The 1153433-nt window shown below is 45.5% G+C and overlaps 2 protein-coding genes across 6 annotated transcripts; one reads left to right on the top strand and one right to left on the bottom strand.

The window, feature by feature from the left end:
* Positions 1 to 56704: 56704 nt before the first annotated feature.
* Positions 56705 to 226845, bottom strand: MRPL15 (mitochondrial ribosomal protein L15). The gene is made up of 5 exons (XM_069621054.1): positions 226678 to 226845; positions 210117 to 210274; positions 209757 to 209922; positions 109687 to 109810; positions 56705 to 57201 (listed from the first exon to the last, which is right to left on the bottom strand). Exons 1-5 carry the CDS (start codon positions 226780 to 226782, stop codon positions 56864 to 56866), a joined length of 891 nt encoding a protein of 296 aa, XP_069477155.1. The 5' UTR covers positions 226783 to 226845; the 3' UTR covers positions 56705 to 56863.
* A 253116-nt stretch (positions 226846 to 479961) lies between these two features.
* Positions 479962 to 1100011, top strand: RGS20 (regulator of G protein signaling 20). Of its 5 annotated transcripts, XM_069621052.1 has the most exons (6): positions 479962 to 480148; positions 603611 to 603728; positions 846770 to 846915; positions 983410 to 983496; positions 1083382 to 1083616; positions 1099124 to 1100011. In XM_069621052.1, the coding sequence occupies exons 3-6, from the start codon at positions 846773 to 846775 to the stop codon at positions 1099310 to 1099312; spliced, it is 654 nt and encodes a 217-aa protein (XP_069477153.1). In that variant the 5' UTR covers positions 479962 to 480148; positions 603611 to 603728; positions 846770 to 846772; the 3' UTR covers positions 1099313 to 1100011. The 5 variants fall into 5 exon arrangements, 3 of the variants coding, with proteins under 3 accessions (XP_069477153.1, XP_069477152.1, XP_069477154.1); XM_069621051.1 differs by lacking the exon at positions 603611 to 603728 and having other exon boundaries at positions 479964 to 480148; XM_069621053.1 differs by lacking the exons at positions 479962 to 480148; positions 603611 to 603728 and adding an exon at positions 527341 to 527656.
* Positions 1100012 to 1153433: the final 53422 nt, after the last annotated feature.

The following is a 1153433-nucleotide window of genomic DNA, read 5'->3' as shown; positions in this document are numbered from 1 at the left end:
TATTCAGTCTGGCAATTTTGGGTTGAATGATCAGAAAATGAAAGGCTTAATCCAGGACTGTGTTCACTCTAGAGGTATCAGTTTCAAATATGAGCAGAGTTGACCATTCAATTCAGTAATTCATGCTATTTATGTTAGTCTGCTTAAATCTCAACCATGCAACACATTGGTCGTCTGCCTGTTTGCGTATTAACGTATTAACAAACACAGACACTGTTATCACCCATACAGACAAGGATTTCAAATAATATTAGCACCCTGCGGTGGGAGCCTGCCAATCAGGTGGCCAAGAACACTGGCTGAAACTGCCAATCTCAGCCTGCCTTCCAAGCTGCCTGATTGCCGGTTCACCTGCCCACCATCTTCAACCCACTCTCCAGTACCTTTTTTTCAATCCCGCCCTCCCCAGTTACCTGATTGCGGCGGCTCCTGCCTCCCCTTCCACTCCCCTTCAGTTTGGCCGCCATGGAAATGGAAGAGCGACTCCATATGGAGCCCCGACTTCCCATTCCATGGCAGCCATGTTTGAACAGTCTATCCGTTCCGTGAACAGGACGTAGTAAAGGGACCAGTTCATGAAATTAAAATACTTTAAAATGAGCCCTGGCCCAGGCCATGGGGCAGGTGCTAATAGCGTTAAGCACCCGTTCCAAGGGTTCGAATGGGTGGTAACGTCCCAGGGACCTCGTTAAATTCCCTCACTTCGCTCAGGCCTTTAACTCGTGCCCAGGCAGTTACCACCCATTCCAGCCCTTGGAAACACCATATTATTGACCAGTGCAGCCACAGAGGGAACCCAATGCTGCACAAGATGAATTGATTTTATATGCTATGTTTCGACCAACAGATGCTCCTATACAAAGATATGTTGTGTACCTTAAAGCCATAATATTAACGACTACAATGCATATCTCGTAGACTGTCCCTTTGTTCCATGTTTAACTTTAGAGAGGCTTTTGCTTACACAAATATTCATGTCTTGTAAAGTGTCGAAGCCTTTCAGAAATCCAGTTCTGGGATTGCATCATTTACCCGCATGTCCCGGCCTTGTCTTCACACACACATTTTCAACATTGGGTCGCCACTGCGAGTGTACCGTTGTAAACTGGCTTGCATAGTTTGTACCGACGATAACAGGGAACACATATTGGCAAAACAAAGAGTTTGGGCTGTTGTGTAGACATGCGTTAGGCATTTGCTAGTCACTGTGATAATGGTACCACCTGGCCGTGAGATGGTAACCACTGGAAAATGGAACGAGTACCAGGGCATGTGATATCTATACATGAGCCAATACTTTTGGCGCTGTAAATCCTCATTTCTAACAGGTCTTCAGTACAAGGACACGCGTAGTGTTTATAAATCAAGTTGCTAAATGAGAGGGGTAGACAAGGTAGGGCCTGAGTGGGCAAGGCCCACCCAAAATCTGTATATTCCCACTCAGCAGTGGTGTGTGGGCATTTACAGATGTTACTGTCACTGTGGTGGGCCCCAATTGTGAGACAATCCTGGCTGTGCTTCTGCAACGCACTTGTGCAACGCACTTGTGGTTAAGATCTTTTATTTGCACCAGTAATGCATTTACAACTGCAATTAAGTCATTACCTTTCAGAAGAATGTTTAGAAAGAACACTGGCAGGCCAAAGTTTGATGTTATTGCTTAGTAAAGCTATCTACTAGGAGGATTTGTTTTGGGCAGGGAGGGGCTGGACGTGGGTGGAACGGCCAGGGGTATTAGCATGGCCAGTCAATGGCTGGGTACATAACCAAACACCCACGAGCTGTGTGTCCCTCCTCAATTCCTATCCCCTATCTGTACTCCAACGCAACAGTTTTGGCTTAAAGATGGAACTTTAGCACCACCCAATAGTTAAAATTAAAGAAGATCATCCGAAAGTTAACAGGGTATCTGTCTGCTCGACAAGTGAGCAATCCATTGGTGTAAAGGCTGAATGGTGTAATGACAAATATGGGGATCCTTTGACAGACTGGTGCCTCTGGAAGGTCCGAGGAGCTTGTCAAATTGAGTCACAGTACTGCTCCAGTCACACAGACCTTAGGACCGCCACCCCATGAAGTAATATTCTATTTTCCCCTCAAGACGAAGGACCTTTGCCACACAAACACTAGGCTTCATGTTGGTCAGATAGCTCGGTCAATTAAGTGTCTGCTCCTGAGATAGTTACCTGCAGATAAAACGATTGAAGTCCACCAGAGAGTGTCTAAGCTTTCATTAAATGAGAGGCGACAGCACACACAGATAGCGCGCTCTTACACTGCAGAGGGAAAGGCTCGGAATAAACCTCTCAAAAAGCCTCATTCTGAACGAGAAATTAAACAAGCTCATATTTGGTTTTTTAAGGTGTGGCCGCTAAGGATTTTACAGGGAGGCTCGTGTGCCTGAAATTGAAGGCTCCTTATTACAGGGTTCAATGAAATAAATGGGCACTCCACTCTTACTAAATAGGATAGAGTACACTCTTCATTTTCCAAAAAGGTTTAACTTTTGGCATTTTATTTTTACTTTTCTCTCCCAAATAAATCATAATAACAAGTGAATAAAATAGTCTTCTGCTGCTAAATTCCCAGCTTGGGCGTGTCCCAAGGGTTGTCCAGGATGCGTGCCGAGAAATCTCTCGTATATGGTGCAGTATTCAACACGTATTGGCAAAGCCAATAGTTTGGGCTTTTGTACAGACATTTCCTAGGCACCGGCCTGATGGTTCTAATTCTCCATAAGATCACAATAGCTGGAAAATAGACTGACTATGATGGTAGTACCTGGCGATGCCCATCTAATACTTCAAGCCAAAATAGTTGAAAGGGCATTGCTTGTTTTTAAAAGGACTTCAGTGAATGGAAGAGATATAAATCAAAGAGCAGAAGGTACACTTGATTAAGACAATGGGGGTCATTACGAGGTAGGCAGTAAGGGGTTAACGGGGCCAGAGCCGTCAACCCCTTAACGCCCCATTACGAGTCTGCTCGCGGGAACCCACTAAGGACGCCTGGTTTTACCAGGTGCCCTTAGCGGGTCCCGCAAGCAGACCAGGGTGCTAACAACGGGCCCCATTATTAACGGCCGTTGTTAGCACCCTCCCCATTCCCATTGAGCCCTATTGGGGCTTGAATGGGGATGGGTTCCTTGAATGAGGAATAACCGAGCTCTCCAAGGTCGGAATGGCCGGGTAATTCCTCATTCAAGGAACCCGGACTCGTTAAGGGGGTAGCCATGCCGCAAATAGCGGCATGGTTACCTCCTTCCGTGTAATGACCCCCATTGTATTACTCCAGAAGCCACTTGCAGCTGTAATTAAACCATTAACTCCCAACAGACTGCATAGAAAGAACAATGGCAGGCTAACATTTTATGTTATCGCTTGATAGAATGAGCTCATGGAGATCATAGGAGGATGAGTTTTGTGCAGGGAGGGGCAGGTGGCAGTGGCCGTAGGGATTAGCATTGCCAGGGGCAGTCAATGGGTGGGTAAATAACCAAACAACACCCACAAGCTGGGTGTCCCCTCCTTCATGTCACCTCCCCCCTACCTGTGCTCCAATGCAATAGTATCAGCTTACACATGGCACTTAACAGCCCACACAAAAAATGGGGAGTGAAATGCGTGGAGCGTACAAATGAAATGGCCCTGGATATGCTTTCCAACAGGGCTCTATATTACACTGTGCGAGCAAGCCAGCCCCTCCAGGTAGGGGTTGGGAGGTCTTTCCACAACAATATCTGGGGGTCCAAATACTGAATTGTAAAGACAGTTGTACTTATATAGTGATTAAAAAGTAGTTAAGCATTACATACAACTGACATGCTACATTTGTTAAGAGTGAGGCTTTATACCAAATTTCATTCAAAGAGATGTGGTGGATGAAGAGAGAAGGAAGGAGGAGGGGTTGCATGGGAGATGGAGGGTAAAATGAGCAAAAAAACAAGGTACCCACACAAAAGAGGCTCGTTGTGAGCAGGCCCACTGGGAAAACACAAGAGCTCCACCACTTCCTTATCAATGCACTGGGGCTACCACCATCAGACATAGCGACCAAGTAGCTCTGCAGCCAGTCCTTGCATTTTACCCAACAACACGTGTTGCATTGTAGGACGTATATGCTCATTCTTCCAATGCGAAAAACACACATTCAAGTGGATATCTGAAAGGCTGGGGATGGCTTAATGTGCACCACATTAAATGGCTACTGGAAGCTTCGGACATATAGCAAGCAAGGCCCGGGAGACTGTGCCTCAGGTGCTCTCTCATTTTGCACTTCCCGAAATCAACGTTAGCATCTCACAGAGAGGTGCCTTGGGTGAAGTGGACGTCTCTGGCAAAGGCTGAACTTTAACCTGCTAGAGCCACAGACTGGCTCATGACTTCTCTGTCAACCCTTATTTGAGGGTTGTGCCACACACAAGACAGGATCAGCTGATGCGCTCACAGGGCACCTAGCACAAATTATATCAATCGACCAGAATTTTAGGAGTAGCAGAGCAGGCGTGGCATCACAAGAACTATGAAGGGGTATCAGTAAAACAACAACAATGACACATATATGAACAGATAAAAGGCTACTTTAGTTTAACCATATGTTAACTAGGCTGCTGTCTTGATATGCCACGGGTACAGTCAGATGCCAGGGGCACAAACAGCAGAGCCCTCACTGGCCACGGGCATGCCGTTCATCTCCAGTGCATCCTCTGATCGCGAATGGACGGCAGCCATACCCTCACACGTCAGATATTGCCATCTTGTCTTCCATGCCCAGGTGCTGCCAAGGTGTGCGTCCACATATGGGCAGTTTCTGCCATGAAACACAAAGCACAGGCGCAGGAGATTGGGTAGGGTCAGCTTGGGTCACGTTTAGTACCAGTACAACCACCTCATGGGCAGATGCTTCCTCCCAAACCCGGGTTCTGCCATCCTGCCCAAGGTGCACCCTCACATGCCAATGCAGCTACGATATGCAGCTTCATGTAGTCATGCACAGGCAGCATGTGCCGCATGCTGCCATCCTGTGCATAGGACAGCCTCATTTGCACAAAAACAGCAACGCTGTGCACCACAGCACTCTTACTGCTGGGACACAACATCAAAAGAGCTTTGGCAATCACCAGACGAAGGCTGCTTTAGTGGGTAGCCAGTCACACTTCTGGAACATGCACTCATACTTCATCAATATTTAAGAATGGGGGCACATGTAACAGACTGCAAGTTGTCCTGTATCAGGTGTCAATCATTCATCCAATTCTTGCAGTTCCTTTGCATGTTTTCAATCATAAATGGTGACTTCAAATTACAAGACTGCAAAAGAAAAACGCATAACTATGAATGAATCCTACCTGCAGGGGAAACCTGGAGATCTCCGTCAGCAGAAGTACAATCATTCGCCCGCTCTCAAGAATCTGTCACATCAACAGCGCTGCTCTTAATTGTGTTGCGATTTTAAATTAGCATGAACGCCCTCTATATTCCATCTCCTCCAGCATTTCATGAACTGAGAAAGCACCACCCGGGAGAAACTTTCTACACCAAAATGCTCCGCTCGTTATATATTCAGGGGGATTGAGATAATGTGTTCATTACAAAGCACATACATTTTAAGCAAACCATTCCAACATTGTATAACGTCATACAACGCACACACCGTCGCCGTTTAATAAAACAGTCAAACCAATTTCTTCACGGAATAAGCTTTTCAAATGTTGCCGCCTCGTTTGTTTTATGGAATCCAAGTGTAGTGAGCAATATGCTGACAAGAGTAGAATTGCAAGAACTCAGCAGCTCAGGTCAGCATTAAGGAGGCAGCTCACATTTAGACAGAATTGAGAATATTAGCTTGAGTCACATCTAGACAGGATTGTGAATATTAGCTTGCATTACATCTAGACAGGATTGTGAATACTAGCCTGCATTACATCTAGACAGAATAGTGAATATTAGCTTGTGCCACATCTAGACAGGATAGTGAATATTAGCCTGCATTACATCTAGACAGGATTGTGAATATTAGCCTGCATTACATCTAGACAGGATTGTGAATACTAGCCTGCATTACATCTAGACAGAATAGTGAATATTAGCTTGTGCCACATCTAGACAGAACTGTGAATATTTTTGTATTTTTTTTTTTATACAGTTTGTTACAAACTTTTAAAAACGAAAGAAGGAAAAAAAGAAAAGAAAACACAAGGAACACTGCAAAAAGAACGTCCAATTGTCTGCTTTTAGGAACATGGCTAGTCAGTGTCCACACTTTCGGTGGTCTATATTCTAGTGCTTTCACCAGTTCTTAGTTATATTATTGCGATATCCCAGTTGTGCCTAAATTCGCCCCATAAACAGTTAGCGCTGTCTTGTTCGCTCATGATGTATTGTCCGGGGGTAGAATTCTCGGCCTGTAATATTCCAAATATCTTTTTCAGGAAATGTATGAGGGGAAAAGTTATTTTGTTGTTTCTGCCTTCAAAAATGGCGGCCCACCATTGTTCACCACCCCAGGTGGATTTTTTTCTATTTCAGATCCAAACAGATTTAGGGGCTGATTCATGGAATTATTTGCGCCAAAAAACGGGGATTTGTGCGCCATTCTGCCCGCAAATCCCTGTTTAACAAAAGGGGATTTGCGGGCAGAATGGCACACAAATCCCTGTTTTTCGGCGCAAATAATTCCATGAATCAGCCCCTTAGTCTCAAGTCATAGAGTGCAGGACAGTAAAGCACTAGATGTTTTAGATTTTCATCTGTGTTTTGACAGAATCTACAAACAGTATAATTGACACAAGTTGTGTTACTTTGTTTTAGAATTTCCTTTGTTTCAAGTTGATTCAATTTGAATCTTAGGAAGTGATCCTGTGAGGATCTGTCCGGGAATTTAGTCAGGTATTTAGGCAAGGTGTTGTATGCTTTTGCTTCCGGTGGTACCAGCTTCATACATTTGTGGAGATTTCTTTGATGTATTGTGTAACCAGTCCCATTAACAAAGCTTTCTCTTCACCTTGTCGGGGTTCCACCAGAGCATGTCTTTTGATGTATCTAACATTTCAATCAGATCAGTACAACTTTTCGCCCAAGTTCGTTGTATTGATTGATCACTTTTGTCAACGATTTTATTCAGTAACTGGAATTGCGGAATGTTGTCCATGCCGTACACCTTCCTGTACAGTGACAGTGAGTTCCACAGGACTTTTGCAGTTATGGAGGTTAGACCCATCTCAAATCTAAAACAAGCCATTGGGCTTCCATTTGGTAAGTATAGTACCTTTTTCCAAAATGTGTATTCACACAAATCACATACCTTGTCGAGCATCCAAACAAAGTCTCTGCTCTGTGAATTAATGACGGGACGACCTTGCTTTTGTAAAATTCCAATACCGGTTTGATAGTGAATTTCACATATTTGTTGTTGATCATTACACCCTGGGTGGTAAAATGTTTGCATTTAGAGTGGATTACTTTTGTCATGGGATCATCGTTTATGCTTGAACTTATCAACACACCAAGATATCTTGCTTGACTGACTCTCCTTAGGTTCTCACTGCCAATTTTCCATTGAAACTTCTCGTTTGTTCTTTTGTGGCCGCATAGATTCTTCAATTCCAGGATCTCTGTCTTTGCGATGTTAATTTCAAGACCTTTTTCAATGATGTGTTCTTGTAGGGCCTGCAGTTTTCATTGTAGGCCTATTCGGGTTAAGTCTAAGAGAACAATATCATCGGCATATAAGATCCACTTGACTGGGTTTCCATTCAAACTAGGTGGAAATGATGTAGTGTTGTTGAGGGCTTTTCCAACATCAGATGTAAAGAAGTTGAACAGAACCACTCCTAAAGGGCAACCCTGTTTAACACCACGTTCTGTGGTTATTGGTTTAGACAGAGTGCCATTGCGGTCTAGGCGGATTTTTATGTTGGTGTCCAAATACAGTTCTCTTATAGCCCGAATAAGACCCTCACGGCAATTTTTCTCCTTTAGCTTTTTCCATAGCAGATCCCGTTTTACTGCATCAAAAGTGTGGGCTAAGTCACTGAATGCTAAGTATATAGTTTTTTTTATGGCCTACATTTTCAGTATGTTAATTATCAGTAGGTTAATCTTTTGATGTTCTGAATGAGGTCATCTCTGGTTATTGCAAGATTCCATGGTCTATCGTCATCAAAAGTTATTTGGGCACAGATATCCTGTTTTTTAAACAGAGTCGTGTAGTGTTGGATCCATTGTTCTTCATTCACCATGCCACTAGTTAGGGGTCATTACGAGGTAGGCAGTAAGGGGTTAACGGCATGTTGTCGAGCTTCAGTATTGTTTATTATAGCCCAAAATTCTTTTGAGGTTTTATTCATCATGCTAGATTGCATGTGTTCTGCGTCATTTTGGGAAAGAATTGCCTTGTGCGATTGTATCCAGTTGTTATAACTTCATTTTAGTTTTTTGATTTCCTCTTTAATCGGAACGATTTGCCGGATTTTTAGCAACCTTCACGCATGTTTCTGCGTATCTCGCGCTTCTTGGACACAATTTCATGATCATAGCTGTGTGTTGGCTTAAATTGGTGTGTTTTTTTTTGGTTAAATGCCCTGACTTCCTTGTATTGATCCAACAAAGAAATATAGTTCATATCACAATTTCCTTCAATTACATATTTGATGGTGGCTATTTTCTTGGCATTTAGTCGTAATCTGCTCCATCCCGGTTCGACTTCCACGTCTTGATGATACAGGTCGTTGTTGTTTATTTTAGCAGAATTTCTCATCGTGAAGGTTACCAAAATATGATCACTGTGAGTCATGTTAACTATTTTCAGTGACTGTTTCAAACTATATTGCTGACAATACAAAGACAATCTAGGACAGACTGTTTGTCGCATTTCCATGTTGGCTGTGCGGGTATGTCACCAGGTGTGTTCCCATTTAGCATTCTCATTTGTCTCACGCTCATTTCTTGTTGCCAGTGGTCAGACAACATCTCGAGGTTGTTTCTTAGAGTTCCCTTTGTCACTTTTTTATTGTCGTTTGGGCTTGTGTTCATGTAGAGAGAAAGTCCAGGTTCCAATCACTGCATATGATGATTTGTGGACCGTCGCTAGTTGACATCGTTTGATCTATGATTTCACATAGCTCATCAATACAAGCCCATGTCCCGGTGGCTTTGTGCTGCCAGTAGATGTTTATTATTAGTAGCGCTGAGTCGATCCATTTTGGCATCATCATTATTGGAATGTACGCTGATTTATTATTAGACTTTAATATTCGTAGTCCAACTTGTTTTTTAAGTAAGGTTAACAACCGAGACATAGGGCAACCTTTTTTTGGCTTAATTGCTGGCTTCATGGCTATTTTGTAGTCCGCAGTGATTGGTGTGGTTGTCAGCCATGTCTCCTGTAGACATAAGATGTCTAGTTCAGTTAGATCGTTTAGTTGATCATGAAAAAGATGGAAGTGGCCCTTTGTATTCCACAAGCCGATATTGATAAGCTCTTCACTGGTGATCCTTGGGCATTAACAGTTTTTGTTTAAATTTAATGCTCCAGCTACCCAGTTCCAATTTTCTTCTGTCTGATTTATTTTGTTCTGTAACACTTCTTTTGTGATGTTGTCCTCGTGGTTATCACAAGGGATTGTGATTTGTATCAGTCTTCTTGGGAGCTATGATGGTTCAGCTGTTAATTCTTTGTCTTTAATGGACTTCACTGATTGAAAATTTTCAGTGACATGTGTTAGATGTTTGTTTTTTGTAGTGTATCTTTGATATCTCTTCCTGCACAACCCCTGCTGTCTACGTTGCGTCCTGCCGGCTTTTGGAGTCCTGGCTTTGCCACGTTCTTCGTGACCAGTTTGACAACGTTGAAGCCTAATTCGATGAGAGCAGCTTCACCTTCGAGTATCATGTCTTTGATGGCACCATCGTGAATATGCAGTAAGACACGATCAATTTGAGTTTCATTTAAAAATTCGACTGTTTTTATGTTTTTGGATGCTATGTCTTTCAGTCGTGCTATATGATGGAACAGGCCTATCACGTTGGCCCTATTTAGGATTAGTCCATCATCAGAGTCATAGCTTCTCTCCAACAGTATGCTCTTGGGATTTTTTATAATAAGATACTGTTTGCGGATCTTCTTTCCAACTCCTGTCAGGTGTTTTCTGAGTCTTCTTGAAATTGTTAGATTGATTTTGATGGAGAATTTTCACGATTTTTTCAGGTTCGGAATCAGCTCTATTATTTCCAGTGTTTGTTGCTGCCTCGTCAGAAGATGAGGATTTCATCATCATAGCTTTTCCTTCAAGGGCTTTTCTTTTTTCTTCCAAAGTGCTGAACTTAAGGTAGACTGTAGGCTTTGAAGCAGTTTTTGGCGATTGGTTCGCTTATTTGGGTTCCGGGGAAGCCTTGATTTCAACCAATCTTTGCGATTGTTTTTTTGTTTGTCTTGGTGGTGTTTGAATCGGAGGTCACACTATGGTTTCAGTAGATGGACCGGGGGGGGGGGGGACACTTGTCATCACCGCTCTTCACTTATTTCATCATCATTTTCTTGAATTGTGTTAGACCTTTTGCTCCTGGCAGTTTTGGTGATGGTTACGGGCTCAATGCTGCATACTGTAGGTAAACCGCTTGTGGTTCCAGCTGTGTGCACAACTAGGTTTAGCGATTTTAAGTTCCTTAGGAATTTCCGTGATCCATTCCCATTGTGTCTTTTAGGACATGTTATGTTTTTGGTTTTCTTTTTACACTTCCCATGTTTTTGTAGAGCATCTTGCTGAGAGATCTGTGATGCTTTGTTTTTTTTTCAAATATGGGGTAGGATGTTGAGCTCTTTTCAATCACAATCACTTCTCCCATAGCATCCAAGTTCACAATGGTCTTGGCGGAAGTTGAGGCAGATTCATAGCAAATCGTATTCACTGAAGTATTGATGGCATCCATAGTTTCCTTGGGTGCGAGGCCAATTTGATTACTGTCTGTTATTACAGTGATGATTTTTTATTGTGAATTTATCCTGTCATCACCCTCAGTCTCAAATTGTTCAGTAGCAACTATTTGTGTTAAAGTACCAGATTTATTGCAGTGTAGCAGCTCAGAATTTATCACTCTTGATTCAGTAGATTGTGGTTGCAAGGAAGAGCCCATCACGTTTGACGGGGCCATTGGGAGTGTACTCCGTTCATTGACCTCGTTGGATGACCATGCCTCATCTCTTTCCTTCAGACACGCGCATGGGTGCTTTCTTCCAGTACTCCCATTGATAAGATAACTGTCAGTGGGCTGAATCCCTGTTGCTTTACAGATATTGTCAAAATGAGATCATTGTGCATCTGGATTTTCATTTTTCGCATTTCAAATTCAATGTTGACTGTTTTTGAGTTAATTAGAGCAATTAGTGTGTTTTGATCACGATAATTATTGTTAAATTGCTCATACATTTTAATGAAGGGGCCGTTGCTATTGTTATGGCCGATGATATTTTAGGTATCATTTCCAAGCTAATCGTTTCGGCTAGAGAACTTGTTGAGTGAGATACATGCTTTGGTGGGTAAGATGGATAAGGTTTCACGTTAGTCTTCTGACTTTCGGAAAAGCTCATTCGGCAATTGAGAATTCAGTGGAATTATCCTCAGAAGAGGAGTCTTGTTCATTTTCACTGATGTGCGTGTTGGTGATCTCACGAAATTGTATTGGATCTTCTCTATCTTGGTCAATCGAAGAGTTTGTCTGCAGTCCTTTCTGAGAAGACATTATGTCTCTTTGCACGCTTAAATCCAGGCGTCGTCGTTTTGTTGCACTACATGCAAATCCAATTTGTTCCTTTAGGGTTTGACTCGTAATATTGATGTCATAGATGTTTTTAGCAGGGCTTGAATTATTGCGCTGAGTAGAATTATCACTTTTCATTGAATTAAGACTTTCAAGTGAACCCCCATTTTTGTACTTTTTCATTCAAGTGCCTCAGATCTCTCAGTAGTTGGTCTGCCACTGCCAATGAGTTCCTTCGAGAGTCCGCAGGATTTGAAGCTTGCGCAAGCACCGGCTTGCCAAACTCTATTGTAGGATTAGTACGATTGGAGATGTCATTATTTTTTTTTAGCAGCATCCCATAGGGATGTGTGTAGATTGCCATTTAAGAACACTTCGTTTTGGGACTTGTTCGGAATTAGTGTTATAGCAATTTGTTTAGAGGAATAATTAAGTGGCATCCCGCTATCATCCACTTGCTGGATATTGGAGTTTAAGGACTGTAAGCAGTCACATTTATTTGCTTTTTTTTTCTCCCAATCGTCACCAAAACAGAGTCTACAGATTCTAGGGTGCTCATTCGCACTGTCTGTTTTGTTAAAGACTGATTCCTGCTCAAAGGCATCAGAGCAAGAATCTGTCAGTGTTGCGAGAGAGCCCACATCTCCCCGCGCACAGACCAATGCCCGTGACGCAAGCTCGGCCAGCAGAGGCACTGCTCCGAGGGGGTGGGCAAGCAGACAAGCCCCATCCACGCCACGCTCGCCAGGTGGAGGAGAGGAGGCCGGCCCGGAATGCCCCTCGGCTGCATCAACGGCTCCGACGGAGCCGGCGCTCGCCGACAGGCTCAGGCAGCAGCACTGGTGGCGCCCCAACTCAGGAAGAGCCCCGGAAGCCCCATGCCCACCACCGGGCCAGAGCCAAGCCCCGCCAGCGGCACCGACGCAGCAGGGGCAAACACTCCACGACAGCCAGCCAGCACTGCGGCACCGAGCACAAGACCCGGCAAGGAGGCCGCCACACTCCGCGTGGGCCCAACAGAGGCCCACGCCAACTCAGAGCCAGCCGCCGCAAGAGGGGGCATGGACCCAAAGGTGGGTGCTGGGGTTGTTGCGTTGTGTTTTGCTAAATCCTCATGACCCACTGGATCATGTGGGTGAGTGCTTGTAAATGATGGTACATTACGAGGTTGTAATCCTAAACATAGGCTTTGTTGATCAGCTGTCGAATTACAATGTTGGTGCTGCAGGCGTGTCTGCGGTTGTGTTGCTTGTGCTGGAATCGATATAGTTCTTGGCGTTATTTTCCTTGCTAATGTTCAGGACACGTCTGTATGCTGCGATAATACAGATGATGGCAAGGGGGGGCAGCCAATTCAACGTTCAGAGATTCCATTTTGGCTTACCTTGTAGGCACGTATACCTCACCCCATGAACACTACAAACACTCTGCTACACTCAGCAACGCTATGCGTTAGTGGAGAGTCTTTATGCAGAGAACATCTCCTGCAACCAATGAAAGTGGAAAAAGCACTGCAGCTCCTCTGGTCACCACAAAAACTGTGAATATTAGTTTGCATCACATCTAGACAGAACTGTGAATATTAGCTTGCGTCACATTTAGACAGAATTGAGAATATTATGTGAACATTGGCCAGCATCACATTTAAACAGAAATGTGGGGGGATATTCAGCAGCCACATCTAGATATAACTTGGAGATTAGCAGGCATCAGCTCGGGAAAGAATTGTGAAGTTTGGCATGTGTCTCATCTAGATAGCCATGCCACTAACCATCCCCACAAAAAAAATCTCACTCCTCTTCACACACCTCTCAAACCCAATATAACCACACCTTTAAAAACACACCAAACCGCAGCAAAACATATGCAAATGGATATTTCCCAACTGTGAAAGGTACAGTGAGCAAAAAGCATGTGCTGCAAACTCTCATCTCAGAACAGGTTATCATGCCATGTTCTTTCTGGAGCGGAGCGCCTGCTACCTTTTTGTGAAATATTTGCAAGGAACTTGGGGTTGGTCACCCTAAATTACCTGGGGGAAACCAGACGTGGACTCCCTGCTCACTGTGCTCAGGGAGGCACAGCTTCACCTCACTGATGAGGCCCAAAAAAGCTGAAACACGTGTATGGGGTTGCTGTTGGTACTCTTGTTCAGAGAGGAATTGCCATAGCATTTTGGTGCTGGACTGCCCATGTGGGCAGGACAAAGACTGATATGCCAATGGATATTTCCCATATTTGAAAGGTACAGTGAGCAAAAAGCGTGTGCTGCAAACTCTCATCTCAGAACAGGTTATCATGCCATGTTCTTTCTGGAGAGGAGCGCCTGCTACCTTTTTTTGAACTGTTTGTTCCCGATTCCTGGACAGCCCCTGTGAGGACAGTAAACACTTTGGGCAGAGGAGAATCGCCAACAGTCTCTCACTACCCTGGAATGACCACCCTGTGAAATTAAATAAATCCTGCTTACTTGCTTGAGAATCCAGTTTTATTCTGAGAACTGGAACCTCTAGGCTGAGCCACATGGCACCCTGATCCACTGGATAACTTAAATACCCGACTGCCACAGCTCTAACTATAAACTGACACTTGATGCAGGCAGCCTTCTGGGGTAGCAAATCTTGTTCTGGTTTACGATGGGAGCCTCTTTCCCGGTGCCTTGTGCCATGGTCCTTCTTTAGCTTCTCTGCAGAGTTTGCCAATGCAGAAATCAGCACCTATTAGTGGTTCACAGATACATCAAATACGATTTTGCAGAATTGTTGGATTGCCATCCGTGCCTGCTTCTCCTTCCCACAACAAACACTATTTTGCTGCCATTATGCTCCTCTTTCCCTCCTGAAGCCTCTGAACATACCAAGGATGAAATGAAGGTGCAGCGAGGTTCATGAGGCATTTCGACAACTTTTTCCAGCGCCTCATCTCCTTGAGCACTGCCAGTCCCCAAAGAAGCCCTTGCAAGACTTCAGTATCATCATTCTGAATCTGAGGTTATGCAGCTGCCTCAAAACCAGTTGCAGGGGACGGCGACTGGGTGTTGGGATTCCTTTTTTACCTGTTGGTGCGCGCACTGTGGGATTTAGGCTTGGGGATTAGGGTTGAGACTGCGCCAAACCCGACAACCAAAATACTAAGGAAAGTGAAGTGAGGGCCTGGGGCTTCCCTAATTTAGGCAACCCGTTCTCTGAGCCTAAAATGTGTACCACCATTAACACTGCATTGGCAATGGGTGGGGTCCCTAGACTGCCCCTTCCGCTCATCTGCCAATTCCCTGATCGCTTCTGTACACAGTAAAACATTGCATCTTTCTGAGGAATAGAGAGTTAGAAATAGATGCAGAGAGAGGGAAAGCAAGAGAGTTGAAAGTGAAATGGCAGCGGTCTGAAGAGGCCAGTGGTAGAAGTGTGAGGAGGATGCTTTGTTATGTCTGGTCATGCCTTTATTATGACTTGCTAGATCATGTTATGAGTTGCTATAGGGGGCTTGATTGTTTGAGGCCATCGCTGCCCTGCTCAAAATTGTACTTTCAACCTTTAACTGTACAGCCCCACTGTGATTCTACCTGCTTGGATTTGCTCCCATTGGTTCAATTGCAATTTTGTTCCCAATTGTCCCACTGCAATTTTCCTTCCCCCTCTGAGTTTTTGCTTCCTATTGTCTACTGTGACTTGGCCACTCGGTAACCAATGCAATTAGTGTCCTTCTGTATTTTCCTCTCAGATGCCAAATGTGATTAGCATGACTGTCTCCCAGATACGGCACCTTGACATAGTAGCATGCCGAGTTGTTCCTAAGGACCCCACCAGGACTCTGCCTTCTCTGGCATAAGTATTCCGAACTTCACACAGGCGCTAATCTCACTTCTTGACTACTTGGAAACCACTGCAGCATGCTTCCCATGGCTTCCGCCACTCCATGGCATGTCCCCACTCTCATCCAGAACCAGCTGATTCCGAGTGTCGGACACAACAGCCCATTCAAGGGTGCCTCTGGGCCTATCCTCACAAGAACCTTAATCAAAGGGCATTGCTACTGAGACATCCTACAGAGATGTCACCATGGTGACACTGGATGCATGGTCCGAGTTGCTCACCATATCCTCAACTAATCATCCTGCACAATATTAAACTTTACGCTCAAAAATACTATTTGCATGCACACTAAGCCACACAGGTAGCAACTGAGTAATATTTATTTGTTTAATGCAGATTTATAAAAGGCACCAACTTTGAATCACAGTCACTTTGAGGCATTTGATGTCTGAAACCTGCAGCTCTCCGGATCTCCGACTACAACTCCCATGACTGATCACCATTGAATATGCATACTAGGGATGAGACTGACAGGGTAATTCATAGAAATTCGCACAAAAACGGCGCACGCGGCTGGCGCACAGTGTCCCCGTGCGATACACTGCGCCAGCCGCGTGCGAAAAAATCCTTTTCATCGCACAGCGTATTCATGGATTTTAGCCTCCGAAACCAGCCGTGGCGCAGGGACCCTGCAGCAGTGCCAGTTACGCCCCCAAGAACGCCCTCGCTTAAGGAAAAGCCTTCGAAATCCCCAAATCATCGCAAAGGGCTGCGCTAACCCTGGACCAGTTCACAGGGCTGCCAAACAGCAAACGCCAAGCGGGGAACGTGTATTTCAGTGGTTCGTGGGAAGTTCCACACGCGATTGTCCTGGGTGCGTGTACATCAGGGGTGCGTGGGAAGTAACACACGCAATTCCATCAGGGCACCTGTATTCCAGGGGTGCGCGGGAAGTATCACACGCAAAAGCAGCAGGGTACGTGTATTTCTGGGGTGCGCGGGAAGTAGAACACGCGATTCCATAAGGGTACGTGTATTCCAGGGGTGCGCGGGAAGTATCACACGCAAAAGCAGCAGGGTATGTGTATTCCAGGGGTGCACGGGAAGTATCACATGCAAAAGCAGCAGGGTACGTGTATTCCAGGGGTGCGCAGGAAGTATCACACGCGATTCCATCAGGGTACATGTATTCCAGGGGTGCGCGGGGAGCACCACACGTGAATTGCACGTGTGGGTCCTCCCAGGTGTTCCCTTTACACCCTCCACGGCCCCTGCAGTTGGCCCACACCACAGGGGCCTACCCTGCACATGTCCAGCAGGCACCCCATCCACCATGGCCATGCCCCCCAGCCAACCCACATGTCACCCTGCACTACTGCCCACCAACGCATGTCCCACTGCACCCCAGCCACCAGGGGCACCCTCCACGAGGCCCCCACTCATGTCTCCCACCACCCCCCCCACCCCCACCCCCCAGCATCCAGGGGCAGCCTCCACCAGGCCCCCACTCATGTCCCCTATCACCCCCACCCCCCAGCAGTGCAGGGGCAGCCTCCACCAGGCCCCCACTCATGTCCCCCTGCACCCTCACCCCCAGCAGTGCAGGGGCAGCCTCCACCAGGCCCCCACTCATGTCTACCACCACCCCACCCCAGCCACCAGGGGCACCCTCCACCAGGCCCCCACTCATGTCTCCCACAACCCCCACCCCCCAGCAGTGCAGGGGCAGCCTCCACCAGGCCCCCACTCATGTCTCCCATCACCCCCACCTCACCAGCAGTGCAGGGGCAGCCTCCACCACGCCCCCACTCATGTCCACCACCACCCCCACCCCCGGCCACCAGGGGCACCCTCCACCAGGCCCCCACTCATGTCTCCCACCACCCCCACCCCCCAGCAGTGCAGGGGCAGCCTCCACAAGGCCCCCACTCATGTCTCCCACCGCCCCCAGCATCCAGGGGCACCCTCCACCAGGCCCCCACTCATGTCTACCATCACCCCCGCCCCCCAGCATCCAGGGGCACCCTCCACCAGGCCCCCCCACTCATGTCTACCACCACCCCCACCCCCCCAGCATCCAGGGGCACCCTCCACCAGGCCGGCACTCATGTCTCCCACCACCCCACCCCCCAGCATCCAGGGGCACCCTCCACCAGGCCCCCACTCATGTCTCCCACCACCCCCCCCACCCCCACCCCCCAGCATCCAGGGGCAGCCTCCACCAGGCCCCCACTCATGTCCCCTATCACCCCCACCCCCCAGCAGTGCAGGGGCAGCCTCCACCAGGCCCCCACTCATGTCCCCCTGCACCCTCACCCCCCAGCAGTGCAGGGGCAGCCTCCACCAGGCCCCCACTCATGTCTACCACCACCCCACCCCAGCCACCAGGGGCACCCTCCACCAGGCCCCCACTCATGTCTCCCACAACCTCCACCCCCCAGCAGTGCAGGGGCAGCCTCCACCAGGCCCCCACTCATGTCTCCCATCACCCCCACCTCACCAGCAGTGCAGGGGCAGCCTCCACCACGCCCCCACTCATGTCTACCACCACCCCCACCCCCGGCCATCAGGGGCACCCTCCACCAGGCCCCCACTCATGTCTCCCACCACCCCCACCCCCCAGCAGTGCAGGGGCAGCCTCCACAAGGCCCCCACTCATGTCTCCCACCGCCCCCAGCATCCAGGGGCACCCTCCACCAGGCCCCCACTCATGTCTACCATCACCCCCGCCCCCCAGCATCCAGGGGCACCCTCCACCAGGCCCCCCCACTCATGTCTACCACCACCCCCACCCCCCAGCATCCAGGGGCACCCTCCACCAGGCCGGCACTCATGTCTCCCACCACCCCACCCCCCAGCATCCAGGGGCACCCTCCACCAGGCCCCCACTCATGTCTCCCACCACCCCCACCCCCCAGCAGTGCAGGGGCAGCCTCCACCAGGCCCCCACTCATGTCTACCATCACCCCCACCCCCCAGCAGTGCAGGGGCAGCCTCCACCAGGCCCCCACTCATGTCCCCCTGCACCCCCACCCCCCAGCATCCAGGGACACCCTCCACCAGGCCCCCACTCATGTCTCCCACCACCCCCACCCCCCAGCAGTGCAGGGGCAGGCTCCACCAGGCCCCCACTCATGTCCAACTCATGTCTCCCTGCACCCCCACCCCCCAGCAGTGCAGGGGCAGCCTCCACCAGGCCCCCACTCATGTCTCCCATCACCCCCACCCCCCAGCAGTGCAGGGGCAGCCTCCACCAGGCCCCCACTCATGTCTACCATCACCCCACCCCCCAGCAGTGCAGGGGCAGCCTCCACCAGGCCCCCACTCATGTCCCCCTGCACCCCCACCCCCCAGCATCCAGGGACACCCTCCACCAGGCCCCCACTCATGTCTCCCACCACCCCCACCCCCCAGCAGTGCAGGGGCAGGCTCCACCAGGCCCCCACTCATGTCCAACTCATGTCTCCCTGCACCCCCACCCCCCAGCAGTGCAGGGGCAGCCTCCACCAGGCCCCCACTCATGTCTCCCACCACCCCACCCCCCAGGGACACCCTGCACCAGGCCCCCACGCATGTCCACCACCACCCCCACCCCCCAGCAGTGCAGGGGCAGCCTCCACCAGGCCCCCGCTCATGTCTCCCACCACCCCCACCACCCAGCATCCAGGGGCACCCTCCACCAGGCCCCCACTCATGTCCCCTATCACCCCCACCCCCCAGCAGTGCAGGGGCAGCCTCCACTAGGCCCCCACTCATGTCTCCCACCACCCCCACCCCCCAGCATCCAGGGGCAGCCTCCACCAGGCCCCCACTCATGTCTCCCACCACCCCCACCCCCACCCCCCAGCAGTACAGGGGCAGGCTCCACCAGGCCCCCACTCATGTCCAACTCATGTCTCCCTGCACCCCCACCCCCCAGCAGTGCAGGGGCAGCCTCCACCAGGCCCCCACTCATGTCTCCCACCACCCCACCCCCCAGGGACACCCTCCACCAGGCCCCCACGCATGTCCCCCACCACCCCCACCCCCCAGCATCCAGGGGCACCCTCCACCAGGCCCCCACTCATGTCCCCTATCACCCCCACCCCCCAGCAGTGCAGGGGCAGCCTCCACCAGGCCCCCACTCATGTCTCCCACCACCCCCACCCCCCAGCATCCAGGGGCAGCCTCCACCAGGCCCCCACTCATGTCTCCCACCACCCCCACCCCCCAGCATCCAGGGGCAGCCTCCAACAGGCCCCCACTCATGTCCCCTATCACCCCCACCCCCCAGCAGTGCAGGGGCAGCCTCCACCAGGCCCCCACTCATGTCTCCCACCACCCCCACCCCCCAGCAGTGCAGGGGCAGCCTCCACCAGGCCCCCACTCATGTCTACCATCACCCCCACCCCCAGCAGTGCAGGGGCAGGCTCCACCAGGCCCCCACTCATGTCCCCCTGCACCCTCACCCCCCAGCAGTGCAGGGGCAGCCTCCACCAGGCCCCCACTCATGTCTACCACCACCCCACCCCAGCCACCAGGGGCACCCTCCACCAGGCCCCCACTCATGTCTCCCACAACCCCCACCCCCCAGCAGTGCAGGGGCAGCCTCCACCAGGCCCCCTCTCATGTCTCCCATCACCCCCACCTCCCCAGCAGTGCAGGGGCAGCCTCCACCACGCCCCCACTCATGTCTACCACCACCCCCACCCCCGGCCACCAGGGGCACCCTCCACCAGGCCCCCACTCATGTCTCCCACCACCCCCACCCCCCAGCAGTGCAGGGGCAGCCTCCACAAGGCCCCCACTCATGTCTCCCACCGCCCCCAGCATCCAGGGGCACCCTCCACCAGGCCCCCACTCATGTCTACCATCACCCCCGCCCCCCAGCATCCAGGGGCACCCTCCACCAGGCTCCCCTACTCATGTCTACCACCACCCCCACCCCCCAGCATCCAGGGGCACCCTCCACCAGGCCGGCACTTATGTCTCCCACCACCCCACCCCCCAGCATCCAGGGGCACCCTCCACCAGGCCCCCACTCATGTCTCCCACCACCCCCACCCCCCAGCAGTGCAGGGGCAGGCTCCACCAGGCCCCCACTCATGTCCAACTCATGTCTCCCTGCACCCCCACCCCCCAGCAGTGCAGGGGCAGCCTCCACCAGGCCCCCACTCATGTCTCCCATCACCCCCACCCCCCAGCAGTGCAGGGGCAGCCTCCACCAGGCCCCCACTCATGTCTACCATCACCCCCACCCCCCAGCAGTGCAGGGGCAGCCTCCACCAGGCCCCCACTCATGTCCCCCTGCACCCCCACCCCCCAGCATCCAGGGACACCCTCCACCAGGCCCCCACTCATGTCTCCCACCACCCCCACCCCCCCAGCAGTGCAGGGGCAGGCTCCACCAGGCCCCCACTCATGTCCAACTCATGTCTCCCTGCACCCCCACCCCCCAGCAGTGCAGGGGCAGCCTCCACCAGGCCCCCACTCATGTCTCCCACCACCCCACCCCCCAGGGACACCCTCCACCAGGCCCCCACGCATGTCCCCCACCACCCCCACCCCCACCCCCCAGCAGTGCAGGGGCAGCCTCCACCAGGCCCCCGCTCATGTCTCCCACCACCCCCACCCCCCAGCATCCAGGGGCACCCTCCACCAGGCCCCCACTCATGTCCCCTATCACCCCCACCCCCCAGCAGTGCAGGGGCAGGCTCCACCAGGCCCCCACTCATGTCCAACTCATGTCTCCCTGCACCCCCACCCCCCAGCATCCAGGGGCACCCTCCACCAGGCCCCCACTCATGTCCCCTATCACCCCCACCCCCCAGCATCCAGGGGCAGCCTCCACCAGGCCCCCACTCATGTCTCCCACCACCCCCACCCCCCAGCATCCAGGGGCAGCCTCCAACAGGCCCCCACTCATGTCCCCTATCACCCCCACCCCCCAGCAGTGCAGGGGCAGCCTCCACCAGGCCCCCACTCATGTCTCCCACCACCCCCACCCCCCAGCAGTGCAGGGGCAGCCTCCACCAGGCCCCCACTCATGTCTACCATCACCCCCACCCCCAGCAGTGCAGGGGCAGGCTCCACCAGGCCCCCACTCATGTCTCCCACCACCCCCAGCAGTGCAGGGGCACCCTCCACCAGGCCCCCACTCATGTCCCCTATCACCCCCACCCCCCAGCAGTGCAGGGGCAGCCTCCACCAGGCCCCCACTCATGTCCAACACATGTCTCCCACCACCCCCAGCAGTGCAGGGGCAGGCTCCACCAGGCCCCCACTCATGTCTCCCATCACCCCCACCCCCCAGCAGTGCAGGGGCAGCCTCCACCACGCCCCCACTCATGTCTCCCACCACCCCCAGCCCCCAGCATCCAGGGGCAGCCGCCACCAGGCCCCCACTCATGTCCCCTATCACCCCCACCGCCCAGCAGTGCAGGGGCGGCCTCCACCAGGCCCCCACTCATGTCCCCCACCACCCCCACCCCTCCAGCAGTGCAGGGGCAGCCTCCACCAAGCCCCCACTCATGTCTCCCTGCACCCCCAGCAGTGCAGGGGCAGCCTCCACCAGGCCCCCACTCATGTCTCCCTGCACCCCCACCCCCCAGCAGTGCAGGGACAGCCTCCACCAGGCCCCACTCATGTCTCCCATCACCCCCACCCCCCAGCAGTGCAGGGGCAGCCTCCACCAGGCCCCCACTCATGTCTACCACCACCCCCACCCCCCAGCATCAAGGGGCACCCTCCACCAGGCCCCACTCATGTCCCCTATCACCCCCACCCCCCAGCATCCAAGGGCACCTTCCACCAGGCCCCCACTCATGTCTCCCACCACCCCCACCCCCACCCCCAGCATCCAGGGGCACCCTCCACCAGGCCCCCACTCATGTCCCCCTGCACCCCCACCCCCCAGCACCCAGGGGCACCCTCCAACAGGCCCCCAATCATGTCTTCCACCACCCCCACCACCCGGCATCCGGGGGCACTCTCCACCAGCACCCCAACCATGTCTACCCCCACCCCCCCAGCAGTGCAAGGGCAGCCTCCACCAGGCCCCCACTCATGTCCAACTCATGTCTCCCACCACCCCCACCCCCCAGCAGTGCAGGGGCAGCCTCCACCAGGCCCCCACTCATGTCTCCCACCACCCCCACCCCCCAGCATTGCAGGGGCACCCTCCACCAGGCCCCCACTCATGTCCAACTCATGTCTCCCACCACCCCCACCCCCCAGCAGTGCAGGGGCAGCCTCCAAAAGGCCCCCACTCATGTCTACCACCACCCCCACCCCCAGCCACCAGGGGCAGCCTCCACCAGGCCCCCACTCATGTCCAACTCATGTTTCCCACCACCCCCACCCCCTTGCACTGTGGGGCACCCTCCACCAGGCCCCCACTCATGTCCCCCTGCACCCCCACCCCCCTGCATCCAGGGTCACCCTCCACCAGGCCCCCACTCATGTCTCCCACCACCCCCACCCCCTGCCACCATGGCCACCCTCCACCAGGCCCCCACTCATGTCTCCCACCACCCCCACCCCCCTGCCACCATGGCCACCCTCCACCAGGCCCCCACTCATGTCCCCCTGCACCCCCACCCCCCAGCATCCAGGGGCAGCCTCCAACAGGCCCCCACTCATGTCCCCTATCACCCCCACTCCCCAGCAGTGCAGGGGCAGCCTCCACCAGGCCCCCACTCATGTCTCCCACCACCCCCACCCCCCAGCAGTGCAGGGGCAGCCTCCACCAGGCCCCCACTCATGTCTACCATCACCCCCACCCCCAGCAGTGCAGGGGCAGGCTCCACCAGGCCCCCACTCATGTCTCCCACCACCCCCAGCAGTGCAGGGGCACCCTCCACCAGGCCCCCACTCATGTCCCCTATCACCCCCCACCCCCCAGCAGTGCAGGGGCAGCCTCCACCCTGCACCCCCATCCCGCAGCAGTGCAGGGGCAGCCTCCACCAGGCCCCCACTCATGTCCAACACATGTCTCCCACCACCCCCAGCAGTGCAGGGGCAGGCTCCACCAGGCCCCCACTCATGTCTCCATCACCCCCACCCCCCAGCAGTGCAGGGGCAGCCTCCACCAGGCCCCCACTCATGTCTCCCACCACCCCCACCCCCCCAGCATCCAGGGGCACCCTCCATCAGGCCCCCACTCATGTCTACCATCACCCCCACCCCACAGCATCCAGGGGCACCCTTCACCAGGCCCCCACTCATGTCTCCCACCACCCCCAGCCCCCAGCATCCAGGGGCAGCCTCCACCAGGCCCCCACTCATGTCCCCTATCACCCCCACCCCCCAGCAGTGCAGGAGCGGCCTCCACCAGGCCCCCACTCATGTCCCCCACCACCCCCACCCCTCCAGCAGTGCAGGGGCAGCCTCCACCAAGCCCCCACTCATGTCTCCCTGCACCCCCAGCAGTGCAGGGGCAGCCTCCACCAGGCCCCCACTCATGTCTCCCTGCACCCCCACCCCCCAGCAGTGCAGGGACAGCCTCCACCAGGCCCCACTCATGTCTCCCATCACCCCCACCCCCCAGCAGTACAGGGGCAGCCTCCACCAGGCCCCCACTCATGTCTACCACCACCCCCACCCCCCAGCATCCAGCATCCAGGGGCACCCTCCACCAGGCCCCACTCATGTCCCCTATCACCCCCACCCCCCAGCATCCAAGGGCACCCTCCACCAGGCCCCCACTCATGTCTCCCACCACCCCCACCCCCAGCATCCAGGGGCACCCTCCACCAGGCCCCCACTCATGTCTCCCTGCACCCCCACCCCCCAGCATCCAGGGGCACCCTCCACCAGGCCCCCACTCATGTCTACCATCACCCCCACCCCCCAGCATCCAGGGGAACCCTCCACCAGGCCCCCACTAATGTCTACCATCACCCCCACCCCCCAGCAGTGCAGGGGCAGCCTCCACCAGGCCCCCACTCATGTCCCCCTGCACCCCCACGCCCCAGCACCCAGGGGCACCCTCCAACAGGCCCCCAATCATGTCTTCCACCACCCCCACCGCCCGGCATCCGGGGGCACTCTCCACCAGCCCCCCAACCATGTCTACCATCACCCCCACCCCCCCAGCAGTGCAAGGGCAGCCTCCACCAGGCCCCCACTCATGTCCAACTCATGTCTCCCACCACCCCCACCCCCCAGCAGTGCAGGGGCAGCCTCCACCAGGCCCCCACTCATGTCCCCCAGCCAACATGTCACCACCATCTAGATCCCTGGCCCTTATGGTCATCCTCCAAATGCCAAACACCCACCTGAGTATTGCATCCACCCACTGAGAAATGGCAAAAACATGATAGAACCCCATTTGCAGGTTTGGAAATGAACACATGTCCCTCACATACACCCAATGGGTGTCAGTGAATGTCAAAACCCATATCATGATAAGCATGAAACCAATGAAATGATACTACACATTGAAGTTTGAAGAAAAAATATGTATTAAAAACAACATAAATTGAATCAAAAATAAACCAACAATAATGGAAATTTAAAAAAAAATAAATCAGCAGGTACGTGAAATAATGCAAAACCACAAATCATAATGCAAAGGAAAGGTGTCCAAAGTCACAGTCCACAAAAGTAAATCCAATGGAAAATTAAAATCGAAAACCATTGCTCCATGGGGAAATAAAAAAAAATGAAAATCCAAAAGTCAACTATATACAGATAAACAATCCAGGGTCCATGATCCTAACCGAAGAAATGAAACCTATCTAATAACACTACCTAAAAAAAAAGAAAATATATACAAAAATGTGGCCCATTGTCTAAAAGGTCCAAAAAAAAATGCAAAACCAAAGGAAACCTAACACTAACTATAGAACTATTTACAAGGGCAGCGGGCTAGTCCGAAGGCTCACTTCGGGATGTTCCGAGCCAGGGCATCATCGAACTCCTGCTCAATATCCCGGAGGCGGTCCTCCTCCATGGCCCCGAGGGTCCGCAGGGCCGACCACATGTTCACCCCAAACTCCCTGCGGATTGCCACGAGGCACGCCTCAGGGCCCTCCGCATGGAGTTCTCCGCCCTGACCATCGTGAGCCGTGCCTCTTCCGCCCGCTGCCGCTCCGCATCTATGGCGTGGCCCAACCGCTGCCACACGGAAGACACTTCCCGTCCTAGGTCCTCCTGCCCTCCGGCCGATGCCTGCCCCTCCGATGTCGAAGGCCCCGAGCCATCATGGCTCCCACCACGTTGCTGCTGCGGCTCTGCCCGTGCACTGCCTCCTGCTGCCTGCACATCCTCCGCTGGCTGGGGTGCAGTCGTTGATGTGGCCACCCCTGCTGGACGTCCGACTCCCGACTGTGGCAGGGATGCCTCCTCCACCAGCCTGGCCGCACCGTCAGAGGCAGCTCCACAGGGCACCATCAAACGGAGGAATCCTGCCTGGGTGACCTGTCCCAGTAGGCCGACGCGGTCAACGAGCCATTCGAGATGACGTGCAGTCTCCTCATGAAGACTGCAGGTCACCTCGCATGGCCCGTTGACGCAACGCCACACCAGCCAGGACAGGCTCAACCCGGACCCGGATAGCCACGTCTGCAGGCAGAGGAAGGCCAGTTGTGAACTCATCCCTTGCCTGAAAACGGGTCTGGACATAGGCATCCCTGCTGGTGCAAGATGATGCAGTGACAGGATCAGGGACAGGATTGCACACAGGCACCTCCGCGGCGACCTGTGCTGCCTCCTGTCCCTGGTCCTGCACTGCACCACTAGCACCAGTGGAATCCCCACCTCCAGACCCCGTCTCTGTTGCTTGCACGGCCTCCTCCTCCACCAAACCCCCCCACCAACCTGGATGACTCCATGCCATCTTCCCCCGTTGGGCCCTGTGGGGTCCCAGCTGCCCCTTCTGCTGCCGAGGAGTCCAACTCCGACCTCTGCCTCTTGGACCTCCCCCCGGCAGCTGCGGCCTGGGACGCGGCACCGGACACCTCACTCCCCGACGAGATCACAACCTGGGAGGGGAGCCGGGCCTTGCGTCTCCGGCTGGCGGTGCGATCCCCGCCGCTGTGCTCCACAGCACCTTCTCCGCCCTCTTTATCAGTTGACGCTGCAGACAGGGAGAAATAAAACACAGGCATCAGGGCACTGTACAACGGACACATACACACGACAGTTGCACATGAGTGGCATTGGCAAACCTCAGACATGGCATCACAATTGGCAACACACGTCATTTCAACATGCACACATGAGCCATACCACAGCCACATCGCAACTGCCAGCACCACCCATACACATACAACAGCATGAGCAGGCAAAGGTGAGCCAGACATCACATGCAACAAAGGGAGTGCACTACACATGCACGCACACCACCACACTTGCATGCATGTGTACACCTCAGCCAACTGTCGCAGTGTTCCGATGGGCATCCATGTCACATCTGCCAATCAGGCTTCCACATCCCGCTGTCACATGCATCCATGTTGCATCACTGTTGCACCCTTGTCAAATACACACACATGCACAACGTGCTGATACATGCAGCTGAAAACAACATACATGCGTGACATCACGAAGATGCCTACTTACATACACATTCATCCAAACATGTGTGCCCACACAACTGCATTTGGCATGCAAGCCTACACACACAAGCACCATCCATGTCTCACACATGACAGCCCTCGCATGTGTTAGCCTCATGGTCCTGTACACCCCCACTCATACTCGGCCCCATACAAACAGATGTGCAACCGGCACACTACTGGCACATCACCACACGCACAGCTTACAATCATGATGCATGTACACTTGCCGCTCGACTCCAGACGGGTCTGCCTCTCAAGGACCTGGATGTGGAGCGCTGGGGATATGCGTTCCAGGACCCTCATCTGATCTTCCGACAAGTGGCGCCGGGCCTTGTTCAGGGTCCTGGACCTGAAGTCCTCCCAGTGCTTCTTGACATGTTGGAAGTCGTGGACTGCCACCCCCTCCGCGTTGATGGCAGTCACAATGTCCTTCCAGATCCGAGTCCGTCCTTCCTTGTCGGCGCGCACACTTCCGTAGAGGGCATCATACTGCCCCAGGACTTGCTCCATCAGGACACCAACTTCCCTGGCACTGAAGCTGGTGCCCCTCTGCCTCTCTGGCCGGGGGTTGTCAGTGGTGCCAGATGTTGCAGTGCCCGACATGACAATCCCAGAGGCAGGAGTGGGTGGGCAACTGGGTCCTGGGGCTGGGCTGTGGAGCGATGGAATCCCAGTCGGGAGTCTTCGGTTCCAGCAGGGGTGGTCACAGCAACAGCACCCCTGGCTGATGTGCAGGCAGCAAATGGCAGGGCACGTCGGCAGCAGGCAGTCAGGCAGCAGCAGATGGCAGGTGGGAGCGTGCTCGGGGCTCTGGGGGGGCAGTAAATCGGCTTTCTGGGCAGGAGCGTGGTCTTCCGTGTGCTTAAGCGTGGCCAGCTTGATACGGAGTGATTTGGCACGTGAAAAGTCCTGCACGTCTGCGTGTATTTCGAGGAAAGGCCCTTAGCGCGTAAGCGCGTCTGCACGCATACGCAATTTCATTGGCCCAAAGGCCCCCATGAGCAGCTATGATGTCACGGGCATGGCCGTAGAGAATGGCGCGTGTAAAAAAAAAGGTACACGTCCGAGTGTCAAAGCGTGTAATTGGTGGAAATGGCCTCATCGCGTATGCGCGTCTGTGACGTGTGTATAAAAGGTACGTGTAGAACGCCATTTCCTTGTACGTGCTTTTCGTGGAGAGCGAGTGGGTGAAATCTGTACTTCTTGTCGGTTCACACGCGATTTACTTCACAGCGTTTCAAGTTCGTACTCCCTGTTACCTCTGACAGCTTTTTCTCTTTTCCTCTTTTTCCTGGGCCGGTTTCCTCAAACAGTGTTCCCTTCTACTGTTGTCCTGTCTCCTCAGACAGCGTCCAATTCTTCTTTTGGCGGGGGTGTTGCCAACGCGCACACGTGCATATTTTTCACGCTTTTGTTCCTGGCAGATGGTGAGCCGCGCACATATTTAACATCTGTGCTTGCCCCGTGTGTCGCGTACCCCTTCAGAGGTCATTCTAGGCTGCGTGTGACACGCATACGTTCATTCTTGTGTTTCTGGGTGCCACAGCGTAGTGCAGGTTTATTTTTCCACGCATGTGGTCTAGGAGGGGTTGCGTGCACCTTACTTCCCTTTTTTGGGGTGTCTGTGCGTTGCGTGACCCGTCATCTTTCCCCAGGGGTGACATACAGCCTTGCTAGAGCACTAGGGTACGATTACCATCTGGTACCCAACCCCTCTGACCCCCAATTGCCCAGGACAATAGTTCACATCGACTCCCAAAAAGCACAATAACATCAGTGCCATGGCTGGGAGGCGAACAAGCCGTAAGGGTGGCAAAGGTGGCCGAGCCCTAAGTGGTGGCCGTGGTGGATCCGGTAGGGGACGTGGCCGTGACTTGGAGGGTGCCCCTAGCCCCCCATGTGTGGAGGAGCAGTCAGGGACACCCATGCCCCCCCCCTGGTTGAGGTTAACGTGGCTGACACCATCCATGCTCAGCCCTTGTTGGACCAGCCCACTGTGGAACCAGACCTGGCACAGGGTGACTCCATGGCTGACTTCCAGGTCAGCAGGTCTAGGCCACGTGCACCGGTGAACGTTGGTGTCATCAGGCCACGTGGATCAGGGGCAGCTAGGTCATCTGCTGCCCCGCGTAGGCAGGCTGGGGAGGCTGCAAGGGCAGCTGCTGCTCCATCCACCCCACCTCTCACACACCCAGCCAGGACAGTGTCGGTCCAAGTCCATCATGCTGACATTCCCCCTGACACCATCACACTTGAGCGAATGCCTGCACCAACTCCCATGCTGAGTGTGCAATCCCACACTCCTAGTACAGAGTCCACCGGGGCTCCTGCCCCTAGTGTCCAGAGCGGCGTAGGACACTCAGGATCCCCACCACCTTCCAAGCGGAAGAGGAAGAGTGCTCGTCCAGTAGAGGCTGATGCCCCAGACACGGCTACACAGTCCGGCCCGTCAAGGAAGCCCAGCTTCAATGAGGCCGAACTGAATGCACTTGTAGAGTATCTGTCCGCACATGACCGTGAAATGGTGATTGTTGCAGGATCCAAGACCACACCTGCACAACGTCAGGCACACTGGCAGACCATTGCGGACATCATAAGTGCCCTTGGAATTGTGAGGTGCACAGCTACTGAATGCTACAAGCGCTGGAATGACCTGAAGCGCAGGGCAAAGAATAAGCTGGCCTCAAGTCATGCCGCAACTCTAGTGACTGGAGGTGGGTCTCCAGCAGAGGACATAGAACTCACTCCACATGAGCAGGTTGCTGGGACCTACGTCATGGAGGAACAGATCCAAGGCGTGGGAGAACTGGCAGATTACGAGGCATTTTCCAGTGAGTGCACATGCATGTGTGTGTCATCCATGTGCATGGTGTGTGTGGGAGGGCTTCTGTTTGGGTGCCAGGTGAGGGTGTGTGTGCCTGAGTGGTTTGGGTCACCCATGTGCCTCATCCTATACATTCTGCGCACCAGCATTTGGGTATAGCAGCATCCCTTCTGCTAACATTAGACATCCAGCCCAACACCACGCCAGTTGCCCTTGAAGTGTCATCTTGCCACAACATTGTTGCTTATTTAACTCTGTTTATTCAGGCAGATTGTTTGCATACCACCACTTTTACTCGGGATTTCTCAATCCTATTGTCACATGTCTGACATGGCTATGGTACAGTGGACTGGCTTTGTTTCCTGGACATGATTTGTTTAGACATGTCATGTGCTATAGGACCATTTTGGACTGGCAGCTCCAGGTTAAACATTTGAACCATTTCAATGAAAAAATCAATTTCATGATCAAACTGGACTGAATGAACAATTGGTGCCCTCCTCTCCCTCTTCACTTTATGGCACACAGATGGTACATGCCATCTGTGTGATGGCATGTGTATTTGACCTGCCAATCACTGGCCAATGTGTGATGCCACTGCTAGGCAGCATGCAGCAAATGTGTTCATCTTCCATCTTGGTGTCATCAATGTGTGCCATCTGCCTACCCTTCACACGCAGTGACGGTGCATGCATGGGAGGGTTTTAGTCATGTGGGACATGTGTCAATCAAGTACTGTTTCTGTAGCCTCTCAGCCCTAATTGTGTGCCATAGTGCTAATGCCCGTTTCCATTTGTTTTCTTTTATGTCTTTGCAGGGGATGACGCACTTGATACTGCTGGGGTTGTGGAGATGGTGCAGACCCAGGAGGGGTCCGAGGCCCGACCGACCACCAGTGAGGGACGTGGTGTGGTGGTGGGTGAGAACCCACAACTGCTGCAGGTCGTGCTCTCAAGGGGTGTCTCTGGCTGCACCTCCCCCGAACTGTATTCAGGTGTCGATTCGGATGATGAGACCTATGTGCCGTCGCAGGTGAGTGTTCCTGGGAGGGATTCTATTCTGTCCGACCCACCTGCACCAGGGTTAGAACCCTCAATGGGGATGTCAGTGTTGGCAGGTACGCATTTGGTGGTTACGGATGCAGGGTCACACTCCGCGACATCTGATCCTGTTCCTGGGCCAGCAGATCAGAGGGGGAATGCAGTCCTGCAGCCTCAGGCAGTGCCGGCACAGCAAGGCGCAGTTCGCCTTGCCCCAGACAGGTGTGGTGCGCGCCGACGTGGTGGCCATCCGCCACCTGGCAATACCGCATGGGAGCAATCCATATACGGTATGGCAACCCAACAGGCAGCATCATCAGAGATGATGGCTCAGGCCATGGATAGGGTGGTCACTTCCATTGTCCCCCCGAAAGGCTGATGGAGCGACTACAGCAGGCAACAGACTCCATCTGCCAGTCACACAGGGAGGACATGTTGGTGTCCGACAGGGACAGGCGGGCGGCACTGGCGACTCTGCGGGAAGCCATTTCCATAGAGTCCCAGGGCCACAGGGAAGCCCTGAGGGTGGAACTCCTTCACCTCAGGACGACTCTTGTTGAGCTTGAGGCTTCAACAAACAGAAGCACAGAACAGCAGCTGGAGCGTCTCACACGTACGCTCTCAGCTGAGATGCAGGCAACTAGGGCGGAGGTCCAGGCATCCCGCGAGTTGTTGCATGGGGAACTCCGCACAATTATCCTCCAGAACGAGACCTACCACACCCGCATGCTTGCTGCCATGGAGGAACAGACTAGGGCTTTGCGTGGGCTGCCTCCCATAGTGCCACCACCTCCTGATGCAGCTGCAGAGGGTGAGGAGAGCGACAGCAGTGATTCTCCCGCAATAGGGTAGCCGTGTAGGCCATGAGCCCATGGAGGTGTTTTTTTCCCGCAAGATCCACACAGGTGGGTTTTGGTGTGCACCCTGTCCTCGGACCGCCTGGGTGGCATCACCCCACCCCCCCCACCACCCCAGGCCCATTAATGGCCATTTTTTATTTTTTTTAATTTTTTTATTTTTCTGGGACAGTGTGTTGCCTTGTGTGGCTCCCGTGGGCATACGCTGCATTGTGGCTGGGCACATGCAGGCTTGTCATGAATTTGGTTCAGATGTTTGGGTTTTTGTGACACACACCCCTCCTGCTTCCCGTTTCCATGGGCTTGCAAAGGGTGTGCCCAAGCGACATTGACGTACATGGTGACATTGGACTCCCATTCGATGTGTGGGCAGTCTGTAGTCAATACTGTGTATACATTCATAGTGCATATTGTTGTATTGTACACTGCATGGTGTATTGATATGTGCCTCTGCATCCATCTCATCCTCCTAATTTGCAGGTCCATTTCTCATGTCTTCACAAGGCGGTCCACCTTGGAACTGGAGTCCATGTTGTAAGCAGTGCACCTACACTCTTGCGTGGCGCTAACACTGTATACTTGGAAGTGTTCGAAGTGCTGGCATCATCAGGTAGTGAGGCTAGCACATTTGTAAGTCTGTAATGTCATGTTTAAGGTAGGTTTGAGGTTGTGTAGGTGATTGGTATTCTTGGTAAGTATTTGGTAATGTGTGTTGTAGGTCCTGCATTACTGTGAGCATTTCATGTGTGGCCATTTCCTAATGTTTCCATTAGGGACACTGTAGCTGGTGACACTTGGGGCATGTTGTTGGGATTAATTTGTTTGCTCTCACATTGCATGACATGCCATGGTGTGTTGTGTGGCCGTGCCGGGGAGGGGCTGGGTGACATGGCACTGTTTTCATGTAGTATTTTGCAAGTGGGTATTCATTTCTGCAGCATGGAAGTGTGTCTTTTGATGACACTGCTTTGGTGGTGTTTGTGTAGGTAGGGATGCACACATTGTGACACTTCCACATGAACAATCTCAGGCTGCTATGGTTCTGACAGTTGACTGTCCCTTTGTTCGTCATAATTGTCAGGTCGAGTCATCATTGCTTATCAGATGGTATGTGCCAGGGCTGTGTGCACTCCACAGGGGTGTGATTTCTATGTGAAGTAATTAGCCGCCAGCTGCGTACGGGCTGCCTCACCCCGTGCCCTCTCCTCTCCCATGCGCAGCGGGCGTGCATGTGGTTGGGGATGTGGGGGCACCACCATGTCCACAGCCAGGCCACGGCGTGTTGCAACATTGTGCAGGACACATGCTGCCACTATGATCCTGCACACTACTGGGGGCGCATATAAGAGCTGCCCGCCAGAATGGTCAAGGGAGCGAAAGAGTGACTTGAGCACTCTGAATGTGCGCTCCACTATGACCCGGGTTGCAATATGGGCTGTGTTGTATCTTACCTCGGGAGGCGTGATGGGGTTCCGAATTGGCGTCATCATTTGGGTGCTCAGAGGGTAGGCATTGTCCCCTGGTGAGGAGGTGATGGGTATCATTAGTGGGGTAGTGACATAACTCTGCATCTGACATGCATGCATGTGCAGTGGCATTCATACTCACCAAGCAGCCATGTATCGCCATGCCGCCCAGCTTCTAGGTCCCGGCTTAGGGTAGACATTCAGTAAATGAAGCTGTCGTGGGTGGACCCTGGATAGTTGGCATATACTGAGGTGATGATTCCTTGGCATTACATACTACCTGCACGTTGATGGAATGCCAGTGCTTGCGGTTCCTAAAGATGTGCTCAGATGGCCTGGGGGGACGTAGTGCCACATGGGTGCAGTCAATGGCACCTAGCACTTTGGGGAATTGTGCCACACCGTAGAAATCGAGGGCGGCAGCCTGCCTTTCTGTAGGTGTCCTGGGCAGGTATATGTGCCTACGGACTGATGGGCGTGCAGTGATGATGTTCAAGACCTGGTGTAGGCAGCGTGACTGCGTGGCCTGTGACACCCCACCCACTATGGCACTTGTCCGCTGAAATGATCCTGTGGCCAAGAAGTGCAGTACATTGAGGACCTTCTCCATGTGGCTGAGTGCTTGGGAGCACAGGGTGGGTGATGTGAGCTCATCCTCCCACTCACTGACCAGGTCTAGTATGTGTGGTGGAAACCTGTACCTCCCATACACCTGGTCATCAGGCATACCAAAAAGGCTGGTTCTGGGAGTGAAAATTCAGGCCCTCACTATCCTCCTCCTCCTCCTCCTCCTCCTCCTCCTCCTTCTCCTTCTCCTTTGGTATCCCACGGCCACTGCTGCTAGGAACGGTATATTCATCCTGGCGTCTGAGCTTGTTTGTTGTTTGCGCGCACTTTTATGCTGCGCGGGTCGATGTACGCCTGTTTCATGCTGGCGTACGTGTTTCAGGATTGGACCATTTATTTTTCGGCGCGTCGTGGGCGAACGTGTGAATCTTCCCGCCCACCCCAGGAATACACGTAACACGCTCTCCCAGGCCCAGTCGCGAGTAAGGAACAAGTTACTTACCTGTAACTGTTGTTCTCCAGCATGGGTCTGGCATGGATTCACATGCTCATGAATATTCCCCGTCGTCAGGCTGGGAATCCTCGGTAAAGAAAAAACCAGTAACAGTTTCGTTTCTGATCTGTCTTTCGTAGTAATAACCAATCACTGGTCTCTGCGTCATACTGACCACAGCCAATGACTGCCCTCTACCTAAGCACCGCCTCTGGCAGCCATCTTCAGATTTGGAAGCACGTGAAGTGGCAGTATGACCAAGTGAAGAGCCGCAGAGGGGTAGGCGGGAGGGTTCGCATGTGAATCCATGCCAGACCCATGCTGGAGAACAACAGTTACAGGTAAGTAACTTGTTCCTTCTCCAGCATGGGGTCTGGCATGGATTCACATGCTCATGAATAAAGAATACATAGCAGTACACACATGCACAACCACGAGAGGTGGCAAAGGCTCAACATTAAGCATTACATCAAACTCAACATTAAGCATCTTACCTCCTCACCAGGCTCACCTCAGGCGAACAGGTTGCGCAGCACTGCTTGGCCGATCCTGGACTCCTCCCTGGAATCCCGATAGACGGAGTAGAATTTCGTGAAGGTGTGCGTCGACCTCCACGTAGCAGCCCTGCATATGTCCAGCAGGGGCACACCAGAAAGGAACGCCGTGGTAGCTGCGATCGCTCTGGTGGAATGGGCTCTCGGACGGCCAGGCAGCGGTCGGTTTGCCAACCGATGACAGTACATGATACAGCCGGAGAGCCATCTGGAAATGGAAGCCTTCGAGAGAGCCTTCCCCTGATTGACAGGTCCAAAATTCACTAAGAGTTGTGACGTCTTCCGAAAACACTTCGTGCGGTCCACGTAGAACTTCAGCGCTCTAGCCACATCCAGCGAGTGCAAAGTCCTCTCAGCCGGCGACGAAGGCGACGGGAAGAACACAGGCAACACCAAGGGTTCGTTGAGATGGAAGTCCGACTGTACCTTGGGCATGAAGGAGGGGTGCGTCCTGAGCACTACCCTCGTGTCGTGAAAAGTCAAGTACATAGCCTTGCAGGAAAGGGCCTGGATCTCTCCCACCCGTCGTGCGGAGGTGATGGCCACAAGAAACGCTGTTTTCCACGACAGAAACTTCAACGGGGCCGAGTGCAGAGGCTCGAACGGAGGTCCCATGAGCTTGGTCAGTACCACGTTGAGCTCCCACGCCGGGGCCGGCGCCTTCACCGGCGGGAACGATCTGAACAGTCCCTTCATGAACTCTTTCACCAGACGATGAGACCACAAGGACGTCCGGCCCGTGGTTCTGGTGTATCGGGAGATCGCAGCAAGATGAATCTTGATGGACGCGTGTGCCAGTCCAGCTTTGGCCAGCGTCAGCAGGTACGGCAGTACCTGGGGAGCTGTAATCCGTAGAGGGTTAATCTTCTGTGCGTGGCACCAGACAGAGAACCTCTTCCATTTGTGTCCGTAGCATTTAAGAGTCGAGGACGCCCTGGCCTTTGCAAGAACCTCTCTGCAGTCGGCCGGTATGTCGTATCCTCCAAACTCTAGCGCTGCAGGAGCCAGGCCTGCAAGTTCAGCGATTTCGGGTCGTGGTGGAGGATGGCGCCTCCTTCCCTGGAGAGTAGATCCGCGTCCACCGGCAGCTTGATTGGCGGGGACGCTGACAAGTCCAGAAGGTCCGGGAACCATATCTGCCTCGGCCACGCAGGTGCGACGAGGATCATCCTGCACCGTGACTTCTTGAGCTGGTTGACGAGCCGGATTAGCAGTGGCAAAGGAGGGAACGCGTAGAGGAACAGGCCCTCCCAGGGGAACGAGAAAGCATCGCCCATGCTCCTCGCCTGGGGAAACCTGCTGGCGAACCTCCGGCACTTGGAGTTCATCGCCGTCGCGAACAGGTCGATCTGGGGTGTGCCCCACCGTCGGAAGAGGCGATCCACTAGATCCTGCCGTAGTTCCCACTCGTGGCACGAACGCAGCTCCCTGCTGAGTGAGTCGGCGATGGTGTTTTTTATCCCTGCCAGATGAAACGGCACCAGAAACATCCTTTGGGCGACAGCCCAATGCCACAGTTCCTGCGCCTCCTTGGACAGTGCTGGGGACCTGGTTCCGCCCTGTTTCCTGATGTAAAACATGGTGGTGGTGTTGTCGGTGAAGATCCTCACCACCTTGCCCTTGAGGGACGGAAGGAAGGACCTGAGGGCCCAGAACACTGCACGGAGCTCCAGGACGTTGATATGGAGGGACTTCTCCGTCGGGAGCCAAAGGCCTCCCGCGTGCAGATTTTCGGTGTGCGCTCCCCACCCTTCCAGGGAGGCATCCGTGGTCACTGTCTCCTGGTGGTCTGGGGTCTGGAAGTCCATGCCCGCCATCAGATGCGCGCGGGTGCCCCACCACCGGACCACTCGGCGGAAACTCTCGTCGAGTGTGATCCTCTCCTCGAAGCCGCCCGTCGTTTGGATCCAGCGCGCGTCCAGGAACTCCTGCAACGGGCGCATCCGGAGCCTGCACATGGGAATGAGGTAGATGCAAGAAGACATCATTCCGAGGAGGGACTTGATGGACCTCACCTTGGCCGCGTCGGAAACCAACATCCACTGTACCTTGCCCAGGATGGACCTGGTCCTTTCCTCCGACGGGGAGGCCAGAAGGGACACTGTGTCGAGCTTCGCTCCCAGAAACAGTGCGTTTTGCGCGGGTACCAGGCGGGACTTGGCGTAGTTAACGGAGAATCCCAGGTCCGTGAGAAGTTGGACGGTCCTTGCCGTGTGCTCCACGGCGAGCTCCCTCGTCTTGGCTCGGATGAGCCAGTCGTCCAGGTAGGGGTAGACGTGGATCCCCTCGCGGCGCAGCTGCGCCGCCACCGGTGCAAGGCACTTGGTGAATACCCTGGGTGCCGACCGTAGTCCGAAGGGGAGGGCTTTGAACTGGTAGTGACGCCTTTGGACCACAAACCTGAGGAATTTTCGGTGCCCCTTTAGGATGGGAATGTGGAAGTAGGCATCCTCCAAATCCAACGACGACAGGAAGTCTCCTTCCTCCAGCTGCCCCAGGACGTGCTGGAGGGTGACCATCCGGAACTTCTGCGCCTTGATGAACTTGTTCAGACGTCGCAGGTCTAGGATGGGGCGCCATCCTCCCGTCTTCTTCTTCACGAGGAAGTATCTTGAGTAAACTCCGGAGCCCCGAAGCCTCTTTGGGACGAGTTCGATGACGCCCTTCCTGAGCATCGCCTTTACCTCCAGGAGAAGCTGAGGGACGTGAAGCTCTTTCCTGGCCACGGGGGGGACGCGCGGGCACCTTCTTTGAAACTCGAGCGCGTGGCCCCGGGCTAAGGCGTCCAGCACCCAACGGTCGGTGGAGATGGACTCCCACACGCTGACTAAGCTCGCCAGCCGGCCTCCCACCGGGGTGCTTCGGTGGGGGCCCGACCCCACGGCCGGTTCAATCCTGTTTCGACGAGGCTTTGCCGCCTTGACCTCCTTGGCGACGACGGCGGGGTCCGCCAGACTTGCCTCGTCCTCTGTAGGCCTCCTGAGACGACGAGCGGCCGCTTCCGCCACCGGAACCTTTGGAGGCGCCCTTGCCTCCGCTGCTCCGAAAGGGCGTCCGTCGTTGCTGCAGAACCCCAAGGGCCCGGGCCGTCTCAGTGTCCGTTTCAATTGCCTGAAGGGAATCGTCCACTGTTTTCCCAAACAGGTTGTTCCCATCGAACGGCATGTCCAGGACTCTGGTCTGTACGTCTTGACGGAAGTCCGTAGCCTTGAGCCATCCACGCCGCCTAAGGCACACGCCGTTGCCCAACTGGCGAAACCCAGTGTCGGCGATGTCCGTCGCAATAGTGATGGCGTGGTCCGACGCCACCTCCCCTTCCTGTAGGATCTCCAGGGCATCCGCCCTCTTGTCGTCCGGTAGGAAGTCCAGCAGGGGAGCCAGTTTGTACCATAGCTCCCTGTCGTAGCGGGCCACGATAGCCAAGGCGTTGGCCGCTTTAATCGTCGCCGCTGCAGACGAGATGACCCTGCGTCCCATAGCGTCCAATTTCTTTCCCTCGCCGTCCGGTGGGGAAGTCGATGTGGAGGCCGCACGCCCCCCCGCTTTCTTCCTGGCCACCGCGGAGATGACGGAGTCCGGGGTAGGCTGCGCCCGGAGGCACAGGGGGGCCGCGTCCGGGACCCGGTACTTCTTCTCGTACCGGTCTCTTCTAGCCGACGTCGTGGAAGGGTTCTTGAGGAGGGCGAGGCCCTCATCCCAAATGTCATCCAGTAGAGGCACCGCGAGGACCGTCTTCCTCTTGGCCTCGCGCCGTTGATAAAGGAATCCTTCCTTTTTCTTCTCCTCAGGGCAGAGTTGGAAAAGCTCGGATGCCCTGGCGATCATGGAGTGGAACGATCCAATCTCGTCGGGCGGAGAAACCCTGGTGGGAGGTGACGACGGAGATCCTCGTCGTATACCTCGTCGTCCGTACCCGTCGCTGCCGTGTCAGTCCCCGTATCATCCCCTCGGGTGGACGGGGAGGAGGGCTGGACGGGGCGTGACGGCTGAAAAGGAGGTGGAGGGTGAATCCTTCTTTTCTTGGGCGGGGGAGCACCAGAAGGTCCCGGTTCAGGATCCCCCGACGGGAGAGGTTCCTCCGTCGGCAACGGTAGTCTCGTCCTTATCTCTGAACATAAGGACTGTATAGCCAACAAAATGGCCGCCAAGTTGTCTTGCGGCACTGGCAGAGGGGAATCCGACGGGCGATCAGGAGCCCCGTCGGCACCCTCGACGATGTCGTCACCTGCGTCGGGATCCATCCCGACGGGCCGGTCTTCTTCCATGCCAAGGCCGTGGCTTAAGACCTCAATCAGCTCTTCCTCTGAGGTTGAGACCGAATCAACGACGACGCCCTGCCCCCCCTTTTTCTTCCCCGCAGGGGGTTTCACGGGGGTCCTATCGATGGGCACAAAAGAGGACTCCCTCCGAGGTGGCAGGGAGACTGAGCCCCGAGGTCGCCACCACTGGTGTAGCCTCCACAGGCTGAGCCAGGGCCGCCGCGACAGTATCGATAGAGGGCTTGGCTGGATGGATTAAGGCCTTCACCACCTTGGGTGCGCTCACCGCCTTATCCTTGAGGGGGGGGGACACTGCCTCGCTCCCCCTCCGATGGGGCCTTCGAGCTCGACCGGGCCCTCTCCAGGAGCTTCGCCGGGTGCTCGCCCTTCCTCTTACCCGACCCAGAGCGTTGGCTCGTGGCTGAAGGTGCCGGGGAGGGTGCGCCCTGCCTGGCGCCCGTAGAGTCCGACCGTTCGGCGCTCCCGGTGCCAGCGGACTCGCGGTGCTTGGCCTTGTGTTGGACCCCCGTCGCCGGGGCGTCCTCAAAGGTCTTAGAAGACCGCTCGGATTTCTTCCTCTTCTTCTCGCCTGACGGACTCTTCCCTTCCAGCCAGTTGGCGAGACGTTGATGGCGGTCCTTCATGGTCCGCTCCGACATATTGCTGCAAAACGCACAGTCCTTCTCCACGTGCGTCTTGTCCTCATGTAAGCAGTAGAGACAAAAGGAGTGTTCGTCCTCCTTAAAGACGTTCTGCAGCTGGCATCCAGGGCAGATCCTGAACAGCTTTCCGGGCGTCGAGCTTCCCTTCTCCTGGGCCATGTCCGGGCCTGAGAAACTTCTGGAGTCCTCCAAAAGCGTAGCTCGACGAGATCTTCACCCTTGAGGGGCGCAGACGAATCCGACACGGGTCCCCGTTGATCGGATGGAGAGTCGGTGGAGCCTGAGGCTCTTTTGACCGAAAAAACGAAGTTTTTTGAGAAAAAATGTGAAAAAATAGCACTAACGCTCGAGAGCAATAGCACGAGGATCCCAACACATGAACGTGCGGTAAAAATCTGAAGATGGCTGCCAGAGGCGGTGCTTAGGTAGAGGGCAGTCATTGGCTGTGGTCAGTATGACGCAGAGACCAGTGATTGGTTATTACTACGAAAGACAGATCAGAAACGAAACTGATACTGGTTTTTTCTTTACCGAGGATTCCCAGCCTGACGACGGGGAATATTCATGAGCATGTGAATCCATGCCAGACCCATGCTGGAGAACAACAGTTACAGGTAAGTAACTTGTTCCTTACTCGCGACTGGGCCTGGGAGAGCGTGTTACGTGTATTCTCGCGACTGGGCCTGGTGGAGGGTGCCCCTGGGCGGTGGGGGTGGTGGTAGACATGAGTGGGGGCCTGGTGGAGGCTGCCCCTGCACTGCTGGGGGGTAGGGGTGATAGGGGACATGAGTGGGGGCCTGGTGGAGGCTGCCCCTGCACTGCTGGGGGGTGGGGGTGGTGGGAGACATGAGTGGGGGCCTGGTGGAGGCTGCCCCTGCACTGCTGGGGGGTGGGGGTGATGGTAGACATGAGTGAGGGCCTGGTGGAGGCTGCCCCTGCACTGCTGGGGGTTGGGGGTGGTGGGAGACATGAGTGGGGGCCTGGTGGAGGGTGCCCCTGGGCGGTGGGGGTGGTGGTAGACATGAGTGGGGGCCTGGTGGAGGGTGCCCCTGCATTGCTGGGGGGTGGGGGTGGTGGGAGACATGAGTGTGGGCCTGGTGGAGGCTGCCCCTGCACTGCTGGGGGTGGGGGTGGTGGTAGACATGAGTGGGGGCCTGGTGGAGGGTGCCCCTGGATGCTGGGGGGTGGGGGTGGTGGTAGACATGAGTGGGGGCCTGGTGGAGGGTGCCCCTGGATGCTGGGGGGTGGGGGTGGTGGGAGACATGAGTGGGGGCCTGGTGGAGGCTGCCCCTGCACTGCTGGGGGGTGGGGGTGGTGGGAGACATGAGTGGGGGCCTGGTGGAGGGTGCCCCTGGATGCTGGGGGGTGGGGGTGGTGGTAGACATGAGTGAGGGCCTGGTGGAGGCTGCCCCTGCACTGCTGGGGGTTGGGGGTGGTGGGAGACATCAGTGGGGGCCTGGTGGAGGGTGCCCCTGGGCGGTGGGGGTGGTGGTAGACATGAGTGGGGGCCTGGTGGAGGGTGCCCCTGGATGCTGGGGGGTAGGGGTGGTGGTAGACATGAGTGGGGGCCTGGTGGAGGCTGCCCCTGCACTGCTGGGGGGTGGGGGGTGGTAGACATGAATGGGGGCCTGTTGGAGGGTGCCCCTGGATGCTGGGGGGTGGGGGTGGTGGGAGACATGAGTGGGGGCCTGGTGGAGGGTGCCCCTGGATGCTGGGGGGTGGGGGTGGTGGTAGACATGAGTGGGGGCCTGGTGGAGGCTGTCCCTGCACTGCTGGGGGGTGGGGGTGGGGGTGGTGGTAGACATGAGAGGGGGCCTGGTGGAGGGTGCCCCTGGATGCTGGGGGTGGTGGTAGACATGAGTGGGGGCCTGGTGGAGACTGCCCCTGCACTGCTGGGGGGTGGGGGTGGTGGGAGACATGAGTGGGGGCCTGGTGGAGGGTGCCCCTGGATGCTGGGGGGTGGGGGTGATAGGGGACATGAGTGGGGGCCTGGTGGAGGCTGCCCCTGCACTGCTGGGGGGAGGGTGTGGTGGGAGACATGAGTGGGGGCCTGGTGGAGGGTACCCCTGGATGCTGGGAGGGTGGGGGTGATAGGGGACATGAGTGGGGGCCTGGTGGAGGCTGCCCCTGCACTGCTGGGGGGTGGGAGACATGAGTGGGGGCCTGGTGGAGGCTGCCCGTGCACTGCTGGGGGGTGGGGGTGATGGGAGACATGAGTGGGGGCCTGGTGGAGGGTGCCCCTGGTGGCTGGGGGTGGGGGTGGTGGTAGACATGAGTGGGGGCCTGGTGGAGGCTGCCCCTGCACTGCTGGGCGGTGGGGGTGGTGGGAGACATGAGTGGGGGCCTGGTGGAGGCTGCCCCTGCACTGCTGGGGGGTGGAGGTGCAGGGAGACATGAGTGGGGGCCTGGTGGAGGCTGCCCATGCACTGCTGGGGGGTGGGGGTGCAGGGTGACATGTGTGGGGGCCTGGTGGAGGGTGCCCTGCACTGCTGGGGGGTGGGGGTGGTAGACATGTTTGGGGGCCTGGTGGAGGGTGCCCCTGGACGCCGGGGGGTGGGGGTGCTGGGAGACATGTGTTGGTGATGAGTAGTGCAAGGTGACATGGGGGTTGGCTGGTGGGCATGGCCATGGTGGATGGGTTGCCTGTGGGACATGAGCAGGGGTGCAGTGTAGTCCCCTGTGGTGTGGGTTGCCTACAGGGGCCGTGGAGGGTGTAGAGGGAACACCTAGGAGGACCCACACGGCCAAATCACGTGTAGCATTCCCCGGCACCACCGAAATACACGTACCCTGCTGGAATCGCGTGTGAATCTTCCCGCGCACCTCGGAATACACGTACCCAGGCCAATCGCGGGTGGAACTTCCCGCGCACCCGAAGACCACGTACCCAGGACAATCGCGTGTGGAACTTCACGCGCATCCCGAAGTACACGTACCCAGGCCAATCGCGTGTGGAACTTGCCGCGCACCCCGAAGTACACGTACCCAGGCCAATCGCGTGTGGAACTTCCCACGCACCCCGAAACACACGGTTTGCCCTATTCGATTCCATGAATACGGGTTGTAGGCGAGCGTGTGGGCGTTCCGCGCACTTGCCTCCTGTACTTCCCCCGTGACGCCCATATTTTCACGCGTTGTTCCCCATTCCGAATGTTACGCCCCGTGTTCCGCCTACTTTTGTGATGTGCGCCGCGCTATGTGCGATTTCGCAGTGGCCGTGGCGCACGCTGTTGGATGACCTGTGCTCCGGCGTGCGCGCGCACATTTTTAGCACACATCCAATGTTTTTCTCGCGCACGGACTTCCATGAATCGATGTGCGCTGGTTTCCCTGCGATTTTTGCACTTTTACTGCAAATCGCACGTTTTGGCACCTCTGCGCGGGAATTTTCAGCGCACATTAATTCCATGAATCGACCCCTTGGTATTCCAAAATATCTGCAGGTTGCAGATCCCTGCACGAGGATGGCCCACCCAACAAACATAAAACAACACTACACCTCTACAATTAACTTGTACATCACAGTCCTAGCTAATGCTTCTTAGTAGCACCTGCATGGAAGTCTCCTCCTCTGGACACAAATGACTCTGTACTCTCATCAAATGACACTTAGAAACAGACCTGATGCAAGGCTTTGGGTACTTCCGGTATGCAAACATCAACACAAAAGGACGGCAAACTTGCATATTCTCTCCCTACCCACTAACCTAACCGACTCCCTTCTTTTTTAGCTCTGGCAGAGCACCCAGACACCACGCAAATGGCAGTGGTGCATGGCATAAAACGCAGCACCATAACAAAAGGGGTAAAGGCACTTTACTTTGAATGAAGAACAATTAAGCCACTCTCATGCAGACCCATTGGGGATCAAAGCCTTTCTTGGTTATTCCCTGGTTTTTACAGAAATAGTCATACGTTTGTTTGCCTAAGACTTATATCTGGGTTCGACGAAATTACTTCTGCTCTGCAGGAGTATAAGGATGTGTAGTGGCTAAACCACCTACTTAGGTCCCCCACTTCTGAAAACCAACAGTGATCCCAATCATGAAGGTAAAACAGGCACAGCTAAGAGCTATACCTCCTTTAACCTTTGTGGTAACAAAGGCCAAGGAAAGGCAATACTCTTCTGTGACTGCGAGAGAGTAGCAACCCAACAGCATAGTTACAAAATAAAAGAATGTCCAGTCAAGATTCTATAACACATGTATACTTTCATTTAAACAAATCAACTAAATAGCTATTAAAGACACTATAAAAACCCACTGCTGTAAAAGAAGACAATTATAATTATAGGCGGGACAAAGTAAGTGCGTAAAGATATATATTCATTATAGTTAACTGGGAATGAATGAAATGCTTAAAAGTATATATAAAGAGAGTCCCGCTGGCACCAGCTGCACTGTCTTCATCCAACCATGACCTCCACACATTCCAAACTAGTCAGCCCTGCGGGAGAATGGTTCCACAAGGTAGCAGGATCAGCTCACGGGGAAGCCGGCCCTACACATCCCGTCTTCACAGAGACTCTTCAACAGGAACTCGACAAAAGAAACATGGGCTCATTGAACATAGTCTCTGAGGTAAGTAGGTCTGCAGCAGTTCCTACAACTCCTGGAACCAGTTGACTTTGTACATATGCCCCCAAGTGAAGAGGTGACCCTCCATCTGAAGTGCTCAGCAAGGACCCTACGCTGTAATTTCCCCTCTTCTCAATCATCACACTCTCCAAATTGTACACCCTGTTATCCTGAGTCCTGATCGCAAACCTAAACACCTCCTTTACTCTGATAGGTTCTGACAAAAGGGACAGGGGTAGAATGATTCTCAGTGTCCCTGATGCACAGTGACAATCTCTCCCTCTCACTCCAATTATACAGCACCTTATTCCTCAACTGACTTTTTCTGATATTCTCTCTCACACATACCAATCTCTCCTCTGATTAAGTAGGACGGCCCAACCAAGGGGGGAAAAGTTTTGTATAGGCTTTCCTCCCCCTACTGCGATCGAAATGTGAAACACCAGTGGAACTGTTTGTGGTAAACCTATGGGCTCTCAACCTCCCGTACAACAGCTTTCCAATTACACCCATGTACCCATGCCCATCTGATCACTTCTTTCAAGACCCTTTTAAATTGCTCCAACACTCCGTTGGTCTGTGGGTGGTAAATGGCACTGATTTTGGGTGCAATGGCATGCATACATATGGCAACAGTCACTCCATTCAGTTTATCTGAACTGAGTGCCATTTTCAGTCACTATCATACTGGGATATCCTTCTCACCCACATAATTCCTCGAGGAATTCCACCACTCTTCCTGAGGTCACACTGCTACTAATATCTCTGCCCATCTAGTAAGCAGATCCACCACCAAACAGAATTACTGTACCCCATCACATCAAACATGACCCAAAACCTCCATGTCCCACAGACGTGTGGGAACATAAGTCACTGCCATGGAACACTTAGCACTCTTACACACTTTATCACTTCTTTTGCAAAGGATACAATCCCTAACCACCGTGTCCACCAGTAGTCATTGCAAATTCTTTTGTTTTATTTTCACTGTTCCTTGAAGTCCTTCATGGCTCAAAACCATTAGTTGATTCCTGATGCCTTCCAGCGGAATAATCTCATCACCTCTCCTCAGCAGTCCATTTTGGATCGATAACTCGTCCCTCACTTCCCATAGACTTCTGAGACTTAAAGACTCTGCCTGGACTTTGTTGAGGTCTCCTCTTTGCGCAGCGCTCAAATTGTTCCCGACTCATTTTTCATCTCTCTCTCCCACTCTTCTCTGGTGACCGAACTGTCATGAATCCCGAAAACTATCTCTGTTGCTACATTTAGATCACCCCTTTCACTATTAGAGGACATTCTTGATAGACAGTCAGCAGCACGGTTCTCCACTGCTGTAATGTATTAAACAATGCAATCATACTCCTGGACACAAGAGACCTCTCCTGATTCTTCCTGACACCTTATCTAAACCTTTCAACGTGATAATTGCAACTAAGTGTTTATGATTGGTGTGAAACTCAAACCTTGTGCCCCACACCAAATTCTGGAACTTTTCTGTTGCTCACTTGACAGCCAGAGCCTCCAATGGTGGCATCGTTTTTCCCTGCTCCTTTCAAAAGTCTTGAGGCAAAGGCTATCACATACTCTGTACCACCTTCCAGCTGTGCTGTCTTCATCCAACAGTCACCTCTGCACGTTCCAAACCTTGTGAGCCCTGCAGTAGCACGGTTCCGCCAAGTAGCAGGATCAACTCATGAGGAATTCGAACCTACAATAATGTAGAAGAAAACTTTGCATGCACTCTGGATACTTGAACAGGGAGAAAAGACAAGAATTGCAGTAATGACACTGAAAAGGTTATGTTCATTCAGTAGATGATGCAGCAAGGGCCTTAGGAAATGTGTAGGGGTCCACAAATGGACCAAAGGGATAGAGGTTTTAAATATTACCCAATGCCCGTTCTTAATTGGTTCAACAGGGTCGAATCGGGCTTCGAGATGCAATGCTTTTGGCATGAACTGGGTTCAAAGGCAGTTGATCCGAGGCAGGGAGTCGGTGTAGAGTTAGGCTCATTGCAGCTAGAGGACGGCGATGAGCGATGCAGATAGATTACCCTTGATTTTATTTTTGCCCCAGTAACTACCATCTCTGTTTCTCCAGCTCTTCCTATCTCTTGGTCTGACCATGTTGCTCCATTCTCAGTGCAGTCAGCGACCACTCTGTTGCCACAACCCAGATGGCCATCCAGGGAGCCCAGATGGCCATCCAGGGAGCGCAGCTGGAACTCTGCCTCTAATCAAGATTTAGCCAAATTATCTCTCACTGCGCTCTGTCGGATTTCTGTAATTTGAAAACTCCGTCTGCAGCATTTACTAAAGGCAGCTGACTCCATTGCTCATATTAAGCACTGCATATTAAAAACCTGTATCTGAACCGTGGTTCTCCGATTACCTCAAATCTCTTAGGCTCTCTTGGTTCCCCAAAGGGCGAAGATCTCCAAAAGAACTTCCTGAGCCAGCTCCCACTCGTGAGAGACCGTGCTCTGCCTGCTCAGTGTCCTCCGCCGCGTTTTTCTCTCCCGCCAGATGAGCTGCCGAAATCGTCATTTCCTGCTGGATGTCCCAGAACCAGAGCTGCATTACCTCCCTGTACAACAGGAGTGACCCTGCCTCCCCTTTTTTGTTGAGGTAGTGCATGGCCATTGTATTGTCTGACATAATCAGGACATTCTTCCCCCGCACGGACGGCAGAAAAGCCTTCAGGGCTAGCCTGACAGCCCGCAGCTCCAGATTGATGTAGAGTCTGGACTCGACGGGGACCAACGGCCGCTGGCTGTCAACTCGTTGGCATGAGCTCCCCAACCCGTGAGGCATGCGTCCATCACGATTGTCATCTCCGGCCAAGGTTGCCAAAACAGAGCGCCCTTCATCAGATTGCCATCGATGGCCCACCACAGAAGATCCTGTGCGACTGAGGGCGGAATCTAAATGGGATCCGACATCCTGCTGGAGAACTGCGACCACTGCATCTTGAGAGCCCACTGCAGAGATCTCATCCGGAGCATGGCCTCTGGCACCAGGAAAATGCAGGATGCCATGAGGCCGAGCAATCTCAAGAACTCGAACGCCAGGAGACTCTGGGGCATGTTGAAACTGGTCCACCATCTGCAGAATGTGATGAGACCTCACCTGAGGAGGCAAACACTGCCCCAGGGATGTGTCGGGCACTGCTCCGATGTATTGGAGCCGCTGGGTAGGTGTCAAATGCGACTTCTTTAAATTGAGGGAGAAGCCCAGCTTGTGAAGGGAGTGGCAGGTAATTGACAGATCTATGACTTGCTCAGGAGAGCGCACCCTGATCAACCAAACGTACAGGTAGGGGTAGACGTGAATCCCCCCTTTCCTGAGATACGCTGCCACCACCACAATCAGCTTGGTGAAGACCCTCGGGGCAGAGGTCAATCCGAATGGCAGGACCCGAAAATTGATTATGCGAGTCGCCAACCGGGAACCTCAGGTACTTCCTGTGCTTGGGATGAATCGGCACATGAAAGTAAGCATCCTTAAGATCAAGAGACACCAACCAATCCTGAAGTTGAAGGCCCTGGAGGACTTGAGAAAGAGTTAACATCTTGAACTTGTCCTTCTTGAGGAGCTTGTTCAGCCAACGTCCATGATGGGTCTCAATCATCCGTCTTTTTTCGGGATAAAAAATAAGGGGAATACCATCCCTTGTTCCTCTCCACTACAGGCACCAGTTCTATGGCACCTTTCTCCAGGAGGGATAGGATTTCCTGCGCAAGGAGCGGATCCGGACGCTTCAAAGAGAGCTTCCCCGGTGGATTGTCGTGAGGCCTCTATGGAAGGGAAGACAGTAGCCGTGGGCTATGTTCTCCAGAAGCCACACATCCGAAGTAATGGCACGCCATTCTCCAAGATGATGCGCAAGTCTGCCCCCAACCGGCGAACCATGGGACATGGCCTCATGACTGAGTGGACACGGCTGCGGCAGTGCCTGAGAGCAAAGAGGCAACTGCCCGAGTGGCTTTGACACCTCGAGTACCTTGCTTTGCACCTCTGGTACTCCTACGGTGGCCCCTTTGACTGGCAGCTCCTCTCGATCTACCAAAGGTAGAGTAGTACTGAAAGGAACCTCCACTCCATAGGACGGAAAGGCAGAGGTTGACATACTTCAGCACTCAAAGACTTCACTACTGCTTTGCAGGTCTGCAACCTCTCAAAGCTCTCGTCAGCCTTGCTGCCAAACAGATGGACACCATCAAAGGGCATGTTGAGAAGCAGAGATTGCACATCAGGAGCAAACCCCGACTTCCGCAACCACGCAAACCTGCGTATCACGGTGCTCGCAGCCATGGACCGGCTGACACAGTCTGCCATGTCCAAACCCGACTGAACGGCTTCACACATGGCATCCTTGCCATCTTGCACGAGGGCTAGAAAACCATCCCATTCCTCCCCTTCGGGAATATGCTCAGCCGCCAAAGTTGCACAGTTCCACAGAGTGTGAGTGAATCTCGCCAAGGCACTAACGGAGTTGGCAGCCTTCAAAGCCATACCTGTAGATGAAAATACCTTCTTCGGCCAACCATCAAAGCGCTTATCGTCCTTATCAGGAGGGATGGTAGGGTACGCAGCCTGCTTCGCGGGGGCTGTAGCTGCTTGCACCACCAAACTCTCTGGAGTAGGGTGCGTCGACAGGTAGCAGGGGTCACTACTGGCTGGGCGGTATTTTTTCGGAAGCAACTTATTAACTGCCGGGAGACTCTCCGTAGCAGTCCAAGCCGCTGCCACCCTTCTTTGTAAAGCCATGTGAAATGGCAACACCAGGTCCGTGGGTGGACCCTGGTCCAGGATATCAGTCAGATCATCCTGATCAAAATCAACAGCTGGAGCAGACCACCTCAAGTATTCAGTCACCCTTGACATGAGACACCTATAGGAGGATTTGGCATGCGTGCCAGGCTCAGGCCTGCCAAACTCCGCCTGCCAAACTCCACCTCCCAAGAGGTGTCAAGACCACTGGCATCATGCAAGGTCGGACGAAGCTCCTCCATCTGACTGTGCCCAGACAAAAGGTCATCCGGGACATCAGGAGGCACAACCCTCTCCTCATCAGATCCTTCCTCCACCTCCGAAATATAATCCAAAAGTTGGAACAAAACCAATCTGGGAGGAGGAACAGAGTAGGGCTCAAAAACAGGCCTCACAGACTTACTCAGAGCCTTCCTCAGAGTTTCCACAGCCCTCTGGTGCCCCTCCGGCAAACGGCAAATTGGGTCGGATGCAACAAGGGAATTGGCGTCAAACAAGGCGCCGACTGCGTCAACAACTTCTTCGAGGGCGGAGCCTCGAGAATGTCCCTTGATGGACACGGCGCCAATGCCTTCCTCGAAGGCTTCACAGGTAACGACTGTCTCGATGGTGTCAAGGACCGGGACCTGGATCTGGCAAGGCTATGGCAATCTCCCTTGTCCGAGCGGGACCTCGACGGCTCCCGATGATCGCGCCGACCGTCCTTAGACGTCAGAGACTGGCAATCATCGCAGTCGTCGGTGGCGTGGCTTTCGCCGAGGCACCAGAGGCAGTTGTTGTGCGGGTCTGTGATGGACATTTTCGAACCGCAGTCCCGACACTTTTTAAAGGCCGACTTCGGGGTAGTAGAAGAAGAAGACATCGCTATCGAAGAGAAGAATCGAGCGCGCCGAGATTCCGAAGCAAACACGTTTGCGGAAAAAACAGAGCTGAGGCTACGGGCGCCGTGCGTCCTATATATAACATGAGGTGACATCGACCCTCGACGTAGGCCCTCAAGGAACAATGTATCAACGTCAGAGGACGCCCTCTGCCGAAAATTTTCCGAAACAGCACAGCTGTGGTCATTACCTGTTAGAGATGTGGAATACGTCGGAGGACACAATCCCCTCGAAATGTAGCAAATGGATGGCCCCAAAAATACTAAGCAGAAAAAACAATATAAAACCATGTATGATATCCATCAGTATGAGGTACAATTGAGTCTACAAAATTGTTTCAAGATGATCAGGACTATATGGAGGACAGGGTTTATACTTTTTGAAGAGTCCTTGATAATGTGTCCCTACCACACATCATAGTACACAAGCGTCATACCCAGCCAGCTTGATGTTGACAGTGATCAAGATAAAAATGAAGTAGTATCAGGTAGTGCCACAGCTATTACTGGGATCAGCAACTTAGAAACTGGTAAGAAAGGATTTTTTTTATTAGATCAGGGGATACATAAGAGAAAATATGATAAATACAAAACATGTGCGATTTCCGGAAGCAATCCAACAAGATATGACATTCCGAGAAAGAACTAGATGGAAGGAGGAGGCAAACTCAGATAGAAGCAAGAAGCAACCAGAAGAATAACAAAGTAAGGCTACAAAAATCAGCAGAGAATGGGGAGACAGAAAACAGTTCTAAATGGCAGACAGTGGTTTTAAACCCTAAGCAGCCATGAGGCAGACAATTACAAAAGTGATAAAAAAGCATAACCAGCCGAGCAACCGAAGGTGTGAAGACAGTACACCTGAAAAAGCTCACAGGAGGTTTGGGCATAGCCAATCAAGAGAGAAGGAGGAAGAGGGTGGAGAAGAGCATATTAGGCGCATTATTCGTAAACCAGATCACGTGGGATCCCTTTAAAATCCAGGTTTGCTAAAAGAAGCAGACAATGAGTCCACACAGAATAACACAGAATAATTCAGCTTAGAGAGAGAAAATACAGTTATTTAGGCCTTTAAGAACAAAAAACAAATAAAATGAATATAGCAGTTAGTAATATGACAAACCATATAAGCACAAATAAATACATTCACCAGTAAGTTCACTTAACTGTTTTAGCTGGTTAGTTATTGGGTGAATTATTAAGTACTCAGATGTATCTAAAATGATTAGACAGTTCCAATTACTTAAGAAGTCCAGCCATAAGATGAAAGGGTAAACAAGAGGGGATGGCTGCAAGGTTTCGAGTTAATCTTGACCTCTGGCATTGCTCGACACAATCCTCCAGACCACCGTTCTTCACCTGTCAAGCCATTACAAAAGGGGAGAGACCATATGAAAACCAGGCTTTGTTCCACCACAAAAGCAGTAGTCCAGCCCAAACTGCTTGGTCACATGCCTTCTGCAGAAAACCACAATCATCCCCAGATATGTTTCGGCTTTGCTGGGCCTCCTTAGTGAGTAGCAGCTTGGGTCTCTAGGACCAACAGGCAAAGGACACGCGTCTGGGCATACCCATTCCATTCGGCGCGACTATAGCAAAACAAAAGGTGATGGCTGGGAGGTTTAGCGTTGACCTCTGGCATTGATCTGGGCAAGCCTCCAGACCATTGTTCTTCACATGCCAAGCCATTACAAAAAAGGGGAAAGACGTATGGGGCCAGTGCCCAAAAGTCATAGGTTCCAATACAAGGTTTCTCCAGTGAAGGGTATTCTCAACAGGGATGCAATGGTTTTGTGGTGGCAATTTAAAAAACAGTTCAAAACTATAAAAACAATCTCAAATTTCAATAACAATTTGTCATAAAACAGGTACGTTCTCCCCTCTATTCCAGACCAAAGGCCAGGCCAGGCGCAGAATACTTGACCCAGGTTAAATTCCTAAAGGTACAACGTAAGAGGGACCTAGGAGACAAATGACTTTGCACCCAATGTTATCCCATGGAGGACAGACGGGATGCTTACTTACCCCCACATCCCCAGCTCCGATTTTCCCAGGGGTGACTATGGATCATCTGGGGGAAGCTGGGAGCACAGGCTGCCATCTTTTGTTCGGGTGAGAGGTGTCCAGGGGTTGCAGGTTCAAGTGTTTCTTTTAGTTGGGTGCAAAATGCAAGCCCACTTTATGAAGAAATGCATAATTTTACAATGCAGCCCTCTTCAGGACACTTCACAGGATGGAGAAAGGCGCGTTCCTGTGACACTATGACAGGTGACGATGGGCGTCCTTCCAGTTGCGGTCAAAGAAGGAGCCCCAGGACCGGTTTCCTTGATGCTAAGATGCTGACATTTTGGGGAGAAGGTGATTTCAAGCTGACGGCCACCTAAATTCCGAGCTTGAATGGGGAACGGCATCGATTGTGGGGAGGTAGTCCACGAGGGAGCTTATCAGTCCACTGGGCAGTCTAGGGACACCTTCCGAAGGCTCTTGGGTCATGCAACCTCGAGATAGCGTTGAGATTAGTTGGTCCCACTAGTCCAAGGGTTGAAGTACTGACAAGGGTCTTCTGAGATCAGGCAGATGAGCAGGGCTTCACTGGGTGGAGAGTATACTTGTCCACTCTAGAAGTCTTCCTTGGGTCGTCCACGGGTTGCTCTTCTTCAAAGGATGCTTGGTTCCAACACAGATCTGAAGAATGGCTGCAGGAGGAGTCCTCTTATCTAAAACTGGAGCTGAAAGCCAAGTCCAAGCCCACCAATGGAAATGCACCATTCAAACAGCCAGTAGTAGTTCAATCTGGGACAACTGCTAGTCACATCTGGCCAAGCAACATACTTTCTGGCACCAAGGATGTGGACTAGGACTAAATCCCAGCCCCATCCCTGTGGTGCACGCGCATACACACACACTCATTAGCCCACAAAAGCAACAGCTTTCCGGGAAGTGCATGACCTCATACACGAGTTCCTTACCTGAGAAGGCAGGAAGCAGGCCAAACTACAATATGGCCAAAGAGCAAGCAAAATCCTTGTAGCACTGCCATTTTAGGGCACAAGCCATGTTTATCAGCCATATGCGGTAAACGTAAATGTGCACAAGAACAATAAAGCTAAAAATGTAACTGCTGCCACCAGCTTGTCTTTTGGCACATATAAAGTAACCAAAAATCCCAAATATAAAAAAAAGTTACAGAAATTCAAAAGCATCCCCATTGCAGTGCACTGTAAGCTGTGTGCAATGTCAAAATACAATAATTCAAAATAGAAAAAAGGTTTCTCACTCAGTACTTAGTCAGCCACCCACAACAAATGAGCAAGAGAAGTGAAGCTGAAGGCTTTACTTCCCTTCAAAAAGTCAGGTCAGGATCAAAAACAAAGCAAAATGAAGGGGTTCTATAAAAAAAACTACAGAGGGAAAAGTTGCAGAAAAGAAATCGTTCCTAACAGTCATCAGTCCAGCTAGTTTAGCATTTTCCAGTGTGATCAGCTTCAGCTGCACATAAAATAGCTTTCATATACCCTTTGTTCATTGTTAGCTCTTTAAGTCTGATTTTTCCCCACAGAGAGCGAGCCTGTGGTTCCAGGCGAGTAACAGTGTTGGAATTGGCACCATTGTCAGGTCCATCACCTTATTTCAAAACAAATGTTAATCACCTACAGTAATCTACAATGTGTCTTTGGTACACCAGTTTGATTTGACCAACAAGTGATGGTCTGAATTCAAATCACTAGCATTAAAAACAGGTAGTGCCTCCCTACCCCGGGCCAATACATTTACTTTGTACAGCTACAGAAGTAACTCCATCTAAAAGTACTCATGTTAGTTTCTTTGAACACTGGTAACTTGTAGTATCAAACATGTTAAGCAGACTTCCAGGACTTTCTGCAGAGAATGGACATACGCATTTATCAGCAGGATCTGCTAGTATTCTTATCTTCTTTCCTGTGTTTTCCTGGTTCTGGCATCGGCGATTATGTATGGAGATGTTAATACATTCCTCTGACATGTATCCAGAGTCTTATGCTTTCTTGAAGTCTACATGAAGGATGGGGGATCCATAAGAATGATAGTTCTTACAGATCTTAACAGGGAATAAATCTGAAGAAAGCAACCTTCCCATACACATCGGTTTAATAGCCTTCTTCAACTCTTGCTGTGTGCTAGAGCCAAATTACCTCCCCTGTTTAATCTGAATTGTTAATGCTCCAACAAATTCTTCTTACGCCTCCAAGTAATTACAAAACTTCAGATTTTGGAAGCAGGCAATTCATTTAAAAATGAAGTCAATTGGATTAATGATCAGCATTTTACAGGCAAATGAAATGCTGGGACGCACATTTTTGATTCTCAGTCCTTCTGCAGCCAGTGTACCTTCTTGCTCATAATGTGTGCATCAAAGACATTAAAGCAGAATCTGGCTTTTATCGCAATCATTGAATTGAAGTCATACTGGACTTTAGTCAATGTGGACACCCTAACTGTATTTGAACATAAGCAGTCGTGTGAGCTCTTCTCTAATGTCACCAGTCCCTTGTTGTGCAGTATTTTCTTTTTTTTATTTTTCTTTTTTAAAGAAAAGTACTTGGCTTAACACCCTCTCCTGGGCACGTCCCAAGCTACCTGCAGAACACCAGAGGGTTGCCCAGTCTACATTAGTTTATGGGAATGTTATCCTAATTCACTAGATCTTCTCATCTTCCACTTCCATTATATTGTCCCCATGAATTATGTATCTCTCGTTTGATGCATGTGTCCCACACACGGGACTATGGTGTATTTCCTGCAAAATGTCTTTGCGCAAAGTCATAGGCAGAGAAGATCATGGTCTGCCACATCATCTCTCAATATTACTCACTCTGATGGGCAAGTAATTGGTTGCAGGGACGGATGCACAAGCAGTCTGTGGAGTAAAGACTAATTGAACATGCAATTTATCACCAAGTAACTTCCCGCTCTCCTCTCTGGCCACGGCACATTTCACTAGCATGTTTATGTATGTACTGGTTGTACCTGTGTTTAATATCCCAATCGCTCCCTCTCTCGCTGCAAGAGTTACGTTGTCAAGAGCATTTGTGCTAGTGCCACGGGAGGAATTACTGGCTGCATTGTAACCAGTGATAAAACACATATTGGATATCTTGACGGGGGCTAAGCGGTATGTGCTGCGTTTCTTTTCCAAAGAAGCCATTTAAAAAAGGAAGTGCTAACATTTAAAGTGGCTATTGTAAATACTTTACGCTGATCATTTCTAATAATCAGTTTATATTGTAGTCCTAACAACGACGACGACACACTTCTCTTTCTTAGGAAAACACATCACCAAACCTATAATAACAACCTTTCAGAGAAAATGTATGGCTATCATTCCATGATAGACAGTCTAGTACATAATCATTCGTACTAAGGATTTGGGCGGGAGGATGAAATGGCTGTGATGTCGGTCACCCCATTGGGGTCCTCGAGCTCTCCCGATTCTTGTTTGCACAGAATTTTAAAAGCCAATGGGCTGGATTTCAGTGTGCACCTACTCACTCCCCAGTGCGCAGACTTCATAAATGTTTGTATATGCATATATTTATTTTATTCTTTAGCACTACGTGCAAACAGGTGACAGTTGGAATTGGGGTGGGGGTATAGTGACGTGATATGAAAGCAGACAGGAAGTGAGGGGAGTGAGGTTTATACAACAACAACAACAAAAACAGATGGCAGAACCGAAGTCGCTTACCAGATCGCATTCAAGTGCTTTTAGTGTGAGGCTGCAGCAAAGATCGTTTGGTGTACAATAGACAAAGCTACAAGGAGTATTCCAACATTGTCAAAACATAGGATTTGTGTTACATGCTCTTCGGCAGAAAATAACCCAGATGGGTACAGCAGTGAAATACAAATTCCCACTGCTGTATTGCCCATCATCAGGCCTCTTCCTGGCACATGAATTCATATGGGCATATTCGTTGGCACAGTAATCCCTTAAAACACGGCGAATTGAGGTTATTTCTGCTAGCATTGACACATTGATGGGTTATGTGCACTTTGGGATAATTTAGAAGACTGTCGTACCTTCACTGTGGTACAAATAAGAATTCTATTTTACTAATACCATTGTTTATACTGAGTAGAGAAACACTATAAAGGAGAAATGCACGGGTGTCCTGCAGTGGAGGGAGACCTTGAAGCTTTTCATTGTTTCGTGAGCTCCAGCTTACTTGAAACGCATTCCATTTTTATTTATTTATCGGAAAATATGGGCTTGCAAAAACAACAGCCCCACTTCGGAAATGCTGGCTTCAACCACTTGGGTATAGCTGTTCACTTGCTTGCATAGTGGCGAAACTCGTAACTTAGTTGGATGCACAAACAGCTAAGGGAGGTATTCGCAGTCTATTGCTACAAAGGAAGCAAATCTATTCGCTGAAACCATGCTCATTACCTATGCACTATGCAGATGCACTGGCGGGGTAGCAAGAGGCATTAACATGAGCGTATTTCTGCAGTCTCAGCATGCTGCTTTGGACTGCTGGATAACTAGCACTCAAAAAAAAACAAGCGCCAAAAAACCCCACTGCTATTCACCCAGAAATGCCACAAAACATTGTCGTCATTCATTAGTGGCAATATACAAATCCACGTACAAATATAACTGTTTAATGCGTTTTACTTTGGAACAAAAAATACATTTGTTGATCTACAACAAATTGGTATATTTAACTTCAATGGTAGAAAAGAATAAAAAGTGCAATGGGTTAACTGAAATCGAGATGCATTTGGCGATTCTTCAGTAATTTCTATATCCAACACTCATGAATGGTAGTATTCCAATAAGCGCTCATCTGTAGGTTTAAGGATTTTCTTATCCGCCATATTTATCAACCAGCCTGGAGCAAGGCCAAAGAAAATTTGTCGAGGGTCTTTGCGCATGCTTAACATTTTGAAGAGTTCATCTTTTGTGAGGTCTGGTAAAACGTAGCCGTATTTTCTTGCAAGTGCGAGCCTGGCTTCCTGGATGGCTGCGGGGTCAGCTAGGTACCCACGATTTTTGGCATCCGTGTAATAACGAACGAGATCTTCAGGTGGTAGCATGCGTTTTGGGATAGGCTTTCCTCGGGCAAAAAAAGGAACTGGCTTGCAAAGTATCTCTACAGAGAAAAAAAAATGCAGATTAGATAACATTACAGAATAGAAGAGTTAGATGGCACACCATTGTTGCAACTGTCAAATCCAGCTCTATGCTACAAGACCTAAAATTATACTAATGTTTTAATTATTTTATATACGATTGCACTTAAAGGATCTAGTCTACTAGCTGGCTTGATTTTCTTAGAATGTTCTTCTGGTCGAGCAAAAATGTCTTTGCTCTAATGTTATTCCATTGCCCTCCAATAATTCTCTATGTAAAAACGTGCTTCTCGATTATGTTACTTTACATGTTTATAGAGCTAGGATCTTTCCCTTCAGACTGCTTTCTTTTTGTGCCTTTCTTAACACATAAGGCCTTAATGTTTAATAGGGTTGATTATTTATGCATATTTCAACACATACGATTTAGATATATGGTCTGCCCCGTTTCACACATCTTGTGAAATGGGGCATGCTGCTCACATAATACCAATACCTACCCGGCTCACATATATTGCACATCTCCTCTGCCACCACAATGCAGCTATTCCACAATATAGCTGCACACATAACATCCCCCCTGTTCACTTCTGCCACTAGAATGAAGCTACCCCACGACAAAATGTGGTTTTGCTGTATACGTCTCTCCCTGCTCCTATATTAGCACAATACCTCCGCCATTAGAATGCTGCTATCCCCAACCATAAAATGTGGCTTAGCTGCACACATTTCTCTCCTGTTTTTATATTCTGCACAACACCTCTGCCACTACAATGCAGATATCCCCCACAATAAACGTATTCCAGCCGCACTCATAATGTCTCTACCCTGCAGTTATATTTGCACAACACATCTGCCATTAGAATGCAGCAATCGCCCATTATACAATTCGGTCTAGCTGCACACAAGATCTCGCACTCACACTCCACAACCTGACCTACCGGTACCCACCCACCTGCCTGTCTGCTGAACATGGGTGACCAGCAGGGACTTGGCCACCCCTACCTACCGTCACACACGCATTCTATAACTCCTTGATGAATTTCCCATAATTGGACTCCGGCCCCCAAGAGTGTTCAACCTACAGCATGTTGAGACCATATCAATGGTGAAAGGTGCTATACAAATGCCCATTACACTACATTAAAGTGACTAATGCTGAAGAAAGTAGATTAAAAGCAGTCAATGGAGAGCTTTTCAGTTTTATCCTACTTAGCAACCTACCTACCTCCCATTTACTTGTTACGCTGCACACCTTGTTCACCTACATCCGTTCTAAACACTGCAAACTAGCTCACTTCAGGTATGTGGGTTGTGAATCAGATACCCACGCTGAATTCATGCTCAAAGAAATCAGCTCCAACTACAAGACTAATCAGAAACTATCATGGGCATATACCACCTTTGGTTAGTAAAACGGTATTCAGTTTATCCTCTAACAAATTGCTCTATTATATGATTTTTTTAAGTCTTCATTTATGGATTGCCTAATCACTGCCCTCTACGTTTTTCACCTCAATTCCTGCAGGTCTGTATCACCTCCCTTAAAAAAATATATTTAACATAACTAACAGAAATAAACTAGAGTTCCTTAGCAGAAAATAATATGCTTGGAGGCAAAATATCAGTTTAGTAAATCTTTCATAACTATCGCTCTCTATGACCAACAGTGACAGTAAAACTCGCAATATTGCAAATATGTAACCTTATTTCAGAGCATAAAAACGGAAACCAATTTAACATACTTTTTTAATGTAATAAAGGAAGACCCCCAGTCCGCCAACAGCATCTGCGGAAAGAGGGCAGGAGCCCCCCCACCAGGAGCAGCCAGCAAGCAGCGCGTACCCAGCCAGCCACTCCGCTCTCCACACGTGCATGAGGTATAATCTATGGTAAGGCTTTTCTCCTTCACTACCTCGCATCTGCCTGCTTCAGGATCCGATCGCTCAACATCTCGGTCCGATCGCTTATTTCCATGCACCGAGGCCATCTAAAGCTCTAACGTGCCCACACTGCCGGATCCTCCATTGTCTGGATATATTCTGCCTGACTCGCCTGTTTCTGTAATGGCTGGTGCAGCGCAGTGCCATAACGAGGCTGGAGCCTCGTTGCCCAGCAACTGATCCTCTCTTCAACATACAACATCCGCCAGCAGGCGGAAGCGCTGGCGGCCTCCGAAGGCCGAAACTAAGGCCCGTTTGCCCCCTGTTCGCCATATGGCACCAGGAGCCATGGATATTATTCTAATAGCTTCGTGTTCAATGAAATAATTGCTGAGCGTCCTCAAACTGGTTAACCCACCTTGCCGCCCGGGGACACCCTCAGAACAACGACGACCTGAGTAAGACACTGAGGTACAGAACTAACCTGCCTCTCTGTGCACTTTGCCTATTCACTGTGCTCTTCTCAAATCTGACCCTGCACACCCACCATCCCAGCCCTATCTCGATATACTATCTTTTCTCCAACTGTCCAAGTGCTGTATTTAATGCATCATTGCACATCCCTAATACAAGCAGTGCTCCAGACCGCACTGTTTATGTGAACCAATACCCATTCCTTACGCCTATGCCACTGTTTAATTTTTGCATGCCCACACTAGCCCTCAATATGCACATCAAACATGCTACCACTGTTTAATTGTCAATACCTATCCGCACTAAGTGGTAGCAGCGCAATGTTCCAGTATCTGTTGCCTCCTCTACGACTTTAAACTGTGCTATCACTGTGTTTAACTCTGCTTGTAGCAGTGCAACGTGAACACAATTTGCTGTTACTCTGTACTGCCCAAACACATTAATCACTGCTACTCCATGTGCCCATAATTGCTGATTGCTATCCCAGATGCTCACAATTGTTTATTGCTGTTCTGTACTGCCCATAATTGGTTACCACTGCTCTGTAGTGAAGGGCAAAGTGGGGTACCTATTTGGTTATGTGCTGGGGCCCAAAAGATGAGATTGTACCTGTATTGGATGAGGATCTTAGCAGCGGTTTGTCGGGAAAAGTGGATCCCCCTACCCACTTGCTGGAGAGTACTTGATAAAAAGAATCCCCAACCCACGCTGAAAAACCACTCACATAAATTAGTGAACACATTTTGTGGAAACGGAAAAGATTAGGTGAAGAACAGTGTCAACATTTATTGTACTGAGGAGCGATTTTAAACATATAATACGATAGTCACCATTAGGCACTTTGTTCCATACTGACTCAAAAGTGACACTAGCCTGCTCTTGTATTGGCACAATATGCCAAGAAGACCACAATGTTTCTATACAATTAATTTTTCACATACTAGACAGTAGCTTCCTCAAATTCTGATATTGATGTATAATACCAAAGTGATCCCAGAAAAGGCCCAATTTTCATACAAGTAACTTGTTGCCAAAAACAAAGATGCAAAATTATCAAATGGATTATACAAAAGCAATCATGGAAGATACCCAATCATACGAGTGTCTCTTACCAAAGACAATCATAAGTAATGTCAACACGCGTTTCAACCTGATATCGGGTCCTCCTCAGGGCATGTACCAGTTATTAATTCTCTGGGTGCTATATGTGATTCAACCCACAAACACTATTTGCATATCACACAGCTGCATCATTAATATTGCTGCATCTGAAAGCCCTTGAAATAAAGCGAATGCCAAGTGTTCATACAACAAATAACGCTCTTAGAGCAGCCCTCAACATCCCACGCACTGACCACATATCCCAGGCAAGACAGACTGCCAACTGGCTCCCAATAAAATACAGAGTCACCTTCAGAACCCTCATGATCACCCACAAGTGCCTCAACAACACTGCTCCAAAATAACTTGTTGACAAATTCTGCACCAGGACATCCTCTAGACCCCACCAGAGCCAATTACGCTCACTGCCTTATGCCCAAATACAGACTCCAAATATCAGGCGGTAACAGTTTCCCAGTACTAGCGGCAAAAACTTGGAACACCATGCCCCCAATACTAAGATACAAACTCTCCTTCTTCGCCTTCCATTTCAAAGTCAAAGCATGGCTCTCCACTATCCCTCCCATTTAATCAACACCCACTAGTCAGCAAGCTCCGGTACAAAGTCAGCTTCATTGCCTATCTCAGACCTTTTATCTTTAAATATCTGTATTTTCTTGTATATTATTATTTTGTATCCTTTCTTACTGTCTCTACTGTTACTTACTGTTTAATATTGTAACTGATCTTATCGTGCTAAACTCACGTATGTAATTTTTCCCACTAAACATGCCTGTAAATTCCTGTAATTTTACATGTATGTATCTGTCCACAAGACTAAGCGCCTAGCTACCCCAGGGTTCAGTGCGCTATATAAGGAAATAAAAAACAACAAACTACATTACGACTTTTGGTAAGTCCCTGCCAAGGTTTGTCATAGGACCAATGTATATAAATGTTTACAATCATTTGGTCAGTTTAACACTACGTGAAAATCGATGTAAGAATTACATTTAAGACTGCAAAAGACTACTAAAAAACACACATTGATATACTACAACAGTTAATAAAACCTGTAAAAAATGATGACAAGGCGTGCACTCTGGTTCCCAGTAAAGTTTTCCAGCTATAGCAACAAATTGTCTTCTCCTCCAAACGTTTTCTTGACTCCATCAACCATCAGGGAGGCTGTGTTTCTTTTCCTTTTCAGGCGTGTCTAGTTGCATTTCCTTTTCAGGTGTTTCAGGTTAATTCACATTGATGTCTCTAAGGATTCTAGTACTTGTATTCTCACACTTTTTTCAATTGCAGGTGACTGGGCAACAACTCCCTCCAAAACACAAATCCTACCCTGGATAGGGGGAGGGGGAAAACCATGTTTATGGCTGTCCATAGTAAGGCATGATGGCCCTGGTGCTGCAGCCTCTTGAGCCCGGGACTCCTGGAACATAGTGTAAAAAATGATGACAAGGCGCGCACTCTGGTTCCCAGTCAAGTTTTCCTGTTTTGCAACTATTCCAATTGTGATTTACCAAGCGCTCTAAAAAGTCAATACTAAAATGGCCGATTTTCAGCAGCAAAAAAAATCGGACCATGTTGTCATAGTAAAGATAGAACTTTGACGCTTCCAAAGATACTATGCCGATATTCAGGTCCATCAATGCTGCTTTTTAGCTACACGCAACCTATGCGTTGTCCCCACTCCTCCTCTGAATGAAAGTAAATGGGTTTCGCAGAGCTCATGAGGTGCATTTACTTACATCTGTGCACTGAGCAGGAGCAAACAGGACAACCAGAGGTGATGTTAAGGTTGCAAGCATTGTTCAAAGATTAGCTAATCATTGCTACGCAATGTCATGTTACTCAAATTTAGGGACTTGTGTTCCAGATATTTCCGGGCAGGAGTGCTTTTAAAACATCAAGGACGCACACGCAGATAAGAATGCTGAAGGCCCTCCATTACAAAAGTCACTACAGCGAGCAGCTGCTACGTCCTGTGCACTACCTGGCGTAACACAACCAAGCAAGCCTAAGATATATTTCGGGGTCATGGCAGCTTAAAATTAACGCAAGTAGTTCAGCCTTCATATTTAACATTGCTTTAACAAATTGAGTGTTTGTTGTGAAGTTCCCACGCAACGCCTCGAACTTAGAGATTTTGGGGCGTTCCTCATTTGGTTGCTCTGCAGACGAGTCGATTAGGTACGTGCCTTTTGACAGATGGGTAATAATGCCTTTGCTATAATTACATGGGAATAGATCCGCCCCTCAGATAGAAAAGCACTCTGGTGATTATTGTGGACCCTCTACTAGTAGGGAGCATAAGTCAGTCTGCTCAACCTCTCCACTTGATTGCTTTCAATCCCAGACAGAGGAATTGTGGTCAGATGAATGCCCACCGGTCAAAGGATACGACTAAAGCTCCTGGGCCAGATAAAGCAAAAACTAAAAGTTGGTTTAAGTAAACACATTATAAACAATTTTGCAACTGTTAAAACACTATGCATTATTTAGTAGGATTCTGTGTAAGGCATTTGGGAAGTGAGCTGAACTAGTGAAGGGGAAACATCCTGTAGTCAGGAAAATACTGTTTTTTTAGTAGAGAACGTCCTACTAGTGATAAAGAGAGCGAAAGCAGCAGTGTTGAAAAGCATTGCACTCCTTCTATGCTCGAGTGAATGAGATATCCAGGGAAATATTGACCGACGAGACTTTTTGATAAGATGCTGTCTTTTGTGTAAGAGTGAGAAGTAGAACTAAAGCAAGTAGCTGAGCAAAGTGATTGCGGTGAAAGAGTGCAGGGAGTGACTGTGGTTAACGACAAAAACCCAGGAAGGGGAAAAAAGGGGGTTCCTTGGGTGAGAACATTTGTTTGTGCCGCGGGTTCGGTTTAAGTGCTATTTTTTATGCAATCAGTTTGGGTAAATTGGGCTGGAGTATGGAAACTGTTGAATCACTTGTGTCTGGTACTTCGTGGCTATATGGCGAAGATTCGAAAGTACCATAGGGAATGGCTGCGGGAAACTAAGGGTAAAATGCTCAATTTTTGGCCTATCGAGGGGACCTATGACCGGGGGTATTGGAGAACCTGCATACTTTCTTGACTACAAGGCACAAGGCCTTGAAACTAGAGAAGTGGTTATATATCTTAGAGCTGTGGTAGATGTCCCAAAAAGGCAGGAAGGGCCATGGTGTTAAAATCATGGAGGAAGGCTTGAAAAAGGAGGGTGTAGGAACTTCTTCTGCACCGCCCCCATATGGATGTTATCCTTTATTGCCCGCAGAGGGTATACAGACCCTGTGTTTGAACTGTATTTCGCCCCTTGGCCACTCCAGTGATTGCAAGACGGACAAACGTGATGCCTATGCAGTGGGATAGCGAGAAAAGTGGAAGGGTAATTCCTTCAATGGTTAGGGCTACAGAAAGACAGAATGGAGAGCGGAAAGGGAATAACTCCCCCGACTGATAAGATAGAAAATAGAGTGAGGCCAGCAGTCAGAAGAGCAGATGAAGGATCGAGAACGTAGGAGGGAGAGAGGATAGGCTGCAAAGGGTGGTAAAGACACAGGAATGGGGAAAAATTAAAGAAGCACTGAGGCAGCGGAGGAAGAGGTAATGCTGTTATGGTGGGAGAAGACAGGAAAGGGATGTAGAAGGACGGAGACATGGCCAAGTTCTTTCCAGGTTGGATAAATCTGTTATCAAGGAAGTCAATGTGGACATGGAGAACAGGAAGGTTGTCCTGAGTACAGGATTCAAGCAGGGAAGACGGGAGTAGGTACCCTATGCTAGAGCAGAGTATGCTTCTGTGCCTGTAGAAGTGTCAGGAAAATGGATAACACAAGTAGAATGGAAATCCGATATCGAGCAGGGAGAGCAGGGTGTAGCTGCCCTACCTAGAGTACACCATGGGGTCTCAGGATAGGCCAGGGTACTCGCATGGCCGTACTAAAGTAGCAGGGAAGAAATGGGGGAAGCCCCAGTAAAAGTAGGTGCAACTCTGTTTCTGTTGCTCCAGAAAAGTCAGGGAAAGGCATAATGTCCCATGGTCACACATGGACTGGAATAACTTGATGAAGACACTCCCATCGCTCAGTGCATGGGCAGGCAAGTGGATATATGCATTAGAGACATGAAGAGCTTATTCACAGCCCTAATGGGGGAGCGGTCAGATGTGCTTTGGAGCAGATTGGGCTATCGGGGAGTTCAGTTGGATACAAATGCCCATGATAGAGCAGCTGTTAGTAATTGCGGGATGCAGGTAATGGGGGGGGCTTGTGGATTATGTATCCCAATACACCAGATCTAAAATTAAATTCTAGCCAAAACTATGAAGTTGCATGATGATCCTGCCGCACACATCCAGTTAATTCAGGAGATGTGGAGGGCAGAGATGGGAGAAGCGTGGGGCAAGAATGTGATTATTTACCACACGCTAAAAAAGGGATTTCCAAGGAACTTCAACACACTAGATAAAATGGCAGGGATGGAGGCCAAAAGTTGGCCAGAAATTCAAGCACATATTGTGCATTTTTGTAAAAAGAAGAGGAAAGAAAAGGAGAGTATGGAACAGGCAAAAAAAAGCAGAGGCAAAACTTGTTCAGAAAGAATTGGCATAGATTTGTTTGGAAAGGGCAGTAATGACCAACTCCATTGAGGGACAGCAAGGGCAATAGGGACAACAGGAACAGGTTGAATCGGGTGTGACACAGTTGGATGGTCGGGTATGCCTGCAGTACAAAGCAAATGAGAGGGCTTCTGAAGGGTAGGGGAGGATTTCTGTGAGGAAGTGGGTCATTTAGAGGGTATGGAGGAATGGGACACTGTTCAACGGGCCAGTGGGAAACAACTATGAACGGTTCTATGGGATTCAGTGTTGGTCGTGTGGAAGGTTGGTCGTGTGAGACAAGTCATAGTATTTTAACGTGGAGCTCAGCAGATGAAATCCCCGACCCTGCCATATGCCCCAGGCTCTGTGCAATCGAAGCGGGTACAGGTTGAACAGATCGCAACTGGACTGCACAGACCTTTGGGATCCCACTGACCATGTCAGTACAGACATTAGTACAGACATGTGAGAATGACAATGCATTACTTACCGTAAAAGCATTTCTGATGGTTGTATCTGCTTAGATTCACATGCTGTGCATAGGTCCGACATCCAGTGGTCACTGCGAAGCATTGCATTTTGTTTTTCGTAGTTGAAAAAGGGGACGTCGACAAGGCGTGTCTGTAACACTATCCCTATATTCACAATCCATCACGCGTCGAGGTCCCTCTGTTTGTATTTTTCTGCCCTGAGGGAGCCTTCTAGACGTGAGTGAGTACAGAAAAGAGAGAAATATAGAAAGGAATGTCTATGTTCCTTCCATCCGAGCGGGGAGGAAGGGTGGGCGCATGTGAATCTAAGCAGATACAACCATCAGAAATGCTTTTACGGTAAGTAATGCATTGTCTTTTGATGTTTGTTAATCTGCTTAGAATCACATGCTGTGCATAGACTAGCGAGCAGTACCCGGAGTTGGCGGTGGGTTATGAGAAGGAACAGTAGAGAAAAGATGTCTTAATACTGCCTGTCCCACCTGGGAGTCAGATCTAGAGTGTGCATCTAGACAGTAGTGTTTTGTAAAGGTGTGCACAGAACTCCAGATGGACTCAAGGGGAACATTTGCAATGAACGCTATGGAAGCCCCAGTGCCTCGAGTGGAATGTGCTCTTGGCTTGAAGGGTAGTTCTCTCTTAGCAAGAGTGTAACTGAGAGTGATGCATTGAACAATCCATCTAGATATAGTGGACTTTGAAACTGCATCTCCTTCTCTTCCTGCTGCCACAGAGACAAAGAACTGATTAGTCTTTCTCAGTGGTCTGGTTCTTTTCATGTAGAACATGACAGCTCTGCGTACATCTAGTGTATGCAGAATTTTTTCTCCCAAGCTGGAAGGGTTTTGAAAGAACGTTGGTAGTTCTATTGACTGGTTTACATGAAATTTCGAGATGAATTTTGGTGCAAACCTTGGGTGTGTGCGTAGAACCACCTTATCCTTGTGAACTGTTACGAAGGGGTCTAGTACAGAAAGAGCCTGTAGTTCACTTACTCTCCTAATGGAGGTGATAGCTATTAGGAAAGCAGTCTTAAGAGTGAGGTCTTTAAGAGTTGCCTTGTGCATGGGTTCGAAAGGAGGGCCCATGAGTCTAGAAAGTACCACATTTCAGTCCCATCCGGGAGCTGGGTTAGCTATCGGAGGGTGTATTCTCTTTACCCCCTCCATGAAGGCCTTGATAACTGGTATCTTCCACCACGACACTAAGTTGGGAAGTGGTGTATGCAGAAAGTGCCGCTAGGTGGACTTTAATGGAATTGAACACTAGACCTGAATCCAGTAAATGGGTCAAGTACAGAACAATGTTAGTGGGAGAGCAGTCAACTGGGTTGATGCTCTTACCTCTACACCAGATGACAAATCTTTTCCACTTGCTAGAATAGCAGTGGCGAGTATTAGGTTTTCTGGCTTCCCTGAGAATGTCCATACATCTCTGCGGGAGTTGTAAATGTCCAAATTCTATGATCTCGGGAGCCAGGCTGCTAAGTTCATGGTCTGAGGGCATGGATGCAGTGTCCTGCCCTTGTCCTGTGACAGCATGTTGTACGGGCAGGGAAGTTTCGCTGGGGGAGATAGGGACATCTCCATCAAGTGAGCGAACCATGGCTGCCGGGCCCACATTGGGGCCACTACTAACATGGTAACCTGCTCCTGGTGCATCTTGTGCACCACTTTGTTGAGAAGGGGAGTCGGGGGAAAGGCGTAAACAAATTTCCCTGACCATAGAATCGACAGACCGTTCCCCTTGGACTGGTTCTGGGGGTACCTGGAGGCGTAACTTTGGCATTTGTGAGTTCTCCAGAGTTGCGAACAGGTCTATTTCCGGGAATCCCCATTGCGTGAAGACGTCTAAGACGATGTCTTCGTGCAATTGCCATTCGTACTCTTCGGGCAGCGGGGAAGTCTTTGCTGAGTTTGTCTGCTAGCAGATTGAGTTCCCCTGGTACATGTTGTGATAGTAGGAACATGTGTTTGAGAGCCCACTTCCATATATTCTGGGACAGCTTGGACAGTCCTGGAGAGTGAGTGCCCCCTTGCTTGTTGAGGTAGTACATGGCTGTGGTGCGGTCTGTGAGGACCATCACTGTCTTTCCTTGTAGGTGTTCCTGAAAGGCTTTCAGTGCTTTGAACACCGCTAGTAGTTCCAGCAGGTTTATATGCTTGGATGCTAAGCTCGGAGTCCACGCTCCGTGAGCAGTCTGATGGGATAGGTGAGCCCCCCATCCTGTAAGGGATGCGTCTGTGGTTAGAGTGGCTTCCACTGCGGGTGTGGCAAAAGTTTTCTCTAATAACAGGTTTTCTTTTGTCCACCACTGTAGCAAGAGAACCAAGGCCTGCGAGACCACCACTAGATCGTCCCATTGTCCACTGGCCTGACACCACTGGCTGTAGAGCCACTCTTGCATTGGGCGCATGCGCAGGCGCGCGTGAGGTACCAAATAAATACATGACGCCATCATCCCTAGCAAGCGCATTGCTTTGCGTACCGTCACCTCTCGACCTGCCACATAATGGGGGATCTGAAACAGCATGTTTTGGACCCTCTCGTTGGAGGGGAAGACGAGGCCTTCCTTTGTTCGAATTAGAGCCCCTAGGAATTGTTTGATTTGGCTGGGGTCTAAGCTGGACTTCTTTTCGTTGATGGAGAAGCCCAGTTGGGACAAAAGGTCTATGGTCTTTTGGGTATTGGAGAAGCATGTTTCGTAAGAATCCCCTGTTATGAGCCAGTCGTCGAGGTAAGGGTATACCGGGATGGATAACCTGCGCAGGTGGGCCGCTGCCACTGCCAGTACTTTCGTGAATACCCTTGGTGCAGATGCTATCCCGAAGGGTAGTACTCTGAACTGGTAGTGTTTGTTCTCTATCTTGAACCTGAGCTATTTTCTGTGCGCTGGCAACATTAAAATATGAAAGTATGCATCTTTCATGTCTAGTGTTGTCATGTAATCCCCTTGTGATAACAGTGGGATTACTTCCTGCAAGGTCACCATACGAAACTTTTGGGGTTTGACAAACTTGTTTGCTGGGCGCAGATCTGATACAGGGCGCATGGTTAAGTCCTTTTTGGGTACAAGGAAGTACACTGAATAAATACCTTCTGTTACCTGAGATAGGGGGACAGCCTCTATAGCTTCTTTTTTCAGTAGCTCTTCTACTTCTTTAAGAAGAATGGTGAGGTGTTCCGGTGTCATGCGTCGGTTCCGTGGGGGTCTGTACTTCGGGGAACCGTTGAATTTGATGCAGTATCCGTGGGCTATGGTGGATAATACCCAGCGGTCTGACGATATTCCCTCCCATGCTGAAAGGAACGATGTTAGCCGGCCCCCGACCGGTGATGCATGGGAGGGGACCCGAATCTTCGGGTCATTTGTTGGTATTGGGCGTGGAACCTTTGGGGCTGGAGCCGCGACCTCTTCCTTTGCCACGGCGTTGGCCTCTTTGACTGAACTGGGTGTTGTTACCCTGGTTAGAGGGCCAGTTGGTAGCAGAGTAAAATTGCTGTTGGTTTTGCTGCCGGCGTTGGCCACGAAAGGAGCGTCTATTGCCATAGCCGCGTCTGTTAGGGGGCCTAGAAATTTGGTCAAGAGTCTTGATGGTATCAAACTCTTTCTTCGCATGTTCTAGGGCCTCATCAACTGCTTTCCCAAACAGATGTGTTTGTTCTATGGGCTTATTTATCAGGGAAGCCTGGGTTTCCGGCTTAAATCCCGAATTGCGCAGCCAGACATGGCGTTTGAGAAGTATTCCCTGAACCAGGGAACGGCCAGCCGTCTCTGCGGCATCTAAGGAGTTCTTTACGATGCCCTGGTTTACAAGAGTTCCCTCTGAGATTATAGCCAAGAGGCGTGAACGCAGGGGTTCTGGTGCGTCCTCTGCTTCGCTGCGCAGCTTGCTCCACTGTGCATCTGCATAGGTAGCTAGTAGGGAATTGTTATTTGCAATCCTAGTTGAGAAGGCGGCGGAGGTCGTGATTCTCTTCCCAAGTGCATAGAGCTTCTTGCCCTCTTTGTCAGGTGGTGCCTCACTAGTGGATAGTGGTACCCCCGCTCTTTTTCTTGTATTAGTAACTACGAGGGAGTCCAGAATAGAATGTCCTCTGATGTACAAAGGGTCAGAGGACGAAGGGCTGAAGAGCTTTTCTATCCGAGGGTTGACCCCTCTGACTAAGGCAGGATTGGAAAGGGAAGGAGTTATTCTTCTCTTTATAGAAGCCAGGAGCGGAATAGACTGACTAACAGGGGCTTTTTCTTTAATAACTTTCTCTACAAAGTCTATGTCAGGAAGAGTCTCCCCTGTGTCTATTTCAAAATGCGCTGCTGCCTTGCGCAATAGTGCATTAAGTGAAGGTTGGTCATCTATGGGAGAGGTGTTTCCAATAGGTGAATCCTTGGGAGGAGAAGGGTGAAAGACATCAGGGTCTGAGTGCACTGATGGGGATTGCCAAGGCTGCACTGATGGGGATTGCCAGGGCTGCGAGGTAGCTGTATCTTCTTCAAAAGCTCCTGCACTAGTGTAAGGATCTTCTTCAAACCCCTCTTCCTCATGTTCTTCCTCTCCACCCACAGACTCCTCATCTTCCTGGAGGTATTGCTCCACTTCAGTGAGGTCATATACGTCTGTAGAAGGGGGAAACAGCCTAGGAATCTTGACCCTAGGGTCATCCTGGGGCCATTCTCTTGGTCTTTTGGGTGTGGGTGGGTTTTGGCTTCGGTCTTTTGGGTGTGGGTGGGTTTTGGCTTCCCAAAAACCTTTCCATTTTCTCCATACAAGAATGGAGTCTTTCAAGAGTCTCGTGGGGGACCCCTGAGTAGTCTAGAGGGGGGAAAATCAGTGTTTTCACCTTCAAAACGCTTAGGACGCTCCAACATCGTCGAAGAAAGGTTTCCGTCGCCCTCTGAAAAGCCCTCCGGTAGTTCAGAAGTGCCCTTAGATGAAGGGGGCAGTTCCTGGCTACTCTTGTGCTTTTTTGGCGTTTCCATAGCTTTTTGTGCGGTATTCGACGTTTGTTTCGTCGTCCGCATACATTTGTCTTCGGAAACAATTCTCGCCAGGCTCTCGACAACGAGTTTGTCAGTAGAGGGCTCTGGTGTCACGTTGCCTGCGTTACGCGTTGTTCCTCGACGGCCGCTCTATGGAGCGTTACGTCGGATGATTTTGAGGTAGCGCCCGTGTTTGATGAAAGCCCAATCGCTGGTCACAGCTGCGTTTGCGGGTGGGGCTTGAGACACTTACGGTCTGAGGTAGACGCCGGAGTGCCCTGCGTCCCCTTCGGCGCTGATGGATCCTTCGTCTTCGACGAAGAAGAGCCGTGGGTTGTGTGCTTAGGTCTATGTGCGTCCTTGTCGCCGGGGTGTTCATCCCCATAAGCAGGGCGTGAGCCGAGCCCGTCGGGGCCGGGGACGGACGTCGAGGAGCGCGAGCGCTCCTTCTGGGGGTTAATGACTTCCGTAACGGACGTCGAGTTATCACCCTCCTCGTCACTTTCTGTAACAGCGGCGGTGGGTGAGGAAATTGACTTCGCCATAGCGTAGTCCGCCCACCTCTTAACTTTTCGTTCTTTAGGAGTTCTTGGTTTCAAGAGCTTACAGGCCGCGCAGCTGTCCTCCTTATGATCGAGGGGCAAGCAACGATTACAGAGCTTGTGTTTGTCCTTCCAAGTGTATTTGCCCCTACAGCGTGGGCAAAACTTAAAAGGTGTCCTCTCCATAGCTGAGGCAATAATAACTGGTGATAACAACCCCAAGGGAAAGACAGGGGAGAAAGAAAGACATTCTCAAAGAGAAGATAAAAGTTCGAACCCCCACTCTCCCTACTGTATGTTGGCCAGGCCACGTGTTCGGCAGCGCCGAAGGATCTCCTCCGTCTCTTCCCCTCCGTCGAAAACTTGCTCGGCGGAGAAACAGCTTCACAGCTAACGTCGAGGGGAGGGATCTTTAACAATATAATAAGTATAATTAAGGACCGAGGTCCATAGTAAGTATTTGCAATGTCTCTCTAGGAGCTCCGCGTAAGGCGACCAGAAGCTGGGTGGAAAAAAACAATCTGAGGGACCTCGACGCGTGAGGGATTGTGGGTACAACGCACGTCACTATAGGGATAGTGTTACAGACAGGCCTTGTCGACGTCCCCTTTTTCGACTACGAAAAACAAAATGCAATACTCCGCAGTGACCACTGGATGTCGGACCTATGCAAAGCATGTGATTCTAAGCAGATTAACAAACATCAGAAAACCCTTTACCCCAAATGTTCGGTTGCTCATTACACTGGAGCAAGCGTTTCTGGAGGGTGTCCTTTTTCGCTCCCTGGGGCTAATATGTACCAGGACGACAGCCCACAGGGGTCTCTGATGTGTCCAGTCTTGTCCGTTACCACAGATCTGGAAGAGAAATACCAGATCAGTGGGCAGGTAGGTGACCCAACGTTCTCCTTTATGGTCAACACAGGATCTACTAAATCTTGCAGTAAGGAAGGCGAGTTCCCCTTGTCGGGCTAAACAATGGGCACACAGGGATTTTCTGGGGCTATCCAGTCAGTTCCTTATACTGAAGATCTACATATTAGGTAGGTACTCAAAATGTATCTGCCTCTTTGTTGTATTGTACAGACACTGCAGCAAATCCTTTGCAAAGATACCTCCTGAGCAAGTTGCGGATGTCTATTGCTTTATCGGAGGAAGGCATAATATGCTTGACAGCAGGTTTGTATACGGTAAGAGAAGCAGCGCATTTGCAGGATTGTTGTAGCGACAGCACAATCAGGGGGGTGCCTGTACATACACATTTTTTTCTTTATGGGGTAATGGTTTTGTTGAGTTGGGTTCCAGGGATCCGACATCACACATGGCGGGTACCAAATGAGTTCTCGTTTCGGCCTGTTGTGCCGCAGGAGGCAACACCAGGCACCATAGTTGCAATTCTCTTAGAGGCAGTAGTGATCAAGAAGAACAAGCTGATTCTCTCAGGCAAAGATGAGGAAAGCGAAGAGTGGTGCACAGTATTGTACATTGATCGGACCATATCACTATGGGACGTGGCGGACTAGCAACTGTTTGAAGACACTGGAGAGATGGTTTTTGAATTAAGGTGCCTTGCCAGATCACGAAAGAACAAAGGTAAGTACCAGAGATCATGCTCATTGTTAAAAATACATTGCCATATTGGAAGGAGGATTTGGAAAAGGTGCCGGACCATTTAAGGACTAGCAATCCTTATTATGTGGGTCTGCCTAAAAGGTTTTGGAGCAGTGCGGACAATATTGAAATCTGGTGCAAAATTGCCATATGTTAAGCAGTACCCCATACCTGGCCGAAACACACCTGTGTCAATCCCCCGTGACACAACTGCAAAACCCCTCTTTGTGTATGTTATGTAGGTATTGTTGTGTGCACTCTGTGTTAACTACGCCCCGGACCATCCCCTGTCCTGGGTGCACTTTAGTCTAACTATAGGTCTACCCGACTGTCATATGTATCTGTGCCCTGTTGTGGAGCCTTTACCTCAACATCATAGAGATTGATACACACTTGGTATTTCCACTGTATAGAATTACACCTGTCCATTGTCATTTAACTTTTGTGCTTATCGAAAGTTGTGTATACTAAATGAGAATACATTTGTGTTCTTGAAATAAATGTATATGTTCAGAACCGCACATTGCTTGTAGGATCTCTCATCCTGATTTTTTTTATATTTATACCTGCACTGTGCATTCTGTGTTATCAGGGTGGCAGAGAAGAGGGTTCAGGAGATCTGACGGGACCCGTCCAGCATGCTGCACTGCTATCCGGACTAACTGAAGTGTTAACATTGTCTGCAGAGGTAGGTTTAATTAAATGCACTATGCATACTAACCTTACTAATCCAATAGCCTTCGGGAATGATGCCGCAGATAAGCAATCGAAGATAATGGCGTATTTACCATTTTCAGATTCCCAGAAAATGGAAACCGTGTCCCAGCAGGTACAGGTGTCAGCCTCATACACCACAGTCCCGGTGCTTCAAATTTATTGAGTTACAGGAAAAGCCTCTAAGTGGAAAAAAAGAGGATATGTCCTCTCCCCACGTATTTGGTGTGGAGACAGGAGTTGTCAGGGAAAGTAGTAATGCTGTTATAGTTGAACAAGTTACTCTCTTACCTGGTAATGTTCTTTCGATGGGATGGTCCAACGACGTATTCCATATTTATGACAGTAATCACCACAGCTGTGCTGCTTCGGAAAATCTTTTGGCGTCTGCGTCCTGCGTCGATGACGTCGATACGCCGCCCTCGAGGACCTCCTCCGATAGCCGACGTCACTGGATGTTATAAGTAGGACGCACAACGCCCGTAGCCTCAGTTGTAGTTTTTTCCCCAGAACGTGTGGCACCAGTCTTCTGCCAGTCTGACCACACAAAGCCTTCCGGAAACGTAAGCTGCAATCGCATAAGAAATTCTGTAGCGGGGAAGGAAGGGAGGGAGCGATATGGAATACGTCGGACCATCCCATCGAAAGAATGTTACCAGGTAAGATAGTAACTTGTTCTTTGAGGGGATTGAGTCCTCCGACGTATTCCATATCTATGACAGACTCCGAAAGCAGTACCAATGCAAGGAGGTGGGAAAAGAATTTAGAAAACAGAAATTTAGAATGCCCAATCAAATTGCGGAGTAAAGGACCACCTTGCCAAAGGCCACATCCTGCCGCCGGATGGAATCGAGGGAGTAGTGACGTACAAAAGTATGTACCGAAGCCCAGATGACTGCATCACAGATGTTACGAATAGGAACACCCCTCTGTAGGGCAATAGAGGCAGCCATACCCCTGGTAGAATGGGCCCGTAAGCCAACAGGTGGGTCCTTACCCGCCAAGCGGCAACACTCAGATAGCCAAAATAATCCAGCGAGACAAAGTCTGTTTCGTGACAGCTTGTTCCAAACGCTTTCCAGCGTAACCAATGAAGAGTTGATCGTCCACTCTGACCCAGGACATGTGTGAAATATAAAAGCTTAACGCTCTCCTAGTATCAAGCTTATGGAGCCTCTCCTCTTCCTTACCAGGATGCGGAGGAGGATAAAACGCCAGAAGAACAACCTTCTGGCCTAAATGAAATTCCGACACCACCTTCGGAAGAAAAGGAGGACGAACTCTAAGGACAAACCTGTCCTTATGAAACACAGTGAAGGGTGGCTTAACTGAAAGTGCCTGTAACTCACTCACTCTGCGAACGGAAGTGACCGCAACCAAAAATACAGTTTTAAGAGTTAACAGTCTCAAAGGACATGAATGCAAAGGCTCAAACGGAGCACCCATCAGAAACTTGAGAACAAGGTTCAAATCCCAACCGGGCACTGGGAAAGGTGACGGAGGGAACACATTAGTGAGCCCTTTCAGAAACGGAGAAATTAAAGGAATTTTAAAAGAGGAACACTCTTCAGACGAGCGCTTAAATATGGACAGCGCCGCCAGGCAACCTTTAATGGTATCCACTTGAAGGCCCCTGTGGGCCAACGAAAGCAAAAAAGACAGAACCATGAGAATGTCACATGCAAAAGGATCCACATTCTTAACCCTGCACCAGTCGCAGAACTTACGCCAACGGTACAGGGACTTAGTTGCGGGCCGTCTGGCCGAGAGCAATCATGTCTTCAGGGAGGCCCCAATCCTTATACCTCAACCTTTCAGAAACCAAGCGTGAAGGTTGAGGGATCTGACCTCTGGATGGAGAACCTGACCCCCCCCCCCCTCCTCCAGCGAGCGGAATCTCTCGCACTTACGGTTGGCACTGGAGGCGAAGAGATCCACTTGAGGGGTCCCCCAAAGGGTGAAGATCTCCAGGAGAATCTCCTGAGCCAACTCCCACTCGTGAGAGATCGCGCTCTTCCTGCTCAGAGCGTCCGCCGTCTCGTTTTCGTCTCCGGCCAGATGAACTGCCTAGATTGAAACTTCCTGCTGGATTGCCCAGAACCAGAGCTGCATCGGCTCCCTGCACAGAGGAAGTAACCCTGCCCCCCCCCTTTTTGTTGAGGTAGTGCATGGCTACCGTGTTGTCCGTCAGGATCAGGACATTCTTTCCTCGCACAGTCGGCAGAAAAGCCTTCAGGGCTAGCCTGACGGCCCTCAGCTCCAACAGATTGATATGGAGTCTGGACTCCGACTGAGACCAACGACCGCTGACTGTCAACTCGTTGGCATGAGCTCCCCATCCCATGAGGGATGCGTCCGTCACGATCGTCATCTCCGGCCAGGGCAGCCAAAATGGAGCCCCCCCTCATCAGATTGCCTTTGTCGGCCCACCACAGAAGACCCTGGGCGACCGAGGACGGCACCTGAACAGGGTCCGACATCCTGCCGGAGGACTGAGACCACTGGAGCTTGAGTGCCCATTGCAAAGATCTCATCCGCAACCTGGCCTCTGGCACCAGAAGAATGCAGGATGCCATGAGGCCGAGCAGTCTCAAGAACTCTAAAGCTCGGAGACTCTGGGCAAGTTGAAACTTGTGCACCATCTGCTGAATGTGATGAGCCCTCACCTGGGGAGGAAAACACTGCCCCAGGGACGTGTCGAGCACTGCTCCGATGTACTGGAGCCCCTGAGTTGGTGCCAAATGGGGCTTCTTTAAGTTGTTCTTTAAGTTCTTTAAGCTTGTGCAGGTGACGGACAGATGATCCTGGACTTGCTCCGGAGAGCGCGCCCTGATCAACCAATCGTCCAGGTAGGGGTAGATGTGAATCCCCCCTTTCCTGAGATGCGCTGCCACTACTACCATGAGCTTGGTGAAGACCCTCGGGGCGGAGGTCAAGCTGAACGGCAGAACCCGAAACTGAAAGTGCAAGTCTCCAACCGCGAACCTCAGGTACTTTTTGTGCTTTGGATGGATCGGTACATGAAAATAAACGTCCTTGAGGACGAGAGACACCAACCAGTCTTGAAGTTGAAGGGCCTGGAGGACTTGAGAGAGAGTAACCATCTTGAACGTGTCCTTCCTAAGGAGTTTGTTCAAACGGCGCAAGTCCACGATGGGTCTCAATACCCCGTCTTTCTTGGAAATCAAAAAATAAGGGGAATACCATCCTTTGTTCCTCTCTGCTACAGGCACCAGTTCTATGGCGCCTTTCTCCAGCAGGGATTCAATTTCCTGCGCAAGGAGCGGATCCGGACTCTTCAAAGAGAGATTCCCTGGTGGATTGTCGTGAGGCCTCTGCCGGAAAGGAAGACAGTAGCCGGGGGCTATGATCTCCAAAACCCACACATCTGAAGTAATGGCATGCCACTCTACAAGATGCTGCGCCAGCTTTCCCCCCAACCGGCGAACCATGGGACATGGCCTCATGACTGAGCTGAAGCGGCTGCAGCATTGCTTGAGGGCAAAGAGGCAACGCCCGAGCGGCCTTGGCACCTCGAGTACCCTGTTTTCCACCTCTGGCACTCCTACGGTGGCCCCTTTGACTGGCAGCTCCTCTCGCTTTACCAAAGGACGAGTAATAACGAAAGGAACCTCCCCTCCACTGCTGTCCCCTAGGACGAAAAGGCAGAGGTTGTCGAACTGCAGCGCCCAACAACTTTACTGCAGCTTTGGAGGTCTGCAACCTCTCAAGGCTCTCGTCAGCCTTGCTGCCAAAAAGATGTTCCCCGTCAGAGGGCATGTTGAGGAGCCGGGCCTGCACATCAGGAGCAAACCCTGACTTCCGCAACCACGCAAACCTGCGTATCACGGTGCTTGCCGCCATGGACCGGCTGACGCAATCTGCCATGTCCAAACCCAACTGAACGACCTTACACATGGCATCCTTGGCATCCTGAACCATGGCAAGGAAACCATCCCGTTCGTCCCCTTCGGGAATATGTTCAGCCGCTAAGGAAACAGTTCCACGGAGTGTGCGTGAAACGTGACAAGGCACATATGGAGTTGGCTGCCTGAAGTGCCATACCCCCTGCAGAAAACACTTTCTTCGCCCAGCCATCAAAACGCTTGTCGTCCCCATCAGGAGGAATGGTAGGATACGACGCCTGTTTTGCCGGGGCCGTAGCCGCCTGCACCACCAAACTCTCCCGAGTAGGGTGCTTGGACAAGTAGCAGGGGTCGCTACTGGCTGGGCGGTATTTTCATGGCAAAGACTTGCCCACTGCCGGGAGACTCTCCGGAGCAGTGCAAGCCGCCGCCACCCTGCTCTGTAGAGCCATATGAAACGGCAGTACCGGGTCAGTTGGTGGACCAAGGTCGAGGATATCCGTAAGGTCATCCTGAAGAAACTCCCCTAGGGGAGCAGACCATCCCAAGTACTCGGTGACCCTAGACAAAAGGCGCCGGTACGAGGAGTCGGCATGAGTGCCAGGCTCAGGCCTACAAAACTCCCATCTCCGGAGAGGTGTCCAGCCCACTAGCATCGTGCAGGGACTGCCTCAGTTCCTCAAATTGGCTATGGCCCGAGAGAATCTCGTCAGGCACCGTATTAGGAACAATGCCATCATCGGAGCCTTCATCCACCTCTGAAATAAACTCAAGCTGGCAGTAAAAAGGCACAGAATGTGAACCAAAGCCATGCTTGACCTTGGGTAGAGTCTTTCAAGGGGGTTCCACCGAGTCCCGGGGTACCCCCGTCGACACAGCCTCGAAAGGCACCAAGTGAATCGGCGTTGACGGCGAACACGGCGCCGACAGCATCGATGGCGTAGACACAGGCCTCGAGACCGGAGCCCCGAGTGTGTCCGGCAGCCGGGGTGCCGATGGAGCCGATGACTTCTTCGGAGGCGGGGCCTCAAAAGTGTCTGTCGACGCCCTCGGCACCGCCGGCGTCGACATTTTCCTCGAAGACAACACAGGTTCACACGGTCTCGAGCGCGTCAAGGACCGGGACCTGGACCGGGCATGACGAAACGATTCCCCTTGTCCGAGCGGGACCTCTCCCGTGAATCGTGCCAACCACCCAAGCCTGAAGGCGTGCGAGCGGCATCTCTTGACCGATCACGACCGACCCCACTCGGAGGCGCGGACGGACCGGTGCCCTGCGATTCAAGAATCACTAACATTTTCTTCCCTAAGGAAGCCCATTCCTCCGGCATCGCCTGCTTGGTAGGGTAAGCGACCCGCCGATGGGCAGAGTCCTCGGAAGAGGACGGGGAAGGCGACCGATGATGGCGCTTATGGGAGTGCCTCGAAGAGGTAGAGGAGTGGCGGGACCGACTCCGGGACCGAGACCCACTGAACTTCCGACGACGACGCAGTCACCTCTCGAATCGTCCGTCGAAAGCCCCGCAGACCTCGACTTCCGTGGCTTAGACACCTTACCTACCGATAACTTCTTCTTGCGCTCCCGCAAGGATTTAGACGTGAGCGACTGGCAGTCGACACAGTTATCCATGTCATGGGCCTCCCCGAGGCAGGCGTTGTGCGAGTCCGTAACCGACATCTTAGACCCACAGTCCCCGCACTTCTTAAATCCCGGATGCGGGGTGGAAGACGAGGTAGACATCCTTCACGAAGAAGAAACTTCACAAAACTAACAGTTTCGAAGAACCGAGAAACAACAGAAACTCCAAAGAGTATAGGCGCGCCGAGATTCCCGAAGCGAACACGTTCGCGGAAAAAACAGAACTGAGGCTATGGGCATCGTGCGTCCTACTTATAACATCCAGTGACGTCGTTGACGCAGGACGCAGAAAATTTTTCCGAAGCAGCACAGCTGTGGTGATTACTGTCATAGATATGGAATACGTCGTTGGACCCAATCCCCTCGAAGCTTCTTTTGGCCCTAGAACTACATTACCCGTCGCACACTTCTCGGCGACAAATTGCAGCAGAGCTCCTTATACCGTACCTCTAGGAACAGGTAAGTAGATTCATACAGGGCAGTGTAGTTTGCAAATAATTCAATCCTAGAAACACCAGGATATCGGAAAGGGGGAGGTTTGCCTGGACCCTTCAGGAAGCTCCATGTGGACTTCGTGGATATGATCATGGGTTGCAAAAATGATTGGTACCTCACCTTGGTTGTTTGGCCATTCTCCCAGTGGCTTGAGGTTGGTCCCTGCGTACATCCTGATGCTAGGTCTGCAGCAAGGTTTCTGGTGAGGGAGGTATTTAAATGTGGGGAATTTGTAAGATCTTAAAATCCAACAACCGGACCCACTTTTTTTTAATGCCTTGTTTGCAGAAATTAGTTCACTTTTCGTAATCAAGCGCAAGTTGTGTTTGGTGTACCTCCCGCAGGCCAACAGATTAGTGGAATGGCAAAATGGGGTCCTTAAGGTCCGGTTAAGAAAAACATGTAATATGAAAAAGTCGAGGTACTACGGTCTTTCCTTAGCACGATTTAATTTGAGAAATCAGCCAGGGAAGACCACCAGTTGAGCCCCCATGAGATCGTGAAGGGCATAGGCTACACACTCTCACCAGCATGCACTGAATCAGACGCACATAAGACAGCAGAGGTCCTAGGAGAGGAGTTTAGGGAGTACCTTAGGGCTTTAACCAAAAATGTCAGATTATATCTTCACAGGTTCTGTCTTCTCACCAACAGACTACAGGAGAAAGCAGCAAGGAAACCAACGATCCGCGTAAGCAACAGTTACTCCTGGGAGACTGGATATTCACCCGCTGGAATGAGCGGCATGTCCATGGGCTGCACCGTCTTATTTACGCGTCTCCGACTGCTGTGAAGGTTGAGGACTACAAGAGTTGGATCCACATCAGTGATACCTGAAGGAATACCGGCACCCCTCCGCCAGCACAGGAGCAGGCTCAAAGTTAAGTATGCCCCAGGGATCCGCCATTCATTCCAGTGGAAAAATGGGAGTGTAAACAAAAATCTGGGATTTGAATTTCTTTGTTTAGAAGAAGAGAAAATAATTGAATTTCAGGATGTATGCTGGATTCAGTGTTTAAATGTTTCTTGCGGTTCACTTGTCATGTTCCAAGATGGCAACACATGTAAATGTGAAAGGTTTTAATGTATCTAGTATTATATAAACTGATGTGTTATCATGAGTAAGAAGAAGTATTGATGTTGATTTTTTGGATAATGGGGATGATTAAATAGATCCCACAATAGATGCACATGGTTTTGCAGTAGACAATGCATGGCACAGCCATATGAGGAAAGTTGGGTGAGAGAGATCAGTAGGATATTGCTACATTTGCTCTCTCATCCCCCATGCTTCTGGCATTTGTAGGGTATTTATCCAAAATAAGAGGTAGCAGACGCACTGTGCCTAGTGCACCTAGCATTGTGCAGAGTCTGAGGGCTGTTTAAAGGGCAATCAATTACAGCATCTCTTTTGCCGATCGATGAAGAGGGTTCAGTTGCGGATCGCAAATAGCAGAAAAATTGTCATTGCACACAAAGAGTCCAATTTAGTTCAGAAGGGGCTATTTTTCTTATTAAAGTTGATGGGAGCAAGGGATGAAAAGTTGCAGAGTAGAGGAAAGAGGGGATACTGTGGGAATGTATGGCAACATTATTTCAAGCATCTGAGGTGGCTCAAAGAGCCAGAAAAACCCGTTAAGAAACAGACTTGTGCCCATTTTTCTTCACGTTTTAAGGGTGTTGGCACAAATGGGAACTGCAGCCGCATGCTTTGCATCGCTTAGCTGGCTGGAGGTACAGCTGCTCTTTCATGTGTGTTGTGGACATGTAGATCTTTATCCAGCCTGGCGAGGTGTGTACAGTTTTGTTACGCTCTATGTGCCCATTCTTATAATCCCAGAAAAGAACTTGGTCCTGGCTCGCCCAATGCCCAAAGTTACATCTGTGCCCTCTTTCTCCCCTGTGCCCATTGCGTCCCCTTTATAATTTCATATGGACAAATCAATTACTTTGTTTGACGATGAAAGGCAGGAACTCTTACCAGGAACTAGGTGCTCGAATACCTTTCAGCAGCATCATCATCAAAAGCCTTAATGAACATTCCGGAGCAGTACCGGCTATTTAGTCATATAGAGACCTTGATCACTTCCCTTCTGGAACCTGGCATCCAAACCGTGGCAAATGCCAAAGGGCTCCAGATGACAGATATTAACTTTTACTTTTTATTAACTCATGGAAGTCCGTGTTTATTGCCATTAAAGAAGAGCCAAGAGTACTGAGGATTAGGACTTCGCAAAACGTGTACATCCTCGACCTGAAGATTGGGAGCAGCTATTGCTCATTTGTGCCTCCCAATGACTCAGAGTGACTCAGAATATGACCCTGTCCCAAACCAACGCTGCCTTCCATAAGCTCATGGTAATCATGGAAAATGAGGCAGGAATTACAAATGATTCCTGGTTGGATTCATTGTTCTCTTGGGTGCCGTCTTGGATGAGCCTTGCTGGGAAGATCCTTCTACCTATTCCTCTTGTCAAATGGTCTTCCGATGTGGTTTGGCCCAGGTACCAAAAGCAGCTTCCATGATGACTGTGATCATGTCCAAAGCTAGAACCACTACCATTTTGTCTCACAAGGGTAGTGAGAACGAATTGGTTTAGTGTCCTCCACCAAGTTGAGATGACTGTGTGGAGCAGTGGGTAGATTGCAGAAATGGTGGGGGGACGAGTTGGGTTTGTTCAGCGGAGGAGTATGCCCATATTGGGACTGGTATGGAAGAGGATTGTAGGGTTGTTCCCCAAGAAGATGATTATGATTTGTTAAAGTATGAACTAAAGTAGGGGAATGTTGGGGTTGTCAGGAAAGGTCCCCACGATCGAGAGGGGTTTATGTTGCGCATGCAATATTTGTGATGAGGGGTGCAGCAAACTGGGTGCGATTTTGCCATTTCAAATGAATACAGTGTAGTTAATTGTGAATGGAATATGTAACTTCAGTGTTACTTTTTGGTTAAAATTCATACTTATTAGATTGCACATGCATATATTAGATTGCACATGCGTAGAAAGATAAACGCTGAAACCTCAAAATAAAATATAAACACAATTGAGACATAATGTGCTATGCAGTGCCCAGAAGCAGGCAATGAGGAGTTTCTATAATGTGCATGCGAGAAAGGGTTCCCGTCCTGAAAAACGCACTGTAAAGGAAAGATAGTATTTATAAACATGCATGCGCACTGAGAAAACAAATAAAGGGGATTTAAAAATCTGTATGTAGTGGGTTTTTGTGAATTCATTCAGACTCTGCAGGAAGCGGTTTGTGCAGTGAATTTCAGAAAGCTGGGAAAGTCTAGTTATGCATGTTTGGCGGTTTTCAGAGAATCAATGAGTAACTAAGTAGATGATCAGCCGTAGAGCAGGACAAGGTTTATGGTTGAGTGTTTCTGCACGGAACAGATGTAATCTCGTTCAGTGCATTTAAGTCTTGCAGAGGTATCTGGCCATCTGTTGGACCAGCAATAAATGTGGGGTGAAATGGCCCCAGGGTTTCCGGTTCTCTATTGTTTTCTCAGAGTGGACCTGGAGTCATGCGTGATTGAAATGGTAGTCATATAAATTAGAATGTTTCAATGACTTCAGTAAGTTGGGGCAGATGAGATGGCTATTGCTGGTTCAAAGAGAACCTGTTCACCCTGTCTTCCTCATATCACTTGATCCATCTGCAATTAGGGTTAAGGTAAAGGGCTCAGGCCAGTTTTTAAGAGCAATGAATTATGTTTGCACACAAATGTTTAACTGTTTGAGGATGTCATGAGCTACCACCGACCAATCCGAAAAGGAGGTGTGTTCTACACATGAGCTGGAGATGGTAGTTAAGGTAACGGCTACCAATGAGAATGTAGGAATTGAGAAAGACGGAATTTCTTTGAAGAGGTTTTGTCCATTCACATGTGGGGGGTGGATTGTAATAAAATATACGGGAGTGTTTAACAGTTGCAAAATTGGATATAGTGTGTCAACTTATGTGGTTCTGTGAGACTTGGGTTAGTTTGGCTCAATAGAGTCATCTAGCTACTCCCAGGTCAAGTGTACAATAAACATGCTTTACGTACAAAACATTCACTTGTTTCTCAGCTGGTGGGCCCACTTTGGGTTAAGGTGATTAGGGGCCCGCTCATACAAATTAAAAGTGCACATTTCAGCCCAGAAAGCTGTTTTTCGGTTGGGGCAGCCGAGCCGTGGGAAGGGAATTTGCCATTCCTCACCAACATTTCAGGCAGTTCCACTTCTGCAGTGCTACCGACTGCAGAGGGAGTGGTGGGCTATTTGAAAGTGGCCAGTAATACCACTTCACTGTATTTACTCTGGCCAAAGCTTCCATTGATTAGTTTCAGCCTGGAGCAAACAAAGAAAGGTTACCACCAGTACGAATGTGGGGGCATTTACACCTCCAATTGACATTCCCACCTGCTGTCACACAGTGCATGCATATGTCTGGGGAGTGCTTACAAGTTCATAAAAGGCAATACTCCTCTGAACACTGTGTTGTGTTTTGCTTTTAGAAAAAAGAACAATCTGTATGGTTAATCCTGGTACCATTATTATGACACATGCATATTAAAGCGATCATCCAATACAAGATGGTCAGCATATCCTGGCTTTCAGAATCACAATGCATTCTGGCAATTATGATACCTCACAGGACCAAGGGGCTTTGCTGTTTTTAGGGCCAGTTAACTGTCTTGTGGTTACCTATAGCCCCATTTTAGCCCCACTTGGAACGTACACATGCATCCTATCAGCAAACCATCCAGCCCTTTCCGCTCATCCACCAACCCTCTCTCTCTCTCACTCTTGGGGTGCACCCTTTCTTCATTGTCCTGTACCCTTCATCTTGACTTCGCTCCATTCCTCCTTCTCTTCACTCTTCTCCTTCCCTTCTCTCATAGCCTTTAACCTCAACATGGTGCAACTTCACCATCGCACTACAGCCTCCCAATCTTCCTAACTCCTATCTAACCACTCCATCTACTCCCGCAACAACCAGCCTACCCACTCTGGTGTGAACCCTCTAAAACTTGTCTTTCTGTCCAACTCAATCTCCTCCTCTGACCTCTCCATTGACCCATCTCCCTTTATTCATTCAATTGTTTACTTGGACATCTCGGTCCCTCCAACTTCTACTGCTCATCACCTCTCTTCATTGACCAATATTGAAACGTAGTCAGGACTCTGTTGCCCCTTACCTTGGTGTTGTGAAGAACTCCCTCCTCTCTCTTTCCCCTGTCTATGCCCCTTCCATTGACTGTGCTTTCTCTGACTTTCACAATGGACAAATGACTCCATTTGCCAACAAACTATCCTACACAAACATTCACACCTTCCAGTCCTCAGCCTTAGAACACTTCTGAAATTCATCCTGTGACCTATGATGTTGGTGCAAATTACAGACACCAACCCTATAAAAAATGCCCTTGCTGCCCTACCTTCTGCACTGGACTCTGCCAAATTCTTCTACTTCACAAACCTAATCTCCTTCTAATCTCCTTCTTTCGCCATCACCCCCGCAAACTCTAATCTACCCTCCGATCTTTGCTCATACCTCAAGCCAATATTAATTGCCTCCTTTTTGATAATGACTTTGTTCGCTCCTCTAAAACCTGCGACACTCAGCCAACCCTCCTCTCCATCCCCCACCCATCTTGGATGCCACCTCTAACTTTGAACTACTTCTCCCCTCTCCTATTGAATATGTTTTTTCTCCCAAGTCTCCTTCAAATCTGCAACTGCCTTACCCCAGTGAAGAAACTCTCTGCTGACCCACATGTCCAAGCAAACTATCACGCAGTTTCCCTCCTTCACCATTAGTCCCCAAAAGTCCTTGAACAGTAGGTCTTAGACCAGATCACAAAGTACCTTGTGGATAATGGCCTTTGAGATTCACTTCAATCTGACTTCGGTACTAAACACTCACAGAGACTGCACTCTGGCAGGTCGCCAACTTTCTCTCAAATGCTCACAACTCTTCTATATGCATCGTTTTGGAACTTTCTGCCACTTTCGACACAGTCGATTACTCCTCTATACCCCCCTTCCTGTGAACATGGGATGTGCAAATCTGCTTTTCCTGAATCGCTTCCTACCTGGAAGGTTGATCCTTTAAAATCTCTTGGAACTAACAAACCTCTCCTGTGTCCCCAAAGGATCAGCCCAGGGACCTCTGTTCTTCACCTTACATCCCTCAGCCCTAGGAAGACTCATCTCATGTTTTGCCTTTCAACATTACCTTTTTGCTGACGACTCAAATATTTGTATCCTTTCCCTCCTTCACCCCATCTGTCTCAGAACAGATAAACAGTTTTATAGCAATGTATCATCAAATAGCTCTCTGCTGCCCCATGCCGAACTCTTCAAAAACAGAAGTTATCTTTCTCCTGGCTTCCCAATGCATCTGTGCCCTTTCCACGCCCAGCTCCTTACCGCTTGACCTTCTTGCTCCCTCAACCAGGGCTTGCAATCTTTGAGTCCTCTTTGATAGTGATGGATTGTTGCTGTCATAGGTCGCAACCACTGACTGATACTCTTATTACCCTCAACATTCATAAAATATGTCCTTTTCTTACTGGCCACTCAACAAATCTATTACCTCCACTCTTGTGTTTCTTTCATCTGCTGTTCACTTAGAGCGAGGTCCTGTTCCACCCACCTGGCCATCTGTTTTTTGCACATGTGGAATTTCTGCCTGGCTGCTGTCCCCCTTAATTAGGTAGGTTCACTTTCTGTGCATAATCAAGGGGGGTTCTGGGAGTTTCTCTACTACCAGCCTATATCCCAGGTTAGAGTCTGAACCAGTCTTTAGCTCACCATCCTTTCACAGAAGAGAAATTTCCACTACATATCAGACTTTGTCCTGCCCAAGTCTAGCACCGAAATGCCTGGCAATTCTCTTCTGAACAAGAGTACCAACAGCAAGCCCAGACACGTGTTTCGGTGCTGGACTGCCCTTGGGCAGGTCAAAGACTGATATGTAGTGGAAATTTCTCTTCTGTGAAAGGATGGTGAGCTAAAGACTCTGGTGGAGACTCTAACCCGGGATATAGGCTGGTAGGAGAGAAACTCCCAGAACCCCCCTTGTTTTTGCATATTAAGTAGCTTTGGGTTTTCACCCTAACTTACGAGCGTAAACCAGACGTGGAACCCTTGCTCACTGTTCTTAGAGAGTCACAGCTCCACATCACTGACGAGGCCCAACCAGGCTGAAACACGTGTCTGAGGTTGCTGTTGGTACTCTTGCTCAGAAGAGAATTGCGGTGCTAAACTGCCCTTGGGTAGGACAAAGACTGATATGTAGTGGAAGAAGCAAGTTCTTGTTGTTCTCAAGCATGGGTCTGGCATGGATTCACATGCTCATAAATATTCCCTGTCGTCAGGCTGGGAATCCTCAGTAAAGAAAAAGTTTCAGTTTCACTTCTGAACTGTCTTTCTCCTAACGACCAATCACTGGTCTCTGGGTCATACTGCCTCCTGCCAATGACTTCCCTCTACCCAAGCAGCCATCTTCAGATTTGGTAGCACGTAAAGTGGCAGTAGGACCAAGAGAAGAGCCGCAGAGGGGTAGGCGGAAGGTTTTGCATGTGAATCCATGCCAGACCCATGCTGGAGAACATCAGTTACAGGTAAGTAACTTGTTCCTTCTCCAGCATGGGGTCTGGCATGGATTCACATGCTCATGAATAAAGAATACATAGCAGTACACACATGCACAACCGCGGGAGGTGGCAAGGCTCAACATTAAGCATCTCTTACCTCCTCACCAGGCTCACCTTCAAGCGAACAGGTTGGGCAGCACTGCTTGGCCGACTCTGGTCTGCTCCCTAGAATCCCTGTCGACACAGTAGAACTTTGTGAAGATGTGAGTCGACCTTCACGTAGCAGCCCTACAGATGTGAAGCAGGGGCACACCAGACAGGAACGCTGCACTTGCAGCGATTGCTCTGGTCGAATGGGTTCTTGGGCGGCCAGGCAACGGTCGGTTTGCCAACCGGTGACTATGGGTGATGCAGCCGGAGAGCCACCTAGAAATGGAAGCCTTGGAGAGAGCCTTCCCATGGTTCACAGGGCCAAAGTTAACAAAAAGTTGCAACATCTTCCGTTTCGTGCGGTCCACATAGAACTTCAGCACTCTAGCCACATCCAGCGAGGGCAAAGTCCTCTCAGCAGCGACAAAGGCGTCCGGAAGAATACAGGCAACACCAAGGGCTTGTTTAGATGAAAGTCCAATGGCACATTGGGCATGAAGAAGGGGTGCATCCGTAGCACTGCCCTCGTCTCATGGACTGTCAAGTAAGGTGGTTTACCAGAGAGGGCCTGGATCTCTCCCACTTGTCGTGCAGAGGTGATGGCCACAAGAAACGCTGTTTTCCACGACAAAAAGTTCAGTGGTGCCGAAAGCAAAGGGCTCCAACGGTGGGCCCATGAGCCTAGTAAGCACCACATTGAGCTCCCACACCGGGGCATGATCCTTCACCCGTGGGAACGAGCCAAGATATTCCTTTGACGACCTCCTTGACCAAACAATGAGACCATAAGGATGATCGCCCAGGAGATCTTGTGTACAGGAGATAGCCGCCAGATGAACCTTGATGGAAGCATGGGCCAGTCCTGCCTTGGTCAATGACAACAAATACGGAAGCACCTGCGGAGCAGTGACTCGTAGAGGATCGATCTTTTGAGTACAGCACCAAACGGTGAACCTCTTCCACTTGTGCCCGTAGCATTTGAGGGTAGATGAAGCTCTGGCCTTCGCGAGTACCTCCTTACAATCCGCTGGGAGATCGTAGCCCCCAAACTCTAGTGCTGCAGGAGCCAGGCCTTCAGGTTCAGCAATCCTGGGTCGTGGTGCAGAAGGAACAAGTTACTTACCTGTAACTGTTGTTCTCCAGCATGGGTCTGGCATGGATTCACATGCTCATGAATATTCCCCGTCGTCAGGCTGGGAATCCTCGGTAAAGAAAAAACCAGTATCAGTTTCGTTTCTGATCCGTCTTTCGTAGTAATAACCAATCACTGGTCTCTGCGTCATACTGACCACAGCCAATGACTGCCCTCTACCTAAGCACCGCCTCTGGCAGCCATCTTCAGATTTGGAAGCACGTGAAGCGGCAGTATGACCAAGTGAAGAGCCGCAGAGGGGTAGGCGGGAGGGTTCGCATGTGAATCCATGCCAGACCCATGCTGGAGAACAACAGTTACAGGTAAGTAACTTGTTCCTTCTCCAGCATGGGGTCTGGCATGGATTCACATGCTCATGAATAAAGAATACCTAGCAGTACACACATGCACAACCACGGGAGGTGGCAAAGGCTCAACATTAAGCATTACATCAAACTCAACATTAAGCATCTTACCTCCTCACCAGGCTCACCTCAGGCGAACAGGTTGCGCAGCACTGCTTGGGCGACCCTGGACTCCTCCCTGGAATCCCGATCGACGCAGTAGAATTTCGTGAAGGTGTGCGTCGACCTCCACGTAGCAGCCCTGCATATGTCCAACAGGGGCACACCAGAAAGGAACGCCGTGGTAGCTGCGATCGCTCTGGTGGAATGGGCTCTCGGACGGCCAGGCAGCGGTCGGTTTGCCAACCGATGACAGTACATGATACAGCCTGAGAGCCATCTGGAAATGGAAGCCTTCGAGAGAGCCTTCCCCTGATTGACAGGTCCAAAGTTCACAAAGAGTTGTGACGTCTTCCGAAAACACTTTGTGCGGTCCACGTAGAACTTCACCGCTCTAGCCACATCCAGCAAGTGCAAAGTCCTCTCAGCCGGCGACGAAGGCGACGGGAAGAACACAGGCATCACCAAGGGTTCGTTGAGATGGAAGTCCGACGGTACCTTGGGCATGAAGGAGGGGTGCGTCCTGAGCACTACCCTCGTGTCGTGAAAAGTCAAGTACGGGGCCTTGCAGGAAAGGGCCTGGATCTCTCCCACCCGTCGTGCAGAGGTGATGGCCACAAGAAACGCTGTTTTCCACGACAGAAACTTCAACGGGGCCGAGTGCAGAGGCTCGAACGGAGGTCCCATGAGCTTGGTCAGCACCACGTTGAGCTCCCACGCCGGGGCCGGCGCCTTCACCGGTGGGAACGATCTGAACAGTCCCTTCATGAACTCTTTCACCAGACGATGAGACCACAGGGACGTCCGGCCCGTGGTTCTGGTGTATCGGGAGATCGCAGCAAGATGAATCTTGATGGACGCGTGTGCCAGTCCAGCTTTGGCCAGCGTCAACAGGTACGGCAGTACCTGGGCAGCCGTAATCCGTAGAGGGTTAATCTTCTGTGCGTGGCACCAGACAGAGAACCTCTTCCATTTGTGTCCGTAGCATTTAAGAGTCGAGGACGCCCTGGCCTTTGCAAGAACCTCTCTGCAGTCGGCCGGTATGTCGTATCCTCCAAACTCTAGCGCTGCAGGAGCCAGGCCTGCAAGTTCAGCGATTTCGGGTCGTGGTGGAGGATGGCGCCTCCTTCCCTGGAGAGTAGATCCGCGTCCACCGGCAGCTTGATTGGCGGGGACGCTGACAAGTCCAGAAGGTCCGGGAACCATATCTGCCTCGGCCACGCAGGTGCGACGAGGATCATCCTGCACCATGACCTCTTGAGCTGGTTGACGAGCCGGATTAGCAGTGGCAAAGGAGGGAACGCGTAGAGGAACAGGCCCTCCCAGGGGAACGAGAAAGCATCGCCCATGCTCCTCGCCTGGGGAAACCTGCTGGCGAACCTCCGGCACTTGGAGTTCGTCGCCGTCGCGAACAGGTCGATCTGGGGTGTGCCCCACCGTCGGAAGAGGCGATCCACTAGATCCTGCCGTAGTTCCCACTCGTGGCACGAGCGCAGCTCCCTGCTGAGTGAGTCGGCGATGGTGTTTTTTATCCCTGCCAGATGAAACGGCACCAGAAACATCCTTTGGGCGACTGCCCAATGCCACAGGTCCTGCGCCTCCTTGGACAGTGCTGGGGACCTGGTTCCGCCCCGTTTCCTGATGTAAAACATGGTGGTGGTGTTGTCGGTGAAGATCCTCACCACCTTGCCCTTGAGGGACGGAAGGAAGGACCTGAGGGCCCAGAACACTGCACGGAGCTCCAGGACGTTGATATGGAGGGACTTCTCCGTCGGGAGCCAGAGGCCTCTCGCGTGCAGATTTTCGGTGTGCGCTCCCCACCCTTCCAGGGAGGCATCCGTGGTCACTGTCTCCTGGTGGTTTGGGGTCTGGAAGTCCATGCCCGCCGTCAGATGCGCGCGGGTGCCCCACCACCGGACCGCTCGGCGGAAACTCTCGTCGAGTGTGATCCTCTCCTCGAAGCCGCCCGTCGTTTGGATCCAGCACGCGTCCAGGAACTCCTGCAACGGGCGCATCCGGAGCCTGCAATTGGGAATGAGGTAGATGCAAGAAGACATCATTCCGAGGAGGGACTTGATGGACCTCACCTTGGCCGCGTCGGAAACCAAAATCCGCTGTACCTTGCCCAGGATGGACCTGGTCCTTTCCTCCGACGGGGAGGCCAGAAGGGACACTGTGTCGAGCTTCGCTCCCAGAAACAGTGCGTTTTGCGCGGGTACCAGGTGGGACTTGGCGTAGTTCACGGAGAATCCCAGGTCCGTGAGAAGTTGGACGGTTCTTGCCGTGTGCTCCACGGCAAGCTCCCTCGTCTTGGCTCGGATGAGCCAGTCGTCCAGGTAGGGGTAGACGTGGATCCCCTTGCGGCGCAGTTGCGCCGCCACTGGTGCAAGGCACTTGGTAAATACCCTGGGTGCCGACCGTAGTCCGAAGGGGAGGGCTTTGAACTGGTAGTGACGCCCTTGGACCACAAACCTGAGGAATTTTCGGTGCCCCTTTAGGATGGGAATGTGGAAGTAGGCATCCTCCAAATCCAAAGACGACAGGAAGTCTCCTTCCTCCAGCTGCCCCAGGACGTGTTGGAGGGTGACCATCCGGAACTTCTGCGCCTTGATGAACTTGTTCAGACGTCGCAGGTCTAGGATGGGGCGCCATCCTCCCGTCTTCTTCTTCACGAGGAAGTATCTCGAGTAAACTCCGGAGCCCCGAAGCCTCTTTGGGACGAGTTCGATGACGCCCTTCCTGAGCGTCGCCTTTACCTCCAGGAGCAGCTGAGGGACGTGAAGCTCTTTCCTGGCCACGGGGGGGACGCGCGGGCACCTTCTTTGAAACTCGAGCGCGTGGCCCCGGGCTAAGGCGTCCAGCACCCAACGGTCGGTGGAGATGGACTCCCACACGCTGACGAAGCTCGCCAGCCGGCCTCCCACCGGGGTGCTTCGGTGGGGGCCCGACCCCACGGCCGGTTCAATCCTGTTTCGACGAGGCTTTGCCGCCTTGACCTCCTTGGCGACGACGGCGGGGTCCGCCAGACTTGCCTCGTCCTCTGTAGGCCTCCTGAGACGACGAGCGGGCCGCTTGACGGTAGGTGGAGAAACCGCCGCCGGAACCTTTGGAGGCGCCCTTGCCTCCGCTGCTCCGAAAGGGCGTCCGTCGTTGCAGAACCCCAAGGGCCCGGGCCGTCTCAGTGTCCGCTTTAATGGCCTCGAGGGAATCGTCCACTGTTTTCCCAAACAGGTTGTTCCCATCGAACGGCATGTCCAGGACTCTGGTCTGTACGTCTTGACGGAAGTCCGTAGCCTTGAGCCATCCACGCCGCCTAAGGCACACGCCGTTGCCCAACTGGCGAAACCCAGTGTCGGCGATGTCCGTCGCAATAGTGATGGCGTGGTCCGACGCCACCTCGCCTTCCTGTAGGATCTCCAGGGCATCCGCCCTCTTGTCGTCCGGTAGGAAGTCCAGCAGGGGAGCCAGTTTGTACCATAACTCCCTGTCGTAGCGGGCCACGATAGCCAAGGCGTTGGCCGCTTTAATCGTCGTCGCTGCCGACGAGATGACCCTGTGTCCCATAGCGTCCAATTTCTTTCCCTCGCCGTCCGGTGGGGAAGTCGATGTGGAGGACGCACCCCCCCCCCCCCGCTTTCTTCCTGGCCGCCGCGGAGACGACGGAGTCCGGGGTAGGCTGCGCCTGGAGGCACAGGGGGGCCGCGTCCGGGACCCGGTACTTCTTCTCGTACCGGTCTCTTCTAGCTGGCGTCGTGGAAGGGTTCTTGAGGAGGGCGAGGCCCTCATCCCAAATGTCGTCCAGTAGAGGCACCGCGAGGACCGTCTTCCTCTTGGCCTCGCGCCGTTGATAAAGGAATCCTTCCTTTTTCTTCTCCTCAGGGCAGAGTTGGAAAAGCTTGGATGCCCTGGCGATCATGGAGTGGAAAGATCCAATCTCGTCGGGCGGAGAAGCCCTGGTGGGAGGTGACGACGGTAGATCCTCGTCGTACACCTCGTCGTCCGTACCCGTCGCTGCCGTGTCAGTCCCCGTATCATCCCCTCGGGTGGACGGGGAGGAGGGCTGGACGGGGCGCGACGGCTGAAAAGGGGGTGGAGGCTGAACCCTTCTTTTCTTGGGCGGGGGAGCACCTGAAGGTCCCGGTTCAGGATCCCCCGACGGGAGATGTTCCTCCGTCGGCAACGGTAGTCTCATCCTTATCTCTGAACATAAGGACTGTATAGCCAACAAAATGGCCGCCGAGTTGTCTTGCGGCACTGGCAGAGGGGAAACCGACGGGCGATCAGGGGCCCCGTCGGTACCCTCGACAATGTCGTTGTCGCCTGCGTCGGGATCCATCCCGACGGGCCGGTCTTCTTCCACGCCAAGGCCGTGGCTTAAGACCTCAATCAGCTCTTCCTCTGAGATTGAGGCCGAATCTACGACGACGCCCTGCCCCCCCTTTTTCTTCCCCGCCGGGGGTTTCACGGGGGTCCTATCGATGGGCACAAAAGAGGACTCCCTCCGAGGTGGCAGGGAGACTCTGAGCCCCGAGGTCGCCACCACTGGTGTAGCCTCCACAGGCTGAACCAGGGCCGCCGCGACAGTATCGATAGAGGACTTGGCCGGATGGATTAAGGCCTTCACCACCTTAGGTGCGCTCATCGCCTTATCCTTGAGGGGGGGGACACTGCCTTGCTCCCCCTCCGATGGGGCCTTCGAGCTCGACCGGGGCCTCTCCAGGAGCTTCGCCGGGTGCTCGCCCTTCCTCTTACCCGACCCAGAGCGTTGGCTCGTGGCTGAAGGTGCCGGGGAGGGTGCGCCCTGCCTGGCGCCCGTAGAGCCCGACCGTTCGGCGCTCCCGGTGCCAGCGGACTCGCGGTGCTTGGCCTTGTGTTGGACCCCCGTCGCCGGGGCATCCTCAAAGGTCTTAGAAGCCCGCTCGGATTTCTTCCTCTTCTTCTCGCCTGACGGGCTCTTCCCTTCCAGCCAGTTGGCGAGACGTTGATGGCGGTCCTTCATGGTCCGCTCCGACATGTTGCCGCAAAACGCACAGTCCTTCTCCACGTGCGTCTTGTCCTCATGTAAGCAGTAGAGACAAAAGGAGTGTTCATCCTCCTTAAAGACGTTCTGGAGCTGGCATCCAGGGCAGATCCTGAACAGCTTTCCGGGCGTCGAGCTTCCCTTCTCCTGGGCCATGTCCGGGCCTGAGAAACTTCTGGAGTCCTCCAAAAGCGTAGCTCGACGAAATCTTCACCCTTGAGGGGCGCAGACGAATCCGACACGGGTCCCCGTTGATCGGATGGAGAGTCGGTGGAGCTTGAGGCTCTTTTGACCGAAAAACGAAGTTTTTGAGAAAAAACGTGAAAAAAATAGCACTAACGCTCGAGAGCAATAGCACGAGGATCCCAACACATGAACGTGCGGTAAAAATCTGAAGATGGCTGCCAGAGGCGGTGCTTAGGTAGAGGGCAGTCATTGGCTGTGGTCAGTATGACGCAGAGACCAGTGATTGGTTATTACTACGAAAGACAGATCAGAAACGAAACTGATACTGGTTTTTTCTTTACCGAGGATTCCCAGCCTGACGACGGGGAATATTCATGAGCATGTGAATCCATGACAGACCCATGCTGGAGAATCACGCCTCCTTCCCTGGCAAGAAGATCTGCGTCCGCCGGAAGCTTGACTGGAGGGGAATCTGATATGTCCAGACGGTCCAGGTACCATATCTGTCTAGGCCACGCCTGTACGACGAGGATCATCCTGCACCGGGACCGTCTGAGTTGGCTGACCAGTTGAAGCAGCAACAGCAACAGAGGGAACGCATAAAGAAACTTGCCGCCCCAGGGGAAAGGGAATGTGTCTCCCATGCTCCCCGGTTGGGGAAACTTGCTGGCGAACCTCCGGCACTTGGTGTTCATCACCGTCGCAAACTGATCGATCTGGGATTGCCCCATCTGCGAAACAGGAGATCCACTTGCTGCCGAAGTTCCCACTCGTGGCAAGTGCACATCTACCTTCTGAGAGAGTCGGCAATGGTGTTCTTCACTCCTGCTAGATGAAACGGGTTGAGGAACATCCCCTGGGCTATGGCCCAGCGCCAAAGGTCCTGCGCCTCTTTGGAGAGCGCCCAGGATCTGGTTCCCTCCTGCTTCCGGATGTAGAACATTGTGGTGGTGTTGTCCGTGAAGACCCGTACCACTTTGCCCTTGAGGGATGGAAAAAAGGACTTGAGGGCCCAAAACAATACCAGCAGCTCCAAGACGTTGATGTGCAATAACTTCTCTGGTAGCCACAGGCCTCTTGCATGAAGACTTCTGGAATGCACTCTCCAGGGAGGCGTACGTCGTGACCATCTCCTGATGAGTTGGGATCTAGAAATCCGTGCCTGCGGACAGATGTGTGCGCACTCCCCACCACCGCATCGCTCAATGGAAACTCTCGTCCAGTGTGATCCTGTCCTCGAAGCTCCCCTCTACTTGTATCCAGTTGGCATCTAGTAACTCCTGCAGCCGATGCAACCTCAGCCTGCACAGCCGAATGAGGTAAATGCATGATGACATCATGCCAAGTAGGGACTTGATGGATCTTATCCTTGTGACCTTCAGGGCCAACAACCGTTGTACCTTGCCCAAAATGTGCGCGATCCTTTCCTCTGACGGAGACGCCAGGCAGGACACCGTGTTGAGTCAGGCTCCCAGAAACAGTGCGTCCTGCGATGGAGTCAAGCCGACTTCGCAAAGTTTACCAAGAACCCCAGTTCCGACAGGAGTTGGGACAGTCTTCGTCATGTGGTCGATGGCGATGTCCTTTGAATTTGCCCGGATGAGCCAGTCGTCCAGGTACGGATACACGTGGATCCCTCATAGACTTAGCTGTGCTGCCACTGGGGCCAGGCACTTAGTGAAAACTTGTGGCGCTGACTTCAACCCGAAGGGAAGGGCCTTGAACTGGTAATGTCCTTGAACCACGAAGCGTAGGTACTTGTGGTATCCCTTGTGTATGGGTATGTGAAAATAGGCATCTTCCAAGTCCAGTGATGATAGAAAATCCTCCTCTTCCAGCTGTCCTAGCATGTGCGGAAGGGTCACCATCAAAACTTTTGGACTTGATGTACTTGTCCAGACGGCGGAGGTCCAGAATGGGCCTCCAACCGCCGGTCTTCTTTCTGACGAGGAAGTAAGTAGAGTACACTCCAGAGCCCGGGAGCCTCTTTGGGATTAGCTCGATCGCCCCCTTTCTTAACATGGCCCGTACCTCCAGCAGCAGCTGAGGGAAGTGGTTTTCCTGACGGGCCACTGGTGGTATCCTTTGACACTTCTGTTTGAACTCTAGGGTGTGTCCGTGGGCGAAAGCATCCAGCAACCAACAGTCGGTGAAGATGGTCTTCCACACGCTTCGCCAGCTGGCCTCCCACCGGGGTGCACGGGTGGGGGCCCGACTCCACAGCCGGTTCAATCTTGTTTCGACGTCGAAGCGCCACCTTGGGGGCCTTGGCAAAGACAACGACGTCCACCCCCAGACTTGGCGCGGCCTCTGTAGGTCTCTTGGGCCGATGAGCAGGGGGGGGGGGGTTGACGGTAGGACGAGACACCTCCTCCGAATCCTTTAGAGGAACTTTGGGATTTCCCTCCAGAAGTCTGAAAGGACGGCCACCGTTGCTGAAGCGTGCCTAGGGCACGAGCCGTCTTAGTGTCCGCTTCGAAGGCATGGAAAGACTCGCCCACAGTCTTTCCAAAAAAATTGTCCCCGTTGAAGGGTATGTCCAACACATTTGACTGAACGTCCTGGCGGAAATTTGTGGCCCTCAGCCAGCTTCTCCGGCGAAGGCAAATGCAGTTGCCCATTTGGCGGAATCCTGTGTTGGCAATGTCTGTGGCCACTGTAATGGCGTGGTCCGAAGCCACCTCGCCTTCCTGAAGAATCTCCAACCCCTCAGCCCGCTTGTCATCAGCAAGGAAGTCCAGGAGGGGGGTCATCTTGAACCAAAGTACCCTGTCGTAACACGCCACGATGGCGAGGTCGTTAGCAGCCTTGATGGCCGTTGCTGCAGAAAAGATCACTCTTCGCCCCATGGCATCCAACTTCTTCCCCTCACTGTCCAGGGGGGAGGGGCGGAAATGAGGCTGCCGCTGAGGATGAGCTCAAAGACGACTTCTTGGTCACTGCCGAAACAAGAGTCTGGAGACACCTGGGACCGTAAACACTTGGGCGCAAAGTCCGGCACTCTGTACTTCTTCTCGTAGCGATCCCTCTTCGCCGGAGCCGATGAAGGGTTCTTCATGAGGGACAAACCCTCGTCCCAAATGTCATCCAATAACGGGATCGAAAGTACAGTCTGCCTCTTTGCCTCCCTCCGCTGGTAAAGGAAACCTGCTTCTTCTCCTCCAGGGTTCTCCTCCAGGGTGAGCTGGAACAGCTCCGAGGCCCTGGAGATCATGGCGTGGAACGAACCAATCGAAGATCTGGCGATCCCCCCCAGGCCGCCGTAGTCGTACGAGCCAGTACCCGTCAATGGAAGTGTGGGTCTTTGCCTGATGCACCTGGGCCTTTGTGGTCTTGACCGCATCCACGGCCTTCACTTTAGCGGTATGGTCGGGACCTCGCTCCCCCATGGACTTCTCCGTTAGTCCGGCCTGGGTCTTCTCCAAAAGCTTGCCCGGATGGTACCACTTCCTCCGCTTAGAAGGAGCCGAGCGTTGGCTCGTGGTCAAAGGCGCTGGAGACACTGAACTCTCCCTGGTCACAGAGAAGCCCGTCGCAACAGCGCCCCCGGATGCAGTGGACTTGCAGTGCTCAGCCTTATGTTGGGCTCCCGCGGGAGGGGCGCCCTCAAAGGTCTTAGAAGACCGCTCAGCCTTCTTCAGGGCAGGCGCTTGCATCAGTCGGCCCGCGTGCGCTGCACCATCTCTCAACAAGCGACGCAGTCCTCCTCCACATGCGACTGGTCCAAGGCACAGGAAATGTCCATCGTCCGAAAAGATGTTCCGTAGGTTGCAGCTGGGGCAAACCTTGAAGAGAGGCGCAGAATCCTCCTTCTCCTCTGCCATATCCGCGCGGTGTAGGCCTCGAAGAAGCTTCTGGAATCCTCCAAGAAGAAAACTCAATGAAAATCCGCCCTTGAAGGGCGCTGAAGAAACAGAAAACGGGTCCCCGTTAATCGGAAGGTCAATCTGTGGCGCTTGAGGCTCGATTGACTGAAAAATAGAGCAAAACTCTTTGAAAAATAGCAAAATGCAGTAAAAGCTCGAGAGCTATAGCACAAGGACTCCAACACTTGAACATGCGGTACTAATCTGAAGATGGCTGCCAGAGGAGGGGCTTGGGTAGCAGGCAGTCATTACTGAGGGCAGTATGACCCAGAAACCAGCGATTGGTTGATAGGAGAAAGACAGTTCAGAAGTGAAACTGAAACTGATTTTTTCTTTACTGAGGATTCCCAGCCTGACGACGGGGAATATTCATGAGCATGTGAATACATGCTGGAGAAATTTCTCATGCTGGAGACTGTGCAAGTATGGTGAGCTAAAGACTCTGGTTAATAGTCTAACCCGGGATATAGGCCGGTAATGGAGAAACTCCCAGAACACCCCTTGTTTTTGCATATTAAGTAGCTTTGGTTTTTCACCCTAAATTACGAGGGTAATCCAGACGTGGAACCCTTGTTCACTGTTCTTAAGAGAGGCACAGCTCCACCTCCCTGACGAGGCCCAACCAGACCGAAACACGTGTCTGGGGTTGCTGTTGGTACTCTTGTTCAGAAGAGAATTGCCAGGCATTTCGGTGCTGGACTGCCCTTGGGCAGGACAAAGACTGATATGTAGTGGAAATTTCTCTTCTGTGAAAGTATGGTGAGCTAAAGACTCTGGTTGAGACTCTAACCCGGGATATAGGCCAGTATTGGAGAAACTCCCAGAACCCCCCCTTGTTTTTGCTCTCTCCAGGGGAAATATTGAACCTGAAAAAATCCAAAATTGAAAAAAAAAGAAAAACAAAATTTGCTTGAAATTGTTGGAAAAGCACCGTTCATTGCGCATTTTCATTGTTGCTGCCGTTTTGTGATCTTTTTAATACCTGAAGCTGACTTGCTATTTTGAAAGCACAAGTTTTCCCACTATTGCCTGCTTATTTGACAGATTGTTGGCACTTCCAAGATGGCTGCAATTGTTTTCTTTGTTCTCAAGGCAGGCTGGTTGAGCTGCCTTTCCCTGTGCAGCACTCCAATTGGTTGCCGAGTGTCTTTTTCCATCCAACCAGGGACCGGCAGGCTTCAGCCAGCCCCCTCAGCAAAGGCTCACTTCTAAGGCCCCCGTCCGCTCCCTGTCTGCTACCGGAACGTTAATTGCGGTCCTCCCTGCACCTTACCCACAATGATGCTGCCACCTCACTCCTCTAAGAAATCTGGACTGCCTTGACATGGTCACCTCTGAAACGATGGGTTAGTTCCCTCCTTCTGGACTCACTCCTACCACCTTTGACCATCACGGTTCTTTCTGCTTTTTTCTCTTATTTTGTCATCCCGATGAGCAGTGCTTGTAAAACCATTTGCTAACATACGTATCCCTGATTGGAAAGTTAAATCTTGCTGTTTTTTGCTAGAAAGTGAAATCTTGCTGTTTTTTACTAGAATGTCAACGCTTGCTGCCCATAGCTAAATTCTCTGTACTTTGCTTGTATACTCTTGCTTCTCTGTAACTTGCCAGCCCAGTGACCTCATCACTCTTGTCCCACACCTACCTGCCATAGCCCCCCAGCTTCTCCATCCTCTGCTTGCTTCCACCCCCATGGCGCATTCTGTTCTCCTATCTTTTCCAACTGCTTCTGAATTGACTATCCTTCCCTTCTCACTAAGTCTGGCAGGAAGAAGTTCAAGGATATCTTGGCCTCTAACCCTGGTCTTCCTATCGCCGACACCTACTCCAATGCTTCCTCCAAACAGACCCTCACCGACATCCTCTTTGTCATTCCTTCGCCAGATCTATGGAGTCTTCATTTGATCTCTGTGCTCCGTCTATCTCCTTCTCTCCCAATAATGGTGGCACTCGCTGGGAAGATCTCATGGCGTCCTTCGACTCCTCTAAAGTCATCATTAATGTCTACCTTCATGGCACTGTCATGGTCCAAGGCCCTCAGGCCAATCTCCTCCTCTTTGATAGGCGCTTCCCTCATCAATTTCCTCATCTCCTGCTGTCCTCTCCTCTGCCGGTTTGGCTACCTTGATATATCCTAGGGCTCTTTCTCCTCTGCAGGGCATACCTCTGATCTGTGCCCCTGCCCGGAAGGGTTTTAAGGCTGGTAACCTTCTTCATCTTGCCACTCTCAACTCTCGCTCTGCTGTCAAACACTCCTCTGACATCTGCCACCTCCTTGAAGAGCTAGACCTTGATGTCCTTCGTCTTACTGAGACATGGTTAACGGCCAGCTCGTTTACGTGCTTTGACACTCCTCCCTGATGGCTACAAGATAGTCCCTGCACCCAGATCATCACGGTCTGGTGGGGGGATATCCCCGATCTTTCCTGCGTGGATTCCTGCCTCTATCATTCCCACACAGACGTACTCCTCTTTTGAATGCCTGGTCTGTAGGCTTGCTCTCGCTCCTACCCATTCACTTACTGTGGCTACCATCTACCGGCCTCCTGCTCAAATCACCTTATTTTTCTGTGTGGGCGTACCTCTCCTCCTCCCTCCTGGCCTCTACCAACTCCTCCTCCTCCTCCTCCTCCTCGGTGACCTCAATATCCATTTAGACTCTCCTTGTTTCTCCTTTTGACGCTTTGTGACCTCTGCGACTCCCTCTCCCTGTCCATCCTCCCCTCCGGCCCGACTCGCTCTGCAGGGCACACACTCGATGTCTTGATCTCCTCTGACCTCCCCCTCTCCATCCCTCTTACCACTCCTCTCTCCTGGAGCGATCTGTCCCTCCTCTCCTCATCTCATCTCTTCCGCTCTCCCCCCCCTCCAAGCCCCAAGCCAAGCCTACCCCAACATTGCCACCTACCTTCTCGGACATCCGGCCAATGAAGCATGTGTCAGTTGAGGCTTTTGCCTCCACCACCTCTCCCCCCCCTCCACCACTGCCCGACTCGCATCCTGACACAGCCCTGTCCCTGCTCCACTACTCCATTTCTGATACTTTTGATGCTCTTGCCCCTGTCATGAGGATCCATTGAAACTCCAAAGCAAAGTGCAATTCCTGGTATGACTCTGACCAAGCTACACTTAAAAATAAGTGTAGGGAGGCTGAGAGGAAATAGAGGATAAACAAGAATCCTCCGACAAACTGGCCGGTCGCCTGCTCCAAAGGCAATACCGACTCTCCATCCTCACCAAGAAGAGAGTACACATTCAAGCCCGTGTCTCTGCAGCATCTAACAACTCGGTGGAAATCTTTAAAAATCAGCAAGGAGCTGGCCAACCCTGCTGCAGTCTCTATCCCTCCTGTTGCCTCCCAGGCTCTTTGCAATGCCCTTGCCTCTCACTTCATCTCAAAAACCCAGGACAACCTGTCCACCGTTTCCTCCTTTCCCCACCCCTCTACATCTGTGCTTGCTGACCCTCCTTCAGCCACCTCCCTACCCCACCTTCTCATCCTTTTTTTTTTCTCCCCCTGATGAGGTTGCTAGACAAGTCCGATCTATGAAAGCCTCTTCCAAACAGGTTCATCCCTGTTACTCCGAAACCATCAAGGACCACATTGATACCCTCGCTCCGGCCCTTGCCAATTTTTACATCCACTCCTTTGCCTCTGGATCCTTCCCCTCCCCTCTGAAGCACTCCCTTGTGCGTCCTCTTCTCAAGAAACCCACAGCTGATCCTTCTTGTCCGGCTAACTACCGCCCAGTTTCCATTAGTCCCTTTCTGGGCAAACTCCTGGAAAAGCTGGCCATCTCTCAGCTTAACCTTCATTCCGATTCTGTTGGCTGGCTCCATGACTACCAGTCTGGCTTCAGAGCTGCCAGAAGCACAGAGCAGAACCCGATAGTATGGAGAAGCATGGTTTGTTATCATTACCCATCATTATTATGGAATCATTACCCATTGTAAGGGAACCATTACCCATTTAGGGATTAGTTATCCATCATTGCATCCTGTTTAGTTATCCATCATACATTCTGATTAGTAGTGACATGAAGTAGTATCATTAGACTATCCACATTATTTTGCCACTTTGTATGCATTTGCAATTGTCTATAAATGAGGCCTGTTATATTTGAAGTGCCATATAGAGAGACACGTTATATTTGTAGAGACACATGTAGAGATGTTGTTATGTATTATTTATGCATTGTAGAGAGACACGCATTGAGTGTGCACTTACAATATGCATGAAGTTTGCATTATAGATAGTGCTTGGGTTTGCGAAAGAGTGTAAACGCTAGAAAGCATTTAGCTGGCTCTGAAGGCATTCAGAAGCTGTTTGTTCCGGGAGAGATTGTTATGAGTTACAGTGTACAAGTATTTTTTAAACAGTTTGCTTGGCAGACAGAGATAACATGAGCTTTGTCCGAGAGGGAGAAGGCATTGTGCCTTATCTGGCTTGTGTTTCGCAGAGAAGAGGAAGGTGTGGTAGGCAGCGCCATGGAGAGGAGCTTTGCACAGAGAGCTTTGCATGCTGAAGGATGGAGGGATTTGAATGGAGAAATATGAGGAGATGGTGTTTGGTAAGGCAGACAGAAGATTGATATGGTATAGATATGTAGAAAATGGCATGATGACCAGAACACATAGTGATTGAAAAAGTACAGAACATGCAGCACAGACATTTAGGCACTGCTCATATTTAGAAACGCTGACAGAGGCATTTTAGCTTGGAGAGAACGAGGGTAACCATGGATATGTGTACGTCATTGAATAGTATAACCAGAGGTGAGGAGATTGGAGTTTTTTTAGATGTAGATGGAGATGACTTGGAGAGAGACGTTTGGCTGGCATGAGATCGAGAGGCGAATGAAAGGAAGTTGCCATTGAGGAAGAAGTGTTTTTGGTGCAGCAGATTCCAATGGCTTTGGGAGTTCGGAAGCTTGGGGAAGCATTCTGATGAGAGCAGAGTTTGAGAGCTTGGCAGAGGCATTGAGGCAGTTCGAGTGACCAGACTGGCAGAGTGAACTGGAGAGGGGAGTATTGCTGAATAAGACATGTGCATGGGGAATTAGAACAGACACTCACACACAGCTATAGATGGGGTAATCAGACAGGGTTTGTCTTAGAGAGTGTGAAGTATGCTTGCATTAGAAGCCCATGAGGCTTATAGTTATTGCATTGCTGGTAGATTTGCACCAAAAGCATAATAGGTGCAAATTCGAGATTTGCATTATAGAAGTGTTTGCAGCATGCATTGCTATGTATGAATAAAAGTGTTTCTATTGTTGAATCGATTCATGTGTTTTCTTTGTGTCTTATGTTAATGTGTCCATTGGAGTAAGATAGGAGTATGATGGGAGTAATCTAGGAGTAACAGTGCACAAAAGCCCTGAGATACAAGAGCAGGGGGGCATTGTGATCCACACCCCCCTAGGAGATTGTCTAAGACTGATACATGGTCGCCCACTAGGGGCTAGGCCAATAGTAGATTTGTCCGATTTGTTGCACGATCTAACAACAGAAACTGCTCTCCTGAACATCTGTGAAGATCTGCTCTCCAACCTTGACTCCACATTCACTGTGTCCTCATCCTACTCGATCTCTTGTGTGCCTTAGACACTGTCAACCATACCATCCTGGTCAACCGTCTTTGTGATAACCTGGATATCACCAATCAGGCTATGGCCTGGCTGACCTCTTTTCTCTGTGATCGACCCTCCAAGGTCCAACTTGGGTCCTTGCTATCATCTATCTCCCTGTCTACCTGTGGTGTTCCCCAGGGGTCTAACCTCTTGCCCTGGCTTTTCAACCAATACCTGGCAACTCGCCCACTACATCGCCATTTTCTGCTCAAATTTCCAGTGCTACACTGACAACAACTCATTTTCAGGCTGCCCTCGGACACCTCCTTTCCCTCTCGCTCTCCTCTGATTGCCTAACTACCATTCAAGATTGGTGTGCCACCGACGATCTTTGTCTGAATGCCAGAAAGACTAAGATCCTCCGCATCGGCACACCTTCAACATTGTTTCCCCTCACTCTCTGAATGGCCTCCCTTGGCCCTCCTCCTACCCCCACCTTCTAGGGTAATAACCTTAGGGTCATCTGACTCCACACTTTCCTTCTCTGATGTCTCCAAAAAGTCAAACTTCCTACTGCACCTCCTCAGAGGTACCCTGCCTTTCCTCTCCTTCCCCAGAAGCTCACCTTCTCCCAAGCTCTGGTTCTCTATAGGTTGGACTATTTTAACAACCTCTTTCTAAATCTACCTGTGTCTACTTTCCGCCCCTCTGCAACTAATCCAGAACAGGACTGTGAGACTTGTGCTTGGCCTCAAGCCCTGGCATTGTATCCAGCTCTGAATTCTCTTTGGCTCCCAGGGGATGCAAGGATTACATTCTAAACCCTCTGCATTGTCCACAAGGCTTTCTGGTGACTGGGTCCAAAATACCTTCAGCTATCCCTCCCTCTACCTCCAACTCCCTCAGGGTCAGTCGTTTTTCAAAGAAACAAGCTGGGGGTAGATCTCGGTCTTCGGCTGAGGCCTCCCTCTGCAACAGCCACCCTGCCACTCTAAAACATGAGGAGAACCAACTCCGGTTCCGGAAGCACCTCAAGATGTTCATCTTTGCTTCTGCCTTCACCCCCCCCCCCTCTCCCCTGCTGATCTGCTCTCTCTCGGCACTGTGCACCTGACCACCCTCTGTCCTCCGGGCCCCGGTACCTGCTCACCCTGCCACCCTCCCGCACTACCTCCGGGACACCCCTGGCACTGGGGTCTGTATCTGTACCCATACAGTCCCCCCCTTTTTCTTCCTGCACTTATCAGACCTACCCTGTCTGCTGCCTTAAACACAGCACTTGGCACTTGCTGCCTGCGCTACCACTGTTTGTTGCCTTTATTCTTTTTTTATTATTATTTATCGGTTTCTCCTTTGCTCCGCACTTTTCACTTCTCCCCCCTTCCATGCACTTTTCCCCTCTCCATCTCCCATGAACTTGCACGTTCTCAATGTCACTGGGCCTAGTAAGATTGTTTTGTTCTCCCCTGTTCCCCTCCCTTGCCCTGTCGCACTCTGAAACACTTGTGTACGAGCGCGAGAGTAATAAAATATCAATTCAGTTGTGCTCAGCAAACTGGACTACTGCTCAAGGCAACTACTTGGCCTTACCCTCTATCTTTCCTCCCTCGAGAAAAAGTCCTCAACTTTTCTACCTGCATGCTTTACAACATGCTGGTTGGCTCTCCATTTACAACCGCTCTCTTTTGAAGTTACTTCTCAGAGTCTACAATGCAATCAATGGTCTTGCGTCTCAATTTATGATTGTATCTAGTTTACTGACCATCTCGCTCCCTCCGATCTTCCATTGCATTCAACCTCACCGGCCCATACTCTCCCTGTGCCTCCTCTTACTTCATCTCTTTCTCCCCACTGGAACCCACTGCCCATAACAATCAAAGCCAGCCCAACTGTGGATCGCTTCGAAGCCCAGCTTAAACTTTACTTACTTGCTAAAGATAAGAGCTCCCCCTGCCCTCCACGCATCCTCCATACCTGACCCTTTTGTATATTTAAATATTACTCTTTAGTTTGAGGCACTTGCCCCTTAGATTATTACCATTGTAATTCAACAGTTCCCACTTTTTATGCCCTCAAACTGGCACACCACTTGTTCTCATCTTTATGCTATTGTACAGGGACCATTCATAGGAATGCCTCCACCATTTGTAAATGCATTACTGTTAAAATCGTTTTTGATCGAAACTCACATCCCTGTAGTTCAAATAAATACAAATTGTTATCTGGCATTTTACACTTGCAAAATAAAACTAAACATTACACTACCACAACATTTTAGGAGGTAAAAAGCCAGAACGTGCCCAGGATCTCAGCCATAGCTCTTCAAGCATCTAAGTTTGCAAACTGCAAAAAAGAAAACCTTTCTTTGCCTCACTGCATTGATATAGAACCTCTCAGTGGAAAAATAGGTCTTGACTTATTTTCTTTGGCTGTCAAAATTGGGATCACTTAGAAGTTAATGTGTTGAAGTCTGCGCTACACACAAAGCTGCACTCATACTTGGTTTATTAGACTATGCTGTTTGCTCCATGCATACAATAATACTCATGTATACACTGTACAACACAGGCTGAATTGTCCCTTAGCGTGATCTTTGCTTGCAGTGTCGTCATTTGTTTTTCTCACCACCCAGAACTTCTAGGTGTCTCCAAGTAATCACCAAGCCTTCACAATCACACTAGCCCTAAACCTGACCCTTAAAGGAATGGTTCGCCCAAAACATTTTCTTTCAAAAATAGATAGGCAACATAAAAAAAAGATTGGCTTTTTTTTTCGAAGTCCCTATGTAAAGTTTGGAGCAATTCAAGCTCAAAAATTGAAAAAGCAAGCACATGGGCGCATCTGGCTTTTGCGGCACTAATGAAGGAAAAGCCAGCCAGCTGTAGTAAACAAAAGCTACCACTGGGTGGCTTTCCTTCATTGGTGCCGGGACTTGGAGGACACGGACAGGAGACTACAGGCAGAAAAGCTGCAGCTGCATCTCGGTAAGTGCTATTTATCCACGGGGAGCCCTAGAGCCCCAAATGGGAAAGCAGATTTAGGCAGAAACACTGCAGCATTTAGCATTGCGGAAAACAACCGCGTAGTGTTTCTGCATAAATCTGCTTTCTCATTTGGGGCTTTAGGGCTCCCCCCATGGGGAGCCCTAGAGCCTCAAATGGGAAAGCAGATTTAGGCAGAAACACAGCGGCATGTAAACACAACCGTGTTGTGTTTCTGCCTGCCTTTGCTTTCACTTTGGGTCTCCGGTGCTCTCCTGGGGGAGCACCGGAGACCCAAAGTGATAGCCACGGCAGACAGAAACACAATGCGGTTGTGTTTGAAAACGCTGCAGTTTTTCTTTCTGAGTTTCTAAGGCTCCTCCGAGCCAGAGGAGCCTGAGAAACGTAGAAAGAAAAACCGCAGCGTTTTCAAACACAATAACGTTGTATTATGTTTGCGGTCGCTTCAAAAGCTACAGCAAACATAAATACAATGTTTTTAAAGCTGCGGTTTTATTTCTAAGTTTTCCGGGCTCCTCCAGCCCGGAAAACTTAGAAAAAAAAACGCAGCTAGTGTTTATTTTTATTAAAAAAATAGCACTTACCGAGATGCAGCTGCAGCTTTTCTGCCTGTAGTCTCCGGTCCCTGTCCTCCGCGTACAGCACCAATGAAGGAAAAGCCACCCAGTGGTAGCTTTTGTTTACTACAGCTGGCTGGCTTTTCCTTCATTAGTGCCGCAAAAGCCAAAGCGAGCACAGCGGCGGGCATCCATTTCACAAAATGGATACCCCCATGTGCTATCTTTGAGCTTGAGTTGCTCAAAATTTTACATAGGGACTTCGAAAAAAAAAAAAAAGCCAATCGTTTTTTTTTTATGTTGCCTATCTATTTTTGAAATAAAATGTTTTGGGTGAACCATTGCTTTAATGTTAACTACAGCCCTTGCACCCCTAACCTGAAGGCTTACTCTAATACTCCAGCACTCTCTCAAGCATCTTATTTGCGATTAATACAAAACCACAAATAATTGCAAAATGAACGTTGACCCTAATTCCAACCCCATCACTAGCCTTCCACAAATTCCACAGCCCTTACTGTAACACAGACCCTTACTCGAACGCTAACCTTACCCTAACCCTAACTCTACCCCGTACTCTACCCAAACCAAACATAAACCAGGAAATAACAAGCCCTACACACTCTCCTTAACCCCAACACATACCCTGAATGTTTTGCTACTATTCATCTGCATGTTTTTACTGCATTTTGCTTGCTGACTCTGCATTTTAGGTGGCAACATTTTGACTGGCCACCACTAGCAGCTCTGCTTACTCCTTCAACCTCTGTCCCCAGACTGGAGTGCTTGAGGCAACTGAACCTTACCCATTTTATAAGCATCTGAAGGATGAAATGATTTGCCGGCTCCCCCAGAAAACAAGTATCCAGACACCAAGCTTCTAAACCGTTCTGCCATTATTATGCCGCAGGTAAGAAATGCCAGTTTCATTTTTACCAGAGGGAAATTGCATTGCCCCGTAAGTACTACCTAAATAACAGCAGCATTAATGCCGTCTGTCTCCCTTTGGCCTGCCACCTTCTGTGCCCAAAGTTTTGGAACGTTACTTCGAAGGGATGGGAGGGGCTTAGCTCCCTCTCACATCCCATGGCTTCCTCTCACCCCACATCTTTTCGGTTTGAGTGCAAGGGGGTTGGCCGACTGGCCACCCGGCCCTACATTTCTTTAATCTCTTTGCCCTGCTGTACGGTGCCACCTGGCTTCCCCACATACCTGCCCTCTCTGAACCCCCCCAACCCCACTTACATGGCTACTTTTTCAGCAGCTGACACCCCTATCAGATACCCGAATACTGCACACCACTGCCATCTTAGATTCGCACTTGAATTTCTTCCCTGGCAGCTATGGCATACTCACTGCCAGCGGGAAAATGCCAGCATCACAGACTGCCGGCATGTCCCTGCCAGCTTTAAGGACTACATCGGGATGCAAACTTGTGATCTGCAGCTTGCACAGAGATCGCTGCAACCGTGCATCAACCAAATGAAGTACCTTACATATGATATAAAAATAAGCATGTTGTGGGTTTACCTACTTAAGGGTATTTAAAAATAATAAGTGCTGGTAAAGGAGACGTAAATCGGGGGTGGGGTGTATGGTAGGTGAAAGAGGAGTAAAATCAAAAAGTAATGCAAGGTCATGAATTAAGTAATGCGTGGCTTATGACATTTGGGCAGCCTCTTACCGCTACAAAAGGGATGGCTGTAAGGTTTTGAATTAATCAAAAAAAGTATCGTTATTCTGGGCAGCTTTCCATACCGTTGATGTCCATCAGCACCGACCAGTCATAGGTTATACACTACACTTTCTCCAGGGCCTATTTGTGTAGCCAGTATGCCGCTGGTCATACGGTATCCACATTTCCTGAGGCCAGAAGAATCCTTATGGCACTTTCGGTCATCCCATTCACCCAGAAAAAAAAGACAACCACAGTATACAGCTCTTTCATTTGGGGGCCAGTATAAACTTGGTGGTAGTCAGCTTTGTTACAGAGTATAGACTGGTGGCTCTCTGGTTCTCAGTCAGATAGTGGTAGCTCAGCGCTCACTCATATTAGTCATCTCGGCAGGTGGCTGTAACCTTGTGTTTTTTTTTTATTATTATTAAGTTTATTAAAGTTTACATAAAACCAAACTGAACATCAAGTTTCTCAATGTCATAACTATAGAATTCATCATAAACATTCCCCACCAATACTACCACCCCCAAACTCAACATTAAGTAATAACAATCCGAACCATCACCACTATTAATCTAAAAATCTTCCCCACATTTGATCAAACAATTTAATTTTTTTGTTTCTGCGAAGAACAATCCTCTCAATTCTGGAAACCTGCCTCAAGTCCTCCACCCACTCTGAAAAGGTTGGTCTCTCATCACATTTCCATTTCCTCAAAATAATTTTCTTTGCCGAATTTGCAGCCCTGAAAAACCAGCATTTCATTGGGTGAGTTCTTCCACCTTATCATCCTCACCCAAGTAACCTTGTGTTTTCCAGCAGATTATTATTATTAAATATAAAGTTTCCCAATCCAGTTCCAGAACACCTTGGTACTCACCTAAACTCCTGGGGTCATAGAATGACGTAGTGATGACACCTCCATTTTTCTCTACCGCAGCAATGGCCAGTTCTGATGCCCACTGCACCTCGATGTTCACTTTCGATGCAAAAATATCGGCACCCTGCGAGTTACATAAATGTGGAGGTTAGGCAGCATATTTTAACTGCGGTCGAACAAAAGCACTCCGACAAACCAACACACAACCAGCTGCATTCCTAGTATTGTGCACAAGAGTCCAATTTGAATAGATCCAAAAAGTATGCCAGCATCACATTACTGGGGTCAAAGGAATCCTATTAATTAATTCACGTTCCAGAAATGGTTGCAAATATCACGTACACAGAACGGAATAAGTAACACACGATACCTCAGGTTATCACAACTTTTATTATTTTGGTAATGCATTCAAATGCCAAACAAGGAAGAGTAACAATTAGATGTTCTGATTTTTGGGAGGCGTAGAGGACTAATATTAACATGACTTCGTAATGTGCTATGTTACCTATTATGCAGACGCATGGACATTTTCCCCAAGTCTTCACGAAACTTCAAGCAGTGGCAGATTTTAGCATTGGTAAACACTGCCACCTAGAGTGCAAAACGGAACAGTGCCGATGTTGCTGCAATTAATGTGGTTTCTGGAAAAAACAGTCCTGTGATGCATAGAGTTCTTAAATGACAATTAATTACACCAATCCGTCAAAAAGACGAGTCTGGCTTTATTTCCGCTTTTTCTGTGAAGCGCCAACATCTTCAGTGACTGAGGAGATTAGGCATGACTATTTTATAGATTTGTAAGGTGGAATGTGTGGCAAAAGGAGTGGCACGCTTGGTGTGAGCATATTCAACACGGGAGTAGTTTCCATCCTACAAGCTGGATATTAGTCCCAGAGTCAGGGCTTTAAGCGGGACCGTGCTAGGCAGAGAGGAGCCCCGGCAGCCTCCAAGAACGGTCCATTAATGGGGGCACTGGAAGGGGATCGACACCCCCCTCCCCAAAACCCCGGCGAGTATGCACCACAACGTGCACACGTTTGGTATTAATAGGTAACCAAAGGGTTGAGTCAGCACCCGATTCCCACAGACTGCATGTGTTCAAATAGATCTATAGGACTCATGGGTTGCAGTCATTTTGCTGTTACTGTGGTATTATAAAAGAAAAAAAAAATCAGGAAGCACACGGTGTGCATTATGAGCCCACACGGGGGTTTACGGTTTGAATTACTGTCATGGATTTGGCATATTAAAAATAGTACACTTTCTTTTGTTTTCCCAAAATCCAGTTTGATTTTATGCAAAAGCTTCAGTAGCTTTCTTGATCTCGGGATGGTGATTTTAGGGGCAGTTGAAGATACATGTGGGCTCGTAGTGTCCACGCTCAAGCCCCCCTGGCCCGGGTCCTGAAACATTGTGGCGCACCATTTCCAGAGCGCACCCCGCCCCTGATTTCGTATTACACGTAAAGTGCTGCCTAGAGTTGTACTGTTGCAGTTAGGAGTGCGGCTTGTACTTGTTTAAAAGTTGTAAATAATTTGCTAGGAATGTAATTGGTTAAACACATTACAAAAAATATATTGGAGAGAAATAACAACGAGGGTGAAAGGATCACGTCTACTTAAGAGACTGGATCTCAGACTAACAGGCAAATGCCCATGGCTTTGTTTTCCGGGAGACCACATACCAGGTTTACCACCCACATTACCACACACACATACATTACCAATGACACTTCCTGGCCGTTGGAACGCGCCGTAAAGGCAGCATTGTGCTAAATAAGGTCGGTTTGTCATGTCACTAAATGTAAAGTGCATTTGACATTGACTGCGTGACATCTAATTTAGCCGCCGTGGGTAAGCCAGCCATAGCGTAGAGAGGTGGTTAGTCGATGCAAGGCGGAGATGGTCCCGTACAGCCGTTAAACCTGCCTCACGTGGCAAGCACATTTAGGAAGCTTCACGCATGCTATGAACATGCACACTCCCCAAGATGGTAATAATACTTGCATTAAAAGGTACCTACAAGCCCAAAACCGTAAAATCACACAATGTATAAGCACCTGAGCCTTCAAATCACTGCCGCAGATCATCATCAAGTCAAGTACACAGAGTCTCAACAATTCCACACGTGCAAGAATAAAAAAAACAGGGTGGTGACGGGTTGTAGAGGGCCACATTCAAATTGAAAGATGTATTGATTACATTATTCAATAAAACCGAGTTGGGTTGTTCAAATAACGGACTGTGCAGAGCCAAGCGCGTGGTTGAAAGCACAGGGCTAATGCATACCCCATATGTAAAGGAAAACTGACTGGGGATACCAATGTGTGGAAGGCGCGTAATCCCACGCCTACTTGGAACCGAGTGCATGGAATGGGTAGGACGCCTCTGAACTTTTAACCAAGTCAGGCTGACCAGCTTTCAACCAACTACTTCAAAGAGTCTATGCAACCAAGTGCATGTTTAGCACAACTCTACATTTTTTCCATACTTGTTAAGCATGGTCCTACAAGAAAAAAGGCTGAAGCAGACGTGGGCTAGAGGGAGATGCATGTGCGAAACAGCTCAAGTTATTCACCATAGTGACTACTGTACTCCTCATTGTCCCCCATGCTCCATACACTTTGAAGAAGATTCCCCTTAAGGCACTTTTTGTGCAACCCTCAGTTGAGGGCTGTGCAACCACTAACCATAAGGGGGAGCTAATACACCTGACAAGAAAGGGAAGCCAAAACTCTCTTAAAGGGAAGTAACATGGGAAGAGCAACAAGGCTTAACTCTTCTGTAGGAGTAGCAGGCTGGCACAAATCTACTTTTCGTCCACACACTAACTCTAGAAAATACACCAAACGGATATACTGAAAATATATACCTTTATTATGCTACACAGATAGATGAAGTGATGGAGACCTCCTTCATCTAAGTACTTAGGCACATAATACATCGTTAAAAAATACCCAGTATATGTATACAAACAAGGTTTTTTGAGGCCTTTTCACCCCAATACTTTAATGTGGATCCACTATCATAGATAGGCACACAACAAATAGCAGCGCTCTCAAGTCTCCTGTTGAAGGCCATCAAGTCCTGTTTCTGATTGGACTTCTGGGACTTGTAATTTTTCTAAACTTGAAAGGGAACAGAATTCAAATGAAGGAAAAAACAAAAACAGGACCATATGGCCTCCACAAGCATGGCCAAGGGAAACTTGAGAACTGTGCATATCGTGACTGGGGGAAGAATAAACAGTACAAACTCCCGACTGCCTGCACAACACACAGTAAAGTGCACTAAATACACAACACACTTGTTGCTATATATTGTAGGACCTATACCTGGTGGTATGGTGTTCAGCACACAACACATTGACAAGAGTGAAGAAGAGAGAAGCAGAAATGTTACCACACAGAGAAAAAAAATGGTGATAAGGCCCCCCCACACCCCCAAGCCAAAATGATCGGCCACTGATAATATGTAGGGCAAAGTACTGGAATAAAATAAATGCAGGCATTATAATTAAAGAAGTGCAAGAGGGGAACAACTCCAACATTTAGCCCAAAAAACAAAAAAACAAATCACTATCCATTTTAGAAACAATTCCCATTACAATACACTTCAGGGAAAACAGTTACATCCAATACTATTAGCTAGAGTGTAAAGTTGCATTAACAACGAGAGAAGTGGAGAACAAAAATCCCTGATAAAATACAAAGGGTTGTTGGGAGGGGTGGGTCCAGAGATCATTTGCAATTGCCCTCCATACCTCCAGGTGAAGAGAATTGGCAGAATGGGGGGAAACATGCCGATCATTTTTTAGGTTTGGGGAGCCTAGCTGAGGAAGGGTACCCTGCAAAGTGACTGCTTTGAGGAGCCTAGCATGGTCCTCTGTGTATTGTTTTGCTGGGTAGATGGGAGACAGTCCACCCCTCTAGGTTTGGCATTCTTGAAATAATTTTAATCTGCCAAAAGACCAAGATCTAAATTCCAGGGGACTCCAAGATGACTTCTGGGGCTTGTCATTCTAAATGGAACCCAAAAGCAATCAACTGAAGCATGAGCAGCTAAAAAGCTGCACAGTTTCTTCTAGTGTGGTGCATGTGATTCAGTTGTATGGAAAAATAGTGTGCTGGGAAAGTAAGTGAATAGGGGTGTTGCCTTATGTAATACACACCACCCAACGTGAGGCATGGAGACTGCTTCACTTTAAAGCAAAGAGGCGCCAGAACAATGCATGGTTTTCTTCTCAAGTGTATATATTTTTTCAACACAAACAGGATGTACCTGCAGGATGCTGGTATTGACTTGATTCCATGGAAAAACAGTACCTTTGTTACACTGAAACAAAATATAAATATTGGAACATGCAAACAAAGGAATGCTGGTGATGGGCTGCATTGTCTTTCATCAATAATCACATTATCTCTTATAAATCATGGAACTGTATCAGCAGACAATGTGAAACTTAAGTTAAGGAACATTTATTCAAAAGATTTTATTTAAACTGAAATTAAGACAAAAACCTTATTATGTACATGGCAAAATATGGCGTTTACTATTGGCTCACATTGTATGGTTACAATAGAAGTGAATAGGCCTTTCAGGCATACAGAAAAATGTGCAATGCTCAACTTGTCTTGGGGCAATACTGGTTAGTTTTCCAGCGAAATCGCTGAAGCTCACTTCTGCCCTGCATTTAGGTTTCCGTGTGGGGGAGGTGAGGACTTGCATGAGACTTGCCTTGACCATCTGCGTTTGCCTTTAATCATGAAAAAATGAAGTGACAAAACAAGAGGTCCTGTGAACAAGCCCTCCTAGTTAATGAGCAGTGCCCCCACATTTGGGAAATAATCCCAGAAGAAGATATTCTTACGAATACAGCTTAAATTTCACAAATGCATTTTCTTCGGCTTGCTGGCTGATAATCAGTCCTGTTCAGACATTACAATAACACCTTTGAACTCTGTCTTCTCGTGCTACCCAACCACACGGTCAGCCTAATGGCAACTAGCATCATGGGTTTCACTTTCCCAAGAAAACAAAACTAAGATTGGAATTTTGCATATGGAATAAAGCTTACTGAAAGTAACAGTAAAATTGCATTTAAAAATGTTAAAACAAATCGAAAACCAAATTAGCTACCATCAAACTGAAAACAGTGACTGAAATTGCCATCTATAATTTGCGTCACAGCAAGATACTAGTAGGATTACTAAAACTCAATGAAATAAATTATGAACTTTATTAAAACCAATTCCACAGATTCATGCTGCATATTCCAGATGTGTGTGGGGCGGTGGATTGGAGAAATCTGTATTTCACCCATGTGGCATGTTGGTATGAGAAAATGTAGCTTAACATTGATTTTGCATTCACAAATATTAAGAGCAAATTAGCCCCCACTTTATTGTCCGGTCAGATGTACAGAAATTACGATTAGCCATTTAAGAATGTGGGGTGTATTGAACTATTGAGCAAGCTAGGATTTGTCCAACTAAAATGTGAGAATCATGACAAAGAGTAGGAATAGGAGGTATTATAAAAAAGCAGGAACGCAGGGAATAGGAAGCTCACTGAAGTAAAAGACTGCAGGGAAGAACAGCACCTCTTACCACTGGATAAGTGCTGAATCTGAATACCACCTAGAAAATCAGGCCTTGCACAGGAGGAATTCTGAACCCACCTAACCTCACGCAGAAATGCTTTCCTGAAAATCGAGAAAGGGACAAGGAGAGGTCTGATGGCTAGGAATTCCCTGGCGACACGAGCCTCTGCGTGCTCTGCGCTTTAAAAGAAATATTTAAAGCAAGCACACAAAAATTCCCCAAACGTTAAGTACCCTAGAATCACTGCCCTGCTAAAAGCATGGAGTGGGAGTTAATTGGGTGGTGGTTTCACTAGGTGGCGCTTCTTCCAAATAGAAGATCTAAATATTATAGTGGGACATTTGAACTGTGTTTGTCACGGTATTTAAAGCCAAGTGAAATATGCCATCTTGTAGAAAACATACAATTTTCTGCACACATAGCACTGGGGCTGACAAAATATTATTGACAAAATGGGAATAGAATATGTAGTTTGTGGTATGAATTACATCCTGTTTCCATTGTACTTAAAACCGAGGGAGATCACATTTAAATAAAAATGCTTTACTGTGTGCTGTGTAAAACAGTGAACACTTCCCAGAGCTTACATTGTAGCTTTTTGTAAGTGATAATAAAATTGGATCCTGCGGTATTCACAGGTACAGTGTAGTTGTTTGGAGAGTAAATCAATTGCCATGCTTCATAGTCTTCCATGGAAATAATCCCAATATAAAAACACCCTCTTCTTTCTCGACGTTGCACAGTGGGGAAAGGGCTCTGCACAAGTTGGATCCGATTCGTAAAGTGAAGTTGGGCGGGGAGGGCGAGGGGGGGAGAGCTGGGGTGGTGTAGGAATTGGCATCTGACAAGGCTGCAAAGTTCTGCCTTTTTTTTTTAATAGTACATACAAAGCTGCAGGGGATTCATTCTCCGATTGGGGTAATTTTCTAACAACAATCCATAGCAAAAGCATGATCCGCAGCAACCGCTCTGCTTGTGGCGCAGAGCAGGTTCCAAGGTCACAAGATGCCCACTCGACCACCGCAGCCTCAGCAAAGTCATTGCAGCACAGGGGTTTAGAGAAGGAGCTAAGTACCCCCACCTCAATCATTTCACTTTGGAAAACAGAATATGACACACGTACAAAACCATTTGAATTACAGATACCAAGGAGAATCCTGGAAGCAAGGTTCCCATTGAGACAGCCATACCCGCATATAAGACAGTGTGATGGCTGTCCGAGTGATCGTCCCTAAGAAAGCAGGGCAAATTGGAGAAACAAAGAAACAAAGAAATAATGACGTAATACAAATACAAAGCTGACGTATACAGAAAAGAGATGCTGAGACCAGCGGCTGTAGATAATTCTATACCAAAATCTAGATGAGTGACATCTTGGGACCAAGATGAAGAGACTCATGCTACAAAAGCAATGAAGATATCAAGCTATTTATTTCACACGTGCAAAAAGGCAAAGAAACGCAAGCAGATTAAGTATTCTTGAGGCTAGCTTTATAGTGAATATCGTGCGGCATGCACCAAAATGTACACATATATATATATATATATATATTGAAAATAAGTGAATTACAGATGAAAACTCAGAAAGACGAGGTTGGATGAGCCAAGAAGCCAAGGCCTTATCAGACTGGGATGAGCGGACATTAGATACAAATCGTGTGAAAGAACGAAGCTCCTGTTCAGAAGGCGTGGACGGGAATAAGAAGACGGAGATCTATTAAAGAATAGCATTTTAATACACAAAGCTCAAATTTGTGGTCTTTAGTCACCTGGGGAGGAGAAGCTGGACAAGCATGATGGTCACACCTACGCACAAGAGACAAAATGGATTGTAGAGGTGCACACTAGGTTAATTAGAGTCAAGTGAGTAAATGTTTTCAATAGGTATAATGCAACTTCGTAGTGCTGCCCTGTTGGGATCTATACTACTAGACCCAAAATTATGAAGAGAAGGGAATGGTATCGCAAAAAGCAACTCGCGATACAAACAGGGGCACAAACAATGGCAGCGAAATAGCTGCTAAATAACTTTTGTTCCAACAACTTATAATTCTAAATAAGACAATTCAAAAAGGTTGGATTTCAAAGTAAGGTAAATATTAATCAAAGCAAATGACCAACAATACAGTCTTGTTGGTAATATTTCAACAATTTCAAAAAACAGTTTCACAGAACATACATTTCATATAAGAATTCTCAACACAAATGAGCATTCCATGAACTTTTAGAAAACACATCAAGGTTACAAATTCAATTGTTGACAATCAGTTTCATTCAAAAAATATGCACCGATATCTAGACAGGGAAATGCTGTTGTTGTTGTGTCTTCTGTCCTATGCTACGTGTTTCGGGTTCACTTTAACCCTTCTTCAGGTAATGATATCAGATATTTCCTTCTGTAAAATTAATAGGAGGTAATATTACTATAATATCAAATTACTTCGTTTCTTTAGAGAACATGAAAAAGAAACAAGACTAGGGGCTGTGTTAGCCAATCACTTAACTAACCTGTACTTAAGATCAAAGATCTGGGTCAATAATCGCAAAGTGTTCACTCTGTAGACTTTCTGAACCTATAAATGACAGAAAATTGCAACTTTCGGTCAGACTAGTGGCAGAAGTTCATATGTTCATAGTAAAATCAATTACGATCTGGAATGGGACCCGGGAGCGCAATAAAGCGCTGGGTCCCACTCTCAGATCGCTGCGAGTGAGAATTCTTATATGAAATCTATGTTCTGTGAAACTGTTTTTTGAAATTGTTGAAATATTAGCAACAAGACTGTATTGTTGGTCATTTGCTTTGATTAATATTTACCTTACTTTGAAATCCAACCTTTTTGAATTGTCTTATTTAGAATTATAAGTTGTTGGAACAAAAGTTATTTAGCAGCTATTTCGCTGCCATTGTTTGTGCCCCTGTTTGTATCGCGAGTTGCTTTTTGCGATACCATTCGCTTCTCTTCACACCTACGCACAAGGGCAGAGTGTGCCTTCACTCCCCTGAATTCTTCAGTAACAAGGAACATTTCCAAGGACAAGTTCAAAGCCCTAATTGACAGCAGACCACTGAGGTGTTGATGGATGGTCAAGTTAATTGGTGGGAAGCTAGGGTTAAGACTAGCTTATCTAAACCTGGACACTCGGCCTGCGTGCTGCCAACATAGGTCGGGAGGGTACTGACGGAAGTTAGAAAGTAACCAATGATAGGGGACCGCACGATCAAGGGTCCTATAGTTGTTTAGCCAATTAGACGTTGTACATTTAGTCACATTCATAGGGACACATTTTTAGGGAAAGGCTTAGTTGCCCCACCTGATGTTAAGAAGCCTATCATTTTATGTCACTGTCCAAACGAGTATGGATCGTATACTTAGATGATCCGTTTAGACCCTTTCACATTCACCCATAGGTTTTTAAGTTTTGCCACATAGGATGACGTTAGTGATATGCAGGTTTATGTCATCAATGACTAATATTTACTATAAACGTGTGATTTTTTTAATGAAATGCTTTGAGATTGTGGAGAGACATCTGCTGATGTCAGTTGTACTCCCCGTTTTAGATAATTGATATTAAAACAGTTATCCTTTTGCCAACTACCCAAGCTGCTTCGTTTATTGATGTTTGAATAAAATTCTGCATCCCCATCTATCTCAAGGTTATTACTATCTCTTCTTAAAGGGGTGGAAGGTCCAGTTCACGTGGTAGCAGAGGATGGTTAGATAATCCATCGACCTAAGTAAGCTTTTGAGGTCCCAGAAATATGACACTACCACTGCCATTCGACTGAAAGGACACAAGGCTCCATGTAGATAGCGGCTTTTAGAATAAGACAAAGTCTTGCAAGCCAAGTTAGACAGGTCCCCTTATTTTCATGCAGAAACCCCTCCCGGCGTCTACAGGAACCTGAATGGATGAAAAGTTGAAAAGGCCACTGAGGAGGCGTGCGATCCCAAGATTCGGAAGTTGAAAGATTCAAATGGTGAGTAGAAAACTAACAGAAGGAGGTAGTGTTAAATATTGTGTAAAAATTTACTTGAGGGGAGGCCAAGCAATTTAAGGGAAAATCGTGAATAGGAGGCGCGATAGAGAGTACACCTAGTGCTTGCGTTTTCAAGAATGTAACAGAAGGAACAGCACCTAAAATCCCATAGAGGAAGCCGTAGGAGACGGGTGAGAGTTGTTACGAAGTAAGCATATATTTAACAAATTCGAGTTGATTATATTTTTACCAGATTAAAGTAAAAAATGAAATTTTAAAAGGTTTTGAGTTTGCGACGATTGGTGCTCGCTCATATTTTTTGACTGTATTAAAAAGTATTAGCATCATTTGCAAAGAGTAAACAGTGAATATTGATGGTCAAAGAGTGACTTGTCAAAATGGCGGATATTACTCCGCTTATACACCTTTGCAAGCAATTGCTAAAACAAGTGTCCAAGCTTAGACAGTATAGTGAGGAATGGGTTAAAGGAACCACGGACAAGATGTTCATGCCATGGCCACAAGGGGGATCACTAATGAAGGCAGTCCTGCAGCACATAATGACTTATTTTCATGCTGCATGTACGGGGAAAAAGTTAGACAAATGACTAGCGAGCTTAGAGCTCTGGAAGTAGTACCAGGAGGAGAGAGAAGATCCGCCTCCTGTAGATTGGATACTTGATGTATGCACAGAGGGGGGTGAAGAGCCTTCTGTTCCACCCACCGCACACAAAGTAGACGGCGATAGTAAGAAAGATCAAGGGCTGTACCCACTAAGGGAGCTCAAGGCAGCAACAGGATATAGCAACCTGACATATGAGTCGACTGTGCAAAGCAGCGACAAAGGCCCAGAGAAAAATACTGAGAGAGATGTAATCTCTTAAGTCCCGAGGGACAAGGAGAGACACGATAAGTACATCTTTAGATATAGGACGAGAAATAAAGAGATGAAAAGGAGAAAAAGATAAGGCTGATGAGTTAGCACTTACAAAGCACAAATGGATGGGTGGTCCGATTTTGCTGAAACTCGATGGTAAGAACATTGAGGATGAATGGCAAAGGGAAGATCAAGATGATCAGGATAAAAAGAAGAAAGAGGAAAGATTTACAGACGATAGAACACAAAGAATGGATAGATAGAGATGGGAAGAGTTGTACCAAGAGGAGCAAGTGAGAAAACAGGAAAGAGCAGAAGAACAGAGAAAATATGATAACAGAGAGCTATCAAAGAGCAAGAAAGAAAAGAAAGGAAAAGAAGGGAAGAAGAGGAACAGAAATTAGGGGATAAAAGAATGCAAAGACGAAGAGATGAAGACGTACGAAGGGCAAATGAGAGAAGGGACATGAAAAGGAAAGAAGCAAGGAAGCGAAAGGAATTTGACATTGTAATGGAATGAAAGAGAAGACAGAAAACGCTATCTTGATCGCATGGAAGAGGTGTTAATGGATTCTAATCCAGTAGTGTCATGGGAGGATTTAGAAGAGTTCTTCCCAGAACATGAGCCAATAGCAGGTCTGTCCAGAGCAAATCTGGAGGATGAGTTTGACTCTACAAGTCTTGGAGAGGCAATCGATAAAGTTTATCATAACATGAAGTTGCAGAAAACATTGCAGGGGAAAAGTAAAAATGATCAATTTGAGAGTACACAGTTGTACGATAAGGAAGGAGCCTCATGTAGTTTTGAACCAAAGGAGCTGTCTTTAGATAGACTGAACCCGAACAAAGATGACGAAGAGAGAGGTCACATAAGTTGGGGACAACAGATGTCAGATGACGATTGAAAATCCACTTATGGAGAAGAAGCCAATATATGTGGACTTGAAAGGTGTTTGTCAATGGACAAGGAAGTAAGATGGTCGGATTTAGACCTCCCTATATCTCGGGCGTGATTCAGTGATGCGACTAAATCGACCTAAAGAGATCCCATGGTCAGAGGAGGGGGGGACTCGCCACCATATGCAAGTAGGCTAAGATCACTAACAGGTAGAAGGAGGTGTGGAACTATTGTTCCGGCTATGCATAGGCAAACGATGAGTGACGAATGCGAGTTTGGGGTTTCACAGTTTCCTTTGTTGGAGAAGGGAGGAAAGAGACCACAGTAGGTACCGTGGATGCACATGAAAAAGTATACTTTAAGGTGCAAACTCCCAAAGTTTAACTTCTGGTGCTGGGAAGTGGATACATGAGCTACAGAAAATGACAGGAGGGAATACATTAGCTATAGGGGACATTAATGGTCACCTGATTGCTATTCATGGTGAAAGAGCTGATGTCTGGTCCAGAGCAGTATATTCTAGCGTTGCCACTGAACACTGCTCATGATGGAGCACCGTTCAATAATTGCAGAGCAGCAGTTTGGAAAGCGCAGAGTGCTAAATCCGGACACATCAGATAGGGCAGCTATAATGACGAAAAAGATGCAAGAAGGGGATGATCAGCTTGTTTACATTCAGAATTTCCAAGAGCAATGGGCTTTGGAGACACGCGAGGCTTGGGGAAAACTATACCTGTGTTAAATTATATATTATGCCAAGGGCTGCCAGAACCGGTACAAAAGCAGCTCAAGAAGTTAGTCAGCATGGAAGCAAAGCCATGGTCAGAGATTCAGCTGACCATCGCGCATTATTGCAGGCTTCTGCAAGAAAAGAATCGAAAGAAAGATGATACTGGGAAAGGGGGAAGAGAAAAAACTAATACAGAAAAATCTTTCCAAGTATGCCATTGAAGGGGCAATGCTGACGAGTGGAGACGGATCTGGTTCAAAGCAAACATACCACAAGGGTATAATCAAAGACAGTTTGTAATGGGTTTATACCACGGGAAAGGGCAGGTTTTCAAGGAAGAGGCTTCCAGAATAATCAGGGAAACTTCCAGGATGATCAGAGTGGGTTCCAGAACATCCAGACTGATAACCAAGGCATGCAGGGAGGACAGATTAGGAGACCTCCTGTACGTTAGACATGTGGAATGACAGATCATATTTCACGTATGTGACGAAGTCGAGGATTTGTACAGAATAATCAATTTTCGAGAGGGGGGGGGGATGTTAAACCCGCCTGCATATTCGCAGCAGAATAGTACAGCAACATTTTCAAACACTGCAGCCGCCAATGAATACAGCAGTCGCAGCAGTCACCTTTGCAAATACAGTAAAGTACAAGCACAGACGTGTCACGGTCGATGGAGGGAATCCTTTCACAGGTACAGGAATGAGACTGTACCCGCAATAGGACAGCTCACTGGGAGACTTGATGCGTTATATACTATCAATAATGCCTAATCCTCAAGAGGAACAGAGGGTTGATGTTAATATAGGAGGCAAATATTTTTCTTTTTTAGTAAACACAGGTGCAAGGCGCTCATGTATAAGAGGGGAATTTTTTCGATGTCTGGAAATGCCATGAATACTCAAGGATTCACAGGAGCTACAAGTAGAGTTCCTTTTACTGATGCACTACCAGTCTCTATAGGAGAGTGTGACATGTCTGTACCATTATTATATTCAAGACAGAACCCTGTCAATATATTGGGTCGAGACTTAATGACCAAATTGAATACGACAATTTTGTTTACTGATGAAGGTATAGTGTGCTCGACACTGGGAATGTATCATTTAAATGTAAGCAAATTTGTTATGGCATTTGCAGGAAAGGTTGTCATACGAGGAGTGCCATTAGAACCAGAAGTGTTTTACTATGGGGTACACATTCTGTTGACATGGCTACCTACTTAGTGGGTAGAACTATGAGAATACCTGATGAACTTTTATTCAGACCAAAGATACCTATGGATGAAGAGAAAGGGCGAATCTTTCCTTTAGAATTACAAGCAGCCATAGTTTTAGGAGATATGGCTTTGCTTGATGGAGTTGATTATGACGGTAGACGATGGAGCACAGAGTTTGCCAGTGGAGAGGGTTCTAGGTTGACTGGCTAGTATTCACAATTCCAACTAGATGCGACGCAGGCTAATGTTCACAGTTCTATCTAAGTGTGGGCATGCTAATATTATGGCACTCTATGTTATTGGGAAGTAAGATAGAGTGGCAGGGGTTTTCTGGAGTAGAGTGATTGCTCTACTGCCCACCCATGTCAAACTCACGGTTTTTGTTGGTGTCTGTTGGCTGCTGGCTTCCTTGGTGTCCCCTGCGGACACCTGCAGACACATCTTGGAACCGCCAATGTGAGAGCCGCCCTTGTCCTTGGGCCCTTAGCCGCAGGGGCTGCTGGGCAGAGGGCTGCCCTGGGGGTTCATATATGAAGGAAGGAAGGACCAAGCAGGGCCGGGGGAGGCGGGAGTTGCAGCTCCAGGAAACTGGGAAGGCAGGGGAGGGAACTCTCTGCATCCTTACACTACGTGCTTTTTAAAGCACTTGGAAAGTTATAAGATGGTTGGCAGGGAGCATGGGGGCTAAAGTGGACTCACCTCGCCTGAAGTATTGTGATAAAATAAAAGAGTAAAGGGAAAAATAATTGTTCTCGAGCCACAGAAACTTGACATTGGATGAGGCACACTTAAGCCTTGATTGAGAAAGAGGATATACCAAAATCTGAATTTCTTTTTCACCTTTGGGAAGAAGAAAGGAGTCCCCTATTCATGTCTTGCTGAAAGTCCTTTCTAGGATTCCTATGGTGGTGCCTAAGGACAATGCTTTCCGGATCGTTTTTGCAATATTTGTGCTCATTTTACGTGCTTAACCTGCACCGGTGGGGAGAACTACCAATGTTCCCTTGTTATTGCAAGATACAAAAATGTGCCCCATTGTGAGAAGGTTGCTCATAGCTCTAATTGAGCAGATCCTTCAACTTCCTGGGTTCAGAGTGAAGAATACAAATGCCCCCGTCAACGGATACCGCTCATAGACTAGCCAGCACAGTGTTTCTTTATCTAATAGAGGAATGGCCATATCTTTTTGAAAGACAAATCGATGACCAAATCTTTTTGATAGATTTGAGAAACGATGCAGCACTCCATAACATATTGAAAGATATCAATGAAGTGAACGGATATTCCGAGAGAACCTTGAGGACGGAGTGAAAATTCCAAGGAAAATAATCAAGAAAGATTTTCCAAATGAGGATCTTTTGTTTCATGCTAAAAGAAAATCTTCATGGTATCCAGAGGCCAAGTCGTGGCATTTATTGTGATTTTGAGTACATTATCTACGGAAACTAATAGAGGAATCTTTTGAGTTTATTCCGCAGATTTTAGAAAAGGGCATGATGTCGCCCCATTAAAAAAAAGTTCTGTCCATAAACGCAAAATGGGCAGCATCAGTAGCAACCTCATCATGGAAGATCATGACAGACGTCCACAATGTATTAAAGGTTGTTGCTTTAAGTGGTCATGTGTCATGGTGCATGCTCCCAAAACCTTGAAACTGGTGAGCCCATCCCCGACTTTGGCTTCCTTGGGGACTTCCCAGGCCCCAGCTAGGCTCACCTGGACTCATGGTAGTGCTAAATACATGGGCCATATACTTGGCGCTGAGAGGCTGAGCCATTAAGTACAGGGTGTGGCTTGGGACTACTTTACCTGAAGACAGGATACGGTTTAGGGGGACTATTTTCCTGGGACTACTTGCAAGGCTATTTAAACCGCACCCTGCAAACTGAACACGCTTCGCGTTATTCGGAACTCCTGCAGCGTAACGCTCACCGTGTCAGCTCAGCTCTTGCTTCCCTTCTGCCACGCCCGTCCAGAGTCTTCGGCACCTGAGAAAAGAGAAGAACAGGAGTTAGAAACGCATCAAAGGCCTTACCTGAAGAACATCCTGATCTCGCCTTCTGCTTACCCACGTACCGCCGCATCTGTAGAAGAGCAGAACTGATGGTACCCTCTCGGGTAGCTACTCACCTGAAATCGGCCACCTCTAGGAACTCCATTGAGCAGTTCATCATTCCAGCATCGCGCCGCAACTCAACCCGTCAAGAGGCTCTTCCATCTTCTTCCTGGAACTGCGCCGCACCTGCCGAACAGAACAGACAAAGCAGATTAGTCGCACACGGCAAGGAAAGCTAAATACTGCAAACAATTAGCACGCCCCGCACAGCGCTATACTTACCAGCTGGAATCCTGCTCATCGTCGTCAGGAGAGCCATCCATCATCCGAAAGCCGCTTAAAGCCACACCTGAAAGACAAGAACGAACATTAGATATCTCGAGCAGAAAGACTTAAGGCTGCTATTTCAAGGAGTTATTGGAATAGAGACTTACCTGCTTACTCCGGCCTTTCCACTTCAGCAATCTCCATCTGAGCAGTGAAGTAACTAGATCCTGGAAAGACTGTGAAACCGCGCCCCTGCCAGAGTGTGCAGGACGGAGAGCTCGCCCATTAAAAAACCAAGGTGAGTCAAAGGAAGAGAAGGGAAAATCGGAAGGAGGGGAAAACCAAAACCAGCTCCATTCAATTGGCTAAAATCTTGTTTCGACTTGCAGACGAACATCTCCTGAGGCCAGAACGAAGGGAAGATGCGAGCTAGCACCCTCAGTTATGTATGTACACAATGGGTGGTCCTGTCCTCTGGAGCTTTAGGGTACTGCACGTGGTTTAAGGCAGTAAATTCTTTTACCTTCCTAGGTTACCCCTGTGAGGCTCAATTAATCCCTAACACGAGGGGAGAAAAAAAACGTAAACAAATGGTAGGTTTTTTATAGTAGCCTTTTTATTTCTTAAGTGGCTTTTTTTCCCTTATCAAAGATTTTTTAAGAAAAAATCAAACATTCAATTCAAATCCAAAAGTGAACAAGCATGTGAAAACATGGACATGTATAGTGAGGTGCCAGGATTTGACATTACATAGTTCAGTCTAAAGGCTGGTCTAGAACTGTGTGTTTAAGAAAAAAAGAGGAGGTATACAATTTCCAATTTCAATCTTACATAGATCGGTATACACAGTGTGTCCCAACTTCTTGTATTTTTAGAAAAAGTCGGTAGGAGATGTGTACATTATTATTTCGTAGCAAAACAAAAAAAGCACCCTCAGTTAAACAGAGCAACATCAGTGCAGACATCCTTCGAACACGAGCACGCCCCCGTGGAGACCAGGTGAGCGTGACATCATGTTTATGCAAAATGTACACCTGTATTCTGTTCATAGTAATACTGCTCTCACTCACAGTACGAACGTCATATTATGTAGACATAAGTAAAGTGAAAATTCCTGTGTATCCTCCTGTGCAAGACACTAAGGCTACAGATGTGGCAACTACAAGGCAGCCAAGACCCTATGTGATTGTTCCTAGAGATACACATGAAGGCACCTGGCGCTGTGATAAGTGAACCAAGGTTAGTTTCTGGAAGGAAGTCACACATGGACATTTTTCAAGACATTTTTTATGCCCAAGGATCATGCTGAGAGGACGAAACTTCTAGAACTTTCTCCTAATCAGGTAGCACATATACATGCACCTAGTTCACTGACGAATAGTTTTATGATTAAGAAGAACCTATGCTGACATACTTCATGAGATGATTATAGAAGCTCATGTGAAAAGGAGGAGACCTAAGAGAAATGCTAGGGAGGGTGATCATGAGCTAAATGATTACCTGGACAGTACAGCACATTTAGGGAATAACATTTGGTACCAGCATATGAAAGAAGTGGGAAGGAGGACTCCGAAAGGAGGAACACTTTCTATGTGCACTCCTGCCGTATAGCATGGGGAAGTCCAAGATATTTATAGCTATTGAGATAAACATCCAGACAGCACATTGTCTATCACACATAGCACTTTGCCTGACAAGAGGCCAGTTTATGGGTCGAGATGCCTATCCCAAACGGGCAGCGAATGGACAGATCCAGATGAAGACGACTATGTCCAGGACACAAAGACAAGAAACATAGCTCATACCAAGAATCACATGATCAGGTATGAAAAATCTGGAGTGAAGGGAGCGGTTATCAGATGGGAAATAAACAAGAAACTTGAAAGTCCAGGAAAGACTGAAGAAAACATCTGGCACTGGAAAAACAAAGGACAGATGCAGATTTGGGGGATCAGTGTCATCACCAGATGGATGGGAAGGGGGGAGTGGTTATCTGCAGAGCCTGGATGATATATGATCGTTCCGAATCAACTGTTTGGAATGCCCAGGTGGGGGGTAAACCGTTATGGCCGAAGCTTGCTAAACTATTGACTTGGGTCGAAGACAGAGGAGGACCCTTGCAGATAATACCGTTGCTGCTTCAGAAAAAATGGCATGGGAAAAGTCGGAAAGAATGAGAACTGCAGTCAGATATTTGATGCATTTTGATTAATCTTGGGACAGCAGTGGTTATGGGTCATTATTGGGCTTGTGGATCAAAAGCATATATGAGATTGCCCAAAGACTGGGGAGGAATATGCACACTGGTGAATGTTCTTGTTCATGCTCTTGCATTGGTGATTCCTAAAAGTGACCCGAATATTGACAGTTTCCCGAAAGCAGGTGCTCATCTAAGGAAGAAGAGATCTGTGGAACTGGTTCATCAAATTAAGAGAGAGAATTACGTTTCTGTCGAATCGATAGATGCCTTTGACTCTATCCCATATGAACACAGATTACTTGGCCAGACGTCGTCCGTACTTGTGTTAATTTTCATGCCACGAATCCAGGTTGGAGCAAATACGAAGTGGTTACAGATAACCAGATGGGAATTGCTGCAGACTATCAACACTACCATAAAGAGATTCAATGCTATTAGGGAATAGATGAGAGCCACACGCCTGATGACTATTCAGAACAGGTACGTCTTGGACATGATCACAGCTATGGATGGAGGCGTTTGTGCAAAAATCGGAGAATCAGGTTGTACCTTCTCACGACAACGAGAATGACACCTTAACTGAGGCCACAGAAATGCTAACAAAGCTACACATCCAGATGACAGATGAAGTAGAACACATTGATGATGACAGCTGGTTTGGAGCACTTTTTTCTTGGGTTCCACAATGGATGGCAGACATGTTCAAGTTCCTTCCAGCCCTGATCGTGTTAGTATTGTTGGGGTTCAGTGTATCAAGATAATAATCACAATGCAAAAAGACAGCAAAGAAAGCCATAGGGATGAAGATCATGATCAATGTTGAATCAGGATGGAAGGAAAGAGATCAAACAGATGAAGAGATCAGAGACTTTGTGAAGGCCAGAATCCATGCACCTGAGGGAACGAAGTTCCTGTATCCAATGAACCATAAGGAGTATGTGGGAAGATGGATCTATTGTAGTCCAAGTGGGCAGTGCATGCTCTTGACTTTGAATAAGGATGAGCATGTGAAATCAGCTGGATGCCTGAAAGGAGTCAAAGATATGAATTCCAAAGAAACATTTCTCCAGCCAAGGATGTCTGGATGTGAAGGATGATGGGAGAGTGGTCGGGAATTGGCACAGAGTCTTGTGTGTCTTGGAAGGAGGTGCTTTTCGTTTTGCCTTTGGAGTCCTACCTCTAGCTTGCTGCCAGGAAACGGAGCTACAACAGTACAAATACTCAGTGCACCCGCGGAGTGGCGCGGAGTCGGCACAGAGTCTTGTGTCTCTTTGATGCCTTTGGTCCCTCAGTCCCTCGGTCCTTCGTCCAAGTGATATTTGCAGGAGCGCCATCATTTTTGCTTTTCGCTTTTCTGCCTTCCCGTTTGCGCTTTAAGCAAGCGCGGAACTTTACACTCACAGTAACTTTTCTCTCAGCTTGATGGGAGTGAGTAATGTTTTGGAACCGTTGCAGACCCGGTCTGGCTTGCGACGCGGAGGAGGCGCATCTACTAAACCTGCGGTAAGGAGTAAAACTTCTGCACCGTTAACAGGTGAGGATGTAATTAACTTAATGACTCTAACCATCTCCACTTCCACTGTATCATCTGATAGAACTTATAATGACACTCAAATTGTCTCTAAAACACACTTGTTAGTAAGCGGTGATTCCGTGAATTACAGACAGGATAGTTTCCAGGAGTGCGGTAAAAATGGTGGGTCTTGTGAGATTATGGAGCGTGACGAGTGTAACAAGTATGGTGAGCAGGAGCATGAACCAAATGAGATTGGCGAAGATGTGTCCAACAGTTCAAATCAATGAAAGTGACGATGACTGCTTCATTGTTGAAACCAAAGTTGAAATTGACACAAGTGAAACAAACAAATTGCTAATGGTATCGCGTCTGAAATAGATGCGATCATCAGATCGAATCCAAGAAGGCAAATACTACTCGTGCTCCGAGTTTCCAAATGATGGCAATATAGACACTAATAAGTTGGTACCGGTCCACACTCTGCCCAAATTACATGATCTTGCAGCAAAAACTGTGCAACTGATAAATGGAGAAGAAAAACCGATTACCTTATTGCATCTTGGCGAGTTGACGTGTGCCAATCAAATTCAAACGGAACCTAGAACAGATCATTCGATTGGAAAACCTATTATGGAAACGAGTGTCAACAAACCACCCCATTTTGGTGGCTGTAATACAATGGATCTGCAAACACCTTCTGATGCCAAAGGAAAATCGAACACAAAGAAGAGATTCTATTAGTGTAGCAGATAAACTGCTGAAAGACCTACTAAAAATGAATTTCGATTTCAATAAACGAAATGATAAATTAAAGAGCTCCTCAATTTAAATAAAGAGAGCTCTTTGATACGACTGTTGCCCCATGATGATGCATATGCAAAAAATTTCGAACATGGAAAAGAGGTCTCAACAGATTTTAGCACAAACAAAATAATAAACAGTCCCGCACGTAAAAGGAAAAGAAGTGGAAACAGTACTTCTGGCAAAATTGCTTGCTCGCAAATAAGAACTTCTAAGCAACAATATATGCTGCACTCACCCGCAAGATTCACAGCGCGTGAAAGTCAAAATCAACCGCACAGTAAAGGCGCAACTGAAATCTCAACATCTACCAACGAGGAAAGAAATACTTTACCTTCATCCTCGTCCTCTTCCGACAGCGATGACTCATCATTAATAGAAAGACCTTTTCCAAAAATAAGACGTGCGCACTGGAATAAAAAGAAATCCTATCTACAAAAAAAATCTAATATATCGAAAGGAGACACTCCGGACTTACAAACAACTCTTATGTCCACTATAAACATAGTACTCTGTCCCTATCTCAAATTATACGAACAAATGGATGGCAATATCAAAGATCTAACGACGCTAATAGGCTTATTAAACACTAAAGTTTCCAATATGGAAATCGAACAACAAAGGAATCACGATAATTTTAGACAGGAAAAAACTCAAAATGCCAACTATCTGAAATTAATATTGGCCTCTAATCAAAACTCACGAGAGGATAAAAAATTAATATATGAAGTTGCTCGCGAAGCTCTAAAACTATTCAACAAACCTCCTTCGACTACCACAAAGGATGAGGTTAATATCAGCGATAACTTAGACTGTTGTCGTAGTACTTCTATTATGGGAAAAAACAATCTGCTGATTATTGACCAAAATATTGGACATGGAATTATTGAAAAAGAACGGATTAAGAAAGATTCCTCGCTCTTAAGTAAAGCTAAGGACACTTCAATCGCACTCGTACATAAGGACAAGAATACAACCTGGCAAGGATGCCTTCCATTTTCGGAAGAATCCTTCTCTGCACCTAGGGCTGAGCGCTAGATCTTATTAGATGGCCTACAAGAGAAAAGGCTCAACATAACTGAAAATGATAAGACCGATCTATCAAATGAAGGTGTCTGTTCTGCAAAACCGAAATCCACTGAAAACAGAGTTCTTGAAAGCGTGGAAAAGCTCCAAGTGGAGGAAATTATGGAAATAATTGAAGTAAATGATACTCAAAAGGATCGTGAAGATCAGACCAAAATTAGTGCAAATGAAAACGTAAATCAAACCCCCCGGTACAAAAAAATAAATAAATGAGAAAGTAAACAAGTTGGTTAAGGACATCCCAAGTGAGATAGTTGATATGCCGAAAAAAAGTGCTGAAAAACAGAAAGGTTTGTTCGATATATTTGCAAAAAATAGTTCAAAACTTGCTCCAAAAGGAGCACTGCAAAAAAAAAGAAACCAAAAAACCATAAGAAGGGAAAAATAACAAATGGAGCCCGAGCATTTCTGAGAAATCTGAAATCAGTTACTGTGAATGTATCAGCAAACAACTGTGGCACATTGCAAAATAAATCGGACGGATGGTCAAATAAACTAAAACTCCATCAAATGCTTTAGAAATTCAAGAAGAAGCACCTATGTGCTGCACTGCTGATCAAGATTCGGTAACGGAGTCTAAAGCAGTTGACATCGAGACATTAATGAACCTCTCTACATACGAAGATCCGCAAGAAGTTAAGCAATCAGGATGCGATATGAGAAAGGTGGCAATTGAATTGGCTCCGAGTAAGAATATGATCGGGCCCGTTGACCCTAAAAAGAATGACGATGTACTTGCAACTGAACGTCTTTGCGAATGGGTGACCGAACCAAATAATCCCATCTCTGACTCACATGAATCAATAGAGAGTCCTTTCAAAACGTTAGATGGAAAAAGGAAAAAATTAACACTAATGATGCAAAACCAAGCCGAAACAAACACAATAAGGGATGTGGCTTCGAACTACAAATCTGGAGATGTAGAAAAAAAACATTAGAAGAAGTTAAACTGTCATGTATAAAAAAATCCATGACTTATAACATGCCTTCGGACCATAACTCCCATAAGGGGAAGGAAGAGTTTTCTAAAACACAAGGGAAGATTAGCAACACAAATGGTGAGAAAAACAATGCTAACAAAATAAAGGGCAAATATTGCCCAAGTCTTGAAAGAATTCTTAATATCCATGATGAACCCATAATGAACAGGAAGAATGTATTAAATTTGTTTCATCATGTTCCTGTGCTACGTACCATCCAGTGATATTCAGGCTGTTGAATTCAAGGATGACATTGCATTGGATAAAGTGTTCCAATATGTAAACTCCAGATTAGTGTATGAAACATTACTTCAAGGTGCCGTAGCTTTACTACCTTGTGGCTTCGACATTGTCGAAGTAGACACTACCATTAGGATTGAAAAGACAAATAATAAGGCTTCTTCAAATGTCTGTCAAATCAAAGAACATATAAAGGAAACTCAATCAAACTCACAAGTGATGGCTGACGAGGCCTGGAAATCAGACTATAAGCAATTCAACCTACTTCGACAAGAACAGTCTGGCTATCAAAAAATAAAACAATCTGAGCAAATTAGAATTACAGTAAACGACACTCAACAAATCGCACAAACAAATGGAATAGAAGAAAAACCAGTTATCTAATAGCGAATGGAACTGGCTGGCAGCAACCTTAGCAAATAACAATCGAAGCTAATGTTTAGCGAAGCCAAAAAATGACAGTTTAGCCATTGGATCGTGGAATACAAGAGGTTTTTCTCATCTCTTCAATCTCAAAGAAAAATGGGTTAGTGAGTTAGACCTGATATGTCTGCAAGAAACTGGCTAGACATCTTCCCGATCGCAGAGAACTATGAAATAGTGTTTAATCCCGCTATTAAAGGAATTAAAGGTCGACCAAATGCAGGTCTTCTCCCCCTCGTAAAAAAACATCTGGTTGTAGAATAAAGGACACAACGTTTCCTCATACATTCAAGTCGTCACCGTTACAAGAAATGGCAATGATGACAATTTTTTGACATTTTATATTATAAATTTGTATTGGCACCATAGTAAGGCTGGCACTCTCATTTGTTGAACAAATCATGGACATCATTGATGAAACAGAATTTGAAGCAAAATGGTCTGATGAACTAACGTTAAGAAGAATCTTCAGGCTGAATGGAAATATCGAGGGTGATATACCTGCCAAATCGACCCGACAAAGGAACAAACAAAAATCTATATCAGATTACATTTTTGTTTCTGAAAACCTAGCATTACAGATCATAAAATTAGAAGTCCATAAAACACAAGTCAGTGACCATAATATAGTAATAGCATATCTTGAAATACCGAAGCGATTGCAAGTAACATGGAAATGGAACATAACGCCCAATCTCAGCGGTAATAGATTAAAACTTAATTCTCAACAAGCTAATATACTGAAAAATGAATACGCGAAACACATCGACTTGTTGGGTGTGGATTACACCCCATTATTAGAACAATACAAGATCATGAAAAATCAAAATGATACTGTGGCTTACAAGCACGCACATACTTACAATCCAGAAATAGCCATAAGAAAAAGAGAAATGCGCAGGGCCTTGCGCCTACTAAAATATGACAATAAAGTGGATTATTCGAAGATCAAGCAAATCTGTAAGAACTAGCTGATCGCACACAAACAGAACAACATGATGCAGAAAAAATACTGAGCTGCTTAAAAGAAAATAATTCTTCCGATTTTTGGTCAATCATAAACAATGAATCCGGAATACAGTTGGCTTCTAACAAAAATATGGTCACTGAAAAAAAATGGATTGAACATTTTTCGACTTTGTTTTCGAAAAAGGGCAGCATTCCTGATCCATCGATACCGGCCCTTTCACAATGAGATATCCAGTTTGATCAGGATGATATTTTGGCAGATATAAAAAAACTCTCGAATTCTCACGCCCCTGGTCCAGATGGCATAACTAATGCCATGCTAAAATCTGATCCTGAAACCTGGGCTGAGTTCTGTAAAGTCTTGTTTGGTAAAATTGCCATCGAACGTGCAACTCCGGCGTCGTTTTTCGTGTTTCCCAACATGAATAATTTCTCACGGACAGCTCACCGCAAGAGAAAACGGACTAACACCCAAGCCGCATACCCAACATGTCCCAATACAATGGTCAGGCAATCACTGATCGTTAAACACGACTGACTTCCATCACACTTCCACACACGGATAAAAGGCGGAGCACGAAAGCACACGAGGAAGAAGCAGTTCCGAGATGGCAGTTTAATACAGGGCCAAAGACAGCAAAACCGAAGAGGATTGCAAGGAGGGAAGTGCCCTTGACCTTTTCAACAAAAGACCGTTACTTTCATGAACCTTCGAGAATAGAAAACATAAGACCAGGAATCGAGGCTGAAGAATCCTGCATTGTGTGTCAGAGGTACGCAGGGCTCACCCACATCAATAGTCAAGGAAGGGAGAATCGTTTGCCACCAGGATACTGTCCTTGGCTCCTACACCAAAGCAGTGCTAGTGAGATCATCACAGTAGGTGAGTTGGGGCGTCTGATACCAGGCCAGTCTGTGTTGAGGTCAAGTTTGGAAGCAGCAACATTGTACAGTGAAATTTAAGGAGGCCAGTCTAGGGACGTGAGCACAATTAAACCAAAGGTTGAGTGATTAAACTTTGAAGCCAAGATAAAATACTGTAGACCGAGTGGTCTGGCACAACATGGGTGCTCATTCCTGTTCGGTATCCAGTGGAAAGGTGGCAAATGTAAAATCAAAGTGGTCCTGTAACAGGGCCAGCAAAACCCCCATTCACATTCGAAAGTCTTCGATAATTGATGAGATCATGTAGGAAGTTGGTCAGAGCCCGGAGGAGGGTTATCAGCTAAAAGCTTTTTGGTTAAAGCAAGTTTTTTTGTAAAGTTCTGAACATTGTGTTAAAAGGAATCTGAGCCCGACCGAGGGGGATCGAGATCGGAGCCGGGGGGGTGAACCGTGAGTCACCCGAGAAACAATACTTTACGATAAATTAGATACACAAGTATGAACTTGTGTTGAAAGTATATGAGCCCGGCTGAGGGGGATCCGAGGTAAATAACCAATAGCCTAAGAAATTGAGTACTTGTGAAAATCTGAAAGAGGAAAATAACTTACTGTTTGTCGCATCAGGCCCACTGAAAGGAGAAACTTTGAAAGGCAAAGAGACTTAGACACGGAAGTCCCTGATGCCAACGATTCAAACGTATCCTCGTGCTAGAGAAGCCAGAGCCTGTGCTAAGCTCAAGTGTACCGCCTTGTCCCGTGCTGAAAACGTGGGGAAGGGAGGCCAAAGGCCTGAACATCCTAACATAACATTTTGTGAACACTTTTTTCTTTTTCGTAACATGATTTCCCACACTATTTGTATCTAGAGGTAAGTAAGGATTGGCAATAGGTTTGTTAGTATAGGTCCTTTTATTTTGATAAAACACCACTAGGAATGCGTTATTATTTGATGGTCATAGCTTGCTGTAATCTGTAGATTTAGGAATACATAGGTGTTTTTCCAACCCTTTTTTAAGTTCAATAAACATCCTTGAACTGTGTCACTTGTGTCTGTCTTACTGTTGATACCATGCCTTCCTTACACATTGACAGTGCACCTCAAAGTACAGGGAGTGCACATGTCCTCAGAAACAACCACTTGGCAGATTTACTGCAGTGGAATTGCTGCTCACAGCTAAATCTGCAACATTCCTGACAGTAGTCTACTGACTATCTAAACAAGAGGGGATATACCTGCAACATAAACCCTGGTCCTTCAGGTAGAATACACAGCAAAAAAAAGAATGGGGTTGGACCAGTGGATCGCAGTGACACAATACACTGTGTAAATCAATACACATTTTATTAAATAAATCACTAATGAACATGTATCTGTAGGTTTCCTTTAAAACAAAATAATTTTTACAGGAAAAAAATACAAATATTTCACAACTCAGGCATCTAAACTCTCAATCCCTCATTCATACGTGTGTAACAATTTTATCATACACCAATATTCACAGATCACTATTCAGCATTTATTTTCTGGGACCCTGTCCTTATTCATAGCATCATATACAGTTTGTTTTTGTCACACTCACCTGTGTCTCTGCTGGAGCGATGGTATAGTCCCTCCAGGTCCTGAGTGCTCACTCCCCCGGGTTGGTCTGGAAAGTGAGGGCTCACTCCCCCGGGTTGGTCTGGAAAGTGTGTCTGTCAAATAAAGAGATAATACACTAAGATCTGGGCTAACTAAACCTTCGAACCCCCTCCCTCTCTCCCTTGTGAAGTGATGAGGATTGATTCCCTATTTTGCAGCTCACCTTTGCATTTAGATGGATGAACTCTCCATTCGTCACTCTGCAGGGGCGCTGTTTTTCTGGGAGGGATATTCTACTCCCTTTTCGGAGTTATAATGGCCAATGTCTGTGGATGCCAAAGTTCAACGTGCCACGCTGTTCCGACTTCACAGCGTATGCTGAATATCTAGAGTGCCAGTTACTTCACTAGCAGACGTAACCCGACGTCTCAGGTAAGTGTGCCTCGCATATCTGTGTAGCGTAAAGATTTGAGTTTGTGAGGCTTGTAATGCAGTTCTTCTCGGTCTTTCAGATGCTGCCAAAAGTGCAGAAAATATTAGAAGGTACCTTTAGAGTATGCGCAGCGTTGTTGAGTCTTGCAAGCGCTGTTTGATGTCTCTTTTTCTTTGCAGGAGCTGGTGAATGCTCACGCTACGAGCCGGGATGAGGATTGGAAGCTCAGTGAGTATGTGCGGCGTTGCAGGGATTTGCGAGCTCTGTGTGATGTCTCTTTTCCTTTGCAGGAGCTGGTGAAGGCTTGCGTCTCGAGCCGGAATGAAGATAGCAGCCCGGTGAGTATGCGCGGCGTTGCAGGATCTTGCGAGCGTGGACTAACTTGTCTTTTTCTTACACAGGAATCGGACCGGAGCTGCTGGATGTTTCCAAGGGAGCGCCGTAACGGAGAATCTGGAACTGGACGAACTCGGAAACTGAGAGCAAGTGGGCTGAACAGGAGCGTGGTGAGAGTGTTGCTATACAGCATACAGGATGGAACACGAAGCGCTGGAGAGTCTTGGGGTGTGGCTTATATAGCCAGCCATGCCCAAACACTAGAGTGCACAAAGAGTTCCCACACACTTCCTTTCTGGCAACAGGAAGTGACTGAATCATAAGCAGGAAGTGACTATGGAATAAACAGGATATAAACCACGTTAGAGCTAACTAGGGGAAACCTGCCAAACTAGGGATGCTTGTGTGTACTACTCTTACCCACCTTGCCCCAGCTAGGTACCTGGTGTTCATGACAGTTTTATAATTTTCAAACAGTTTGTGTGGTCGTCGACACATGTTTCGATCACTTTGGACAAAAATGACTGTCCTTTACTTCCTAGGACTGTCCTCAGGACGTAAGGCAAAATCAGGGTGTCTTGCCTGTCTCATGGACTGAAGTAAGCCATACCAATTCTAAAACACATACAGAAAATAAAACCTATCAGGGTTTTTGTGTATCCTGCTTGTATGTGGGAGAAGAGTGATTTTCTGAAAATCATGGCGCACAGTCACGTCAATTATTGCTGAACATTAAATAAAAAGCCACAATGTAATTAATCAGACGCCCTCTATGCTTTACAGAACAGTTAATTGCGAGCAAGCATGTTTGAACCATGCTCTTGATCCAAATATAAAATGGAGACTGCTTTCATCTGAGTTAATGTGCCAAAACCTAAAATGGCCTCCAAACTAGGCAGACCTCACATGGCAACAAGGCATAAACCACAGGATTCCACAATCAAAGTCCAAACAAAAAGCAAATGTGCAATATAACAATTAGATACACTATATGCTTTAAAAGTAGCAGAGTCTAAGTATGAATATGCAACAGGTGTGATGGAATGCCATCTGGCAAAAGCCCCATGTATTTATTTTTATTAAATAATAAAATGATGTAGGATTTCCTGTACGGGGTGTCCTCCCTTTCATAAGAAGCTCCATGCCAAAGGCATAGTGAATATATATATTCTTGCTGCACCAGTCTGACAACTACAGCACCTGCTCTTCAGTAGACCAGGATATATTCAAAGATCACTTGTGTGTTCCTGACTGCTCCCGTGACCAAATTCACTGCAGATGCAGGTTGCATTTTGACTCCAGCACCTCTAAAGTAAAACCTAATTATTGTAGCCTTTTCACTCTTTTGGCAATGTAAGCCAAGAAGAATCCATACCTGGGTATAGCATGGGGACTTTAAGCCACACCAATGGTTTATCATACAATTGTCAATCCTCTGAACCCAGACCAGCAATGTAAGGGCAATATGTGTTCATGGCAGTCATGGTCTCTAGGCTCTCAGGGAGGTCTGAAAAGGAAGGAGGGTTGAAAATATGCAGGATGCTGCCTTCCTTTTGATTCTCCAGGAGATAAGGCAACACATCCCCGCAGGCAAAGGAGCATCCTGCAAAACCACCAGAAGATCTCCTTGAAATCCTGCTTCAAAGGGGCACTTCTATAAGAAAGCCCAGCCTCACATAAGGGTGCTGCACACCAAAGAGCCATTAAATTCAGCAGGCATGGAAAAGAGGCAGTGCTAGATTAGCCAGAGATGGAACACTCCTTTTCCTGCAGGACAATGAACTCGGGCTCGGATGCAAGAACCCATGGGTCACTTGTTGCAGCAACAGGGATTTGACCCTTACAGTTGGCTTACTTTTGTCCGGTCCCCAGTGAAACTTTGCATTTATTAGGAAGGGGTCACCCACTCCGTCCTCAATTCCTTTCTGGACACCAAGAATACATCTATGGAGCCCTGTTGGGACTGCAACATGTAAAGATCCACTGCAGAGAGGTGAAGACAGGTGCCAAGAAAGGCAGGAGGAAAGCTCTGTTCCCTAACCATCCACAGGCACAATGGGGGTGAACCACTGGGCCAAGGCCTCACTGCTGGCCGAACCGTTACCACGACAGCCATTGGAGGCGAAGACACCCTTGTAGGTGCCAGCCAGGCTCACTGGAGTGGGAGGGCATCAGAAGAACTCACCTTGTAAAAAAATACCTGGATTGGAACTCTCAGCAACCAGAGGAAGTCCAAAGCAGCCTGGAAACCATATTCACCTCTTCCAGCCACATTTGAACTGCGTTTACTGTGCTCAATGCCTTCAAATGGACACAGAACCCATGGTGCTGCTTTTGGCACTCTGCATCTTTGAACCGCTGCTTGCATCTTCAAAACATTTTGACGATGCATCGCACAAGCAGCGCTCATCGCCAGCTCAACTCGAACACTGGCTCACCGCTGAGGAAGCCTTCGACTCCTCACTTCTTCGAGCACCACAGCGAACCAACAGTACTTCTCCTCGAATCGCTGGAAGCCATTCTGTCATGTACGGACTTGACTCAGCTGTTACATCAACTTGATCAGACTTGACCATCGATCCAAACCGCACAGAGCCTAGTCTTGAAACCAGCCAGGATCAATGCGATTTGCTACATCTTGCCCACAAGAAAAGTGTAGAGAAGCAGAGTTCCACACCGTCTAACACCCAGGCCAAAAAAGTATTGTTACAAGGCCATGTAACCAGGTGCACCCTGGGGACCATAGTGACGTATAAGCCCCCTTTTTCAATCCTTTTCTTAAAAGACCTACTCAGTGCACACTGACATTGCTGCAATTGCTTGTCTGGTCACCACTGCTCAAGTCCCCAGTGTGCTATTCCATACTAGTTCAGCATTCGCCTTTTCCCATATGTGGTGGTTTATGTTGGTGTTTTTAGTTAGTTATTTGCATTCTTGATCATTTAAAGTATATATATATATATATATATATATATATATATATATATATATATATATATATATATATATATATATATATATATATATATATATTTTACAGAACCTTGATTTACCCTTATATTATTTTGGAGTCTTTGTACTATTGCAGTTTGGGTGGCTCCTGTTATTACTTGCATAGCCGGCCCCCATGTTGCCACAAACGGCGAAGGAGTTATATCCATTGGGGTGTGTGTATTACCGTTATAATGGGAACACTGCTGGTGTAGTAGTGTGGGGCTGAGTAGGTGGTCTAGTACTACTCATTCCTGTACACCGGCAAAGCAATAGTCATTTCTTTACAACAGGCCTCTGTTGCACCGAGACCGAAAAATGACTAGCAAGATATACGTTAGAGAACAGCCATACCTACACAGCAACCACGTAGAGATATGGACGAAGGATTTACCTGAAAGCGAGATGGACTACATTGGAACTTGCAATAGTGGAGAGCATGACATAAGAGTAAGACCACTGGGTAAACATGGAGTCTAAAGTGGTGGAGGCAGGGTCTGACGCGTCAGAGAGAGGACCAGACTAGCTAAGGGAGCTGTGGTATGTCAGAAGGAGACTTGCCGGTTTTCTGCATTCCTGAAACTCTTATTAAAATAATAAGTTGAAAAGACCACACTATCCCTAATCTATGGATTTCCCTGCCTAACAAAACTAAGGTGCTCGTCGTCTGTCGTAAAGTCAAAAGTAAACAGTCCGTCGTTCGTCCAAAGCTAAGCTGCTCCATCTCTACCACTAAGACACAAATAACCAAAAGACCAGAAGAATAACTCCCTTAACCTGGATAGGCTTCCTCAGCCTTACTAGGCAATTTTGAGATACTTTTTGGCTATCTCTTGGATTAACCTAATTAGTTCTTCTATGGGACTCTGCCAAGTCTTTGGCTCCCCTATTTGTTCTCTCTGTAGGCTTCTCCTCATCAATATTGGCTTTGGAAATTCTTGTACAATGTGTTTAAGTGTCTCTGCGACTCTATCCTATGAGATTACTAGGGATATAGAATCCCTCAATGTGGTTCTTGTTCTAAGCGTTTTTGTAGTTCTTTTAAGTCCTTATGAATAAGACTTTTGACATCGTGACCCTCCTCCAATTCACTGTCTTTCTCCTTGCGATAATTATATATATAATTATTCTTAGTAAACTGAGTCTGGTGGTTGGACAGTACGAATGAGCCCATGTGAGGGAAGTGGAATTGGAAATGGCGCCGCTTCCCGCAGGGTGAGTAGCATACAACCACAAGCTACAAAAAAATCTAAGCAAAAGTGTAAAAGTCACCCCTACTGCAGGCACTCTATACCGAAATCTATTTAGACCCAAGTATAGTTGAAAAGAATGTAATAACCTCATAAATTAAGGTTCAGATAAGTTTTGTTGCATAACATTCAAGACTTGTTTCAGTGAGACGGTTAGTTACTTCCTAGTCACATCACGCATCCTTAATATAGGTAAATTAAAATACAAGCTGCCACAAAAGAAAACTATCCAAGCATTTTGACAAAGCAAGCTGCCAAAAAACATAAGAAAAGGAACGATCCAAAAGAGACTGCCAACTACATGGCCATGGGTTTTGCCCTAATGGGCTTTATCTAGGCAATGAACACCTACATATTGAAAATAAGACTCATGTGACACACAAGCAACACTGATACAGGTGTGGAGGAGGCAGAAATCTGATGAAGAAATGGGGGAAAAGAAAAATCAAACAAAATCATAACATGATCGAAGTTCCATATATTCTTGGATGACAATAGTGTAATACGTGGTGTCAACCTTTGTATCTTGACAATTTATTTAGAAATCTTTTAGAGCACCTAATTCCCACAGGTCACAAAGCACTTAAAAAAAATATATAACAAAAGTAAGCAAGGAGGGGTCAGTGGAGAAACTTCAAATTGCTGCTACAAAAAAGAAAAAAGAATCAGACAATGAGACCAAGATTTGTGGAGCCCATGGGCAGATATTAAGTCTCAAATAAATGGGTAGGGTGCAAGCTACAAGTCCCACCAGGATACAGTCATGGTTTACTTGAGTACACCAGTTGGTCAGATCAATCCTACGCATACATTTCAAGATGGAAGAGCACACTACCCATGGACCCGCACTACCCCTGGCCCTTTTCTTGCGTGTAGTCCAGCAAGTACTTTGTTACAAAGTATCTCTCTGGGTTTGTTCTTAGACGATGTAGGGACATTGGAGATGATAACATTTGGTTTGTCCAACACCACAGCCTTGAGATCTTCATCCTCCGGCAATGGCATGCAGAATTTCCTTAGGCGCACAGTCCTTAAATCTGTCATTCTGGGCTTCAGAAACTCCAGACAACCAGCCAGACATAATGGCACAGGAACAATGAAAGGTACCGGAGGAGCCAAGCTGAGATTCTCTGGTGGCTTACTTACTGGAGAAGGAACAAGTTACTTACCTGTAACTGTTGTTCTCCAGCATGGGTCTGGCATGGAATCATATGCTCATGAATATTCCCCGTCAGGCAGGGAATCCACGGTAAAGAAAAAAAATCAGTTTCAGTTTCGTTTCTGAACTGTCTTTCTCCTAATAACCAATCACTGGTCTCTGGGGCATACTGCCCCCAGCCAATGACTGCCGTCTACCTAAGCCCTCCTATGGCAGCCATCTTCAGATTTGGTAGCACGTAAAGTGGCACTAGGACCAAGTGAAGAGCCGCAGAGGGGTAGGAGGGAGGGTTCGCATGTGAATCCATGCCAGACCCATGCTGGAGAACAACAGTTTCAGGTAAGTAACTTGTTCCTTCTCCAGCATGGGGTCTGGCATGGATTCACATGCTCATGAATACAAGAATACGTAGCAGCACACACATGCACAACCACGGGAGGTGGCAAGGTTCAACATTAAGCATTTCATCAACTCAACATTAAGCATCTCTTACCTCCTCACCAGGCCCACCTTCAGGCGAACAGGTGGCGCAGCACTGCTTGGCCGACTCTGGACTCCTCTCTGGAATCCCTGTCGATGCAATAGAATCTCATGAAGGTGTGCGTCGACCTCCACGTAGCAGCCCTGCAGATGTCCAGCAGGGGCACACCAGATAGGAACGCCATGGTAGCAGTGATCGCTCTGGTCGAATGGGCTCTCGGACGGCCGGGCAACAGTCGGTTTGCCAACCGGTGACAGTGCATGATGCAGCCGGAGGGCCATCTGGAAATGGAAGCCTTCGAGAGGGCCTTTCCTTGGTTCCCAGGTCCAAAGTTCACAAACAGCTGTGATGTCTTCCGAAAACTCTTTGTGCGGTCCACGTAGAACTTCAGCGCTCTAGCTACATCCAGCGAGTGCAAAGTCCTCTCAGCCGGCAATGAAGGCGACGGGAAGAAAACAGTTAACACCAAGGGCTCGTTGAGATGGAAGTCCAACGGCACCTTGGGCATGAAGGAGGGGTGCATCCTCAGCACCACCCTCATCTCATGGAAAGTCAAGTATGGGGGCTTGCAGGAGAGGGCCTGGATCTCTCCCACTCGTCGTGCGGAGGTGATGGCCACAAGAAACGCTGTTTTCCACGACAGGAACTTCAACGGTGCCGAATGCAGAGGCTCGAATGGCGGCCCATGGGCCTGGTCAGCACCACGTTGAGCTCCCACGCCGGGGCCGGAGCCTTCACCGGGGGGAACTATTGGAACAGTCCCTTCATGGACTCCTTCACCAGGCGATGGGACCACAGGGACTAGTGCCCCGGAGTTCGGGTGTAGTGGGAGATAGCCGCCAGATGGATCTTGATGGAGGCATGGGCCAGCCCCGCCTTGGCCAGCGATAGCAAGTACGGCAGCACTTGAGGGGCCATAATCCGCAGAGGGTTAATCTTCTGTGCACGGCACCAGAAAGAGAACCTCTTCCATTTGTGTCCATAGCACGAGAGTTGAGGACGCCCTGGCCTTTGCAAGCACCTCCTTGCAGTCCACCGGGATATCGTACCCTCTGAACTCTAGTGCTGCAGGAGCCAGGCCTACAAGTTCAGCGACCCAGGGTCGTGGTGGAGGATGGCGCCTCCTTCTCTGGAGAGGAGATCCACGTCCGTCAGCAGTTTGACTGGGATGGGGGGGCGCTGGCATGTCCAGAAGGTCCGGGAACCAGATTTGTCTCGGCCATGCCAGTGCAACGAAGATCCTGCACCGGGACCGTCTGAGTTGGTAGAGTAGCAGTAGCAACGGCGGGAACGCATAGAGGAACAGGCCATCCCAGGCGAATGAGAAGGCATCGCCCATGCTCCCCGGCTGGGGGAAACTGCTGGCGAACCTCCGGCACTTGGTGTTCGTCGCAAATAAGTCGATCAGGGGATTGCCCCATAGTTGGAATAGCAGATCCACTTGATCCTGCCGCAGTTCCCACTCGTGGCACAAGCGTAGCTCCCTGCTGAGTGAGTCGGCGATGGTGTTCTTTATTCCTGTCAGGGGGAAGGGTACCAGAAACATCCATTGTGCGACAGCCCAGTGCCACAGATCCTGGGCCTCCTTGGATAGGGCTGGGGATCTGGTGCCTCCCTACTTCCGGATGTAGAACATCGTGGTGGTGGCGTCAGTGAAGATCCTCACCACCTTGCCCTTGAGGGACGGAAGGAACGACCTGAGGGCCCAGAACACGGCTCGGAGCCCCAAGACGATGTGTAGTGACCTCTCCTCCGGGAGCCAAAGGCCTCTTGCGTGGAGATCTCCGGTGTTCGCTCCCCATCCCTCCACGGAGGCATCCGTCGTCACCGTCTCCTGATGTGCCGGGGTCTGAAAGTCCATACCCGCCCCGAGAGGCGCGCGTGTGCCCCACACCGGATCGCTTGGCGGATGGACCCGTTGAGCGAGATCCTGTCTTCGAAGCTGCTCACCACTTGCATCCAACGGGCGTCGAGGAACTCCTGCAGTGGACGCATCCGCAACCTGCACAGGCGCACAAGGTAGATGCACGAGGACATCATGCCGAGAAGGGACTTGATGAACCTCACCCTGGCCACGTCCATGGTCGACAGCCGTTGCACCTTGCCCAGGATGGCCTTCGTCCTTTCCTCCGATGGAGGCCAATCGCGCCACTGTCTCGAGCCTGGCTCCCAGAAACAGTGCGACTTGCGACAGAACGAGGTGGGATTTCGCAAAGTTGATGGAAAATCCCAGATCCGTGAGCAGCTGGACGGTCTTCGCTGTGTTTTCGGCGATGAGTTCTCTTGTCCTTGCTCGGATGAGCCAATCGTCCAGGTAGGGGTAGATGTGAATCCCCTGCAGGCGCAGCCGCGCCGCCACTGGTTCTAGGCACTTGGTGAATATCCTGGGCGCCGACTTCAATCCGAAGGGGAGGGCCTTGAACTGGTAGTGCTGTCCTTGGACTACAAATCTGCAAAACTTTCGATGTCCTTTTAGAATGGGGATGTGGAAGTAGGCATCCTCCAAGTCCAGCGACGATAAGAAGTCGCGCTCCTCCAACTACCCCAGCACGTGCTGAAGAGTGACCATCCGGAACTTCTGGGACTTGATGTACTTGTTTAAACGACGAAGGTCCAGGATGGGTCGCAAGCCGCCGGTGTTACGAGGAAGTAACGCGAGTACACTCGGAGCCCTGGAGCCGCTTTGGGACGAGCTCGATGGCTCCTTTCTTCAGCATCGCCCTAACTTCCAGAAGAAGTTGAGGGACATGGTTTTCCTTCCTGGCCACGGGTGGAATGCGGGGGCACTTCTTTAGAAACTCGAGAGTGTGCCCGCAGGCCAGGGCATCCAGCACCCATCGGTCGGTGGAGATGGACTGCCACACGCTGGCGAACTTCGCCAGCCGGCCTCCCACCAGTAAGAAGAAAGAAAAAGCAGTGCAATTCGGATCAAGCTCGCCGTCGGTTTTAAGACCCTGGGTTGTGCTTCTCAGTTGACATATGTATTGTGCTTCCTTACTTCTCAGGGTTGTCTCTCTGTTGCCTCATCTTATGAACACTTTTACATGATCAGTGGCAATGAACATCACATCCCATCCCTCTTGTTGGGCCTCTGATAATATTCATTCCAAGGTGTCAGTGGGAATCTCAGGACTGCACAGCTCAGGGTGTGAAGATGGGCTCCAATATGTGTTATAAGCTCGCTAATCGTCTCACCAATTTAAGATTTGTTGCATGCACATACTATAGACTACATATTAACTGTGACAGTTCAGGAATTGTTTCCCATGAATTTCCGGTAAGTTCGGAGTAATCAAATGATGGGTATTTTCCAACGCATAGGGGCACATTGTTCAAGTCCCACATGTATAAAACCCAGTGACAGGTTGGGAGATGTTATTAGCAGGTTTAATGATGTCAAAGCTGGGACATAATGTATTCTGTAATGTTGGCTCCTTCTTGTATACCACAGTAGGTTTGAATCCAATGTATAGTTTACAACAGTCATCCATTTTGAGGATGTGCCAGTGCTTTAAGATCTTACAGATTTGTGAGCTGTTTGTTTGGTACTGGGTAATAAATCTAATCTTAACGGGTATGTCATGTTCAGTCTGATTATTTCCCTTCTTTCTGAATAACTCCTCTCTTGGTTTGATTCTTGCTTTGCTTATCGCTGCATTAAAGTCTTTGTCAGTATAACCTCTCTGTTTAAATCCATGTGTTACTATTCTAATCTCTGCTTCAGAGATTTCGGTTTCACTAGGGGTTTCCCAACCCAAAGTCGTCGTTGTTAAACTAGCGTTGTCAAATGATTTCCAAATTGCATAGTTTGGTATGCCAGTAGCCTAGTGCCTCTCGGAATGCAATAACTTGTTGATGCCACCTAAGTGCCTCCTAACGTTCTATATATCGCACAGTCTTGCATTTTAACACTCTAGCGCCTTTTTCATTGTTTGTACATATATTTGCTGATGTTACTTGAGCACCTTGTGATTTTCTGCATTGCACAGTTTTTGCATATTAGCAGTACAGTGCTGCACCAAATGAACCTATACTTGCTGATGTTATTAGACTCCTGCAGGAACGATTGAGATTCTTATCGCACTATGTTTACCACTGTCCATAACTTCAGTGCCCTAGGCACATTACTTATACTAAATATTCTAATGTGCTCTGCTAGACCCTCCACCCCCAACCCTCTACCCCCCAAACCATTATCGCGATCCCCTGCACTTGACCAACTCTACAATGATTACAGACGTATCACTAAACTCAACCCAACCCAACCCAGGGTCTGTTCCTAAGCAATCCCTGTAATACAGACATTAGGAATACTAGACTCCCTTTAAGACTGGCCAAATTATTTTAACCCCTTGCCAGATCCATACCCATCTTAGATCTTAAAAGAAACCACCCCCCTTCAGCCAAAACACCACAAGTGCCAAACTTTCCAACAACTGCTCACCTTTCCTCGCTACCCCCAAGTACCGTACTGCCAATCAACCAAGAGTGTAGAAACCATAACTCCCCATATATCTGCCTCGGATCACCCTACTCCTCCGCTCAAGGGAGCTCTAATAAATGCTAGGTCTTTGGTAGCACATGCCACAGAGATCGCTGATCAGATTCTGGCAGAAAACCTTGACTTTCTCGCCACCAAAGTCATGGCTGCACGCTGCAGCAGGCCCTATACTCATGCTAGCAGGTCCAGGCGGCTATACGCTTCTAGAACAGGACAGACATGAGGCGCAAGGTGGAGGCATTGCCATCATCTCTAAATCCAGCCTATCCATGAGACTTGCCCCCTCCCAAGACATCCAACCTTGTGCAGTTCTCACAACAAAACTACCTCTAGTTAATTCCCAGACCCTTACCATTCATATGATTTACAGAGCCCCTGGCCTCATAGGGAAATTTGAGGAGGATATTTCCACTATTCTCTCAAATAACCTTAAAAATACGTCTCAAGTACTCCTATTAGGCGACCTTAACCTGGACTTTAACGACCTACTAGATAAACTAGCCATCACAACTGCCAACATCCTGTCTGAACTAAGCCTTACCCAAAGAATGAATGCGCCCACACATAAAGGGAGAATACTCGATTGGGTGGCTGATTATAACTGCAACGCTAATATCACCTCCATCTCCGCGGAAGTCTGGACGGACCACTCACTTTTGTCTTTTACACTCACCACCACCAGACTGCTCCCAATACTCACTCCCACTGCTCCACCTACTTGAACTAGGAACAAAAAGAATATTACAGATAGACTCATTCCTCTTATTCTCCCCACCCCTCAACTCTCTTCCTGACAGCACAGATCCCGGAACACTTGTCGATGAGGATAAGAAAATCATGTCAACTACGCTAGATACCATTGCCCCGCTCTAATTGAGACAAAGTAAACCCAAAGCTCATTTGAACAAGTGTTTCATCCCACATCTAAAAAACGAACGAAAAAAAAAAAAAAGTGAAGCTTCCTGGAGACTACTCCTGCCAGAAGCTAACAGAATCAAACTTACCAAGATCTCATCCCTTTACAAAAAATAAATCTGCCTGGCCAAACGAGAATCTTACAATAACCTTATCTCACAAGCCAATTCCAGCATGAAGGAATTATTTACGATCTTAAAAGAATTAGAGAGCCCTACCCCTACGTCAGACACCTACACAAAAAACAAAACCTGATGATATCCAGTACGTGCGTGCTTACACCCTCCAAAGTAAAATAGCCCAAAAAAAAAAATACGCATCTCTAACCTCCACAACTCCTCTTAACAATACCCCCTCGACCTCTGACATCCCACCTACTCGCTTCAGCTTTTCTAAAAGCTCTATTTTCGAGGTAGAAAAGGTCATACTATCACTCAAACCCTCTAACTGCCAGGGCAACCTTTGCCCAGTCCAGCTTATCAAGGATGCAGCGAGGGATTTTGCTCCATTCATATCAAAGCTCATCAAAGCCTCATTCACGTCTGGCACCATCCCCAGTAATCTCAAAGAATTGTGGGTGCTCCCAATGTTAAAAAAAAAAAAAAAAAAAACCCTATACCCATCAATACCAACCAATTACTGGCCCATCACGACAGTACCTTTCCTCTTAAAAATATTGGATGAGGTAGCATACTTACAAATTCTGAAATACCTGGAACTACATCACCTTTTCGGAGCGTGCCAATCAGGTTTCCGTCCCGCAACACGGAACTGAAACTGCCCCATTGACCTGAAGGCCCAAGTCGACGAGCTAAGGGACAAAGGGAAATCAGCCCTCCTTCTCCTCCTCGACCTCTCGGCTGCATTTGACCTTGTGGACCACAAGGTCTTATGCAGCCATCTAGACTCAGCCGTATACTTCACTAAGGAGGCTATAGTCTGGATTGAGTCATTTTTAAGCGATAAGACCATGAGGGCCTTCTCACCTTCAGCAGCCGCAGACCCTATTCCCATTACCTGCGGTATGCCCCAGGGATCTTGCGTCCCTCCCACTTTGTATAACATATTCACTAAGCCCATTTTCGATCTGGACCATCTTGGTATCACCTACACTAACTAAGCAGATGATACGCCGATTCCCTCCCACTTTCCGGGGACTACGGTAAGGATTTGCCCTTGGTGAATAGAGTTTACCTCATCATCCATGCATGGATGGCAACTCACGGTCTATGCCTGAATGATGACAAAACAGAGCTCATCATCCCGGGTACCCCCACTAAACTTAAAAAATTAGGACATGAATACACCTCCTTCATAATTGATGGCAACCTTATCAAAGTTGACAACGAGGTAAAAACCTTAGGTTTTTACCTCGACTCCACTCTCACCTTCACTAAACAAGTTAACGCCTTGGCCTTCGCTACCGCTTACACTTGTAAATTCATCAGAACCGGCAAACCTTTTCTTTCCAATAACAGTTGCATCATCCTGGCCAGAGCCTTCATTCTGTCCAGGCTGGATTATTGCAACACCCTCTACATCGGCTCCAACAAAGAAAATCACCAGGAGAATTCAAACTCTCCAAAATAATGCCCTCAGAGCGGCCCTCAGCATAGCCAGGAGAAGAGATCATATTTCTGAGAATAGGCAACAAAATAATTGGCCTTCGACTAATGATAAGATCGAGCTAAAAACTGTCACTTATTCACAAATCTTTGAATAACACTGCACCCAGGTATCTCTCTGAGAGATTCCACAGGAGGACATCTACTAGACCTTCTAGACTAATCAACACCAACTGCCTCTCCATTCCCAGATTTAAATTATCAAAGGTTGGGGGCAGTAGTGAAGAGGGAAAATCGAGATCAAACCCATGCCCCCTCACCCCAGGCGCATATACAGAAGAACAGCAGGAAGAACAAGGAGCGCACTTATCATTTGAACCAGGCCCCAGCGCACCCATGGGTGACAAATATTCTGAAAGACACCCACTTCACCAACAGTGCAACTTCCATGCTACATTAGAATCAATGCAGCAATATCAGAATCTACAAACACAAGAAACCCTGTTTAAAGGCTTGGAAATGCCTATATGAATTAACATGGTCTAATTGCACAGTGTAAAGCCATGTTTCAGGAAAATTACAGCCAAGTTCATTTCTCTCACTGAACACTAGCTGCAGATGCCTTCACCAATACTCCTTGCAAACCCACGAGCAGCCAAGGTCGCGCAGTCAGATAACATTGCTTTCTGCAGACAAACATTTTTTAATTCTCCACTAATGCGAGTAAGCCACGGCAACCCAGTGTGTTTTTTTTCTTTTCTTTCTGGGAAAGAAAGACATTTTCGCAAAGACTCGCACAACATTTGAAACATAATTGTAACAAGAATGGCTCATCCCTAGCCAATGAGCGCTCAGAGCTCAGGTGCGAAATGCTTGCTTCAGCTAAAAAGTTATGGGAAAAAATTCATAATGCAACAAGCTAGAATTAGGTAATGGTGGGCTGGCACAGCTAAACCAACCCACTAACGCAAAACTCTAATGTCCAATTATCAGGCTCTCTATAAGGGCTGCATAGGTAACCTATTACTTAGCAGCCAATAACAGGAGGAGATAGGTTTCTGGGAGCTGATCCAATTCTGTGAGGTCAGCCTGCAGTGTGATTACAAACAGCACCTGAACTCTCGATGCGCACGACTCTCTGCGTGTTTTTTTTTTTTCTTTTTTGCTGCCCAGAAATAAACACAGTTTGGAACATGTGGCTGCCTGCTGGGGTCTCTGTTGCATTTCTGTGGGCCATATGGGAGGTGTTGGGGTCTCCCATAGCTGGTGAGGGTATGGCTGCTGGGCCCCACAGCCCTGGTGGGGGTCCAGCTTCTCCCCAACAGTAGCGTTCCCGTCAAAGCAGCCCAGCTTTGGAACTCCCTGCCGCCTTCACTCCGAAGCGGATCAATCATACCAGAACTTTAGATATAACTACATTAATTGGCTCAAGACAACAGACCACCAAGGCCTGCCTCAACTCACCATACTGTACTTAGTACTCAAAGATGCGGACACTTTGTTCTAAACACAGCACTCCCTGCTCATGCTCCCATTTTTGCTTGTGGTGACTTGACTTGTAATTGCTACCTTTTGTCTGACTTTGTTGCATATTTGCCTGCCATGTACAATTTATTTCTGTAACCTAAGCTGTGAACTTCCTTGTAATTTATGCGCCCTGATACCTTCGGGTCTGGTGCGCAATACAAATAAACAAATGAACAAACAAACTGGGATATTCTTAATGACGCGTTTCTGGTGAGAACTACAATATGCGCGTGTGTGGATCTTACGATGCTTGATGTAGGAAGGCTATTTATTTCAATGTTGCTCATACGTCCAACCAGTTTAAGCCCGACGGTTATTAGCATTCGGGTATTCTGTAAATTCAACAAATTCAGCAGGGGTTCCTTCCCACACAAATAGATCATCGATCTATTGATACCTTTTATAAACATGTTGTGAGAGTCCATCATGTTGTAAGGCATGTGATTGCACGGAATAGTTCCCCTTCTCCAGAGAATGGTGTCATAATGTAGGCATGCAAGCCTTTCCAGCATAATTTCCAGCTGGTGTTACTTACAAAATGATAGTGTTCTATTTTTTGAAATGTTCTATAGTGGAATCTTTGTGAAGAAAGTCCCATGTTGTCACTATTTTCATGATGCAGTATCATCAAAGAACCCAAAGATATACTAATTAGGCTAATAGCACATCCTTTTTTATTTTTTACAAAGAGAACCAATCCTTACATTGGCAACTTTGCCCGCATCCTACCATTTCTCTTTAGGACTTCATAAATAGCAAGTAATTTCATCTACCAGTCGATTGAAAAGCTACAATGGTTGACTCCACTGTCATCCATGAATATATAAAACTTTGTTTCATTTTTCTTTTTCTACTCTCTCTTCATCAGATTACTGCCTCCTCCCCACCTGTATCCGTGTTGCTTTTGTGTCACATGACAGTATTATCTTCAATATGTATGTGTTGCTTGCCTTGATAAAGCACATGAGGGAGATATCCCAGGCCATGTAGTTGGCAGTTTCTTTTGGATCGTTCCTTTTGTTACATATGTTTTTTGGCAGCTTGCTTTGTCAAAATATGTGGATAGTTTCTTTTTGTGGCAGCTTGTATTTCAATTTTTTTCTTGGAAGGTTTTAGTTTTAAGAGGCTTTGACCCATCCAATTATTAACACACCTACAAAATACATGAGAAGCCAGGTATAGTTTGTGATTAGTTTTACCAAAATTTGTTTATCGACAAAATGTTCCTCTATGATAAAAAAGGATTGAAAGATCCTTGGCAACTGTTGAGATGTAAATATTGAATTAGAGGAGGGCCTGGGGAGCCCCATACTTCAGATGTGCGTCAGTTGAAAAGGAAGGGCCTAAGGGGACTTCATGTGCCCTTTCTATAAGAAAGGGTGTCACCCAGCACCAGGCAGGCTTGCTGATCCACACGGCCAAGAGGCCGTCAAGCAGGATGGTGTGGCTCACTGTACTGAAAGGGCCCCGAGAGGTCAGGGAAAATGAGGGCCTCTGTTCCATCTTCATCCACCTTTTTCCACAGGTCATAAAGAAATGGGATAACTACTTCCATCTCATGTGAGGGGTGATGTCCAGACTAGTGTGAACCCAGTAGAGTACTGCCTTCTGCAAAGTTTGGTATTTGTGCCCCACCACTCCCCACCACTCTTCCCAGCAAACTTGACTGGAAAGGGAGATTCAAAATGGGACAGATGTTTTCCATGTCTGATACATCCAGGTTTGAGGCGAGGACGAATATATGAAACCTTAAGAGAGGATTGGATGAGTTCGTAGTCCGCCAATTACCGCTAACTTTGGTATTTTGTTAGGGGTTTTCTATATTTCTAGGGGACAAATGTCAGCAAGGACGTCAGTGTTTGCTTGTTTTCCCCTAATTGACAAAATCCAAGTTGAAAAGAGGGGTGAAGAAAAAGCTGGTCTGTTCAGTATTTTATTTACACACAGTAAAATGTGGATACGAAAAGGGTCACAAGGGATGAATTGCAGAATTCCTTCTTAAATCATTTCACTATGAACATATCAACAAACCACATATTCTTCGTTTAAGCATTCCATGAAACAATCATGTTCACATATATACAACCATGTATATTGCTTATTAAAATAGAACATGTTTTACATAACATCACAGGAGACCCTAGTATTAGACGTTTGCTACTACGATTAGTGGTCTGGACCTTACAATGCCAGGTCAGTGTTCCATTAGGTTATTCATCTCACAGCCAAACCTTAAGAGTCCATTTTCTTTGGAATACTCTTCGAACACAAACATCTTCCTCAGGGTTTGGTATTCCCAGATTGGGATTTATAAAAATGTACAAAGACATATATTGAGTGTCCCCAAATTATTTAAAAGAGGAAAGGAGGGAACCATTATTTGCTATACTCACTTCCAACAGGTTGCCAAGTTAATATCCACCTGTAGAGGGCATAATGACATGGCCAATTTAGTCACTGTGCCTCAAAACCCCTGACCATCACTAGTCGTACAATACCTCAGAGGAACACTCACAATTATTCAATAGAGAGCCAACTTGTGTCTGAGTAAAACTGCAATTTTGGATAAATGTTAATGTTGGAGAATTATAAAAATCCGTACCGTCTCATAATCACACAACTCAAACTGGACCCAAATGCACACAGAGCCATCTCAAGTTGGGTGTGCTGGCTAAGGGAAAATATTCTTGCAACCTTGTACAAATTGCGCCCTGATGCCCCTGGGCCTGTGGGTTTGCGCGTTATAAATAAACAAATACAAATACAATATGCTTTAGTAGCCATACGACGAACTTTGAAGCAATGTAGTAGTGAAATTGGAGAACTAGAGGGCTTTTTGCAATAAAAACACAACAGCTCTTTTAAGAGCCACCCATACCAGGCATTTAATCATATAGAACATGTAGTGTGTGCTGGGTTAATTGCATTTTTATTTATTTGTATAGCGCATTTACAGCCCTTAGGCATTGAGGCGCTGTTACATGAATTTTGTAAGACATTTTGATTAAATGGTTTATTTATAACAGCAAAATAATCTCAGTTATTTGGTAAGAGTAAAAAAAAAATATTGACTTTGTAAATATATTTAAAAATCTTTGTTAAAGGGACTTTATGGTTAAGTTGCAATAGTAAAAACCTAACAAATTCAATGGAAACAGTTTCTTAAAAGGGATATTATGTTTACAAGTAAAATCGAAAAACCCCAGAAATTCGACAGTCATAGTAAGGTAAGCAACCATAACTCACACCACCACTGTGTACTGCTAAAACTAACACCACATCATCAAAGAGGGCCTGGAGAGGGGAACAGGCGTGAAGATACAGAGGTGGATCAAGAGGAGGAAGAGGATGAGGTAGTGGAAATCCCTCTTACCAGCTCCCAGCATGAATCTTGGGTGTGGAGACTTTTTACCACCGTTGGTGTATCATAGCCATTACAGATGTACATAGTAAATGTTGTTTATTGAGTCAGTGGGCTCTCTTTGTATTAACAGTGCATGATAAATCTGTGCCGCACACTACTGGCCGAGATAACTACAGATGAGCAATATGGATGTTTCCTAGGGAGACTGCACCTGGTTGGCGTATGTGCAATCACACTGCAAGTATCCATAGGACTCCATTAGTGACCGCATGTCTGCATCTTCCAATGCACTTTTAATTAGTTGTGGAAGCGCACGTGTTTCCATTCCACACCTAGACCCATGCATAGGTCATCCACTATGCTGGTAACACCGCCCCGGTCGCCAGCCCTACGGATTCATGCAGTAGGCTACCGCTTTTAATGAACTGCTGCCGAGTTCGTGTGTGGCTCTGCAAACTTACCAATGTGTGGTTAAATCACTCCCAACTATATTATGGCCACCGCTACACAAGGAACAGCAACCTGCAGTGTCACGTGGGCATGTTAAATGTCGCATTACTTTGATTTATCTGCTGCTTGCCTTTCCATGACCCGTGAAACAGATACATTTTGTCTGCTCTGCACTGAGCAGTGTGACGGAAAGTATCAAGCGGTCGCCTGCCGGACGTACAGTTGAAGAAAACATGTAACTGCAGGTGGGACAGTTTGTAGTAAGTCTGCAAAATGGCAAAGCTGGTGCACCTTCCTCACGCACATACTAGTGCATTTAAAGGCAAGTAAGGAAACAGCAGAATATGTAGAGCGCAAACAATCTTTGTGGTGGTTACAAAAGCGCTATAGGTGCATGGGTCGCACAAAATATATGGATTCCTGCTATTCTAATGAAGCTCCATTTCACATTGTTGTAAACATTCTTGTATTCCACAATGTATGTATATCCGTGATTGCTACCCCTAACACTAATGGCGTAGCATAAACTGTTTGTACTGCATGTCACGCCTACTGAAATGAAAGCACAAGGGACCAGTGGGCAGGCTACCGCCCTTCCAACAATTACATAGGTATTTTCATGTACAGCATTTGCCACATCTGCTGCGGACAACAAGGGGGGAGGCACTCCTGTAGGGCAGCAGAGCTGTAAAACAACCTTTGCAGACCATATGCCGCACTACAGACCCTTACCCGGCAAAGGGCATTGTATTGTGCATATACTGCAACGTGCTACTGTGCAGAGGGAAGGTACTTGGAAGTGCGTGGGAACGGTCCTTACAGGAGCATTACAATGACTGCCGCCTATGTAGGTGAGGGTCACCCAATAATTCTGTCTCCCGGTGCATGCCCTATAGTATCCATACAGGTGCTGCCCCTTCTGGACCTGACCTTTCCTGCCGTTCCTTCTGTGGCGTGTGAGAACACCATAATAAATGAAAATGAACTGGGAAAGGAAAAAAGGTAAATAAAGAAAGCACCTTTCACAGATCAACAACTGAATTGCCAATGCACGCATGCAGGGCGGGAGGCGTGGCAGTGTGGTAAACACAGTAGTTCAATCAGTTAATAAGGGGGTCGCTGTACAAAGAGGTTTCTTTATGTGTTGAGCACTGACTCTTGACATCACTCTTCAACACGCACTACAAAACAAATCAATACTTTCAAGAAGGGCACCAAGCAAATTTAGGTGGAGTGTGCAGAAATCGGGATGGCAGGAATAGTAAGATGAACGTTATAGCTGGGGAAAATTATTCGTGCTGTGAAACGTCATATTCCCATGGGTGTACTATGCCATATGCACATGTCGAACAAAGGCACAAATACACTTCTTTGCAATGTACCAGGCTGTCTGCATTCAGGGACCAAATAGAAAATGACGCCGCCACATTGCAAGACCTCAGAAACAAACGCATGAACTGGGCAAGTGCCTCTTTCATCACAAACGGCACTGAAACTCATGCAACATGTTGTGCAATGTTCCTTCTACAATAAACAACAATATCAGCATGATTGAATGTCACCAAAGAGTCACACAGAGAAACCAAAATCAGGCACTGCACTTCATTGTAGCTACTTGTTAGGGAGAATTCTCATAAATGTGCTAATTCCCTTCAACTTAGAGACCCCCAGCAACTTTGCTGGATTTTATTTTTCCTGGAAAGAGTGCAAGCCTTTTTCCCCCACTCATGTATTTTGATGTGTGTTTTACTCTTGTGTTCTTGGATTATGGAGCTTTAGATAACTCCATAGGCACCATGTTTTCATGTGTGTTACACAGCACCCTCAGTGCAGTAACAGAGGGATGTCTTTTTAGACTTCCCAAAGCTTTAAATACCTTCTCTGGAATATACTACTGTTTCCCAGAGAATGTAAAGTTAAATTGACTTTACTAGTCTTTTTAAATCCCTAGTCCCAGCACACACCATCTTCCTATAGAGTGCTCTAGGGGTTACCTAGTTTCACGAGAGTCTAGAAACTTATGTAGCAGTCAAATGCTACCCTTTTATATCGAAATGGCTGCTGGCAGTGGTTTTACAACGAACTACCATGATCTTTCCCGACTGCGAAAACCGGTAGCTAAGAATCGCCAGAGCCATGTTTTTCAAGATGGCGCCTTTATTTAAACAGGTGCCGGTCTTCTTTTTTTGACATTTCTTTTTGGAAAGGTCCTTCTAGTGTTTCTCTCTGTGCGCTAAACTAGGTTTGGTCTCTTTGTTTCTATGCCTTTGGCGGGCTTCAGGACTAAAGACGCCTCTGGCGCCCGAGTGTCTGGGGTGGGCAGGAAGTGAGGGAGGTGCCGGAAACTCCCTGTTCTTAGTCTCCTAGATGACCCAAATGCACTCTGGCGTGATTGGCTGGCTGACTGTCCACCAAGGACAGCCATCCTGCTGGGTGAGTGGCAGCTAGGCTGGAATGAAAGGGTGAAGACTGTTTAAAAGGCAAGTCTCTTGGACTGGAAAGCAGAGTCGACCACTGTAACAAAAGAACCGAAGACGAGCTCGAAGAGGACGGCTGCTACAACTCCTGGACAGTTGGTTTTACCGGTGAAGCCCTGCTGCAGGTCCGAATTGCCAAGTTCATCTCGACAGAGAAGCCCCTTCAAGGACGAATTCTTCCTTGGGTTTGGTGGGAACAATCAACCTGTAAGCCACCTGGACCATTCTCAGAGCTGGTTAGGATTAACCAGGGGGAAGGACACCAGCTTGTGTGCTTGACTACAGCTACTCGAACCGAAGATCTTCCAATTTGCCAGCTTGTTTGACCAGTCCCCACGCAATGCAGGAGTCCCGACGTCCTCCCTCTTGTCCCCACGACTGAGGCTCAGGAACAATGAGATCTGCAGGAACTGCCAGGAACCAACGTCATCAGCTGCAGGTTTTCTTCATATTAAGGTACTGTGCCAACCCGATTGAGAGAACTTACCTCTCACAGTGAAAGTTTGTGAAACTTCCCAACTTGCATGCCTAATCAGCTTGTGACCCAACATATGATTTTTTTTCGTACAAACTACTTTCAGAACTTTGGCAAAGACGTTACCGTTTACTACAAGAACTGCTCTTTCCTATCCAAGACACTAGTTCATTGACTTTGGCCTAGGCCTATTGAACTGAGAGTCCTCTAGTGAACTGAAACTATTTGCACTGCTTAAGAAAGTATTTGTGATCTCTTCTATTAACTTTTGCCGTTTTACTCCTATTTAAAGTGACTGAAATGCTTTTTTGATCCGGAGTCGTATTGGTTTGGTATTGAAGTACATTTGTCCCGGGAGGATAGCTCAGCGGCAACGTGTTCGCTTTGGAAGCAATATAACACGAAGCAACCCAGGTTCGATCCCCGGGTCCGCGCTTAGAAACCTCTGGGTATTTAAATGTGCTATAAATACGAAACTAAAACAAAAAAACAAAAAATTGCGCAACAAAAAAATTAAAAAACGATTCCTGTAACAGCGCCTCGATGCCTGCGGGCTGTGTGAGCACCTTAAAAATGCAAATAAATAAATGGGATACATTACTCACCGTAATCGTATTTCTGATGCTTGTATCTGCTTAGATTCAAATGCTGTGCATAGGCCGACATCTAGTGGAAGCTGCGGAGTATTACAGTTTGTTTTTTTCGAAACTCGAAAAAGGGGCGTCGAACTAGGGCGTGCCAGTAATACTATCCCTAGTATGACGTCCACTGTACCCATGATCCCTCACGCGTGTAGGACCCTCAGATTGTATTTTTTCTGACATGAGGTAGCATGAGGAGTAGCGCGAGTACAGAGTTTCCAAGCAGATAGATAAGACTACAAGCATCCATGCGCCTTGTGAATCTAAGCAGAATCTAAGCAGATACAAGCATCAGAAATGCGATTATTGTGAGTAATGTATCCCTTCTGAGGCTTGTGGAATCTGTTTAGATCCCATGCTGTGCATAGATTAGCGAGCAGTGTTAGAGGCAGGAGGAGGAGGTGGGATGCGAGAAGGGTCATGAGCGAACAAATGTCTTAGAACCGCTTGTCCCACTTGAGTATCTGTCTTGGAATGAGTGTCAATGCAGTAGTGCTGAGTAAAACTGAATAGAGCTCCATGTAGCTGCTTTGCAAATGGTGTCAAGGGGTACATTTGCAATGAAAGCCAGAGTGGCCCTAGTACCTCTAGTGGAGTGGGCCCTTGGCGTAAAAGGCAGCGTCTTTTCTGAAAGGGAGTAGCACAGCTGGATACATTTCACTATCCATTTAGAGATCGCGTCCTTCTCTGCCTGTAGCTACGGAGACAAACAGTTGATCTGTTTTTCTTAGCGGTCTGATCTTGTCTACGTAGTAGAGGACCGCTCTTCTTACATTGAGTGTGTATAGTTTCACCTCAGCAGAGCTTTTGGGTTCTTGGAAAAAAGCCGGTAGCTGAATGGACTGGTTAACATGGAATTTGGAAATAAACTTAGGTGAGAACCTAGGGCGACTTTTGCATTTAGCCTACGCTCATCCGCCTAGTTGTTGATGGACTTATGGATGTACCTAGGAGGCCTCATGCTGGACTTTTGCATTTAGCCTACGCTCATCTCCCCCACTGTTGATCTACTGGTATTTCGATGCACCTAGCCCTAGGCGGACTTATGCCGATCCTCTGCATTTAGCCTACATTGCTTTCCACAAGTGCTGCAACAGTCCTAGGTGGCCTACCCTGCTTTGCACTTAGACGTATGCTGTTACTTGTGCTTGCTGTACTAGCCCCTAGTTGGCACCACACTGCATTGCCCTATTTAGCATATGACATTCTGCCACCAACATCACACCCTGATTCCGCTATGCTGCCGCACCTCTATACTATCTGCCATCTCATTGCTATGGGCCCCAGCTACTCCCCGGACTAGACAAGTGTTAAGTGCTCTATTACTGCCTTATTCCATATACAAGACTAACTTGGTCTACACTCTACCATGCCTTTAGACCTGAATTCGGTCAGAGCCTTTAGCCTCCACCGCTCCCATCTCTCCTTTTACACCGATACACCGTTCTACCCAAAAGCCCAACCTCCTGCACGACTTTAATTCCTACCTCAACTCTCCCGCCTTATGTCTTCAACATTATGCTACAAAACCCACACCTAATCAACAATGCCCGTTACATCTGAGAAATATCAGATTAGAACCAGATTCCTTCACGTACCCAAACTCCAACCTTTCACCTACATTAACCACACTAACACCAGCCAAACGCATCCTGCCCAGGTACAACCAGACAACCTTAAGACACTGCCTAAAAATGAGGTGAGGGGTGCTCTTATCAATGCTAGATCCCTCACCGCCCATGCCCTTGACATCGCTGATCTCATCACTACACAAAACCTCGACTTTGTTGCCATAACTGAAACAGGGCTTTACGCAGCCTCAGGACCCTTATTGGCACTTGCCATTCCTAATGGATATTCCATTACTAGAAATGACCGCAACTCTAACCTTTCCAAAGGAGGCGGAGTCGCATTCATCCACAAAGATGACATCAACATAAGACTGATCCCCAATACACAATTCAGTTCTGCTGAGTTCATTTTAGTCAAACTCTCCCTTTCTCACAACAGTACAGCCAGTATGCACCTCATTTACAGACCTCCGGGTCCGCTTGCTACCTTCTCTAATGACATCTCAACTATCCTGGCAGACAACACCAAACCTAACTCCCAAGTTTTACTTCTTGGTGACCTTAATCTAGGATTATTAGATCCTAATGACTCACATGCTGGAGAGATCGCTAGTAATATCTCAAATCTAGGATTCACTCATTGTATTCTTGAACCTACCCACTCCAAAGGGAGAACGCTCGATTGGATTGCCGACTTAATTGTAACACGCATATCATCTCTAATGACCCCTGTGCTTGGTCAGATCACCACATCATTATTTTTGACATCAGACCACCACATCATTATTTTTGACATACCAGCTATAGATCCCCACACCAACCCCAATATTGCGCCATCCATCCCTACTAGAAATAAAAAGGATATGACCAAGGCCAAAATTTTTCCCCTGATCTTGCCCATACTTAATCATGTTTTGTGACCTGACGACCCAACAGTCCTGGTGGACATCTTCAACCAAACCCTGCTCAAAGCCATTAACACCATAGCACCTCTTAAAACTAGGAAACCTAAACAGCGTGCACACCTCAACTCCTGGTTCATGCCACATCTTAGAACACTACGCAAAGTAAAGCGGAGCGGTGAAGCACTCTGGAAAAGCCTACCCTGTGAGACCAACAAAGACAACCTCGTTCTAGCAACCCTTAATTACAAGGAAGCAATCCTATATGCCAAAAAAAGACGTACAACCAACGTATCTCACAGGCCGAATCTAACACGAAGGAGCTATTCAAAATTCTTAAAGAAAGAAGCCCCATCCTCCACCCCAGATAACTGCAACAAGGACAGCACCTAGTGTGAAAACATTCAAAAAGCTCTCCTTACTAAAATATCTACACTACAGGATAAAATTAATATCAAGCAAAATTGCCTACAAAAATCTTCGCAAAGCAATCCTTTGACCAACAAACCTAGAAACCCCCTATTTACGCACACTCCTTTCAGCTTTGCCCCCTCACCATTAACGAGGTGGAAAGTATCATTAGTAAATTGAAACCATCCAATTGTCAGGGGGACTGCTGTCCCGCCCCTATCATCAAGGAATCTGCCCACGAACTTGCTCCTTTCATCACTGCCTTTATCAACTCCTCATTTCACTCAGGCATTGTTCCCAATAACCTCAAGGACGCCTGGGTCATCCCATTGCTGAAAGAACCATCATTGGACCCGAATATCCCTACTAACTATAGGCCGATCACCACGGTCCCTTTCTTACTGAAAGTTTTGTACAGGGCAGCGTATTTACAGATTCAAAAATACCTAGATAACAACAACTTGCTTGGCACAAGACAATCTGGTTTCCGCCCTAAACATGGGACAGAAACAGCCTTACTAGATCTGAAAACCCAAATTGAGGACCTAAAAGATAACGGCAAATTGGCCCTACTACTACTCCTCGATCTATCAGCAGCTTTTGATCTTGTCAACCATCAAATCCTCCATCGCCACTTGAAATCTGCTGTCCACTTTTCCACAAAAGCTACCAAATGGATCGGTTCCTTCCTGGACAACAGGCAGATGAGGGTATTCTCACCTACCGCCTCTGCTAAACCCACTCCAGTGCCGTGTGGCGTACCACAGGGTTCTTGAACCTCACCAACGCTCTATAACATCTCCACTAAACCACTGTTTGATGTTCTTGACTATCTGGGTGTCACCTACACTAACTACGCTGATGACACCCAGGTACTCATCCCAATCACAGATGACTATCTAGTGGGCACTAAAGCCTTGAATGACATTTATCAAGTCATCCAAGCCTGGATGGCCCAGCAGGAGCTCTGCCTTAACGACAATAATACGGAGCACCTCATCCTGCGCTCCCAACAACGACTGAATAAACTTGACACTGCATTCGAAACATTCAACATTGACGGCAACAATATTAAAGTCTCCTCCGATACCAAAACATTAGGAATTTACCTCGATTCCACCCCATCTCTTAATAAACACACCAACTCAGTTGTCTCGGCTTCCGCCTATACATGTAAGCTTATTACAGCATGTCGCCCTTCCTCACCACACAGAACTGTACTATCCCGAACAAACTACAGGTTACGCAAAATAATGCAATCAGAGCTACCCTCAACATCCCTAGATCATCACACATCTCCGAGACAAGGAGAAGCTTACACTGGCTATCAGTGACACAAAGAATTTCTCTGAAATCTCTTACCCTTACACACAAATGTTTGAACAATCAGGCCCCCACCCATCTCTCCTCTCGCTTCGCCCACTACACGCCTACCCGACTACTTAGATCGGCTCAAGCACATTGCTTGACCATCCCCAGATACAAACTGCAGAAAGCTGGGGGAATCAGCTTCCCTGTCCTTGCCTCCACCCTATGGAACTCGATTCCTTTACCTATGAGATCAGAACATTCTCCCACCCTCTTCAAACAAAGAACCAAATTATGGCTAGCTACCAATGTGGCCTAAATGACCAAACTTATTTCAGGACTTTCTCTTGGCTCTTCAACTTCCCTCGCCTATATGTATTCTTGCTAATTGTAGATACTGAGCACAGCTCATTGTAAACTACGTACAGCTTTACCACGACTGTAGATATTCTTGTACATTATATTGTATACCTTGTATGACCTTATTGTATGTATATGCTTTAAATGTAACCAGTACTGTATCATATAACCTTGTCAAGACATGCGCCCTGTTGCCCTTGGGCCCGGCTGTGCTATATAAATAAAATACAAATAAAATACAAATACATGCACATTATAGATTGCACAATGAGTAGCGACCGCACAGTATTTTCCATTCACTTTCAATGTATGTCGGAATCCCCTAAAACCTGCACGCTGTGTCTCGTGAAACACAGCCATAACAGCACCCTCTGCATTTCTGTCGACAAATACACTGCGTAGCACAGTCTACCTTACACACCACATCCACAAACTTTATTGCCCAAACCCGAATCATCAACAGGCCCATTTCTATGCTGTGGCCGTCATCTTCAAAATGGGCGTATGTAACACATGCCACCCTGCAACCATCGCGATATTCGAGGACTTTGTGATGTGCGCGCACGGGTGTGGGGGAATAATTTTCAACCAGGGGAGCGGACGTCGTTAGTTGTGGTGGCTCTTAAAAGAGCATTTGGGGGGGGGGGCTTTCTTTTTCTTTTTTTTAAGGCGTTTCCCTAGAAACACTTTTTTTGCGGTTTTCATAGGTTACAGGTGTGTTTTCAACGTCAGCTCACATTCTTACAATAGGGTCTTCAGCGCAGTTTGTAGATTGTGAAACAACATTTCATTGCCACTCTGTGACAAAGGGGGTCATTACGAGTATGGCGGTAGGGGCTTAACGGCACCGTTAAGGTTGGTGGTGCCGTTAAGCCCCTAACGCCATATTCCGAGGTCCCTTAGCGGGTCCCAGAAGGAACGGCTGGTCTTACCAGACGTTCTTTGTGGGACCTGTTAAGGGACCTTGGAGCGAATAACGGGCCCGTAATTTGCAGGCCCGTTATTAGCACCTTCCCCATTCCCATTGAGCCCTATGGGGGCTGAAATGGGAATGGTTTACTGAATGGGGATTTACCAGGTCCGCATAGGTCGGAATGTCCCTAAGTCCCCATTCAGTGACACTGGACCTGGGTTTGGAGGCAGCCATGGCACTAATAGCACCATGGCTGCCTCCAAACTCGTAATGACCCCCAAAGACATGCCATTTTATGTATCGCGAACCAATGTTCTGATTCTCATAGGAGAACATCCCAGCAGTACTCAAGAAGTCACACATACTGCTGTTGATGAGACACCTTCCAATCTCTGGCTGACAACAGGAATCATTGGAATACTTCCACACTATTATCGGGGTATACATGAGAAAAGCACCTTAGCAGTAGGAAAAACGTGCTGCACTGCTTTCATCATAATCTTCAGTTGACTGAACACACAATGCATGTAGTCCAAAAAGAAGGCTCCAAAGTTCATAATCACAAAATGTACAGTTGCCAAAGAGGCCACACATTCTACTAGCAGTCTGCCGGAACAGCACGATTCTACACTACAACAACACAAACCGTCCACTCCCTCCAAACTGAAATGGCCAGACAAGTCTTCTTGGAGGGCATTCCTGCACAGATCTTCCACAAAGCCATCACCCACGACGAAAACTGTGCGTCTTGCCATGTTTGCCAGCTGCAGTACACAAAGTTATGGAAAAAGTGAATGCCACCCTTTCCTGCGACGCACACCCAGAGAACCTGATTGGCCAAAGGCCATAGTCCCATTCCCATTGGCCACCATGGTAAGAAGCGCAGAATGTGGCACGTGCCTTTCTCCAAGTACCACGAGGGCCGCGCCCCAGTAAAGCAGGAGGAGTCCTTCTTCCTATTGGCGCGCTTTCCTGTGACGCACACCTTGAGCACCACAATCGCTACATCCCATTTCCATAGGCCAGCATGGTAAGAAGTGCCGAATGTGTCACATGCGGGTCCCCCAAGTACGTCGAGGGCCAGGCCCGAGTGAAGCAGGAATCCCTCTCTCCATTGTCGCACACCCTAAGCATCTGATTGGACAATCCCCACAATTCCATTTTCATGGCCGCCACCCACAAAATCCCTGGATGTGGCTTTCGTGATGCATGCAGGCAGGGGGGAATAACTTGCAACCAGGGTAAGGGGAATTCATGGTAAGGAGCGACTCTTAAAAGAGCCTGTTTTTTTTGTTTAGATGCTTTTACGGAAACATTTATTAGCTTTTGTGTTTTCTTGTGCTCACATTAGTACAGTAAACCTCACCGCATCCTGTAGACGAGCAAACAAAACTGCATTCTAAATGCCATTTTCTTGGAAAAACTCTGCATTTCCACAACTAATGAGGTCATTGTTGCAGACGAACATTCCATAAGCGTACAAAAAAGTATACATGCTTCTGTTGATGAGACACCTTCATGCGTCTGGCTCGGAACAACATCCATGAGCAGTGGGCCATACACCTTGTGGTATTATGGATGAAAAAAGCACCTTGGCGGTGGGAAAAACGGGCCTCACGACAACCAGCAATCCATCTAAGCAAGCCAGGTAATCCATCTAAGCATGCCGCCGTAATGGAGGACGATAACATCTACTACTGGAAAACTGGCGAGGTCTTTGCAAAGTGCATGCATATCGGAGAAATTGCACTCATACACAGCGTTCCACAATGCGTCCACTCCTTCCAAACCAAAATTGCTGTCAAAGTGTCTTTGCAGGGCATAGTTGTGCAGAACTATGACAAAGGGATCACCTACAGTCAACACAATGCGTTTCGCCATGTCAGCCACCCTCAGTACGCAGAGTATAATGTACAACAGTTTCACCTCAAATTCATGTTAACCACACCCACACTACCCGATTGGCTAATCCCCACATTGCCATGGCAATTGGGCAAGGTGTTGTAAAGGGCATATTTTGGCACGTGCGCCTCCCAAAGTAGCGCAAGGGCCGCACCCCTGTAAAGCTGGAGCAGTCCTTCCCTCTGCAGCTCTACTTCATTGGGTTACGTGTAAATAGGTACACACGCATTCACCAATCGCATTGAAGCCACCATCATCCAACACTGTCACTCCTGTACAACACTTGAAATGTGCCGTTACACATTTACAGTACAAATGTTGTTCCATTCCAAAGCATGGCCACTACAAAGTTCAATGAAGGTATGCACGATTTCTCCAGCCGCATACATCCACACAGCCACCCAGGATGTGGCACGTGTAATCCTTAAGTACAGCGTAATCCACTACCTTTTCGTGACAGGGTGAGTGGGTAAAGAATATCAAACTGGGTAGGGGATTCAGTCTTCCATCGTACATGTATAACGTTTTTTTTTTTTGGACCATTTTATCTTTATATGCATTTCAGTTTGCCTCTCACATTTTTACCACAGTCTTGTCAATGCTTCTTGCACAGTGTAAAAGAAAATGGCATTGCCAATGGCACTCAAATAAATGCCATTTCTACAGAACCACTGCATATATTTTGCGACCTCATGATCTCATAGTGGGTGGAGAACATGGCAGCAGTCTGCATAAACTCACGCATAATTCTGTTTATAGCGCACCTTCCGACCTCTGGCTCGGGACAAATTACACAGTCATGGACCCATACTCCTCTTGGTGTTTTGCATGATAAATGGACCTTGGCAGTAGGAAAAAAATACATCACTGCGGTCAGCAACCTCGTCAGGTGACAGATTAATCATCCACACGACATGTAACCCAAATGTAGACTTCCATAGTGCAGCACGGCAAAGTCAAGGTTTGTGACGGACGCCACATATCTGCAGATGCGAACCATCCCGCCGAAACTTCAGTCACCCCGACAGGCCCAGGAAGCATCCACTCCTTCCAACCCAAAATTACCAGCAACGCCTCTTTGCACACAACACCTGTGCAGATGGCGTAAAAAGGTATCACCGACGATAAGCACTGTGCGTCTCTCCATCTCGACCACCCTCACGACAGAGTATTGGGACGAAATGGTACTGCCTCTTCCTGTGAACAGTAAACTCCTCATGACCTATTTCCCACGATTCCATTTGCCTTTCCACCCTGCTCATAATGGCAGGATGTGCACTTGAGATTCCCCTCCCATCTACAATGAGGGCCGTGGCCCAGTAAAGCTCACGCAGTACTTCTTCCCTTTGCACGGTCACTTTTTGAAGCACTCCCCCATTGGGTGCTGTCAAATTTTCAAACACGCATGCACCAATCGGTTAAACACTCTCAGTACACGTTCTGTTTGATTGCAAAGCCCCTCCACCAGAAACATCTGCTAAATAACGCACGATTGCAGCATCCACAAAGATCCTAAGACGCACCCAGCACACATTTGGCCATGCAAACAACATTGCAGCCCTTTCCACACCTACCACAACACTATACATCCAAATAAGCAACCATGTGGGCACCTAACATTATGCACAAACGTAACATACGCAGCGGCACTTCTATCCAACTCCCCCACACCATAAAACACCCATTCACGAAAATGTGTCTCACTTAGCAGTATCCACAAACATACCACAGCCTGCACCAACCCTACCCACTGCCATTCACAAATTAGTGTGTCACTGGCAACCTATTCACAACAGCTTCACAACATTCGGCCAGCTTCAATTTATCTGCACACAGCACTGTAACAAAGCACATATAAGCTTCACTTGACCCATAACCCCTTCCATATTCACATTACATAAACACTGCAGCCTGTGTCCACACTGCACATCTTCTCCCTACAACATCTCCTGCCATACACCAAATACTGTAGCATGTTCCAACTATCACCACAACCATGGAACTCGCAATGCACGCTTTGCAATTCACTTGTGCTGCTCTAGCACGTGTACAATGTGCTCCACACCAATTTGCCAAACATCACCACCCTGTGCCTAATGAACTGTCAAACCTGCATTGCTGCAGTGGGTGTACTCCTTGCACACATTTCCCGTACCATAATGCAACCACTGGCACCAGCACTCCTACCCAACTTCCCAACTTCCCCACTGCAATGCATATGCACAGCATTAAATGAAACAGTTACCATAATGTACACACATTACACCATCTCCGACACCCCTACGCCCTTTCATTCACATACTCTTGTCATACCCACTTCCACTCAGAAGGAGTTGTGTCACTGCCACCCTAACCACAAAATCCTCACAACATTGCCCATACTGCAATCTGCACACAGCACACTATCCAAGCACATATAATCTGCCATTAAACCATACCCTCTACCATACTAACAATATGCAAACGCTGCACCCAGTGGCCACACTGCATGAACTTTCACTGCAACATCTCCAACCACACATCAAAAACTTTACCACGTTCTAACAGTCACCTCACATGCAAACCAAACATACACGCATGGCAGCTCTCTTCTGCTGCTCAATTGCGTCTGAAATATGCTCCACACCCATTCTGTACAAGTCACCACCCTCTAACGGATGCAGAGGCAACAATGCATTACCAAGGCATAAAATAAGCAGTGTTGCAGAGCAATTTGCTATGCAATTCTGTAGGTTTGCTAATTAAATTGGCACTTGTGTAGCAAAGTTAGCTATTTAAGTTACCCTGTTCAATGAAAGCACAGCCTTGCCTTCAGAGTGCTCTCCACCCTCTTTTCTCTGTTCATTGCAAGTTCAAAGGGGCTAATGGAGAGAAAGTGCAGCATGTGCCAAAAAGGCCTGTGTGGGAGTGCAACGCATTTTTTATTTTTCAAATAATTGCAATCCAGAAATAATCGGGATAATACTTTTATTAAGCAAACTGTATCCTGCCTGCCAAAGACCAGTATGTGTTAGTGGTTTTAAAAAAGGCTTTCAATTCTGTTTCTAAAAATGTAATAGGTTACTTAATGCATAATTACAGTATTGCTACTGTAAAACACTGCATTGTCTCCATGCTTTACAATGAAGTGTATCTAAATCTCAGTGTCAACTAGATTTCATTTTGTTGGGGAAGCTGCATCATATGAGTGAACACTGGAAAATGTACAGTACCACACGGCCAAATGCTTTGATAGCAAACATAGTCCTGTGGCCTGCTGGTTACATAAAGCTTGCAACTGGTGCTCCTCCCATGAGCTGATCCCATACTCCTTGACATTCTATCTTACCATGTTGGTTAATACCCGCTACCCTGAAAGTGAGATGGCCACAAACTACAATATTCAGTCTAGTTTGCCCAGTTCTCTGCCTGCTATGCCATTCACTCTGCTTAGTCTTTCACATAATGAATACACAAAGCTAACTTGATATTTACTTAAAGTAGCAATCAATAGTTTCATACAGTCTGTACATCTACAGAAGTACCGCTAAACTGTACACTGTAGTTGGCCCCCAGAGCTCACTTTGCTCTATGATTATGATTGTATTATATATTTGCCACCTGCAGTAGACAGAGCTGGCCAAGCTGTTTTGAGAGCCTTTTTATTAGATCTATTTATTTGTGTCCATTCATGCAGCTAACCTTTTTACAGACACTCATCCAGGGCTCGCAAAGTATTTTCACCCACTCGCATAGTAGAGTAGATTTTAAGAAGGGCCAGTACCCTTTGCAGGGGATGTTGGAAACTTGTATTTAAACTTTACTTTTACTTTACTTTGTTTAAAGTAAATGTCAAATAAAGGTTTCACTGTGCATGGCTGGCCTCTGGGTGGCAGCAGTGTGCCAAACTAAAGTGGTTTTGTGGTGACATGCACCATTTTACAGGAAGAATTGGCAAGGCCTCACTTAACTCACTAATGTCTTATCTCAGCGGTATACAAAACTGCTGTGTCGTTGCTCATTTTATATCTTGGTACAAGTATCTTCTGGTGACATTAAAAACATTATTACAAAATTGCTAATCAAACGTGTTTGTTTGCTAATTCAATTTTTCTTGATTAGCAAACTCTGCTAATCAATTTTTGAAAAATAATTTATGCATTGCATTACTGATGTGGTTGTGCTCAAGACCTAGGCTCTTGAGTGCATGGCCTACGAATGCAGAGTCAGACATGCATTGCTGCGGTGGGAGAGCTGAAGCCCTAGGCTCTTCAGTGCATGGGCTCAGGCCTTCAGCCATGCACCCAATAGTCTAATCCTTCAACCCACCTACCACAAAGAAATCTGCACACAGCCCAGTAACCAAGTGCAAATAAGCGCCACTTCAACCATACTCTCTTCCATACTCACATTACATAAACACTGCACCCTGTGGCCACAGTACACAACTTCTCACTACACCATCTCCTACCGTATATGCACCCAATAGTGCAATCCTTCAACACACCCACCGCAAATAAATCAGCACACAGCACAGTCACCAAGCACATAGCACGTCTACAATATTCTCCACACCCATTCCCCAAACATCACCACCCTGTGCCTAATGCACTGTCAAACCTGCATTGCTCCAGTGGCTGTGCTCCTTGCACACACTCCCTGCACCGTAACGCAACCATTCATGCCAGCATTTCACCAAGTACCACTATGCATTTACGCACCACTGGCACCAGTACTTCTAGCCAACCTCCACACCGCAATGCATATGCACAGTGCAACAGTTACCATAATGTACACACATTACACTGTTTCCGGCACCCCTATGCCCTTTCATTCACATACTATTGTCTTACGCACTTCCAATAAAGTATTGCGTCACTGCCAACCTTACCACAAAATGCTCATAACATTGCCCATACTACAAGCAATCTGCACACAGCACACTATCCAAGCACATAAGCTGCCCTTCAACCCTACCCTCTACCATACTGACAATATGCAAACACTGCACCCAGTGGCTACACTGCGTAACATTTCACTGCAGCATCTCCAACCACGCATCAAAAACTTTACCATGTTCTAACAGCCACCTGACCTACTCCAACCAATCTGCACACACCACAGTATGCTAGCACCCCGCTCTACTGGATAAAGAGTCACACATCCATTGCTACGGTGGGTGAGCTGAAGCCCTAGGCTCTTAAGAGCATGGCCTTCGGCCATGCACCCAATGGTGTAATCCTTGAAAATATCCATCCCAACTGCATGCACATATGCATGCCACCATGTCCCCAACCACCGTTATCCATCAGCATAGCACAGGCAGCCGTGCTCGCACCCACCCCACCCTATGCTATGTGCAATTCACTCCCCTTCTGAAATTCACCTGCCACCACTCAAACAAGGCACCAATGTAGAAACAAAACACTGCCTGTGCAATTTCATTCACATAGTACGGACGTACCCACTTCCATTCACAAAGTATTGGGTCACTGCCAACCTACCCACAAACTTGTCAACATTGGCCCTACTCCAACCAATCTGCACATACCACACTATGCACGCACCCCCTTCTACCGGATCGAGTCACACACGCATAGCTGTGGTGGGTGAGCTGAAGCCCTAGGCTCTTCAGAGCATGGGCTCAGGCCTACGGTCATGCACCCAATAGTCTAATCCTCAGAATTGTTGTTAGAAACTGAAAGATGTATGGGTGTTATATATGTAAAGCCAGTGTCGGCTATGAACATATTAAATAAAATAAAAAATAGTCTAATCCTTCATCAGACCCACCACAACTTCATGCACCCATGCATGCCACCATGTCCACAACTACAGCATTCCATCCACATAGCACAGGCAGCTCCCACCCACCCTATGCCATGTGCAAATCGCTCCTGCCACCACTCACCACAGAAAGAGGTTGCCGCAAACAGGTCGCGGCAGAAGCTATCGTGCCGTTACAACAGCTGCCTCAACTACTCCTCCGTCTTCTTCCACCTATTTACCGCAGGCCGTGTAATACATATGATACATTACTCACTGTAATCGTATTTCTGAAGCTTGTATCTGCTTAGATCCACACGCTGTGCATAGGCCAACATCTAGCAGAAGCTGCAGAGTATTACAGTTGTTTTCGAAACTCGAAAAGGGACGTCGACAGGGCGTGCCAGTAATACTATCGATAGTGTGATGTCCACTGTACACATGGTCCATCACGCGTCGAGGTCCCTCAGATTATTTTGTTTCTGACATGAGGTAGCATGAAGTGTAGCTTGAGTACAGGTGTATCCAAGCAGATATGTATCAGAGAGGCTCATATAAACATTCATGCACCTTCTCTCCAAGAGGAGGAAGGGTGGGCACATGTGAATCTAAGCAGACACAAACATCAGAAATACAATTACGGTGAGTAATGTATCCCTTATGAGGCTTATGGTATCTGCTTGGATCACATGCTGTGCATAGATTAGCAAGCAGTGTTAGCAGAAGGTGGTGGGTTGTGAGAAGTTCCAGCTGCAAATAAAGGTTTTAGAACCGCTCGTCCCACCTGTGTATCTGCTTTGGAATGAGTGTCAATGCAGTAGTGCTGAGTGAAAGTGTGTACTGAGCTCCATGTAGCTGCTTTGCAAATGGTGTCTAGCGGGACATTTGTGATGAAAGCTAAAGTAGCTCCTGTACCCCTTGTGGAGTGAGCTCTTGGTGTGAAAGGCAGAGTTTTGCTATAATGAGTAACAGAGTTATATGCATCCAACTATCCACCTGAAGATGGCATTTTTGGAAATGTGGTCTCCTTCTCTGCCTGGTGCTACGGAGACAAACAGTTGGTCTGTTTTCCTAATATGTCTGGTCTTGATTACATAGTAAAGGACCGCTCTCCATACGTCTAGTGTATGGAGTTTTTTTCTCAGCTGAGCTACTTGGATTCTGGAAGAAGGCTGGTAGCTCAATGGATTGGTTCACGTGAAATTTGGAAATTAATTTAGGTGGAAACCTAGGGTGTGTACGTAAAATCAATTTTGTATGACAAAGAAAGGGTCCTGCACTGACAATGCTTGCAGTTCCCTAACACTTCTTATGGAAGCAATAGCCACTAGGAAGGCAGTCTTGAATGTCCGGTGTTTAAGACTTGACTTATGCATAGGCTCAAAGGGGGGTCCCCATGAGATTTGAGAATACTACATTGAGATCCCAGCCTGGGGGAGGATTAGAAATTGGAGGGTGGAGTCTCTTTACTCCCTGCATCAATGCTTTAATGACTGTAACTTTCCACCACAATAGTTTACTCTGAGAGGTGGTGTAAGCTGATAAAGCTGCAAGGTGGACCTCTATAGAGTTGTATACCAACCCAAACAAGTGGAGCATATAATTAAGAATGTGGGATGGATACAGTCTATGGGATTTATTCGTTTAGACTGGCACCAAATTACAAATCTCCTCCACTTGTCAAAATAACAGGGTCTGGTATTTTGTTTACATGCCTCCTTGAGGATATCCATACACCATTGTGGTAGATTAAGATGTCCAAACTCTATGATCTCAGTAGCCATGCTGCCAAGTTCATCGAGTGTGGTTGAGGGTGAACTGTTAATTCCCCCGTGTTGGGTCAATAGATTGGTCTGGCACAGGAGTTTGATGGGATCGCACATCGCCAGTTTGCGCAGATGTGGATACCATGGTTGTCTCGCCCACATGGGACCAACTAGGATGAGCATCATCTTTTCTTTGTGAATTTTGTTCACGTCCCTGCTCATTAGAGGTGATGGGGGGAGGGGGAGGGAGAGCGGGGAGTGTAAGCAAATTTCCCTGACCAAGTCATCCATATGGCGCTCCAATTGGAGTTCGGCTGGGGAAACCTGGACGTGAAGTCTGGGCATTGCGTGTTTTCTCCTGTAGCAAACAGGTCTAGCGTGGGGTAATCCCAGTGCAAAAATATGTGGTGTACGACATTGGAATCTAGTTGCCACTAGTGTTCCTCTTGGAGGGGATCTCTGCCCAGAGAGTCTGCTAGAGTGTTGAGTACCCCTGGAACATGTGAGGATTGGAACATCCCCCGTTTAAGTGCCCATCTCTATACTCTGTGTTAGCTTGGACAGATTTGGGAGAGTGCGTGCCCCCCTGCTTGTTGATATAGAACATCGCAGTGGTGCTGTCGGTTAGGATTTGGACCAACTGATTTGTCAGTTGTGCTTTGAATGCTTGAAGCGCTTTTAATACTGCTAGAAGTTCCAGCAAGTTGATGTGGTTCTGCGCTGTGATGAGAGTCCACAGACCATGTGCTGTGTGGTGAAGGTAATGTGCCTTCCCCCCACCCGGAGAGTGATGCGTCCTTTGTAACGACCGCTTGGACTTCCGGATTGTGGCAGGGTTATCCCTTTAGCAGGTTTTCTTTGTCCACCAGCGTATGTTTTCTACTAGTGTTGGCGAAAACAACCACTAGATCTTCCCACTGACTGCTTGCCTGAGACCATTGTTTCGCTAACCACTCCTGCATGGGGTGCATGTGCAAACGTGTGTGTGGGACCAGGTAAATGCACAACGCCATCATGCTACGTAAATGCATTGCTTTGCGTACGCTTTTCTGGCGACCGGCTTGATACACAGGTATTTGCCGTAGTATGTTCTGAACTCTTTCCATGGATGGAAAGACTAAACCGGCTTCTGAACTGTTTGGTTGTGCTTGGCACAAGGCTCGATTCTTTCTTGTTTAGTGAGAAGCCAAATTGGAAGAGAAGGTTTATGGTTCTTTGAGTTTTTTGCCTGCAAAGATGGGGCGCTTCCCCTGCAATCAGCCAGGTAGGGTTTCACTGGGACTGCCTCCCTGCGCAGGTGCGCTGCCACGGCCACCAGTACCTTGATGAATACCCTTGGAGCAGATGTTATTCCGAAGAGCAGCACCTTGAATTGGTAGTACTGGTTTGCTAGCTTGAAACACAAGAGTCTTCTGTGCGCTGGGAACATTGAAATATGAAAATGGGCATCTTTCATATCTAGTGTTGCTGTGTAGTCCCCCCGCTTTAACAGGGGGATTACTTCCTGTAGCGTTGTCATGCAAAAATGTTGTGGCTTTACATAAGCGTTTCCAGGGTTTAATAACACTGGGCGCATAGTTTGATCTTTCTTTGGCACACGAAAGTAAGTTGAATAAATACCTGTGTTTACCTCGTTCACTGGTACGATCTCTATAGCGTCCTTGAGTAACAGTGCTGACACCTCGTCGAGAAGGATGTTTTCTTCCTCATGGGGGATGATTTGAAGGACTTTGAATTAGCTCCACACAATACCCCCGGCTACGGTTGTTAGCAGCCACTTGTCTGTGGTGATTCCCTCCCATGGGTGGGTGAACTGTGAAATACACCCTCCTATTGTAGAGGTATGAGAGGGAGCCTGCAGCGGTTTGTCATTGTTTAGGAGTTGTAGCTCCACCTCTGGATCTGGAAGACCTCGCCCAGCCACGAGATTGGCGCTGGCCTCTCTGGAATCCCTGCAAGGCTTGTCCCTGGTTGTTGCCTCAGGATGACCCCTGACTTTGTCCATAACTTTCCCCTCTTTTTGAGTTCTGACCACAAAACCGATGAAAATTGCGTCCACCTCTTTGGCCTGGTGGCTTGTTTGTCAGTTGGCCTAGAGATTTTAAGGTATCATACTCCTGCTTAGCGTATTTTAAAACGTCTTCTACGGCTTTCCCAAATAAGACGTTGGGTTCCACCGGCATGTTAGACAGTGTAGGCTGTGTTTCATGTTTGAAGCCAGACTGGCGCAACCATGCGTGGCATTTGATGATGGTCCCTTCGGCAATGATCCAGCCTGCATTGTCAGCGGCATCTAAGTTGTTCTTTAATATGCTGCTGGATCCTGCCTTGCCATCTGCTGCTACTAGGGCCAGTTGCGATTTCAGAGGTTCAGGAGCAGAAGCTATCAGTGTTGTCATCTCGTCCCACTTGTGGCAGTTGTAGCTTGCCAGTAGTGTTGAGTTATTTGCAATGCTTGTTGGAAGGCTGCAGAAGTAGCCACCTTTCTTCCCATAGTGTAGAGTTTTTTTACTCTCCTTATCAGGGGTGCCTCCGATGAGGCTAAAAGGCGTTCCAGCCCTCTTTCTGGTTGTGGTTACCACAAGCAAGTCTGGTTTTAGCTGGCCCCTGATGGAAAATGGGTCCGATGGCGCCGGACAGAAGAGTTTTTCAACCTGCAGGTTGACTGCCCTTGTTTGGTTAGGGGTCTCGAGAGAAAGTTGAATCCTTCTTTGGATGTACTGAAGGATAGGAATGAATTGAGTGGAGGCTTTTCTGTCGCCCAGTATATCTTCCAAAAAATCTTTGTCCAGCTGAGTCTCTTGGGTCTGGATTCCAAAGTGCTCAGCTGCCTTTCAAAGCATATCGTTATGTAGTGGTTCATTATCTACTGGCGAATCTGCCACTGTTGCGTCATGGTTAATTGGAGAGGGTAGGTTGTACACATCCTCCTCCTCCTCATCATCATAATAATGATCTGTCTCCTGTATAGTATCATCGTCCTACGTGTCTGTATGTAGATCATACAGATAACTATTGACAGGGTCCTCTTTAGGAGAAATGAGAAGGGTGTCAGGGCGTGGCCTCTTAGCTGCGGGCTGGGATGATGAAGTCTCAGTAGTAGGAGGGGAGATTTTAAAGTTTTGGATAGCCTGGTGGGGTTTTCTCAAAGAAATTAGCCAAAAAAGTCTCCTTGTAATAAACCTGTCAATATCTTCAGCGGTCCAAGTTGCTGAACTTGGTACAACTCCAGGGTATTAAGGAGTAATCTACCCCTGAGGAATACGTTGGGGACGAGGAGTAGGCTGGGCCTGGGGACTAGACAGGGGAGTATAATGGGCCCAAGGTGTAGGCTGGCCCTTGTTCTTTAAGGACCCGGTTATAGTGCCTTCCTTATGGGAAACAGAGCGTTTTCCCTATGAGATGAGCTCGACTTCTCCTTGCGACTCTTGGAGGAGCGTTTACTAGAGTTTTCGCCTTCAGTAGGCTTTCAGGGACGTGTTTTTGCACCAAGTGGGCTAATCCAGAGCTCTTGGTGCTTTTGCCCGTTTTTGACGGGGAGTGTCAAATTTCGGCAGTGGAGCGGGCCAAAGCCTCTTCTTCCGACCGTTCTGGGTACACCCAAGGGTTTGTACACAGCGTCCGATTTGTTTTTTGACTTATGGGGCCTGTCTTGTGGCGATCGGGACCTTGAGTGCCCAGAGGACAGGGATTCCGTGGACCTCCCCCTTGACGCCGTGTGTGGGCCCTTGGTCGACATTTGCATCGATTCGTGGCCCTTGGCTACGTGCTTAGTGCTGGCAATAGTGTGAGAACTACCGCTGCCGGATGTCATCCCCGTAACAGAGCCGCCGGCCTGTCTATTGGGTTCGGGGTCTTGCACTTGGGAATCGAATGCTTCCCCGTCGCCTTCGCCGTCCGAAGAGACAGCGATGCTGCCATCACTGTAGGTTCCCTCCACGTCCATGGCAACCTCGGCCTGCATGGCGTGATGGGCCCAGCGTTTTGTTTTCCGGTTCCTGAAGTGTTTTAGTCTTGAAGAGCTTGCAGGCTCAACAATTCTCCTTGTTGTGGTCCTGTGCTAGACAGAGATTAAACACCCAGTGTTTGTCTACCCAGGGGAGCTTCTTATTACAACCAGGGCAAAATTTAAATAGAGTGTTCTCCATGGCTAAAAGAACTGGCCGCCAGGCGAGGAAACAGTGTAAAATGGAATATGTATTCTACAATGACCACCCCCCGCTCTCCCTACTGTAAGGGCTGAGGATTGGTGCGGCCTTCCAAGGCCAAAAGGGTCACCAAATCAAGGATAATGTTTGACATTCGTTCCTTCCCACCGCCAAAGGTGTAGTCAAAGTCGGTAGTATCAAAAGGATAAAATAGAGTAACTAACTCTAATTGACAATAAAATGGTGTTAGCCAAAATGAACTCCACAGTTAAGCGTCCGTCACGATGGCGGAAAAGAACAATCTGAGGGAACTCGGCGCATGAAGGACCATGTGTACAGTGGACGTCACACTAGGGATAGTATTACTCGCACACCCTGTTGATGTCCCTTTTTCGAGTTTCGAAAACAAAAAAGGTAATACTCCAGCATCAGAAATACAATTACGGTGAGTAATGTATCATATATGTTCAGAAACTGCTGCAGCAACAGTAAAACGAGTTGCACTCTCCAAAGTCCTTACGTGTAACACAAAGCAGAGTCCATTTCATAGTGGAAAAATATCTTTATTGGTGCTCCATGAGCGTTAAAAATCCATAAAATATGGCGTTCCCAGAAAGACAACTGAAAATGTGCCCAGCATTTCGCGTTTCGCGACCTACGCGTCGCTTGTTCACATGGCCGGCCGGTGAGAATGTGTGTATACTGAGGAGTTTCTAATCACCAGTCATATGGCAACATAGTTGTAGGACTCACGAGTCAGTGTCAAAACATGTATGAACTTACACATCAATTGATAAAATATACAATGCATGGAGATTTCACATTCCCCAATCAAAATAAATAACTTAATTCATATTGCATTGTTGAAACCAGTGTTCATGCATGAACAGGCATTATATGGACTCTCAGGCTGCTTGCAGCTTTACACACAAATGGTTTTAGTATTGAAATCCTTGTGTGGTCCAATTCACGGCTCTACGCACCACAGTTCATCCATTCAAATCGCTCTCAATGTGAAAGGCAATCCTAATGCGCACTTGTATATACCAGCTCAAACAATTGTGAAATAATGCTAAACTGCGCTAACCGAACTTATTAATGCAGCTTAGGGCTAACTTTTTAAATGCTAATGCTGAATACCCAGTGAGATTCTATCACTTATTGCACAATCAATTTGTTTTCATAGAGTATGCCAGCCCTAACGGATGATGCCCTGCGTTAGAGTGAAATATACCCATATGGCCAGATTTATTTTATTTATTGCATTCAATTACATGCCCAAACCCTTGGGTGTCACAGCATAGGTTACATACATCGTAGGCATCTTAAGCAGTTACATATATCTTGGGAATCTTAGGAAGTTAGGTATGAAGAGGACAGGTGGGTTCCACAAAATAAACGCGAGGTACATACGGATTTGGCAGCATACAGACTGTGTTGCACTTGCACTGTTAGTATTTGTTGAACAGCCAGGTTTTTAGTTGTTTCTTGAACTTTGGGAAGGAAGTTTAGTTGCGAAGGTGGGAGGGAAGCGAGTTCAAGATGTGAGGCACTGCTATGGGGAAGCTGGGGAAGCTGGCGTTGCCTGCTCTGGATGTTGTGAAGTGTGGGATGTAGAGGAGTATATTGGCGCTGGATCCGAGTGTTCTGGCTGTGATTTTGCAAGAAATGCTTCGACTGAGATAGATAGGGACGTTGCCAGAGATGCATTTGTGGGTAATGGTGAGAGTTGTGGAGGATTCTCGCGTGTACTGGAAGCAAGTGAGCATCTCTTCTGTGTTGAGAAATATGTTCTCTTCTGCTAATGCCCTGGGGCTGGTCTGATGGCTTTGTTTTGGAGGAGTTGGAGTTTGTTTAAATTCTTTTTTGAGGTACCTAACAGTAGAACGTTGCAGTAGTCTATCTTTGTTAGGATAAGGGCTCTGGCAAGTGTCAAGACAGTTTTCAGCGGAGAGCAGAGGCCTGCTTAGTGTGATGAGTTTGGCTGTATATGCCGTGGAGGAGGCAAGAGCGCTAATATGGTTATTCATGGTGAGACTGGAGTCAAGGTGAACTCCTAGGGTTTTGAATTTGTGAGATATAGTGATGGGGGTGCCGTCTATCACTATGGATTGGTAGTCAGAGTGGAGTTTGAGGTGTCTGGCTGGGGAACCGACTATGAGGATCTCCGTTTTTTTCTCCATTAAGGCAGAGACTATTGTTCGCCTCCCGTTTTAGATGAGGGAGTAGATTTTGTTAATGCAGCCGTGTCCTGTTCGAGGTTACCTGTAATGGGTATAAGTGTTTGAGTATCATCGGCGAAGTGTGTATAAATTACTGCCATCGCATCTAGTGCCGTGTTAGGCAAAGTTTGCATGCAGTACCCTCTGGGACCACTACACACAACTAGGACTACAGGTGTAAGCAAAACCAACCTTTGGTACAAGTCTGTACCACACAGTTTTTGGTAGCGAGCTGAGCAGCCAGGCTTATCTCAAGAGGGAATGTGAGCTGTAATGATGTTACACAGAGGTCTACAATCACAAGTATTCAAATAGACACGTATACTCAAGGTTTCTTGGTAAAACACTTATTAATTTATTACACAGTCAGTTAGAAAACATTCACTAAAACGAGGCAATCGGTATCACACACAAATATACTACAGTACTTCACACCATCAGGTTCCAAGGCATTTAAACTACTTTGAAGGAGGAGAAAAATGGCATTCAGAGCATTTGAAGCAGGAGTAAAAAGGCATAAATTAATAAAAACTAATAATAGAGTTACTGTTAAAAAGTGCAAATAGTTTGAGTTCACCAGAGGAGTTGGTCCAAAGCAATAGGTAGGCCAAAGTCAATGGGCTGAAGTCTTGTATCAGTAAAAACGGTTCTGGTAGTTAAACGGAAAAGTCTTTGCCACGGTTCTCAGAAGTAGTTCATAGACAAATGTATTATATGTCGGTCACAAGCTGACTAGGCCTGCAAGCTGCCAAAGTTTCACGCACTTTCGCAGTGAGTGGTAAGTTCTCTCGGTCGGGTTTTCAGAGTACCTTAAGTTGAAGAAAAAGAGGCAGCTGAAGACTTCTGTTCCTGGCAGTTCCTGCAGATCTCGCTGTTCCTGAGCCTCAGTCGTGGGGACAAGAGGGAGAACGTCGGGGGACTCCTCCACTGCACGGGGACTGGTCACAAAGCTGTCAAATTGGCAAATATTCAATTCCGGTAGCTGTCGTCAAGCACACAAACTGGTGTCCTTCTCCCTGGCTATTCGGTTTCCTGCATCACTCTCAGGAAAATACAACCAGCTCCGAGAATGGTATCCAAGTAGCTTACGAGTTGATTGGTCCCACCAACTCAAAAGGAGAAGTCGGCCTTGAAGGGCTTCTCTGTCGAGATGAACTTGGCGATTCGGACCTGCAGCAGGGCTTCACCAGGCAAACCAACGGTCCAGGAGTTGCAGCAGCCGTCCTCTCCCAGCTCGTCTTCAGTTCTTTCGTTCCAGTCGTCGACTCTGCCTTCCAAGCCAAGAGACTCGCCTTTTAAACAGCTTTCTCCAATTCATTCCAGCCTAGCTGCCACTCACCCAGCAGGATAACTGTCCTTGCTGGACAGTCAGCCAGCCAATCACGCCAGAGTGCATTTGGGTCTCCTAGGAGACTAAGCACAGGGAGTTTCGGGCACCTCCCTCACTTCCTGCCCACCCAAGACACTCGGGCGCCAGAGGTGGTGTTGAGTCCTGAAGCGCGCCAAAGGCGTAGGAACAAAGGGACCAAACCTGGTTTGGCGCGCAGAGACAAACTCTAGAAGGACCTTTCCAAAATGAAATGGCGAAAAAAGAAGACCGGGACCCGTTTAAACAAAGGAGGCTCGGACGCCATCCTGAAAAACATGTCTCCCACGATTTAACGCTACCGGTGTTCGCGGTCGGGAAAAATCATGGTAGTTTGTTTTAAAACCACTGCCACCAGCCATTGGCTTAAAGCTCTATATAAACTCAATAAACAAACATTTTGAGAGGAAAGGGTAGCATTTGACCGCTACATGAGTTTCTAGACATGGGGGATACTAAGTAACCCCTCCAGCACTCTATTGTAAGATAGTGTGTGGTGGGTCTAGGAATTTGGAAAGACTAGTAAAGTCAATTTCACTTTACTTTCTCTGGGAAACAGTAGTTTATCCCAGAGAAGGTATTTAAACCTTGGGACAGCCTAAAAGGCTCACTGCACTGAGGGTGCGGTGTGACACAAATGAAAGGATGCCTATGGAGTTGTCTAAAACTCCATAATCAAAGAAATAAACACAGAAAACAAACAGAATAAAAATGTTCCAAGTCCCAAAGTCCAGCAAAAGAACTGGAGGTCTCTAAGGTAGAGAGGAATTAGCACATTTTGAGAATCCTCCCTAACATGCTGTGAAGAGTAATTTTGTGTAGGCATTGTAAAGCGTAAGTACTCCCAAGGGTACAGGGATGGGATCAGCTGCTTCTTCCCCTAGGTGGACTCTTGAGGTGCGGTCAGAGGAAGGATTTTATCCAAGTCGTGGCTTTCTTGGTGAAGTGAAAGTTGGTGGTTAGGGTTTGGCATAATTTGTCATGGTTAACTAAATCAAAGGCAGCAAAGAGGTCTAGAAGTAGTAAGATGCACAGTTTACCAGAATCCCTGATAGAGTCCATCTGTTTTTTTAAATCTAGAAGGACAGTCTCATTACTGTGACTGGGAGGGAATCCCGATTGTCTATCCCCTAGCAAGTGGTTCTGTTCTAGGTGGGTTTGTACTTGGGTATATGCTATTTTGTCAAGGATTTTGAGGAGAAATGGCACTGTTGTAATTGGCCTGTAATTCGTGGGGATTGCTGGGTCTAATGAAGGTTTTTTGAGTAGAGGTGTGACCCATGCTACGTTAATGAATACTGGTATTTCACTGGAATTAAAAGACTCATTAACACATTCGGTAATGATAGGTGCTAGTGTGGTGGAGCAGTCTTCGACTTAGAAGGAAGACTGTTGCCTTTTCAGTTAGAGGGCTTAAGAGATGCTCTTGTTTTGAGGACCTGATCATTGGTAACTTGAGCGAAGTGGAATTCGGGTACATCAGACCTTGTGATAGTACCTGCAGGGTGAGGTGGATTGGTTGTGAGCCCTAGGAGCTTTTTTTGCGAGGCTATTTTGCTTTGGAGTGCCTTCACTTTACAGGACAGAGCATCCTGAATGGTGGTTCACCAGGCTTTGCTAGTATTAATGGAGCTGGTGCATAGGATGGGGGATTCTAGATCTCGGATAATGGTGAATGTGTTGGAGGCCACCTTGGAGATACGTTTATTAAACGATTCAGTTTTATAGGAGAGTACACTGAGTTTATAAGCTGTGGATAGTTGTTGCAGTTTGGTTTCAAGTTCTGGGGAATGGCTCTTTCTGGATAAACGTTCTAAGGCTGTTTTTTCCCTTTCTGAGTTCTACGAGTTCATCATTGAACCAAGGGGAACTGCGTTTAGGCAATTTTGTTTTTGAGGGGTGCTACTTCATCTATCGCAGTTTTCAAGCATTGGTGTTAGTGATCCGAGATGCTCTATGAATTAATACTGTTAGCAGTTTGGCGTTTAGCAGGTCGTTAAGTAACGGATTTAGGTTCTCAGGGGTGAGTTTGTGTGAATTTCTGACCTGAATGGGTGCTGGGCTACATGTTTTAGCTATTGGGTCTGTGTCTAGGTTTATGTTAAATTTGATTAAGCAGTGGTCAGTCCATTGCATCTTGAGGATGTCTACTATGATTACTGCTGTATTCAAGAGAATTCTGTATCCAATCAAGAATTCTGCCTCTGGAGTGGGTGGGGGTATTCACAATTTGAGTGAATTGCATCTCTTGGAATGCATTGTGGCATGCTGTTGCTTTGCTGTCCATGGGGTCATTATAACCTAGATTGAGGTCTCCTAGAAGGATGTACTTGGTTTTGGGTTTGAGAAAGTGTGTAAATAAGAGAGGTAAGTATGACTGGATTGTTTGAGGCACTCGGTGCTCTGTATACTATTAAGAAGTTAATTATTACCTTAGGGCTGATATGATATATTTTATTTATATCGCACTCATACACAGGTGCTTCAGAGCGCGACCAGGCAAAGGGAGGGGAACAGTGGAGAGAACACACACAACGATCTTACTAGGCCCAGTGACATTGAGAACATGCAAGTGCATGGGGAAGGGAAAAAGGGGGAAGTACATGGGAGGGGGGATAAATTGGAAAGTGCAGAGAATAAGAGAGGACAAGATAAATAATAAGTAAATAAATAAATACGGTGATCAGAAACAGTGGTAGTGCAGCCTGTGCAGGCCAAGTGCAAGGTTAGTCACATAGGGAGTATCTGATCAGTGCAGACAAAGAGTGGGCGGGGCCTGTATGGGTACAGATACAGGCCCCAGTGCAAGGGGTGGCCAGGGGGCAGTGCAGGAGGGTGACAGGGTGAACAGGTACCTGGGCCCGATGGTCAGACGGTGGCCAGGTGCAGCATTGCTGAGAGAGAAAGCAGATCAGCAAGGGAGAAGAGAGGGAAAGGCAGAGGCGAAGAGGAAGGTCTTGAGGAGCGTCCGGAACCGTAGGTGGTTCTCCTCAAGTTTCAAGGTGGCAGGTAGGCAGTTCCAGAGGGAGGCCTCCGCAGAAGACAAAGATCTACCACCAGCTTGTTTCTTTGAAAAAAGACTGACCCTGAGGGAGTGGAGTTAGAGGAGCAAAGGTCTCTAGAGAGAAGGTATTTACTTAGGGATAGTTGAAGGTAATTTGAACCTAGGCCCCAGAAAGCCTTGTGGACAATGCAAAGGGTTTTACATTTAATCCTTGCAACCACAGGGAGCCAATGAAGGGATTTCAGAGCTGGAGAGATACGATCCCAGGGCTTGAGGCAAAGGACAATTCTCGCAGTCCTGTTCTGGATTAGTTGTTAAGGGCAGACAGTGGAGGCAAGTAGATTTAGAAAAAGGCTGTTACAGTGGTCCAACCTAGAGAGAATCAGAGCTTGGGAGACAAGGAGATGCTGAGGGAAGGAGAGTAAAGGAAGAGTACCTTTAAGGAGGTGCAGTAAGAGGTTTTGGAGACATCAGCGATGTGTGCGGAGAATTAAAGTGTGGAGTCAAAGATGACCCCAAGGTTCTTAGCTTCGCTGGTAGAGGCAGGAGGAGAGCCAAGGGAGGCGCCCAGAGAGTGAGGGGAAAGGATGGAAGGGGTGTACCAATGAGGAGGATCTCAGTCTTGTTGGCGTTTAAACAAAGATCGTTTGCGGCACACCAATTTTGAATGGCGATTAGGCAGTCGGAGATGAGGGAAGGAGAGGAGGTGGCCGAGGGAAGCCTGAAAATGGACTTGGGTTTCATCAGCATAGCACTGGAAATCTGAGCGGAAAATGGAAATGCAGTAGGCGAGAGTTGCCAGATATTGAATGAAAAGCCAGGGTGAGAGGTTAGACCCCTACGGTACACCGCAGTTAGAGAGGGAGATAGAGGATAGGAAGGACACAAGTTGTACCTGGGAGAATCGATCAGAGAGAAAAGAGGTCAGCCAGGCCAGATCCTGATCGGTGATACCCAGGTTGTCACGGCTAGCTTAAGAGCAAGGACTTTGTAGCCAGTAAGTGATTCCATTTTACATTCCCTACATTTTAGGGAGATTTTGTGGATAATGGCCACTCCACCACCAATGGCATCTAAGCGATCTTCTCTAAGGAGGGTGTACTCGGAGGGGACAGCTAGTGTGATCTGTGGGCCTGAGGCTGTATGTAGCCATGTTTATGTGAGCACTAAGAAGTCAAGTTTGAGTTCTAGTATGTGATCGTGATATCGATTGCATGGCCCCCAAGGGACCGGACGTTTAGTAGGGCTCCTAATAGAGGTTGATTGGTTTTGGGTGAGCTCGGGGGCAGGGTCAGATTAGTCTGAGGAAGGGTCGCTGTGGTGTCAAGTACATTTTGCGGGGTCTCATTGGAGGTGATAGTCCGCTGAGAACTGATGTCGGTGTTCTCCCGAGTCACATGAGGTTTAGGCATTGTAGTGGAGTTGGGACAAGGAGGGGTGTGCTGGTTTTTGATGTGGGGATGTTGGTGATAGGTGCGTGCTGAGAGTCTGTCATTTCCTTTAAATGCAGTGATGGGTCTTGTTTGGGCTATGTTGTGTGTAGTTCTGGAGGAGAGGCGTGTGTGGCGTGTTTTGCCTAGTGACGGCAGGGTTGGGATGTAGTGTGGTCAGGAAGGCTGGAGTGCTGGGAAGGAATGGCGTGGGGAAGGGCATAGGGTGGCGTCTGGGGCAGTATAGCCGGGCCAGGTCTGTCTTGAAGATCAAAGCGCCTTTAGAACAAACTGTATTGGGCCTGACTGCAGGATGACCAGGAGTAGTAATGCAGGGTTAGGTGTTGTTGGCGCTGGCGGTCATAATTTGGTAAAGTGAGGCACTATGTAGTAGAGGAGGTAACTGAGGATAGAGAAGATTTTGTAGATTGGGGTTGGGACTCTGGGGTGGGGTGCCCAGACCTATAGGTGGCTCCTTAGATGTCCAAAATGACATAATGTAATAAAATGCCAGATGCCTATAAGCATTCTCCTCATGTTAACCGATCCGAGATTAAAGTGCATATATATACACACAATTATAAGTCAACACAACATAAAAACCAACACAATACTTATGGTAAGTAATCGAAAGTAGAAAACACATTTAGAATGGCAGTATGCAATTCAAGTCGAGTAAAACCCAGTAATATGTAATGGCAGTATGCTATTCCACTTCCACTCTCTGCTTCTTTAGGAGTTAAACTTCTTTATTTCACTTTTGCTGTTCATTCGCTTTGTCTCTTCAAACAATGTACCTTTCACTGAGACTTTCAAGTGTGCTACTTCCTTTCGCCAGAGCACTCCGTTACTTCGTATCACTGATTTCACAGCTGTCTTTTACTTCAAAGTGCATTCAGCGGTCTGCCTTTCCTCGCGTCTCATCTGCACTTGTGCAGCCTTCACTTGCGAAAACAACAACTGTAATACTCTACAGCTTCCACTAGATGTCGGCCTATGTACAGCATGTGAACTAAGCAGATTCCACAAGAAATATATATATATATATATATATATATATATATATATATATATATAAAACCCCTGAAATTCGCCAGTTATGGTAAACTAAGCAACCATAATTCGCGCCACCACCGTGCACTGCTAAGACTAACACCCAGGACAAAGATGACCATCACAAATGTCATTGATGACATCACATGTGCATTTACCTTTCATGAAAAGTCTGTACAAGGGATTCTTATTGTAATGTTAATTTAAAAAAGTGTCAAAGATCATTGGAATAAATACCATGAGGTACGTAGTGCATTAAGTAATGCATTCATCCAAATAGCATTGTATTATGAAGTTTTTTCCAATATAACAAAGTACACATGTAGTAACATAGGCATAGTGTGCAGCAGACAAGATGGAGATGCAATATTAATAATCCTGCCATGTTAAATACTAAAATTATAAATGCTTTATTATAGTTTTGCATACTGTGAAACTTTTAATAAGTACCTAATAAAACCCACTTACTACATTATTACATTAATGCACACAAACGGACAAAAACACATACAAATGAGTATATACAGGGCAAGTAAAGTAACCTAACTGATTATCTTCATGCACAGAAATGATTGCTCTGCTTCAAAGCTACTGCTTCCCTATGCATAACTATCACATACTGTGACTAGGCCCTAAGGAAAGTAGTGCAAGTGCAATGTGTACAAATATGAGCATATGCAGGGAAGGTACAGTAATAAAAAAAACAGAACTATAAAACAGTGTTGATAACCTTACTAATCATCTTCATACATAGAAAGCATTGCTGTCTTCCAAGTCTATGTTTCCCCTTTGTATGTGTTTCATATGCTTTGAGTGGACCCTAAGCAAATTACTGTAAGAACATATTTGAAGTATAAGTCTACAAATATAGTACTTGGTACTATAGTATAGTGAATTTTTAGTTCCTGACTGTTACTGGCCTAGCTATATCAGTAAAGGAAAAAAGAGTGAGGCAGACATGGGATGTCATCTATGACATGTATGATGTCATCTTTGATGTCCTTGGTGTTAGTCTTAGCAGTGCACGGTGGTGGCGTGAGTTATGGTTGCTTAGCTTACCATAACTTGCAAATTTCAGGGGGTTTTTGGTTTTACTTGGAACCATTATGTCCCTTTAACAAAGTTTTTTTTCTGAAATTCATAGGTTTTTGGTAGCGCAACTTAACCAGAATATCCCTGACTTTATATACATGTAACATAGAGCATATTGAACCCCCAGCTGGTGATTTTGATGTCCGCGGACTGTGCGTATGTCCGCGGACAACAGCAACACTACCCAAAAACTCAGGGGGTATCTTAAATCACATAAAAGAAAAAAATAAATACCATTGGCCCACATGTACCTGGTCCCCCCTCTCGATATTCCAGTTAATTATCTCCAAACCCTCTTCACGAAGAAAAACGTTTTGATGAGACTTCCATCCCTTCATCTCCTCCTATCCATCGTCTTGAAACCCCCAATTCCCCTGTGTTTGTGTCAGTTTCTGCTTCCCCCCCCTTCTTTCATAAATGTTATATTTGTATGTAATAAAAAAAATATTGTGTGTTTTAATTCAGCCCTGCGCGTCTTTCTTTTTTTAAAAAGGCAATTAGGGTGTCCGTGGACAGCGCGGGTGTCCGGGATGTCCGTAATTAACCAAAAGGCCACTATACCTGTCCGTACTGCAAAATGGAACCGTTCTTAGAACACACTCGGTTTCCGGGATGCCCGCAATTAACCAAATGGAGGTGTCCTAAGGACACTATACCTGTCCGTACCGTTTGCAGGCAAGTTGAAACTGTTCTAAGAACAAACACGGTGTCCGGGATGTCCGCATATACACAAAAATGGGGGTGTTCTAAGGACACTATACCTGTCCATACTGCCTGAAGAACATCTACGCACATGCACACCACACCTGTAAGTTCTCCGAACATCGCGCCTGTCTGTAACTGTTCGTCTCACTTGTGTCGCACTTTTAATTAGTTTCAGGACCCAAACACTGTCCGTAGAAAACCCGCGCGCATGCGCACGACCGTTCCCGTGCATTTGGTGTCCTGCGGACACCCGTTCCCTTCACGGACATGTTCGCGACGCCATCATGTGACCGCACCCACGCTGAGCGTGTGTCCTGAATTGCGGACACTCTCCGGGTGCCCGAACATTTTAAAATTACCTTTTCAGGCAATCCACAGTATTTTATAGTATAAATTCACCATAGCACATGTCCCAGACAATGACCCCGACTTTTTACATACTTTTTGGAACTTTTTGAGCCTTTTTGGGGTGTTCAATCTGTCTGCGGACAGCGCGGGTGTCCGTGAAGCGCGCACCCGCACCCCTAAAGAAGGCCACACCCCAGAGCTCATCCTCATTGTGTTTCTGGCTATCTGACAGAACACTGTGTACTTTGGCTGCCAATCTCACAGATTTTGCTGAAACCTGATGGCATCCATGGCTCCTCTACTTCCACATGGTGCTACATCTGCCTCAGCACCACCCCCACCCCCTCCACCACCTCTCCCTCCCCAAGGGCCTGAAGAGGGGGAACAGGCGTGAGGATGTAGAGGAGGATGAGGTAGTGGAAGTCCCTACTACCAGCACTCGCCGTGAGTCTTGGGTATGCCGGTTATTTACCATTCATGGTAACGTACCCAAGGCGCGTGCGAACAAAGTCACCTGCAACCAGTGCAAAATGGTGCCAAGTCGCGGGAGGCTTGGTTCGTACAGCTTTGTACAACAACTATGAAGCGACACCTAAGGTCGTTCCACGGCGGGGCCATTCGCAAGGTTGTACCTTGTGAGGAGCGTAGTAGGTTGAGTTCCTCTACCTCATCCTCCGTTTCTGCTCCTCTAACCACAAGACACTCCTGTGGGAGAGCACATCCCTCCAGCTGCCTCATAGGCCAGTCACAATGCTGATGACCCTTACCTTTCGAGGGTCACAGTTTTGTGTATGTACTGGGATGCAGTACTCTGCAGGGGGGAAGAGACTTCGAAGTGCTTTTGAGACTACGGTCTCGGAGCTCGAGAAGACCTGCCCACTACCAAAGTAAGGCCCAACCTACATCTTCCTCTATCCACCCGCCCTTTCTTATCCCTGTGGTTGGTGTCCCCCCCTTATCCTCCTTTCCCCTCCTCTCATAGTGTGTAAAATACCAAAGCAATTATAAAACAACAAAAATCCCCCAAAAAAACAAGCTCTTTTCAGAGCCACCTTTCACAGTCTAAAAATAGAAGTGACAAATAAATGGAGCAGGGCCCTGTGCATTTTTTTTAGAAGTATGCGGACAGTTCGCGAACATCTAAAATTTTGGGGTGCTGCCCTATCAAAATCATTGCACTTTTCTCTAGGAGGAAGTGGTGGCTCTGAAAAGAGCATTTTTGGTGGTGTTTTAAAATAGTTAACACCTACTGCAAAATGGATGGATGTAATTCCACAAAAATACGCAATGCATTTTGTACATTTCTCAGAAAAATCTGATTACCAGCATAAGTAAAATGGACTCCATCTCTGCGAAAAATGCATGTGCTACGAAACATAATATTTTCATTGTGAAAAGGGACATGCCAACATCTCCTAGAAAGGCACAAACAGCCTTATTCACATTCCACCTTGCTTTCTGCATTTGTGGGCCAAATGAAGAAGAACCCAGCCACATTTGTCTCTGCGCAATACGAGAAAATATTACTTGGGAATTTGGAAACATGTCCATGACCTTCCCAAGTCCTTCTTTCATCTCAAATTGCAAAGAAAGTCCTGACACATGTCCTAAACTGTTCCCTCCACAATGAATTATAATTATGTTTCGATGAAGCTCTGTCTCCAAATTAGCACAGAGAGGTACCAAATCCAGCCACTTCATTCGACGCACTCCATGCCAGTGGACTTGCACATGAGGGAATCCAAGATCTGCAGCTACTCCACAGCGTTGTGCATGCACCTCCAACCAATGTTTCCATGAGTCTCCCAAAATCCAGACAATCTGTTTAATCTGTTTTCTGAAACACACAGCCATAGCTAGCTGTTCCTCTCTCAGGAAAAATACTTTGACAAACTCTCTCCTTACACAACACACCCACTAAAGTATACTGACCAATCAATTGCTCTGCTCATGCTCATTTACATTCCTCTCCACCCCAAAATCCCTGTATTTAATACGCTATGTCCACGGACATGTCGTAACTTGGACAGCCCTTCAACCATTTCCACTTCACTCTCTGTGCCATTCCCTCATTGGATACAGCTAACCAGTCACGCAACCATCCACCAATCACATCCAAGACCTCTACATCTAACTCCACCATCGGAGTTCAGCACTTCAAATGTACTGTAGATCACTCCGAGTACAAGTCTCATATCATTGGAAAGCACCTACTACAAAAACTACTGTACAAGTCTTCAAGATTTCAACTTGCAGCTGCATGCATAGCCACATGCATGAATACAAACTACAGATATGCATATTTTCTGCACAGTACATGTACAACTCTTATAAATGAATATAAACAGTAACTGCCACTTAACCTGTATAGCCTATAAAATGAAATAGTTGATTTTAGCAGATGGAAAAAATAACAATCACTTCCAAACCTGTCTGCTATCTATTATTATTTTTTTTTTTTTTGAACACACACACACACACACACACACACACAGCTATCTAAAAAATAATATTAGAAGATGGAAGAAACAATATAATTGTGGAAAAACACTTAGTAGTGTATCATAAAATTACATGCATCTTCATACACTCACACACAGAGACTTTCATTGAAATCCTCCCACCTGCAATAACACCACTACCTGTAAATCACATCCTTCTACTTTATTACCCACAGCTTCACAAATACATATATTCCATGCTTTTCTATACAGTTTCTGCCATTTACCTAAAAAAAATTGCAAAATAATTATAACATTAGTTCTTCTTTCTCCTAACATTCTATAACACCGCTTTAAAAAAACCAAGTGAATTTCATGCACTTGATTTTCTACTCATTTACAAAAGCATGTTGAACTAACATAATATAAATAAAATATAAAGGCTGCACATAGTCAAACGAAACTGCATGCACACACTATGTTCAAAAATCAAACAAGAATACTACTACAAAGACATAAAAATGAATCTCTCAATTAACATCACTCCTATAAACACACAAAATTATTTCTATCTTTTACAATTGCAGTGAAAACCACTCTCCTGGAAAACAGCAACATCTGAACTACAAACACCAACTACAAAGAAACATGCTCATTCCACACAAAAAAAGAGGAGTATGTTTCTCTGCCTAGTCTTTAAATCTCTCCACAATCTTGCTCCCACTTATCTCTCCTCTCTTTCTACACTCCCTCCCACTCCCTTCACTCTGCTGACCACTTTCTTCTCACCGTTCCTCCTTCCCCTTGTGCCACATCCTGCTTCCGCTCCTTCTATCTCCTAGCCCCCCTGCACTAGAACTCCTTACCTCTTTTACCCCGCTCTATTTCTACCTTTTCCTCATTCTACACTTTCCTCAAATCTCTTTCTCCATTCCCCAACATTAAACCTCTCCCACCTTCTTGCCCCCTCCTCCGTGCCTTATCTCCCTTCCCTTCCATCTCCCCCCATGCTCACCTTTAACCCCATCCATTTCCCTCCTCCTCCTCCTCCTCCTCCTCCTCTTCCCCACTTAATGTTTTCTTGGTCTGATTCTCAATTTTAAATTGCTTCCACTGTTACTGTTATAATGTTAATTGTTATATGCATCATCTTGTTATTAAAATATATTACTCAAACATACTGTGTGGGTGATTCATGTAATTTGTGCACCAAAAAAAACAAAGAGTTGTGTACCATTCATTAAACAGGGATTAACACACAGAATGGCACACCAATCCCAGTTTTTCAGAGCACAAATAACATATCTCAGCCCCTAGAATATTAGTATTGCAAAACAAAGAATTGTTTTAATTTTTTACCATTTGATTTACTATTATTGCTTATCCTCACCACTAGCTCACTTTCTACTGTCACCTGAACCTCAGTATAGTAACACACAAATAGAGGAATAGCCTTCCCAACTAATTGTAGCTGCCCAATGCCCAATCACACACCACCAGATATATCTTTACCATCATACTCAAACATGCATACAGCCAGAATGGCGCACAAATTCCTACTTTTGGACACACAAATTACCCAACTCAACCGCTAGAATTTTCATACTATAGAGCAAACAACTATTTGTATTGTATACATTAGATTTACTATTTGTACTTCTCCACACCACTAGCTTATTTTTTTCTGTCATCTGAACCTGAGTTTAGTAACATATTAATTGAAGAATACACATCCCTACTAGTTGTAGTTCCCAATGCACAATCAGACACCATTACATACATCATCTTACTCAAACAATCATGCACACAGCACACATACATTGCAGAACACCCCAACCCATACCTTCTTTATTTTTTTCAACAGACCCTAAAGAATGCCTACCAAAAGTCAAGTCCGTAGAAAGCACAGCAGAAATAGAGCAAATGAAAATAAAAGTGTCCAAAATAAGCATCCATCTCTAGCAGAGTTTGTACAAAAAGTTCAAACAAAACGGCTAATACAGTCATTTAGCGAAAACAAAACAATCTTCCAGTACAGAAACTTTGCCTCATCTATCAAAATGTAAAAGAATACAGAAAATGATTAACAGAAATGCAGCTACCACTACTGCTAAAACTGCTCATATAAATATTGATATAGTAGGAAGTAACCATACCAAAAAAAAGTATATTAGCAAAAATGTTCCGCCACAGAGTCCTTCAGAATCTTATAAAAACAGGCGACAAATCATGCACAACCCTTAAAAACAACAGTAGAAAATTAATCTTAGAAGCTTTGATAGACAGTTCAATCCTTCTCAAAAGAAAGTCATTTATTTTAGTGTTAAACAGAATGAAACCACTAACAAAACTAAGTGCTAAATTACAAAAAAGGCTTCTCAATAAACGGAATGTCAAGAAAAATAACTTCTTAAATATCTGTGGAGGTGAATGGAGTCACACCACAAGCACAGAACCATATTTCAATGAAGAAGCATACAAACAAAATCAAACAAACACAATTGCCATCCATAGCAGTGGACGAGGTTATGAAAAACGTAATAATACCATAATGGAACAAGAAATACTGCTTACAAAAATATCCCCAGAAAACTCAGAATCAATTCTCCATTCGACTGAACCAGAACGTCCAGTATACAAATGGTCATGCACGTCAATGTGTAACATTGCTAAAAAATCTTTCAAAACTTTACGCTAGTTCCTCAATCAATATATGAAAGGCAAGGATAAAATCAAAATAAAACTGCTGCAAAATATGGATACCTGTCCAGTGAGCAAATACACAGGACTGCAAGGACATTCATTGGCCTGCACTTCAGGACCTATTTGCAAAAGCAGCTTCCATCATATCAAAATGATATCAACACATCATTCAACTATAAGAAATCTAGTCTATAAACTGTACTATGCTAAAAGTTTTGCTTTAGCACTAGCCAATTTAAATAACAATCTTTTACATGGTACAGCCAAAGACCAACTCGAAGAAATCAACCATATCCAGAGTAAATATTTTGGAAGTGAAAACCACTTACAAAATGCAATAGCTTTACACCAGACTAGCAACAATTCTGCACATGGCAACCTTCTACTACACACATACAAAAAAGAAATACTAAAATTCAAAAGTACATCCGCTGAAGTGAGTGAGTGAGTGAGTGAGTGAGTGAGTGTGTGTGTGTGTGTGTCCGCAGAACTTTTAGCACAAAAACTATAGACATAACATACAAAATAGAAGACAATGAAGATTCCAAATGGTTTGAATTAGCTCTCTACCTTATAGCAGAAAACAAATACGAAATAACTGACCCCTTAACAGTTTGCAGTTACTGCAATACAAAACTTGACAACAATCAAACTCCTTCACGTGCTATCACAAATAATTTGGAATTATTCCCTCTACCAAAACCCCTGCAACAACTCAATTTATATGAGAGCATCATAATTCAAACAGTGCACCCATTTCAAGCAATAATACGCCTTCAACCAAAAACAGCAAAATTACCTCCCTCTGAATTGGTGAAAGGCATTCGCGGCAAAGTAGTATATTTACCATTAGATCTAAAAGAAAATGTGCACACTCTGGGAGTGCAACGTCCAATAGAACAATCTTTAATTGTCTTTGTAAATGGTGTACCTACAAAAGACAAAAACAAATTGGCAACAACTGGTAGACTTACATAAAGTTAGACAAGCCTTGCAATATCTAAAAGACAATAATGAATACTACAAAGAAATAAATATTGAAGAAAACAACTGAAATAATTCAAGAATCAGCAGAAACTGGTCAATTTGAACTTCTAGATCCTGCTACAGTCTCCAATATTTTAGACCATTATACAATTCATCCATTAAACTCTAATGACAACATAGAAGATGCACTAGAAACGTACCAAATGCGACAAACGAAAGGATCACCAATCAGCATATGGGAAAAAAGTATAGAAGCACGTGTTTTTCCTCTACTCTTTCCTACTGGCAAAGGAGGAAGGTACGATGATAGGCCCACTCGGATAATAGCATCAGAATACCGCTCATTACGAATGTATTCTGAAGATCCACATTTTGTCTAAATTAGGGAATACATATTCCACCTACTCTTTGAAACTGAATTAGCAACTCTGTCACGGAGTTGCACACACATTAAAATCAGGAACCCACTTTCAAAATATGTCAGCTACACAATTCCTACAAAAAGTGCAAGAAAAAGATGAGGTTCTACAATCAAGCGTTACAAATCTGTTTGAAAACCTGCGTGGTACGAAGGAGTACTTGTTTCGACAGCACGGAGATGTACGTTGTATGATAAGAAACCTTGGCCCACCCACTTGGTTTGTTACATTAAGTTGTGCAGAATATGCATGGTAAGATCTACATGATTTCCTATGCATATCAAACAAAAACAAAACAAACAGATATACTAACACCTGGAGAACTTTGCTCTTTAGATCCTGTTAATGTTTCAAGATATTTCCATCATCGCTTCAATGCTATGATACACTTTGTTTGTAATAAAACTGTTCCTCCCCTCGGAGAAGTGCAGCACTTCTTTTAGAGAAAAGAATACCAAGCCAGAGGAGCAATACATATCCACATGCTTTTATGGATTAAAGATGCTCCTAAATTTGGTCAAGACAGTGATGCCACTGTGTTACATTTTATCGAAAAATATGTCACTTGTGAAATTCCATCAGAAGCAACAAATGGTGATCTTCATGCACAAAGACACAAATGTGGCAAATATTGTCGTCGCAAATACAAAAACAAAGGGAAATACTACAACAAATGCCGTTTTGGTTTCCCTAGACCGGTTACAGAAACAGGTGAAGTGAACAACTTCATGTCTTCAGTTAGACATAGTGTTAAAGGTAAATCACCTAAAAATACATATTACATAAAAAGAACAGAAGAAGCAAAATATATCAATGATCACAATGCAATCATTGCCCTATTGGGGAATGCAAACATAGATGTGCAGTACATTGCAGACAATTCCACTGCAGTTGCACGATATGTTACAGCCTACTTAACCAACGCAGGAAAAAAAACAGAGCTTCAAGACCTCTGGAATGAGCGGTCATCAGACACAACACTGTCTCAGAAATTGTACAGATTGGGCCTAAAAATGCTCTCCCATAGAGAATGTGGCTGCTATGAAGCTGCAGATTGTTTAACCGGTACTGCTTTGTATGGAAAATCTGAAAATATAGTATGGCTAAGTCTTGGTCGTGCTAAATCTAGAAAAAGAGTTCTCAAATCATACGATGACATAGAAACAATAGCCAAAAAGGATCCCAACAGCCAAGACATTTTGAAAAACACTTTACTGGACACATACTACCAAAACAGAAGTATCACTTTGGAAACCATGTGTCTATACTACATAGCCCAAAACTAAAACCCGATGAAAAAAAACACAGAGTAACAAATTGTGAAGGCAACTTAGTAAAACTTACCAAACCAAGTTTAATTAATCATATCAAATTGTCATTAAGAACTCCTCAACAGAAAGAAATATATTACATGTCCCTGCTACAACTCTTTAAACCATGGAGAAAAGAAGAATAAATACTAGATAACTATGACTCCTATGAAGACGCTTTCAAAGCAAATGAAAGCACTATCACTGATGTAAACTTTCCACAGTACAAAACAATGTTGCACAATGAACAGTAACACGAAGAAGAACTCCAAGCCCAACTAGAGAAGGACACTCCTGACAGTAGTCTACCTTCTGTAACAGGAAGCCAAGAATCACTGGGACAGCCACTAATAGCAATTGAGGCAGAATTAGCTATGACAGAAGTAGAAAACAACATGCATCAGTATGAAGATACTTAAGTACACTACAATCAAAACTAAACAATGAGCAGCGTAGCATTTTTCAAGAAGTAACAAAAGAAATTGCACATGGTGTACAACATAAAAATAAAGAATGTACCTGCCAAAATTACAAACCTATACTATTATACGTCAGTGGTGGAGCTGGTTCAGGCAAAACATTCTTAATCAAAATCATCAGCAAGTTCCTTCAACAATTGACAAACAACAAACTGTCAGATGTTGTAACTGCCCCCACAGGTTTAGCTGCCTACAACATAGGCAGTGTCACTTTACACCGATTACTACTCCTGCCAGTAGAACACCAAAACAAATTAGAATATTACAAACTTTCTACAGAAGCTGCAATGGAACTACGCAGTGTTAAAACAAATGTAAATGCTACTAATAGATGAAATGAGCATGGTCTGCAACCTAATGTTGGCTTTGATTCACCTCAGATTACAAGAATTACTGAAAACAAACTACGAAGAGCTCTTTGGAGGAAAACACATCATTGTTTTCGGAGATCTTCAATTTACACCAGTGAAAGGAGAACCAATGTTTAAAACCTTAGGACACAAACTCTGCCGGAAAACTGTAGGCAGCATAGGAAATGTCAACCTATAGCAACATTTTCAATGCAGAGAATTAACAGAAAACATGCGACAGTCTGCAGACCTCACCTACGCCAACATTTTAAAAAGTATTAGAGTTGGCACACTATCTCAAGAAGCACAAGCAATATTAAAAACCCGGCACATCCATGCACTTTATGGCCATAACTCATGTGCTACTGATTTTATGGAACAATTAGCGCTCAAAAATGTCAATTGTATGTCCTTAATGCCAACTCTTGCAGGCTGTTCCAAATTCAATGAAAATATGTTGAAAAATGAAATGCAACCAATAATTGAAATTTCCTCAACAGACAAACTGGACGTACATGGTATGACACTACCCATGTGTCAAGCCACAACCAGACCTTAGAAAATTCTATTTCCAACACAGCTGGTTTGGAAAAAATATTAAAAATTATCCTTAAACTGTAGAGTAATGCTTAAACGTAACCTTGAAGTGGAGCAAGGACTAGTTAATGGAGCACTGGGTACAGTTGTTGGCTTTCAAACAAACTTTCAGAAGTAAAAAGATTAAAAAGGATAGGGCGCTCAACAGCTCGATTCCTTCTCTTCAAAGACATGTATGTACGCAGAGAGCCATTTTCTCTAACTCTAGCATACGCAGTCATCATTCATAAATCACAAGGTCTTACCCTAGACAAAGCATTGATAGATATTGGTAACACAGTCTTTAAAGAAGGCATGAGCTACGTAGCACTATCACGCTTACGTACACTTGACAGTCTATTTCTAATCAACTTTGATGCAAGTAAAGTAAACGCTGATATTCCTTGCTTTTTAGAATACAATAGACTACATTCACTATACACCCCCATCTAAATATGTATCCTGTTCCACAAAAAAGAAAACATTGTAAAAGAAAATAATTCAAACAGAAATGCAACATGATCTCACTGCAAATCCTCCTAAGAGACAAAAAGAAGCTAATACTTCATCAATTACCACAACCAAAGAAGAACCTATTACTCAAAGTAACTCAGGTACTAATTCAAATAAGCAACAAACACTCCGAGAAAATGTCTTGGACACAGACCTATCTGGTGCGTTCAAATGTTCAAATATAACTGGTGTAAGGTACTACGCAAATGTAGCAATGAATATTCTATTTCAATTACCACCAATTGTTGACAACATTTACTTACACAGTACAGACCAATTGTGTTTGCAAATGTTAGTACTTCATAGAAACGCAACAAACAATCCTGACAACACAGATAGTGTTCATGGAATAAGACAAGTATTGGACTACTGTGCTGGAATGGTGAAATTCACTATAAACTCACAAGAAGATCCACAAGAATTTCTAATGTACTTACTACAAGTACTTGAAAACAAAAACATACCCATAAACGAAATCCTTCAGATTTCATACATGTGCAAACATACATGCACTCTCTGCAACAATGTGACACAGGAACAAATCCCTAATGAGCCCTTCGTGTATGTATCCATACCTAATTGTGAATCCGTTCCATTGTAGCAACTTGTACAAAATGCAAACCATGGTAGATTATGTAGTACCTTCAATTCAGATAATCGTTCCACCTTACTAATACAAACACATAGTAAATATATAATACTAATGCTTCTATGTTACAATGCAGATGGTACCAAAAACAACTGCAAGCTGACTGGATTCACACATGGTCAAGTATCACTTGGTAAGAAAACCTTCACAACAATAAGTATAATCGACCATGCAGGAGCCACAACCAATGCAGGTCACTATACTGCATACATTAAAATGAAATGTGGATGGTTCGAATGTAAGATAGTACCATTACTCTAAAGCAGAGATTACCAGCAAATCTTACAAAAGCTAATCTTCTTAAAACCAAAATGTAATAACTAAACTGTACTTAAACATTAACAAAACTTCAATTAAAAAACTATAAATTGTTTCAATACGCCAACAGGTATCTAACTGCCCCAATATTTTGCAACAACCAAACAGATAAATCAATACCACTAAATTATAACAAAAATAGACAGTTAGAATACGCCAACAGGTATTTAACTGCTCCAAAAATGTGCAACAAGCCAACAGATAGAACATTAGTCAAAAACAACAAGTGAACACTAAAAACAACGTTTTTTTTTAATCCGGCATGGATTTTTTTTTTCCCACAGACCCAATGATTTGAAAAACAAACACAGAAACTCAGCAAATAGCACAGTACACTAGTTTGTAATCTACTAAATATGAGGGTCAAAATGAATAAACAATGTCTATTATTCAATGCTGTAAGTCCTTACAAACTACCAATACTAACATGATATTTTCTTTTATCACAGAAATTGACAAAGAATATATATACTCTAGTTACCAAACCAAACAGTAAGTATATTACAATAAGTACAACTCATAAATACTGCTCCAAAACACAACCATTGAAGCAAACAGTGCATAGAACTTCGGTCTTGGGTGCATGGCCCCTGCACCCAAGACTATAGGACCTGGCCACAACCACCGCAGCTTATCACACCCATGGTAGATTATAACTTTCTTTGGTCTTGAACTTTGGTCTTGGGTGCATGACCTTCAGCCATGCACCCAAGACTCTATGCCCGGACCACAACCACCACATGCACCCAAGACTCTAGGCCCTGGCCACAACCACCACAGCAGATCACACACATAGATCACACCCATAGAATCAAACATTTTAACTATGTCATATGGGCAATTTTCATGTCCGCGGACACCGTGTGTGTTCTTAGAACAGTTTCAACTTGTCTGCGAACAGTACGGACAGGTATAATGTCCTTAGGACACCCCTATTTGGGTCAATTGCGGACATCGAGAACAGCGCGGCTGTCCGCATACACAACAAACACAACAGGGATGCCTGCCACCTAAATAGATACAATATTTGACCCATCTCTTACTCCCAGACCCTCCCCAAACAGTCTTACATGCCAACACACTTGCCAAAATTGTATTTCTCCACCATTTGTCACTGCGCTGCCCACAGATGTCCGCGGATACAAGATGGCGGGCGTTCCCAAAAATCTGACGCACTCCACGCTCTTTACCATCCAATCAGTGGACACGTCGCATGTCCACGGACATGACGCAAGCTGATTAGCCAATCAGGACAATGTCTGCGGAGTGAACAGGGAAGTGTGTCCGCGGACCAGACATAGATATCACTAATTTTTTGTGACCTACTTTCTGGTCATTTTTTTTAAAAACTACTGGACTGATTTTCACCAAATTTACAAAAGCACGCTTTCGGGACCAAGCCGCTGCTCCTGCTGCAAATTTGGTGAAAATCCACCCAGCGGTTTGGGCTCTAGGTGTGAGCAAAGTTTTTTCCCACATTCAGTTTATGGGAAAAAAAGAAATTTTGGGACCCCACCCTATAACTTTGCCCCCCCTGGACCAAACCTCACCAAACTTTGCAAAAGAATTTAGAGTGGGCCATAAGTTTGGCAAGGATTCGTCCAGGGAGAGCGAAGTTATAAGCCACCCAAAAAGTGTTCTTCCTATTGGAATAGCAACTTAACCATAGCGTAGCGTGGCCGTGTAATCAAACCATTATGTGTACATATATCAGTGTATAAGTGTTTCTTTGGACCATATGTATGTAGCAAGTTATTTATACCTTCCTACACGCCCTTGCTCCATCCCACAATAAAGCTGGCTGTTCCGTCATTGTTCCCATAATACTAGGTGGTACAAGCCGGTACTAAGAGTTGGAGTTTCTGTATTGCCCTAGGTATAGTTTTAGAGTCCTTTGGGTGGACTTGAGAAAAACGTTCCAACAATACAAATTTGACATAATTGCACAAGGAGCTGTCTAAAGTGCTCCGCACCATTATTTGTGAACCATTCAAAAGACGAAAAAGAAGACTTTTGGCAGGCGCCATCTTGGAGTATACTAAATTGTGCACAGTAAAGCAGTGGAAAATAAACCAGTCAATTAAAATGCATGGAATTATACATCACAATGGAATAGCCACTTTCAAATGAGTCACCAAATGTGAAATGATACATGTTCAACAAAAGTGTCCAACATGATACAAGTGATGCATGCATGGATCAAGAAAAGAATTCAAGAATATGTAAATAGACTCCAAGCAGTGTTAAAAAAAAAAGTCTAGTTGATTAAGACCGTGTTCAAGGCATAGTTGTAAAATTCAGAACCAAACCTGGTCTTCATTGCTCAGTTTGCCCCCTCAATCGTGTAGTGACAGAGGTCATTTTTAGATCAGAAGGACATTTAATGGCATGAATGACATTTTTTTGATTTACAAGTAGTATAGGTCTTCAATTCGCATCTTCTGCCTTTGTAAACAAATGTCTTTGTTTTAGAAAATATACATGCTGTGTAGTCTCTGCATGTAGTGTGTCCCTTCTTTGTCAGATTGCACATCGAGGTAATGGTGGAGACTGACTTATTCATAATGTGGGATGCCTCGACTAGATTTTCTTTTAGCATTTCTTTGATGTTTAATAATTATGCAATTTCTTCTTAGGTGTCATTTTCAATTCAGTACGAATCAGGATTATTTTATTTGAACATTTGCACAGACAAAAAGCAGCTTACTTTTATTTGTGAACAAAGGCTTCTATGCAGAACATGGGTTCCACACATTTTGATGTGCGACATCCACTTTTTCCAAGAAAGTCAATGTGGATGAAGGATTGGTTAGGATTTATGATGTAGATGCATTGATGCATGTACTTACCCTGCAAATTAATGAATTATCCAAAGATCCATAATTGCTTGCACAGAATGCCAAGAAGTGCAGAATTAAACTGAGGGAAGGTAATTATTTACCCATTATCTAGACTGATCAGTATTGCCCAACTGAAACAGCATGGGAATCTGAATTTTGTCACCAGTCTACAGAATGGCATTAATAGTTTTAAGTTGGGGTTCGCCAAATCCATGACTGCTATTGGAAAAAATCTATTTCCGGGACGTAGATGTGGGCAAGGCGGTGTGCAGGTAATTGGGCTGGAAGTAGGCAGGGAGGCTCTGCTGGGGCATAGAGGTGAAGGTGAGGTACTCAAGTGGAGATTCGGCCTGTGGAGCCACCTCCCAAGGACAAGGTCAAAATGATGCACCTTTCCGCATCGAAATGAAATATAGTTGACACTATCAGATTTAGATATTCTAAACTAAACCTTACTGAAAAACAGAGACAATGCACTGTTTTACTGTAGAAATACTGTAATTATGCATTATGAAACAGCTTAAATGGTTAGGTATTGAAATGCAGGTCTGTCTTTGCGAAAGCATCATCCTGTTTTACTTCTGGTTTGCAATCATTTGAAAATTGATAAGCACAACCACACAGGTCTTTGGCACATTTAAGAGTGGAGGAGAGGATTCCTGCCACACACACTCTCCATGTATCCTTTGAACCTGCTGTGAACAGAGAAAAGAGGGTAGGGATAGTCCTTAGGTCAAGAGAGGAATGCAGGGCGAGATGCGTTTCTTTATCAGAGTATTTTAAATCACCAGCTGTGCTACATAGGTGTCAATTTAATTAGCAAGCCTACAGAATTACATAGAAAATTGCCATGCAACACTGCTTATTTTATGCCTTGCTAGTGACCACATTAAAACAACTGGGGGCACTTGGATTCCGAACCTACTGCGCTTGTCAACTGAACCCAATATGATCAAATTGTATATCCACTAGTCTGCAGCAGGCGACAGAAAACAAATGGGTGCCTATGCCCAACTGGACCCAGACAACTTCAAATCTATGTTGTCACACTGCGCTGACTTGCAAAAAAAGCTATTTAATCAAACATAACAATAACGTACACTGTGTCTATGTGCAAATTCTTTGAAACACTGCCGATGTGCATTTTCACCCACAGGGTCTTCCTCGAGGCAGTGATAGTACTGTGTGGTTTCCAATAGTTGCCTTGATCATTCCCAATTGCACCTGCAAATATATAGACCTCAGGCCCTCAATTAACTTATGCACCGAGTTCCTTCCAAAATACCAATAATCTTCTGTGCGATGCCTTACAGAAACCTTACGAAAAGAAAATACAATGTACCGACAGTGCGCTGCACAAGGACAAAATACTTGTTTTGGTTCTTTTTTGTTTATCATCTTTGTAAGTGTACTTCTCAGCAGTACCCCTTCCCCTCCTTAGTTCAGCCTTACTGCTCATCTTGCTAGTCACTTGCTTGGTTGTGACAACTCTGTTGTCCTAGGTTGACTTCTCCAGGTCCTCCCCCAAAGTAGTCCTAAATGCAGTTGGAGAGGGAAGAATAAGGGAATAGTGGATACGTAGGTAGGGCTGATAGGAAAAGAAAACAAATAGGTATAGAGCTTTCACAGCATGCAATGAAGTTGCATTCTGAAAACCCAATCAATATACCTTTTATCAGTGAGCAACAAACTGAGGAGGTTTGGGATGCTAGGTCTTCCGCTTGATTTGGTCTCATGGAGAAAAATAAAGTGTAGACTCATACCTGATTGTTGGTAATGCAAGAAACGTGTATCTGTTTTGAAAAAAAAAATGCTGGGCACAATGGGATACCTAGTGCACCTCACACGACACAGAAAAAGGGTCCCAAAGGAATACTGGCAGCACTCCACAAAAGGTGGTGCTGCCATACCAAAAACAATGACAGAAAAAAAAATAATAATAAAATAGGCCTTCCAGCACTGGCAATCTGAAAAAGTGAACCAATGGCCCGAAAACTAAACGGAATGCAGAGTGTGCCTGGAAAACATCACCTTCCAAGTCAATGAAAATAAATCCAGAAGGTTCGGCAGTAGTGCTGCGGGGCTCCATGGAAGTAGTGGGAACATTTGCAAAAATAAAATTCTCCCAACACCTTTCAAACTCTAAATTGGCTACAAGGTCAACAACAAAGTGACTTTAAAAGAATGGGTATTACCAGTAAAAATGGACCAAAATATCTGATCAATGTCACTGTTGAAACACCATGTTATCTAAAACAATACAAACAAAAACTACAAAACAACCTAGGTTATTGCATTCCCTTTAGAATCATGCGCTCTAAAGCAGCCAACCAACTCACTCAACTGAGATACTAGATAAAAAATATTTTGGGGATGATGCTCTTTATCTGAGGCCTAGAACTATGGAATAAACCTGCTCAAGCCCTCAGCCTCAAAATCGGACCATGTCAAAGTTAGGAAAGCACTGAAACACGTTTTCCCCATTAGACCAAACTAGCATATCAAACCTCTCTTACTAACTGCTAACAGGTTCATTATTTCCTGAATGCAATTTGATTACCTGCTTTGAAAAACGACCAAACTATTTATTTTTCCTTTCGGCCTAAGCCATTTACCCACTATTTCCTTCTCCAACACCATGTTCTCTCTTGGAAATTTGAAGCACCTTAACATGTGTTGCAGGGCGGCTCCTTGTGACCTCCACCGAGCCCCTTGCTCTCTGCCCTCACAGTTAGTTCCCCATTCTACAAGGAGACATGGACACGGAGCGAGGGTCACATACTTCTTTCTTTACTCATGCCCTGTTCTAACTCCCTTATCCCTCCATCAGATCCTGTTCATCCCCTTCCCTAAGGCTCTATCTCTTCCCACAACATGTCTACCTTAGAGATGCCCAGCTCTTTTTAGAGGGCTATCGGACCTTTCATCTCTAATGTAATTTTAATGTGATTTATTCTCTGTGTTTCTTTTGAGTTTGACAAACTCCATAGGCATCATCATTACAGTATGTCACTCAGCACCTTCAGTGCAGTGGAACAGGGAAGTCTTTTAGATTTCCCAAAGGTTTTAATACCGTCTCTTGGTGAAACTACTGTTTCCAAGAGCAGTGAAGTGAAACTGACATTACTTACATTTTGTAACTTTCTAGACCCAGCACACACTATCTTACCATAGGGTGCTGGAGGAGTTACTTAGTATCCCCTTTGTCTAGTTTCTCATGTAACATTTTTATGTTACCTTTTCTACGATTAACGGCTGGTGGCAGTGGTTTACTTTTTACTATCGTTGTGTGTTTTTACTGCGGGCTACTTTTGCAGCCACAGTAAGGCACCCATTTAGTCAAAATGGCCCCGGTCTTCTTTTTTCACCATTTCTTGTTGGAAAGGTACTTCTTGAGATTTACTCTGCGTGCCAAAACAGATTTGGTCTCTTTGTTATGTCTTTGGCGGGATTCACGAGTGAAGCCCGCCTCTGGCTCCAGTATCCCTGGCAGGGGCAGAAGTGAGAGAGGTGCCCGAATCTCCCTGTGCATAATCCCCTCGGGTACACGAATGCACCCAAAGATGATTGGCCGGCTCGCTGTCTGGCACAGAAAGCCACCCTCCTGTATGATTGACAGCTATGCTGCCATGAAAAGGAGAAACCTACATAAAAGGCGAGGCTTTTTTGGCTCGGAAGGCAGAGTCGACCACTGGACAAAGGAATCCGAAGAAGAACTTGGAAGAGACACCTGCTGCCACTCCTGGACCGTTGGTTTGCACAGTGAAGCCCTGCTGCTGTGCTGGAGCTCTGACTTCACCTCGACTAGAGAAGCCCTCCAAGGACGACTTCTCCCTTTGAGTTGGTGGGACCAATCAACTCCAAAGTAAGCCCGTCTGGACATCCTCTCGAAGCTGGTTACATTTCCATTGCTGCTGCTGCTAGAACCGAAGAGCCAGGGAGAGGAACACCAGCTTGTGTTGTTTTTTTTTTTAAAGTCGGACCCGAGAGCTAGGAAGATCCTCCGGACTTCCCTGATGCAGGACTGACCAAGCCTGAGCAACCTCAACAGAGTGCTGGACCCCAGAAGCAAGGAAAGTCTGAAGTGGTATCCGAGAAAAGCAGTGTTGCTATTTGCTGTCAGAGGCGAGGAGCTGAAACACTGAAGAACCGCTGGATTGAAGTTTGCCCATTGCTGCCAGCTGACCTTCCCATTGCAGAGCAGGAGTGCCCAGACGTCCTCCCTCTTGTCCCCACGACTGAGGCTCAGGAACAACAGGATCTGCAGAGCTGTACAGGAACAGAAGCCAGCTGGAATTGTCTCTTTTAACCAGAGGTACTGTAAAGTCTAAGAGAACTTGCCTCTTGTTGTGTAGCCTTACTTGCTCTCAGTTGAGACCTGTCTTGGTTACCGTACAGAGTTGCTAGAACTTTGGCCCTCACAAGCCTCTCAACTTGTGTCTCTTCAAGTGTTCTATTTTCTACAAACATTTCTAAAAACATTGTGCAAGTCTGTTTACCTACCTGCAAAGAAGATCTTCAGTCCCCCTTAACATTGTGCAATTAACAATGGCTATGCTGGCTCCCTGAGTGACTCTTCTTACCTCAGACTTTGTGCTTTATCTTTTCCCCTGGAAAGGGTACATTTACTGAACATTGGAAGGCACATACCTGTTTTTGATTTATTTGTTAACTTCCGTTTTATTCCTCTATTCTATCTTTTGCACCAAACTCAGTATTGCTCTAAACGTACCAGTGATAAACCAATGTCCACAGTGTCCTAGCTATTTAAGTCAGGAAGTGTCTGTGTGCCATCCCCAATGGGTATCATCTGATTTAGAGAAACTAAGAGTGTGCTTTGAAGTGTATTATAATTGTTACATATATATTGCTCCCTTCTGAAGAAGGCTTATACCACTGAATGAAATAAATTAATATTTTTTTTATCAAGAAACCTTGAGTGTAAGTGTTTATTTGAATTACTGTGCTGTTAAACTCTGTCGCACAACATTACTGCTCACATTGACCGCTCTTGACTTATACCGAAAGGTTGGGTCCCTATTGCCAGGAGGTCAAGGTTATTTTAATGCACCCAAAGGGTACTGCATACAATCTTGCCTAAAAAGCACAACACTACAATATGCATACAGCAGGTTATAAAAGCCTAAATAAATAGAATGCATTAGGTCTATATATTATGTCTGCAACTACACAATTTGTGATCACTGTGTTGTATATTTAACTGGACATAAACGGTTGATGCTAGATCACACATACAGGTGCTAAGCAACTATGATGTGAGCTCTTTCTCTTCAATGTAGGTCTAAAAAGTGATATGTTTTCAATGTGGAAAAATAAATAAGCAAAAGGAAAAATGTGAATAACATTGCCACACCTTTTCTGCCCCTGCCTCAGCAATAAGTCCTGGACATCTAGTGAGGAGACCGATGAGGCACATCATGAAATTATACTCGCAATTAAAATCAGCTTTTCACATATTACTAAACGGAACCCAAATAGGATATCAGAAAACTTGTCAGTTCAGGAGGTAAGAAAGCTTAAAGGGAAAGGATTAGTGTTCTCCATAATTGGCATATGGATGGGTTTGGATAGTACAGCGTTAGACAGTTTGGAATCACACTGAACTAGAATGTTTTGCGCAAGGAGTCGCCAGAAATTGGTGCCCAGACTACTCCATGCCTTGGAATAGCCTTAGGAAAACAAATAGTTTTACAGTTAATGACCTAAGTGGGTCATTATATAACGTTAAATATTGGCGGCTGTAAAACGCACTGGACACAGGGGGCGTACTGCGTAAGTCACGTGAGATAAGAATATATGGCCTTCCTCTAATGTTAGATTGCAAGAGTGATTGAAAAGATGCATAGACCCTCCTGTCGGGGGGACACTGGCAACGGCATAAAAGATTAGGCTACAGTAGCCAACAGTTAATAAAGCTTTCTCTGACATCATACAGTTACTTCCCTCCAGAACTTGTTCATGGACATCACAATGCTGGCATGAATCTGCACCCAGAGTGGGGGTTCCATGAATCTATTATGTTGGCTTAGCTTTGGTAGAAGAACTAGGTCTACCATAGCGTGATGTTGCTTATCAGGTTGGAAACAAGTAGTGAGTTGCACTGGTAACTAGAAAGTGTGTGAATTCAGATTTTGATCTTTCACTAACTTTCTGTTTCAATCACTTTTTTCCCCCCCTTTCCTATTTTTCTTTGTGATTGTCTGTGGGTTCACTGGAGACTGTAATTTCTTTTATTAATTCTTTATTTCATTATCTGTTTATTTTGGTGTTTTCTACATGGCCAAAACTGTGTTATGACATTGTGAATGCGTTATTCCTGTTGGATTCAATGGAAATGATCTTGGTTATGATGTTTTGAACCATGTTGTCATGGACTGATTGTATTTCTATTTAATTCATGACATGTTTGGAATGGGGATTAATGTTTACATAATTGCCATCTAATACCATTATTGGCAATTGGTTTTGAAAGGTTGGAAAACGGTTAACATGATTCGGTTGTTTTTGGTTTCCTGTAAATATTGGATCTGGGTGCCGGGACATATAATTGTTTGTAAAATATTCAGAGTTACTGGCCCTGAAGATGTACCAAGGGTCCGAAATGCATTGGCATTTGTAGCTTTTCTTGGCGAAGGCTGTGCCTAGCAGTCTAGAAAATTGGTGCTAATAATACAACAGGTGGTTTTTGAAAAACTAAAATGTTTAGAGTATTATTCAAGTTTGAAATAGAACTTGGTTGACAAGAGATTCAAATACTTCACATCTGAACGTCTTTCTAGTTTAAGGGTGTGCAAACCCGCACCGTGTTTTGACCTAGGTCCACATTGTTGTGGGTTTGGATAGTATTCTTTTCCCAAAGGGTATCCACTCCCATTTACAAAAAAACTATTCTTCTCACCACAGCTATGCAAAAGGCCCAATAACACACCTGTAAGCCTGTACATATCAGCATGCAATCTTCCCAGCTGTGCTATTTAAAGTGCTTTGCTGTCCTGAGGCAAGATTGCACTTTATACATTCCTACAATAACCATTTAAAATAAAAAAAAACAGTAACTGAGAGGATGTTAATATGGCACCTGGTGGTGTAGGAGGGGTAATTCTAGTAGTTTGGAGAGTTTACTTGGCAAAATGAAACTGGTGATCTGTTTAAGATGGGTATGCTGAGAACAAGCAGTTTTTACTTAACAGGATAGCCTTTTTCAGATACCAAACAAATATGTCATTTAAAAAAAAAGGTTAACTCCCAAATGAAAGTAGCCAAGAAAACACATTTTGTTTTTGCTAGAAAGATCTGAAAATTCCCAGCAAAATGAGAACAAAATAATGGATTCATACCTCCTCCACCAGTTGAGCACCATAATCCCTTTTCAACGGCTGCACCCAAATCCCTCGAGCATTGACAAGCTGAGTTAAGTCAATCGGTTGGGTGGGGTCTACTCGACCCAAGTCAATGAGATATTGAAGTCTGTTGAGACTCAAAGGTTTGTATTGTCGCCTAAATCTAGGAAAAGATTCAAAGACAGGATTTCAGTGTATAGAATAGCATGGAGACCATATATAAATATTCAGTACAGTAATGACATCTAGTAAATGCAAGACTAAGACAGGATGTTAGTGTTGTATATACATATGTATATTGCATACAACAGCTTTCTCATTTTGAGTCTGAAAAAGTATGTTTTTATGAATACTTACGCGTGACCCTCGTTGAAATTGTATTTTGGTATAGCCAAGTAAAACGGTGTCTGCCCTCCTTCAAAGCCTAACCGTGGACGATTTCCTCTCTGTCTTTCTCCCTTGTGACCTCTTCCACTTTTTCTGCCTCCGTGTATACCACGGCCTCGTCTTTTTTCCTGAAATAGAAATAATGACATTAGAAAACAAGATTATAGTCCCAATATAAGGGAAAAATTAAGTTGTGAATAGAAATGAAAAACAAGTCATCAAAGTTACCCATTTTAAAAAAAAAAAAAAAAAAATCCAAACCAACTCTTTCGGGATCAGGGTTTCCCATACATAGGTCAACATTATAGCACACGTAAAGGGTTTGGAAGTGTAGGTGCAATTTATCCACAAAACTATATATAAATCTACCCTCCTCGAAGATCAACCGTACAGATGAGTGGCATGTCAGCCACTTTTACTCCCTAAACAAAGTAAATACTCCAAACAGAAATAGGGAGTTAATCAGAAGAAACTTTGGACTAGGGAAAAAGAGGACACAGGCGGTATATGGAATTAAAGTGTCTCCTTTTTGGAAAGACAAGGTCTCTATGAAGTAGAGACCAATGATCTGTGTCATTCTTCGGTCCTCCCCATATATGGTATCGACATATCTGAGAATTATACCATCTGAGAATTATGCCATTGGATGATGATTGTGTGAATGCCTGGGACAAATGGGTAGTAGAGGCAAGAACATATTGGTAAAACAGTGGGACATTTTGGTGAGAGTTTGGACACATTCGAAGATGGATTTGAATTTGAGATATGTGCACCACATGATTCTGTGCCGACTTTACTGGACTCATGCACAGATGGCTGGCTTGGGTATGACTGATGATGATGATTTATTTTGGGACTGTGGAGGTAGTGGGGGTAATATGTTACATATGCTATGGGAATGTCCAAGGGTGGTTGGTTTTTGGAAAGATATGTTGAGCAGATTGGATTTATCACTGGGAGTTACGTTACCAAGAACAGCATATTCAACAATTCTGTTGTCTAACAATGAGAGATGTGAAGTGGCTTGAAAGTGCAGTAGTTGGATCAACAGAGTGTTTGTGGTGGTAGCAAGGCAAATTCTAAGGGTATGAAAGAAAAGGAAAAAGCCAGATGTGGAGTGATACCAGTTGGTGGCATGGGTGCACCACAAGTAACAATTCAATAGAATAATACATCTATGAAAATGCATAAAAGTCACTTTTTTCATTAATGAAGGTTGAGCAGTGCATGCAATGACTCAAAAGTACCCAGCATCCAGGATTATAGCCAGCTACTGTTAACCCAAACAGCTGATTTAACTATTCTCCTGAGCAGTTGAGACTAAGCTGGCCTATGCTGCCTTAAGATTGCACTAGACCGTCCTGTAAAATGACTCACCAGAAAGAAAAAGGTTGACCATAATGGGGAAAGGAAATAAAGCAGAGTTAACGGTGAATGCAAGTGATTTACATGCAGAATAAGTGGTTGCCTTTTTAGTGCTCTTTTCAACCAACCTATACCAGATCATGATTTTTAAGTTGAATTTCCAAGTTGAAAACTTTTTTTACACTTGAAAAACCACTCCTCCTTCCAAATGGCTCCCATAGGCCACACAATGCTTATGCAAGGGTTTAGGATTTGTAGTGTTCAAGCTGTTAAACATACTCATGCCCAAGGAGTTCAAATCCCTTAAATTCCGAATTGTTTTTCTCCAATACCTGGACCCCTGAAGAAAATTATAGAAATGATATGGGTCATCCTCTCATGTCCTAGTGGAGATCTTTGCAATTACAGTGTTGATGGCACTGGGAAAATTCTATTCAACGTGTCTTTTTCCAGTTGAATAAAGTGCACAGGACAAGAACATACATTTCTGTTGAACTGCTGGCTAATCATACAATGTATGCACCTTTTAGATCTAGGAAAGCAAACGGAACATTTCCTAAATAGCAGGATTTCAATGTTTATTTCACACAATGTTGCGATTGCTGTGGTTAAGTGGGGTTTGAATCCTCTCAGTTGCACTGGCCATTTTTTTTTTGTATTCCTTAAACACACATGAGGGGACGGCGTCCTCCCTCTCAAAAAAGCAGGCAGATGCCTTCCGCCCACGTGGTCGCTTGACTTGTGTCTTGGGTACTACAAAGGTTGAAGTGCAGTATTTGCATAATGGCAGTACTAGCACTACGCATATGTATGTGGGGGAAAGATTGGGACTTGAACATGCTATGTACTCCCATTGCAAATTGCAGTATCTGCGCAATATTATAAAGCAGTAAATGCCATGTTTAAACAACAGTTTCTTGCTCGTGTAAGGCAAGACTTTACTGCACAGGTCTTTGCAATTAAGGCTCTTCGCCTAGGGTACAGTAATGCTAGCTTTCATTTATCTCGCTTTTGAGGGTTATCTTGTTGGCATATAAAAGCATATTTTAGGCTCCCGCTTCCTTAGGAAAAGCAGCATTAGTAGACTGACATTCGTTCTCACCTGCCTCAGAGAGGGTGTGAAGCTTAAAGAGTATATTCAACTTGACCAAGTGTATTATGAGATGCTGTCCTCCCTGATAACACTAACACGAAAGAGTGCAGCTAGTATCAAAAGGTTTGTATAATTAGGCTTTGTTCTCTGCCAGCAATGTTGTTTCAGTACGATTCCTTGCTCTGTTTGGACCACCCATTCCATTGAAATACATGTGTTATTTTGGGTACAAGAGAACGGTGCAAAGAGGGAGGGGTTCTCACTTGCAACGAGGTCGGATGTTGTTGGTTTTGTTCTTGTTACTGCTGTTTACTGATATATTGTTCACCAATCCACCTAAGTAGTGAGTGGTCTTTTCCGCCATAAGTTTGGTGCCGTGGTTATCGGATTCCTGCTGCTCTGTGGCCAGGTCCGAGGACTGCCAGGCACACTTCCCGATGATCGATGTAGGCCCGAGGGAGACGATTTCATCAGAGGGAAGAGCTGGCCGGAGCGCCCGGAGACTTGAGGGGGGTGGGCAGAGCAGTTGCGGAATAGATCGAAAACCATGGGTTAGTGACCACAGGGAATTCTGTCAGTGTATTGCTATGTTTGTATTGCGTTGTCTGAAACGGGTTGGGGTAAATGTTTGTCTCGAAATTTGAAATCTGAAGTCCGATATCTGATTATCCAAGGATACAGGAGGGAAGTACCCTGCCTATAGAACTGTATCTGAATACGTAAATGAAAAAGGAGGTAGGCCACTGTAGTTTAAAAGCAGCGCATCCATACTCCCGACCGATTTAAAAGAACATGAGACCGCTGTGCTGGTTAGGGTATTGTAGTATCGATTCGATGAATGTGTTCTGGATTATTGATTTTCTTTGATTTTGGATGAGAGTCCCATGGCCGTCTTGTAACCCGTACCTGGTTACTTGAAACCCTAAATGTGAGACTCCATTGCGACCCTGCTTTATATTATTTCACACTCTTCTCTTTCCTAGTACAAGAGCTGAACACATGCTTTGTTTCTACAGACTATGTGTCGTCTTACCCACCCAAATCTCTGAAACAAGCTGGAACACTGCTCTGCATTGTGGGTATCATAATAGGGGATATAGACTGTGAACTAGCAGTTATCTGAATCTGACCAACACCTGCAGATGTTTCTGAAATGTTTCTAACAGGGGAGTAACGGAGGGTGGGTTTTGATAAGTGCGCTTCTGAACAGACGTGGCAGAGAAGTCATCCAATGAGCCATAGCCACGCCGCTATCCATGGGATTCTATAGCGTTCTGATACAGGCGCAGTTAGGAAAAGACATGGATCCGTAATAAGTCGTACCTTGTTTTATCCCCGTGGGAATGGGTTCAAGACAGTCTAGACAAGTGCCACTTCCTCGTAAAGGAAGTTCAGCTCACTTTATGTTTACTCACTACCTGCCAAAAGCATGCAAGTATCTGGATAAATGGCACAAATATACACAGTGCATCAACTAGGCATTTTCCTCAATAATGTACATTTGTCTTGGGCAGGATAACTAATTTACATTGGGGAAGAAAGGTGCACGTGTACACCAACGGGATAGTTATTTAGACTAGTATACCGAAGCTACTAAGAGACAGACTGAATCGAAGGCCTAGGTATTGAAAGCCACTTGAGAAAAGCTCCAGGAGCAAGTTAAATCCCTGAAAACCAGGTACTCCAACCTGCAGGCACTGGCCAATAAAGCTGGGTACAAACAATGATATCCTGTTATCCAAGGATAGCACCCATTAAAGGAAAGTCACGAAGATATTTTGGACACATACAATCCTGATACACTAAATGTTAAACCCAAACAACAACGGTTAGTCCAGACTTTACCCAACCACCAACTTATAATCAGTCCACTCCAATAAACCCTATGGTTGGTCCGTTCACTCCTGAAATACAAGCTCAGATTTCTAAACTCCTTCCTCAGCCACACTGGAAGGGTTCCCAAATACAACAATTAATACTAGCACAGGTGCATTCCAGCTCAGGCAACCTGCGGGAAGAGGCAAAACTTTAGTTACTGTACATGCCCCATGGAGGGCTACTGATTTGTTTAATACAGTTCAAAGATTCCCAAAGATACAAGAAGATTATGTTAGGCGAGTTTTCCTGAAGTCCACCTGTGGTAAGGCATTATAAAACTATCGCGGTACAACACGTCCACTGCTACCAGCCATATACAGGCCCGAATTTCTAGTATACGTCTGCACTACTCAGAGGTTTGGTAGAATAGCAGAGCAGCCAGGCTGATCTTAGGAGGAGGATGTGAGCTGTCGTTAAGTACAATGAACTCAAATATATAGGCCCAAAGAAGATCTTACACACTTGTAGTTATAGTAAAAATTGGTATTTATTTTATATACACAAGGATAAAGTTATTCAGGTAATTAAGTACTATTTCAAATAAACCAAATAGGAAAACAATATAGTATTTCAGGTGAGAAAACCAATAGTTAGGAGTTATACAGGTTAGGAATACAGTTGAAGGTCAGTAGAAATACTTTCTTATAGCCACTCAATGTTCTGTTATAGGAATAAAAGGGTCATTAAAACACCAGGAATTTCAGGCCAGTACTTTGAAAAGCATGTAGTACTTTTCAGAGGCCTTAAGGCTTTAGTAATGCATCCCTATCTAGGTAGGAGTTCTTCAAAGTCGTATTGGAAGGAAAGCAGATAAAGCACAGCAACAGAAAAGGCAAAGTTCCAAAAGGAGTCTTCTGTTACAAGTAAGTAAACTGCATTAAAGGGTCAAAAAGGTTTCAGGGACCTTGGGAAAGGCTCCCTATGGGCACACAAGCATTAGGCCTGGGTGAACAATATGTGCAAACACCCAAACACCGGAATCGGCACTCTAGCAGCAAAGGAGCGACAGAACAACTTGAGATATATACTACCACGAGTCCCACAGTACCTTAGGAGTTGTGAAGAAGATGCAGCTGGATTCTTTCACAGTGCAGCAGCGGTGGACCTGGTCTCCTGTTCCTTGGTCGTGGTGGTGAAAGGAGGGACTCTTGAAGGAATGTTGCAGCAGCAGTCGCGAGAGGGCTTCCAGCAGAGGATTCTCCGTGCTCCAACATCAGTCTGCAGTTTCGGCGCCTTTTCACTGGCTCCAAGGAGGAAGGTTACTCAGCCAAATGATTCGCCTTGCTTACTCGGTCCTAGACTCTGGTGAGAGGTCTTTGGAGGAGGGGATTCTTGAGGTCCTGAAGGAGTAAATTTGTTGCAAGACGATACACCGCAAAGTGGTTCCAGGTCCCAGGGTATTAGCAGTTTGCAGACATGGAAGGTCACAAGCACGTCGTGAGATGGCTCAATTTGCAGGTCATCTTATGGCCGATTGGTTCCACCAGCCAAAGGGAATAAGTGGTCCTCTTCAGAGCTCCTCTGTCTATTCGAAAACGTGGTCAGGATGCCAGTGGTCTCTTTGTGGTTGCTGGAAGGGGCTGCAGGCATCTCTGGTCATCGTCTTCGATTAATCTGTCCAGTGGTCGATTTGTTATCTGCCTCAGGATCCTCACCTTTTATCAGGAATTCAGACTCATCCTCAGCAAACTCTCCCTGAAGTTTACAGAAAGGGGCGGTGGCTGTCCAATCAGGACAGCCAGCCCCACCCCAGCGGGAACTGGATTCTCTCAGACACACCAGAAGACAAGGATCCTCCCCCATTTCAGGATCCTCCCCCATTTCCTGTCCTCGCAGACACACTCGCGCCTCGGTAGGCTATACCAAGGGTTCCCGCAAAGACAACTCAAACCAGGACCTCCCCCACCCAGGATGGCAGAAGGACCAAGAAAGGACAAGCACACGAAAAATGCCGATAAAAGAAAGGGGTCACCATTTTGGGTCACTGGTGACCCTTCTGTGTGTTACCACAGCTGTGGAAAAAGCCTGCAGCCACAAATCACACACAAGTCGGTAGAACACTCCACAGCCACCAGCTATATTTGTATGCTTTTCCCTGTAACAGAAATGTTACAGGCGCAGTGAGGAAAGGGATACTAGGTATCTCCTCAGCACTCCACACAGGGTGGTGTATGCTGATCTCACAAAGGGAAAAGCTAAGATGGATAAAAAGTATCCTTCTAACCTTGAGAATAGTAGTTCTCAAGGAAAATAAAAGATTATAAAGAGGAAGTCCAAAGGGCTCCCAGCAACAATGCACAAAGGGTGCTGTGTGCTGCAAAAGTAAATTAGAGGCCTTTAAAAATATAAAGAGGAAGTCCAAAGGGCTCCCAGCAACAATGCACAAAGGGTGCTGTGTGCTGCAAACGTAAATTACAGAGGCCTTTAAAAAGTATAGAGGTAAGCAAGACTCCATAAAAATAAAGTAAAAGCAGGTTGAACAAGGGTTCCCAGAGTAGGAGCAAAAAGAATGAATGAGTGGAAAAAGGCTCCCCTCAGTCAGGAGAATAGGAAAACGGTGCAAGAGTCGAGCAAAACATGCTGGGGTTCTTACAGATGGGATTTGGCATACATGAAAAATCTCCCCAACAAGTTCCACGAGCAACTTCAGGTCATCATAGATAGTTATCATCCCACCTGTGTTAATTTAAATCAGTTGTTGCGAGCAGTGCTGCCTACAGATACATTTACCTTGCTTAAAGTGTGCACTAAATGGCCAGCTGAAGAAATTGCTACTGCTAGGGATTTCAAAATGTTTACCAATTGTTGGTGCATACTATAACTGGAATGTGTCCTCAAAAGACAAATTGGTCTAAAATAAATGCATGCAAGCAAGTCAAAGGAAAATCCTGCGGAATATCCCAGCACCTCAAGCAGTAGTAGCTCAATTTGTTATGGATTTGTAATTTAAGGTATCTGAAGGGATTAAAGCAGTTTTAATAGGATGGGAAGGAAAGAGTTTGGTTGAGGTTTTATTAGCTGCACAGCATTTTCATGAGAATGCTGAAAGGCAAAACGAAACCACTAAAGCCAAACTCATGCTGTTGCAAATGAGTTTACAACCTCCCAAAGGAAGGGGAGGTTTTTGCCGTGCACCAGGTTGGCTTCTAGAAGCCCATTGATTACCTATGGAAAAATCAGTCCAAGTCGCTGAACTCATGGCTCTCACCCATGCGTGTTCTCTGGCCCAAGATAGATTGGCTACGATCTAGATCCATACCGACTACATGTACGCAGACTGGGTGATCCACGACTTTGGAATTCTTTGAAAGAAACGTGGATATCCAACCTCCACAGGCACCTCAATATTAACTGGATAATACATCTCTGCTTTATTGAGTGCATTATTTCCTGTAGCTATAGCCGTAGTGAAATGTAAGGGACATTATCCCTCACAGTCATTTAAGGTCCAAAGAAAGGTGTTAGCTGATGGTGCAGCTTGCTCTGTTGCCTTGAAAGAGCCCCTGGCTCCTAATGAATTTCATGTTTGTGTTGCAGTTCCAAGGTCACACATCCCTTCCCTTTCTAGTATGGCGATCCTTCAAGATCAAGCCCCAGGGTGATCTGGAATCAAAATGAATCTAAGGTTGGGGTAGACTCCCTGTGATGTTCCCCAGGCGGCCGCCAAGTATTTCTCCCCCATTTGGTTCATGAAGCTCACAGCGTGGCGCATTCAGCTAAAAACGCCACCATTGCTTGGTTACATCAAGATTGGATGGCTCCTGGCTTAGCCTCTATGGCCCAGAGTTATTGTGAAAATTGTGTTATATGCTTAACGTACAATGATGGGAGAGCTATGCCTACAAAACGGTCTGCACATCATATACCGGAAAGGTTTATTTTTACACTTAAGTCCCTGCCTGTAGGACATACATCTACTGCTTAGTCCTTGTGGATGTGCTTTCTGGGAGGGTGGAGGCATATCCCTGTAGAAAAGCAGTCGCTGTCACAGTGGACTAAATGTTGTTAGCCAGGTTTATACCTTTCTTGGATTGCCTCTCAGTATAAACATCGACCAAAGTGCCTACTTTACTGGTCAGGTTATTAGAGAAGTGCGTAAAGCGCTAGGAATAATTCAACACTTCAATTGCGCTCATCGCCTGCACTCTAGCGCGCATGTAGAACGCAAGAACAATGGCCTCAAGTTGAGTCTGTCTAAAGTGTAGAGACAGGGTTGGAATGGCCCTTAGCCTTGCCACTAGTTTTGTTTGCCAATGCGAAATAACCCCCAGTCTAAGCATAAATTGTCTGCTCATGGAATCCTCACTGGTCGTCCCATGTGAATGGGAACTGCACCCCAGCAGTTTCACACATCCAAAGCTTGTCCTTCAAGGACGATACCCTGAATAAATACTGTTGCATGTTCATTAAAAAACTGTTCGCTCTCTGCATTACCAGGTCAAAGAAGCTTTGCCTGAACTGCTAAAGTACCTGATCACCTTCTACGGTCAGGACACTGGGTCCTGTTGAAGGTCCATCTGCAGAAGTGCGCGCTCCAGCCGAGGTGGCGTGATCGCTTCCAGGTTCTACTGACAAATTCTGGAGGCAAGAGTGCAAGTATTCCAGCCTGGATCCATGCAGCGCATACTGCAAAGTCGCTGCCCCAACAGATGACATCACCTCTGCAGTGACCAATCTTGCTTGGCTTAGCTCCAGCTCTAGCACGACCACCGACTGCACCACAAGTGACTTCTTTGATCATTTGACAATGTCAAACTCTTCCAGTGTTGCTGTAACGGAGCGGTCAGTATTAGAAGGCGAGGGCACGGCTCCCAATCAGTCAGTATTGTTCACGTGTTGAATCAGGATCTGCTGTTTCTGAATCTCTTCCACACACTGAGGTCTCCACTGGAGCTTTTGCTAAGGCTCCTTCATCAGGTGGTCGAAGGTCTGGAAGAAACAACCCATATTCAGACCTCAATATTGGAATAATATATTACTATCTTCAGTGTCTGACCCCACTGGGCCAACAACACAACCTACAAAAGCTACGCGTTGCGATCCCGCAGAAGAGTGCAGAGAGCCCGTATAACTAAGTGTCAACTGGCCAAGTCACTTGCCCCTGGATTAGTCCCCATCAGTAACAATAAATCCCCCCCCTGATGTGGTGGTATGCCAGCAAAGAATATAGGCCACTGCAAGTTATGACCCTTTTTGCCATCACATGTTGGCCATTCTCTTACAATGACCCTGTTACAATGACCCTTACAGTTGTTTGGCTCTGGAATCTTAGATATTTTGTAGTTTGAACTTTTTAGGTGGAAATATTAATCAAAAATTATGTGCGATGCATGTTTTTGTCTAGCCCACGAGTCTTGGTGGAAAGGAACTTTGAAACATTGATACTTATTTTGCTGCATCTTCACAGAGCCTAAAACCTTTGAATTGGAAGTTAGGCTCAGCAGATTTTTGCCTGTGCCCCGAGACATACCTGCTTTGATTAACGAAATTAAACTATTGTCTGCAAGCCACATACCTTTGTGCTGAGGGTACAATTTGATTTCAGGACTTGGACATTTGAAAAGTGGACCTGGTTTGCAGAATGTCCGGCTTCTTTTCATTGATTGTTTTAATTGTTAAAATAGTGGTATACTCTTATTTCAGTGTGATATATATTTTCCACATCACTGAGAAAGACAGTCCATCTGCACATCCCTGGGTTCACAGTGAAAACACATATTTACATCTCTCCTGGCAGTATACCTGCATCTTTAATCTTACTGACTGCTGGGTTTGCGCCCATTTGCCACATCGTTTATCTTCCAGGTTTCCTATTGCACCCATCCCCTTTCGGGGATAGGGGGGGGTCTGTCTGGATATCAAGTTGGTTCCCCAGTCTCAGCACCCAGGACCATCTAGGTATGCTCACTCCCCATTTGGGTTTTACCAGTCCTCCAAATGTTCTCATCCCAGATCAGGTACGCACTAAACCAGCAGCACTCCATCGTTCCACCCCACACACTGGTCTTCTACATTACAGTAATCCCAGTCCTCCGTTCATGGGTACTAGCAAATGTCATTATTACCTATCCACCAATTCTAGTGTAGTGATCAATAATGTTACATTTTCCTTGGAACATAATTGGAACATAATTTTTCATTCTCCTAGTCCGGTTACACAGCATATTCTAGAACTTACTTCATCTGTGGGTACAGGGCTTACCCTTTGTTAACCATTTATTGGGTAGGGAGTTGTTACATGGGGTATTTTCTGCCTGCACTGTGCCAAACTCTTAGGTTTCCCACTCAGTCCCGTGCTAGGAGAAGCAGTGCCTGGGAACATTTTGTGGCAAGGGTGGGATATTTGATACAAGCCCTTGCGATTAAAATTGAGATTGTCAGACTCAATTGGCACGGTTGGTAGAAGATATTGCAAATGCCACTACACCCTCTTTGACTCCATTATCCTGAGAACAAGTAAACATTCAAACCATTGTATTTCAGTATGTATTGCTCTAGACATCGTTCTAGCCTCACAAGGAAGCGTTTGTCCAGTCATGAAGAGCAAGTGATGTACTTTCATACCAAGTTAGGCAAGCAATCTTACTGACATCGTCACCCATATACGTCACACTGTAAGCCTCCTTCACACTAGTCCGGAGGCTTCCTAGACGTTTGCGTCTTGGATTGTAGGTCTATTAGGATCCCCTAGTGCATCTATTGGTCAGATTCTACTTATAGCGCTAGTCAAAATTCTGAGTATATCGTGTCTGTCAATGGTTTGTAAGTGCCTCTATTATCAGTTATGCAATACCTGCTCTGAGGTTTCTCAAACTGCTCAAGTGCATTACTGTCATACTACTGACGAAACAATTTGTTAAAATATGCCAGGATGTGACATTTGTCCCTGTAGAGAGGTTGGCAATAAGACTGAAGTGAAGGTCTGATCGGAGGGAACTGTGGTGGAAAGATTGGGAATTTGCTCTACCTTGTCCTCTAATTTTCAGTGTTATGCTGATGACACTCTGCACTCTTTCAGGCTCCTCTGAGCCTCCTCTCCTGTCTGCCCCCGACTATCCACGATTCAGGATTGGTGCACCTGCAACGATCTCTGCCTTAATGCCAGTAAGACGAGATCATTCTCTTTGGGACCCCTGCTCCCACTTTCCCTCTCTCTCTGGCCGTCCTCCTTGGGACCTCTTCCTTCGCCTTCCAGTAATGCAAAAAAACCTTGGTGTCATCTTCCACTCCACTCTCTCCGATCCTAAATATCAATGACCTTGCCAAGAAGGCCCACTACCAGCAACAGCTCCTCAGATATTCTTCCTTTTCTCATTTCCCGCCAGAAGCTCACTGTCTCCAGGTCCCTGCTACTGCAACAGCCTTGTTCTCAATTTGTAAAGAGGAGGGTGAGGTGGAGATGCGCTAGACATTACAACAATAAGGCACACTAGTAATATTGTTGATGCTTTAATTGTAGCAGGAAACAGCCGACACGTGTTTCGACACACAGGTCGTTCTCGAGGCATAAGAAAAACAATTGCGTTGATAAATCGTAGATAGGTGCTCTCACATGGAGAATCAAGCGGTGTAAATATCACGCTGACAGGACACGTTGAAAATAGTCATGCCGTAATGGCCGTAGCAAGTATATATCTTGTTTGATCGAGCGGTCAGAAATCACAGGGAGATCCCACCTCACCCTCCTCTTTACTAGTTTTCAATACCAGCCAGGGTGGACTGGTTGGCGTTGGTGGTAATGCTGCTGACATTTAAGTCTTCAGATTGAATTTCGAATCCAATCAGTGATCACTAGCGCACAGACCCTTACTTGCGAACCCATCGTTCTCAATTTGCCTTACTCTATTCTCCGCCCTCTGCGACTAATCGCAGGACTGCAAGACTTGTCCTTGGCCTCAAGCCCAGGGATATAAGGTCATTGATATTTAGGTCTCTTCAGCCCTGAAATCTTTCCACTGGCTCCCAGTGGCTGCCAGGATTAAGTTCAAGATCCTCTGCATCGTCCACAAGGCTTTCTGGGCCGGGGCCCACACTACATCCAATTCTCTCTTCCTCTTCCAAAACACCTTCCTTCTTGAGCCCTTCGCTCAACCACCTCTAACTCTCTTGAGTGTCAGTCGCTTCTCCAGGAAGAGTGGGGGGGAGATCTCTCTCCTCTGCAGGTGCCTCCCTCTGGAATGGCCTCCTTGTCCCTCTCATACTTGAGCTGGAACACCTGAAGTTCCATAAGCAGCTCAAGACCTTCAAGGTAGAGTCGCCACCAATGCATCTCCAGAACTCGCGAACATCATTGATGCCAGCGTAGCTCACCAAAATGTTGCCAGCGTAGGCACTCCAGTTTGTCCTGTCAAATTGTTTTTCATCCAGCTTACTCGAGAGGCAAGTTCGATGCAATTCAGTGTCATTCGAGATAAGGGTAGCAAGGAGGAGCACAACTCTTTCCCCTTATTGATGATTAGTTTGTCAAACAGGTGGCTGTGAGGCCTCTCGGTGGTCATGCGGGTGTTGGGAGTTTCTCTTAACAAAGGTCTTGAGGATAATTTCCTGAATAAAAATTCCCAAATACTTAATGGCCTAGGGTACAAGGGACCTCTTCTCGCAATACCCGACATGAATTCAGTGCCATTTGCAAAGAAGCCACGAACATTGACAACCTGCTGTCATACAATGATATGCGGTTCAAGGAAGAATTGACCCTCAGCTCCCCATCTGATTTCAAGAGCGAGCAGGGCAGGTGACTATTCATACTAATTAGGAGTGGTAAGTGATCACTCTAGTCTGGGGACCACGCCCATGTCATTTACGTGGGTACTGGAGCAATGCTACACGTTTTTCTGCCAATTTGAGCATACTGGGGTGGAGAGTCCCAAGGAGTAGATCCATGAACCATCAAAAAAGCAAAAGAATACAAAAATGTGTGTGCACTCAAGGCCCCTCTTACAGTGGCGAGATAGCAGATCTTCTGCCACCTGATCAACCATGTAAGAGGCATCTCTATCTTCAGGCCCTAGTGCCTAGGTATCCTGGAGTGAAAATCCCTGCAAATAATGCACGTGGAAGGTCCAAGTAGGAGTTGGAACAGAGCCTCTGTTTGTGAAATTACCAACTCATGAGGTAACCTTTAGGGAGGATCATGATCATAAATGTTTACTACAATGAGCTCTTTAGGTTCCCCATCCAATTTAGCCGACCAGGCCCAATGGCATTCTTCTCCCAGAGTGTTCTCCCTATTTCCTTCTCTATGTTGAGGTCCCAGGGGGTTTGTGTGCGCTCTCAACGGACCACCATCCTAGGTGCCTAGGGACTCTGTGCTTTTGTTACCTGAGTCCATTGCCCTGAGGGGCCTATCACTATCAGTCGGGCAGAATCTCTTACCATATTTAGCTTCCACTGATACACATTCCTAACCCATCCGACCAAAATAACTCACATGATCCATTACATAAGACAAAGCACTATTGGCTTTGAAAAATACAAATGAAGTGGGATTGGGCACTTTTTCACATCTATCAACTGTCCTTATGTCATCACTCTGAATGTGGTGCAGTGGAATAATGTGATGGAAAAAATCCAGTATAAGGGCACGATTCAGGGACAAGGTATTACTTTCACAAAAAAGTGTCCTAATCTCAAGGGCCTTGTAAGTAGCTTTAAATTTGGGGATGTCCGCCACCCGCCTCGTGTTCAGCACTGAAGGCAGGCTAACCCAGTTGGATGACTGGACAACAGACCTTACCATCTGGGCTTTAGTGATGGAGGGGGCGGGGCTCCCATTCGGTCTGTGCTGAGGCATCAGATGTAATCTTATTTGGCCCTTGTAGGTAATCAAACAGTGATGACAATATCGGAGTCTTGACCCTCGTTGTCCCGCCTGGTGCCATGTTTAGTTGAGGGCGATTAATGGACATTTTTCTTTTTAGCCAGTATAGTCGGTGGCTTTATGATTTTTCTTGATTTTGGCTTCAGCTTCCTTATGGTGTCCCTGTTTATAGAGGAGACACTCGAGGCATCATCCATGTCCAGCCTCTAAATTCCAACAAGTTCCCCTGTAAACAATGCACAGTTCGGAGTTGGTAATTGGGCCTCATTGGCGTTTGTAAGGAGGCCCAACGTCTGGCTCTTTTCGAACAGTGGATATAGTTGGGCCAAAGGGTTGCTTCTGGGGGCCTTCTCAGGCTTGTCAAGCTTATCAAGACTCTCATGGCCTTCTCAAACATCTTTTTGGCTGCCAATGGTTCGAACATCAGCGCTTGTTTAATAGTTACGTGAGTGGACACGTCTATCAGAGGAAAAGAGACCAGTTGTTAGAATTTGTACCAGGGCCTCCAAATTCGTATTTAGGGACACCGAAGATGTATTAGGTGAGGCCTGTTCCGGGTTGACAATAATAGTAGTGGTGGTTAAGGTGGAAGTAATAAGAGTACAAAGATCTGCCATGTTGGTCGTCTGCAATGTCACAAAACCTTCTAAAGCCACAAAGACGACCTTACTCTGGCTGAGTTCGGCACATTGGGTGTCCACTTTGGACAAAATCACCTCGATTTTGTTATTTATTTCCATTAGCAATCTGGCGTGAAATAGCCCTAAAATGATATAACTACATGCCGGAGTCAGTGGGGGACAGATGCCCCTCAGCAAAAGGCCTGAGCATGAGTACACGCAAAATGAGGCCCATACCCAAACACAAAGGGGCACATTTAGGCATCTAAGCCTAGTGAGGTCTGAAAATGTTCCTTGCCACACATGAGGGGGAAGACCTCATGACACTTTTGAGAAAGATCCAGAAAGGCTGAGACCATCTTGGAAAGAACGGCTGCATCCAGCGTGTAAATTTGTGTGCGAACTTGCTCTGCAGAATGGAGTTTTTCCCTGTGACCAGAAGCAATGATATTCGCAAAATCCACGTGGAGTAATGTGAAAACTGCCACAGAACGAAGGGTCACAGCTGGAACTTTATGCAGTAAAAGTGTAATTGTGCCTTTTACACTTGAAGTGTACACATGTTCAGCTAAAATCTTGTAAAATACATTGTGCTACCTTTCTATAATCGTTGATTGCAGGCAACCACTGTGCGAGGGACTTTACATATTGAAACTGTGCCATACTAATAGTTGATTAAGACAAGACCATGGCCTACGTAGCTTCTGGCCTGCCTGTTCCTGCGCACATTCTGCGGCGGTCCACCAGGGGTTTGACGACTTCCTTGGCATTCTAAGCCGATGCAAGGCGGGTTTCTCTACAGATCTGTAGAGCTGCCACCTCGGCAGATCAAAGCACTTTCATCAACCACTATAGTTTGAATGTCTCCCACTCAGGGTTTTGTCAGTGGGGATGTGAATTTAGAGTTATTAAAAGTGTGTTTTTCTGCACTGCTTTTGGCTCTGTGTCTCATTGGGACCTATTCCCCGTTGCTATGGTATACCTAATGAGGTAAGTACTGGGATGAAGAAGAGTGGACATGGAGGTAATCCTGATTACTTAGCAGTAATATTCATTACTCCTAGCCCTACTCTTCCTCATCACAGTACTGACAACCCTCCTCTCCCTCCCTGCAGGGAAGATCCCATGCTTGGTTATGTAAACTGGGTGATGTGGTTGGAGGGGAGGAGTTATAGGGGATAATAGAAAAAAAGAAGGTCCTGTGTCGGAGGCAGGGGCCTCATGAGGTAAGTACTGTGACGAGGAAGAGTGGTTCTAGGAGTAATGAAGATTATCGGTAAGTAATCAGCAGTACTTGAAGGCACACCAAATGCATAAATGGAACTATAGTGGCGTTAATGTCATAATAGCATGAAAACGATGGAATGCCCATGTCGTGACAAAAATAATGTTAAAGTTCTGTTAAGATCTCAGTACCGGCATGATGCTACGTGAAAGGTCAGACTAGAGATGTCTTTAACTGTGCTGATGCCGTAGCATAAGCACAACAGAGGACATTCACCCCTTCCCATCTGAGGTGCAATGGAAAGAAATCTCTGGGGCATCTGACCTGTCAAATTAGTATGCGGATCAGCGTTACTGGAGCATAACATGAAAGGTAAAGAGAGCTGCGCGTGCGCAGTTCACCTTGGACTCAAATACACGTGCGTAATGCATCAACAGGGTCTAAAATCGCATGAGTGGATCTGCACCGAAAATAACCCCCTCTGCATCAATCTCCCGCCCTGATGCCACAGGACCGCACAGCGCTCTCACCCTCTTCCTGGCTCCTGGGTTGGGTCTGAGGTTGCCTAAGGTGACCCTGGGGAGGCTTCTCAGCAGCTGCCAAGCTTTCTCGCCTCCATTTCCAGAAGCCGCCATGGTCTTCTACCGTAAGCCAAATTCCAAGGGCGCTACTGACAGGCAGTGGCAACAGCAACACAAACGATGGACAAGTACACAACTAAGATGGCTTCATAACAATTGGCTGTAATGCGGAGACCAGTTTTCATAACACCCAAGATGGCTGCTTGCATGCATGGATTTGCACAATAGTGTAATATGCGGTCTACAGTGTATACACTTTAATGCGCTTTTCTATAACATTGGGGCCATCTTGGAACAGACAGTTCTTTTTTGAAGGAGTGAAAGGAATTTATTTGGAAGCTGACGTATTTATGTTAAAGTCGTAGTAAAGTTTGTATTCTAAATAGCGTTGCGTTACATTAAATATCTGTTTCTGTCTAAGTGTCAAAAGTGCACTTCCCAAATTTCTATTTATACAATATAAAAATGTCGAAGTTATCTGAAGAAAGAAGAAATATAGATATTATGTTCAGATTATTTTCATTCACTCTCTAACGAGGCCACGTCCCTAAAGCCCTCAGTAAATTGCTGGCGAAATAAACTGTGGTATTCCTGTTAGTTGATTTAAAGATCTGCGCAGAAAGCCCACTCTTTACAACTTGTGGTAGCCCATGTACTTTTTTTTCTAGCTTTTCTGTGTTTGTTATAGCTCGCAACCATTTGCGTCGCAAAGGCGGGTGGAAACACCCGATTTTAATTTTGGCGGGTGAGAGGCTCATTGAAATGAATGGGCATGCGGGAGCCTTGGCGGGTGAGTCAGCTGTTTACAAGGTGGGTGACACCCGCCAAAAGCGTGTGAGTTGAGAGCAGACATGCCAACATTCGGGAGCCCCTGGGAGGGAGATTTCACCACAGCAATCAGGAACATGTATTTTTCCCATAGGGTCGCATTGGAGTTGTGCTATCCTGCAAGTGGACCGCCTCACGCTGTGGTGTCAGTCACTCCACATTTGTACAAGGAGGGACAGACACGAGCTGGGGTGAAACTCTTCTTTATTCATGGAGTGCCTGCCTGGAACTGGCGCCTTTGCCGTCTTCCTTGCTCCTCCCCTTCCCCTCGCCCCTTGGTCCTCCCCATGTGACCTGAGTGCATTGACGACACCACACCCTCCCGTTACTAAACACAGAGTCCTGCTTTCAGTTCATTTCCTCAATGAGGCGGTGAGGTTTCTTTTGGGCTCTCTGGGGTCGACTGTCCACCCTTGCGGATTGGCTTGGGGTTGCCTCTTGTGAAATGTCATTTTCAGAGTCTTCCCTGTCCCCTTCATATGGGGTGTCCCAATTGTGGTGGGTATCATTTCGGCTCATGTCAACCGTGGGTGTGATTCCGGGCATCAGCCTGAAATGGGAAGAGTTCCTCGTCGTGGATCTTCGGTCTCCTGCGGTGATGAGCGATCCCTTTTTCTTGACGATGATGAGAGGTTCGTCATTGAATGGAGCCATGCTCTTGCGATTTTGTGGTTGCCGGACCACTACTATGTCCCCCGGTACCAGGTCATTTTCTTTGGCCCTTCGGGTGGTGTCAGCTGCCCTTTTCATACCTTCTTTCACGAGGGTGTCTTTCCTTCTCATTTCAGAGTCATTTTCATATTGGTCTTCAGCGGCCGCTATGTTTGGCGACCATGTTCTAATTGTTCGTCCGAACATCACCTCTGAGGGTGTCTTTCCAGTGGTACTATGTGGTGTGTGTCGGTAGTCTGGCATGAGTTGGAATAGTAGTTTCTCAATGGGTTCTCCTGTGATTGGTGTGATTTGTATTGTGCGCTTGACATTGCTCATAAATCTTTCTACTGTGCCATTTGCCTGTGGCCAAAAAGGTGTTATTTTCCTATGGCGGAATCCCATGTACTCGGCAAAAGTTTGGAAGTCCTGTCCGGTGAATGGGGGGCCATTGTCGGATTTTACCACCTTGGGGACTCCGTATGTTGCGAACATCCTGTCCAGTGCTGGGATGGTGTGATGCGCTGACGTGAACGGGACTATTTGTAAGTCAGGGTATCTTGAGTACTCGTCAACTGCCACTAATATGTACTCTCCCCCTTCCATGGGCCCAACGTGGTTGACTGCTATTTCCTCCCATGTCCCTTCAGGCAGTGCTGTTATGCACAATGGTTCAGGTGTCGTGTGTGGTTTTATGATTGCACACGTGGGGCAGTTCTGGAGTAGTTCTTCCACTAGGGTTTCTAGCTGTGGGAACCACAGTTTTTGTCTTAACATTCTTTTTGTGGACACTATGCCCCTGTGTCCTTCGCGGGATAGTTCCAGGACTTTCCGTCGCAGGTTTCGTGGAATTACGAGCTTGGTGCCCTTTAGCAGCAGACCCCCTTCCGACTTTGCAAGTTCCTCTTTTACTGCTAGGAAGCATGTGATGTCTTGTCTTGTGTCTTCGCTTGCAGTTTCTTTGAGTTGCTTTGCTTGTTTCCATCGCCCCATTTCCAGGCATCTCAGTATAATTTGTATTCCTTGGTCGGCGTTGGATTCAAGAGTTATTTGATCCGTGTCCAGACCCTGAGGCGTGTTGCTCTGGATGACATATCTTATGTATTGGTCTGCTATGAATAGTTCTGGTCCGCATTTCTCTCGCGGGTGGTGGGAGAGGAAATCGGCAGGGTTTTGCTCTTTTCCCGGCCTGTGTGTTATGGTGAACTGGTAGTCCTGTAGATGAAGTGCCCACCTAGCTATTCTGGGTGGCATCTTGGCTTGTGGGTTGCCGTTTATGAAGATCAATGCTTGGTGATCCGTGACTACAACAAATGGTTTCCCGTATAGAAATAGGTGAAAGTGTTCACAGGCCCAGACCACTGCTAATCCTTCCTTCTCGGCCTGAGAATAGGCTTATTCGGTCTTGGAGAGACTTCGGCTGGCACATGATACAATGTGTTTTTCATGTCCTTCTTTGTCATCCAGTTGCGTGAGAATAGCTCCAAAGCCTACTGGACTAGCGTCCACGATGAGTTCTGTGGTTTTTCTTGGGTCAAAATACGCCATGTTCCTGGCGTCCGAGATGCAGTCCTTGATGATCTGAAAAGCTTCTTGACATTTAGGTGACCAGACAAATTCGGTGTCGAGTTTGGTGAGTGCCCTTAGACGTTCGCTGACCGATGCAAAATCTCAGATATATCTCGTGTAGTAGCTTGCAAGGCCCAGGAAGGATCTGAGGTCTGAGGTGGTGGTGGGCGGCTCGGCTTCCATGAGTGCACTAACCTTCTCTGGGTCTGATGTCATGCCCTTCTCCGAGAATATGTGTCCAAAGTACCGAAGTGTCCTTTTCCGAAATTCACACTTCTCCTTGTTCAGGGTGAGTTGGGCTTCTTCCAAGGCCATGCATACTCTGTCGTCATGTTGTTCTTGTGTTTGACCGAAAACCAGGATTTCGTCGCTGTAGTTCAGGCAGTAGGGCACATGCTTGATGACGTTATGGATTTTTGCCTGAAAAATTTCTGCTGCTGATGATACCCCAAAACTTAATAGTTTGTATCGGAACAGCCCGAGGTTTGTTACGAAAGTAGTTATGTAGTGGGACTTCTTGCGAGTTCTAGCTGGTGATAGCCTTTGTTCAGGTCCAGTTGGAGAAGACTGTCGCTCCATTTAGGAGATGTACCATGTCGGTAAATCGGGGGGCTTGATGGCGCTCCCTCAGGATGGCTTTGTTTGGTCTTCTTATGTCCACACATATTCGGATGTCTGGCGAGTCTCTTCTGGGCACTTGTACAATGGGGGAGACCCATAGCGTGGGACCTTCGGCCGGCTCTATGATGTCTGCCTCCAGTAATTTGGTCAGCTCATTTTCAACTTGTTTTTGAATGTTGATAGGGATTCCCCTATAGTGTTGGGCTACTGGTGGAACATTGGTGTTGATGTGTAGCTCGATTTGTTTATTTTTCTGTTTGCCCAGGCCTTTGAACAGTGAGGGAAAATCCTGCTCAATGCTTGCAGTCGGGTCCAGGTATTTGTGTACCATTAGTCGATACAGTATGTTGATCAGCCCCATTTCTTTGGCCGCTTGATAGCTTAGGATGCATCCACTGTCAGTGGCAGCTTCTAGAACGTGCCTGGTGATGTTTTGCGCGTGGTCTTTGTAGCGTCATGAAGAACCCTTTGCAGGCCAGAGGTGTCTTTGAGCCGTAGGGAAAGATGAGGGCTCGTGCTGGTTGTAGGCGAGGGGCGTTTGGTCTGCTTTTGTATACTTCTTCGCTGATTACATTCACGGTTGCCTGTGTGTCTATTAGGAATTCGGCGGCCGTTTGGTTGATTTGTATCCTGAGTATGGGGCTGTGTTCTTTTGCTGTTTTGTTTCCTAGAGCATACAGGTACCCCTTTTTCTTCGGTACTTCTTGGTACTTCTCCTGTCTGCGGGCATTTTCTTCCGACGACGCACTTTATGCACTGTGAGATTGCGATTGTTCTACGAGGCATCTGACGTATCTCCTGGGTCTCCTTCTTGGTTTGGATGGCGTGGTCTTGCTCTCTTTCCATTCTCTTTTGTCTTGCCTTCTTTCGGGTTGCTCTTCGTAGTGTCTGTGGCGAACCAGGTCATGGGGATGGTGTGTTGCTCAGTGTTGGGTCGACTGGTTTTATTCCAGTTCCGGTGTTTGGCGTTAGGCAGGGCATAGTCCCTCATGTGGATATTCGTGCCCACACCTGTAGCAAAAAGGGTCGCCGTTGTTTCTTGCCGCGGCTTCTAGCTTGTTAAGGCTTTCATGTTTCCCGTGCGTGATCTTTATGTCATGGAGGCCTTCCACTTGTGCTGCAAGGGCAGTGTCCGAGGGAGCCAGGCGTAGTATTTCCCTACAAGTTGCGCAGTTGTTGCAGCAGTCGTTTACAGAAGTCGGCGCTTTCGCACCCTACTATGATCTGTGATCTGAGGGCCTCATCGTTCGAGTAGTTGTTAAAGTCACAGTGTTTCATTCTCAACCTGAGCCTCATTACAAACACGTCCATGGTCTCCCCTCGGCTTTGTTTCGTGGTGTTAAAGACGTGTCTTTCATAGTCTATGTTTGTGTGGGGTGTGAAGTAGTCCGTGAGAGCTGTCTTCAGGCTGGCATAGGTGTCTATGGTGTGTCCTGGTATCTCGTCTAGAATGTCACGCACATTTGACCCCACTGCATGGTTTAGCAGGTTATGTTTCTGTTCATCTTCTAGTTGTCCAGCCGCTTTTAGGCACACTTCAAAGTCTCTCAGCCACCTTTTCCATCGTGAACCAAGGGTGCTGGTGTCAGTAAGGTCGAAGTTGGCTGGTAATTGGGACAGAAGGCTGTCTGTAATTTTCCTGTGCGCTGGTCTGGCAGAGGTCACTGGAACTGTCAGTGACTCCTCTTCTGAAATGCTCATGTGCTGTTTTATATCTTTTCCCTTCAGCCGTTGTTTGTGTTGAGGGCCCCTTGGTGGTCAGCTAGGTGGGCCTGGATGTTGGGCTTGTCCCGCCTTCCTTTAGCTCATGGTGTTTGTGGCTGCCTTGTTGTGAGAGGATTTCTCCCCACTCCCGTGTGCGGTGTGGCCCAGGTGCCAGGTGGGGGTGCTGCGCCGTTCGCTGGTGGGCCCGTGTGGCCTCCACGCTGTGTGGCTGAGATGGTGCAGGAGGTTTTCTCCTCTCTCCCGCGTATGGTGGGGCCCCGGTGCCAGGTGGGGGTGCTGCGCCGTGCGCTGGTGGGCCCGTGTGGCCTCCACGATGCGTGGCTGAGCTGGTGCGGGAGGTTTTGTTTTCCCTCCTGTGTGCTTGTGGCACAGGTGCCAGGTGGGGGTGCTGTGCCGCATGTTGGTGGGCCTGTGAGGCCTTCGCGCTGTGTTTTGCTTCAGGAGCGGGCTGAATGCGGGCTTGCTTGTGGACAGGTGAGTGGGGGAAAACGTTTTCTTACCCCTTTATGGCTTGCGTGCGTTGGAGAGGGAGGGCCACGCCTCCATCGCTCGTTGTAGTTGCCTTTCTCTCTCGTTGCCGTTGGCGGGAGGCCAGTGCTCCTCGACCGCCCGGAATTGGTGTGAGCGGGGAGCTGCTCCTCCACCCGCAGGCGTTGGTGTACGCGCAGTCCTGGCCAGACTCGTGCTGTTGCCGTCGGAGGGAGATCCTCACTCTCGACTGCTCGGATGCCTCTACGCGGGGAGCTGCTGCTCCACCCGCGGATGTTGTGCCCGTCCCGACAGGGGCTCGCGCAGGGGATGTCCAGTTGGTGGGGAGCCTTCACGCTCGGACCCACCTCTTTCTGGGATTTCTTGCGGTGCAAGATGCCTGCGTCTCCAGTGGCGCCGAGTGATGTTCCACAATCGAAAGCCTCCGAGGTGGCAGGCTTGGTGGGGATGTGTATCCGCCTCATCGCCAATGTGCTATCCTGCAAGTGCACCGCCTCACGCTGGGGTTTCAGTCACTCCACATTCGTACAAGGAGGGACAGACACGACCCGGGGTGCAACATTTCTTTAATCATGGAGTGCCTGCCTGCAACTGGCACCTTTCCCGTCTTCCTTGCTCCTCCCCTCCCCCTCACCCCTTGGTCCTCCCCATGTGACCTGAGTGCAGTGACAACACCACAGGGGATATCATTATTTTAGGCAGCAGACACTAAAAAATAGCCTGATTTTTCAATAAAAAATCGAGAGTCTTCCGCCTAAATCGGAAGTGTTGGCATATATGTGAGAGCTATGGTTTGTGCTTTTTTTCTCCCAGCCAGGCTTAATTTCAAGCCTGACAGTGTGGCTCTATATGTTTGTGCTCTGCATTGCCTCCACACCCTCTTTCTCATACATGCTTAACTCTCATCCTTTTAATCCCCAGCCTGGGCGGAAAAGGAGAATTTTGTTTTGGGCATGTGAGAGCCCATTGAAGTGAAAGGAAGGAGAGGAGGCTTGGCGGGTGAATGAATTCATTGCAAGGCTGGTGACACCTGCCAAAACTGTGTGAGTATGTGCCAACATTCTGGAGCATCAGGAGGGATATTTTGTCACAGAAAGTAGGAGAATTCAGATTTTCAACATATTTGTTCCAGAAAGTCATAATTCTATTAAAGACACAGAGGCGAAGGATTATGTTTCTCTTCCATATTTACTGATCAGCAGCAAAGTATAACCAATAAAACATGAAACACAAAACTCAATAAAATCTAAAATAAGCATGGTTTTAGAGTCTTTGTAGTTCTGTTCTTATTGGTCCTCAAACTGTCCATGTGATATTCTTAACCAATCATAATGTCCCTTGTCCATAAATCACCCTGTCCTTCTACTATTCCTCCTCTTTCTTTGTCCAGCCGAGGGTGCGTCCAGTGAACTTTTGTAATTCCGTCCGTTTCATACCGATAAAAGTTCAATTTCCGGATTGTTTGTTGTCCGCCACCATACCTATAGAAACATAAAGTAAAATGGTGACTATAAATCGAAAGAGGGTGGGACAATTGTAAATCCAACCACAATTTTATCAATATTATCCTTTGTGCATTTCACAAAAACGGTACCGTCTTATTGTATTCATCATGTATCATTTCAGTAGTTATAGAAAAAACATGTAAAACATTACAGTACTTTCACATTAAATCACATTATTACGATAGATAGGGTGGGATAATCCTTCGCCTCTGTGTCTTTAATAGAATTATGACTTTCTGGAACAAATGTGTTGAAAATCCGAATTCTATGTCAAGACCGGAGGCTTGGATTATACTTGTTCAAAGCTTACTCACCAGTACCGAATCCACACCTTCCATTGGTTTAAAATAGAAATTCTTAAAAGTCGATTCATTCGACCAGTCTGCTGACCTCATAATGTCCTCTACTCTGGCACCTATGTTGAAAGCCTTGGTAGCCATCGCTCCTCTAGCTGAGTGAGCGCCATATTTTACTACGTCAATGCCTGCCTGTTTCATTACCCATCTAATGCAAACAAAATGGTGGCGTCCTGCCACATACATTTAACACTTTACATATACATTCTCTGTAAAGGCTTTTTAAAAAAAATCTTTCATGCTTTGTATAAAAAGATCTGTTTTTAGCTTACATGCAAAAAAAAACACTTATTGAGTACACTTAGCTTTTATTCTTTGGCCAGTGTTTTCGGTTGCAGACAAGTCTCCACACTTTGTTTTTTTGACATATGTAGGAAGTTTTAGTGGGAAGACAACAAGTTCTGCATTTTTAATATGTTCATATTTTGTAAATTATAGAAAACTATAGAAAGCAACATGTAATCAATACACAATCGAATGGACAATCCAATTACAAATATATATACAAATGTGCAAATCAATTGCAAAACATTGGTTTGACCTTTATATAAACAAGATTTCTTTGCAATTGATATATTGGAAGACAAGCCAACAATAAATATGAGAACAATCAAATTCAAAAACAAAAATTGTCATTAATGCATCCTTCTTTGTTTTTTATTGAAATGCACTATGGGGTCAGTATTGACAGATTAGGGGGTGACCTATTACCCATCTAAGCCATCTGGCTATGGTAGCCAGAGTTATGGCCTTGAAGGGTTTACAAAATGCTATAAGTAATTGAGATACTCCTGGGGGTCTTACTTCCCTCGTCATATCCTCATATGCTGTTAAGCATCTGACCGGGCATGATTTTGTTTGTCCCGGAAAAGATTAGTAAAATATGGATCTCAAACCTGTCTTGGTCCTTCTTGTTATGAGAAAGGTCACTCCGTTAGGTGAAACACTCTTCCTGATGATCTCTTACAAGCTAAAAGACATAGTAGCATGGCTATTTTCCCTGAAATAGCCTTCCTGGATAGATCCTGATTATCTTGCCATGATGTAAATAATCTCAAAAATTTGTCTACATCCCACAACTGAGTGTATTTTTCACTAGGAGGTCATTTTTACGCCCTTTACTAATCTACAGACCAAGGGATGTTAACCTATCGCTATGCCTTCTATCCTAGGGTGTCCTGCCGATATCGCTGACCTGGCTGTGTTAATAGTTCTGTATGCTTTCCCCTGGGCTGCCAACTGTGCTAGAAAATTGGCTATGTGTACTACATCCGTTCCATCGGGATGAATATTTCTCTCCAAACACCAGCTGCTCCATCTAGCCCATGCAGATTTATAAGACCTGTGTGTCCTTGGGGCCCAGGATTCGTTAATGATGTTTTCAGTCTCATTCGATAGTCCTGGCCTAACCCAAGATCTCCTGAAATCGCCCATGCGATTAGGTTGAGTCTGCCTGACCTCACTAGTGGATGGCCGCGATCCATTGGATCTCGAACAATGAATTCGACGTTGGGTAGCGCCACTGGGTTGTGGTTTGATAACTCCAGTAAACTGGGGAACCACACTTACCTCCTCCAGTCTGGCGTAACTAGTACTAGGGATGCTTTCTTGCACTTCACCTGGGCTAGCGTCCTTGCTATCATAGAGAAAGGAGGAAACGTGTAGTTTGTTTGGTGACCCCATGACTGTAGGAAGGCATCTGTCGCTTCTGCCTCTGTGTCCGGTCACCAGCTGAAGAACCGGGGGAACTATTTGTTTAGTCTTGATGCAAATATGTCGACTTGGCATGGCCCCCATCGCGTCATTAGATTTTGAAACACCTCCTCGTCCAGCTTGCAATCGCTGGCATCTCTGAGGTATCTGGAGTTCCAATCGGTCACCTCATTCCGATGGACCGGCAGGTACTCTGCCGTCACTGACACTTTCCTCTGAAGACAGAGTTCCCAGAAATCTTTTGCCAGTACTGCCAGTAGTCTGAATCTTGTCCCGCCCAGTCTGTTTATGTACCTGACTGCCGAGACATTGTCCATCTTTAGCAGGACACAACACTGCGCACTCTCTTGAGTCCAGCATTTCACTGCAAAGGACCATGCTAGCAACTCCAGGCAGTTGATATGGAGAGTCGTCTCCTGATGTGACCACCTTCGTAGTGTCTCTGGCGAGCCAGGTCATGGGGATGGTGTGTTGCTCAGTGTGGGGTCGACTGGTTTTGTTCCAGTTCCGGTGTTTGGCGTTAGGCAGGGCATAGTCCCTCATGTGGATATTCGTGCCCACACCTGTAGCAAAAAGGGTCGCCGTTGTTTCTTGCCGCGCTTTCTAGCTTGTTAAGGCTTTCATGTTTCCCGTGCGTGATCTTTATGTCATCGAGGCCTTCCACTTGTGCTGCAAGGGCAGTGTCCGAGGGAGCCAGGCGTAGTATTTGCCTACAAGTTGCACGGTTGTTGCAGCAGTCGTTTACAGAAGTCGGCGCTTTCGCACCCTACTATGATCTGTGATCTGAGGGCCTCATCGTTCGAGTAGTTGTTAAAGTCACAGTGTTTCATTCTCAACCTGAGCCTCATTACAAACGCATCCATGGTCTCCCCTCGGCTTTGTTTCGTGGTGTGAAAGACGTGTCTTTCATAGTCTATGTTTGTGTGGGGTGTGAAGTAGTCCGTGAGAGCTGTCTTCAGGCTGGCATAGGTGTCTATGGTGTGTTGTGGTATTTCGTCTAGAATGTCACGCACATTTGACCCCACTGCATGGTTTAGCAGGTTATGTTTCTGTTCATCTTCTAGTTGTCCAGCCGCTTTTAGGCACACTTCAAAGTCTCTCAGCCACCTTTTCCATCGTGAACCAAGGGTGCTTGTGTCGGTGAGGTCGATGTTGGCTGGTAATTGGGACAGAAGGCTGTCTGTCATTTTCCTGTGCGCTGGTCTGGCAGGTGTCACTGGAACTGTCAGTGACTCCTCTTCTGAAATGCTCATAGGCTGTTGTTATATCTTTTCCCTTCAGCTGTTGTTTGTGTTGAGGGCCCCTTGGTGGTCAGCTAGGTGGGCCTGGATGTTGGGCTTGTCCTGCCTTCCTTTAGCTCATGGTGTTTGTGGCTGCCTTGTTGTGAGAGGATTTCTCCCCACTCCCGTGTGCGGTGTGGCCCAGGTGCCAGGTGGGGGCGCTGCGCCGTGCGCTAGTGGGCCTGTGTGGCCTTCACGCTGTGTGGCTGAGATGGTGCAGGAGGTTTTCTCCTCCCTCCCGCGTGCGGTGGGGCCCCGGTGCCAGGTGGGGGGGCTGCGTCGTGCGCTTGTGGGCCCGTGTGGCCTCCACGCTGCATGGCCGAGCTGGTGCGGGAGGTTTTGTTTTCCCTCCCGTGTGCGGTGTGGCCCAGGTGCTAGGAGGGGGTGCTGTGCCGCGTTTTGGTGGGCCTGTAAAGCCTTTGCGCTGTGTTTTGCTTCAGGAGCGGGCTGAATGCGGGCTTGCTTGTGGACAGGTGAGTGGGGGCACATGTTTTCTTACCCCTTTATGGCTTGCGTGCGTTGGAGTGTGAGGGCCACGCCTCCATCGCTCGTTGTAGTTGCCTTTCTCTCTCGTTGCCGTTGGCGGGAGGCCAGTGCTCCTTGACCGCCCGGAATTGGTGTGAGCGGGGAGCTGCTGCTCCACCCGCAGGTGTTGGTGTACGCGCAGTCCTGGCCAGACTCGCGTTGTTGCCGTCGGAGGGAGATCCTCACTCTCGACCGCCCGGATGCCTCTACTCGGGATGCTGCTGCTCCACCCGCGGATGTTGTGCGCGTCCCAACAGGGGTTCGCGCAGGGGATGTCCAGTTGGTGGGGAGCCTTCACCCTCGGACCCACCTCTTTCTGGGATTTCTTGCGGTGCAAGAGGCCTGCGTCTCCAGTGGCGCCGAGTGATGTTCCACAAGCGAAAGCCTCCAAGGTGGCAGGCTTGGTGGGGATGTGTATCATCCTCGTCGCCAATGTGCTATCCTGCAAGTGCACCGCCTCACGCTGGGGTTTCAGTCACTCCACATTCGTACAAGGAGGGACAGACACGAGCCGGGGTGCAACACTTCTTTAATCGTGGAGTGCCTGCCTGCAACTGGCACCTTTCCCGTCTTCCTTGCTCCTTGCCTTGCCCTCGCCCCTTGGTCCTCCCCATGTGACCTGAGTGCAGTGACAACACCACAGGGGATATCATTATTTCAGGCGGCAGACACTAAATAATAGCCTGATTTTTCAATAAAAAATCATGAGTCTTCCGCCTAAATTGGAAGTGTTGGCATGTATGTGAGAGCTATGGTTTGTGGCTTGTTTTTCTCCCAGCCAGGCTTAATTTCAAGCCTGACAGTGTGGCTCTATATGTTTGTGCTCTGCATTGCCTCCACACCCTCTTTCTCATACATGCTCAACTCTCAACCTTTTAATCCCCAGCTTGGGCGGAAAAGGAGAATTTTGTTTTGGGCATGTGAGAGCCCACTGAAGTGAAAGGAAGGAGAGGAGGCTTGGCGGGTGAATGAATTCATTGCAAGGGTGGTGACACCTGCCAAAACTGTGTGAGTATGTGCCAACATTCTGGAGCATCAGGAGGGATATTTTGTCACAGAAAGTAGGAGAATTCAGATTTTCAACACATTTGTTCCAGAAAGTCATAATTCTATTAAAGACACAGAGGCAAAGGATTACGCTTCTCTTCCATATTTACTGATCAGCAGCAAAGTATAACCAATAAAACATGAAACACAAAACTCAATAAAATCTAAAATAAGCATGGTTTTAGAGTCTTTGTAGTTCTGTTCTTATTGGTCCTCAATCTGTCCATGTGATATTCTTAACCAATCATAATGTCCCTTGTCCATAAATCACCCTGTCCTTCTACTATTCCTCCTCTTTCTTTGTCCAGCCGAGGGTGCGTCCAGTGAACTTTTGTAATTCCGTCCATTCCATACCGATAAAAGTTCAATTTCCGGATTGTTTGTTGTCCGCCACCATACCTATAGAAACATAAAGTAAAATGGCGACTATAAACCGAAAGAGGGTGGGACAATTGTAAATCCAACCACAATTTTATCAATATTATCCTTTGTGCATTTCACAAAAACGGTACCGTCTTATTGTATTCATCATGCATCATTTCAGTAGTTATAGAAAAAACATGTAAAACATTACAGTACTTTTACATTAAATCACATTATTACGATTGATAGGGTGGGATAATCCTTCGCCTCTGTGTCTTTAATAGAATTATGACTTTCTGGAACAAATGTTTTGAAAATCCGAATTCTATGTCAAGACCGGAGGCTCGGATTATGCTTGTTCAAAGCTTGCTCACCAGTACCGATGACACACCTTCCATTGGTTTAAAATAGAAATTCTTAAAAGTCGATTCATTCGACCAGTCTGCTGACCTCATAATGTCCTCTACTCTGGCACCTATGTTGAAAGCCTTGGTAGCCATCGCTCCTCTAGCTTAGTGAGCGCCATATTTTACTACGTCAATGCCTGCCTGTTTCATTACCCATCTAATGCAAACAAAATGGTGGCGTCTTGCCACATACATTTAACACTTTACATATACATTCTCTGTAAAGGCTTTTTAAAAAAAATCTTTCATGCTTTATATAAAAAGATCTGTTTTTAGCTTACTTTCATTTGGAATAGAAATGCAAAAAAAACACTTATTGAGTACACTTAGCTTTTATTCTTTGGCCAGTGTTTTCGGTTGCAGACAAGTCTCCACACTTTTTTTTTTTTACATATGTAGGAAGTTTTAGTGGGAAGACAACAAGTTCTGCATTTTTAATATGTTCATATTTTGTAAATGATAGAAAACTATAGAAAGCAACATGTAATCAATACACAATCGAATGGACAATCCAATTACAAATATATATACAAATGTGCAAATCAATTGCAAAACAGTGGTTTGACCTTTATATAAACAAGATTTCTTTGCAATTGATATATTGGAAGACAAGCCAACAATAAATATGAGAACAATCAAATTCAAAAACAAAAATTGTCATTAATGCATCCTTCTTTGTTTTTATTGAAATGCACATGGGGTCAGTATTGACAGATTAGGGGGTGACCTATTACCCATCTAAGCCATCTGGCTATTATAGCCGGAGTTATGGCCTTGAAGGGTTTCCAAATTGCTATAAGTAATTGAGATACTCCTGGGGGTCTTACTTCCCTCGTCATATCCTCATATGCTGTTAAGCATCTGACCGGGCATAATTTTGGTTGTCCCCGAAAAAATTTGTATAATATGGATCTCAAACCTGTCTTGGTCCTTCTTGTTATGAGAAAGGTCACTCCGTTAGGTGAAACACTCTTCCTGATGATCTCTTACAAGCTAAAAGACATACTAGCATGGCTAGTTTCCCTGAAATAGCCTTCCTGGATAGATCCTGATTATCTTGCCATGATGTAAATAATCTCAAAACTTTGTCTACATCCCACAATTGAGTGTATTTTTCACTAGGAGGTCATTTTTACGCCCTTTACTAATCTACAGATCAAGGGATTTTAACCTATCGCTATGCCTTCTATCCTAGGGTGTCCTGCCGATATCGCTGACCTGGCTGTGTTAATAGTTCTGTATGCTTTCCCCTGGGCTGCCAACTGTGCTAGAAAATTGGCTACGTGTACTACATCCGCTCCATCGGGATGAATATTTCTCTCCAAACACCAGCTGCTCCATCTAGCCCATGCAGATTTATAAGACCTGTGTGTCCTTGGGGCCCAGGATTCGTTAATGATGTTTTCAGTCTCATTCGATAGTCCTGGCCTAACCCAAGATCTCCTGAAATCGCCCATGCGATTAGGTTGAGTCTGCCTGACCTCACTAGTGGATGGCCGCGATCCATTGGATCTCGAACAATGAATTTGTCGTTGGGTAGCGCCACTGGGTTGTGGTTTTATAACTCAAGTAAACTGGGGAACCACACTTACCCCCTCCAGTCTGGCGTAACTAGTGCTAGGGATGCTTTCTTGCACTTCACCTGGGCTAGCGTCCTTGCTATCATAGAGAAAGGAGGAAACGTGTAGTTTGTTTGGTGACCCCATGACTGTAGGAAGGCATCTGTCGCTTCTGCCTCTGTGTCCGGTCACCAGCTGAAGAACCGGGGGAACTGTTTGTTTAGTCTTGATGCAAATAAGTCGACTTGGCATGGCCCCCATCGCGTCATTAGATTTTGAAACACCTCCTCGTCCAGCTTCCAATCGCTGGCATCTCTGAGGTATCTGGAGTTCCAATCGGCCACCTCATTCCGATGGCCCGGCAGGTACTCTGCCGTCACTGACACTTTCCTCTGAAGACAGAGTTCCCAGAAATCTTTTGCCAGTACTGCCAGTAGTCTGAATCTTGTCCCGCCCAGTCTGTTTATGTACCTGACTGCCGAGACATTGTCCATCTTTAGCAGGACACAACACTGCGCCCTCTCTTGAGTCCAGCATTTCACTGCAAAGGACCATGCTAGCAACTCCAGGCAGTTGATATGGAGAATCGTCTCCTGATGTGACCACCTGCCCCCTGTCGACAGGTTCCCGCATCGGGCTCCCCAGCCCCATCTGCCGGTGTTGGATTCGATGATCAGGTCCGGGGAAGAGCCAAATATGGCCCTCCCATTCCATGCATCCATGTGGTGTAGCCACCATTCCAACTCTTCCATCACGTCTTGGGAGATGGCCACATTTGTTTCGTAAGAAGCGCCCCTCCTGAGATGACTGATATTTAACCTCTGAAGTGCCCTGTAATGTAGTGGTCCTGGATATATCGCTTGGATTGATGACGCCAGGCTGCCCACTAACCTTGCAATGTCCCTCATTGACAGTTCTCTCTTCGCTAGTGTGTGCCTTAACTGCTTTTTGATACTATTCACATTGGGAATGGGTAGACTGAGAGATCCCTGAAACAAGTCCACTATGAATTCCAGAAATTCTAGTGACTGTTCTGGTACTATTTTGGATTTTTCACCAATGTATTAGGAACCCCAGGTCTTCTAACAATGTTATTGTCCTCTGTACCTGTACTAGTAATGTCTCTTTCTCCCGACACATCAGACATATGTCATCTTGATAAATTAAAAGTCTTATTTCCTGACTCCTGAGATGCATCACTACTGGTTTCATCATCTTGGTGATACACCATGGTGCGGATGCCAGGCCGAAGGGCAGGCATCAAAACTCCCATGTCAATTCCCCCCAGATGAACCTTAGGAATCTGCAATGTTCCTCCGCCATGGGTATGGTTAGATATGCATCTTTTAAATCTATTCTGGTTAGCCAATCCCCTTGAATTAAGGTGTCTCTTAACAGGTGTATCCCTTCCATCTTGAAGTGTCTGTACACCACGTATTCATTTAAACCTTTGAAGTTTATAATTGGTCTCACCTTGTGTTTCCCTTTCACGAGAAACATATTGCTTACATACCACTTTGAGTAATCTGTTACTAGTCTTATGGCCTTTTTGCTCTCTAGTCCTCTCAGCTCTTTTTCCAGCAATAATTTGTCTTCCTTGTTTAGTTCTAAACTCCTTGGCGGGTTCTCCTGATGAGGTGTCTCTAGAAAGTCTATGTGAAAACCTTGTACGGTTTCTATTATCCAAGTATCCCCCGATATAGTGAGCCAATTTTGTATAAACGCTGCTATCCTTCCCCCTACTTCTGGGGTAACTAAGCGTGGGTTGTTTGTTCTCACCTGAATTGTTTTATTGATGCTCTCCATGTCACCAGCTTCTGCCCCTTCCTCTGCCCCTTGATGGGAAGAAGGGGGTTTTCTTTGATCCTCCTGATCTCGCCACTGCGTTCTGTCCTGATAGGATCTGTTAAAGTGGAATTGGCCAGCCGAGCGACCCCTGCCTCTGCTGGCCCGTCCAAAATGTTGTCTCCCAAGCACTCTCTTGAGAGAGGCCTGTGCCTTGTCCAGCGCTGCATAGGAGTTAGCGAACTTAGTTAATTCTTTAATGAAAGAATCTCCAAAGAGTTTTCCCTTCGCGGTTGACGCTGACTCTGAAGAAGCTAACTCGCTTAGCTTTGGGTCTATCTTTACCAGCAGGGACCTACTTCTCTCTGTGGTGATAGCGCGGTTGGCGTTGCCCAACATACATATTGCCCTCTGGGCCCACCCGATCAGGATCGTCGGGTTTACTGGCTCCCCCTTTTTCTCTGGCCTTTTCGCCCATCTGTAGAATCTTGGTGAGGGGGCCTGTCATGTCCAGCATTTTGTCTTGGCATGAACACGAGGACCTATCTAGACCTTTCCTCACGTCCTTATTGTACTTGCTCATGAACATGATCATTTTGTCATCTATTTCGGGTGTATCTGCTGCACCCTCTGGAAGGTGAGGTCTAGGGCATTACGCCCTCATTTTACTCCTAGCTTCTTTAGTTAAGGGCATCCTCAGGCGCTTCTTTTTGGCGGCTCCCATCCGGAAGACCTTCGGTGGATTAGTGCTTCAGGATCAAAGTCATCATCACCTGCACCATCCACCTCTGTCTCCTCCTTCCTCTTTTTCTTTGGTGCTTTGTGGCCTTCTTCTTCTGAGGAAGATATAGAATATACCTCTTCTTCCTCCGAGTATTCTTCCTCCCAGCCCTCCTCGCCCTCATCAGAGGTGTCTGAGGATTTATCCTGTCCCCTGCTAGGCCCCACCTTTACTCTTACTCTCCTTCTCTTACCACCCTTCTTCTTTGGTGGTGTGCCTAGGGGGTGTGGGCTTCCTCTGCCTGATGAGCTGCTTTTCTGCCCCCTTTTGTTTTCCCCTGTGCTTTTCGCCCTTTGAACTCCTCCAGGTCCTGTGAGAACTTGAGTTAATCCTCCATCAGAGCTATCTGCTGTGGCCCTTGTCCCAACAAGGCCCCCAGGGCTTTTTGGAGGACCTGAGTAATGTCTGCATGGCTCCTCTTCTGGCTAATGCTAGCCTTTCCCTCATCACTACAGGAGCTCATGTCTGCACAGAACACTGGGGATTTCAAATATATACCAGGAATTTGTATGATCTTTTATATACTCTCTTTCTGTAGAGAGGTATAAATATATATGTATATAATGATCACCTGATCTGATATAAGTATATATGATATATATGTATTATATAACAGGTTTTTCTTGGGACTTTGCCCTTATTGTTATTGCAGTACCTTATTGTGGCCTGCAGGGGCGCTGTGCTCTTTGATTGCGTAGCGCAATCCTGATGGAACATTGCGCTATGAAAGCAAAACAAAATAGAATGTAATCGTCAAGCTCTTAAGTATAAGCAATATCTCAGCGCTCGTATACTGTGACTGAAACACTCATCTAACGGTCGCGGAATGAGGAGCGAGAGCGCCAGAACTATGCGGTCCCATTGCGCTCACCCTTCTGTGACCGCAATGCCCTCTGTGTCTGTTCTTTGGAGTTGCGGTCGCTGGAGCACCAGCCCCATCGTGACCGCAACTTCAAAGACTCCAAACTGATGTGGATATGCTTCGCCAAACATTCCTGATAGTGCACGCATGTGTGCGTGCAAGTATGCCTAGTAAAAACAATCACGTATAATCACACATACATAAAAGTGATGAAAAGGGCACTTAATTCGCTGCCGAGCAGCAAAGAAAGAGGTGGAATAGTAGAAGGACAGGGTGATTTATGGACAAGGGACATTATGATTGGTTAAGAATATGACATGGTCAGTTTGAGGACCAATAAAAACAGAACTACAAAGACTCTAAAACCATGGTTATTGTAGTTTTTATTGAGTTTTGTGTTTCATGTTTTATTGGTTATACTTTGCTGCTGATCAGTAAATATGGAAGAGAAGCATAATCTGAGCCGCCGGTCTTGACCTAGAATTGAGATTTTCCATACAACCGTTACAGAAAGTCATAATTCTAATAAAGACACAAAGGAGAAGGATTATGCTTTCTCTCAACTTTACTATTCGGGCAACATCATCAAAACAATAACAATAACCTACAAATGCCATAAGTTTAGAGTCTTTTGTAGTTCGTAATGTTATTGGTCTTTCCAACATGTGACTTTAAACCACCAATAGTCACTGTCCATCCCTATAAATCCTGTCCACCATTGTATGTAATCCTCTTTCTTGGACTGATCCTTTCCGAACTGTAGAATGCCAACCGGTCGACGCTGTAGAACTGTTCTCTTAAAAACAACTTCATTATACTGTTGCTTTATTATCCGCCATAGAACCTGAAACACAAACCATATTTCAGTCTTCTGGCCCAAGTTTGGGTAATCGACGTGAGCAAGAACATCCAAAGATTCACTTTTAGTAAACATATCGTCATCACATCATTAAGGTCATATTAAAACATCTCATTAACAATACATTACATCGGTTACTTAGTGGGATAATCCTTTGCCTCTGTGTCTTTAATAGAATTATGACTTTCTGTAACGTATGTATGGGAAATCTGAATTCTATGTCAAGACATGGAGGCTCGGATTATGCTTATTCATAGCTTACTTACCACCAACGTTGCCACTTTTTCCACTGGCTTAAAATAAAAAGTTTTAAAAGTTGATTCTTTCGACCAGTCTGCTGCCTTCATAATGTCTTCCAGTCTGGCCCCTGCCTGAAAAGCCTTAGAGGCCATTGATCCTCTCACTGAATGTGCTCCATATCAGTCTGTATCTACTCCCGCTTGGGACATAACACACCGGAACCATCTAGCCAGCGTAGCTCACGCCACTGCAATGAAAACCTTCCTTATGGCTATGAATTGCTGACTCACTGCTGGGGGTCGCAATTCCCTAGTCATGGACTCATAAACTGAAATGCATCTCACCGGGCATAGCTTGAGTTGATCTGGGAATGCTTCATTTGATATTGATCTCGACCATGTTTTAGTCCTTTTCACGATATCAAACTTCATTCCCTGTGGAGATAAGGTTTTCCTATTGATCGCTAGTGGCCTGACGTCAGATACCCTCTTACATGACAGTAAGCATGGAAGCATAGCCAACTTGGCTGATAATGCCTTCCTTGTCAGCTCATCGTTATCTGACCATGATGTGAACATTCTTAGGACTTTATCCACATCCCATACTTGATCGTATTTTTTGACTTGGGTGTCTAATAATTCTAACCCCTTTCAAAAGTCTGCAAATCAGAAGGTGTTCTCCCACTGGTATCCCTTCTATTCTCGGGTGAACCGCTGAAATAACTAAACAAGCTGTGTTGATCATCCTATATGCTTTGCCCTGAGCTGCTAACTGAACCAGAAAATTAGCTATGTGTACCACATCTATTCCAGTGGAATGCACATTCCTTTCCACACACCAATTGTGCCATCATGACTAAGCTGTTCTGTATGCATTCCTGGTCCCAGGTTTCTTCGATAATCTGTTCAGCCTCGTCCGATAATCCTGGCCTAGCCCAGGATCCCCTGAAATTGCCCATGCAATGTAATTGAGGCTGCCTGTCTTCACCGGAGGATGACCTCCCCCTGCGGGGTCCCTCACTATTAGATCGAACCTCTGTAGTGCTATTTGGTTGTGTGGGACATCCCTAGTAGATCCAGGAACCATGCTTGACCCCTCCAATCTGGCATTATCAGCACCATGGATACTTGCTGTCCCCTCACCTGCGCCAATGTCCTCACAATCATCGCAAATGGAGGAAAGGCATATTCCTTGCTCGAACCCCACTGTTGTAGGAATGCACCTATCGCTTCCGCCTCTGGGCTCCAACTGAAGAAACAAGTAATTTGCCTGTTCAATGTCGATGAAAAGAGGTCTGTTCTGCAGGGACCCCATCTCGGCATCAGCATCTGAAACACTCTTTCGTCCAGCTTCTAATCGCTGCATCCCTGAAGAATCTGGAGTTCCAGTCGGCAAACTTGTTCTGACTGCCTGGTAAGTATTCTGCCATCAGTGATATCTCTCTCTGCAGGCAGAGGGGCCAGAATTCCTTCGCTAGCAGCACTAACATTCTTGACTTCGTGCCTCCCAGTCTGTTTATATATCGGACTGCTGACACGTTGTCCATCTTGAGGAGCACGCAACATCGTGCCCTCTCCTGTGTCCAACATTTTACAGCAAAAGATCCTGCTAGGAGTTCCATGCAGTTTATGTGGAGGTTCAGTTCTTCTTCTGACCATCTGCCCCCTGACGGCCTGGTAAGTATTCTGCTGTGACTGATATCTCTCTCTGCAGACAGAGGTGCCAGAATTCCTTCACTAGCAATGCTAACATTCTTGACTTCGTGCCTCCCAGTCTGCTGACACATTGTCCATCTTGAGGAGCACGCAACATCGTGCCCTCTCCTGTGTCCAACATTTTACTTCAAACTTGCCGGCATCGGATTCTGTCACTAGTTCCGGAGATGAGCCAAATATTGCCCTTGTATTCCAGGCATCCACGTGTTGTAGCCACCACTCCAGTTCCTCCTTTGTCTCTAGAGAAAGGGATATCCTTTGCTTGTAGGATGCGCCCCTACTGAGGTGTTGGATCTTTAATCTCTGGAGGGCCCTGTAGTGGAGCAGACCCAGAAAGATCGCTTGGATTGACGATTGCCAATCGCCCCACTAGTCTTGCCAGCTAACTCAGAGATATTGTCTCTGCCACTAGTTGTTACGCTCACCTGGTCTCTGTGGGGGTGTTGGGGCACGGTTGGAACCCTCCCTCGACTTGGCTCCCCTGTGTCGGCTATCTTCCCCAGCTGCTGCAGTGTAGGCTGTTCTGGATGCTGGTCTTGCTCCTGGGAGAAGATGGGAGGCAATGAGAATGGCGTGAGCGTGTCGCAAATTCCCTCGACCCTTTCATGCCAAAATGTAGTGTGCAAGAGTTTTCCCATGCAAGATCACCTGTTGTTTTGTAATGCTCAGCTCTCCGTCCGGCTTTCTTCAGCAGGGGCGCGTAGAGTGGAACTAGTTGCTTCACTGGCCCGAGGAAGTGACGATCCAGACCGGCTGCGACCAATCCACTTGGAAGGTAAGGCTTTTGTTATGATTATTGTTTGTTTATCACAATGTCTTTGGCAGTGAGTCTTTTGCCTTGATTGTAAGATAATAAAATAATTCTTGCAATGTCTCTTCTCTTCCCAATAGGTGTGAAGATGGTAGAACGGAATCATGGAGTGGTTCCGGGGAATCCCTAGGATGATAGAGCTCTCAAATCAGCAGGTAAGTTGGCCGTTATAATGGAGTTCTAAACTCGGGTATGGAGCGGCCAAGTGTTCGTTATTTATAAGATTTCTAACCTGTTGTGTTCTTTTCCCCTTGCAGGAGCGGTCTGACAATGTGGAGCACAGTCTGGATGCTCGAAGGCAGTTCTGCGGCCCCAGATGAAGATACTGCGAAGATGAAGAAAAGAAGAGGAGCTCCCGCGTCGCTGGACGTCCAGATCGGGTGAGGAAAGGCTGCGACTCCGATGGAAAGCAGGTAGGGTGCACGCACAGCGATTGAACGGCTGGAATCGGGTAAGGTGCACCTTCAGCGATGGAGAGGCTGGGATAAGGTAAGATGCGCCTTCAGCGATGAAGGGGCTGAAAAAAGGTAAGGTGTGCCTTCAGCGATGGAGAGGCTGGAATACGGTAAGATACGCTTTCAGCGATGGAGCGGCTGATATCTGGTAAGTTGGGCCTTCCGCGATGGAGTTGCAGGCTTCAGGTAAGATGGTCTTCAGAGATGGAGTAACAGGAATTGAGCCGAGGAACAGTGGTAAGCCTCACGCTGCAAAGCAGAATTACATGAAGCGGGGGCATGAGGTTGGGCCTTAAATAGGCTGGCTCTGGCCCCTCCCTTTGGCCCCGCCTTGTGGCTCCACCTTGCCCCGCCCAGGGATTCTTGCACGTGCCTCCCAATGATGTTCTATGGCCATGCCCGGCCCTGATGCATGTGACTTAGGCACAGAGTGTGCCAAGCGCACTTTTCTATGAGCCTGGCGCCAGAGGCACCAGGACTGGGTCCATTTGGAACCTGAGGGTGAGGAAGGCCTGGGCCCTTGCCCAAAGGCCATGAAATCACTCCCCCGCAAGGCTGTCATGACCCTTGCCCCTGGCCCTCACTGGCAAGTCAGCCTTCCAGTTAGGGCCAGGTCAAAGGCCTTAAAACCTCATCCAAGACTCTCTTGGAGTCAGGCTCATAACCATCATGAAGACCAACCTTAGAATGGGACTATTTACTTGGGACTATTTAACTTGGGTGGTTCAGCCAACATGGAAGCACACACATAGCTCAGTTACAAGGAACTGAGCTATGCGGTCTAGTCTTTTGGGCGTGGCAGGCCTGGGACTACTTTACCTGGACTACTTTGGGTGTGGCAGGCCTGGGACTATTTTACCTGGACTACTTTACCTTAGACTATTTAAACCACATCCAAACAGCAGAACATGCTTTGCTTTATTCTTTGGGCAGCATAACGCTCATTGTGTCTAGTTCTTTGATGCCAGCTTACCTGAAACCAAGGACCTGCAGAGAGAGAAAGAACACTACGAAATTTACCTGGAACAGTATCCTGTCTTCAATCCATCGCCGACTTCAGTTCCACTCACCTAACGGTACAAACTCCATCATCCGGCACCGCATGCATCCTGGAATACCATAACCTGGAAAGAGGAGAAAGAAAGACAGCGTTAGTAAGCGTTTACTCACGTTTCCTCCGAATGAAGAAAGCCACACAATTCTTACCTGGGTAGTCATCTCCTGGTCAGTATCATTGCTGGAACATTACGGCACTCGGCGAGGAACATCGCAACCTGCAAGGAGAGAAAAGACACAGGTTAGCAATATAAAAGGTGAAACAGCGCAGCGCATCGCGCATTACTCACCGTACAGCATCGCGCACACAGCGCTTTTGCCTACCGGCCCATGCTCATCTTCAAACTGCATGACAACACCAAAATTCCTTTCCATACCTAAAAGGAAAGAAGCAAGACATTATTATTTGAACTAAGAGGAACATAAGAACTGCATATAAGTACTGTAAAGCAGCAAACCTACGGAGTTACAGCAGGCCTGGATTCCCACAGGAGGGGAGCTTGCACCAGTGAAGTAACTTGGTCTCTGCTCGCCCCCCACATCTACGCGCCCTTGCCACGAGGAGCAGGATGGAGAATCCACCTTTTACAATATTAAGGTGAGGAGAGGGCCCAAGGGGGAGGAAGGAGTTGAGGCCAAGGGAGGTGGGAAAACATAAAGACAATCTGGTATTGAATCCAGCTCTCCTATATTGCAGACCCATCTTTAACCAGAGGCCTTACCAACGGACCGTAAGAGAGTTCGAGAGTGCAAATCATCCAACCAGGGCTGGGTGGCGTCCACGTGGATACCAGGTGAGCGTAACAAAGGCCCCTCTCACGGGTGTCTCTCTCCCTGGTCCAGGTTTGGTGGGATTGTTACGGTGAAACCGCCTGATTAGTCGAGGTGCATGGACGAATTCCACAGGTTCCCAGGTACCATCTTAAGATCCATAACCCTCCCAATCAATTAAGTAGTACAGCTTTGATCGTACCATCTTCGAATCCAGGATTTCTTTAACCTCGTACTAAGGTTCTCCTTCGATAAGTTCTGGTTCCGGTGGCTTTTTGATCCTAGTCTCAGGCTTCACAGGCTTCAGAAGGGAAACGTGAAACACTGGATGAATTTGCATGTTGGCGGGTAGATCTTGTTTTAACGCGTCCGGGTTGTTGATGGCCTTGATAGGATAAGGTCTGAGATATCTGGGACGAAAGACTTGAGGTCCTTTTAATGGTATATTTCTGGCAGCCAACCATACTCTATCCCCAATTTGGTAATGTGGGGCTTCCCTTCTATGCCTGTCAGCAAACTTTTTTTATTGTTCCTTGGCTTTAGTTAAATTCTTGGTTGCTTCTTTAAGAGTTTGCGTAATAGTTTTATGTATAGAGGTGATTGCCGTCATCGCTAGTTCATCAAGTGGATGTCCGGGGGTGCTGACTATTCATGATATAGAATGGGGTTTGTCCAGTACTAGTGTGGACTGGGTTATTGTATGCAAATTCAGTTAGCCAGAGAATGTCTTTCCAGGATCCTTTGGTCTGTTGCAGTATGCATCTCAGGTATTGCTCTAGCGTCTGATTAGTCCTCTCAGTTTGACCATTGGTTTGGGGTTTGGTGACTGGTGGAGAGGCGAAGATCGATCTGCGCTATTTTGCAACAACTCCTCAAGAATGCTGAGACAAATTGCGATCCTCAATCAGAAATCAATACCGAAGGGAAACCATGTAGTTTGATTATTTGTTCTAGGAATATAGTAGCCAGAGTTCCAGCAGTAGGAAGTCCCCTGAGGGGAATGAAGTGTTCCATTTTGGAGAATAAATCTACCACCACTAAGATTGTGTTAAAGCTGTCGCAGGGAGGTAAATCTGTAATAAAGTCCATGGATAATGTATGCCAAGGGACAGGTGGTATAGAAAGTGGATGTAATAATCCTGCAGGAGTTGACTTTTGGGATTTTTGTTGTGCACAAACTCCGCAGGTTGCAATAAACTGGACCACGTCCTTCCTCCAGATTGGCCACCAATAATTCTTCCTGATTTTGGCTCGTGTTTTAGTAATCCCGGGATGTCCTTTCACTAATGACTCGTGGTAATTTGCAATAATCTTGTTTTGAGTTTATTTGTCTTTGATGTATAATCTCCCCTAGAAATAGGGTAAGTTGTCCTTGATGGAGTACTGGTTCCCCTTGTTTAACCATTCTTGTTGGGTTGTTTGGTGCATTTGAGACTGGGGGTCGATCTTCAAATCTTCCCAGCAGGCGGTTACTGCGATTTGATTTTGCTCTTCTGGAATTATGGGTACTGGTTCTGATGATATAAATGCGTCTTTGTCCTCTCCCATTTGCGACAGAGCATCTGCCTTTCCGTTACGCACTCCAGGTCAGTATGTGATCACAAAATCGTACTCCGCAAAGAAAAGAGCCCAGCGAAGCTGACGAGAAGATTGGGCCTTGGCAGTTTTCAAATATTGCAGATTACGGTGATCCGTGATAACGGTGACAGTATGTCTAGCTCCTAGAAGGTAGTGTCTCCAAGTTTTAAAGGCTCCTTTGATCACCAGTAATTCTTTGTCGGTTATGGCATAGTTCTTTTCTGGTGCTGTAAACTTACGGGACCAAAATGCTATGGGATATAACTGGCCCGTGTCCGGATCCTTTTGCGATAATACCGCCCCCATGGCCACACTGGAGGCATTGGTCTCTACTACATAGGGTAGATCGGGTCGGGGATGCCGAAGGACGGGTGCAAAGGTGAAAGCCGATTTCAATTCCAGGAAGGCTTTTTCGGCGTCGGGAGACCAATAAAACGTCTTATTCTTTTTTAATAAAGAAGTAATAGGATGAACGATTTGGGAAAATCCTGGGATGAATCGCCACTAGAAATTGGCAAATCCGAGTACGCTCTGCACTCCCTTGATCGATGCCGGGGATGGCCACTGAAGAATAGCTTCTACCTTACAAGTGTCCATGTGCACCCCTCGTGGGGTAAGCATAAAGCCCAAGAACTCGACTTCCGTGACATGGAAGGAGCATTTTTCCAATTTAGCAAACAGCCGATGTTTGCAGAGTTTCTCCAGCACGGCTCTTACATGGCCCACGTGATCTTCCTTGGATGCTGAATAGATGAGGATGTTGTCAATGTAAACTAAGACACAGAGGTCCAACAATTCGTGGAGTACATTGTTCATAAAGAACTGGAACGCTGCTGGTGCATGACCTGGTACTCGAAAAGTCTGTATTTGGTTCGGAATGCCGTCTTCCATTTGTCACCTTTTTTCACTCTTACCAAATGGTAAGCTCCCCGTAGGTCCAATTTTGTATAGATTCGAGCATTCTTTACTTGGTCAAGTAGTTCGGGAATGAGCGGCAGAGGGTACCTATTCTTCACGGTAATCTGGTTTAATGCCCTATAATCTATACAAGTTCTGAGGTCCCCTTCCTTCTTTGGCATGAAGAAGAGCGCTGAAGAGGCTGGGGACTTGGACGGACGAATAAACCCATTAGCTAAGTACTGATCTAGGTATGTTCTTAGGTGCTGAATTTCTTGCTCAGTCAGAGCGTAGATTCTGCTGCAGGGAATTTGTGCTCATGGGACCAGATCGATTTGGCAGTCATAAGTTCTTTGGGGAGGCAGGGTATTAGCTTGTTCCTTTTGGAACACGTCCAGAAAATCTTGATATTCGGAAGGCAATGAACCAACAATTCCTAGGATGGGTTTCCCCTCGAGTTGTAGTTTCCTCCCGTCCCTGTGGTAGCAGCTTCTTGCACCTTCTTGAGGGAAGGTCAGCTTCCTTGTGCGCCAGTCAATCCTTGGGTTATGGGTTTCGAGCCACGGCATTCTGAGTATCATTTTAAACTGGGGGGCCCCTATAAGATCAAACCAAATGCTTTCCCGATGACCATCCTGACATGTCAGCATTACCTTATCGGTGTGTTGAGTTACTGGCCCAGAAGACAGCTGCGACTCATCTACGGCAGTGACGTTTTTCTATGTAGGCTTCTAGAGCACGGACTCTTGACGGTTGTTGGTGGTGGGTTATTAGTACTGGGATGACCAGCTGGGAGGTCTGTACAACTTTCTAAATTCCGCTCGACAAGTGGACCCCTACACTTGCCGGGCGTCCGAGTTTTCCAACTTCTGTTCCTTTTCTTCGTTACCATTCTCCGTGGCACCTACCATTTTCTTGGGGGTTTAACAGGGCAATCTCGCAAACAATTTCCAGCTTTTCCGCAATATAAACAAAGTTGTTGCTGTCTCCTTTTTTCCATCTCAGCCTTGGAAATGGGAGCTCGCAATCCCACAATTTTCATAGGTTCGGTAGCTTCTTGAATACAGTAGCCAGAGTTCTTCGAACCTCTTTGCAAATTTGTCGATTTCTTCCTGCAACCAATCAGCACACACACATCCACTTACCTCCGGGTACTACACATACTATCACTATATTTGACGGTTTAGAATTCAACCCGGCAGAAAAACCTCTGGTCAGTATTGACATCAAGTCCCTCTATACTAGTATCCCCCAGGAAGATCACATTCAATGTGCTAGGGAATGGTTAACTGCAGCTCCCTCGACAACCAGAACTCCTACTAACTTTATCCTGGAGCTAATGACAATAGCACTCCGCAGGGATTTCTTCACATTTGATAACTCAATATACGTACAAACCAAAGGTACTGCCATGGGAGCGGTCTTCGCTCCCACCTTGGCAATTCTCTACATGGCTAAATTTGAAAAGGAGATTGTACTTTCAAATCGTAACATGTGGCAGACCAAGATCAGCCATTGGTATCATTATATTGACAATGTTATCTTTATCTGGACTGGCACCCGGACCCAGCTGACAGCATTCTGGACTTGGCTGAATACCTGGAATCCCGATATCCAGTTCACTATGGATAACAGCAACTCTGAAATCAACTTTCTGGATTTGTCCATATGACTCAAAAATGGAAAACTAGAATGTGATCTCTACCGCAAACAAACGGCTAGAAATACCTTATTACATTATGCCAGCAATCATCCGGCCCACACCAGAGACAACCTACCGTATGGACAATACCTTCAAATACGTAGGAACTGTACATCGATCGAGGACTACAAAATACACTCTGAAACTCTATCTACACGACTACTAGCAAGAGGATTTCCAAAGAGACAATTACAACAAGCTAAAAAAAGAGCTCAGAATAACAACAGAGATATTCTTCTGCAACTACAACGGGAAGACACAGATACCAAAGAAGACTGTTTGAGTTGCATCGTCACTTTTGGAACCTATACTTCAAAAATAAAGAAAATTATCAACAAGCATTGGCACATAGCACGCCTTAACTTACCGGATGGACCGACCCCAAGATGTGCATACAAACGGGCTAAAAACATCAGACAACACCTGGTACACTCTCTATACCAACCTGATCCAACTAGAAATGTCACCCGTACCTTACAACCTTTACAAGGCCACTGCCCATGTGGCAACTGTGTCACCTGCCAATTCACTAAAAAGATGAAAACCTTTCAAATTGGCAGACGCAAATGGACCCTCAGGGATCTCACAAACTGTAAGAGCCAGAATGTAGTATACTGCATTGAATGCCCATGTGGCCTTCGCTACATCAGCCAAACCACACGAGCAGTCAACATAAGAATCTCAGAACATAGATCGAAAATCAGGTGCAAAAATCTAACAGCACCCCTAGCGGAAAAGTTTCTCACGGCCAATCATACCCCAAATGACATCTTTTGGTGGATAGTTGAGAAAATCAAAGGAGGCCTGGATATTCAACATTGCCTCCTTAGAAAAGAATCCAGGTGGACCCACAGGCTTGATACTTACCACCATGGTCTAAACGAGATTTTTCAGCCCGTATTGTAAACCTTGCACTGAGGACTTCCCTCCATCTTGCCACTGGCGTCCCACTACAGTACTCTCGAATAACGTGGCAAACACATCTAGTTTGAACCATTTCAGTAGATTCTGAGTTTTACCCCTGTGCTACAGCAACATTAACTGGTACCCGTGGGGCCATACCCTTTACGGCAGCACCACAGTGTTAGGCATATCAATAGGCACACCGCTATACAAACTACCATTTGGGTACCTCTACACCCTCAGGGCATTCAACTCTACACCGCAATGTTGTCCACCACGTGATCACACTGGGACAGCTCCCACATTAGAGGAACCAACACATCACTATGAGTTCCAGTTACACTCAGTTGCGGAGCCGGGCCCCGCCACCAACCGCTAGTGGGCGCAAGCACCTAAATCCCATCAAAGACACACAGAATGTCCATATATCCCATATCATGTGACATATACAACCTAGGCATAACATCAAGATCACTTGCCAATTTGGTCACGCAGGGACTACATGCACAGTTCAGCACCTACTACTTACATAGCTGCTGGTCATGAGCCGAGCACACGCGCAATCACCATGGTAACCACACTAAAAACCATGCGATTACCATGCACGCGTGATCTCGATGCTCAACCTGCAACCACGGCAACAGGGTAAAAACAACTGTGCACTCCGTGCACGCATCTCTTCCATCCTGACTGCACGGCCGGGATAGCGCCCTCCACACCTCCCCACGGCTCCAGTTGACGAACGCGGCTGTAGCAGATAACACACTGAACAAGAGGTAAGCCTCTGCGTGAGACTGACACAGCCATTACTCAGTGGATCTACGATTTCACTTTGTGGTGGGACTTTTGCTTAGGCCATTCTGTATGCTCCCTGCAGCTTACCATTTGCATAACTCTCAGCATGCTTAAAAATATTCAATATAAAAATCCAATAAATTCTAAAAACACCAGAAAACTTTTCTCTTTACCCCCAAATATAAGATTGCAGAATATCTAGCAACCCAGTGTTGCCACAGTACAGTTACATAGCCCTAAAATGAGGTTTTGATACCATGCCTTTGCCTCGTTTTAGGAACCAATCTCTATGTATCCAAACCAGCACCTGACACTAGCAAGCACCTGACGTCTATGGCCAGAGACAACTGAATTACGACACGGCATCCAGACGTATACAGGCACCAGGTACCCCCCTGTATGTTTCTTTAATTTACCTGCTCATGGTCTTAGAGCTCAATATAGAGCTGCACCTATCTCTCTATTCTACCGTATGGGGTAAAGGCACCCACCTCATTCAGCTTCCTCCTTCTGAACCCTTATAGAAATACCTGCATGTGAACTTGACTGGGAACCTTCACATTCTGCTGGTATCTATATGACTCAAACACAATAATGTCCAACCTGCTGATAAAGTAGTTTAAATGCTGAAGAAGATAATTAATTAAATATGGAGTATATCAATACTCAAAGAAGTAATTTGATGGCTACGTCAAACTTTAAAAGCAATCAAGATAGTATTGAGACGAAAAAGAACAACAACATTTATTTTAATCAGTATTGTGTTACAAAAAAGAGAGGGTCTGCATTTAGACCAAAACATAAATAAAAAATGCATATGTGATTGATGAAAACATTGTGACACTTATGGGACAACAAAGCATGTACGTGAAAAGAACATTAGACAAACAACAGAATAGGTCATGTCATAGTAAGAAAAACTTATAACAACAGTATTCACATCATACTAGAATGCAAAACAAGGTTTTTTAGAAAGCTTCAATTCATTAGAAATATCTCCACTCTAGTTATAGTGAATATTCAATTAATGACTTTATACAGGTCTGCCAATGTATAGGTATCTTAACATCATTTTCTGACACGCAAAATACTGACAGACATCAGGGACACGTTTCGGCAAGTAAGCCACCTGTCTGGCAATTAACTTCCAAAAATTGCCTTCCTCAGGGCGAAAGAGACAACAACTGAACCCTGTAGAAAGCAGACAAAAGATATTTTGATATTTGGTAAAAACATATAATGCTCTATGGTTTAGGTACTGAGTTCAATAAGGATTGCTTGTAAAGTGAGTTTAAGCCAAGAAAGGGGGGCAAAATATGCCATAAAATCTGACTGTATTACTAATTAGAGTGGCCAGATGAGGAGCTTATCGAAATTAAAAGGGGCAAAACATCTGAGGTATCTACATGACTGCCCCTGCTGTCTGACACCAAGCCTATGTGGGACGAATCAGAGCACTTGGGATTTGAAGCACCGGCAGGTAAAGACACTTGACCGGCGCTGAGAGAATAAATTCATATTACTAGTGCCCTAATATTACAGGCACCCTCACCAATCCCACTCACCTGATATCTCTGTACCCCCCACAGGGTCCCCGATTAGGAGCCCTGATGAAGGCAGACTTGCATATCACACCACCGCCGAAACGTGAAGAGTACAGGGAACATTTGAACATCTGTTTCCCTGTCTTCAGATTCTTTTGTCCAACAAACATCTTCCACGTTGGCAAGGAAAAGATATCTTGTATTCAATGACCCTGCAACAATTATTGTTTCTTGAAAATATTTTGCTTTTCTAGGGACAATTTAGCTCTCACCCTGGGCTCAGCAGTGCAATGGACTTCTTGAATTCTTAAACATGCACTTGAGCCCCCAAAAAACTGCATTGATAGTCACTTAACTAACAAGCATTGTTCTTCTGTTAATTGTGTTTTTCACTACCTACATTTGGAACATTATTGCAAACTGTACGTAATTACCTGCACTATGTTGTTTTTTATTATGCCATTTGTTGAAAAAATTTGATTGCATTTTTTTCACAATTGTATGTTGACCTTTTGTTTTTCTTGTTCAGATACCTCCCTGTTATCTTTTGCAAAACATAATAAATATATGTTTAAGAAGCACCCAGTAAACTGACACAGTGATTGGTAATTGCGCATAGTGGTTGATTCATTCACAGGATTTCCAAAATAAGGAAACCTAACCTTATTCTTTAAATTTTATTAGCGGACAGCTCTAAAACTCTAGCATCTGTCCGCCTTAAATCTTTGTGGTTTTCAATCATTATTAGTAAGGGTACACTCTCTTGTTTAGATGTTCGGTAACTTCTTGAGCCTTGGTTTGATTGTCCCGAGGTCGCATGTAAACTGACCTCCCTTCCGCCCTTGTACAGTCTATTTTTCGGTCTTGTAAGTGATGGTCCAATTGCACCGTCAGGTTGATATATTCTGCACAACACTAGGGCGGATTGACCACTTGAGCTAGTACATCTTTCAACTCACCCCGTAGCCCCTGGTAAAAAAGTGTGGTCCTTTTCTACTCCGGCCAATTAGTCTGTGCTATGAGGCGGTTGAGGGTGTCAATGTAAGTCTATAAATCATAGCCCCCTTGTCTAAGAGATAGTAATTTGTTGTCTAATGCTTGTCTTCAGGTGTGCCTGGCAAACAGTTTTTCCAGTTCTCGTCAGAATTCCCCAAAGTTCCGAAGTATTGGATCATCCTGGGTTACTAATGGGATGGACCAGTCAGCTGCACAGCCTCCCAAATAGGAAAGTACAAAAGCCACCCTTGCGCTGTCGTTAGGGAAGGCTCCTGGTCGGCACAAGAAGTGGAGACGGCACTGGTTCATGAACACAGCGTATTTGTTCGGGTCGCTGAAGAAGCGCTCTGGAGGAACCAGTGGGACTGCCCCCGGAGGTACCACTTGCACTGGAGGAGAAGGTGGTGGCAAAGGAGTTGGTGTAGCCCCAGGTAACGGAACCAGTCCTGCGTGTGCCTGGAGCATTTGCCTTGCCAACGCATCCGTTCGATCTCGGGCTACTATTAGGTCTCTTCTCAAAGAATTAGTCTCTTGTCTTGAGGCATGCACTTCAGCCCGCAGCTCCCCCATTAATTGGGCTAACTGGTCAGTTTCAGAGATTTCCATTACGCCCAGGCAGAGATTCAGAGTGGCTTCAGGTTCTGTTACGCTCACCTGGTCTCTGCGGGGGCGTTGGGGCACGGTTGGAGCCCTCTCTTGACTTGGCTCCCCTGTGTCGGCATCTTCCCCAGCTGCTGCAGTGTAGGCTGTAAGCGGCTGAAATCATGTAAGGTGCGCCTTCAGCGAGGGATAGGCTGGAATAAGGTAAGATGCGCCTTCAGCGATGGAGCAGCTGATATCTGGAAAGTTGCACCTTCCGCGATGGAGTTGCAGGCTTCAGGTAAGATGGTCTTCAGAGATGGAGTAACATGAATCGAGCTGAGGAACAGCGGTAACGCTGCAAAGCAGAATAACACGAAGAGGGGGCATGAAGTTGGGCTGGCCTTAAATAGGCTGGCTCTGGCCCCTTCCTTTGTGCCCCTCTTGTGGCTCCACCTTGCCCCTCCCAGGGATTCTTGCACGTGCCTCCCAATGATGTTCTATGGCCACGCCCGGCCCTGATGCACGTGCCTTAGGCACAGAGTGTGCAAAGCACACTTTTCTATGAGCCTGGCGCCAGAGATGCCAGGACTGGGTCTATTTGGACCCTGAGGGTGAGGATGGCCCTTGCCCAATGGCCACGACACTAGTCTGCTCCTTATCTCTTTCTTGATATCATTTACTTTCCTCAGAGGGAGATTTAACGTTCCCCACACTGTATCTATTCTTAAACCCAGAAATGCAATATTCTGTTCCACCTGCAGGCTTGATTTCTCCAAGTTTATCATAAACCCCAGTTGCTGCAGGAGGTCTAAGGTGTTGTCCACCTGTTCCTTGATCAGTATTTTGGCATGACACATTATACAAATGTTGTCCAGATAAATAATCAGACTGACCCCTCTTTCCCTTAGGAAGATTACTATTGGTTTCATCACTTTCGTGAAACACCATAGGCTGATGCTAGCCCGAAAGGTAGGCATGTAAACTCCCATATTTGACCTTGCCACCGAAATCTCAGAAATGGTTGTTGTTCTACTGCCATAGGTATGGTCAGGTAAGCATCTTTAGGATCTATCCTGGCTAGCCAGTCCCCTTGCTGTGATGTCCCTCAGAAAGTGTATGCCCTCCATCTTGAAATGTCTGTATATTATAAAGACGTTTAGTTCTCTTAAATGTATTATTGGTCTCATCTTGTGGCGACCTCTCTCTTGGAACTTGTTGCTTATAAAGCTGTCCTTCGTAGTGCTGCCTGTACTATGGCGGCTTTTCATGCTAGTTCTCCTATTTCTACGTCTAACAACTTCTCGCCTGCTGTGCTGAGCACTAGTGTCTTTGGCCATTTCTCTTGCCATGGCGTACTTTCCCAGTCTATGTGAAACCCCCGTATGGTGTCTAAAACCCCCCCTACTGTGGGAGTTAGTGCTTCTGACCTTTGCACATGTGTATTCATTCTCACCTGAGTTAGGTTGATGTTGATTTTCTGCATGTCTCCACCCTTTCCCGCTTCCTCTTCCTCTCGAAGGGAAGAACGGGTTGGGCTTCCTTTCATCTTGCTTCCAATGATATCTGTTGGTATGAAACCTGTTGCTTGTGTATCGGCTGGAGGAGCGGCCCCTGCCTCTCCCAGTCCGGCCAAAAACCTGTCTTCCAAATACTCTTTTTAAGGAAGCTTGGGCTTTATCAATTTTCGCGTATGAATTTGCAAATTTCGTTAGTTTTTTTATGAACGTATTTCCGAAGAGTTTCCCTTTGGTGGATGCAGCTGCCTGTGACGTGGCCAGCTCGCTGAGCTTGAGATCGATCTTAACCTAAATTGATCTCCTTCTATCTGTCATGATAGCACTATTGGCGTTGCCCAGTAAACATATTGCTCTCTGGGCCCATCCAGACAATATAGCTGGGTCTATTGCCTCATTTTTCTCTTTTGCTTCATCCGCCATCTCCATGATTTTCGTTAGGGGCCCAATCAGGTCCAGCATATTGTCCTGGCATGAGCCCCAGGAGCTGTCCAGACCTTTTTTATTGTCCTTAACGTATCTCCCCATAAATGTGACCATGCAGTCGTCAATCTGGTGTCTCTGCTATGCCTTCCAGCAGATGTGGTCTTGGGCACCCTGCCCTCAATTTATTTCTGGCTTCTTTTGCCAATGGGGTTCTGAGCCTTCTCTTTATGTATGCCGCTATCTTAGTCGGCGGTTCCCATTCTGAGGAACGTGGATGGATCAAGGTGTCTGGGTCAAACTCGTCCCCGGCTTCTTCCTCCTTGTCTTCCACTTTCTTTTTCTTAGAAGCTCTATCACTTTCCTCTTCTTCTGAGGATATAATCTCAACTTCTTCCTCTGATGATTGACTCCCCCAATCATTCTCATCATATCCCTCTGAACTGTCTGAGGTTGCATCTCGCCATTTGCGCTCGTTATTCTTTTGGCATACTGCTTTTTCCTTTCAGTGACAAGCCCAGCGGGCAGGGGGTCTTGGCCTTGCAGGCTTTCTTTCATCCCAATTTTCCCATTCCTTGTCCACTTGTCCCTCTAAGTTCCTCCATAACTTTGGAGAACTTTAGCCAGTCCTCCATGATTGCCAGCTGTTGTGAGCTGTGCCCCATACTCTGTCCCAGGACTTGGTGTAGTATTTGTCCCATACCTGCCTGAATTCTTTTTTACTCACTTAGGTTTGCCCCTCCTCACTGGAGCTAGACATCGTTGGACTTGAATGGGGACAGATGTGCCACTGTCTGACAAAACCGACAGGTATCTTGGGCCTGCACCCATCCAAAATGTGTATTATTAGGGCAGATAAACTTTCAAATAGCGCTCTTGCGGCAGTCATTTCTTTGCTAACCTCTTTTGTATTGGTTTGCTTTTTCTGGCCACTACGTGGAGTTGTACCTGAAATTCACGCTACATGCGCTGACTTTATCCCTCACACGGTCTTTTGTCGTGCCTCCAGGGAAAAATATTACGCTCGTCAGGAGATCAAATATTTGTGCAAACAGAACGCTCCGTTCATCCAGCGTCTGCCTCTATGGGGTTTTTGCACTACGCAGCGGTCACAGAAGTGTTAATGGGGGAGCGCCTGAACTCTGAGAAGTCCTGTCGCGCTCCTCGCACTTCCATGACTACAGTGCCCCCTTTACTAAGTCTGTAATGCTGCAGTCGCCGGAACCATTTACCCCGTCGTGATCCGCTCTGTTTTAAAGATACACTATCCCTCAATCCTGCGGATATGTTCCGCCAAGTTCTTCTAACGCTGCATGCTGTGAATGCTCGCATTAAAACAGTCAGTAGTCACTTTCAATATTAACTTCAACACGATATGCATAAAAATCAGAGAAGTAATGTCAAGGTACTTAACTGGCTGCCTGAGCAGCAAAGAAAGAGGATTACATAAAATGGTGGACAGGATTTATAGGGATGGACAGTGACTATTGGTGGTTTATGGTCACATGTTGGAAAAACCAATAACATTGCAAACTACAAAAGACTCTAAACATATGGGGATTGTAGTTTTCGCATTTGTATGTTATTGTTATTGTTTTGATGATGCTGCTTGAATAGTAAAGTTGAGAAAAAGCATAACACAAGCCTCTGTGTCTTGACATAGAATTGAATTTTCACATTGGACTACATTGGGGTTAGAATTATGTTAGGATGGAGAAAGTAAAAAATAGCAATATTTTTACATAGCTCTCAACTCACCCGCTTTTGGCAGGTGTCACCTGCCTTGCAAGCAGCTGAATCACCCGACAAGTCCCTCATAAGCCTATTCACGTCTTTGAGCTCTCAGCCGCCAAAAAGAAAATAAGGTGTTTTCACCCACCTTGATGACACAAAAGGTTGAGAGCTATGCTTTTTGACTGAAAAATCACAAGTCTCTCGCCTAAATTAAGAGAGTTGCCATGTATGCTTTCTCGTCACAGTAGTTACTTTGGAGGTAATCTTAGCTCTCATGTCAGAATCCTTCTTCACTTTTTTACAGGCTCAGATCACAGCCTGTGTCCAATCATGCCAGAACCATATCAGGAAACAAACAAAATACGTCATCTATTTACCTTTGCTTCAACTAAAAAGTATCTGCAAACTATGGTTCTACCTCACCTTCACTTTAGTTGTTCCCTTTATGTAGGTCTCCCGAACCATGCTCTTTTTCCTTTACATTCTATTTTGCATTGTATGGTTAGGACTATTTTTGGCCTACCTTTCTCTTCTAGTATCACGCCCTATCTTGTTCGTCTTCACTGGTTGTCAGTTCAGCAGCGATTTGAATACAGGTTCATTAAGACTCTTGTGACTTCTTATCTTTGTTCTGTGATCCCTCTTTATCATGCTCCTAGAAATATTTGTTCTGCTTCACATTTTTTGCTGTTGATTCCTCACTCTTCTGCTCTTTTTTCAACTTCTCACTCCTAAGCTATGAAACTCCTAACACTTATATATGTGTTCCTGTTCTTCTCTGGTCCAGTTCAAAAAAATCTTAAAACTCATTTATTTCATCCTGCTTTTCCCTTCACCTGTCACATTAATTAGGACTCTAGATCATGCAGATCTCTTCCTCGTTTGTTGAAATGTCATGTACCCTTATTGTTCTGTCTTTTGTACAATGTTTTTGGATAAAAGCACTATGTGCCTCATTATTAATATGGTGTTGAGATAAAGAATTGTGCTAATGCAGTGGTAATTCTGTTTTACCACCATATTATTGCATCACCATATTACAACTTTGGCAGTGAGGCAGAGGAAAAACTTTGAGCAAAATGCTGGAGGTAAATCTGCTGCCCTACTGCTATAAAATTGCCAAATCGGCAGAATTACCACCAGTGGTGATTCTGCTAAAATACTCATGGATAAATGGGGACTAACATACCACCATTTGTAATCCAGTGGTAATTCCGCCATACCAGTGGCAGTAACAGCAATTCCGTGTGTCGCTATATCAGCCGTTTCACCACCAAAATACTGACAAACTTGTAATGAGGCCCTATGTCTCTCTCTCCTGGGTAGACACTTCCCCTCCTGCTTTCCTGCCATAGTTAAACATTTTCCTGCCTTGGTCAGGGATCGAGTGGCATGGACGCCATATATTCTTCTTTCCCTTCCTGGTGGGGCTAAGTGGGCATTGCGAGGTCACCCCAGATCAGGACTCCTTGCTAAACTCGGGGACCCCCTTGGCGGAGGTATGATCCTGCCAGACGAAGGGTTTCCGGTTGACAAAGCCAAGGACCCCATGCCGCATATTGTCACTGAAACTCAGTAGGGCCGACACAGAGAAATGTGATGAACCCCATGGAGTCATCACTGATTCCCCGGCAGTGGTCTCCTTCCATGTGGCCAGGGGATGGAAGATGCAACCGGATCCTGACCCTGGGGCTGGTATTATGAGGGAGGATCATGTGGAAGGAGATGGCTGTTGTGGGAAGATGGGGACTCCATTTGACAAGATGCAGTTTTCAACCTTTACTACTGAAGAAGACTTCATAATACCTATGTTCTTGATGGCTTGTCCCTACTGTGAGAAACCACAGGATGGTGCACCGGCTAGTCCCCGGGGAGGGCTCTCTCGGGTAGCCAGGACACAGCCATCGCCTTTGGATCCAGACCCTGAGGGTGGACCAGTGCGGGAGGATCACATGGGGGAGGGGTCTTCAGGGAGTGGGGGTGAGGTGACCGATGGTGAGTCGCAGTATTTCCCCCTTTCCCGTACACCTAGGCCATCCTATTTTTTAGGATTCTCCGATGTCCCCACCCCCACCCCTTCTACACAAACACTGGGCTGAGAAAGAGGGCGACTGATACTAAAGCGGCTAACTCTTACATTTTGCATTGGACATGTCCCGCTAATTGGGCCAGGCAAAGTCAGGCACTTGACTTTAAGTGCATACATCTGATACCAATTAGCACTCCTCACACGGATAAAAGGTTGAACAGCTTATCTTAATTGCATTTGTAGAGCGCAACATTGGCCCGAAGGCATCTTGCCGCTAAGCTAAGAAGTAAGGTCAACCAAAACCAGGAAGACTAAAAGAGAAAGGTCTTCAGTGCCTGACGAAATGGCAAGTGAGACCCAATGTTACGTAAAGAGAGCGGGAGAAGATTCCAGACCTTTGCTGCCGCCACTGAAAAAGCACGACCGCCCACTCGAACGAACCTGACCCTCGGGGGCTGGATGGTCTTCAGTGCTTGCAAACGAAGTGGCCTGGCAGGTTTATAAATACTGAGTTTTTCCTGAAGAAATTATGCATCTGATATGTGGACAGCGTTATGCACCAAGCATAACGATTTCAATTTAATACGCTGCCCCACGGGGAGCCAGTGAAGTTGATGCAAAAGCTGAGCCATCCGGGTGCCAAAAGGAGGATGAAGAACAGCCCTAGATGCGCATTCTGCAGTAACTGGAGGTGCTGAAGCACATACTGTGGAAGAGCAAGATACAAAGCATTGCAATAGTCAATATTGCTGATAACCAGGGAAGAAACCACCGGTGTGTGAACGTTTTAAGGAAGAACTTTGCAAAGAGTCCAAAGTTTGAAATAAGCTTTTTGGCAGACCGAGGAAACTTGGTCGGCCATAGACGGAGAAGCAGAGATTTTTATGCCCAGATCTTTCACAGAAGAGATCGGCTGTGGAAACGGGCCAAGACTCTCAGGCCAAATATCAGGAATCCAAAACACCACCACCAACCTCTGTTTTGTCTCTGTTCAACTTCAGCCAATTGGAGGCCATCCAGTCACCAATTGCCTGTAAACACTACAACAATCGACCCTCCGTCTCAGGTTGGGTTAGATCCAATTGCACAATAATTTGAGTATCATCGGCATACGAGTAACACAAAAAGCCAAAAGCATGGATTGTACTTAAAAGTGGTTGGATATAGGAGGAAGAGACACCGACCAGGAGCGCCCCATCAAAAAAGACGAGAGCCAAGACAGAACTTGGCAAGAGAGACCAGCCAAGGACATACGTGTGATCAGGGTAGAGTGGTCAATGGTGTCAAACGCTGCTGATAAACCACCCCACCCTGATCAATCAAATGAGTCAGGTCATCTATAACAGAGACTAGCACTGACTCAGTGCCCCGACCAGGGTGAAAGCCTGACTGGAACATAGAGACACACTCTGACCAAAGTGGAACACGAGCAAGAGCAGAACTTCTGGGGTGAAGGCATATCTACTGGAGCAGAGAAACAGGCCGTGAAAGACACATGGATAAGGCTGTACCCCAGACAAGAAGGCTACAATGTGTTTCATGGATGCCAGCGACCCTCCCGAGTGAACGGCAGAGTTGGGGGGGCGACGCCAAGCCTGTGGTACTAAACTTGACTCATGAGTTGAAAAACTGCAAAAACAAGATAGAAGCGCACGGACCTGGTGAGTTGGCAAACGACCTGAAAGAACGCTGTACGCTAAGGAAAGATTGAAGTTGCAACATTATATCGCACCATTGAAGGATGCACGCATTTGGATGAGACGCGAAAAAAGCAGACCTGTGAATGAACTTTGAAGCAAGGATAGCTGTGAAACCAGCGATACTGAGTAACGGAGCAGTCCGGTGAAAGGAAGCTGCCCTCTCTGAAAGTCTCTGTGAAAGGTGAAATGTTTGTAGCAATAAAGTGAATGAAATGTAAAAGAGAAGTGATCAAAATGAACCCTGAGAAAAGGGGACAATAAAAAGGTCAACGTTAAAATGTGGTGCTTATAACATGGAACGACCCAGACCAAGAAGCACTGGGGCAAATAACGCAAGAGTCTGAACAGAAGGGAATGTGTAATAAGTTAGGGGAAGGGAACCCCTAAAGGATGTAAATTAAGTTTGGGGAAGGGAGCCCCTGCAGGTGTTTTTGAACTTTTGCTTTGAAAGGTCTGAGCCCGATTGAGGAAGACCAGCGTGAACATTTGCTTTAAGAGTTCTGAGCCCGACAGAGGGGGACCGGTGAAAACTTTTTGTTGAACTGTGTTTTGAAAGCTGGAAGGAGAGACTTTAACGTGAAAGGCTAGGTGGGCCTTGACCCATGTTTTAAACTGCAACACAAGTGGCAAAAAAGTCCAAGTTGAGTCCACTGCGCTTGCAAGTAATTAGAAAGGGTAACGCAGGCTGAAAGTAACTGGTGAGTGTGGGTACATTGCCTGTGTATGCCACAGAAGTAGAGAATTCAACCAAAAGATCCAGTCACACAGCTTAAGTCACGCTGCCTAGGCTGTCTATGTTCAATAAATACTGCTGCAACTTAAGCAGTTCTACTAAAACTCAACTATTGGTGCTGTGTGACTGGATCTTTTGGTTGAATTCTCCACATTTTGAACTGTCTTTGTGTACAGAACCTGAGGCAGAGTGTGTCATCATGCCTATGGGGTCCAACTCACTCTGTGCCGTCTAACGTGAGGAGAGCTGACTAAGCCACATTTATTCTTTATATTTGAACGCTGATTTTCCTTTGCATACATATTTGCCTTTGCACACTTTATGTGCAAGATATAGGGCAGACATTCAGTTTTGTTAGTATAGGCCATTTTGACTTGACAGACTCAACTGGGACTGTTTTATTTATTATTTGATGTTTCAGACTACTCCCATCCTAGTTATAGGGCAAAGTAGGAGTTTTCCAAACCCAGAAACTTTAAAGGTTTTACAATTTGTACCTTTTGTGCCAGTGTCATACTTGTGATACCACGCCTCCCTTACATATGGTGTGAGGAGTAGGATACGACTTAATTGAGATAAATTGGGGGACCCTAAAACTCCAGAAATGTAGTCACAGAGCCTTATATTTACTGTCACAAAAGAATCCATATGCTTTGACATTTTTAGCAGCAGAGAAGCCACTATCCCTCCTAGGAAAAGGGGTATGATTCCCACAGACTTAGTTATAACACCCCCTGCGGGTTGTTATATAAGATTGGTCCCAAAGTCTGGCCTGGCATGGAACATTGGTCTAGATGTCCTAGCAGGCGTTGATCCAAACTTTCGGATAGACATAAAGGTTCTCCTACAGAACCATGGCGAGACCCCGTTTAAAATACGCCCTTGGGACAGAATTGCACAGGGAATTCTTGAGAAGGCTCTATTTCCCCGTTTTGAGGAAGAAATCGAACCAGAGGAAACTGAGCGAGGTAATTTAGGCTTTGGAGAAGCTGATGAGAAGTATCATCGAAGCAAAAAGGGAAAAGGAACCTACCATTCTTCCCGATTTAGCCTTCGGCCAGAGAAATTATCCAGTACTCACAGAGGCTTTCTTACAAGTGATTCCTGAGGGAGAAGGACAAAAAAAGGCAGTGCTCCTTTTTCTTCCTGAATCAGCGATTACTATTTAGAAGGGAGACCTCCGTAGAAGGCCTAAGTAAAACTCAGTTGGTAATACCCAAAACCCATCGCAAGATCATGCTAGATTTTACACACTCATTTGACAGGGGGACACTTGGGACAGTCTCCGGGAATCTATGCTGACATAAAGAACTTCATTCAGGCATGTGCGATATGCCATAAAACCAGCTCACATATTCCCTTACCTGCCTCTCTAAGCCCATTACTGGTAATAGAAGTCCCTTTGTCCCGGATCGCGGTGGATATCATTGGACCATTGGAAACTTATAGACTGGGTAATAGATATGTTCTCGTGATCGTTGATCATGCTACCAGGTACCTAGAAGCCTTCCCCATGTGAAACAACACAACCCAACAAATTTGAAAACACCTGTTGCCAATTGCTAGGACTCACTACCAAAGCTTGCACAGCTTAGAGGAGGAGTTGACCCAAGTGATCTGCGGAGTAGCCGGAGATTTATTTCTACTGTTGTAACCCTCTGCTGTATGAAGATAACAGATAGAGGGATCTAGCAGTCGAAAGAGGAGACACACGCCCACTGTACACTGGCTGCAGAAAAGACAAAACAAGCAATGTCAATACCACAGCATAGGGACCGGATACACCGCCCCCAGGACAGTAATGACCAATCTTTAAAGAAGAAGGTAGGTAGATCAGTAAACCAAAGGACGGTGATGTTATGTCCTCCAAGATCCCAACTGGTATCTAAAATAAGAACTAGTTAGCCAACAGAATAGAGGAACAATATAACAAGTGATCAAGTTATGGAACACTCATACCGGGATACGTCTTATCAAAGGAAAATATCCTGTTAAGCAGTTCCAACTTCTTACCTGAAGACACGAGGATGCCAGGAAATATTGTGGTTAACAATGTCCAGGATCCAAGAACCCTACCCCGATGGCACGAGGATGCCTAATTGGCACCTTCAGCAAGCGTCTCTAGTCCTGGTGCATAGCAATTCCTGATGATAGATGCCAGGATGAATTCATGGCAAGGAGCAGAACGTGATCCAGGAGGAGGTAGTCCACAACAATCTGGGTCTACAACATGCGGGCAGTGAATTGGACAAAACACATGAAGAAAAAGCAATCCGTATGGGGGATGGGTTGGCAACGTGCTGGCGGTAGATGGAGACCTAATGTTATGCAAAGGAGTCCGTTAAGGAGGCTGGGTCGGCAACGTGGTGGCAGAAAACAGAGACCTAACTTTATGCAAAGGAGTCCGTTAAGGAGGCTGGGTCGGCAACATGCTGGCAGTAAGCTTGGCTAAGAAAGGTCCGGTAACAGGCTGAGAACCCTGAGACCAAGGTTCAATGAACAGAACGAGAATTCCGGAAGAAACAGCAAGAGTCGAGGAAACAAAGCGGAAACGAAACAGTAAACCAGGAAGTCCTAGCAACTTCAATTAGAAGCACCGGCTGCTTGACATGGGAGGGTTTTATCTGTTTTACGTATGCGTCCTTGAATAGGTGTACGCCTACTTCCTGCTAGGCAACACACAGGGGACGCTTCCATCGTCGCATGGCAACATGTACTGAGAAAGAAACAGTGATCTTCTTTGGAGCGAAGAGGACTGAGATGATTTATGGATTTTCTGTGATGCTGTGTACCGAGATAATGATCCTGCAGCGACGTTAGCTCGAGCTCGTGGGTGAATGTGTGAAAGGCATCGATTCCTAACAGTACCCTCCTTCAAAGGCACATTCACCCCACGAGAAGCAGGAAATTGAGTTAAAAGTCGTGGCGCATCGATGTGATCAATAGGCTCCCACGTTCGGTCCTCAGGACCGTAGCCCTTCCAATCAATCAAGTAGGATCGGACCTCGTTACGTACTCTGGCATCCAATATAGCGTTGACCACATATTCCTCAGATCCCTGCACGGGAATCGACGAGGGACAAGCAGGAAGGGGTGTATCAGACCGAAACGGTTTTACAAAGGAAACGTGAAATACGGGATGCACCTTCCAAACTATAGGCAAGGCCAACTTGACCACCACGGGATTCACAACCTGGACAACTTCATAGGGGCCCACAAAACGAGGAAGAAGAGGACCCCAACCGTGTATCCGAAGATTCTTGGTAGACAAGCACACCTTCATACCGGCCTGATAATCTGGCACCGGAGAGTGGTGTAGGTCATCGTAGGTTTTAGCACTCTTCTGTGCTTCACGTATGCACAGTTCGACATTCTTGTGAACATCAGTCAGTTCCCTTACACAATCAAGAGCTGCTGGGTAGTGATGAGGATATGATGGGTGTAAAGACAAGGCTCTTGGATGTTGTCCATAGAGCGCGTAGAACGGTGAAGAGCCAGTAGAGGTATGAAGTGAATTATTATATGCAAATTCAGCTGCAACCAATACCGACAACCAAGACTCTTGATGCTGCAGGAGTAGACAGCAGAGGTATTGTTCTAATGTAGCATTAAGCCTTTCCATCTGGCCATCTGTTTGTGGATGGTAGGCATTGGAAAATCTTTGTTCAATACCAAAAGAAACCGTGAGCGATTTCCAGAAATGGGAAGTGAATTGCATATCACAATCAGATACTATGATTGTAGGGAGTCCAAAGAAACAGAATACATGTCTCAAAAACAGGTCTGCAAGAACAGGAGCTATGGGCAGACCCTGACAAGGCACGAATAAATCCATCTTAGTGAAAAAGTATACCACTACCCATAATGTGTTGTACCTCTGTACTGCGGGCAGTTCCTGATGAAATCCATAGATGGCACGTCCATGGGCGCTGAGGTATCAGTAGGGGCTGAAGAAGACCCACGGGTTTGGCTGGTGTTGACTTACATTGGGCACATATGGTGCAGGTCATGATATAGTCTTGTACATCCCTGCGCATGGAAGGCCAAAAGCACCACCGTTGCAGAAGTTGTAATGTCTTCCTTCTGCCCGGGTGTGCTGAAAATATAGAATCACACCACATCATAGCGGTTTGTCGAGATGTTGGATCAGACAAGAAAAGCCGCCCCTGGATATAAGGCAGGGAATTAACCACATCAAGGTTGAACTCTGCAATTTCAATTGGTCGACTAAAAACCGAATCCTGTAGGGACGCCCGAAGTGATGGTTGAGGTGTACACCTACAACCTAACTGCGAGGGTAAGAGCGGGGAATCCTCGTCCCTCAGAATCGGGAAGGAACCATGCATTCGGGAAAGCGCATCTGCTTTGGAATGCAGAAGTCCAGGAAGATAAGATATTTTGAAGTTGAACGCCGAGAAGAATTCATGCCACTGAGCATGCCGAGATGTTGAACACTTCACTGACTTCATAGCCAGGAGATTCCGATGGTCAGTAAAGACTTGGACAGGATGCGAGGCCCCAAACAAGTGATGTCTCCATTCCTTGAAGGCATCACGTATAGCCAATAGCTCACGTTCCGTGGTTGTATAATATTGTTCATATAAGGTACGTGTTAAGATGGATTTCTGAACACTGTCCTGGAGGGGCAGAGGTTCAGAAGGCCAGCCTAGTTTCCAATCAGGGTAGCGATGGCGGCGGTCAAGACTAGGTCTCAAGAGGGGTGAGGGTGACTGAAAGCCCGCAATGAGCACACAAAGCAAGGACGCTTACAAATTACTCCAGACAGGTGTTATATTAAAAATATAGACACATTTATTACAAGGCCTTTGTAACATCGACCATAGTAAAGAATCACGGTAAAACTCCAGTAAACCAACACATCATAATCAATACAATATATATACAAGACTGAGGGGTCTAACGAGTTAGAAGCACGAAATATGCAGACCACCTAGGTGGGGAGGAAAACAGGCAGTGCAAGTAATCGTTAGACCCAGTTTGACATCAGAGGCCACCAAGCTAGAAGGAAGTCTGAGCCCTACGAAGAGTGGAGCCTTGTGCTCAAAAGTACCTGCACACGTGGGTGCCAACGGGCAAAGGGGAGTCTCTTCAGGGAACCCAGACAGTTCAGAGAGGTGAACAAAACCATGATGAACAAGCGTGGCCTCCACTTCTGGGCAGAAGCAGGGCGCGAGTGCGGAAAAGGGTTGCTGTTTACGACAGCGATGGAAAGCCACAGGCTCCTGCGGGAGGGCGAGCGGTTAGGGTATTGACTACTCACCGGTCCCCGATGCAGGCAGACCCAGGCTTCTCTGGTTCCGTTTCGGTACTGTCAGGTTCAGATGCGATCAGCAGGATGTCTCGATGCCGTGTAGATTCCGCGACAGCAGGAGTCAGGGTCGAGGGTGTCCCAAATGCAGCGAACACGCACAGATTTGTTACCACAGCAGAGCAACTCGGCAACCGCATGTATTCCGGTCCCAAAGCACACGTCTCACTTCAGACCTGGGAATGCCAAGTGTACGATTCGTGTGAGAGTGCCGAGGACACGAGATTAGCAGTAAGCCCGACGGCGGTGACAGAGCAAGGTTCCTGTGTAGGCTGGTCAGTCCACTGGATGTCCCATGGACACTTCCGAAGGCTTACATACAGGATTTGGTGAAGATGCCGAGAATAGTTGTTCCCACTATTCTAACGGGTCGAAGCGCCAGTACAGGCCTTCTCGTTCGATCAGAGGCAGAGGGGTCTCACAGGACGACAGCAGTGCAGGGTGCCAAACCTTCAGCGGGTCACCAGCAATTCCTAGACTCAGCTTCTTAGTTGCAGGATACTTGGCTCCTTATCCTTCGTTCGTGAGAACTCAGGAGATCGACATGGTAGTGGTGTTTCCAGCCTCCTCTTATCCAGAGTTCCCTTCACGCCAAAACGGAGAGGACCCAATGGGAGATCTGCTCACAAAACACTCACACCATACGTGGACCTATCACGGACCACGGTGGTCCCAGGCATTCAGAACACTCTAGACTCTCTGGCACCGAGGATGTTTATTGGGAACAGACATCCCAGCCCACATCCTGAAGGCACACACAAGGCATGCAGAAGCCTGCGAAAGCGTTGTGTTTTGCAGGAAAGTGCATGACCAAATAAGGACTGCCCCGGGCTGGCTCGACCTGGGGGAAGGTGAAGGGGCAAGACGGTCAGCAGACAGGACAAAGAACCTCGTGGCATGGCCATTTTGGAGGCCAGGCCACCCATTTGGGCCAAACGCGGGAAGCGCGGTTAACATGGCAAAAAGGGGTTCAAAACACAAAGAAACGATAGCTGCCACCAGTCCCGTCCGTGACACACTTGCACATTTCATGATAAGTCCAGCAAGAGTTTATAGGGCCTTTGGAATGACTAGAGACCCAAGAGCGCGGCAATGTAAGTTACGGTGCACTCTTGTCTCATGTTGCTCAAAAGCTGCAACATGAGGAAAGGACTAAGGGAAACAAAGTCTCCCGGTACTGACTGTTTTAAGGGCATGTCAGTTTCCCCGTAAGAATTGAGCGAAAGCCCAGAGGAGTGTGGAGGAAGGCTGCGCTTCTCTGGCAAAATCTAGATCGGGGTGTAAAACAACAGCAAAAAGTTTGGGGGTTGCCACATGGAAGGAAAATTACCTACAATTATGAAATCGTTCCTAACAGTAAGCTTCCGGGAAAAGAAAGCAACTGGATGGAGAACCCCAGTATCGTGGCAATTTTGCGATAATATGGCACCAATGGTGATCCCTGAAGCGTCTTCTTCCACTTGGAATGGCAAAGCCGGATTCGCGTTCTGTAATACTGGTGCTGAGGTAAAAGCGGCCTTTAGTATGTCAAAAGCTTTTTGTGCCTCAGCCGACCAAATGAATGGGTGTTTGCTACTGGTTAATGCAGTTAGAGGGGCTACCATCCCTGAAAAGAATCTGATAAACCGCCTATAAAAATTTGCAAACCCTAAAAAAGATTGTAACACCTTTACGTTGCATGGGGACGGGCCAATCGAGGACCGCCTTGACCTTAGCTTGGTTCATGCATGCTCCATTGCTAGTTAAGTTCTAACCTAGGAATTCCACCTCGGTTGTGTGTAATACGCATTATTCAACCTTGGCGAACAGGTGGCTTTCACTCAAACGTTGGAGTACGGAGGTCACATGGTTGACATGTTGTTGGTGAGAAGAAGAATAGACCAAGATATCGTCAAGGTATACAACCACATACTGGTCGATCATATCCGCAAATACGTAATTCATAAAATTCTGAAATGTGGCCAGGGGCGTTACAAAGATCGAATGGCATAACACAATACTCAGATAGGCCAAACCGCATCTTGAATGCCGTCTTCCATTTGTCACCCTCGCGGATTCTCACCAAAATGTAGGCCACCCTCAAGTCTAGTTTTGAAAATATGACAGAGGATCCCAATTGGTCCAGCAAGGTGGAAATGAAAGGCAAGGGATACTGGTTCTGAATGGTTATGGTGTTTAAGGCCCTGTAGTCTATGGAGGGTCTCAGGTCCCCCTCTTTCTTTGGGACAAAGAACAAAGGAGAGGCCGCAGGCAAATAAAGCCGGTACTTAATGCTTTGTCAATGTACTCCTTTAGTATGGCGGTCTCTTTTTGGGTGAGGGAGTAAATCCGCCCATTCGGTATACATTCCCCGGGCACCAGATCTATTGGACAGTCGTATGGTCTGTGTGGTGGCAATTGGTCCACTTTACCTTTATCGAATACATCCTCAAATCTTTCATATTCCATAGGTATAGGTATGGCAGTAAGAGAGCCACCCACCAACGCAGAATACATGAGAGGGCGACAAGGCACAGTTGCCTTGTAGTTGTCATTGTCTAAACAGCTTAAGGATTGTGCATTGAAAGCCACAGAAGGCCAAGGATCACCTTGAACTGAGGTGTAGCTATTAGATCAAATAATATAGACTCTGTGTGACCGTTTTCAGTAGTCATCAGAAGGTCCACGGTGCGCTCGGTTACCAATCCGGAAATCAGTGTGGTTCCATCTACTGCATTTACCACCTCAGGCCTATCCTTGGCAAGGATAGGGATGCACGCTTCACGGGTGTATGTAATGTCCACATAATTTCCCGTAGCTCCAGAGTCTAATATAGCTAAAGCAGTCCATGGTCTTCTAAATGGAAACAAGAAGGTTATCTGAACCGTAAAAGGTGAGTGGCCACCATATGAATTGGGATACTTGCTCAAAGGACTCGGCAGACGGGCCCTGTCTACTGTCGAGTCTTGGCGGTTCCTAACTTTTTTGTTGGTTTTTTGGGGCATGACCGTATGAAATGGTCTGAGGCACCACAATATAAACAGAGATTGTTCACTCTCCATTTTCTTCTCTCAGCAGGAGTTAGTGGCCCTGCACTGCACCTATCTGCATGGGTTCAGGATCAGGCTTGTTGGTTCCTGACGAGGCGGAACTGGAACTAGAGGTCTCTACTCGCCTCTTCTTACCGCCCGCTGAGCGTCAATCTGAAGTACCAAGTCTAGTAGTTCAGAGAAAGCAGTTGGCACCACCGGGCTGTAGCTAAAGTGTCCTTTAGGGATTCCGACAGACCTTTATAGAAGATGGAAGCTTTTTTGCCCTTTGGCCAGCTTGTTTCGGCCACCAACTGGTTGAATCTAGCCAGATAGATGAGATGGGGGAAATCCCCTGGATGTAAGTTAAGCAATTCGAGATCTGTTGCTTGGGTCTTATAGCGGGTGTCAAATACGCGCCCCATATCAGTAATGAGGGCATCATAATCATATAGCATAAAGCTATTTTCTTCCAGTAAAGGATTTGTCCAAGCAGCCGCAGTACCACCTAGATAGGACAACACAAAGGCAGCGTTGGTAGTAGAGTCAGGGAACGATGCCGGTCGACATAGAAAGTAGCACTGATTTATAAAAGTCTGGTACTGTTTGGGATCCCCATGAAACCTCTCAGTGGCAGCCAGGGGAAATTGAGTTGACATGAGCACTGGAACTGGATCTGGACAAGGTGCGGGGAACCCAGAGCCTGTAGCCACTTGTGGAGCGGATGCCTCAGCTCCAACAGGGCGTGTAGTTGCCTGCAAGTCATCAATGCGTCGATGTGTGGCTTGGTGTGCGGATGTCATATCGGCACGCAGCTCAGAGACTAGGCGGACCAGGTTATCGAGGGTGTCTGCGGTCTCCATGGGTAAGGAGGCTTCTGATTATGTTAGGACTCACCACCAAAGCTTGCACAGCTTGGAGGAGGAGTTGACCCAAGTGATCTGCGCAGTAGCCGAAGATTTCTTTCTACTGTTGTAACCCTCTACTGTATGAAGATAACAGACACTGGGATCTAGCAGTTGAAAGAGGAGATATGCCCATGGTACACTGGCTGCAGAAAAGACAAAACAAACAATGTCAATACCACAGAATAGGGACCAGGATACCCCGCCCCCAGGACATTACTGACCAACCTTTAAAGAAGAAGGTAGGTAGATCGGTAAACCAAAGGACGGTGATGTTATGTCCCCCAAGATCGCAACTGGTATCTAATATAAGAAATAGAACAACTAGTTACCCCGACAGAATAGAGGAACAATATACCAAGTAATCAAGTTATGGAACACTCTTACCGGGATAAGTCTTATTGAGGGAAAATATCCTGTTATGCAGTTCCAACTTCTTGCCTGAAGGCACGAGGATGCCAGGAAGCATTGTAGGTTACAATGTCCAGGATCCAAGAACCATACCCCGATGGCACAAGGACGTCTAATTGGCACCTTCAGCAAGCGTCTCTAGTCCTGGTGCATAGCAGTTACTGATGATAGATGCCAGGGTGAATTCATGGCAAGGAGCAGAACATAATCCAAGAGGAGCTAGTCCACAACAATCCGGGTTGATAACGTGAAGGCAGTGAATTGGACAAAAAATGTGAAGAAAAAGCAGACTGTATGGAGGCTGGGTTGGCAACTTGCTGGCGGTAGACGGAGACGTAACGTTATGCAATGGAGTCTGTTAAGGAGGCTGGGTTGGCAATGTGCTGGCAGTAAACAGAGACCTACCGTTATGCAAATGAGTCCATTAAGGAGGCTGGGTTGGCAACATGCTGACTGTAAGCTTGGCTAAGACGTGAGGCAAGAAAGGTCAGTAACAGGCTGAGAACACTGAGACCAAGGTTCAATGAGCAGAACGAGAATTTCGGAAGAAACAGCAAGAGTCGAGGAAGTCCTTGAACAGATGTATGCCTACTTCCTGTTAAGCGACACACAGGCGGACGCTTCCATCGTCGCCATGGCAACATGTACTGAGAAAGAAACGGCAATCTTCTTTGGAGCGAAGAGGACTGAGATGATTTATGGATTTTCTGTGATGCTGTGAACCAAGATAATGATCCTGCAGGGACGTTAGCTGGAGCTCGTGGGTGAATGTGTAAAAGGTGTTGATTCCTAACACCATTCTTTTCTAGTGTTGGTTTCCCGAAGGAAATTCTAACAGATCAGGGATCCAATTTCATGAGTAAACTTAAGGGTGAAGTTAAGGAATTACTACACATTACCACCCTAAGAACCTCAATTTACCACCCCCAAACAGACAGATTGGTAGAAAGATTTAACAAGACCCTCAAAATTATTTTGAGAAAATTGGTAGACAAGGATAGAAAGGACTGGGATTGAATGATCCCGTGGGCCCTATTTACAGCGAGAAAGACCCATCAGGCATCCACCGGTTTCTCTCCCTTTGAGGTACTCTACGGTAGAGAACTAAGAGATTTCTTAGACATGCTCCGGGGGAGACCTGGGAAGAAAGAGAAGAGGCACCAGTTCCCCTCTCACAAACAGCTACCTGATTGCGAGAGCACATGAAACTCATCCAGAGTCTAGTTCACACTCCATGGAGAAAGCTCAAGCCCAACACAAATCTACCTACGATAAGAAGGTAAATTTAAGATAATTTTCAGTGGACAGAAAGTATTAGTCATCTTACCTACCTCTGAAAATAAACTTGTCTGAAAGTGCATAGGCCCTATGAGGTGCTAGAGCAAAAAGGGACCTGTAAATATAAAATAGCCCACCTGATAGAAGACAAAAGACCCACCTCTACCACGTAAATCTCCTAAAAGAGTGAAAAGAAAATCCTTCCTCTACTTCCTCCTCTATATTGTCTTGTTTGATAACCGAGTAGATAGACAACTCTGAACTTATTCCCCAAGAACTATCTAAACAGAAACAAAAAGATTTGAACAACTTTATTGCTGCATTCCCCAACATATTCTGTGATAAATCAGGGAGAGTATCATTATATCAGAACTCCAAAGGGAAAAGTGGTTCATTTGAAGCCACATAGACTCCCTAAAGCACAAAAGCAGATAGTAATTGATGAAGTTAGAACAATGAAAGTCCCCAGTGAAAGTACAAATAGCATTTTTTTAAATCTTACGAGGCACCTATTTCGATTTAAAAGGGATGTTGGGGAAGATCATGAAGATATAAATACATATCTTGATAATTCGGCTCATTTAAAAAATATTTTATGGTATCAGCTGTGAGAAATCTGAAGGTGTTTCCCTGTCCAGTGTCTCAGGGTCTGTCATACAGGTGGCCAGGAAACGGCCATCGCTATTGGATCCAGTTCCTGTGGGTGGACCAGTGAGGAAGGATCACCTGGATGGGGGTCCTCGGGCAGTAGAAGTGGGACACTGATGGGTGAGACATGGTATTCCCCTTCTTCTAAAACCTTTTCCCCATCCTACCACATAGGATACGCAGAAACACCACCCCCCTTTTTTCCCCACAAACCCTTTCTCATAGCATGAAAGAAAACAGACTAACACCAGAGCCGTTTACCTGACATGTCCCAACGTAAGGTTCACGCAAAGTCAGACAATTGACCAGAATCACACACAACTGGCAGCACTTTCCCTTCTCCATAGGGATAAAAGGTGGAGCACGATAGAACACTATGAGCAAGGCAGACCGCACAACGAGACAGCTATCCCGGTATGGCAATTCAAGAGGGGAAGAAAGGCGGCCCACGAAACCTCCATGAAAGGAATCGTAAAACCACGAACAATAGCCTGCGTGTGTTGCAGCCGATGTCAACGGTACACACAGCCCTCCTACACTGATATGCAGGACAGGGAGAGACGTTTGCTACCGTGGTACCATCCTTGACTCCAAAGCAGAGAAAAGCCAAGCAGTTCATCACAGCCGGTTATGAATGTTACAAAAGCCAAGTTAAGGACAGTTCAAAGAACTGTTAACATCTTTGGGGAAAACCAGCTGCAGAAGGGTGCGGCACAACATGGGTTCTTATTGATAGACTCTGGTTGATTCCCCATTTTGTTGAAACTACCAAAATCAAGAGGCCTTAGGAGAGCTGCAAGGAAGAGCTTAAAGCGGTCATACAGGGGTCTAGCAAAATCCCATATATAGTCGAAAGTCTTTGAACGGCAAGTAAATGAAAAGCTAAGGGATATGAATCCTGCATAGTGAGGAGAGAGAAAGAACTGTGTGAGTTGGCAAATGTGAACCCGACGGCGTGATGCCGATGGAAAGGCCCGAAGTCTGAAGTCCCAATGAACAATGTGTTAACAGGAGTGAACCCGACAGAGGGATGTCAACAGGGAACTGTTTAAAAAGACATTAATGCTTGTGAATGCCACAGGTGAAATTATTTTGAGAAAAAAACACAGTGAACCCGATGGAGGGAGGCAAATATTCGAGAAGGGTCTGACCCCGGAAGAGTGGATTCCAGGGGTGAAGAGCCAGCACCGCATCGACAAGTGAATGCAACTGAGAAAACCTTTGAATACAAGCCAGAGTGAACCCGGCAGAGGGAGGCTGATATTCGAGAGGGGTCTGAGCCCGGGAGAGGTAGACCAAGGGGTGAAGAATCATCACCCGAGTACAATCAGAAAGGAACTTTTTGTTTATAATTTTGAACATACCAGGCCCTCGGAAGCAAGAGACCTAACCTCCAAAGACCCTGTTATCGCTAGGAACTTTTTGTGGATCTGAGCCCGAAAGAGAGGAATCCAGTGGTGAAAAGTCATCACCCTACATACATGCGGAAAGGAACTTTAAAAAAAATATTTTGAAAGCATCAGGTCCTCAGAGACAAGAGACTTTGTATAGAAAAGAGATTTAACCATCGAAGATCCTCATACCTGGGAACGGAACTGTCGTTTCGTGCTGGGAAAGCTTGAGAATGTGCTGTCTCAGGAGTCCCACCTTGTCCCGTGCTTAAAACATGGGGAAGGAAGACCCCGGCAACCACATCCTGACTAATCATTTGTGAACACTTCTTTCTTTCTTGTGAACACTATCCCACACTCTTTTTGTATTTAGTTGTAAGGTTTGGCAATATTTTGTTTTTAGTATCGGCCCTTTTTTTTCATGACGCCACTAGGATTGCTTTATTTTTATTTTATGGTTTTAGCCTGCTCCCATCTTAGATTTAGGTTTAGATTAGGCATTTACACCACAAATGTTTACACTTTAATAAACACCTTTGAACTGCGATCACTTATGTCGGTTTTACTGTTGCCACCACGAGTTCCTTACACAGCACATGAACGAGGTGGGAGACAGAGCATCAGATGAAAGGTGCTACATCTGTTCCTTAATACCATATGTCATGAACACAGCAAGGACATTCATTGCCGAAGAAATGTGTGCACATGAAGAAACATGTCTCAGTCATCTAGCAGCATGTACAACCAAAGGGCAATTCAAAGGGAAATGGGCAACTTTAAAATGGCGATCAAGAGGAACATTTCCATATGAAGATACTTATGTGAAAACAAGAAGGCTGGAAAGTGGGATGGAGTGAACAAGCAAAAACGTATGCATCCTGCCCAAATTGGAGAAGGAATAAAAATCCTTGAGGCGAAGAGGATAAACTGCTCAGACATGACTGAAAGATCAGTAGAACCAGGATGCTGGGAGAAACCTCAGCTATTGGTTTATGACGTGTTGCCACCAGTACTGGATTGGAAGGACTATTATCTTGCCCCGCACAGTTATTGAAGAAGGAACCAGTAAAAAAATCATAAAAAATATGTAGGATGTTGGATATTCTGTCCACCATCAGGAGATTTCTGTCATATGACCTGAAGTGTGTATAAACAAATAAATAATGCAGGTGACCTGGAGGGGTGACGAAGATATGGATCCCAAAGAAACAACAGTATAAAGAGAAGATGAAGGAGATTGAAAGGAGAATGTGGTTAAGGACTCGACCAGAGGAGGGAATGTAGAGGAGCAGGTGGATGCATTTTCCCTGGCTCCCACCCACTCACCACCGTCATACTTGAACAGCGGGAGAAGAGCTCTATGTGGACCACATGTGTTGTTCCTATGCTGCATCGAGTGTTTGACAGACGATATGCACTCAGGCAACCATACTGAATGTACCCTTGTACTGAACAAGTGGAAGGATATCAGCCTGCACCATTGGACATCATGCAGCGCTGAGTGAAATCTGATGAGGCCAGAGTGATGTCATGAAGAAGACATACAAGGACATACTGAAACGATACGTAAATACTTAAAGAATACAATGTAACTGCAGTGACAAAAAATATGTACAGAATGATAAGGTTTTCATATATATATATATAAAGAAAATAAAGTACCTTGCTGACCAATAAGTGTAAATACGCACTAATGCAAGGTAGATGAGATATATGGAAGCTTGCTATAGAGGAAAATATAACGAGGCTAGGACGGCCATGATAGGAAGATGGACGCCGGCTCGTGTTAAGACTCAATGCAGCTACCTCGAAGACAGACTAGGGATGCAGAGCCAGGATACGCTGGAGAAGTAGTTTTGTGTGCAGAATAAAGAGGAGTCTATGGTGGCCTAAGATCAAGGTTGCTATTGTAAGGAATAATTGCAAGGCACAAAGGGAGGCAAATGGAGAAGCCATGTTTCTAAGACCAATTTCTCTTAGATTAAAGAAGGAGAAAACATTTGCAAGAGCCAAGTATTGGACAACTAACAGTGAATAAGGTCTATAACAGATGGAGTAAGCCAGCCTCCAGAGGCCAAGATGAACAAGAACACCTAGTACAAGTAAATCAAATAGCAGTAGATAAGCGGTCGAAATGGATGAATTTGCCGTCTCTTCACACGTGATTCAGAAGTCGAAAACAAGGGCTATTCATTAAACTGCAGATGAAGATAGGGATGTGCTTATACTCCCTTGAATGTCCCAGAACAGAGAGAAGACTACAAGGTCAATTACAGACGGGAGACTGTGGCTTATTGTTGGACTGATGAGAGATGATGGACTAATTGGGAAAGTGGGGAATAATCTGACGTGTCTCTAGCACCTGGGTTTCTTTTGTTTACATGCTGCTAACGAGCCGAAAGTCCAAGGTTGGGTGAGCATGCCAACCAATCAGAGGGTCTTTGGGGCAACGTGCTATACAATGTTGCATAGACCAATCTGCTGCCGTTTTCTCTGCTATAATCAGTATTATATGTATTTAGAGGTAGTTCAAGGTGTGCCCTACATATAAAGGGCAGCCAATAAAGTACTAACCCTTTTGTATACCATAGCTACATATATTCACTTAACCAACCATTCCGTTCAATAGGTTTTGTAGTTTGCCATGTAGGATGATGTCATAGAGGATGCATATTGGGGTATAATCAAGTTTATGTGTGAGTATGCGAGCATCAGTCCGTTGGTCGCCATTTCACCCTGCTTTATTGAACTGAGAATAAAGTTATATTTTGCCATATTTTCTGAGTCTGTCCATTTATTTGGTCTGAGATCTGTATTGGTAATTCCATCTAGCACAAGAGATGCTTCAAGGTGTTAGAACACATTTTGGTAGCGGTGCAGATGGTTCAGGTCTAACCAATCTAGGCCCAGATCCAGATCTTCAGTCTTTCGGCTGCTTCCGCCATTAGCCAGAAGATAGCAGAGCTTCCTGAGGAGACCGGCGTGTAACAAAACACATGTAAGATGATACGTTTTTCAGGTCCCTCCTTGATAAAATTCCGGTCTGGTCCCCACAGGTGCCCCAAGGACTATAGGCAAACTTGTCGGTTGAGGAAGAGTTGATGCCGAGGGACTCAAGCTGAGCCACAGACATAAGTAAAACATTGAAAGTGGCAAAAATTAGGGCGAGGGATTGTGTTGTAAATAAAAGGTGTAAAAGTAACATGATTTTTTGAGATTATAAAGAAGAGAAGTAGGTACCTCGATTCCCAGTTCAAAGAGGGCAGAATTGTACGCACTAAAGGACTCCAAATAGGGATGTTAAGGATTTCTGGGGCAAGGCCAACAAGAGGAGTGCATATCAAACTCCAAGATGGAGTAAAAAATTAGATGAGATACATTTACTAAAGGTAGTAAAGAAATGCATACGTAGAGACAATGTATTAAAGTGAACATCTATATGGGGTTATATGTCATCATAAAACTTTTGTTCTGTTTCGATGAATAGATATAAAATGATAGTAAAAAATTAAAGTGATTATTCGATTTTTTTATCACAAGATTGACGTAAAAAAGGAGGATAAAAATCAAGGGACACTAATAAATAAAGATGAGATCTTTAAATATCAATGATAAAACAACACAATTACATGGCCTGCGGTAGTGGCCATGTAGTTATGGTTAAGTTGCTCATCTTATAGGAAGAGCACTTTTTGGCCGGCTTATAACTTCGCTCCCCCTGGACGAATCCACACCACTCCGCAGACACACTTCCCTGTTCGCTCCGCGGACAGGACACCGATTGGTTAATCGGCTTGTGTCATGTCCGCGGACATGCAACGTGTTTGCTGATTAAATGATGCAGAGCGTGAAGTGCGTCAGATTTTTGGACATTTGTGATGTCATCTTTGATGTCCTGGGTGTTAGTCTTAGCAGTGCACGGTGGTGACGCGAGTTATGGTTGTTTAGTTTACCATAACTGGTGAATTTCTGGGGTTTTTCGATTTTACTTGAAACCATAATGTCCCTTTAACAAAGTTTTTTTCTTTGAATTTCATAGGTTTTTATTAGTCCAACATAACCATAACGCCCCTTTAACAAATATTTTTCAGTGAATATTAAATATTGATAGAAAGTGCAAATAAAGGAACAAAAAGAACATTGTTACATAGATTTTAAAAGTGGTTAAAATATTATGCTTTTTGGATAATAAGCGCTGATTGATGCTGCCTGCTCAAAGTGATCAGTGCGGTATAGTTCATAAAATAAAGAGAAGAATAAAAGCTTGGGTAGGTATAGACAGTCGAGATTGACTTGTCATCCTGGGGGACACTCATCTTATACACTTGTACTTGTGAACTTATGCCGAGCATTGCCAAAATACACAGCCAAAATAAGGAAGTATCATTCAGAGTGGGTTTGAGGCACGACCAATAAAACACTCATGCCGTGGTTCGTTGTCAAAAACAGTATTGCAGAAGGATTTGCTAAATATTACGCTGAATTGTATAGTGCACCACCCGCACCGCCACCAACCGATATATTAGAAGAAATTACCCTTCCTACCGTAGATGAGCAACAGGCGGTCCTATTAGAACAAGAAATTACAGAGGAAGAAGTAACCTGGGCAATGTCAGAACTCCAATCAGGGAAGACCCCAGGCCCGAACGGTTTTCCTGTCGAAATATGGAAAAAAATAGGTGTAAACATAATCTCTCCACAACTACTGCGCCTATTTCAACACTCACACTCACAGGGTTGCCTCCCCCCAGACCTCAGAAAAGCTAAAATAATAGTTTTGCCAAAAGCAGATAAGCCACCTGACAAGTGCAGTTCCTACAGACCCATCTCTCTTATAAACTGCAAGGCCAAAATACTTGCGAAGGTGTTAGCCAATCGGCTGCAACAAGTCATACACACACTCGTACACCCAGACCAATGTGGGTTTATGCCACAAAGATCCAACAGGCAAAATATATACAGATTACACACAGCATTAGAAAAAACACCTAAGCTACAAAACTCTCTAGCCTAGCCCTACTGTCCATAGATTTTGAAAAGGCTTTTGACTGTGTGCACTGGGAGGCAATTTGGGAAATTATGCGACGAATGGGCATAGGCCCTTATTTCATGAGCTGGGTCAAACTACTATACCACCTTCCAGTAGCAGTAACAAGAGTGAATGGGTATACTTCAGAACCCTTCCAACTAGGTAAAGGCACACGACAAGGCTGCCCCCTATCAGCTTTGATTTTTGAGTTAGCAATTGAACCTTTAGCAATCCTGTTAAGATCCACACAAACATGGAGTGGCTTCAGGTGGGTGGACGGCTGGGAGCACAGGGTGTCCTTATACACGGATGATCTGTTAATTTACCGGCGGACCTGCGAGTTTCCTGTCCCGTTGTATCACACTTACTAGAGATACGGCGCGTTCAGTGGACTCCGCGTCAACTGGTCAAAGTCCATAATATTCCCGGTGAAGCATATAGATAATGCAATAGCAGATGTATGCCCCTAACGCATTGAAAGGGAACAATTCAGATACCTTGGTATACAAATCACACATAAACTAACGGACTATGTAGGAAAAAACTTACATCCAATAACGACCAGGTTCAAAGATGATGTTCGCCACTGGATGTCTCTACCACTCACATTGCTGGGATGCGCGACACTCTGCAAAATGATGGCCCTTCCCCGTTTTCTTTATGTACTACAAAATTCATCATTCCCCATAGCACCCAGTGAGTTCCATAGGATAGACCAAGCACTTAGGACGTTGTTATGGAAAGGGGGGCACCCTCGAATGGCACTTACTACCTTACAAAGATCCATATGGGAGGGTGGGATTGGACTCCCCCGGCTACAGACCTATTACTGGGCCAGTCAAATGGCAATAGTGAACGATAAACTGCATGGGGATACCACTCTACCGCATAACAAAATACAGGACACTGACGCACAGGAAAGGCCCATCATGAACCTCCTCTACCGGAAAAAAGATCGATCCACTGACCCATCCATGTTGTCGCATATAACCCTAGTCTGGGCAGATATACATAAGTACCTAGGTTGGGATAAAAAACTAACTCTAGCACAATCACTCTGGAACAACAGACATCTCCCGGAGGTGAACAAACTCCCTAAATGGCGATCATGGGCCCAACGAGGTATCACAAAAATTGGTGATGTGATGAAAGAAATTGTAATAATAGCATTTGTGGATCTGGCTGCCACCTTCGCACTCCCACCCAGCGAAAAATACCATTATATCCATCTTAAACACGCGTTGCAGGCTCACCTCCCTGAATTGAGTGACATACCTTATTACTCCCCATTAGAACGTAACGTATTTCCAGAATATCTTAAACAGAAAGTCACATCTACTATGTACAGTGCTATTAACTCCTTTGCTACGAAAGAGCTGTCAGGTGTGAAAGCCAAGTGGGAGAGGGAGGTAGGTGATATACTTCCAGAGGAATGGGTAACTGCATTAATGTACCCCAGAAAATCAACTATCTCCTCCAGGCTTAGATTAATTCAACTGAAAATACTACATAGGATTTACTACCCAAGGGTGGCACTGTTCAAGTGGGGAAAGGCTACGAATCCATACTGTCTGAGAGGTAAGAGGGAGGAAGGCTCCTATTATCATATTCTGTGGGAATTGCTGTGACGAACTGTCAAGGGTAATGGGAAAGAGAATACTTGTAAATCCAAAACAATTACTGCTAGGGATAGAAGGAGACATTGATCTAACAAGGTATGAGAAAGCGTTCCTATCTACCACCACAGCGATACTTAAAAGGAACACAGCGCAACTTTGGGGCTCCGAAAGGCCATCGAGCTTTGAACAATGGATCACGGATGTGGACATCTGCATCGCAATGGAAAAGAGGGTTTATACTGCCATGGGGTGGCAAAATTGGGAAGAGGCGCACTAGAAGTAACCTATAATTGTGAACCGTAGTGCCATCCAGAGACTTGCAAATGAATTGGCGGGTGTGGCACGAAAGGGACAAAATGTCAGGACATATTTTGAAGCTCGTTGGTAGTAGACCATGGCGAGGAGTTGTTGGCGGGCGGGAATGGGAAGTTTTGATTACCCCGCTGTACGGGGCTGTGTGTTTTGTGTTTCCAAAAACCAATAAAATGTTGTATTAAAAAAAACAGTATTGCGACATATGATGACAAATTTCCATGCTACATATAAGGGAAAGAAGTTACAGAAAAGGTTGGCTATTTAAGAGTTATGGAAGATATTCCAGAGTGAGAAAGAGGATCCAGCTAAGAAGAAGTGGATGCTTAATCAGCATAAAGGGGAGGATGTAATGCCTTCGGCTCCCCTTTCTCCTCCTGAAAATAAGAGGGTAGATACAAAGAAGAAGGGATTTTTTCCCTTAAAGGAATTGAAAGCAGCAGCAGGGTATGTTAATCCAACATACAAGCCCCCCGCTTATAACAGTGAGGACAATGAGAAAGAGAGCAAAAGCAGACAAAGCAAATATATGTCAACATGCGATGAAAGTAAACAGCATGATGAGAGGAAGGATAGGCAAAATGGACAAATGGAAATGGAAGAAGCAAGGAAACAGAAATAAATAAAGGACAAGGCTAAGGAAATAACAATAGTACTGTAGAGGAGCAGCTGAATGCCTCTGCAGGAAGTCCCGCCCTTATTCTGCCTATATGTTGGAATCCAGAAATTGCGACATGTGCAACACCAGTAATGGTGCCTATACCACGAAAAGCCTTTGATAGAAGGTATCCACTGAGAAAACCTTATATGATGTGTCCCCGAAGAGATGACGGTCTCCTGAGGGAGATCCCAGAAGAAGTGAAAAGGAGAGGCTGGTGACGTCACAAGAAAAAAGTGTGATGCACTGAGAAGGATGACAAAAGAAAAGAATGCATAGACCTTATAGAATCTGATGGCGAAGTAAAGAATCGAGAAGACTTTCATGTGCGGAATAAAGATTGCACGTGTGAAAAGCACTGCAGAAAATTCAAGCCGTTTTATAACTGTACAGAGGCTGTAATGCAAGTAGACTAAGTGATCTTAAAGGCTGGCTATACGTAGTGAATAGATGGCAGGCGGTGCCGCCAATATATATATATATAGAATCTGGATATTCAATGTCACAATTTTAGTAAGCTCAATTCGTGGAGAAAGGAGGATTGATAGCTGTGTGTGTGCAGCAAAGAAATAAGCAGAGGCTCGAAGATGGACCAAAGAAAGACTGCTTCACCGTAAATAAGCAGAACTGGAAGAAGCGTCATCGCACAGGAACGGGAAAGAGCATGGGCGCCATCTTTAACAACACAATCCATGCTCAGCACCCAGGACCTGCATCAGCACAACAGCAGCCCCAACTTCACCTACCATTCCATCACCATGCCCAAAGCCCTGAAGAAAGGTGCTGATGCCAGCGCAAGGTCTGTTTCTCAGAGGAGGAGCTAAACATGCTCGCGGACACCCTTGCCGAAAATGGGGAGGTAGTGTTTGCGGCAGATCTGCGGCGACCTGCCCAGATGAGAAAGAAGGAGATCTGGGACGAGGTGGCACGCAAAGTCAGTGCAGTCGGTACCAACCCCGCACCGTAAAGGAACATTCTTTCAGCCAATCGGAGCCAGGGCATGGAAACAGGTGGCGGAGGAGGCTCACCGATCAAGATGACTCCCTGGGAGGAGACATGTGCCAGCACAATTGGCATGGAGACAATTGAGGGAGTGGGGGAAATGGAGCGTGGAGCGCGGTCATCGGCAGAGGGAGGTGAGTGTCCACACAAACCACTGTAATGCAAAGCATGATGATGTCCCCCAAATGTGACAGTGAAATGAGCCAATGCATGGGCCATCACACACACGTACACAACCCTGCCTATAGGCTGTCCACAGCACCATCACATCCACATGCATGCAGAACCTCATACATGTGTCACCCAGACGTATGCCTGCATGACCCACCCATATGGCAAGCAAGCTGTATGTCACAACTCCAAGTCCAAATACCCTCAAATGTAGAGAAATGCAACAATACCAACATATGCATGATGCACGTAGAACCATCACTGATGCTGTCCGTCTCTTGATCCCCCACAGGCTCACAATCTGACAGCGAGGCACAGGAATCGCGGTGCAGGCCACAACACCCATGAAGAAGGCCAGGGGCATGGAAGGAGGCAACAGGCCTACCACATCAAGGGGCACAGGCAAACCTGGACTGACACAGAAGCCCAAAGCAGCTCAGGATGCAACGGCACTGAGCCGTGAAAGGGGCACTGACACCGTGATAGCATCCACACCAGCTGCTACCACTGCACAGGAGCCAGTGGCTGATGGCTCATTGTCCGCTGCCAACAGTTCTGTTGGAGAAGCAGCTGCCACGGCACCCCTGTCAGATGAAGAGGGACACTGCCAAACACCCGGAACACATGGCACACCCAGCCCGCAGCAGTCACACCACCTCACCTCACACCCTACACCCAATGCCAGCAGCCATGAGCTGTCTGGAGGTGAGTCATTGCCAGGGAGATGGAGCCCCACTGAGAGCACACATGATGGGGGACCCATACCGCAACGCTGCATCAACATCCACCGGACAAAGACCAGGGAATTGCCCTCATCCAACAGCGCCAGGAGGAGCACACAGCACTGGTCGGCCAGCACGTGAGCGAAGGTGCCCTGGTGAGGGAGGAGTGCTGTGAATACGCTATGGCCATTAAAGTCGCAATAGAAGCGAGTACCACACGCATCTGTGATGAGCTGGCTGCTGTGAGGCAGGTCCTCAGCCGCATCACGGAAGCCATGGAGACCCAGCGTCCCGCACAGGGACTGGAGCAACCAGGCACCTCCTCCTCTGCCAGCTCCAGGCAGACCAGCCTCCTGCGCAGGTCCGCGCGCATCTTGCGTGGTCAGACATGCCGCCACCCAATGCTGGTAGAGGACATGGGAAGTAGGGGAAGCCTGATAATGGGAACTCTTGTGGACTAATTCTGCATTGAAGTGCACACCATGTGTGGGGGAGTTGTGTGGGGAGGGGGGGTGAGGGTGTGTGGGGGAGTTGTGGGGGGAGTGAGAGGGGAAAGAGGGTGTGTGGGGGTGTTGTGGGGGGAGGGGAATGGGGAGGCTGTGTGGGGTGGAGAGTTCATTCACTTTCTATACACTTTATGGTTAATACACCCGTTGTGTCAAGGAAAATCACATGACTGGACATTGGTTATTGTGTATGTGTGCTTTATTGGTGAACAGTGCACAGTGTCCATGTCCCCCCCACACCCAGTTCCCTGAGTCCCAACTCCATGGCACCCTCCGCATCCATGTGTTTTAGAAATGTTGGTCTATCACATTCTGGTGCACAGCACGTCCCTCCTGTGCATCGCCACCTGCCTAACGCGCAACCACATCTTTTTCCTCCTCCTCAGCCTCACCTGGCGGTTGCAGTTCAATGTCAGGGGGCAGATTCACGTTCCGTCAGATGCACATGTTGTGCAGCATGACACATGCCATGATGATCTTGTCCACCTTCTCATGCCCGTACAGGAGTGCCCCACCCGACCTGCTTAGGCAGCGAAACCGTGCCTTCAACAGGCCAAAGGTCTGCTCGATCACCACACGGGTACGGGTATGTGCACGATTGTAGTCCTCTTCGTGCCTGTTCTGCGGGTTTCCGGACAGGGGTAAGGAGCCACCTCTTCAAGGGATAGCCAGCATCACCTGCATGGGTGCAACATTGGGTATGTGTAAGTGATTTCATGAAATGGAACCTGTACGTATCACTAACATGCCTGCAGTTATTTGTTGCTCACATCCACATATCCCTGCATGAATGGAGATGTTCAAAGTAACCCCAATGTGTGAAGTCACATGGTCCACAGGTGTGGGTTGCATTGTCAAGTTAATGCAGGGTGTCCTATTCCTTGCTAGTGTTCATGCACTGGCGTGCCTCTGGCAGTATTTGCCATGATCTATGTGATGTGTAGTTAATCGTATGCATTGATCCTGGCACCGTGTCCACCAGACTCTTAATGATCTGCCATTCCACGCTTGATGTTCTCATGCTGGCATGCTGCACTTCTGTGGTGGTGTGCCAGTGACAATCTGTGTATTGCCTTCGTGTGATTTCTTTGTGCACACTCATGGACGCATGTCTGGTGTGATGCTGTTCTGCAGTCATTTGCATTGGGCATACTGACAGCATGTTGCTGCATTGTGTTGCAGAGGGTACGTTCTGATGATGTGCAGTGTACGTGTTGATGGATATGGTATGGTTGCAGTACTGGCATGTTGTCATTGTTGTGCAGCTTACATCTTGCATATTGGTTTCAGGTGTCAAATTCAGTCTGGGATGCTTTGGGGCACAGTGTATTGCAGTATGGGCATTGTCCAGTCGCACAACTAATACCACCCAGTTGAAGTATGCATCTCTCCCCCCTTCTCACCCAGGTGAAGTATGCATCTCTCCCCCACTTCTCACCCAGGTGAAGTATGCATCCCTCCCCCCACCCTTCTCACCCAGGTGAGGTATGCATCTCCCCCCATCACACTGCCATGTGCTTGCCATACAACTCACCAAGCAGCCAGACACGTCATCCGGCATGACGCTCCATGTAGCGTGGTATCGTGGAGTTCCACAGGACCAGTGAATCATGGATTGATCCGGGAAATCGGGCACAAAAATTGTGTGATGATCTTGGTTGAGTCACATACCATTTGCACATTGATGGAGTGGTATAGCTTACGGTTGCAGTACACTACCTCCATGGCATGTGGGACCACCAATTCCACATGGGTGCAGTCGAGGGCACAGATGCAATTTGGCATGCCTGCCAGTGCATGGAAGCCAATTTTGGTGTTGGAGATCTCCTGGGCAGTCCGTGGTAGGAATATGTGGTCGCTTTTGTGCTTCAGGAGGGCATCAGGCACTTGGTTCAGCGTGTGTGAAAATAATGGTTGTGATATGCCATGCATCTGCCCCACTGTGTGCTGGTAGGTACCTGTGGCCAGAAAAGTGGAGCACAGACACCACCTTCAGTAGATGGGGGATGGCGGTACGGATGTCAATGAGGCTGGCGATGTCGTTGTGTATCATATCCACGATGGTGGTGATGGTGTCCCGGTCCAGCCGGTACAGGGTGTGGATCTGCTCAGGGGTTAGGTTGAATGGACTGGCTCTTATGCGAGGGATTGGGGGCTGCCTGCATGGTACTACTGGCTGCACTGGTGTGGCATGCTGGGCCTGTCTCACCCTTCTTCTAATCCTGTGTCTCCTCTGTGGTGCCTGCTGTTGTTGTTGTTGTTGTTGTTGTTGTTGCTGTTGCTGGTGTAGAAATGCAAGCATGTTCTCGAGCCCCAGTATTGCTACTACTAGTGGAAACATTTTGGTGTGGGAAGGGGTGTGGTGTGTGCTCCTTTTGTGCTGGCACAGACTCCATTGCCTCCACCTGTGCTGATTGTGTGCACCTGTGGCAGTTGGGAACACTGCACATAGCAGTTTACGGGTGCCTCGCGATGCCGGTATTGCTGGCATGCCGGTATCCCCTATTAGCGCCTTCATGATGCCGGTATTTGCATGTCCGCCTGACTTGTGATGTCCTGCCATTAGCGGCATACCTGTATTTCCGGCCCAAAGGCCCGCGTGCCCGCGCCCTTGACGCTATTAGAGGCATCGTTATTAGCGGTGCCTCTAATACTGGATTCTCAGGTCGGAATAGCCCTGAGCGGTATGCAATGCCGGTAATCCTTTACCGGCATTATTTTTCCCTTACCTCCAACCTCATAATGAGGCCAGTGTCTATCTAGAGAAACGGTCAGTACCGACTCAGAGGAAGACTGAGATTATTGAAAAATAGAGGTTTTGAGCTGCGATTGTTGTTTTCATAAAAGTATTTTTGTAAACACTGGTAGGTATTGACAGTCAATTGACTGATGCATTTAAATAAGACATTGCCAAAACACATGCCCAAGCTCAAACATTAGAGTGCAGAATGGGTGAAAGGCACGGCAGATAAGATGTTCATGCCATGGCCACAAGGGGGATCATTGTCAAAAGCAATATTGCAACACATGACCACATACTTGCACGCTGCGTACACAGGAAAGAAATTGGAGAAAGGGTTAGCTATTTTAGAGCTTTAGAAAATGGACCAAGAGGAGAGAGAGGATCCGCCACCTGAGGAGTGGATGCTTAATCAGTGTAAAGAGGAAGGTGTAAAGTCTTCTGCTCCCCTTGCCCCGCCTGAGGTAAAAAGCGATAGTATGGAAAGCATAGGATTGTATCTGTTAAAGGAACTGAAAGCGGCGACGGGGTATAGTAATCAGATATGCGAACAACCTGCTTAAAGTATTGATGATAGTCCAGAGGAGACTAAGAGAAAAGAGGAGATGCTTAAGGTCTTACAAAACAGGGAAGAGAAAAGCAAGCGATCAAATATATCGATAGATATAGCACAAGAGATCAAGAGATGGAAAGGAGCGAAGGATAAAGCTGACGAAGTAACGCTCGTAGAGAACGAATGGATGGGAGGACAGACATTACTCAAGCTAGATGGGAAAAGCATTGAGGAAGTTAGGAAAAAGGTAAGATCAAGACAAACAGGATAGAAAAGACAGGGAATGAGAGAAGAGATTGAAAGAAGACGAGCAAAAAAGGAAGAGCAGACAGCAGCGAGAACAGATGTATCAGGAGGAGAAACAAAAGAAAGAAGAAAGGGCAGAGGAGCAAAGGAAGTATGATAACAGACAGAGAGTGATAGAAGTACAGGATGAGCAAGAAAGGAAGAGAGAAGAGGAGGTAGCGCAGAAATTAAGAGAGAAGAATGCAAAGGCGAAGAGAAGAGGATGAAAGGAGAGCAGGGGTAAGGAGAGACGAGATTAAACAAGAAGAGGAAAGAGTTAGATGGGAAGCAAAAAAAGCAAAGAGAAGTAGATGAAGAATTAGAACGAAAGAGGAAACAGTGGGAATGTGATATTGATTGCATTCAAAAGGAATGAATGGAGCCAAGGCCAGTAATACAATGGGGCAGTATACAAGAGTTACTCCTGTTACAGGGAGCAACGTCAGGGCCCTCTAGAATAACCCTAGAAGAGGACTTTGATTTAGGAAGCATCGGAGATAGGATTGATAAAGCCTATCAGGACTTAAGAGAAGGTGGCAAATCGGGAGACCGAGGGAAGGGAGATCAAACCCTAATCTTCCAATCACGAAGCAAAGAGAATAGCCCATACAGTCTTGAGCATAGAGCCTTGTTTTTAAGTACACTGACCTTAGACAAGGGTGAAGGGGATGAGAGTCACACTAGTTGGGGACTACATATGTCAGACGAGGAGAGAGAATCCATCTGTGGGGAAGAGGAAGGAGGTGCATGTGCCCCTGAGGGAGGCCTACAGGCAGACAAGGAAGTAAGATGGTCTGATCTAGAGCAACCTAAGGAAAGGACGCCAGATCCAATAGCATATCCAGAGCGCCCTAAAGTACGATCGTATAGCGAGAAGAGAGAGTCACTGCCATATGTAAGTATGTTAAGGTCATTGCCAGGAAGAAGGCAATCAAGAACCATTGTCCCTACTATGGATAGGCAAACGATGGTGGATCAGGATTTACTCAGTTTCCCTTATTGGAAAAAGTGGGAGCAGGACTACCGTATATTCAATGGCCATAGATGGATAAGGACAATTTTAGATGCAACTCCTCATTTTAACGGCGGGTGCGGTAAAAGGGATTTATGAGTTGGAAAAAATGTCAGGAGGAAATACCTTAGAAATCGAAGATATCAAGGGTCTCCTAGCAGCTATTCTTGGGGAAAGAGTTGATGACATTTGGAAGAGAACAGGCTATTCAAGTGTGACAGCAAAAAATAAAGCGCATGATGGAGCGCCATTTAATAATTGTAGGGCAGATGTCTGGAGAGCTCTCAGAGTACAGTATCCCAATGTATCATACATGGGTGTGATTATGACACGTAAAATGAAAGAGGATGAGGATCTGCTTGCTTACATTCAGGACATTCGGGAAAGCTGGACTCTTGAAATGCGCGAGCTGTGGGGAAAAACTGTGGCAGTATTTTACCACATTGTATGTCAGGGATTGCCTGAGCAGGTACAGAGGCAACTCCTGAAGCAAGTGAGAATGGAAGCAAAGCCACGGGCTGAAATACAGTGGACTACAGTGCATCATTGTCGGCTGCTACAGGAGAGAAATAAGAAGAACGATGATTCTAGAAAGATTGAATGAGCCAAGTTAGTACAGAAGACATTTTCAAAATATGCCATAGAAGGAGTGGTATTGACAAGCAGATAAGGAGTAGGAGTACAGCAAATAGTCGAGTGGGTACATCGCAGGTGAATAATCAGTGCACGATGGACCAAGAGGGGAACAGGTTTGTACCATGAGGTAGAGGCATGGGCTACAGAGGAAAGGCTGGATTTGAAAAGAGTCCAGGTGGGCTTCAAAATGTGCAGAATGAGAACCAGGGTGCAAAAGGAGGGTTCAACCAAGGGGGACTAATCATACAGGGTCATCCTATATGTTGGACATGTGAGATGACAGGGCACAATGCGCACGTATGCAGAAGCCAAGGGTATGTACAAAATGGCCAATTCACAAGAGGGGGGGAGAGTTTATCGTCCAGCATATAGCTCACAAGCCAGGGAAGGATTTGCCCAAGATCAGACACTGTATCAGACACAAGCACCGCAAATGAAACAGGCACAGTAACCAAAGCATGCACCATTGAATCTACCACAAGGGCAGTCGCAGCATGCCTTCATGTAGATACAGCAGAATGCAAACACAGGGCAATTACTGACACCTAGAATAGGGGTTGTCACTGTAGTAGGAGGGAATCCTTTCACAGATACAGGGGTATGCATTTATCCTCAATAGGACAGCTCGCAGGGTGACTTGATGTGTTCAGTACTATCTTTTACACCAGACCCCCAAGAGGAACCAAGGGTTGAGGTGATGATAGGAGGCAAATCTTTTTCAATTTTTAGTAGACACTGGTGCAACTCATTCATGTATACGAGAGGGAAAACATCTAATGTCGGGAAATGCCACGAATGCTCAAGGATTCTCTGGAGTTACGTGTCAAGTTCCTTTTACTGATGAATTACCAATCTCTATAGGAGAGTGTGACATGTCTGCTCCTTTGTTGTATTCACGACAAACACCAGTTAATATTTTGGGAAGAGGCTTAATGACAAAACTTAACATGACCATTTCTTTTACTGATGAAGGTATAGTGTGCTCTACTCCTGGGATACACCATATGAATGTAGGTGAATTGATATTGGCATTCACAGGGCAAATGGCTCTATGAGGTGTGCCGATAAAACCAGAGGTTTTCCTTTATGGGGTGAGCATTCTGTTAACATGGCTACCTGGCTTAGTGGGAAGGATTATGAAAATACCTGACAAATTTGTATTTAGACCACAGATATCTATGGATGAAATGGGGGGGCAGACCATCCTCCTAGAGTTAGATGCAACCATAGTACGGGGGAAATGGCAATGCTCGAAGGACCGGATGATGAGGGTAGGCCATGGAAAACAGTGATCCCCATTGGGGAAGGATGCATATTGGCTGACGTCACTGACAATGACATGTTTAAAGATGATCCATCAGATGATGAAGTAGTGTTCTTTATGAGCATTACATATTGGATCTGAATAGAGAAAAGGGATATCCCACAGTACATGCTGATAATACGGCAGCGTCCACCATTTTTTGACAGAGACTTGGAGAAAGTTCCAAGCGTTTTATGGACTACAGGCCCTTATGATGTAGCCCTATTGAAGGGAGTAGGGGAGGTTAAAATAAAGCTGAAACCAGGAGCGATTTTACCTTGAGCAAGACAATACCCAATGTCTCGAAAGGCAGATGAGGGCATTTTTGAGACTATTTCAGCACTGATGGAGCAAGGTATTCTAGTACCATCAGAGTCATCGTGCAATACCGTAGTGCACCCTGTGAAGAAACCGAAGGGTTGTGGAGATTTATACAAGACATGAGACGATTAACCAGATTGCAGAGGCAGAATTTCCTTTAGTCCTTAATCAAGCGACGATACTATGCAGTATCCCAGTAGAAGCGCAATATTTTACAGTGATTGATTTGAAGAATGTGTTTTTCTCAGTCCCGTTGCATAAAGACTCACAAGACTTGACTTTGTTTACATTTCGTCAAATTTGCCTGAAACACACTAGGCTGACTCAAGGGTACTGTGAGCCCCCATCGATCTTTAATAGAGTCCTACAGATGGACCTAGGCAATATTGATTTGAAAAGCACTGTGATACAGTATTTAGATTTCATTTTGATTTGTAGCACAACAGAAGTTGAGTGTAGACAAGAGTCAATCCAGTTAATGACTATTTTAGCAGACAAGGGATACAAAGTAGACAAGGAGAAGTTACAGTACTGAATTGTTGTACATAGGTCAGTTGATCTCACATGAGGGAAAGAGGGTAACACCTGAAAGAGCCAAAGCGATAATGAAAACTGCAAAACCGTACACAGTTTGTTTGTGTGTTTGTTTGGTTGTTTGTTTGTTTATTCATTTGTTAGGCGCACCAGACTCGTGAGTAAAAGGGCGCAACAATAGGGAAATGCAAAGCTTACAGGAGTTACGAATATACATATGATATACAATATTTACATAATTACACGATATACACAGTGTACAGAATAGAGGCGAAGACAGGGAATAGTCAATGTAGTTACAGAAATAAGCAGTAGACGCTGTGCAAAAGAAATCTATGCCAAAAGTGAGCCCCTCGTGTAACACTTAGGCTCCCGGGTAGATACATTACACAAGGTCTTCAGAATTAACGCAGTAGAACACTATAGATGAACAGGTCTCTTTGGATGTGGGCTGGTCCCCCATGGGTAATGGGAGAATAAGGGTCAGTAGTGATGATATGTTTTATTACCTTTTTCCTGAAATAAAGGTAAGGTTGGTCTACTCTGAGATCCTGAGGCAGTAAGTTCCAGAATGTAGCTGCCTTAACAGTAAAACTATTGCCCCCGATAGTGGTGAGCTTGTATTTAGGTATGGTCAGACAGTTAACATTCCCAGTTCTGGTAGGTCTGACAGAGGTTCTTCTCTGGAATTTATCTATAAGGTAGCAGGGGGCTATGTTATTAAGGGCTTTTTAGGTCAAGGAGAGTGTTTTAAGTTGTATTTTGTTAGATGTGGATAACCATTTATGTTAACGTCTCAAGGAGGAGATGTGAGTTTTCTTATTTATGCCTAGGGCTGCTCTTAGGGCATTATTCTGAAGTGTTTGGAGCTTATGGATGGTAGATTTATTGGCACCGCTGTGAAACAGATGCAACAGGTTTTGGGATTATGTAATTATGTGAGAGCATGGGTGTTTGACTATAGTTCATACACAAGACAGCTTTTGCAGGCTTTAAAGAAAGCACAGGTGAATAAAGAGAAAATACAATGGGGGGGCGTGGCTTGGCGGCCATGCAGTAGGAAGCACGATCGAGAAGCTCCTTCGAGATTCTGAAGCAAATCCAGCTAAAACTGGTGCAAAACCACTAAAAAGCACCTAAAACTAACAGAAACAGACTTCGGAACATCCGTAGATCACTGGCTGAGTCTCCCGACGGAAATCGGAGCAGGAATCGAGGAGAAAACAGCGAAAGAAGACGGTGCCTGCGGGAAACAAAATGGCGGACGCGAACGGCTGAACCGCCGGAGAGAAAGTCAGCGCTTCATAACCACAGGCGAGGTGCAGCTGGCAAGGGACAGACAACACCCTGCACAGTAGGAGCCCTCCTGGAGAGGCGACCGAAGACAAACATAGGCGGTCCGAGGAACGGGCACTACAGAGGTATGGAGCTGGAAAGCCCAGTGTAGAGAACGCACCCGAGCTCCACCCAAACATGGGCGCGGGTGCACGTGGGCCCCATTCCCCTCTGGAGCCACCCCACCTACAAGACCAATAAGCCAGGGTGAGTTAAGTTAACCGGCCACAAACACCCGTGGCTGACCAAAGACGAACAGAAGCAGACCAGGAAAGGGTGCCCGGGAGTCGATGCGGACACCATAAAGGTACAAGGTTGGAAGAAGCCTAGCGGGGAGAGCACACCCGAGCTCGACCATACATCTCCCTCCGGAGCCACTCCGCCGGCAAGGATTATAAAGGCAGGTCAAGATAACCAACTAGGAACGCACGCTTCTGGCAGAGACAACATATCCAGAGGCACGGAGAAGCGAGCGGGGCAGACAATATAAGGGAAGGCGGACCCCGTAGCGCCTGGACTGACGGCGAATGGAAAGCACACATGGAGCAGACCGCACAGCGCCCAGCAGGCAGACCAGATATAGACTGGGAGAAACAGAGTATGCAAGGAACGAGAACCGGCACACACGGAGCAATATTGACTACGAGCTAATCCACGCAAACAAAACGTGGAACGGGACCGCCACCCATCCTGTAGGACTGAGAGGCCTGAAAGGCCAGAGCCGGACAAGAACTACTGAAGTCCACTAAAGGAGGGTCGGTACGAAACAAGCCAAGGCACAACATTCAGCACAGCAAGCTCCCCAGCAGATAAAGAGGGTGACAACAACTAACAGGACGGTTATGAATCCATAGCGGGGAAGCCCAGGAACGGGGATTCGAGATACTGAGAGACTGATAGGGCCAGGACAGGGACGGACCCGGATCCGCTGACCATCTAGCAGTACAAAGGCAAGTTCCATAGAGATAATGCCAAGTCGGAAAATAGAGGGAAAATCTAAACAAACCAGCATAGAAACCTTCACTAAAACACCCGGAAACAAACAGCCTGTCCAACGGACACAGCAATGGCTACCTCAAGCACAACACAACAGGTAGGAAATACAAATGAAGGACCAATCCTAGAAGCAATAGCCGCCTTGAAAGCGTCCCTTGAGGCCAAAATGGGTGCAACGATAGGCGCCCTCAAGGCATCCTTAGAAAATAAACTGGACACTGTCATGGTAGACGTGAGTCTCCTCCACCAGGACGCCAGAAATCTGACGGACTGAGTAACAACAACGGAGCAGCAAGTGCAGCAAAACACCACAGATGTGGCGGTCACGCAAACACAAATGTCAGAGGTGATACAGAAGGTCAAGATCCTGGAACAGAGGGGGAAGACGCAGAAGGCAGAGCATGAAGGAACAATATTCGCATAGTTGGGCGTCCGGAGGGCGAAGAAGGCAGAGATCCCACAGAATACATTGAAAACATGCTGCTCCAAGAGATTGGAGCAGGAACTCTTACCCAGGGCTTCACGGTGGAGATGGCGCACAGAGCACTGACCAAAAGACCTCAGCCAGGCACCCCTCCGAGAGCGATGATCGCCAGGATCATGAATTTCAAGGATAGGGAGAAGATACTATCATTTTCAAGAGAAGGGGGAGTGATTACAAGGAACACCTCCAAAATTACCATCTACACAGATTATACAGTCATGGTCCAAAAACAAAGAGCAAAATTCGGTCCAACGAAAGAGCGCCTCAGGACGGCAGGAGTGCGATACATGCTCCTATACCCCACCAAACTTAAGGTACTCCATCAAGGGAAATCATGGTTCTTTGACTCGTCTGAAGATGTTCATGCATGGATGGACCAGCAGGGCATCCCCCAGCAGAGACAAAGGAACCAGAATAATAACGAGGACCAGCACTGGTGAGTGGAAACGTCGACTTTAGAAACAAGACGTCAACATAAAGTAAGGCCACTAAGCCAGATGCAGAGCATGAAGGAGCGACCTGCTTCAATCTAGCTGTGATTGCTAAGGAAAACCACAACCCCAAAATGAACATTTCACAAGTTCGGATGCCAGTTTGGAGGCATCACGCTGCTGCGAGCCTGTTTCACTTCGGTGGACAGACAAAGAGAAGCGGCGAAGCCCGAGCAGGGGGAGGGTGGCTGTGCGTTAGTTTGGAAGTTTGGGTTTATGTAGTTACAGTTCGAGTTATTGACTTGAGTGAATGGTTTGTAAAAGGCATTGGCAGCAGAGCAAATAATAAAAACTATAATGGGACAATTCCAGCACGAAGTGACTGGTGCAGCACACAGCAACAAATCTGGAGACACGACCGCCGAGACACAGGGAGAGGGAGCCCGGTAGGGACGACTTTAAGTAGCACCACTAAGAGCAGCCGCAAGAGACTGAGGACAAGCAAGAGGCTATGGGATGACGGAGCCAGATCAAATAGGTACACATGGGCCTGGATGAGTTAATAATAGCAGCCTGGAACGTGAGAGGACTAAATGCATACGTCAAAAGGCTGCGAGTCTACACCTGGTTGAACAAGATGAAGGTCAAGATAGCTATGATCCAGGAGACGCATCTGACACCAACGAAACAGGCCAAAGTCTATCAGAAATGGGGAGGACAGGTATACAGTGCCGCATACTCAAATTATGCGCGAGGAGTACTAATATGGATCTCCCCAGGAGTGCCATTCCAGCTCATAAAACAGGAAACTGACCCAGAAGGTAGATTGGTGCTAGTGCATGGCATGTTGGAGAACAAAGAGGTGTGCTTAGTTAACACCTACACTCCAAACCACAATGCGACGGAATTTTTCAAGAAGCTGGCACCCAAGCTGGCCCAGTACAGAAAAGCAACGTTTATCTGGGCCGGAGACTTTAATTGCACTTTGGACGCACTCCTGAATAGGTCGGACGACAAGCACAAGAAACCAACACCCCCTGTCAAGGAGCTGCATAGAACCCTCGATCGTCTACAGCTGGTGGACACTTGGAGACAGGTGCATGGTGGGAAAAGAGGGTACACACACTATAGCGCACCCCACGGAACATTTACACGAATAGACTATATATTCACGGGCACTGAGTCACTGCAGGAATTTACAGGGATAAACATCAAAGCCCGCACACTTTCAGACCACGCCCCGATACTAGCAACATGGGCACATACACACAGGAAAGCCCCAATATCAACATGGCGACTCCGGGCAGAGGCTTTGGGAGCGGGAGCGTTTGAGGAACACCTTCAGGAGGTGATAGAAGACTACTTCAAACAGAATGAGGGAAGTGTAGAAAGTAATGGCACACTCTGGGATGCATTTAAAGTTCTGATACGGGGGGCGGCTATCGGCAGGATGGGGGACTGAAAGGAGCAGCCATAGAAGAACTCAACAAACTGGAAAGGTAGATAGAAACAGAGGAACGTAGAGCAGAGGCGGCGGGAGAGGAACCTAGGGAGTTGATGGAGTTGAGGACAAGATGTATAGAGTTATGGGAAAAACTGGGAAGGTTGAACTACGGGAGGTATCTACAACGATTGCATGCGGAAGGGGATAAGCCTAGTAGGGTTCTGGCATGGCTCACTAAGCAAGAAAGAGACTCCATAACAGCCCTAGAAGACGAAACGGGGATGGAAATAAGGAATCAAGAACACATTAATCAGTCATTTGCCCACTTTTATGAGCAATTGTATGCCCCTAATCCAGAAATTGACCTGGAGGACATAACAGACGCGTTAGCAGAGATAAGGCTGCCAGAATTAGCAGAAGAGCAAGCTCAAATACTCGATACCCCACTCACGGTGGAGGAGATAGAGAGCGTAATCGCTGAGCTCCCCACCGGCAAATTCCTGTGTACGGACGGACTCCCGGGAGAGTTCTATAAAACATTCAAAAGTACCATCACCCCAAAACTATTAGAGACATATCAAGATGCATACGAAAGCACAAAACTACCGACTAGCATGTCGGAATCAATAATTGTACCGATCCTCAAACCAGGAAAACCACCCACGAAATGCACGGCATACAGGCTGATTTCCCTCATTAACCAAGACGCCAAAATACTCACCGCAGTTCTAGCCAACCGCCTAAAACAAGTAATCCCCACCTTTATACACTCTGATGAAACAGGCTACGTCCCAGGACGGAACACGTCATGGAACCTCCGTAGATTACACCATGTGATAGATAAGACAAACCAGAGACAGGGGGAATTCGCGATAGTGTCTCTGGACGCCGTCAAAGCATTTGACTCTGTGAACTGGGGGTGGTTGCTGGGGGTCCTCGCCCATTTCGGCATTGGGGAGGAGTTCCTCAGATGGATTAGGTTATTGTACAGGGACCCCAGAGCGAGGGTAAAGACGGGGCGATATATCTCGGAAGAATGGAGAATCCATAGGGGACTAAACAGGGGTGTCCACTGTCACCAATGCTGTATATTTTGGCCCTCGAACCGCTGGCGGTTTTTCTCAGGGGGAATATGGAGACACAGGGCTAGACTTAGAAGGAGTGCTGCATCAAATCTCGCTATATGCAGACGACATGCTGCTTTTTGTGGGAAATCTGCGCACCAGTCTGCACTGCCGCCTAGAAGCAATCGGGGCATACACGAGACTTTCAGGTATAGCAATTAACAAAGAGAAGTCCCTGATCTTTCCTCTGGCTGGCCAGAAGCGGGTTCCCCCGGCAGAGCTTCCGGACCTGGGTTTAACTTGGGCACTGCATTCTTTCCGATATCTGGGAATAGAGATACACCATGACGCTGCAGATTCTCATCAACATAACATGCAGACAGCCCTCGAAAAAACAAAAAGGTCTATGACATTCTGGGGAACACTGCCACTGGGGATGATGGGTAGGGTGGCCCTCTTGAAAATGGTGGTATTCCACGCCTGCTATACTACCTCACAAATATCCCACATAGTATTCCCAAGGCCTTCTTCACCAAATAGAATACAATAGCAGGGAACTTTCTATGGGCAGGGGCGAGAAGCAGGATTGCGCTGAAGACTCTGCAGAGAGACTATGAGGAAGGGGGCATTAGGCTGCCGGACTTTGAAAAGTATTATTTATCGGGGCAGCTGCAATTCGCAGACAAGTGGCTGGGTGAGGAAGATTTCATTCCGACAATCGATACAATCATCTTTCAACCAGCACTAAAAACATACTACTTGAGAGAAATATTATGGCTGGACAAACCCCTGCTCGGGACCCTGCCACAATTGCTTAACCTCGCAGTGGGGTTATGGAACAGAGTATGGAAATTACAAGGGACACAGGACCCCCAGTCGGCACAAATCCCTCTTGCGGGCCTTGTGGGCATTGACACAAACACGTTAGCAATATACCGAACCCAGTGGGAAGCCAAAGGCGTTGCACAAATTGGGGACCTGAGGAGGGAGGAGAGGTGGGCAGACTCCCAGGAGATGGTGGCGGAATATGATATACACAAAGGCCAATTCATCCTCTATAACAGAATAATCCTTAAAATCAAGAAAAGATGGCCAGAATGGGAAGACCAAGAGGACGCCACGGGGGAGCTAGACACATGGTACAATATGGCCAAGGGAACACACACAACCTCCAGGTTATATGAACAGATGCTAAGAGCCAACAACGTGAAAGAGCTACACATAAGACAGCGTTGGGAAGAGGAACTTCACAGGCCCTTTAGCGACCAAGAATGGATCAGGGTGTTAAAATATCCGAAAATAGTGTCTAGGAACGCAAGGTACAGACAGGCACAGCTGTACATAACACATAGGGTGTACCTCACACCCAAGAGGATGAACATGATGTATGGGGGTGATCCTGGAAAGTGCCCCCGATGCTCAGCCAACAAAGCAGACGTGGTCCACATGTTTTGGACCTGCCAAATTATATAAACCTTCTGGGAAGGTATCAGTGCCAAAATAACAGAAAGTGGACTCCAAATCCAGGCGTAGCACACAGAGAAGTACTTGCTGGGCCTATTCCCGAGAGGAGGCAGACATGGGATGCATCTAGCAAAAATGAAGTATTTGATATGTATATTAGCCAAAAGAAGGGTAGCAATGTCCTGGAAATCAAGAGAAGGCCCGACCGTAGATTCATGGTGGTCGGACCTCCGTAAGTGGACACTAGCGGAAACTGTGGTGTGGATAAGAGCAGTGCAAAGGTGGGAAGGAGAAATGGCACAGAAAATAGCTGCATGGAACTCCCTGGTACAGGACTTATTCGGACAAGAGGGGAAGGAAGAAGAAGGAGAAGGCCCCGGGAGGCGCGAGAATAATGAGGGACACAAGACAGTGGTGCAGAGGTAACCAACCAAGACAGTACAGGCGGAGGGTCAAACCTGCTCACATAAGCCGTTATAGACGAAGATGGCAAGGTCGTCAGAGAGCTCCAGGATAATGAACCCATAGAAGAAATCTGTAGAAATGCCAATATGCCAGTTATGTTATGTGTTTGTATGTTATATCTGTTGTTTGTTTAAAAAGAGAGCTTCTGTATATGAAGTAAAAATATCAAACCCAGCAATTAAAATTGTCAGATGTAAAATAGTGAAACCTGCCACCTTTGTAGCTGAGCCAGTGGCAGAGGGCAAACATGTGCATGACTGCGCAAACTATGTAGAGTTTTATGACGATATACCGGGCGTAAAAGAGAACTCATTGTCAGGAGGGGAGATTCTCTTTATTGATGGTTCTTTGAAAATTGATCAAACAAGTGGGGAACGGCATTCTGGCACAGCAGTAGTGAAGCATAGAGCAAATGGTGAATTTGAGGTTGTAGCAAGTGTAAGACTACCATCTCACTTTTCAGCGCAAGTGGCAGAATTGGTAGCGCTTATTGTCGCACTAAAAAAACATGAAGGGCAGGAAGTGACGGTGTGCAGTGACTCCACCTATGTGACATCAACCGTTTACACAGGGCTAGCATGTTGAAAAAGGAGGGGCTACCTCTGAGAGGATTGGCACTCCAGTGCAGCACGCATCCTTATTGGACAGACTTATTAAGGCATTACAACTCCCAGTAGCCATAGCAATAGTTAAATGCGCAGGGCATACTAAGAAAACTGACTATCTCTTGTTGGAATGAAGCCGCAGATGCAGAAGCTAAAAGGGTTGCACATTCTTCAGATATTTCAGGTTTTGGTACTCCAGATGTTAAGGAGAAGGTAGTTACGATTATGGTATTGAACAAAGGATTTAATCATTTACCAAGAGCCCAGTTAATAGAGGTTCAAGGCAATGCACCATAGGAAGAGCAAGAATTATGGAAGCAACGGGGTTGTCCTTTATCTCCCACAGAAGCATTATGGTGACAGGACAGTACTGGAAAGCCACTAATGCCAGAAGCATTGTTAAAGGTAGCGCTTGAACAACTGCACTACCCTGCGCATGTAACTAGGAAAGTCTTTCTGCAACAATCGAACACGTTGCATTGTATGTAGCAAACTACATTGTATGCCAAAGGTTTACCGCTGAGCATACACTGTGAACATACAATAAGAGGAGTAATTCCTCGACCAAATGATCCTTTTCAGCATTTACATATTGATTATGTTGATGTGTTGCAAGTATGTAATAGATACAGGTATCTGATAGTGGTGGTATTTCCCTTCTCCAGGTGGATCGAAGCAGGTCCTTGTACACATCCTGATGCCACTTGCGCAGCAAACTTTTTAGTATGTGAAGTCTTTCCAATATGGGGAGTGTGTGAGGTGCTGAGATCCGATAATGTGCCACATTTTGTTAATGAAGTATTTGAACAAATAGGATTATTGCTGAATATAAAGCACAAGTTTTCTTCTGCTTATCACCCACAAGCGAACAGGATATGTAAGAGACTCAAAAGCCTTCTAAACGAAATAGTTGCCAAGCTTAAATTGATGCTGAAAAAGGGATGGCTATGTTGTCTACCCCTAGCTTTATATTCTCTAAGGAATCAGCCCGGGTCTGACCACCAGCTAACACCCCATGAGCTAGTGACAGGAAGACGAATGAGAATGCCTTTAACTCCTTCATCAAGGAGTAGAAGTGATGCCCAGAGCACAGTGAAAATGTTAGGAAATGAATTAAATTAATATTTGCGATGTATGACCACCAGTATCTCTCTCAATTCAGATCAACTCAAGCGTCAGGGGGGTCAGTCGAAGAACACAGATGAAAACCATCCAGCAACCAGATTTTCAGAATTACTATCAGCACCAAAACTGTTTGCTGGAGAGCCAGTGCTGATCTGAAATGTTACTAGTGAGGGGCATGAGCAAAGATTAATTGGACTGTACATAGTGGAGGACTTTACACACTCAGCAGTAAAAGTTCAAAGCAGACAAGCTTGGATTCACCTCAACAACGTCAAGCTATACACCAGTGAGACCGTCATACCACCAATGATCAATCCAGAAGCAAGACAAGAAGAATTTCAGCATGTGCAGACTCAATGGATGACGAGGAAGAGGGACGATAAGCCAAAGGATTGACTAATAAATGCAGATTTGCATTTGGACTGTGGCTCTCACTGGACACTCATTATAGATATTATAGCAGGCGTGCTTGAGCGACAGCATTCTTTGAAAATTAACTTTGTTGATACATCACAAATATGCCTGAACTGGATTTCGAATTCGGTTTCGATAATTGGAAACGTGAGCAGTACCCTGATTCATTTCTTGCTGAATACTTATTCGACTGAGTTTATGGTTCTCCCCGAACGTAATGTGCATGGTATCATGCTTGCTATTTTTGTGTTTATTCTTCGAGCGTATCCTGCATTTGGTAGAAGAGCAGTGAATATCCACACATTTTTTCAGGATCCTAAAAATGGCCCTATAATAAAGAGGTTGCTTATAGCCATCGTAGAGGAGCTACTGCAAATACCAAATATACTACAATTGCCGTAGTAGAGTTTTTCTTTCCATAAATAGGTAAAGCAAAAATAAGGTATCTTGAAAATGGTACGGGTTTAAGAAATGAGCAAGCACAAGAAATTCCAGAATGCCATAAATGGTGTGGGTTGATATTCTGGTGTATAATATATGCATGCGCAGCGTCTATCTTTGTCTTCCTGTTTCTTCTGATTCACACTCTTTATTTTATTGGTCCAAGTAAAGCAGATTCTTCCCACTCCCGGAACTAATGTCGATTTACCCATTAACAAGGAGTCATGTTCTTGAGTGTTTTCCACCCAAAGCAGAGCTGCGTTAGAGGTGTTTCCATGTGCTGCTAACATTTTAAGGGCAATACACAGGAGAAATACAGAGGACGATGATAGTTGATCAACAAATATTTAGATAGTACAGCACACTTGGGTAATAATAGGTGGTTTAAACACATGAAAAAGATGGGAGAGAGAACATCTAAGGAGGGTTGCTACATTTGCGTTCTCGTACCGCATGCCATGAGTGCTGCCTGAACTTTTATTTCCAGAGAAATACCAGAGTATGATGCCAGATGTATTGTCCACCTTGCTGCATCAATGGCTCGAGGACAGTTTCAAGGACATTGGGCCACTCTATGATGGAGATCGAAATGGTAATTTCCATTCCAGGATGACTATATCAAGACTACACAGATGGAAAAGGAGCCTGCATGGAAGCGCAAGATGCTCACATACCCTAGGGCAGGACAGGATGAAGTAGTCATAACAGAAATTAAGAGAATGGACTGTCCTGATAGGGCAGAGATAGCTTGGATGCCTGGATGATGAGAAAGAACTCAGATGCTAGTCTGTGGACAAGTAAGTGCGGGCGAGTACAAAAGGTGAATGATGAATGTTTGAAGTCATGGGCCGAACATGCCAAGCTGCTGACATGGGTAGAAGATGAATCAGGCCCTATGTTTGTAATTCCACTGATGAATGTGACACTGTGCTTTCAACGAAAAAGAAAAAAGTATGTGGGGGATAACATAGGTTGCTAGGCTATAGTTGATCTCTTCAGTATGGGAGCAGGGACAGCCATCCTGATGGGTCGATATTTGGCTTGTGGGTCCAGAGCCTACATGAAATTGCCCAAGAATTGGGGAGGAACATATTCCTTGGTGCTTGTCCATGCTCCAGTATTAGGTATTCTAAAGAGTGACCTGAACATTGGTGAATTTCCAAAAGCAGATGCCCATTTAAGGAGGAGAAGATCACTTGAATTACTCAATCGAACAAGGAGGGAGAATTATTTCTCTGCTAAATCAATAGAAGCCTTTGTTGCTATTCCTTATGAGCATAGGCTATTCAGCAAGACTGCCTCGATGTTGACGACTATCTTTATGGCAGGGATCCAGACGATGGCCAACACCAAATGGTTATAGATTACCAGATGGGAACTCCTGTAGACAATCAACACTACCATAAAGGGATTCAATGCGCTTAAGGAGAATTGAGGTCCATAAGGCTGATGACCCTGCAGAACAGATATGTCCTTGAGATGATCACAGCAATGGATGGAGGTGTTTGTGCCAAAATCGGGCCACCATTTTGCACGTTCATACCTTCTCATGATGACGGGACCTTGACAGAGGCCATAACATTGCTAACGAAACTGCACAACAAGATGGAAGATGTGACAAAAGATATTGCAGATGACAGCTAGTTTGCGTCTATCTTCTCATGGGTTCCACAATGGATGGCGAATATCTTCAAGCTCTTAGGAGCAATGCTGGTGATGATGATGTTTGGATTCTGTGTGATCAGGATAATAATCACACAGTGCAAGAAGACAGCACAGAAGGCAGTAGGAATGAAGATTATGATCGATGTCGACGCAGGGTTTGGACCCAATGAGTTGACAGATGAAGAAATTAGAAAATATATAGAAGCCAGCATCTTAGTACCAGACAGAACAAAGTTCCTGCATCCAGGAAATCACAGGAAGTACGTGGAACGATGAATCTACTGTAATCCGAATGGACGATGCAGCAGGATCCCTGAAGGGAGTGGTGAAGGTCTGGACTCCAAAGAAGCACTTTTTCAAGAGAGAATACCAAGATGTGGAGACTGGTTAAGGAGTGGTCGATAAATCAACCAGAAGGGGGATGTAGAGGAGCAGTTGAATGCCTCTGCAGGAAGTCCTCCTCCTATTCTGCCTATATGTTTGAAACCAGAAATTGCGACATGTGCAACACCAGTAATGGTACCTATACCACGAAAAGCCTTTGGGACAAGGTATCCACTGAGAAAACCTTGTATGATGTGTCCCCGAAGAGATGAAGGTCTCCTGAGGGAGATCCCTAAAGAAGTGTGAAGATGTGAAAGGAGAGGCTGGGGACGTCACAAGAAATGAGTGTGACGCACTGAGAAGGGTGACCAAAGAAAAGAATGCATAGACCTTATAGAATCTGATGGCGAAGTAAAGGATCGAGAAGACTTTCATGTGCAGAATGAAGATTGCACATGTGAAAAAGCACTGCAGAAAATTCAAGCCATCTTATAACTGTACAGACGCTGTAACCTAAGTAGACTAAGTAATCATAAAGGCTGGCTATGCGTAGAGAGTAGACGGCAGGCGGTGCCACCAATATATATATAGAATCTGGACATTCAATGTCACAATTTTAGTAACCCGTGGGGAAAGGAGGATTGATTGCTGTGTGTGTGTCGCCACAAAGAAATAAGCCGAGGCTCTAAAATGGACCAAAGGAAGAATGCTTGGCCTGGTGTCAAAGGCTAAGAGCAGCCAAAACTGGTTATCAGTTCTTGAAGAACAGTGAAAGTGAGACACTGAGGCATCCCTTGTTAAGTTGCAAAGGGAGAACTCCATGAGTGCCAAGTTTCTTTATTCAAGACAATTAAATGCTATAAAATGGGTCGATTCATGGTCTCATGTCACCTGAGTCCAGGATGGAAATAGAAGTGGGCATGCAAGCCTGTACCTTGATAAGAACATGCTCACACTCCCTTATATTCCCAGAGAAGAAAAACTACTACAAGGCTGAGTTCAAATACATTTTGAATGGCAGAAGGCATGAGTGATGAGAGGTGATGGGCTAATTGGGTGGGGAGGTACGGTCAAGTCCACCCACTAGCACCTGGGGTACCAGCTTACATGATGCTAGAGAATCAAATGTTCTCGAAGGGTACAAGTGTGCCAAACAATAGTAGAGGGCCATATAACAAAGGGCCTCATAGTTTGAGAGTCAATGATGTATTGTGTTCCTAATCACTGTCGAAGATAACTTGCACTAAGGGAGGACATGAGTTGCCCATCTGTCTATAGAGACCCAATCACAATCCAATCACTTATAGAAGGTATACTTAGATATTCTCGTTAGTCCAATCACAATCCTCCATCGGTTTTTTTAGTTTGCCACATAGTATGACGTTACCTATGACGTGTTCTTGCTATAAAAGTAATGTTTTTTATGAAATGCTTTGAAACCATGCTGTACGATGTACGTTGTTGTCTGTTGTACTCCCTGTTTTAGATAATTGAGAATAAAACATACATTTTGCCAACTTCCTAAGTCGATCTTCTTATTTGCTGTTAGAGTTATTCTCCATCCCATCCCTCATACGATGTGTTACCTTAATTAAAAGGACCCTGAGGGTTCAGTACAAATGAATGGTTGGGAGGACAAATATTACTTAAGCTGGACAACAATGGCATTGATGGGGTTCAAGAAAGAGAAGAGCAGGAAACGAAAGAAAAGGAAGAAGCGAGAGTATACATGGAAGAGAAGGAAAGAGAAAGAAAGCAAAGGGAAGAACAAATAAGGTATGAGACAAGGAAATAAAATAAGAGATTAGAAGAAAAGAAACAAGAGAAGGTAAAAGCACAAAGAATGAAAGTACATAGGTTGCAAAGAAGATGAGAGGAAGATGAATTTAGGAATATGAAGAGAAGAGAAGAAGAAATTAACAGAAGTAGGGGATTAAAAGATGATGAGATAGAGTATCTATGTCATGGAAGCAAAGTGCCAATTGAAGCACAAGAACAACTTGAGGAAGAGAGAGGGTCACACCAGCCCCACAGGCAGCTGTAAGGGAAACTGAGAATACCAACATGGGCTGACTAGCATGAAACAGAAAACATAGGGAAAAGAATTGGGGATTTATATAGGCAAATGAGGGATAAAGGAGGGTATAAAACCCAAGATACTGTAGAAGGATCGCTTTCGAGGGAAACGGGAGGTAGGTCAGTTGACGTCAGAACAGACGAGCACAGAATGCTGTCCTTCAGCAGACTAGATTTTGATGGTGTGGAAAAAGATAATAGTCACACAATCTGGAGTATAATAATGTCAGACGAAGAAACGGAAGAAAGCGAAAGAGGGCGAAGGGAGAGCACATGCAGATTTTCAAAAGAATTGAGTGTAGAGAAAGGGGTAAAATGGTCAGATCTAGAGGACCCCAAAAAAGAACACTAGAATTGACACCATACACTGAGCGACCACAAGCATGATTGCGCAATGCAGAGGATGTATCCCCACCTCATGTAAGCAGATTAAGGGCACTACCAGGACTGAGACGAATGGGTGAGACTAGCCCCGCCTAGAAAACAAGAAGTGTAGGTAGGTATGATTATAGGTCAGGATTTTCACAATTTCCATTATTAGAGAAAGAGGGAGGATGACCACAATATATTCCAAGGCCACAAATATATAAAACAATTTAAAATGTAAATTACTGAGTTTAACCTACGGTGGGGGAAAATGGATTTATGAGTTGGAGAGATTGACATCAGGAATGACGTTAGCCATAGGTGACATAAGAGGCTTGCTAGCAGCTACTCTAGAGGAGAGGACTGATGACATTTGGAAGCAAGCAGGATACGCAAGTGTGACTGCACAAAACACGACACATGATGGAGCGCCATTCAATAATTGCAGAGCAGATGTATGGTGGGCGCTCATAGTGCAATATCCTGATACATCAGATATAGGCGCGATTATGACTAGGAAAATGGGCGAGGTTGAAGATCCCATTGCCTTTATTCAAGATATTCAAGAGAGATGGTGCCCTGAGATGAGAGAACTGTGGGATAAAACAATAGCATTATTTTACCACATTTTGTGCCAGGGACCGCCTGAGCCAGCGCAACAGCAGATGAAAAAACAGGTGGGAATGGAAGCGAAACCATGGCCAGAAATACAGTTGATAATCGTGTGTCATTGCTGATTTTTACAAGAGAAGAATAAGAAGAAAGCTGAGAGTAGAAATCAGGAGGAGGCGAAGTTAGTTCAGAAGAAGTTATCAAAATTAGCCATAGAGGGAGCGGTATTGACGAGTAATGAGCGTATGATGACGCAGGAAATGTGGCCACCGCAACAAAAAATGTAGCGTACCGCATGGATCAGGGTGGGTACAATACTTAGTCTATGGGAATGGGCCTAAAGGAGGAGGACGAGGTGGATTTCAGAACCCTTAAGGAGGCGGAGAATTTAATGGCAGACAACTGCAACAATGTTGGGATTACGGGCGAATAGGACACATAGCCAGATCATGTAGAAGTAGAGGAGGCATCCAACAAAATTGTCAAGCTCCAAGAGGGGGGTGTGAGAAACCTGAATGTGCCTCACCCACCAGTCTCCGGGGATCTGTCATGCAGGTGTCCAGGACACGGCCATCGCTTTTGGATCCAGTTCCTGGGGGTGGACCAGTGCGGGAGGATCACCTGGGTGAGGGGTATTCGGGGAGTGGAGGTGGGACACCAGATGGCGAGACGTGGCATCCCCATCCCTGTAACACTTTTACCCCCACTTGTACCCCATGATACCAGCATACTTAGGAACTCAACACCCCCCTTTCCGAACTTGAATACTTTCTCACAAACAGCTCACTGCAGAGAAAAAGGACTAACACCCGAGCCGTATACCTGACATGTCCCAATACAATGGTCAGGCAGGGTCAGGCAATCACTGACTATTACACACACCTGACTTCCATCACACTTTCCCACATGGATAACAGGCAGAGCACAAAAGCACACTCCCCGAGCAAGGCAAAGCACACAAGGAAGCAGCAGTTCCAAGATGGCAGTTTAACACAAGATGAAAGATGGCAAAACCGAAGGAGGGAAGTGCCCTTGACCTTTTTAATGAAAGACTGTGGCTTTCAGGTACCTTTCAGAATAGGAAATGTAAGACCAGGAATCGAGGCTGAAGAATGCTGCATTGTGTGTCAGAGGTACCCAGGGCTCTCCCATGTCGATAGTCAAGGCGGGGTGAATCGTTTGCCGCAACAGTACTGTCCTTGGCTCCTACAACAAAGCAGCGCTAGTGAAGTCAGCACAGTCGGTGAGTTGGGGAGACTGATACCAGACCGCTGTTGAAGCCAAGGTTGTAAGCCGCAACATTGTATAATGAAAACTGAAGAAAACAGTGTCTGAAGCTGTAAAGACTGGAAGGGGGTATCTGTACTCCTGCCCTCCATATGGCAGAGTAGAAGCACAGAACACCCCAGCCAAGGTTCTTTATTTGGTAGCTTGGATGAGCAACTAAGCTTAAGCTCTCAGGAGGTGATGCAGGCTGGTTATTAAGTTTGGTTTAGTCTCCAAGCCTCCCCCCCACAAAGGAATGTCCACACACTATGTCATGTGCGAACACAGTTCTATATATAAATAAGGTTCAATATATATACACAATTAATAACACACTTTGTACTTTGGCAAATCTAATATGGAAAATACATACAATGTCTACGTGGTACCACCATTAACTATTGACTCACTTAAAATGCACCAACGGTTGACAGTTCTAATGACATACAAATCAAACAGTAATATGTACCAGCATAGGACACAGGAAGGAAGACAAGTTGGGTTAAACAATGGCACTATAGTACTTTTGCAACTAAGACACAGTCCTGTATGAGGATCCACCCACCTGGGCAACCTGTACTAAAGTGTTTTAGCAAGCTCTGTCCATATATGCTTAAATAGTCTTGTTTCCGGGTGAAATGTGTTCCACTACCCCTATGTACCTGAGTTAGAAGATCCGTCAATGGCTCGTCAACGGATTCCTCATGAGCGCACTCCCTTTAAATCAAGAGCCACTGTTGTCGGGATGCTGTGAGGAAAATGTGAACTCAGTCGTCGGGAGAGCAGCTTCTAATTTTGCGGTGCTCATCGACAATCGATCATGGACGTTCTGCGTAGACGAGGCGTGCAGTGCACCCTGATGACAGAGTTCGGTGCTGCAATGAGAATTCGGTGATGAGCGTAGGCCCGGCTGCGGGCATCGGGTGTCAACGTTGGCATCGATGGTCAGGACTCGACCACGGCTGGATCTTCACTCGTCAGCATTTTTGTGGACTTCAGGTGGCAGGAAACCCACTAGCGGATTCTCCTCGGTCGTCACGACCTCGACTTTCTCTGGCTGGAAAAAGCGGTCAACGGTGATGGCAAGGGAGTCCTTGATTTAAATGTTCTTTAAATGTTCTTAGGCAACGGTGGAGCCTTGCGGCTCCAGTCAACGAGGTCACGGCATTCCTCTGTACCCCGGCCAACAGCGATGGACGTCGACGGCCTTGATGTCCTGGTGCTTACTTCAATGTTTCCCTGCGGGCCACATCTCCGGTCGACAGTTGTTTGAGATTGACTTCCAGGGTGCCTTGATGAAGATCTGCTTATGCAGGATGGTCCCTCGTAGCTCGGGGAGAGGTCTCCTAAACATGTCCTCTCTTGGATTAGTCCTTGACAAACACGTCAGCTTTCGGATTTTGTCATCAGAGAACAGCAGCAAACCTTCTTCTTTCAGCTGGGCTTCAAGGAAAAGCAGCTTCAAGTTTCAACTTCAGCTTCTGAACAATTCTGGTGAGTGAGAGGTCCCCAGATATACAGTTCTGTCTCTCATTCACACTGATGAGACAAGCACAGGCAGCCAATCATTCAGAAGGGCATTCATGCAGGCAGGCAGCCAATCAGGCTCCCAGTGCATTCAGGCCATTCACTTCCATCCAGACACCCATAAAAAGAAATGTGTATTGGGGAAAGTACCCAGCCTTTCAGGACACCACACTGCATTCATGGCAGTTTTGGACAGGGCTGTCTCATTCTTTGTGTCGCACACACAGATACCAGACACCCATAACATGGAATGCATATTGGTCACACACTCCATTCACCCAGGTCCCATCCACAACATACAGTCACGCGGAAGGTTACAGCCAGTCTGGCCTGGATTTCCCCATAATACCATATATGCTTCTTCACCCAACAGCCAGTCAGGGCAAGGGACAGAGGCAGGGCTTCCCAGGACTTTGGGAAAAGAAGATAACAGGTAATAGAAACCAAGAGGCCACATGGGCCATCTTGTCTCCTATCAGGAATCCACTGATTCCTATGGCAGGGCCTGGGTATCCCAAAATGGAGGATACTCAGAGCACCTGTCAAATTCAGCAAGAGTACAGGGTTGTACTAATACTAATACAGGGTCTCTGTTCACCACAACCAAAAAGAGGAAGAGCTGAACTGCCAGGAGTCCCACGTGGACTCCTGTACAGAAAACAACACAGAACACACATGATAAGGGAGTACAGGACAAGGACATGGAGGCCCTGTCCCTCCAATGCATTTAGCGCATCACATAAGTATATGTGGCTAGCGACGTGAACACAATTAATCAGCAGATGAGTTATTGAACTTTGAAGCCAAGATACGATACCATAAACAGAGTGGTCCGGCACCACGTGGGTGTTAATTCGAAAGTCTCTGTTTGGTATCCAGCTAAAAGGTGGCAAGTGTGAAGAGTGATTAAGAATTATGAAATCAAAGTGGTCCTGCAACAGGTCAAACAAAAACACTGTGCACATTTGGAAGTCTTCGATAGTTGATAAAATTATATAGAAAGTTGGTCTGAGCCTGGCGGAGACAGATCAGCTAAAAGCTTTTGATTAAAGCAAGTTTGTGTAAAGTTATGGACATTGTGTTTAAAGGAATCTTAGCCCGACTGAGGTGGATCTGAGATCTGAGCCCGACCGAGGGGGATCCGACATCTGAGCCCGACTGAGGAGGGCCTAGGGGGAACCATAAGTCACCCAAAAAACAATACCCTACGAGGAATTAGATGCATAAATAATGTACAAACATTGTGTTGAAAGGATCTGAGCCCAGCTGGGGGGATCCGAAGTGAATAGCGAATCGCCTGAGAACTTGAGAACTTGTGATAATCTGAAAAAGGAAAATAACTTATCATTTGTTTGTCACATCAGGCATTCTGAATGAAGAGACTTTGAAAGAAAAAGAGACTTGAGCACGGAATGCCCTGATGCTAATCATTGAACTGTATCCTCATGTTAGAGAAGCCAGAGACTGTGCTAAGCTTGAATGTACCGCCTTGTCCTCTGCTGAAAACATGGGGAACGGAGGCCAATGGCCTGAGCATCCTGACATACCATTTTGTGAACACTTCTTTCTTTTTTGTAACATTGTTTCCCACATTATTTGTATTTATAGGTAAGGATTGGCAATAGGTTTATTAGTATAGGCCCTTTTGATTTTGACAAGACACTATGCAGACTGCATTATTATAATTTGATGGTTGTAGCTTGCTCCCATCTGTAGATTTAGGATTAGATAGGTGTTTTTCAAACGCTTTTTGAAGTTCAATGAACACCCTTGAATGGTGGTCACTTGTGTTTGTCTTACTGTTGATACCATGCCTTCCTTACAGGGGATTGGCTATGTTCCACAATATAATACCGAACCACAGGTGTTTTATGCCAAAGATCACCTGCAGATTCAGACACATGTGCCGCAATCACAGCAGATACAGAATGCGCCATTGCAAATGCAATTGCCTGAAGGGCAACCCCATAAAGCAACAAGCCATGATACCACAATGATATATGAATACAGGATCCATGCAAGCACCTGCACCCGAATTAGGGAGTGTGACTGTGGTAGGAGGAAATCCTTTCACAGGTACAGGGACACAATTATATGCACAATAGGACAGCCCACAGAGTGACCTGTTGTACTATCAGTGACACCAGACCCCAAGAGAAACCAAGGGTCAAGGTGACGATAGGAGGCAAGACATTTACATTTCTTGTAGACACTGGAGCAACTTGTTGCTGTATATGTGAGGGTAAATACCCATGTCAGGTATTGCCATGAATTTGCAGGGATTCCCTGGGGTGATGAGCTTAGTTCTTTTCACAGACGAATGACCAATCTCTATAGGAGAATGTTAGGCAGAAACCTGTGCAGTTCCCTTAGGGACCACTGCAAAAAGTTTAAGACCACAGGAGTAAGTAGTAAACCCAATTGGTAGCAGTCCGCACCATCCAGATTTACCTGGTAGCTGTGGCTGAGCAGTCAGACTTCTCTCAAGAAGAGTTGGGCAGTATATAGAGTATACACAATAGGGCTAAAAATACAGTAGAACAAGCAAACACTGACCAGAGCGTTGGTATAAAAGTATATAATTATTTATTTAAAAACAGGCTCATGAAAATACCCTGGCACTAATACATCAAGCAAGGTCAAACACAGTCACTATAAGTATATATACCTCCCTAGTTAATTATTCGACAAGTCTAGGTTAAGACACCACTTATTAGCAAAACAGAGGTGAGCGCGTAACCTTAGATGGTACTCCAATAATTTGTTTAAAAAGAGAGAGAAAAGGCAGAGTATGGAAATAACACAGTACCAACACTTTTAAGAAACCACAGCAAGTCAAGAAAGGCAGGGTCTACTGTAGAGCCAAAAGTTCATGGGCCAGGCCCACTCCTGGAGAGAGCAAGGCGGAATGTGCCCAAGATCACACAGTGGAAATGCACTCAAAGTCTTTGCAGAAAAGTCAAAAAGAGGTTGGATCAGTTCAGAAAGGCAAAGTTAGCAGGTCTGAGGTCAACCCAGTTGGAAGGTCAAGGATTTACGGGACACCTTGGACAATCCGTTGCAGGGGAGACCAGGCGGGACACAGTACCTGAAATGGTGAGAAAGCTCCAGCGGTGGCAGTTGTTCCTGGCAGCGGGTGCAAGTCATGGCATCAACCAGAGGAAGAGATGATCTCGACGAGGAAGAAAACTGGAGGTCGTTGCACTGCCAGGGAAGAAACCAGCCGCGGAGTTCCCGATTAAAAGGTACGACCCTTTTATTCGCGGTTAGTGGTGAAGCGTGGCTATCCGGCAGCCGGGGTTCTTGGCATGGGTGATTTGACCACGAGACGTCCAGGAAGGCGAAAAAGGCGAACTGGTTGTTCCCACCAGCTCAAAGGGAAGAAGACTCTCCTGGAAGAAGATCTCCTCTGTCGTCGGGGAAGTGGTGAGTTCGTACAGCAGGGCTCCACCGGTGGTGTTGTCGTCGTAGATGGCTCAGCTTCTCCCCTCTTCGGATTCTTTAGGTCCTGTGGCGACTTCTGAAGTTCCAGTCCCCAAAGCCCTGCTTTTATGCAGAAAAACCCCCATTCAACAGCCTAGCTGTCACTCAAACATGTTAAGTGGTGAGCCGGGCGGCTCCCCTCTGGGTCAATCACACAAGAGTGTGACTTGAGTTGCCAAGGCAACTCAGTCCAGGGTGCCTAAACCCCCTCCCAAACATCCTGTAGACCCCAGACAGAGTGGCACCAGTTGGAGGGCTTCTGTGCAGAAGCCCTCCAAAAAGTGGAACAAAGGGCTCGACTTGGGTTAGAGTTTCAGAGGCGAACCCAAACACCATTTTAAAACTGAGTCCTGGCAAAAAGACCCAACCGGGGAATAAATATTAAATAAATAACCCAGCGGTATCTTTAACATTGCACCAAAAAGTGGTGCGTTTAAAATCCATGGGAAAATCCCATAAGAAATATTCTGGTGGAATATTTTGCGTGGTATCCACTGCCGCCAGCCAGGACTGGACAGTGCCCCCTTGGAAAACAGACCCAGGGGCAATCGAATTACCCCTACCACTACTTGCACAATATGATGGTTTGTACTGGTTCTGTTCACAATTTGAGACTAGTAAAGCCAATGGTGACTTTACATGCCCTGGGAGACAGTAGTAAGTCCCAGGGTATGGAGTCTATGTTTGGGGGTCACTATGACACCCCTGTGTTACTGCACTGAGGGTGCTGTGTAACACACATACCAAAAACACATGAAGCCCTATGGAGTAAAAGACCCCATAGCCCATAAAACACATTCACAGTCAAAGGACATTCTCAAATCATGCCTAAGAGTGGGAGAAAAAGAGTCTCACTCTTAGCAGGAGAAAAAAACAAACCCCAAAAATCCAGAAAAGCTGCTGGGGGACTCACTAGGTTTGGGAAATTAGGCTTAACAGAGAAAACTCCCTAACACTCACCCCCCCCCAGACTAAGGGACAGGAGGATTTAATCCACTCCTGGATGAATCTCATACCTCTAGTCGATGACATACATCCTAGAGAGACCATCAGCATTTTGGTGGTGACACCCTGACCTGTGCTCAATGGTGAAATCAAACCCTTGCAGGCAGATTGACCATCTCAATAGTTTGGGATTTACCCCCTTCATTTGCATCAACCATCTCAAGGGTTGGTGGTCAGTGTGAATGACAAAAGTAGAACCATACAAGTATGGCCTAAACTTCTTCAGAGCCCACACAATGGCAAAACATTATCTTTCAATTGTTGCCCACCTTGTCTCAGGATACTTCAGCTTTCTACTGATGAAGCAAATGGGGTGCTCCCTACCTTTCCGATCCAGTTGGCTAAGGACTGCACCTATACCTACATTTGAAGCATCTGTCTGTACAATGAAAGTTTGGTGGTAGTCAGGAGCTCTCAGTAATGGAGCTTGACAACGAGCTTTCTTCAGGTTTTCAACAGCCTGATTGCACTCCTCATTCCATCTGACCTTCTTAGGGAATTTTGGAGAGGAGTTCACATTCAGTGGAGAAGCTATGGTCCCATAGTTCTCAATGAAATTCCTGTAGTACCCAGTGAGGCCTAAGAAGACTCACCTGGGTTTGAGTAGTAGGTGTTGTCCAATTTTGCACAGCTTCAATCTTACTGAGCAAAGGCCTTATTTCTCCACCTCCTACCTCATTCCCAATGTAGACCACTTTACTCTGTCCAATCCGGCATTTACTTGCCTTTATGGTCAGATTGGCCTTCTCAAGAGCCTGCAAAACATGTCCTAGGTGGTTAATATGCTCTTCCCAGGAGTGGCTGAACACTGCAATGTCATCCAAGTATGCCATGCAGAGGTCCTCCATCCCAGCCAGAACCTGATTTACCATCCTTTGGAATGTAGCAGGTGCATTTTACAGTCCAAAAGGCATAACCTTAAATTGGTATTGGCCAACTGGGGTAGAAAATGCAGTTTTCTCCTTGGCATGGCCTGTCAGGGCTATTTGCCAATAGCCTGACGTCAGATCAAATGTGCTGAGGAACTTGGCTGAACCAAGTCTATCCACCAACTCATCTGTCCTTGGCTAAGGGTGGGCATCAGTCTTTGTGACTTCATTAAGAGCTCTATAGTCCACACAGAATCTCAATTCTTTGGACCCTGCCTTTGGTACTAACACAACTGGGCTAGACCATGGACTAGTGGAGGGCTCTATTACCCCGAGGTCAAGCATCTTGCTGACCTCCCCTTTGATGTGGGTCCTTACATTCTCTGACATTTTGTATCCTCTGCTTTTGACTGGCAGACAGTCACCAGTGAGTATATCATGCTGGCCTCAAGGGGTCAAGCCTGGTGAAAGTGAGAACAGGGAGGCAAACTGATTTAACATAGATTTGCACTCCTCTTGTTGCTAAGGTGTCAGATCTGAAGAGAGATTCACTCCTTCAATCTTTTCATCCAAGGGTAAGCCTCTGAGGAGATCAGGGAGAGCTTCACTCTCTTCTTCCTCTTCTGATGAAGCTAGCAGCAAGGCTCCTATTTCAGGCCTAGAGACATACGCCTTTAGTCTGTTGGTGTGGAGGACTCTGGGAGCCTCCTTGGGATTGCCCATGTCCACCAGATAGTTCACCTCTCCAAGTTTGCCCACAACCTTGAAGGGTCCCATCCATTTGTCTTGCAAGGCCCTCTGCCCTGTTGGAATCATAACTAGAACTAGCAGGTCTTGAGTGAACTCAACCATGTTAGTCTTTTGATCATGCCAATGCTTGACCAAAGCTTGTCCAGCTTTCAGGTTATCACTAGCTTCTGCCATCATGTGTGACATTCTCCTCCGGAGGCCTATCACATAGTCAGTCACTCTGACTGGCTTGGGGGAAGGAACACTCTCCAACCCCTCCTTAATCAGGGCCAATGGACCTCTGACTGGATGGCCATAAAGAGGTTCAAAGGGAGAATAACATACTCCCTCCTGAGGGACTTCTCAATAAGCAAAGAGAAGGCATGGCAGTAGAAGGTCCCACTTTTTATTAAGAGGTTCTTCTAAAGCACCTATCATGCTCTTCATGGTTCTGTTGAACCTTTCTACCAACCCACTTGTCTGAGGGTGGTATGAGGTTGAGAACTTGTAAGTAACTCCGCAGGTTTTCCACATGGCCTTCATGTAGTGGGACATAAAATTTGACCCCGTGTCAGAGATTACTTCCTTAGGAAACCCAACCCTGGTAAAAATACCAAGGAGGGCCTTAGCCACCGCCTGAGCTGTAACAGTCCTCATACGAATTGCCTCAGTGTATCTAGTAGCATGGTCTACTACAACAAGGATAAACCTGTTGCCTGAGGAGGTTGGAGGAGCAAGGGGACCAACAATGTCAATCCCTACCTTCTCAAATGGGACTCCCACTACTGGGAGAGGCACTAAAGGTGCCACATTCTTGAAACCAACCTTACCAGAAGTTTGGCAGGTGTGGCAGCTCTTGCAAAATGTAACACTCACCTGACTCCCACGGGGGCGCTGGCCTGGTTCGCGCTGCTGTGACCTCGTCTAAGGCGATGCGCAGGGTTCGGAAGACGGACTGGACCGGGCCCCAGATCTGGCTTGTCTGACTCGCAGAAGTATCCTTCTGTAGGTGAGAATAGGGGGTTAACTGTCTGCGGGGTAATGCAATCGGCCTCCCACTTCCCCCTCTCACCCTCCTCAAACCCTTCTGTGCTTCCCCGTAGTGTCTCACCTTAGGGTCTGGAAGGATGAGCTCTCCATCCTGCTTCTGATGCAGGGGCGCGTTGGTATCCAGTTACGTCACTGGATTTTCGGATGGGTGAGAACCAAACTTGCTTGGCTTCCAGGTAAGTTTTTCTATAAGTGGTTCCCCTTGTGTTCATGCATTAATGTTCTAATGCTAGTGTCTTTTTCCCCATAGGGGCCGGGGTACGGAATGCCGGGGAACAGGCACCGACCCGAGGTGAGCGGTGAAATCCTTGAGGAAATCAGGTAAGTCTTTAATGAGTGTTTTGGTAATGTCTTTTCATTCACTCATTAACGCTGATGTCTTTTTCCCCTTAGGGGCCGGGGTCCGAAAATGCCTGGATGCGGCGCGGACCCGAAATGAAAAGGGAATGACCCAACAGGTAAGTCTTGACATGCAGTTTTAGCTTCCCTTTTCCCTTCTTTCTCTCACCTTTGTTCTTGTCTTTTTCTCCCTAGGCGCGGGTGCGCGACTGCGAATCAGGATGGTCGCTGCTGAACATGGAGGCGCCCTGTAAAGGTGAGTAGAATGCGGCGCTGCAGCGATCGATGCGATGTGCTTTTAAAAATAAATGTCCTCCTTTTCAGGATTGTCGGCGAAATGTCTCTGGGATGCCGATTTAGCAGGTGAGGCCTTTTCCTTCTTCTGTTCTCTTGTTCCCTTCCTTTGCAGTTGATTCAGGATGCTGGCAGGTGTGGCAGAAGTCAAGATGCAGGAGCAGACACGGTGAGCGTCCAGCTGCTAGATGCAGAACAACGCGAAGCACGTGTGGCTGATCGGGTGTGGTTTAAATACCCTTGGAAGAAGTTCCTACAATGTGTCCTTCCTCCAATCAGGTATGTATCCTTCCCCGACCACGCCCGGGTGGAAAATGAGTCCCACAGGTAAAGTAGTTCCTTTCAGGCCTCAAGGAGGCCGGGGTTCTGCAGCATGGTCTGCATCAGGTAAGTGCACCCAAACACTTTCATAATGAGCCTGGCGCCTATGGCGCCAGGACTGACGTTTTCTATGAGCCTGGTGCCATAGGCGCCAGGACGCTGTCCAAAGGGCCCCTATAAGGGGTTGCTGGGACCTTCCCCGGGGACTTGATGTCCGCTTTCGGGGACGCAGGGCCTGAGCCGGCTCCCCGGGAGCGGGCATCGTGACAGCACTCCCCCCCAAGGCCCCTCCCAAGGTTGTTCCCTCCGGGGGTTTTGGTTTGTTTGGGAAGAGTCGGTGGAATTTCCTGACTAATCGAGGTGCATGCACATGGTCACTGGGTTCCCACGACCTCTCCTGAGGTCCGTACCCCTTCCAATCAATTAGGTAGAAAAGCTTTGACCTAAACATTTTTGAATCTAAAATGTTCTTCACTTCGAATTCGGGTTCCCCATCTATTTGAATAGGTTCTGGAGGTTTGAGTAGTCGGGTTCCGGGGACCACTGGTTTCAGAAGTGACACATGAAAAACAGGGTGAATTCGCATATTAGCTGGTAAATCAAGTTTAACCGCTACTGGGTTAATTATTGCCGTAATAGAATAAGGTCCCAGATATTTTGGGTTAAAAGTTCGAGGCCCTTTAAGCGGTAAATGTCTGGTAGCTAACCACACTTGATCCCCAATCTGATACGGAGGTGCTTCACTCCGATGTAGGTCAGCATTCTCCTTGTATTTTCTCTTGGCTTGTTGTAAATGCGTGGTTGCCTCTTTGAAGGCTCGGGTAATGGTAGAATTCAGATGTTCTACTGCGGGCACTCTGGGGTTATGAGGTGAGTCGAGGTTTGAGGTTCGAGGGTGATGTCCAAACAAGGTATAAAAAGGACTATGGCCAGTTCCAGAGTGTACCGAATTATTATATGCGTATTCGGCTATCCAAAGAATGTCTTTCCAGTTGCTTTCAGATTGCTGTAACATACACCGTAAGTACTGCTCAAGGGTCTGATTTGTCCTCACGGTCTGACCATCGGTCTGAGGGTGGTGACTGGTCGATAATCTTACGTCGATTTGTGCCATTTGACAACATTTGCGCCAGAAGTGGGAAATGAATTGGCTTCCCCGGTCAGAGATTAGTATAGATGGGAATCCATGTAGCCGAACAATATTTTCGAGGAATTCTTTGGCTAGGACAGAAGCTAAAGGTAAACCTTTCAAAGGAATGAAGTGGGCCATTTTGGAAAACAAATCCACAATTACCAGAATGGTATTGTATCCCGAACAAGGAGGCAAGTCCGAAATAAAATCCATTGATAGGGTGTGCCAGGGTGCTAGCGGAATGTCTAGAGGTTGAAGGAGACCGGCTGGTCTTTTCTTTTGACCTTTATTTTGGGCGCAAACACCACAGGACATCACAAAAGATTTAACATCTTTTCGCCAAGAGGGCCACCAGAATTGTCGTTTCACCTTTTCCATTGTCTTGGCAGTACCGGGGTGTCCCTCTATTAATGTATCATGATAACCTGAAATAACTAGTTCGTGTAAATCCTTGTGCGGCAGGAATAAGCGTCCTTGGTAATAAGGTAAACCATTATCTATGGTAAAGTCTGATCCCTTTGTATCCAATCCTGTAGGACTGTAGGGTCCAGGAGTTGTTTCACTCTGACTTGAATGTCTTCAAGCGTCTGTAACGAAGTCATGCCTAGAATTCTCTGTTCGGGAATTATTGGTACTGGTTCTGAGTTTGTATCAGATTCTCCCATTCCAATTCGGGATAAGGCGTCTGCTTTGCCGTTCTTGCAGCCAGGTCGATAGGTAATCACGAATCAAATTCAGCGAAAAACAAAGCCCATCGGAGCTGCCGTGATGACTGAGCCTTGGCGGTTTTCAAATACTGTAAATTCCGGTGATCAGTGATCACCGTGATGGTATGTCGAGCGCCAAGCAGGTAATGCCGCCAGGCTTTAAAAGCGGACTTTATGGCTAACAGTTCTTTGTCAGTGGTTGCGTAATTAATCTCTGGTGCCGAGAATTTTCTGGACCAAAATGCTACGGGATGCAGTTGGTTGGTTTCAGGATCTCTTTGAGACAGAACTGCTCCCATGGCTAGGCTGGATGCGTCAGTTTCGACGACATACGGGAGATCTGGACGTGGGTGTTTCAATATAGGTGCGGAGGTAAACTTAGCTTTTAAATCCTGGAAGGCCTGCTCGGCTTCTTCAGACCATTCAAAACGTTTATTTTTCCTCAAGAGTGCAGTAATGGGTTGTACTATGCGTGAAAATCCCGGGATAAACCTGCGATAGAAATTGGCGAAGCCGAGCATGCTTTGAACCCCTTTTACAGAGCTAGGTGATGGCCATTTGAGGATGGCATCCACTTTTCTTGAGTCCATTCGGACTCCTTTGGGTGTCAGGATGAAACCGAGAAACTCAACTTCTGTGGTATGGAAAACACATTTCTCCAGTTTAGCAAATAGTTTGTGTTGGCGCAGTTTTTCCAGAACTGCCCTAACGTGTTTTCTGTGATCAGATTCCGAAGAGGAGTACACTAGAATGTCATCGATATAGACGACAACACAAACATCGATGAGTTCCCGAAGGACATCATTCATGAAGAATTGGAAGGCAGCAGGCGCATTGCACACCCGAAAGGCATTACCTGGTATTCGAATAATCCATATTTTGTACGGAAGGCAGTTTTCCATTCGTCGCCTTCTTTTACTCGCACCAGATGATATGCCCCCCGGAGATCTAACTTGGTGTATATGCAAGCGTCCTTCACCTGGTCAAGGAGTTCAGGAATCAGAGGCAGAGGATAACGGTTTTTAACCGTTATCTGGTTCAATGCGCGGTAATCGATACAAGTTCTAAGGTCGCCTTCTTTTTTAGGCACGAAGAACAAAGCCGAGGATGCCGGGGACTTTGACGGGCGAATAAAACCATTGTCGAGGTATTGATCCAAATATTGTCTCAAATGCACGTTCTCAGGTTCGGTAAGGGCATAAATCCTGCTACAAGGGGGTTGTGCACCGGGCACCAGATCGATTTGGCAATCGTACGATCGGTGAGGAGGTAACGTGTTGGCCTGTTCCTTTTGGAAGACGTCCTGAAAGTCCTGGTATTCCGGAGGTAATTGCATGGAGGCAGAGGTTACAGATGCTACATTAATCTTCAGGTTTTCTGGGTAGCATGTTTGTGCACAATCCGGGAAGGTTATTCTCTTAGCTCGCCAATCAATTCGAGGATTATGTGTCTCTAACCAAGGAATTCCAAGAATAACCTGAAACTGTGGAGCCTTGATTACATCAAACACAACTGCCTCCCGATGGCCGTCAGGACCAATAAGAGTCACCCCAGTAGTGGAATGTGTTACCAGTCCAGAGGCAATTTCAGTTCCATCGACTGTGGTGATGACATCTTTGCTGGTTTTAGGACGGAGATGGAGGTTAATCCTAGAGGCCAATTCACGATCCACATAGTTTCCAATAGCCCCACTATCGATGTATGCCTTTATTGCATGCAACCACTTAGGCTTTTGTGGATCTACGAGAACCATTGGCACAATGAAATGCGAGGTGTGAGAGTTAGTTTTCAAGCTCGGCAAGTGGACCCCTACGCTTGTCGGGCTGAGTCGTTTCCCGAAACAGAGTCTTTATGGTTTTTATCAGCGGCTCCTACCGCTTTTCGGGGCGGTTTTGCCGGGCAATCTCGTAGAAAGTGTCCAGAGTTCCCACAATAAAGACATCATTTTAACTGCCGCCTCCTTTCACGTTCCTTTTGAGTTAAGGGTTCTTTAACCCCTCCAATTTGCATAGGCTCAGAGACATCAACTCCCTTGGGGTTAGCGTGGGTCTTGACCAACACCCGGGTCTCAAACCTGGACTGATCTGTTTTTCTGTTTTGAAGTCTGTGATCCAATTGGACCACTAAGTCTATATATTCTGTGCATTCTTGGGGCGGATTTACAACTTGGGCCAAGACATCTTTAAGTTCTCCGCGTAGACCTCGATAAAATAACGTGACTCTTTTATCCTCTGGCCATCCCGTTTCCACAATTAGTCTATTAAAGGTTGCAATATAGGATAGGAGGTCCTGATTGCCCTGTCGCAGGGATAGAAGTTCGTCATCCAGAGCCTGCCCCTGAGAGTGTCGAGCAAATAACCTTTCCATGCTTGCTTGAAATCCTTGAAAATCACGGAGAATCGGGCCATCTTGAGTAACCAGTGGAACTGACCAATCGGCAGCGCAGCCGCTGAAATATGACAATACAAAGGCTACTTTGGTCTGATCATTAGGGAAGGCCCCAGGTCTGCATAGGAAGTGCAAACGACACTGATTCATGAATACGGCAAATCGTTTGGGGTCCCCAGCAAAGCGTTCAGGTGGGGCCAGCGGCATGTTTCCAGGTAGATTAATCTGCACAGGGTTACTGGGAACCACAGGAGCGGGGTTCCCTCCGAAACAGGGTAGAGGAGTTTGTCCAGCTTGACCTTGCAAAAGCTGTCTGGCCAGGTCATCAGTTCTTTCCTTTGATATTATTAATTCCCTCTTGAGGGCATTAGTCTCTTGACGAGCGGCATGTACTTCGGCCCGTAATGCCCCCAGTAATAGGGCCAACTGATCAGTCTCAGAAGTTTCCATAGCGCCTGGGTGGGAATTTGTAGGATGGCTTCGCGTTCTGTAACGCTCACCTGACTCCCACGGGGGCGCTGGCCTGGTTCGCGCTGCTGTGACCTCGTCTAAGGCGATGCGCAGGGTTCGGAAGACGGACTGGACCGGGCCCCAGATCTGGCTTGTCTGACTCGCAGAAGTATCCTTCTGTAGGTGAGAATAGGGGGTTAACTGTCTGCGGGGTAATGCAATCGGCCTCCCACTTCCCCCTCTCACCCTCCTCAAACCCTTCTGTGCTTCCCCGTAGCGTCTCACCTTAGGGTCTGGAAGGACGAGCTCTCCATCCTGCTTCTGATGCAGGGGCGCGTTGGTATCCAGTTACGTCACTGGATTTTCGGATGGGTGAGAACCAAACTTGCTTGGCTTCCAGGTAAGTTTTTCTATAAGTGGTTTCCCTTGTGTCCATGCATTAATGTTCTAATGCTAGTGTCTTTTTCCCCATAGGGGCTGGGGTACGGAATGCTGGGGAACAGGCACCGACCCGAGGTGAGCGGTGAAATCCTTGAGGAAATCAGGTAAGTCTTTAATGAGTGTTTTGGTAATGTCTTTTCATTCACTCATTAACGCTGATGTCTTTTTCCCCTTAGGGGCCGGGGTCCGAAAATGCCTGGATGCGGCGCGGACCCGAAATGAAAAGGGAATGACCCAACAGGTAAGTCTTGACATGGAGTTTTAGCTTCCCTTTTCCCTTCTTTCTCTCACCTTTGTTCTTGTCTTTTTCTCCCTAGGCGCGGGGGCGCGACTGCGAATCCGGATGGTCGCTGCTGAACATGGAGGCGCCCTGTAAAGGTGAGTAGAATGCGGCGCTGCAGCGATCGATGCGATGTGCTTTTAAAAATAAATGTCTTCCTTTTCAGGATTGTCGGCGAAATGTCTCTCAGATGCAGATTTAGCAGGTGAGGCCTTTTCCTTCTTCTGTTTTCTTGTTCCCTTCCTTTGCAGGTGATTCAGGATGCTGGCAGGTGTGGCAGAAGTCAAGATGCAGGAGCAAACACGGTGAGCGTCCAGCTGCTAGATGCAGAACAACGCGAAGCACGTGTGGCTGATCGGGTGTGGTTTAAATAGCCTAGGAAGAAGTTATTAGAATGTGTCCTTCCTCCAATCAGGTATGTATCCTTCCCCGACCACGCCCGGGTGGTTAATGAGTCCCACAGGTAAAGTAGTTCCTTTCAGGCCTCAAGGAGGCCGGGGTTCTGCAGCATGGTCTGCATCAGGTAAGTGCACCCAAACACTTTCATAATGAGCCTGGCGCCTATGGCGCCAGGACTGACGTTTTCTATGAGCCTGGCGCCATAGGCGCCAGGACGCTGTCCAAAGGGCCCCTATAAGGGGTTGCTGGGACCTTCCCCGGGGACTTGATGTCCGCTTTCGGGGACGCAGGGCCTGAGCCGGCTCCCTGGGAGCGGGCATCGTGACAGCACTCCCCCCCAAGGCCCCTCCCAAGGTTGTTCCCTCCGGGGGTTTTGGTTTGTTTGGGAAGAGTCGGTGGAATTTCCTGACTAATCGAGGTGCATGCACATGGTCACTGGGTTCCCACGACCTCTCCTGAGGTCCGTACCCCTTCCAATCAATTAGGTAGAAAAGCTTTGACCTAAACATTTTTGAATCTAAAATGTTCTTCACTTCGAATTCGGGTTCCCCATCTATTTGAATAGGTTCTGGAGGTTTGAGTAGTCGGGTTCCGGGGACCACTGGTTTCAGAAGTGACACATGAAAAACAGGGTGAATTCGCATATTAGCTGGTAAATCAAGTTTAACCGCTACTGGGTTAATTATTGCCGTAATAGAATAAGGTCCCAGATATTTTGGGTTAAAAGTTCGAGGCCCTTTAAGCGGTAAATGTCTGGTAGCTAACCACACTTGATCCCCAATATGATACGGAGGTGCTTCACTCCGATGTAGGTCAGCATTCTCCTTGTATTTTCTCTTGGCTTGTTGTAAATGCGTGGTTGCCTCTTTGAAGGCTCGGGTAATGGTAGAATTCAGATGTTCTACTGCGGGCACTCTGGGGTTCTGAGGTGAGTCGAGGTTTGAGGTTCGAGGGTGATGTCCAAACAAGGTATAAAAAGGACTATGGCCAGTTCCAGAGTGTACCGAATTATTATATGCGTATTCGGCTATCCAAAGAATGTCTTTCCAGTTGCTTTCAGATTGCTGTAACATACACCGTAAGTACTGCTCAAGGGTCTGATTTGTCCTCTCGGTCTGACCATCGGTCTGAGGGTGGTGACTGGTCGATAATCTTACGTCGATTTGTGCCATTTGACAACATTTGCGCCAGAAGTGGGAAATGAATTGGCTTCCCCGGTCAGAGATTAGTATAGATGGGAATCCATGTAGCCGAACAATATTTTCGAGGAATTCTTTGGCTAGGACAGAAGCTAAAGGTAAACCTTTCAAAGGAATGAAGTGGGCCATTTTGGAAAACAAATCCACAATTACCAGAATGGTATTGTATCCCGAACAAGGAGGCAAGTCCGTAATAAAATCCATTGATAGGGTGTGCCAGGGTGCTGGCGGTATGTCTAGAGGCTGAAGGAGACCGGCTGGTCTTTTCTTTTGACCTTTATTTTGGGCGCAAACACCACAGGATATCACAAATGATTTAACATCTTTTCGCCAAGAGGGCCACCAGAATTGTCATTTCACCTTTTCCATTGTCTTGGCAGTACCGGGGTGTCCCTCTATTAATGTATCATGATAACCTGAAATAACTAGTTCGTGTAAATCCTTGTGCGGCAGGAATAAGCGTCCTTGGTAATAAGGTAAACCATTATCTATGGTAAAGTCTGATCCCTTTGTATCCAATCCTGTAGGACTGTAGGGTCCAGGAGTTGTTTCACTCTGACTTGAATGTCTTCAAGCGTCTGTAACGAAGTCATGCCTAGAATTCTCTGTTCGGGAATTATTGGTACTGGTTCTGAGTTTGTATCAGATTCTCCCATTCCAATTTGGGATAAGGCGTCTGCTTTGCCGTTCTTGCAGCCAGGTCGATAGGTAATCACGAAATCAAATTCAGCGAAAAACAAAGCCCATCGGAGCTGCCGTGATGACTGAGCCTTGGCGGTTTTCAAATACTGTAAATTCCGGTGATCAGTGATCACCGTGATGGTATGTCGAGCGCCAAGCAGGTAATGCCGCCAGGCTTTAAAAGCGGACTTTATGGCTAACAGTTCTTTGTCAGTGATTGCGTAATTAATCTCTGGTGCCGAGAATTTTCTGGACCAAAATGCTACGGGATGCAGTTGGTTGGTTTCAGGATCTCTTTGAGACAGAACTGCTCCCATGGCTAGGCTGGATGCGTCAGTTTTGACGACATACGGGAGATCTGGACGTGGGTGTTTCAATATAGGTGCGGAGGTAAACTTAGCTTTTAAATCCTGGAAGGCCTGCTCGGCTTCTTCAGACCATTCAAAACGTTTATTTTTCCTCAAGAGTGCAGTAATGGGTTGTACTATGCGTGAAAATCCCGGGATAAACCTGCGATAGAAATTGGCGAAGCCGAGCATGCTTTGAACCCCTTTTACAGAGCTAGGTGATGGCCATTTGAGGATGGCATCCACTTTTCTTGAGTCCATTCGGACTCCTTTGGGTGTCAGGATGAAACCGAGAAACTCAACTTCTGTGGTATGGAAAACACATTTCTCCAGTTTAGCAAATAGTTTGTGTTGGCGCAGTTTTTCCAGAACTGCCCTAACGTGTTTTCTGTGATCAGATTCCGAAGAGGAGTACACTAGAATGTCATCGATATAGACGACAACACAAACATCGATGAGTTCCCGAAGGACATCATTCATGAAGAATTGGAAGGCAGCAGGCGCATTGCACACCCGAAAGGCATTACCTGGTATTCGAATAATCCATATTTTGTACGGAAGGCTGTTTTCCATTCGTCGCCTTCTTTTACTCGCACCAGATGATATGCCCCCCGGAGATCTAACTTGGTGTATATGCAAGCGTCCTTCACCTGGTCAAGGAGTTCAGGAATCAGAGGCAGAGGATAACGGTTTTTAACCGTTATCTGGTTCAATGCGCGGTAATCGATACAAGTTCTAAGGTCGCCTTCTTTTGTAGGCACGAAGAACAAAGCCGAGGATGCCAGGGACTTTGACGGGCGAATAAAACCATTGGCGAGGTATTGATCCAAATATTGTCTCAAATGCAGGTTCTCAGGTTCGGTAAGGGCATAAATCCTGCTACAAGGGGGTTGTGCACCGGGCACCAGATCGATTTGGCAATCGTACGATCGGTGAGGAGGTAACGTGTTGGCCTGTTCCTTTTGGAAGACGTCCTGAAAGTCCTGGTATTCCGGAGGTAATTGCATGGAGGCAGAGGTTACAGATGCTACATTAATCTTCAGGTTTTCTGGGTAGCATGTTTGTGCACAATCCGGGAAGGTTATTCTCTTAGCTCGCCAATCAATTCGAGGATTATGTGTCTCTAACCAAGGAATTCCAAGAATAACCTGAAACTGTGGAGCCTTGATTACATCAAACACAACTGCCTCCCGATGGCCGTCAGGACCAATAAGAGTCACCCCAGTAGTGGAATGTGTTACCAGTCCAGAGGCAATTTCAGTTCCATCGACTGTGGTGATGACATCTTTGCTGGTTTTAGGACGGAGAGGGAGGTTAATCCTAGAGGCCAATTCACGATCCACATAGTTTCCAATAGCCCCACTATCGATGTATGCCTTTATTGCATGCAACCACTTAGGCTTTTGTGGATCTACGAGAACCATTGGCACAATGAAATGCGAGGTGTGAGAGTTAGTTTTCAAGCTCGGCAAGCGGACCCCTACGCTTGTCGGGCTGAGTCGTTTCCCGAAACAGAGTCTTCATGGTTTTTATCAGCGGCTCCTACCGCTTTTCGGGGCGGTTTTGCCGGGCAATCTCGTAGAAAGTGTCCAGAGTTCCCACAATAAAGACATCATTTTAACTGCCGCCTCCTTTCACGTTCCTTTTGAGTTAAGGGTTCTTTAACCCCTCCAATTTGCATAGGCTCAGAGACATCAACTCCCTTGGGGTTAGCGTGGGTCTTGACCAACACCCGGGTCTCAAACCTGGACTGATCTGTTTTTCTGTTTTGAAGTCTGTGATCCAATTGGACCACTAAGTCTATATATTCTGTGCATTCTTGGGGCGGATTTACAACTTGGTTCAAAACATCTTTAAGTTCTCCGCGTAGACCTCGATAAAATAACGTGACTCTTTTATCCTCTGGCCATCCCGTTTCCACAATTATTCTATTAAAGGTTGCAATATAGGATAGGAGGTCCTGATTGCCCTGTCGCAGGGATAGAAGTTCGTCATCCAGAGCCTGCCCCTGAGAGTGTCGAGCAAATAACCTTTCCATGCTTGCTTGAAATCCTTGAAAATCACGGAGAATCGGGCCATCTTGAGTAACCAGTGGAACTGACCAATCGGCAGCGCAGCCGCTGAAATATGACAATACAAAGGCTACTTTGGTCTGATCATTAGGGAAGGCCCCAGGTCTGCATAGGAAGTGCAAACGACACTGATTCATGAATACGGCAAATCGTTTGGGGTCCGCAGCAAAGCGTTCAGGTGGGGCCAGCGGCATGTTTCCAGGTAGATTAATCTGCACAGGGTTACTGGGAACCACAGGAGCGGGGTTCCCTCCGGAACAGGGTAGAGGAGTTTGTCCAGCTTGACCTTGCAAAAGCTGTCTGGCCAGGTCATCAGTTCTTTCCTTTGATATTATTAATTCCCTCTTGAGGGCATTAGTCTCTTGACGAGCGGCATGTACTTCGGCCCGTAATGCCCCCAGTAATATGGCCAACTGATCAGTCTCAGAAGTTTCCATAGCGCCTGGGTGGGAATTTGTAGGATGGCTTCGCGTTCTGTAACGCTCACCTGACTCCCACGGGGGCGCTGGCCTGCTTCGCGCTGCTGTGACCTCGTCTAAGGCGATGCGCAGGGTTCGGAAGACGGACTGGACCGGGCCCCAGATCTGGCTTGTCTGACTCGCAGAAGTATCCTTCTGTAGGTGAGAATAGGGGGTTAACTGTCTGCGGGGTAATGCAATCGGCCTCCCACTTCCCCCTCTCACCCTCCTCAAACCCTTCTGTGCTTCCCCGTAGCGTCTCACCTTAGGGTCTGGAAGGACGAGCTCTCCATCCTGCTTCTGATGCAGGGGCGCGTTGGTATCCAGTTACGTCACTGGATTTTCGGATGGGTGAGAACCAAACTTGCTTGGCATCCAGGTAAGTTTTTCTATAAGTGGTTTCCCTTGTGTCCATGCATTAATGTTCTAATGCTAGTGTCTTTTTCCCCATAGGGGCTGGGGTACGGAATGCCGGGGAACAGGCACCGACCCGAGGTGAGCGGTGAAATCCTTGAGGAAATCAGGTAAGTCTTTAATGAGTGTTTTGGTAATGTCTTTTCATTCACTCATTAACGCTGATGTCTTTTTCCCCTTAGGGGCCGGGGTCCGAAAATGCCTGGATGCGGCGCGGACCCGAAATGAAAAGGGAATGACCCAACAGGTAAGTCTTGACATGGAGTTTTAGCTTCCCTTTTCCCTTCTTTCTCTCACCTTTGTTCTTGTCTTTTTCTCCCTAGGCGCGGGGGCGCGACTGCGAATCCGGATGGTCGCTGCTGAACATGGAGGCGCCCTGTAAAGGTGAGTAGAATGCGGCGCTGCAGCGATCGATGCGATGTGCTTTTAAAAATAAATGTCTTCCTTTTCAGGATTGTCGGCGAAATGTCTCTGGGATGCAGATTTAGCAGGTGAGGCCTTTTCCTTCTTCTGTTTTCTTGTTCCCTTCCTTTGCAGGTGATTCAGGATGCTGGCAGGTGTGGCAGAAGTCAAGATGCAGGAGCAAACACGGTGAGCGTCCAGCTGCTAGATGCAGAACAACGCGAAGCACGTGTGGCTGATCGGGTGTGGTTTAAATAGCCTAGGAAGAAGTTATTAGAATGTGTCCTTCCTCCAATCAGGTATGTATCCTTCCCCGACCACGCCCGGGTGGTTAATGAGTCCCACAGGTAAAGTAGTTCCTTTCAGGCCTCAAGGAGGCCGGGGTTCTGCAGCATGGTCTGCATCAGGTAAGTGCACCCAAACACTTTCATAATGAGCCTGGCGCCTATGGCGCCAGGACTGACGTTTTCTATGAGCCTGGCACCATAGGCGCCAGGACGCTGTCCAAAGGGCCCCTATAAGGGGTTGCTGGGACCTTCCCCGGGGACTTGATGTCCGCTTTCGGGGACGCAGGGCCTGAGCCGGCTCCCCGGGAGCGGGCATCGTGACAGCACTCCCCCCCAAGGCCCCTCCCAAGGTTGTTCCCTCCGGGGGTTTTGGTTTGTTTGGGAAGAGTCGGTGGAATTTCCTGACTAATCGAGGTGCATGCACATGGTCACTGGGTTCCCACGACCTCTCCTGAGGTCCGTACCCCTTCCAATCAATTAGGTAGAAAAGCTTTGACCTAAACATTTTTGAATCTAAAATGTTCTTCACTTCGAATTCGGGTTCCCCATCTATTTGAATAGGTTCTGGAGGTTTGAGTAGTCGGGTTCCGGGGACCACTGGTTTCAGAAGTGACACATGAAAAACAGGGTGAATTCGCATATTAGCTGGTAAATCAAGTTTAACCGCTACTGGGTTAATTATTGCCGTAATAGAATAAGGTCCCAGATATTTTGGGTTAAAAGTTCGAGGCCCTTTAAGCGGTAAATGTCTGGTAGCTAACCACACTTGATCCCCAATCTGATACGGAGGTGCTTCACTCCGATGTAGGTCAGCATTCTCCTTGTATTTTCTCTTGGCTTGTTGTAAATGCGTGGTTGCCTCTTTGAAGGCTCGGGTAATGGTAGAATTCAGATGTTCTACTGCGGGCACTCTGGGGTTCTGAGGTGAGTCGAGGTTTGAGGTTCGAGGGTGATGTCCAAACAAGGTATAAAAAGGACTATGGCCAGTTCCAGAGTGTACCGAATTATTATATGCGTATTCGGCTATCCAAAGAATGTCTTTCCAGTTGCTTTCAGATTGCTGTAACATACACCGTAAGTACTGCTCAAGGGTCTGATTTGTCCTCTCGGTCTGACCATCGGTCTGAGGGTGGTGACTGGTCGATAATCTTACGTCGATTTGTGCCATTTGACAACATTTGCGCCAGAAGTGGGAAATGAATTGGCTTCCCCGGTCAGAGATTAGTATAGATGGGAATCCATGTAGCCGAACAATATTTTCGAGGAATTCTTTGGCTAGGACAGAAGCTAAAGGTAAACCTTTCAAAGGAATGAAGTGGGCCATTTTGGAAAACAAATCCACAATTACCAGAATGGTATTGTATCCCGAACAAGGAGGCAAGTCCGTAATAAAATCCATTGATAGGGTGTGCCAGGGTGCTGGCGGTATGTCTAGAGGTTGAAGGAGACCGGCTGGTCTTTTCTTTTGACCTTTATGTTGGGCGCAAACACCACAGGACATCACAAAAGATTTAACATCTTTTCGCCAAGAGGGCCACCAGAATTGTCGTTTCACCTTTTCCATTGTCTTGGCAGTACCGGGGTGTCCCTCTATTAATGTATCATGATAACCTGAAATAACTAGTTTGTGTAAATCCTTGTGCGGCAGGAATAAGCGTCCTTGGTAATAAGGTAAACCATTATCTATGGTAAAGTCTGATCCCTTTGTATCCAATCCTGTAGGACTGTAGGGTCCAGGAGTTGTTTCACTCTGACTTGAATGTCTTCAAGCGTCTGTAACGAAGTCATGCCTAGAATTCTCTGTTCGGGAATTATTGGTACTGGTTCTGAGTTTGTATCAGATTCTCCCATTCCAATTCGGGATAAGGCGTCTGCTTTGCCGTTCTTGCAGCCAGGTCGATAGGTAATCACGAAATCAAATTCAGCGAAAAACAAAGCCCATCGGAGCTGCCGTGATGACTGAGCCTTGGCGGTTTTCAAATACTGTAAATTCCGGTGATCAGTGATCACCGTGATGGTATGTCGAGCGCCAAGCAGGTAATGCCGCCAGGCTTTAAAAGCGGTCTTTATGGCTAACAGTTCTTTGTCAGTGATTGCGTAATTAATCTCTGGTGCCGAGAATTTTCTGGACCAAAATGCTACGGGATGCAGTTGGTTGGTTTCAGGATCTCTTTGAGACAGAACTGCTCCCATGGCTAGGCTGGATGCGTCAGTTTTGACGACATACGGGAGATCTGGACGTGGGTGTTTCAATATAGGTGCGGAGGTAAACTTAGCTTTTAAATCCTGGAAGGCCTGCTCGGCTTCTTCAGACCATTCAAAACGTTTATTTTTCCTCAAGAGTGCAGTAATGGGTTGTACTCTGCGTGAAAATCCCGGGATAAACCTGCGATAGAAATTGGCGAAGCCGAGCATGCTTTGAACCCCTTTTACAGAGCTAGGTGATGGCCATTTGAGGATGGCATCCACTTTTCTTGAGTCCATTCGGACTCCTTTGGGTGTCAGGATGAAACCGAGAAACTCAACTTCTGTGGTATGGAAAACACATTTCTCCAGTTTAGCAAATAGTTTGTGTTGGCTCAGTTTTTCCAGAACTGCCCTAACGTGTTTTCTGTGATCAGATTCCGAAGAGGAGTACACTAGAATGTCATCGATATAGACGACAACACAAACATCGATGAGTTCCCGAAGGACATCATTCATGAAGAATTGGAAGGCAGCAGGCGCATTGCACACCCGAAAGGCATTACCTGGTATTCGAATAATCCATATTTTGTACGGAAGGCTGTTTTCCATTCGTCGCCTTCTTTTACTCGCACCAGATGATATGCCCCCCGGAGATCTAACTTGGTGTATATGCAAGCGTCCTTCACCTGGTCAAGGAGTTCAGGAATCAGAGGCAGAGGATAACGGTTTTTAACCGTTATCTGGTTCAATGCGCGGTAATCGATACAAGTTCTACGGTCGCCTTCTTTTTTAGGCACGAAGAACAAAGCCGAGGATGCCGGGGACTTTGACGGGCGAATAAAACCATTGGCGAGGTATTGATCCAAATATTGTCTCAAATGCAGGTTCTCAGGTTCGGTAAGGGCATAAATCCTGCTACAAGGGGGTTGTGCACCGGGCACCAGATCGATTTGGCAATCGTACGATCGGTGAGGAGGTAACGTGTTGGCCTGTTCCTTTTGGAAGACGTCCTGAAAGTCCTGGTATTCCGGAGGTAATTGCATGGAGGCAGAGGTTACAGATGCTACATTAATCTTCAGGTTTTCTGGGTAGCATGTTTGTGCACAATCCGGGAAGGTTATTCTCTTAGCTCGCCAATCAATTCGAGGATTATGTGTCTCTAACCAAGGAATTCCAAGAATAACCTGAAACTGTGGAGCCTTGATTACATCAAACACAACTGCCTCCCGATGGCCGTCAGGACCAATAAGAGTCACCCCAGTAGTGGAATGTGTTACCAGTCCAGAGGCAATTTCAGTTCCATCGACTGTGGTAATGACATCTTTGCTGGTTTTAGGACGGAGAGGGAGGTTAATCCTAGAGGCCAATTCACGATCCACATAGTTTCCAATAGCCCCACTATCGATGTATGCCTTTATTGCATGCAACCACTTAGGCTTTTGTGGATCTACGAGAACCATTGGCACAATGAAATGCGAGGTGTGAGAGTTAGTTTTCAAGCTCGGCAAGCGGACCCCTACGCTTGTCGGGCTGAGTCGTTTCCCGAAACAGAGTCTTCATGGTTTTTATCAGCGGCTCCTACCGCTTTTCGGGGCGGTTTTGCCGGGCAATCTCGTAGAAAGTGTCCAGAGTTCCCACAATAAAGACATCATTTTAACTGCCGCCTCCTTTCACGTTCCTTTTGAGTTAAGGGTTCTTTAACCCCTCCAATTTGCATAGGCTCAGAGACATCAACTCCCTTGGGGTTAGCGTGGGTCTTGACCAACACCCGGGTCTCAAACCTGGACTGATCTGTTTTTCTGTTTTGAAGTCTGTGATCCAATTGGACCACTAAGTCTATATATTCTGTGCATTCTTGGGGCGGATTTACAACTTGGGCCAAGACATCTTTAAGTTCTCCGCGTAGACCTCGATAAAATAACGTGACTCTTTTATCCTCTGGCCATCCCGTTTCCACAATTAGTCTATTAAAGGTTGCAATATAGGATAGGAGGTCCTGATTGCCCTGTCGCAGGGATAGAAGTTCGTCATCCAGAGCCTGCCCCTGAGAGTGTCGAGCAAATAACCTTTCCATGCTTGCTTGAAATCCTTGAAAATCACAGAGAATCGGGCCATCTTGAGTAACCAGTGGAACTGACCAATCGGCAGCGCAGCCGCTGAAATATGACAATACAAAGGCTACTTTGGTCTGATCATTAGGGAAGGCCCCAGGTCTGCATAGGAAGTGCAAACGACACTGATTCATGAATACGGCAAATCGTTTGGGGTCCCCAGCAAAGCGTTCAGGTGGGGCCAGCGGCATGTTTCCAGGTAGATTAATCTGCACAGGGTTACTGGGAACCACAGGAGCGGGGTTCCCTCCGGAACAGGGTAGAGGAGTTTGTCCAGCTTGACCTTGCAAAAGCTGTCTGGCCAGGTCATCAGTTCTTTCCTTTGATATTATTAATTCCCTCTTGAGGGCATTAGTCTCTTGACGAGCGGCATGTACTTCGGCCCGTAATGCCCCCAGTAATAGGGCCAACTGATCAGTCTCAGAAGTTTCCATAGCGCCTGGGTGGGAATTTGTAGGATGGCTTGGCGTTCTGTAACGCTCACCTGACTCCCACGGGGGCGCTGGCCTGGTTCGCGCTGCTGTGACCTCGTCTAAGGTGATGCGCAGGGTTCGGAAGACGGACTGGACCGGGCCCCAGATCTGGCTTGTCTGACTCGCAGAAGTATCCTTCTGTAGGTGAGAATAGGGGGTTAACTGTCTGCGGGGTAATGCAATCGGCCTCCCACTTCCCCCTCTCACCCTCCTCAAACCCTTCTGTGCTTCCCTGTAGCGTCTCACCTTAGGGTCTGGAAGGACCAGCTCTCCATCCTGCTTCTGATGCAGGGGCGCGTTGGTATCCAGTTACGTCACTGGATTTTCGGATGGGTGAGAACCAAACTTGCTTGGCTTCCAGGTAAGTTTTTCTATAAGTGGTTTCCCTTGTGTCCATGCATTAATGTTCTAATGCTAGTGTCTTTTTCCCCATAGGGGCTGGGGTACGGAATGCCGGGGAACAGGCACCGACCCGAGGTGAGCGGTGAAATCCTTGAGGAAATCAGGTAAGTCTTTAATGAGTGTTTTGGTAATGTCTTTTCATTCACTCATTAACGCTGATGTCTTTTTCCCCTTAGGGGCCGGGGTCCGAAAATGCCTGGATGCGGCGCGGACCCGAAATGAAAAGGGAATGACCCAACAGGTAAGTCTTGACATGGAGTTTTAGCTTCCCTTTTCCCTTCTTTCTCTCACCTTTGTTCTTGTCTTTTTCTCCCTAGGCGCGGGGGCGCGACTGCGAATCCGGATGGTCGCTGCTGAACATGGAGGCGCCCTGTAAAGGTGAGTAGAATGCGGCGCTGCAGCGATCGATGCGATGTGCTTTTAAAAATAAATGTCTTCCTTTTCAGGATTGTCGGCGAAATGTCTCTGGGATGCAGATTTAGCAGGTGAGGCCTTTTCCTTCTTCTGTTTTCTTGTTCCCTTCCTTTGCAGGTGATTCAGGATGCTGGCAGGTGTGGCAGAAGTCAAGATGCAGGAGCAAACACGGTGAGCGTCCAGCTGCTAGATGCAGAACAACGCGAAGCACGTGTGGCTGATCGGGTGTGGTTTAAATAGCCTAGGAAGAAGTTATTAGAATGTGTCCTTCCTCCAATCAGGTATGTATCCTTCCCGCACCACGCCCGGGTGGTTAATGAGTCCCACAGGTAAAGTAGTTCCTTTCAGGCCTCAAGGAGGCCAGGGTTCTGCAGCATGGTCTGCATCAGGTAAGTGCACCCAAACACTTTCATAATGAGCCTGGCGCCTATGGCGCCAGGACTGACGTTTTCTATGAGCCTGGCGCCATAGGCGCCAGGACGCTGTCCAAAGGGCCCCTATAAGGGGTTGCTGGGACCTTCCCCGGGGACTTGATGTCCGCTTTCGGGGACGCAGGGCCTGAGCCGGCTCCCCGGGATCGGGCATCGTGACAGCACTCCCCCCCAAGGCCCCTCCCAAGGTTGTTCCCTCCGGGGGTTTTGGTTTGTTTGGGAAGAGTCGGTGGAATTTCCTGACTAATCGAGGTGCATGCACATGGTCACTGGGTTCCCACGACCTCTCCTGAGGTCCGTACCCCTTCCAATCAATTAGGTAGAAAAGCTTTGACCTAAACATTTTTGAATCTAAAATGTTCTTCACTTCGAATTCGGGTTCCCCATCTATTTGAATAGGTTCTGGAGGTTTGAGTAGTCGGGTTCCGGGGACCACTGGTTTCAGAAGTGACACATGAAAAACAGGGTGAATTCGCATATTAGCTGGTAAATCAAGTTTAACCGCTACTGGGTTAATTATTGCCGTAATAGAATAAGGTCCCAGATATTTTGGGTTAAAAGTTCGAGGCCCTTTAAGCGGTAAATGTCTGGTAGCTAACCACACTTGATCCCCAATATGATACGGAGGTGCTTCACTCCGATGTAGGTCAGCATTCTCCTTGTATTTTCTCTTGGCTTGTTGTAAATGCGTGGTTGCCTCTTTGAAGGCTCGGGTAATGGTAGAATTCAGATGTTCTACTGCGGGCACTCTGGGGTTCTGAGGTGAGTCGAGGTTTGAGGTTCGAGGGTGATGTCCAAACAAGGTATAAAAAGGACTATGGCCAGTTCCAGAGTGTACCGAATTATTATATGCGTATTCGGCTATTCAAAGAATGTCTTTCCAGTTGCTTTCAGATTGCTGTAACATACACCGTAAGTACTGCTCAAGGGTCTGATTTGTCCTCTCGGTCTGACCATCGGTCTGAGGGTGGTGACTGGTCGATAATCTTACGTCGATTTGTGCCATTTGACAACATTTGCGCCAGAAGTGGGAAATGAATTGGCTTCCCCGGTCAGAGATTAGTATAGATGGGAATCCATGTAGCCGAACAATATTTTCGAGGAATTCTTTGGCTAGGACAGAAGCTAAAGGTAAACCTTTCAAAGGAATGAAGTGGGCCATTTTGGAAAACAAATCCACAATTACCAGAATGGTATTGTATCCCGAACAAGGAGGCAAGTCCGTAATAAAATCCATTGATAGGGTGTGCCAGGGTGCTGGCGGTATGTCTAGAGGTTGAAGGAGACCGGCTGGTCTTTTCTTTTGACCTTTATTTTGGGCGCAAACACCACAGGACATCACAAAAGATTTAACATCTTTTCGCCAAGAGGGCCACCAGAATTGTCGTTTCACCTTTTCCATTGTCTTGGCAGTACCGGGGTGTCCCTCTATTAATGTATCATGATAACCTGAAATAACTAGTTCGTGTAAATCCTTGTGCGGCAGGAATAAGCGTCCTTGGTAATAAGGTAAACCATTATCTATGGTAAAGTCTGATCCCTTTGTATCCAATCCTGTAGGACTGTAGGGTCCAGGAGTTGTTTCACTCTGACTTGAATGTCTTCAAGTGTCTGTAACGAAGTCATGCCTAGAATTCTCTGTTCGGGAATTATTGGTACTGGTTCTGAGTTTGTATCAGATTCTCCCATTCCAATTCGGGATAAGGCGTCTGCTTTGCCGTTCTTGCAGCCAGGTCGATAGGTAATCACGAAATCAAATTCAGCGAAAAACAAAGCCCATTGGAGCTGCCGTGATGACTGAGCCTTGGCGGTTTTCAAATACTGTAAATTCCGGTGATCAGTGATCACCGTGATGGTATGTCGAGCGCCAAGCAGGTAATGCCGCCAGGCTTTAAAAGCGGACTTTATGGCTAACAGTTCTTTGTCAGTGATTGCGTAACTAATCTCTGGTGCCGAGAATTTTCTGGACCAAAATGCTACGGGATGCAGTTGGTTGGTTTCAGGATCTCTTTGAGACAGAACTGCTCCCATGGCTAGGCTGGATGCGTCAGTTTCGACGACATACGGGAGATCTGGACGTGGGTGTTTCAATATAGGTGCGGAGGTAAACTTAGCTTTTAAATCCTGGAAGGCCTGCTCGGCTTCTTCAGACCATTCAAAACGTTTATTTTTCCTCAAGAGTGCAGTAATGGGTTGTACTATGCGTGAAAATCCCGGGATAAACCTGCGATAGAAATTGGCAAAGCCGAGCATGCTTTGAACCCCTTTTACAGAGCTGGGTGATGGCCATTTGAGGATGGCATCCACTTTTCTTGAGTCCATTCGGACTCCTTTGGGTGTCAGGATGAAACCGAGAAACTCAACTTCTGTGGTATGGAAAACACATTTCTCCAGTTTAGCAAATAGTTTGTGTTGGCGCAGTTTTTCCAGAACTGCCCTAACGTGTTTTCTGTGATCAGATTCCGAAGAGGAGTACACTAGAATGTCATCGATATAGACGACAACACAAACATCGATGAGTTCCCGAAGGACATCATTCATGAAGAATTGGAAGGCAGAAGGCGCATTGCACACCCGAAAGGCATTACCTGGTATTCGAATAATCCATATTTTGTACGGAAGGCTGTTTTCCATTCGTCGCCTTCTTTTACTCGCACCAGATGATATGCCCCCCGGAGATCTAACTTGGTGTATATGCAAGCGTCCTTCACCTGGTCAAGGAGTTCAGGAATCAGAGGCAGAGGATAACGGTTTTTAACCGTTATCTGGTTCAATGCGCGGTAATCGATACAAGTTCTAAGGTCGCCTTCTTTTTTAGGCACGAAGAACAAAGCCGAGGATGCCGGGGACTTTGACGGGCGAATAAAACCATTGGCGAGGTATTGATCCAAATATTGTCTCAAATGCAGGTTCTCAGGTTCGGTAAGGGCATAAATCCTGCTACAAGGGGGTTGTGCACCGGGCACCAGATCGATTTGGCAATCGTACGATCGGTGAGGAGGTAACGTGTTGGCCTGTTCCTTTTGGAAGACGTCCTGAAAGTCCTGGTATTCCGGAGGTAATTGCATGGAGGCAGAGGTTACAGATGCTACATTAATCTTCAGGTTTTCTGGGTAGCATGTTTGTGCACAATCCGGGAAGGTTATTCTCTTAGCTCGCCAATCAATTCGAGGATTATGTGTCTCTAACCAAGGAATTCCAAGAATAACCTGAAACTGTGGAGCCTTGATTACATCAAACACAACTGCCTCCCGATGGCCGTCAGGACCAATAAGAGTCACCCCAGTAGTGGAATGTGTTACCAGTCCAGAGGCAATTTCAGTTCCATCGACTGTGGCGATGACATCTTTGCTGGTTTTAGGACGGAGAGCGAGGTTAATCCTAGAGGCCAATTCACGATCCACATAGTTTCCAATAGCCCCACTATCGATGTATGCCTTTATTGCATGCAACCACTTAGGCTTTTGTGGATCTACGAGAACCATTGGCACAATGAAATGCGAGGTGTGAGAGTTAGTTTTCAAGCTCGGCAAGCGGACCCCTACGCTTGTCGGGCTGAGCCGTTTCCCGAAACAGAGTCTTCATGGTTTTTATCAGCGGCTCCTACCGCTTTTCGGGGCGGTTTTGCCGGGCAATCTCGTAGAAAGTGTCCAGAGTTCCCACAATAAAGACATCATTTTAACTGCCGCCTCCTTTCACGTTCCTTTTGAGTTAAGGGTTCTTTAACCCCTCCAATTTGCATAGGCTCAGAGACATCAACTCCCTTGGGGTTAGCGTGGGTCTTGACCAACACCCGGGTCTCAAACCTGGACTGATCTGTTTTTCTGTTTTGAAGTCTGTGATCCAATTGGACCACTAAGTCTATATATTCTGTGCATTCTTGGGGCGGATTTACAACTTGGGCCAAGACATCTTTAAGTTCTCCGCGTAGACCTCGATAAAATAACGTGACTCTTTTATCCTCTGGCCATCCCGTTTCCACAATTAGTCTATTAAAGGTTGCAATATAGGATAGGAGGTCCTGATTGCCCTGTCGCAGGGATAGAAGTTCGTCATCCAGAGCCTGCCCCTGAGAGTGTCGAGCAAATAACCTTTCCATGCTTGCTTGAAATCCTTGAAAATCACGGAGAATCGGGCCATCTTGAGTAACCAGTGGAACTGACCAATCGGCAGCGCAGCCGCTGAAATATGACAATACAAAGGCTACTTTGGTCTGATCATTAGGGAAGGCCCCAGGTCTGCATAGGAAGTGCAAACGACACTGATTCATGAATACGGCAAATCGTTTGGGGTCCCCAGCAAAGCGTTCAGGTGGGGCCAGCGGCATGTTTCCAGGTAGATTAATCTGCACAGGGTTACTGGGAACCACAGGAGCGGGGTTCCCTCCGGAACAGGGTAGAGGAGTTTGTCCAGCTTGACCTTGCAAAAGCTGTCTGGCCAGGTCATCAGTTCTTTCCTTTGATATTATTAATTCCCTCTTGAGGGCATTAGTCTCTTGACGAGCGGCATGTACTTCGGCCCGTAATGCCCCCAGTAATAGGGCCAACTGATCAGTCTCAGAAGTTTCCATAGCGCCTGGGTGGGAATTTGTAGGATGGCTTCGCGTTCTGTAACGCTCACCTGACTCCCACGGGGGCGCTGGCCTGGTTCGCGCTGCTGTGACCTCGTCTAAGGCGATGCGCAGGGTTCGGAAGACGGACTGGACCGGGCCCCAGATCTGGCTTGTCTGACTCGCAGAAGTATCCTTCTGTAGGTGAGAATAGGGGGTTAACTGTCTGCGGGGTAATGCAATCGGCCTCCCACTTCCCCCTCTCACCCTCCTCAAACCCTTCTGTGCTTCCCCGTAGCGTCTCACCTTAGGGTCTGGAAGGACGAGCTCTCCATCCTGCTTCTGATGCAGGGGCGCGTTGGTATCCAGTTACGTCACTGGATTTTCGGATGGGTGAGAACCAAACTTGCTTGGCTTCCAGGTAAGTTTTTCTATAAGTGGTTTCCCTTGTGTCCATGCATTAATGTTCTAATGCTAGTGTCTTTTTCCCCATAGGGGCTGGGGTACGGAATGCCGGGGAACAGGCACCGACCCGAGGTGAGCGGTGAAATCCTTGAGGAAATCAGTTAAGTCTTTAATGAGTGTTTTGGTAATGTCTTTTCATTCACTCATTAACGCTGATGTCTTTTTCCCCTTAGGGGCCGGGGTCCGAAAATGCCTGGATGCGGCGCGGACCCGAAATGAAAAGGGAATGACCCAACAGGTAAGTCTTGACATGGAGTTTTAGCTTCCCTTTTCCCTTCTTTCTCTCACCTTTGTTCTTGTCTTTTTCTCCCTAGGCGCGGGGGCGCGACTGCGAATCCGGATGGTCGCTGCTGAACATGGAGGCGCCCTGTAAAGGTGAGTAGAATGCGGCGCTGCAGCGATCGATGCGATGTGCTTTTAAAAATAAATGTCTTCCTTTTCAGGATTGTCGGCGAAATGTCTCTGGGATGCAGATTTAGCAGGTGAGGCCTTTTCCTTCTTCTGTTTTCTTGTTCCCTTCCTTTGCAGGTGATTCAGGATGCTGGCAGGTGTGGCAGAAGTCAAGATGCAGGAGCAAACACGGTGAGCGTCCAGCTGCTAGATGCAGAACAACGCGAAGCACGTGTGGCTGATCGGGTGTGGTTTAAATAGCCTAGGAAGAAGTTATTAGAATGTGTCCTTCCTCCAATCAGGTATGTATCCTTCCCCGACCACGCCCGGGTGGTTAATGAGTCCCACAGGTAAAGTAGTTCCTTTCAGGCCTCAAGGAGGCCGGGGTTCTGCAGCATGGTCTGCATCAGGTAAGTGCACCCAAACACTTTCATAATGAGCCTGGCGCCTATGGCGCCAGGACTGACGTTTTCTATGAGCCTGGCGCCATAGGCGCCAGGACGCGGTCCAAAGGGCCCCTATAAGGGGTTGCTGGGACCTTCCCCGGGGACTTGATGTCCGCTTTCGGGGACGCAGGGCCTGAGCCGGCTCCCCGGGAGCGGGCATCGTGACACAAAACTTATCTACCTCAGCCCCCATTTTCGGCCAATACAAGTAGAGTGAGAGCCTTTCCTTGGTCTTCCTGAAACTCAAGTGATCAGCCAAAGGAATCTCATGGGCTAGTTGCAAGGACTGTAGTCTGTTTTCTTGAGGCACTACAAGTCGCTTGTAGTCTCCAGGTGCAGACTCAGTCGGTTCACTGTAGAAGAGGCCATCTTCCCAGTGCAACCTATACTTCCCAGGCTCTTGCCCATCAGCCTGAAAGCTGCCTGGTGGCGAAGGCCTTCCAGAGTTGGACATTCTCTTTGTCCCTTACTGAAGTCTGCACTGTTGGGTCCACCTTCTGCCAGTAAAGACTGCAGCTCAGGATGGTCAACAGGATCCAGATCTCCAATAAGTTCTTGGCCTTCTACTAGCTCTTCTTCAGAGTCTAGTTCAACCACACAGGGTTGTACCTCCCTCTCAGCCTCAGCTGGAGGTGGGGTTACAGGTGTAACTTTGGACAACCTAGGGGAAGTCCTTGTTGGAAGCACTGGAGTGCTTGCTGCTGGCTTCTTCTTAGAAGTTTTGGGTTGCCCCTTTGCTTCTGTTGGTTTAGAGACTGCAGTAAGTAGCTCCAGTGGAGAAGGAGTGATATCTTTCTTCATCATCTCCAGAGAAGAACCTCTCATAGTTTTCTCTCTTGCAGGTCTGGTTAGCTCCTGTAACCTTTTACTAGGAGGTCTGGGGGTGTGTGACACTACTCCAAGATTTTTCAGGTCATTTCCCAACAGAACCCTTCCTGGTACCTCACATTGTACACTGACAGGTATCTTCACAGTCATATCATTGCACTAGATGAGAACTGGTAATTGGGGAAGCATCTGCACAGGCCCTCCAGCTAACTTGGTGAGGCGTTTGGGTGCCTTAGCAAAATCCTCTGCCTTGAAAAATGATTCATCCACCACAGTTATGCTGGCCCCAGTGTACCTAATGGCAGGAGTCTCCTGACCATTCACCTGGACACTGTCCTTATAATACTCTTTAGTATTACCTGGGATAGAATTATACACATCTAAATTCTGTTGTTCCCACAACCCCATGGACACTAAAGAAACACTGGCTGAGACTCCAATGGGATCATCCGCCAGTAGTAGAAAGTTTCCACTGGCCATTTGTACTTCCTCCTCTGGAGCAAAGGCTAAGGAGACAGTGTGGACCCCTGAAGGTTTACCCTTACATCTAGGATCCCCTTTCACATGGTCAGTAGAGCTACAAACATAGCATTTACCAAATGCTTTTTGGAATGGTAGCTTGTTCTGACCTCCTTCTGGTTTGGCACCAGAAGGTACACTAGCCTGATTTGGTTTCCCTTGTGGCTTACCCTTATTGTTTTGTTTGGGGCCCTCTTTGGCATTGGAATGATTAGAATTCTCTTTGGAGTCCTTTTTAGGCTGTTTCCCCTCACCCTTTTTCTGAGTTGCCCCAGAGTCCTTGTGAGTAGCCCTGTTGGCAACTCACAAGTCAGCAGCCTTAACTAGCTTCCTGTAATCTAATTACTTTGAATCAGCCAAGTGCTGTCTGAGCTCAGGAGAGCAGGCATCATAAATTGACTCCAACATCACACGATTCTTCATCCCCTCATAATTTTTTACCCTGTAACCCTTAATCCATCCCTCTAAGTTCTTCAAACGTTCACTCACCCAGGTAGCCCAAGGGGTACCATCATGCTTTTTGAGGGTCCTAAACCTTTTAAGATACTGGGGAGGGGGTCTTCCCAAATCTAGCTATTAAAGCTAGCTTCACACATTCATAATCCTTCTTATCCACCTCCCCCAACTCCATTACCACATCAGATGCAACAGGGGGGAGTCTAGAGAACAACCAAGGAAGTAACTCATTCCCTGAGATGTCCTGGAGCCCATGATTATACTCAAACATAGCCAACCAATCTAACACATCTAACTTAGGCTCATACATACCTACAATCTCTGCAGGCATCCAGGGTCTTTTGGGACTGGAACTCCGAGAATATCCGGAGAGAGAAGCATTTTCAACAGACAATTTCTTCATCTCTAGCTCATGCTTGAGCTCCATTTCTCTGAGCCTTAGTTCTTGGTTTAGTTCTTGGTGCCTTTGTTCTGCTTGTGCATTAAGTCTCTTAAACTCCAATTCAAGCTTCATTTTCTCTAGTTCAATACATTGAGGACTAAATGTGGGACCTGGCAAAGGTCCAGTAGGTACAGCTGGTAGAGCAGACAGAGGCCCAGGGGGGAAACTACAACAGCCTCACCCTTCTCTTCTGACTCTGCTTCAAGATTATCAATACTTTGATCAATATCAATATCACCACTGTTATCTACATTTGCTGGGAGAGTAGGCTCCTCTGAACCACTACCCAGACTTTGGTTTGCTAACAATCTTTCTATTAGCTCCATTTTCTTGCCTTTAGTCAGGAGATTCTTATGCTTACAGAGAACTCTTAAACAATCAGCAGTTTTTGTAGCAAGGGACTCTTGACTATAACTTTCCATAGTTGACAGGTTAGAAAATAAACTTTTTAGTGCTAAGCTTTGTGGTTAGTTGTACTAAGGTATTTAAAAGCACACTAAAATATATACTCAATACAAATCCCACCGCTGCTACCAGTGTTAGGCAGAAACCTGTGCAGTTCCCTTAGGGACCACTGCAAAAAGTTTAAAACCACAGGAGTAAGCAGTAAACCCAATTGGTAGCAGTCCGCACCACCCAGATTTACCTGGTAGCTGTGGCTGAGCAGTCAGACATCTCTCAAGAAGAGTTAGGCAGTATATAGAGTATACACAATAGGGTTAAAAATACAGTAGAACAAGCAAACACTGACCAGAGCTTTGGTATAAAAGTATATAATTATTTATTAAAAAACACACTTATGAAAATACTCTGGCACTAATATATCAAGCAAGTTCAAACACAGTCACTATAAGTATATACACCTCCCTAGTTAATTATTCGACAAGTCTAGGTTAAAACACCACTTATTAGCAAAACAGAGGTGAGCGTGTAACCTTAGATTGCACACCAATAATTTGTTTAAAAAGGGAGAGAAAAGGCAGAGTATGGAAATAACACAGTACCAACCTGTAGACCCCAGACAGAGTGGCATCAGATGGAGGGCTTCTGTGCAGAAGCCCGCCAAAAAGTGGAACAAAGGGCTCGACTTGGGTTAGAGTTTCAGAGGCGTACACAAACGCCATTTTAAAACCGAGTCCTGGCAAAAAGACCCAACCGGGGAATAAATATTAAATAAATAACCCGGCGGTATCTTTAACATTGCACCAAAAAGTGGTGCGTTTAAAATCAATGGGAAAATCCCATAAGAAATATTCTGGTGGAATATTTTGCATGGTATCCACTGCCACCAGCCAGAAACTCGACAAGGGGGGACTGGACAGTGCCCCCTTGGAAAACAGACCCAGGGGAAATCAAATTACCCCTACCAGTACTTCCACAATATGATGGTTTGTACTGGTTCTGTTCACAATTTGAGACTAGTAAAGCCAATGGTGACTTTACATGCCCTGGGAGACAGTAGTCAGTCGCAGGGTATGGAGTCTATGTTTGGGGGTCACTATGACACCCCTGTGTTACTGCACTGAGGGTGCTGTGTAACACACATACCAAAAACACACGAAGCCCTATGGAGTAAAAGACCCGATAGCCCATAAAACACATTCACAGTCAAAGGACATTCTCAAATCATGCCTAAGAGTGGGAGGAAAAAGAGTCTCACTCTTAGCAGGAGAAAAAAAATAAACCCCAAAAATCCAGCAAAGCTGCTGGGGGACTCACTAGGTTTGGGAAATTAGCCTTAACAGAGAATTCTCCCTAACAGAGAACACAAAGTGTCGATGCCATTACTAACTCTGGGCAATATTCTGTGGAGAAGGAGTGATTACAGAAATCGGCCAAGGCTGGAGCGAAATAACCTATGTTGTCCTTAAGTGTTCTGGAGAAGCAGTTTGGATGAGACTTTCATAAACCGGACATGTCTGGAAACATCATAAGGTGTTACAGGAGAGAGGGGAGATGGAGGAGACAAGGAAAGGGAGGGGGCAGCCAAGGAGGGCCTGAGAGAAGTATAGGGAGAGAGATGCGAAGAGAAGGAGAGTGTGGACAGGATGTCCTAGATTTTAGTAGTCTTCTCAACAAAGTAGAGACAAGAGGGAATATTTATATGGAGTTTATCAAACAATCCCTCCTCAACAAGATTACTTACACACAACATGTTTGTGCAGTCCTTTGTCATTTCAGTATGTCACTGTATGGCTGTTAGGATCGAGTTTTATATTATATCTCCATACTATTACACATTCCTCAATAAATCTCTGACATGTCCTTTATCAAAAAATATACCTTTTAACAAATGTTTCTTAGATTCTTTCGCTCTCCATTTTTCACTGTTAATTCAACAAACATATCATTTTGTTTAAGGAGAGAGCCCCACAACAGTGATACAAAGGTCAAAATTCACAGTTTGTGTATGTTTACATTTTTTATCAATCATCCTATTCTTTACACGATTTATCCCGACACGTTATATTCCACAGCATTCATTCGTGCACACTCAATATACTGGAAATTCTTCAGGGGAATAACATTCAACATTGATCAAAAAAATGGCTTTGTTCACTCTGATATACTTTACCAGATTAGATTTGAGCGTGGTTCCTCGCTAATCTTAAATCTTCAACAATCCCTGTGACTTCCTTTGTGCCAGATTTTTCTTCAGAAAACAACCCAAACGCCGTTTGTTCCTGCTTTGCAATACTTCCTAGATTTCGTTCTCTGGCGTAATTAAGTATTCACATATGCGTCTTATTAGGTAACCAAGAATAGAGAGCCATCCTTTGTAGTCAAAGCTGTTCCTATAGCTTAATCAGTGCAGCTTGCAATTGGGTGCCCTTTGTGCCACTAAACTGATTCACAAACACTGTTTGTTCCTGCTTTGCGATACTTCCTGGAGCACGGTCTCTGGCGTAATTGAGTGTTCCTCAATCACCCTCATTCATGTGTGTGTCCTTCAATCGATAGCAGTTTGGGGCCAACCTATTTCTTACCTCTTTTATTATGCCTTTTCATCCATTCGCAGCAGCCGCGTTATTTCGTCAATCACCTTCCTTTACGCTGCCTGAAAAAAGCTTCTGTGTTCATTCCATGTCACTGGTGACTTCCTCTATTAACTGAAATGAGAAGCCAGACCAGTGCATAGGGCCTGGGTAGGTGTAGAGAAGGTAGATACTTCAGTAGGATTAGCCAGCTCTTTGCAGATTTTGAAACGTTTAGCTGTGTTGTTAGAGGCTGCTGAGATGCGGGCTTGAATATGGACCCTCTTCTTAGAGAAGATGGAGAGTCTGTATTGCCTTTGGAGCAGGCGGCAGGCTAGTTTGTCAAGGGGTGCACCCGAATTTCCCCACTTCCGTTCAGTCACTCTGCACTGGCGTTTCAGAGTGGCCAGATCGGAGTCATACCAAGAGTTGCACTTGGTGGCAGGCTTCAGGGGGACTCTCATGAAAGGGGCAGGGATTTCCAGAGTGTTAGAGATGGAAAGGTGAAGGTTGGAAAGGACTGTGTCAGGATGGGAGTCAGCCAAAGTGGAGGCAAAGGCAGCCACTGACACTTGCATCATAGGACGAATGACCGTGAAGGAAGGTGGCAGTGCTGGACAAGGGGATAGGAAGCTTCAAGTGAGAAGAAAGAAGAACATGGTCAGTCCAGGAGAGAGGAGTAGTGAGAGGATTAAAGATGGGGATGTCTGAAGAGATGAGAGCATCCAAGGTGTGTCGGCAGAGTGAGTCGGATCAGAGGGTAGAATGGAGAAAGAGAGTTGTATAAATTGCGGAAAAGCCCAGAGGAGTCTTGGGAGTCAAGGTGGATGTTGTGATCACCAAGGAGGAGAAGCTGGGAGGTAGAGGAAGTGAGGTCAGGCCATTCAGAGAGGAAGAGGGTGACCTGGCCAGGTGGCCTGTAGATGGTGGCCAAGGTCAGAAAGAGGCCAGGAGAAATAGAGATCCTGCAGACCAGGCATTCAAAAGAGGAATAGGTCTGAGTGAGGATGATGGAAGCAGGGATCCACCCAGGAAAGATAAGGGCCACTCTGCCTCTGGGCCTATTTGGCCTGTGCTTGGAGAGGATCTTGTAGCCCTCAGGGAGGAGTGTGTCAAACCCCATGACCGAGCTGGCCTTGAACCATGTCTCAGTAAGACTGAGAACATCCAGGTCCAGGTGTTGAAAGAGGTGGTCAATGTCAGAGGAATGTTTGACAGCAGAGCGAGATTTGAAAGTAGCCACGTGGATCAGGTTGCCACTTTTGAAAGACTTCCGGGGAGGGGTACAGGGGAGAGGAGTACCCATCCGAAGTGGCTGAGGAGCCAGAGAGGTGGAAGGAGGCAGCGGCAGAGCAGCCAGAGCGGTAGTGGATGGCAAGGGAGCCAGAAGGGTGGAGGACGGAGGTGGCCCGAGGAGCCAGAGTGTCATGATTCGCGGTGTACGCCCCTTTTGGACTACCTGGTCCATGATGCGCCGCAACATTGTAGCCGCTATCCTTCCAACATGGCCACTGACTCCGATACATAGCGGTTCAGCGTTTACGCAGGAACTCTGGCTTCCTTGAAAACGGGCACGCCCCCGCGGCGCTGCACGTCTCAACACTCCCTTTTCGAGTTTGTGGCTAGTGTACTCGTTGTTTCCCTTTTTTCTCAGACTATCTTCCTCCCCCTTCCCTCCTCTTCCTTCTAGAAGTGCTAGCGTGGCCTCTGCCTCCGCCTGAGACCGCTTTTTCCATCCTTCCTGGAAATCTTCGCAACGTCCACGCTCGCCTTAGCTTCCTGTTTCCCTGCGAGCGGGGCTGTTCCCTTCCTGGTTCCGCGCATCATCCCAGACATAGACAACCTGATTCTTACCTTCCCGGGATCCTGAACTTCTGTCTCCTTCCGAGACTGCCAACGGTCCCACACTGGATACGGAAGAGCACCGTCCTTACCTGTATAAATCCCGGACATCCCGGAACGCTGAAAGACCTTCAAAGAAGAAGAATACCAAGCACAAACAGGTGAGAACAGGGGCAGAGCCTGACACAGAGAGGTAGTAGATGGCATGGGAGCCAGAGCATTAGAAAAGGGAGGTGGCAGAGGAGCCAGAGAAGTGGTATCAAGTATTGCAGGAGAAGAAAGGACGTTGATGAGGCGAGGGAGGTGCCTATCAGATAGTAGGAGATTGGACTGAGGGCCCTAGATCATAATGGGCCATTTAGATAAACATTAATGATGACTCTGGAGGACTGGAAGGAGACCAAGAGGACCTCCCACCAGGTGCCACCATTAATGGGAGAAGAAGAGGAAAGAGAGAGAAGTGCAACCATATGAAGGGTCCATAGGTCGGGAGAAGGAACGACAGAAGATGTCTGTAAGAGTCTGTCTGGAGGAAGCACTGATGTGGGTGTCCGCAATGGGAAGGCCTGGATTGGAGACCAGAGTGTTCTTCTTGAGCTTCTTCCTTCCAGTCTTAGTGAGAGGGATAGGATAAGAGATAGAAAAGCACTTAGAAAAGATGGGGGAAATTGAGAGCGGTGTGATAGAGGAAAGAGAAAGGGCAGGCGAGAGATGGAGAAGAGAAGGAAACACTGCACAGAGCTGTACCACACAGGGTGCACAAGGAAGATAAATGGGGAAAAAGGGGGTAACAGGGAACAACCAGCAACAACAGAGCGCAGGCAGAGACAAGTAACACGGGTAGCAAAAGGCAGTGAGTGGAGACAACAGGCTCTTCAGCCTATACAGGTTCTTTGGTACTTGCTCCTGTGCACCAAATCACCTTCACTTAGTGTCTCTTTATCGGCCTTTATGTGTAGATTTACATTCCTCTGGCTTCTCTTTGTCAGCCTTCTAGCTCTGCCATCACTTGTCACACACCTCTTGCCAGTATTTGTCCTTGTTGCACTGCATTCACTCATAAAAGTTAATTTTGGAGGGGTTTCGTTCATACCCCACCTTTTTATGGCGCTGTGTTACACTTGTGCCCTTTTCTGTGATTCATTTTCACATGGGCACTTGGGCGGTCCTCTGTTATTTGCCTTGCCCATAAAGTGTTATACCATTCAACATTTAATATGCTTCGTTTCAAGGTTTAAATTCAATTTGTTGTTTATTTATTTATTTATTTATTTATATTTATATAGCGCGCAAGTAACCCACAGGCATTGAGGCGCTGTTACTTGCAAAAATCTTAGTTACAGGCATATAGTCATTCATAGGTACAGTATGAGTTCGACAAAGCATAGAGCTGACATTTTGGTTGGTACAGTATGTCATTACAGTACAGTTTATGCATTAGGAATATATGAGATGTATTCGACTAGTGCAACGCATCTTGTTCAATGGGTTCAGTATTCAATATGCACTTTGAATTTGAATTTTGAATTTTTGAATTATTTTTAAGCTTGCTCCCCACGAAACTAATACTATCTGGGTGCAGGTGTATCAAATGGTGAACAGGTCTACCGTCTATGACAATAATATCAGTTCAGAAGTATCGTAGTAAAAAATAACAAAAACACAAGTTTTGCAATTAGCAGAAAGGGTAGGTCTTCAAGACCTTCCGAAATGCGATAAGGGTTTTTTGTTCCCGTATATACCTCGGGAGACCATTCCAAAGCTTTGGACAATAAACTCCAAATCTTCGGTCCCCTTTAGATAAGTATCTTGATTGCGGCACTTGCAGCAAACTCTTTTCGTAAGAGCGTAACTGGTGGCCTGGAATGTAAATCTTAATTTGTTCCATCAGATAGCTAGGTGCTAGCTGGTTCACACATTTGAAAATAATGCAACGAATTTTGAATTCTATGCGTTCCTTCATGGTCAGCCAGTGTAGAGACCGCCTTAAATTAGAAATGTGGCATGATTTTGCCACCTTGAAGACAAGTCTCACTGCCACATTTTGGGCTACTTGCACTCTCTGAATTTGGGTAGATGGAATTCCTGTCAACAAGGCATTACCATAATCCAGTCGTGAGTTGATGAGAGTCCCTACGACTGTTGCATGATCTGCATCTGCTATGAACGGCAGGATATGTCTTAATATCTGCAGTGTGTAAAACACAGATTGCACTTTTGCACTAACTTGTGCTTTGCTCCCCATATCCCCTTCCAAGAAGCAATCCACATTTTGTATCTTGGGGGCAAAATCTAGTTGCGACCCTAAAAAACATGGTGGTAGCAACCACTTGTTATGTTTCAATTTATGTTTAGAGCCAAACAGTGCTACCTCTGTCTTGTTAGCAGTTAATAACAACTGATTTGCACATATCCATGCTTGTGCTTCCTTTAAGCAGTGTTCAACCAGTCCAAACGTCTCTTCCGATCTCTCCACTCTCACAAACACTTGAGTATCATCAGCATAAGAGTGGATTTGAACTCAATGTCTCCTCAAGATGTGCATAAGGGTTTTTTTATACAAGTTAAAAATGAGAGGGGAGAGTGAGGAACCTTGTGGAATAACACAAATCTGCAAAAACATTTCCAACCTCTCCAAGATGTCTCAGCAGAATACTGTGGTCCACTGTATCAAATGCGGCAGACAGGTCCAAAATAATCAAAAGCGATATGTCCCCCTGATCTGTTGTCTCAAGAATATCATCCCAAACTGTCAATAATTCTGTCTTTGTACTGAATCCACGTAGAAAACCTGATTGTAGAGAGTCCAGTAGTTCCTCCTTTTCCACATACTCCTGTAGTTGTAAAGTTACTATTTTCTCAAGAATGTTTCCAGGCCAGGGCAATCATGCCACTGGCTGGTAGTTCTGCAGGTTCATGGCATTTAGTTTTGTTTTCTTCAAGAGTGGAGTAATTACTGTCTTTTTCAGGTTTGCCGGTACAATACCTATAGCAAGGGATTTGTTTAGAAAATCTGTTATGAAGGAAGAGATGTCCAATGCCAGCCGTTTTGCTACTGATGATGGGATTGCAAACAGGGTGTCATTGGTGGGTTTCAATTTAGAGAGCAAAGAGTATACAGTCTTTTCTGTAACCCTTGTAAATGTAAAGAGTATTCGAACTGGTGAACTACTCGGCTTAATAGCAGCACCATCATCGACTTGCTCCTTGGATTCAGTGGGTAATGATTGTGCAATCTTTTCCCTTATTAATTCAATCTTTTTATACAAAAAAGAAATTGTAAGCAACAGCCTGTGTTTGGGAAGTTTCCAAAGCAGCTTTGGCGCAGCTATGTTCCACAAAATTCACAATAACAGAATATAATTCTCTTGGTCTGCTTGACGCTTGCTCAATCTTGTCTGTTAGAAATTTCAATTTAGCTTTAAAGATGGCCTTTCTATAGGTCTTTTGGGTGGTCTTAATCAACTCTAAAATGTCTGGAGTTGGCCTCTTCCATTTTTTCTCAAGAGTTCTAAGCTGTTTGCTATTTGTGACTAATTCATGTGAAAAGCATGGATTGGGCACTTTCTTAGGCTACCTTGTTGGAGAGGGGCCACTTGTCTATACATATTATCCATGATCTCCGTACCTTCCTTAAAGAATTCCTCACAACACAATGAGGGATCAATTTGCTCGAAAGCAGGCTTTAATTAATTCCCTGATATCTTCAATAAATCTTTTGAATTACGGAATTGAGTAGGCATACAGTTATTTTTCCCCTCAAACAAACTTTCTGTTGCTACCAGCACAAACATTCTAGCATCATGGTCAGACGAAGAAACTGAAAGTGTGTCCAGAAATGTATGATTTCCCCGCTTTATAACACACATCAAAGCAGTGTGCGTGAATGTGGGAGGGTGAGGTTACCAGAGATTTGCTCTCTTCCGTCTCCTCCCGGCGGTTCCCGCTGCTTCTTCTCCACTTCTGAAGCCAGGATTTTCTGCGCTACGAGCCCCGCTTGTCTACTGGGTGTTTCCCTCTGTATGTCGGCAACCTGAATTCTTCTTAACAGATGCGGGCGGCGTCCTCTCTTCTCCTGGCTTGCTTGCAGAACCTGCGGATCACTCTGTGTCACGGAGGCTCTGAGACCTTTGGAAAATACATGGCCCCACAAGTCCTCTGGAAATTCTGCCGGTGTCCTGGCTCCTTCTCAGGGTCCACCACAGTTGCCTCCTCAAAAGCAAGGTCCTCTGCTGTTCTCCCCCACACAGGCCTCCCTGTTGCTCCCTTTGGTGTTGTCTGGCTCTCATTTTATACACCTGCAACCACTTAACAGGTTGCAGGTATATTATCTCAATTGGGCTTGCCTGACTATGATTCAGGGGAAATGCCTGACTCTCACAACACTTTGCAGGCATCTTCTTCGTCCCAGTACTAAAGTGATGAAATGGCATAGGGTTCATCACTCTTAGTCGCCTCTTTCTCATCTCAGCACTGTGAAGTGTAACGTGGTAAAATGTGGGGAGCTGGCATACAATAGCCCATTAAAGACGGGGCAGGGTTAGGTTAGACGTCAATAGGGAAAGGGGGATACCATGTCTTGCCTGTGTGCACCCCACCCCAACCCCCAAGGACCCTCACCCAGGTGATCCTCCCTCGCTTATCCACCAGCAGGGTCAGGATCCAAGACTGTTGGCCTTTCCCTGGCCACCTGAGAAGACGATCCAGGGGGTTTAGATTAGAAGGTTGACGGTCCAAGAAACCATGCATATCCCTTAGGCTGGATTGTTCTCTCTTTTCAGACTTGGGAGGATCTAATTTCATTAGGCGAGGAAGCCTCACTCTACGAGTCTTAGATTTTACTTGGGCAACCTGTGAAACCCATTGATCGAATTGAGGCAAATCAGTTCCCAGGACTTACTGGGTCGGTAAGTTGCAAATCACTGCTAACATTAGGTTGATTTTTCTTCCCAAGATGGTAATGGAGATCTGGGTTCTTGGGTGATTTTCCGTGTTGCCATGTATACAGGTCACCCTCTCATTTCCTACTTCTTTCCACCCCCGGGGAAGGAACTCTGATTTTATGGCACTTTCTTTACTTCCTGTATACAATTCCACCCAGTCATATTTGTTCTCTGGGGTAACAGGGGTTTTATTTCCAGTATATAGAAAGACATGGGGTTTTCTTGGTTCCTATGATCCCTCCCTTTTGTTCCAGACTTCTTTAGGCTTTTGTTCCCTTCTAACATCATATCCTGAGATTGGGTGTATAAAATGTTACTATATAATGAGTCAATTCTTTCTCCCTGGTTCTCTTGATTCTGGCCGGGTTCTTTTAATGATGAGGTGTGGGGAGATCGATTATGTTTAATGGACAATATCTCGCAATATGCCCAGAGCCTTTACAGTAGAAACATGTTTGGTCTTGGCTAGGAGAAAGGGGTAAAGAAGATGGAAGGTTTCCCTCTCCAGCTCCTATCATGAGATTGTTGTAACCTAATTTTCTCGAGGTCTCCAACTCCTGATATTTAAGAGGCATTTGGAGATCCAAAGTACATGGTTCATTTAGGTAACCAACTTGTGTTAGGCAGAATTACATGCAGTACCCTTTGGGAACACTACACACAATTAAGACTACAGGTGTAAGCACATCTCACCTTTGGTACAAGCCTGTACTACACAGTTATGTGGTAGCAGTGGCTGAGTAGCCAGACGTATCTCAAGAGGGATGTGAGCAGTACAAGATGTTACACAAAGGACTTGCAATCACAGTAGTTCAAACAAACACATACTCAAGGTTTCTTGGTAAAAGAATATACATTTATTTACACATTTAGTTAGAAAGCATTCCACTAGTCATAAGCAGCTCAATATCACACACCAACACATTACAGTGCTAAACCAGTAAGTTTCTGAACCAGTTAGGCTCCCCTGAAGTGGGAGCAAATGGCACTTCAGTAACTTTCAAAAAGGGGTAGAAAGACAAAGGATATATGAATCAAAAGACAGTTACTTTCATAGGCAGGGCAAATAGTTTTAGTTCACTACAAGAGGCAATTCAATTCAATAGGCCTGGGCCAAAGTTAATGGTTCAGTGTCTTGGATAGGATAGCACAGTTCTGGTAGTAAACGGTTAAGTCTTTGCCAATGTTCTTGGAAGTAGTTTGCAATAAAAAGAGTTATATGTCGAATTAGAAGCGAACAAGACTCCAAAGTTGGGAAATTTTCACAAACTTTCACCACGGCAAAGAGGATTTCTCTATCGCATTTGCACAATACCTTATGGATGAAGAAAAGCTGTAGCTGAGGCAGTTGTTCCTGGCAGTTCCTGCAGATCTCGCTGTTCCTGAGCCTCAGTCGTGGGGACAAGAGAGAGGACATTGGGAGATTCCTGCACCTCACAGGATGAAGCCACCAGCTTGGCAAAATGTCGGTTTAAGGTGTGAGTGCCTTAAAGTCCACAATCTGGTATCCTTCTCACTGGCTATCAGGTTTTCAACAGCACTCTGATGAAAATTCGACCAGTATCGAAATGGTTTCCAGGTAGCTTGCGAGTTGGTTGTTCCCACCAGCTCAAGGGAATAAGTTGTCCTTGAAGGGCTTCTCTGTCAAGGGAGTTTCAGGCAATTCGGACCTGCAGCAGGGCTTCACCGGGCAAACCAATTGGTCCACGAGTTGCAGCAGTCGTCTTCCTTCAGCTCGTCTTCAGTTGTTTTGTTCCAGTGGTCGACTCTGCCTTCCAAGTCCCAAAGACCTGTTTTTAAACAGTTTTCTCCCATTCATTACAGACTAGCTGTCACTCACCCAGCAGGGTGGCTGTCCTTGCCGGACAGTCAGCCAGCCATTCAAACCAGAGTGCATTCAGGTCTCCTATGAGACTAAGCACAGGGAGTTTCGGGCATCTCCCTCACAACCTGTCCACCCAAGACACTCAGGCACCAGAGGAGGGCTTCAGCACTGAAGCCTGACAAAGGCCAATGACCAAAGGAACCAAACCTGGTTTGGCGCGCAGAGACAAACACTAGAAGGACCTTTCCAAAAGGAAACGGCAAAAAAAGATGACCAGAGTCTGTTTCTACAGAGGGGTCTTGGGCGTCATAATGAAAAACATGGCTGACCCGATTTTTAGCTACCAGTGGTCACAGTCGGGAAAAATCATGGTAGCTTGTTCTAAAACCACAGCCACCAGCCATTTCAAGAGGAAAGGGTAGCATTTGACTGCTACATTAGTGTTTAGTCCCAGGGGATGCTAGGCAACTAGTGTAGGAAGATAGTGTGGGCTGGGTCTATAGATTTAAAGAGACTAGTAAAGTCAATTTAACTTTATATTCACTGGGAGACAGTAGTCAGTCCCAGAGAAGGTATTTAAACCTTGGTACGTTTGAAAGACATCCCTGTGCCACTGCACTGAGGGTGCTGTGTGACACACAAGAAAAAGATGATGCCTATGGATTTCTCTAAAACTCCATATCCAAAGAACACAAAAGTAAAACACACATCAAAATACATGAAAGAGTGGGAAGAAAGGCTCACACTCTTTCCAGGTGAAAATTGAAATCCTAGAAATCCAGCAAAGTTAGAGGGGGTCTGAAAAGGTAAGGGGCATTAGCACATTTATGATAATTCTCCCTAACAGCTTCTCCACATGAATAACAGGAGCTTCCAAACATCTAATGATGCTGGAGCAGAAGAAAGACTCTCACTTCCTCTCTGCCCAAAGCTCACCTTACTTTCACAGGCATCTAGATCATCTGGGGAAGTGGACACTTCTGTTCGAGTATCTTTCTTAAGGTAGAATTGTCTTTCTTGTTCTGAAAGACTGACAAAGGAATTCTGACTCACCTCTTTGCCAGATGCTTTCTCATGGTAACTTCCTCTCACAGGCGGATAGGCAAGAAGTTCCCATATATTTTCATACCTGGCCCTGTTCAATCTCAATGGGGTCTTCAGAGAAATTCAAAAGAAAAAACTTCAATGTGCCTCCCCAGGAGAGTAAGGGTAGTATCTTTAATCGTCTTTCTCTAGGGGGTAGCACGTAGATGCCCACGCCATTGGGCAGACTTAGTTGTAAACCTAAAGAGATTATTACCTTGTCTCGCCCTGGCCCTGGACAATCTTGTGGACAAAAAAGATGGAATCATTACCCTCTACAGCCTTTCTGATGGGGAGAATAGCTTGTGAGTTCAAAACCTGAAAGGTGACCTCTAAATTATGTTTTACATGGTCAGGGAATTTTGTGTTTCCCCACTCAATCTCTTCTTAGATTTGACCCGCTGAAGGGGTTTGGATTGGTCTTTAGGTCTTGGGTTTTTAGTCTATTAGTGTAACAGGTAGGTGGTATATGATTGCTAGTTTCCTTGCAGATTATACACGCCTGCATGACGGTTTCAATGTCAGCGTACATTCCAGGGCAGAAAAATCTTTCCATTATATGGTTCTCTGTTTTGGACTGCACCAGATGTAAATGTGCTATCTCCAAGACCACCTGCTTGCGATTTTTGGGACTACCTCTTCGGTTTTAACCAGACCTTCTGCAGTGGTGTCTCCTCTATAAAGAAGCCCATGTTTCAAAAATAAAAAAGGCCCCCTTTCTCACAATCCTCTGGTTCTGATACTACTTGAAAAATGCCTCTGCCAACAAGGGGTTGTTTCATTGGGCAAAGTCTAAGTCTAGAAGGGTCTTGGGCTCCCCACTGTAGTTTTTCTAGGTTCAGGGTGGGGAGGGCCGTCAGATTCCTCATCAGCCTCCCCAAAACGTTGAGTCGCTCTGTCTGTGCTTTCCTTCCCAGATTGTTCCTTAATCCCAGGGAACACTTCTTTCTCAATCACCCATTGAGCAAGCTTATCCCCTTGAATAATTTGGAATGGGTCCTATCTGTGAGTTTGCAAAAATATCTTAAGATCACCTCTAAAGTCTGTGTCTATTACTCCCGCTAATACATCTAATCCAATCCTCCATGCCAGCCCTGACTTGGGTTCTAGTCTGATGTTTGTATAAGGGGGTAGAATCAGTACCAAATCAGTGGGTATCAATCTTCTGTCACCTGGAGGAATGGTCTCATCCCTACTTCTACAGATATCATACCCAAGAGTGCCATTGGTAGCCACTGAGAGGTTTGATGCTCTGGCACCTAGCTTTTCAAATTTTAGGATCCCTGAAATGTTATCAGTTGAGCCACATCCCACTTCAGACACTATTTGTGAAGGCATCATGAAGTAAGACACAGACAACAGACTTATAGTTCAAAATCAAATATTCTATTTCATCAAATGTCAGGATGGTAGAAGGCCTAACTTGCCTAATGCTAAGGTGGGAGTTCCCTACCTGAATGAAAGTAAGGAAAGTCTGAGTCAGAGAGTTCAACTTAAAAGTCTGTCTTCATCCAAAACCTATACTTACCTCACAGCTAAAGCTAAACAATGTGTAGGGATGTCACTAACAAAGTAAATAGTGTATAACTCAAAGTTCTGAGCTTCTTCTAGCTCCCAGCCTTCTTCCAGCTCCTCTTCCCCAAATGTAAGAAAGTTCCACAAAAGTCTCAAGATTACCTTTCTCAAGCTCAAGAAAATACAGTTCCAAACAATCCTTGGGGTTCCCTGCCCCAAGTCTCAAGCAACACAATTAAAAAACAAAAGTTCTTGAGGCTCCGTTCTCAAGAAAATACATGCATTTCCTCAAGTCTCAGGTTCCCTTCTCCAAGACTTCAACTTCAACCATTATACCTGCTTCCGTCTTTTCAAAAACGTTAACATAACTGAAGGTCAACCTGACCCTCTTTCTGGCTTTCTTCCACAGTTTACTCACAGCACTCCTCATTGGTTTGTTTAACAAAGTCCTTGGTTTTCAGCATTCAGGGCTCACTGGTCTAAGCTTGATTGTTATTCATCTGTCGGTTTCCAGACTTCTTATGCGGTCCTTTCTTCTCTGTCAAGGTTATCGACAGATCAATAACAATCAAGCCGGCAGACAAAGGAGGCGGGATAGTTGTTTGGGACACCTCAGATTACAACATAGAGTGCCTACGACTATTGAGTGACCAAAAGCTTATTTACCTCAGGATCATAACCCCACGAAGGACCTCCAAGATGAAATTGCAAGCCTTACGCAACACGCTCTTGCCCAAGGTTGGATATGTGAAGACGAAAAGATGTTCCTAAACAAGACCAATCAATGCACCCCAGCTTTCTATATCCTCCCTAAAATTGCATAAATACCCAAAAAAACCTCTGGGAAGCCTGATAGTTTCAGCTTGCGAATCCCTCCTGGAACCTTTACATAGACTATTTTCTGAAACCTTTCGTAATCAAAATGCCTTCCTATTTAAAGGATACGACAAATACAATCAATTTACTTGATGACATCATCCTCACCACCGACAGCCTGCTTGTTACAATGGACGTCGAGGCACTATATACATCTATACCACAACAAGAAGGGCTTGAAGCCATTCGTGACATTTTGAATACCAGAGAAGATCTAGACTCCACCGCCACTAATTTCATCCTTGAGTGCACGAGACTGGCAATGTCTGAAAATGTCTTCTTGTTCCAGAACCAAATGTACAAGCAAACCAAGAGTGTGAGTATGGGCGCTACTTTCACCCCTGATATCGCAAATGCATACATGTCCCCTTAAGAAGAAAACCATGTCTTCAAGTCAGAGAACCCTTTCCTAGAAAACATCGCACTATGGAAAAGGTATATTGATAATTTGATCATCGTATGGCAGGGAACACCCCTTGAACTGCGACAGTTCCATAGTTGGATCAATTTGAGAAACACCACATCAAGTTCACAATGCACTGGGATCACCACCAAATAGATTTCTTGGATCTCCACATCTACAAGTCTGGGGACCGACTAAAGACTGAGCTTTTTCGAAAACCAACAGACCGCAACAGTCTGTTACACTTCACAAGCAATCACCCGATGGGTCTCAAGTACAATTTACCGTATGGACAATTTTTGCGTATACAGAGAGATTGTTCTGACCTGGAGAAATTCCATCAACATGCAGAAGGACTTACTCAACGACTTGCCGAGAGAGGCTATCCAAAAAAAGCCATTAACCAAGCCAAAAAAAGAGCGAGATACACGCCTAGAGAGATCTGTTTGGAAAACAAACCGAAGAAAGATTTGGGAAGATTGGTGTGTGTCACCACCTTTGGGCCCCTGAGCTTATTGATCCAGAAAACGATTAGGAAGAATTGGCATCTGGTAACACACCCTGGCACTCTACAGAATGTGCCTTGCTTTGCTTTCAAGAAAAATAGGAATCTAAGAGATGCTATTGTACACACGTTTATAGAGCCACCTCCGCAAACACAAAATACACTATGGGATTTACCTCCGATAGTTGGACACCATAAATGCGGTCACTGTGTGGCATGCCCTCTGACCCTACAAAAGAAATCGTTCGAACATGAACAAGTGCAATGGACAATGAATGATTTCACCAATTGTAACACCAAGGGTGTCATATAAATAAAACAATGCCCTTGTAAGCTCATGTGGGTAAAACCATACGTGCAATCAAAATGCGTATCTCGGAATATCGTTCCTGCATCAGGAACAAGGTAGCAGATAAGCCCTTAGTAGAACATTTTATCAGCAAGAACCATAGGGACATTGACTTAAGATGGTTTGTCCTCCAAAAAGCCAAGCCAGCTAAGAGTGGGGGTGATTTGAACAAAACTCTCACTCAATTAGAACAACGGTGGGTTCATAGAAGTAACAGCATACAGGCTGGTTTAAATGTTTCAGTTGAGTGGAAGTCTTTCCTGTAACCACATGCAGTTCATGATCTGATATGAGCAAAGGGCACATGTAATTCGGCGTTGCAGATGCCTGTGGTGAATGCACGGGGCAACCCGTCATAGATTGAGTTTTTTAAAATGGTATTTGAACTGTTTAGCCAGCAAGCCCTTTTTCCAATGACCATGAGTAAGTTATATACTGTGTTTTGGGTCTATGCATGTAATCCTCTACATGAGAGTTTGCACATTATCAGCTAATGTATTTTGCCTTTGGCTACCATGTAATCACGTATGTATTTCCTGGCTATGTGCCCGATTTGTTTTGGCACAATTGTGTTCTCTATGGTATTAAGCTGTGTCAAGGTATGCTTTCATGTTGCCAGTTGCAGGCTTTGTACACTATGTGTTTTTTCTGAGATCCATGAGACTGTGTAGCGTTTCACTCTCATTGGCACAGCGCTTTAACTCGTTTTTAATTATACCCCACGGGCCCACCATGTAAGTTCCTGGAAGCGTGACTACTCCCCTGAAGGCCGTGTTAAAGATGAGGCACACCTAGCCCACCTCAAAATGGCTGAAACACCTGGTGTAGACGCACTACTCCCCTGAAACCACAGCACATGAATTGCTGTCCACACAAGCAAAACATTGTTTTGTGTTTTCCTAATTGTTTACGTTGTTTTAAAAATCTTGTCCTGAATTTGTACACTATCTTGTTGTGAATTTTGACAAACCCTTCTAGAGGTTGGGTTTGTTATATGCACACTATTTGGATATTGTCCCAAAAATGTTTTGGTACTGTGTGTTGTAAACATATATTTTTCTGTTTGTTCTGTTTTGGTTCAGCATACCATTCTAATGTCTGAGTTTTTTGGAATTGTGCATTTATGTTCTGATTCACACAACTCTAATATAAAAATTGAGAGATTATTCTCTACGATAAAATACTGAAGAGTGATTCCTTCTTTAAAAAAATTGCAGAGGTAAAAAAAAACCTTGGGAGTTTCTCGTTATGAGCATAGTGTCTTTGGACCTATTCATTTGTATGCTTTGTTTTCATGCTACTAGGTATCCTGAAGCAATACCTATGAGGACTGTTACAGCTCAGACTATGGCTAAAGCCCTACTTGGTATTTTTACCAGGGTAGGTTTTCCTAAGGAAGTCATCTCTGACAGGGAATCCAATTTTATGTCCCACTACATGCAGGCCATGTGGAAGAACTGTGGAGTGACTTACAAGTTCTCAACTGCCTACCATCCACAGAAAAATGGTTTAGTAGAGAGGTTTAACCGTACAATGAAGATCATGACAGGTGCTTTAGAAGAACCCCTTAGAAGAAATTGGGACCTTCTACTGCCAAGCCTTCTATTTGCTTATAGAGAAGTCCCTCAGGAGGGAGTTCGATTTAGTCCCTTTGGCCTTCTCTATGGCCATCCAGTTAGATGCCCCTTGGCCCTGATTAAGGGGGGGTTGGAGTGCTCTCTTTCCCCCAAGCCAGTGAGAGTCATTGACTATGTGATAGGTCTCCGGAGGAGAATGTCACACATGATGGCAGAAGCCTCAGATAACTTGAAAGCAGGTCAGGCTCTTGTGAAGCATTGGCATGACCAGAAGGCCAACATGGTTGAGTTTTCTAAAGACCAACAAGTTCTAGTTATGATACCTACAAGGCAGAGGGCCTTACAGGACAAGTGGATAGGACCCTGCAAGGTTTTAGGCAAACTTGGAGAGGTCAACTATCTGGTGGACTTAGGCAATTCTAACGAGTCTCCCAGAGTCTTTTACACCAACCGTCTAAAAGCTTATGTCTCAAGACCAGAAGTAGGAGCTTTGCTTCTAGCTTCTGCTCAAGAGGAGGAGGAGAGAGAACCTCTACCTGACCTACTCAGGGGCCAGCCTTTAGATGAGAAGATAGGAATCAATCTCTCTTCTAATCTGACACTGGAACAACAGGAGGAGTGCATGTTTCTGTTAAATCAGTTTGCCTCCTTGTTTTCACTATCACCAGGCTTGACCCCTTGGGGCCAGCATGATATTCTCACTGGTGACTGTTTCCCTGTTAAAATCAGAGGTTACAAGATGTCAGATCATGTAGGATCCCACTTAAGGAAGAGGTCAACAAGATGCTTGATCTCGGGGTAATAGAGCCATCTACAAGTCCATGGTCTAGTCCAGTTGTACTAGTGCCAAAGGTAGGATCCAAGGAGTTGAGATTCTGTGTGGACTACAGAGCTCTTAATGCAGTCACAATGACAGATGCCCATCCTTCACCAAGGACAGATGAACTGGTGGACAAGCTTGGTTCAGCCAAGTACCTCAGTACATTTGATATCACTTCAGGCTATTGGCAAATAGCACTGACAGACCATGCCAAGGAGAAAACTGCATTCTCAACCACAGGAGGCCTCTACCAGTTTAAGGTAATGCCTTTTGGACTAAAGAATGCACCTGCAACATTCCAAAGGATGGTTAACCAGGTTCTTAATGGGATGGAGGACTTCTGCATGGCATACTTGGATGACATTGCAGTGTTCAGCCCTACTTGGAAAGAACATGTTGACCACTTAGGATATGTTTTGCAGGCTGTTTAGCAGGCCCATCTGACCATAAAGGTGAGTAAGTGTCAAACTGGTCAGAGTAAAGTGGTCTACATTGGACATGAGGTAGGAGGAGGTGAAAGCAGGCCAATGCCTAGCAAAGTACAAGCTGTACAAAACTGGGCCAACCCTACTACTCAAACCCTGGTTAGAGCCTTCCTAGGCCTCACTAGCCACTATAGGAACCTTGGGACCATAGCTTCTCCCTTGAATGTGATCTCCTCACCCAAATTTCCTAAAAAGGTCAGGTGGAATGATGAGTACATTCAAGCATTTGAAGGACTTAAGAAAGCCCTTTGTCAAGCTCCAGTCCTAAGAGCTCCTGACTATAACCAAACCTTCATTGCGCAAACAGATGCTTCCAATACAGGTATAGGTGCAGTTCTGAGTCAGTTGAATGAGAAAGGTAGGGAGCACCCCATTTGCTTCATCAACAGGAAGCTGAAGGAACCTGAAAGAAGGTGGGCAACCATTGAAAGAGAATGTTTTGCTATTGTGTGGTCACTGAAGAAGTTTAGACCATACTTGTATGTATCTACTTTTGTGATTCAGACTGACCACCAACCCTTGAGATGGTTGATGCAAATGAAAGGGGAAAACCCTAAATTACTGAGATGGTCAATCAGCCTGCAAGGTGTAACGCTCACCTGGTATCCACGGGGACGTCACTCAGCCTGTTCTGACCTCTTACGACCTCGAACCCTTCCCTGGAGGCTATTCAACTGGAGACTGGGCTTTATTTTCTTGGATAGTGTGCTCTCCATCCTTCTTTCAGTGCAGGGGCGAGTTGATTGATGAGGGATCGTTGCTGCCTAGTTACTTCACTTGCAAGAGTCTGATAGGTAAGTATAATGAGTCTTTTGAACAGTTCTCTAACTTCGTTCCTTTCCTTCCTTAGATGATGGCCGGCGTCCGGGGATGGCGGCGTGCTGCTGAGATGAGTAGCGCTGAAGGTGAGTGAGAGCGCAATGCGCAATGCACCCCTTTCGTAGTTGCATTGAACTGAGTTATTTTTCTGTGTCTTTTAGGTGCCGCGACATTTTCAGCGTGGATGCCGGTTATGAAGAACAAATGCGGTGGGTAAGTGCGGTATGCGGCGCCTCTAGATGTTTCCACGCTAACCTGGAGTGTGTTTTCCCTTTTGCAGATGGATGAGAAGTTCTGGAGACAGAGTTCCCCCAGAGCAGCTGGGATTCAGGTAAGCGTTTCAAGCTCGTACAGTATTTGAAAATAAGCGAAGATTTGCAGAATGCTTACTAATGCCTTTTTTCTGTTCTTTTCCCTTTTCCTTAGGAAGCGGCGTGCCGGGATGGGAATGACACCGCCGAAGATGCCCGCAGAACAGAAGGTGCGATGAATGATGGGCAGAAGCGCCGCAAGGTAAGGCTGTTCCTAACGGTGTTCTTGTTCTTGCAGGAGCTGAGCGTAGAAGAAAGATGCAGGCCTACTGGAGACCGATCCGAACACGGTGAGTGTCACGCTGCAGGTACAGAAAACGCGAAGCATGTTTCTTAGCCTGGGTGTGGCTTAAATAGTCTCTGGGTATCCCAGGTGTCTCTGGGCTGAACCACACCCAAAAGACTAGACCGCACATGCAGTTCTGGGAACCGCAAAATATGTGGGGGCATCCATCTTGTCCCCATCAATGCACTACAAGTCCAATCCCCAATGTTATCTTATGGGAGTGAGTGAGTCTGGTGCCACAAGCGCCAAGTCTGACTCCAAGTGGGTCTTTGGAGGGACGGAGAGGCCCTCGAGGCCCATGTAGGTGATTGTGGCCTGGCTCCAGCCTGACATCTTGGAGGGCTGGGGACATGAGAGGCAGGAATCATGACACAAGGGTTTGATTTTTCCATTGAACACAAGTCTGGGTGTCACCATCAAAATGCTGATGGTCTCTCCAGGATGTTTGAACAACTGGAGTAAGAAGATTCATCCAGGAGTGGAATAAATACTCCTGTCCCTTAGTCGGTGGGGGGGGGGGGACGAGTGTTACAGAGAATTCTCATGAATGTGCCAATTTCCCTTACCTTTGGAGACCCCCAGCAACTTTGCTGGATTTCTAGGATTTTAGTTTTTACCTGGAAAGAGTGTGAGCCTTTTTTCCCACACTTTCATGTATTTTGATGTGTATTTTGATGTGTGTTTTACTTTTGTGTTCTTTGGATATGGAGATTTAAAACAACATCATGTTTTTTTTGTGTGTTTCACACAGCACCTTCTGTGCAGTGGCACAGGGACGTCTTTCAGACTTCCCAAGGTTTAACTACCTTCTCTGGGACTGACTACTGTCTCCCAGAGCATGTAAAGTTAAATTAATTTTACTAGTCTTTTTAAATTTACAGACCCAGCACACACTATCTTCCTATAGAGTTCTGGAATGGTTGCTTAGCATCCCCTGAGTCTAAACACTCATGCAACAGTGAAATGTTATCCTTTCCCTCTTGAAATGGCTCGTGGCAGTGGTTTAGAAAAAACTACCATGATTTTTCCCGACCGCGAACACCGGTAGCTAAAAATTGGGGTAGCCATGATTTGCAATATGGCGCCAAAGACCTATCTGTAAAAACAGACGCCGGTCAACTTTTTTTGCAGTTTCTTTTAGGAAAGGTCCTTCTTGTGTTTTACTCTGCACGCCAAACCAGGTTTGGTCCCTCTGTTCGCTGGCCTTTGGCGGGTTTCAGTGCTGAAGCTCTCCTCTGGCGCCTGAGTGTCTGGGGTGGACAGGATGTGAGGGAGGTGCCCGAAACTCCCTGTGCTTAGTCTCCTAGGAGACCTGAATGCACTCTGGCGAGATTGGCCGGCTGGCTGTCCGGCAAGGACAGCCACCCTGCTGGGTGAGTGACAGCTAGGCTGGAATGAATGGGGAAAACTGTTTAAAAGCAGGCCTCTGGGACTTGAAAAGCAGAGGTGACCACTGGAACAAAAGAACCGAAGACGAGCTGAAGGAAGACGACTGCTGCAATTCCTGGTCTACCGGTGAAGCCCTGCTGCAGGTCCGAATTGCCTGAAACTCCATCGACAGAGAAGCCCTTCAAGGTTGACTTCTTCCCTTGAGTTTGGTGGTAACAACCAACTCGTAAATCAAGTGGACACTGTCTCTATACTGGTCGAATTTTCTTCAGAGTGCTGTTGAAAACTGGATAGCCAGTCAGGATATCAGTTTGTGGTCTTTAAGGCGCTCACACCTTAAACCGACGTTTTGACAAACTTGTGGCCTCTTCCCTGCACAGTGCAGGAACCTCTGGACGTCCTCTTTCTTGTCCCCACGACTGAAGCTCAGGAACAGCGAGATCTGCAGGAAAAATCAAGAGACAAAACTAGTATTTGTGAACACTTATAGTGATATGTCCAACAAAATTAAATCATCCTTAAGAACTGGCATGTATTGAATAAAAGCAAAACCCCAGTCCCTAAACCCGTGGTTGCTTTCAAATGCAGTAAAAATATCAAAGATTACATCACCCAGAATGACATTACGCCTAGAACTGAACAACAAAGAAGCATTACGGAAATATGGAACATGCCTCCAGTAACAGGCCATTTTCCTTGCGGCCATTGTACCTACTGCAACTCTACAAAAGGAAGCACAGAAGTCGATTGGGTCTTTGCTCGCCTTGGAAACAAACTAAACACACAAACTGTAATACTAGTATGGTCATTTATGCCATCTGGTGCCCTTGCAAGAAATTCTATATTGGCAAAACAGACAGGAAGGTGAAACTGAGGATAGGGGAGCACAAGAGTTGTATAAGGAACAGAACTGCCAATGCCCCATTGGTCGATCATTGGATTGAATTTGGACATTAAACCGAAGCTATACAATGGACAGTTCTATACAGATTAACACCCAGTCCTGACACCAATATAGACAAACACCTGCTTTTTCGGAAGGAACAACAAATCATCTTTCTAACTAAAAGTGCAATTTCGGGGCTTAATGATAAAATTGATTGGCTTAACATCTGAGTATGATTGGTGCTTGTAACTCGATCTGGACATAAGGATGAATATGAAGAAAACCCCCCATACCTATAAATTCACGTAGAAACAGAGAGAGTGCTCCTGAATTTAAACTCATCACGTTTAATTTTTGATCTTATGGAGGCTGAGTTTATACAGTACGTGTATGACGATACCCGTCTACCATTAGACTTTTTCCGGACACATTTCTTGGTGGATTTGTTTATGTCTTACCTGCGCCTTCAGTGCATGTAGGACTGAGTTGAACCTGCCCCCCCTGGTCTATTTCGCCTTACTTGCCTCTACGAAATGTATCCTCGTATCAAGGTTTTCTGCATTTGTTCGGGGCTACAAATGAGTGTATCATGCCCGACATCCAATTTTGAACCACGTGACAGCAGGTACGCTAATAGCAAACCACAAGTGTAAGAGTCGATCGAGCTACCAATGAATACAAACATAACATCACGTGACTCATCGCGTGACTCCAAGTGCTCCATTCACGACGTATTGTGCAGACGCCTCTCCGTTTTAAAAAAACGTCGGGCATCACATTACGCATGCATCCTGAGCCACGCCCACGTTGCAACCCGGAAGACGGTGCCGCACGGAAGGAAGACAGAACTCTCTGAGGTAGGAAACAGATGTTTACAACTAGGCGAATGCTCAAAGAGCTCTAGTCAGCTTATTTTTAACTTCTTTTTCCCCCCTCTCTCTCCTTCTCATTTCTGCCAGCTGTCCACCTACGACAGAATGAGCATTCGTATTTGCTTCCCGAGGAGCAGCCTCACTAGTTACGGCTCCCTGCCTCTTTACGGATCCCTTGCATTGGGTACACCCACACCCTTAAGAACACATGGGACGTTTACCCTGAAGGTAAATGTTGTCTAGATCTACGAATGTATGGACGGCCTCTCTTTCCCCTTACTGTGTCTAAGGTGGGCACTTTGAGACTCTTCTCTGTCTCCAGCCTCATACAGATAACATAGCAACCAGATGGACATTATATCTGGTTCCTCCTTCCAGCACCAAATAGTGATGACTTCAACGCTCTGCGCATTTATCGCCTTTGGAGCACCCTTTGGTGGATTGTTTGAGGAGTCATTATAGACCATCTTAGTGATGGTAAGCCATTCTCCAATACACATCAGTGATAGTGTTAGTGACAATTGTAAAATTGTGTAATTTCATCTCCGGGTTGTAGCAGAGGTTTGTTTTAAGGAGCCCCCCATGATGTAGTTATTCATGAGAAGGACTATGTAGTTTTCGGATCCCAGTGTGGTCCCTATGTTGGCTTTTAGTGTTTATTGAATTGACACCTCATGATAAGCCAAATCGAGTTAGTTAGAAAATCGCAACTGGTAGTTGAATACTAGTGTTTTATTTTGGCAGGACATTTAGACAGAAGTTCTGATTGTCTCTTCTTGTTTTCTTCTCTCCCTAGGTAATACGTGGACCGACAAATGTTTTTGTTTTTGTAGATGTATATTTAACAGAAATTAGTAGCAGCAAATTAATTTCACGCTACTATCTGTATTTCTTTGTAGATAGAATTTAATTGTTAAACACCCAATTGTTGGGTTGGTTTCTGTTTTTTCTCTATCTTAAGCATGTAGCGCTGTGGGCGCAACACAGTGTGTTAATTGTTGACATAGACTTGACACCTCCCTGACGAATTTCCCTTCATTTGGTTTATACCCTTTTTTTGTGTGGTTGTTGGAAAGAAACATGTTGGATGATTGTGTGTTGAGAAGGGTTTGTATGGAATATTTTGAATGAGAGAATGCTATGCTGTTTGAGAAAACCCTGTTTATTTTGTTAAAAAGACTGCATATTTGCACTTGCACAAGACACTTTATTTGCAAAATACCTCAAATCTTGGAGGGCAGTTACTTTGCCCAGCCCCCCCACACCCACTAGACCGACTGTCTATTCTATGTTTTTACACTGATGTCTTATTGTTGAAGCTGTAGAACAAAAGAGGCAAAGTTGAGTGGAAGTAAACCACATTGTTCCTCTCCCTAGAATCATTCAATGTCAGTACAACACTTGTAGTGTACTGTTCTGTTCTTCATTTCGTGTATATATATTTTTTTCTGTGTATTTTTATGATTGACTTTTGTATATCAATAAAATTCATATATTTTTCTAGACTGTAGAAATTGCCTGCTAATTTAATGAAATAGGGGCAGACCACTTTTCAATTACATTGTTGGTCCAGAGGTTACCCGTGTGAAAAAAACAAGATGCCCATTTTACCCTATTGTAAATTACTAAAGGTTGTTGACCTTTTTGAGGGTGGTTGATTATGGGCCTTTTTCTTCCCCTTCTACCTCCTGTTTGTGTTATTGGAACTGCCAGGAACAACTGCCTCAGATACAGCTCTTCTTCATTTAAAAGGTACTGTGCAAGTGCTGTCAAGAAATCCTTTCTGCCACAGTGAAAGTTTGTGAAACTTTCCCAACTTTGAAGGCTTGTCCTTCCCTAAACCGACATATAACTTTTTCGTCTGACCAACTACCGTGGGAAAGAATTAACCGCTTACTATGAGAACTGTGCTATCCTTTCCAAGACTCTAAACCATTGACTTTGGCCCAGGCCTATTGAATTGAATTTCTGGTTGTAGTGAACTGAAACTATTTGCCCTACCTCTGAAAGTAATTGTGCTTTAATTCTTTTAACCTTGTCTTTTTACCCCTTTTTAAAGTAACTCAAGTGCCATTTTGCTCCCACCACTTCAGGTGAGCTGAACTTGCTCAGAAACTGATTGGTTGTGTATTGTAGTATATTATATTGTGATATTGAGCTACTCTTACTAGTGGAATGTTTTCCAACTGACTGTGTAAATAAATCTATATTCTTTTACCAAGAAACCTTGAGTAAGGGTTTGTTTGAACCACTGTGATTGCTGCCCCTTTGTGTAACCTCTTGTACTGCTCACTTTACTCTTGAGATACGCCTGGCTGCTTAGCCACTGCTACCACACTGTGTAGTACAGGCCCTGTACCAAAGGTAAAATTGTACTTACACTTGTAGTCTTAATTGTGTGTAGTGTTCCCAAAGGGTACTGCATGCGATTCTGCCTAATATGCTCGACCCCCACGCACCTACCCCCACTCTCTCTGCCCCTACCCCTCAAGCCCCCACTTACTCTACTCCTACCCCACACTCTCTACCCCAACCCACCCACTCTACCTCCACTCTCTCTACCCCCACTAACCCCACCTACACTCTCTCTACCCCACCCACCCTACCTCTAATCTCTTGTCCTACCCACCAACCCCCACTCACTCTACCTCCACCCACCCTAACCCAACTCTCTGTAACCCCACCCACCCTACCCCAATGTTCTCAAATCCCACCTACCTACTCTACCCCCACTTTCTCTAGCCCCACATACCCTACCTCCACCCTCTCTACCCCCACCCACCCCAACTACCTCCACTCTGTCTACCCCACCCTTCTACCCCACTCACTCTACCCCTACACACCCACCCCCACTCTCCCTACCCCCACCCCTCAACCCCCACTTGCTCTACCTCCACCCCATTCTCTTTCCCAACCCACCCTATCTCCTTTCTCTCTACCCCCACCCACTCTACCTCCACTCTTCCTACCTCACCCACCCTATTGCCACTCTCTCTACCACCAGCCACCCACCCTTGCCCCACTCTCTCTACCCCCACACACCCTTCCCCATTCTCTTTATCCCCATCTACCCAACCCCCACTCACTCTACCACATGCACCCACCCCCACTATCCACCCCCATGCACCCACCCCCACTCTCTACCCCACCCCTCAACACCCCACTCAGTCTAACCCTACCCCAACATGCTCTAACTCCAGCCACCCTCCCACCTTACCCGCTTTTTCTCCAATCCAACATACCTACTCTACCCCCATTCTTGCTAGCCCCGATCCATCCACCAACCCTACATCCGCTCTCTCTACCTCCACCCACCCACACTACCTCCACTCTCTCTACCCCACCCACCCTACCTCCACTCTATCTACCTCTACCCACCCTACTCCCACTCTCTCTACCCCCACCCATCCACCCTACCTCCACTCTCTACCCCCGCCAACAGTATCCCCACTCCCTACTCTACCCATGTCACCCCACTCTCTACCCCACCCCCTAATCCCACACTCTCTTTCCCCAACCACCCACCATAACCCTACTCCCTACTCCACTTACACTATGCCCACTCTTACTACCCTCACCCACTGTACCACTGCTTTCTATATCCCCACCCACTCACCATATCCCCACTCTCTACCCCTACCCACCCATCCTACCCCCACTCTCACTACACCACTGACCCTATCCCCACTCTCTCTTCCCCACCCTCCCTACACCTACTCTCTCTACCCCCACCCAACCGCCATTCTCTCTGCCACCATCCATGCAGACTTCCCCCACTCTCTCTGCCCCCACCATTCTCCCACTCTCCCTAGCTCAACCACCCAACCTCCACTTGCTCTACCCCTTCTCTCTTTACCCCAACCCACACCCTCTACCTCCACTCTCTTTACCTCCACTCACCCTACCTCCACTCTCTCTACCCTACCCACACTACCTCTAATCTCTAGCCCCACCAACCAACCCCACTAACTCTACCTCCACCCAACCTACTCCAACTCTCTCTAACCCCACCAACTATATTCCAACTTTCTCAAAACCCAACTTCCTACTCTACCCCCACTATCTCTTGCCCCACCCACCCTACCTCCTCTCTCTCTAACCACAGCCACCCACACTACCCTCTCTATCCAACCCACCCTACCTCAACTCTCTCTATCCATACCCCACTCTCTCTACCTCACACAACCACCCTTCCTCCTCTCCCTACCCAGCCAACAGTATCCTCACTCTCTACCCCCACCCATGTTACCTCCCACTCTCTACCCCACCCAAACCCAATCTCTCATTCCTCAACCACCCACCCTTCACCCACTGTCTACCCCTCCTACCTTACCCCCACACTCTTAACCCCCACCCACTCACCCTATCCCACTCACCCACGCTACCCCACTCTCTCTACCCCCACCCACCCTACTCTCTCTACCCCACCCACCCTATACCCACTCTCTTTACCCCATCCAGCCAACCATGTCTTTTTTTATTTTTTATTTGTACATGGTTCTGTCATGAACCTTTACAAAAGACCATACAAAAAAGAAATTACAACTATACATCACATCAGAACCAATAGAAAAGAGGCTAACAACCTAAAAAAAGAACATTTTTCACAATACATAAATGTATCTTAAAATAAGCTAAAATTTCAATATTTGCAGTTAACAGTCCAAATAGCATTATTCCATTATTTTATAGCGTTTTAGAACCCAAACTACCGAAGCTGTTAGAGCAACATTATATCCAGAAACCAGATAATCCCAAAAATACTCTGCTGTGATCCCTTCCTCACGAGACACAAATCTCCCAAACAGCATCTTTCGAGTTGGCCATGTTCCCTCACACTCCATCAATAAATGCCTTAATGTTTGGTTTGATGGAGTGTCACAAACATTACACAGTTTTAAAGCTTTATCTCCTTGTTGACGTCTTGCCAACACTTCACCACTATGCACCATATTTAACATGATCCTAGGAAATCATTCCTTACTGCCATGTCAGGAAACTTCAAAAGGTAGTTTGATAGGCAGCCAAGTTTTTTTTCCACAAAGAGGAACTGGTTTTTCTGGGTTGACTCCCTTATCTTTGCGACTGTTTCTATCCAGTCGCAAATTTCAAGCTTTTGCTTGACCTTTAATGGTTTTGTTCTAAGGGTGTCAACCTCTAGGTCTACTTTCTCCAACATTACCCTTTCTCTCCCTCTATATCAATTAGCATGGGGGACTTTAATTGTTCCAGATGGCATCTAATGTCTCCATATAACGAAGAGCTGTTTCCAGTGATGACCTCCCAGCTTGCCATGCATTCTAACGATTTAAGGCCGAGCTCAAATCTGAGGCTCCATCCCGGGGTACAGGAAGGGAGATCCATGATCTTCTTCCAGAGTCGTCCCTCCACTGCACTCCAATCTGAAGGCCAAAGAAGGGGCACTGCCTCCAAACCGTAAAGAATTACAGGGTCTGCTTTTGCTAGATAGAATTTTATCAGCGGTTGAACTGAAAACTTACAGTATTTGGCATTTAGTTTAAGCATTTGTGAAGCCATCTGTGAGGCTTTCATAGGCACATCTGCTTCAACTTTATGGCGAGCTGGAGAGGCATAGATGTTATAACTTAAATACTTCACGTCCTCAACCCTTTGAATCAATTGGCCCTCAAGAAACCAGTTTCTTCTGCGGGTGTTTGAAGACCACAATTCTTGATTTGAGTGGGTTAATGGTGAGATCATTTAGTTCTGCATATTCACCTTGCTTTGACAAAAATCGCTACAGACCTATGGCGGTTCTGTCCAACGAGACAATGTTGTCTGCATAGGCCAGCCAATGTACATTATTTCCATTTATCTATGGGCTGGCCAGTGCATACGACTCCAAAAAGACACCTATGTCTGTTAAAAAGAGGTTGGAAAATAACAGAGCCCACAGACAACCCTAACTGACCCCCCTCTCCATCCTAATGGACTCTGACAAATGGCCCTGTTCATCCAGCCTAACTCTTATAGAAGTGTCTTGATGCAATTCCACCAGAATGGCTAGCAATGAATCTGGCATACCTCAGCTCTTAAGTTTGTTCCAAAGCAAGGTTCTATTAACCTGGCCAAATGCTTTGGACAAATCGACCCACGCTCCATACAATGGCAACGCCCCCCTGGTCATTGTATGTTCACTGGCCAGATTCAATACCAAACCATTTAGAGCTGTTGACAAGCCCCTTCTAAAGCCAGTCTGGTGGCGAGACAAAATAATTTGATGGTCAACCCATGCTAAGATTTCATTTAGCAAAAGCTTCATGAAGATTTTACTCTTGATTCTATCTATCACCATCCACCCAACCCCCACTCACTCCATCCCATGTACCCACCCCTACTCTCTACACCCACCCCTCAACCCTCCACCCACCCTACCCCAACATGCTCTAACCCCAGCCCCCCCACCACCTTACCCCCACCTTCTCCAATCCAGCCTACCTACTCTAACCCCATTCTTGCTAGTCCCACCCACCCACCCTACATCCCCTCTTTCTACCTCCACCCACCCACACTACCTCCACTCTCTCTACCCTACCCACCCTACCTCCACACTATCTACCGCTACCCATTCCACCTCCACTCTCTCTACCCCCACCCATCACCCTACCTCCACTCTCTACCCCCACCAACAGTATCCCCACTCCCTAGCCCACCCATGTTACCCCCCCACTCTCTACCCCACCCCTAACCCCACTCTCTCTTTCCCCAAGCACCCACCCTAACCCCACTCTCTACTCCACCTGCCCTATGCCCACTCTCTCTACCCTCACCCACTATACCACTGCTTTCTCTACCCCCACCCACTCACCTTACCCCCACTCTCTACCTCCTACCCACCCACCCTACCCCCACTCTCTACCCTCTACCCACCCTCCTTACCCCCACTCTCTCTGCCCCCACTGACCCTATACCCAATCTCTCTACCCCACCCTACATACACCTACTCTCTCTACCCCCACCCACCCTACTGCCATTCTCTCTACCACCACCCAGCCAGCCTTCCCCCACTCTCCCTACCCCCACCCTATACCCACTCTCTCTACTCCCATCCAGCCTACCCTAACCCCACTCACCCACCCTAACCTACCCACACTCTCTCTACCCAAACCCACCTAGCCCTCTCTACCCCTACTCTCTCTAACCCGACTCAGCCACCCAACCTCCATCCACCCACCCAACCTACACTGTCTCTATCCCCACCCACCATACACCCCCTCTCTCTACCCCCACCCACCCTAACCCCACACTTTCTGCCAACCTCCACTTTCTCTACCCCACCCACCTACCCACCGTACCTCCAATCTCTCTACCACCACCCACCCACCCTTACCCACTCTCTCTGCCCCCGCTGATCCTTCCCCCACTCTCTCCAACACCTCCCACCCAACCCCACTTGCTTTACCCTGATGAATCCACCACCCACTCTCTCTCCTGCCACTCCTCAAACCCGTCATTCACTCTACCCCATCCACCCACCTCCACTCTCTCTACTCCCACCCCCACTCTACCTCCACTCTCTCTACCCCCACCCACTCACACTACCACCACTCTCTCTACCCCACTCTCCCTACCTCTACTCTCTCTAGCCCCACCCACCCTACACCTGCTCGCTAGCCCCACCCTCACTCGCTCTACCCCACCTACCATACCCTAACTCTTTCTAACCCCACCCACCTGACCCCACATTCTCCTACCACACCTACCTACTATACCGTCACTCTCTCTAGCCCCAACCACCCACCCTACCACATTCCCTCTATCTGTACCCATCCACTCTATCTCCAATGTCTCTACCTGCATCCACCCACCCTAACTCCACTCTCTCTACCCCCACCCAACCTCCACACTCTCCATCCCTACCCACCCTACTCCTGCTCTCACTACCCCCACCCACCATATCTTCACTCTGTACCCCCACCAACTACCCCCACCCATGTTAGCCTCACTCTCTGCTCCACTCAGCCCAACCCCACTCTTTCTTCCCCAACCACCTACCCTACTGCCACTCTCTCTACCCCACTTTCTTCAACCCATGCACACACACTACCACCACTCTTTCTACCCCCACCCACCCTGCCACCACTCTCTACCCCCACCCACCCAGCCCACTTCTACACCCACCCATTCTACACCAACAATATCTACACCCACCCGCCCTTAGCCACTCTCTCTACCCCCACAGACCCATTCCCCCACTCTCTCTACCTCCTTCCACCCAACCCCCACTTGCTCTACCCTGACGCATCCACCGCACACTCTCTCTCCTGCCACTCCTCAAACCTGTCATTCACTCTACCCCCACCCACCCTACCACCACTGTCTCTACCTCCATCCCACCCACTCTTTCCCCACTCTTTAACCCCACCCACCTTACCCCTACTCTCTCTACCCCATCCACAACTCTCTACACCCACCCTCCAAACCTACCCCAACTTTCTCTAACCCCACCCACCTAACTCTCTCTACAAAACACCTCCACTCGCTACACCCTCTCATCATTCCTCTCACACTCTGGCCTTAATTCTTACCCTCTCACTCTCAAACGTTCTCGCACATATTTCCTCTTGCTCATCATCAATGGCACCCTCTCTCAATTATTTCCTTCCTTGCTCAATTTTCCTTCCTTCCCATTCTCCTGCACACCCACGCCCCTTATTACATCCTCTATTGCAACTTTGCACTATCCTCCTTGCACCCTGGTGCCTATAAATGCAAAATGCAAAGAACAGCAGTGAACACCAAAACGAATATGACATGATAGGATATTTATAATGCGCTTAATACCCAGAGGTTTCTAACCGTGGTCCTGGGGATCGAACCTGTATTGCTCCGTGTCGTTTTGCTTCCAAGGCGACCACGTTGCCTCTGAGCTATCCTCCCAGGCTTTGCCAATGCTTGTTATACTAGTAAACACAATTTTAAAATGCATGCGTTTCCTCCCAAAGTACAGCTCAACCTACCAATTTGATCATTTTCATTTCAATGAGGGGAATGGAACATGCAACTTCATCAATGGCAAATCCATTCATTAACTTCTGAGTCATTGGCTCTCCATTAAAAATGCATAGCTTTTTGCATTTGATCACAAGCAACGCAAGTTGGGATAAGCACATTTGCCTGTCTATTTCTATTTGCATTATGACACGGCAGTCAAATGAGCAATGGATTAAGAAGCCGCTGTGAACTAGCAATGTCGTTGGGATAAACAAAGGTGCCTTTCTCTCCCTCTCTGGGCCATTGTAATGAATATAATGATAAAGCAACATTTTTATAGCAGTAAAACACATTAAAATGTTAAAGCTTTGCCTTGTTTCTTGCATTGCACAGCTCCACATACCAATTTGACAATGTTCATGCCAATGAGAGGGCTGGAAACTGCATTTTGACATTGGTAAACCCATGCTCTACCCTTCCAGCCAAAATATCTCTTTTAAAAAGGCATAGCTTTTTGCATTATGACCTGTCGGTCAAATATGTAATGGATTAAGATGCATTTGTGAACTAGCAATATCGGTTGGGATAAACACAGGTGCTGTCCCCTCCCTCTCTGAGGGCCTCATCACGACTTGGGCGGTAACACTGGCGGTATTACCGCCGGCAGTATTAGCCCTACCGCCGAACTCCCCGGCACTAATAGCGCCAGATCACGAGTTTGGCGGTAATGTTAATCCCCATTCCCCATTGAGCCCATTCGGGAATGCCCCATTCCCCATTGGGCTCAATGGGGAAATTTCGCGCTAATACCGCCGGCGGATTTTCCGCCGGCGGTATGAGCACGAATTTTCAGCAGATTTCCCCCCAGCTAAGAGCTGGGGCGAAATCCGCCAAAGTCCTGATTTGGCGGACCCTTAAATCCGGCGGTAATAGCGCTACCGCATGATTTAAGGGTTACCGCCAGAGTCGTGATGAGGCCCTGAGCCATTTGTAATGGAAATAAATGTAAGCCAATATTTTTATAACAATAAAAATAGGGTAGAAACTAAAACTTTTACCTATTACCTTCCAACACAAAGGTCAACCTTCCAGTTCAAATGTGTTTATGCCAATGAGGGGACGTGACATATAACCTTGCCAGTGGTAAACCAATGCTCTGACATTTGTGTCACTGGGTCTCTCATCAAAAAGCATAGCTTTTTTGCATTATGACATGGTGGTCAAAGGTGTAATATATGAAGATGGAACAGGGAACCAGCAATGTTGGGTTGGATAACCAAACGTGATGATCTCTCTGTCCCTCCCTCTCTCTGAACCATTTGTAATGAAGATAAAAATAAAACTTTTTTTTAGAACTGTACAAAAATATTGCCTATTTCCTTGCAATGCACAATTCCACCTATCAATATGGCTATTTTCATGTCAACGAAGGGAATTGAACATGCAAATTGGTGATTGTAAAACCCATTTTTTAACCTCTGAACCACAGACTCTCCTTTCAAAAGGCATCGCTTTTTTTCATTATGACATGGCGGTCCAATGTATATTGAATTAAGATGCAGCTGCGGAATAGCAAGCTGGTTTGGATAAACAAATGTACTTGTTCCTCTATGAGCCATATTTAACGGAAATAAAGATTAAACAATATCTTATAATAGTAAAAATTGCATCTATGTCCTCTCAATGCACAGCCCAACCTACCAATTTGATGATTTCCATGCCAACAAGGTGGCTTGAGCCTGGAACCTTGCCAATGTTAACCCCAGGATCTAATCTCTGAGCCCCTGGCTCTCCTTTCAAAATGACTTGCTTTTTGCATCTGGTTACAAGCAATGCAAGTTAGGATAAACAATTTTGCAGGTCTCTCTCTTTTTGCATTATGACATGGTGATAAAATGTGCAATGGATTAAGAAGCAGTGGTGAACAAGCAATGCCGGTTGGAATACACACACGTGCTGTTCTCTCCCTCTCTGGGGCATTGCAATGGATATAAAGATAGAAACGAAGCAATAATTTAATAATAGTACAAAAAATAACTTTGCCAAATTCTTCACATTGCACAGCTCAACCTCCTAAATCGACTATTTTCATGTCAATGAGAGGACCTGTACTTGTAACTTTGCCATTGGCGAGCCCTTGCTCTAACCTTCGTGTCACTGGGTCTGACAGCCAAAATCATTTTATGACATTCTGGTCAAGGGTGTAAGGGATGAAGATGCATCAGGGAACTAATAGAGAACTAGTCTCTGAGCTTTTTATAGTGGAAATCAATATAAAGCCATCGTTTTTTTAACAGTAAAAAAAAAAACAAGAGTAATGTTATCTATTTACTCCTGCTCAATGCACAACTCGATTGACAAATTTGATGAATTTCCTGCCAATGTTGGGATTTGAACCTCATACCTTGGCATTAGTAAACCATTTTCTAATCTCTGGCCACCAGGGTTAACCCAAAGAAAGGATAGCTTTTTGCATTTCAACATGGTAGTCAAAGGTATAATGGATGAAGATTCATGTGGAAACTAGCAATGCTGTTTGGGAGAACCAAATGTGCTTGTCGCTCTTTGAGCAATTTGTATTGGAAATAAAAATACAACACTTTTATAACTGTTCAAAAACTTTTGAAATTTCATTTATTTCCTGCCAATGGATAGTTCAACATGGCAATTTTCTTTTGATTTTCTGTGCCAATGAGATGACTTAAAATTGCATCTTTGACAGGGGTATAGCCATGCTCTAAACTCAGAGCAACTGGGTCTTGTTTCAAAAAGCACAGCCTTTTGCATCATGACATGGCGGTCAAAGGTGTAAAGAAGATGACGATAGATCTGGGAACTAACAATGGCGATTGAAATACACAATGTGCTGCTCTCTCTATGTGAGGGTTTTAAAAGGAAATAAAGATAAAGCCAGATTTTTTCAAAAATAATCAAATTGTAAATGGTGCCTATTTCCTCTCTAAGCACAGCTAATATTACCAATATGAACATTTTCATGCCAACATGACTTGAACTTGCAAACCTATGATGGATTAACGCATGCACTAATCTAGCTTTTTGTATTATGACATGGTGGTCAAATGTGTAATGAATGAAGATGCTTCTGTGAACTAGCACTGCTGCTTGGGATAAATACAGGTGCTAGCCTTTCTCTCTCTAAACCACTTGTAATAAAAATTAAGATAAATCTTAGTTTTAGAACAGTAGGTACAAAAGGAAATGTGCACTTATTTTCTCCCAAAAAACACTTAAGCCACCAATTTGACTATTGTCATGGTAATGAAGAGACAATGACCTGCAATATTGCCAAAGGTAACTCCTTGCTCCACCTCCGAGCCACTGGGTACCCCTTCAGAAAGCATAGCTTTTTGCATTATGACATGGCGCTCAAAGGTGTAATCGATCAAGGTGCATCTGGGACTAGCAATGCCATTTGGAATAAACAAGATGGTGGTCCCTCCCTCTCTATCTCTCTGAGCCATTTGTAGTGGAGATAAAGATAAGCAATATTTCTATACCAGTTTAAAACCATTCAAAATGTAAAACATTGCCTATTTGCTCTAACCTTTGGAAAGAAAGTGAAACAAAATACAAACACATGATAATCACGGCCAAAAAGAATTTCTATAATGAACAGATCTCTACAGCAGCCAACTCCACCAGCAAATTGTTTAAAATTCTCAAATCTATAGAAAAACCAAAAGCTATTACCCCTCCTTTTCTACCATCCCAAGAAGAATGCGACTCTACTCAGACCGCCTTCTTCAGTAAAATCGCTAAAGCCAGGGATTCAATCATTAACTCACTATCCAACAAACAAATGACAGAGACCCTGCCAGTCGAGATGTCAACACCAGGTACTGAAACCTTTAAATTCACAGAGATCAACAGTAGCGACATGATCAAGGTACTGACAACAATGAAACCTACGACTTGTGCAGAGAACATCATCCCACCCAAAATAATACTGGATAACATTGACATATTCGCCCCCACCTTGACAAAAATCATAAATGCCTCTTTTAGAGACCAGAAAGTGCCCGATGTCATCAAAAAGGTGACAGTAACCCCCCTGGTAAAAAAACCCAACCTGGACCAAAGAGACCCAAACAACCTTAGACCCATAACGAATTGCAATTTCATTCTCAAAATCATGGACAAAATTGCCACCATGCAACTCCAGACATACGTTGAGGAGTCAAACGCCCTTCACCCACAACAATCTGGTTTTCGACCCGCCCACAGCACCGAAACTGCCATGCTAGATCTCCAGACCAAAATGCTCGGCATTATAGACAAGGGTTAGACAGGCCTTCTTATTCTACTCGACCTCAGTGCCGCTTTTGACCTTCTGGACCACAACCTACTCCAGGTTGCTCTGAAAAAGTCCACCAATTGTTCTGATGAAGCCACAAGCTGGATAATGTCATTCTTAAAAAATAGAATATCCAGGGTGCACTGGGGGGACAAGTTCTCATTGGAAAAAGAAATCCTATGTGGAGTCCCCCAAGGGGCAAGCATGTCACCACTGCTGTTTAACATCTACCTGAGGTACCTATGCCTAGTTCTGGACCATATCAACACCTATTTCACCAACTACGCTGATGATACGCAGCTGGTATTTGAGCTAAGTGGCGATTATCAAAAGGACAGTGAGCATCTCAACATGATCTATAGCTACGTAGAGCAATGGATGGACTCCAATTGGATGTGCCTCAATGGGAAAAAAACGGAGCTCATGATCTTTGGCTCATCACACGCCCGAGCTAAGCTACCCACATCCTACGCATCCTTTCAGATCAAAGACACACCCATTCCAGTATTAGGCAAAGTCAAAACTCTCGGTATGCTGCTTGAAGCATCTCTAGGGGCAGAGACCCAAGCACAATACGTTAAGAAAAACTGTGCCTACCACCTCCGCCTAGTAAAAGCTATCAGACCCTTCATATCAGAAGACAATTGCGCGACCATAGCTAGAGCTACCATTTTATCACGACTCGACTATGGCAATGCCCTACTCCTGGGTGCCTCCAAACGGTGCATACAAAGCTACCAGGTTGTACAGGACAACGCAGTAAGAACCGTCAAACTTAAATCTAGGACAGAGCATATCAGCGACTCCAGAAGGGAGCTACACTGGCTCAAAATCGAGGTTAGGGTGCACTTTAAGACCCTAACCATTGTTCATAAGTGCATTCACGGAAAGGCACCAACATACCTAAAAACGAGGATCAGTTCATACGTCCCAAACAGAACATTGAGATCATCCCTACTCGGCAAAATTGCTATAGCCCCACATAAACTTAAAAGCGGCCTAGGCAGAGCCTTTCCGACCCTTGCAGCCAACCTGTGGAACAATCTCCCGGACCACCTAAGAATAGAGCCTAACTACACCCGTTTCCGCAAATCTCTAAAAACCCACATCTTCAAATAAACTCTACATGTTCAAACCCCAGCCGGAATAATCTCTGTATTTCCCTCCCGTCTCAGATGTACGTCTTACTGTTTGTCTGTCTATCGTGTTCCTATCTCTGCGCCCCGAGGCTCGCGAGCTACCGGCGCACTACAAATATTAAATAAATAAATAAATAAATAACCTCTGAGTCATTGTCTCTCCATTCAACAGCAAAGCTTTTGCATTATGACATGGCGGCTAAAGGGGCAATGGATGAAGACACATCTGGGAACTAGCAATGTGTTGTAATGTAGCTTGGAGTGTGGAGTGTGATGAGGTTGTGGGTTGGTGTGGAATTTGATGGTTGGAGTGTTCTACAGTTGACCGTTGGGTTTGGAGTGAGAGAGAGCGGAGGTGTATGGGTGTGGGGGCAAGCCCGGTGTTTCCTTCCTTATGTCTTGTCATCCGTGTCCCCTACCATCCTTGGTACATCTTGAAGGAGTACAGGACCAGGACAATAAAGCATTATGTAACTTACCTTGGTATCCAGGATCATTTCTTCTTACACAATGCTGTTTGGGATAAACAACGTTGCTGGTCACTTTGGGAGCCATTTACAATGGAAATTAAGATTAAACAATATTTTAATAACAGTAAAAACATTATACGTTTTACCTGTTTCCTCTCAGTGCACACCTGAACCTATCAATTGGAGCATTTCCTTGACAATGAGGGGACTTTAGCGTGAAACTTTGCTATTTTTAAACCCATGCTCTTGCTCTAGCATCTGAGCACCTGAGCTTCCCTTCAGAAAGCGTAGGTTTTTGTATAATGACACAGTGGTCAAATGTGAAATGGATGAAAATGCATCTGGGAACTATCAATGCTGTTTGGGACAGACAAGGGTGCTGGTCTCTCTTTCTGAGCCATTTGTAATAGAAATAAAGATAAAACAATATTTTTTATAACAAAGTGGTACCTACTTTCTCTGAATGCATGAGCTCATCCATTCAATTTGACTAAGTTCATGATAGTGAGAGGACTTTAACCTGCAACCTTGTTAGTGGTAAACCCATGCTCTATCTTCTGAGCTAGTGGGTACTCTCTTTTGCATTATTACAAGGCAGTCAAAGTAATTTTTACCTATTTCTTCCCAACACACCTGGAAATATACTAACTTAAGTATTTTCTTGCAAATGAGGGCACTTAAACACCTGCAACCTTACCAGAGGTAAACCCATGCTCTACCCTGTGAGCCACTAGCTCTCCCTTCAGCAAATATAGCGTTTTATTTTTATTGTAATTGTTTATTGGTTAAAACTAGTCTTTCAACCTTAACAATGGATACCAACAAAAACAGAAAAGGAAAGAAATTATCATACATCCAGATATAACAAACAATTACAGAGTTTCATAAGATAACATTTCATATAACGCACTTAAAATCTGCAATGAATAACAAGGGCTTCTCTCACCCACTCATCCACTTTCATCAAAATACATTATTATCAACTTGTCCTGATACAAAGTTGTGCAACTTGTGCAAGGTAGATAATACAGTACTGGGAATGTGCAAATGGTACAAAATTATCTAATAAACTACATTTAGTGTGGAAAACTTGCAAATAGGGTGCCTTCCGAGTTTCCTCTACGTGTGCAAAGTGCAGATACAGTGCAATAATGCAATTTGCAAAACCAGCAATGATCTTTCATCTAAAGTTTATAAACACTAGGCTCAAGCTATCATCAATTGCCTAGGGACCAGGGAGCAACTCACCTGACACTGGTCTAAATGAAGACTTCTAATAAAATATACCACTGCAATGGCAATCGAGATCGGTTGGCACCTCAAGCACTTCAACCAAAAACGTTCCCTATACATTGTTGTTGCCCCGGCCGGTAATCATTTTCTAAAATAGATCAACCTCAAAACATTCATGGAAGGACAAGATGTCAGGAGATGCTCAAGAGTCTCTAAGGTTGTTCCATCTTTGCAGAATCCACATTTTGTCTCTTCCTCTGAGGGCTTTTTGCGTATAAGGGAAACGTCTCCTGTGGGGAGGAGATTCCACAGGAAACTTAAGGAACTGGGCAGCTAAATTCCCAAACCTTTTGTTCACCCACAAGGTGTCTCAGGCTCACAAACCTGTGATATGCAGTTGTCGTTGTACACCAATCGGAGAAGAATAACATCTTTTTCACCCTAATGGGATCCATTATTAGGTCCAATTTCATCAAATTGCAACTAGTCAGAATTTTATTACATTGGGACCCAAAATCTCTTAGCACTCTCACTGAATCCATTTCCATTAAAATGCCCAGATCTTCATACAATGTATTCGGTAAAACACAAAGCATTTTGCTATATGTAGACAACAGCCTCCAATGGGCCAAGGTCTTGTGTAAATGAAGCCTCAGCTCAAATCTAATGGCAGCGGTGGGCACCACATTGGGAATGCCCAAGACCCTCTGCCAAATGTAGAGGCATAGGCAGTATATGGCCTGGGCGGGCAAGGCCCACCCACATTCTGTAAAGGCCCACTGAAAAGCACTGTGTGGGCATTTGCAGATATTAATATCACTGTGATGGGCCCAGCTAAACTAGTTTCAAGCCCCACTTGTTTGACAATCCTGGCTACGCCTCTGGCCATACAGTGCCCTCTAAAATATTAATAAAATCAAGTACCCATTCAGGCTGCAATTCCACGCCACACACAGGTTTTGGGGCTCATTTCCCAACAAAAAATGTAATTAGCAGCAGTAAAGTAAACGTACAATATTTGCCTTTCTTGTATTTCATCTGCTTGATTAGCGCTGCCAGCTTGTGCTTGGAAAAGTCTTTAGTATGGGCTATATCTGAGTTGCTGGAAATAAGGTAACCCAGATAAAATAGGTGATTCACTTTCTCTATAACAACATCATTTAAAACCAATTTCTCCTATAAAATTCTTTATGCTTCGAGATGGAAATAACTTAGATTTTTTCAGAATTAATTTTTAAATAATTCGCCACATAATTCTTAAAAGCAGTCAAAAGTCTTTGAAGCCCAATACTCACACAATCTACTAATAAAAAATCATCTGCATAAGCTAACCGCTTTACACTCAAGCGTCCTATTCTCGGGGGAGCAAATGCTGCTAAATCAAGACATTCTCCAACATCTGATACATACATATTAAAAAGGCAGGAGGCCAAAATAAACCCCTGCCTGGGCCAATTCCGGGTGTGAATCTTTTGAGAAAGGCCCCCTTCCTGATTTGGCCACACCTGGAAATTAGAGTTTTCGTGGAGGCACACAAGTCATTTTAAGTGTGTGCCATAAACAATTACGGTCCACAAGGTCAAAAGCACGCAATAAATCTACCGTGGCCAAATGGATCATTTCATATTGCTTCCCTTGGACCATATCCTGGAGGCATTTTATTCCAAAGGCATTCAAGCTCCTGCCATGCCCCTTCCTAAACCCGGTTGGGCTTTTTGTATTCTCCCAATTGTCATCGCCTAATCCTCTAGATGCTGCAGCATAATAGTTGCAAAGACCTTGCTGTTGGCATCTAGGATTGTGATTGAGTGATATTTCTTAGGTTCTGATCTCCTGCCCTGCTTACAAATTGGTATTATATATGACGTCTGCCAAGATGCCAGGAACTGCTCCCTATTAATAAAATCATCAAACAGGAATTTCAACACCTTAGTCCAGCATCTTGGATCACCTTTGAATAATCTGTTTGAGAGCTAGTTAGGACCCGGGGGAAGTGGAATTGCTGGCCTTGCGTATTATGCAATATATATCCTCTATCTTAAAAGTAATGGTGCCTTCAAATGTTTTGGAACCAACTTCATCCAAGAGTTCACTGTCCAATGGATCTCACTCAACACATAAACCATCCACATGGGAGATCCAATCACATTCAGATACCGCATTTGCAATTGATTGAAATAACCCTCCATTCAAGGAATTAATAGAACATCAGAAGATAGCCGTGCTATGGGGGTCATTACGAGGTTGGAGGTAACCATGCCGCAATTTGCGGCATGGTTACCTCCTTACTGGGTACCGGGTACCAGGTCTGGGTTCCTCAAATGAGGATTTACCAGGCCATTCCAACCTTGGAGGACCCGGTAATTCCTCATTCGAGGAACCCGGACCCGGTACATCCCCATTCCCATTCGAGCCCCCATAGGGCTCAATGGGAATGGGGAGGGAGCTAACAATGGGCCCTTTAATAACGGTGCCCGTTGTTAGCTCCCTGGTCTGCTAGCGGGACCCGCTAATGGCGGCTGGATTTACCAGGCGCCCTTTGCGGGTCCCGCGAGCAGACTCGTAATAGGGCGGTAAGGGGTTAACGGCGCTGGCACCATTACGGGCGCCGTTAACCCCTTACCGCCCAGCTCATGATGACCCCCCTATATGTTTTTAAGCACAACATAGCTTCCATGTGAACCAGCAAAAGGTTAGCTTTCTGGCTTTTCACCCAGTTCTTAAAACCTTGCTTAACCTTTTTTAATAACTCTTTTTCATTTTTTGGGATGTTTAAAAATGTATTCTCTTAACTGCAGCTCTCACTTCCCTTTTCCGTTCAGCCACACACGGATTGAACTTGTGAGCTTTTTTAATAATATGCCATCTGATTCCTCTTCCCTCCTGAATCTTTTGCAAAAACAAAACTTAATGTGTCAGGCAAAAATTAATTAAAACTCTCCACTGTAAATGTCCTAAGTTTCCAACCATAACTAGTGTCACCCACCACTTTTACTCATGCACTATTCCCCTTCTTGACCATTGGAACGGTCCTGCTTTAGTCATAGCTTTTTGTATTATGACATTGCGGTAAAAAGTGTAATGGATGAAGATGCATCTGGGAACTAGCAATGCTGGTTGGGATAAACAGAGGTGCTGGTCTCTCTCTCTCTCGCTGAGCCATTTGTATTGGAAATAAATATAACACATATTTTAATAACTGTAAATAAAAGTTATGCATTACCTTTCTTACCTACTACCTCCCAAAACACAAGTCAACCCACCAGTATGAGCATTTTCACACGGACAAGCGGACTGCAGTGAGTGTGCGAAAATGATCTAAAACATGGCGCTGGTGCATTAGTGCTTTGGAATTGCTCCTTTGTTAAACCTGTAGAGGTTTCTCACAGTGATGGGTGCCTGTTTACTTCCTGAGGGAGTGTATATTCCACCTACAAGGTATCACAAAAACAACGGTTTTGTAGGACAAAAGTGACTCAAAGGTTATGTAGATGAAAGAACAGGGTTCTGCACCACTCAAGCAAAGTGGAAGGTGGAGGGGGAAGAGGGAGAAGGAAAGTTGGGCCGGGGATGGTCACCCGGCTCGGCGTGCCTGTCTCTAAGGAAGGGCACCCTGTCCTTAGCTGGAGTGCCTGTCCCTAGGAAACATGTGTGGTGGCGCCTGTTTAACAGAGAATAGAAGGGATTGCAGCCCCTGGACTTCTATACTGGTTAGCAACGTATTCAATTGAAGGACCACTCAACGCACGAAAAGCTAAGATTTTTATTGAATCTTCAATCTTGTAGACAGTCTTCGATACTGTAGGCAGATCCAATTTCGTTTTTGTACAGCAAAGTCCAGAACTGTGTATTAGATTCTGTGGCTGGCTGGGTGTAATTGGAGAGACCTGGGAGCATGTCAACTGTATGTCTACCTTCTTCTGTGTTCAATTATTCATTCTTGCCCATAGGTCGCATCAGAAGGGGCAACTAGCAGTTCGATAATTGGAAAAGCCTGGGAACAGGTGGAGGTAAAAGGGCCAGGAGGCTTTGGGGTGTAAAAAGGCTCTTATAAAAATTTACATACTTTCACCATAAGTGCGCGTAAGAGCAATTGTGTGGAGTAATATCCTTTTCCTCTTGTTGGGGATATTTGTATTGGGTCATGAGAACCCTCATGACCTCTGGGGTCGACCGGTTTCAATGGCAAGTGTGGATGCAGCCATCTTCGTCAGGACCGTGATTCCATGTACGGACCAAATCCGGGAGTTCAGAGTGACTGAACTGGATCAAGCATCTCCTGCAGGGACACAGAAGGGGAAAGAGCAGGCAGAAGCTAATTAGGGGAGTGTAGGCACGAACAACTGGCCTTATGACAGGAGGTAAGTCTCTCCACTCTATGGGAGTGGGGCACAAAAACCAAAATGGTACATGCATTTCAGGAAATTAAAGGTGCCTGGTCATCGGTGCTGTTTAACTCATTAAAGGGGTGGGGGTGAGAGGGGCTGGGAGAGCCTGGGAAGTGCTGGGTGCCCGCTCCCTTGTGGCATCATGCTCGTAGTGCTGAGGTGTTGCAAATCTAAACAAGGTACCTCTGTGCCTCGTGGGGCGATGGAGGTCTGATCAGGTAATGGCAGGCAGTGCTGGTAGGGAGAAAATGAGTGTCAACACGCTGATCTGCCAACAGAAAACAAAAAATGTGACAGTGGAGCCACAGTATGTGGCTGCACATGTGCTGGACCATACCTGGTGGAGTTTGTTTTCAGGAGCACCCATCAGTGTTTCCAGGAGCTCAGGATCGTTGTGCTGCTCCAAAGCGCGTTCGATAGAAAAAAGTGCCAGTTCGCCTATAAAAACAGGCGAGCAACACATCTAAATGACGTGGGAGGCCGTCAAGGCAACGCCCGTTGGAAGCAGTATGTACTGTGGACTGCGGGGTGCCCAACCGCCTCTCCAAATGGCGAGAGAGCGCGTCGGGGGCCGCTTGGTGTGTTGAGGGCTCACAAGTGTGCGCAATCATGGAATCACGGTCCTGACGAAGATGGCTGCATCCACACTTGCCAGTGAAACCGGTCGACCCCAGAGGTCATGAGGGTTCTCATGACCCAATACAAATATCCCCAAACATCCCCAACAAGAGGAAAAGGATATTACTCCACACAATTGCTCTTATGCGCACTTATGGTGAAAGTGTGTAAATTTTTATAAGAGCCTTTTTACACCCCAAGGCCTCCTGGCCCTTTTACCTCCACCTGTTCCCAGGCTTTTCCAGGTATCGAACTGCTAGTTGCCCCTTCTGATGCGACCTATGGGCAAGAATAAATAATTGGACACAGAAGAAGGTAGACATACAGTTGACCTGCTCCCAGGTCTCTCCAATTACACCCAGCCAGCCAAGAATCTAATACACAGTTCTGGACTTTGCTGTACAAAAACGAAATTGGATCCGCGTACAGTATCGAAGACTGTCTACAAGATTGAAGAGTCAATAAAAGTCTTAGCTTTTCGTGCGTTGAGTGCGTTGAGTGGTCCTTCAATTGAATACGTTGCTAACCAGTATAGAAGTCCAGGGGCAGCCCTCCCTTCTATTTTCTGTTAGGCGCCACCACACACGTTTCCTAGGGACAGGCACTCCAGCTAAGGACAGGGTGCCCTTCCTTAGAGATAGGCACGCTGAGCCGGGTGACCATCCCCGGCCCAACCTTCCCTCTCCCTCTTCCCCCTCCACCTTCCACTCTGCTCGAGTTGTCCAGAACCCTGTTCTTTCATCTACATAACCTTTGAGTCACTTTTGTCCTACAAAACCATTGTTTTTGTGATACCACGTTCATCCTGTTAACGGTTAAAAGGATTTCAACAGCTTGTCCGTGATTTTTGTTTTTTGTATCTACACCAGCTTACCCTGTTTGTTGTTACATATTCCACCTACAAACCAGAGAGTGGGAGGTAACGCAAAAGACATGCCACCCCAAACGCTGTAACTGAAGTGTCAATAAAACCACATATCAGCTTCTTTTTTGCTGCATCAAAGTTTCTGTAATTGCACCAACCCAAAATTTCAGTGTATGTCATGTGGAAAAAATCATAAACGTGGTAAGGAGGAAGTATAACACATTAAAGGAGTAAATCTGAAGTAAGATGCAATGTGTAAAAAAAAAAAAAAAGCAGTAACCATGATGTAAATCAGATTGAACAGCATGCGAGATATTGAAAAATCCATCAGCATCAGAATAGGTGTTAATTACCGAAAATGTTGGTAACCCGTAATCCAACTTTTTTGGATAATTAACACCTACCCGAGAATCGGGCCCTGGGTGTTGTGTGGCTGCACTGCAGTGTGTCTCGGCGAATGGGCCTTTTCGGTGCAGCCATTCTGCCGTGATATTATTGCACGCTCTGTTGTATGCACTTTTAGATCCAGCAGTGCGCGGTATTGTACCACACGTGCCCGGTAGTAGGGTCCCTTAATGCCTGATGGCCAGTTCAACATTGCATTGCAGGCATGGTGACAGTAATGTGTGCATGCTGAAACTATATGACAAGTGGCCATCCAGGCCCACCTCCTATCGCTACCCCCTGCCCTCATCCTTTGTGCACGCATCTATCCCAGACAAGCTGGAGGCTGCCGTGCTCTTTGAGGCATACTCAATTGAATTCTATTTCTTTATTCAGTTACATACCCATCAAAGATACAATTAAAACATAAACATTTCACATTTAAAACAATTGAAGTACTGAAAATGCTGGCATATTAAACCAATCATGTTAGTATATCGATTTAAGCATTTCTTTTCCTGACTTATAACCTATTGTAAAAAATAATTGGACTGTGCAAGTCACAGCAGAGTTTCAATTATGAGAATGCCCGCGACATAGCCTAAATTCTCTATTTTATAAGATAGGTAAAACAGTTTTATACCACATTACATATTTAGGACAACACAGTAAAGTGTGCACTGATGTTTCCTGCTGTTGCTGCTTACTCACTCCAGCCTTGTGAGCACACCAGTTTAAAGCCCACCGGTCTCTGGGTCGTTGAGGAGGGCGATCCCACCCTCCCACACGATTGCTTTCCAGTCTGGTATATCCGGACTCTGGGGTGCCGGAGCACGCGTACCCTTCTGACCCCAAGTGTGCTCGCTCGTCGCCGCCATTGGAGCCACTGTCTGGGCCACGTGTGTGCCGGTCCTGCATGCGGAGCAGCGGCTCTGGAGGTGGAGGCTTAGACTGTGCAGTGCAGAGCTGGGGTTCCTCTCGGTGGAGAGAAGCAACAGAGACAGACCGCTCTGGAAGCGGGTGAGTCTGTTGTGTGTTCCCCTGGTCGACATGTGATCAGTTTCCCGCCTGTGCTCTGAGTGCCCTTCTGTGCTGAGTCTCCCGTGTTGTTTGTGCGTCCCCCACCCTGTTTTCGTGGTTTAGGCATTAGCATGGAAGTAGAATACACAAGTATATGAGCCACGATGGACTTATGTGATATTGTTGAATATTGAAGACCGAACACCAAAGAAACTGTTTTGTTCATCCGATTTGGTGGGGCCTTAAATATTCAAATTATATCACTATTCTATGCGTTTCGACCCCCGAGCCCTCTATTTTTTTCCATTTGAATTGTATTAAAGGGGTAGTCCAGCTAAAAATGTTATTTAAAAAATAGGCAACATTAAAAAAAAAATACTAGCACTTTTTTTTTTTAAACTTCCTATGTAAAATGTTGAGCTATTCAAGCTCAAAATTCGCAAAAAGCAAGCACATGGGCGCATCCATTTTGTGAAATGGATGCCCTCCTGTGCTGGCTTTTGCTTTTGCGGCACTAATGAAGGAAAAGCCAGCCAGCTGTAGTAAACAAAAGCTACCGCTATGTGGCTTTTCCTTCATTGGTGCTGTACGCGGAGGACGGGGACCGGAGACCAGAGCACGAAAGCTGCAGCTGAATTTTTTGATAGTATTTTTGCTAGTATTTTTTTTTTTAATGTTGCCTATCTATTTTTTAAATAACATTTTTAGCTGGACTACCCCTTTAAGTTTTCAAAGTCACATTTTTGCACGTGCAACACATGGTTTGCCACATTGGCCAACAACATCTTAATAAAAGAATGAATAAACCTGTTATGCAGGCGCAGTCTTATTCCCACCCACCCCCTTACCCACCTCATCCCTCCATCCCTTCATTCCCAATACACCGCCGCCTCGAACATTTGCCAGTGACAGTCTGGACTAGGTGTGGGGAAGTTTTACACCCTAGGTGTGCGGACACTTGTTCATCAGTATAAATGTCATTTGGGGATGGTTGTTCACAACTCCTCGGGTTTGAAACATGTTAGACTAGTTATGTGTGCCTTGTGCCAATGATCATATCATATTGTGTACAAAAGTCAGCCCATTCCATTTTGACAGAGCTCTGGTCGCCGTGGATGCCCGTGGTTAGACAGTCCATCCAATATATGTTGCGAGCTACAGTAACCCATTCTGTCTTCCTTAAAAGTAGTGTTTCTTTCCAGAACATGGTAAAACATGCCTGGCTGCCAAGAGTAGGCTGTGTACAATTCGGAATAATTTGATGAGCTCATCTTCCAGCTCTTCTAATCCAAACAGGATCAACAAAGGTTCCTTCTCCCACATCACCCCATCCAGGTCCTTAATCCAATTTAGGACCTCGTCCCAGTGGACTGTGACTATCCCCACCACATGTGCCAGTAGTAGGCTTTCATCCCACAATCATGCCAACAGAAGGAACTCACTCCTTGGTGCGTCTTGGCTAATCTAACTGGATCGTACTGCCATCTATGGAGGAGTTTTATGCCAAGGAGTCTGTATTGGCAGGCGATCAGCGTTTGTGAGGTTCTCCTACCCATCTGGAGCCATTTATTTAGGGATAGTTCCCACCCCAGGTCACCTTCCCATTTCTCCCTTAATTTATCGGCAGGGGATCTCTCTGTATCTATTAGGGCTCTATACAGTGTGCCTATTGGACCCCTGGTGCCGGCTCCAGTGTCCAAGACTTTCTCAAAGGGCGTACGCTCTCTTTGTAGTTTGTCCTTCCGGATTTCTCTGGTCATGATGCCCTTCAGCTGTAGATATAGTAATACTGGAGTGGCCCCAACCTCAGTGCTTCTTTGAGTTCCTGTATGGTTAGAAAGGATCCTGTTTTCCAGAGTTGACCTGCCCTTTCCAGACCAGCCTCATACCATGCTTGGTACCTCGTTGGGTCCGGGATGGCGTCCCGGATGCCTGGGGCCCATAGGTGGCCCAGTGGGGAGGGCCAGGTTGTGACACCTCTCATCACCGTTCCCTGACGCCAGATATTCCATATGGTACCTAGTATGGGGTGGACTCTCATCCTCCTAAGTAGTTTCGATCTAGGGACCCATTGCCATTCACCTACCGTTGCAGGGTGGAGGTAGTGGTTATCGTGACCCACCCATTTCAAGTCTACCCATTTCCTAAGGTGTGGGATCAGAACTCTCAATTGAGAGGCTTTATAGTACATGTGTAGGGCTGGGAGCGCCACCCCTCCACTGTCTTTATGAAGGTGCAACAGCCTACTGGAGACCCTTGGCTTTTTGCCCTGCCATATGAAGCGTGTTAGGGAACTATTGACTCTTTGGAAGTAGTGATCGGGCATTTGTATGGGGAGCATTTGGAAGAGGTAGAGAATGTTGGGTAATACCACCATTTTGATTGCGTTGAGCTGACCCATCCACGAGATTGTGAGGTGATCCCACCATTCAATATCTTTTTCTATGACCGTCGTTGGGGTGGGGGGGAGTTGGACTCAAACAGTCCACCAAGGTCTCTAGTGACATTAATGCCCAAATATCGCAATGTACTTAGACTAATTTTCATGCCTAGGGGAGCGAACCGCATCGGCTTCTGCATCTCTGTTTTTATTTATTGGGAAGAGGACCGACTTTCCAGTATTAATCTTAACCCCTGCCAGCCGACCGTATGCCTATATTACCTCAATCACTGCTGGGATAGATGTGAGCAGGTTCGTTACATGAAGTAACAGGTCGTCCGCATAGAGCCCCAATTTATATGTCTTCTCTCCTACCACAATTCCCTCCCCCCTCTGGTCTTCTCTTAGCCTTTGGGCGAGTGGCTCCAATGAGAGAACAAAGAGCAAGGCGAACAGCGGGCATCCTTGCCTGGTACCTCATGCCAAATTAAACCATCTTGACTGGCTCCCATTGATTGCTACCAAAGTCTATAAAAAGATCGCTCTAATACCCCGGAGGATTCTCGGACCCAGTCCTATCTTTAGCAGGAGCCCGTTTAGGAAGTCCCAAACCACCCTGTCAAATGCTTTTTCAGCGTCTATTGAGAGGAGGGTAGGGTCCCCTTGCATCCCTTGTAGGGCTGCGCCGAATAGCATATTTAGCATTCGGCCGAATACCGAATAGTTTGTGAACTATTCGGCCGAAGCCGAATATGAAGCCGAATAGTTACTTTAATTAATAAATCATGTTCCAAACTTGAAAAAACAAACATATTTCAAAAAAGCACAATTTTAAATGCATTCTATACTTGTATTTCTCTTCATTGTAGTCAATACAGCATCTTTATTTAAAGTATAAAAGCGAGAAAAAAAGCAGATTTAACCTTCATTGTCTGATTGCTCCGAGTAGGTGTAGGGTGTTTTCGCTTGGCGTGGTATGGGGAAGTGGGAGGCCATCCTGGGATTTATGTTTACTAGGGATGGGCGAGCAGAATGCCAGGCAGGGGATTTGTGTTGTTGAGGTGGGAGGTGGAATGCCATGAATGGTATTTGTGTAAGGGGTTTGCAGGCCCCAAGTAGGAAGTTTGTGGAGCTGTTGGGGAGGCAGGATACAAGTAATGGGGGCTTGTACTGTATGCCGTCAGAGTGTCAGCAATAGTTCCAATACTTGCTATCTCATTTTGCCGGTTCAGCCCACGTTTGCCACTTGGAGCCAAGTCGGACTCCATGTCTCAGCCCCGACTTGGCCCATCCCAGGAATTCTATGGCTCTCCCAACTCTACATCCTACAAATGCCACCAACTGAGCACCTATCTTTACCCGCTGGCACACACTGGCACACTTTGGAACTGGAGAGATTACCCAACATGAATTCCTCTGAGAGGTCTGTTATGTCAGGCAGAGTAATGTGCCCCCACCTAACCGACCCTGCTAGTCTCCAGTACCTATTGTGAATTCTCAATGTTTCTCTATGGTCATAGGAACACATGCTGCTCACTTTTCACTTTTCCTCATCATTCCTTCTCACCAATATACAAACATATGCATCTTATCATTCCAGATAAAATATCAGATAATGTTAAACTCAGGACTCCAGTCATTAAAAAAAGAAAAGGGGGGACTATGACATACGCAATGGGAAGTGACATGACAGGAGCTGAATGTATCCTAAAGTGAAATATGCACATTTATTTCAGTTTGTCTATTCCAACGGAAGAAAATGCACATTACATATAAACATTCGCCAAAAGAAAAGATTTTCCTGTAGTGTTGCTGACTAAGTATAACAGGTGAGCACCTTCCATGTCTAAGAATATGTAACAAAACATACCCTAATGCGCAGATTACAATATAAGATATTGTACAGCTGTGTGATAGCAATTTCTCTCGTCTTGTGGCTAAGTGTCTGGTCTAATTCTATTCACTTTTGCACATTGAAGTCTATATTTGCCTTTCTGAGTTCTCGTTGCATTGTATTCAAATAAGAATGTCAAAATATTCGGCAAGAACCAAATAGCAAGAAACTATTTGGCTGGAGCCGAATAGCTCTTTTTCAGCCGGTATTCGGCCGAATACTTACTAGAAGCCAAAGTTCAGTACACCCCTAATCCCTTGGGCTTCGTTTATTAAGTGGAGAGTTATCCTCATGGTGTCCGCCCCTTGGCACCCCATTACAAAGCCAACCTGGTCAGAGTGTACCAACTTAGGCAGATGTCCCTCAAGTCTAGCTGCGATGACCGTTGCATATATTTTCACATCAGTTGTTAGTAGGGAAATTGGTCAGTAGGATACACAGCATTTGGGGTCCCTGCCTTCCTGCGGTATAACTGTGAGAAGGGCCTGGGCGAAGGCATTAGGTGCTTTTCCTGTTTTCATGGTGTCATTAAAGAGTGTTGTTAGAAAGGGAGTCAGAAATGTTGAGAATGTCTTATAGAAGCCTGGGGTGAAGCCATCATCGCCCAGAGTATTCCCCAATTTAAGGCGTCCAATGGCTACCTGTAGGTTCCGGACAATCTTACTTCTTTTCCAATATTTTTAGTTCCTCCCTTAAGCCTCTGGCCTCCATTAGGTGCTTCTGTCTGTCCATGGGGAAGGATTGGGCAAGTTTCTCCGGCGCCAGTATTTTATCGCTAAGGCTCTTTTTTATGAGCGCGCATTCTCTCTTTTTGCGGGATCCCTCCCTAATTAGGATTCCCCTCCACGTGGCCTTTGCCGTGTCCCAAACCAACATCTTATTCACCTCCCCTGAATCACTGGTAATAAAGAATTGCCTAATTTAATTTTCCTGTTCTTCCCTAAAGATTGGGTCTTTCCATAGTGTATCAGTGCAACATAATTTTGAGCTCCGGGGGCACAGGCCAACCCAGTTTATGTCTACGGACATCATATCATGGTCTCTCCATGAGAGCATGTGGATGTGCGAGTCTTCCATTACCTCCCATAGATCCCTGGAAACATAGAGATAGTCAATCCTTGTGAGAGTATCATGGGGAGGCGAATAAAAGGTATAGCCCTTTTCTTGTGGGTGCAGGTTTCTCCAGCTGTCCCTCAGGCAGTAGAGTTCTAAGGCCGTACATAACTCTACCTCACCTTGACCCGTGCGCTCCAGTTGCACTTCCCCTCCCACTTGCCTATCTAAACCCGCATCCATCCATTTGTTGAAGTCTCCTCCCAGAATGAGGTGACCCTTTGTAAAAATCTCTTCTGACCCTGGTTGAGAGCATATTTATTTATGTATTTATAACGCGCCAAAAGCTCGCAAGCATCAGAGTGCAACAGAGACACAAAGATGGAGATTTCAACAGGACAATACAAATAGAAGGCAAGAGAAGAAAAATAAAGGAGCATTACAAGAGGGCCTAGACGTTGGCGAGGGAGATCTGTACATTCTGTTGGGTTCCTGTTACCAGCAACACTCTGCCCTCAACTTCAGACCACGTTCTTGTGACCTCCAATCACAGCCCCTTTCTTATCAGGATGCCGACTCCCACCCTCTTAATGGTATTCGAGCCCCAATGTGTGGCACCTATGAGACCACTCAGTATCTTACGTTCCTCACCCTTCTGATATCTGGTTTCTTGCAAGAATAATACATCCCTCCCCGATCTCTTGAACTCCCTGGCAAGTAGGGAGTACCTGGGTGAGTTTCGGCCTTTGTCATTCTATGTACACACACGTAGGTGGTCACATACTCGGGCTATCATTACGGCAGCCATGTATGCTGTATAGAGGCTTCACTTACTTCCCAGTAAAGAACATATTCCACAATCGTAACGTGTCCAGGAATGGTGGCAGATGTTTTTTGACCCTTTTTGTTGAATGAGTTTTCCCTATGATCTCTCACCCTCCCTCTCACACCCCTCCGCCCCCCACCATTTCCCTCCCCTCTCTCCCTTCTTCCCTTCCTCCATCTCCTTCCCTTCGGGGCGCCCAGTCCCTCCCAGTTAACATCACTAGTTGAGTCTGAGCCACCAGCGAGGTCCTCTATCCAGACCCCTGCAAAGAACACCACCTTCATGTGTGTCCCCCATTTCCCCTAACTTAACTACGTACTATATAACTCGAACATTTTAAACATTTCTTCAACTTTGCCGAATCCGGTTCAGCCTATTGGGCCCCATACGGGGCCATATGTCGATCAACACATTCAGTGCGTGCAAGTCGATGCACCCTCACCACTACTGATTTCCAAGCTGATCCATGTGTGTGAACAAGTCATCTCCGTGCGCCGTCATCAAAGACGAGTGTCCTTTCATGAAGTTTTATGCTAAGGATGCATTTAATTTAATGAACTTCCTCAAGCCTGGGATCCTTCTTCTCTTTGGACCTTTCACCTTCCAACCCGTGTCGTTCTCCTCCTTTGTTCCACCTCCCGGATCACAGCCTTCTTTACTGAGTAACTCACGAATGGTATCTTTAATCTCAGGTTCTGTTATGAGCTTATGTTTCTGGCCGTCTAGCTCAAAAATAATTGAGAAAGGATGCCCCCATCCATACCTCTCTCCTTTTACTTTAAGCCATTTGATTGGTTGCTGAGATAAACGTATCTTGGCGAGAGTGAGGGATGATAGGTCTTGAAATATAGAGACACAAGCAATGTCCACCATCACTGATCCTTTCGTTTTGGCTTTCTCCAGGATCTTGAGTCTGTCGGGGTAGTTATGGAAACGGACCAGAACAGATCTTGGGCATCCAGGCGGTCCACCAGCTCTGTGGAGTCTTTCGATCTTTGTGATGTCAATCGAATCATCCTCAAAAGTAGTTGCAAGATTAGATGAATCACATTCTTGAGGTCCCCCTCCTTCTCACCCTCCCTCTCCGGGATACCAAAAAAGCGGAGGTTGTTCCTCCTTTCCCGGTTTTCAAAGTCATCCATCTTTAGGACCATTTCCACTTCTCACCGCTCTATGTCACCTAGCCAGATGTGTATTTGTATTTCAATAGTATCAAGGGAGGATTGGTTGTGTTCAACCTCTTGTAGTCTCTCCTCCATTTTGTGAAGTCTTATCCACTTTAGCACCAATATCAGCTCGCATGCCTCTTATTTCCTCCAGCAGTGAGGCGACGTCCCCTTTGGTGGCCATTGAGTTCTGGCTCCCTGTTGTCATTGTAATGTCTTTGCGTGGATTGTCACCTTCCTTCCTGCCGGGGTATGCAAAGTTAGCCAGCCTGTTTCTGAACTCCATGCACCAGTGTTGACCCTTATTACCACCTCACATGGTCACGTTCTCACGCGATGCCTCAACCTATTTGCTCATGGGGTGGGGGAGACTTGGGGGGAGGCCAGGTATGAGTAACCACAACTACTATAGGCTGACCTGGGGGGCTCTTCGGTCAAGACATGGCAGGATCTGCACCTCGAGGAACCTTCGTTTGATCTTGATCAGCTAATGGTTCGCAGGCACAGCCCCAGACCGGGGGCCACACCCCCCCCCCCAGATTTCCTGCAAGCCTCGAGGGGTCACTCTGCATCTGCAATCAGCCCAAGGGCTCCCACTGTCTGGGTCCGGGGGTACCTCCTTACTGAGTCCGCTTGATTTTCTCAATCTGCCAGTCAGTGGGCATGGGCTTCCACTCTCTCCATTTTCCAGGGGCAGGCTTTGTGCTATGGTCCAGCTGGGCCCACTGTGCACCCCGGGTGCCCCAAACAGCGTACACCCGGTATTCCAAAGGACGCTCAGAATGAATGGGTTATATTTAAATAAGGTGGTGGAGCCTGCGCCGGCCCAGCGTGACACAGCACCCGTCATGAGAGGGAGGGTGGCGGTTCAGAAGCAAAGACCGGAGGCTGGGCCTGACCACCTGGAGGGTGATCTCTCTGTGAGTGCGTCACCCCGGTGTGGTGCCAGGGCTGCCCACCCAGTCATAGGCTCTGCGGGGTCCCCTCTGTGTTTTTGTCCGCTCTGGGGGGCTGCGGCAACGCTCACCTTCATCCGTCGCCATCAGCCTCGTCCAGATCCTCTGAGTCAGTGGGTGCTGGGGGTCCAGGCGGTGGAGCTGGATCTCAGATACCGTGGGTCGCCCAGCCACCCAGGACCGAGGCAGGCGTCCCCACTGAGCTGTATCGTCGAGGGCCCCCGGGTCCCAAAAGGATTCCTGTGTCTGCAGTACCTGCACACACCACCACAGGTCATCACTGCTCCGCCGCGGGCGAGCGACTCATGACGCACTGCCTTAAGGTCCCAGGCATCGCAGTCAACAGTTGCTTTTCTCTGGTTTCCACAGGTCGATTTTGATCGAATTTTCACCAGCTATGTGCTCTCTGCGTTCAACGTTCCACCAGTAGCGCTCACGACATCATCTGAGGGGCAAATGGGGGCACATTCGCGAGTTCGGGGGGTCTGGGGTACGGAGGAGCATTAGCTTGCGTCCTCCATCAATGCGCCCCCTGGTGGTGGCCAACCCAAGGCCTCTTTTAACCCACCCACACTTCCTCACATCTTAAAGTGGATACCACTCTTTGCTCCCTTGCCTGGTCCCTGCCAAATCAATTACCCTTCCAACATCACTGACCACTTTGACTCTCATCACCCTCAACTTTCCCTTCTTGCTATCGCAGAAACCTATATCTACCCTCATCACTCTGCTATACTACCACTTCTGGACACTGATGCTACTACCTTCTCCCACTCTCCAAAACCTGTTGGGAAGGGTGGGGGTGTGCTGTTCCTCATCAGTAAGGCCAACAACAGTAGACCGCTTACCTACAGAAAGCAAAGTATCAAAGCCAAATGTGAGTGCCCACTCTTGTGTGAGTTCTTTCTCATGCATGAGTGCTTCAAGATGTTGACAAAAGTAAAGGTCTTCATAGGTCCCCTTGTGCTTGTGCTTCAGCGAGTCGTTAATTTTACTTTTTTAGTTTGCATAGCGCTGAAACAGGCCCATACGCATAGTAGTGCTCACATAACATAAAAGCACCAACAAACATAAAACTATCAAAGCAACAGCAGGGCGGGACTAGAAAGAGAATCAGTGGAACAAGACTGTTTGTAATCCATTTGAAGCTGGTAAGCGAGGGACAGGTCCTTAGGTCAGGAGGGGAACATTGCAGCTTCTTGGTGCTGCATAAGCGAAAGACCCCTGGATGACCAATTTAAGATTAGCTCTGGTGTAGGAGGCCCAGATTGTCAGATCTCAGCACCCTTCCTATAGGCAGCCAGGAGAGTCTACTGAGTGGATATATGGGACTACTGCCATAGAGGCACCTGTGTGTGGTACACGAGTTCTACAGACAATGGGAAGCCAGTGTAAGGCCTTTACAGCCTCAAACACGTGATCCTTTCTACTTGAGTCTTCCACAGATCCGACTGCATTGTTATGCACAATCTGTAGCTGGACAAGTTCTCTTTTGCTCATGCCTTGCAAAAGGCTAGAGCAATAATCCAGTTTGGCCCCAACTATGGCTCCTGTGATGGTAGCACAGTTGTCATGGTTCAGGAAAGGTCTTAACTGAATAGGTAGTTTCAAGTAGTTGGAGGTGGAGGAAACACGATTACTCACATGTGCCCTCATGCTAAGTTCCTGATCCAGAACCATATCCAGAGTCTTAACTTCGGGGAGTGTGACAATGGCACAGTCCACTATCTGAAATAGCCGATATGCCGGACTTAACTTTTTCAGCCGTGCAGTCATACCAACTATCTATATGCTCTGTTTGGGCTTGTCTGTTGTCTGCCATCCCGCCCTGAATAAGGGTGTGAGCTGCATTGACAGTCTCTGTGTTCCTGATGTAATCGCCCAAAACGGGAATGAGACACTGAGCATCATCACCATAATTGATGTAAATTACACCCTTGGAATTCAATAAATCAAAAATAGGCTTAGTAAAAATGTTATACAATGTGGGGGATAAGCAGGAGCTCTAAGGGACTCCGGAGGTCACCCCAACATCGTTCGCCTTGAACTCCTCATAGAAGACTCTAGCAACTCGATCTGTTAGGAAAGATCTCACCCAACTAGTCAGCATGGCATGGTCGACTAAGTCGAATGCTTCAGACAAGCCTACAAGCATCAAAAGAGCTGTGCCACCCTTCTCCAGCACTTCCACCTTATTATCCTTACTATCAAGTAAGGCGGATTCTGTACTGTACGCCCTTCAAAAGCCGAACTGCCTCTGACCCAAGATGTTAAATTTGTCCAGAAAAGCCTATACTTGCAAATGGGCCACGCAATCCATGATTTATGTAGGAACAGGACGTTGGTAATGGGCTTATAATTAGCAGGAACAGTGACATCCAGAGAAGATTGTTTTAATACCAGAGAGATCCAGGCCTGCTTGAGGCATGATAGCACAAAGCATTTACTAAAATAGGTGTTTATAAATGTAGTGATCAGAGGAACAAGCTTAATAGAGCAGACCTTGACAACTGCAGCAGGGCAAACATCCCCCTTGCATAACGTGCGTTTCAACTTGAGTAACAAGTTGGACATCTCAAGTTCTGTTACCGGAGTAAACTCAAACAGGGGAATGTTATTCTCTGACCCAGAGTGCTCCAAGTTACCACTTGGCCTTCCTAATGCCACACGTTTATTCACAATGTCTTTCTGGATTGACTTAATCTTGCTCATCATGACGTCCTGAATGGACGTGCACCAGGCTTTATCCTTGTTTACCAGTGGATCCAACAATAGATGATCTTCTAACTCCTTAAGAATCTTAAAAAGTTCCTAAGAGTCTGACTTGACATTTTGAATTCTCAGACCATAGGAACACTGAGTCCAGTGCTATCACCAGAGGTGGGGCAGGCCAGGTTGGGACGTTGGAGGGTGGCTGTTGCTCTAGGCAACTGTACGGCCTAGCGTTTGTTCCTGTTCTCCTGCTTTAGGTCCTTTCCTCTAACCTCCTACGAGGTACACTGGCTGTTGGAACTGCACTGGTGGGGTTCTGAAGCTGCGGTCGCGGTTTGCACTGCTAGGCCGGTGTATCTCCCTCTGCCCATCCCGCCTTCCATTCTACAGTGAAGCAATGGGGGAATGGCCTCCCACCATGTTCGTATCTCTCTGCGTTACCGCGCTACCCATGAATAGCGCTCTGTGTGAGTATCAAGTGAAAGAGTGACTTCTGGTGTTCTTTTTCTCCCTGAACCTCACCTCCCGCCCTTCCCTCCAGGTGCTGAGGGGAAGGAAAAATCTGCCGAAAAAATATGTTTGAGGTTTATTATCTGATAAAGACTCACTGATCCCTCAAGGGCAGGTTTTGGAAAGTACTCCACTAATTAAGTCCCTGTTAATCATTTGCCCCTCTATGGGCAGAGCACGGCTGTCTGATGTCTCAACAGCCTTCCCTAATTCGACCCCCATGGCTTCAATGGGGGATCGTATTGCTGAGGTCCAGGTTCTAAACCAATGAAGGAGGCAAAGGGTACGACAAAAGCTGCATATGGAGAGGCACCATTTGTCCCCTGATGCAGACAACATTACCTTGTTGAATAATGAAGGTAATATATCGACTGCGGCAAATTGGACAACCAAAGAGGATATTAATATTTGGGGACCTCTAACATCTATAAGGCATTTCTGCTCATCCCCACTGCTCACATTACCTCGCTTGGATCTGGATGGCACTAGAGTCAAACCCGAGTCCCAAGCCCTTCCGGACTTGAAAAGTTCCCTGAGGCTAAATGTTTACTGACATCTATTCCAAAATACTTCCAAGTTAGGAAAGAGCAACTCCAAATCCCCAAGGATACACTACTACGTGACTTTGTAATGGACAAAAGAAATGTTATCATCACTAATATTGAGAAACCGACTGGGTGTGAGCTTAGAGATGCATTAAGGAACAAAGTCCTGGCCTGGCTCCACCAGAGAACTGGGCCAGGAGTAGTTCAGAACTCTGATTTGAAATTGGTTAGAAGATTACAGTTAGATGAATGGTCTAATCAGGATAACAGGGACTGGGTGCTGGTGGGATACGGAACCAGTAAGCTTTCCCTCTATTTGAGTAACTGCAATTACCTCCCCAAGGGCCTACTGAATCTAAAACCTGTAGTGTAATGGCCTGGTAAAGGAATGTCCCTATTTCAAGATGCCAAGGTTGTTGTCTTAGATGATTCTGTGAAAAACACTGTTTTATTGTTCTTGTTCTGATGGTGTTATTCTTATGTTTCATGTTGTACGTTTTGCAGCACCTCGATGCCTACGTGCTTTAGCGCTATATAAATATAAAAAAGAAAAGAAATAAAAGTAGAGCATTTTTTGCCCCAATGATGTTCAATTTATGGTTCTTCACCACACATTTGTAACTGAGCCTATCTTCTTCTGAGTTAGTGTGTCTCCATAACTTAAATGCTTTATGCTTGGCCATTATAAGCTCCTGAATTTCATTGGAGTACCAGCTTTCATTATTCAATTTTCTAACACACTGTGACTTTATTGGTGTCACAATATTGACTGCATTCAGAAGTATATTTCGATAAGGTTCTGCCAGCTAACTGGCTGAAACTTAGTTATCTAAGTTTTTTTTAAAATTATTTATTTATACAAATTATATAATAACAATGAGCAGTTCATACGAGCAAATGTACAAAAATCAAAACAATGTAACAACATGGAGAAATACAATATACACATTTACAGATAAAGAACTAGTACATATTCATAAAGTCATCCCAAATCTTTGCATGCAATGACAATTTCCCTTCTCTCTTGTAAATCACTCTTTCCATATTGGCAAGATTGATCATTCCTTCAATCCAATCCGCGACAGTAGGTGCAACCTGGGATTTCCAGCCACTTAGAACCATCCTCTTTCCCACTCCTGCTCCACGGAGTAATATTTTCTTCTGAGAGACAGAAAGTTCCTCAATCAACTCACCACGTCCCAAGATCATTGTTTTGAAATCCAATGCAACATCCAAATTCAGAACATGTAGACATATGCAACATACGTCCTGCCAATATCCCTGTACTCTCACACAGTCCCACAGCAGATGTTTCAAACTACCCAACCCATTCCCACGATACCAGCATTCATCCGTCTCCACCATACCTCTCTTAAACAACCGTCCTGGAATCCAAAACACTCTGTTGAGTAGCTTTATTTGTCTCGATCGTTCCTCCAGATTTATAGAACAAAGCTTAACATTAGCACACATCTCCAACCACATCTCAGGCATAATCTCACACCCCAATCTCCTGCCCCAATCAGCTCTCAATTCAGAATTCTCTTTATATGCAGACACAATTCTATTGTATATCCTGCTAGCAATAGAACCACAACCTGGCTCCCTCTCCTTAAGAAAGAGATTCATCATTGCACCCCCTTGCTCTGCCACATCACTCATACATCTTTTCAATTTCCTGAAATCATCAACTAGGAAATTTTCAATATTAAATTTCTCACATAACTCTCTTTCTCCAATCCACTTACCATCCTTAATGACATCACCAATCCAGTAAATACCACTCAGAAACCACTCTGGCCAGAATAGAGTCTTACCCCCAAGAGAAATCGACAGATTCAGCCAAATGGAAGCATGAGTGGTTTTCAATGCATCCGACCCCAACAATTCATGAATATTGTTCCAAGTCTCTCTCAGAAAAACTGCCATTGGCATTTTCCTACATGACCTGTTTGTGACCGTGAGAATCGCCCTAGGAGGCAGCAGGCCCAGCACACTCGCCTCCGCAATAGCCCATTCATCTGGTGAATCCTTCAAAAAGGGTACAATAAAATGACTAGAGAAAGCCAAATGATAAGCTTTGAAGTTCGGGACACCCAGTCCCCGTTTTTCCACAGGCAACTGAAGTTTCTACAACTTTAGCCGTGGCGGTTTGTTGTCCCAGAGAAAGAACTGTAACAAACCATACATTTTCTTCCAATAAAATTGACTAATATTCACCGGAAGCATACCTAGAATGTAATTAACTTTCAGAGCAGCATTCATTTTTAGAGCGTTCACCTTGCCCCAGAGGGATAAATGAAGCAAAGACCACCTCTGAAAGTTCTTTTTAGATCACTACACACCTCGTTCATATTTATCCCAGCCTGTCATCCACCAATGGGGTCAGCCAAACATCCAGGTATTTGAGTTTACTGTCACACCACTGAAAACCCAGTCTAGTAATCAAACTCTTATCACAGTAACCAGATATTGGTAACACCTCAGATTTGGTCCAATTTACCTGGTACCCCGCAACATCATGAAATCTGTCTAATACATTTAACAAGGCAGGTAGCGACAAATCCAAATTCCTTAATAATAGTAGCAGATCGTCCGCATAAAACCATACATTTTGTTCAACTCCATGAAATTTTAGACCTCGGACTTCCGCGTCACATATCAAGGCTATTGTCAAAGGTTCCATGGCCAAAACAAATATTAGAGGAGACAAAGGACACCCCTGTCTAGTACCCCTCTGCAGCTCAAAAGAATCGGATAGTTGGCCATTGGTTCTGACATTGGCCTTTGGACAAGCATATAACAGGAAAATCCAGGAAATAAAGTCCTCTCCCAAGTTCATAGCACGTAAAACCAAAAAAAGATACTTCCAGTCTACCCGATCAAACGCTTTTTCCACATCCAAAGAGAACACGGCCACATCATCTTCTAAGCTCTGGGCATGTGTCATCATCATCAACAAGTTACTAATGTTACTAGATGTTCTACGACCACGAACAAAACCTGACTGATCAGTGTGTACCAGTTTCACTAACAAATGATCGAAGCGTAAGGCCAACAACTTCGCCAATATTTTGTTGTCTGTATTTATTAGGCAGATCGGACAATAGTTAGAAGTCAAGCTGCTGTCTTTACCTTTCTTAAGAAAAACCGAAATAGTTGCATGGTAGAAGTCGCAAGAAGACCCTCCTCCCTAGATTCCATATAAATATGCCGCAAAAGCTCCACCGCCGAATCAACCATCAGGCCCCGGAGACTTGCCTGAGTTCAGCTTTCCAATTGCAGATCTCAACTCTTCAACAGTCACTCCAACATTCAAAAACGATTTCTCCAAATCATCTGCTCTAGGAATTTCTAAACCATCCAGAAAAGACTCATCCAGGCCATCGATACCCGATTCATTTTGATATAGCTTCATATAGTATTCCTTGAAGGCCCCAATAATTACCTTAGGGTCAAATGTCACCTGACCATTCGTCCCCTTTACAGAGGTAATGGCCATTTCCGATTGCTGTTGTCTCAATCTATAGGCAAGCCAACAATCACATTTTTCCCCATATTCAAAAAAAGAGCATTTTAACCTGTACAAGTCTTTTTCAGATGTAACCCTCAAAATGTCATTCAATTCCCTCTGCAGTTTCCTAAGCGCCAACCTCTTTTCCAAGTTAGTGGGGCCGCTTAACAAATCAATCAAAACATTTTAATACGTTTGTCCAAATCTAGACCTGTCCTCTCCAAATTTTTTCTCTTGCTACTAGACAACCCCAAAATAAGGCGCTGCATTGTACATTTAAAGGCCTCCCAGACTGTCTTAGCATTAATCCCCTCAGTTCTATTTTCTGCAACAAAGTGGTCACCCTCAGATCTAATCTTATCCACAATTTTCTCATCCTGTAGAATTGAGGTGTTCATTTTCCAACAAAATGACCTATCAAACTCCAGTTTCACATTCAAAAACACAGGTGCATGATCCGTAACTGCAATGCTACCAATCTCACAACCTGCTATGTTTTGAAGTCATCGACCCCGCCGTGAGAAACATATCAATACGAGAATAAGTATTAAGAGAGCCAGAATAAAAGGTGTATTCTCTCAAATCTGAATGATGTAGTCTCCAGCAATCTTTCAAGTCAAATTCAGATATAAGACACTGAAATGAACAAAATGTAGGTTCTCTTCTCTTCTCAGAATTGTACGAGGTCTGCTTCGATCAATGTTATGATCAATAGCCAAATTAAAATCCCCCCAGAATAATTTCGGGGAACCAAAATCTTGCAACATCTGAGCCACTTTACCAAAATATGATCCATCATTCAATGAGGGAGCATAGACATTACAAAGAATTGTCTTAACCCCTTGAATTTCTGCTAAAAGTACAATGATTCTGCCTTCATCATCTGAGCGCGATTGTATCACTTTAATCAGGGCATTTTTCCGCACCAAAACTGCCACACCTCTGTTCTTAGAGGTGTAGCATGAGACAAAAAAATCTCCCACCCACCGTTTACGCAATACATTAACTTCTTCCTTTGACAAATGTGTCTCTTGAAGGAAATAAACATCACTATGCATATCATTCAAACAATTGAAAATTGTCTGTCGTTTGACAGGATTGTTAAGACCATTCACATTCCATGAGGAGACAGACAAAAGGTCTCCCTTTCCAGAAGGCATTGCAAATATTTGTATAAGATAATAAAAAAATACCAGTTCAACAATTCTGCATCTATTAGAACAAAAAACTGTCCCTCTCCCCCACAACAGAAGTATGAATCCAACGTCAACAAGAACTAAAAAAAAACAAAAAAACACCCGTCCCCCAATTACATATCAGAAAACATATAATTCATTCCCAACCACTAAATTAAATACCAAATCAAGAATCTCAACTTACCCCAGAACTTATGTAGGTCACTAACAGCATAGTTAAATCACCCAAAGCAAATGTGTGCAGACACCGAATAAATAGGAAGACCAGTAAAACAAAAAAATTAAATATTTAACCAGCTATAAAGAAATAACGTCTAAAGTATTAAACATTCATAAACATAACAATGAATGTCTGATGAAAATAAAAACAGCGATACCTAAGTTTGAATGAGAGAGAAAAAAATCCAAATTAAGAAGTGAGTACAAATTTAAATAAACCAATCAGCTGTTTGGTTAATTCCCTTCTACAGCGACACTATTTCCCCCAAAAACTTCAAGCACACACTAGATATATCTACGTCCTACAGATAACTAAGTCAGTAGTGCTTAGGCCAGATATCCAGCCATAACCTTATGGTGTTACTTCTTTCGCCAGACACCGCCACGAACGGTGCACATTAGATATAGGCTTCCATTTCACATTAGGCGAGTACACATCAATAATATAAACACTCCCTGAAGGCTATAGGCAGCTCAGCAGTGAATGTCACCCAAACTCACAGGAACATCCCACTCCCTTCGTGACCATGGCCGCAATAGGAAAAGAAAGACTACAGGCTCAGGCTATTGGTAATTGTGTAGAAAAAGGATAAGATATGTAATAACCAAAGAGCAGGGAAGGCAGTGCATTCTCAAGGCTACTGGCAAATGTTAAACACATATACAGATGTTAATTGCAGTCAAACACAAGGTGTTCTCGTCGTCTATTAATTCAATCTTATACTCTCCATAGCGTGCATCGAAGCGTTTATAACATGCAACCTAACGAGAAATGCTCAGTACGTTCCAGAGAGCTATCAGATGTTGAGATTATGAACGGCAAAGGCAATCCTGTAGGTAGGAGACATTTGCGACTGTTAAAGACTAGTGACAAATGTTAGAGCCCTTGTTGGTTATGCGACATGGCCCTGTACAGACATATTATAAGTATGCAGGGCCAGGAAGGTTCACAAAGGCATTAACATAAGTGGATAGGCCCATGCCAGGATGTGGTAAGCTATAGTACAGTATATAAGGCATCTCTGTTCATTGAATATCTCAAAATCCGTTACTGACCCACTGGCAATGTGCATGAACCTCCGCAATGCGGACCGACATGCCAATGATGCACCCGGAACATTGTGAAGGTGGAGCAAGCCGGGACCTTGCCACATCATATACAACCTGCACTCCGCTGTGTAACCCAGACAAAGCACTTGACTCCTTCGATTGGGATCAGCTGTCATGTCTCCTCTTGGCAGTCGCACACTCCCTCACCGGCCGCTGTTTCAGGCTGTATCCCTCGTTGATCATCTTCCTGGTCTAACTCAATTTAATATGCAGAATGACGCATAACGAGGCCATCACATGGCGCCGTGTTGCGTGACGCTGTGATGCTGCGCTGCACCCATTGGTCCTTTTTTCTAAGTTGCTCCGTATCGTCACTGCAAATCCTTGAGCCGAAAGCCAGCATTTTCAAAGGTAAACTTAGATTCCAAAAAGTTTAACTGAATCATGTACTCGGCGCCATCTTGCTGTATTAAAAACAAATAATAATTTAAAAAAATACCAGTAATAATGATCGCATGTTGAAGGTAATCTGCAGTAGTAGTAGTAACACGTGAATCTTTAAGAGCCTTCAGCCATAAACTAGCCACCTTCGGGTCTGAGGTGACTTTTTCCCCATCTGGCAGCACAACAGTTAAGGAATTATACTTGTTCAGAAAGGCCTTAACCAGCAGGGATTTAGCAAGTTCCTTCACACCCTTGAAGCTTCTCCTGGCTGTTAATATCGCCTTAGGATAATCCGGGTAGACATAGAGAGGTTTCCCCTTGTAGAAGACCGTCCCTTTAATCCTTGCTGCATATAGTAAACTCTCCTTCTTTCTTGCCAGAACAAAGGAAACCATGACATGCCTAGGCTTGGATCCTGGCAATCTACTAATACGATAAACATGGTCAACAACCTTCTCCTTGAACACCATACCAAAGCAGTATTTAAATATTTCTAATACCAGCACAATCAGATTTTCCTTTCTGGTATCTGGATTCTCTTCAACCCCAATCAGCCGGACATTTCTTTCCCGCAACTTCAGGTCCATCTCCATATGCCGATCCTTCTCACCTTGAAGGTCCTTTCTCAAAATGTTGTAAGCCCTATAGCTTCCTGCCATCTCTGAGCTGATAGATATTGACTTCTTCTCCAATTCCTCCATTCTACCATCCATGTGACAAACCTTAGAGTTCAGTTCAGTCAAAGTAGTTTTAACCTCAACCATGTCGAATGCCACTTGTCTCAGGAGTTTATAAATGTCTTGACTACTGGGGTTGTCTTCATCAATCTCCAACAGATGTTTTTGTTTCTTAGAGGTTGGTTTTTCTGGTTCTAGAATCTTTTTTTTATTATTCATAATCAATAAATAAATAGCTTCAGGGAGGAGACCAGGAGCTGCAGGTTCAAGCTGCTGTCACCTTGGCCAATATTCTGGAATCCATAGTTATCTAAATTGTTAAGTGTAGCATCGAGATGAGGGCCCATCAATGCAGCTGAAAGCCTATGATAATTTCTCAAAGTGATGAAAGTTTTGATTTCCTAAAGTGAGAGGTACTGCGACCATGGAATCACATCAAACTTATTATTGATGACATTGTGACTTGAAACCCAGTCCAGGGTTTACCATTGACATGAGTTGCAATATTCACATTATGAGAAAAACCTAGATTAGATAAAGTAGACTCAACAATAGCTGTCATATGTTCGGAATTATCCAGGAGACCAAAATGAAGGTCACCCAGAACAATCACTATATATAGTAGTTTAAGAAAAGGCAACAGCATATCACCAAATTGAAGGGGGAAATCTGGCATATTTGTTGGTGGCCGATAAATTAGAATAAGATAAGGTCAATGGTATTATTAGGATTAGACAATAACTTAGCATGCAAGAGGTCACAGCAATTAGACATTCAGTAGCTACTTGATGAATCTGTTGCAATGTTACATAAATTAAGGCAATGCCTCCCCCGTGACCTGAGCTGAGATCGACTCTAAGAATTTCATAGCCTGGTGGAACAGCAGGAGTAAGAGCTAGTCCAGTGGAGGCATGGAACCTGGTCTCTTTTAGTGCACATATTTCGATATGATTGGACACCAGATAGTTGGCCATCTCGGTGGCATGCTTGAGCAGGGAGCGGGTATTGATCAGTAAGCAATTCAGAGTCCTAGTAGGCCCCAGAACATTAAAAGAAGCCTCCCCTGTGTTAGAAGCTGTGCATGAGTTACTATTAAAAGTCTAGTGTCTTTTAGACTGTTCTCATCTGAGTTCCTGGTAGTCTTGACGCAAAGTGTAGAGGTATTAGTATTAATGATCCCCACAGGCTTTGCACCAGCCAAAACGATGTTCTTTGGCTATGACTGAGATTGTAACAACATGGAGTCAACTGTCTGATTTAGGACTTTCCGCCCATCTTCGAAGACAGGAGATAAGTCTTTAGTCTGTAAAATCATATCACATATGTTAGGCAAAATATGATCATTACCAATCTTATGCGATGCAACAGAACATATACCAAGACCCGTCTTACTATTATAAATCACTGGGTACTGTGATAAAGTATAATTAGTAATCACTGTGCAAGTATGCAGAGAAGTGGCATCAATACGTGGCCGGGAAGAGGCCTGCCCCATGGTGAGATGCGGAGCAGACAGAGCTTCCAGTTTGTCAAGCAGATTACTATTAGATGGTGACTGAGTCATAACCGCTGTGGTAGTAACCATGCCGGAAGAATAGATACTGCTAAATCTAAATCAAAAGAACTTTTTACAGTTCTACAAGAACTCAAGGGGTCTACAGCCGAGTCCTCTATTATCATGGATAACGGCTGGTGCCAATATGTATATGACAGCTTTACGCAAAAGATTATAAAACCCCAAAACTGTATTCTAGATCAAGTTAAACTGCTGCAGCCAGCCAAAGTCGATCCTGTACTGCCATGTGATGTCCCAACCTCAGATACCACCCTCTTTTCCTTCAAACAAGTATCAGAGGATGAGGTGCTGGAGGTCATATAAAAACTCAAACCCTCATCCTGTAAGGGAGATGTCTTCCCTACCATGTTCTTTGAGGATTTTGCTACTATGCTCGTCCCGTGGTTACTAGATTTGTTAATCGCTCTTTTCAAGAGGCCCACATACCAGGAAAACATCAAGGAGGCTTGGATAACCCCTCCAATAAAAAAGTAGAACCTGGACCCTATAGTTGCTAGTAATTATAGACCTATTACTAATGTGCCTTTCTTGTTGAAAATAATTTTACCAGAATTTTGTGGAACAGAACAACGTCCTAGCGAACAAACAATCTGGATTCCGTACTAATTTTGGGACAGAGACCGCTCTATTAGATTTAAAATCTAATATAACGGAACCCATTTAGGAAGGCAATGCTGCTTTACTTCTTCTATTGGATCTTTGTTCAGCTTTCAATTTGGTTGATCATGCTCTCCTAGAGAAAAGACTGATTGAGGTAGGTACATGTACTACTCAGGCTGCTAAATGGTTCAGATCCTTCCTTTTACCGAGGGCAGATAATGTAGTGAAGGGTAATGCCCAGTCCTCAAGAACCTTCCTAACACGTGGAGTTCCACAGGTATCTTGTTTGTCACCACTACTTGTTAATGTTTATTCCAAACTCCTGTGTGATCCTTGCCTCCCTCAGAGTTTATTTTGCAAATTACGCAGATGATACCCAGATTGTGTTTAAACTGTCTGGCGTCTATACTGACGTTTTTAGGGCCATAGAAATATGGATGGCCTAAAATTCCCTGGATTGAAGGACTCCAAAATGGAATTGCTTATCATTGGCACTCAGCACAAACTAAGAAACCTTGATAAACGGTATAACTGTTTTGTGATAAATGGCACTGTCATTGCCGTGTCTGAGACTGTATAAACTCCAGGAGTCCACTTTGACTCTCATCTTACTTTTCAGAGGCATATCTCTTATCTTAAATCCTCATGTGCCTATTTTACTAGCCTATTATGGCAGATTTGTCCTTACCTGTCTGAGGACAATCGAGCATTGATTGCTGCAGCCATTGTCAACTCAAAATTGGACTACTGTAACAGCCTTCTGGTAGGCACTTCCAAATCCAATATTAGAAAGCTACAGGTGTCACAAAATGGAGCTGTTCGCGCAGTATGCAAGCTCAGCCATCACTCTAAGATCTCGGAGTCTCGCAGGAAGCTACATTGGCTTCCTGTCAGGCAGCGGATACAATTCAAGGGCACTGTCCTGATTTATAGATGTCTTTTAGGTCTAGTGCCTTTATACCTCTCTTGAAGAGTCCATAAAGCCCCTATTAGGCACACTTTTCGCTTCAATAACAATCTGATGCTCTTCCAACCTAGTGTCACTTTAAAAAAGTTTGGCGATGCAGGCTTTAATGCCTGGGCACCTACCATTTGGAAGTCACTGCCTATGGAACTATGGGCATATGGCTCAATAAATAGGTTTAAGAAACAACTTAAAACAGTACTATTTGACAGGGGGATAGATTAATTTTTAAACACGCTTTCTCCTCTGATCCTATGGACCCCACTCTGTTTCCTCCATTTCTGTTTTACGTTGTCTGTCTTGTGAGCGCCATGAGGGCTTTGGGCGTGTGGCGCAATATAAGAAAATGATAGATAGATAGATAGATAGATAGATAGATAGATAGATAGATAGATAGATAGATAGATAGATAGATCGATCACATTTGGTTAACTGAGGCATAACGGTTTTAGCATTGAAAGAATTACTGAAACAAGGTCCATGGCACGATATCGAGTCAAAATTGCTGCCAACCTGCTAGGCCTAATGTTTTGATTCAAGCCCAGGAGCGGCATGCTTTGATGACGAGAAAAAGGCAAAACATAGACCAAGAGCACGAGATACACAGCAGGTGAAGCAAAGCAGCACAAACGTACTTGGAAAGTGCTGAAATATGTCCAGCACCCTTCCGCGATGCGAACTGGTGCAAACCGGCTCCAACACTCCAGCGTGAACGTGCCTTGAAGAATCTTTAATAGACCTACTGCTGCTGGAACTTGTAGTTCCTCTAGGGAAACAGAGCTACCGAAACGGGGCAGATCTTAAGAGAAAAAAAGGTTTCCTAGGCCGTACAAGTGTAGCCCTTCAATCAAAAGCACACAGAGGTTCAAACCAATTTAGGCAATGAGCCCTTCACAGAAATCACCACACAAAGCTCTACATTGCTAGCAAGCAGACTAATGAGGGGTTTAAAACCACCAGCATGCATACACTCGATTCCGAAAAAGCAATTCGGGTTTCCCCATACATCATTTAAGCAATGGAATAGCGAGTATAAACGACTTTACTGTAAATGTGTTGTGTTGAATAGAAATGGTGTTAAATGCTGTAGTGAAGGTTAATTTAAATCATTTAGGAGTATAGTGTGTACCGTTGTTTAGAAACCGTTTAGCTGCAATCGTTTCCCGTCTTACAGAAATTTATGAAAACGAAATTGTACAAATATGTTTGCCTAAAATACATTTTCAGAGTCATTCCTATGTTTTCTCAATGCTGCACATTTTGAAAAGCATGCCTGCATCAAAGCATGCGCTGTGAGTCACACTTTAAATGCTATAAACACAACAGAGCATGTTTCAAGACTGCTTTCAATAGCAGCTCCTTTGAGCCCTGGCCCATCCTTTCATCCCTGGTTACAAATGCCCAACCATCTGTGCATATCTGAATCTTGCATTCTTCCTTATTGTTTGCTTTCATCCCTTATCCTTCCTTTGATTCGTTTGTATTGCCTCCCAACTCTCTTTAGTTCTATCTTGACACCTTTTAATCCGTTTCATCAACTCTAGCTTCATCCTTCCTTCATTCGTTCCATTCTTTCTCTTTTGTCTGTTCACTCTCTGCTCCCTTTTTTTTAACAATCTAGATTTAGCTTGTCTTTGCTCTTTACCTTTATTCTTTCCCTCTTTCTTTCTTATTTGGTCTGTTGTGTCTTTTCATGTCTCATTTTGTTTCTTTGTAAAGCAGGAGACCGAGTAAAATACTAAATCATGCAGCCGCTCTCTGTGGGGCCCTCTCCACCTTCCGATTATTATTGATATAAATAATTTTGAAAAACAACCGAACCTGATTTTTTCATTTCTAAATCAAATGCATTACCATTGCTACAAGATTCAATTGACAGAAATGTTTTGACTGACCACATACCCAAGTTGGGCCCTACAGAGAGCGGCTGCGTGACTTAGTATTTTACTCGGTCTCCTGCTTTACATGTATTTTGAGTCAGGGTGTCTCCAGACTCGTTGCAGCCAGCTCTTTTAGAAATGTTGGTACAAATGGTCTGGAACAAGTTTCCTTTTGTTTATAATTTTGTACACTCAATACAAGTGGTGCCCACTCATTTCACTCTTTTGCTCATTTTGTTTCTTTGCCTTTTTTATTCTATTCTGGCTATACTTTTCAATGTGGTTAATCCCTATTGTGTTTGCTTTTATTGCTTGCTTCTTCCCCGTCCAATTTGGTCTGTTTGGTCTTTCCATGTCACATTAAGTTTATTTGTCTTTTTCTTCTATTTTACTCTGGTCTGGGTTTTTATTTTTGACCTAGTTTTATTCCGTTTGTGTTTGCTTTGTTGCTTGCTTCTTCCCATCTTTCTATCCTATTTGGTCTGTTGTTGTCTGTTCATGTCTTTTCATGTCTCATTTTATTTCCCAGTCTTTTTTTTGTTTTACTTTGTTTCGGGTATTGTTTCCGATCTAGATTTATACCTTGTGTGTTTGCTTCTTCCCTATTTCAATTCTATTGGGTCTGTTTTGCCTTTAAATGTCTCATTTTGTTTCTTTTTCTTTTTTCTGTTTTACTCTGTTCCGGGTAGTCTTTCGGTCTAGCTTTATCCCTGTTGTGTTTTGTATTTTGTGCCTTTTTCCTTACTTTTTCCCTCTTTCAATCCTACTTAGTCTGTTTTGTCCCGTCCTGTCTCATGTTGCTTCTTTATTCCATTGTTCTCTGCTTTATCACTTTTGTGTTCACTTTTGTTTTTGCTTCCTTCTTCCCCACGCACAGTTCTATTTAGTCTGTTTGCCCTTTCATGTCTCATTTTCTTTCTTTGTTTTTTTCTTGCCTATTCCTTTCCTTCTATGTTCACCAGTATTCCGTCGTTCTTTCGCAGTGTTTCTTTCTGCATTTGTCTCTTTCTTATTTTTTCCTATTTTCTTGTTGCAATATTTGCAAATGTAACATGCAAATTTGATGATTTCAGTTTCATCAGTAATATTTTTTTTCTTTTTTACAATACCTGTGCATCCTCACAAAACCAGATTTCATCTATTCAGTGGTGCGACTTGAATAAATCAGGTGACCTACTTGTACACATTGTGTGAGTCAGCAGATATGTTGTCTGTATAACATCACCTAAATGTAGTTGTATCGGCAGGATGATTAATACACAGCATTCTCCAAGCAACTTGGTGTCCTTGAAAGGGAAAAAAATCATCCTTTAATTTTTCCATAAAAAAATCCCAATTATACATTATTGTTTTACAGCCATGAAGTGAGCGTAACATGCAACATTTATGTAGGAAAGTATATGCTCTTCTTTAGGTGAGTTTGGATAATCTGCCTTTAATTCCGAAATACTTTCTGTGCAATTAGAAGGGTTTAGTAATTTCATCACAAAATAGACAGTGTTGCGAACATAATCACCCTCATTTTGATTGAGTGTAGCATAAATATCCATTCTTCATAATTAAATAGGGTCTTAGCAGGTTAATATAGATATACAAGTATAGCCCTTTACTCATAGAACAATTTCACACAATATGCTTTAGAAACATGACCAGTAATCAGCATGTATTTGTTACAAATACAGGAGTATCTCCCTCTTGCCAACTCCATCTATGCCCAGTTCTTTATGGAGAGTTTCTTGACAGGTCTCTTGGTTTCCACTCTGAGTTGTCAATGGGCAGTTATCCAGGCCCCCACTTTACATTACCGAATTTTGCTAAGCAATTCCTTTGGTATTGAACATCTGTTTTTAGTGTTCAAAGCAACATTTAAACAGCCAGAAAAAGTTGGACTACTTCATTAACATAAATAAGATTATCACATAGACAAACAGATTCTATAAACACAGCATGCTCTCTCATCATAAAATTATTTGCGGAATGTCACCCATTCTCAATGGTTTGTTGAGTATTGAAGTTGGTGTCCTCAAATGTGCGTGCCTGCTGGTATCCTCAGTCCACTTCTCTGCCCTTAAATTGTGTGGATTTCTGATATTTCAATGCACATATTTTTGGCCATCAATCCAGTAGTCATTTACAGTTGGTCTAACCATTGACTAATTACAGGGAATTAGTTATATCCATTGCCATTGTCAAATTCATTCAACATTTGGTGACTTTCCACCAGTCTACCAATTAGTCATAAACATGCAAAGAAAAGTAACCACATTTGTTTTCTAGCATCATTATTGGTCATCAGGCTTCAATCCAAGTGTAAACCTTCATTAGGGACTGATAACATGCTAATTAACAGATTGTGCTGTCTATATGTTATCCATATTTACACTTGGTTTTGCACACTATGCTCTTCTAGGAGTTCTGCTGCAGTGGTAGTGGGAAGACTGCTGGAGGATGTGAATACATGTTCATTGTGCTCACTGCTCCATTGCATGGAGCTCTCTCCTTCCAATAAACCTACATAAGTCCAGTGTGACTCTTGATTCTTTGTAACACTGGCAAAGAGTGGAGAGAAATGGAGGCTACCCACGTGAGCCCTACTTGGCAGGGTGCTGCTAGAGCAAAATCAGGGTGCTGTTTGAGTATGCTTTGGCCAAGGAGTTTATGTCCAGGAGAAATGTGGTGAGGACGTCCATGCTTTTCTGGCCACATACCCAAAGCAAGGGCCTCCTGAGCTGCCCATGTACTGCAGGGTTCAAGGCATGCACGAACTATGCCGTAAAAGGGCAGCTCGGCCATTGTGCTTGCCCCTGAAGACCTCCAATAATGCAAAGGCAATCCACAAGCCTGCGGAGCAGCACGGGAACAAGCAATAGGGGCAGTGGAACCCGAATGTAAAGGAAAAGCATGGAAGGCATGACCAGAGCCTATGGGAAATAAAGCCTGACCGTAGATATATTTAAAAAAAAAGGGGAAAAACGAGGTAGGCAAATAGGGACTTGAACCGGGGAAAGATGTCGAACATGGGACACTCAAAATCAGAGTGCATACTATTTGGAAGAAAAAGATCCCCACTACTGCCGAGGAGTAAGTGTCTCGAAACATTTGCATCGAGGGCATGTTTTACCGATTTTTGTTTACCGTAATTACATACATAAATGAAAAGAGTGTATTCACCAAAACTCTTTTAATGAAAAGAGCTCCGGTTTATAAACACTTTTCATTTTTTTGCATGTCAATTCTGTAAAATCAATTATGTTGTTTTATTTTTTTATTGGGGGTTTCCCTCCCAAACCCTTGTTGTATGCCCTTAAAAAAAACGAATCACTGTCCAGTTCTGAAATTACTCGCTGAGACTACACAAGTCAGTGTCAGCGAGTAATTTCAGTGCTGGACAGAGCCTAGAACAAAAGTCATTGCTGTCCAGTGCTGAACTACAGCCATCAATGCAGTTCAGCACTGGACAGTGATGACTTTAGTTTTAATTTTTTATTGGGGTTTCCCCCCAACCAAACCCCCGTTTTATGCCCTTATATACATTCGAGAGCTTTTTCATCTGAAAATATTTACTGAAAGAGTTTTTCATCGAAAATTCAGTGAATGATCTTTTCGATTAAAAAGTTTTTCAGTAAACATTTTTCGGTGAAAAAGCTCTCGAGGTAAAATCTTTCAATGCAAAGACTGCTGCAGGAACTGAAGATTATGCTGCTTTGTTGCATTAGCCTATTATTTTAGCCAGTTGTTTTATCGTATTGTGTTGGTTGATTATGTTAGACTGTTATTTTTGCTTGCTATTTTAATTTGTAGTTTTTGTTCAGCTGAGAACCATGTAATCGTCCAAGACAAGCACAAATGACACTTGCATTTTGCGGCACACTGGGAAAATGCATTCGACACCTACATCATCGTCATAAGGGGCAAAAAACATGACGCAGGAAGTAAGCATTCCATTTTGTTATCCTATCTTGGTGTGGAAGGCTGCAGGATTTTGGAAACATTGCCCCTAGTGCCAGTTGGGGAGGGTGATGGGGACTGAAGTTATAGTGCAGAAATAGTGTGGACCACAGAAAATCCATGTATTAGAACGCAACCTGTTCCTTAAGATAGTGCAAAGGGCAAGGGTGTAAGTGCTAGCTGTCCCTAGGAGGCTGGGGTGAGTGATACCTGGGTGACGGCAGATCGCAGTGGTCTGGCCCACATGAAGAAAGGTGCATGCTTTTCGTGTGGTAGCCCCATTCACATGGCCTCAACTCCACAGTGTTATGCCCAAATGACAATTTGCAGATCATGTGGGAAAAGAGGCCACCTAGTGTGTGTGTTTCGAGTAATTCGGTCAAAGTTAAGTTATGTGAACAAAATGTCTAGTTGGTGAGAGACAAGATGAGTGACTTGGTGATTGCCACTGTGGAGGAAGATGATGCAGAGACCCTAAGGTGCAAGATGCACATGGATGAATTATAGCAGCAGCAGGTTTTGGATACTCCGTGGTCAGCAAGAATACCTGGGTAGGTTTGGGGCAGCGATTCGGGAAACTGAATGAGCCCGATATTAATCCCTAACACTAAGGTGGGGCAAGATTGGCATAGTAGGGTTCTGTGCCATAGAAATCCCAGTTAAGAGGACAACAGTCAAAGTCAAGTTGTACATGACTCATAAAGGGATATCTCTACTGATTTGGCAGCTCACAAGCTCTTAGGCATCAAGCTGGACACAATGTGACTGAATCAGTAATGTTGTTTGAAGTGTATATATGGGACTGATACCCACTTAGGAGTATTTAATGTCTGAGAAGGAAGGCATAAAGGGTTCAACACAAGATATTTATGCAGCAGGGGTGATCTGGGTAGCACACACAGTGCCTCCTGTACACCTCATGCTGCAGGGTCAATAGAAGGAAGATCTAGAAAAACTCTGCACCAGTGATGTGATTGAGAAGGTGCAATCCGTGGACCTACTCATACCGCTGCCATTTTCATGGTCTCCAGGTGCTGTCATGGATCTGTAAATGAAGAACGTGGAGGGCGTGGTGATGGGATTAGCTGGAAAAGACCAGGAGCAACTGGCATCAGTGCGGGTGAGTTTTCTAGGTGGTTTGTGGTGTTTCCCGGGAGGTCTGTGTTTACTGATAGGAAATCAAAGGGGGTGGAAATCTGTGCATTATGGGTAGGTTTTAGCAGTTGGTTGGAGAGGGGTAGAGTTTTGAGTAAGCTGTGATGGGACAACGTATTACTTTTAGCTGTGTTTTGTGCCAGTGAGTTGATGAGCCTGTGTTGAATGAGGTGTTTTAAAAGTGAGGTTGTTAGTCATTTGGATTCTTTGGGCAGAGCTGCAGGACATGAAAAGTGCTATAAGTTGCCTTGTAAGTATATTTCTGTTTGTATCTCTCTTCCCCATACAAACATTTCGTTATCTATTGGTGATGTGTGCGGCTCAAGATGACAAGTGTGCTGGCTCTGGAGCATTAGTCTTGTTCGTTGGTGTTCCTTTGTTCTGGAGGTTTGTTGTGTTGTTTCCTAAAAGGTGTTTTTGTCATTGTGCTAGTTTGATGTGTAATATGTGTTGATATATGCACTCCTGCTCTAGTTGTGGCAGCCTGTTGTTGTTTGTTTCCTATCGTAGGGTTGTGGGTAGATCTCTATCCTGCTGTACTGAATAGCCTGGTTTTTAAAAGCTTCTGCAATGTCAGACGGTCGTCTGTCATCCTGATTTCTTTTGGAACTGAGTTCCATATTTGTTACTATGAGGAGAAAAGGCGGTACCTTTTTTTTTTCTTGTCGTGCGTTCATTCTTTTAGTAGGTTGCTGTTTGAACTCAGTGTCCTTCAAAGTTGGTAGTGCATGATTTGTTATTGGAGGAATTCCTCTTCCTGGTCATGAAGTGTTCTGTGGGCTATGCAGAGTGCTTTGAAGTCGATTCCTTTCTTTACTGGTAACCAGTGCAGTGTAACGACTATGGCCAATTTGTCCCTTCTTTCCAGGGGGGGAGTCACCTCCTATGATACTAGGGAGGTGAGCCTGTTAAGCAAGACCCTCCCTAGGGGTCTGGAAAAGTGGGACCTCACTGGGAGTGATTCCCCTCTAGGGGACAATGACTCCCAATCCTACCAGGAACTCCCTACGAAGAACACTTTGTCTGCCTATATGGGAATAGAAAAGACTGATATTATTGCTGTGATTTGGCATACCCAACATACTAACACTACTCCCTGATATTTGGCTAAAGGCAATCCTGGGATCCTTGTGAAGTTAACAGCTGATGGAGATAAACACGCCCCATGGAAATATGGCAGCAAGAATAAAGAGATGAGGATGCTGGAAAGGAGAGAAAAGAATCCTATGCAGTGGCAAGCCTCCCACATGAGAACGTGCCCCATGGAAATATGGCAGCAAGAATAAAGAGATGAAGATGCTGGAATGGAGAGAAAAGAATCCTATGCAGTGGCAAGCCTCCCACATGAGAAGGTGCTGAAGTGGCAGAGCTGCGCTACACCGGGGACCAGCGGTAGAGTGGAGAGAAAGCAGAATGAGAGAGAGACACCAGAGGGCTGATGTTGTAAGGGGCGACAATGCCAAAACTGAGACAGAGATGGGGGTAAGAGAGAGACTATCTCACTTGGTGGCATGACCGCACAGCGGCCGTGGTGGGCCTGGGGCCCATTAAGTGACACTGAGACCAGACCACAATGGAGAAATCAAATCTCTGGTCTCTGTGTGAGAAGTGTAGTGACTGCCAAGCTGGGAAGACAAAGGGAAGTGAATGCTGCTGAGAGGGTAAAGCCGGGGAGAGGGACGGACAATTGTGTCCCTGAGTTAAGCCAATCCCAAAGAAAAAGGCTTAACTGAAGAGAATAAGACAAGAAGCTGGAGAAACGTAAAAGGTTACGGGAGCCAGAGAAACCCCATTGCTGGACATGGGCAAACACCAAAGAGAGACCCTGCTGAGTTGAGCAAATAAGAGGGCCAGATGGCTTTGGTTGAGCCCTAGAAAAATAAGTACACTTGGAAAACACTGAACCTTGACGGTTCCATTACTCAATCCGAAATTAACCTGGAGAAGACAAAAGGGTTACGGAAGCCTGAGAAACCCGATGGCTGGGCCCGGCAGATGCACAAGAGAGACCCTGCTGAGTTCAGCAAATCAGAGGACCAGAATCCTTTAGGGAGTCCTAGAAAAATAAGTAACATGTTTCAACACTTGGAAAAAAGGAAAAAGGAAAAAGGAAACCTGAAGGGTTCAATTACTCAGTCCTAAATCAAGCACAATTTGAAAGACAATGGGCCTCATTACGAGGTTGGAGGTAGCCATGCCGTTTATATCGGCATAGCTACCCCCAAACTTGGGTCCAGCTCCTGGTCCCGTGAAAGGAGAATTACCGGGCCATTCCAATCTCGGCGGGCCCAGTAATTTGCCTTGCGCGGGACCCAAGCCGGTATGTCCCCATTCCCATTCGAGCCCCTATAGGGCTCAATGGGAATGTGGAGGATGGTAGCAGCGGTACTGTTCATAACGATACTGTTGCTACCATCCAGTTCTGCTCGCGAGTGCCGCTCTGCTCGCCTGGTTTGACCAGGTGTGCAAAGCGGCACCCGCGAGCAGAACTCATAATGTGGTGGCATGGTAACAACGACGCCGGTAGCACTACTGGCGCCATTGTTGCCTTACCGCAACAATCGTAATGAGGCCCAATGTTCTAGTTGGTTAAATTACAGTAAGAGAATAATTTCTCCTTTTAAGAAACTGGAACCATTGGACTTGTGTAAAGACTTAAAACTTATTATAGGAAACCCAAAGAGAGGACTGCAAACCTTACTTTGACAAACTATTGGAAACCCACATTAGACTGATGAACAGTTCTTGGGAGTAACCCAAGTAGCTTTGGCCAGAAGAGGCCTGAGTGGAAAGGATAATGCCCTGGCAAATGTTCATGTTAAGTTTCCTCTAAAAGTGATCGGGCCAGATAGAGGTTAGGTTTCGGACTGAGGACTATTTTGATTTGGACAATTGACGAGCACCCTCAGTTTAGTTTTTAGGCAGGGAAACCCCCTCATAGCAATAAGGACAGGTAGGCATTTTCTCTTTATTTAAAATAAACACCCTTAGAATGTTAATCTCTAGTCCGACTCTTTCTTCTGGTTCACCACAGTAGGCTTCTCAAGGCAGGGGTGATGTGCTCCCTCCTGTTTATTCTTAGTAGACGTCTTGCTCCTGTGTTTTGGATGCCTTGGAATTGATTGGTGAGGTAATCAGGCAATACTCGGTATAGGCTGTTTGCATAATCCTGGCCCAGTATTGGAAGGTTAAAAGCTCCAACTGGTTATGTGTAGGCCTTAGGCCTGTCAATGGGAAAATCTGGGCCAAAAGGCATCCACTGCTGAGGGTGTAAAGATGTTGGCCTTGTATAAAGGGAACCAAATACTTCTCCAGGTCAGACGTGTTGAGTGTAGTTGCGGGAAGACTGCTGGAGGATGTGGACACGTTATCCATGTGCACAATGTTCCCCTGCATGGGGGCTCCCCTTCCAATAAACTTGTCTAAACCCAATCTGTTTGCTGCCTCGATAGTTCTAATTCTGTCTTCAGTAAGTATACAGCAAGAACACTGAGAGTATGAAAGTGGAGGGGAGAAGGAGGAAAAAAGTGCTCTCCGTGCCTGAGCCATGGACTTCCAGCCCAAAACCCAAACACTGCTAGGGTCAGGTTGGAAATACACATGAGTTGAAATTTGCTGAGTGAGGAGGGAGAACAGAGAAGGATCTAATACCTTTGCAGTCTAGCAAAGAGTGGTATGAGAGAAATGTTGAGAACAGATACAGCAAAAGGTACCTGGAAGGAAGCCCCAAAAGTGTGTTAGGTGCAGCACATGTGCCACTCAGTGAGGCCAATGAGAAGCAGGGAAGCTGATGAGAAACCCAGAGAAGGATGAAAATGGACCAACGTCTGAAGGAGTAGTGAGGAGGAGCACATGCAACCAAGATGCCCAAAAAGGCAGAGGAGGTGAGCAAGAAAGAGGGTTTCAGCAAAAATGTCTGACTGAAAAGCAGTGATGCAAGAAGGAGATGAGTGTGGAGGCATCCTGCATGCATCTTGTCACTTGTGCTCCTAAATGCCAGCTTATACCCAAAGAGAGAAACAGTATCTCTATTGCAGGCTGGTTTTGTTATCTGAATTGCCAACTTGAGCCTAAAGAGAACCGAGTCAGAGAAACATTGTTCACGTTGCATTCTGTTAAAGGAATAGTGCCATCAAAAATGTTATTGGTTCACAAGATGGGCCATGATCAAAAGTATATATAAAAAAAATTCATTAAGAAAGTTCCTATGTAAACTTTTGAGCAAATGAGGCTCAAAGTCACACATTTAAAGCACAAGGAGGCATCCATTTTGTGAAATGGAGGAGCCTCCTGTGCTTGTGATAATTTCTGCCCTTGCGGCAATAACGAAGCAAACTGTCATGAATACTGGGTCCCTGGCTGGGACGAGATGGATCAGGGCCTGGCAGGTTTGGCATATACTGCATAAAGGCATGACCCCCCTTTTGCACACATGAGGCATATAAACTCTTAGCCCATGACATCGTTCTCTAGCATCCTTGTAATCATGCCTTCTTGTTTTCATGTCCATTTGGGTTCAGAGTATAGTCACTTCCTGCCCACTTCCTGTTCATTTCCTGCCCACTTCCTGTTCATTTCCTGTGGCCATTAAGGAAATATACTGAACTACCTGTGCGCTCTAGTTGTTGGCTGTGGCTGGCTGTATAAGCCACCCCCCAAGACTATTCAGTGCTTCGTGCTGTTTTCTGTAAGCTTTGCACGCAACACGCTCACTGCGCTCCTGTCTTTGGAATACTTCCAACCAACTTGCACTCGGTCACAGCTCCAGTCATCGGACCAGCTTCAGTCATCGGACCATCTCAAGTCATCGGATCATCTCTCTGTCATGACCTACAGAACGTGCCCCTTTTAGACTTCCTGGTCCTTGTATCAATAGGGCTTGCACTCCCTGGTACTCCCAACATGGCCGTCCAGCGTGAAACACCTTCCTCGCTCTACACGTTGGATGTAGCATGTTCTATTTATAGACCACGCCCCCCGCGGCTCCGCGCATCTCAATGCTATTGCAAAGTAGCGACCAGACGTGTGCTCCGTAGCTCGCGGTATTGCTTCCCTGATTCTGTCCCTACTAACTCCATTCCTAGTCCCTCTCATTTCTTTCTTACTTCCTGGACTCGTGTGCTGAGTAGTGCACTTTCTTCATTTCCCGGATTCCTGGATCGTTGCATCCCGGAACTTTGAACGCACGCTGGAGTCGGAAGAGACTTGTGCAGCCTTATTCAAGACCCGATCCGTCCGCAAGAAGGCATCGACCAAGAAATCCAGCAAAGATCGGGCTCAGGTGAGAAGGGGGGAACTCCTGACACTCTCCGGGTCATCGCACGAATGCTCCAGCAGCCCCTGCATAGAGAGAAGACAAGAAAGTCAGGTAGCGCTTGTGTAATTGCAGACTCCTGTATCAGCCCAATGCAGCGCATACTCACTGGAACTCTTAGCCGCCAGATCGCGCACGCTGCTCCTTTTTCATACAAACTTAGGCTCACCTGTAAAATACAAAGAACAATTAGACGCACTCCGTGCAGCGCTCAGCATCCTTTAACTCTGTGCGAAACCTGAATGACACTTATCTGAATAGCAGCATTCGCCCAACTCGAAAAACATACCCAGCTGGAACAAAAGACACTTACCTGCTAAACCAGTCGGCTTAGAAGCACCAGTGAAGTAACTGGTTCACCACGCATCCCTCAGCAGCATTCCGGGAGCATCCGCTGTGAATTCGGAACAGCGACTCAACACAGAACGCAAGCAGCCGCAAAACCCATTACGAACGCAAGGGAAAGACCCACAAGCAGGGTTACCAGACCACCTGCCCTCGAAGAATTGTGCCCCTGCCAATAGCAGGATGGAAAGCTCACCCAACTAATCCTCAAGGTGAGCCAGGGAAGAGTCTAGTCAAACCTCCTATACTCAAAGGGAAAAGTGGGAGTGGGGTCCGGTGGTGAAGTCAGTCCTGTATTTTAGTGTCCTTTACCCTTTTTATTACCAGGCAGACTTCCCGTACCAGGTTGGGCAGTGAGTATACGGGGAAAGAGGTCAAGACTCCATCGCTCCCACAGAGACACAGGTGAGTGTGACAGAACACGAAGCCATTCTTACCACTCTGCCTGAGCGATGGAGACCTCTGAGGTTGACCAGCTATCACAATTACTAGGAGAATTGCGTGCAGAGGTGCATGCGACCCACTAGGAAACCAATGCCTTAAGGCGGGAGCTGGTGGTAAATAGGGATAAAACAGATGAGTTGGCTAGGCAGCTCTTGCAGACACAGGGTGGTTTAGCACCTTTGCCAGGAGGGGCTACCCCAGGGCAAGTTTCCACATTACCAAACGTGGCTCCGGTTCAAGTGGTCATCCCAGGCAATATTCTTTTAGCTTCCCCAGAGAAGTTTCTGGGAGACCCCAAAAAGTTTGGAACATTTATGAATCAATGTTGCCTGCACTTTACATGTAAACCTGAGTTATTTCCGACCGATCCGACTAGGGTTGCCTTCGTCCTCTAGTACCTTGGGGAGCATGCCGCAGACTGGTGAGTCCCCATGGTAAATAGAGATGATCCACTGCTTCGGAATTACACCAGCTTCCAACACGAGCTAGAAAAGTTGTTTGCTCATTGAACACAAGGCCAAGCCCTAGAAGACAAGTTACTCTCTCTGCGACAGGACAGTCAGGATTTCATCACGTATGTAGCCAAATTCAATCCTCAAGTTGCCGAATCAGGTTGGCCCGAAGAAAAACGCATCACATTATTTTACAGAGGATTGCGTGGAGAATTAAAAGACATTTTCATACAAGTAGTTAAACCCACCCCCGATCATTGTGCCGAGTACATTGATCTAGCAATGCAATTAGACCATCGTCTACAGAACCATAAGGCCGATCGGGCTCGTTCAGAGAATAGGCCCATGTACATCTGACCCAAGGAAACCCCAACCCGGCAATCCACTGAGACACATTCTGAGCTCATGCAATTGGGCGTTCTTCGGGGTCCGCTCACCAAGGCAGAGCGAGAACGGAGGCGCCAGGAACAACTTTGTCTATATTGTGGCCAGTCCGGTCACTTCCTTCGAAACTGTAGGGCAAAGCCCCCACAGAAGGCAGTGGGAGCTATGGACAATGTCAAAGAAAGCAAGGAAACGGAAAACTTCAATGCCCGGCAGACTTAGTGGTCAGTTTGTCGAGCATAGAACAGATTCATCAGATCTCACATTTCGCCATTCCAGTGGTCTTGGTTAATCCACTGCAACCCGCCAAGATGCACGCTGTCAAAGCATTCATAGATAGTGGGGCTGTCGGAAATTATATAGGCATAGAAACTGCAAGGATGATGGGCTTATCGTTCCACCCTAAAGACTCCATTGAAAACGCAACGGCTGTAGATGGAACGCAGCTCCTTTCAGGCCCCATAACACAATGTACCACAGTAAACACTTTGCTTTGGCAGGACGGTCATAGGGAAAGCATCACATTTGACCTCATCGCCGCACCCCAATTTCAGATGATTCTCGGTATACCTTGGCTAGAACTGCATAACCCACGTATTGATTGGTGGGCGAGATTCATAACTTTTCCCAAAGAATGTACTTCCTGTTACAGTAAGGAACGGGTTTCTGAAAATCCGCTACCAGCCTCAAAAGACAATATCCGGACTAGGTCTAATGGGAGTTCTACCTACGGAGTACCAAGAATTCCTGGATGTTTTCGCGAAAGAGCAGGCTAACACACTACCGCCACATCATGCTTATGACTGCCAGATTGACCTACTACCGGGGGTGCAGGTACCCTGCAGCTGAATCTATGCCTTGACCGAAGAAGAAAATGCCCATTTGAGGAGTTATCTGGATCAATACCTTGCCAATGGCTTCATCAGACCCTCAAAGTCACCCGCAGCCTCTCCACTCTTTTTTGTACGCAAAAAGGAAGAGGACTTAAGAACATGCATCGACTACCGGGCACTGAACCAAGTCACGGTAAAGAACAATACCCATTACCTTTTATTCCGGTGCTGCTTGACCAGGAGAGGCAGGCAAAGATCTTCACAAAATTAGACCTCCGTGGCGCCTATCACTTGGTGCGCATGAAAAAAGGTGACGAATGGAAGACTGCATTCCGTACCCGTTAAGGCCTGTACGAATACCAGGTAATGCCGTTTGGGCTTTGCAATGCCCCGGCGACGTTCCAACACTTTATGAACGATGTACTATGAGAACTTCTAGATGTATGCGCAGTAGTCTACATCGATGACATTATAATTTATTCAGCTACTCAACAAGAGCATGTGTCACATGTATGAGCAGTACTCCGTAAGTTACGTGATAATCACTTATATGCAAACTTGAGAAATGCTCCTTCCATGTTACCAAAGTGGAGTTCCTAGGGTATATACTTTCCCCAAGGGCATCAGGATGGGTAATAGAAAGGTAGAGGCGATCCTCACCTGGCCTTCACTCACATCCCTGAAAGGGGTACAGAGTTTCCTAGGCTTTGCACATTTTTATCAGCGCTTTATACTAGGATTCTCTCACCTGGTGCACCTCATTACATCTCAACTGCGCAAACATCGAAAGTTCGAGTGGACACGAGCAGCGGAAGAGCCATTCCGGGCCCTAAAAGAAAAATTTACCTCAGCCCCAGTGCCACAACATCCGCAACCTGACCTGCCATACATAGTGGAAACCGATGCTTCAAGCGTCGCCATGGGCGCCGTAGTGTCGCAACAGAATCCAGAAACAGGATGCCTCCACCCAATAGCCTTTTGGTGAAAAAAGTTTTCCCCAGCAGAACTGAACTATGCGGTCACCGAGAAGGAACTGCTGGCGATCAAGGAGGCCCCGAGCGAATGGAGGCACTACTTGCTTGAGGCAAAACATACAATCACCATAGTAACCGATCACTGGAATTTACAATACCTATGTTCCGCCAAAGCTCAGTCGTCCAGACAACTTCACTGGACAGTATTCTTGATGGAATACGATTTTGTGATAACATACCGCCCTGGAGTAAAAAACAGAAAAGCGGATGCCTTGTCCCGCATTGGTACGAGAGAAGAAGCCTACAGCACTCCCAACCCAGATCTCATACCCAGTCACAAGATCTTAGGCCTCTGTAATGGTCCGCCCTCGCTAGTTGCATTCCAGGAAGCAGTCAGAAAAAGTATGTCCTGGGAGGAAATTCAAACTTGGAACAAGAAGGGGAATCAGATCGCCGTTCATAACGGTCTACCATACCATCAGAATCTACTTTACGGCCCGACGCAGGTCCTCCAGAAAGCAGTCATGTCCAATTACCATGATTCACCCTTAGAAGCACATCCCGGTGTAATAAAAACCCTAAAACAAATTGAGAAGTCATTCTGGTGGCCAACCTTGCGTGAGGATGTTACCACTTTCATCAATTCTTGCGAGGTCTGTGCACAATGTAAAATGCCAAGACAGAGCCAGCAGGTCTCCTACAATCTATTGCCATTCCCCCAGCACCTTGGCATACTGTGTCAATGGACTTTGTCACCGGCTTACCTCCCAGTCTGGGTATAATACCATCCTCGTAGTAGTCAACCTTTTTTCTAAAATGGCCCACTTCATTGCGCTGAATGGAATCCCATCGGCTCAGAAGTTAGCCCAGGTCTTCCTGGATCAAATTGTAAAACTACACGGATTTCCTTCTGCGATCATCTCCAACAGAGGCAGTCAGTTTGTGTCTTGTTTTTGGAGGAAATGTTGTGCCTTAGCAGGAGTCGAAATCCGTCTATCTACCAGTCACCATCCCCAGACAGACGGGCAGACTGAACACACAAACCAAACCATGGAACAATATCTGCAATATGCAAACCTTAACTCAGGCAAACCCATTTTTTACCTTATATGGTCGGAATCCAAGGATGTCAGTTTATGACCCACCAGAGTCAGTTGAAAGGCCTGCGGTCAAGACCCTACACAAAAGCATATCCCAAGCAGCAAATGACACGTGTAGGCATTTACAAGCAGCCAAGGAAATGCCAAAAAAGTATGCTGATCATCACAGGCAGGAAACCCCAAACCATTTGTTTGGTTAGCATCTAAACATATAGCTTTGAAAGGCCCCAAGAAATTTCAGGCCAGGTATATTAGCCCATATACAATTGAGGGAGTGATTAACCCTTCAGCCATGAGATTGTCTTTACCTAATCATATGTGCATACACCCTGTATTCCATGTCTCATTACTAAAACCGGTACATCCTGGAACCCAAATATCCACTCCTCCCACACCATTACGGGTCGATGAAGAGGAACCCGAATATGAGGTTAAACGCATATTAGACTCTAAATTTGTACAAAATACCTTATAGCATTTAATAGATTGGAAGGGGTACAGACCACAAGAAGGATCATGGGAGCCTAGCAGAAATGTACACCCCCCCGATTGTTAAGAAAGTTCCATCAGGACAATTCCACCAAACCTAGGTTAGTGAACAAACATTTAGGAGGGGTCTTGAGGGGGAAGACTGTCATGAATACTGGGTGCCTGGCTGAGGCGAGATGGATCAGGGCCTGGCAGGTTTGGCATATATTGCATAAAGGCATGACCCACCTTTTGCACACATGAGGCATATAAACTCTTAGCCCATGACATCGTTCACTAACATCCTTGTAATCATGCCTCCTTGTTTTCATGTCTGTTTGGGTCGGAGTATAGTCACTTCCTGCCCCCTTCCTGTTCATTTCCTGTGGCCATTAAGGAAATATACTGTGCGCTCTAGTTGTTGGGCGTGGATGGCTATATAAGCCATGCCCCAAGACTATTTAGTGCTTCGTGTTGTTTTCTGTAAGCTTTGCAAGCAACATGCTCACCGCGCTCCTGTCTTTGGAATACTTCCAACCCACGTGCGCTCAGTCACAGCTCCAGTCATCGGACCAGCTTCAGTCATCGGACCATCTCCAGTCATCGGATCATTTCTCCGGATCATCGCACAAATGCTCAGCTCCTCAGTAGAGAGAAGATAAGAAAGTCAGGTAGCACTTGTGTAATTGCAGACTCCTGTATCAGCCCAACGCAGCGCATACTCACTTGAACTCTTAGCCGCCGGATTGCACAAGCTGCTCCTTTCTCTTACAAACTTGGGCTCACCTGTAAGATACAAACAACAATTAGATGCACTCCGCGCAACGCCCAGCATCCTTTAACTCTGTGCGAAACCTGAATGACACTTACCTGAATAGCAGCATTCGCCCAACTCTAAAAACATACCCAGCTGGAACAAAAGACACTTACCTGCTAAACCAGTCAGCTCAGGAGCACCAGTGAAGTAACTGGTTCACCACGCATCCCTGAGCAGCATTCCGGGAGTATCCACTGTGAATTCAGAAAAGCGACTCAACACGCAACGCAAGCAGCCTCAAACCCCATTACGAACGCAAGGAGAATACCCACAAGCGTGGCTACCGGACCGCCTGCCCTCGAAGAAGTGCACCCCTGCCAATAGCAGGATGGAGAGCTCACCCAACTAATCCTCAAAGTGAGCCAGGGAAGAGTCTAGTCAAACCTCCTCTACTCAAAGGGAAAAGAGGGGGGGGTCCGGAGGTGAAGTTAGTCCTGTATCTTAGTGTCCTTTTCATTACCAGGCAGACTTCCCGTACCAGGTTGGGCGAGGTCAAGACTCCATCGCTCCTGCAGAGACACAGGTGAGTGTGACACAAAAGCCAGCCAGCTGTAATAAACAAAAGCTAATAGCAGGTGGCTTATGCTTCATTATTGCTGGAGAGCAGAGATTAACACAAGCTGCTGCTGGGAAGTGCTTTAAATTTAATTCTTTTTTAAAAGCACTGCTAAATAAATGCTGTGGTTTTCTTCTGACTTAGTGTCATGATCTCTGCTTCCAAAAGGTCAGGGTTTTCCCAACTCCCTTGGAAGCAGATCCATAACCCAGGTTCCGAGTGCCAACCAGTCCCAATGGGGACCTTTTGGACCCAGTCCTGGCGCCAGTGGCACCAGGCTCATAAATATGCCCAGTCCCAGCGCTGGGAGCGCCGGGCTCATAATGCTTGGGTGGACTTACCTGCAGCAGACCATGCTGCTTACTTGCCTGCCAGTTGAGCCTCTGATCCTCTTCTGTTTGGAACTACTTTTCCTGTTGGGTGGGGCTGGAGCCACTCCCTAGATGCAGAACACTGGAACTCTTCTGGAAGGCAGGAACTCTTTTCTTACCAGGAACTCTTTTCTTACTTAGGCGTGGCTGTGGAAGGAGACACCTAAGCACTACAGGAGGCTATTTAAACCACACCCGGTGGATGAATCTTGCTTTGCGTTATTCTGCATCCTCTGCAGCAGAACGCTCATCGTGTCTTCTGCATCTGATCCTGGGCCTAAGGAAAAAGGCTTACCATCCTGAATCCAGTCTTCAGCAACACCTATAAAGACAAGAAAGAACAGGTTAGCATTCCGGCATCTGAAAGGCAAAGGCTTACCTACTCTTCGTGCGCTCCGGAGGTCTTCACACTGTATTCCGGCATCTGCAAGACAAAAGCTTACCAACTCTTTGCACGCTCCGGAGGCCGTCGGCGCTGCATCCCGCATCTGAAAGACAAAACAAGGTGCGTTTAAAGACATTGGGGAACTTTAATACTCACGTGCCATTACTCCTTTCCACATCTAACCCAGTGGGTATCCCGGCACCCTGCAGCCGCTGCGAACTTGTACCTGCAAAATAAAAAGACAGTTAGAGCGCATTGTGAAGCTGGCAACAAGCGCTTACTTACGTGCTTCCAGGCGCTTCTATTCATCACACGGGCTCCATCTTCAAGGCACTTCAGCCCGTCATCCGCCATCGCCGGAACCCTGCAAAACAAGAGACATCATTATTAAAGACTTTAAAGACATTTGAGTTACTCGAAACTTACCGTTCGTGCAGTAAACGACGGACAGCAGTCCTCTGAAGTCAAGAGGCCTGCGCTACCTATCCGGTGAAGAAACTGGTTACAGCACCCTGCCCCGAGGCAGATGGAGAGCTCGGCATTCACTTACCTAAGGTGAGAGCGTTAACCTGTGGGGGTCTACAGGAGAGGAGAAGAGGAAAGAGATAGGGACACCCCAATAATCCCAGTTCCTTAACCCCGTATTTTCTATCTGCAGACATCTTACTCTGCACGTCAGGCATACAGGGCACAGAGGTCCAGCCCAAAGAGCCAACCGGGTGCGGCACATCACCTTTGAAGATACGGTAGTCGCCCAGTCAAGACCGGCGCCTCTGCGAGAATCAGGTGAGCGTTACAGAACGCAAAGCCTACCGCAAAACTCTCGCCCAGGCGCTATGGAAACCTCGGATACTGACCACCTAGCCCGGTTACTTGGGGAACTAAGGGCAGAAGTGCATGCAGCTCGTCAGGAAACGAACGCTCTAAGAAGGGAACTAATTATTTCCAAGGAGAGAACAGATGATCTTGCTAGACAATTGCTACAGTCACAAGCCGGACAGACCCCACTACCCGCATCAGGGGCAAATCTTCCTTCAACATCCTCTATGAATCCAGTGCAGATCAACCTACCTGGGAATGTACCTCTGGCTCCGCCCGAACGATTTTCTGGTGACCCAAAGAGGTTTGCAGTATTTATCAATCAGTGCCGGTTGAACTTCTTATGCCGGCCAGCAGCCTTTCCAACTGATCAAGCTAAAGTAGCTTTTGTACTTTCGTACCTTAGTGGCAATGCGGCAGACTGGTCGATCCCTCTAGTTAATCAAGATGATCCGGTTCTCCATGATTTTCAAGCCTTTCAGCTTAGTATGGAAAAACTGTTCGCAAGGCATGCACAGGGGCAGGCCTTGGACAATGAGCTTCTTTCGTTGCGACAGGGTAATCAAGACCTTTTGGCTTATATTGCATCTTTCAATAGACTAATAGTGGAAACTCAATGGCCTGAGGACAAAAGGATTACGCTGTTTTATAGAGGTCTACGTGGAGAGCTCAAAGACGTTTTAGCCCAAGTAGTGAATCCCCCACAAGACTGTTCGGATTATATAGACTTGGTCGTTCAAATAGATCACAGACTGCAGAACAGGAAGGCCGATCGTTCCAAGTTTGATGCCCGAGTATTTTCCAAACCGCCAACTCCTTCCAAAGGAGTAGACTCCGGGGAACCCATGCAAATAGGGGGTCTGAAAGGTCCTCTAACACAAAAGGAGCGGAAAAGGAGAAAACAGTTGCAATTATGCCTCTATTGCGGAAACTCAGGGCACTTTCTTCGAGACTGTCCGGTGAAACCTGCCAAGAAGGCAGTAGGAGCTGCAATTACCACAGTTACAAACTCTGAGCAGGGAAACGACCTCGCCCGACAAGAATAGAGGTCCTCTTGCCGAGCGTGAAAACCAGTTCCGTGACCTCGCATTTCGTGATACCTATGGTCCTCATTAGCCCTGATAATCCGGATCGATTACATGCAATTGAAGCTTACGTCGACAGCGGTGCCATCGGCAATTATGTGGATCATGAAATGGTTTTGAGGATGAATCTAACTCTTTGTCCCAAGGCTGTAAAGGACGTCATTACTACGGTGGATGGTACGGAGATAGCCTCCGGGCCAGTAACGCATACCACTCAAGAGGTGATGCTAGTAAGTCAAGATGGACACCATGAGAAGATCGTGTTCGATGTGATCAAGGCCCCTCAGTTCCAGATTATTCTAGGAATACCTTGGTTAGAGAAACACAATCCTCTGATCGATTGGCGAGCAAGAACGGTCCAGTTTCCAGAATGTGTCTCTACTTGTCACCCTCCACCTGGTGTTGCACTGGCAGCAATTTCTTCAGAGACTCCCCAGTTACCTCCTGAATACCTAGAATACCAAGATGTTTTCCGGAAGGAGCAGGCTAACTCTCTACCTCCTCATAGGTCTTATGACCGCCAGATAGACCTGATACCTGGATCTACTCCTCCTTGTAGTAGAATTTATGCCCTCACCGAGCCTGAGAACCTTCACCTTCGACAATACCTGGATCAATACCTGGCAAATGGGTTTATTCGTCCTTCCAAGTCCACTGCATCTTCAGCTTTGTTCTTCGTTCCAAAAAAGGAAGGAGACCTTAGAACTTGTATCGATTATCGCTCCCTGAACCAGATCACCGTTAAGAATAGATATCCGTTACCTTTGATCCCTGAACTCCTGGACCAAGTCAGAAAAGCATGCATATATACAAAGCTGGATCTTAGAGGAGCTTACCACTTGGTACGAGTAAAAGAGGGCGATGAATGGAAGACGGCCTTCCGCACCAAGTATGGGCTATTTGAATATCAGGTCATGCCCTTCGGACTTTGCAATGCCCCGGCCGCCTTTCAATATTTTATGAACGATGTCCTCAGAGAGCTCATAGATGTGTGTGTTGTTGTTTACATCGACGACATTCTCGTTTATTCTTCATCGGAATCTGAACATCGGAAACACGTGAAAATGGTCCTCGAAAGATTGCGTCAACACAATCTTTTCGCTAAGTTGGAAAAATGTGTTTTCAACGTGACTGAAGTTGAATTCTTGGGATTCATATTATCGCCTGGCGGAGTGCGTATGGATTCAAAGAAGGTCGATGCAGTTCTCAAATGGCCATCACCATCTTCCGTAAAAGGTGTGCAAAGCATGTTAGGCTTCGCTAACTTTTACCGCAGGTTCATCCCCGAGTTCTCTCGAATAGTCCAGCCCATCACTGCCTTATTAAAGAAAAACAAACGTTTTGAATGGTCTACCGAGGCGGAACAAGCTTTCCAGGATTTGAAGACAAAATTTATCTCTGCACCAATCTTAAAACACCCTCGCCCCGAACTCCCCTACATCGTGGAAACTGATGCTTCAAGCCTTGCCATGGGGGCAGTTCTATCACAAAAGGACCCGGTAACCAATCAGTTGCATCCCGTGGCATTTTGGTCCCGCAAATTCTCGCCTCCTGAAGTCAATTACACGATTACTGACAAGGAACTTCTGGCTATCAAGTCTGCCTTTAAGGCTTGGCGGCATTATCTGCTGGGGGCCCGACACACCGTTACTGTGATTACGGATCACCGAAACCTGCAATATTTGAAAACCGCAAAAGCCCAATCCTCTAGACAACTCCGTTGGGCATTATTCTTTGCCGAGTTTGACTTCATAATTACCTATCGACCTGGTACAAAAAACGGTAAAGCCGATGCCCTTTCTCGGATGGGAGTGGAAGAACACTTGATCAACCCTAAACCTGTACCAATCATTCCCGAACAAAGAATTCTGGGTGTAATCGCCACAGAATCCATAGAGGAAGTTAAGGATAAAGCCAGGCAACTTGTAACTCCAGCAGACATACAGAATTGGCATCTGCAGGGAAAGGACTTTGCAGTAAAGGACAACTTATTGTATTTCCAAGAACGATTATACCTACCCAGCACAGATTTACAGAAAAAAGTAATCTCTTGTTATCACGACTCTTTAATGGAAGGTCATCCCGGTATAGCCAAGACCTCAGAAAAGATCAAGCGCTACTTCTGGTGGCCGTCTTGGAAAAAAGATATCAGAGACTTTATAATGTCCTGTGGAGTATGCGCCCAAAACAAGAGTCAAAAGGAAAGACCAGCAGGCCTCTTACGCCCTATTGACATCCCACCTCGCCCTTGGCATACGCTTTCTATGGACTTCATCACCGATCTACCTCCATGCTCTGGATACAATACGATTCTAGTAATCGTGGACTTATTCTCCAAGATGGCGCATTTCATTCCGCTCAAAGGCTTGCCAACAGCAGCAACTCTGGCCCGAGAATTTCTCAAAAACATCGTCCGACTGCACGGTTTTCCTTCGGTTCTAATTTCGGATCGAGGTAGTCAATTTATTTCTCATTTTTGGCGAAGTTGCTGTCGGTCGGCTCAAATTGATGTGAGACTATCGACCAGTCACCACCCTCAGACCGACGGACAAACCGAGAGGACCAATCAAACTCTGGAACAGTATTTACGCTGCATGCTGCAACAAACTGAAAAAACTTGGAAAGATATCCTTTGGATAGCCGAGTATGCCTACAATAACTCTGTCCATTCGGGAACTGGGAAAACCCCGTTTTTTCTTTTGTACGGCAGTCACCCTCGAACCTCGGAGTTGGATCCCCTCCAAGATCTTGAAACACCAGCAGTAGACTACCTGCATTCTACAATCACCCAAGCCTTTAAGGAAGCTGTTTCTCACCTTCAAAGGGCTAAAGAACAATACAAGAAAGGAGCAGATCAACATCGGAAGGAAGCCCCTCACTATCAAGTAGGGGATCAAGTATGGTTATCCACCAAATATCTATCTCTAAAAGGGCCACGCACATTCAACCCAAGATACCTTGGTCCCTATTCCATCACTACCATAGTAAACCCAGTAGCGGTCAAGTTGGACTTGCCCCCGCACATGAAGATACATCCGGTCTTCCACGTCTCTCTATTAAAACCCGTGCAACCTCAAACCCGACTAACCAAATCTCCAAAACCTATCCTAGTTGATGGAGAACTCGAGTTTGAAGTCAAAAGCATTCTGGACTCCAAGATCTCCAAATCTAAACTATTCTACCTAATTGACTGGAAAGGCTACGGCCCCCAAGAGAGATCCTGGGAACCTGCTGAATATGTCCATGCTCCTCGCCTAATCAAAAGATTTCACCGAACATTTCCTGACAAGCCAAAACCCCCGGAGAAGCCCGGTTTGGGAGGGGCCTTGAGGGGGGGTACTGTCATGATCTCTGCTTCCAAAAGGTCAGGGTTTTCCCAACTCCCTTGGAAGCAGATCCATAACCCAGGTTCCGAGTGCCAACCAGTCCCAATGGGGACCTTTTGGACCCAGTCCTGGCGCCAGTGGCACCAGGCTCATAAATATGCCCAGTCCCAGCGCTGGAAGCGCCGGGCTCATAATGCTTGGGTGGACTTACCTGCAGCAGACCATGCTGCTTACTTGCCTGCCAGTTGAGCCTCTGATCCTCTTCTGTTTGGAACTACTTTTCCTGTTGGGTGGGGCTGGAGCCACTCCCTAGATGCAGAACACTGGAACTCTTCTGGAAGGCAGGAACTCTTTTCTTACCAGGAACTCTTTTCTTACTTAGGCGTGGCTGTGGAAGGAGATACCTAAGCACTACAGGAGGCTATTTAAACCACACCCGGTGGATGAATCTTGCTTTGCGTTATTCTGCATCCTCTGCAGCAGAACGCTCATCGTGTCTTCTGCATCTGATCCTGGGCCTAAGGAAAAAGGCTTACCATCCTGAATCCAGTCTTCAGCAACACCTATAAAGACAAGAAAGAACAGGTTAGCATTCCGGCATCTGAAAGGCAAAGGCTTACCTACTCTTCGTGCGCTCCGGAGGTCTTCACACTGTATTCCGGCATCTGCAAGACAAAAGCTTACCAACTCTTTGCACGCTCCGGAGGCCGTCGGCGCTGCATCCCGCATCTGAAAGACAAAACAAGGTGCGTTTAAAGACATTGGGGAACTTTAATACTCACGTGCCATTACTCCTTTCCACATCTAACCCAGTGGGTATCCCGGCACCCTGCAGCCGCTCCGAACTTGTACCTGCAAAATAAAAAGACAGTTAGAGCGCATTGTGAAGCTGGCAACAAGCGCTTACTTACGTGCTTCCAGGCGCTTCTATTCATCACACGGGCTCCATCTTCAAGGCACTTCAGCCCGTCATCCGCCATCGCCGGAACCCTGCAAAACAAGAGACATCATTATTAAAGACTTTAAAGACATTTGAGTTACTCGAAACTTACCGTTCGTGCAGTAAACGACGGACAGCAGTCCTCTGAAGTCAAGAGGCCTGCGCTACCTATCCGGTGAAGAAACTGGTTACAGCACCCTGCCCCGAGGCAGATGGAGAGCTCGGCATTCACTTACCTAAGGTGAGAGCGTTAACCTGTGGGGGTCTACAGGAGAGGAGAAGAGGAAAGAGATAGGGACACCCCAATAACCCCAGTTCATTAACCCCGTATTTTCTATCTGCAGACATCTTACTCTGCACGTCAGGCATACAGGGCACAGAGGTCCAGCCCAAAGAGCCAACCGGGTGCGGCACATCACCTTTGAAGATACGGTAGTCGCCCAGTCAAGACCGGCGCCTCTGCGAGAATCAGGTGAGCGTTACACTTAGAGAGAAAACAGCAGCATTTATAACATTTTATTTATGTTTGCTGTGGCTTCAGCTTTGAGTCTCACGGGTAGCCCAGGAGACTCAAAGCTGAAGACACAGCAATATGCTGCGGTTTTGTTTCTATCTTTCCGGGGCTCCTCCAAGCCGGATTAGCATGAGAAATGTATAAAGAAAACAGCAGCATTTACAAATACAACAGCGTTGTATTTCTGACTGCGGCGGCTTCAGCTTTCAGTCTCCTGGGCTCCCCTGACTCGGGGGAGCCCAAGAGACTCAAAGCTGAAGCCACAGCAAACCTAAATATAACGTTGTTGTATTTAAAAATGCTGCGGTTTTCTTTCCACGTTACCCGGAGCCCGAGAAACATAGAAAGAAAATTGCAGCATTTACAAAAACAACAATGTTGTATTTCTGATTGCTGCGGCTTTCACTTTGAGTCTCCTGGACTCCCGCGACCCGCTTTGAGTCTCCTGGGCTCCCCCGGGTCAGGAACAGAATTGGCAGAGAATTGGACAGACTGAGGAAAGTATACATGATGCCACTCTGAAATTCAATACTTACATGCCTTATGATCATCTATACCCATGTATAAAGTTATCAAATTTTAGGCTGTATATTTATTACTGAAAATCGCGAAAAACTATTAGACGGGCGAAACAAAGTCTGACAAACATGAGAATTGGACTGCTATGCTGTACGTAAAATATGTAATCTGACTATGTAATTTGCTAAAATGTCGCAACTGTACAAATTTGTAAATTATGTTCAGATTGATTTTTGGCAAAAAGGACTGGGGGAAGGCTTTGCACATCATAAATTACAACCCCATGAACTGAGTCACCTCCTAGAGGAGGCAACCAACATTGGCTGACCTATCTGGTTCTTGGTGGTAGGTGTAGCTTAGTTCTGCCAAACAATAAACTGATGATGTCACCATGCCTTATAAATAAGGGTGGCTGACAGAACTCGAGACTCTCTTCTGAATTTTCCCGCACCTGCGTATCCAGATATTCCACCTTCACTCTACAAGATTCCAGACCCCACTGCAAGAAAAGGGATAGTTGACCCAGGCCTTCTTTTCCAGGCAGAACCACCCTTCAGCACTAAAACCCCTTCACAAAATCCCACTAACTTCAGGGAGAAAGGGGAAAGGTGTCTGAGCCCGCTTTGGGATTCTCCAGTGCCACCTGCTTGCCCTGCTTACCCGCTCCATCCAGCTGAGGCATCGCTGTGCCGTGACCAGACCTTTGCCCAGCTGTCTTTTGCCAGGAGAGCACGCTATCCTGTGACCAGACCCTTTTGAGTACAGAATTCGGTTGGCTGTCCCAAATTCCAAACTCCAGCACGGATTGTGAGTATTTCCCCATCCCATAACAACACATAGCATATCCCATCTTGACCCCTTTGTCTTTGCCCTATTTTCTAAGTAATCCTATCCATACCCTGATAACGTACTAAACTGTTCTAATTCTCTGTGCACCCTGTCCCTGTTTTTCTAGTGTTAGCGCCATTCTTTCATTCAGCCCATCTTGTAACTCCTTAGCAATATTTTGATTAAATAAATTAATTTTCCCTAAAGAAAAGGGCTACACTGCCTGAAGGGTTACAACTGCAGCATAACCTTTATATTCACGGGTGGTGTTCCTCTTTTCTAGCCATTAAATCTCATGTAAGTAAAACTTTTTCTTTCCTTCCAAATCGATTTTCCTTTTTAACTGCTTTAGTTTCCTAAAATCGAACCTCCTTCCACCTTGAAAATCTCATTCAATTCTTCTAGCCATCCTTTCACTTCTATATTGTCCCTGTGATGTGCCTCTATCCCTAGCCTAAAAACCGCATTCTAATTCAGAGTATTTCACCCGATTTTCTGAAAAAACTTTTTTGACATTTAAAACTGCAAACTAGAAAAAATGCAACTTTTCCATGGGTGATTTGACTGCACTGTGTTTTCAATTTCAACCTGCTTTGTGAACTGTATGCCTTTGGTGATACCTTATACCAACTTATAGTTGCTAGTGATATGACATCCCTGAGACTGTGATAAAACATATGTACATCATTATTTAATTACACGTATGATTAATTATTTGTTAAAATCCGAGTGTCATTTTAGGCCATTGCAAAGGGTTTAATTAGATTAATTGTGGGTTGAGGGAACATTGCAGGGGGAAATCGTAACTCTGGTGCTATCTATCCTAATTGAGAAAGTTCTCCTATTCATTTGTGCTTTGGATATGTTCTTGTAGAAGGTTACCCAAGTGTATTTCAGTGGTTTTCCTTGTAATTATCACGCCATTGGTGATTGCTGCCCAATATAAAAATTGTATGATTTTCTTTTAAATTAAAATAAATAAATATTGTGTTACCACCCACTGGCCTGGTTCATAGTCCATTGTGACCCGGAGTATTTGTAAAAGGGGGTATGAGATGGATCGGGTATCGGCTCAATTCAAATTCGTTGGAATTAAAGAAAAAGCATTCTAATCATGCGCTACATGTAAGGGTAAAGGCGAAGGTCCTGGTCCGGTGTGTGACGCCCGGTTAGAATCCTTCACAAAGTGTGTGATCGTAGCCGGGATCGGGTTTGTTTATTCACCCGTGACAGCTTAACACAGCAGGCTAAGCTTCAAGGTAGTGATACTTTGTGCGTTGGAACACTGTGTTACGCTGTAGAAGTGCCTCCTCTAAACAGACCCTCCAGGATATTGTGGCATGAAATGGAAAATTTTGCGGCACAAAAAAGAAAAAATTGCGGCACACAACTGCATTTTTTGCGGCATTATTTATTGTCGAAAAATACATCATTTAACATCTTTTTTATCCAAAAACAGAGAACTTGAACAGTACAGAGTGTTGCACATTGAAACAGGAATGTTTGAGGTGATGTGGAGAACTTTTAACAAACCTTTGAGCTAACTTCAAACTGTGAGCCTGAAATGCCCGTCATTGTTTTTTCAAAGCAGTCTTCTGAGTTAATGCCTTCTGCCACTTGATTTATAAGCACTATAATGGCACTGATTGCATAGCTTTCTGAGCACCCCCGTCCATTCCTGAGCTACATCAGTTTCAGTACTTGGTCTCAATCCCATCTCCCCTAATAACATCAGTCCTGACTTGCAGCTCCTCTTTTATTCTGTGGGTTCCTAAATATAGCTCTACCAGTCGACCTCAGTCCTGACTTTCAGCACTCTACGCAACTCCTGCTTTGGTACCTTCATAATGCTGCCCAGCTATAACCCCTGCATTTTCAGTACTGGGATGTAGACACATACAGGCACACACGCACACAGCTCTGCTGATCTACCTAAATTCTAAAATGCGCCCCTTCTGCTATCCCCCTACTGAGATCCTCTCACACAGGTGCGTCCAGGCACACCTGTCCCTAGTTAAGGTAACCCTTATGGTCCATTTCTGGAAGCCCATCACTGCTTCACTACCACTCTTTAGTCATGGCATGTGAACCCAATGTGTACGGGCAGTCCTCCGGGGTTAGGTCCACACATTTCAAAACAATGACATTGAAGTGGAGCTAAACACCCTCAAAGCCTAAATTGGCAGATAAGTACCAAAATCGAAAATTTTAAAAGACTGGGGAGTGAAGCGTTGGGTATAGATAGTGGGTGAGTGCAGTGAAGAAAGAGGAAATCCAAAGATGGCATGGGGGTGGTGGGATCCCTATAAAAGTAAATGAAAGGTGTATCTTAATTAAAGATGACAACATCGATACGATAATCTCAAAAAGACTCAGTCTCCCATCCAAATGAGCCATGAGAATCCTCCCTTCAGCGGAGGACAGGAGCATCCTCTGCAGGCCATCTGGCTTGCCTCCAACGCTGAAGGCACTTCCCTCGCCAGCATTCGTCCCCCAGATCTATACTCCCAGTCCGTTGCTGCGCACTGCTAGAATTGTTTTGCATAAATCAGGGCATTTATGTAATTCCTTTAGCTCTTAGTCTTCACTGTGGGTCACCTGCGTCTGAAAATCACCTCCTTCCCAGTTCCTATTCCAGCTTCACTGCCTGCTCCTCTGGAAGCACTCTCGAAACCGCATAACACTCTGAGGTGCTCCCACAGTCGGTCCATCGCTACTAGTGTTCTGTGAGTTGCTCCCAAAGCCTTAATCCTCCACAGCAACACTGTGTTATTTGGGGAAGGGGTCCCTCAAGATGCTTCTTAAGCTCAAGGGATCCAGTAAGCGCTCTTGCCAGTAATCCTGCCAGGTTTCCTGGCACCTTAAATCCTTTAAGTCATTTAGTGCGGTGGACAGGCCACATCACTGGTGAGGGTCACAGCACAGCTGTGGCAGCAATGCGCTTTACAGGAGCTTGCTGCCATGTGAAGAGGATATGGGATACTGCTGTTGCCGAAGCTTGGTCTCGGCAAGCTTGGTGTCAGTGCAGACCCTCCCTAGAATAACTCTGTTACGCTTAATCAGGTCCAGTACCTCTGCCAAACACAAAACGTGGGTTCCTTCCCCAAGATAGTTTGTATGAGTGTCCTTCACTGAAGTCCTGCTAAAAACAAGCATTTGCAAATCCAACAGTATTGACTTGATTTTAACATAACTGTGTATAGGAATTGCCAGCTGCTGCTATGGTAATTAATTGCAAGGCCTTTGTCATTTGTGTCCCGTTCTGTCTGGCCACGCTCTTTAGGACAGCCAGGCTGAGTCACCACAGCCTAACATTTTGGGGTGTGGAGGGGGGAGAGGGCTACAGCTCGATCAGCTCCATGGAGGGGCTTGAATTCAAAGGTGTCAACCCTGGTTCACACCTTTGAACTGAAGCCCCTCGGTTTATTTGCTTTTTGCTCAGTGGAGTTGTTAACCTTTGAGCTGCTGCAATTGGCAACCCCTCTGTGGATGCTATAAATCATTAAATGAGCGTGAAAAAGATACATAAAGCTAATGTGTCTTTTTTGCGCTCATTTAATGATTTATAGCGGCCATAGCGGGAAAAGGCAAATTTTGCGTTTTTTTTGCAAATCGCAAAATCGCCATAAGCTGGGTGGTCTGTCTAAACAAAAATCCTAAGTACCAGGCCTGTGTATAAAATTAAAGCTAAATCAAACCCAACAACTAGACAAAAAGCAACAGAATACAGATTACCCTTGCATAAATAAACTAATAAAGAAAGACCACTTTCCAAAATGGCCACAGTAGAGATCAATATGGCTAGGGAGCACCTTCTGCACAAATTTTTTGTCCGGGGGGAATGGCCAGAACAAGATGAAAAAGTCTGGCTAGAAGAAATGACGCAACAGGTCAGCACCATGGACATGGACAAGTGGCAGGATGGTGGCCAACTACATCAAGAATTGAGCGAGTTATACATGATTCCGAAAATTAAAATTGTCAGAATCACGGCCTATATGTATCTACATGTGGGAGTGATGCGGGAAAAGCATGAGGAAAATAGAACACTTGCGCAAAATTAATCCAAACTTTTAGCTCAAATCCAGACTGAACTAAAATTCGCGGAACAGAAATTGCAAAAGAGCCAAGATTCTGAGGCAGAATCTGGAAATTACATTAAAAAGCTAAGAGAGAACTTTGTTCTCCAGCAGCACAATAATGTAGACCAAGAGGCCGAATTAAATGCATTAAGAATGGAGTGTCAAGAAAAGGTTGACTCTTTGGAAGAGGGTCAACTGAAATTAAAACAACAAATAAAAAATAATAGAGCCTGTTCAGAGCAAGTCATTGCTTTACAAAAACAGGTTGACAAATTGGAAGAGGAGAGTAAGGAATTAATAAATAGGAAGCTTCACCTCCAGACAAACTTTGATCAAGAACGGCAAAAACGAAATGCCATCAAGCAACAAAGGGATGACCTAGCTGAACAGAGGGACACTTTAAATCAGGAGAAAGATGCCCTATATCAGAAAGTAAGCAATTTAAAAACAGATTTACAGGAAAGTGAGTTGGGCCTCCAGAAACTAAATGTACTCAAAAAAGAATATGGAAACTTATTTGGGCACACCCGACGGGAAGAAGGTGCTCTGGAAGAGAACACCCAAACTAAAAATGCACAAATTTAGGAGGTGAGTCTCCTGCAACAAAAATTGGTGCAGTGTTCCCAAACTATACAGGCAGCACAAATAGATAATGAGGCCATCTGTGAGGAGAAAGATGAGCGCCACAAGCAAGTGGCAGCTCAAGAGCGGGTCATAGAGGCCACTAAAGCCCTGATAGTCGAGCAAAAGGCTCAGATGTTTGCCTTTTATCAAGAGATAGGGGCTGAAAAGGAAAAACTAGTGAGGTTGGAGAAAGAGTATCCTAGATCTAATCCAAACTGGAGGGAACCCGAAAGCTAGAAAGGGACAGAGCAACCCCTGATCATAGTATGATTACCTCTCTACTAAGTGTCTCCAACCCATTTAATACTTTGTGCACTGCTGACTTCATGGCTACTGGTTCACATGAGCCAGAAACCATGAGGCCATCAGAATTAAATAGGCCTTGCATGATGGAGCTGACAGGTCAGCGCCCCCAGAAATTGATAGAAGGGCATCCCTGGATTGATCCAAAAATATAAGGGATGATGTCTCTGACCCGGAAACCTACTATGAGGAGAAAGTCAGGGAATTCGATCGGCAGAATCACTACCTCCAAAGGGACCAGTTGGTTCGATTTGCACAAGAACCGGAAAAGAGGCCCACAAAGAGCATCCTGAAGACCTCCACCCAATCAGGGCAGTGGGGGGGGTACTCTGCCAACCCTGGAAGCAGGGAGGAGTCAGAAGACTACTCTCCTGTGCGCCACAAGGGAGAAGAAACTAGGCCCCACCATTCTGCAAGCCCCTCTCAAGCTCACAGAATCAGGGAGCGCCTAGACGATCATGAGGTGACCTCAAACAGCAGAGCCTCTAAATCTGAGGGCGAATGGACTCAGGTGATGTGGTGAAAGAAGGCAGATAAACCAAAAAGAGTTCTGGTGAAAGACCCTATTAGACAGATCAAGGCCAGCAGGAATTTCATGAAACTGTACAATACAAATGCAAAATATTCTGTATGGGAGCATTTGAAACTCTATGAACAAATGATGGACACATTTCACATAAAAGATAGCTATAACTGTATAGATTATGCGAAATGGGCATTCTCTCCAGAATACTCCAGCTTCTTTGCTGGACTGGAAGACCAAAAACATTCAAGATGGACAACCTACAAGGCAGCAATCTTGAAGCACTTTTCCACCGATAGAAACCCCCAAGAGGCTTGCAAAGCAGCCTACAATCTACAGTGTGGAGAAGATCAGGCCCCACGAGAATTTGTGCAGGAGCTAAAACGTGCCTTTGCACAAACCACTGGGAGGATGCGCATGGATAGCAGAGAATTTGTCACTACCTACTTTCATGCGCTCCCAAAATATATCATGACCCAGCTGGCAAGGGATTTCCATGATAAAACATCTCTGGACTAGGTAATAGAGTAGGCAACCAGCATTTATGAAGTTCAAAAACCTGCAGAAAATTAAAACCAGACCGAAAACCCCAAACCAGCCAACACCCCTGCTGCCGCTAAGGTGGCAGAGGTGAAGCCTGCCCCCATTTTGGACCTAGAAATGGGGGAGCCTAAAAATGCACCAATCCCAAACCAGCAAAACCAGAGGCCAAGAAGGCCCTCAGGCCAATCACAAACAGGTGATGGTCAGAGAGGCAATCCCACCAATGGGACCCCTAATTCTCCTGATTATATAAGTCCCAGATACAAGGGCAACCAACCGATCTTGGGGCATGTATGGACTTCCCCAGCCCAAGGAGGGATCCAATCAGGTAAGTACTGCCCTGGGAAACTTCCCTCCAAACTTCCCCCAGGAGGGCAGTAATCCCCCAAATGCAGGGTTAAGTTTCTTTCCCCAGTATCCACAAAACCCCAACCTGCAGGACAACCCTCCTTTCTTTCCCCACTTTCAGGAGCCCAGACAACCCAATCTAGGAGAGGGGAGGCCAAGGGTGGAGGGTTACCAAAATCCACAATATCCAGGGTACTCCGGGAGAAGGGATAGTTACCCTTCCCGCGAACCACCTACATATGAACAGAGACCCCCGTACCAGGCTGAACGGGTGTCCCAACTGGAGCACCAGGTCCAGAACCTCACACAGGATCTGGCTCGCATGTTGAGGGCTCAACAGAACACTCAGATGAACATGGCGGCTCAGAACCCCACCAACGTAGGGTCTGGCACCCCAGAACAATGACAGGGAGAGAACCCTGACAACTCGCCGGTTCCATAGGAAGAGGCACAGGGGGAAGAGGGGTGTAAAGCCCTAGAGGAAGTCTGTGAAAAGCCCCTGGACACCAAGGAACCAGAAGAAAAATCTCTTGCCCCCGAAGATCTGCCACCCAGGGAACAGAGGTTTGGTAGGAGAAATAAAAACAGTAAAAAGCCCATTTTGTGGAGGAGGTTAGTCTCCTCCAGTTTGAAGGGGAAGAATTCTTAGAGGATTCTGGGAAAAAAATCTTCTCCTTCAGGGAAGGGGGAATTCCTCCCAAAGAAAAATGAAGACTGGATAGGTGTGGGGACTGATTCTGAATCACCCATCCCTGAATCCCAGAATGGTCATCGTGAGAATAAAATAGTAATGGAGGGATCCTCCCCACAAATTGGTTGTAGTGACTGCCACCTAGTAAGTGGGGGCAGCACAGAGCTAAGGGGAAAAAGGGGATTCCAAAATCTCCACTATTTCAGGATGCCAAATTTTCATTACAGATTCCCAGACTCCTGCACAGAAAATAGTCCAAAATGCCACTGTGTCAGAGTCCAAAATAAAGAAATTGACCACCCAGCTTGCCCAAAATGCTCATTACCTTTGCCCTCTTGAGGAGGAGGAGGGGAGATTTTATGCCCCCGTTCAAGTGCAAGGGCAATGTGCAATTTCAACACTGCCGGACACTGGATCCCAAGCCACTCTTCTGTCAAAAAGGGCCTTTGAGCAGCTAAATTCAGGAAGGGCGGAGAGATATCAGATCCCTCTCACCCCTCTTCCTGGACAACTCCAGAACTTCGACAGGAATTAAATTCCTGTCGAGGGGACTGCGGATTTGGGCGACACAAGGTGAAACACCCGGTCATAGTCGTGACTCCAGAGGGAACACCCTGTCTACTGGGAAATGACATCCTGCGCAGGTTGTACCCCCTAATAGACAGTGTGACCAAGGTCCTCTGGACTCAGACTAACAGGCCAATTAAATTAAAACAGAGTATCAACCATGTTAGTTTAAATAGCAAATGCCACATTGTTGAACACAAATCTGATCATATTGAGTTTCATTTTCAGAACAATCAAATACCTGACATGACAGTAATTGCTGCAGGACAACAAACTGGTGATGAGAACTCCTCTCCATTCCTGAAAATCAACCTTCCTTCCAGTTTTAAGTGGAATTCCACACTGAAAGGAAATATTTTTAAATTTTATACTGATTCACAATCTGAAAACCAACTACAATTCCATAGTCAAAAGTGATGAGAAACCAGCTCAAGGTTTAGCTGACATTCAGATAATTAGTGAACAGTTCTTCCTCCCTATTCAGTTAAATGAGGGGAAGGAGTCTGTTCTCGCCCGAGTGTGCGTGAACAACGGAAAGAGCTTCATCAGCGAAGCCATGTTCAGAAAACTCCCAAAAGATCCAGCCATTCCCACATTTAAATTGATTGATAAGTGGCAAATGGGCCTGGAAACTCCCAATTCCAAACATCTCCTGCCTAGCAGGTGTATGCTCAAAATTTCTATAGGTAACAAAAGGATAGGACATAATTGTTGGGTTGTGCGAGATGTCCCTGCTGCATTCTATTTAGGGGGCAATCCCATGGGCTGTGATGATTCTGAAAAATCATTTTGTTCAGCCCAATTGCTGCCGTGTGCAGTTGAAGTTCAAATTGGAGAGGAGGTCACCATCCCAGGACAGACCCGACTATCCCCACTTGAATTAAAAATTAAAAGAGGACAGAAACTGCAAAATCCTGATGCATATGTACACCTCAATGCCCATCTCCAACAGCAGAGGTTGGGGTTAAACCCTACACCATTAGTCAATGTAGAACACAACACCATTCCAATATTGATGGATAACAGCGACCCTAGGAGTATCACTCTGGGCGCAGGCACCATTATTGGAATGGCGGTTGATGACCGACATTTTTCCACGGATCTAGGAAATTAACTGATAGGACCAATACCCAATGACTGTTTTGACAATGAGAGTGACAATGACTTACCACCAGACAAGATCTTCACCCGGCAAGGGGCACATTTCCTGGTGTACTCTTCCTGCCCTTGCGGGGAGGAAGAGGTGACTTGTGACATCAGGCAGGATGCGGTGATGTTCCAGGTCCACAATGACTGCCTCTCCAACCTGCAACCCTCTGTCCAAGTCAACACCCTAACCAGAGACCTCTCCACCCAGCTGGAGGAGGCCACTGAGATAGCAAAACCCAAAGTCTTTCCAGGCTCCAGGCAAATGGTTGAAGAGCTGGTCAACCTGGCTGATGCCTGTGAGACTCCGGAGCGAAAGCAAAAGTTGAAACAGGTGTTCTTAGATTTTCAAGATCTCTTTGCTGTAGACTCATACGACTGTGGTCGCACCGAAATCCATACAACAACAATTCCCACGGACCCTGGAATGACTCCAGTGTTTGTGAAGCAATGTCGCTTGCCTCTCTCATCCATGGAGTCTCTGTCAGAAATCATCAATAAACCTTGAGTCCTGTGGGATAATTCGTCCAGTCCATTGCACCCTTAATAATCTGGTGCTGGGGATTTTAAAACCAAATGGCCAATGGAAAAACTGCACAGACCTTAGGGAGCTAAATAAACAGGTCCACATGTCCCGATGGCCTCTCCCCTACATTGACCAAGGACTGGCCCAGATCCAGCGGTCAAAGGTTTACACTGCCATTGACCTGACCAATGGGTACTGGACCGTGCCCATCAGTAGGGAGGACCAATACAAGCTGGCCTTTACCTTCGGGGGGCAGCAGTACACGTGGACCCGGACTCCCTTCGGATACATCAACTCCGGCAACAAATTCAATATCTTCTTATATAAGGCCATGCCCGACTTGAGTTAAAGGGGTAATCTGGCCTATGGGGATGATGTCCTGATAAAAAGCTCAACTGTGGAGGAACACATAGCAGAAATCTGTCATGTTCTGATCCAGTCGAGGGTTGCCGGAGAAAAACTGTCCTTCCAAAAGGCACAGTGGTGCAGGACCCGTGTCAAATTCTTGGGACATGAAATAACCTGAGGGTCTCTGTCCCAAGGAGAAGAAAGTAGAAGCACTCATAAAACTAAAAGACTCCACAACTCTGCGTGAGCTAAGAAGCCTCCTTGGACTGACTAATTACAATGTAAGTTCATTGAGAATTACACATAGATCACAAGACCCCTGATCCATCTGTTGAAGGGGGGGATCAAGTGGAAGTGGGGTCCAGAACAAGCGGAGGTAGTAAAGCAACTCAAAAGAAGACTCTCAGAAGCACCATATCTAGCTTACCCTGTCAAAAACAAGGAGTTATTTTTGGAGACAGGGTTCTCGAATACATGCTTGACAGCAGTATTATATCAAAAGCATGACATGGTCAATAAAGTCATCTCCTTTATAAGTAAGACTTTATCCTCTGAAAAGGAAAAATCCAACGATTGTGAGAAGGCACTCCGCGCAACGGTATGGGCATTGAAGCATTACCGCCCGTTCATCCACGGGGAACACATCATAGTGGAGACTCCACACCAGCCTCTACAATTCCTCCAAAGTGACAGAATCTGGGCCGGAAATGTGAGTAATTCCAGAATTACTTCCTGGCTTCTGTCAATGCAAGGCTTTCCTGTGGAGGTCAGGTAAGGCCAAAACAAGAAGAGTCACCTTGCGCAAGGTCTGGCGGACTTGCATGATTGTGCCAGAGATAACTGTCTTGAGGACAAAAGTTTTAAAACCCAGGAAAATAGGGAGGCGTACCTGAATTCCCCGCACAAAGTCTATGAAGAAGACAAGTGCGACGGAATGCCCACAGTTTATGTGGATGGGTGCTCCTACCTTGTTGACAACAACGAGGAAAAGGAACTGGTGGCCAGCATTGGGAATGCCTGGGTGAATGATGCCCTGGAACCCTCTGCTGTGTACAAAATCGGTCCCCAAAGTAGCCAGGTGGCGGAGTTGATGGCAGTACATTGGGCCATCCTCACTGCCGTCCAATACCAACTCCACGAACTGGTCATAATCACAGATTCAGATTATCCCCAGAACGGGTTTGTTGAGCACCTGGTTGATTGGAAAACCAGACGCATGCTATGTGCTAATAACAAACCGCTGAAACATGGCAAGCTAATACAAAATATTGATGATCTGGTCACCTCTAGTGGGATGACCATCTATTGGAAGAAGATCAAGGGTCGTTCCAGAATAGAGGGGCCAGACAAAACTGGAAACGATCTAGCTGATCAGCTGGCCAAAACCTGAGCCATCCAGGGGGATCTCCTTGAGATCGAGTCCCTGTTGGGGGAAATCCAGGTCACTGCTATCACTAGGTCCCAGACAAATGCTCACAATGAACTCTCAACTGCCCAGTGGAGTAAGGAGACCCCAGATGCTGATTTAATCACGGCACAAAATGGGGATGTGATTATTGGAAAAGGTTTTCAACACATTGAGGACCCTGAGAACTTTCCTCTAATGGGTACCGATTACATTGGGAAAGAGGACCTCAGGGTGTTGATGAAGTGTCCAAAAATGTTCCGAATACAAGACGGTTTGTTAATAAGGAGATCCATCTCTGGCTGTGACAAGTGGGTGGTACCTAAATCATTCCGAAGCCTGATGCTTAGCCACGCCCATGACACGGCCACAGCCGGTCACCAGTGGTTTCACACTACTTTAGAAATCTTGCGAGAGGTTGCATACTGGCCAGACATGGGGCAGGACCTCGACCAACACTTGAAGGGGTGTCTTGTGTGTGTACAATTTCAGCCAACATCACTCACACACCGAGCTCCCCTCCAGAAGAGGGGGATGACACTGCCTTGGTCAGATTTACAAGTAGATTTCATCAGGCCCATGATTCGCTCCTCTAGGGGGAATAAGTACTGTAACATGCTTGTTTACCAAATGGTTGGAATGTCTCCCAGCCCCAAATTGCAAGGCAGAAACAGCAGCTGCCCTGATGATCAACCACATCATCTCGCATTTTGGTCTACCCCAAAGGATTGAGTCAGACCGAGGAAGTCACTTCACTGGCGAAATGATGACAAAGATGTGGGAGATACTTGGGGTAAAAAGGAAATTTCACATTGCATACCGCCGGTCCTCTAGTGGGGGAGTTGAGAGGTGCAATAAAACCACTGAGAGCATTCTAAAAAAGTTTGTGGCAGATTCTGGGCCAAGTTGGGACATCCGATTACCGCTTGTCTTGATGGCCATCAGATCTACATCTTCTTCTGCGACCAAGATGTCTCCATTTGAGCTAATGACTGGGCGAAAGATGGTGCTAACTCAGCATCTGCTGTACAGAACACAAGAGCAGACAATGATAAACGCCCCCACAACACATGAGTATGTTGAGAATCTGAGAAAACACCTTCAACATGCTTTTGCGTATGCTCAGTGGAATCTGGAAAAATCTACAGAGGGGATGAAGGCTGAATTTGATTTAAAAGCAACCAGAAAGGAATACCAAGTAGGAGACAGGGTCTACTTGTGCAATTTCCAAAGGAACCAGACCAAGCAGTGGACACTTTTACCGAGCTGGCGCCGTCCTTTTCAAATTGTAGATAAAATTTCACCTGTCGTCTATAGAATCCGCATCCCCAAAGGAGAGTTGGCAGAAGAGAAATGGGTCCATAGTAATCAGTTAAAAAGTTGTCACCCTAGGCACACTTTGCAGCAAATTGAGGAGCCAAAAGAAAATCAAATAGAGGAGACATCTGAAGCATAAGAACAAGAAAGAGAAGAACCAGAAGGGAACAGGTAGGTCATAGGTATAATTATTTAATAGGGAGTATTTTTCTTCATTGTCAGGAAGAAAGGGATTCTCAAAAATTCTAGTCAGATCAGTAGTTATCGATGTCTTGTGAGTGATAATTTGTCTTTATCAAAGTACTGTCATTATTGCAATAGATGTGTGTCCCACTGCTGTCAACCTTCTTGGAAGGCAGTCAGTGGGAAAATCTAGTAACCGGTTCTTATTTATTTAATAGATTCGTACTAGTTCCACCCATCCACAGACCAAGGAGGACCCCCCTAGGGACCTGGAAAGGAAAGATCAAGAAAACATTTGGGGGTGTCGCTCCACACCACAAAGAAAGACCTAAGGGGAGGTTGTGGGTGTCAATCCACACTCCAAAAGAGAGACAGCGGGATGATCATGGCATACCGCTCCTTGATGGAAGGACTCCACCTGATACACCCCACTTTGCCCTACTTATGAACCCCACGTTGCCCTACTCTCCCTCGACAAAAGTTCCAGAAGAGTCAGGGGAGGGGGTATTTGTGGGGTACATTGACCTACTCAGCAGAATTCCCATCCATGATCAAGCTGTACTTCAGCAGTCAACAGCAAAATGGCTGTGCTAGCTCCTTGAAACACCATTGCTTTAAAACTTTGTTTTGCAGCTACAAAAGGATGGCTGCACCATCTTGCCAAACACCTATTGGGCGAGTTGGAACAGGGAGCACACTGAGAAAGATGCCAGTGTGTGTCCTTGTGGCCACCAAATGAAGTGAATTGAAAAGCAGGGCTGCTCTGCTGCTTGCTTCCCATTGAAAAGGTAATATTTCACATTAAGAAGGATGCTGCCCTGATGCTATTTTCATCTATTTTCATCTGTTCATAATCACACTACTTTTATCAGTGAGACCCTTCCATGCCCACCCATATCCAGATTGTGCTCCAGCAGAAGAGAGATTTATCCCTGAATGACAGGCCATGTCAGGCCAAATCTGAGAAATCAAAAGAAGCTTACTTTCAGCTGCACAGGAAAACGCCTGACTTTTGAGCTACAAAACGTCATAAATCAATGTTGCAAAAGAGCCCCTGGCTCTCTGGGCCTTTGTCAATTTCAGTGGATCTGTGTCTTAAACAGATTGCTGAAAAGGAGAAACTGACTGGGCTGCAGAACAATGTGGGAAATTCAGATGGAACCTTTTGAAAGGAACGTGCCAGCAGGCTTCATTATCTGTTTAAATGTACTTTTGCAAATAAGAAAAATACCTGTTTTAAAAGTGTATGTTGTCCCCGTCCTGGCCTAGCAATGTAAAGGGGTTTTTGCAGGGAAACATATATGGGATGTTGTATTGCAATAGGTATGCTTCTGATTCAGAACTAAATGTAATAAAATAAAAAATGTAATACAATGGCTGCAGTGAGGAACTGGCCAAACAAGTTTTCTGCTGGTGGGTTGCTAACAAATAGGAGATGCCTTCCTCCCCAAAAGAAGCCACCCTAGATTCTAGGACACATGAGTGCTAATTGCTACCTTGGAAAACTTTGAATGGACCAAAAACACTGAACAACCCAGGCTCATCAGATTTTTGTCTGGGCTGAGGCCTCTTACAATAGAGATTCTGTGACACAGACATGTGAAATAGGAAATCACACGTCCCTGCAACTTCTACTAGGAGCTCCAAAGGCAACTCAAGAGCAGCCTTGTAAGCTATGCCCGTATATGGTGAACAATGCTGACCATTTGCCTCAAAAGACTATTTTATTAATACAATTTTAAGACTTTTATCTTTGCAACAGGACTTTGTAGGAATGTAAAACGTTAACAGCTTAAATGTAATTTTGTGGTTTTTAATTTAAGACGTGGTAGCCTTCACTGTCATATTGGGAACAGAAATGGCAGAGAATTGGACAGTCTGAGGAAAGTGTGCATGATGCCACTCTGAAATCCAATACTTACATGCCTTATGATAATCTATACACATGTATATAGTTATAGAATTTTAGGTTGGATATTTATCACTGAAAATCACAAAAAACTATTAGATGGGAGAAACAAAGTCTGACAAACGTGAGAATTGGACTGCCATGCTCTACATAAAATATGTAATCTGACTATGTAATTTGTTAAAATGTCACAACTGTACAAATGTGTAAATTATGTTCAGATTGATGTTTGGCAAAAAGGACTGGGGAAGGCTTTGCACATCATAAAGTACAACCCCATAAACTGAGTCACCTCCTAGAGGAGGCAACCAACATTGGCTGACCTACCCAGTTCTTGGGGGTAGGTCTAGCTCAGATCTGCCCAACAATACACTGATGATGTCACCATGCCTTATAAATAAGGGTAGCTGAAAGAACTCTAGACTCTCTTCTGAATTTTCCAGCGCCTGCATATCCAGATATTCCACCTTCACTCTGTAAGATTCCAGACCCCACTGTCAGAAAAAGGGATAGTTGACCCGGGCCTTCCTATCCAGGCAGAACCACCCTTCAGCGCTAAAACCCCATAACAAAATCCCACTAACTTCAGGGAGAAACAGGAAAGATGGCTGTGCCTGCTTTGGTATTCTCCAGTGCCGCCTGCTTGCCCTGCTTACCCGCTCCATCCAGCTGAGGCATCGCTGTGCCATGACCAGACCTTTGCCCAACTGTCTTTTGCCAGGAAAGCCCGCTATCCGGTGACCAGAACCTTTTGAGTACAGAATTTGGTTGGCTGTCCCAAATTCCAAACTCCAGCGCGGATTGTCAGTCTTTCCTCATCCCATAACAACAAATAGCATACTCCAGCTTGACCCCTTTGTCTTTGCCCTATTTTCTAAGTAATCCTATCCATACCCTGATAACTTTTCTAAACTGTTCTAATTCTCTGTGCACCCTGTTCTTGTTTTTCTAGTCTTAGCGCCATTCTTTCATTCAGCCCATCTTGTAACTCCTTAGCAATACTTTGATTAAATAAATTAATTTTCCCTAAAGAAAAGGGCTACACTGCGTGAAGGGTTACAACTAGAGCGTAACTTTTATATTCACAGGTGTCGTTCCTCTTTTCTAGGCATTAAATCTTGTGTAAGTAAAACTTTTCCTTTCCTTCCAAACCGATTTTCGATTTTAACTGCTTTATTTTCCTAAAATCGAACCTCATTCCACCTTGAAAGTCTCATTAAATTCTTCAGCTATACCCATCCTTTCACTTCTATATTATCCCTACGATGTGCCTCTATCCTCCCATCCCAAAAATCAGATTCCAATTCAGAGTATTTCACCCATTTTATTGAAAAAACTTTTTGATATTTTTTTATTATAATTTTTTTAATAAAATTGTTTATTTATTTTTAGTCAATATCCAAAAGAACATCAAGACCTTTACAAATATTACGTGTTTACATTGGTATCCAATTGTAAAATTCACACGTTACAGTTCACACATTAAGAGATAAATCAGGTAGAATCACCTATTACAAAGAACATAAACTAGATATCCACATGACAATACAGCTACAAAAGTTATAAAAAGAGAGGCTCCAAAACCCTACAATAACGTACTCTCAAAAAACATTGATCTATTAAACCAAGACTAAACATCTACATACAGGTGTGAAAAACACTTCATTAGCGTTACTTTTTTATCTGTCAGGTATTATATTGAGGAATTGAGTCAATTCAGATTCGATGGTCTTTACTAGTCGTGTAGTTTGAATTATCGAGGCGTTTGTAGCACCCCACATGCATCTAAGCCAGATCCATTCCCTACCTTCAATCGTATTTGCATCTGCAAATGATTCTATCATTCTACAGCATGCATTTTCAAAGTAAGTGCAGTATAAGAAGAGATGTTTAAGGGACTCTACTGTTTGCGTACAAAAGCGGCATCTTTCACAAGTAACATCTGAAACTTGCTTAAACCAATGCTTTTGTCTAACCCGTGTATGAAGCAAATCAAGTCTAAACAACATAAAAGTTTGGCGAACCTTAGGACAAGGACATAGAGTTAAGTACGCTAAGCGTGGTATTTGTTTGTGCACAAATTTATAGTATTCTGCAAACAAAGAATAACAAGCAATCTTCGTGCAAGTGTCCTCCCAATCAGATTGGAACAATTTTTTTTATCTTTTCCTGAAAGAGTTCTAGATCCTCACATGGTAGGTTAATCTTTTCCATAATCCCTAACATGCGTTTTTTGAATTGCAATATGGAGAGTGGATTATTATTCAACATCATAGTATGTAAATCTATGTATAGTGAATTATTTGGCAGATATAACATTTTCGCAAAGTTCACAAGTAATCTCCAGTTGTATTTGGCGGATAATGAGTTCAGTCCCAATTCATGTCTAACGATCGCGTTTGGCGTGGACGCAGGTAGACCAAGGGTGTATTTCCACATCTGCCCCTGCAATTGATCTAGTAACGGGCCCAAATCGTAAAGATATAACTCTACGCCATACAGCAATATTGCCTCTACTTTTTTTAGATAAAACCCTAGCAGAGGTATTAATGAAAATTTACAGATCTTATATTGGAGCACCTTCATTTGACATTTTAGGGTATTTGCCTTGATAGTAAACACTTCCTTAATTCTTTTAAATGACATGTTTTTTGTTAGAATAAGTCCAGGATAAGGAAGTTCCATTGCAGTCGTATTCAGGGCATCATCAAATCTCCATGTATAATGACGCACTTTTTTTTTGTTCGCAAAAACTATTATGTTAGATTTTTGGGGATTCACCCACAAGTTATTAGTTCTACAGTAACCCAAGATGTTTTCTAGTTTTTGTTGAAGCCCAGTCTGTGTGCGGTCAAAGAGCAAGATGTCATCCGCATATGCGAGCCATGACAAGGAAAACGATCCAATACGAATCAGAAAAGATTTCTCCTTGTCCCAAATCTCATCGATTTCTGTGAGATAGAAGTTGAAAAGAATCGCTGCGAGATTACAGCCTTGTTTCACCTCTATCCAAGAAGGTATAGCCTGAGTAAGAGAGCCCAACCGATCTAGTCTTACTTTAAAGTTTGTGTGATAGTGTAACATTTCTATCAGTGTTATGAGATATTGTGGTATTTTAGCTCTGTGAAGTTTTTCCCATAACCTCCCTCTAATCACACAGTCTAAAGCTGCTTTTAGATCTAAGGATGCCACAAAAATAGGTGTATTATCCGAACTTGTGGCGTGGGCAATCATATGGGCCAAGATACTTGCATTAAGCGGCATTCCCATCCCCTTACGGAAACCAACTTGAGAGGCACACAAGCTATTATTGTTAGCGGCAAAGCTTTCAAGTTCTTGAAGAATTAATGCTGCAAAGATTTTGGCTGCCACATCAATAATTGCTACTTGTCTAAAGTTATTGGGACCAGAGATTCTACCTTTTTTATGAATAGGGATGATGATGGACGGGAGCCAAGAACATGGAATTTCCTTAGAACGAAATATCTCTTGATAGACACTGGGAAACACAGCAGACCAAAACAGTGGATCATCCTTAATTAAGCATGGTGGCAGGCCATCCGGCCCCGGACATTTTGAGCTTTGAAGCTTATAAATTGCAGCACATATGTCATTCCTGTTCCAAGGACAGCAATCTGGAATTAAGTGAGAATCAGGAGGGTGTTCATACGATAAGAATTCAGCTGGCAGTGCAAATTTTTCGAGAAAGAATGAATACCATGTTGTGCTGTCGATGCAAGATTCAAACTCTCGAGGCACCTCTTTTTTGGGTGATCTTATAGTTTTCTAGAAAGATTTCTTTGTTTTTCCTGTTACATAACAGATTAACAATTCTTTGATTTTGTTGAATTTTCTTTAAGATACATAACTCTTTGAGAGCATTTTTATAACTCACCACTATTGTTTTTTTCTGTGAGCGGTGTTCACTCTGGGAGATGCTAAACCTATATTTTATTATTTTACGTAGGTCTAGCGTTTTCTTTCGTTTTAGACCAGCAGTGACAGCACAAAATGGTCTACCTTCTCCCTCACTCACATTCTTCGTGACTCCGGATGTGGACAACTTTGCAACTTTGCAAGATGTGAAGCAATCATCCTACAGTTCCAATTTATGATGATTGAATTCTCACTGTTATTTCCACTGTAGGTTTTCCAGAGGTCTCTATTTACTAGTGCCGTTAGCAACCTACATGTTTTCAAAGACCAGTTAATAGAGAGCGTTGTTCTGTCACATTGAATGAGCGCCAATTGCGATGAAGGTAAACAGCGTGTAAAATACTTTGCTATTGACGATGTAATCATGGAATGATCCCCAAATACAATTTTAGAGGAGTTAACTGGGGAAAGTTTGCCCGATAACTCTTTAGATGCAAACATGTGATCAATCCAAGACTGCCTATTACCTCTTTTCCATGTAAATTTTCCATGAGATACTGACACTGAAACTAGGAAGATGTTCCAAGCTTCAAAGAACTTGATCCATGTGTTTCCTTTACTAATTGAACCCTGCAAGTAAGGAGAAATACCATTCCTGTTGCCATTACAGGAAGCACAAGCTGCATTGAAGTCTCCTCCAATAAATATTTCCGCAAGAGGTGCCTTCGAAATGGCAACGGTGAGGGTCTCACCAAAACGTTCACATGCTTCTTCTATGTTGCAAGGGATTCCAATAAAGGGAGATCAGAAGTAGGTGACCATGTAAATTCACATCCAAACAAATACCGCATATAATTAATAAATCAGTATGATATATGTTATTAATGATAAACTTTAAAGTGGTATCAATCAAAATCATAAGACCCCCAAAGGGTCTTCCTTCTGTGCCTTTCTTTGCACGATGAGAACATAGAGTGAATCCCTCAATTTCCACATTATTAAGTGCCATAGTTTCCTGGACAAGCACAATGTTAGGAACCTGCTCTAAATGAAGATAGTTACCTATGCCACAACAATTCCATGAGGTGATGACTAGATCATCATTTTATGACGTATTTACAGGGGGAATTGTGTTAACAACTGTTTTCACCAAAGGTTCTAGCCATTTCAGCCCATTAAGGGCATTTGTGAGGGCAGTGAGGTGTTCCATCATGGCATTTTGGGAATTTGTTTGTCCCGGGTTGGAAGCATTGGGTTCAGAGATCACTACAGGTGGTGGAATGCTGGAATTCCATAAACTCCATAGCTGCCTTTATATGATCAAACCCCACCATTTCTAGCCCAAGTAACGCGAGGTCGCTGCGATGCTCCCAGATCAGTTTGGCAATAATTGGTGATATCATATTTGATAACATTCTGTTGTTATTCGTTGCTGGTAGACAAATCCATTCTATATCATTTGTCACTAAACTTCTTAAAGATGGAATTTTGTAGAGTGAATTCATGAGAAATGATCGATTAATACGAACCATGCCGTTGATCTTGGGATCGCTTCTCCAGCCGATGATGTTTTGCATTTCTCCTGGTATATTGTAAAATTGCACAATGATCTGAGAGACTTGCTCTTCCCTAAATAGATCTTGCGTTTTGTTTTCAGTCTCCACCTTGTCTTTCCTTTAGAGCCACTCCCTTCCCCCGGACTGTTTGCTGTGCTGTGGTCCGTTTGCTTCTGGTGTTCGTTTCGCCAGACCCTTCATTTTTCATTTACTTGGACTTCTGTGGAGTGCCTCACTCGTTGGATGCGGGATGCCGCTCGAGCTGGAGGAAGTACTTCTCTGCAACACCAAGTTTGCCTGACTCTTTCAGGTGCTCCGCCTTTAGATCTGCCCATGTGATTAGTGACGCCTCTCACGCCTCTTCTTAAACACTGGGCTCCAGCGCACCCGCGCTGCGCACCGCGAAGCACCGCAAAGGACTGTTTGCTGTGCTGTGGTCCGTTTGCTTCTGGTGTTCGTTTCGCCAGAGCCTTCATTTTTCATTTACTTGGACTTCTGTGGAGTGCCTCACTCGTTGGATGCGGGATGCCGCTCGAGCTGGAGGAAGTACTTCTCTGCAACACCAAGTTTGCCTGACTCTTTCAGGTGCTCCGCCTTTAGATCTGCCCATGTGATTAGTGACGCCTCTCACGCCTCTTCTTAAACACTGGGCTCCAGCGCACCCGCGCTGCGCACCGCGAAGCACCGCAAAGGACTGTTTGCTGTGCTGTGGTCCGTTTGCTTCTGGTGTTCGTTTTGCCAGACCCTTCATTTTTCATTTACTTGGACGTCTGTGGAGTGCCTCACTCGTTGGATGCGGGATGCCGCTCGAGCTGGAGGAAGTACTTCTCTGCAACACCAAGTTTGCCTGACTCTTTCAGGTGACTAAAGGACTAAATGTTATGAACTTCATTGACTTTTGGCTGCTCGTGTCTTTATATCTTGCTTTATATATTTAGCTCTATTAGAAGTCTGTTTATGTGAGATATATAATTATCTCTATTTCACTTATTCATTGATTACTATTCCTTTTATAGGTGCTCCGCCTTTAGATCTGCCCATGTGATTAGTGACGCCTCTCACGCCTCTTCTTAAACACTGGGCTCCAGCGCACCCGCGCTGCGCACCGCGAAGCACCGCAAAGGACTGTTTGCTGTTCGCGGTGCGCGGCGCGTGGCGGCGGGTCCCACTGGAACAGGGCGCGTACTGTGATTTCCCTGCTTGATATATTCCAACCTTGGCCATATAATTTTGTTTATCAGATACAATTTTAATAAAAGTTTGAGGGCATTTTCATAGGTGTTGTGAGGATTTAGTAATCTAAGGTACTGTGTTTGTTCTTTTTGATGGATACCTCGTCACTTACTTTAAGAAACGGGAAAAGAATAAAAGACTCTATCAAAAAACGTTTAGCTAACATTCCTTCAAAACCTAAAATGGAGTTATCTCATTCCTTAGAAGAAGGGATGCCTCACGCTATTCCTAAGCAACATCAAGCAATCCCGGTGTCAACTGCAAACATGCTACTGGCGCCCTACCATCTTTCTGATACCTACTCAGAACCTTGTTCTTCAGTGTTAACTTCCAAAATAACAACTGAAAGCCTATTTTCACTGAAAACAGCTAATGAGCAAGATCATAACTCAGATATCCTCCCTATAATGCCAGATAAAATTTCCATTCCAATTTCCGACACCTCGTTGCTTGCACCCGGGATTATAGCTGCATTGGAAAGACGTATCAGTCTCTCTTTGGGTCCTTCTACTCCAGCAGCGGAATCCCGTGGCTTGCGTGAACAAGTTCACTTTCATCCCACTCCATCCACTCTTTCTCTTATATGTAATCCCCCAATTACTTTGTCTAAATCCAATTTTAGTTTGTTTGCGCCTGGTAATTCAGGCAGCTCGCCAACTTCAGATTCTACTTCTCCCAAGAAACTCCATCTGGATGATCCCTCAAATCTTGAATCTTCAAATAAACTATTTCCTCAAACGTCTCCTTCCCAATCTTTTATATCCCATCAACAATTGTCTCCCATTCCCCAAGCAGAAAACTCTTCACAAGTACTTGAACAAGAACTCCACTCTTTTCCTGTTCTTACGCGCATATTAAACCTATTAGATAAAGGCCATGAACTTACTCATTTGCATCTAAAAGACATTAAAGATTCAATCACAAATAACTCTATACAACTCGCTAAAATTGAAGGTTTTATGCTTGCTCAGGAAGCATGTCATTCCCCTCATAGCGCCTGCGCAGAACGCAGTGCTCAGCTCATAATGAAGAGCTTACATTCCTCTATGCCAACTATAACTCATGCCTCTCAAAGCACTCAAACTCTAGCTGCAACTTTTCTGCTAAGGGGGAGACCTACATCTTTTGCAAATGCTGTTACCCCTCCAAGCACTTCCATATTGCCTGATGGAACTATGCCACAAATAGATCCACTAAATGTGCTCCATCTGCAGCACGAAAGAATTCTTCAAATTGAACAGTTGCTCTTTAACTCTCAGTTGTTCTCCGCTGACTTGTTTCAAACCGATATTCTTAAACCGAGCAATACTATACTAGAAACTCCTTTGCATAGTCCTTCAGCCCTTACTAATTTAATAGAAGAAGAAGAAGACAAGGAAAGCTCTGAAGTTACTGAATCTTCATCCAATTTTTATCACTCCTCTCGTAGAATGAAAAGATCATATTTAAGGGCACTAAAACGGAGAAATAAATCCAAGTTAAATAAAGCGTCTACGATAAATCCATGTAAGTCCACGATTCCCCCACAAACTTTAGACGCTATTTCAATCAGTTCTCAAGTGCTAATTAATGCTTCCTCTTTAGATAATGAAGACCTTCAGTTCAATGCCAGTCAATTGAATGAAGAAAGTCTATGTGCTCTTCAACTCCCCTCGACTCAAAATTCACAAAAAGGAGAAAAAAAAAAAGGTGCTTGTTCTCCGTCTCGTACATCGATGGCTGAGCCCACTACCTGTTCTAATACTGGATCATTAATAGTGCCAAGTACGGACGGTCGCGTGACTGGGACCTCAATGGTGCAAGCTAACATGAATTCTTGTTTTCCCTCAGTGAAGAATAAAACAACAACAAACTGCACCAATGTAAATAACCCCTTACAAACAGGTAATTCTCTTCCTACTTCACAGTCTTTGACTGTGCAAGCACAGATTCACCATACGTCACCTGTTCTAAATGCACAGATTAAAAACAATCCAACATTGCAAAATTCTGTGTATTCTGTTCCTGCTTTGACTAAAGCAGTACATATACAGAGTCCTGCTAAGGTGACGTTGAAGCCACTTTCAGCCTCCTCCTTAGAATCCTTTGCACCCCCTGTTATACCAGTAGTGACGCTTGGCCACTCCCAAATTGTACATGGATCTCCATGCGTGGATTCTCAGGTGCCATTAGCACTTTCTTCTTCCACTTCATCAACAGATGATAAGGAATTTTTTTCCTTTAACGATATTCCTGAGGATATGCAAACCCTAATCGGATGGTCCAGTAACCCCCAGATAAATGGCTTAGTGCCTATTAATCGTTCATTTCTAATGAACTCGCTTTATAAAATTCCAGCACTGCGTAATTTAATCTCTCTTGATGTTGTTTGGATAAAGCTCCCCCTAATTAATAACAACAGGATGTTATGTAAGGTTATGTCACCGATAATTGCAAAAGTAATTTGGGAACATAATCTCGATTTAAGCTTTCTGGGGCTTACACTGCATGCTTTCTCTTCTCTTGAGAGAGCGATGCAGTTTCTGGAATTCGAACCCCCTTTGCCACCAAAAATTAAATCTGTAGGTGATAATGCTCTATCCCCTCTTTTGGAAAATGAAAAAATTCTGGCAAACATAGCCCTTTTGACTTCTGCGCTAAATGGTCTGTTGGGTATTTTGCCTTTAATGCCAGCAGTTGATTCAAGGGGGACTCCCAATTCTAACTCTACTTCCACTACGAAATCATAATGTAACTATATCCTTATCCAATCTTGGAATTGTTGTGGTTTTAACAACTTGTTAACATGGTATGGCAATAAGTGTTATGAAGATCTGCCTTCTATTTTTTTTTTACAGGAAACAATGAACTGTTATGATTTTCAATTTGATGGATTTACTGCTATACACAATGTTGCTTTTCATCCCTTAGCTGGTCGTCCAAGTGGAGGCCTTACTCTCTTAATTAACAACAAACTATTATTTACCATATCTCAAACATTTACCAACCGATTATGCCTGGCAACAATTATTGACATTGATCTCTTTGAAAAGACAAGAATTCTGTTAGTTTCTTTATATTGGAATCCAAACTCCCTTTCTTTGGATTCTGCTTTACACATCCTAAATGACATGTTGCTAAATATTGTTTGCATGCTGCCAGACATTATGGTCATCATTTGTGGTGACTTTAATGCTTATCTATATGATCCTACAATCTGCTTTACGCAGAACCAATCCTCTACTCACTTTAAAATCGCATGTGCAAATGGTAAAAAATGGGCACAATTTTTTACACATTGGGATCTTGTTGTAATACAACCACAATGTCTAACTTCTTGTTCTACATGGAAGAGGGGAAATTTACAATCTTCTATTGATTATATTGTGGTGTCAACACAACTATCAGGATTGTTGGATCCAATCAGAACTCATTTCCCAGTTTATGGAGATCATGCCATATTGTCTACCACTTTATCCATGAAAGCTGCGTCTTGTGACAGACTGAAAACATTAGCCCTAGTACATAGCGATCGACAATTATTGTCTATTAGATGGAACATTACAACCTGCCGCCAACTAACTTTCCTTGTAAATCGTGATTGGTGGCCGATTTCCCTACATGATGACAACAATTCACAGATTATTTTAGCATGGAATTTGCATATGATACAACGTCACTTAGTTGATATTGCAAATGCTTCTATCAATCAAAACATTACATCATGTAGGGAAAACCTTCTTTCAACTAGAATATGTAAATTAAAGCATGAAAGAAATACTGCTTTAAGAATTTTGAAAAATCAACTCACCTACATGAAGAGCAGTAATTATCTAAATGCTAAAAAAGCCATAGTAAGGCTTCATAAAAACAAAATAAAAGCTGTACGCTTTTCATTCCATCTAACTAAGAATCAAAACCTTGTAAGAATGATTTGCAATAAGAATACCCGTGACATATGGAAATTACTTAGGGGAACTAATAACAACACCCAACCCTCGTTCGAATCTGCCTTGGATGGCAATTCCTGGGTTGCTTTCTTCCAACGCAAATATCTCTTACCAAAATGCTTCAATGAAGTTGATATAAAGGCTTTAATTTCACACATTCCTTCGCTCTGTCCTTGGGATACAGAAGACGTCCTCTATGCCATATCTAAACTAAAACCCTCAAAATGTGCGGGCCCAGATGGTTTGCCACCATGTGTCATTAAGGATGATCCCCTCTTTTGGGCTACCGCACTATTGAAGATTTTTCAATCTATCTTTGTCTCAAAAAAGCTTCCAATATCTTGGACATCTTCTATTATCATTCCACTACACAAGAAAGGGCCGCTAAATAACCCATTAAATTTTAGGCCCATTGCACTCATTGATGTTGCTGCCAAGGTTTTTGCACTGCTTCTTCTGCAAGACATAGAAAAACATATCGTGCAAAAACGTATATTAAATAAAGCCCAGGCGGGCTTTAGAAGAAATATGGGAACTCAATTAAACGCAACTATTTTGGCACATCTAATAGCGGGGGCGCACAGTGTTTCTAGTGGACCCGTTTTTATTGCGTCACTGGACCTTTCCTCCGCATTTGATTGCGTTATTCGCAGTAAACTTTGGGAAAAAATGCTTAAACTGAAGTTTCCATCATCTTTGGTGGCACTTTTAGCATTGTTACATTACCAAACTTCATTTAAGGTACGCTTTTTCTTCTACTGGGCTAGTGACTGCGGATATACCCACGTCGATAGGTGTGAAACAAGGGTGTAACCTTGCAGCAACATTATTTAACCTCTATCTATCTGACATAGAGGAACTCTGGGATTTGTCACAAACTAACGTGGTTCGGCTTGGCAACCTTAAAATCTCGTGGTTAGCATACGCTGATGATGTGCTACTCTTTGATAGTACTCATTCTGGTCTCCAGAAAAAACTTTAAATCTTTAATCATTTTTGTATATCAAATAATCTTACGATAAATTTTGCAAAATCCAACATTTTAATTCTTACTTCTAAGAAAAAGTTGCGAAAATATGTTTGGCATGTCAATCAGAATCGCCTTCAAATTGTGACTCAGACTACATATTTAGGTTATTTACTTGCTAACAACTCTCTGCCCTTTTTTGGCAAAAAACATTGTGTAGAAAAATTATCCCTTTGCAAAATCAAATGAAATTAATTTTTCAAAAATATTGTATGTTTTCTCTGGTACCCTTATTTGAGGTTTATCTAAAGAAAGTTGAACCAATCATCTTATATGGTCTCGACTTATGTCTGATTGACCTATCGTCCTTCCTGGACAAACTCCAAGCTAAACTATGGAAGACAACTTTAGGATTGCCAGTGTATCTCCCTAATGCCATTCTGCGCCATGAATTAGGGCTTAGTTCATTGGCAGCGCGTTATAACTGGCGTATCCTGAAAACTTTCGCAAAAATGAATTTCCCATTACAGAATTCTCTTTATGAAGATCTCTTTTTGATGCTCCAGACTTCACATCCGAGGTCAATAGGGAACTTTCAGAAGCGAATCTATTCTATACTTGGTGGTATAAATATAACTGCTAATGAATTAGAAGATAAAATAATTACTGCACACAAACGCTTATTTTGGAACGATTGGGCAACTACGTGCGATCAAATTGCCAATTACTCATCATTTTCAGAATATGCGTCTTTTAGACACAAGCAAGTTCCGCGCCTTTCCTATTTGGTGCTTTGTCCCAGTGCTGAAACTCGAACACAGTATATGCGTTTTCGTTTAGACCTATTACACACTAAGGTACGAACAAAACACTGGGTGAAAACTACTAATTTTATGGAAGACATTTCATGTAGATTTTGTAAGAACGCTAATATTCCAGAAACTTTAAAACATCTTTTTCTTTACTGTCCGTGCTTTGAGACTGACAGAACATCTATTCTTACTGCCCTTACCCTTACAAATTCTGAAATTGGGAGAGAATTAATTTGGTCTCGTTGCATATGGGGATCTTGCAACTCTATTATTCTTGCGACTGTTCGCTTGGTAAAAATTATTGAAGCTGCTTTAAATGTGTCAATTGTAATGTAAAGTTTATGTTGCAATAGATGTATTTCCTTATTTACTGTTTCTACATGTGACAAGATATTTACCTCGCTAAGAGGCTCTTCTGTTTTAGCATTTGAATTATGGAATCTTTCTAAATTTTTCTTTTTGGATATAATGTTTGAAAGTAAAGTTTTTATTATGAGCTGTATTGATATTTTGTAAAGATGCGTTTGCATCAAAAACAAAATTTTAAATAAAAAAAAAAATAAAAAAAAACTCCCTTCCCCCTGCTGCTGATCTATCGAGAGGGTACATGGTTCCGGGTTGTTATTCACGTTGCATGGATTTTGTAGTGAATGCTTCACTTCCTCGAGAGATGAGACACATGGCATAGATTGCGGTTGTTCTTGATCGTTCTTCTGGGCATGTGGCATTTGTCTCTCAAGTTTGTTTCCTCCATTTTTGATACATGCTTCCACTGATGCGTTGAGTTTTTCATTCACGTCAGAGTCCTGCGCAATCGTTCTCTCAGAATCTTTGCCGATCTCCGTTGTCTCTGCATATTCTGTGCTACCATTATTGCATACGCTTTTGGCATTTCGCAACAGGCCATCAGATTTTTTCAAAGACAGATCTTTGAAGAACGCTGTTACCTTTGATTGGATCATATTTTCGATGATGGGCTGTAGATCGGCTTCCTTTGTCATTGTTTTATCTCCCACTATGCACTTTTGAATAGGGGATTTCAGTGTAATCTTTTTTTTTTGGTGAATTAGGCTTTACTGGCAAGCTAATTTCCTGAGCCTTTGTAGGTCTAATTTGTAGAGCGGTCTTGCTTTCGTCATTTAATTCATTTACATTCACATTTTGTTCTACCGGCTCTGGAGGTATTATTGTTTTGTTAGATGACGATTTTGCCGCATTATCGTTTGCAAGTTCAGAGGCTAATTGACGAATTTTTGTCCCCGCGCTTACCGAGTGCCCCTTATTTTTATGTCTTCTTTTCAATGCTTTCAAATTATTTCTTTTGGCTCTTCGAGACACAAAATAAAGTTTTTCTTGAGCATTGATGTGCTCCTGCGCAGTTTCATTGAGATTTTCTTTTTCGATCAGGTTTATCAAATTCGAAGGACTGTCTGGTGAACTGACAGGCAGGCTTACATTCAATGCAGTTTCTCCAAGTTCCGAGAGCGGTTTCTCAAGTTTCTCATTCACTTTGGCTTGAAGCAAAATTGATTTGATTTGACAGAGTCTGTCATGTTGGAGTTTTGCTATTTCCAAATAGTCCATGTTGTCGCAAGTTACAAAATTGGCTTTTTGGGTTCCGCTGTTGTCTTTGCGCTGAAGTATTTGTGCGAAAGTTTTCATAATTCCATTGGACAGAAACTGTTCATCTGAGGTCTGAGAAGTGGCATTTTTGTTTTCCACAAGATGAGTGGCCTGGAGCAAATCCTTTTTTAATATTGAGGCTGCTCTGATGTGGCATTCTGAATGATATACGTGGCATGATTCTTGTGCTAACATATAACCTTCAATTTTTGAGAGTTGAGCCTTATTATTTGCAAGCTCCTTTTTCATCTCTTGTAGTAGGAGATGTGAATATTCATGGCCGTGATCAAGCAAATTTAGAACTCTCGTAAAGATAGGTAAGTCGTTAAATTTGTGCTCTGTACCTTCATCCTCAATTATGTCTTGAGATGGGGGCACATCGGGGACATTTGAAAAGTTGAATATAGGTATAGACGTATTAAAGGGTCTCTGTTCCAATGTATTTTTCTGCGTATTTCTAATGTCAGCTACATTCTTAGCTGGAGAGCTAGTTACAGGAGTTTGGCTAACAAGATTATCAGTATTTCCCCTGTCGGGACTAATTAGTCCAGCAGGCAACTCACTAGGTTTATGAAAGTGTACATGCTCTCTCCATGGACCATGAGTGGACACCGGTGTTGAAGGTCCCAAGGACAGCCTAACTCTTTTATCGAGATTGGACATAATCACCGGCGGCAGCATTGAAATATCCGAAATAGGCAAATATTTATTAGCATGGATGTCAGCAATGATTTTTTGCACTTCATTTGTGTGCTCATCAATAACGAATGGATCGTTAGTAATGTTTTCATTCGCTACTTTTATGGAACAGAGTTCTTTAATGTCTGATGCCACCAGGTGGCTTTCAGGTGCCAGGTTCATTCCAGGCGTTTCCCTCAATGCGTTTTTTGGGGATTCCAACGTGGGAAGCATTTTTGAAGGACACTCCTTCCTCTTTTTCCCCTTTCTCAATGTGGAATCCATAATTTGTGTACAGTACCCACTAACACGCAATCAACGATATCTTATGGGCCCTCCTAAAGTCGGGATTCTCTCTCCCTATGAGGGTGAATCATTTAACTTGGCAAAGCTGCCGACAAGCGTCCCAAGTTACGCTAGAGCTAACCCCCTCAACTTACAAGCCAAGGCTGCCCCACCGATAAAAGCGGCACCACACACCCACGTGCGCACCGCGAACAGCAAACAGCACTTCGCTGTACTTCCCGGTGCGCGCGCAGGTGCGCTAGAGCCCCGGGTCTTATGGAGGCCTAGACCACGACACAGAGATGCAGGGCAGGGGCTGCTTACAACGTTAACGCCTTAAAAGAGAGCAGATAATGATAATCAGTAAAGGACTAGTATGCACAAAGGTACCAAACAAATATAAGCAGCCTTGTAAACAGATTGCAGTGGTCCATTTAATGGATAGGAACTACCAAAGCATTAGCGTATGAGTGACCATGCACAGCACAGCATTCTACGCCTGCAACGCAAACACAGCGTGCGTAAAGCGCACCGTCCACGAAGTGGAAAAAAACAAAAACACTAGAGTCTAACAGGTGCTCACGCACACAAGTGCATGCAAAAGTCACCTCGGTTTCCACTTCCGAGTCAGGCAAAGAGTGTTCCGTACAAAGACGTCCTCCTGACACAGCGGCAGGCAAAAATCCTCAGCAACCACGCCGAAGGCGAGATTCAGCTCCAGCACAGTCTCCTCCCAGCAAACAGCACTTCGCTGTACTTCGCGGTGCGCGCACAGGTGCGCTAGAGCCCCGGGTCTTATGGAGGCCTAGACCACGTCACAGAGATGCAGGGGAGGGGCTGCTTACAACGTTAACGCCCTCGGCTTCCACTTCCGAGTCAGGCAAAGAGTGTTCTGTACAAAGACGTCCTCCGGACACAGCGTCGGGCAAGAATCCTCAGCAACCACGCCGAAGGCGAGATTCAGCTCCAGCAGAGTCTCCTCCCAGCAAACAGCACTTCGCTGTACTTCCTGGTGATATTTAAAATTGCAAACTAGAAAAAATGTAACTTTTTCAATTTCAACCTGCTTTGCAAACTGTATGCCTTTGTTGATACCTTAACTTATAGTTGCTAGTGATATGACATCCCTGAGACTGTGATAAAACATGTGTACACCATTATTTAATTACACATATAATTATTTATTTGTTAAAATCCGAGTGTCATTTTAGGCCATTGCAAAGGGTGCCACATATCCCTGACTACCTGCTGCTTCTTTCTATTCACACAGAATTAAATTAATTGTGGGTTGAGGGAACATTGCAGGGGGAAATCGTAACTCTGGTGCTATTTATTCTAACTGAAAAAGTGCTCCTATTCATTTGTGCTTTGGATATGTTCTTGTAGAAGGTTACCCAAGCGTATGTCAGTGGTTTTCCTTGTAGTTATCACCCCATTGGTGATTGCTGCTCGATATACAAATGGTGTGATTTTCTTTGAAATTAAAATAAATAAATATTTTGTTACCACCCACCGGCCTGGTTCATGGTCCATTGTGACCCGGGGTATTTGTAAAATCGGGTGTGAGACGGGTCGGGCATCGGCTCAATTCGAATTCATTGAAATTAAAGAAAAAGCATTCTAATTGCACGCTACATCTAAGGCTGAGGGCGGAGGTCCTGGTCCGGTGTGTGATGCCCGGTTAGAATCCTTCACACCCTAGCCTCCAATAGCAAAAAGTGTGGCATATGGGGAAGCTTAACCCAGTCCCCTTCTGTTACCTCTATTCCAAATAGCACCAGGAGAGCAACCGTCTGTCCACCACATCTAGATCTCTTATCCAACCCAGGATTTCCTTCCAATATCTCTGTACATTGTCACAGCCCCACCACATATGGCAGTAGTCTGCCCTTAACCCGCACCCCCCCAGCACAGAGGGTTGACTCCCGGGTACATCAGTGAAAGTCTTGCTGGGTCCCATTGCCATCTGTACAAGAGTTTCAGCCCGTGGAGCTTATATTGGCAGGCTACCGAGGTGCGGTAGGCATTCTCACATAATCTTTGCCATTGAGTAGCTTCCATTTCTATCTCCATGTCCCTCTCCCACTTCCTCCTGTATACTCCTAGATCTCCTCCGCTAGCTTCCAACAGGGTCTGGTATAATGCAGAGATGAGCCCTCTCATCCCTTTCCCCATGTCTAACACTCTCTCTGTGCGTGTTAGATCCCTTTGCAGCACTGCTTTCCAGTCTTCGGACATCAGCACCCCTTTGAGCTGAAGGTATTTAAAGACTGAGATCTTTCCCCCTCCCAAGATGGCCTCCAGCTCGCTTGGCTCTATGAACGTGTTTTTCTTCAGAACTTGCCCCACCCTTTCCACACCACCCTCGAACCAGTCCTGAAATCTCTCACGCCCGTGGACCCAGTCTCTTATGGGGGGGTGCCCAAATATGGCTCAGGGGTGAAGGCCAAGTGGTCACCAACCATTTCCCTCTTAACTCTCCAGAGGGACCAAAGCGTGCCCAGGATTCTGTGTCTACGCACTTTGCTGGGTGCGGCCTCTCTTGTTGCCCACAACCATTCTCCAAGCGTAACCACCAGGAATAGGTGGTTTTCAATATCGACCCACTGGCAACCTTCGCGGACCCGAACTACCTCGTCGCCAATGTGATAGCCTGCACCTTGGTTCCCGGGCAGGCCTCACAAAGTGGCGGGATCACCCGGCAGAACAATGGACGTGCGATCAACCAGGGGACGGACCGCAGGGGGCACCCTGCTATATCCGGATCACTGGATACAATAATACAGCAGCTGGGGGCACCCAGAACATGACAGCCTCGGCTCTGGGGAGACCCAGGCCGAGGGTTCTCAACAGGTCGTGGTCACACGACAAGACAGGGACAATAGACCACGCAGACACGAGTTGCCACTTCCTGGGGCTCAGCTGCACTGCCTCTCACGTGCTGGCAGAGCCCCTTTTATTGAGGAGTGTCAAGACTTTGTCATGACGCTCTTCCTTAAATGGGCCACACGCCACAGGGTCCACTGATCGTGTGACAGAAAAGGACTGCGAGCCTAGAAACTCAAAACTCATTTCCAGTTAGCGTAGATATTTGCAGGCAGACTTGTAAGTTCATAGGTGGCCTGTGGCATGCAATGCGCCTGTGTTCCTGGCATATTTTAAATAAATGCGACTCTGCAGCTGAGGCTGCGCGAGGCACTCCCGCTTTCAAACCGGCCATTCAATCACACGGCCTATTTGTGTAGCGTATGCGGCCACGGCCGAGAAGGGATAGGGGAACCCAAGCAAGGGGTCTTCCCCCGACGGCGCTGCCTGGCAGGCAGATAAAGCCCTGTCACCTCAGAGGCAGCGCCGGCATCCTCCCACACACTTCTGCCCGGCTACACCCCCAGCCCCTATTGGCTCCGCTGCACCTGCCAGTTGCAGCCATAGCACCACCCAGCGACGTCAGGCCTCCCACCCCCGCAACCGGCAGCCCACCCCCCACAGCTGAGGGGGCCATGTCCCCTTTCTCCGATTTGCCTACGTTTCTGCTGCATTTCCACGGGAGAAGGGGGGACCCCCCGGGTTCACGGCCGCGCCTTCCGAGGAGAGGAGCAGGTGCACGGGCGGCGCGCAGGTACTCGCCATCGTCTGAGTGTTTATCCTCGGGGAGCTGTCCATGGCGGCGGGCAGCGCGTGTGTAATCCGCAGCCTCTGCGTGGCTCCCCCACCCCAGGGGAGAGTGAGTGGGATGTGGACGGGGTATCTCCGTGTTTAGATGTGTGGCTGGCGCGAGGAGGGGTAAGAGGGAGCGGGCCCTCATTCGACCAGCCGGGGGTAGGATCCACAGAGATGCATTGATTTGAGCAGATGCTTCTCCAGGAAGAGCAGATCTGAAGTGGGCAATCCCCAGGCAGCGCAGGGCTCTACACCGCCTCCGCGGTACAGCAGAGGCTGGGAGGGAGGCCAGGTGCTGGGGGAGGCGTGTGCGGGAATGCACAGCACCACGGAGAAGCCCGACCGAGCTCAGGTCGGGCCAGATGCCTCCGTACAAGAGCATAGATGTCAAAATAACGGCAGGTTGCTGTTTACTTGCCATGCACTTTCATTTCCCTCTGAAAAGTTTAGAATTGCAAAGATTGTTAGCTCAGTGAGTTCATTGCCTGCTGCATGGATATGTGTGCAGCCTGCAGGTTGCAAGTACACCTTCCAAACAGGGCGGCTGAAAGCATTGAACCAATGGCTTGATCGACGGTGTAATGATTCTGCGGAGGTGTTTGTGTAACTTTTTGGTCTCAATTCCAATAAGAAAGTAAAATGGGTTGTTGGTTATGCTGCTCTACAAGTCTTTGTGTGACGTGAATATCCCATAGTGCAGTTGCAGTAAAGAAGCTCAGTTAGTTAATTGCACCTGCTGATTTAAAAATATGTGTCCAACATGCGGGTCACAAGTTTCAATTTCGACGGGTTCTATTACATTCTGTATCTAGTAGAATGAGTGAATGCACCTACTGTCCATATACGTAAGATATCTCATGGGGCTAATGAACCTGCTTTCGCGAGATGTATGTAGTGTGTACTCACAGGGACCAAGTGACCTTAGGTTTTCACGCACCCCTGAAATACACGCCCACGCTCCCCCAGCAGTGTCGGACTGGGACAAGAAATAGGCCCGGACACCAAAAAAAAAAGTGGCCCAGTCCTTGTCTCAAGAAAGTGGCCCACCCCTTGCTTAAGAAAAGTGGCCCACCTCGCACCTCATAAAAGTGGCCCTCAAACCATCATCCATGAATTGCGTCAATTCACAACTTTACAGAAAATGCTACTTATGGAGGGTTCATGTGTCTGTTACATTACAACACATCTCATAAAATAACATAACTTTGCATAGTTCTGTGACAGGGCCCACAGCTACAAGGCGCAGGAGTGACATGAACCTACCACCCCCACTGCGGTTTTGAGACCTGCTGCAAGTCGATGCTTTTATAGGGTTCCGAACCCCAGCAGGAAAGGAGGGTTAGGGTGACGATGGTTGGATAGGAAGTGGGGGAAGTAGGAAAACCAGAATGAGGTTTAGGGAGATGTTGTATAGCATTGTTCCTAAGTACACTTCGAAAAATATGGTTATGATTTCACTAATGTGATATACATTTCATACAAAAATGAACCACCATATGTATCATTAAAATCTCTGTTCATATTGTTATTTTAGTCTTACTCACGGTTCCCTCATGGGCCGTGGCCAGGTCAGCAAACGTCCATGGCCGGAGTGCTGATCTTTGAAAGATGCTGTCTGCTCTTAGTCGCTTTGAAGATAGTCGCGGTATTCTCCTTTCTCCCTTTTGTAAGGGTTGGGGCAAAAAAGGGGGGCCTCCAGATTTCTGCCACAAAATGTATGCCGTGCCTGGTCCTGCAGCAGGGGAAAAATTCCGCCTGCTTGTCCTTCTGTAGCACCATTGTTTAAGCTGGTGTTCATTCGCTGATCCTTGCTCTGTTCCGTCATGCTATAGGCTGATAGCAGAGCACCCAGCTGTCGGAAGGGCTGGGGAAGTGTCGGTGCTCCGGCTGTCTTGATCCTCGTGGATGCTTAACAGAAAAACTGTGGCCTCACCTCTCTCCGTTTGTGAAAGCAGTCTTGTGGTGCCTGCAAAATGCAGCTTTCAGGTGTTGCAGGCCAGCAATTTAAACAATGACTTTTTCCATGTATTGGAGTGTTCGTCGCAGGGGGCCGCGGAAGTCTGCTCACATACATTTTGACAAGTGCTATTTCAAAAGCCGCTTGTCAGTCAGCTAATTTCATTTCTTGTAGCCGCCCACCTTTGCCTTCCCAAGCACACAGTTGATCCCTTGTCACTCTGTCCCAGCTTAATTTGTTCTGGGAAGCTGCAGATGTGCTGGAAGGGCTAGGGCACTGACGGTCGTCCACCCAGTGGCACTCGCTGTGTTTTGTTACACACGGGCACGGACCATTCTTCCGATTCCCCCAGGGCCGCCTTGTGTGAGGCCCTGGCCACTGCTGACACTGCATCATTTCAGCTGTAATGGATGGGCTGGGGAAGTGTCAGTCTGCCAGTGCGCTCCTGAAGCTCGGTTCCTCACGAGAGCAGTATGTTCTTAGTTCTTTCTTTTTCTTCTCCTGGGCCGCCTGTACCTGAATGAGCTGGAAGGTGAGCGCAGGCTTGTCCACGCTGCTGCCTCCTACAAACACCTGCCGGTACATTGCCTACACTGAGCAGTCATTCCAGCCCGCCATGGGGGTGAGGGGTTGGGGACCCGAGGCAGGTCTGGTTTTTCCGCAGGGGCAAATGAAGGGGTCCCGGGGACACGGCAGGCCCGGGGCTGCTTCTGTCTGCTCCTCCTTGTGCTGGCTCTCCGGTTTTTGGCATCCGAGGCTTGGACTGGTCCACTTCGTGCACCTTCAGTTCTGCTTATAGGCAGCACCGGCTCTTCCTTTCCTTAGCGCATTGTGCTGCCGCCGTCTTTGGCTTTTGCCTGCTGTGCTGATGTCATGCGGGTTGGGACAAAGTCACTGCCTTCCCAGCGCGGCATCCAATGTTTAGCTTCCAGTGGGCCAAGGAACGGGCCTGGCTCTTCATTTCCTTCCTGCAGGGCCGCTTTTAGTTTCAGTATCGGAGGCTGCCGTGCTGAGTCTGAGTCAGGCGAGTATGGAGGTATCACACCTGCTGCCCCTCTGGGACTTTGTTGACACCCTTGTGTGCCGGGGGTTAAATGTTTCATTGCTGCTGCCGCCTCCAGCTATTGTTTGCTCCCTCTCGTGGTTGGTCCATGTCGTCCTGCTTTTTGCATTCTGCTGAGGTGTCGGAGGGGTTGGGCAGAGTCACTCCTCTGCTGCACGGCATCGGTTTGCTATCCTGCTTCCTGTGAGCGGGAACAGCCCTGGATGTTTCAGATTCTTTCCAGCAATACCACTTTTTTAGTAACATAAATCACTGTCTCTCCTGCCGCCTCCCCCATTGCTGTCACTCTCCATGTATTCATTGCTCTTTCAACCTCTGTAGCCCCATTTTTATTGGCCCAGTGCTGGCGGTCCTCAGGCACAACAAGTTGCTTTGAACTTTGCAAAGAAGTGCAACAAATTTGTTGCTTCCTGCAAAGTTGAAAGCAACATAATGTGTGCGCTGGTGCCGCCACTGTGCTGTGGTCCCAGCCAGGCCCAGCCCAGCCCTGCGTACAGCCTCCTGGCTCCTGCTGCAGTCGTTGCTCTGCTGCGGGTGCTTTTTGCTTTCTTTTTTTTTCTTCCTCACAACGGCCCGGCATGGGCAGAAACCGGCCCCCAGGCAGGGACTGACCCATATCGTATCGGCCACAGGCCGATTGGCCGAGGGGCCAATCCACCTCTGGTGACCTATGGGAGATGAATAAAACATGATGCATTGAGTAGAGGAACAGATCATTCACTATGTCATGTTCTCTAAATGATTATATTGTATTAGGTCTGGACAATGCAGACATCAAAACTATATGCAACATTAGACAACCCATGGCATTCCCTGAAACTGACTAGAACATGTTGAGGGGTGTTCGCCCTGTGCTGCCCGGTCACAGGGACACCATTCATGGAGTATCGTGTTAGATTTCGGCTCATGTAACATTTAGTTTAGCCAAAAACTAACGTTGTGAGTAAGAGGCGTGGTCATGTCACCTTTACATGGAAACACACACGCCAGTCATTTGGCCATCTCCACACTCTATCCACGCCCAAGACATGCAATCATGCCATTGGCTTGTTTCTTCTGTCACTGAGACGTAGCAGGGTTATAGTATGAGCAGGCAGATCTGCTCCTGATAATCAGAGCATTGATCTAACAAACTACAGAAGTCTCACAAGTTGAGGCCGGGTGATGTAACCATGCACGCATCTAAAACAATCAGCTGTCTTGCTTACGGGAAGTGGCCTGTGGGATGTTGCTGTGCCAGTGTTGAGTGAAATGAAAATCTGCTTATGGAGGTAGACAGATCTCCCTGTGCATCAGTGCAAGGTTCAGAACCACTTTCAATCTGAATAATATTATTAATTATAATCTCTACCTCCAGTTAATATTGATATTAGTATGATCATATTGTATATGACTATTGCCAGCTGATTTCCTTTTTGTATTTAATATAACAGGAACAATGATTAACATTGGAGCAATTTGTTCATAGTGTTAACAAAAATTTCGGGTCCCGGGAATTTGCATCTTTGTCCCCCTCCCCTCAAACTAAAGAAGTGAATCTCTGCTTGCCAATTGCACCCAGCAGCCGTCTAAATGAGCACCTGCAGCTTAATTTCTTCCTCTGGCAGCAAGCAAATAGAGCATTGGAACTCCCTCAAACCCTTCATCATTGCTGGAATCAGAACAATATATAAGGATACTTGTGTTTATAATTATGATTTTTTTTTTATACCGCAGAGGTTTCTAAGCACATACCCGAGATTCGAACCTGGGTTGCTATGTGTCATCTTGCTCGCAAGACGGGTGCGTTGCCACTGATCTACAGGACACAGTTTAACAATAGTAGCCACGAGGAAGGGGTACAAACTGTAGTATAGAAGCAGGACACAGACCAGTAGCCATATGACACATGTGCACATACCCCAGCCCAGCACAGGACATAACTCAGATTATCAGCCACACAGAATGTGAAGGTACACATAGCATAGCAAAGGCAGAGGAAACAGCTGAGAGCTTTTCAGGAAGCTACCTGTATCCGAACATATACAGAGATTAGAAGAAGGCTTTCGTTTTCAAGTGGTGTTGCCATTGGTGAGCCAAGAAACAAACAACTTTAAGGTATGGGACATACAAATGGCGACTATTATGAAATATGAAGCAACTCTTTAGCCATATAAAGTAAGAGTGAGACACTTGTGCTCTGGGAATTAAATCACTCATATTGGCTGGCAATTTTGAAATATTTTTGGGGTGGCAATTTGTACAGGTTAGACACTGAAGCTTAATGATTTGCACAGGATCACACATTTTGGTTAAATAAGATTTGAGCCCAATCTGCAACTACAGCACTTTACTGCATTGTTTGCCCGTTCTTGGCGTACAGAAAAGTACAATTATTTGTGAATGTTTAAATCACAGGAACTAAAATAATACCCTGTTTTGTAGACCTGACTTGAAATGTACACAAACCACATGATAAACTGAAATGAACATGTTTTTATTTAAATCCTAATAGAAAAAAATATATGCACAAGGAGCATGATTTTACTTTCATTTTCTCCATCATAAATGGCAGTCTTTGAGGCGGGCCTACAAATCTAATTTGGATTTTAGTACTATTGTTTAAATATTTAAATACATCCAAGAAAAGATTCTCTGCGATTGGGTTATCTGCTCATAGTTCTTGTTTGCCACAGACTTGAAGATTGTTGTTATTGATGTGAAGAAGGACATTTAACATTATAGAAATCCAACCCTTTTTTGTGTCAAATAGGCCTGCCAGGAGCCTTTGACATGTGGCGGGTTTTCTCCTGTATTAGGCCCTCTTCACTGAAATGGCCTTCATGAAATAAAGAACAGGCAATGGGCTAAAGAAGGTCAAGGCAATATGATAAGCAAACCTTTTCACTGAAAACAGCCCAGTTCTATACCGTCATTTAAGATGATCTGTCCAAGATCACTGCCTCATTCGGTGGCAAAGCCAGGATACGCGCCTCGGCTTGTTGGGGACTCTGTTTCTAATTTGGTTATCTAACCCCCTCTCAAGATTATAGCATTATTCTATTAATTTTGGGTGGTAAATAGATCTGTGCCATGTTACCACTATGTTGATTTGTATAAATAGCTATTTTCAGTGAAGGTATGTAATTATTTTATCATTTAGTGTTACTGTCATCAAAGTTCATATGCACAAGTTTATCAACCTCATAGAGAGGAAAGGCTAAGTCAGCCTTGGCAGTATTTGGTACTGCAAAATAGCATATGAGCACAGATCTCTGCAAGAAGTGCTTATCCACACTGAGCTATACTCTTAACCATATTGCCGCTCAAATTTATTAATATGCACTTCAACTTCTGTTATTGCATGCGATCAATACATTCGCCCAAGAACAGGTGATCATGGTGCACATGTTGTGCTATTGAAATGCCCTCACTTTATGTACTACAGTGAATCATTGAAATGCCCTCACTTTATGTACTACAGTGAATCATTGACTACATCGAAATTTAGTTGTCATCAAAAGCCTTGCAGGGGCTCAGAGCTTCAGCAGAGCACAACACAAGTGATGTGTTATGTCTGTCTTGTCAGAAATGTCCAGGAGGCCTCTCAGTGGGGCGTTTTGCGGGATATGTGCCACATGTGGCATGAAGACATTTCTAATGGCCGGTTTTAGAATGGGCGGCTAATATTCTTGTAATCCGTGTTTGTGCATTTACAGGAGGAGTTTATTTAGACTTCTCAAGCCAGAGTGCTGTACTACGTCGAGAAGCATCGAGAAGGGTTAGTCAGATAATAGCGAAACGGTCACCTTTGAGTAAGCCATTTGTCGAAGTTGGTTCATGAGTTGCATATGAGTTCTGTTAACAGGAGTGTGAAGTAAGACCCATCAACGTCTAGTCGTCTGTGCTGGCTTACACCCCCTACTGCCCGAAACATGACATTCTATGACATTATGTAATGGGCATGTTGCCGAACTGAGTTAAGGGATCGGATACTTCCAAGCTACTACTTCAGGAGCTGTGTTACTAACCATTGACTTTCCGCTCTATGGTAAAGCCCTGTGGGGGACGCTTGCATACTGCACAGAATGCACGTCCATTCTAACGGGGATATAGATCATCCATTTCGGATGAATTGGTATGATATGATATGTATGATATGATATGATTGGTTATTTATGTTTAATACCCAGAGGTTTCCAAGCACGGGACCAGGGATCGAACCTGTGTTGCTCCATGTTGTCTTGCTTCCAAGGCGAGCACGTTGCCACTGAGCTATCCTCCTGAGACTGTCATACAGGTCCTAACTATTTGAGTTAATGGTGATTCAAGTGAATGGACAAAACATGTTAGTGAATTACGTGTGGTTTTGTTTTGTAGTGGTTAAATAACATTGGGCCTCATTAGAAGTATGGGGGAACGGGAATAAATTGGCGCTAACGGAATTACTGCCACTTTTCACGCTCTGCCATATTACAGTTATGATCCTGGAGTTAAGGATTTACCTCAAGCAAAATACTGGAGGAAAATCCTACAACTCGCTGCAAAACAATTGGCAAAATCAGCAGAATTACTGCTGCGGAATTACCGCTGCGGTTATTCCACCAAAAAGCCAAAACATTGGGATTTACACTGCCACTGCCACTTGTAATTCGGTGGTAATTCCATCAGACTAAGTGGCTGAAACTGTCATTCAGTTTGGTGGTATCTGGGCAGATTAATCGCCCAGATACCACCAAACTCAAAATGTGGCCCTATGAGTATGGCCCTGGAGTGGGGGATTTACCTCCAGCATCGTGCTGGAGGTAAATCCTCCCACTTTCCATTGAAAATTTGCAGAATCGACAGAATTACTGCAGCAGTAATTCTGCCAAATATGCTCTGTAGAGTCCAATGGACTCTATAAAAATTGGGATTAACTCCGCCACCGCCACTTGTAATCCAGCGGTAATTCTGTCGGACCAAGTGGGGGTATCAGTAATTAAATTGGGTCATATTTCAGCAGATTTACCCCCAGAACACTGCCCAATTTGTAATGAGCCTCTTATCTTTATGAGTTGGTTGAACTAGAACGAGTTTAACATGAGCATGTACTGGGTTCAATTGAAAAGTTAACAGTTTCTTTGAACAAAAGTGAAAGCTTAATCCTTCACTTTAGTGTTCTAAATTGGATGTTGTCTGTCACATTGATGGTGCAGTGAAAATAAATACTTGCAGAGAGGAAGTTGCTTGTTGAAATAAATATGTTTTAAAACTAAATTGCTCTTACTTCAATGCCGATACTATCACCTTTTCTGCTTCTGAAATCAGTTATTGACTGCATATCAAGCATTTAGATTGGCACAGAGGAGGCCAATAAGGCGCTTCCATGTGCTAATCTAGGTTACTGGCCCATATCATAACCAGACAGAGGGCCTCATTAGAAGTTTGGCGGTAGCCTTGCAGGTAAAAAAGGCAGGCTGCCGCCAAACTTCCAAAAATTTCTGGCGCCCACGAATGGGCAATTACCGGGTCATTACGCCCCTGCCGGACCCGGTAATTGCCCTTTGGCGGGTGCCGGAAAAAAGATGCTCCCCATTGCCATTCGTCACCCCATAGGGCTGAATGGGAATGGGGAGATCGGATGCACCGGCATCTTTTATAACGGTGCCGGTGAATCCGACTTGCTGTGCTCGCGGTGCCTTTCTGCCCGCCAGGTCCAGAAAGGCACCCACGAGCACAACTCGTAGTTTGCCGGTCCGGGGACTACAGTACCGGCATGCTTACCGGTACCCTAGTTCCCGGACCGGCAAACTTATAATGAGGCCCAGAGTGATCTTCTCTTTTCAATCTTCTTATTTTCAGTTGCTCTTTCTTACAACCCTTTGTGACGAGAATAATGATATGTGCAGTGTTATTGTAATGTGTGGTAATTATTGTGGTTTATTATGCATCTGTCAATGGTCTCTTTTATTCTCTCTTAGGTTTTATTTCAGTGTAAAATAAAAATGTTGAAACTAAACAAAGCACGCCAACAGTATTTTTTATACAGCTCCTGCTGACGCATTTTTTCAGTTGCGTAACACTTGCCATTACTGCTACTGACATTAGTGGTGCTAAATGTACCAACTTGTGAGGGATGGCACCCTGAGTGCCAGAATGCAACCCTTCCACCTGCAGGCTGAGCAGAGATCCTTGCAGTAAAGCTTATCCCCCGGGGCTCTCTTGCTGGCTAATGGCGGGCTGTGTGAGGGCCAGAGGCCATGAATAATGTCTCAGAGGTCTAATGCACCTTCTGCTCGCAGGATACCCGGTGGCTACGTCCCAAGCAGTCAGGCAAATGATGGAGTTGAAATAACTTTGTTCACATTCATTTTACAACTGTGTTCCCTCGCATGCAGTGTGCCATGATTTCAAAATATTTATGACATATGTTTTGATGACATCTTTAGAAAATATACACTGATGTGTATATTTTCTGGATTTCAAATATATGAATACTTTGTCATTCCTGCCCAGTAAATCTGATAATAAATAAAAAATGAAACACCCAACTCTCTTCCCCCACTGCTGCAAGACAAGACCTCTGACACCTGACGGCACGTGCGTAGTGTACCCGGTGCCCACAGAAAGTGACCTGCACTAGCTACAGGAAACATTTCGCTATGAGGCTTTACCTGTTTGGGCTGTGGAAATAAGTACTTCCGACAATCTTCCAAGTGCCACACTGTGACGAAAATTATTTCTGCCCCATAGGAGTTCAAGGATGAGTAGTTGTTAAACCGTTTCTATATGAAATTACCTTTTTTTACAGGTCTCAAGAGAAAAAGACCGATTTACTTTGACCGATTTTCTTTTGATCGGAAAACTGTCATTGGAAAGGTCGTTTTCTCCTGAGATCTTTAAATTGCAGTCCACCCCTTTTTTAATATTCAGGGGGTTTCACCTCCCGAGCCCCCCATTGTTCTCCCCACCCAACCCCCCACCCCCACCCTCTCCCAGGAGATTTCAGCCTCCCCACCCCCTTCCTCAGGATTTCAGTCGCAGACCCCACCCCTCCCAACCGTGCGGCCACGGAGCGGTCTTTCTAAAGTGACCTTTCAGTGAAAACATCTTTAGATAAATATATTTTCACTGGGATCAGTTAAACCGCCTACTCAGCCCTCACACCTCTACAAAACAACAGTGATACTGATCATGAAGGTGAAACAGGCACAGATAATAGATTTGCCTGTGACGAACTGGATCCGGCCTCGCAGGAGTACCAGGATGAGTAGGGGGAAATGGCCCACTCTGCCCTCACATTTCTACAAACCAAAACTCGACGCAATCCTGAAGGTAAAACAGTAACAATCAAGAGATATACCTCCTCCACCTTTTGTGGTAACGTGTGGCAAGGGAAGGCTGTCCTTTCAAGAGGGGTGTGAAGTTGAACCAGTAGTGACCCAAACAACACAGTATCACAGTCCAAAATACAGGGAATGTCCAATCAATGTTCGATAAAAATATAAACACTTTAACTAAAGACACCATCTGCAAGTAGAATGAAAATTGATTACTATAGAAAAACCCACCCCAAAGGAAAGAACAGAGAACTTTCCACTCTGAGCATAGCTCCAGGGGTGGTACGTAAGGTACTACCATTGGGATATTGGGTTGAAAACAGGCGTAATCGTGACCTAAGCAGTCTCTAGGGTGCCAGCAGACCTGGCGGGGGCAGTTCAGTGTCATAGTACCTGGATTTAGTTATTGGTGGGCTGACACATCAGACCCAGGTTAAAACATAGATGCAAGCTAATCAAGTCCAGTCGCTCACGCAGGATCGTGGAGGCCCTGGCAGCAAGTGGTTGTCGAGTAGGGTCGAAAGCGGGTGCTCTGTGTGGTAGAACAGCAGCAGTACAATGATGCAGATCATGGCAGTCCCAAGAACTCAAAGAGAATCAAAGAGAGGCCGGGTCCTCAGTGTTTCTGTCCTGCTGTGTGGCAGTATCAGAGAGACCACGATTTGGTCCATTTTGCAGGTTTAAAATGCTCTAAATTAATTAAACTTGTCACTCTGGGTGTTCTTTCTTTGCACCTTAACAAGGAATGATTCATAATTTGCACGTTAACTCCTTTCCAGAGTAGATAGCTGACCTTGGCTGCTTCAGTCTTGACTCCAGGCCAGATAGCCTTGTCTTGCAGCTCCACGATTCTGCTTATTCTTGCTGCAACATAGTTTTCCCTTCCTTCTTCATGGGTCCTGGCTTACTAAATTCATGATACCGATGTCCAGCTTCTATACAATGGTGGCTTTGCCTGAATTCTATTCACTACGTATAGCCAGCTTCTAGGATGACTTAAACTACTTGTGTTTCAGCATCTGTACAATTATTGAATGGTTGATTCTTTGCAGCACTTTGTGCCTGTGTAATCTTCTTTTTGTATATGAAAAGTTCACTTTATTCTTTACTTTGTCATTAGATTCTTCTGGATATATACATCTTCTTCGGCTAGTATCTAGGGACTTCGTTCATACTCTTTTGTGATGTCACAGGCTTCTTTTCTTTGCTCCTTCTCATATTCCTTCAGGGTGTTCCTCCCTTAAATTATCATCTGTTCAGGGATACATTCGGTAGGGTTGTCTCAATGGTTATCTTCTTTCGAACACACATTGCTGTATTGGCATAACTGCTGGTGTCATACACGGCATGATCTCAGGCTTCCAACATATGGGAAATAGGGGGCAGGGTTTCCTGCAGAGGCATGCATCTGCTCCTCTACACTACCTTCTGAATGCAGTCCTCCTGCATGGCTGACTACTGCAACATGCAGTCCCAGACATATTTCACTGTCCATTTATTCTAAGGGCTGGAGCTGGTTTCAGGTTGACACAGAGCATGTGAAAGGTTGTTGGGGTTTCCTGTCTCCTTTGTTAGCCTCTACAGCTGGCTCCAAATCCAGCCTGTTTGATTTCAACTATGATTAGTATGAAAAGCGGCCACCAGCAGCAGAGCAAACAAAAGGACAGTGCAGATCCATGCAGCCTTTGTTAGCTAATTAGTCTGGCCATGGCAGGGGGAATGTTTTGACCTCCCCCTTCTGAGAGGACATGGTGCAATCTCCTGGCTGTCATATTCCAACTAAATATGACGGGGGACGGCGCCTATAGGCTGTGTCCACCCATAGTAAGCGGGTCTATATGTATATCGTGCGGTGAGCATAGCAAAATGTGTGCGAATTAGCACCATACATGTTCTGGAGTTTCATCTACCATCATTCAATTTCTTGAATGCGGATTCAAGAAATTTCTGATGGTCGAATTCCTCACAGAGCACCCTCTCCCCTTAGGGGTAGAGGATGCGCATTCCTGCATTTATTACCTAAAGAGATGGCTGGTGGGGGCAGCAGCCACATGTTTTCAGCCTTTTGGTGGTGAAGCTCCCGCGAACGAGTGGGAGCTTCAGGCTTTAGAAAAAAGGGACTTGGTTTCCAGCACCTCACCTTTTCTTCTACAATGGTGGCACCAGCCCACTGGCGTCTCTTGATTAAAGGGATGCCTTGCAGGTGTCGGAGCCACCATTATGGAGAAAGGGAATTTTTTTTCTGAAGCCTGAAGCTCTCGCATATGAACGGGAGCCACAGGCTTTAGGAAAAAAGCCTTGTCCTCTAGCAGCCAGGGCTGCCAGGGGACATTAGTGAGCCCTGGCAGGGCCCCACCGCAGAACCATATTTCTGAGCCTTCTGGGGCTTGGCCCCGGCTAGCCCCAGCCCACTTAAAGCTCTGAGTACTACATATAAGTACTAGAAGAGAAGTGCCACTGGAAGGATCCCCAATATTTTTACTGCAGAATCTGAAGGGGAGCTTTAAGGGGAAAAAAAGAACATTATAATTTACGTAAATTACTTGGTGCAAAGAAGAATGGATTAAATGGTATTCGCTTTAGAGATACATTAAATCTTGAATCGCTTAAAAATACTGCTACTGGGAATGGAAAATACTTTTTATTCCCCCCCCAAAAAAGGATTTTACTCCCACATTAAAAAACAGAGAATAAAATACTACTATTTCAAATTCTTAACCGGAACCCTAAGAATACCACTTCAACCTACTTTAAACAGCTAAACAAATACGTACAGGGTGCCAGATAACACGTCCATTTCTCTAAAAGAAATTAGTCATAACAGCATCAGGAAAGGAGGCTCTTTGATCTTTGCATTTTCATTCTTGCCTGATTGATGTCCCTTCAGGAATGCCGCTTGCTTGTAAAATGCGGGGGTTGGGGGATATTTCCTAATGCGAAGGATGCTGTGACTATATTTATGCTGCAGAGGGCATTGCAGTGAACGCTGAAGTACCTCTGCTTTCTGGATGATGCGCTGCTGGGTTGCTTAGCAGCCGAGCTGCTCCTCGGTGATCAATGAAGGATGCTGAGGGGGGACGCCAGACCGGGCAGCGGCTTCCCCACACACCACAGCATCTGCCCACGCACACGATCTCCCGTGTACTGCTCATATTGTGCGTGGCAGGCAATCAGCGAGGCAATCAGCAAGGCAGAAAGCCGCACTTCACTGGGCTGGGTCAGAAGCACCAACGAGCCTCTGTAACACAATGAGCCTCATGCTGAGCACAGCGGTGCAGCAAAAAGTGGTGGTAAAGTAGTAATTCCGTTACCGCCACTTTACTGCCATGTTACCGCAACACCGTACTACAGGTTTTGGCGATAAGGTGGAGGATGTACCGCCAGCAAAAAGCTGATGGTAAATACTCCTCCCTACTGCAAAAAATCCTCTGATTTATCACATAAAATTACTGCTCACCAATAACTCCAACAAAATTCCCCATGGAGCGCATAACTCGTAATCTCAACAGGAGCGAGTGGTGGCACTAGTAATCGTTTTCTGGTGGTAAATCGGATTTGCTGGCAATTTACCACCAAACTCACAGTGAGGCCCAATGTTTCCCAGTGGTTGAAGTGTATGAAAATAAGTAGTGACACTATGTTCCCTACTGGCCTGCTTGCCACAACCCCCATGCCCACACACCCTCCCACACTCAACACAAACCCCCAAACACATGTGCCTGCTGTTTAAGGGAACGTTCAGTGCAGTGCACAGAAAGTGCTAGTTTCAACTTCTTCCTACACTTTTATTTTAAAGCGAAACCAACGGTTTCTATTTTTTTAAGTGTAGGAACAGTGAAACTTAATTAAAAATGTAGAGGAACACCGCTCCCAACGTCCGCCGCCCACTTTGAGCACTGCAAATATCACCCATCACCTCCAGGTGCCCAAAAGAGCATGCACACACATCATACAAGGCTATATTTGCATGTTCACTGTCAGCACTTGACTTTGGGGATTGTATATTAAAGCGGATCTCATCAAAAAGTATGCTCACGCCCATCGTACAAACCCAGCCAGACATGTCTGTGAGTGGCATCGGGTGGCCAGACCCAGCCAGACATGTCTGTGAGGGGCATCATGCAGTCAGACCTAGCAAGACATGTCTGTGAGGGGCATGGCACGGCCAGACCCAGCCAGACATGTCTGTGAGGGGCATCGCCTTCTCAAACTGCAGTGAGACATCGACTCACACTGACCCAGGACTGTGGCAGACAATGGAAAGGTAAATGGGCCTAATGGTCACACCAGTGGACAGGCTCTGACTGGCCTATAGGGCAATAGGCCTGGACTGCGGCAGACAATGGAAAGGTAAATGGGCCTAATGGTCACACCAGCGGACAGGCTCTGACTGGCCTATAAGGCAATAGGCCTGGACTGCGGCAGACAATGGAAAGGTAAATGGGCCTAATGGTCACACCAGTGGACAGGCTCTGACTGGCCTATAGGGCAATAGGCCTGGACTGCGGCAGACAATGGAAAGGTAAATGGGCCTAATGGTCACACCAGTGGACAGGCTCTGACTGGCCTATAGGGCAATAGGCCTGGACTGCGGCAGACAATGGAAAGGTAAATGGGCCTAATGGTCACACCAGCGGACAGGCTCTGACTGGCCTATAGGGCAATAGGCCTGGACTGCGGCAGACAACGGAAAGGTAAATGGGCCTAATGGTCACCCCAGCGGACAGGCTCTGACTGGCCTATAGGGCAATAGGCCTGGACTGCGGCAGACAATGGAAAGGTAAATGGACCTAATGGTCACACCAGCGGACATGCTCTGACTGGCCTATAGGGCAGTAGGCCGATGCCCGAACCAAAAACTCAAAATGCTAGTGTGGGACAGTTTTGTGGGTCAAAGTGAACCACTTTGTTAGCCAATGTGGGCCAGTTTGATGAATTAATTCACCATGCATCTAGTAGATTTGACCATTGTTGGTGAATAAATATTCTTTAATTGCACAATTTGCATTACATTTTTTCAAAGAACACCCCCTTGGGTACTATTCAAACAGTCTGTCCCAAAAGGAATGAATTGCCTTTTGCACTGTGGATCACTTTTTCATTGGTGCCCAACCGGGGCGTCATGTAGGGGTCGCCAGGGGTCACACTTGCGACCCCTGATTTCTCCATGGTCTCCCTTGCTAACCCTAAAAAAAAAAAACTTTACATTATTTGTTTATTTTATTACAAATTGAAGCTCTTGGGCTGTGGCCACTGTCATGTATCTATTTCAGCTATTTGTCTTTCTGGAATTCCATACAATAATTGCTAGACTCATTAAAGATTTATTTCAGGCACACTTCAGGGGTTGAGTCACTGATTTAGTCTGTTCTTAAACACCTCAAATTCACTATGCAGACAAAATCCTCCAAAAAGCATGTAGAGTAGAATAAGCATCCATTTCAGACAATGTATTTTGCTTTTCGCAAGTTGCAGTTATAGCAGGTTTTTTTCTGCCAATACATATGGTGGTCCATTCTTGTTTGAAATGTATATCATGTTACAGTAATATTGTAACCATATTTTTCATAGTGTACTTAGAACAATGCTATGTGATGCCACTTCCTGTTTTGTCAAGGGATAAACGGTTGTGTTCCATCGCTCCCTGTGATGTCACTTCGGGGTGGGGTCAAATGAAATCACTTCCTGTGATGTTCTCAGAGGTCAAAGGTCACGTGATGTCACTTCTGCTGCCCCTGGCATTTTGGTGAAATGACATCCCTGGTGCCCGAGACAATGTTATGCCCTCCTCCGACCCTGCCACCGGTACATGCTCGAGTCAAAGCTCAATATTATGAGCCGTATTCATTGGAGAATTTCAAAGATGGTTCTGGCAGTAAATAAACAATATTTATAAAAGACATATGTTGGAACATTGTTATAAGACTGCGGAACACCTGCTAGTAGATTGCCCATTTCTTTCTTCTGTAAAAAAATAAAACAGCCAGCAAATGCATACGAACGCAATCATTTACATTTTAACTTCAGCAACCCACGCCTTCACCCATCAATACTCTCACACATCTTCACAGGGCAAAATGCAAGCATGCAGCACCATAATACATGTGCGAATGAGCACTTCACATGATTAACTCACAGAGGGCATCTCTCACTCAAGTTTTTGAAAGCCTCTCATTTGTTTTACTTTAAACAGTTATCACTTTGCTTCTGATTCAAAGACTCCCCCCCCCCCCCAATGCCATTTACACGGAGGGAAGTGTCACAAAATGCACATGGACTTAGTTCAGACGCTGGTTAACAGTCAGAGCGGGTGAACCCCCACTAGCTGGATTTCGCGTATTACCTTCAATATTTGGCAATTCCGAAAGATCGCAGAGAGCCTGCCAGAAAACCAAAGGAGCACCCAAAAGAGCACCCGATCTTGTGAGAGATTTAGAGCATGAAACATGAAACAGTGGGCCAATGATGACCACCAGCATTCCTGCCGAATTTCCGGATGCGAATCCAAGGCCTTGATTGTCTGGGGAGGTCCTCTTGCCTGATAAAAGACCTCGCTCGGTTATTGGTTCTGTCTGGGTTGTGCTAAGCTGCAAGAGGGGGAAACAGGCCTGAACCACAGTGAGAGAGAGTAGGAAGGAAAGAGCAGGCGAGCGTGTGTAGCAGCCACTGAGAGCATTTACAGTGTGTCTTATTGAGAGTTCTTTCCTTGTAGCATTTCATTTAGCCTACTTGTTTCTATTTTTCCAGCATCTGGCTTCACCTTTGATCACTTTAAGAAACCATTTACTAATCCATTCCTGATTCGCTAGCTTCTGGCTTTACCTTTGTTCACTTTAAGGATCCCTTTACTAACCCATTCCTGATTCTCTAGCATCTGGCTTCGCCTTTGATCACTTTAAGAAACTCTTTACTAATCCATTTCTGATTGTCTATCATCTGGCTTCACCTTTGATCACGTTAAGAGACCCTTTACTAATCAATTCCTGATTGTCTAGCATCGGGCTTCACCTTTGATCACTTTAAGAAACCCTTCACTAACCCATTCATGATTCTCTAGCATCTGGCTTCACCTTTGATCACTTTAAGAAACCCTTTACTAACTCATTCATGATTCTCTAGCATCTGGCTTCACCTTTGATCACTTTAAGAAACCCTTTACTAACCATTCATGATTCTCTAGCATCTGGCTTCACCTTTGATCACTTTAAGAAACCCTTTACTAACCCATTCATGATTCTCTAGCATCTGGCTTCACCTTTGATCACTTTAAGAAACCCTTTACTAATCCATTCCTGAGTGTTTGGTCATTGGCTCCATTTCCCTTTCATTTCCTCCTCCCACCACAAAAAAGAAAACAAAGCACTTTATGAGTTTGTGTTTTTTGCCCCCCTTTTTCTTAAATGTCCTCCTTCAACCCAAGAAAAAGGAAACAAGCTTTAGCAATGCCAACAGTTTGGGCTTTTGTGTAGGCATGGGAAAGGTACTTGCCCGGCAGTGCCATAGTATTGTTAACTGCCCATTGATGGTAGAAGGTGCATAATAGTGTGAATACCTGGACCTCTAATTGCAGTGCCTGGAAAATGCCAAATACTAATGCACAAGCCAAAATTGTTGGCTTTGCCAATGCTTGTTCTTAACAGAACTTTCGTGAAGGAAACGCATTGTGCACATAAATCGAGTGGCTGAAGGTATACCTGGTTAAGAAATATTTATTACACCCGTAATACGTTTACAGCTCCAATTAATTAATTAACCCTCAGAAGACTGCTTTAAAAAACACTGGAAGGCACTTTAGGCCTCATTGCGAGTATGGCGGTGTGGTAGAAAATAGCTGTAATGTGGCAGTAATTCCATTACCTCTGTTTTACAGTAATACAGTATCACAGGTTTGGCGGCGAGTGGGAGGGTTTTGCTCCAGGCTGAACGAAAATCTGCCACTTTACTGGCAAAAATCGGCAGAATTAACGCCTGCGGAATTACCACTGGTGGTAATTCTGCCAAAATCCCCTGGAGTCCTATGGACTCCAAACAATGTGGACTTACACCACCTTACCACCACTTGAAATCGTGTGGTAAATCCACTAGACCAAGTGGCAGAAATAGTAATTCCATTTGGTTGTATTTCTGCAGATTTACCGCTGGAATAAAGCCAAAATTGTAATGAATCACCTTGAGTGCAGAGTTTGAAAATAGGCTTGATTAAAATTAGCCCAACGAGTTCTCATGAGGAGATGTTTGGGGCAGGGAGGGGCAGGAAGTGTTCTCGAATGACCATAGGGATTAGCATGGCCATGGGCAGTCAATGGGTGGGCAAATAACCAAACATAAACAATGTCACTCATCATATGCCATTTCTCTTTATGTACTCTAATACAAAGGTTTCAGTTTATAGGTGGCGCAAAAATTGAAAACCTGACGTGATTGTTTTTTTCAATCTCTTACCCATAAACCACTCCTAAAATAGAAAAAGAAAAAACAGCTGTAAATCTGTTTGTAGAAATACTTGTGAAAACCTCTCCCGTAGTGCCACGCACAACAGTAATGGAACAAGTGGATCTCTTTGGGAGAATGTCACCTTCAGGCAAGTAGGAGGAAAAGCAGGAGGAGGAACATGAGGAGGAAGACATGATGGCTCAGCAGGATGTGGCGAATGACGAGGCAGCAACAGAGGGGCAGGAAGTTACAACTGAATATGTGGACGTGTTCCAGGAAGTGGAAAATGAGGAGGCACATGAGGGACTGCAGGTGGCACATGAAGTGGTAGTGTAACAGGTGAAGGTGGTTGCAGGGCAGGAGGAGGCAGATGAGGGGGCAGGATGAGGTTGATATGGGTGGGAATAGGTTAATGAAGAGCAGGAAGAGGAAGGGAAGCGGGGGCTAGGGCAGGAGGCAGATGTAGTGCAGGAGGATGTGGATTTGGGGCAGGAGGAAGAGAAGGCTGATGGAACTAATGCCAGTTGCTCTCGTCCTGTGGATAGGGCAAGGCGGGCCAGAGGATGAAATAAATGGGAAGATCCTTTCTCAGAGCTTTCTCGCCTGGCTTCCTCTGGGTGTGGTATGCTACTGCATGCCATAGTGGAAGTCAAAATCAGAGACATGCCTAGTTGGGTGGAAGTTCAGCAATCAGGAAGTGTGGCAGCATAAAAAGACTATGGGCCTCATTACACGGAAGGCGGTAAGGGTTAACGGTCACCGGTAATGGTACCGGGACCGTTAACCCTTACCGCCTTACTACGAGGGCCCTTTGCGGGTTGGCTTTTTAGCAGGCGTTAAAAACCAACCCGCAAAGGGACCAGGGTGCTAATTACTGTACCACAATTTGCGGTACCGTAATTAGCACCTTCTCCATTCCCATTATGCCCTATGGGGCAAAAATGGGAATGGGGAAGGGCAATGGGGGAAGGGGGAATTACCGCCCCGCCAACCTTGCAATAGGGCAGTAATTCCCCTTTCCTCCAAGGCGGTGCCAGTATTTTACTGGCATGGACCAAGGTGCTAGTAGCACCTTGGTCCACCGCCTACCGTGTAATGAGGCCCTATGACTTATGCATTGAGCAAAACTGCAATGCAGAGGCACATTTTGTAGTAGTGCAATCTGACTTTTAATAAACAAGTGTCATCCTTTATCCCCTCCTCGATGATTACCTCCTCTAATGGTGCAGAGGAAGCATCTGCCAACACATCTTATATGTACTTCATTCCCCACAATGACATAGGGCATGCTGGCATGAGAAAGGGGCCCAACCGAAGTCATTGGCACTCACTGTTGCTATCAGAGCTATATTGCCTAGGCTGGCCTCCCACACCGCCTGTGGTGGAAAGGTTACCTCTAACTTTATTCATGAGCATCCCACGTGATCATCTTTAATGGCATAAAGGCACACATTGCCTGCATTGTGGTGTGGTGTTGTACCAGAGGACACCACAGTCAAAGATGCTTTCCAGACTAACCTGCGTGCCCATTACCCCAACACCAGCCCCTAAATTCAGCAAGGGGGAAAGATAGACATGTGCACCATAGTTTTACTTGGCTGTTTCTACCTCTCCCCAATCTCTTAATTTCACCCTCAAATCTAGCACCAGCCTCAAGATGTATGTCAATAGCCCGATCTGAGCATCCTCTCACCCTCGCTTCCACTCCTTCTCCCTTAATTCTCCCACCCAACCATTGGAACATCCTGCGCTTGACATAAAAAGCATGCATGCTTGTATTCAAGTTGGCCCTCCCACTCCATGTCTTTTTTCCACAAATTGTATGTTGGCTGCTCTCAGGTAAGAGGGAGCACACTACAAATTCTCATTTTAGCAGATCTCAGCTCAAGTAGTGGGGAGAGCCTAATGACATATCCCTTTGGTTGCTGGGGACCCTTTTGTAATACGTTGTTCCCTTCATGGGTGCCATTTTAAAATAGCAGGAGCAGGACCTCGCAGCAGGACCGAAGAACAGAACCGTAGAGGCTCAAATGCTAATGGCACCTGCTCATGATATCACAGTCACATATCACCCAGACCATTCACAAAAGCTATCAATTTCAAACCACAAGCCCCACTAACCAACCCCGCTTCACTTTGCTCTGAGCTGGGGGGAAATCCGCCGAAAATTCACACTATTACCGCCGGCGGTAAGAGCACAAATTTTCCCCATTGAGCCTAATGGAGAATGGGGCATTCCCGAATGGGCTCAATGGGGAATGGGGAATTACATTACCGCCAAACCCGTAATCCGGCGCTATTAGCGCTGGGTAGTTCGGCGGTAGGGCTAATACCGCCAGCAGTAATACCGCCGGCGTTACCACCAAAGTCGTGATCAGGCCCATAGTGGGAAGGTTGAGTTCTAGCAGATACACCAGTCGCTGGACACCTATGAGTGATGAACTATTATAGACAACACACTTGGTGGCCTCTTCAAACTGCAGTAGCAAAAACACACACCAGTCTTTGGGTAAGGAATGACACATCTAAGGCGCAGCTGTCACTGTTGCAATCATAAATGATGGTATTACATTGCTCAGGTAGCCAGTCTGGCATATGCCAAGTAAAAGTCAAGAGAGTGGCAGTTGTTGTCTTCGGGCTTTTCTGTTGAGACTTGTGGCACACCTGCAATTGGTGCAGCAACATTTCTTTTACTCTAGGCCTGGCCGAGAAATCGCTATATTCACATGCAGCTAATTGTGCATGAGACATGTTAATGCAAGGTGACGCACATGCGGGATCTTGTCATTTTGAGGGCAGCAAGGATATTTGACAGATTGTCAGCTGCAGCAAACCCTTAGCTGCGGTGTAGTGATCTTATCCACTGTGCAACACAGCCCTCCACCTTCTCCCAGACGTCAAATCCCACATCCCTCTGCCTTGAAACCCTTGCATATCGAAATTGTCCTGGTGCTGCACTGCATGCTCTTGCTGTCCTCTAGGATTACTCGGGAATCCAGGCTTTTATTGGAAGGTAGGAGAAAGGAAGGTCACCAGTGGGTGGCCAAATCCATGTTGATCATGTTATGTTCTCTGGTCAACATGCTCATGGTGAATTGGAATTTCTGGCCCTCAAATTGATCAAGGCCTGCACTATGGCAAATAGGGCTGTGCCATGCAACTCTAGTACAGGCTTGCATGAAAAGTACCATTATGTGGGAATTTCCCAATTATTGTTGACCTTACTTGTGACTATGAGTTACCAGCATTTTCTACAAAAGAATATGACAAGCTGTCCAGAGACAACGTTTTACAGTGGCAATATTGTTAAATACTGGGCATTGTCAGGATGTATATTTGCTCTTAAAGTTTAATATTGGCATATATTGGGCACAGCCAGGATTAATGTCTGCTCTCATAGTGGCAACCTTGCATATACTGGGCACCTCTAGCAAGAAAATGTGTTCTTACCATCTCAAAATTGCCACATGTTTTTGAAATACTGGCATTTGTTGGGCACTGCCTGCATGAATGGCTGTTCTTATAGTGGCATGCAGGTACATATTGCATGGAAATGTGTTCTTACAGTGGCATTCTTGTATATTTTGGGGAACACCAGCAAAAGTATTTTTTACAGTTGCAATAATGGCATGCATTGTTGGGCACTGGCAGTATGAATTTGTGTTTTACTATGCAAGGCTGGCATATATTGTTGTGCTCTGGAAGCAGACAAATGTGTTTAAATCGAAAGGTTGACATATACTGTTGAGACTTGGTACAGCCCTCATGAAAATCTATTGCGGAAAAAAGCTCATGTATGTTGTTGGACACTTTGCATCCATTGGAGTTTTTTTGCATTGACTTACAGAACTGATTCCAAATTATGGCATTTACTACCCATTTATCTGAAATGTAGGCTGTAAAATATGCAATTTTACAGCATTATTTAAAAGGTAATCTCTTAGGAGAACTTCCTACAATCCCTCGCCCCAAATGGTTCACACTTACGTGTGCCAATGAAGGGGAAATGTGTATGTCCCTGTGCTTAAATAATCCCCCATCCACCACTGTGGAAGACTCCTGGAGCAATAGTTTCAATTGGCCAGAATATCAAACTTTCTGCTGTCCCACCAACTACAGTGTAATCCAACTAAGGAAATCTTGGGAGGGACATGATCATATTTTCCAGGTACACAATTTGCCAAGTCAGACTATTATTTTTAACAAGCTTTATTTCCATTTTGATAAGCATGTCCAAATAACAAAAAACACAAGACATATGCAAAGTATCCCCGAATTTCCATCCCCCGCCCTCTCACATATTGATAGTTTGTACCCACAAATATTTGACCCCATGCTGTTTACTTGCAGCCATGTTTTCTGGGCCTTCCCAGTGTTGCTATTACTAATCCTCCAGACAAGGTTAGTCATTTCTGCCAGATTTGTCTATGTTCTTAAGCGTAACCCCATTCTTTATATACCAAAGCTGGTGCCATGCACAGCGACAGGACCAAGGGGAGTTTACAACTATTTATACCGGGACAGCTCCTTCTTATGTGTAACAAAGGCAACACGCTGAAGAAATTATTTTTGATTTTGTGCAGTTTTGCCTGCAGATTGTATTGTCAGACTAGAGTTAGTTAAGTTGCAAAATCTTCAGTGTATGTTTAAGTATTAGTTGGTGCATTTTCTTTCAATTGTGTCTGCGAACAAATAGATTAGCCACCCACTATTATGGGCAGGGGTGTTGCTAGGTCTGGAAAAGACCTGGTGCCACGCCAATGTCGGGTCTGTCGGGACTCTGGGCTAGCTAGCCTTTTGGGTGTTACCCCTGAGCTTCTATCCTGGGCTACCAACAAAAGACCCGGTGCTATAGCCCACCTCAGCCCCACGCCCCCCAACAATGCCTCTGCTTACAGGAGATTTTGGACTTGAGGTTGGTGGAAAAGGCAGCTCCGTTTCTCTGCGGCTCTCTGCAGGCACTGTGTGCTGTATGCAGTATGCATGTGTACTAGGCAGGCATTCTGTACACCGGACCTCTCCTTCCAGGGACACGATCATGTCTGCACCTGTGCTAATCACGCGTCACTTGCACGGGCAGCTAATGGACATCACTACGCGCGTTATGCATGTGTGCTGGGAAAGCCTTCAGCACGTTGGGGAGCTCCCAACGAGCACTTTCTTGTGTGTGCCACGTAAGCCTTCGGCACCCAGGACAGCACCCTTCACTTGTGTCTGCGCTTGGGAAGCCATTATCAAACAGAACTGCTCCTGACTACTCTTGATCGACACTGGGTCTCGCATGCAGTGTATGTTGCGCCCTCCAGGCACTCGTTGGTGAGTGCATGGGTAATGGCAAACCTTTAGCACAATGAACAGCTCCTTTCGATCCCTTCAAATAGTAGCCGTGTTCGGTTGCTAGCGTGACTGCTCTGTTCGCATGCGTGCCCTGCATGCAGCACTAAACAAACTCGGATATAAAGTTCTTCTACGATACTATTATATTTCCACGTAAAGGGCACATTGAAACTTTACAAACAGGTTTAATTACAATTACCATCGACTTTAAGGGGAGAGAATTCTGGCTTGTACTGTCCTTGCACTCATGCCAGGGCTACAACCTCACCCCCTGGAGCTTGGCTGGTTTTCCATACGTTGTGCCCCACGCTTGCCTCCTCTGCCACATAGGGTGGCCAACTTCACAAAATGGTTTTGCAGGACACGTTAGGTGCGGTGGCACATCAGAAGCAGTGTGTGATGCTTATGGTTCAGTATGACATCATATGCACCCCTATTCCCACTCCAATCCACCTTTTTGGTAACATGAGTGGAAAAAGACATTTAACCCATACACAGCAAAACACATCAACACCATTCTAGGTCTGTTGGGCATACAAGGCACTGACCAGTTCGATTTCACCTCCTGCCTGTTCAGGGACTTTAAAGGCCAAAGTCACTCCACGGTCCGCCTCCATGACCCGCCCACTTGAGGCCCTGTGTCAGTCCTGCCCACAGGCGGCTTTTCCTTAAATCTGCCACTGGTCCAAGGTGAGCTTCATCGGCCCATCACGGCGAAAACCCTGTGAAACCAGCCCTACTGTGACAACTCCACACAGGCCAAGAAGAATCCTAACCCATGACTACACACTCAACCCGAGAAGATGGAGTAATGAGGCTCAAACCTCGGTATCCAAAAATCACAGCTGATGGATAAAATCTATCAGTAAGAAGAAGACAGACAGAGAGGCGAGGTTCATCACTCTGCTGAGCTACTGATACTTTCTCTGTAACCCGAGTGCTTGCTGTATGCATGTGTGCTGCGGAGGCCCAAGAGCTCTACATCTTCCTGCATACAGTGGGGGCTGCTGCGTGTATGCCGTGCAAGACTAGGTTCCGTCGTCGTTTCTCATACAGGTTGGGCGGTCTGCATGCCTGCCAGGGCAGACTCAGCACCATGGCCAGCTCCTGCTGCTCCCCCTATCCCAGTGTTCTTGGGCAGTTTCAGCACCATGGTCAGCTTCTGCTGCTTTCTGTGTATACTAGGCCCTGTCCACGTGTCTCTCCTGCTTCTTTCTGTGCACCCTGGGCCCTGTCCACGTGTCCTTGGGCAAGGGCAGCACCCCGGGCAACTCCTCCTCTGGTGCGTGACAGAGCGAATACTTTTTGAAGCCGAGCCCTGGCCTCGGAGCCCGCCACGGATCGTTCTGCGCCGTACGCTCGAACACGTTACTCGTTCTCGATTCGTGAAAGGTGAAATACCAATGCGAAAATCTTTATTTCGAAACTCCTGGTTTCATTCTCAGCCTCCCACCAGCGCACCCAAGGTGTGTGCGCACGAACTAAATGAACGGCCATCGATTAATTTTCCGCGCTGGGCTTTTGTGACATGAAACTTTAGACAAACGACGTCACTGACCGATCGGATAGAATTGAATGCTTCCGTGTGACCGGACAAGGGCTGAGAAGGCCTTTCAGCGAAAAAAGAAAACAGGAAAGGAGCTTTCGAAGAGCTCTAAAGAAAGGGGAGGGGCTTTGCCGTTTGCTGGCTCGCAGGGAGGGAGAGATCGAGGGGGGGTGGGGGTGGGGGACAGGGGAGTCAACGAACACACCGTGTGATCTTCACTTCATTTAATCACAGTCATCCTCTCCACTCCCAATGCTCAGACATAAGCACTATATACAAATGAAAAGCACAAAACTAACAGCACACTTTGAGAGGGGTTGGCTGTGAGCATGCAGTCAGTGGAGGTATGTCAATTACTAATTCCCGAAGAAAGTCACATTCAGCTACCGCCAAGCACACGGGTGGCAAACTATAGGAATGTGGCAGCACAGGAGGGGGTGGTAGGAGGCGAGCACCACGCGCAGAATGCGCCTGCAGCCAGCGGGCCAGTGAGTGGGCATGACGGGCTGCAGTGTCCCGGCCTCCCATTTCAGTATAGGGTTTCTAAGATAAAATGCATGTGTATGCTAGTGAGAAGGGACGAGGGGACACCGGTGAATACTAGAAGCCTTCACGCTCCTGCCATGTCCCAGCTTTGGGGTGGGGTTATGTTGACTGGTCGGGTATTTTCCTAGACGACCCTACTGTTGGGAGAGCCGGGATGAAATAAAACTGTGCGAGCCTGGGGTGCCTGAGGACACATACACTGCCGTCTCGCGGGCAGCCTTCTGTGTTGCTGAGCTCGAGCCCGTCAAGTCACCAGGACTAATGAACGGATCTATATATAATGCCGCGATTTCTCGCGGTAACCAGGGGAGCGCTGACTCCAGCACCGCTGAGATGGGAGGAAGTGACGCGAATGTTACTTCTGTGTCAGCGCATTATTTCCGTTCCTGCTGCAGGGAATCTAGCATTGCCATATTGGGCCACGTATGTTGGGTCCTTGCGGCAGCGTGTGGGGGCGAGAGGCTGCAGCCTTTGCTCTGGCAGACGCTGCGTGCACTGTGCTATGAACGCGGCACGGAAGCTGCTGAGGTTGCAAGCATTGCGTGGAGACACGGAGCCCCCTGCAGACGGTCCGAGAATGGCACCAAACAGCCCACGGCCCAGCAGTCACGGCGCTGTGTGGAAGAGAAACACGCACCTCTGAGAAGGAGGCTACTTCCCGCCCGAGCTCTGCACCTATTAGTTCCCTCTGCCATGTGCCTCTACATAGTCATGTCTAGCAAATGTGAACACATCTAAATGAATGTCCTTCCGCTATTCCTTAGAGATAAAGAGAGAGATGGAAACATGATGGACGAAGAACTATGAAACACGAGAGACATGGGGCCGGTGGGATGCGTGGCTGCATGCATGTGTGTGTGTGTGTGTGTGTGTGTGTGTGTGTAGGTTCACGGGTGATTGCGCGTAGGAAGCAGGATGGGAGGTTATTCACGTGCCACAGAATTTAATTCACACTAACAATTATTTCAATTGTGATATTTGCTTCTACCATAACTTATTTTAGGCAGAATAGATAGATAGATAGATAGATTAATTAGAATTAATTGTGTGCATGGGGAGAGAAATACATGAAATGAGGGGCAGGGAGAAAGTAGTGGATGGAAGGATGGGTGGATAGATGCATTGGTGGGTGGGTGGATGGGTTTGCATGGATGGATGAGTGAATGGTTGGATGACATATTGATAGAGTGATGAATGGGTCGGAGTTTGGGTAGATGGATGAATAGGATGGATGACAGGTCGATATATGACAATGGATAAATGGACCAGTGGGTCGATGCATGGATGCATGCGTAGATGAATGTGAACCGTGCACAGACAGGTGGATGTGGCATAAGCTCAGCAGATTGGTGGACAGGCAGACCACTTTATTTCCATCACAAGAGTAGAAGAGTATATCTACTAATGGGGGGAGGAGGGGAGATGGGTTCTTATGAAAAGGGGCATATGTGGATTTGCGGGGATGCATGAATAGAATCAAAGTGGTGGGAATGGCAAAAATGCGTCACATTGACTTTCAGCACTGCTCTAGCAGCGGCTCCTTCAGCTACTGCAAGCAAGCACGGGCAGACTGGGAACATTGGCGATGTAAACAGTTTGGGCTTTGGTGGAGACATGGGAAAGACACTTGCCAGACACTGCTGTAGTGGTATTAATTGGACATTGATGGTAGCAGGCGTAACATGGTGCGAGTACCTAGGCAGCTAATAGCAGTGCCACAAAACTGTTGGCTTTGCCAATGCTTGTTTTTAACGTGACTTCAGTGAAGGGCATGCATAGTGCTTATAGATCGAATGGCTGAAGACAGACCTGGTGAAGACAGTTTTATTACACCACTAGCGCATGTACACCTCCAATTAAGTCATTAACTCTCAGAAGACTGCTTTGAGTGCATAATTTGATGGCAAATCTTGATTAAAGTGAGTACAGAGAATTCCCAAGAGGAGGTGTTTTGGGCAGGGAGAGGAAGGGACTAGGTGTGAATAGCCATAGGGATTAGTATGGCCATGGACAGGCAATGGGTGGGCAAATAGCCAATCAACACCTACAGGCTGTGTGCCGCTCATATGCCAATGCTCCCTATCTGCAATCTGATGCAATAATTTCGGCTTATAGGTGGCGCTAGAGGGCTCTGCAGAGGTGCGAGCCCTCTTTGTTTCTAGCATGCTCTGAGCCCTTTGCCTGCAGCCCGTAGAGTCTCGTTTGTATTTTAATTCAAGGACTTTTTTCAGGTACTGCCCCTGGGGCAGAGATTGTGTTCATCTCCAGATGAGGCGCATGTCAGAGTGGTGGGGGATGGCAGTTGTTACCGTCAGACGGGGGCTTGCTTCCTGGATAGCACTGACAGCAGCACAGCCAAGGAGTTAACGAAGAGGAAGCCGACTTGATGTGGCGCAGGTGAGAGGGCTGCCTTGCAACTGGCAGAGTAATAGGCTTGCCTTAAGGAACAAGGGTGCATGCATGGATCGATGCAAAGTATGCTATTGCTTTTGCTTGGGTAGGTGGCCACAGAAGGAGAGAGCACATGTTGGGGGAGGAAGGGTTCTTACAATGGCTAATGATAGGATATGACATTTATAACGCGCCTGTACACAAGTGTTTTAAGACAATGGCGGCAAGCCTGGCAAAAATTGGTTCCCAAATGTGGGGGGGCTCTTTTCCAAATTCCGAAGCGAAGAGTCATTTTAAAAGCAGAGTTGCTGAAGGTCAGCAGGTTTTTACATGACAAGCCAGTCGTTCTCACTCATCATGGTGTAGTTTTGTTTATAGAGTTGCCTGCTCGGGCCTAGCTCTCCGTTGGTGCTAGGCGAACGTGTCACATCGGGAATTCTTCCAGACTAGGAGCCACATTAGCTGGGCGTTTTTACTGTGCAATGGGACTACTTTATCGAATATAGGTGAAATATGGAGGGGACAATGTGAAGTCACAATAGACATGGTTCAGCAAGGTATCTGAGACAACCTCCACTAGCTTCCGAGTGGTACAGGATCTCTGTTGTCTTGTTGCTTTAAAATGACTAAGCCGAACACCGCGGCTCTCTTTTCACAGTGCAACATATAGCTGACCTGCCATCTTCGGCAAACCGGCCCGCCATTCTTGACTAAGAGTACCTGAATCACCATGAAGGTAATTTTCATTCGCCAAACCGGGCCGCCAAAGTTTGTGGACCACCATTTTTTACCACTTGTCCTCAGATGGGGTGCTCCGTCTAGTATGGCAGCTCTTCTAGTGACCTTAGTTTGTGTTTTGCAGTGATGACACATGTTACTCACGTGTTAGGACTATCTTTGTATGGAAGATCCGGTATACAGTTCAGCGTGAAGCAGGACTTGTGCTCAGTGAAACCAGTGCCCTGTGTGGCATATACTCGTAAGTGTGGAGCGCACAAGGTGTGTTGGGAGTGGGCGAGGCGAGGCAAGGACGTGGTTGTCCCATCATGCAGGACCATGGAGACATATTGTGCCTCAAGAATATAAAGAAGTACAATGTATCATGTTTCTTGCATAATCATGATTTTCCTCCTCAAAGGGAATGGGAATATCTTCCCATAGCTTCTGGTGAAAGTTGCCCCTGTTTTACATGGTGTGTGGTGAGTTCCGCAGAACTGTCACTGTGGCATCTGTATCTAGATTTGTCACATTATAATTATAATTGTTTTTTATAACGTGCTTAATACCGAAGAGGTTTCTAAGCCCGGACCCGGGATTCGAACCTGTGCTGCTCTGCGTCGTGCTTCCAAAACGAGCATGTTGCCACTGAGTTATACTACCCGCACCTACCACATGGCTTTGAGTTAATGTGAAGCGGTACTATGGAATGTAAGTTCATAGTAGTATTCTGTTCTGTTTCCTAGAGACTGTTTCGACAGTCAAAGTTTCGAATGTCAAAAGTTCCTTTTTTTTGGGGGGGGTTCCCCCCAAAAAAACGTTTTTTTCTTTTTTAAACACTTATTTACCTATACTAAATTAAAATAAACCCTTTAATATTAAATAAATAATTTCAAAACTTCTTTTTCGACACTTTTGGGTCGGAACTTTTGACATTCGAAAACTAATGTTTCGAAATTTGACTGGACACCTTCCATTCTCTATCAAGGGGAGGTCCCCACAGATGTCCACAGCTGCATTCTCAGGGGATCGGAAACATAGGCCTGATGGGCCATGTTTTTCTGGCGACAGTGCCCAGCATAAAAGGCTTTCCCATTTTTGTTTTGAAACGCCAGAGGTATTTCTCCCCAAGAGCAGAAGGGTTCAGCTGCACTGGGGGAAGCCATGATCATGGGGAAATGCTTGATTGCCAGTTTGTATAGAGCATGATGTTGCAAGGCAAGAAAAATAAGTGCATTGATGGGGTGAAGTGCCTGCCATTGGCGTTAACGCCTCACTGTTAAGTCAGCCGAATTGTGGGTGGTTACCAAAAGGGTGGAAAGCTCACAAACATTGGAAAGGGAAGAATAGGGTAATTAATCATCAGGCCCGGCTGAAGATGCGAGGGGGCCCATTTGAACACGATGGTTGGGGCCCGCTTCTTACGGTGAAAAGATTCTGAGGCACCCCTGGGGTGCATACACTACAATGGTGACAAAGATAAGGTTACTAGCCGCTGATTATCACGAGATGGCCAGCCACCGGGGAGCTTAAGCACTAAATGCCCACTGAAGAGCTCTACACACTTCTTCATCAGCAAGTGGCTGATGTGGAGGGACCAGTGTTAGACGGAAATGAGGTGATAATACTTCTGTGTATCCCATGGGAAGTGATGGCCGGAAGGGCTCCAGAAAACATAGCTTTTGATGTGAGCACTGCAAAGTGCACATTTTAGGCCCCAGAACTAAAATAGAGAGAGGAATTTATTGCCGTGTTACAAGACTGCTGACTGTCAACATGGGGGCAGTTGCTGAGGCCCCCGCATGAGCCTCAAGGCCCCTTTCATATGAAACAGTTAAAAGGCCCTGACGCATTCAGTCTTAAACATAGAGTTAGAGACTGGTCAGGTAGCAGTGCCAGCTTGCAAGTTTATACTGAAGCAAGAGTGTGGTGGGAGCTATTCTCAGACATTTGTTTCTCCTGGCAGCAGGCAGAGCAACAGTGCCAGTGGGTTATGTTGCCATGCCGACAATCAGTCTGTCCCCAGGTGGTAGCTGCAAAGGCTTGTGTGGATTGCGGTCCCCATTATCATAACCCTTCATTTCTGGGGGCTGCTCCACGGGGTGTTGGGGGACACGTGCACATGCCGAGGAGCAACTTTGCATCTCAGTTTGGCGGTTGGTGCGTATCTGGCTGAAGTGGATGTGATGGCAGATGGAGTGGGAAGGACTACACTGTTTGCACTAAGCCAGCTAGCAGTGGCAGTGATTGTGCAGGTGCAGTAGGAAGAGTGTGTGTAAAGCTAATGGCTTGTGTGTTGCAGAGGGAGCCCGTTACTGGGCCGGAAGGCGGTGTGGGTGGGTGATGATGCCATACCGACACACACAGGCCATGACTGCCCTGGTATGTTCCAGACAAAGAGTGACCCACTCTTATTTATTCCGTATACCACATGTATAAAGACAAGTGTAAATTCCCCCAAAAATATGATACATAAATCAGATTGTGTTGTGAATTTATACTTGTCTTTATACATGTGGTATATGGAATAAATAAGAGTAGGTCACTCTGTATGCGGGGCCCCCCTGATAATCTTTTCATGCATGTAGACATATGATTACTTGGGTAGATCCTGGATTTGCCTGGTGCCCCTTTATATACTTGTGCCATGGTATGTTCCCAGAAATTGATGGAGAACGTCTCAGGGAGGGGAGGAGGAGGTAAGGCAGCCCATAACAGTTCCCCCTCGACTTCCGGTGACTGCTCCGGGAAGTGTGAAGTGGAGCACTTCGCTTAGTTCAATGTGCATTGTGTCCATGGGTGGTGGCAGGTACACATAACGAGTTGTTTCACTGGCGGGTGTACCAATTTGTGCTATGAGGATTTGGGAGCAGCATAATGTTTCATGAAGCATGAAGAATTTCTGGGTTGGGGAAGGAGCAAATAATAATGGGCCGTGTTAGGGTTTTTCGATGACTGCCACCAATAAAAAGGTTTAAGGGTTATATTCAGAGCGCCATATGAACATTGAAAGAGCAGGAATAATATCAAGGATTTCTCAGCATGGGTCAAAGAGGTGACATAGAGATGTGCATATAGGTTTGCGGGGATGTGGCGTTTTAGGAAATACTGATTTAAGGAACTTTTACCATTACGTAGAGGTGTGGCCTTTCAGTAAGGCTGGGCTCAGCACCAAGGATGACACTAGAGTGTCGACAGTAAGGAGGGCTGCCGGTTTTCTCTTCTGCCTCCCCTGCGGAAGCGTTTTTGGCTCCAGACGTTCCATAGTTAGCAAGGTGGGTCGGGTGATACGTCGAGGTAGGTTTGTTTGGCAGCGGCAGGGTAGGCTATCAAGTCTGATACTTATTCCTTAGATTGGACTGAAGGAATCACATGGGACAGTAGGCATAAGAACATACTTGTGGACAACGTTTATGTTTGAGAGTGTGGCCATACACACTGGTACTACATAGTATGGATATATGCAGTCGGGGCAGGTCAGGCCGAGCTAAGGAGGGCTGCTAATGGGCGTGCGTGATAGGTTGGGTCACATGAAAGGGGATCAGATGGGATTTGACAGCCAGCAAAGCAGAGTGAGTGGTGTGCCTACTTGGCATGCTGTTGGGGATGTCATGGGGACCCAGTGGCATATTTAGGTTTTCTGCTGCCTTAGGCCCAAATAAGTGCATGCACCAACCCATACCCACTTTACTTCAACTGCCAGACTCTGCACCTTCACCAGATTCTGCCACTTCAACAAACTCTGTCTGTGTTGTCCAAACTACATCTCTTCAACCCCACTTTGTCCCCCATTTTGGCTCCATAATATAATAAGGACGTTTTTAAGGTTGCAGGGATAAAAAAAAATTATTGCTTCCTCTCTATTAATTCAAGACATAACAATTGTTATGTTAGTTGAAAGAGTGTTTTTAGATCTCTACTGGCCTTGATTTGGAGAAGGCAATGTGTTCTACAGTTGAGTGCACTAGAGGTAATTGTTACTGCTAATTGTCTACTTTCGGGTAATTCCGAAAACAATCTTTTAGAGGAAGTGATATGAACATAAGTTGTCTGCCAACTGGACACAAGTGAGAGAAGGTTGGAGTGAGGAATTTTGGTTTCAGTGCTAATATCTGGTTTCTCCCATTAACGTACTGCTGCCACTCTATGAGAAGCACCTAGACTGGTCTGTACTATTAATGCAACATAACTCTATTTCTACATCTGGTCTTGTCAGATGGTAAAGTTTACATTTGAAATATATGGAAGAGATACAGGCACAGCTTAAATAAAATGTTGAAGAACAAGAATTCAACCCCCTTCTCATGGTTACAGCTCTGCTGTTAGAAGGGGGCAACATGGAAATAAGACAAGTTACCGGCTGCAGCCGATGTACCTCCAGTACTTTGGCTGGAACGGCCTTAAAATATGGCAAAAATCTCAAGTGAAATTTGAAAAATCTGCCTGGGCATAAACACCTTACTATAGTAAAGATAGTTGGAGAAGGCTCTTGGAATCTTTGGCTGTGCATTCTCGCGTGCATTCAAAACAAATAAAGTGGTGCATATTGTTTGCATCATTGCTGTTTGTGCAATTCTTCAAGATACCCAACAGTCCAAGAGTAAAATTGAGCAATGGATCGGGTGTTCCAGCACAATATTACCTTTGTTGATGTGGTTTACGCTATGGGTCTTGCCAGCTTGCAGTTAAGGTCATTTAAAATGTTTGTCTATGTAGAATTGGTTGGACTGTACAATACACAGGAACATTTTCCAATGTGTGGACATAGATATAGATGTCCTGCTGTGTTTCACAGTAAAAGTCCTACTTTGTATTTAAAATATAATGAATGTAGAGATTACTTTTTAAGCATCACAGTTCTGCATTGTGTGATATGCTTTGCAGTTGGTTCCCCTGGTAGTACTGAGCGTGCAGCAGAATGTCATCAATGACACATGATAAACCCAGCGGGGATTAAAAATGGCTGAATGGATATCTTTACTGGACACCTTTACAGCTGTGAAACAGTGGCCCTCATTCCGAGTTTGGAGGTAGTCATGGCGCTATTAGCGCCATGGCTGCCTCCAAAATCAGTCCGACTCCGGTCTGGTGAAGGGAGTAATTACCGGTCCAGTCCGAGGTCGGCGGGACCGGTAATTCCCCATTCACCAGAGCCATACCCCATTCCCATTTGAGCCCCCATAGGGCTCAATGGGAAGGGGGAAGGTGGCAAAAACGGTACCGCCAATTGCGGTACCGTTATTGACCCTGGTATCCCTTTGCAGGTCCCGTCCTTAACGCCTACTAAAACCAGGCGTTAAGGGAAGGACCCGCAAAGGGGCTTCGGAGTAGGGCGCAAAGGGATTACCGGTACCAGTGTCATTACCGGTGCCTGGTATCCCTTTGCGCCCACCTTGTAATCAGGGCCAGTGTGTACCTTTGGTACACAGTTTTTGTTCTCACCCTTCTATGGCTTTGAGTATCCTTTCACAGGTTTCTTGATGCATTTGCTCTTTCAGATTTACTCTTCACCATTTTAACTTCTCTATGATCTATTTCATGCTGGCAACTTTTGGCCGTCCACAGAACTCTGAGATGTGGGGCCAGTAAAGGGATATGAGTGCTTGCTTCTGAACATCATTTTAGTGTCACCTGTGGCAAGTCTGTGCTTGACTTAAGCTTAGGTATGTGTTTAATTTTGTAAAATGATGCATACTTTTTAACCTTTACTTTCCTAATTTTTGCAACGGTTTTAAAAATGCATGTCATGTATTTGAATTTCAAAGTAATTACTTAACACAGTTTATGTGTGTATTGATTAGAAAGAGTTCCAAGGATAATATGAAGTGGCACCAATGAGGATTTGGCTGTTTTGGATATTAAAGAGCATTTTGGGAAGATAGGAATGACCAAAGAGTTTTATATCTGCATATATGTCTGTGAGAGTTGTATAAATGAATCACTAAATGCCTAAAGTACGCTGGGTTTGGTATGAGATATCTTTTAAAAAAGAACATTAAATTTATTTTTTAAACAAAAGTCACCATAAGAATAAAGCTTTTGCAAATATCAAGTATATATACACGTTTGGCAATCAACAATTTCAGCTGTGAGAGTGGAATGACTGCTAACATCTCAAAATTACTCACAGTGTTTTGGATCGGTCAGACTGTGACAAACAAATTTGGCTTTTTTATTAAAAAAATGACAAATCGTAAATTGAAAATAAAATGATGCTCTGCTGGCCTAGTAGGACTTGTTGTAAATATGTCTATGTGGGGACCCACAGCAAAGACAAAGCATGCAGTGGAAGCGTAGCACTTGGGAGGGCTAAAGCCCTCACTCTTTGAGGCAGTATTGATCACTCTGTTGTGACACCCTGCTCGGGGCTCTGGCAAGAGACCGTTCATTTTCTCACCTCAGAGAGCAGTGTATTTACTTACTTTTAAACAGTCATTAATGTGACGATGGCAGCAGCAAATGTACAGAGACCAAAGACAGCCAAGGCCAGGGAATATCAATAGACACCCTATGATTATGCTAAAGGCTTAACAGCTTTGAGATTGCCGACGGTTCCCATATTTACCATTGCTTTCTTTAACTACATTTCTTGTGAGTTGGGGCTGAAATATGGGCCAAAGGAAGATGTAGGAAGATGTAATATCTATGGGGGGTCAACAGGACAATAGGTTTAATGGTCCCCCTCAACCAACTGTCAATCTTCATCCGTCCACCACCCCCCAAAAAAAATGGCAGACTGGCTCCGATCATGGATAGGAGCATGCATCGGGGGAGGTCTATGATCTGTATGGTGAAAGTCGGGGAGGGGAACCTCCTGGCAGCCATACGACATGATGTATAGTAATAGTCAGAGGGGTTTGTTTGCCTGATAGATGACCGAATGGCAAGGAGAGGACAAGGAGGGTATTATGTGGGGTGATAGAGTTACTACATAGTTGGAGTACACGACTACAGGCACACATCAGGGCAGATGGCAATCAGTGAGAGAATTTCTCCTGGAAGCCAGTGCCTATGATCATGGTGAGCTCATCAGTGAAGGGTTGCCCAGGCCAGACAAGGAGACAAGCTGGTGTACACTATGGGCCTCATCACAAATCTGGCGGTAACCCTTAAATGCGGCGGTAGCGCTATTACAGCTGCATTTAAGGGTCCACCAGATCCTGGCTTTGGCGGATTTCCCCCCAGCTCTGAGCTGGGGGGAAATTTGTGGCAAAATTGCCAATTTCCAGTGCGATTACCGCCGGCGGGATATCCGCCAGCGGTAATACCGCATGTTTTCCCCATTGGGCCCAATGGGGAATGAGGAATTCCCAAATGGGCCCAATGGGGAATGGGCAATAACCCTTCCGCCAAACCTGTGATCCGGCTCTAATAGCGCTGGGGGGTTTGGCGGTAGGGCTATTAGCGCCGGTGCTAATAGCGCCTGCGTTACCACCCAACTCGTGATGAGGCCGTATGTAGAGAACCCAGGTGACGTGCTATCCTCGGTGTTTCTTTTGTTGGCACTTTCTGAGGGGCAGCACAAGTGCCAATATGTGTATGGAGAGGCTTATGGCAGTTAGAGAATGGTTTCACCTGGTAGCCATGGCACAGGAACACATAGATGGCCGGAGGAGTTGTGCTGGCTGAATAGGTAGACATAGAGGCAGAAAGGCAGGCAGAGCGCACAGTTGACATTCTGTCAAGGGTATCTCATGAGGGTGGCAGAGAGGCCCATCTGAAGGCTTCTTGGGATACCACTTGCCGAAGGTACAGGCATCAAAGAAGGGGGATTGTGGGGATTGTGGTTGGAGAAGGGATTATCCTGGTACCTAGTGCTCATGATGCAAGATTGTTGGGCAGAAGGTTTTTCTTGATGGACACATAAAGTAAGATATTAAAGAGAATGGAGTACCAAGTTGGCATTCTGTCGCGTGTGTCCCATGAGTGCTATCTGGGCCTAAGAGATGGACAATGAGGGTATTGCATACCGTAGGTGTAGGCAGATGGACTGGTGTATGGTGGATGTGGTGGTGGTTGGAGAAGGGATTCTCTCGTTGCCACTGCACATCATAATAAGGTGACTGGCAGAGCATCCTTCAATGGCTAGATAAGAAGGGTATTCAGTAGAAAATGAGTGGGAAGTGCCAGGTTGACATTCTGTCATGGGTGCCACATGAATTTGGGCACTTTGTCCCAAAAGCGGGGCAACATCTCTCACTCAACCCTGAGGTACCAGCAACTCAGGAAAAATGCGTCGGAATCAGCACATCGAAAAAATAGACAAAAACTGAGACACCATCGAATCAACCTCTCACAGAACGTGTGTCCCCCTGGACCAAATTCTCTCCTTTCTCTCCCCTGGATCTCTTAAAAATGGTTGCCTCTTTCAAACCTACCTCTTACCTACCTCTTACTCTGAAAATGTAAATCTCCATCATTAAACAATTCACGGGCCCAGTGCTCAATGCGCTCCTCAGCCAGGGACGTCATTTTACCAACATGCCAGGGGTAGCAGAAGTGACATCACATGACCCTTGACCTCTGATGACATCACAGCAAGTGATGTCATTTGACCCCACCCCCAAGTGATATCACAGGAATTTATGGCACACAACATTTCACCACTTGACAAAACAGGAAGTGGCATCACACAGCATTGTTCCTCAGTACACTAAGAGAAATATGGTTATGATAACACGGTAATATGATATAGATTTCATACAACAATGGATCACCATATCTAGTGTTAGTATCAGTGTGTATAGGCCCATTTTACCAAATTACTGTGAATGTAAGCAGATGTCCAAAGCCAAATGATGCCGTGTAATGGAATACATGTTGCTGTTACATGAAATGAAAGGAGTGTCAACAAATTCAACCCTTAGAAACTGAGCCAGAACCAAGCAAATCTACAGTCATCCCCTGTGGGGATATGCACAAAAAAGAAACACATAGATTGTAGCAGGTTATATATATTTACAGGTGTTGGAAGCTTTCTGAAGCATTTTCATTTGTTAGACAGTTGAGTGTGTCAAGGAACGCAGAGAGAGAGAGAGAGAGAGAGAGACCCTTTTTTGTTTCCTCCCCATGGAGACTGAGCCAACATAAAGAGCCAAGGCCTGCCACAAACCCACAGTCCGCACAAGCAGTTGTGTGTGGTTCATCGTGGCTTCACAAATATGTGTTATGTTCCCATATATGAACATAATCGTGTTGGCTTTAAAGCCAGTAATGCTACTATATGAAAACATGACCAAGCTGGCTCTGTCAGAATGCCAGTAGCCCCAAATAACATACTCCTGTTGGTTTTGCCATTAAAAATGCAATGCCATAATAAGAAAACATGTCCAAACTGTCTCCAATCTAGACATGCAAGAACACTTGTCATGCTTTGTTAGGGAGAATGTTCACTTCTGTGCTAATTCCCTTCAACCTTAGAGACCCCCGGCTCTTTTGCTGGACTTAGAAGTTTTGAATGTTAACTCCTGAGTGAGTGGCACCTTTTTCTCCCTCTCTCATGTGTTTTTACCTGATTTGGATTTTAAGTTTGCACTGTTTTTGGAGTCTGACAAACTCCATAGGCATCTGCTTTTTGTATGAAGACACACAGGACCTTCAGTGCAGTGTCACTGAGAAATCCTTTGGATTTCTCTTAAGGTTTAAATACCTTTTCTTGGGTGAACAACAGTTCTCAAGAATAGTAAAGTGAAATTGACTTTACTTACCTTTTCTCTTTGTAGGTCCAGCACACACCAGCTTATGTGGAGTGCTAGGGGGTTACCTAGTAGCCCCGTATCCTACTTTCTCACGTAACATTTTTATGCTGCCTTCACTTCTTTCAAAGGCTGGTGGCAGTGGTTTAATTTTTCCTAGCATTGTGCGTTTCTGCCGCAGGCTGAACCCTCAGCTGCAGTACAGCACCCATGGGTGACCATTTTGTCAAAATGGCCCCTGTCTTCTTTTTCGCCATTTTCTGTTTGTGAGGTCTTTCATGGCTTTTACTCTGTGCGTTGAGACATGTTTGTGCCTCTTGTTTGTCTTGCCTTTGGCGGGCTTCAGCCCTGAAGCCCGCCTCTGGCTCCAGTGTGTCTGGAAAGGCAGGATTTGAGGGAGGTTTCCCAAAACGCCCCTGTCCTTTGTCTCTAGGCGTGCCTGAATGCAACCAGTCCTGATTGGCTGCCTGTCCTTTTAGGACAGCCACCCTGCTGTGTGATTTACAGTCTAGACAGTTCATGAACAGGCAGAGTCGACCACTGGAAGAAACATCCGAAGAAGAATCCATGAACGAAGCGCGCAGCATCCTCCTGGACTTTTAATTGCCCGGCGAAGCGCTGTTGCTGTGCTGACCTCCTTTTCCACCTCAACAGAGGAGCTCTGACAGAACGACTTCTCCCCTTGGGTTAGTGGGACCAACTAACTCTGAGACGAACTCCACTTGGTGAAATCCTCGACCGGCTGTGCCTCTCAATTCCTGCAGAAACCCAATGCCAGGGATCGAGTGTCCATAGTCGAGTGCAATGTCTGCCGCAGAAACAAATCCAGCCAAAAGCTCCAGGACCCTCCTTAGGACCGTCCAGAAGCAGGACATTCTGATCCAGAGTCCCCAATCCAGAGGGCAGGACCAAGGGAGCACGGAAAGTCCAACCAATGTTCATCGTTCTGCATCAGTGTTGTTTACCAAGTGCTGCAACTGCGATGTGCTGCTGAAATGAAAAGAGCCTGTAGCTGCCGATGACCTTCCCGAGTACTGCCACAGTAGCCCCCCAGATGTCCTCCGTCTTGTCCCCATGACTGAGGGTCAGGAACCAGGGTCTGATTGCCTGTAGCAAACTGGAATCCAGCTGGACCACCTTTTCTTTTAACCAGAGGTACTGTTTGGGTTTGGGGGTACTTACCTTCTTGCCTTAAGTGATGCTGTCTCACTTGAGGCTTGCACCTACTTACTTTCTGAGTTGATTTCAACTCCCTTTACACAGGATTAACAGCTTTTGGCCCTACAAGTGATTATTCTGAACTCTCTAACTTTTTGCAAGACTTTTATCAGAGAAGTGCATCAGATCCGTAGACTGTGTACAAATGACTTGGCTGTTCTGGCTCCCTAAAGGCACTCTTCTAAATCCATGGACTTTAGTATTGCTTCTCCCCCCATTGGTTGTCGCTTGTTAAACACGTTTACTGCTGGGAAAGGCTTATCTAGACTTCATTGGAGGATTCAGTTGTCCTCACAATTGCTGAGAAACTGTTCTAACCTTTTTACTTCCCATAACATTTCCTTTCCGCATCTCTGAATCTGCAAAGCATGTTAGTGTAATATATAAATGCAAATACGACTCGTGATTGAAGTCGCCTCTGGGTGTAGAAGACATGTATTAAGCATATCCAAAGATTATTCAGTGGCTTTATTGATTCTGAAAAGTAATTTCAAAGTATATTCGCATTGTTACAACCTTTTGCCTGTTTAAAGAATGTTTATTTAAAACTGATGTTAAATAAATAAATAATTATTTATAACTGAATCCTTCAGGGTAAGTGTTACTTGGCTACTTGTCTTTACGCATTTCATTTGTACAGCTCTACAGCTCACATTTACCCCTCTTGAGATAGGCCGGCCTGGTCAGTCAGACCACCAACTTGTGTAGTACAGACCTATAGCAAAAGTTGGGTTACCTAATACCGAGCAGATAAGTCTTGCGTAGTCTCACACAGTGTGACTGCACCAATTCTTACCTAACATGCTTGATTTATCATAGTTGCCCAGTAAACAATATCATGTACATCCATCCATCCGTGCGATATCAGTAAAGCAGCAACTAAAAGCTGCCCAATTTAACTGAAAGGAGACTGTACTACATGAGGAGAGAGCATCATTGGTTCTGTATGTTGGCTCTACTCAGTTGATAACATGGTAATAACTTTTGATTTAAGCATTAAATGTGCTTACTTCCGAGCCATGAACTGGCTTCTGGATGGATAGCTGTTGGGCTACACGTAGTAGTTCTCCAGCTTGATCGCCTGAGCAGCCAGCCTCTCCAAGGTGGGCGTCTTGATCTCAGACACGTGATAGCCCATGTCCCGGTAGCCTTGGTCATCAGACAGAATAAAGATGAAGTGAGGCTGGTAAGATGTGGAGGTGGGCTGCTGCTGCTTCCTCTGATCCGCTGGGTGCCTCCTGGCCCATTTGACGCTAGCAGTACTTTTGGAGCTCCTGCCGCTGCCAATTTTCGTTCCCCAGATCTGGTAGCTATCGGTGACCAGGCTGACCACAGAGAAGCTGGACAGCACCCTCAGCAGGAGCATCTTCCTTGTGCTACCGGTTGAGCTCCATCCAGCTAGGTAATTGGGGATGCAGCGCCGGAGATGCGCAGTGTGAGAGGGGCACAGAGGGAGAGTAGCTTCCTTCCTGCACACTCCTGGGTCCCGCAAAACATAAACAGGGCTTATCAGTGGTGGGAGATTGATCTGCTGCCTGTGTCTGTACTCTCACCCCAGCCAACACTCTGTGCAGATGCTAGGGGCAGGACACAAGGACGGATAGACGCAAGGGGTCACTGGCTACCGCGGGGCTTCTCAGGCTCTCTAGGCATAGTTTCACTTAGTTCTGGGAGAGTTGTGTGGGGATGTAGAGGAAGGAGAGTGATTCCTGCCTCACTCACGGGGCAACACATTATATACTTAGACATGTGCAGTTTCCCACTGACAGATTGAGATGACATCACAGGGCTCCATCTGGGGATGTTGAGAAGAGGTAAGAGGGAACAAATCCATGCAGACAACTACTCTAGAGCTCGACTCACGATTTTTAGATACCAAAATATGGATTCTCATTCCTAAAGTATTCCTCGTTCCAGAATAAGTCGTTGTATGCATGCAACTATCCCCATCTTCCACAGTGTGTTCTCTTGAGTGCTCCCACATGCTGACATGTATGATGCACCTGGGAAGCTTCGAGCACAGACGCTGGAGTGCAGCGTCTCCTGTACAAAGCGAGATTCCTCGGGGTGTCTGGATGTGTGGGGGGAATCACTGGTGGAAGGGAGTTAAGGGAGCTATTTCATTCCTGGGGCTGCCCCTCCGTCCTGCGAGTGGCGCGTCTTTCAGACCGGAACTGCCCTGTCCATCCCCTGGGTACCAGCACATACCAATGCAGTCACTCGGTATATTCGCCGGTGTGCGTGGGTATCCAGCTGCAGTATGTGGGCGGAGCCCCCAAAGGTAACAGAATCCCTGCGTGGAGTAGGGAGGAGGGGGGCTAGTGTGATGTCAACCTTTGGTAATACGTTCTAACGCAAAACCCGTACAAAACAGTGCATGACCTACTACAGTGGACAGCATGAACAATAGGCTAATTATTAGGGTGACCTGATTTAAAAAGAAAAAACCATGACAGGGCAACTGACATAAAGGTAGGACTAACTCTTGAAAGTGGCTGTCAAGGCACTACACTTCAGTAGTGTTTGGAGGAGAAGGGAGTTTCAGTGTTACTGTTCAAAGAAACACATGTTATAATTAATTTATCACAAACTAACACTATCTTAAATTGTAAAATGCAGCATTTCTTCTGTGGGAGATTGTGCATTCCTGCCTGCCAGCTATGAAGACCTACTACAAAAAACTGGGACCACTGCAGCTTCCAATGGAAATATAATCTTGAGAAAGGGGGACAGAGCACCAAATGCCAGGACAGTCCCGGCAAAACCAGGGCGTCTGGTCACCCTAATAATTGTATATGTGTGGTTCTGTTGCTGGTAGGAACATAGAAAGACCCGTCTGTGAAGCCGACGTGTTTTATGTCCCAAATACAAAGAAGCAAAAAAAGGGGCATGCAAAATGACTAAAAGATGCTGTTGTGGACAAATATTTGTCAGGCTAGGACTTTCGTTGCTGGGTAAAAAGGCAAATAAAACCAGCAAGCAAAAAAGTCTGACGCGTGCTGTAATGAAAACGATATGTCACACACCGACAATACTTAAACAGTTCTGATAGGGTGAATTTAGTGTCAACCATGAAATAGTCCATAGTGGTAGGCCACCCATGCAAAGTCATTCCTGGGTTTCTACATGGGACAGCGTTCACGACGGAAATGTAGCATAAATTAAGCTCTGCTGGAAAGAGCATGGAACAGCCCTGCTGTCAGATCAGCATGTGTCAAGTACAAAGAAGCAAAAAAGGCTGGTGTAGTAACTAAAGGCCTGCTGATGTTGGAAATGCTGTATCCCGTGTTGCTGTGGGTGTGGAGCCAGGGCGAAGGAACGCTCCAGCTGGAAAACTCACATCCTATGGTGTGGGTTCACACAGGTTCCGCGGCAGGGTGCCTCCACCCCCAAGGGATCCACAGATGCCGATCCTAAAGGCTCCTGACCCCTCGCAGGGAAGCCACGTTTTCTGCCGACTCCAAGGCATTATGGGAACATGTTTCCCCCATGCCTGTGCTTTCAGGAACTCTGTAACTTCCTGTGGTTGCTAAGTAAACACTGAAAAGTTACAAAACTCTTGAAAACACCAGACCCAGTGGCGCCTGCCGCAGCGGTGAAGGCCAGGAAGCCACCGATATTGAAAGAAATTGATGTTGCGTCCGTTTTCTTTTCAAATTAGGTTGAGTCGCAAAGATAAGGCAGAGGTCGCAAAGGGAGACAGCAGGGAAGGGGGACACGATCCCCAGATGATGTCCCTGTCCTCAGCATCATCAATGTCTCCCTCCCAGAAGGGCCATTCCCAGACACCCTAAAGACTGGCCTCATATGACCTCTTTTGAAAAAACCAACCCTAAATCTAGATGACCTGTTCAACTACTGGCGCATTACGAACCTTCTGTTTATTGGCAAAATCTTGGTAAAAGTAGTTGCTACACAACTGCTCGCCAAAATCGAACAACTCCCACTCCTAAATTACTATCAGTCAACTGCATTCCACACCATCGACCACTGCATCTTTCGCTCCCTCCTTGCTGACAGGATAGGATTCTCTGGCACTGTCCTGAATTGGTTTACCTCCTCTCAGGCAGACACCAGGCCGCCCGGATGACCTCATTGCATTTTAACTGACTCCAGTTCTCCTGCATAGTCCCTCAAGGCTCCATCTTCCCACCAATCCTTTGTAACCTTTAAATGGAGCCTCTGGGCACTCTCCTCAAAGATCCCAATATAGTCATCCACCAATACACAGATGATACTCGGTTGTAGATGGGAGTAAATAGCACACAGGACATAATTCATCTCTGTGTTTACCTCGCCATCACCCAGTCCTCGATGTCCACTGCCTACCTCAAGCTAAACCCACCCAAGACTGAATTTGCTCTCATCGGTCCACCCACGAAAATACATCTTGTTCAACAATGGCTTAATGATATGCGTCTCCATGGATCCACAACTCTCAGGAATCAGCAAAATCCTGAAGCTTCACCATTAATAGCAGCCTGTCCTTTCAGAAACACATAGCCAAGAAGGCATAAGTAGCCAGCTCTGATTCTCTACCCTTCAAAAATCAAACCCTTCATGCCGCTGGCAGACTACCGGGACTCTAGTGCAGGCCCTTGTGGTCTCACACATCGATGGTGAAAATGCTCTCCTGACAGGGCTTGCAGCTGCTCACTTAGCTCCCCTAATAGCAGTCCACCAGGCTGCAGCATGTCTTATTAGGGGATCATGGAAATTTGACCGAATCACCCCCATCCTACACGAACTACATTGGTTTTCTCTCCATGCCAGGTTACTGTTCAAGACTGAATGTATCATTTACAGAGCAATCACGAGTAGCACACCAACATACCTGGTGGCTAAGCTCTGCATATCTGGTGGGATATGCTCCCCGTGCAGCAAATTGACCAACCGGCTCGAATCACAATTCACCCACAAAGAGAGGACCTGCAAACGATCCTTCTCTTGTCATGCACCCACCCTCTGGAACACAACCCTGGTGGCGGCTCAGAAGACCCCAACAATTCTCCAATTTAGCAAATCTCTCAAAACATGACTCTTTCAACAACTGGCCATGGACTAATTCCAATGGACGTGCATTCCGACGCACAGATCCCACAGTACTGCGCTACTGTTTAAAAGATGCCAGCCCATATGATGGCTACCCACACATTCTACAGTGCTCTGCTGCTCTGGAGCTAGGTCCGTGCTTCAAACAATAAAATAAAAAATAATCTCAAAAAAAGCAGACTCACTTAATTAAAGGTATGGACAGTGTAGGTGGTGGAATCAGGGTGGGCTTTGGAATGGGCTTTTTGCCAAGTCGATTAATTAAGTAGCACGTCTCAGGAGGATAGCTCAGCTGCAATGTGCTCACCTTAGAAGCAAAATGACACGGAGCAACACAGGTTTGATCCCCAGGTCCACACTTAGAAACCTCTGGGTATTATACATAACCTATCATATCACGTCCAGATCTTGTTGGTGGTAGTGCCCCTAACCAGTAGTATTATGAGAAATGTGTTGGTATTTATTTTGAAATATTTAAAAAAAATGGAGGTGGGATTCTGGAAGACTTTTTAAATAATTAGTAAGATCTCTCTGAATGATCAGTAAGATCATGTTGCTGTTAGGTGAGTCCCAGTGCTCAGTGAATGATCAGTAAGATCATGTTGCTGTTAGGTGAGTCCCATGTTGCCATTAGGTGAGTCCCAGTGCTCAGTGAATGATCAGTAAGATGATGTTGCTGTTAGGTGAGTCCCAGGGCTCAGTGAATGATCAGTAAGATGATGTTGCTGTTAGGTGAGTCCCACTGCTCAGTGAATGATCAGTAAGATCATGTTGCTGTTAGGTGAGTCCCACTGCTCAGTGAATGATCAGTAAGATCATGTTGCTGTTAGGTGAGTCCCAGTGCTCAGTGAATGATCAGTAAGATCATGTTGCTGTTAGGTGAGTCCCAGTGCTCAGTGAATGATCAGTAAGATCATGTTGCTGTTAGGTGAGTCCCATGTTGCAATTAGGTGAGTCCCAGTGCTCAGTGAATGATCAGTAAGATGATGTTGCTGTTAGGTGAGTCCCAGGGCTCAGTGAATGATCAGTAAGATCATGTTGCTGTTAGGTGAGTCCCACTGCTCAGTGAATGATCAGTAAGATCATGTTGCTGTTAGGTGAGTCCCACTGCTCAGTGAATGATCAGTAAGATCATGTTGCTGTTAGGTGAGTCCCAGGGCTCAGTGAATGATCAGTAAGATGATGTTGCTGTTAGGTGAGTCCCAGGGCTCAGTGAATGATCAGTAAGATCATGTTGCTGTTAGGTGAGTCCCACTGCTCAGTGAATGATCAGTAAGATCATGTTGCTGTTAGGTGAGTCCCACTGCTCAGTGAATGATCAGTAAGATAATGTTGCTATTAGGTGAGTCTCAGTGCTCAGTGAAGGTGAGTCCCAGTGCTCAGTGAATGCTTCAAATGCTGTACACGGAAGCACTCACAGGTACACAGGGGTGTGGGAACGGGTCTGGGGGTGGCCCAGATAAGATTGGCCACCATGCTCTTCCCCGGCACCTTTCCGGGACGTTGGATGGGGAAGGTGGTCGATGATGGCATGCGCTCCCCCACGTGCAGCTAGGCGAATGGTATCGCATTTCTCCAGGTATTGACGTAAACCTGTTTCACTGATTTGGGTAAATTGGTTAGGGCACTTATTATGAAGGAACGTTTCCCATTTCAGTAAAATCCAGCCCTTGTTACCTCCTCGGTGCCTAGGCAGCCCGCGGGAGGCACTCCGCGGGGCAGCTCTCATTTGGATACCTCCTAATGAGGCGAGGATTAGGGTGAAGCGAGGAGTGCTTTGCCCGCCAGGATATGCGCGCTTCCGTAAAATGATAGCTCTGTCTAGGGAATCGGCTCGAGGGGGAGGCAGCTGCTTGCTGACAGCCTCTCAGTGAAAGCAGAGCTTTAATCGCCCTCCCTGGCATTCACGCTTCAGTTCTCATCGGGTCTCAATCAGTGCTGCTGCTGGCATCTCCCTGCCCCCGCGCACAGCCCGGGGTTCCCGAGAGCAGCAGCGGCGCCCTAAGCGCCCGCGGATCAGGGTGCGCGCCCCTAGAGCAGGGGTGCGGAAGGAGCGAGCGTGACTCGCAGGACACATCCCCGTCTACCCCGCGAGCCTCCGGATCCATGCGCATGGACGATGAGCAGCCGGTGCTGGGAGAGCCGCCCACCCAGGAGGGAAGTGACCAGGACAAGGAAGGCGTGGGGTGTCACCCTGCTGACCACCAGGGGGTGAGTACACACTGATGGTAAGGGGAAGTCCCTGTGCAGTGCACGGCACTTACTCCTCTGTTTCCTGGAGCAGGGCAGGATAGCTTCGCGAACTTGCCTCGTCGTGCGTTTCCCGCATCATTTCATTCAAAATAAGTCAATTCTGAGAGAGAGAGATCCTGTATTTAATATGATAGCTGTACGCCCACCCCTTTCCTCTCTGGATTACGACCCTAGTGCTTTGATAACCAAATGTCATGTGTGTGGTTGTTGCAATTCTGCCGGTCTGCACTGAGCATTGACCAAACACCGCCTGGACCTGCTGGGAGATTTCGCGGAGCTGCCTGTGTTTTCCCCGGCCCCCTCTCTCGCTATATGTGAGTGCAAGTAACGCAGCCTTGTGTATGTAGCATTCAGATGCATGCCGTGCTGCCCTGGCACGAGGTGAGCGCGCGTAACAGTGCTGCCAGTCCATGTGTCGGGAGGATAATATGAATATTACTGATAGCCATTCATGACACGTGCGGCCGGGCGTCAGAGAGCAAAGAAGCTTGGTATTAAGGAGGCCTGGGGGAGGAGGCGGGGGCCATCTCTAATCATTGAACGAATAGCAACATTTGGCTTAGCAATCAAATAGCACTAAACGATGGGACGGAGGGCCGTCTAACGCATACCGTGCCTGGTGCCTGGTCTGGCATGATATAAGGCAGTCTTTGATATAATGCATGTGTGAAGCTGGGGCAAACGTTTGTACCATGAAGCCGAGAAGACAGGGTAGACTTTGATGCACTGCATGGGTGAAGATGGGGCAGACTTTGAAAAACTGCAGGCATGAAGATGGGAGAGTATTTGATATATTGCAGGCGTGAAGATGGGTCAGACTTAGATACGCTGCAGGCGTGAAGATGGGCAGACTTTGATAAACTGCAGGCATGGAGATGGGAGAGTATTTGATATATTGCAGGCGTGAAGATGGGTCAGATTTAGATACACTGCAGGCATGAAGATGGGGCAGACTTTGATACACTGCAGGCATGGAGATAAGAGAGTATTTGATATACTGCAGGCATGAAGATGGGAGAGTATTTGATATATTGCAAGTGTGACGATGGGGCAGTATTTGATACACTGCATGCATGGAGATAAGAGAGTATTTGATATACTGCAGGCATGAAGATGGGGCAGACTTAGATACACTGCAGGCATGGAGATAAGAGAGTATTTGATACACTGCAGGCATGAAGATGGGAGAGTATTTGATATACTGCAGGCATGAAGATGGGGCAGACTTAGATACACTGCAGGCATGAAGATGGGGCAGACTTTGATACACTGCAGGCATGAAGATAAGAGAGTATTTGATATACTGCAGGCATGAAGATGGGGCAGACTTAGATACACTGCAGGCATGGCGATAAGAGAGTATTTGATATACTGCAGGCATGAAGATGGGGCAGACTTAGATACACTGCAGGCATGGAGATAAGAGAGTATTTGATACACTGCAGGCATGAAGATGGGAGAGTATTTGATATATTGCAAGTGTGACGATGGAGCAGTATTTGATACACTGCATGCATGAAGACGGGGCAAGCAGGTAGGCAGCACAGGCAAACGCTGCAGATTTTACCCTGTGTACTGCCGAGAGTCAGCACCAGGTCCTGGGACACTTCCTATGTATTGGTCACGTGACAGTCACACGACTGCGCCAGTCCATCAGGGGAGACCGAGGCCAAGCAACGCAGCCCCCAGCAGCGGCGGTGGATGGACGTGAAGGAATTCATCAGTCCTAGACGAACGGGGGCACAGGCAGCACAAGATAGCCAGGCAAGCAGGTAGACAGCACAGGCACACGCCTAATGGGATCATTGAAAGTAAAATCCAGTCTGTGTTTGGGATCCAGGGACTGTTCGACTAGAGGCCACAGTGGAGACAGTGAGATGAAGACTGAAGACATAGCATGATGCTTGTCTCTCTCAAAACAGCTGAGGGGTTGGACCTTCAAGACATGGTAGAGAATGGTGCTCTTTGGTTGATTCGCACTGTTGTACGGTGGGAGCAGGGCACACCTTTGAACTCTGGCACAGTCGATTAAGGGACCAGCACAGGGCTCCTTATGGCACAGAAGTGAAGAGGACCAAAAGATGTGGTGATATGATAGGTTATTTATAATGCGCTTAATACCCAGAGGTTTCTAAGCGCGGACGCGGGCATCGACCCTTTGTTGCTCCGTGTTGTCTTGCTTCCAAGGTGAGCACATTGCCCCTGAGCTATCCTCCCGAGAAGAGAGTGAGTGGGATCTGATTCACTTTGGGTTTTAGCTTCATTTTGTTATGCCTCCAAAGCAGAGGAACAGGCAGAGCAAAGACCGAGGGCTGGGAGCATCACAGATGTGGCCCTGCCAGCACATCACCTATCATCGGATTATCAGTAGGCAGAAAGGATAACTTGCTGCTCCTCTCTTTGTGCGAGAAGCAAATAGTGCACTCGTAATCCTTTTCTTCTGCACCTTGATGCAGTGACAGTCATAGAAACAGGGGGCCATTTCCATAGGTCTGGTGCACAATCTGGAGGTTTGGTTCTACTGCTCTTGTATTCAGTGTTGTCCCTCTGTCGTCAAGTGCATATCTAGCTGCGAATGTAGCCAGATTCTCGTAGTTCTGGTGTTAACATCTGGAGGCTTGGTTTTCTGCTCTGGTCTTCAGTATTAACCTCTATAGGCATGCTTATATCTAGGTGTGGGTGCAGGCTACTTCTCTTAGTCCAGGTGCTAACATCTGGAGGATTGGTTCTACTTCCCTGGTCTTCAGTGTTGTCCCTCTATCCTCACATGCATATCTAGCTGTAGAGGTAGCCCACTTCATCTAGTTCTAGTGTTAACATCTGGAGGCTTGGTTCTACTGCCCTGGTCTTCAGTGTTGTCCCTCTATCTTCACATGCATATCTAGCTGTAGAGGTAGCCCACTTCCTCTAGTTCTAGTGTTAACATCTGGAGGCTTGGTTCTACTGCTCTGGTCTTCAGTGTTGTCCCTCTATCCTCACATGCATATATAGCTGTGGATGTAGCCCACTCCCCCTAGTTCTAGTGTTAACATCTGGAGGCTTGGTTCTACTGCCCTGATCTTCAGTGTTGTCCCTCTATCCTCACATGCATATCTAGCTGTAGAGGTAGCCCACTTCCCCTAGTTGTAGTGTTAACATCTGGAGGCTTGGTTCTACTGCTCTGGTCTTCGGGGTTGTCCCTCTATCCTCAAATGCATATCTTTCTGTGGATGTAGCCCACTTCCCCAAGTTCTGCTGTTAAAATCTAAGGGCTTGGTTTTACTGCTCTGGTTTTATGTGTTGTCCCTTTATCATCACAAGCATGTACAGCTGTAGGTGTAGCCCACTTCCCCTAGTTATGAAGCTAACATCTGGCATCTTGGTTTCCTGTTCTGGTCTTCAGTATTAACCTCTATAGTCATGTTCATATCTGGCTGCGGGTTCAGGCTACTTCCCCTAGTTCTGTTGCTAACATCGGGAGGCTTGGTTTCCTGCTCTGGTCTTCAGTATTAACCCCAATAGTCATGTTCATATCTGGCTGGGGGTTCAGACAACTTCCTCTGGTTCTGGTGTTAACATCTGGAGGCTTGGTTCAACTGTTCTGGTCTTGAGGCTCCTCTATCATCACGTGCACATCTAGCTGTGGGTGTAGCCCACGTCATCCATGTCTGGTGCTAACACCTGGAAGATTGGTCCTACGGCTCTGGTCTTCTGTGTGGTCCCTCTATCATCACGTGCATATCTGGCTGTGGATGCAGGCTACTTCCCCTAGTTCTGGTGCTAACATCTTGAAGCTTGGTTTCCTGTTCTGGTCTTCAGGGTTCCTAGTGATTGCATCGAATACCAAAGCATATAATGCCTTAGCATTTAAAAAAAGCAACGAAAAAAAGCATTGAATGCATTTATTTTAAAATTCCCCGTTTTTTTACCCCTTAAACCTCATTATACTTAAAATAAAACCTTTACCTTTGAAAAAAATGCATTCAATGCTTTTTTTCCGTTGCATTGTTTTCAATGCCTTTGGCATTCAATGCTTTGTATTCGATGCAATGACTGGATACCGGTCTTCAGTATTAACCTCTATAGTCATGTTCATATCTGATTGGGGGTTCAGGCTACTTGCTCTAGTTCTGGTGCTAACATCTGGAGGATTGGTTTCCTACTCTGGTCTTCAGTAGTAACCGCTATATTCATGTTCTTATCTGTCTGTGGATGCAGGCTACTTGCCCTAGTTCTGGTGTTAACATCTGGAAGCTTGGTTTCCTGCCTCGTCTTCAGTATTAACCTCTATAGTCATGTTCATATCTGGCTGCGGGTTCAGGCTACTTGCCCTAGTTCTGGTGCTAACATCTGGAGGATTGTTTTCCTACTCTGGTCTTCAGTATTAACCTCTATAGTGAGGTTCATATCTGGCTGCGGGTTCAGGCTACTACCCCTAGTTCTGGTGCTAACATCTGGAGGCTTGTTTTCCTGCCTGGTCTTCGGTATTAACCTCTATAGTCATGTTCATATCTGGCTGTGGGTTCAGGCTACTTCCCCTAGTTCAGTTGGTAACATCTGGAGGCTTGGTTTCCTGCCTGGTCTTCAGTATTAACCTCTATAGTCATGTTCATATCTGGCTGCGGGTTCAGGCTACTTCCCCTAGTTCTGTTGCTAACATCTGGAGGCTTGGTTTCCTGCCTGGTCTTCAGTATTAACCCCTATAGTCATGTCCATATCTGGCTGCGGGTTCAGGGTACTTCCCCTAGTTCTGTTGCTAACATCTGGAGGCTTGGTTTCCTGCCTGGTCTTCAGTATTAACCTCAATTGTCATGTTCATATCTGGCCGCGGGTTCATGCTACTTCCCCTAGTTCTGTTGCTAACATCTGGAGGCTTAGTTTCCTGTCTGGACTTCAGTATTAACCTCTATAGTCATGTTCATATATGGCTGCGGGTTCAGGATACTTGCCCTACTTGTTATATTATGTTATGTTAACGGCATATATGTAAGCGCACGTACACCCGAAGGCATCTTGGCGCTGAGCAAACAAGGTGAAGCAAGGATCTTGTAGGGGTACTAGAAAAGCAGAGTTTTCAATCTGAGCCAAAAGGCCAGATGATCAGTGATATCTCGCAAGGCGATAGGAAGGCGATTCCATGCTTCAGCAGCGGCAACAGGGAAGGCACGGCCACCCCTACGAGCTAACCTGAAACGAGGAAAAGTCAGCCGGTGGGCGGTGAGAGATCGGAGGGTGCGAGTCGGTTGATAGGGAGTGAATTTGGTTTGCAAATATTCTGCCCCCTTATCATAAAAGGCTCGGTGGACCATGCACATAGATTTGAACAGGATGCGTTGGGCAACAGGAAGCCAATGAAGTTGTCTCAGTATAGGTGTCATATGGGCACCAAAAGGAGGACGGATAATGGAGCGAGCGGCGGCATTCTGGAGTAGCTGCAAGCAACCAATAAGATAACTGGGTTGGGCCAGGTATAATGAGTTGCAGTAGTCCAGGATGCTAAGGACCAGAGCACTGACTACAGGCGCCTGACTGGCCATAGCAATGAAGGGAAGGACTTTCCGAAGGACCCTAAGTTTAAAATGGCCCGATTTACAAACTGCTCCCACCTGTTCATCCATGGTAAGGGTAGCTGAGAAATGCACTCCCAGATTCCTGACAGATAGAACCGGTATCGGGAGGGGACCTAATGAGGGGGGCCAGAAATCGGCCATCCAAAACAATTGTGGGGTAGCTCTACCCACAACCAGAACTTCGGTTTTGAAACCATTCAATTTAAGCCAGTTCATCCACATCCAAATACCCAGCTCTTCCAGACACATTTTTAGTCTCTTTGCTGTTTCTGGTTTAGTAAGGTCCAGACGGACCAATATCTGGGTGTCATCCGCGTAAGAGTAAAAGCGAAACCCATGAGATTCAATCAGAAACAATAGATATCTTATGTAGATATTAAATAAGATGGGGGAAAGTGCCGATCCCTGAGGGACACTACAGGATAGAGAAACCGGGGCAGAACAAAACAGAGGCAGCGACACTGATTGCGAGCAACCGGTCAAGAAAGTTGTGAACCATTCCAGAACCTGGCCAGATATGCCGGCTTCAAAAAGGCGGGAGATCAGAAGTGTGTGATCGACGGTGTCGAAAGCAGCCGACAGATTTAAAAGCAGGACTGCTCCAACACCGCCCTGATCAACAAGGCACATAAGGTCATCCATCACCGAGTTAAGCACAGATTCAGTGCCTCTGCCCGGCCGAAAGCCTGATTGAAATACATCAAGGAACTGAGTGGATTCCAGGAAAGTAGAAATCAGAGGATATACCAGCGCCTCCAAAACCTTCATCAGAAAAGGCAGGAGGGAAATCGGGCGATAATTAGCCAGCACTTCAGGATCCAAAGAAGGCTTCTTGAGCAAATGGATTACCAATGCATGTTTTAGGGAATCCGGGATGGTTTCTGTAGTAAATGAATAGTTGACAGCTGACGTAATATGGTCAATCAGGTCAGTGGATATTACTTGTAGAAGAACCAGCGGTATTGCGTCTGTAGGAGATGCAGATTTGAGTTCATGGATCGCAGATAAAACTTCAGTATTGGAGAAGAGGGGGAAGGTCGACAAATGGCCTTTAGTAGGAGGAGGCTTCACAAAAACTGGGCCAGCCATAATGGCTGCAGCCTCAGTCTTAATATTGTCTTGGATAGTGGTTATTTTAGAGAGAAAGAAGGTGGTTATGGAATCGCAGAACTCTTGGGAGGGAGGAACTATATCTTGAGGTACTTTAGGTGTAGAGAGAGACTGTACCAAGTTAAATAGCGCCTTAGGTTTGTTAATGGCCTCTTCCACCGTATGGACGAAATATGCTTTTTTAGCATTGATCACTTCTTTGTGATAAGCGGCAAGTGTGTTACGATAACAGGTTTTGGAGTGTGGGGAGTAACTCCTGCGCCACTTTCTTTCTGTCTGCCTGTACTGGAGTTTGCTGTCCTTGAGTTTTTGCAAAAACCAAGGCTCTGGTGGGCGACTACATTGTTGACATAGCTTATAGGGTGCTAAAGCGTCCGCCGTGGCAGTGAAACCCTCCTGTAATTTATCTAAGGAGCAGCACTCCACAGAGATGCAGTAAGACTGAAGCATATTAATAAGTTTAGGTTTGGGGACAGCTTTCCAGCTACGCTTGCGAATCGCAGGCTTAGCTATGGCAGTGGGAGCGGCTGATAGTGAAATGGAAAAAGGCACCAAAAAATGGTCCGACCAAATAAGCGGTGTACTTCTCTGGTGCTAACATCTGGAGGCTTGGTTTCCTACTATGGTCTTCAGTATTAACCTCTATACTCATGTTCATATCTGGCTGCGGCTTCAGGCTACTTCCCTTAGTTCTGCTGCTAACATCTGGAAGCTTGTTTTCCTGTCTGGTCTTTGGTATTAACCTCTATAGTCATGTTCATATATGACTGTGGGTTCGGGAAACTTCTCCTAGTTCTGGTGTTAACATCTGGAGGCTTGGTTCTACCGCTCTGGTCTTCAGTGTGGTTCCTCTATCATCACGTGCATATCTAGCTGTAGGTGTAGCCCACTTCGTCCACGTCTGGTGCTAACACCTGGAAGTTTGGTTCTACTGCTCTGGTCTTTAGTGTGGTCCCTCTATCATCACGTGCATATCTGGCTGTGGATGCAGGCTACTTCCCCTAGTTCTGGTGCTAACATCTGGAGGCTTGGTTTCCTGCTCTGGTCTTCAGCATTAACCCGTATAGTCATGTCCATATCTGGCCGCGGGTTCAGGCTACTTCCCCTAGTTCTGGTGCTAACATCCGGAGGCTTGGTTTCCTGCTCTGGTCTTCAGCATTAACCCGTATAGTCATGTCCACATCTGGCTGCGGGTTCAGGCTACTTCCCCTAGTTCTGTTGCTAACATCTGGAGGCTTGTTTCCTGCTCTGGTCTTCAGTATTAACCTCTACAGTCATGTCCATATCTGGCTGCGGGTTCAGGCTACTTCCCCCAGTTCTGGTGATAATCTGGAGGCTTGTTTCTCTGCCTGGTCTTCGGTATTAACCTCTATAGTCATGTTCATATCTGCCTGCGGGTTCAGGCTACTTCCCCTAGTTCTGGTGCTACCATCTGGAAGCTTGGTTTCCTGCTTAGTCTTCAGTATTAACCTCTATAGCCATGTTCATATCTGGCCGTGGGTTCAGGCTACTTCCCCTAGTTCTGGTGCTAACATCCGGAGGCTTGGTTTCCTGCTCTGGACTTCAGTATTAACCCCTATGGTCGTGTCCATATCTGGCTGCGGGTTCAGGCTACTTCCCCTAGTTCTGGTGATAATGGAGGCTTGTTTTCCTGCCTGGTCTTCGGTATTAACCTCTATAGTCATGTTCATATCTGGCTGCGGGTTCAGGCTACTTTCCCTAGTTCTGTTGCTAACATCTGGAGGCTTGGTTTCCTGCCTGGTCTTCAGTATTAACCTCTATAGTCATGTTCATATCTGGCTGCGGGATCATGCTACTTCCCCTAGGTCTGTTGCTAACATCTGGAGGCTTAGTTTCCTGCCTGGTCTTCAGTATTAACCTCTATAGTCATGTTCATATCTGGCCGTGGGTTCAGGCTACTTCCCCTAGTTCTGTTGCTAACATCTGGAGGCTTGGTTTCCTGCCTGGTCTTCAGTATTAACCTCTATAGTCATGTTCACATCTGGCCGCAGGTTCATGCTACTTCCCCTAGTTCTGTTGCTAACATCTGGAGGCTTTTTCTCCTGCCTGGTCTTCAATATTAACCTCTATAGTCATGTTCATATCTGGCTGCGGGTTCATGCTACTTCCTCTAGTTCTGTTGCTAACATCTGGAGGCTTGTTTTCCTGCCTGGTCTTCGGTATTAACCTCTATAGTCATGTTCATATCTGGCTGCGGGTTCAGGCTACTTCCCCTAGTTCTGTTGCTAACATCTGGAGGCTTGGTTTCCTGCCTGGTCTTCAGTATTAACCTCTATAGTCATGTTCACATCTGGCCGCAGGTTCATGCTACTTCCCCTAGTTCTGTTGCTTACATCTGGAGGCTTTTTCTCCTGCCTGGTCTTCGTTATTAACCTCTATAGTCATGTTCATATCTGGCCGCGGGTTCATGCTACTTCCCCTAGTTCTGTTGCTAACATCTGGAGGCTTGTTTTCCTGCCTGGTCTTCGGTATTAACCTCTATAGTCATGTCCACATCTGGCCGCAGGTTCATGCTACTTCCCCTAGTTCTGTTGCTAACATCTGGAGGCTTTTTCTCCTGCCTGGTCTTCAGTATTAACCTCTGCAGTCATGTTCATATCTGGCCGCGGGTTCATGCTACTTCCCCCAGTTCTGGTGATAATCTGGAGGCTTGTTTTCCTGCCTGGTCTTCGGTATTAACCTCTATAGTCATGTTCATATCTGGCTGCGGGTTCAGGCTACTTCCCCTAGTTCTGGTGCTAACATCTGGAAGCTTGGTTCTACTGCTCCGGTCTTCAGTGTGGCCCCTCTATCATCTCGTGCATATCTAGCTGTGGGTGTAGCCCACTTCCTCCATATCTGGTGCTAACACCTGGAAGCTTGATTCTACTGTTCTGGTCTTCAGTGTTGTCGCTCTAGTGTTACGTTCCTATCTAGTTACCAATGCAACCCTCTCCACCCTTGTCTTGTGCTAACACGTGGAGTCTTGGTTGTACTGGTCTAGTGTTCATTGTTGTAAATATCAGTAAGTTCATGCATAGTTGTGAGTGCAACCCGCTTTGTGGCACTGGGCATTTCAGTCCAGCTGTTCCAGTGATGGAAGTGTCAAAGCTTGGTAACCATTTTCTGCTCAATTGACTGGGTAAACAAATCTATGAGTACCAAGCACAACTGCATGGCAGGCATGTTGTATTGTAGTGAATTTAATTCTATACATCTTCTTTTTCACACTCCAGAAGATTTGTTGTGGTTCACTTAAAATAAGAATTGTTGTACAAACTTGAGTGGGGGGATCTTCCAAGTACACCTTAAGGTGTTGAGGGGTGCTTTTAAGAAGTCAAGAAAGCTAAGTCCTCTCGACGCAGCATCACACATGACATTACTGGTCACCAAGCATGACATCACAAATGAAATCAGCGGTAATCAATCACTGATCTCTTATTGCAGAAGAATAATCACTTTTAATAACGTCACGTTTAAGTCTTGTGCTACAGTCATGCATAAACCCCCAAGGTATTCAACCCAGCAGATGAGCCTGCAGTCAGTATTGTCCCATATTGAAAACTGCCAATTTGGAAAACATTCCTCAGCGAAATGATTAATGAAGTTCTGCTTTCGTTTCCCATTTCCCTGAATAGAATTCGTCCATGCATGTTATTTCTGCAAATTTGCCATCAGCAAGACAGAAAACTATTCAGTGTATCTTGTGCCTGAAAGTGTCATGACACATTTTGTTTTTTTTCCTATTGTAATTCTGATGATCCTTTTTTAACTTTCTTTATTTACTTATTACAAAGATATCTGCATTCACATGATGTTGTTCTTAGTTTTACCGATGTTTAGTGTAATGTGTCACCCCTCCTGGGAGCATGGTATCCCCCAGGAGCTCGTGGCAGTGGCCACGAGACGATCATCAATAAAAAGTATGGAGCGGCTTCCCACTCTTGAGACTACGAGTAACCGAAGCCATGGAGCGTTGTGTCGTTATTCCACAGCACCATGCTGGTGCTGCGCAGTTGGTGGAGGGCCTGCCCTGCCAGACCCTCCAACGTGACAGTGCCCCTGCCGGGCAACGCTGTCACACGTGGCAGTCCGCCACATCCATGGAGCCCCTGCTATGCAACTCCATCCCTGGATGCCGGTGCCCCTGCTGGGCAACACCAGCGCTACACGCTTGAATAGGCCTGGGTGCCCCCAGGCCATGCATGAGCCTGTGTGCTCACGGGCTGACTGGGTGCCCCCAGTCCGGGGCTGTCTGCTGGGTGTCGTGTCGGGTGCTCCCGACATATGCAGGGTGATCCCTGCCTGGAAGTCTGCTGCGTGACTGCAGCCCATGGTCTGCTGGGTGCCCCCAGCATGTCGGCTGGGTGCCCTCAGCCTTGGTCCGCCTGGGCTGGGTGCCCTCAGACCAGGACATAACATTTGGCAGGCATTGCTCTGGGTCAGTGGCAACTTTCTCGTACTTCCGGGTTTTTTAAAAACATTTTTAGAAAATTCAGTGGACCTCATAAGTGTTTTGGAGAAAGCGCTTCTTTAAAAATAAATACAAATATAAATAGAGTTCAGCGGCGCTGGCAAAAACGTCAGGGAAGTGGCACAAATTCTGTCACCTCCACTGTACAGCCACTTAACGGTAGTGCAGAGTCCTGATGTGGTGTGGTGGAATTACCGCTCATGGTAAATCGGATGAAATCCCCAGGGATTCCTGTGAACTCCAAACGATGGGGATTTACACAGCCGATACCTCACTCGCAAGTGCCCGGTAAATCAGCAGGACCAAGTGGTGGCAACCCTAAGCTTGGAGGACATTCCAATGGGATAATTGCCCGCGGCAGCACAGCAGAGTGGACATCTAATCCTCGTCTAACAGGAAGAGAAGCGGGTGCACTGTTTCGTGCACCAGGTCTCTCTTAAGGGGTGAAATGTCGTTGGGGGAAGATCTTTGCCTCTCTGCCTTTGGTGGGCAGTGATCCTAACCCTCCCCTCTAGTAGCCAAGTAGACTACTGACCCTATGTTGGTGTGTGGTGATGGTGTGTGGTGATGCTTGGGCACCACTGCTGCCCTTGACTCCTTACCTGACTCCTACGGGCTGGTGAGGACTCTTGTGGAATAAGTGTTGACTCGCCTGTTGTTGAACTGCTGAGCGCTCTGGGTCAGGTGGCATGGAAGGTGGCTCGCCACCCTCCAGAAATCAGAATGAAAGAAAACCTTTTGCTGGCATGCAGAGCTCTGTTTGCAGGCAAGTGTGAACACCCATCTACGCTCCAGAGTCTTACCCAGGCTGCCTGTGACTCTTGAGATGTGGGACCAAACCCACCCATTTTATGTAAGTCCTAGGTACTTATACCTGAAACCCCATTCCATGAGGGTGGGTACATCTCTTTTGCTGTGCACTCACCACTCAACCCCCTGAAGCTGTGCAGCCCCTCCTCTCTATTGAGAACGTCCAAGGTCGTATCAGCGCCACAGGCCTCCTCCATGAAGCCCCAAAGGGCTCTGGATCCGCTTTAAAGCTCATGCCCCTGCAGATGCTCTGTGAGTGGAGGAAGGGGCAGATCTTGGAAGACATTTGTGACAGACAACGCTTGTGTCCAGCTGCCACTCGAGCTCCTTGCATAAGTGGACTTGCTGGGAGCTTGCCTGCCCTGCTTCTGTGTCCAGCTGCCACTCGAGCTCCTTGCATAAGTGGACTTGCTGGGAGCTTGCCTGCCCTGCTTCTGTGTCCAGCTGCCACTCGAGCTCCTTACATAAGTGCACTTGCTGGGAGCTTGCCTGCCCTGCTTCTGTGTCCAGCTGCCACTCGAGCTCCTTGCATAAGTGGACTTGCTGGGAGCTTGCCTGCCCTGCTTCTGTGTCCAGCTGCCACTCGAGCTCCTTGCATAAGTGGACTTGCTGGGAGCTTGCCTGCCCTGCTTCTTTGTCCAGCTGCCACTCGAGCTCCTTGCATAAGTGGACTTGCTGGGAGCTTGCCTGCCCTGCTTCTGTGTCCAGCTGCCACTCGAGCTCCTTGCATAAGTGGACTTGCTGGGAGCTTGCCTGCCCTGCTTCTGTGTCCAGCTGCCACTCGAGCTCCTTGCATAAGTGGACTTGCTGGGAGCTTGCCTGCCCTGCTTCTGTGTCCAGCTGCCACTCGAGCTCCTTGCATAAGTGCACTTGCTGGGAGCTTGCCTGCCCTGCTTCTGTGTCCAGCTGCCACTCGAGCTCCTTGCATAAGTGGACTTGCTGGGAGCTTGCCTGCCCTGCTTCTTTGATCTTGGAAGGGGAAATGCTTAGAGGATGTCTGTATTCACCCAGTTCTGCATTTGCCATCTCCAAGCTAAATGTTAGCCCAGTGTGCCCGTTTGGCAGCCACTGGAGTCACTAATTCGGTCCCGCCCTCTTACATTTTGATTTAGTCCACCATTTTGTTTGTGGGAACCATAATGTGTGCCAAAAACGGCCATTGTACACACTCAGGCTCCCTCAGAGCCCAGGCCTAAAATGTTCACCATCCTGTTACATCTGGGCTTCAGAATCCCAAACCTCAGTCTCTTAACTCTATTATGTGCCAATTCCCTTCCCTGATCCTACACGGTGGTCTCGCCCCTCTAATGGCATTGTCTCACTTTTATTTTGTCAGTGTGTCATAATGTTAAGGGAAGGTTTGCTATACACTCCATTGCAATCTATGGAGGATTCCAGGAATAGCTACCCTTGCAACCGCTCTGTTCCATTGCCTTCAATGGGAATTGCTATGGATGTTCCAACCCTTTCTTTGGAGGGTATCATTGCGGCGTGCATATTTCTGTTTGCACTTTGTTAAGAAGATGTGTTTACAGATCTCTAGCAAGGGATATAAAGCAATCTTACCCAGTAGGAGGCCAGGGTTTCCAACCAAAGGATAGACCAAACTCTCTAAAGGGTAGAAACGGCCGAGCCGTCAGGCTTGACGCAAGGGAGGAGGTAGGTTGACAGCGAGATGCATTCAGCCCCAGTAGTCAGTGTCAGAGAATACGCCACACTGGTTTTAGAAAAATATACACTTTATCATAAAATGACACCAGCCCCCTTGCATACATCAGTGTCGGAGGACGCTCCTGACACTAATGTATGACAGGCACCCAGCGCCCCAGTGGGTGCTGGGTTTGCTTATCACAGTGGGAGGCCATCGAAATGCCAGTGGAGCAGCAGGAGTTCGTACCTCCGCCATTACACTTACAAACATTGCAGGAGTCAGAAGTCCTGCATTTGGCGTCACCTGCACCCTCCTGCGCCTGTTCTAAACAGGTGCAGAGGAAAGTGCCTCATTTCCGCGCATTCCCAAGCGCTTCCCAGTTGTGAATGTGGCTGTGCATTAAGGGCGCAGAAACGCACCTCAATGGCTCAAATGCTCAACGAGCATGAAAACGCCTAAGCTAACGGCATGGCCATTACCTCGTGGTAAGCGTAGTAAGCGCAAGACTATGGGGAGGGGTGGGGGGCTATAAAGTGATACACATACACTTATGGAGACATGACCAGTACCTAACAGGCCAAAAGATGAATGGTTACTATACATCACACAACCTCTATCAAAAGTAAAAGCATTATTATGAATGCAGACGATACAGGGGTAGAGTCCTTGGTGAGTGTAAAAGGGGCAAACACTTTCCCACCAATCTCCAAAAGGGCCGAGCAAGTTAGAACAAGGTTAGGCTTACAGTACCAGACCAGAATGGTCTCATTACACCCCAGGAAATAAAGTGACTCAAAATAACAGTCCAGCCCACTTTTGCCGACCCACACTTTGGTCGAGTTTCTTCCCTCTTTTTTGCCGCAAAAAAAAACACATGGTAAGTGGGGGTAAGATATATATGGGGATGGGGTGGGGAAAGTAAGGGGGTGCAAGGGGTCACCAAAAAAGTGGACAAGTCAGTAAAGGAACATTCTGCTAAAGTGTGGGTCAGCGAAACATAGTCGGCAAACGTCAGTTGTAGGTTGCAACGCAACACATTTCCCTAGGCAGATTTACAATGTAAGGATTTTTAACTACATTATAAATCAGTGGAATCAGCTTATAGATCAGTCTTTGGTAGGAATCCAGGTATCTAAGCAGGAGCCAGGGCAGGAGTCAATGCCAGGTGAGTAACATTAGTGGAGTTAAAGAGTTTTGGAAACTCTCCCCATAGGAATTAACAGGGAAAATCACCCAGTAGATGCAGCCGTGCTGATAGGGTTACAGCAGGTACGCCTGTGCTCTGCCAGACAGGTGTGAACAAGCATGCAAATAACCCCAGAGGACATCGGACGAGACCAGCTCAAAGATCTCCAATTCCAGGTTCCAGACCCATAAAACCTAGGAAAGCAGGAAGCAAAGCAGGATTCGCGCCAATAGATATCAATGGTGGGCTACGATAGAGGGGGAACTGCAGAGCCCCAGTAGTCCAGGACCCAGACAAACTCTAAGGGGGACATCTGAAGACTAGCCCAGAAACCCAACCCAAGACCTAGCGGCAAGTACTCACAGTATGATATTTGGGGGACTTATCTCAGCAATGGCTTAACAACCCGGTGAGTACAAAGCTCCTTTAACCAGGTGAGTTACAAGATCTGGTTCCTAGGGACTTGCACCCCAGACCAGTAATAACCCAGACAACTAAAAAGAATTAGTACCTGGCACGTCAGTGCCACGGGATACACTTAATGTGGATTGGCTCCATTGCAAGCCATACCACAGTGTAATCCAGTGTACGCATTTGCGTACAACGCGCACCGGGTGGAGTGAAGCTTCCTCACTCACCTCTCCATTCATTACTATGGATCAACTGGGCCCTAAATGACACCCTATTGATCCGTAGTAATGAAGCAGTATGCGCGTTCTAGTCTTTCTAGAACGAATGCGTACTGCAGCGCTGCTTTTTTCAACCAGCAAAACAAAAACCGATTGAAAAAAGTAACACCGCCATTAGTATCCCGGGGCTAAAAACCCCAGAATACTAATGGAAATAAGCCCTTCACCGACGGGCCATTAATGCCTAATGGTAATGTCCCTGGGGCCTCCGTTAAGACCCTCGCTACACTCAGGCCTATAACTATGGGCCCCCGGGGCATTACCTTAGGCGGTAAGGTAATGGGGCTTATTGCCAGAGTAAAATTGGCAACCAGACATAGTCGAAGCAATGACAAAGAAGGCACCAGGAAGGCATAGGAACCCTCCAAGCAGAACTGCTGGCTCAAAGGTCAAAACGGAACAGTCAGCCATCAGAAAATGGCCCCCAATGCACGTGACCCACGATGACCAAGACAAAGAGAAGAGATTGCGTAGTGGTGCCACATCTTATGGGCGATGGAGGCTTCCTAAGTGCCCCATCCTGAAATATCTGATCCAGCCAACGTGGAGGACAAGGAACAGTCCAAGATGGACGGCAGCAGCCAGCAGAAGAAACCAGAGCTCTTAGTAAAGGACAAAGAGCCCAGCCAGTACGGCCAAACTTGGTTCTAGAGATTCAGCACCCCACCTTCTTTGCAAATCTTCCAGCAGAAAAGAAAGCAGCTTAATTGAGGAAGGCAAAGAACCTCAACCAGATATACACATTCACCAATGGGCTGACCTGAGCTAGGGCTCCAATCGCACACCAGGCAGATACACAGAGGTTTTGGTGGCTATCAAATCAGGCTGGTTATAAAAAATACCAAATACCCAGGTACACCGATACTACTTGAGTATTGGGGCTGTATGGGGAAAAGGACCAGTTTAAACAGTCCAAAGGGGGCAAATCATTTAGGGTTTCTGGAGTGATCTAGTTCTCTTATTTCCAAGGTGATTTTAATGTTCCTCCTCTTCTGGGTCCCCCTGGGATCTAGACTGTCATTACCCATGGTACCAACCAGGCTAAAGCTCCCAACATCTCTTCGCCCACTCGCATAGTCAAGGAGATTTTATGAAGGGTGTTGACCATTGGCATTTGCGTTTTACTGCAAACAAATGTTCTTTGCAGGAGATAGCAAATAAAGGTTTCACTCTGCATGGCTGTCCTCGGGGTGGCAGAATTGCACTAAATGTGAAATGTACTTATGGTGAAATGTACCATTGAATAGAAAGCACCTGAAATGTTTTATTTACCTTACAATGTGGCTAGTCTTTTCTTTTTTTTTTTTTAGTTGAGTAGGCAGACCTGCAGGTCTAGTGATACTTTTAAGAATGTGCAATGCCTGCATACTGGTAACCTTCACACCCCACACCACTATCCGGTCATGCTTTCCTGTGTCAGATGCATTGCCACAGACCCGTAACAGGACATAGTTACCATTTTAATGTGGGAGTGTGTCATTAAATCACGTGATCTTTTGTAGTGGACTTTAAAGCAGCACTCCCATTGCAAAGTGTATGCAATTCCTGGCATAGTGGGGTTGCAGTTACTCCTTGTTATCCTTTGTTTTTTAAATGGAAATGTGTAAGTATATCCTAGCCCTCTTATTTTGCAGTGAAGTGCATTTCTGCTGGATGCAGTATTTAATACAGACCCATTGCAAACCTTTCTGTGTTCAAATCAGCGTGTCCTGGCATTATTCCAAAGGTACCTAATCACACCAAATGGAACCCCGCGCCCACTCGAACAACTGACAGGCAAAGCAGCGACATGGATGAACGAAATCAGAACGCGAAACCTTACTCTCCTAAATCATGCAAAAGATAACTCTACTCCCTTTGTCCCAACATGGAACAGAGGCCATTCAGCAGCAATAATTGACTATATATTTCTCTCCCAAAACCTTCATGAATCGGTCGAGACAGCTCTAACATTAACCTCTGACCACAGCGACCATAACAAGATAACTGTCACCTCACACACCATTAGCCAACAAAACGCAAAAGTTGCTCCGCTCGAACTTACTGGCACATCATCAAGGCTACGAATACCACAATCAGCGCTATCACTTCTGCCGATGAAACTACACGCCTCAACAAAACCAGATCTTGAAAAGTTGAATTATGAATGGATTCTGCTCCCATTTCATCAAACATTAAAAAACCGCCCACAAAGAACTCATGTACATTCCTACAACGGAGAAATAGCACAAAGAAAAAAGGAGTTAGCTAAACAGATACGCCAACTCAAGAAAAACAAAACATCAGAAAACATGACAAAGAGTAGAAAACTGAAACTTCGATACAACAACTGGAGGAAATCACAACAAGCAATCCTCCTCCAGACAGACGCAGAAACAATAATGAAAACCTACAAGACAAATAATACAAGAGAATTGTGGAATCTACTGAACGACAACCAGCAAAAACAACACAAGCTCGTAGCTAACGTACCAGAACAAACATGGATTACTCACTTCTCGTCCATGTATGCAGCACACGAACAACAATCTCAAGAAAACTTCAACCTCAAACCCAAAACAAACTGGACTGTAGTCATCATGTACGAAGAGCTATTACTCATGATCCAAAACCTCAATCCCTCAAGAGCCCCGGGTCCTGATGGTCTTTCCAATGCTGCCCTCAAACAAGATCCTGAGGCATGGGCTGAATTCATGATACAGATTTTGGAAATTATAAACAGACACAACCGAATTCCAACTACATGGAGAACAGCCACCATAGTGCCGATCCATAAACAAGGACCACGTGACCTTCCCCAGAACTTTCGTCCGATTGCCTTGCTTGACCCACTCGGAAAAATCTTTGCAGCAGCACTCTTGAGGCAACTCACTGCATGGGCTACTTCCACTGGACGACTATAACCGCGACAAACAGGCTTCACACGTAATGTTGGAACTAACATCAATCTTCTTTTATTGCACGTAATTAAGCACGAAGCAATAAACAATAAGTCCATGATCTACACGGCCTTCATTGACTTAAAGATGGCCTTTGATGCAATACCTCGCCAAAAGCTTTGGGCTAAATTGAGCAAATGGAACTGCCCTGCGAATATCCTAGAACCCATTATACAACTTTATTCAAACACTTCAATAAAAATCAGACTCACAGAACAAGGTCTGACAACGGAGCCTATCAACACAGTGAATGGTCTAAAACAAGGATGTCCCCTCGCAGCGACTTTATACAACCTGTTTACATCAGACATTGATCAATACCTCTCCAACACTCAAACAAACCCTCCGAAAATAAACTCAATACCGGTCCCCATTATGTCCTATGCAGACGACATCGTCTTGCTCGACAAAACACCATTTGGTCTCCAAACTTCTCTTACAGCACTAAGCGCCTACATGAAACAAAATGAGCTAACAATTAACAGCACAAAAACAAAAACCATGGCTCTAACAAAACCTAAACCAAAAGCAAAAAAAACACCGGATTTCAACATCAATGGAATACGTTTGGAAAATGTCACAACAATTAAATATCTTGGCATCATGATCAATCAATCAAAGACAGAAAGAGATTGGCTAGACAACCTAGAACAAAAGGCTCAAGCACTCGCACGACAGGGCTCCATCCTACACAGAAAATATGGAAAATTCTCATTTAAGCCCATCATCATGTTCTACAGACAAAAATACATTCCCATCATAACCTATGGAACGGAAACAATGATGAACGCAGACCAGGTAAACTGGGTGAAATTTGAAGCAATATTCTGGCGCAGGATCTTAACTCTTCCTCAATCGTATCCCATGGCGAGAATTCGATACGAAGTAGCTACTCAATCCATCGGTTCCATGGTACGATGGAAAAGACTAGACATATATCGAAAAATACTGTCGGATGACAAGACCCCGGTAACCCAAATTCTGAAAACTAATTCAACTGCTCTAAATAACACAATACTACAAACCTGGAAAAAAACAATAACCAACGAAATGGAACAAGAAAACATATCGGAAGAACTTATAACGAAACGTCCTCAACACGCTAAAACCAAAATTCTACAAAATGATTGGATCAAAACCATCGAAAAGAAAAATACATACAAACGGACTTTGCGATGCAATAAGGACAACAGAAAATTACATGAACCGCAGCCATACATCTTGTCATTCCCTGATCCAAATATCAGATCAACCTTCTTAAAAATCCGCCTGAACACTTTACCAACTAATGAGTACTTGGCATCCATTAGACAAATTCCAAAAAACCAGAACCACTGTCGATTTTGTGAAATTACCACGACACCAGAAACCATATTCCATTTGATCATGGAATGTCCCTTTCTTGCCAACCACCGCAAGCAGTTTGGGGCCTACTTTGACATGGCCTCGCAGCAAATGACAACAGATGAAAGATGGGCTGCGATTCTCAGTGGACAAAATAACAAATACACATTCACAGCTGTCCTTTATCTTCACAGCATTCTCGAGATTAATGGAGGAAAAATGACATCCTAGAAATGTAGACTGCATTGCTGTCTCTTCTTCTATCCACGTACTTCGCACGAACCACAAGATGAAAAAGTTTGAGACAAAACTAAAACATCAAAAAAAAAAAAAGGTGCCTTTGTTCTCGATGCACGTAGCAACACCTTTTTCCTAACTGATACTGATCTTGAGTAACACGTCCTTTCTGTTGTTCTCATGCTGGTATCTCTGTAAAGCAACATCAGTAATGAATAACTTTCATCGCATACTGTGAGGCAGCATCCTATGCATGCCTGTATAGACATCAGCCAATTCCTCAGTGTAGCACCCCTAATGCTATTCTGTGCTGTGCATATGCTATCTTGGTGGGTGTGGACCTCCCTTTCCGAAACTTCCTGCTTCTGCGGTCTATATGCTGGTGATACGAAAACAGCTAATAAAGAGCTACAGGGTTCTCTAGTTGTGCACACCTATGTTGGGATTGTATGGAAGGTATAACACCAGTAATAATTAGTATTGTATATATTTGGGGTGCGGGGGAGGTTGGGGCCACTCCAGGCACAGGACCAGCTAATACGCGAAAAGAGATAAAAGTACTAATTTTAAGTCAAGGGTGTTGAATGTAGACAAGTTTTCATCAAAACGCAAGCAGGGGTTAATATTGTTTCATTCATTGGTACATTCTGAGCTCTATGTGTTTCGACTAAATAGCCTTCGTCAGGAGCAAAAACGTGTGCATCATAGTTCCATATTCTTCAATTCAAAATCTACAGGTAAAAAAACACCATTTTATGGATTGTCTATCATGCCTTAATTAACAATATGTTGCTAGGTCTATAAAATGTAAGTCCTCCCATGATCAGGAGTAGTCATTCACTTGGATTTAGTAACAGTGAGTATCCAAAAGTCCAGAAGAAGACAGAAGTTGACTAGACATAACTCACATCTACAAATAGGTAATACATCTGTCAATCTGCATCCTTCTCTGTTTTATACTGAAGCCTCCAGGATGGATAACGAGATTGGGGAATTGCTCAGGCTGTACACATACAACCTCCAAGGACAATGATCAAATGTCACAGCTGGGGCATCCACTTTCAATCAATTTATGCGTACAAACTGTAACGGAGTGCAGACAAAGATATGTGTTTCTTGACTTGTGCCAATCATTGTCAGGTAGGGAGAAAGGGAGTGTTATCCCCTGCTTTGGGGTGATATCCAGCAAAGGCAAACCCCGTGGACCCTCACTTCTCTACTCTCCTACGAGCAACAGTTTACTTGTATTCCACAAGAGATGTTTCAAGTAAACAAGAAAGCACTTGTGGGTAGAACTCATTCTAATGTTAAGGACTGCATGTGTATTTAAGCAAGATTCCTACATGTTTAACCTTTTCCCGAGTGGCTTTATATGTAAATTGTGAATATGTTACAATATAGGACACATTTTTCAGTAACACCCAAGAAGCACTTTTGTGTAAATTCATTACATTCAAGTCCTTATGACCACTGAATTGAAGCGTTTTTTGTGCTATGTCAGCTCTCTAACGTTACTCTAGCTGTGATATTGGAATCTGGGAAAACTATCTCCAATTCTACATGCATTTGTTGGGAGATAGAATTGGCGCCTAACATCAAGTAAGCAATATTGCGCAGACCTGTGCTAAATACGGCCCATTATGAGTCTCGAAGCCCGCCTTATGGACCTAAGCACAGAAAGGGTGCATAATGAGGGCTCAGTGGTCATACTATCATCGTCATGTGGGCGAGAAATGTTACTATGTCTATTGCCTGTGTGTTCTGAACAGCATCATGTTGTTTGAAACCCCAATGTCAGCCATTCCTGGTCATTTCCATGTTCCCCCTTTTCCCGGGGCTTGCGTCCTTCCTCATATTTTGCTTCTTGTCCATTTGTCCGCATCCTGTGTTTTCTTATTTGCTTATGGTTAGTCATTTAGATCTGTGACTCGTGTTCCTGATCCAGTTGCTGGAGTTCTCAGTCTGACATAATAAATATCATTTGGTGACCGCTTGTGAGGACGTCGACCATGAGTGTATGCGGTTTGAGAGGCCTCTCACATCCGAAAAGCGAAGGATACTCATTCTCATTCACCAAGCCGTTTTTGCAGCTTGTGTTTTAAATAGTGAGCACTCTTTTGAAAAAAGGGTACAATGTGTTAATGCCCCAATGTATGAAGACTATTCTATGTCGTTCCACGCAGACGTCTCGCTGATCAAGGGCAGGCGGGGGGGGGGGCATACCGCGAGATACTGTGGGACTCCAACTCTAGGAGCCTGGATGTGTACCCTATTGCACAGGGGTTTCTCTGCTGGGATGGTGGTTCACCAGGCTGGCACGTCCACGTTGGGTTGGGTGAGAGGACTCTTGGCACGGTGTCCCTTTGTTTGGGGAGCTGTGGCTGGGCTCGTTGGAGGACTTTGCCCGCACACCACTGATTGTGGTGGTGAAGATTTTGGGTTGTGGACTACCTACCTTTTGTGCAATATATTTTAATTTTTGTTTACAGATTGACTTGGCTATGTTGGGCTTATCTGTGCAAATTTTTTAGATTGTTGTTACGCCCATGTGTGTTATTTGTATTCCATCTTGATTTCTGGCTATGTTGGACTGTTTTAAATGTGCATCTCTCCAATGATACGTTATTAGTTTGGTCTATTAGGTGATGCTTATGGCACTTATAAGCCAAAACGATTGCATCAGAGTACAGATAGTGAGAAATGGCATATGAGGATGGACACAAAACGTGAAGGTGTTGTTTCGTCATTTGCCCACCCACTTACTGCCCATGGCCATACTAATCCGCATGGCCATTCTCACCCAGTTCCTGCCCTTCCCTGCCCGAAACACCTTCTCATGGGATTTCTTGAAGCTCGTTTTAATTAAGCCTTATCATCAAACTTTGCACTCGAAGTGCCTGCCAGCTTTTTTTCAAAGCAGTCTTCTGAAAGTTAATTACTTAATTGGGACTTTAAACTAGCTACTGGTGTAATAAAAATGTCTTCACTAGGTCTGCCTTCAGCCACTTGATTTATAAGCACTATGCGTATTCTTCAGTAAAGTCCTGTTAAAAACAAGCATTGGCAAAGCCAATGGTTTTGGCTTATGTATAAGTATTAGGCATGTGTCAGGCACTGCTATCAGATGTCCAGGTACTCACACCATTTTGCACCTGCGTCCATTAATGGACAATTACTACCACTACGGCTACACCTGGCAAGTGTCTTTCCCATTCCTACAGAAATGCCCAAATGGTTGGCATTGCCAATGCATATTTTGTTTGGTGGGTAGCTTGTGTTTTGTCTGGCAACTATTCATCAAGTTGTTTGACTTTCATTTTTACAAACTCTTTGGATTATCTATTCATTTTCTTTCTTGGTGGTACTTCTTTGTCCTTTTTTCCTGCACTTGTATCCTGTTAATTAATGTCATCTTTGCAATAGATTGTACCAATTCGTTAACTTTTATAAAGTGCCTTGGCATGAAGCCCTATAGAGACATAATCAATACCTCTCGATCAGGTACCTATCGATCTGAAAGAGACATGGATTACTCTGCTTCTTAAAAAAGATAACCTCGATCTTCTTTAGCCTAAGCATTACCGCCCTATCACTAATGTTCCTTTTTTACTTAAGGTCATGGACAGGGTGGCATATCTTCAGCTGCACAGATTTATTGAGGAGAACTTCATTCTGGGGCCACGCTAATCTGGCTACCGTGCCCGACATGGGACCAAGACTGCCATGCTCGATCTGAAGTCCATCCTGGAGGCCATTATCGATCAGGGTCAACCATCACTTCTCATGTTACTTGACCTCTCGGCTGCATTTGATTTTGTTGACCATGACTTGCTGGCATCCAGGCTGAAATCTCTGGTGGGCTATACCAATCTGTCTACGCAATGGTTGGTCTCCTTCTTGGGTCTGCATGTTGTCCTACTCTTCTCACACAGGGTGTTCCACAGGGTTCTTCACTATCGCCTATCCTCTTCAATATTTACATTCTCCCTCTTCTCTTGTTGCTTGATGACCTGGGTGTCCGGTATACTAACGATCCCGTCTCTGGCATTTATGCCCAGGATTCACAAGCCATCAATGCCATTTACTCGATCATTCACTCCTGGATGGTCGCAAATTCTAGGGCCCTCAACACGTACAAAACTGAGATTCTTATCACTGCTTCAAATCATATGTTCAAAAAGCTTTCACCGGAATATGCTTCCTTCTCAATTTCCAATGTCATCATCCCTGTGGCCAAGAGCGTTAAAACGCTTGACGTTACACTCAACTCTGAGCTCACCATGAGGCCACATGTAGCCAAAACCCATGCCTCTTGTGGTTGGATTAATAAGCAGCTGGGCTACTTGTGCCCGTTTCTGTCCGTCAAAAATATGTCTATTCTAGCCTCTGCTTTAATCAACTCTAAACTAGCTTACTGTAACAGCCTGTTGGCGGGCACTGCTCAATCCAATCTTACTGCACCCTTCAAGTCACACAAAATGGTGCGGTGAGAGCAGTGCTGGCCATTCCCATACAGCATTTCATCACTGATGCCAGAAAAAACCTGCACCGGCTCCCGGTCAAGCACTGTATCTCTTTCAATATCTTGGGGGTTGTTACAAGGTTGGAGGTGGCCATGCCGCTATTAGCTATTAGCGGCATGGCTACCCCCTTATTGGGTACCGGGTCCGGGTTCCTTAAATGAGGAAATGCTGGGCCATTCCAACCTTGGAGGACCCGGTAATTCCTCATTTAAGGAGCCCAGACCCGGTACCTCCCCATTCCCATTCGAACCCCCATAGGGCTCAATGGGAATGGGGAAGGTGCTAACAACGGGCCCGATAATAACGGACCCGTTGTTAGCACCCTGGCCTGCTCGTGGTAACCCACTAAGGGCTCCTGGAAAAACCAGGCGCCCTTACCAGGTCCGGCGAGCAAACCTCGTAATGCAGTGGTAGGGGTTTAACGGGGCCGGCAGCTCCACCGGCCCCGTTAAACCACTACCGCCAACCTTATAATGACCCCCCTTGACACTTACTTTTAAGTGTGTGACCTTGGCAGCGCCCAGCTATCCCTCCGAGCGCATTCAGAGGTATGTGCCTGCACGATCTCTCCGGTCATTCGATCCGGCTAAACTCAGCCAACCCAGGTTTCGCTTAGCCAAATTTGGGAAGATAACTTTTGATGACCTTGCCCCGGCCCTCTTGAACTCCATTTCCCTGGATCTAAAACTGACCACAACACTTGCTGATTTCAAAAAGAAGCTGACAACGTTTTTCTTCAGGGCTCCCTAGATCTATTCCTTGCTCTGTTCACTGACTTTGCACCATTGACTGTTGTTCTTGCTTGTTGTGTTGTCCTCTGTGTGCGCCTTGAGGCCTGCAGGGGATCTGGTGCATTATCAAGAATTAAAACAAATAAATACATAAATTAATACAAATGTATTCACTGTTGATTCATAGCAGGCTGGTTTAAAGACCAGGATGTGCAAACAATGGGTTATTTAGTTGAACTGATCCCAACTACTATTTCCAATCACTTCAACGTGTTGGAATGAGAGATTTTACAAAGTTCAATGCCCTGGTGTATTTCCCTTTCCTTACATTTTCTTGCCGCAAGAAAAAGAAGATTCCTATTTTTGGTTGCAGAAAGTCATGATATGTCAAAGGTTTAAATGGGAAGTGACAAAGTGGAATGCCTTTTGCTTCTCTCTTTTCACCATATTTCGTGGCTTTACGAAAAAGGAGAATCTCATTTAGGCTGCACAATACATGTGCATAAAACATGAGATTCGCTATAAAACATGTTTAGCCTTTTGAGACGGGGTGCTGTGATTTTTTGTGTTTTTTAAAACTTTTGTGATGCGTTTGCGAATGTCTTTTAATTACGTGTGGGATTTCGTGTGCTTAGTATTAAAAGTTGGCCTTTGCCACTGTATGATACTATATATAAAAAATAAAATAATTATTCTTGGGTACCATTTGCATCGTGATAATGGGCTACTGTTTAAATTCATGTTTACAATTTACATGTTAAGTCTTGTTGAAAGAAGAGAAGTACATGCCATAGTGTTTATATTAAAAGCTTCTATTGAAATATGCAATAAATCTCATTATGCGTGTTGTTCCTAAGTTCCCCCTATTGGCAGCTTTATGAAGGCAGGGTGTATGATTTGGGAGGGTCTGTGTGTGTTTGATTGGCTGTAGGCAAATAACAGCCAAGCCTCATTTTAAACCTCAAGAGGATTGAAGGGGTATGTACACTCTCTGTTCAATGAATTTGAAATGCAATTTCTATGTTGGGTATGGAGTTCAGTCAACGTAAAGTGTCATGGACTGGAATTGAAAATCATGTATGAAATGGAGAGCTGATGGCAATCCATATATGTCTAGATTGTGCTACCTCAATATATTTCATGGCAGCAACTCTCGATGTGTGAATTTCAATGGCTGCGTTCCCTCTCGATCATTGTTTTTTCTCAGCATGTTGAGGTCCATCTGTTTACATTCTCTAAGCTCAATTCCATGGTCTTAATCCATTTCACTGCTCATTCCTCCAGTCAGACCTGCTTCCTTTGTTTCTCCAAAGAAGAACTTGTAGGCATGCACTTGAAACAATGGCCATCATATGACGGGCTTTCTTCGAGAGCGTGTTCTTGTTTTATATTATTGGACAGAATTTGAGCAGCTACAGTACTGGTGCCCTCTCTGCTGCTCAGTTGGATCAGAGTCATATTTCCGCAATGATTTTGCAGGTCTTGCATTTGCTGCTCACTTTGCCGTTCCATCTGCCCATCATGCCATCCCCCCGGCAGGTCAAAGTGGAGGGTCTCAATCTCGATATTCCGTGTCTTTTAGGAGAAACGTCCCCACATCGCCCAGCTTTAAAAAAAAATGACTTTTTGGGGTGGAATCACCTGTGACACCCTGGGTTTCTCCCTTTCACGGCCCTTGTGTTTCCACTCCCCCATGCTTTCTGGTAGTTGGTACAGCCCGCTTCCCCCACACACCTGCAGACTTGCAAAATTGTTTGCCTAGCAAAGATGACTGTGGACAGATGACCTGGTTCCTTACTGTTGGTTCTTGTTCAACGTTGGCCTAATTTGGATGTGGCTATTATCTCAGACAAGCGAGAGGATAAATACACAGCTACACTGGGAAGTCCCCTCCCCTTCTTGGATCTGTATATAATATCAAGGAGTGGATGCTACGTTACATGCTTCTACAAACACTACTGTTGATGTCCTTGTTTTTCATTTTGGTTTTGCTTGTGTATTCTTAAAAGCAGGTTTATAAATGGATATTTGAGTTTGACGGTTACCAACACCTTTATCACTTCGAATTTCCCTATATTTGTCATTGATATTTGCCCATCTGAACAGACTGAACAATACTTTGCCGCATATGGCATTCATGGTATCTTGAATCATATTGTTCAATGTTCTGTTAAGTTATATTTCTAATTATTTCTCAGTCTGGAAACACATCTGAAGCAGCTTTCACCTACTAAGGTGAATGTTTAGATAGTTAGGGCATTGTACCATATTGATTTAATTGTGCCCCTCTTGTAATTGCAGTTATGTAGGGGGGGGGGGATAACGTGCCAATATGAAAAGTAGAAGTGAGAGTGGGCAGCCTTGTCTAGAGCCCTCGTGATAGTTAACGTGGCTGGCATGAATCCACACAATTTCATCTTGCTGCTGCATTTCTCTATATGACCTGACCTTGCCAATGAACCCCCAACAAAGTCAAAATCACTCGAAAGTTCTAAACAAGTATCCACAGTTGATTGACTCCGTCAAATACTTTTTTCCAAATCCATTGGTATGAAGCAAGCACATTGTGTGTTTGTCCGCAGACTCTTTCCCTTCCAAATCCCATTATCTATGTTCGTGTGCCCTTGAGGGGCTTTCTCAAACAAATTCTCCTTGATATTCATCTGCACACATTTTACTGATTGTAGCCAGCTGTACAGGTCTTTATTTCTGAATGTTGTCTAGCAGAGACTTGAGTCAGTGGTTTGCACAAACAGGTGTGTTCCTCACTGGCTTTGGTATCATTGACACAATGTTTCTGTTTAATTCTTGTCTCTGCTTCTCTCACCCCTCAGTTTTCAGACACAATAATGAGATTAGACATCCCACAGATGCTACAGAACTCAGCGAGTAACGATTCATTGCCTCTCTACCACCAGGGAATTCTCCAATCCTAATCTCCTTTATCGCGATTAGGATTCTTGTTTTTAAGTAGGTTCAACTACCATTTCTCAAGAGCCATCATCGTTGTTGCAAGGCCCATCATTGACATATCATTGACATACATACGTTTCATTTCACTTGACCCTCACTTTTTCTAACTTCATATAGATCCTCACAGAATTCTCTAGATATCAGGACCACTTTCTTGTCTGATTGGTTGTCAACCCTCTTGTGACTATTTCTGTTTTGATTAAGGAGCAAAGATCCTCCCTGTCGTCTCCCTCTTTCTTTTCTCAATGTTTTAGTTACAACACAGTACGTTTGGTTCACAGCACCTTTGTTAAGTTCATATTTCTTCTCAGTTTTTTTGTCCTGCAATCATGATCCTGTGTAGATCATGATTGCAGATGGGTTTTTTTGGGGAGTAGGCGTCATGCTCTCTTTTTCTAGCTTCACCCGTTACCCTGTTGCCCCTCTCTTCAATCTTTTTGTAGCTGTCTTTACTAATATGTTTTGTGAGACTCCATTTGGCCCTGTGCTGAGAAGGCCTATCACTGATGTATTGCTATGTATGTATGTATTTGTGTATGTATTTATGCATGTATCAGATGTATAACTCACAAACCTATCTGGGAAGCAACACAGTGTAGCACAAAAAGAAAGCACCCAGGAGTTTCCAGTTTCTATTGATGGTAGCAGAGGTTGCTCAAACCGATGTGGGATCAAGGGAAGAGGGGAGCTTCAGATGGGGAGATGTAAGGTTGAATGGATTCATCAGGGAATGGTGAGATGTTCTTTGAAGAGTAGGGTATTAAGGTCCTTCCTGAAGTGTAGGACAGAGGAGGTCCTTTTGATCTGCATTGATATCTTGTTTTGGAGACTGGCTGAGTGGCAGGAAATGGCCTGTTTCCTAGCGTTTTCCCCTTGCAGTTTCTTTTCTTGCCTGTTAATGTTGTGGATTCTAGACGTGTCTTGGCCTCTGGAGATGGAGAGATTCTTATCTAGGTATATTGCTTTGTAGGTGATGCAGGATCCCCTGAACAGGATGTATGCTTGTAAGGGCAGTGTGAGGAATTCGACCATCTGCACGGTGGGTGTGCGCTCAGCTGGCCTTCCTAAAATAGTATATGAAATTGTATGATGGTAGATCAACCTTGGGCAAATGCTTGGGGCTAATCCGCACACATTTTCCTATGCTCACTGCGCAACATACACATAGACCTGTGTACTTTGGGGGGACTGCAGTTCTCACTGTCATATTTAGTTGGGATCTGACAGGTGGAGTACACGATGCATCTCAGAAGGGGAGGGCCAACACCTTCCTCCAGCCGTGGCCAGCCTAATTAACTATCAAAGGCTCCATGGATCCACCCTGTCCATTTGTTTACCCTCTGCACATGGTGGCAGCAACTAACATAATTAACATACTAATATAATATAATTCAAACAGGCCCACATGCTACCTGGCTGCAGAGTTATAACAAAGGAGACAGAAAACCTCAACAACCTTTTATATGCACTGTGTCAACCTGAAATCAACTCCCGCCTCTCAGTATCAAGGGCAGTGACCTGTCATGTCTGGGACAGCTGTTTACAGTAATCATCCCTGCAAGGGGACCCCATTCCGAAGTACGAGTATGTGGTTTGGTGGCGACCAGAAGAATGGTCTCGCTGCAGCTTTAAGGGAGACCTGACGCTTTAATCAGGAACCACAGAGCACTCCATTAACTAGAGAAACCCTTTGATCCACAACAGACAGGAAGATGGGTGGGACTTAGTACTATATGTTTTCATCCCTTTACCTTTTCTGTTTCAAAGCATTCTGGTTATGACTTCATGCATACAGGAGATTGTTGGTGGGGACCCAGGATTGGCTCATTAAGCTAGGTTTATCCTACACCAATCTATGTGCCCCATTAGGCTTTAAAAGAGGGCTGAGCCCCTCTTTTGGGCAGATCATCTGAAGACTTTGTAAGGAGTAACAAGAAAGAACACATTTGAAGGTACATTCTGCCTTAAAGCTTCCACCAGTGAAGGAAGGCCTGGATTTCCAAAGAGGGAAGCAAGATCCCTCCCTGAAACATCTCCCGGGGAACAGAGGGAGATACTGAATGTAGAGGACCCTGCAGAACCTCCAGAACCGGTAGACAGCCAGCACACAACATGCCCTGCTAGGCTATACAGCAAGCCTCCTAGGTGGGAAGTGCCAGAGAGTCTCTGAACCAAACTAAGAATACGGCAGTTGCCTGCAACACTCTCCTCAGCTTTGGGCCATCTGCCTTAAAGGACAACAAGAAACCAGTGAAGAAGCTAGGAGGAGTGCATCAAGCATCCACGATGTCTGCCTTAAAGGACATTTTTTAGCTACTTGAGCCACTCAAGCTGCAACCGACTGCATTGCTGACTGTTGTTATGCTGCAGTCGCTCACGCCATTCGAGATGCCTCTATCAGTGCTTCAGACCCGCTGACCAGCACTGCAACAAGGATTCCTGGCCATGAGCCACCATGTGGGCCAGCCTGAAGCCGTCCATCCAGCCTCACTTGCCGAACTGCCTGCTGCCTGATACCCGCAGCTGTCTTACCATCTTGAACTCTGTTGCAGGAGCTGCACAGTGCCCTGAAACCGACCCAACCCTGTCGAGTACCAAGAACTTCTACAAGCACATGTTACATTGTGGTTCTGTCCCCCCGGTCCTTCTCTGAAGGCCTCAAGTGACATTTCTTTTTTTTGCGCTTGTTTGGACGAACCTTTACACTTTACAAACGTGTACACAATTCATAAAACCATCTCATACAATAAACCCAATGAACATCTAGATAAAAACACATTAAAAGTACTTTTGTGTGTAGAAATTCATGTTTAAAACCATGTCAAGTTGCCCAGCTCGTGCAAATCTGACCACTATCCCGTTGCTGTCTGTCTTTGTGGAGCCTCTGCACATGCCTAATGTGGAATGCCGCTGCTGCATTCGAAAGCGAGCCTGCCCCATAGATCGTGTTCCAGAATTGATCTGTCTGGTGCATTTTAAGCTTGGCATATCCCTTCTCATATTCGCTTGTGAGTGCCGGACAGTTCGTTGGTATGTGTCTCTGGGATTCCACTTGTCTGGCACACAGTCGACACCGCATTTCAATCCAGGGGATCTGCTCCCATGCCCCTGTATTTTCTCATACTGGGAGAATATTTAATCTCAGTGAGAGAATAAATCGTGTTGGAGCGGGAGTACTGAGTTTTGTGAGGTAAGATCTTGGCAAGTCCCTGTCAAAACCCTGGTGGAAGAAGGTTGCATGTCTTCAGAGGGTAAACAGATGATTCACCCCTAGCGATATGTCATGATGTCTGGTTTTCCTCTACAATTTTATCAAATGGAGGTCTAACCAAGTTGCTGGTGGGTTTTTAATTCCCAGGTCCTCAAAATGTTATGCCACCGTGTTCCCCAATCGCCTATGCCAATTGCTTTTCTTGCATCGTTTTGAATGAGGAATTGTGAGGCTCGGTAACACCAGCTCCTTGGTGTCAGCGGGCTGCTTTTTTACCCATAGTTTGCAGACCGCAATCTTCCAGAGGGAGAGCAGGGAGGGTAGCCCTAATTCCAGGCATACTGCATCTACTGGGACACTAGATGGGGTGGCAAACAGTGAGCGCAGTATTGTTGCCTCCAGTTTAGGCAGTTAGTATATGAGGTTCAGTGGGTAGACCTCCAGCACATAAAGGATGCTGGGGACTATCGATTGTCTGTATGCTCTGGTCTTGGCATACACAGTGTGACCACCATGGGTGTCAATGATCTTTTTCAATACAGGCCATTTTTTCCATGATTTGATTGTCACTCCCTCGCTTAGGTGGGCCTGGCTCACTTTTGCACCAATCATTGTTCCGAGGTGTCTATATTCTTCTGTTTGTTCCAGAGTGACCCCTCCTAGGTTCCACCTAAAAGAGGGGGCTCCAGTTGTGCCTCTCCCCACCATGAATATTTTGGTCTTTGTGCTATTAGGGTGCAGCCCATGTTCTCTGGAATAGGTATATAGGGTCTCGAGCGAACGTTGGAGGCCTATAGCCGTCCGATCTAAGATAAAGGTGTCATCGGCATATGGTAAGCAGCTCAGGACCTCGTAGCAAATCAGGGTGGGGGAAGTGATTATGTGCCTTCTCCACAGCTTGCGCTAGCTCTGCATCTATAAATTATGCAGCAGGGGCATGAGAAGGCATTCCTGTTTGAGACCTATATTGACTTTGATAAGGTTCCTTCTTGGGACAATCTTACCTTAACCTCTGTTTCAGAATAGAGTGACTTAATGGAGTATAACAATGAGGGAGCTAGTCCCCATCTTACTAACTTCTCCCATAGCTTTTCTCTGATGACGCTGTCGAACACAGCTTTGTAATCCACAAAAGCGACGTAGAGCGCCGTGCCAGAGTATAAATGGGTATCTGTTATCAAGATCATCAGGGCCCATATGGAATGAGTTGTACCACATCACTTCCTAAAACCGGTCTGGTGGAAGGGAAGCGGGCCTTCTCGCTTTACCCATTCAGCCAACAGTTTTAGCAGCAAGGTGGCAAAGATCCTTGCACTAGGGTCCAACATTGCCAGTAGTCTAAAGTTGGATGGTATGTTGTGAGGGCCCTTCTTATGCACTAGGATGAGTATAGAGCTTCTCCAGCTCATGGATGAAGTTCCTGTTACACAAATGCAGAGGAAGAGGGATTTCAGTAGCAGACCCCACAATGCAGGGTCGCTCTTCACAACTGAGGGTTTCATCTTAACTAACAACCCCTCGATGTCAGCTCCTCTTATATGATTTGTCACCACTGTGTCCCTCATTGGACTTACATCCCATGGGTCCCTGGGCTTCCTGCCCCGTCTAAAGGTTTTCCGAACAAAAATCTCCCATGTTTTCTCTGTTACCCCACATACTTCCAGCGCTATGCTGCCCATCACATTGCTGTGAATAATGTACCAAAACGTCTTTGTATCATTTGTCTTGATCAGTTTGTCTATGTGTTTCCGTGCAGCCGAGTATTCCCCATATTTGTAATTCCATAGCCATGTTTTGTACCTAAATCTGACCTCTTTTCTATCTGAGATATTGTCTGAGATCTTTTGATTTTTCTTATCAGGGAGTTTACTTCCCTTTTTGATTGAAATATTCCTGAGTCAAATCTGGGTCTTACTTCTCCCAAGTGTTTGGCGACCACTGGCTGTCTAGTGGGAGGGTGTACAGCCAGTGTAGACACCATTCTTTTTAGGTCCCAGTTGTAATCACCCAGTATTTATTCTTCACACTGACCCAGCGCTCTTTTCCCTTGACTAAAGTTCCAAATCCTAGCCCCTGTCCAGAGTAGTCTGTTTCCTTGCTGATTTATCGTGGAATTGGCAGGCCACGCAATGCTTGATATCTCCATTTCTCCTTTGCATTCCATGTTAAGTGTGGCGTGGTCACTGCTTGGTGCAGGAAGTATTTCAAACTTAGGGGAGCCTCTCCTTATGGTTGTGTTTACAAATATGAAATAAATGCAGATCTTATATGTGCCATTTGACCATGTTGTTGGCACTTCTCCAGCTTCTACTACCAAGGGGGAGAGTTCGAACTCGTCTAGGGCCTCTCACCAGTGGCATGCTCTAATTCCCAGGCAATGCTTTCTCCCCGAGGAAATGAGGCCTACATAATTATACACATAGTCCACGTTGAAGTCTCCTGTCCGGATGATGCACCCATTTGGGAAGCTGTCACTCAATTTTGTAAGGTGTGTACCAGGACCTCTCTCAGGCCCTTCGTACTTTCCCCACCCGGGGGTCATATAATGTTCCACCAAGGCGGGTCCCACTCCTGGCCATAGGTTGTTTACTTGTTTACAGATTAGGTTTACGATTGTCGCAGTTTGGTATTCTGTTAGATTCATATATGTTTTTGCCCCGATGCACAAACCTCCCCTAGGGCACCCGATCTCAGCGTGTTTTAAGAGATGAAATAGGAAAGTAAAGCCATCTAAATCAAAACAAGACGTCAGCCAAATCTCCTGGAGACAAAATAACTCGACCCTCCTGATGAGTTCCAGCGCTGGTTGGTAATCAAGGAAGGATCAGATAACCTCTTGTTCCAGGAAATAAGCTTCCATTCCTTCACCCTTTCCATCGGTCATGAATGTGATGTTTTGGTAGGAGACGAGCACCCCCTCTGTTTCTCCTTTACCAGTCTGCCTCTTGTCATTTCCCTTGATGAAGGCTTCTTGGTTTCTAAATATGATGCTACAGAGAGGATATTTTGGGCATGGGGTTGGAACACCAGGATCTCAAAACCTAGATCTTTGAATGCCAGGGTGTTTTTATGGACATTTTCCACCACGAAAGAGGAGACAAAATTAACAAGTACCCAATTAGTTGTGCTGTCAAACCGCGGGAGCTCTAGCTTCCCTATGTCCCTTGATGGAATGTTTTCCAGGTCTGGGACCAGATGTAATATTTGTAGGAGCCACGAGCGGTTAAGAAATGGGCTAAAGGCAGTAGGATTGGTCTCAATCAGTTTCACAAAATGTGTGTCTATGTAGTATTCAGCTCTGTCTCTGGTTATATTTTGGGTTGGGTGGGTGGGCTGTAGTTCTTCCCCTCTTCTCTTCAATGGGTCTATGGAGTTCCGTGGGCAGGGATCTCCCCCTTTATCGTTTGCTTGGGGTAGTGGCTGCAATGGTCTCGGCAAATTTTGATTTCCACATCCCCATTCTTCATCGTTCCCCCTGCCGCTCAATGGAGGTGGCACAGAGGATTCTCTCGGATTGTGGCTCTTCCTGTTGCCGTGATGGTTTCGTCTATAGCACATGGTCCTGGTGTCCCACTACACCTACTGGAGGCATCTTCTCTGCTGCGAGGGGGGCAGTGTTCCAGTCCTCTTTACGGAGGCCCTCCGGTTCTGCATTGGGCCCTGCAGTTGGACCCTCTTAATTGTGCCATCCCCCAGCCGCCTGCTCACTGTGTTTTTTCTCATCCTTTTATTGTGGGGCTTTTCCATTCCTTCTTTGGTCTTGATTTCTGTGTTCCATCTGGCTTGGGGGCTTGCCTTTACTTTCTTGGTGATGAATTTGGGGTCTTCTGTGGAGTTTTGAGGCATTGTCCAAAAGGGAAATTTCGTCACAGAGTGCCTCTAAAGCGTCACTCTCTGAGGCCACCACTACATGGCCCTCGCCCGGAGGAGAGATATTGGGGAGGATAGGTGTATCCCTCCTCTAGATTTATTATCACTTTTCCTGTCGGCGGATCACTTCTGATCTTATGATGTGGAATTAGATCCTCTGGTTGTGCCCTGCCAGATTCCTGATCATTTGGCTTGGTCTTGGGCTAATTAGTGGTTCTTGACTGGCCCTCAGTATCATGTCTACCACTCTTGCCAAAGTTTCTTTAATCCCCCGCTGGTCCTCTGCAATTTTAGAACAGAGATTTACAGCTGCCTCTGTTTTTGCCTCTAATTTTTCCAAGTAAGTGCCGGTGGCAGAGAAAACTTCTTGAGAGGAGAGGGAGAGAGTTGATACCTCAATCCTTGATTCTTCCTCCATTTCACTTTCACTGGAGGATAATGATAATGATGTGTTATTTATATAGCGCCTTTATCCAAAGCGCTTTACAGAGCACATATTTACATACAGTATCACCCAACCGAAATTGGTACTTATTTATCGACCTCGGAAGGATGAAAGGCTGAGTTGGCCTTGCCGGGATTCGAACCTGCGACCTGCAGATCACGCTCAGATCGCAGCAGCGAGCGCTCAACCTGCTGAGCTATCTTATGGGCCGAAACATATGTTGTAAGTAACTTCTCCAGGTCTGGGATCTGTGATAGATTTGAGGTCTGGTTGTTATCATAAGCAAAGTATTTTGGACCCATGGAATTTCTTTGGATGACTTTGCATAATTTCAGCAGAGAACCATTGCTATCAATTGAAATATTCTCAGCCGAAGCCTCCACATCCGATGACTCTTGGGCACCTTGGGACTCTTCCTTCGGCCTGTTGTTTTTTCTAAGTTTTTTTTAATTTTTTTAATTAAATGTTTGGTTTGATTTTACAAACTTTACATTACATTCTTTTTCAAATCTATAGTTAAAAAAAAGAAAGAAAAATTTCATTTGGTCCATTCATTTCAACTCATTTCATGATCTCAGTCCAGAATTTAATTATTGTAATCATTAGCCACTGATCATTTCCTCTTAGCAGATTCAACCAACTTTCTTCTGTCGTCATCTCTTTATTGGAAATACCAAAAAAGGTTCTGAATAGTTATCTTTTTTCTTTCAGCATCGGGCGCACCATGATTAAATGGAATAGTGTTTCTGGTGTTTGGAGTTCTTTACAAAATCTGCAGTCCGCGGAAGTAGAACCAGTTTTATCAAATGTAGCTAAGTAGTCCCTAGTTGGGAGTATATTCAGGCGAAATCTTAAAAATAAGTCACGAATCATCCTATCAGGGAATTGCATTCAATATTCTGGTAGTTCATTTAAGGGTCTTACTTCTGTGTCACATTTAAGGAACCGTTTGTAGTTTTTTTGTTTGTCTATTGTTTTTATCCAGTCATTCGTTTTCAATTTTCTTTTCGCATGCTGGGGTCTCTTTACCAACAGTTCTTCGGTAATTTCTTCAGCTTGCATTTTTCTCTTTATTGTTGTAATCCATTTCAAAAGAGCTGTTGTTTGAAATGCTTGTTCTTTTCTTTTTAATATTTCCAGTGATGGTATCTGATCATCCGAAATGACTTTTCTATAAAGGTCCATCTGTTTCCATGTGACTATAGATTCTATCGATTGTAAGCCCAATTCAAAACGGATCCTAGCAATAGGAAACGATTTGGGGAGTGCTAACGTTTGTCGCCAATATAGACCTTCTAGAACAGACCAGTTAATAACCTTCCCGTTGATTAAGGATTCACTGCCATAGGTTACGATTGGAACTACCTTTTGCCTGTATAATAGCATTGTGGCCTTCACTGAGTATGTACCATACTTCTGATGAAAGAATCTACCTTGCCTGGCCAAGGATCTGGTCTTTTCTTCAATGTTTTCGTACCATTCTTTTTCATTATTAGAAGGATTTATGAGAGCACCTAGATATTTGATTGTCTTTGTGATCATAATTTCTTTATTATCATGCAAGATTTTTCTAGGATATTGATTTTTCTGCTTCTGACAGATGAGTTTCATGATCTTTGTTTTACATGTATTGATTTGGAGATCATTTATATACATGTAATCTTTGGTTTTGTTCAGAGATTCTTGTAGTCCGGATATCGTTTTATCCAGTATAATAATATCATCAGCATAGATTAGTGCCTGAATCGTTTCGTTGTTAATTCTTGTGGGATTTGCTTTCGTGTTTTCAATCTGCTTCTCAAAGTCGTTGGTATATAGATTGTATAAACACGTAGCTAACAGACAGCCTTGCTTCAACCCATTCCAGGTGGGAATTGCTTGTCTGACCATTCCAGCATTTGTGAGTCGAACTCGAATGGAGGTATTTGACTATAGTTGAATGATTGGGTTTAGGATGTAAGTGGGACAACCCCATGCTGTTAATTTACCCCAGAGTTTCTGTCTGTTTACTGAATCGAATGCCATTTTCAAGTCTATGAACAAAGCATATACTTGTTGGTTTTTGATGCTTGCTTCTACTTTTATCATATTCAGTAACAGTAGGTTTACATTTGTTCCAATTTTTGTCACAAAGCCAGTTTGCCTTTTCGCCTGTTTTCCGTTCTTTGCTGCCCAGATGTTCAGTTGTTTTTGAAGGTAGCTTGCAAATAATTTTCCCAATGGGTCTAGCAAGGCTATGGGTCTAAGTTGCCTGGCGTCTTTCGGTCTCCTGATTTGTAAATTGGGATCAGAATTGCGACTGTCCAAGTGTGGGGAATTTCTTTTCTTTTTGCTATACGTTCGAGTAAATGAAAGAAAAATGTGGCCCATATTTCTGGTGTCGCTTTGAGGACTGCATTTGAAAGCCCGTCCGGGCCAGGGGCTCGTGATGAATTCAAGGCTTTAATCTTGTTTGTTATATCCTCAATGTTCCACTCAAATTTCCAGGTACACACTTTGTTTACTCCGGTCGTTGTCAAAATGGATGTTTTGCTGTTGTAAACTTCTTGATAATGGTTTATCCAAACATGGGACTCAACTTCTTGTATTACATTTTGTTGTTTGGATTTATCAGTCATCATTGACCACAAGTTTCTTGTGTTTTTATTTTGTAGGGCTTTCAAAATTGTTTCTGCATCATGTTGTTTCATCATTGCCTTGTTACTTTTTAAAAAATTAGAATATCTTTGTTTTTCCTTGTGTATCTGTTTTTTAAGGTCTAGATCGTTCTTTAATTTCAAATGCCGTATTCTCTTTTGATGTTCTTGCTTTTCTTGTTTGATTCTTTGATTATATTGATGGCAATGTGAGGTTTTGGGAACACTCTTTGTTTTTGTTTGTGGACATGTATATTTTTCTAAAATCCATTGATAGTCCAGTTTTTCATGTTCTTTCTGGGGGGCCAGTTGAAAAGTTGAAAGTATTTTGCTGGCTTGATGATTTCTTATTCTTAGTTTATTCAGCCCATTGGATAATTCTAAATCAGGTAAATTTATGTGCTCATTTCTAGTTTTGCATACAAGCCATGAAATTGAAATTTGATGATGGTCGCTTTCTTCATTAGGGAAGTTATTAGTTCCAGTAACAGAATGCTGTAAGGTATCAGAAGCAAATATATAATCAATTACTGACGTGGTGGTTTTTCCTGTCCAAGTTGGACAAAGTGTTCCATTTGCATTCGTTGTTTGTTTAGTTAAGGAAATATTGCGAATTCTTAGCTCTTTCATCCATTTCCTTGTCTGGGATGACATTTCGTGTGACAAGTATTTATTACCCTCTTTGTCAAAGAGATGCATGTTGAAGTCGCCAGCTATAATAAATTCATTTCGGTTATTAGCTTGTATGATGGAATCGATTTCTTCAAATACGGCATCGATAAAAATGTTGTCGTTGATTGTAATAGGATTCCAATAGATGTTAAAAATTTAAATACTTCTGTTTTCCATTCTGCATGTCGTTAGCTTTCTATTTTGTTCTAGATTATATGCTGGCATGCTAATGGTAATATATTGACACCAGGGATTAATGTTCTTTCTTGCAGTTATAGACCTTGTCACATTGATTTGCATCAGAATTAACATTCCTGAAGCCGCTCTGCCTGTTTTCGACAGTATTGCGGGATTCAACCAGGTTATATATCCCTCGCACAGGATCTCCTCAGTTAGCCAGGTCTCCTGTAAACAGATTATTTCCGCTTTTGCTAACATTGTGGATTGATTTTTCAAGAGATGTTTATATCCCCTTGTATTCCATGACATTAGGGATATTTTCTGTGTGTCACTTACTTTGTCCTTTGATTGTTATAAATATGTTTTCCTTGGTTGTCTGGAGTTATTGACTTCATCCACTCTATTTGCACGTGTTGGAGTACTCGAGTTGTTTGTTTTGGTGTTCCCTTGGATTGGCTTGTTCTTTTTGTCATTTTTCAGCCTTTGATCAAGAAGTGTAATATTCGTAGATTTTTTACTAGCCATCGATCTGGATACGTATATTTCTTCTACATTGAATCCAAGATTTTTGAGTAGCTTGTTTGATGCTAAGACACGTTTCATGGTTTCTTCTGAATAGAAGTCAATATGGGCTTCCTCCATAAATTTCTTATTCGGAAAGATAATTACTTCGATGTCATTCGTTTTAATATCTCCGAGTTGCGGAATTGCTTTCAACAGTCGAAGAATGTTAGATCTGTTTAATGTCACCAAGTCTTCTGGATGTGGCGATAGTTGAGACAAAGCCACTCTGTAGTTGTACGTGGTACACAAAGGGTTCTGAAACTTCGGTCTCATAATAATAGAATCTCGGGTGGAACTCTGCTTATCATCATTTTTTTGCTTCTGTTGCGTTTCTGTAGATGACAATGTTTCATCGCTTGAAACCGCTGAATAATTAAGGGATTCATTTCCACCTTGATCTGTCAATTCCTGGGAGTATGTCGTCGAAGACAGTGTTGAATAATTATATTCATCGATAACAATCAACTCTTCATTTTGATCATTGGTGACAGATGAAATATCTTCTGTTGAATCCCCGATTATTGATGGCTCTTTTGCCGATACTGTATTTGATTTCAAATTTTTGTCGTCTCCGTTTATATCGGTGCCCTGGCTTGATGTCTGCTTATTGTTGTGAAGGTTTATTTCACTTAGCAGATCATCCAATGGTTCCTTTGATTTTAGTTTGTCTAGTTGGATAACTGGTTTGGAACTGCTTGTTTTAGCCAGTGCCAAATTTGAAGCTGCAAGCTCTATATGTTTCATTGCCCTGGTTTGCTTGGATTGTGGTAATTTGGCATTTGTTGCTTTTTGTACCCTTTGCATGTTTCTCAAAAATGCACGGGATCCCGTTTGTGATTTGGTTGTCAATTTTTTGTGATTTTGTCTAATCAAGTTGTCTTGTCCTATTGGTTTGCGTTTTGTAAGGTCGAATATGTCAAAAGGTGTGCACATTGGAGGTTCGTTATTATCCATTATGATTGGATTTAACTGGGAATTTGCTTCCATCATTAATGGTTGGATCTCATACTGTGTTGTCTGATCGATGTGATTTTTATTTGGGCAGGCTTTTCCTTCAGTTTGTGTTTCTTGTGTTAGTACTTTGGGCAGATGTGTTATTTGTGACTGTTTTTTCGCCTTTTCATCTATTAATTTCTTTGTTATATTTGAGACTGTTTCCATTAGGGTCTGTTTTTCGATGCGTTCCGCTCTTGCCATGTCCGCTAAACGTGCTTGCCAGGTCCTAGACGTTTCTGCCTCATATTTCATTCTTTCTTGTAAGCTAATTGTTAGGGATTCAAAAAGGGATTGTTTAGTCATGATCATCGCTAGTAGCGTTGCTTGGTCTTTTGTAGCATCGACCATAGCCTCCTGTATTTTCAGGAATGGGATCATTGCATTTGATAGGACTGCAATTAGAGTATTTTGCAAGTCTAACATTGTGGTCGGTATTCTCATTGGAGACTCCACCAAATCTTTTGAGTGGTCTAAGTGCATGCCGATGTGAATTCCTCAATTTCAGATTTAAGGTTTTTCACGTAACTATTTGCGTCGATCTCACATGGTTTTACTGATGCTGGTACTTTACTGTCTTTGTAGTTATTTGGCGTAGAGGTATTTATTTGTTTAGTTAAACCTTTCCCATTGAATACCTCTTGTCTTTTTTCTTGGCAGTCCATTAAAGCATCAATTTCTGTTATATCCAGTGACAATCGAGCAATCCTGAGAGGGAGAGCCTGGGATTCTTATCACATAGGGAATGAGTGGGACGATATGTTGTCTGCCACTGTTGTTTTGCTATCGATGCTCTCTCTTTTAAGGATGGAGTAACGCATGAATCATTTGCTCTTGTTTTCTGTAAGGATTTGGACTCCGCTTCTCCTTGTTTTGGTGTCTGTTTGACCTGAGCTATAAATGCATCTGATGGGGTCTGTCGATTTATACTTTCAACTGATAAAGGGTAAACCAGATCTGTAGAGGTCCTGATTGGACCATGTGCTTCGGAGTTCACAATCTCATCTCTCTTAAGCGAGTTTTTTTGTGTTACCTCGCTAATGTTTTTTTGGTCGTGTTTCATTAGTTTTAGTTGGTCTTAATTTTTCCTCTATATGCGTGTTATTTATTTGAGGTTTAGTACCTTTTTTGGGCTCTGTCTTTTTCATTCATCGATAATGTTTCTTCCAATTTCTCTTGGAGTCTAGTACGAGGTTTTACATTATCCATCTTGGTCAAGTTGAAATTAAGCTTAGTCAGACACTATACTTACACCAGAATTAGATAAACTTGGTATCTTACCTAGCTTTTCGTCCGGCTTCCTCAGGGATTTCACTGCTGCGGTTTTGTGCCGATGTTCGGGAGACTTGTCTCCGGGTAGTCACGTGAACCTGCTCACGTGGGGAGATGGCAACCAATGAATACTGGCCCGCTCACTTCAACTGCTGCCTGCTGATGAATAATCAGCTGAGAGACTTACACGAATTGGAGCAGGTGAGTCTTTCAAGGAAGTATTGGTTAGTCTGAAAATAAAAATAAAGCCTCCAACCACACCGCAATCGTCGGTGCTCCCTTATCTCCACGTGGGTTCCTAGGAGTATGTTGCCATTTCATTAGAACTGGTGTATAACAGGGGTATGTGGTCAAGCGTTAGGTCTCCACCTCTCCGGGCCAACAAGGTGAACAGTGTATACTCTGCGCATCAATTTGGGTGCCCCAGCGCCAAACAGCCGCACAACAGCCAGCGGGCTTGTCTCCACCGGGCTTAGCGCCGCAAGTGTGGTTTAGGTCTGAATAAAAAGCCTGATGATTATCACGTGATTGGTCACGTGAGGCTGCAACGTCCCGCCTCCTCCAGGAAGCAGGAACTGTGGTAGCAAGAGTTCTCAGCTCGCAGTGCTACAGACCCAGCGCTGAATCTGGCAAGCGTTTTTGAGTAAAATGCAGTCTTTTTCTCAGGAGCAGTACACGCCGCTCGGGCGGTTTAGGTCTGAATAAAAAGCCCGATGATTATCACGTGATTGGTCACGTGAGGCTGCAACGTCCCGCCTCCTCCAGGAAGCAAGAACTGTGATAGCAAGAGTTCTCAGCTCGCAGTGCTACAGACCCAGCGCTGAATCTGGCAAGCGTTTTTGAGTAAAATGCAGTCTTTTTCTCAGGAGCAGTACACGCCGCTCGGGCGGTTTAGGTCTGAATAAAAAGCCCGATGATTATCACGTGATTGGTCACGTGAGGCTGCAACGTCCCGCCTCCTCCAGGAAGCAGGAACTGTGGTAGCAAGAGTTCTCAGCTCGCAGTGCTACAGACCTAGCGCTGAATCAGGCAAGCGTTTTTGAGTAAAATGCAGTCTTTTTCTCAGGAGCAGTATGCTTGCCACAAAAAAAGCCTCTATCTTTGCTGGCATTGGGTTGGGTGAGCCCCCTCTCTCTAGCTTGTTTTTTTTCCAACAGGGAGAAAAGATCAGTTTTGATTTGATTTTCTGGGGGCTGAGGGGCCGCTTTCCTGATGTGCAGCAGTCACCTCTAATGGTTACCCGCTGAGTGACTTTGAATTTTCCCATGTCTTGGGCTTGTCACTGTTGGGGTGCCTGGTTTAGTCATGACTCCCCTGTTCCCACTCGTTGAAAACTTTGCCCCATTGTTTCTTTGCGAGGGGAGGGGGAAAGGGATAGCGAGGGATAGAGGGGCAAAAGGATGGAAGGGACAGGCAAAGGAATCTTTTTAGTTATGCCCAAAGTCCCCCTGTGGCGGGGGAAGTGGAATAGGAGGGGGGAGGAAAAGTCCACAAGTCGTGTGGCAGCTACCAGCAAGATATTTATTTCAAGTGACATTTTACGACCCATTGCTCCCTTTGTGCTGAAACCAAGAATCCTTAAACTATTGCGATTATTTACTATACCGACTACCCTCCTGTCAGTATCTAGAGTGCATCCCTTTTCCTTCTTGAAACGGTCTGTCCTCTGCATTCCTTTACAGGGTGGGTTGTATTTTGTATTGGGCTAGAACTGTCTAATGAATAATAATAAAGTTCATATTTTTATACAACCTTGATGGGATAGTCCCTTTTATCATTTGGTAAAAATTGTATTTTCGCAATGTTGCAACTAGCCAACGATCCACGACCTTGCAGAGATAAATTTGCTGTTCCGTCCACGTTACCAAAATGGGACAAGGAGGTTCATAATTTGTTTGTGTTTCCAATCTGTTCGGATCCCTTCTGGTGTACTAGAGGTGTGGGGCTGATTGATGGTTTAGAAACCGACATTCAGCCCTGGACCATTGGTGCCCCGGAAGTTGATTTGTCGCAGGCATCCAGTACCATTCTTTGAGTATGGCGGGGATGCTTTAGGATTGTGTTAGTCCTGTGATGAGGCATGCTACACCACGCTGTGTGGTTTTCAGAGGGACCACAGTGATGTCTGGGTCTCCTGTGAATAGACTATTGCCACAAGCGGGCGGTGGCCAAATTAGGATTGCATAACTGTTCTGAAACTATGGGTGAGGATGAGGGCTCGTTCTGTGAATTCTTACACCTATTTGTTTAGTTCTGTTGTCTCTATCGGTTCCTGAGAAGGATAGCAGATGTGATCTTTTGTTTTTCTTTTACTGTCTTTAAGTCCAGATGTATTTGTATAATCTACAATATCTCCTCTTCGAAGCCAAGTCCACTCTCTCTGTTCAGATGTTCTTGTGATGCAGAAAGGAAGGATATTCCATGCATTCAGGATAGGATAGTGTATGCTTTATGATTTGGGCGAGGGATTGGCCAAGTCTAGCATCTGGCATAATCCCTTTCAGAATGTTATTGTTGCTAACTCTTGTCGTCTCTGATCTGCAAGATCTATCTACGGCATTCAGGGTCCAGCTCAGCTTACCTTTAGGATCACCAGTGCTGTACACAAGTTGACTTCTATTCTATTTAAGGCTGAGAGACACCTGCTTTTGCCAGTCATCATTGGAAATACAGTAGTTGCCATCACCATTAGTCCATATTCCTTTATCTCTGCTAAAAAGCTCCTCTCTCCCAGCATCGGCGTGGATACTCAGGGAGTCCCTTCTGAGTTCACCCTGAGTCCTCAGAATCCGGTTCCGAGGACTCTGGCATGCGTTCTATAGGGTGTGCAGTTATAATGTCGAAAACATTTGGTTGGATTACAAAAATGTCGAAAAAAGAATGTCGAATTTATTTTTTTCTAATGCTTTCTTTTTTTATTTACATTTTTTTTTGGTTCTGCAAGTAAAAAAAAAAAGTTGAAAACAGAAAAAAATGTAAAAAGGGGGGTTGGGGGAACGCCCACATTTCGATCAAAAAACAAAGAAAAAAAGACATTTGAATTTTTTTTTTCGACATTATGTTTTCGACATTTTGACTTTCGACAAACTGTTTTTCGACATTATCACTATAAACCGTTCTATAGCACACTGCTTGCTCACTTCACCAGGAGTGCCAGCTCCCCGATCATGAAAGCGCTGGGCAGGGGCAAGACGTGAACGTTTTGCAGTGGTGTGTTGAAGCACAACATTGAACATATTTTAACCTACCTGAATCCTGAGCCTGATTTACAAAACGTTTTTCAATGGAATTTCCCCATTGAAAACGCGTTTGTAAATCAGGCCCTTAAGGTTAATTTCTTTGGGCACGGTTCTACACAGATCACTAAGAAATGGTTATGGGCATGTTCGGGGAGACTTCAACGATTTACAAACTGTACTCATGAATACAAATGTACTTCAGAAAATGACTATATAACTCAAAATAGAAGCGATAGGGCAATTTAGCAAGCAGTGCAGCCCTTCTTATCATCAAAGGGACCAATCAGAGGCGTATTTTATTCCGACGGGGCGGAGCCAGCAAATAAACACTCACATTAGGAAACCAGTGCATCAACGTGCACAAGAGGTGCGGGATTTCATTGTCTATTGCAGGGGTGTGCAGCAGCCACCTGCTCTTCAATAAGACCTGTACTTCTCTTTCATGCCTCGCGGGCCATCGTGCTTTTGATTCTATTCTCATACTGTATTGTCTCTTTTTAATTGGGTAATTTTGGGTGGGCCAAGCCCTTTGCGAAGTGTGCCTGGGGCATGGTCGATAGCCATGACACAAGAGGTGTATTCCGGCCCACGATGCCCACAAGGTATGGCCACAGGATTCCTTTTCGTTACTGTGCATGGTGCATGCATGCCCTGTGGCAGTATCTTGACTTCAGTACCTCTTCCCCAGTACCCAGGCGTCAAAGCTTGTGGCCATGGCCTCTGAGTACTGGGAATAAATTACACAGACCTGTGAATAGTATCCTTCAACCTCAATGCGTTTAATTTACTGAAATACCTTTCAGTGGAATAAAACTCAATGGAGTACAATGACATCAAGAGAAGTATAAATTGTGAGGGGACAGGGGCTGACGCATGTAAAACAGAAAGGAATATAAATATTCAGGCAGGCTAAGGTGAGGGGAATGGAAAGGACATGATTTGGTCAAAAAAACAGTGCCAGCTGTGCCCACACGATAATCATTATTGGATAATAGTATTTAAAAAGCATTCTTGAACAAATACAACGAATTTAGTACGGTGCATTAAGGTGAAATGTACACGTTGTTACGTGCCCATAGACGCAGTGACTCCAGTTCTGCTGAGATGTCAATTTCTATTCAAATTACTATTTTCAGATGTGTAAAACGTCACTTCCCTGTTCCCCCTGGACCAATAGGCATGCATTTTCTAAAATAAATATATATCTACCTCTGCAATGTTCAAGGAACGTTTTCTAATCTTATATCAAGGGTGTGGGGGTGCAGAGTTGTGGGATTTATAGAATTAGTCCCAAAATTGTGCTTCCGATTCAATCTCTCAAAGGGAATATTTGACCACCTGTAGGGCATAAAATGCTGGGTAGATTTGGCACCAAATATGGACCATGAATTGGATACTAGTCGAACTTAAAATCTTCTTTGAATTGATGAAAATAAAAACATTGAAAGGTGGAAGTGAAAAAGTGCAGTTTTAGTTAAAAACACAAAAAAGCTATTCATTGGGTTCCCATACCACCTGGCACCCCCAATTTGAAAAAGAATTACAGTGATATGTTAACTGCAGTAAATTCAAATGTAATTCAAATGCAGATGGCAAGTTCAGAATTCTGAGTTTTGCAGCTATTCTGGTTCCACAGATGAAAGTGCACACAACGTGTGCTACACCACCATTTTAGCACGCATATTGAAACCCCTTGGGTCCTGCCCAGCGACAAGGAAGGCCTAAAAGGAGCGTGTGATGAATTGGATTCTGCCTCACAGGAGTACAAGGGTGAGTAGGGGTAAAATGTCCCACTCAGCCCTCACACTTCTTCAAACCAAAACACAACACAATCATGAAGGCAAAACAGGGATAATGAAGAGATATACCTTCTTTGCCTTTTGTGGTAAGAACAGAGAAGATGCAGTAGACTGGAGAACATAGCACTCTGAGTGTAATTCTAGGGGCGGTAGGTAAGGTACTACCATAAAAAGGATATTGTACTGAAAACATCAGCAATCATGACATAACTAATCTCTAGTCCCAGTGGACCGTGGGGCAGGTCAATGTCAACAGTACCTGGGTTCAGATCTTGGTGGGCTGATGCGTGAGACTCAGGTTTGAGGATTGATGCAAGCTGAACAGGCTCAGTTAGGGCACATATGATCGTCGTGGCCCTGGCAGCAAGTGGGTATCAAGTAGGGTCAAATGCGGGTGCTCTGTGCGTTAAAACAGAAGCTCTTCAAAGATGCAGGTTGGGCCGGTCCAAAAATGCTTCCAGTTGGCCAGGCCAAGTCAGTCTTTAGCCGCTGGGTGGGGTCGGAGAGTGAAGCTCCAGCTATTTGAGTCAGCGACAGCGGTCATCAAAGTGTTGATCATGGGTGCAAGGATGTTCAATCGATGAGGTGGTAGTTCACGGTCTAGCTGGGCCAAGCCATGGTTGTAACCTCTGGTTAGAATCAGTGAGTGAATCACCAAAGGTTCGGTTCAGGGTCTGGCATTGACAAGTCACTTCGGCCTAGCAGGGGACGTGCTTCGCTAGGACACAATACAGTGTCAGGCTGGTTTAGATACAAGCAAGAATTCAGCTGGTGGGAGGAACACAGATTCCTATGCCAATGCCTTCTCTATGTTTCAAGATGCTGGGAGCATGGAGTGATCAATTCAGTGTGAGTTTCGGCTGATCTAGCCCTCCGGTTGCTGTGAGTCCTGTGACAAATCAACTTCCGGGTCACCAGTGGTCCAGGGATGAATATCGGTTTCTAAACCATCAATTAACCCCACACTTCTAGTGCACCAGAAGAGATCCAAACAGATTGTAATACAATACAAGTACATTTTAAGACCTCCTTGTCTAATTTTGGTAATGTGGACGGAACGGCAGGCTTATCTCCGCAAAGTCATGGATCTTTGCTTAGTTGCAACACAGCAAAAATACAATTTTTATTTTTATTTTTTTATTTATTGTATATTGGTTTAAAAAAACCTTTACAAAATGACATAGAAAGTCATAAAATCATCAAAACATGAATATTAACATTCAAATACATTAAAATAATCTCTTCAAGCTTTTCAGTATATCTCACAGGACATTAATTCATGCGTCCAATTTCCGCAAAGCTAAAATCAATAAATCTCATAAGCTTCTTTACATAATATGTTTCATATAAAAAAGTCTAAAAACATTTTCAAGCCTTATATTAATGACAATTCTAAGAATACCAATGATGCGATACGACACAAATCTATTATGTCACTACTGCTCATCCAACCATGACGCGGAGTCCATACTTTCACGGATCTTGAGTCTAGACTTATGTGTTCTTTCCTGTAACCAATTAGGTAACATTACATGTAGTTGTCAGGAAAGCTGTCACTCTGATCTTAAGCGAGGTATTAGACCCGTGAAGCATTTTGAACCATATTTGTTCTCTTATCACATACGATGTGTCATAGACAAATTCAGAAAAATATGCGCGCCTCTCCTTCATCAACATAGGACAACCAGCAGCAAGTGCAACAATGTTTCATTAGTCCCCACATTATGACAGAATCTACAAATTTTCTGATTCGCAGGAATTAGTTTCCTAATGAAGTGAATTTCGGTAGTGTTCATTACATTGAACCTGAACCGCATTACATTATTGCGAAATTTACGAGAGGGATATTTTACAAGATATGACTCTAATTCGGGAAACCATTTTCACACAGATAATACTTTGGAGTACAGTCTAGAGTTCATAATAACAGCATTGTTGGCAACCCAGTCAAACGCTTTGATCAACATTTTGGTCTTTGCTGGTCTCTCAATGAGACATTTGATTGTAACTCCGATATTTGCCAAAATATTTTCCACCTCTGTTTTCAAATTCATCTTATACTCCTCTGTTGCATCTTCATTAAATAATTTATACAGCAAATCTTTTCCTGCTAAGACACACTTTCTGTATAACATTATTTGTTTACATTCCATGATACCTTTTAGAGAGCAAAGACCAAACGCATACCTTATAATTTCCATTGGTATGCATTTTGGTAAAAAAAAATACCTTTTTCCAGATTGCCGCTTCAATAGTTTTTAGGTATGGAGTAAGTTTATCTAGGTAAAATTCAAGACCATACGCCAATCTCGGAATAACCTTCAACGTATAGAAATCCCTACAAGCCGACATGGTAAATTTACCGAATTTCCGTTCAATCACTCTCATTTGCTTACCTGCTTCAATAGCCTTTGATTCTAAGCATTTTCTCACAAAACTATACGTCATAGTACTTGAGAAGGAGTAACCCAAGAACTTGAGTGCTTTCTGAAGGCGGATCCCGGTTCCTTCGACAAACCACACTGGATTAGAACATTTCCTGTTGGTTTGTCCTAAATTTATGACAACAGTTTTAAGGGGATTGATTGTCAATTTTAGTTTGCCTATAAACCTTGAAAACACATCAATAAGCCTTTGCAAGCCAGTTTTGGTTCGATCAAAAAGCAGGAAGTCGTCAGCATAGGCAACCCATTTTATGCAGGTTTGACCTACCATTGGAGATAACAAGCCAGAGGATTCAAACACTACATTAGCTCCTGACACATTAAGATTAAATAGAATCACCACCAAGGCACATCCCCGCTTAAGACCATTCCTAGACCTTATTTCTTGCGACATCAAACCCTCATTGTTCAGTCTGACCTTCAAAACTGTATTGGAATAAAGATGTATAAGCATTGAAAGTAAACCTCTTTCAATTTTCAGCGCAGCAAGCCTTCGCCATAGCAGTGGTCTATCAACCATGTGGAAGGCTGCAGAAAGATCCATTGACGCTGCATACAATGGTAGATGCTCTAATTTCGATGCTTTGCAGGATGGAGACAAGTAAGCCCCCCGCATCCGTCCCCAAACCTTTCCGAAACCCAAACTGCCGTATATCAAGAATGTCATCTCATCCATCCAGCTTATCAAATTTTCCAATACAATCGATGAAAATAACATAGTCTCAATGTTGATCAAAGAAATTGGTCTGTAGTTCAAAGGACTCAGAAGATTACCTTTTTTAAAAATGAGGAGCACATACGATAATTTCCATGAATCTGGCATAGACTGTGTCTCAAGCACATCGTTAAAAATAAAGCAAAGTATCCTTGCCCACAAAAGTTCATTCTGTTTAAGCGTGGCACAAGACAGATTATTTCGGACCGGGAGTAATGGAAGATTTCATCTTCCTAATTGTTCTCAATATTTTATCGACAGATACATCTAATGTCCATCTATCATTCTCGTGAACATCTATTGTCTCTTCATGTTCCGAGGGCGCATATAGATTTTCAAAGTAGTCGCACCATACTCTTTCGCTAATTGGGTTGATGTTCAGTTGAACTTGGGAAACCTCAGTGCTATTAATAAGAGCCCAGTAATTTCTGGAGTTTGTCTCCTTCATTGCCTTAAGCATCGCCTCGCCATCCTTCTAGGATTGGGAGGCACGATGTTGAATCCTCCAGTTCTTATAACGCTGGCAACTCAATCTACACAGTTCTTTGTAGGTTGACGGGGACAGATTTTGTCTTTTTATTACTCGTAATTCCTTGTTCAACTGGGCTCTGTGTTGCTTAATATCTAAATCATAGGCATGTTTGTGTATACTTTTCCGAGTTACTCCACCTGAAATTGATTGCTCAAACATAGATATAATTGAACCGAGTGATCCCCCAAAAGAAGCAATGGAGTAGGTTTCCTTTTTTGATTCCATAGATCTTTTTTCAAAATCATGCATAATGAAGTTATTGAATTTGGCTATCTTCATGGTGTTCCATTTTACTCTACTGCTCCTGACATCAACAACAGTTTGAGCACAATACACGTTTCTATGATTAAATTGTTTCCTTAAATTCAGATTGATTGATAATATGGCATGATCACTAAATGAATTGGGTTGTGCAATCATATTTTCAGTACCCACATAGATGTTCACTAGAGAATATGAAATCAATGATAGAAGCCTCACCACGAGCATTCCAAGTGGGTTTGTCATTAAACAACTTTGACAAACCCCACGATCTTATGAAGCTAAGCCATAAGGCACCTCTATAACGTTTATTGCCTGTTTTGGGATCATTGGCTCCCCGGGCCGTTAAACTCCAATCGATCTCCATACTGGATAGATTACAATCGGCATTCAGATCACCAGCCAGGATTATAAGACCGCCTGGTGTGGATACTAGCCAGTCCTCTATCAAAATATTCAATTTTTCAATCATCTTTGCCAACAGTAGATCGTCGTAATCAGCACTATTCCAATAAATATTTATAACCATTAGGCCAGCAGAACAATTTTGAGTTGTTATATGAAAGGTGGCAACTATAGAAGAGACATACAGATGTTTTTCCCACAGCATTATAATATCTTGATTATTACGAAATGCAAGAGCTAAACCTCCCTTGGGGCGGCCTCTTGGCCCACATGTCCCAAAAATGCACAGTACAACATACCCATCCCACAGCAGTGGTCCACAAGCCCATGTTTCCTAAATAAGCACAAAATCAAAGTCTTCTAACAGGTTACACACTTTCTTATTTGAAGCTAAATGCGCGTGCCCTCTTGAGTTCCATGTGACAAGCTTAAAAGGGTCTCCTTTGCTAAAGGGGCTTACCCATCTTCTTCAATTAATCAAGAGAGTCCCTAAGTGACACAGCTAGGGTTCTCCATTCCCTCATTTCCGTAAGGGACATTACATCAACTTGACCCTGTGAGGTGCCCTCTCCCTTATCTAGTTTTGGAATATTTTGAGATAAATGCTCTGTATTATTTGTCACCCCCGTTATTCCTTGATCTTGATAATTGTATGTGTCAAATCCCCTCTTCTGTAAAGATCCAGCTTCTTTTAAGATCAAAGAACGAACTAAAGGAGACAAAATCACCAAACCTACAAAGTCAAACCTATAGGGATGAATATAGTCGACCAGTTGTATGTCAGAAGATGTAATAAGTGACAGTTCGGGTATATCCCTAAACAACCTCAAAATGTAGGATCTATTCAAGGCGGGAGAGTAAGCATCGTCAAATACATAATACAAGATCAAACTTGGATCATTTGGAAAATGTGGCTGACGAACATTTTCGTTGGAACAGCCTTTGGGAAATCTACTCTGAGCCTTTCGTTCATATGTGATGTCCTTATTCTTCCCCTCACCCTGAGCATACTGGGGATTGAACCACTCCCTCACTTCAGTGTCTGGCTCAGCATTTCCTCCCACCTGCCCTCTATTTCTTGATATGCACTTATGTGTGTTCTTATCTCAGGCTCAGGAGTAACAATGTCAGCTGATGTTTTATGATTTCCCCACGGTAAGCTTTCTGAAACAGGCATTTTCTCAACTTTCTGATTCAGTATGTCCTTAATAATGGTTTGACCAAGATTTGCTGTGAGAAAATTGCCTGTTGACCCTGATTCCAACTCTTTTATAGAGTTAGTGTTGTACTTATTAACTGGTCGTGCATTTAAAGGTAGGTCCTTGTTTACTAATGGTATCTGGAGGTCAACATTACTTTCGACATCCCTCCAGGCATGAGAACATTGCCACTACCCGTTGTATTAGTGCTTGAGCCTTCTTTTTGTTTTTGTACCCCCATTGTTTCCTGAAATGACCCTGTTATCTCATCACTTATTCTTTCTGCCATGCATTCACCACCCAATAAGGTTGGATTTATGTAACAACCTTCCTCGTCCCTTGGTGGTATCTTTATTCGAAGAGTGGCAGCAGGATTCTTAAATAGATCAACTATATCCATCATTCCCAGTTCAAGGTTCTTTAGGTTGGTATCAATTCTGTCAGTTACTATTTTGTTTTTTAGGGCATCAGACAAATGTGTTTCCGCTACAGAATAACCAGGCCGATTCAACCCATTACAGTGGTCTTCATTTTCCACTGTCAGCGGAGCCTCATTTGAATTCTTTGTTGCTGGCTTTTTTACGAGAGAGTCCGTTACCAATATTGCATCATTTTCAACTTGATTCCCATGCATAGCGGCACGTAAGTTACTATCCCTCAAGAACCTGCGAGAGGATATATTTAATGACTTTTGCACTTGTGCTTGTTTGCGTCTATTTATTTCCATTTTTTGTGTGAAATATTTATATTAAATATGTCAGCAATACAATTATTACCCAATGATAAAAGGGAATGTCCATTCAAGGTTGTATACAAAAATCAACTTTATTATTACTACAGCAGACAGTTCTAGCACACTAAAATTACAACCCACATTGTAAAGGAACACAGAGGACAGCGAGTTTCACAAAGGAAACTGATGCACTCTGGATACTGACAAGAGGGTAGTTGGTAAAGTAATCAGTTTTATAGTTCAAGATTTCAACACCAAAGGGGCAAAGGGTTGTAACTGTCTCTAGGAGCTTTTGGAGAAGGATCAGGGGGGGGGGGCAGAACCACAATGTACTTGGTGCTGAAGAAGTTCTTGCTGCTCGACAGTGTCGAGGCGGTTCCAGGGCGCTCTGCAGCCTGTGAGACAGAGTTAGTGGTGGGAGACAGCTGCAGGTATCAGGCAGCAGGCAGTTGGGCAAGCGAGGCTGGATGGATGTCTGCAGGCTGTCCGGAGCGGCGGCTCAGGGCCAAGAATCATCTCTGTGGTGGTTGTCTAATCTGGAATGCTGGTCGTGATGTCTCAGACAGCTCTGGTGACTGGGTGTGACAACAGTGAGTGGTGCAGCCGGATGCGGTTCGAGGACTCAACTGTCTGGAAACTGTCCTTAAAAAGATGGATGCTGGATGATGCTTGAGTGGCAATCCTCTTAGCTTCTTTGCAGGGCTTGTTTCCTTTCAAGGCAGACAGCCCAAAGCGCTTGGGGGTCTTAGCAGGCAACAGCCTTGTCCTATGTCCAGAGACTCTCCAGCACCTCCCACCTAGGAAGCTTGCTGTCAGAACCTAGCAGGGCATGCTGTGTGCTGGCTGGGTACCGACTCTGGAGCTGCTGGATGGGTCCTCTGAGTCTGGTAGCTCCCTCTGTTCTCTGGGAGATGTTTAGGGGAGGGATCTTGCTTCCCTCTTGGTACTCCTGGCATTCCTTCACTGGCAGAAGATGTAAGGTAGACTGTACCTTCAGCTCAGGTCCAAATGAGTCCTTATTACTCCTTGCAAAGTCTTCAGATGATCTGATCAGTGAGGGGCTCAGCCCTCTTTTTAAGCCCACCTTAATGAACCAATCCTGGGTCCCCACTAACATTCTTCAGTGATGCTGCAGGTCAGAATCAGAGCGCTTGGCAACAGACAGGGGAAGGATGACAACATATACTTCCATGTCCCACCCATCATCCTGTCTGCTGTACATCAAAGTGTCTCCCTAATTAACTGAGCCCTATGCTGTGCTTGGTCACAACATGGGACTCCTTTGAAGTATGGGATTGCAGGCAGACTTTTGTCTCCTACAATTCACATACTTCCCTGCTCTGAAAGGAGTGGTAGCAGACAGGACATTTACTGTCCTTTCATACCGAGGAGGGATGTTAGTACCAAGTTGACACATTGCATTACAAAGGGGTGTTGGTCTATGGTCTCCATTGTCACTTCCAGCACCCAAGCCTACCCAGAGGCCTGCTAGTTAACATTCTTCAGTATTCGCCACCACCAGCAAGGTGTAACAATTGAGATGCAAGTCCATGGAGCCTTGAAATACTAATCAGGCTGCCCATGGTCAGAGGCTTTTGATGTACCCACAGCTGTCAGGTGTCAGCTATACCCAAAGTGCTTTGCGCCAGATGCAGGGGAGGGGACAGGAAAGGGAAAGAGAGAGAGGGCAAGAAACAAGATGATGGGCCAGTGCCCATGGCCCTCCTGCTCACTTTACTCCCGCCTCCGTCCCTCCATAATGACAACAAAGGCCTTTAGACATGCAACACACTGGTGTGAGCTGCTACTCCTGAATCGGTGTGCCCCTTTGATACCTGGGCCCAGGGCAGCTGACAGCTGTGTGGCTATCACTGGGAGAGGGTGTTACCTGCTCTCACAAAGTGGATCAAAGAGAGGCTGGGGCCTCTGGGTTTCTCTCCTGGCAGTTGGCAGTACCGGCCCGTCTGACCCGAACACACATTATATTCTACAGCAGAGCTGACTCACAGGTGCTGACACATGTGCGATATGAATTTGGATTTGGCAGCCATGATCATAAGTAGTGTCATGAACTATGCCTAAACTCAGGCATAGCTTATTCCTAGAGATTACCCTGCCATGAGCATGCGTCACACATGATCATGAGGTTTTGGTACATGGGGCATATCTTAAATGCCACCTCAGTGCTGCAGTGACTTTGCAGTTGCTGTGTCGAGATAGTGGCCATTTTATGACCTTTGCACCAAGAACTGAGCAGGTGCTGCAGATCAGCCTACTGATGCAGCAGGACATAATTACACTATGCCATTGGCATGGAGTTGGCGACAAAGGGGGATCTACTGAGCAGGTGCTGCAGATCAGCCTACTGATGCAGCAGGACATAATTACACTATCCCATTGGCATGGAGTTGGCGGCAAAGGGGGATCTGGTTAGCAGATTACACCTTGGAGAAGAAATCACCTGTATCATTTTATGTACTATAAAAATCAAAAAAGCTAGGGCTTTGCACTCTTGCCAGATGGCACTTCCTCACAGTGCCCTCATTTTTAAACAGAAGCCCACATTGGGCCTGCTGGGACCTATGGGCGTCACGCCCGACGTGCATATTTGTTCATGTACTTTCACAATCAAGGTGTAGAAAGCTTTCTTGGGGGTCTAAAGACCTCATTTAATGCCTGAAGACCCATTGGGGAGTGAGGTGGTGTGTCAGGGGGGAGAACAACTGACATGGCATTGCCTGTAAGGAAAACATAAATTATGCAGAAAGCACAAGAGGCATTAAAAACAAAGTTACATGGTAGCTGGGGGCATGGAACTGTTAATGGGGTGGGGGGCATAGGGGAAAACGATAGATGCACAGTGGATTGTGCAAGAAATACTTAAACTGAGCTTTTGAATAAAATACAAACTTTCCGAACATGAATATTGAACTTGAAAACAAGGTTTGTTTAAGCCTGTGATTTGTTGAATAATGTTCGGTTACTGAAGGTAAATTAGAGTAAGGAATATAGTTCCATGTCTTTTCAATTTTCCGGGGTACATGTTTACTCGGGAGGTGAGTATCCCCCGCTTCTCCTCCTGTCATTTTGGTTCCCTTCCTTGGCCCTCCAAATTTCCTCGCATTCTGAGTTTGAATGTGTGCGTCTAGCTTGATACAAAACACCAAATAAAATAACATTATTAAAATCTTATATAAGATTTGGAGAACAGGAACATTTTACATTGCAGTATTTGGATGCATGAGGGACATTAGAAGCGACCTCTTCGCTGAGCACCCCTCCTTCCTTATCTGAATGCCTGCGATTGCCTTGTTGCCTTTCTGGCAGGCAGGGGTCGTTTATCGCCTACCCCGCCTACATAAGAAATAAAATAGCACCATGGCATTGGCTGGCCCGTCTAGAAAATGGAACCCTCTTTGAGGAATAATGCTGCTCTGGAGACTGGTCACTGCTACTGTATGAAAGTGACTAGGAGCAGCAGCAGGCTGCATACTAGACAGAAAAGCCATATCCGTGTAGTGGAATGGCGGAGACCGGAAGTGATATAAAACGTGTGATCCAGGGAAAGATCCAGGGAAAGAAACAGAAATGCGCGCGCTCTTGCAAAGCGAGACGTGCTATAACAATAGAGGACTGATTATTAGTGGTTGTCAGGGGTGCAGAAGACACAGCTCTGGGTTCTATTTTCCTGCGAGCTTGAGAATCAACACAGCACAGATGGGAAATAAATCCCAGGGCAGATTAACAACAAGCACATCTCTCCTCCCACGGGCACCAGGGAGAGCAAGTGTGCAGATCAAAGCTTTTTCATCCTGCGTAACCTACTGTGGCATCCCTATTGAGTGCTTTTTTTGCCATTTTCTATAATGGAAAATCAGCACAGCTCCCACAAGCACAGCGGGAGGCGTTGGTAGCTGCGTGATGCAGCCGCTCACCGCCCCCACTCAAATTCATTGAGTGTAGAGAGAGCAGGGTGCCACACAAAAACACAAGCTTGTGCCTTGCAATTTCTACCACAGGTCATCCAGGTCATGACCCTAAGGGTCTGATTGAATGTCGTCATCGTCTATATACTCTCTACGCACTTCTAATGGCCTTCAGAACTGACACGTGGCACGACGTTTAAGACAGATATTTCGTAATCGCCATAATTTCAAGTGGTTTCGGAGCGCTTTGGGTAAGCGGGTATTTCAGTTACCAGTTATTGCACACAATCGTGGAACTCAACTGGTGACCTCAGAATATGATGGCAGGAGTGGGCCCGGCAGTCTGCTGAGCCCTTCTCACTGCAGCACGTCCTCCTCACTTGAAGCACACATGCCAACGGTAGAGCAAATGATCAAATCCGTACTTCAGGCTCACTCACTTTCTTATATCTCTCCTTAACCCCTGAGATGTGTGTTTCGTTCTAATTGTTTTTACTGGTACTAGTTTTTTGTAACCGATTCTTTGAATTTGAGCAATGCTTTGTCAAAAACGTCATATACATTTCAGTAAATATATGCCACCATTGCCACTTAAGCCTTCTTCCAACCTGGCAAGCAGGCGTGGTTGTGGCAATCATCATAGGGTACTTCCTTTTGGTTTTAGTCAATGCTATTTAATAAATCATATGTAACTAAAATTAACTAATCACATTTTAGTACACCACTATTTCATGATTATAATATCCATGGGACTTCGATTTAATGACATCATGTTGCCTCTGTGTTAGAGACTACATTATACATTGAACAAAGGAAGGGAATAGCCAGGGAACCGTTTTAGTGGCGGGCTCATTTTGTGCCCCTACTTCATTCTCGCTGGCCCCAGTGCCATTGGGAAAAGAACAGAGATACGCTACCAATTTTCTCCCCTTTAAATGGGGCACAGGCCACCTCATAGGCACTTCTGGGCCCTTTGTCACGTATACATGATATGATTGGTTATTTATGTTTAATACCCAGAGGTTTCTAAGTGCGGATCCGGGGATCAAACCTGTGTTGCTCCGTGTCGTCTTTCTTACAAGACGAGCATGTTGCCCCTCGAGCTATCCTCCCGAGACATGACAAACAATGTAAGCAACCATAAAACTTAAATGCAGAAGTTCAATAATTGGCTCAAATCCAGCTAGTAATAGTAATTTATCAGTGTATAGTTTTCCCAGCACATGGCCCCTGATGAAGTTCCAGTAGTAAGTGTGTTTTATAGGGAACAAAACATGTCGGGCTTCTGTAAAAATACTTGCATTTTCGATCAGGAACAATAATTCGTTTTTGACAAGTATTACGCTACTGGAATGCATACTATAGGTATTGATATGCTCCAAGTATACATTTTATGAGTGTGCATATGAGCAAAACATCTTTTTTTATTTTTTTTACATGATAGGTAGTTTAAGTGAATGAATGAGTTGGTTGGATGCATTATGAAAATTATATTAATTAAATGAGTTTTTATTTTTTTAACTTTGATGACATTGTACAATGAACTGTTATGTAGTATTGTCGCAATAGCACTTTAAAAGTATGTGTAGTATTGTAATAGAATGTGGTGCATTTTTGTATTAGCGCTTTAATGTGTGTATTTATACTGCTTTTTGGAAATAACTTGGGAAAAACGCAGGGAGAATGAATAAATACTCAACACATATATTCTTTCAAGCCACTCTATGCTGTGGAGCGTGAATGAATGGGTCTCCTTGTACATGTTTGGTTTCTAGTGGTGGCCAAGTCATTTGTTTTCCCCTAGAGGCTCTTGGTGAGTTGAATAACCTGATTATCTAGCAGTTATTTGTTGTGGGATTCACCAAACCACCCAGATTTGAGGTAGTCTTAGGTCCTGTGAACCTTTCCAGAGATTCGGCCAAGGTTTGAGGTCACACTGGGATATACAATAAGGGCCCGCAAGGGATGGCAGACTGCTACTATCCCATACAGGGCCAAATAACCTGCCCTAGATCAGTGACCCACAAATATTCATGGGTCACATGGGGAACTTTGCCTAGATTTACCAGCCACTGATATAGTCAACCATACAGCACAACAAAACCACGCACATCACAACCACAGCATTGCCATGCTGGCAGGTACCAGGAATAGGCCATCTGCTATGTTACACACTGTGTTATGCTATTCTGTATGCCGAGTTATGTTAGTTTCCAATTCGTGGTAAATGTTTCCATTCTGCGAGTCTTACTCATTGTGGCGTTTCGAGCGATAGTGTCATGTTTACCCAAGAACTCCCGTCATATGACCGTTGCCGCCGAATCATCAGTGGCCTCCCTTCCTGCACTCATTCGTTTTCAGAGGTCTCCGTAGCTGGACTTGGGGTACATGACTTAGCGGATGGACTGCGTCTTTGATCCATGCCCCTGAGACTCAGACCCTGTTTTATAAAGACCTGATCAACCTCATCAGCTGGTTCCTTGGCGGACCAGACTTTTAATGTCCCCAGACAAAGACATGGGAAAAGTATCCCCTTTGGGCTTCTCTTTCCTCACTTGCTTGCCTGAACCTTATCTCCAAAGAGTTCTGACTGTTCTTTTCTGACCTACTGAGTCATTATCCACCTGTATAGTGTCATGAAGGTCATGCGAGAGCAATATGTGTGCTCTAGAAAAGGAATTGAATTGATTTGCATCTCAACATTATCTTTTACTTAAAAGCATAAGTGGTCAATATTATTAACATCATTTGAGATGATTGCCAAGGTACACATTGCTCCATGTATTCATTTTTCCCAACCATGCAGTGTGGATTGTGTATATGTGTCACATGTATGGAACATAAGTGTTCATGCCTCAGCTTAACTGATCTGTGCTGCCTTTGTCTTTGTTGGTCACGTTTTTGTATATAGGGTTGATCTACCCTTCTAGTATTTTGTGTCAGTGCTCTGCATTGAGTACTAAATTATTAAAAGTTACCATGTCCTTGCTAGACAAGGGGGGAGCGACTATTTCAAAACGTTTTGGAGGTCAAGTGCTTAAACCAGCGTCAAAGGTGTATCAAACCCAGCCAGTAGCAGGCTATACATACGGGGCAGAAGTATGGGGACCAGTAGCTGTTTGCCAAGTACAGAGATTAAGACATTGCAGCAACAAATGCAAATACCCTCTATTACTCTTAATGCGCCACTCCATTTGGAGTTTGATCTGGACGTTGTCATCTAGAGACAGTGCTGCCATCCTGGAGATCCCAGCAGCAAGTAAAACACTGGCCATGTCCCATTTTCTTCCAAAAGCTGAGACACACCAATGTCAACGAAGCTTCTGTGTGGACTTCTCCATACAATGGCCTTCATTCCGAGTTAGGACTACACCGTGGAGTAAATAGCTCCATGGTTGGCAACCATGGAGCTATTTACTCCATGGAATACCGGCATGGTGAATGGAGTAATTTCCGGTCCATTCCAAGGTTGGATGGACCGGTAATTCCCCATTCACCATAGCCCTTCCCCATCCCCATTTCTGCCCCCATAGGGCTCAATGGGAATGGGGAAGGAGGTAATTACGGCACTGTAAATTACGGTGCCGTAATTTACTCCAAGGTCACTTTGCGGGTCCCGTAATTTACTCCTGCTAAAAGCAAGAGGTAAAGAGGGACCCGCAAAGGGAACTCGGAATACGGAGGTAAGGGATTACCGCCATCAGTGCCCTTACAGGCGCCGGTAATCCCTTACCTCCAACCTCGGAATGACCCGTAATGCATCCACATTTAGTAGAAAAAGGAAGAAAAGCGTCACCACTAACGGATAAGTATAAGAAATATTCATTGAAAAAGGGATTTTGGTAACTAGAACAAGAAGAATCTATTCCCTTGTCTCTATCTATACACAGCATTTTTTTATTTTTTTATTTCATTCCTCCATAAGAATAATGTGACACATAACATTTGAACTGGAGGTGTTTCCAAGCCAATCTAAAGATGTGACAATCTCTTGAGATATCCTGCTCAATTTTCAAGGAAAATCAATGCTCCTAAACAAAGATGTGAGGACATCGCTGTAGATGTCCTAGAAACCATACTTCCAAAAATCAAAGTGCTGCGGAAAGTTTGCAACACCACGTGGAATTTCTGGTAACCATGTTGCATCTCTTCCCAGATCTTTGCTCTGCTAACACCCCTCCAAAACACTGCACAGAGAAGTGAAGAACGCGCCCATTGACTTTAAAAGATGCCTGACTCAAATACACTTATATTCTAATAATACAATACTTCATTCCCACTGAGATCTCAATGCTTCATAATATCAAAAAGAATGACCTTACAGCCGTCCAGTGTTAGGATAATCGGCACCTTGTGATGTCTTTGCATCCAATCAAAACATGTATTGAGTCAAATAAGCATAATAATATTTTTACCACCACCTTTTCAAAGTTACAACACCTGCACCAACAACCTGGGCATTCCGGAACCTCTCTGCAATTTTGAAAGCAAGGGCTCAAAGAGGGAAACAGTCACACGGGAAAAGGCAGCCTCTGTCACACTAAATTAACTGTAGTTTGGTTCCGACCAAACACGGCCCTTATTTAGAACTCACTATTAAAGATTGAGGCTGGTTTCCCAAAGCCTGATTCTCGCTGGCAGCCTCCAAGCAACTTTCCTAATCTCCTTGTAACACAACAAACAGGCTCACAGTGCCTACATTATACGGCACCAATTGCTTGATCACTTTAAATATCCGTATAATGTAGATTTGAGGATACAATAGCATCTATAATTTGTCAAGTGGATGCTCATACTCTGTCGCAAATTGTTGTCGACTTGCATGAGTCGAGTTAGCAGGTACTATCAGATATCAGTGATGGCTCAGCTGTTGGGAGATTTCCAGCATCCCGTCCCACCCCCAGAGACTGAGAAATGCAGAAAAACAGCTTTCCTAAGCCACGCCTCCTCACAGTCAGACCTCTCCAGCCTTCAAACACCAATGTGGATTGGATATAAGCAAAATTCTTGCCTACTTGATCGACCACTCAGTGCACCTGCCCCTAACAGGATGTTGAAGCTCTTTGGGCTCTATGAAAGCCCTATGTGTCCGAAATTGCCAACCCATTCCCTTTTGGGCAGCCTAATGGTGTCTTCTCAAACCACCCCCCAGCCCCCCCGCCCGCCCTCTGAGTCCTCTGGAAACATTTTCCTTTTGTGCAGCAGATCCACCATCCTCTACCCGTTTTACTGGGTGGCCAGGATGTTTTCATTGCCAGACTGACATCCTGTTAGTGACACTAGTGTCCATCCGGTTAAACATTTTCGTTCACTTTTCCATATACTTTGTCTTATTCTTTCTTCTGTCTTCATTTCATGTGTCTTGTTCATAATCGGCTTAACCTGCAATATCTCTTCATAGCTGAAAGTGTGTGCTCTTTTCAAGCAATCATTCAATCAATATCTATATTCATTTTAGCATTTTTATTCTATGTTCGTTGTATTCCTTATCTCTTGAACGGATTTGCATTGCACATAATCGTCTTGCAAGATGCCTCCAAACAGGACAACTTGGAACAGCATAAGCTTTAGCTAAGCATTGGCTCTAACACAGGCATTCGCTGGATGCCATGCAGTGATTCCACTGACTACAGTGATCTTGTGGTCTTCTACTTGGACCCTCCTTACACTACTTTTTTCCATTGTGTGTGTGTAGGGGTATTATGCGAAAGGGGAAGGAGATTGGCTGGGGCATAGGGAGAAGGTTGGATATGGGGGCCACCAACCCCTTTAGCCGAACCTCCTGCCCCCAAAAGTCAACCAAGAAGAGTCGAAGTAGAAGACTAAGAGGTACATTTGGTGAATCTATGTGATCACTGCGCCGCCCGTAATTCCACAGATGAAAATGTTGACGACCATTATGGCACGGCACAGTGATCAGATAGACCACTGTAGCCCACATCCCTGTACCCCACGGCCCCCTGGCCACTTACCTTAAAGGCGGCACACACGGTAGTGTGCCACCGACTTCACTCGATCTCTGCAGCGTCAGTTCCCACCCACTTGCGTGGGTCTGCCCTGGCGCCGCAGGGTCCTTTTTTTTTGTTTACACTTTCGTGTCCCTGCTCTCCATTTAATGGAAGCGGGGGCAACCCCCGACCCCATTGCCATGTCTAAGAGGTGTGGGGGACACCCCCGCAACTCCCACTTCCCTTAGTCGCAGTAATGGGGGTCAGCATTTTTGTTATGCGCAAAGGTGCAGTTTTAGTACTAGGCAACCTTATGAGGTCGCAGTACTGGTACGATTCCAATTCGATGGATAGAATCACACAAAACCTAACTGAATGCATCTGATGGTTGGAATGACTTGGATACAGTGCTTTTCGTTTGATGGATTTTTGGGCCTGATTCACAGAGCGTTTTTCGATGGGTGTGCACCATTATAAAACGCTTGTGTGAATCAGGCCTCTTAGCTGTGAAATTCAACTTGGGCCCCTCGACATAAAAAGAACAATACAAATAGAAAAATGAAGGAAGAGTTCAATCTGCATGTTTAAAAATACCACCCAAAAAAAGGAGTACAGATGAAAAGACATTGATCCAAATGGCATCATCAACATGCCAGTACCTCTGGAAGTGGCTCGGTTTCCACACATGGCTGCACTCTGTTTACAGTAACCGTGCAGACAGTAGACACCCAAGGAGACCCTCATTTTCACCTCTCAGCTCCATTTTCAAAACGCCGCGGGTGCCATTTTGTCAGGCCCCCGGTCCCGTGGCGCTGGCGCTCCCTGCGCCAGACAGACAGACAGACATCGGGCCTCATTAGGACCCAGGCGGAGTGGGTTTCCGCCAGCGCTAATCGCGGCGGACCCGTCCGCCGTACTACGAGTTCCCTTAGCGCCATGGAGGTTTTCTCCGCCTGGTTTTACCAGGCGGAGAAAACCATGGCGCTACGGGACCTCGTTGTTAATTACGCCACCGTATTCTACGGTGGCGTAATTAACTCCTTCCCCACTCCCATTATACCCTATGGGGCAAGAATGGGAATGGGGAAGGGCAGAATGGGGATTGGGGATTTACCGCTCCGCCGAGGTCGGAATGGGGCGGTAAATCCGCCAACCCCCATGGCGCTATCGACGGCTTTCCGCCGTGCTTCGCGGTGCATTTAGCACCGCGAAATCCGCCTGGGTCCTAATGAGGCCCATCATCATTACACGCCGTCGGAGCAGAAGCCAAGATCTAATCGTGTTAGCTGTTGCATTCTGTCAAACACAGACCAAACAGCGGCAGGCGGAAACAGCGGCCCTTGCTGCTCATTGCACAGAAAGGCGGCTATTGTACTTAAGCTATGAAGAAGAGCTGGAAGGCAGCAGGGCTATTGCAAATCCTGTTCTATATAGCCGTATCAACAGGGTCGGACTGGGGCATTAAATTAGTCCAGGCACCAATGAAAATGTGGCCCACAATCGCACATTACAATTCGTTCCTTTCCAGAGCAGACTGTTTGAGTACTACCTAAAGGGGTGTTTTTAGTAAAATATGTTGCAAATAATGCATTTGCAAATTTGTTTGCATAATAGCACTGGTTAAAACGAGTGTAGTAACATGAAATGGGCCCATTCTGGCCACAAAAGTGTTGCATTAAAGCCTATAAAACTGGTCCCTACTCTAACCATGGTCTGGAACTTCGGGCATTGCCCTATTGCCCTGTAGGCCAGTCCGAGTCTGGTATCAAGGCACGCATAAGTTTGGCTTTCATACTTCAGTGAGAAGTTGATATGTTGGGATTTTAAATGGATTTTTTTTTTAAATGCCATGATAGCACAACAGGTACCCGTCCAACTCACGGTGGCCCATTCACCACATTTAGTAAACCGGCCGTTTCCCCACATTTTTTCGCTGCATTTTAAAGACGGAATGGAGTTAGTGTATCATTTAAATGATATATTAGGGTAGTTGGGCAAGGGCTGGGGGCGTAGAAAGAGGGTTTCAGAGATTAGCCCACTATGAAATGAATGGCTCACAAAATGCAGGGAATCGACTACTGAGAGTTGCGATTGGGCCAACTGTACCAGACGCAGCAGAACACCACAGGCGCAGGGCTACTGTGTATCATGGCCGCTGTAACTATGGGCCTCATTCCGAGATTGGAGGTAGCCATGGCGCTATTTGCGCCATTGCTGCCTCCAATACCGGGTCCAGCACCGGTCTGGTTCAATGGGGACTTACTGGTGCATTCCGACGCTGGAGGGACCGGTAAGTCCCCATTGAACCAACCATTCCCCATTCCCATTGAGCCCCTATAGGGCTCAATGGGAATGGGGAGGGCGCTAATAACGGGCTCGCAAATAGAAGGCCCGTTATTAGCGCCCTCGTCCCTTAGCGGGACCCGTAAAGGACGTGTGGTCATACCACACGTCCTTTACGGTTCCCGCGAAGGGACCTCGGAATTGGGCGGTAAGGGATTACCAGCACTGGTCTCATTACCTGTGCCCGGTATCCCTTACTGCCCAACTTGTAATGACCCCCTATGTGTTCATGGGGTTGTGTATTGGGTCACTTGTTAGGTTTTGACCCAAGAAACACCAAGTTTTGCCAAAGACTGAAGCCATGACTGTTGCGATGAAATCCTATTCTTGACAGAACAAGTACAATGGGTGGACAAAGTTGTCTATTCGCTATGACCAAGCCTGTACTACAACTTGGCTCAGAGCTGTTTCCTTTATAAAGCTAAACAGGCACAAAGTAAATAGGAGGTCTCCCTCCTCTTTGCAGGGGACAGCCCAAACACTCCAGATAGGTAGGTTAGCAGAGAAAGCGTTAATACAATCCCAGTGTAGTAATTACTAAAATGAAAGAAATGTGAAATCAAGTTTATTCAAAAACTGCATTCCCTCCTCAAACACAGAATACACTAAAAGCACAACCCCCTCCACCTCGCCCCAATCAGAAAGAGGAAACACACAGTAAAAAACGGCTAAATATATAGAGGGAAGAGTGGTTACTGGGTTTCGTACTGCAGGAAGGATATCAAGACTAGGAAAGGTGTTACTGAAATGAAAATCACAAAAATAGTCCAAAATGACATTGGACTGTCATCGAACCATTGTGTCTACATGATGCGCAATACTGTCTGAGTCATTGAACTTGCTTTGCACTATTACACTGGCCGATCAAGCTAGTCGAGCCAACCGCCTTGAAGGCATGGCTGATGCGAAGAGTCCATCGAGACCCCTCCCCAGCTGCAAGACACCCTGACCAAATCCCAGTTTGGTACCATTAAGCATCTGCTAGCGCCCAGCCTCCCGATCATCAAGCTACAGCTGCGGCAGCGGATTGCTGTCAGTTTTGTCCAGCAACTTGCTCGAAGGTAACTGAGTACACGCCAACTTGAGGACATCAAATCAGAGTTTGAACCCTTGCAATCCCACAGAAAACCTGCTCCAAGCGGTTGAGCCACACGGTTGAGCCATGCATTGAGGTGCAAGTTCCAGACACACTAGTGGCCCTGACCACTAGCTCTTGATTCAGGCCCAAGATACTGGTTAGGTCCACTTTCCCTACATTGTGTAGCAATTGCTCTGCATTCAAAATAATGAAGGTGTTAAATATAGGTTATAAATCAAGATAGCCCATCTCATTTAACTAGGCTTGCTTGATGTAGTTTTAATACTCCAAGTTATGTCTCAATATTAATCAAGTTTCTGTTGAACCACCATCAAACCAGTGCATCGTTATGGTGCATAATGCCACCTGATACATTGAGCCTGCTGTGAGGAATTCGGCCATCCGCACGGTAGGTGTGCGCTCGCCAAGGGCTCTTTGAAATTTTAAATGAAATTGAATGATGGTAGATCAACCTCCGAAAAATATGTGGCTGCAGAGGCTAACAGAGGAGACCGAAAACCCCAACAACCTTTCATATTCACTGTGTCAACCTGAAGCCATCTCCGCCCTCAATATCGATTGACACTGAAATGTCATGTCTGGGACTGCATGTTTACACTGGTCATTCCCACACGGAGACCCCATTCTGGAGGTACCAGTATGTGGTTTGACAGAGCCAGAAACTGTGATCTCACTGCGGCTCCAAGGGAGATTTCCGCTTTCGGAAACCACTCAGAGCTCTATTAACCAGAGGGACCCTTTGATCCACAACAGACACGAAGATGGGTGGGGCTTAGTATTACATGTTTTCATGTTTTTACCTATTCTGTTGCAGAAGCATTCTAGTGATTACCTCACGCATACAGGAGATTGCTGGTGGGACCCAGGATTGGTTCATTAAGGTAAGCTTAACCTCCACCAATCCCTGTAGTCCATTGGGCTTTAAAAGAGGGCTGAGCCCCTTTTTTGGCAGATCATCTGAAGACTTTGCAAGGAGTAACAAGAAGAATGCAGCATTGGACCCTGGCTGAAGGTACAGTCTGCCTTACGTCATCCGCCAGTGGAGGAAGGCCAGGACCTCCAAGAGGGAAGCAAAATCTCTCCCATAAACATCTCCTAGGAAGCCGAGGGAGCTACCCAGGGCTTTAAGTGGGGTAAGAAATCGAGGGGGGGCCCTCATTTTGGGGCGTGGCTTGTGGGGGCGTGGCCTAAAACGTACGCAAATCGTAAGGTATGCGCACACATATATATGCATGTTATATATCTGTGTGCATACCTTACTATGGTTTGTGTACTTTGCAAGCCATCTTTTCTAAACATAGAAATATGTATTTCTATGTTTAGAAAAGATGGCTTGCAAAGTACACAAACCATAGTAAGGTACGCACACAGATATATAACATGCATATATATGTGTGTGTGCATACCTTACGGTTTGCCTACTTTTCAGGCCATTTTTTTTTTTAAATTTCGGTAACATTTCGGTTTTATAAAAGATGGCTTTGAAAGTACACAATTCAAGCCATCTTTTATAAAGCTTTGACTACGGACAAAATTGTCCGTCGGCAAAGCTTTATAAAAGATGGCTTGAATTGTGTACTTTTCAAGCCTTCTTTCATAAACCTCGAAAAATGTCAAGGAATCCCCAGGTTCGCCGAGGGTTAAAGACGCCTCGGCGACCTGGGGAAACAAAGGGACAGTAACTGCCTCTGGTGACCCCTCGCGCGAGAGGTCACCTGAGGCAGTTACTATGATTTACAGAAGTGGCAGCCAGGCACAGCATCGCTGTGGTTGGCTGCCACTTCTGTCAGATCGCCTGACTTCATGGCAGGCGCATCTCCCGTCGCGGCTGCCGCCGCGACGGGATAATGCATCCCGCCAATGTTGCGTGTGGTGGGACGGGGGCCCCGGCAGGGCCCCGGCTCAGTCCCACTTTTTGGAGACTGCCGGGGCCCGGCTCCGGCAGGCCCTGGCCCACTTAAAGCCCTGGAGCTACCGAATCTAGAGGACCCTCCAGCAGCTGCAGAACTGGTACCCAGCCAGCACACAGTGTGCCCTGCTAGGTTCTGCAGCAAGGTTCCTAGGTGGGAAGTGCCAGAGAGTCTCTAAATCCAAAACCAAGGACAAGGCAGCTGTCTCCAACACACTCCTGAGCTTTAGGCCGTCCATCTTAAAGGATGACACAAGCCCAGTGAAGAAGCTGGGAGAAGTGCATTGACGAGCCTCTACCGACTTCTGCCTTAAAGGACATTTTCTAGCCAGTCGAGTCCCTCGAGTTGCAACCGACAGCAACGCCGACCGTTGTTATGCCGCAGTCGATTAAAGACTTCTGAGATGCCTCGACCAGTGCTTCAGAACCGCCAACCAGCTCTCAGACGATACCTGACCCCGCGCCGCTGTGTGTGTCAGCCTGCAGCTGTCCATCCAGCTCTGCTTGCTGAAAAACAAATCCTATTTCAGCTTTGCATCCACAAGCTAGTGATAGCGAAAGATGAGCCTCCCTGTCTCGAAGATACCTCTGCATTGGCAGACTCTGTCAGGCTCGTCAAGCTAGTCACTCAAGAAACCCCCATGGTAAGCAAGTACTGCTGAGCTTGAGGACGTCAAACCAGAGCTTGAACTCTTGTAAGCACCAAGAAGACCTGCTTGACACTGTTGAGCCACACAAAGACTGATGTAGAGAACTAGTGGACAAGGTGACAGCCCAGTTGCTTTGAGCTAAAAAAAAGGAGTCATAAATATGTTTACAAATCAAGATAGCCCATCTCTTTTATGTAGGCGTAAACCTTCCTCTGTCTAGAGAAGGAACGAGATTAAATGCAAACCTAAGATGATAACTAAATATCATCTCAATTATAGCCCTGTCATCTCTTCCTCTGTTTTGAAATGTATTCCTTTATTATGATGATGTGCCATGAATGCAGTTGGACCCAACAAGGCATTCACATATATATAATGTTCTTCTTCTAAAGAGCACTCACTCATCTGGGAATTAACATAATCTATGACTGCTGGACAAATATAAAATGGCTCTTATATTGTATATTCATCTCTTAAAGCAGCAGACATGCATATCTACAAGGGCTATGTCTACCTGAGGCCTCAGTGACAAATGTGTGCCTCGGTACTGTGCTGTATGCCATGCAAAGGGCACATACTGGTATTCTGGGAGGAGTCACAAAAAGACTACTGTATTATCAAATGTACCCCACCCTAAATTTGAAGATTTACATTGAAAAGAGGGTGTCCTCTTATTTGTTCTTCGCAAATGAGTGAAATCCTATTGCGCGTGTGCATGCTTTGTGTTAGCAAGGTATAAGAATGGGAAAGATGGTCCGCTATGGGTATATGCCACCTATGATGGTGCATCCGGAGCACATCCCCGGGATACATTTTGGAAGTAGGGATGAATGCCCCCCCCCCACCAGGTCCTCCCCAGAAGGAAACAGGTGCAGGATGCATCCCCTCCAGGGTTTGTCTCAGGCCTCCTGGTGAATAATTTACCTGTGCACCTGCGATAACACTGGCAACACAGGAGGGTCTGCGTGTCAATGGCATTGACAGTGCACACATGCAGCACATTTGCAGCACATTTGTGAGAGTACCCAGGACTCAGCCACATGTGCTGCACCCTTCCTGAATTCTGCAGAATTCTTTGCTAATGGGACACAAAGTCCCAGGGTGTCCCTTGCGTAGGCGGTGTGTGCACCATGGATTTGGTTATCCGGGTCCTGGTGTGGGCGCATGTATGAGTGCAGCTATGGGATGCATTGTTTTCATTCTGACAAGCACACCACTGTCCAGGAGCCAACCAAACAGGGCAATGTGGAGCACCACAGAATTTCTGTGTAGTGGGCTCTCAGTTACATTACAACTCTTGTGACATGTACATGGTCTTCGACTGGGGTCACTTGTGCATGGAGAGTCTCATGCAGAGTTAAGACACACGTTGGAGGTTTCAGAAGGGGTGTAGGCCACCGATGGAGAGACACAGAAACCAAATAAACCATGCATGTAGGAATCCAGAAATAGTGGGTCATGGATTGAGGGCCTCAAAGAGCAAATAAGTCATGCATGCAGGGTATCAGTGAGATAATTAGTCATACATGGATTGTATGCAAAATGGGAACACGCAATACTACCTCTAGAAGGAACTCAGCCAATAATGACAGGTCCCATGGAGGTGAGATAGTCTTGTGTCAGTGTCTCTGCTAATGATTTAGCAATTAGGCAATTGTGTTCAAAACTCTCTCCTTGACTCACAAATGCTTGTCTAATACTGCCCCTAGGTACTTGTCAAGTAAATTCTCCAAAACGCAATTGTGCAGGCCCACTCAAACTGCCAATCACACCTACTCGCCATTCCCAGATTCAAGTGGCAGAAAGCAGGGGGTAGTAGCTTCCTAGTGGTGGCAGCTAAGCACTGGCACGTCCTGCCACTCTCACTAAGATCAGAAGCCTCCTTCTGGCCCTTCTGCAAGGGACTCAATGCTTGGTTATTCACCCACAAAATGCAAATCTAGCACAGACTTCACAGCCCACCTTTCAAGAACAAGTGTGCTCTGAACCCAGTGATCTTTATGTATGTATGTATCACTTTCTTTATGCAATTCAGTGCCCAGATGCCTCTGGGTTTGGTGTGCTATACAAATGACAAAATAAATAAATAAACATACACTGAACAAGCCCATCTGGGTCCAGTGATATTTGTATGGTTTAAATAGGGTTTGGGCATGTATGAAAGACATGATAGGTCCAATCTGGAGGGTGTCCCTGTAATGCTTATGCAAAATACAAGCTGAAAGAACATGGCGTTGGTGCGCAGCCATTTTGGACACTCATCTGCCATCACCACAATAAAAGCCTGCATCTCCGCGGGCCTGGTAAAATGAACGAGTATTTCAGTAGCGAAAGCAGAGCAAGGTCACATAACTACAAAACTATTGTTGATGAGTGGACGAACTGTGGAGAATAGTTATTGTATTGTCCACTGAAGAAAGAATACAGGAAGGGAGTCGGAGCATTCTGCAGGTGCATGATAAGGGGTTCTATGAATGAATGCAAGGAGAGGGGCGAGGGGGTTTTCCACTCCTGACTGATTTGTTCCACTCTCTGCCCCTCCCACTTGTTATCTGCTCTTTGGCCGAGGGTAATCACAACTGACAAGGGCGGGGAAATGCCCCCATAAAGGGAAGAGGGTATTCTGTGGAAGGCAGTTAGAACTTGGACCCCCGGGTGATGAAGTCTCACTGAGAGGGAGGACGCTACCCCTCAGACCCCGTTAGTACAGGTTATCTCTTCGCCTACCTGCTCTGGGACTAAGCAGTGTCGTAGTGGCTAAGATGAAGGTGTCTTCTGCTTCCTTGCTAAGGGTGATGCCATTTTTCTATATGTTTTTATATATCTGATTATATGTTTGTTTTTGTATGCTGAGTTTATATATATAGTGAGTGAATAAAGGGCTTGTAACAAGCCATTTTCATTTTTATTATAACGATTAGTCTAAGTGTGATTTTTTTCCTGTCTGAGTCCAATAACTTGTTTTGCCAGGGGCCGGGGAAAACGTAAGTATAAGTGTTCTCCTCACGTGGCCAAGCAAAAGCAAAACTGTCCCCCAGGTATGCCTTTCCCATATTCACCAGGAGGCGCAGGGGTCCTTAAGGCATAGAACTGCAGCAATGCTCGATCCCTATGCTTGTTTCAAGCATCATACAATTGTTTGGAATGTATTGGTGTATAGTGGGTTGTATACTTCTGTGAAGTCCTAAAGTACATCATAGTGTGGTTTTAATATTGCCCAAATCATTGCATTCTGTGGTATGATCTGTTTAAATTACATTTTTAGTAAAAATGCAAAAGGCAATCATTAGATATCAGTGCCAATTAAAGTGAGTTTAACTCGAAAAAATATCTTTGGTGTGCATGCAGTCCATATGTGTTTCTCATTAATAATCTAATTTAAATTTCACTAGCAAAGTTCCCCATTACACTCCTCAGCCCAGCTCATGGGAAAAATATAGAAAGTGAAATTGTACTTTTCTCCCACTGGTAATTCTGGTGATGTTAACATCAGGAACAATCTTTCCTTTCCAACAACTCAAATTAGAAGGGATTAAAAGGTGTGTTCCGGAGGTGGGCTTATTTTCTCCTTTTGGCACACAGGTGGAATAAAGTGCATTTGATGTACTCCAGCCTATGTTACTTGTGATGTGTCCTGTGGTGTGCTCGGGAGCTTATAGTACATGCACTATGAATAAAATCATCTCCAGGCGTGTCTCCAGATCAGTCATATTCGATACTCTGCTTCTGCTGTGATGAACGCTGATTAACGTGAGGTTCCCCCCTGTGCAACCGGGAGGGGATGATAAGAAACCTCTCCCGATTAGTAAAGAGGGAGGAGGAATGGGAGCATAAAAAGGATGTCTCAGAATAATGACCCATGAACAGAGGCATAGGCAGGCAACACATCACTATTTGAAGAAAAAATCTGTCTTCACAGATTGTTGAGGAAATTAAGATTGAAGATGTTTTATCGAATCCGATTTGGATACAGAATCACAGGCCCTAGAGGATGACATCCTACAGATGCGCCCCAAGAGTACTTTCGACCCTCAGATTCAAAATTCGATCTTGGATCTCTTCGAGAAGAGTGTCATTAATGACCTCAAAAGAATTAATTACCATAGCACTAAACCAGTTAATATTAAGAATAGCCAACTTGAACATGTTGAACAGCTGGCTAAAGATGAAGATTTAACTATCAAACCTGCGGATAAGGGTGGGGCAATCGTGATCATGGATTCATCCTACTACACACGGAGATGTCTGGAACTACTTAACGACACCGTTACTTACACAAAACTTGATAATGATCCACTACTTAGAATCAAAGCCATCATCCAGAAAGCTATTGACAATGCTTTGGAAAACAACTGGATTGATTCAAAAACAAGTCAGTTCCTTATAAACAAATATCCAATCACGCCTGTGTTCTATGGCTTACCAAAGGTTCATAAAGACAACATTAATCCGCCACTCAGACCAATAGTTGCGGGAACTGATAGCATATTTGACCCATTGGCCATCTATGTGGATCGTTTACTTCAACCTCTAATCCAGGAAATACCAACCTACCTGAAGGACACTACAGACTTCCTCAACTGTCTACAAGAAATCATAGCCCTGGACACTAGCTGCATTCTCTTTAGTATGGATGTATGCAGCCTTTACACCTCTATTCCCCACATCGAAGGGGTTGATGCTGTACTCTGGCTCCTGTTGAATCATGAACATATAAGAGGGAACAAAGAATTTATTGTGGAATTACTGGAAATAATTCTTCACAACAGTTACTTTAGATTTCAGGGCCAATACTATGTACAATCATCAGGTACTTCAATGGGGTCGGCCATGGCTCCGGTTTATGCTAACACCTACATGTATAAATTTGAAAAAGAAAACGTGTTGGATCACCCATTTTGGTCATTTAAAATCTTGACCTGGAAACGTTATATAGATGATATCTTCGGTATCTGGTGTGGTACACGAGATGAATTGGATCTTTTTTTGGAACATCTGAATTCAGTGAACAACACAATCAAATTCACAATGGAAGTAGGGGACCCTTCATTACATTTTTTGGATGTGAGCTTACAGATCAAAGAGGGTCACATCGACACCACGGTGTACCATAAACCAACAGACGTGAATAATCTTTTACATTTCAGCAGTTTCCATCCTAAACCCATGCTCAAAAGCCTACCATTCAGTCAAATGTTAAGATTGAAGAGAATTATCTCAGACCCAGCAGGCCTTGACTCAGAATGTTCATTTCTAGTTGAACGATTTGGATCTAGGGGGTATCCAGATACTATCACAGGAGAAGCCCGCAACAGATCAGAGACCTTCACGAAGGAACAACTACGCATCCCTAAAGTCAAGGATAAGTCCACACCGCTACTCTACATTTCAAAGTACTCACGACAGAGTTTCCAAATCAGCAAAACTCTGCGTAAAAATTGGACCATACTACACAATGATCCCTCTCTCCTGAAATTATTTCCCAAAGCACCAATGATGGCCTTTAAACGTGGACATAATCTCAAAGATAAACTAGTGAGAGCGGAAAGACCTCCTAAAGACAAACAACTTGTACTGAGTACCATAAAGAAGGGTACCTTTCCCTGCTTGAACTGTACGAACTGTAACAATGTTATAAAAGGTGAAACGATATCTCACCCACAAACTGGGAAGAAATTCAAAATCAGAGACTTTTCCACCTGCCTCTCCGCAGGTGTCATCTACTCATTGAAATGTCCCTGTGGTAAATTATACATAGGACAAACCACAAGACCCGTCAAAGAAAGATGGTCAGAACACAAATCCACCATCAGATGTAAGAATCTCAGATCCCCAGTGGCAAGGCACTTCATCGAATTCCAACATACGATTGCACAAATTAAATTTCAAGTCATAGAAATTGTCAAACGTCCACACAGAGGTGGCAATTACCAATCCCTGTTGTCACAGCGAGAGAAGTACTGGATCCACACACTTGACACTTTGCAACCTAAGGGTCTGAATGATGAATTCTCTTTGAGTTGCTTTCTATAGTGAATTGTGAAACTCACATGTTACATCGCCAACTACTATACACAAGTGTCAGTATCCCGGACCTTAAAAAAAATTTTTTTCTTTGTCATTACAAGTGTTGTGACTTTGATGTTTTCTTCAAGGGAACTGTATTTTCCTATGTTTGACTTGCCTATATTCACTTAAATGTTTGCACCTGTTCACGAATGACCAATTGAACCATCTCTCCATTCGTTCGAACCTTGTATGAGTAATAGGCTACATCGCAATCTTTTATCCCCTTGCCATTGAATTATACTTGTCTCACTATATAATGAGTAGCCTCATGACTCTACATGATTTGTTTTGGACTATTAAGAGTAAACTGCATGTACCATTTGTGCTATCTATCATGACTGTAACGATTATTGTACTATTCACAAATTTCTGTTCCATTAGAACCAAAATTATAAAATGCGTTGCGATGGTGAACACCAGAATTCTTATGTTTCATTATGGAACATATTAACTCTACTTTTCTTATTTATCCTGATCTCTGGTCAGTCCCTATGAGTACGCTTGCACTATGCGCCATTGCATGATGGCCTCCATATTCCTCACTCACCGGCTTCTATGCCCTTTTCTATGTTTATTATTTAGTTTCCTTTCTACGTCTGACGGCGTGTCCCCAGCACAGCTCGTTCCCTAGGTTACGACCGCGCGGAGCCACTGCCTGCCGGTTTCAGTTTCCACTAACAGTGTTCCCCGCACTGTACAGGTAAGCTACCGCTACTTGGGTCCCTTTGCCCGGTTGGGAGACCCCAGGTTTATTTTTCTCCAGTATAACAGAAATGTATATGTCCCCACTTAGGTGCCAGCAGTACGTGTCTCTTTGCAGATGCCCTGCATCGTATAATTGTTTCGAATACTTGTTGACCACACGGATGCCCCTGTTGCCTTGGCTACTCGTCCCGCAACTCGAGTGAGTGCATTCTTTAAAACCAATTCCGGTTTATTTTAAGTATTATTTATTTTATTCAGTAGCGCTCTTTTGGAGTTATTCTTTCTCCGTCCACAGGAGGGGTATGGTTTTTTCTTAAACACGCTCCCCATATTGACTCAGCTTTTTCACTATTCAAGGGTGGTCCTTGCTATTTAGAACCCACTACCGCTTTTGGCTTATCTCGATCTGTCTGACTCTTCATCACGCCATTTTCTAGATCCCACCATGTAGGTGGATCTCACACAATACATCTCCTTTGTTATGTGTTTAGCTATTAGTATAGAGTGTTTCTCTTTGATCTGTTAGTTCACTCTTTTCACCATACTAGATCTCCAGTATTCTGCTCTTCACCATCTCGCTAGCATCCCGAGTTATGTACAGCTTGTCAGTCAGTCCTTGACTGTTATGGAAATAAAATAAAAGATTTTACTTTTTGTCTCCTTGAAATGTTGTCAACAGTTCAATTGGGCCCTTATGAAGAAGAGGTTACCCTCGAAACGCGTCGGCCACTCCACAATTGGACAGCATCACCTCTCCATCATTTATTGCTTCTTCGCAATTTGTTTTAATATGTTAAACGTCACGAATTACTTTGTACAACAGAATGTGCCTTTTGGCAAATTTTGTTTTCCTCTTTGCCAAATAAATTGTTATATGCTCAACTAACAAACTGCTGTTATATATCTATATCCATATATTTGAAGGCCCTATGTGGCATCAGTAAACAGTGTGCAGGGGACGGGAGGGCCCCACTTTTTGGGTCCTCTTCTATTTTCTCTTTTCTGATTTAGGCTTTGTGCCAAGGCCTTTTTTCCTCCCCCGCACCTTTAAATTCTTAAACCAGCTCTTCTGTACATATAATGATGATTTGAATTTCTATATCAATTGTTACCAGGTGTGCACCACTGTCAGCATTTTTGTTTTCTCCTGAGCGGGCAAGGCCCACCCAAAATCTGCAAATGCCAACTCAGCAGCACTGTGCGGGCATTTACAGCTGTCAATGTCGCTGTCGTGGGCCCAATTACATTAGCTTCAGGCCCCACTTGTTAGAAAATCCTTCCTACGCCTCTGCCCACGAGATGAAGACCGTGATCCATCTGAAGGATTTGTATGCAATGCCTTTTGGAAAGGGAGGAGTTAATGCCGGCTGCCACAGTTGGGTCTAGCAGATGAGCAGGAACTTGGGGGGATCTTGGGTGGCACTAACCTCCTAGCATGCCACAGTTTGCGACCTGCAAATGGCCACTGGCTTTTTGCTTAGTGTTCACAATCGATCACAGTGACATTAAAGCAGAAACATCCAGGGGGAGTTGCCTGTCTCAAGCATTTGGTTGAGGATCTGCTGACCTAAAGATACTGAATCAATAACTATTTGAAGTCTGAGAATTTGGGGTCATTGTGAGTTGGGCGGTATCCATGTGGTAAATCCCCCTGAATACTGCCCAATTCAATTATCGTTACTGTCACTTGGTCCAGTGTTATTACCGCCGGATTACAAGCGGAGGTGGTGGTGTAAATCCCCATTTTATTCAAGTCCACAGGACTCAATGGGGCATTTTTGGCAGAATTACTGCAGCGGTTATTCCGCCAAAACAATTGGCAGAAACTCAGCCGATTCAGCTCCAGCTCATGGCTGGAGGTGAATCATCTGATTTTCCCACCAACCTATATTTGGGTGGTGCTGTAATGCAGCAGTAACAATATTACCACAGTATTTTTACTGCACCACCCTACTCGTTATGAGGCTGTGTTTTTCATGCACCTCGTGCTTAGGCAGATAGACGGTCTATTCCGTAGCTACTCTACTTTGAATTCGGGGTAAAACTGAAAAACAACTTCAAGCAAAGTTAATTCATTGTAAAAGTATTGACTTTTACCCTTTGTTACAGCTGTGTCTCCTGGAATGGTGCACAGTGGTTCACACATTTCTTCATCAAGATAAAGGAGAAGATTCAAGGTCCCTGTTATTGAATTGATCCACAAATTAACTTGTATGTTAGTCATCGCCTTGATAAATTCCAGGTTTAAATTTAGTACTGTTGTTTCTATTGGTCTCCTCAAAAATGTGCTACTGGAATCATCATCTTTCTGGTCAATGTTGGCGCTGCTTAAAAACCTGAGTTAACTGTGTTCCTGTTTGTGGTTTGCGATCGTTTGCTGTATAGTGGATAAGCCGTAAAGGTTGAAATGGTCTTGGTGTTAGAAGTTTTCCGAAAGTAAGTAACAGCTACTGATGCAGGGAACTTCAGCAGATAAGTTCAGAGAATTGTGAGTTGAAGAAATGTGTGAACCCAAACACACTGTTTTCAGAATTGGGAATGACAATGCCTTGGGTGACAAGAGCTGGAAAGGCGTTTGATAACTCTATGATTACGTTTTTCTGTATCGACGACCAGAATATGATCAATATTATCTAAACCAGACAGAGTTAAAGAAAAAATCCCATAACCAGGAATTATCCAATCTAATTTCAAGTGTCCATTTTCTGCAACCGTCACCATAATTAGCCGTTCTCTTTGATCATCCTCCTCACTCTCGCTCCCTTATTTGTTTTTTTTTTACAAAGTATTTTTTTCTGCATATTGTTGAATGATGCTTGGATATTTAACTCTTTATAGCCATTTGAAGCGAGAACATGTTGTACTTGTTCGGGCTCATTCTGACTCTTGCGGTAGGTCAGCGGAATTACTGCTGAACTAGTGCCAAACGGAATTACTGTACCACCGTCCTTTTCCTGCTCCGCCACACTCGGAATGAGGCCCTTTAAATTGTGTGGCCACTGGTGATTATGTTAGGGTTGTACTTTAAGTACCAGCTGCGTTCACCTCCTTTCTCTTTCTTTTTTTTATCCAAGAGTATTGGATTACAGTGAATGTGTTGCAGTGTCTTGATACTGACTAATACCATCCTTAAAGGTAATATTAAAAAGAGAATTTTGGTTCGTAAACCTAATTACAAATGGGTAAGGCATTGTCTTTAACCACATTGATGGTTTTGGAAATCACAGATTCTGTGTCCCCGGACCCAACATTACATATCTTATGTCCCACAGTACAAATCAGCCTCTCAATCAGAACCCAATCCCAGCACGCCCAGTTGTCAGGGGATTTAAGCAATAAGCAGAGAAGAGGAGAGGATATAACTGCAGATATGTTCCTAGCTGAGATTAGTAAAGGCTCCCCGGAGATAACGAGCAACTTTAATTGCAACTCCTAGAAACACTTGGCACGAAGGTGCCTATTGCTCTTATGTTCTTGGTTTTCAAATGGCATATGCAAAAATATGAATGAGATCCTTTGAAAACATTTGTCTGACGAATAAGCTTGAAGCCTAAGCTGAGGCACCCTCTTTAATAAAGGGTATATGAGAATTCAGCCTTGTTCTTGCAATATTTGACTTTGACTTGTGCAATACAAGGCAACTGTACTCTGGATCACCTGTACACAGATCCACTCACCTGATGTGCATGTGTAATTGTCACAAAGCTCTCTAAAGCAGCTGTTAGCCATCCTGTTTGGTGCTCTGTTTAAAGCACCATAAATAAAGATCTGCCTCTTGTTTGTCAACTTTAATTATTTATTTATTGGTTTATGTTTTTATTGTTTGCTTGTTAGGTGCTTATACCGAAAGTGAAATACCGTTTCAAAGCGCCCAAAGGGGGAGGGGAGGGAAGAAGGGAGTGAAATACAATACAAAACACAATATTTAATAAGAACAGTGGGGAAACGGATGAAAGGGCGAACCTACTATGCCTTGTGAGTATTCAGACCGTGCAATTAAGATCGTTCTTTTAATGTATTTTCCAGGTTTGTCCTCCTTGAAAACTTTGCCTTAATGCACAGCCGTGGGGGACCACAGGGCACAATTCCGAGGCCACAAGAAAAGTGGTCTGAGAAGCCGATATGTTTCCTGCCAACATCAAACACCCCTGTTCCAAAGTGGGCATAAGAAATGGCGGGAGGAGTCATGCTTCCTGTGACTGAAAAGTGGTGAAACACTGTGTCAGCAGCAGGGAAAGTGGGCGAAGCAGGGATGCAGCAAAGCTTTCTATTAAAATGCTGCACTTTTCTTATTTACCAAAATTGACACCAAGCCTTTGGATGCCGAGGGCCCGTTTCTAAGCTCGGGGGAAAAGTAGTGTAGAAGGCTGGCATTCTGCCTTCTAGTTTCCAGCAACACCGTTCTGAGTTGGTTGGAAAGATTGGAGGGGAGCTGCTGTGTAGTCCCGATGCAAAAGCTCATAACATATCATTGTGGAGGCAGCATTCCTCAAATGTTTGCTATTTTTCTGATTTACGTTGAGCCTTAAGTAAATGAGAATAATGGCCCTGCCATCCTGGAAATGCTTAGCTTGCATACTGTGCAGCATGAAAGACTTGTGCAGATACCTCTTCATACAGTTGGGAGGATGATGAAGGTGGGCGCCGAGCGAGTGAAGCGTCAGAGCGGGGTTTGTATGTTGTGCAAGATCCCCCAATCTCGCTGCTCTGGCCATTTTTGATTCACAAGCTCAATGTAGCCCAATTATAGCCCTTGTATGACTTAGTAGAATGATAACACCTCAGTGGGTGCTATTATTTTGTACCCCCTTTTGTGGTGCAAAACTTGTGAAGAATTCGCTGGTAGTTGCGGCTCTACAGATGTGGCGGTACCAAGTATCATTGGGAAATTGGTTTCCTGATTGAGGAAACTGGCGTCCCCTGCACACTATCAACAAGTGCCGTGGCCTGTATGTTATTTTTTAGGGTACAAGTAGTAACCTTATTTATTTTCACAATAATTAGTTGTCTATTTCAGTAATTTTGTTTGCTTTGCTATGACCGCAAAATATTCTGGAGTCTCACAATTAATACTTGACAATTCATCTGTTTATCGAAAAAGACAGTAATTTATTCAAAATTTTTAACAAAATGCATTCAAAATATGACATGGCCCAACGCGTTTCAAGTATCTATTTTCACTCTTCATCAGGGGCAATGTGTTCTGTATTCTTAGTATAAAGTTTTAAACACTGGAGAAAAAATAAATTAAATTAACCATCTGATATTTATATTGATATTCATATGTGCATGTAAAGCAAAACAAAGTTCTTCAATGACAAGTGAGAAGCACATATAGATGTTTCTATATACATCATTAATACATTCTTTGAACTCAGGATCAGTTTCATTGCTTAAAAGAAGTTGGCTAATGCTAGGAGCCTATAAAGGTAAAAGTCAAACAGATCTCATAGTGGATATAACAGGTTTAAAAAGCTCCAATGGTTCCTATTGGTGGCGACATTTTGGAAAATGGCTGGAATCTTAGCCTGTATTAGTTATTGCGGAAAAATACTAATCTATTGGACTCATTAGTCTCTGTTATATGAGCAATTGAAAAAGCACTTACTTAAAAGTTTCCATAGATTGGAAGGTTCACTTCAAACATGGGTGACAGAGATGTGGAGAATTCTAATTCTTAATAACCTGTGATAAATACTAGAATTAGGCTGGTGCAATAAAAATGACTAATGCAAGCAGTGAATGGAATGGTAGATGGTATGGAACTTACTTGAAAAAGTAATGTTTGGCTCCACAGGCAGGCATCTACTGCATCTCTGTGGATAGAATGTCGCTTTCTGGTAGTTTAAAAAAGAAAAAGAAAAACAAATTGAAAATGGGATAGACATTGGCTAAGAGGCACAATGTGGTGGCTGGTCGGCCCTACTTACGGATTTGCAGAATTCCCAGATGTGGCAGGAGACACTCGATCCGCTTCCAATTGAGAAACGAAAGCGGATCGAGTATTTATGGTCATAGGTGACGTCACCCGCGCATGCGCGTGATGACGTCACATCGCGGCCATAGATAATGTTTAACATTGTAAATGTGTGGATGGTCGCGGGTGACGTCACCCGCGCATGCGCGTGATGATGTCACATCGCGGCCATTTTGTATGTTTATCTACATTCGCGTATGTCAAAGAATTTAAAAAGGGTATCTGGCCATTATTCATGACTCGCGACCATAGGGCGAAGGAGTCTAACCGGATAGTAAATGCCAATTTAAGTTGGCTGTGTATCAACAGTATGGCTGTTTGGCCATTTTACATGTAAATGAAAATGATTAATGTCTGATCTGATGATGTGGGCTAATGCAGATTAGCTGTATGTGTCAGATCTAACTGTATACTGAGCCATGAAATGAGAAAAAGCTGATAAAAACAAATAAATGGTTTAGCTAAAAAGAAGATAAAGGAAACAGAAAAGAAACACAATTGAAAAAATCTAAGGCTGTTTGTCATAAAAAAACAAAAGAGGCTCTCAAAAAGTAGCTAAAAGGTAGTTAAGGTAAATAAAAAGAAACATTTCTAAGGGAAACACAGTTATAATAATATAAGGCTGTTTGTCATAAAACCACAAGAGGCTCCCATGCATTAAAAACAATAGCATTAAGACAATAGCATAGGCTGTGCATACAGTAAATGTATAACTTTTGTCTAACCCATTAAGGGGTGTACATTCTTAATTACTCAGAGTTGTATTTTCCTATATTCAAAAATACAAATGTGAAACAGGTGTGCATGCTGATTGTCATTACATTACAAGTGTCCCGTTGTTACCTCCCTCTTTCCCTCGCAGGACCCAGAAAAGAACTCTGGTTTTACCAGATGTCTGATCCGGGTCTCGCAAAGGGAACCTCATAATCAGCCCTGACGGAATGAAGGGGGCCGGTCCCGTACCGGCCCCCTTCATTCCGCCAGCGCCAGTGTCGTAATGAGGCCCAATGACTCTCATTTCATTTAGTGAGTATGACTCAAATAAAGGGATTGGGTTTATCCACTACATAAGGCACTGATCTGTCCCATCCTTATGATAATTGTCAAAGGCCTATGACTGTTAAAGTTGAACAAGCCGATATCCCAAGTCAGTTAGTGAACATGGAGAGGAGGAGTTAGGGGAACCAGTGGAGGTGTGTCTCAATGCCTGTACCCTGGCATTGTCAAGAGGGAATGTGAACCCCTCTCAGTGGTAGGCGATGGGAGGCCTACCATGGAGAAGTCAATAGCCAGGCCTATCCTTGAGGTGGACAGTGACAATTGAGAGGGCCCCAATTCCTGTTCCCACTTCTACCAGCCTGTTTTTAAGTAGTCCACCATTGTCACATGTCATGCATCTTTGACAAGATGCTTGCCAGTATTTCCATATCTATTCCAGAGTGCGAACCCACCAGAAGACTACAACAGGAGCGCATAGGTCGAGTGCCTCACATCAGCCTGCATCCCAGCCACCAACAACCAGTTTTCCAGTGAAACAGTTTCGGCTGAAAACAGACCGCGCAGAGAGAGGACCACAGCTATAAAGCCTGTGTGTGGTGGCAAGACCAGCCATGTAGCGCTGCAAAGTAATGGCAGCAAGCAGATCCAGCCGCGACTATCGGCGCTAGAGTGCAAGGGACTTGAGAGGGAAAAACAAAATCATGCCAACATGGACTCATGGGCTCCAAGAGCAGGACACCATAACCTGAATAAGGACACTGGACTGCCAGGGCCTCCCTTGCTGTTCTGCGGCGGGCTGGCAATGGCTCTGGGTGGGCTTAGCCCATTATTTCTAACTTTGCCTGGCATCTCACCGTCCTCGGTGGGGAAGACAGGGCCAGATTAAGCAGAGGTAGAGAGCCAATCCAGAGAGATGGAGAAAGATTAAAGAAAATCACAGGAAGTAGGATTTTGCAGGTGAGGTTAGAGGAGGAGGAGTTGGACAACCAAGAGAGCAGCAGGAGGGAGGAAGGAGCGGCAGAGAATGGAGGCAATTTATGGAGAAGGTAAGGCATTGGCTAGTGAGTGAAAGCGGCACTGCTGTGTGAGTGTGCGTGTTTGTGTGGCACGTGTGGGTAAGAGAGTTAGTGTCATTAGTTACTGCAATGTATATGGTACTGAATGGAAGGAGGGTGTTGTAGTGTGTAGGGAGAGTAGTGTTTTTATGGGATGAGAAGTGGTTGGAGGGAGGAGGAGTAGATGGAGGGAGGAGTGCTAGTGTAGATGGAGGAGAAGTGACTGGAGGGAGGAGTAGTCGTTGGGAGGAGGGAGTAGTAGCATGGATGAAGGGGTATTTGTTGAGATGGGGAGAGGAGTGACAGCATAGATGGATAGAAATATCAAAGGTTGGAGGCGAGACCCAGTAGGAGTGATAGATGGCAGAGCGAGAGGACGTTAAGGGAGGAGGGAGGATAGGCAAGTGGAGTGGAAGGAGGAGATAGGACAAGAGAGGGAGAGGAAAGAGTGAGCATGAAAGTAGAAGATCAAATCAAGCAGTGTGTCTGCAAGGCACAAATCCCATACCCTTTAGCCCACTAACAGCCAGTTAGAGTAAGTAAAGTTTGAAGGAGTTTTGGTAGATAAGGCCAACAGCATGTAGGTCAACATCTTAATCTATTTAGTGATTAGCAGACTGAGGGTGTAACAATCTCTATACACTAACTTGAGGATAAGAATGTCTGGGCTACGGACGAAGCACTTTGAGATGAGCAAGAGAACAACAGCCCAAGGTCCCATTGATATTTTACTAAAAACCCATGAACTGAGCCTGAAATATGGAGTGATTCTTGGGTCATCTTTTACATGTGGTGTAATTGTGAGATCCTTTAGACCCTGATACAGATATCACCCTTTGCCATCCAAGATGCTGAGAGTTATGAGACTAAGTAATACAGCCCAGCTTGGCACCAGAGTAACACCAGGAGATGCAGGGTGCAACCTATGTGGAGATGAAGAAGTGACTATCCCTCTCCGAGGTTGAGCCATGGTTCCGACCAGGTTAAAAATCGACATACCGGAGATCATATGGTAGAGTGGCTCCAAAATCAGGGTCGGGCCATAAGTATTCTCAGGAGATGGGGGCAGGAGTGATCAATCAAGAATATCAAGGAGAGGTGAAGGTATTCCTATTGAATCTCAGGAATACTCCATTCACAGTGAAACCAGGCCAGCCCATTGCCCAACTTAGTGGAATGGGGGGTGAAGTGACAGCAAGAGTAGGTAGAATCATTAAAGGGTGAAGCAAGACACAATAGGCTTGAGCCAGGTCAGAGGGCCAAGAAGGTGAGCGAGGAGCAGGAGTGGGGTGGAAGGAGGAGAGGAGAAGTTACGACAAAGGAGTGAGAGAAGATAGAGTGGATGTGATAGAAGCACACCAAATCAAGTAGGGTGCCTGCAAGTGTAAGTGATTTCAATCTGGCACACACCCAAATCCCGCCCAGCATGTAGTGCACAAATGAAAACCGTATTTATTTTTAACGATAAGTTCAATATTCTGAACGATATACCACGCATATCACACCCTTCTCCTGAGACCCCCGTAAACCCCGGTCACACTGAACCAGGAATCAGGCTGGTTTGCAAAGGTAAATATTTATTTATGTATTTCGAAATTAGATCACAATATATTTTAATAGGTAAACAACAATCAACAATGGGGTGATAGAGCACAGAATAATATCTTTAATGCACTAGGAATCAAACAATGAGCACAAAAACAAATGCAACACAGAAAAGAATACTTTTGTATTGGTTTGGACAGATGGCACTAAGGTTAGAGGTTCCCCCTGAAACACCCCTCAACCCCCCAATAGGCAATTAAACAGATGTGAGGAGAGAGCAGGTATTCAGGAATAGCACAAGTCAAACGGAATATCACTCCCATCTTCCCCCTTCAAACAAAAGAGAAAAACGGAATTGACTTTTCAGCTGTCAGAATGAAATTGTCTTTGGAATTGACTGAGCAAAAACACCAAATGTGGTAAAAAATACTTACATTATTATAAATTCCTATGGGAGCCACGTTGAACAGTTGCACACAATCACAAATAATGATTTAGTCAAAAGAAAACATTTGAAATCTCAAAGTCCAAGTGGGAAGCAGTTTAAAGCTAATTCACTTGTGTAAAAACCTTTCAGAATTTCAATTCGCGGCAAACTTTTCCTTGTGCGATATTCACTATAACGGGTGAATCGCTGTTTTGCACTGCGGTTTGGGTTCTATAGATAGATAAGGATGTTAGGTACAAGTAGGAGTTGAAATTTCGCTCCTATCATAAAAACTGATGGAGTTATAGAGGTTTTAGTAAGAGTCATTTTTGAAGAATAGGCGCGAGAATGGAAAATAGAAATGCACTTTGAAAATGACAGATGGGTTTGATTACACTGTATTATGACTAGGAAAACGCAAATGCCACAGAGGGATCTTACAGTCACGTGATCAGCATAACCCGCCTGTTGTGGATACTCTACTTCTTCCTGGGATTTACTTTTCTTAATCAAATCAATAATAAGTTAGGGTCTAATAACATACTTCTGGCAATACTATGATTCTGAATTAAAGATGGGATGGGTTTGAGATTGGGATCATACAACACAGATATATTATGGCTCACTGTTGTTCCTATTAATACTCACAGAATAAGTTATTAAATTGGACCGTCAGTTCTGGTCGCGGTTAGGATCTGTCAAGGAAGAACAGCACATCAGGCACGGGACTGGATCAGCTAGGTCGGTCAGCGGATTTGCACAGAATCTGCCCTTCTTGTTTGTGGGTATTTCAATCAGCTGGATAGCGAGTTCCTCAGGCACGCCTTGTGGTAGCAAGCCAGAGAGTTTCAGGATACTAGTTCAAAAGGCCTTCTCACACCACAGCGCTTCACTGGGTTGCAAGAATAAGTTTGAGGATTTAGGCCTTGCTGAAATCAATAGTTCTCTACTGCTAGCAAGAGTCTTGGCATCTGGATCTGGAAGGATGTTAAAGCTGGATGTAGAATACTGGATCAGAGTGCTTCGCCGGAATCAGGAAAGTGAGTGAATCAGTGAGTCCCTATGTGTTGTCAGCTGTCTTTATTTATCCTGTCAAATGACATCACAAAATGGGTGCATGGGCCGGCTTAACTAAGCTCGCCCCTGTGAGCTGGGATTAGAACAAAACCTCATCTGTGCCTTGCACCTGAGTGATTGCATCAAGGCCGGATGATGTCACATTTTATGGTTTGTTTCACCTTTTTACAGAATTTTGTCCTTTTTGCCATGAACACAATTTCCAGACTTTCTGCATCTTTCCACAAATGTGTGTTTACCCTAGGGATGTGTGTGTAAAGTTTCACAATTTTAGCATTAACACAGTTCACATAAAACCACATATATTGCCATTCCCGTCCAGGACATGTTACACAGTTCTACCGCCTCTTGAAACGTACAGCCAAAAATTAGACTAACAGATCTGTCCATGGTATATTTTTCACCACTTTGAATCACCAGACCACTTATGAGTCTTTAAAAATTGTTCATTGTTCATGCTTAACAGACAGCAAATGGTCCTGCCCCTTTGTCTCTCCCTGCAGTCCAGGAGCAGCCCCATCCCTTGGGAGTTCCTTGCAGGAGCAGTTTACGACCCCTTTCATACCTCCATTTCCTGGTCTGAAGCTCTGCCATTGTTCATTCTTTCTGTAGACAAAAGTCAGGGCAAACCCACAATTATCATCTCCCAGTGAGTTTCTGCTGAGAGGATTTCCCCTCCCCTTGGAAGAAACCTGTTTTTCCACTTCCAAAGGGTTGCAGTTTAGCGAGGCTAATTTATTGTTAATTAAAGATCCAGCAGAAACCAAACGTGTTGCATCAAATCACATAAAAACATTACTCTCAGCTTTAAATCTGTGGGATCAAAAACACAACTAAGATCTGTATTCCTTTTAGCAACAATCCTTTTGTGTTTGCTAATCTGGCAGACTTTTAGTTTAAATACTTTGAAGTTTCCTCAGGAGCTCATCTGGCAGCTGTCATTCACAGGTAGCCCTGGGTACTGCACATAGATTTTGACAGGGACTGTCAGTTTGCAGACAATCCAGTTTGTCGGAGGGAATGGTTTGCTCTTTACACTTTAGCACTTTATATATTCGCCATGCTTCATTATATTACATGAATTTTAGCGCCAAGCAAGATTTTGAATGTTGAGAAGTGTGTGTTATAGGCATTTTGGAGTTTTTAGCAACAAAGCAAATGTCATTTATAGGCACACTTTGGAGTTTCATTTGTAAAGTGCTGCTTATCCCTCTGCACTCTGTTTGCTGGTCATGGAGCCCACTGGCATATTTTCTACAGTGTGTGCTCTATCCCACCACATATGCACCATGGGTGGCAGGTTGTGCAACCATCTTTTTGTGTGTTCAAACACGCGGTTTTGTAGGTTTTTGGCGCGCACAAGAGTTTTGCCGCCATTGTTGCTGTTTCTTGCACCATGACTATCAGAGTGATGCCGCATAGCATAGAGGATTGGGTCAATACATCCCACACAAGGCACAAATCCCAAATCCCTTTAGATGACTAACAACGGATTAGGGTAGAGAATGTTCATCTTTTTTTCAGCTCAGCCAATCGTATTTGGAATGGCTTGCTCTGATCCAAGTCTTTCAGGTGTTCTGACTGTCTTTGTGCTTCCTAGACTTACCTGCCCAAGTACAGGAAATGCATCAGTTATGCTGGTATTGGTCTAGTAGCAAGAATGTATCCTTTCATCTTCATACTTAAAATCAGTATACAATCTGCAAAGTTGTAGGTTGAAAAATGTCATAATAAGTCATTATTGCAGCGCTCAAAAGGGGATGAATTCAGCATAAAGTGCAAGGCAAAATATTACATTGATGATTCCATTTGCATGTAAGGAAATCCCACTACAATCAGGGCTATTATAGGTCGCCATTATGACATGCACTTTATTAGAGAGAATTACTTTTAAATCCCATGTTTGAATCCACCCCGCCCCACCTGTACAATGCAAATATAATGAATACAAGTATTTAACGGTTAGTCAGAGTTCCAGAAATACATAGCACACACATGTGATAGAGTAGTGTTCCCTTCCCAAAGTATACTAAAGAAAAAATACACTTTTCTCCAGATGGAGAGCACACATTCTTTGTGCACTGTGACATATATCTGGGTTGCTGGAGTCGGTGAAATGGAAGAGACCTTGATCATTTCATTTTTTTAATGAAATTGGATTTACAGTGAACACATTTACCAGCAACTATGAAAGCTGATTAATATTTTTTTAAGATATAATTCATTGAGTTCACGAGGCTAAAGAGTGCTGTCGGAAGCGGCCTGGTTACGAAGGTCCAGCTTGACACTGCTGTAGCGTGGTTTACACGTTTTGAGGTTCTTTCCTCTAAGGATCATTGGGGATGCTGTGAGATGGAAGAGAGAAGTGCGGCGAGACGGTCATCAAAGTACATTGGGGGCCGTCTGCCAGCTGTCAGCGGCAGTCAAGCATGAACAGTGCGCAGAGAATCTGGGGATTTTTAGGAGTTTAGACGATCCCGGGGTAGGAAGAACCCTTGGGGGAGCAGATGGTAAGCTCTGTGAAGGTTCTGTAAAGGCCTTGAGAGTAGGATGGGGGTGTTTTGTACACTGTTTGCTTACCACAGCTTTGCTAGCAAAGTGAGTGAGGTCACCCCCCGTACCCTAAGTACGCTTTGTTGGGCTTTGCTTTGTTGAAACGTTCTGCTCCTGGAAAATGTATTACTTACAAAGTTGCCAATTTGCCTGATCATTTGCAGGATGTCCCACATGCCATTGAAACTGACATGATAGAAAGTGCAGATTTATCTCACCGGAGGGGCACTAATAGGGTGAAAGCACTGGGTTTGGAAGTCAGCTTGATGATAACCCCAGTATATTCTTTCTCTCTGCGGGTGCCATCTCAGGTCTGAGAAGGCTGGTTTGGGAGAATCACGGGTTGACAACCCCGTACCTGCTTTGTTTCAGGTTCTAAGGTAGATGCTCACTGAAATGCGAGTAAGTGAAATGGATGGCAGTGGTGTAACTACACAGAATTGTTCGGATTAAACTTTATTGGGTAAAGTGACTTCCCCTATACAAAGTCCTCCTCTGGTTGCCGCCACACTATTCACTAGGAAGGTTTTGCCTGTTTTTGTTGAGGCTCGTGGTACACCTATGACAACTAAAACACCTTTGAGCCCTGCCCCGAATATATTTCCTTCCTACCCTGCAGAGTTTAATTGTTGTACTTTAACTGCTTTACATTTTGTGTTAAACTCTTTGGCAAAAGTATTTGCGTCCATTAAGGAAGAAATAAGAGCTCACTCCACAAAGTTAACTGACATACAAGTTAAGATGAACATTAGTTTACAAAATACGGATGATCTTGTGGACATTTTAAGAAATCTGCATGTAAATAATAAAGAAGAGCCAGAACAGTCAGTGATTAAAGTGGTTGCTATGCAACCTTCTGTAGAGTTTATAGGGGAGCTTTCGAGACTAGCTGCTCTACCGTGTGGTTCGGAGCATGATGAGATCCCATCAATTTTGTGAGGAAAGTCAATGAAACGTCAAAGCGCGCCAAAAGAGGAGGAAAAAATCAAATGTCAAGAAATCTAAGAACATGAAATCTAAAAGAACAAATAAGAGCTCAACTAACAATTCCATTTGGGCCTGATGTTTTGCATGGATGAGGACGTGATGCCTGGCCCAAGCTGTTTAAAGAATACTAACAATAAAATTGATTGCCCCAGTATTTTTTTTTTTGTTTAAAGTCTGGACGAAGGAAGACAAAAGGCAGAGAAATGGAAAAGACTCCTGACGTGAATGTGGAACAGGAATTTGAACAGACTGGTCGTGGTGTAATGGATCCGGCAGAGTAACCAGTGGAAAAACCTTCTTCTCCTTCACAAATACCCTGACATACTGTATGACCAGTGAGCAACAAGCGACCATAACCTTCTTTCCATGAACTGGCTGATTGCTGGCCATAGGGAAGGACCCTACTACTTGGGTAACCCTGAAATTGTCCCAGACAGAAATAGACTGAGAATAAGATTGGAGAACATACCAGCCCTCCAAGACAACCTGGAGAGGGCAATATCCCAACAAAAAAAACAAGATGGACAACCAATTGATTACTCATGTTTATTGAAATTTTTTGAGAGCAAAAAAGCAAGTGGGAACACGCCCATGATCTGCAGGTGCCATGTCTAAGATCAAATCATTCACAATAAGGAAAAGGAATTAATCAGCTACATAGGGGCCCTGAAGAAACATCCTACGCCTGACTCAAAACAACAGATTCACACACTAAAACAGAAATACCATAACTGGCAGAAGATTTACAAAAAACAATTACTACTCCAGGATGCAAAGGCAATGCTGGTGAATGTAAGATCAAAAAACATGACCGAAACCTGGTCCATGATTAACGTTCTGGACGCAATGCAGGATGCCTTACTGATAAACCCAATACCAGCAGATATATGGATCAAATACTTTGCAAAATTGTATGACCCTAACGAGACAACCTCATCAAACATGCAAAAGAAATGTATAACATGGAACCAATTAGACATCAATCTTTCTGACTTTCAAGATACCATCATAAAACTGAACGGCCCCAGCGCCTCAGGCCCCAATGGGATTACGAATGCCTTACTGAAAGAGAACCCGATACAGAGATCAACCTTTATGACGACCTTGTTGCAACACATCATGAGTGCCTGCTAACTACCAACTACATGGAAAAAGTCTGTGGTCATTCCAATATATAAAAAAGGCCCTAAATTCAAACCAAGCAGTTACCGTCCAATAGCACTGCTGGACGTTGTAGGAAAGGTATTCGCATTATTAGTGAACTGAGGGAGTCGCCTAAGACCTTTATGACAAGGTAGCAATACTATACGATGAATGATGCAGAAGTTACTCAAACATCAATAATTGAAATGACTCAGGAAGTTGGCAAAAAGGTTAACTGTTTTAATATCAATTATCTAAAACGGGGAGTACAACAGACATCAACGGACGTCTCACCGCAAAGTTACATCTTCCTTATAATAAAAACTCGTTATTGATGACGTTAACCTACGTATTTACTAACGTCATCCTACTGGCAAACTACAAAAACCTAGTGGCAATTGTGTTTGGGTCTAGAAGAACAACTAATTATACGCTCCATACTAGTCTAAGAAAGTGGTAGGACATCAGGTGGGGCAACTACGCCCTCCCCTCAAACAGGTCACTATGAACGTCACCAAAGTCCCATTGGTTACACAAACTATAGGGCCCTTAATTATGCGGCCCCCTGCAATTGGTTGGCACTCTTACATCCGTCAGTACATTTCCACCTACGTTTAGCGGAACGCAGGCTGGACTTCCAGGTGCTGGTGAGCTGGTCATAACCATTGCTTCCCACCAATTAGCATATCGCTGTCATGACCCTTGCCCCGCACTGGCAAGTCAGCCTTCCAGTTAGGGCCAGGTCAAAGGCCTTAAAACCTCATCCAAGACTCTCTTGGAGTCAGTCCTGGCGCCTTTGGAGCCAGGCTCATAACCATCATGAAGACCAACATTAGAATGGTACTATTTACTTGGGATTATTTAACTTGGGGGGTTCAGCCAACATGGAGGCACACACATAGCTCAGTTACAAGGAACTGAGCTATGCGGTCTAGTCTTTTGGGTGTGGCAGGCCTGGGACTATTTTACCTGGACTACTTTACCTGAGACTATTTAAACAACACCCAAACAGCAGAACATGCTTTGCATTATTCTGCTGTGGGCAGCATAACGCTCACCGTGTCCAGTTCTTTGATGCCAGCTTACCTGAAACCAAGGACCTGCAGAGAGAGAAGGAACACTATGAGAGAAAGTATCCTGTCTTCAATCCAACGCCAACTTCAGTTCCACTCACCTGAAGGTACAAACTCCATCATCCGGCACTGCATGCATCCTGGAATACCATAACCTGGAAAGAGGAGAAAGAAAGACAGCATTAGTAAGTGTTTACTCAAGTTTCCTCCCGAATGAAGAAAGCCACACAATTCTTACCTGAGTAGTCATCTCCTGGTCAGTATCATTGCTGGAACATTACGGCACTTGGCGAGGAACATCACAACCTGCAAGGAGAGAAAAGACACAGGTTAGCAATATAAAAGGCGAAACAGCGCCGCGCATCGCGCATTACTCACCGGACAGCATCGCGCACACCGCGCTTTCGCCTACCGGTCCATGCTCATCTTCAAACTGCATGACAACACAAAAATACCTTTCCATATGTAAAAGGAAAGAAGCAAGACATTATTATTCGAACTAAGAGGAACATAAGAACTGCATATAAAGACTGTAAAGTCTTCGCAGAAGGCCTGGATTCCCACAGGAGGGGGGCTTGCACCAATGAAGTAACTTGGTTGCTGCTCGCCCCCCACATCTACGCGCCCCTGCCACGAGGAGCAGGACGGAGAATCCACCTTTTACAATATTAAGGTGAGGAGAGGTCCCAAGGGGGAGGAAGGAGTTCAGGCCAAGGGAGGTGGGAAAACATAAAGACAATCTGGTATTGAATCCAGCTCTCCTATATTGCATACCCATCTTTAACCAGAGGCCTTACCAAGGGACCAGGAGAGGGTTCGAGAGTGCAAATCATCCAACCAGGGCTGGGTGGCGTCCCCGTGGATACCAGGTGAGTGTAACAGAACGCAAAGCCTCAATAATATTATCCACCTGGGCGTCATGGAGACTACAGAGACTGACCAGTTAGTTCAGTTGTTGGGACAATTACGGTCTGAAGTACATTCAGCCAGGCAAGAAACCAACGCTCTTAGGAGGGATTTGATTGTTACTAAGGATCGTACCGACGAAATAAGTAAACAATTGCTCCAATCACAGGCAGGACAGACCCCATTGCCTGGTAACATTCCACCAGCACCTGTACCAACTTCTTCCACCAATCCAGTACAAATAACCCTTCCTGGGGCAGTTCATTTAGCTCCACCTGAACGATTTACAGGGGACCCCAAGAAATATGCAACGTTCATGAACCAGTGTCGTCTTCATTTCCTTTGCAGTCCTGGGGCTTTTCCTAAGGACCAAGCGCGGGTTGCTTTTGTCTTGTCATATCTGAGTGGCAGTGCTGCGGATTGGTCGGTACCATTGGTAAGTCAGGATAACCTGTTGTTACATGACTTTTGGGGTTTTCAGATGGAAATGGAAAAACTCTTTGCTCGTCATACTCAAGGCCAAGCATTAGACAACAAACTTTTGTCACTCCGTCAAGGAAGTCAAGACTTGCTTACATATATAGCAACATTTAACAGACTAGTCGTTGAAGCTGGGTGGCCTGAGGAAATAAGGACCACACTATTTCATCAGGGTCTATGAGGGGAACTAAAGGATGTCCTTGCTCAAGTGGTTAACCCACTTAAAGATTATGGTGAATTCATCAATCTTGTGGTGCAATTAGATCACAGATTACAAGACCGAAAAGCGGACCGGATAAGGTTAGACACTCGAGCTGTGAATGTCCGGTCAAAGGATAATGTTCCACGTACATTGGAAAACACGGTAGAACCTATGCAAATCGGAGGTGTACAGCCCCCTTTAACTAAAACTGAAAGAGACAAGAGAAGGCAACAGCAATTATGCTTATATTGTGGAAAATCAGGCCACTTCCTCAAAGAATGTCCAGTGAAACCACAAAGGAGAACTGTTGAAGCCACAGAGAAGGAAGATAATAACAAGGAGTCGGAAAACTACCAAGCACGGAAAGCGTAGAGGTCCGCTTGTTGAGCAAGAAGGATGAGCCACAGACCTCACACTTTGCATTACCAGTAATTTTGATCAATCACCAACAACCATCTCGGATGCATGCTGTCGAAGCATACATAGACAGCGGAGCAGTTGGGAATTATGTAGACCAAGATCTGGCAGCAGAGATGGGGCTTCCCTTATGCTCTAAGTCGACTACTGAAAAAGTTACTACTGCTGATGTGACAGAAATAGCTTCCGGACCAGTAACCCAATGCACAGCAGTACTAACCCTACTGTGCTCGGATGGACACCAAGAATCTATTGCATTCGATCTCATCAAAGCTACTCAGTTTCAACTAATCTTAGGAATGCCATGGTTGGTAGCTCACAACACTCTAATGGATTGGCATGCCACCCTCGAGCAATACTTACATTGCATGTTACATCAAGTGGAAAGAAATTGGAAGGACTTGTTATGGATAGCTGAATATACCCATAATAATTCATTACACACCAGCACTGGACAAACCCCTTTCTACACTATATATGATAGACATCCACGTACTTCAGAATTGGATCTCCCAACCCCTCTGGAAATGCCAGCGGTTAAAACCCTACATATGACTATTTTCCAGGCCTTCAAAGAAGCAGCAGAACATTTACTCCAAGCCAATAACAGACCAAAGAAATGTGCTGACCAACATCGTAGTAAAGCCCCCGACTATCAAATTGGAGTCAAGGTCTGGTTAGCAACAAAATATGTGCCCATAAAAGGGACTCTGACCTTTCGTTCCCGATATCTGGGACCTTATTCTATTGAATCCATAATAAATCCAGTGGCAGTTAAGTTAGTCCTACCACCCACTATGCAGATTCATCCTGTGTTTCACGTATCACTCCGGAAACCGGTACAACCCGGTACTCGTGTTAAAACACTACCAAAACCAGTATTAGTTGACGGAGAACCAGAGTTTGAAGTAAAGGATATCCTAGACTCAAAATACACCAGATCCAAACTATACTACTTAGTTGATTGGAAGGGGTACGGCCCTCAAGACAGATCATGGGAACCTAGTAAATACATCCATGCACCTTGCTTAATTAAAAAGTTCCATCAGAATTACCCAGCCAAACCAGGACCAAGCAGAAGTGCCACTGTGAGAGGGGCTTTCGGGGGGAGTGCTGTCATGACCCTTGCCCCTGGCCCTCACTGGCAAGTCAGCCTCCAGTTAGGGCCAGGTCAAAGGGCTGAAAACCTCATCCAAGACTCTCTCTGGCGCCAGGCACATAACCATCATGAAGACCAACATTAGAATGGGACTATTTACTTGGGACTATTTAACTTGGGGGGGTTCAGCCAACATGGAGGCACACACATAGCTCACTTACAAGGAACTGAGCTATGCAGTCTAGTCTTTTGGGTGCAGCAGGCCTGGGACTACTTTACCTGGACTACTTTGGGTGTGGCAGGCCTGGGACTATTTTACCTGGACTACTTTACCTGAGACTATTTAAACCACACCCAAACAGCAGAACATGCTTTGCGTTATTCTGCTGTGGGCAGCGTAACGCTCACCGTGTCCAGTTCTTTGATGCCAGCTTACCTGAAACCTAGGACCTGCAGAGAGAGAAAGAACACTACGAAATTTACCTGGAACAGTATCCTGTCTTCAATCCATCGCCGACTGTAAAAGACTGTTAAGCAGCAAACCTACGGAGTCGCAGCAGACCTGGATTCCCACAGGAGGGGGGCTTGCACCAGTGAAGTAACTTGGTCGCTTGCAAATCATCCAACCAGGGCTGGGTGGCATCCCCGTGGATACCAGGTGAGCGTGACAATCATCTATCATCACCTCAGTGGTCTGCTGTCAATTAAGGCTTTGAACTTGTCCTTGAAAATGTTATTTGATCTGGAGAATTCAGGGGAGAGAAGGCACGCTCTGCCATAGTGCATAGGTGTGGTTCATCATGTTTGTTCCAATTCATCCTTCCACATGACTGAAGATCGCACATTTGAGCTCAAGTGCATTTAAAATACTATTTTTTAGTAGACCTCTGACGTCTTCCTTGTTTTTGTCCATGCCTTCTGAACAGGAGTTTCATTCTTTCAGACGATTTGTAACTACTTTCTGTTCATCCCAGTGTAGTATGACCTTGGCTTCTTGGGGCTCACCTTTCGGAGATCTGCTTCTGTAATTCAATTGCTTTTTCAACTGCGACACCCTGGAAAAGGCCTTCCTTCTCTTGTCCAGCACTGCTATAGTACGTAGTGGAAACATCCATTCTTTACGTATTCCTATATATGTATACATTGGTGCTTGCTTCAATCTATTCACTACTTAGCTAGCCTCAAGAATACTTTGTCTGCTTGCATTTCCTTGCATATGTACACGTGAAAAATGACTTGATATCTTCATTGTTCTGTAGCATAAGTTTCTTCATCTTGAGCCCAAGATGTCATTTATCTTTTGATTCTTTCTTGATGGCTTATCTAATATCTGCATTCTCTCGTCCCTGCATCTCTTCTATGTACGTCAGGCTTGCTTCGTGTGACGTCACCATTCCTCTCTTTCATTCATTGGTCCGGCTTCTTCTGGGATTTCATTCAAATGGCCATCATACTGTTGAGTATGCAGGTATGGCTTTCTCAATGGAAACCTTACTTCCAGAAGTCTCCTTGGTATCAGTATTTTCAATGGTACTGCACATATCTCACACTCTGGTTCCCAACATAAAGGCAATGTGGACGACCTTATTGAGGTGGGGGTACTTAGCTCCTTCTCTACACTCCCACTTCTGGGCGATTCATCGACCACTCTCCCATCATCCTTCACGTCTAGACATCCTTTTCTGAAGAAATGCTTCTTTGTTACCCATATCTTTATGACTCCTTTCAGGCACCCAGCTGATTTCACATGCTTATCCTTGTTCCAAGTCATGGGCATGCACTGTCCACTTGGACTGCAATAAATCAATTTTCCCACATACTTCTTATGGTTCTTTGGATACAGGAACTTCATTCCCTCAGGTGCGTGGATACTGGACTTCGCAAGCTCTCTGATTTCTTCATCTGTTAGATCTCTGGCCTTCCATCCTGATTTAACTTCGTTCATGATTTTCATCCCTATAGCTTTCTTTGCAGTCTTCTTGCATTGTGAGATTATTATCCTAATCACACAGAATTCTAGCAACACCATCACGATCAGTGCTCCAAGGAACTTGAACATGTCTGCCATCCACTGTGGAACCCAAGAAAAGAGTGATCAAACCAGCTATCATCAGCAATGTCTTCCACCTTGTCAATCAGCATCCCTAGTGCCTCTGTTAAGCTCCCATTCTCGTTGGCATGAGAAGGTATGAATGTGCAACATGATTCCCCGATTTTTGCACAAACACACTTCCATCCATAGCTGTAATCATGTCCAGGACATATCTATTCTGAAGAGTCATCATTCGTATGGCTCTCATCTCTTCTATGATAGCATTGAATTCCTTTATAGTAGTGTTGATCGTCTGCAACAACTCCCATTTGGTAATCTGCAGCCACTAATTATTTGTTCCAACCTGGATTCTCAGCATGAAGATCAGTGTGAATACCGACAAAGTCTGACTGAACAGTCTGTGTTCATACGGGATGGAGTCAAACGCTTCTATTGACTTGGCAAGTTCTCTCTCTTCATTCGATTTATCAATTCCACAGATCTCTTTTTTCTCAGGGGAGCATCTACTTTAGCAAAGCTGTCGAGGTTCAAGTCACTTTTAGGAATCACCAATGCTGGAACATGCACATTTACTAGTGAGCATTTTCCTCCCCAATACTTGGGTAGCCTCATATATGCTCTGGATCCACAAGCAAAGTAATGATCCATAATTACTGCTGCTCCAAGTTTCATTCCTGGTACATCATAGATTCAACCACAGTTCTGGTTTTCTCTGACTTTTCTTGTGCCATTGTTTCTGCAGCACAGCTTTGCACTTTCCAGAGGCACTATCTGCAATGGTCCTCCTCTGTATTCGACCCAGGTCAGTAGTTTAGCAAGTCTTGGCCATAGAGGTTTGCAATCATTCTGCACTATGTCAATGGTTGGCTGATAACAACCAATGACCACCCATGGTCTGCAGATAACCACTCCTTCTTCCCATCCATCTGGTTATAGCACTGATCCCCAGATCTGCATCTGGACCTCTGTTCTTCTATCTATGAACTTCTTCTGCAGATTTTCCTGGACTTTCAAGTCTTCTGTTTACTTCCCATCTGATTCCAGCTCCTTTCACACTAGGCTTTTCATATCTGATCACGAGATTCTTGGTGTGCACCCTGTTTCTTATCTTCGTATCTTGGACATAGTCGTCTTCATCTGGATTTGTCCATTCAGTTGCCCATTTGAGATAGGCATCTCGGCCCATGAACTGGCTTCTTGTACGGCAGAGTGCTATATGTGATAGACAGTGTGCTGTCTGGACGTCTATTTCAATAGCTATGAAGATGTTAGACTTCCCCATGCTATAAGGCAGGAGTGCACATACAAAGCATTCCTCCTTTGAGGGTCTCCTTCCCACTTCTTTCATATTCAGATACCATATGTTATTCTCCAAGTGTGCTGTACTAGCCAGGTAATCATTTAACTCATGGTCATCCTCCCTAGTACTTCTCTTAGGTCTCATTCTTTTCTTATGAGCTTCTATAATCATCTCATGAAGTATGTCAGCATAATCCGTTCTTAATGGACCAATCGTAGAAGCATTTGTCAGTGGACTTGGTGTTTTTACATGTACTACCTGCGTGGGAGAAAGTTCCAAAAGCCTCTTCCTAGACTGATGCCTTTTTTTAGCAGCAGAGAATGATGGCCATAGAGAGTCCACTATACCTATATACCATATATACTATAGTACACTATATCCGTACATGACCTCACTCCAAAAGGTAACACAGATTTGTCTATTTCAGGATTAGGTGCCTTTAAAGGTACCTCCAAAGTAGGGACAATCACGTAAGGTCCCGGCTGCCTTGTAGTTGCCACATCTGTACCCTCCTTCTGCATAGGAAGATACACAGGAATCCTTTCTCTGTTTGGATTCACATAGTAAGCAGTGCGCACCGTGAGTGAGAGCAGTATCACTATAAACAAAATGCATGTGTAAATAATGTACCCGTACGCCCATTTCTTACAATAACTTCTTGCACATCGTGGAGGTCTCTCATTGTTAGCCATTATGCTGTTGCTATTGACGCTGCCCATTCTTAATCTTTTTTAAGGAAGGAAAAAACAATTTTTAATCGGGCAAAATCATGCAGTACTCTGGAAGCTGCTGAGTTTGTTTTGCATGTTTCTTAATCAGCTGGCTGCTGCTAGATGATTAACAAAGTTCCCAATGAAGACAAAGGAATCGTCCTTTCACCAGATCAAATGAAAATTCTCCTTCAGCAAGAAATAGATGACTACAGCTATTAGGCTCCGGATCTCTTCCTTTAAAAGTCTCATTCTGGTCTCAGTGTTCTCTCAGAATACAGGTTGACTTGCTCAATGATGTTTCCTAATAATTCATTAAGTGCCACATTATTCCTGGGGTCACTCAAAAATGTACAAACATCAGTTTGTCTTCCAGCAAGATGCGGGCATTCCTCGATTAGGTAACAGAACACCATGCCAACAAGTCTATGCGTATTGTCATCTGATAGGGGCTTTCGTTTTCCCCACTCAACTCAGGAAGCTGAAGAACTTGCCCTATTATGGCTACGAGCAATCTCCTCACGATTGGACCAGACTTAGGATCTTGCATAAAATGAACAACATCAAAAGTTCTCCCACCAACGCTGGGCAAGAGCGGGGAATGGAGATGAAAACAGCAAGGATTATCCGATGAACGTTGTCATTGGGCACCACAATGGGCACCTCCGAAAAGAAACTCAGTGAGAAAGAAATCAGGGAACTTCTCCCTCTTTCAGTCTTTGAAAAGGAACCCCAAATCCGGCATGCTTTCCTTCTTGATCAAATAGCTTTTCTTAACTCATTTTTTGTAGCTGAAAAGAGTGTCCCAAAACAACTCACAGTCCAATATACTCTTTATTTGTCTACTCCAGTTTCTGCATCCTTCGTCTTCATCATGGACCTAGTCTGCATGTGCTGAGGTTCTTCCCCGATGCTTGCTTCCAACAGGGGTGGGGGTGAAGGGGGTTCTCCAGCATAGATCTTTACATTTCTGAGAAATATCCATGCACATCTGCCTTGCACTTTCACTGCTGACGGTGTTACGTACGTCTTCTATGATGAAAGGCCCATTAAAGCGTGGCTCGTGCCATCTCCTATTAAAGTTCCTAATCAAGATCTGATCACTGGGGAAAGGTTTGAGAAGACGTAGTCCTTCAACTCCGGTTGTTGGAACATCTACTTATGTGTTGCTGTGCCCCACACCCCATTCATTTGAGCTGATCTGAAATGACAGAGATCCTTGAGGTCATGCATGTTAAGTAATCACGTAACTCCTTTCCTAACAATTCTGCTGTCAACTGGGCATCACTTCTAGTTCTAGATGGAGGTGTGAGGGGTGGCCTCATCTGCCTCCCTGTCACTATTTCATGGGGCATAAGACGGTGGTCGAAACCTGGCTGATTTCTCAACGCATATAATGCCAGTGGTAGGCAATGCAACCATCCTTTCTTCAGGGTAAGTTTCAATTTGGCTATTCTTTCTTTCAGCAGTCTGTTGAGTCCCTCACAGATCCTGTTCGCATGCAGGTGATAAGCCGATGAAAGCTTTGCGTTATACTAAGCAACAAGCTTATCTTTTCAAAGACTTCATTAACAAAATGAGGGCCATTATCTGATCTCAATACTTCACATATTCCCCAACTAGGAAACACTTCTCGTCCTAGAAATTTTACTGCGCAGGTAGAATCGGTATGTGTACATGGACCAGCTTAGATCCACTTTGAAAAAGGACATAACACTACAATCATATATCTGTATCCATTACAGACTTGCAGCATGTCAACATAGTTGATGTGTAAATGCTGAAAAGGACCATTAGGTCTCAGAATAACTCCTCTAACTGTACGCAGTGTATGCCCAGCAGTAAACATTTGACATATGATACAATTTACTACATAAAATGCAATGTGTTCTACTAAATTTGGCACAAACCAGTCCTCTGCTATTGTTGCGGCAAGACTCTCTCTAGTGACATGCGCAGGGTAGTGCAGCTTTTCTAACGATACCCTTAATAAGGCTACAGGCATCACTGGTTTACCAGTGCTTTACTGTTGCCACAATGCTTCGGAAGGGCTTAAAAAACACCCCCTCCATTTCCTTAGGTCTTTCTCATCCTGAGGCGCTTCCCCTTGAATTTCTACCAACTGAGTCTTAGACAAATCATTACAACAATTAGGCACACTCATCATCACCACCATGCTTTCATTCACATGAGGCGTTCCAAACTTCATTATGGTCTCTGAATATGCAAATAATGTTGCTTCCTAATCTGCTGCTTGATTTCCATGTGAGATAAAATCTGCCCTTTTAGCGTGAACTGAGCACTTAACGACTGCGATGGCTACTGGGAGTTGTAGTGCTTTAATAAGCCTGTCCAGTAGGGTGGCATGTTGCACTGGAGTGCCGTCCAGTCGAAGGTAGCCGCTCCTTTTCCAATGTGCTAGCCCTGCGTGCACTGTTGAGATCACATAGGCAGAGTCAGTGTACACTGTTACTTCCTGGTCTGCATGATTCTCGAGTGTGACAATCAACGCAACTAATTCTGCAGTCTGTGCTGAAAAGTGAAACAGTAATCGTGCACTTATTAATACTTCAAACACCCCATTGGCCGTGTGCTGCACCACAGTGGCACCTGTATCTTTGTCCATCATTTTGATTGATTCTAGAAGAACCGTCAATAAAAAGAATCTCCCCAGCTGCCAATGCATTTCCCTTCACTCTTGGGAGTTCATCATAAAACTCCTCATAATTTGAGCAATCATGTGCATGCTCATCCTCTGCCAGTGGTTCTGCTACAAACATGGCAGGGTTCACTTTTCTGCATCGAACTATCTTAATCGCTGGATTCGATATTACCACCTAGTAAGCAGAAGTCTTTTGCGAAGTCAACATGCCTTTTGGTTTTTCCAAAATGGCAAACGATGCATGTTCAACAAATAACGCCATGGAACATCCCATTAGTATGCTTGCAGCTTTCACAATGGCAAATGTGGTGCTGCCAAAGATTTTGTGCATGGAAAATGACCCCTCATTACTGGGTCTAAAATCCCACTGTAATATGCAAGGGGCTTGTACCCCAACGTGGTTCTCTGTGTGAGTACTGCTGTCATAACAGTGCCATTCGTGTGCGAAAACAAAAGGAATTCCTCAGCATAATTGAGAATCCCTAAAACTGGAGCTCTGCAAATTGCCTTTTTCAACTCATCAAACCCTTCTTCCATTTCTTCTTTCCAGACAATTTTTTCCTGAGTTGCCTCTGCTTTCTTCAGAGCTTGCAACAAGGGCTTGTATATGAATTATAGTCAAAGACCCATGCTCTCACATAATTACATAGTCCCAACAATCTTTGCATTTGCTTTATCGTGTGTGGCTTTGCTGTTTTCAAAATAGCCTCAACTCTCTGTGGAGTAAACTTTTTTCCTTCACGTGAAATTAACTGACCTATGTATAACACTTCTTCTTGACAATATTGCAATTTTTCTTTGTCTACTTTATATCCTTTCTCTGCAAGAATAATCATCAATTGAACTGAATCGCGTCTGCAGGACTTTGTTGAAAATCAATGGAGAATCACAGTACCACTGGTGCAGTACTTTTCACTCGAGTTTGATGGAATGTAAATGACTTCAGATCCTATGAATCTTTATGCAATGGGATTGGGAAAAACACATTTTTCAAGTCAATCACAGTGAAAAATCGTGTTTCAACAAGAATACTACATAAGATTGTCGCAGGATTAGGAACTAGAGGGAACTCAGCTTCTACAATCTGGTTAATCGGGCAAAGATCTTGAATTAAACGCCATGACCCCCCTTTATTTCTTTTAATTGGATACACTGAAGTATTGCGTGGTGACTCTGACGTCACTGAGATACCCTGTTACATCATGGCGGATATCGTCTTGAAAATACCCTCATCTACCTCTCGAAACATTGGATACTGTTGTGCTGGAGGTAAAATTGCTCCTGGATTTAATTTAATCTTCACTTCCGCAGCTCCCTTCAATAGGCCTACGTCATATGGGGCCTGTTGTCTATAATGCAACTGGCACTTTTGCTATGTCTTCATCAATAAACTCAGGACACTTCTGAGCTAACATCATTTTCTGAGGAACCTTGTGTTTAATTGCTTGTACCCAATAAGTAATATTCATCTCAAATATCACTTAATCATTTGACAGATGGTCTCTAAACATATCCTCATCAGTGACGTCAGCCAATCTATAACCTTCCCCAATGGCAATCACTGTGCACCATCGTCTACATTCATAATCATTTCCGTCAAGCAAAGCCATTTCTCCTTGAACTATGGCTGCTTGTAATTCTAAAGGAAAGACTTGTCCTTCCTCTTCATCCGTAGGTATCCTTGGCCTGAATAAAAACTCATCAGGTATTCTCATAGTTTTTCCCACTAAGCCTGGTAGCCATGTCAAAATAATGCATAACCCATACTAAAAGACTTCTGGTTTTAATGGCATTCCTCTTATGATCACTTGTCCTGCAAATGCCATAATAAACTCACTCATGTTTAAATAATGCATTCCTGGCGTTGAACACACTATACCTTCATCAGTGAACGCAATCGTCATGTTCAATTGTGTCATTAAAAGTATATTGACAGGTATATTGACAGGTGTCTGTCTTGAATATAATAATGGAACAGACATGTCACATTCTCCTTTAGAGACTGGTAATTTTTCAGTAAAAGGAACTCTACTTGTAGCTCCTGTGAAACCTTGAGTATTCATGGCATTTCCAGACATTGAAAATGTTCCCTCTCGTATACATGAGCATGTTGCACCCATGTCTACTAAAAAAGAAAAGGATTTGCCTCCTATATTGACGTCAACCCTCAGTTCCTCTTGAGGATTAGGCGTCACAGATAGTATCGAACACATCAAGTCTCCCAGTGAGCTGTCCGATTGTGGATACATTCTCATCCCTGTACCTGTGAAAGGATTCCCTCCATTGACAGTGACACCCCCTATCCTAGGAGTCATCAATTGTCCCATGCTTGTGCCCTGCTGTATCTGCATGGGTGAATGCTGTGATTGCCCTTGTGGCGGGTTCATTATCTGCTGCGTTTGTAAATCTTGCTGTGCTCCCTGCACTTGTGTTTGCTGCACTGTCTGATTTGCTATCCTTTTTTAGATAGGCAGTGCATCATCCGACCCCTAGAGAGAGATTCAATGGTTTAGGGACAGGGTGTTCTTCCATTTAGAGACAGTCTGTTTGTGTGTGGTTTTCATGTTATAAGCAAGAGGTTTGGTAATAACTTTTTCTCTACTTCTACATTACATCGTGCTCCTAATGCCATTCTTCAGTGTTACCATTTTGTATCCTAACGGCAGGAATGAAACTAGGACCGCAAGGTCTGCAATAGAAACCCTAGGTGTTTTAGTGATTTTGAGGAAACCCATCTCCACTCTGTTGCCTGTATGCAGGCGGGTATGCGGTCCCCCCTCTTGAGAATTGCCCATTTTGCACAAGTCCTTGGCTTCTACAAATGCGTGCAAGGTGCCCTGACATACCACATGTCCAACATACAGGAGGTCTCCTAATTTGCCCTTCCTGCATGCCTAGACTATTAATCTGTGTATTTTGAAACCCACATTGGTTATTCTTAAAATATCCCTGATTATTCTGGAAGCCTCTACCTCTGAAGTTTCCCCTACCTCGTGGTACAAATCCACTGTTACCTTGATCACACTGCCTTTGTTTATTCACCTGTGGCATGCCTGCTGCTTTCTGTTACCCTGGTCCTTCTCTGCTAGTCAACATCGCTCCTTCAATGGCATACTTGATAATTTTTTCTGCACCAATCTCGCCTCTTCACCTTTCCTAGTATCGTCTTTCTTTCAATTCTTCTCTTGCTTCGGTCTGCAATAATGCGCAATGGTCAGCTGAATTTCTGACCATGGCTTTGCTTCCATTCCCACTAACTTCTTGAGCTGCTTCTGCACTGGTTCTGGCAGCCCTTGGCATAGTATGTGATAAAATACATGTATAGATATCTCCCAAGGCTCTCGTGTCTCCAAGCTCCATTCCCTCTGAAAATTATGAATGTAAACAAGCAGAACATCCCCTTCCTGCATCTTTTTTGTCATTATCGCTCCCATATCGACATGTCCGGATACAGCACTCTAAGCGCTTTCCAGACTCCCGCCCTACAATTATTAAACGGTGCTCCATCATGACCCGTGCTCAACACAGTAACAGTTGAATAACCTGCTCTTGGCCAAACGTCATCCTCTCTCCCAGGATAGCGACTAGGAGATCTTTAATGTCCCCTACAGCTAACGTGTAAACTCACATTCGTCCCCGTCCCCCATCGTCTGTCTGTTCATAGCAGGGACAAGACAATGGATCCACACCGCCTTCTTCCTGGCAGTGACCTTAACCTGCTCACGTAAGGTGGCGAGTCCCCCCATCTCACCATGGGATCTCCCTTTAGGTTGATTGAGTTGCGTCAGAGATCCTGAGGCCCGAGATATAGGTTTGTCTAAATCCAACCATCTTACTTCCTTGTCCATTGAAAAACATCCTTCTGGACCACATGCGTTACCTCCCTACTCCCCACGGAAGGTTTCTCTGTCCTCATCTGACATATCCCCAACTTGTGTGGCTTCCCTCTTCTTCGTCTCTATTCAGAGTTAGTCTATCTAAAGACAGCTCTTTAGGCTCAAAACTACACGAGCCTCCCTCTTTGTCATGCAGCTGTGTACTCTTAAATCGATAATTTTTACCCTCCCCCTTCAGTTCTTTCTTAGTCCTCATATCATGATACACTTTATCAATTGCATCCCCAATGCTTCTAGAGTCAAACTCATCCTCTAGATTTGCTCTAGACAGACCTGTGACTGGTTTATGTGCTGGGAAGAATTCTTCTGTCCTCCCATGCCACTATTGGATTAGGGTCCATTAATTCCTTTTCCACATGTTCAGAATCGCATGCTCTCTGCCTCCTCTTTTGTTCTATTTCATCAGCAAGCTCTCTTTGTTTCCTTGCTTCTCTTCTAGCCCTGTCGTCTTCTTTTCTTTTCATGTCTCTCCTCTTATTTGCCCTTCGTATCCCTTCATCTCTACGTCTTTGTATTCTTTTATCCCTTCATTTCTGTTCTTCCTATTCCTCTCTTTCTTTCTTTCCTTTCCTGCTCTTCGATTGCCCTCTGTCTTTTGTCATACTTTCTTTGCTCCTCTGCTCTTTCATACTTTTTCAGTTGTTCATCTTGATAGAACTGTTCACGCCTTTGTCTATCTTTCCTTTTCACCCCATCTTCTTTCAATTGTTCCTCTCTGTCACTATCTTTTTTTCCTGTTCTTCTTGCTCTTCCCTTTGCCTTACGTCCTCAATGCTCTTACCATCGAGTTTGAGCAAAATCTGGCCACCCATCCATTAATTCTGTATAAGCGCTACCTCATCAACCCTATATTTTTCATCCTTCCATCTCTTTATTTACCTTCCTATATCTAAGGATGTGCTTGGTCGATCACTTTTCTCCTTGGCACGCCTCTTTGTCCCTTGGGACTTTAGAGGTTACTTCTTTCTCAGAAATGTTCTCTTCACCCTCACTGCGGCTTTGCGAAGGCAACTCATACGCCAGATTGCTGTACCCTGTTGCTGCCTTAATCTCTCTTAATGGGTACAATCCGTCATCTTTCTTACTATCACCATCTACTTCAGGCACAGCGGGGGGAGCAGAACGCTCCTCACCCCCCTCTTTGCATATATTACATGTATATGTACATTTTCCAGAGCTCCAAGCTTGCTAACCTCTTATCTAACTTTTTTTCCCGTGTATGCTGCATGCAAATATGTCATAATATGCTGCAAAACTGCCTTCGGTAGTGATCCCCCTTGTGCCGTGCCTTTAACCCATTCCGCACTATACAGTTTAAGCTTGGGTGCGTGTTTCTGCAACTGTCTGCAGAGATGTGCAAGTGGAGTAATATCCTCCATTTTGATTCGTCACACTTGACTGTCAATACTCTCCTTTACTCTTTGCAATTTTTTCAAAAATACGTTTCAAATAAATAATACAATTTGAGCTTGCACCAATCGTCGCATGCTCCAAACTTTCTATATCGCTTTTTACTCCAATCTACATATTTCACTGAACACTGTCAATTTCAATCTCAACAAATAAATAATTAATTCTTAAATATTGTGTATTCTTTTCCACGTTTCTTAACTCCGCTATTACTTCTTCACCAGATATATGTCTATACCATCATATAAAACAAACAGACAAACAGATATACTTGACCAGCCACATATATCTTAGGCTACGATCCTCGAGACTTTTATCCTTGCCCATGATAAATACCCTGACTGGAATGGGAACTGTTCTCTTTGGACGGTCTTTAAACAAGTCTGTAACATACATCATCTGCAAATGGGACTCTAGATATGGTTCTTTCTGTTATGCCTTTACGACGCAGGACACTGGGCTTACTCTATAGTGGCTCCTTTCCTCACAATTTCTCAATTGCTTGGCTCCTCTTCTCAAGTCAATTACTTAATAGCTTGATGCTCATCGTCTCGAGTTGCTTTTTACCCCAACCTCCTTCTGTTACTCATTTTCCCCTTGTCACTTTCTCCACTCACTGCCCATTCACGATTTTGCCACCTCGCTCAGTTTTTACTCAACATTCATTTTTTGTTACTTAAAACCATCGGAATCGACGCCTCTTTATCAGCCGCTTCAACCTTTCGTCCGTTCAGCTTCCTGTAGAAGTCAGGAGGGGTATTTTGCCTGAAAACAAGGGACCCATCTCACCTGCGCAAGCAAGGCTTTTTTTTTTTTTAAAACTAGTTCCACTATCTATAGGGAGCTTCACATCCTTCCAGTTAAATGACAGAGGACTTTTCATATTTCCCGGAACCCAAATCTTACTATCGCGATGGATTTTTAACCATCACCTCTGCTACCACGTGAACTGAGGGAGTCGCCTCAGCCTTTTAAGACAAGGTAGTAATACTACGAGATGAATGGGGATGCAGAAGTTACTCAAACATCAATAATTGAAACGACTAAGGTAGTTGGCAAAAGTTTTAACTGTTTTAATATCAATTATCTAAAACAGGCAGTACAACGGACATCAACGGATGTCTCACTACAGATTGTGTCAATTTGCTTCAGAAAAAACATCTTACTTATAATAATAACTCGTCATTGATGACGTTAACCCACGTATTTACTAACATCATCCTACGTGGCAAACTACAAAAACCTAGTGGCAATTGTGATTGGGTCTAGAAAAACATCTAAGGATACATGCCATACTAGTCTAAGAAAGTGATAGGCTCCTTAACATCAGGTGGTGCAAATAAGCCCTCCCCTCAAACAGGTTACTATGAACGTCACTAAATACACAATGTCCCATTGGTTACTAAACTATAGGGCTCTTAATTACGTGTCCCTCTACACTTGGGATGCATGGCAAGCAAGTTTCACCAAGGGAGTGGGTACGTCACTAAACATCTTCATTATTAAACTTTTGAATGTCCAGGTTGAAAGAGGGAAGGACAAGAAGCTCTACATGGCCTGTATACATCTCTCGCAGGACTTTGACACTTTCAACCACACAAAACTCTGGAGAAAACTACAGAGCTGGGGCTGCCCTGATGAAATCACAGAAGTCATCCATGACCTTTACTCTGATACATAAATAAGCATCAAATTAGATTGATCGGGCCTTCTTACAAAAGAAATCAACACCAACAAGGGGCTCAAACAGGGCTGCCCACTGGCACCGCAGCTCTTAAATCTATTTATTTCAGATATGGAGGAGGCATTCCATAATATAAGATGTTTTCCACCTAAGATAGGCGAGCAGCTCATAGGCCAACTCCTCCATGCAGACGACATAATTCTACTTGTTCAGTCTCCGGTGGGACTACAGAGACAAATAGATCCATTACACAAATACGTGGATGCTAACAACCTGAAAATAAACCCAACCAAATCAATGATCTTGGTCTTCAAAAGAGGGACGAAGACACCTAGCAGGAAAAGTTAACATGTGGCACCTCATGGGAAGTAGAATCCCAGAAGTAAAATCGCTGATATACCTGGGAGTATGCCTCAATACCAGCTCAAGGTATACCCCAAGACTTGAGCTACTAAGAGCAAAATCAAAACATCTAGCCAGTCAAGGGAGGATTCTCTATATGAGATTCTGTGTTTTTTCTCTTTCTCCATTAATCTCCTTTTACCGTATGAAGGTTATACCTACATTGACTTACGGGGCAGAAATTTCGTTCTCATTTCAGGCGGAAAACTGGTCGAAGATCGAGGGGTTATTTCGGAAGAGGGTCCTTCGATTACCAAAGAGCACCCCCATGCAAGCTATACGCATATAATTAGGCCTAACGTCCATGAAAACTATAGCAACCTGGAAATCCCTGTGTCTATACAGAAAATGCCTTGACAACTCAAAGACAGGGGGATTTGCAGTCCTCAGAGAAGCCCTGGTGAAGAGCAATGATGCTACATTATCGGAATGGCGCACGAGCTGTCAAGCAATGCTGTTGGACTTAGACAAATCAGACATAACGCTGAACCAAGATAGAGTGAAAAGGAAGCTGTACATATAAGACTGGATCGCCACACAGGAAGAACGGCAGACTTTGAAAGTCTACAGAAAACCGATTCAAGAAGCAAGGAAATTAAACCTGTTACCTAGATACCTTGAACTGTTCCCAAACTGGTACTTTAGGGGCCAATTCATGAGATTTTGCCTGAATTTATTCCCGACCAGAGAGATCTTATGTGGAAGAAAAGGCAGTAACTCTGGGACATCATGCAGATTATGTCAAGAAAAATCGACAGTTGAATCTCTAAAACATCTGGTACTCGTCTGCCCGGCCATGCGGGAAACTAGACTGACTGTTATGTCGAAAATGACAAAGAACGGCTCACGTTCCTTGGAAGACTAGTGGTCAGAACTGTTGTCGGGTAACCGAATTCCTCTGACTTTGGCTCTGGTCAAACTGTTGGACAAAATATTTTTTAGAAGAAAAGAAAGAGACGCAGAAGCATAATAACTGAAAGCCATCTAGCACTGCACATGCAAATGTTGACAAGAAGGAACATTTTATTCTACGTTTTCTGTTGGCAAAAGGTTATCTATATTGTGCAACCATATAGAGTCAACACAATTATTTTTTTAAATAGACTACTTGTTTTCATTAAAACATACATGATGTTCAATAAATTGCAAGAATTCTATACAGTTGCAATGGTAATGTGAGAAAGAAATTAAAGGAGATTTAAGCGATACATTTTTTGCCAGGAAGCTTCTGACGTTTGCTAGTAAGTTTGTGTTAAACACATGCGCCCTCCAGAGACACTGTTCAGTTTTGAAAGCTTTGAAACATGTGCCCTTTGATATTCTCAAACTTACTGCAATTGAATCCAATTTCTGTCCCTTCGAATTGTTGAAGGCCCTCATATTTGTTCAGATTTGGTTTTAGACAGTGCCTTTGTCTTGTCATGGCAGAAAACACATTAGTTCCAAGTATGGGTGTTCAATATGATCCTAACTGCTACAAATGTTTCTTTGACATAGAGATCTTCCTATACACATAAGTCATCAATATGTGTGTCCCACTTGTACCTGAATTAGTGTTTTCCTTCCACGCTTCTTAAATCTGATAGCAATGTTGAATGTAGTATATTTTAAGAGGGCTTATTGTTGGTCGACTGTTTAAAAACAAGGATTTAGAGGTGCATGGGCTTATTAAGAGTAGGGTGGATTGTTTGAAAGGAATTACACCAGTGGCAATTACTGGAATTACTGCTACCTCTGTTGGTATTGCTTAGTAAAACATGTAAACGTGTAATTGAGAGGGTGTAAAATGGGCAGGACTTTCCAAATACTGCTAGCATTACCACTAGTGGCCATTTTGTAATGACCGTCTCAATCTGAAAATAATTCTACATTTTAAAATATCTCAATCAATAATGAGTTGGGCCTTTTCAATCCAGATGCTTCCTTATGTCTTCCTGTTTGACCCCACCATTTAGCTTTCTGGCAAAAGTACTATGTCCAATGGTTGCTTATAGTACATTTCTGGCTAATGTTATCTTAATAACAACATCATGTTTATGAACAGCAGTCATGCCGAATCTATCCTAATTCCAGGCATTAAAATAGGTGTTTATTTAGCCCAACTCAATGGTACCCAATTACTCAACCTCAGAAGGTTGTAGACATATTTACTTACCAGTAATAATCTTTTCCTTATCCAAATCTTTAATCAGTGATGCACCCAGTCTCCAGAGACATGTACTATACTGCCTTTGACAAAACAAAATAATAATTACTTTGGAAAAGGCCCTCCCTTGCTCGGGAAGGATATAAGTACAGGAGTATCCCACCAGATCTCCTGCTCAATAGCCTGTATTATTTCAAGGAGAATTAACAACACCCTGGTGGGCGGGGTGAATGGGATGTAAAACTGGGACAAGGAGGAATGGGATTTGGTGCAATGAGTAAAACCAGCAAATAATGATGTCATATCCCTTCATCCACTTCCTTGCAGAGGTCCTTACCAGATAAGGACTAAGCATGCAGAAACAAACAGATGCTGACTAATAAAAAGCAGTGCAGGGCAACTCAGTGTAATTTGCAAGAAAATAACATAATGACAACCAGATTTATTCTGTAACACATTTCTAAGTAGCACACCCAAATGAGGTCTAAGAAGAAGGGAAATGAGTGTGTTAGGTGAAGCGCCAGTGGCAGCTCTGCAAACCTCACCCAGAGAAGTTCTATTAGCCAAAGCCTGCAAAGAACTTCTTAAGGCAGAGTAACCTTCTATTGTTGGTAATTCCAGGAAATAGCTGTCCAGATGTACTTGCTCAGAGTGGGGGTATAGGGCTTAGTTCCCAAGTAACCTGTACCAAACACTACGAACAGAGGCTCCAAGGCATAAAAGGCAGTGCATACTACAGCTTTATTGTGACTGACCTTTCTGCAACCAGGATGTGAGACGATAGGACATTTTCACCTGTCTCTGGTGGAAGAATAGAATGAAGGACTATATCCTTGTACATGTGAAAGTCGGAAATTATTTTAGGTTTGAAAAGTAGGGAGATTTGCAAAATATGTGTCCTGGGCTGTACCAAAGATGGGTAAGAGAAAATAGGAGCACACCAAGTTGGCTTACTCGCAGAGCTGACGTGTTAGCCATGAAGAAGGTGTTTGTGTAATAAGATAATAATAGGAACATCTTGCAGTAGCTGAAACAGTCACCCCGATAGAGATTTGAGTTCCAGCAGCAAATCTCAGGATGGGAAAGTGGACCAAATTCCCTATTTGAAGAACTCAAAACATTTCAAGAAGTGTGAGAGCAGAGTATCAAATTCTGCCAAGGGTGACCTTGAAGCCTAAAACACTAAATGGTCACAAGATGGCACCCGAGGGAGATCACAGACAAAACAAAATGGATCCCCGCCCATAGGAACTCAAGCAACTAAACTAATGGATAAAGATTAGATGCTACTCCCCAGATGGAAACTTTTTTCAGTGGTAGTCCAATTAGTTTGATATATGGGCCAATAGAAAATAGGACAGCCTGTGCCAGAGAATCATATGGACCCAGGGTCCTTAGCCCTAGCTGTTCAATAGCCAGACTATCAAGTGAAATCTTGTTACGGTGCCGGGTGAGAGATCTGGCCATCTGGGGGGTGATAGATGAACAGGGAGGGACCAAGATGGTGCTGACTCCATCTTAAGAATGAACAGAAACCATGGTGCCATGGACCTGGTGAAACCACTAGGAGCCTAATGGTTTTCTCATTCCTGAGATGTACCATGGGATGAAAGGGACAGGGGTAAATGCACAGTGACGATTTGGGCTATGGGAAGACCTATATCACTACAGTCAGAGGTCCCCCCTGCTCCTGGACATGTAGATAAAGAGAAGAGCATACCTGTGATAAGCAAAATGTTCCAACCAAAGGGTTCCCAAACCTGGTGCAAATCTGCCTCAACATCATTCCTGAAAGTGAGAACTCCAGAGATGATGCAAATATTTGGCTTAGCTCATCCACCCTCACATTATTCACCCATGGGGGTGTAAGAGTCCTTTATCAACAAAAGGTGACATTCTTCCCAGCTCAAGATGTCATGAGCCATGCTTTGGGGAGAGTGTGATCACATACTAAGTATAATCAGGGCATTAATTATAATCTTACCCAAAGCGCCACAAACACTTTTGTTACCATGACCCATGCACGTGAAACCATTTGAGAGCAGAGGCTTTCTTTTGACAGAGGAGTAAAAACATTCTGCGCTACAACAGCCATTCAGACAGTAGGGATACTTGCACTAATGCTGTATTGAAAAGCCCACTGAGGAATTCCAATTGTTTGGTAGTTACCAGGGAGGCCTTCTTGGTGTTGAGGAGCTACCCAAGACTGGATAGGAGATTGCATACGGACCTAGTGTCCAAATCTGACTGATAAAAGTATAAGGTAATGCTCAATCTGTCATATGGGAGTACCTAAACACCTTTACCATGGGGTAACCCCACCAGTAGCCCCAAGATCTTGGCGAAGGCTCTTGGGCACTTTTGAGACCAACTTGGAAAACCCCAAACTAGAATTCTGCTCACGGAAGCAGAAACCTGTGGAACGTCTAGTGGGCAGGGGGCTCAGAACATCAAAGTAAGCATCTTGAGATCTGTGGATGCCAAGAAATCTTCTGTGGTGACCAGCAAAGTGATTAATTAATCGTTTTCATTTAGAAGCAAACACCCTTAACAAACTTGTTCACCCTTTTGAAATTTAAAATAAAGAGGAAGGAATGTGAAGGTTTCTGGAAAAGGCCCAAGGAAATACCAGAAACCACCTACTTAGGCACGTGTTTATCCCCCAGCATTTGTGATGCACTGGGCGTGCTGGAGTTAAAAATGAAGTGCAAAAACATGACATCTGAAGAGTGCCTCATCTGCGGAAAATACGGGAAATTCTCCATAAAACCAGTGCGTACATTTTATAATCAAAAAGTAGTACTGAAACTGATCTATGCAGTATAGACATTCTTTTGTACACCAGCAGAAATATGGCCGAAAATGGAGCAGGCCTTTTGGAGAGCAATCTTACGATTGCCACGCTAAATTCCTATTGCAATAATTAGTTATGAACTTGGCCTAACCTCATTAATGGCAAGGAATATGTGGAAAATACTATGGCTCTTCTGAAAGTGTTGCACTTCAATGGAGGCATCACCCTGCCACATCATGAAAGAAGACATTTCAAACAGGGATCAAAAGTCTTGTCGCCTATTGGAACCTAAAATGTCTAGCAATCATCCAACAGCTAGATGTTGAACTGGACACATTTTTGACCAATCATCAGGGAGTGAAACGGAAGCTTCTGGAAAGAGACTTGATAAGGACTCTAGACATGAAAAGCAAATATGTTATGTATGATGCCCTGAAGATAGAAACTAAGAAGGTCAACTCACTCCCAAAATATCTATCCAGATTCCAATCCCAAAATTAAGGCAGGTCTTCTTAAGATTCAGATTAAATCTCCACCCCACCAAGCAAGTTACAGCATGCTACTAGCAATCAACTGAGGACACATTTGGCTGTAAAGATAAAAAGTTAGAAACCCTGAAGCATACAACTCTCTTCTGCACAGGCCTCACAGCCCTTAGGCGAGACATCTGGGAGAAACTATAGAAAGCAGGGGAAACAACTGCACAGAGGACTGGTTGCTCATCTTTATATCGGGCCAGCATGTCTCAACATCTTTTGCTCCGGTCAAATTCCTAGGAGAGATGTTTTATAAGGTATAAGAAGAGAAAGGAGTTGGGTATTGGACAGATGACCACCACTTATACATTCACCTGTGAAATTATGAAATTGTTTTCATATGAAATGAGAGAAGAGTATCTATCCAATCTTATTTCCTCCCTTTTTTGTTTTAACTTGTGATGGAGATGAGTTGTGGAAATGAGACAAAAGTTTGCAATAAACCAAATGCCTGAATAAAAAATAAAAAAAAATAAAAACTAAATATGGCGGGAACTCCTCCTCAATGACATTCTGAACCAAGGCATCTGGATCTATGTCCTCTTCATAAAGAATTCCTGTCTATAGGGCCCCTATCTGACAGGGTGCCTTGGCCAAGGTGTGCTGCTAAGGCCTAACTCGTCAGGGAGGGATTTTAATTCATTAGAATAGTCTCTTTGAACTAGGTTCTGAACCCAAACATACAAAAGGTCTTCCTCCCAAGTGTACTTGAACAGATAAAAGCAGCCCTTGACTACATGACCTGAGGATCAAATGAATCCTACAGTCAGGAGGACTAGATCATTAGTGGATTGTTGGGATTACCACAGTTCACAGTGCTTGCACCACTTTTGCTAAATTTGCATCTCTCCCAAAAGAGCCCCTTAATGCCTGAAATGTGAAGCCCTCTCTCTTGGTGATTGTGTCTTAGATTGGAGTGGGTGGAAGAGCTGTGGCCCTTCTGTTGCTTAACAAGTGTGCTGATCGTTGAACCAAATAATCTTCTCACCAAAGAAATGTAATATTACTTATATAGCCGTCTTAAATGATTTGCCCTCCAGTACCTTTCTCGAAAAATGTAGCCTTGCTGCAATCCCAGCACAGACCTCAAGGGTGATAGCCTTAATGAAGTTGAAGGCGTTGTATTCAAATAATATCTCATTTTTCATGGCAACCAGAACTCCACACCGGCCAGCACCATTCTCTAAGACTTAAAGCAGGAAACAGAAGTCTCTGAGGAGTGATTATGTAGTGTAAACTGAGTAGTTGGATGCTCTCAGTATTAAATGGAGGGCACCACATGCACGTTTGATAGTTGTCTTCACCTTCTTATCTATGTGTTATGCAGGGGTTCCTCACAGGCCACAGTAATTTGATCAGAAAAGCAAGGTAGTATATAGCAATCCCCTCTTCTTTTGGGGGCGGGTAGGTGTGGTAACAACCTAAAGTAGACCGAGTGAAGTAAGGAGCATGCTAGGGGGGAGTCCAACTGGACATCGCCACCATTGGCTCTTTCGAAAACCTATCCTGCCACTTCCCTTTCTCACCAATGAACACAGTCACTTTTCACCTCATCTACAGACCACCCAATCCCACCACCTACTTCATCGAAGACTTCACGGACTTGGTCACCACCATGTCTCTCACGCATGCCAACAAAATCTTCCTCTATGACTTCAACATCCCTGGCAACCCATGAACCAAATCAATGAAGAAAGATCTCGACTGCCTACTCAACACACTGAACCTCACACAGTACACTAAAGAACCAACTCACAGAAAAGGTAATATCCTAAACCTCATCATCACCACACTGCCCACTCTTCATCACAGCTCTCCTATTCCGTTTGACTTGTTGGGCTATCTGGCAATCCCCTTTAAGATTAGTCACACCACACCTCTCCAGCAATCTGGAAACCAAGCAATCAAGCCTTCACACCCTTCAAGAACTTCCAGAGCAGGCTGTTATAGAACACCACCCCAAACTCCACCTCACATGGCTGATGTACCTCCGATGAACCAGGACAGCAACTCGCTTATCCAAGAACTCAACACCACCATTACAAACAACATCAACCACCATGCACCAGTGAAACGGCACACCCTCAAGCCAAAACCTTCAACACCCTGGTACACTCAAGAACGCAGCCGCAACAAATGAACCATCAGAAAACAAGAAAAGAATTGGCAAGAACACTGCAGCACTTCTGACCTCGCCCTGCTCAAGGAACTCCGTGCTACACGCAGGCGACTGACCAAACCATAGCCAAGGCCAACAATGAATGCAGAACCCTCTTCAAAGCCATCAAGCACTGCATCAACCCTCTGCCTGACACCCCCGTAGCACATTCCATCAAAGAATCCACTGCCATCAACTCTTTCTTCATCAAAAAGATCAACATGATCCGCCAACACATAGACACCAACACCACAACTGGCAGCACACTGCACATCCCGTCTTGCAAAACCACAACTACCTCGATAACTTTCAATACACTAACTAAGGAAGACCTCACTGCCACATTAGCATTCATTAAGGCCACATCGTAAGCGGATGACATCCTCCCTGCCTCCTTGCTCAAGACCCTTCTGACTGAAGCACTCCTCCCTTACCCGACAATCGTCAACAGCTCCCCAACTCAAGGCACCTTGCCCTCAACCCTTAAAACCAGGCAAATATGCCCACTTCTTAAGAAATCCACACTGGACCCTAACAATCTCAGCAACTACCGCTCCATTACCATTTTCCCTTACTAGGTAAGATCCTTAAAAAAGCAGAAGCCATACAACTCCTCCAACCCATCAAAGCCAATAACCTCCTTTAGTCCTACCAATCTGGCTTCAGGCCAATATGCTGCACAGAAACAGCCACAACCAAGGTGATCGACAATACCATTAAAATCCTCGATGATGGCCATCCTTGCCTCTTAGTTCTCTCTTGACCTCTCAGCACCATTTGACACTGTAGAACACACTCACCGACAATCTACATCACCGCATGGGGATCAGCAAGATCGTCTTCAGCTGGTTCAAACCCTACCTTGAGAACCTCCAACAGTTCGAACAAATGGATTCTTCTAGATCACCAACTCTACCTATCACCTGTGAAATCCCGCAAGGATCCTTCGTGTCCCCCGTGATCTTCAATTTTTACATGGAACCGCTCAGAACCCTCCTCTCTCCACACAACATCCACATTCACCAATACGCAGATACCAAGCAAATCTACCTCAAGATATCCTCCATTGAAGAAATCCATAAGCTCAAGGCCTGACTCATATTGATCCAGTTCTGGATGTCCAGTGCTTACCTGAAGCTCAACCCCTCCAAGACTGAATTCCTACTGCTGACTAACAACACCGAACATCCTGACATCCTGACATCCAGATCTGGCTCTCTGCTATGAACCTCGAGGCATTCACACACCACCCTGTGCCAAGGCCCTTGGGTTTAACATCAACAGACACAAATGGCCTGTTAGCACCTATCTCCCCTGCAGGAAATCAAGCCCTTCATCCTAGAAACCAACTTCAGATCCTCTGTCCAAGCCTTGGTTCTTTCCAACCTGGATGGTGGCAATGCCCTTTTGGAAGGCCTTCTGGCGACTACCCTGGCACCCCTGAAATGTGTTCTGCATGCTGCAGCAAGTTTCATTAAATGACTCCTCAAATTTGACCACATCACCCCAACCCTCATCAAACTGCATGATAAGTAAAAGGTTTCCAGTTGCTGAGTAACAAAAGCACTTTGAAGAAAATCTTTGTTCCAGTGCATTGGCTGCCCATTATTAACTGCATATATGTGGCATCACCACAAAGCATTGGGGTGGGGCCACACTCATGCACTCATGAACCATACATGCATGCACCACACACACGCCCCGCCCTGCTTCTTTATGGAGTGGTGATAATCTGCAAAAAGGTTTCTAATGGCAAGGCCAATCTTGCCCACTTCTTCTGAGAAAAAGTTCAGAAGCTGGTATGATGACTTGTGTTGGTATAACCGTGGGTGGCCACTACGTCCCTCCATCAAGATCGCAAACCAATTCAACTGTAAAGTCGTGTGTGCTGCGCAGAAACATGTGTACACGTTTAACTGATTACATTACATAACAGGGTAAAATGCAAATAAAAACGTTTCCCGAAAACTAGTTTGGCACCGATTCACGAACTTGTATCTCGCGGGTGCGTTTTTCTTGAAATGTTACAAACTGCAAATTTCCGAGAGGAAATTAACTGCCTCATTGAATTAGTACCCCCAAATTAAGCCAGGCCAGAATTATTTGACCGCTGTACGGCTTCTATTCTGTGTCTGTTCTATGCTTTAAACATAAAGGTCTTTTCCAGCCAAAGCGCTGTTAATGAGGGTCTCGCGCTGTAATGATCAAACGGCTTTAACTGAAACCAGTGTTCAGCTCCATCCACTTGGGGAAGGCAATTACAGCCGGGGGAGAAATTGCAAAGCAACCTCTACAATTAGGAAGTGGAGCTGGAGCACACGCGTCTATTTTGTGATTCGATTGGGCAGCTGGGGTGCAAAGCTGTGCGGCTGAATCTCTTAAACGACCCCGTGATGCCAATCGTTTTAGGGATAAGTTATAGATATACAGCAGAATCAAAGGAAGTTGGGTTCCATCACGAAATCCTTTGTATGCAAATGAGGCTGCCGAGAAGAGAGCCCATGCAGTGACGCGGGTTTCAGCTCACCTGCACGCCTGGGATTTCCTAGTGATGCTAGATGTGCTAGGAGGTGCTCGAAGGAAAACAGCAGATGCAAAAGCTCCAGGGAGCCTGTTTTTTTTCCTACACTGATCTGCCAGCAGTAATCATGTACACAATTTTAGTAATTCATTTTAATTGATATTCCACCCTGCTCACTTGCGCTGATGTGCATACAGCAGTCAGCCTTCGTGCCTGTCTCTTCGTTATTGTGGCTCTTTTCTTGTCCAATCAATTCTAACATTGCCTACTTGGCAAGCCTCTCCCACAATCACTTCAATACTGCAAGAAATTGTCTCTGCCAAGATGATGCCATAATCATGACGGATTCTTTTCTTGGACTAATTGTTTCTTAAATGTGTACAATCTGTTGGTCTAGGAGATTCTTAACCCGTGGCCATATTACGTCAGGGATCACCTTGGACTACATTCTGGGTTCCTCGATTCCACTGAATTGTGAAATCCAGTTGGGCTTTCAAAAGGGCCAGAAATATTCACATCTCCTCCACTGAAAGGCATAAAAAGCCAGTCCTCTCCACTACACCCCTGCCGGACCGGTGTAGCATATACAGTTCTGGTTTTCTCTATGCATTCTGGGGCTTGATGCCTTGCATTTGAAGGCACGCCCCTGCACGCTCACACCAGAAAAAATACAGCCCACTAGGGAAAAAGACCCAAGACACACTTGCATGGATAACAAGTATTTATTTCTACAAAATAGAAGTGCATCAGCAAAGAACTCTGCTGCCGCCAAACATTCTAGCCTCTGTAGGCATGTGCAGCATGTTCTAAGCACAAACAACGTCACTGATGATGTAATAGCATATAGTACAATTCTACAATACAGACTGGAGGAGCCCTATACATGTTGGGCCTGCTCCAAATGGGATGCCAGGCCTTTGTTATGTCCTCATCTGTCCATCTTCGTCCACGTAGGTGTCACTGGGCTCATCATCCGCGGTAAAGCTAGACTGACAATTAATTAGCTACTTGCAAAAACAATGTTATTTTATTGTAACAATGCACCTGGCAGATACATGGATGGGCTTGGGGAGTGCCGATGCCACACTAACTCACATGCTCCACTCATAACCAGACAGATTAGCAACTCCCAAGGTCCTCCACCTTTGATGGCACCCTGCACCTTGCTGCACAAATCATGTGACCCATTTCTGAAAGCGGGATACCCTTGCCTTCTGATCTTAGTGATCAATCGAGGCGGTACAAGTTTTATGGTCGGGGGTCTGGGTTTAGATGGTGCTGTGGCATGCAGCGGTCATAGGATGAAAGCATGGTAAAGCTATATTTCTTATTTGAGGATCGATGGGGGCAGGAGGTCCTTCCTATCTGTTCTGTGGGATGCTACTGCCAAGATGCGCTGTGCTCCATTCTCATGACCTTGCAGTGTGCATTCTTCCCAGGACGCGAGGGCCTGTAACTTTTTGGACAATGGAGGATTTTATGTATCTCTGAAACCTGTCCATGGTGGGGGTGGTGTTCGTGCTCATACAAGGGGTCTAGTACTAACACGCAAAATACTGTTCGCCGTGCCTGGGCCTAAATTCTACGATGGCTACCTTTTGCCAAGATGGCGTTCACACCCGCCTCTACCATATAGCTGGCAATGCATGAACTAACGAGATTGCGCATGCGCACCCTCTTCAACGTGCACCTCCTGCCCCATGCTCCCTGGATGGGTTCTCTTAGGCCCTGTTTCTTAGAATTAGTTGCGTGAAAAATGAGGATTTGCATGCCATTCTGCTGGCAAATACCCATTCGTCAAATGGGGTGTGCGGGCAGCATGGCACACAAATCTTCGTTTTACACGCAAATAATTCCATGATTCAGGGTCTAAGCATTTATTTCTCATTCAGTATTATGTAGGGGGGGTGGGAAGACCCTCTTTCCTTCACAACACATTCATAAGCAGAAAGATAAAATCCAAGAATGCAAAGAAAATTACATGGTTGGATGGGTTACAACTGCCTGGCACCGGACAAGATGAGAGCGCAGGATATGCAAATTGTTCTCATCAGCTTCTTTATCTATTTCAAGTATTCGTCTGCCTGGATTTTGCTATTCCATCCAAACGTAGCATAGTTGTGTTAAGGTATTCAGGATGCAATGTATACACTATAGCAAATATATGTGGTCAGTCAGATAACCCAGTTGTCACATGTAACCATGTGGTATTCTCTCAGATATCAGTTTAAAAAGATGAGTTTACAATACTCGTGAACTTAGCAATTTTCGAATTTCGATTTTAGAGAGAGGGAAAAAGAGTTCTGCAAGTCATGTACCCTGAGCAAGAAACAACAGATTTCTCGGATTGCCATCTTTGCCCATTTAATGTTTAGGACGAAATGTTTTGCGTGATAGTAATTGGCTGGAGAGCAATGCTAAAATAAACCTGCCTCTGACCTTGTGAGGAAGTCATTGGATTGTGTGTGGTGGGAGGGAGAGAGTAGTTGGGTTACCAGCTATATTTGACACCTGAACAGGGCATACCAAAGATATTAGCAGTGTACCCAGGTTGGTAGCAACACCAAGCTCAAGGCTTAAAGTATGCATGATGGGATTGAAGATGCAATGCACAATTTAAGACAATCCAGATCCAAACAATCCAAACAATAGAGTGAATTTAGTTTGTAATACTTAGTCATTAATACTTAAGGTAAAATAATGCAGAAATACCATAAACAGAATTAAATATATAGAACTTGTTGATGAAATTTGGGGGGTTTTAGCCTTAGAATACACGTTTGCTTGTAAGTGTCCAGAAAAGTTAGACGGTGGTGGGAAATGGTCTAAAAGTGACTGTCAATGAAAGTCTTTAATGATTCGAAGATTTGGTATTGGAATAGTCTTAGAAGGGCCCCCACTGCCAGGCTCTACAAAATGAGGCGCATAGATCAAAAATGCAATTACATAGGGTCATAATGATCGATCTGGAGAAATGTTCCAGTGAGTGTGAAACTAAGGGTATTCCACATAGGTACGAGGCTCTCAGACTGGATTCATGGTTGCTCTTATGTAGATGGTGACAATGGTGTCAGAAAATGATCTAAGCAGTTACTCTTGCACAGTGAATTTTAGAGGAAATACGATCTCAGCTCGGCTCATCAATAGCTCAAATTCCAATTCTATGGTCAGAGTCTTATACCTATGTGAGAGTGATGTAATTTTACCCTTAACATGTGCATATATGTTTGTCGTCTAACTGTGGACATATTTATAGCACCATCAACAGTTCTATGCTGTCCTAAAGAATCTGTACTTCGTATACGACAACACACTTGGTAAAGACCACTTCCTACCGTTTGAATGGTGTTGGTTTGAAATATCATGTAAACTATTGTTAAACATAACAAGACTAAGGGACTCATTATGAATTTGGCAATAAGGTAAAAAAAGTGTCAGGAACAGAAAACAGTGGTAATTCCTCTGGTGCTAATTCCGTTAGAAGGCTGAGCCCAGCAGATCAGGGTCCCCCCCTTAAAACAGATGGAGTGCCTGAGATGGAGTTTTGTACTCACACAGGAAACCTCATCCTAGATGTGGTAGTTGCTGCAGCAGTGGTTTGAAGCCTCAGAGACACATGGGGCTGAAGTGATGGTCACATGAGTGATTGTTGTGGCAGCAGAATCACACAGGGCAGGGGTGGTAGTGATGGTGGGGGTTTTAGTGGTCACAATGTCACTGCTGCTGGAGGTGGGGATGGCACATGTGCTTAATGTGCTGACAGGTGTGGTAGATGGAGCATTAGGGGCCTCTGGCAGAGTGTTAGCTGATGCTCACTTGTGTGTATCTTTCTTGCAACTGAGTTGATCTTGAATAATTGTTTCCTTAAATATCTTTTATATGCAGGGAGTGTTAACTAAATAATATAGTTGACCTTTAAGTAGTTTTTCGTTTGTGCATTTGATAAATATTGTTTCCTTCACATAATACATGGTAGGAGAAAAGTGATTTTGTGTATAATATGCATTTAAATTGTGCTATGATTTCTTCATTGTTTTTTGTTTGGTCCAATATGGTTGATGACTTTGGTTGTCTTAACATTTTCTACTTTCCATACTTGTCCCAGAAAAGAAATGTGTTTGGAATTACTGTCAGCACCAGGCTGATTGTTACATGGCCATCGACTCATAATATGGCAGTAATTCCACAGGACACAACAGCAGTAATGGTAATTCTACAAGGAGGAATTACCTCATATTTACTGCCAAACTTGCAATGAGGCCATACGTGTTTTAAGGAAATACAAAATTAGCTAATGCAGTGGTGCTGCTTTATTTATGCTGATATGTGAAAAGGAACCCAGCAGACTTATATAACATTTTTTTTTATTTCTTCAAAGAAATGATAATCAGAACAACACAAATCATTAGAGGATTAGTATACTTATGAACAAACCGTTTATTATTTAATTAGTATCATGAATAAAATGTATTGTGACCATAAAGCTGTGAACTCCGGTTAACCTAAGCTGTATGTTTATGCAGAGCACAACTCTTGAGAAATGGAAGGCCCAAGCCCCGTTACCCCTCTCTGTTACTAAGCTATTTAAAGGTTAATGGACACAGCAGTGTGCACATTGCAATATATATATATATATATATATATATATATATATATATATATATATATATTAATTAAGCAGATGATTTAGCCAACAAATTGCGCTCTGCCTCATTACTGAGCTGGTGCTACCGGGCTAGAGCAGGCTACGCTCGATATATGTCAGACAAAGGGTAAAGGTGCTGAAGAGAAAGGGAGCTCCACCACAAACACCTACCAAAAAATGCCCAAGCACACGAGACTTCAAAGTGTGTTCTAAAATTTCATTTATTTATCCAAAAAGAGTGAAAATAGCAGAAAAAGCATACATAGCAATACCTAGGCAGACCAGGTGTCATGCAGCACTCACCCACAGCGGGTGGAAAACGCCATGCGTTCCGCTCGTCTCGTGAGCTTCCTCAGGCTTGTTGTAAATCCAAGTATTAGTTTCCTCGTGTTTTTATACCCTTGCAAGGGAGGTGATTGGGTCTGCCCAGTTGTGCAGCGCACGTAACGTGAGAAAAACGTAGACAGTTAATTGGTTAGAACTCTATGGTTCTAATGGCAACAAATTCGCCATTGTTCAGTATGTAAATACATAGTAACTCACCATTGTGAGTCACCTAATTCCCCATTAATATGCTAATTGTATGCCCGCTGAACATTAAAACTAGACAAACCTTCACCTTCTCTTGCTTCACAAAATGTTAAAAGAAATAACCACGAGTTAAAGCGCCAGTGCGCCTGTTTAATATATGGCTGCGCCGTGATAGAGAAAAAATATCTTTACGGCGCTGCTATCTATCCGCTAGTGGCGTAAAGTGCCCTAAAAACAAATGTCTGCAGCTGCTGCCCTGAAACCACAGCGCCTGCTCTCGCATAGTAAAGTGACCTTTCAAGTGAAAGCCTACATTGAATGTAGTGAGTGCAATACGTCAAAAACTCAGAAACAGTTACCTCCCAGCCTGAAATCTAATGGGGCGCATAAATAACAAGTATGTATTTTTCTGCAAATGCTAAAACATGTCTAGAAGAAACTTCATACAAGTTATTAATGTATAAAACAACTGGATAACCTTTACCAGTATTAACATATATATAAATATATGTATAAAGGTATGTCACATATGGTTAAAAACTCATAATTACTGCTAAACCATGCCCCTGTTTAGATTAACACGATAGATAAAATGCAATGCATAAACTAAAGTGACAGGATAGGTCTAATGGCCAAAAGAGGAGGTAAACTGAGTATGCCATGAAAAGGAAAAAATCCTCTACCAGAGACACCTCTGCATGGGATTTGGGATGAACTATTACTGTAGAGTTATTGGCTTAGTGCATATGTTTATATATATATACTGGTACATAGTGTTGTTGTTATGGTAGTATAGATTATTATTATTCTGATGAACTTCTTAGTTAAGACATGATACTAAAACCTGTGTATGTTGGAAATGGATATTGTTGCAATAGATATATATAGAAATTATGTGTTTTAAAATGACAAACCATGAAATACATTATTAGCTCTAACATGTGATACTTTTGGCAAATTTGAAAAACAATTATAGATTTGAATTCATCAGAGGAGCCGCATTCCCATGCATATAAAAAATAATATATTGAAGTGTATAAAATATAAATACCTTTTTATATTTAAATAACTATGTTATGCATGCATCCACAGAAACACAAAGGAAATCTCTGAATTTAGATTCTTCTTGCACATTTGGATACATAATTGTTGCTAATGGCAAAGGTCGAAACATGACTTAGAAGGGTAAAACATACTTCAGTCCAACTTGAGGAGGGCTAATTCATAGCTAATACATTCCCTTATGACATGTTAAAATACATTGGGCCAATCGAAGCAAAAAGGAGGTTTGTAGTGGGTGTGAGTAAGTGGATAGGAACTATCACATGTGTGGTCCAATCCAAAAACTTTGTAACACACTGTGCTGCATGGGTGGAGTTTGTTGGATATTTAAAGTCAGAGACATTTGAAGATGAAGAAGAATTGCTTGGTAAATCAGCAAAGGAAGAGAGCCTACCTGACAGGAGAGCATTGAAACGGTGTTCTATGTGGAGGTAGAAAAGGGAAAATCCCCTTTACGAAGGTCTTTTGGGGTGGAGCTGAATGCACAGGCTTCTCCCAAGATTGAACCAGATTAGCTAAGAGGGATTTGGGGACCAGATTGACATACTGAATGGGAGGGCATGTCTGTTGTGATTCCCTGAGCCGTCCAGTTCCTACCTGCCCTGAGTCTTTGAAACGTTTCACAAAAGGGCACCTGGTTGATGCCTTGCTCTGTCCAGGTAGGTAATAGCGTATATGAGAAAAAGTGAGCGGGGGCGTGGCTTGGAGCCGATGGCGAGCGGTAGCTGATCTGCCGAGCTCCGGCCGAGACGCCGTTTCCTGATCCTTTTTCTCCGGCTCACGCGTGGCCCAGGGATGTGTGGTTGGGGGAAGCGATTCTGCACCTGAATAACTATTCGGCTCGCCGAGTTGGACCCCCGGACGTGGCTGCGGCCCCAAAACGGCTCTTCCCCCTCCCGCCCTACTCGGATCCAAGATGGCGCCTCGCACTGCATAGGGGTACCCCTCCTCCAGCGGACTTCCAGGCCTGACGGGGTGAAGCGGAAGCACGAGAAAGTGAAACGACTCCCCCTGGTGCCGCCCGTCTGACAGAGGACTGGCCCGGCTCGGGTCACTCTACCGATTCAGCTCCACAAGAAAAGGCACGCGGCTTCCCGCCCACCCTTACACCTCTGAAACTCGCCTATGTGGCCGCACGACCAGACACGGGGGCGGAACACAGCTCACGGCCCGGGGTTCGGCTGGGCAGGGGGCAGGGGGCCCCACTAGCAACTCCGCAAGTGATCTATTCTTCGAGGCCTAGGACATCCGCAACCATCACCTCAAGATGGCCGCCAAGAGCAAGTCCAGAGCCGCCACCATGGACTCCTTTGTTTTCCGCTAAGGTGAAGACCCCCGCTCTGGCCGGGGCCGGCTCCTCTGAAGCCGCCCGGACGAGCGAGGGGGTGGCCGCCGATAACCACTCGCAGATACTTGATGCCATAGCCTCATTAAAAACGCATATTGACTCTAAGATTGATGAATTCAAGGTTGAAATTCAACTGATCCGCCAAGACGCTCGTAACTTGGCGGAGAGGGTTGCGACCGTCGAAAAGTCGACGGAGGAAACATCCTCAACCACCACAGCCTTGAGTTCAGAAGTTGCCCTCCTGAAGAGGAAAGTTGCTTTCCTGGAGGAAAAGGCGGAGGAGGCCGAAGGTCGGGCCAGACGGAGCAACATCAGGATCCTGGGTGTCCCGGAGGGGAACGAGGGGGCAAATACCACATCCTTCGTCGAAACCCTTCTGCTGCAAGAAATAGGGGCCGGCAAACTGACCCAGGGATTCTCAGTCGAGAGGGCCCATAGATCCCTCCAGAGGCGCCCTCCCCCTGGATCGCACCCCAGACCTATAATTGCCAAGATACTGAACTTTCAGGATAGAGAAACTATCTTACGGCGGTCCAGGGAGGGGGGCCCCATCGAGAGAGGGGACTCCAAAATCTCTATTTATCCGGACTACACGCAGAAGGTTCAGAGAGAGCGGAATTCATTTGTCCCGATAAAAGCTAGGCTCCGACACCTGAACCTAAAATACAGATTGCTATATCCATCACGCCTCAGGGTCGTCTACAAAGAGCGGCTGGTATTCCTTGATAACCCAGAGGCAGCCAACATGTGGCTAGAGGACAATAATCTGGCGGATGGCAAGGACAATTCACGGAATGAGGCCTAACCCCCCCTGATCTCACAAGCGACCCCCAATAACAGTGAGAATCATTGTACATGATGCTGGAACTCAGAAGGTAATCCAACTTCAGTCTTTTACTTGGAAACGGCCTCGCTCGGCTCCGCCGCCAGGCCCTCGCCCCACCCCCAGCGTAGAATTCACCCGGTCTAGGCACCCGCCTGACCCAGCTCGCGCCTGACTCCCGGATGGGCTCCGACGGCTCGAGAGCGCCCGAGCACCACGACAATGTTGTAGTCACTGGGCGCACCAGTTTGAGTTTTGTTATTAGTTTTATTAGTTGTACAGTCTTCATGCTTCTTTTGCCAACAAAGACCGAGATGGGTCCGGGACGTGACCCCGATGACTGGAACTTAGTGTCGTTTCCCCCGCAGCCCACCTACGGAGGACTAAAGCTGGGCCGGACTCCGGTGACCGAGTCCCACATTAAATCCAAAACTCGGACCCGATGGCGGCACACTTCACTGTGATGACATGGAACGTGAGGGGTATGGGCTCCTACCTCAGACACAATCGTATACAATCCTATCTTAAGAGGAAGAAAGTATCGTTTGCACTCCTTCAAGAGACTCACCTCACGACGGAGGCCATGTCCAAGATTGCAGACCGATGGGCTGGGACTGTGAGAGGGTCCCCCTATTCCAAATATGCCAGAGGGGTGCTAATATGGATAAGCCTGGATGTGCCCTTCCAGATGGAGGGGAGTGAACAAGATAAAGAAGGGAGATACGTAATGATCTGGGGCACAATGGAACAGACCCCAGTCTGCTTGGTCAACTCCTATTTCCCACACCACGGAATACCGGCGTACCTCACCACAATGATTACAAAGTTGATTCGACACCGGGACCGCACCTTCATATGGGGAGGGGACTTCAATTGTGTTGCTGACGCAACCGCCGACAGATCGCTGCCCCCCCCACACCCGACCAACCTTGCTTCCCGTGCCCTGAGGGAAACTCTGGAGCAGCTCAATCTAGTGGACATCTGGAGGGAACATCATCCGGCTGATAGGATTTACTCCCACTACTCAGCCCCTCATGGAGACCATACAAGAATTGACTATCTGTTCATCAACAAGGAGCTCGCCCCACATGCTGCAGCTACAGAGTACTTGGGGCGAACAATCTCTGACCACTCCCCACTGACTATGCTATGGCAGTTGAGGGGCCCCAGACCCCCCATCCCCATGTGGAGGATGCCGACTGCAGCACTTGAAGATCTTGAGTTCAGGGAAGACCTTGCCGAAAAATTGGAAGATTACCTGGAAATCAATATGGGGTCGGTATCCTCCTGGGGCACATTATGGGAAGCTATGAAGGTGGTGACCAGAGGTGAAATTATATCGAGAGCCGGTGGTACTCGCAGACAATTGCAGAGAACGCTTGAAGCACGAGAAGCTGAGATCTCCTGGCTAGAGTCTGCTCACGACAACTCCACAGAGGCCGAGAACAAATTGAAGGAAGCCCGCGCGGAATGTCGACAAGCATGGGAAAGACTAGAGAAATTTGATTTCGCCACACACACCACCCGATCCCACAAAGAATCGGATAAACCAGGGAGATTACTGGCCTGGCTCTGCAAACGGGAACACCCCAAACATCTCCCAGTGGAAATACGGGATGCCGATGGGACATCCCACACGACCCAGCTGGGGATCAATGAAACCTTTGCCAAATTTTACACCGAATTGTATGCTCACAAGACGCAAATTCCTACTGAAGACATTATAGACAAACTCGAGGAGATAGAACTTCCACGCATCTCACTCGAGCAGAGAGAGGAACTGGAGATGGAGATCACTCTTGAGGACGTACAAGGGGCGATCAGGTCCCTCTCTAACAACAAGGCCCCTGGCAGCGACGGCCTCCCACCTGAGTTTTACAAGGCGTATGAGTCCATCCTCACCCCAGTTCTCCACGAGGTCTACCAGGAAGCATACATGAATGGGATTCTCCCCAACACCATGAAAGAAACCATAATCGTCCCTATGCTTAAGCCGCACAAATCGCCCACCGATTGTGAGTCTTACCGCCCTCTGGCCATGCTAAACTACGATGCCAAGATCCTCACATCCATATTGGCTCGCAAGCTGGCCAGAGTGGTGGGATCCATTGTCCATGAAGACCAGAACGGATTTGTGCCTGGGCGTAACACCACTGCTAACCTCAGGAGGCTACAGCATGTAATGGCTGAAACATACGAGAGGGACGAGGATCTGGCGGTGTTGTCGCTCGACACTATTAAGGCCTTCGACTCCATATACTGGGAATGGATCAGGGAGGTCCTGAGAAGATTTGGCTTCGGAGGGGGCTTCATCAGGTGGATCGAGGTCCTCTATAATTCCCCAATGGCGAGAGTGAAAACGGGAAGAATGGTATCAGCAGACTGGGAAATACAAAGGGGAACGGGACAGGGGTGTCCGCTATCGCCCATGCTGTACATACTGGGCCTGGAACCGATTGCATTGTATTTCAGGCAGCAGCTTTTCGACGCTGGTATCAAGGTGGGCACTAAACACCACATAATATCTCTATACGCAGACGACGTCCTCCTTTACCTAAACACTCCCGAGTTTAACGCACCGATAGCACTGGAGGTTCTAGATAATTACGCGAAGTACTCGGGGATCCGATTCAGCAGAAGAAAATCCTCTGCCTTTCCCCTGGCGGGCCTACGCAACATTCCAGAAAGCAAACTTCCAGTGATAGGAATAGGTTGGCAACTGGTCAAGTTCCGTTACCTGGGGATCAATGTAAGCCATAACTCGCTACTCACGCACGAACACAACACTGAGGCCGCCATCATGAGTCTTCGACGCTCCATAAAATTCTGGTCTAAGCTCCCATTGGCCATGGTGGGCAGGGCAGCGATAGTCAAGATGATCGTACTCCCCCGATTCCTATATTTCTTTGTGAACATTTGTCATTACGTTCGACCGCCCTTCTTCAAGAAGTTGGAGACTATCATCAGGGACTTCCTTTGGGGCCCCCACAGGCACAAACTGTCACTATCTGTTCTCTCCCTACCACACAAAGAGGGTGGAATAAAGCTGCCGGATCTCCAGTTATACTACCTGGCCGCCCAGCTGAGTCACATAACGAAATGGCTCTCGGACGAATCTTCGGCTGAGACGGAACTACTGAGGCAATCCTCGAACAATGTGATCCCCAAGGAGACCCTGTGGCATCCTACACGGCAATCCCCGGTCATCTCACAACTGATTGACCTGGGAAGGAAGATATGGGCCAGGTCCTGTTACATCAGGAGAGTACAACACCCATATTCCCCGGATAACCCCATCTTAGCAGATGCCTGCCGAACGGATGCAGACCTCTCTACGGCAAGGAGGTGGGAAGAAGCTGGCATGTACACATGGGGCGACATGTACGAGGAAGGGGAATTCAGGGACTTTGAATCTCTTGAGGCCGCCGAGGGAATACCCCCGGGCCAGTTCCTCTGGTACCACCGCCTTAAACAGACTGCCAAGAAACAGTGGACAGGCTGGCTGGAGGAACCCTCTCCTGACCCCCTACTTCAGGAAATGCACGACCTCTCGGATGGCTGGAGACCAGTCTCCAGACTCTACAGCAGACTATGCCACAAACATAACCCTAAAGGCAAAGAACTGAGAGCGAAATGGGAGGCGGATCTCGGGACCTCGATCACGGATAAAGAATGGGAGAGAGCGCTAATATTTCCCAAAAAAGTGTCCAGGAATACCAGATTCGGTCAGATCCAACTGAACGTCCTGTACAGGACATACATGACCCCTCACAGGGTCGCCTCCTTCAATAAGACATCCTCCCCTGCATGCCCATGGTGTGGGAACGATAAAGCGGACATTATCCACATGTTCTGGACTTGCACTAAGGCGATGACACTATGGTCTAAAGCCAAACAGACTTGCATGGACACCGGAATGACAAGGTACAAATGGACCCCCGGCGAGTGCCTCCTGGGGATTTACCCCAGACCTAGCAAGTCCAAGCATGCTGTCAGACTAATGGACATCTCATGCATCCTGGCCAAGAGAACAATTGCAATGGCCTGGAAGACGCCGTCGGGTCCCTGGCATGAACGATGGCTCAAAGAACTCGAGAGATGGACAGTTGCAGAAACCAGGGCCTGGCAAGAGGGAATCACGTTAAGCGGCGAAGCCGAATGCGGCACCCTGGAATCATGGAAGGCCCTCCTCAGAGACATACGCTTCAGCGCCGACTACAAACCCCCCTGAAATCTCGCAGTATCACACTGACACTATCCCCTGAAGCCAGCACTGGAGGGACAGCCTTCATATGCGACCCCCCCAGCATCCTGAAATTCCAGGTCGCAGGCCCTAACCCATCCATCCACTGTGAGTTCGCTGTAACATGAAGACTGTTGTTGATTTGTTTGTTCCCTCCCCCTCCCCTGCCCCCCTTGCACCGTCCCCTCCTTTGTTTGAACCACTGTTTGATTTCTTGTTGTATTGCACGTTTTTTTTCCACTAAAATCAATAAAATACGTTTTAAAAAAAATGAGAAAAAGTGAGCAAGGTAATAGGGTACCTGGCTGATGAACGAGAAAAGAACCCACTCCTATCGGGGTATCAATGACTCCTTACACAGATGAATCAGGACAGAATAAAATGCTACAGTTGGAATTTAATGAAACTGTAGTATGAGTTGATAGATACAGTTGACTGGGTTTTACACAAGATACAAAGGTATTTACACATATATGGTATAATAACCAATTTGTCACTTTACTAAATCCACTGGCATCTTTCCCAAGGATGATTAAGTGGATGTGTATGCATTGTTAAGACGCTGCAAATACTTAGTATTTGCTCTGTACCAAATTGGTTATTATACCATATATGTGTAAATACCTTTGTATCTTGTGTAAAACCCAGTCAAGTGTATCTATCATGTATGTATCTATATTAAACTGCTGCACCATCTTAAGCCACTTATTACCCAGGCGAGTGCAGAGACAATCGCCAGGGCCATCATTGGTGCGAAGATGGATTATTGTGGAAGTTTACTGGCGAGCATTAGTACACACGACTTGCACAGATTACAGACCATACAGAATAGGACGGTGAGAGCAGTTTTGGGCCTCTCAAGAAGAGACCATGTAACGGGCGTCAGGCGGTCTCTTCATTGGTTGCCAATAGAAGCACGAGTTACCTATTGGATCCTAACCATGACTTTCAAGTGCAGATTGGGGACTATGCCAACATATTTGCAGGTCTCTTTTTCAGACAAAGTCAATGGAAGAGAGATAAGATCTAGCGGGCAGAACCTGCTTACTCTACCGAGAAGCAGAACTTTAAAAGCCAAGAAGGGAGCTTTCCATCTGGTTGCCCCCAAACTTTGGAACACACTTCCTAAATACCTAAGGGCCTCATTACACGGACGGCGGTGGACCAAGGTGCTATTAGCACCTTGGTCCATGCCGGTAAAATACCGGCACCGCCTTGGAGGAAAGTGGAATTACCGCCCTATTCCAAGGTTGGTGGGGCGGTAATTCCCCCATCCCCCATTGCCCTTCCCCATTCACATTTTTGCCCCAGAGGGCATATTGGGAATGGGGAAGGTGCTAATTACGGCACCGCAAATTGCGGTACCGTAATTAGCTCCCTGGTCCATTTGCGGGTTGGTTTTTAACGCCTGCAAAAAGCAGGCGTTAAAGTCTCCAACCCGCAAAGGGACCTCGTAGTAAGGCGGTAAGGGTTAACGGTCACCGGTACCATTAACGGTGACCGTTAACCCTTACCGCCGTCCGTGTAATGAGGCCCTAAGACTCCAGGGTTTGTTGTCGGCTTTCAAGAAAGAGCTAAAAACATATTTGTTTTCTTAAACTTGGAATTTCCTGCCCTGTCCCTTCTGGGTGCCTCTTCTCAGATCTATCTTGCGATATCTATTATTTGTTAAAGTGTCTGTCGAACTGTCTGCGCCTTTATGCCTAGGGGTCCACAGTGTGCTATACAAATGCTGTAATATAATGTAATGTAATGCTTGAGTCCTTAATTCGGATCTATGATAACATCAATGACATGGTACATGACAACTCCCTACCAAATCACAGGAATTGACAAAAACATTTACAAATGGATTACCACAGCAACCACAAATAAGAGAAAGAAAAGGGGCAAGCCTACCCAAATAGATGGGATTGATCTAAACAATGATAGCCTGGTCACAACGACAGGCTTAGACACATGTCCGGATTTGGAAGAGGTGAGCTTGACAGATAGTAGCCCTTCACCTCTTATTGATTGTCATCTGGAGAACATTCTCATGTTGACATCCTACAATGCTCCAATTGTGGGTGAATACAAAGACCTGGCGGCCCCAAAAAAAACAACAGAAGGAAATTCTCCTGAACACTTTTGAGATCTTTACCGATGGTGGAGGAACACGATGATATAAACATTCAGGAAATTCAAGGAACTTCTTCCACTGGTTTGGCTTACCAACCCAACCCAATCCAGAAGACTATCTAGAACTCCATGTAACAGGGAACAAAGCAAATGAACAAAAAAATTACTTATTTTCTAAGACTGTCTTTGCATGCTACAGAATGCCACAATGATGTTTTGCCTGTCAAGATATTGGGCCTCATTACAAGTGAGGTGGAACGGGTTAACGGGACCCGCTAAAGGAGGCGGACCCGTTAACCCCGTTCCGCCTCATTACAAGCTCCCCTCGCGGGACCCGGTAAGTAACGCCTGGTCAAACCAGGCATGCTTACCGGGTCCCGCAAGGGGAAGAGGGAGCAAACAACGGGCCGCTTGTAATCGGCCTGTTGTTTGCTCCCTCCCCCATTCCCATTCAGCCCTATGGGGGCTGAAATGTGAATGGGGAAAGTCCGGGGTGGGGTTCCTGGAGGGAGGAATTATCGGGCCCTCCGAACTCGGAATGGCCCAGCAATTCCCCATTCTGGGAAACCGGACTCGATTTTGGCGGCAGCCATGCCGCAAATAGCGGCATGGCTACTACCAAAATCGTAATGAGGCCCATTGTCTTTGTGTAAAGAAGAGGCTACGCATGTCAACAACACATTAGGTTTACAGGTCGGTCATCCTGTGACCACAATGGTCATGTTACACCGTATGATCAACAGATGGTGAAAGACATTGGTCCTTCAACAAATCGAGAAACTCCAGCTGAAGATACAAAAATGTTAAATAAGCCTGTCACTAAATCAATTGGATGGGTAAATATAACTCATATCAATGTGGCTACGGTTATAAACAGAAGCAAAATCTTTGAACAGTTTCAAGCCACATCAGCTTTGCAGCCATTATGTCCAGCGACATAGATCTTGTAGAATTTTCAGAATCAGATAGTTATCGACTAGTGTGCCATTTTTATTCTATCTTGGTCACTAAATTGGTTTTTAAAAGAGTGAGCAACTTTAAGTTCTTTGACTTTGGCCTATATGAGGTCAAAAATGCAGAAGAAGCCAGGATCTTCAGTCTCCAACAAAAGGGCCAGGTTGCCAAACTACAAGAAATGCATGCTCCAACACTTCCCCAGACTGGTAACGTAACAGCTAATACAATTGAGTCTGGCCAGGATTGGTCATGGCTGGAGGTGGCTCTTAAGATGTTTGCGAGCTCAAGACCAACTCAATAACATATGTAACCTTTGCAATCTCTTACAAACTATTTGTGGGTAAAGTAACTTAGACAAAGCTTTGAATCAGACACACTTCTTCCAGGATAAACATGTTCTACTCTTCCACGAAATCATGGCTGTCTCTCATTTCAAACTAGAGGGGTTTCAGACTTTTGCTAAACCAGCTACCAGAGGCCCAACAGGTCGCCCTTCGGGAGGTCTTGCTATCTCTATTGACCTGAGCTTGAAGGCCAACTACAAGGAAATAGATACCAACCTTAACGGCCTACTAACCATAATGTTTTCTCTAGACTACTTAAACATAGATATCCTGTTATCAACCTCTATTGGAACCCACCAAAGATGTCAATCAATTTGATGCAGGAAGAGTTGGCAGATTTAATCACCAAGTGGTTGGAACTGGGTCATCCCCCAAATATTAGTATAGCCTGAAATTACAATGCAAGCTGTGCAGAAGGAGCCAGATTAAACAACAAACAAATCTCGGCCATGGGACCTGCCGAGGGATCCTTGTACATGGCCTACAGTGGGATGACCTTATGGAAACCTGGGTCTTACAGGTGGCCTTACCCCAGTAAAGACCTGCCTCATGGATTGACCACATTTATATGTCTGACCATCTATATTCACTGTTTGGACTCCTAGCTATTTACAATCTGGGCTTTAGTGACCACTACATTTTACAACTCAACATGGATGTGGCAATGAATGAACACATCGCCTCCCCATCCCTGGTCCAACTTTATGTGAACGGCTGGGCTGACGGATAAGTGGAACTTTTCCAACTATCATGAGTTCCTTATAATTCAGACCAAAGCAATGAGGCTGATGGACCAAATGGGAGGTAACATCTTGAGCCTCTTCAAGAATGATAGGTTCAATACCACAATATCACATCATTTTAAATGGCTAACAGATAAGAGCAAGCTACAATGTTGAAAGCCACACTCCCACATCTTTTTAAAAGAAGGCACCTAAGAGAACCTCAGAATGCTCACTTGTCGACGAAGAATTTAAAGATGCAACTCCATATCAAGGATAACCAAACCATTCTGGAAAAGTTAAAAGACAATAATACCTCTGGATTTTGGACCATGATTGGGAGCAATTTAGGACTAGCAAAATCCTGCATGACCTGCACAATAGCCAAAAGTACTTGGATAAAATATTATGCAAGCAAGTTCATCACACTTGAAAGGGTGGTCAGAGAGGATTACCGGCTGACAGAACCTCTTGTGTCGTCTACTTATCCTTGGGGAGAAGAGGACCTGTGTTGGGCTATTATGAGGGTTAAGGCGTCTGGCCTGGCACTTTCCTTTTTGAAAATCAGGCCTGGGTTGGTCTTTTGTGGTCTCTGTTCTCATATCTATTTTCTACTCATCCTTTTCCTCCTTCCTGGTATGAACCGATCATCATTTGCATCTAGAAAAAGGGTCCTACCACCGACCCAAATAATTACAGGCCATTAGCCCTCCTAGATGCAGCAAACGAAATATTCTCTTCTTTGCTTCTCAGCAATCTCAATCGTTTGCTGGTGCATCTGGGAGTGCCAAACCACTTTAGAGTCGGCTTTAGAGCAGGAATGGGAACGGGTCACGATGCTACAGTTATGGGACATCTGCTGGAATCTGTGAAAAAGAGGGCCATTGTTACCATCTACATGGCCTTGCTCGATATGAGCAGTGTATTTGATAGAGTACACAGAACTCAATTATCGAACAAACTGCTAGAATGGTCACTGGTTCAACTAATGGTGAACCCAACACACAAGGTCAGGTTGATGAAGGAGGGTTTTGTGTCAGGACCAGTACAGACCTTTGTGGGCCTTAGACAGGGCTGTGTACTGGCACCTACTCTCCTCAATGTCTACATTAGTGACCTGGAAAAACTTAGGTCAGAGGCAATAACTTTCCCAGTTAATCTGCGTCATGTAAAGCTAAATTCCTTGACATTTGCCGACAACCTGCTTTTTTTCCTGACAAAACCCCCTTGGGCCTCCAAAGAAAAATAAACCTATTCTTCAGAACACTTTTGAGAATAATCTCCTCATTAATAGGGAGAAGTGCAAGGTCGTTATTTTTACAAACAAAACTAAACCTAAAGTGATGCATTGGAACGTGGAAAATATAGTTTGGGAAGGTTATCTTCGATTTGTTATCTGGGTTACAACCAAACGAGTACCTGATCCATATCAGTATGTAAGATTAATCTCAGAGAGAAATCTAAGCCCTTGATTTGCCATATGAAAAGGATCAATTCTAATCTCTGTAATTGCTCCTTACTCACTTTAATAAAATACTACTTAGCTAAAGTGGAGCCTTGAATGCTTTACGGGTTTAGACAAGACCACTATTGACGTTGGCCTATATTTAAACATCATTCAGGGATTATTTTGGAAGGGGTTATAGGGTCTGGCGAAATCTATTCCAAATTGCATCATTAGACATGAGCTGGTTTTAATCTCACTTCAGGCCTGGTCTCTATGGAGGCAATTGTCAAAATTACTCAAAAACTATTTGTCCTCCTGCCAATTCCCTATATGAGGACTTTGGTGAACTATTGGTAAACCAGTCCTTGGAGTCACTAATCGCGTTCAGTGATAAAAGTAAGCAAATCCTGGTCACACTTAACTCCACGGAAGGGAAATTGACTTTTAGACCATCCATGGAAAGAAAAAAACATTTCAGAATGGACTGGTGCGATAAAATTGATGGTCTATCTCAATTCAAGAAATATAGAAAATATGCGAAATATCCTAGAAAATGGGAGTTGTTACCTAAATTCGTCCACTTGTTTACTTTAGTAAAATTTGTACCATATATCTCTGTTTCTGACTTAACCAACTGCCCACTCTGGAGTGGGTAAACTGTTGGAACCCCGATTCTGGCCAGAGGTTATACTGTAGATTATATGGACATGATTCACCTGAAGAGACTCTCAACCACTTGACGCTAGACTGTAATAAACGAATGGATATCAGGAGCAAATACTTCAAAAATGTAGTTCCAGAGGAATGGAATGGTTTGGGGGAGACTTTCTGGGCTTGCCTTATGTGGGGCGATAGTGTATCGATCACAGTGGCGCTTTATGGGGTTTTTGGGTAGAGAGATTTAAGAGAATTGATGAACTTTCTTACAGGTTTTATTTTTTCCTTCTCTCCTTTAAAACTGTATTATAGCATGTACTAAGGATTTTACTAAATTTGTCATGTGTGTCTTTCACAGGTTACTTTCTTGTATCTCTTTGTTGTATATACTGTTCTAATTGTTTTAATTGTGAAAGGTTTCATTTTAAACCAAAAACAATTTTTTTTTAAATGATTTAAAAAAACACCTTTGAGTCATGTTCTGATACAAGTTTGGGCATCGCGTATAGAAGTCTTTACCACCATCCCAATACCTCCTCTGGCCGGATAGGATTGTGCACTAATGTGACCCTACTTTTTCAAACTAAACCCTATAAAGAAGTTTCCAGCTAGTACATAACCCAATATACTAAAAGCCTTCACATTGTAAGGTTGGTCAAGTTACATATTAGGTTGCTGTGTTAACCAGTAGCAAAGGGGTTGTTATAGTGAAATTGGAGCTCATGGCTCACTCCATCTTCATTTATTTCCCTGGTTAAAAAATCCTCAAATCGCTATTAGGTTTCTCTGACATGACTTTAACCTAATCAAACAAAGCTGAATAAATCTTTACAGTTCACAATTCCATAATTATTCAGCGGTGCACTGTCTTTTATGTTATATCAGACAATTATTGTGCAAAAGCGAATTGGAAATAGTTTCCTTCTGTATAATCCACTGACTGCTGCCTGGGATTTGAACCATGGACTTGCAGAATATTTCAGAATCGCTGGTCATCCTGGGCTGACACAGAATTTCAGAACCTGTGGCAAAATTGAGTCCTGGACTGACAGAGAATATAAGTAGAGCAAGTGCTGATCAAAGATGAGTCCTGGAAAGTCACACACTATCAAAGGTGGCAGTCCAAAAATGCTCCTGGATAGACACAGAATATCGGCAGGGAGACACAGAATATCGGAAGGGCCAGGGCTGCTCACAAATGAGTCCTGGAATGACACACACTAGGAAAAGTGGCAGTCCAAACTGCTCCTGGATAGACCAGAATATCAGACGGGTCAGGGCTGGTCACAAATGAGTCCAGGAAAGACACACACTATTAAAAAGGTGGCAGTCCAAAACTGTCCTGGATAGACACAAAATATTAGAAAGGATACGCAGAATATCAGAAGGGCCAGTGCATCATGAATGAGTCCAGGAAAGACACATACTATGAAAAGTGGCAGTCAAACCAGCTCCTGGATAGACACAGAATATCAGAAGGGCCAGGGCTGGTCACAAATGAGTCCAGGAAAGACAACACTATGAAAAGTGGCAGTCCAAACTGCTCCTGGATAGACTCAGAATACCAGAAGGGAGACACAGAATATGAGAAGGGTCAGGTGTGGTTACGAATGAGTCCTGGAAAGACACACACTATCAAAAGTGGCAGTCCAAAACTGTTTGGATAGACACAGAATATCAGAAGGGCGACACAGAATATCAGAAGGGCCGGGATAGTCAGAAATGAGTGCAGGAAAGACACACACTATGAAAAGTGGCAGTCAAAACTGCTCCTGGATAGATACTGAATATCAGAAAGGCCAGGGCTGGTTACAAATGAGTCCTGGAAAGACACAAACTGTCAAATGTGGCAGTCCACAACTGTCCTGGATAGACACACAATATCAGAAGGGCCAGCGTGGTTACAAATGAGTCATAGAAAGACACAAACTATCAAATGTGGCAGTCGAAAAAACTGGCCTTGGATAGGCACAGAATATCAGAAGGGCCAGGGCTGGTGACAAATTAGTCCTGGAAAGACACACACTAGCAAAAGTGGCAGTCCAAACTGCTCCTGGATATACACAGAATATCATAAGGGCCAGGGCTGGTCACAAATGAGTCCTGGAAAGACACAAAAAGTCAAAAGAGGCAGTCCAAAACGGGTCTTGGATAGACACAGAATATCAGAATGGCCAGGGCTGATCATGAACGAGTCCAGGGAAGGCACACACTATGAAAAGTGGCAGTACAAACTGCTTCTGGAAAGACTCCGACTATTATAAGGGAGACACAGAATATCAGCAGGGCCAGGAATGGTCATGTATGAGTCCTGGAAAGACACAAACGGTAAAAGGTTGCAGTCCAAAATTGAACTAGATAGACACAGAATATCAGAAGGGCCAGGGCTGGTTATGAATGAGCCCTGAAAAGACACACACTATCAAAAGTGGCAGTCCAAAAACTGTCCTGGATAGACACAGAACATCAGAAGGGCCAGGGCTGGTCACAAATGACTCCAGGAAAGACACACACTATGAAAAGTGGCAGTCCAAAACTGTCCTGGATAGACACAGAATATCAGCAGGGCCAGGAATGGTCATGTATGAGTCCTGGAAAGACACAAACGGTAAAAGGTTGCAGTCCAAAATTGTACTAGATAGACACAGAATATCAGAAGGGCCAGGGCTGGTTATGAATGAGCCCTGAAAAGACACACACTATCAAAAGTGGCAGTCCAAAAACTGTCCTGGATAGACACAGAACATCAGAAGGGCCAGGGCTGGTCACAAATGACTCCAGAAAAGACACACACTATGAAAAATGGCAGTCCAAAACTGTCCTGGATAGACACAGAATATCAGAAGGGCCAAGGCGGTTTACAAATGAGTCCTGAAAAGACACACACTATCAAAATTGGCAGTCCAAAAACTGTCCTGGATAGACACAGAATATCAGAAGGGCCAGGGCTGGTCACAAATGAGTCCAGGAAAGACACACACGATTAAAAAAGTGGCAGTCCAAAACTGTCCTGGATAGACACAAAATATTACAAAGGAGACCCAGAATATCAGAAGGGCCAGGGCATCACGAAAGAGTCCAGGAAAGACACATACTATGAAAAGTGGCAGTCAAAACTACTCCTAGATAGACACAGAATATCAGAGGGCAAATGTGGCAGTCCAAAACTGGTCCTGGGTAGGCACAGAATATCAGAACGGCCAGGGCTGGTGACGAATTAGTTGTGGAAAGACAAACACTAGCAAAAGTGGCAGTCCAAACTGCTCCTAGATGAACACAAAATATCAGAAGGGCCAGGGCTGTTCAGGAATGAGTCCTGGAAAAACACAAACTGTCAAAGGTGGCAGTCAAAAACTGGTCCTGGATGTCCACAGAACATCAGAAGGGCCAGGGCTGATCACGAATTAGTTCAGGAAAGACAAACAATAGCAAAAGTGGCAGTCCAAACTGCTCCTGGACAGACACAGAATATCAGAAGGGCCAGGGCTGGTCACAAATGAGTACAGGAAAGACACACACATTATGGAAAGTGGCAGTCTGAACTGTTCTTGGATAGACACAGAATATCCGAAGGCAGACACAGAGGGCCAGGGCTGTTTACGAATGAGTCCTGGAAAGACACTCTCTATCAAAAGTGGCATTCCAAAACTGTCCTGGATAGACACCGAATATCAAAAGGGCCAGGGCTGGTCACGAATGTGTCCAGAAAAGACACACACTATGAAAAGTGGCAGTCAAAACTGCTCCTGAACAGACACAGAATATCAGAAGGGCCAGAACTGGTTAATAATGAGTCCTGGAAAGACACAAACAGTCAAAAGTGGCAGTCCAAAACTGTCCTGGATAGACACAGAATATCAGAAATGTCAGGGCTGGTGACAAATTAGTACTGGAGAGACAGAAACTAGCAAAAGTGGCAGTCCAAACTGCTCTCGGATGAACACAACATATCAGAAGGGCCAGGACTGGTCACAAATGAGTCTTGGAAAAATACAAACTGTCAAAGGTGGCAGTCCAAAACTGGTCCTGGATAAACACAGAATATCAGAAGGGCCAGGGCTGGTCATGAATGAGTCATGGAAAAACACAAACTGTCAAAGGCAGCAGTCCAAAACTGGTCCTGGATGGACACAGAATATCAGAAGGGCCAGGGTGATCGTGCATGAGTCCAGGAAAGACATACACTATGAGCAGTGGCAGTCCAAACTGCTACTGGATAGACACAGAATATCAGAAGGGAAACACAGAATATCAGAAGGGCCAGGGCTGGTCACGAATGAGTCCTGGAAAGACAGAAACTGTCAAAAATGGCAGTCCAAACTGCTCCAGGATAGACACAGAATGTTAAAAGGACCAGGGCTGGTTATGAATGAGTCTTGGAAAGACACACACTATCAAAAGTGGCAGTCCAAAAACTGGTCCTGGATAAACACAGAATATCAGAAGGGAGACACGGAATATCAGAAGGGCCAGGGTTGGTCACAAATGAGTTCAGGAAAGACACAAACTGTCAAAAGTGGCAGTCCAAAACTGGTCCTGGATAGACACAGAATATCAGAATGGCCAGGGCTGATCATGAATGAGTCCAGGGAAGACACATACTATGAAAAGTGGCAGTCCAAACTGCTTCTGGAAAGACTCAGACTATTAGAAGTGAGACACAGAATATCAGCAGGGTGAGGAATGGTCATGTATGAGTCCTGGAAAGACACAAACAGTAAAAAGTGGCAGTCCAATACTGTACTAGATAGACACAGAATATCAGAAGGGTCAGGGCTGGTCATAAATGAGTCCAGGAAAGACACATACTATGAAAAATGGCAGTCCAAAAGTGTCCTGCATAGACACATAATATCAGAAGGGCGACACAGAGTATCAGAAGGGCCAAGGCGGTTTACGAATGAGTCCTGAAAAGACACACACTATCAAAATTGGCAGTCCAAAAACTGTCCTGGATAGGCACAGAATATCAGAAGGGCCAGGGCTGGTCACAATTGAGTCCGGGAAAGACACACACTATTAAAAAAGTGGCAGTCCAAAACTGTCCTGGATAGACACAAAATATTAAGGAGACCCAGAATATCAGAAGGGCCATGGAATCACGAAAGAGTCCAGGAAAGACACATACTATGAAAAGTGGCAGTCAAAACTACTCCTGGATAGACACAGAATATCAGAAGGGTCAGGGCTGGTCATAAATGAGTCCAGGAAAGACACACACTATGAAAAATGGCAGTCCAAAAGTATCCTGGATAGACACATAATATCAGAAGGGAGACACAGAGTATCAGAAGGGCCAAGGCGGTTTACGAATGAGTCCTGAAAAGACACACAATATCAAAATTGGCAGTCCAAAAACTGTCCTGGATAGACACAGAATATCAGAAGGGCCAGGGCTGGTCACAAATGAGTCCAGGAAAGACACACACTATTAAAAAAGTGGCAGTCCAAAACTGTCCTGGATAGACACAAAATATTAGAAGGGCCAGGGAATCACGAAAGAGTCCAGGAAAGACACATACTATGAAAAGTGGCAGTCAAAACTACTCCTGGATAGACACAGAATATCAGAGGGGCCAGGGCTAGTTATGAATGGGTCCTGGAAAGACATACACTAGCAAATGTGGCAGTCCAAAACTGGCCTGGATAGGCACAGAATATCAGAACGGCCAGGGCTGGTGACGAATTAGTCCTGTAAAGACAAACACTAGCAAAAGTGGCAGTACAAACTGCTCCTGGATAAACACAGAATTTCAGAAGGGCCAAGGCTGGTCACGAATGAGTCCTGGAGAAGCACACACTAGCAAATGTAGCAGTCCAAAACTGGTCCTGGATAGGCACAGAATATCAGAAATGCCAGGGCCTGTGACAAATTAGTCCTGAAGAGACAGACACTAGCAAAAGTGGCAGTCCAAACTGCTCCTAGATGAACACAAAATATCAGAAGGCCCAGGGCTGGTCACGAATGAGTCCTCAAAAACACAAACTGTCAAAGGTGGCAGTGCAAAACTGGTCCTGGATGGACACAAGATATCAGAAAGGCCAGGGCTGATCGCGAATGAGTCCAGGAAAGACACACACTATGACCAGTGGCAGTCGAAACTGCTCCTGGATAGACACAGAATATCAGAAGGGAAACACAGAATATCAGAAGGGCCAGGGCTGGTCACAAATGAGTTCAGACACACACTATCAAAAGTGGTAGTCCAAACTTCTCCTGGATAGACACAGAATGTCAGAAGGGCCAAGCCTCGTCACAAACGAGTCCTGGAAAGACTCAAACTGTCAGAAATGGCATTCCAAAACTGTCCTGGATAGACACAGAATATCAGAAGGGCCGTGGCTTGTTATGAATGAGTCCTGGAAAGACAAACACTAGGCAAATGTGGCAGTCCAAAAACTACTGGTCCTGGATAAACACAGAATATCAGAAGGGAGACACGGAATATGAGAAATGCCAAGGCTGGTCACAAATGAGTTCAGGAAAGACACACACTATGAAAAGTGGCAGTCCAAAATGCTCCTGGATAGACACAGAGAATATCAGAAGGGCCAGAACTGGTCGCGAATGAGTCCTTGAAAGACACAACCTGTCAAAAGTGGCAGTCTTAAACTGGTCCTGGATAGACATAGAATATCAGAAGGGACAGGGCTGGTCACAAATGGGTCCAGGAAAGACAGAAACTGCCAAAAGTGCCAGACTTAAATGAATCCTGGACTGACATAGAGGATCTGTGGAACCAGTTAGAATTGAGTCCCAAATTAAGAGAATATCAGAAGCGTTTGTCCTAAGCAAGTCCTGAACTGACAGGAATATGCGCAACTCATGAGTGAGTACTTGACTAATACAAAATGTAACATGCACTAGTCATAAATGACCACTGATTGGATTTAATGTAGTAGTTTTAACAAGCGGGCACAATTGCTTCTGAAGAGGTATCACTGCCCAGCATGCGTTGTACATTGGAAAGGTGCAGTTGGGTCTTTTGATTCCACTCTGCTGATGGAAGACACATATGATGATGTAAACTTAGTTGCGAAGATGTGCATAGCTGGCACACAGGTTTTTAAAACCCACATTCCGAATTATGGATTCGTGAAATGAACCGGGACAGTAGATGTTTAGTCTATTTTTGCAGTTGTCTGATTCCTTGTACGAATGCAGTGATCAGAGTACACAGCCCTGCAGTTCACACTTGGGCCGTCTTCCCACAATTGAATGGGCCGTATATTACTTAATTGACGCACATACAAAATATTGCACCGCGCCAATGAAGGAATGCAGCGATCAGTTTCGCTTGTAGGGATGGAAGGGGGCGCTGCTACCGGCTTTAGCATCTGCATCCGACATGGACTGAGTCACCGCTATCAGGGAACCACGTGAGTCACCCTTCACTCCACCTGGAGTCAATCCCCGCCAAGCATGCCAAGGGCCAGAGCGCTTCAATGGCAGCGCCTTCTCCTCTCCAGCATGAGTCACGCCTCACTGTTAGTATGCCAGGGCACCTTCAGGTACGGCGTGACTCACTGGCATTCATGCCTTCCTGTACATCTCCACCCACCGCACTCTCATTGAAGAGACAGACAAAACAGCGTGAGTCAGTCTCTATTAAGGCAGACATGGCGAGTGGACCCCATTCATGATAAAGCGGGGCTGTGACAGAGTGTTCCAGGTGCTACGAAGAGGGTGCACAATGCCAGCCGGGCAGCGGGAACTGAATGGGAGTAAACTCACCTGGCAAAGATTGCCGTCTATTGCCATCTGAAGTGTCCTTGTGCATGCTGGACGGTCACCATGTGCAGGTGTACACAGATTCCAACCGCTGGGCTTTGTTTGCTATGAACCTGTGTTACACATCATTCCCAGAGTTGTCAATTGACATCCTTGCAATCAACGCCATCTTCAATCAGGAAAATGTCTGCCTCTGGAAGGCTCAGTGCAGAGGGTTATGTTTTTCCCGGGTCACTGTGAAGTTCCATTTTAGTGTCCTCTCCCTTTCAATGCTGATAAATCAAGTGTCCTATGGTGGTGGAAACTCCCGTCCCCTGCCCACCTCCAACACTGAACTAGTCAGTCAATAGTTTGTCTATTCAGTAATAAATACTACGTAATTTGTATAGTACACAGACAGTTCTTATATGAATACTTAATATCAATTTGTGTAATGCAAAACACGACATGCAATGCTGCACATATATACATATTGAATCACGTCAGAATAAAAAATTAGCTCTTCGTGTTTCGGGCCACGCTCTTCATCAGGAGCATTATATTCCTTCACAATGTGTCGTTTATCTAGGGAATACATAACAGACATACTGTCCATCATTGTCCTTTCATAATTTCATTGTTATGTCTGCAATGGTATTTTAAAGTTTACATTATGTTGTTGGCACACACTCATCATTGAGGACTATTAAATGAATCATCATCTTGTCGGCAACCCAAATGACCTGCAGCACGTAACCCTGGAAATAAAAAATAAATCTCCTCTGGGAACTCTCCTCCTGTGGAGGGGTAAGAGAAATGGCCATAGCAATGGGAGCAGGGCTAGAGGCTTTTAAAAGCCTATCATTTTCCTGCCATGACGTCAGTGTCACGGCAGGCAAATGATAAGCTTTTAAAAACGGTAAAAGACACAAGGTTAAAATGTCACTATTGTTTTATAGTGATGACTTGAAACATGCACAAATCACATAATAAAGCAACTTGACATTATATAATTCAATGTAGTAACATGTTAAGCGAAAAAAGTATGAGTGTGTCTATTTTTCCGCACCCGGAATAGAATCCTACAATTATCAAGATTCAAATTAAGGTGAACAATAAAAATTAACTGTCGGTTTGACAGCCATATCCTCAAGACTGAAAGAAATACAAGGAAAGAAAATGCTTATGATTATCTACTTGCAGTATTATTTCATACGGCATGTAGGTTTATGCATTCCTCCCATTTTTGATTACCAACATTACTACCTGACTACTACGTCTACCACCATTTAACCTTAATCACACTTTACCGTGCTTTCATGCAAATAATTAAATAAAACAGGTGCAAAACTCTACATGTTTGGAAGTTAGTCTCTGAATGCTGAGAACAGCTGATCACTGCAGGTAGAGTGTTGCATGGTGCTTCAGGCATGGGCTTTGGGTTTCCCTGAATATATGAACTAATTAGACAATTCTTGCTGGATTCTGGATGCAAGGAAGTCTAGACCTATTCTTGCACAGCTCAGTTGTTGCTAAAGCCCCTGTGGCATCGATATTACAACCAAGGTTATCACCCTGCACGTGTCAGGGCAGAGTAGATTCAATGGTGATTCTATTTCTGACATCATCAGTACTGCTCATATTTTATTGTTGGAACAGCAAGTGCAGGGTGGAACTCCCAAAATCAGCACTTCCTGTAGCAAAACACATCATGAAGAGGTGGAGCGTCAGCCTTGCTTTTTCAGTACAGTGGCCTACTATTTCCTCTCTCTACTCATCACACTCAAGAATGGCCATTATGCATTGTGTAATAAATCAGAAGTGTGCGAGGGGTTGGGCAATGGTGGCCATTCCGTGCCCGGAAAGCCAGATTTAATGACCCCCGAGTGAAGTATATGTCTGTAAACAGGGCTTATTTACTAATGGACACCATTAATCAAACGCGAGGGTGCTAAAGCTTTTAGTACTGGGAGGATAGCAGCAGGGGGGGGAGAGGCAGAGGGGGGATGCGTGTGTCTTTGGAAGCAAGATAATGCAGAGCAACACAGGTTCGAATCCTGGTCCCGTGCTTAGAGACTGGTCTTTGGTATTAAGCGCGTTATAAAAGATTAATTAATTAAGCCCTCCAGCTGCCTGCTAGGAGCCCAAAACAATTAGGAAAAAGCAGGACCCGCCATTCCCAGTATCCCACATTGGCAGAGAGATGTGCAAGTACTGGGGGATACAGGTCGCATAAGTGGGAAGGATGACAGCTTTGCCTCACAATGAATTGGTGGAAGGTGGAGGGGTTCAATGACACAGCATGGCAATGCCTGCTGTGGCGTAGAGAGCAAGGGCAAAAAGCAAAGGAAGAATAGGTCCCGGAATGTGAAGGTACTCAAAGCCACAAGGGAAGGGAAGGCAAGCAGGCACGAGGACCTGTGTCTTGTCTCAGCCATCGAGTGATAAAACTGCTGGATATTAGAGCCCAGAATTCTTCAATCCTAATTGGCTGAGCCAATTCAAAGGGGCTAACCACTCATAATGGCTGTATCCATGTTTGTACTACCATGCATTTCTGTATGGATGGCAGCTGTTCAAAGTAGCTAGGAAGGCTGTGGTTTAACTGAATGTCTCTCTTGGTCTAATTGTGATTTTCAGTGCCCCTTTTTCCAACACATCGCTATGCAATACAGAAGATTTGACAATGCATTCTATCCTCACCATCTAACCACCTTAAGTGCCTAATCTATCTATGTATTACCCAGCCAAATAACAGTGGTCATGGTGTTTCACCTGCCATCCCTGCAGTGGACTCAAAAGAAGAAGAGTGTATTTGAAACACTCATTTTTAAGAGCTCTCAATTTCCTCTATATGAATATATATTTTTTCCGGATTGCATGCATTGCTTTTGCTGTAAAATATTTTAAATATACCTTTTTAGATTTAATTTAGCTTTTCATTTGTTTTTAATAATTTCTGTTCACTTCTCTCAATACTTTGTGTGTACCTGCTTGAAGGTTTTTTGTGTTTCATATTCAGAGGAGAACCCCAAAACTCCTTGTTCACCCCCAGTGTTTTAAAGTGTACATTTGATTTATTAAAGGGATACGTGTAACATTGTGTATGGGGAAATTGTTCCATATGGGAATTATTAGATACTTATTTTCACATATTAGGTTATTGAATAAAGCCTGAGTTGGAGCATAAACATATTCAGAAGATGCTTTTATAACCCAGGTGCTACTAAGACATAAATACCATACTGCCTGCACATGCGTTGATTTCCAGGCTCCAAAAAAATGGAAAGGAGAGCCCATGCAAGTGTCAATAATTAAAAATGCGTAATCTTGTGTAGAAACCCCCCAAATAATAAGAGATTTGATTTTGTAAAGTCATTAAATATTGCAATGCAAAAATATGGCGACATGTGGGAGGAGATGCCTGATAAACTGGAGCCTTTGCTGTTTTCTGAGGGATTAAAATGGAGCACTTTGCTTCCACTCGCATAGGGAAAGAAGGCACAGAAGAGGAGCTTAATAAATGTCTGTTCTGTATGCTTCGAAATGCACCCCTAATAGTTTATCTTTCTAATTGTATTCATATTCGAAATGAAACCCAATGAAACGAAATGTAATGAAATTAAATAAAATGAAATGACCTGAAATGAATTGGAACTGAAATTGAAAGATTGTGAGCCTCATCACGAGTTGGGTGGTCCGCCAGCGCTATTAGCCCTACCGACAAACCCCCGGCGCTATTAGCGCCGGATCATGGGTTTGGAAGAACGGTTAGTGCCCATTCCCCGTTGGGCCCATTCGGGAATTCCTCATTCCCCATTAGGCCCAATGGGGAAAATTTGCGCTATTACTGCTGGTGGGTTTCCCACCAGCGGTAATAGCGCCAAAAATCGGCAATTTTGCCACGGATTTCCCCCCAGCTGAGAGCTGGGGGGAAATCCGCCAAGGCCATGATCTGGCAGACCCTTAAATGCGGTGGATATAGCGCTACTGCCGCATTTAAGGGTTACCGCCAAACTCGTGATGAGGCCCTGTATGTTTTTCTCTTCCCTTCTCTCTTTTATGGATGTTATCACCATTGCCCTTGCAGGCTTATTAACCTGTTTTAGTTGTCTGAGCAATTGGATTAGTTTAATTTATCGATGTATCATTATTAGGTATTTGCATGTTGACTGTATGTACTGGATGTTAAGTACAATAATGTTATTTATTGTATTATGTAAGTGTAAAGTTTTATATATAAACTATAACACAGTCAATAAATAAATACATTGGGCCTCATTAGGAGTATGGCGGTAAGGCAACAACGGTGCCGGTATCACTACCAGAACCGTTGTTACCATACCGCCATACTATGAGTTCTGCTCGAGGGTGCCCTTGCAGCCACCTGGTCTGACCAGGTAGCCGTACCAGCACCCGCGAGCAGAACTTGATGGTAGCAACTGTACCATTATGAAAGGTACCGCTGCCACCATCCTCCCCATTCCCATTGAGCCCTCTGGGGGCTCGAATGGGAATGGGGACGTACCGGCTCCAACACCCGTGCAAGGGGAAATACCGGGTCCGCTGAGGTCAGAATGGCTCGGTGATTCCGCTTTCACGGGTGCCGGAGCCGAGTTTAGGGGTAGCCATGCCGGTAAAACCGGCATGGCTACCTCCAACCTCGTAATGTGGCCCATTGTATTCATATTAGTGTGTCTATTCACCGAACAGTGCTTTGTTGCTTCACATTTAGACTTGTGCTACGTAACACCTAACCCCTATAGATACATATGTGCATAGAGCAGAGGGCTTTTCACAACAATGCCGAAAGTTCAGTGCCGACTCTACCGCCGTTTGCCTCACCCTGCATCACGGAGAAAGGATATTGCAGGTGATCCAGTGCAAAACCTCCTTTCAAAAAGCATAGTGTGCCACGAATAAGGCTGGGGAGGATGGGGCGAGAGTGGGGGGACGGGGGGAGTGGGATGGGAAAATGTAAATAGGTGAGGGATCCGCTGGTGTCCCCAAGGAGAAGCTGAAAAGAGACTGGGCGGGGGAGGGGGGTCGACAAAGGTTGAGCAGGGAACCATTTCATAGCTCCCGCTGCTCAACAGTCGGAGTGGAAAGGGAGTAGTAAAATGTATAACATTTCAGAAGACCTTGCAGGGCTGCTCTGGCGTGAGGTCAGGTGTTTCAGGGTGCTACCTTACTAGCAATGCATACCATCTGTCCCAAAACCATCAACGCTGCATGACTAACTTGATTCATTGTTTCCATGTGAAAAAATCGCTGAGAAAATATTGCCATTTAGGTTATTTTTTTTCCTGCACCCTAAAAGCTTTGCCAAACCTATTCAAGGAATGGTTTAAGTTACAATTCTAAACTCCTGTCTTAGACTGTTTGTGGAACGTGCTTGATTTTCTTCAGAGTGCAAATGTATGTAAATGTCACACCCTGACGACATTTCCCCTGGTGACTTTATCACCGGATACTGATTCAGTTTCTGGGCATCTACCACAGTATGCATTGCCTATTTCATAAAGCGAAATTGTCGCCAGTGGGTACCAAGGCTGATTTTCCCTTTCCATGTTCCTGATTTCAGTCCACAGCCCTGTCAGAGAAACCATCCTGAAATGGTTTTTAGGAACAGGCACCTGTAAGGGAGGGCCTTTTCTGCTGCCTAGAGAGGGATTCCAAACATCCTTAAACATTTGGTACTTTTCCGAATAATGTACTCCCAGCAATTCCATTTAACAGATATTGCTCTTTTTGCAATCAACACAGGCATTTGCTGGGATATTATTTATTTAAATACCTATTGAAAGATTAAATCAAGATTAAAATTTGCAAATGAAAAACATTGGTACTGTTTTATTTATCGAACAAAACATTATGAAATAATAGCACACGAGTGTGGTTTCTGGGTGTGCAGGCCACACCGCTGGCTTCACGGCCAAGGTCTCGTTTCCAATTGTTAATTTGGTGCCATTTCACGGAGGCATCCTTACCAGTGGGTTTACACCTCACGCAGAGAAAGTAAGATATCAAAACAGAGAATAAAGAGCACTGAATCTGGGCTGTGCACACTCACCTCTCCTCAGCATTTGCCAGGATTGTGTCTTGGCCCCACTATTCAATGATTTGGCCATATCCATAGTCATTATTGCAGCTGATGCTCCAAAATTGCGGCACAAACCTACCTACCAACTTGTGGCCTTGCATCCTTTTGCAGGGGCAGAGCCTTAATAGTTAATACATTTAAGACCGTGTATATGGCACATCATGGCTTTAGAAAACCTAAAATAAGGTGGGTCTACCATAAAGCAAGTATCCCAATTTGGTTACTTGAGCATTCGGTTTGCGCCTGATGGAACTCGGATTGCACCATTAGATAAGCGTGCCTTACCCTAAAGCGACACCCCAAGGGCACGCTCCGTTTGATTGAACACTCTGGAGGCCCTGGCACATTTGCTGCCATTGATGTTTGCAAGACGCAAGCGTGCTTCGCCGTGCTGTATTACAGTGAATTGTGGGATTTTTGCTGCCTCGCCCCCTCTGGATTAGAGTAAAATCACTTTTTGAAGAGTCCATTGCCCCTCCCCTCCTGCACACCTACCACCCCTTGTGTTTGGAATTGGGCCTGCGGCCTATTCATTACACAATCTTGTTAAAAGCCGTCTTGTATTGGCCCAGACTTGGGAAGATGTCTGACCTCCTAATTCAGGCGGAAGCAATGTGGGAGATTATTTAATATCCAGGGGGTGGGGGAGAGCTGGAAATGCTACCGGCACATTAAAAATACCCTGTTGTTACTCATCTTCCGTGAGTTACTCTTTCTTAAGAGAGTGGTTACGGACTAAATATTGACAGACGTGAAAGAAGCGGGGTATGGTTGGGCGACTTCTTACATGACTGATAAAATCCAGGCCTCTTCCGGTGTTATGCATTATTTAATCTACGAGGACCCTCCTGAACCAGAGGTGTATGTGGATGTGATTACACTGTCTGCTAAAGAACATTGGCCATGAGGTGTGGACTGGCCTTGCTCATGCTCAGATAAGTGTCTGGTCTGTATCACAACCAAGGAAACTTTATAGCGATCACTCTCTGTCGTCCCCACCTTTGAACGACATTTAGAGAAAATAGTTGATCCCCTTTTTAAATGTCAGTGGAATAAGGTCCCTAGAGGATGCCTTGGCATTACTGAAGTCAACATCTCCTCCTTCTGTGTCATTTGCTGTCTGGGGTTATTTGTACAAAGCCCGAAATAGATGCTGGGCATTTTTGCATTGGGTTAATTTCATACTGAACTTGGTATAATTTCGATGACTTGATAAAAGACGGGTACTTTTTCCTTTCATTATAATTACGTGTTTTATCCTATTTCCATGAATTCATTTTGCCTTTTGTACATAAACAATTGTAAGGACAATGTGAGCGTCAACCACATTAGCACTTTATCATTAAGCATCACGTATTATGTCAAGTTCCTCACAGAGAGCCTTTTCTGTGCTTTTTCAAAAACTCATAACAATAGGCTGTATTTCTTTGTGTTGATGCTCGTGTTTCTATAGAACAATGTAGCTACTATCTGGCTAAAATAAGCGGCATAAAACAATGTGTTTTCTTTTATATGTACTCTGGACTCCTTCAGGTTGGATGGGTATTTTGCTTTTTAAAATGTACGTGCATCAAGTTTGAGCAGCATTGAAGTTCCAAATGATATAACTCACCCTGAGGTTATGCACCATTACAATGCGCTCAACCTGCAACCGCGCTCTTTAGCTGTCTCAGAGGATTTTACTATGCTTACAATGTAAATACGTGGGTATATTATTCTGTTTATTTGAAGTGTTGGTGGAGAGGCCCAGCTGTTTTTGACTGGTGAGGTCCTTCTTAAAAAGGTGTGTTTTTTAGTTTATTCATGGAGTGATGAAGGTCTGCTGATGAACCTAGTACAACTACTAAGGTGTTCATGAACTTGGGAATGCGTACCATAAAGCAGGGGTCTGTCTCATGTGGTTCTCCAGATTCTTTGGACTCTGATTACCATGATTCCTCACCATTGACTATGTAGGCCAGGGCTAATGGGAGCTGTAGTCCAAAATATCTGGAGAGCTAAGGGTTGCAGTCTCCTGCAGTAAAGGCAGGGCAACGTGTCTGTTTCTTTCTTAATTATTCTGCTTTCAATTAAGGGGAGCATAGTGTACATTTGCCCCTGGTTATGGTGAGATTTTTCAAACTCAGAAAAGTAATGGCTGAGCAAATGAAGAATTGCAAAGCTAATTTATTTAGACCTTGGTGAAGCGGTGTTTGTGTGCCACAGGTATCTTTCCTGAAGCACCCGAGATAACATTTTAAGCATTAACCCCTAACACTTAGGGTTTAAGTGAGTGACAATAATCAAGGAGCCAAGTTAAAGGGAAGAGTGAAGTGGCAACATTTAAGGTGGTCCATGGTGCCATTAACAGCCAGTAAAGCCAACGGGAAGGTTGGTTATGGGCAATGCTGCAGGGCCGCCCAAAGCGAGGCAGGGTAACTGCTGTTACCATCAGCAGGCCTGGAGAGGGCAGCCCAACCTCTCCCCCTCTCTGCTCCTCTCCTTCCCCCAAGCCAGAGAGACACGCAATCTGTGCAACACAAAGCTGAGGAAGGGTGAGGAGACTCACCTCATCCTTCCTCCATACAGCAAGGTGCTAAGCACCTAAGGAAACCAACAGTCAGGCAGGGATCAGGCTCAAAGGCCTGCCCCCTCCAGGGGGCCAGACAGTCGGCTATCTGGCCAGGGGCTGGAACATAACAGCCCCCACTACTATACATATCAATGACCCAGGGCTCCCCTGGGTCTCATAAATACAGAGCGGCATGCTCTGAGAAAACACAAACAGTTTGTGGACCCTGAACGGGGACCCAAACACACAGGAGGTGCACTGTTTACTAAGTGCCTTCCAAACCTTTGCTTCTTTACAACAAAACCCTCCCACCCTACAAATAAGGGAGAAGAACAAAGGAAAAGAAGTACAAGGCACTGTACAGTGCCCACAACAAGTCATGGGACATGAGAAGGCAGGCACAGGCCAGAGGGGGTAACCCCAAGACCTGGTGCCCAAAAGTATGTTACTAAGATGATATGTGATTATTGTTATCTCCATAACCATATCTGTACAATAGAAACCTACGGCCTTTTATTTCCAACACTTGACAACAATGTGTGAGCCAAATTATTCCGGGTGAGGGTATGGGGTCGGCAAATAATTATGCATGCATATGGGTTCAGCAGTTACAGCTATTACTACCTTTGCACAACATAAAAGAAGCTGGGGTCTAATTGGGACTATGGTGCGCCGTTTGGAGATCACTGCGTTTTGGAGTTCACGTTGGTAAACAGTGAACTGGGATGTGACAATCTACATCACACTAGACAGGGAACAGTCACTGACTTCCGGCAGACAGCGGAGAGTGGCTGGGCAGAGAACTGTGTGGGCAGGTGAAGGCGAGGAGGTACTTGTGAACATGTTGAGAAGGGTGTGGGGCAGGGAACATGGGGAGAGGAGGTGCTGGCAGGTGCTTCTCTTATGACTGGCATGGGGCAATGGAGCGACCCGACATCTGTGCAGCCACATTCGGAGGCATATCTGGGCCTTTCCATAGGATACAGCCCTTCTTTCCTGAACATCTGATTGGCTGAAAGTGTGGGCAAGGCTACCAATTGAGATGAAACACTTCTATGAAACCTAGTGTGCTTGGGAAGAAAAAGACAGTCTTTTGCAAAGTATTCTTCAACGACTTAAAGGCGCCAAGGCAAACTAGCACAGTGTTCAGTGTGAACTGGCTTGTCTACTTGTATTTATTATGATAGGGAGAGGAGCCTTGGCAAAAACCTCAGTACATAAGCTCACGGGATTGGGTGCAATACAGCATTACACTGAATGCATTTACCAGGTGTAGTCGGGAGGTATTGGCACTGAAAAGCAATGTTTACAGACATATGACCCAACCGAAATTTAGCCCATATTTACTAATGCTGTGAAATTACCAAATGTTAGAGCCCCATAATAACTGTGTCTTGGTGATTTTGGGACTTAGGCTGATTGCTGAAGTGCTAAGCAGAGAATATGAAGATGATCGAGCGAGGACGTGATTCTCACATGTAAACACTGTGACCATATAATATGGTGGATAAACAGTCAAGAATAAAGTAGATTGTGACCAGTTACTACCACTATTTCTATAAGTCCTATATGAGTGGCTGGTTCTGACAAACCAGGTAGTCTAGACAGGGACAGCTCGCTCTCCCTCACCTAGATAGGCAGCGCATCACCGCGTGCCAGGGCTGGCACACTTGCACAGAAGAGATACTTAGGATCTTTTCGGGGACATTTTACAGGTTACAGGGTTAGAAGTAGATGGTAGGTTCCTTTCCTCACAGTGTTTACACGTTAAGCTTTGGGCATTAGAAAGGAAATACAGACTTTGCCCAACAGGGTTTTGGTTTGTTTTAGAGTGATTCTCACATGCCATTCAACAGTAGTCAGAGGTCGAAAAGGGCTAGGTCTGTCTGTGAACGAGGTATTCCTCACCATAGCGTCTCCTGGTATGTCTGCTTCCCTCAATGTGTTCTCCGCCCTATGATTGTTAGACTCTCCATTGCTTCCAGAAGCTAGTTCCACGCCTAATACATTCCATAACAATCATAATGTGAATAATAAAAGAGGTGTTGCATATACCAGGTGCTTGGAGAGACTGCAATATGTGTAGGGACAGAGGACAACATTGGATCTACTTCATTGAGTTTGTGTTGTGGAATAACATGCTGAAATGCTTTGTCAAACTGCAGCAGATGTGTGACACCTGTACCATGAAACTCATTTGCTGGTTTATTGATGTATTGAACAATGTGAATGACCATGTGGTAAATGGAATCTCTTATGGGTACCTGCAAACCCAGCCAGTGGGTGGATCGTGGTTTGGGTGGAGGATGTTGAGGGAGGAGGAAAGTTTCATGGCTTCTGCATCTTGCAGGTTGTTTTGTGGCTTAACTTCCAGAGTAGTTCTCTAAGGATTAAGAGGTCGCAGTAGCCTTTACTGGGGAGGTTGGTGAGTGGGACCATGAGGAGGCGGGTAGGGGCGATTCCCAGGTTCCTTTCATGGTTTTGCATGTCGAATCTATCATAGATGTACAATGAACCAGACCCCCATAAAGCTTTGTTTACATCGGTGTAGGATATGTAGGTGTTTTTGTTGTTCTTCTGGAGAAAATGATGGGAACTTCAGTGTCCCTCTGACTTAAGGTTTTCACCTCCTGCCCAATTTTATGTTCAGAGCCGCTTTCCAAAGGGAGACGTAGGTATATTTTATTGGCAAAGTCTCGTTTGGATTTATTAAGATCCGACATGATGTGTGATGTGTCTTGGGAGTGATATTGAGGGGCATTGGCATATAAGCATGAGCATGTTGTTGTGGGTGCATGTGAGGTAGGGATAGATTCTTATCTAGCCAGACATATGTCTTTTGTTTGTCACATGATCTGGCTCTCTTGGATAGGTGGGATGGAGCTGCGAGTTGGAGAGTATGTGTCTGGGTCCCCAGAAGATATGGCCCCATTTTGAGGGCACTGCTCTCAGGCCATCTCAATGCTACCCAGGCTTTTCTGCCTCACAAACATCTTTTCAGATCTTTGAAGCTGTCCATAACAGGAAGAAATATTGTTGCATTTAATTCACATTTAAGTGTAGGAAGATATCACGACAGTAGTCTCTCGTTCAAGGCTCACATCACCAAGAAAACCCAGAAAGACTGGTATTAGCTACCACCCCTCTGCAGAAACAAACCATTAATCCCAGCCCCGGCCTTCAAGTCATCATCAGACCTCTGTTCCTGTTCCACCTGGACGGTGGCAGCAACCTCCTGGCAGGTATCTCATTCTCCACCATGTAACCCTCAATGCAGTCCAACAGGATGCTGCCTTTTACATCACAGGTCAGACGAAAATTCATTCAATGGCTCAAATCATCCTTGAGTCAGCCTGCATCAGGTATAGGTCCATGACGACCAATGGCCCTGCACGGCAACAATAACCTTAAGATGGAATAGAAGAAATGGAAAAAGGAGAAGATGAAACAGGTCTTCTACTGCCTCACACCAAAGCAATGGAATAAAATACCTCCAATGATCAGATTTTAACCCTCTTGGTTGTACTTCAGGAAGGAACTGAAAAGCCTTGATTGGAGACTAACTACTCAGTTATTGACATCACCTCTGCAGTGCACCCAGGCCTCCCCCTGTCAATGTACCCAGCATGTAACCAGCTATCCCTTTTAATGCAACACTCTGCTATTAACAGCAATGTTTACGCTATAGAAAAGCCCATACATGCATACATATACACATGGCTTCTGATGCCCTGGACAGAAGGATTTTGGGAATTATAGAAAAGGTTCCCTGGCAAGTACATGTCTTGGCAGCCAGTGTACTGCTGTTCATGTGAGGAAGAAGGGTTCCAGGCTCATATTCTCAGTTTCCTACCTCAAAAAGTGATGGATGTAAATGTTTGAGTGAATGTTTCCCTTACTGCGGGGAATGCCTCTGGCTAGCATTGCACTCGATTGGTCCTCTCTACAGCAAGCTCAGAGGCTCAAATCTAGGTGGAGTCAAGACTGAATTGCGCTTCTCCGGAAACCACAACATTGTGCCCTGGTTTCCACTCAAAGTCCTGAGTGCTCATGAAGATAAAAGCACTTTAATTCTCAAGCATATTTAAAAAATAAATGGCCCAATGAGTAAGATTAAAAGAGAGATGGAAAATTACTGAAGTGTTTAGTTTCACTTCTCCAGGCTAATGTATCTGTTTCATAAATATTTCAGCGCAGTCTTTTTTAATGGAACCAGAGGAAGATGTTGCGTTTTCATCTCAAGTTATGGGTATGAAGCCAGAACCGGAGTCAAGAGACCAGCACCTAAGATGGGATATCCCACTAGCATGCAGGCATCAGCACAACTCTACTTGGGATCTTGTGTGTATTGTGTGCATGCAAGTGGGCATATTCTGGAATGCCAAAGATGAGAGAAAGGGATTGAAAGGAATGCTACCGACAGGAATACTTCATAATGGTACAGAGAGAGAGAACTCCAAAGCCACCTTCAGGAATGCTGGTTCACTGGGCAGGCACCTACGAGGCAATGACTGTAGTAAGCATTTGTATTTTTATAACTTGGTTGATGCAGTACACCTCTACATATCTTTCAACATCTTAAAATTAGAATGACAGTGATATTCACATGTGCCTCTCGATCCCATGGTCATTTCACATCATGCCTAGTAGGCACACAGATGATCCCATGCCATTGTGCAGCTCCTTGATTCTCTTTCCACTAAACATCACTTCATTCTCTTAGGTGACTTTGACCTTCCCTCTCCAACCACTTCTTAGAAACCTGAATTTAATTATTTTCTTAGTGACCACGCTCTCCACTCTATCCATAACCTACATAACCCACACATGGGGTATTCATCTCCACCTCTCTCTCTCAGACACTAATACACTGTCACAGCATCCATATCTGATAACTCAATTGTTTTCACCACCATCCCCTGACATTTCCTCACCACTTGTTTAACATATAACTGAAAAGAAATGTAAACCTTCTGCCATTCCCCCTTTCTCTCCAACCTACTGTTCTCACTCTCCTCCTTCACACCCGATGCCTTTTCCACCAACACTGCCTTTTCCAGCTTCCAATCCCTAGTATATGGCTCATTTTCCTCTCTCTTCCCACTGCTTATTGTGATGAATCCTGAAGAATCATCACTAATTCCACAGTGTTGGTCTCCTCCCCCATGGCCAAGAAAAGGCTGCTGCTACCTGATCCTGACCCTGAGGATGGTATCAGGAGGGAGGATCATGGAGGAGGAGATGGGTACCTGGCGAGGTGGTGGCTCTGACATGAGAGACGATGTATTCTCCTCCTTTCTGTGAGGAGCAAATCATAATTCCAGAGTCTTTAATGGCATATTGTTGTGAAACATCTGATGTTCATGGTGATTGTCATTTTATTGCAACTGTTCAACCATGTGATTTAAAATCTGTTGAAATGTCCTTGGACTCCAAGTCCAAGAAAGCCTCAAGTACTGTGAAGAGGAGCAAGCAGTTCATGTGGAGAAAATGTGACCATAAGTATATTAGGTACTCTAGTTGTCATCAATCTAATCAGCTGGGACCATTACATTTCCAAATCACCTGTAGCAAGTAGACCAAGAATAACACAGAAGGAGAGAGAAGGAAGGCTGCAGAGTGCGCAGAGTGGGAAGCGTGACTTGGTGCAGAGGAAATCTAATAAGGAGTCTTGGGGAGAAACACGCTTCAAAAGCAGGTTGGCAGCATTCGGGATTGGAGGAGAGGAGCTCTGGTAGAAGGGAGAAACAGTTACCTTTCACATTTGTATTGCATGAATTAGTGTGAGGGTCAGGTTGAGTTTGGACACGAGGTCGTCTTGCTTTAGTTTAAGTTTCATAGGAAGGGACATTCATGTTACGATAGGGAAAGTTAGACCTCTATCTGAACCCCATTAAGCTAATAAAATGTACAACGTGGAGACTGATACCTCTTTGTGCCCACCTCTCATTGCTGACCCCTCACATTACTTTCACCCCTAATACCTGCATCCTCAGCCATGGGTCATCCCATTCATATGCTCTCTCTGCACAGACATGTTTCAGCTGCTGTGCAAATGAAGGTGTACCCACTCACCTGAGAACCTGCAACTCTACCTCTATGCCTTGAACACTCTCAAGTCCACTCTTGATAGAGCAAAAAGAGAATTCTACCTAACCCTCATTGACTCTCACTCCAACCATCCTCGCCAGTGTCAATGCACCCTAAACTCACTCCTCACTCCTCTAAGTCTATCACTATCAACTCCACTCGCACAGTAATGAGCTAGCTAAAGACATTGCTGCAACAATTTCCAAAATTAGAGACTCTCTCCTGCTCTTCCTCACACTCCCTCCTCCATGTTCAGTTAAGGGTTTGTATTATCCAACACAGTTCCATAAAATAGTGTCAATATGTAACCTGTTGCTTTCTCCCTTATTCAGGCGCTGAGAGAAAGTATGAAGTCTCGGGGAATAATGCCTCCGGCGCTAAAATGAAGTAAGTCTTTTGTGGCAAGGAGGTTTCCCCTTGTTTGTCCCTTTGTTTCACCTTGCTGTCCTTTTGTTCCCTTTAGGGGCCAGGGTACGGCGAGGATGCGGTGGAGGCTGCGCCGACCCGTGAAGAAGAATAGTATCCCCGGTGGTAAATCAGGTAAGTCTATGGGGGGTAACTAATATTGCCTCTGTTTATTCCCTTGGCTCACCTTGCTGTTCTTGTGTTCCCTTTAGGTGCCAGAGTGCGGCGGGAACATCCAGAAGGATGCGGTGGATAATTAAGATGTTGCGAAGGCCGGTGAGTTCAGCGCGGCGCTGCAGCAGGCGAGGCGACGCGCATAAAATAACTTCTTTCTTCCAGCTCGAAGGCGCGGAGGATCGGGAATTCAGGTAAGGATCAAAGGTATTGCTCTTGTTCTAACCTTTCCTCCTTCTTTCTCCCTTTTCCTAGGAGCTCCAGACTCGAGGCGGGCGTGGCAGAAGACTGGATGCTGACTACAGGCACGGTGAGCATTACGCTGCTGGATGCAGAATAACGCGAAGCGTTTGCTGCTCTTCAGGCATGGTTTAAATAGCTACCAAAGTAGTCCCAGGTAAGTATTCCTCCCCGACCCCACCCGAGTAGAAAATAGTCCCAAGGTAAAGTAGTCCCTTTCAAGCCTCCTTTGGCTTGGAGCTCTTGCAGCATGGTCTGCATCAGGTAGGTTTGCAGCATGGTCTGCATCAGGTAAGTTTTATTCTATAAGCCTGGCGCCTATGGCACCAGGACTGACATTCCATATGAGCCTGGCGCCATAGATGCCAGGACTGCACCCAAATGGCCCCTAGCAGGGGTTGTTGGGCTTGCTTGTAATAACTTGTAATAACTTGCTGCTGGATCCCCGGGGGTAGGCATCATGACAGCCACCCTGTAAAGGAACACAGAGGGCAGACAGTTTCAAGAAGGAAAGGAGATGCACACTGGATACTGACAGGAGGATAGTTGGGTAAAGTAATTAATCAAAATATTCAAGGATATGTAGTTTCAGCACAAAAGGAGCAATGGGCCATAAAATGTCACTTGGGGCCTTCGGAGAAGGACCAGGAGGACAGAACCACAATGTACCTTCTGCTTGTAGAAGTTCCTGCTGCTCGACAGCATTGAGTGTGTTTCAGGGCGCTTTGCAGCTTCTGCGACAGAGTTCAAGATGGGAGACAGCAACATATATCAGGTGGCAGGCAGTCGGCAAGCAAAGCTGGATGGACGGCTGCAGGCTGGCCCACACGGCGGCGCAGGGTCAGGAATCTTTGTCTTAGTGCTAGTTGGTTTGTTTGTTTGTTTGTTTATTTATAGGGCGCGAGAAAACCCTTTGGTAGCTGGGCACACAGAATGAGAAGAATACTTAGACTTAGTTACAGGTTGCAGATTACAGGTTACAGGTTGTTGGTATCATGTGTTATATACAGTAATTACATTATATACATTCTTTACATGCAAGGATCGCGGGTCTGAAGCACTGGTCAAGGTGTTTCGGATGGCGTGAGCGACTGCGGCATGACAACAGTCACTGGTGCAGTCGGTTGCAGTTGAAGGGGCTCAACTGCCTAAATAATTTCCTAAAAAATGGACGCTGGTTGATGCTTGTCGGTGTACTCCTCCTAGCTTCTTTGCTGGGCTTGTGTTGTCCTTTAAAGCGGATGGCCCAAAGCTGAAGAGAGTGTTGCAGGCAATGGTCATGTCCTTCATTTCAGAGACTATCTGGCACTTCCCACCTAGGAAGCTTGCTTGCAGAGCCTAGCAGGGCACGCTGTGTACTGGCTAGGTACCGGTTCTAGAGCTGCTAGAGGGTCCTCTGGATTCAGTATTTCCCTGTGTTCCTTTTGAGATGTATAGGGGAATGATCTTGCTTCCCTCCTGGAACTCCTGGCCTTTGTTCACTGGCAGAAGCTGTAAGGCAGACTTTACCTTCAGTCAGGTTCCAAAATAAGTCCTCGTTGTTACTCCTTGCAAAGTCTTCAGATGTTCTGCCAAAAGAGGGGCTCAGGCCTCTTTAAAAGCCAAATGGGTCCCAGTGATTGGTGCAGGCTAAGCCTACCATAATGTACTAATCCTGGGTCACCACCAACAATATTCTGTCATGCATGCAGTCATAACCAGAGTGCTTTTCAATAGGAAAGGTAAAGGTGTGACAACATGTACTACTATGTCCCACCCATCTTCTTGTCTGTTGTGGATCAAAATGTCTCTCTGGTTAGTTAAGCTCCTTGTGGCTCATGATCAAAGCTCAGGTCTCCTTTGAAGTTATGGAGAGAACAGACTTTCTCTCTCCAACAAATCACATACTCGTACCTTCCTGAATGGGGTCCCCTACGGGGATGACCACTGTAAACAGTTTTCCCAGACATGACATTCACTGCCCTTCATACTAAGGGGTGGGAGCTGACTTCATGTTGACACAGATGCATATGAAAAGGGTATTGGGTTTCCTTTCCTTTAGTCAGTCCTGCGATTAGGCCTCCCGCAGGCCTGCTTCAATTAACTCTCATCAGTATGCACTGCCACTAGCAAGCAAATAAAGGATAGGGCGGATGCATGGAGCCTTTGCTATTTAATTAGGCTGGCCAAGCAAGAGTAAGGTGTTGCCCTCATCCTCGTTCTGCTTTCCTGTACTCTTGGCTGTAACATTCCAAATGAACTTGAAAGGAGGCCTGCGCCTGTAGGCTGTGTCCACCCAGAGTACACGTGACTATGTGTTTGTTGAGCGGTGAGCATAGGAAAATGTGTGCAGATTAGCCCCACACAATTTCCGAGGTTGATCTCCCATCATTCAATTTCTTAAAAAATATCGAAAAAAGTTCAAGCGAGGGCACAACCGCTGTGCAGAAGGTAGAATTCCTGACACATAATTCCCCTTTTCTCCACATAACTGCATTATCTGTGTATTGCCTTAAAGGGATAGATTGATAGTGTTTTTAACAGTGTGTCCTTTTAGTGTAATTAAAGTTTTCTTTTTTGTAGAGCCCTGATTGCATAATTCTTTATTTTGATGTTTAAAATAATATTGTATTGGTTGCCTCAATACTGGCCCACACCCTTCTAAAGAGCATAGCCCTCTACCCATTCTACCGTAAAGAGGTGAAGGAGGTATACTATTCAAGTTTTGCCTTTTTCTCTCTTATGATTCAAATCAATAATGTGGGGTTGAGTAGGAGTTTAGAAACCACTACTCATTCCTGTACTCCTGCAAAGGAGTAGTGATTTTGTTATAACAGTTGTTCTATTCATTGTGTCTTAAGTCCAATTTGTGAAAAGGCTTTAAAAATAGGGCTCTCTGCTTTTGTCTAAAATTGAGAAGGTCTTATAGAAGAATACAGACTTGATTGTAATGCTCTGCTTATTGGTAACAGACAGAAAGGTTGGAGTGTCAAGTGTGGTGGCAGAATTAGGGGTGGTGGTGGTACCACTGGAAATCCTTTGGGTGGAAGTGGAAGAGGAGGGAATTTCTTCAGTTCCTTTCAATGGAAGTGTAAGTGAATCCTTTCCCTCGCAAGACTCTGAACCTCCCAGCATGGAAGAAAGCACAGGCCTGAAAACTAAATCCACTTTTTGTCCTAGTGACAATGAGACCAAACCAGCCCTCATAAGCTTTGAGAAATGTGTCATACAGGAGATCAAAAAACTCCAGAAGAAACAGAAACCACTCCGTCACAACCTCTCGAATGGAGAACAGCAAGCCCTAAGGCAATTATCATCAAATAACAACATTGTCATCAAGACAGCTGATAAAGGCGGCGGTATAGTAATACAAAGTTTGAGCCAATACAAGGGGATGGTCGCCATACTTCTTGGAGACGAAAATAACTACAGAAAACTAAATCAAGACCCAACCCAGGCCATCCAACAAGAAATCTCTACCAGTACCAGATACGCCCGAGAACAAAACTGGATCACACAGGATGAAGAAACGTTCCTTAACACCTCCGAGGGAAGAACCCCGGCATTTTATGCACTTCCCAAGATTCACAAGGACGCCACCAATCCACCTGGTAGGCCCATCGTTTCAGGGTGCGGATCCATCCTAGAACCCCTGTGCAAATTCATAGACTTCTTCCTCAAGCCCCTGTGCCAACTCACACCGACATACTTGAAAGACACTATGTCTACAATTAACATCTTTGAAAATCTTCCCTTTGACAGTAGCCATGACACCCTTGCCACATTGGATATTAAAGCTCTCTATACGAGCATTCCCCAGACAGCAGCCCTGGAGTGTATAAGACACCACCTCACTCACCATATGGAGCAAAGCAGAGTCCCTGTCAATTTCATTCTTGAGCTTTTGGAAATTGCTTTGACAAGAAACTTTTTCACCTTTGAAGAAACATTGTACTTACAGATCAGTGGCACCGCCATGGGAGCGGCATTCGCTCCGAGTCTTGATATCATCTTCATGGCAGAATATGAAGCTTCTTTTGTGCTCAATCAACAGAACCCATTCTTTGACAAAATCCTCAATTGGTACAGATACATAGATGACATTCTGTTCGTCTGGAAAGGAACCATACCAGAACTCACTACGTTCCACACATGGCTGAACACTCAAGTAGCAGAAATTCAATTCACCTTGAACAACAGCCGCACAGCCATCAATTTCCTGGACTTGACAATCACCACAGGCGACAATAGGCTTCAATGCACATTATACGGGAAAGAAACTGATTGCAACACACTGCTCCATTTCAACAGCAACCACCCACAAAGTCTGGTAACTAACTTACCATTCGGTCAATTTCTCAGAGTTCGCAGGAATTGTTCAGAAACGCAACAGTATCGCCAGCATGCATCACACCTTGAATGTAAACTTGTGGCACGAGGCTACCCTAAAAAACTGGTCAAAAACACTCACAAAAGAGTCTTATGCATCCCCAGGGAGACATTGCTCCAACCCAAGGATCATGGCACACCAGAAGATGAACCAATACCCAGGATGGCGCTTAAAAGGTCGAAAAACCTCAGTGAGTGGCTCACACATGCTCGTCTGCCTAAGAAAACTACCAGAACAGGATTGTGGGACCTCAGAACACCAACGGGCCACCACCCCTGTGGCAATTGCACAGTCTGCAAATATACGAGCAAAATCAAATCCTTCAAAATTGAAGGTAAGGACTGGACCCTCAGGCAATTCACCAGTTGCAAAACTCCAAATGTGGTATACGCCATTGAGTGCCCATGCGGGCTCCGGTATGTCGGCCAAACGACAAGACCAGTACACAAACGCATTGGGGAACATCGCTCCAAAATAAGATGCCGCTCCATCACAGCACCACTGGTCTCCCACTACGTGGAATTCAAACATACACAGGAACAGCTGGAATGGTGTGTCCTTGACAGAATCCAGTACACCTCAAACATCAAAAATGCCCTCAATTATAAAGAGGCGTGGTGGATGTTCAAATTGCACACAATTGAACACGGACTAAATGAAGCCTCTCCCTCCAAAAACTATCACTAGAACTGAAATCTCTGCCTTGTTCCCTGTTGAAATCTCCTATAACATTTCCTACATAGGCACCTCCCCCTCCCTCCAAAACCCCCCCACATTGGCACAGCCCAGCTTACCCCGCTTCAGCAACTCTAAACATCCACAGTACATGGTATAGTACTGACACACAGGCTTGTGCGCTCTACCACTCTGACAACCAGGCACAACACACACAGCTTCCCAATTTGTTTCTCACCCTTAATGCCCGTACTTCACGTCCAGACTATCTGTCTGTGCTGCCACATCTCCAGCCAGGCAGTCATCGCGGCCGAACACATCAGAGTACCGACTCATGCCCCTGGGCACATGCGCGAGTAGATCAGTGGCTCCACACTAGGGACACTGTATACACTGTCCCTGAGCCATTCCACTAACTCCCAGCGCATGCGCCATAATGCTCGGCTCCCCGTTCTGAAGCGCACACTGCTCTTTAGCACATGCGCACATCAGTGCATTCACTGTTGAGCGAGCTTGCAGCCCGAACGCACACCCGTGGATGGCAGCAGCGCTCATGACAGCAGTTCCCGCGAATTTAACGCAGGTAAGCTGCATATCAAAGCAGTCCTTTACCGGTCTGCGCACACATTATACCGGCAATCTGTTTTTGCCCCACGGCACCCTGCTCACAGTAGCTCTCCAACTCTTTCCAGATGCACCTTGTAATGAAGGCACCTTTGGCGCCTGATCGGGCCTCATGACCGGTCTCCCAGCCATACGGACTCACCCCTGCTCCAGTCACACAACAACTCCCCCAAGGCTCGGCCGTTAATCAGAGGTATGCTATATCTTGTATACCATCAGATACAAATGCTTATTTAACTTGCACCAAAGTTAGGTTACAGCGGCATCCTTGTATATATTTCTCTCTCTCTTTTTGCTCCCTCCTATGGTATGCTATCGCTGCAGCCCTGCCTACGGACACTACAGGGCACAACAGCCATTATCCTGTACGCCACAACAGGGCACTCTACATACCCAGATACTGGATCCCATTCAACACGGTCCAGTGCAAGTTTGGTCCACTTCCTTCCCCTCCCCAGCCCGGACATATCCAAGGTCAGTTGTTTTAATCTCTTTTAGACCAGAATACACATCTGCATGTGTATTCTAGTGTTCTTTCTTTTAACTGTTGATTTTATCGTACCTGCCGAGGATGCCTTCTCCCGAGCATGTCCTTTATCTAAAACATATCTGTCTTTTTTCTTACACATTATTGTAGCCTTCCACAATCCTTTTGGCCCAGAAGAAGGCTGATAATTCTAAAGCCGAAACGTCACTGCAGCAGGCTTTTGCCTGCCTCCAGTCAAACATCAGGGATTTTTTTATTTCCCGACGTAGACCAAGGATTGGCCATCACCCCACTAATGTGCAAGACTTCACTACAAAACAACAGAACTTGGCTTTTCTAACCAAATTGCAAAAAGTCAGACTCTGTACTTTCCAAATAATGCCACACTTGAGATGCGTGCTCCTATTCTCCTGACCGCAATGTCTTGTACAGAGCTACCTAATGACACTCACAGAACACAATGTACTTAACTTTCTGTGTGAATTTTCTGTTTGGTATAATTGTATTATATTCTGATGCAATAAACACTGACTGCATTAGAGAATACCTCAGCTCTGTCAGCAGACCACAGTAGTAGCACAATTGTGTATATATACGCTTTTAAAGTTTCCGGTTCAAACATTAAGAACCTATTTTTGTTGCAGACAGGTTCATTTAAAGGAAATATCCTTCTAACTAAATACAAATGTTGGTTGCACTCCTGAATACAGAATCTATGCTTTGCTTTGAATGAGGACAATCCTAGTGTTCAACATTGTCTATTTTTCTTTGATCCATACACCATGGCAATATGTTGCACAATGAGTTATTTTTGCCTGAAGATGTTTATGTGATTTTCTTTTAGACTACATGTATATAAACACATGTCCCCTGATTGAAAAGGGTGCACAACAATTGACATGATTTAATCTGTTTTGCTGTTTCCTAGAAAAATGCGAGTCCATGTTTAAGCTCTTGCAAGTTTGGAATAGGGTGATTACTTCTAAACACCACTACAGTTCACTTTAAATAAAACATTCTAAAATCTGAGAATTGTCTAAATTTGATCGGCGGTAACCACCCCCCCTTGTTATACAGCTTTCCCTCTCATGTGCCACAATTCAGTCCTGGGTCCATGTGTGGTACTTTGGCAGCTGAAACTCTGAAAGAGGCAGAACAAAGCAGACAATCAAGATCTGTTGCATGGGTTTACATGTTGTGGCTCAGATGAACTCTCAGGGCCAACTATGCTTGTGTTCATTGTGGCATTTGTTCCTGAGTGCATGTGTGCCATTGGCCAGATCCAAATCTTCAAAATCCTTTTCCTCCCTACTTTCCAGCAGCATGTTCACAATTAGTTATTTGAGGACGTGAACCAGAGGGATCACATCACTGACAGCAGTGTTATCATTGCTGACAGCATGCCTCTACAGCATGTTTAAAAGTTTCTAGAAGCGTGATGAGCCATTTAACCATCACCCTTTCCCTAGGAGTCAAATACATGGATGATCCAGCTTCGCCTTTGTGTTTCATCATATACCCATTTGTGACTCTGTGCTGTTCAAGGAGGCATTTAATCATATCTAACGTTGAATTGTATTTGTTTGAAGCCTCTTGTATGAGAGTGAGCTGGAGGGGGGACATTCACAGTTTGAAGTCTTCTCGGTTTGTTCCAGGATTTGAAAGAATGACTGAAATGGCCACACATTTCATGCCATATGGCCATTACTTTGGTAATCTATGCATCTTTTTTCAGGAAGTCTTGTGTTATGAGGTTCAAACAGTGTGCAAAAAAGGGTAGAAATGTGCATTCACCATTGCACGCACAATGATGTTCCGTTTTTGCGGACAGTAAAACCAACAGTCAATCATTTTGGCCTTACCCATCCCAAAACGTTACAATTGCATAACACCAGGGTACTTACTGCAATGGGCTCTTTCAATGCTTTTCCAATTGTTGCCAAAAGTGTTCTGTCTAGATCAGGCGTTGCAACTGTAGAAGAATATGTGGATATGGGTGCTTAATATTTTATACAAATGCCTTTTAAGGAATACCCACGATTCTTGAGTGTTCACCAATGAATATAGCAAGAGTTGGCCTGCCGGCATTTGACAAAAACAAAGAGGTGATGGATGGAAGGTTTAGAATGAATCTTAACCACTTGCATTGCTCTGGGCAACCCTCCAGAGCATCGTTCTTCACATGCCAAACCATTACAGAAGGGGAAAGACCATTTGCAAATCAAGCTTGGTTCCACCCCAAAAGGGACAGTCCAGCCCGAACTGCTAGGTCACATCCCTTCTGCACGAGACCACAAGCATTCCCAAACATGTTTCAGATTTGTTGGGCCTCATCAGTGAGATGTAGCTTGGGTCTCTAGGCCCGGCAGACTCGGGACATCTTCCTGCTTTAGAAATGCATCAAGGGATGTTTATTGTGCTACTTTTTAGGCTTGTTGAACATTATATTCATGCTGGATTGTTTAAGACTAGTTTATGAATGTGTGATGCCCTACCTCCCCACAAGGGTTTCTGACCAATTAAGTGATGACCATGTTATGTTATGTTATGTTACTTTGCATTTATATAGTGCCTTATGTACCATTGGTATGGTCTGAAGGCGCTGGTAGGTTGAACGCCCTTGGGAACCGAAGTTCAAGTCAGTAGAGAGAGTAGCGAGAATCAAAGGTGCGTGTGAGCACCAGATATGTGTGCAGCTGGTGTGGTATTTGTGTAATAGCTGCTTCTTAGCGTTAGGTGTGGTGGTTGAGAGGTCAATAGTATGTGTTAGTTCTGGCAGGATTTATCCAGGCCGATTGTGGCTGCGTTAGGCCTGAGGAGAACGCCTGGCTGGGGGGTGTGTAACCAGCAGTGTTTACTTAGAGTGATGGGGAGTATGAGGCAGATGTTGGTATGAGAACAGCTATACCGAATGGTGTCATAGTATCGCTGTGTTCTATTTGAGTGTTGGTGTAAAGACGAGAGTAAGCGTGGAGATGTGAATATGGTGGTTTACTGTAGGTGCTTGAGATCGTGCCCACTCCAATAGTTCTATGAACTTCATCCGTTCCATGTACTCTGACTGTTCCATGCATTACAACCGTTTCAAGCACTCAGACCGTTCCTTTCAATGCTCTTTCAGACGTTCCATGCCCTCAAAAACCATTCCATGCACGTCACGCCATTCTGTGCACTCCAACCCGTTCCATGCACTCCCATCCGTTCCATGCACTCCCATCCGTTCCATGCACTCCCATCCGTTCCATGTACTTCAACCATTTTATGCACTCCACCATTTTATGCACTTCTCTTTTAATTCATTCTACCCACGTTATCCTTACCCCATGCATCATCCATCCACATACGTCATCTTCACACGTTCCATTCACTTAACCAATTGCACCCATTTCACTCGTTCCATCCACTTCAGTAGTTCCGCCCACTTCGCCAGCTCCAAGCACATCCCCGTTCATTCACCTACTTCATCCGTTCTACCATTTCACCCGTTCCACCCACTTCATCCATTCTACATCAGTTCATCCGTTCCATCCACATACTTAACCCGTTCCATCCACACACTTCACCCGTTCCATCCACACACTTCACCTGTTCCATCCACATACTTCACCCGTTCCATCCACACACTTCACCCGATATAGGGCAGACTTTCTAGACTTTGGCACAGTGACGTTATTATGGACACTGTCAAATCCTGCTACGCCAGAGTGATGTTGTTATATACACTTCTAGAATCAACTTTGTACCAAGAGGATATTAGGCAAACTTTTAAAATCAGCCAAGGCACGCTAATAGGCACACTTCTAAGAACAACCAGGGCACGCTATCAGGCACACTTCTAAATTCAACCAAGACACGCTATTAGGCACACTTCTAACTTCAACTTTGCACAAAGAGGATAATAGGCACACTTCTATATTCAGCTTTGCAGAAAGAGGATAATAGGCATCCAAAACAACTTTGCAATGTGGATGATTAGGCAACCAAATTTAAATTTGCACAGTGAGGATATTCAACTAAGGCGCGCTATTGGGCACACTTCTAAGGTAACCAAGGGAACGCTATCAGACACACTTCTAAATTCAACCAGGGCATGCTATTAGGCACCCTTCTAAAAATTCAGCTTTGCACAGAGAGGATAATAGGCGCACTTCTAGATTCAACCAAGTCGCGCTAATAGGTAAACCTCTAAATTCAACTCTGCACAGAGAAGATATCGGGCACACTTCTAAATTCAACCAGGGCGCGTTATTTGGCACACTTCTAAATTCAACTTTGTACAGAGAGGATATTATGCATACTTTTAAATTCAACCAAGGCACGCTAATAGGAACACTTCTAAATTCAACTTTGCACAGAGAGGATATTAGGTGCACTTCTAAATTCAACCAAGCCACGCTAATAGGCACACTTCTAAATTCAACCAGGGCATGTTAATAGGCACACTTCTAAAGTCAACCAGGGCATGTTAATAGGCACACTTCTAAATTCAACTTTGTACAGAGAGGATATTAGGCGCACTTCTGAATTCAACCAAGGGACGCTAATAAGCACACTTCTAGATTCAACTTTGTACAGAGTGGATAATAGGCACACTTCTAGATTCAACTTTGCACAGAGAGGATATTAGGCACACTTCAAAATTCAACTAGGGCACGCTATTAGGCACACTTCTAAAGTCAACCAGGACACGTTAATAGGCACATTTCTAGAGTCAACCAGGGCATGTTAATAGGCACACTTCTAAATTCAACTTTGTACAGAGAGGATATTAGCCACACTTCTAAAGTCAACCGGGGAACGCTATTAGGCACACTAGTAAAGTCAACCAGGGCATGTTAATAGGCACATTTCTAAAGTCAACCAGGGCATGTTAATAGGCACACTTCTAAAGTCAGCCAGGGCACGTTAATAGGCACACTTCTAAAGTCAACCGGACACGCTATTAGGCACACTTCTAAAGTCAACCAGGGCACATTAATTGGCACACTACTAAAGTCAACCAGGGCATGTAAATAGGCACATTTCTAAAGTCATCCTGGCATGCTATGAGGCACACTTCTAAATTCAACTTTACACAGAGAGGAAATTAGACACAGTTCTAAATTCAACCAGGGCACGCTATTAGGCACACTTCTAAATTCAACTTTACACAGAGAGGATATTAGGCACACTTCTAAAGTCAACCGGGCATACTATTAGGCACACTTTTAAAGTCAAGCAGGCAGGCTATTAGGCACACTTCTAAAGTCAACCAGGGCAAGTTAATAGGCACACTACTAAAGTCAACCAGGGCATGTTAATAGGCACATTTCTAAAGTCAACCAGGGCATGTTAATAAGCACACTTCTAAATTCAACTTTGCACAGCGAGGAAATTAGACACAGTTGTAAATTCAACCAGGGCACGCTATTAGGCACACTTCTAAATTCAACTTTACACAGAGAGGAAATTAGAAACAGTTCTAAAGTCAACCAGGGCACGCTATTAGGCACACTTCTAAATTCAACTTTACAGAGAGAGAATATTAGGCATACTTGTAAAGTCAACCGGGCACGCTATTAGGCACACTTCTAAATTCAACTTTACACAGAGAGGATATTAGGCACATTTCTAAAGTCAACCGGGCACGCTATTAGGCACATTTCTAAAGTCAACCAGGGCCTGTTAATAGGTACACTTCTAAATTCCACTTTGCACAGGGAAAGCTTAGGAATTCCCTCTATGTGTGCACATGCTAGCATTCACAGTTCCATCTAGATGCAGCGCATGCTAGGTTGAGGATTCCAACCAAGTGTGGAACATGCTAATATTCACAGTTATATCTAAGTGCAAAGTAGGCTAGGTTGAGGATTCCATCTAGATGTGGCGCATGCTAATGATTATTACACCTGTCAAAGGTGACATAGGCCGATCTTGACCGTTCTCTATAGGTCAGTTAACATTGGCACTAGTTAACATTGGTTTTGCGGACCTACCGACGACATATAAAGTGCTATATAAATGTCAAGTAGCATAATATAACAGTATGTTAGTGATTGGTACAGTGCAACATCTATAGTCCAGCCAAGAATGCATTTTGGTTGGTGGTCACTAAACTCTTTAGTGTGCATGTTGTAATTCTATGGCAGTCAACATTATGGAGAGGCAAGGTAGAGTGGCGAGGGTTTTCTGGAGTAGAGTGATTGCTCTACCCCCCACCCATGCCACACTTACAGTTTTGTTGTTGTCTGTTGGCTTCTCTGGCTTCCCCTGCGGACGCCTCATGAATGAACAGGGGTGACATCTCATTGCCACCTGGAGCAGTTTGCAGGTGGAAAGCGACTGGATGCCCTGCTCACATGCTAGAGTATGTGCATCATCTTCCTCGACCAAACGCACTGTCCCATCACAAGCAGTTCCAGCAGCAGACACCCATTTGCCCTTTTCCTAATTGGCGCGCATTTCCCCTCAATTACTGCTTTCCAAGTGGCTCCACAGTCTGCAAGCCCCATAATGTGTGCCTGACTTCCTATGATGAACATGTTTTTCACAGCGTGTGCAAATTGCAATATGTTCATTGTTCTGATAAACAGTCAAAGTATGCCAAGCCCTTGATGTGGACCTTTTTATGCTAGCAAAGTCAGTGACAGAGCTAACTCTTTTGATTGTGGTGCTGGCAGATGGCTAGAGTGGACTCAGTAGAACAGCAGAGCCTATGGTTGTTACACTGCTGTTTGTTGCTGCCACTGTGCTTCCGGTCATACCTGGACTGCTTATTCTCTTTTTCATTTGCAATAAAAGTCACTGACTGGTACCACAGATTATGTTTGTTCTGTGTTGTGCTTCCGCTGCTCCTCAGTGGCACTTGCATTCACGTGTACAGGGCTTACAGCAGCACGGTCATCATCCGTAGAGTGTGTTTCTTGTATCTTCCTTTTAGAAGGGCCTGCAGGGGGCCAAAGTTGGTCACTGGCATCTTCATTACCTTAAAGGGATGATGGTAATTGATGGCTGCCCTGGGCCTTTTCCTCGCTTTCACCAACATTCCAACCTTTGTCTGAAGGAATTGCCTTGTCTACCAATACCAATGGACATTTTTAGATTAATTTTAGTGCTGCCCCTCTTGTGAATGTACCACACCCCTAAATATTGGCTCCAGAAATACAGAGCCAGTCACCTTCTTTTCCCACAATTCAAATTGGTTGATGTGTTGGGCGCTGAGTTAGCAGCACTTCCTACCTCATAACAAAGCCCACTATTAGCAGACCAGTGTAAGACCCTGTGTACACGGACCAAAGTGCAGGTTTTAATTAAAACATTTGGGCCACTATATAGGCTAAGGCAACAGCTTCTTCTAGCGGTGACAACAGATGAAGCTATGCAAATTGGCATTGGGCCTCATTTTGAGTTGGGCGGTAAGGATTAATGGTCACCGGTAAGGAGACCGGTGCCATTAAACCCTTACCGCCCAATTTCGAGGTCCCTTAGCAGGACCCGCAAAGGACATGTGGTCTGACCACACGTCCTTTGCGGGTCCCGCTAAGGTGCCAGGGTGCTAATAACGGGCCCGCTATTTGCGGGCCCGTAATTAGCGCCTTCCCCATTCCCATTGATCCCTATGGGGGCTGAAATGGGAATAGGGAATGGTTGGTTGAATGGGGACTTACCGGGTCCGCATAGGTCGGAATGTCCCGGTAAGTCCCCATTCAACAAGACCGTACCCGGGTTTGGAGGCAGCCATGGCGCTAATAGTGCCATGGCTACCTCCAAACTCGGAATGAGGCCCATTGTCTCTATATATCCTAAGGCAGCAGCTCCCACTAGCTGTGACAACAGGCAAAGCTACTGCATCAGACAAACATACAGGGACAAACATATATCTGACCTTCTATTATATTGTTAGATTAGATGTACCCTTTACACCAGATGGTGACTGCTCTGCTAGTCTTCTGCTGGGGTATTGGGATGGTGAGCACTTTCTTCCTCTCCCCAGTTTGCTTCTTTGGAGGCACTTTGTGGTTTGGCCTCACAGGAAATTGATCACTTGATTGATTGATTAATTGATTAATTGATTGGTTACCTGCATTAACAATGAGTTACAATATAACTGTGCATTCACTATGCATGATGTGCTTTTTTGCAAATGCAATAATCTGTGTTTTAGGAAAATACTAATGTTTAGAGACATATATAGTATTTGTATTGTACATTTGTTTTGAAATATATTTGAATCTGACTGAGCTGCTAGACCTGGCTGGAGCACAAATTGTATGAAAGCCAAAATGGACAAATTAGTTGTTTGCTGATTTCATGAAAGTCTACTTTACATTTTTCCAAATATTTGACAGTCTCCGGACTGCTTACTAACGTAAAATGGAGTAATTATTGCATAATATGTTGCGACATATTTACTCATTAATTTAAAACAAAAATACAATACTCTTGATAAATGTCATAGTGATGAAACATTTATATTGTTTAGAATTCATAATATTCAAGATTAATTGAAAAAAGTAGAAATTCTAAAAAAATACAGCAGTGGCAAATTAAGAACTGACAGAAATAATTCATAATAATCAAGATTAGTACAAATTGTAGTCATTCATGAAAAATACAATAGTGACAAAAATTAATAGAAAAGTTACAAAAGTCAAGAGTTTAAAAAGAAATTGTTCAGAATATGGAGCACCTCAGAGCAGAGGCGTTGCTAAGGCGGGGGGAGGGGCTAAGAGGGCTATAGCTGCTGGTCTTTTGGTTGTAGCCCCGGATAGAATCTCAGGAGATAAAACCAAAAGGCTTGCTAGCCCCCAGTCCCGACAATCCCGACATGAGCGTAACCCCGGGTCTTTTCCAGACCTAGCAACACCTCTGCCTCAAAGCCACGGCATGGAAGTCGCTGAGCACAACTCTTTATGATATGATATGATAGGTTATTTATAACGCGCTTTATACCCAGAGGTTTCTAAGCACTGACCCGGGGATCGAACCTGTGTTGCTCCGAGTTGTCTTGTTTCCAAGGCGAGCACATTACCGCTGAGATATCCTCCCGAGATGGATTTGTGACTGCAGGCTATTTTATCTACAGGTGGCATAATGTACATTGTGCTACTATGTAAGAAGATGCACCTAAATCAGCACATTTGGCGTCATCAGGAGCAATAAACAGCACTGTGTTATGGCGTCGTTATTGGCTGCCTGAAAACATCATGACCTTCAGTGTTCGGGGTGGCGCTACTGTAACATCAGAGTGATCCAATTGATTTAGGATTGCCATCAAGAAATGTATAGGGTGGACTGCCTCAAGTCCTATGAAAAACAAGTATTGAGAAGACAGATAGTTTGGGTTTTTTTTATTCAAAGGTTTCTGTGTTCATAAACAAGTAGCCCGTGGGAGCAGCACTGCAACCAGGGGAAAGAGAGTATTAGCTGAGAGTGACGAAGAGTGCAGGAGGCGAATACCCACAGTTGCAGCGAGTACCACCATATGATATCATATAAGCCATTTATAACGCGCCTGTACACAAGTGTAGTGTTTCTAGGGGCGACAAGACAAGGGAGGGAAGACAGAGGGAGGACAAGACAAATGATCTTACTAGGCCTTGTGTCATTCAGATGATACAAGTGTGAGAACGGGAAGTGCAAGGGCAAAGGGAGGGGGGAGTCCAAGGGGGAGGGGAAAAGAGGGCAGCAATGCTCTGAGTAAGTTCAGCCACGGCAGCGCGGCTCTGTGTAGTGCAAGGAGAACAAGGGGCTGTAGGGTTACAGTTACAGCCTAGGCACGGAGGCAGTGCATGGGTGACTGATCAGGAAAGAGCCTGGTACCCAGTGAGACTCCGAGGGTAGCCAATCGGTACACCAGATAGGCAGGTCAGGTAGGTCAGCAGGGGAGGAAGAGAGAGAAAGCAGAGGAGAAGAGGACCGTTTTCAGGTGCATAGACCCCAGATTTAACTATCAGACATTAAACGCCATCTCTCCTGAGTGTGTTGAAAACTTTATTTCGGAACTCAGGATTGCTATAAATGTGCACTTGCATAACAGCACATTTCTTCATTTTCATTTCCGTAAAAAATCCTAAAAGCATCTTAAGACAGAAGATGTTCTAAGAAATCCTTGATCAGGGTCGGACTGGGACAAGAAATAGGCCCGGACACCAAAAAAAAAGTGGCCCACCCCTCGCGTCAGAAAAGTGGCCCACCCCTCACCTCAAAAAAAGTGGCCCTCAAACCATCATTCGTGAATCGCATCAATTCGTGACTTTCCGGAAAATGCTACTTATGGAGGGTTCATGTGTCTGTTGCATGTTGTTATGTTTTGTGTAAACGCTTCAGAAAGTGATAACATTCCTTTTGTTCTTGTTTAAAAAAAAAACATCATCACATAGTAAAATACTTATTTTGCAGAAACAGACTCAAATCATGTCCACTCGTTGCCACCAGTAATGAAAATAGAGTTGTATTTAATAATGATGACACAATAACAACACAACTCATAAAAACTTTGCATACAGGCTTGCCGTGGCAAGCTGGCAGTTACCAACTGACGCATCTGAACGGGCGATGCATTCATTTTGGGACCAAACAAATGCATGTCCAGATCAGTCGTCGCCACAGTTCTGAAACACACAAAGGCCACAATCAGTCCAAGACAGCAGACCACGTATTAGTGGGCTCCCGTGGTGTTGGCAGAAAGTTTGGCTTAGTCTGATACTGCCTGCGCAATCATTGCGCACATGGCGCACGGGCATGGCTTTGGTTACCATGCGAGGAGCGCAGGTTACATGGTAAGTGCGCACGGGTAGTCGGTCACAGGAACGATGGAGATGTGTTTGCACAGTTTGGGTTTCATCATGTTTTGAATCAGCGAAGCCTGGAGGTCGGACCCTCGTTAATGGGCTGCGAGGGTTTAAGGGGCCAACCACCGTTCAACACAAGGCGGCGCATTGGTTGCTATGTCCAGGCCGGGCTTGCGCTGGACAAGTTAGTGCCTTTCCTGTGCAGCTGTGCCGGGGTTGGAGTTACAGCTGTGTTATCTCACGCAAAGTGCATGATTCCGGAAGACGGGGCATCGGTAAAGAAAGGGTACAAAGTACCTGCAAAAACACAAGTTCAACATGCTCTTACTGTAAGTTACTGACAGTCTATTCTAGGACTTAACTGGATGGACAAAGGGGCGTATCCACTTCTGCAGTGCGTGACAGGACCCTTTGCAAACGCTGCACTTGTGATGGCTTATCGTGATGTCACCTGGCTGGCTGTACCCAGTTACTCATATTGCTGGCTGCTGACATCAAATCCAGCTTCCAGTCCAGTCCAACCACACTGTTGTCACCACTGACTCGGACTGACTCCATAATCAGAGACTAACGCTACTTGTGTGCAAATCGCCCCTAAAGGGCCAGGAGGCTATTTCTAACAACAACAACACAGCACAACTTTGTGCAGAATAAAATAAATAATACGCTAATTTCCCCACTGGCACTCACTCACCGTAGATACTTCAACTTCTGTGACATCTCCAACGTTTGGCACTGGCAGCCTGGTGTGACAGGAGGTCAGGTCTCGATGCAAACAGTGGGGGCTCACGGCTCAGCCTCAGTCTGCCTGCTGCTTGGCGGGTCGGGGGGCGGGCTCAGAGGACACTGGCCAGGCTCAGGGCAGGCTGTGGGTGGCCGCTGGCCACTAGTCTGCTGGCCAGGCTGGCCTGCTGCCAGCTGGAGTCAGTGTCTTCGTTGAGTCCACTCGTCGTCGTCAGTCTCTTGGCAATGGGGATTATGAGGGCACTGGGCTGGCTGACTCTCTGTGGGCTGCCTCGTTGACTCATGGCTAAAAAATAATGCCAGGGTCAGGAGGAGACCCACTATATCACAGAGAGTGAGTCACCCACGTGTCCACCGATTGTGGCGGCACGGAGTCTGTCTAAGACTGTCGCTGCCCCAGCCCCCCACAGGCACAAGTTGCTTTCAACTTTCAGGAAGTGACAACAACGAATTGACCTGCAAATTGCAGGGCAATTCGTTGTTGTCACTTCCTGAAAGTTGAAAGCAACTTGTTGTGTGTGAACCTGATGGGGCTGGGAAGCCCCGCCCGCAGCACACCAGCGGCCTTGGGCAGAGGAGCCGGAGCCCAGAGGGAGCGCAGCCCAGCCAGCAACCTCCTGCTGTGCAGTACTGTCTGAGTGCAGACAGTGTTTGTTTGTATTTCGTACACTGACTGTACGTTCTCACGGGGGGCGGGCGGGGCAGCCCGCCGGCCCCCCGCTGCACTGTGGCTGGCTGGCCAGCCCTCTAACATATCATATGCACATAATTCTGATGCATATCGCATGCATGATGCATCATGATTATGCATGCATGCATTGCAATTTGCAAATCATCAAAGCAAGGTAACAACGCGTGTGTGTTGTTTACCTTGCTTTGATGAATATGCTCCTCCAGGTCAGGAGGACCGCGGCTGCCGCCAGCAGCTCCAGGCTGAGGCTCTCCTGGGCCCTGCCCCTGGCTGGGTGTGCCGCGACGGTGGCCTCCCAGAGAGAGAGAGGAGAGCGTGCGTTGTGTCAGTTTCCTTTTCGGAATTCAGGCCTGGCACCCCAAGCGAGCTGAGCACTGTGCGCACTGTGCGGGCGGCACACAAATCTTAAGTTACAGTTACAGCTAGCTACAAAAAAAAAGGCCCAGCTCGGGCCGTGCATCCCGCAGCGCGGAGGCTCGCAGCAGCAGAGCAACAGACACATGTGTCTGCAATGCAAATTGTAAACACTTCACTTACAAAAAGGGGTGGCCTCAAACTGGCCCCCGGTCCCAAAGGTCATCGGCCAGTGGCCGATCGACCGATGCGGCCAGTCCGAGGCTGTCCTTGATGCACTCTGGTAACGGCCCAAAGGCTTTCAGAAATGCCCATTAGCGGAGGCACGGGTTTGCAATGTGGCTGCTTAAAATGGAATCTTATCAAACTTAGCTTTTCACAGCGAACAAAAAAATAAAATATTTACGAGATTGTCCAATTACCCGAACCTGGAAACCATTCCTCAAACTATACAGCAAAAGGAACCATGGATGGCATTTAGTAGTTATTAAGGGTCGCAATTGTGATCCTATATTTTTTTCTTTGTGGCCAGATTCTCCTGTGCCGTCTAGCTTTCATGCGAGCCAACTCTTGAGTAACTCCACCTGGAGAAGCATAGATTTGGAACTGGGAGGCCTGTTGCCACAGCTTGCCACAAGAACCAGCAAGAGACTGATGGCCATTGGCTCTGTGGCGCAGTATTTGATTATATCATCTAAGGCAGAGCTAAGACTGTCTTCTGGCTGCTATCAGATCATGAAGCTATTCATTCGTTTTAAAGTTTTACACTTATTGTAGCTTGCTCTATGCTGTCATTGTTAAATGATCCGAGTTGAAGGCTGGGTGCTGCTATTTCTTGTGATGTCATCCGGGAAGGTCAAAAGGTGTGTGATGTCACTTCCGCCTACCCTTATGTTGTTGGTGAAATGACGCCAGTCAGTGAGACACTGTTCTGGAAGTTGTACTGCTGAGGATTACTCTTATTTAAGAATGACTCGAGGAAAATCGCTTTGTTAATGGTGCAGCCCTTTACTAAGACTGCTTTGCTGGTCGCGTGCCGAGTATTGTCCCTTGGCCAAAAGGGCGACATGGTGGGACTCACAGAGTTGCAATAAAGAGCTAGATGACCACAAACACATGCCAGTAGTGCTATTATGCGTTATATATACTTATCACAGAGCAATCATTTCCCTGATATGACACCTTGAGTGCTCACACCATATGAAGGTGTTGCTTTAATATGCGCTGCCTTCAAACTCTGAGGTAGTGCCAACATTTGCCAGGTGTTGCCATCATATTATGGGCATGTAATCACACTGTTTATATAGGGTCGTTTGCTACCTGTTTTTAATGGTACAAATAGCGCGTGTGTGTGTGTGTGTGCGTGGTGTGTTGAGCATGGTACGATGGTATCCGGTATACATGTGTGATGTTGAGTGTGGCGTGCAAAGCCTGTGTACCCGTGCAAACACCAGGCTGCAGCACATTATTATTGTTATTCATATGATACTATGCTAAATCACTTGCACAAACATTCTTATAGAGTTGTGTGAAAGTGCTAGAATCCCAGTGCAGTGTTTTCCATCAATTTCCGAATGCTTTGGATGTGCCAAGGCATTGTGGGAAAAGAAGGGATGTGTTGTAAGAAGGTGTTCATGTAAAATGCAGACTATGCCAGTATTTTTAGCTACCGCCCACCCGAAAAAGTGTATTTTTGCAGTGCAATGTCAGTGCAAAGTCATATTGTAATGAAAAAATGACGACTTGCACCGACTTTGCACTGCAAAAATACTCTGCACAGTTCCATGAATCCGAATGTGTGCTGGCAGTGCAAGTCACTTTTCAGCAATGCAAAGTCAATTTTAACCGTGCAAAAATTACATGAATCAGGCCATCAGTGCTTTGGAGTAAGAAGCAACCGTCTTCCTGGTAAATTGCACATGGCTCCTCTGAGACCTTTTAGGTCCCTCATCCCCATGCAGTGGTCTACAAATCCTTTCATGCACTCCCTTGTGCAAATTTCCGGACATTGGGCCCCCACTCCCACCCTTGATCTTGGAGGTGGCTGGCAGGAAGAGGGCAAGGGTAGGGGACGCTCCCTTCCTGGAGAATCCCTGTGCCCTGATCTTCTCACAGCGAGAAGCTGAGTGTGCACTGTGTGGCAAGCAGACATCTGCCCACCACTTTCATGCACACCTCCCAGCCTAGGGACCTGAAGTCTGGTGCTTTAGAATGGGAATGTGAGGAAATAAATGAGTAGTACTTGTTTGATTGAAGGCCATACATTATTCCAGGGAGGGTGGCACTGTTCAAACGAGAGAACGTTGAGAGGTTTCCTTATGTGGCTGCAGCAATGGGGGGCAGGGCAAGACGTGTCACTTTCATGTCCTGTATCCTTTTGTTGCAGGAGTGTCAGAGGCAGCATAAGTGAAAGAGCCGCTGCAAAAGTACATAAACATTTAGAAGATTTGGAGAAGAGAGAATGCAGTCGGTGGTCAAGCCCTGAATTGGGTTACCTGTGATGGTAGCAATGCTGCTTTACATCAGTTTTCAGACTAATCATGTTTCATTCCGTCCGCAGGCACTTTTTCAGGGCATGCTAGATCAGTGTTTGCCCATGGATCCAGAGAATACGCCTCCCTGTTATCTGCAGAATGATGACTCTGCTGTGGCTCGTTTCTCGTAATTCTGCCATTGCTCAGTTCTGCTTTGATGCGATCATTCAAACGCCTAAAAGACTAGATGAAGGAGGTACTTCGGAGTCTTATCAAGAAGCGGGTTGATTATTTTTCAGTCTGTACCTAATCATGATCATCACGGTGGGGTAATTCTGTATGGGGCGTAGTGTTAACTGGAGGCGAAAAAGCAGTGCGTAATGCTTTACCCCCTCCAATGAATGCTCTGCCCCATTTTTGCCCCTTTCCAAGGTGTATGAGCGGCCCAAAGCACAGTTTGCACCTCTGCTTTGCTTTCCTCCTCCGTCTTGGAAGAGCAACAGGCTTTATGCCTACGTGCCATTTTCATGCTGGAGTAAAACCAATGGTTTCCATTGGAATACACCTTGCCTTTGCACTGTCGTAATAGCAGGCGGGTTCCATAGGAATCCATCGTAAACCACTGCCTTCAAAACGTAATTTGCAGCCAATGTTTATATCATTACAAAATGGAAAGTAGCATTAGACAGTAAAGGCGTTCTTGCCTTTTTCAGTCGTCATAATTCCACTAGGCTTTGTAAATATCGAAAACTGACCCCAGGGGGGGCACAGTTACACATAATTATAAAATAATTCTAATTGTTAATTTATAACGCGCTTAATACCAGGAGTTGTTTCTCAGTGCGAGATCGGGATTCAAACCTGTGTTGCGCTGCTTCGAAGACAAACGTGTTGCCCCTGAGCTATCCTACCTCCCCAAAGTGCTAACATAAGTGCTAATGTTGGCGATTCCCTGCATCTAATTTACATTAAAATGACCCCCATTGTTTCTAGAATCACAAGACTATGCAAAAGAACAGAAAAACAGCAATCCTACTACATCGTTTTACACTAGTAAAAGGCTTAGTAAATGTATCTTTATATGCTTAAACCTTACCTGCACGTCACAATCAGCAGAATCAGCTGAGCTATCACACTTGCTGTCCCCTGTGAACGTGTATTATTCGATCTCCTTTTAGCTATAGGAGCTGCAGAAATCACATCACCCTGAAATGACAGGAAATGTACATGTTATAATTGACAGACACTGGAAACCTATGTGAAGGCAGCAGCAATTATAGAACTGCCATATCAAGTAATCTGACTCCAAGTGACCAGGCAAAGGGAACATTTTGCAACATTTTGCAATAATATTACAGTAAGCCATGACGTCCCCCGTTCCCTCTCCCAGATTCTGGGCTGCGCCTGAAGTACAAGGCACCAACCGTCCTTCGGGCGGGTGCGGGGTGACATGCATTCATCAACACCAGGCAGACCTCTGCCACCATTGAATTGATCCGTTTTAGACTGACATGGGACAGGAGCTAAGCGTTAGCTCTGCTTGACCGTGGTGCTGTCAGTGTAACTGCCCACAACACATGCCCTTTGGCCTTAATTTGTTTAGGAGACCGCTCTATCCACTCCTTGGAGAGGTTGGGTTTGGGCTTGCACAAGTGGCCTAATTTACAATGAACTTCAGGGTGGAATGGGAAGGCCAAAGGGTCATGCATATCCCGCAAGGCCCTAATCACAACAGGGGCTTGCAGCGTATATGGAGGGCTAGCTTAAGATGTGATGAACTCGCCGTCAGTCCTTCCATGCCTCCTTGAATGTTCAGTATGTACCTGATACTAGGTATGCATTGGGCAAATGACTACGCGCAGGGGTGGGGGGAAGCTAGGGTAAGCCTCTGCTCATCGTGGGTTGGAGATTGCATTGGCAGTGACGTTGCTGCATTTGCAGCTCGTTACATTTTTAACCATTTCAGAAAAGAATATTGCAAGCAGTTATGCTTTCGATGACAATTCCAACCATGGCCATATGAGTGCTGCCATACTTTTGTTTATATCCCGGTTAACTTTGTGCTTTTTCATGAGCTTTTCCACCTTGGGCAGATCCATACTGCCAGTGATCAATGCTTGAACTCCTGAGACAGCCACCTGGAGGAAGTAAAAGAGGACAGCACAGGCTGCAGTGAATCGGGGTGCAGAATACGATGAATGTGGCAATCCTGCGGCATGCCTCCCACCCGCATTCTGCAGGTGGGCGGATTCACAAACCGCTCAAGTGCACAAAAAGTGATTATGTATCGAGGCTAAGCGGCTTCGTATCAGGGGTGTACCAAGAAAGACAATTGAAAGAAAGGAAAGTTTCAATCAGAAACGGTGCGCCTTCATCAGCCTTGAGTACTTTTAGGAACTATCCCACCAGCACGTATCTGTGACACTTAATGGAATGCAATTTCTACTTCTACTATGGAATAAAAGTTGCTAAGTTTGCTCAATTTCAATATATAACAATGAACATTTAACTTTGAATGAAATCTCTTTGCGTGATGGCACCAAGCTCAATCAGTAGTGGGCAACTTGCGGCCCTCCAGATGTTGTGGCCTGCAACTCCGATCCGCCCTAACCCACATAGTCAATGGTGAGGGATCGTGGGAGACATAGGCCAAAACATCTGGAGGGCTGCAGGTTGCTCATCACCGCACTTATCTATAAAACTGAGCTGGATTGAGCTTGATATACTCATCAGCATTCAGATGGGCTTTGGCAGGCAAGAACCATGGTAGAAATCAGCATCTTATAAGTAGAATTAATAGACTTTCTGGGCTGCATTACTTTATATGTCACTGAGATGCAGTAGTCGTAACACAAAAAAATCAAAGGTTACGGTAACAGTTTTGGTCACAAAGATCCCTGATGTCTGCAGACATGTCTAACTATTTCAAATAGCCATGGACATGAAACAATTGAGGGTCTGCATGACCATATTTGATTGCCCTTGCATTCTTGGAGGCACTGTTTAGTAGTGATGAGAGACTGTGGTGGCAAGGGACATTTTTACTAGGAAGTATGACGCACTGGTGTCAGTATTAGTGATTATGAATTGATAGTGTCATTGTCAACATGCGCCCTGTTGGTAAACTTTATCACATTGATGGGCACGGCAGTGTTTGTGGAAGTGCCATGGGAATTCACCGCTATTCCAAGAGCCACACTGATAGATGAAGCCCTGGTGATAGCAGAAGGTCTGCCACGAAATGAGGGACTATGTATGACTGCAAGACTTGTGGCAGAGGCGCGCGTGAGGCGTGACACTGGGGTGCTACGAACAGTCAATTTCCAAAGCAGCTGGATTCACTTCTAGGGAACTCAGTTTGGACTCAGGTACTAGTAGGGGTTGGCCTTTTTGAAAGGAGCAATAGTAACACAACAGTAGCGGAGGCCGCTTTTGATGCCGGGGGTGGGGGTGGGCTAATAGGGCACCAGCGGGAGTCTGGTGGGTGCTCTGGGTACCATGGAGGATACAGGGGGGGTGCCACCCCTCCTAACCTCCCCCCACCCACCCCGGCTCTGCCACTGTAACACAATGCGCAACAGGATCTTTTGGGTGTCTTAGAATATGCTTTCTGCTAGCCAAAGAAATAGAAATTTAAACTTGAACAAAAAATAGATTTGATGCTTTTAATGGCATATGACATTTGACAAAAGTACTGAATTTGCTTTACAGAAACGTTTCACCAGTGCAGTTTTGCATAGTATTAGCACTAGTGCAAGCAATGTATTAATTCAATGCATTGTTGAATCAAGGCAAAGTTTGCCGTAGTGTCATTAGGGTACGGTATTAGTACTAAGGCAGGCATTTCCCCAGTGCAACATTCATTAAAAAGAAGACATATTTGTACAAATGCCATGTTTGCCCTAGTGATAATACAATCCAAAATTGCACTTGTGCTACGATTCTATAATGAGGCCCGAGGTGTAAAAAGCAGACAGATCTCATAGACATCCAATAGTTTAACAGCAGCAAAATAATGTATGCAACCATTAATTAATCCATGTATTGTTTTGAGGCAGAGCAGGGAAGATCGGTAAACACAGGTAGTCTGTTAATTTTCTGGAGGATACAACATTATGTATGAAAGTGGAGGATGCATTATCCGGGGTCTTTCTGATAGAGAACTGTACACCACAGGGTAGTGTTATTAATCATATCCTTTTTAATATAATGTTGGATGGCTTAATAGAGAGGTCATAGGAGTGTGGTTGCAAGGTTGGATTGTATACTGATGATAGAGTAATATGCATTAGGAGAAAGAGGGTAATTCAACAGAAACTTGTGTGAACTTGGAATTTAGGGGTATCCAATACTAAAACAGTATGTATGGTATTTGTTAGGGGAAAGAGACAAGTGCACTTGAACCAGAAAATGAGAGGAAAGAATGCAGCACAAGTTGTGGAGTTTTGATACTTCGGACTGTATCTGGATGCTCAATAAATTGTAACATAAATGTGGAGAAGACTAATGCAAATTAGTACCCGTCGAGGGCGCAATCAGAACAAAAGGACCATTCTGATTGGCCCTCGCCGAGGCATTACCCAGCTGGGAATCCCTCGACCGGGAATCCCTCGGCCGGGATTCCATGCCTTTTTCCCTGGCGGAGGCGTGGCAGCCCCTCAGCCAATGAGGAGGCTCGAAGTGGGGCCTTCCCCGCTCCGAGCCTCCACACAGCTGGAGGCCGCCTTCGTCCCCCGCCGGTGATTCAAATGTTTTTTTGTCCCTCCCACTCCCACTTACCGTCTGCCTGCTTTGTCCCCAGTGGGGGACGATGGCAGCCTCTAGCCGTCTGGAGACTCAAAGCGGGGACATCCTCACTCCAAGCCTCCACTCGGCTGGATGACCCAGGTACGTATTTTTTTGTTGGTTTTTTCCCCTCGCCCCCTTCTGCCCTGCCAACATCACTTTCCTTCTTCTCTGTTGTCTCTCAGGAACGGACGGGCTGGGAACACTCCCGATGGCCACCATGGAAAGGGAAAACGGACTCTGTTTTCTCATCCCCGGCGGGCATTATCTTGGTCGTTTTTTTTTTTTCTGTTGCAGCGTTTCGGGAAAAAAAATGCTTTTAGTGCCCCAGTCATGCATGTCTTGTGGGCCGGGGTACTAATAGCTATATGCCCCTCGCAGCGGTTTCATTACCGACTCTGGTAAGGCCCTGGGGTCTTCGTTAAGGCACCGGAGCATTACCTGAGTCAGTAATGCCCCGGCCGCCCGGGGCATATTGCTTAAATATAAAGGATGAGGGCAGTGGCTGGTCAAGAGTAGGGAGGAAGCCAAAAGAGCATGATGAGAAGTGTGATGGAGTACAGGGTGCAAAATAAGCTATATTAAATGACACATTCGTAATCTGGACAGTATACAGTCTAGAGCACTCAGAATAGAAACTGGAACCGTGACGTTCTCATCAAACGAGGCAATGCAAGTGGTAGCGGGTGGGCTGCCATTTCAGTTTAGAAGCATGGAACCGAACATGAGATATCGGGCGAAGGCATTCGGTTAATGAGTGTCCCCCAAATATGCATTTGTCTCAGTGTAAACTGGACAAATGCATATAAAGGAAGAAGTTGGGAAAAAAGAGGGGTTACCTTTGGATTTCAAGCTATAAGAATGGTGGGGAACATGGTAATGGAGACACATACACCAGTACAGAAGGTGGTTAAAACACTTATGGAGAAGCACATTGCAAAAGCAGTAGTATTTGTGGATTCAATGAGTGTAGTGCAACAATTAAGGAGGAGAAACGTGATATAAGAGAGGGACTCGAAAAGTGTTGGAGTTGGAGGAATTACAATTGAATTGGCAAGGATTCCTAGTCATAGCGGGACCTTGGGAAACAAATTTGTGGACAGGTCAGCATATAAAGCATCAAAAAGAGAATCCAGGGAACTGGCCACCAGGGGGCACACAGATGCAATAATCCTTTGTGTGTATCAGCGTCCCATGGCCCCAAAAGTGGATTGAGCCCCCACTAAAAGGCCCCCACCTGGGAATGCTTCGATGATTCGTATGCATGAACATAGCCACCAGAATCTGGGAAAACACCTGGAAGAAATTGGAGGAGATTTTGCCTAGAAATCGTGAATTCTAAAGGTGGCGCACAGGGATCCCTGCCAAACCTCCAATGTTGGAAGTGAGTGCGTCCCGGCAGCGGTGTCTATCGAGTGGGAATCCGGTCGGCAACTTGTCAACGGGGGGCAATTAAGGAGGAGAAACGTGATATAAGAGATTGACTCGAAAAGTGTTGCGGTTGGAGGAATTACAATTGAATTGGCATGGATTCCTAGTCATAGCGGGATCTTGAGAAACAAATTTGTGGACAGGGCAGCATATAAAGCATCAAAAAGAGAATCCAGGGAACTGGCCACCAGGGGGCGCACAGATGTAATCATCCTCTGTGTCTGCTCCGCGTCCCATGGGCCCAAAAGTGGATTGAGCCCCCACTAAAAGGCCCCCCACCAGGGAATGCTTTGATCACTCATATGCGTGAACATAACCACCAGAATCTGGGAAAAACCTGGAAGAAATCGGAGGAGAATTTGCCTAGAAATCATTAATTCTAAAGTCTAAAGGTGGCACACAGGGCTTCCTGCCAAACCTCCAATGTTGGAAGTGAGTGCGGCCCGGCAGCGGTGTCTATCGACTGGGAATCCGGTCAGCCCTTGGCAACGGGGTGCTGTGTGGAGACACCCGCCGCTTCTGAGGAACATCCTGTCTAGTGGCAACCCCCCCCCTGTCGACACCTCGCCCAGGAATGCTACCGTGCGACCCCCCTTCCTGCCTTGGCGTGCACATCAAGACAGCAGCGGACTTGTCCTCACCGGAGGTGAGTCGCTGGCTGGCCCCCCTCTCTCCCACAGCGCCATACTGTGACCCGGTCCGTGCACTGCGGTCACTTCTAGTGGCACATGCAACAAACACTCCGGCGCGGAGGGGGGAGGCGCTGCGGCCTCTCTGCATACGGGAGTGAAGCAGAGGCAACTTAATCGTAGCGGCCCCTCAGCTCACTGAACTGCATGCAGCTCGGTTACGCGACCAGGCTAAAGTAATACGAAATAACCCAACCGAGCAGGGCCCATATCTGGAAAGTGTGTCGGAGCATTAGAGAACCTTGGCCCGACAGACCCTGAGCCGCATGAATGAATGGATCCGCAGACCGCGCAGCGACCCGCTGTGCCCCAGTGACTTTGCTGCTAGTAATGAAGTAACGCGCAGCGGGATGTAAGCGGATGTGTGCACGAAGACCCCCCCCCCAAAGCCCTCTACACCCCACTGCAGCCCTTCAGTGGGTCGTGAGCCAGTACCCTCCCTTCAGTTGGCCCTTTCCAGAACAGGTGTGTGCTTAAGCGTGTCTTGTTAAGGGAAGGAAGAGGCATAAGACACCATACGCGCCTACGGATACCCGGTATCATAGACAGAGCTGGTCACGCCATAAAAGGCAGTGGACTCTCAAACTTCTCCACCTTGCAGCCCCTACACTACGTTTGACAGGAGTCTCCTGCTGGACTACACAGCCTTGTGCTACACACCCCCATGAAGGTCCTGGTTACCTGGAGCTGCGCATAGTTTATATAAACCGTATCAATATGAAAACAAAGCTCAGGGAAAAACTGAGAGTGCAGTGAAATATACACAACATCAAAGAATAGAGACCATGGTAAAGAATATGTCCATGGAATCATTCTGAAGCCCCCCAGAATACGGCATATCAACATAACACAGAAACAACATCCCAGAGAAAAGAATTGGTATTCACCGGCTCTTCCAAGGCTCCCACATTTTCCCAGATTCATAGGCTGGTATCATAGAACATAGAAAACCCAAGGCCCTGCTCCTCGAACACCTTCATACGATACAACTCTGGTGGGTGCATAGTGAAGTCTCGAACAGCACCCAATCGGGAGGAGCAGCACAGAGGGCTGGGCCCCCAACAATGGGACGTGTGCCCTCCTCTGTGATTTAGGGCACCTCTGTCCCCACCAAACGGCCCCTGACAAGCGAGGCAGGCCCCTGAAGAGGCCATTGTGATATTGTGCTATCCATACACCGTACAGTACAGGAGGTGAACCCCCTAGACAGTGTCTCATCCCTTCCTCACTCCTCCCACAGCATGAGACTGTCAGACATGTAAGGAATGGAGTTCGCACCCCGGAGCCAAACAGTAAATAACGGAGTCAATGGAGGAAGCGAGAAGTGAGACGAACAAACAACATCTTTGGATACAGAGTTCTGGAACCATTCTAGAACCACCGACCCGATCCTTTTGGGCTTTCAAAGAATGGCAATAACCTAACAAAAAGCCCTCCCCACAACTCGTGATACGCAAAAGGAAACTTGCACAAAGTATTGTAACTACAGAAGCAGACCTCTGAAGACCACACCATCTCCCAGCACGAGAACCAGCTCAGAAGTGACCCCTGCTAAGTGTAGCCTGAGCAGATCTACTCAGACATTGCACCAAATCAACACTCAGCAGACAACTGCTCATCTCGATATTGGGACTATATTAAAGGCCCCACTGCGCCCATACTCGCCATCCACGTGTGCTGCGAGCGAACCAACCTCTCTCTTGAATGGTTAGGCCCCCGGAAACAGGCCGTGTGCGCTCCTTTGACCGACAGGCCGCATTAGAACCCACCTGCTCTCTCTTTGACATTGAGCAATCTACCTGAGAAAGTGGGAGAAGAACTGCCTTCGTGTATTTGGACACTAAACTGAAGCTAGCCAAATTTGCCTACTCTCTGCTCCCTCCTGTCGGCGAGAGCACTGGTATTACAATCATGGAGGCCTCTGAGGCGGAGGCAGTAGCCACCAAAGGGGACCTCGCTGCCCTCCTGAATGAAATAAAGAACATGGGGTCAAATATAGGTAGGAAGATCGATAAGATCACACAGCAAATGGATAAGATTGAGGAGAGACTTGAGGGTGTTGAGAATAACCAAGCCTCCATAGACACCCTTGAAACTCAGATGTACCTCCGAATAGCTGAAATAGAGCAAAGTGAGGAAGAATTTTGTCTCAAAATGGACGATTTGGAAAATCACAAGAGGCGGAATAATCTGCTCTTTTTTTGGCATCCCGGAACGTGAAGGGAAACAGAAGGCGACCTCAGAAAGACAATCCACAATATAATTAAGCTGTTGGTTGCGGATAAGGAGATTGGTGAACCAAAAATGGAGAGGATACACCGAGACGGAGGCCCGACAGGAGGATCAAGATCGGTCCTTGCCCGTTTCCATAGGTCCCAAGACAAGGCCAGAATCCAGGAAAAGGCTAGGGCTGGTGGATCAATTATCCTCGGAGGAGCACAAATCATTTTTTTCCAGGACCTATCCTCCTTGCCCATGGCCTTATGGCAGATGTGTGGTCCCCTCACAAAATGGCTAAAAGAATGTGAGACCCGATACGGATGGGGCTACCCTTTCTCCCTCTCTTTCGAACACAAAGGAAAAATGGTGCGACTGAGATCCAATAAGGAGATTCGCGCCTGTATCTCAGAACTTGTGGAGATCCGTGAGGATAGAGGGGACCAAGAGGAAACAGGACAAAATGACAGACAATGGCAACTCCAGGGGCCAAGGAGAAGATAGTCAAGGGACCTAGGAAATTCAGAAGAGGCAATGCCACAACCGAGGGAGATAACTGAATCTGATAAGCACCTAAGTTAACTCCTGAAGTTTGCCACTGCCTGTCAACAGGCTGCCCAAGACGCTTATGAATCCAACCTCCCTGGGAGTCGATCTAGTAGGCGGGTCTACCGCCGCTCACACTTGAAGTGTGCTGTATCCTTAAGAGTTGTCTGACAGATCCTTAATAGCCCAGACCCCACCTGATCTGGCACAGGGAGAACCTCACTTGCCGGATCACCTCTCATCAAGGAAAAGTGAGCTTTTTTACAGATAGCGAACCGGCCTGAGTGTTAAGTTTTCAAATATTCATCTAAGAGTTAATGTTTTGAATTGAAATGGGGGGAAACATGGAAGGGGGCCTCAAACGTTATTGTAGATGTTCGATGAGATGGGACCATGGGGTAACAGTCTCCACTGGTGGTCTGATAACGGTTCAGTGTCTTTAACTGTTCTCGGTCAGACGCCGTCAACTGGAAATGGTTTGTGGGAGCAGAAGGAGGGAGGAGGAAAAGGGGAGAGGGGGAGCGGGAAGGGGTAGGTTCAGGACAGGATCTTCATTGCGACACGATTTGGTACACACATGGTTGGTTGATGCTTCACTGGGGCGAAGATATCTGTGGAGGGGTCATTTGACACAGACGACCACAAATGGCAGTTAACAAGGGCACACAGGTGAATGGCCTCATCAGGGTAGCAACGCTAAAAGTTAAAGGTCTCAACTCTCCAACCAAAAGATCACTAGTATGTCGGGAATTCCGCAGGGCAAAACTTGGCGTCCTTCTCCTACAAGAGACAAAATACGTTAAGGGTGAAGAACGAAGGCCCCTCGGGACACAAATGGGTCTGGAGTTCTGGTGCTTGGGGCCTCTAAAGAAGGGAGGAGTGGGCATACTCAATAGGAAAGGACTGGGCTTCACGGCCACTAAGACATGGGCTGATGTGGAAAGGCATGCCCTGCTGGTAGCAGGCTCTGTAGGTAAAATGAACATTACGTTCGCCATAGGATACTCTTCCAATAGAGGACAATCCTGACATGGTCATGGTTGAGGTGAATTGGGATGACTTACCTATCAGGGGGGGTCGATGGAGATGCAATGGAACTCTCTGGAAGGAGTCTGTCTTTAAGGCAGAGATGGAAAACGAGATTAGTGAATATTTTAAGATAAACAATACTGGGGAGGTTTCCAAATTAACACTGTGGGAACCGGCAAAGACGACCTGGCGTGGGGTTCTAATCAGAGAAGGTTCAAGCAAAAAAAGGGAAAGGACCCTGGTTGAAAATAAACTCAGGAATTAGATATCTCTATTAGATGAGGCGGCAAGAAGGGACAAGAGTGGGAGAGCGGACAGGGTACTGGAGGCAAAAAGAAAGAGGGAAGAACTTTGTCTTCTGGAACACAGACTGATAGTCCGTAAGTTACAACTTCTAAGACAGAAGTTCTATGAGAAGGGAGACAAGGCGGATGTGCTGTTGGCAGCCAGGCTGCGTGACCAATGGGCTGAGCGGAAAGTTCTAGAGATAGTGGACCAAGAGAATTCCCAGACCGCAGCGAATGCCGAAATCCCTGAGGCCTTTGCCTCATTCTATGAGGCCCTATACAGACCGGAAGTCCCACCTGGGCTAGCAGGGATCGACGTATATCTGTCCTCCTTGATAATGCCGAAACTCACATACGATATATCTCAAGCCCTGGAGGGCCCGATAACTGAGGAAGAGGTAAAAAGTGCTGTTAAGAGGCTATCATTGGGCAAGGCTTCAGAAGAGGACGGCTACACCGCTGGATTCTATAAATCCGTCCTCCCCTCCATCATCCCCTTTATGGGGGAACTGTTTAATGAGATCCTCAATACTGGGAAAGCCCCATACTTCTTTGTCCAGGCTCTTATCTCGGTTATTACCAAAGAAGTTAGGGACCCTAAACTATGTAGCTCGCACCGTCCCATATCCCTGTTAAACTTAGATGCCAAGATATACACTAGAATCCTTGCGGCCCATCTAGAAACATCCATGCCACGCCTGAGACACGCAGATCAAGTAGGTTTTATATTGGGAAGACAGGGAGCCGACACTATGAGGAAGACATTACATCTGATCAATGCTTCCCAAAACATTATCAATGACCCGGTTCTCCTATCAATAGACGCCAAGAAGGCCTTCTGATGGCAGTCCCCCGCAAAGTAGGAATAGGCTAAAAATTCAGAGGAGCCATTCAAGCAGTGTACACGTCCCCCAGAGCATCCGTTTTTGTAAACAGAGAATAGTCCTGTTGGCTTGAATTGGGGAGGGGAACTCGGCAGGGATGCCCCCTCTCGGCCATACTCTTCGCACTCTCCCAGAAGTTGAGAGACGGCCGACACGTAACTGGACTTCTGTTAGGTGGGTCTGAATACAAAGTGGCCCTGTATGCCGATGGTCTACTTCTCCACATCTCCAACCCCAAAACATCCATACCAGGGCAATTCAATTAATCAAAGAATATGGGGAACTTTCGGCCTTCAAAATTAATGAGGCTAAATCACTCCTTTTTCCCCTACATGTCTCCACACAGGAAGATCTAGATAGATTGTCATCGCTAGGACTCATAGTGGAAAGTGTCAAGTTAAAATATCTGGGCATACAGGTCACAATGGACATAAACAAACTCTATGACGCCAACTTTCCCTCCCTTCTTCTAAGGTTCCATGCTGATCTCGCCAAATGGGAAAAACTGACAATATCCTGGTTGGGTAGATTAAATGCGATCAAAATGGTATGCCTCCCATGCCTTCTTTACCCCTTCCAGATGCTCCCCATTAAAATCCTGAAAGTTTTCTTTGATGAAGTTAAAAGAGCTATTGTGAGGTTCCTATGGCAATGAAAGAGAGTGAGGGTCGCTTATGACATGTTGGCACTAACTAAAGATATGGGCAGATTGGGACTGCCGGACCTGAAGAAATACTACCAGGCTACCCAATTGCGAGTCCTGATCCCCCACTTGCAGAACCATAAAGAACCTCAATGGGTTGCTATGGATAATCACTACATGACTCCAACAACCGTCTCTGAATGGCTATGGGTGCCACAAAACAAATTAATAAAGAGACTGAGGGACTACCCGATCCTTGGACTATCTAGGAAATAAAGAGGGAGAGCAATGACATGCATAAAGTTACCTCATGGCCATCTCCCCTGAGCCATCTATGGCCCCCAGCATCAGAGAGGACATTCCCAACATAGAACGATTCCAGCTCTGGTTTGAGGCAGGACTATCGGCCATGTACAAAGAACCAATTGAGGCTGGAAGGGGCGCCACATTATCCTTGCGGAGTAGATTGGAGAAAGATCTTGGCGAAAAGGTTGACCCGGATATGTGGGGAAGGATGTGTAGGGCCGCCCCCCAGGTTTCTAGCCAGTATAAACTACATGCGATATGACCTCCTCAGACTCTCCAGAATGTTCCAGACTGTCCCCAGGGTGCTGGCGAAAATGTGGTGGTGTTGCCGACTACTGGCACGTGTGGTGGGACTGCCCCCGGATCAGAGTCTATTGGGATTAAGGGCCTCATTACACGGTCGGCGGTAGGGGTTTACCGGTACCGGTAATGGCACCGGTACCGGTAAACCCCTACTGCCTTACTACGAGTTCCCTTTGCGGGACCCGACTTTAACGGCTGGTTTTACCAGCCGTTAAAGTCGGGTGCCGCAAAGGGACCTCGGAGCTAATTACGGTACCGCAATTTGTGGTACCGTAATTAGCACCTTCCCCATTCCCATTATGCCCTATGGGGGCAAAAATGGGAATGGGGAAGAGCCTTGGTGAATGGGGAATTACCGTCCCCGCTCACCTTGGAATAGGGCGGTAATTCCGCCATCCACTAAGGCGGACAAGGTAAAATACCGGCGGCAACCATAGCGCCATGGTTACCACCTACCATGTAATGAGGCCCTAAATCCTGGTGTGGATCAGGGATCTAGACGAAATTCAGAGAACTGCAGACCCCTTTCTTATTCTTTTTGGGTTTGAACAAGATGGAGATGAACGGCATAGAATGGAGGGTCTCACAGCCCACCTTTTATTGGCAGCCCATGCAGCCCTAACATTAAAGTGGAAATCTGAATATGTGCCTAACAAGGGGGAACGGATTAATGTTGCATTGAACATTTGTGTTATGGAAAAAATTACGTCGACACTACATTCAAATTCTGTGCAATTTGACATACTGTGGGAAGACTTGGTATGTAAATACATGCCTGGAATTAATAACTAGATTGCAAAGGGGAAATGAATGAGGACTGCTCTCCAGATAATGATAAATTGACTAGATAGACTGAACGAGACCTACATGACGACCCTGAGGATACCAGCACCTAATACGATTACCAGTGAGTTCACACAGAGCGCCAATCAAGCTGTCTTCAAAATGTGCACCAATGATTGACTATGGGAAGAATGTCCCTGGGAGGGTGCGTGAGGGAGGGGAGAAAATGTTTTGAAGAGTTGAAGTTATTAATAGGCAGAATGCCCTGATTACCTGTATACTGTCGTTTCTTTTCCTTTTTTTGGTTCTTCTTTGATTCTTTATCACAGCTTTGTAATGTCTTACTGCCATACTTTTGAAAAACCCTAATCAATTAAAATAAAAAATAAAAGAGAATCCATAGATATCGAGTTCCCCTTACGTGTGGCTGTAATTCAGGTGACAGTGAAGGGGAATGTCAGGGAAGAGAGGCAGAATAGACGGAATTGATGTAGGAAAGAATACAAGGAAAGGTCCAGATGAAACGTAGTGGATGGAGTGCTGCAGTATCAAGAGGAAGGGAGACCATCCTTACTAGGTTAGAAGTAGGGCATCCAGGGTTACGGAGTTGGAAGTTTGGGATGGGTAGAGCCCCATCGGAGGATTCTGAGGAATGTGGAAGTCCTGAAACAGTTGAGCGCTACGTGATGCTTTGTGAAACGTTTACAGGGCTAAGAGAGCTATTGGAAGCCAGAATGAGTAGTAGTGGGGTCGACGAAAGGAGTGTTAAAGACATGCTGAAAAGAAATAAGGTGGCAGAGTGCAGGCAGTGGAGGATCATCCTTCAGTACATGAGAGAGACCAGAAAATGAGATGACATCTATCCGCAAATGAGAAGCAAAGGCGAGCATCATCTATAAAGATGGAAATTACCACCCAACAAGAAGAGGTTCTCCCACGCTGCCTCAAAGCAAAAAGAAAATCCCCTGAATTTTCTAAAAAGATCTAAAGAGAGGAGCTAATTTGTAATGCGTGTCGTTACTCTTCTTTTCCATCAAGGGAACTTGTAAAATCACCATCAATGAGTGCATCCAACAAATCACGCAACTCCAGCTTTGTTTTGCATAAAGAACCCGATTTGCCGAGGTGTGAGTAGATCAATGAATAACGTTGTGTTCTGGTGATTTACATTTGGGACAAGTAGTGGCTTTCTCCTCTCTGTGCAGCATTTAACAATCCTAGTTGGCCTAACATATGCATATCATCTAATATGTATCGCTTGGATGTCATTGGTACCACTCCAAGGTCTCTGCAACGGCTGGAAGAAGTGAGTCACACATAGGGAGCAAAAAAGAAAGATGGGGTTTGTGAATGGAGAGATGTAATGGAGAGAAATACCATAGGATTGGAAAGTGGGAAAGAAGAAGGCCAGAGCTCAGTAAATGAGAGAGAGAAACAGGTGTAAGCTCGGGAATGGTGAGAGAGGGGGGACCTTAGAAATGGGGAGGGACGGAAAGAGGGAGGAAAAGAAGGTGGGAGCTCAGCACCAAAGGTGGTGGGAAAAAGAGGAGGAAGTGCAGGATTCAGGAGGTGAAGGTGGTGGGAGGGTGTATCATAGAAGGGAGGCAACGAGGCTGCCCAAAAAAGGCGAGAGAGGATATGAAGGGAGCACACCACTGGAAAGGGAGGAGAGCAGAGCTCAGTAAATGAGGGGGACAAACAAACGTAGGAGCTCATGAGGGAGAAAGAATGATGAAACTCAGAAATGGAGTCGGAAGGAGGGAGGAAAATAAGGCAGAAGCACAGCACCAAGATGGTGGAGTAAAGGGAGCAAGTTCAGGATTGAAGAGGAGTCAGGATTTTGAGCATGTACCAATGAGGTGGGAGAAAAAAGGAGCCAAAGAATGAAGAGGAAGGATGAGAGGGGAGCACAGGGCTGGAAAGGCAGAAGGCAAGAGCTCAGTAAAAGTATTAGCTCAGGAATGTTGAGAGGGGGGAAAGGAACTTGGAAATTGAGTGGTAAGGAAGGAGGGACCACAGCACCGAAGATGGTGGACGAAAGAGGAGCACATGCAGGATTGAATAGGTGAAGGGGGTGGGACTGTACCCATGAAGAAAGGGTAATACAGAGCCTAATAATGGCGAGGGATGAGAGAAGGGGACACAGGAATAGAATTAGAAGAGGGAGTTAAGGATTTGAGAGAGAGGAGGAGAGAAAGAGAATACATTTATGCAGTAATTGAACATAGATTAGGGTGTCATATGATATGATAGTTTATTTATATGGCGCCTATACAAAATGTGTCTCAAAGCGCTTCAAGACAAGGCAGGGAACAAGGGAAAATACAATGACATTCTTAAAGGCCATGAACAGTAAGGGTGTGAAATTAACTATCGTACTCCGCCTGATAACATTTCAGATAGTGCAAGAGCTAAGACATAGATAAATGCACATATTTAAAGGTAAACAGCTTCTATGGGGTGATTATGAGCTGGGCCGTAATCGAAAGGTCAGTATTATTTGTCAAGTACTGTCAGTTTTACCTTTTGCCCAATTCAGGGTTGGGCCAATTGCTGATGGGGCTATTCCATGGGAATATGCCAGTGGTATTCCAGGTAGACTTTCTTCTTTCTAAAGTGACCCTTTTTAATTGTGTTAACTATACAGAAGGGAAGGACAGGCGCTTCCCTCCAATACAGTAACAACGTGTGCACACTGCGCCATTTTAAAGGGGTGAGAAAGTCAACATCTGTCATGCCCCCTCTCTCCATCGTATCCCGGCAATTCACAAAAGGCTCAGTATCGGTCAATTCCTGCATTAAGAAAATGAATAATGGCATGAACCACCACTGCGCGTGACTTGGTTTCACCTTTGCAGAGACGGTGTGAGTAGGCAGAAAACATGTGCACAAAAAGTACCTTTTCACGATACCATTGGCGCAAGTTATGTTTCTGGAAATCCTCTAGTAATACAACCTCTGCCAGTAATTACAACCTCCGCAGGGCAAAGTTCTGAATTGGCCACATTCTGGGAAACACCACCAGTGGAGATGGTAACTATAGATGGAGGTCTTTCAAACTGAAACATACACACAACTTGTAAAGACCCAATTAGTTCCCGAAACAGCTTTAATTTAGGAGGTAAAACTGGAATGATGACTCAGTAAACTGAGATCAAACACCAAGGGGCAGATTTCACACAAGTTGTGCTCGGTAGTGCAAATCATGATCGTTGTATTGAATTACATATCTGTACTTGTTTACTTTAGTGGGCGTAAATAGCACAGGGCAATTTATGTTGTGAAGTTGCACCAGGTGGCACGTTCCAACTGGTCAAATGCATTTTTATTTTACTTCTTACCTTGGTGAGCAAAAGACTCTTTGTCGTTATGGTGGATTATCTTGCATGCGCGTCTCCACCTCCATCTCATCTCTTCATCCCTGAATAAGAAGACCTGGGAAACGTCAGAGCCTGACGTTCAAACGAACCTGAACTAGCACTTTGTTTGGTTTCCTTCCTCCTGCCAAAAGCTGGCTGCAAAACAACAGGCTATCGATTGCAATCATTCACAATGGCTAGTACTCAAAGTCCCTGGTGATACCCACTGGAGCAGCACTAACCCCCCAACATGTGGTTAGTGGGAGGCTTCTCTCCAGATCCCCCAGCACCCAATGCGCTGGGTACATCCCGAACCAGCTGCCACCCACTGCATGCTCTCCTGGAGAATCTGGGCACCCTTCAAGGCCAGTCTGCCACGAGGGCCTGATGTACATGTACACTGAAGAAAAGAAGCACGTCCGCTTTGTGTCCCCCACTGTGTTGAAAGGAGTTAAAAAGAAAGGACCAAGAAGCAAATACTATTGCTTCAGGGATTGCCCTATAATAAATTAATTCATATCTAAACCACTTCCTTAAAATATACTGCATAACGTCTGTTTGAAATGTTACTTTCGCTACGAGCACACATCCAAGTGTCCAAAACAATGCACTTTCTTATCCTTTGCAATTTGATGCATGACCTTTTATTTGTGTGTCTATGGGAACTGCTCGAGACCGAATGTAGCGAAGCAAAGCGGGTTCATTAAAAAATAAAATCATAATCCCAGTGTAAAGAATTGCCATCTGTTAAGGGCGAGGAAGACTGTGCTTCTTTGATTTTTAATAACTAAATTATTCGAGTCATACACCTCTGATAGGGTGGTCTACTAATCAGACCACCCCTTTCATGAAACTCCACAGCAAGAGCATAGTGTATACATGTGCCATGCTGTATCAGTCTCCTGACATCTGCAGCACCTGCCTTTCAGGGGCATAGGCAAGGTCCGAAGGCCACATGTACGTTCTGACAGCTGCTGTGGCCCAAGGTCTCTGCAGACAGAGGCAACACTTATCCTCTGTACCTCTGATCCAAAACATGAAAATTGAGGCCCTGGCAGTCTGGTGACAGGGTAAACTCTAGGAATAAGCCATACCTGCTTTTGGGATGGTGATTGATCAGATCCTACAAAAGCCACTTCAAGTTGGTATCATACAAGTGTCAAACATGAGTGATTCAATTGTGGAGCCAGGTCAGCTATGTGAAGCCTATGTGGATTCATGGCTGGTCTGCCTGTCTCCACTTTAGCAATTGAGGCAATAGGCAGGAAGATTCCTCCTTTGATTCTCTGGGAGAAACACCCCTCTTGAAGCCCTGGTGCTCTCACCAGGGGATCTCCTTGGAACCAAACATCAAAGAGGCACATGCATAACAAAGGTCAGCCTCTCACTGGGTGTTGCACGCCTAAAGCCCTTTGAAGATTGAAGCTTGAGAAGGGGGCAGGTTTAGAGTAGCTAGAGAAGGGGAACTGAGAAGGATTTCTTCATCTTGCTTTTCTCTGGGGGCCCTCTTTCCTTCCTGTCCCCGCCACTTCTTGTGGAACACATCACTCTGGGTATGATGCAAGAATGTAAAGGACACGTGTTACAGTGACAGGGATTACCCCCTTGCAACTGGCTTGGTTTTGTCCAACCCCCTGTGGCCTTTAACATTTATAAGGAAGCGGTCTCCCACTCTTTATTGGATTCATTTTGGACTTCCGACAGTACACGCAGAATGTGTTTGATGTCTACTATGAGCAATCCTACCAATTATTACACTGGAAAACTCCAGAAAAATGTACAATAAATACCACGTTTGGTGCTTCATTGTGTCATGATACCACGCAGAGGAAGATGTGCAGGAGTACGCTCATTTTGAACAGCCCTGAAATATCTGCAGTGACTTTGCATTATCAAATAATCTAGAGCAGGAAAAATGTATTTGTATGTTAATTAGAAGTACGTTCTTTTTTCAACTTAAGTACACATACAAAGCATTGATAACATATTTGATTGCAGGAAGCAGAGAATGTGCATATTACCAAGGAACACAGTAACATGTGTATTCACCGCAGAAATGATGTGAACATAAAAAAAAACCCTGGTACAGTGTACACTTCACTGTTGAGTTAAGGAGTAAGGAATTTTCATTCAGTGGGCCTCATCACAAGTTGGGTGGTAGCCCTTAAATGCGGCAGTAACACTATTGCTGCCGCATTTAAGGGACGGCCCTATTATGGTTTAGGTGGTAAATTGGAGTTTTACCTTCAGCAAAAAGCTGGAGGTAAAAATGTGGACTTACTGCCTGTTTTCGGCCATTTAATGGTATTTGCGCTGGTAGGATCGATCATTTAGCGCTATGTGCGCTGGATACCGCCAGCCTCGTGATGAGGCCCAGTATTGGTACATGATGGTGTATGTTGTATGAGATTGATACAGTGAAAACATAAATCTGACGCTAACTGGTTGGAGTTGCTTCCAATATCTAAAAAAGGATGAGAAAATAAATAGAAGGTAAAAGGCGGTGATTTGTCAAATCTACAAAGTGTTTGATAGCATTAGGGGGAAAAGCAGGTGTCCAATGGGCTACTCGAGAGTGCGCTCGATCACCTCATTGTTTTAGCTTCAGTTCTTTCATTTTAGTTGCTGCGCTCCGCATGTTTTCACACGCCCCTTGCCTGCACCTCCTATCTTCTATTTGGCCAATTACTTTATTTCCTTGTATGACCGTGTGTGGCTCTGGGGGAGTTCCTGCTCTCCTTCTGACACTGAAGCTCTAATACATTTATTTCTGCGCAGCAACTCTGTTATATTCCCCAAATACCCCCCAATTGCAACATGCAGCCAGGGAAGATACCAGTGGGGGCCTGGGGAAGCTATAGCCCTGGGTTTTTGGTTGTAAACCCGGATAGAAGCTCAAGGGCTACAACCAAAAGGCTTGCTAGCCCGAGCCCTGCAGCCTTGGTTGTCTTTCGTCAAGTCGCAGATGGACTATGTGAACGCGCAGTATGTAGGCCTTTCTAAATATCAGCTGAACCTCCAATCTTTATAGTAGGCGGACGACTTTGCAAGCAGGCTTCTTTATGGTCCTACCACAAGGCACTGAAAACATGTCTTTTTTTCTAGGTCCCTTCTCCTGCCCTGCATGGTATCGATTCGTGAATTAATAATCACCTGCATCCTGATGCAATTAAGTCTGCTTTTCATTACTGCAGGATACAAATACATAAACATAGACGCACAGTTCCTCTCTACAAGATGGCAACCAGTGCACAGTTCACTTGATCAGACAGATTGTTTCCGCTGGTTGCGTGTCCTCTCGTCACAATGAAGACAAGCGTGGCGTGGCGGAATCTGTGGCATGCTACAGGTACACCAGAGGCAAGCCCATCTTGCCTTATCCGATATGCGCACCAGACAGAGGCCACAGGATACCACCAAGTAGTGAAACTCGCCTGCAATAAAATGGATGTGCCCCAGGACCAATGGCATCTTTCGCTAAACGTCATAGCATTAAATGATGCTGTACAATAAATCCTGCAAAGTGAGTCATTTTGTTCCCCTTACAGCACTCCCAAATCCGCTACCATACACATTGTAGGCATTGTGGGGGCTTTGTTTGACCAAATACCCTCTCACCACCTAAACACTACCTAAACACAGTGTTGCCAAACAGTATGTTATTATATGCGCCTTTCAGGAATCTGGCTTCCTGAACACAACCTCAACATTTTAAAATATATCCTTCTAAAGGCGCTTACGGATGGAATTGCCTTTTTTCCTAAACATTGCATTGGTGAAATAACTCTGCACACCACATGTTATAAAAATATTGATCTGATGGGTAGCTTCTTTGTTCTCTCTCTGAATAATGCACTCAGTGTGATCTTTTAGCTTCCGCCACTCTGTCTGGACATCGAATTATCCAAATTCTCTGCAGATATCCCATCTCCCAGTGTGGCTTCATGCTCCTGATACGAGTGATTTTAACTAGTGTCTCAAAGTCCTTGATGATCCCAAAGCCATTGCACCCTGGCCTCACTTGTCTGTAATTGAACCTACACACCCTAGATCTCATTTACAGTCTTGAGACCATGACTACTGATCCAATCAGTTCATTATTCCACCAGGACATCTTATCCTAAGGGTTTGCAATCATCAGATATTAAACAAGCTTGACAACGGGCCCGCAAAAGGTCCACCATCACGCCTTGAGCTGTTGCTGATGTACTCCACATTCCCTCTACATTTACCACAGTATATAACGCTAAGCAACTACTAATGTCAGTGAATGCCACCTTATCTGAAGCATTTAACTTTAAAGACTCACAAAAAAGAATACATCTCAAGAGTACTAAAACCAAAACCCAACCCTGACACACTACGAAGCTTCCTGGATAAAACAGAACACCCACAGACTGAAGACTAGGTGGCAAATGAATAAGGTTTCAGAGGATAACATAAAGCTTAATCAAGCATCAATCTGCAATAAAAGAGCATTCTTAAAAGCTAAACAAAGAGTATCTTATCAACAGAGTTTTTTTTGAAACTCCAATAACTTCTCACACGTACTAGTGAGAGGCTCTATACCTTTAAATCACCTAGGCTTTCAGTAGCAAGATTCTTCCATCTCAAACATTGTGCAACAATTTCCTACCTTTTCACCCTCTAAAGGCCCAGGATATTTTTTAAAGCATTCTCTCAATATCACCTGACCTTGACAGTGAAACTACGGCCCTGTGCATGGGCGAGCACAATTTTTCAACATGGCTGCCCGAATTTCATCAAGTATCACTTCCACCTGAAACCTAAATGCTCATGTTGTTCTCATGATGTCTGCCTACCAAAACTATCTAAGGCTTACATTGCCTTGCCCTTCATAGGCATGGAAATGGAAAGAAGACTAGAAAGGGGAAGCAGTGCATGAGCATTTCTATTCAGGGAGCTACAAGCAGGGATCTGAACACGGCCATGTCTTGTGCTTTCCCCTGTGCATAGGAGGCCTGGGCCAGGCCCGACAAGCAGCCAAAAAAGGCTGTAGCAGGGCTAGCGCATCCCTTGAGAAATGGGCCTGTGCCTAAACAGGCCCTCAGCCAGGGGCGTTGCTAGGGGGGGGGCTACGGGGGCTATAGCCCCTGATCTTTTGGTTGTAGCCCCGGATAGAATCTCAGGAGCTACAGCCAAAGGTCTAGCTAGCCCCCCAGTCCCAACAGTTACGACATTAGCATAGCCCCGGGTCTTTTCCAGACCTAGCAACTCACCTGCCCTCAGCAGACCCTCAGAGCAAGCTCCTGAATGCAGATTGTGTGCCAGGGGAAGTAACCCTTATGAAAGGTTTGGAAACCTCACTTGCAGTCAGGTTTTAATTGGATTCAAGCCTTGTGTTTATTTTTTTGTTGGATTGATATTGCATCGTAGGGCTCATTTATGATTTGTGAAGCACAGGCTCCCGGGCGTCAAGAAGAAAGAAAGCAATGATGTGATGTTTTCATTCTTTTGTTCCAACAATTAACTGCCTTGATTCATGGGACCGTAGACGGTCGGACCACCAGGTGAAGTATGTGGGTGTTTATACTTTACGCAACTTGGGTAAGATTGTGGATTACAATGTCCATAGATGTGAGGAGATGGAAAAAGTTGAAATTAGGTATATGGGCCAAAGTAAATGCGATAAAAGCGACGCTCCTCACAAAGGTAATTTACCATTGAAATTCACAAGGAAAAACCTACGAAGGATTGACAGGCTTTTTCAGAAGTTCTTATGGGGTAATTGGAAGAGATCCACAAATCCTAGATGTATGTTGATGTGAGGGGCTAGTGAGGGGGGATTTGCATATCCTGATTTGTGAAATGATCGGAAGGGGTTCCTGCTGAAGAAGGCGGCTTATTATTTTGTGCCCGAGGGGAGTACTGTACCGTGTTGGGTAGACCTGCAGAGGGAGGTAGTAAAACCCTTGGATAATGTAAATTCTAGGGATAATCAGGTTTCAAAAAACAATTCTTTGCCCTTGATTGAAACTACTTGTGTACCGCTGGTTGCTTGGTTTGAAGAGAAGGAACAGGATTGGTGGTTTTAATTATGAGGCTTCCTTATGGTATAATCCTGCATTGCAGATTGAAAATCGATCTCTAAATTGAAAGAGCTGGATTTCGAAAGGAGTTATGAGGATTAGTGATGTTTTGAAGAATGGTGTTATGTTAAGCTTTGTGGCGTTGAGACGTAAATACTGCTTGGAGAAATGAGAAAGAGAAAGGTATGTGAGTCTCCAAAAATTGTTAAATAGAATGAGTTTGTTGCAAACGGTGCTTGGAAAGATGGCAGGTCTGTGGGAGATTATTAACACCCCAAGCCACCTCTCCTCCCCCGCCCCGTGCATGGTTTCTACTTTTCTTAAGTTATTCCCAATGGAACCGGGATGTGTTGAACGCTGGGATAAACTGCAGCTGGAATGAGACACAGATTTGCGGTGTGAAGTTGCAGCAGATCATTATATGTTGAGGGCAGGGTTTAGGGCGAAGCTGGATTTAAATTTGAATTTGATTTATCAGAAGGTACGGGGCGTTTGTATTGGACTCCAGTGTGCATGCATAAACTTGGGTTGATAGATAGTGATTTGGTCTGGGGTTGTGGTTTGGGGACAGGTGTGTACGAGAGTGCGTGACGAATGGAAAGATGATCTGGATAGGTTGGACCTGGTGATGGGTAGAGCCGTTCCTCGCCTCCCCTTGTCGTCTGCGTTGTTATCGAAGATTGGTAGATGTACTGCAGCCGGGATGAATGGCCGATGGATCGATGGGTTTCTGATAGTAGCTGTCAAACAAATAATGAAGATGTGGAAAACAGGGAAAAAGCTGCGGGCAGATGATTGGTTTCATGAGATGCAGGTTCTGTCCAGCTTTGAGAAGACTTTATTTACAAAAAGAGTCATGATTGAGGCATATTTTGAGATATGGATGTCGTTCAATGAGTTGAATGGTTAGTCTGAATGTCTGTGTGTGTGGGTTTATGCAATGGGAAGTTGTGTTATGTGCTATGGCTGATGATGCGTGTGTAGATCTGTGTCTGTGTGTGAAGTTTTGTGTACTGTCTTTGGGGGGATCGTATAGCCTATGTGATTTGATATGTTGATATCTCTATTTTGTATGCACTAATGATTAAAGCGTTTCGTGATTGCTTGTACCATTTATGAAAATGTAAAACAAACATTAAAAAACTTCTTTAAAAAATAAAGAATTCCTCTGGAATCAACTACTCATTCTTCTAACTTTGTCGAATTGGAAGTGTCAACATGTTATTATTCCTCCATTCCTGCAATGAATCAAAGTAACTGACTCAAACACTTAAAGGGTGCACTTATTCCTGCACCACTGCCCAGCAGTTGGGGGGGGGGAGGGGAGCATACTAGTTGAGCCCATACAAATAAAATGCAGATCTATAAAGGTGTGTTTTATTTCTTTTTTGAAATAGGAGTTACACCCACGAGCCAAATAGGAACTCTGAGCTACCACTGTTTTGAAATTGGGAGACTGTGTTTTAGCTCTACGTAATCTTATAACATTGGAAATGTAATTGAGGAAGCATCCAACAGGTGTTAACAAGGGCTCCCGGTAAATAATGAAGGTGTAATTCAGTGAGCTATTATGCAGATGGGGGCAGTTCCCCAGGGTGGCAAAGCTCGTGGCCTCTTCGTTGTGGTGGTAGTTGCGAGAATTCATCAAACGTGAGAACAACCATCAGACGTTGCCGTTGTCGACAGTTTCATGACCTTCATTGCTACGGTTTTATGGATCATTCATTCATTTTCTCCGCTGTCTGGAAAGGCTTTTTTCATGTTTCTGTCTGTTGTATTCTGTTCATTGACTGTCACCATGTTACTATTCTGTACCACATTTTGGTGCAAGGCGCTATAGAAGCAAATAAAGCAAACAAACTCAGCAGCACCTGCCTGCAGCATTCCAGAAAGCTCTCACAATAGCAAACATTCCCCATATCTGACAGCACATTATAAAAAAAGACACTGTAAATGGTTATCTTAGATAACTGAAGGTGAGACCAGTTTATTTTCTTTATTTTCAATCACGGCTTTGACAAGATGTACTGGATATTTTCCCATATTGACAACTTTTCATTATTTCCAGTCAATATTGCAAGTGCCCACCAAACACCTAGTTTGTATGGATTGCTGGAAGCTGACACTGCATTTCTTTCATAGGGGGGTCACGGCTTGTCCCGTAGGCTCCATATGATCTTATAGGGGATTCCTGCCACTCGAAATGGCAAATTGTCCTCTAGGTTCAATACAGCCCTCGGCCCCAGGCAATAAGCAAGCGTTACATCCTGAGGCACGGGGCTTTACCATCTGATATTGGCACGCTGACCAAGTTAACCAGGTCGCCCGGGACAATACCTAGTGGCATAAGCCCCCGCCGGGAGTTTGCAGAGTTTACATTTAGATGGAGAGGTCCAGCGTACTCCCTTTGTCCGGCTAGTTGGAGGCGGGTAGTGAAATGGGAAAACCAAAGATGTACTGGCAGAGGACATGCCTGAGGCAGTGCCAGGAAAAAGAAGGGGCCGGTGCGGCCAGGCAATGAAGGAGGAGGAGTACGGCAAGGGGTGGCAGAGTGTCGAGTAGGAGCGCAGTGGGGCTTGGTGCAAAGAGAGCATTGGCAGGCCAGAGCGAGGGATGGGCGCGGTACAGCGCGTGGGCAGTGCATGATGGGAAGGCAGTGATGCCAGCGAAACTCAGCGCATTACTTACAACGTTATCATGAGTTGAAGCTCGGAGTTTCACCAATCCGGCATTCACATGTCACAGCCTGTGTGCTAATCAGCACCCCTTTGTATTTTAGCTACTATTCATATTTACTGTATGTTATACCTCAAGTATTCCTCATCGATTTAGTGAGAAAGGAAAACGCGTTACATCAGAGCTCGTTTGGTGAATTAAATTCACGTGTAATCATTGCACTTGCCCAGGATCAGGGGTGGACTGGGAACCAAAAGAGGTCCTGGAAATAATGTTCAAAGTGGTCCCATATTACACATTATCAGCAAGTCTAACACTTTTCGTGTGAGAAAATTTGAAAATAAAAATGGTCACCACACAAAAGAGGCCAGGATGCAAAGGCCTATGGGAAAACTCCAGAGTTCACTATAGGCCAATCCACCCCTGCCCAAGATCCAATGGTTTAAACACAAGCACATTTCTGGTTTCAATAATCTGTGGTGGAAAACTGGGATCATTGTTGGGAAGCATCAGCGTAATTTTAGGGGGTGACAAGGGTGTTTACCCCCCCCCCAACTTTTGTCACCATGTTGTCCAACACATTTGGCAGGGACCCCTTTCATTTAGATGTCATGTCCCTCCCTCTGGCAACATTTTCAGTAAAGTGACTGCACTGTGGGGAAGGATGGCCTGGGAATCATGATTCATGATGATATTGGGGTCGCATTTTGGAATTACGTGACTTGCGTAAATATGAAATGACGATAAGTTAAATGGATTGTCGTAGTCATGACCCATATCGGGTTAAAGAAGAAACGGTACATGATGGACTAGGAAGAATTATTACCAAAAAGGCTTTTTTGAGGCATAAGTTATGGAAGAAATGGTAAGAGATTGGTTGTTTACTTGAAAGTAAATGATGGAAATGTTCAAGGGTTTTTTATATCTGCTTTTGAAAGAGCAATGAAGATTGGTGGCTCTGCTGGGCCAATAGAAGTACCTTGGACAATACAATCATTTTTAAGTTTGGATATTAGGGGGTGCTCTAGTGCCACTGATAAGTCAATCTATTGTCATTGGATGAAACGATAGGAGGAAGATGGCATGGGAAGAGGGACACACTTCCTGCAGGTGTTTTTTGGATATGTTCCCATCCAGCGTGTGCCAATGCACCTGCTAATAGCTGTCTTTTTCAGCCCACTTGCTGCCCATCCCCACCCACACCACCCACATAAGGTACTCTGTTCACAGCAAACTATGTGCTGTTATGGGGTCGTCATTGTTATTTCTAAGCATTCGTCTAAGAGGTAGTGGGTTAATTGCAGCAGTAAATCAACTCATTGTGTAATATAAATGTCTTAACCAAGTTTTCCTTGAGCCACTTGATTTATAATGAATACCTACTGACAATGATTTAAAACTTCAAACACCTCAAATGTCTATTGAATGGCACATACAGCTTGATACTGTTTAATAACACAGTGCTGATCATGCATGGCAGCTGTAGAAGACAGGTTGATGTTATCTTCCAGCACATAAAAGTATTATTTTTCATATGCTAGATCCATTTTATCTTTCCATCTCACTGCAAGAACTTCCTTTTCACATCCCTAGCCAAAGTTAAATGTGCCTATACAATGTACCCCTTCCTCCTCCCCAGAGAAATCATTGCTTAAGTTAAATCCAGATGTCCAGTCAAGGACAGAAGCAACAACCTATCAAAATCAGTGTGCTCATAAAATGGCCACCATCCACACTTGCTATCGGTATGTGTAGCGCCTGGCAGCATTTGTGTGCCTGCTGTTTGTATACAGATGTCCTGTTAAAGGTGACTGCTTAATTGGGCAGTGAGACACAAATAGATGTATCTGCTTATTTGCCTAATGCATAGAGACTTTTTAAGGTGTAGATATGGGTATGCGGTCATTCTATCAAATCACAAACCATCGAATCACATACCATAGAATTTTTTCCATTGAAATACCATTCCAGAGAATGGCCATTTTTTTGAAAAAAAATAGATGGTTCCATCGACATGTAATGGTAAGTATTAGGGGCTAGGGTTAGGGTTGGGGTTCGGGTTGGATCTTGGGTTAGTTTAAGGGTTAAAATGGGGTTACGGTTAGGGTTAGGGTTGGGGCTAGGGTTAGAGTTAGGGTTTGGTTGGGGTTGGGGCTAGGGTTAGTTTAAGGGTTAAATTGGGTTAGGGTCAAGGTTGGGGCTTGGGTTAGTTTAAGGGTTAAATTAGGGTTAGGGTTAGCATTGGGGCCAGGACTAGGGTTAGGGTTAGGATTGGGGGGTAGGCATGGGGGTTAGGGGGAATGTGGTGGGAAAACCCCACCAATATAGATTTTTTTTAACGTTTCAAGGGGCTGGCTAGTGCTGAAGTTTCAGTACTGGACAGCACCATGTAACCTTTTAAAGTAACACAAAAATGCATGAAAATGCTGCTTTTTACATGTAAAAGTACATTTCCATTGAAACCAGTCCTTGTATATAGTTGATGGACTGGTTTTGATGGAATTGCACTTTTATATGTAAAATATCGGATGTCAAGGGTTTGTTATTCGAAGGTTTGTATTCGATGCTTTTGTAATTCGACCATTTTTTATTCGAGGCTATCACTCTAAACCGTAGATATGTCATATTTTGCCACAATGCCACACCATCTGATTTTGTACAGAAGTAATACATGGGAAGTAACGATCCAAGCTGCAAAGTGGTGACCGTCGAGCGTGCTCTGGCTTTTCAGTCAATGCCATTTTGCACCCTAGGACTTGTAGTTTAGTTATCATCATAATGAGTGTGTACCAACCAGAACTGTTCACCACAATGACTGACGTTGTTATTACCCATTAAGACAAAAGTGTAAAGCTATCTGGCATATCATTTCCACAAAGAATGAATGTAAACATATATCTTTTTTTATTGTCCCATGAAAAGATTAGCATATGGAACGGCTAATGTTGCTCTCATCACTGTACCTTGTTTTTATATATTGATAATACATATTCATGTAGTTGTTGAAGTTACTTAACATGTCAATTTATGAGTTGAAATTCCTCCAAATGTCAATGGTTCACAGATGTGTAGAACAATTGCCATATATGTTGATTATCATATTCATGCCTTTGAATTGTTGTTTGCCTAATTGCTTCAATTCATAAATATCTCCATCTATGCACGTTTCACGCTCTTGTTACATGAGTGATTTTCAGGACTGCAAACACATGGAAGTGCTGTTATTTAATTTAATGTGACTTAAAATGTAAGCCTTGAGTGGTTAGCAGATTTAAAACAGTATTGATAAGCATAATCACTTATCTCACCTATACCTGTATAGGGTTACACAACCTGACTGTGGTGTTGGAAGTTGTGGAACATAATTAGTAATGTCATGTCAGAAAACAGTTGCGTGGTAAAGAATATTACTGCTATTATCTGATACCCGAATGGAAATGTAGTGATAAAATGCAACAGTATCACCAGGAAGGGCAGGAGGCAGAGTTGCAATCATCCACAGGAGAGATTGGCCCTGCTCCATCATCCCCTCTCCCAGAACAAGCTCCTTTGAATCACTCACCTGCCGGCTCCCTCTATCACACAAGGAATCCATCACCTTCCACCTCATCTACAGACCACCTCACAGGAGTGGCTCTTTCATTGCAGACATCTCCAACTTACTCTCCTCTGAAAAATTAGCACATTCAAATAATGCCTTTCTCAGAGATTATAACATCCCTGAGTCACAGTCTCACAACCACACTCAAAAAATGCTTTTCGCATTGACCGCTTCCATGGACCTTAAGCAAATTGTGCTCTTCCCCCCACGCACAACAAAGGCAACACACTAGACTTAGTCTTCACACCATCCCCCTGCATCACCTGTGCCAACCCTATCCCACTTGACTGGTCTAACCATGCTGCCATCCCATTATCAGTCACCCACTCGACTACAGCTCACAAAAGTCAGGCTAGCCACCTTAGCACTCAACAACGCTCATACAAATCCTTCCAGGTCAATGAGCTAGAAGCAAACTATGCAGACTTCCACACCACAGGGAATGCCTGTGGCCTCACAGAATTATTCATCAACTCTGCTATGAAACTGGTGGACACTCATGTCCCCCTTAAATCCAGCCGGGCTAAGACCAAACCATCCGCCCCATGGTGCACCGCCGAGAAAGCCTCCAACAAGCGCTCAACCAAAGCTCTAGAGAAACAGTGGCACAAAAACCATAACTCAGGAGACCTCACCAACCTTAAATCTCTGCACACAAACTATAGGATTCTGATGACCAATGCAAATGCGGCTTTCTCCTCCACTATCGCTACAGCCTCTATCAAGAGCAAAGCCCTCTTTGAAGTAGTAAAGCAGTGTACCCAACCCCGAGGTACCAGCAACTCAGGAAAAATGTGACAGAATCAACACATTTTTTGTTAAAATAATTGACAGAATCCGAGAGACCACCGAATCAACCTCTCACAGCATTAGTATCCCCTACATTCCAGCATGCACAATGCACGTATGGACCAAATTCTCCGCTCTCTTCCTCCCTCTTCCTCCCTCAAACCTACTTCTTACTCTGACGATATAATTCTGGCCTCCATCATTAAACAATTGATGGGACCGGCGCTCAATGTGCTCCTCAGCTTCATGCCTCTCTCGCAGATGTATCATTCCCGGACACACTTAAGACTGGTCTAATACGACCTCTTTTGAAAAACCAACCATATATCCAGATGACCTGGCCAACTCCAGGCCCATTACAAACCTTCCATCAATTGGCAAAATCTTGGAAAACGTAGTTGCTACACAACTACTCACCAGAATCGAACAACTCCACCTCCTTATTGACTATCAGTCAAGGGTCCGCCCAAAGTGTAGCAGCGATACAGACACCATCGAGGTGGTGGATGGTGCTCTCAAAATCATGGATAAGGGCGACTCATGCCACCTCACCCTGCTTGCTTGACCTCTCGGCTGCATTAGACACCATAAACCACTGCATCCTGTTCTTCCTCATTGCTGACAGGATGGGATTTTCTGGCACTGTCCTGTATTGGTTTACCTCCTACCGCTCAGGCAGACACCTGGCTGTCCAGATGAACTTGTTGGGTGCTAACTGATTCCAGGTCTCCTGTGGAGTCCCCCAAGGCTCCATCCTCTCACCAATCCTTGTTAACCTTTACATGGAGCCTCTGGGCACTCTCCTCAAAGATCCCAATATGCAGATGATGACTCAGTTGTACTTCACAGTAAATAGCACAGCCTCTACGATTACCTAGCCATCATCCAGTCTTGGATGTCAACTGCCTACCTCAAACTAAACCCATCCAAGACTGAATTTGTCCTCATCGGTCCGCCCGCTAAAAATAAACCTGTCCAACAATGGCTCAATGATATGCGCCTAGAAGGATTGAATCCGCAACTCTCAGACTCAGCAAAATCCTTAGGCTTCACCATTGACAGCAATCTTCCCTTCCACAAACACATAGCCAAGAAGGCCCAAATATCCTGGCTCAGAATGTCTACCCTTTGAAACATCAAACCCTTCATCCTGCCGTAGGACGTCTGGACCATAGTGCAGGCCCTTGTGGTCTTGCACATCATTGTGGGAAATGCTCTCCTGACAGGTCTCCCAGCTTCTTGCTTGCCTCCCCTAAAAGCAGTCCATGACGCTGCATCATGTCTTATTACAGAAGCACAGAAATTTGACCGAATTACCACCATCCTACGTGAAGTACAATGGCTTCCACTCCAAGCCAGGATACTGTTGCAGACTGCATGAATGATCTTCAAAGCAGTCACGGGTAGCGCACCAGCGTGCCTGGCGGCTAAACTCCACATATCTGGTGGCACACGCTCCTCACACATCAAATTGACCAACGGGCTTGAATCACAATTTGTTGGAAAAGAGAGGACATGCAAACAGTCCTTCTCTTGTCATGCACCCACCCTCTGGAACTCAATGCCGGTGTCAGCTCAGAATGCCCCCACAATTCTCCAATTTCGCAAATCTCTCAAAACATGCTATTTCATCAATACCTGACCAAAAGCTAATTCCAATGGGCGCACATACCGATGCACAGACCTCCCAGCACTCCGCTACTGTTAAAAGATGCCCGCCCAAATGCCGGCTACTCACACTCTGTACAGTGTTCCGCTGCTCTCAAGCTAGGTCGCACTTTAAGCAATAAAAAAGAATACTTGCATAAAACGTCCATACCTGTAGTGATTCATTACAGGCATCTAATCCTCTGATCGACACTGGTGTATCCAGTAAGTCAAAACCTAAGTTTCACATTTTACGACCGCTTGGCCATACTACATTTTGCGAGTTACTGGGAAATGACCAATGATGAAGAGGCCCCAGAATAAGATCAACTTTCTGAACCTAGTTAATCCAAAAATGATATTCTAATGGAAGGATGCAAGAAGGTTCTGTGCAATAAGGCTGCCTAAATACTATGTGCCAAGCTAGGAAAGAGCGGCACGCTCTGCATACACATCAAAACGTATCCCCTCTTGACTGCTGAGTGCACCTCTGCTGGGAAACCCTGACATTAAGCTAAGCAGAAGAGTAAGGAAATGCTTAGGAGGAAATCTCTCAGAATTGCTTCAGATGAGGGAGATCATGCCATCAGAAAGGGTCAAAACCTTTCATGAAGCACAAGGTGGACATCAACTAATGGACAAAGTCATTGGTGCTTATCATGTGCCGTGCTCTGCTGTGGCCGCCTCCCAGCCATTGTGGGAGAAATCAGGTTACCAATAAAGATTCTACATTCAATCCTCGGCAAAGACAATAGAAAACGTGGATATTTGTAGCACCATCTCATCACTTTGGAAATTAGCCTTTCGGAGTCTCTGGTCATAAAATAGCAAAGGAGGGGGGGGCGCTTGTGAGCTGACGACCAAAATGGCCGCTGAGCTTGGAGCTATGTATGAGAACGTGCAGAGGAGGAGGCCATAGATTGCTATTGTCGGCCCTATTGCAAGCAGTTTGGTGAGAAAGGACGTGTGTTAATAGAGGGACGGCAGGGCAGGTATTCTGGGCGGACTTGTCGGCTGTGTTTACCCGCTGGCTTCTGCCTCCAAGACCAGACCAGGCTGACAGCTGTGTGACCCCACAGCCTGGCAGCCGCGCAATGGAGTAACTTTGCTGAAAATGTTGGTGGGGACAGGGGTGGGGTGGAGGCAGGGCGGATGGTGTCTCTTAGGGATAGTTTCTGCCACATTGTTTGAAAAAATGTGGTCAAATGGTAGATTTGACTGAATTCGGTCTCCACCATTAGTTCGAAGCCAAAGCTACCAAACATGAAGAGCTGGTGTTGTGGGGTTTCCCCCGCTCCCCATTTTCAGTATTTTTGGCTTTGGCAGTTATAGGTGTGTCCTCAGCATTGGTGGTAGGGGACCCAACAAAAAAAAATAAGAAAATGGGACCCTGCAGCGTCAGATCTGACCTGCGTTAGATGGATGGATCTGATTCTGCAGGGCACAGGAGAGGCGGCGGATGGAGAAAGGGTAAGTTGGGGGGTTAATCGGTGTACTGGCAGTTTAGGAGGACATGAGTTTCGTTTTTTGTACCAAGGTAAAAACGTATTCGCAGTGAAAATGACTATGGTCAATTCCGCCGTGATTTTGTACCTCGGTCAAAGAACCTAAATCCCTGAGGGATAATACTAGACTACTGTACCACAAGAATCCATTGCTGACGCATTGTTATAACTTTCATAAGACTGGAGGCATATTTTAAAAATTCAATTGGGCCCCCACACATCTTCAACCGGCCTGCCATGCACCCAGTGACACAACATAACATTCACAAACTTAATTCCAATAGAACATACAAACAACGCATTATTTATCATTCATTCAGACACAAAGGTCAACACACATATGCTTGCATACACTCTCACTCACACACAAATGCACCCAGCACAACCATTGACATACACTGTGTGCACACAACATGTATATGTACATATACAATAACACATGGAAACAGTGGCATAACGTCCATTGAGTAGACCAGACTTTATCACCCCCAGGTCACTGAAATTTTGGGCTAAGTTGACTTGACCTAGCTAAACTATAAAGCTGTGGCCGAAAGCAACAGATTCACTGCAATGTCAGCAATCCAATTGCCTCGATTTTTCCTTTCATTCAAAGGCAGAAGCCATCGGCTAATGCAGTGCAGTGAGTGACCAAGTATACTTGGTATCAATTTTTAAATGCTATATATCTCCAAACTCGGGTTCTGCACAGCACCTTATATGTGTACGTGTTGATAGATTTTTTTTGTACAAGATTCTGACTGATTAAAATTAAGGTATGATTTCCTGTGTTCAAATGGCTCCAAGCAGTGGAGTACCAAGCGGGAGAGGCAGGGGGGAAAAGTTACTCCCCTGCTTAGTTTGGTAAGTGAAGCAGTTTTTGGTGGCCTGTAACCGGAGCCGCGTTTCCTGCTTTGAATTGCCTCTGTAGGCGGGTCTCCTCATACACGTGGCGGCGTGGTGCTGGACTGACTGTGCGCCGGCTGCCCAAGGTGGCTAGCAGTGTGAGGATGTTTCCCGGGCTGCGGCGATGCTTATCTGGGGGAGACTGAGAGGACCGGTGCCTGTGGGAAGCACCCAGTCTGTGCCTTTCTTAGTGCCTGAGAGCCTTAACCCTCGCGCTGCAGAGCGGATGTGTTTGAAGAGGCTGGAGGACTTTTAAACTGCACTGGTAATTGCAGACAATGCTGCAGCTTTAGGTGGATCTGCTTTTGGAGTCTGTGTATGTGTTGGAGCGCAGGCAGTGTTGGCGGTTGGAGCGGCTGCATGAAACTGGCTGGATATTGCAGAGGCATCTGTAGGCTGGACCCCATCTTGGAGATTGAAATGCCGTTGCACGCCCCCTGCCTGTTGACAGTGACCCACACAGGCCTTTGTTGTGTCATTTTATTCCATCGGCATTGGCGCTTCGCATTGGGGGTCTGAAGCACTGATAGTCTGCCCTATTGGAGGCTAGCTGGGCCCTCCCTTGAGTGCTGGGGTATCTGGCTGTTTTCTTTGCTTCCTGGTGCGGGGGCCCCATCTGGCTGCTTGGGGCGCTGGAACCCCAGCGTGCTGAGTGGGTTGCACTGGAGTCTGACGGTTCTCCATGGCAAAGGGGAACAAGCGTCAATCCAGGCTGCCGTTTGCCCATAAATAGAACCCTGTATCACTTTGGGAGCCGGCTGTGGCCCCTGGGTCAGAGGCTGCTGCAGCCGGGATGGAGGGGGGGCAGCCCAGAAAGATGATGATTTGAACGTGGCATCCATCAGCTACCCTCCAGATTTGGCCATTGTGTTGGCCCAGATGAAGTCTGGTTTCGCATCCGTAAACATCAAACTTGATAGCTTGGCGTACAAAGTTGATCGTATGCAGAAGTGAATTGACAAGAAGTGGATGCATTTCTGAGGCGGGACACCGGATTGGGACCCTTGAGGACCCCAGCACAGAGGTGTGTCAGGCTATACAAACCTTGCAGAGGGAGGTGAAGTCTATCAAGGACAAGAATGAAGGTGATGTCGCACAGGAATAACATTCAGTGGTGGGGATCCCGCAGTCAGTCCCAGCACAGAATATGGAGATTTTCATGGAGGACTGTATCAGGGAGGTGCAGGCGGACCCTCTGCTTTTGGCTCAGATCCTGGTAAAGAGGGCACACTGGGTTTCTTTACAGGTGCCTAAACCGGGACAAAATCCTCATCCAATGATTGTGCGCCTCCTGGACTATAGAGACGGGGATACGGTCCTTCGTAGGGCATGCGAGCTGGGTAACCTCCGATACAAGGATGCTAAGGTCTCCTTCTGTCCAGATTTCACCCCAGCTGTCCAGAAAGCAAGGCTCTACTTTGTGGCGGCAAAGCACTCCCCACGTGAGCGTGGACTCCAATATGCAATGCTCTACCTGTCCAGGCTCAGAGTGATTTATAATAACAAGACTTTTTTGCTGATCCCAGGGAGGCCCATGATTTCTTGGAATCCATGCCTAAAGGATGAGATACCTGTGAATGACTGGCGGTGTTTGTTGATTGCTGTCTTGTGCTCCTTGAGACCGCTACTGTTTTGATACTGTTGCCTTTAATGCTGCTTGGCTCTTTTGTATGTGCTCTGGGTTCTCTCTATATGCTCTCTGTGGACCTTTGGTTTGGGCTATTCGCTCTCTCTTTGTGTGTTGATATTTGGCTGCCAATATTCATGTTAAGAATGAAACATTGCAGTGCACTCGTTGTGTGATTTATATGGCACATGTCCTTCTCCTCTTCTCGGAGTCCCTCACTGGTCAGGTCGTCCAGTCTGACGCCCCCGGGTGGTTACCCAGCTGTTCTATGATCGAGTTGTGGGAGGTGGTTGTGAGGAGGGAATTTCACTGCGGGTTGGGGTTCAGCAGTGTGGGCAGGGATAGCGTGTTGGGGTTGGTTGGGGAATTACGACAAAATGGTTTCACATCTGATCGCGGTACAATGTTGGGCTGGGAGTTTGTGCATGCTGTAGATGGGCACTGTTATATTGGCCACATCTTAGTTAGCTTCCAGTGGGTTTGCTATGGGGCTCTATGCGTGGTGCAGGATCCACCGTGAACGTAGGTTATGACAATTTGTGGGTTGGAATGTACGAGGGCTGAACAACCCCCAGAAAGTGTGGAAGATCATGAACTATTGTGAGAGGCACAGTGCTAAATAGTACTCTTGCAGGAAACCTACTTGATGGGCGCAAGTAATGAGATGGTGGCTAAGTCCTCGCCCAGTATGCAAACCCGGATGGTAGATTTGTTCTGGTGCCAGGGATTTTGGCAGGTCGGCAGGTGACGATGGTTAATATCTATGGGCCCAATGTTGATGACCCAGAATTTTTAGAAGCTCTGTTGCTTAGGTGCACTCCGTATGTTCACACCGATCTCCTCAATGGGCCGGTGACTTTACTTTGAATACTCAGTTGCATAGATCCAGTACGAAGCACAAGCCAGTTACTAATGTTGGTCATATACTTGTGTATTATATGTCGGAAATGGGTCTGGTGGATGGGTGGCGTTCGCTTAATGCTGGAAGTAGAGAATATTCCTACTACTCATCAGTGCACGATATGCAGTCCAGGCTTGATTATGTACTGATGGGTGTGGCGTTAATGAGAAGGGCTAGGAGGTGCGTAATCCATCCTCATATGCTTTCTGACCACTCGCCGATCCAGTGGACGATTGAGTTTGGTGGCAGTGTGTCCCTTCTGGTGGTTTAAGTCCTCCGCGTTGCGGGATGTGGTGTTTCAGACAGAATTGAGGGACTGGGTCTCTGCCTTCTTTGAGCATAATGTTGCTTCTGTTTCTAGTGTGGCTGTGCTTTGGGAGTCCTTTAAGAGTTGCCTGCGTGGGCACCATATGGGTTTCGAGCAGGGACTGGGCTGGAGTCCAAGTTGAGACAAATAAAGCTCTGCTTGAATGATTCAGGGAGGGCTGAAACACTGGCTTTTCTCAAGGTAGCATTGAATGAGTGTCGGGTCGTGGCTGATAGGAAAAGTGAAGTATATGGTGGTGCCTATACTTGCGCATCAGTATGGTGAGGAGGGTAGACCGGGGTGTAATTTAGCCGCTATGCTTCAAAGAGAGGGGGGCCCCCCTGATATTGCAACTGTGAGGAATGCTGGTGGGCAGTTTGTTTCGGATCCATGGCAAATTCTGGCTACCTTCCGGGGCTATTATGAGAGGTTGTATGCTGCACGTAAGAATGATGAACATCCTGCCTTATTTACCTATTTGAACGAATCATCGATACCAGTGTCAGAGGATACGGCATGTGTGTCCCTCGCAGAAACGATTACTGGTGACGGTTAAGGGACTCTCTTCATCTAAGGCTTCGGGTTCTGACGACATTAAGGCCGAGTTTTATAACGAGTGCAACCCTATGGTAGCTCAACATATGCTTGCGATGTGGGAAGAATCCCCCTGGATTGGGGCCTTACCACCCTCTTGGCTGGAGGCAGTGGTGACATTCATTTTAAAGTCAAATAAGGACCCGTTGGACTGCGCATCGTATCGCCGGTTTCGCTCCCAAACCTCAACACCAACATTTTTGCGACCAGTCTGGCTTTATGCCTGGTCGGTCCACAGCTCTGAATCCATTGCGCTGTTTTCCAATTCTTGCGCAAATTGATCCCAGTGTGCAAGCTGCGAGTGCCCTATTGGATGCCAAAAAGGCGTTTGATTCGGTGGCCTGGAAGTATTTGTTTGCGGTCTTGGAAAAGGTGGGACTCCCATTGTATTTCTTAGACTCGGTTAAGCTGCTGTATGCAGGGGACAGTGGTCGTACTATCTGCAATAGCTATTGAGTCGCTTGCATAAGTTTCATGCTCATAGGGGACTGGCTCTGGGAGGCGGCATGGGAAATAGTTTTGTTATATGCGGATGATATTTTTCTGTATTTTAAGGAGCCCTCGAGAATTTAATCCTGTTGACTAAGGAGGTTGAGGATTTTGGTGTGGTCTCTGGTTTGAGAGTTAATTGGGCTAAATCAATACTATTTCCCCTTAATGCGCAGACGTTGCCACCCGCTGCGATTGGACAGTATAGGTGGGAGCAGGAATCGGTGCATTAACTTGGCATCAGGATCAGTAGAGACCGGGCATCTATGTTGTGCGATAACCATATGGCATATCTTCAGGTTCTTTGGGGAAAGGTTTCTAGATGGTGCACATTTCCATTGTCGGCCCTAGGTCGTATCGTAAAATGGTGCTTTTGCCGAAATTATCGGCAATGCAATGTTTCCCAGTCTTTTACCCAAACCTAGCACATACACGCAGACCTAAAGGACAGGTCACAAATCACTAGGAATCCAGATACATAAGTAATGTTTAAGAACAATGGAACCAAGAAGTGTGGACATGTTCTACCCTGATGAAGGCTGATGGGGGTTGTAACGCCTGTCTGTTATTAGCAGTTTCCAGCTTCCAAGCAAGGTGGGTTTTGTTGCTGCGTAGGAAGTGTACGGCCTGCTATGAAGAATACTCAGTGTGCATGAGAGTATTCTACTATTTGCACATTGTGCCCTCATTTGTTATAGCTTAACACAACTGTTCCTCACTGTGTGCCGGTGGCCCTGAGATGCCCGCGGCAGGGCAAGCCTAGGCACGTGTTCACATTCTCCTGGGATGTGATATAAAGGTAACGGACGAGAGAACGAGCTTTACTCGATACTGGCATTCACAGAGAAGCCCCCATTACAGGGGATTGAAAGAGCAGCACGGGTCAACAAAATTAGTAGGGGATTTGTCAGGCAAGTGTTACGGGGAGGGATTAAGCATGTCTCCAGCCTGCACAAAAGCCTGTGTCACGATCAATCACCACTGTTGCAACCTACAAGGGGAACTAGCAAGCAGCCAGGCAATGATGCGGTGTGAGCAGTGCACACTGAAAGTCCCCGGGCTGGGGGAGGATGGAATAAGGGGCACGGTGGGTGGCAGGAGGACTCTCTTGTTTCATAGAGCGTTATGCAAATGAGGCTGTGCTTTGGCGAATGAAACTGGAATTCACTTAGGACATTTTAAGTGCATGGCTTTCTCTATGGTATGATATGATTGGTTATTTATAACACGCTTCATACCCAGGCGTTTCTAAGCGCTAAGCGCGGACCCGGGGATGGAACCTGTTTTGCTCCTGTCATCTTGCTTCCAAGGCGAGCATGTTGCCCCTGGGCTATCCACCCGAGGCAATGGTTGCAGCAATCTGCTTGAGGGGAGCACTAAATGACACTTCAGATATTCCGAGACTTATGGAGTGCTTCCCCCTCATTGTTTTGAATTCAGACTAAGGCAGATTGTTTTTCTGGGAGTACTATATGTGGTACTCAATGTTACTGCATTTATTAATTCAAGGAATCGGTCCTATTTTAATACCTCTTTCAGGATGGAGGGAACAGGTGTGGGGTTAAACAAATACTGCATGTGTTATTTCTGAAAATCTGTGTTTTTTTAATTTTCTTAAAATCAATTTCTTCCCCACATTTTGATGATGGAAATGGATTGTGTACAGTAGTGGATCATACCCCGGCATTAAATGTCTCTTTATGCACAAAAGGGTGCATTCTTACCCTTTTTACATGACATAGTGGCACGGGCGTGAGAAGGTGGGCATTGCAGAGGCCCTCTTTTTAGCCTCTTTTAGTTCTCCCCTTAATCATCCCTTTGCTGCAGGAAAGATAAAGGATAAAGCACTTCAAAGGAGTTTTTACAATGTTTACTTCCACCTCTTAGATGGAGTTAAGTATTGAAGGAAAATATGAGGCATTTCGCCCCATAATCAGACGGTAGTTACTTGAAGGCCTAATGCCGCGTAGCCCATAATCAGGCGAACATAAACACAGGAAGTGTTTGCAAATGCAAAGTGTTTTTAACTGCTGCAGCCAAACATATCATAAGGCCATTAATATTATATAAGTAACTAGTGTGAAGGCCCGTATACAGGGCCCAAAGTGAGTGAGGAGCGACATTTTCAGAGTGTTCATTCGTTATGTGGTATATTTCTAAGGCAACCGCTCCCTCTAGCGGTGACAACAGGCGAAGCAGGCAGTCCCTACTGTGCATGACTGTATCGGACAAACAAACATCAGGCCTTTTATCATATTGTATGATAAGTATTAGCCATACCTGTATACCTATACTAATACTTATTACCACACACATACCTTGTATGAGTAATCGGTATAAGCCAAAGAGACTTTTGGTCCATGACTCTAAGGGCCTGATTTCCAAAAGCATTTTACAATGGTGCAATCCGATTGAAAAAAAAGCTTTCTAAATCAGGCCCCAATGGTCTCAACTGAGATAAAAACAAGTCCCATAACTGATGAGAGATTTAACATGAGGTATAGCAATCTGCAGGCTCAGAGATATTGCTCCTGCAGGCAGGTCACCTGCAGACTGGGACGAAGTGCCAATCCATGCCATACTGCTCATGAGTGACCCTGATATTCTAGTCCTCCTGGGTGGCCCAGAGTGGTATGTCATCTTGCAATGCACTATCATCTTGCATTGGAAGGCTGTCTCTGAACTAGGGCACATGAAGCTATTTACAGGGGCATGCCGAGGTGTCTAAGCGGATGGCTTTTGGAATTCACTTCCTGGCTTGATTTGTCTTGCCCCTGACCGGCTGTCACATATAAGTACAGTCACATATAAGTACAGTCTGATCCAAGCACGTGTCTGTCACTGGCCTGCTTGCCTACTTCATATTTGTCTTTCATGTATTGCCTTTCTCGCTATGACCTCTGCTGCTCATTGCTCTTTGTGTCGCCAACATGGATTGGATGCCTCGTTTGCTGGCCACAGTGCTGTATATTCCTTCTCGCCCCTTCATGTAATTCCAATGACACTTCGAACCTCAATGCAGACCAGGCAGTAGCGTGTCTATGTTCCAGTCGGTGGTACGTGGTATATCCGTACACTCTCCATACAAATCCCAGTTGGTCTTGAAATAGCCATGGGTGGCAAATGTCCTGCCACTGGGGTAATTAAATGTCCACTTGCAATTGTTACAGCAGACGAACATAATACATGAACGTGTTACTTGTTACCACTGGAAATAAGATTGGGTATGAGCTGGTCTTAAACAGGGCAAAAACAAAAAGCAAACTGCTACTACCTGAACTGTACGTCCGGCGTGTTCCTAAACATTTAGGTGATGATGTAGGTGTGGGAAGGCTCCCAGGGTTCTTACCCCTGTCCCTGAAATTGATTCGAACTCTCTATCATTATGTGCAAGTTGTAGGTTTCTAACCTGGGCAGAATTTACTTCCTGCTATGTATATATTCCATCGCAAACCAGCAGCAACAATTTCACATTATAAATAGCATACTCTCTTACTGTGATGCCACAATAGAGTATTATGAACAGAAAGACTGAGTAAAGCAGAGGTTGCCCCAATCCGTGGCTCGACTCTCGTGGCTGTCCTGCATATCTTACCATTTGTCAAACCGCGGCTCCTGTACTGACAAGGGCTGCACTGCCTTTGTCAGTGTAGGTGGCAGGTATCTGACAAACTGCCAGAAACACTGCTTCTACCCCTTCCGGGAGGCGTGCTGGGAGCGGGGTTGTGGTGACTATCCCTCACCGAGGCATGGTCCGCCACCGCTTCGCGCACGGCGGAGGAAATAAAGATGGAGACAGGAGCTCTTTCAACAGCATCTTACTCTATTTCCCCATCGTCCATACAGTAACTTAACCCCGCCGTCCTGCGTCACTTCCCTCCCTGCCTCCTGCCTCTCTGGTGCCCCGGAACTCGTGTGTCAACATGACCTCCCCCCAATTTAAAATGTAACCCAACAGGGGTGGTATACAAACATAAACGTGTTCCACTAGCCCATCCATCTCTTTGATGAGACGGCGCAGCTTGTTTCTGGCTCGCTGTGGTCTGGTGCAGGTGCGCTCTGCAAAGCCTCTGATCTCTCAGCACCGTCCTCTTGACCAGACGCATCTGAGCCTTCTTGATCAATCACCTTGATAGGATTCATCAGATAGGTATTCATATTCTTCGGGTATTGTGATTCTTCCACTTAGCCTCCTCGATCTGGCGAGCGGAAACTTCTTGAAATGAGATGAATTGCGGGTGGTCGGCCCTCTTTCTCCTTGAGCCGGGATCATTGAGCCTTTCTTTGTCATGATAATTAGGGGTTCCTCTTGTAAAGATGCAGTATGTTTGTGGGTGTGCGGTTGCTTTACCGCTACGATGTCCCCCACTTCTAGTTGAGGGTCACAAGCATTTCTGTGACCATCAGCATATTCCTTCATGCGAGTCTTGGCGGCCTGATCTCGTTCCCTAAACTCGTCGTCCCCTGGCTACCTGTTTTCAGGAGAGCTGGCCTGTGGTAGCCGGGTCTGGATGTCACTCCCAAACATTACTTCTGCTGGGCTCTTCCCTGTGGAGCTGTGGGGCGTGCTTCGGTATGCCCTTAGCAGCTGATGGAGCACTTGCTCATATGGCTGTCCCTTGAGTTGGTGTTCTAACTTGATGGGTCCGACTTGATGGTCGTGCAGTTATGTAACGCCTCCGTCCCCAAGTACCGCTCGAGCAGAACGTAAAATACTGCCCTAGCAATCTTTGAGGCCACAGGTGGGAATGTCGTCGTCAGCCTGGTATCGGGAACGCCAGAAGGACCCTTGAGTACTGTAAGGCAAAGGGTTATAATCAAAGAAACACTCAAAAAGGCACTTGGCAATTGGCAGAAGGAGTAAACAAGATGCAGTGACACCAGCTTACCTAAAAGGGTTGGAGTGTAGGTAAGGAACCTATGCAGGGGAACCCACAGCAGGCTGGGATGATGTAGTTGACACTCCTGAAAGCACCTGGTGGAGCAAGACTGGATCCGTGGCAAAACGTGAAGCAATCCGAGGGTTGCAAAAACAGAAGGGCAATCCAAAAGCAAGTCCAGAGTACAAATAGGTGTCAGATGTCCGTGAAATCAGAGAGCACGCCAGAGTCCAAGGGTAATCCAAGAGCAGTTTCCAAGAAGCGTTCCAAGGTCCAAGCAAGGAGAGAAAACAAGAAGCAAAGGCAACGCCTGGCAGTCCTCCGTAGAAGTAGCTGTGAAGCAAAGAGTCTTGTCTGCCGGCTTCTTTTGAAGAGGTGAGCGGTATCACGTGACGCATCACGTGACTGCTCGCGCACGTTGCGTGGAGCGCAACGCGGCCAGCGATTGGGGCTGTCGGTACGTCCTGGTATCCTGGCGTCGCCGGCTGTGCAGGAGGCGCCATGGCAACCGCCAACGCGGAAAAGGGCGAAAAGAGGCAGGTCCGCCCAACATGGTATTCCGCCTGCCGTGTTTCCCCCGCTGGTGTGAATGGGAAATACGACGGCGAGAAGCGCCTGATGAGGGAGACAGGTGTGAGGGGGGAAGTGAGAGATGGGTTGTGTGAGAGGGCGTGACAGAACCCCCCCTCAAAGGCCCACGACCGCGTGGGCTGGAAGGATGCTCCCGGTGAAACCAGGCCACCAGGCGAGGAGCGTGAACATCCCGGGAAGCAACCCAGGAGCGGTCCTCAGGGCCGTACCCCCGCCAGTCCACTAGATACTGTAATCCGCCCCTGTGTATACGGGAACCCAGAATAGCCCGCACCTCAAATACATCGGGGGACGAGACAGAGACCGGGGCAGGAGGGGCAGCCAATCGGGTAGGGCCAGGGCATGGTTCAAGCAGGGAGACGTGAAAAACCGAGTGGATCCGCCAGGCGGGGGGCACCGCCAGGCGCATAGCCACCGGGTTCAGGACTTTGACCACCTCATATGGACCCACAAAGCGAGGGAGAAGTTTGCGACAGCCAGGGATGTGTAAATTGCGGGTAGAGAGCCAAACCCGGTCCCCCACCTTGTATGCAGGCGCATCTGCCCTCCTCCTGTCAGCAGCGGTTTTCATGGAGGATTGGGCCTCACGCAGGTGGACCAATGTTTGGGCATGGACCGAGACCAAATCCCGAGCGCAGGCCGAAACGGCGGGGGTATCAGAAGAGGAGAAGTCCGGAATAGGAAGAGTACGGGGATGTTGGCCATAGAGGGCGAAGAAGGGTGAGAACCCAGTAGCAGAGTGCAATGTATTGTTATAAGCAAACTCGGCGAGATGCAAAAGGTTAAGCCAAGTGTCCTGATACTGTAACGTTAGGCAGCGTAGATACTGCTCCAATGACTGATTGACCCTCTCGGTTTGCCCGTCGCTCTCTGGATGGTAAGCAGAGGATTAATGAGCATCAATACCCAACAGAGAGGTGAGGGCCCGCCAGAATCGGGAGGTGAACTGTGTGCCTCGATCGGACACCAAAACATGGGGCAGGCCAAAGAGACAGAAGACAGACCTAAAGAAATGCTTGGCTAAGACCGGGGCTGAGGGTACCCCCTTGCATGGTACGAAACGGGCCAGTTTGGTATAGGAGTCGACAACGACCCAAATAGTATCGAAACCCTGTGTACGTGGCAGGTCGGTAATCAGGTCCATGGAGACCGTGTGCCAGGGACGTGGAGGAACCGGGAGAGGAAGAAGAAGACCCAAAGGTCGGCCCCTGCGTGACTTGCCCTGGGCACAGACTGAGCAGGTATTGACGTAATTTTGTACGTCGCGTTTCATAGTCGGCCACCAACACCAGCGTTTGAGTAATTCCAGAGTACGATGCTGCCCGGGGTGACCATTAATGGCAGCATCATGAGACCACTCCAACGCCAGGTTCCTGGTTTCACTTGTGGGAAGAAAAAGCTTCCCGTGTACAAAGGGCAGCCCATCCTGCATGACCGGATCCCATTCTGTTAGTGACTGTGGATAGCGGGAGACCCACTGTCGTATGGTGGACTGTAATGAAGGTGATGGTGTGCAGACACAAACTACATGAGTCTCACTCAACAAGGTTTCAGGGAAGGATGGGAGAACCTCCCCCCCAGGGGAACGAGACAGAGCGTCTGCTTTCCCATACCCGACACCGGGTCTATGTTTGACCATGAAGTCGAACGCGGCAAAGAAGAGATGCGAACGTACTTGTCGGCTGTTTGTACATTTCAGGGAGGCCAGATCTTGGAGATTCTTATGATCGGAGAACACCACCGTCTGGTGTTTTGCACCCAGGAGGTGGTGTCTCCAGGTCTGTAGGGCGTCCTTAATGGCCAATAGTTCTTTTTCTGTGACTGTGTAGTGCAATTCGCTTGCCGTGAACTTACGAGAATGAAATGCAACCGGATGCAAATGACCAGTGGCAGGACATGGTTGGGACAGTACAGCTCCTAGTGCATAAGAGGATGCGTCTGCCTCGAGGACAAACGGGAGTTCAGGGTCAGGGTGTTGTAACACCGGAGCAGTGCTGAACATAGTTTTCAGGGAGTCAAAGGCGTTTTGCTGTGTCACGGACCAGACATAGGGGACTGAAGGGCTAGTGAGCGCAGTGAGTGGTGCTACAATAGAGGAGAACCCAGCTATGAATCGTCGGTAAAAGTTGGCGAAACCCAAAAATGATTGCAGTTGCTTGAGTGTGGTCGGAATTGGCCATTCGTTAATTGCCCGGACTTTGGACTGATTCATAGAGAGACCCCCAGGAGAGATATGGAACCCCAAGAACTCAACCTGACTGGTGTGGAAAATGCACTTCTCGGGTTTAGCAAATAGTGTGTTGGCTTGAAGACGCAACAACACTTCCTTGACATGCGTGATGTGTTCATCGAGGGAGGAAGAGAAAACCAATATGTCATCCAAGTACACTACCACGTAAGCGTTCAGGATATCGCAAAATATGTCATCCATGAAGCGCTGAAACGTAGCAGGAGCATTACAGAGGCCAAACGGCATAACTGTATACTCAAACAACCCTTGTCGTGAGCAGGAGGCCGTCTTCCATTCATCTCCCTCCCGCATGCGTATGAGATTGTATGCTCCCCGCAGATCCAGTTTGGTGTAGATTGTGGCATGAGTGAGTTTGTCTAACAATGGGGTAATGAGAGGTATAGGATAGCGTTTTTTTACCGTGATGGCGTTCAAACGCCTGTAATCAATGCAAGGACGGAGATCCCCTTCCTTCTTTGGCACAAAGAAGATAGGACTCGCAGCTGGGGATGTTGATGGGCGAATGTGACCCAGACGCAGGGCCTGCTGTATGTATTCTTGCAGGACTCGCTCTTCTGTCTGGGTTAGGGAGTAGATCCGCCCCTTTGGGATGGGGGCGTCCGGGACTAAATCAATGGGGCAGTCGTAGGATCGATGCGGAAGAAGACCTTCCGCAGAGCCTTTGTCAAACACAGCCCGAAATTCAGAATACTCAGGAGGTATGTTGGTCGTGACCGCCCCTATCATGTGAGTGCCCTGGGCGTCGGATCTGTCTTCTATGGTTAAAGAAGCGACTACCCCTAGAATGTCTGCGGGACTGGAAACCCGAGGTGTCTCGAGTAGACAATAGTATTGGCATGTTTCTGATTCAAAGGAGACCTGACCCGTGCCCCAGTTTATCAGAGGATTGTGCCTCTTTAGCCAAGGAATGCCCAGGATAACACCAAACTGAGGCGTGGCTATGAGATCAAATGACATGATCTCTCTATGGACTTCCTGTATGACTAATTCCATAGGGGCTGTCTGTTGTAAGATTGGTCCAGAGGCTAGGGACGTCCCGTCTACTGCATGAACCGGTTCGGGGTGTTTCTTTTTGATCAGAGGTAAGTTTAGCAAACTGGCTAGCGCTATATCTATAAAGCAGCCTGTAGCTCCAGAGTCGATCACTATTTGTATTGCATGGGAGACCCCTGCAGCTGGGTTTAAGGAAGCTTGTACCACCACAGGTCGGACGGGACCAAAAGCTGGATCAGAGGTATTTTGTATAGGACTCGCCCCAACCCCTGATCTCAAGGGCGAGTCTTCGGTAAACCCGGAACTTTGTTCCTTGGCCGGCGGGGACATTCCTTTACAAAATGCCCGTTGAGACCGCAGTAGAAGCAAGCGTTGTCCGCCCTTCTGCGCTCTCGTTCGGCATGAGTAATAGGACTGCGTACCCCGCCGATCTGCATGGGTTCAGGTAAGGTGCCAGATGAGGTTGAAGGTGAGGTATGGGATAACCCTGCTTCCCACTTACGTTCTGCCCGCCTGGCGTCGATTTGCAAGGTCAAATCGACTAGGTCGATATAGAGTGAGGGAAGAGAAGGCACCACAGATAAAGCATCCTTCATGGAACCACACAATCCCCGATAATAGATCACTGCTTTCTTGTTCTCTGGCCACGAAGTCTCAGTAGCGAGTTGGTTGAACTTGGTGATATATTCAATGAGGGTGGATCGGCCTTGAGTAAGATCTAAGAGTTCCCTGTCTCTGGATTGAGCTTTATATCTAGTGTCAAAAACCTTGGCCATTTCTTGGGTCAATAACTCGAAATCATACAGAGCAGGATGGTTGCCCTCCAACAATGGGTTAGCCCATGTGGCTGCCACACCCGACAAATGGGATAGAAGAAAAGCCGCCTTAGAGACCGGATCAGAGAAAGCCTGGGGTCGGCATAAGAAATGCAGTTTACACTGATTTATGAAGGTGCGATATTTCAAGGGATCCCCCTGATACCTCTGAGGGGCTGCTAGAGGAAATGGGGTCTGAACCACCACAGACGGGGCTGGCAGAGTGGGTGGTGTGACGGGAATCGTGTTTTGGGATGGGGCAGCATCGCCGAACTCGGCGTCAACAGGTAAGGGATGTCGTGTGCTTTGTATGGCATCAAGACGGTGGTTCAGTGCAGTGGTGGCAGAGGCCAAGTCAGTGCGGAGGGAAGTGGTAGCAGCTGCCATATCTGTCCTAAGCGATGTCACTGCTTGCATTAAAGCAATCACAGGGTCCCCGGCTGAAACATCCATAACTGGACGACCATAAGGCTTCACAGTCTGTTCTAACTTGATGGGTCCGACTTGATGGTCGTGCAGTTATGTAATGCCTCCGTCCCCAAGTACCGCTCGAGCAGAATGTAAAATACTGCCCTAGCAATCTTTGAGGCCACAGGTGGGAATGTCGTCGTCAGCCTGGTATCGGGAACGCCAGAAGGACCCTTGAGTACTGTAAGGCAAAGGGTTATAATCAAAGAAACACTCAAAAAGGCACTTGGCAATTGGCAGAAGGAGTAAACAAGATGCAGTGACACCAGCTTACCTAAAAGGGTTGGAGTGTAGGCAAGGAACCTATGCAGGGGAACACACAGCAGGCTGGGATGATGTAGTTGACACTCCTGAAAGCACCTGGTGGAGCAAGACTGGATCCGTGGCAAAACGTGAAGCAATCTGAGGGTTGCAAAAACAGAAGGGCAATCCAAAAGCAAGTCCAGAGTACAAATAGGTGTCAGATGTCCGTGAAATCAGAGAGCACGCCAGAGTCCAAGGGTAATCCAAGAGCAGTTTCCAAGAAGCGTTCCAAGGTCCAAGCAAGGAGAGAAAACAAGAAGCAAAGGCAACGCCTGGCAGTCCTCCGTAGAAGTAGCTGTGAAGCAAAGAGTCTTGTTTGCCGGCTTCTTTTGAAGAGGCGAGCGGTATCACGTGACGCATCACGTGACTGCTCGCGCACATTGCGTGGAGCGCAACGCGGCCAGCGATTGGGGCTGTCGGTACGTCCTGGTATCCTGGCATCGCCGGCTGTGCAGGAGGCGCCATGGCAACCGCCAACGCGGAAAAGGGCGAAAAGAGGCAGGTCCGCCTAACATGGTATTCCGCCTGCCGTGTTTCCCCCGCTGGTATGAATGGGAAATACGACGGCGAGAAGCGCCTGATGAGGGAGACAGGTGTGAGGGGGGAAGTGAGAGATGGGTTGTGTGAGAGGGCGTGACAGTTGGGCCAATTGCAGGGCCCTCTTAAGGTTGACCATAAAACGTTCAATCGTCCCGTTAGCCTGCGGCTAGAGTGGCGTGATTTTGTGATGGTGATAGCCCATATATTCACTGAATTTCGCAAAGTCCTGTCCATTGAATGGAGGTCCATTGTCTGTCTTTAATTTCCTTGGGATGCCGTATGCCGTGAACATGCAATCCAGTACCGGAATGATGTGGTGAACCGCTGTCGAGGTAATCATTTGGGCTTCCAGGTACCGGGAGTATTTGTCGATGACAGCAAACACATACCTCCCCCCCTTCAATAGGTCCAAAGAAATCAGCGGCTATGGCCTCCCATATGCCTTCTGGTAATTTAGACATCTGCAATGGTTTGCTGTGCTGTTTGGGCAGGAGGAGGCAGCAAGTAGTGCACTGATTCAGGAGTTCCTCCACCATGACGTTTAGTTGCGGAAACCACACATTTTGGTGCAACATGTACTTAGTGGAGACCACTCCTCAATGTCCCTCATGTGCCAGTTCTATTAACTTCCATTTTAGTGATGCTCGGCTCACCATCTTGTGGCCCTTCAAGAGCAGATTATCTACTGAGAGAGCTAGCTCCTCTTTTACTTGCAACATTCTGTCCACATCCTGTCGCACTTCTTCCGAAGCAAGGCGACCCCTTTCTTTAGCCCTCCTCCATTGACCTGATCGGAGCTGTTCACATACAATTTGACACACCTGATACACTTCCATTTTGTGGGCTAAGGGTGCAGGCTCGATGCTCTTGGGAATTGATTGTTGGATCAGGTACCAAAGGTACCTGTCAGCCACCAATAGTTCAGGGGTGCAGCTGCTCCTTGGATGTCTGGAGAGGAAGTCATCAGGATTCTCTTCCTTACCTGGCCTGTGCACTATCTATAAAGAGTAGTCCTGTGGCCTGAGCCCCCACCTTGCAATGCGGGGCGGCAACTTGGCCTGTGGGTTGCCATAGAGGAACAAGAGCGCCTGGTGGTTGGTCACTACCTTGAATGGTTTTCCCTAAAGAAAGAGGTGAAAGTGTTTGCACGCCCACACCACTGCTAGGCTTTCTTTCTCCGTCTGAGAAAATGCCTGTTCTGTGGCGGCAAGGCTTCTACTTGCATATGCGACTATGTGGGTTTGCGTTCGATCAGCTGGGTCAATTTACGCTAGAATTGCACCCAGCCCCACCAGGGTTGCATCCACAGTCAGCTCCGTTTTCTGGTCTGAGTCATAGTAGGACATGTTTTCCACTCAAGCCACCCTTTTGCAAATTGCCGCAAAGGAACGTTGGCAGTCCTCCAACCATTTGAATGCTGTGTTCTGCTTGGACAACGGCCTGAGAGGCTCACTGGCCATGGCAAAGTCTTTGATATAACGTGTGCAGTAACTGGCGAGGCCCAGGAAGGACCTCAGCTCGAACACGTTGGTAGGTGGGGTTGTTTCGTTGAGCGCAGGGACTTTGTCGGGGTCAGGTGTCATGCCATTTGAAGAAAATGCATGACCAAAGAACTTCAATGTTCCTTTCCTGAACTCACATTTCTCCTGGTTAAGGGTAAGGTTGGCATCCTCTAATGCCATTCACACCCTGGTCAATGTATCATCGTGTTTAGCCACATCAGTCCCGAATACCAAAATGACATTGCTGTAGTTTATGCAGTTTGGAATGTGTTTGATCACATTGTGGATTTCCGCTTGGAATATCTCTGTAGCGGAGGATACCCCAAAGCTCAGTCTCTTATACCTGTATCATCCCAGGTATGTGACAAAGGTAGTGATGTTCCAGCTCTCGGGGCTCAGTACCAGTTGGTGGTAACCCTTTTGTAGGTCTAGTTTTGAAAATACCTTGGCTCCGTTTAATAAGTGGATCATATCGGTGATGCGTGGTGCCATATGTCTCTCCCTTCAAAAGGCTTGATTAAGCATCCGAATGTCTACGCATAACCGAATGGCATCGGATCCTTTCTTCGGCACCAGGACGATGGGCGTAACCCAAGTGGTGGGGCCCGTGGCTGGTTCTATGATGTCTTGTTCTATGAGCTTATGTAGCTCATCTTGGACCTTCCTCCGGATAGTCCCTGGTATGGCCCTGTAGTGCTGTGCTAGTGGGCGAACTCCATCAATGTGCAGCTTGACTTGTCTGTTCCGTAGTTTCCCTATGCCTTTGAAGAGGTTGGGGTAGAGTTATTTTATCATGAGCACCGGGTCAACGTATTTGTGCACCATGAGCCTATATAGCATGTGTATTAGGCCCATGTCAATGGCGGTCTTAAAACTGAGTATACAGCCAATTTCACTTGCGGTCGTCAGCACGTGCAGTAGCACTTTTATTTTCTTGTCCCTTATAGCGGCATACTCCCTCAAATTGTCCCAGGCATTTGAGGGGCGCTGAGGCTCCATAAGGGTATATGTCGACCGTAGCTGGGCTCAGTTTTGGGGCTTGCGGAGGCTCTTTGTATATTTGCTCACTAAGCATGGCATCAGTGGCCCCAGTGTCTATGAGGAATTCTATGGGTCTTTCGTTCAGTCTCATTATTAATGTTGGGCTGTGCTCTGTTGCCACAGGGTTGCCCAAGGCATAGACATGGCCTTTCCTCCTCTGTTCGCTTCCCGAAGAGCTGACTTCAGACTCCGACGGGGACTGTTTTACTAGGTAGCGTATATGTCGTCGTGATCTGTGCTCAGGCCTCACTCGAGTGATGTACCTCATTCTCGCTCTACATTCCCTCCTGTGTCTTTCCTCCCCGGATTCCGTCTCCTTCGGCTTAGGTTCTTTGGGTCTCTGCGAGGAGTAAGATGTTGCCCCCGATGGCTGTGGTGCTGGGGGTAGAGCTCTGGCTTTATATCTAGAAGCCAACTCCTTACCTCTCCCCTTCCCCTCTCTCTGGCCACTCGACACAGATTTGAAGTGTCCTTCTTCACCACATGTAGCGCACCGCTGGCCTATCGCAGGACATGTCCCTTCATGCGGGTATTCGTAACCACATCTGAAGCAGAAAGGCTCTTCCTGCCTCGTTCTCGCTATAGTCGGTGTACAGATTCTTTGAGCGCTGTGGTGTTAAAGCGTTCTACTTGTGAGTCCACTGCCCTTTCAGCCCTTGAAAGTGTCAGTATTTCGTCCAAGGTGCAGGCCTTTTGTAGTAGTTTGCATCTAAATGCTTGGGACTCGCACCCTGCAATAATTTGGGAGCGCAGAGCCTCTGTGTTGGAGTAGTTTGCAAAGTCACAGTGCTTCATCTTAATTCGCAGTCTCATGACATAGGCGTCCATGGTCTCACCCTTCGCCTGTTTTGTGCTGTGGAATAGGTGGCACTCATAATCTACATTGGTGTGCGGGGTGAAATATGCTTCTAAGGCCCCTTTTAGATCTTGGATGGAGTTAACAGTCGTGGCGGGCCTCTCGTCTTTAATGTCTTGTGTTGCTGCCCCACTGCCAGTTTGAGTAGACATTTTTGTCTTTCTTCATCAATGGGCCCTGTAGCCTCCATGTATAAATCGAGTCTCTTATCCATCTGGCCCACCTCAGCCCCATGTTACTGGTATCTGTCACATCAAAGGCCCCTGGCATCTGTACTGCCAGAAAGTCTGGTCATCTATATGGAACTTGAGGGGCATTAGGGTCTGGCACCTGTATGTCTTGGCCTGCATCCTGGGGGTCCTCCTGGTTAGACATCTTCCCCTGCCTGCTGACAGCCTTTCACTGGCGTATTGCCTTCGTGACCTTTACACATGGCCGCCTGTCAGGCACGAGCACCGTGGTAGCTTACTGGCACTGTGTGGGGCTTTGGAGGAGCAAGCGTGTCAATAGATGGCCTCCTAGAGGCACGAGCACAATCACATTGCTTTCTGACATGCCCCTTGCTCACTGTACCTTTTTTTGTCTTTATCCAAGTCACCGCCGCAGCTGGTCCTCCGCAACCATTTCTGTCTTTCTGCTACGGTGTGGGCGGGGCACCGCTGTATTCGTTGCGGCACCGGAAGGTCCCCCCCCTGCCACGGCCTTGCCTTCCGGGCTCCCTCGGGTGGTACGAGGTACCGTAGCCATTGCTGTGGCCCGGGCGGTGTATTCATCATTCACCGCCACACCCCAGGGTTCGCGCGTCTTCAGCGCATCTTCATCACCAGTGTGGTGACTATCCCTCACGGAGGGATGGTCCGCCAGCACTTCGCGCGCAGTGCAGGAAATAAAGATGGAGGCGGGAGCTCTCTCAACAACGTCTTACTTTATTCCTGATCGTCCGTACAGTAACCTAACCCTGCTCTCCCGCGTCACTTCCCTCCCTGCCTCCCACCTCCTTGGTGCCCCGGAACTCGTGTGTCAACAGGACAGGGGTGGTGTAGGCGTAGCTGGCTATCCCACAAAATGAGGGTGGTGTGGGAGGGTGTCAGGATTCGCAGTATCTCTTGTTTTGGTTTGGCACAGAGGGGCTACCAAAAAAAGTGGGAGAGACTAGCAAGGTGCCAGGTATAATTATTTCTTTTTTTGGACGTAGGGACGGATACATTGGCAATTGAGGGGGGTGGAGGAGGGCAGGAGTACATCAGCTATATTGTTTTCTGTTGGGAGCTGGGGATGGAAGTGCCCACACTGAAGTCATTTTGCTGAAAATGTTTGGGGGCATGACATCTTAATGAAGGGGGCCCCTGCAAATGAGTGGGACAAAATGGTCTGCCATAAAAGTTGGGAGTGGGACAAATACCCCTGTATCACCCTAAAGGTACACCCATGAGTGCACAAAAAAGGTATGGGTGGGTGCAGGTTACCAGATATTTTCTTCTTCTTTGGGGTGGAGACGCAGAGTTTATTTACTTAGTTCTCTTCTGTCTCCTCTCTTTGCAACGCTGCTCCATGTAGACAGATCAGTGGGCGGAAAAGGGTTGCAGGGGTGTCCATATACAGCATTACAGATGTGCAGCTGTGAACTCTAACATATATTCCACCTCAGAGTTCCGAGTGATGCCATAGAGCTTCACTCTTGTTATCTAATAGATGTCACTCAAAACCCATCAGTGGAATATATCCCCTATGTGGTAGCTACCCATCTAAATAATTCCATATATCTTGAAAAACCTAAAAAATATATATTTTTCTGGTGGCATTCTTTTACCACTGGTGGTAATTACCACTAGTGAAATATTGCAGAGATTGCCATCCACCAGAGCTGTAATCTTCATTGTGCAGTGATCTATGGGTTGCATAATAGGCACCACTGATTCTGACTTCCAGATTCTTTTTTGTGGCTGGCATAGGCAATTCCACCTGAGCAGAGTATGTATTTTGGCAATGTGTGTGGTTCCCCTGTGGCCTTTCTGTGATTCCTGTGAAGAGATGTTTGTGTTTCCCTCCAAAAGACTCATGCCCCCCTCCCCCAATTCTGGTCGCTGAATGCATTCTTGGGACATGCATTACCTGTGTGGTTGCTACCTTTGGTCTTGTGATTGAAAACTTTGCCAGGACGTCACATGGTGGATTTGCTTCTGCCACTGGACTGGATATCCAGCAACTCTTTTCAGCAGTGATTTAAAATATCGGATTTTGTAATGTTGTGTTATGGATTGACTACAAATTAGCAGAAAAGAATGGGCACTATATTTCGTTTGTTCTAAACCGTTTAGTTATCGTTTAGTTATCATTCTTGATACCCATTTCTTAGATAGGAGCATGAATGCTCTCCCTTCTGTTTAGTCTGTTTAGTCTGTGTCTCGCTAAATTTAGGTAAGTGGACACCTGGTACAACAAAGAAACGTTTGATGCCATGTAAGCCCAGTTTTACAATCACCCAAAATGCAGGTTTTGATACCCTTTGGTAGACTAAATGGAAATATTATGCAGAGATGGAACAATACAATAGCTTTCAAAGTCCCACAGATGTCTTCATCAGATGATGCAGAGTGAAATGATTGGCAAAGAAGCACCCACTGGAAAGTGCACCCTCAAAATAATGAAAATAGAGCATTTCCCGTGTATTCTTCATTGGGGCAAAGGAACAGCATGCATGGAATGAAGGCCTGGGATGTCTGTTTTATCTAAAGGTCCATAAAACATTTGGCAAAACTGCATAATACTTTCCTGGTAGAGAACAATCATTGTATTTAATAACATGTATCTTTTTAATAAAATATTGCCCCAACTGAAAAAGTTACCAAAATGGCATGATAAAATAAAAGCAATGTAGATAAAAAGGTAGGGCAAAGGGGTGGGGGGGGCAAAAGGGTGAGGGTCAGGGGGGGCTGGAGGGGGGCAGTGGAGGGGGTTTGAGCCAAAACTGGGCATTACACAAGTGAAAACATTTTCCTTAAGGAAATGCCTGCGGTCAAGAGGCATGATGTTTCAAATTGGAGGCAATTATTTATTATTTGCATTTATATAGAGCGCATGTAGCCTGGAGGTATCCCGGCGCTGCACTTGAGACGGCCATAGCCCCTATGTAAGATAAAGGACCCCCTAGCTGAGTGAATCGTTTACCTTCCTTGAGGAGTCCAGACTGCTCTGGCCATTGGCACGTCTCCAGGTCACTATGTCCTTTTTCGGGTTTGGGCATCAGTGTAATCAGGGCGTGTCTAGTTTTGAGCCTCTTCATAATCCATCCTCAGTTTAGATGCCAAAAGGTGCACAAAATACTTGCAAAATGTAATAGCGCTGCTGATCAGCACAGTGTTTCCCCTGACGATCATAGATCCTCACTAACTTAATTCTATTTAAGTAGGCATCAATGTTGAATTCAGAGACCTTCAGCTTTGAATCACACAACCTCTTGAGGGAATCAACAAATACCCCATGCATATCGTTCAGTTCCATACACACATGCCCATCCATATCATTACTGTTTGTTTATCCCTTCTCAGGAGCCAGGACATACATGACAAAAGAAACACAAGTTTACATAAAGCTGCAGGGCTGAATCTCCGAGAGAATCCTGGGTTTATCATTGCTTATCAATTAACAAGTTCATCCATATCATTACAATCATCTTATTGTTTCTTTATCTCTTTTCAGGAGCCAGGACATACATGTATCTGGAGGTTCCCCTTCATCATACTTTCAGGCCATCATCTTACTCCTCATAGCTTAGTGTCCGTAGGTCTCACTGAATTCTTTCAACGTAACTTGCAACCGATGAATTTGATGTATAGCCTCTCCCAGTGCCTTTATATTCCTTAGCAATATAACCCCATATATGTTCACTTTGAAACTTTACAAAGGATGGACTGCTATCATATACAAGCCAGTCCTCTAGAAGACATCTGTGATATCCTTCCTCAGTGACAAATGAAACAAGTTTATATAAATCCTCAGGGTTGAATCTCCTGGTGGAAATCCTGGGTTTATAACTGCTTATCAATTAAGTAAATAAAATGGGCAGATTTATTGGTGAGGTCTGGAGCAATGTATATGTTGAGACCTGTTCTTTCTTGTGGTGGTATTAGGGTTGCTAAGATGTGTTGTTTATGTTAGACTTTTGGTTGGTTGCTTACACTACCACACGGCGAGCTACAAAAAAGTGACATGTTTCGGCAAGGGGATTTGTCCCCTTAAACCTCTGGAATCATATCCCTGAAATCATAGAAAGTGTGAACATTTCCAGAGCTATAGAGCTAGCTGATTAAGTAAGCAAGGTGGGATTTAGGAGATGTGGATATCTAAGTTTAGCTCATGAAATACTTCCACAAGTGAAGGCCCACCACAGGATCCAAGTGTATTTATTTCTTCTCCTTCAGCAGCAAACACACACATGTGCAAATCAAACAATTGTATGCAAACTAGAAAGACTGGATGCACGTCAGTGAAATCCCCCCCCCAGCAGGAGAAGTAGAGCAACATACATATATCCGCAGGAGCGCAAGACTTGGGAGGTGGTTCATTTGAAAGCTGGGATGCAATGAAATGCACATGCAGTCTTCAAGGCACTTGAGAATATCACAGACTTTGCAGTTGTGACCCTTAATAATCCCTAGACAATGGAGTGGTCCCATCTCATCAAAGCTCACCATTTCAGTTTGGAATCCAACACCCTTACCATTACCATTCACACCACATTTTTTAGCACAACACCTCTGCAACATGTTGATATCAAAACACGGGGAGCAGAGAGCGTGCATGTGAAGCATTTCTTGCTGAAATTAATTTGCATGACACCCCATATTCATTGTGATAGTCCGACATGAACCTGCAGGTCACATGCTTATGATTTAATTGTCTCGAAGCTGGTCGTGTGCAGAATTGCTTTACATGGAACACCTGAGGCTGGATCGCGTAAATTGCACGGATTCTGTATATTTTATACCAGTTTCAGGCAAAATTGCTTGGATTCTTTCCCCGACTGACCATTACATAAATCGACATTGCTGTCCATTGACTGGTGCAAAATGATGTATTGGACTGGTCGGTTGGCGCAAATGCTGATGTAAAATAGTCTGGCATTGGTGCACAATTAAACTTGGTTAACATTGAGCACAACTTGTTTGGTCGACTCGAGTTAATGTTCAATACCATGAATTTGAATTACAAAATTATCAAATCTAGGTAATGTACTACTTGAGGGGAGAGGTTTCAGATCTTCACTTCTCTCCCTAACTGACAAATACACTATTTTTCCCGTTAAAGCCGCGTTTAGCCATAAACTTAGGCCTGGGTAATTTGGTAGAAAGAAAAATCTAAGTACTCCATTTCTATACACCTCCCTACAGCTGCCTTGACCATCCGCCTCGTAGGTTTCTTAAAAACTATTGGGGGATAGTTATTCTCTACACTTATTAACCAATCATAAGAGCTCTACTATTGGGGGATAGTTATTCTCTACACTTATTAACAAATCATAAGAGCTCTACTATTGGGGATAGTTATTCTCTACACTTATTAACCAATCATAAGAGCTCTACTATTTGGGGATAGTTATTCTCTACACTTATTAACCAATCATAAGAGCTCTACTATTGGGGGATAGTTATTCTCTACAGTTATTAACCAATCATAAGAGCTCTACTATTGGGGGATAGTTATTCTCTACACTTATTAACCAATCATAAGAGCTCTGGCCATCTCCTTGAAAAGTCTTAGGAGGATTTGGCATGCGTATCAAGTCTATGCTCTACATCTCAATATAACACATTTTTTGTAATTATATTTTTGTAAACTGGAGGCGGACGCGTTTTGTAAGTCTAGGTCATCAAATACATTTTAACATTTCTTTTGAGTCTCTTCTTGTTTGGTAAATAACAATTTTTCTCCCCAAAAGACTCCTTGTTTAGGTGCCATGCACTATCTCGACTAATTACTGGTGATAGAAACATAGTTCCATGGGGTCTTTCTCTCGCCTTTAAATAGCGCTTGAAAACACACAAAACAATAAAAAAGTTAAAAAGTTTGTTTACATATGTCACGAACGTGGGAACGTGATGACGGCATAAGTAGACGCAGCGTTAAGTAGCGGCCATCTTGGAAACCAAAACAGCGTGCAGCATGGGGTTGATCCAACAGTCCTCTGCAGTTTCCTGCATTTCGATCACCAAAACATGTGAGTTAACCTTGATCTCTGAAAGAAGGCTCAGCATTACCTTATTTTGTTAAATGGTGTTCTTTTCATAGCAATAAGAAGCTATTTATTAAGCATACCTACCCTTGTATTTCACAGATGCCCAGCGAGCACTGCCTCTCATTTGAGATACCAGTTACATCTCAAAACTTAGACAGGAAATATTACCAAGGAGATAAACGGTAAGAATCTCCAGATAGATTAGGCCTTACACTAATCTTTAATATTATGGTTATTACATCTAAGCTTCTTTTATACAGATAGAGCGAGTGACACCGTTGTGAGAAAATTGAGAAATTGAATATTGACTTATTTATTGAAAGAAACTACAGTGCATGGAGCTATGTGGACAATTTTTAAGGTCAGAATACAAGCCTTTTCACAACCTTTTTATGACTGATAATACATGTTTCAGAGTCCATGGGTAATTAATATGATGATTAGCCACAGAAAAACTTGTAAAACATGACCGGAATCTTTCACTGGTACAATAGTTTTAGCAATACTCTGGAGAATCCATTAGAGTGCATTCATTCAACATAAGGGGGAGGTTTGGAAATAAGTCGCTTGGATGTTAAACACTGAATTATGCTAACTTAGCACATTGTTGTATAACGTAAGAATGAAGAAGAGTATATCTCAATAATACACAATTATTGAATTAGTTACATTTGTAAGCAGTATTGATGAACTGCATATCGCTACAATCTACTTATTGATTTTTGTTAATATTTATTGTAGTGAAATTATTATTGTATGTCCCCGATGAAGAGTTTATTTAAAACGCATTGGGCCATATGAACAATAAATGCCTGAACTAATGAATAATTGAATGGTCACTTGAATTACATTTTGGATTAACTAAGCTCTTATTAACAAGCACCGTAAATTAGAACATTTTCGAAAATTACAAACAATGACTACCAAATTATGAAGTAGCAAATTGGATCCTTTATTAGGAACATTGTGCCACTTTTCATAAAAGTTTGGCTTTGTATTTGCCATAGACAGTGTGCAGGGGTCGGGAGTTCCCTAAAAGGGAGCCTTCTTGTTTTTTATTGGTGCACAATTACCCAGCTCAGGTGCAATCGACGTGATCAACCTCTCACTGTCATGCCTGTTTTAGAGTCATAGTGCTGCATTCTCAAGGGTGAGGCTCATTGTACTTAGATGCTGCATAGATGCTACATGTCACTGTATTATTTCTGAGACTATAATGGTTTCTCTATGCAAATGAGTCTGGCTCAGAGCCAGTTGTGCAGATTTGGTTTCGAATGAATGAAAGCAATGTTGATGGACCTCTATTCTAAGATGTTCTGGAGGTCGTGGGAAATGTCCATCTTTTATTAAGTGCACGTTTTTTTATGAGTTGCATTAGGTGTTTCTTATAATCACATGCAGAACCAAAACATTGTTACCATCTTAGGTGAAGTAAAATGTTTCTTCCCAGACACATGAACTGTAATCTTGGTTGGCCAGCCTCTGAAATCTGTAATTGCACATCCAAAAGCATGCCCCCCAAATACAACATGTAAAAAACTGGGTTATGGTAACTGTGACATTAAAGAAAGTGTACAATCAAAAAGTGGCATTTCAAGGATGCATGCTGAGCTGGTGCAGGTATGGGCTATGTTTCTCGAGGTGTGCACCACTATCTGTTCAGCCTTCATGTTCTCCCTCTCCAGCTTCACCTAGTTCCTCCCGGTCATGCCTCTGTGCCTCTACCATAAACTGGGAATCTCGTGCTGCCAATAACTGTTGAGTTTCTGAAGCCAGGTGTGGCCTGTTTTGCCCAGACCTGTGCACTGCCCAGTCGCTGCTCAGTTGTGGTTCCCGGTCATTGCACAGCCTTTGTACCTGGCTTGCTTCAAAACAGCACGTTGCGTGTCCTTACCCTGTTCAATGTCCTTCTACCAAGGGAACCCATCTGTCCACCCTTCCACCACTGTGACCCATTAATGGGGTGGGTTCTGCATAAGTGCATGCTGCATTGCCTTGTGCAATGGAGAAACTGAGGTCTTCACCTGTCTATTGTTGTCATTTCCGATCACCACATCTTCGCTCATCTTTGCCCTCCATACATGTTTCCTGTCTAGCAGTGTCCTAATGCCTCACTACTCACTAGCACCTGTTGCTGCTGTTCTTCCTAAGTGTTCTTGCCTATTTCCTCAGGCACTTTCCACACCCCTTGTGCATATTATGGTTCTCTAGGACTACCTACTTTCGCTGTTCTGGCTGGTGTTCCTTCCTCCCATGTTGTCTTCACCAAGGTGGCCCACTCTCACCTCTGCCTGAGGATGGCATCTGTTCTGCCAAACGATATGATCTTTATGTCTCCCCTGGAAGCCCCACACTTGAATGCTTTCCTTCAGATCATTTTGGCAGCCCTGGCCTACTCCAACCTCCAACTGTGAGGTGGTTCCACATCCTGGTGACTAGGAAGGCCATGTTTTGTTGTTTTATGTTAGATTGTATGGCATTTGTATAGCACATATTGCCATTGGTATTGCCTCAAGGCACTGTGGGCGAAGGCCCTTTGAGAACCAACATCCGAGGTCTGAGAATTGATAGGAGGATTTTAGAATGTGTGTGCATTTTAGCCAGGACGAGGTAGGTAGGGGAGGCTAAGTCCCTGCTAGCAACCTATGGAGATTTGGCTAGTGGATGGTTGCTGTGATAGGCTGTCGGGAGGGTATGCGAGTCATGGAAATTGATTGTGTCCAGCCGGACCAAATGTTTTCGTGGGACTCAGCTGCACACTAGTGGCAGAGGTGATGTATTTATATTTGTATTTGTTTATCTGTAAAGCGCACCAAGCCTTGAGGCATCTTGGCACATTTCTTAATGTTACACGGTTATATATGTACAGTACAATGAGACAAATGATAATCATTGGGCATTTGAGCATAATGATGTTAGACATATTTACATGGTTACAGGCAGGAGTCTCATATAACAAACAGCAGAGGGTGAAGACATAGCGTCTAGTACTGGTTGGCTAGTGATCTTGCGCTAGAAGACAGATTTTGACTTTGCTTCTGAAGGAGTGGTAGGATGGTTCAGATCTGAGTGAGGTGGGTGAGGTGGGCAGATGTGCGTTATGGGGTCGAGTAGTGGATTATTATTTTTGTGTGTGTGTAGCCTTGTCCTGGGAGGGATATGGCTATGTTACATTGAGATGGAATGCTATACATACCAGAGAGTCATGGTTGATGTCTCGCTGTGATGATTAACATACAGATCAACTGGAGTCTTTTCTGTGCGTGTTGGGTGTTGTCTTGTTGTATCTTCAGGTGACTAATCTCTGCCCCCTCCACCCCATTTGGTGGACTAGGTCAGTCATGATGCAGAAGGGCAGAAACAGGTCTTGAGTGCCGTCCAAAAGGCAAGGTGATCCTCTATGCAGTGAATGCTAAAGGGATAGAGTTCCAGATGGTGGGAGCTTGGATGGAGAAGGAGGATCCGCCTATTCTGGTCGATTTGGTGACTGGGATGACAAGGAGAAGAGCTGTGGATGATCTCAGGTTTCTGGTAGGCCTGTAGGGCATTAGCTTGTGTTGTAGATATTCTGGACCTGTGTTGTGCAGAGCACAGTGAGTGATGCACCTAGCCTTGAAGGTGGAACGTCGCCCAATCGGCAGCCATTGAAGGACTCAGAGGGCAGGTGTGATGGAGCCTAGGGCTAGAAGGAGCCTCGCTGAAGTGTTTTGAACCCGTTGGAGTTTTCTAAGATGTGATGCAGGCTCACCCAGGTATAGGGTGTTGGCATAGTCTAGGCAGGTGAGGACAATGGCCGTGATCACGGTGACTCTGTGTGGGAATATCAGGTAGGGGAAGATGCACTGGAGAATGCGTAGATGTAGAAAGCAGGATTTTGACACCGAGTTGATGTGATGTAGTAGTGTCAGGTCTGAGTCCATGGTGCATCCAACGTTCTTTACTGTGTTGGAGGTAGAGTGGGGGTCAGCCATGAGAGGGCAGCCATGGGGTGAGTTAGGGGAAAAGGTGAGTCTTCCTGCAGATCATCATTTCCAGTTTTCTGGGGTTGAGGAGGAGGTTGTTGGCGGTCATCCAGTGGTCTATTTCTGTGAGGCAGGATTCAAGGTCAGAGGTGGTGTTGGAAAGGTTTTTATGGATCTTCAAGATGATTTGGATGTCATCTGCATAGTTTTAGCAAGACAGGCTCTGTGAGTGGATGATAGTGGGGAGGGTCTCAGGTAGAGGTTAAAGAGCAGGGATCAGAGAGCAGCCCCCTGTGGTACTTTGTGAGTGACAGGGCGGGTAGTCAAGGAGAAAGGAGGCATTTGTATTATTTCGGATCTGTTGGGGAGGAAGGAGGAGATCCACTTCAAGGCTGCATCCCTGATGCTGAGTGATTGGAGTCTGCCTGTGAGGGTGTGGTAGTCGATGGTGTTGTAGGCTACCAAGAGGTTGAGAAGGATTACTGTGGCACAACCTTCTAAGTCTGAGGTTCGTTTGAGATTATCCCAAATGGAGACTAGGCATGATTCAGTTCCTCGTAGTGATCTGATCCCAGATTGGGTGGAGTTGAGGAGGAGGTTGGTTACTGTGAAAAGGCATAGCTGGGTGCAGGCTGAGTGGTCAGTTAGTTTGGCTATATGAAACTGTTGTATGAGATCAGTCTGTAGTTGGCCGATAGAAGGGGGTCAAGGGTGTTTTTTTTCTAGAAGGGGCTTCATGTACGAGGTCTTGAAAACTGCTGGGAAAGTGCCTGAAATGAGAGATGAAATAATGATTGATCTAGTGATGCACAGGTTGAGGATGGGATTTCTTTTAGAAGAGAACGAGGGCAGAGATCTCCAGGAGATCCTGGGGGTGGCAGAGCGAGCAAGTGGAGGACATTTCTGAGAGCCCAGACATGAATGCAGGGGGTAGGGGTGGGAGTGATGCTATTTTAGTGCCGTGGTGAGGTTTCTTTCCAGGGCTCTGTTGTGGAAGGGGTCAGAGAGAGAGTCACAGAGTGCTTGGGTGTGGGGCATGGAGGGCGAGGTGGTGCAAAGAGGGGCCTTGAACTTGAGGATGGTCTTGTGAGTTCCCTGCAGGTGTTTATGGCAGTGGTGATTCTGTTCCTTCAAAAGTATTTGTTGGCTTTAACTATTTCTGCCCAGTAGGCTTTTAAGCTGCTGGCTGTATGATATTCTATTCAGTGGTGCTGGGTCTGCCCACCATCTGCGTACGAGGATGCGGTTTGAGAGCTGGTGTGAACCATCTGGGGGAGAAGCCTGGTCTGTTGGGGATGGGTTTGATAGGGGTGAGTGGGCTAAGAGCTTCAGAGATCCATTGGTCGAAATAGCTGATGGAGAGCTGACCCGATTGGAGTGGAAGGGTGGATGTGATTAACAATCCCTTTCTTCATCGCACCCCACATGCGTTTGTCTTTGCCAACCCTTATCGGTCACAATACTGGGTAGACTCATTGAGTGCCAGAAACAGTGAAGTTGAAGCAAATAAGTGAAAAAAGATGAAATGCTGAGGTACAATTGTGTAATTATATCCTGAATGTTGATTATACATTAATTCCTTATTGTTCTGGGGTGATGCTGTGAACTTAGAATGCCTGCCGGCTCCCGGGTGACCTCATAGTGCTAAAATATCGTCATGCAACACATTGCACAACATATTAAGCTTAAAGCTCTGCTGCTTCTCTCGGAAGCTGAATGTTGCTCTTGTAATGCAGGCACATCTTGTAATGAAATGCCTTCTGTAATCTAAAGGCCCTAGCGAGCCGTTCCTATAATGGGCAGAGGGCTCCAGCTGTTTTGATAGATACCTTTTCAAACGTGTGCACTTGGGGCACTTTTTGTGAAAACGAATTTGACCATTTTATTTTATGGGGTTTTTCATGAGGGGTTCACCCATGCTCTACTCAAGGCCACACTCTCACCCCTACATACCCTTTAGCCTCTACCTCCCAGTCCCTTAAGCCCTGCATACACATACACACGTATACGTATACATGTAATTGGTTGATTTCAACCAAAAGTACACACTTTTAAAAAGACATCTATGAAAAGATGCATTGCTTGGCCAAGTGGTAAATGAAGATGTAAAAGCAAGGAGTAATGCTTTTACGCCTTAATTTACCTCTCCAGTGCATTTTTAAATGGTTTCAAATCAGAGAAGGGGCACAGAGGAATGGAATATGTATACTCTGTATCACTTTGGGGTTTTAGAGTTTGGATATCATGACCATATACATTATTTGGTTGTCAGGGTCCTTTTAACCCTGTTTCCTCAAATTGGGACATTCATTACTTTCAAACTTTTTCCGTTTTACACATATACTAATGGCTCGGTTGGCACCTTTGACGTTTCTGTTTGTGTAGTAATGAGGTTGTAATGTAAACATTTCGACATTAAGTACATATATATTATTGTTTTTAAAATTATGATCCTGAATGGGGTGTAGTCCCCAAAACGCGCTGAGCAGTCTCCTTTGCAAGTTTCATCAATCTACAAGAATTTCTTCTGAATTGGTTTCCTTTACAAAGAAATGTTTTTTCGACATTTTAATAGTTTTTGACATTTTGTAACATAGCTGTTTGTACAGCATTAAGGTGTGCAGGGGACAGGGGTGTCCAATTTAGGAAAACGTTTGTTGATTTCTCAACCTCATGTCACGGTTGGTATACCTCCCCTGCACCCACGTTTGTATAATATTTTCCTATTCTTTGCATTGAATTTTTCAAAAGGGTTGTGCACTGTTACATATAACTTTGCATTAAGGGGAGTTGACAGCTCCTCCGTCTTGAAAGTACAATTCGCATTAAGCCTGCATGAGATTTTCATACAGTTGCAAAGAGGAAAAGTAAAGAGTTGAGGTGATTTAGCCTAGTTTTACTGTCCGCGTCTATAGGGGTGCACTCGTAGTAGGTCCCAGGCTTCAGGATGGATGGTAGCATTATATACAGTAATTCATTTCATCCAGAAACGAAGGAAACCACACCATTTTGGAATTAAACAGGCCGCATTTTATAAAAATTCGACAGCACTTATGACGGGGACCCAATTGTTCATTTACATTGTTTTTCATCGGTTGCACATGACCTTGACCATCAGCTGACCCACCAGATGCCTGTTTGGCCTACTGGCTGTATAAGCTGTCCCAGGGTTATTTGTAAGAAGGAAGTCCAATGTCCAGCCGCACAGTCCAAAGGCCCAAGCCTGGGCTAAAAATCCACCCAATGGGCAACCCGAGGGGCCAACGCCGCTGTTCTCGCCTGGTTGGCCTATTGAACGCAAGTGGACCCCTCAACCCACAAGCCGGGTAGGAAATTCATGTTTCTTACTCGTGCAACGTTTTGATCACGGTCCAAACATTTTTACACTCCAATTTTGTAGGTCCACGTCCATAGCGCCTCATTGAGCTCATCAAAAGCGCCAACACACACATAACCACATTTAGGTACAAATTCTGAATATCAAGCCAAAACCAGGGGGCTGGATGGGTGGAACAAAACTATCTCCTGAGAATCCAGGACCGCGCGGGACACAGCGGCGGGGAAGAAAGAGAAGACTTCTAAGCTGGACCCACCTTATATATAAGACCTACTCTTCAACCTTGATTCCAACACCCCCTGCGTCCTCATCTTACTTGACCTCTCTTCTGCCTTTGACACAGTCAACCATGCCATCCTGCTCAACCGTCTCCCTGATAACCTGGGTATCACCGATCAGGCCCTGGCTTGGCTGACCTCCTTCCTCTCTGATCGACCCACCCAGGTCCAACTTGGGTCCTTCCTCTCCTCTATCTCTATCTCTACATGTGGTGTTCCCCAGAGGTCTTACCTCTCTCCCTGGCTGTTCAACAAATATCTAGCACTTCTTGCCCACCGCATTGCCGCTCTCTGCACCAACTTTCAGTGCTATGCAGATGACATTCAACTCATTTTCAGGCTCCCTTCTGCCACCTCTTCTCCTCTCATCTCTGATTGTCTGTCCGCTATCCAGGAGTGGTGTGCCGCCAATGATCTCTGCCTTAATGCCAGTAAGACCGAGATTCCCCTCATCAGCACACCTACTCCCTCCTTTCCTATCACTCTCTGGCCGGCCTCTCTTGGCCCTCTCCCTGCTCACACCTATGAGGCTAAAAACCTCAGGGTCATCTTCGACTCCACACTTTCCTTCTGTCCTCCCATCTCTGATGTCTCTAAGAAGTCACACTAGCAGCTGCGCCTCCTCAGAGGTATTGTTCATTTCATCTCCTTCCCACAGAAGATCACTGTCTCCAGAGCTCTGGTTTTCTCTAGGCTGGACTACTGCAACAGCGTATTTCTATATCTTCCTGCCTCTACTCTCTGCCCTCTGCAACTCATCCAAAATAGGACTGCGAGACCTGTCCTTGGCCTCAAGCCCATGGATCGTATCTCTCCAGGACTGAAATCTCAGTACTGGCTTCCAGTGGCAGTGAGGATTAAGTTCAAAACCCGCTGTATCGTCCAGAAGGCCTTCTGCGGCCTTGGGCCTCAATACCTTCAACTCTCTCTTCCTAAATATCTTCCTTCTCGAGCTCTTCGCTCATCCACCTCCAATTCCCTCAGGGTTAGTCGCTTCTCCAAGCAGCGAGTTGGTGGTAGATCTCTTTCTTCTTCTGGGGCCTCCCTCTGGAACAGCCTCCCTGCCTCTCTGAAACTTGAGGAGAACCATCTCCGGTTCCGGAAGCACCTCAAGACCTTCCTCTTTGCTTCTGCTTTCTATCCTCCTCTCCCCTGCTGATCTCCTGGCTGAATCTGAAACTGCACTGGTTACCTGGCTACCCTCTGATCTCGGGCCCCTCCCTGCCAGTTGCACACCTGCACTGCCCCCCTGTCAACCCTTGCCCTCAGGGACTGTTTCTGTATCCCTACAGCCCGTACTAGCTCTTGACACCTGATGTCTGCACTTACCCTTGCACTTGCCACCAGCTGGCCGCACTTTTATTTATTATTTATTGTCTTTATTTATTTTACTGTTACCCTATGTACTGCACTGCCCCCTCCCCTTTCCCCCACACTTTTTCCCCTTCCCCTCCCCTGCACTTGCGCGATCTTAATGTCACCTGGCCTAGTAGGATCGTTGTCTCTGTCTTCCCTCTGTTTCCCCTCCCCTGCCTCTTCGCACCTTGAAACACTTGTGTAGAGGCGCGTTATAAATGCCATATCATATGTATGCTGGCCCTCCCCCCCAGATGCAGGTAAGGTGCATACCCCGCGCTTCTATTTGGCTCCGCCCCTTTATGCCCGGAGATCAATCCCCTTCACCAGGACAAAGAAAGGTCCCCGCCATGGCCCACGAGGCAGCGTGGCGCCTCCATAGGGGTGCACTTATAGTAGGTCCCTGGCTTCAGGATGGATGGAAGCATTTTATACAGTATTTCATTTCATCCAGAAAGGAAAGGATACCACACCATTTTGGAATTAAACAGGCCGCATTTTATTAAAATTCTATAGCACTTATGACGGGAACCCAATAGTTCATTTACATTGTTCTTCATTGGTTGCCATGACCTTGACCCTCAGCCGACCCGTCAGGTGCCTGTTTGGCCTACTGGCTGTCTAAGCTGTCCCAGGGTTATTTGTAAGAAGGAAGTCCAATGTCCAGCCGGACAATCAAGACTGGGCTAAAAATCCACCCAATGGGCAACCCGAGGAGCCACCCCTGTCATCCTCACCTTCTTGACCTATTGGACGCGAGTTAACCCCTCAACCCACAACCTGGGTAGCAAATTCATGTTTCTTCTTCGTGCAACATTTTGGTCATGGTCCGAACATTTTTACACTCCAATTGTGTAGGTCAGCGTCCATAGCGCCACAGGGTTGATTGGGCTACTGTCCAATGGCCCTCCCCCATTGCTCGTGCAAAGCTACTGCTGAATACCCCCTAAAATATGATGGATAAATGCGTCCACGCCCTCTTGAGAGAGATGGACACCATATGTATTATAGAATTCAGGGGATGAGAGTCTTAACAGGCCATGCCTAATGCTCTGCAGCCGGGGCATGCACGTGAATTTTTCCATGGCCGAGGAGCTAACCCCTGCCCCCAATCCTGCCTCAGAATCATTTCTGACCAGACCACAACTGTACCCTGGAAACAGCGTGCCAGAAATGCCAACTCATTCACTGTAAACTCCCTCACCTGCCACCTGCCCTATCTGGCTAAATAGTTCCCTCCTACATGCACTACCAGAACCTCGGGATGCAGCACCTGCCCCTGCTCCAATGGCTCAGACAATATTCTCTAGAGATGCCTAATGCGCAAGCCCTCTGTACCCAACCAGTAACACGTAAAACCCCCATACATCTGTTTGTCACGCCACACTGGGTCTTTTAGCCTAACCCCGGCTCTTGATACAAAAGAATGGTCGCACACCCAAGCCACCCCTGGCATGGGCCTCACTCCTGCAAGAAAAATATTTGCAGTGTTAATGCAGGCTCCATTACTGCTGTACCAACGGCCTAAGGGCCAGCCGCAGATAGCGTTGAAAACAATCAGACTGCCATCTCCCTGCTGCCTTGGTGACTGCGTCTATGTGAAATGAATGGGATGAGAAACCCACTGGAGATAATCCCACTGCCTGCCATGGCTTCTGCATGACCCTTGTAAACTGGAATTGCGTTAATGGGACCAACAAGTTAGGATGACCACCCGCTGGCCTTACCATTATGTAGCGCCCTAGCAGGGCCCTCGGGACCCACGCTGCACCCGTGGTAGCGAATAATGTTATCCAGGACCCTTTACCCAGCCGGTCTGATTTTGACCTAGGAAGTTACAACCTTACTTGTTTGGGCGGAACTGATATATGCATGAATCGATGTGTTGACATTGCACTAGTTAGTTAATGCAAGTCCAGTGGTCACAATGAGCGGCAGCTATCGGGAGTGGATTACCATAACTTTTACAACCATTCTCACCATTCCGGAACGGTTCTTTTTGAAGTTAAAACATACCTTTTCATTTTACCAGCTAGATTGAAATCGGTTTCACTGTACATTCAGAAAGCCTGAGTGGCATCTCAGCCTGGATGAACTCTACGGCAGCTGAAGGAGGTTCTGCTAACGATAAGGATTTAGCTCTTGCAACACCCTATCTGACCCTGATTCTTGGAGAACTTGTCAAGTTGTTATCTCAGGTTAAATGCAAAGAAGTTACAGTTGATAAAGATCCAGGCCATTTCCACAGGATTTTATTTTAAAATGCGTTGGCTACATGGGATTTGCCCCTTCGTGCCACTGGACAAGTGTGTAGTTATAGTAGGAGTCTCAGTGACTAGTCACTTGCACTACTATAATGCACTCCTGTGCGATTCTTCAGGACCACAGACTATTCATCCCTCGGACTCTGTCAGGCCAGAGGAGATAGATAATTTTCAGTCTTGGCATCCAGGCTTTGTAATACATGACAGCACACATTATTCGAATGGCAGACCGGCCCCTGTTGCTGCAGCTGCTGTTCAGGTAGGTGTTAAGTATGGTTTCCAGCAGAGCTAAGATGAGCGATTAAAGGCGATTGATTTTACAAGGACATATATAAATGATCAGACTGACTGACTGACCAGCTGAGAGAAACTAATGAAAGACATTACAGAGGATCTCCTTCTTTTGCCTGTTCCACCCGCATGGCTGTCAATCTGGCCGCTCCACAACCCTTTGAAACATATGCTGCACCTTGCTCCCTCCCACCCACCCTGTGCCTCGCTGCAGTCACTGTTCCACTACTTCTACCACTGGGCAAGTCTCATATTTGCAGTGCTCAGTCAGTGCATATGTTGTTGCAAAACCTACCTTCCCCAATCGAAAACTGCACAGCACTGGTGCACAATTCAAGCAATTTTTGTAATCTGGCTCCCAATGGTCCTAATGCCATAATCTTTAACTAGTGTTGGGCAGTTTAGCGCATGTGCTAGGAAATTGGGCACTGGTGCTCATTAATGTCTGCCAAAGAGAACGCACTACTCCCTCACACAGTATTTATCGATGCTATAGTTTTCACAAGTATGGAGACTAAAGCAGGACTAAACTCTGTGCTGTCATGAGCAACCTTGCCATGCTGTCATGAGCAGTTTTCTTGACATTACTTTTAAGAAGTAAATACCATAGATCAGCCTACGTAACGTTTGTGCATATAATAGAAATTGGCAAATGCATGTAGCACCATTTATGCAACTTGTGTAATACACTACATCCAACTTTCTCTTCCTAAGCACCTTCCTTCTCGAGCCCTCTGCTCATCCACCGCCAACTCTCTGAGGGTCAGAGGGTCTTCTCCAGGCAGAGAGTGGGGGTAGATCTCTGTCCTCCCCTGGGGCCTCCATCTGGAGCAGCCTCCCAGCCTCTCTCAAACTTGAACAGGACCACCTAAGGTTCCAGAAGCAACTCAAGACATTCCTTTTCGCTTCTGCTTTCTCTCTCCCTCGCTATTGCTGTGCACACTGGTTACCGGGCCACCCACTGAATTTCCGGGACAAGGTTCTTGCACAACCAGTTACCCTTACACTGCCTCTGGGCCTCCAGTCCCAACCACTTAAGGGACTGTAACTGCAACCCTACAGTCCCCTGACTCTCTGCACTTATGAGCCACCTCCCGGCTGCACTTACTTGACACTTTGCACTCTCCCCTTCCCCTCAACCCCTGGCACTTCTCCCCCTCCCACCACCCCGCACTTGCACGATCTGAAGGACACAAGGCCTAGTAAGATCATTGTTTTGTCCTCCTTCTGACCTCCCTTCCTTGTCTTTTCGCCCCTAGAAATACTTGGGCACAGGCGCGTAATAAATGACTTATCATATCAATAGGGAGGTTTGCCTTAATCCAGTCTACACAAAGATATTTTGCAATAGGGAAAACATTAAATAAAGGGTAGGGAGAATTGCCAAAGGATAACCTAAGTCCATGCGTATATATTATCAATTTATTTGGAACATATCTTGGAGTGATAAGTTGCTCTTGTTTTTTACTATTTTTGTAGTTTCCGGTAATAATATGTTTCTTACGTTTGTGGTTGCTTGGGTTATCGTCTGATATTCTGGGGTTCTTACTCTAGTAAAGTTCTTTACTTTGCCTGGGTAAGTGTCTTCATCGAGACTTCAATTCCACTACCTCAGAGGTGTGGGTTCCTGGCTCTCAGTTCTCACAATATAAATTGTGTTTCTTTCTCCTGGCTTCAGGACTCACAGTTTCAACTTGAGTTTCGGAGGTAGTGGAAAACTGGTGTTCACTTCTCACAATACACTAGTCTTTCAGTTTGATCAGGATGTGTATGTACACTTCCATTCCAAGGTATTGGTAAGTTTCACTTTATTTCCCACAATGCATTCCCACAATGCCTCTAAGTGTCAGTGTCCTCACTTCAGGATTTGCAACCTCTCCTAAGGAACTAGGGGGTTGTACTTCACTTCCCATGATGCAGTTGTCCAGGTTACAACGACTAATTTGGATGTATTGTATAATTGGAGTTGACTTCCCACAATGCACTTTTTTAGCTTATCACTTCATTACTTTCAACCTCCCCTTCAGACTGGTAAGTTAACTTCCCTTCCTTCGATGCACTTGTGGTTTTGTTTTCCTACTTAAGGATGTATAAACTCTCCTTCAGATGTACTGAGAATTCGGATTTCATAACGCCCAGTGCAATTCTCTTTCAGATTCCTCAATCTAGGATTTGTAACCCCTCCTCCTGAGGTCGTAGGAGGTTGGATTCCACTTGCCACAATCCTCTGCTCTTTCATGCTCCTCATTTCAGGACTGACAGCCTATCTTTCAAGGGTATTTGCAATTTAGGCTTCACCTATCTACATGCATCATCTGTTTGCTTTCCTATGAAGACCTTCTGATTCCCCATGGACCAGATTCTCGGATCCGCCATGTCTCAATGCCTGGTTTTGTGTTCTCGATAGCTCTCTTGTCAGGTGGCCCAGAAGAAAAGGTTCTCAGGGATCACCATCCAGCTGTTTCTTTTCCCATGAGTTGAGCTTCATCCACAGGACTGGCTCCACATTTTATGTTAGGTCATTTCTATTATGCGCGACACGCCTGAAGGCCGCAGTGCGCAGTGCACATCTGCTCTCGTCACAGACTTTTGTTCTCTGGCTCTGCCTCACCACTTCTCTGACCTGGGTGTCTTCTCACATTTTCACCAAAGATCAGTGGAGGACTTGGCCTGACCCACATCTTCCCCTCCAATCTGCGTCTTGGGGTTCTCTTGTTTGGACTTGGATTCTGCCTTTTTCGCTGTTGCTGTCTTGATATATTGGCATGAGCAAATAATTCTCCTCTCTCCCTCAACATCCCTCAATCCGCTCTCAGGATTTTCCAGAGTTAACCTCCATATGCGGCATGGGAGACCCCAGTGTCTCTTGAGCGGTTATAGGTCAAAGGTTTGAATCAAAAGGTTCGAAATACAATAGGGTCGAATCAAAAGGACCAAAAACAAAAGGTTCGAAATTATTATTATTATTTTTTTTGGGGGGGGTCCCCCCAACCCCTGTTTTTGTGGTAAAAACCACTTTTTTTACCTATATGGAAACCCCCCAAAAAATATATAATTAAAAAAAAAATCAATTCTTTTGTTTTCGGTCCTATTGACTCGACCCTATTGCATTCAAACCTTTTGTATTCAAACCTTTAACCAGACACCCTCTTGAGCTCCACCAATTCAACCCAACCAGCCCCTTGCCTTCTAGCGGTTGGCACTTTTCATTCTCCAGGGCAAGAAAGTTGTGCAAACCAACTGAATGTTTATTTTTTTTTAATATAATCATTAATTTTTTTGTTGTTACATAGTAAGGAACATGCAATTGAATATTACGCCACTTGTTTAATGTGTTTTGTTCAGAACTTCTTGCCTTCAATTTCCATTGCATTCGTCATAAACACAGTGCAATATTAGTGTGCTCCGCTGCAAATAAATATATTTATCAGCAGAACTGGAGCAAAAATGTATTTTTCGCTATTTATTTGCAGAACTGCAAACTTTAATCTAGCCCCATGCGCTAGGAACGCGTGCTGGGCAGCAGACAAAAGCAGATTTCCAAACGCACTTCACAATATGTTGCCACATTCTGTAGCAAGCACAGACACATTACACACGTAGTGAGGTGACACCTGACCCGTTGTCCATATATTTAGTGTAAACAAAGTGTTGAATGAGAACATGTGTTGTGCCATCATGAACATAAGCACAGCCTCTTCCACAAGCACAGAAGGGGGAAGTGGAAATACAATTTAAAACGCAAGAATTAAATTCCCGGCTTCCACATGCTGCTTGTGAGTCCTCTCCCCGATGCCCCTTCATTAAAACCTGTTATTTTGTTATTTAGCTTTTTGATGAACCAGGAAATGTTTTCAAATACACCACCAAATACTGCCAAGAAGAGCCTGGGAGCTCCCAGAGATTTCATGTAGTTTTAGGGGGTTCTACATATTACGTTGTGAATTGACCAGAGTTCCTTTCTACAGTGGTCGAAGTGTACAAAAAGAAGTAGTGGAACTATGTTCACTGCTGGCCCACCCCCACTCCCCACAAACCCCATTATCATGCCCACTCCCATGGGCAATACAACCCCATACCTGGGTTCTTCCTTTCCTCCATTCCACCCCCACCACGATGTAAACTTGCAGGGTTGTCCAACTCTGGGCCTCCAGGGCCGGTATCCTGACGGGCTTTCAGGATATTCCTCATTAATATTCATGAGGGGAAAAGTGCATACATTTAGAATCACTGTGTGCAAATATATCTCATGAATATTAATGAGGGGTATCCTAAAACCCGGCATGGATCAGGCCCTCGAGGCTTGTAGTTGGGCAGCCCTAGAAGGCTGCAAGAAACACAGTGAAAGACTGCAGCTTTACCCACCCTCCCCTTTCTAATCACTTACCATTCGCACCTCTTAAGGGGCATGCTAAAGATTAAAGCCACCCCTCTCACCTACCCATTACCTGCATGTACAGCCGTGCATGCAGCATTTTCGCTTAAATGCAAAAGACAAATCTGATTACTGCGGGAGCAGGGCTATGATGAGGCTTGGGAATGGGCTCGGTCCCAAGAATCCCACTGAAAAATAACAGCAGCACAGCAGCTCCACGATAGCTCACTGTGATGTGAAGCGGGAGATGGTCCAGCAGGACTCAAGTGGATTCCCCAGGAAAGCGAAAGCCAAAAACCAAGGCGTCTGCTGTTTAAGGGAATGTTGTACATTGCACTGAAGTGAGCATTTCAACTTCTTACACTTTTATTTTAAAGCAAAACCATTCTGAAACGCCACTCCCAACCTCTCCCGCCCACTTCAACCACTGCTTTTATATTGACATTCGAAACCTTTGCATTTAAGCACTTATTAAATAGCCTTATGCCTATGAAACCTGTGAACCCAACGCTATGGGCGGGCAGGCCTGCAGGGAACTCTGGCGATTGCCCGGCTGGCCTCTGCACCATGGCCCTCTCTTGTGTCATTACCTTGATTTCCTGATTTTCTTACTCTCTCTAATGTGCACCCCGCACCATCACCTCCAGCTCTCCCCATCTCTCACAACCCTCTGAAGCAAAGCATTTGTTATAACGGGTCCAGAATGCTTTATCGCTCCCCCAAAAGCGGACATATAACGCAAATATACCTCAGTGTGTTAATATGTTTAACTACTTTTTAATTTCTCCATGGGGGCAAATATACTTTACAATTCCCTATTTGGATGCATTGTTTGGCAAATTCTCTTGTGGGAGAACGTCTCAAACCGTTCTTGGAGGGGTTGGGCGTGCTCCCATGGTGTAATATTGCCTTTTTAGAAAGACATTTTCAAGGTCGCTGTTGGTTCTCAGGCCACCAGTGTTTCTGACCCCTGGTTCACCTTGGGACTAAAGCAGATTCAGCAAATGGGTGAACGCAAGCCGGCACACATATTCCCTGGAAGATACAGCCCTTTACTCAGCCCAGCTAAACATCTACCAGACAGCCACAATATTGCCAAAGAAGTTAAAGACTGCAGGCAATTCCACAAAGGCCCTATTCAAACTTGCTTTTTTCCTTAACACACCCTACTGCCTGGTTCTCTTCTAGCTCTCCAGCCGCACATTGTTATAAAATCCTAATCCCCTCTTCAATGAAAACATTTAAAACAATGAAACAAAGTCTAGGCGTGACTCCTAAGTGCCCAGATGTGCATGCAGTCACTTTAATGACTACTCAAGGGAACTGCTGGGGAGTGTCCTTTTCCATGCAGCCACCATTCAGTTGTCTACAATTTAATTAGTGCATTAAAAGGGCCTGATTGTTAAAAACATGGGCATGGCAGAAAATCAGGAGAAGCCCGTCAGCATTTCATATTTGCAGTGGCTGCCTTACACTTGATCCTCAAAGCCCAAAACTGGGGCGAACCTGGACCTTCCTTTGGCATATTCGAGGTGCTCGGTGGGCACCTCAGCGATGCTCCAGGCATCTCCAGATTTGCTTTTGCAAATCAGAGTTAGGAAGTTGGGAGGTGGAAGTCCGCGATGCACATGGGTATCTCCCTACTTTCCTCAGGGCCACTTTTTGAGAATCAGATCCTGATCCCTTTGTGGATCCGGTTCCGCTAGTTTTGTTTCGCCTTTACTTAATAATGCACATCCTGGACCTACCCACACAGCAAACTTTAGACCCATCACTAATTTGCTCATCGTGCCCAAGCTGATGTAAAAAGTGTATGTAAAAAAAACCACAGGCATTTCTGCAGACCATTTCATACTTTTTCGATCTCATGCATTCGACAGAAAAGTATTTTCTGGGGTATCAGGGTTTCACGCTGGCTATGGCTTATAGAAAGGATGGCACTCTGTTGGTCCTGCTGGACCTATTCGCAGCCGTTTACACTGTGCTATACGTGTTGAGACCAAGTGAACAATATCCCTGATTCCACCCGAAACTCATTACGGCCTTTCCTGGATGGCAGGTCACAATGTGTGCAAATAGGCCATTCGGTTTAGCCAACCCCCAGTCTCTTGTGGTGTCCCAAAGGGGTTGCCCACTCTCCCCTGTACTTTTTAATGTCTACCTGATTCCTTTAGTCAATTTTCTAAAGTGTTTCCTCCTCCTGGTTTCAGGAGAGAAGTGAGAATTGGCAGCTTCAGGCCACGTTACACTGGATGAACACTTAAAAACAAACACTGAATGGATCTAAACCTGAGCTATATTGTTGAGAGCAAGAAGCTCAGAAGAGCTGCCACTTCACCCTTTCTGGGCTTTTCTCTATCTGGTCACCGCGTTTGACGAATATATGACCTGGCGTCCTCATATAAATGCTATGATAAGCAGCTGGTTCTGCAACGCAGGATCCTGAAAAAAAAACATCTTTACATGTCATTAAACATAAAGGCCTGATTGTAGGTGCTGCAGGGTTCCCAGGAGTGTTGATCAGTAAAATACAGAAGGCACAAAATGTGTCAGTAAGGCATGTACTTGGTCTACGCAAACAAGATGACCCTACAGCTCCCCTTAGATCACTACAGTGGCTGTTGCTGGGAGACAAAAGCCAATTAAAATTAGCATGTTTACCCCACAAATGTCCCACAAATGCCTCTGTTTTGTTGCTCCTGCTTACCTAATCTAAACCTGTGCCCCTATGCCTACTCGGGACGTTAGAAGTAGGGACCAGCATTTGTTGCCTGTCCCTCCATTCGACCCGGTTTCTAGAGCAGGTCGTTGATTCATAGTTCGGACATCTAAACTCTGGAATCAACTTCCAATTGATCTTAGAATGTCCCCCTTCTAAATTATGGGGGCAAACTATTCTGTAACATAAACAAAATGTGATTACCACTTTTGAGATTGCACACTCAACTCCCTTAAATTAGAGACGTATTGAAATGGTATTCTGAAGTATTTCTCACTAAGACACCAAAAGCGCAAGTTAAAACAAAGGAGACATTAGTTTATTCAGCTAATTGCCAGCACAGCTTGTCGGTTAGTTGAGAGAATTTGATGCCACAATCCGAAATATCTCTGCTCCTCTTCCTACCAAAAGAGCACTACTTAGACACGAGGCCTAATGTAATATCAGTAGGTGATGGAATTCAGTACGTATGTAAACCGTTACTGTTGGTTGGGGCAGGCATAGAGCAAGGACACTGTGGCTCAGAATGATATGATTGCTGACCCTAAGACCTGGAGATCTGGGTTTCATTCTGTAACCCTACAATCCTGACCATGTCACCTTGACTCTATATGCCTGGTGTTGTAAATATTGGTAATGGCTAGTGTGCTTCCTACTTTTCAACCCACTACATGCTCCTTGCAGTTCCCATAACATCATGCTTTCTGCATCCAGTTGCAACTGGACCCAGCACACTATACTGCTCTGTGTACGAGATGACCATATAACAGTATGATTTACCAGTCAAGCACCTCAAAGTCAGGTGTGTGCTGCATCATGTACCAAAAACAACCTCCAGAAAACATGATCTGGCAAAACCAACAGTTTAAGCTCTTGTGTAAAGAGGGGATGGGCATTTTCCATGGACTGCCAGAATGGAACTACCTGGCCATAAAATGCCAACAACTGGAAAATTGTATGAACATCTAGGCATGGGATGTCAGTGCCTAGCAAATACCTATACACAAGCCAAACCCACTGGCTTTACGAATACTTGATTGTAACAGTACGTTAGTGCAAGGAACAGATACAAAAATACACATTTTTCTTTGAAATCAAGCAACCGAAGGCACACTTGGTTAAGACATTTGTATTATATCAGTCCTTCGTTTACAGAAGCGCTGAAGGCACTTACTCTCAGAAAACTGCTTAGAAATAAAACTGGCAGGCCCTGTACTGCACAATGTTTGATGTTACTGCATGATAGGCTAGCACAAATAGATCCCAGGACAGGTTGTTTTGGGAGGGGGGGCAGGTAGTGGGTTGGAATGGCCATCGGGACTAGCATGGTCATTCCCATGGCTATGCCTCTGCTCTCATATCTTTCCTCTATGTCATCCAATGCAATAGTTTCATAAAGTTCCACCTAATAGGCAAACCTAATGATAATGTGCTTCTATAACATAATACAACATAACATATGTTTTGGTGTTAGATTAGCAGGTGTTGCAAATTAAGTTTTTCAGCTGATACTCAATAATAAGGGGTAAACTACTGTATTCAGTCCCTTTGAAGTAAGAAAGCCCGTATAGGAATGTGAAGGATTGCCCTCTGGCAAGGGCGTAGAATCCCTGCCATTTATATTTTAATTAATAATAGCATGAAGCAGCTAATTCTGTCTCAGAAAGGATAGTCTGCTAACCAGACCCCCCTTTCAGCAAACTCCAAGTCAAAAGCGTGTACACCTGTGCACTGCTGCATTAGTAGCCTGAACTGCGGCACCTGCTCACCAGTGGCACATAGCAGGCTCAAAGGTCACAGTTCCACTCATGACAGCTGCAGTGACAACCACTTCACTTCAGCACAGGGGCTGCATTTAATGTATGCACCATGTTGCCAAACTACATAATTATAAGAAATCACCATCCTGGTGACAGTGTAATCTGTAAATATAAGCCATAACTGGGTTTGGGGTATGGTGGCTGCTATATCATATAATTAGTAAAGCCACACCTGAATCTGTATCATACACTTGTCAATACTGTGAGCCAGGCCAGCCATAGACCATCTGTGTATTCTCCTAAGACTGTCTCTGCTTCGCTTCACCCAGCAGAAACATAGCCAGTGGGAGCTGCCCCTCTTTTGATCCTTTGTGAGGTTGGGTAACACCTCCGTACAGCAAGCCAGCACATAAGCAGGAACTGCCCTGAAAAACAGGAATCCAAGCACACATCACACAAAAAGATTAGCCTCACACCAGGGTGTTGCATACCAAAGTGTCTTAGGTGCTATTGGTCTGAGAAGGAGGCAGGGTTAGTGTAGCCAGAGGAACTCAGCACAGCTGGCGAAACATTGCACCATCTTGTTTCTTCTCCCTGTGCTTCCATTTCCTTCATGTCTTCTTCACTTCCTTTAATATAAAGCACTGCGGGTGTTATGCAAGAAGACAAAGACCACTTGTCACAACGACAGGGATTTAACCCCTTAAAGTAGGCTTGCCTTTGTCCAATCACCTGTAAACATTCCTAATAAAAGAGGGGCTCTCCCATCGCTTGTTTGATTCACTTTTGCATTACCCAGGATTAAGGAAGAATTAGTTTGGACCTCTTTTGGGAGAGTTGATCTTTCCAAAGCCTTCAGAGACTGAGGTCAAGAAGGAGTGTACCAGGGCACAGCTCTGTTCCCTATCCACTCCCAGGGCACATGGGGTAACTTGTGCTGAGGACCAGAACTTGCCACTCTGTACCAAACCTCCATAGGCTGGGAGAGCAGAACCTGAAAGGACTCACCCTATCCTAGAGCCTCGATATTGGTTCTCACAGAATCTGGAGGGCCAAATCAGCAATGATTCCTGTTCTATCACACAAAACCAGTCAAACCGCATTTGAACCACATTGCCCGCTCCCGAACCCGAGGGACCACCAAGTTCTGCTTTTGACTCTTCATCAAATTTCAAACAACCACTGTTTTGTATCCATCGAACCAGCCCGCTGCCCCACCTTTCCAAGAGGAGCACCTCACTTGTCGGCTCGGACAACCTGCTTGCTGCTGCAGACATTTTTCAAAATAGGAATTGCCATAGTAACCTGCAAGGGAGCCCCACCAATGTGCACAATGCCACTGACTCTGAGTGTTCACAAGATGGGTGAAAGGGGGGTTTGACATTGAGGAAAAGGGCAGCCTTTGGAAAATGGGTGAAGAATTTGGGGTTTAATTGGGATGCTAATTTGTCTCTTGCAGCCCAAGTCAATGAAGTATCTAGAGCCTCCTTCTTTCAGCTTCTTGAAAAGACTCTCCAATTCGCTCCTAAAGATCTCGATTCATTGGTACTGGGTGCACTTCTGAATTCCCATTTAGACCATGCTAATGCCATTTATACTGACAGTTCCAATATCCTATTGCATACGATACAATCGATTCAAAATGCTGCTGTGCGGTTGGTGTTGAATCTCTTCTGGTGTCTATGATATGATATGATATGATATGATATGATATGATATGATATGATATGAAAGTCATTTATAACGTGCATGTACACAAGTGTTTCTAGGTGCGATAAGACTAGGGAGGGAAGACAGAGGGAGGACAAGGCAAACTATCTTACAAGGCCCTGTGTCATTCAGATCGTGCAAGTGCAAAAATGAGAAGTGTAAGGGGAAAGAGAGGGGGGAAATGCAAGAGAGATGGAGAGGGGAAAACCGGGCAGCAATGCACTGAGTAAGTGCAGCCAGGGCAGCGCAGCTCTGAGTAGTGCAAGGAGAACAAGGGACTGTAGGGTTACAGTTACAGCCCCTAAGTGCGTGGTAGGCCGAAGGTAGTGCAAGGGTGACTGATCAAAAAAGAGCCTGGTACCCAGTGAGACTCTGAGGGTAATCAAGCAACCAGTCGGTACAGCAGACAGGTAAGTAAGGTAGGTTAGTAGGGGAGGGAGAGAGAAAGCAGAGAAGAAGAAGAAGGTTTGAGCTGCTTCCAGAACTTCAGGGGGCCCGGCTCAAGTTTGAGAGGGTTAGGGAGGCAATTCCAGAGGGAGGCACCTGCAGAGGAGAGAGATCTACCCCCCACTCTCTGCCTGGAGAAGCATCTAACCCGTAGATAGTTGAAGGTAGCTGAGCGAAGGGCTCGAGAAGGAAGGTATTTTGGAGGAGAGCATTGGATGTAGTACAGGCCAAGGTCCCAGAAAGCCTTGTGGACAATGAAAAGGGTCTTGAACTTGATCCTTGCAGCCACAGGGAGCCAGTGGAGAGATTTCAGTGCTCGAGAGACACAGTCTCTGGGCTTGAGGCCAAGATTAAGTCTTGCAGTCCTGTTCTGGATTAGTTGCAGAGCGCGGAGAGTAGAGGAAGGCAGATTGAGAAAGAGGTTGTTGCAGTAGTCCAGCCTAGAGAGAACCAGAGCTTGTAAGGGAAAGTGAAAAAGGGCAGAGTTCCTTTGAGGAGGTGCAACTGTTAGTGGGACTTCTTGGGGACCTCCGAGATGTGAGGAGAGAAAGAGAGAGTGGAGTCAAAGATGACACCAATATTTTTTGCCTTGCAGGAAGGCGAAGGAAGAGGGCCAAAGGCGGGCGGGCAGAGTGAGAGGGGCAAAGCAGGGTCAGGGGTCCCAATGAGGGGTCTCCATCTCACTGGCATTAAGGCAGAGATCGTTGGAGGTGCGCCAATCCTGAATCGCAGATAGACAGTCAAGAATGAGCGAGAGAGGAGAGGACAATGAGGAGAGCCTGACGGAAAGCTGAGTGTCATCACCATAACAGTGAAAGTTAAAGAAGGTAAAGATCAGGTGGGCCAAAGGGCTAAGTAGAGGTTGAAAACCCAGGGTGAGAGGATAGTGCCTTGGGGAATGCCACAGGTAGAGAGAGAGGTGGCAGAGAGAAAGGGACCAAGTTGGACCTGAGAGGGGTGGATCAAGAGGAAGGAGGTCAGCCACTCCAGGGCCTGATCTGTGATTCCCATGTTCTCATGAAGGTGATAGATCAGGATGGCATGGTGGACCATGTCGAAAGCAGAGGAAATATCAAGGAGGATGAGGATAGAAGGAATGCTGTAATCAAGGTTAGAGAGCAGATCTTCACGGGTGTTCAGGGGAGCAGTTTCCGTCCTCTGGCAGCTCTGAAGCCAGACTGATGGTCATGGAGACAACCAACAGATTCAGTGTGGAGAGTAAGCTGGGAGATGGCCAGCTTTTCCTAGAGTTTGCTCAGGAAAGTGGTGATGGAGATTGGGCGATAGTTTGCTGGGCAGGTAGGATCGGCAGATGGCTTCTTGGGGAGGGGGTGCACAAGGGAGTGCTTAAGGCAAGAGGGGAAAGTTCCAGTGGTGAAAGAGTGATTACTGAAATTGGCCAAGGCTGGAGCAAGGGTGTCAATATGGTCCTTGATGGTTCTGGAGGAGCAGGGGAGCACCTGTTTGGATGACACTTTCATAAATCTGACTTGTCTAGAAACCTTGTCAGGTGTTGTCAGAGAGAAAGAGGAGAAAGGAGGAGAGGGAGAGATGGCCAAAGGGGGGCCGAGAGAGGGAGAGGAAGAGGAGATAAACCTGAGTTTTAGCTGAGACGTGAGAGGCCAGAGCCGTACAGAGGGCCTGGGAGGGAACAGGAGAGGTAGAGACTACAACAGGATTGGCCAGTTCCTTGCGGATTTGAAAGAGTATGGCCGTGTTGTTAGAGGCCGCATAGACGTGGGTATGAATATGTGCTCTCTTCTTGGACAGGACAGAGAGTCTGTATTGCCATTACAGCAGGCGGAAGGCCAATTAGTCAGAGGATGTGCCCGTATCGTAGACAACGTCATTGGTTACCATGTCAACAACTGATCACTTGAAAACTCCTTTGTCCTATCTTCAAGTGTATCCATTAGCTAGCTTCACCTTATCTTTGATAGAAAAGTCTCTTTGTATCATGTCAGAAGGTCACTTTGCTCTGAAGACAAGTATTTACTGGTGGTTCCCCATTGACGCTTTCATTCATGAGGTGGCAGACTATTTCACTATTATGCCCCAAACTGTCGAATCATCTCCCAGAGCATATCCTAAATTTAGGTGCCCTTTTGCTGTTTAAAGAAAAGTAAAAAGCGTATCTCTTCAAATACATGTTCTTCCTTTTTTGTTCCTTTAAGTTCATCTGTGTCCATATGAATGTTGCCTGCGAGGTACCTCATTTATGGGGCTGTGTGCGGTATGAACGGAGAATGCAAAATACAAATACAAATGCAGAGAGATTAAAAATACAGAGAAAGAGAGAAAGGGGGAGAAGAATGCGTGGTCTGAGGAAACATAACTAGGGTGGATGAAAGGTGGGATGACTTTGGGAAAGAGGAAAGTAGCATTATGAGGAAGGGTGTTCCGCAGCGATATTTTCGGAAGGTGGGAGTGCCTCAGGAAAAGCAGGGACTTGAATTATTGTGTGGCTAGTTTGGGTCCTTATGTATCAGTAGTCCATTTGCTCATTACTTCAGTGTTTACTTGTAGCTAACAGTTGCTCTCTGTGTATCTGTTTTTTTAATATGCATCTTTGCAGTTCCACTGGTTACTGACTTGCACATATGAGAAGTGTTCTGTTCAGAGTATTCAAGGAAATCAGAGGCAGAAGTTGTAAATAATATTTGTAAAATAAATGAGCCTATCATCAGCTAAACACAATATTTAATTGATACCAATTTAGCAAAACACTGTAAACACTACCTGAAACCCTGTGCCCTGGATTGAGGTGTAATATGTACCCCTTTAAATATGCAGTGTCGGCACCACAGCACCATTGCATTTGTCGGTTTCTGTGTAGCACCAGCGTTATGGGTCTCTACACTGGCTCCCGGTGACTGCAAGGATCAAATTCAAATCCCTCTGCATCATATCTAAGGCTGTCTGGGGCCTGGGACCTCTCCACATCCAGCTTTCCATCCCTAAATACCACCCAGTGAAAACCCTCAAGTTCTCTGGCTCAAACTCTTTGTGGGTCAAATGTTTCTCCAAGCAGAGAGTTGGAGGTAAATCCCTCTGCTCAGCTGGGGCCTCCCTCTGGAACAGCCTCTTTCTTGTCATCACACTTGAGCCAGATCGTCTTAAGTTCCAGAAACTTCTCAAGACCTTCATTTTCTCCTGTGCCTTCCATCTCCCCCTCCCTTGCTAAGCTCTCCACCTGCCGCTGCGACTGGGGCCTGGTGTCTTCTAAGTCATACAGGGAACAGAATACCCTCCTTACCAGTCCCTCCCAGCATTCTTCGCCAGCGCTTGCTTTTGGGTCCCCTTTCCCAGACTATCCCTACCCAGTCCTCCTACCCACAGCACTTGCCTCCCTTTGCCCCTTTTCCCCCTGGCCCTTGGCCTCCCTCCCACGGCCTGTGGGGTCCCCTCCCCTACTTTGCACTTCTCCCTCTACCCCTACCCCCTTGCACTTATCTCCTTAAGCACCTGCATTGTAGGATTTTCACAAGGCCAAAATAGTCGTCTCTTTGCTGTATTTTTTCTCATGATATCCCATGCTCCCCCTGCCCCCCGCTTGCTTGTCCTTTTGCAGGGTGGCCACATTGGTTGCAATCTATCAGTGACCCTGGAAAGAACAATGCGTTTTACCTTAAACCTGTGGTGGTCACCAAACCATACATGTAAGAAAAAGACACAAGAACTAGCACTTCCCACAATAGGAGGAAGGGCAAGGTCTGCATCACTGATGTGCCATATGCCCCCTCAGTGCAAGAGAAAGACCCTGACCATTATCCAGCATGTTAGACATCAGGCCCTCCTCCACTTTAACCACCTTTGGAAAAGCCAGACACGGCGTATTACCCTTTTGGGCATTGTTACAAAAGTATCCACGGACTCCAGAAGTTTTATTCATTCCTTTATTTTGATTTCAAATCATCCCATATCCAATATCACATTTACAATTTTCTCAGTGTAATAGTTTACTTCACTCACAGTTAACAAAGTTCTCATCGACTGACACATGTTTCGTTCGGTGCATTCTTTACCAGGGCATACACTTCTTTACCTGTTTTACTCTATTGTGTGTAACCAAGATCAGGTGATTGTGCAATGGCGCACAGTACCATAGTCAGATTTTTATTACATTCTGGACTGACCTTGTGAGGTGATTTGTTTTGTCTCTAAATGCGCGTTCATGGCTTCTAGCACCCTGCCACCGCCATTACCTAACTAAATATGTTAATTAACTCCCAAAACACGCGAGTCCTCTGTTTTTCATCCATGTTGGCTAAACTGTCCTTTAAACTGGAGAAAGCTAGTCTCTGCATGGGTGGCTAAAGCATGTGTATCCTAAATGGGGCCAGGTAGTTCGGCTTTTAGTTTAAGCATTATGAAATCCTACCACTTGCTGCAAATGGCAACTGGTGGGGGCAGCCTGTGGATGTGTTGCCTTCTTTGTAGCATACAAGATATTTTAGGATTTATATCTAACGACACAGGCTTTTATATCAAGTGCTTGCAATTCTCACCATGAACGTTTTATATATTTAGGATATAGCCATAACACCACGTTCGCCTTTTTTCTATTGATGCATTGCGGTTGAACACTGTCCAGCACGATTCCCTGTGCAAGAGGATATCTTGATCCCATGTTGATTACATTATTGTTTGTTCCAGTATTTTACCTGCTAATCCGCTTTGATTTACTACAGATTAGAAAGTGCAGACATTTGTTGGACACTTCTTTTGATACAACTACCACATCTTCCCTTCTGCACTCCACCCCCACATTGCCTTTCTCCAGTGACTTCTCAAAATGGCACCCTAGTGACTTTATTGAAGCCGTTGCACTACTAGGAAGTCTGCAGAAAACACATTTTCTAATTCAGCTTGAAATCTGGGAGAATTCAAACTTTGCATTAAAATCCCGGTGGACACAAATAATCACATCTCTCCATCTTCTGGTTTAAAAAACAACTGACTGGCAGAACGCACAGATCATACAACCCTTGCAACTCTGGTGGACTCCCTCCAACTCCATTCTTACAAACAAGAATGCATCCAGGACATTTTCACGTTTTATGGATTTAACACAAAACATCTGTTTCTTTAACCTGTACAAAATATATTTGCCCACGAAGAGGTGCCTAGTTACCAAAACATGTGTTGGACTAAACAAATGATGGACGTACAACAAATAAGCTAAAATATGCAAATGTGTTAGTAGGAGAACGAATGCGTCACTATTTATTTATCATTATTTATCAACCAACGTATCCTATAAGCACGCGTGGCAAATCATTGACCCCATACTTTAGCACAAAAAAATAACGGTCAAGCAGAAATCCAGTTTCCCACATACTCAGCAGCTCAAAACCAAAACTCACTGAAACTACTACTGGACTAGCACGCCAAAGGCATATCTGCTTACTCTTTTCCAACAACCGATTGGAACCCTGTCTGACACCTCAGGTCAGATTGGAGACTTACTAGAGGTGCATGAATCACCAATCAGATTCAAGTAAGACTGTCCTTGATTGACCACGAAGGCACGTGTTTTGCTTTCCCTATTATAAGTGAACTGCCAAAACCCAACCGACAAAGCAACAGACAAAACATATTGCCACCCCTTTTCTACATCGTTGTAGGAAAACACACTACACAACAAAAGTGCACCGCAACAGCAATCTCTAGCGGTTTCATCAACCATTAATCCCTATTAAAAAACATAAACCTCTTTTTGATATGCCTATAACAATATTTAAATAATGCCCGACAAATGATGTTTCTCTTTTTATCTTCAACATATTTACTTTAGCAACGAATGAGTGAAAAACAAACACAATTCGAAATACCCAATTACCATAGGCAATTCGAATCTCAGCCACTGAATGATCTTTTGATATGGTATTAAATATGAATTGGTTGCACTATAACCTCAGAAGAAGCCTCTTGGGACTAGGAGTCACACCCTGCAATACATCTCACCTCCAGTTCCTAGGATCCAGGCTTACCAGAAGGTTTTTTAGCCGTCTCCTGAAGGCCACATGGTCCTCACTTGTCCATGGGTAATACGGAAGGGTGTTGCACAGTTGCACAGCTCTGAATGCAAATGAGAGTCCTCTCCATTTTACCTCTGCTTAACTGTGAATTACTAAAAACGTAGATGCACTGAAAAGAGGGTCCAGAAAGGATGCCATTGTTTACATGCATCTATTAAGAAGGACGGCACGGTTTTACGGGTCTTCAATTCCACTTGTGCCAACACAGGCAGGCAGTGCAGAATTGTAAGAGCCGGTACACAATGCTTGAATTACTCACCACATGGAGCATCCGGGCTGCATATTTTGCATTCACTGCAACATTTGCAAATGTATGGCAAAATGTGTCATCCCATGTGAGCACTTGCCTCCTTTGTAAATTAATTAGTCAAATACTGTTCAAGATTGCTCAATAATTTGCCTTAAATCGACATTGTGTTCCTTCAACAAACATTTTATATTATTCAAATTGCCCCTATACCAACACCTGTTTGAACCGTTCGGTCTTTATCAAGACAGGGCTTCTTAATTGAAAATGATCCTTAGAAATTGATGTTGGTTGCATGATTACCACATATAATCCTTAAATTGTCAAAAGTATGCTGGAGATCCTCAGGTAAGAGATGTTTGCAGCATCTAAAAGGGGTAGAACCAGAGTTAAGGTCGCTAGAACTCTGCTGAAATAAATCAACAATGGCAAGGTGGGTTTTGAATGTTTTAAAGTTGAAGAAGCATTTCTCCTATACTGCTGTCACCTCAAATTCCATGAAAAGTAATTTTTGAACATGTGTCCTAGTTTCTTTATCTTCTGAGAAGGGCACAGGCTGCTTCCTGGAGATTGCGGCAAAATGTGATTTATTCCCCAGTAACCAGAACTTTTGCTTCTGATGGATTCCGTTTTAATCCATGAATCGATAAACAGGAGACACTCTGGGAAGCTGCCAGAGTTCAGTTGTATTGATTGATCTAAACAATTCATTGGCTATCCTCTGCTTTGTTACACATTGGGTTTATAGTTCTACAATTAATGTATTGTTTTTCAGATATTTGCATGTTTGTTATCAGCGACTGCTTCCACTCTCAGTACCGCACCCTCGTCTCAGTGAATCAACCCGATGTCTGCGACCTTTGTCTATGAGGATGACTGCATTGTTTGTTGATCATCCATCTTAACTTTTTAGTTCATTTGATAATGATTATGCTCTAGCTAGTTTTATGTGTTGTAGAGTAATGTTGCCTCTTCTATTTTCAAATATTAGACCCTCTTACTGATTTAAGTATGAAATATCAATTTTCTGCAACATGGTGTATTCGTTTTTAAGTGTGTCATAGCCCTGTACCGTCTTCTCCAAAATAGTTCCAATGTATACCCATGTTATCTTGGTAGAAAACATATCAGTGAAATATGTAGCAGTAGTAGGAACATGTATTCATAAAGTGCAACTTGTCACTGCATACACAGTATCAAGGCACAATGCAAATTAAACACACAAACAGTACAAATATAAAAGGGATAGACAGGTTACAATAAAACTACAAGTCATAAAAAGGTTTGGGCTGCAAGATACCCATCAGAAACACCTCCCAAAGACAGATTTAAGGAACATCAAACGACACCATGTGCTGCTTTTGTCTAGACAGAAAAGTGGTAACGTTGTACATTTTTGGATGAAAAATGGAAGCTTATTCCATAGAGTACACCCAAGGGTGAGAGTCAATCTGCTCGCATAACATGTTGTGTTGTGGTTGCCTTCTATCGGTAGGTTCTTAAAGCTGGACCTAAGGGAACGGGTTGGCAAATAAGGTATTGCCATATTAGTGCAGTAACAAGGGGCAACACCATTGACAATCTTCCATATCTGCATCAAGACTCAATCTGGGCTGCCAAGAGTAACCAGTGCAAAGACCTTCATGACTTTGAGGCATGATCAAACCTTCTTAAACAGCAGATCACCCACACTGCGCGGTTTATCACTGCCTCAAGTTTGAGGAGGAGTTTTTTGAGATACCCAAATAGATACACAATATTGGACTTGTGATAAAACGATGGCTTGAACGAACTTTTTAACATGGTCTTTGGCAAGTTGTTTAGCAAATCTACCGCTAAAAATGTAAAGAAGAAAGTGCGCCGTTTTAGCCACCACATTTAACTGTTTTGCAAATGAGAACTGATTGTTGAATATAAGGCAGAAATTACTGGCTGAATCAACATGTAGGGGAGCAACTTCAAGCCCATCAGGCCATATAAAGCATAAACGGGAATGCCCTACCTGCCCTAGCAATTTAGACCTAAATAAAAATTCTGCATCCAGCGTTCTACAGTGCCTACGCATTCTTTCAAAACTTGACTCTCATTCAAATTACTATGAGTCCAACCAAAATGTGGTTCTCGTCAGCATAGAACTGACGAATCAACCCTTCCTCTATCAATCGAGCCAAGGGATGCATATAGACATTATAGAGGTATGAGGACAATGATGAGCCCTGTGGTACACTGTGGGGTGTCGAATAGCTGGTGGAAGCAAAATTGCCCACCAGAACTCTCTATTTTCAATCCTTTAGGAAAGAATTCAGCCAGGCTACAGCAGTGCCTGAACTATTCATTACCTCTTCTAGACGTTGCAAAAGAATAATGTACTCCACAGCATCAAATTGCACATAGAGGTCCAAAAGGATACGAGCCGCTGAGTTACCTCTATGCCGTAGCTCCAACTATTTTTCCTCCATGAATAAAACTGTAGTTTCTGTAATGTGTTTTGGAGGGAAACCTGATTGCATACCAGCAAAAAGATTACATTCTTCTAAAAAATGAGAAAGTTGGTTGGAAACCTCATCCTCCACGATTGTTCTCGCGAATGGAAGATTTGAAATTGGCATATAGCTTTCTAGCTTGTTAGAGTCAAGATGTGGCTTTTTAAATAGTGGAAAAATGAGAGCCTCCTTCAATCGGGTTCGAGAACAACCTATTTGAAACGAGGTATTGATAATGTTTGGTAAATCCTCCTCCAGTTACGCAACATGGATTTTAATGAATCTAGGAGGCACAGGGGCTAAAGATGTCCCTGAAGGTTTAAGCCCATGCACTTTCTTTGTTATATCAGCACTTGACAAGGAGTTAAAGCTTTTAAAAATGACGATGATTGGGTGTGATAGTGACGGGCGGCCATGGGTATACTCTAGGTTCGGCTTTAATTGTCTCTCGTCATTTAGCAACTTAGTATGTCTGCTTTATGTCAGTTCACACACTGCTTAAATGGGCCAATCCTACCCGGACCTCAGTACCTGCACTTCTTGTTTTTGAGCATTGGAGTACCTGCACTTCTCAATAACTGAAAGAAACTACTGGTACTATGTTGCGAGGTGAAATGAAAGCTTTTAATTTCACTTTATCGCAACTTAAAGGACTAGCCTTTACTGTGGAAAGGAGCGCCCTCACCCTCTGCCTTTCTCCACCACCCGCAGTCCCCATCCCATAATGTCCTTTCAGGGCCCACCCAGCAGAACAAAAGGAGAGACAAACACGCATCTGCTGTGCTCTCAGCACACCAGCCACGGAACTCTGTTTCCCTGAGTGGGCTTCTCCTGATACCATTGGTGTCCTTTGATGGAGCAGTGATTGATTTGGGAAGTCTATGAACTTACTTTTTAAAGATGTTTCTTTGTTATTAGCAGTGCCTATTCTAATACGTACATTTTTAAGTAATTCGACTTGCGATGGAACGTTTTCGACTGAAAACTCGCGCACAGCTTCAGTTACCTACCTATTTCTTATTAGGCAATGAAAGCAAGCAATAATAAAACTGCCCATTTAAAGCTTAGCTTACAGCTATGATATCTGCTAGTTTGATACACATAAAAGAAAGTCCCATTTTATATGGATAAACCGTTTCCAAACACACTGCATAGCAACAAACTGAAAGTTTGTGTGAAAGGATCCCAGATACACTGCATTACCAAAATGTGTGATCCTTGGTGCATAATTTAATCTCACTGGCGAATTGCCTGCAATCAACAGGGTGTGCCTAAAAGGCAACTGTGCCCAATGTGCCGTGCCAAAACGACCAGTGCTGAAAGCGCCGCACCGGAATGTCCGGCTTTGTAGCTTGGTGAGTACCTACACTTCTTTTTTGCCATTTAAAGCACTGAATTCACATGATATTAAGGAACATTATGCTATTGAGCACATCAATGCATGCATTCCACCTTCAATTGTTAGCTTGCTTGTGGTGTTTTAGCACTTCCGAGTGTGTCAAAACGAATGGTTTGGAGTGTGGAAAGGAGAAGAGGACATTCAGCCTGCCCTTGCAACTTTCCTGACCTTGTCATTTTATTTATTTTTTATTTTTTGTAACGCGCCAACATGCCCGTGGGCCTCAGGGCGCACACAAAGACAAGACAAGGACAAACAGGCACATAAGGCAGAAGAGGAGGGCATAGTCAATGAGTTATTCCAGGTTGAAAAAGTTAGTTTTTATGGCACGTTTGAATACAGCATAGCTCTGGATCTGCCATATCCGGGCTGGTAGTGCATTCCAAAGAAGGGGGCCCTGAGCATCGAGAGTGGTGCCTCCAAATTTGGCTGTCCTAAATTTGGGGTGTTTGAGGACGACTGCAGTGGATGAGCGAAGATTTCTCTCATTAGGCTTGATACTAATGCGGGCTGACAAGTATGTCGGACTGCTGAGACTAAGGAATTTGTGGGTCGTAGTCAGCACCTTGTGTGTTATACGATGTTTGACCGGAAGCCAGTGAAGTTTCTTCCTAAATGTGGAGATGTGTGTACGACGAGATTGGTTGAAGATATTGCGCACAGCATTATTCTGAGCCACTTGTAGTGATTGAATTTTGGAGGCTGTAGTGCCAGCTAGGAGACTATTACAATAGTCTAATCTAGAATTAATCAGTGCCGTGGACAAGAGGGCACAGTTCTCTTCTGAGATGAATGGGCGAATGTATCCTATTCTCTTGTTTATGAGACCGCAGCTGGACTTAATGCTGGAAACGTGGGACTTCATGGAAAGTTCTTCGTCCAGAACAACTCCTAGGGTCTTGACTTTCTTTTGGACGGTGATAATATTATCTGCAATAGGGAAGCAGGCATAGTTGGAATCAAGTTTGGTATGAATATTTTTGGATGACACAATAAAGAGTTTGTTTTTTTTGTCATTGAGAGCAAGGGAGTTGCAGGCCATCCAGTCCTGTATGGCTTTGTATATTTTCTTGATGGTTTCAACGTCATTGCTATAAGAGCCACTCAGCTGTATGACTACCTGAGTATTGTCGGCGTAGTTTGTGTATTGCACTCCTAATTTGCTTAGGAGGTCTAGAAGGGGACGGATGTATAAATTAAAAAGCAAAGGTGACAGGCAGCAGCCCTGGGGAACACTGCATGTCTGAGAGATGGGGGAGGATTGATTGTTGCCTGCACAGACCCTAACCATTCTGGGACCCAGAAAGGAGGCTATCCATCTAGATGCTATTTCGGAGCAATTGGCGACCTCTCCAAGCCTTCACACCAGTAAGCTGTGATCAACTAGGTCAAAGGCTGCAGAGAGGTCCAATAGCATGAGCAATGCGGCTTGATTTTTGTCAGCTATGCTAGCTAGGGTGGATTTAAGATCTAGCATAGCTTTCTCAGTCCCATGACGAGCTCTATAACCTGACTGACGGGTTCCCAGAATGTTATGTTTTTCAACATGGGCCTGTAACTGCAGGTAGGCAAGTTTATCCAGTCATGGAAATACATGACCAAGTTTATCTAGTCATGTATTTCACTAGACCTAACAGAGGACTTTTGATTTCCTTGTAGCTTTGATGATGAGGAATATGACAGGGGCTTTGTTCCTTTTATCTCATGACCCTTTTGTATTGTATTGTAATGATATTTGTAGAGCGCTGGAAGGACCGGATGGCATCTAGGCACTGATAGAAGCAGAGAGGAAGAGGGGAAGCAACCCGCTCTAAAACAAACGTGTTTTGAGTTGTTTACGGAAACTGAATAGGACATGGTTGCTCCTAATGTATTTATGATGGGGCAAACACAGAAAACGATCTGCCGCCAGCCAGGGTGAGCCTGAAACAAGGGACACACAGCAGAAATTGGCTGGCAGAGTTGAGTGCCCTTGTTGGTTGGTAGAGGAAAACCTTAGATTGAAGAAATTGTGCTCCCACAAAGTGAATAGCATGGTGAACTGTGCATAAGATTTTAAAGTTCACCCTAGGTTTAACATGTAGCCAGGGAAGGCGTTGGAGAAGGTCATATGAGTGGGAGAGCCTGGGGGCATTGAGAGCAAATATGGTGCCTTCTGAAGCTTCTGGATTAGCATCTCTGGTTGGCTGAAATAGATGCCGTTACAATAGCCTAATGCCCCCATAATGGAGGCAGTAACAATCTTAGCCCTGGCCTCATCAGGAAGAAAGGGGAAAACCTTCTTTAAGGTCTTTAATTTAACAAACCCAGCCTGACAAACTTCAGAGATTTTGGACTCTCTGGAGCCAGAGGCCATCACGTTAATGCCAAGGTTTTTGACTACCACAGATGGGTAATCAAAAGCTCTCACTGTAAATTGAATTGTTACAAGCTTACGATTGTTAAACTTTACATTGCTGGGTCATCTAACAGCTCTAGGAAGTGATATAGATGCCTTTATTTCTTCCCTCAAGCTGTAACCATCCATGTGAAGACTCAAAATCATTAGAATTCCTTTCAGTAGCCTCTTGGATTGTTACCTTTCTCAAAGAGGCATGCAATTCATGTGTGTGTCATAGTGTGTCCACTTGAAATTCAGCATGTGTTCTGCTTTGGAATAAGGTTGCCCTGTTGGATAGACAATTCCTCTGTATGATTTTCATATAATATTAATTTCCAAATTATGGTTAAGGTAATTATTTTTCAATGCTGAAATGGTTCTGCCTCAAACAAAAAGAGTGCAGAAATTGCTCAATTCGATACAAGCATTGGCAACGCCAAAACATTGTGCTTTAGTGTAGGCTGTGTAAAGGTGTGCAAGGTTGAAATGACAACGTGATGCCTGTGTGTTTGTTAATAATAGGCAATTGTGAATTTTGAAACCTTGTGCTTTATTGACTTTTTTCTTTATAAAGTTGTATTCGTGTAGCCGATATATGAATACATAAGTTCCATTTACCAATGTTTAGATATAGTAGAAAATCTTTTTTTTAAAATATCATTCTGAATATTGTATTTATTTTGAAGTGGTCTTGTTATAGGGAGGCATATATGTAAGACATTGGGTCTCATTATAAGTTTGCCGGTCTGGAAACAAGGGTGCTGGTAAGCTCACTGGCACCCTTGTTTCCAGACCGGCAAACTTCGTGTCTGCCTGCAGTGGCAGCTGCACCTGACAGGTCTTTTAGGCATGAATTGATGTATTAACCCTGTGGGAGACTACACAACACTTGTCCTCTTGGTATTAGGTAACCGACCTTTTGGTATAGGCCTGTACTACACAAGTTGGTAGTGTAACTGAGCAGCCAGGCCTATCTGAAGAGGGGTTAATGTGAGCTGTAGAGCTGTAGCAACGAAATTCACAAATACAAGTAGTCAAGTAACACTTACACTCAAGGTTTTTGTTATAAATAATTATTTATTTAGTTAACAGTTGTTTTTAAATAAGTATTCTTTAAAAAGTGCACTATATGTAACAATCAAATATACTTTACCAGAATAAACACAAAGCTAGTATATATTCTTTGGAGATGCTTCTTACACACGTCCTACACCCTGACTTGACTTCACTAACTAGAACAGTAATTGTATTTATATATCACTAGTACACTTTGTAGATTCTGAGGTTTGTAGAAAGGAAAGGTTAGGGAAGGAAAAAGGCTAAACAGGTTCTCAGACCATGTGAGCACTTAAATCTTGGCATGAAGACTAGATAAAAACCTTTCCCAGCTAAAATAGTTAAAAGCAAGTTATGACCTATGGGGGACAGTAAGTATCAAAGTCAAATGGACTGGAAGAGTCTGCAGGGAGCCAGGACAGCTAAAGTTAATTGAAGCCCAGTCTATGGAGCTGAGCTAGATAGCAAAGTCTTGCACAAAGTCAAAGAGTTTGTTGAAGAAAAATCCATGTACGGTCACAAGCTATTACACTTGTGAAGGGTAGAGCTGAAATCAACTCTAGCAAAGTAGCTACTTCAAGCCTCAACTGAGAATAGCAAAGCTACAGACACTGAGGTAAGTATCCCAAGTCAGAACAGCACACTTGGTTATAAGAAGAGTGATCCAGCTGGCTTCTGTCTGGTTGCAGTGATTCAGATCGGTATCAGGTAATATTATCCCCACCAATAATATTGCCATATATATGATCGTGGGGTAAGGCCATAGGCGATATTATTGCTGGGGATAATTTATGGGCTAAATGGGACCGGGTGTTTTGGGGGTGTCCCCCACTCCCTTTTAAAAAATATGGGGGTTGCAGGGGTGTCCCCCGCAGGTTTCATACTTTAATATCGCCACAAAAATATGTCTATTTTTGTAGGGCGATATTTTTTCGGGGATATTAACACGTAGAACCTGCAGATCCCGGGTTCCTGGGCCTCAGTCGTGGGGACAAGATGGAGGACATCGGGAGGACTCCTCTGGCAGTGATTCGGAGGTCGGCGGCAGCCACAGGCTCTTTTCAGAACAGCGGCACTGCGCGGTTTCAGTGCTTGGTAAACGGCACCACCGCGGATCTTGGATACTGGTTGGGCTTCCTTCACTCCTTGAGTCCTGCGCTCTGGTGAGGGGACTAGAGCTCTGGTCATCCTGCTTCTGGAGGGTGCTGGGGAGACTCCCGTCACTTCTGGCCGGACCACAGACTTTGCACTCGACTACTTATTTCTCGACCCTGGCACAGCTAGACGCGGAAGATGGTCCAGTGGAGTTTATCTCGGGGTAAATTGGTCCCACTAACCCAAGGGAAGAAGTCTGCCCTTCTGGAGTTTCTCTTGACAATCAGAAAAAAGTAGTTTCAGCACAGCAGCAGGGCTTCACCGGGCAATTCAAAGGTCCAGGAGGATGCAGCAAGCTTTGTTCAAAGTTTCTTCATCGGGTTGTTCTTCCCAGTGGTCGACTCTGTCTTTAGTCCCAAAACCCTTGCCTTTTAAGCAGGTTTCTCCCATTCATGCACAGCCTAGCTGTCACTCAGACTACAGGGTGGCTGTCCTGAAAGCCAATCAGGACTGGGTACATTCAGGCATCCCTAAAGACAAAGGACAGGGGAGGTTCGGGAACCTCCCTCAGTTCCTGCCCTTCCAGACACACTGGAGCCAGAGGCGGGTTTCAGTACTGAAGCCTGCCGAAGGCCAAAGAACACAGTGCTCAAACCTGGCTTTGCACACAAAGTAAAACCGAAGAAAGACCTCACAAACAGAAAATGGTGACAAAAGAAGCCCGGGCCATTTTGACAAAATTGTCACCCAAGGGCGCTATACTGCAGCTGAGGATTCAACCTGCGGTAGAAAAGCACAATGGTAGGAAAATAAAACCACTGCCACCTAGCCAGGCAGTGAAGGTAACATACATTTTTTTACATGAGTAGGTAGGATAAGGGGCTACTAAGCAACCCTCCAGCACTCCACATAAGATGGTGTGTGCTGAGCCAACAAAGAGAAAAGGTAACTAAAGTCAATTTCACTTTACTATTCTTGGGAACAGTAGTTCCCACAAGAAAATGTATTTAAACCTTATGAGAAATCTAAAGGATTTCTCTGTGACACTGCACTGAAAGTCCGCAAATCCAGCAAAAGAGCTGGGGGTCTCTAAGGGAGGAGGAATTAAGCACTAAAATGAAAATTCTCCCTAACAAGGTCTAACCCTGCCGGGAGCAGCGCCACGGTAGGCAGACTGTTCACGGAAGCGCCAACAACGGTGCCGCGCTTCTGAGTCCCCACTCCCATAGAGTCAAATGGAACTCTATGGGAATGGGGACTTACATTTTACCGGCGCCTGACTTCCCGGGCCGCCGGCATGGAATCTCCCGGTGGCACTGGGATGTCAGTTGATGGTAAAATTGTACGAGTCTGGTGGCAACCCGCCGGTAACACTGGCAGGGTTACCGCCAGACTCGTAATGAGGCCCATTATGTTCCATGGTCCAAAACAGTAGACAGTAAAACGTTAGAAATATTTTTTGTGCATATGTTTTCTCTATCTATATGGGCTGAGTTCTTCACCTGTGTCTTAGCGCTGTAATAATTTTGCTTTATAGACAAAGCTCAGGGGCCGTACTGAGAGATATGGGCCCAAAGACAGAGTTTGCAAGGTTAATGATGTCTGTTGGCCCATATCTTCAGGTACACCCAAGGGGCATGGTCTATAAAGCTATTATTTCACACAGAAGGGTGGATAAAATAAAATGTCAATCTGCCTGGAGTAGTTGCTGGGAACTGGCTAATTCCCATCAACCACGTACAAACCTAATGAAGAAGGAGGAACAGGACTTAGGAACCAGCCGGGGCCGCATCTGCCAGTGCAGCCTGGGAAGGTACTGGAGTGGCAGTCGGGGGCATTCATTAAAGAGAGGCTGGGCGGCAGTGCTTTAAGTGGGCCGGGGCCAGCTCGGACCGGGCCCCCGGTCTCACCACAAAATTGGCAGGGCACATTATTCCGTCGTGGCTGGAGCCGCGAAGCGATGATGCGCCCGCCATTAAGTCAGGCAAGCTGACAGAAGTGCCAGCCAGTCACAGTGACACTGTGGCTGGCTGGCACTTCTGTCAGTCACTGTAAATTCTTCTAGTGACCCTTCACGTGAGGGTCACCAGAGGAAGTTACTGTCCTTTTGTTTCCCCTCACTCTCCCCATGTCACCGAGGCATCTTTAACCCTCAGCGAACCTGGGGACTACTCAACATATTTCGAGGTTTATAAAAGATGGCTTGAAAAGTACACAATTCAAGACATTTTTTATAAAGCTTTGCCGATGGGCAAAGTCGCCTCAGGATTTGTCCGTCGTCAAAGCTTTATAAAATATGGATTGAATTGTGTACTTTTCAAGCTATCTTTTATAAACATAGACATTTTTGTAAAAGATGACTTGAAAAGTACGCAAACCATAAGGTATGCAAACACAAATATAAATGTTATATATTTGTGTGCGTACCTTACTATGTTTATGTACTTTTCAAGCCATCGTCAAGTACACAAACCATAGTAAGGTATTCGAATAACTATATAAATGTAAGCATTTATATATTTATTTCCGTACTTTAGTATGGTTTGTATTTATGGTTTGTATACTTTTCAAGCCATCTTTTATAAACATAGAACTATGATGCATATTTCTATGTTTATAAAAGATGGATTGCATAGTACACAAACCATAGTAAAATATATAAAAGCGTACATGCATTTATATATTTGTTTGAATACCTTACTATGGTTTGTGTACTTTTTTAGGCCACCCCCATCCCGCAAGCCACGCCCCCAAATGAGGTCCACCCCTCGATTTCTTACCTCACTTAAAGCACTGCTGGGCAGCATCTGCCAGGCTAGGATGTGGCCAGCAAGGGGGCATAGCCATCTGCTCCGGTCCTCCCTCCAATAATGAAAGGAGCAGGGAGAGTGGGGGGGAGGGCGGGGGTCTGGTGCCTGGGCCGCATCTGTTAGGTGCAGCCCAGAAGAGGAGGGGAGCGGCCCTGATGGCTAGACTCTCAACGTGACACTCGTGATAAGAGGGAGTGCCATGCCAAGAGCCTTGCCGGCAGCGACACCGGGAGAATGATGCAGCCTCCCTCCAATTCGCCAATTTCCAGTCCATATGGTATTTCTGAGCCATATGGGCTTGTATGGGCTGGAAATTGACCAGTGTGGGGTGCAGTATCCCCCACCCCAATAAGGTAAGGAGCAGGGGGTGAGGGAAGTATGGTGCCCAGGCCACATCTGTTAGATGTAGTCTAGGTGAGGTGGGGAGCAGGGCTGGTGGCAGGGCTCTCAGCATGGTGCTCCCATGATAAGAGGGAGCGCAGCACCGAGATCCCTGCCGGCAGCGCACCAGAATCGGGGGAATGATGGGGTTTCCCTCCAATCGGCCACTTTCCAGATTTTACAGGATTGCCGAGCCATAAAGATTGTAAGGCCCAGAAATTGGCCAATGGGGAAGTTCCACGTTACTCCCCCAGCATATAATAGGACTTATTAATTTCAAATGTAAAGGTACTCGGGTATTTGACCTCGTAAGGAAGGAGGTCTGCAGCGTCCCCAAATAAATTGAAATGTCTTATGTGCAGGATAAACACACCTTGCTGCAGCAGGGGCGCAGCAAGCACAACTATGTAAAAGGTAAACAACATTCTATGCCATGTTAGTCTGGTGCCAAACCTCTCTCATTTACGGATATCTCTGATGATGCGCTGAACCGTAGAATTAACACAATCCTAAGGAATGCCCTGTCAGGTGCTAACAATCCGATTGCTCGCAACACAATTCCGAAACTCTCACAAAAGCAGCAACCTCTTTCTAAATTCCATTTTCTGGCATAGTTCCTAAATGTTTGCTCTGCAAAATGAACCAATAGAAAAGCACTTGAAACAAAATAGATACATAAAAATGGGTACAGGCACAAAACAGCAACTGCTCAAAGCAAGTGTAAAGTTGGAGACCGAGTAAAGTCTGTGGTCCGAGCAGGCAGTTAAATGTGCAGATATGATGGCACAACACTCTTTTATGGTGTCTCAGTTCTAAAGGGTGCAGCAGCATCCCTGGAGCGACAGCGTTTGAAGAAGGGATTACAAGTAATGACACACTCAGCATTTCAGTGTAATGATTTTGGCACAACAAAATGAACCGATCTCTTCGGCATTACACCCCTTTTCTGTCTTAGCACTTATTGTATCATAGCGCTTGAAAGTAGTCTAGTGGTCAGATTGGCTCTATGGAAAATAAAATAAATAGATAAGATTACGTAAGATTGCAAAACGAGCCAATCCACCAACTACCTAGACAATTGTGCAATCTACAGAACACAAGCCTGACATTTGACTGGGTGCTTGTCCGAGTGCACTGGTGACCACAGTATACATTGTGTCAGCAGGGACAAGTGATCAAATATCGATTGCAAAGAGCTTGCCAATTGATGCTTCTAGCCAAGGTAGTGCACTTGACAGCGAATACAAGTATTTATAATGCTTTCAAAAGTACATGCCTAATGAAAAGGGCTTTCACCGCAACAAAAAGTTGTTGTTGTAGTAATACATGAATAATCAAGCGGTACATCACGGTTAATGTTTCCATTTATGTTTTTTTACACTTCTCAAAAACCACCAATGTGGCCTCTTGGCCTTGTCATCAGGTGCAGCACTGATCCGGTAATGAGAGACTCTGCTGACTCTAGAGAGCACATTGCCTGATGACAGCTCAGGGGCAATGCATTTGTCTTGGAAACAAGACAACGCAGAACAACACAGGTTTAAATCCTGGGCTGGGCTTAGAGACTGGTCTCTTGGCCTTGTCATCTAGTGCCGCACTGATCCGGTAATGAGAGACTCTGCTGACTCTAGAAAGCACATTTCCCAATGATAGCTCAGGGGCAATACATTTGTCTTGAAAACAAGACAGCGCAGAGCAACACAGATTTAAATCCTGGGCCGCGCTTAGAGACTGGCCTCTTGGCCTTGTCATCTAGTGCAGCACTGATAATGAGAGACTCTGCTGACGCTAGAAAGCACATTGCCTGATGATAGCTCAGGGGCAATGCATTTGTCTTGGAAAAAAGACAATGCAGAGCAACACAGGTTTAAATCCCGGGCCCGCGCTTAGAGACTGGTCTACGATATTAAGCGTGTTACAAATGATGAATGAGTTCATTCTCAGGGCAGACTGGGCATCTGCGGACTTCCCATTAAGTGCAGTGGTGGTCTACCAGGGAAGGCCCCATGTCTACAGGTGTCTGCAAAAGACGACGTGGCTCTTTATGGTACCAAGTTCCAGAGATGTGGATTTCCGCAACCATGGCTCCGATTTTAACTTGTTAATCCCTGAATCCTACCCTTTTGGCAGATTTCAAATGTTTGGTGTTGGCATATAAAGTGAACCTAGTAATAAGAACTGAGGATCAACATTGTCTGAAGTGGTGATAGAGGCATTTTACCACAGAAGCCTATGTAGCGATGCACAGAAACTTTCTCTGGGCCCTTCTGGTTGCAATTAAGTGAGCTCCTGATATTTATGGCAATACCTGCCAATGATGTTAGCTCCTCAGCATATGATGGCTGGGCCTGATTAGTGACAGCAATATCTGCATTGTGATGTGTCATTTCATGGGCCCTATTTAGAGTTGGGCAGATTCTTTCTGTAAAATACTTCTACCAGACCCCATGATGGGCCACCTGTAGAACCCAGCTGGGACTACCAACCTAAAAAACAAACTTAACTCATGTCCCATGACCACCAAGAGACCTGTTGTCTTCAGTCGAATTCTGCTATCACAGCAGGATCCCTTCCATGGGTTGCCTCCATTACATCAGCTGTACACCTTCTCTTCTTCTTTGCTTTCACCATCGTGCGCTTACTGCGCGTAACACACGGTGCAGCAAACCCTCATCGCTCTTAGATCAGGATGCTGATTCCAGTGGAGAGGCTTCATGCATACGCACTGCAACTGAGAAAACCAGGCACATTCTGTAGGAATCAGTAAGCAATGAGAGCCGCCATGTTTCCCAAGGCCGCGGGCATTGGCTAGCTCAGCGGAGATCCGTGCTGGTTCACGACATGCAGCAGTGGCGGCACAGTGGTGTGGCATCCACCATATTTCCCGCGCATGTCCCTACTGCACACGGTGAATCTACAGAATTGAGCAGAGAGGCTGCAAACTCTTTAACAATAGCACCAGAGCTCTTTCTGCCGGATACCCATAGAATAGTGAGAAAATAGGACACCCTGTTCACACAGTAATAACACATATGTATTGCTTTAATTAGAGAAACCTGTCCCAGCCAACAGAAGGCATCAAGATGCTACACACTTCGTATCGCCACACCATCCCCCAACATAACAACAATCATAATATGTTGATGCATACTTTAAACTTCATAGCTCACATAGGAGTTACATGTTTATACTTAGATGGTGCACATTTGTGTCTTAGTGTTTTCTCTTTCTGTATTTTTTGGTGATTTTCTGACTTCCAGTTACTGTGTTTGATGACGTGCTTTTTTTGTTGCACAATCTCTGACCACACTGTCAATGTCTTCAACATATTTCTGGTTACTAACTTCCGCTATTTTAACTTTAGACGTGCTTCCTGCTTTCGTTTTCATTTCTTTTTATAACTCTAAGCAACTTGCTTGTATCTTCATTTTCATTGTGCATGTATTTGTTCCTCATGTGCATGGCCTTCAGAGTGCTTGCTGCCCAAGGAATAAAGGGTAACATCATGCACAATTAGGGAGGGGGGGGGAGAGAGAGAGAGAGAGAGAGAGAGAGAAAGAGAGAGAGAGAGAGAGAGAGAGAGAGAGTGTGTGTGTGTGTCCCTTTTGCTTAGGTGACATTAGTTGGGCGGCTCTTCTTGGCATGATATCAGAGCACTTGTGTGTGTGGCTGTGCATTGCGTGTGATGGCTGTACCTGGCATATGAGGCTTATCGTGGCGTGAGACGGTTCTACTCAATCATACGAGGCTGCAATTGGCATATTCTAGTGCTACCTGGCATCTGAGGCTGTATTTAGAAAAACATACCCAGCCCTGGCATATGCAAGTAGTGTTCCTGCCACATGATGCTTCTGCTGGGAGTGCTCCTGGCAGTTCTTTATCATGCCCATTGCCTAGTGACACCGCACCATAATTAATATGTGGTGTAAATCTAAAATAGCCCCTTGTCCGCATTAGTACTATTTGTTATCATAGCATTAGAAACATTGTAGTTGTTTTTCTTTTGTACTAGTGTTACATAATTTCTTGTGATGTCATCAGAGTCAAAGGTCATGTTGTTTCACTTCTGTGTTGTCGTGGAGTATGTAATATCGCGGCATTTTAGTGAATTCACGCCCCTGCACCTGCACGAGTCTCTAGTTTGCAGTTATAAGCTGCATTATTAAAGCTCAGGAAGTGAGGCTCAGAACTAATTCTAGCAGCCAAGGTCAGGACCTGAGAATGGTTCAAAAGAATTGCTTCTTCCCTGATCTGATCTGATGGCTATGGGATGGCGGGTTCAATCTATCTTTCTTCCTTTTACTGGTGCATTTAAACGCTGCTGCCTTTTTATACCTGGTGAATCCTTTTCTCTCTGCTGAGTTTGCATGAATTATGTTATTTAAGTTTGAACAGATCACATGGTTGATTCTGACTAACATTTCTGGGGAAAAGCTTCCATTCCTGTAGAAATAGACAGGACTTGGTGACTTGGTTAAAAGGACAAACATATTGCATGCCGGACATGTGAGACAACTGAGCATTTCTGATTGACAATATATTGTGCGCTGGGTATCGGGTAATAATAATGTTGCCATGAAAAAAGTCGTCAGGTTGGCGACTTAAAAAAAAATGCATTAATGATGCACCCTTCAGGCTATCAAACCACTTTCTCCAAGTATTCTAGGACTGGAGGTTTATGTAATTGTACCCCTCATACAATATTTGGTGAAAGAATTTTCGTAGCCAGGAAAAAGTCGCCAGAACCTGACGACTTTTTCACGGCGACATTATCACATGGAGTCACCTGACAAACACATTGCTTGTGGGACACTGAAATCCCCTGCAAGAATCGGAGAAAGAGTTGCTTGATCAAAGCAGAGCATGCTGGCTATGGAAGTCCCAGAATTCTCGAGCACTGGGGAAAGACATGTTGCTAACCCGCTGCATGAGGTGTGCAGGAACCAGAATAGCAATTATATACAAGAGACGACTTCACCATGAGAACGAGGGCCAACCCTGGCCATGGAGGACGTTTTCAAAATACAGTTTTCTTTAACTTTCTCTTTGGAGTGTGTCTTTTATGTCAAGTCTGTCACAGTACAGAGCCAGGAAAAAGCCATGTCTGGGGGCATGATAGACATTCATTTTCGAATGGCTCGTGGAAGGTTTCCTAAGTGCAACAGTTTTCTAGCCACGTTTCAGGGAATGCTCAGCGCATCTAAGATGTGATGAGGATTTCAAAACAGGAGCGGCTCACGCTTTGGATAGTTATGTTTTTTACCATGAAAAATGATAGGGGCCTGTCAGGAAACTATGAAGCGTAGTCTTCCAAGGGGTCACCTAAGTAGAGAAAACACAAATCATAACAAATGCTTCAGGCTTTTATGGGGGGGAGGGGGCTTATATGTTAGTGGACACTAGCATCCCTATTACCAGTATGGTGGTAACTTTAAAAGAGATGGCATTTTACCAAAACGTCCTGTTTAAGCAGCAATCGTATGAAAGTCCAGCATTAAATACTGCCTGTGGTATTCCAAGGGAATACCACCAGTGGTAAATATCACTGTATATTCCCTCCATCTTGGAAAATCTCTGTAGTTGTCCCTATTTTTAAGGCAGGCGATAGGACGAACCAGGAAACTATCGTCCGACAGCCCTCCTCAATGTGGACAGCAAAATCTTTGTGGGTCTAGTGCTGAGAGAACTGGAATGGTGGGCGAGAGATAGTAACATCTTATCAAGGTACCAGACAGGCTTTCGATGGGGGCTATCCACCACGTTGAATGGGAGGCATTGGAAATCCTAAGGGAACAATCATGAAGAGGGGGAAGTCCAGTGCTCTATGGAGCCTGGATAGACCTCTCCCTAGTGTTGGACATGGTTAACAGAGACCGACTATGAGCGAAGTTAGAATCTTGGGTGGCGCTGAAACCATTAGTGGCCATTTCAGCCAGTCTTCATGAAAAAACTGTGATAAGGGTTAGGCTAGATGCTATAGGCTGGCTCTCAGACCCAGTGGCGGTTGAAAGAGGAGTGAGGCAGGGTTGTTTGGTGGCACCCCTTGTGTTCAATTCACAACTGGCGGACTTAGTGGAGGCCTTGACAACGGCACTGGCTAGCCCTAGGATCTATGCTCGATCAGTCAGGTGGCTGGCCCACGCCAATGATATTGTCCTTTTAGATGATACAGCAGTGGGCTTGCAGCAACTCCTGAATGCATTGGCGAAGTATGCTGGGATGAATGAGCTTATGATAAACCCTGATAAATCGAAGATTCTCTTCTTTAAAAGACCCAGTCAGCGACTGGTAAACTACAAATGGACTATGGGAAATCAGATCATTCCAGTGGTAAAAGAGGTGCTCTATCTGGGATTCTCAGTATACGCCTATGCAAGAGGGGGGAAACTAAACTCGACTTCAATGTGGAGGCCTCTCAATTGATTCATCAGATGAAAACGCTTTTGAAGATATTTTGCAAATTCTCCTTGTCACCACTGATTACATTTTACTTCACCATGGTAATCCTGGTCATATTATATGGACTGCAAGGGAAACCACAGGTTTGGGAAATGCACTGGCCAAGGTTAGAGAGACGAATATGGAAGCAGGTTCTGGGATTTCAGATGAGCCCGCCCATGGCTAGTCTAAGATATGATCTGGGCCTACAATCTCTCAGATCCTTTGTGGAGTGGAAGCTTGTCTCCTTGCTTCGAATGGTAGTCACCCCACAGGCCAACTCACTCTGTGAGGATATTAAGGTGCTGCTCGGCCAGAATACGTCAATGTGCTATCTAAATTAGAGCAGTTGGCCATGGATATCCTTGGGAAGTGTGATAGTTATCTAGACACTTTAATTTCTAACCCATTGAAGGTAAAGGAAGCTGTGATCAGCTATGATTGGATTTGAACAATAGCAGAAATGCGGAAATTATCCTTAGCAAAATCATTGGGCCTCATTCTGAGGTGGGCGCAAAGGGATACTGGGCACCAGTAATGACACCGGTGCCGGTTATCCCTTTCCGCCCTATTCCAAGGTCAATTAGTGGGTCCCTCCCCTAACGCCTGGTTTTACCAGGCGTTATGGACGGGACCCGTTAAGGGATACCGGGGTCAATAATGGTACCGCAATTTGCGGTACCGTTATTAACGCCTTCCCCCTTCCCATTGAGCCCTATGAGGGCTCAAATGGGAATGGGGAATGGCTTTTACAATGGGGACTTACCGGGCCCGCCAAGGGCAGACTGGACCGGTAAATCCCCATTGAACGAGGGTGGAAAAGGTCCCGTTATTGGTGCTAGTCATGGCGCTAATAGCGCCATGACTATCACCAACCTCGTAATGAGGCCCATTGTCCCCTTTTGACAAAAAGAGTGGTTTTCTACCTAGGTACTTAAGGTACTCACCAAGTTGGATAATGAGGCAGTCTTTTCTGAGGATTCGAATTAATGTAATTCATACAGGTGAAATTCTATCCAGTTGGGATTGAAACAAACAAGCTAAGACATGTTGCCCAGACTGTGAGGATCCTAGCCTTCAGACACTGAGGCACCGCCTCAAAGAGTGTAGGAGTACATGGGAGGTGAGGGTAAGGTACCTCGTGCCATTCGTGCACAAGGTACAAGGTTTCGTTTCCAATGTGTTCCGGTAAAGGATAATAGTGGGACATGAGATCCTGCTAACCATAAAGGTAGTCCAAGTTCTCGAGGTATGTGGTTTGATAGAAAAGGAATATCATATGGCATGAACATTAGATTACTCTTTGCTCTAAAGGGGTTGTAAGTTTCGAAGTTGGCTGAGTTGAAAATCCAACATAATGTGTCTTCCTCAATGGGGACGATGTAATGTATTTCTCTTTTTCTTTCCTTTCTTTTTTTTCTGCTTTAACTTTTTTTTATTCTTTCTTTTCTCTCTTTTATTACCCTTTTTAAAAGTTTGTAAATTAATTTGTAACTAATATTGATGTTGATATGATATTTTGGAAAAGCTGTGTTTCAGCTAAATACAAATAATTAAGAAATAATAATTTTTAAAAAATCACTGTATTATAAGGTGAAATAAAACCTTGAATTGTTCACTTTTTTCCAGTTAAGAATGAAAGCATAACGACATCCCTTAATTCCAGGGAAGCATGTGTTTTTAATGTAGTCCCTTTAGGAGAGGGTGAAAAAGCTGGCATCTCTGATGCCCACCTTCTCAGCATGTTCATCAGCTATGACCTTTTTGTGGATCCAAAATAAACACTCAGTAGAGGTATGATCTGCTACTTAATCAAATGCAGCATCATTGCTTAATTTGTAATGTTTTTATTGTATCATGTGTAATACCTAGACCCTTCATATGCTCCCCTTCCTTTGGCAATGGTACACCTTCAGACAGTTTCCACAGATTTGTTTCGCATGTGGGCAGCTGCACTTTTGAACTCATGTACCTTAGTTGTACTTGCCACTAAACTCGTTTCATCAACGATGTTCTATTTGTTGTCAAAATTAATACGAAATTCAGAATTTCTTATCACTTTAATGATAGCACCGTTTCTACTACTTTTGTCTGTGATTTCATGTGGGAGGTCATGGAAAGAGACTAACGCTGTCATTGTATCAATGTGATTCCTACGGTATCTGCAGAAATGATTGAATACAAAAATACCTAATGAAAAATGACAACATTTTTTTGGGTTGAATTTGGTAGGGATTATTGTTCATTTTAAAGAAAAAAAGTTGGGGGCGGGGTAAGGGGATAGGTTAAGGTCGGGGCGTGCTGGACTGTGGGTGTCTCCCCATCACAATTAAAATTTGATTAAAATAATTCGGTCATATCTCAGTAAGTCATTTCTTTTCAATCTTTTCATAGTAATCCGATATCTACACATCAATAAAGAATGATGTTTATAAAACAGTTGCAGGCCACGTTTGGCTCTCAAACCCCTATTCTATCTGATCTTTCGATGAACCAGAGACTTTTATTAGTAATCGCAATTAATTTCAGAAGAAGTATACTTTCAGATGAGGTGGAAAAACAAAAAGGTAGACCGATTGCCACAATTATGCCGGTAGCAGTAGGAGAGAGAAACTCTACATGTTCAATATTTGTATTCAAGCCCTCATCTGGCTGTGAATGTAGAAGACCCACAGTAAACGGTTAAGCAAAAAGCTTCACACTACACTCCCCTAAGCTGACAAAAGTTATCATTTGTGTGTGATGAGTAGGTTGACAAGGGGAAGTATCACATGTTGATTTACTACTGGTAACAGAAAGAAAAGGATGAGTGTAGATGGTTTTGGGTGCATTGCTCGACCAAAAAACTGCTGGAACTTATTTGTCTCGTTTCTTTTCTCTAATTGCATCAATAAAATGTACATGGTGTGTTGGGATCAGGCAATATAGTTAGGGGTGGGTTAGTGGGGTGGGGAGATGCGGACCATTGGTGGGGATCCCCCCGCATTCTGTGGTAAAAATAAATAAGAGGAAAATAAATTAGTAATAACAATTCAAGCTGTTTCTTTCGAGCCATAAACATACATCTGTATACAGCTGTAAACTATTTTGTACTACATGAAAATAACAACATATGTTTGGCTAGTTCTGTATAGTAAGTGAAGATGGTTGTAGGTCAAAAGGATCGACAACCAAAGGGTCGAATGGTTAAAGGAACGACACCAAAGGACCGAAAACAAAGGATCGAATATTTTTTATTTTTTTTTACATTTTTTTTTTTGTTGGTAAAAACCACTTTTTTTCACTAAACGAAAACCCCCAAAAAATATATAATTAAAAAAAAATGCGATCCTTTGGTGTCGATCCTTTGACCATTCGACCCTTTGGATTCCATCCTTTGACCAGACACCAGTGAAGATTGAAGATCCAGTACGTTATGCTGCTTGTAAGTACAATGAAATGCTATGGTGTACAGAAAGTACAGCAGTATAAGAATCTCATCCTCTTCTTGCCAAGAGCAGGTACAAATAGTTTGAGTTTTTTAATCTAGCAGGCCAAGAGGGTCTCCCTAGCAGAGTTCATAGCAGAGTTGTGCGAACTCAAAAGGCAGCCGTGCTAAGGTCTCGGGTGGTTCCTTTAGATGGGCACTCGGGATTCTATGTTTAGGCGCACAGTGGAGCTATTTAGCTGGCTGGCCCCTTGTAGCAATGTTGTGTGACCAATCAAATTCCAGGGGAACCCGTGGTCCAGGGATGAATATCGGTTTCTAAACCATCAATCAGCCTCACACCTTCATTATACCAGAAGGGATCCGAACAGATTGGAAACACAAGTAAGTTATAAACCTCCTTGTCCAATTTTGGTATTGTGGATGGAACGGCAGGCTTATCTCCAAAATGTCGGGGATCTTTGGTTAGTTGCAACGCAGCAAAAATACAATTATTACCCAACAATAAAATGGACTGCCCAGTCAAGGTTGTATACAAATACCTACTTTTATTATTATTACGACAGTTCTAGCACATTACAAAATACAACCCACCCTGTAAAGGAACACAGAGGATACACAGTTTCACTAAGGAAACGGATGCACTCTGGATAATGACAGTAGGGTCGTCGGTAAAGCAATCAGTCTTAACTGTTCAAAGTTATTTGGTTTCAGCACCAAGGGAGCAAGGGTTTGTAAATTTTACTAGGGGCCATCGCAGAAGGACTAGGGGGACAGAACCACAATGTACCTGGTACTTGAGATGTACTTGTTGCTCGACAGCGTTGAGTCTGTTCCAGGACGCTTTGCAGCTCCTGCGACAGAGTTCAAGATGTGAGACAGCTGCAGTTATCATGCAGCATGCAGTTCAGCAAGCAAGGCTGGGCGGACGGCTACAGGCTGGCCTAGACAGCGGCTCGGGGTCAAGAATCATTGTCTCTCTGCTGGTTGGTGGATCTGGAACGCTAGTTGCGGCGTCTCGGGCGGCTTTAGTGACTGCAGCGTGACAACAGTCAGTGATGTAGCCTGTCATGGTTCGAGGGCTTGGCTGCCATGGAAATGTCTTTAAAAGATGGACGCTGGTTGATGCTTGTGTCGCACTCCTCCTGGCTTCTTCGCAGGGCTTGTGGCATCCTTTCAAAGTGGACAGCCCAAAGCTGAAGAGAGTGCTTGCAGGCAATGACCTTGTCCTTTGTTCAGATACTCTAGCACTTCCCACCTAGGAAGCTTGCTGGCAGAACCTAGCAGGGCATGCTCTTTGCTTGCTGGGTACCAGTTCTGGAGCTGCTGGACAGGTCCTCTGAGTCTGGTATCTCCCTGTGTTCCCTGGGAGATGTTTAGGGGAGGGATCTTGCTTCTCTCTAGGTAATCCTGGTCTTCCTTCACTGGTGGAAGATGTAAGGCAGACTGTACCTTCAGCCAGGGTCAAAATGAGTTCTTCTTCTTATTCCTTTTCAAAGTTTTTGGGAGATATGGTAAGTGAGGTGCTCAGCCCTTTTTTAAAGCCAAAAGAGCAAAAGTGATTGGTGCAGGCTAAGCCTACCTTATGGAACCAATCGGGGGTCCCCACCAACAATCTAAGGTAAAGGGTGACACCACGTACTCCTAGGTCCCACCCATCTTCCTATCTGTTGTAAATCAAAGTTTCTCTCTGGTTAAGTGAGCGCTCTATGTCTCTTGATCAAAGCGCAGGTCTCCCTTGAGGTTTGTGACCAGAGTAGACTTTCTGTCTCCCTTAAATCACTTACTTCTCCCTCTGAAAAGGGTCCTCTCTGCAGGGGTTGCCTACGATAAATAGTGGACGCAGACATGCCTTTCATTGTCCTTCGACAGAGGGGTGGGAACTAGCTACAAGTTGACACATTGCATATCAAAGAGGTATTCGTTTTCCTGAACATTGTTAAGTTATGTGACCAGGCCTATTTGCAGGCCTGCTTCAATTAAATTTCATCAGTATGCACTGCCACCATACAGAACTTAGACAATAGAACAATGCAGATCCATGGATCCCTTGATATTTAATTAGGCTGGCCATGGGAGGAGGAAGGTGTTGCCCTTATCCTCTGGATGTTTTCGTGCACCCCTCGCTGTCACTGGTCAAATAAATGTGACAGGGAGGACTGTGCCTGTAGCCTGTGTCCACCAGAGGACACTGGACTATGTGTGTGTTGTGCGGCGAGCATCAGAAAATGTGTGCCGGTTAGCCCCACCCATTTTCTGAGTTTGAACTCCCATCATTCCAGTTCCTAAAAAAATCATCAAAAAAGCCCAGTTGAGTGCACACCCCCCATGCGGATGATCGAATCCCTCACATGATGCCCCCACAATCTTCAGCAATTCGCACCCCGGATTAACCGTGCAGTGCCAATGGTTTTCATGCCTGCTGTGGGGGGTGGATATGGCCTTTAACTGCCCACAGTCCGAGACAAGACCCTTGCTTTGCTCGGGCCTACCATGGCTCGGACTGGCAGACGGTTAGAGGCCATGTCCGACCCTCACTGTGGGCATGAAAGCCATATCATAACATTGGACCACTTCCTCATTCAGCACAACATTGCATTCAGCTATCAGTGAAGGAGAGTGTAACCTTATCAATAGAAAAAACACGCAACAACTACAAAAACATGTGGCAAATAACCACAAGAGATTGGCCTTCAGAACCATCCAAGATCCACATTTGTAAGCACTTCTGGTTTCTTTCGAAATTCTACAGCGCCACATCACTGCATGCTTTATGCGATCTTCAATGTCAAAAGTAGTCCCCCAAGGAACCGTGCTAAGAAAACTAAGCTTGTTTTGGTTACTAGAAGATAATAGTCACTCGGGCTTCATGCAAAGATACAAAGATTCCCATGAAAAAGTACACATATATTATTTGTGATCCATTAAAGAACATCAGTTCATTATGTGATTTTTAATAAATATATTTTTCCAGTGGTGTTTCAATATTCCAAGACACTCAACTAATATCACAGACACATAGCCAATTGTATATATCACCATAAAAGAATTAAAGGCACATTGTATCAACTAATATAGTCATGCAATGCAAATTTGAACAGTGAAAAAACATTGTTGTGTACACAATATTTTGTTCGCCCACTAAACACCCTTCCAAAAATATTTTAGAGTTGGTACAGTTATATGTCTCGGGAGGACAACTCAAGGATAATGTGCTCGCCTTGGAAGCAAGATGACACGGAGCACCAAAGGTTCGATCCCGCACTTAGAAACCACTGCGTATAAATATTATATCATATCATATATAAACATACTCTAGTCGGAGAATATATGGGAGTGTGCAGAAGAGCGTTTTAAAATGATTGCTTATATTTAACAACAAAATCACTTGATACCTTTGTATTTCTTGAAAGTTCTCAGCTCATGCTGCTCGTGTCAAAGAAATAGATACATTTGTCACCACCTAGAGCAGAACAACATCACCAAGAGCTAGTTCAGATGCTGTTTAGAAAGGGGCTGGAAAAGAAGCAGAACACGATCTGGGGTGTTCTTTCAATGTATTTTTTCGAGCAGGGATATAGAACTTAGAAAACTGGAAACGTGTGATGTTGTTTTCTATTCATTCGCTTCCCCTCTTCTTTCTTCTGAGCTCAGTTTGCCTCCAATCCATTTAGATCTGATTTAAGTTATTACAATTCTAACATCAATATTGATTTTGTGTGGAAAAAATAACACATTAGGCCTCATTAGGACCCTGGCGGTAGCCGTGCCCTTATTAAGGGCATGGCTGCCACCGGTAATTACATTTTACCGGGTCCATGGAATGGCCAATTACCGGGTCATGCCGACCTTGGCGGAACCGGTAATTGCCCATTCCATGGACCCGGTAAAAATTAATGCCCATTCCCATTTGAGCCCCATAGGGCTCAATGGGAATAGGTAGGGAGCTAACAATGTGTAAGCACCCTGGTCCCCTCGCGGTACCCGGAAAGGACGTCTGGTCTGAGGGAACCTCGTAATAGGGCGGAGTGGGTTTAACGGCACCGGCACCATTACCGGTGCCGTTAAACCCATTCCGCCTGCCTCGTAAGGAGGCCTATTGAGTCTAAAATGCCAGAGCTGTCTAATCTGTGGCAGGTTTGAGCATCCACCAGCAAAGCCAAAATGGATGCCATCTTTAAACCAATACATAGTGGATGGAGTGCCAATAGTGTGTCATGAACTGCTAGAATTTATCCCAGCCATTTTGCAATCGGAACCACTCATACTGTAGCCCTTCAACAGCTAACATAAGTGGCTTCTCTCTTTAAATGGGAACTTTCTTATTATAGTGCATCTAATGGATGGTAAGTCCATTTGCAAGTGCACAAACCATTTCAAAATTGTAACGTTTCTTTGTGTTGCCCATTGAACGGAAGCTGAGCTCCTTCGTTAATTGAGCATGGGAGATCTTATCTATGTTTTAAGCAAACCCATTATTTGTGATGGTTATACTAAAAGTGTAAGCCTATACACTCACAGCACTGCCCATAAATGTGGCCGTCATTTTAGACTGGGAAATCTTTTATTTTTGCGTACCAGGTTATTGTTCTATCCAGTTACCACTGAGGCGTATTAGGCAATTCCTACGAGCCGTGTGACTTTTTAGCCACCATATTGGAATAGAGAAATATCTTGAAAATCCAATTCAACGCCTTGACCCTTTTTTTTAAATCAAAATAACTAGGTACCATTTTAATGAGGTCAAACTCTCCTACACAATTTGTATATTTCTAATCTTATGGGTGAATGAAGTAATCTCTGTAAAACTAAATGCAAAGCTAAAACCAAGAGTACACTAATTAATTGCAATCCATATGGACAATGAGTGGCAGTGAAAGAACAATCAAAATGTCCCAAACGTTGACATTTTCGGAAGGTCAATACGCTTTTATTTTGGTTCCGACATGTATATTTCTAACCTTAAGAATCTGTTCAATGAATGTTATAAAGAAGTAACGAAGCAAAAATCAGAACTAGTTGAATTCTTTGTCATTCAAATCGACAATACGCAACATAACACAAACAGGCAATTGGTTGCGTACTGTAATATTCAGAGATCCTTTAGATAAAAGGAATACAAAATGTGAGATCTTACTTTTTATCATGGCACACAGCTCATGTGATGAGAGTAAGAAAAACGGATTGAATATATGCATGGGCAATGGTCTAGACATCTGGGGTGTTGGTCCCAAAAAATAACTACAAATCAAGTGGTCTTTCTGGGAGCTTTCTTTGTGATATTTGAATCTTTTCCTCCTGCGTCTCTCCATGGACACATAGGCCATAGACCGCACGGTTTGTTATAGCAGAATAGCACAATGAAGAACCCTTTTATTTGCAAGCCCTTTTCCCCCAAGCAAGATGGCGCACATCTCGTAAGTCTGAAGTTCATCATTACAAGCAGTAACAGCTCTGCTCTGTTGGAGAAGGAAACCCAGTTTGCTGTCATGCCAGTAGGTCAGCGGCAAATATGGCGTGGATCCCAGGAGCGCACTCTGCCAACTAGTCAAGTGGTGCTATGCATCAGATTCCTACAGATGGAATACTTAAAGCAAGACTTTTTTTAGGTTTCCTCTTCACAACAGAGTAGAAAGTGAAAAAAACAACGATTTAAAGTTGTACCCTCTAAAGTCAGTAGGTAGGAGGAGGGTGCTTGCTCCATACTCATCTACAGTCATAGGTTTGAGTGGTCCCTCAACTCTTCATCCTTACAAGGCGGATGGCCCGAGTACTATCCTGGTAGTGGCACTTAAACTGCTGTGTGGTACGCATCCTCATCCCCAAAAATGAGGAAAAGGGTGCTTTTATGATGTGTAAATCACAGAGGTCTGCCTCCTTGAAACCCTAACAGATTTGGTTCTTTTGCATACTGCAGGTTAGCACCAACGAGGGCTTTGAAGAAAGAAAGCCCAGCTATGGTGGAAGCTGGGCTTCCCCAAGTCTGTTTAATTGATGTCTTATCTTTTATTACTGGACTGGGGCAGGCAGGTGAGCACTGGAGAGTGCTAATGGCCCCTTTCCCTGACAAGTCACAGCTCACTGGCAATGGGCCATAAGCAATCCAAAGCCCCTCATTCTGTCTATTCTCCACAGTAAATGCCTGCTCCACATAAGCCTGGGACAGTGTAATGCATGCACACTTGCACATTTCATTCATTCATGCAGGTGCAAAACAAGTCGGTCATGTGAAGACAAGTAGGGTAAGACACATAGTTGTCTGGTTGTCTTGTGCATGTATGAGATTTTCAAGCATAAGGATGTTTTGTTTGCGGGCTCCTTGATTTCGAAAATAAGGGGTGTTTAAAATGAAAGCTGAAAACAAGGAACGGAGGTGTTTTAAAAAAATGGAGACGAGCATGGGTACAACTTTAAACTGAGAGTGCCACCGCCAGGAGTACTACTCAGCTGGCTAACATGAGCACATATCCTCACAGGGCTTAGAAGTAGAAGGAATCTGTCAGGAAGCATGTTATGAAAGTGTAAAATGCATCAGTACTTATTTCAAAAAATGTTCCTGATTACCTGCCTTCTCATTGAGGGTGATTCATACTACTCTTTAAAGGGGGAGTTCCAAACAATCCCCAGCAAGGCGAGACCTCCTCTGTAGCACGTCTGTGTGACTCCAGAACACATGTAATGTCGGGGTGGGACCACTGGCGTAACAGGGGCCCCTGCAGCCACTGTGGTGCGGGCGGCCCCGCCATCACATGCCCTGGGAGAGGCCCCACTGGAGAAAAAAAAAGAAAAATAATTTTTATTCAAACATTTTTTTTCTTCTTTTTGAATTTACTCTGCATTCATAAAGAAATGATTTCTGTAATAGAAATCATTTCTTTATGAAGGCAGAAGGACTACAAAAAGAAACGCCGTCCCCATGGCATGGAAGACCCTAGCCTGGAGGCTTCCATGTCATGGGGTGGAGGGAGCCCTATGAATTCAAAAAGAAATAGTTTATTTTTGAAGTCGCTCTGCCTTCACAAAGAAATTATTTCCGTTATGGTTCAGTCCTTAGCGGAAATAATTGTGATATCAAAAAGAAACAACGGGCCTCATTACGGGTTTGGCGGTAACCGTGCCGGTGCTACCTGCAGGTTGCAGCCAGACCTGTAATGATTTACCTGTGTCTGACCTCCCGGTAACACAGTGGGATTACAACACCGGTGGTCTGGAAAGTCAAGTGCCAGCAAATGGTAAGTCCCCATTTCCATGTGAATGGGCACCACGGAAGCACCTGCACCGTTAATAACGGTGCCAGTGCTTCAGTGAAAACTCTGCGGGCGGGTGCCATTCTGCCCGGCAGGTCAGACCTGCTGGGCGGGACGACAACCGCCCGCAGTGCTGTAATATTCCGGTCCAGAAACAAGGGTGCCGGTAAGCTTGCTGGCACCATTGTTTCTGGACCAGCATAGTTGTAATGAGGCCCAATTTCTTTTTGAAGTATTAGGGCTCCCCTCAACCCCATGATGTGTGCGTGTGTGAGTGTATGGTGAAATGGTGCACACTTTAATGTACGGGTGGCTGCCTGTGCGAGTGTATGGTGAAATGGTGCACACTTTAATGTACGGGTGGCTGCCTGGTTGTGCCTGTATGGTGACAGGGTGCACACTTAAATGTATAGGTGGCTGCCTTTGTGAGTGTATGGTAAAAGGGTGCACTCTTAAATGTATGGGTGGGTGCCTGGGTGTGTGTGCCTGTATGGTGAAAGGGTGCACACTTAAATGTGCGGGTGGCTACCTGGGTGTGCCCGTATGGTGTGAGAGTGCACACTTAAATGTATGGATGGCCGGGTGTGCGTGTGTGTACATGGTGAATGGTGTGTGCTTGCGTTCAGGGGTCCAACAAAACCTACATTTCGGGGGGATAACCCTTCAAATGTTGGGAGAGGCGCTAGACTCATGGGCGGTGGGGGAGGGGCAAACTTATTTGTTAGGGGGCATCTAATTTCTTTACGCATTTTAATGAGACAATGATTAAGTTGGATAGAGAACAACTATTACAAGTGGCGTTCACTTGAGATTTCTGCACCTTCTCTCTCTTTTTACTTTTTCGACGTTAATGAAAAAATAGCATAAAAAAGTTTAAATTATAAACTAAAAGAAATGCTTAAAAAAAGAAAATTAGACTATTCTAGAGGAGCTTCAATGTTACAAGCAGTTAACTCTCTCATTTAAGGTTGAAAGCACCAACTTATGGACTGCTGTGAGAATGAGTAGTCTCCTGTTGTATTTTTAATGCAGGCAGAGGCGTTGCTAGGGGGGGGCTAAGGGGGCTATAGCCCCTGGTCTGTTGGTTGTAGCCCCGGATAGAATCTCAGGAGCTACAACCAAAAGGCTAGCTAGCCCCCAGTCCCGACAGTTACGACATAAGCGTAGCCCCAGGTCTTTTCTAGACCTAGCAACACCCCTGAATGCAGGTACTAACAGTGAAATGCTTTATGTTAGAAATTGCTGGGCTCTTGTTAACAGCGAAACCCAGGTGCCATTTAACATCTGTGTCCTGTTCTGTCTGGCACCTGTTCTGAAGGTCAGCCAGGTCGAGTCAACATAGCCCAACATTTCAGGGAGCAGGAGGTGCTGAATCCCAGTCCACTCAATGGTGTTGCACCAATACTCATGTTTAATGCCTTGATTACTCATTACTCCCAGCCCTATTTTTCCTCGTCCCAGTGTGTACGAGACAGTACTTGTGTATAAGGCACTCTGCCTCATACACAAGTACTGGGATGAGGTAGAGGTACATGGAGGTAATGCCTAATTTAGCTACTAGTAATCTGAATTACTCCTAGTCCCACTCTTCCTCATCCCAGTACTTACTTATGAGGCAAAGAGCCACATACATAAGCTCTGGGACAAGAAAGAGGGACGTGGAGGTAATTATGGGCCCAGGAGCTGATTTTGGAGGTTGGGGTAGGGTTGGGAGGGAGAGTGGGTGTGTGGGGGGCAGGATTGTGCAACAAATCATAATGGCTGTCCATGTCTAGGCTAAGCAGGCATAATATGTGGTATTAGTGGCTAGAGAGGCATGTTGGTGCAGCCACTCTAGTCATTCCTCAGTTTGGTATGACTTTTTTTTGTTAACTTGACATTGCTGATAAAGCAGTCCTTCTAAGTGAATTACCTTGCTAGACTGCCATGTGGGTGCTCCAGTCTAGACGTTTCTTACTGCGGCATGGTATATTTTGCTGGGCAGCTGTGATCAATTGATATGATGTAAGTCATTTATAACGTGCCTGTACACAAGTGTTTCTAGGTGCGACAAGACAAGGGAGGGAAGATAGAGGAAGGACAAGACAAACGATCTTACTAGGCCTTGTGTTATTCATATTGTGCAAGTGCGAGAACGAGAAGTGCAAGGGGAAAGAACAAGGGACTGTAGGGTTAGAGTTACAGCTCCTAAGTGCATGGTAGGTCCAGAGGCAGTGCAAGGGTGACTGATCAAGAAAGAGTCTGGACTCATTGAGACTCTGAGGGTAGACAAGCAACCAGTCGGTACAGCAGACAGGTAGGTCAGGTAGGTCAGCAGGGGAGGGAGAGAGAGAAAGCAGAGGAGAAGAGGAAAGTTTTGAGCTGCTTCCAGAACTTCAGGTGGTCCGGCTCAAGTTTGAGAGGGGCCTGAGGCTATTCCAGAGGGAGGCACCTGCAGAGCGGAGAGATCTACCCCCACTCTCTGCCTGGCGAAGCGTCTAACCCATATAGAGTTGTAGGTAGCTGAGCAAAGGGCTCGAGAAGGAAGATATTATGGAAGAGAGCTTTGGATGTAGTGCGGGCCCCAGGCCCAGAAAGCTTTGTGGACAATGCAAGGGGTTTTGAACTTGATCTTTGCAGCAACTGGGAGCCAGTGCAGAGATGGCAGGGCTGTAGGGATACGATCCCTGGGCTTGAGGCCAAGGATAAGTCTTGCAGTCCTGTTCTGGATTAGTTGCCGAGGGTGGAGAGCAGAGGAAGGCAGATTGAGAAAGAGGCTGTTGCAGTAGTTCAGCCTAGAGAGAACCAGGACTCTGGAGACAGTGAGCTTATGGGGGAAAGTGAGAAAGAAAAGGGTCCCTTTGAGGAGGAGCAGCTGGTTGGGGTACTTCTTGGCGAAGTCCAAGATGTGAGGAGAGAAAGAGAGAGTGGAGTCAAAGATTACACCAAGGTTGTTTGCCTCACAGGAAGGCGAAGGAAGAGGGCCCAATGCGGGCGGCCAGAGTGAGAGAGGGAAAGCAAGGGCAGGAGTCCAAATGAGAAGGATCTCCATCTTACTGACATTAAGGAAGAGATCGTTGGAGGCACACCAATCCTGAATCACGGATAGACAGTCAGGAATGAGCGAGAGAGAAGAAGAGTCTGAGGGGAGCCTGAAGGAAAGTGGAGTGTAACCGAATAACACTGAAAGTTGGAGGAGAAGGTAGAGATCAGGTGGGCCAAAGGAATCAATTAGAGGTAGAAAAACCAGGGTGAGAGGATGGAGCGGAGAGAAAGGGACCAAGTTGGACCTGGGAGGGACTGTCCAAGATGAGGGAGGTCAGCCACTCAAGGGCCTGATCCGTGATGCCCAGGTTCTCATTGATCAGGATTGATCAGAATGGCATGGTTGACCATGTCGAAGGCTGAGGAAAGATCAAGGAGGGTGAGGACAGAAGGAATGCTAGAATCAAGGTTAAAGAGCAGATCTTCACAGGTGTTCAGGAGAGCAGTTTCTGTGAATCTGCCAGCTCTGAAGCCAGACTGAAGGTCATGGAGACAACCAACAGATTCCGTGTGGAGGGTAAGCTGGGAGATGGAAAGCTTTTCCAACAGTTTGCCCAAGAAAGGGGTGATGGAGATTGGGCGATAGTTTGCCGGGCAGGCAGGATCGGCAGAGTGCTTTTTAAGGAGTGGGTGCATAAGGGAGTGCTTAAGGGGAGAGGGAATGCTCCAGTAGCGGAAGAGTGATTACAGAAAGTGGCCAAGGCTGGAGCGAGGGTGTCAATATGATCCTTGATGGTTCTGGAGGAGCAGGGGAGCACCTGTTTGGATGACACTTTCATAGATCAGACTTGTCTAGAAACCTTGTCAGGTGTTGTCAGAGAGAAAGAGGCGAAAGGAGGAAGAGAGGTAGAGCTGGCCTAAGGTCGTCCGAGAGAGGAAGAGGAGATGGAGGATAAGATGTCCTAAGTTTTAACAGAGAATTGAGATGACAGAGCCATACAGAGGGCCTGGGAGGTTACAGGAAAGGTAAAGACTGCAACAGGATTGACCAGTTCCTTGCAGATTTTAAAGAGTTTGTCCATTTTGTTAGAGGCCACGGGCTTGAATGTGTTTTCTCTTCTTGATGAGAGTTATTGTTTCGATTGGCATTTTGGTGCAACCGGTCTAGGTATGTTTAAATGTGCCCTGGAATGCTTTACTGTAACGTTATTACATGTCTACACTGGTCTACATTGTGCAGCCAGTTGGACATGTTTTCATTGTGGCATGGCATTTTTAATAGCAAAGCATTCATGTTCCTGTGCACTGTTGGTGCCTTGCATCTATTGGATTGGTGTTACCCTACAAAACAATTGCAAACACTCTGGCCTTTTAGCCAATTTTTCTCAGATAGTGTGCGGTATATCGCATTAAAACACATATTTATATCTTTCTCTTAGTGCAGTATGCGGCATATCCCTTCAGCAGCAGGTTTGTGCGTATTGCGCAAGCGTGATAATCTATGCCGGCCCGGAGTGTGATGCGACCAGTGATTTGTTACCGAGATGGGGGGGCCCCCTCAGCATGGCTAGTAGGGGGGCCCCCATGTTTTGTGTTACGTCACTGGGTGGGACGATCCTTAATCTGGGAGCCATACACTTCCAACAGGGCGTCCCGCCTTATGACTGCCAGAGAGACGGATGCATATCAGACCATACCACAAAATGAGTGGATTTATCGTGCAGGTCCAAGGACAATCGAGTGCATATTTTGTTTCTGTGTGGCAATACTTTCCATGCATTAAGGTCTTTGTGTAGTGTTACTCTAGGGTGACTGATTTCCATAGGACGTTGCTGTCGGAATAGGCAAATTCTGTAGCGGAGGAGTAGGCTCGACTGGAAGGCCAACAAAAAGCAGCAGTCGGACAGTGGCAACTGCAACATATAGCAAACATCACAATTACACATGTGCATTCCATCTGCCCGGGGTTAACTGTACCCCTGAATTGACGCTAGAATGGGTCTCCATGTGATAATATCACCATGGGTTTATCATACATATTAGTTTGACGTTTGGTCAACCCAATAAGCATAGGGGTGCCTACATGGGTTTGTAGTGTGAAAAAGGTGATGGGTGAGTTCACTTTGAGGTAATTTTATTTTTTGAAATAGTAAAATAAGCACTAGCATGAATCGATTCCTCAATGTAATGTACCAGAGTTAAACAACAAAAACAGAAGCTGTGATTACAAATGCAGGAGAGGTGGAGCCAGTCCCAGCCAATCAGATGAAAGCACCTCCAGTAGCATTAACGAACACCTGTGTAGGTTTTTTAGTTCTCCTTATCCCCGCCACCATGCGCGTGGGTATTGGGGTCACTGTGAGAACATGAGGACTTAAAGCACATCAAGCAACACGCATACAGCTAAAAACTGCTGCCACGGCATCAGCAGCAATGTTCTTACAGTTAGGGTGTCCAATCCACTATCAGGGGGCAAAAGATAGTAACCTTAGACCTGATGCAGGGGAGGTGGAGGTTTGCAAAAAGGCTGACTCCATAGAGGGGTCATGGCTGTGGACTGGGCGATGGCAGTCAGATGCCGGATTAACAACCTGGTGGAAGAAGCCAGTTCTTGACACAAGCACTGGCAAAGGCAACAGTTATGTCTTTTGATGTGTGTCCCTCATCATATACCATTTCCCCCCAAGCTGTACTTCAATGCAATAGTTTCGGCTTATAGAAAGGACTTTAGTGCCACCTAACACTTAAATGGATTTGGACATGTTAGCATGTCCCACACTTGGATAGAATCCTGAACGTTAGCCTGAGTCGCTTCTTGATGAGATTGTGAAAGTTGGCAGGTGCCACACTTAGACAGAATTGTGAATGTTAGCATGTTAAATATCATATAACCCACTAACCAAAAAAAGCTCAACATTTCTGCATACTTATCTCACTAAAAAAACTCACACAAACATCTCTTGCACAACAACCCACACGCACTTCACAACACTGCAACAACACATAAACTGCACCAACAGCACACAAGGACTGACATTGATCAGATACCTGCACCAAGGCTCAGCACCCGGTGTATACCGAATTGAAGCTGCCAGAACACCACTCCTCTCACTATCCTACTCCCTCTTCACCTTACTAACCCACCCCACCTTCTCATTTGCAGATCCGCCAGACCGCCTGGGGACCAACCCCGTTGGTGACGGTGCGCGGTACAAATACCTTTAACATTTAACATTTAACCTAATAGCCAAAATTAAAAGTCATTGAATGGCTCAGCCACTACATATTCTGGAGACATTTTAAGGGGCTGATTCATGGAATTATCTGCGAGGTGAATCGCGACTTTGCACGTCAGTCTGCATGCAAAACCCCCTTTGTCGATTCATCAAATCAAATTTGCGGGCATTTTCCCAACATTGAGGGGACTTTGCACAGGTTCTGCACGTCTCTGTGTGCAGTCGATCGTGTTACTACGCAGAGTATGGGGCTGGCCTACTCAAAGGTCTAAATAGGGGATGGAACGTGCAGAATAAGGAAGAACAAGGGACATTGTTGGTGTGTCGGGAGCCGGCCTGTGTGACCAAATTGCATGGCCACAGCTGCGCAAAACCAAGCGTATTCATGGATCTGACTGTGCGCCATCATGTTGGAGAAATAAGCATGCAAAGCTTGTGATCTCACTGCCGCCTGAAGGCATGCGTAAAGCCCCATGCATATAGGAATCACAGGGCAAAGGTAAGGGGCGATCGGGAATTTAGGGGTGCTTGTATGCAGGTGGGGTGCTGATTGAAGTTAGGGGTGCACGTATGCAGTCTAGCGGAGTGCAGCTATGGTTTACGGGGGTTCGCACGCATATTTAACAGCGACTGACTAAAAATGGTACGCATGTTGAGGGAGTGCTGTGAATAGTTACGGGGGACCCTACACATTGTTGCAGGGGTGATGCCTTGGTTTGGGGGTATGCACGCATTATTGCCTGGGTGCATTACTTCACGGACATGGAGTGCGCAAAGGTCTGTATACGTGGCTGTAATTGCTATGTGTGGGGGCATGTCGTGGGCGTTCCTGCCACTACTTGCGCGTAGGGTTACTTTGCAGAAACAATTCCATGAAAACGTGGAACGCACAGAACATCTCATATGCACAGGGACGACCAAAGTCGTTTTTGGTGTGCAGGTTTTGTGGGATCAATGCACATTTTTCCATGAATCAGGTCCTTAATTGTGACATCACTTTGATTTCTAATGTGAGGCCCCTAATGGCAGAGATTGAGCTATCTTGGAAGGTTTAGTGATAGGCAGTCTGGAGCCTGTTGTTGTGCAGCCAACGGATTGTAATCTGATCGCAATCTGGAAAGTGTTGTTGACAAGTAGGGGGTCCTGTTTTAATGTGCTTCATTTAGAGGACTGTGATAGTGTATTTGTAAGCTCTGAAGAATTAGCCATGAATATCTTACAGGAACTACTTGATCTCATTCCGGGGGCTGATAAAACAGCTGGTAAAATAAGCCATGGGAGGGATCTCGAAGACAACAGTGCCAAAGTCTGACTAACCTATCCTGGAAGCCCCGATGGGCACACAACTGCTTTCCCAAAATGATCATTCATCTTCAGAAGCCCGACTCATCCATCTCAACAGCTCTGAAGACAGAACAGGAAGCCATATGCAAGGGGACCACAAAGCTATTAGAGTACACAAAGAAACAATGATCCAGCAGGAACAAATGGAGATGGCTTACTCTCACATTAATGCATTAGTCCTGTGTCTCGAAAGAACTGCGAAGATGGAGAGGCGTAATAACGTATGCATATTTGCGTCCTATTGATGGCAGAGGCAGGTGTGGTGGATTTGAGATGATTCTGCGCTGACCTATTTGCTAAGTCTTCAGTAGAACCCGACATGTAATCTGAATCAACTTCTGATACACAAAGGTAACATCTGGTTCCCGCAACAATGATAAACATAGAAAGAAGACTAAAGTTAGGATTTTTATTGTGAGAACATTAAGCTTAAATAGAAACTGATCAAGTTGTCCAAGCAGAGATCAGAAGCACAAACCAGCTGACAGTCCAACTTTGTGTTACCTATCTAAAGTCTTTAACCTTCTCATTTTAGATGGGCCTTAAAGAAGTACACAATGAGCTAGAAGCATGCGCAAGGTTTTCAGAAATGAATCAAGTTGCAGACGAATTGAGCAGAAGCCGTTCAAACTGTGACTGAGTCTCAACTCGTATCCACAGATTCAGGAGCCTGAGGAAAAAACGAAGGATTAAATGGTTTTCGTGCTGGTAACACAACATATCTGCCCGAATCCTATATTTACAGTGCATTACCAAAACCTCTATTTATGCAGTTCATATTGTACATTTCAATGTAGATTTCATTGTATCGGAGATTCCATCTGGAATGTTATGATATGATATGATGTGGCATTAATAACACGCATGTACACAATTGTTTCTAGGTGCGACAAGACAAGGAGAGGGAAACAGGGGAGGACAAAATAACGATCTCAATAGGCCTTGTTGTGTTTGATATTGTGGTAGCCCGATAGTGTCTGCATACTGGAGTTGTCTAGACATCCCCTGAGGAAGGTCACATACTGATGGGGGTTGGAGGCAGCATGCTGGGGGTGGATTAAAAAAAGGCAGCCAGACTGGAATACTGTGTAGGAGGCAGAAAGATATAAAATTAACGAAAGCTGGAGGAAGGCTGCAGAGGTAAGAGGTGTGCTAGGTAAAGTGTACACGCCCTTTATTTCTATAATTTACAAACCTTCTTTGCCATTTGTTCAGTGATTGAAAAGGATCCCGAGATGGGGATTTTAATTGTTTCATTTTCTACCTTATGCTATAGCTGCTAATCTGATGTGTGTCATTTGGACACTATATAGGACCAATTCCAGCAGACATAAGCGCAGGCATGTATTCAGACATCATGTTAAAAACATAGGATGCGATGGGCCCCATATTCTGGAGACACATCTCACTTACAATAATAGAGGACTGCTTTATGGGCTTGGCACATGTCATGCCATTGCAACCATGCCAGTAGTGTCCTACAAGGGGGCGGCAGTTTGAATATATAACGCAAATGTAGGTGATTGATGTGTAAATTGATGATGGGTGATAGCATACAGCCAAGGTCTTTATATGCACCCAATAGAATACATCATGAACGATTGCAGGAAGTGCTAATGAAATGAGAGCTGGAACGGGCCCACCAGTAGTAGGCTGTGAGTCTCGCTTCATGCAGATTCCTGCTCTGGGCGGGTCATCTCTGTGCAGTGCATATAGAAAGCCATCAACTCTCTGCTCCTCTGTAAGTCTTATGCCACAGCTGACTTGGTCGCCCCTTGGGGGCTGCACATCGACCTTAAAGGGAATATTCCTTCTTTTCTTTGTCTCTCCAGCACTCGTCCTATATTGTTTGTTTGTTGGCCACTGGCGAATAAGCGTTTGGTTGTGTGTTCAGTTACTCTGGTATTTGCACATCTGCTCATACAAAGGCTGTTATTAAAGTCAAGTTCACAGGTAGTTCCGAGGAATTTTCTGAATGGATTTTCGTCCGCAAATTGTTGAACAGCAATGTATATTTGGATGGGGTTACCGTAGAATTACAATTTCAAAACTTATTTCTGGGTTCGTTAAACCCAAAGTATCAAGGGACAGCCTGGAGACCATTCTGCCAGGATCATTTTAGTACCTTTTTATTCAAAAATTGAGATTTCGATTTCTTCGTTAGGAATCTCAAAAGGCTCTGCACCAGTTACCTGGACACAGCTTTCAGGATAGGCTTGCTGTAGCCAGGACAGCCATTGGGGTGCACTTTAACGCAGAGATGTAATGTGTTAATAGCGGTAAGTGCACTGTTTGTTTGAGTAATTTAAAAGGCTAATTTAAAAGGCTGGTGTTTTAAGCCCAAGAACAAACAACTTAGTCAAGTATAGCAGGAGTGATTGGTGGCCAAGGCAGGCTATCCGCAAATATTGATGATCAAGGCAGGCGAGTCCTGGAATACTTACAAATGAATGAGGCATGTTAGTCTTTCTATTCTTGGTTATATGTACTGCTTTGATCACAGCCTACTGAACCAATGTTTTAGGGGATGATGTGTGCACGCTAGTGCATTATCCTCCACAGCCATAAGCTATTGTTTCATACGTGAGGATCTCACATAAGAAGGTACCATCATCTCGAGCTCTGCTTGTCACCAGTGATCGCCCCGATGAAGGACATGTATCTAAAATGCATTGTCCACGTGTACTGCTTTCTGCCTCTCAAGTAGTCTCTGTTGAAAGAGCTTGATCAGTAAAGAATGGTCTATGCTAAAAGAAGTACTGAAGAACCATTCCTGGATCAATAAAGCATGGTCTACGCTGATAGAAGCACTGAAGAACCATTTCTGGATCAATAAAGCATGGCGTACACTGATAGAAGCACTGAAGAACCATTTCTGGATCAATAAAGCATGATCTACACTGATAGAAGGACTGAAGAACCATTTCTGGATCAATACAGAATGGTCTACGCTGATAGAAGGACTGAAGAACCATTTATGGATCAATAAAGAATGGTCTACGCTGATAGAAGCACCGAAGAACCATTTCTGGATCAATAAAGAATGGTCTACACTGATAGAAGGACTAAAGAACCATTTATGGATCAATAAAGAATGGTCTACGCTGATAGAAGCACCGAAGAACAATTTCTGGATCAATAAAGCATGGTCTACGCTGATCGAAGGACTGAAGAACCATTTCTGGATCAATAAAGAATGGTCTACGATGATCGAAGGACTGAAGAACCATTTCTGGATCAATAAAGAATGGTCTACGATGATAGAAGGACTGAAGAACCATTCCTGTATCAATAAAGAATGGTCTATGCTGATAGAAACGCTGAAGAACCATTTTTGGACCTATTTATATGTATATGTCTAAAATTAAAGTAGTCTTCACTACTTAAGTGGAACCAGTGTTGGTGGAATTCCTTCCTCCATTCTCTTTCTCATGACAACCATTCTCGAGCAAGAGGCACACTCGGATAACAGCCAACATGACAATAAACATTCAAAATGTATTTTGTGTTTACCACATTGTCTGCATGACATGAAGCAGTTATTAAGCTTGGTGCACAGTAAGCTAACATTGGACGTTGCACCATTTAAGCCTTGCAAATATTTTGTATGCTCATATTGTGTTCAAGCCAGTAAACCTCTTTTTGAAGTCACTACACAGTCCTGGCACTGTGCAGTTGCTGAACAATAAAGCTCCTTAGAGACTGTGGGCCCAATTCCTGTAAATATTTGTGTGGAAATTCAGGGATTTGCGTGCCAATTTGCATGCAAATCCTCATTCGGTGACTTGCGATGATTCCACACAGGTCCGGCATGTCTCTGCGAATGGATGAACGCCTTGCGCAAGACACCATGCAGGGCGTAGGCGAGGCCTGCACAGAGGGCGGAGTAGGGGGTGGAACTAAAAAAATTAAGGAAAGCAAGGGGAAAAGTGGGTGTTACGAGGGACAGGCCGCAGGCTGTCCGTAGTACGCCCACAAATGTGCATAACAAAGCGTATTCATGGATGTGACCACGCGACCTCTCGCCAGCGAAATGCCCACGCAAATCCCTCCATTGCACCGCCACCTGATGGCAGGCGTAAGAACACTTGCGCATAGGAATCGCAGCGCAGAGGTGGGTTTGCATGCCGGATTTAGAGGTGTATATACGCAGCCGGGGATCCAATTGGATTTAGAGGTGCGCTTACACAGTGTAATGTAGTGCAGGAACGGTTTGCAGGGGTTCACACGCAGCTTTTCTGAGTTTTACCTGATTTACGGTACATCGTAGGCATGATGTTGGGGTTCTGGGAACAGTTGCGTGGGACCCCGCACAGTTTCCCTGAGATGCAGTCCCGCTTACAGGGAATCCCATGCACTGTTTGAAGGGTGTGTGTATTCGCGCCCAGGGGAGCACGCAAAGGTAGCTGTTCTGGCAATTTTTCCTTTGCGTGGGGGCGTGTCAGGGGTGTTCCGGCCGCGACTTGCATATACTGTTACTTTGCGCAGATGAATAGGCAGGGCGTGCATTTTTATTCTGCAGGCAGGCTCGCACAGTGTCGTTTTCGATGCGCAGCCTTTGCAGGAATAATGTGCACTTTTCCATGAATCGGTCCCCGTGAGTGGTAAATGCAAAACAACCTACCCTGCTTTCCGATTGTGTGTTTTAAATCTTTGATTTCACTATGTTGCTAAAACAATATGAATACTTTTTTGTACTTGCTGAAGCCCACCCTAAAACTGCTTGTTCCTAATTTCGAAATGATAAAAAGGTATTTGTGAATAAGGTGTGCTTTCTTAAAATGCATTTCTCAGCACTGATAGAAATCAGAATGTTCTCAGTGAATAGTGTTAAGTGTTTTCCCTGCTGCAAGAGTCACGGTCCCTTTAGATAAAATGGTCATTCTAGGGTTGCATATCATGCATTCTACTCCTTCATCCGATGAAGTATAAATTTAAAAAATGTCTATTTTTTTTTCTCCATGAGAATGAACTATCCAGTGTGTGTTTCTTTATGACTCATTCAACTCTGTGGCCACCATCTGGTGAAGAAGTCTATGCTCTTCGAAAGCTAATGCATTGCACCAACACTGCATAATATTTCCGGTTAGTTCAATACAAGATATTGAAACTTCCATTTTGTCTGATCACAAAACTGGGCTAAAAAAGGTGTAACCCCTTTCTTTCCACTTCATAGTGAAAAACAGAAAAATCCCAAATTAGGAGCAGTGTATAGACTCTATCCGGTAAGAGTGCTTGTGAGCTGTATGCCTAAATTGTAGCAGTCTGTCAAATAGTTTTGAGCTTTATTCCCTTTACAGTGTATTCCTATTTCTTCTAAAAAGAAGCCTTGTGCTCCACCCACTACCAATGTGAAGAGCGATGCCTTTCAAAAGCCTGTGCTCTCCCATTGTGCCCTGGTTCAGATTTGCATCCCTCTCTCTGCCCGCATCAGTTCTCTAGCCCTTTGAAGGTGAGGAGAATTGATCACAGCCATTTTATGCAAGGACATTGAGAACTGCATCGAATGTACTGCGTGCAGGACAAGCCACTCAAGCTGTGGCTTGTAACGTTTGGCAATGCAGAATGGGGCAAACCTTTTGCAGCTATGCATCTGACATTTTGGGCCTGATTTACAAAACCGTTTTTCACTGGGAAAATTCAATTGAAAAACGCTTAGTAAACCAGGCACTTGCTGTCGTATTTCCAAATGTTTGGGGAAATGCAGCTGACGAAGCAGTGAACGGTCTAATGGGATAAATGTGTTTTGATTAAACAAAAGCATTGCTGCGACCGAGGCAAGCACCACAATGGAAGCACTATGCATACTCATCTGTCCTTGAGTAATAACACCATGTGGGTGTTTATAAAACACTAAACAGTTTAACCACGAATAAAAGGGACCCCTTTGAAGCAGTGTAACTGGTGATTTAAATAATATGCAGTCAGTTCGTTGAAGCGGGGGTGAGGGTTCCATGCCCTGACCTCAGGGTCCAGTGCTCTGCCCCAAGACTTTCAGGGTGTCTCTGAAATACGAATGCAAGGAGGTTAAAACTACAAAGAGAACTGCAGCGGTACCCTGCTGGGTAAAGGGTTGCTCTTTGCAGCAGTGATTCTGTTTGTTTGGAGTTCTAAGCTCCTTGTTTATGGTGCCAGGTCCATATGCCCACAATGTGGTGCGCCAAGAGGGCAGATCACATGAGCCGATGGCGCTCTCCTTTTCTAGCGAATGCATTGACTAGTCATTCCCTGCTGCATCCTGACCGCTGGCCCTTTCTCTGCTTCCCCTCTTTGAAAGTCACTGACCTGTGCATGTAGCCTGCAAGCACACAGGAGGCCAGTTTGCCCTGGTGTCTGCAGAATAAACCAGTACCTACCTCCCTATCAAGGTTTTCATAAGATTTAGAGAGAAGCAAGGCGCAATGTGAAGATTAGAATGTATACCGTGGTGATTTGGGGCGCATCCTTTCCCCATGCGCAATAACAAAAGAACACGTGCCTTGCTCTTGTCACAAAGAGAACTGCAACTATTTTCTAAGATTCCTGGCACCCGTTTCTACCATTGTATTCATCCAAAACACACAAAGTGCGTTGTGTGTCGTGCAGAAAATCAGAAGCCACTCCACTCCTTACTGCTTTTCTGAAGAGGTGTAGCCAGGATTGGGTGGGCCTTGCCCGCTCAGGCACTACAATGTCTACGCCTGGTTTATGCATCTTCCTTTTTAATGAGCGTGCAGCAGTGTGGCTGGTGCTTGTTACAGAGCTGTCCTGAAGACGCATGGTATGCAGTGACTTAAACAAATGGAAAATAACGAACACCATTTACATCTAAACATTTATAACGAGAAAAATACCAAATGTTTTTAAATACATATATGGGGGTGGGGTAAGGGTACCAGGTTCTTGCCCATTCACGGGTGCCGGAAAAAATGCAACTTTTTAACGGCATAGCTACCGCCAGAGTTCTAATGAGGACCATTGTATTCATAACAGAACAATTCGCTTGCGATAAGACTGACGCATGCGAGAGCATAAAGGACTTATTTTCACGTAAAGAAGACAGAAGAGAACACTACAAGAAACTCACAAACAACAAAAATGCAAAATGATGCCGCTCAGTTTTGCATAGCATACCTAAGTTAGGGAAGGAACTTATTTTCCCCAACAAGTCTAAGGATACAAACTTGCTTCTGTGAACTTAACAACACAACTAAAGAATATTGAAGAAGCCCCTTTTGAAACAATGACACATCCTTTACATTGGTACCTGCACAACATGAATTTCCAGCTTTGTGTATAAAGGAGGCATGGCATCCGAGATTTTATTATTGACAATAATATCATGCAGACTAACCTAGACGGTTTCCCGATACAGATTTTGGTCCTGTAAGACTATGGCCCTCATTACAACTTTGCCGGTCCGGAAACAATGATGGCGGTAAGCTTACAGCACTGTTGTTTCTGTACTGCAAAGTACAAGTCGGGTGGGCGGGTGTACTCCCGCCCAGCAGGTCTGACTTGCCGGGTGGGCCTGCACCCACCCACAGACTTTCATGGAAGCACCAGCAACATTATTAACGGTGCCGGTGCTTCCGTGTTCCCCATTCCCATTGAGTCCTATGGGACTCGAACGGGGAACAACATGTTACCCGGCGCCAGACTTACTGGCTGCCAGGGTTGGAATACCCCAGTGTTACTGGCAAGTCAGGCGCCAGTAACTGTTTACGGCTCCGGCGGCTACCTGCCGGTTTTACCGTCACGGTTACTGCTGGACCCATAATGAGGGCCTATATTTCCCAAAGGATATTGCGGGACACAATGGCAAATCAGAGACAGGAGGAATATTCAGTAATGACCAAAGAACAGCCTTTTCACAAGCCCACTGAGTTTGTGAATCAAACAGAAACAGAAGCAAAGTCTTACCATCAAGAGATGGAGTGAACACTAACTCGCAGACCTGGAGTGCAGAGGTGCCTGACACTATCCACATTGGATCAGAAAGGGAAGCAGAAGAGCAATGCAGAGCCACTCTCCGCATCACTGAGGATTCCAAGGGTTCCATGTTAATTTGCCCCAAAAATTACTTCGAGGTCATTTACTTCAAAGTGATTACTTCGAAATGTCACTTCGATGTATTGATTTTTTTAATTTGGGGGGTCCAGGCCCTCCTTCCCCTTCATTACTACGCCTACCCAAACCCCTCCCCACCCCTTTTCACCTCTTAACCACAACTATATATGTATTTTTCAAAGAAATGGGAAGTAATCACTTAAAAGTAAATTACTTCAAAGTAATTTCAAGCACTGAAACCACAGGATACCATTCCAAGATGGTGCCGTATGTCTCGACTCCCTTGAAACCCTCTCAGACCGACGCCAAGGACGCAAAAGTTCACCAAAAAATTAGTCAATGCGAAACCACTAATAATAAATATTTAACGAGCGACATTAAAGCCAACCCCAACAACAAGCAATTGGCAGTTAGAATTCATATGACAATAAGGAATAACTAATATTCAGGGGTGAGTTAGGAAACCGGCCCTCTGGCCGGAGCTATAAAGGAGTGTGGGGGGAAAAACAGCAGAGAGACTCCTGCAACAAGCAGAGTTGCCTAAATTTGCTCCCTTGATTCAATGGGAGATTCCTTTACCTACTTTCTAGAGTTATTCACCCATTATCTACAATGCTTGGGAATTTTATTGGGCGTCCATAAATCACAAGGTATATTGCATCAGTGCTATAATGCACTCTATGGGCCTCATTACGAGGAAGGCGGTAAGGGATTAACGGTGCCGGTAAAGGTGCCGGAGCCGTTAACCCCTTACCGCCACATTACGAGGTCCACTTGCGGGACCCGTTCAGGACACCTGGTTTTACCAGACGTCCTTAGCGGGTCCCACGAGCAGCCCAGCATGCTAACAACAGGCCCGTCATTAACGGGCCCGTTGTTAGCATGTTCCCCATTCCCATTGAGCCCGATGGGGGCTCAAATGGGAATGGGGATGGACCGGGTTAGGGTTCCTTGAATGGGGAAATACCGGGCCTTCCAAGGTCGGAATGGCCCAGTATTTCCCCATTCAGGGAACCTGGACCCGGGTTTGGAGGCAGCCATGCCCGCTACCTCCAAACTCGTAATGAGGCCCTATGTCTTCACATGTAGTAAAACCTTGTTTCACCTTGACCAGTAACTTCATTGAAGAGGTCATACATGAGTGTGTATGTGATGTCCTCACTACTTAATGTTATTTATATTATTTGAAATTTAGTTCTGCGCTGGCCCTACCCAGAGTGTCTCAGGCACCTTACAAGGATCAAAGTTCAAAAAGTGGGAGGTGAAACAGAAATTACAAAATATTCTCAGGATAGGAACATTAGAATAGACAAGTGGTAGCAAGGGTATTGGTGGGCTGATGTCATCTGAAGTGTCCTAACTGAGCTCTCGTTACCAGTGTTGTAAGTGATGAAGTTCATAAGTGATGTCACATGTGATGTCAACAGTACTGTAATTTGTGATGTCATTAGTGAGCTTAGCGGCTGTGCAATGGGGGCTAATTGCTTCCAACATCTGCCGAATTTCAGGGGTTTTGTTGCATTAAATCAGCAACTTAAGCTCACTTCAACTAAGGTTTCTGCCACTGAATTTCAAGGGTTTTGGTACATTGAATTGTTTCACCTTAACTGTGTTACCATTAAAGTTGTTTTCATTGAATAATATATATGTATACATTAATACATGTATGTATATTCACAATATATAGTTGTTACAATGGCAGTGGTGCAGTTATGGTTCCTTTTAAAAAAATAACTGGCATTTGGTTGTGTGGATTGCAACCATAACATCAATTTGACCAATACTTTTTGACCACATTTCAATGATAACATATACTGTATCCTACCAGCCTGCAACCATGCCCCGTGGGTACTTTGCCAGCTATTTCCAATGGCTTTTTTGAGCATGACAGAGCTGAAGTCTGATCCACCTGATTGGTCGACTGGGCATAGCCTGCGGCCATGTCCATCGGGGCATGGATTTTCACCCTTCACTGATAACCCCTGAACCACCTGATAATCCCATTGGTCATTGACTTTGGTGATGTCCTCAGGTGACTTTGATCAGGGCTGTGCCTTTGGCTTTGGCCACACCCCGGTAAACCACTGATCCACCCCATCAAACAACCGGTCATGGTCTACGCACATGCCCATTGAGAAATGTGCAAGAGGGAGGACCTTGGCCCCACCTGGGTTCCCCTAGCTCACCCATAGTGACAAAAGCCATGGCCAGTGGTAACCCTGGCCTTCAGAAATGTCATGAGTCCTCCTGACCCAAGCAAACTGTCCATTGACCATGTAGCCCCCCAGCCAAGGGGCCAATGGCTATGACCTGCAGCCTTGGCCAGTGGTGACTCTGGCCATGCCCCGGACCCCCCGAAAATAATCCATAGTGGACATTGGGCATGGCCCACTTGTCCCCTGAGTGGCCACTAGCTGTGGCCATGGCCTGTGCCCTTAAGGCAATGGTATGCCCCCAGGCACCAATAGTATCACCTGCCCATGACATGTGGCCATAGCCAGAGGCTACTATGTGTTATGAAGTGGCCAACACCAACCTGATTGGCTCTCTTTCAACGAGCTGTTCTGCTAGTCACTTCATTGCTATTCAGACCTGGATCTGTGGTTCCTCTGAAAAGTGCCCATGAACACAGAACCATGTAGAGGACATCAAGTGACCAAATAGTGGTATGTGGGATCCAAGATTGTACGAGGTGAATCTCGACAGCCTTAATCTGCTTTTAACAATTTTCGGGATCATTTTATATAAAAGAAACTCTGGATGCATTTGCTCCAAACCACAAAAGGATCTCAAATCATATCAGATGCGAGGTGATTGCAAAGGTTTGCTGCAAATTCATCCAGCACTTTGGGCTGTAGGTGATATCAACTGTGCTCCCACTGCTTTGATGAAACTGCACAAAAGATTTCCCAAAACATTCAGACAGGTATATATATTTGTATAAAAAAAATGTTGTTGAAGATTCATAGAACAGCGCCAAAGTTATAGATCACTCAAAAAGTTTCTACCCATGTGGAGTCCAACTTAACCATAAATAGAGCATATTCATAGTGGACCCTGCAAAATATACATATATAATGCATGTATGGTGAATCATGACTGGTTTACCATTTTCAAAGCTGATTACCTCCATGGTTATGTGCTTCTCGTTATTTCAATAAGATTTTTTGAAATGATGACCTTCTTAAGTGTATTTGATTTGCAAGGGGTTGTTCTTCAACTGGTATGTTACAATTTGGAGGTACAATCTGTGCCATGTGTTACCTTTCAATTGCAATTCTTCACAAAGGACCTTTCTTGCAATAATCACATATGTAACAAGGCGGTAAAGGGGATAACACCAAGCCACCTTTAGCATGAGCCTTTAGCAGTAAACACACAAGAAACCTGCACCTAAAATGACAAATCCCAGTGTAGAAAAACCTTATTAAGAATATGCTGCATGGACTGCGCTGCTCACGTATTCGCGCTAGCACTCCTCTTCATACGTGGACACGTTGAATGTTTACAACATTGTATCTGCTTTTCTTCTGTGCAGTCTATGGGATCAGAGCGTATGGAGATGCGGAAGCGGCAGATGTCGGTGTATCAGGAGACGTCGGGCTCCGCGCAGGCCCAGCAGGGACTGAACCGAGGATCCAATGCCTGCTGCTTCTGCTGGTGCTGCTGCTGTAGTTGTTCGTGGTGAGTCTCTAAGCCCTTTGATTAACACTGAGAGCCTTCCAGAGCAACCACTTTTTAGTGGGACACCCTGACGTATCCCACAACATCCCCCTGTAATACAGCTTCTTTTATCAGGCTAGTGAAACCTTAGCAATCCATGATCATAAAGCGGCTCAAGGAGCTGAACATGTTATTGTTTATAAATGTCCATCTTGTTGGCTACGTGGTCTCAGAACCACTGCTCTAGCCTTATACAAACTGAAAATATATTTGCCATGCACCATGTGGCCACTTGTAATGCAGCCCCTGGCAGTCTATACAAGTCTACAACCAAAGGAAAATGGCATGTCGTTTTTACTCTGATTTGATTTGATTTGATTTGATTTGATTTGGGTATTTGTATCACACTCAAAACGGGCTTAACTGTACAAAGGCGCAACTGGTTCAAGAAAGTAGATGCAAGTAGATAACTAGTCCAGAGACAAAGCAGATAAGGGAACTCCACGCGCCCCTCAAACTCCTTTTTTAATCAGGCATGTTTTGAGGGCAGTTGTATGCACCTGACTGCCGAGAGAGTTCATCTGTATTGACATCTGACAGCAGTGTCTGTGGGGATGTCAAGGGATACTTTCAACCTCTTGCGCTTTGAGATCACTTCTTGGAATAGGGTCTTGAGCTGGCAATAGGATGCCAGTCGGCTCTTAAACGTTATATGTGGTCGACAAAACCCCTATGAATGTTTGCACCTTTTTCACTTTGGGCACAAAATGTCTCACAATCGACTGCAGAGAGCCCTTTTGTTTTGGAATATGTGCCATGCTTAATTCTAACGGTGAAGGTAATGCTCTGAAACAGATATTGTGCACTTGTGCTTTATTAGGTTGCATTCCATGACTGATTTAATTCTGAATCACTTCTTCACACTAGCTATGTCCTGAATGTCTTCTGGCAACTAAATATTGTCAATTTCTGCTTCTTCTCCCCCTTCAATGTGTTAATGAACGTGATGAAGACGCCTGCAGGTATTCAAAAGCATAAGCATTGTTCCACCTTTGTACATTCATTTCATGTATTGCACTACACTCCATTCAATCCTACAGTTTAAGAACTAGACCTAGAACTTAAAAATCAGTAGGATCCTCTCCCAGAAACCAGGTAAGGCTTCTCAAGTGACCAGGGGCATGTTCTCATAGCGCTCAACCACTAGCATGACACTTTGCCCCTCATTCTGGATGCCGCGGAATGACAGAGAGCAGTGGGAAAAGACTTTTTGCGTTTCTGCCCCATTCTTGTTCGATTCATGCACAGTCTGGGAAGTCCTTTCTGGGCTTCCTGCAACGCACTCAGAATATGAAGCTTATAACCGGGAACCTGAAGTCTAATCCCGGTGCAGATGCTGGTTTCCTGTGGACTGTGCCCGTGTTTTCTAAGTTGGAATCCACTAGCAATTATGGCTGCCATGTTTGCTGATCTGAGAAGCTACCCTGTATGTGGTTGATAATGAAAATCAGGCATAAGAAGCAGGGGCATTCATAAGTTTCGAAAAGATCCGGGGCTACGCTAATGTCGGGACTGTCAGGACTAACTAGTCTTTTGGTTGTAGGCCCTGAGCTTCAATCCAGGCCTACAACCAAAAGCAGCCCCCTAGCGATGACTCTCATAAGAAGAACAACCCATGGACCTGGAAGCAGTCAAGCTCTTTCAGCATGTCAAGAATGAGGTAATTTGGGTACATTTCGAATCCTATGGCTAAGTAAAGAAGTTCAGAGAAATACTGTGGGCTGTTAAGCAATACTCCTATTATGTCTGCATGATTTGATATGATAGATCATTTATGATCCATGCGCGTGTATGCATTTGTCTTGTAGTATATGGTCTGGATTAGGAAGGGATTCTATCCTCCGTGGATTGTGCAGCTAATGCAAGGAATCATTCTTTTCTATCCCTGTTGACCCTATCTTAAGAGGAAGAGTGTATCTGAATAACTCGAGAACAGTGTGAGCGTGAAGTGGAAGGAACTCAAAATTCCTTGAGTTGATGGAAGCCATCCAAACATCAGCACCTCTCCCATTTCAGTCTGTAGAGTGGAACACCAGCTTAATGCACCCTCTGCACAGAGTTATGTATAGCCAGCAAAACTTGTAGGAAACAGGTTCAAAGGTCAGTGAGAATGACATTGTAAATGGGCACAGCTATCATGAAAGTGTTTCAGACTACAGTCTTGCATCCAAGATTCCAGAGTAGGCAGATCACTGATGCAGTGACTGCTGCTTGTAGGATTCTGCAATGCCTAGATTATTCGACAAGTCATATTCAGCAGCAAATTAAAGTGTCAGAGGACTTCCAGAAGAGCCTGTAGACTGAACATTCTTAGTGACAAAAGGCTTGACCAGTCTTCCTTTTATTTACTTATTTATAGGTTTTTTTGTTGGGAGCCAAACACTGCTTATCAGCTGCCCCAGACGGCCATCTTCGAATATATTAATGCAGAAGAACAAACAAGGACTCCATTGCTATCCCTGATACATACCCCTGCAAAACCAAGTGCTCTTTGAGAAAAGGAAAATCTAACTTGTGGAACCTGGAGATGGCAGCACCAGAAATCCATTAATGTTATTACTGCTCCATGACCAAGAAAGCAATCTAACTGGAGGAAATCTGGGAAAGAATGCTTTACTTGTTCGTCTGCTATTGGTTCATCACTACTCCTTACATGGCGTAGAATCAATACAGAGATATAGCAGAGATTAGTGGATGGGTCCAAGCAATTTAGGGTCCAATGATTTTTTTAAAGACGAGAGTTCAGAAGCATTTTCGGAAAAACAAAGGTTCTAGGGCAAAGATAAGGTGCACATTCCTTCTCATGTCACTGGAAAACATTTAGAGCAATATTTTTGATTCATTGTGTTTTTCAGCAAATTGGTTTTACATAGAAAGTCACAGAAAAGCAATCTGATTGATCAATTGCAAAACCCAGATATATCCCTACATGCAAGCGCTTCTCAAAAATGGCACTGCTTCTAAATGTAATTTCAACAATTTGTATTGAAAGTCAGTTATTTGATTAACCACAGCATCCATATGGCAAGTGTGTTAGTAAGGGTGAATTCAAACAGGAACTGTGCCAACTGCATGGCCATCAGTTTCACCCAGTGGGCCAATTTATAATGTACATAAAAAATGGAGTGCTTCCTTTTAGGTTATAAATGAGAAAGCAGACTAACAGGCGAAGGAAAGAGTAAACATCAACAGATATCACATTGCTTGACATTACCATTTAGTGCTCTTTTTTGTGGAGTAAGTCGATGTATAATGGTCCAGGAAATATCATCATTTGTGTGTCCAAGTCGACTGAAATGGTCAACCAAGGTACCGGACAAACTCCACAAAAAAGAGGAGGGGACAGGGATAAAGCTCTGATGAGACTCGAGCAACAGTTAGTCCATAAACTAGACACTGTCAGAACAGGTTTAAATATATCTGTAGAATGGAAACACTTTTACAGCCAGTGAATTAAAATGAACGGCTTAACTTCCATGATGACCTCCACAGATCCTACACTCTCTGGTACCATGGGTTCTATATTTGAGGTTTTGTGGCTGGGGAATAACAACCCTTCATATATACATTTTTATTTTCAATGTATATATTTGGTTGTTGCAAGTTGAGCTGTATAATATTCATTTTGCACTTTAGTCAACGTGTGCATATCTTTGTCTGCATATTTTCTTGTTCTGAAATTTGACGCACAACTGATTTACATGTTTTCGATTGATTGCAGATTGTAAGCCATACTTGATTTTACTGTACGGTATGGTTGCACTACTCAAGATGATAGTTGTGCCCAAAACTGCTAAATTACTTCAACACAATCCCAATATGGCTGGGGCATAAATACTTTGTAAATCTCAGATAATTGGCAACACAATTTGTCTGGGAAGGTGGAACAGCCCGGGCGAGCTGGGAAACACTAACCGAACCATACGACCGGGGAGGACTAGCTGCCCCGGATTTCGAACTGTACTATCTGGTGGTATAGACTCATTATGCAGGATACTGGTAGCAACTGGGTGCCACTTCACGACACCAAGCTCTACAGCGTTGTGGCGCGGCCCTGACAGACCTCAAATCGGTCATATTAAATTACCATTATATAGATACACATACATTTGATCCATACGCACAACAGTATATGCGTGGCACCATATATTTAAGCGCTTAGACATAACCTTTCAATACAGTAATAAAATGCCCCTATGGAACGGTCCAGGCCTCCCCCCAATGTTTCACAAAGATGTCCAGATCTCTTGGGATCCAGGGAAGGAAATGAAGCTGGGAGATCTATACCCAGAAGGCAAATTCGTAACTGAAGAAGAATGCAAGGCAAAACTGTGAGATAATCCAATCAAAAATGTGCAATATTTTAGAATTCACGTAGCTGTGTGGAAGAGATGGCCTTTGTTTCCCAAGGAACCGCAGCCCTCAGAGTGTATAGAGGTGATAGTGCTGGGAGAGAACCGGAGGGAGCAGATCTCAAGGCTATATGGGCTGATACAGGACAGCAAGGTACAACGCGGCACAGTAAAGGGAAAATGGGAGAGGGACACTGCAACGACCATAGACGAAACTAAATGGGGAAAATTCTGCGCCCTAACCAGGGATGTCTCGCTTAGTGCCCGCCTGGAAATCATAAAGTTTAAAGTATTGAATATGCTTCATTACACTCCTGTGAAGGTGGCATGATTCTCTCGAGACATATCAGACACATGTATGAAATCCAGGGCAGAGGGAGCAGACATGATTCATATGTTCTGGAGTCACCCCAAAGTGATACCATTCTGGAGTGAAGTAGCTGCGGCACTCCACCCAATGACAGAGATCCCCCTACCCTACTCCCCCTTAAATACCTGTTGGGAGATATCGGAAAGGTCAATCTCAAAATCCGTAGACTGTTTAATATGGGATGTGTAATAGCGAAGAAATGTATATTGCAACAATGGAAATCCAAATTAATCCCAACAAAACATGATTGGTTAAGAGAATTAACTTATGTACACAAAAGAGAGGAGGGTTATGCTGGGACAGTGACGGCAAGGAGTAGACCCAAAGATATCTGGGGACCTTTCCAAGACTATTTAAAAGAGACACAGCTGTAACGTGTGATGTAATACAACTGTATAATTGAAAGTATAAATGTAAGATACAGCTGCAAGAAAATTGATAAATGTACTATTGTAAAAAAAAAATAACGTCAATGCAACCTGTCCCCCTGTTACCTAAATAAAGTTTAACAAAAAAAAGAGAGAAAATAGAAGATAGTAAAAGAAATTAGTAATTCATTATTTACTTTTGAAAAACGTTAACAATGTTAAAATCCATGTGCATAGTGCATAGAGCCTTCTATGGTAATGGAGCGGAGTTCCTGCAAGCTAAATTCCCCCGATACCTGCCCACTCGTGCCCTCCGTTCCCAAGCGGCACTTCGTGTGGTGGTGCCCCGTTTCAGGTTGGTCCGCAAAGGCGGTTGCGCTTTTTCGGTTGCGGCCGCAAAAATGTGGCACAATTTACCTCTTTCCCTGCGGGAGACTACCGACCACCCTACATTCCGGCAGAACCTGAAGATGTTGCTTTTTTAATAACGGCGCCCTGGAACCTACTCGTTACCGTCTCTCTTAACGCCATGATGCCCTTGGGTGTACGTGCGCTCGACAAATGCCATTAACATAAGATAACATAACAAAATAACCAAAAATATAAAGGGCTTAAATGAGTCTGTGTGGTGGATAGACTTAGTTATCCTCTTTCATCGTCTCTTAATTTTGATCTGTTGTCAAAGTAAATATAAGTATGGAGGCCTCATTAGAATACACCTAAATCAAAATCCGGACCGTACACAATTCGTCGCTGATAGAATTAGAGCAAAGAACTAGTCTGTGCCTCTAATGAATTGCGGCCATTTCAATGCACCTCTCCTCGGAGTCGGGCGGGCTGTCAGTGACGTCATGCCATGTGACATCCTCTCCTCTATTAGGCTGGCAGAGCTTTGGCAAGAGACCTGTGTAGGCAAGAACACAATGATGTGAGCGCGCTCTGCCCTGTGGGCAGTTGCTGCAGCTTTCATTCTGTCCACTCTGCTTTTCGGCCCTGATTCTGGTGGAGGGCTAGCCTGTTGCAGAGGCGGGAAGACCGTGAGAGAACATTGTGATAGTACCAATCACTCCCTCATACCATTGGAGAGACCAAAGTGCCGTAACCAAAGGGAAGTATATATTTTAAAAACCTCTGAACATCGTGATGGGGAGCGAGGGTGGTTTAAGTGCTAAATACGGGTTTTTTATCAATATGCTGTGAACGCTTTGTCAGGATTGGATAGGGTTCCACGTCACCACCCTCCCAAAAGCCATACAAAGCTTCCAAGCTCCCTATTTCAGTGAATTACTTTAAACATTTGGCTTTTAAACTGTGTCTCCTCTGCACATGTCAGTTTGAACATCTCTGCTATGCCTGCTGCTTACAAGCTTTCTTTCAGTCATGATGGGGCAAATAAATGAAGTACCTCACCATGACCTTCCCTTGGAGCTCTGTTGTCAACTCTCCATCAAGAAATAAGAACCAATATTTTTCCATAAATAAGCTAACTCATGTATACTAAAAATATTGCTCACAAGATTCTCTTGTGCGTTTGTGCAAATAGACTAATCCTGCCTTTTGCTTAACTTGTGCTGTGTTGGCAGACACCACCTTAATTTAAAGGCCAGCTATGCCCCTCTGGTTAAATGGAAGCTCCTGGGCTGTGGCCAGCGCCATGTGGCTCTTTGCTTCTAGAGTGGCTGGTTTTCTTGTTCAGGCCTCTTTAAAAAAAACAGGTACTTCCACAAGTGTACCACTTTCAGCAGTGACTCTAAGAAAGAATAGGAATACAAAATATGTTGTCTTTCTGGATTTCTGTAGAAATCGCTAGACTCATTAAAGGTTTATTTCAGGCACACTTCAGGGGGCGAGTTGCTGATTTAGTCTGTTCTTAAACACCTCAAGTTCACAATGCAGACAAAAACCTCAAAAAAGCATTTAGAGTAGAATAAGCATCCATTTCGGACTATGTATTTTGCTTTTCACAAGTTGCATTTATAGTATGTTTTTTTCTGCCATTGTCTCTGTTACAATCCTCACAAGACATTCCATCTCGGTGTCCTTGGTCACTTGACAAAATCCTTGTGCCTAAAAGCTTGTGTACAGTGTAGAAATGTTTGACCATAGCACATAAAGTGGCCCTTGATTTCATTGTGCCACAATGAATGCTTTGCTGTAATGTGCCTATCTTTCCTATCTCCCTGGCATGCTGTTCAGGAGGTTTGTTTGTATGTATGAGGTAAGGAGTGCTCAGAGCACGGGATGCCGTGTGAGTGTGCTGCTTTTCCTGCGCTACTCTAAATTCTTTAACACACAACCCTCCCAATGGTATGTATTTTTCCAACCTCTGAAGCCTGAAAAGTAGATCCACGCAGGCTTGACATGTGGCCACCTTTGCACCCGAGCTGCAGATGAACTGGTGTGTTGTTAAATCTCAGTTACGAGTTTAACTACAGAGTGTAATTTGCTTTCGGACTTTGAGAACATTCTGACATGTAATTGCTCAAGATAGATCAGTGGGTTGACGCTCGCTGCTGCAATGTGTGTCTGATCTGCAGGTTCGAATCCCGGCAAGGCCAACTCGGCCTTTCATCCTTCTGAGGTTGATAGATGAGTACCAGCACAGGTTGGGTGATATTGTATGCATGTTTGTTCTCAATAAAGGGCTTAAGCTTAAGTGCTGTGTAATAACACATCATTATCATTTGGCATTAGATGTCTGCTTGCATTCACAGTAATTTGGTAACATGGGCTTATACACAATGGTATTAATGATACATTTGGAGATCGATTCTTGTATGAAATATATATCACATTATAGTGATATCACAACCATGTTTTTCGTAGTGTACTTAGGAACAATCCTATGTGATGCCACTTCTTGTTTTGTCAAGGTGTGAAAAGTCATGTTCCATCACTTCTCATGTCACTTCAGGGTGGGGTCAAATGACATAACTTCCTGTGATATCATCACAGGTCAAGGGACGTGTGACGTCACTTACCCAACCCTTGGCATTTTGGTGAAATAACGTCCCTGCTCTGGGCCCAGCCAGACACTGCGTGCCCTGACATGTTATTCTCCTAAAACATAACACCAGCTAAAACATGTTTGGGCCTCTGTTCATTCCGAGGAGTCTACGGGGTTTACGGAGTCCTGTAAACATAATAATTATACAAACAACTGAACAGGCAGAACAAGATAGCTCAGCCTGTTGAGCGCCTATTGCAGAAGTATATATGTGAACTGCAGATCACAGATTCGAATCTCGGCTTGTTCAGCCTCTCGTCCTTATCACGTCACAAAATGAGCACAATTGTCTGACAATATTACATTTTGCAGAACATAGAAGCAGACAAGGCCAGTATAAAGCACTATTATGGAAAATTATAACTAGCAAAAACCAGTATGTTTCCCTTTTAAACAAAAACCCGAAACATAAGAGCAAACAATACTGTTAGGTAGGTTAACTTAAAACTGTGCAAACTATTTTTTATAGACCTTCGCTAACGGTAACAGCGCCAGTATGTCAATGTTAGGTGTGAAAATGGGGCATTTCACGAATTGTGCTTCTAGAGCCACAAAATATGCAGAAATAACTAGGCAGATGTATATCCCTGGCCTTTGTGAATGTGTGCGGGGACACTATCTGGGCACTTGCTGTTTGGGCCAAATGCATATCACAGAACTCAGTACATTTCTATGATGACAGCTTCAGCCTTTTATCCTTTTGTTGATGAAATACTCTTAGGTTGGGTTGACACAGTGCATGGAAGCAGTAAACATTCTAAACGAAGGGGACCATTATTTCGGATTTTTCTTTGCAGTTACAGCCGTCTTCGTGTGGGGTTCGGGTAGTAGAAGTGGCCTGCATGTGTTCTAAGCCAGCTCTGTGCATTCAGAGATTGCAGGATGACATCACCAAGCCTCCCCGGGACAGCATAGAACCCCCTGAGGAGGACTCCTGTCCAAAATCAAGCACACGTCTGACAACACCAGAACCTGGTGGGGTGGGGTGGGGGTGGCAGTGCCGCCTGTTGGACCCCTGCCCCATGTCTGATGAATCCCCCTCCAACTGCTTCTCGTGGGCGCTAAACTGGCAGCAATGCACTGCCTTTAAAAAAAAAGGTGAGCAGATGTGAACTGCATGCCACTCTGGCCCTACAGCAGTCATGTGCCATGTTCTGCTGGTTGCTAGGTAACCACGCTGGTGCCCGCCTGATGCAAGCTTGTTCCAGAGCACTGTCATTGCCCCACCCAGTCCGAGAAAAGACCACCAGAGTGTGAACTTGAAAATAAGTTGAAACAGGGAAAGTGTTTGCATGCATGCAATCGTGAATGTATTGAAGTTTGTGTGTGTGTGTGTCAGAGAGAGAGAGATAGAGAAAGAGAGAAAGTGAGAGGGAGAGATAAAGAGAGAGAGAGAGAGAGAGAGAGAGAGAGAGAGAGAAAGAGAGAAAGTGAGAAAGTGAGAGGGAGAGATAAAGAGAGAGAGAGAGAGAGAGAGAGAGAGAGAGAGAGAGAGAGAGAGACCGTATGTGGGTGTGTGCAAGAGTGGTACATGCATGTGTTTGGCAGTAGAGGCTGCATCGTTTACGCTATTTATAGTGATGATGCTGGCTTACTATATGTGTGCCATGTCATCAAATCAAAGTTCTATATTGGGAGTTTAGGTATAGATTGTGGCTGAAGCTTCCTGATTGTGGTATAAAGTGACTATACTGCCATAGGTTCTGGACACAGATTCATGAAAGCAACTTGATAGTGACAATGCAAGCTTATTTTGTGTTTGCAAAAGCACCATTGCTATATTGGGAAATCTGGAATAGATTGTCGTTGCAGATTCATGAAAGAGAGTTCCAGTGGCCATACTGGCGCAGAATGTGGCACCAACATCAAAGTGATTTACACTCAGAATCCTGGCATATATAAAGGGCTTAGCTTTTTGAAGTGATTTACAGTAGAAATGTTGGCCTATATTGCGGGTACAGCTACATGAAGGGGACTTACAATGGCAATGCTGACGGTGCCAGTGCTTCCTTGACTGGTCTGCCTACCATGGCCGCTGCGCCAGGCAGGGTCAGACCTGTCGGGAAGAGCGGCCGCACCAGGCAAACTCAGAGTTTGCTGATCCGGAAACAAGGATGCCGGTGAGCTTACCGGCACTCTTGTTTCCGGACCGGCAAACTTAGAATGAGGCCCCATGGTATTTTCCTGATTCTGTTCATGTTACCCCAGAGAACCAAATAGTATGGATTTGTAACACTTTATTTTTCAAAAACGGTGCTGATTTTAATGAACATCTGAGGGGAAGAATGTCCCCTGAATCTCCCAACATTATGTAAGGCTCCCACATTATGATTAGCCACTCAAACTAAGTCACAGGAGATGCTAATAGCCCTCCACTAATAATATTCACCTTTTCCTCACACCTTCAATCATTTAACATTAGCAGTGTCCTCCACTCCAAGGGCTGACTAGCCCCACGGGCATCAAAAGCTGCCTCTGACGCTGGCATGCACTTAATAATGTGACTGGCCATGCACAGTGGTGGCTGCTATGTTTGAACGCCAAGGGAAAGACGCTGACCCCCTTCTTTCTACACTAGGTGAACGATGTAAGGTTTGGTTAAAACATTTGCTTACATATTTCACCTAGAGCAATGTGCCCCTTCAGCAGCATAATCATCAGCTGCATTGTGCATACGTAGCGCCAGAGTCTGCTGCGTGGCTTGCGTATTTTTGATGAGCTTAGGGGGAGGCCTCAGCAGGGCTTCCAGGGGGCTCCCTGCATTTTGTGTTATGCCACTGCTCATAGAGTCCCACTGACAGTCTGCTGTTAATGATATAGTTGGAATGGCTGGCTCATAGATTCCAACTGACAGTCTGCTGTTAATGATATAGTTGGATTGGTGGGCCCAGAATCCTTTTCAGCGAATTGTTATTACTACGGCACGGTTTAATTGTATCCATTTGAAAGCTGTGGGGGTAGGCTGGTCCAATGGAAATGAGAACCAATCATGTATCTTTTGTGATGCGTCTAGAGAAGACCTGGCACACGTTTTATTCTTTTGTCCAGCTTTTTTGCCCATTAGAGAACACACGCTGAAACCAGTTTTGCAGAGACAGGGATTTCTCTGTTATGAGTCTGCTCTGCATTACCGATGATGGGTGGATTCAGTTTGTGTGGCCTGGGCTTTATTGTCTTTTTTAAAGAATGCATTATCTGTGAGGACATTCTTATTGAAATCTGCTTGAAGAGTTAATTCTGTACTTTTGTAATGTTTTACTGGTTTTAATGTGGTTTGCGTTTTATTTTTTGATTTCTAATTATCTTGTCTATCCTGTTGTTTTTATGGGTATGGTTTGTATTCCTGAAAATAAACTTTTACTACTACTTGTGTTGAATCAGCAATGATTCACCCCCACAAACCTGATCTGGACCCTTGTCATGTGGCCAGGAGAGGGCAGACGTTTTCTGATCCAGACCCTGTGGGTGGTGTTCTGTGGGACCGAATGAATGGGGTGAAACAGGTCAGGAAGACTGGGGAACCCTCTTGGCTGGTTTTCCTCACAGTCACACACTTCTAATGGCTTACTGCCAAATAGAAGAGATAAGAAAACCTAATTCTGTTAGTTGGGACTACAAGTCCCATAATCCTTTAAGTACTGGGATGAGGAAGAGGGCTGAAGGTGAATGCTGTAGTAGTAAGCAGCCTGTTAAGCCTAATGACCCATACTTGAAGGGATCAAAGAGGATTAAAAGGCCCCCTCAAGTGCAGGCCTTTAGATGTAGTATTAGATGGAGCTGGAAGAGTCGCAGCCATAGCAGCAGCAAAGCAGAAGCACATTGTTGGAAATCCAGGAAGAAGTTGGTAGGACGGAAGAATGCCGGGACTTTGACCAAACAGATATCAACTACTTGTCCTGAGAGGGTCCTGTCCCCCTAAACCTGAAGTGCAGAGGTTGCACAGCAGGAGGCGTGGAGGAAGATTGCTTTTCCCCATGTGAACCTAATTGCAGAGATTGTGCAGAAGCAAATGTGCCGGAGACTGTGGCTGAAAGAGGTTGTGCAGCCGAGGGTCTCAGGAATGAGAGGGGCTCCTTAGTAGCGTGGCAGGACTTAAAACATTGTTACCAAAGAGTGATGTGTCCCCAAAAGAAGCCAGAAGCAGTCCAAGCACTGCAGCTTGCGATGGGAACAAGACAGACGCCGGTGAATGTAACCAAGTATTCTGAGTCCTTGCATGCGAACAAAGGCAAGCAACTGTAGCCAAGCAGAATGACTTGAGTATGAGTGAAAGTAGTAAGAAACCGACTGTTGATTGTCGTACAATGGGACGTTTTCAGAAGAAGCACTCGCTTAGAGTAAAAAAAACTCTAAATCGTGTCAATTGAATATAAAACTCTCTGAAACAGATGAAAGACTGGTTGCATGTACTTAAAAAATTGACTCTGGGGTAAAGGTTAACTTACAAGTACTTTATAAAGTTGTTGAAGTCAATGTTACACTAAAGTTAAGGGAATGAACATTGAATTGTGAGTTTGAAGGAACAAGCATTGTCCAAGCCAAGAGGATAAGAGGCATTGCCCGAGCCTACAGCGAAAGTATATTTTCTCACAGTTTAGCATGGTGCAATCATTGTCTTAGCCAATAGTGCACAAGCATTGCCCAAGCCAAGAGTTGTGCAAGTTTTGACATCAGCCAAAAGAGACTAACCACAGACATACCATCAAGCTGCTTTGGTGGGCAGAAAGTAAAGAGGCAAATGCAAGGTTGTGAAAAGGAGAAATCTGCTGAACGTAAATGTTCCCTCAAAATTGCTATCCCTCGCATTACTAAAGCCATAAGGAGAAAAGCTAGAATTATATCCTTAAGGGCCAACTTTAGTGTTGTTGTGGCTGAAAGACAAGAGTGGCTGCCCTTTTGACAAAGTGGTTGTTCAAAAGAATAGTGCCTTACTTACTTTGAATGTTGGGAGGCACTAAAGTGGATCTTGTCTTTTCTGAAAATGTGTTCAAAGTCACTAAGTTGCAGACTCTTGAAGCTGTGATAAATCTTTTGTTGGCAATAGATTTTAACTTCAGAAGCCCAGTTGAATGTGGAACACTAAGGGGCAAGTGAGCAGACCTGCATGGTGAATCCTTACCAAAGTTAACCGGTTATGAGAATTCACTGGGTGGAAGTAGTGGTGCTGTGAAGTCATCCTGGTAAAGATATACATTCTGATTCATAAAGTTATAAAGAAAAACTTGAGAAGTGCTACCAAGAGGCTGTGTTCTTTCGCCTTGCCAGAAGTTGTGCTTTTTAAATCTGACAAGGAATTGCATTTCTTCTATGACATGTCTAAGGTTGTGGAAAACCATCATAATCTAGAACATCACTGATGCTGTTTGATGATGAGGAAATCACTATTTCAAGAAGATATATCGTTAATTCAATATTATATAACAGAACTTCCTTTTGACAAAGTGAAGCAGTTAAGAATTAAGCTGCAACTTTGCTGCAAAACTGGATGTCCTTGTTTCTTTATGTAGAACATTGAAACTGAACCCAACTTGAAATCTGGGTAAGGGGAGCTCACCCAGGTTATAAAGAGAGACTGTGAATATATATGAGAAATATTGTTGATGTTTGTTGTGAATTGCCATTTATTTTGTTGTGTATTTTATGCTTAATTGTGAGGGTCAGCTATCCTTTGAGTGTTTCCTTTAGTTTTTGATAGGTAAATCCTCACCAGGGTACGGATACTGAGGCGTTTGATGAAATGTATGATTTAATAAAATGGCGTATTTTGAGAAATCATCCAAATATTGTCTGACTCATTTCTGACCCCTCACATACTATATAGTAGGATTGTCTGGCTTATAGAATCCCACTGACAGTCTGCTGTAATGATATAGTAGGATTGTCTGGCTTATAGAATCCCACTGACAGTCTGCTGTAATGATATAGTAGGATTGTCTGGTTTATAGAATCCCACTGACAGTCTGCTGTAATGATATAGTAGGATTGGCTGGCTTATAGAATCCCACTGACAGTCTGCTGTAATGATATAGTTGGATTGGCTGGCTTATAGAATCCCACTGACAGTCTGCTGTAATGATGTAGTTGGATTGGCTGGCTTATAGAATCCCACTGACAGTCTGCTGTAATGATGTAGTTGGATTGGCTGGCTTATAGAATCCCACTGACAGTCTGCTGTAATGATATAGTTGGATTGGCTGGCTTATAGAATTCCACAAACAGTCTGCTGTAATGATATAGTTGGATTGGCTGGCTTATAGAATCCCACTGGCAGTCTGCTGTAATGATATAGTTGGATTGGCTGGCTTATAGAATCCCACAAACAGTCTGCTGTTAATGATATAGTAGGATTGGCTGGCTTATAGAATCCCACTGACAGTCTGCTGTAATGATATAGTTGGATTGGCTGGCTTATAGAATCCCACTGGCAGTCTGCTGTAATGATATAGTTGGATTGGCTGGCTTATAGAATCCCACAAACAGTCTGCTGTTAATGATATAGTAGGATTGGATGCACCATCAGATCACACTATCAGGTTTTGATTATAGGTGTAGATATAGAAAATTCCCAGAGGCAGCACGATCATGCTATTGCAACATTTTTAGACACACAGGATTAAGTTTGATAATTAGTATGACCAAGGCGGAGGGTATACTACGGGTTTATATGATAGAAAAAAGGAAAACATAACAAGTGATACTGACATGTGTTTCGGCCTATAAACATGTACATTGTCAAGGCATAACATTCTCTGTTCTCATGTTAAGGAGGCACAATGTGCATACTAATTACCAAACATAAATCTAAGAGTCTCACTGTTCGCTATTGGAGCAACTGTATTATTTGCTCTGCCTGTGTCCACATACGTCAACTAATGTCAGGTACTGGCTGGATGCCTCTCACACCAGAAGTCACCTTAATCCTTAGAGTAGCATTACTGAGGACCAAAAGCCATCTTTCTCCAGTCTTTCAATATATATATTGGTTTTGTCTCCCAGTCTATAGGGCACATTTCCTATGAATTGGAGCACATCATTGCACATGAACCCCTTTGTTCTTCAGCCTTAGGGAATTGACCAGTAGCAAATGTGTGCTGAAAACTATGACAAGGGCTGTGTACTGGACACCCAGAGAGAGTCCTATGGATCTAAACTCTGGCCAGAATTGTAAATATCGATGTGCAAAGGAAATGAATAAAGGCAGGCACCTGTGATCCTGTCACTCGCTCGCTAATTAAGCCTCAGTGCTACTTCTGACAACAGGGGGGCAAAATGTGCCTACACACAACAGATAATAGATATGGTGATTAAAAATGCATTCTGACCTAAATATGACAGAAATATTGCTTTCATCAGGAGAAAAGTTTAATAATTTATACTAATTTGCTTGCAAAGCTCGAAAAAAGTACTCCATGAAGCTGTGCAAATGCCATACAATTAAAACACTATTCATTTAATTGGGCATGGTGAATTTTGCAGCTAAGTAAAAAAAGGTCAGAAATTATCTATTATTTATCTACATTTGATTACCTCTGATTATCATCTATAATTTCTTTATACAAAAACTTTATATGTTTCCTCTTTTAAACAACATATAATTGTTTGCTGTTCTAGCATGGGGATGCTAACACTAGGCTGTTAAATATTAGTCAAATGAATCTGTTATCTCTTGCAGCTACGTTAAGTTCTTGAAAAGTACATTCCTTATTTCAATATACTTTAACAGTTATTTACTATCCAATATGTTTCAGCATCATGATAATGGCAATTCATCCATTATGAAAAAAGAAATATTGAACTACTGACAGGTGTTTCGCACAAACACATGCTCTTTTTCAGGGCTATGACAATTCTCATTTTTTTATGTGCTAACCTAGCTGAAGCGCAGTGGAGCACCGTACAGGATGTGAGTAGACAGCATTTGGGCTGGCATATTTTAACAGTAGTGCTATACTGTGAGTTGCGGTCTGTGCTTCCATTGGGATTAGTCCTTGGTCAGGTGGTCTTGAAAAAGCCACGCTTTGAGACGTTTGAGAAATTGGAGAATTCTCAGGGAAATCCAAGCCCATTCCCTGATCAAATTCCAGAGGGTCGGTGCATGACAAGAGAAGGTTTTTATGATTTTGGAATGCTAAATTGCCAGCATTATAACTTGTGTGAATGGCTGTCAGCCATGGAAGCTGCTTCAAGATGCCATCAAGCAACCCCCATCATCTCCCACGCTAAAACAACACAAGATTTCTTCTTTGTGACATAAGGGGAGATATTATATAACACCAAAAGCTCAGCTGTGGGTGGGTACATTTCAAATGCACACACCCACAAATGAGAAATGGTACAGATGCTAAAGCCCCCATTTCCCTTCTTTGTTTGCAAAATTAAAAACACACTAGTGAAAGGTCAATTCAGTAGCATTCCAAAGTATGTGTTAGAGAACCCCAGGCGATGAATTGTATTGTATTGTATTGTATTGTACAATACATATTACAATACAATACAATACAATATTGTACAGTCCTTTATCATAGGTCTGCGCTGCATTCTGATGTCAGAGGTGTTGAGGCGTAGTCTGGTGTGAGTTGGCAAAGAGCTATGTGAACAGCACGACTGAATTTTGTCATCGTCCTTGCAGTATTCTGATGTGTGCGGGTAGCCATGCCTGCGGCCAGTGTCCACCAGAGTGGTGCGTTATGCTTACCTGGAGGAATTTGGTGGTGATTTGTTGTTTGTGCATCCACTCAGGTAATTGGCTTCTTCTGTCAATTCTTGTGGCTGCAACAATCTATGCGCCAACTATTTGCAACAAGAGGAGCACGGGTTGTACTTGCAGGTTCTTCCAGGTGCATAACGTAGGGAGTCTACCTAGCTTTCGAGCACTTACTGGCCCTTTTCAGTTGTTAACTTTACCATGGGCAGCCCATCCTATAGTTCTTACATGCGCAATACCTGCCCATCTCCCCCTTCCTTCCAAAGTGATTCCGGTGCTGGTTCTTGATTGTCCTCCTGGAGTACTGCACCTGGCCCACTGGTGCGGGACATGGCCATGGCACACGTCGTCCCATGACAATTCCCCAGAGTGCATCCCAATCTGTCTGATTGCAATGGTGGTGATTCTCTCACAACCCACTGTGAGTGCAATTTGTCTGTTTTTCCCATATATGCCAGGTGCAGTGATTCATCAATCCTGTGACATTTCATATATGAAGGGTTGTGATTCCGCTAGTGGTGCTTGAGGGAGGCCAGGGTCATGATTGGGGTATGGTATAAACGTGTTCTATTTTGAGTTTACGCTTAGTCCTCCTGCATACTTGGGAAAAGTGAAAGGCTGAGGAGCCAGTGCTGGGTAGTGAATAAGCAAATCTCATGTTTTCATGTATGTTACAAAAGCAATCACAGTGATATGCAAAAGCTAAAGCCAGTGTACTGATTAAAACTTAGTGCATTGAAAGATTCACCCACAGCAGCTTAGACTAAAGGAAAAGGACGTCAGGATCTCGGGAAAACATGCTTGCCAAAGTGTGATCGGAAACAAAATCTTTGACGATGCACACCGTGAAGGTTACTAAAATAATGTAGACTTCAAAAGTGAATAGCAAATACCAGCTAAAGTAGAGGTCTGGAGAGGCCCACACACCACTCAGGCAAGCTGAGTAGTTCATCCCAAATCCTCCATAACTTGATCCAGGATCCAGGCATTCTTTGGGGATATTTGTGTCACACTGTGGCTGCTGGATCTTCCTATATCCCTCAAATACTTCTATATGTATGTATGTTTTAATGGAATGTGTGAGTTTCTCAGGCCTGAAGTCCTGACAAGCCTGTAGACAGTAGTATGTGTCTTGTGGGGCATGACCCACAGTAATGCCAGTGGTGCATTTTAAAGTCCATTGTCCAAGTATACTGGCTAAACATATGAAGGTACGTAATGGGAAGTTCTGAAAGAAATCCAATACATCTGCCACTGCTATACCCCTCAGCTTTATTTCAATTCAGCTGAAAATAGTTATCTGTCCTGTGATGGGAGAAATAATTGCCAGGGAATATGTTATGCATAAATACATGTAACATAACATAACATGAAGTTCTCTTCTATAGCCCAGCTTCTATCGTTTTGGTGGCCTCCTTGTGTATGGTTATGGAAGTGAAGGGGAGGCTAGTGGGAGAGAGAGAGAGAGAGAGAGAGAGAGAGAGAGAGAGGGGGAGAGAGAGAGAGAGAGAGAGAGGGAGAGAGAGAGAGAGAGAGAAAGGGGGAGAGAGAGAAAGAGAGAGAGAGAGAGAAAGAGAGAGAGAGAGAGAGAGAGGTGAAAATCCTGGAGTGTTAACAAAAAAAACATTTTCTGTGTGCTGGTGTGTTTCTACGTGGTTTCTGATAAGGGCACTCAGGGGGTGTGTATCCAGAGAAGAGCCCTACATGTTCGTAACATGCTCAACTTGCTACTAAGGTTTGCAGGGAGAGCGGGTGGTTAGGAGGAGGTGGGATGCATGTGTGGTGGAATGGTATAAATGCTGCTATGTTATACATAGTAAGCTATGCAAAGCTCTGCTGGAGTTAGTTTGAGGCATTCGTACCCCGCAAGCTTTCTCTTCGATGTAAACTTGCCCGCGATTGGCTGCAAAGCAGGCGTTACTAGCCTGTGAATCCCTTACCTCTGGTGTCCCGCATCACATCCCGCAACGTTTCTTTTCCGTTCTGCGCCATTTCTTTTCCTTGTCTGCTGCATTCCATACCTTCCTGGTTTCCTTCATTTCTGCTTGCTGCAGCATACTCCAGCTGCGATCTTCATGTGCCATCAATGAAATACTTCAGTTCCAGATCCTCGATACAGCTTTTCCAGACCCTTGTCCATTTGCTTTAATTTGTTTGGCTCTCAAACAATGGTGGAGTGGCTAGATGAAAGCAGCACTGAAACAGAAGGCAGCCAATGCTGCAAGTCAACGCCCAGTATCTCTTCTGTTATTACTAGTGTGGCAATTGATTATAAGAGACATAGTACTGTGGGCAGAAATTAATTAGAGTCCATCAAATTAAACAAGGCTGAAGCCAAAACTCAATTTTCCACCAAATGGGCTGTGGAAACCTTTAAAAATTGGCTACTTTAAAATGGATACTTTCAATCTTTTGAAACATAATCAATTCCTACTTTAGCCAACCTTCTCCGTCAGTTTTATGCTGAAGTACATACAGTGGCAGGTATCGAGCACCAGACCCAAAACCTGATTTCGCTCCATTCTGGCATCAACCGTCATCTCAATAATCCTCGATTTAGCCGCAACCTCAACATAATGCATAACCAAGATTTCCTCAGTGCTAATACCGTATTTGTCAGCCTTATTAAATGTGAGACATGCTGGAAAATACCTTGCTATGCATAAAGCAGCACTTTCTCACATTGACCTTTTAAAGTTGCACTCTTCTGGAGTCTTTAACATCAACTATCTTGATACTCTGCAATTTAAAGTGTGGTTCGCTATTCAGATCCATTTTGCCTGTCGTGGCCGAGAAGGACTCAAACTGTTGCCCGCCAACACATTCCATGTCATTACTGACGAAAAAGGCAAACAATATTCCAGCCTCACCTTCAATGAATTAACCAAAACCCTCCTTCGATTTTGCAAAGAAACTGCAGTGATCTTCCTGGCTAAATGTATGCTATTCCACATCAAGCTGAGGGTCTGGTAAATTCTCTTCTTCAATATATGGCGAAGGTACCTCCAGATGCACCATGCTTTTTTGTGGCACCCTGTCGTCTTAAAAAAGATGAGCTCGCTGCTGAAAATAATCTGGTACACAAATCAGCCTTTGGGCACAAATACTCTAGGAAAATTCATGCCCAAAATAAGTCAACATGCACACCTGAATGACATCTACATTAAATCAAACTATTCGCGCCACAGTGATTCAGCTTCTTTCAAATGCCAGACTAGAAACCTGGCAAATTATAGCTGTCACTCAACACTGCAATGCTGCATCCATTGCAAGCTATTGGCAACCACAAGCCAACAAGATAATGCATTGGTAATTCATCCTGCACCACTGTGCAGTCATAAAATCTTCTCTAAGTCAATCTGATGCGCCTACCCTAATCACTTTCCCTTCTACCTCCAACTTTATATCCTGTCCCTCCTCTCCTCCATCTGTCCCCTTGGCTAATTCCTATTCTTACTGTAAAAGCTGTACGCAATTTGCACATTGTTCCTTCACTTTGCTGGGGAACGTTCAATTTAAATCACACTAAAAGCCTTTGCCTTTGTACATCTTGCCAAATGTCTCTAAACTTGATAGTTTATTTACATACATATGGCCCTGTTTTACAAAAATAGCTGCATTATTGGTTCTCTGTTCTTTCATTTTACTTCAAAATTTTGAATCTTTACCCCCGAGGTATTTCCACATGTTTACCTCTGCAACCTGTTAAATGCAATCCAATTGGCCACATTACAAGTCCGGCGGTAACCCTACCGCTGCTACCGCAGATTGTAGTCGGATTTACAATATTTACCAGCACCTGGCTTGCCGGTAACAATGGGGTATTACAACCCTGGCATTCCGGGAAGTCAGGCATCAGTAAATTGTAAATCCGCATTCCCATTTGAGTCCCATAGGACTCAATGGCAATGGGGACCGGGGAAGCACCAGCACTGCTAATAATGGTGCTGCTGCTTCCGTGAAACTCTGCCGGCGGGTGCCGTTCTGCCTGCACAGTCTGACCCTGGTGGGCAGGACGGCACCCACCTACAGAGTCGTACTGTGCAGGTCCGGTAACAACAGTGCCGGTAGACCTACCGGCAGCGTTGTAATGAGGCCCAATGTACCTCTATTGCCCTTACACAAATTGTTGCCTCCTTTTTTGTTTCTTATGCAATACTTATTTTTTGCTTTAATTTCACTTGAAGACTTTGTTTTTTTAAGCTTTATTTTCTCTTATTTACATTGTACAGGAATGCAATAGTCAGCATTCCCATACAATGCATGTAGTATGCCCTCACCCAACATGGCCGTCAAGCAGTGCCTATATGAATGGCACCATTCCAGTGTACTGAAAGAAACTCCAGCTTCCGAATGCGATGGCAACGGATCATCACAGACGGTAAGTTGAGTTTCTACATTGCTGCACTGACACTCGAACTATTAGTATCCCGATAATACACCCAGGATACTAATAGCAATAAGCCCCATGCCGGGGGTCCATTAACCGACCCGGGAAATCCCCCCTCCAGCTCAGGGCTTATTGCTTACGTAAGATTTACTAGCAGGAGCAAATCTGCAGTGTGTACTGCGCAAAGTGGGAAGAAATAGAGGTGAGGCATTTAGTGGGACAGGCATTCATGGAAAAATGATATTTGCCAGGTCAAGTTGTTCTGGCTGTCCTTGTTCTGTTCCCATTGGGATTATGGATGGTTCTGGTGGGTTCCAATTGTCTTTAGCCACCCCAGACCAGTGCTTGAGAAAAGGTCTTGCTGCCTCATGTTCTGTAACATGAGTCTTTTATGTTACAACATTACAACTGTAAGAGACAAATGAGTGACTCATGAGTCCCGTGCAATCGAAGTCCACACCAGCGCCTGTGCCTCGACATGTGTGCAAACAGGAAAAATGCATGTAGGTTTTCCAGCATTGTTGCCGCCAACAGGTGACTATATTACATCTTTATCATCTCAAGCCCTGGACCCAGATCTCCAAGTCTCAGGACCACTTCCATCCCCAAAAGAAAAAAAAGAGAACACATTGGGCCTCAATACTAGTTTTCTAGTATCCCGCTAGTAATTACTGCGGGGTACCAGCAAACGGACCTTCCTTTACCGGCGCCTGATATTACAGGTGCCGGCAGCGGTAGGTAAATCCCCATTCCATGGGAGTTTGCCCTTATTAATGGCACCGGTAATACCAGTGTCGGTAATACCACTACCGGTAATACCAGCCGGTTTTCGCCGCAAGCTCTTAGCTGGAGGTAAATCATGCACCCCGTTTGCCGGTCCATAAACGTGCCGGTAACCGGAATTCCCGGCACATGCATCCCATAACGGCGAACGTGTAATGAGGCCAGTAGTCTCTCCATTGTTTAAAGTTGGAGGGGATTCGTTGACCTCAGTCTGGCATACATTGAATTAAATGTAAACGCGTCTGACGAATTTCGTTTGCTGATAAAACACCTGGATTATACAAATCACCCACAACTTTAAAGGCACAGCATAGTTTGACCTATGTTCATGAAATTCACAACATGCCTGCGGCGTGAACATCTTGACATAACCTGCATCTGATATATCCTAAGATTTGTTTTCTCCAAGGAGCGCAGGAGATGGCGACTTTGCTTGTTTCCACACTACGTCCCGGCGACTTTGCTTGTTTCCACACTACGTCCCTCACTTCCCTTTCCACCTATCTATGCCCTGGCCCTCAGCCACTTGCAGGGTTGTCTCACATCCATACAGATGCTATTATGGATACGCAGTGTCCACTGTTCCCTAGCAATGCATGGTGAACTCAGGGATTCGCCCGGCAGCAGCCTCCACGGCCTCCGCCGCCGCAGACATTGTCAGTGCCATACTTCCGGTGCTGCCGGCATGCCTTCGTGCCTGGGCCATTTCCTCTTTGGTTTTATGGCAGACCAGCTTTTCTTGAGGGAAAGAATGGGATGAGTGGGCACCGCCTGTTTCATACATTCAAAAGTACATCTATGTAATTCGCTGTGAATCAGAAATGGGTCTGTGGCCCTGTTGCCAACATGCCTCATTTGCACTTTGAGGTCTGAACATTCTAAAGGGAGATAGATCGTGGGTTGGATAACCGAGGGAGTTGGAAGGACCTCATGTGTATATCAGCACACATATCCTTACAACTTCCTAGGTTATCCAACCCAGGATCTATGTCCCAATAGAATGTTCACTTTAGATCACCTTTTCTTGACATCATTGGCTGTGTGGCCATAGATGCCCAGGGCATCCACACCACAATGGTTGTTGACTTGCTCCCTAGCCCTGAGGGTGAGGAACTCATTGTTATCCACTTTGCTGAAGGCAATTGAGACCTCTACCCTCTCTGCAGTAAATGTGGACTTCCTCCTCGCCTTCGCCTCTTCCTTCTACTTCCATGGCAGCTGCCAGATGAAAGGTTACGAGGTTACTTTCAAGGGCGATTCCAGTTTGTATGCTAGTTTTGCTAACATGCGTAATTTACAGGTGCAATATTTGCTCCTATGTGAAATGTTTTGAGATTCTTTTGGCACAAACCAGACAAACTCATAATTAGTCCATATATCTGAGACTGATGCGTTGCAAATGTCCACATAATCAGCACATGCGTGCGTTTCTAATAACACATTAACTGATGCATGGACATGTTTTATTGTTATGTCTGGTCACAAAGTATATTTTTTCCATGCAACAGTATGTGCAATGATGTCATGTGAACATAGTTAACGCCCACAAATGAATGAGCTATAACACAACATGGTGTCACCTGCAAACATAGGCTGCAAGCTTTGCACGTGTGTATCTCTCAATGAGCTGTGTGTTGATCCAAGCATCCTTGTGTATATGTGCATCTCATGTCAAGTCTGATTCTTTGCGAAACAGACCCACTGTCTGCCCTCTATTCACCATGGGCCTGATTCATGGAATTCTTTGCACGGTTCAAAGTGACTTTGCACTGCCGACACAAACCCTGATTCATGGAACTGTGCAAAGTGTGTTTTTGCAGTGCAAAGTCATTTTTTCAGTACACAATGAACTTTGCACTGACTTTAACACACTTTGCACAGTTCCATGAATCAGGGTTTGTGTCAGAAGTGCAAAGTCACTTTGAACCGTGCATAGAATTCCATGAATCGGGCCCTATGCATATCAAGCTCGCATGGCATTGTTGAGCAGAGTAGATAGGCCCGTCACTTACTCTGCCACACAATGCATGCTTCTCAGATGCGGTGCCACTTAATGCCGCATTATTATGTACATAATTACTAATTACTGGTTACCGGCCTGGTGGATAGCTCCGTGTGTTAATTGCTCACCTGTGAGATGTGGCCAGAATGCCCTTCACCGTTTAAAACCCCACGTGGATCCTACTCTGCCCTTCCTCCTTCTAAGGTGAATACACTGGCAAGCTTTACATTGAGTAGCACTAAACCTCTTGTTACAGTGGAGGAATCTGGCACACAGCATTATATACGAACACTTATTATCATTATTATTATTATTGTTATTAATACTATTAGAATTATTGCAGTGCACGGACGTTTTGATCATCAACCTCAGCTACATAGATACCTGTTCATCAGTACTGCACATGTAGTGCTCGCTTATCATTTACAGTGCACCCCGAATGCCAAGATACACATGCAGGTACATTGGTTACAGTGGCACGCAATGCCAGCTCACCAATTGATGTGTACAGTCTGCCCACCCATAATTAATTGCACCAGGGAATACCTTTTTATTGGCGACTGTCCCTCCTCTTCAGTTGCAAAGCATATAATTCATGTCCCCCGGTTACTGTAGCACCAGGGGCCTGGCTAGCCATGAAAGTGCTTGGAATGTCTCTCCATCTCTCCATCAGTAACCGAGGCGGAGAATGGTGTGTGACCAATAGGTGCTGTGCATGGAATGCCGACCCTTAATGTGGCTTGCCTGGAGAGAGCTCAGATGTATAGTGTAGATATAGCACTGTGGCCTTCAAGGGTTTTGCCGATACATTTAGTGACAGGAAGAATCAGGACAGTCATCAGCTGCATTAAATGGTTCATTCCAATGAAGGGTGTCCTGTTATGATCTTTCTAACAGCTATAACCTTTCTATCACACGCATTTCTTCCATCCCTTAAAAAAGGCTCCATAGTTTATACTGATGATTAAGCATGAGGCTCAAGATATGGAGCAGCCTGACTCATTTTGTGAGTCACTCCCAGAAGGAAAGTCACATCGGGTGTTAGTGTCACACAATGGAACAAAGTGTCACACATTGGCTCCTTGACACAGCTTGGATGACAGTATAAAACATTCAATGGGAGTTTAAAAAATGAGAATAAGTCTCCCTAATTGGGTGTGGGTCTCACAGTGGATTCTTACCAATTGGGTGTGAATTCCAGTTCTATGATTATTCCTGCATCACTGGGAGTGAATCTGAATCCTGGGAGCGCTGTTCCCTTTTGTATCCTGCACATGTATGAATGTATGAATGAGGTCTGAGTCAGTGAAAGAGCTGCGTGGAATGTTATGGGAGCTTGGAGTGTTCAGGCTCTTGGGGATTCCAAGGGAGACGGTTAGGGACTTGGAGCTGGGCAGGGAACCAGAGTAGAAGCTACTTATGATCTCTCTCTCCTATATTCTATACTGAAGCTATAACCAAGACAATAAAGCGTGTTTCCTTTTATACATACCTGGGTCAGCCTGGTTCCTGCTCCTTGTTGTTACTGGCCCAGGGCAGATCCTGCAGGAGGCAGGATACATCATTCCCTCACTGGGTGAATGTCTCACCACCCTGCACCCCGGTTCCTTAGCTTGGATGTGATTCTCAACTATTGGGATCATTGTATCAAAGAATGAGTGTCACTTGAACACTTACAGCCATCTCACTCATTGGGTGTTAGTCTCACATTGCAAAGCATGGAGTCACGCCCTGGGGTGTAAATCTCATTCTTTGGAGCATAGGCTCACTCATTAGGTGTGCCTCAATCCTGGGAGCACACTCTCTCGCACTGGGGTTGTCTCTCACTTCTAGGAGAACTGCCAGAATACTTTGATGTGGGTCTCTATACTTAAAGCACAGTTTCACTGATTGTGTGTGTGAGTCTCACATCTGAGAGCACAGTCTGGATCAGTGCATGACAATCTCACAGCAGGAAGAGCCGTCTTACTAACTGGGCGTGAATCTATTATCTTGGAGCAGAGTCTCACTGTGAATGAAAAACCTGCCAGAAAACTCTGGCTCATTGGGTCTGTCTCACATCTTATACAACAGCCTCATTCACTAAGTAAATCTCACACTCTAAAACACAGACACGCTCGTTATGTTTGAGAATCGCACTTCGAAGCAGTCTCACTTGTTAGGTGTGTGAGCCTCTCACCTAGAAACACATCCTTACTCATTGCCTCTCAACTGCTGTTGTTATTATTATTATTATTATTATTATTATTAATAATATTATTATTTTTAGGGTATGTATTGAGCGCAGACCTTGCTTCAGGAAGCAACAGTGAGCTTTACAATCATAGGGGGAAGAACACAGTGAGAGACGCAGAGACAAAGGGAGCAGGGAGCTAACAGGGGAGAGTGAGGGTGGGCAATTGGCAGCAAGGATCTACAAGAAACGAGGGGGGAAGACAGTGGGGAGCAGATCACAGAGTCTCAGGTAGGGTGGGGAGTGCAGGGAGTCTGTTCCTAGTTGTTAGGGAGGAGCCATTCCTTGAAGAGGAAGGTCTTGAGCTTCTTCCTGAACTGTAGAAGCGACTGGGCAACTCTAATATTGACGTTGAGGAGGTTCCAGAGTCATGGAGGATAGACAGAGAAAGTATGTCTTCTCATCAGAATTCAAGTCTGCACATTTCCTTACTTCTGGTGGATCACGGGCCTCTGGAGATTGAGTTTCTCCGTGAGGTAGTTTGGGGACTTCAGGGTGAAAATAGGTTTGTTCATTTGACCCGTGTGTCATATCTAAGAACATTGTTGCATTCTTTAAGTTTGGAAAACATGGAGCATTGTCTCGCTTGTGTGAAGTGATCCAAACACATGGGAACATTTTCATTCATCGAGGTGAGCTTCCCAGCTTGAAAAAGATCCAGTCATTGGTTGCCAGACTATTTCCTTGTAAGAGAGCTTCACCCTTTGGCCAGTATAGGTCAGTCTTCAATGACCATATAATTCTCTCTCAGTGCCAGGGCATCAGTATCAACTCTAGAGAACTGATCTGATATGATGTAGTCAATTGTGTATGCCCTCTACCAACAGGGAGGCACTTGGGGAGGGTGTGTGTTACGCAAGCCCCTTGCCGTGACCGCACAGCTCATTTATCACACAAACATAGTCAATGCTGCCCTTCAACGTGACAATGTACCAGCAATATCAACTGCTATCATCATTTGGGAAGCTTACAGATGCTCATACCTCTAACTCAACAAACACACGCAGACATGTAGGCAATCGGGCATGATATGGAAAAGGCCTACAGCTAAGAAGGTTGATCCTGGTGGCAGTGGCTGTGGCGGTGATAAAGTGTTGATGCTTAAGATTGCTGCCAATGAGCACTCCAGGGTTGTAAGCCTGTAATTAATTCTACCAAAACAATGCAGCAGTACTAAGCAGAAACTCCATGTTTGTTTAGAAAACATGCATTTCAAATAAGTGTCAGTTCTTATGGTGGCACTAATCCCTTTTTAAAAAATAATTAATATAAAAGCTATATTTTGATTATAAAATTCTTCAGTATTAAAGCAAGTGAGCATCAGTTCTGGTATATATGTATATATTACCTGTCGTCAAATTCAAACATTAGGATCATTGTCCATGCATATCAGATGTATGATATAACACTTTAGTCATAAATACAGCACCCAAGGTTATGACACTGGAGGGGGTATGAGGGTATGTGGTTTGGGGCCCAAAGAGACACATTTAAGGGGATATAGCTGTCAAGGCCATGCAAATCCAATTAGTTTCATGTTTCAGGTAGCCTACAATGGCAGTTACTTGTGTTCTAGGTAAGTGCTTTCCCAATAGCTTTTTAGTACCTGGGCAAATAGTTGCTTTTTCATAAATCAAGTTCCAAACCTGATAAACAGAATTTATTAAAAAAAACAAAAATGAAACATCTCTTTACATATGGTTTCCTATGTTTCTTTGTTTCTGAATACTGGTTGAGCACATTGATTTTAAGAATCTTTGCACGATTCCTTGTGCATTTCATAATCAAGACTCGTCTTATCTTCTCAGAAGTGTCTTTTAATTACCAGACCAGCCACCTTGAATTGGCTCAAACATAGATACAGCAGGTTCGAAGAAACAGGACAGCCTGACTTTGTGGTGAGACTATTGCTACCTTGGCCCCACAACTGGCACATCCAAGAAAGATATAGGTTCAGAAACCTGGCTTTTCTCAACATGAAGTCAGCTTCTCTGGATCGATTGATTCTGATACGGATCGGCATTTATTAACAAGCAACCCCAAGATGCCTGCTGGGACATATGCTGAGCTTAATACGCAATTTCATAAAACCTTCATGCAGAAAATCTTCTCTGGAAAGATCCATTCCAAGTTATGTAATGCCAAAGCAAAAATAATGCTGGATAGAACAGCTGTATCATATTCCCGAAGATCCTCAAAAGTAATGAAAGATCAGTTTATTTATCCCTGATAATGCTCCTATTTCTATGTCAATGACTTTGCCTAGTGTCAGGATAATTCAGAGGAACCTTGTGTTGCATTTTCCTGTCACCTCTTTTCTTTTCTCATTTTTGTATGCAGAAACAATTAACAGGTCAATACAATTTGGTAATGGAAAATAATACACAGCATTATATTCTTAACTGTGCAGGACCTCAATCCTGAGATATACAACGATTATGTGTCCCACCTCTAGTACCATGTTCTCCTGCTTAAAAACAGAAAATGCTCCACATCAAACAGTTCCAAAAGCTCTTGGTCCGCTGGGTTGAATTAATCCAGTACCCAGAGATTAGCAGATGAAACTGTGATGAAGACAAAAGTCCAGGATCGAATTTATTGTCATGGTTAAGATGATACATTTGTAAATGTTCCCGGAAGTGAATATACTTGAGCATCAGCAGGAATTTAAAGTACTTATAAATAGCTCTCCAAATAATAGCTCTCGAAACCAAGACAACTGATTACAAAGTCTTACGACAGATCTTCTTGAAATGTGGGGAGTCTGCCATTCCAGTAAGTGGTTGCAGCACTTCTCACCTATTATGAAATCCAAATACAGGTGAGGTGTTGAGACAAATGTCATCCCAACATCAAGCATTCCCCATAGCAGCCCAGTAGAGCATGTCAAAACCTGGTATGTTTAGACGCCCAATACAGATATAATAGTTTAAGTCATTTCACAGCTCCTCAGATTTTGTTAAATCCCCAGATAAATTAGATCACACCACACATGCATTATTAAAGAAAATAGTGTGTACATACAGTGCGCTAGACAAGCAAAGCTCAGAATAGGTTTACCTGTTTTGATAAGCTCATCATCCATACTATATTGATTCTCCCTAAAATTGAGAGTCATTTAGCTTCTTATTGCAGCTTGTAGCAGAGCTCTAAAATTTAGACTTATAAAGTTAAAAACTCCATGATGGTTATTACTAAATTTGGCATCCATGTACCCAACTTTGTTAGATTTATATGTGGAAAGGCTAACGGTGAGTGTCTGAGTTTCATCCAGATTCCATTTATAACTGGAACAAGCCTCAAGATCATATGGTAATTTGTGAACTCCCTTTATCGCTGCATCTGGTTTACGTGCAAATAATGTATCAGTAACGAACACTGGCAGTTTTGGTACCTCACTTGGGCCGTTAAAAGAGAAAATATTGTACTGTGAGGAATTGCCATCTGGCAAGGGTATGGAAGCTCTAGCACTTTTTTTCATTTTTATTAACTAATACAATGATACCAATAATTCCATCTCATATAAGGTGGTCTACTAATCAGGCCCCCCTTTGAATAAACTCCATGTCAAAAGCATAGCATACACCTTTGTCGTCCTGCATCAGTTCGGATCTGCAGCTCAAGTTCAGAGTTTAGAGATGGTTTAGTGCCCAAAGGTCCCCTGCTTGACAGCTGTCTTGAAAGTCAAGTCACTGCAGTGCAGCGGTTGCATTTAAATTTACACCAAACGTCCATATGATTATGATAAAATCCTCACTCAGTAGCAGGGAAATCTGAAAATATAAGACATACCCCGTGTATTAAGAGCCACATCTGAATTGTATCATACACATGTCAACACTGTAGGCCAACATCAGCTGTGGAAGGGCTGTGTGTATTCTGGTCAAAAGCCTATCCCTGACAGCCAGCAGGACAAGAGCCTGAAAGACTATGGGCCTCATTACGACCCAGGCGCTAATGGGTTAACGGCGCCGTAAAAGGCTGCGGCGCCGTTAACCTATTAGCGCCTAATTACGAGTTCCCTTTGCGGGACCCGACCTTAACGGCTTGTGTAGACCAGCCGTTAAAGTAGGGACCTGCAAAGGGACCTTGGTGCTAATTACGCAATTTGCGGCACCGTAATTAGCGCCTTCCCCATTCCCATTGAGCCCTATGGGGCAAAAATGGGAATGGGGAAGGGCCATGGAGGAAGGGGGAATTACCGCCCCGCCAACCTTGTAATGGGGTGGTAATTCACCCTTTCTCCATGGCGGAGTCGGTAACTTACTGGCATTAACCATGGTGCTAATAGCAGCATGGTCTTCCGCCAGGGTCGTAATGAGGCCCTATGCCTTTCTTTTTTTGATCCTTTGTGAGCTTGGGTAAAACCTCTTTCCAGTAAGACTTCCTCCCAGCAGGAGCTGTCCGGTGAAAAAGGAATCAAAGTTCACACCCTACACAAAAAGATCAGCCTCACACCAATATGTTGCATACCAAAGGGTCTTTAATACTTTAAGTCTGAGAAGGGATAGGGTTATCATGGTCAGAGGGAGCACAGGACAGTTGAGAAAGGGTTTCACCATCTCTACCATGTTTCCCCCTGCACCGCTGCTTCCTTCCTGTCACCTAAACTTCCTTTAGCACTAAGTACTTTCAGTATGATGCAAGAAGGCACAGACCACTAGTCACAAGGACAGAGACTGGACCCCTTAAAGCAGGCTTGGAATTCACTTTGGACCTTCAGAAGAATTAATTTGGAACACTTTTGGGAGAGTTGACTTTCCAAAGCCAACAGCCATTAAGCTCTGCTCCCTAACCATCCCCAGGACTAATAGGGGGTAACATGCTGCTAGAGCAAGTTCTGCATCTCTGCCAGCCACAGTCGTACCCAGGACCTCACTGGGGGTGAAGGACTCCTGCAGGTGTTTGCCAGCATCCCCCTGTTGGGAGAAAATAAATCCAGGGGCTTGTCCATGAGCCCCTAGATTGGAACTTGCAGCATGACGAAAGGCAGACCTTTGAGGGTACCTGTTTTTCACCATCAAACTACGTTGTTACTGCATCTTTGAACCAGTTTGCGGTCACATACTGCCCACTGAGCACATTGTTGCCTCGGCTCAAACAAGGAGCTTGACCATGTGGGAGCATTTGTCTAGCTGCATCTCGACCAAGCACCTCAAATCACCAGCATCTTCATCTTCGACCCAAGAACGAACATCTAACCGACCCTGGTGGTCCCATATTCCCGCTTCATTAGAATGCTGCATCAAAATGCAATGAGTCCCTCATCGAACCCACCTCGATGACTGCGCCCCATCTAGATCACCTTGACTCAATGCATCTGAAACTGAATCAAACCACTTGAATAACAAGTAGAAACCTGGTTTGATGCTGTCCAACCACCAAGAACAGTGAAAATGTATTATTAACTCTAAACTTCTCCCGGTCCAGCTTTGGGCCCGAGAGATTGGACAGGTAACCTTGGGTCCCTTTTCTCACACAAGACATTTCCAGTTACAAACATTGGGCCTCATTATGACTGCAGAGTCTTATTTTTTATGGTGCCCTTCATTGGGGACTTACTGGGGCATTACAGCCCCGGCGGTCCTGTTAATTCCCCATTGCCGGGTGCCAGAAAGAATTACTCCCCATTCCCATTTGAGTCCCATTGGACTCAATGGGAATGGGGAGGACAGATGCACTGGCATTGTGTGCAACAGTGCCGGCGCATCCGTCAAGTTCTGCGAGCGGGTGCCATTCCGCCCACCAGGGTCAGACCTGGCAGGCGGAAAAGCACCCGCTTGCAGAACTCAGAGTATGCCGGTCCGGTAACAACGGTGCCGGTAGCTTACCAGCACCGTTGTTACCAGACCGACATACTCGTAATGAGGCCCATTGTGTTTATGAATTGCTTTTCACCCCTGTTTTCACTACCCAGAGCACTTCAACCTTTTATCCCTTGCATATTCTGTGTTCGTTCCACCAGCATGGGTTTGTGTAGTGTTGATCTATTTTAGTTATTTTTGCATCTGGTGTGTTCAATTAAAGTATATGTATTTTTATTGAACCTTGATTGCACATTCCTTTAGCTTGGACTGTTGAACTTTGTTGTTTGGGTTGCTACTTTTTGACACTCACACCCATCTTAAGAGTATAGCCTGCCCTTGGCCCACGTTACCACAGAAGCCGAAGGAGGTATATCTCTTAGCCGCGCCTGTTTCACCTTTATGATTGGGATCACTCTTGTCTTGAAGCAGTGTGAGGGCTGAGTAGGAAGTTTAGCCCCTACTTCTCCTTGTACTCCTGCAAGGAAGAAGTCATTTTGTCACATGCACTACCCTTTAATTGCTGACTGAAAAGGATGAAAGAATAGTGAGAATAAGCTTAGGAACATTAGACAGCACTGATACATATCTTTCTTGATTTTAAAGTATTGATTTTGGTAGCTAGAATTCATAGATGTTATAGCTATAGTTCATGGATTTAATACCGTCCACATACATATCGGGAAATCCATACGTTTCCAGAACATGTCACATATACGTGCCAGTGAACGCCTTTTGGGTATCAAGTAAAGTCATATCCAAAAGTAGACTGTAGGCATGTACATAATCAATGAGGGCAATAGCCTTTGTAGTATGGCATGTAGGGATACAACCATGCTATTCCTTCCGGGCTAGCAGCTTGATCCAAACATTTGAACTGGAGCAAATCAGAGATGCCTGTGAGGATTTCTGCTGTGCTCCTGCTGCCTTTTAGGTGATTCAGAAATTCCTCAATCTGGCACAAATGTGGAAATGCCCTGCTGCAAATCTTTGTGAATTCTATTTGCGTGTGAGAATCTCAGAGATGCTCCAGATTTCTCAAGATTTGCCCCAGTTTAAGACTTTGAGGATCAGGTATCCATTAGTAGGTGCAAATGAAAAATGATCAACTGCATCTGTGATTTGCTCTTGTGAAAGTGTTACCATCACCATTCAGAAGAGATACTGGCCATTAACATGAGAACAACAAAGGGGGTGTTTCTTTTTTAGAGAGACTGCAATATTAGCTTTATTCTAGCTTTTAGGAATAGGGCGATCATTCAGAGTGATTTTAACCGCTTGGAGTAGTATTACCTAAGGTTCCACAGAAAACCTTTGTAGAAATCAGATGGTATTGCAACATCTGCTGCTGCTTTAATTTGGGGTAGCATTTTAACAACGTCCAATAATTCCTGCAATCTAATCTCAGATGTTAGTGTATTTTTATTTCTAGAGACGGGCAAGGTAGTGAGATTTTTTTAAGCCTGCATGGCTGCTTTCCCTTCTGGTTTTTCCACCCCAAAAAGCTCTTTGGGATATTCGATAAAGGTTTCCTCCTCTTGAGTTGGAGTTTTGGCAAATGTCAGGTCCTGTCTGCAAGTTTTAGAGAGAGTATGGTGCTATGTTTTTCCCTAATCTGTGAGATCAAGACCCTACCTATCTGTTCACTACAGCACACTCTATCCAAATAGCTGTGTGTAAAGCACTGTACGTTACTTGCTAGTGTTATATTAGGGCTGGACATTTGTATTTGCTCAATATTTGTGCTGATCCTGCAGATCTCTAGAGCACAGGGCCTCCTGGTGGGACACTTGGAGACCTCTTCATTTTGATACTTTTTGTCTATGTTACGATACTTGCCTTGCCACGTAAATATAGCAGAGCTACTAACCCATCCACACAAAACAAATTTGTACTTCCAAAAATTGAAAAATGCCCTGAATTCATGTTAATGTCTATGTAATCGATGATTTATTTTTTACTACATTCCTGAAAGGACTTTTCATATGATTGTGTCTGATTGAAAGTCCATCGTGTGGAATTTGGCAGAATTGTAAGATTAATCCTATCTAATGTTAAAATGGCACAGTGTGAAAACAAATATGTAAATTCTTAGTGGGTCTGACCAGCAAGGTTTTTGGAGACAAAAATATGTATTGTGTTTTTTTCTATTAAGGGCAGATCTGACCCAAATGTATAAGAAGTGTTGTACATTATAACACTGTACAATTACAACAATCAACACTCAACAATAAAAACCCTAAACAATTCTAGTAAGTGACCTCAATTATCACATTAAATTTAGTATACATAAAACATCACAACTGTTACACGACCTAATGAAAATATACTTTAGAAAGATGTACGCTTTCAATTAGTTGCAAAAGCCTTACTGCAGTGGCTGAGCATAAAGGATCAGGCAGAGAGTTCCATAGTCTTGGAATGCCGCAGGAGAAGGACTGGCTCCCAGTCAGACACAGAGTGGCAGTCCTGAAAGCAATGTAGTTCAACTTAAATTCAAACTTTGATTCAAATGGGGCCAGTGAACAGAAAAAAGGATAAATGTGATCAAACCTTTTGCTCACACTCTACTCGACAAGCAGTATGGGATGCCTGCTTCGGTGTCTCAACATACTTCTATGGACACTAATCAAAATGGCATTTCCATCATCAATGTACGGCAGAACCAATGTCTGTACGACTGACCAAAACGGTAGTTCTGATAAGTATGGTTTTATCTGCCTTAGGATAGCTATTTAATAGTGGGTGGTTTGAGTTCTTTTAGACGCGTATTGTCAGTTTACTGTCAACCCAGAACCAAAGCCATCGAGCAGATGATACAAGAGTCAGAGAAATACCATCTTTCGCCAGAATTGCTATCCAGAATTGCCTGCATTATCAAACTAAGGAAACATTGGGTATTTGCCAAATGACATTAGTTCAGGTAATGAACATCCTTGACAACCCCCTCTGATGACCGGGTAAAACTTGTCTATACCGTGGTGTCATTGACATACTGGTGAATGTGGACACTGCACAGGGCCTGCAGGCTCACCAGAGGCTCCAGGCAGATCACACATCACAGAAATAGAATGGAGCCTTGAAGAATCTACCAGTGAGTTGTGATAGAAACAAAACCACAACACGACCTCCCAGGCCAACGATGGGGTGACAGGACAGCAGGTGGTGCCTGATGGTCAACCATGTTGAATGCTCCCAGAAGTTTAATAAGACCAGCAGGCGCGAGCCCCCACCTTCCATTGTCAAGAAAAGAGTATCAACCACCAAAAGGGTGGCTATTTGCATATAATGTTGGGAATAAATCTTGGCTTGATAGGGGTGAAGAACATGACTTAGTTCCATATCAGTTTGCAGTTGCAGGACATCTATCATCTCCAAAATCATTCCTGTGAAACGTAAAGTAGTAATGGATAGACATTAACCAGAATGGCTAGGGGGACCTTTCTTAAGAGGCACAATCATTCCCTCGTTCAAAGCACCTGAGAAAATTGGTGGCAGAGCAACACAAGCCTTTCCTGTAGGTTTCAACACGGGCAATAATGCAATCAAGTTCAGGCACATGAAAAGGTAGAAACGATTCTTATAGAAGAGTAGTCAAACAAAGGAACAGCACATTTCTGTATTTTTTATTTGCCAATTCCTTCTGAATTAAAGAAATGTTTCCGACACAAAATGGAATTGTTGGCACAACATGTTTCCACTGAATAAACAAGCAGTGATGGCAACATGAGTAGGCACGTTTATTGAGTTTGTCAAATGGAGTCGCACTACTCTTTCTCAGAAGTTTAAAGCTTGTTTATGCACCTTGTCTCTCTTACATGGGAGGCTGCTTTATTGTCTTTAATTTAGCCACACGATCCTCCGATTCTTCTACTGAAAACACATACAATGTTTAAGATAATTACAGAATTTGAAGCTAGTCAGCTCTGTTAAATATATAATTGCTCCTAAATCCTTGAATTGGTCGAAAACTGTTTTATCTGACACTGGGTTTCAGAGTTTTTTTTGCTGTTATCAGGTCATGACAAATTTGGAATAACATGGATGTTTCTAAGGAGAGTTTGGCCTTGTCAATGATGCATCTGCTGCTATAGACAAAAACTATCAAAATAAATAATGAAGGAGTGTTGTGCAATGAGTTTGTTGTTTCTGCATAAAGGTAGTTGATGATGCATTTGTTTACCATTAAGCCTCTTATTTTGGGATTTGGTACAACTCGGCCAAGAGATTAAAAATGAACATCAAGAGGTTAACACTTCATCCCCGTTAATTAAGCCAAAGATGTTTAGCTTGTTCCTTCTGACTCAGTCCTCTAGATGTTAGGTTTTTCTGGCTCGCAATCATAGAATCTCATCCTGGTGAGTTGTTTTAGTATCTTTAGTCTGACTATGTTTGAGATTCCAGCTCTTCCATTAGTTCATTAATTTAGATATTTGCAAAGAGATGTATTCAAGCTTTCCATTAAGCATCAAACATCTGTGTCTTTTTTTTCTTGAATATGGAATATGAATGTTTTTCCATCTGCAATTACATAGAAATTATTTTTATTTTATTTTTATTTTTTCATTTTATTTAGGCATATATATAGCGCACCGAACCCAAAGGCATCTGGGCGCTTTAACTTAAGAAGGTGGTTACAGTAGCTTAAAGGAGCAGTAATATCTGGTTACAAGAATTAGAAAGCCAAACCTCCTGTTGCAAGGCAGCTACATCAAGACATGCAGTAATATGTATGTGAGTTACAGTAAAGGCAGGTACACAAATTGGAAAAGCCTGACCCCCTTTTGGGGATGGCTACTTCAAGACATGCAGCGATAGGTAGGTAGGTGAGTTACAGTAAAGGCAGGTACACAAATTGTAAAGCCTAACCCGTTTTGGGGAAGGCTACATCAAGACATGCAGTAATAGGTAGGTGAGTTACAGTAAGGCAGGTGCACAAACTGGAAATCTTGACTCCCTTTTGGGGATGGCTACATCAAGACATGCAGTAATAGGTAGGTGAGTTAAAGTAATGGCAGGTACATACCTTGGAAAGCCTGATCCCATTTTTTGGGAGGGCTACATCAAGACGTGCAACAACAAGCAAGTAAAGTGTGGTGATAGCCGGTGCACAATTTGGAAAGCCCAATATCGTGTTACCGGGCGGCTACATCAAGACATGCAATAGTGAGTAGTAAGATAAGTTACAGGGATGGCAGTAACATAGCTTGGAAAGCCTGGCCTTATGTAGCAAGGCGGCTGCATTGAGCATATCATTGTTGGTAGGAATTTCGTGATAAGCAGATACGCAATTGGTTAGCTGAGATCTTGTTGGTGGACACCTGCAAGGCGTGGCCTATACTTGCTGACGGGTAGGCTGCAGTAAAATCAGTACGGTGGATGTAATACTCAAATGAATGCCAGAGGTGGGACCATTCAGATATAGAGATGCAGGTGGGCATAGTGCAGTGATGTCCAGAAGAGTAAGTTATGCAAGATCAAGTATAGTGACGTGGCGCAGCGTGGGGGGCAGGGGTTCATATTGATGTGGACGAGTAGCACGAGTGGTGTGGTGATGGGCTCTGGGTGCCGTTTCAGTTGACGAATGGCATCATTGTTAGACGCTGTGAAAGAGCACTGTGAAAGCAAAGGGTGAGGTGCGTGCGCCTGGAGTTGCAGTCCGTTATTCAGAAGTAGGTTGATAACAGATACAGTAGTTCAGGTGACACGCATGTGTTACAATCTGAAGTTAAGTGCAAATATGGTGCATACTTGGGGTTCAGTTGGGTAGGTAATCGCTGACTGGTTCAAAACATGTGAAGTAGGAGCAAGCACTCAACAGAGTTCCATTGCAGGCGTGACTCTTACCTATGTCGGGTCCGGCTCCAGTATCCCGGGAAGACAGGGAAAGACAGGAGTTGGGCCTTGGAACCAGGGTCTTGTAATGGGGGTAAATTCAGCTAAGCATACTTGCACAATCTGTTCCATAGGTGTAGCAGGTGTAGACAATGTAGTAGATCTCCCCGAATGGGTCCTATCTTAATCTCTGCAATTTCGTAAATGAGCCACAGGAAAAGCGTGTCTTCCCTCTCACTATTTGAGGTTCATCTTGCAGAGAAGCATGTTTAAACTCGTGTAGCTTTTCACTGTTGTACCTATGTAATCGCCTGGTCACAAGTCAGTGTTTGGAGATATTTTTGGTTTTGTGATATATCTTTCCCGTTGTCCAGTTCCTCTAAATTGAGAATGGGTTGACTATCTCCATGTAGGCTTGTATAGCAGAACCTCACTGGTGTTTGTTCAAAGGCTGTACCAAAGCACTCACCATTAAGGGAAGTCATGGTATTGGACTTCAGGTTCTGGATTTTCTCAGAAGATGTTCCCGAACTCTTTGGTTGTTTTCTTGATTGATTCCCTCATCCAGCTGCAAAATGTTGTCCCTTGTTGAAACCGTACCGAAAGAGTTGATGTGCAATGAAAAGGTAGACACAATATTGTCTTCAATCTGCAAAATATCTGAGAAGTCCATTGTTTTTCTCCAAGATCCAGAATTGCATCATTTACTAGTATGTCTACAAATACTTTGCTGGCTTGTCCTAGTACTACACACTTCTTCTATATTCCTGCCCTCACCTCTGTGCTGTCTGATCATCCAGTAAGAAATCAAGTTTAGCTACTAGTTTGCCTGTATGTTCCAAAGGATGCAGAGCAGAGGGCTTCAGGTAGACCCATCAAGCATCTTGTTCTACTGCTGTCACAAGTTTGTCAATAACTGGCTGCTCGGTGGATGTGCAGTTGGCGCACTCGGATTCTTCAATTCAACTGGGCTGCTAGGGGGGGTAACTCAATGTTCACCAGAGGTGAACTGTTAGTTGCTTCACTGGTGAGCAAATGGAAAACATGATGAAACAGAGTATCCGAGAGCTAGAATAGACATGTTAATATTATTTGAGATTTGACCTCTACTTTTATTCCTTCTACCCACCCTAATGCCAGTTTTGATGTCTGCACCGGGTCTCGTGCCTTATATTCCATGGACAGGGATACTGCAGGTGCTTGAATTTCCACCCTACACTCTCTCCATGTGTTGCGGCTCAGCAAACTTCTTGCTGCATCACGTTGCATGCCATGAGGGCGAGGAGAAAGTTGAGCCAGAGCAACCATTCTTGGCTTTGCCTCTTGTCTTTACCTCTATCCTGGCCCTGCAAACCCTACTGATAACCTATTGTAGCTTTGACACACATTTACATTAGCCTACTGGGGCTAATGGTTACTTTTCTCATACTTATAAGCATTATAATCACTGATGCACGCCCATGTATAAAGTGCACTTTTTTGTGAGAGAATGCAACTACCGCCATCCCCGTGAAAATCACGCTTAGTTTCAATATAGACACTACAGTCATAGAATGTGCAGGATACTAATTGAAATGATCAGTCTCTCTCTCTCTCTCTGTAGCTGTATTTGTGTTTGTACCCAAAGACAAAGAATCCATATGTGAAGTTAGCAGGGTAATGTGTGGTTGGGAGGTAAAAAACAAAAATAGTGCTCACCTATATTGTTGATAGGTTTTGTTATTGTGGCTTGTTTAGCATGGCTTATGTCATTCACAAATCCTTTATGGGCTTTCCATCATGTAAGAAAGAGGCTGGATGATTAGTGGGGCAGATGGTAAAAAGCTATTATTTGTGCTCTGCTGCAGGTAAGCATCTATACAGTAAAACATTTGTGGAGTGTGTGTGTGTTGTGCAGTGGTTAAGTTGCTTCATATTGAATGTTGCATATGGCATCATCTCAGCCTTCGTGAGCCTAATCAAGGGGATGCGGTTGAGGTGTCAGTTAGTTATGGTTTGTGTGGAAACTACTATTCTGATCAAAACTATCAAACTAATTATTAAGAAGGCCATGGTGTGAAAACATAAAAATTGATATGAGGCTGGGAAGCCCAAAAGAAACACACCAACACAGGTTACAAAGGACATACAAGTGCTTTATTAAAAAGCTACAAGAGTTACCAAAGTCAATTGACAAACGGATAGCTATTCGGCTCTCAGAGTAATGTAACGAACTTCAACGAAGGTTCGATGCATTAGTAGAGAGACCGTACATTGGAATACTTGGGCTTTTATATCCTTTATCCAGCCCTTGGCCAACCCCTTCGCGGGTTTACCATTCTTGGGACCAGGCCTAGGGTTCCTTGCCAAGTCAATCCTATAATGTATGCATTTTGATCAGTTCCGTTGATACAGTTGTTCATTTACACATAGGTCAGTGATAGGACAAGGTCTCAGTTCGCGACCCCGACAAGTGGCCTGCAGGCATATTAATTATTCGTGTGTGCGGAGGTCACAACGGCCAGAATCTCACTCAGAATGTTATTCGGCCTCCATTTTGATGTTCAGGGTGACTTCCACTTTACAAGAGAACCTAAAATGGCGGCTAAATCCAAGATGGCGACTTACATAACTTTTCGTTAAGGTCAAGACCTTGCCGCGGAGTCTATTTACATGATATTTTAGACAACTTGGCGTAGGCCAATACACATTCAAATACTGCGATAGGAGGCATAATATTATTTCAATTCCAACAGACCCTCCTTTTGGCCTATGCCAAGTGCTAATATCATTTCTAATACTTTTACAAATAACTCCATGTGCTGTCATCCATACATCCCAAATAATTGTCTGTGATATCTATAGCCATTAGGTCGTTCATCAGAACCTCTTGTAACACAAACTCTTTGGATGCTGTATCTGGGGCATACATTCTATGCCCTATTGTGCTCACTGCTTGGGCACAACATCCCCCTAGCATTGCACATATACTCGGAAGACATTGAAAACAGCAACAAAGGAATAGCAGGATCCCCAAAATAACTAGAATAACAGAAAGCACCTTCCAACCCCAAGATCGTAAAGAATCCCAGAACCAGGTGCTAAGATTCCAATCTCCTACAGGGATATGTACTTCAGAACTAAGAATATGCAAGTTCTGTATTGCTTTAAAGATTGTCGGCGAGGAATTTGGTGCGAAAACACAGCAAGCGGACCCTACCAATTTGCATACTCCACCTCGTTCCGCCAAAATGACATCTAATGCCATCCGATTTTGGAGTGCTACCAATCTTATTGCTTTTTGTTCTAGTGTCATATTGTAGAGTATGTCCGTGGTCCGGTTGATCGTTCTCTCCAGTACCCTTGCTAATCCCCTAATGTTCTCAGAGTTTGTTATTTGTCCCCAAAAGGGCACAACTGATTTTGCTATATCTCCCAATACCTGCCCAGGGGTATCTCCGTTCTTGTCCCGCCGTGGGCGAGCCTTCGAAACCTCCAATGTACTAGCTACAAATACCCCGGGTGACAGGATTCCTAAATAACAGGTTCCCTGCCAATCCTTGGGCAACCAGGGAAATGCTAAACTACCACAAACAAAATAAACAGGCACCCCTACATACAGAGGCCTGTTTTCTCCAGTCAAATTTACAATGTTCATACAACCTTCAAAATCTCCCATTGGCCGAGTGCCGTTTCTTTGTACACAAAAGGGGACCGAGTCAGGGCTATGATTTATAGAGTAGGAAGGAGGCACGGCGTCCTTATTGACTATTGGAGCCATTTTAAAGGAAATTAAAGTTTGAAAAGGAAGAGACAGTTTATCAGACGGCCTAATAGAAGCGACATTAGGTTTACTTCTATTTGCAAAAAGCGAGCATCCCAGGGGAGTTAATTCACGTTTCTCAAAATCATTCAAATTAGTTCCATCAAAGTTCCCTGAGATGCTATCATTCCAACGGCCAAAGAATAGTGCTCTAAGAGAGGCATAGCAAGCAGTCGTTAAAGGTAAAGGGTGAATATACCATCCTAGTCCCTTGTTCCCATGTTGCGGTAAATGAGTGCAAATCCAACAATTACTCTTATTAGAAATGGCATGTGTTGCATTCATTACTATCATTAGAGTGTTGTTATGATACTTTTGTCTATGTTGGGAGTCTCTAGGGGACAGAGTGTGAAGGTGTACAGAGGGAGTCAAAGCAGTTGGTACAATCTCGATCGGTAGTAGAGGTTTTAGAGGATAGATTTCTTCAAAGTACCAAAGTCCTACAGCAGTAATCGCAAAAATAACAATTATCATTATCAAAACACAGCAGTACGTTTTCAGGGCCCAGGCACATTGTTCATCGTCCAAGTTGGTCACCCCCTTATTCACAAGTCCAGTGCAGGGAGCAGCAGTGGAGGTGGCAGGCATTGTAGTTCCTCAATCGACGACCCAATGTTCGTTGCTGGCGACGCTACGGTCGCGCGATTTCTTAGTCCTTCCCAACCCTAGCCAGCAGAATCCCTTTTGTTCAACAGAAACTTTCTTATACAAAAGAAAACTTCCAATCACTTTCCTTTTCCAAATGCACGGAAAACCTGTGCCGTAGTTCTATTCTCTTCGTCGAAGGTTGTACCTGGTGGTACCCAAGATTGTTTGATCCGAAAATAAGGTGTCGTCACTTCCTGAGGGAAGCGACGTGCCGGAGGCGACTGAAGTCGCAGAGCTTGAAACAGTGTTTTCCGGAAGTGATTTTTCAAGAGAGTGCGGAGACGAAATGGACTGTTCCCCAAGCTCCACGGGCTCAGAGAGATTCTCCGACGCACTCACAGTGCTGTTTGCTACTCCAAGATCAGAGACTGTAGCATCAGCGAGGGGTTCTGCTTCTTCTGTAACGTGTGGCGTCGGGTGAGGAAGTTTCTTGACATGCGTCGCGTGGATCCAGTGTTTCTTCCCCGCCACCCGCACTGCTGTCCGGGTGAACAACAGCACCTGGTAGGGTCCTTTCCAACGAGGAGCGAGACAGGAAAACCTTTCGTAGGCCTTCACTAGGACCCAACTTCCAGGCTGTATATCGTGTCCTGGGCCCGTGAACCGTACAGGTAAAGACGAATACACCTGGTGATAAATTAAATACAGGTTTTTAGTTAACTGGTTACAGTAGTCTACAAGCAATACATTTTCCACCTCTCTCAGGGCTTTAGGTTTTGGGAGACCCCAAATGTTAGCAGGTCTCCCCATCACTACCTCAAATGGAGAAAGCCCAGTCTTAGTTTGAGGTGTGGTACGCATAGCCAATAATACAATAGGTAAGGCATCTGGCCATTTCAGTTTGGTATCGGCACATGTTTTTGCAAGCTTATTCTTTAAGATACCATTGTGTCTTTCCACCAACCCAGCACTTTGAGGATGTCTAGCTGAGTGAAATTGTTTCTCAATATGTAAAGCTGTGCATATCTGCAAAATTACTGCTGCAACAAAATGAGGACCATTGTCCGACCAAATTACCCTTGGGAGCCCAAATCGAGGAAAGAATTCTTTTACCATAATCTTTGCAGTGGTCATGGCGATAGCATCTTTAACGGGGAAAAGCCTTGACCCATTTACTGAAGGCACAGATAATTACAAGAACATATTTCAGATTGTTACACCGTTCCATCTCAATAAAATCAAAGTGAATGACCTCGAAGGGAACAGAAGGGGGCCCAAAGCTTCCCCTTGGAGTTACTGTCCCCTTACCCACATTGTGCTGTAAGCGGATCATGCAATTTCGAACATGTCTTTTTGCAGTCTCCAGAATCTTGTTATTCACCCAAACTTGTTCTAACATTTTCGTGATCTGCTGAGCACACACATGTGTAGGACCGTGTGCCATCGTAACCATTGCCAGTACATATGAATCAGGGAGCAACCATTTTCCTTCAGATGTATCCACCCAACACCCATCATCATCTAGTTTCCCCATTCCTTCGGCCCACCTTTTAGATTCTTCTACTGTGGCATCAGTTTGAATATCTCGCACAGACCCAATACCTTCATCCATTATATAAGCATCTTTCATTTCTCTCAAAGCATACATGTCCGTGCTAAGGTATGTGGCCGTTTACCTGGCTATCAGGTCCGCAAAAGCGTTCCCTTTTCCCACATCATCTATGACCTTACGATGTGCTGCACATTTCATGATCGCTAACTGCCTAGGGAGTGAGAGTGCCGAGAGCAATTGCACTATCAAGGGGCCATGCTGAATCTTGGTCCCATGTGAGGTCAGGAACCCTCTTTCCGACCAGAGCCTCCCAAAGTTGTGAGCCACCCCAAAGGCGTACTGGCTATCGGTGTATATATTTACTATACGCACTTCGAGGGGGTTTACAAGCTCGGGTCAATGCTATAATCTCTGCGGCCTGCGCGGAGTTATGCGAAATTCTCTTAGTTTCAACAACTTTACTCAATGTAGTAACTGCGTAAGCAGCTGTAGATGTACCATCTGAGAGTTTGAAGCAGGAGCCATCACAAAACAGCTCCCCTTCTGCATTGTCCAAAGTAGTATCTATAAGATCTATCCTGCCCTTCGTTTCTTGCTCAGTGGTATACAGGCAGTCGTGTAATTCTTCGCCACTGCAAACAGTGTTTTGCGGGAAAGGTAAGAGTTCAGCCGGATTAAGAACACAACACCTCTTAATTTGAATGTGCGGGGCAAACAGAATTAATTCATACCTTGTTAACCATGCAGAGGTGAGGTGTTGCGTTTGGGTCTTGTTCAATAGGATATCTACAGAGTGAGGTACCATCAAAATCAAATCATGGCCTAGGACCATTCCCTCACTCTGTTTTACAGATGCGGCAGCAGCAGCGACAGCTCGCAAACATCTTGGCAAAGCGCATGCGACAGGATCAAGGGCGGAGGAGTAGTAGCCGCACGGCCTATTCTTCCCTCCGTGCTCCTGTGTTAACACAGCCAAAGCACATCCATCACATTCATGCACAAACAACACAAAGGCCTTGTCATAATTTGGAGTACCCAGAACCGGTGCAGAGCATAACGCGGTTTTGAGAAGCTCAAATGATCGTTGATGTTCCGATTTCCATGGCAGTGGCAGAGAAATGCCCTTCTTCGTCAAAGCCAACATCGGTTTTATCACTAGCGAAAAGTTCGGGATCCACAACCTACAGTAAGAAGCCATACCTATTAAGGCTCTGACTTCCTTCTGTGTATTTGGAACAGACATGCCAGAAATGTGTTTTATTCTTTCAGGTGTCAATCTTCTCCCCTCCTTTGACAGGAGGTACCCTAAATAGGCGACCTCCTGACAACAATATTGACAATTTATGAGCGTAGCTTTATGACCATTTTTTGCTAGATGAACAAGCAACAGTATAGTGCCTTCTTTACAAGCACTTTCAGAATCTGCAGCCAAAAGCAAATCATCGACATATTGAAGCAGTGTACAAGTAGGTGGCAATTCAAGGGTGTCGAGCTGCTCTTTCAAAGCTCTACTATAAATGCTTGGACTTTCAGTATACCCTTGAGGTGCCCTAGTAAATGTAAATGAGCGTCCCCCCAAGGTGAACGCAAACAAATATCTACTTTCCTTATGTATAGGGATGCTAAAGAAAGCATTCTTTAAATCCCCAACGCTGAAGTGCGTAGCCGTAGCAGGGATCATTGTCAATATCGTCGTCACATCAGGCACGATTGGAAATTGTGGGGCGACAACTCTGTTAATAGCACGAAGATCAATTATGAACCGGTATGGGATTGCATTGTCGCCTTTCTTATATACAGGCAAGATCGGACCGTTACACAAACTACCTGTAATCTCCTCGATCACCGCACGATGCACAAAATCAGAGACAATGCATTTCAAAGCACGCTCGCCCTCAACTGATATTTTATACTGCGGAATGCGTGGTAGTTTAACTCCATGTTTCAAAACTATCTTAACGGGCTCAATCTGCAGTACCCCGACATCATTGTCGTCAACCGCCCATAAACATTCCGGGACAATGCTAAACTCGGGAGGTAAAGGTCGAATCAAAAACTGAGAATTAGGAAGTTGCTGTGGTGAAACCGTCAGCCGTACTCCATCAGAGGAACAATGAATTACTGCATTCAATTTCTTTAACAAATTCAACCCTAGCAAATTCTCTCTACAGTTTGAAGTCAGAAGAAAAGGGCAATGGTCCGTAAAGGGACCCAAAGAAACAGACACCGGTGAAGAAACCGGACAGACAATTGGTATGCCAGAAAACCCTACGGAAACATTTGTTTGCCCTGACAGTGGAATGTTTGGAACCCGAGAATGATCAATGGAGCACTTCTGTGCTCCAGTGTCTATCAAAAACTGGTGTTTCCTATTCCCTACTAATAATTCAACGTAGGGGCCTTTCTGATTAACGGGAATAGGTGAAGGTTCCAAACCCTGCTTCGGGCAGTCCTTATGAAATAGAGTATCGTCAGAAGGAAGCTCTTCAGAAAGGTAGGCAGCAGAAGGGTGATCAAATATGTTTCTCGAGTCCACACTCGAGGTCTGATTTTCCCGTGAAAAAGGTTGCTGAGGATCTTGCAAAAACTGACCTCTATCAGGGCCCCCTGCTCCAGGGCGGCCCCTGGGTCGTCTACCCATACTGCCAAACGCACTGTTTGACCTTTGTCGAAGAACGGGGCACTGTGCTCGCCAATGACCTTCCTGGCGGCAATAAGCACATTGATTAATATTCACAGAACCCAAAGGAGCATTTCCTTTTGGGAGATACTGACCTCTAGTCTGTGTCGTGCCTCCTCTGGGGTTTCTAACAATTTGTTGTAATAATACTTTGGTTTTCAAATCTCCTTTCCTCTTTTCTATTTTGTCCTTCTCATTATTAACACGGTTCTCATAATACTGAGCCATGTGCAAAACCTCAGATTGAGATTTTGCCTGCCAAGCACTCTCAGAGGACATAATTTGTGACTGGATGTCGGGCAACAATCCACGTACAAATTTGTCCACAAACAACCTTTTCCCAGACTCTGTACCCAAATCCTGCCCACTGAAGTCAGAAAATACCTGCTCGAATCTGTTAAAGAATTCGGTGGCGCCTTCAGTTTTCCCTTGAACACAGGCCGTAAGCTTGTCCCAAATAATTCTTTTCTCTGGAATTATAGTTTTTAATTTTGCGACAATTCTATCAGGCAAAGTAAGTATTACCTGTGGTGGTTTCTCACCTGCTGGTCTTTCCCCATCAATCCTAATCATATTAGCCCACGTACCTCCCAACCCTGGCACATCGTCTATTGTCCGAACCTGCTTCCATACATATACGGGTAGGAGTACAGGGAATAGCAAGTCAATATCACTTAAGGTGAACACAGAGGACTGTAAGACCGACTCTATCTCTTTGTAAAACCCTGTCGGGTTTTTCCTGATATCGGGAACTGATTGTCCAATAGTGTTCACTTTCTGTCGTGAAAACGGGACGTGAACGAATTGTGATACATAATGTGCAGGGATATCCACAGCGGGGGCACCAGTCCCAGCGTTGGCGGGAATCTCAACCTTTGGGACAAAGGTCGGAGGAACCTCTCTCATAGGCAACTGAGATATAGATACCTCCGGCCGCTTACTAAGCAACAGAGCCAGGTCGAGCGCTAAGGCAGCCGAAGAAGTGTCGGGCGAAAAAGCCCTTTTAAAAATCCCCAATAATTCTATGGGGCAACTAACCTTCTTTCTTACACATTCTTCTTGCAGGTACTCTACCATTACCTGAATTACCTTTCTTTGCATTTCTACTGTATACTGACTATACGTGTCATATACTTCATCTGGCGGAATCGATGAATCCGAGATCCATCGAGTCGCATCTTTGGTACAAATTCGTACTTCCTCAGGCGCCGATCTACGACACGGAAGGAACCGTTTCTGTACATACATACTGTCGTCTTCATCATCCTCATCTCGTGCTTTCTCAAAGTCCCTCCTATACTCAAACAATCTTTCAACATGACCATGTACTTTCTGCTCTGTGTCCCTCGAAAGTGCCAAAGCATTTAGATCTCTCACCCCTTGTGGAAGATCCGAATTCTGTAATCTACCCCACATCACACATAAATGAGTCCCCAAACCTTCGATAAAAACATTTTTCTCGGGAAAACTGTTCAAATTTGATAATGTGGAAAAAACATTAACTTGATCACCTTTCTCCATACAGTGCTTAGCCCATGCAAACAATTCCCGTTTCTTATCTGCAGAAACAGTATTACGAGTGACTATCTTTGATCCTGCACCTTGATCAACTTCAGTCAATACGGGACCACTCGGGAGCAGAGGTGCAGGTAAATTTAATAAAGGTGCAACTATCGGCGCAGAAGGAAGGGGCGGTGCAATAGGTGGAGGAACAACAACTAGAGGAATAGGAACAATAGGGTGTACAGGGGGAACAGGAATAACAGTAGGAACAACAGCAGGAATGGGCAGAGTGCCCAAGAAAGGATCATACGGAGGCGGCGCAGAGGCACCAGGCCTGCGTTCGTTTAACAATTTTTCAATAAATTCTTGGGAAACATGAAAATCTTTAGAGGGGTACATTTTCTGGATTCCAAGTGAAAAAGCCCTATCCATATTTTTAACTGATTCTGAATGTTTTTCTTTATCATATAACAACGCTTTTTCGGCATTTGTTTTATGACGGCGTGCATGTTTATCCCTACTTTTAAGCTGCTGTAACGCTTCTTTTTTCCAATTCTGTAAAACATCAAAGGCTGTAGGTCTAGCCTTCTTTTTTAGCAAGACCGATTCTAGGTATTCAATACGGGAGATTTCAAAACTGCCATTGATTGGCCACTGAAATTCGGAGGCATGTCTGGTCTGTCTGTGCCAAATATCATTAAATACTATACTACCAATGCCATACTTACAGTAGATAGTACATGCCGGTGACCCCTCCTGTGGTGCCGGGCGGCTAAATTCCAAAGATTGTCGATCGCTGCGGAACAGAGCCCTAAAGCAGCTAGACAATTTCCCAGGCATTTCACAAAAAATTGGTGTTACCTGGTCAATAATTGTGTCTGCAGATACAATACGCCAAATTCAAATTGTCAGGGTTAAATTAAGAGCCGGGTCACGACTGCACCTGACCAAACCTAAGGAGGACCGTACGGTTTATCAAAGAACTTACCTAACAAATTTTACCTTGTGTTTGGTGGTTTCGACAAATCTGCCCGCCTCAAAAATGGACCCTCGTCAAGATGCCGTGTCAGACCACACGACTATCGTCCAAGGATCGGATCATGCAGCGCTGCCGAGGTATCGCGTCTCGTTCGGTCGGGCCCGCAGAATCACACCGTCCGATCCCGGTTCGATAGTCTGCGTCAACCTTCAATGATCCGGCATCAATCCTGAGGGTCCCTATTCGGGCGCCAACTGTGAAAACATAAAAATTGATTTGAGGCTGGGAAGCCCAAAAGAAACACACCAACACAGGTTACAAAGGACATACAAGTGCTTTACTAAAAAGCTACAACAGTTACCAAAGTCAATTGACAAACGGATAGCTATTCGGCTCTCAGAGTAACGTAACGAACTTCAACGAAGGTTCGATGCATTAGTAGAGAGACCGTACATTGGAATACTTCGGCTTTTATATCCTTTATCCAGCCCTTGGCCAACCCCCTCGCGGGTTAACCATTCTTGGGACCAGGCCTAGGGTTCCTTGCCAGGTCAATCCTATAATGTATGCATTTTGATCAGTTCCTCTGATACAGTTGTTCATTTACACATAGGTCAGTGATAGGACAAGGTCTCAGTTCGCGACCCCGACAAGTGGCCTGCAGGCATATTAATTATTCGTGTGTGCGGAGGTCAAAACGGCCAGAATCTCACTCAGAATGTTATTCGGCCTCCATTTTGATGTTCAGGGTGACTTCCACTTTACAAGAGAACCTAAAATGGCGGCTAAATCCAAGATGGCGACTCACATAACTTTTCGTTAAGGTCAAGACCTTGCCGCGGAGTCTATTTACATGATATTTTAGACAACTTGGCGTAGGCCAATACACATTCAAATACTGCAATAGGAGGCATAATATTATTTCAATTCCAACAATGGCTTCCTGAGCCCCTGTTCTCGACGGAATCCCCTTGAGAGTCATCCATCACTATGGTCGAAAGTTCTATTTGCTTTATTTACCAACATCCTAGAGACCAAAGAGATTCCTAAATATTGGAAAACTTCAATATTATTATTTTTTTTTTTTGGATGTTTTAGTTTGGTATCAAACTTTTCCATCATTGTGATTCGTGAAGAATATAGAAAAAGTGTGAAAGACAGTGACAAGGGGGAAAAGAGGAAGCCGAGATCTGTTGTGCTTTAGGATTTTCTTCCATTGAGATCAAGAATGCTGGAGAGAAAGAGGACAACTGTGTATATATATTTGTTATTCTTTCCACTGAGAATAGCAGCCCATCTTTCATCTGTATTCATCTGTTGTGAGGCCATGTCAAAGTGGGAGCCAAATTGCTTGCGTTGAGATGCAAGAGACGGACACTCCATAACCAGGTGGAATATGGTTTCTGGTATAGTTTCGATTTCACAGAAGCGGCAGTAGTTTTGTGCTTTCGAAATCTGTTTTGTTGTGGCCAAATAGGAGTTTGTTGGTAAGATATTCAAACGGATTCTTAAGAATATTGATCTGATGGTTGAGTCAGGAAATGATAGCAGATATGGCTGTGGTTCGTGTAATTTTCTGTTATCTTTGTTGCATTGCAGCGATTGCTTGTAGGTGTTTTTCTGTTCAATGGTTTTGATCCAATCGTTCTGTAGTAATTTCGTTTTGGCGTATTGAGGACGCATGATTAAGAGTTCTTCAGATATCTCTTCCTGGTCCATTTCTTTGGTGATTGATTTTTTCCATTTTTCTAGTACTGTGCTATTTAAGGTGTTTAGGTTGGTTTTCAAGATTTGGATTGCAGGGGTCTTGTTGTCCGACAGTAGTTTGCGATAGATATCCAGTCGTTTCCAGCGTACCATGGATCCGATGGATTGGGTTGCTAATTCGTATCGTATTCTCGGCATTGGATACGATTGAGAGAGAATTAGAATCTTGCGCCAGAATGTTGACTCGAATTTCACCCAATTTCCTTCTTCTGCATTCATCATTGTTTCAGTTCCATATGTTATTATTGGAATGTATTTTTGCCTGTAGTACGCAATTATTGGTTTAAATGAAAATTTTCCAAATTTCCTATGGAGGATGCAACCCTGTCGTGCCAGTGCTTGAGCCTTCTGTTGCACTTTATCCAACCAATCTGCTTCTGTCTTTGATTGGTTGATAGTGATGCCGAGATATTTGAATGTTGTCACATTTTCCAGTCTTATTCCATTGATGTTAAAATATGGTTGTTGTTTTGATTTTGGTTGAGGTTTCGTCAAAAGCATAGTCTTTGTTTTTGAGATATTGATTATTAGATCATTTTGATTCATGTAGTTGCTTAGTGCTGTAAGGGAGAGTTGTAACCCAGATGGAGTCCTGTCAAGTAAGACGATGTCGTCTGCATATGCCATGATAGGAACAGGAATTGAATTTATTTTTGGAGGATTTGTTCGATTATTTACCAGATGTTGTTCAATGTCTGATGTAAAGAGATTATAGAGAGTCGCTGCCAAGGGGCATCCTTGCTTTAGGCCGTTGGATGTAGTTATTGAATCGGTGGTCAAGCCTTGTTTTGTGAATCTGACTTTTATTGAAGTGTCGGAGTAAAGTAGTCTGATGGGTTCAAGAATGTTCAGAGGGCAGTTCCATGCTTTAAGTTTCGCCCATAGCTTTTGCCGGGGTATAGCATCGAAGGTCATCTTCAAGTCGATAAACGCAGCGTAAATCATGGTCTTATTGTTGATCGCTTCGTATTTAATGAGGTGCAATAGTAGAAGATTGATATTAGTTCCAACGTTGGGAGTGAAACCTGTTTGTCGTGTTGAAAATCGTCTGTTGGCAGTGGCCCACAAGTGAGTTGTCTCAAGAGGGCTGTTGCAAAGAGTTTCCCGAGTGGGTCCAGTAAGGCGATCGGGCAAAAATTCTTTGGCAGGTCACGCGGTCCTTGTTTGTGTATAACTTCAATATTAGTACCCAGCTTTAAGAAGGGGAATCGAGAACTGATGTCTTATTATTGACCTATTGCGCTCTTGGATAGTATGAGCAAAATGTTTTCAGCAGTGATCCTATCCAATTTGAACAAATGGATCAATAGAGGCAATATTGGGGACCGATTCCAATTGAGTTCTGGACCATCCTGGATACCTCGTTAAACAGTTTTGTTCTCTCCCTTCTTCAACAACAAGCCAGACTGTTTAAACAAATTATCTATCTGACCTTCGTTGACCTGTCACAAGCCCTCGACAGTATCAACAGAAACTAATTGAAGGCCAAACTACTACCTATGGGCTGTCCATCTTCAATTTTGAAAATACAGACTCAAATGGACTTGAATACGGAAACCAGGATTCCTTTGGATGGCTCAGAAGCCCTGTCTGAGCCCATAGGTACCAACGCGGGATATTACAGGGTTGTGTGTTAGCGCCAACCCTTTTTAATTTTTACTTGGCAGATTTGGGCACAGCTCTGGCTTGTTCCAATGTGTATCCTCCTAAATTGGGCCAATTTGCCATCCGCTATTTGGTCAATGCAGATGGCATACATGTGTTACATCAGACTCCTAAAGCCCTACTAAAGCCCTACAAAATACCTGTAATTATTTGTACAACATGCAAAAACATGACTTAAAGATTACCTCCTCTAAAACAGAAATACTCATTCTGAACTCAGGGATTTAAAAAGAAAGATCAAAACCAAGTGCCATATCAATGAGGAACAAGTATATTTGTTGGACAGCTGGAAATACTTGGGGCTTTCCTTTCAAACCAACAATTAGACAAAGTACATTTTTCAATCACGTATTTTTGCATCTGAAATGAAGAAAGTCAACGTCAAATATGGTACATTTACAATTCTTCCTTGCATTCGATTATGTAAAGTAAAAATTGTTCCTAGTCTAACTTACGGTGTGGAAACAAGGCTCGCTAAAATCGAGTGGCAGAGAGTCGAAGGCCACTTACAGAGACATATCTTAAATATGCAAAAATCACAGAAAGGGTACCTATGGGCTAAATATGCGGGTTTCGTCCCGACAAGTAATGCTTTTTCACAAAAGGGGAACAATACACCAAAAATTAATTAACAAATTCAACAGCTGTCACTCTATTACAAAAAGGATCTTAATGAAAGACCTATTGTGGAACACAACAGGAGGTACCCCATCTTGTGAGTTGCATTAACAGAAGGATAGGGTGAAGTTGTAACTACAACTATCTAAGATTCCCCTAATTCTAGATTGCACTGATGTGCCGCTTATCTAATAGCAGACAGGATAAGGAATGGAAAAAAACACAGTCCTAATGTGCAACTCGTGGCCAGATTCAGGTTCTGGGACAACCTCCTGCCTAAAAGGATGTCAGACCCACTGCATAATTAACGCAGTGTGTGACGGAACAGGCAGTATTAAAACACACACTAGGTCAGTCTATTTATGGCAATGATTCAAATTTAATGACCCGTAGACCCAATCTAATTTGTACCATTACTCTAAAAGGTATAACACAAGTTATCAGTTCAGTTAGAGAAATAAGAAAAATTTAAAAATGTGAACATTCAGAATGTTCACTATGACGTTTCTGTCATTGAAGTATTTAAGAAGACCAAAAAGGCTATCTCTCACTACAAAAGGCCCCTCAGAATATCAGGGTGTGCCCAGTCAGTGGAGAAGCAAAACTGTGTAGTCTCTGACAGTTCTTAGTCTACCGGTTTCAATGGTTTTAGAGTTATTTACCCACTTTCTTCAGGACAGTCTTCGTACCTCAATGAATATAAGTTTTTACGTCGGGGTGGAAAGGACAGATCTCGGAATTCTTCGCCCCTCCTTCCTATTACTGCCATGTAACCCGTGAGCAGATGGGTGGGCCTGTAATGAATAAAACAAATACAGGGTCACTCTTGTGTTGCGTAACTAAATTAATTAGATCTGAAGCATTGCAAAGGCATGTTTCACGATACACATCATTTGAGTAATATATGCCATTATACATTCTTTCTGACTTCATTGCACTATTTCGATATCGCTGCAGGTTGGTTGAACAATGTTGGATGACTCAGAACTCATATGTTTGTAAGGAGCAGTGTACTATCCCTTTAGGATTCATTTCTGCCTTACAAGTATACCAACCCACGCCGGCAGTGTGGCAATGGCAACCTTTATACTCATAAAGGCATGCAAGATCGCATACTTGCCAACCCTACAGATTTAGGCAGTAGGCTACTGCTTTTGAAGCAGCCCTACCGCCTACAGATTTCAGTGGCAGATCCTACTGCTTTTTACAGTGGCAAGTCATTTAAGGCAGGCTCCAGGACAAAGCATGCAACACATTAATTAGTCTGTCTGTACAGTGGGCTAGTAGGTGATTACTTTGATTGGGCTCAGTCATTCCACTGACCCGTCAGCTGCGTGACTCTGTCCTGCACTCTTGCCGATACACCACTTAGGTGAACCAGCAGTGAAAGCAAGTGGCAGAGTGTAACACTATCACACAGCATCTGCCGAAAATTTGGTGTTAGCATTCAGAATTTTACATTTTTAACATTTCAACATCTTTCCATGTTGTGCTGTTTGTATGTTTTGTATTTTCGTGTGACGTCATTGTTATGGGAATTATTCTTTTTCAAACTTGAAAAATCCTCCATCTTTTGATCACAGAATGTTGGCAAGTATGAGATCGTATCCACTCTGCAACATAGGGGATGTGGCTAGGTGTATGGCACTACTTCCGTGCATCGTCAATTTGGGACATTTAAGGCATTTCTGCAGCTGCAAGTACTAGAAGTGTCTGAGTCCCATTCATATTTAAAAGTTTGTTTCGGCTTACGTGTGCACGTATTGTCCAAGCAGTGAACGAAAGCATTACTTCTATGGTTGTTAAGCCACCTAAATAGTGAGATGGACAGGCACTGCTAGGCAGTCATACACAAAGGAACTCCCAGAGGGGAACATCAACGTACGTGTAAATAAACGTGCTCAGTGTTCACCGACTATGATATTACTATTGCTTCCACCCTTGACAAGAGTAATTACCTGCAGAATGTGCAACGTGCTACAAAATAACACTCGCTGGCCGCGAGCAGGTAAAAATGTGTGCGGTTTCGGGCGAGAATGGCTTTCCTGTGTGTTAAAGGCACTGTCCTTGTGTCGGATCATGTGACCTCGCCTGAGCGCGGGTCACGTTTAGTCAGGCACGATAGGTCAGGCAGACCAGGCAAAATTTGTATTATTGTGCACAGGGAAACTCAGTGCAGCATGTTAATGTTATGCATAAAATCTGCAAATAAGTGCTGCTCCGAGCTATTATCATGAAACAGCAGCCGCTGTATTCTTATCGGAACACTTGACCTCAACGAAGCGTGTATCACGTGTGGTCCAAAACATTCAGTCAGGCAGGCCAAGCATCATTGATTAAGCATGGTGAAGTTATTTCGAGTACTTTGGAGCATGACATAGATGAATTATCCATTGGTATTGGCAACATCCACGGGCCACGCAGTGATGCATCATTGTGTATTGCGCATTGGTCACCCTTTGATAATACTATTATCTAGATCAACAGTTGGATGTGATCCCTCAGGGGTGATCCATGAATCATAGATGCACTTGTTCTTCCTGGAATCAGTTGCATATCCCAGCCTTTGTTGAGAAACAGATCTAGGGATATGAAATTTTCATATGCATGCCCTATCGGGAGGCTAGTGACATCATATTCCCCATTCAAGATTGTGATGACACCAGTTCACAGCTATTCCAGGGGTCATGGTTGTGAATTCCATTGATAGGTTGCTTGTTTTCCCTAGGATGGCAGTTAGTTGTGTTCCTATGGTTGTGCTAACCCGGGATAAGTCGTCCCAATTACTGTAACATGACCAAAGTCTGCCATGCTATCAACTCATTTAGACCCTGCTGGTCAGTTTTTAACCGGAATATCCAGTTCTGTTCTCGTTTGAGAAACAGTGCCTGCATATCCCCCCTCTCCAAGGGCACACAATCTTTTCAATTGCAGACCATTGTAGGTCTGTGAGGGCATGTTTATGCTTTTGGAAAGGTGCCACCATGAGTGCATTTTCCCTTTTCTGCTTAATGCACGGCATGTGTTCCTGAATTTGTTTTTTTATCGGCCTGGTTGCCATTCCGATATATTTCAGTTTGCAAGGGCAACTAATCAGATACACTAGGTTAGCAGTGTTACAATTAGTGTAGTGTTTCTTTTCTCCATGGTGTTGGAAGGCTTGCAAACATTGCATTGGCCACACGGTGAGTGACCTACAGGGGCTTCAGAGCCCCACAGCTGCCCTTGGCGCGTCAACATTTCTCAGGGTTGGTAAGACTGTACCAAAATATCCTGTAGATATTCACTTTTCTTCATTGCAAATCTAGGTGAGGTAGAGCAGTGTTTCCAACATTCAGTATTGGCCAAAGTTTAAGAATCTCTTTTTTGATTATGTTGCTGTTGTCAGAATAACTGAATACTGCAGTGATAGTCTTTTCTCCTTCTGGTTTTTTGTTCTGTTGGAGTGTGATATCACAAGGGATGTTCTGTGCTAGTTTCCTTGCTTCCTTAATGATCTTTCTAGGGTATCCCCTTTTGTTTAACCAATCAATCAGAATATCTGCTGGTATATTGTATTCCTGGAGTGTGGAGCAATTCCTCCCATAGTGCAGAAATTGCCCAAATGGTAAATTTTGTTAAAGTCGTCTTGGGTGGAAACTTGAATATTCCAACAAGGAATTGCTGTCAGTCGGCTTTCTGAAGATGGTGATCATGAGTATCCCATCTTGCGCCCAAATCTCTACGTCCAGGAAGTGTATTACCTCCTTGCTAAGAGAGTGAGTACATTTGAGATATCTATTTCTAGAATTTAACCATTCCACGAAGTTGAGAAACGTTAGTTAATCTTGTCTCCAATGACTGGGCACCCCCTGATATTCCGAGATAGCCTTTTTGGTCTTCTTAAATATTTCTATGACAGAAATGTCATAGTGAACAATCTGAATGTTCAAATGTTTTCATTTTTTTATTTCTCTAACTGAACTGATAACTTGTGCTATACCTTTTAGAGTAATGGTACACAATAGATTGGGTCTACTGGTCATTACATTTGAATCAATACTGTAAATAGACTGACCTAGTGTGTGTTTTAATACTGCCTGTTCCGTCACACACTGTGTTAATTATGCAGTGGATCTGACATCCTTTTAGGCAGGAGGTTGTCCCAGAACCTGAATCTTGCTACGAGTTGCACATTAGGACTGTGTTTTTTTCCATTCTTTATCCTGTCTGCTATTAGATAAGTGGCACATCAGTGCGAATTCTAGCATTAGAGGGAACTTAGGTAGTTGTAGTTAAAACTTCACCCTACCCTTCTGTCTTCTGTTAATACTACTCACAAGCTGGGGCACCTCCTGTTGTGTTCCATAATGGTTCTTTCATACCTTAAATATGCCCAGGGGATTACGTTCCAAGCTTTGCAATAGGAGCAGGATTTAAAATCTTTGCAGGCTTGTGTAGATTGTAAAGTACTACTTTTGATTCACAAAGCGCCCAATCCCCCACGCAATTCTTTTTTTCAGACACTTTGTGAATTAAAAGATCAGCAAAACTGCAGAATCCTAAATGATTGGAGGAAAAAAGTATTATTTAAACTAAACGGGTTGGACATTAACGAACAAGAACTGGTGGATGCGCCTCTTAGAGTTTAAAAAAAAATACTGATCCAGAGGGACTGGATCGATACAAGAAGAGAACTTTTTAATTTTAAACTCTTCCTTTTCACATGTGTAACTGCGTAAAAACTGGGTAATATACTGACATATTTTCGGAAATCTCCTAATATACAGACAGTGGAGGTATACATTCCTAATTGAATTAATATTTGTCCTAGACGAGAAATAAGTGGCCTAAGAAATAAATTACCAGCTCAAGATAGACTTTGTCGTTATTGTGGAGAGATTTCTGCAACAGAAACCATTCAAGACTTTATAATGAATTGCCTCTCAGTTCAATCAAAACGTTGAAATTATCTCGAGAAATGTTTAGAGCGATTCAGGGACATGTCACGCGAGATGATTTGGCGTACCATTATAAGTGGTAAAATTATGACTGTATTGCAGTCATGGCATTTATATCAGATGTTTAAAAACTACAAGAACATTAAAAACGATACATTTAATTATTTTGTCAAATTTAGGGGGGGGATTGGTTTTAACAAGTGTGATTATTCATACCATGTATGTTGTGCTGACTTATTTTAAATTGTGACAGGTTTGAACAAACCGTAACGCAAATAAATAAAGAAAATAAAAAAATAAACATGCTATTCTTCAACACCGGGTGGCGTGTGCTTGAGGCAACACGTCTCCACAGGGTGCCGGTATAGAGGAGTGTGTATGTCAGTTATGGTAGAAGGTTGAGGGCAGTTTGATGGTGGCTATGTGAAACACATGATAATATCTGCTTCTTCTCATGCACCTTCCTTTTCAAACTACTGCATGATTAACTAGAATGTATTCATAATCCTCTATTTCTGGGGACCTTGTCTCCCACAATGTGTGCGCCCTACTGACCTGGCACTTCCTGTACCCTCCCTCACCCCCACGTGTTGGGTGGTGTCTAGAATTAAAAGATGAGATAGCATCTGAGACCTCTCACATCGTGAGGTGGTCACTGTAGTTCACTGGCTAGCAACACAGCAATGGTAAAATTGCCAACAATCAAGAGGGAAAACTGTACAGGTACCAGCTGCAATTTCAGCTGCCACTGTCTGACCATTTCTACTGGAAAGACGGAACACAATTAGGTTTGCCATCGCCTGCAATATATGAATGCCACACAGTGCCTGTGGCCTTGTATATAGAGGCTGTTCAGTACCCCTAATGAATCGAGCGCAATGCTTAAAAGTCAATAGAACTTTTTTAAGTTTATTAAAGTGTTGACATTCTCTGTCAAAGGCAGGAAACAGAGCACTAACCAAAAATGCAAGACATTAAAAAAAAGCACACACAAATAGTGTGCGTATCATAAGGGAACACCAAGTCGTTCAAAATGCTCAGCAACAGAGACAATATCGGTGTACATCTTAAATCAGGGCATTCTTCACTAGAGAAGAGGTGAAACACACGTGGCATGGTGCGCACAACTCGTCTGTCATTTTACTAGGCATTTCACTGAAGAGCTAGGAAAGCTAAAATGGCCACAAGGGCGGTGTCAAGGCCTTTCGGGTTTTTCATTTGAAATGGGCCCCGGGCATCAGTGCTTCCCCTCGTCCCACTAGCGGGAGCTGCCCCCATATTGGCAGTCTTATGACAAAACTAAATAATTCTTTAATGCAAAATGTTAAATGTGTGCTTTGCAGCACGCATATTACAGCTTTTTTGAAATGTTTAATTAAATGGAATGATGGTAGGCCAACCTCAGGAAAATGTGTGGGGCAAATCCAAACACATTTTCCTAGGCTCACAACAATCACATTGACCCGTGTACTCTAGGTGGACACAGCCTACAGGCACAGTCTGATCGGTCATATTTGGTCGGAATGTGTGAGCCAGGAGTACACTATGTCAACTCCAGGAAGGGGAGGACCAAGCTTCCCCTTGCCATGGCAAGCCTGATTAATTAATAAAGGCTCCATGGATCCACTATGCACTTTTGTTAGATGGTGCAGCTGGTAGCAGCAATTAACATACCAATAGAGGGTACTTCAAACTGGCCCACATGGGGACTGGTTACAGAGGTTAACATAGGAGACAGGAAACACAACAACCTTTCATACGTAACTGTGTCAACCTGAAGCCAGCTCCTGCCCTCAGTATCAATGACAGTGAAATGTCATGTGTGGGTCTTATGTTTATAGTAGTCTTCCCCGGTAGGGCCACCCTATTCATAAGGTACGAGAATGTGGCTTGCAGGAGCCACAAAGTCTGGTTTTACCGCAGCTTCAAGGGAGACCTACCTGCTGGTTTAATCAGGAACCACAGAGACTATTTTATCAACAACAGACCTGAAGATGGGTGGGACTTAGTATTACACATTTTCACCTCTCTACCTTTCCTGTTGTAAAGCACCCTGGTTATGACCTCACGCATACAGGAGATTGTTGGTAGGGACCCCAGTATTAGTTCATTAAGGTAGGCTTAGCCTACACAAATTGCTATGATCAACTCAGCTTTAAAATGGGGCCACTCAGGTGGTGGGCTGTATGCCGGGTTCGAGTACCCCTCAGCCGCCCTTAATTGTTCTCTCACTATTTCTCGTAGTTCCGTTAAAGGATATAACCCCCCTTCCTCTTTTTTCACTACCTTCGCTAGGGGCATGTCATCGCTCTGTTCCTTTTTTATTTCTTTTTCATTTAGGTTACTACTCTTTTCTCCTCCCTCTTGTCTGTTTCCCGTGCACTGTGTGCCTTCACTCTCCTTTTCCCCATTCTCTTCTTCCTCCTTAATCTTCTTCTCTTCCTTTGTTTCCCCCACAGTGAACATTCCGTTTGGTCCTGGTCGGGACCCCTGGAACATTCTCCATAAGTTAAACACCTCCACGTGGTGTGTCAACTTCTTTCCCTTGTATGTGTTATGCAGATGGGTTAATAGTGAGTGTTGGGTATATGGGTCGAAACTGCCATTAGGCGGCCATGGTGTCGTCATTTTGTTGTCCGTCCCCTGTGTCCATTCTATGCTGTATTTGATCAGTTTCTCCCTATGGGGTGACAGTGTTTTACATATGTGCTGTAGCAGGGTAGTGAGGGTGTTCCCCCACCCTCCCGACCCTGTCCCATATGACATAGTAGCACTAACTTGTTATCCTCCCTCTATACGGTAGCGGTTATCTTGCTAATAATGTACGCTATACAATTTCAGATGTTTTACCTGGCCCCGTGATTTTGGGGACTTGCGATTGTCCGCTAAAAGAAAATCATAAAATATAGCATTTGCATTTGTATATTCTTTTCTCTCTTTTTCTTCCTTCTCCTAACACTGTTACGGCCCCCTACGGCCGAGGTGCACGTAGCCCCCTGCGGCTGCGTGCCCCTTGTGACGTTCTTATACAGCCGTCCCACTTTATTTCACCCCTCCTCCTCTTTCTTCACTTTTCGTGGCCGGCGTTCTCCGTGCGCGGCCATGTCCTTCTCTTCACCTTGCCCCGATCTAATCGTTACCGTTCATCTCCGTCTCCACTCCCTTATCATTACTCTCCTTCCCACCACTCTCCCAAAAAAAAAATGCCTTATGCTCGAGATATCCTATGAAAGCCCTACTGGTGACGTCACCGACCTCTTCCAAAACTACCGGTAAGTTCTTTACAAGTTTTTTTTTATTTTTTTTTCAAAGTTTGAAATAAGTTTGCAGTCTACCCCCATTAACCCCACAGTTGTCCTCTTGTCACGCCTGGAACAAGGTAATCAACAATATAATCAGACTGCGCACACTGTGTCGCCTCGCGTGTGATACACCCCTCGACAGGAGGGCTTAACCAGCCAATTACCTTCCGTATTAGGCAACCAGCTAGCTACCGCCTACAGGGAAACGTCATCTATCTATCGAGTTTTTGCTCAAACAATAGGGATCCTCATCTACTCATTGATCAATAATCACCAATTCGTAGGAAACCGCACACACACACACACCCTTACAGGTGGTCACGACCTAGGCCAATCAGTGTCTGCGAGCGGTCGCACGTGATGTTTTCGTGCTCCGCCCCCTCCTTCTTCGTAACGTAGCGGACTGCTCTCACACTTGTCCAGCTACCATTCACTTCACCGTCAACACTAATTTATCAAACCTTTGCCGCGCACCTGTGTAAAACCTCCCACCTCCCGTATTCTATTCCTCCCCCCTCCCTCACAATTTCACATTGCTTGTTGGGCGTGGCATACTCACCAAGTTCTCTTGATGCGGGGCCGCTCGACTGCGTGCACCCCTCCAAGCGGCTCGCCACCTCCCCTCGTCTGGACCACGCCTGGACACCCGCCAACCGCGGGCGGGATACTTCTCAACCGGCTCCCGAAGGCCAATATCCGGATTGCGCTGTCTGGTCTTCTCGCAGTTCCGCGATGGTCCTGTAGTCCTCAAAAGGGGGCAGCGGCAGAGGGGGCCGCGCCGCCGGGCCTCCTCGCAACCAGAGCACTCGGAAAAAATAAAATAAAAAGCAGATCTTAAACAGATCTCAGCAGTGCCTCCAACTTATCGGGGGGAAAATTCTCCCGGGGGTTGACTGGGCCGCCTGCGGACCTCCGGGCAGGGAGGCCCCAACTCCTCCCGCGTATCCCAAAAATGAGTATGAGGCACACACAAGAAGCAAGGTGGTTCTGCTGTTTATTAAACAACGGCAGGGATGGGTCTAGGATCGTACGCGTCCGTCCTGACTCTCGAAATTCGTGGGGCTCGCAGGCCCCTTTTTGCTTCAGTATGACGCGCTACTTGCGTCACCTGGGAAAGTTAGCAAAAAACCTATCGCCACTCTGGATTGGTTCCCCGAGTGGTAGGGTTAGTATAGCATACGTATAGAGGAGATTGTTAGTGGTTAAGGGTCAGTCAGGTGGTATAACTGGGTGGTCCCTTCTATTAGATACATGAAAATCGTTACACAAAGACCCCTGATGATTGGCTAATGTTAGTGGCGTCAGTGATGAGTGCCCCATGTTCTGATTGGTCCACTCGTGAGACCCCCATCTTGGGACCATCGTTGTTCCCAGCTCGCGGTGTACCTGTCATTCGCAACAATATGTGACTATGTGTTTATGCAGACAATGCGTGGATGTGCTCATATGCCTGAGAGCAGACTATTCCCACCGCTGTAGGTGTCCATTGGGTCATTTCATTGTTGCAGTCTGTGTCTCAAACGTGGGACCCAGGCGACTTCTCTCTCCTGGGCTGGCACCCTGTCAGGTTCGGCTTGGTCACGTGAGGAGAGACCGTGATTGAGGCAGAATTCTGCACATTTAATGTTGTATTTTCCACTGTGTGTCTGGCTTAGTTTGCAGGTGTGACCTTGGCTTCGGCTTGTGGCATGCGAGTTGCAACATTGCCCCCTTGGCTGTCAGTTTTCGCTGGGCTCATTCTGCAGGGTCAGCAATTGTACTCTTGCTCGTTCAATGTTCGTGGAGGCTCTTGCTTGCGGCCTACTTGGGCCTGGTGCATAGGTGGGGATGTTCAATGTACGGCACTTTAAGTTACGGTATCATATTGCTTGATATCCAGTATCATGTCTTTGTTGCATTTCTCATCACAATGCATGGGTTAGGAGAAGCGTCAGCAAGCATTTTAGATGAGTTCTTTGTGCGTCTTGCGTTTCTGCATTTTGAAAAACCTATGTGAAAAATAATAAAGATACGCGTCAGTGGGTGTGTCCATCACCTACGTCATAGCACTGAATATGTTCTTCGTGTGGATTGGTGTGGGAGTGTCCAGTGTGCATGGTTGCACGGGTGTTCTGACCGTTGGCTAGGTCGTCATGGCATCTCTAACTATGTGTTTATTTACCGTTGAATGGTTCAGTCGAGTTCATCCATGCCGCAGGTGTCGGCTTGAGCAGGGCAGGCTGGTGGGCAGGCTGGTGGGCACATCCGTATGTTCCTGTACCAGGGTATTTGGTTGTCTGGTAAATAGGCAAATTCCTCTCGTGGCGGGTGTATGGGCCGCAAACCTCTAGGCCAGGGGCGCGAGGGGATTGGGGGGAGTCTTTTGTCCCATTCTCCCACTTCAACAGTGTAATCATCCAGGTGGGACGAACCCCAGTCCTCAAATACCGAATCCTCCAGGCTTTCCGGATATCAAAAACCAGACATGTGTATAGAATAAATCTATTGATTTACATAGGCAGAGTATAATCCTGAAGATCTGGGATGAATTGGGCCCTCCAGGCTTGGCGTTCGACACTGATCCATTCAGGCAATTGCCCCCTTCAGCTATGCACTGCTGTATGACCACTTTCCAGCCCCATGGGTTAAAAGACCTTCCTACTGTCTACACCCAGAGCCTGAAATACATAATCCATTTGCTTGCATCCAAACAGTGTTCCATACACAGGAATATGGCAACATTTTTAATGTGGTTGACTATGTATAAATGTTGCTACTTTTTATTACAAATTCTAGAAACCATTTAACAACTGTTTTTCTAGAACTACACATTCTGCCACAACAGTGGCCTCCACACTGTGTACAAATAACGCTTGTCATTAATAGCCCAAGTTACGGTACTCATTTCACTGCACTCGAAAGAGTAACATGCTGAGTGGGTCCACCATGATTTGCACCTGAGATTGTGACGAATCAACTTCCGGGGGACCCGTGGTCCAGGGATGAATATCGGTTTCTAAACCCTCAATGAACCCCACACCACTAGTACACCAGAAGGGATCCTTACAGATCGGAAACATAAGTCAATTATAAACCTTTTTGTCTAATTTTGGTAACGTGGACGGAACAACAAGCTTACCTCCGCAAGGTCGTGGATTGTTGGTTAGTTGCAACACAGCGAAAATACAATTATTACCCAATGATAAAAGGGACTGTCCATCAAGGTTGTATAAAAATATCTATGTGATTATGAAAACAAACAGTTCTAGCACACTACAAAATACAACCCACAAATACAACCCACCCTTTAAAGGAATGAAGAGGACAGTTTCAAGAAGGAACGGGGATGCACTCTAGATACTGACAGGAGGGTTGACGGTAAAGTAATTAATCTCAATAGTTCAAGGATACTTGGTTTCAGCACAAATGGAGCAATGGGTCGTACAATGTCACTAGGGGTCTTCGGAGAAGGACCAGGGGACAGAATCACAATGTACCTTGTGTTTGTAGAAGTTCTTGGTGCTCGACAGGGTCGGGTCGGTTTCACGGTGCATTGCAGTTTCTGCAACAAAGTTCAAGATGGGAGACAGCTGCGGGTAACAGGTGGCAGGCAGTTTGGCGAGCGAAGCTGGATGGACAGCTGCAGGCTGGCCTACACGGTATCTTGGGTCAGGAATTATTGTCTCAGTGCTGGTTGGCAGGTCAGAAGCACTGACCGAGGCATCTCGAACAGCGTGAGCAACTGCGGTGTGACAACAGTCAGGGGTGCAGTCGGTTGTAGCTCGAGGGGCTCGACTGGCTCGAAAATGTCCTCAAGGCAGATGCTGGTTGATGCTTGTCAGTGCACTCCTCCTGGCGCTTCGCTGGGCTTGTGTCGTCCTTGTAGGCAAGTGGCCAAAAGATGAGGAGGGTGTTGCAGGCAACAGCTTTGTCCTTCTTTCCATTCAGAGACTCTCTTGCACTTCCCACCTAGGAAGCTTGCTTGCACAGCCAAGCAGGGCACGCTGTATGCTGGCTGGTTACCGGTTCTGGAGATGCTAGAGGGTCCTCTGGATTCAGTATCTCCCTCTGTTCACTGGCAGATGTTTAGGAGAGGGATCTTAATTCCCTCTTGGAAAGCCTGGCCTTACTTCACTGGCGGAAGCTGTAAGGCAGGCTGTACCTTCAGCCAGGGTCCAAATGAGTCCTCCTTGTTACTGCTTCCAAAGCCTTCAGATGATATGCTGAGGGGCCGAGCCCTCTTTTAAAGCCAAATGGGCTGCAGCGATTGGTGCAGGCTAAGACTACCTTAATGAACCAATACAGGGTTCCCACCAAAAAAAATTTTTTATGTGTGAGGTCATAACCAGAGTGCTTTGCATCAGGAAAGGTAAAGAGGTAAAAACATGTACTACTAAGCCCCAACCATCTTCCTGTCCGTTGTGGATCAAAGAGTCTCTATGGTTAATTGTGCTCTCAGAGGTTCGTGATCAAAGCTCAGGTCTCCCTTGAAGTTGTGGTGAGAACAGACGTTCAGTCTCCATCAAATAACATACTTCTAGCCTCTGAAAGGGGGTCCCTCTGTGGGGGTTGCCTACTTTAAACAGTTGTCTCAGACATGACACTTCACTGCCCTTGATACTAAGGGGTGGGAGCTGACTTCAGGTTGACACAGATGCATATCAAAAAGGTGTTGGGTATCCTGTCCTTTGTCAGTCCTGAGACCAGGCCTCTCACAGGCCTGCTTCAATTAACTTCTCATCAGTATGCACTGCCATCAGCAGGGCAGACAAAGGATAGGGCGGATCCATAGAGCCTTTGTCAGTTAATGAGGCTGGCCATGGCAGGAGGCAGGTTTGCCTTCCCCATTCTTAAGATGCTTTGATGTACCCGTGGCTGTCCCATTCCAGATGAACATGACAGGACTACACCTGTAACGCTCACCTGGTTCCCTCGGAGGCGCTGGTCTTGACTGGGCGGTGAAAACGTCTTCAACGTTAGGCGTAGGATTCGTTTGGCTCCCGGATTTGACCCCTTCCTCACCGAAAGCTTGACCTGCAGAGTGAGGTGTCTGCAAGTGGAAAATCAAGGTATTAGTGGCTGGAAGGTTGGGAGAAGTTCTTAGCCCCTCTCTCCCTCTCTTCCCGTGGTACTCGGGTGATTGTTGTGCTCACCTTAAGTAAGTGAATGCTGAGCTCTCCATCCTGCGTCTTGTGCAGGGGCGCTGGATCCAGTTACTTCACTGGATGTGAGTTCCGCCTCTTGATTGCAGAGGGTAGTTGAGAGCGAAGCCGCCGTTTGCTGCACGAGCGTGACTTGTAAGTATTAAAGTTCTCTTTAGATTGCTCTCTTCAAATGTCTTTTTCCATAATGTCTATGTCTTTTACTTTTCAGATGCTGTCGATGCCAAAGAAGATGCTCTCCCCGATTCGTGGCAGAGAGCGTAACAAGAAGATGATGAATTCGAAGGCACGTAAGTAGGAAGGCTGCTTTGGGGCCGTAGAATGCACCTTAATGTCCCCTTTTGTCTCTACAGGTGCCGAAATGCAGTGCGAGCAAGGTTGGAGCAAGCGCAACACAGGTAAGCAGTATTGTAACCAAGCGTTACTAACCAATGTTCTTTGCCTTTGCAGGCCCGATGCCGGACGAGAAATGCAGAAAAAACGTCTTGGATGCTGCCGATGGATCGGGTGAGTTGAAGCGCTAACTTTGCCTTTGTCTAACCTGTGCCTTTTGTTTTGCAGGAGCCGCTGAAGATTGAAGATTGGTTCCCAGCAGGTAATTTTCGTAATTACAGGATCCGGAGCTGAAGATTCGCTGGAGCTGACACGGTGAGCGTCCTGCTGCAGATGCAGAATAACGCGAAGCATGTGGTACCAATCGGGTGTGGTTTAAATAGCCCATAGGAGTGCTTAGGTGTCTTCTTCCACAGCAGCCTCGCCCAGGTAAAAGAGTTCCTGCTTCCAGAAGGGTTCCAGCAGCAATGATCCAGGGAGTGGTGCCTGCCCCACCCAGAAGGAAAAGTAGTCCCTGCCAGAAGAGAGTAAAGCATCATCTTGCTGGTAAGTAAGCAGCATGGTCTGCTCCAGGTAGGTTCACCCAAGCACCTTTACACTTGATATGAGCCCGGCGCTTCCTGTGCCGGGACGGATCCTTACTATGAGCCTGGCACCACCGGTGCCAGGACAAGGTCCAAAAGGTCCCTATTGGGACTTGCTGGTGCCGATAAGACATGTTATGAGCCTGCTTCCAAGGATGTTGGGTAGGTCCTGACTCCTTGAAAGCAGTGGTCATGACAGCACCCCCCCTCAAGGCCCCTCCCAAATTCGTCTTCTCCGGGGGTTTTGGTTTATCAGGAAAAGTTCGATGAAACTTCTTAACCAGACGGGGTGCATGAACATGTTCCGACGGTTCCCAAGATCGTTCCTGGGGGCCATAACCTTTCCAGTCAATCAGATAGTATAATTTAGATTTGGAAATCTTGGAGTCTAATATGTCTTGTATTTCGAATTCTAGTTCTCCGTCCACAAGAATAGGGTCTGGAGATTTTGTCAAACGGGTTCCAGGTTGCATGGGTTTCAGTAGTGAGACGTGGAAAACTGGATGTATCTTCATATGGGCAGGTAGGCCCAATTTAACCGCCACTGGATTGATTATGGCAGTGATTGGGTAAGGCCCCAGGTATCGTGGATTGAAAGTACGCGTTCCTTTTAGGGGTAAATGTTTGGTGGATAGCCAGACCTGATCTCCCACAAGATATTGAGGAGCTTCCTTTCGATGTAGATCCGCACACTTCTTGTATTGCTCCTTGGCCTGCTTGAGGTGAGATGTGGCCTCTTTAAAGGCTTCAGTGATTGTCGAATGCAGATGATCTACAGCGGGTGTTCCAAGAGTCTGAGGTGGGTCAAGATTTGAGGTGCGAGGGTGGATTCCATATGAAAGAAAAAACGGAGTTTTTCCAGTTCCGGCGTGGACTGAATTATTATAAGCGTACTCCGCAATCCAGAGAATGTCTTTCCAAGTGCCCTCTGATTGTTGTAACATGCAGCATAGATACTGTTCCAAGGTTTGGTTGGTCCTCTCGGTCTGCCCGTCGGTCTGGGGATGGTGGCTGGTCGAAAGCCTTATGTCAATTTGGGCTAGGCGACAACAACTCCGCCAGAAGTGGGAAATAAATTGACTCCCTCTATCTGAGATTAAAACTGAAGGAAAGCCGTGCAACCGAACAATGTTTTCGAGGAATTCTCGGGCCAAAATTGGAGCTGTAGGTACCCCTTTCAATGGGATGAAATGAGCCATTTTCGAGAATAGGTCCACAATCACTAAGATTGTATTAAATCCGGAGCATGGTGGTAAATCCGTGATGAAGTCCATGGAGAGAGTATGCCATGGGTGTGGAGGAATGTCTATTGGATGTAGGAGGCCTGCTGGTTTCTCCTTCTGGCTTTTCCTTTGAGCGCACACACCACAGGAATTAATGAAATCCTTAATGTCCTTTCTCCAAGACGGCCACCAGAAATGTCTTTTTATCTTTTCCCACGTTTTGGTAATGCCGGGATGTCCTTCCATTAAGGAGTCATGGTAACAAGAGATCACCTGTCTTTGTAAATCGGTACATGGTAGATATAATCTTCCTCGAAAGTATAGTAGGTTCTTATCCATTGTGAAATCATTTCCCTTGAGTTGCCAGTCTTGCACTTCTGCTGGAGTCAGAAGATCTTTAACTTTAGCTTCAATGTCTTCAATGGATTGTGCATCTATCAAACCCAGGATTCTCTGTTCCGGAATTATGGGTACGGGTTCAGGATTGGTCGTGAGTTCATCTACTCCAATTCGGGAGAGAGCATCTGCTTTTCCATTCTTGTTGCCTGGTCGGTAAGTTATCACAAAGTCGAATTCGGCGAAAAAAAAATGGCCAGCGAAGCTGTCTAGAGGATTGAGCTTTGGCTGATTTAAGGTACTGTAAATTACGATGATCCATGATGACGGTGACTGTGTGTCGGGCTCCCAAGAGATAATGCCGCCAAGCTTTAAAGGCGGACTTGATAGCCAAAAGTTCCTTATCTGTAATGGTATAGTTGATTTCAGGAGCTGAAAATTTGCGGGACCAAAATGCCACTGGGTGTAACTGATTTGTTTCCGGGTCTCTTTGCGAAAGTACTGCTCCCATTGCGAGACTGGAAGCATCAGTCTCTACTATATAGGAAAGTTCCGGGCGAGGATGTTTTAGAACTGGAGCCGAGGTGAATTTTGTTTTTAGTTCCTGAAAAGCTTGTTCAGCCTCTGTAGACCATTCGAAACGTTTATTCTTTCTGAGGAGGGCTGTAATGGGTTGGACTACTCGAGAAAACTCTGGGATAAATCTTCGATAAAAGTTGGCGAAGCCCAACATGCTTTGAACTCCTTTCACTGACGTTGGTGAGGGCCACTTAACGATAGCGTCCACTTTTCTTGAGTCCATGTGGACTCCATTAGGTGACAAAATAAATCCCAAAAATTCGACCTCCGTGACGTGAAAAACACATTTTTCCAATTTTGCAAAGAGTCTGTGTTTTCGGAGCCGCTCCAATACTGCGGTGACATGTTTTCGATGTTCCGCCTCAGAGGACGAGTAGACCAGAATGTCATCAATATAGACAACTACACATACGTCAATGAGCTCTCTGAGGACGTCATTCATAAAATACTGAAAGGCTGCCGGAGCGTTGCAAAGCCCAAAGGGCATTACTTGATACTCGAACAGTCCATATTTAGTACGAAAGGCCGTCTTCCATTCATCGCCCTCTTTTATTCGTACTAAATGGTAAGCTCCTCTGAGGTCCAGCTTTGTGTAGATACAGGCACTTTTAACCTGGTCAAGAAGTTCAGGGATCAATGGTAACGGATATCTGTTCTTAATCGTAATCTGGTTCAGGGCACGGTAATCTATGCATGTTCTTAGGTCTCCCTCTTTTTTTGGCACGAAGAACAAAGCTGAAGAGGCTGGGGACTTCGAGGGACGGATAAATCCATTAGTCAAGTACTGGTCCAAATACTGCCTTAGGTGAAGATTTTCAGGTTCTGTGAGGGCATAAATTCGACTGCATGGAGGAGTGGATCCTGGAACCAAGTCTATTTGGCAGTCGTATGATCTGTGAGGAGGCAGCGAATTAGCTTGATCTTTCCGAAAGACATCCTGAAATTCCCGGTATTCAGGAGGCAGGTGAGGACTCTCAGAAGCAGTTGCAGCTAGCTTCGTGGGGGGCTGCGGATAACAGGTAGGTGCGCATTCTGGAAACCGGATTGTCTTTGCTCGCCAATCAATTTGAGGATTGTGTTTCTCCAGCCAAGGGATTCCCAGGATAACTTGAAACTGTGGAGTCTTGATCACGTCAAACACGATTTTCTCTTGATGTCCATCTTGGCTTACCAACGTCACTTTCATGGTGGTGTGAGTAACTGGTCCGGAAGCTATTTCCGTACCATCCACGGTGGTGATAACGTCTTTCACCGACTTAGGACAAAGAGATAGATTCATCCTGGCGGCCAATTCACAGTCCACGTAATTGCCGATTGCGCCACTATCTATGTATGCTTTAATGGCATGCATACGATTGGGTTGTTCCGGACTCACGAGGACCATGGGCATGGTAAAATGCGAGGTCAAAGAACTGGTTTTAACGCTCGGCAAGCGGACCTCTACACTTGTCGGGCGAGGTCGTTTTCCGACTCTGAACTTTTGGCACCCTTATCGGAAGCTCCTACTGTCTTCTTCTTTGGTTTCACTGGGCAATCTTGGAGGAAGTGCCCTGAGTTCCCGCAATAGAGGCACAATTGCAGTTGTCTTCTCCTTTCTCTTTCCTTTTGGGTTAGAGGTCCTTTCACCACCCCAATCTGCATGGGTTCCACAGTATCATTTCCTTTAACGGAGCTCTGTGGTCTTGAAAAAACTCGATTCTCAAACCTGGAACGATCGGCTTTTCGGTTTTGTATTCTATGATCCAGTTGCACCACCAGATCAATGTATTCGGAACAGTCTTGTGGAGGATTCACCACCTGGGCCAGAACGTCTTTAAGTTCTCCAAGAAGGCCTCTATAGAAAAGGGTGATTCTCTTATCCTCAGGCCACCCGGTTTCAACCACTAGTCTGTTAAATGATGCAATGTAGGCCAGAAGATCTTGATTGCCCTGTCGTAGTGAAAGAAGTTCATTGTCCAGGGCCTGTCCCTGAGAATGTCTTGCGAACAATCTTTCCATACTAGCTTGGAAGTCCTGGAAATTATACAGAATAGGGTTATCTTGAGTCACTAAAGGAATAGACCAATCTGCGGCACTGCCGCTAAGATATGAGAGCACGAAGGCCACCTTAGCCTGGTCCGTTGGAAAAGCGGCAGGTCTACACAGAAAGTGCAAACGACACTGATTGATGAACACAGCAAATCTTTTCGGATCACCTGAAAAGCGTTCGGGCGGAGCCAAAGGTACATTTCCTGGTAGATTAATTTGCACCGGATTAGAGGAAGCTGTTGGGGCATGGCTTCCACCAGGGGTAGGCAGAGAAGTCTGTCCCGCTTGGGCTTGTAACAATTGTCTAGCCAAGTCGTCTGTTCGCTCCTTAGAAACCACTAGCTCTCTCCTTAGGGCATTTGTTTCCTGGTGAGCTGCGTGTACTTCTGCTCTCAACTCCCCGAGCAACTGGGCCAATTGGTCTGTGTCCGAAGTCTCCATTGCGCCTGGGCGGGAAATGTATGGTGAGGCTTCGCGTTCTGTAACGCTCACCTGGTTCCCTCGGAGGCGCTGGTCTTGACTGGGCGGTGAAAACGTCTTCAACATTAGGCGTAGGATTCGTTTGGCTCCCGGATTTGACCCCTTCCTCACCGAAAGCTTGACCTGCAGAGTGAGGTGTCTGCAAGTGGAAAATCAAGGTATTAGTGGCTGGAAGGTTGGGAGAAGTTCTTAGCCCCTCTCTCCCTCTCTTCCCGTGGTACTCGGGTGATTGTTGTGCTCAGTTTAAGTAAGTGAATGCTGAGCTCTCCATCCTGCGTCTTGTGCAGGGGCGCTGGATCCAGTTACTTCACTGGATGTGAGTTCCGCCTCTTGATTGCAGAGGGTAGTTGAGAGCGAAGCCGCCGTTTGCTGCACGAGCGTGACTTGTAAGTATTAAAGTTCTCTTTAGATTGCTCTCTTCAAATGTCTTTTTCCATAATGTCTATGTCTTTTACTTTTCAGATGCTGTCGATGCCAAAGAAGATGCTCTCCCCGATTCGTGGCAGAGAGCGTAACAAGAAGATGATGAATTCGAAGGCACGTAAGTAGGAAGGCTGCTTTGGGGCCGTAGAATGCACCTTAATGTCCCCTTTTGTCTCTACAGGTGCCGGAATGCAGTGTGAGCAAGGTTGGAGCAAGCGCAACACAGGTAAGCAGTATTGTAACCAAGCGTTACTAACCAATGTTCTTTGTCTTTGCAGGCCCGATGCCGGACGAGAAATGCAGAAAAAACGTCTTGGATGCTGCCGATGGATCGGGTGAGTTGAAGCGCTAACTTTGCCTTTGTCTAACCTGTGCCTTTTGTTTTGCAGGAGCCGCTGAAGATTGAAGATTGGTTCCCAGCAGGTAATTTTCGTAATTACAGGATCCGGAGCTGAAGATTCGCTGGAGCTGACACGGTGAGCGTCCTGCTGCAGATGCAGAATAACGCGAAGCATGTGGTACCAATCGGGTGTGGTTTAAATAGCCCATAGGAGTGCTTAGGTGTCTTCTTCCACAGCAGCCTCGCCCAGGTAAAAGAGTTCCTGCTTCCAGAAGGGTTCCAGCAGCAATGATCCAGGGAGTGGTGCCTGCCCCACCCAGAAGGAAAAGTAGTCCCTGCCAGAAGAGAGTAAAGCATCATCTTGCTGGTAAGTAAGCAGCATGGTCTGCTCCAGGTAGGTTCACCCAAGCACCTTTACACTTGATATGAGCCCGGCGCTTCCTGTGCCGGGACGGATCCTTACTATGAGCCTGGCACCACCGGTGCCAGGACAAGGTCCAAAAGGTCCCTATTGGGACTTGCTGGTGCCGATAAGACATGTTATGAGCCTGCTTCCAAGGATGTTGGGTAGGTCCTGACTCCTTGAAAGCAGTGGTCATGACAACGCCTGTAGGCTGTGTCCACCCAGAGTGTTTGTTGTGCAGCAAGCATAGGATAATGTGTGCAGATTAGCCCCACACATTTTCCATTTCATTACAAAATTTCAAAAAAGCCCAGGCGAGTTCCCACTCCCCGTGCGGATGGTTGAATTCCTCACAGAGACATACAGTTGGCACCACACAGATCTCAGATGCTGGCGCTTTGCATGCCAAACTGTCTCACCAGCCCAGTAACTGTTTAATACAACTTAATTTATACAGTTGTGAAGCACATATGCTCTATACCATACCCCTTTGCACAAGGCATGAGGCGTCACACAAATGAATAAATAAAAGAACATTTTAAAAATCCAAGATTTTAGCATCAAAGATGAAGGGAAGGCCATTTACACTGTTCCCTGCCTTTGGAAGTGCTCGGCTGAGTATGATTCAAACATGTTGAACTGCCCTTTAAGGCCACACAGGAGGTTAACCAGAGATATTGCTTCCCCAAGGACGCCCCCACTAGCTGCTGTGCTTTAAAGGATCTGCAGGAAGCTGTGGCACTTGCAAAGCTATTGTGCACAGAATCACTTTCATGCATGGGTGGACTGGCCTATATGGAACTCTGCCGTTTTTCTGGTGGGCCCCTGCACCCAGGTCCTCTTATTTGTTGCAACCTATTTTATTTCCAAATCTTCTCATAGGAAAAGAGTTGGGCTTGCCGAAGTAATATGTGGCCACTATTAATATGCCCTCTTTTGGTTCCCCGTCCACCCCTGCTTTCATGCAGAGTTTTATATTCTAATCCACGGACTCCGCAATCTCAACTCCACAGTGAGGTAATTGTTCTCAGAGGCAGGTTCTCCAGTCTGGCAGACATCAGAGGACAAGAGAACTCTGGGGTTGATGAATAGTATTTCATGAATGAGTATTTCTTCTTTGGCCCGCAGACTGCCACATCCTGAACACAGTCTTGATTATCACCAGTCTTGAATAAAGAAATTCACTATACGGTCGCCGCCGCCGCAACATGTTTCACTCTTATAAATCATATTCTACACTATCTGCCTGGCTACTGGTTGTCTTTTTTGTGTTATACAAGTTGGCCATTAAGGGCTGGATGAAAATGTGGCAGGGCTTGTGGGGGCCCATTTCAACGTGATGTTTGGGGCCCCCTTGTCTACAGCTGGGAAAACCAGACTGAGGCCCCCTTGTGGTGCTTCAATTATAATGGAGACATTAAGGAAAGTGGCAGGGGGCTAATAGCTCAGGATTATCACAGGACATGCAGCTAGCAAGGAGCTGAAACTCTAAATGACCACTGAAAAGCTATCTATCGCTCTTTGACAGCAAGCTGCTAATGTATTTAAAATGGGAGTCGTCAGGCAGCGATGTGAAAAGAACCTTACTGGATACATCCAAGCCTGAAGGAGCTGATGGCCTGAGGGTACAACCAACAAAGGCAACATGTGATGAATCAACTTCCGGGATACCAGTGGTCCAGGAGTGAATATCTGTTTCTAAACCATCAATCAGCCCCACACATCTAATAGACCAGAAGGGATCCCAACAGGTTGGAATAACACGCAAATTATAAATCTCCTTGTCCAATTTTGGTAACATGGACAGAACGACAAGCTTATCTTAAAAAATGTGGGGATCATTGGTTAGTTGCATCACAGCAAAAATACAATTATTACCCATTGATAAAAGGGACTGTCCAGTCAAGGTTGTATCAAAAATATTGACATTATTTATATCACCACAGACAGTTGTAGCAACACTACGAAATACAAGGCATCTGTATAGGAATGCAGAGGACAGACTGTTTCAAAGAAGGAAAAGTGATGCACTCTGGATACTGATAGGAGGGTAGTGGTATGATTAATAACCACAACGATTTAAGGTTTCTCGGCTTCAGCACAAAGCGAGAAATGGGTCTTAAAATATCTTGCGTTGTCTTTTGGGAAAGACCGGGGGGACAGAACTACAATGTACCATATACAGCTACAGGTGGCCACACGGGAGGGGAGCAGACAAGTACGGCGGGGCCAAATTATACGAAGATGCCCGCAGGGGAGGGGAGGACTAGCGAGGAACAAATAGCAGCAATAGGACATGATGAGTGGGTAGCTGCGCAGGTATTATTAAAATTACGAGGTTCATTAACAGGAGAAAAAAAGGAGGTAGTAAGGAAAATGGACGAGGATAACGAGAGAAAGAGCGAGATGAAAGGGGAAGGGGGAAAAAGAAAGGAGGAAGAGCTATCACGAGGAAAAGAAGAGATTTTGGAGGAACGATTAGCAGAATTAAGAAATGAGCAAAATGCCCTGATCAAGCAGCTTGAGAGAGAGGAAAGAGAGAGAAGGGAAAGGAAAGAAAGTAAGAACGAGTTGGAAAAAATGAGGGAAAGAACAGAAGACCGAAAGAGAGAAGCTGAAAGAGTAAAAGCAGTAGCAGAAAGGGTATCCCGAGCAGCACAGCGCGACAAGAAAAGAGAGGAAGAAGAGAAAGAAAAAGAAATGGAAATATGGAAGAGGAGAATACTATCAGAAACGACCAAGAAATACGAAGAAGGGAGGATGATAGAAAGCATATTAGAGCGGGAAAGAGAGAGATGGGAAAGGAAGAGAGAAGAGGAAAGGATATTGGAAAAAATGAGTAGTGAAGTAATGGAGGAATTAATAAAGAAAAGAGAGGAAATTGGTAGAGAGATAGCGGAGAAAGAAGAAGGGGAGATAGAAGTAAGGAGATATGTACACAGAGACACAGAAGTAGCAACAACATCAGCACAAAGGGGAGCAATTGGTAAAGAAGAAACGGGAGGAACGGATTTAATAGACTTAAAAACAGTAACGATTAGGGGGAAAAAGACAGATTGGGGATTGTCGCTCCTGGATGACTTTTGTAGTGAGGAAGAAGGAGGAATGGAGAAGGAAGGAAGAAATAGGGAAAGGGAAAGCTTAGATAAATTGTACATCACCCGGACAAACAGGGAATCACCATGGGCCTGCAGAAGAAAGGAAGAACTGGGGGGAAGTGAGGAGGAAGAGCAAGGAATGGCGGGAAGGCAGACACATGCAGCTACACCCTCATCATCCCGTCCAACATGCTCCACCACCCCACACTCATCCCGTGCAACATGCCCACCTACACCCGCACCCGCCCGTCACGAACACACACCCTATGCAGGCAGGCTTAGAGACCTCCCTGGACGCAGGCAGGAAGAACGAATACACACGCCCACATTAAATAAAGGAAATGATAAAAGAAGGGGAAGAGATGGAGGAGAAACAGTTACGAGCAGGGGAAATATGGACACAACAGATGATGTAGATGACACGGAAGAAGAGGAGGGGTACACAGACTCGACTCTGGGGAACCCAGGGGGTCAGACAGGGCACAACCTAATGCCACTTTTGGAGAGGGGAGGGGTTAGACCACAATACGTCCCTTGGAAGCATGCAGACAAAGAAAACATAAAGTGCAGGCTCCCATCATTAAGTGGGGGTGCGGGGAAATGGATATATGAAATAGAAAAACACACCGCAGGACAGAAACTGGCAGTAGGAGATGTAAAGGGCCTCCTAATATCAATATTGGGGGATGCAGCAGATGACATCTGGAAGAGAGCAGGCTTTCCCGGGGTCACAATAACAAACACATCACACGATGGGGCACCATTCGCAAACTGCAGACATGCATTATGGCAAGCGCTGAGGGTACAGTACCCAGATACATCAGACATAGGAGCGATTACATCACGCAAGATGCGTGAGAACGAAGATCCTGTTGATTATATCCAGGCAATTCAAGAGAGGTGGCGTATGGAAACTAGAGAACAATGGGACAAAACACCACCAATATTCTATCATATACTAATACAAGGACTCCCAGAAGCAGTGCAGAAACAACTGAAGAAAGTAGTGGGGATGGAAGCAAAAGCATGGCCGGAAATACAACTGACGATAGTACATCATTGTAGGACATGGCAAGAAAAGATGAAACAAAAGGAAGAGGATAGAAAAGCAGAAGAGGCTAAATTGGTGCAGAAAAAACTTACTAAATACACGATGGAAGGTGCACTAATAACTACACCTACAACAATGACACAAAACCCCACGCAAGTAGTTGCTGCACAAGATCCCTCCCAAATACAATCACCACAGATTGTAGCACAACAACTGCCACCACCCTCACCATACACGACTAACATGGGAGGAGGATACCCAACATCAGGAGCTGGATATTATAATTATAACAGGGGAAGAGGAGGAATGATGAGGGGGAGGGGATACGGCTATAACACACAACAGCAAGGGGGAGGATTCAGAAATGTCTACCCCACTGGGCAACCAGTATACCAGGACAATTCAGGAAGTTTCCCATGGCAGACCAGGGAACCACCGGTATGTTGGATTTGTGGATTATTGGGACACATGTGACGCACATGTAGAATGAGACCCGGCACACCAGCATGGGGAGAACAGGGACAACAAGGGCCTACAAGGGAACAGCAGGGCCAGCAACAACAGCAGGCACTGCTGCAGGGAAATGTGCAGCAACAACTAGTAACACAACAACAGCCACAGACATATTCACTACCACAACAACAGGTAGCGATAACACAACAACCTCAAGTGCAGCAAGTACAGCAACCCGCTCAAATTCAAGACCAAAAAATAACATCTACCAATACACAGTTACAGCAAACACAACTGGGAAGGGTGACGGTCCTGGGACACAACCCTTACACCGGAAGTGGTCAATCATTATACCCACAATAGGACAGCCCACAGACGACCTTGGTGTGTCCCATCCTGTCGGTAACACCTAATAGTGTGGAGGAACCACGCATAGAGGTAACGATAGGTGACAAAAAATTGTCTTTCCTTGTTGACACCGGGGCGACCCGGTCTTGCATAAGGGAAGGTAAATTTAAGATGTCAGGTGAGGCCATGAACACCCAAGGATTCTTTGGGGCTAGGGGGTTGGTTCCCTTTACTGATAACATCCCCTTATCGATAGGGGATTATGACATGTCCGTCCCGCTTTTATATTCAAGGGACTCGCCAGTAAACATACTCGGGAGAGACATAATGAGCAGGTTGAATATGACGATCTCCTTCACGGAGGACGGCATAATTTGTTCCACTCCTGGAATCAACATGCTCACTGCACGGCAAATTATGCAAGCATACTGTGGACAGACAGTAATTAGGGCCGAGCCAGTAGATGGCGAACTGTTCCAGTACGGAACAGACATGGCATTCGCATGGATGCCAGGAATAGATGGAAAGATCTGGAGGAGGCCGACAGCCTATTTGTTTAGACCAGAAACACCAGCCAATGAACCAGAAGGAAAGGTGATTTCAGTGAGCATGGAGAGCATTATAGCGACTGCTGATTACATCGCAGTACAGGCCCAAGATAGGGAAGGAAGAGCATGGAGGGCAGTAATAGCCCTAGCTGAGGGATGCAGGCTCACCCAGGTATCAGACGAGGAGCTCTTTTCTGAAGAAAAGGAAGAAGGTGAAATGGTATTTATGATGAGTGTAGACATATGACTAAGAGTGACATACAAACAAGTGGCACAGAACATTGCAATGGCACTTGAAGCACCCACATCCACCCCAGTTCCCTTTTTTGAAGAGGATATGGCAAAAGTTCCAACGTCATTGTGGACCACTAGTCCCTATGACGTGGGATGTATAAAAAGTATAGGGGGAGTAAGAATTAAATTGAAAAAAGGTGCAATACTCCCTAGAGTGAAACAATACCCACTATCAAAAGAGGCAGATGAGGGTATATATGAAACAATAACGGCCCTTATAAATAATGGCATATTGGTACCATCAGAATCACCATGTAACACAGCCGTATATCCAGTGCGCAAAGCTAAAGGGGGGTCTTGGCGTTTCATCCAAGACCTCAGGCCCTTGAACAACATAGTGGAAGCAGAATACCCCATAGCAGCAAACCCGGCCACAATATTGTGTGGAATTCCAGCAGAGGCATCACGAGTCACAGTGATTGACCTCATAAATGCCTTTTTCTCAATACCCCTGCATCCAGATTCACAAGATCTGACAAGCTTCACGTACAGAAACACAAAATGGAAGCACACCAGATTGCCACAAGGGTACTGCAAGTCACCCTCAATTTTCAACAGAGTAATACAGATGGACTTGGGAAACATTGAATTGGAAAGCACAGTGTTGCAATATGTTGATGACATAATAATTTGCAGCACAAGCGAAAATAAATGCAGGGAGGACTCATTGAAGATGCTCACAATATTGGCTGAAAAGGGTTACAAGGTAGACAAAGAAAAGTTACAGTACTGTCAGGAACAGGTATTATACATTGGTCAGCTGATATCCCAACACGGAAGAAAGATTTCACCACAAAGAGCACAGGCTATATCAAAAACGCCATTGCCACAAACAGTGAGGGAGCTGCAGCAGTTCCTGGGATTGTGCAACTACTGTAGAGCATGGGTATTTGATTACAGCTCATACATAGGACCCCTACTTGAAGCATTGCGAGAGGCTAACAAAGGGGAGAAAAAACTGGGGTGGACAAGGGAAATGAAAGAGGCCTTTGATGAACTAAAAGACGCAATATCAACTGCTCCGGTGCTGGCCAGCCCAGATTATGAACGACAATTCTTTATATTTTCACATTGCGACTCACCAGTAATGAAAGCAGTTTTGGCTCAAAAGACAAGCATGGGATACAAACCAGTAGCATTTTACAGCGGTCACTTGGATCCTGTTATGTTAGGTCATTTCCCTTGCGAACAAGGTCTCGCCGCAGCTGCCTTTGCGGTAGAGAAAGCATCATCAATTACAATGGGGTGCCCAACCACACTATTTGTGGAACATGCCCTATTTGCAATATTGAACAAGCCAAAGTCCACACTAACCACACAGAGGGCGTCAGGTTATGAGATCATCTTATCTAGACCAGAATTATCCATTGTTAGATGCAGCACAGTTAATCCTGCAAGGTTTATAGCGGAAGTTATTGAGGAAGGCGACTATGCACATGATTGTACGCAGACTACCAAAATGTACTCATGTACTAGAAAAGTTGAAGAGGATGCGCTGAATGGAGGAGAGCTCTTGTTCATTGATGGGTCATCAACAATAGACCAGAGTGATGGGATAAGGAGAACTGGGGCAGCAGTTGTAAAAATGACAGAGGAATTGGTGTGTGTGGCAGTGAAATGTGTACAATTACCACAACATTACTCTGCTCAAGCAGCAGAATTGGTTGCATTGATCTTGGCATTGAAGGAAAGCTTTGACAAAAGAGTTACTATATATTCTGATAGCGCATATGTCACGTCTACTGTCCACTCAGGATTGACAAAATGGAGGAGAAGAGGGTTTAGGAGAGCTGACGGCACCCCAGTGCAACATGCTCTCTTATTAGCTGAGTTAATTGAAGTAATAAATGATCCCCAAGAACTAGCTTTAGTAAAATGTCTCGCACACACTAACGGAGAAGATCATATCTCAAAAGGTAATACGGCAGCAGACGCACATGCGAAGTATGCCGCATATTTTGGTGAGATATGGAGTCAGAGAGAGGGAGAGGGAGGGGGATAGCTAAAGAGATGTTGATGAGAGAAGGGTACACTCATCTCCCAGCCACACAAATAATGGAGTTACAAGCGGCTGCATCAATGGCAGAAAAAGAAATATGGGTAAAAAGAGGATGTACGATGTCGCCAACTGACGCACTATGGCGCCAGGGTAACACTGGAAAGATGGTAATGCCGTTGGCACTATTGAACACCGCCCTGAGCCAACTTCACCACCCAGCCCACACAGGCAAGGAAGTTATTGCAGCACGAATTAGGGAAGATTGGTTCTGTCCCGAGTTAAATTCCCATGTGACAAATTTTATCAGCAATTGTCTCACATGTCAACAGTTTACGGCCGGTCACACGCTGAAAGTGATAAAAGGTACTATACCCCGGCCAGAGGGACCCTTCCTGCACATCCATATTGATTACGTTGATATGATCAACGTATGTCAAGGAAATAGGTACATGATCGTAGTGGTATGCCCATTCTCCAGGTGGATTGAAGCAGGACCCTGCTCACATCCAGATGCATTTAGAGCAGCTAAATTTCTAGTGAGGGAAGTTTTCCCCAGGTGGGGAGTATGCGAGATACTGCGGTCGGATAACGGCCCGCATTTCGCTAATGAAATGTTCCAGCACATCACATCCTTATTGAACATCAAGCATAAATTTGCGTGTGCATATCACCCGCAGGCCAATGGTATATGCGAACGCCTGAATGGCCTATTGAAGGAGGCAATTGCAAAGATACAGCAAACGACAAAAAAGAGTTGGTTGTATTGCCTTCCACTGGCTCTATTTGAGCTAAGGAATAGACCAGGCTCCGACCACCACCTCACTCCTCACGAGGTGGTGACCGGACGTCAAATGCGCCTTCCTCTAACGCCAACATCAAGAGCATTCACAGACCATGAAAACACTGCAACTGTTCTTGGTGATGAAATGTACCAATATGTGTCTTCTTTGATTACTAGTGTAGTGTTTGTGTCCCAACAGCTCGAGCGCACGTGGGGCGGGTCTAAGAGTGATCAACAAGAAGACGCGGATAAAGAAGTAGAAAAGGATAAACTGTGCAAAATTGCTAAAGGTGACCACGTGCTACTCCGCAATTTCAATAGAAAGTGGAACAGCCCGCGCTTCACTGGCCCCCACCTGGTAGAGGAGGTATCTACGAGAGCAGTAAAGTTACAGGATAAACGTGCTTGGAATCACCTACACGACGTGAAGATCTGCAAACTCCAGACCCGCCCTAGCGTCAACGACAGGGCAATTGGAAGAACAACGACAGTGTCACTGACGGAGAAAGAGACGTCTACCACAGCTGACGACCTCAGTGTCTCCATACCCTGTAACCCCCCAGAATACCCAGAAACAAGTACTGAAATAGAAACTGGTAATTCCCATACCGCCCACCCAATGGTCACACGATCAAAGAGCAAAGAGACTTCCGGCAGTTGAGCCCCAAAACCCTCTGCCCACAAACCCACTACCCACTACCGCCACCACCCAATTGAAGGACATTGTTTTTTGCACATATACACATGTAAACACTTGTATGTTCTTTTTTTCTTTCTCGCACATGCAGGTACCGTGTATTATTGTATTGCTAAGGAAATAGATAACTAACAGCGTACATTGCCCAGGAGTAGATGCTACCGCCAGACGATAATTACCCTGAAGCCCTATCACACCAATTTGTATATTACATAAAAAGGCCAAAGTACCTAAAAAGAAGGAGGATACGTGTTTACTACACCGCATTTATCTTGGCCATAGAACAATCAATGCCCCACCTTCACGAGCACTTACCTGCCCTAAGAGACAGATCGCTTAGATTGGCGTGGGAACAGCTCTTTGCCTGGGCACTGAACGACTACTTGATAGGGAGGGCTTGACAACAACAACTAACAATAATAACAAGCTTATTGAGAATTTTCAGGCGGGCAACTTTAACGTCGCAAGAATAAGCTGCCGGACTGCAGCAAGGTAAGAACAAAATGCCGGTGGGACTAGCTTTTGTAATAAAGATGATAGGGGTTTTGATGATCACTGGTTTTTTAGCTGCCTCTGTATGGCAGAAAAGTTACGCTATCAATATTTTGGCTGCACCCAAACCTAATGTACCCCCACCCACGGCTGCAACAGGTGTTACGTCAGGTGGTACTAGCAAACCTCCACATAAGGGAAATAGAGTTAAACGCAGCACATACTCAGATAATAAAGGCATTGGGCCTAATTACGACCCTGGCGCTAAGTGAAAAACGATGGCGGTAAATGGTTACCGCCATCGTTTTCCGCCAGGTCCGATCATGACCCGTGACCGTTAACTACGATGCCATTAGCGGCATCGTAGTTAACACTGCCGCTAACTGCGCCAAGGGCATGCGCACGCGACCTCCCACACCGTACTTAGCGCCATGGCGGAAAGGTACGCGAATGCCGACCCAAGCGGACATGCACCTAACGCCATCACCCAGCCCGTTAAGTACCTTACCGCCATGGTGCTAATTACGCCATCGCGAACCAACCGTAAAGGGCCATGTAAAGTGAATGCAGCTGCCACAGACGCACAGAAACAGCACAGGTGAAGGCAATACAGACTCAGGAAGTACAAAAAGAGCACACCCCACCCCTTCCCACACCCAGTCACACTCCACAATGATACCAATACGACTAGCAATGTTGGGGCAGGAGGACCTGATAGCAATGCAAGTGCTACAACAGCAACAACAACAACAGGCAGCACAGAGGAGACGCAGGAGGAGAAGGAGGGCAAGGCAGGCCCAGCAAGCCCCACCAGCACAGCCAGTGCCACCACGCAGGCAGCCCCCAATCCCACGCATCAGAGCCAATCCATTCAACCTCACTGCTGAGCAGATCCACACCCTGTACCGTTTGGACCGGGACACCATCACCACCATCGTAGACATGACACACAACGACATCGTCAGCATGATAGAAACTCCAACCGCCATCCCACCCCGACTGAAGGTAGTGTCTGTACTCCACTTCCTGGCCACAGGCACCTACCAGCACACAGTGGGGCACTTGCATGGCATTTCACAACCATTATTCTCACGAACACTCATCCAAGTGCTCGATGCCCTCCTCAAGCACACAGACGACCACATCTCATTACCACGGACTGCCCAGGAGATTGCAAACACCAAAGTGGGTTTCCATGCACTAGCCGGCATACCTGGTTGCATTGGTGCCATCGACTGCACCCATGTGGAATTGGTGGTTCCACGTGCCATGGAGGTACCGTACCTCAACCGGAAACAGTTCCACTCAATCAACGTGCAAATGGTCTGTGACTCCAACAAGATCATCACACATTGTTGTGCCCGATTCCCCGGATCAACCCATGATTCTATGGTCCTGAGGAACTCCACAATACCACGCTACATGGAGCGACATGCAGGCCCAAGATCCTGGCTACTCGGTGAGTCCAATGTCATGACCATGGAAATGTGAAGTGGGTAGGTGAATGACGTGGGGGGGGCGGAATGATGCATACTCCACCTGGCTGAAAGGGGGGGGGATGATGCATACTCCACTTGGCTGAAAGGGGGGGTGAATGATGCATACTCCACCTGGCTGAAAGGGGGGGGAATGATGCATACTCCACCTGGCTGAAAGGGGGGGGGGAATGATGCATACTCCACCTGGCTGAAAGGGGGGGGAATGATGCATACGCCACCTGGCTGAAAGGGGGGGAATGATGCATACTCCACCTGGCTGAAAGGGGGGGGGGAATGATGCATACTCCACCTGGCTGAAAGGGGGGGGGAATGATGCATACTCCACCTGGCTGAAAGGGGGGGGAATGATGCATACTCCACCTGGCTGAAAGGGGGGGTGAATGATGCATACTCCACCTGGCTGAAAGGGGGGGGAATGATGCATACTCCACCTGGCTGAAAGGGGGGGGATGATGCATACTCCACCTGGCTGAAAGGGGGGGGAATGATGCATACTCCACCTGGCTGAAAGGGGGGGGGATGATGCATACGCCACCTGGCTGAAAGGGGGGGGGACGATGCATACTCCACCTGGCTGAAAGGGGGGGGAATGATGCATACTCCACCTGGCTGTGAGTAGCAGAGAGAACGGAGACAGAGGATACCCTAAAGCAACCCATACTCCACCCAACACCAGTAAAGCCAATACCCAATGTATGCAGCCCTACCATGTGAATGAGGTTGTGTCCCAACCATGACACAACCATCTGCAAGTGCATTCTACCAAATCAGACCACATTGTCAACAATGAAAAGCACCTACATGCACGTCACCAAACACCATCAACCGATAGGCCTGTCCCCCATAACTGCCCACGAAGGAGGCACATGACGGACAGAAACATCAACACACCATTACACAGACAGCAGGGCCCCCAAAAAGTCCCTGTCTACATCAGCATTGCTCACTGGGGTCATGATGAGGCCCACAGCAATGTTGCAATGATGTGCGCATTGCCATCACAGGACATGTGCCAGGCCAACTAACCAAACAGCATGAACGGACACAGTGGATGGGCACTCACAATGCACTCAACCCCTCTGCATACATTGGGTGATGGCATGCAAAACAGGCCATGGGAGCCATGAGCATATACTGGTTGCATTGTGTGAATTAATTAGTGCATGTAGAAGTGAGCCAAAGTAACAGTTGGATGCAAGCCATGGTGGCACATCATGTTCTTGATCAGACATCATGACTGACACATACATTCTCGCCTACATACAGGTGATGCAGGCTATCCCCTGAAGAGGTGGCTCCTTACACCAGTCCGGAACCCGCAGAACCAGCACGAGGAGGACTTCAACCGTGCACATACACGTACCCGTGTGGTCATAGAGCAGACATTCGGCCTATTGAAGGCACGGTTCCGATGCCTCAGCAGGTCTGGTGGGGCACTCCTGTACCACCATGAGAAGGTGGCAAAGATCGTCATGGCATGTGTCATGCTACACAATATGTGCGTCAGACGGAATGTGCCCCTGCCCCCTGACGCAGAACTGCAACCACCTGACGATGAGGATGAGGAGGGTGCTGATGGGGCGGCACCCCATGGAGGAGGCGATGCACAGGAGGGGCGTGCAATGCGCCAAACTATCATCGACCACTGCTTCTAGCACACACGGCTGGTGTGTATCACATGGAGACCGCACTTGGGGCACTGTGTGTCTCTGGGACATGCACACTGTGGACTGTACACCAATAAAGCACACATATGCAATGAAAATGTCCACACATTTCATTTCGGAAAAGCAAAAAGTGTATTTCAATCATAAAACGTTGTGACACACCCCCTCCCCCCTGCGCACCCCAACACACCCCCTCCCCCCTCCAACACACCCCCTCCCACCTCCCCCCTCCCCCCTGCACACCCCAACACACCCCCCTCCCACCTCCCCCCTCCCCCCTGCACACCCCAACACACCCCCTCCCACCTCCCTCCTCCCCCCTGCACACCCCAACACACCCCATGTAAGTGTCAACAGATGCCTGTGACAGTGGCCACAGGCTGTTACAAGCCCCCTCTCCCGGCCCCCGGGGCACCCCTGGCTGTGGAGCGCAGGTTACGTCCGGAACGTTGGACGGGGCTGCTCTGTGCAGAACTGGCAGCGGAGGATGTCCCTGCCTGCCCCCGTGCATGCATGTCCTGTAGCGTGTGGGTGAGCTCAGTGAGCGCACTACGCAACCCGGCAAGTTCACCACATATGTCCCTAGACATGGCCTGCATGGCATCCCTCAGGGTGGCAGTGCTCTGCGCTACTTCGGCCCTTAGGGTCTCCGTGGCCTGTTCAATGGTTGCCCTAGCCCCCACACATTCCGCGGCATGCTCAGTCAGCATCGTGGACAGTTGTTGCTGCCGTTCTATGATGTCCTCGAGGGACTGCTGCCCCTGCTGGGCCATGCCCAGTGCTGGTGGTGTGATGGAGGGGCTGCTCCCCTCCTGTGGACTGAGGACTGGGCATGGGGTAGAAGGCCACTCCTCTTCCTCTGTGTGCCGCTGTGTGTGATCCTCATGGGGGCTGGCGTTTAACAAACAGGGGGAATGTAGAAGGTCAGTGGGGCTTCTGACTTCGTGCTCCTCAATGTCAGAGTCTGAACATGCAGCAATTGCAGCTGTTTCACCCATGTTGCTGCTGGCCGCAGACCCGGTGCCTTCTGTGGCAGGCAATGTTGGTACAGGTGGAGCTGCTGGCCTGCTGCCTACAGGGGTGCTTGCCGGTGGGCCGTCCGGTTTGCTTGCAGTGGATTCTGCTTGTTGTGGGGTCTGCCTCACTGCAGCTGAGGTTGAGGGTGCGGGGATGGTATTATTGGCCTTCTTGGCTCTCTTCGTCGCAGGGGTGTCCTGGTCCTCGGGGTGTGAATCTGTGCCTGTGGTGGAGCAAAGGAGGGAGGGCGTTATTGATGGGTCTGCGGAGTTTGGAATGACGATGATTGACATGATTCTGGTCAGTAGATGAGGCAGATTTCAGGCAGGGCCATGCAGGTTGTCTCCTTTTTGTGTGGAATGTGGATGCAGGTATGTGGGTGCCAGCAGTGTATACAGGGTGGTGCTCGCATGTGGCTATGGGCAGTGTGGAGCTAATGTGTTGCATTTACACTCTAGGGCAACCTTGTGCTACACATGAATGGACTGCAGTGACTATGGCATGTCTTGTTTGAGGCACCTACCTTCATCGCCTGATGTCGGAACTCCCCTTTCCATCCCTCCGACGCCTTCAATGCCTTCCATGCCAATCGTGGTTGCACAAATCTCCTCCCACGGTTGGAGTTTTAGTGGGGATTCCGAACCTCCACCGGTACCCAGGGCAAGGTTGCGGTTCGCAGAGATGACGGCTCTGACCCGTATGCGAAGGTCATCCCAGCGCTTCCTGCACTGCTGTGGGGTGCGGGGTACGGTCCCCAACGCGCTGACGCGCTCGGCCACCAGGGCCCAGATGGCCTTCTTTTTCGCTATCGCTGGCCTGGTCATTTCCGGCGAGAAAACGACAGCTGCGTTGTCTTGCAGGGTCTCCGCAAGCATGCAGAGTTCCTCCCGGCTAAATCTTTCCTGGCGCTGGCGGTCACATGCCTTCTTAACAACTTTAGGCATTTTTGGGTGGTTGGATGGGTGGGTGATTGGTTGGGGCAGGTGTCAGGGTTGGATCTGGTGTTGTTCGGAAGGATGGCAATGGATTGTGTTTTTAAAGATGGCAGACGTGCTGTTTCCCGTTCCGGCGCGATGACGCTATTTCCGGTTCTGCTTTTTACCGTGACCGCTAATTGCGGCCACCGCTAATTACGGTGGCCGCTAATTACGGTGGCCGCTACTTACGGTGGCGGAAGTGCGCCATTGCTCGCCCTACGATGCCGGTAGGGGTCTTTTCCGCCATGGCGTTAATTGCATTACCGCCATGGCGTAATGCCCGTGCGCGATGGGTCGTAATGTGGCGCTCTTTACGCCATCGGCCCACGGCGTAAACGCTCATTACGCCATGGCGGTAATGTCAGCAGATTACCGCCTGGGTCGTAATGAGGCCCATTGATAATTACATAACAGATTCAGCACACGTCTCGAACAACATGTGGTACCAACACATGACCCAAATAGGTAAGCAGACAACAGCTGCTACGTCTGCTCATTGATCCCATATGCCATGAGCGCTTCTCGAACATTCGTTGCCACGGAAATAGATGAAAAGACAGCACGATGTATAATATACCTGGCACTATTCCAAACGAGAGGGCGATTTCATGGGACAGTGGTGAGACTGGTGTGGAAAACGCGAGACACATATCCATACGAAAACAACTTCCTCAAGACTTATTTGAGTTACCACAAGAGCAGTTTGCATGCCGAAGCATTCAGATACATGACAAGTGGTCCTGAAAAGGGAGAAACGAAGAAAGTAACACTACAATACCTACCATGTGACTGGTACGCCATTGAAGTACCTGGTACACAAGGATGTAGGGAAAGACCACTGGTAACAATAACAGGGAAGGTGTACATGGACAACAAATGGGACATAGGGGTGATTGGCAGCAACATGGTAACAAGAGAAAATATTACCACTATTGATGAACACAATAACAGATGTTGGACGATTTGGGGCAAGTACGTACCCATTCTGACGTGGATGGAGAAGGATGAAGACCCAATGAGCATACTGCCGCTGTCTGCACCTAAGATATGCTACCAACATAGAGGAGACGTGGACGTGGGATACAACACCAACTGTGCCAGCGTGATAGAGTTACCTGAGGGGGGAGCAGGAACAGCAGTACTAATGGACCACTACTGGGCCTGCAGAAACAAGGCATACCACACACTGCCCCCTCTGTGGAACGGTATATGCACAATGGTACACATTAATGTACCATCACTAGTGGTGCCCCAGAAACACGTGAGCATGGCGAACTTCCCCAAAATGGATGAAGGAAACAAGAGGAAGAAGAGATCTGTACAACCTCAGAAGGAGTCAGAGAATGAAAACAACAACAACAATAATGTCCTGAGTATAAAAAAGAGACAAGGAGAACCTCTGACAGGAAATTACCTATGGGGAAGGTCGGAAACAACACTCACTTCAATCCCACCAGAACACAGACTATTCAGCAGAGCAGCAATGTTTTTCTCGTCAATAATACATCCGGGACTACAAGCTTACGCAAACGCAAAATGGCTCCAGATAACCCGATGGGAGCTGATGATGACAATTAATTCTACAGTAAATGGATTCAACGCAATAAAAGAGGAACTACGAGCTGTGAAGATGGTAGCACTGCAGAACAGATACGTATTAGATCTCCTTACAGCAATGGAAGGAGGAGTTTGCGCAAAGATAGGACAATCATGCTGCACATTTATTCCTGCTAATGATGCTGACAATGGTACACTCACCGAAGCAGTATCACAACTGGCCCAGATGCACTCCAAAATGATGGAAGAAAGTAAAGGAGTGAAGAAGGATGACAGCTGGTTTTCAATATTATGGTCATGGATGCCATCATGGCTGTCGGACGGACTGAAGATTATAGTTGGATGCATAATACTGGCTGGAGCTGCACTGATATAATAATAAGGTTTTGGAAAGCCCGGAAAGCACGCACTACAGACGAAATGATCGAAATGGTTGGTGTGCACCCCTTGATGCCGACTGATGATGGCCAGCACACAGACACAATAATAAAAGAAAGAGAAAAACTACGCAAACAAATCATCACCAACCACCTGGACCCGCCATCCGTGAAGCTCGAAAACCCAAGAAACCCGAGGAGCTATATAGGGAAATGGGTATACTGCACACCTGGAGGAAGTTGTGTGTATATGTATTGGTCATTTGAAGACCATGTCAACCACTATGGACAGCTGGGAGGAGTAACTAAAATATGGAGAGTACGAGGAGATAAGGAAAAAGATATGTTTGTGGTCGACAAGTCGACCAGAGGGGAGACTGAAGTGGGAGAATGGGACAAAAGAATCCCCCCAATCCCCTCGCGCCCCTGGCCTAGAGGATCACGGCCCAGACACTCGCCACGAGAGGAATTTGCCTATTTACCAGACGACCAAATACCCTGGTACAGGAACATACGGATGTGCCCACCAGCCTGCCCACCAGCCTGCCCTGCTCAAGCCGACACCTGCGGCATGGATGAACTCGACTGAACCGTTCAACGGTAAATAAACACATCGTTAGAGATGCCATGACGAACTAGCCAACGATCAGAACACCCGTGCAACCATGCACACTGGACACTCCCACACCAATCCACACAAAGAACATATTCAGTGCTATGACGTAGGTGACGGACACACCCACTGACGCGCATCTTTATTATTTTTCACATAGGTTTTTCAAAATGCAGAAACGCAAGACGCACAAAGAACTCATCTAAAATGCTTGCTGACGCTTCTCCTAACCCATGCATTGTGATGAGAAATGCAACGAAGACATGATACTGGATATCAAGCAATATGATACCGTAACTTAAAGTGCCGTACATTGAACATCCCCACCTATGCACCAGGCCCAAGTAGGCCGCAAGCACGAGCCTCCACGAACATTGAACGAGCAAGAGTACAATTGCTGACCCTGCAGAATGAGCCCAGCGAGAACTGACAGCCAAGGGGGCAATGTTGCAACTCGCATGCCACAAGCCGAAGCCAAGGTCACACCTGCAAACTAAGCCAGACACACAGTGGAAAATACAACATTAAATGTGCAGAATTCTGCCTCAATCACGGCCTCTCCTCACGTGACCAAGCCGAACCTGACAGGGTGCCAGCCCAGGAGAGAGAAGTCGCCTGGGTCCCACGTTTGAAACACAGACTGCAACAATGAAATGACCCAATGGACACATACAGCGGTGGGAATAGTCTGCTCTCAGGCATATGAGCACATCCACGCATTGTCTGCATAAACACATAGTCACATATTGTTGCGAATGACAGGTACACCGCGAGCTGGGAACAACGATGGTCCCAGGCTGGGGGGCTCGCGAGTGGACCAATCAGAACATGGGCCACTCATCACTGACGCCAATAACATTAGCCAATCATCAGGGGTCTTCGTGTAACAATTTTCATGTATCTAATAGAAGGGACAACCCAAGTATACCACCTGACTGACCCTTAACCACTAACAATCTCCTCTATACGTATGCTATACTAACCCTACCACTCGAGGAACCAATCCAGAGTGGCGATAGGTTTTTTGCTAACTTTCCCAGGTGACGCAAGTAGCGCGTCATACTGAAGCAAAAAGGGACCTGCGAGCCCCACGAATTTCGAGAGTCAGGACGGACGCGTACGATCCTAGACCCATCCCTGCCATTGTTTAATAAACAGCAGAACCACCTTGCTTCTTGTGTGTGCCTCATACTCATTTTTGGGATACGCGGGAGGAGTTGGGGCCTCCCTGCCCAGAGGTCCGCAGGCGGCCCAGCCGACCCCCGGGAGAATTTTCCCCCCGACACTGTTGTGGGTGCAAAAAAGGCTGGCTATTGGGTGGCGTTCAAGTGCCTTTAGAACAGTTAGCTATTGATTGCATCTAATTTTTGTTACAGAAACTACACTGATTGCTGCACTTTGAAAACTTTGAAGGCATGTTTTGTCCGATGCATTCATACTGCATTGAGCACAATTCCATGTATTGCCTTAGTGGCACTAGAGTTGGCGATCAGCCACGGTTGATTCCTTTGAGTTCCACGGCATGCAAGGATTGTCACACCATAGAAAATGTCCAATGATTGCTCTCATGCAGACTTGCTTTAATGCAACAACAGGACTGACTTATGATTCATCGTCCAGCCACAATTATCTGTATCCGGTATAATACCAATGTGGTGGAAGGCAGACCATTTCTTTTGGCCTGATTAGAATCAAAAGGGAATTGGTGCTGGCTTTTGGGGCAATTGCTCAGAGCCCTGCTGGACCCCACGCTGACTACATGCTGGGAGGAATCGCTACTGACGTATTAGGCCCCACCCATCATCTGCTAAAGACGCCAGGCTGGCGTAAGCCTGCGTGGAAGGAGGCGGGCTGTTCGAGCTCATTCAGGCTCAATTGGGCTGGACCCCTTGGAGACTTAAATGCTACTGTTCGCCTCGGTGGAGACGGAGGGCAGAATACTTTGAATGGTACATAGAACTGTTGGTGATACGGTATCTTATTTTGTTAGGTGTACTGATTTAGTGCTGAATAATACTTTGAGGGAGAGTAGTCAGAATATAGTTTCCTTTCAAGTTAGTCGGTTTATCTGCTAAGCACCTCTTGAGTATTTTTAAGTTGAGCCTCTTTAGTTCTAATGAATTGATGATCAGCCTTAGAGCCCCTTACTATTTTTGAGCCCTGAAAATGGGAAAAAGGAAGGTGTGGCCGAAAATATCTCCCCCCCCAAATATTTTGATAACTGAATTAGAGTTTCTATTGAGCCATATTGGTGACTTGAGCGATCTCACTGTCTCCCAAGTTGCCACAGTGGTCGAAGTGTACCAAAAGAAGTAGTGGAATTATGTTCCCTGCTGGCCTGCCCCTGCATGCCACAAACCCCATCACCACGCGCAATCCAAACCCGCAATCCAAACCCCCAATCAAACACACCTGCTGTTCAAGGGAATGTTGAGTGCAGTGCATTAAGGCGCAAGTTCCAACTTCTTCCTACACTTTTATTTGAAAACTAAACTATTCCGGAATGGTTCCTTTTTAAAATAAAAGTATAGGAACAGTAAAACCTAAAAAAAACTAGTAGAGGAGCACTGCTCCCAACCGCTTCCGCCCACTTCGAACACTAAGTTCCCATTAATACAAGTTGGAGATGTGTCTGCCCAACCTAAGCCAGGGATTTACGGGGCTAGCATGTGTTCAGGCAACCCTACTATACCAGTCCCTATTGTAAATACGACAGATCTAAAGACAACTAATAGTCACTCAGGTGTATATTCTGGTGGGCACGATCTTGAAATCCCATGTGAGCCTAATCTGGAAGTAGGCCACGGATTTACTATCCCGGTGGAAATCCACAGATGCAATCATTCCCCCTGCCTAGCAAATGGCGCAGAGAATGGAAATGGCAATCTGGACTTAGTTACAAAAGATATCCTTTGGACAAAGCGATGCATGCCACTGACAAAGGAACCTGTTATGGCCTCTCCTGAGAAAGTGAAATGCAAAATGGGCCAGGATACTGGAGTACTGGCTGTGGGTCTGGATGGAAAGCTAGTAGCGGCCAATCCATGCCAAGTCGTGCTGTGGTATGGAATAGCCTTTTAGAAACAACTGTAGATTCACTGCCTCACCCGATCGAGCGAATGATACGGCTACCCCTTATCGTTTACAAATACAATTCAACTCTTAATTCATTTTAAATACACTAGATATTGCCTTTCCAGATGTGATCCAGAAATGCATGGGTAGACATACACCTGATCTACCTCACAGATCTGCTGCCAAATTGCAGCAACCAACCAATGATATTATTATTCAGAGACACATGTTGCTATGAGAAGAGTAGAGCTGCAGAAATAAGTGCACAGAGAAGTGTAGCTTGTGGCAGGATGCCGGACGCCTCGGCAGTATTTTCTTACTGGTTTGGACTCAGACGCTTGCCTCGTATTGCTTTAAGAAAAGTGGAGGCGGATTCAAAGAATGTTTCAAAAATGATTCTGTGGCGAGAAGCCCGCGCAAAGTGCATGTAAAAGTGCAGTTGGTTGCACTTGGTGAAAGGTGAAGGTGAAGAAATGTTTGTGGTTTTCCTATGATCCCATCTTGTAACTGCTTAAACGATTTTAAACTCCTCGTGGAGAAAAGAGTAAGTTCTAGAGGCCTAGAGCTCAACAAGACCCACCAGGAAACTATACACTGACCGCCTACTCCTTCCCAAGGTAAAACACACCAAAGCCGGCGGCTCTAGCTTTCCCTACCTGGCAGCCAAACAATGGAACTCTCCCCCCCCCCACTCAGAGCAGAGAAATCCTACTGAGTATTCATAAAAGCACTCAAAACGCAGCTTTTCTGCTAATCTTTAACTAAGCCGTGGGAACTCCTTTGCACCCACATATACTGTATCTGTAACATAATGCAATCATTTTTGTATGAATGCATCACAAATTGCATGTACTTGCAACAGCGCCTCGATGTCTCAGGGCTGATTGCACGCTATACAAATTAAATAAATGAATACATAAATCAATATAGTCTGAATATAAATCCTATAGTTCCAAGTGGAACTATCAGCAGTGAGATTTGGGAACATACAATCTGTAATTGGTTGCTTTCAGTCATGGAAAACCCACCCCATAAGGATTTTGGCCCTGCATGTAACCTTTCTAGTAAAAGTAGGGTGGGTTAACCAGTGTACAGAGAAAATAACAATGAATCCAGGATGTAAGAATTACATGTTACAAATCCCAGCGAGATTAAGATAGGCGAACACGTCCCGATATACAGCCAAACAACAAATAATTTTGCTAGACAAACTATGAAAGGTGGGCTGAGTAAGTTGACAAATCTTGTTAATTCACATGGTGACAAAACGAACGGACATCCTCGCCCCCTACAAGACAAGATCTACATAGCCTGAAATCATGGGATCAGTGATCGTGTGATAGAACTTTGTTTTATCATGCAAGCCTTATTTTGCATGACTTGGAGGGTGTCCTATACTTTTTGCTGGATTCCTTGGTTTTAGGGTCACTTTTTTCCTTCCAGCCAGGTGTAAGTCAAAGGCTGATATTGTGGCACTGTGTTTTTATACTTTATGAGTCTGTATAAGCCTTAAGGCAGGGTTACCCCAAAGAGCACCCTGGAGGGTGTACCATCTCTTTGTTAGTCATGTGGCTAGTGTGAGAAACCTGAAGGTGTATCCCTGACTAATCCCCGGGGATCTGTCATCCAGGTGGCTAAGACACAGCCATCGCTATTGGATACAGTTCCTGGGGGTGGACCAGTGAGGGAGGATAACTTGGATGGGGGGTATTCGAGGGGTGGCAGTGGGACACCGATGGGTGAGACATGGTATCCCCCCATCCTATAACACCTTTTCCCAATCATACTACGTAAGATACTCTGAAACTCTATCCCCGCCCCTTTACCGACACAAACACACCAAAGCCGTGTACCTGACATGTCCCAATACAAGGGTCAGGCAAAGTCAGGCAATTGGCTTGAATCACACACACCCGACAGTCCTTTCCCCACATGGATAAAAGGTGGAGCACGGGAGCACACTACGAGCAAGGCAAACCGCACGATGAGACAGCTATCCCAATATGGCAATTCAAGAGGAGGAGAACGGCGATGAGAACTGAAGGGGTGACAAGGCGAGAAGTGACCTTGCCGTTTCTGATCCAGACCTGCGAAACCTCTGTGGAAGGAATCATAATAACTCGAACTATAGGCAGCGTGTGTTGCAGCAGATGTCAACGGTACACAGAGCATGCATAAACTGATAATCAGACCAGGGAGAGACGCTTGCTACAGTGGTACTGTCCTTGACTCCAGAGACAAGAAAAGCCAAGCAGTTCATCACAGCTGGTGAGTCGAGGGGAGAACCGATAAGAAACTAAACTGTGTTTTACGAAAGTCGCAAACGGCAAGTTAAGGAAAGTTCAAAGAACTGTTAACATTTAAGGGAAAATAAGCTGCAGAGGGGTCCGGCACCACGTGAGTGCTCATTCGAGAGACTCTGGTTGATTCCACGTTTGTTGAAACTACCGATACCAGAAGGCCGTCGGAGAGCCACAAGGAAGAGTTCAAAGTGGTCATTCAGGGGTCTAGCAAAAACCTCTGTACAGTTGAAAGTCTTTGACCTGCATTTAATTGGGAAGCTAAGGGAGATTAATCCTGCATAGTGAGAAAAGAGAAAGAACTGTGAGACTGGCAAGAGTTGTCAAGAGTGAGCCGGACGGAGGGATGCCGATAGAACAGGGCCTGAAGTTCCAATGAACAGTGTGTTGATAAGAGTGAACCCGACAGGGATGTCCACAATGTACTGTTTAAAAAGACATTAAGACTTGTGAATGCGAAAGGTGAAATTGTTTTGGACTCCAAGCCATAGTGAACCCGACAGAGGGAGGCTGACATTGAAGAAGGGTCTCAGCCCGGAAGAGGGGGAACCAAGTGTGAAAAGCTGTCACCTAAAAATGTGTGAATGCAAAACAAAAAAGCATGTGAATGAGAGCCGTAGTGACCTGACAGAGGGAGGCTGCTATTCAAGAGGGGTCTCAGCCTGGAAGAGGGAAATACAGGGGTGAAAAGCCAACACCCACCAACATGTGAATGTAACAGACCAAGTTGTTTGAATACAAGCCATAGTGAACCCGAAAGAGGGAGGCTAAGATTTGAGAGGGGTGCCCGGAAAAGAGGGGGGCCCAGGGGTGAAGAATTCACACCCCAAGTACAATCAGAAAGAAACTTTTGTTTGTTCATTTGAACATACCAGGCCATCGGAAGCACGATATAGAACCACCGAAGGACCTGATATCAATAGAAACTTTTTGGTGGATCTGAGCCCGGAAGGGGGAGTCCAGGGGTGAAAAGTCATCACCTAACGTACATATGGAAAGGAACTTTTTCTTTATTATCTTGAACACATCAGGTCCTCTGCGGCAAGAGACTTTTTGTAGAAAAAGAGACTTAACCACTGAAGGTCCCGATACCTGAGAATGGAGCTGTAGTCTCCTGCTCGGAAAGCTCAAGCGTGTGATGTGCTCCTGAGACCCGCCTTGTCCGGTGGTCAAAACATGGGGAAGGGAGACCCCCGGCTACCACATCCTGACCTATCATTTGTGAAAACTTCTTTCTTTCTTTCTTTCTTTCTTGTGAATCTTCCCCCACACTCTTTTTGTATTTAGTTGTATGGATTGGCAATAGTTTTTCTTTTTTTTAGTGTAGGCCCTTTTATTTGACAAGACACCACTAGGACTGCCTTATTATTATTTGACGGCCGTAGCTTGCTCCCATCTTAAATTTAGATTTAGATTAGGCATTTATCCAACCTACATATACAGTTTAATAAACACCCATGAACTGTGATCACTTGTGTCTGTCTTTAGTGTTGACACCATGAGTTCCTTACACTAGGCTCAGAGTGGCTTTTTCATATGTGTAACGTGGTTCCACATAGCGGAATCCATTTGACCTGTCAGTGTCCTTTTTGGCCTCTACTCCATTCATCAAAATGGAGGTTATCTTTGTTTACCTTGAAGACCAGAGGGTTCACATGACTAGGCCTGGCCCCTCTTTATGTATGGAAGAGGTAGTGGCCATATTTGGCCATTGAATGTTTGTGTTCCAGAAATGGGGTCTGTAGACAGCCTGAAACCAGTTCTGATTGGCATACGAAGATGCCTGTCTGTGACAGTGTGGCTTCACTCCACTGTGTGACAGCCCTTCCTGGGTGCATGGGTGTTCTTGGAGGAATGAATGGCCATTGGATAATAACCCCTCTGTTTGAATGATGCTTGTTGTGTGATTTGTTGCTTGTGTGTAAATCGATGACCCCACCACCAAACTCAACTTCCCGAGTTGAGTTTGGTGGATCTTTCTTGGCTGGATCAGTGTGACTCTTCAAGCAAATTATGAATAATTGTTCTTCCCCTGGGTCTTCTCTTCGATACTCCAGCCTCAGAAGCAAAATCCTGGACCCGAGGAGGAAGTGGAAAGCATGCATCGATGACTACTACTGACAACATCCTGTTCACTTTTCTGCTCCTTTGGCTCCAACCCCATATATGGGAATCACTGGTTTGATAATAATCACTATTCCTAGGTGGCTTGGAGTCCCACCTTCCCCTGTAACCCATTGCTAAATCCCTCAGTGATCGATGTGTGACGTGCATGACAACCACATATGTTTTTAGTTCAGTCCTGGGCTTTGCTCTCTTGATCTAGCACTGTTGGAGGATCATTTCTTCTGGATATTTCTTCATCTCTGGACCCTTCTTCATCCTCTAGAGACTGTGGAGGGTGTCCTGCCAACTGAGCTAAAGGAACTGCTCCTTGATGCACTGTCGCACAAGGGTAACTCTTTCCTGGCAAAGAATGACCCTACTCACACTACTCTTTGTTTCTACTTGACCGTTCTAGAATAGACAGAGAAAGCTTTACACAAGTGTTGCCTTTTCCTTTTTAGGTGTAACTCTCTATGAACTCCAAAACACTCTGACTTAAAACTGTAAAACAGGAGATGCAACAATGTGCCAGGTAAGTAATACAAAGTTACCTACGTGTGAGTGTATTGTTTTTCTCTTTGCCTTTTCCTTTATATATAGTGTATGGATCATCTCTCATTTGGATATTAATGAAAATTAGTACCCAGAGGGGGAGGGGTGACAGCCTCTCAGCCAATGAGGAAGCTCGGAAGGGGGAATTGCCAGATGGTATTCCCCCGCTCCAAGCCTCCTCAAGGCTGGAGTCTGCCATCTTTCCCCGCCAGACAACCAGGTAACTGTTTATTTACTTTTTTGTATTATTTTCAATTGTCCTAATGGAAAAGGAAGACGGATTTCGTTGTCCCTTCCAAGTGGCCATTTTTTTCTTCTTCTAGAAGAAAGAAGCTTTTAGTACCCCGGTCCAACGAGCTGGCGTACTAACAGCAATGATCCCCTCGCCATGGAGGCATTACCAAATAAGGTAATGCCCCGGGGCCTTCGTTAAGGCCCTTGCTATGCTCTGGCCTGTAACTATGAGCCCTGGGGCATTACCTGACTCAGTAATGCCCCCCTGGTTCAGGGATTATTGCTTAAGTGTTCACTGTATCTGTCAACCACCCCAATCTGCCACCTGAGCGTTATGCCTGGGATGCTCTGTCACGAAAATCACTTGGAGAGCCTGGTGAGCCTGAGGGAATCACTGTAGCTGAGTAAGGGAGATATACCTAAGGACCCTGACCACAAGGCCTTAAGGAAAGTCTCCTTAACAGATAGTCTCTTTGTCTCCCTGATGGGTCACCATAAACAGAAGCTGTCTTCTGGTGATTCACTTCTAAGCCCCTACATATTCCCTACTGCATTGAGGGAGAGTTCCCTGGGGAACCAATGAATTCTTTCCATTTACTATTAAAGATGGTCTTTCATCTTCTTCATGCTAGGATTCATGATATAAGATTGAAAGCCCTTTTCATTCACCCTTGTAGAAGGTCAAGCTATTCACCTTCATCATGAAATGCAACACCACCAGAAATTAACAGAACTCTTCAAACAAAGAATTTACTATATGCAAGAAACCCTGACTCCCTGGCACATGCTGACTACAGCTTTGGAAGGTGAAAGATAATGCATGTCTGGTATGAAAAAAGGCGATAGATAAATAGATGCTTAGCTTTGAGACATAATAAACTGGGAAGCGCCCCTTCCCAGCAGACTTCTAGATCCTTTGGATATCGGGCATTCACTCTCACCAATTGCTGATGGATCAGGAAGTAGAAAAAGATAAGAGATAGTGCAGTGGAAGGAACCTGCAACCAGTATCGAGACATGTTACGCTGAAAGCTGCGCTCCATTGGGCTATCTCACCAGCCAGTTCTCTTAGCACCAACTTTATTTCAAGCAAAGCCTAGCTGGAGAACGCATCAACAAATATCTGTCAAGGACCTTCCCCAACAGAGCTCTACTGGGAACTCCTATTGCTTGTTAGACTAGGGTTATGTTCAGCTGTAAGAACTAACCAGTCGTCAGTCAAGGCACTATAAGAAATTGGGCTTACTGCTTTGTTTCCCCAGAGCCATCATCTTCCGGAGATTACTTAAACCAGATGTACAACCAATGAGCATTGGTACAACACACTTCCAGTGCTGGGCTACAGCTGCAGTTGTTACTACTACGTTCATCAAATACCAAATTTCTCCAGATCCAGCGCGCGGGACAAAGCCAACTACGCTCTCTGTGTATGAATCTACCTGAGTTCGTACCACTTAGACTTTAACAAACTTAAGAAATAGTGCCCATCCTTTTAGAGCAACTTTGAGCAATTTTTCTGTTGTACTCTATAGCATGAATGGTGTTTATTTTGAAATCCCATGTGCTTTCTGATGTCATCTTCCCCTACTATCCCAACAGGTTTCATAGGTACAAAATGCATATTTAATATATCATTTCCACCATTTTATTTTTTTTGCACCGGCGTCACATGTTATTGCTTTTTACTACTAATCCCCCTACTGTCCAAGAGGAAGCTGTGTACTGAATCTCCTTCCAACAAATGAGCACTGTTCTGTCTTTTGAGATAACTTTTAGGCCTTATTTGTGTTTGGGTTCTGATGGCGCTACATTGTTCAGATGTCTCACGTTTTTTGAACGTTCAGCAAAATTAATCACACATTTTTCGATTAACCACCTATTGAATGAAGCTTCTAACAGCTTTCATTTCCGGGTACAACACATGCATTGTGGACTATTTAGCCTTAAACACACATAACAAATCTCACTCTAAATTGCATAATATGTAAACTTCCAATAATAAATACAATTGTCATACAAGCGCACATTGAACAAGCCCACATCAGCATAATGTTTCCATCGGTTACATAAGCACAATGTCTTGCCGCAGAAATGCAGCACAGAAATAGAACAATAAAAAACGTTCGTGGAATTAACAGTAAAATGGTGGAACCAGTTAGTCAGTACCAATCAGTAGGGAGTTAATTACATGCAGCTAAATAAATATGTTTTCAAATGCTTCTGACTGATAACAGCGCCACAATTCCCAGGTGTATTATGGGTAACTGTTTACACAAACAGGGGCATGCGATAAAAAATATCTTTCACTAACGCCATTGTCCCTTCCGTCGTGGTTGGGTAGCAGGATTATGCAAATGGGAGTAAGATTTTGATCACAGCGCATAGGGAGCATAAGGCTAAGTAGAAGAAGCAACACATTCTGGTATGGGCTCAATTTAGAGACATCATTGTAGGTCTGAAATGCACACGCTGCTATGCTATACCAAGGAGATACTGGTCAGCTCTGTTCCACAGAAAATGAGGGGCCTGCTTATTTAGACAGTAATGAACCTTACACTCGACCCCTGTGGGCAAGAGTGAGCAAGTAAAGAGAGTGAAGGGCTAGGGTGACACTCGCACTGCGATCTAGGAACAAGTAGAGTCGAGTAGAAGCACCGTGAAGCATCTGAAGCTGGTACAGAAGAAATTGCGGCTGCTCCAATTAGATGCTGTTGGAATAGTCCAACTGGGAAGCAAATACCTTCTATCTTATGACACTGATATTAAAGGTAAAAAGACCAATTCATACAGCTGGTATTTTTCAAAATCCAGCCAAACCAGCCCAAAGTGTAATGGGTCTTTGTCCTGTCATTATCAATTTCTCAATAGGGAAGACCTCCATCAGCTATTGTAACCAAAGTGACCTATTGGGGCAATGAGGAGATTTCACGTTCCTGCTATTTACATTTGTGCTATCGTGATAGCTGTAACACCAAGTTGCCAAACAATTTATAAGTTTATAGTTCCCCTACAAAGAATGATCACCCCGCCTACCATATGGCATTGCAAACTATTACCGAGATTATGTCAAAGAAGGAGGAGCAGTAACCTAAGATAACTGGGCAAGAAATGCAATGTGTTTGAAGCTTGTGTTTAGTGGAACACTGCAGAAACAATCTATTGATACCGTTGGAAGCCAATGATTGAATCGATGAGGCCCATAGTAAGGGCAATCAATACCATTTAAAGAGATTATGTTCATCTTTCATCTATTAGTAACTTTTAGAGCTTTTTAAGATTTCTTTAATTTAATTATGTCTCCAACTGGAAGATCAGCTATGAGTTCTTACAAATTTCCAAAAGATTCTCAAAAAGTTCAAATGTGATATCAAATATGTGTAGAAGGCATATAGGGACCTCTTCCTTATTATAACCATATGATAAAAGCAGAGCAATCTCTGATCAAATACTACCAAACACAAATGTTAAAAGCAAAATGCTGTAGATATGTGAATATTTGAAAACAGTTTTCTCTGCATAACAAGAACTTAACCCATTACTGGTCAGCAGAGCAATGCTCCCATGCCTAAAGTTATCCCAGCACCCCTAGACCAGCGTTCTTCCAAGATTTCATTATGAGGTCAGTAAACACAACTGTTAGGGCATTTTTATTTTATAATGTTGTAAACAAAGGGAGCGTGGGGATTTAAAACATTGACATCTTATTCTAAGTAGGTCCTAAAGACTTCAAGGTATTTAATGTCACTGCTTTGTTGAATTTGCAGCTACACGGGAAACCGTCCCTTAAACTGCCCAAGAAGTAGCGAAAAATATATAAAGTGCTTTATTGGAGGTCTTTCATCCACATTGATTTCATCTGGATGGCAATAGCTACTCAATTATGTATCTGCAGTTGTGAGAGTACCAGACCCCTTCCACAATCCAATAAAAAGCCTAATATTGCTACACACATGTGTTTTTTTTCTGAAAAACTAAAGTTGGAAATGATAGAATCGTTCATTCTCAAGTTATACTATCTATCATATAGGGTGGAGGTTCCCTAGATACATACATTTCGGTATTGACAGTTTGATGATATCCACTTGAACGATGAGAGAGATCCGTCAATATGTATAGCTGCAGCAATTTACTAACCTGTTCCACCCGAGTGGCATTAAAGAGGTCCAAATACTTTGTTTTCTTTGGATTTCTTTTGATTTCTACAAATCTGCACCCCTAAATGGGTTACAATATCTACCAATGGTCGACAACAAATGGGGAGATTCTCCTGTTGGATAACGATTAAACATAAATGAACACATTATTTGTATCATAGCAGGGGTCCAGTCACCTGGGTTATTTACTTTTAAATTGAATTGCAGAATTATATAATCCGGCAAAATGAGAAATTATTAACAATTGGCAGGGAAAAAAAAATATGCCAAGCTCTCATCGGGCACAAAAAAGAGTGCTTAAGGTCCTGACCGACACAATTGGAAAATTGGAAACGACTAACCATACATCACTGAAAAATACTTGTGCAATGTGGTAACACCATTAACCATCATATTATACATTTTAGTTGTCAAAAATAACACAATCCTTTTACATCCTCATAACTACGGAAAGGGGAAGACATACAATAGCAAAACCACAAGAGGAGGGTAGGAAGGGAAGAGGAGATATTAGACAGAAAATGGCAATGACTCGAAGCACACATTCATCTCTCTCTTTATAAATATATAATAATATTATAGGGCAGCGGTAAGATAACACGTATTTGCATTCACTTTTCCCTAAAATGGTGTTGCTAATAACTTTGACCCTCTTGGAAGATTTGGGTGAAATTTTCCAAAACAAATGCCTACCACAAGCCCCTTCGAACTGGTCAGTTCAAAAGTTATTAAAAAAACAGAAAAAGTATGTTTTCTGCCTACTCCATTTCATTTTTGCATGGAGAAAAAGGTGCTTTCATTGAACACACATAGCGGGGAAAAACGCTGGATGGATTTGCACCAAATAATAAACTACTTTGGCACAAAGTGCTGTAGATGTGCCTTTTGTTGGTTTGGGGTAAAACCGTGCAGTAATTTTGAAAAAGTTCAATGGAGAAGAGAGTGCCCCCACCCCTAAAAACATTTAGATAGATCCCATGGTGCATTGCATCAGCAAGAATTCTCACAAATGAAAAAGCACTATTTTTCTTCCCTAGATGACAGTGATTTCTGAAGTAATCTCGGGGGAAGCCAAAAAAGAAAAGTTCTCAAAATGATATTTGGAGGAGGGAAAGGGTTGGTTTCATATCAGGGTAGAGGTGTGGAGGAGAAGAAAGTACCACATGTGTAGTGGGAGTATTAGGGGTGGGCTGGTGAGCGTGTTTGTTCCAGGCAATTTCCGTTATAGTGGTGGAGTCCAGTGGGTTCGTGGGAATCCTGTGAAAACTATGCAAGATGCACCCTGAAAAGAATGCATAACATGAACCGGTGACTGAAAGGAGGTAATAGGAGGGTGCCGGGGAGGATTTACACAAAGAGAGCATCTAGTGAGGCGAAGAGGGGCACATGAAGCACTGCAGTGGTGATGGGGAAGACTTAAATTGTCAAGCGGTTTCCCAGTCCTATGGTAAGGCGTCATCGTTTTTTTCCATAGATGAGAGATGTTTTTGCAGTAAAATCATGGTAGTTTCAATGTAAATTCATGGTAATTTCATGGTAAATGTATGTCTGAACTAAGTGAGGGTCTGAAAAAACTCTTTACAAAATGTATATGCAGGGGATCACCAACATTAGTACAGTGCCCGTGGCTGGTGGGATTTGATCATTTAATTGTGAGGAGGATATGGGCGTCGGCTGTTTGTGTCCTGGGATTGATGATAAAAATTAAAACAAAATGTAAGTGATTTTGGTTATTGATACTAAAAATGATATGAATTTTGTATAATGGATTGTAACAAATACATTTTTATTCATTAGAAAAAAACAATGAAGGCCTTGTGCAACATTTACTCTATTCTTGCACTAAACGTAGAGGCTATATTAGGTATGGACACCTGAGGGAGGGGTAGCGTTTCCCTCTTTTTGTTTAATATGGTGGAGTTAGTACTGCCATCAGGGGGCACTGCACCCTGCGGTACTGTACCATTTTGTTGCATGGGATACAAATCTCTAATATTATCTCCCGATTTTTGTCATTGTTCTCAAATAGCTCGTCATCAGTCACTTCCTTTAACTTTACTGTTGGATCTATATAGAGCACTGTGCGCCACTCACACCCATCTTTGTCTATTCCTAGCATGACAACCTTCTTGTCAGAGACCAACAATCCCTGTAAATCCAGTGACAATATTGTTCCCGCCACCACCGCAGGTGACACAACTGGTAGAAAGATGAAATCTGTGTGCACTCGCCAACATTGCTTAGCAATCTGAGGCACCGTCTCCACGAGCAAAGTAATACCATAAATGAAAATGCCCGGGTCCATTCAAGTCCCACGTACCACCACCTCCCTTGTCATTGTGTGTATTATCAGCATTGACTTTATTGTGCAAATCCCAGGCGTGGAGCAAACTATACCACGGTCTGTGAATGATATTGTCATGTTAACTTGCTGAGCAGGTCCCTGCCCAGCAAATTAACAGGGGAACTTTCAGAATATAGTAAGGGAGCCTGCACCAACTTCCCTCCCACCTTTACGTCCATCTCCTCAGTGTATGGAACTGTGGAAATGGCCCCACAGAATCCCTGTGTGTCAAGATATTTGCCTGATAATAGGAAATTCCCCTCCATGATGCATGATTTTGTCCACCATAAATATGAACTGCTTGTTTCCTATCTCCGCCCCCACCAATGGTTCCTCTTCAGGGTGAATGGTTGTTGACAAGACCAGACATGTGAGTGCTCTCTGTGGGCTGTTCTAATTGGCTTATGTGTTTGTTCTGGGGAACGCGAAGAGGTTACCCCCACCACAGTTGCTCCTCCAAAGTGGGTGGTGGTCCTGCTCGGTACCCTATTGACCGGGTCAACACTGCCCTGCTGTTGCTGTGGTGGGTGCCACACTTGTGTGTCCGGTGCTTGAGGCTGCTGGTTATATGTTTGGTGTTGCCCCTGTAGATACCCTTGATTCTGAAACCTTTGAACCTGTTGCGGATACCTTAGCCCCTGGGGCCCTTGTGGCCCTTGGCCCTGCTGCTGTGGCCCGTAATTATACCCCATTGTAGACCTTCTCCTGCATTACCTTGCAAAATTCCCCCACCTCAAAAAATCCCAACATTGTGATGATCCAAAACCACCCCCTCTGGGTTCAAATCTCCCCCTCTTGCTCCTCATAAGACCCCTCTTCCTCGCTGTGGCCCTCCTTGCTGCTATTGTGAGCCAGGATGCAGTCTCCCCCCACCCCACTGTCCTTGTCCTCCTTCAGCCCAGAGCCTAGCAATAGTGGCACTCACGACCTGTTGGGTGCTTTTTGTCCCCGCCATCTGTACTGGCGTCGACACAGGTGCTTGGACAACAACTTTTGCCAATTTCTTTTTTACCAGTTTCACCTTTGGGCTGTTTCGCTGTCCCGCTCCTTGATTCTTTTGCAATGGTGCACTATTAATCTCTGTTTCTCCTGCCACTGCTTTGCTTCAATACCCACAATCTTATCTAATGCCTTCTGCACCTCCTTTGGCAAGCCCCTCTTTACAATAAAATAGAAAAATGGTTTTGAATGATTGCACAGTGTTCCGGTTTCATCTCTCCACATCTCTTGTAATTTAACAATAAATTAAGTTGGGTCCTCATCATCGCCCATAAATCAGGCGTATCTGGAAAATCCCTTCTTAGCACATCCCACACCTGTGCTCTAATTCCATTGAACGATGCTCCATCGTGTGCATCGTCCGCCAGGGTTATTCCCGGATACCCAGCTTTCACCACCACATCCCCGGCCCGGTCCACAATTAGAGCAACCATCACGCTCTTGATGTCACCCACTGCCAGGGGCGCCCCTGCTGTTTACTTTTCAAACTCATATATCTATGTACTCACCCCTGCTGTGGTCTCTGGGAGAGCCTTAATCAAGTTGTTTTTATCCATCTGGTGCCAGGGCACATACTGTGTCCTCCCTGCTCCCTTATGTATGAGGGGCAGCTGCATCTTCGCCCACTTCCAACACCCTTCTACATAATTCCCCTATTCTTGCCAACGCCATCCGGCTGACCCTATTCCCCAACCTGCCCCCCTCCACTAGCCTTCTACTTGGGGGGTACTCTCACCCGCCGCTTCACCCCTTCCTTTCTCTTCACGCTGTCCCTCGTCAAATGTGCCATTGTCGTCCTCCCTCTCATCCATCTACTCAACACTTTCTTCCCTCTTTCTCAACACATATGTTTCTTATTCCGTCATTATCCATCCTGAGCAAGAAGCCCCCTAATCTCCATTCTTCTGTCCTTTTTCTGACACCCTTACATCCCTCACTTCTCTTGAGAATACCTCCACCTGGTTCAGCTTTGCTCGCAACTCTGCCAACATTTCTTTTAACCCTCTTTGCCTGACACCGCGTGTGCCGATACTTCAGGCGTGTGTGCATATGGGGGTCAGGGGAGCAGTAGCCTGTGGTTTTACTGATACTGAAGGGGTCCCTATCATGGTGGGCACATAAGTGGATTTGTGTTCCATTCTGTGGGACACACTGTCAAGGGCTATAATCCCATGCGCTCTGCAGACACCCCACTCTCTCCTTCTCCCCTCCTGCACTTTCCATCTTTCTGTTTCTGTGCTCCCTCTCCATCTCCATGGTCCTCTGTGTCCTCAAACATTCACCATAGGTCTAAAATGTCTTTTCTCTTCCGTAGCTGTTTCCCCTTATACTTAGCTACTAAAAATGTGGCTATGTTCCAAGACACTCTTATTGTGGGAGCCCTGCTCTGACCACGGCAGGGCATACCCCCTCCTCCCATCTCTGCGATCCACTGCTTATGGTATTTTTCCACCCTGCCACGATACAGTAGCCGGGCCTTGTACATATATTCTATTGGTGTTTCTTCCCCCATGCTGGTGATGTCTATATCTTAGTGACCCAGCAAAGCCCTGCTAACGCACCGCGCATGCTGCAGATGATTGTGATTGTGACAAAAAAAGGAAAATCAACCACCACCCTTTTCTGTCCCCCTCGCCCACGCACACACACTGTGACACACTAAATGAATGCCCCTCCTAGGGCCTGTTCTTCATTGAATAAAACATGAATACAATAAACTAAAATAACAAACTAAAATAACAACCACTACTTATTCCAGGTCTACTACTTATACGAGACCGCTGTCATGATTCCTGCCCCTCATGTCCCCAGCCCTCCAAGATGTCAGGCTGGAGCCAGGCCACGATCACCTACATGGCTCTCAAGGGCCTCTCCATCCCTCCAAAGACCCACTTGGAGCCAGACCTGGGGCTTGTGGCACCAGACTCACTCACTCCCATAGGATAACATTGGGGATTGGACTTGTAGTGCATTGATGGGGACAAGATGGATGCCCCCACATATTTCGGTTCCCAGAACTGCATGTGCAGTCTAGTCTTTTGGGTTTGGTACAGCCCATAGACACCTGGGATACCCAGAGACTATTTAAGCCATGCCCAGGCTGAGAAACATGCTTTGTGTTTTCTGCACCTGCAGCGTGATACTCACCATGTTCGGATCGGTCTCCAGTAGGACTGCATCTTTCTTCTGCGCTCAGCTCCTGCAAGAACAAGAACACCGTTAGGAACAGCCTTACCTTGCAGAGCTTCTGCCCATCATTCATCGCTCCTTCTGTTCTGCGGGCATCTTTGGCGGTGTCATTCCCATCCCGGCACGCCGCTTCCTAAGGAAAAGGGAAAACAACAGAAAAAAGGCATTAGTAAGCATTCAGCAAATCTTTGCTTATTTTTAAAGACTGTACGAGCTTCAAATGATTACCTGAATCCCAGCCGCTCTCTGTCTCCAGAACTTCTCATCCATCTGCAAGAGAGAAAAGACACTCCAGGTTAGCGTGGAAACATCTAGAGGCGCCGCATACCGCGCTTACTCACCGCATTTCTTCTTCATAACCGGCATCCACGCTGAAAACGTCGCGGCACCTAAAAGACACAGAAAAATAACTCAGTTCAATACAAATACGAAAGGGTCGTATCGCGCATCGTGCTCTCATTCACCTTCAGCGCTACTCATCTCAGCAGCATGTCGCCATCCCCGGACGCCGGCCATCATCTAAGGAAGGAAAGGAACGAAGTTAGAGAACTGTTCAAAAGACTCATTATACTTACCTGTCAGACTCTTGCCAGTGAAGTAACTAGGCAGCAACGAGCCTGCATCAATCAACGTGCCCCTGCGCTGAAAGCAGGATGGAGAGCACACTTTCCAAGAAAACAAGGTGAGCTGTGGATCAAAGGGAAGGGTTGGACCCCGGGGAAGAAGGGGTTCAAGCACACAGAGACAATAGGGAGTTAAACTCTACCAATCCTGTGCTTCAGGCCCAGTCTCCAGTCGAGTAGACTCCAGGGAAGGGTTCGAGGTCGTAAGAGGTCAGAACAGACTGAGTGACGTCCCCGTGGATACCAGGTGAGCGTTATACCACTACTTTTATTTCAGTATTCCACCTTTAAATAATATTTTTTATCTTGGTAACACCTTCCCTCCCCTACTGCGGATGAGCTCCCCTTATAATGCCTTACCGAAATAATCTCTTTACAATACAAACACCAATAAGAAATAACACAAACCACACCCACGTCACAACAACGACCTCGCTCTCCACGTGTTCAAACCTTTGACCCTTCCCCATGCATCTGCCCGCTACTTGTCATCGCTTACAAGAGTCAACTCACATGTGCCTGCTCACCCAAACTCCTCTGTCCCGGGGTTCCAACATTGGCCTGCACTCTCCTAAGAGCCACGCTCGCTTCAAAGAGCAGAGCAGAGGGCACTTCTCTTAAAATGGCTCCTGCTAAACCACTCCGAACACATATTTCTTCAGGAGCGGTCACTGTAGGTGGGCACAGCTCCTTCTGGAGAAGCGGCCTGGAAGCCTCCGCAAATGTGGGGTCGCTGGGATCACGTTGGGGTCACCAATTGAAGGTACTCCCCTGAACGCTCACACCAGAGAAAAATACAACCCGCTAGGGAAAAAAGGACCAAATCGATCTTGTAAGGATAACAAGTTTTAATCTCACACAAAATCAGAGCAACAGCAAAGAACTCTGCTGCCAAGAACGTTCTGCCAAAAGAGGGTACAAGCAGAGGCTTAAGAAGAGACACATTGGGGGGTCACTACGAGGTTGGCGGTAGGGGGTTAACGGGGCCGGTAGAGCTGCTGGCCCTGTTAAACCCCTACCGCCACATTACAAGGTTTGCTCGCGGGACCCGGTAAGGACACCTGGCTTTACCAGGCGGCCTCAGCGGGTCCCGCAAGCAGACCAGCCTGCTAACAACAGGCCCGTTTTTAACAGGCCCATTGTTAGCATGGTCCCCATTCCCATTGAGCCTTATGGGGGCTCGAATGGGAATGGGGATGGGTTCCCTGAATGGGGAAATACCGGGTCCTCCAAGGTTAGAATGGCCCGGTATTTCCCCATTCTGGGAACCTGGACACGGTGTGCAGTATGGGGTTAGCCATTGCGCTAATAGCACCATGGCTACCTCCAACCTCGTAATGACCACCATTGTCATTGTGATGTGACACCAAACAGTAAAAACATGTGAGGCTGGTCGGTGTGCACCTATACATGATCCACCTGCCCCATAAGGGATGCCAGGTCATTGGTTCCAGCCCAGTCCGTCCGTTTTCCATCACGTGGGTGCAGCAGAGATCATCTTCTTCTCACTTACAAATGGCAAAGAACAAATAAACTACACTCCTAACACAATACTACTTCATCATTATACTGTGCACCTGACAGGTTTTAAGACTGGCACAAGGGAGGTTGTGGGGCACTCTTACCTCCACACACACATTTCACGCACTCCCTCTTGCGCCATCTGCTCTAAGGTCTCCATCCTCATTTTGAACTATAATGTATCCCTCCCAGAACCTCGCAATATAAATCATATGATTGTAGCTCAGAGACATGCAATGTCCATCCTCTTTGAACATTCAGGACTTGTTACTTTAGGATTAGTGGTTGAAGGTCACCTGGTGCCATGGAATTCAAGGACCTTCGGGCTTAGTCAGTCATATGGGATATAACACGTGGTCACCTGGGGGTAGGCCGGGTCATGCTTTGGCCCGTGTGAGATAACATGCACACCAGGCACCGGTCTGTGATCTTGCGGCCTTGTAGGACACATTCCTTTTGAGTAAAACACATCTTTGCAACACTGCTAGAACAATGAAATTAGCTTTATGGCGGTTGGAGGTGTGGGTTGTCCTCATGGGAGCTCGGGCATGGCTGGAGGTTTCCCACCTCTCGAATTAGGGCCTATTGCATGAAATGCTGCATTCGCCACGCAGGCCTTGTCTCCTAACTATGATTATTAACATCTATGCAAAACTGCAGTCTTTGCTCACTCCCTGCGCTACACTATGTGGGTTGATTATGTTGGGGTGGGGTCCTACCACCGTCCCCCTCCCCCATAGTAAAGTGAGCCCCATCATAGTGCTTCGAATACAGGTCGGCTTACTCTAAAGCGCTTAGGGGGTGGGACGGGGTCTCCCCCTTCCCAACAAATGTACACAAAATGCAAAATATCTTACACAACTGAAGATAGATCATAGATGCCTCAAACACAATAAATATTGGATATTACAGTTAAGAGCTAAAAATAAGAATAGAGGAAAAGCAGAAGTGAAAAGAAAATGCAGAGTGCAACCAAAACAAACACTTGCAAATCTTCCATTATGGGAAAGGTGAGGTCAAGTACTTAGCGTATAGAGTGAGTTACTTAGCCGGATGCTATTAAATGTTGTCAACTCATCTTGAAGTGCGTAGTTCAGTGGCCCTGCCAGCTTATAACGCCTGCAGGGCATAAGTCATCATCCTGCTATCAGCGCCAGTCTACCGGTGGGACATCTCACTGCTTTCCTGCTGTGTGCTTCTCTCTTGTTCCCCCTCGTATTACTGATGACGGGAGCCTTACAGAAGTAATGTTCACACCAGTTTTCCTAGTTTATTTTATTTTCTCTGACATCATTCATGTTTCTAGCACCAAAAGGCCCCTTTGTGGTCTTAATATAACACTCCTAGTATTATACAAAAATGAAAGTTTACATTTTGACATCAGACATTCTAATACAGTGATGCCCAACGTGTAGCTCCGGAGCAACATGTTGCTCGCAGCACCCTAAATTGTTGCTCGCCAGTTGCTCTGGTGTAGAGGCCTAGAAGGAGGTACTGTGGGGATGAGACCTCAGTAGCAATATAGCCAGGACAGAGTCCAGGGCAGTGCGAAAATGTTGGCCAATGAACCTGCTGTGATTCCAGCTGGCTTATTTTATACATGCAAGATGTGTGTTTGTTGTCACCATGCACATTATTTCTCGGTAAATGTGTTTACTTATTTTATTATACAAGTGTCATTGTTAAGCCAAAACATATCTAGGAATGCTTGTGGTCTTGTGCGGAAGGGATGTGGCCAAGCAGTTCGGGCCGGTTGCCCCTTTTGGGGAAGGACCAAGGCTGATTTGCATATGGTCTTTCCACTTTTGTAATGGTTCAGCAGGTAAAGAACAATGGCCTGGAGGGTTTCCCAAAGCAGTTCTAGAGGTTAAGATTATTTCTAAACCTTCCAGCTATCACCTCTTTTGTTTTGCCATTGTTAAAACCCTGTCATATTCAGATACTTTGCCCAGTTGACAAAGGTATTAATGAGTATAATAAGTGTACCATGTTTGTGTCCTGAAGAAAATGGTTTTATTCTGGTCCTGTGTACAGCTAGAAAGAGCATAATGGACAAATAAGTGGCATGCATACCCGACTTTCCTTCATTAAATCATTTGCATGGACTGTTTTTTGTACAAGTGAGGTTTGTGTTTGATGCCACCATGCATTATATTTATCGGAAAAATGAACGTTAGTGTCACCTATATTTATTATTACATAGTTTCTATGAAAAACCAGACCGTGTTTCACTACCTAGACCATGGGAATCCCTTAATCAGGTGGCCAGGGCATGGCCATCGCCTTTGGATCCGGACCCTCGGGGTGGACAAGTGCAGGAGGATCACCTTGGTGAGGGGTCCTCGGGGAGTAGGGGAGAGACACCTGATTGCGAGACGCGGTATCCCCCCTTTCCCAATACCCCTACCCAATCCTATTTTATAGGATATTACAACTTCCCAAATCCCCCCTTTCCTACACAAACAATGAGCCGAGGAAGAGGAGGTCTAAATCTGAAAGGAGTACCACTCATACAATACACTGGACATGTCCCTCTAACGAGATCATGCAGGGTCAGGTACTTGACTTTAATCACACACACCTAATACCTATTAACTCTCCCAACATGGTTAAAAGGTGGAACACAGACACACTTTGAGCAAGGCGGTACATGAGAAGGAGCAGTTCTCCAGGGCTATGGCAAACCAGGCGAAGGAGAGCGACAAACTGAGGGGCTGAACCCAGCGAGAGGTTGTTATTTCCGAAAGGCCGTAAGGATTGCGCACGATAGCCCAGCTGGAAGGGAGAGAAAGAAAGTAACCACAAAACCGCATGAAAGAAACGTTTGAAAGACTTGATCTAGAAGCAATTGATATCAAAGCAAGTGATACATAGCAAGTACATTTTCCAAGAGACATTGGAATTGAAGGAAAATATGTAAAGTGGAAGTAAAGAAAGAAAGCGGGGTTGAAGTAGTCATGTGGAGGTGAGAGCAAAAATCCTCCCAGTTCCAAAAGTCTTAGACAGCAAAATGAAAACATGAAAGGTGGATTAAACCTGACGGAGGGAAGCCCACATGTGGAATGTGAAGAAAGCTTGGGAAAGGGAACCCCCACCAAGGAAAAGAGAAAAGGTTTGAGCATGATTGAGGGGAACCTATAGTGAGCTGTGACCAAATACTATACTTTTTGTTGAAACTGTGTAGAAAGCTTGAAGGGTGACCTGGACTTTGGTGATAGGAACCTGAGAGGTAAAACCTGTGAGCTTGTGACTCAGACTTGAACGGCCTGGAAGGCTCTGAAGGGCAGAGCAAGCCTCCTAACTGTTTGCAAACCAAAGTGTGTTCATCCATCAAGCGTTCATCTAACCCTGTGCTACACAACGTGGGGACGAGAATTAATACTGATTTGTATTACCATTCTGACATTTCGTTTCACCACTGATTTTTCCTCTTTTAGATACATATCCCTATGTCACATTGGTTTGTATTAGAGTGAGGGCAGGCATTAGGTTTTTGTTAGTATAGGGGCCTTTATTGTTTGACTAAGACTGACTAGGATTGTTTCTTTTTTATTCGATGGTCGAGATTACTCCCATCTTAATTAGAGGGCCAGATAGGAGTTTTTCCAAGCCTCTTGAATCTAACAATAATAGTTTTGAAACGTGCAACTCTTGTATCAGTGTCTACTTGTGATACCATGCCTCCCTTACATGTCTTAGTGGAAAAGTTGTCATTGTTCGATACTCTGCCCATCTAGCACGTGGATAATAGGCAGATATGGCATGACACTTTTTTCATAGTTAATCTGCCCTATATTCAAATCCAAGGATAGCTTAGGGGCAACGTGTTTGTTTTGGAAGCAAGACAATGCAGCGCAACACAGGTTCGAATCCCAATACTGCACTTAGAAACCACTCAGTATTAAGTGTGTTATAAAAGAACAATTATAATATAAAAGAACCATTATAATTAAGTTACCGTTAGTAAGTTTAAATCAACAAGCCAATTAATTAATCCAAATACTTACTTAACAACACCACACCCCTCTATGAATTGCTCATCAAATGCTCAAAGTTTTCACCAATGTTTGCCACTAAGCCATGTGTAAAATCCATTTTGGGTAGAGAAAAGAGGCTCCAAATGCTTCAGAAAAATATTATTTTTATTCCTAACCCCCTTTTCCCCCAATGTAAAAGGCCTCCAGAGTTTTAAAATGCACTATTTGCCATGACATGCCAGAATTATTCTTAGGAAGTAGCCTCCAAAGCCCCAGTGAGGTGATCTTTAAAGCCTACCAGGTAATGGCCAGTCTCAATCAATATTTATTTAATCCTATTTCTCCATTAAGTTTGCAACATCTATCATATTTCATAAAATTCACATAGAACAAACACAAAATGAAAAAGCAGCTTTAACATATTCAAACAAGCTATATATAAAATCCTGATCATTATAATTAGTTGTGTAAAACGGCTCCAATGCATGTCCACGCTTATGCAACACAGAGATACAACGACAAATTAACAGAATATTAACCAAATCTTCATCCACTGCTATTTTGCAGACACACTTTGTGCTTCCTCCTGCACACTACCTTAATTTAATAAGGGGTGGGTACATTTACACTTACCATTATTATCAGCCTCCTGTATTCTGAGTATCTTATTTCACAGATTTCTGCTTGCCATCTTATATGTGTACATAAGTCTGTATAGAAAGCTAAAGAGGTAAGGCTATGTATAATTTGGACGTCTGCCTCTGCCCATCGGACAAGCGCTTGGTTTAATTTAGTTATATCCCACCTCCTGTCCAAATGGACAGTGTCTTACAACCCACCATACCACAAGTATTTTTCTTTACCTGGGAAGGCTGCAATAGCACTTACACTGAAATTCACTTCATCTTTATAATTAGCAGAAAATCCAAAATGTGCTTTTCAAAAAATAAAAAAAAGTACAAAATATTAACTGACCCCACACCTTCAATCTGAACATCCACATTTCAGCTCATAAGGCGCTACCAGGTGTATCTACAGGGAGACCTGCTATTTGGCACATTAATTTATTTTGCAACCCCTCCATGACATACCAGTTTGAATCACGCTATATTTCACTGCAATAAAAATCATGGAACATACTTTTGCCTTTATTTACCTACAGACACTTGTCCAATCAGAATGCTCCAAAATGTAAAAAGCCCTTTAATCCTTAATGATGCCCTTTTAGCTGTCTTCTTAAAATGATTGACCCAAGCACCACTCTTTGAGAAGAGTAGGCTTAAATAAAAATGAAACTGTCCCCTCATCTTCACATTCATTTAAAAAACTAGCTACATGGTTTGACCCTTTTCATGAACACCAACATTTTTGTTTTCATCATATTTAATTTCAGACTGTAGTTCTCAAAAATGTAATTTGTGTTTAGCAGGTACTGTTGGAGACCTGCCAGGTTCAAGTCCAAAATAGCTGTGTCTTTGGCATTAAGAAGCATGCTATAAAATGTACCCTTCGGATAGGGTGGATTAACTTTCATAAGAGAAGTACTAGAATCAACGTCTGAAAGGAATAATTTGGGGCCAACTGACGTCCCTGCTTTTCACCTTTATGGATGGGGAAAACAATGTATAATTCCCTGATCTTGTATATCAGACAGATGCTGAAATGTCTGCTTATCACAGTTGGATAAGATTTGCTAAAACATTAGGGACCGCAATAAAATGTAATTACGCAACACTATGTTTCTATCAATCAAACCAAATCTGAAAAAAGCCCCAAATAATCTCCCTCCCGGAACCTTACCGTATTTCTCAACAATGGCACTCAGAGTGAAGCAGTGGTCAAATATACTAAGCCCTCCCCTGAAACCTGTTTGGCGGGCTTCAACATATTGTTACTTTGAGTTCCCTCCAACAGTCTGAACAACAAACATTTAGAGAATATCTTACTAGCAATGTGCAGTGAGGGAATTGGCCTATAACCATGGGGGGCTGGTGGTCCAAAGACTACTTGTCCAAGGAGATGGCATTATGCCTGTCTCGACAACTGCATTAAACATAAAACAATTTGGTATCCTTCGAAAAGCTCCATTGTTTCTCAATAAATTATTATTATTTGTCTTTTGGCAATTTCTAGATGCCATTTTGAAACTATAAATCTGAACAGCCATGTGCACCATAAAATCATGTTTCCATTCCTTTTAGAGATTCTACATTCTGCATCAAACAACGGGCCCCCCCTTTCTGTAACCTGCACCGCCTGAACTAGGGGATGCTGTTTGCCAATAGCTCTGTCCCAGAGAGTTTCAAGCAAAGACTCAAACTAACGCTTTGCTTTGTGGCCTCTGAACTGTTTAACAGTTTTAAGAGAATATCTTTATTTCTTGTGATTTAGTCATTCTGTCCAATACCTCCTCCTTGTCGAGCTTGGGAGTCCCCAAGCAGTCCCTCCGGCTGTCAGACATCTTCTTCGCGGAGTCTACCCTGCCATTGGAAAATTAACTCAAGAGGATAGTGTTCACTATTTGTTCAATCAGAAATGCACAATTTCATAACATTCCTGAAGAAAATACAATCCACAATACAGTAATCAATGACTGTGGAAGAATATTGCTGATCTTGTATGCTTGGGAGTTGCGACTAAAGATCCCAGACAATTCCGAAGCAGAATCCCAGAATTGATCTGAAAATCAGTGTTCCATTTGTGACCAATTTTACTGTCCAAACGTTTGCACTACATTTCTTTAAAATATTTTTCTCGAGAACCTAGTAATGTTTATTTTGTCTTACTATATTTAAGAACAAGTTGACTGGTCCAATTTGTCTACAAATGTACTACTGAACACTCAATTTCATCAACATTTCCTGTAAACAACCACTTAATGTCAAATGAAGTTAAATGCCTTGCACATTTTATTTACTAGAATTGCATGTGGTCTAGATAACTATTAAGTAATGCAAATCTAAAGGTTCTATAAGCAGTCTTAAGTTTGTTACATTTCTAATTTGTGTTGCAATAATTTGTCTGCAAACTCAGCGCCGATATGTTCAATTGAAAAAAATGTATGTTGCTCACCATTTCATTTGATCTGCACATTTTGCTCACTGCGCACAAAAGGTTGGGGTACCCTGTTCTAATATAATATGCACATTCAAGTCATTAAGCCACACTTGATCTATTGCCCATTTTCCGAATATAAAGCCTTATTTTGTTCAGACCATGAATTCTAGCCAGGAACTCATAATTCTATCAAGTAGGCAGCCCATCTTCATAAGTTATGTTTGTCAGTTTCTATCTCCTTTAAAACGTGGAATAGAGACATATTGCGCCTAGTGCATTTTCTCTATGGGGTAGGCGGGTAGCCGACAAGCTTGCTATACAGCCACTTGCATCTGTATGCTCCTGGGAACACTATTCCACATTGTTTGTATTTACCGTCTACAGTTGCAGTGATTGAATGTGCACTATGGCGAAAAGCAATGGAGCTATTAACAAACTTCTTCCTCAGTGAGGCACTGTATCAATCAAGTAAAATGAAATCAAAGACACAGCCTAATTATCTAAAGCCTATTATAAAGGACGCCTGTCAGAAATCATTTGCCCCAAAAAAAGTCCTTTCTTTTTTTTTAGCTGCATGTTTTCTGACCTGGGGGCGTCTCCTTTCCTTTTGGAAATAAGCTGAGCCAAGCGTATCATAAAGCTGGGGTGATGGTGGCTTCTCTTGAGAGTTGTACTATTCTTTTTATTTTCATTAGGTTGAAGTTATTAGATGTGTCTTCCTTTCACTTTTCATTACAAACCAGTAGTGGAATTTGAATCCCACTGCTCACGGGTCTTTCCTCTTGGCATGTGTTAATCCCAAAAGCTTGGATACAAAATGGTCATTATCAATATGCACTTGAACTCAAGGGGTCAATGCAGTTATTGGAATTAATAGTGCAGGGCCGCCTATGGAGTAACCATGGAGTTAAGGAGCAATGTGCTACAGAACCTACAAAGGATCAATTGTTAGTAGTGGATGGACTCCTTTCGATTTGCTCCGCTGGTTTCACTGGAGCAGACTATCGGAAATGGAGCAAACTCAAATTCTGGTCTCAGGATCCTTCCAGCCCCTCCCTATGCTTTAAAGCTTAAAAGTGGGCAAAACACCCTTCCCAGCACTGAAATTGATGCATAGCTGTGAAGCAGGATTGCAGGACACATCATTAATTGTACTACTTAGCAGGACATTAGCGATGAGTAACAGACTTTAAATCAGAGATGAACAATGCCAACATTGACAAGCTCCTCATGTTATTTATTAATTTATAAGGCGCCGAAGCCCGCAGGCATCCGGGTGCACCAACATAGACAGAGGTGAGACAGACACAAAGCAGCAAGACACAAAGAGCTCCAGCAGGATTAAAGAGCAGGAAGGGATTTATTCAAAGAGGAATGTTTTCAGCTTAGTACGAAAGCTGAGATGGTTTTCCTCAAATCTCAGATTAGAATACAGGGAGTTCTATATTTTAGCTGACACAAATGGAAAGGATTGGCCTAGGCCATTGGTCTGATTGAAACATAAAGATCTTACTAACCCCATCTTGGAGAATCACAGAGATCTAATCGGGACATAGGGAAGAATCATGGATTTTAGGTTAGCAGGGGAAGTGCCATAAAGACAGTTGTGTACCAATATCGCTGCTTTGAAAGATATACGAGCGGTGATGGGACGCCAGTTGAGTTACTGCCTAATCTCAGAGATGTGGTCCCACTTCGATTTGCTTTTGAGAATTCTAACTGCGTCAATCTGGGAAAGTTTAGACAGGCATTTCTTATTAGCTCCAATCAAAAGTGAGTTACAATAATGAAGTCTAGACAAGATTATGGCCCGAGCAATAGAGCCGCATTTTTTCTCAGATAGGAAGGACAGGCTCTTCCTTCGCAGTTGGAGATAGAAGGAGCAGTTTTTAGACACTTGGTTTACGTGAAGATCCACAAAAAGAGATGAATCCAGGTACGTGCCAATCGTTTTCACCCTTTCTACAACCGAGATATCACAATCGTCAAGGTGAAAAGATTGAAGTCTGGGGTCCGATTTAGCTTTAGTTTGGGGTAAACCAAAGATCAATAACTCAGTTTTGTTGCCATTAAGGCACATCCAATTGGTATTCATCCAAGACTCAATTGAAGCATAGATGTACCCTAGATGATTCGAGTCCAAAGAGTAGTCACCCGATAGTTCCATCACCAAGTGGGTGCCATCGGCATAGTTAGTAAAGTAGACACCACGTTCTCCTGGCCATGTTCCTTTCACTGCTTGTAGAAAGCAAGGGACCCCTCAAAATCAGGAAAACAGTTCAATACCCCTACATGGTTAGTCTGGCCTACAACGAGAGGCCTATTGTTTGGAGCTAACCTGGCTTTCTTATCATCATCATCTCTCTTCCAAGCACCCTACGCCCTTTCTTTTATCTCACCTCATCCCCACATTCCTTTGAAGTGAATAGTTTGTGAAAAAGCTTCCATTAGGTTATCCCCACTCTAAACAAATGTTATATGTCATTCTTATGGTTCACTATTTTTTTAATACTTACGTCGGGACAAATCTTCTTTAAAATTAACGGTTTAGACACAATTTTCCAATATCTTCTGTGGGAGAATCCGCCAAGCCCTATTTAGAGGGGCTGAGCTTATATGGACGGTGGGACTGGGGTCCACATTGAAAAAGGTTTCCAGGGCCACTTTTGGGTCCTTGTCCACCCCCAGCTGCTTATCTGTCTTTCACTTCCTCAGACCTTTAGAGTGTGTTTCCTGATATTATGAAGTATAGTTTTAGGTCCATTAGATTCAGAAATAATGGTAATAGCAATAACAATGTGAATAATAATATTCATAACCTTAATAACAATAATAAAACGTGCAAATTCCCTGACATTTATCACATGACTGCATACTCATCTAACATCTAAAACATCATTTTTCAATAAACTATTCTGCATATAAGAATAAAGGAACATTGTCTTGGGAAATATATTATAATTTGAAACTTGTATTGTTTCGTGAGTATGTGTACCAGTCCCCATCATGTATTCCTTTGTTTTAAACATTTTATATCAAAGTAAATTCTACAATCGAGCGCCACAATATAGTAGGGTATGGGTGAAAGGTCTTCATTTGCCCACTCTTTTGTTTCATCCAGTAGTGTTGCTTTTCAAGAAAGAACGTGAGGGCTTCATTCATGGAATTTTTTGCACGGTGCAAAGTGACTTTTCACTGGTGAAAAGCGACTTTGCACTGCCAACAAACACCCCCAAAGTGTATTTTTTCCGTGCAAAACTTTGAACGGCAAAAATACACTTCGCACTGTTCCAAGGATCAGGGTGTTTGTTCACAGTGCAAAGTCGCTTTTCACCAGTGAAAAGTCACTTTGCACCGTGCAAAAAATACCATGAATCAGCCCCTAGGTCTTTTTTATTCGTCCCAATTTGACTCACTTGAACCACGTATCTTGTGCGCTCTGCTGCAGAGGACTTTGGCAATGTGTTAACCAAAATATAACTGCTAGTGGTTTGCCATAATGGGAGGTTCGGCGCTGTACTCGCTCTGCCTCACGCAAGTCCCCATGGAGTTGCAGAGGTTGTTTTTCAATAGCCCAGCATCTGACGTGAAGAGAGCATCACTTCTCTGGATAGCTCGAGTCCCTGCGGGCAGATTGCCAACGGGAAGCAGCGCCCTCCCGAGGGGCCTAGGAGTGCTCTGTACACAGCGCGCTCTGCCGGACTTCTCACATATGGAATAAAGTAAACATGCATTGGCAAAGCTAGACGTTTTTTTTTGCTTTTCTCTAGGCACACATGTTCCCTCACTAAAATATTGTGACATTACAACTTTTACATATAACAATTTTAAATAAAAGTAATACTATGTTACTTCTAGTCTTTTTCTATTCTATTCGTAACAAAATAAAACACAAGGGATTCAGTGTTGTCTGCTGTGAAACTGCATTGTGTATAAATCATGTGGCCAAAGTCACACTAGTTTAAGAACTTGTATCACACTAGGTGCTGTTTAATACTTACAGTTAGCCCATTCATTTAGAGAAATAAGATTTTTGACAGCAGAAATGGCTGTTTTAAATCACCTCAGGGGGACAATGCTTTAGACAATGAGCAGGCCAATAGCTGCAATTAACCCATTACCTTCTAGATAGCTATTCATATAGTTAGAAGTGGCATTTTGAAATCACTTAATATGACAAAACTTTAGATAACACAGGGAGTGCTACTTATCTCACAAGTGGATAGCTCCCTCTCTATGATCCAAAGTTGTAAATGGGATCTGATATCTCGACGTGTGTTACAGGGGTAGTACAAGAGGGACATCAAATCAAAATATGATGCTCATTGCCCTGCCAAACAAAAAGCTCAAGACTAGTGCCTATGTTGTCCCAGCAGGCAAATATTATTTGTGGTATTTGACTAGCAAGAAATATATAGATGTCTCCCTAATAAGGGAGCAATAGAGTGGATATTTTCCTGCTGACCATTGATGCAACTCTGCAATATACACAACTAAAAATAAAACACAAATATAGCAAAACATAGTAAAGTAAAAACAAAATACACTGACTTAAAACAAATACCTAGGTCAGCAGTTTTATTTTTATATTAATTGGATAAAAATTCCCTTACCTGCCATTTGTTTTCAGAGTTTTTTTCCTGCTTTTAATAACATTATTTTAGACTGTAAAATGTAAGGACCATTAACCTTTGATCAAGGACTACTCCCAATGAATGAGCAGATTGATGACCAGACCGCAACTCACAGTACTGGGCTATTGTTAAAAGACGCCAGCCCAAACACTGGCTACCCACACCCAATGGGGTAATACAAAATCTGGGGGCCCTGTGAGCCCTGCTGACCCCATGAGCCCAAGCTTGGCAACAAAGCACAACACTCTGTGGCGGCCGGACGACCAGGCATGCACAATGTGCCTGATGATCGTGCTGCTGCAGGGACACGCTCTACACTGCACTAGGAAAAAGATGTATGCATGTGTTTTATGTACCAGCCAACTCTGTGTGTTGCCAGCCATATTATGCACTGGAATGATGCCATGATAAAACATGTTCATACTAGCTATGTTAATATGCCATTATACCAATGTATGAACAAAATCTCCTGCAACGGGAAGAAAACATGCCATTGCTGCTGCACAAATGCTTGCCCAACCCCCGACACCACCACGCAAGAATACTCTTCATGTTGACTTTGCACTCATCACCAGTAAAACATGTCATGCTACAGTAAGGAACCATTTCCTTGTTCAACTGCACAAATTCCTCCACCCACCATGTAACTCATCATGTTGACTTTGCCCTTAACACCAGAATGCAATTCCACAGTAACAAAACAGCTGATAGCGCAAGTGCCCCCACTTTCCCCATGTAAGAATACACATCATATTGGCCTTGCCCCTTCTGTGAATAGAAAATGCCATGCCAGAGAAAGACAATGTCCAGTCTGCCTGCCCCATTGTGCTATGAACCCCCCATGCCAAGCCCTTCTCCATGTAATAACATTCATCAATTTGGTTTTGCCCAAAAACAACAGTAAAACATATACGAAAATGTCCATGCTTCAATGCCGCTTGCCTGGCCCCCCCAGCCTTGCACACACCCATCCCTAGTGAAGGAGGGTTCCTCGCCAAGAGGAGGGGCCGCAGTGTGGGTGTGGCGTGAGGTGTCAGGGAGACTGGGGCATAGGGTGGTGGCCACATCGGCCGCCTGAAACTGGCCGAGGGTGTGGTAACACACCCTCGTTTGGGAACAATGGTTGCCACCACAGAAGCCTTGGCAGCTGCACAAAAGGCTGCACCTAAAAGAGGCCCGAGGAGCAGGATGGGAGCAGAAACTATTCAGCCTCTTTTCCCGTACCGTGTTGATGTCCTCTGGAGCTCCGTGGAGAGATCCGGCCTGCCGTTGCCTGCCGACTGGAAAGACTGCTGCTGCGCTCCTCATCGTGTTTGGTTGCTGGGGATTGCACGCCTCGGAGGGCCCTTACTTTCATCTGCATCCGCAGGACCCCTGTGGGCCGTGGGTGGAGCAGCAGTTTTTCAGGCCACTTTCGGCCCCGGGCTCGTCGGATTCTTCTACAAGTACAGGAAAGGATGTGGGTGTTGGGGGAGACGGGTCCGTTCCGAGGTGTCTGTTTATTGCATTTCCTTGTCTGGCCGGGCGTGGGACTAGCAGTGTCCAGGGGCGGGTGGAGGAGTAAGGGGATTCCACAGTGCTTGGGAGGGCGGGTAAGTTAGAGCAGGATAGAGACATAGGCGTCAGGGACGGGAAAGGAAAGGAAAAGCAAGGGGTTTGCAGTGATACACTCGGCAACGAGGGATGGGGAAAGCTAGTAAAAGTGTATTGGTATGAATGCGGGAGATAGTGCAGGTGGCAAGGTTTTGAGTCAGGAAGGCTTGAAGTGCGCTAGGAGTAAAAGGTGACCCCACAAGGAATGAAAGGTAGTGCACAGCACAAAACTGATTTATAGTAAATATGGGCCGGCTGAAAAACAGATTTCTTTAGAAAACACTGACTGCACAGCATCCCAGAATGCTTAGGGCCTGTTTGTGGGGTTACAATAACAGAAACCACAGGAGAAAGGAACTAGGAGAATGGACCCAGGAAAAGTGGCAGCACTATTTGCAGTGTTGCAAGCAAAGGGTATTGACACAGTCATGGCACAGTTAAGTGCGGGGGCGGTGGGAAACACAGAAAGACAGCCAGTGTGAACAGAAAGCGAGGAGGGGTTGGGAAGCAGACCCAGGATGAAAAATGTAGCCCTGAGTGCTGCATTTCTCCCAGCTAAAAAGAGAAAAGGGGCAAAAACAGCAAGAGGTGACTAACAACAGGGACCAGGGCCAGGCACAAGGCCAAGGAGCCAGAGGGTCGCCCTGGGGTGGTGCAGCAGTACTCAGGGGCCCTGCAGGGGACATGGCAAGTGCAGGGGCTGACAATGGTGGAACAGTAATGGTGCAAAGGGAATCAGCATCCCAATGGCAGTGCAACAAAGGGGATCATTCCATAGGAAGGGAGTCCCAAGAAATAGGAGGGCTGAGTAGAATCAATACAGGGTACCCAGAGGTATTGGCAGCCGGCGCACCATTGCCCGGTGTGCACAACGGCATACAAGGAAGCTGGCAGGGACAGCTGGGCCAAAGTGGCACAGGAGAATGGGCTGGGACTGATTTAAGCACATGGGGGGGGTCAGGCATGTGGAACCAATAAGTGGTGGCGGGACTCTGGGAGGACAGACGGGACAGGGGGTATGGGGCTCAGGAGGGGTAGCACTCATGGTGGGTCACTGGGCGGCAGGTCTAGGAAGCATCGGCCAGCCAAGAGGGGTTACACCCCTGGGACAAGAGGTGGGATCAACCCAAGGCAGGGGGCTGCTTGCAGGGGCAGGGCAGACTACACAACAGGTTACAGGTAGTCCGGCGACAGGCACATCGGGGGGAGATGTGAGGGCACCAGCAGCCCCCATCAGTAACCCATTAGGGGCCAGATTACAGAAGCTTGGCACCGGTGCAAGTGCACAGTTTGTGCGGTATTAGCACTAGGGAAGTGTTGCCCTATTTCTTAAAATACTGGGGCATATTAGGAATCCATTACACCATGACAAGTGCAGTGTTTCATGGTACAAGCACCAAGGCAGAAATTACCCTAGTGCAAAAAAGATATATATACAATGCATTTTTGAACCGGGACACTGTTTGCCCTAGTGCTAATACTATTCCGTATTAGCACAAGGACAAACTTTGCCCTGGTGCAAAAAGACAATGAAAAAGTATCTTTTTTGCACAAGGGCAATGTTTGCCCTAATGCTTATAACATGCCAAAATGCACTTGTCATGGTGCAATGGTTTTCTAATATGTCCTTGTGTTTTTTAGAAATAGGGCAACTTTGCCGTAGTGCTAATACCGTGCAACTTTGCACTTGCACCGGTGTAAACTTTCTGTTATCTGGCCCCTTGTATGCTTATTTGGCATTTGACACCAGAATTAAAAGAGAAGATTTGGAAGGATAGATTTGTAGATATTTTTGCATTGTCTAATTATGTGGTATTGGATGAAGTGAGTGAAGCAAAAGGGTTGGCGAAGGAGAAAAAGGTACAGGTAGACAGGACAATTGTAAATTGGACATCAGGCATCGCGATATTCGCAGCATTAATGACGGAAAAATACCCAGAGTTACATCACAAATTCTTCTTCTACTTGCTCTTAATAATGTCTATGTACCGGGAAAGCACATTCAGGGCTTGGCTGAATTATGATGAGAGATTCAGGGTGTCCAAAGCAGGGAGTGTGCAGCTTGACAGGGGAATAAGAGCTATAGATTTTTGGACCAGCTGTACCATTGCACAACAGCAGGGAGGGAAGGTACAGGGTTTTCTGGACACAAGGGGCTTGGTCACCCAGGCAAGGGCAGTCCTTTTGGAACCATCCCCTGATAAAAAGAGGACATGAGGACCCGCTGGGCTTTCAACACAAAGGTGTGCCCTAGGACAGTGTGCAAATTTAAACATGCATGTTCCAGCTGCGGGCTTCAAGGTCACCCAGAGTAGAGATGCAATAAAATAACGAAAGACAGAGTACAAAAAGAGCAAATAAGGGGATGGGATGCAACTCTCCGTTGCCCATGCCATTCAAAGTAGAGGTTTGCAGAATATGGACAAACAGTTACCCCAGGAAGTAAAAGGCGCAGTTATTGGTAGCAAGTTTTCGGAAGGTTTTTGGATTCCAGAAATGGGGATGATACTCCCAGCGGTACCTAGGAACCAGCCATCGGCAGCAAGCAACAACACAGTACTAGGGGAAAAATCGCAAAGGAGACAGAGCTCGGGAGAGTAAAGGGGCCATTTGAGCACCCTCCCTTCCCACGGTTCGTTTCCTCCCCAGTCGGTATCATGTCCAAAAAAGAAGAGAGGAAGTTCAGAATGAGTCACAATTTGTCCTTCCCAAAAGGGGCATCGGTGAATGATACGATTGAGGAAGGCATTTGTTCTGTAAGATACGCATCTTTTAATGACACGTTCACTCAGACGTGGGAAAGGGGGCATTACTAGATAAGGCGGACATTGAGTTTGCATTTAGACTTCCCCCCCTTGTACACCCGGACGACTACCGGTTCCTCGATTTTCAGGTTGGGGGGAAGTTTTACTTTGACAAATGCATGCCAACGGGTTACTCCACTTCCTGCAGTTACTTTGAGACATTCAGCACTTTCTTGGAATGGGACACAAAGCGGCAGCTGAAAGGGGCAAGAGTGGTGCATTACCTAGATGACTTCCTGTTCTTAGCACCCCAGCATACAAGATTATGTGCAGACACATTAGGAACTTTCCAAATGATAGCTAAGGAGCTGGGGGTGCCTTTATCGAAAGAGAAAACCGAGGGACCTGTAACCATCATCACATTTCTAGGGATTGAAATTGATTCAATGCAAGGGACATGCCTCCTTCGGCTCGGAAAGGTGGCCGAATTCAGGGAATCGGTTTACAGATGCCTACAAGAAAATAAGGTCACGCTGGTGCAATTGCAGCACCAAGTGGGGCAGCTCAACGTCACGCTCAGAATTATCCCAATCCTGCCGCGCCATAGTGGGGCTGTGTCCGGGCTCACAGAGAAACATCGCCATAGTAGACTGTCCGCTTCGGTAAAAGGGGACCTCAGAATATGAGACAAATTCCTGCCAAGTTTCAACGGGCTCCTGGTATGGCCGGATAGGGCACAGCCTAACCAAAAGATTGGCTTCTACACAGATGCGGCAGGGAGTGTAGGTTTTGGGGCCATTTGAGGAAAGAAATGGTGCAGGGGGAGATTTCCTGAGGAATGGGCTAGGAAGCTGATCAGGAACATTAAGTTTTTGGAACAATTTCCTATCATAGTTACACTGCCAATTTGAGGCAACGGCCTACGGGGAAGCATGTGGTATTGTGGTCCGAACGCATGTCGGTGGTGATGGCAATCAGTAATCAGAGGGCATCTTGCCCCATGGTACTGACACAGTTGAAGCATTTGGTATTGATTTGTTTGATGAAAGAGGTGCATTTTCCATCTAAACATGTCAAAAGGGTACTAAATAACGCTGCCGATGCATTGTCTTGTTTCAAGCTGCAGGAATTTCACAGATGGCTGCCATATGCAGAGGTAGCAATGACTCCCTTCCCTGACTCACTCTGGAGTCGTGGTGGCTGGGTTTAGCACCCATGATCGCTGGATCCTTGACACGGAAAAACAAGACAGCATATGAGAAAGCATTGCAGGAATATTGGGTGTTTTGCAGGGTAGAAAGGAGGGGGTGATGTTTCACAGGGACACAGTGATTACATACCTGGGGCGGTTGCACAGCTCTAGGGGTGTCCGCTGGCATGGCTAAAGGGAAGATGGCATCTAGTAGATTTGTGGCGGGTTTGCACAGGGTGGCAAGCCCCACTTACCACTTCACCATAAAAAGGCACTAGCGGGGTGACGAAGGATGGGGGTAAGGTAGCCGGAAGCGAGGCATCCTCTAGACCCGCAGAAACTAGTGAAAATGGTGTTGGCATTGGGAGGGTTATGCTCTGACAGGTATGAAGTGGCGCTGTTTAGGGCAGCGTTTGTCACCACATTCTTTGTGGCCTTCAGATTGGGGGTACTAGTAGGAGCATCCAAGACAGACATGTCAGGGGGACTGGCTTTTTCAGCTATTCAGTTTAAGGGAGCGCTGATATTAGTGAGGAAATCCAAAACGGACCAGGAAGGTAAGGGCGCGGTAGTGGACCTAGCCAACAACGGAAACAGCACAATTTGCCCAGTGGTGGCATTAGTGGAAATCACCAGGCTCAGGGGGGACTCAGCAGGGCCATTATGCAGGCACCATGATGGTTCCTCTGCATTACAATTCAGGGCATTTTTCTAGAGGAGTATCGTGGTGCCGGGCTTGGAAGTCTAGGGGTTTCACCACTTTCCTTTAGCATAGGGATGGCTACCACGGCAGCAGGGCTCGGGATGCAGGTAGGCGAGATCATGAAATTGGGTAGATGGAAGTCTGAGGCTTACAAGGGGTACATAAGGCATCACGTGGCCTGTTAGGTGGAATGCAGAGAAGAGGAATGGGCGGGAGAAGGGGGTAAGACTGGCAAAGTGAAGGAGGAAACAGTGTAATCAGTAAGATGTCAGTGATTCCATGCATAACATTCCTATCTCTTCTGTTATCCATAGAGGATGCCTCGGGCACAGGTGGTATGGGTGATCGGCCACTCATTCATTAGACGGATGGAGAGGAGAGTAAAGAATCGACGTGGGAGCTCGGAGAGACGGATGCAGTGATACTTTGGATTGGAAAAGGGGACATGCGCCTCTGCCAGGTGCGGAGCATCATGTCAGACCACAATGGCAAAGCATCAACTACCGAGTCTGATCTAGTTATACTACACATTGAGGGATGACCTAGTGCCAATAGGGAGGAAAGAACTACGACTGGCATTGGTCTCCCTCTTTGGTTGGTTGGGCAACTTCTGCCCACAAGCAGTGATCGCCTGGTCCCAGATCAACCCCAGGACGAAATGGGGCGTGCCGGGTCAGCAAGGCCGCTAAATATATCAGCAAGGAAACTAAACAATGAACTAGCCCGTCTGGCAGCGGGACGGTTATGGATAGTGGCCAACGGATTAGTGAGAGGAAACGAGAACTTCCACTACAACCGTGTCCATTTATCAGAACAAGGAACTGACTTACTCTTCGAGAACTTTATGGCGGTGATTCGCACAGCACAGGTGGGGGGGAGTACCCCCATCCGGTTGGTCGAACGTCCTGTGGCAGGCAGGGATGGAACAGTTGGTCAGTAATTCGCCCTTCCCAGGGGGGCCCTGAGGCCAGTTACGTACAGTGGCAAGGGCATGGTCTTCCTCCCACTAGGTTGGCTTCGGCCCGGCAAGAGGGGCCCGATGGTAGAGGGGATGAATAAATGGGGGGCCAGGAGGCGAAAGGGATCATACAAGTAAAGGATGCCTGCTTTACTTGAAAGAACTACGACTGGCATTGGTCTCCCTCTTTGGTTGGTTGGGCAACTTCTGCCCACAGGCAGTGATCGCCTGGTCCCAGATCAACCCCAGGACGAAATGGGGTGTGCCGGGTCAGCAAGGCCGCTAAACATATCAGCAAGGAAACTAAACAATGAGCTAGCCCGTCTGGCAGGGGGTTGGTTACGGATAGTGGCCAACGGATTAGTGAGAGGAAACGAGAACTTCCACTACAACCGTGTCCATTTATCAGAACAAGGAACTGACTTACTCTTTGAGAACTTTATGGCGGTCATTCGCACAGCACAGGGGGGGGGAGTACCCCCATCAGGTTGGTTGAACGTCCTGTGGCAGGCAGGGGTGGAACAGTTGGTCAGTAATTCGCCCTTCCCAGGGGGGCCCTGAGGCCAGTTAGGTTCAGTGGCGAGGGCACGGTCTGCCTCCCACTAGGTTGGCTTTGGCCTGGCAAGAGAGGCCCGATGGTAGAGGGGATTGATAAAGGGGGGGCCAGGAGGCGAACGGGATCAGACAAGTAAAGGATGCCTCCTGGGGTCACCCCCGACATAGTATATGGCAGGGGGGTCCCCAAGAAAGTACTGGGAGCCTCACCACTGTACACATGCCAAAAGAGGTCAGAATTTGGCCAGTTCCACCTGGGACTGCCTGCCACGAGGAAGAACCGTGTATTGAAATGAAATTATTGTGGTCATGCTATAGTTGTGTTTTTACGAGGGTCGCGTTTAGAACGGATTTATGATGCTTAGTATTGTTAAATGGAAAAGGTGGTTGTTTTTACTTTCCAAACAGAAATGTGTTCAGTGGTTTCTCCAGTCATCAATGGCACTGCATCCTTGCTAAGCCCATTAGGGTGGGTCTCCTCCTCCAGTGGAGGGCCCGCAGGGTAGGTGTGGCGGGGGGCGCCAGAGAGACTGGGGAGTAGGGCGGTAGCCGAATCGGCTGCCGGAAACTGCCTGAGGGTGTGGTAACACACCCTTGGTCTGGAACAATGGTTGCCACCACAGGGGCTTCGGCATCTGCGCCAAAAGGCTACGCTTAAAAGAGGACCAGGGAGCAGGATGGGCAGAGAAGCTATCCAACCTCTATTCCTGATCCATGTTGATGTCCTCTGGAGCTCTGTGGAGAGACCCTGGCTGCCGTTGCATGCTCACTGGATAGACAGATGTCATGCTTCTTATCGTGTTTCCATCCCACCCGCCCAGGCAGTTGAGGAGGTGGGGGAGGTTGGAAAGCAGGCGGGGTGGAACACGTGGTCAGTAATTTGCCCTTCCGGTGGGGGGAACCCTTAGGGAGGTTAGGGTACAGTGGCGAGGGCATGATCTGCCTCCCATAAGGTTGGCTTCAGCCTGGCAAAAGGGGCCCCATGGGAGAGGGGACGGATAAAGGGGGGCTGGGGCCAGGAGGGGGAAGGGGTCAGACAAGTAAAGGATGCCTCCTGGGATCACACCCCAACATAGGGTATGGCAGGGGAGGTCCGCAAGAACGTAGGAGGGACCTCACTGCTGTACAAATGCTGAAAGGGGGCAGAATTGGCGGTGTCACCTGGGACTGTCTGTCATGAGGAGGAACCAATGTAAAGATGTGTTACGATTTATGCAAATGAAAGTATTGTGGTTATGCTATAGTTGTGTTTTTACTAGGTTTGTGTTTATAATGGATTTATTGTGCTTAGTATTATTAAATGGATTAAACGTGGCCGTTTTTACTTTCCTAACAAAAAAGTGTTTGTGTGGTTTCTCCAGTCATCAATGACACTGCATCCCTGCTAAGCCCTCCATTCACCCAGCAGCAACTCACCCAGTAGCGTCTGGTGAATTGTTTGGAGAGCCGTTAACATTTCCCACAAATAGGCCAAAGCAACTGAGCATAGCGAGGGAGCCCGTACCAACCAGAGGGGTTCAAGCCGGGGGGGGGGAGTCAACCCTCTCCCCCGAGAAAATGTTTGAATAATGGGTTAAAGTGGTGTATGATGCAGCACACTTTCTATGAAAAATGTGTTAAAAATCCAGAGAGTTTGTAATTGGCAATCCAAACATTCTATAGATGCAACTCTCCAACAATGCACAGGAGCATTTCTCAATGCATTGTCATGATCCCTTTGCCCACGATATATGCCAGTATAAAAACATTTTCAAGCTGGCTGTGCCCATACATATCCATAATGGATGCACCAATATATGCCAGCATTCCCAATATTCCTATATAAAAACATGCTCATCTTTACTTTGTGCATAATGCCAGTAATGATACTATAGGAAAACATGTCCAGACTAGCACTCCCAGTATATGGCAGTATCCCCACGTAAGGACATACTCCTGTTGGTTATCGCGTTAAAAAAGCTATGACACAATTAGAAAACACGTCTGAACTGCAGCATCAAAATGCCAATCTAGCCATGTAAAAACACTTATCATGCTTACTTTATCATAGATGCCTAGAAAAAATGTCATGCTACAGTAAGAAATGGTTAGACCGGTTACACCAAAATGATAGTCCAGCCACATAATAACACATAGCATGCCTGCTTTATCACGGATGGATGAACATTCACAAACATTCACAATGCAGTTGACTTGCCACCCCTACAACCTTTCACTCCTCACCTGCCAATATTAGCACCTCAGCGGCCATCCCAGCACAAACACACGTGCACACCCATTCACACACCATGCATGCACTCACTCATTCAGACGCACACACATACACCATACATTCAGTCATTCACACACACACCCGACCATCCATACATCATACACACTCACTCATTCACACACACATTAAGAAATTCATTGCAGTCTTGGACCATGCCCCAATAACCCTTACTCTAAAAAAGAACAGGTCATTGTCCGGACTGTGGAGATGGCGATACCCAACACCTCGCTTTAAGGACAAAACGCTAGCCCGGGCAGTAGCCAAAGAAATCGAGGCCTTCTTTGAGACAAATAGGGCCGGGGATACTGCCTCGCAGACCAGATGGGATGCTTTCAAACAACGATCAGAGGTAGAATCATAGTGATCAAAGCCAGAAGGGACAGGGATTGGAGGCTGGAGGAGGTCAGGCTATAAGACAAACTAAAGGATATAATGACCAAGATGGAACCAGGGCAGACTCCAGGGACAAAAAGGGAATACAGGGCCATACGAGGGCAGTTAGACCTCATGCAGACAAGGGCGGCAAAATGCATTTTACTATGTCTTAAACAAAAGTATTACATCAAAGCAAACAAGTCAGACAGTCTGCTGGCTGGAAAACTGAGGAGGGAGGAAACAGACAAAACAATCCTAAAAATAAAAACTATAGAAGGGAAAACGAGCACCTGCAAGAACGACATAGAGAGAGCATTCATCCAGTTCTATACTGACCTGAACAGCTCAGAAAGGGTGTTAACTAGAGATGAAGTCTGGGCAGCAATCAAATCCCTACCCATCCATAAGTCCCCTGGCCCAGATGGATTTGTTGCCGAATTCTATAAAATGCATAAAGAAATACTTATTCCCTATCTAGAAGACCTATTCAATCAGATTGTCAAGGACAGGGCTATCTCGAAATCCATGGAAGCGGCAAAAGTGATTCTCATTCCGAATTAAGGCAAGGACCCCACCGAATGCGGTTCCTACCGCCCCATCGCTCTAATTAATGTCGACGCAAAGATCCACACTAAAATATTGGAATCCAGAATAGACTACATTCTTCCCAAATTATTTTCGGCTGACCAATCAGGCTTCATCAGGTGACGCCAAACTGGAGACAATGTCAGTAGAATAGCCCACCTGATCGAAAAGTCACACAAAAGAGGAATCCCAGCCCCCCTGCTGGCGATCGGCGCCGAGAAAGCTTTCGACCGGGTTGAGTGCGGGTTCCTCTTTGCAACCATGAGAAAGATGGGCTTCGGACCCAATTTCCTAAATAGGGTAAGAGCCAACTAAAGGCAGCCGATGCTTTGGCTCTCCATCAATGGGCTTGTATCATATTCAGTAGCAGTAACCAGAGGGACCAAGCAGCAGTGCTCCCTGTCCCCCATGCTGTACGCCCTACATCTTGAACCCTTCCTAGCAGCAGTGCGAGCAAACAAGGAGATAAAGGGAGTCCCTTTCGGAGGGAACACACACAAAATAGCAGCATTCGCCAACAACATGATATTCACGATGTCCCATCCAGAAACTTCCCTCCCTGCGATTGAAAGTTTAGGGAGGTCGCCGGGTTAAAAATAAACCCCTCCAAATCCAAAATTCTCAACCTCACCCTCACAAGAGCAGTCGAGCGGGAACTCAAACTGTCCTTCCCCTACAGATGGGTTGAACACTCTATAACGTACCTGGGGATAAAACTGACTAACTCACTGGGCAGGCTATACTAAGCATACTACCTACCGCTCCTGGAGAATCTTAAATCTCAGATGGTAGACTGGGGCCTGCAAGCGATCACCTGGATGGGATGCATACATGCATTAAAAATGGTGCTACTGCCACAATTACTATACCACTTTACAGCACTTCTGATCCACGTTCCGCAGGCCTACTTCAGATCCCTATGCAAAATAACCACTTCATTTGTCCAGAATAACAAGCCTCCGAGACTGACCGCAAAACTAATGCAAGGCCCGCCTACCCGGGGGGTATGGGTGAACCAGACTTCAGAGCCTATTATATAGCGGCCCAGACGAGGGTGGTTAGGGATTGGCAGAACGACAACAGGGAAAATATCTGGAGGCCCATGAGAGAGCAGTAGTCGGGTGAGACCTGGAGGGAATACTATGGAAAACAAAGGTAGACAGACCCCCGCAGATGTATTGCAGCTCCATCACATCAGTAGTGAGAGACGCATGGGATGATGGGGACAAGAGGGTGCACATTACTACGTTCCTTTCGCCTTACACACCGCTCTTTGACAACCCAAAATTTACACCTGCCCACAAAACACAAGCATTCGATGCCTGGCAACAGGGGGGATGTCTCAGGGTTAGAGATTTATTTGAGGGGAACCACATTAAACAATTCAACCAATGCAAAGCAGACTTTACCCTGACTGAAAAGGAAAGGTACACATACGTTCAGTTGAGACACTGGCTTCTCCACCCCTCCATGAAACAAGCAAGGGCTCGCCAACTAACACCATTCGAAAAGTACCTGAACAGGGACCCAGGGGACACCCGAGTGGTTGCAAATATATACAAACATATAAAACTGGGCAAAGACCCCCCCCCTCCAAGTACATACATAAAAAGATGGGAGACCTCCACTGGGTGCGCGATCGAGGAAACAGAGTGGACAAAACTGTGGGAACATATCCTCAAACTGACAAGATCCCTCCAGATTCGTGATATCTGGCTTAAACTGATGTTCCAGTGGCATCTGACCCCAACTAGGCTCCACAAGATGTACCTGGGCACCTCTCACAAGTGCTGGAGGGAATGTGGCGAAGTGGGAACATGGAGCCATATCTGGTGGGAATGACTCAAGAGAGATCAGTTGTGGGTGGGGATACAGGAAGCAATCGAGCAGGTTCTAGAGGTTAAAACCAAAGGGATCAGGGGCCTCACAATGATAGGCCTAGACGGCATACTAGAACAACTTAACACAAAGCCGGCCCGCAAACTTTATGCGATAATGATGATGGCGGCGGCAGCGTTAGTACTGGCACGGAAATGGAAGTCCAGGGACCCACCTCTGGACCATGAATAGATTGCAAAGATATGGAACATTGTAGCTATGGAATGGCTCATCTACTCCATCCAAGGGGATCACAAAAGATTCTGCTCTGACTGGTCAACCCTGATATCATTTCTAAAGGAAGGGGCCCGGTCAGCGTGGTGCCCAAGGAGCATGCACATCCTGGGAATAATTGATCGCCCAGGGGTTGGGTGAACTGGAAGGACTCACCCTGCCCAATGAAACAAAAGACTGAGGCCGAAGAGACTACCCGCAATCTCGCAGTCAAAATAAGGCACTCTGCAAAAGGACCTAACCCCGGATCACAGGGGGGGAGGGAAAGGGGTAGGGATTTGGTTCCAAATGGAAAGTGTTAATGTTGAAAAATGACAATAAAAAGTTTTGGAAAAAAAGAAATACATAACACATACTTGCATGTATAGATACACACATACATGCATCACAAACATGCAACACACACACACACACACACTCTTACACATTTTTTTCCTGACTTGTTTCCTGAATCCATCTTCCCAAAGGAACTCCTTCTAGAAGGACTATGGCAGATGGCTCCAGTGCTCCAGCCTCCACCACGCCGACAGGAACCAGGAAGCAGGGAGAGCATCTAGGTTCCTGTAATGCGCGGTGGAGCCTGAGCGTACGCCACAGCAGGAATGTTTCTTTCAGAAAAAAATGATTTCTCAGAAAGACATTATTTCTTTCTTCCTGAAGTTGGAAACATGCACTCCAGAAAGAAATTATCTGATTTCAGAAAGAAATCCTTTTCTTCCAAAGTCACAGTATATGAACCCTGATGCACTCTGACTTCAGAAAGAAACAATTTCTTTCTGCAGCTTGACTGGCCCCTCACTCAGGACATGGAGTGGCAGGCGCCTATGCAATGCCAGAAAGCACACCCTGTACATCGCTCTGCTGCTCTCAAGCTAGGTCTGCGTTTTAAACAAGAAAACCAAATTAAATAAATATCTGAGTTTCCTGTGATGCTCTCTTTAGTAAAAAAAGAAATCACAGTGTTCACACAGTAATGAGTTACAGTATTTTAAGTATGTCATCTTCTTGTGTCTTGCAGCCTCACAGTGAGGAATCAGGAAGAGGAAAGAGCGCGGAGGACGTCACGAGAGCTGAGAGCAGAAGGTATCCCAGAATTTGAGGAAAGGTAAGGGTACCAAATGTTTAATTATGTATTATTGATGATTTATTTGTTTGTTTATTGTTTTTTTACTACTACACGCCACCATGTGGTAGTGACTACAATGGAGCGCGATGAACATAGCAGGAGAAAGGCAAGCTGTTACAGACCAGTGATGGCAGTCTACACACGAAGATGTGCTTGATATATCCAATCAAGTGGTGGCACATACTTGCAGTGGAAGGATTCCAAATAGTGGCAAACCCTGTCGTGTGACGTTGAGGCCAGTTGTATGCTTTGATTGTCGAATTAAGGGCATGGTTGGCAAATAGGTTGACTGGTATACACTGACCTGAAGCAATTGTACATGCAGGGAAAGTTCAAACACTGTGCCGCCTCAAAATACGGTTTTAGCGGCATTGCAATAACACCAGCAGTCTGCTTGAATCATTCCAGACAAACATGGTTTCTTATACACTACTTTATGTTTCAGCCAGTGTGAAAGGATTCATCTCCAGGCCCTAGATAAGAGCTCTGCAAACTTTGGCTCTGCAGATATTTTGGACTACAACTCCCACAATTCCTTAACAACACAGTAAACAGAAATGGATTGTGTGGAACTGGCGTCCAAAGCATCAGGAGAGCCTCAGATTGCAGACCCCGACTCTTGGTAGAGGCTGGATACTGTTCAAGACGTTGTCAAATATTGCTACATAATTTGGTGGTAAATCTGTCGAATTACCACCAAAATCGATTACTGTTACCTCCACTCTGTCCTGCGCATTTACCACAGGATTATAAGTGGTGGAAAGGCAGTGTTAACACCAAAGGACTCCATGCGGGTTTTAGCAGAATTACCATGAGCAATAATTCTGCATTGTTAATTCCAATGAGTTTTAGCCTTAAAGAGGAGGATTTACCTCCAGTGTGATGCTTGAGGTAAATCCTCCACTTTAAGGTCGTAAAAACATTAGTAATTCCACCACTTTTTCATTGCCCCGCCAAACTCTTAGAGGCCTGAGCCCTTTCATTCACCTATATAATGTATGTAACAGTGAGGATAGGGCTCTTTAGACAAAATGCTAAGTCAATAGGTGGAGGCATTCGTAAGTACCTAACCATTGGGATTATGTTAAACCACTGGATCACCATGGAACTTGCTGTAACTCAAAATTGTCTCTGAGCTAATGTTGGGCTCGCAAATGTTTTAAGGTTTTTCCAAGTTCAAGCTCATTGGCTGAGTGCTAGATGCTCCTGACACTAAACTAGTTTCCTTATGTCGCCAATGGTGGCGTGCAAGGGTGGGTTTTTGAGCTACCGTGTGTTTTTGTTGAAAAGTTGAGAAACGTTCTGGATCTTGTGATCCAATTAATTACAGCACCCTTGCAAAGTAATGGGTCTCAAAATCAAAATCTATGCAAAATAAGTTAAGAATGAGCTAAATGCATCGCCCCCACTAAGATGGTGCCTCGCGTTAGCTATGCCTCAGCTACTATTGGATCCCACCCTCTAAAACCTCCCGACATACAAAACCTTAAATAGAAATAGTTCTACATCAAACCCAAATCATGGCCACAAAATAAAATTCCAGAATCAGCTCTGAGGTTTCCATATCATGGGGAGGCAACATGGGTCTGAGCATTGGGGCAACCTTGGTGCACTCAGGGACTGACCTTTACCGTAGGAAGGAAATAGACATGAACGTTAACGCACGCACTGTCATGCCTTTCACAAATGCTGCATTGCAAGAATCATGGTGGGAGAATTTCTGGGAAAGCAGCAACATGTAAATCAGCAAGTGTCCTTAAAATGACAGAAGTGCCCTGGACAGGGTGTTATTGAGCACAGAGTTTTTCAGATGTGGGTTGAGGTAGTGATGCCAAAAGTACAAAATCGGTTCGATACTGGGACTAATTATGCGTTTGACGGTGCTGTAAAAGTGACAGTAAGGAGATGGTATCAGATTTACTGAGAGTACCGCACTTCAGTAAAAAAGTTCTTATTAATTTATTCGATAAAGATAATCCACATTAAAACAGAATTAAATTGACTGCGTCTCCTAATATAGGAGTAACCAACATATATAAAAATTAATCTTTATCTGCACATCAAAGAATCAATCAGTTCAAAGTTTATTTTCCTTGCCCCCTAAACACCGTCACCGTCGTGAACCTTTGAAACACTGTTTGTTACCACAACTAATAAAATATTTAGGAAGCTATAGGACCTCTGGGGAAGGCTCCCTGACCATGTGGGGTCCTATTACTACTGTTCAATATTCTATTACGTTCTGATGCAAAGAAAATAAACTTTAAACGTGTTGATTATTTGATGTGCAGATAAAGATTAATTTGTATGTCTGTTGGTTACTCCTATATTGGGAGACACAGTCAATTTAAGTCTGTTATAAAGTGGATTATGTTTATCGAAATAAATTCAAAAGAACTTTTTTACTAATGTGGAGTACTCGCTTGCTGCTACAAAGGACACGACACACAAATCCTGTAAGTGTTAAAGTATGTAATTCTCTTGGGATGGATCAAGGCATTAGCTTCCGCATTAGGTTGAGCTTCTGCCGGGGGGCTTTTGGTTTTAATAAGTAGTATCAAATTTGCTGCTCTTTACTGCTGCTATACTACACCGCCAAATTTTATATTTTATGGGAAGTAGACGAAAAACCTACTGCACTTGAGTAGAGGTTTCTCCTCCACAATTGAGGATTTCTTATGCAAATGATATCCCTATATTAGAACAATCAGAGATTGGTCTCCAGAGAATGTTAAATGCACTACATGGATACACAGAGCAAAATAGTTTAAAAATGAACAATGGTTAAACACAGGTGAGGAGATTAACACACGGTACAAAGAGAGAGGGATTGAAATGGTACCTGGATAATGAGACTGTGGTGGCTACAAAACAATGTGTATGTTTTTTTTTTGTTTGTTTTTTTTTTTGTTTTTTTTTTACATTGTCCACAATGTGTATGTTTGGGTGTGCCCATTTTTGAGGAAAAGAGTAAGGGAGCAATTGTGAGTATTGTGCAGGTCAAAAGGGACAATTTTTACCTAAAATTAGGAAAATTGAACGTTAATATGCTCCTCTCAGGTTTCAGCCGGATATCCTTAAATTCTGGATGCTCCTCAAGACCATCCTTTTCTCTTCTTCCTTCCCTCTCCCCCTCCCCTGCTAACACTCCCGTCTGATGTGGTAACTGGTTTCCTGGGCACCAGTCCCCCCCACCCAGTCCACCCCCTCTCCTCGCACTTAGCATGGGGACCTCACCCCCCTGCTCCCCTTGCAATCCCTGACATTTGCTCTCCCGCCCTCCCATCAGCATTTGCCTAGCCCCAGTGGCCCTCTTGCCCCCCACCTCGGCCCTCCCCTTTCACCTGCTCTCTCTCTGCTTACCCTGCACTTCCCCTTCCCACCCTAGCACTTCACATTTCGCACAAACCGAAACTCCCTCCCCCTTTGCACTTCCTGTTACTGCACGTGCACGATCCAAATGTCACAAGGCGTAGAAGGACCATTATTGTTATCTTTCTCCCTTGTTCCCATCCCCTTTTTTGTCTTGTGGTGACTTGAGACTTGAAACACCATTTGTTGTATAGTCGCATTACAAATACCTAACAAATAAATAAATTAATACAATAAATCCCAGTTATTAAATATTATAAATCCAAGGTTGTTCCTAAGCTAATTTACGGCATGGAAATTAAACTGGAAACTGACTGGGATCTCTTTGATGCTATTGAGGCTGGCCTTTGGCAGAACGTTTTGCGTCTACCACAGTGTCTTCCGGCTGTTGCAATACGTTTTGAGTAGGGATTGTTATCACTCAAGAGCATAGTGTTATGGAATGCACTTTTGCTATTGAGGATAATAAGATTTCCGCCACAAGATTCCTTATTCTGTGTCTTGAAGACTATATTGTATAGAGATGGTTATGAGTATTTTAGGAGCGGGCCCGTAAGTGTGACATAATTCTGGGTGAACTGAATTGCACTATGGAGCAACTGGAGGTGGCTATGTATATTGTTAAACAACGATTATAGGAGTCTAACGGGATCGCCACTTGTTCCGCGTTAATGAAATACAAATTGATTCACAAATTGGTGCAGGATCACAGAAACTGGTGCATATTAACAAAGTATCTGGTGAAATGACCTTACTCCAAACTCAGAGGGCAGTTTATGAGATTTAGGCTAAATTTCCTGGAAACTAGAGAAGTCACGAATATTGGGAATAATAAGGATTTCTCCTCTGCTGAATGTCATTGCTGTACTAATGATAAGATAAAATAAACTCTAAAGCATGTGATGGTTGAATGTCCCACTTTGAATGATACCCGTGCAAGGTTTCTGGGGGAAATGATGTACAGTGATGTATGGCTGGGAGCTCAGCACTTGTGGCAAAGAAATCTTGAGGGAAGGTCGGTTATGCATATAATCAAGGTTTTAAGGTTCTTAAAACATATTGGCCTAATCGAATAACGCGTGTATGTGTAAAATGCTAGGGTATATGGATTTTTTTATTATGTGAGGTGGATTGTATGTATTTTATGGAGGGTATTTTTAAAAGGACATGAATTTATGAAATGGTGATGGCAAAGTTTGTATTTCTTTTTAACATTAATGAATAACTGTTTTGAATGAGATGTTTGTAAATATTTAATTGTAATTTGAAAGGTTTAAATATTAAACCAATGCACAACAAAAATTAATTAAAAAAAACATTGAGGATTTACTGAAGGCAGAATTACTTGCTGTGGTAAGTGTTCGAAATCTCCCAGGGAATCCTGTGGACACCATAAATGGATATGAACTCTTCCAATCCGCCACTTGCAATCTGCTGGATTTACTCTCATACCCATTGATGGTAGACATAGACGAGTTTCGTTGGCCCACAGTGTTGAGTATGGTGGAGAAGGAATTGTGTGTTTACACCACATGTGGAGTCCACAAACTTAGCAGCAGAAAGGTCCCCCGGCCCCTACTAGTTATCTATCATTAAAGAATCAATGTAAAGACACTAGGTGCCACCATGTTGATAGATGTAGACAACCTTTTAAGGGCCTTTGTCAATGCTTAGTATTGAATGAATTCAGGCAAAACAGAGATGTTGATGACAGTGTTCATTCCAGATGGAACCCACTACATTATGTAAAAATGGTCCTATTCTTTAAGTTTGAACTTTGGTTGCATCACTATTAACCCATGCTGGCTGCCAGTTCCACTGTGTACTGACACATTCTCATTGGACCCTTTCAGGGTGGAGCTACCTAAACATGGGGCAGAGGTTTGGTGAGGTGTGCATACCACTCACGCGCTCCATAAACGTGGTATATAACGAAGATATAGGTGTATTGTTTAGTTTATTGATATGATAAACCAAACTGATTGTATGCAATTTTCACTAATACTTACATAGTTTTCAGTGAGATTGTTAGCAGGTGACTTGCGTAGATTTCATATCAAAATAGTGTTATTATTGACTCCTGTTCTTGGCAATAGAAATTAGAAAAATTGCCCATTGCGTAGCCAACAGTTTTACCCATCCAGGCTTTGTCACGGCAGGTTAATCATATGTCAATCTGTGCATTTCTTTGGAGTCATTTACATAAGTATATTTCTGTGGTAACCGAACATAAGTTACAGGAGGTCATGGAAATTTCGGAAATTGCGCAGGCATGTATGCGTTACATGCAATTCATGTGTGGTGGTTTGGGATTGTCCTGGTAGTCAATATAGTCTGGAGAGCAGGTTGGTGGTGTGGTCTATCATATGGGAGTAAATTCCCGATGGATTCAAGTTGCGTATTACACATGGTTGCTGGTCTGACCTTATATCTCGGTCGACCACTTGTCTTCCTTTCAGTTCGGGAGAATCTCAGTGAAAACTATATAAGTATTTGTGAAAATTGCATAAAATCAGATTGGTTTATATAAAAAAAACTAAACACTATACTTAAATCTTCTTCATATACCACATTTTTGAGTGCATGTATGGGGATGAATCTTCCTAAACACCAATTTCAAAAGGGATCACCCAGTTTGCAAGAGGGCTTGTCTCTCTTCTCAGAGCATTCACGTGGTGTGTGGGACTTGTTCGCTTCTCTCAAGGTTTCTCTTTAATTCCAGTTCCAAAGACACCTTTCTTCTCCGGGCCTTTCCTTTCCTTTCAGCACTTTGGTCACAGTTTACAATTCACACTTCACAATGTTATTGCTTTTCTTTAACTTCTTCTCTCATCACTTCACAGTTCATATATTGATTTTCCTTTTAACAGTTTACGCACTATTTCATACGCCCATGTGTTCACCTGGTATACGCTTCTGACAGGACTTTCTATGTGAAACAATCTTCATCTGGTGTACTCCCCTACTAAGGCTTTGCATATGAAACACTTTCACTTATCTTCACCTGGTAGACTCCCCTGCCAGGACTTTATTACACAACTACCTATTCCTTCAGGTATGACTTTATTGCTCCATTTACAATTGCTTTCTTGCTTTGTTTTCATGAAGCAGTATAGTTTCTAGACCATCCGCCTTGCCAATAATGTGTATTGAATTCTTGAATAGCTATGTGCTTCTTTTGGTTCTCGTTACTTTCCTTTCAGTTTGCCCCTAAGTAATGGTATCGGTACACTAGTAACCCTTTTACTTTCACAGGGTTTACTGGTTGCCTTTGGCATTGTTTCTTCTTCATTGGTGCAGCTGTATTGGCTCAGTGTGTGCCCAGACAAGCACACTTTTGCCGCCGTACTTGCTTATTTGGTGCGCGATTCCCGCTGCAGTTCCCTTTTCCGTGGTAAACCGCCAGCACCTCCTTCCTGCCTTCCTGGCGTTGCATGGGCTTCACTGCTGTTTGCCACAGCACATCTTTCCTCCATGTGGTAATCGGCAGCATTCCAGACGGGCAGGCAGACCTGCGTCTGTCGTTCTCTCTGCTTTTCTCCTTCCCGTGACAGCCTTGACCTCCATCATCTGAGTTTGGGCTGTATTTATACTTCCTGGCTTGGCTATTCCTTCTCCAACAACTGGGCTGTTGCACGCGATATTCGGTCATCACTACTTCGCCATTCTTCCTTGTGTCAGTGACCATGGATTTTCCTCTTGAATGTTATTGAGGAATTAAAGGCTGAGCTTTATTGGGAGTAGTCCTTACTATTCCTAAATCTCTTCCTAGTGTCAGTGTTTAGTACCTGGTCTCTACTGGGATTTTGGGGGGGGAAACAAAGTTAGTTTTACTAAGAGGTTGGGAAGGGACATGACAATATGCCATTAAGGTCTGGGGGATTAAGGAATATCTTTAGAAGGGAGAGGGGTGTTTTCTCGCAATGATGTCACCTTATCTCCCCAAGGGTTATGTAAAGATGGAGGGAGGCACTCGTAGTTTCTTCAAGTAAGTTTTATTATAACGGGGCCCGCCGTGCCCATCCACTCAACTACGCCTCCAACAGTTGACTAGGTCACGCGAACCAAGCTCCGAAAGACACAGGGAGAATGGTTTGCGTGCCCTACATTCCAAAGACGCATCACTACACACCTTCCTCCTTACAGAAAACAAGAATCATTTCCAATAAAATTCATGTAACTAAAATTAACATCACTACTATAAACATATGAAGAGAATAACCACCTTAGATAATATTATACTAAATTTACCTCCTATGATTGTATCATGTTGATACAATGAACCTTTGTCAACACCAAATCTAAATCTACAATCCGAATTATTAAACAAATCTAACCAGTGTTCACACCTTCTTTCATTTTGATGCATAGTCTTTCATCCACACTGGTTTAGATCTGGATCTCTGATAACTACTGAAACTCTGATAACTACCGGAACTGTCATGAGCACCTCCACCATGCACACCTCCACCATGAACACTTTCACTCCCACCTTGAACACTTTCACCCTCTTGATCCCTTTTCTCCTTGCTGTCGTTAGATACATTTGTTTCTACTCCCTTTTCCATGCCATATGCTTTTGCAATCTTTCCTTTAGACCAAACTTCTCCTCCTTCTAATATGACGACACTCTTCCTTACTGCAGAGATTGTTTTAGGACCCATAAATTTGCTGTCCAAACATTTGTTCACTAATCTGGGATTCTTTATATACACCATTTCTCCTACCTTCCACTCACACTCCTTCACTCTCTCACGAGCATCAAAACTCAATTTATTTCTCTCCTGGCTCTCTCTGATACTTTTCATTATCTTTTCTCTATCAACTTGAACTACTCCTGCTACTCCCAACTACCCTGGACACAATTTGGTTCCTGGTTCCCTTCCCTTAAGAGAAACAAATGGTGATATCTTTGTCACTGAATGCGGAGTAGTGAGATAATTCCACATCATTATCTTTAACATCTGCCTCCATGGTTGCTTCACCCTCATTGCTAGTTGCAACCCTTCTTTCAAAAAACGGTTGATTCTCTCCACTAGGCCATTGGCCCTTGGGAGATATAATGCAGTTCTAACATGTCTAATGCCATAACTGCTGAGAAATGTTTTCATTGCCAATGAAACAAACTGAACCCCATTATCCGAAACAAGTTCAGTAGACACCCCCTCTCTAAAGAAAATGTTCTCTAAGAACGCAATGAGTTATTTGGCTGTGACCTCTCTTACCGCTTCCCATTCAATCCATTTCGTGTGAAAATCCACCAGCACAAACAGAAACCTCAATCCATTTCCCAGACCCATAATGGGTCCCATAATATCCGCAGCAACTTTAGACCATCGCTGCTCTGGCACCGTGTTAGAAACTGAAGGGGTTTCCCTCGTCACCTTAGTTTTGTCACTCAATTGACACTCCATGCAGTCCTTCACCCACCTTTCCGCCATCTTGTCTATGCGCGGCCACCAGAAATGTTGTTGCAGTTTCCTCTTCATCGCTCCTTCCCCTGGGTGACCCTCATGAGCCAGTTCTAAAAGAGTCTGCCTGATCGACACCGGAGGTACAACACATCGTCCTCTCCTCAGTCTGCCCTCATGTATGTTCAACTCCTCCTTGACTTCCCACCATATGTCAAATCTCCTATCCAAACTATTTTTGTGGGGCCATCCCTTCACCGTCCATTCTTTGATCAACTTGAGCTCCTCATCAGAATCTTCCCCCTGCAACCACTTCTCTTGAGCAACTGCCTCATTAACTTCAGCTACCACTGATTCTTCCACTGTTTCATCCTCCACCATCTCAGTTTCATTTAAGGGCATCCTCGATAGGCAATCTGCTACAACGTTTTTCTTCCCAGGCAAAAAACTCTGGTCAAAATTATACCCTTGAAGACCTAATCCCCACCTGCTTATCCTTGGCAAACCCAGAGCCCACCTTCCACTCTCAAACAACTGCACTAATGGCTTATGATCAGAGCGAATTACAAATCGCCTGCCCCACAAGAAAAATTTAAAATGCATGACTGCCCAGAACATGGCCAATGCTTCTCTCTCGATCACTGAATATTTGGACTCCGCCCCTCTCAACGCTCTACAAGCAAAAGCAATAACTCTCTCCTTACTCTCTTTGTCCAATTGTACTAATGTGGCTCCCAACCCCATCAGACTTGCATCTACAATCAGAACTGTTTTGTCCATGGCATTAAACCTCCCAATAGACGGTGCTTTACTGATTGCTTCCTTGATACTTTCAAATGCCCTACTACACTCTGAAGACCACTTAAACCTCGATCCTTTCTTAAGTATCATTCTTATGGGAGCCAACACTATGGCAAGATCTTTCAGAAATCTATGGTAATATTCCGCCAGGCCTAAAAAAGACCTCACCTGGTCCTTGTCAGTCGGCACAGGGGCTTTTTCCACAGCCTCTACCAAACACCTTTTCGGTCTCACACCCAGTTCATCGATCTCATGTCCGAGATACTCCACCTTCCCCAGCACAATCTTACACTTGTCCCTTCTTACAGTCATACCAGCTTTTGACAATCTTCCCAACACTTCCTTCAAAATCTCATCATGTTCAGACTTAGAACTCGCAAACGCAAGCATATCATCTTGGAACACCACAATGTTCTTCACACCCTCCATAACTTTGTCCATCACTCTCGGAAATACGGCCGCTGCCGAGGCAAGGCCAAATGGCATTCATCGATACTTGAAAGTTCCAAAAATTGTAATGAACCCCGTCAAATGCCGGCACTCTTCCTTCAAGGGAATCTGATGATAAGCCTGAGAGAGGTCAATAACAGAGAATACCCTGGCCTTGTCGAGAGTCGACAACTTGTCACTGATTATCGGCAAAGGGTGCCTGTCCACAAAGATGTTCCTGTTGATGTCCCTCATATCTACACAAAGTCTTATATCACCATTTGCCTTGGCTGCCACGACGACTGGCGACAGCCATTCTGAACTCTCACTTTCCTCAATAATCCCTTTCTGCAATAAGGACTCAATCTCAGTCTTTAGTCTCTCTCTCAGGTTATGAGGTATCGGCCTCACTTTATGCACTTTGGGGACTTCTCCTGCCTTCAAGCGGATCTCATGTTCAAAATCTCTTACCATCCCCAATTCTCCCTTAAAAACCGTCGGGAACTCTTCTTCCCACTTGTCACGAATCTCAGCTACAGAAACTGGCTCCTCAGCACTTGCTTGTATCCTGATACCGAGCTTGCGCTGTTCCTCCCAGCCTAGCAAGGACGAGCCCTCCTGTGTGACGTATACTTCTGAATCACAACTCCTGCCTTTATATTTGATCACTGCTTGGAATTTGCCCAACACGTCTATCTTGACATTTCCATAGGCATATGGCTCTATGCCGTGCTCCTTCAAGTCGCCCACTTTTCTTTGCAAACACACTTCATATGTCTTCCTTGAAATCAGGGTCCATGGAGAGCAACTATCCACTTTCAAAGCCACCACTCTTCCGTTCATCATAAATACATTGGTTGGTGCACTACGTTTGCCGGACACTTCTGAGACCTCCAGCACATGTTTGGCCTGAGGTAGTTGAACAACATCTGCATTTTCCTCCTGCTCCGAGATCCTTGCACCCGACCCAATGTATTGCACTTGCCCTGATTCCCTACACACTCTGGCGAAATGCCCTTTCTTCTTGCACTTCAAGCAGAAAATACTCTTTGCAGGACAAAACGCACTCATCGAGATGTGGTGATTGCTGCCACATTTGTAGCATTTGACTCCCTTGCTCAAATTCATTTTCTTGAATGCTCTCACAGCCACTTCCTCACCCTCTGGTTTATCACTCTTCATCGTGGACATGTATTTGTGGGTTTGTTCCATGCCCCGGGCAATCTCAATTGCCACTTCCAGAGACACATCCTTGGTCAACAACCTTTCCTGCATTTTCATGTTATTTGTACAACGTACCAACTGATCCCGTATTAACGAGTTAGCTAGCCCTCCGAATTCACAGGTGTGATTTAAGGATCTTAGCGCTGCCACAAAGTTTTCTACTGGCTCCTGTGGTTCTTGAACTCTCTGAAAGAATGTGTGTCTTTCAAATGTAGTGTTCTTTTTCGCCTCAAAGTGAATTTCTAGTTTTCTTTCAGCTGTAGTGTACTGGTCCATGTCACCCTGACCCTCTAGTGGGGGCTGAGGTAAGCCATCATAGACACTACGACCCTCAGTGCCCAGGTTGTGCAGGAGAATCGCTTCTTTCCTCCCTGCAGCAAATTTGTCGCCCCCAGTTGCCACTAGGTAGGTATCAAAAATGTTCTTCCACCTGTCCCACCTAATGGGTGGTGCACCTGGCTCAGGTAAGAAGGGCGGGGGCGGGGCCATGCTAGCTGCAGCCATATTGAACAGAAAGTGTCTCTAGTTCACTCAGGAAACCTTGGATTTACTTGTCAGTTCTCTCTTCCTTTCTCTCTTCCTTGACTCTTTTTGGCAATTGTCTCTTTGTCTCTTTAGATTTGTCAGTTCTCTCTTCCCTGACTCTTTCTAGCAACTGTCTCTTTAGATATGCTTGTCAGCACTGATTCCACGGCACTGTTCCATTATACAGTACCCTCCACGTTCATGAGCTGTGATACTGCCTGCTTAAAGCTTCCAGGCATTCAAACCCTCTTCTTTTTTTTTTTCTTGAGCCGGTAGGGCTTGTTTTTCCCTATGCGGAGGGTGGGTTCACAATACGTCTTGAACCGCCACCCTGTGTCCGCCCTTGCCTCCCCTGTCTCTCCACCTGTTCCTCCTCACCTCTTCCTTGTGTGGATGCGCGGCCAGGGGAGCGCAGCCGAAACCTGGGAAATGGCTCCTGCGGCTCCAGCGGCTCCAGCGGCTCCAGCAGCGCTGTGCCGCCACTCCACACCTCCCCGGGCCGTCAGCCTTCCGTGCTGGTGAGGCCTTCGAGGGAGGGGCTCGGGTGGCGCTGCGGCTGCTCACAGCAAGTCGGCTCAGACCGTGGACTGGCCGAGTGCCGTGGCGGGCCCCCTCATCTCGTCGCCAATGTAAAGATGGAGGGAGGCACTCGTAGTTTCTTCAAGTAAATTTTATTATAACGGGGCCTGCCGTGCCCATCCACTCAACTACGCCTCCAACAGTTGACTAGGTCACGCGAACGAAGCTCCGAAAGACACAGAGAGAATGGTTTGCGTGCCCTACATTCCAAAGACGCATTACTACAGGTTACCTCCCCCAAGATGGTCCTCTCTCATTTAGCCGCCCCCAGGGTCAGGATCAGGCAGTGGCTGGTGTCCCCTGGCCACATGGGGCTACCTCAAGGAAAGGAGTAATGACATCATTGGATTCATCACAGTACCAAAATGGGTGATGGATATTGTTGAAGCAGAGCATGACAATTCAATAACAGACTTTATCAAGCGCTAATTGAGTCATCACCACTGAAAAAACTCAGTGACTAAAGGGGATCTAAGCTCATGTCCCACAAATGCAACAGAGAATGGAATTGTTTTATTAAGACACCCCAGTCATCCTTGTGGTGGCTGGACATGACTGATCGGCAGCACAGGGTGTAGGAAACCTATGCTAGAGGTTCTATCCTGCACTGTCTGACACATTCAGGTAGAGGGCAGATATGTGAACGAGCATCATCTCTGGAAGGAGAACTACTTTTGATAAGTTGGGGGGGATCTTGGATATGATAGGTTATGCTTAATGTGATAGGCTAGAAGATTTTGTGTAACTGAGAGGGGCACAAATTGCACATTGAAGGTACAGTTTGACCCAAGGAACTGATACACAGGGAAGTAGCATTGAAGAACCTAGTAGGATCAACTCTAGCCCAAATAAGTGTGGTGAACATAACTGGAGTTGGAGTTGTAGAACAAAATGAGTACATTTTAGGTGCCCAAATCCTCCAAGTTCCACCTACACGGCCAGTTGATCATACAGTGTAACATATTATTTATTTGTCCATGTAGCCAGACCATCCAGTGTAATTGATTATTTATTTGTCCATTGGGTCTGGTGGAGAGCAGTGACCAATATGATGATTGTGGACTGAGTAGAATTGTATTACAATCCTTTGGTCATGCGGCTGTACCTTAATATGTATCCTTTGGTGGAACACACCTTCTCAAACCTGAGTAGGCTCAGAGTATCTGGTGCTTCAGTAGGTCAACAATAGGCACTGGCATCTGTTTCATTGCATGAAGTGAAGCTGCCAATTGCCTGAAAGGGTCAGGTAAAGCACCTGGCTGCAACATTATTTCTGCAGACCTCTATAAATGAGGGTCCCTGTTTTAAGTATGGTAATACATTTGCTTTTGACTATGGGTGCGTTCTGAAATCCTGTTCTAGAGCCATTTTCCTGCCCATCTTTAAGATGGGACTACAAGATGTTTTTCCTAAAGGGAGTTTATTTCATAGATTTTGAGTAGTCAGAGCCCCTACAAATTAAGCACTGCTCTCCCTCCATTATGACTAAGGGTGCTTTAGGAAAGGGGCTACGGTTAATGGAGATGTTGGCCAATAAAGCTGGATGCATAGTACTTGTTAATCGTGCTAAATTAAAAGATATTGGGATAAAAAAAAAATTGAGCATGTCAGTGGACATGGAATCTCTGTTAATAAAAAGGATTACACGATGTTGCATCTTCCGGAATCAGTGGATGCGTCAACTAATGATTATGATCCCAAAGTCCCACTAGGAGAAATCGCTATGCAAATGCTAGCCATTAAACGAGTCAGAAAAGCTTTATTCCATGATGTGCGCAGATCAAAAAGTCATCTGGGGTTTCAAGACAAGCAATTAATATGAAACTAATCCTCATTTAGAATCATGACATAGGCTTATCTCACTTATGGCCATATTGGATAGCCTGCAAATCTGCCTGGATTACAAACCTCTGGGACAGGAGTTGTGCATGTCAGGCTTAATGTTTTTAAATGCTCCCAAATGCTTTTAAATACCAACCAAAATCTCAAAAACATGGAACTGTAGAATCATCACAACACTGCATTATCTTGTTTGGTGCAATAACAGATCAGATCTTTTGAAAGAAGAAGACATTTTGGAGTTACAATGTTTGATACGGAAACGGTTACTCATGATGTGGCACGCTAGATGTTTTGGACAACAACTCCCATAGTAATTCACCAGTGTCTGTGCTGGCGCTGGGGACCCTGGGAGTTAAAATCTGAAATATCTTTAGGGCACTTCATGAGTAATCATATACATCAAAAGCAAATCCATCGGTTGAACCTAAGATAATACAAATCGAGATGTGTTGGCCATCACTATGTAAGAATTCTCAGTGGTATACAATCATGCAGTACCACTAGCAGTAACGGAAGAGCATCCAATCAGAAATACTACCAGACACAATTATCGCAAGCAGCAAAAAAACAGCAGGTGGAAGATATTGTTATACATTTCCAACAGCTAGAGAAATACAGCACGAGGTAAATATGTCCTGTTGGAGTTCAAAATGGCGGTAGCCCTAGCATATTAGCTATTTCAGGGGCAGGGACTGGTCACCTGCAGCAAGAACCATCATTTCTTGAGTGTAATGGTTCCAAATGGGTCATGTGCCACATTCTTTTAACGTTTTGTTCTCTTTAAGATAAACCCAGCGCTGATATTTGAAGGTGTGGTAGCTTTTCAAAATGTGTTGGCTATATTTTTTACGCAAATAGGAGCTGCTTGTGAAAATTAAATTGCGGCTACCTTTTATCGTTTTAGTACCAGTGGAATTCGAATAGCCTTTTCTTTAATGAAAGGGTGTAAAGTATTGATTTTGTTGGCATGAGAAATCCTCGCCCCTCTCTTTCTATGTCATTTTCGAACGATGGTTTGATGATGTCGATTTTATTTCATGACTTCGTGCTGCACTGATGCTGCAGTTTCTATGTGGAAATAACAGGGGGTTGGGGTGCATATGTTTTACCCGCTCTGGCCACAGGAAGCCCAGTGACCAGAGTAAACAGATGATTAGTACGAGCCGGACGGTTAGTCCATGTAACCCTCGTGTGAGTGACCAACATTGTCTTATAACTTAATCATGCAATATCTTTTCCATATAGGATGCATGCCTGACCACAATTTGAAAACAATCATGCAACAGGTCGTTGTTCCACGAACAGTCCTTATTTTGGAGAATCCTACCTTTGTACTTTTGACATGAACAGGACACGTGGATTTCTTCCTTCCATGTCACTGCTTGAACCATTGGATTCTTAAGCAAATGGTAGGGGGACATTGCAGTGTACATTGTTCCTGTGTCCCTTATTTCCCCCTGAGTTAAGCTATTTCTGAGACTTGTGACAATTGTAGTAGGTTTTTACGCTCGCTTAGCTGGAGAAGTGGACACTTGATCGGCTGCAGTAAGACTCCACACTTGGAGGTGGTCTCCTATATTTTCACAACAGCAATTACTTCGAAGTCATTTGCTTCGAAGAAATTACTTTGAAATCACTTCGAAAAAATACATGTAGTTGTGGGTTAAGGGGTAAAAAGGGGGTTGGGTAGGGAAAGTAGTAGAGGGGAAGGGGGTGCATGGAGGGCACAGGGGAACCCCCAAATAAAAAAATAAAATCTAAGTGAAATTTCAAAGTAAATTACTTTGAAGTAATTGCTGTCGTTGAAATCACATGGAACCCTTGCAGATATGTAGGTGATGATGAATCTTTGGGTAGCACATTGGATTTAATTCATTTGAAGAACAGGAATCTCAATTTCAATCTGGAACGACTTACAATAGGACATTTATAGATGGCAGAGACATTCCTGGAGGGGGTTAGGGGGTGTAAGCATTATCACAAAGATGGGAACAAGTGGTGAGCCAGTTTATGAGGGTATGAACAAAGTGGGACACAGACCAAGGATAAAGCAAAACAAAAACAATAACAGAAACAGGTGACTTACAATTAGACCTATGGCAGAAAGTGCTTCGAACTAAAGAGGAGTACTGATATGTAACAAATTTCCCTATTACGCAGCACTGGAGGGAGTGGTGGGTTCAAGTAGGAAGGATGGGGACGAGGGCAGGAGAACTCTTTCCTGTGCAATAAGTTGAAGTTTAGGATGAGCCTTGAAGAGATCCACAGTAGAGCTGGCTTTCATTGTGATGTGCAGAGGGTTCCAATACAGCAGGGCTAGTAGGGAGAACGAAAAGAAGCAAGAGGAGGCCCAAGAGGATCATGGGACAGTAAGGTTGAGTAGAGAGGAGGAGCAGATGGAACAATGTGGTGAGTAGAAAGAGAAACAGTCAGCCAGGTACTCCGGAGCAAGAACATTGATAGCTTTGTAGACAGAGAACTAGAAAAGGGACCGGTTGTGCTTGGAGAGCCAGCAAGCACAGTGTCAGTAGATAGAAGTTGGGAAGGATTGGGAGAAGTTGTAGAGAGTGTGTGTAGCAACTTTGAAGATTTTGTTTATAGTGAGGAAGGAGTAAAGAGGCAGGCCAAGGAGTAGGCATGAGCAATATTCAAGTTTGATTAGCACAAAGGTGGAGATTAGAGATTTCCTTAATTGGCAAGTAAGAAATCGCCACATTTTCTGAATGTTGACAGTACTGATTAATTGTTGCAGTTGGAGGTTACCATCAAAGAGGACCCTGACATTGTGAGCCTTGGATGACGGAGCAAGAAGGTCAGGCAGCAAGGAAATAGGGCAGGGTGGGGATAGGGTTGGCTTTGGAAGCTGGAAGAAAGATGGCTTCCATTTCTGAAGAGTTCGGCAAGGGACAGCAGAGTGTCATCCGGTTGTGGATTGCACTGAAACAGTTGGCCATCTGTTCTAAGATGGCTGGGGTCAAGAAAGGAAAGGAGAAACAGATTTGAGTGGCGTCAGCAAAGAGATGCTTGTGAAAGAGCAGAGGTCCAAGAACTGATCCTTGGGAGATGCTGACAGGAAGTGGTGTTGGGTCGGAGGTTTGTGAGTTGCTGGAGATTTTAAAAGTGTGGTCTTCCAGGTAGAAGGCAATCCAGGTTAGAGCAGATTTTCAAAAACTAAGGTCCTGGACAGTGAAAAGAAGAGGAGTGGTGGCAGTGTCAAAAGTAGGAGGAGAACCAAAAGAAGGACTATATAACAAAGTTCAGATGTATGAGCATTAGGGAGAAAGTTGGAGATATGCATGAGTACTGTAGTGCTGGAGTCTTTACTTCATAAAACCAATTGAATTGTACCTCTGAGGACATTATCCCCAAGGTATATAATGATCCAATTCAAGACCACACGCTCAAGGTCCTTTGAATAATGAGGTAGGAGGCAAACTGGCTGATATTTGGTTCAGTTGTTTGGGTTAGTTGAGGGTTTCTTCGAAAGGGGTGGGACAGTTGCAGATATGAAGGAGGAAGGGGAGAGTCTCGCTGAAAGAGGGAGAGGTTAAAGAGCTCAGAGAGATAAGGGCAGGTGTTTAGGGCTAAGTCTTTGACCGTTTCAAGAGCAGATTAGTCGATAGGAACAAATGTTGGGTTGCTGCGGCAAAGGACAGGGTGCTTGTTCAGTGGGATATGTAGGGGACAAATAGTCAAGAGTTGAAAGGGTAGAGAGAGTTAATGGACAGAAGGAGGGTGGAGGAGGGAAAGGGGTATGTGAGAGTGTCATGAATTTTAGAGATTTTAGAGGAAAAGTTGTGAGCAAAGCCATTAGCAGAAAGAGAGGAGGTAATGGATATTGGCTTGAGGTTTGAGCAAAGTTTGGATGATTTATTTATAGGCTAGGAGTAGGGTGGGGGCCCGTGATGTGCACCAGCATCGCAGATCATGGCGCATGTCTGTTTGGAGGGTCTGAATCTCAGAGTGTTGCAGGACGGAGGGCTGGGTGAGTCGGTGTAAATGTGCATGCATGATAGTGTTGGTCAAAGGGAGTCATGAATGGATAGTGAAAGGCAGAAAAAGCATGGTCAATTGAAGAGGCATAAATAGAGAGAGGGTATCTCAGACCATCAAGGTATGTGGAAAGAGTGTCATGTCTGAATTTCCCCTTGGTCATTTGAGAGGGGAGATGAGTATCAGAGGGTGGAAGGACCAAGACAATAAAGTGTCAATGGTGTGATCAAAGGGAGAGGGGTGAATGTAGAGGTTAGAGGTGGATGGGGGGAGTAGAGAGAAAGACAAAGGTCAAGTAACTTCCCACCAGTGTGGTTAGGCTGGTCGAGGATGGGGAGTGGTGATATTGGAGGGAGTTCAGTTCAAGGCACATGGCTACGGAGGGCTCAGGATGATTAAAGTCCCCCAGCATCACAGTGGGGATGTCGATGGGAAATGACTCAAGGAGAAGGTTCAGGTCAGGGAAGAAGGAGCGGAGATGGCCAGGGGGTTGATAGAGTGCCAGAACAGTGAGAGGAGTAGGAGGGTGGTGTAGAATAGTAGCATATTCAAAAGAGGAGGAGGTGATGTCAGATTCTAGAAGAGGGGCAGTGGTGAAGGCCTTATTGAGAAGGAGTCCGACTCCACCGGCCTTCACAGATATGGGAGAATGGGAAAAGTTAGCAGAGTTAGTGTGTAGAGCCGCTACTGTAGCAAATTCAGGAGGGAAGATCCATGTTTCTGTGGTTACAAGAAGAGAAAGTTGAGGGTGACAAGAGTGGAAGTGGTCAGTGATGTAGAAAGACTTGCTACAGAGGGATTGTGCATTTCGGAGTGCAAGTGAAACAGTGGAGATATCCATCATATGTGGACATATCCACTGCTTGGCAACTGTGACCTCATGTCCCACACAACGCACACACCCCTAGTTCCTGATGGCCCATTCCTATCTAAAAGTGGCACTTTCACTGTGTTTTGGCCAACACCATCATCACTAAGACTATTCATATCACATCTTTCATCTTACCAAGTTCATCTTTAGGAATTGTCTCACACTGTTTGATGGTAGAGAAAATGGAAGTATATTGAGGGAGTAGCACAGCACATCAGGTACCCAATTCCAGAGTATTTCATTTTTCTATAGCTTTCCAGTTTGTAGCTTTAGAAGTCAAGGAGGGGACACACTGTTGCAGCAGAGGGACTGGATGCGCAGTTAGACAGGCCAGATTGTGTGAAAGGAAAAAATGTATAACTTCTATGAGAGCACAGCTGAGGATCCACTCACCAATTAATCAAAATTAAATTTGCCTTTCCTTCCCAAACCTGTAACCCCTTCCTATAAGCCTCTGTATCCCTTTGCTTCTTGTCTCTCCAGGTGTATTCTTAATAGTATATCCTTCTAATTAAATCCATATTATTGTACCCTATCAATGTATCCCCTTGCTATGCAGCACTACATTGTTTCACAGGTAGGTGTGCACTATATAAAAGCCAGAACTTACATTAAAAATTGCTACCGTATATCCTCTAACCCCCCCGTTGCTGATGTTTGTGGCGGCCATCTTGCTGCCTTCTGCATCACGGATACGTCACATAGTGCAAGTAAATGTGCTGTGTGCTTCTTAGAGATGATGGAGGATGGTCTACGTGTCTATTTCAGCAGCAAGTTGCCTGTCCACAGAGATATCCTCTCCTGTGTCTCAACACATGGAGGCAAAGCAAATGTAATCACCAAAATGTGGTCACTTATCGTCTCATGTGGTAGTGGCATTGGAACTAGGGGTGCTGGAGGTGCTGCAGCCCCCCTGGATGTATGGAGAAAGGTCAGAAGTGGAGTAGACAAAATGCTGCCTTTGAAGTCTTGTTGTATTGAAACACGTGTGTGTTCAAAAATGTTTAGCCGCATAGTGCTGTTAAGGAGAGTCCAGGGGACAGTGGGTGTCATTCCGAGTTTGGAGGCAGCCATGGTGCTAATAGCACCATGGCTGCCTCCAAACTCTGGTCCGGGTAGTCGGAATGGGGGCTTACCGGGACATTTCGACCTATGCAGACCCGGTAAATCCCCATTTCGAAAACCATTTCCTATTCCCATTTGAGCCCCCATAGGGCTCAATGGGAATGGGGAAGGAGCTATTAACGGGCCCGCAAATTGCGGGTCCGTTATTAGCTCCACGGTCCCTTAACGGGTCCCGCTAAGACAGGCTGGTAAAACCAGCCGGTCCTGGTGGGACCCGCTAAGGGACCTCGTAATAGGGCGTTAGGAGGTTAACGGCACGGCGCGGCATTCTGTCAAATGATTTCTTATTCTTTGTATTTTTCTGATCTATGCTTATTTGATTGCAATGCAGGGGGCATTTTTAAACTTAATTCTGCTGGCACTCTTGCTGGCCCATGGCATGGTGTAAAGGAAAGGGAATGTAAAAATTGTCATTTACAGAAATGTAACATGCAATAACAGAGGCCAGTTTCATATATGTTTTTATACTGGAAGGCTTGTATGTTTTGACTATGGCAATATGGTGTGTCCATAGTAATTGCATATCTGAAAGTGTAAATACATTTGTTAAAAGTCTCAGACAACAGGGCAAGGTTTGTTTAGGCGTACAGTCTGAACCCTTACATGCACTCTGGCAGACAGGGTGAAGGGCACCATCTCCCTTAACAGGACAACTATATATATACTATATGAGAGTAACTCCAATTTGTAACATGCATTCGATAGGTTTAGTGGCACAGTCCACACATTTCCACTAAAACAGAAACAATTTTCAGTATGGTTGTACTGTCCCTTCTCAGCATGCAGATACTATTTAAATAGGACTGCAGTACATGCACTTCTCAGTACAGCTGCAATTCTTTTAATAACACAGCACCAGCATTTCTCAGCTGGATTGGATCTTATTATGGAAATACCTTCACTTCTCAGAGGAATTGCAATGGCAGAATGATACAGTCGCAGTAGCGACCCAAACCAATGAATGGGCAAAGCTTCTAAACTCTTAAACCTCTGAGCAAATATGATGTACACATTCATAGAGGGGAGCAAGCTGCAATTCAGCTGGCATTCAGATTGCAGTGCTCTCAATCAGGTACATACTATGGGCCTCATCACGAGTTGGGCGCTAACCCTGGCGGTATTACTGCCAGGGCTATTAGCCCTACCGCCAAACCCCCCGGTGCTATTAGTGCCGGATCACGGGTTTGGCAGAACGGTAAGTCCCAATTTCCCATTGGGCCCATTCAGGAATGTCCCTTTCCCCATTGGGCCCAATGGGAAATGTTTGGTGCTATTACCGCCGGCATGATTACCCTCAGCTGGGTTTCGCTGCGTCTTAATTCTTGATTTGTTTACTGTGGCACGCTCCTCTTGAGACCTTTAGTAACCTTTGTTCAATTCTGCTAATGTGCATAGTGGAGTTATACGTATGTATAAAGTGCTTTTGAGGTATAGATATATATGTATATGTTGGCACTTGCCGCAATCTATTTACCATTTAAGCATAAGCAAGATTCACAATTTCTTTGCTTCTTGCAGTTTCTTGCGGTTTCTTGCATCTCTACACGCTTAAACTAACTGAATATCATCATTGTGAATATGGCATAAGTTTCTTCATCTTGGGTTCAAGATGTCATTTATCCATAGTATCTCCTTTTGACTTTGTTTTCGATCAGCATTCTCTGGTCTTATATCATCTATATGTGTGTCCGCCCGATGTCTTATGATGTCACCATTTGTCTTCCTTTATTATCTTCTTGGTTTCTTCGGGTATTCAATTCTGACAACCGTCATTTTGTCTTGACTGTAGATATGGTTTTCTCATTGGGTACCACATTGTCCAGGTTTTCTTAGGTATTGGTACTTCAATAGGTGCTGTTACTCTGATAGGCACTGGGCAGAGCCCAACCGCTGCTCTTTGCTGGTTTATTTGTTCTTCATACGTCACATACTTTGGTGTGAAAGTACCGGCTACTACGAAGGGGGCGGCTGGAGTGTGGATGATACTTGGCACTTCCTCTTCACTCCCCCATCTGGGCGATTCATCGACCACTCTCACTTCCTTCTTTGTATCCACTTTAATTTCATCCTCTGGATCAAGACATCTTAGTCTGAAGAAATACTTCCTTGGGGTACATATCTTTACGACTCCCTTCAAGCATCCTGCTGTTCTCACATGCTCATCTTTGTTCCATATCATTAGTTGACATTCTCCACTTGTATTGTAATAGATCCACCTTCCCACATATTTGCTATGTTTACTAGGATACCGGAACTTTGTTCCTTCTGGTGCATAAATGCTGGCCTTCCCAAAATCTCTTATTTCCTCGTCAGTTGGGTCCTTAGGCTTCCATCCTGACTCAACATCAATCATGATTTTCATCCATATGGCTTTTTTTGCAGTTTTCTGGCACTGAGAGATTATTAGCTTGATTACACAGAATCCAAGCAATATCATCACCAACAGGGCTCCTAGGAACTTGAATGCATCTGCCATCCATTGTGGAACCAATGAAAACAGTGTTCCAAACCAACTGTCATCGACTTCTTCAACTTCATCTATCATCTGTGTCAGCATACTTATGGCTTCTGTTAAGGTTCAATTTTCGTCATCGTGTGAAGGTATAAATGTGCAACATGATTCTCCGATTTTTGCACAAACACCTCCATCCATAGCTGTGATCATGTCTAAGACATATCTGTTCTGGAGCATCATAAGTCGAATTGCTCTTAACTCTTCTTTGATTACATTAAATCCTTTTATGGTCGTGTTGATGGTCTGCAGTAACTCACATCTCTTTATCTGCAACCATTTAGTATTTGCTCCAACCTGAATTCTTGGCATCAGGATTGTCGTGAACACTGATGAGGTTAGGCTGAACAACCTATGTTCATACGGGATTGCATCAAAGGCTTCTATCGATTTGGCAGAGAAGTAATTTTCTCTCTTCATTCGGCTTATCAGTTCCACAGATCTCTTCTTACTCAGGTGAGCATCTGTTTTCGGGAAACTGTCAATATTCAGATGACTTCTTGGAATCACCAATGCTGGAACATGCACATTCTCCAATGTACATATACCTCCCCAATTCTTCGGCAATTTGATATATGCTTTGGATCCACATGCCCAATAGTGATCCATGATTACTGCACTTCCATGCATCATTCCTGTAGCATCGAAGATTTGTTCACAGTTCTGATTCTCTCCCATTTTTCTTGTACCATTTTTTCTAAAGCATAGTTTGGAACTATCCAAGCGCACTATCTACAAGGATCCTCCTCTGTCTTCGACCCATGTCAGTAGTCTTGCAAGCCCCGGCCATAATAGTTTGCATATCATTTGTGCATTTTCAATTGTTTCTTTATAGTATCCAATGATCATCCATGCTCTGCAAATCACCAATCCTTTCTCCCATCCTTCTGGAGAAAGCACTGTTCCCTAAATTTGCATTTGACCTCTGTCCTTCCATCTTCCAGCGTCTTCTGTAGAATTTCCTTTGATGTAAAGTTTTTTGTTTGTTTCTCTTCTGATCTCTGATCCTTTCACTCCAGGTTTCTCATATCTGATGACAATGTTCTTCGTTTTGCCATTATTTCTTGTCTTTATGTCTTGGACATAATCATCTTCATCTGGATAATTTGCTTCAGTTGCCCATTTCAGCAAAGCATCACTTCCCATGAACTGGCCTCTGGTCGTGCACATTGCTATATGTGATAGGTAGTGTGCTGTTTTGAGATCTATCTCAACAGCTACAAAGATTTTTGACTTCCCCATGCTGTATGGTAGGAGTGCACAAACAAAGCATTCTTCATCTGAAGTTCGCCTTCCAACTTCCTTCATATGTTGGTACCATATGTTGTTTCCCAGGTGTGCTGTTCTATCCAGGTAATCATTCAGTTTGTTGTTGTCTTCTTGTGTGCTTCTTTTATTTCTTAACGTCTTTCTGTAGTTTGCTAAAACCACATCTTTGAACACATCCGTATAGCTTCTTTTTTCTGGTTGATTCATAGGAACATCCATCCGGGTTCCCTCAGTAGTAAAAAGCTCTGTTAGTCCTTCTTTATCCCTATGTCTCTTCCTGAAATGGCTATAAACGGCCATATTGATTCTGCTATTATCTCCGCACGTGATGGTCTTGCAGGATTTGAACCTTTCATCACTGGATCAGGTGTGCTCGTAGGTGCTGTCTCCGTCAGTTCATTCTCTTAAGTTTTTTGTCTCCTTTAAAGTTCAGCTTCCTCCATTTGCTCTCATCTTCTTTTGGCGTAAAACTTCTCATCTTTTTTTGTCCAGGTTTTCCCCATTCTCTGGAATGTGATTCTGAAGTCATTTACACTAGACCAGGTGTGTATGTGCCCATTATTTGTGTAGGTATATCTTTCATCAATCCCTTCTTGGGTTTGTTTGCCAACCCTGTCTCTGGGGTTTCAATTCATTTGTTAACACAAGTGCTGTGTGTGTGTCATTGATTATCACATCCATCTCAAGCTCAGTCACTCTATCACTCTTTCTAGGAACTGGAATGACTATGTAAGGTCTGGGCATCTTTGTAGGTCTCATGTGTACATCATTAGGTGGGTGCACGGGAATCTGAACGCTTTGTGCACCTATAAAGAATGCAGTTCTAATCACTAATGACAACAGTATGATAATGAATACAATGCAGGTATAAATTATACATCTATAGGTGAGTTTGCAGCATTTGTTCCTGGCCCGATATGAATGTCTCTCCTCATGGGGGGAGGATTATGCTGCCGTTCGGGCTTCCCATCTCGATCATCTAAGGAAGCAAAACTAATTATTTGAATACATGCTAAACAGTGTCACTATATCTGGACTCTGCTGTCTCTGCTTGCGGGTGTCACGCTCACCTGATTCCCACGGAGGCGCAGGACTGGCTTCGAGTGCTGATGCTTCTTCAATGGTGAAGCGCAGGACTCTGAAGATGGACAGGAAGGGCCCCTCTACTCTGGCTTTTCTGGCTCGCAGGAATATTCCCCTGTGCGTGAAAAGGGAGTATTACCTACTGACGGAATAATGCTCAAGCCTCCCACTCCCTTCCAACCCTCCACGATACCCTTCCACGATTCCCCGTGAAGTCTCACCTTAGGGTCTGGAAGGATGAGTTCTCTATCCTGCTTCTGATGCAGGGGCGCGTTGAAACCCAGTTACTTCACTGGATTGAGGTTTGATGGGAGTTCAAAATAAGCTTGACTATTCAGGTGAGGCGCTGTAAGAGTTCTGTTGCAAGTTCAAAAGTTCAAGCTTAATAATAATGTTCATTGTCTTATTGCAGCAAGCGCTAATGCTTATGTCTTTTTCCCCTTAGGGGCCGGGGTTCGGAATGCCGGAGATATGGCGCCGACCCGAAGTGAAACGTGCAGTTCCAGTAAATGACAGGTAAGTTCTGGATGAGCGTTCAGGTAATGTCTTTGCTTTCGCTCAATCAATGTCTTTGTCTTTTTTCCCCATAGGGGCCGGGGTCCGGAATGCCAGGAAGCGGCAGGACCCGAAATGAAATGGGAATGACCCAACAGGTAAGTCTTAGAAGGAAACTGAGCTTTTCCTATTTCCCTTCCTTCTCTCACCTTGTTTTCCTGTCTTTCTCTCTAGGCTCTGGGAAGTGGGTGCGGATCCGGATGATCGCTGCTGAAGATGGAGGCGCCCAGGAAAGGTGAGTGAAATGCAGCGCTGCAGCGATCGAAGCGAAATGCTTTTAAAATGATGTCTTCCCTTTCAGGATCGTCGGTGTGATGTCTCCGTGATGCAGCTTTAGCAGGTAAGGTCTTCTTTCTCTATCCAATTCTCTCTTATCTCCCTTTGCAGGCGACCCAGGATGCTGACAGGCGTGGCTGAAGTCCAGATGCAGGAGCTGACACGGTGAGCGTCCAGCTGCGAGGAGCAGAACAACGCGAAGCGTGAGTTGCTGATCGGGCGTGGTTTAAATAGCTTTGGAAGAAGTTCCAGGTATGTATCCTTCCACCGATCAGGTATGTATCCTTCCCAGACCACACCCAGGTGGAAAGTAGTCCCACAGGTAAAGTAGTTCCATTCAGGCCTCAAGAGGGCCTGGATGTAGCAGCATGGTCTGCATCAGGGAAGTGCACATTAAAACACTTGAACACATGTCTAGCTTTATGAGCCTGGCGCCTAAGGCGCCAGGACAGGGGTCCAACATGAGCCTGGCGCCTAAGGCGCCAGGACTGTGTCCAAAGGGCCCCAGCTTGGGCCCGCTGGCACTTCCCTGGGGGGAATGATGCCTGCCTCTGGGGTTGCTGGGTCGGACCTGGCTCCTTGGAGGTAGGCATCATGACAGTACCCCCCCTCAAGGCCCCTCCCAAGGTTGTTCCCTCCGGGGGTTTTGGCTTGTTCGGAAATCTCCGGTGGAACCTTTGTATCAATCGAGGTGCGTGAACATGGTTACTAGGCTCCCACGATCTCTCCTGAGGTCCATATCCCTTCCAGTCAACAAGATAGAAGAGTTTTGACTTTAACACCTTGGAGTCTAAAATGTCTTTAACTTCGAATTCTAATTCCCCTTCAATTTGAACTGGGTCTGGAGGCTTGGACAGTCGGGTCCCTGGTTGTACTGGCTTCAAAAGTGATGCATGAAAAACTGGATGAATACGCATGTTGGACGGTAAATCCAATTTAAAGGCCACGGGATTGATTAGAGCCTTGATGGGATAAGGTCCTATGAATCTGGGATTGAAGGTTCGCGGGCCCTTGAGGGGTAAATGTTTCGTTGCTAGCCATACCTGGTCTCCTACTTGGTAAGGAGGAGTTTTACTTCGGTGCAAATCAGCGTTCTCTTTATACTTGTTCTTGGCTTGCTGTAAATGAGTTGCAGCTTCTTTGAAGGCTCGGGTTATTGTGGAATGCAGATGATTTACTGCAGGCATTTCCAGGGTCAGAGGTGGATCTAGGTCAGAGGTCCGAGGATGGTGACCATACAAAGTATAAAAAGGAGTTTTTCCGGTTCCAGAATGCACTGAATTGTTGTAAGCATATTCTGCGATCCAAAGGATGTCTTTCCAATTTAACTCGGATTGGTGTAACATGCACCGAAGATATTGCTCGAGAGTCTGATTGGTTCTCTCGGTTTGTCCGTCGGTCTGGGGTGGTGGCTGGTGGATAACCGCACATCTATTTGTGCTAGTTGGCAACACTTCTTCCAAAAATGGGAGATAAATTGACTTCCACGATCCGAGACTAATATGGAAGGGAAACCATGTATGCGAACTATATTCTCCAGAAATTCCTTGGCCAAGGTGGAAGCTGAAGGCAAACCTTTTAAAGGGAGAAAGTGGGCCATTTTGGAGAATAGATCCACAATTACAAGAATAGTGTTGTAACCAGCACAAGGAGGCAGGTCAGTTATAAAGTCCATTGACAAGGTGTGCCATGGTGCCGGTGGAATATCCAAGGGTTGAAGTAGGCCGGCTGGCCTTTTCTTTTGACCCTTGTTTTGGGCGCAAATTCCGCAAGACAATACAAAAGACTTTATGTCTTTTCTCCAAGAAGGCCACCAGAAGTGGCGTTTGATTTTTTCCTCCGTTTAGCGATACCAGTGTGTCCTTCCATTAAAGATTCATGATGATGGGCAATAACAAGTTCTTGCAATTCTTTGCTTGGCAGAAACAACCGCTCCTGGAAGTAGGGTAAATCATCCTTAACGGTGTAATGAGGACCCTTTGACTCCATTCCAGTAAGGCTGAAGAGTCTAGAAGTGGTTTTACTTGCGTTTGGATGTCCTCAATAGTTTGCAATGAAGTTAAGCTTAAGATTCTTTGTTCAGGTATGATTGGCACAGGTTCTAAACTCGAATTGGGTTCTTCCATGCCAATCCGGAATAAGGCGTCCGCTTTACCATTCTTGCAGCCAGGGCGATAGGTAATTACAAAATCAAATTCCGCAAAGAATAGAGCCCATCGGAGTTGTCGTGAGGATTGAGCTTTGGCCGTCTTTAAATACTGTAAATTTCTGTGGTCCGTAATTACGGTGATGGTGTGTCTTGCCCCGAGAAGGTAGTGACGCCAAGCCTTGAAAGCAGATTTAATAGCCAGTAACTCTTTGTCGGTAATTGCGTAGTTGATTTCAGGAGGAGAAAATTTCCTGGACCAAAAGGCCACAGGGTGTAGTTGGTTAGTTTTTGTGTCTCTTTGTGACAGGACAGCTCCCATGGCCGAACTGGATGCGTCGGTTTCCACAATGTAAGGGAGATCTGGGTGCGGGTGCTTCAATACAGGTGCAGAGGTGAATTTGGTTTTCAGGTCCTGAAAGGCTTGTTCGGCCTCAAGAGTCCATTCAAAGCGTTTGTTTTTCTTTAGGAGAGCTGTGATGGGTTGGACTGTTCGGGAAAATTCCGGGATGAATCTTCGATAGAAATTGGCGAAGCCGAGCATGCTCTGAACTCCCTTCACCGAGCTAGGAGATGGCCATTTGAGGATGGCATCCACCTTTCGCGAGTCCATTCGGACTCCTTGAGATGTCAGGATGAATCCGAGAAACTCAACTTCTGTGGTATGAAAAACGCATTTTTCGAGCTTTGCAAATAGTCTGTGCTGGCGCAATTTCTCAAGAACTGCCCTAACATGTTTTCTGTGATCGGATTCTGAAGAAGAGTACACCAGGATGTCGTCAATATAAACAATGACACAGACATCGATAAGTTCCCGAAGAACATCATTCATAAAGTACTGAAAGGCGGCTGGTGCATTGCACAACCCGAAGGGCATCACCTGATATTCGAAGAGCCCAAATTTGGTGCGGAATGCAGTCTTCCATTCGTCGCCTTCTTTTATACGCACCAGGTGATAAGCTCCTCAGAGATCTAACTTGGTGTACACACAAGCGTCTTTCACCTGGTCGATAAGCTCAGAGATCAGGGGCAGAAGATAACGATTCTTAATCGTTATTTGATTTAGGGCGCGATAGTCTATACATGTTCTAAGGTCGCCCTCTTTTTTCGGCACGAAGAACAGAGCTGAGGAGACAGGAGACTTGGACGGGCGAATAAAACCATTGGCTATGTACTGATCTAAATACTGACGCAAATGCAGGTTCTCAGGTTCCGTAAGAGCATAAATCCTACTACAAGGTAGTTGAGCATTGGGTACCAGATCGATTTGGCAATCATAAGACCGATGGGGAGGTAAAGTGTTAGCCTGTTCCTTCTGAAAAACGTCTTGGAATTCTTGGTATTCTGACGGTAGCTGTACAGGGGTGGAAGTTGCTGAGGCTAGACCCATAGCTGGATTTCTTGGATAACAAGTTGGTTCACAATCAGGAAAACTTATCTTCTTTGCTCGCCAGTCAATTCTGGGATTATGTGTTTCTAACCAAGGAATTCCAAGAATTACTTGAAATTGTGGGGCCTTGATCACATCAAACACGATTGCTTCCCGATGTCCATCCTGACCCACCAGTGTCACTTCAATAGTGGAATGTGTTACAGGCCCTGAGGCTATTCCGGTTCCATCTACTGTAGTGATGACATCTTGGGTTACTTTCGGGCGGAGAGGGAGCTTAATCCTGGAAGCCAATTCACGGTCTATGTAATTTCCAATAGCTCCACTGTCGATGTATGCTTTTATAGCATGCAACTGCTGAGGCTGTTTTGGGTCCACGAGCACCATTGGCATGACAAAATGCGAGGTCAAAGAGTTTGTTTTCAAGCTCGGCAAGCGGACCCCTACGCTTGTCGGGCTAAGTCGTTTCCCGAATCAGGTGTCAATAAATCGTTATCAGTGGCTCCAACCACCTTCTTAGGTGGTTTAACTGGACAATTTCGAAGAAAGTGACCGGAATTCCCGCAATATAGACAAAGTTGCATTTGCCGCTTTCTCTCGCGTTCCTTCTGCGTTAATGGTCCTTTAACACCGCCAATTTGCATAGGTTCGGATACGTCGGTACTCTTGGAGTTAGCGTGGGTTTTGATCGGTACTCGGGTTTCGTACTTGAACCGATCTGCTTTTCTATTTTGAAGTCTGTGATCAAGTTAAACCACCAAGTCTATGTAGTCTGCGCAGACCTGGGGTAGATTTACTATCTGAGCTAGAACATCCTTAAGCTCTCCGCGCAGGCCTCGATGAAACAATGTGATCCTTTTGTTTTCTGGCCATCCAGTTTCCACAACCAGTCTATTAAAGGTGGCAACGTAGGACAGGAGATCCTGATTACCTTGTCGTAAGGATAGCAGTTCGTTATCAAGGGCCTGTCCTTGAGAGTGTCGAGCAAACAATCTTTCCATGCTGGCCTGGAAGCCCTGAAAATCCTGGAGAATGGGATCATCCTGATTTACCAATGGAATAGACCAATCGGCAGCACTGCCACTGAGGTAAGATAGTATAAAGGCTACCTTGGTCTGGTCGTTAGGGAAGGCCCCGGGTCTGCATAGAAAGTGTAAACGACATTGGTTCATAAAGACGGCATATTTCTTGGGATCCCCCGCAAAACATTCAGGCGGGGCCAAAGGCATGTGTCCAGGTAGATTGATTTGTACCGGGTTATTCAAACCCATTGATGTGGAAGTACCTCCGGAATTAGGTAAAGGAGTGTTCCCTGCCTGGGCCTGCAATAACCTTTTGGCCAGGTCATCTGTTCTTTCCTTGGATAGGATCAGTTCTCTTTTGAGAGCGTTAGTCTCCTGGCGGGCTGAGTGCACTTCTGCCCGTAATTCCCCCAAAAGCTGGGCCAGCTGATCTGTCTCGGAAGTCTCCATAGCGCCCGGGTGGGAAATTGTGGGTAGGCTTTGCGTTCTGTCACGCTCACCTGATTCCCACGGAGGCGCAGGTCTGGCTTCGAGTGCTGATGCTTCTTCAATGGTGAAGCGCAGGACTCTGAAGATGGACAGGAAGGGCCCCTCTACTCTGGCTTTTCTGGCTCGCAGGAATATTCCCCTGTGCGTGAAAAGGGAGTATTACCTACTGACGGAATAATGCTCAAGCCTCCCACTCCCTTCCAACCCTCCACGATACCCTTCCACGTTTCCTGTGAAGTCTCACCTTAGGGTCTGGAAGGATGAGTTCTCCATCCTGCTTCTGATGCAGGGGCGCGTTGAAACCCAGTTACTTCACTGGATTGAGGTTTGATGGGAGTTCAAAATAAGCTTGACTATTCAGGTGAGGCGCTGTAAGAGTTCTGTTGCAAGTTCAAAAGTTCAAGCTTAATAATAATGTTCATTGTCTTATTGCAGCAAGCGCTAATGCTTATGTCTTTTTCCCCTTAGGGGCCGGGGTTCGGAATGCCGGAGATATGGCGCCGACCCGAAGTGAAACGTGCAGTTCCAGTAAATGACAGGTAAGTTCTGGATGAGCGTTCAGGTAATGTCTTTGCTTTCGCTCAATCAATGTCTTTGTCTTTTTTCCCCATAGGGGCCGGGGTCCGGAATGCCAGGAAGCGGCAGGACCCGAAATGAAATGGGAATGACCCAACAGGTAAGTCTTAGAAGGAAACTGAGCTTTTCCTATTTCCCTTCCTTCTCTCACCTTGCTTTCCTGTCTTTCTCTCTAGGCTCTGGGAAGTGGGTGCGGATCCGGATGATCGCTGCTGAAGATGGAGGCGCCCAGGAAAGGTGAGTGAAATGCAGCGCTGCAGCGATCGAAGCGAAATGCTTTTAAAATGATGTCTTCCCTTGCAGGATCGTCGGTGTGATGTCTCCGCGATGCAGCTTTAGCAGGTAAGGTCTTCTTTCTCTAACCAATTCTCTCTTATCTCCCTTTGCAGGCGACCCAGGATGCTGACAGGCGTGGCTGAAGTCCAGATGCAGGAGCTGACACGGTGAGCGTCCAGCTGCGAGGAGCAGAACAACGCGGAGCGTGAGTTGCTGATCGGGCGTGGTTTAAATAGCTTTGGAAGAAGTTCCAGGTATGTATCCTTCCACCGATCAGGTATGTATCCTATCCCGACCACACCCAGGTGGAAAGTAGTCCCACAGGTAAAATAGTTCCATTCAGGCCTCAAGAGGGCCTGGATGTAGCAGCATGGTCTGCATCAGGTAAGTGCACATTAAAACACTTGAACACATGTCTAGCTTTATGAGCCTGGCGCCTAAGGCGCCAGGACTGTGTCCAAAGGGCCCCAGCTTGGGCCCGCTGGCACTTCCCTGGGGGGAATGATGCCTGCCTCTGGGGTTGCTGGGTCGGACCTGGCTCCTTGGAGGTAGGCATCATGACAGCGGGTTACGAGTGCTGTACCGATTATCCTCTTGGTCCGAATAATAGACTGTCTCTTGTCTCTGGAAACAGTTCTCTTTCCACTAACGAAAGTTCCAAATGAGGCAATAAGTTGAGTAAGTCTTAAATTGCATGTTTCATATAGACCAATTCCCAGCCTATGCCTCTAATCTGCTTCACTCCAGACGACATGTTGTTTTCTTGTCAGCATGAACAAAGGTGAAGTCCTTGGCAACACCTTCACGATCTGTCCCTCGAAGGAAAGTTTCTACACTCTTCTGTGATTTCGATGATGACTGGAAAGTTCGACCTGAATCACAATGCTATGCAGGAGCATAGTCAAATGTGTAGTGTTTGCTGGATCTCTGATGAAAGTGAGGACGTCGACATTGGCATGTCTCCCCGCAAGGTCTGGAAAGTCTTCAATTAGGTGAAAAAATACAGCATTTGCTAGTCTCTTATTTTCTTGTGATAGGGACATTTGTCTTGTCCTCGCTGTACTCCGGAAGTAAAAGAAACTGTTCTGCAATCACTGTGAGCAGCCTCTTCATTGTCTTTTCGTTTTCAGGATCTTGAAGAAACTCTGTTATGCTTGTGAGTCTTCCCACCAACGACGGGTAGGACCTCAATACTAACTCAAAATAGACCAGAATGTCTTTGGTGACATCACTATTGCGTGACACCATAAGTGAGTCCAAACAAGGATTCTGTGGTGAAGGACTCAGGATACTGTGTTCTTTTCCAGTTTATATATCCTCGAACAAAATTTGGCATAGAGTTTCTTATCAAGGCTTCAGTGTGCCTCAGTCCAAAGTTCAAAGTCAACAAGCTATTTTGTGGCTTTTAAATGAAATTCTCTTCTTTCACCCTGCAACTAGGATGCACGGAGTGTTCATGTTTTGTGTCCCTCTTCCCTTATTTTGCTTAAAGGAAATGTCTAGAACTAAGCCACAACTTTGCTCAAAATTTCTTGCCTTTTGCTTGACTGGTCATGCGTCCTTCTACCTCGTCATGGATCTTTTCTGCACGTGCTGTGGTTCTTCCCCATTTTCTGTAGTCTATTCACGGTGGGGTGCGGGCAGAGGGATTTCTCCGAAATATGGCTTGATGTCACCAAGGAAGATCCAAGCTCTTCTTCCCTGTAACTTGACTGCAGAGGGTGTGATGTCCTCTACAATGAACGGGCTGTGGAACCTTGGCTCGTCCCACCTTTTTCTTGTGTGATTCCTCACTAAGACAGTGTCCCCAGGAAATAATTGAGGTACACATAATTCTGAAACTTTATCTGTTGTAGCATCTCCTTCTGTGTTCTGTACTGCCCTACACCTGTTGTCGCTGCAGCTGTCCTGAAATTACAGAAAAACAAGATGTCATGCAATTCAAGTAGTTTTGTATTTCCAATCCTAACACTTCTCCTGTTGGCTGAGCATCACATCTACCTCTAGTTTGAGGTATTAAAGGCGTTCGCATTCTTCTGCCCATCACGATTTTGTGCGGCGTGAGATGGTGGTCAGAGCCAGGTTGGTTTCTGAGTGCATACAGTGCCAGTGGAAGACAGTGTAACATCCCTTCTTCAGAGTAAGCTTCAACTTGGCTATCCTTTCCTTTAACAAGCCATTGAGCTTCTCGCATATCCCATTCTCTTGAGGATGATACGCCGATGAAAACTTGTGCTTTATACCAAGCAACAAGCTGATCTGTTCAAATACTACATTAACAAAATGAGGACCATTATCTGACCTCATAGGTTTGCACACTCCCCATCTGGGAAATGCCTCACTCACCATGAATTTGGCCGCTCAGGTAGAGTCTGGGTGTGTACATGGACCTGCTTCTATCCATCTAGAGAAAGGACACACCACAACAATTAAATACCTGTACCTGTTACATACTTGAATCATATCAACATAATCGATATGCAAGTGCTGAAGAGGCCCATCAGGCCTTCGGATGACTCCTCTAATCACACAGTGTATGCCCAGCCGTAAACTTCTGACAGACTATGCAATTAATCATAAACAAATGCAACGTGTTCTGCTTAGTTTGGTATAAACCAGTCTTCAGCAATTGTTGCTGCTAGATTTTCTTTTATGTGCGCTGGATAGTGTAACTGTTCCAGTGCTATCTTCAATAATGCTATAGGCATCAGTGGTTTACCAGTGCTGTCTTGTCGCCACAAGCTCTCAGAGGGGTTTAAAGAACACCCTCTTTGCTTCCATAGGTTCTTTTCTTCCTGTGGTGCTTCTCCTTGGAGCCCCATTAACTGAGTTTTTGGCCTATTGCTATAGCCTTCCGGCTCATTTCGTGCAACAATCATTTTCTGATACACATCAGACTTTTCCACATTCATTATTATTTCATCTCTGGTTGCCACACGCTTGGCTTCAGTGTCTGCTGCTTGATTTCCGCGTGAGATTAAATATGTCCCTTTCGTGTGGGCTGCGCATTTCACGACCGTTATGCCCACTGGGAGCAATAGTGCCTTAATGAGCCTGTCCAATAAGGCGGCGTGCTGCAATGGTGTGCCATCCGCTCGGAGGTAGCCCCGCCCTTTCCAGCGCGCTAAGCCTGTGTGCACTGTCGATGTCACATAGGCGGAGTCAATGTTCACTGGTACTTCCTGGTCTACATGATTCTCGAGTGCAAGTATCAACGCCAATAATTCTTCAGCCTGTGCTGAATAATGGGTGGGTAAACGTGCACTAATGAGTACTCGGAATTCCCCATTCGCCGTGTGCTTCATCACAGTGGCACCTGTATATCTTAGTCCATTATTTTGATCGATCCTGGAAGAACCATCAACGAAGACGATTTCTCCTTCTGCCAATGCATTTTCTTTTACTACTCAGGTAGATTTCCTCTGCATAATTCAGAATCCCCAAGACTGGTGCTGTGCAAATGGCCTTTTTTCGTTCATCAAACGCTTCCTCCATGGTCTTAGTCCACATGATTTTTTCTTTTGTTGCCTGTGCTTTCTTTAAGGCTTGTAATAAGGGCTTAGTATACGAACTGTAATCAAAGACACATGCTCTGACGTAATTGCATAACCCTAGAAAGCTCTGCATTTATTTTATCGTGTGTGGCTTGGCTGTTTCAAGGGTAACCCTCTCTAATTCATGTGAGATCAGCTGGCCTATGTGCAGTGCTTCTTGTTGACAATATTGTAACTTCTCTTTGTCAACTTTATATCTTTTCTCAGCAAGTATAGACAATAGCTGAATGGAATCGCGTCTGCACTTTTCCTCTGTTGTGCTGCAAATTAGAATGTCATCCACATATTGCAAGACAACACTCTCTAATGCAATATTGCTTAAGTCCATCTGCAGGACCCTATTGGAAATTGAAGGAGACTCACAATACCCTTGAGGCAGTCTTTTACTTTTCAGACAAACTTGTCTGAACGTAAATGATGTCAAATCCTGCGAATCCTTGTGCAATGGGATTGAGAAAAATGCATTTTTGAAGTCAATCAACGTGAAATACCGTGCTTCAATGGGTATATTACATAGGATCGTGGATGGGTTTGGGTCTAGAGGGAACTTGGCCTCTACTATCTGGTTTATCGGCCTTAAATCTTGTATTAGCCTCCAAAACCTTCCCTTTGATTTTTTAATCAGATAAACTGAAGTATTTCATGACGACTCTGACTTCACTAAGATGCCCTGCTACATCATGGCAGAAATTGTCTTAAAAATCCCTTCATCTGCCTCCCTAGACATGGGATACTGTTGTGCTTTTGGTAAGATTGCTCCTGGTTTCAATTTAATCTTCACTTTTCCGACTCCTTTCAGTAAGCCTACGTCATAAGGGCCTGTAGTCCATACTGAGACAGGTACCTTTGACATGTCGTCATCAAAATATTCAGGACGATTTTGTGCCAACATCATCCTCTGAGGCACCTCTCTTTTAATCATTTCCACCCAATAAATGAGATTTACCGGAAATGTCATCTCATCTTCACCTATTTGCTTTTCAAATAGATCGTCATCAGTGATGTCAGTCAATCTGTAACCTTCCCCAATGGCAATAACTGCGCACCATTGTCTACAGACGTCGTCATATCCATCAAGCAAAACAATTTTAACTCGCAATATGACTGCTTGTATTGCTAAGGGAAACACTCGTCCCTTTTCTTCATGCATAGGTATTCTTGGTCTGAACAGAAACTCGTCTGGTGTTCTCATCATTATGTCTGCAAAGCCTGGTAACCATGATATTAATATGCGCACTCCATATGCGAATATCTCTGGTTCCAATGGAATGGCTCTCATAGTCAGTTGTCCTGCGTCTGCTCTAATCATTTTGCACACGTTCAAATAATGCACTCCTGGAGTTGAACATACTATGCCCTTCTCCGTGAACGAGATTGTCATGTTTAGCTTTGTCATTAAGTCTTGACCCAATATATTTACAGGAGTCTGCCGCGAATATAGCAGTGGCACTTTAATGTCACATTCTCCTATGGAGAAAACAAGTAAATGAAGAGAGGGAGGAGGGCACCACTTGGTAGTTAGAAAATACCGTGAAGGGTTCTGTTGTTCAAAAACGGGGTATTTTGAAATACTTTTGCCTGGAGCTGCCAGTCCATAAAAGACCCCTTAGCACCGGGACCTATTCAAACCAATAATCTCCAAAAAACAAAGTGACTCCACTTTGTTAGGAAAGGCGCTTCTCAGTTAGCCCCAATAAATGGTTGCTGTATCGTAGTTCAATGCCAATGGTATCAGAAATGCTAATTCAATGGAAACTGGAAGTTCTTTTGTAAAAGGAACACGGCTTGTTGCTCCTGTAAAACCCTGAGTATTTAAGGCGTCACCGGGCAAAGAAAACGTGCCTTCACATATACACGAGCACGTCGCACCTGTGCCAACTAAGGAAAAATATTCCTTATCCCCTATAAATACATCTACCCATGGTTCCTCGTGAGGGTTTGATGTCACTGATAGGATAGAACACATCAGGTCTCCCAGTGAGCTGTCTTAGTCCATATATAATCTTGTTCCACGCTGAGTGAATGGATTTCCTCCATCACCAGCGGCATCTCCTATTCCAGAATTCAGTACCTGTCCTGTACCTGTTGTTTGTGACAGTTGCATCGGAGACTGTTGAGACTGTCCCTGTGGAATATGTGCCACCTTCTGCTGTGGTTGCAAACTTTGCTATACTCTTGGTGCTTGATGCTGTACCATGTGATTCTGCACAAATCCATTTCCACCCAGCTGCGAGAACGCAGATGGATTAACCATCGCTCCTCTTGTGAATTCGTCGTTTTGCACCATTCCTTGACTTCTGCACATGTGTGCTATATGCCCTGTCAGCCTACACGTCCAACATGTTGGCGGTGGTCTGATTACTTGCCCGTTTTGCATATCCTGGATTCCGTTTTACATATTTTGAAAACCTCCCTGATTACTCTGAAAACCTCCCTGATTACTCTGTCATCCTCTTCCTTGAAAGCCTCTTCCTCTTGAGTAAAACCCATTATTGCTTTGATCGAACAGCCTTTGGTTATTGACCTGCTGTGTATTTGATCCATCTGTACTAGTTATAATTGCCCACTCAATGGCATACTTTGATTATTTTCTCTGCACTAATTTAGCCTCTTCGCCCTTTCGTGCAGCATCCTTTTTGCGATTTTTCTCTTGCAGCAGCCTGCAATAGTGTGCGATGGTCAGCTGTATTTCAGACCATGGCTTAGCCTCAATCCCTACCAATTTCTTGAGCGCTTCTGTACCTGTTCTGGCAGCCCTTGCAATAATATATGGTAAAACACGGGTATAGAGATTTCCCCCAAGATTCCTGCGTTTCCAATACCCATGCGTCTTGGAAATTCTGAATGTAAAGCAACGGATCATCTCCCTCCTTCATCTTGTGGGATGTTATAGCTCCCATATCAGAAGTGTCTGGATATAGCACTCGAAACGCTTTCCATACCGCGGTTCTGCAATTGTTAAACGGCGCTCCGTCATGCACAGTATTAACTGTAGTCACCCCAGGGTAACCTGCACGTGTCCACACATCGTCAGCTCTATCACCAAGTATGTCAATTAAAAGACCCTTAATATCCCCTATAGCTAAAGTGTTCCCTCCCATCATTTTTTCTAACTCATGTATCTATTTTCCGGCTCCAGATGTCAACATTGGGAGCTAATTTTTTCAGGTTTTTCTCCATCCATCTGTGGCCAAGGTATAGATTGTGGCCTTGTTCCTCCTTTTTCTAATAAGGGGAACTGTGACACATTAAACTCTTTTTCCTCTCTCATCATTTTTCTGTCCACCGCAACGGTAATATTCCCGCATCGCCGCCTACCTGGCAATGGCCTTAACCTGCTCGCATATGGTGGTGGAGACACCCCCCTTTGACCGTGTGACACTCCTTCATGCTGATCTGATTGTATGGCTAACTCCGGTGCTTTAGATGCAGACCCAGTAGATTCCGACCATCTTATTCCCTTTCCCCTAGAGAAGCGTTTTTCGCGACTTCTCTCGTCTTCTCTTTCTTCACATTCTTCTCTTTCTGCGTCTGATATTGTCTGTGCCCAACTCGTGCAACTTCTCTCATCCTGCTCATTTCTATTCAGAGTGAGCCTTTCTAAGGACAGCTCTCTATGTCTGCTACTTCTGGAGGCGTCCTCAGTATCATACAATTGAGCGCTCTCAAGGCGCTCATCCTTTCCCTTCCCTTGGGGTGCCTTTTTTAGTCCCATCTCATCATATATTCTATCGACTGTCTCTCCCATACTTCTGGTGTCGAAGTCATCTTCTAGATTCACTCTAGACATGCCTGGTACTGAATCATACTCAGGAAAGAATTATTCTATATCTTCCCAGTCTACTACTGGATTGGGTTTTTTAACCTCTCTTTCCAGATATATTCGAGATTACGCACTCTCTGTCTTTGCTTGCATTCTATGTCGTCATCAAATTCTCTACGCTTCCTCGCTTCCTCTCTGACCCTTCTTCTTGTTTCCTCGCATCTTTGTTCATGTGCCTTCGCATTTCCTCATCTCTTTGTCTTTTTATTCTCTTCTCCCGTATTTTTTGTTCTTCTTCTTCTATTCTCCTTTGTTCTATTTTTTCCTGATCATCAGCTGTTCTCTGCTTATGATCGTGTTTTCTTTGTTCTTCCGCCTTTTCCTGTTTTCTGACCTGCTCGTCATGATACAACTGCTCTCGTTTCTGCCTATCTTTTTTCCTAACCCCTTTGTCTCTTAATCGTTTTTCCTTTTCCTTCTCTTTTCCTTCTAATTCGTCTTGTTCTCCCCTTGTCTCATATCCTCAATGCCTTTACCATCGAGTTTCAATAAAATCTGACCTCCCATCCATTCGTTCTGTGTGAATGCTATCTCATCAGTCCTATCCTCATCTCCTTTCCATCTCTATATCTCTCTTCCCGTACCTCGAGGTGTACTTGCTTGTGCTTGATCTCCTTTTTCCTTTTCGGAGGTAATATCTCTTTCTCTGTCCTTTTCTGGGCTTAGGTCACTACTTTGCGTAGGCGACTCATATGCCGGGTTGCTATATCCTGTGGCTGCTTTAGGTTCCCTCAATGGGTACATTCCTTTGTCTTTACTAGCTTTGCTTTTTGTTTCAGACGGGGCGGGTGGCGCAGAAGGTTCTTCACCCCCCTCTGGGCATATATTCAGTATCCAATCTAACGGTGGCTCCTCCTCTTTTTCTTCTTGGTACATCTTCCAAAGTTATAAACTAGCCAGGCATTTGTCTAACTTTTTTCCAGTATACGTGGCATGTAAATATGTCGTCATGTGCTGCAGGACCGTTTTAGATCCGCCTTGGGGCCATGGCATAAACATTTTGTCTGTGGTACCCTTAACCCATTCTGCAATGTACTGTTTAAGCTTAGGTGCATGCTTCGGCAACTGTTTGCACAAGTGTATCAATGGGGTAATGTCTTCCATGCTTAACCTGTCTATCCTCTCTTTATACATTACTTTATTATACTTTACGTTTCACAAACAAAATCAACAGTATGAGCAAGCTCCAATCCCATTTTTTCAACAATAATTTTACTTTTCACTTTTGTTAACAACAACCAACAATCCATGTCATGCAACATTTTTCTTTATAATTGTGCAATTTTCATGCTATTTCAAAAAATGTTTTTTTACCTAATGAAGTCATAAATTTACTAAAACACATAAAACAGACAGACAGACTCTGGCCGGCCACACAAATGTCATGCCATCCGCTTCCTTAGATGCATCCTGTCCCTATTTGTATTCCGACATGGAATGTAAACCCATCTCTTTCAGATTGTCTTTAATTGATCTGGTCTCCTATATCATCCTATCAATCAGGGCTTTAGATGAAGGCTTCTGCTAGCGCTCTTTAAAACCTAGGCACTGGGTGTAAACTCTTATCGTGGCCACACTCATGATATCTCTTTATATTGCTCAGCCACACTCAAGTCAGTGTTTTCCCTGTATATATATTTACCTTATACTCTTACTCTGACTTTATATTTGTCCCACCTCCCTCCGTTACCTTCCCTTTACTAGTTTTTTAAGGCATACAAGCTTTTGCCAAAACATTCAGTCTTTTTCACTCACCGTTCTCATGTTTTTCCTCTCCGGATGCTCGGGATCAGTGCCTCCGTTACCGCTTTTCCATGCCGCTCGTTCGATCAGCTGCTCATAGAAGTGGGAAGGGGTTTTTGGGAGAAAGCAAAGGTCCCTTCACACCTAACCAGCAGGGTTTTCAATTAATCTAACCACTATCTACGGGGAGCTTCTCATTCTATCAGCCAGATGGCAAAGGACTCGTGATATTGCAGAGGACCCGAAGTTACTTATGTCGACGGCCGATGGGTATCTTATCTGATCTAACCATCAATCTCTGCTACCAAGTGAACTGGATGATCTCCAGCCAGCACTTTAAGATGAGTAGCAGTACCCTCGAGATAGATGGGGATGCAGATTCATACTCATGCATCAAATAACTATGACAACTCAATAGTTTTGCTAAGGGAGTCTGTTTAATGACAAGTACATAGAACGGGGAGTACAATGAACATCAGCAACCGCTCGATCTTCTCTCTCTCTCTTCGACGCCACTTAATTTCAGAAAAAACACAGTATTTATAGCAAAAACTTGTCATCATTGATGTGCAATCTTATAAACCTAACATGCAACGTCATTGGTTATAGGATGGTAACTTTATCATAGGTACTATATCTGTATGTGGTAACAGGGAGAGGGGATTGGATAATCAATGTCAGGTGGGGCACCTAAGACCTTCCTTCAAAATGGCCACTATGAACGTCACTAAAAGTATGACATCTCATTGGCTATACTCTCTATAGGACCCTAGATTACATGGTCTACTATGATTGGGTTGGCATCAACCCCACTCATACTTTTCCACTTACGTCAAACAGCATGCAGAAAGACCAGCCAGGTGCAGGGAGTTCGTCTGCACCACAGCTTCCCTCCAATTATGTAACAATCAATCATCACCTCAGTGGTCATGTGGCAATTACTGCTTTGTAGTTTTGCCTCGAGTCTGCTTCTTGGTCTGAGAACTTTTAAGGAGTATGGGTATGGCAGAGATCCATGCATAGGTGTGAAAATCTCACTCTTCCAGCCTGCCTTGTCACGTGACTAGGACACTGTGAAATCGGCCTTTTCTTCATGTATTTTCGTGTATTTGATTTAATTCTGCCAGTCTTCTACCATCTGTGGCTTATCTTGATCTTTCTGAACAGGATACTCTGTTCTTTTCTCCTTAATTGTATCCACTGTTGGCCTTTTCCAATCAGATATGACCTTGGCTTCTTGGCATGATTACCCTCAGCTGAGTTTCGCAACGTCTTAATTCTCGATTTGTTTACTGCAACGCTCTCCTCTTGAGAACTTTAGTAACCTTTTCTCAATTCTGCTCATGTGCGTAGTGGAGTTATACTTATGTATAAAGTGCTTTTGAGGTATTAGAGGTATTGTAGTTATGGTTAAGTTGCCAATCCCATAGGAAGAGCACTTTTTGGGCGGCTTATAACTTCGCTCCCCCTGGACGAATCCTCACCAAACTTTGCAAAGAAAGTATATGGCCCACTCTGAATTTATTTGCAGTTGTTGGTGAGGTTTGGTACGGGGGGGCAAAGCTATAGGGGGGTCCCAAAATGTCTCTTTTTCCCATAGACCTAATGGGAAAAAACTTTGCGCACGCCTACAGCTCAAACCGCTGGAAGGATTACCACCAAATTTGTGGCAGGAGCGGCGGCTTAGTCCCGAAAGTGTGCTTTTGTTAATTTGGTGTAAGTCCGTCCAGTAGTTGGATTTTAAATGGCCAAAACGTAAGGCAAAAAAATTAATGATATCTATGTCTGCTCCACGGACACACTTCCCTGTTCGCTCCACGGACAGGACACCGATTGGATAATTGGCTTATGTCATGTCCGCGGACATGCAACATGTTCGTCGATTGGCTGGGGTGAGGCGTGAGGCGAGTCACATTGTTTCGATGCGCCCGCCATCTTGGCTCCGCCGACAGCGCGGCGGCGAACAGAGGCACAATGCAATTTTGGGGAGTGTGTTGGTGTGCAGGAGTGATTGGGGAGGGTTGAGGAGTAAGAGATGGGTCAAATACTGTATTTGTTTAGGTGACAGGTGCCCTTGATGTGTTTGCCATGCCCACGGTCGTAGCGGCTGTCCGCAGACATAATGAATGCACTACTAGCTAATTTATTTTAGTATGATGTTGGTTTTGAGTTGTTAGTACAGCATTGATTATTATTAATATGATCTATAAGCAGCTCACATACCACAGTCAAAATATTTTGTAGTATAGGTGTGTTATGCTGCGGTGGTTGTGGCCAGGGCTTAGAGTCTTGGGTGCACGCTGAAGGCTGTAGGCCATAGGTCATGCACCCAGGATTCTAGGCCCTGGCCACAACCACCGCAGCATAACACACCCATATAATCAAACACCCATCAAATATGCACAACTCAAAAGTTTGTGTACTGTTTGATTTGAAGAGTTTGTATGTGAAGTTTTGGCTAGGTTATGCAGTTAAGATTGTAGAGTTTGTAACAAGGAGTGTGGTGTTTCTGAGTTTATTTATTGGATACTTACTGGTTGAGTTTTGTGTGGTTGTATGCAGTTTTTTCATGACATGGGTAACTGGACCAGGCATACTTTTTGGATCTCTGTGATAAAAGAAAAGATCATATGTTAGAGCAGGTAGTTCATAATGAGATATTGCATTGCATGATAGACATTTCTGGGTTTTTTTACCCTCATATTTAGTACTTTACAAGTACTGTAGTTCAAACCAGTGTACTAGCAAATCTGCTCAGTTTCTGTGTTTGTTTTCTAAATCATTGGGTCTGTGGGAAAGAAAATCCATGCTGGATTAAAAAAAAAAACATCTATGTTGTGGTACAATATATTTCTTTCATTGTTTTACTGTTTATTTCTTGTTTCTTGCTAGTCTATCTGTTGGCTTGTTGCAGTTTTTTGGGGCAATTAGATACCTGTTGGTGTATTCTAATTGTTTATTTTTAATTTATGCTAATCATCTATCTGTTGGGTTCTTGCAGATTTTTTGGGGAAGTTAGATACCAGTTGGCGTATTATAACTGTATATTTCTTGTTTGATTTTAGTAGTATTTGTTTATCTGTTTGTTTGTTGCAGAATCTTGGGGCAGTTAGATACATGTTGGTGTACTCTAACTGTGCACAGTTTTGAAGTTGAAGTTTTGCTTATGTTCATACACAGATTACGTATTAAATTTTGGTTTTAAGAATATTAAGTAAGCGTTTACAAGATTTGCTGGCAATCTCTGCTTTAGAGTAATGGTACTATCATTACATTTGAACCATCCACAATTCTTTTTTATATATGCAGTGTAGTGACCTGCATTGGTTGTGGCTCCTGCGTGGTAGATTATACCTATTGTTGTGAAGGCTTTCTTACCAAGTGATACTTGACCATGTGTGAATCCAGTCAGCTTACAGTTGTTTTTGGTACCATCTGCATTGTAACGTAAAATCATTACTATTACGTATTTACTATGTGTCTGTATTTGTAAGGTGGAGCGATTATCTGAATTGCAGGTAGTACATAATCTGCCATGGTTTGCATTTTGTACAAGTTGCTGAAATGGAATGGATTCACAGTTAGGTATGGATACATACACAAAGCGTTCATTAGGGACTGCTTCCTGTGCCACATGGTTGCAGAGAGTGCATGTATGTTTCCACATGTATGAAATCTGAAAGATTTCATTGATAGGTATGTTTTTGTTTTCCAGTACTTGTAGTAAGTACATTAGAAATTGTTGTGGATCGCCTTGTGAGTTTATAGTGAATTTAACCATTCCTGCACAGTAGTCCATTTCTTGTCTTATTCCATGAACACTGTAAGTGTTGTCAGGATTGTTGGTTGCATTTCTATGAAGGACTAACATTTGCAAACACAATTGGTCTGTACTGTGTAAGTAAATGTTCTCAATAATTTGTGGTAATTGGAATAGAATATTTATTGCTACATTTGCGTAGCAATTTACAGCAGTTACATTTGAAAATTTGAATGGACCTGATAGGTCTGTGTGGAAGTCATTTGTTTGGAGTGTGTGTTGCCCGTCAAGTGTACGTAAGCCTAATAGTGCTACGTAGCTCATGCCTTCTGTAAAGACTGTGCTACCAATATCTATTAATACTTTATCTAGGGTAAGACCTTGTGAGTTGTGAATGGTCACTGCATATGCTAGAGTTAGTGAAAATTGTTCTCTGCGTACATACAGTTTGAAAGCCAACAACTGTACCAAGTGCTCTATTAGCTAGTCCTTGCTCCACGTCAAGGTTACGTTTAAGCATTACTCTACATTTTAAAGATAATTTTAATATTTTCTCCAAACCAGCTGTGTTGGAGATAGAATTTTCTACAGTATTTAGTCTTGTTGTGGCTTGTTGACACATGGGTAGTGCAATACCAGAGCAGCAAATTTCAATTATTGGTTGCATTTCTTTTTTCAACATTGTTTCATTGAACTTGGAATAGCTTGCAAGTGTTGGCATCAAGGACATACAATTGACATTTGTGTGTGCTAATTGTTGCATGACATCAGTAGAACATGAGTTATGGCCATAGAGTGTATGGATGTGCCTGGTTTTTAATATTGATTGTGCTTCTTGAGATAGTACACCAACTCTAATACTTTTTAAAATGTTGGCGTATGTGAGGTCTTCAGACTGGCACATGTTTTCAGTTAATTCTCTTTATTGGAAATGTTGCCAAAGGTTGACATTTCCTATGCTGCCAAGAGTTTTACGGCACAGATTGTGCCCTAAGGTTTTAAAAATAGGTTCAGCTTTCACTGGTGTCAATTGAAGAAGATCTACAAAAACAATAATGGGTTTTCCTCCAAATAGTTGGTCGTAGTCTGTTTTGAGGACCTCTTGTAATCTGAGGTGAATCAAAGCCAACATTAGGTTGGAGACCATGTTCACCTCATCTATTAGCAGCATTTTCATTTGTTTGAAAACTCTGCGTAGTTCCATTGCAGCTTCTGTGGAAAGTTTGTAATAGTCTAATTTGTTTTAGTGTTCTACTGGAAGGAGTAGTAATCGGTGTAAAGTGACACCGCCTATGTTGTGGGCAGCTAAACCTGTGGGGGCAGTTACAACAGCTGACAGCTTGTTGTTTGTTAATTGTTGAAGGAACTTGCTGATGATTTTGATTAAGAACTTTTTGCCTGAACCAGCTTCACCACTCACGTATAGAAGTATAGGTTTCTAGTCTTGGCAGGTACAGTTTTTATTTTCATGTTCCACACCATGTTCAATTTGTTTTGTTATTTCTTGGAAAATGCTAGGCTGCTCATTGTTCAGTTGCGATTTCAGTACAGCAAAGTCTTCTGTAGTTTGTTCATACTGACACATGGTGTTTTCTACTTGTCATGGCTAATTCTGCCTCATTTGCTATTAGTGGCTGTCCAAGTGGTTCTTGGTTTCCTGTTACAGAAGGTTGACTACTGTCAGGAGTGTCCACTTGTAGTTGGGCCTGGAGTAGTTCTTTGTGTTGCTGTTCATTGTGCAACATTGTTTGGTACTGTGTAAAGTTTGCGTCTGTTATAGTGCTTTCATTTGCTTTGAAAGCGTCTTCACAGGAGTCATATGTATCCAGCAACTGTTCTTCTTTTCTCCATGGTTTAAAAAGTTGCAGCAGGGACATGTAATACAGTTCTTTATGTTGAGGAGTTTTTAATGACAATTTGATATGATTAATTAAGCTGCGTTCGGTAAGTTTCACTAAGCTGCCTTCACAATTTACCACTCTGTATCTACCATTCTTTTCATCTGGTTTAACATTATTTTTGTATGTGAAGTTTTGGGCTACGTGGTAGAGACACATGGTTTCCAAAGTGATACTCCTGTTTGGGTAGTATCTGTCTAGTAAATTGTTTTTCAATAATGTCTTGGCTGTTGGGATCATTTTTGGGTATTGTTTCTATGTCCTCATATGATTTGAGAACTCTTTTTCTAGATTTAGCAGGACCAAGACTTAGCCATACTATATTGTCAGATTTTCCATGCAAGGCAGTACCAGTTATACGGTCTGCAGTTTCATAGCAGCCAAATTCTCTATGAGAGAGCATTTTTATGCCTAAACTGTACAATTTCTGTGATAGTGTTTTGTCAGATGATATGCCATCCCAGAGGTCCTGAAGCTCTGTTCTCTCTGCTTTGGTTAAGTAAGCTGTGACATATCGTGCAACTGCAGTGGAATTGTCTGCAATGTACTGCACATCTCTGTTTGCATTCCATAGGAGGGCAATGATTGCATTGTAATCATTGATGTATTTTGATTCTTCTGTTCTTTCTATGTAATAGGAGTTCTTAGGTGATTTACCTTTGACACTATGTCTGACTGAAGACATGAAGTTGTTTACTTGACCTGTTGCTGAAACTGGTCTAGGGAAACCAAGCAGCATTTGGTGTCGTATTTCCCTTTTTTATTAATATTTGCGACAGCAATATTTCCCACATTTGTGTCTTTGAAATTGTAAAATTTGTGCATGAAGGTCACCATGTGTTGTTTGTGAAGGGATTTCACAAGGGACATATTTTTGGATGAACTGCAAAACAGTGGCATCACTGTCTTGACCAAATTTAGGAGCAGCTTTAATCTATAATAGCATGTGGATGTGTGGTGCTCCTCTGGCTTGGTATTCTTTTCTCCAAAAGAAATGTTGAACTTCTCTGAGGGGAGGAACAGACTTATTACAAATAAAGTGTAGCATAGCAATGAAGCGATGATGGAAATATCTTTATACATTTACAGGATCTAGAGAGCAGAGTTCTCCTGGTGTTTTTATATCTATGTTTGTTTTATTTTTGTTTGCTATGCGTAGGAAATCGTGTAAATCTTCCCATGCATATTCTGCACAATTTAATGTTACAAACCAAGTGGGTGGGCCAAGGTTTCTTATCATACAGCGTACATCTCCGTGACGTCAGAACCAGTATTCTTTTGTACCACGCATGTTTGCTAAAAGATTTGTAATACTTGACTGTAAACCTCATCTTTTTCTTGCACTTTTTGTAATAATTGCATAGCTGACATATTTTGAAAATGGGTACCTGATTTTAATGTGTGTGCAACTCCGTAGCATAGATTTGCTAGTTCTCTTGCAAAGAGAAGGTGGAATATGTATTCCATTTAGCAGTCTGAATCTGGGGTTGTCAGAATACATTCGTAGAGAGCGATATTCTGATGCTGTTATCTGTGTGGGTCTATCATCGTACCTTCCTCCTTTTCCAGTAGTATACTTTTTTCCCATATGCTGATTGGAGATCCTTTGGCTTGTCGCATTTGGTATGTTTCAAGTGCATCATCTATAGCGTCTTTATAGTATAAAGGATGAATTGTATAATGGTATAAAATATAGCATTCTGTAGTAGGATTTAGAAGTTCAAATTGACCAGTTTCTGGTGACTCTAGAATTATTTCAATGGTTTCTCTCAGGTTTTCTTCAATATTAATTTCTTTGTAGTATTCATTGTTGTTTTTTAGATATTGCAGGGCTTGTCTAACTTTTTGTAAGTTGACGAGTTTGTAGGTACGTAGGTACGTCATTTACTAAGGCAACTAAAGATTGATCTATTGGCCGTGGCACTCCTAGAGTGTGTACATTTTTAGTGAGATCTAATGGTAAATAAACTACTTTGCCACAAATGCCTTTGACTAATTCAGAGGGAGGTAATTTTGCTGTTTTTGTTTGGAGGCATATTATTGCTTGAAATGGGTCCATTGTTTGAATTATGATGCTCTCATATAAATTTAGTTGTTGCAGGGGTTTTGGTAGTGGGAATAATTCCAAGTTATTTGTGATAGCACGTGAAGGCGTTTGGTTGTTGTCAAGTTTTGCAGTGCAGTAATTGCAAAGTGTGAAGGGGTCAGTAATGTCATATTTGTTTTCGGCTATAAGATAGAGAGCTAATTGGAACCATTTCGAATCTTCATTGTCTTCTATTTTGTATGTTATGTCTACAGTTTTTGTGGTACTTTTATAAAAAGTCCTGCGGCAACACACGCAGACATGGTTTGATACTTCAGCGTATGTGCTTTTAAACTTTAGTATTTCTTTTTTGTATGTGTTTAATACAAGGTTGCTATTTGTACAGTAGTTGCTAGTTTGTTGTACATCTATTTCATTTTCTAAGTGGCTTTCAATTCCAAAATATTTTCTCTGGATATGATCTATTTCTTCGAGTAGTTGTTTGGCTGTACCATGTAGAAGATTGTTATTTAAGTTGGCTAGTGCTAAAGCAGGACTTTTAGCATAGAACCATTTTTGGGCTAGATTTCTTATAGTTGAATGATGTGTTGATATCATTTTGATATGATGGAAGGTGCTTTTGCAAATATGTCCTGAAATGCAGTCTAAGGAATGTCCTTGTAGTCCTGTGTATTTGAGCACTGGACAGGCATCTATATTTTGGAGTAGTTTCATTTTGAATTTGTCTTTGCTCTTTACATACTGATTGAGGAACTGGCATAAAGATTTGAAAGATTTTTTGGCAATGTTACACATTGATGTGCATGGCCATTTGTAGACTGGACGTTTTGGTTCAGTAGATTGGGGAGGTGATCCTGAGTTTTCTGGGGATATTTTAGTGAGCAGAGTTTCTTGTTCCATAATGGTGTTATTAAGTTTTTCATACCCTCGTCAGCTGCTATGTATGGCAATTGGGTTTGTTTGCTTTTGTTTATATGCTTCCTCATTAAAATATGATTCTGTGGTCGTGGTGTGACTCCATTCACCTCCACAGATGTTTAAGAAGCTATTTTTGGTGACATTCCATTTATTGAGAAGTCTTTTTTGTAGTTTAGTAGTTAGTTTTGTTAGTGGTTCCTTTTGAGAAGGATTACACTGTCTACGAGAGCTTCTAGGATTAATTTTCTACGGTAGGTTTTAAGGATTGTCCATTATTTCTCTCCTGTTTTTAAAAGGTTCTGAAGGACTCTGTGGCGGAACAGTTTTTGTAAAAACATTTTTTTGGCATGCTTTCTTGCCACTACATCAAGATTTATAGGTCCAGTGTTAGCAGTAGTGGTAGTTGAAGTCTTGTTAATCACTTTTTGTTTGGTTTTATATTTTGATAGAGGAGGGGAAGTTTCTGTGATGGAAGCTTGTTTTGTTTCGCTTAATGACTGTATTAGCTGTTTTGTTTGAACTTTTTGTACACAATCTGCTGGAGATGGATGCTTATTTTGGACACTTATTTTGATTTGCTCTACTTCTGTGTTGCTTTCTACAGAGTTGCTTTTTGGTAGGCATTCTTTGCGGTCTGTTGGAGAAAAAAGAAACTGTTGGTTGGGCTGTTGTGCAGTGTATGCGTACTTTGTGCATGAGTGTCTGAGTATGATGGTAAGTATGATTGTGGAGGTGTGTGATTGTGCAATGGGCAGGTACATCAAGTTGGGAAGGCTATTCTTGTATTTGTGTGTTACTATACTGGGCTTCAGATGGCAATATAAAGTAATGAGCTGGCAAGGGGAAGCACTAATACTACATCTAATGGTAAAGGGTTAATATATTTGTTTCTTCTACAACACTAAAATGCTAGTGTGTTTGAGTAACAGTTAGAACATTATGTTGGTTTTGTACTTACTTTTTTGTATGGAAAGAGTAGGCCTCTTCAAAGTCCTTGTTCGTACTTCATACGCTGCTGCTTTTCAGGAGACTGGAGTTCACTGAAAGTGAAAAGGAAAGAAGTTAGTGCATATGTGTGTTTATAGCACTTTTGTTAATGTAGACATTGTTTTGCACTTTTCTTTGCCTATGTGCATCCTGTATATTTTATTTAGAATCTGTTAGTTGAATATGTTTTTCGAATGAGTATAATAGTAAACGTATAGAGCACACCTTTTGTTAATGTTATGTTAATGGATGTTACGAGATAGAAGTCAATATTCATATGCATTTTGTGCTATTTTTACAGGGTAAATGGCATAGATTGTACATAAAAGCATTCAATGTATGCTTTGTGAAGGTGTGGGTAATAAAACAGAAGGATTTGCTATATGGAGGCAGTGGTGTTGTTTGATCTGGGAGCCTTTCTAATGATATTGTCTGTGTGTGTGCTTGAATGAAGATGTATGTACTTATCTTGGCTGCGTGTAATTTTAAAACACACTGGAGAGACTTTTTCATAATTATACTGTTACTTTCTCACATCTTATAATATGAAACAATATTGTTATAGATAGGTGTGTGTTTAAAGAAAGATTTGGAGAGCTGAAAGTTTTGGAAGTGACACTTCATCATAGCAGATGGGAGAAATGACAGTAAGTTCATTGTACAGTTTATACACGGTCAGTGGCATTTACTCTGTTAATATTTTTATTTTTTTTGTTTTACATTTTTAAAGCGCTTACTCAGCCCACAGGCATTGAGGCGCTGATACAAGAATTGTTTGTTTTTTAGTTGTGTAATTATTTTGTTTTAGTTGCGTATTTATAACACGGTTAAACACCCAGAGGTTTCTAAGCGTGGACCTGGGAATCGAATCTGTGTTGCTTTGTGTCGTCTTGCTTTCAAGGCGCGCACGTTGCCGCTGAGCTATGCTCCCGGGATGTATTGTATTTCTAGAAGAGGTGTACATGTAGTGTGTAGAAAATATTCATACCTGTAGTCTGTGTTCTTGCATGTGGATGTGCTTGAATCTGCAAGTGGAAATCTTGGGAAGATTTATAGTAGTTGTTGCTATAGGTCCTTTGCAGTGACAGCCGAATTGTACTGAGAGTGATCAATAGTACATCTAAAGCGCTGATTTGTGATGACAGAGTTAGATGTAGAGTTCTTGGATGTGATTGGTGGATGATTGTGTGACTGCTTAACAGTAGCCAATGAGGAAATGGTGCAGAGAGTGCAGTGGAAAGGGTAGAAGGGCTGCCCTTAGTGTTACTAATGCGCTCCGCGGACAGCGCGGCTGTTCACAGACAGGACATGCTACATCCGGGGTTTCCGAGCATGAAGTGGGAGTGTATTTTGAGGATTAGCCAATCAGGTGTTGAGGTTCTGCTTCGTATTGAGAGGGGCTGTGTGTAGTGAAGATGGCGGAGGTGCAGAAAGTCAGGGTGTCGGTGGTTGGAGATATGTTTGTGAATGGTTTGGAGCAGTATGCAAAATCTAGGAATGTGGCTAACCATTTTGACACAAAAAGAGTGGATGTGGTGTTGAGCACTGTGCCTGATTTGAATTTGCAAGCAATTCTATTAGTTTGTCAGGATGTGGCTAGGTTTCATAGTCCACATGTAGTTGTCCTACACTGTGGTGCTGTGCATTTGGGCTATGTTAGTGGCCCTACTTTGTTGCAAGATCTGCAAAATTTGGTTCAGGCAATCATGAAAGTCCTTCCAAATGCCAAGGTTATTTTTTCTGGGTTGACACCTAGGGCAATATGGGATAATAGTTCTGTTTTTTGTCCACAGCAAAATGTTGCTAGGTGCATAGTGAACCGAGGAATGTTTGGTTTTATGACTAGATCGGGCATGTTGTTTTGCAACAATGACAACATTGAGTATGGTAATGTGGATTACTTTAAGGACAATGGTATTTCTTTATCTTTTATGGTAAATGCTGTGCTGTTTTGGAACATAAGGGTTGCTTTGGAGAAGCTAATGTGAAGATTTTTTGGAGAAAATAAGAAAATAAACAAAAAAAATAGAAAATAAAAGGTGTTTCTGAAGCATCTGCAAAAAAAAACAAAAAAAGGCTCTTTTTAGAGCCAACCTCAAAGGGGAAATGGGGCACACTATTTAATTTTTCATCCCCCACGCTCAGATTTTTCGATTTTCTGGCAGACAGCGCGGTTGTCTGCAGACAGCGCATATTACATACAGGGATTTTGGGGTTGAGTGGCATGCAAATGAAACTGAGCAGAGCAAGGGATTGGTCAATAAGGTTTACTGGGTGTGTTGTGTAAGGAGAGAGTTTGTCAGTAGGTCTTTTTCCTGATAGAAGAGCAGATAGCTATGGCTGTGTGTTTCAGAAAGCAGATTGTTTGGATTTTGGGAGATTCGTGGATAAATTGGTTGGAGGTGCACGCAGATCGCTGTGGAGTGGCTGCACATCTTGGATTCTCTCATGTGGAAGTGCACTTGTTACGCTCACCTGGTATCCACAGGGACGCCACCCAGCTGGGTTACTCGCTGGTATGCTTCTCAGCTTTGCCCTGATGTGGTCTGCGGGGAAGGTTCTGCCTGAAAATACAGGAGGACTGTGTTCAAGACTGACCGACTGGGGTAAGTATCCTCCCTCCACCCCCGTATGCTTTCAGTCCCTCTGCCGCCCTCTCCTCACCTTGTGGTAGAATTAGGCGTGCTCTCCGTCCTGCCTTCTTTGCAGGGGCGCGTTGTCTTTCATGGGCGAGTGCGGTCCAGTTACTTCACTGACGCCGGCCCGTTTGATATTTTTCAGGTAGGTCTTATTGCTGTTCTTTAGTTTTGTTGCTATCCTGCATGCCTTTCTTTGTTTAAAATGTCTCTTTTTTCTCCCTTAGGTATGTGGAGCATCAGCGTGGCGAACTGGCTTGGTTGAGCCGCGCTGGTAAATGATGGCGCATTAAGAGCGCTATGATGCGGTAAGTAAGCGCTATGCGCAGCGCTGCGAAGTCTTGCCTTTGCTAACCTGTGTTTTCCTTCCTTGTAGGTCGCGATGTTCTTCAGCGCGAGTGGAATGTCTGGAGTGGTGGAGCAGAGAGGCGACCAGCCAGGTAAGCCTTTTGAGCAGTTCGTAATTTGTCAATATCTCTACTGCTTTCTTTAATGTTGCCTCCATCTTCCTCTTTCAGGTCGTTCTGTCCGGAAGGCGTGCAGATTCGAGGAAGCTGTTCTCAGCAGCTGCGAGTGTTTAATTTATTTATTTATTGTGATATAGTTTAAATTATAAACTTTACACAAAGGAAAAGAAATAAGTTTCATAAAATTAGAATAACATTAAAATATACAGTAAAAAGCAAAGATAAAATATCAACTTCGTAGGTCCAATGTTGACCATACAGTTATCTATAATACATGTATTAATATACAATTGTTCATTCCCTACAATTATTTAGAGTGTTATGTCCAGCCTGACTTCAATCCTCAGCCAGATAGTATACAGTGCTGTCAACAAACGCATACTGTTAGAATTAATACAATGGTTCCAAAAAAGATCATCCTTAATATACTCATTGTTGAAGACATATTTATCCAACAGGGGTTTGAATGTGCTGGCCATCTCAGAGCATTCGGTTAGAAGATGCTTTGCCGTTTCCAACAAATCTAGAACTTTACATAAACGGCATGTTCGCAAAGCAATAGCTATCTTGGCCTTTCTTCCCGTAACAGTTAGCGTAGGCAATTGATCCAGTCTGAGCAACAAGATAAACCGTCTAAGTCTGACTGATGGACATATATTAAGGTATCTCTGTGGTTTCTTAAAATCGTAAAGTCTATGTTGAACGAATTTGTAGCTTCTCAGCTTCCCTAAATGCTCAAAATTTTCAATCCAGTCCCAGAGATCTATACGTTTACACAGAGCCCTTTGAGCTTTCTCTGAGTCGCCCCCCTCCTTATTTTGCCACCCAATTTCAAAATACAGTTTAGTCATTTGGTCAATTGTCGTGGTACTCGATTTCTCCCTCGCCATTTCTTGATGGACAGCTGTTAGTAAACCATTACTGGTATCTCGAGTCATTTTTAGATAGATTGATGCTCGCTTCTTCAGTACGAGTGCCTTAAGGGAAATCAAGCCCAGTTCTAATCTTATTATAGCCATTGGTATACAAGGAGCAAGGCCAAGGATACTACGCCAAAATTTTCCTTCGATTACCTGTAGCCATCCTAGATCCATCTCCAATAGAGATTCTAAGCCATAGATTATGGCCGGGGAGAAAGCTTGTATATACAGCTGCCGAATACCCCACAGCGTAAAACCACACTGCTTAATGGTGAACCTGTGGAACAGGGCCGTCAATTGAGCCGCTCTAATTGCACGCACCTGTTTACAGGCCACATACTCGCCAGTTGTTTCAAAGTCTATACCCAAATACCGATATTGGGGAACGTAGGTAATATTCACCAAACCTACCTTAAGTGATACACGTGATACTCTCTTTTTTGTGTATTTCATAACCTTTGTTTTCCCCAAATTAATACTCAGGCCATTAACCTCTGCATATTTCCATAGGGCCGCCGCAGATCTGCGTATTCCACTGATGGTGTAGTCGAAAATCACCAGATCGTCGCGTAGGCCAGGACAGGGCAAGAAGCTTTGCCAATTTTTGGCGGGCAGTTGTTTACGGCGGCTATTACTTCGGGAATGTCGAACACATATAGATTGTATATTAGGGGCGCTGTAACACAGCCTTGCTTAACGCCCTTATTTTGTGTAATGTTAGGAGTTGTGTGCCCTTCTTGATCGAGTTTCAGTTTTACTGTGTTGTTTTGATGTAGTAGTCTCAGATAATATATAAGACCTTTCGGACTACCCATTAGATTTAATTTCCACCATAGACGGCTTCTGGGGATAGAATCAAAGGCTGCCGCAAAGTCTATATATAAAGCATATAGAGGAGGGGCCCCCGGTTTTAAGGCTCTAGTTCGTAGGATATCCATGATCATGATGTTTTGGGAGGTCGAATATCCCTGTCTGAACCCACTCTGGAATTTGGACAGTACACCAGAGTCCTCAGCCCATATTTGTAGTTCTTTTAATAATAATGAGGCAAATATTTTCCCCGTGGCATCTAGCATTGAAAGCAATCTGTAATTACTAGGATCAAATCTATTTCCTTTTTTAAACACGGGGATCAATATTGCCTTTTGCCAAGAACTAGGTATTTTACCAGTTTTAAAAATGTTCTCGAATAATGTACTCAATAGGCTGGCCCAAAAAGTGGGGTGCGATTTAATAACAATATTGGATAGTCCATTAGGTCCTGGTGCTCGTGATGATTTTATCTCTTTTATTTTATTAAGAATAGATTCATATGATATATCAAATGGAGCAACTGTTGGAGGACTATCCAATACTGATAGGTTATTGTCCTCCGCCTGCCGGTTTTCCAAGAACCTTTCCCAGACTCTGGTTTCAATGGGATTGGTCAGTATCGCCTTTTGTGGGTCGCGTGCCTCATTCAACAGGGACCAGATGTCACGAGTATTCCCTTCACATATGGTCTTCACTGTTTTTTGCCAGGCCAGTAATCGGTCTGCTCTTTTTTTGGCTTTAATAGCCGCTCTGTATCTGTTTTTGATCCCTCTGACTATTACGTAATATCTTTCCCCATGGGCCATATCTTTTTTTACCTTACGGAGCTCAGCTCTTAGCGCTCTTTTCATGTCTCTAATTGCTTTGTCATAGGGCATTCTTTTTTTGCTTTCCGTACTTATCATTAACCCGACTGATGACGATGCATGCCTTTCTGAAAAAGCCAAAACCCAGTCTTCTATGTCTTCAATTGACAGCTCTTTAAAATTAGGCAACTTTCTGTCATCTGCCATTCCCAGAGCCTTTGTTGCCAAAGAGATATTTTTATCCGACCAAGAAATCCTCGTACCGGATTTATTAGTTTTTACCATGCCTATATTACTAGGCGGAGGCAACTCTCCGGAAATACCAATCTTACATTTCAATGCGGCATGATCGCTCCATTCATTAGTGATCACTGTCATGTCTGTCACCAATTGTTGGAGCCTAGGGCACACAAAAATATAATCCAGTGTACTATATGAGGTCCCATTTGACCATGTGTGGTGACCAGGGTAATCGCTAGCTGTTCTGCCATTAAGCATCTCCATATCCCAGGACTCAAATAAGTAATCCCAGGCCCCCCCCTCAGGGTCTCTTTTATTGTGTATCATAACCCCGCTTTTTTCTAGTCTGGGATTCGACATTTTACTCGCATAGCCTGACATATGGCAGTTGAAGTCACCAACGACAAGTACTCCCGAGTCTCTAGATGTGTACAGCCACTCTGCCAATAGCTCTTGAAGTGAGTCCTGTAGTTGTTCGCTTAACTTTGCCCCAGGAGGGTTGTATAGAGTGACCAGCAAAAAGGAGCCCCTGGGGTTCTTGGGATCCGGAATTACTTCGACTGCCATCATATTGCATTCAGAATTGCAGTCAACCTGTCTCGAACCCATAGTATTGGCCACCCCAATGGTCAAACCACCATAGGGTCGACCTTGTTCACCCCTCTTTGCTGCCACATGATATAATAAATAGCCATCCAAAAATAAGGGATCTATAGCCCATGTCTCTTGTAAACAAAAACAGTTACATTTGTCCAGTAACTTTATTGAACCCTCCGGGGATAGCAGATGAGTAAAGCCACGGGAGTTCCAAGACAGTATCGTTTGATCTCATTGATTAGTAATGATCTCAGGAAGCGCCTCCGCTAACCATTTTAGAATTTGTTGGACTTCTGATGCCACCATCTTCTTACCCTTAGGTAAGCTTGGATAATCTGCTGTTACTGGAACCGTATCTTCTTCTACTATAGGCCAATCTGGCTCAACTTCATTAAGATCAGCGTCGATTTCGACGTCTACTGCTTTTAGCTCCTCTTTATAGTTCCTTAACAGATCTGCAGTAGCCAGGAACTTGCAGTGTAACGCAGATACTTTGGAGTTGGGGCCTTTTAAGGGTTCGACAAATACAAAATCGTCAGATTTAAGGACCCGCAATTGTGGGACAGAGTCCAATCTTGTCAAGAAGTCTGAACGCGATAGCCATTTACTATTTTTGCTATGATATAAGTTCTTTATCAGACATATCCTATTTCCCCTTGTCTCCCCTTTGGTTTCATTGACAGCCGCTACAGATGTTTCCAGGTTTTCTGGGTCCATAGGCATTTCCGTAACTTCCTCTGGTTCAGGCTCTCCGTTGTATTCCTCGTCCAACTCTATACTCATTATCTCTACTTCAGACTCCTTGTCGGCCACTTGTGCAGGCAGCAGCCAGCTGGTGAGATAACCCTCTTTGGTCGCCTTCCGTTTCTTGGCTCTTGCCACTCTTTTCCTACTTTTTTTGGTAAGTAGTCCCGTCTCTCTCTGTTCTTGCACCATTCGTGCCCTAGTACCACCTCTTTTGCCTTTTCCAGCCCTTTTAGCTAGTCTCTGTTGTTTTCGTGAAAAAAGAGGGTTAGGGCTAGGCACGTCCTGCTCAGCTTCCAGGCTATCTTGCTCTTCAGTTTCATTGGCAATGAAAATTGCTTCTGAAAAATTGGCTTCAGCCTCTTCAACTGCCGTCTGTCTTCCTTTATTTTCCATAGCAGTCGACTCCGTATTAGCCAATATTCGCCCGGACATTTTAAGCAGAATCTTAAGCGCAAACTGTAATGATGCTACTGACGCCTGGATTTCCGCTATTTCAGAGGCCCCTGGAAAGGACTTGTCCTGGGACTCAACTTCCACATCGGGGACATCCTCTGTGGAAGCCATTGCCAGGTTAGGTGAAAGTGATAGTCTATCTGAGCCGGGACCCACCACAATTGATCCTAAAGGTGAGGTTATGGTTCTATCCATTTGTATGCCACTGTTGATGCTCATGCCAGCCGGATGTGGTGTCATACTTTTTTGAATGTTTAGACATAGATCTAATAATGAGTTGTTGTCTATGTCCTCAAAGTCTATCGATGCTAAGGCCTCATTACCGCAATGGGCTGGTATGTCTTCATCAATAGCAGTGGAGTTAATTTCGCCAACTACATTCAATGGAAAGAATTCCGTAATCACGCCTTGTTTTATGGGAGGCGTCTTCATTACTTTCTTTTTTAACCTAGTTTTTTCCATTACAGTCTCCTTATTGGCAAGGGTCTGGTTTACAATTTTCACCTTAGGTTTCCTTAGGTTATATGTGGTTTGTGCCCGTTCTGTTCCTGCTTGCATTAAGGCAGGAAGTTATTGGTCTCTTTGTGTTATGGCAAATCGTTGTCAGTCCACCCCAGGATCAAAGGCACAAGGCCAACAGTCTCCTGGTGGGGATATTGCGACTATAGGTACTTTTGCCTATATGGGTGAGACCGTCTGTATATATGTAGCCCTCTGTTTGAATTCGTGGGTGGCACAGTGTTCCTTCTTTAAAGGACTTAACAGATTATTTATCTCCTAATCGCCTCCACCGCTTAACACAGATAACAAGAGGAGAGGCAACAAGGCTCCACCGAGGCACCACACCACCAACCGACGACGTCACCAGCTGGTGAGTCAATCCCAAGGCGCTCCAATGTGCTCCAATGTGCACTACCGTGGCGCACAAAAGATCTCTGCCCGCTTGCAAGCTTTGCAAGGCAGCCGAGTTCACCCACAGATCCTCAGATCACGCTGAGAGTACCACTCATCTGTGGTCACCCGCCACCAGCAGCCCCCAGCCGCCTTGTTAGCCCGAGGCTGGTAGCCCGAGGCTGCCTGTCTGCCTGCCTGCTCACCCCCAGTACCCCCAGTACCTTCACACTGGCAGATTCAGCAGGGCTCCCACAATCCGCCGCCTACTGGAAGTCAGCTGGAGGCCTCTCTCTCCAGCCACCTCCAATGCTGCCGTTGCTCCGCACCTGGATGCGACACACCTAGGGCAGTGCTCCTCTCTCCTCTCTCCAGGCCCCGTTCACACAATCTGCATCCGGATCGAAGGATCCGAGGAAAGGACCTGCAGCCGTGCAGCCGTCACACACACTCTCGCGTCAAGCCGCACCTTGCAAAAAGCCTCACGTGACTCACTGTGACTCACTGTGCGACTCGTAAACAGAGGCCGCTTCCGACGCTCACTACAACTCTTAATTGAGAGGTTTGGTTCTGGTAACTTTCTTCCTAATGTGGATTACTTTAAGGACAATGGTATTTCTTTATCTTTTATGGTAAATGCTGTGCTGTTTTGGAACATAAGGGTTGCTTTGGAGAAGCTAATGTGAAGATTTTTTGGAGGAAAATAAGAAAATAAACAAAAAAAATAGAAAATAAAAGGTGTTTCTGAAGCATCTGCAAAAAAAAACAAAAAAAGGCTCTTTTTAGAGCCAACCTAAAGGGGAAATGGGGCACACTATTTAATTTTTCATCCCCCGCGCTCAGATTTTTCGATTTTCTGGCAGACAGCGCGGTTGTCTGCAGACAGCGCATATTACATACAGGGATTTTGGGGTTGAGTGGCATGCAAATGAAACTGAGCAGAGCAAGGGATTGGTCAATAAGGTTTACTGGGTGTGTTGTGTAAGGAGAGAGTTTGTCAGTAGGTCTTTTTCCTGATAGAAGAGCAGATAGCTATGGCTGTGTGTTTCAGAAAGCAGATTGTTTGGATTTTGGGAGATTCGTGGATAAATTGGTTGGAGGTGCACGCAGATCGCTGTGGAGTGGCTGCACATCTTGGATTCTCTCATGTGGAAGTGCACTTGTTACGCTCACCTGGTATCCACAGGGACGCCACCCAGCTGGGTTACTCGCTGGTATGCTTCTCAGCTTTGCCCTGATGTGGTCTGCGGGGAAGGTTCTGCCTGAAAATACAGGAGGACTGTGTTCAAGACTGACCGACTGGGGTAAGTATCCTCCCTCCACCCCCGTATGCTTTCAGTCCCTCTGCCGCCCTCTCCTCACCTTGTGGTAGAATTAGGCGTGCTCTCCGTCCTGCCTTCTTTGCAGGGGCGCGTTGTCTTTCATGGGCGAGTGCGGTCCAGTTACTTCACTGACGCCGGCCCGTTTGATATTTTTCAGGTAGGTCTTATTGCTGTTCTTTAGTTTTGTTGCTATCCTGCATGCCTTTCTTTGTTTAAAATGTCTCTTTTTTCTCCCTTAGGTATGTGGAGCATCAGCGCGGCGAACTGGCTTGGTTGAGCCGCGCTGGTAAATGATGGCGCATTAAGAGCGCTATGATGCGGTAAGTAAGCGCTATGCGCAGCGCTGCGAAGTCTTGCCTTTGCTAACCTGTGTTTTCCTTCCTTGTAGGTCGCGATGTTCTTCAGCGCGAGTGGAATGTCTGGAGTGGTGGAGCAGAGAGGCGACCAGCCAGGTAAGCCTTTTGAGCAGTTCGTAATTTGTCAATATCTCTACTGCTTTCTTTAATGTTGCCTCCATCTTCCTCTTTCAGGTCGTTCTGTCCGGAAGGCGTGCAGATTCGAGGAAGCTGTTCTCAGCAGCTGCGAGTGTTTAAAGATGAAGACTGCAGGTAAGATGCTTCTGCTAATGATGTTCCTTTTGTCTCCTTGCAGGTTCTGCTTCTCCGAGGTTCGAGGGAATAGCTGAACACGGTGAGCGTCACGTTGCAAGCTGCAAAGTAACACGAAGCATGTTCTGCAGTCAGGGTGTGGTTTATACAGCCCAGGTAAAGTAGTACCAGGGAAAGTAGTTACAGGCCTGCCACACCCAAAAGACTAGACTGCATAGCTTGGTTCATAGGAACCAAGCTATGTGGATGCCTCCATGTTGGCTAACAATACAATAAAGTAGTTCCCAAGCACATTGTTGTTCATGATGTATGAGTCTGACGCCATAGGCGCCAGGTCTGGCCCCATGAGGGCTTTTGAGAGGATGCCAGGCTCTAGAGGCCCGATTCCTGACTCGACCTGGCCAATGGGTTTGCCAGAGGGGGTTTTGGGCGAGGGTCATGACAGCACTGGCATGGAGTGCGTGGAATAAAGTGGGTGGATTTGGTACCTCTCTGTGCTTCTTTGGTGACACAGCATCATCCAGACATTATTATTATTCATTGTGGAGGGAACAGTTTAGGACATGTGTCTGGAATCTCTTTGAAATTTGCAATGAAAGAAGGGCTTGGGAAAGTCATGGACATGTATCCAAACTCCAGAGTAATTTTTTCCCATATTGCGCAGAGACAAATGTGGCTGCGTTCTTTTTCATTTGGTCCACAAATGGAGAAAGCAAGGCACAATGTTAACAAGGCTGTTTGTGCCTTTTTGAGAGATGTTGCTATGTCCTCTTTTCAGAATGAAAACATTATGTTTTGTAGCACACACATTTTTCGCAGAGATGGAGTACATCTTACTTATGCTGGCAATCAGATTTTTATGTGAAATATACCAAATGCATTGAGACCTTTTTTGGAATTAGAGCAATCCATTTTGCAGTAGGTGTTGACCATTTGAAGTTTATGTAACACAAAAAAAAACACCACAAAAAGGCTCTTTTCAGAGCCACCACTTCCTCCCAGAGAAAAGTGCAATGTTTGTGGCAGGGCAGCACTGCACAGATTTTAGATGTCCGCAGACTTCTAAAAAATGCACAGGGCCCTGCACTATTTATTTGTCACTTCTGTTTTTAAACTGTGAAAGGCGGCTCTGAAAAGAGACTTTTTTTTGTTTTTGTTGTTTTATATATATTTTTTTTTAAACACGACACACAAGGAAAGGAGGGTAAGGAAGGGACACCAACCACAGGGATAAGAAAGGGCAGGTGGAGAGAGGAAGATGTAAGGTGGGCCTTATTCAGGTAGGTTGCAGACCTTCTCATGCTCCGTGAACACAGTCTCGAAAGCAGTCCGAAGGTTGTCCCCTATGCAGAGTACTGCATTGCAGTACATGCACAATATTGTGACACTCAAAAGGTAAGAATCAACAGCATCATGAATGGCCTGTGAGGCAGCTGGAGGGATGCACTTTCCCACAGGGGTGTCTTTTGTGGTGACAGGAGTGGAAACGGAGGATGCTACAGAGGAACTCAACCTACTATGTTTATCGCAAGGTACAACCTTACGAATAGCCCCACCATGGAATGACTTTAGGTGTTGCTTCATTGATGTAGTACCAAAGCTATACGAACCTGGCTTGCCACGACTCAGCATTATGTGGCACTGGGTGCACATCACCTTGTTTTCTTGAGCTTTTGACTTTCCATCAACGGTGGTAAATAACCGCCACACCCAAGTCTCATGATGAGTGCTAGTATTAGGGACTTCCACTACCTCATCCTCTTCATCCTCTTCATCCGTCTCCTCTGCATCCTCACGCCTGTTCTCCTCTGCAGGCCCTTGGGGACGTGGTGGTGGTGGAGGGGGTGGGGGTCCTGATGCCGAGGCAGTAGCAGCAGAAGCAATTTGGGATGCCATCTGGAAGGTTAATAACCAGGAACTAGGAACTAGGAACCAAGAACAGCAACTTGCACAATTGTCCTGTTGTAAATCTTGGAAATCCAAAAGAGAATGAGGATCAGCTCTGGGGTGTGGCCTTTTATAGGTGTGCTGGGTCGTGCTTCGTGGACAGCCGCGCCATCCCCGAACACTTCGAACACTAAGCACGGGCTCACAAAGTTCCAAAAAGTATATAGACCGATTGGGACATTGTCTGGGACATGTGCAATGGTGAACATTTACTGTAAAACACCTTCGATTGCTCAAAAATCACTTTTTTAAATGTCCGGGGACCCGGACAGTATCCGGAAATAAGGACAGATGCTCAGTGTGGGTGCGGTCACATGATGACATCGCAGACACGTTTGCAAATGGGAAGGCTGTCCGCAGGACACCAAATGCGCAGTGCCGGTTGTGCCCATGCTTGCGGTGTTCTGAGAACATTGTCCGGGTCCCCGAACTAATTAAAAGTGTGACACACGTGCGGTGGACAGTTGCGGAGAGGCGCGATGTTCGTAGAACCCAAGTGTGTGATGCGCATGTGCGTGGGTGTTCTATGAACAATGTTGAACTCCCCGCATAAAATAAATGTGTGTCAAAACTTTGCGGACAGGCGGGCGTGATATGTGTTCTACGGATATATTCTTTCTGGTTGCGGACATTACAAACAGAAGGGCTGTTATTAGGACACCCTTATTTTGGGTGATTGCAGACAGGTGGACATCTTGTGTGTTCTAAGGACACCTCCATTTTAATTACGGACAGTACGAACAGGTACTATGTCCTTAGGACACCCGCATGTAGGTTAATTGCGAACACCTCGGACAGCCGTGCTCTCCGCGGACACCCTGACTGCCTTTAAAAAAAAAATAAGACACGGGCATATACTAAGAACACATTTAAAATGTTATTATTGTTTAACAGTAGAAAAATTAGGAAAGAGAAGGGGAATCAGAAACTGAAACAAATACAGGGGAATTAGAGGATTTGGACATGATGTATGGAGGGGAGGAAGGGATGGAAGTTTCATCATACCGTTTTTCTTGGTGGGAAGGGTTTGGGGATAGTTGGCTGGGACATGGAGAGAGGGAACATGTGGGTCAGTGGGACAGTGGTACAGTGGTATTTAGGGGCCGATTCATGGAACAAACGTGCGCCGAAAATCTTTGCGCAAGCAGGCGCAAGCACGAAAAAACAGGCGCACGGGTGCGATTCGTGCAAGTCCCTGCGCGTGTTTTCCTCGGGATGTGCGCCAAACCCATGCATGGCGCACACGTCACTGCAACATCCCGAAAGGCGTGCGCGACGCGCACAGTGAAAGCGCACAACCTCGGTGCATACACCAGAAAGTGGGCGGAACATGGGGCGTAACGGCGGAATGGGGAACAACGCGCGAAAATAAGGGCGTAACTGGGGATGTACTGCAGGGAAGCAGACGGAACGCCCACACGCACTCGAACCACACGTATTCATGGAACCGAATAGGGCAAAGCCACGCACAGCCTAAGACACGCACAAGCCAAAACACGTCCGCCACACAAAGGCAGGCGGTAGCGTCCCTGCGCATTACAAAAGTGGCAAAATAGCGGGGTACGTGTATTTCGGGGGTGCGCGGGAAGGTTCACACGCGATTCAGCGGGGTACGTGTATTTCGGGGGTGCACGGGAAGTTTCACACGCGATTGAGCGGGGTACGTGTATTTCGGGGGTGCGCGGGAAGTTTCACACGCGATAGGCCTTTTGCGAGCGGGGTACCACTCACCGTCTGCGTGTAGAAGAACGCGTAGCCAACACCCACCCGCTGTGAAGTAATAGCGTGTGAACCCCGACGGCTGGAAAACACACGCACCGCACCCCTCAGAAAGCACGTACAGAGCAATGGAAATCCACGTGGGATCTTCAAGTTCTGCCAGGGCGATACGTCACAGACGCGCTTACGCGCTAAGGGCCTTTGGCCCAATGAAATCGCGTATGCGTGCAGACGCGCTTACGCACTAAGGGCCTTTCCTCGAATTACACGCTGACGTGCAGAATTTTCACGTGCCAAATCACTCTGTATCAAGCTGGCCGCGCGTAAGCACACGGAAGACCACGCTCCTGCCCAGAAGGCCAAATTACTGCCCCCCAGAGCCCCGAGCACGCTCCCACCTGCCATCTGCTGCTGCCTGACTGCCTGCTGCCCACGTGCCCTGCCATTTGCTGCCTGCACATCAGCCAGGGGTGCTGTTGCTGTGACCACCCCTGCTGGAACCGAAGACTTCCGAATGGGATTCCATCGCTCCACAGCCCAGCCCCAGGACCCAGTTGCCCACCCACTCCTGCCTCTGGGGTTGTCATGTCGGGCACTGCAACATCTGGCACCACTGATAAACCCCCGGCCAGAGAGGCAGAGGGGCACCAGCTTTAGTGCCAGGGAAGTTGGTGTCCTGGTGGAGCAAGTCCTGGGGCAGTATGATGCCCTCTTCCGAAGTTCCCGCGCCGACAAGGAAGGACGGACTCGGATCTGGACGGACATCGTGACTGCCATCAACGCGGAGGGGGTGGCAGTCCGCGACTTCCAACATGTCAAGAAGCGCTGGGAGGACTTCAGGTCCAGGACCCTGAACAAGGCCCGGCACCTCTTGAAGGCAGCGGATGCTAAGGGGCGCTGGGGCCACTTGTCGGAAGATCAGATGAGGGTCCTGGAACGCATATCCCCAGCGCTCCACGTCCAGGTCCTTGAGAGGCAGACCCGTCTGGAGTCGAGCGGTAAGTGTACATGCATCGTGATTGTGAGCTGTGCGTGTGGTGATGTTTCAGTAGTGTGCAGGTTGCACATCTGTTTGTATGGGGTCGAGTATGGGTGGGGGTGTACAGGGCCATGAGGCCAACACATGCGAGGGCTGTAATGTGTGAGACATGGATGGTGCTTGTGTGTGTAGGCTTGCATGCCAAATGCAGTTGTGTGGGCAAACATGTTTGGATGAATGTGTATGTAAGTAGACATGTTTGTGATGTCACGCATGTATGTTGTTTTCAGCTGCATGTATCAGCACTGTGTACATGTGCATTTGTGTGTATTTGACAAGGGTGCAACAGTGATGCAACATGGATGCATGTGACAGCGGGATGTGGAAGCCTGATTGGCAGATGTGATATGGATGCCCATCTGAACACTGCGACACTTGGCAGAGGTGTACACATACATGCAAGTGTGGTGGTGTGTGTACATGTGTAGTGCACTTCCTGTGTTGCATGTGATGTCTGGCTCAGCTTTGGCTGCTCATGCTGTTGTATGTGTATGGATGGTGCTGGCAGTTGCGATATGGTTGTGGTATGGCTCATGTGTGCGAGTTGAAATGACATGTGTGTTGGGGATTGTGATGGCATGTCTGAGGTTTGCCAATGCCACTCATGTACAACTGTCATGTGTGTATGTGTCCATTGTACAGTGCCCTGATGCCTGTGTTTTATTTCTCCCTGTCTGCAGCGTCAACTGATGAAGAGGGCGGAGAAGGTGCTGTGGAGCACAGCGGCGGGGATCCCACCGCCAGCCGGAGACGCAAGACCCGGCTCCCCTCCCAGGTTGTGATCTCGTCGGGGAGTGAGGAGTCCGGTGCCGCGTCACAGGCCGCAGCTGCCGGGGGGAGGTCCAAGAGGCGGAGGTTGGAGTTGGACTCCTCGGCAGCAGAAGGGGCAGCTGGGACCCCACAGGGCCCAACGGGGGAAGATGGCACGGAGTCATCCAGGTTGGTGGGGGGTTTGGTGGAGGAGGAGGCCATGCAAGCAACAGAGACGGGGTCTGGAGGTGGGGATTCCACTGGTGCTAGTGGTGCAGTGCAGGACCAGGGACAGGAGGCAGCACAGGTCGCCGCGGAGGTGCCTGTGTGCAATCCTGTCCCTGATCCTGTCACTGCATCATCTTGCACCAGCAGGGATGCCTACGTCCAGACCCGTTTTCAGGCAGGGGATGAGCTCACGACAACTGGCCTTCCTCTGCCTGCGGACGTGGCTATCCGGGTCCGGGTTGAACCTGTCCTGACTGGTGTGGCGTTGCGTCAACGGGCCATGCGAGGTGACCTGCAGTCTTTTCATGAGGAGACTGCACGTCATCTCGAATGGCTCGTTGACCGCGTCGGCCTACTGGGACAGGTCACCCAGGCCGGATTCCTCCGTTTGATGGGGCTTGCTGGACCCCCTCCTCAACTGAACCCCCTATGCGCCAGTCATCCTCCGTGCCATCTTCCCACCCATCAGTCACCTGGGTGCCCTGTGGAGCTGCCTCTGACGGTGCGGCCAGGCTGGTGGAGGAGGCATCCCTGCCACAGTCGGGAGTCGGACGTCCAGCAGGGGTGGCCACATCAACGACTGCACCCCAGCCAGCGGAGGATGTGCAGGCAGCAGGAGGCAGTGCACGGGCAGAGGCACAGCAGCAGCAGCAACATCGTGGGAGCCATGAAGGCTCGGGGCCTTCGACATCGGAGGGGCAGGCATCGGCCGGAGGGCAGGAGGACCCAGGACAGAAAGTGTCTTCCGTGTGGCAGCGGTTGGGCCACGCCATAGATGCAGAGCGGCAACGGGCGGAAGAGGCACGGCTCACGATGGTCAGGGTGGAGAACTCCATGCGGAGGGCCCTGAGGCGGGCCAAGTGCCTCGAGGCAATCCGCAGGGGGTTGGAGGTGGACACATCAACGGCCCTGCGGACCCTCGTGGCCATGGAGGAGGACCGCCTCCGGGACATTGAGCAGGAGTTCGATGATGCCCTGGCCCGGGACATCCAAAAGTGAGCCGTCGGACTAGTCCGCTGCCCTTGTACATAGTTCTGTAGTTAGTGTTAGGTTTCCTTTGGTTTTGCATTTTTTTTTTACCTTTTGGACAATGGGTCACATTTTTGTATATAGTTTTTTTTTATTAGGTAGTGTTATTAGATAGGTTTCATTTCTTCTGTTGGGATCATGGACCCTGGCTTGTTCATCTGTACATAGTTGACTGTTGGATTTTCATTTTTTTTTACAATTTACCCATGGAGCAATGGCTTTCAATTATAATTTTCCATTGGATTTTCTTTTGTGGACTGTGACTTTGGACACCATTCCTTTGGATTATGATTTTTGGTTTTGCATTTTTTCACGGACATGCTTCTTTTTATTTTTTTACATTCCCATTTCTGTTTGTTTGTTTTTGATTCAATTTATGTTTCCTTTAATACATATTTTTTGTTCAAACTTCAATGTGTGGTATCATCTCATTGGTTTAATGCATATCATGATATGGGTTTTGAGATTCACTGACACCCACTGGGTGTATGTGAGGGACATGTGTTCGTTTCCAAACTTGCAATTGGGGTTCTATCATGTTATTGCCATTTCTAAGTGGGTGGATGCAATACTCGGGTGGGTGTTTTGCATTTGGAGGCTGACCACAGGGACCAGGGATCTAGATTGTGATGACATGTTGGCTGGGGAACATGAGTTGGGGCCTGGTGGAGGGTGCACCTGTCATGATGCCTACCTCCAAGGAGCCAGGTCCGAACCAGCAACCCCAGAGGCAGGCATCATTCCCCCCAGGGAAGTGCCAGCGGGCCCAAGCTGGGGCCCTTTGGACACAGTCCTGGCGCCTTAGGCGCCAGGCTCATGCTGGACCCCTGTCCTGGCGCCTTAGGCGCCAGGCTCATAAAGCTAGACATGTGTTCAAGTGTTTTAATGTGCACCTACCTGATGCAGACCATGCTGCTACATCCAGGCCCTCTTGAGGCCTGAATGGAACTACTTTACTTGTGGGACTACTTTCCACCTGGGTGTGGTCGGGGAAGGATACATACCTGATCGGTGGAAGGATACAGACCTGGAACTTCTTCCAAAGCTATTTAAACCACACCCGATCAGCAACTCACGCTTCGCGTTGTTCTGCTCCTCGCAGCTGGACGCTCACCGTGTCAGCTCCTGCATCTGGACTTCAGCCACGCCTGTCAGCATCCTGGGTCACCTGCAAAGGGAGATAAGAGAGAATTGGGGAGAAAGAAGACCTTACCTGCTAAAGCTGCATCACGGAGACATCACACAGACGATCCTGAAAGGGAAGACATCATTTTTAAAAGCATTTCACTTCGATCGCTGCGGCGCTGCATTTCACTCACCTTTCCTGGGCACCTCCATCTTCAGCAGCGATCATCCGGATCCGCAGCCACTTCCCAGAGCCTAGAGAGAAAAAGACAAGAACACAAGGTGAGAGAAGGAAGGGAATAGGAAAAGCTCAGTTTTCCTTCTAAGACTTACCTGTTGGGTCATTCCCATTTCATTTCGGGTCCTGCCGCTTCCTGGCATTCCGGACCCCGGCCCCTATGGGGAAAAAAGACAAAGACATTGAATGAGCGAATGCAAAGACATTACCCGAACGCTCATCCAGAACTTACCTGTCATTTACTGGAACTGCACGTTTCACTTCGGGTCGGCGCCATATCTCCGGCATTCCGAACCCCGGCCCCTAAGGGGAAAAAGACATAAGCGTTAGCGCTTGCTGCAATAAGACAATGAACATTATTATTAAGCTTGAACTTTTGAACTTGCAACAGAACTCTTACAGCGCCTCACCTGAATAGTCAAGCTTATTTTGAACTCCCATCAAACCTCAATCCAGTGAAGTAATTGGGTTTCAACATCAGAAGCAGGATGGAGAACTCATCCTTCCAGACCCTAAGGTGAGACTTCACGGGGAATCGTGTAAGGGTATCGTGGAGGGTTGGAAGGGAGTGGGAGGCTTGAGCATTATTCTGTCAGTAGGTAATACTCCCTTTTCACGCACAGGGGAATATTCCTGCGAGCCAGAAAAGCCAGAGTAGAGGGGCCCTTCCTGTCCATCTTCTGAGTCCTGCGCTTCACCATTGAAGAAGCATCAGCACTCGAAGCCAGACCTGCGCCTCCGTGGGAATCAGGTGAGCGTGACAGCACCACAGTGCCAGGGGGTGGGGGTGATGGGAGACATGAGTGGGGGCCTGGTGGAGGGTGCACCACAGTGCTGGGTGGTGGGGGTGCAGGGGAACATGAGTTGGACATGAGTTGGGGTCTGGTGGAGGGTGCCCCACAGTGCTGGGGGGTGGGGGTGATGGGAGACATGAGTGGGGGCCTGGTGGAGGGTGCCCCACAGTGCTGGGGGGTGGGGGTGATGGGAGACATGAGTGGGGGCCTGGTGGAGGGTGCCCCACAGTGCTGGGGGGTGGGGGTGATGGGAGACATGAGTGGGGGCCTGGTGGAGGGTGCACCACAGTGCTGGGGGGTGGGGGTGATGGGAGACATGAGTGGGGGCCTGGTGGAGGGTGCCCCACAGTGCTGGGGGGTGGGGGTGATGGGAGACATGAGTGGAGGCCTGGTGGAGGGTGCACCACAGTGCTGGGGGATGGGGGTGATGGGAGACATGAGTGGGGGCCTGGTGGAGGGTGCCCCACAGTGCTGGGGGGTGGGGGTGATGGGAGACATGAGTGGGGGCCTGGTGGAGGGTGCACCACAGTGCTGGGGGTGGGGGTGCAGGGGAACATGAGTGGGGGTGCAGGCTAGTCCCCCGTGGTTGGGCTGCCTGCAGGGGCCGTGGAGGTTGTGGAGCGAACACCTGGGAGGACCCACACGGCCAATTCACGTGTAGTACTCCACGGAACCCCTGAAATACACGTACCCTGCTGATATCGCGTGTGAAACTTCCCGCGCACCCCAAGATACATGTACCCAGGACATTCGCGTGTGCAACTTCCCGCGCACCCCTGATATACACGTACCCTGCTGATATCGCGTGTGAAACTTCCCGCGCACCCAAGATACACGTACCCAGGACATTCACGTGTGGAACTTCCCGCGCACCCCTGATATACACGTACCCTGCTGATATCGCGTGTGAAACTTCCCGCGCACCCCAAGATACACATACCCAGGACATTTGCGTGTGAAACTTCCCCCGCACCCCAAGATACACGTACCCAGGACATTCGCGTGTGGAACTTCCAGCACACCCCTGATATACACGTACCCTGCTGATATCGCGTGTGAAACTTCCCGCGCACCCCAAGATACACGTACCCAGGACATTCGCGTGTGGAACTTCCCGCGCACCCCTGATATACACGTACCCTGCTGATATCGCGTGTGAAACTTCCCGCGCACCCCAAGATACACGTACCCAGGACATTCGCGTGTGAAATTTCCCGCGCACCCCAAGATACACGTACGCAGGACATTTGCGTGTGAAACTTCCCGCGCACCCCAAGATACACGTACCCAGGACATTTGCGTGTGGAACTTCCCTCGCACCCCTGATATACACGTACCCTGCTGAATTCACGTGTGAAACTTCTCGCGCACCCCTGATGTACACGTACCCTGATGGAATCGCGTGTGGAACTTCCAGCGCACCCCTGATATACACGTACCCTGCTGATATCGCCTGTGAAACTTCCCGCGCACCCCAAGATACACGTACCCAGGAACTTCGCGTGTGGAACTTCCTGCGCACCCCTGATATACACGTACCCTGCTGATATCGCGTGTGAAACTTCCCGCGCACCCCAAGATACACGTAGCAAGGACATTCACGTGTGAAACTTCCCGCGCACCCCAATATACACGTACCCAGGACATTCGCGTGTGGAACTTCCCGCGCACCCCTGATATACACGTACCCTGCTGAATTCACGTGTGAAACTTCCCGCGCACCCCTGATGTACACGTACCCTAATGGAATCGCGTGTGAAACTTCCAGCGCACCCCTGATATACACGTACCCTGCTGATATCGCGTGTGAAGCTTCCCGCGCACCCCAAGATACACGTACCCAGGACATTTGCGTGTGGAACTTCCCGCGCACCCCTGAAATACACGTACCCTGCTGATATCGCGTGTGAAACTTCCCGCGCACCCACAAATACACGTACCCAGGACATTTGCGTGTGGAACTTCCCGCGCACCCCTGATATACACGTACCCTGCTGAATTCACATGTAAAACTTCCCGCGCACCCCTGATGTACACGTACCCTGATGGAATCGCGTGTGGATCTTCCAGCGCACCCCTGAAATACACGTACCCAGCTGAAATGACGTGAGGTACTTCCCGCGCACCCCAGTGATACACGTAGCCCGCTTGCCGTGCTGGTACAGGGTTAGCGCAGCCCTTTGCACTGGATTGGGGATTTTGATGGCTTTTCCCTGCGCAAGGGGCGTTCTTGGGGGCGTAACTGGCGCTGCTGCAGGGTCGCTGCGCCACTGTGCGCCACGGCTGGTTTTGGTGGCTTGAATCCATGAATACGCTGTGCGCGGAAATGTATTTTGGCGCACGCGGATGGCGCAGGGATTCACACGCGCACACTGTGCGCCAGCCGCGTGCGCCACTTGTGCGCTGAAGTCTATGAATTACCCCCTGTTTTCTTTAATGTGGTCCACAATACACTCTTTTAGTTGAAGTGTTGTAGTAATAAATCCATTTTCAGTTCCATTCGTTTGAGAGGATCTTCTATTATCTCTTTTCGTATATTAGTTTTATTGGTTGTCTGGTCTGTTAAAAATAATGTGTTAAGTACATATAAAGTAATGGTTATTAATTGGTTTATATAGAGAAAGGTTGTGTCTACCATTATTATCACTCTCTTCACTCATTTCATCTCGTGGGAAATTCTCTTCCAGCCATTCCAAAGTACTGAACATTTCTGTGTTAAAAAATATGTATATTCGTTTTAGTGTACATAATACAGAAAATGTATAAGTATATGAAACACATGTAGTGTACTTACTACTTTTTTACAAACTTTTGCTGTTACAGGTGTGTAAGTATGATCTTGCTTCTTGCTGTGCAGTTTCTGTGAGGTAATTCGGTTGGAGGAATATTGATTTTGTTTTGGTATATTCCATTATATTGGAAATGAGACTTCAGTGGATGGTTGATGTCTTACATATACAGTTTCACTTCTTATTTATTATTAAATGTAATGTATTTATTGAATATGTTTTTGTGTTTTTATTGTATGATACAATAATGGAAGATACCCTCTAAGTTTTTGGATAGTGCTGATGGTGACCGCGTGCGTCTGCGGACATGCGCATGGTCCGTGGACATCAAAATCACTAGCGGGGCAGGGGGTTTAGTATTTTCTATGTTACATTAATGTAAGGTAAGCAAGTTTTAGTAAACATTTGTCACATTTCCATTATCTATATTTATATTCAGTGAAAAAACTTTGTTAAAGGGACATTATGGTTAAGTTGCACTACTAAAAACCTATGAAAATCAGTACAAAAAACTTTGTTAAAGGGACTTTGGGGTTCGAAGTAAAACCAAAAAAACCCTGCAATTCGCAAGTTATGGTAAACTAGGCAACCATAACTCGTGCCACCACCCTGCACTGCTAAGACTAACACCCAGGACATCAAAGATGACATCACAAATGTTCTAATTAAATTGCTTCTTTTAGGCATATGCTTAGTTAGGGGGGTATTGTGGTTGAATTCTGGAATTTAAGCTGCTACTTGGGGGATGGTGCTTATTGCCTACTGTATAGGGCACACAAATTGGAACAATATTGGGGACTTTAATGGTATAGGTTGTGTTTTTCAGACCCATGGGGCTTTTGGGATTGGGATTGATTAGCTTTCTATTAATGTAATATATACTAGTTAGGATGATGGGAACTGGTTTTACACTGATGAGAAAGAGTTCACGGTTGGATGTTTTTTACAGCGGGTAAAATGACAGCGAATCTTAAGAATAGTCAAATTGGTTGTATCGCAATCACTGATCATGCACCAATATTTTTAGGCCTAACTTTAGACTTTGAAAACTGTAGATCTTTTAAATGGAAAATGAATACCTCAATTTTGCACAATGAGGATTTATTAGAGAAGATTCGGTCAGAGGCTGAATATTTTGTAATAGAGAACCAATCGGATGAGCTCAGCAAGAAAATTACATGGAAGGCATTCAAATTTACTACGGGGGGTCTTTTCCTGGGCTAATCTAGTAGCAAAAGAAAGAAAATGGATAAAGTAAGATCTGACACAGATGCTCGTATTGTTGAGGTAACGAATGAGCTGGTGTGTGACCCAAGTGACTCTAATAAGATAACAGAATTAAAAAAATGAAGAAAGAAATGAATGATATTTTAACAGCAAGAGCTGCGAGAGAATTATATAGGATCAAATGTGCATACTTTGAACGGGGAGAAAAGTGTGACAGGTGACTCGCCTACACGCTTTGACAACAGCTTTCAGAAGGAGCTATAACTTCAATAATGGGTGGGAATGGAGTAGTTACTTTTGGTCCTAGTGAGATTAATAAGGTTTTCAAGGAATTTTATGCAGCTTTATACAAGAATGAGTCAGGTATTATGGGTCTTGGAGAACATTTTTTAGACAACCTGGATGTTCCAAAATTTACAGATGTAGAAAAGCATGCTCTTAACAAGGTAGTGACTACTGATGAGATCAGGTTTGCCATTAGCAAATTCAATACTGGGAAGACACCTGGGCCAGATGGATTGCCGGTTGAATTTTACAAGGTTCTACCAGAGACGGCATTAGGGCTTTTGAGAGATATGTACATTGAGTCTAAGGAAGTAGGTTTTTTACCGGCATCTACAAATCATGCTACTATATCAGTCTTTCTGAAAAAGGGTAGACAGTAATCTACCTTCTAGTTATCCCCTGATAAGTTTGATACATACTGACAACAAGATACTAGCTAAAGTATTGGCATTACGTATTGAATGCTTAATGCAAAAACTAGTGCACACAGATCAATCAGGTTTTGTTAAAGATCGTATAACTTCTACCAACATCTGAATTCTGTTGATGATTTTGTCGCAAGCCCAGAATTCAGATGAGGACATAGCGGTGTTCTCTCTTGACGCTGAAAAGGCATTCTACCTAGTTAATTGGCAATATTTGTTTTCGGTTTTACGTGCAATGAATTTAGGAGAAGATTATATTTCGTGGGTTGCCCTATTGTATGCTCATCCCACAGCAGATGTTAAAACGAATGGTTTGTTATCGGAATCTTTTAACTTGCAGAGAGGTACTAGGCAGGGTTGCCCACTCTCATCATTGATATTTGTATTGGCCATTGAACCTCTAGCAATTGCTTTGAGATGTGATTTCAGCTTAAAAGGCCTACCCTTTCGAGGAGTTGAGCAAAAAATATGGTTTTATGCGGATGATCTTCTGCTGGTATTGCGAGATCTGGAGGCGTCATTACCAGCACTAATGAACACACTTGATCGGTTTCACGAAGTGGCTGGGTATCAAATCAATTGGTGAAAGTCTGAAGTTATGCCAATTACTCAATGTTGTGATAAATCTTTGGTGACTAACTGGGGCTTTCAATGGTGCGTGAATAGAATAAAGTATTTGGGTGTCTGGTTAACTCCGGTGCTAAGTTACATGGTGGAAGAAAACATGGAGGAGGCCTGCAGGGATCTACAAATGAGTATCCAGAGGTGGTCTTTGTTGCATTTATCAATGTGGGGCAAGGTGAACGCCTTGAAGATGAACGCCGCGCCAAAAGTCAATTACATATTGAGCATGCTTCCCATGAAAATAAGTCAGCATTATTGGAGATTGAGTGATGGCCTATTACAATCCTTTATTTTGGATGGGAAACCCCAAAACTTAAGTTGTGGAAGCTTCAACTTCCAACTGAGAAGGGGGATCTCGGGGTGCCAAATTTCAAGGCGTACCATTTGGTGTTTTCAAGCCACTTTATCCTTCCTTTCTGGGAGATCCTCCTGGAAAGTGGGCTGTGGCTGAGGCGAGATTGATGGACCCTCTTGCCCCAAGGGCAGTGCTTACGACAACCAATAGACATGGTAAGAAAATTCCCATGACTGAATTCTTAAGGGAAGTTTGGAAAAATGTATATGACATGTGTGGCTCGGTGGCTCTCAAGTTGCCTGATGCCTGGTTGAACCGCACTATCACTGACAGAGGCAAGATTTTATTTTGGCCGGAGTGGTTTATTGGTGGGATTAATTGGATTAGTGACATTTACAAGGATGGGAAATGGATTAACGGTGAAGAGTTGCGTGAAAAATATAAAATGGATGACTTCTCTATTACAGATTACAGGAAATTGAAAAGATGTATTGGAGAGGTTGATTGGAGTGGGCTTGTGAGTATGGAACTATTCACTAAGGATAAAGATATGGGCAAAAGATCTCTCTCAAGCAGGGTGTATCATCAAATTGTGGCAAACTATAAAGAGAACTCAGAACTAATGAATGAATGGAGTAGAAGATTGGGATGTGAAATTACATTTGGTATGTGGCTCGAGACGTGTGCAAATGTGAAACTTTGTTCAATCAATTTGAGTGAACACTCTAGGCAAATAAATATTCTTAACAGGGTATACTGGTGCCCAGAAAGACTTAAGAAGAGGGGTATGCTGGACTCTGATGTTTGCTGGAGTTGTGGGAATGAGGTGGGTAGTATGGAACACATGCTCTGGGACTGTGTTCGAGTCCATGGTTTCTGGCATGATATATGTAGCATGTGTCTACGTGTTCTAAATTCAGAAAATGGATCTGGATTTCAGAACAATGGTTTTAGGGAGTACTGATTTACTTGAGGATCTTTCTTAATCTGGAAAAAATGTTTTATTCAGAGGTGCTTCAATGTGCAAAAAATTATTTTGAGGGGATGGAAATCCCAAATTCGGGCAAAATTTGTGGATTGGATTGAAGAAATGAATTGCTTGGTCGAGCATGGAAAAGATTATTTACAGAAGGTTGGGGAAACTACATTTGCTTGCAAAAGTTTGGGATGATTTCTTGAATTTGTACTAGTTCTTGAACTTGTGAATAATGTTTTTTTTGTGTGTGTTTCTTAACTCTTCATATAGCTTTTTCTTCTTCCTTACCTTTTTTGTATTTATTGTATGATAAAATGTATTTTGTCATCTAATGTTCGGTTAATATGTAAATAAAGAATTGGACTATCATTAGAGCTGATAGAGCTTCTGGTAAAGGGGGCGGTATCGCATTTATAGCCAAAACCCATCTCGGGCTAAGAGAATTCTCAAGCATTCCACTACCGTCAGCTGAGCTACTCTCAGTCAAATTACCACTCACCCCCATCCGCACCCTACTCCTACATCTCATCAATTGGCCTCCCGGCCCCATCTCCTCCTTTGAGGAAGATATCTCAACCCTTCTCACACAAAATACTAAACCCGGCTCTCGAATCATCCTGTTAGGAGACCTGAACCCAGGCCTCCATGACCCTAAAGATACGAATGCCACTTCCCTTGAGAACACCTTCTCACAACGCGGATTCAAACTACGCATCAATGAACCTACCCATAGCAAAGGTACAACCTTGGACTGGTTGGCAGACCTCAATTGCTCCATCACCATCCTTAACAATGAAACTTGTGCATGGTCCGACAACCACTGCATCACCTTCTCCATACAGGAAAAACCCTGCCTCAACTCGAGCGCAACTCCTGCTCCCCCTACCTTGTCTTGGAACAAGCGTAACTTAACTATTGATCACTTATTGCCCCTACTACAACACATTGCCAATCTACCCCTGATGCTGAAAAGGACCCCGCTTATCAAGTTAATAGGTATAATAATACCATGGAGCAAGCAATAAACATGATTGCTCCCCTAAACCCTTGAAAGGCCAAACCTACAACCCACCTAAATAAATGGTTTACTGCTGATTTAAAACTGCTCCATAATGAAAAAAGAGCAGCTGGAGCCAACTAGAGAAAGACCCCCTCCTCCCTCAACAAAGAGAAATTCGCCTCTGCAGCCTCATCTTACAAAGCAGCCATTCTTAGCACCAAAAGAGAAATTTGCAAGAAGAGAATCCAGATTGCTAAGTTAAGCACAAAGGAACTCTCCACTATTCTTACGGAACTAGAGTCTCCAACACCTCCCACTGAAACGTGCTTGAAAGACGCTGCCTAGTGTGCTAACATCCAGAAGGCCCTCTCAGACAAAATAGCACTTTTACAAGCTAAAATTGAAACAAAAAAAACAACGTACCCACAAACTTAAATAACCCCAAAACAACTACCCACCAACATCCGCTATGCACCCCCTTCCCCTTCTCCCCAGTTTCCATCAAAGAAGTTGAAAACATAATCCTTGGGTTAAAACCGAATAATTGCCAGGGTGATCTATGCTCCGCTCCGGTCATCAAGGATGGAGCAAGAGAATTAGCACCGTTCATGACAACCTTGATGAACTCCTCCTTCAAAAACTGTTTTGTTCCTGATAACCTCTAAGAAGCGTGGGTCATGCCGCTCTTGAAAAAACCTAACCTTGACCCCAACATCTCTATCAATTACAGGCCTATTACAACGGTTCCCTTTCTCTTAAAAATTCTTGACCGCGCTGCCTATCTCCAAATTCAAAAATACTTGGAAGACAACGATCTATTAGGGCTTCGACAGTCCGGCTTCAGACCAAGACATGGTACTGAGACGGCACTCTAAGACTTAAAAATACAGATGGATGAATTGAAAGACAAAGACAAACTGGCCATCCTACTTCTGTTAGACCTCTCAGCGGCCTTCAACCTTGTCGACCACAAAATCCTAACTAAACACCTAACATCAGAGCAGCTTTCTCACTTCATCTGCACGGCACTGGCTTCTCACTCAATCTCTAAAATTTAGGACATCCTGTCCTCACACTCCTCCTATCCCCCCCACCCCCTACTCCTTGCTCTTTATCTGGCCCTTCTGCAGCCACCTCCCCTCCCTCCTTCTCTGCCTTTCCCCTTTTCTCTGCAGACAAGGTTTCTAGACAAGTCCGATCTATGAAAGTCTCGTTGAAACAGGTTCACCCCTGTTCCTCCAAAACTATCAAGGACCACATCGACTCCCTGGATCCTGCCCTGGCTGATTTCTGCAATCACACCTTCGCCACTGGAGTCTTCCCATCCATGTGAAGCACTCCCTTGTACACCTCTTCTTAAGAAACCCTCTGCCGACCCCTCCTGCCCGGCTAACTATCGCCCAATCTCCATCACTCCCTTCCTCGGCAAGCTCCTGGAGAAACTGGCCATCTCCCAGCTTAATCTGCACACTGAATCTGTTGGTTGTATTCATGACCATCAGTCTGGTTTCAGAGCTGCCAGAAGCACAGAAGCTGCTCTCCTGAACATCCGTGAAGACCTGCTCTCCAACCTTGACTCTAACACCCCCTGTGTGCTCATCTTGCTTGATCTCTCCTCTGCCTTTGACACTTTCAACCATGCCATCCTGCTCAACCGTCTCCGTGATAACCTGGGTATCACTGGTCAGGCTCTGGCTTGGCTGACTTCTTTCCTCTCTGACCGACCCTCCCAGGTCCAACTTGGGTCCTTTGACTCCGCTATCTTTTTCTCTTCCTGTGGTGTCCCCCAGGGGTCTAACCTCTCTTCCTGGCTGTTCAACCAACACCTGGCACTCCTTGCCCACCGCATTGCCGCCCTCTACCTCAATTTACAGTGCTATGCGGATGACACCCAGCTCATTTTCAGGCTACCCTCGGCCTCCTCCTCTCCTTCCCTCATCTCTAACTGTCTGTCTGCTATCCAGGAGTGGTGTGCCGCCAATGACCTCTGCCTTAATGCCAGTAAGACTGAGATTCTCCTCATCGGCACACCCGCTCCCTCCTTCCCTGCAGCTCTCTGTCCAGCCTCTCTTGGCCCTCTTCCTGCTCCCACCTGCAAGGCTAAAAACCTTGGGGTCATCTTTGACTCCACACTCTCCTTCTTCCTCACATCTCTGACATCTCTAAGAAGTCACACTACCAGCTGCACCTCCTCAGAGGTATTCTTCCTTTCCTCTCCTTCCCCCAGAAGCTCACTGTCTCCAGAGCTCTGGTTCTCTCCAGGCTGGATTATTGCAACAGCCTCTTTCTTAATCTTCCTGCCTCTGCTCTCCGCCCTTTACAACTCATCCAGAACAGGACAGCGAGACTTGTTCTTCGCCTCAAGCCCAGGGATCGTATCTCTCCAGGACTGAAATCTTTGCACTGGCTCCCAGTGGCTGCGAGGATTAAATTCAAAACCCTCTGCATCGTCCACAAGGCCCTCTGAGGCCAGGGGCCTCAACACCTTCAACTCTCTCTTCCTAAATATCTTCCTTCTTGAGCTCTTTGCTCATCCGCCTCCAACTCCCTCATGGTCAGTCGCTTCTCCAAGCAACGAGTTGGTGGCAGATCTCTTTCCTCGGCTGGTGCCTCCCTCTGGAACAGCCTCCCTGCCTCCCTTAAACTTAAGGAGAACCATCTCTGGTTCTGAAAGCTCCTCAAAACGTTTCTCTTTGCTTCTGCTTTCTCTTCTCCTCTCCCCTGCTGATTTTCCTGGCTTAAACTGAAACTGCACTGGTTACCTGGCCAAGAAGTCTCACTTTCAGCTATTCCTTCTCAAAGGAATTCTCCCTTTTCTTACTTTCCCCCAGAGGCTCAATGTTACCCAAGATCTGATTCTCTCTAGGCTTGACTATTGCAATAGCCTCCTCCTGAATCTACCTTCTTCCACTCTGCGACCTCTCCAGCTAATCCAGAATAGGGCAGCAAGACTTATCCTTGGCCTTAAGCTCAGGGACCGCATCTATCCTGCCCTAAAAAATCTTCACTGGCTCCTGTGCACGGATTAAATTCAAATCCCTCTGCATCATCCACAATGCTGTCAGCCCTCTACATTCCTCTGGCACCAACTCTGTGTGTAAAGCGCTTTGCTAAACAGATGGCAGGAGGTCGATCACTTTCCTCAGCTGGCTCCCTACTATGTAAGAGCGTCCCCCTCCCTCTACGCCTTGAGGAGGACTTCCTTAAATTCCAGAAGCTCCTCAAGACCTCAGGAACTTCATTTTAACATCCTCCTTCTCATCTCCTCTCCTCTGCTAATGTCAAAGTTGCTGTGATTGGTATCCTGGGCCCTTATGCATCCTCAAGGTCCCTGACCTCCCACACCCAATTGCCCCAGCTTATATCTTCTCTCAGCACTTACCTTGGCACTCCCTTCCGCCTGGAGGCTCGCACTTACCCCCAACACAGCTCCTGGCCGTGTAGCACTTAACTCACCATGCACTTCATCTGTTGCTCACTCACGAGCACAGACACTCCAGCAACTTCCCCCTCTGCCATTTTCCTTGCTGCACTTGCACGTTCTGAATTACTCACAAGGCATAATACGTTTGTCCTTTTCCTTTTCCCGCCTCTGTTGTGTACTCAAAATGTATCGCTCCCTTGTTCCCTCTCTTGCCCTGTGGGCGCTTTGAAACAGTATGTACTTGCTGTATAAGTGCCTAAATAAATCACTATTCCGTTCATAATGTTCAACCAAATGTTGGTACATATTAGGAAGTATACAGTTTACACATTTATATGCATACTTTGCTAATTAGTGCTTGATTTATTAGGTAACTCCTATTTATGGCAATATCCTTTTTGGGAACATTTTAATTCAATAAATAACCATGAAAAATTAAACATGGGAGAGGGGAGATCTAGATGCATGGATAAGAAGAGCTTTGTCATAGAAACATTACGCATGCTTTCTTTAAAGCATAAAATCTCATGTTACCCTCAGATCTCGGAGGGCTGCTTCTAAAGAGAGGAGGCTCTGCAGATTGGTCCAGCATGTGACACGCCCGTCTAAAGAATATGTCTGCTGAAGGTCTCAGAAACCAAATGGCAAGCAGGGCCTTGAATTTGATAGTCTCTCCGCCGCCATATTGAAATAGCAGAAGAAGAGCTATATGTGGGACCCCATGTGTTAAGCCTACAGCGCATCAAGTGTATGAGAGACAATATGCACTCAGGCAACCATACAGAATGTTCCCTAGTACTGAAAGAGTGGAAGGATGTCAGCATGCACCTTTGGACCTTATGTAACGCTAAGTGAAATCTGACAAGGGCAGAGTAATGTCATGAAGAAGATATATGAGGAAATACTGAAACGATATGAAAATGCTTAAGAGTAATGATGTAACTGAAGTGACAAGTGAAACATGTATGAAGTGATAAAGTAATCATGTATACAAAGAAGATGAACTAACTTGTTGACCAATAAGTGTAAATACACAGTAACGCAAGGGAGATGAGATTGCTATAGAGGAAAATATAACGTGGCTAAGGCAGCCATTTTAGGAAGAGGGACTTAAGCTTGCGGCAAGATAATCCAGCTACCTCAGAATCAGACCACAGATGAGGAGTCAGGAGATTTTGGAGAAACAGCTTTGTGTGCAAAACAAAAGGGGCATCTATGTTGGCATAGGATCAAGGGTGCTATTTTAAGGAATAATCGCAAGGCACAAAGGAAGGCAGACGGATAAGCCATGTACGTAACACATTTCTCTTAGATTAAAGAAGAAAACATTTGCAAAAGCCAAGTACTGGACAATTAACAGTGAATATGGCCTGTACAAGATGGAGTGAGCAAGTCCCTAGAGGCCAAGAGGAGCAAGAACATCCGGTATAAGTAAATAAACTAGGAGGTTGAAATTGACAAATTTGCGGTCTCCTTAAACTTGATTCAGAAATCAAGAACAAGGACTATTCATTAAGCTTCGAATGATAGTGATGTGTTTACACTCCCTGGAATGTCCCAGAACAGAGAACAGGCTACAGGGCCAACTACAGACGGGAAACTTTGGCTTATGGTTGAACTGATGAGAGATGATGGACTAATTAGGAAAGTGGGGAGTAATCGGACGTGACTCAAGCACCTAGGTTTAGTTTTGGTTACGTGCTGCTAGCAAGCCGAAAGTCTAAGGTTGGGTGAGTATGCCAACCAATCAGAGGGTCTATGGGGCAACGTGCTATACAATGTTGGATCGACCAATCTGCAGCCATTTACTTTCTATAATCAGTATTATATGTATTTAGAGGTAGTTCAAGGTGTGCCCTACAGATAAGGGGCAGCCAATGAAGTACTAACCCCAATTTATGCCATAGGTACATATGTTTCCTTAACCAACACTTCCCTTCAATAGGTTTTACAGTTTGCCACGTAGGATGGCATCATAGATGATGCATATTGGGGTATATAACCTCTGTATAATCAAGTTTGTTTGTGAGTGCGCGAGCATCAGTTTGTTGTTTGCCAGTTTGCCCTGTTTTATTAAATTGAGAATAAAGTTGTATTTTGCCATATTTTCTGAGTCTGTCCGGTTATTTGGTCTGAGATCTTTATTGGTAATTCCAGCTAGCACAAGAGACGATTCAAGGTGCTAGAGCACATTTTGGTAACAGATGCGGATGGTTCAAGTCTAATCGACCTAGGCCAGATCCAGACCTTCGTACTTTCGGCTGCTTCTGCAATTATAAAGAAGACGGCAGAGTTTCCTGTGGAAAACAGCGTGCAACAAAACACGTGTAAGAAGATACGTTTGGCAGGTCCCTCTTTGATGAAATTCTTGTCCGGTCCCCGCAGGTGCCCCGCGGCCTGAAGGCAAACTGGTCAGTTGAGGAAGAGTCAATGCAGAGAGACATTCATTCATCACCCATTTATTTTTCCCAGAAATTTTTGCCGAAAAGGTTTTGCCAAAAAAAACATCGACAAATATGGGGGGCATATAAGGGGTAGGGTGGGTGATGTATAGGGAATAAATAGTAGGGGATGGGGCATTAGGGGATCCCCAAATAAAAAAACAGTTTGATGATTGTTTTTAGCAAAACATTTTCAGCAAAAAAAGCTGTGGAAGAAATCTGGGGATGAATGTGGATGAATGAAGATAGAACCCATTGAATGTGGCAAATATAGGGGGAGGTATTGTGTTGTAAAGATAAGGTTTAAAAGTAACAGGATTTTTTGAGACTACAAAGAAGAGAAATAGATACCTCGATTCCTGGTTCCAAGGAGACGGAAGGGTACACACTAAAAATATTCCAAATAGGGGTGTTAAAGATTCCTAGGGCAAGGCCAACAAAGGTAGAAAAGGAAGGTGTACACAGGGAAAATTCATTGAAGTGCACATGTGTACGGGGTTATAATATGTCAGTATAAAACCTTTGTTGTGTTTAGATTAATAGATATAAAACAAAAGTAAAGAAATTAAAGTAATTATTAGATTTTTTATTGAAAGTTTGACGTCAATTTGGAGGATAAAAATAAAACAAAATTAATACACAAATAAAGAAGAGAGTCTTTAAATATCAATGATAAACAATGAAATACTGAACATTGATGCAAAATGTAAACAAAGGAACAAAAAGAACAGTGTTGCATAGATTTTAAAAGTGGTTACATTATTTAGATTTTTGGATAATAAGCAGCAAATGATGGTGCCTGCTGAAATTGATCCATGTGGTATATTTGATAGAATAAAGAGAAGAATAAAAAGTGGGGTAAGTATAGACAGTCAAGATCGACTTGTCATCATGGGTGACACTCCTCTTCTACACTTATGCAGTACATTGCCAAATTGCACAGCCAAAATAAGGAAGTATCATTCGGAGTGGGTTTGAGGTACGTCCAAGAAGAATCTCATGCCGTGGCCTCAGGAGGGTTTGTTGTCAAAAACAGTATTGGGACATATTATGAGATATTTCTATGCCACATTTAAGCAAAAGAAGTTACAGAAGAGGTTGGCTATTTTAGAGTTATGGAAAATGTATCAGAGAAAGAAGATCCAGCTGAGAAGGAGTGGATGCTTAATCACCATAAAGGGCAGGATGTAACGCCTTTGGCTCCCTTTTCCCCTTCTGAAAGAAGAGCGTTGATACAGAGGAGAAGGCATTTCATTCCTTCAAGGAATTGAAAGCAGCGGCAGGGTATGTTAATCTGACATACGAGCCCCCTCGCTTATAACAGTGAGGACAATGCGGAAGAGAGAAGCAGAGACTGCAAATATATATTAACATGCAATGAAAGTAAACAGTGTGATGAGAGGAGGGATAGGCAAGATAGACAGATGGGAGATAGAGGAAGAAGCAAGGAAATAGAAAGAAATAAAGGACAAAGCTAAGGGAATAACAATAGTGCAGAATGAATGGATCGGAGGACAAATATTACTTAAGCTGGACGATAAGGGCATTGATGGGGTTCGAGAAAGAGAAGAAAGAGAAAAGCAGTAAAAGAAAGAAAAGGAAGAAGAGAGAGCATACAAAGATAACAAGGAAAGAGAAAGTAAGTGAAGGGAAGAATGAAGAAGGTACAAGGTGAGGAAGAAAAGGAGAGATTCGAAGAAAAGAGACGAGAGGAGATAGAACCACCAAGAATGAAAGTACATAGGTTGTAAAGAAGGCAAGAGGAAGATGAATTAAGGGAAATGAGGAGAAGGGAAGAAGAAATTAACATAAGTAGGGGAATAAAAGATGACGAGATGGATTATTTATGTCACAGAAGCATAGTGCCGATTGAAGCACAAGAACAACTTGAGGAAGAGAAAAGATCACAACAGCCCCGCAGGGAACTGCAAGTGTTCCAGAGAATACCAACATGGACGGAAGGACAAGACACAGGAAACCTAGGGAAGAGAATTGGGGATTTATATAGGCAAATGAAGGATAAAGAATGGTATAAAACCCAAGAGAATGTCGAAGGATCTTTTTTGAGGCAAACGGGAGGTAGGTCAAATGACGTCCTAACAGATGACCACAGAACGCTGTCTTTAAGCAGATTAGACCTTGATGATGTGGAGAAAGATAATAGTCATACAAGCTGGGGCATAATAATGTCAGACAAAGAAAGGGAAGAAAACGAGAGAGCGCGAATGGAGAGCGCATGTGGATTTTCAAAAGAATCGAGTGTAGAGAACTAAAATGGTGAGATTTAAAGGACCCCAAAGAAAGAACACCAGAGTCGACACCATACACTGAGCGACCACAAGCATGATCACAAAGTGCAGGCAATTTATCCCCGCATTATGTAAACAGATTAAGGGCACTAACAGGACAGAGACAAATGGGCGAGACTAGCCCCACCTGGAAAGTGTAGGCAGGTATGATTATGGACCAGGATTTTCACAATTCCCATTATGAGAGACAGAGGGAGGATGACCACAATATATTGCATGGCCACAGATGGATAAAGCCAATTTAAAATGTAAATTACTGAGTTTAATTCCCGGTGCAGGAACATTGATATATGAGTTAGAGAGAATGACATCAGGAATGAAGTTAGCCATAGGTGATGTAAAGGCCTTTTAGCAGCCATTCTAGGGGAGAGGGCTGACGACATTTGGAAGCAAGCAGGATACGCAGGTATGACTGCACAAAACACGACACATGATGGAGCGCCAATTAATAATTACAGAACAGATGTAAGGCTGGTGCTCAGAGTACAATATCCTGATACATCAGAAATGAGTGTGACTATGACTAGGAAAATGGGAGAGGATGAAGACCCTGTTGCCTTTGTTCAAGATATTCAAGAGGGATGGCACCTCGAGGCCAGAGAACTGTGGGATAAAATGGTAGCATTATTTTACCACATTTTGTGTCAAGGTCTGCCCGAGCCAGTGCAACGGCAAATGAAGAAACAGGTGGGAATGGAAGCGAAACCATGGCCAGAAATACAGTTGACGATGGTGCACCATTGCATCATTGCCGATTGTTACAAGAGAAGAAAAAGGAAACAAGCCGAAAGCCGAGAGCAGAAATCAGGAGGAGGCGAAGTTAGTCCAGAAGAAGTTATAAAAATTAGCCATACAGGGAGCGGTATTGACGAGTAATGATGGTGTGGTAACACATGAGATGCAACCAGTGTAGCAAAATAATGCAGTGTACCCCATGGATCAGGTTCTGTACAATTCTTGGCCAATAGGAAGAGGGAATGTGCCGAGAAGAGGACGAGGTGCATTTCAGAACCCTCAGGTAGAGGAGTATTTAATGGCAGACAACCGCAACAATGTTGGTATTGCGGGAGAATAGGACACATAGCCAGAAGTGTAAAAGCAGAGGAGGCATGCAACAAAATTGGCAAACTCCAAGGGGGAGGAGGGTGGACTATGTTCTGCAATGTAATACAGAACCACAGGAGTATTATGCCTAAGATCACATGCAGACTCAAACATGTGCGGCTCAATCATGGCAGATACAGCAAATGCCATTGCAGATGCAATTACCACAAAGGCAACTTCAGCAAGTACCCATTCAAACACAACAGGTACAAACTCATCAGGTGCAGACACAACATGCCATGATACCACAATGGAATATGCATACAGGAGTCCAGCAAGCACCTGCACCCAAATTAGGGAGAGTGACCGTGGTAGGAGTAAATCCTTTCACATGTACATGGATTAATTTATATCCACAACAGGACAGCCCACAGAGCGACCTGATGTGTTCAGTACTATCTGTGACACCAGACCCCAAGAGTAACCAAGGGTCAAGGTGACGATAGGAGGCAAGACATTTTCTTGTCTTGTAGACACTGGAGCAACTCGATACTGTGTCTGTGAGGAAAATATCCTATGTCCGGTATTGCTATGAATGCTCAGGGATTCTCTGGGGCGATTAATTTAGTTCCTTTCACCGACTAATTACCAATGTCTATAAGAGAACATGACATGTCTATGCCATTACTATATTCTAGGAAAACACCAGTTAACATATTGGGGCGTGGCTTGATGACGAATGTTAACTTGATGTTATCTTTTACTGATGAAGGAATAGTGTGTTCTACCACAGGGATACATTATATGAATGTGAGAGAGCTTCTATTAGCCTTCACATGCCAGAAGGCATTATGATGAGTTCCCTTAGACTCAGAAGTATTTTTGTATGGAGTGACTGTTTTATTATCATAGTTACCCAGGTTGATAGGAAAACTATTAAAAATACCTGATGAGTTTTTGTTTAGACCGGAAATCTCCATGGATGATGAAGAAGGGCAGATTATTCCCTTAGAGTTAGAAACAGCAGTGGTCAGAGAGGAAAGGATGGTTCTTCATGCGACAGATGATGAGGGGAGAGGATGGAAGACAGTGATAGCCCTTAGTGAAGGATACAGGTTGACAGATTTGACAGACGAGGAGCTGTTTAAGGATAAGTACTCAGATGATGAATTCGTATTTTTCATAAATCTCACTTATTGGATTAAAGTAGAGAATAGAGAAATACCTCGGAGAACGGTGCTGGTAAAAAAGAAACAGTAATTGTTCCCAGAAGATTTAGAGAAAGTGCAAAATATTTTATGGACCACAAGTCCATATGATGTGGGTCTATTAAAAAGAGTATGAGCAGTTAAAATCAAACTTAAAACAGGAGCTCTTTTGCCACAAGCAAAGCAATACCCCATGTCTAGAGAAGAGGATGAAGGTATATTTGAGACCATTTCTGCTTTAATGAACAAGGAATACTGGTGCCATCCATTTTTCCATGTAACACAGCAGTGTACACAGTGAAAAAATCAAGGGCGGGTTATGGAGATTCATACAAGACCTTAGCCCCCTAACAATATAGTAGAAGCTGAGTTTCCTTTAGGTCAAAATCCTGCAACAATACTCTGCAACATCCTATCTAAGGCCAGATAATTTACAGTAATACATTTAAAGAATACGTTCTATTCAATTCCCCTCCATGAAGACTCACAAGATTTGACATCCTTTTCATATCGAAATATTCACCTGAAACATACTCGTTTGCCCCAGGGGCACAGTGAGTCGCTTTCAATCTTTAATAGAGTCCTTCAGGTGGACCTAGGTAATGTTCAGCTCCCAAGTGCAATAGTTCAATACATGGATGACATTTTGGTCTGTAGTGAGACAGAAGAAAGGTGCAGAGGCATTCAGTTAAACCCATGACCATACTCTCAGAGAAAGGGTACAAGGTGGACAAAGAAAAGTTACAATATTGGGCCTCATTACGACCCAGGCGGTAAGTTACCGCCTGGGCCGTGACTTTACCACCATGGCGTAAACTACGTTTACGCCATGGTGGTTGGCGGACTTACCGCCCCATTCCGAGTTTGGCGGGGCGGTAAGTCCCCAATCCCCATTTACCCTTCCCCATTCCCATTTTTGCCCCATAGGGCATAATGGGAGTGGGGAAGGCGTTAATTACGCCACCGTAAATTACGGTGGCGTAATTAACTCCATGGTCCCTTACCGCCATGGATTTTAACACCTGCTAAAAGCAGGTGTTAAATCCGCCATGGCGCTAAGGGACCTCGTACTCAGGCGGTAAGGGTCGGCGCTGTTTACGGCGCCGTAAACCCCTTACCGCCTGAGTTGTAATGAGGCCCATTGTCTTGAAGACGTCTTGTACATAGCACAGTTGATTTCTCATGAAGGGAGGAAAGTGATGCCTGAGAGAGCAGAAGGAATTATGCAGACTTCAGAACCTAAAACAACGGTAGAAATGCAACCGTTTTTAGGTCTATGTACTATTGTAGGTCCTGCGTTTTTGGTTACAGTACATATATTCAACCACTTTTTAAAAAACTTAAAGAAGCACAAGTGAGCAGCAGTAAAATAACATTGACAGATGAGATGACTGAAGGATTTAAAGAATTTAAAAAGGCAATTAGTACAGCCCTGTGTTAGAAATTCCAGATTATCATTAAGTATTGTATTTATTTTCTCATTCAAATGGAGAGGTTATGACTGCAGCCCTCACACAGAAAATGACATTAGGACATGGACATAAACCATTGGCTTATTATAGTGGGATTTTAGATCCAGTTATGAAAGGGCATTATCCCTGTGAGCAATCTTTAGCTGCTGCTGCATTCGCGATTGAAAAAGTTACAAGTATAACAATGGGGTGTTCAGCAAAACTATTTGCAGAGCATGCATTATTCGCGATTTTAGAGAAACCCAAAAGTACATTATCTATACAAACAGCATTAGTATAAGAGGTAATTATTTTGAATCCTGCGATCAAAATCGTTAGATGCAATACAGTGAACCCAGCAACGTTCATAGCTGAAGCAGTAGGTGAAGATGATTATGCACATGATTGCACAATGTATACTGAATACTATGATGATATTCCCTAAGCTAGAGAAAATGCTCTTGGGAGAGGGGAGGTGCTCTTTAAAAAAATGGACCAAACAACTGGCAAATGGCATACTGGATCAGATGTAAGGAAGCTGAACTGGGAGGGTGAATTTGAGTTAGTGACAAGCGCAAGATTGCCTTCACATTACTCAGCACAGGCTGCAGAATTAGTCGTGCTTATCGCTGCACTTCAGAGGTTTGAAGATGAGGAAGTGACAGTGTACTCTGACACCGACCATGTGACCTCAATTGTGCATGTAGGTTTGTCACGCTGGAAAAGGAGAGGCTTCCTCAGCACAGGCGGCACTCCAGTGCAACATGTGGCCCTATTGGATAAACTTATTGAGGCATTAGGCCTCTCATTGATGCTCACAGTCATAAAATGGGCTGCACATAATAAAAGGGCAGACGAAATTTCTCGCGGAAATGAAGCAGTAGATTTAGAAGCCAAAAAGGCAACCTATCTCCCAATCATTTCTAATTTTGAAATAAAAAGTGTTAAACAAATGGCAGGACGATGCATGTTGGTAAAGGAGGGCTTTAAAGTGCTGTCTATTGTCCAGTTAAGGAGGAAACAGGGGTGTTAATTATCCCCCACAGAGGCATTTTGGAGGCAGATACCACTGGAAAGCCAGTTATGCCTCTGGCATTATTGAGGGTAGAGCTGGAGCAGCTTCACCATCTCACGCATGTCACTTGAGAGAGTATTACTGCTACAATTGCAGAATATTGGTTTACGCCAAATATGTTGGAGCTTGTGGCACAGTTTATTGTAAATTTCATTGTGTGCCAGAAATGTACTGCAGGGCACACTTTTCAAACAATGAGACGAGCAATCCCCAGACCCAATGGCACATTTCAGCATCTACATATAGATTATGTGGATATGCTGCAGACATGCAACGGCTATAGATATATGCTGGTTGTGGTATGCCCTTTTTTAAGATGGATCGAGGCAGGTCCATACACGCACCCTGATGCCACATGTGCCACCCCGTTCCTTGTGCGTGAGGTGTTTCCAAGATGGGGTGTGTGCAAGGTCTTGCGGTCTGAATATGGACCGTATTTTGTAAATGAATTGTTTGAACAAATAATTCTTCTATTAGGCATTAAGCATACATTTTCCTCGGGTTCCATGTGTTAATATCCCCGCAGAGATATCGCCATACAAGAATGGCACTGTATTTTTGTGGCGATATTAAACCATTGAACCTGCGGGGGACACGCCTGCAACCCTCATATTATTTTAAATGGAGCGGGGGACACCCCTGCATCCCCCACTCCCATTTACCACAAAAATTATCCCAACTAATAATATCGCCTATGGCGGTTCCCGACCACCATATATATGGTGATATTATTGGTGGGGATAATATTACCTGATACCTTTTCCTCAGCTTACCACCCACAGGTGAATGGTGTCGGTGAGAGATTAAATGGACTACTGAAAGAGAGAATTGCAAAAAATAAAAATGACTACCCCTTGCATGCTCTAAGAAATCAGGCTGTCTCAGATCACCATCTAACTCCTCATGAGCTTGTGACTGCACATTGTATGAGAACCCCCCCTTGCTACTCCAACTAGGTTAAAAACGGATGCCAATAGTGTAGCGAAGACGTTAGGTGACGAGATGCATGATTACCTAACAGCAATGACTAACTGTTTCTTTCATGTCTCAAAGGGTCAAGAACTGAAGGGAGGGGTCAAAGAGAAGTGATAATGACAGCCAACCCATTGATTCAGAGGATTTTTTGAAGCAACCCAGTCTATACCCAGGGGATCAGGTCCCGGTAAGAAAGTTTGCGCACTTGGAGTACGCCCATATTGAAGGACCGTACGAGGTGGAAGAACTTAGCCCCCAAAGCTGCTAAATTAAAAGGAAGGCGAGCCTGGCTGCACTTGCATGACATCAAACCATATGTAGAAGAAATTCAGACCCCTCCTGCAACTACCGACGGTGAAGCAAGAGAAGAGGTTCCACACATGCAGATTTGTTCAATGGCCAAGAGCAAAGACAAGGAGAATGAAGAGCACAAAAGCACTTTAATTTTTGAGGACCAATATCTTTCAACATTTGATAAGGAATAAATAGACCGGCAGTGATCCTGGAACATTTTAGATAGACTAAACGAACAATGTTTTAAGGTACCGGAGTGGAAAGAAAAGAAGCACACTTCATCTCTTATGTTACCCATTGTAATAACAATACACACATTCTAGTATGCTGTTTTCACATATATATTACAGTCTTATCCAACTTTAGTAAGAAGACACGTGAAGATCATGATGTTTCTCAGCAATCCCAAGAACAATCATATTATTTTCAGAATAATTGTAGCAATTATCTTGCAGTTTTGATCGAAAGGTCTGATCTATAAAGAATTACAGAGTTATATATTCAGAATAAAAACAAAATGAGGAGGTTACAGAATATAAGAGGCTCATTGCCATCAAGAAAATCGATGAGTTTTCATGGAATAATAATTGTGATATAACTGTGTTATGATTTGTGTTTTCCTCCTGATTATTATGGCATTTAGACACGTTACAAAAAACGATACAGACAATAAAACATTTCCTATTTATTTTCTCTAATAAAAGTACGGACAGCATTTTTGATAATATTAAAAGGCACTTATTTTGATTTAAAAGGGATGTTAGGGAATATCATGAAGATATAAACACATATCTTTATAATTTGGCTCATTTAAAAAATAATTTATGGAATCAGCACATGAAAGAGGTTGGAGAGAGAATGTCAGACGAAAGCTGTTAAGTCTGTTCCCTAATACCATATGCCATGAATGCAGCAAGAACATTTATTGCCAAATAAATGTCTGCACATGATGCAAAATGTCTCAGTCATCTAGCAGCGTGTACAGAGGGCATTTTGAAGGAAAATTGGCAACTTTACGATGGCGATCAAGAGGAACATTTCCATATGAATATACGTATGTGAAAACAAGGAGACTGGAAAGTGGGATGTGGTGGACAAGAAAGAAAAGTATGTATCCAGCCCAAATTGGAGAACTAATACAAATTGTCGAGATGAGGAGGATGGACTGCTCAGACATGACTGAAAGGTCTGGAAAACAAAAGAGGTGATGGCTGGAAGGTATAGAATGATTCTTAACCTCTGTCATTCCTCTGGGCAACCCTCCAGACCATCGTTCTTCACCTGCCAAGCCATTACAGAAAGGGAAAAGATCATATGAAAATCAGGCTTGGTCCCACCCCCAAACGGGCAGTCCATCCCGAACTGCTAAGTCACATCCCTTCTGTACAAGACCACAAGCATCCCCAAACATGTTTCAGCCTTCTTGGGCCTCATCAGTGAGGAGTACCTTGGGTATCTAGGCCCAGCATGCACGAGACCCACGTCTAGGCATACCCCGCCCACTAGGGGAGACTTCAGCAAAACAAAAGAGGTGATGGCTGGAAGGTTTAGAATAAATCTTAACCTCTGGTATTGCTCTGGATCAGGAGAACCAGAATGCTGGGAGAGACCTCAGCTATTGGTGTATGGGCATGTTGCCACCAGTATCGGATGGGAAGGACGACTATTATCTTGCCCTGCAAACTTATTAATGAAGGAACCAGTAAGCATAGGGCACATAGTGAATGACAGATGCCCAGAGTCATGGGCCAAATACTCTAAGTTACTAACATGGGTCGACGGAGAAGCAGGACCAGTATCTATAAAACTACTAAAAAATGCAACAACATGCTTCAAGAATGAAGGCTCAGTTCTGGTTGGACAAAACAAAGCATGTGGACAGACAATAGAGGTCCCAGGAATGAATGGAGGAACAACAATACTGATGGACCGATATTGGGCCTGTGGATCCAGTGCTTACATGCAGTTGCCTAAACATTGGGGAAGAGTATGTTCCATTGTAGTAATACATGTTCCAGCATTAGCAATTCCTCAAAGTGACCTCAATATCAATGGATTTCCAAAAATGAATGATCATCAGAGGAGTAAGAGGTTGCTCATTCTCCGCTGACAGAAAAGGGAGAACTACTTCTCATCAAATTCAATAAGGGCCTATGAAGACATTCCAGATGAGCATAAACTATTCAGCAAGACAGCAATGATTATAACATATATATTCATGTCAGGACTCCAGACTGCAGTGAATGTCAAGTGGCTGTACATTACCAGATGGGAGCTGTTACAGACCATCAATGCAACAATCAAAGGATTCAATGCATCCAGAGTACAATTGAGAGCCATCAGGCTGATGGCTCTCCAGAACAGTTATGTCCTTGACTTAAGTACAGCAATGGAAGGAGGTGTGTGTGGCAAGGTCAGGCCTTCTTGCTGTACATTCATACTATCCCATGATAGAGAAAATGGAACCCTGATGGAAGCAATAACTATGCTGACGACCCTGCATACAAAGATGGAAGATGAAGCTGATGAGACTGCAGGATATTACTGGTTTTCACTGCTATTATAGTTGATTCCAACCTGGCTGCGGGTGCTTTCAAAATACTTAGAGCAATATTAGTGTTGGTATTGCTAGGATTATGTTTCATAAGGATCCTCTTGGCACAGTGCCAAAAGACATCTAAGAAAGCTATTGGGATGAAGATAATGATTGATATAGATGCTGGAGTGGGTGAACAAATGCAAAATGAGGAAAGTACCTGTGGAAACATAAATAAAAGTCCCCTTGCACCCCCAGGGATGAGGTTTTACTACACTAAGGATCATAAAATAGATGTAGCACATTGGCTATTGTGACCACTGCCCGGAGAATGCTGTCACATGACTTGGAGTGTGCTTGAACATATAAAGAAACAGGTCACCTGAGGGGGTGACAAAGATATGGATCCCAAAGAAACAGCAATATGAAAAGAAGATGGAAATTGAAGAGGAAAATATGTTCAAGGACTCGACCAGAGAGGGGAATTTAGAGGAACAGGTGGATGCATTTTCCCAAGCTCCTGCCCCCTCACTGCCATCATATTGGAATAGCAGGAGAAGAGATATATGTGGGACCCCATGTGTTATGCCTATACAGCATCGAATGTATGAGAGATGATATGCACTCAGGCAACCATACCGAATGTACCCTCATACTGAAAGAGTGGAAGGATGTCAGCACGCACCTTTGGACATTTTGTAGCGTTGAGTGAAATCTTTCGAGGGCAGAGTGATGTCATGAAGATATATGACAGCATACTGAAACAATATGAAAATACTTAAGAGTAACGATGTAACTGAAGTGACAAGAGACACATGTACGAAGTGATAAAGTAATCATGTATACAAAGAAGATGAAGTAACTTGTTGACCACTAACTGTAAACACGCAGTAACACAAGGTAGATGACACAAATAGAAGCTTGCTATAGAGGAAAATATAACGTGGCTAAGGCAGCCATAATAGAAAGATGCAGGTCAGCTTGTGTCAAGATAATCCAGCTACCTCAGAAAAAGACCAGGGATGCAGAGTCAGGAGACGTTGGAGAAACAGCTTTGTGTGCAAAATAAAGAGGAGTCTATGTTGGCCTGGGATCAATGGTGCTATTTTAAGGAATAATCGCAAGGCACAAAGGTAGGCAGACGGATAAGCCATGTACATAAGACATATTTTTCTTAGATTAAAGAAGAAGACTATTCATTAAGCTTCGGATGAAGATAGTATGTGTTTACACTCCATCAAATGTCCCAGAACAGAGAGCAGGCTACAATGTCAACTACAGATGGGAAACTTTGGCTTATGGTTGGGCTGATGAGAGATGATGGACTAATTGGGAAAGTGGAGAGTATTCTGATGTGTCTCAAGTACTTGGGTTTCATGTTGCTTACGTGCGTGCGAGCAAGCCAAAAGTCCAAGGTTAGGTGAGTATGCCAACCAATCTGTGGTGGTATGGGGCACCGTGCTATACAATGTTGCATAGACCAATCCACAGCCATTTTCTTTGCTATAATCAGTATTATATATATTTGGAGGTAGTTCAAGGTGTTCCCTACAGATAAGGGCCAGCCAATGAAGTGCTAACCCCAATGTATGCTCTAGGTAGATATGTTCCCTTAACCAACACTTCCCTTCAATAGGTTTTGCAGTTTGCCACATAGGATGATGTCATAGATGACGTATAGTGGGGTATATTACCTCTGTACAGTCAAGTTTGTGTGTGAGTGCGCGAGCATCAATCCATTGTTTATGAGTTTGCCCTGCTTTATTAAATTGAGAATAAAGTAGTATTTTGCCATATGTTATGAGTCTGTCCGGTTATTTGGTCTGAGATCTTTAATGGTAATTCCATCTAGCACAAGAGATGCTTCAAGGTGCTAGAGCACAATTCTACTAACTTTTCCAAGTCCATTGACTTGTTCCAAAGGTGCCTGCTTGTTGCCTCATAGAGGAATTGCAACCATCTAATTTGGTTTAGTGTGGATTTGCTTACAGCACACACTGCCCAGGTGTGCAGTAGGCCTAAAACCAAATGGTAGGCATTCATGTAAGGATATCAATTATTTATGGTTCTTAAGACTTTTTGAGTGATGAATGATAATTGAGACTTCTGTATTAACCTGGGTCTACCAGTAGGATGTCAATAACTATGCCTAAAATCTTGATTTTGGAGGATTTTAATATTTCCTGAAGTTCTATAAATATATAGGCTTATACTCAGTTGACCATTTGTAGGGCATGCGTTGAGCCAGGTGTCAATTTGTTTTCTATCTAAATAGTCATATTCTATTTGTGCCCATCCAGTTCTTGATGTTCCCAAAGCTGGTGCTGATCTGATAGATATGATTTCCTGATTCCTGAGATCACCTTATGCGCAACTCATTTGTGTTGTTAAGGGTGCTAAATCTCTCGGTGGCCCCAACCACAAGCATTTCAATTTTAAACAGATTTGAAGCCAATACTGTGCCTCAGAGAACAGAACATGAAGATACCAGTGGTGGAGGGATAGCCATTCCATTGGAGAAAATGCTACATTCTGATTATGAAACCGAGAGCACCAACTTTAATAGATCTGCAAGGTTTGGTGGTTCACAGTGTTAAATGTAGCAATAATTCTAGTAGGCTCAATAGCACACAATTCCCCTAACCAAGAGTCTCACAAACATCACATGTGGTAGGAACAGCAGTGTTTCTGTGCTGCCTAGCAGCGGGAAACATGTCTAAAATGCCCCAGTGAAGGCATTGTTGTCTAAGTGATCCTCTAGTCCGCTTGTTTTATTTATTGGATATTTATAAGGTGGTTATACAACAAGACAGTGCTTCAAAGCGCCACAAGACAAAAGGGAAGGGAACAAAGGAGCAAATAAACAATGACAACGACAATGAATAAATAGAAATGAACAGCGGTCCTACTAGGCCTTGTGATATTCAGACCGTGCAAGTGCAAGAAAAAGGAAAGAAAAGGGGGTGGGTTGGGCTAAGTGCAATAAGGGTCCCCCAAGGGAGGAAGTGCTAGGGGTGCTCATTGAGGAGGCAACAGGTAAGTGCATGGGCGGAGACATCCCAGGCGAGGAAGGTCTACCACCCAACAGGTAAGTGCAGGGCGGAGGCAAGCCACCCTGCAGGCGGGTGTGGGCCCAGGGGGCAGTGCAGGGAGGGGACATCTACTGACTATTGGGCAGAAGGCCAGGACCCTTGTGTACACTTGAGGGACCAGGCCTGCCGAACTCAGCGACAGAGGGGATGATGGTTAGCACTAGAGGGGGAGAGGGAAGGAGGAAGAATTGCAATCACAGGCAGGCCAAGAAAGGGGAGAGGAGCACTGGCTTTGATCTCTGAGACTCGATGGAACACCTTCTCTGTGGCAAAGACTAGGGCAAACCAGGCCCTTGTTCTATCTCCAGCTACTAAACTTCATATCTTTCCCCTCCTCCTCTGCCCCTCCACCCCACACATCTCTCTGACTTATCTCCAGCTACTCAGATACGCTAGAAGGCATTAATAAAATGTGCAGCCCTAAATACATATATGAAATGTACAGACCTGGGTTGGTCCTATTAAATATACAGATCAATGGGGATATTACAAGTTCACCTACCTAGGGGGAAATGCCCAGAAAAGAGCAATTTATGCAATACATAAACCTTGCGACTATTTAAGAGCACACATCTGTGCATTGTACTGTTCCCCCAGACATTGGGGATGCATAATATGCAAAGGATTGGGCAGATATGAATGTGCAGTACCTAGGGGGTTATCATTAACTCAGACCTGGGGAATATAAGCAATGCACTGATCTGGAGAACTGCATGACATGCATAGACGAGATGGGGTGCACGGAAACTACTGCACTGATATGGCATGCACAACCCCCCAGAATGCATAGAAAATGCAAAGACCTGGATAATCCATTAGGCCCCTACATCCAGAGAATGTATCGTATGGCCAAACCAAGAGAACTCATACCCTGGACAGACCTGAAAAATCTGTCTATACTCGCACCTGAGCCTTGCTGTATACGGTGCAATCTGACGAAGATATAGGTTGGGCGATGTTTAGAGGTTCTTTTGTATCGCTGCAGCCTATCTCGTTTACAACTATGGCAAAACGTGCTTTTAATATCACCTGAGGTCTATGAGTGATCTATTAAAGCACATTATCTCTGTGGAGCGGCCTCGGGTTGTGCTTTAGTAGTATTCCTGGGGTATGGCTTATTTTAACCAGATCAGTTGGTCAAATGTGAACGTACAATCTGCTTTTTTACTCTGTCTGCAAAAATAGCAGTGCTGTATGAAAAATCAACCACCGTTTCTAAATACATCTAAACAAATACGGTTCTAAATCCATTGTCATTGTGAAAATGTCCTTATGTCCATTTTGTCAAAGTAAATGTGGCGAGGAGATGCAGTGTAGTGGCTGGGTTGCTGACATTTAAACCCAGAGACTTGGATTTTAACCCTGGCTTCAGCATCTGGCAAAAAACATTGTCTGATTGGAAACAAATTACTTTATGTCCTCGTAGCTACATGAGAAATAAAAATTAAAACGCATATGTGAAAACCCACTGTAAAGTGTGCTGTCTAGGAGTGTCTGTATTCCACGCTCCTCGTAACATTCTGGTTTGATTACTTGGTTGCCAATGGACTCACGGCACTATGCTGTATTTCTCCAACTCAAAGGGATTGCAGCTGCTGTAAATATTTCCTTAAAAGCTCTAGGCTGCTTCTTGGTGCTAAATTGCACCATATCTCAAATAAATAGAGAAATATGTGATTTAATTGCAAAAGAGCATTTCCTTTAAGCAAAGTTAAAATATTCATGGGTCAAAATTGTACTGTATCCTGGCTTCTTGTCATTGGCCAACCTAGTCCACTAATTCAATCAATTCTGGAAAACACATACTGTGACTGTATGCACGATCCCAGTTCTGTCATTAAAAAACAGCACCTGGCAGAGCAGGTGCTTAAGCGCAGAAAGACTATGCTGGCTATGTGATTGGAGGTCTACTCTTGAGACAGAACATCACATGGAGATGGGAGTTACACAAAGTACTGAAACTGACCAAAAACATCCAGTAATGTGGCAAATGTCTGGTACAAAGCTAAGAGCTTGCTTAGAATGGTGTGTATACCAAATAATAACAAAGGAATGGAGAAGAATGGGTTGGTTGAGCTACACCGACCAATCCGGAACAAGATTGACTCCCCCTTATAGAGATTTTGGTAAGTATGATCATTAAAGAAGAGCACACGTGCATGCTTATTAATAACTTGTCTCAAAAAACCCACCCCTTTTCATCTTCCGAACAAATTCTCCAATCACTTGTTTTGAATGATCTGCTGACAAGCTATCTTCCATTAATGCAATGCTTAGTTTCAGAGATAAGTTAGCTATTATATTACTCATGTCGTTTGTTGAAAGTTTGATTTTAATGGGTATATTAGAAGCCTCTTTTGAACCATATGCAATCCAAGGTAAATTTTGATGTACAAACTGATGCCAAGAATGATTTTAAGATGTTAACTGAATTATGAGAAAACCCATCATGATTACACATTGGTTAGGGGATATCCCAATTGCTATGAGAAGAATTCATCATACCATGTTTCTGCATCCAATTTCCAGCCCACCGCCTACAATTGATGATGTTAACAGCTGGGGGCAGTCCTTTGATGTACTAATGACCACGCCAGCAGGAAGGAATGCTTTCCGGGAATTCCTACGGACAGAGTTCAGTGAGGAGAACATGCTTTTCTGGATGGCCTGTGAGGATCTAAAGAAGGAAACCAACAAAGGCCTCATTGAAGACAAAGCCAGACTAATATATGAAGATTATATCTCCATGCTGTCACCAAAAGAGGTTTGTGGCCATTTCCAATATCATATCTAATGATATATGTTTCCCCTAGGCCTAGGCAGAGGAGTAATAAAAAACTGCTGTCTCCTTCTCTTAAACCAATATCGCGACCACCCAAAAAGAGTATGTGTATCCCTCCTTATTCAGAGGTTTTGTGAAGCCCTTTAGAGTTCTAAGGTAGAAGCCTCCAGTGTGACCTCTGAAAAATCTGTCAATGGCTATCATATCTTGCGTCCCCAGACCAAAACACCCAACCACATCAGTGCAGCAGACAATCTAGATCAGAGGACTTTAACCTTTGGCTCTCCACATATTGTGGACTACAACCACAAGCTCTAGCCATCATAGCCAATGAGGGCACATATGAGTTGTGGTAAAAAAAAAATTGGTAGAGCCACAGGTTACAGGCCGTGATCTACATTCAATGGACAACCATGACAAGCATGTCCATCTATCAACAATGAGTGCACTAAGAGATGAGAAATATGCAGATGAAAATGATTAGCAATATGAAAAGAGTTTTGGGGAACTGTATGGGAAAGGATTTGCACTATACCTGTATATCTCAGAGTGTGCAACTTTAAGTGCATTAAAGTAGAGAGTATTTGGCCAAACACGTTCATAGCATTGAAACCATCTCCTTAAAAGCAATGATCTTCCCTGAGAATAAAACGGTAACCCCAGTATATACTCTGAAGGTAACACAAGGAATATACTACATTAGAAACTCAATTTTGCAAATGTTTCAGTCAAGCAGTTATTGGTTCAGCCCACAAAGGATACTCAGCAGTGATTGGGGCTACCGATTCAGTGCTCTACTCAACTGTACAACTCTGCCCCAATCATGTAGATTTGGTGGAGAGCAGGCATCTGTAATAATACTGTCCGGCATGCACAAAACCGTCCATACCATGCAAGGAAACTGGCACCATGGCCCATATGCAACTGCACCAGACTGTCACCGACGAAGATGCACGATTACCACATATCAGCCGACCTCACATGCCATAACACACCAGATTCCATCAGATTCCATGAGCCTTCTTACAGGGACAGATGTTGCTAGCCCGATTTATCCCTGTTCATGCTCAGGGGTCTCCTGTGATTCATCATCAATGCCCCTGATAAGGGTGGCAGTGAAAGCTAAACCGAGCAGTCAGACTTGCAAGCTGGCTAGCCAGACATTTTTGAGGCTGCCAATCCTCTAAACTGTGTTACTTGCAAGCAGGAAGCAGAAGTATACAAAACAACTAATAGTGTTACTGTCTCTTAAAGAGATTTTATCCATCCAGCAAGCAGGAAGGGACTACAGAGCTAATAGTACAGCTTTTCTTACCATTCAATATTGTTATGGGAATTACTGAGAAGATATTGAAGCGTACCACACATGCCATTGATTCAACTGTTAGCATGAAGTTCTGAACCTGGTCGTCGCTATGTGCAGTAGTGGTTCGAGGAGGAGTGCAGGCTTCGGGGAAAAAGGTAAATTAAGGTGAATGTGAAGGTCCAAAGCAGTGTAACCTCATTGTACATGTTAAAAGCCCATCACTGCTCTCACAGAAGCAAAGACAAAATTCTCTGATTAGTCATCTTCATTACGCCTAGTCATACCCTTCCTCATCACAGTACTTACTCTATGAATACCATATGCCGATTGACTGAAGTCTTTCCCAAAGTTCTTATTTGTGCCCCCTCCCCCTCATAGCCAGGGGTATGATGCACTTGTCCCATCCCATAATCCTCCTGAATATAAAAATGGAACCACAAAGATCTTACCACCAGGAAGGGAGAGGCAGGCGTCAGTATTGTGACAAGGAAGAGTAGGATTAGGCATAATGAAGATTACAATAAATAACCAGGGCATTACCGCCATGTCCTCTCTTCCTGGCCCACTACTTACTCTATGAAGTATATTCAAAGATCCAAAGATCAGACCTGCACATAATTGAACCAAAAAGGAAAGACCTCCTCCCTGTACAGAGGGTGCAGTAGCCATCCCATGCAGAGTTACAAGCAACACTGTCCAAGGAGATAAATGGTGGGGGTGTAGGACATCCTTCACAGAGACCCACATTGGAGGAGTAAAAAGCCAGCCACTATGAATACACATGTAATAAGACCCTTCAACAGGCCTACTTCAGGTAAGTCAAGGGTCTCACTCCTGAACAGTCCAACCACAAGAAGCGCCAGAGAATCACAGAAGTCCCAGCCAAAGACCAGGGATGAAAGTAACCCTAGGCTAACTCCCAGCGCGAGGATCCCCAAGGAATAACCAAGCAAGTTGAGGACTACCATTCCATGCAGCATGAAAGGGTAACACCTGCAACTATATTATTAGAGCTAGGTGATCAGCAAGAGCCTTCCAAAAAAGACCCCTTACCCAAGAACATCCCACTGATCGCTGGCCAACTATGGAACTGACTAATCATTGGAAAAAAGGGAGGCAAACTACTTCAACAAAGCTGACAGAGTCCTGGGGTGATAAATGAGCACCAGGGGCATGCACTGCTTGCTAAAATGGATTTCTAAACTCTGGCCTGGTGGATGGATGTTTAGGAGGGCACCTGTGTTATAGTGAACAGGGAGCAACTTCTGGGAGATTAGCCAAACCAATCAAGGTAGCGTGGAGAGAGGCCAAGGCTAAATCTTAGGAGAGGCGAGTGGGATCAGGGATCCACAATGAGTCTACACAGTAAAACACCAAGAATTACACTTAGACAGTTTGTTATAAAAATAACACTTTTATTATAGGCCTAGAAAACACAAAGAATGACTATTGTCAATTAATATTATCACACAATACTAAACACTATACAAAATATTAACAGTCACTATAGTTGGTGCCAGATAAAACAATCCAACCTCCCAGTCCCTGTAAAGGAAGGTAAGTGATTAGGGTAGCACCAGCTGTCCACGGGATTTAAAACCCTAACTTTAGAGGTCCAAACTGATAGTTCTATGGGGCCTTTCACAAAGTTTTTTCCAATACTTTTAGGAGTTGGAAAAAAATAGGAGAGGGGTCGTAGGGATGTGACGATGGGTGAAAGTCAGATGTGGTAGTATTCTAATGAATAAAACAGTTTCCAGATTTCAGAGTGCTTGCAAGAACAATTAGCCAAACTAATCTAAAAGTTTTAAAAGTTAGCAAAACGTTTAAAAGGGGAGATAGGGGTCAGGTAAGTACTACTGTAACAAGCCCTCCCTACTCCGATTTCTCTTGGGACTTGGCAGGTCTTCAGAGGGTCATCAGAGGTCACTTTTGCCGCTGTTTCTTCGAGACCTCAGTGCCCAAGAGTTGCAGGTTCGAGTGAATCCCTGGTCAGCCACAGATGCTTGTGCATGCCAGTTGAAGAATGCATATCACTCAGGTTCAGGCCTCCCTCAGCACAAGATTGGATGCAGGAAAGCAGTTTCAAGCGTTTGTCACCGTTGCACTGCGACAGGAAGAGACACAGTTGTTGCAGTCGGAGTCTGTCTCATATCTCAGTTCCCTTGGCTACTGGAACTCAGAGATTTGGCAGTGACGACTCTTGTTGGACAAGCTGGCGGTCCCCAAATGTCTAAGCCAAAACGCAGATTGGCATCGTTCATAGCGCGGTAGCACAAACCTCGAGCTGGTCAGCCACGGGATTGCAGGACAACGTGCAGACATCTGGAATGGATGTTCCCTCCACGCCCAGGGTCGAAGCTCCACCGAAGGACTTTTAAAGATCTCTTGCCAGACAGGACTCTTTCAGGACAGCAGCAGACGTTGGTCACTAGGCCTTCTTTAGTCAGGTCTAAGGTCTCTTCACTCATCTTGAGCAATGCAGGTTACTTGGCTCCTTGCAGGATTTCTCAAGGATCTCTGTGGCATGGCTGCAGGACAACTCTTCTTATCCAAAGGCAGGTGAGTGATCAGACTCAGCACTCCAATGGCAAGATCTGCCCTACTCACGCACACCAGAAGTAGTCCAGTCAGAGACCACTGTGGGTCTCATGCAAGCATGCACACCAGACTCTCAGGCAACAGTATGCGGATTGGGGCCAGACAGTCCCTGCCCACTTCCAGGGACCCCACTCACATGGTATGCACTATCCCGCTAAAAGCAAGCCTTTCCCGGGCAAGTGCATGACTATAAAAGGATACATCTGCCTGGCCAGGCCAGGAAGAAGGGCCAAGTTCAAGAAGCCAAGGAACAATCGAAAAACCTTGTAGCACAGCCATGTTTGGACAGTAGCCACTGTTAGTAGCCTGACGCGAAACACGTGGTAAGGCTAACAAAAGGTACAGTACAAAATATGAAAAAGTAACTGCTGCCACTGGTTTGTCCTTAGGCACACCTCAGAAAAGCAACAAATCCCTTTGAGAGTATTCTAGGGTCATTCAAAAGAAACCCCATTGGACATCATTGTAAGATGCATTGTGCAATAATATAAAATAACCAGAAAAAGTAACAAGGTCAAAAGACTAAGGGAAACATAGTTTCCCAGTACTGACAGCTTGAAGGACTAGTCAGTTTCCCCATAACACGTGCACAAAGGTCCAATGGAGTGAAGCTGAAGGCTTCACTTTGCTGTTAAAAAGTCAGGTCAGTGTGAAAAACAAAAGCAAAAGGTTTAGGGGGGCATAGAATATGCAGGGAAAGTTGCTAAAAAGAGAACGTTTTCTTAACACTCCTCAAAGAGGATTACATTTTTTGTGTGGGGCCAGGAGATAGGGTTTTCCTGGCTGCACTATGCTGTGAAAGGATTCTCAGATGAAATATTGCTCACCCCAATGTCTGCCTGTCACTGATGTGACAGGGGCAGCACCCAGATCTGCACCCATGTGAGGAAACTGGCAAGCCCAGCAGACCCTGCAAGAGGTGATGCCCACAAACCTAAGAATGGGGAACCAACAAAAACCCCACACACAGAATAGAGGCAACATATGTGATACAAAGAGAATAACAGGGACAGTAGTCCTATTCTACCGGCTTACTGTGACCTTATGGCTTCTTGGAGGGGTGCCTGCAATCCACACATCCCCATGCAGTGCTCCTTCCTTCAATTTGGGGGGGTGGACGGCGGAAATAGGATTAACTCACCAACAATGGCTGTCTACTCTGCTGTGGCAGGATTCCCCAAAGTGTGGCTTACCCTCTACACCCTGCTCAAATGGACCAGAGGGAACCACCACCAAGTGACAAGGAAGACCAGTAGAACCTGCAAGAAGCCTTGTTGCTGGTAAATGTGAGAGAGGGAATGCACTAGACTCGCTACACAGAGTAGCGACCACGTACATGAGACATAGAGAATAACACTGACAGCAGTTTAATTCTCTCCTACTCACTGTGACCTTAAGGCTTCTTGGAGGGGCATTTGTGATCAACACATTCTAATGCAGTCTTCCTTCCTTCGTTGACGTCCGCCGCTCAGTCCCACTGACTTGCCCTCTTAGAGACGAGGGTGAGGCATTTGCAGCCACCCTCCAGCCTGAGCACCCCTGGAGCTCATCCCAGCAGAGTGGCACCTACTCAGTAGGCCTGGGCTGCCCTCACTTCCCAATGTTCAAGACCAGCAGAGACTCAGGGGTAAATAAAACAGTAAACTTAGGCCCCTAAAGCCCAGAAGTGGGGTCAAAGTTCCATGAAGGAAGAGACCAGCCAGTTGGCTTGCTGAAGCCACCCTCAAGGATTCTCAGCCCAAAGGAGACTTGCAGGGAGCCCCATACTTACCAGGCCTGAGGCTGCCCTCTTGAAGTACAAGTCCAGCAGGGACTGAGAGGGAAATCATAAAACAGCATTCTTAAACCTACAAGGCTCAGCAGTGGGGTCAAAACTTTAGGAAAAACAAGAGACCCGCCCAGCAGGCCCCTCCTGAGTTCACTGTCTGGAAGGGCAGAAAGTAGAAGAGGAGGTTTGTGGGACAGGTCAGATGCCAAATACCCAGGCCTATGCAGGAGAGGGGCCAAAGAAAAAAAGAAGAATTTGGGGAAAGGGTTCTGTCGAAAGGTGGATGGCTTTCATAGAGTAAGTACGGAGCCGAGGAAACAAGATGGAGGTAATGTCTCAACAAACAGAGTTTGGGAAATGTGAACTGGCAGGCATATAACTGTGTAGCCAGTAATCAAGTTAAGGAACACTGCTCTGTACAGGAGCACCTCTCATGAACAGTGCTAGTAAAATGTAAGGGGAGAACATACTAGTGAGGTGCCATGGACTGCGAGCCTCAAAGAGTCACTGCACTTCTGAACGGTACTGGAGAAATGTAGAATAGTCACCTTAGTAAACATGCGAGTGAGAGGCTGCAGACCACCATGAGTCACTGCATTTACAAATAGCTGCATTGAAATGCAACAGGAAGGGAAACTATGCAAGAGGAGGGGCACAGGGGGTTCTGGGAGCTGCTGCACTCACACCGTAGTGTCCCCCTCATGAGCAGTGCCCTGGAACCATGAAAGTGCATACTGGGAATCTATAAGTAAAATTGCACCTCTGTAACAAAATTGAAACATAAAAATCAATATTATTAAAAACATCATGTGTGCCCTAACTGACGACTATTCTTCTAAGCCTGAACACAGTAATGAGTGGTCATACGGTTTTTCTAATGCAGAGTACTTATCTGCTAAGACGAACAGCAAAGAAGAGCAAGAGAGACTGATTGCATAAGGTTTTAGGTGCTGGATCCTGTGTTGATGGGTGGTATGGGGGTCATAAGCCTAGCTCATTGGAGAGCTCCATTTCAGGCCCTGAAATTTTTGGAGACTGTTAATGTTTGGATTACTTACCGGTAATCTTCATTACTCCTACGGCTACTCTATTATTTCACAGTACCTATCTATGAGGCACCAGCATCCATGACATGATCATATGCCCAACTCTTTTAGTCCCTCTTCCCCTCTTCCGCTGAAGGGATATAACCCCAGTATCCCATAAACCAATAATTAACAATACCCATAATGATCATGTCTCCTTCCAACAATATGAGTTCGGGAGGCGGGTTGTCATTTCTGGGACGAGAAAGAGTAGGACTAGGAGTGATAAAGATATCTGGTACATAATCTGAGCATTACCGCCACACCCCTCTTCCTTATCCCAGTATTTATCTGTGATGCATGCTAATTCTGTATTGTGAAGATTAACATGACAGACCACACTTACCAAGAAGTACATTGCCACACCCCTGTCACCATCTTTATTAGCAACAAGCATCCAGGGGACCAATTCAACCCATTAAAGCATGCAGGACACCTGTGACCAGCAAACCAGAACCCTGTTAGTCCACATTCAATTGATAGTGCCAGATGAATGTGCTGCGATCTTCCCAAAATACAGATTGACAGATCCCCCATAAAGGTGCTCCCCGAGTAAGGGTCCAAGCTGCCGCTATGCCTCTGGTGGACCTGCCATGCACTTCAGATGTCAGTGAGGATGATGAGAATGTGTTGGTCGATGAGGTGAAATGTATTCCCTGTGTGAGAGTATTTGGGAGTAGTGGTTGCGTGAGGGAATGTGGAGGGCTTGCTTAATATTCAGGTAGTGCATGGGAGAGTTGCATACTGAGGTGGCTGCGGGTGTGCAAGGAGTGGATGGTGGTTCTGAGAGTTACTGGATAATTTGGAATAGTTCTGTGTGTGTTTAGCACGAACATTATTGGGTAAAACTCTGTACCTATTCTGAACTAGGGACTTTTGTTATTGCATTCCTTCTCAGTAATTCTTGAATTGGCAAGTTCATTTCCAAACTCTTGCTGTTGCCACTTGGTGGAGTTGTTGAAACTATACCTGATGGAACTGGTGGGAAAGGGAACTCTACCTAATACCCAAGTCTCACAGTTCTGGCTGATAATTATTCCTACGGCTAAATAATGACGCCTGCCCCATACTGGCCATCTTTGACTTTCAGGATTTTTGCCATCTCGTGGGAGACTTTCCTTTGGGTGTTTAACTTTGACACTTCTCCCTCAACTTATGTCCTTTGCTGCTAAATCTGGTGATGGTTTAGCTTTATATTGCTTCTGGTTTGTTGCAGACTTAAACCTGGAAAACGTTTTTTTTCCCCTCAGTTTGTTTGTTTGTCTACAGAATCTCCAAACAGCTTCTTACCCTCAAAGGATAACATGAGTGCAATTGATTTCGGGACTCTCAGTATTCCAATCTCTGATCTGGGCATGCCTCCTTCCTAACATAGATACCCCCATGGCCATAGCTGCCCCTCTCACTTCATCAAAGGTGTGGGTTAGAGATTAGTTCAACTTGTTTTTCCATGTCCCCTAGAAGAGAAGTACAATCTGTCTCCTCCTCTATTAACTTTCAGACTCATTTAAAGCTGCCTTTCCCCCCAGGATAGTCTGTGATATAGGATCCACAGGTGTGGACTCTCAGGGGCCTACTTGTCCGCTGAATCTCAGACTGCTGTTTCCTCAGCAGACATTAAGGACCTTTGCACAAGACTTGCAATAATGCCATTCACCCCTATTAATTCCAGCAGCATCCCCTTTTCGGCCTCTATAGGATATAGTTTGGGCATAGATCTCTGCATCACAATGTGCTCTGGTTTCTTCCACTGTTTCCAAATGTTACTCCTATATCTGGGATCAAAAGGAGATCAGTTCAAGGGGCTCTCTTTTACGGCCTGATCTTGGGATAACCAATTGGATTAACTGATTTTTCCTCAGAAAAACTCATACAGTTAGAGACTTGTATCAGTACTGTCCCTAGGTCTTCTCTATCCAAGTATTTCTCTCTAAGATCACGTCCCTCCCTAGGGATGCAGTGAGGGGGGGTGGTGAAGAAGAAGAGCAGGAAACTTTTCCCTGCCATCTGTGCCTGCAGGACATGTTTAACATTTTTTGACTTCCTTCCTAAACACCTTATTACTCTATTTCTTGTGAGTCTTGGTTTTTGGCTCTTTTTTATTTTCTTTCATTGGATTTCTCTTACAGAGATTTTCCCCTACATATCCTCCCTATGTATGTGCTTCTCTTTTCTCTACAGCATTCTCATATTGAACTTGACAGAAAGACTAACAATTGTATCCCTTTCCTCGGTCCACAGAGGGATTTCAGTGTACGTGCAGTAGACACTTATTCTCCCCAATGCAAGATGTCTACAAATTGTTTTTGCTCCTCAAAAACCTGTCTTGATTTCTTTCGATAAAGAATCTGACTAACAGCCTCCCCCACCTATATGTGGGAAGCTTGCCAATTTCCATTAGGTCCCGCGTATCACTGCCCCCTGCTACAGTAGGTACCTCTCTTTATCTAGCGGGCCAGCTGTCGCATTCTTCCCCACCAGGATTTGAGCCCGAGTTATTCTCCATGGGCTCTCCTCCCGCCTCATCCCCCCTTACCTGTTTCTGGTCTTGAGGCTGTTGTTCCTACCTAATGGGAACACATTTTTCAGTGGGACATAGCAGCTACTTCTTCTCTTCTTGGGCCCCTCGCCCCAAAGAGGTGTAAGAAAGCTGTTGCTGGTTAGTGCCTATGTCCTGCAATACAGGCCCAGATCCGAGCAGCACTGGAACGATTTCTTCCCAAAAGCCAGGCAGAAGAAATATTGACTGCTTTTAATAGTTACTTTTGGGCCCCTTTTTAATTGTTGGATTGTGGGATACTGGGGGTTATATACTTTCAGTGGGAGGAACTGAAATGGTTGGGGCAGGATTCTGTCACGGAGACTGGTGCTTCATAGATAAGGAAAGTATTGGGCAGAGGAAGGTAGTGCTATTCTTATGTTTTTTAAAGTATTTTTGCTTTGCTGCTGTGTGAGTAGATACAGTATATATAAATGCATTGTCTGCTTACAATCATTAACGGGTTACCTTTCTTTACAACAAATCGCCTCCTTAATGGTTATCTTTCTCTTCCCCTCCACTATCTTTCCTTGTAATTTGTTTCTTTCCTTCTGCTCTTCTTTCTTATTCCCCACTTTTAATCCCTCCTTGATCTTACTCTCTTCTTTCTGCTTTTTTCTTTCTTTCTCTTGTTCATACCTGTGCGCTCTAGGGCGAAGTATATGTGTTCTCTTTTCATTTATTTTTCATCCCCTTCTGTTCTCTTATTGTAACCTTTAAAACCACTTCAGCTATTGTTAACCTTTCCTATTGATTTTCTGCTCTCAATACTCTGTTCCGGCACTCAGCGTGACCCTCACCAGATGGTGTCCCGCTGCCCCCGCCCCTACTTCCCTTTTCTTAGAAACCAATCCACCACATCCATCAAATATATTTCAACTCCTAAAAATGACACGTGCACCCCATCCTATCTAAAGAATACTGGCACCCCAAAGTTAATGTCATCATGTGCTAACACCGCTCTTCCTGTAGCTCTGCAAAAACCGGACACTTCTCTGTACATTTCTTTTCTTGCTTTGTCAATGGCCGTGGGTTTCCGAGCACCCCTCCATACTCAATGTGACAACAATTGTGTCCATACCACTTCTGTGCCATTCCAAAATGATGCCTTAATAAGGCCCAGTTCTTTTTTCATATGTTTTATTATTTCTAAATGAATGATTAACAGATCTGCCATTCGTCTTCTATCCCTTAATTCAAACATCATCGTAACGGTGCCGGTGCTTCCGTGGTCCCCATAACCCATTGAGTCCTATGCGGATTAACATTTACTGCCACCTGACTTCCCGGAATTCCGGGATCGTAATTCCCCCGGTGATTCCGGCAAGACAGGCGCCGGTAAATATTACAAGTCCAGCGGCAACCCACTGGTAGCACTGGCACGGTTACTGCCAGACTTGTAATGAGGCCCTAGGTCTCCTAGCTAATACCCATTCTTCATCCTTTGACCCTTCCTTACATCTTACTTCTTTTGTAGCCAATGTACGGTGTGACCTTAGAGCAGTGGTCTTCAACCTTTTTTGGCCGGGGCCCCACTGAGCAAAATTTGGGCAGGTCGAGACCCCCCAGAAATGCCAAATGGACAGTATATATTGCGCGCCGTCACCTGCTCCATCACAGTCACTGGGCTCCCTCATCCCACTCCTATCCAGTCCCTGGTCTCTCCCCACCCCATCACAGACCCTGGGCTCTCCCCACTCTGCTCCCACCACTATCCCATGGTTCCCGCCCATTGTGTTCCCACCATAGTCCCTGGGTTCCCCCCATCCTGTTCCCAACACAGTCTGAGGGCCAGTGGCGGCTGGTGATTTTTTTAAGTGGAGGGGCATAACTATTTCCCCCAAAAATGCCATAGCGACCGAGCATAGTGAGGGAGCCCGAACCAATAAAGGGGGCCTCTGGGGGGGTTTCCCCATGTGAATTTATTTTAAATAATGGGTTAAAATGTTGCAACTTTGAGCATACTTTTAACACAAAATGGGTAAAGAGCCAAACAGTTTACAATTGGTGCTGGGGGGCCCAGGGGGCAGGCATGACATTTTTTACTGGACATCTATGATAGATGTCCAGTAAAAAGATACCATCCCTGTCCCCTGGGCCCCACTGGGCCTAACACAATCAACATGATTATGTGTGTATGCAAGGCGCTGCACATTCATACAGCAATCACTATCATTCACACGAGCATCCATCACCATACACTCACTCATAACATAAGCATACACGCATCCATACACATGTTTAAATAAAAACTATGAACATAAACGTACCTTCTGCATTGGCCTGCGTGTGGGTGCTGAAATGCCCTGCTCCAGGCTGCTCTGTCCATATGTGCGAGGAGGCGCAGGAGCTCCCCCTCGGACATACAGACATGCAGTGAGCTATGCAATGCTAGCAAAGCAAAAGGCCCCAGCACTTGCATGGCCCAGTGAGCATGTGCGGCTGGGGAACTAAACTGAACTGTCAAAGGGAAACAGTGTTTCCCTTTGACAGTTCAGCCAGCCCAGGAGCACTCCATCAGCTGAAAGAAACAGCTGAGGGAGTGCTCACTGTTTCACTAGGCTGGCTCCTTAGCTCCTCCATAATGGAGTGGGCGACCCCTCGTCATTATGGATGAGCAGCCAAGCTCAGACTGGCCTATAGGACAATGCCTGTATGAAAAATGTAAAATGCTAGTGTGGGCCAGTCAAAATGGGCCACCATTTTGGCCAATATGGACCAGTTTGATGGGTTGCTTAACTATGCAATTAGTAATTTTGACCATTGTTGCGGACTATATCACAATTTACTTACATTTTAACACAAAGCACCCCCTTGGGTGCTATTGAAACAGTGGGCCTCATTACAACCCTGGCGGTAGCTGTACCGGTAAAACCGGCACGGCTGACGCCGGAGTTGCATCCGGGTCCAGCACCAGCGAATGGGCAATTACCGGGTCATGCCAAGTTAGGCGGACCTGATAATTGCCCTTTCGCGGATGCCGGTACCGGTAGATCCCCATTCCCATTTGAGACCCATAGGGCTCAATGGGAATGGGGAGCTCGGATGCACCGGCACCGTTAATAACGGTGCCGGTGCATCCGATGAGCTGTGCTCGCGGGGGCCGCACGGCCTGCCAGGTCAGACCTGGCGGGCTATCAGACACCCACGAGCACAACTCTTACTATGGCGGTACGGTAGCAACAGTGTCAGTAGCTTACCATCATCGTTTTTACCGTACCGCCATAGTTGTAATGAGGCCCAGTCTGTGACTAAAGCAATGAATATCCATTTACAACTGCAGGCCACTTTTTCATTGTTGCTTGAGACAGTTTCATGCTTCAGCCCGACCATGTGAGCCACCCCTGCCCATTTCTTCCAATTTTTTTAATATTTCATGCTGAGCTCTCAGGGCCCCCCGAGGATGCACCTGCGGACCCCTGGGCGGTCGCGCCCCACAGTTTGAATACGACTGCCTTAGAGGCTTTCCTGCTCCCATATATGGCAATCTCTGCTTTTTATTGTTCTTATCTGCATCTGCCCCTTCCTTGTCTGTTATTACGCCCTTCACTTCTTTCTTTCTTACTCTTCCTTTGCCTGCTGTCCCTTCACACTCCTCATTATTGCTTTCTTTCTTTTTTTCCATACTTCCTCTATTGTCAACTAACCTCCCTTCTTAACCTATTACACTTTCACTATCAAGGCCCTCTTTCATTCTTCTTCTCTTTCTTCTCTCTTTTCTCCACATCACAACCAATGTTCTTGCGCTTTTCCTTTATAAGAGCATCCCACGAACTCCACCACCTCTCATGTCTTTCCCATTTGCTCTCCTCCTTCTCCCTGCTCCTCTCCCCCACTCCCTTTCCACATCATGACCATATGTCATTCACCTCTTTCTCTTCTTTATTTCCCATTATTTTCTCTCCACTTCTCTTCATACCTGTCGCTCTGGGACTCTCCCAAAACTGCGGCCTGTGTGCAGCCGTCCCTTCCATCTGTCTATTTTCTCTTTGTTCTCTGCCACTCCTCCTGCCTGTCGTGCTCCTCTCGTGTCCTTTTGCACTCTTCTCCATTCTCTATCTCCCACCACTTTCCCCTTTCTACCTGTTGATCGATTCTTTGGTCACCCATATTCCTTCCACCTCTTTGCTCCCTTCTATCCTTTCTATCTGTAAAGCTCTAGTACACCTCCTTTCTCCCAAACTCTCTTTTGCCTTTATTTGCCTCTCTTGCTTCTACCTGCCTAGTCGTCTGCATGTCCCCTTCGTCCAACATTCTCTTCCCATGCCATCCTGCTACACTCACAACCCCTCTTCACCTTCTGCTGTCCCCCTCTCTTGAGGCCGGTCCGCACCCTGGGCCCGTACCTCCCTCTCGTTTGCCAGCCCTTTCTTTTCTCTCTCCTTCTTGTCTGCCTCTCATGCACCTTCACACTTCCCTTGGGCCTCTTCTTTTACCTTCACTTCGTTAACTACCCTCTGTCCTCCAAATCCAAACCTCTTCTCCTCATGACTCCCATTTCCCTCGTTCCCAACCTCACTTTCATCTCCTGGTGTCAATATACTTTGACTTATTTTGCTCATGTTCCCCTTCATTATGAAACTCCTATCTTTTCCCCAAACTTCTTTCACCTCACTACCATTTTCCCCCCTTTTTGTGTGCCCCCCTTTCTTTGAGCTTTTTATTATGTGCTCACCTATGCCTTCCCCACCCCCTGTCCCACGTACTTTCTCTCATCAACCCCAGTCTCTTCTACTTCTACCCTCCCACCTCTGCCCTGCTGCCAGCAGTACCGCAATAGCGGCCGCGATCTCCTCTGCCGACGGAGCAGTTGCCCGTGCCGCCATTGCGTGTTTCCCCTTTGCAATTCTCCTCAGAAATGAGCTTTTCATCTAGATGACGTGTGACGCCGTCCCACCGTCCAATCAGTGAGGACCGGCGTTGCATGTCATCTCGTTCTCCTGTCCCTTCCTAGCACAATGTCCACGTGGGCGGGATCGTTGCTTCCTGCCCCCAGGGCCCTCTTTGGGACGGGTCACGAAGCCGCAGCATTGTAAAATAATAACAAAGACTCATGACATAGCTCTCAACTCACCCGCTTTTGGCGGGTGTCACCCGCCTTGCAAAGGGCGGACTCACCCGCCCAGACTCCTGCACGCCCATTCACTCCAATGGGCGTCTCACCCGCCAAAAACAAAATCGGGTGATTTCACCCGCCTTTGCGAGACAAATGGTTGAGAGCTATGCTCATGAATCTATAAGTATATAGAAATAGGGTCACAGCAATTGCAATGCAACAAACACTAAACTATGGTCAAACATGCAGTAAGGACATAGAGTAGTTAACTCAGCTGGTCGAACAGCAAAGAGTATAAAGGACTAACTTGGAAAGGATGTATGCTATGAAACTGTATCTGATTGGCTGGTGTAATCCCATGAACTGGACTTCCATTTTGAGTTGGTATACTGTAAGATTTTGGTCACCCCCCCTCCCTGCTCCAAATCCCCACCCCCTAATTCCTCCCACCCCCTATATTATACAGTGTTTATTTTCTTGTTCTCTAAAGTTTGCAAAACATTTGATTTATTTCCTGCTATTTGAAGAGAAATGCGTGCATAGTGAGAAGCCTGCAGTCTTGATAGAGAATTGTGAATTATATTCTTTTTACTGGGGTACATGGATGACATTGACAGAAATGACCCACAGGTCCATCGTCCCTGACCACTTATTTTAGTGTCTGGATAAATGAGCTTCTGTTATGCGCATTTAAAACGTATTATTGGATACGAATTAGATCAACAAGCACTGTGGCATACAGTTAATGAGTGCCTTTGAATGCAGGTGACTCCAGGCACTGTATATCATTAACATTCTGCTGACCTTTAAATATCACTTCTGTGCTCTCATACAAAACATCAGCAGGTCACTCTGCAACAATGCTGGCGAGCTAACAGTCTGCCCGCAAGTCTACGGGGCTCTCGCAGCTTGATCGCTTGTTAATAGGTCCCCAGAGGAGCGCCGCCCAGCGTGGGGGACCACGGGCTGTGCTGCTGAGCAGGAGGATCTCAGCTGGGCGCATCAATTAAGGAATGGATTCTCCTTGCTCTCTTTTGGTTGAGAAAATGGCGGGCGCGGGGGCGGGGGGCATGGAGAAGAGTTTGCTGTGTTCGTGTCCCTCAGTCAACTGACTGTTCTCGTTCTCGTACACAGGTCAGTCTGGACTCCAGGGTGCGAGAAGTCATCAACCGCAACATGTTGGAACCCTCGCAGCACACGTTCGACGACGCCCAGCTGCAAATTTACACTCTCATGCACAGGGACTCCTACCCGCGGTTCATGAACTCTGGCTTCTACAAGGATCTGCTACAGTCTCTATCCGAGCCACCCCCCGAACCTTAGGACACGAGTTCTTCCACTGTGATTAGTATTTATTTATTTTAAACACATTTACTGAAAAAAAGGTTCTATATGTGGGACAAAGTTTAGAGCTGAGCGGGTCTTCACCTGGACAGTCCTCTCAGGCACATTTTACTATGGACAGTGGCCTTTTCCTCAGCAGAGGCCTCTAACGCGGAATCCACGCGCTCTTCTGTGGGGGGGAGGGGGGGACATTCCTCGACAGACGTTCCAAAGCAAGACTGGTAGCAATGGTTAGACCTCATAACAAACGACAAGTAGTTGTATTTTTTATAACAGCAACACAGCATTTACTCAAAGACAAGCGTTACCCCTATGGAAGTGCCTTTTACTTTCAATGATTTATACCCGTCCACAGTTAACCTTTAGCCCCTCAGGTGTGTTATCGTGAAATGGCAGTGCACGCGTATGCTAGCAACCCGTTGTAAAGTAGCGGAGCTGTACTTCCCCTTGTCTTAGAGTATATACTTGTGGTAATCACGTGCAGGGTACTGATGGCATGCAATTTGGATCAAGCTGAAATGTATGTATTGAAGCTGATGAAATGCGATATCCTGCCTGCGAAAAGGATTTTTCTGCTGGGAAAAACACATATTATTTTAATATCAAGGTTTGCTTAAAAAGCATTTTTTTAATGTTGATAAATTGTGAATGTTTATTATAAAAGTTAGTTTTAAATAATTTTCTTCCAGTTTTATTGCGCCAGGGGATTTGGGTGGAACATAAGTGTACCATACGGGTTGGTATTTACATTCTTTAAAGAAGAAAAATAAAAGCACAAGGATTTGATGGAAGGAGTTGTTTGCTGAACTCACTTGGGTGCGTTTCACATCAGTGGCGCAACGACCACTGGACAGATCAGGCTTTTCCCCCAGCCCACCACCCTTCTTCCCACATTTTGAGCTATGTTGACTTGACCTGGCTGACCTACAGAACCGTAGCCAACCAGGACACAGACAATGGGCCTCATTACAAGTTGTGCGGAATGCGTGTAACGGCGCCGGTAATGGTGCCGCCGCTGTTAAACGCATTCCGCACTATTACAAAGTTCCCTCGCGGAACACGATTTTGAGGCCTGGTTAATCCAGATGTCCATAGCGGGTCCCACGAGGGAACCAGGGAGCTAACAACGGGCCCTCTTGTAATGGGCCCGTTGTTAGCTCCCTCCCCATTCCCATTGAGCCCTATGGGGGCTCGAATGGGGAAGGTCCGGGTTCCCTGAATGGGGAAATACCGGGCTCTCCATACTCGGAATGGCCCGGTATTTCCCCATTCAGGGAACCCGGACACGGTTTTGGAGGCAGCCATGGCGCCAATAGCGACATGGCTACCTCCAAAGTCGTAATGAGGCCCAATAAACGGTGAATGCATCTGCACGGTTAATGCATGGCCAGCAATTACTTAAGTAAAACTTTTCGCTGTTAGCACCTGCATTCTTATGCATACATTTTAGGCAATTGAAATCATGATGGGGGTTATTACTTGCATGTCAGGGGAGTGATTGGAGGGGCAGGGGGCAGCTCATTCTCACATCAGTTCTTAAGTGTGTGAAATATTCAGATGCGAAGGAGAGAGTTAACTGCTTATAACATTGGAGATCAGCTAGAAAAGTCTCATTATAATTTATTTATTTATGAATGCGTAAAGAAGTTAGATGTCCCCGTGCATGTACGTTTGCCCCTCTCCCACAGTCTCCAAAGTTAGCCCCTCTCACAACATTTGAAGAGTTTGGCCCACCCCTGTGAAATTTTAGCCAAGGTGCACCCCTGCTGCACATTCATATAGAAAATGGATTTAGAAAGATTCCCATAACATTCCCAAGGGGGCACCAGGAAGTGAAACAGGGCAAACGTTCAGTCTTCTCCCCAGTGCCAGCACCACCCCACCAATTCTGAATGCACTTCTAGCTACACAGTTTATCTACTTAAGCAGCGTGCAAATCACCAGCTCTTTGCTTAATTTAAAACGTTGTGCATGTGGTTTCTATCAGTCTCACCTGCTGCAGGGCAGGCACCAAGTTAATTTATGTATGTATTTATTTATTTTTTCTTTTATAAAGCGTACAAAACCCATGGGCATCAAGGCGCTGTTACAGGTAATACACTTTACGTACAGATAGCAGATAACATATAAGATTATTTACACATCCAGCTTACATGAGGCGCCTGGATAGAGCATGTAGGTATTTTAAGCAAACATTTTAGGCAAGCAACCAAGTTTTGAGGGTTCTGCGAGAGGTCCAGTGCCACTCTTCAGCCCTTAGTACAGGAGGGAGAGCGTTCCAAAGTTTTGCAGCAATAAATGGGAAACTCGATCCTCTGGCTTTGGAATGCTTGAACTTGGGTTGGATCAATCTATGGGAATACAGGGTTCTAGTTGGCTTGGCCGATTGTGTTTTAGCAATTTTCTGGGCTAGGTAGGACGGGGCGGATCTGAAAATGCACCTGTGCGTGATTGTGAGAGTTTTGAAAAGAATTTTTTCCTGCACTGGAGCCAGTGCACTGCGCACCAAACCGCCGAGATATGTTTAGATGTGTGCATGTCTATACTATATAAGGGTAAATGGTACCGTCTTGATCAACCATATAGTAAGCGTATTATAACACATACAAAGATCAAGACCCAGAAGTGATAGACAGAACTAATTAGATTAACTTCTAATCATACAACTTTCCTTTTTAAAAGAAATAGTATTTTTTTCAATATAACCACCATTTTGCAATCTACAAATTAAGAAAACACTCTTCATGCCACTGTAGCTTTTACCCTACTGTTTCACGAGTACATGCATACCAAAATGATCATGCATCACCATTTAGAATCCATCTCACCATAGCAACCAACTGCAAACAATATGTACAGGCCCTTTAAATTGACGGGGGCTTCACAATAACACTTTATCATATTTCAATACACCTAATCGACATGTGTATCAGCCAGAATATATGAGCCCTTCACTGTGGCCCTTTGATGCTGCAGCCTTCCTCTGGAAAGAAGTGGGTGCCGTTCTATGCCCCACTGTTAACCTTTTGTACTCGCAGCTATCTACAAAACCAAAAACCAAAATGGCTAACATTAACATTCAGGTTCTGTCTCCACTTATCAATTCACTTCTTGAATGAATCACTTCACAATTTACATATCATGTAAATGAAATCTCCAAGGTGCATACCTCAAACGTTGAGCTCCGACCTCAGATTCTGTGATTTGTAATGCTCAGGTGACTGCGTCACTTGAAAATAATGAAAACACCTAATGGCACAGGGACACCGAGAGCAGAAAAGGGGTTACACAAACTCCTGTATCTCTCGCTTTATAAACGTGAGCAGATCACTAAAAGTAGTGATCTGCCCTACACTTGCTTAAGTTACTTACAAATGGCTGATGCTCAAATTCGCCCCGTATCTAGACTGGACACTACTGTACCCAATCTTCTATGCTGTTGTTTAAGTCCCCGTCGATGGAGGGGAGATATCTAAAAAGGAAAAATCATCCTCTTCAGTGACAGTGCTACCATACAAATCTCTTTGTCCATTATGGTGCATTCAGAAGTTCTTACCTCTGTTTTTAATGCTCTGGAACCAAGTACCCGTAGCATGGACATTCACAGGTCCACTTCTCTCTTTCTTTTACCGTGGTGCCTTTCCGAGGGTTGCCTTCTCTCACCACTGCGTCTAAAAAGGCGAGATACACATCCCAGCTTGTCATAAATATATCAAGTGAGAAGACCAGGAACCAGCGATTTATGTTTCGCTGGGCGCTAATTGGCAATTTATTTTAAAAAGGGAAGTTGTATGATTAGAAGTTAATCTAATAAGTTCTGTCTATCACTTCTGGGTCTTGATCTTTATATGTGTCATACTACAGATTTGGGAATGTTCAGGGGTGCTTGAAGAGCGTTATTTTGGATAGTCGGCAATTTCTTTAGATTTAGTGTCGAGGAGAACATTGCAGTAGTCCAGCCTGGCCCCAACCACTGCACGTGCAATAGTTAGACAGCTATCTCTGGAAAGGAATGGTCTGGCAGCATTTAACAGTTTAGATGTGTACGCTGCAGATGAGGAGATGGCGTTAACTTGCGGGTTAAGGAAAGGGTAGCGTTGAGGTACACTCCCAGTGTTTTTACCGCTGGGGAGACTGGGATCTGGGTGTCATCGATGACGAAGGCGGTGTATTTTTGGTCAAGTTTCTTTTAGCAGTGATGATGCTCCGACAAGAAGGAGATCTGTCTTCTCATCGTTGAGGCAGAGGTCAAGCATTGCCATCGAGGCTCGAATAGTTGCATATGCTGAGCTCAGGTTGTCTGTGTCCTTAACATAATGCCCTGAGAGGGGGAGGATGATTTGCTTGTCATTGGCATAGTTGTTGTAAACTATGCCGAGGTACTCCAGGAGGTCGAACAGTGGCTTTGTAAAGAGGTTATAAAGCATGGGGGACACACACAACCCTTGTGTAACTCCACATTTAATGATGACAGGAGGAGCACTGGCATTATTGGCAAATACTCTCATAGTTCTCCCATTCAGGAAGGAGGCAATCCAGGACGTGGCTTTAGGTGAGAAGGCGGCTGAGGTGGTGAGATGGCGGCAGAGGACTTCATGGTCCACCAAGTCAAAGGCTGTGGACAGGTCTAGAAGGAGGAGCAAGGCAGGTTTCTCTTCATCCCTGATCTCGTCCATCTGATTTTTGAGGTCTAATAGTGCTGACTCTGTGCCATGGCCCAGGAGGAAGCCTGACTGTCGGACTCCCAGAATATTGTTAGATTCCAAGTGATGCTGAATCTGGAGATAGGCTGTTCCATCCAGAATTTTTAGAAGGAAGGGACCTGTGTGGTGATAGGTCTGTAGTTGCTAGGGAGTGCCGGGTTGAGGGATGATTTTTTAGGAGAGGTAGACCCCAGGCTTCTTTAAGGCTGGAAGGTACTATGCTTGTTGGAAAGGAAGCATTGGTAAAGGTGAGTGTGCCCACAAAACGCAGGCCCACTGCGCCAGCAGAGTAAGAGGCTTAACAGACTGGGGTTTCACTGGGGTGCTGTATTTCATAGCCCTAGATCAGTCGGTCAACCATCCAGAAGACAGCAGTGGAGTGATCCAGTAGCAAAGATAGTAAATGATAGCAGAGTGTGCAGCATGGATGAGGGTCAATTGTTTTGTGTGTGCATGCTTGTGGTGTGTGAATGCAAATGCATGTGTTGCTGGTAGGCAGCTAAGGTAATTTATGGGCATAAGGGAATGTATATGTGAACTGCGGAGAGCATTCCTGGGCATGTGTGTATGAGCCTAATCCTGGCCACTGAGAATGTTTCTGGGCATTCAGCTAGTGCCCTGGTATACAAGCCTGTTCCTGGCTACTGAGAATGTTTCTGGGTATTTCGTCAGTTCCCGGGTATACAAGCCTAATCCTGGCAACTGAGAACATTTCCACACATGGAGGCAGTCTGCGAATATATAAGCCTGATCCTGGCCATGGAGGCAGTCCCCTGATATACTAGCCTGTTCCTGGCCATTGAGAACCTTCCTGGGCATGGAGGCAGCCCCCAGATCTGCAAGCCTGATCCTGGCCACTGAGAACGTTTCTGGCCATGGAGGAAGTCCCAGAATTTAGTAGCCTATTCCTGGCCAGTGAGAACCTTCATGGGCATGGAGTAAGTCCCCGGATATACAAGCCTGATCCTGGTGACTGAGTACATCTCTGGGCGTGGAGGCAGTCCCTGAAAATTCAAGCCTGATTCGGGTCACTAAGGATGTTTCTGGGAATGGAGGCAGTCCAGGAATATACTATATAATGTTCCTGGCCAGTGAGAACCTTTCTGGGCATGGGGGCAGTCCCCGCATATAGAAGTCTAATTCTGACCATTGAGAACGTTTCTGGGCATTTAGGCAGTGCCGTGGTATACAAGCCTAATCCTGACCACTGAGAACGTTTCTGGACATGGAGGCAGTTCTCGGATATACAAGTCCGATCCTGGCCATTGAGAACGTATCTGGGCATAGAGGCAGAATCTGATTACATGAAGCATAGCAATCCGTTACTGGGCAAGGTGAAGCTACCTCTGAGTACATCAGAGTGACCATGGCTGCTGTGGAAGTCCATGTGCATAGGATGCTGAACCTGGAGATTTATAGGCCTTCAGCACTAGTCCAATTTCACTCATCCAAGATATGAGAGACGTGAGTACAGATCTTGACCATCCAGTTGTTAAGCGGCTTCAATTCAACACTACAGCTAAATCAATGCCTAGTCTGGGATGCTGAGGGAAACCCTTATTGATATATTTTTAGGTCCAGGTTCAGGGTGAGTGGTAGACACTTTAAATCAGTTCAGGTCAGCCCTAACAATGGTTCATGGATGGTTATTAGGTTGCAACGAATTTTAGCAGTTCAGGCAAAAGCGGCTATCTCTTTACAGATGACGAAATCAGGCCAAATCGCAAATCACAGTAAATTTTGCGAGTGCGTAAATCGCGACTGCGGTAAAAGTATAAGGAGTAGAAAGTCGGTTCTAGGCTTGTTGGAAAGCTTAGATTCTAAGCATTCAGAGGAAAGTTAAATCCCGTTCCTAAGACAAACGGTTCCAGAGATACGGACAATTTTGTAAAGGTAGTTTTTCGGATTTAAAGTAAACTCAAAATGACAAGTGACAGCTTGCAGCTGCAGAATTGACAGGTGACAGTTGTGCAGCTTTAAAAATGACAGATGACACGATTTCTAGGAGGCTGTTCTAATTAGGTTAAAATAGTTTGGATAGATTATTTTAACTAAGAGATTGGGTTCTGCACAGTTCTGGCGGATACTCACTCCTAATTTTGAAATGAATGGGCCTCGTCACGGATCTGGTCAACTGAACTGGACTTCGGGCGGTTCTGCTCACAGCGTCTGGGTCAGATCTGCTCTGCTGGTCTAGCCTCTCTGGATACAGCGGCCTCTGGTTCTGGATACTGCTCTGCTTTCCGGTCCGTATCAAGTGGATTCTGGATGTAACACTGCTTTCTGGGTACTGGCAAAAGTTCTTGGCAAAGAATTCAGACAGCTCGCCTGGCTGTTGAATAGTTTGGTTAGGTTTGCTGGATTCTGAAGGCCTGCTGAGAATACTTTTGCTTGCAGTGGGCCTTCTAGGTTCAAAGTTCTGTAGTCTATGGGTCCCTGGTTCTGGTCTCTTTCTGGATGTGATGTCGGCCGTCAAAATGCTCTGCAGAAATGGAAAATGAATGTCTCTACCTGGGTTTCAGTGGCCCTTTTTATGTGTTTTGGAAGTGGGTGTGTGCGTGGCATAGCTAAGCCTGCCCCTCTCTACTTGTCATTAGCCCAATTCTCCCCTCTCCCATGATTGGGGGAAGGAAATGGATTGTCAGCATGATGAGGTCTGTTTATGGGTCAGAGGATCCTCCCCTGGTCAATTTGCCCACAAATCTATATTTGATTCAAATACATATTTCCCAGATACACAATTTGTTGAAATTACATGTACACATTATATATTCCTTATGGTCCATGCTTGTCCGCCTCTGATCTTCCTGGGGGCTTGCAACATTTTGCGCTTTTTGACTGGTTTACCAATATCGGACATTTACCAAAAATTACTCAAATGTGCGCAACGAGTATGGACATTAATTGATGAAGTGTCAGATTTTTAACATGCAGACATTTGAAGTAAGGCCCTATTTTCCGCTAGCAACCCCCCAGAATACACCACAGGGTCCTAACACCTCTTAAAATGTGCACAGAAAAATCACAAGAATAATGATATTACTTATATAATTCTGACAAGTTCGTACTATGAATTATCCATCTTTTTTAAAATTATGCTCTGGCCCAGATGGGTGTGGTTTAGGTTCCAAAGCACATTGGGGAAGCCTTCTGTCTGTCCCCGCCTCCAGCTCGGGTGGCTCCCAGAGGCACTTCTCCTCCTACTTCTCCCAAGAGGAAGCCACTTTACGGCCCCCCCAATATAACATTTGCCTGAGTCCAGGACAAGGCTTTGTTCAACCTCCTGCAGGTGCCCCTCCCCTAATCTAATCAGAGAGGTGTCATCTCCTTTTGGTGGGAAAGCAGGAGGCAGCCAGGCCTGGGAATGCAGTTTGATCAAGTTTCAACTCCTGTCGGGGGTTGTTGTCAGGCAGAATTCAGCTAAATGTCACTTTAGTTCCCAGTTTAAATCAAAACTTACAATTTTTACATATACATTAAATAATTACTTCCTTCAAGTCATTTCAGAATATAGTTTTACATTGTATCCACCTCTCAGCAAGTCTTTCCTTGGCCTGGTTTGGGTTCCTCTGTTCAGTTTTACACAAAAGTCTGGTGGTTTTAAAACGCCGGCTTTCTGATAGTGGTGAGTACCGGTATTGCATCCATTTTTGGGTTCTGTCTTGAATTACTGCATTTCAATAGAGTGGTCTTTTGCTTGATAGTATAGGACCCTTGCTTAACATTGTTTTGATGGTATCCTTACAGTAGAGTGGTGACGTGAACCCCCCACAGGGAAGGTTGTATCTTTGGAGTGGTCTTGTGCCAACTGTGCAGTTCTCCTGGATTCTGGCGTGAATGTGGGCGGCGACAGCTCATCCCCACATCCACCCAGTCTATTGATTCAGCATGGGTCAAAACCCTTCACACAGTGAAATATGACACGCTGCCAAACTTCAGTCCTCACAAAGTTAATTCACAAATTAATACACATGTTAGAGCTAAAACTATGGATTATCAAGTTCTCCAGGCATCTCTCCTTAACACAAGATCTTTGAATGCCCATGCCATTGACGTACACATCTACATATTGCAACAGAACTTAGATCTATGATGCCTTAAAGAAACTTGGCTGCAAGATTTTAACAGTCCGAAAATCGATCTTGCGGTGCTGGATAACTAGGTGTTCTTTTTGCAAAATCAGGAGACTGGTAAAGGAGGACGAGTGGTAATCATCGCCAAAGAAGAGTTACATCTATACAAAACTATTCTCACCTGCCCAGGGTGTGAGATTATCCATCTCAAATGTACCCCACCCACTCCTCGTGCATTAACATCCTACTTGTGTACCGACCACCAGAAAACATTCCCAATTTTTATGAGGAGCTTACCTGTATATTATTACCAGTTAATAAACCAGACAGTGCTACTCTAGTCCTGGGAGATTTAAATCGGTGTCATGGAGACACCCTAAACCCTGAAGCAATCAACCTAGAAATGAGCTTAAACAATTGTCATCTCAATGTATCAAATCAGGAAATGGAGAGAGAGTGGGCTGTCTGAGGCTGTCACCCTGACAGAAATGCTGTTGGAGTCTGTTTCCCATTCCTATTGCTCGAGGCGGAGTCAACATACAAAAGCCCCAGACTGCCGTGGAGCGGTGCAGAGTGTAGAGAGAGTGGGCGGTCTGAGGCTGTCCGAGGGTGGACGAGCGCTCCCAGCGTGATATACCGCTACTGCCACTATGCAGATGGAGCACATCTAGGGATCGTCTGGAGCAGTAACTGGAGGATAGAGGACAAGAAGACAAGTACACTTATTTGCAAGGGACAAATCAGCCCAGGACAACCAGGTGAGTAGAATATGTAAGGGGGGGGGCAGCTGGCTGCTGACTATGCTACTCGAACATGATATTGCGGTGGAGGGAGAGGGAACTACTAGAGAGTATGCAGCAAACACCTCTGCTTGGAAAATTGGGAGAGGTTTGGTGTCTGTGTCAGTAGCTCCCTCTCTGCTGTTACCCTTGCCCCCCTCACCTTACCACTGTAGCGGCACAAAAGGTACAAAGGGACACAGGAAAACTCCATTGGAATCTCCTTCAACATCTGTTCCTTAACATTCAACCTTTTTACCAGCACCTAGGTACAAGCTGCCTGCTGAGGCACGTTTAGCTGGGGAACCACCACTCGCCACCCAGTTTTTGAAGACAGCTATTGGTCACGTAACCAGATCAGAGATTCCAGCCATTCGGCCCTCCACCCTCTGAAGTAAACACCTCAGTGACAGGTCTGGCATTAGAGGCATCTGGAAACAGTGAAGGGGCTATGTCGCCTAAATTAGGCCGGTGAAAAACCTCGACCTCCCCTCAAGGATTATTGCTGGAAGAGACACCTCAAGCGACTATTACTAAATCATTAGCTGTAGTGCAGGCGCACAGACCATACCCAGTAAATTGAGGCTAATGGAGGACGATGAAGCGCCAGCGGATACCTCCTTTAACAATCTCCCTGACCGAATCCTATTAGAAAACCAAACTTTGCTCAAAGCGTTCGCTGCCTCGACTGAGGCACTTTTCGGGGGTCTTTACATCATTGCCAGCCGGGTCAGAGGAGAGACCTAGATGCACGGGGGGATGCAAGACTATTGTAAATGTCCCGGCGACACTACCAACAACAATCATCAACTTGGCGCAATAAAGTAGGTGTATAGATGACATCTGAGAATGCACCAGACCTCGAATTGTGGTGGATGAACACTCACCCAAAACTTCGACTTTGCCGGAGCTAGAGTTGAACTCAGTGAATGCACGTTTAACAAAGGATATCACCTCAATTTCACTGCTAATTGAAAAAACCAACAAGCCACTGCAAAATCGAGAGTTAGTGCAGATACTTCCCACAGATTCTGACTCTTATTCCTCTTCATTGTCTAATCAACTGCAGTGCCCCAGCACTTCTGTAAATGCTGCCAAGTTTGGCACAAAAAAAACTTGGAGCCAACAATAGAGACAATCAGAACTATCTACAAACCAAATGCAGCTTGATGTCGGCATTGACAATCGCACTTGCACCCTTCATTAAACTTTATGAAGCAATCAACTATAGCTACAAAGATCAAGTTACCTTGCTGGCCATGACGCATTCAAAGCTGATCCCCGTTGAAACCGTTATTAACACCTTACAAAGGCGTCTGGATAGAGAGGGTGAGTCTGACAACTTACTACAAAAACTGTTGTGCGACCACATGGCAGAAATGGGGCCGAACAAAAAATTGCAATTAGAAGCGGTAAGAGAGATCTTGAAGTGGGGGAAAGAACCAGCAAAAAAAATATGAAAGGGGTTTCGAAGCAAACGAAAACGTCAACCCTGGAGCCCAACCAAGCTTTCTTGGGCCATTCAGTTGAAGACACAGGGACTCTGAACAACTAGCAACAATCTACTTATTAATAGCAGTGAGATGGAGAGCACCCATTTGGGTGACTGCGCTCTCATTGGAATGCCTAAGTCGGGTTATCACAGCTAACCCTGTACCTGGAGAAGAGGATATTGTAGCCGCTGTAGCACGGGAGGTGGATGAGATTGAGGTCAAGACCAATGCAACCCTGCACACGTGCAACATCAGAAAAAGCCAAAGAATATACCAACTAAAAAAAACTGACAAATCTAATGGCTCGCGGCTTCATCCTGAAACCTATGGAACCCGGGGTCGGAGATCGAAGCCGAGACTTCGACATTATAAAATAAAAAAAAACTGATCATGCAAGGAAAGAGAAATACCTAATATCACATCCACTACCTCCAAGTAAAGAAATGGGAGGAAATCCAAAGGACTCCAACCTAATTGGAGCAGATGCCCAATCACAAATTCTTGGATCTGTCACTCTACGACCTAGAAGAAAATGAACAGAAGTTGCTCGCTGTTATTTCTCTACAGGAAAGAAGAGGGTTTGCTGGCCTTGCTGGCCTCTGATGCCTGTACCTGAGCCTGAAAGGACTACACAATGAATACTCCCACCAATGAAGCAGCCAGTTATACATTTCATAACTTTGGAGGATAAACGCAAATTACTCGTAGAGAGAGTAGCTACTCGAGAAATAATTACTCTATCATCTCTGCCAATTCGGAGATCTACAAAGGAAATACCCGGTGGATCAAGGAAATTGAGAGTGTTCCATCAAGATCAAAGACTAGAGAAGGGACATAGCCCTAGAATGATACTTCCAGAGGGTCCAAATCAAAGAGCTTGAGAAGGCCTACAGACCAATGCCTCTGCAACAGGAAAGAAGCCTACTATCCAGCTGTATAAATACCAAGAGGTCCACAAATCAATCAAGCGTCTAGCTTCTCTTTGTAACGGCAAAGAGCCACAAAAGCTATACCTGGAAAGAAGCTACCGGTTAGCGATGATCTGAGGATGAACCGCACCAACATTCTAAACCTCCTCCACCACATTCCGTCGCTTAGGGCAATCAAATCAGGTGATATTAGAGCAGTGGAATTTCCTTTCCCACTGAAATTTCACCTTGTTTGCCTAGAAATTGACTCAAAAGTAATTTGCAACTTGTTACTTGATTCAGCAGAACAGCTTTGGCCCTCGGACGTCGGCATAAGTGGAAGACTGCCACCTTAAGACAGCTCACATAATAGATCAAGGGCGGGCAATCTACTGGTTGGCGACACTATAGAAGGCAATGGGAAGACCTCGTGTGACCTAAGTGAGTGTGGGGGGAGGTCCTTGGCGAGAGTAGAAACCCCATACTCTAAGGAGACTGTATGACTGGAAAAAGGCCCTATCAAAACCACATTTAATCTGCAACAAGCCTCAGAGAGTTTAATAATGGAGCATACAAATTTAAGATGCAATTCCTTTGAAGATAAAAGTTGGGGGTGGTTGGCAGGTACCCTAAACGCTAACCAAAATTGCTAATGTGAGGAGCTCCCAGATAGAGAACAAGTAGATTTCGGATCATGGAATACGAGGGGCTTCAGCCACTTATTTAACAGGACTGAAAATGGTTTGAGGACTTTGATATCTTTTGCTTCCAGGAGACCTGGCTCTCGGGTTGTCGCAGGAGTCAAGGGTTCATAAATCCAGCCATAAAAGGGCTGAAGAGGAAACCATCTACAGGCCTTCGGACATTAATTAAAAAGAACTTGGGAATTAAAGTCATGGTCTCGAAACAACCAAAACCTGAATATACAATTAACAACAGTGGAATGGGCAAAGGGACAGTCGATGCCCCCTATACCATGATACTGATAAACATCTATAGAAACCCGTTAGTGTGCAAAGACAATTGCTTTGTGGACATGGTCATGAAGGAGATAGATGGATGTGCTGTACATTTTGGAGACCCAATGATCATAATCTGGTGGGACTTTAACTTGAATTGTATGACGATTGAGTAGAATGCTGTAAATCTAAATTGTAGTTCAATTCTGGGGCAAAGGAAGAAATCTAGGGCTGAGGTTTGGCTGAAAGAAATGGCAGAACTGAATTTTCATATGCTTATTGGGCATACTCTGGGGGATGTCCCAAGAGCTCCAACGTGGGGCAGAGGCAGCCAGTTTTCAACCCTGGCTTACTTCTTTGTTTCAGATGGTGTTGCCCCTCTGGTTGAAAAATTGGAGTTGGTTAACATGCGCCATAGCGACCATGATTTGGTGAAAATGGTGCTGTTCTTACTGAGCTGTAATTCAGGAAAACAGTGACAAATTGCTGCAGCACGACAAGGTGGCTTTATTGAGTGACCGGTATATTGCTGCTTTGAATTGTAAGAACATCGGCTGTGATTATGTAACCCTCTTGAGCGACTATTGGGACTCTAAGGAGGGAGGGGCAAACCCAAATTTAAACTCAAACATAGATATGATGAGGAGATAGTCGCAAAACAAAGTGAATTAAGAAGAGATATTAAACAACTATATTGCAAAGGGAATTCAGAAAGAGAGGACTTAATAAGAAAACAAAGGCAAAAATACAAAACATGGTTAATCTCGCTTATAGCCAATATGGTGCAAACCGATGCAGAAAGAATGCTAAGAACTCTATCGAACAAAGATTCACAGAGTTTGTGGTTGCTCCTTAATGAAACAGGGGGCCCCAGAGGGCCCTCCTGGCTAGTGCAGTAAATGAGTAGGCTTGGGTGGCTTTTTTTTGGGGGCTCTATCTGAGAAATCACCAAACTTAGAGCATCTTTTCACACCCCCACAGATTAAGAGGGTTTGGGACCTGAGCAGGGGTGTTGATAGGTCTGAAAAGATCGGGGGCTACACTAATGTTGGGATTGTTGGGACTCAGGGCTAGCTAGCCTTTTGGTTGTAGACCCTGAGATTCTATCCGGGGCTACAACCAAAAGACCCGGGGCTATAGGCCCCTAAGCCCCCCCCTAGCAACGCCTCTGGACCTGAGCATCTCAATGGAAGATATTATAGATTTGATAAAAAAGGCTAGTAATTCCAGGTCCCCCGGCACGATGGCCTGTCAGAATGTATGCTCAAGCAGGCTCCTAAAAAATGGGGGGAGTTTTGTATGAATCTCTTCACAGTGATCACAGCCTGAGGAGAGATCCTGGACTCTTGGAAAAAGGCAGTAGTGATTCCGATCTTTAAGAAGGGCATTTGGGCGGATCCGAAGAACTATCACCTGATTCCCCTTCTGGATGTTTTGGGCAAGATATTTGCATCCTTAGTGTTGTCCCTACTAAAGAGATGGGTACTTGACTCGGCACAATTTGATATGAGACAATCTGGATTGGTTAAGGGAGCTAGCTGGCTGTAGTTTAAATGTATTGCTGCTAAACATCTTCAAAGCCAAAGCTTTGAACAAGGGAAAGAAAACCCACATTGCTTTTGTCGATTTTGCCCAGGCATTTGACAGCATCGACCAGAATCTGCTATGTACATAATTGGCTCAATGGAATCGTTCTTCTGACATTCTATCCCCCACCATGGTCCTATTTACGGACACCTCAATGCAGGTAAAATTGAATTGTGAGAGGCTTTTATCTAAAAAGATACATACTACGAGAGGCCTAAAGCAGGGATGCCCATTGGCCCCAGAACTTTTCAACCTGTTTGTCTCAGACATGAAAGCCGCGATGAGAGAGGAAGGTTCTTTCTCACCTAAGATAAATGACGAGCCATTAGGGTGGTGGCTTTATGCAGATGACTTGATAGTGATTAATCAGACTCAGATTGGCCTACAACTTAACACTTTTTACAATTATGTCCAAGATAATGGCCCAAAGATTAACATCTCCAAATCTGTCATTTTTTGTTATGCAGAGATTAAGAGGGAAGAAAAAAAAGAACTTCACTTGGTGTTTGGTGAATGAAGGGGTCTTCCAGTTGAATAACGTTAGGTACTTTCGAATTGAGATAATGCAAGTATTTGTGATGCTCAACGAGTGATCGAACTGAAATCGAAGGTGAGGAATTTGACAACAAAAGGCAGGGTGATCCATAACAAATTCGGCAAGTGTTCCCTAATACCAATCCTCAATTTATGTAAGCAGAAGGTTTCCCCAATCCGGACATATGGTACTGAAGCCTCGCTGTGTTTTCCTTGGGAAATTTGGCAGCAACTAGAGGGCTCCTTTTGGAGGAAAATTTTACATCTCCCTCTGTGCATACCTATGTCAATCATAAGGCATGAACTGGGCCTCCTGTCCTTATATGCAGTTGTGGTTTAGAACTCCTTATCTCTATATCAGAAAATAATGATGGGGAAACTCGACCCCCCAACCCCCCCGTTTGATATCCTTAAAGGAAAGGAAGTTGTACGGGTAGATTGGGCCTTTGATTGTTGGTCAAAACGGGGCACAGACCTTCTGCAAAATGGAGGGGTATCAGAGGACCTGTTGACAGCAAATCCAGAGGCAGCTAAAAAAAAGATCTGGCTTGGGGATTGGATCACGACTCAAACAAAAAAAAGCCAAGTTTAGCTTCTATTCCTACTTAAAAGCTGAAACTAAAGTGCTAACTAGAGTGCCAAAATACTTGATAACATTTCCAGATTTTGCACATCGAAGCCTTTTTATGAGGTTCAGGCTTGACCTGTTTCATACCTGAGAAGTTCTTAATGCTTGTAAACAGGTGGTGAACGATAAGATTGCATGTCGATTGTGTAATGGAACAACAGAAAGGCTGAAACACCTGTCTCTTCTCTGCCCTTTTGTGAAAGATCTAAGAACAAACTACTTGCGTGATTTTGTGGATGCTTTCCAAACAAGGAATACCAATGACTGGTGATTGAAATTATGCTGAAGGGAACATTTCTGTCAGGTATTTGCCCTAACAAAATTCTTGGGGGAGATTTTTCACTTGCCCCAATAGACACAAGGCGAAGCAGTTTCCGAAAGGGGAGAGAATTCCTATGGGGTAGTCCCTGCAATGAGTTCATATATACAACTCCAGAATCTGTTTTTGGTTCTAGGAAGCTCTATTTTCTTAAAAGTATATTATTTGCTGTCCCCCTCCCTGGTTTTTCTATTCTGAATTGACTAAGGTCGACTTGAAAAATGTATGTTTTATGTGCCCTGTTTTTTAAAGATTGTTTTTAAGTGATTTGCGACTACTTTGTAAATGCATCGTTATTTTTACATTGCTACATGACAAAGGTTTGAAATAAACCAAACTCTGAAATAAAGAAAATTAAAAATCAGGTACCCATCCACAGCAAGGGCAAAATCTTGGATGGGATGATTAGTCGGAATTTAGACATTAAAATTACGGGAACCAAGCCATGTATCTGGTCCGGCCATTCTTTTGTCAAATTTCATATCCACCCCCTCTGTCTCTAAAAAAAGCAGCCTAAACCACTCAAGAAAGTCCAGGGTATATATTTTAAAAAATCTCTCATCAGATCTCACGGTATGGACTACTCCACTTTTTAGAAACACCAGAGATAGCGACTGTCCAAATTCTTTGGCTTCTACCTTTACGCCAAATGCCAAAAATGGCTCCAAACAACTTTTCAAAATTTTGAAATCACTTCAAATCCTAAAAGCATTATTAAGCATTATCATGGTTTCACTCCTTCTTGTCCGGCAGAGTCTCTGCAGTGCACCGGGGCGGTTTCGGCTCAGACCCTGCTACCATCTGTTGTGGAATCTCCGAGGGGCTGTTATGGGTGATTAGGGCAAGGTATAAAAAGTTCAGTCAGGGCCCTTTGTTCTTGAGCAGGCAGGAAATGGGCAGAACTCAGGCAAACCGTGTCAGGTCCCGGTTCTCACGCGGAGGTAGCACGCATTCCTACCTCCCCCCAGGGATATATTAGCGTCTGCACTTGTAGTGACACAGATTGGCCATAACCCCCACGGGGAAAGAGTGTTAGGGTCCTTGGATTGGATGGGTAGGCCCCCAGGGATATATTAGCGTCTGCACTTGTAGTGACACAGATTGGCCATAACCCCCACGGGGAAAGAGTGTTAGGGTCCACGGATTGGATGGGTAGGCCTTTCTCGCGCCAGCTCAGGACTACCTGCAGGGCCTATTCTGATCTGCTCTGCATGATCAGGGCCTGCAGGCAGCGAGTCTGCACAAGAGCGAGACACCATGGCGCTAGTGAAGGAAGTGTTACTTTTTTACAAAACACTGGGAGCGGGCTGTGCTGCTCCCAGTGTTTTGTAAAAAAAAAGTAACATCCTGCAACTGCTCGTGCTCGATGCCCGCCCTTGAAGGGAGGGAAGTCACTGGGAATCTCCACTCTCTGACCCCCTCACCCCAGGTTTGCATTTTCAGTTTGCTCTCCTGCGTGCCGTCTGCCGTCTGGTTTGTGAACTCGTGGTGGATGATGACTCATGACCCCCCCAAGGGAGCCGGCCAGCCAGGAGGAGGCCGACTTTAAGGCCGTCTCCATCTTCTGGCAGAGTACAAGATGACGACGGGACGGCGAGCAATCTGAGCTTTTTCCACTAGAATTTTAAGAATGTGTGCTTGAATGCTTCTTGTCATGAACTGGAGCAAATGAGTGTTAATACATCCTTGTCTCCACGCCCTTATCAAACTCGCCACTGTAGCAAGCACAAAAGCAGCTCGGAGATTGTACTTTGAAAGGCAGCTGGCCCCAGAGACGCTCGCTGTGTTGCACAAGCATGGCAGAGCATGCATGGTGGTGGCATAGTGGTCTGTAGCAGGAATCTCTGGGAAATGGCGTGCACCGAAGGCAGCAGCCACCTGGTGGTGCTGAGATCACTAGTCATCGGTCCGATGAAGTGATCTGCCACAGGGGGTCGGTGGGTTTGGAGTCTGACAGTGACATCCATCACCTTGCGGCATAAAGATCCTTGGTCCAACAAAATGCGGGTATTCATTAACAATCAGGCTTAGAAACTCATAAAATGTATGCATAACTTTAAAAAATGGATATACTAATTGAATATATTGCATACTTGCCACCTAAGCCATCACCTGGTCGCAATTCATAAACAGTGACACTTGACAGGTACAAACTCCATTTTGGACGCCGGCCACCCTTCACCCAGAAATTAAAGTGGCAGTAATGGTGGCTACAGGAACGCTGCCTGAGACCTCCCTTATTCCTTTCCACACGAACAGAGCAAAACGAGGGACCCATGAGAGGCATAGAACACCTGCGCCAGATGTGGGGCACTGTATGTAGTTTGCAGTGCTACAGTAGTGGGTTGATAAATAACACTCCCAACACTTCATCACAAGAGATCTGTGGAGGCAATCTCCAAGTGGCGCAAGTAGGTGACTTTGGAAAAATAATACTAATATCTCTCCGGAGACTTGTGGCATCCAGGTGGGCACTATTATACTGCTTCAAGTGCACATCACCGTGTGCCAAGAGCACATGAGAAGGCAGTCTGGGATGAGGCACTAGAATCGGGCTTTGAGAGCAATCGCAGGAACACATGGGTATGCACTCCACAAAAAAAGCACGAAAAGTCAGGGACACATAAGTTAGCTGGTATGCACCCACCCTAGAGGGTTGAAAGCACAGCCGCCAGAACACTGCAGTGTGAGTCGGCTGAGATGCACTGCGTGAAGTGGCAAAGTTATGGTACAATGATTGAAATATTTAGGGCTTTTTGGAAAACCCATACAATTTACGGGCATAAGATGCAACCACCTCTAAACATATGGGCTTCTAAACAAATACCCCTCCTCCCGCACACACAGACTAAAGCTTAATCAGTCATTTATCTGTACAGTATGTCCCTGTCCGTCAACTCACTGACCATTAGGAGTGCCAGGAGAAAGGACGTGTACAACTGCACTAGGCATTTCTCTGTATTGTGGCATGTGGAATGTGGTTAGACCGTGTGTCCGCCTGATGGGCAGCCAGGTTGGACTTAAACTGCTTTGTGAAAACAGGTATTGCTACAACACTGTGCATCCCATTACTGCAAATCCCAAAAATTCAAGCCCCATTTCACCGAATATATATTTGGAGGGAATAGGTTAAGTTAATAATACATATGTGGGGGTTTGTGGGGCCTCACCCGCATATATATGTGGTGAAATGGGTAAGGCAAAACCAAAAAGTTGACATTTTGGGAAGCGTAGTAAAAAATGTGCAGTGATCACATAGAGAGAGAGAGAGCACAGTAAAGTGCCTGAGAGGGAAAAGGGGTCTCCCCTGGGGGCAGAGAGAAAAGGATCACAGGCCTACATCAGTTACCAGACTCTGAGACACTGTTAGGGCACAGGAGTGGGGGCAATGGAGATGCAGAATGATGGCTGGGTGATCTCAAGGCGATAGAAGGCAGATTAATCATGGGGGCGCAGAATAGAAAACGGGGGTGGCGTGCTATGAGCCTCGTGGCGGTAATACTGTAGTTGAAGTGGTGTGTTGGTGGTGCAGATGCTAAAGTTGCAGCTGCACAATTTCGTGAGGTTGTGATGGTGGTGGCACTACAGGTGTCGTGGTGGTTGTGGTACCAGCATTGCAGATGTGGGGTGAGGAAGGGGAGTGCAGATATGCTTAAAACTGCAGGTGCGTGTCTGGTTACTATCACAGGTGCCCAGCTGGATTGCACTACAGAAGTTGGGATTTAGTGCTGCACAGAGTGGGGTTGGTGGCTCTTCACATGTAGGTTGGATGTGGTGCTACTGAAGCGGGGTAGTAGTGCCTTGGAACACATTTGGTGGTATTGTTGCTATTTCATGTGTTAGTACTGACCATGTTGTATCCAGGTTGCGCTGGCGGCTCTGCATATGTTGGGGATTGGGCCAATCTAGGTCTAGCACTGAACTGGCACGGCCCGCCCGCATTGCGAAATTCTTGGGCCCTGGCACTTATTTTTTTTTACAAATTAAGCACTGTCTAAATGTACCTCTGCAATGTATGCATGTGTGCACAGCAGAGTTAATTAATGGCATGTCAAATATGGCAGCTATGATTACTATTTATTCCGACAGACAGGGATTCCTGTTTCGGAGACGCAAAATGATTTAGAGAAGCCCATCAGAATCATGTCTTCCCAAGGGGATAAGAATCTGATCTCATGGAGAAGCATGCATATTCCATGCACAGAGCAGAACAAGCACTGGCATTGCCAGCAGTTATAGCTTCTGTGTAGGCATGGGAAAGACATTTGTAAGGCACTGCTGTGGTGGTATGAACTGGCCATCAATAGTAGCTGCAAAATGGTGCGAGTAACTGGGCATATAAAAGCAGTGCCTGGCAAAAGCTCGTTTACAGCTCCAATCAAGTAATTAACTCTCAGAAGACTACTTTGAAAAGACAATCCAGGCCCCTGAGCAAAATGTTTGATGGTAAGGCTTGATAAAGCTAGCTCAAAGAGATCTTAGGAGGACGTGTTTTTTGGGTGGTGAGGGGCCGGAAGTGGGTGGGAATTACCATAGGGATTAGCATGGCAATGGGCAGTCAATAGGTGGGTAAATATCCAAACAACACCTAAAAGCTTTGAGTAGGTCTCTTATGCCATTTCTCCCTAGCTGTACTCTAATGCAATAGTTTTGTCTTAAAGCACCACCTAATGGCCAAAACCAAAAATGTGCAGTGCAGATTTCAAACTCGGGTGCCCACTCTGTGCACGGAATACATTCCAGAGGGGGGTAGTTGTTGGAAAATGCATTGCTAGATTTGTTCTAAAGATTTTTCTGCATCCACCTCAATTGGAATTAGACTAGAAATTAAAAATACCATGGATTTCAGGACCATTATTGCTAATTCTAACTGCAATTGACTAGGTCTGATATTTGAAGTACAGGCCTTGCCTTCTTTCCGTTAACATATCAGCCTCAAAATGTTTACACTCAAGATAGCTGTAGACTCTGTATCCCAAAAATGCATAATGGTGTCGGAAATACCATGGCATTGCGAGAACTAACTTGGATGGATCATGCATGACTGGGTAAGTAACTTGGAACTCCTTGTTCTTTGCCACAATGTTCTTTCAGCTCATTGGTGCCATCTGAAAAGACTACAAAAATGTACTTCATAGCAATGGAAGATGCTCAAGTAAATATAATGGTCAAAGAGGTTGAAAAAATGGCCAGGTTGAGTTGGTGTGTGCGTTTGTGTTGCTATCCTTGTGGGGCCAATTCCAATCAAACTGTCTCACCTCTTAATTTCGAAAACCTTGAAGCAAATGGAATGTGGCTACTGTGAAAATTAAGTGTATTGAAGCAAACATGCAAATTTGACTTGGATGAAAATGAAAAATCATTAAAATATATTCACTGCAAAATAAGATTCCTTGAATTACTTATATTTGAAGATGCAAATCTGTAATTAGTTTGTGTTATTTTAAAAGCACCATATTAACATTTGAAAGGGAACGTACTGAATTACAGAACCGAATAATCATTCAAGTCCCTACCAGGATAGCAACACATGTTCAACTCCCCACAAAGATGGTGCTGTACATGCGATTAAAAAAAAAATATTTTTGTAAATTTGCAGTAGGATCCTTAAATATGCTTTTTTTCTTAACATGTTTCTGTTATTATTATAGTTTAAAAACATTGTCAGTGTGTGTGTGTTGGAAACACAAGTCAATTATAAACGTCCTTGTCCAATTTTGGTAACGTAGACGGAACGGCAGGCTAATCGCCGAAAGGTCATCGATCGTTGGTTAGTTGCAACACAGCGAAAATACAATTACCCAATGATAAAAGGGACTGTCCAGTCAAGGCTGTATAAAAATATCTACTTTATTATTTTCACAACAGACAGTTATAGCACACTACAAAATACAACCCACCCTGTAAAGGAATGCAGAGGACAGGCAGTTTCAAAGAAGGAAAAGGAATGCACTATGTATACTGATAGGCGGGTAGATGGTATATTAATTAATCGCAATAGCTCAAGGATACTTGGTTTCAACACAAAGGGAGCAATGGGTCGTGAAATGTCACTAGGGGCCTTCGGAGAAGAACCAGGGGGACAAAACCACAATGTACCTTGTGCTTGTAGAAGGTCTTGGTGATCGACAGTGTAGAGTCGGTTTCAGGATGCTTTGCAGCTTATGCGACAAAGCTCAAGATGGGAGACAGCTGCAGGTATCAGGCTACAGGCAGTTTGTCAAGCAAGGCTGGATGGACGGCTACAGGCTGGCCGACATGGTTGCTCAGGGTCAGGAATCGTGTCAGTGCTGGTCGGCGGTTCTGAAGCACTGATCAAGGCATCTCGGACGGCTTAGCGACTGAGGCGTAACAGTAATTGATGCAGGCGCTTGCAGCTCGAGGAGCTCGACTTGCTCGAAAATGTCCTTTAAGGCGGACACTGGTAGATGCTTGTCGATGCACTCCTCCTAGCTTCTTCACTGAGCTTGTGTCGTCCTTTAAGGTGGACAGCCCAAAGCTGAGGAGAGTTTTGCAGACAGCTGCTTTGTCCTTGGTTTGGTTCAGAGACTCTCTGGCACTTCCCACCTAGGAAGCTTTCTGCGGAACCTAGCAGGGCACGCTGTGTGCTGGCTGGGTACTGGTTCTGGAGCTGCTGGAGGGTCCTCTGGATTCAGTATCTCTGTCTGTTCCCTGGGAGATGTTTACGGGAGGGATCTTGCTTCCCCCTTTGGGGGTCCTGGCCTTCCTTCACTGGCAGAAGAAGTAAGGCAGACTGTACCTTCAGCCAGGGTCCAATGCTGAGTTCTTCTTCCTACTCCTTGCAAAGTCTTCAGATGATCTGCCCAAAAGATGGGCGTACTCCTCTTATAAAGCCAAATGGGCCACAGTGATCGGTGTAGGCTAATCATACCTTAATGAACCAATCCTGGGACCCCACCAACAATCTCCTGTATGCATGAGGTCATAACCAGAGTGCTTTGCAACAGAAAAGGTAAAGGGTTGAAAACATGTTATACTAAGTCCCATCCATTTTCCTGTCTGTTGTGGATCAAAGGTTCTCTCTGGTTAATTGAGCTCTTTGTGGTCCCTGAATAAAGCGACAGGTCTCCCTTGAAGCTGCAGCGTGACAAGACTTTCTGACTTCTGCAAACCGCAATCTCGTACCTTCTGAATGTGATCCCCCTGCGAGGATGACTACTGTAAACAACTGTCCCTGACATGATATTTCACTGCCCTTGATACTGAGAGACGGGAGCTGGCTTCAGGCTGACACAGATGTATATCAAAGGTTGTTGGGGTTTCCTGTCTCCTTTACTAACCTCTGCAGCCAGGCACCATGTGGGCCTGTTTGAAGTATACTCTATTAATATGCTAATTATGTTAATCGCGGCCACCAGTCTGCAGCGCTCAACAAAAGGGGTGTGCAGATCCATGGAGCCTTTGATAGTTAATTAGGCTGGCCATGGCAGGAGGAAGGTTTTGCCCTCCCCCTTCTGAGAGGACATGGTGTACTCTTGGCTGTCACATCCGAACTAAATATGACATAGTGGAAGATGATTGTAGGCTGTGTCCAACCAGAGTACACCGTTCTATGTGTATGATGTGCGGTGAGCATAGGAAAATGTGTGCAGATTAGCCCCACATCTTTTCATGAGGGTGATCTACCATCATTCAATTTCATATACAATTTCAAAAAAGACAGGCAAGCGCTCACCCTCCCTGCGGATGGTGGAATTTCTCACATGTCCCGCAGCCTCAACATGTGAACCACCACCTTACTGAGGCTCTGGTTCACCGTCAAGGTGAAAGTACTGGCTCAGGCCTCTGCATTTCCAGGTTGGAAGCCTGGCTTGTGCTGGATGCCCATATCTAATCCATGTAGAGATATGGCGCAATGAAAAAGCTTAGCGTTGTACCCTTGCATGGCCATTACCATCACAGAGGCCTGTGGTCTATCTGGATCCTAAAGTACGATTCTCCACCCTCTGCACAGTATGCAGTTCCCCCATCCCTCCCTTTTGCACTTCTTTTCTGTGCTTGCACAATCCGATTCTCACAAGGCCTAGCAGCACCATTGCTGTTTGTTATCTCCCCTGTTTCATCCCCCTTTTGCCTTGTGGAACCTGGATACACCATTCGTTGTATAGGCACCCTATACATATTCAATAAATAAATAAAATAAATAAGGTGCAACCCAAAGATTTAGGGTTTCAGCTTCTTTACAGCCCACACAACCACGTAAGCCTCTTTTCCAACGACAGCCCATTTCTTTCCCTTTTGAAAGGCTGACCATTTTTTGTAAATCACCTGCTAATGTAGGTGACAGGTTGCTCTACCCCTTGAGAGTTCAGCTGCGCTAACACTGCTCCAATCCCAAAATCACAGGCGTCTGTCTGGATAATGAACCTCTGACCATAGTCTGGTACTTATAGAATTAAATCCTGAAAGGAGGTTTGGCAGGTTGAGGTCCAAGTTACTGTCTTCTGCATTTTCTTGGCAATTGCATAATTTAGGGGCATGGCAATGGTGTTATACTCCTTGATGAATGACTGATAGTACCCGTTGAGACCTAGAAAGGCTCTCAGCTGCGTCTGTGTGGTGGGATGTATTCCAATCCTTCACAGCCTGTACCTTTCCTTTGAGAGGTTGTTTCTTACCTTCACCAACACAGTGGCCTAGGTAAGTCACTGTGCACTGTGCTGTCTGGCACTTCGTGGCCTTGATAGTCAGACCTGCATTCTGCAGCACCTGAAGCACTTTTTTCAGGCGGGCTAAGTGATTCTCCAAGGTGTGGTTGGACACAGCAATGTCGTCTAAATAGGCGACACTGAGGTTTTCCAGACCAGACAAAACCTGGTTAACCATCTGCTGAAAAGTCATAGGGACGTTCTTCAATCTGAAGGGCATCACAGTGAACTGATAATTTCCTTCTTGGATTGAGAATGTTGACTCTCTCACACTCCATCTGTCAAGCCAACCTGCCAATACCCTGCCGTGAGATTGAAGGTATTCATGTACTTGGAAGCGCCATGCTTGTCAGTGAGCTCATCTGCCCGAGGAATGGGAAGAGCATCTGTCTTTGTGACCGAATCGAGCCCTCTGTAGTCCACAAAAAAGCAGACTTCAGTCTTCCCACCACTGGTCATTTTAGGGACCTGTACTACTGGGCTAGTCCAGGGGCTGTGGGATGGCTCTATCACTCCTAGCGATAGCATCTTTGAAATTTCCGCCTTGATGGTGTCCCTGACATTATCGGACATCCGGTGAAACCTACTCTTAACCGGTGTACTGTCTTCAGTGTTCACATTCTGGGTGCACCAATCTGTGTGACCTCGAGTCAGAGAAAACAGATCAGCAAACTTTCCCAAAAACCAGTGACAGTCTGTCAGTTGCTGTTCTGACAGGTCAGTTGCAAGGCTGACACATTCAACTGACCTATCTGTGGCTTCAGTGTGCAGGAGGTCTGGGAGCGGATCAGTCTCCTCCTCATTCTCTCCATCAGGTTTTAATACCATGTCCAAGTAATCTCAGCTATAATGGGGTTTTAGCCAGTTGAAGTGAAAGACCATGCACATCTGTTTAGGTTCTTTCACGTCAATGAGGTAATTCACCTAGCTGTCTTTTTCAAGCACACAGTAAGGCCCAGTCCACTTGTCTAGAAGGGCACTGTGTTTGCCAGGCTCCATAATCCACACCCACTTGCCTGGAGAATAGACTTTCACTGTGGCCTTCTGGTCATGCCAGTGCTTCATCAGCTTTGCCTTTAGGTTTTTTGTCGACTGCTCCATGTACTTTGTCATTCTGGACCGAAGGCCAAGTACATAGTCCACAACATCTTGTGTAGGGGATGAGGGGTTGCTCTCCATCCCTCTTTCACTAGACTGAGGGGACCTTGTACAGAGTGTCCAAACAAAAGCTAAAAGGGGCTAAACCCTACTTCATTCTGTGGCACCTCTCTGTAGATGAACAGAAGGCATGGCAGGAGAATATCCAATTTCTTTCCTCCAGTGCTCTTCCAAGCAACCTATCATCCCTTTCAGGGTTTTGTTGAACCACTCAACAAGCCCATTTGTTTGTGGATGGACGGATTTTTGGTGAGGAAACCAGGAATGCCAGAGGTCAGGGGTATTGCTCGCAAGGGCCCAACAACCCTCTCACCAGAATAACAGAGGGCTCAGCCGAGGGCAATTCAAACTGGTTTTTATTACAAAAAGTGACACAGATCATGCAAGGCAATCACAATTCTCCAGTACTTCTCCGCTCCCCAAGACGTGCTCCCCAGTTGGGCCCTCCCCCAAAAACCTATCTCCAAGCCGGATTGGGTGCTTAGAGTGGTATCGACTATAGCTATCCAATATAGAGGTTATTCTACTGCCCCTTGCATGTCAGGTGGCTGACCTGACCCGTCCCCAAGAAACTATCTATTACATTGTTGCAGGATCGTGGACTAACCATTGACCCTTGCCCTCTGCCATCCACCCCTGGATTTATGTCGCTCGATTGGTTAGATCTGGTCTCCCCACACCTGGGACCCAGTTTGGTTCTCAGCCCTCTTTGCAACTCTTCAAGGTGATGTGAAGTGACTATTTGTCCCAATTGTATCAGGTAGTAGACCACCTTTTCCTATGAGAGTGTGCTTCCATGTTGCAACACTTGTTTCACTTGTCTATCTTGCTGAGAACGACTTGTCTTCCCACCACCGGTGAATGCCCATTGTCTAATTTCAGCTACATTGCGTGGTTGTTGTCCACAAAATTGAGCTCTTTGGGTATGCATTTATGAGGATTTATTATGTTGTCCTGCAGATGGCCTTTTGTCATCTGGAGCTTGGAATGAGGCTGTTTATCTCTGACCTTGGCTGTGAGCTCGGTCTTCACTTTGTGCAGCCTGAGCCTGCTCTTGTCTGGTGTTCTGTGGCTTGAAGCCTTCTGTAATTTTCCTTAGACTTATAATGTGGTTTCTACATGCTCCTATTGTGCTATATTACCTATAAGTAATACATGGTCCTAACAGGCTCCATATATACTCCTGTAGTCCCATAGGGTTAATTGCCATAAGCATCTGCAAGCTTGCTCAGTATCTCTTGTTGCCTTGCATTTCAGTGTTACTGCGTTTGGCTAATGAGAAAAATAATAAAAGCTTTGACAGTATGTATGTGTATCCCTCCTCTGTCTACAGAACTGTGTAAGAACTGTGTAAGCATGTTGTTCGTGTATGTGAGTGTGTTTGTGTAAGCTGTGCATGGCTGAGAGTATACTTCATGACAAACGCTGCTATGTCGTGATGTCACTAATGACGTCAACACAGCAGCTTCTCAGCACTTCATCATTGCAGTCCATTATAGTGTTCGGATCCATGATCTCCATTGGGTTCCCTGGATCTGGAAGGATATACACTGGATATGGTTGGAATGGCTGTCTGATGGGATACCTCTCTGCATATGTGTCAGTCAGTGGTGCACTTGGGGATCGTCCAAAAAATGAACGTGTCATGACCCACAGAACTTCTGGACTTCCTGGTCCTTATCATGGCGGGGCTTGCATTCATTGTTTCTCCCAACATGGCCATATCACGTGACACTCCTCGCACCAGCCTTCACGGCGGATGTAGTACGTTCCATAAATATGCCACGCCCCCGCAGCCCCGCGCGTCTCAATGCTATTGCGAAGTAGCGACCAGACGTGAGCTCCATAGCTCCCGGTATTGTTTCCCTTGCTTCTTCCACTGTAACCCAATTCTAGTCCCTTTCCTTCCTTTCTTGATTCCTGGACTCGTGTGCTAGTTGTACACCCTGTTATTCCCTGGATTCCTGGACCCCTGCATCCCGGTACTTGAACGCATGCTGGAGTCGGAAGAGACTCGTGCAGCCTTATTCAAGACTCGAGCAGTACGCAAGAAGGCATCGATCAAGAAATCCAGCAAAGATCGAAATCAGGTGAGAAGGGGGGAACTCCTTGACAGTTTGAGACGCCAACCGACCGAACTCGATATGGACATGGAAGCGGCCGTCCAGGACCTGATGCGTGGCATGCAAGAGCTATCAACCGAGGTGCAGAATCTAAAGGCGAAAAACGCCGCTCTCAAACAACTAGTCCTATCCCGCGATTCTGCCACAAAAGAAAGTGTATTGCTGGGCGGTATAGTGGACAAATATGATGGCTCACCAAAAACCCTTCGAGGATTCCTGGATTCATGTTTGGTTCACTTTACTTTTAAGCCCTACTACTTTTCAACTCCCATGGCTAAAGTGGGCTTCATAATTTCCCACCTTTCAGGAAACGCCTTAACCTGGGCCACGCCCATCGTTAATTCCGGCGACGTTCTTCTAGATGACTATGATGGCTTAATACAAGCCCTTAAGGCCATGTTCGACCGTCCAGAACAGGTCTATAGTGCCCAGGAACGCCTGTTAGACTTTCAGCAAGGATCCCAGGATATGCTCACCTATGTTACCCGATTCAAGCAGTTAGTCAAGGAAGCTGATTGGTCCCCGGAGGCGAGTTTTACCCTTTTCAGGAGAGGACTAAATGAGGAGATTAAGGATGAGATGGCCAGTGTGGCTCGCCCAAACTCATTCCAGGCACTAATGGACCTTGCCATGCAAATAGATTTTCGTATCCAGGAAAGAAAGGCAGAGAAGAAGAAATCCAAAGCTAAACCTCCAAAGCCGTCCTTTGAGAGCACCACCAAGGCGGACACAAACCCAGGCTCAATCTCTGGACCAGAACCCATGCAGATAGGAGCCTTCCGTGGACCTATATCCCCACGTGAAAGAATGAGAAGGATTCATACGGGGTTGTGCATGTATTGTGCCTCAGACAAACCTAGTTAGGGAGTGTCCTCTGGCCCCTCCTCGGCGTTCAGGAAACGCCAGCTCCCGATCCTAGATGGAGCAGAGCTTCGGGAGAGAAATGTTTGCTCCACATCAATTCCATCCTTGAACTCTCCTGGACAAAACAATTTGATGATACTACAAGCCTTCCTGTCGCCCTCCAAGAATAAGACCTATCCCATTCTGGCCTTGGTGGACTGCGGAGCTATGGGAATTTTCATTGATCAAGACTGGGTTGTTAGTCATCATATCCCGTACGAGACACGAAGCACCATGCAGCCGGTGGAAGCAATCGACGAAAGACCCCTCTCTTCAGGACCCATAAGCCTGCAGACAAAAGAGATCCAACGTTCCATAAACCATCACCAAGAGCAGATTACATTCGACATCATTAAATCAGCCCATTACCCCATGGTATTGGGTATGCCCTGGTTACAGAAGCACAATCCGTATATCAATTGGACAGCAGGATCACTATTCCTAGGCTCAGAGTTTTGTATGTTCCACTGTCTAATCCTGGATCCCTCCTCGACACCCCTTAAAGAACCACCAAGAGACCTGAAAACACCACTCATGGTTTCTAATATCATTCAAGTCCCAGAGGCCTATCAGGGATATTCCGATGTATTTTCAACTGCCATAGTCCAGGCCTTACCCCCTCACAGACCTGAAGACTGTGCCATAGATACAGATCCCTCAGCAGTGATTCCTTTGGCAGAATGTTCATTCTTTCCGAACCTGAGAAAAAGGCCCTTAGAGTATACCTGGATACCTACCTTGAAAACGGCATCATAAGACCCTCAAAATCTCCAGCGGGTGCTTCATTGTTCTTTGTTCCCAAGAAGGACACCAAGGAACTCAGACCTTGCCTCGAGTATCGTGGCTTAAATCAATGCACCCTCAAAGATCGGTACCCACTACCCCTGATCTCGGATATCCTGGAAGCTGTGAGAGGCGCCGTAGTATTCACAAAGTTGGATCTCCGGGGTGCCTATCATTTGATCCGTGTCTGGGAAGGAGACGAATAGAAAACAGCCTTTAGAACACCCTTTGTTCCCTATGAATATCTAGTCATGCCCTTTGGACTAGCTAATGCCCCCGCGGTTTTTCAACGTTTATGGACAGGGTGTTTTCTGACATGTTATTCCTTTTTGTCATTGTCTATCTGGATGACATATTGATCTTTTCCAAGGATCCTCTAAAGCATGAAGAGCATGTAAAGGCAGTACTGCAACAACTCCATGAACACAAACTTTTAGCCAAACCCGAAAAATGCTTGTTTCACGTTACTTCTGTTCACCACCTGGGATTCATCCTTAGCCCAAAAGGAATTGGTACGGACCCTTCAAAGGTAAAGGCCATACTGGTATGGCCTGCTCCCACCTTCGTGAAACAAGTTCAATCCTTCCTGGGGCTTGCCAACTTCTACCGGAAGTTCATTTCTACCTTTTCCGAGATTGTCCAGCCGATTGTTGCTCTCTTGAAGAAAGACACTCCCTTCATCTGGTCTACACCGCAAGACAAAGCATTCCAACGATTGAAGACAGGGTTCACGCAAGCCCCCATCCTGGCCCAACCAGACATAAATCGCCCATTCCTGGTGGAAACGGATGCCTCTAACTACGCCATAGGAGCGGTCATGAAATAGGAACTTGAGGATAAACTGGAACACACCATTGCATACCTCTCACAAACCCTGACTCCCAGTGAGACACACTATTCTGTCCTGGAAAAGGAACTGTTAGGCATCCACCAGGCCTTCACTGAATGGCGACATCTACTTATGGGTGCTAGATATCCAGTTCAGGTCCGCACGGACCATCAGAATCTTCAAATTCTACAATCATTGGAGTGCAGGAACAGTCGTCAGGCGCGTTGGGCCTACTTCTTTTCCCAATACCAATACCAAATCACTCATGTTCCCAGATCACAAAACATGATTGCTGACGCCTTATCTCGACGTCCTGACTATGTAACTACTAAAGACAAGGCCTATCCTAAGATGTTTCCCCACACAATCTTTGTAGCTCATGCAGTCAACCTCCTGGAAGAAATTCGAGTACAAATCCAATCCTCTGACCTCTGGAAGGATATTTCAAGGAAGAATCCAAGGAACCTAAGACTTAAGGAAGGATACTTATTCAAGGACAATGCACCGGTCATTCCTACACAGAAATTACAACAAAGAATGAAAGAACCTCTGTCATAATACCCTTCACTCCGGACATCGTGGCATAACCAACACCCTCCGTCTTATACAAAGACAGTTTTGGTGGCCTGGAATGAAGACCGACGTACAGCAGTACATCAAAGCTTGTGCTGTCTGCAGTCAAAACAAACATAACAAGAGACCGGCGGGTCTTCTAATGCAAAGATCGCTGCTAACAAGGCCATGGGAATTCATTGCTACAGACTTCATTGTGGAATTACCACCATCCCGAGGGTACACGACCATCATGGTTACCATAGATTTGTTCACTCATATGGCTCATTTTACACCCCTGTGTAAGTTACCATCCTCGTCCGAACTTGCTGGAATCTTCCTGGAACACATATTTCGTTTGCATGGACTCCCTTCCAAGATCATATCTGATCGAGGACCTCAGTACGTCTCTCAATTCTAGAACCATCTCTGTCGCATTCTGGGAATCCAACGCGCCCTCTCTTCTGGTTATCATCCCCAGACCAACGGGGCCACAGAACGTGCTAATCAGACCCTGGAACAGTATCTTTGATGTTTCGCCACCAAGGTTTAGGATGACTGGTCGCTCCTGATACCCGTGGCTGAATTCGCCTACAACAATTCTGACCATTCAGCAATTAAGACCAGTCCCTTTTATTGTAGCCAAGGTTTCCATCCATCAGTTCTACCCTCTGTTCTCCCTCATCCTACACCAGTACCTACTGTCGACTCCTGGATTGAAACTCTCATCAACGTACGCCAAGAGGCCAAAGAAAATTTAGAGAAGGCCAGAACACAGACTAAGAGGCATGCGGATACAAAAAGGAGACCAGGTCCTTCTTATGCAATCGGTGACCAAGTCTGGTTGTCCTCAAAATTACTACCCCGACATCTACGGCCAAACAAGTTGGCCCCTCGGTACTATGGTCCATTTCCCATCAAGGAAATTATCAACACAGTTTCATACCGGATTAGTCTACCAGACTCTTGGAAGAAAATTCACCCAGTATTCCACACATCCTTATTAAAACCATACCACCAATCCTCCCAGAAATCCCACCGACCTCCTCCTCTACTGGTCGACAACCAATTGGAATATGAAGTATCTCGAATATGTGACTCCAGGTATAAACGGGGTCAGCTTCAATACCTGGTTGAATGGAAAGGATATCCGCCTAGTGAAAGAACCTGGGAACCACTTTCTAATCTCAAGACCCCTCGACTACTCAGAAGATTTCACCTTATACACCCGGGCAAACCTGGTGGAACAGGTTTTCGGAGGAGGCATGCTGTCATGACCCACAGAACGCGCTAATGACGTCAACACAGCAGCTTCTCAGCACTTCATCATTGCAGTCCATTATAGTGTTCGGATCCATGATCTCCATTGGGTTCCCTGGATCTGGAAGGATATACACTGGATATGGTTGGAATGGCTGTCTGATGGGATACCTCTCTGCATATGTGTCAGTCAGTGGTGCACTTGGGGATCGTCCAAAAAATGAACGTGTCATGACCCACAGAACTTCTGGACTTCCTGGTCCTTGTCATGGCGGGGCTTGCATTCATTGTTTCTCCCAACATGGCCGTATCACGTGACACTCCTCGCACCAGCCTTCACGGCGGACATAGTACATTCCATAAATATGCCACGCCCCCGCGGCCCTGCGCGTCTCAATGCTATTGCGAAGTAGCGACCAGACGTGTGCTCCGTAGCTCCCGGTATTGTTTCCCTTACTTTTTCCACTCTAACCCAATTCTAGTCCCTTTCCTTCCTTTCTTGATTCCTGGACTCGTGTGCTAGTTGCGCACCCTGTTATTTCCTGGATTCCTGGACCTCTGCATCCCGGTACTTGAACGCACGCTGGAGTCGGAAGAGACTGGTGCAGCCTTATTCAAGACTCGAGCAGTACGCAAGAAGGCATTGATCAAGAAATCCAGCAAAGATCGAACTCAGGTGAGAAGGGGGGAACTCCTTGACAGAGCGACTTCGAGCGTTCTTGACTCTTTGGCCCGTAATGCTCATGGGGGTGAGGAGGGGCATTCTTCGGACCCTCACTTCAGTGCCCCCTCTGGCTGACCTGTCGACCACTCCTCCATAGAAATGTGCATGATCGTCTTCTGGGTTGCACCATACCCATTTTTCCCCATACATCTTGTTGTCGAATGGATTATCGAACAATACCATCTCAGTTGGGAACAATAAACATTCCCTTATTCTATTTCTCAGGTTATCTCTTTCTTCCTCTATCTTGTCCTTTCCTTCTCCCAAATTCACATCCATTAGGGACAAGAGGATAGCTCTGTGGCAACATGCGGGTCTTGGAAGCAAGACCATGCTGAGCAATCACAGGTTCAAATCCCGGACCCGCGCTTGAGGGAAAAAAAAACACATGCTCGTTATAAATAACCTACCCTTCCACAATGAAACTAGTGCCTAGATACCTATGGGTTATGTGTGCTTGAAACAAATACAAAAATAAATAATAAATAAAGAAATGATCACCTTCATACCAATTATCAGTAGTTTTGCAGGATTGAGTAATGCAGATCTTTATCATGCACAGTGTCACTAGTACTAATATTAGTGCCCCTAGCAATACTTTCAGTCCGTCTGTCAGCTATGACGGCATCCATGACCATAGGTACGCTATCCAGCTTTGATCTTTTCCGGTCCCTTTGGCCTCTTCCTCCATTTTGGTATGAATCTTTGACAGTCATGTCACTGCTTCCATCAGTGTGCCATTCTCTCCATCATTGGCAGGTACGAATGTGCCACAGGAACTCCCAATTTTTGCGCAAACTCCTCCTTCTGTTGCTGTCATGAGGTCCAGAACATAATTGTTTTGGAGTGCCATCAACCGTACTGCTTGGAGCTCTGCTTTTATTGCATTGAAACCATTTATTGTCAGCATCAGCTCCCATCTGGTTATTTGCAGCCATTTTGCATTTTTGTATATGTCTGGACAGCTGGAACCACTGACACGAAAAACATTTCTGTCCTGCTAAATAACCTATGTTCAGGTGGTACATCATCTAGTGATTCTTCTGACTCTGATGAGAAATAGTTGCTTCTCTTCACTCTTCTCACTTCCATGGATGTTTCTTTCTTCCCTGTTCTTCTACTCCCATAGCCCTCGTCTTTCTCATGTTAGTATCCACCTTCAGGAAGTCATCTATTTTTATGTCCTCCTGGGGCACTACCAATGAGCAAACTCCTCCCCAGTTAGGTGGCAGCTTCTCGTATGCCTTGGACCCACACGCCCAATAATGATCCATCAGGACTGAAGTGCCGACCTTCATTGGTGGATGCTTTTCTATGTACCGACATCCTTTGTTATCGCCAACTCTTACTGCACCTTCACTCTTGTAGCACAATGCTGGTTTCTTCAGGAGGTATTATGGGCATCGGTCCAGCTTCATTGTCTACCCAGGTGATCAATTTGGCACTTGGATCCCATTTCTTCAGGAACTTGTCATTTGCTCCTTGCATTGTGTTCACTGGTGATTGTACTAGGGCGTGTGCTTTACTTCCTACTACTCCACCTTTCCATCCTTCCTCTGTGTATGCTTGGCGATACACAAGCATCTGTGGTCTTTCTCAACATCCTGGGTCGCCTCCTATTTCTTTCACTCCCCTCTTCGGGCAAGGTAGTTTCTGCAGTGTTATTGTTTCCGTCTCACATTTCTGAAGGCCATCAGTTATGTATTGTATAGCTTGGTCTAATTGCCAGTAATTATTCATCATGCCAAGAGTTTTAATGTAACTATCTTCATAGGGGAATGTTGTTTGAGACATCTATCTCAATGTTGCTGTTTTCCCTTGGAATCTTCCTCGGGTTGTAACCATGGACAGGTATATGAGGCATTGTGCTCTTACTGCTGTTGTTTTAGTTGCTATGAATGTTCTGGAGACACTCATGGCATAGGGGATTAGTGAGCAAATATAACAGCTCTCCCCGGTGGTTTCCTTACCTACTTTGGTCATGTGTTTATACCACATGTAATACACTTGACCTGTGTGGGTGAGGTGTAGGTCCACCCCAACATGCCTGTGTCAGCACTGCGCTTACCTCACCTTACTGTGCTTAGAGGGCTCTCCTGTTCACCTGACATGGTTGTTCCACCTGCTGGTGTTGGGGTAATGTTAGAGGATACAGCAGTTTCAGTAGACACAATAGATATTCGCCAAAAGATAAATGCAAGGACCTCACTATAAAAGAATAAAAGACACAACAAGATGAGCACATTGTTTATTATTTCTCCCATTTACCTGTGCTGCTGGATCCTTGTGCAGCTTGATTATATCAGTTGCCCACCTGAAATGCACAAAAACTGTGTGCTAATTGATTAGTGTTATATTAGTTTTAAGCCCTGTGGATCATGTAGTCGGACATTGTGAATATAAATAGCTGTTGCCACATAGTTCTAATTCTAAGGTCTCTGAGTACTGCAATGGCAAATGGGTTTCCTCATTCAAGTTGTTGGTAAGCTTGAGTCAAATATGCTATAGTAACGTGATAGAACACACTAGGAGGACATGCTCGGAATCTGTTGGACTGTCTAATGAAGTGGACAAATGGGCATTGGAATGTATCAGGTTGTGAATCATTGGGCAGCATGAAAAAGTATGCAGTAAAACAATCTCACTTTCTCAACAAATGTATGTAGAGAGGAAAATAACAAACGGACAATGTATTCTCACTCTGGATGTGTAGGGATTTCATGTCCTAACTCTGCTGCCGTTGGGCGAGTAACCACTGGGTGTCCTCTGCTCAGCAGTGCTGGTTCCCAATTATCTTCTCGCTGACGATCGTTGGCCCAGTTAATCTCGTTGTCAGGTGAGGCCACAGCTTTGTAGAGCTTGGCATTATTCATAAGATTCCAGACTGTTTTCCCCTAGATCTTCACTGTTCTCTCAGTCACTGCTTCTAGAATGTGTGGACCTGTGAATCTGTGTGCATCCCGGCACCGGGTGAAGCTGCGGAGGAGGACACTGTCCCCAGGAAAGACTGGTGGCTGCTTAAGTAAGTCCTCTGTGCTGTTGACACTGTTGCTTCCCCCGTCAGCTTCAGTGCCTCCCTGGTGTTGTTGTATCTGGCGAGAGATAAAAGAGGCAATAACAATCAAGGAAGAAACATAATCATACATTTCTTGACCCAAAACATTCGCAGAACTCTGCACACCTTTCATCACACTAGTGGGAGGAGCCAGGTGCAGTTGCAAGCACCGTCTTGTCACTACCTCGTCTGTGGATAAATGGTGGTCAGATCCAGCTTGTTGTTTAATGCGAACAGGGCTAGAGGCAGACAACATAGGCAATTCTTATTGGTACTCTTTTTAGTTTTGGCTATTGATTCTTTCAAGAGTCCATTGAGGCGTTCTCACATCCTGTTTGCTTGTGGGTGATAAGCACAGGAGAATTTGTGTTGGATGCCCAGCAACGTTGTGATGTGTTGGAACATCTTGTTGGCGAAGTGTGGGCCATTATCAGACTGCAAAACATCACATACGCCCCATCATGGGAACACTTCCAGGAACGAAAATGTCACAGCTCTGAGGGCGTCAGGATGAGAACAGGGACCAGCCGCAATCCACTGAGAGAATGGGCATACAACCACTATCATGTAGCGGTACCCTTGGCAGACTCGGATCATGGTGACACAGTCGACATAGAGGTGCTGAAATGGACCAACTAGGTGAGTTATGGCTCCTCTCATAACTCTCAATATATGTTCTGCAGTAAACTGCTTGCAGGTCAAGCAATTACTCATAAATTCGGCCACGTGTTCTGCCAAGTTAGGACAGAACCATGTTTCTCCTGTAGAGGAGCAACTGAATGCCTCTGCAGGAAGTCCCGCCCCATCCTTCCTATATGCTAGAAACCAGAAATCGCGACATGCATGACACCAGTGATTGTTCCTATTCCACAGAGAGTCTTCGAGAAAAGGTATCCATTGAGAAGACCCCTACATGATGTACCCCTGTGGAGATGACAATATCTTGAGGAGATCCCAGAAGGAATATGAAGATGAGAGAAAGAGAGGCTGGTGACATCCCAGGAAATGACCGTGACACACTAAGAAGAGTGGTTGAAGAAGAAAATCCATAGACCTTATAAAATCTGATGATGAAATAAAGAATTGAGTAAACTTTCATATGCGGAATGAAGATTGCACGTGTGAAGAGCACTGCAGAAAATGTAAACGGTTTAATAACTGTACAGATGCAGCCAGTCAAGTGTACTAAGTGATCTTAAAGACTAGCTAAATGTAGTGAATAGACTGCAGGGGTGCCGGCACTATATAGAATCTGGATATCAGTGTCACATATTTAGTAAGCTTGAACCCCCAAAGAAGGAAGAATCAGAAGGCTGTGTCGCATCAAGAAATCTGCTGAAGATCGAGGAAAGACCTGAAATAACTGTCTGGCCCGGTGTCAAAGGATGGAACGGCCAAGAACCAGTTATCTATCCTTGAAGAACAGTGAACATGAGAAGCTGAATCAGCCCTTGTTAAGGTGCAAGAAAGAACACCATGAGTGCCAAGATTATTAATTCAAGAAACTTAAATGCTGGCCGAAATATCCTGTCACGTGAGTCAAGGATGGAAATAGGAGTTGGGCATGCAGACCTGAACTGCGATAAGAATGTGTCTATACTCCCTTTTATTCTCAGAGCAATGATACTTCACAAGGACAAGTTCAAAGGCAATCTGACTGGCAGACAGCATGAACGATGAGAGTTATTGGGCTAATTGTGTGGGGAGACACAATCAAGTCCACCCACTGACACCTGAGGTACCAGTTTACATGCTGCTAGTGAGCCGAATGTTCCAGAAGGGTACAAGCATGCCAACCAATAGTAGAGGGACATATAATGAAGGGCCTTATAGTTTGAGAGCCAATGATGCACCCTGTATCTAGCAACTGATGAAGATGACTTGCACTAGGGGTGGGCATATGTTGTCCACCTGGTTGTAGAGACCCAATCACAACCCAACCCCTTATAGAAAGTATACTTAGATGTTCTTCTTTACCCACCCACAACTCCCCGTAGGTTTTTCTTAGTTTGCCATGTAATATGACGTCACGTATGACGAGTTTGTGTTATAAAAGTATGATTGTTTTAAATTAAATGCATTAAGAGCATGATCATAAATCCGGTGATGTCCGGTGTAACTCCCTGTATTAGACAATTGAAAATAAAACAGTCGGGAGAGACTTTTTGCCAACTTCCTGAGTCGGTCTTATTATTTGGTGTAAGAGTTATTCTGCATCCCATCCCGAGTATGATGTGTTACTGATTTAAGGACCCCTAGGGTTCACGTGGTAGCAGAGGAAGGTTTTATAGAAGACGCATCAACCTGTTGTGGAAAGCGGCCAAATAGAAAAAAATTGCAAGTAAAATCGAGACGGTGGGCAGGGTCCCTCTTTGACGAAATCCCTACCTGGTTTCCACAGACGCTTTGCGGACGGAATTCGAAAGTGGTCGGTTGGAGGAGGAAGTCTATACTGAAGGCCTCGAACTAAATGAGCGAATGGTGAGTAGACTAAGGGGAATGGCAAACTGAGGCGATGGGGCTGTGGTGATTTAAAAAGTACAGAAAGTAACAAAAGTAACGGGAGATTATTTTTGTGTGAAGATAGAGATAGATGGCCCAAGGGTCCTAACTAAAGTGGTTTTAGAAAAGGTTGTCTCACACTCCAATCGGAGTAAATTAGGCTATGTGCATGGCAGGTCCGCATAAAGTGACAATCTAAACTCTGTGATCAGGGTATTTATTAGGGGCAAGAGGATAAGTGGTGATCAGCGTGGATTTTATGTGAAGAGTCAACTAGTCTGTCTCTCTGCCTGTCTGTTTATATGTTTATGTTTAATAAAAGGTGTCAAATAGCGACAACGAGCTGTAAAAAAAAGATGAGACAACGTTAAGAAGTTATACCATCTATCTAGGGCGTGGTTGGTACCAATCCAGAGGTAGAGAGATAAAATTGGAGGGATAATGGTTTTGAGCGGCGATTGTTGGAGCGTGCTCATATTTGTTTTTTTAATGAAGGTATTTTGTAAAACATTGGTGAGTATTGACAGTCAATTGAGACTCGTCACAATGGGAGATATCACTCCTCTGATGCATTTATGTAAGACATTGCCAAAGCACATGCCCAAGATCAAACAGTGTAGTGCGGAATGGGTGAAAGGCACGGCAGATAAGATGTTCATGCCATGCCACAAGGGGGGGATCACTGTCAAAAGCAGTATTACAACACATGACCGCATACTTGAACACTGCGCACACGGGAAACAAGTTAGAGAAATGGTTAGCTATTTTAGAGCTTTTGAAGATGTACCAGGAAGAGAGGGAAGGTCCGCCACCTGAAGAGTGGATACTTCATCAGTGTAAGGAGGAAGTTGTTGAGCCCTCAGCTCCCCTTACCTCGCTGGAAGTAAAAGGCGATAGTATGGAAGAAATAGGGTTGTATCCTTTAAAGGAACTGAAAAGCTGTGACAGGGTATAGTAATCCAATATACAAACCGCCCGCTTATAGCAGTGACGATAGTCCAGGGGAAGAGTAAGAGAAAAGAGGAGATCGTTAAGATCTTACAGGACAAAGAGAAGAAAAGCGAGTGATCAAATGTATCGACAGAAATAGAATGAGAGATTAAGAGATGGCAAGGAGAGAAGAATAAAGCTGACAAGGTAACGCTCGTACAGAAGGAGTGGATGGGAGGACATATAATGCTCAAGCTAGATGGGAAAAGCATCCAGGAAGTAAGGCAAAGAGAAGATCAGGACGAACAGGCTAGAAAAGGCAGGGAACAAGAAAAAAGATGAAGGGAAGATAAGCATAAAAGGAAGAGCAGACATCAGCAAGAACAGATGTATCAGGAGGAGCAACAAAAGAAAGAAGAAATGGCAGAGTAGCAAAGGAAGCATGGCAACAGGCAGAGAGCAATAGAAGAGCGGGATAAGCAAGAAAAGAAAAGAGAAGAGGAGGAAGCATAGATATTAAGGGACAAAAGAATACAGAGACAAAGAGAAGAGGACGAAAGGAGAGCAGGGGCAAGGAGAGAAGTGATAAGACAGGAAGATGAGAGAGATGAGAGGAAGCGAGAAAGCGCAGAGAATTAGATGAAGAGTTAGAACAAAAGAGAAGACACCGGGAGCATGATATTAACCTCATTCAAAAGGAGCTAATGGAACCAAGTCCAGCAATACAATGGAGCAGTATAGAGGAGTTCATCCCATTACAGGGAGCAACGTTGTGCCGTCTAGAGTGGCCTTAGAAGAGGATTTCGATATAGGAAGTATTGGAGACAGGATCGATAAGGCTTATCAGGAATTAAGGGAAGGTAGCAGAGTGGGAAGCCGAGGGAAGCGAAACAAACCCTAGTCTTCCAACCACAAAGTACAGAGGGAAGTCCATTCAGCCTTGAGCATAGAGACTTATCCTTAAGCCGACTGACCTTAGATAAGGGTGAAGGGGACGGGAATCACACTAGTTGGGGACTAGATATGTCAGACGAAGAAATGGAATCCTTCCGTGGGGAAGAGGGAGGGGGTGCATGTGCCCCCGAGGGAAGCCTGAAGGTGGACAAGGAAGTAAGATGGTCTGATTTAGAGCAACCTAAGGATAGGACACCGGATCTCATAGCATATCCAGAGTGTCCCCAAGGATGATCTCATAGTGAAAAGGGAGAGTCACTGCCATATGTGAGCAGGTTAAGATCGTTGCCAGGGTGGAGGCGGTCAGGAACTATTGTCCCTACTATAGATAGGTAGACGATGGGAGCTGATTTCGGGCTACGGTGTACGCAGTAGTTTCCCTTATTGGAAAAAGGGTGAGCAAGACCACATTATATTGTATGGCCGTAGATGGATAAGGACAATTTACAATGCAAACTCATGAGTTTGACATTGGGTGCAGGAAAATGGATTTATGAATTGGAAAAAATAACAGGAGGAAATACCCTAGCCAATGGGGACATTAAGGGTCTCTTAGCAGATATTCTTGGGGAAAGAGCTTATGACATATGGAAGAGAGCAGGCTATTTGAGTGTGACAGCACAGAGCACACGATAGACCCCCATTTAATAATTGTAGAGCAGATGTCTGGAGGGCTCGCAGGGCACAGTATCCTGACACATTAGACATGGGACACATAAGATGAAAGAAGATGAAGATCCTCTTGCTTACATTCAGAACATTCAAGAGCACTGGTATTATTTTACCACATTCTAAGTGTTGCACGAGCAAGTACAGAGGCAAATGAAAAAGCAAGTGGGAATAGAAGCAAAGCCCTGGGCAGAAATACAATTGAAAATAGTGCACCACTGTCAGCTGTTGCAGGAGAAAAACAAGAAGAGAGATGAGGCTAGGAAACTTGAGGAATCTAAACTAATTCAGAAGAAATTGTGAAAATATGCCATAGAAGGGGCGGTATTGATGAGCGAAAAAGGACTGGCAGTACAGCAAGCAGCGGGTACATCGCAGGTGTATAATCAGTGCCCGATGGACCACGAGGTAGAGGCATGGGCTGCAGAGGAAGGACTAGATTCCAAAACAATCAAGGTGGGTTTCAAAACATGCAGAATGAGAATCAGAATGCGCAAGGAGGATTTTATCAAAGGGGACTAGTCAGACGGGCTCCTCATGTATGTTGGGCATATGGGATGACAGGACACATTGTGCATGCATGTGGGAGCCAAGGGTGAGTACAGAACAGCCAATTCTCAAGCGAGGGGACAGCTTATCCTCCAGCATATAGCTCATAAGCTAGGGAAGGGTTTGCCCAAGACCAGACAGTGTATCAGACACAGACGCTGCAAATGCAACAGGCACAGCAACCACAGCAAGCAAAAATCAATCCACTGCAAGAGCAGTCACAGCATGCCCCTATGCAGGGACAGCAGAATGCAAACACAGGACAATTATTGACACCTAGAATAGGGAGTGTCAGTGTGGTGGGAGGAAATCCTTTTATGGGCACAGGGGTATGCATGTATCCACAATAGGACAGCTCACACAGCGACTTGATGTGTTCAGTACTATCAGTGACACCAAACCCCCAAGAGGAACCAAGGATCGATGTGACTATAGGAGGCAAATATTTTTTGTTTTTAGTAGACACTGGGGCTACTCGTTCATGTATACGAGAGGGAAAATATCCTTTGTTGGGAATTGCCATGAATGCTCAAGGGTTCTCTGGAGCTACGAGTCGACTTCCTTTTACTGATGAATTACCAGTCTCCATAGGAGAGTGTGATATGTCTGTTCAATTGTTGTATTCACGGCAGACACCAGTTAACATTTTGGGAAGAGATTTGATGACAAAGCGTCACATGATGATTTCTTTTACCGCCAAAGGTATAGTGTGTTCCACATCTGGAATACACTACATGAACGTGCGCAAATTCATATTGGCATTCACAGGGCTAATGGCTCTATTGGGAATTCCAATAGAGCCAGAAGTTTTTCTCTATGGGGTGAGCATTCTATTAACATGGCTACCTGGCTTAGTGGGAAGAACTATGAGAATACCCAATAGATTTTTGTTTGGCCACATATACCCATGGACGAAGAAGGGGACAGACCATCCCTATAGAATTATATGAAGCCATAGTACAAGGGGAAATGGCAATGCATGAAGGAACAGATGACGAGGGTAGACCATGGAGAACAGTGATAGCTATTGAAGAAGGGTGTAGGTTGACTGACGTCACTGACAATTACATGTTTAGAGATGAACCAACAGATGATGAAGTAGTGTTCTTTATGAGCATCACATATTGGATTATACTAGAAAAAAGGGAGATACCACAATAAATGGTGATAAGGCAGCAGCGCCCAGCCTTTTTTGACGAAGACTTTGAGAAAGTGTCTTATGGATTACAGGCCCTTATGACGTAGGCCTATTGAAGGGGATAGGCGAAGTTAAAATAAAGCTGAACTCAGGAGCAATTTTACCTCGAGTAAGACAGTACCCAATGAGGGTATTTTTAAGACTATTTCAGCACTAATGAAACAAGATATCCTGGTACCGTCAGAACCATCGTGTAATACCATGCTGTACCCTGTGAAAAAAATCAAAGGGAGGGTCATGGAGATTTATACAAGATATGTGACCAATTAACCAGATTGTAGAGGAAGAATTTCCTTTAGTTCCTAACCCGGCGACAATACTATGCAGTATCCCAGTAGAAGCACGATATTTCACAGTGATCGATTTGAAAAATGCATTTTTCTCATCTCGTTGCACAAAGAGTCACAAGACTTGACTTCATTTATGTTTCGCCAGACCCATCCGAAACACGCTAGTTTGCCCCAAGGGTACTGTGCGTCTCCATCGATCCTTAAAAGGGCCCTACAGATGGACCTAGGCCATATTGATTTGAAGAGTGGTGTGATACAGTGCGCAGTTGACATTTTAATTTGTAGCACCACAGAAGATGAATACAGACAAGACTTGATTCAGTTGATGACTATCCTAGCAAACAAAGGATACAAGGTAGACAAAGAGAAGCTACAGTATTGTCAAGAAGAGGTGTTATACTTAGGCCAGTTGATTTAACATGAGGGAAAGAAAGTGAGACCTGAAAGAGCTGAGGCGATTATGAAGACTGCGAAACCGCACATGGTAAAGCAGATGCAACAGTTTATGTGGCTATGAAATTATGTAAGAGCCTGGGTGTTTGACTACAGTTCGTACTCAAGACCCCTTTTGCAGCCTTTAAAGAAAGCACAGGCAAACAAGGAGAAAATAGAATGGACTGAGGAAATGGAGGAATGTTTTGAAGAGTTGAAGAAAGCAATTTGTACAGCTCCTGTTTTAGGAATATCAAATTATGCTTAGGAATTATTCTTATTTTCGCACACAAATGGGACAGTCATGCCTGCAGTGCTTACAAATAAGACTACATTGGGGTACAAGCCCCTAGTGTATTATATTGGGATTCTAGACCCAGTTATGAAGTGACACTTTCCTTGTGAACAGTCATTGGCAGCCACCACATTCGCAATTGAGAAATCCACAAGCATTGTAATGGGCTGCTCTATGGCGCTTTTTGTGGTACATGCTTTGTTTGCCATATTAGAGAAACCCAAAGGTACATTGACATCCCAGAGAGCTTCTGCTTATGAAGTGATCACTTCTAGCCCAGCGATTAAAATTGTCAGATGTAAAATAGTGAACCCTGCCACCTTTATATCTGTGCCAGTGGCAGATGGTGAGCATGTGCATGACTGCGCAAACTATGTGGAGTTTTATGATGATATACCACGCCTAAGGGAAAATCCATTGGGCCTCATTACACGGTAGGTGGTAACCATGGTGCTATTAGCGCCATGGTTGCCGTCGGTATCTTACCGTGTCCGCCTTGGTGGATGGCGGAATTACCGCCCTACTCCAAGGTGAGCGGGGGCGGTAATTCCCCATTCACCAAGGCTCTTCTCCATTCCCATTTTTGCCCCCATAGGGCATAATGGGAATGGGGAAGGTGCTAATTACGGTACCGCAAATTGCGGTACCGTAATTAGCTCCGAGGTCCCTTTGCGGCACCCGACTTTAACGGCTGGTAAAACCAGCCGTTAAAGTCGGGTCCCGCAAAGGGAACTCGTAGTAAGGCGGTAGGGGTTTACCAGTACCGGTGCCCTTACTGGTAAACCCCTACCGCCTACCGTGTAATGAGGCCCATTGTCAGGAGGGGAAATTCTCTTTATTGATCGTTTTTCAAAAATTGATCATACGAGTGGAGAAAGGCATTCTGGTGCAGCGTTAGTAAGGCACAGAGCAAATGGGCAGTTTGCAGTAGTAGCAAGTGCAAGACTACCATCTCACTTTTTGGCGCATGAAGGACAGGAAACAATGGTGTACAGTGACTCTGCTTATGTGATGTCAACTGTGCATGCAGGGTTAGCACGTTGGAAAAGGAGGGGCTACCTCCGAGCGGACAGCACTCCAGTGCAGCACGCATCCTTATTGGACAGCCTTATTAAGGCACTACAACTCCCAATAGCCATAGCAATAATTAAATGTGCAGTGCATACTAAACAAACTGGGCCTCATTACAACCCTGGCGTTGGACCATGGTGCTATTAGCACCATGGTCCATGCCTGATTCCGCCATGGTGGATGGCGGATTTACCGCCCCATTCCAAGGTCGGCGGGACGGTAAATCCCCATTCACCATGGCCCCTTCCCCATTCCCAGTTTTGGCCCATAGGGCTCAATGGGAATGGGGAAGGCGCTAATTACGGCACCGTAAATTACGGTGCCGTAATTAGCACCAAGGTCCCTTAGCGGGATGGACTTTAACGCCTGCAAAAAGCAGGCGTTAAAGTGTGAATCTGGCGTTAAGGGTTTAACGGCACCACAGCCTTTTACGGCGCTGTTAACCCCTTAATGCCAGGGTTGTAATGAGGCCCACTGACTTTATTTCTTGCGGGAACGAAGCCACAGATACAGAAGCCAAAAGGGTTGCATGTTCACCAGATATTTCAAGTTTTGATACTCCAGATGTCAAACAGAAGGTAGTCATGATTATTATAGTGAACTAAATATTTAATCATTTACCAAGAATGTAATTAATGGAGATTCAAGGCAGTGCACCACAGAAAGAGCAGAAATTATGGAAGTTAAGTAGGTGTTCTCTATCCCCTACAGAACCATTATGGCGACAGGACAGCACTGGAAAGCCGGTGACGCAGTAGCATTGTTAAGGGTAGCACTTCAACAGCTGGACTACCCTGCGCATATAACTAGGGAAAGTCTTGCTGCAAAAATTGCGGAAGACTGGTTTGTTCCAAATTTGTTAGGACACGTTGCATTTTATGTAGTAAACTGCATTGTTTGTCAAAAGTTTACTGCTGGGCATACACTGTGAACGATTAGAGGAGTAATTCCTCGACCAAATGGTCCTTTTCAGCATTCACATATTGATTATGTTGATATGCTGCAAGTGTGTAGTGGATACAGGTATCGGATAATGGTGGTGTGTCCCTTCTCGAGGTGGATTGAAGCAAGTACATGTACACACCCTGATGCCACTTGTGCAGTGATGTTTTTAGTATGTGAAATCTTTCCAAGATGGGGAGTGTGTGAAGTGCTGAGATCCGACAATGGGCCACATTTTGTTAATGAAGTATTTGAACAGATAGGATTATGGTTGAGCATTAAGCACAAGTTTTATTCTGCTTATCACCCGCAAGCGAACAGGATATGTGAGATAGTCAACAACCTCCTTAAAGAAAGGATTGCTGAGCTCAAGTTAAAACTTACTTTTTCACTGAGCTAAGGGATGGCTATATTGCCTGCCCTTTGCTTTATATGCCCTAAGGAATTAGCCTGGTTCGGTACATCACCTGTATGACCGCTAGTATCTCTCTCATTTCAGATCTACTCAACCGCCAGGGGGGTCGGTCTCAGAACACAGATGAAAACCATTCAGCAACCGGATCTTCTGAACTTTTATCAGCACCAAGACTTTTTTGCTGGGGACACTGTGCTGATTAAAAACGTCACTAGGAAGTGGCACGAGCTGAGGTTTGATGGCCTGTTCATAGTAGAGAACATTACTCCCCCAGCAGTAAAGGTTCAAGGCAGATGAGTGCGGATTCACCTGAACAACGTCGGCGAGACCACAGCAACCCCAGCCATCAATCCAGAAGCAAGACAAGAAGAATAATTTCAGCATGTGCAGACTCGATAGATGATGACAAAGAAGAAGGATGATAAGGCTACAAACTGAATAAATGCAGATTTGCATTTGGACTGTGGCTTTCCTTGGACACGCCTTATAGATGTTATAGCAGGCGCTACAGGAATCTTTTAGAAGGAACTTTAGAGAAATGCTGATTTATCACGATCATGCCAAAACAGCAACACTTGGTTAAGAATTGGAAACGTGAGCAGTACCCAGATTAGTTTCTTAGTGAGTATTTGTTTGGCTGAATTTATGGTCCTCTCAGAAAGTGATGTGCATCGTCTTGTGCTTACTGTTTTTGTGTTTATTCTTTGAGTTTATCTGGCCCTTGTTAGAAGAGACGTGGACATGGCAGGTTTTTTACAGGATCCTAGGAATGGACCTGTAATCAGAAGGCTGCTTACAGCAATACTAGAGGAATTATTACAAATACCCAATCTATTACAATTGCCGGAGTAAAGTGTTATTCCCTCCATAAATTGCAGTAAAAATGAGGAATGTTGAAGCTGGTACGATTGCAGAGAATGAGCAAGCCCAAGAGATTCCAGAATGGCTTAAGTCGTGGGGATTAATATGTTGGTTCGTGATATACATATGCACAGTTATGCTTTGTGTCCTTTTGTTTCTCGTGGTTCACCTTTTTTATTATGTTGATCCAAAGAAGGCAGGAGTCCCTTTGATTCTCCCCACTCCAGGGACTCTTGTAGATTTGCCCATTACCAATGAGCCAAGGCCCGTTGTGTTGTCTCCCCAGCATAGAGATGCTTTAGAGTTGTTTCCATGGGATGCAAATATTTTGTTAAAGAGACACAGGAGAAATACAGAGGAGGACAATAATGGGATAAACACATATCTAGTTAGTTCAGTACACATGGGTAATAACATGTGGTATCAGCACATGAGAAGGGTAGAGGAAAGAACATCTAAGGGGAGCTGCTATGTGTGTTCCCTGATACCATAGACTATGGAAACTTCTAAGATATTCATAGCTACAGAAGTGCCAGTGCAAATAGCGCATTGCATGACACTTCTCCCTTGGAACTGTCTTCTTGTCTGCCAGAGTGTGAGAACAGCATCCCAGGTACGGATAACAAAAGAGACATCTCAAATAGAAGACAAATATGTGCAAGACTTAAAGACAAGAGGGAAGCCAGAAACAAGGAATCTAGTAATCAGATATGAACATCCTGGAATGAGTGGAGCAGGAATCAGGATGGAAGAAAATCAGATGCTAAATTGTCAAGGCAAGAGTAAAGAAGAGACACGCAAATGCTGGAAAAGAGGCCAATTCCAAATCAAAGGAACAGTGCTGACTCCAGAAGGATGGGCTGATGGCCTGAATGTGTGTAAAGCAGCAGCATTAACTGGATATTATGATCAGTTATAGACACTGCAGAGATCAAATGCAAGAATCACTGGTCAAAGATTGCAAAGTCATGACATGGATCAACGATAAAGGAGGACCATTACAAATAATACCTCTAGCAAGTGCGTCCTTGTGTTTCAGAAATAATGGCATGAGGAAAGCTGGAGAAAATCATCGGTGTGGCCACATTTTTTATGTACCAGGCATGAAGGATGGAACAGTAGTCCTGATGGGTCATTATTGGGCTTGTGGGTCCAGAGCCTACATGAAGCTGCCCAAAGACTACGGAGGGATGTGCTCTATAGCGCTTATCCATTTTCCAGCATTAATGATTCCGAAGAGTGACCTGAATATTAGAGAATTTCCAAAAGCAGATGCCCGTTTGTAGAGGAGAAGATCACACGAAGTTCTCAACCGAACAAAGAGGGAGAATTATTTTCCAGCTAAATCGATAGAAGCCTTTGATGCTATTCTACATCGTTACAGCTTGTTCAGCCAGACTTCAGCGATATTCACAACTATCTTTATGCCTGGGATCCAGACAATGGCAAATGTGAAGTGGTTACAGATCACACGCTGAGAGCTCCTGCAGATGATCAACACCACCAGAAAGGGATTGAATGCTATCAAGGAGAAGTTCAGGGACATAAGATTGATTACCTTCCAGAACAGATATGTCCTGGATATGATCACAGCAATGGATGGAGGAGTTTGCACCAAAATCGGAGAATCACGTTACACATTCAGACCTTCTCATGATGACGAGAATGGAACCTTGACAGAGTCCATAACGTTGCTGACGAAGCTACACAACAAAATGAAAGATGAGACAGAAAATATTGCAGATGACAGCTGGTTTGTGTCTATCTTCTCATGGGTTCCACATTTGATGGCGAATATCTTCAAGCTTCTTGGAACAGTATTGGTGATGATAATGTTTGGATTCTTTGTGATCAGAATAATCATCGCTCAGTGCAAGAAGACAGCCAAGTAAGCAGTAGGAATGAAGATCATGATCGATGTCGAATCAGGGTTTGGACCCAAGGAGTTGACTGATGAAGAAATTAGAGAATGCATAAAGGCCAGCATTGTAGCACCTGAGGGAACGAAGTACCTGTATCCAAAGAACCATAAGAAGTATGTGGAACGATGGATCTATTGTCGCCTGAATGGACAGTGCAGCGACTTGACCTGGAGTGTTGATGAACATGTAAAATCAGCAGGGTCCCTGAAGGAGTAGTGAAGATCTGGACTTCGAAGAAGCAGTTCTTTAAGAGAGGATACAAAGATGTGAAGACTGGTGAAGGAGTGGTCGATGAATCAACTAGAGGGGGGAGTGTAGAGGAGCAGCTGAAGGCCTCTACAGGAAGTCCCACCCCCATCCTTCCTATATGCTCGAAAACCAGAAGTTGCAACATGCACGACATCAGTGATTGTGCCTATTCCACAGAGAGTCTTCGAGAAAGGGGATTCCATTGAGAAGACCCAAATGATGTACCCCCATAGAGATGACAATCTCTTGTAGGATATCCCTGAAGGAATATGAAGATGAGAGAAAGAGAGGCTGGTGACATCACAAGAAATGAGCGTGATGCACTGAAAAGAGTGGTCGAAGAAAAAAATGCATAGACCTTATAGAATCTGATGATGAAGTCAAGAATTGAGTTAACTTTCATATCCAGAATGAAGATTGCAGGTGTGAAGAGCACTGCAGAAAATGTGAACTGTTTAATAATTGTACAGCAACACAAGTAGACCAAGTGATCTTAAAGGCTAGCTATACGTAGTGAATAGACTGCAGGTGGTGCCGACACTATATAGAATCTGGATATCGGTGTCGCACATTAAGTAAGGTCGGACCCTCAAGGAAGGAAGAATCGGAAGGCTGTGTCGCAGCAAGAAAGCAGCTGAAAATCGAGGAAAGACCTGAAATAACTGTCTGGCCTGGTGTCAAAGGATGGAGCGGCCAAAAAACGGTTATCTATTCTTGAAGAACAGTGACCATGAGAAGCTGAATCAGCCCTTGTTAAGGTGCAAGAAAAAACTCTATGAGTGCCAAGATTATTAATTCAAGATAATTAAACGCTGCAAAACAGGCCGAAATACGGTCTCCTGTTACGTGAGTCAAGGATGGAAACAGGAGTTGGCATGCAGACCTGAACTGCGATAAGAGTGTGCCTACACTCCCTTTTATTCGCAGGAACAATGATACTTTACAAGGGCAAGTTCAAAGGCAATCTGAATGGCAGACAGCATGAGCGTTGAGAGATATTGGGTTAATTGGGTGGGGAGACACGGTCAAGTCCAATCACTGATACCTGGGGTACCAGTTTACGTGCTGCTAGTGAGCTGAATTTTCCAGAAGGGTACAAGCGTGCCAACCAATAGTAGAGGAATGAGCAAAGGAGAAGGGAGGTCACGTGAATCAAACCGCTGAAGAATCAAGCTGGGTAAATTGCTCTCAATGTAGGAGCTCAATGAGGGGATAGGCCAGACCAAGGATCATATAAAATCAGTCAATCTTTATTATACATATATCTAATAACATTAAACATAGTGCTGAGATCATGATAAAACAGCATAAAATCAGACGATCAGTGTTGGATATCTCCAATTAAAGTGCATATTGATTTAGTAGGCATCCTATGAGCTAAAGTGAACATAAAGTGTATAATGCAATTATAATTCAAGAAGATATTGCACAGAACCAATTTCCAATCTCAAAAGTAATAAAAATTATTACTATAGAACCGAGAGAAAGGAAAAGAAAAAAGGAAACCTAAAAAATTAAGGGAAAAAGAACAAAAGAAAAAGGTAGGAGACACAACATAACAGGAAAAAGAACAGTAAATATTTCCTGTAAAATTAAGCTGTTGTCCCCAATTGCAAATTGAATTTGCAGTAATCTGACAAACTAGAAGTGCATCAGTGAAAACCAAGTTAAATGCACTACTTGTTGCCAATCCAACCTAAGTAGTGTACTTAGGTCGGATTGGCAACATTGTCAGATTATTGCAAATTCAATTTGCAATTGGGGACAACAGCTTAATTCTACAGGAAATATTTACTGTTCTTATTCCTGTTATGTTGTGTCTCCTACCTTTTTCTTTTGTTCTTTTTCCCTTAATTTTTTAGGTTTCCTTTTTTTCTTTTCCTTTCTCTCGGCTCTATAGTAATAATTTTTACTAATTTTGAGATTGGAAATTGGTTCTGTGCAATATGTTCTTGAATTATAATTGCATTATCCACTTTATGTTAACTTTAGCTCATAGGATGCCCACTAGGTCAATATGCACTTTAATTGGAGATATCCAACACTGATTGTCTGATTTTATGCTGTTTTATCATGATCTCAGCACTATGTTTAATGTTATTAGATATATGTATAATAAAGATTGACTGATTTTATATGATCTTTGGCCTGGCCTATCCCCTCATTGAGCTCCTATATTGAGAGCAATTTACCCCACTTGATTCTTCAGCGGTTTGATTCACGTGACCCCCCTTCTCCTTTGCTCATTGTTCTGTTACTCCCCTGGGTCCACGTGGTTGGGGATGCCTATCCTTGTTTACAACCAATAGTAGAGGGACATGTAATGAAGGGCCATATAGTTTGAGAGCCAATGATGTACCGTGTATCTAGTAACTGATGAACTTGACTTGCACTAGGGGTGGGCATAAATTGTCCACCTGACTGTAGAGACCCAATCACAACTCAACCCCTTATAGAAAGTATACTTAGATGTTCCACTTAAGCCAACCACAGCTGCCCATAGGTTTTTCTTAGTTTGCCACGTAATATGATGTCACGTATGATGAGTTTGTGTTAGTACATTATGATTCTTTTATGAAATGCATTGAGAGCACGATCAAACGTCCGTTGATGTCCATTCTAACTCCCTGTTTCAGAGAATTGAAAATAAAACTGTCGGGAGAGAATTTTTGCCAACTTCCTAAGTCGATATTATTTGGTGTAAGTTATTCTGCATCCCATCCTGATTATGACATGTTACTGATTTAAGTACCCCCTAGGGTTCACTCCAATATGGGTGGCAAGCACCTTCTTCCCTGAATGTGTTGGATAGTGTAGCTGTGTCAGTGCTGTGTGCAACAATGCGAGTGGCATAACCACCTTCCCTGTGTTACTCTGTTGCCATGGGGCATCTGTTGGAGATAATGTACTTCCCCTCCTAATCCACGGGTCCTTCTCTCTGGGTGCAGCTCCCTGCAGCTCTATTATTTGTGTTGCAGGCAATACATTGCACCCCTCCTTAAGTATCATTGTACATGCACAGGCATGTGACAAAGCCTCCATTTCAAGGAGCTCTCCATAATATGTGGTGCATTTCACTTCTACGTCTACTGCTTTATTCCCCCTTGAGAAAGGGTCCTCGCTTCAGGTGTTTACTTGGCATTTCACTATTGCTAGTTGCTCAGGATAATGTATAATGTCCACTAGTCTGCCCAATAGGAGTGCATGCTGTACTGGTGACCCGTCAGCGCACCTAAAACCCCTCCTCATCCATCGTGACAGTCCTGAATGTACTGTGGAAGTCACGTAGGCTGAATCTGATTAAATCATCACCTCCATCTTTCTGCTGTGCTCCAATGCCAATATTAAGGCCACTAGTCATACTGCTTGTACTAAATAATATGATGGCAATCATGCACTGACCACTAGCTCACTGGTTCGGTCCTCCCTTAGTCTCACCATCTGCCTGCTCAATTGTTGATGACCCATCAATGTAAAGCATGTCTCCCCCTTAAGTGGGTCCTTCTGTACCTTGAAAGTGTCACTGAATTCTTGTAAGTTTGCTGTGCAGTCATGTGCATTGTCACCCTCTTCTAGAACTTTGGTGAGAATGGTCGCCGGATTGACAGGTCTGAACCTCACTACCTTGAGAGCTGGGTTTGATAGCAACACCTCGTACCCCGATGCTCTTTGTGTTGTCAGTGTGCTTTTTGGTCTCTCCAGTATTGCAAAGTGGGCATGCTCCACATAAGAGTGGTGCTGCACCCCATGGTAATACTGGCTGACTTGTGTACTGTGAATGTGGCTGCAGCAAAAGCTTGTTCACAAGGATAATGTCCTCTCATTACAGGGTCTAACTTCCCGCTGTAGTATGCTAGTGGCTTGTGCCCCAAGAATGTCTTCTGGGTTGGTACTGCTGTCATCACTACCACATTGGAGTGTGAATACCACAAAGAATTCCTTTTTGTAGTCTGGGATCCCTAACACTGGAGCTATGCATAGCACTTCCTTCACCCATTGAATGCCTTCGTCATTTCTGTTGTCCATCAGATCACCTTGTCCCCTTTTTGTGCTTCTTTCAGTGCACTCAGTAGAGGCCTGGTGTAAGTGCTATAATCGGAAACCCATGCCCTACAATAATTGCATAATTCCAAGAACTGCAACATCTCTCTGACTGTTGTGGTTTTTGCTGTCCTGCGTATTGCCTCTGCCCTCTCTGGTGTCACATTTCAGCCATTTTGTGAGATCATATGTCCAATGTATAGCACTTCTTTCTGACAGTATTGTAGTTTGGCCTTGTCCACCTTGTATCACTTGTCAGCTAACACTGTCAGCATGGACTCATTTCTACACTGTTCTTCAGTCGTGCTACAGCTCAATATGTCATCTATGTACTGTATCACCATGCTCTCCATCTGTATGTTGCCTAAGTCCATCTGGAGAACCCTATTGAATATGGAGGGTGACTCACAGTACCCTTGAGGAAGTCTTGTATATTCCCACTTAAAGTCTTTTGAGTCTGGGTGTAGTGGTATAGAGAAGAAAGCATTCTTCAAGTCTATGACTGTGAAACAGGAAGCTTGTGATGCAATGCTGCATAAAACTGTCACTGGATTCGGAACTAAAGGGTGCTCTGCTTCTACAATATGATTAAGAAGGAAAAACGTCCTGTATAAAACACCATGACCTCCCCTTTGCTTTCTTGATGGGGTACACAGCTGTGTGGCATGGTGAGTCTGATGGTACTAGAATGCCTTGCTTCACTAATGCTGCAATTGTCTCAAATGCCCTCATCTACCTCCC

The sequence above is a fragment of the Ambystoma mexicanum genome, chromosome 5q, assembly GCF_040938575.1.
Source record: "Ambystoma mexicanum isolate Mex_15411 chromosome 5q, UKY_AmexF1_1, whole genome shotgun sequence".
Lineage (NCBI taxonomy): Eukaryota > Metazoa > Chordata > Amphibia > Caudata > Ambystomatidae > Ambystoma > Ambystoma mexicanum.
Note: the sequence above shows the minus strand (reverse complement) of the source record. Positions and strands in the feature narration are given on the sequence as shown.

Excerpts from the sequence above, each read along its gene's own strand:
- RGS20 (XM_069621053.1), top strand. The coding sequence starts at position 527,552 with ATGCGCATGGACGATGAGCAGCCGGTGCTGGGAGAGCCGCCCACCCAG. Across the intron at positions 527,657-846,769 it reads ACCCTGCTGACCACCAGGGG|TCTATGGGATCAGAGCGTAT; the intron begins GTGAGTACACAC and ends TCTTCTGTGCAG. Across the intron at positions 1,083,617-1,099,123 it reads CCATGCTGTCACCAAAAGAG|GTCAGTCTGGACTCCAGGGT; the intron begins GTTTGTGGCCAT and ends TCTCGTACACAG.
- MRPL15 (XM_069621054.1), bottom strand. The coding sequence starts at position 226,782 with ATGGCGGCTTCTGGAAATGGAGGCGAGAAAGCTTGGCAGCTGCTGAGA. Across the intron at positions 209,923-210,116 it reads AATTTCAACGAGGGTCACGC|ATTTAGGCGACAATACAAAC; the intron begins GTAAGTATTCAT and ends ATCTTTTCCTAG. Across the intron at positions 109,811-209,756 it reads GTGCTCAACTGGTGGAGGAG|GGTGCCGATATTTTTGCATC; the intron begins GTATGAATCCAT and ends TGTAACTCGCAG.